The sequence below is a fragment of the Prenolepis imparis genome, unplaced genomic scaffold (genome assembly GCF_030444845.1).
Source record: "Prenolepis imparis isolate NDT839.2.m4 unplaced genomic scaffold, iyPreImpa1.0 SCAF_7, whole genome shotgun sequence".
In the NCBI taxonomy this organism is placed as follows: Eukaryota; Metazoa; Arthropoda; class Insecta; order Hymenoptera; family Formicidae; genus Prenolepis; species Prenolepis imparis.
Window position 1 is genome coordinate 8,570,102 of NW_028141165.1, and position 1,153,433 is coordinate 9,723,534.

At 36.0% G+C, this 1,153,433-nt stretch overlaps 59 protein-coding genes, 4 long non-coding RNA genes, 2 other non-coding genes and 1 pseudogene across 177 annotated transcripts in view; 25 read left to right on the forward strand and 41 right to left on the reverse strand.

The window, feature by feature from the left end:
• Window positions 1–19,045: 19,045 nt before the first annotated feature.
• Phr6-4 ((6-4)-photolyase) lies at window positions 19,046–33,671 on the forward strand. 4 transcript variants are annotated; one of them, XM_083042082.1, is made up of 12 exons: window positions 19,047–19,329; window positions 19,472–20,025; window positions 26,333–26,566; window positions 27,595–27,846; window positions 28,248–28,432; window positions 30,202–30,431; window positions 30,812–30,979; window positions 31,203–31,343; window positions 31,704–31,855; window positions 32,441–32,643; window positions 32,786–32,812; window positions 32,908–33,669. In XM_083042082.1, exons 3-12 carry the CDS (start codon window positions 26,349–26,351, stop codon window positions 33,048–33,050), a joined length of 1,719 nt encoding a protein of 572 aa, XP_082898208.1. In that variant the 5' UTR covers window positions 19,047–19,329; window positions 19,472–20,025; window positions 26,333–26,348; the 3' UTR covers window positions 33,051–33,669. The 4 variants fall into 4 exon arrangements, 3 of the variants coding, with proteins under 3 accessions (XP_082898209.1, XP_082898208.1, XP_082898207.1); XR_014425711.1 differs by having other exon boundaries at window positions 19,046–20,025; window positions 32,441–32,684; window positions 32,908–33,002; XM_083042083.1 differs by lacking the exon at window positions 19,472–20,025 and having other exon boundaries at window positions 19,046–19,329; window positions 32,908–33,671.
• A 4,857-nt stretch (window positions 33,672–38,528) lies between these two features.
• Window positions 38,529–121,322, reverse strand: Mid1 (calcium-permeable channel component Mid1). Its single transcript, XM_083042079.1, has 4 exons — window positions 119,361–121,322; window positions 62,567–62,789; window positions 60,458–60,664; window positions 38,529–60,184 (listed from the first exon to the last, which is right to left on the reverse strand). The coding sequence occupies exons 1-4, from the start codon at window positions 121,320–121,322 to the stop codon at window positions 59,286–59,288; spliced, it is 3,291 nt and encodes a 1,096-aa protein (XP_082898205.1). The 3' UTR covers window positions 38,529–59,285.
• A 25-nt stretch (window positions 121,323–121,347) lies between these two features.
• Window positions 121,348–125,978, reverse strand: LOC145938441 (uncharacterized). Its single transcript, XM_083042088.1, has 2 exons — window positions 124,554–125,978; window positions 121,348–123,915 (listed from the first exon to the last, which is right to left on the reverse strand). The coding sequence occupies exon 2, from the start codon at window positions 122,569–122,571 to the stop codon at window positions 121,348–121,350; it is 1,224 nt and encodes a 407-aa protein (XP_082898214.1). The 5' UTR covers window positions 122,572–123,915; window positions 124,554–125,978.
• A 3,556-nt stretch (window positions 125,979–129,534) lies between these two features.
• LOC145938440 (E3 ubiquitin-protein ligase RNF13) lies at window positions 129,535–135,042 on the reverse strand. 4 transcript variants are annotated; one of them, XM_083042087.1, is made up of 8 exons: window positions 134,560–135,042; window positions 133,479–133,681; window positions 133,212–133,404; window positions 132,916–133,127; window positions 132,664–132,838; window positions 132,360–132,518; window positions 132,074–132,286; window positions 129,535–131,992 (listed from the first exon to the last, which is right to left on the reverse strand). In XM_083042087.1, exons 2-8 carry the CDS (start codon window positions 133,656–133,658, stop codon window positions 131,775–131,777), a joined length of 1,350 nt encoding a protein of 449 aa, XP_082898213.1. In that variant the 5' UTR covers window positions 133,659–133,681; window positions 134,560–135,042; the 3' UTR covers window positions 129,535–131,774. The 4 variants fall into 4 exon arrangements, with proteins under 4 accessions (XP_082898213.1, XP_082898211.1, XP_082898210.1 ...); XM_083042085.1 differs by having other exon boundaries at window positions 133,479–133,826; XM_083042084.1 differs by lacking the exon at window positions 134,560–135,042 and adding an exon at window positions 134,236–134,538.
• Window positions 135,043–136,880: 1,838 nt separating this feature from the next.
• LOC145938234 (uncharacterized) lies at window positions 136,881–142,832 on the reverse strand. 4 transcript variants are annotated; one of them, XM_083041724.1, is made up of 7 exons: window positions 142,700–142,832; window positions 142,334–142,607; window positions 138,960–140,704; window positions 138,718–138,888; window positions 138,440–138,571; window positions 138,094–138,299; window positions 136,882–138,012 (listed from the first exon to the last, which is right to left on the reverse strand). In XM_083041724.1, the coding sequence occupies exons 3-6, from the start codon at window positions 140,688–140,690 to the stop codon at window positions 138,141–138,143; spliced, it is 2,193 nt and encodes a 730-aa protein (XP_082897850.1). In that variant the 5' UTR covers window positions 140,691–140,704; window positions 142,334–142,607; window positions 142,700–142,832; the 3' UTR covers window positions 136,882–138,012; window positions 138,094–138,140. The 4 variants fall into 4 exon arrangements, with proteins under 4 accessions (XP_082897848.1, XP_082897850.1, XP_082897849.1 ...); XM_083041722.1 differs by having other exon boundaries at window positions 136,881–138,299; XM_083041723.1 differs by having other exon boundaries at window positions 136,882–138,299; window positions 142,426–142,607.
• On the reverse strand, window positions 141,130–142,251 carry LOC145938193 (phosphatidate cytidylyltransferase, mitochondrial). The gene has a single exon (XM_083041649.1). The coding sequence runs from the start codon at window positions 142,249–142,251 to the stop codon at window positions 141,130–141,132; it is 1,122 nt and encodes a 373-aa protein (XP_082897775.1).
• On the forward strand, window positions 142,832–145,669 carry Csn6 (COP9 signalosome subunit 6). The gene is made up of 6 exons (XM_083041726.1): window positions 142,832–143,502; window positions 143,952–144,267; window positions 144,490–144,773; window positions 144,899–145,064; window positions 145,141–145,334; window positions 145,501–145,669. Exons 2-6 carry the CDS (start codon window positions 144,048–144,050, stop codon window positions 145,639–145,641), a joined length of 1,005 nt encoding a protein of 334 aa, XP_082897852.1. The 5' UTR covers window positions 142,832–143,502; window positions 143,952–144,047; the 3' UTR covers window positions 145,642–145,669.
• Window positions 145,670–147,273: 1,604 nt separating this feature from the next.
• Window positions 147,274–154,943, reverse strand: LOC145938931 (uncharacterized). Of its 9 annotated transcripts, none has more exons than XM_083042855.1 (16): window positions 154,325–154,943; window positions 153,414–153,502; window positions 153,217–153,354; window positions 152,876–153,072; window positions 152,572–152,713; window positions 152,364–152,460; window positions 152,026–152,220; window positions 151,644–151,796; window positions 151,267–151,546; window positions 150,887–151,162; window positions 150,600–150,810; window positions 149,384–149,571; window positions 148,991–149,283; window positions 148,295–148,525; window positions 147,507–147,689; window positions 147,274–147,432 (listed from the first exon to the last, which is right to left on the reverse strand). In XM_083042855.1, the coding sequence occupies exons 3-16, from the start codon at window positions 153,345–153,347 to the stop codon at window positions 147,274–147,276; spliced, it is 2,736 nt and encodes a 911-aa protein (XP_082898981.1). In that variant the 5' UTR covers window positions 153,348–153,354; window positions 153,414–153,502; window positions 154,325–154,943. The 9 variants fall into 9 exon arrangements, with proteins under 9 accessions (XP_082898981.1, XP_082898975.1, XP_082898976.1 ...); XM_083042849.1 differs by having other exon boundaries at window positions 154,073–154,943; XM_083042850.1 differs by having other exon boundaries at window positions 153,410–153,502; window positions 154,073–154,943.
• Jbug (filamin-type immunoglobulin domains fbug) lies at window positions 152,586–188,412 on the forward strand. 5 transcript variants are annotated; one of them, XM_083042844.1, is made up of 40 exons: window positions 157,284–157,602; window positions 160,450–160,829; window positions 163,739–163,863; window positions 164,251–164,381; window positions 164,466–164,679; window positions 164,765–164,882; window positions 165,192–165,379; window positions 165,597–165,752; window positions 166,013–166,154; window positions 166,229–166,434; window positions 166,893–168,399; window positions 168,479–168,614; window positions 168,795–168,874; window positions 168,942–169,109; window positions 178,424–178,570; window positions 178,656–178,883; window positions 178,954–179,268; window positions 179,533–179,751; window positions 179,870–180,190; window positions 181,379–181,600; window positions 181,676–181,863; window positions 182,019–182,223; window positions 182,297–182,434; window positions 182,513–182,686; window positions 182,764–183,071; window positions 183,152–183,380; window positions 183,478–183,606; window positions 183,743–183,958; window positions 184,095–184,271; window positions 184,553–184,792; window positions 184,872–185,015; window positions 185,664–185,822; window positions 185,918–186,066; window positions 186,155–186,341; window positions 186,433–186,695; window positions 186,775–186,946; window positions 187,020–187,238; window positions 187,306–187,502; window positions 187,681–187,983; window positions 188,270–188,412. In XM_083042844.1, the coding sequence occupies exons 2-40, from the start codon at window positions 160,460–160,462 to the stop codon at window positions 188,336–188,338; spliced, it is 8,859 nt and encodes a 2,952-aa protein (XP_082898970.1). In that variant the 5' UTR covers window positions 157,284–157,602; window positions 160,450–160,459; the 3' UTR covers window positions 188,339–188,412. The 5 variants fall into 5 exon arrangements, 4 of the variants coding, with proteins under 4 accessions (XP_082898973.1, XP_082898970.1, XP_082898972.1 ...); XM_083042846.1 differs by lacking the exons at window positions 157,284–157,602; window positions 160,450–160,829; window positions 163,739–163,863; ... (9 more) ...; window positions 168,795–168,874; window positions 168,942–169,109 and adding an exon at window positions 177,485–177,621; XM_083042845.1 differs by lacking the exons at window positions 157,284–157,602; window positions 160,450–160,829; window positions 163,739–163,863; ... (9 more) ...; window positions 168,795–168,874; window positions 168,942–169,109 and adding an exon at window positions 177,799–177,938.
• Window positions 162,431–163,801, reverse strand: LOC145938933 (uncharacterized). Its single transcript, XR_014425765.1, has 3 exons — window positions 163,708–163,801; window positions 162,904–163,116; window positions 162,431–162,698 (listed from the first exon to the last, which is right to left on the reverse strand). It is a non-coding gene; the product is annotated as an uncharacterized LOC145938933 (long non-coding RNA).
• On the reverse strand, window positions 170,121–178,182 carry LOC145938932 (uncharacterized). 6 transcript variants are annotated; one of them, XR_014425763.1, is made up of 8 exons: window positions 178,094–178,182; window positions 176,952–177,972; window positions 176,680–176,826; window positions 175,322–176,590; window positions 175,041–175,222; window positions 173,737–173,965; window positions 172,557–173,029; window positions 170,121–171,376 (listed from the first exon to the last, which is right to left on the reverse strand). It is a non-coding gene; the product is annotated as an uncharacterized LOC145938932 (long non-coding RNA). The 6 variants fall into 6 exon arrangements; XR_014425760.1 differs by having other exon boundaries at window positions 170,123–171,376; window positions 172,807–173,029; window positions 175,322–176,537; XR_014425759.1 differs by lacking the exon at window positions 178,094–178,182 and having other exon boundaries at window positions 170,127–171,376; window positions 172,807–173,029; window positions 175,322–175,548; window positions 176,389–176,590; window positions 176,952–177,086.
• A 9,536-nt stretch (window positions 188,413–197,948) lies between the features above and the next one.
• Hey (Hairy/E(spl)-related with YRPW motif) lies at window positions 197,949–204,535 on the forward strand. Its single transcript, XM_083041780.1, has 3 exons — window positions 197,949–199,269; window positions 199,938–200,152; window positions 203,277–204,535. Exons 1-3 carry the CDS (start codon window positions 198,665–198,667, stop codon window positions 203,675–203,677), a joined length of 1,221 nt encoding a protein of 406 aa, XP_082897906.1. The 5' UTR covers window positions 197,949–198,664; the 3' UTR covers window positions 203,678–204,535.
• A 2,462-nt stretch (window positions 204,536–206,997) lies between these two features.
• On the reverse strand, window positions 206,998–215,343 carry LOC145938292 (uncharacterized). Of its 2 annotated transcripts, XM_083041785.1 has the most exons (3): window positions 214,591–215,343; window positions 214,221–214,254; window positions 206,998–209,261 (listed from the first exon to the last, which is right to left on the reverse strand). In XM_083041785.1, exons 1-3 carry the CDS (start codon window positions 214,698–214,700, stop codon window positions 209,007–209,009), a joined length of 399 nt encoding a protein of 132 aa, XP_082897911.1. In that variant the 5' UTR covers window positions 214,701–215,343; the 3' UTR covers window positions 206,998–209,006. The 2 variants fall into 2 exon arrangements, with proteins under 2 accessions (XP_082897911.1, XP_082897912.1); XM_083041786.1 differs by lacking the exons at window positions 214,221–214,254; window positions 214,591–215,343 and adding an exon at window positions 209,664–210,025.
• Window positions 215,344–216,682: 1,339 nt separating this feature from the next.
• Window positions 216,683–222,406, reverse strand: LOC145938284 (uncharacterized). The gene is made up of 8 exons (XM_083041775.1): window positions 222,270–222,406; window positions 221,746–221,874; window positions 221,377–221,595; window positions 221,164–221,306; window positions 220,761–220,869; window positions 220,544–220,692; window positions 219,178–220,282; window positions 216,683–218,697 (listed from the first exon to the last, which is right to left on the reverse strand). The coding sequence occupies exons 2-8, from the start codon at window positions 221,834–221,836 to the stop codon at window positions 218,081–218,083; spliced, it is 2,433 nt and encodes an 810-aa protein (XP_082897901.1). The 5' UTR covers window positions 221,837–221,874; window positions 222,270–222,406; the 3' UTR covers window positions 216,683–218,080.
• A 360-nt stretch (window positions 222,407–222,766) lies between these two features.
• Window positions 222,767–225,579, reverse strand: LOC145938287 (gastrulation defective protein 1 homolog). The gene is made up of 3 exons (XM_083041778.1): window positions 225,454–225,579; window positions 225,060–225,121; window positions 222,767–224,952 (listed from the first exon to the last, which is right to left on the reverse strand). Exon 3 carries the CDS (start codon window positions 224,949–224,951, stop codon window positions 222,954–222,956), a length of 1,998 nt encoding a protein of 665 aa, XP_082897904.1. The 5' UTR covers window position 224,952; window positions 225,060–225,121; window positions 225,454–225,579; the 3' UTR covers window positions 222,767–222,953.
• Polr1f (RNA polymerase I subunit F) lies at window positions 225,290–227,823 on the forward strand. Its single transcript, XM_083041779.1, has 3 exons — window positions 225,290–225,594; window positions 226,022–226,164; window positions 226,242–227,823. Exons 1-3 carry the CDS (start codon window positions 225,404–225,406, stop codon window positions 227,666–227,668), a joined length of 1,761 nt encoding a protein of 586 aa, XP_082897905.1. The 5' UTR covers window positions 225,290–225,403; the 3' UTR covers window positions 227,669–227,823.
• Window positions 227,824–228,667: 844 nt separating this feature from the next.
• LOC145938295 (basic helix-loop-helix ARNT-like protein 1) lies at window positions 228,668–230,468 on the reverse strand. Its single transcript, XM_083041787.1, has 2 exons — window positions 230,290–230,468; window positions 228,668–230,067 (listed from the first exon to the last, which is right to left on the reverse strand). Exon 2 carries the CDS (start codon window positions 230,045–230,047, stop codon window positions 229,880–229,882), a length of 168 nt encoding a protein of 55 aa, XP_082897913.1. The 5' UTR covers window positions 230,048–230,067; window positions 230,290–230,468; the 3' UTR covers window positions 228,668–229,879.
• Window positions 230,469–230,929: 461 nt separating this feature from the next.
• On the reverse strand, window positions 230,930–260,316 carry Cyc (basic helix-loop-helix ARNT-like protein cyc). Its single transcript, XM_083041776.1, has 13 exons — window positions 259,835–260,316; window positions 253,738–253,797; window positions 252,768–252,827; window positions 245,517–245,946; window positions 241,686–242,129; window positions 240,015–240,086; window positions 237,804–238,041; window positions 235,318–235,410; window positions 233,689–233,806; window positions 232,873–233,055; window positions 231,476–231,722; window positions 231,237–231,372; window positions 230,930–231,052 (listed from the first exon to the last, which is right to left on the reverse strand). The coding sequence occupies exons 2-13, from the start codon at window positions 253,784–253,786 to the stop codon at window positions 230,930–230,932; spliced, it is 2,193 nt and encodes a 730-aa protein (XP_082897902.1). The 5' UTR covers window positions 253,787–253,797; window positions 259,835–260,316.
• Window positions 257,133–260,439, forward strand: LOC145938294 (uncharacterized). Its single transcript, XR_014425701.1, has 3 exons — window positions 257,133–257,452; window positions 258,963–259,034; window positions 260,310–260,439. It is a non-coding gene; the product is annotated as an uncharacterized LOC145938294 (long non-coding RNA).
• Window positions 260,440–260,891: 452 nt separating this feature from the next.
• On the reverse strand, window positions 260,892–262,292 carry LOC145938290 (nitric oxide synthase-interacting protein homolog). The gene is made up of 5 exons (XM_083041781.1): window positions 262,117–262,292; window positions 261,934–262,045; window positions 261,460–261,854; window positions 261,272–261,380; window positions 260,892–261,190 (listed from the first exon to the last, which is right to left on the reverse strand). The coding sequence occupies exons 1-5, from the start codon at window positions 262,290–262,292 to the stop codon at window positions 261,119–261,121; spliced, it is 864 nt and encodes a 287-aa protein (XP_082897907.1). The 3' UTR covers window positions 260,892–261,118.
• A 96-nt stretch (window positions 262,293–262,388) lies between these two features.
• LOC145938291 (uncharacterized) lies at window positions 262,389–264,412 on the reverse strand. 3 transcript variants are annotated; one of them, XM_083041782.1, is made up of 3 exons: window positions 263,605–263,896; window positions 263,076–263,541; window positions 262,389–262,527 (listed from the first exon to the last, which is right to left on the reverse strand). In XM_083041782.1, the coding sequence occupies exon 2, from the start codon at window positions 263,535–263,537 to the stop codon at window positions 263,085–263,087; it is 453 nt and encodes a 150-aa protein (XP_082897908.1). In that variant the 5' UTR covers window positions 263,538–263,541; window positions 263,605–263,896; the 3' UTR covers window positions 262,389–262,527; window positions 263,076–263,084. The 3 variants fall into 3 exon arrangements, with proteins under 3 accessions (XP_082897908.1, XP_082897910.1, XP_082897909.1); XM_083041784.1 differs by lacking the exon at window positions 262,389–262,527 and adding an exon at window positions 262,786–262,862 and having other exon boundaries at window positions 263,605–263,897; XM_083041783.1 differs by lacking the exons at window positions 262,389–262,527; window positions 263,605–263,896 and adding an exon at window positions 263,916–264,412 and having other exon boundaries at window positions 262,786–263,541.
• A 64-nt stretch (window positions 264,413–264,476) lies between these two features.
• Hsp90 (heat shock protein 90) lies at window positions 264,477–267,396 on the forward strand. Its single transcript, XM_083041777.1, has 3 exons — window positions 264,477–264,797; window positions 265,089–265,207; window positions 265,303–267,396. Exons 1-3 carry the CDS (start codon window positions 264,648–264,650, stop codon window positions 267,203–267,205), a joined length of 2,172 nt encoding a protein of 723 aa, XP_082897903.1. The 5' UTR covers window positions 264,477–264,647; the 3' UTR covers window positions 267,206–267,396.
• Window positions 267,397–268,835: 1,439 nt separating this feature from the next.
• On the forward strand, window positions 268,836–275,003 carry Tudor-sn (staphylococcal nuclease domain-containing protein 1). Of its 2 annotated transcripts, none has more exons than XM_083041810.1 (9): window positions 268,836–269,371; window positions 270,077–270,198; window positions 270,340–270,482; window positions 270,570–271,064; window positions 271,135–271,615; window positions 271,709–272,339; window positions 272,432–272,881; window positions 272,957–273,163; window positions 273,259–275,003. In XM_083041810.1, exons 1-9 carry the CDS (start codon window positions 269,321–269,323, stop codon window positions 273,364–273,366), a joined length of 2,688 nt encoding a protein of 895 aa, XP_082897936.1. In that variant the 5' UTR covers window positions 268,836–269,320; the 3' UTR covers window positions 273,367–275,003. The 2 variants fall into 2 exon arrangements, with proteins under 2 accessions (XP_082897936.1, XP_082897937.1); XM_083041811.1 differs by lacking the exon at window positions 268,836–269,371 and adding an exon at window positions 269,432–269,575.
• Window positions 275,004–275,256: 253 nt separating this feature from the next.
• Window positions 275,257–277,363, reverse strand: LOC145939116 (methylosome protein WDR77). Its single transcript, XM_083043275.1, has 5 exons — window positions 276,606–277,363; window positions 276,196–276,529; window positions 275,945–276,117; window positions 275,649–275,841; window positions 275,257–275,513 (listed from the first exon to the last, which is right to left on the reverse strand). Exons 1-5 carry the CDS (start codon window positions 276,721–276,723, stop codon window positions 275,309–275,311), a joined length of 1,023 nt encoding a protein of 340 aa, XP_082899401.1. The 5' UTR covers window positions 276,724–277,363; the 3' UTR covers window positions 275,257–275,308.
• A 283-nt stretch (window positions 277,364–277,646) lies between these two features.
• Vap33 (VAMP-associated protein 33kDa) lies at window positions 277,647–283,073 on the forward strand. Its single transcript, XM_083043280.1, has 6 exons — window positions 277,647–278,063; window positions 280,430–280,585; window positions 280,762–280,871; window positions 281,027–281,209; window positions 281,301–281,402; window positions 281,796–283,073. The coding sequence occupies exons 1-6, from the start codon at window positions 277,991–277,993 to the stop codon at window positions 281,961–281,963; spliced, it is 792 nt and encodes a 263-aa protein (XP_082899406.1). The 5' UTR covers window positions 277,647–277,990; the 3' UTR covers window positions 281,964–283,073.
• Window positions 283,074–286,975: 3,902 nt separating this feature from the next.
• Window positions 286,976–299,564, reverse strand: LOC145939119 (uncharacterized). 3 transcript variants are annotated; one of them, XR_014425787.1, is made up of 6 exons: window positions 299,377–299,564; window positions 298,661–298,789; window positions 293,711–293,784; window positions 288,639–288,761; window positions 288,258–288,554; window positions 286,976–287,843 (listed from the first exon to the last, which is right to left on the reverse strand). XR_014425787.1 is itself a non-coding variant. In XM_083043282.1 (5 exons), the coding sequence occupies exon 5, from the start codon at window positions 287,758–287,760 to the stop codon at window positions 287,443–287,445; it is 318 nt and encodes a 105-aa protein (XP_082899408.1). In that variant the 5' UTR covers window positions 287,761–287,843; window positions 288,373–288,554; window positions 288,639–288,761; window positions 293,711–293,784; window positions 298,661–299,057; the 3' UTR covers window positions 286,976–287,442. The 3 variants fall into 3 exon arrangements, 2 of the variants coding, with proteins under 2 accessions (XP_082899408.1, XP_082899407.1); XM_083043282.1 differs by lacking the exon at window positions 299,377–299,564 and having other exon boundaries at window positions 288,373–288,554; window positions 298,661–299,057; XM_083043281.1 differs by lacking the exon at window positions 299,377–299,564 and having other exon boundaries at window positions 298,661–299,057.
• Window positions 287,610–321,757, forward strand: Glut1 (Glucose transporter 1). Of its 29 annotated transcripts, none has more exons than XM_083043233.1 (15): window positions 287,610–287,746; window positions 295,851–296,218; window positions 297,351–298,246; window positions 303,110–303,386; window positions 303,943–304,053; window positions 304,433–304,528; window positions 304,660–304,820; window positions 305,236–305,595; window positions 305,795–306,026; window positions 306,134–306,346; window positions 308,066–308,290; window positions 308,516–308,655; window positions 310,218–310,250; window positions 314,640–314,737; window positions 317,537–321,757. In XM_083043233.1, the coding sequence occupies exons 3-15, from the start codon at window positions 297,456–297,458 to the stop codon at window positions 317,638–317,640; spliced, it is 2,841 nt and encodes a 946-aa protein (XP_082899359.1). In that variant the 5' UTR covers window positions 287,610–287,746; window positions 295,851–296,218; window positions 297,351–297,455; the 3' UTR covers window positions 317,641–321,757. The 29 variants fall into 29 exon arrangements, with proteins under 29 accessions (XP_082899359.1, XP_082899364.1, XP_082899365.1 ...); XM_083043238.1 differs by having other exon boundaries at window positions 310,221–310,250; XM_083043239.1 differs by having other exon boundaries at window positions 308,087–308,290.
• Med27 (mediator complex subunit 27) lies at window positions 320,742–467,042 on the reverse strand. Of its 5 annotated transcripts, XM_083043279.1 has the most exons (10): window positions 466,776–467,042; window positions 465,781–466,681; window positions 441,822–442,024; window positions 440,489–441,354; window positions 426,791–426,835; window positions 405,389–405,432; window positions 393,957–394,012; window positions 388,044–388,090; window positions 348,327–348,371; window positions 325,285–325,449 (listed from the first exon to the last, which is right to left on the reverse strand). In XM_083043279.1, exons 4-10 carry the CDS (start codon window positions 440,497–440,499, stop codon window positions 325,419–325,421), a joined length of 279 nt encoding a protein of 92 aa, XP_082899405.1. In that variant the 5' UTR covers window positions 440,500–441,354; window positions 441,822–442,024; window positions 465,781–466,681; window positions 466,776–467,042; the 3' UTR covers window positions 325,285–325,418. The 5 variants fall into 5 exon arrangements, 3 of the variants coding, with proteins under 3 accessions (XP_082899404.1, XP_082899402.1, XP_082899405.1); XR_014425786.1 differs by lacking the exons at window positions 393,957–394,012; window positions 405,389–405,432; window positions 426,791–426,835; ... (2 more) ...; window positions 465,781–466,681; window positions 466,776–467,042 and adding exons at window positions 320,848–320,952; window positions 324,059–324,274; window positions 324,441–324,741; window positions 324,852–325,124 and having other exon boundaries at window positions 325,271–325,449; XM_083043278.1 differs by lacking the exons at window positions 348,327–348,371; window positions 388,044–388,090; window positions 393,957–394,012; ... (4 more) ...; window positions 465,781–466,681; window positions 466,776–467,042 and adding exons at window positions 320,742–320,774; window positions 320,848–320,952; window positions 324,441–324,741; window positions 324,852–325,124; window positions 325,803–326,022 and having other exon boundaries at window positions 325,271–325,449.
• Window positions 326,180–335,278, forward strand: LOC145939110 (uncharacterized). Of its 2 annotated transcripts, none has more exons than XM_083043231.1 (12): window positions 326,180–326,580; window positions 326,661–326,736; window positions 326,900–327,044; window positions 327,137–330,423; window positions 330,562–330,712; window positions 330,788–330,997; window positions 331,080–331,290; window positions 331,387–331,544; window positions 331,623–331,885; window positions 331,992–332,175; window positions 332,896–333,174; window positions 333,625–334,145. In XM_083043231.1, exons 1-12 carry the CDS (start codon window positions 326,481–326,483, stop codon window positions 334,033–334,035), a joined length of 5,475 nt encoding a protein of 1,824 aa, XP_082899357.1. In that variant the 5' UTR covers window positions 326,180–326,480; the 3' UTR covers window positions 334,036–334,145. The 2 variants fall into 2 exon arrangements, with proteins under 2 accessions (XP_082899357.1, XP_082899358.1); XM_083043232.1 differs by lacking the exon at window positions 333,625–334,145 and adding an exon at window positions 335,145–335,278 and having other exon boundaries at window positions 326,244–326,580.
• LOC145939113 (uncharacterized) lies at window positions 335,181–362,421 on the forward strand. The gene is made up of 5 exons (XM_083043263.1): window positions 335,181–335,465; window positions 336,207–336,254; window positions 358,534–358,638; window positions 359,035–359,495; window positions 359,711–362,421. The coding sequence occupies exons 1-5, from the start codon at window positions 335,181–335,183 to the stop codon at window positions 360,501–360,503; spliced, it is 1,692 nt and encodes a 563-aa protein (XP_082899389.1). The 3' UTR covers window positions 360,504–362,421.
• LOC145939114 (thyrotroph embryonic factor) lies at window positions 363,325–431,686 on the forward strand. 11 transcript variants are annotated; one of them, XM_083043270.1, is made up of 7 exons: window positions 363,325–364,093; window positions 391,342–391,371; window positions 428,503–428,648; window positions 429,889–430,126; window positions 430,725–430,873; window positions 431,062–431,199; window positions 431,458–431,686. In XM_083043270.1, exons 1-7 carry the CDS (start codon window positions 364,006–364,008, stop codon window positions 431,542–431,544), a joined length of 876 nt encoding a protein of 291 aa, XP_082899396.1. In that variant the 5' UTR covers window positions 363,325–364,005; the 3' UTR covers window positions 431,545–431,686. The 11 variants fall into 11 exon arrangements, with proteins under 11 accessions (XP_082899396.1, XP_082899397.1, XP_082899398.1 ...); XM_083043271.1 differs by having other exon boundaries at window positions 428,503–428,636; XM_083043273.1 differs by having other exon boundaries at window positions 363,329–364,093; window positions 430,770–430,873.
• Window positions 372,681–374,459, reverse strand: LOC145938832 (uncharacterized). Its single transcript, XM_083042628.1, has 2 exons — window positions 374,257–374,459; window positions 372,681–373,473 (listed from the first exon to the last, which is right to left on the reverse strand). Exons 1-2 carry the CDS (start codon window positions 374,457–374,459, stop codon window positions 372,903–372,905), a joined length of 774 nt encoding a protein of 257 aa, XP_082898754.1. The 3' UTR covers window positions 372,681–372,902.
• On the forward strand, window positions 432,996–438,253 carry LOC145938127 (juvenile hormone epoxide hydrolase 1-like). The gene is made up of 5 exons (XM_083041528.1): window positions 432,996–433,089; window positions 436,758–437,103; window positions 437,187–437,335; window positions 437,506–437,743; window positions 437,809–438,253. Exons 1-4 carry the CDS (start codon window positions 432,996–432,998, stop codon window positions 437,739–437,741), a joined length of 825 nt encoding a protein of 274 aa, XP_082897654.1. The 3' UTR covers window positions 437,742–437,743; window positions 437,809–438,253.
• Window positions 444,346–448,482, forward strand: LOC145939127 (juvenile hormone epoxide hydrolase 1). The gene is made up of 8 exons (XM_083043298.1): window positions 444,346–444,471; window positions 444,675–444,783; window positions 445,767–445,959; window positions 446,656–446,897; window positions 447,077–447,192; window positions 447,274–447,473; window positions 447,692–447,926; window positions 448,054–448,482. Exons 1-8 carry the CDS (start codon window positions 444,413–444,415, stop codon window positions 448,319–448,321), a joined length of 1,422 nt encoding a protein of 473 aa, XP_082899424.1. The 5' UTR covers window positions 444,346–444,412; the 3' UTR covers window positions 448,322–448,482.
• LOC145939130 (uncharacterized) lies at window positions 449,388–458,985 on the forward strand. 8 transcript variants are annotated; one of them, XM_083043305.1, is made up of 4 exons: window positions 455,411–455,767; window positions 455,845–456,001; window positions 457,892–458,182; window positions 458,521–458,981. In XM_083043305.1, exons 3-4 carry the CDS (start codon window positions 458,103–458,105, stop codon window positions 458,846–458,848), a joined length of 408 nt encoding a protein of 135 aa, XP_082899431.1. In that variant the 5' UTR covers window positions 455,411–455,767; window positions 455,845–456,001; window positions 457,892–458,102; the 3' UTR covers window positions 458,849–458,981. The 8 variants fall into 8 exon arrangements, with proteins under 8 accessions (XP_082899427.1, XP_082899426.1, XP_082899434.1 ...); XM_083043303.1 differs by having other exon boundaries at window positions 457,915–458,182; XM_083043304.1 differs by having other exon boundaries at window positions 455,411–455,689; window positions 457,915–458,182.
• Window positions 460,560–464,236, reverse strand: Alpha-man-ib (alpha-Mannosidase class I b). The gene is made up of 11 exons (XM_083043297.1): window positions 463,943–464,236; window positions 463,685–463,852; window positions 463,436–463,604; window positions 463,006–463,191; window positions 462,774–462,922; window positions 462,492–462,680; window positions 462,223–462,410; window positions 462,017–462,143; window positions 461,776–461,940; window positions 461,487–461,636; window positions 460,560–461,415 (listed from the first exon to the last, which is right to left on the reverse strand). Exons 1-11 carry the CDS (start codon window positions 464,039–464,041, stop codon window positions 461,197–461,199), a joined length of 1,809 nt encoding a protein of 602 aa, XP_082899423.1. The 5' UTR covers window positions 464,042–464,236; the 3' UTR covers window positions 460,560–461,196.
• On the forward strand, window positions 464,264–465,421 carry Cypl (peptidyl-prolyl cis-trans isomerase-like 1 Cypl). Its single transcript, XM_083043299.1, has 5 exons — window positions 464,264–464,547; window positions 464,606–464,739; window positions 464,806–464,895; window positions 465,048–465,155; window positions 465,254–465,421. Exons 1-5 carry the CDS (start codon window positions 464,477–464,479, stop codon window positions 465,367–465,369), a joined length of 519 nt encoding a protein of 172 aa, XP_082899425.1. The 5' UTR covers window positions 464,264–464,476; the 3' UTR covers window positions 465,370–465,421.
• Window positions 467,043–467,280: 238 nt separating the features above from the next.
• Window positions 467,281–746,481, forward strand: LOC145938405 (phosphatase and actin regulator 2). 16 transcript variants are annotated; one of them, XM_083041997.1, is made up of 15 exons: window positions 475,568–475,922; window positions 477,922–478,540; window positions 555,413–555,577; window positions 556,010–556,108; window positions 558,344–558,688; window positions 725,062–725,295; window positions 727,661–727,885; window positions 729,063–729,300; window positions 730,525–730,557; window positions 732,828–732,973; window positions 735,651–735,822; window positions 738,861–738,916; window positions 739,173–739,276; window positions 739,551–739,723; window positions 740,091–746,481. In XM_083041997.1, the coding sequence occupies exons 2-15, from the start codon at window positions 478,492–478,494 to the stop codon at window positions 740,104–740,106; spliced, it is 2,055 nt and encodes a 684-aa protein (XP_082898123.1). In that variant the 5' UTR covers window positions 475,568–475,922; window positions 477,922–478,491; the 3' UTR covers window positions 740,107–746,481. The 16 variants fall into 16 exon arrangements, with proteins under 16 accessions (XP_082898120.1, XP_082898123.1, XP_082898124.1 ...); XM_083041984.1 differs by lacking the exons at window positions 475,568–475,922; window positions 477,922–478,540 and adding exons at window positions 508,000–510,227; window positions 511,387–512,437; XM_083041986.1 differs by lacking the exons at window positions 475,568–475,922; window positions 477,922–478,540 and adding exons at window positions 508,000–510,036; window positions 511,387–512,437.
• LOC145938128 (uncharacterized) lies at window positions 482,920–485,418 on the reverse strand. Its single transcript, XM_083041529.1, has 4 exons — window positions 485,405–485,418; window positions 485,073–485,215; window positions 483,612–483,810; window positions 482,920–483,181 (listed from the first exon to the last, which is right to left on the reverse strand). The coding sequence occupies exons 1-3, from the start codon at window positions 485,416–485,418 to the stop codon at window positions 483,665–483,667; spliced, it is 303 nt and encodes a 100-aa protein (XP_082897655.1). The 3' UTR covers window positions 482,920–483,181; window positions 483,612–483,664.
• On the reverse strand, window positions 485,527–486,970 carry LOC145938614 (uncharacterized). Its single transcript, XM_083042372.1, has 3 exons — window positions 486,793–486,970; window positions 486,192–486,354; window positions 485,527–485,820 (listed from the first exon to the last, which is right to left on the reverse strand). Exons 1-3 carry the CDS (start codon window positions 486,953–486,955, stop codon window positions 485,802–485,804), a joined length of 345 nt encoding a protein of 114 aa, XP_082898498.1. The 5' UTR covers window positions 486,956–486,970; the 3' UTR covers window positions 485,527–485,801.
• Window positions 532,320–538,521, reverse strand: LOC145938408 (uncharacterized). The gene is made up of 3 exons (XM_083042000.1): window positions 537,649–538,521; window positions 535,295–535,432; window positions 532,320–532,695 (listed from the first exon to the last, which is right to left on the reverse strand). Exons 1-3 carry the CDS (start codon window positions 537,735–537,737, stop codon window positions 532,518–532,520), a joined length of 405 nt encoding a protein of 134 aa, XP_082898126.1. The 5' UTR covers window positions 537,738–538,521; the 3' UTR covers window positions 532,320–532,517.
• Window positions 746,482–747,056: 575 nt separating the features above from the next.
• S6kl (ribosomal protein S6 kinase like) lies at window positions 747,057–796,117 on the reverse strand. Of its 2 annotated transcripts, none has more exons than XM_083041488.1 (10): window positions 796,039–796,117; window positions 795,480–795,616; window positions 795,269–795,363; window positions 794,876–795,143; window positions 794,696–794,780; window positions 794,494–794,601; window positions 794,257–794,415; window positions 794,018–794,106; window positions 747,770–747,994; window positions 747,057–747,460 (listed from the first exon to the last, which is right to left on the reverse strand). In XM_083041488.1, the coding sequence occupies exons 2-10, from the start codon at window positions 795,534–795,536 to the stop codon at window positions 747,329–747,331; spliced, it is 1,218 nt and encodes a 405-aa protein (XP_082897614.1). In that variant the 5' UTR covers window positions 795,537–795,616; window positions 796,039–796,117; the 3' UTR covers window positions 747,057–747,328. The 2 variants fall into 2 exon arrangements, with proteins under 2 accessions (XP_082897614.1, XP_082897613.1); XM_083041487.1 differs by having other exon boundaries at window positions 796,011–796,117.
• Window positions 781,035–788,416, forward strand: Bnb (bangles and beads). The gene is made up of 3 exons (XM_083041486.1): window positions 781,035–781,332; window positions 785,883–786,412; window positions 786,531–788,416. Exons 2-3 carry the CDS (start codon window positions 785,891–785,893, stop codon window positions 787,443–787,445), a joined length of 1,437 nt encoding a protein of 478 aa, XP_082897612.1. The 5' UTR covers window positions 781,035–781,332; window positions 785,883–785,890; the 3' UTR covers window positions 787,446–788,416.
• Window positions 793,491–793,564, forward strand: Trnan-guu (transfer RNA asparagine (anticodon GUU)). The gene has a single exon. It is a non-coding gene; the product is annotated as a tRNA-Asn (tRNA).
• Window positions 793,818–793,889, reverse strand: Trnaw-cca (transfer RNA tryptophan (anticodon CCA)). The gene has a single exon. It is a non-coding gene; the product is annotated as a tRNA-Trp (tRNA).
• Window positions 796,118–796,311: 194 nt separating the features above from the next.
• Ubce2m (NEDD8-conjugating enzyme UbcE2M) lies at window positions 796,312–798,215 on the forward strand. Of its 2 annotated transcripts, XM_083041613.1 has the most exons (5): window positions 796,312–796,638; window positions 796,707–796,801; window positions 797,015–797,221; window positions 797,454–797,642; window positions 797,750–798,215. In XM_083041613.1, the coding sequence occupies exons 1-4, from the start codon at window positions 796,536–796,538 to the stop codon at window positions 797,592–797,594; spliced, it is 546 nt and encodes a 181-aa protein (XP_082897739.1). In that variant the 5' UTR covers window positions 796,312–796,535; the 3' UTR covers window positions 797,595–797,642; window positions 797,750–798,215. The 2 variants fall into 2 exon arrangements, with proteins under 2 accessions (XP_082897739.1, XP_082897738.1); XM_083041612.1 differs by having other exon boundaries at window positions 797,454–798,215.
• A 3,323-nt stretch (window positions 798,216–801,538) lies between these two features.
• Window positions 801,539–808,182, reverse strand: Msk (importin-7 msk). Of its 2 annotated transcripts, none has more exons than XM_083041611.1 (19): window positions 807,970–808,182; window positions 807,088–807,169; window positions 806,847–806,997; window positions 806,597–806,755; window positions 806,360–806,516; window positions 806,086–806,276; window positions 805,804–805,977; window positions 805,588–805,733; window positions 805,354–805,517; window positions 805,130–805,249; window positions 804,719–805,045; window positions 804,443–804,629; window positions 803,919–804,142; window positions 803,745–803,837; window positions 803,423–803,649; window positions 803,071–803,276; window positions 802,716–802,988; window positions 802,439–802,582; window positions 801,539–802,264 (listed from the first exon to the last, which is right to left on the reverse strand). In XM_083041611.1, exons 1-19 carry the CDS (start codon window positions 808,051–808,053, stop codon window positions 802,197–802,199), a joined length of 3,177 nt encoding a protein of 1,058 aa, XP_082897737.1. In that variant the 5' UTR covers window positions 808,054–808,182; the 3' UTR covers window positions 801,539–802,196. The 2 variants fall into 2 exon arrangements, with proteins under 2 accessions (XP_082897737.1, XP_082897736.1); XM_083041610.1 differs by having other exon boundaries at window positions 802,716–802,991.
• A 517-nt stretch (window positions 808,183–808,699) lies between these two features.
• Abl (tyrosine-protein kinase Abl) lies at window positions 808,700–817,544 on the forward strand. 6 transcript variants are annotated; one of them, XM_083042771.1, is made up of 10 exons: window positions 808,700–809,283; window positions 809,864–810,017; window positions 810,324–810,433; window positions 810,544–811,550; window positions 811,629–811,884; window positions 811,965–812,099; window positions 812,369–812,501; window positions 812,594–812,721; window positions 813,741–813,952; window positions 814,232–817,544. In XM_083042771.1, exons 1-10 carry the CDS (start codon window positions 809,154–809,156, stop codon window positions 816,557–816,559), a joined length of 4,593 nt encoding a protein of 1,530 aa, XP_082898897.1. In that variant the 5' UTR covers window positions 808,700–809,153; the 3' UTR covers window positions 816,560–817,544. The 6 variants fall into 6 exon arrangements, with proteins under 6 accessions (XP_082898897.1, XP_082898898.1, XP_082898896.1 ...); XM_083042772.1 differs by having other exon boundaries at window positions 808,701–809,283; window positions 812,366–812,501; window positions 813,741–813,937; XM_083042770.1 differs by having other exon boundaries at window positions 808,702–809,283; window positions 812,366–812,501.
• A 1,472-nt stretch (window positions 817,545–819,016) lies between these two features.
• On the reverse strand, window positions 819,017–821,173 carry Nxt1 (NTF2-related export protein 1). Its single transcript, XM_083042781.1, has 4 exons — window positions 820,555–821,173; window positions 819,940–820,026; window positions 819,703–819,847; window positions 819,017–819,343 (listed from the first exon to the last, which is right to left on the reverse strand). Exons 1-4 carry the CDS (start codon window positions 820,561–820,563, stop codon window positions 819,165–819,167), a joined length of 420 nt encoding a protein of 139 aa, XP_082898907.1. The 5' UTR covers window positions 820,564–821,173; the 3' UTR covers window positions 819,017–819,164.
• On the forward strand, window positions 821,150–835,875 carry Rno (PHD finger protein rhinoceros). 3 transcript variants are annotated; one of them, XM_083042768.1, is made up of 11 exons: window positions 821,150–821,561; window positions 821,761–821,927; window positions 823,277–823,326; window positions 823,410–823,924; window positions 824,000–824,156; window positions 824,596–824,748; window positions 824,871–825,158; window positions 825,524–825,697; window positions 825,788–825,957; window positions 826,234–826,357; window positions 826,444–835,875. In XM_083042768.1, the coding sequence occupies exons 4-11, from the start codon at window positions 823,467–823,469 to the stop codon at window positions 833,815–833,817; spliced, it is 8,898 nt and encodes a 2,965-aa protein (XP_082898894.1). In that variant the 5' UTR covers window positions 821,150–821,561; window positions 821,761–821,927; window positions 823,277–823,326; window positions 823,410–823,466; the 3' UTR covers window positions 833,818–835,875. The 3 variants fall into 3 exon arrangements, with proteins under 3 accessions (XP_082898894.1, XP_082898893.1, XP_082898895.1); XM_083042767.1 differs by having other exon boundaries at window positions 821,764–821,927; XM_083042769.1 differs by lacking the exon at window positions 821,761–821,927.
• Window positions 835,876–839,100: 3,225 nt separating this feature from the next.
• On the reverse strand, window positions 839,101–845,233 carry LOC145938896 (uncharacterized). Of its 2 annotated transcripts, XM_083042779.1 has the most exons (4): window positions 845,092–845,233; window positions 842,382–842,550; window positions 841,146–841,291; window positions 839,116–839,588 (listed from the first exon to the last, which is right to left on the reverse strand). In XM_083042779.1, exons 2-4 carry the CDS (start codon window positions 842,472–842,474, stop codon window positions 839,399–839,401), a joined length of 429 nt encoding a protein of 142 aa, XP_082898905.1. In that variant the 5' UTR covers window positions 842,475–842,550; window positions 845,092–845,233; the 3' UTR covers window positions 839,116–839,398. The 2 variants fall into 2 exon arrangements, with proteins under 2 accessions (XP_082898906.1, XP_082898905.1); XM_083042780.1 differs by lacking the exon at window positions 842,382–842,550 and having other exon boundaries at window positions 839,101–839,588; window positions 845,092–845,231.
• Window positions 845,234–845,304: 71 nt separating this feature from the next.
• On the reverse strand, window positions 845,305–850,416 carry LOC145938895 (uncharacterized). Of its 3 annotated transcripts, none has more exons than XM_083042778.1 (7): window positions 850,127–850,416; window positions 849,114–849,421; window positions 848,748–849,038; window positions 848,272–848,622; window positions 847,362–848,177; window positions 846,993–847,187; window positions 845,305–845,432 (listed from the first exon to the last, which is right to left on the reverse strand). In XM_083042778.1, exons 2-7 carry the CDS (start codon window positions 849,384–849,386, stop codon window positions 845,379–845,381), a joined length of 1,980 nt encoding a protein of 659 aa, XP_082898904.1. In that variant the 5' UTR covers window positions 849,387–849,421; window positions 850,127–850,416; the 3' UTR covers window positions 845,305–845,378. The 3 variants fall into 3 exon arrangements, with proteins under 3 accessions (XP_082898904.1, XP_082898903.1, XP_082898902.1); XM_083042777.1 differs by lacking the exons at window positions 845,305–845,432; window positions 850,127–850,416 and adding exons at window positions 845,445–846,572; window positions 849,920–850,062; XM_083042776.1 differs by lacking the exon at window positions 845,305–845,432 and adding an exon at window positions 845,446–846,572.
• Window positions 850,417–853,259: 2,843 nt separating this feature from the next.
• On the forward strand, window positions 853,260–855,495 carry LOC145938257 (uncharacterized). Its single transcript, XR_014425697.1, has 5 exons — window positions 853,260–853,500; window positions 853,609–853,667; window positions 854,602–854,679; window positions 855,029–855,118; window positions 855,300–855,495. It is a non-coding gene; the product is annotated as an uncharacterized LOC145938257 (long non-coding RNA).
• A 625-nt stretch (window positions 855,496–856,120) lies between these two features.
• On the forward strand, window positions 856,121–931,269 carry Cad74a (cadherin 74A). 2 transcript variants are annotated; one of them, XM_083041747.1, is made up of 15 exons: window positions 856,121–856,435; window positions 856,806–856,855; window positions 918,002–918,305; window positions 918,654–918,925; window positions 919,098–919,262; window positions 919,778–920,216; window positions 920,452–920,693; window positions 920,829–921,353; window positions 921,533–921,885; window positions 922,043–922,257; window positions 922,525–923,084; window positions 923,210–923,518; window positions 927,480–927,774; window positions 928,107–929,751; window positions 930,193–931,269. In XM_083041747.1, exons 3-15 carry the CDS (start codon window positions 918,008–918,010, stop codon window positions 930,401–930,403), a joined length of 5,529 nt encoding a protein of 1,842 aa, XP_082897873.1. In that variant the 5' UTR covers window positions 856,121–856,435; window positions 856,806–856,855; window positions 918,002–918,007; the 3' UTR covers window positions 930,404–931,269. The 2 variants fall into 2 exon arrangements, with proteins under 2 accessions (XP_082897873.1, XP_082897872.1); XM_083041746.1 differs by lacking the exons at window positions 856,121–856,435; window positions 856,806–856,855 and adding an exon at window positions 912,799–913,123.
• Window positions 875,831–883,224, reverse strand: Gc (gamma-glutamyl carboxylase). The gene is made up of 11 exons (XM_083042332.1): window positions 882,793–883,224; window positions 881,256–881,509; window positions 880,152–880,473; window positions 879,885–880,067; window positions 879,611–879,774; window positions 879,288–879,515; window positions 878,949–879,223; window positions 878,524–878,724; window positions 877,746–877,981; window positions 877,223–877,537; window positions 875,831–876,956 (listed from the first exon to the last, which is right to left on the reverse strand). Exons 2-11 carry the CDS (start codon window positions 881,494–881,496, stop codon window positions 876,800–876,802), a joined length of 2,322 nt encoding a protein of 773 aa, XP_082898458.1. The 5' UTR covers window positions 881,497–881,509; window positions 882,793–883,224; the 3' UTR covers window positions 875,831–876,799.
• On the reverse strand, window positions 903,397–905,299 carry Tap (basic helix-loop-helix neural transcription factor TAP). Its single transcript, XM_083042139.1, has 3 exons — window positions 905,132–905,299; window positions 904,622–904,825; window positions 903,397–904,361 (listed from the first exon to the last, which is right to left on the reverse strand). The coding sequence occupies exons 2-3, from the start codon at window positions 904,805–904,807 to the stop codon at window positions 903,822–903,824; spliced, it is 726 nt and encodes a 241-aa protein (XP_082898265.1). The 5' UTR covers window positions 904,808–904,825; window positions 905,132–905,299; the 3' UTR covers window positions 903,397–903,821.
• Window positions 931,270–932,113: 844 nt separating the features above from the next.
• Window positions 932,114–936,604, reverse strand: LOC145938807 (uncharacterized). Its single transcript, XM_083042582.1, has 5 exons — window positions 936,449–936,604; window positions 934,479–934,894; window positions 933,588–933,986; window positions 932,888–933,316; window positions 932,114–932,673 (listed from the first exon to the last, which is right to left on the reverse strand). Exons 1-5 carry the CDS (start codon window positions 936,593–936,595, stop codon window positions 932,181–932,183), a joined length of 1,884 nt encoding a protein of 627 aa, XP_082898708.1. The 5' UTR covers window positions 936,596–936,604; the 3' UTR covers window positions 932,114–932,180.
• Window positions 936,605–937,696: 1,092 nt separating this feature from the next.
• On the reverse strand, window positions 937,697–953,229 carry LOC145938615 (uncharacterized). The gene is made up of 5 exons (XM_083042373.1): window positions 953,140–953,229; window positions 942,529–942,662; window positions 939,408–942,365; window positions 939,029–939,329; window positions 937,697–937,834 (listed from the first exon to the last, which is right to left on the reverse strand). The coding sequence occupies exons 1-4, from the start codon at window positions 953,140–953,142 to the stop codon at window positions 939,035–939,037; spliced, it is 3,390 nt and encodes a 1,129-aa protein (XP_082898499.1). The 5' UTR covers window positions 953,143–953,229; the 3' UTR covers window positions 937,697–937,834; window positions 939,029–939,034.
• Window positions 953,230–958,561: 5,332 nt separating this feature from the next.
• LOC145938493 (uncharacterized) lies at window positions 958,562–964,054 on the reverse strand. Its single transcript, XM_083042172.1, has 4 exons — window positions 963,958–964,054; window positions 960,562–960,701; window positions 960,235–960,378; window positions 958,562–959,799 (listed from the first exon to the last, which is right to left on the reverse strand). The coding sequence occupies exons 1-4, from the start codon at window positions 963,958–963,960 to the stop codon at window positions 959,376–959,378; spliced, it is 711 nt and encodes a 236-aa protein (XP_082898298.1). The 5' UTR covers window positions 963,961–964,054; the 3' UTR covers window positions 958,562–959,375.
• A 5,380-nt stretch (window positions 964,055–969,434) lies between these two features.
• LOC145938850 (uncharacterized) lies at window positions 969,435–971,508 on the reverse strand. Its single transcript, XM_083042659.1, has 3 exons — window positions 971,393–971,508; window positions 970,409–970,592; window positions 969,435–969,777 (listed from the first exon to the last, which is right to left on the reverse strand). Exons 1-3 carry the CDS (start codon window positions 971,408–971,410, stop codon window positions 969,728–969,730), a joined length of 252 nt encoding a protein of 83 aa, XP_082898785.1. The 5' UTR covers window positions 971,411–971,508; the 3' UTR covers window positions 969,435–969,727.
• A 2,190-nt stretch (window positions 971,509–973,698) lies between these two features.
• Window positions 973,699–978,259, reverse strand: LOC145938685 (uncharacterized). Its single transcript, XM_083042451.1, has 3 exons — window positions 978,233–978,259; window positions 975,541–975,607; window positions 973,699–975,267 (listed from the first exon to the last, which is right to left on the reverse strand). The coding sequence occupies exons 1-3, from the start codon at window positions 978,248–978,250 to the stop codon at window positions 973,853–973,855; spliced, it is 1,500 nt and encodes a 499-aa protein (XP_082898577.1). The 5' UTR covers window positions 978,251–978,259; the 3' UTR covers window positions 973,699–973,852.
• Window positions 978,260–978,672: 413 nt separating this feature from the next.
• LOC145938950 (uncharacterized) lies at window positions 978,673–981,985 on the reverse strand. Its single transcript, XM_083042900.1, has 3 exons — window positions 981,884–981,985; window positions 980,569–980,665; window positions 978,673–979,252 (listed from the first exon to the last, which is right to left on the reverse strand). Exons 1-3 carry the CDS (start codon window positions 981,896–981,898, stop codon window positions 979,002–979,004), a joined length of 363 nt encoding a protein of 120 aa, XP_082899026.1. The 5' UTR covers window positions 981,899–981,985; the 3' UTR covers window positions 978,673–979,001.
• A 3,354-nt stretch (window positions 981,986–985,339) lies between these two features.
• On the reverse strand, window positions 985,340–991,215 carry LOC145938445 (uncharacterized). Its single transcript, XM_083042095.1, has 3 exons — window positions 986,954–991,215; window positions 985,948–986,917; window positions 985,340–985,570 (listed from the first exon to the last, which is right to left on the reverse strand). Exons 1-3 carry the CDS (start codon window positions 991,213–991,215, stop codon window positions 985,340–985,342), a joined length of 5,463 nt encoding a protein of 1,820 aa, XP_082898221.1.
• A 440-nt stretch (window positions 991,216–991,655) lies between these two features.
• Window positions 991,656–992,937, reverse strand: LOC145938197 (uncharacterized; annotated as a pseudogene).
• A 3,040-nt stretch (window positions 992,938–995,977) lies between these two features.
• Window positions 995,978–1,006,197, reverse strand: Nt1 (Neurotrophin 1). The gene is made up of 10 exons (XM_083042096.1): window positions 1,006,045–1,006,197; window positions 1,003,478–1,003,636; window positions 1,002,881–1,003,183; window positions 1,001,354–1,001,462; window positions 1,001,155–1,001,275; window positions 1,000,446–1,000,607; window positions 1,000,098–1,000,253; window positions 997,200–997,522; window positions 996,835–997,114; window positions 995,978–996,366 (listed from the first exon to the last, which is right to left on the reverse strand). The coding sequence occupies exons 1-10, from the start codon at window positions 1,006,075–1,006,077 to the stop codon at window positions 996,138–996,140; spliced, it is 1,875 nt and encodes a 624-aa protein (XP_082898222.1). The 5' UTR covers window positions 1,006,078–1,006,197; the 3' UTR covers window positions 995,978–996,137.
• A 40,750-nt stretch (window positions 1,006,198–1,046,947) lies between these two features.
• LOC145938043 (uncharacterized) overlaps window positions 1,046,948–1,153,433 on the reverse strand; it is a 171,528-nt gene continuing 65,042 nt past the window's right edge. The window contains exons 1-8 of one of the 2 annotated variants that reach the window (XM_083041368.1): window positions 1,103,132–1,103,199; window positions 1,064,907–1,068,674; window positions 1,061,590–1,061,715; window positions 1,060,964–1,061,074; window positions 1,060,089–1,060,275; window positions 1,054,019–1,054,200; window positions 1,049,418–1,049,658; window positions 1,046,948–1,048,934 (exon numbers count right to left, since the gene is read on the reverse strand). In XM_083041368.1, the coding sequence (XP_082897494.1) occupies window positions 1,048,687–1,048,934; window positions 1,049,418–1,049,658; window positions 1,054,019–1,054,200; window positions 1,060,089–1,060,275; window positions 1,060,964–1,061,074; window positions 1,061,590–1,061,715; window positions 1,064,907–1,068,674; window positions 1,103,132–1,103,188 (4,920 nt within the window). In that variant the 5' untranslated portion in view covers window positions 1,103,189–1,103,199 and the 3' untranslated portion in view covers window positions 1,046,948–1,048,686. Of the gene's footprint in view, window positions 1,048,935–1,049,417; window positions 1,049,659–1,054,018; window positions 1,054,201–1,060,088; window positions 1,060,276–1,060,963; window positions 1,061,075–1,061,589; window positions 1,061,716–1,064,906; window positions 1,068,675–1,103,131; window positions 1,103,200–1,153,433 lie in introns of those variants that run through there. The other variant, XM_083041367.1, reaches the window with a different exon arrangement.

Here is a 1,153,433-nt window from a genome sequence, read left to right on the forward strand (position 1 = left end):
GAAAAAGTTTGTACGCTGTTGTCTGCTTGGTACCAAAAGATTCTGTAATCAATGTACTGTTAAAATGTATAATCGATGAATTTTTGGCTCGTCTTAAAATATTAGAAATTCATACTTTTTTGACGCGGACCCTGTGCGACGCATTCTAATTTTACGTTTATCGTATTAAAAATTTGTAGGCTGGTGTCTGCATGGTACCAAAAGATTCTATAATCAATGTACTCTTAAAATGTATAATCGATGAATTTTTGGCTCGTCTTAAAATATTAGTAATCGATTCTTTTTTGACGCGGATCCTGTGCGACGCATCCTTATTTTATCTATATCGTATTAACAAATTTGTACGCTGGTGTCTGTTTGGTACCAAAAGATTCTGTAATCAATGTACTGTTAAAATGTATAATCGATGAATTTTTGGCTCGTCTTAAAATATTAGTAATCGATTCTTTTTTGACGCGGACCATGTGCGACGCATCCTTATTTTATGTTTATCGTATTAAAAAATTTGTACGCTGGTGTCTGCATGGTACCAAAAGATTCTGTAATCAATGTACTATTAAAATGTACAATCGATGAATTTTTGGCTCGTCTTAAAATATCAGAAATCGATACTTTTTTACCGCTGACCCTATGCGACGCATCCTTAATTTATGTATAGCAAATGAAAAAGTTTGTACGCTGTTGTCTGCTTGGTACCAAAAGATTCTGTAATCAATGTACAATTAAAATGTATAATCGATGAATTTTTGGCTCGTCTTAAAATATTAGAAATCGATACTTTTTTACCGCTGACCCTATGCGACGCATCCTTAATTTATGTATAGCAAATGAAAAAGTTTGTACGCTGTTGTCTGCTTGGTACCAAAAGATTCTGTAATCAATGTACTATTAAAATGTATAATCGATGAATTTTTGGCTCGTCTTAAAATATTAGAAATTCATACTTTCTTGACGCGGACCCTGTGCGACGCATCCTAATTTTACGTTTATCGTATTAAAAATTTGTACGCTGGTGTCTGCATGGTACCAAAAGATTCTATAATCAATGTACTCTTAAAATGTATAATCGATGAATTTTTGGCTCGTCTTAAAATATTAGTAATCGATTCTTTTTTGACGCGGATCCTGTGCGACGCATCCTTATTTAATGTATATCGTATTAACAAATTTGTACGCTGGTGTCTGTGTGGTACCAAAAGATTCTGTAATCAATGTACTGTTAAAATGTATAATCGATGAATTTTTGGCTCGTTTTAAAATATATTAATCGATTCTTTTTTGACGCGGACCCTGTGCGACGCATCCTTATTTTATGTTTATCGTATTAAAAAATTTGTACGCTGGTGTCTGCATGGTACCAAAAGATTCTGTAATCAATGTACTATTAAAATGTACAATCGATGAATTTTTGGCTCGTCTTAAAATATTAGATATCGATACTTTTTTACCGCTGACCCTATGCGACGCATCCTTAAGTTATGTATAGCAAATGAAAAAGTTTGTACGCTGTTGTCTGCTTAGTACCAAAAGATTCTGTAATCAATGTACTATTAATATGTATAATCGATGAATTTTTGGCTCGTCTTATAATATTAGAAATTCATACTTTTTTGACACGGACCCTGTGCGACGAATCCTTAATTTATGTATAGCAAATGAAAAAGTTTGTACGCTGTTGTCTGCTTGGTACCAAAAGATTCTGTAATCAATGTACTATTAAAATGTATAATCGATGAATTTTTGGCTCGTCTTAAAATATTAGAAATTAATACTTTTTTAACGCGAACCCTGTGCGACGCATACTTATTTTATGTTTATCGTATTAAAAAATTTGTACGCTGGTGTCTGCATGGTACCAAAAGATTCTGTAATCAATGTAGTATTAAAATGTATAATCGATGAATTTTTGGCTCGTCTTAAAATATTAGAAATTAATACTTTTTTAACGCGAACCCTGTGCGACGCATACTTATTTTATGTTTATCATATTAAAAAGTTTGTACGCTGTTGTCTGCTTGGTACCAAAAGATTCTGTAATCAATGTACTATTAAAATGTATAATCGATGAATTTTTGGCTCGTCTTAAAATATTAGAAATCGATACTTTTTTACCGCTGACCCTATGCGACGCATCCTTAATTTATGTATAGCAAATGAAAAAGTTAGTACGCTGTTGTCTGCTTGGTACCAAAAGATTCTGTAATCAATGTACTATTAAAATGTATAATCGATGAATTTTTGGCTCGTCTTAAAATATTAGAAATTAATACTTTTTTAACGCGGACCCTGTGCGACGCATACTTATTTTATGTTTATCGTATTAAAAAATTTGTACGCTGGTGTCTGCATGGTACCAAAAGATTCTGTAATCAATGTAGTATTAAAATGTATAATCGATGAATTTTTGGCTCGTCTTAAAATATTAGAAATTAATACTTTTTTAACGCGGACCCTGTGCGACGCATACTTATTTTATGTTTATCATATTAAAAAGTTTGTACGCTGTTGTCTGCTTGGTACCAAAAGATTCTGTAATCAATGTACTATGAAAATGTATAATCGATGAATTTTTGGCTCGTCTTAAAATATTAGAAATCGATACTTTTTTACCGCTGACCCTATGCGACGCATCCTTAATTTATGTATAGCAAATGAAAAAGTTAGTACGCTGTTGTCTGCTTGGTACCAAAAGATTCTGTAATCAATGTACTATTAAAATGTATAATCGATGAATTTTTGGCTCGTCTTAAAATATTAGTAATCGATTCTTTTTTGACGCGGATACTGTGCGACGCATCCTTATTATATGTATATCGTATTAACAAATTTGTACGCTGGTGTCTGTTTGGTACCAAAAGATTCTGTAATCAATGTACTGTTAAAATGTATAATCGATGAATTTTTGGCTCGTCTTAAAATATTAGTAATCGATTCTTTTTTGACGCGGACCCTGTGCGACGCATCCTTATTTTATGTTTATCGTATTAAAAAATTTGTACGCTGGTGTCTGCATGGTACCAAAAGATTCTGTAATCAATGTACTGTTAAAATGTATAATCGATGAATTTTTGGCTCGTCTTAAAATATTAGAAATCGATACATTTTTGACGCGGACCCTGTGCGACGCATCCTTATTTTATGTTTATCGTATTAAAAAATTTGTACGCTGGTGTCTGCATAGTACCAAATGATTCTGTAATCAATGTACTGATAAAATGTATAATCGTTGAATTTTTGGCTCGTCTTAAAATATTAGAAATCGATACTTTTTTGACGCGGACCCTGTGCGACGCATCCTTATTTTATGTTTATCGTTTTAAAAAATTTGTACGCTGGTGTCTGCATGGTACCAAAAGATTCTGTAATCAATGTACTGTTAAAATGTATAATCGATGAATTTTTGGCTCGTCTTAAAATATTAGAAATTCATACTTTTTTGACGCGGACTCTGTGCGACGCATTCTAATTTTACGTTTATCGTATTAAAAATTTGTACGCTGGTGTCTGCATGGTACCAAAAGATTCTGTAATCAATGTACTATTAAAATGTACAATCGATGAATTTTTGGCTCGTCTTAAAATATTAGATATCGATACTTTTTTACCGCTGACCCTATGCGTCGCATCCTTAAGTTATGTATAGCAAATGAAAAAGTTTGTACGCTGTTGTCTGCTTGGTACCAAAAGATTCTGTAATCAATGTACTATTAATATGTATAATCGATGAATTTTTGGCTCGTCTTATAATATTAGAAATTCATACTTTTTTGACGCGGACCCTGTGCGACGAATCCTTAATTTATGTATAGCAAATGAAAAAGTTTGTACGCTGTTGTCTGCTTGGTACCAAAAGATTCTGTAATCAATGTACTATTAAAATGTATAATCGATGAATTTTTGGCTCGTCTTAAAATATTAGAAATTAATATTTTTTTAACGCGGACCCTGTGCGACGCATACTTATTTTATGTTTATCGTATTAAAAAATTTGTACGCTGGTGTCTGCATGGTACCAAAAGATTCTGTAATCAATGTAGTATTAAAATGTATAATCGATGAATTTTTGGCTCGTCTTAAAATATTAGAAATTAATACTTTTTTAACGCGGAACCTGTGCGACGCATACTTATTTTATGTTTATCGTATTAAAAAGTTTGTACGCTGTTGTCTGCTTGGTACCAAAAGATTCTGTAATCAATGTACTCTTAAAATGTATAATCGATGAATTTTTGGCTCGTCTTAAAATATTAGTAATCGATTCTTTTTTGACGCGGATCCTGTGCGACGCATCCTTATTTAATGTATATCGTATTAACAAATTTGTACGCTGGTGTCTGTGTGGTACCAAAAGATTCTGTAATCAATGTACTGTTAAAATGTATAATCGATGAATTTTTGGCTCGTTTTAAAATATTAGTAATCGATTCTTTTTTGACGCGGACCCTGTGCGACGCACCCTTATTTTATGTTTATCGTATTAAAAAATTTGTACGCTGGTGTCTGCATGGTACCAAAAGATTCTGTAATCAATGTACTATTAAAATGTACAATCGATGAATTTTTGGCTCGTCTTAAAATATTAGATATCGATACTTTTTTACCGCTGACCCTATGCGTCGCATCCTTAAGTTATGTATAGCAAATGAAAAAGTTTGTACGCTGTTGTCTGCTTGGTACCAAAAGATTCTGTAATCAATGTACTATTAATATGTATAATCGATGAATTTTTGGCTCGTCTTGTAATATTAGAAATTCATACTTTTTTGACGCGGACCCTGTGCGACGAATCCTTAATTTATGTATAGCAAATGAAAAAGTTTGTACGCTGTTGTCTGCTTGGTACCAAAAGATTCTGTAATCAATGTACTATTAAAATGTATAATCGATGAATTTTTGGCTCGTCTTAAAATATTAGAAATTAATACTTTTTTAACGCGGACCCTGTGCGACGCATACTTATTTTATGTTTATCGTATTAAAAAATTTGTACGCTGGTGTCTGCATGGTACCAAAAGATTCTGTAATCAATGTAGTATTAAAGTGTATAATCGATGAATTTTTGGCTCGTCTTAAAATATTAGAAATTAATACTTTTTTAACGCGGACCCTGTGCGACGCATACTTATTTTATGTTTATCGTATTAAAAAGTTTGTACGCTGTTGTCTGCTTGGTACCAAAAGATTCTGTAATCAATGTGCTGTTAAAATGTATAATCGATGAATTTTTGGCTCGTCTTAAAATATTAGAAATCGATACTTTTTTACCGCTGACCCAATGCAACGCATCCTTAATTTATGTATAGCAAATGAAAAAGTTTGTACGCTGTTGTCTGCTTGGTACCAAATGATTCTATAATCAATGTACTAATAAAATGTATAATCGATGAATTTTTGGCTCGTCTTAAAATATTAGAAATCGATACTTTTTTACCGCTGACCCTATGCGACGCATCCTTAATTTACGTATAGCAAATGAAAAAGTTTGTACGCTGTTGTCTGCTTGGTACCAAAAGATTCTGTAATCAATGTACTATTAAAATTTATAATCGATGAATTTTTGGCTCGTCTTAAAATATTAGAAATTCATACTTTTTTGACGCGGACCCTGTGCGACGCATCCTAATTTTACGTTTATCGTATTAAAAATTTGTACGCTGGTGTCTGCATGGTACCAAAAGATTCTGTAATCAATGTACTGTTAAAATGTATAATCGATGAATTTTTGGCTCGTCTTAAAATATTAGTAATCGATTCTTCTTTGACGCGGACCCTGTGCGACGCATCCTTATTTTATGTATATCGTATTAAAAAATTTGTACGCTGGTGTCTGTTTGGTACCAAAAGGTTCTGTAATCAATGTACTGTTAAAATGTATAATCGATGAATTTTTGGCTCGTCTTAAAATATTAGAAATCGATACATTTTTACCGCTGACCCTATGCGACGCATCCTTAATTTATGTATAGCAAATGAAAAAGTTTGTACGCTGTTGTCTGCTTGGTACCAAAAGATTCTGTAATCAATGTACTATTAAAATGTATAATCGATGAATTTTTGGCTCGTCTTAAAATATTAGAAATCGATACTTTTTTACCGCTGACCCTATGCGACGCATCCTTAATTTATGTATAGCAAATGAAAAAGTTTGTACGCTGTTGTCTGCTTGGTACCAAAAGATTCTGTAATCAATGTACTATTAAAATGTATAATCGATGAATTTTTGGCTCGTCTTAAAATATTAGAAATTAATACTTTTTTAACGCGGACCCTGTGCGACGCATACTTATTTTATGTTTATCGTATTAAAAAATTTGTACGCTGTTGTCTGCTTGGTACCAAAAGATTCTGTAATCAATGTACTATTAAAATGTATAATCGATGAATTTTTGGCTCGTCTTAAAATATTAGAAATCGATACTTTTTTACCGCTGACCCTATGCGACGCATCCTTAATTTATGTATAGCAAATGAAAAAGTTAGTACGCTGTTGTCTGCTTGGTACCAAAAGATTCTGTAATCAATGTACTATTAAAATGTATAATCGATGAATTTTTGGCTCGTCTTAAAATATTAGTAATCGATTCTTTTTTGACGCGGATACTGTGCGACGCATCCTTATTATATGTATATCGTATTAACAAATTTGTACGCTGGTGTCTGTTTGGTACCAAAAGATTCTGTAATCAATGTACTGTTAAAATGTATAATCGATGAATTTTTGGCTCGTCTTAAAATATTAGAAATCGATACATTTTTGACGCGGACCCTGTGCGACGCATCCTTATTTTATGTTTATCGTATTAAAAAATTTGTACGCTGGTGTCTGCATAGTACCAAATGATTCTGTAATCAATGTACTGATAAAATGTATAATCGTTGAATTTTTGGCTCGTCTTAAAATATTAGAAATCGATACTTTTTTGACGCGGACCCTGTGCGACGCATCCTTATTTTATGTTTATCGTATTAAAAAATTTGTACGCTGGTGTCTGCATGGTACCAAAAGATTCTGTAATCAATGTACTGTTAAAATGTATAATCGATGAATTTTTGGCTCGTCTTAAAATATTAGAAATTCATACTTTTTTGACGCGGACTCTGTGCGACGCATTCTAATTTTACGTTTATCGTATTAAAAATTTGTACGCTGGTGTCTGCATGGTACCAAAAGATTCTATAATCAATGTACTCTTAAAATGTATAATCGATGAATTTTTGGCTCGTCTTAAAATATTACTAATCGATTCGTTTTTGACGCGGATCCTGTGCGACGCATCCTTATTTTATGTATATCGTATTAACAAATTTGTACGCTGGTGTCTGTTTGGTACCAAATAATTCTGTAATCAATGTAGTATTAAAATGTATAATCGATGAATTTTTGGCTCGTCTTAAAATATTAGAAATCTATACTTTTTTACCGCTGACCCTATGCGACGCATCCTTAATTTATGTATAGCAAACGAAAAAGTTTGTACGCTGTTGTCTGCTTGGTACCAAAAGATTCTATAATCAATGTACTCTTAAAATGTATAATCGATGAATTTTTGGCTCGTCTTAAAATATTAGTAATCGATTCTTTTTTGACGCGGATCCTGTGCGACGCATCCTTATTTAATGTATATCGTATTAACAAATTTGTACGCTGGTGTCTGTGTGGTACCAAAAGATTCTGTAATCAATGTACTGTTAAAATGTATAATCGATGAATTTTTGGCTCGTTTTAAAATATTAGTAATCGATTCTTTTTTGACGCGGACCCTGTGCGACGCATCCTTATTTTATGTTTATCGTATTAAAAAATTTGTACGCTGGTGTCTGCATGGTACCAAAAGATTCTGTAATCAATGTACTATTAAAATGTACAATCGATGAATTTTTGGCTCGTCTTAAAATATTAGATATCGATACTTTTTTACCGCTGACCCTATGCGTCGCATCCTTAAGTTATGTATAGCAAATGAAAAAGTTTGTACGCTGTTGTCTGCTTGGTACCAAAAGATTCTGTAATCAATGTACTATTAATATGTATAATCGATGAATTTTTGGCTCGTCTTATAATATTAGAAATTCATACTTTTTTGACGCGGACCCTGTGCGACGAATCCTTAATTTATGTATAGCAAATGAAAAAGTTTGTACGCTGTTGTCTGCTTGGTACCAAAAGATTCTGTAATCAATGTACTATTAAAATGTATAATCGATGAATTTTTGGCTCGTCTTAAAATATTAGAAATTAATACTTTTTTAACGCGGACCCTGTGCGACGCATACTTATTTTATGTTTATCGTATTAAAAAATTTGTACGCTGGTGTCTGCATGGTACCAAAAGATTCTGTAATCAATGTAGTATTAAAATGTATAATCGATGAATTTTTGGCTCGTCTTAAAATATTAGAAATTAATACTTTTTTAACGCGGACCCTGTGCGACGCATACTTATTTTATGTTTATCGTATTAAAAAGTTTGTACGCTGTTGTCTGCTTGGTACCAAAAGATTCTGTAATCAATGTACTATTAAAATGTATAATCGATGAATTTTTGGCTCGTCTTAAAATATTAGAAATCGATACTTTTTTACCGCTGACCCTATGCGACGCATCCTTAATTTATGTATAGCAAATGAAAAAGTTAGTACGCTGTTGTCTGCTTGGTACCAAAAGATTCTGTAATCAATGTACTATTAAAATGTATAATCGATGAATTTTTGGCTCGTCTTAAAATATTAGTAATCGATTCTTTTTTGACGCGGATACTGTGCGACGCATCCTTATTATATGTATATCGTATTAACAAATTTGTACGCTGGTGTCTGTTTGGTACCAAAAGATTCTGTAATCAATGTACTGTTAAAATGTATAATCGATGAATTTTTGGCTCGTCTTAAAATATTAGTAATCGATTCTTTTTTGACGCGGACCCTGTGCGACGCATCCTTATTTTATGTTTATCGTATTAAAAAATTTGTACGCTGGTGTCTGCATGGTACCAAAAGATTCTGTAATCAATGTACTGTTAAAATGTATAATCGATGAATTTTTGGCTCGTCTTAAAATATTAGAAATCGATACATTTTTGACGCGGACCCTGTGCGACGCATCCTTATTTTATGTTTATCGTATTAAAAAATTTGTACGCTGGTGTCTGCATAGTACCAAATGATTCTGTAATCAATGTACTGATAAAATGTATAATCGATGAATTTTTGGCTCGTCTTAAAATATTAGAAATCGATACTTTTTTGACGCGGACCCTGTGCGACGCATCCTTATTTTATGTTTATCGTATTAAAAAATTTGTACGCTGGTGTCTGCATGGTACCAAAAGATTCTGTAATCAATGTACTGTTAAAATGTATAATCGATGAATTTTTGGCTAGTCTTAAAATATTAGAAATTCATACTTTTTTGACGCGGACTCTGTGCGACGCATTCTAATTTTACGTTTATCGTATTAAAAATTTGTACGCTGGTGTCTGCATGGTACCAAAAGATTCTATAATCAATGTACTCTTAAAATGTATAATCGATGAATTTTTGGCTCGTCTTAAAATATTACTAATCGATTCGTTTTTGACGCGGATCCTGTGCGACGCATCCTTATTTTATGTATAGCAAATGAAAAAGTTTGTACGCTGTTGTCTGCTTGGTACCAAAAGATTCTGTAATCAATGTGCTGTTAAAATGTATAATCGATGAATTTTTGGCTCGTCTTAAAATATTAGAAATCGATACTTTTTTACCGCTGACCCTATGCAACGCATCCTTAATTTATGTATAGCAAATGAAAAAGTTTGTACGCTGTTGTCTGCTTGGTACCAAAAGATTCTGTAATCAATGTACTATGAAAATGTACAATCGATGAATTTTTGGCTCGTCCAAAAATATTAGTAATCGATACTTTTTTACCGCTGACCCTATGCGACGCATCCTTAATTTATGTATAGCAAATGAAAAAGTTTGTACGCTGTTGTCTGCTTGGTACCAAAAGATTCTGTAATCAATGTACTGTTAAAATGTATAATCGATGAATTTTTGGCTCGTCTTAAAATATTAGAAATCGATACTTTTTTGACGCGGACCCTGTGCGACGCATCCTTATTTTATGTTTATCGTATTAAAAAATTTGTACGCTGGTGTCTGCATGGTACCAAAAGATTCTGTAATCAATGTACTGTTAAAATGTATAATCGATGAATTTTTGGCTCGTCTTAAAATATTAGAAATCGATACTTTTTTACCGCTGACCCTATGCGACGCATCCTTAATTTATGTATAGCAAATGAAAAAGTTTGTACGCTGTTGTCTGCTTGGTACCAAAAGATTCTGTAATCAATGTACTATTAAAATGTATAATCGATGAATTTTTGGCTCGTCTTAAAATATTAGAAATTCATACTTTTTTGACGCGGACCCTGTGCGACGCATCCTAATTTTATGTTTATCGTATTAAAAATTTGTACGCTGTGTCTGCATAGTACCAAATGATTCTATAATCAATGTAGTAATAAAATGTATAATCGATGAATTTTTGGCTCGTCTTAAAATATTAGAAATCGATACTTTTTTACCGCTGACCCTATGCGACGCATCCTTAATTTACGTATAGCAAATGAAAAAGTTTGTACGCTGTTGTCTGCTTGGTACCAAAAGATTCTGTAATCAATGTACTATTAAAATTTATAATCGATGAATTTTTGGCTCGTCTTAAAATATTAGAAATTCATACTTTTTTGACGCGGACCCTGTGCGACGCATCCTAATTTTACGTTTATCGTATTAAAAATTTGTACGCTGGTGTCTGCATGGTACCAAAAGATTCTGTAATCAATGTACTGTTAAAATGTATAATCGATGAATTTTTGGCTCGTCTTAAAATATTAGTAATCGATTCTTCTTTGACGCGGACCCTGTGCGACGCATCCTTATTTTATGTATATCGTATTAAAAAATTTGTACGCTGGTGTCTGTTTGGTACCAAAAGATTCTGTAATCAATGTACTGTTAAAATGTATAATCGATGAATTTTTGGCTCGTCTTAAAATATTAGAAATCGATACATTTTTACCGCTGACCCTATGCGACGCATCCTTAATTTATGTATAGCAAATGAAAAAGTTTGTACGCTGTTGTCTGCTTGGTACCAAAAGATTCTGTAATCAATGTACTATTAAAATGTATAATCGATGAATTTTTGGCTCGTCTTAAAATATTAGAAATCGATACTTTTTTACCGCTGACCCTATGCGACGCATCCTTAATTTATGTATAGCAAATGAAAAAGTTTGTACGCTGTTGTCTGCTTGGTACCAAAAGATTCTGTAATCAATGTACTATTAAAATGTATAATCGATGAATTTTTGGCTCGTCTTAAAATATTAGAAATTCATACTTTCTTGACGCGGACCCTGTGCGACGCATCCTAATTTTACGTTTATCGTATTAAAAATTTGTACGCTGGTGTCTGCATGGTACCAAAAGATTCTATAATCAATGTACTCTTAAAATGTATAATCGATGAATTTTTGGCTCGTCTTAAAATATTAGTAATCGATTCCTTTTTGACGCGGATCCTGTGCGACGCATCCTTATTTTATGTATATCGTCTTAAAAAATTTGTACGCTGGTGTCTGTTTGGTACCAAATAATTCTATAATCAATGTACTATTAAAATGTATAATCGATGAATTTTTGGCTCGACTTAAAATATCAGAAATCGATACTTATTTACCGCTGACCCTATGCGACGCATCCCTAATTTATGTATAGCAAATGAAAAAGTTTGTACGCTGTTGTCTGCTTGGTACCAAAAGATTCTGTAATCAATGTACAATTAAAATGTATAATCGATGAATTTTTGGCTCGTCTTAAAATATTAGAAATCGATACTTTTTTACCGCTGACCCTATGCGACGCATCCTTAATTTATGTATAGCAAATGAAAAAGTTTGTACGCTGTTGTCTGCTTGGTACCAAAAGATTCTGTAATCAATGTACTATTAAAATGTATAATCGATGAATTTTTGGCTCGTCTTAAAATATTAGAAATTCATACTTTCTTGACGCGGACCCTGTGCGACGCATCCTAATTTTACGTTTATCGTATTAAAAATTTGTACGCTGGTGTCTGCATGGTACCAAAAGATTCTATAATCAATGTACTCTTAAAATGTATAATCGATGAATTTTTGGCTCGTCTTAAAATATTAGTAATCGATTCTTTTTTGACGCGGATCCTGTGCGACGCATCCTTATTTAATGTATATCGTATTAACAAATTTGTACGCTGGTGTCTGTGTGGTACCAAAAGATTCTGTAATCAATGTACTGTTAAAATGTATAATCGATGAATTTTTGGCTCGTTTTAAAATATTAGTAATCGATTCTTTTTTGACGCGGACCCTGTGCGACGCATCCTTATTTTATGTTTATCGTATTAAAAAATTTGTACGCTGGTGTCTGCATGGTACCAAAAGATTCTGTAATCAATGTACTATTAAAATGTACAATCGATGAATTTTTGGCTCGTCTTAAAATATTAGATATCGATACTTTTTTACCGCTGACGCTATGCGACGCATCCTTAAGTTATGTATAGCAAATGAAAAAGTTTGTACGCTGTTGTCTGCTTAGTACCAAAAGATTCTGTAATCAATGTACTATTAATATGTATAATCGATGAATTTTTGGCTCGTCTTATAATATTAGAAATTCATACTTTTTTGACGCGGACCCTGTGCAACGAATCCTTAATTTATGTATAGCAAATGAAAAAGTTTGTACGCTGTTGTCTGCTTGGTACCAAAAGATTCTGTAATCAATGTACTATTAAAATGTATAATCGATGAATTTTTGGCTCGTCTTAAAATATTAGAAATTAATACTTTTTTAACGCGGACCCTGTGCGACGCATACTTATTTTATGTTTATCGTATTAAAAAATTTGTACGCTGGTGTCTGCATGGTACCAAAAGATTCTGTAATCAATGTAGTATTAAAATGTATAATCGATGAATTTTTGGCTCGTCTTAAAATATTAGAAATTAATACTTTTTTAACGCGGACCCTGTGCAACGCATACTTATTTTATGTTTATCATATTAAAAAGTTTGTACGCTGTTGTCTGCTTGGTTCCAAAAGATTCTGTAATCAATGTACTATTAAAATGTACAATCGATGAATTTTTGGCTCGTCTTAAAATATTAGAAATCGATACTTTTTTACCGCTGACCCTATGCGACGCATCCTTATTTTGTGTTTTTCTTTTAAAAAAATTTGTACGCCGGTGTCTGCATGGTACCAAACGATTCTGTAATCAATGTACTATTAAAATGTATAATCGATGAATTTTTGGCTCGTCTTAAAATAGTAGAAATTGATACTTTTTTGGCGCGGACCCTGTGCGACGCATCCTTATTTTATGTATATCAAATGAAAAGATTTGTATGCTGGTGTCTGCGTGATACCAAAAGATTCTGTAATCAATGTACTATTAAAATGTATAATTGATGAATTTTTGGCTCGTCTTAAAATATTGAAAATTAAAATTTTTAAACCGCGAACCCCATACTGCGCGGATTCATTTTACGTATATTAGATCAAAAAGTTTGTAGGCTGTTCTGCTGATGGTACCATCATAATGTGCAAACAATACACTGTTAAAATATATGAAAGAATAATTTTTGGCGCGTTTTAAAATATTGAAAATTAAAATTTATAAACCGCGAACCCCATACGGCCCGGACTCATTTTACGTATATTATATCAAAAAGTTTTTAGGCTGTTATGCTGATGGTACCATTATAATGTGCAGACAATGTGCTGTTAAAATATATGAAAGAATAATTTTTGGCGCGTCTTAAAATATTGACAATTAAAACTTTTATGCCGCGAATCTCATACGGCGCACAATTATATTACATATATTGTATCAAAAAGTTTATAGGCTGGTATTCTGATGGTACCATCATAATGTGTAGACAATGTACTGTTAAAATATATGAAAGAATAATTTTTGGCGCGTCTTAAATTATTGAAAATTAAAATTTTTAAACCGCGAACCCCATACGGCGCGGTTTCATTTTGCGTATATTAGATCAAAAAGTTTGTAGGCTGTTATACTGATGGTACCATCATAGTGTGCAAACAATACATTGTTAAAATATATGAAAGAATAATTTTTGGCTCGTTTTAAAATATTGAAAATTAAAATTTTGACCTGCGAACCCCATACGGCGCGGATTCATTTTACGTATATAAGACCAAAAAGTTTGTAGGCTGTTATGCTGATGGTACCATCATAATGTGCAGACAATGCACTGTTAAAATATATGAAAGAATAATTTTTGGCTCGTTTTAAAATATTGAAAATTAACATTTTTAAACCGCGGAGCCCATACGGTGCGTATTCATTTTACGCTTATTATATCAAAAAGTTTGTAGGCTGGTATGCTGATGGTACCATCATAATGTGCAGACAATATACTGTTAAAACATATGAAAGATTAATTTTTAGCGCGTTTTAAAATATTGAAAATTAAAACTTTTAAGCCGCGGATCCCATATGGCGCACAATTATATTACGTATATTAAACCAAAAAATTTATACGCAGGTATGCTGTAGGTACCATCATAATCTGCTACCAATACACTATTCAAATTTATATACGATAAATTTTTGGCTCGTTTCAAAATATTGAAAATTAAAATTTTTAAACCGCGGACCCCATACGGTGCGGATTCATTTTACATATATCAGACCAAAAAAGTATTACGCTGGTATGCTGATGGTACCATCATAATGTGCAGACAATGTACTGTTGAAATACATGAATGATTAATTTTTGGCTCGTTTTGAAATATTGAAAATTAACATTTTTAAACCGCGGGTCCCATACGGCGCACAATTATATTACATATATTATAACAAAAAGTTTGTTGGCTGGTATGCTGATGGTACCATCATAATGTACAGACAATGTACTGTTGAAATACATGAAAGATTAATTTTTGCTCATTTTAAAATATTAAAAATTAAAATTTTTATACCGCGGACCCCATACGGCGCGTATTTATTTTACGAATATAAAACCAAAAAAGTAGTATGCTGATATGCTTATGGTACCAAAATAATCTGCAAACAACACACTATTGAAATATATATACGATTAATTTTTGGCTCGTTTTAAAATATTGAAAATTAAAATTTCTAAGCCGCGGATCCCATACGGCGCACAATTATATTACGTATATCGAATAAAAGAATTTGTACGCTGATGTCTACTTGGTATCTACCAAAATGTTCTGCAGACAATGTACAATTGAAATAAGCATTAGATAAATTTTTGTCTCGCCTTTAAATATTAAATGTCGACACTATGTCGCCGCGGACCATCTGAGGCGCGTATTTATTTTATGTATATTATGTAAAAAAATTTGTACGCTGGTGTCTGCTTGGTACTAAAATATTCTACAGACAATGTACAATTGAAATAAGCATTAGATAAATTTTTGGCTCGCCTTTAAATATTAAATGTCGACACTATGTCGCCGCGGATCCTTTGAGGCGCGTATTTATTTTATGTATATTATGTAAACAAACTTGTACGCTGGTGTCTGCTTGGTACTAAAATATTCTACAGACAATGTACAATTGAAATAAGCATTAGATAAATTTTTGGCTCGCCTTTAAATATTAAATGTCGATACTATGTCGCCGCGGACCCTAATGCGGCGCATACTTATATTATGTATATCGAATAAAATAATTTGTACGCTGGTGTCTGCTTGGTACCGAAATATTCTGGAGACAATGTACAATTGAAATAAGCATCAGATTAATTTTTGGCTCGCCTTTAAATATTTAATGTCGACACTTTATCGCCGCGGACCCTATGCGGCGCATACTTATATTATGTATATCGAATAAAAGAATTTGTACGCTGGTGTCTGCTTGGTACCGAAATATTCTGGAGACAATGTACAATTGAAATAAGCATTAGATAAATTTTTGGCTCGCCTTTAAATATTAAATGTCGACACTATGTCGCCGCGGATCCTATGCAGCGCATATTTATTTTATGTATATTATGTAAAAAAATTTGTCTGCTTGGTACCGAAATATTCTGGAGACAATGTACAATTGAAATAAGCATCAGGTTAATTTTTGGCTCGTCTTTAAATATTTAATGTCGACACTTTATCGCCGCGGACCCTATGCCGTGCATACTTATATTATGTATATCGAATAAAAGAATTTGTACGCTGATGTCTGCTTGGTACCAAAATGTTCTGCAGACAATGTACAATTGAAATAAGCATTAGATAAATTTTTGGCTCGTCATAAAATATTTAATGTCGACACTTTATCACCGCGGACCCAATGCTGTGCATACTTATATTATGTGTATCAAATAAAATAATTTGTACTCTGGTGTCTGTATGGTACCAAAATATTTTTCAAACAATGTACTATTGAAATATATAAGCAATGAATTTTTGGCTCGCCTTATAATATTAAAAATCAATACTTTGTTGCCGCGGACCTTATAGTGCGCACACATAAATTATGTATATTAAATAAAAGAATTTGTAGGCTCGTATCTGTTTGATATAAAAATTATTTTTTTACATTATATTATCGATATATACAAACGACGAATTTTTTGCTTCTATAAATATAGTAATATACGTAATATAAAAATGCGCCTCGTATATAGGGTCCGCGGCGACATATAGTGTCAATTTTTAATATTTTAATACGAGCCAAAAATTTTTCTCTTGTATATTTCAATAGTACATTGTTTACAAAATATGTTGATACCATGCGGACACCAGCACAAATTCTTTTATTTAATATAAGAATGCGCTGCGTAGTATCCGCGGCGGCAGTGTCGACTTTTAATATTTTAAGACGAGAAATAAAATTAATTTGTAATAAATTAATTATACATATATATTTCATTACATATATAAAATAAAATTTTATGAAACAGGGCCGCCCGAAAGAAACAGAAAGATATGCAACTTGCTCGTATTCACCGGCAAGAGCAACAATTGCGACAGCTTGCGCTAACTCTCGTTGCGTCATCGTCGCGAAATAGCAAGCAAAATGTATGTTTGCGCGTTTATATTTTCCGTCCCACCCTATTTCTTCGTGAACTTCATTGCGTCTGGTATCTTGGCGAGAGATTAGACAGACTTCGCATTTGGCTAAAACTGCGTAAGTCTATAATAGTCTAATTATTGTTCTTGTAAAAACACTTGATTACCGTTCGTTTGAACCACGTCCGGTGATTCCCGAATGAACAATTACATCGCGAGGTCATCATCATCTTGCGATTATCTTGCGACTATCGCTTTAAACTTGTTCACTTTGAGATAATTTTTGTAAATGATAATTTCGTAATTATTTACAAAAATACAATATATCGACGACAAAGTATAGATAACAATAATTCGGGAATTTATATTGCCACTGAATTTTATTTCATATATGTATGTAATTAATTTATTATTAATCGCAAATATTCTGAAAGTTCGATATGAAGATAAAAGGTTCGTCTGGATCAATTTTTTTGTGGATGTACGATTTTTTTAAAAAAGCTATATAATTATATAGACAATTATATATTTATAAGTATTCCTTAAAATGAACGTGTACATTTTAATATATGTACAATGTATTATAATGGGTCTTTTATCTTTATTTTTATTATATTAGTATAAGTGGAGTCGCATAATTCTTTTGGAATAATTAAAAAGTTGTATTGTGATATTTGAAATTGCAAAACAATTTTTCACTTTTATACATTTTCGATTAAATATACACTTGATTATATACATTTTTTATTAAATGCATGAAATACAGAAGTATCACTTTAATTCGTTCAAAATACGATGCAGTATCTCAATACTTTTAAACAGTTTGTTCGTGAAAAAACCCCTTTGAAATAGTAGATTAATCTATTTTTATTTAGCTTTATTTAGCTTTAGCTGTAATTAAATTATAATTAGTTTGGAGAAGCATATATATAATTATTATTACGTCTGAAGAGAAGAGAGCGGCGTCTTCATCAAATTTTCATATGAATCGCGCATTAAATTGCCGGATCGATGAGTCGCGCGATGAATAGTTAAATTCAAGTTTCTCATTCAATACAACGAAGCCTATTTTAATCAGCCAAACACAAATTCGTTACGCAAGCGAGAGGTTTTGCAGATCAATAACAACTTCGTTTTACGGTCCGGTGCTTTAAATTGATATCAATCAAAAGAGATGATTATGCAAAATATATAAATAATTTATCGAGCGGATTAAGTGCTTGACAAAGAAGTGCGTAACATTCCTTGTTAAGAACATTTCTTGCAACTTTGCTACTCTATTTTATACTATATTCTATCTGCTATCCTATTATACAAATAATATAATCAATAAATCGATAATCCGTCTATCAATAGTTTTTTTTATAATATCAAATATTTTTTATAATATCAAATATCTATCGAATAGATATCTATTGAAAAATATTTTGAGAATAGATTCTTCGACTCAAATCTGGATTCTCTTTAGCGAAAATATTGAAATCGTGCGTCGCAACTTTTCGATGCAAGCAGCATGAGAGTAAGCAAGATACAATTTTTTTCTAAATTTTAATTTTTCTAATTTTAATTTTTTTTCAAATAAAAAAAATTTTTTTTTCTAAATATGAATTTTGAAAGAAATTTTTTTTTAAAGAAAGAAAGGAAGAAAATATTTCGATAAACCATCGATTATCAAAAAATTGTCAAAAAATTCGTCAGAGTCCAAAAATATCCTGTACAATCTCGGAATAAAAGGGGCGAGGGGGATGACATACTCTTTGTAGAGACCGCGAATATGAATATTACGTATTCCGGATAGGAGAACGCACGAAGCGAGCAATATAGAAAACGGACGATGGCCTCGGGCAGAGACTGATGACGACGACGAAGAGGGGACGAGGGAAAGCCCGTTTGCTTCCAAGAGCGACGAGAACGAGAGGTTGCACTCTCGACAGCCACGGCGGCTGCAACGTGACCGCGGTACCACGTGACCCGCGCGGATCTAGCGGTCACGTTGCACTCGGCGTGGCTCGGTCTCCTCGGTATACCTCTGCACGCTGCCCCCTCGTCCATCAGCATCCCACGACTAGTTCGCATATGCGATCGACTGTCAGTGCAGTGCAGTGCGGTTTCCTTTGTCGCTCTCATTTTTTATCGTAGTTTAGTGAAATAAATAATTATATAAAAAAAAAAAGAAGCAAGACGGATGTGGAATCGCGCGCGACACCAGAATAACGAGTGAGCGAGTGAGTGTTAATTAATGCGATGCTTCGGGAGATAGCGATCTGCGTCGCGCACTTCGTGTGTTATCACGTATTGCTAGCATGAAACTCTCTTATCAGTGCGAAATGTTAATGTTCAATCGTGGTTTGTCATTTTTTTAATTAGGAGAATTAGTGCATTGACTCGAGTGACAGGAGGAAAATGCATTTGGCGCAACGTCGAGATTGATAACGACGACGCGAAGAATCGGCGAATAAATCATCATTGATATAATTTAATGTAAATTCAATCGAGACTTTGGATATTGATTGTGTGAGAAGCGTCGTCGAATCGAAAAATTGTTTGTAAAATCTCGCAAAACTTAACGCGGTGAATTTTTAACTCGGATTTAATCTGGAATCGCAACGATGAGCTGATGTCGCGAGTGTGAATCTCTCATTGTCAATTTAATTTCTCGATCGATTTAATTTATTTCGAACGGATATCCTTAATTCGGACACTGATTGCGAGAGACTCTTTGCGCGATAATCACACTAGAAAGAAACCGCAATGATGCGCGCTTCGCAACGAATTCTGTTGGACTTTGCCGGCTGAGAAAGAAAGCGACTTCTTCGTCACGATTCCGCTCCGCGGATTATTGCAGCGGATTGCAGCACCAGCTGGTCTCTTTCTAATCTGGGCTTTCACCAACTGGTGCGCTTTCACCAACTTCAGTCAAAGTAAGAGAGAAAGTAGTGCACGCGATGCGATACAACTCGCATTAGGACGACCAAAAACTTTGTATAAAGATCTCCCTTTCCCGCGTAATATAATTTAAAGGTCTTCCTAAACATATACATATATACACATACATATATATAGGTATACATATATGTAATATATGTACATATATAATTTAAATCTAGTCCTGATTGAAAAGTGATGCAAATTTTATTTTATACAAACAATTTCTTGATTATTTTTATTATATATACACACACACACACACACATAGATATATATATATACATATATGTATGTATGTATACATAAGAAGATCATTAAATTATATTATGCATGAAAAGGAGGTGAAATGGTGCAAATTTTGATTTTCGAGTAAATTGTTAATTATTAAAATTCAAGAATTTTTAAGTCTGTGAAAAATTAATACCCAAAATCTAACAAAATTCTGTAAAGTTTTGTTCTCTGAAATTTCTGACAAGATTAATCTCATGCATCGCTATATATTTGCAAATATATTTTAAATTCCAATTCAAAGATATAATCAAATAAATCAGTAAATCCGCAAGGCGTTAACAGAATGCTTGGTGAATAATGTTTACAAAATGTGCATAATTCATTATTAATGTATATATAAGTCGTTCGCGAAATTAATATCCTCGTCGCTGAATATCACGCGGAAACGTCATTAAGAATTTACCGGAGAGAGAAATTCTCGATTACTAATTTCGGAATGATCAATTTAATCGATGTTACTGAGAACTTTGTTTTTATCGATTCTTCCCGCTCCTTTCCTTCCTACCCCTATATTTATCGCGTACGACGAATTGATTTGAAATCAGAAACAGATGTTCGGCCCCGTCTCTTCCTAAGGGTTGACTTACGATTTGCCGATATCCAACGAGTGGATACTTTTGAGACGAAATGAAAGTTTCCAACTTTGCCCAATTTCGACCCTTATCAATTAACGCTTACAGAGGATTTGCCGTGAAATTCGTCGTGATGTCGGCGTCTTGTCACAGGGAAACGAAATACGAAACGTTTATTTAGTCACTGTCATATCGTTGCGGCTAAACACGCTGATCCATCAAAGTACGATACGATAGTTTAGCTCCGGAAACGACATAGTGTCGCGTCGAATTTCCTCTCTCTTTCACATGATCGTTCCCGATAATTCGACGAACGTCGTTAACGATGTTCTTGCGAACGTGCGAACCCAACGTGGAATATATCTCCGAATAGATAAGCGAATTTACGAGAGGAAGCGAATACTCGTGGAATACGCAAAACGCACGCGTTTTATATATTCTAACGTGAAAATCAGATTTTCACGTTAGAATATATAAAATAAAATTGCGAATATAATCGCCATCGACACGGAAAATGAATGGGCAATCGGGATCGGTGAAAGAGAAAAAAAAAAGAAAAAAAAATAACAACAACGAGCGACGCATTCAAATAAATAGAGGGAGAAGGGAAGGGGGTTGAATAAATTGTAAAATTTCGCGTTGATTTGCAAAAAAATTATTTATTACGCGACAGAGCGCGAGCGACGCCACAGGTGGTTGATAAAATTTACGTAATAAATATAGTAGCAGAGAATCCTGACTGTGTACCCTTTTTTTTTTTTTTTTTTTTGTAACGCAGTGGAAATCTCCAAGGAGATACCCTAAGCCCTCGGGGAAGGGACATAGGGTTATGTGGGTTTTAGGGGCGTTAGTAGCCCCCGACCCACTAAAACCACTGCGGTGGCCATCTCGGGCGTTGGTTGGGAGCCCTCCAGGAACTTGCGATTGCATTACTTCTGGAGGTGCATTACTTCTGGAGGTGACTGTGTATCCTGACCGTTTTATTAAATCCTTAGCGCTTATTTCGGATAAATTACTTCTTTTGTTTTCGCCGAGAAGTATTCAGGAAGTGACTAATAATAAACCATGTGAATCGCATTCGATCCATAGTTTTACGCACAGATGCTTCGCATATACACGACGTTAATCACCGCTGTTATAATTAGACATCATCGACGATGACGATCTTATGCAATACTGACGCAAAAATAACTCGTTATCGTTACTCAAACAGTTACGAGTCCGTGTTACTAAATTTCCATTACTTTATTTAATGTTAAAAAAATCAAGTTTAAAAATCTCATTTATATTTTTTAACATTTTAAACATTTTATATTAAAATATAGCAAAAGAGCGCAGATATAATTTTAATAATGATATCGTTATTGATATAAACTGCAATAATTTTGCCAATATTAATTAATTTTGAATAAAAAATCTAAAGAAAGTAGCAAAAACTTTTTTCAGATTTTTAAATGTATGTATATAAAACGTTTCTTTTATTATTAATTTTCTGTAGTAAATTCATATAAATATAGTGAAAATCACCTTTTTTAATCTTATGCAATTCTAAAATCTTAAAAACACGAATACGCTATTTTTCATAATCTCGAATTCTTGACTAATCATCGAATTATCTGTCTAACTAAATGTCTTGTACAAAGTACAGAGAAACGAGGTACGGATGAAAAATTCTTTTACATTTTCTTGAGCGTTTCAAGAATTTTGTCAAAAAATATTACGACTAAATTCTCGATTATAAAATTTTCCTACAGAAGAAATCAATAAGTTCTCTGGCAATTTTTGATAATGATTGATATAAAGTATAATATTTTTATCAATATTAATTAATTTTGAATAAAAAAAGATCTTAACGTGCGTTTTTTTTTTCCTTATTTATATGGATTCTTCGCGCTCCTTCATATCTCTTGCTATATTCACGATCGTTGAATCGCGATGTTAGACGCATTAATTAACTTTTCCGGCTCTAAGAAGCTGCATTCTTATCGTCAAAGTGCGTTTTCGCGTTTTAGCCATCGAGAAATATCATAAAAGAACAGACTTTTATACGTCGATCTTTCTCGACTACGCGACTAATTAGCCCGAGTTTATTTTACTATAACGTAAATATAAATATTTAAAGCACGGTATGCTCCTTTTGCCAGAATCCTTGTCAATGTTTCTCTCGGGAGGTCGAAGCTAATTCCGCGACGCAATCGTGAAAACGAGTCTCCTACATTCTTCGTTCGTTTGTGCGTTCGGGATCAAAGTTTCCCTTCTGCGTGGCTTCTCGTCTCAAAAATGAATTTCCTCGGGAAATTCTACCGCGACCCCCCGCTGAATCCGGCGAATCGTGCCATCTGCAAATACGATCGATGATCGCGATGAACGATGATCGCGTTGGCGTATTGGTTTTATTGCTGGAAGTTTCTCCAGGGGAAGCTGTCGGAAGAGAACAAGAGGATAATTCCATCAAGGAACGATAAATTTCGATTATATTGCCCCCGTGGCGAAACGTGTAGCTACGATGCAATATCGAACTTTAAGGAGAGTTAAGAAAGACAAGTCGGAATGTCAAATGTATTATATATTGTATTTCATAATCGGCGTTAATATAAAAACGGGGTAAAAGTCGAACTGTTCGTGTTAAAATGTGTCGTGTTAATCCGTCCAATAATTCCTAATGCAATCCATAATTAAACTGTCAGTCATCATTGCATAACGATGCAGATCGATTTCTGAGCAAGTTTGTATTTCGGTCATCCAGTAGATACAGACGAAATAAGTCAGACGCGACATTTCGCTTTCAAACATGTATATATACAGTCGCTAAATTTTCTGGCAAGCTTACATTACGAGAAAATTCGAGTAAATTTAATTTAGTGTAATTCTGCCCTTTCGCAGAATTTATTAAAGACATCTCTCCCCCTCAAAAAATCTATTGATGCACATCGATACATGTACACCCCGAGTCCTTTTACGGTTTACATACATGTATATATGTGTGTAAAGGGGGAGAGGGGACAGTGTATCACAGGCGGAATGAATTCCGCAATAAATTACGGCAAAATGCGCGTTGATCTCCCCCGGCTCATGAATAACGCGCCAAAAGATAGCCCTCGTACGTCTGAGGGCTAATCTCTCGAGCGGTTTCGCTGCCGTTGCTGGAAAACGAGAGACACACACGGAACTCGCAACGGGATGCAGCGTAGTAGCGTAACCAACATTTAGGTCACCCTCTCCCACCAACCCCCTTGTCTGGAGGAACTTCAAAAGGATCGATCTTGATTATCCTGCTCCGCTGACGGCGTTTGCCTCGGAATAATAAATTGTTTTCTCTCTTTCTCTGTCTCTCTCTCTCTCTCTCTTTCTCTACACGTGCTAATATTAATAATAATTAATCATTAATAACGAAAGAAGAGAATATGTTGAAACATTCACTAAAGAGAATATGAATGACTTTTTTCAAAATTTAAGAGAGAGGGAGATGGACATTAAGTCAACGTTTCGTTCATCGAGAGAACATTTTTCCTTCTCGTCCTTCATCGACCTGTTGGTTACGTCACTGGCACAGTGGATATAAACGTGTCTGTGGGATAAAATTAATGCACCCGTGTCGCTCTATTTCTTCGGTTGCCAGGGAAATCAACCGTAACCACCGTGTGCCAGGAGGGGGCGGTCTGGAAATTTCGTTCGATCTCGCGAGCCAGAGATTTTTCTCGACCGGAAGCAACGACTGATTACATCTTGCGAAAGCATAATCTCCCATCTGTGTAATAATAAATCGATTTTTATCGAGAGAAAAAGAGGAGAGAGACTCTACGCAAATGTAATTGCAAGATGTAACATTTTATCCTCCCACACGAAAGCCAAACAGATCGGAAGAAATTTATTTTCGTGAAACTGCGCGTCTGATTTCCCAAATTTCTTCATCCCCCGTTGCTTTTTGCGCGCTCAACTCGGGAAAGAGCCAGATTTCTCGAAAGATCAAATTTTTGCATGTCTTAAGTAAACTTTCGTCTCGAGGTAACGCGCTCGCGTATACAATGGATATGTTAATTTCGCCAACAATAAAGTTCGCGACATTGCGTGAATCATCGCGCGATGACAAAACCACGTTTTGCTGCAATAGTTTCTCGCGAATAGAGTGCGAAAATAGAATAGATCAAGGATTTGTTGAGAAAATTGAGTTACATCAAAATTTCCTTCGATAATAAGTAATAAAGCTAAACTCCTAATCGATCGTGTCATTACTCGAAAGGACAACATCTCTTAATCCAAGAGGAGGAAAAAGCGAAATTACTGTTAATAAGAGAAAAATGTGGCAAAAAATTCTAGATAATAACATTGGAAATAATAATTCTTGAATTCCGATCGTTTTAGCTACACGTCGACTATAGTCAATAAAAATATATATCTCTGATACAGATCGAGGGGATGAAACTCTTTTCAAAGTGCTAATAATAATCGTTCTCGTCCCCGAGACGTCGAAGACGTCAGACCGATCATAAGACGACGTCCTGCTCTTCAAGGTTGTCCTGCAGGAGGTAGATCTGGCAATATCTGAGAAAATTAAATTTCTTCGATACAGATCGAGAGAATGAAAACGATCTTTTCAAAGTGCTAATAATAATCGATCTCGTCCCCGCGGAGAAGGCGAGACGTCGAGTCAGACCAATCAAGGGCGTCGTCCTCTTATCCGATATCTGAAGAGAAAATTAAATTTTCCGCACGACGCGTAGTTCGGGATCGAGCAGGAAGCTTTCGGCCGCAAGATCGAGCAAGCCGACTCTTATTTTTCCGGCTTAGCTGCGAAAGGGAAGACGGACCCTTTAGCGCGGACGGGAAACGACTGAGGGTGCAGCAGTTGTAAGGTCTCCCACGGGGATTGATTCCCGCTGTACTCTTTTCTTTCGGCTTCGAAGAAAACCGTCGTGCCAGCACTCTTTTCGAGATGTCGACTGCACGAGGGAATTCAAGATTGCGCGTTTTTTCAACTGATCTACCGTAATCGAAAGGGAATCTTGTAGCGAGAGAAGAGTCGAACAAATTCGCTTTTTAAATTTACAAATCCCTAGGAAGACGCATCTTCCAAAATTTTTCTCTTATATGTATGTTAGATGCTAAATTAAGGCAGGAAGATTACATTAAACATGCAATGACAGATCAAATCTTAGGAGCATAACTAATTCTAATAGAAATTCATAGAACAAAAGCAGAATTTTTTAAAGAAATTTTGGGTATAATCAAGTATTATTGGGATTAAAAAAACAACTGCGTTGTGAAAGGAATTCGGTAACACAAATACATGAAAAAAAATTTGCTTGCCACTCCTAAAACACTCCTGTATAAATATCATCCCATCATTTTACCGCAGTAACCCACCGCGAACGGAAACAGTAATGCAATTACTTCCATTGCGTTGAGTAAACTAATTAAGAATGTCCGCTTCTCGAAGGGTGCGCTGAGAAAAGATGACGGGAAGTAGGAACAACGAAATGGGCCAGGGGGTGACATCGGGTGTCCAGGGCGACGGCAGGAAACACACGGTTCATTGGTTCCGTAAGGGACTCCGGCTGCACGACAACCCTTCGTTGAAAGAGGGTCTCGCGGGGGCATCCACTTTCCGGTGCGTCTTCGTCCTGGACCCTTGGTTCGCCGGAAGCACCAATGTCGGCATCAATAAATGGAGGTAAACGACCACCGAAACACACACACAGTAGATACAAATCTTTCTACTTATTGTTAGATTCGTTTTACATTTGGTTTATTTTTCAGTTTTGTTGCAAACGAATGGCAAAAAGAATTTAGATATTTGAATATTAAATAAGATGTTAAATATTAGGAATATTAAATTATTAATATTAATATTATTATAAACTATTAATAAATAATTATTAATAATATTAATATTAATATTATTAAAATATGTTTGCAAATTAAATTTAAGATATTAAATATTATTGAGATATTTAATGTTAAGACATTTAATATTAATATTAAATTATTAATATTTATATTAATATAAGGGTAATAATGTTAATATTAATGTTAATATATTAATAACTTAAAATACCCTTATTATTAATATTAATAATATTAATATTAATAATATCCAACTTGTTTGAATTTAAATGGATATAATGTTGCAACGATCGAGAATGTGATGACGATTTAATTCGTCGATAATGGCGACAGCCGAGATTGTGTTCAACACAAACGGCGCAGTAGATCTTCATTGCATCGCACAATCTCGTTGCATTACTGCGACGAACGTTCGAGCGCTACTCTCATCGTCCATCATTTGTCATGTTGATTAAGCGTTATGTAACCGTTTCCTAAGCGATCGCAGCGGTTAAATGCTGTCGATAATCCCACTGAATCACGGTTGACGAAGAGGACATTAGCAATAGCATTGGCAGCCAAAAATAAATCAACAACGGCGAGACACGTCATATTTACGTTATGCTTACGTGACATCTCGATTACTATGAAGGTGTAAAATCTAATTGTCTTATTCTTATCATTCAATATCATTCTTCTTCTTCAGCGACAGTTCTTCGACGTTCTCTCTTTATGAAGTTAATAAAAAAAAAAATAATATATGTTGATGTCAAAAAAATTTATGTTACGGTAATAAATTATATAACGTTGCCTTCGTTTATATAAAATTGAGCACGTAATTTGATCATCAATTTTTTGCGTGATATTCCGATGCAGGTTTCTGCTGCAGTGCCTGGAGGATTTGGATTGTTCCCTGAAGAAGCTGAATTCCCGTCTATTCGTGATTCGAGGTCAACCGGCCGACGCCCTCCCTAAACTCTTCAAGGAATGGGGAACGACGAACCTGACCTTCGAAGAAGATTCGGAACCATTCGGTCGCGTGCGAGACTATAACATTTCGGCACTCTGCAAGGAGCTTGGTATCTCGGTGGTCCAGAAGGTCTCGCACACTCTTTACAAACTGGACGAGTGAGTCCGAGAAAACCATATCCGATCAATTTAGCGATGAATTAACAAAATTACTTATCGATGAATTATTTAATTAATATTGATATCAATTAGATAATTCAAATTATTTAATTAGATGTAGAACGTCTTCGGTGCAAAATTAGGCTGTAATTAAAATCTAATTTTAGAGAATTGCAAGGATTATATCCTGCAACTATTGGTATTGTTCAACAAGACCTTGTTTATATGAGCAAAGAGAAGAAACGTCAAAGGCATTTTCTGAAATCTAAATGTTAGTTAATTATATCTTTGTACTAACAATAAGATCTTTTTAGCACAGATATGTCCACTATAGAATTACAAATGTTTTGCCGTCATTCTCGAGTTATTTCGCGATTGCACCTTCCCTCTCCGCGTTTCAGGATTATAGAAAGAAACAATGGGAAACCGCCGCTGACCTATCATCAATTTCAAAACGTCGTCGCCGGCATGGAACCACCAGAACCGCCAGTACCAACGGTGACCGCCGCCTGCATCGGAAGTGCCTACACCCCTCTCAAGGACGACCACGATGACCATTACGGTGTGCCCACCCTCGAGGAACTCGGTGAGAAAAGATCTATATATGTCCGGACGCGCAAGAGTCTTAATTCTAGAGTCCATTAATTTTGTTCGATAAATTGTATCGTAAATCTCGTTGAAATAATAATTCATCATTAATTGCAGATCACAAAGAGAGTCTTAAAATGTCATAATTTTTCTTTTTTAACATCTTCAACCCTCGAAAGATCGCGCAGGGTATAGGCTATCCTAGATAGTTTAATTTATTGCGATTTTTTATTTTGAAAAAAAATTATTTTTTTAATTGAAAATTTTTTGCTTCATACTTATTTTTTTCAGATTTTAAAAATTAAAGATATGTCTAAAGATTCATAAAATCGAAGAAAAAGGTGAAAATTTATAAATATTCTAGAATGCCTATATTTAAAAAAAATGTCGGTTTTAAATTGATTCAGGTAAATATCATTATCTCGGGTAATCATTTAGCTCCAATTAAAATTAAATCCTCGCACGGAGGATGTTAAATCGCCCGAAGTCAAAATACTGTTGTTTCAACTGTAATTGGGCAATAATATGCGATATGCATTTTGAATAGAATATCCCGGACTAGACAGATTAACGCGAATTTATCGCACTTGTCATGGAAAATTCACTCGCGGCGGATTAGCTGCTGCAACATTAATGCACCCTGTTGTAAGGGTGGAATCGAAGCGTTATCTCGTGTAACGTGAATTCATTCCCTATTACAATATCCGTCGATTCCTGTATGTATTTTGCGACGCGAAGGGAGAATTCGATCGATTATTAATTATTTCAATTGATTGTTTTCATTATCAAATGTCACGAGCGTCTTCAAGTTTTCCCCCGTTGTGTGCATTATGCAACAGCTTATTACCGCGTTGACATTATAGATCCATATAGTCCCGATATTGTTCCTGTGTTGTTTTCCCTCACTTTCAAATGTCGCTCGTTATTCTGTCATTTCGCTTCCGTTCTTTCTCATTGTTATCAAATGTCAAAGCATATCCCGAAGACTTTCAGTTCTTTTCCTACGATTTTTCGTATGTTGAAGGGATGAAGAAGAAAAAAACAAGATGTCTTAGATATCCACGAGTTTAATCTTAGTGACAGACTATTTGCTCATTTTAAGACAACTTGCGATTAATAAAAATATCGTGGCACTATTTTCCCCTTGAGCGCTAAACGATCGATTTTTTTGCCTGGACAGCAATTAAATAACAGAATTTTATTTGTGTACTCTAAGTAATTAAGTTATTACACGCTCTTAAAGATATTTTGCGAAGATATTCCTTTGAATTTTAATTCTAGGAATTAATTTTTTAATTATTGAGGCAATTAATATTAAAATTAAAATTAATATATCCAAAAATAACTAATAATTAATAACGTTAATTAATATTAATAATTAAATTAATAGAAATTTTTTTAATATTAAAAAATAATTATATATTTAGACTATCAAAATTTTTAACTAAAATTTAATAGATGGGCAAAAAATCTGTTTATCATAAATATTTTTCATAAATATTGAAATTAATAGTTAATTATTATATTTAATTGTGCACATATGCATGTGTACAATCCTCACGCCCAAACACATGTATGTGAATAAGAGAAGTCACCACGCTCGGTCACGAGCTAAAGGACTAAAGGAGGATTATATTTAATTACAGATATTAAACGTTCAGCTTTTGCTTACACATTTTTATTATGCACAGTAAGATCGTACTCCTAATTGGATCTTCCATCTTTTTATCTTTGTAGCCCCTAATTGTTCCTTCCTTGTGGTTACAGGCTTTGATACGGAGAGTTTGCTAGCCCCTGTGTGGGTTGGCGGCGAGAGCGAAGCCCTGGCGCGGCTCGAGCGTCATCTCGAGAGGAAGGCGTGGGTGGCGAGCTTTGGCAGGCCGAAGATGACTCCGCAGTCCCTGCTGCCGAGTCAGACCGGGCTCTCGCCTTATTTGCGATTCGGGTGTCTCAGCACGCGACTCTTCTACTACCAGCTCACCGATCTGTACAAGAAGGTACGAGACGATCGCAATCCGACCGCTATAAGTCACCGCTCGCGATATGCGATATCGAGCGCAAAAATATGTATGTGTATCGCGGAAGTTTTCCCCTTCGCTTCCTTTCTTCTCGTCCGGCTTGATTATTCTCGGTAATAATTAAACGAAACTTTGGAGAGACCCGCGTTAATTATACATCGTGGGATTTTTATCTTTAAAGTTCCGAAAGTTTCCTAGTTAGTGTTACAAGTTAGCGAGAACATAGTTCTATCGATTGCCGCCTGTTTCCTCTCTCGAAGAAACGAAGATATTGTTCTTATCCGAACGACGTTTGCATATTTCAAGCTTATTCGAAGCGAATGATCTCTTTGGATCCCCTGCCAACAATACCATTTCAGATAAAGAAGGCGATGCCACCGCTTTCGTTGCACGGACAGCTGCTCTGGCGCGAATTCTTTCACTGCGCCGCGACCAAGAACCCCAACTTCGATCGCATGCAGGGTAATCCGATTTGCGTGCAGATACCCTGGGACAAGAACGTGGAGGCTCTCGCAAAATGGGCGAACGTGAGTGAGAATTTCTGAGCACAATCACAGACCGAAAACTGTATCATCTGCACGCGAATTCAAGACTCCACCCTGTCGCGACTTTTTTCGGACAAAAAAATGTCATTTTATATATTGACGTCTTTGTAGACTTTTGTATTCGAGAAGAGAAAAATTGTCGATTTTTTCAAAGACTTTAAGATTGGTCAAATGTAAAATTTTTCTTTTTTTTTTCGCCGACTAGGGTCAGACTGGATTTCCATGGATCGATGCGATCATGACTCAACTGCGCGAGGAGGGATGGATACATCATTTGGCCAGACATGCGGTTGCTTGCTTCTTGACCAGAGGCGACCTTTGGATCTCATGGGAGGAAGGAATGAAGGTAAAATGTCACGGCGTGCCTGGCATTTCTATTGCCTCTTATCCGCTTGCTCTTGTTATTAGCATGAGCTGTTTAGGTAACATTTTTCGTAACATCGTTGCAAGGTCCTTTTTTTCGAAAGTACGTGAAGTGCATTCGTTAATATAATATAATTCTGAATTTAATGCAAAAAAATCGCTTAAATGCGATTGATATAAATAATTCATGTGCTTTACTTTATTCACCGAATCTTAGCGAATTTGACGAAATAGCTATTTAATATTATGACAGATTATTAACATTAAATAATTGTGAAATATTTAGGGGTTTGGCTGTTTAAATTAACTTTTCATTATTTCATTATTATTGGATCAATTTAAGGTGTTCGATGAGCTGCTCTTGGACGCCGACTGGTCTGTCAATGCAGGCATGTGGATGTGGCTGTCTTGTAGCTCGTTCTTCCAACAATTTTTCCACTGCTACTGTCCCGTGCGATTCGGCAGAAAAGCGGATCCGAATGGCGATTATATCAGGTGATGAATCGCGCGATTAAAATATTTTTCAATTTTGTTTTTTTAATAAGAAGCGCGACTGTCAAACAATTTCGAAAAAAATCTCGACGAGCGTTTATGTATTTCTCTTATGTTTCTCGATGAAATAACGTTTACACGAACAATCGCGCGTACAATGATATCGGAGTACGATGATTAACGCTCACGCGATGGCTGGACTAATGGAAATTTTAATCTTGATTGATCTTAATTTCTAATTCATCGGGCGTGAATCCGTATGTGAGAAAAGTAGAATTTAATCGCGAAATAGATGGAACGTTAAACGGCTTAGTTCCATTAAAGCTTAATCGTGGCAAATCGTTGGCGACGACAACGTCCGATTATCAGATTATTAACGCTTTTAATAGTAATGACATTTATTATCCAATATTTTACGAAGAGCGCAAACAAAATAAATTATTCGCAGTTTCTTCCGCCACGTTAATTTTTCTTCTGTTCAATTTTTCCGTGAATAATAATTTTGCACGTGTGTTACGCGTGAGAGAGAGAAGGATTATCATCTCCTTCGATAACTAATCGATTCTACTTGTACTGTTGCGTGATCAGACGCTATTTGCCGGTGCTCAAGAACTTTCCCACCCGATACATCCACGAACCCTGGAATGCACCGCTCAGTATACAACACACCGCCAAGTGCATCATCGGCAAGGAATACTCGCTGCCGATGGTGAATCACAGCAAGAACTCGCGCATCAACATCGAGCGGATGAAGCAAGTGTACCAGCAGCTGAACAAGTATCGCGGCAATGGTGAGAATCGATGATTTTCCCGATAAAGTCATAAAGGAAAGGTATCTCGTCGATCGAATTTTTTTTCTTTGTGAAAAGAGAATAATGATTGATTTTTGATGACGGTGTTTTAATCAATATTGTTTTTTTTTTTTTTTGTTAGGCGCTTCGTTCAAAGGAGAGAACATCGGTAAGTAAATTCTGATTTCGATGATTAAGTAATGATTAATCAGACTTGTAACATACTTCGGGTAGAAGTTGCATTAATGATACTGATGATTCAAGGCTTGCTGAATGCATTGTTGGCGCCACTGACGGATGCTGATAAGGAGAAGAGGAAGCAAGACTCGTCAAATCGGGAGAACAAGCAGAAAAGGGAGACTATTAATAATTCCGCGCAGCAGCAGCAACAACAACAGCAGCAATAGCCGATATAGTTACTTAGTGAATCCGTTAGCGTGTTTGTGTCTTAACGCGTTGATACTGTCTCTCCTTCTCTTGTGAATTTTACTAAAAGCGTCGGCACGTGAATTTTTCAATCGAGAGTTCTACGTTTGTATATCTTCGATTAACCCTTAATTAGTCCCGAGAATACGGGGCTTTTAATTACGTTTGACTTTAATTAGCGACTTTCTATTTTAATTTGTTCTCGTCTCTATAATTTAATATAAATTAAATAAATTCAATAAAAATGATATCTAATATTATGAATGAAAGCTATCGATTTTTGTAATTATATTTTTATATAATAGTTATATTTTTTTATTATAATTGCAGACGATAATTTTTAAGGGTTAATCGTAGGATCGATACCTCGTTACAAGCATATAGATATAAAAGGACATTGCAACTATTTTTTAAATATCTGTAAAAAGAAAGAAATAACGAACAGATTTAGCGAGCACGTTACGTAACGATCGTTCGTATATGTCGGCAGTTTATTGTGTGAATACCTTGTATTTCGCTTGTATGTAACAACTGTACAACAATATCCCTCTCGCGCAATATATTATTGATCAACAACCGTGCCATTTCAACTTTTTATGACTGATGGTTGTAGATAGCGAGTGCACATACGTTGTATAAAAGATACTTTCCATGTAAATGTCTCATCGAAATGTCACTTACCTTCCTCTTCGTGGATCTCGAAGGCGCCGTTTCCCTAAGTGCCGCGTATTCCCGATGCAATTCGATAACTGAATAACTCTTTCTCTCTCTTTCTTTCTTGTAAACGACGAAGACAGAAAAGTAGATCGTCACGTTAGTCACGAGTGCTGAAATAAACGTTGATCAATTTGACAAGACGAACATTTAATGGTTTTCTATCATATTTGAGATTTAATGGTACTTCATCAGCATCAGAGATCTCTGGTGCATAACGGAGATCCCTCTCTTTTTCTCTTGTTTTTGCTACAAAATCTTTTCATAGTACGTTTGTCGCCTATATTATACATATATATCTATATATATTATATATATAATATATATAATATATTATATATATTTTTATATATTATATATTATACATATATTATATATAATGTATATATCACTATATGGCTTAATGCTAGACTGAAGCTCGTCGTTCGACATTTGCCTAATTAAGATGCGCGTCTCACGCGATGTGCACACTTTCATTTACACAACAGGCGCGGCAACACTATTTCATTATTTTAATTCGCGGTTTCGTTTATATGTATATATGTAAAATGTAAAAAGAGAAAGAGAGAAAGAGAGAGAGAAAGGACAGAAAAAAAAAACAGAATTTGGTACTTGCACGCAATATGTTGCGTTGCAATTGCAATTACGCGCGTGTTTATGTGTATATACGCATGTATAAAATGCAAATATACGCAATACGCCACGCGCGCTGACAGAATTCACAGAGTCGGTTTTTTTTATTTTTTCATGTCAACAAATGATATATTTTTAGTGCCTATAGTACTTATAGTTTTACAGTACATTTCTCATTAGATTTAAACAATTACAAATGAACATTCTCAACACTCAAAAACGGAACTAATGTCTCTTTCTCTCATACACGCATTCTTTTATTTCTCTCTTGTTTTTTCACGCATTTATAACGCTCGAGCTTTCTCTTTTTTTCTCATTCACTCTCTTGCTTTTTCTTTTTCTCTCGCTCTCTCACTCTCACTCTTTCTCGCTTCCATTCGTGCAGATCTTTCTCTCGTTAACTTATTTTTGTGTTTTTTTTCATGTGTGCCTTACAAACGCTTATATATTTGGTTGTGTGTCCTCCTTGCGATAAAAGATCAAAGTTTTTTTTTCTTCTTTGCGAGCTTCGTGGTCGCAGTAATAAATCTCCATACGTCTCTAATAATAATCGGGACAATATTTAATTGTAATCGTTATAATAATAATTAATTGTGTATTATTATTCGTCTCATACGGTAGTAACATCATCGTCACTCGGCAATCGCGTCGCGCTCCCAAAAATTATTTTATCTATACATTTTTATTTTATATATATATGTATATATATACGACGCCGCTGCTGTGTTTTTTTTTCTTGCTTACGTAAATATCTCTATATGTGTGTATACCGGCAAAAAAACCGGCTCTGCGGCGGGGCGCGGTCTCTTCATCTTTTTTTTCTTTTTTATTTATTCGTTCTCTCTAATTTTACACAATCTATCGCCGCGGAACACCGAAAAAATACCAGCGCGTAAAATACACCGCGAAATACACTTTTGAACAGCTTGTCCTCCCTCTCGCAAGAGGAAAAGAGTCACCTGTTCGCCTCCTTTCGCAAAATTCGATCTGTCATAATTGCAAAAACCATGCCTTGCGAGATCAAATTCGCGCGATCGAACAGCTGATACTCTCTATAAGGGGTAAAACTACGATTGCGAGATCCTAAGAATCCGAGGATAAGAAATATTCAAAAGTTAAGCGTTCAGAGTATAATATAGATCCTTGAATTCTAAAGATTCAAAAAGGATCATGGATAGGAGGTTTTTTCCAGATCTAAGCATCCAAGGATCTCTGTCTCTTCTTCGGGGATACCGAAGATCTTAGAGCCTGATCGATACTGATAATATAATAGTATAATTTCCAAGCGAGACTTTAGAAACCAAAGATCTAAAAGATCCAATCTTATCCATGAGAAATTTCGTCCAAGCATTCGGGAACGCGAGAATCTAAGGAGATTCAAGAAGATTCCGAAAGTTTGAGAGTTCAACGAGGGTTCCAGAATCCACGAATTTGATAGCTCAAGGATCGATTGTGGGCATCGAGATTCAATTGAGAAAAAGATGGATACAATACCTCTCTCTCTCTCTATCTCTATCTCTATCTATTTCTTTTTCAGTATCGTACTGGACAAACGCGCACAACTCTGCACACATTTGCTAATTAAATTTTTTTCTTCGTTATTACAACAAACTATATACGTCGACGATCGCGCGCCGGGAAAAACCGGACGTTGTTCGCGGCAAAAGGTGCAGGCCGACTGCAAAACGCGATCTTTCATTTAGAATGCATCGATTTAGGACCCTTGCCCGGATCGGCGCGACTTGTCATTCGTGCGACCGTACAATCTCTTTCTACGTTCCACTCAATTTCTCTTTCATTCAGGCACACATACTCTCTCTCTCTCTTTCTTTTATTCGAGATTAGTAATTAGTGATAACTACCGGCTCTAATCGGCTACTAATTTCCACAGTTTTATCGCCAACTACCGCGCTATTTTTTTTTTTTTTATTTTTATAGATTGTACGGACTGATTTTATCGTCGCGCAAGTGAATCCTCTTCGTCTTCAATTACGTGAACGGCTTTTGAGAAACGTCGCGCAAATCCGGATGGGGGCCGAAAAGAAAAAAATATATCTTTCTCACTCTCATTCTCTCTCGATCGTCGACGATTGCCGGTTCGGCTAACAATATCTTACGCAATCAGGACGCACGTTAAAAAGGACGACGACGACGACAACTCACTATAAATTCTTCATCCTCAATTCACGATTATAAGGTGCCCTCGCGCACTCTACGCTTTTCTACATTTGAAATTACCTGTAATATTTCGCGCTTTCTCGCTGTCGCTCTCTTTTTCTCTTTTTCCTATCATGTCGCACGTGTCACCGGCACGTGTCACCGACGCGGATTCGATAGGCAATTCGTAAGAGTACGATCACATTAAGATCGATTCAGTGATCCGCAGATCGGAGATCGGAGAAGGAGAAGAAGAGCATAGAATGCAAGAGATCCGACTTCGTTTCTCTTTCACTTTTCCTCAGAATTTTTCACGAAAATTACATCAAGATTCTAGAGAGCCACGAAGCGTTCTCTGGAAATCTATCATAAATCTACATATTTATTACGGAGGAGAAGTACCAAAAGTGATTGAAATTATCCTGTAACTTCTGTATTAAATGCGGCTAATGCGATAGAGAGAAAGAAAGAGAGAGAGAGAAAGAGACAAAAGAAGAATTTCCACACAGCTTTTTTTTTTTAAATAATGTGACGCGATAATAATCGCCATTCAATACAGAAACGAATCGATAATTAATTATTTCGTTGGCCATGCGTTTTGCTAATTTTAATTATATCAATCGCGATATTATTTCGGTGCGTTATAGAATTGCGCATTTAATATTCAATACTTCGATCGAGGGGGCATTTTGTGAAATCGGGATATTCCGCGACGTCGCGATGCAGGATAAAGCGTTTTCATCGATTTTCCACGTCAATGTATTTGCAGCTGTCAGATGCTTAAAACGACAATTAATTATTCAATCCGCGAGAAGATATCTGATCGCGAACAAATCAGTATCGAGCATTTATTCGATTTGAAAAGAATTTTCGCGATTCGCGAAGAATCAAATACAACTGGATGAATCAGTCGCATTCATTTGACAATTCATACAGAAAAATTCTTCGAAAAATGAATCGTTCGCATTTTTTTATTGCGATCATCAGGTCATCGACTGTCGCGTTTCGCGACTTGACCATTAATTATTTCCAAGCTGATCTCTGTAGCGATTAATAATGTGTTGATCATCATCTGTGACTTGGCTGATCTTTCAACAGATCGGATTATACAGAAGTTCAAGTTTGAGAATGGCCGATGATTCGAGATACTCGGTATATTACGATATTCTTCCGGAGAGAAATCCCGTCGTCGCGAAATCATGGCAATAATCTCGCTTAGTGCCCGAAAGGAGCCACGAGCAAATTGGCTCGAGAGAGAGACCGATCGTCCGTGCACGCTTCACGTACACGCCTCATTTACCCGTCGTCGACGTGACTTCCGGCGAGATTCAACAGCCGTGGCCAAGTGCCACGGCGGCCCGTTTCCGCAACATTCCCTTATCGCTCCTTCCGTGGAAAATCGCCCTGTTCCTCGCTCCTGAGCACGTGACTCTCGGTTATGTATATGTATGTGTCAAGATGCAAGTCAAAAAATATCGCACTTCACAATGGTAATTATTATTATTAATTATAAATGTTAATTCTGATCATTCGCTACGCACGAAAAAAAATATATCTTGTGGAAATTTTTTTAAATTTTTATTACTTTATCTTATTTTTTTTTTAATATACTCATGAATGTTGAAACTTTTGTTATAAAAAATACATTGTTGGAAAAAATCAAGCTCGCGTAAATTTTTCACTTTGGAAAATCGCTGAAGGCGAAGTATCGGTTATATATCGACTATGGTTAAACGTCGACGATGTCAAGAGAGCGTGTCACCGGTGTTTTAACTTTTCAAAGAGAGCCGTGGGCTCTCTTGATCTTGCGCCAAACGGAGTGCAAAGTGCCTTTTATCTCCGTCAATATTATCTCAATGCAGACCCGAGGGACGTCAAAAGTCTTTTTTTTTTTTTTTTTTTTCAAAGTCCGACTTTCCGAGAGCCTCGGTATACGTGCTCGATTCATTGCGCTCTTCATTTTGCTGTTTAACGTAATCTTCTTAAAATGCACTTTCGTAATCTGACAAATTAGTATGAATAAATAAAAAAAAAGAAAAAAACTTTACTTTATAAAAAATAACAGATAAAGAAATACCAGGAACTGACTGCAGAGCTTTCACTTTTCTGAGAATCGTACTTTAATCTGAGAGTCCCACCGAATCCCAGCTGCCCTTCTCTCAACCTTCCTTATCGAGATTGCGTTTAAAAGCAAAAAAAAAAAAAAAACGCGAGAAAAAGCAGTAAAGGATCATTGTGTAAAAAAATACGAGAAAAAGCAAATGCGTAATTCTCTCTCTCTCTCTCTCTCTCTCTTCCTCATTTTTGAAAAAATTCGAAAATAATCTCTGTGACATCTTCTGTCAACCTCCGGTCATGTTAATCCCACAGGAGCAAGTCGCGAACTGTGAAAGGGGATTATCGATTAATTTAAATATTAATGGATGAACGAGAGATAACCTCCCTCCGTTTTTTATCCTTAGGTCCTGATATATTCCTCGATGGATCAGAGTTTCGCGTACCCAAGTTTCTTCTCGATAAATAAACCAATCGAGAGGAATGACGTCTAGAGGGATGGCCGATCGACCCTCGGAATTTTCTCACTCTTCCCGCATCATTTCTCTACGACCGCAAATCTTGCCCCGTTTGATCGATTCAAAATTTCCCGAACTCTGCCCCGGAAACGAACGAGATTATTCTACTCCCCGTAATTTTGCCAAAGTTTTCTCTTTGTCAATCTCCGAAGAATCTTTTTTGATTTATTGGAAGAACGATTAATTTTATCGTTACAATTTTAAAATCGTTTACTTTTGGAAAATAAAATTAATCGTTCTCATCAGTGCTAAGCACTAATTATGAACACGCACATGTATATTTCATAAAGTTATTTTTACAAATAATTTCAAGAGGATCTTCTCTTTTATAATAAATATAAAAATAATTATTTGCATCAATATAGATATACGATTCAATAAAAGATATTTAAATTTGAGAAGATTTCTCTTTTTGTAAATATTTCAATTATGTGACAAATCAATTTACAACGCGGTCATTTCTTAACGCATCAATTTTCAATAGAATTATAAAGTTTAAGAGGTCAGATAAAAGAAGATAGCGATCTAAAAAATGCTGTCGAAATGAGGAAGCGACGAGGTGAAAGAAAAATTTTTTATGCACACTATATCTCTTACTTGAGTTTTCCGAAAAAAAGAAGCTTCGAAAAGACTCGAGTATCACGAATGTGGCAATTAAGGGGATACAAAAATAGTCGAGAAATAAAAATTGACAAGCGACGTACGATAAACTTAACAAAATACTGCTCTTTCCATGAAAAAAAGAACATATCGAATATTACATATTTGTTATATAAATTATATAAAACTGCTATTTTTTTCAATTATTTTTAACGTGGATAGGTATGCTCATTTTAAGCGCGTATCAATTACGCAAGCATGTACATAGGCTCGTCGAATCGCGAATATATCGTGGCCGATATTATCGATTTTGCAAACCGTAGCAAGTTGTGAAACCTCGAGGTTCCGATGGGATTAATTCGGGGTGAGACACCGCGGGAACGGTGAGTCGGGGTGAAGAGAGGAGAGGCGGAAAAGGGTACTTTAATAACAACTAAGAGCGTAACTTCGCCGACGTCGTCGTGCTATTCATTCAGACGAGTTCTGAACAGCCAACGGCTTCGCTTCCGAACGAGAAAGTCGCGGCTTTTACTGCGAGTCACACGACGGTCGCTTATTGTGTCACCACCCGGGCCTTAATACGGTTCAGCGGATAAATTAATACAGGTACGATCCACCGTTCTCTGTGAGAAACGAACAATGTCGACGATCGACTGCTAATTGTGCTCGTCGAGAAATCACGTCTTCCGACGTCGGAATAATGAGCTTCTGACTTTCCGATTTTAAAGTGAATCTCATTATTGATGATTTATATAGTGTGTGATTTTGAATTATATAAATTATATAAATTATATTTTAGCCACTCTCTCAATGGAATCAATGTACTATCACTGAAAAGTGGTGAATAGTCACTGGTGATTTCAGTTATAAGTATATAGTACTGCAAATTAATGAAATCTGACTGAAAGAATCAATTAGTACTAGTAGCTGTTTTTAAATTTTATTTTATATTATAAATTTATGTAGCAATATTTTGTCTAATTGTAAGAAAAATATCTGAGTTTTGTTCATTATTTTGTGAGTTTATCATCTTAAGAGTAAAAAAATGTATTATAATTTTGAATGTGTGTTTTATTCCAAATACATATGTATGGGAGTCTCTTTCAGAAAATAGCTATTTAAAACAAATAGAAACAAGTTTAAAAATCTACATCTTGCATATATGTATATGCAATTATTATTGATTATTCGAAATCTTACTTGCCATATGATGGAGGATAAAAAATGGCGGAGCAAACTGTCAGCTTTTTCACTGAAGATCAATAAAATACTCACTGATCTTCGATGAAATCTTGTGTCAAATCAGTGACATTCTCATTGATTCAGTTTAAGAGAGCATGCTAATTAATAAAACGTAATATTCTCTTCAGTCTCGAATATTAATTATTATATATTATTAATCTACAATAAAAACTTTATTTTTTATTTCACTGAAGATTAATAAAATACTCATTGACCTTTGATCGAAATCTTGTATCAAATCAGTGATATTCTTATTGATTGGATTTAAGAGAGCATGCTAATTAACGAAAAAATGAATATCCTCTTCAATATTAATATATCCTCGATATTAATATTTATTAACAAAGTTTGTGAAAATTATTCGAATAAATTGAAATTTTTTATTTATTTTTTTTCCATCGATGGCACGCAATCTCTTCTCGTTAGCGAATTGGAGCGAGGCCGGACGCGGTTCTGTCACGCGCGCACGTGAGCGTCACGCGTGCCAGATCGTCGCACGTGCATATATGCTTCCGCGGCACGCGAGCGACCCACGCGCGCGAGAATTGATGGGTAGCTCTCGATCGGACCCCATAATCGCGATTAATTAGCGATCACCTGCGCCAAGGTGGGTGCAGCGACATGAACAATCCCGGTCTTTCGCGATCGCGAAACCGATCGAGGGACTCGATTCCTCCAGACAATATTTTCATTCAAATCTTTGCACGAGTCATTGAAGAAACGTAGAGATCGATCTATAATTTTATACAGCTAGGGTTGACAGAGAGAGCTGCAAATATTTTTTTTTTTTTGCAATTTTGATCGCACGTTATCCTGCATTTGCGACAAGTTTCGTTCAAACGAAGTGTCTTGTTTAATTCACAGATGATATAATTAAAACATTCAAGGAATGGCGTAAACAAAATTTTTCTAATTGACTTTGAGATAAAACACGAGACATGTTGGAGAAAAAAAAATCGCAATCACGTTTTTGCACGCGCGCAAACTAGCATTTGCAATTAAAGTCAACCCCCTTACACAAGAAGAGTGGCGAAAGGCGTTGAATTCAATTCCTGCTTTTAAGAATGACCATCCCTCGCGAAAAGGTCAAAGAGCGATGAAGAGAATTTTCAGAGTGCTGGAGAGTTTAGCGCCAAGCTATTAAATGAGACCTCAACCGTGTTTTGTAATCGAATATACTTCATTCTCGTTATTATTACAGTGGTACAATCAACTATACGCTACGCCACCGACTATATGCTCACACCAATACAGTCGTTTGCAAATTCGCAGTATAAGCCCGTACAAAATCGCGGAAATTCAACATAAACGAGGGGCTTCCGCGTTTTATACATTACATTGTGGAGTGGAAATAGAAATCTGATTTTTTTTTTGGAAATTTAATTATTTTCCACGGGAGCCTAGTATTAGCTGTCTGACAGCCATCTAAATTGCACCAATTAATCGAGACTACGATTAGCGCAAAAATAAAATAAAATAATATGCTCTCGAGGAAGCTGAGAATTTGACACCCATTTGAAAGCCATTAAATGACAATAACAGTAAATAAAGGTCAAATGAAGAAAGTATAAATCTACTTGTGGAAGACCAGGCGCGTCGTCGTTTCTCCGAACGCTTCAATGCTCCTTTGATTTATATTCTCGACTTTTCTTTCAAAAATTTGTCGTTTTCACTTCTACACTTTGCACACTCTGTCCTTCATCTTCTTCTTCCGTCCTTTCTCCCTTATGCTTTCTTTCGCACATTCTTTCTCTCTCTCTCTTTCTCGCTCACTCGCATATTATTCATTGTCATACCCAGTTTTGCGACAAGCATGTAATACACTACGTTATACTACGTTTTAAGAGGCCTACTTAGTAATGGGCACACACGAGGGGTTAAGATATAATACATATTATATATACATATATATATATGTATATATATATATAATACACATTATATATATTATATATTTATATATTATATATATACGTGTTTTACGCGCTTAGATACAACGGCTAATTAGTTTTACAATACGTCAACATCATTTTTGTCCGCCTGTGGTTCTTTACTAAATACCGTCTCTTTTTTTCACCCTGCTCCTCTTCCTCGTCCTCTTCTCTTTCTATCTCTTTTTTTTCTTTTTGTTAACAACAACAGACTTACTTAATTCTAATTATGTTTCTGGTTTGTTACTTTCTAAGGCCTTGTTGCTAGTACGGATCCTGCTGTCGCTAAGGCAGTGGCTCTTTTTTTCCTTTCTCTCTCTCTATATTTCTCTCACTCGCTCCTTTTTTCACACCTTCCCATTCATTCTTTCACATTTACAGACATGTGCATACATTCGACAACGAGCTTGTAGTTCGAACGACAGATCAACGATCAGCTCTTCTCCCGATAGAAGTTCGAAAATTCAATTCGCGATTCCTTCTCGGGGGGCGATTTGTCGGTGTAAACGAATATACATATATATGTTGCTGCCATTCGGAGAATCGACGTATAAAGGGAAGTTTCAAAGTTCTTCCTTAATATTTATCCCAAAATTCCGGTTAATTAATTTTTTTTCAATTCCCGTGATATTCACGTTGAGGTCACATTGTTGACGATTGCGAGTCGATTTTACGAGTTTAAGGAGACAGACGATCGATGAATTAATGACCGAAACGAAAGATTTCGATACTCGATTCACGATCGTTATCCCGTAATCTCTCGTCCGATTGATAAAAGCAAGATGAATGAAGATCCGATGATTAATGAAGTATTTAGATTGCTGGCAAGAGAAGTTGAGCGTGAAAACTGCGCGTATATCGGATTAAAAAGTCTCGATAATGTAATATAAATTCGACAGGAGAGATTTATCGAAACTAAATAATTAATTCCCCTTGATCGATTAATTATTCGCAAATGTGACTTCCAAATAAGCTCCGGACAGTTCCCCTTTTTTTTCATCTAACATTAAGTACAGTTTTTTTTAATCATCGTGTGACAAATAACGCTGAATCAGCTGATTCTTTCTCGCAAGTATTAGCGAAAATTTCACGCACACCTTATCTCTCTTAATAATTATATTTTGATTCGCATGTAAAAAGATCGTACGGTCGTCTCGAGCGGGAATATACATGTTAGGATTATTATGATATCTAATAGCGAGATAATAAGGCCGTCTCTCGCAATAACGAGGAGTATTACGAAATCTGTAGACAGCGCTGTGTTATTACTCTGCAACGAGTATTTACTGAGAGTGCACCAGCCTCGTCGAAACGAGAGAGATACGCTCATCATCGAAGAGACCCTGCCGACCGAGCGAAAATTCAACTTCTGTATCTCGATGCCGCACTATTAAGCCAATTCGCGGCCGAAGAACGCGAATCTTCTCTCGTCGAGCTTCATAAAAGGCGTTTTGTATTTCAAGTGAAAAGTATTAATTTTCGCGAATATACAATTATAAAAAATAAGTATATAACAAATATACTAAAAAATATATAATAAGTAAAATAAGTAAAAATAATTCATACGACAAAATATGAGAGATGTCATAATAAAAAAATTTGACATTTTTTATTTTTTGGGGTAATTTCATACTCTTAGAGGAGGATGCGGAATTAGAGTTTCGACAAACTCGCGCAATCACAGTCCTTCCCGGCTTGGTCAGATTAGGAGCTATTATTAATCGGACTACTATGAACCGCTTGAAGATGACAGACAGTGAAGCTGGTGTTGAATTTGCATTACCGCCCGTCTTCGATAGACGGAAACTCGCGCCGCAAAACTTTGCCCCGACATGAAATTGCTCTCAGAATCGGGGAGTTGAAGCTTCTTAATATAAATATTTCATTCCAACCAAATATATATCATTATTTATTTTTTTTACGAAGCGCTCGTAAAATTTAAAATATTCTTTTCCGAATAGGATTTTTAAATAAAATGAAAATCACACAAAATTTATTAAACTCTCGCATTTTATAACTGCGTCCAATTAGGTCAAAAGAAAGGACAGCCGAAAAATTTAAATTTAAAAAATGTTCTCTTTTCTAGATGTGTGTGTAAAATTTAAAAGAATTAAAATAATTTCGACGATAATAATTATTCTTGTTTATCTTGAAACGAACTAAAAATAGTAATCTCTTTTTAGAGAAATTCCCATATTTATATCTCTCGAGACAAACTTTTTATAACATCTTATATAAAATTATAACATCTTTGACGCGATTTTCCGCTCGATCGTCAGTCGACGTCGACATCATCGTACCTTTCGCGCCGATTTCGGGGGGAGAAAGAAGACTTTTGTCGACTTGTGGACATCCGTGTACAGGAATGTTCATCCGAGAGAAGATTTTCGGGAAGAAGCCCCGCAGACGGCAGACACGAAAGCTCGCGGTGCGTGAAATTAAATTTCAGGTCGCTCGACTCAGCCCCTTTTACTCATATTCGTGGCTCCCTGGTGTTAACCTTCCCCCTTTACCTCTTCAACCCTCTCTCTTCCCATCCACGTCTCCGCACACATCCTCGTCGCGGACGAAAGGCGGGAATACGGGCGTTTAATTTGAAATTACCGGAGCCTTTGAAATTACGTTTCGTTTGTCTACTTTTTCTTCTTCGTCTTTTTCTCTTTCTTCTTGCGCGTCAAAGCAATTTCGCGGTTTTCTCGTCGAAATTCCGCGAGATGACCGCTCCTTCTGCGCCGCCCTTTCTGCTCTTTTAACTCCCTCGCGACCCTTTTTCTCCTCTGCCTTCCATTTTGCGATCTCTCGCAACTGGGTCGCTCGCGGTAATATCGCGAGTAACGAAGTTACGAAAGCAAAGACGGTGTAGTTGAAATAAAGAAAAGGAGCGATGATGAGTGAAATTAGATTTACAGAAAATCTACCCAAATTGATGCCGAGAAACGTCCGATTAGTAATAATTTTGGCAGCTTAAAGTGCAGACCAATCAAATAAACCTATTAGTCTGTCGATCAATTTTCAACAAATTATAAGGCACAAAAGATATATTGAAATGAATTGAAATTCTCTTCTCTAACGCGGATAATGATTATTAAATCGCGATTGCTCGATATATACTCTCTGATTATTTCAAACTTTAAATTTAACCCTTAACTGGCAACTGACGAGTTAAGCATTCATTACAATCTTATAATTATATAACGTCATTAAAAATGATACGAGAATCTTTACGAACTTCAGGAACGCTTATAGAAAAATACGAGCTCTCTCTCCCATTCGCGCAATGAAAAAAATTTATTAGAGGAAGAACGAGCGAAAGAAAGGCGAAGAGATGCTTGCAAGATCGCAGGATCGTCCGAGTTATAAACAATTAAGAGTTAAATCAAATTTATTAATTCAAGAGGTCGGATGCTGGACCAATTGGAAGGTGAAAATCTTGCCCCCCTTTTCTCAGTAACCCTCCCTCTAACTGCGTTCGCCATCTCAGCTTCGTTCGAGATCGGTCTCTCAGGAAACTGCCAAAAGTGCGGGACGCAAAGACGTGGACGTCGGCGTCGTCGAGGACGACGTCGGCGTCGGTGGCCTGTTTTATGCGAACGCTATGTATCGGATGACTTGTGTGTGTATGTGTGTATATATGTGTGTGTGTGAGATCAATACGTACTCTCTAACCCTCTCTCTCTCTCTCGTTCTCGCTCCTCCCGAGAGAGGGAGCCCGCCACGACCGAAACCCGACCGGTTCCCCGACCCTGGGTTCCTCCGACCCACCTTCCACCACTCTTTCAACCCTCGCCAAGCCCGCTCCTCTCTCCGCAGTCGCTCTTCTCCGCATCCTCTCGCCACCCTTAAGCCGCCACCACCTTCTCCTTCGCTTCGTCGTCTCTCGGCTACCTTTCCTCCCCCTCCCTCCCTCTCGCGATACGTCCTTTCCTTTCGTCTCAACCCTTCCTCCCTGAGACCAGGATTTATTGCCGTTATTATTTTAACGCCCGGCGAATGATTCGCGTCGAGAGGGTTCGCGCTCGCTTGTTTCGCACGTGACGCGTCGTAAAACGCACCCCCGCAAGGAAAGAGAGAGAGCAATCTGAGACTCTCGGTGAGACTCGACTGGTACCAGGGGGGTGTTTTCGAACGGAGGGAGAGGAGAGGATGATGGCGAAAAAATAGTGGCTTCGAGAGGGGTCGAGAGGAGCCTTCGGGTTTGGTCTCCGGGAGATGTCGAGGGCGTTTAACCCCCGGGCGCCGAAAGATGTATCTTCCTCTCTCCCCCTTCGTTCCCTCGCGCCACCGTCTCCGATTTCCTTCGGTCCTCTAAAGCGAGGATCGTCTCGCACTTTCTTCCATTACTCTCCATTATCGCGCTCGTACGTAGCGATTTCCATTCGTTGTACTTTGATCAGCGAATTAAGACCGAATATTGCCGAGATATTATTATCTGTCTCCTCCTCCTCCCTCTTTTGTGCGTCATTACTCGTCTTTTATATCTGTCTCTCTACTCTTGCGTCACAATTCCTTTATTAAAACCGTCTACCTTTATTTGCGCGCTTCCTCTTACGCGTCTTCGACTTCACACGACTATTTTCGTACTCTATCGATCCGACAATTCATTAAAGTTCCACGCCATCAATCGATAAAATCTGCGGTTTTAACGTCGCGCCGTTTGAATTCACTCGGAACAAATAGCGCGAACTCGTCCCGACGAGTTTTATGTCCGAGAACGAAGTTGGGATCGATCGTGTTTACGATACTTTCGATGGCGCTCGATGATAAAAAAGCGACGGCGTGATTTTTTTTTATAGAGTCAACGGCATTCAACGACATTAATAATCGCGTTGGAAAATCGAATGGGGTGCAATAACATCCTGGATATTTTTTGGCGATCAAAGCAAAATGAAACGCGAAGGAGACACCGAGTGTCTTTATTAGCGCGAGAAATGAGAAATAAAGATTTTAATTTATTAGATAAAAATTATTAATAATTAAAAGCAAAACTTATATTAAAGATGCTAAAACTTGAATAATATAATATAAAAAAATTTTATTTTTAATTTTATTTCTATGCATGTGTAACAAATAAATATTAAATTGTTAATTTCTATTAAAAATCAAATTAATTGTAAATCATGAGAAAAAAAGAAATAATAATTATAATATAACGAAACAGAGTGTGATATCAGAATAATTCATGGCCCGGGAAACACAGGAGTCTCGATTCTCTATATCTTGACATTTTAATCAAGAAAAAATCGAGAGTCGGAAATATCGCTCGAGACGCGCCTATTAGTAAATATGCACACACCTATGTATATAAAGAGATCCGAGTATTCCCTTTCACGTTTGTCTAATCCCATATTGCGGCGTTCTACTTTACATTCCGATAATCTTTTATTCGGGATTTCCCGTGATAATGACGCGCCTTAATGATAACAACGCTATTTAAAACCTTGAATAAGCGACACGCACGAAACTATGATACGTTTTATCATCGCGCGTTCATGCGAGATAAATTTTTCGCGATAAACACGAGACCGGGTATATTTATGAAAAATTAAAAGCACTGCGGAAAAAAACGAGCGATATAGTGATTCGTTTTTAATACAAGAAGACGAATATAAAAACAAGAATCTAAGCAATGAGCAACGACAAAAGAGAGGAAGGAAAGATTCTTTTTATATTCTGCTAAAAATCCGTCAAGGCAGATATAAGCGAGCGACAGGATAAAATTAGTGACAAATATTACAAAGAACGTGCGTTATATAAAATGAGAAAAATTATAACTATATATATCGAGTTAAGACGGCGACGGAGACAATTAAAAAAAAATTGGCGAAACAGACAGAGAAGTAGAGAGAGAGAAAAAGAACAAGAAACAAGAGATTAAAACGCGTATCACGAGATTTCTTAATTCTCTTTTATGAGCGCCATGCGCGAATTGCGTCCTCCACGACTGTGTCGTCATCACCGGTATGAAATAATTGAAGAAGATGAGAGAGAGAGAGAGAGAGAGAGAGAGAGAGAGAGAGAGAGAGAGAGAGAGAGAGCGAGATAAAGAAAGGCGTTAATTTTTTTTTTTGGCAAGAACTCCCGAACACGCGTGGGGAGAATCGTCGAGAAACTTTGACGTCGCGAAATTCTTCCCGAGCAGTTTGAAGAAGTTTGCGGATAATGGATACTTTTTTCCTTATTTCAACGCAACGTTGTAATTTTATTATGCAGGTCAATTGAAGAAGGGGAAAATATGTATATATGTGTGTAAATAATTTCAGCTGATTTTATATAATCGAGCGCTTTTCCGATAAAATCGAGAAAAATACGCTTCTAAAGCTCTACCTCTTTCTATCTTTCTCTGTCTAGGAAAAAAATGTGACAATATTTCACGTCAGTATTTACGATGCAACAAAACAATATTTATGTTCATATTAACTTCGCTGTCTACTTATTATGAATGTTACGGCGCATGTTACATTCATATTTCATTTCTCGAAACGTCTTCGGCTCGAAGACGATTCAAACTTGATCTCTCTTACATAAAAGCCCGTATATTTGTAAGTTAGTGCTATTTCGCGGACGGTACCAGAATAAGATAAAGACTCGCCGTAAAGACTCTCGCGTACTCGTATCGTCGTCGTAAAGAGTTCAGACTGACAAGACGATGTAAAGGAGAAGACGGTATATATTTCGCGATATTTCGACGTTTTTATCACGGATAATGCCGGGGATAATAGCGGGATGGACGTAATTAAAATTTCAAGAGCCGAGCTGTACGAATCGCGCGCGCATTAGGAGATGTATCCGAAGGGAGGAAAGCTCGCGCGAGAGAGAACAATAGAGGGTGGATATTTATTGTTAGCGCGGCGTGCGAAAATCTCAATGCAAATAGATTCGAGCTCAAAGTTTGTCGAGTGGCTGCCGCACATTGTGAGGTATTTTCCATTTTGCGTAAAGCATCTTGTAAATTAAAAAAAAATCTGTTAATTATTCAATAAAACCGAACTACAAATGACAAGATAGCGAAATATTATATATTTATAATATAATATATTTGTAATATATATATATATATATAATTAATTATATATATTTGTATAATATTATTATATAATATTATATAAGTATATAATTAATTATATATATTATATATATATAATATTACATATAATTAAAATATTATATATAATTGCAAAATAGAAGCAGCTTCTCTGAATTTTTTGATTTTTTTTTTTTCATATACTTATTTCGTATTATACTCATTTGTTTGTCATTACAGTTGCAACAGCGGACAATCAGAATTCCGCTGTACGATCAGATATTTCTCAAAGGGATATAGACGGGGTATTTAGCAAACAACTGTATCTCTCATATATAGTCGAAAACGTACGAGAACGTCTGGTTGCATGAGTCGCGAGAGAGAGAAAGAGAGAGACGAGACTTTAATCTGCATTCTGTAAATATAGTCGGCGCGTTCCTCGTCGCATAATCAACGACGCAGAAGACTGCGAAACGAGTTTCTCACACCTCTACCGTCTGCGTTTCGTTCTTCCTCCTCCCTCGACCTCTTTCTCCCAACCCCTTTTCGCTCTTCTTCTGCTTCTGCTCTATATCTCGATTTTCCTTCGACGCGAATTTTTCACCGCGCGCGGAAAACTCGCGCACATCAGCTTCTCGCATACATCTATTCGCTACTTCCGCTACTTCCGTTCTCTCACAGATATATTTTTATCTATTTTTTTTTCTTTTTTTTCTTTTCTTTTTCTTTTTTAGTTGACTGGTCCAAAAACATTGCTTATCATTTCTTAGAGGTGAACTCCGCGAGAGAAGCGAACAATCTTTTCGCGGATCGTTCCCTTCTGGACGCGTCGACGTGGAGAGGAAATCGACCGGAAGTCGATCGAGATGATCGACAACACAATGAGAGGAAGCGATAATGAAGAGAGCATATTGCCAGGTTTGGTCGCAAACGAGGATGAGAATCAAAAGCTCGTTAATCGCTCGCGATGGCACCAAAATCATTCCAAGACATATCGATATCTCAGATACACAGACGTGTATTAAAGCTCAATTATTTAAGTGTTAACAATGCGAGATAAATTCGCGTTTTAAACTACTTGCATTCTCCACGTGATATCTTGTACGGAATTGTGTTTTCCACATTTTACTTTGAAGCGGAATGAATTTCGCAAACTCGAGGAGGAACATCGGAGGTAAAGATTGCCACTTCGCTCTAATAAATTTGCAATTGTCATAGAAGCACGGATATCGAAGTGTCCTTCGCGCGTCTTTCGGACCCTTCAATCCTAACATCGCCGATCCAAGTCGATTGAACGAACGTCTAGTTAAATTCTCGGGAACAAATCGGGCGCGATCGATCGTGTTTAGCGTGTCAATAGTACGACGAAGTAAATAATTGCGTTGCACGTGCGGGTGGCTCGACAAGAGGGAATCCCGGCGAATTTCCGCGAACGGCAAGACTGATGATTAATCTGGCGCCATCGGCAAACTTCGCGCGCGCGCAAGTAAATAATTAATAAACTAATTAGCATCGATCCGCTTGTGCACAATCTTCTTCCGCCCACGTGTCGCCGCGTATCGATCGGGGAAGAAGGGAGGAAGGGGGCTCGTTCCCTTACTCGATCTTCGAGAGGACCCCGTGTCATCTTTTCCTCTCACATAGTACCCGCTTTTTCCCCTCTCCCTCTCGCTCTACTTAAATTCCGTGTACTTACGAGGGCTTTTAAGGCTCATGTATTCCTACACGACGTCAATCTATGTACGTATACATATATATATATGTAAAATAAATATATATATATGTATATGTGTGTGTATACAGTGCCGTGTCTCAAGTTCCGGAGTTGCACGCATCTTAAGACATAGAAAAGATGGTAATAAGGAGGGAGAATGTGATTTCGGCTCCGAAAGAACACCGTCGGCTATTTTTTTTTATATCTCTAGATGGAGACCCTTGGCGATACATTTTTTCTTTGCTCTCTAACATCAGACACGTGTAAGGCTTTAAATTATATTCACTCAGACGCCTCTGGCGTTCGAGGCCGCGTTAAGACTTTTCAAGATATATGTATACGCGACGTCGGAGCTCTCGAGATAAGGCACTCTGTATACACGAGAGCGAGATACATTTATACGCACATATACAATATTGTAGACGCATTGGTTGGACAGAGATCTTTCTCTCTCGCTTTCTCCTTAAACTCAACATGCATGTTACTCTACGCTTTTTCGCAAGTTCCGTCGCTTCTTCCGTTCCTCGATCGCTCCCTGGTGCCATTAGCAGTCAGTTAATTGCCATTAATTAAGGACCGTCGAGAATCACCGTCATTTACCGTCTTGTACCGTGAACGTCACCCCGAGAACGTAGTTAATAATATCGAAACAAAGACGGAGAACCGTTCAATTACTCGATTTAGAAGGTAACTCAATTTCGGAGTTTTAAAGCGTACACGCGGTCCGAATCATGAAGAGAGAGCTCGTTTAGAAAAGCAGCCCGGAGCCCCGACTTGAGAGAGACCTCAAACGGTCTTTAGACATTCAGGTCTGAATTATATTAAGTGGCTGATGAAAACGCGGACGGTATATAAAAGGAACTGCTGGAAATTGCGGATTGTTCCGTGCAAGAATGTCGAGAGATGAAGAAAGGAAGGAAGATAGAGAAGAGGGAACCTTAACGTAGCTCTTATAGACAGACCGAGTCTTCTCTCTCTCTCTTTGCGTCGAATTATCCGCAAATACTATTATCCATTTGTAACGCAGTTAACCCCCAACTGCGAACGACGCGGTTTCGCAGCGCAACGAGAATTGCGATCAGTGCGCGACCGGAATTTCCGGCTGCAGAAGCTGACCGCAGGTCGCGTCCTTCCCTCCTCCGCTTCTCGATGTCCTTAAACGGATCTGTCGATCGAGAGCGAGGGATAAGGACGCGAGGGAAACAGAAATGGGATAGATAAAGGAGAGGGACACCTCTCTCTCTGTGTAGGCATAAAGTGACGGCGCGATCGACGTTCTCTTTGCGGATGGAATTTAGAAAAACATAAGCGAGAGACGGAAGAGTAGAGGTAAAAAAAAAAAAAAAAGAGAAAAAAAAAGAGATAATACGAGAAAGGGAGGAGGAAGAGCGAATCCTACATATTGGTAAATTGACGTGCGAGCGACGTGTTTCTCGAACATCCGTCCGCGAAAAGGATCGGAGACAGAGATAGATAGAGAAGAGGAAGAGAGAGAAAGTGAGAGGGGCTGACCTGTCGAGGCTCGGGGTAGTGTAAATTTCTACGAGCTGCCAGGTGTTCGATCTTCTTGACCGCTCTCGGAACTTGTCCACTTAACCCTCAACTTTACCCGTGCCACCGCTACTTGCCAAGAATTCTGGAACAAATGGGCCATCGTAAAAATTACAAAACGCAATTTCTCAACTTCTCTCACAATATTACACGAGATTTTTTTTCTTTTTTTTTCTTTTTTTTTTTTGCGGAACAGAACGGAACGGAGTTAATCGCAGAGAGTAAATCGGGGGACTTCCCGGTCGATTGCCTCGTATTCGCGTCCGCCATCGTTTTTCTCGCACACATACACACTGTGTTCTCTAATTTTCTTTTTGTCTTTTTTTATGTGTGTGTTTAGCACACGCACGCGTACATCCCCTTTTGCCCTTCGGCAACACGCTTCTTTTGTAATTTACATAATACGCATACACACACACCCACACACCCACACACAACCGCGAATATCCATTACGCGTACACACGAGTACGTATATTTACATGCGCGCGAAAGAAAATCGAAGGTAGAGGAAAACTCTCGAAGATATAAGGAAAACTCTCGATTACTCGTGATCGATATACAACTTTTCCCTCTGTCTCTCCTTGTCTTTCTATCTTTCTATCTATTTCGTTCTTCGAAACTGCTCACATATATTCCTGTTTGCTATTTCGTTTATATATATATGTATATATACATATGTATATTATATATATATATAAACGATAGTATATACCTAATTTTTTCATGTATTTATATTACTTATATATTCTCTTTTTCTTTTTTTCCTGTGGATGGCGATGCTCTACAATTAAATCTCTCTCTGTAACGTCCATGTTTCTATCTTATAAGTGTAAATTGGTAACAATCACATATTAGACAATGTTTAACAATACAGTTAACACACGCGCGAAGCCAAACGTTTCTCTCTTTTTTTTCTCATTCTCATTCTTTCTCTCTCTTTTTGTTGCTCTGTGATGTTCAACGAACACACCCTATTCTCTTGCACGATTTCCTGCAATTACAATGATGACTACGTCCTCTCTCTTTCTCTCCATCTATTCTCCCATCCCTCTCTTACACTCTCACCCTCTTTTTTTCTGTACTTATGCAATAATGACTCTGCCCTTCCACTGTTTGCTATTTACTCTGCCGCGTATTGACGCTTTTTCTTCCCGCTTTCCTTCCCGGTTCTTATCGCGCAGATCTCAGACGTTGTAATCAATTAGATGAAATGCACTTCTTAATTCGAGGAATTTCTATCGCAATTAATCTCACGGAATGGAAAGAGTGTTTCTTTAACTTTTCAATTTTCCCACCACCACTAACGTACGTCTGCTTTGAAGCTCTATTATTATCGAAAAAAAATTCCTAACGCAAATACAACTGAATTACGTTCGTCAATTAATATCGCGAGAATTTTCCGCATTTTACTCGCGCGAGAGAGAGAAAAAGAGAGACACCCATTTATTCTTCGTGCCACGAATATTTTCTCGTGCACACACAACGCGCGTTCATCTATTCACAATTTCTCAGCGATAGATTCCAGCGAGAACATTTTAGCGTTCCCGCTAGACCGAGTAAATAGCGAACGGTCGATCCGGGATGGACGATCGTAACTCACCCCCGCAACAATTTCCTCCCTCCCCACGTGATGCACTTACGTCTATATGAATATAGACGCGTAAAACACATACTAACGTCGTGGTTCTCGTCCCTGAGAGCATCAATTTGCCCCGTTCAATTTTTTTGAGATAACAGAAATTAAGGGTGTATTTATGTCAATTATGAATTTTACGAAGGAGAGAGAATTTGAACAACCACTTGAATTTATCTTGAATTTTGTCAAAAAACGAACGAATAAATCTCGGATTTATATAATATAATTATATTAAAATTTATATAATATAATTATATTAAAATTACATTATATGTACAGTGTAATATATTATATTACATTGAGACGTATAAAGAAATTGTAATAATATTTCTTTCTCTCTACAGAGAGAGAGAGAGAGAGAGAGAGAGAGAGAGAGAGAAAATTCCGAGACTTTCAAGAAAATAATTTCAAAGAGTTGGGAACTACTCGAGTAGTAAACAACGGGAGAGATGCATCTCCGCAATTGCCAAGTTTAGGGCTTTAGGGATTCGATTTTTCCATCCTGTTAGTCGGATCCAACTGTCCAATGTCTCCCTATCAAATTATTCGCCGAATTAAGAATTCGAGCAAACGGGTTGTTTTGGACCGACAATGGACGTTTCTCCGCGACGCGGCGTAACAGATTATAAACGGATTCGGCGACGATTAATCAAAGCGCGACGCGCGCATTCTGACTCAGCAGCCGGAGGGTGCCCGTTTTTCTTCCCCTTCGCCCCATCACCATCGCGTGTTCCTTTCGCATCGATCGAACTTGATTGCAAAATTATGCTCTCCGGAGAGCTTCGCTCCCTTCGGCGTAATTAGGCCGCGTTTACATCCGCGTCAAACAATTTCCCCGGTATTAATTATTAACGCGAGATTGCGAAACGTCCGTCCGGTTCGTTCATCTCAAAGTTAAACTTTGCGCGTTCAACTTTTCAACCTGAGGAGAGAGAGGTGTTAAAAACAACAATCGCAATGAGAAGCTTTTCAATTTCTAACTTCGGAAATTAAATTCTTGAGAAAACAACAGAAGGTAACGAGCCTGATGAAATATGCTACACAGTTGACAGATAAATATATTAAATATTTAAACGCGTATTAATTGTAATAATAATAATTTTACGACGTTACGTATATACATGGACTATAATTCAATTATAATTATACAAATGCAGGAGCTAAATATCCGTAAACACATTTTGTAATATAATATTGGATTACGCACTTTTCGGGCGTGAAATTCGGAGAAACTCGATCAATTTTCACCGATCTCCGGAAATTACGATCCAAGGAGAGAGAAATAGAGAGAGAGAGGAAATACGATGAGAAATCTCCTCGACAGAGAAAAAAAAAGAGAGAAAGAAACGAGTCGAGGTGGTTACCTCCCTCTCGTCGTCGTACCAGAAAGAGGCGTTATTTCTCAAGTCGAATCACCTGGTCGAACCGACTGGAAACAGGTGTACGATTTCGCGCAAGATACGATTTCCTTCGCCGTCGTCTTCCGCGCAATGCAGTCGCACTAAACGGGAACGACTTGAACAGTCTATTCATGTGTGTGTATGTGTGTGTGTTTGTGTGTGAGATGTGTGTATGTTTGAAAGTGGCATGTGTCTTCCTAAGAGATCGGGGCTACGACGATCCGCTAAATCGAACCGCCGCACCCCAGTTTTCCTCCGAGATGGCAGATAGATATTTTATATATATATATGTATGTATATATACAGATACATTTCTTATGAGAGGCTGTCTTTTTTTCCTCCCTTCTCTGTCAGTGTTCCACCCTCGCGTGGCTTCACTCAGTTCAACAACGAGAAACAACACAAACAAGTAACAGCACGATTTCTTTAGGCGGTGGGCGAATTTGTGCGTATCGTGTGATCTTCCTCTCTTCCTTCTACTTCTTCCCCTACTGTCTTCATCCCTCTTCGTCGTCCTCTTCTACTTCTGCGTTTAACTCGATGTGATCGAAGACTTTATTCTGCGCTTCTTATGTATTCACATAATCGAAAACACCTTTTCTTCTTTTTTTTAATTTCTTTTTATTTTATCGTGATCGAGGACATTCTCTCCTTGCCCCACGTTTTATTTTACATCAAAGATAATAACGCGCGCGCGTTATTTTTTTGTCCTGTTTTCAAAAAATTCGGTTATACCAAGTCTTTTATAACACGAGCGGAACGAGAGATCCGCTCTCCCCTCGGGATTCAAATTTCCTTTGGTTAATATACCCTGCCCGTTAGTCGCGCGTTCTCTTGTCGATTCATCCCCCGGACGAAGCCTTTTCCTCCGTTTGCATAGCTTTAACTTCACGTACCTTTATTTCTCGCGCTTCTCTCTTCCGTTCGATGGAGATTCGTAGGATTTTATTCTTCGGTATATATTGCTCGGTAAAAAGTGGCTGAAAACCTAACTCTCGCACGCTCCTGATATCTCCTTTCGCGTTTATTTAGAATTTCCACATTAGTGCGATTAAAATTCTTATTGTCTCCACCCCCAAAAATCGACTCGCAATCGACTTCTGATCTTATCTACGCAAGATATTCCATTTCGAAAAGATCCCCGAAAGCTATGAGCGGCAAAAGCGCGCGCAATCTTCCACAAAAAGATTTTTCCAATAACAAAAAAGAGGAGAAATACAAAAATCAAAGAAGACCAATAATAGGAAAACGAAAAAAAAAAAAAAAAACGAAATGGAGAACGCAAACGTAACAGGTAAAGGGAGAAAGCGCGATCGATACTCGAAACGTAATGAACTTGTCGCGTGAAATTCGAAAGGAAGAACCGATGGACCAGGGAATATGACACTTGAAAATCACGGCACAAGCCTAGAGAAAGAATCAAAGAAACCCTGACACCTTCTTCGCGCGAAGCGAAATCGCCAACCATCCTACTATCTACTACCGCGCAAACCTTTCACGGGTCCAACTCGCCCTTCCGCATGGTCGATCTCGATAATCGAACGCACCGAACGGCAGATCGAAAGCTGCAACGTCGAGAGCCGAGGACTTCTCGGAATCTCGCGTTTTCACCGGACGCGACGAAAAAAAACTTAAAATTCCACCCCTCCCATCCTGGTGGATCTCCGTTTCCATCTCGGTAAAATCATCCACGATGACTCTCGCGTCGTCCAACGTTCTCATCCTCTCTCGCGTCTTTTCTCTCATTCATACACACACGCATACATGTACACATACACATACAGCACACCCTGTTCACTTCGACTCTCATCAGTTCTCTCTCATTACAATTCTCTATAGTTTTATATTTACGGTTATTATTTACGGTAATGTCTAAACGAACACATATTATATCTCGATAACGCCGTGCTTATTTATCATCCCCGTGCCACGCGTTTTTTTTATTCCCTTCCCTCCTCCAAACCCTCCAGCAGGCCCAACCAGACCGACTATACAAGAATACATCAGCCTCCTACTTAGTGCGTTCAAGAGACCTCCTTTCGACCGTTCTTTCGCCGCGAAGAAACTATCTATCTACGGTTTTTTTTCTTTTTTAATGCTACCTCGTTAAAGTTTAACAACTTATGCTCCTCTGTGTTATGTATGTGTGTTATTTTTTTTGTGTGCCTGTATGTCTACCTTTGTCGGCTCTTACGTCTGTCATCTCCTCTTTCTTCTCTTTTTGTCACCCTCTTTCACTCTTTCTCCCTCTCTTTCTCTCGTTCTCTCTCTCACACACTTGTTCTCTCGCTCTTTCATTCTGTGTGTAACGTAATTTAATGTGTAATAATAATAATCGTATCGTTATTATTCTATCGTTTACTTTAACGTTACTCTTTTCAATCGTTTTTTTCTCTCTTTATATATATAATATATTTATATATTTATATCGTTTACTCCTTTATTTAATCTTCATTATATTATTTCATCATTATCATTATTATTAACTATTATTATTTATTATTCATTATTTTATTTTGTTTTATTCATTATTATTGTATTATTATCATTATTATTAGCGCTAGACGTTACGTTTCCTTCGTTCTCAGTTGTTCTTGTTTTTGTGGTTGATGTTGTTGTTGTTCTTTGTTGTTCTCCCTTTTGCTCCAATCTGCGGAATCGAATTCGTCGACGAGATCGTCCTCGCGCTCCTCCGCTTCGTCCCTTCGCCTTCTTAATGCTATCCTTTCCTGCCTCCGGCTATTTTCGCGCGGTGTTGGTGTTCTTTCTACCCGTGCAACATCCTTAGAGAACATCTAGATCTCTAAATCCTCCGTGTCTTCTCGCGTTTGTGCTCTCGACACGGCGTGTGTTCCATTTTTTTAAATTTTTTTTACATCGGTTTGTCCTCGATCGAGTCTCGCTTCGATCGAACCCTGTGTACTTCTCTCGGAGTACCGGGGAAGGGCATACTCCGCGAAGGGCAGGCTCTCGCGGAGATACCGAAGATAGAAAAAAACCCGTACGATCCTGCGTAATCCAGGAAAGCGAATCTGGCCCGCCTCTATGGCGGATCCTTCCTGGACGTCGCCTTGGCCGAACTCGCGACGTCCGTCTCGAGAACTCCGCTGGGACCCCTTCCTCGCCGGCGTCCTCGACGACGCGTCCCGTGTTGTACCGCCATTGTAAAACGTTTCCCCCGGACGAAGAATAATCCCGGATCCTGTCCCGAGTGCCGGGTCGACCCGCACTTCCGCCACCGGCGCCACAACCAGCACCAGCACCACCACCACCAATCGTCGTCGCGACGACACCGACACTTCGCCGCGAACTTGAGGAACAGCACGAGGACCGCGGTCGACGCGTCGCGCAGGATGGATCGCCAGGACGCGACGCCGCCGCGACGGGGAAGTTTCCAGCGAAAGTGCCGGCTGCTGGATCTCCTCCAGGACCTCCACCACCACCATCCGCGACGACGACACTTGGTCACCGCCCGTCTGGGCATCCAGAGGATGAACAGGAGGCATCGCACGATGGAAGCGTGCCGGTAGAACATCCCGGCCGAGCGTGAACCGAAGGCGGAAACGCGAAGATCGTTGAGAGTCCTTCGCAGAACGAACACGCCCGGCAGACCGGAACCGATTAGCCGAAAAAGACCGAAGGGGCTCCAGAAAGTGGACGCGAGGAGGTTGTATTGCAGCGCGTTCGCGGGGAGGGAAATTAAGATCGAGTAGAGCCAGAGGAGCTGGAGGACGATCGGCGGGCTCGAGCGACCGGGCGAAGACGCGCTTGGTATCGAGCCGATGCGGCCGCTGCCGCAAAACAACGTCTCCTGTTTGCCGGCGGTGGTGGTCGACGATGACGTCGGGGTGCTGGACGAGGAAGATGCGGTACTCGTTTCCTGGCCGTCGTCGGCGGGCCCGCGCTCCGTGGACGCTTCTGGTTGCGAGCCCGAATACTGACCTGCGGCCAGAAAAACGAGGATCGATCCAAGAACCAACCCAGGGAATATTATAAAAGGAAAAACTCGCGTTCTCCAATCTTTTCAGGAGCTGTGTCAAGTTTAACAGCTACGTCGAATTATATTTAAATATTTAAACATATTTGCGAGTTTAAATATCTTTACGGTTCGCATAAATAAAATAAAAAATTTTGCTCTTTCTCGAAATTCCTTGTTCTGTCAAATTTTTAAAATCGATCATTAATATTGATCGCGAACCAAGACGAGAGACTTGCCTGTAGGACCAGACTGAAGGGCAGCAGTGTCGCACTGGGGAGCCGTCCAGGGGTCCTGTAACCTGACATGTTTCCACGGCTCTTCACAGTTGGTGCAGATACCCGATATTGACGCGTCCTTGGCGCACACGTGGAAGCAGCACTCGCTGCCATCGGTGTTGTGCAATGCCCTCGCGGCGTGCTCGCCGATCTCGGGGATGTTCGGGTCTGAAATTATTGCGTTTTCCAACGACCTCGTGCATGGACGGTCGATCGTCGCCTTTCGAAATAACGTTGGGAGAAAGGGGAGGGTTGCGAGGTAGCGAGCAGGAGGAAAACTCGTAAAGCTTCGTGAATTGTATTCATTTCTCGATGCTTTCCTTCGAGGGAAGAGAGGAAAAGGTTCTCTTGCGTTTGCGGAATGCGTCGTAAAATCAAAAAGCATCGTAAGGTCGTCCGCATAGAGAGTCGCGCTTCCGTAAAGTTCAACGCTTTTTCTCTGTATATGTCTGTGCGCTTTCGATTATTATTTCCAAGTCTTGTCACATAAGCAAATCCGAATTTAAATCTTGATTAAAGACGGTACGAGTTAATTGCTAATTTGATTCATCAGATTTTCCGTAAAGGCAAATTCAACATAAATTAGTTAGAGAGCAATCTTTTCAAGAACACACACACAGGCTCTCATTAACAACCAATTGGCAATCCTTACAAAAATATTAGTAATCACAATCACCAGAAATAATCGCCAAATTACTAATTTACTATATTTGTGAATTTACACATTTCCCTTTTTCTTTTAAACTCTGTACTACTTTTTTAATTGTTTTATTTTTATAATTTCTTCTCTCGCGGCTGAGCATTTATATCGTCTTAAATACCGCGTTTTAAAGTCTCATCTAATCGCAAAGAGAGACGACGGCATATAAATGACGAAAGAAAGAAAGATTTCTCCGAGATTTCATTACGGAAATGCGACAGCGAACGGGGTGAAGGGCAGTTGAATTGCATTTCGAGCACCGAGATTACATCCAACGATCTTGGAGCGCCCGCGCCCGTGTAAAGGGACAAAAGGAATGCTCGATAAAGCGTCCGATCTTTCAATAACCGGGCGACACGCGTCCCATTTAACGCGGTTTATACCCAAAAGTGGCGCGGCATTCCTCCGTCGCGCCGTTTCGAGCCCCGTGTGACGAGAGATTAAAAAAATGAGGAGAGAGAAAAAAAACGACGAGGGATATTCGACGGTTCGGACATTCGCCCATGAGCTCGGTAATATCAACCCTTTTACGCTCCGCACGACGATATAAACAGAGAGGAAACTCTCTCCCTGGCTCTCGTATAAAATTACACGGTCAATTTCTCTCGCAAAGAGAGAGGAAGATGTAGATTATTGCATTACACGCGTTTATCTCTTCTTCAACGATAATTAATAATTATCTAACTGATATCGTAATTTGGTAAAATTGTGATATTAATTTGATAAACACATTTTATAAATTTCTTTCTTTATTTATCGTATTTTTAATACGCATCCGATATCAGAGAATATCCGTAAAGAGTCGAGATTACTGAGTCTCAACCAGGTTGACAGTTGAAGAGCATTTATATTGCACTGGAGGAAAAAAACAGAAACGTCAGAGAGGAACGAATAAAAATGGAAAATTCACATATATTATTCATTGCGTTATTTATGGGAATTTACGTGAGCCTGAAATATTATTGGTCACATTATGGTGTGCGGCAATAACAATTTAAATGAGGACGCATTGTTTTGCAGGAGGGAGGAAGAGGGCGAATGAAGGACATTGCACTGCGGTTGTTGTTTTTATGCGCTTCTGTGTTCTCGTGCAAATTTATATGCAGCGGACTTAATTAAACGAAAATGAATATTTAACGAAAATAAATCGCGCGAACAGTCAAAAGAACAGAACTGATGACGATCACTTCGCAAATCTGCGAAGCGAATAACACACACAAAAGTAGGGTGCCAACCAATATTTTTACCCTTTCTTCAAACAAGATTCGTCAAGAAGACGCGACTCGTCGAAAGAGAGAGAAAACAACTGAGAAAATCGAATCGAGCACGATGACTTTTTTTTCTTTTTAATTAACTTTCTTTTCGTTTACCTCTGCAAAGAAAGGTGGGTTCGCCGGCGTATTGCGTGGGGTACGCGGGGGCACGATCGCCCGGAAGTAAGTAGGGGCAACGTTGCTCCACGGTCTGGCAGAAGGATCGGCAGGGCCTTAATCTGGTGCCGGTCCAGCTGCCCCCCGGGGTTTCCGCGTCCATCGGTCCCCCGTGAGCAAAGTAAGGCACCAGGGAGCTGCACACCCATTTCCTATACGCCTCCTGCAAATCAGAATCGTCGTGTCCTAGTTAGTCCAAATTTCCTATAGCTTTGTATATTTAAATCCGTCATTAAATGGAATCTCGAGGAACAAAGACAAAGAGAAGTCGAAAGTTGAGCCAAATTTGTTCTTGTTATTTGATGAATATTTAATAATTATTTCTGTAATCTCAAATATGTAAATATATTATAATCATAGAATATAATATAGTGATTGATAAATGCTGTATCAGTTTTAATTTGCAACCGTTCTTTTATTTAAATTTGCCAGAAAGATTACAGGCGGAATAACTATTCCATTATAATTGTGGAACTAAATTTTAAGAAAATATTTCAGCGGACAATTTTGTGTTACATATTGGATATCTCTAATATTCCTGCTTTTACGTTTAAGCATTCCTCTGCTGCTATTCTGGACGCTGTGTTAATACAAGCAAAAGCTATGAGACTATATTACAAAGCATAGAATAAGGAAGAGCGGGAAATGGTTAAATTAACGAGTTAAAGCACGTTAAGCTATTATTCCTCTCTCAGCCTTCCAATTAGTATATTTTCCTATTAATACGAAATACTCTCCTAAAAGCATATCTTGTTGAAACGTGTGTGAATAAATAAATCATTATTAATATACCAATTCCGAGTGATGTTTATTTTCAGATAATTCTATTTGATCCTTCTCGTGAATTATTCTTCATAAGGTTAAAAGATATATAATAGGACCCTTTTCCTCTCTCTTCATAAAACTACATATACACCAGAAATACACAAACATATAAATATATACATATATTTTATATTTCGTAAAATTATAAAAATGTTTAATATTCTAAAATTGCGCGATTACGCAAAAAAATATCACTGTATTATTAGCCATTGGTGACTTGTATACAAATACATAAAAATCGCGAGCTCTATCGAAAATGTAATCACGGCAAGATTTGACGTTTCCATCACGCTACTTGAAATTGTAATAAAAATCAGTGCAAAGATGACTCCGTTGTGTCATTCCCGATCACACGGGTATAGGTCAGATCCGTTTTTAAAATAAAAGCTGACGGCGAAAGACGAAGAGAGAAAGAGAGAGACAAGATGTCAATGCTGATCCATCCGTTCGTCCGTCAAAATTAGCCATTTCTCGGGGGACAGACTGACGGTTTACGAGCGTCTCAGGCTTTTCAAAGACTACTTGTCAAATATCAAGAAATCTCCAGGGGTCAAGCCAGTGAGGTCGAAATAGGCAATAAGGTGGGTCTGTGTCTGACCTATATGAAGCCATCTTTAAAACACGGTCGCTCTAGCGCATCCTTTCGAGAGCGTGCTATAATTATATATCCAACATTCTGGGCGATCTTTTTTTATCCATCTCGCACCAGACACCGTCCCCGGATGTCTATCGGATGTCCTACGAGCCGCAGCAATCGTTAAATGTAGAGCATTTCAACCGTCTCTCTTGAGGATTCACGGCAGATATAGGAACAAGCATTCGGAAGTGAATTCACACACGATCGAGAATTAGATCTATGCAAAATAACTGTTTAATCTGTTCGAGTAAAGAACATGCAATTAATAAGCTTCAAAAATAGCGAAAGAAATAGCCTCGAAGGAAAAAATGTCTTTTTGCATAATACGCTCGCCTTGCAAAGTTATCCAACTCTAAACTCTCTTTATATTTTCAAACTCGGGGGATATATATATATATCCTGTATCTAATGGATCACTCTGCATACCGGGGTGAGAAAACTTGATCCACGATGAAATATATCGTCGACGCGAATTTAATCCTCCGTTTATCGGGATCTTTTGATTTTCAACGAGCCGTAAGCGATTAATCATCGGATGAACCCTTTACCGGGCAAAAACGGACCTAATAGGGTACCTCAATTGGCGCAATTAATTTTTCACTATTAGGGAGAAGCGCGAGTGAATGAGAAGATTTATGCGCAGAGATAGAGACATTGTTTCCGAAACACCCGGTAGACTCGGCCCTTTCTCGAGGGGAGTTTATTAAATTCGTAGCGTACCACGCTCGCGAGTACTCTTGGAAAAAAGGGAGTAGACGTCAAAAGCATCGCGCGAAAGAGGCTGTTGGTGTACGTCGCTGCCCTCCGCAGGGAAAACGTTCCGCATTGTGATCTCCACCGAGACATAAGCGCGGTTATATTGTAGTAAGAGTGAGCAAAGTTCCGGGTCACACACATACACAGATTCGGATTTATAAATAGGCTAGCCTTAGTGTACGAAGCTTAAAACCTCGTGTCCCCTTTCCCCCCGGCCCAAGGGAACGTCTCTCATGCACCATTTTGAAAGCTAGTTATATAAATATGTCCAGAGATATATCCAACGTTTTATAAATATTTTATTTCGCTGTTGGATTAGATACGGAATTTTAATTCTCCTCCGTCGTCGCAAATATCCTTTAAAACACATTTAAAAATGACGGCACTTCACCAAAGCTTGAAAAGGGAGGGAAGCGAGGAAAGGGGAGGAATCTTGCACATCATCTTAAAAGCTAGTGAATAAATAATTCAAATATCTAACTTTTTAAATATTTCACTCTTTACTTCATTTCCGGGTTATACGGAATTCATCTCGTTGGAAATATCACTTAAAACGCGTTTAAGAGCGAGAATATTCGAGGCGATTTTTGCGCTTTTGAGAGCAGCGAGAAATGCTTAAAAATTTTAACGTTAAAATCGTGCGCTAATCAAGAGTTATGTATCGCTCGTCCGTAAATGGATATTCTCGTGAGAATATTCGCGAAGGAAAAACACGGATCCAATTATGCAACGGTGTCGTTCGTGTGGCTATTGTTGGAGAGATTCGATGGAGAGAAAAATCAATTTAAAAAAAAAACTCGAAAGCGTCGCCCGAACAGTCGACGTAATAAAAGACATTCGAAGGCTATTCTTGAGAGATATTCAATGAGATCATATGGATATTGGACTTATCAAGTATTATATATGTATATGTATACATAAATGCCTGCTTCATTGAAACTACCCTGTTCGGGATGCAGTTCTTCGGCTGTGGACGAAACTGATAAATGTGAATTTTCGACTATATCTTCTTATGAAAAATATAAATAAATTAACAAACATCCCAGCTAAATTGGATTGAATTAATCGAGTTGAAATTCTAACGATATTATAATTTTGAAATGCTTTAGTAAATTCAAATCTTTGATATTTATTGTAAAAAATGCGTCTTTTAATCTGCGAAGAATTGTTGGTTAGCGTCAAAGGTTTTTTTGATCAGAATTGTGTATCAGAAAGGTCCGATCTAATTTTTTTGTCACAAAAGAGATATCGAGAACATATCTCCAGATTGGTTGAAACGGTCGGCCCCTTCGGAATAGTTAAACAAAAGAAATGTTTTTCGCGATATATAACGGAGATTCATTTCCGACCCTTCTGTCTTGTCGCTCCTAGAATATTTGCCGTCGGTAATGACACGATGTGGTGGCGAGGATGGTCAGGAGGGTGGTCAAGAGGGTGGTTAGTAGGACAACGTGATGAATAATCAGAACGGTAAATGCGGAAATATATAAACGATGTAATAGAGGAATACACGGAAGGCTACGAGGGCGAGAAGACGAGAAGAGAGGGAGGAATGACGATATGTCGTTGAAATTATAATAAAATTTCAATATCCTGAAATTTATTAACACCTATATTCTTAATATTTTTAATATCTACGCATGTCAAAAAATTGCATAAAAATAATATCATATATTTTAGTGATTTTATCATTTTGACCATATCTCTCTTTTAGGGAAAAATATATATTTCCATATAATCACACACAATGATCTTTCGCGTATCGCGAGCGCGTAAGATAGCTTTTTCCTCTATCCCCCTCCATTTCTCTTTTCTGCAAATACGGCAAACACAAGAGATATCTTGAAATCTTCCACGTGGTTGGTCCTCGCGCGGATTGAGGCTGCGATTGCCGCATCGAACATACGTCTCCTCCATTCTGTTCTTCGCTTTAATGCGGCCGATAGTTTGTCATTGGTTTTACCTTCGACGCTGCAGCCTCTCGAGCAAAGAGGGGAAAGAGGAGAGAGAGAGAATATGGCAAGGTGGCCCCCGCTAAGCAGGAAGATAGGTACCTACACCTGAAGTGCTCTCCAAGTCGGCTGACCCAATTCTCTCTTCAACCCTCCGACGACTATCCCACGTTGGCACAAACCAGGCAGATGCGATCCCTTTCTCCCTCCTCTCTTCAACCCCCCACCCCCACCTCTTGCACCCTTTAATCCTGGTCTCTCTTTCTTTGTTCGTTCCAACGCTCGTTTCGCATTGCTTGATTCTCTTTTTGTCTCGCTCGCTCTTTCTCTCTCCAATATTCTCTTCTCGAGTATTGTTCGATAATAATTATAAAAATATTGGGCTATTATCGTTTAATTTTCTATATAAATCTATTATCGTTTGAATTTATTTTCTTTATCTAATATTGAATTTATTTCTTTCATCTAATTTTTCTCTCTAACTTCTGGATTTAGAGATTGAATCGAAACCTGTTCTAAGCTTTGAGACAACTGGCATTTGACAGGAGAAACGGGACGTTTATCGTATACTTTACACAGTGCGTTCGATTTGTTTGAGGATGGCACAGCGAAACTTTGTTTCGCGCATGCAAACAGCTTCTTCAAGCATATTAGAGACAAAAAGCAAGCGGTTGAAGCGGATCCGAAGGGAGGGAAAAGCAACAGGCGAACGAAATAATGATACATTGCATAACATGACAAATGTCAAACGTATCGTAAAAGCTGCATTAAAATGTATTCGTAAACTATTACATCGTGTTACATTATAAAACTAAATAACTTTCGAATTAAACAGCAAGAATATTTATAAGTTTTATCTTTTAATTTAACACATCAAAGATCTTTAATTTCATCAATTTGAAATTGTAACGTGTGACATTTCTTTTATGTCAAATAAATCTTTAAAATATTTTTAATTTCTGTATTATTTCTAAAAATTTGAAAAATGAATTGCCAAAGTATACATTACAACTAAACAACTTTCAAATTAAAGCCAGAATATTTACAAGTTTTATCTTTCAATTAATTTAACACGCTCATTAAAGATTTTTAATTTCGATTTGAAATTGCAAGCACACATTTCTGCATGTCAAATAAAAATTTCTGTATTATTTCTGAAAAATTTGAAAGATGAATTGCGAAAGTATTGGACGCTGAATCTCGAGATTTCGAGTGTCGGAGAGCAAAAGAGGATGAGCTTTCGCACAAAAATAAGAATTCCCACGTCCTGCAAAAGGCCCCCGACACAATGGGTAACGAAATGACAACGCAATCGACGCGGGAAAATCCCAGCGCCCCAGTAAAAGAAAGGTCGAGTGTTCTCTCTCCTACCCTCCCTCCGCCTTCGGCCACCCTCGCAGTCAGGACCAATCGTTATCGCGTAATCTGACGGCGGACGGCGTGTGGTCTTGTCTAATCGATAACGACCCGCTGCTCTCAGGCGAGATTAAAAATTAAAACAGCTGTTTAAACCGCCTGAATCGCGTGCGTTCAAAAGGGTGAAACAAAGGAGAGCGAGAGGGAATGAAAAGTGACTAAGGAAAAATTGTACGCGCAACGCGAGTCCCAATTATATATAATACCAAGAATATAACTTCGACGCTGCATTATTTCGCGAAATAATGCGTTTTTCGTTCGTGTTTTATCGTGTCGCTTTTTTTTATGCACACACAAATAAAGTCCGTTCTGAAGTTTTAATTCGGCGACGATGAAGGATGCGCCTCGCTGTATAAAATTGTCCCGCAATGCAGAACAAACCTTAAAAGGAAGCATGTCGCGCGAAGGAAAGGTGCAAGGCGAAAAAACGGCGAGAAGGTTCCTTATTAGTCCAGGCGCTTCCTCAACATCTTCTCTCGAGAGATCTCGAGAGAGCGGGCACGTTTCCCTCGCTCTGTCTTCCATTTCTCTTTCTCTCTCTCTCTCTCTCTCTCTCTCTCTCTCTCTCTCTCTCTCTCTCTCTCTCTCTCTCTCTCTCTCTCTCTCTCTCTCTCTCTCTCTCTCTCTCTCTCTCTCTCTCTCTCCTCGCTCTTACTCTTTTTACGTCGCTTCCTGAAGTTTCGAGGGAGAAGCGAGTCATAAGTCATACTCGAGACTAACTCGAGAAAAATCTCGCGGTTAAAAATACATTTTATTCTAGAATTATTATACGAGTTCTCGCCGGGAAACACGATGTACTACGTTCGGAGAAGGAAATTTTCCAATTGATTTTCGCAGCTTCCTTTTAGCTACGAGAACTGATGTAGATCGGATCGCTATTTTTGAAAACAGGTTATCATCCACTCTTTAAGAATAATCATCGCCGCCGATAGACACATCTTCCGGTACGCACGGAGAGCTTGTAAAGGGGTTGAATCCCTCGGGGAGAGATCGAGACAGGCGTGAAAAGGGAAAGGTCAGAGCGCAAGCATCGGGGAGAGGAGAAACCCTCAACTATGCGGAAGAGAGGAACCCATCCACGGGAGGCGAGGCAGAGTGATACGTACAACAACGTGACGTAATGTAAATAAAAGGAGCGGTGGTCGTCTGTCGAAGCTGTGACAGCAGAGGGACACATCGGCGTCGTCGTCGTCGTCGTCGTCGTCGTCGTCGTCGTCGACGTATCGGATCGGATCGGGATACCAAGAGGGGTTGTAATGCGGTACGAGAGGGTGACCGGATGGGAAAAGGGGGTGGTCACGTGGCAAAAGCAATGCCCTCAGTCAGGGTGACCCAGTTACCTGGCCTATATTTGTCCCCCTTGCTCCCCCTCCTTCTTTCTTTCCCGCCAACCCAAAATCCACGCGCTTGCTCGCCACCATCCTTCACCCTCTCCCCCTCTTCCCTTCCGTAGTTCATCGTCGTCATCGTCATCGTCGTCGTCGTCGTCGTCGTGTTCCTCGGAGGTCAGTTCTCTCTCCTTCCATTCTCTCTCTTTCTCTGTCTTCCTCTTTTCCTCTCTTTGTATTTCGCTGCAATCCTCCCTTGAAGTCTCCCAGTCTGGAGAAGACTATTATTATATGCGCTCGCGTGCCTTCGTCCGCAACCCTTGTTTTCCTTCGCTCCTCTTTTTTCTCCCCCTCTTCTCCTTCCACCCCGCTTTCCCATCTCTCTCGACTCGAGGAGGCAGCTTTGTCGCTCGCGGAAAGTTGGACTCATTACGTAGTAATTTACGAACGAGATAATGGAGCTTGGCAACCACCGACTCGGGGAGGGAAATCCGCTTGTATCGGATCGCCATCGCGCGGAATCTCTGGACGCGAGCTAGGGGCGGTCGATCACCGGAGCGGAAGCGGAAAGCTCGCTTGTTTTATTCCGCGCACGAATCTGTTGTCAAATTATTTTAATTTTTAGTTTACGAAAGTAAACCGTCTCTCCGTGTGAATTATGAGATGCTTGGTTTTTAGTTATAAAGAATGATAAGATCCCTCTTTTAAGGCTCCTTCCGTTAGGGAATTAACGTGATTGAATTTAACGTGAGATAAAATGTTTATAATTAACTGCTAGGCTAGGTTCACATTAGGGGCAAAAGTATACGTTTAAGTTGCAACTTTTATATCTTAATGAGAGTTTTATTAAGCATCTATATGTATAATTCTTAAAGAGAGATTTTTTATATTTGGTTTTTAATGTCTGTGTAAACGACTGATAATATCACGAACAGTAAATCCAGATTCATTTCAAGACAGAGGACAACAAATAACGCTCTCGTAGACCAAACTGACTAATAAACAATTGCGTCAACCGACTTCACGTGCGCTTGGTAAAAAAAGCGCGCATTCCACAATAACGACTTTAACAAAGTGCGCGAGAATGAGAAAGAGATAAAGAAGAGAGGAAACTCGAGAGAAAGAGAGAAGGGAGAATCGCACAATTAATCCGGGAACTCGATCCGCGCGACCGGGAAAGGAAAAAAAGACTATCCAAATACTGGCGGTATAATTGGATTAAATTCCACACCGCTTCCAGTCACTCATTTGCCGGCCACCGGCGTCGTTGTTTCCTGTTCGGGGTCCTTCCCTCTTTTTTTCCTTCTCTCTTTGCTTTTAATTCGCGTCGAAGGGAGGCCTCTCTCCGGGGATGTGAAATTTATGCGCGGCGCTCCCAGGAACGCTCGCGCAGCACGACGTATATAATTACTAACAAGCATATTGGCGCGGCTCGACCGGGCGTATCACGCTAATTGCGTGTGTGTACACGGCACGCTAATATCTACCCGATATACCTATACCTTATCGTGAGTCGAGAGTCGATATCTATAGTCGCGCGCGCGCGCGATACCGATTTGACAGCCCGTAAATTACGCTTGGCGGATCGATGCGATCGACGACTATATACTCTATCGAAAATATAACGAACATAGCTAATCGACGAATTAAACATTTCGCTGTTCATCCGATTACTTATCTCGTGCGCATGGATGAACAGACAAGGATGCGTCTGGCTGAATTTGTGCGACTGTAAATTTTTCGAAAATTGTTTCCAATTCGCGAGGAGTCAAAAGTTTGGATTATATTTAAAATTTTATATTTTATATGTTTCAAAGAATGTATTTTATATTTTTCAAAAGCTGTATTGTATATAATCTTATTAAAAAAATATAATTTGTATAAATAATATTTGTATATTTTAAAAAATATATTTTTCCCCAAGATTTCAAGATCTCGCAAGAAGCGATCGATCTAAATATACAAGTATCCCTCTGTTTTTTGTTTCGACTTCGGAATCCAAATCTACGGACTCTACCTAGAATTGATAAAAACTAGATAGAAGCTGTGCTAAAACTCGAATTCGTCAAGGAATTTATTATTAAAATTAAGGTCAAGAGTTTTTGCACCGTAGAATCGGATTGTATGTCCGAGTGCTTTCTCCCTCTCTTTCATCAACATCCGATTTTCCGACGATGTATAATAAATCCACAGCATCAAGCGAATTTGCAAGCATTAAAATTCTAATATTGCTGCGCTCGTCAATTAGTCGCGCATCAGATGATGAGCTCGAATTTTCGGCCGGCCAATATTTTCCGCGACGCGACCGCAAAGGGATATATTAATGAAAAAACATTTCATTTTCACAGGGATCCGATATTACTTCCGGTATTCGGTGCGTCGCTTGGAATGCGGATGCAATGTGATCACCCATGCAATAATTCGCTCGTAGTCCGAAAAAACTGGAGAAAAAGAAGGGGAAAAAAGGACCGAAAAATACGAAAAGCGAAAGGTTTAGGGATTCAATAGCGAGCGATTTTCAATCCGACCATCACTGAAAATCGAAGTTACTGCCCGGAAATTTTACGTTATGGATCTGGCCAGGCAAAATTGAAACCAGTAAATGATTTTAAAAAATTCAAATTGACCTGGATGATTTCGTTCCGCAAAATATTAATTCCACAAGTATTATAAGCATTGTCAAACTTTAAACTAAATGAAAGTGAGCAAATCGAGTCGAAATAATTCTGTCCAAAATTATTTTTTCATTATCTTATTAATTAAAATAATAAATCGAAAAAGCTCTAATATATAAATACTTTAGGTATATGAAGAGGACTAATAAGAGCTAGGGATAGATATTAGGTCCAACAAAATTATTTTTAAACTCCTCTATATTCCTTATTTTAAGTAAATAGAGGAATTTAAAAACCATTTTGTTGCACCTAAAATCAGAGTGCCTGGCTCTTATTAGCCCTTTTTTCATATCTAAATTTTTATTAATTAAAGTTGAAATATAATTGCAGTAAGACGTAAGAGTTAAAATAATCTCGATTAGCTTCGTCGCCTAATTCTAAGGAATTGTCTTCAGATATAAAGAAAGAGAAGGAACATAATTGAACATAATGAGTTTCTCCTTTCTTTTTATCTCTTTAAACACGATCTGTGCGAGCGAAAAATCGTGAGATCACGATCTTAAATTCTTCTCTTTAAAGAAGAGATTCTCTCGAGCTTTGTGGAAAGGCGCGAATCGCATGTTGACATGTGCGGTTCACTTGCAGCTCGATGAAGCCACGACTGGTTGTTGGCAAGACAATTGCCTGGAAGACGGCCGCTGGCAAGTGTCACTTTTGTATACACAAAGCGGAGTGGGCACGCGAGACAAAGAGGAGCCTTTTTACGTTTCGTCGCCTTTTATAGCACCTTGTGCATCAAGAATTCGTTTCCGCCAAACGAACAAATTCGCGCCTCGATTATTCGGAGACATATTCTCGTCCCCTCAATTGACTTCCGAATTGTTAATTCGTGCGTGTGATTTTTTTTTATAAAAATAAGCATGCAGATTGAAAAGATTATGAGTGAAATTACGCGGGAAAGATTTAAGAAATTAAGATTTCATCTTTATGATGTATATATTATAAATATTCCTTATATACATATAGCGTAAGTTGTTGCATTAATATTTACTCATTCAATTATGTAAATATGAAATTTCGAAAATTCGAGCTACCACTTATTATGCAATGAAAGTTCTCTATCTTCTTTGAATAATATAATATAAAATATACGTATTATTATATTCCACTGATAAATCAGTCTAAACTAAACTATTATATTTTCACAAAGACGTTTTCTCATACTCTAATTTAACTCAACAACTTGCGCTAATTTAAAGAGGATAACTTTCTAGCAATGACTTTTAATAACGCTTAATCATCATTAAACTAATTATAAACAACTAATTATAAATATCTGTGTGCCTGCACACAGGTTGTCAATTAGAAGGATTATCGATTTCTTTGGCGTAAATTTTTATAGAACAATTCTCCTCGAGACAACGCTAATGAGATCTCATGACGAGTCAAGTCCGTGTAATAATAACCGTAAAAACTTTTTTTTTACTTTCTGATCAGGCCGAAGCAGTTTTCTTTCCCCTCTCGCGACATTAAAAAAAAAACGAAAATGAATCCGCGATGAAAAATCATGCACCGGAAATGAAACGCGCAAGGGTCGATGGAACAATACGCGAACTTTCAGTTTATCAAGAGAGTAGGACAAAGTAATATTTGATGTAGAAATGGACGACACCACGTGAATAGAAACTAAATAAATGTTAGTCATTGCCTTTCATGAAATTAAATTGATATTAAGAAAAAAAACGTAAGATGAGAAATATTCTGTAACCGGTGAATAAAATTAATCTTAAAAGATTTATAGTCAATTAAGATTCGACGTAAAATATGTAATTAAAATATATAATATAAAATATATAATATAAAATATATAATATAAAATATATAATATAAAAAATATATTCTATAAAATATTAATATATAATATAAATAATATATAATATAAAATATATTATTTTTACACATAGAAAAATCTAGTTCATAAATTATTAACTAATACCGTATCAAGATATTTTAATGAAGATCGAAACGACGAAAGAGATACAAATTTTATCGTTAGTCGTTGTAGAATGCTAATTTTTGTTTTTATTTTCAATTAATCTATTATACATAAGCGAACTTTCTGTGTACGACGCGTCCTTTCTCGGCCTACGGTGTCGAAATCCCCGGCGTCGTTTCCGGCAAAGCCGTATAATTACATTATCTGTATTTTCGACCGTATAATAGGCTTCAAGCGGGGAATTCCGGTTTTCGCGTCTCGACAAGGTATTACATCGATTATTGGATATTGCGAGCCAATACTCTCCCTCCGTGGCCGAATATCGAGCTCATTTTGTTTGCGCCATACCGAACTTTGGGGACTTAAACTTTTACAGCTCGCCGCCTCTTACTACACCTGTGACTGCATCTAATAACACTCGCAAACGATCCTGCTAAAACCAGCCTGGATTTTTCTAATTCTACTTGATATACAATATTTTCGCGCCCGTACAAGATACGCGGGAATACAACTGATCTCAAATTATTAATATTAAGCTCATTTGAGCTATACATCCTTTTATTAAAAAAAAAAAAAAAAAAAAAAAAAGAGAAAAGAAGATTACATTTAGCGATTACATCCATGTGTGCGAAGAATAATTTTTATTTCGCCGAGAAGAAGAAAATGCGGACGAAAACTAGGAGATATATCTACGGGGATGGAGCGGAATATAAAGAAGCTGTTCCGCCAAAAGAGATGATAAACGGTCGTGCTGCAAACATCGCGGAGTGAATAATTCCGGCCAGGGCGGCAGGGTTCAAAGCGCGCGACGTCGACGGGACGAGGGACGAATTGAAAATGCAAATATGTCCGCGGCAGGCAAAGGGAAAGAGGATGTCATTATCAGTGGCTAACGTCGATGTAACCGCCGTCGACACCTTCTCCCCGAATATCTACCCTTCAGAAGGATCGAGATATGTCGATATATATGGATGGATAAATGATGGCGTGCGATGAATGATGAGCACGAGCTTTTCGTTTCAGGAAACGCTTGTCGAAGCTGTCGAATTTAAGACGAACTTGTGTGCGATTTAAATATGTCGCGCGTCGTTGTGTCAAATTTAAATGTTAAAGAAGCTTCTCCAGTGCGTTTTTTTTCGTAATATAAAATATCGTGTTGTAAAAATGTACCTGGTGTAAGCAATAAGCAACAAATTGATATTACCGTATTCCTCGCTAAAAAAATAAACATCTTTTCGAGATATTTCATTTTTTAATATGACATACTGTTGCTGTTTTTTTTATTCCTCGTGTACAAATTTTAATAGTTTTGTTATAATTAAATCTAATATTTTTATAATAAAACAATTGAAGAAATTTTACTTAAATTGACAGAGGACAGGGGACAGTCTGTGTAGTGTGCCATAAGATACAATTATCTTGATTTTTCAATCAAATATTAATCATCAACTTTAAGAAATCTTTTTAAAAAATGCTTTCTTAATAATTTCTTATAGAAAGATATCCACATATATGGAGCGTAAGAAATCGTTTCCGATGTAAGAGAGAGGGGAAATGTCTCCAAAGCAGAATCGCCGACGTATTCGCCGGCTACTGCAGAGGAGATTCCTCGCGTTTTCCTACGGAATCGCGCGCACGTGAGGAACGCAACAGTTTGCGTGAAACCTTCGGGGAAATGCGCGGGCGGATTGGGTTTCGCTCTAGCTAGATCGCGAAGCCACCCTTGTCCGCCTTCCTCACCCCTGCTTGTAAGATCGAAACCGTCTCGACATACACGACGTTTCCCGAGCGATTAATTAGCGTGAAAACGCGTTCATCCCTTCTTTTTCTCTCTCTTTCTACCTTTCTCTCTTTCGTTCGAGGCTGATGCAACTGTGCAAGCGGTGCACTGCTATTAAATGCAACGCCTGGTCATACCAAATGAATTGATACACCGCGACTGTAAAAGCTGCGACCACCCGTGTATCGAGCTCGTAATGAACGCGAACCACGAACGAATTTCCAGCGGATCGAAGCTTCGCATCGAATGCAGCGAATAATGCATCGGGGCGAAGCGTATACGAGTTCGAAACGCACTGCTGCGGTAAAAGTTACGATGGGTAGAAATTGAAGTTGATGGGTTGAATTTATACGACCTAGAAGTCAATAAGTTGGTAAAAGTGCGTCAACCAACGAGCTAACATTACGGTAAATTCAAACGTTAAAATTCTGAGCCAGAAATCAGCTGTTCGATGCATGCTTTTGTCTTCTCTCTCCCTCCCTTTTTCTTGAACATGCAATCTCAGCGTCTGCATTGTGATTGAAGATGTGTCAATATTGATGCAATGGCGCCATATACATTATACACAGCGATAAATTATATCTATAACTTGCTCTCTTTTCGCTAGCTTCTCGCTAGTAGATCACATGCCTTTTTTAAAGTGCAAACACACAGGTACGTGAAATTGTATATCTGATAACACGTAATTGTGCGTTGTAGGAAACGCATCGGTAATAAACCGCACTGAATGCAGATGTTCGGGACACGACAAAAAAAAGAGAGAGTTATCGAATTTACCTCATCGACACCGCGAGCGCGGTAAAGCGAAGCGCGAGTAATTAATTTAAATCGAATGATATATTTGCACATGTGTATATATGTATCTACATGGCGCGGGAGTATATTTACAATTACATTCTCGGCCGAGTTGAATTAAATTAAAATGATATTGTGCATTATCAAAAGATCCATAATTATCGAAATAACGCATTGAGGTGACGGTAATTATTGTTCTGCTGCGCGTTCGCATGTTGCCCCCCAAAATGCCAATTGGCGCGTTTAGCGTAACTGACGTACCACATGTGAATCTATCACAGTTATCATGCTATTAAACGCAACAAATATTGACACAAATATTATATATATGTATACTCTTCTCTTGCTTCGTGTATCCATGTATATGCAAAAAAAATGTGAAATAATACAAGATTATGACAAATAAATAATTACCCCTCCCATGTTATAATTGTTTACATGCTCGAAAATAATTGCTATAAAAAGAATATTTTTCTTATAATGTCTTAAATATATGACAAAAAAATTGAACATTAAACCATTTTTTTTAAATATCAATTTATATTAAATAACGAGAAACGAAAGAAAGAGAGTGTTACATTTAACTATATCGATTTAAATATAATATATCAGAAAAAAAAAGAAAAATATATTTCTATGCGCTTGCAAATGTTTTATAAAGCGATAAACTATCATTAGTCAATGCGGATAAACCGCGATGATTTTTTAACTACGCGAACCGTAAACTAAAAATTCTAGTCTCGCAAAAATCGACGACCAGCTGGTAAAACACTATTTATACGCAGTGATTCGAGACGAAATCGATGCTTTGTGACGTCCGCGGTGTCCGAACGACGAAAGTTCAAAAGCTGATACCTCAAAGGGTTACAAATATAAACGGTCCTCTCGTTATCGTGGAAAGTGTACATATTACACACGTCGTTCTAAAAAAAATGGCAACAGGAACGATCTTACGGCTTCTTAAAGACGAGTGAAAGAAAGAACGAAGAGAGAGTATAAATGATAATATATATATATATATACTGCGGCAAAACTTGAGGAGATTTCTGGTAACCTGGTTTGATCTCGTTTGCGCAGTAATCGCGCTGCATTACAAGCGAACGCGCGTACCTATCCGCTTGTAAACGTTCACGCTCGCTCGCTACGTCGAAATTGAACCGTAACGAATTTCATCATCGTCGGCGAACGGGATCGACGTTCAAACTTGATATACCCTTCTATCTATCTATCTATCTATTCGACGAAGCTATACGTCCTTTACAAAGTGCCGGAACAAGTTCCGGGGTAGATTTTTCGCGCTGCAACTCTCGCGCTCGCTCCTTTATATGTACGTAAATCAGAACCGCGCTCTCTCGTTTGTACCCCGAAGACGAGATTTTCCGCGGAAAAATAAGTCGTCTGTCGAGATGATAAATTCGCACTTCGCATCGACATACTTACGCATGTAATTACGCGGAAGACGAGGAAATTTATTTGGATAAACACACTGTGTTCATAGATAATTAAATATATTGCAAATAAACTCAACATTAAAACATTTTAAAAAAAGTTTTAAAGACATCGGACTTATAAAGTTTTTTAAATAACGAGAAGAGGAAGAAAGAGAGATATTTAGAAATAATAGGTATATAATATATAATATTAATTATATATTATATAAAAATTATATATTAAATAATAATAATATATAATATTGATAAAAATATAATATTGACAAAGAAATAGAAAAATATAAAATAAAGAATTAAAGCTTAAATTTGAATTGACACAAATACGTGACCTTCTTCAACCGTGCACGGAGGACACAAAACAATAAATTTTATATAAATGTATATCCTATTTTTTTTACCTTGTTTTGGAATTGTAATTACTTTATACTATAGTAATATGTACTGCTGTTTACCTTTATAGAAAATATAATATTTGAAATAGCCTGAATGCAAACCTGTAATAGAATTTCTCAAACTTTCAAAAATTCCTACTTGCGGAAATTCCTATTCCTATATGTTGAGGAAGTATTTCAATACTGGCAATGAGTGAATTTTTGAAAGATTGAGAAAGTCTGTAATACGATTGCAGGCTTGCATTCAGGTCAAAGGTGATCATTTCGTTTACTCCCAATAAAAGTAAACACAGCTGCATATTACTGGAATATAAAATTATAACTCGACTATAACTAGGAAACAAGGACACGTATTTATATAAATTTTTTCATTGTTTTTATGTCCCTTATATGCGAATAATCATAATTACCAATTTTTTCTTTCATGTTTTATGCACAAATTTAGTTTATGTACTATGTATTATATAACATAAAAGTATGCAAGTTTTTAAATGTACGAATTAAAAAATTGAACGAGAGAAACAGAGGATAAATATTACAAAAAATTTGACCATATACATATGTATGTACAGCATATACAGTATGTATGTATAACAGCTGTTTATATACGCTTGAAAGACGCGAAATTGACGGTAGGGTGACGTTAAACGATCCATGAATTGGCGGCAGTGTCAAATTATTCATGATAACCACTATAGTCATATATAGTTTATATAGCCACTACCACGTGGTACATAGCGTTTTACATATATATATATATATATATATATATAGTGTACTGATAATAAACTGTTATGGAACATACACATATATTTTATATGTGCGTTGCACTTTGGTTCATGTAAATCTTCATATTTTGGACACCTGACAAATCGCAATTAAAAAAGTCGTAAAATTGCACCGTCAGCGTGAATCTCACAATCAAATAAATTGGAGAATTTCGCGAAAGATGTGCAAAAAATGAGAAGCAATCGCGGCAGCGAGAAAAAAACGCGGCGGAATAAAACTGTCTGTCAAACGTTGATTGCCGAGGGCATATAATAAACGCGAAAGACGCCGAGACACTTTCCGTCTTCTTGCGAGACGTCATTTCGGCAAGTATTTTCCTGTATTAAATTCGTGTCTTTCTCACCGCATCGTCGTTCTTCGCAATTAAATGAAATTTCGCGGTCGACTGTTAACGCGTTAGTATCGATTAAGCCCAATTAGTGCGGCTCGATAATTCTGGCGGAAGAGCACAATCGAGACGCACTCGTGCCAATTACAATTTTCGGCGAACAAGAAACTCAGCGATATTATTTTCACAAATGAAGTCGGATTGAGTGGAGAAGACGTCTCTTCGATCTTTCGTCAAGAGATGCGTTTGATCGGAGAAGAGCGAAGGAACTAAATAATAATAACTTGAAGAGCTTCTGATATATCAATACAAAATCAGATACAAAAAGGGCTAATAAGAGCCAGACACAGATATTAGGTGCAAAAAAATTATTTTTAAATTTCTCTATACTTATTTACTTAAAATAAGTATAGAGGAATTTAAAAATAATTTTATTGCACCTAATAACAAAATGATTTTTCTTATAACTATACTAATAATAACAAAATTTATTTACTTAAAATAGAGAAATTAATAAATTAATTTTGTTATTAGAGGCAATAAATTTATTTTTAGATTCTTCCATACTTATTTCAAATAAATAAGTATAGAGAGGAATTTAAAAATCATTTTGTTGCATCTAATATCTGTGCCTGGCTCTTATTAGCCTTTTTATATATACCTAAATTTTGACTAAATAATAAAATATCGAAGTGAATTACCGATCGTAAAATAAAAATTGTACAGACGAAAAATATTCGAGTAGTTGAAGACGAAGGAAAGCGAGGAAACGCGACTGAAATTCGCGAGAGGGTTAACGGATTGACGATGAATACTTCACGTATTTCGAAACGAACGTCTCGTCGAGTCTTCCTGTTTGAAGCTCTTCCATCCACGAAGGACACCCATGGGTCTTATCCTCGCGGAAATGCAAGGAGAAACGCGCGATGTATCATTCGCCAGGACTTTACCGGGTCCTAAGAAAAGATAAGATCAGCATTGGACCGGAAACGAGAGAACGATCGCGGAAACATACAAATCAGAAAGAGACCTGTTCCGAGACTCGTCCCAGAGAATGATTTCTCGAGTACGAGTACTTTGATGCTTATTCGGCGATATAAAGGATCCAAAAATTGAAGAAGAACATACGTTCGCTGCTGCTCGTAAAGCAGATTACGTAATTCAAATATTTGACTCGATACTAAATATAAAATATATTTTCTCTTGTAGAATTTTTCGATAAATTTCTTATTCAATATTTTTGAAATTAATATCTAAACACAATTACACGCACACATTACTATTCCCCTCGTTCATAAAAATTTATGCCTCATAAAATAGAGAGGAATTCGTCTTATTTCGCGAGAAGAACGATAAAATTTCGACATCTCGTTGAGAAAAAGATTTGCCCAAAACGCTTTTATTTTTATAATACGATAGGAATAAAATATATATACTTTTTTTTGCAATCGCACACATGTAAAGATAAACGCGGAGAGGAGCAAAGGACTCTTCGAAATAACCGGCGATTGTTCTGCCGCCGCCGGCGCGACAAGGGGGTGGCTTATTCGTTCGCCGTCATACCGGCGGCGACGATAAGGAGAAGTGAGTATAATAGTCTCTCTCTTTCTCGCGTAGAATCGATAATAATCGAAAGAAGAAGCGTGTATATACATCTATACACGCGCGTTAACGCGATGCCGCCATATGATGAGTCACTAGACGAATTTAAGAGGACATTTCGTTCCCTCGTAAAAGCGCGCGCACAATCGACGCGACGATGCAACGCGATGCAACGCGATGCAACGCCTATAATATACCCGGCGATGGCGTCCACGTAACGAACGCCGGACCCTTTGTGCCGCGTTTCGTTCCGCACGTAATTAACCCCTTTACAACAGGAAAACTGGAGGAAGGGCGGACTTTGTGCAGGCAACGCGCAACGTGACCGACGCGGCGTTTAAAAAAGATTCTCACTGTCTCCTTGCTTCTATTAACGCCGAGGAGAAATTAACTGTTCGGCAAACGCGAATCGCACACTTGTTAACCGTAAAGCAATATCCACGATTTACCTGACGTGTCCTCGAGTAATCTAGGAAAAATGTCACGTTCAAATTAAATATTATAAATAAATATAAATAATTATAAATAAAATAAAATTATAAATAATGGCAATTAAATATTATAAATATTATTAATATAAAAACATTAAATATTATACGCATAAATTTTTATAAATTAAAAAGAAAATTACACGGTGCCTTCATTCGGCAAAATTAAAATGCACGAATTTCCTTAAAATGTAATAATTTTCCGAGGGTTGTTTCTCGATACGGGGAAGCCACAATAAATTTAGCAAAGCGACAATATTCGTTGAAATGAGACCATGTAGATGAACAAAAGAGATCGACGCGCATTATTAATTCGCAGTCGTATAATCACCGTTACAACTTATAGTCACTAGACAGGCGATAACTTTCAGTCACCGTAAATACCGACACGTATTTCCTTCGTTCCCAAAAGGCATATTCATTTTCCCTTCACTAAAAGCCGGTTTTATAGTCTCGCACTATCCCCGCTTGTCGTTAAAACAGTAAAATAGTTTAAATAATTACTCTTCCTATTTTCTCTTCCCATTCTCTTTTTCGCTCTCTTTTTAATCGCGGTTTGTCAGCACTTAATTCCTTCAAGAGAAAAATTAAACGCGCGAAAATCGAGTCAAACCGGCTCCGAGCCGCGGAACATTTTGACAGCTCGGCCATTCGAACGAAATTTGAGAGGGGCCTTTTTCTCCCATATCGGGCGTCCCATTTAAAACCCAACTCGCGACACCTAAATCGCTCGACGCACCGTGTAACAGAAGCGAAGAGAATGATGCGTGCGCTGGCCCATTGTAAGTCCGTGGATAAATACCAGGATGGAGAAGGGAGGATCGATCGGCGGGAATTTGTGGGCGGAAGTGTCGACAGAGAGAAAATGCCATGTGTGCGTGTGTGTATATACGTGCGCCGGAACGCTTAACTTGGTCGACATGTCGACGCGAATAAGGGTACAGTGCCGTTCAGGCACGATGATCAACGGGACACACCGTCTCGTTCCTTGGCTCGCCGCCAAAATCGGGATATTAAGTTAGTATCAGTGATTCACTCGCGAATTCTCTGCATTATCACCGTCTGGAATTTGATCACTCTTTCGCGAGCCGCAAATTCAACCTACATGCACTTTACATATCTAGTTAGAATTAGTGCCATGGGAGCCAGGCAATTTTAATGTATACCAAATATCAAATCCATGTCCGATTTTCTTGTCGTATCAAGCGATAAAATTATTATAAATAATTAAATTATAAAATAATTGCTCCTTATAAATATTTATGATGTAATATTAATAATATATATTTTTATGATCAAATATTTATAATAAATTTTACATAGATAAATATATATTTCTTTGAACATTAATGACGACCAAAGTATTTTCTACGTGTCAAAAAATATATAAATATTGTGGATATTTTTAATTGAAAATTAAAAACATAAAAATTTAAAATATAATTTAAAATATTACATCAAATTTAATTTGTCCAATTTAAAATATTATACCAAAAATATAATTTTTAGTATAATATAAAGATTATTAGATATAGATATATTATTCCCTTGTTATTCGCGTGTATTAAACGCGTAAAACGTGTAATCATCTAGGCGACAACGCGACAAATTTATGATAGATATTAACAGAAAAGTATCGTTGTAAAATTGCAGCGACATGTTGTAAGAAATTAAAATTTGCCGAAGCAAGGTACCGGACATGTAAGATCGCTATCAATAAGAGTATAGCCGGCCTTAGTATACATATATAGAAGAAGTGATGGACGAACAAGGGACCCTATTTGACCTCAGCGTGTCTCCTTCCGTCCTCTAGAAAACGTATCAGTGTCAGCTTCAAGAAAGACCATCCTTTCGCGTCGGACGGCGTATAGATAGACCGTCGTCCACGATATATCGCAATTTTACACCGTAATTTTGTCTCGCCCAACAGACACGATATATATCTGCACATACACTCTCTCATTTTCTCTTTTTTATATAAATTATTTTGTATTATATTCTACAAAATATAGTCCTCTTCCTTCTATCCATCCCTATATTCTTCAACAAATTTTTTAAATATATTTTATCCTAAATAGAAATTTTTTTCAAACGACACCTTATCTCGCAACCTTTTCTAACATTCGATTTTCGATTCCTTGTAAATAAGAATCAAGTGTAAAATACTATTAAAACCCGTAGGATTGAATAAAAGAATAAGAAGAAATTTAGCGTATTATATTTTCTGCTTCATACAATAATGACGACAATTAATCTGAATAGGCAATCATGACGATGTCTACTGGACGCGGACAGATTGCGACAACTAGTCGCCGCAATCTTCGAAGTCGGTTCGCGAATCGATTCCAGAGTTGTTCGTACTATTCCCGCGGGACAGCAGCTGCCACACCGAAGTTACCCTCGCGCGAGTGCCCAGGATGGAGAGGTAGATGTTATTTCTCAGCCGAGAGAAAGAGACTTCTTCGCGGGACGTCCCGCGCGATTCGGGGACCAAAGTTCCTAATTTTTATTGCAACACCCGGTATACGCGCCGCTGCGAACGAAAAGCCGTATAAGGTTCGTCCACTGTTCCCAAGACACTTTTCCCTTATACTCTTCTTCCCCCTGCCCCGGAACTGTCGTACGAACCGACAAACAGCAAGCAAGTCCGCCGTGTCACGCGAACGGCGCCTGTCTCGCAAGACGTCGAGCTATACTACTGACCCGACCGCGCGCAGTAGAGGAGCGGTAAAAAGCGTCAGACGGGTTCTTGCTTTGTTTCCCTCGAAATTCACACACCGTATACTACGAAAGCTTATGATTAATATTCCACAGAAGTGATATTGGTAATTGATAAGAAACGCTGTATTAACCCTTCCTCTGTCAATGATGAATGTGCAAAACAACTTAACTCTCCGTCAGCAATTTGGGTATTTTAAGACACAAGCAAATTTCCATTTTTTCTACATTGCTATTCAAATGTTGCTTTGTATAAACAATTTATATTCGAAAACCTCGTAAAATATAACGGAAAAAAATATTTAGCAGATGCTATAAAGAAATTGTCATAATATGAAATATGTGGAAAATACAAAAATTATGCATTGACAGAAGAGTTAAAATGTAGAGAATTTTAATTCACTCTGTAATCATAAAGTAATATCTAAATTTGATAAGTCTAACTTCTAGTATGATTTTTCGTTGTAAAAAAAAAAAAAAACAAATTTAGTGTTTAGCTAAAAATTATACGAATTAATTCGATTTTAATACTTCTCGATATTAATTTCGCGCATCTCGCGATTGACGATATTCTTTTTTATTCGTTTATTTCGACGCTGATGTTTCGAATTTCTCGCGGCCTTTTTCTGGCGCATAAACGATGCACATTTATACGAAGCATTGCAACCGCATTCACGTGCAAGTACGTCCTTAATTTCCGCAACGATTCACCGGAACGCTTCTCGCCGCAGTCATTCCCACGAACGGCCTCTTTTGTTCTCTCATTGCGAGGTGCCGCGATAACGCTTATCGAACAACGCAGATGTTCCTGAACGGGCAAAGAGCTCCTCTGATTCACATCAGACCTTTAGGCACGTTTCCCCGATTTAACATGTGTCAAACGCAATTTTACTATCGCAAATCTGTTCCGTCAAACTTCGAAGAATTAATTTTGTTATATATCAATCGCTCTTCGAGTTTATTTAAATATTAATTAGTTGAACAACAAAAATATTATAAATTAATTAATACGTAGATATTATTAATATAATTAATAGATATATAGTTATTTTGTAATATAGAGAAATTGCATGTTAATAAAGAAACTGATCTCAAGAGTCAGCTGCCACGAAAAAAAGTACGAAAATCACTATACCGCTATCCCGACGAGATTTCTATAGAGATGCAAATCTTTCGGCAAGTTTTCCGCGATGGCTCTGATGACTTTCCAATGGCTTCCAACCACCGTCGTCGTTTTCTCGCGACTGCCGCACTTAAGCGAACCGTGATTTCCCTTCATGACAAACTTGTTCAACTCGCGGAAACTTACGGAGCTTCTCTCAGACGACATTCAATTATTTCGGAACTTGCACATATCCGCGCGTGCTTCCTCTCTTCCTCGTGACATTTCGTACTATTTAACCAAAGACAATTTACATGCTAGTATGCGCGACATATACAGGGTGCCAAAACGTTTGACAATATAATTTTAATTCAATCAATTTCAGAATTAACAGATCAATATTTATTTATACGTTAATATTTATATATATTAATATTAATTAATATTTATTTATTTCTTTTTCTCTTCTACACATTTAGAGCCTACCAGAATAATTAATCTAGCGTGTAATAGCTATTACTTCGCTTGATCTCAAACATATTGAAAAAAAAAAAAAAAAATCATTGCCGTTTTATCGATGTATTTTCATTCAATCTCTTATTCATTGAGGATTTGTTCTAGATAAATCGTCCATCCCTATCTATCTCTCTAATACTATCTCGTATTATTATGCGTGTCGGAGAATCGAGTTTAACGGACGACGCTGGACAATGGACGTTTGATTGATATTGCGGCCGTGACTTCGCAGTACCAAGTTCGAGTATCGAGACGGCGATGTCAGATTACTCGTCGTTGTAAATTTCGAATTCCAACCACGTCCTGTCGCCGATCTCAGGACCTTGCGTCCATCTTTCCCTTTGCCATTCGCTTCCTCAACAGCGCTCTCCTTCCCTTCTCTCGCTCTCGACGATCATTTTTTCTTAACCCCCTGCAAAAGTATTCCTCCTTCCCTCCCAAAAAAAAGAATTCGACGAGTCGCTCTATCGTAATTGCATCTTGTCCCTCCATAAATAAAAAGAATTGTTATTTGCAAGCAAAATCAATGAATTATCCGAAAAGTAGAAACTTCTTTGATTTTCGCGTGTCTTATCTTCAATATTATTTTTATTAGACAAGACTTGTGTTAAATATATATAATATAATTAATGTATATATAATATATAATGTATAATATATAATATATAGTATATATATATATAATATATTATATATAATATATTATATATAATATATAAAAAATATCTAATATATAAGATATAATGTAATTAAAGATTAATATTTTCGTGAAAATGTGTAAAATTAAATACATCGTGATCTTTTGATACTCGGGGGAAAAAACGCGACGAAATCATTTTATCAGAGTGCGAGTCGATGATCGGGATTGCAAAGAAGAAGTTTCGACGGCACGAAAAGGGGCGCGCCATAGATATATATCGCATTAAAAGTTTCCCTCCATCTATACTTTATTTCGCTTTATACCGTATTGATCGACAAAATTCTCCGGGTGCTGCACACCCGCAACACGCGGAACCCATCGACATAGGTTTTTATACGCTTACGCGCGGAATAGCTAGCCGGAAATCTATGTTGGAATTGCAGCGAAGAAGAAGACGTTTTCTCTCTTCGTTGACAGATTTTTTCTCCCCGAATAGACGGGTGAATTAAGCTAATGTAAGTAGTGACGACACGTACAGCCTCCCGGTCGAGGCAAAAGCGTTGTCATTAGAATGATTGAATTAGCGCGACGACGTTTCGAATTGTCGGATTCTTGCCAAAGTAATTTGGAGACTTGTCGCTTGTTCATTGAGGAAAGAATCTTTCCCAGACGCGAATTTCCCAGACGGAGTTTTAAGCGTAACACGTTTTCATGCAGATTATTCCGATAAAATTTTTGAGCTCGAATTATAAGCTATACTTGTTATTATTTATAAAAATGTGATATTATATACCTATTTTATAATATCCTTGCAGCATATACACATACACATTTTCACGTTATTTATAATATATAATATAAAATATATTTATAATATATAATATATGTAATATATAATATTTATAATATATATTACTTATAATATAATGTTGGAAAAATCAAATATAAATATTTTTTGGGGAAATAATGGAGTTTGGCGCTTAAATAAATTGTAAAATATATCGTGTCCTTAACACTACTTATTTTCGTTTATATCAGATTATATTTGTAGTATATTATTTACATTCATGCTTGTGTGTTTAGTGGAGGGTGTTAACTGAAAGAAACAAGGATCGTCGAGGCGGTGCGTCTAAAGATTGGAAAATCCACCTTGAAAATTCTGACTCGCGACACAACGACACAACTGGCGCGATGACTCGTCTACTTTTACTGTAACAAATGTTCTCCCGTGTGATCGTAAAAATCTCTTGGCGCGGATTACTCGTCGGAGATGAAGAAAAAAATCGTGCCAGACAGGGGTGCGATTGTCACAAAGAGAAAGAGAAAGAGAGAGGGGAGAGAGGAAGAGCAAAAGGAGAATACCACAACGATCCTCCTCTGTACACGAGGCGCTTATAAAACCGCAGCTCTCACAGCGCGCGCGAGCGCTTTTTTTTACCTCCGAGTTAATAGCGGGGAAAGGTGACAAACGGCCAATATGCCGTCGACCGCGATTGCTTTCCGTAAAGCCGACAACAATCGCGCTCTCGATAAATGATGGAACTCTTCGGCAGCTACGAGTACTTTTACGAAGATCTTCTAGTGAAGCGATTGTTTTTACGTATCCACGATATATTCGCAATAAGACAAAACAAGACATAATAACTTCAATGTTATAAGATAATAACATAATAATAAGATAATAATAATAAGTAACAATAACATAATAGAATAATAAAGTAACATAATAACACTGTAAGACATAATAAATTCATTAAAGGAAAATATGTTAAAAAAATGTAGACGAAAAAGTTACAGATAAAAAAATAGCAGCTGATTAGAAAGATTATTTTTTTAAACGGACGTAAAAGCTGACGTTAAGCGGAAAAAAAAATCTCGCGTGGCAACTTTTTCTCGCTTGTCTTATACGCAAAATCTCTTTCTCTCTTTTCGATCTTTTCTTTCTCGTGCCCTCGAACCATCACCTTTGCCTCGTTTTTGTGCGAGTCCATAGCCACCAGGGGCTAACTTCCTACGCTCTCTTACTTTCTTTCGGGAGGACGCAAGAGGGTAACAGCAAGACGGGAGCATCATGTTAGGTCTCTCCTTTCCTAGGCTCGAGAAGAGATTGCTACTCCTTGAGAGAAGAAAGAGAGAGAGAGAGAGAGAAAAAAAAAGAATAAGAGAAGCCTGAGATAAAGGTCGGGATGAGCGAGGGAGAGCCTATGGGAAGAGAGAGCAAGAAGAGAGAGTAGGAGAAAAGCTGCTCCGAAGAGAGGACTAGTTCCTCGCGAATGGAATACGGATCAATATCAGAAGCCGAGGAGTTCGCTCTGCCTCTTTGGACCAACTCTTTCGGCCTCTCGCATCCTATCTTGCGTCTTTGAGCGTACGAGAAGAGATTCTTCCTATTCATTCCATCCCCTTCCCCTATCCTCTCGAACGACCGGTGATTTAACGGTGGCGACACAACGGGATAGAAGAGAAACGGAAGCACGCAGCTTTTGCCGGTTTTCCGTGATTAAAACGCGAAATCATTGGACAATCCGACAGTCGCTAATTAAATCCCCTAGAATATGTCATTGCAATTTGATTTGCAAATTCTAGTCCACTACATATATATATTCTTTTACTCTTATAATTTTTTTTATCTATCTTTTTTACGTTGACATCAAATATTATCAAGACTTTTATTTAAATATTGGTGTCATATCAAGATACTAAATGTTTAAAAATTATCTATTTTTATTTAATGTAAATATCGCTGAAGAAATAGTCTTAAATTTCGACAGAGAAGGCTTTACTATATAAATCTATCCAGGATTATATATTATACAATTAGTGACAATATTAATGATTAAACAATTTGCGGAGCTGATATCTGAAGACTTTACGTAAACACCCAAAGAGACACTCGTTAGAAAACCCCATACGTCGCGTTCCAGGGTAAAGACAAAGCATTGACGGGAAAAAAAAAAGATTATTGCTAGTTTTTCGTTCGACGCTTGTTTTCCTCATTTTCTCGCCGCGTGTGAGACGCAACTTTTTCCACTTGTCTCAAGTTTTCGAGTAGCCTGCCCGACACGTTCGAGGTTGCAACTGCATCTTACGGCGTTGCAGCTGCAATCAGTCTCTAGTTTTCTAGAGCTCCTGCTTTCTTTTTTTTTTTTTTTGTTTGCTCTGCGCAAGGTTTCTCTTAACTATCCTTATAAACGGGGTACCATCTCAGACTTCCTCAGACCTCCTGCTAAAACGTTGCATAATTGTACGAATTACGCTTATGAATAATTGAATGGGATGTTTCTGATTCTCGAAAGAGAAAGATAAGTCTTTCTTTTTATTATACATAATGAATATTCAATCGTTCATAAAATGAAACGCCATCAATTTCTGTCTGTCATCTCTAACGAGCTCTTTTTGTCCGCGCGCTTTAATTTGTTCTCAAGATTTTCAAACATATTGAATCAACATATTGTATATTTATGCGTTCAACTGTTCTCCGAGTTAATAACAGTTAGACTCGCTTTGAATACGATAAACGATGCAGAAGGATTCTTCCTTCTCGGTCAGTTTAAAGTTGCCGTCTTTTAACTTTCTTTTTACAGCAAATAAATAAATAATTGAATTAAAAAGTCAGCCATTAAGTCATGCATTGATATAAACTATTGATGATAATAATTTCTGGATTAAGAGAATTATTTCTTTTGGTTTCTATACGTATAACAAAATTAGACAGATTGTAATTCCACGTCAATTTATACGGATTAGACAAAAACACCAACAATTATTGAAAAATGTATAAAGTAAAGACAATCGTAATGGGAATGAGATTTGCTTGCATATGCGAAATCAAGTCAATCTAAATACGTATCTACTTTAAATAGAGCCACTTGCGAAACACGATTATAGCCGCGAGGTTTACAATTCATGTGAGATACGCAGTATGCTTACACGCGCATAATCGACCAAAGGGAGAATCTAAATGCGCTGACAGTTAATTATCGTTTCAATTATTACTCTTCTCTTTGTTTAAGCTGGTTTCGATCAATTTAGAAATCGCAATCTCGCGCGGGCTCTTAACGTTAGTAACGTTATTCGACACATTATCCAACCTGATTTCTCGACGTATAATTTGAAAAATTCCGTATAAACGGATGCAAAAATAATAAATCGCTCCGATTTGGCAGAAGCTTCGGTAATAAATTCTCAAGTTACCCCAATTCTCTCTCACAGCCTTGGATTCTTTGCCAAAATAAAAATTATCGAACCATGAATGATCGTTATTATTTTCGACATGCGAAGGAGGAAGCGAACAGCAATCTCGCGTTTTTTGTAACTATATGTGTAGCAGATATTTTTTTTTAATTAACTTGCGCGTTATCGAACAAATTTACAGCGATCGTAATAAAATTCATCGCGAGTCTAACATTTCTTAACAAACGCGATATTATACTTTAATTATCCGAAACTATGTTAAAGTATTTGTTCTACGATTTATAATTTTTTATTTATTCCTCTCGACGAGAGGAGAACTCTTCCTCTTTCCTCTCTCTCTCTCTCTTGAAAACCCCCGTAAATCCCGCGTAAGACAACGTATGTACTTTGACCGCCATGGGATAAACGATCCTGATAATATACTCGGCGACTCAAAGCGGAGGAAGCGATGGCGTATCGACACTAATACGAGGATGAAGTATTCATGGTATCTCGACACCTCGTGCGTTTCCCCAGGTAGCTAGCTATCCGCGTTAACCACACGCGTACACAAGCGCGCATAAACGCACGTGTAAACATACGTAAGCATACTCGATAGTGGTTAGTGTACTTCGGAACGGTGACATGGATAATAGAGCAGCCCTGCAAGAGAGAGAAGAGAGAAAGAGAACGAATCGAAAATTATAATCTCGTGAAATACTTAAAAATCAGAATTAAAATACGCGACAGACAAATGCGATTTATTATTCATGCAAATATTATTTTTGCCACTACAGATAGTGATTTCTAGTTTCAAGTCTTTTAACTCTTAATTCGTAATATAATTTTTTTTTGTATTCTACAAATTTGTAAACGGATTCTAGATAGATTTGTCACGAATAAAATTTGGTCATAATCAATGCCTTATTCACCGACGTAATGCAATATCCAATTTTCGTTAATTTTTCAGTTACAAAATTTATTTTCCCTTTTTATTATGAAAAATAAAATTGATAATCAAATAGCATCTCTATTTATAACGAAAGAGAATGAAAGAGAGAGAAAACTTCCAAAATTTGTTTAAATTTTAATTCGCCAGAAATTTTCTATTTTAATGTATTCCTCAAAGATATTATTTTAGTGACGTCGAAAAATACAGACGTTTCAGAATTAATAATTAAGATCGCTTGATATAGCAAGTAATACCTACTAAAACAACTGGAGCGAGCAAAATCAATTTACTTTTTAGTTTGTTAAAACGACGAATCTTGTGTTACAAGGTGTTCCATTGAGATAAGTTACAGATCAATATTACTCTATATTCTCTATAAGCATCTTTTCCTTTGGTGAAACTTCCTGCGATCGATTATTTTCGTGAGATCTCATATTTTAATATGCCAATATAGTACATTTGCCGTTTCTTGATTTTTTGTATAAAAATCCTGTTAATTTTATAGTAATTAAATTTAATATTTATATTTTTATAATTAAATACTTGAAGAGAGAAATTTTATTTAAGTTGACATATAAAATAAATTTCCTAATGGCAGTAAAGTGCACTTTCCGACTCTGATGTAAACAAAGTAGACGTCAATATATATCTGTATGTAATAAAATATTTAACTTATATAACAGAATCATCAAAACTTTTACACAAAGAATCGAGAAATAGCAAATATATTTTGTATTGACATATTAAAAAATAAAAAATCTGGAAATCGATGCATTTTTGGCAAACAAACGCTTATTTTTTGACAAGCAAAAAATACAGAATAATATCTATATGAGACAACAATATATACAGTCTATATTCGTCCAACAGACGAAATTCAAAGACTATATATTTCGCAGAATTATAGTTAATAACTCAGAGTCGAAAGATGAAGATACGCGGGGGGGATTTCAAGCGGCGCGATATTGAGATTGGAATAAGAAACAGCGCATAAAAATTTACCATCTTCTGAAAAAAAAGAAGCGAGGCGAGAAAGAGAAAGAACGCGAGCTGCGATCAAGAGGGACATCATTGCACAGATATCCCGCTCCAGTTATCCGGTCCATGTCGCGGAAGCTGGAAACTTTTCAGAACCGCCTTACGCACGCGATGGTGTAGTTTAAGCCGTGGTCGTTCCCGTCTCGTCGTCCTCCCTTCAGGCCTCTTCACCACCTCCGGAAAGAGGAAGAGACTGTGCTTTACTCGTGCGTGTAGCACTCGCGTACGATTTGCAATCGTAACGGCTCTACATGTGTATATATGTGTCTATAACGCTCCCCTATATTGGCGTCGAGTAGCGACCGAGCGAGGGCAATCTCGCTATTGATTGCACCTTGCATCCTACCCGACCGACCCCTACGTCGCCTCCCCACTCACCCATCCACCCACCGTCCCAACCTATTTCACCCTGCCGCCACTCTACCCCGGCCACCCCAATTCCATCGTCCTGGTCCCTTTCAATCCGCCACCAGTATCCAGCCGCCACCGCTCCCTCCCTTTCTCTCGTCCCCAACACCCCCTCCTTTCGCGCGACCCCTCTCGAAATAACGGTGCCTATTTTTGGTAGGATATCGCGACAGCCCGGTACCTGGGCTAGCTCCCGTTCTCATTGCGGTCTTCTCTCCCTCTCTCTCTCCCTCTCTCTCTCTTTTCGACATCAATCTCGTTAATTAATTCGTCTCCATTAGAGTATCTCGGAAGTGCCAATGGTGTTTCGGGGTTGCGGGTGCGTCGTGAACTTTCGCGCGAACGAAAACTTTGATATAGATGAGACAGACAGATATACAAAGCCTAGGATCTACTTCGATCACGGTGGATATGTTGTAAAATGTTGACGAAAAAATTTATAATTATAAGTTAAAAATTGTACAATATTTACGCACGATATCGTTCCAGCAATATATCGTTCTCGTGTCATTTTTTTATAACACAGCGATATATTTATAAAATAAGATACAAAATTACGTTTGCGCGTAATGTTGCTTAATCGAATGTATTACTTTTGCTAAAAAAAAATGTATTACCCAGTTGAAAAAAAAATTGGCAATTTATATGAAACCGTAGTCCAAACGCAGAATGAAAAGCAGCTATATATATATTTTGAAGTTTATATAGATTTGATCGGCGCTGGATTCGTTTTCCGCGAAAAATTTGTAGTTATGTATACGTACATCGTAAATTAAGCGAAATGTTTAAACTCCATTATTAGACTCTCAGCGAATTGTGTTCCAAATCCAGTATCGTTAAAGTCATTTTTGGAAGTCCTTGGGACTTGCCAGAGCAAAAGGATCGTTCTTGCGGAGGTATACTCTTTATCGCGATAAAAACTTCTCCCATTCACGTCTGATAAATATATTCGTCGCGCGAAAAGCGCTGTGCAGCGCTTTACAGGCGAATGAAATCCGTCCGTGATATCGAAATTATTATTTCCGGCATGAAATAGATATCGGCAAGGAAACGTGTCCCTTTAACAAAAAATTCACCGCGATGGATTTGTGTCGCGAAAAGATACACACGCCGATGATAACGACACGATGATATTCTTCGTGTAATAATCTGCTTTTCCTCCCTCCTCAATTTTGGAGACGGATTCTATTTAGGCGGGAAAAAACACGATAACACAAGGTTTCTGACTCATCAAATCGTTACGATGTGTTTTTACGTAATTAGAGCTCATCTTATGTGAAACTATGCGTGAATGATAACCGCGCGACTGATAGTCTCCATTTGCTTGACCGCCGAATTAAATCGAAATCATATAATTTCATTATACGAGGCACACGGAGTGGTAACAGGTTCGATCTCCAGGCTCTTCCACATCCCGTGGTTTCCTCTCCCCGGGCTCTAGAAACGACGTTGTCCTCTCCTTGTCTTCCACGAGGATCGATACTCTCTCTCGTCCTCCCCCTCGTCGGATATACAGGGACCGAAGGGAAACGCCTTAATGTCTTGCTTACCTTAGGACCGATAAGGACACCGCCTTCTCCTCTCTCTCTCTCTCTCTCTCTCTCTCTCTCTCTCTCTCTCTCTCTCTCTCTCTCTCTCTCTCTCTCTCTCTCTCTCTCTCTCTTTCTCTTTATCTGTAACATTGGCGCCAAGTAAATAGGTCCATCAAAGTCGTGCACCCGACATCGTATCCCGGAATTTCGTTCAATTCCATTAACCGATCCGTGATCGCAAGCCCGCTCTCTATCTCGTCGCCGAGCGCTTAATTCGATCTGCATTATGAGATCCCGACGGAAACTCGGTAATTTACAGAATCGATCCATTAATGAAATCCCGTACAAATCGTCCCCCCTGCCGGAAATCTTCCCTCCCTCCTCCGTTTCTTTTTCGAGATTCTAACGATATTTTGATCGTATACGCGTATATCTGTCTTCTCAATTATTTTTGATTATTCAATACCAAATAACTCTCAACAATATGAAATATTTCTAAATTAAGATTCCGCTTAAACATTGTTTAAGATTAACCGATGTTTCGTATTTATTTGGCCAAAAATTAACTATAGAGAGAGAATTTTCTCTTAGAATTTATCCTGAAAATCATGGTAGTCGTAGGATAACATGATATTTCGAAAAATTTTATAAGAGTTTCTCTGATTAATATCTACCACAATAAAAAATATTAATGTCTATCACAATAAAATATAAAATATATTTGATTAATTTACTAAAATAAATATATAATAAAATTTCAATAATTTTAAAATATATTAAAAACTCATGATACTTTAAGTGTTTTTAATTAAATAGATGCCAAAAAAAGTGATAAACATATAAAATGTTTTATATAAATTTTTCAATGCAACATAATATTTTCAATCTGGTTTAATCGCTCATAATAATTTTAACAGCAATTTTCGGCTTACCCCCCAAACATGATAAAATTTGTAATGAATTTTGCGGTAAAATATAACGAAAAATTCTCTCTCCATGTATATATTTTGTCGTATTAAAGATAGAATCTTGAAAATAAATCTGTTAAAGATAAAATTCGTAAAAAAATAGATCAAGGAATCTTATCACACGAAGCATATATGTATATAGGTATTTCTAACTTACTATAGATATATGCGTGTCGATTGATTTAAAGAGCGACGTAGTTTATTGGTCACAATCGTAATGATGATCGTTCTCCATTTCGTTTCAAATGACAAAAGTCAATATCCATCAATTTCAGAAGAGTATAGAGAGTAGAGAAGATGTCTCTCCTCTGTGCCGATCCGAAGAGAGAGATATTTTGGGGAGAGACAGACCGTATAGGGGAGACGAGGCACTCCGGAAGAAAGCTCGGAAATTACGAAAGCCGGTGTAATCGATGGCCGTTTTTCGATTGATCTTCCTCGAGGTTCGGTCCTCTACCCGAAGCGTATACGTGCCACTGATGTATCGGAGTGGGACAATTTGTTTTCCGTACTAGACAGTTTTTTTTATTTTTTTATACCGTATCGCTGGACCGTATTTTGCCGACGACACGTTTTATGACGCGCACTTTATCGCACTCGATATCGGAGTTTCACTTGCGCGCGGAAGAAACGCGCCACCATCTAAAATTCGATCGACTAATTTTGATCCGAAGTCCATTTTCGGTATGAGACGAAAAATTGGGGAAAAATTGAATGAAGTCTTGTTTTCTTTGTGTCGCGGGATCTTCTCCAGGAGGAGAAATTCGGGAAAAGATTCAAACATACGTATATATAGCAACTTGTGTCTGATGTAGCGAAACAATGATCGAGATAAAAGTCTCTTCTCTCTTTATTTGTATTATATCTCTTTTACTTTATATCTTTATTTATCAAATTTTTTTCTAATTACATTTTATGTTATTTTGTTTTATTTTATTTTCTATACACAAGATTTTTATTATTTGTCGGCGTATTTTTTTACTTTCTCAATACAGATAACGCATAAATTTTGCCTCGTGCCGTGACAAATTGATCAATTCGTCAAATTTTACGATTTTTACGATTTGCAAGTATATTCGCCGACAAAAGCGTATCAAGTGCGTTCGCGATACGATTTCGCGAGAGTCCTTGTTTTCGTTGCAACTTTCGCCCTGGTTACCGTCGAGTTGGATTTATGTCAAACTTCGTCCCTATTAACTTTACCCTCGACTCATCCTTGATTTATGAGCATCGAAGCGCGGATGTGCTAAGGGTGGCACAGCAGGGCACGACGGAACCGCGGAAAAGCGAGATTTATAAGAGAATATTCGTATTCGAGAGAAGAGAAACTCTAGCAGTATCTAATAAGACTTACGATTTTTCGCATACATTTTCGGTATAAATTGCTTGATTGTTGAAATATTTACAAAAAAACAGTATTATGTAATCAATAATATATCTAATTTATTTAAAACAAAAAATCAACATTGTATGTGTAATGCAAAAAAATGAAGAATTGATACAACTTGTCGATAATTGACAAGCTGTAAAATCTAAATATTGATTATTTCTTAAATATTTCTCTTTCTATATATATTCTTTTTCTCTTCGTATATTTTAATAATATATATAATATATATATATTTAAATATTATTAAAAGATGAAAATATGAATATATACTTAAATATTACTAAAAGTTATTAAAAAGATGAATATATATTTAAATATTATTAAAAGATGATAAAAATTTATTATGTTACTCATTGTTAATACATATAAAACAACGATAGTATCATAATAAATTTTTTCATCTTTTAATAATAAAAATCTATGTAAAAATGTTTATACAACAGAGCGGTTAAAACAGCTGTGTCAAATTTCGAAGTCAGATAAGATTATTTGCCCCCCAAGCATGCACGAAACTTGCGGTTACCGGCTTATTATCGATATTTCGGGATCGCAAAATAAAGATATATCGCGCGAAGAGAATGTCATTCCGTCAACTTTTAACATTGTACTTTCGTTCACGTCTCGCGCAAATTGACGCCGACAGGGAAACGCACGACAAAACGCCAGATCGGCGGACAATTTGCAGCCGGGTTGTCGCGCTTCCGCGACGACGAGACGCTTGACAAATGGTGCGCTAATTACGCATTAATATCGTTAACGAACGGCTGTCGTTCCATCCCGTCGAAAGAAAATTTTCTAAATGCGCGATATTAATTGCGGCTTTTCATAAAGTCCCGCGTGGGGCCCCCCTGGCTCTCCTCTTTGACTTCTACGGGACCTAGATATCAGATCCCGTAAATGAAATTACAAGACGCGACACATTCACGGCATTTATAATAATTAGATCTAAGCGGAGGCAAAAAGTGGAAAATAAACGTAAAAATCGACGGAGAAGAAATTCAAGAGATAAGATGAGTGTGAAATAAAATACAGCGATCATTTCAATGCGGAGATCTTTTTTTTTTTTTGTAAAGGAAGAGAAGATTTGATTTGCGAAATATTTAACTAAATTATACATCGGCCGTAAATTACCCCATTTTTTCTCTTGGGGAGGAGAGTGTCTCTATCCGCGATTGCATCTTTCAAGGGCGAGAGTTTTCATCGAGAAACGCATCTCCCTATCGCGATAAACGTTACTGTTACACGCCACTTCTCGGCCCATAAATTCAAAGACGGCGACGTAAAAAGGAGGATATTAAACCGCGTTACTTCTGTCGCATAGTTCGATAGTGCGCAATCCGTACATTTTTATCACCGTCCCGGATGTGTACGATCGAGTGATTCCACTTCAATGAAACGGGGAAAGAAATGCAAATGCAAAAAAAAGAAAAAAAAATAAGAGAGACGTTACTTTGTCCGAGGAGTGCGCTTTACGAAGGACTACTTTAGTCTAAGCGGAACCGCATTAAAGATGAATAATTGATTGCATGCATGATATCTCCCCCGATGGGAAACTTGGAGTAACGACAAGGGGGAAGAGGAAGGAGAGAGAGAGAGCACACACAGCGGGATACGAGACCGCAACGAGGGTAAACCGCGTCGAACGCGTTTTGTGAATGAACTTTATATGGAACAATCTCGGGGGACATTAATAAGCGATAACCGAGCCGGGGAGAGATTAAGCGTTTTAATAAATAATTCGGAGCTTTCGTCGAATCTCTTAATCCTTTCAACAAAAAGATAGAGAGAGAAAGGGAGATCGGTAATTAATATTAATTTAATTAACTACACTAGTTTACAAAAATATTTTTTTTCATTATTTTAAACTAGACAAGGTGTTTCTTATAAATGTTTAGATGCTGCAAACGATGCTGCAAGCCAATGCAAAAAATGTCTTTTTTGCGCTTTTTTTAAGTTTAATTTTATCTGGAACTTCTAATCAGATGTCATGAATGCATTGTTCATCCCCTATCCCTATAAAATGCATTTTTTTATTTCGATATCTTATTTTTTAGCCACGTTATGAAAAATATTAAAGCTGGGAACTACTTCTCATATAGAGACACCCGTCCCCATAATATAAGAAGTAGTTCCCAGCTTTAATATTTCATAACATGGCTAAAAAGTAAGATATCGAAATAAAAAAAAAATGTATAGAAGATGAACAATACATTCATGATATCTGATCAGAATTTTCAGATAACGTTAACCATTTTTTACAAAAAAATCTCAAATATCGCAAAAAGCCATTACACATCAATTATTTTTAAAATCTGATGTGCTGGTGAAATTTGGTTTGCGGCATCGTTTTCAGCACCCAAACATCTATTTAAAAAAACACTTTGTCTAGTTTAAAATAATTTTTGACTATAAACTATTTAGCAATATCCTGTGAATTTTTCAACAAAGTAAAATGATAAATATTCGAGAGATGCGAGAGATATTTCATCTCGTCGACTTTTACACTTAATTCCTCCTAAAAGTGCGCACGTCCACAATTCTCGATCTTCGGCGCGGATCTCTCTCCTTTTCCCCAGAGAAAGTAGTTTTCGCGCTTATATATGTTATCCTCTCTCGCTCCTCTCTCGGATACAGATCTGTATTTACGACGTGACGACACGTGCTACGATGCCGGGCACGAATCGGGCCCTGGGAGAACATCGGGTTTATCGAGGTAATAACGACGACACGCCGGGGTCACATCCGTGGCCGCGGCTCGTTGCCAAATATCTGAAGTGTCCTCTCTCCCTCCCTTATCCTCGAGGGGGACACCGGATGAGGAATGGGCGCCGTCGACACTCGCGCGCGCACATAAATACGACACCCCTGTACATACATGGGGGATGAGGAGTGGCTCTAGGTCTGCGGATGACAGGTCGCAACTGCATATACATATGCACATTGGCAATGCACACCACTGTACACACGTGTATCCGACTGGTGAAACTAACGGTGTCAGACGACAACAACGACAGGGATGATCGTATCTCCCGAGCGACTTTTTCCGTGCGGATTTTCTTTTACACGCGTCGCGACACGCGTAATCTCGTACGAGAGATGTGCGAAATTCTCCGAGATTTCCGGCGACAAGAATTTACGGTATGGTTCGTACATATGTGTTCGTGACTTTCCTTCGCCCCCCTTGCTTTCGCGATCTTTTGTATGATATTGTTGTCAGAAAATAAATATTTCCACGTGAGATTCCATTCGTCGTGAGATATACGGAAGTATTATATTATCAAAAACAATCTACTTTCTTTAACAAAGGGTGTATCTAATCTAATGACAGAAACTTGTTTCGAATAAAAAATATATTTCAATTAATTACGCTCGTGTATTGATTAATATTTGCTGAAATCTCTTTGCATTCTTGTTTGTTGCGAGCTGAATAACGACGATATTCGCGATTGAAACTAACTACACCTGACATTGAATTGTTATACAAGATTATACAAGGGAGAGAGAGGGGGGGGGGAGAAGTGTCAACATATTTGCGTATGCATGTACATGCATACACATATAAACGCGTGAAACTATCATTATCCATAACGCGCATACATACATATACGCGAAAGAGAAGTGGTCGGTATCTGCATACGACAGGCTGCAACTCTCCATATACGAATCGTTCTCGATGGTAATTCGACGGTATGCAAAATGATGACAATATCAATTCCAGTGACACATTCGAATGAATAATACGCTCCGGCTCTCGCTCCGAGATACGTAACGCGCATTTTCCGCATTTTTCAACGAGAGCACCCTCGTCATCGCCGCTGAAAGCGTGGCAGTTTCCGCCAGAAAGAGAGAGGGGCAAAGGATTGTTGAATGAGTGCAAAGTGTGATGAACGAGATCCGCGAAAATCCATGAACCATAGATCCAAGGATCCTCCTATATATTTGAAGATCTATACATTTACAAATTCTCAGATCCGCGGAACTGTGTATAATGAATAATATGTGAATACGATTCTTTTGATCCACAGATTTGTCGGTAGATCTTGAAGAATCGATATGGAGAATCTTATGGGATCTAAATAAGAAATGAAAATTAGATATTTATATAATTAGAAAATTTGTCCGTAATTTGAATTTAAAAATTAAAAATTTGTCGACATATATTCCAAGATTTGCGAATATAGGGATCTATAAGTTGGAAAAGTTCCATACATAATTTAAATTTTTTTTAAACATGAATGATAAAATATCACGAACGGTAGTAAATATCCAACGAGTGATCTTAGTTGCTAGACGATAAAGAAGCTTTCTAGAATCAATGAAACGTTTGGACAATCAGTTTTGCAAGTAACGAAGACGCATCCACTTGCGAGCGATCTGCGCTTATGAGCCACGGAGAAAGAAAGAACGCAGGATGAAGGAGAAACTCTATGGCTACTATGCCGAACAATAAACCATTAAACCCCCCCCCCTCCCACACACACACACACACACACACACACACACACACACATATGAGGTTGTGCAAGAGAGAGAGAAAGAAAAGTCGTGACTGCCTGCATGAGACAGGCCAAAGTTGCAACTGCGTTTCGGTCGTCATATCTGGTACACGTGCATTGGGTCGCCATCAACCACTGCAGCGCGAAGGGATTTACGCGGCGATAATAATCATCGCGATAATAATGATGATAATAATAATCGGCGCGATTCGCGATCGATCCCGACGTCGTCGTCGTTTCGAGACGAGGAACTGTCTCACCTTTTTCTCCCCATTTTTTCCCTTCCTATAACGCGCATTCGCGCAAATGCACTGTGAACGGCTAACAAACGGAAACGAGCGAAAAAGAAAAGTGCAACGTAAATTGAGCGTTATCCGCGATAATCGAAGCGATGTTCAGAAAAACATTGTGTGATTGTCAAAAACTTGTCGGAGAGTGCGGAGCAAAAATATATTGTCGCATCAATTGGAGATATAATAGCATGTGAAGCTAACGTTTTAATTTTAACACTTGAAAGATTATTTATTTGTGTATAAAAGAGAATTTCTCTTGCTATAAATATATATCGCTAAATTCACAAAATATATATATAGATCTGTCAAAAATTGTAACATTGCTCGGCAAAAACTGTGGATGTGGAAAAGTTTTTATACCACGCAAAATTGTTAAACGTCAATATCCGATAACACCTACGATCGTCAGCTGTTCGAGATAAATGGTATCATTCGCCACGTTACAATACGAATCGTGTACTTCGCACATTTTTTACGCTTCATATCGATGTCATTTTTTGATCCGAAAATATACTTCAGTTATATCACTTTAAACTCGCGACAGTTTTCCTCTCAATTGCATTAAGCCATTCGTATAAATTGATGGTATCTGTATCTCAACTGTGTCTTTCTCCCAATTATTCAGTTGTCAATGACAAGAGAGATTAATCGTATTCAGAGTCAAAAGTTTGTCGCGCGTTATGAATTAAGTTTAGTTTTTTTTTTTCCGAAACAACTGAATTGGGGAATGTCCATGAAATTAGAAATATATATTTTTCGCAGAATGCGAATCCGAAAAAACGCAAGGATAAGGACGTGCTCTATCACGATTTATCCTGCCATGAATCGATTTCTGTATGCAAATGGCGGGGCGGCAATTTCCGTATGAGAGAAGTTCCGCGGAAAACTTTCGCTCGCGGATTCATCCTGCCGGAATGACGATTCGCGACGCGGAAAGCGATCTCGCGATCAAAGAGCACCGCGAAATTGTCGCTGAAAATCACGATCGCGATTTTCGTTGTTCGAACGCGAAATATGTGTTTTCTGTTTTGTTGAAAATTAATTTTAGAGAGAGAGAAGAAGAGAAGAAGAGAAGGAGAGATTCGACATTCCTCCCCCAAAAATTCCATATAAAGTCATTAAAGGCCATATAAAGAATATAGAAATATTCTGGATAATTCTCTTAATTTCACATTTGCCTTAACAAATTTATCATATAAATTAGAAGAAAAAATTTATCTAGGAAAATTCACGAATTTATCTCCCTTTCTGCGGTAAGATTAATAATGAAAATATTCATTTCAAAATACGTCTTCGATATCAACGATCATGATTCCGTTATTGACTTCACCGAGACTTTAAAGAAAAGACATAGCATCGCGAATCCCATAAAAATCATATATTACCATCAGACGACCGTAACATCCTCTCGCTTGATGTCTCTTCGACGGAGAGATCCGATCGGGTGGCACTTGTTCAATTATATCGGAGAAAAATCGAAGCGGTAACAACGACGCCGCGCTATAAGTGAAAACGCGTTATCCCGTACGTTAACGCGTACACACGACGTTAAAGTAAAATCCCGGGGCCATAAAGTTTCTCATTTGACTGCATGTGGGATGCGCCATGGAAAAAGTCTCGCCGATAAAACGCCGGATAACAGCGAACCTGATAACGACGTCCAACACGTCGGAAATTGTATATGTCGTCGATACGCGTCGTTTGATTTCTCGTCGAAAGACTCTCGTTGCTACAATCGAGATCGAAAATAATTGCAAGATACAGTCGACAGATAGAAGCAGCGTTTGATAGATTCTCAATCACGTGCTCACGAATTTTCTTCAAATTAATTTTAAAATTTATTACTTCTCTCTTTCTTTCTTTCTTTCCGACACACATATACACGTATAATTTTAAAAAAATTCCCAAAAACGATGTGTTTCTTTAAATAAATATCTGCAGTCGAATCTGGTACCGCAAATAATTTTTCAGAATATACCGGCGGTGAGAAGATTTATAACTGCGGCTAACAATAAGTTAACGCGGTAATTTAGGATGACACGTTAACGTTTTGCGCGCCCGGCTTCTGGATTCAATTATTTTACGCTCGAGTCCATTACCGCCCGCTTTTCCCCCTTCACCCTCTCTCGTCGGCTCTCTCGATATTAGGGCGGACGGGATGCGGTTTTCGGGACGAACGAAATCGCTTGTAAATTCACGCTACCCGCTCGACCACGACACCGTCGTCGCTGTCATCGTCGTTCTCGTCGTCGTCCTCGTCGTCATGCCTACGGATCCGGATCTTGATCCGTTGCCGCGGTTAACCAGAATTTAGCTCGCCGTTGCTACAGTGACTTAGCATGACTTAGGGGCGGCTCGCGAGATTAACGTCGCCTTTATGATTCCCGAATGGCCTGTTTATACCATTAATTTCAGATTATCGCCGAATAGAACATTGATAGGACGTCGGGTTGTTAACCGAAACGTTCCCCAAACACGTTTCTGTGTCTCGAGAGTCAATTTATGTAAAACAGAATCGCGGTTCTTTATTTAAAATCTGTAATATATGTATACAAAAAAATGTATACAATTTCTATTATTTTCAAAAATATATCAAGATATAATATAAAGATTATAAAATGTTGTAATTAATAATACTCATTTTAATTAGAGCTGCCATCTATATACTATAATATTTTTGTTATATATTATACAAAACATGTTAAAAATTTTATATTGCAAATAAGATTTTCTTTTCAAACTAAGAGGCTTTTCATTTCATATACATATATATACATATAAATTTTATAAACTTTAATCTCCCGTATAGATTATCGCTCGCTCGCCTGCCTTATTAAATATCACAACGGGATTTATGTTGTAGTTTAAGAGAAAGGGCGAAAAAAAATATTTTTTTAAGCTCTCGGACTAACGAAACGAATTATCTCGCTCGCTTTGGATCGTCATGGAGGGAAAAGCAGAGCGAGAGAAGGATTCGAGGGAAGAGTGGATGCTCATAAACACCCGGGTTAAAGCGGCGTTAGTCATGACGAGAATCTCGCGTAATTCTCCCGAGATTGAAGAGATTCCGGGTCTTCTCCTAACGTGCGGTCGGCCGCTCGTAACAACGTTGCATCCTCCGTGAATGAAGGCGCATCCCACGATTTAACCGAGGCGCCCTTCGACCGTCCTGTGTTCGTCTCTAACCGGATGGGGCAATCAAGCGAGAGTCTCGTCTGACAAACAATCGCTCGCGCGCCTGTCGTTGATTAGATGAGAGGTTGACAACCTCTCTCTCTTTATATATGCTTTGATCTCTCGGCGACTTTGTCGCAATTAGCTATTAGGTACGGCCTATAAACGATATATTTATGTTCCCTTTTCGTGTGTTTAAACTGGTCAATCAATATGCGATCGCTTTCCCTTTACAATAAAATCGTGCATAAAAATCTAGAATTATTCCTTCTTTCTAAATTATTTTAACTGCAATAAAATAAAATTTTAAATCTTAGATATATAATTATATATATATATATAATTATAAAAGATATAATTATAATAAATATGTGAATCGAATCCTTTAAAACAAGTATAAAATGATAGAACGTACAATATTTGTTTTATGAAAAATAGAATAGATAAAAATAAGACGAATGTGATCTAAAAAAACTGTAGCGGTATATTCCAAGTAAATCAATGTGAAATCAAGCTTTTTATAGGCGAATTATTTCGGTAGAGCTCGAAGGGAGAAATCACGTCTCGTGACATACATGACTTGTCTCGTACTTACGCTCCGCCGATCGTGATAAAACTCGTTTCTGCTCGTACGACGTTTGAATTATACCCGACCCTCTCTCGTTATAGCTGGATTGACTTAATCGATACACTTCCATTAAATTACCCATGAAATTCCATAAAAATTACGACGCCCGACGCGCGAGCCTGATAAAATTAATTTAGCGGATGCGACCATTATGTGCGCCATGAAAAGAAAGGTCGATAATATAATTATCTCACTGTAGCCAAAGAAGGAGACAAACTACACGAATAAATTCGATTGAATTAATTGCACTTACTCCTCAATAATATCCATGATTATCGAAAGTATCGCAAGATCGAGAACTTTTGATCTGAATCCGCGAAGGAACAAAATTTGTACAAAGTTACAACTGACAAATACATTATCTTGTATTTTTATTGCATTATGTGTGTGTTCATTATATTATGATATCGTTTACATTTACATTTTCACAACAACTTTTTGTTAGTTATATCGTGTTCTTGACGCTCATTACTTTTTATTATTTATCTGCGTATGTGAGATTCTAAAAAACATTGTTAAAATAATGAAAAATAATGTTATTTATTATTAGTATCAAAGTGATCATATAATGTAAAATCATATATAATCATATGTTGCAAAATCAAATTCAATTAATGATAGTTAAAATTAAAATAGATCATCGATCATTAATAAGATGATAATAATTTCAGAATCTATTCGTATATCATTTTTATTTTTTTTTTTAGTCTAGTAATTTATACCTGTCATCAAGAATTATTTTATAACTCAATTGAAAATCAAACATTTATCTACTCGTATAGTTGTGCAAGGCCGTTTGAGAGAACATTTTGCGTGTTACTTGGTTAGATAAAGCTTATCAAACTGCAGACAGATGCAACAATCGATTACCGATGAGACGATTGCGACGCATCTGTTCCACTATTTGCATGACAGTTACAAGAGAGAAGCTACAACGTTAACAGTATCTACGTAAGATACATCTGTCCTTTCGACGGATATCAGACTGCATCATCATTGGTCTCTGGATCGATACCGAAGATGGATGCAATTATTCGCGATAAGATGATCTCAATTAAGGACACCGCGGGCCTAACTTGTCTGTCGATCCACTTACACAGTCTACGGGATGCATCATGATATCAATTATATTGTGCAGCATAATTATTAAACATCCTTATAACAAATATACTATAATTGTAACATGATATTCTTTTTAGAATAGTTTAAAACTTTTATGTATAATAACGTAAGAGAGAAAATAGAAACTATATTAAAAAATCAAAGCAAAAGATTTTCATTTAGATAAACTAATCGATTTTTTTAATTTTCAATATTATACAGTTTGATAATTATATGCACTACGTTAAATTTTTTAAGTGGAATTTTCTTTTAAAATTATCCCCTTTTAAAACGCTTAATTGTATTATTTATTTAAACTTAATAAACTTGTAGAATTTTTAAATTTCTATCACTCCTATCGCAAAAACTATAATTAATACGAAAGCAATTATGTTTTCTTTGATTTAACGTTATACAATTTGTGGTTGAAGGAATATTCAGAAAATCCTACACATTAACATAAATCCTGTTTCACGTTTTGGAGAAGCCATTGGCCATCGAGCATAGAGATTACGACGCATCGAGTTGTTGTAACACGATCGGGCAGCTCCGTAATCTCTCGCATAAATTTCAACGGCAAATAAATAGTTGCACGGAAATGTGATTTAAAGACAACGTAGAAAGCGCTTGAATAATGTAGTCAAAAAGACCAAAAAAATGTAGCAAACATTAGACAAATAATACGTAATGTTTTCATTTAAAAAAACTTCGTACGGAATAACAGCTTATGTTAAATAAAAAATGTTATTTATAAAAAAATTAAAAATATATATAATTTATATAGAGTATATTAATGTAACAATTATTATTTAAAATTGTTAAAGTTTTTACTGTATACAATAGCGACATATAAAAAATTAGAAAACTTTTTTATAACAATGAAAAATGATTAAAAAATTATCTAATGTGATAATATCATTTTCAAGTTTTCTTTTCAATATTTTTCTCCCTTAGTATTCTTTTTCAATTAAAGCATTGTATGTAAGTAAATTTTGCGTTTGCGGTGAGACACATTCTACCTTGATCTATATTACAAAAATAATCCGCGATGAGGGGTAAATTCTCTGCAAAATCAGAGCAAGCTCTTTCGGAAAAAATATGTAACTCTGCGAGAAAGAAAAAGAGAGAAATAGATGTGTATATTTCACGAGACTTCATTCCGAGACTTCATTTCGAGACTTTCCAGTCTTTTCTGACTGAAAGTCCCATCGTTAACATCGCGCTTTTTCCCACCGTTTTTTCGTTTTTCTTCCTGCTAAACAGCCAAAAGCTGTGTAAGAACGGCAATGAGCTTCATTAAATAAGCCGGCAACTTTTGTCTATCTTTGAATAGGGTAGTAAACTGCGCAAACTTGTAATCCGAACAATCAACAAGCGTGTTCGCTGTCGCAGAAATTTCAAGAGCGTTTTTCATCCACATCAAGAGAGAGAAAAAGAAAGAACAAAATAGCTTTCAAGGGAAAATGTCGAAATTCCGAATTTTCAAAATAATTATAACGATTCGCGATGAAATGAGAGCGATAAGTCGCGAGGAGAAACGTTTCAAGAATATTATATAAACGCAGCGAGCTATAATCTCGAGATTATAACGAAGTAGTTCGCAACTATAGTAAAACTCCAAGAGCGAGCCTTTGATATGGAACAAATTATCGTGCACCGCATTCTCTTATTTAAGAAGTTAAAAATGTATTCTACAGAAAATTGCAGTTTTCTCTTTTCGACCGTGCTGAATTATTGTTGAAGTGCAAAAGCAGTCGAAATAAAATAATTCAATAAAATAACAATATATATTTTAAAATTTATATATAATAATAAATTATTATCATATAAATATTATAATTAATTTTATAAACATTGCTGCTCAACAATATAATATAAGAAAGGCATGTAATCTTTAGTAATCAATATTTTTATTTCGATATACATATCTAAAATAAATTACTAATATGCGAGAAATAAGAAAACCGATAATGATTGTGTATCCTTTCTAACATAAAAAAAAATATTAATTTCAATGTTATTTTGAATTGCATAGTCTGTACGATACGTGCAACGTTATTCAACTGTGTACGTAACGTTTAATCTCTTCTAAAAAAGAAACACTATCGGTTTTCATTGTTTGCTTCTTTATATTGTTCTAATCAATTATACATGGAAATTTGTATCAGTTGTTGCCGTAACAAAGAAAGAGATAGACAAAGAGTTATTTCACTGCGATCGATAACTGAGAAAAAAAATGTTTCGATAATGAATTAACAATTTTGTTACATAATATACGCAAATTGCTGTGACGTTCTCGTCGAATTATATAGTCAATTAAACCGAATTAAAATCTGCGAAAACACAGCTGGTGATAATATCGCGAAAAAAAACTCGATGTCTTTGATAGGGATCATTGTCGCGGAAGCGTAAAGTGCGATTTCAATACGCCAAAATCGTCGCGCAAACAGCTATGTTAAAGTCAAATGCTGGTCAATTTATGCGTTTCAACATATCCGGTACGGACAACATCCGTATGTATACACGATCCATAAACGATACGTCAATATTCACGCGGAAAATTTGCAGATTAGTCGGCACGAAAATCTGTAAGCAAGAAAAAAAAAACTTGCTTGCTTTCGAATTGCTGTTGAATTGCGAACAAATACGATAGCGTGACGCGAATCATAGATTTATTAATCTGGCTTAAATTAATGATAAAATGCTATCGCGTGCGCGTGATAAATATTAATCTCTTCCGTTATGCTCCCTATTAATTCGATAATATATTTATCTACAACAAAATTAGCGACGATTTAATTTGGAGAATTTTGTTAAGTGTACGATTTATTTTGAGACCTCCTCTGTGGTCTTTCGAGGCCAGGATTTAAAGGCTAAAATGCGAGAAGACAAGAAGAGACGCTCAAAATAGACTCAGGAATAACTCGGCAACTCGGAAAATCGATTCACGACCATTATTTTCCCACTTGGGATTTGATTGCGGGATCATCTGATCCTCGCATATTTTTATATTCCACCGATGGGAGGGGAAAGGGCTGCGAACGGATATTTAGACGTTATTCTCCTACTTCTCAGGAGAGTCTAAGAATGCTTCGGTCCATATATCACTCGGATATACGACGGGTTACTTTAAAAATGCACCTACGTGCTTGCAACTACTGGGACTGGGCGGACTCGCTGCTTGACCTTTACTACTTGCAATCGTAAAATCGCAGTTTAACTTAGTCGATAAGCCTCTCGCGGAATTATTTGAATCGCAAAATTGACGTGAGTCTTGTATTTGTCAAAACGCGCATTCCAAAATTTTTCGGAAAGATATATATCCGTATTACTCAATTATAATAGAAGTGTGTATGTCATTATCTTCTTCCCGAGTAATATTTCTGCTGATTATTACGGTTGCCTTTTACGAGATAAAAATTATTTGTAAAATATAGCTCTTTTATGCCGAGTTTAAAGGCAAGGAAATGAAAAATATCGTTGAAGAGTCGAAGAACGATTCAAAAGATGTCTTCCTCGCGACTTGCCTCATCATAATTGGACTTCGTCAATAAAATCTTTCACCCCGACGATTATACGATCGGGACTCTGTCGCGCGCGAAACAATAAAAATACTTAAATCAGCTCGTCGAAACTTCACGGCGCGACGTAAAAATTGAATGTTTATATGCATTTAGAGTATACTCCCGAAAGAAACTTCGGTTACTTAATACGCGCATAAACTTATCTCGAATGGACTTCGTCTGTACGTCGGGAGAATGCGGCATTTATTTATCTGCACGGAAGCTTCCTTAATAAAAATCGCATTTCGCGTCTCAAAGAAAGTCTCATATTTTTGCAAAATAATTTTTTGCACGTTTGCGGGCATGATAAATTTATACATTTTAATATCTTTAATAAATCTAATTTAATATAAAAGTGTACTAAATAAATGGAAAATAATTTATTAAAAAATACGTATACGTGCTCCAGAAAAAAAGAGAAAGTGGCGATTAAAATATATATCTTTCTCTATCAAATGTGATATTGAAATAATTCTATTAAAAGACCGACTGTGAGATCTCGTTGGGGGTCGGCAACCTTTTACAGATCGACAATAGTCTACACATACTGGACGATAGGATTATAGGGGGTCGCCCCATCGATTCAATAAGTGATAAATATGACCGTCATATCCGACACGTAAGCCACACGTAATATTTCTCTCTGCGATGCCAATTTATATCTGCCGGTTTATATCATAATTTTTTCATCTTTTAAGATGGCAGCGGCGCGGGTAGAATCAGGTCATAATAGGATTTCTGCTCGAGGGAAGGATACTAGTACGGATCTTTATACTATATACCGTCAATGGTTCCTACAAAACGAGAATGAGGATGAAAGAGGGTAAAAGAGAAACGGGGGAGGGCAAAACGAGAGCGGATGAAAGATGAGCTTTATTAATGTCACCGTGCGAGCGCTTTACCGAGTGTAATATACAAAAGTACAGTCGTCTGTAAACAGTTTTATCATTTTTCCACGTGCGTAGGCTTGAACGCGATGCGATTAACGAGCGTATTAATGATATTAATTCTAACGCGAGATCATTACTATTCGTACTATACATATAGAAAAAGAGAAATTAAATATTTATAAATAGCAAAATCAAGATAAAAATATGATCGGCAAAATATGACACATAATTCATATACATGTTACATACATATTATATACGTATTATACATAGAGAAATTTTATCTTACCTTTTATGAAATAAATTCAATTATGATAGTATGTGCGTGAAAAAATTCTTTTCACCACCTTCTCAATTACCAAACTTTAATAACGAATAATCCTTTCCATATTGTTTTCTTTTTTTTAAAACGTGCTGATAAACTCACGGCAATTTAATTCCTGAATAAATTATCACCCAATCGCTTATAGTTAATTCCTCATAATACTAATTATTAATAAAATCTATACATAGTTTTTACATTATTGCAATATCAAGTATTTTAATTAAAATATATAATTATATATAAAATATATAATTAATTAACTTTGAAATAATTTATATTAAAAAAATCTTCTTTCTGTTCCGCGATAAAATATTTATTGAAGAGATTTTACGTCAGATTATTTTTCTTTAAATAATATAAAATTATCAATATAATAATATAAAATTATCAATATAGTATCAATAAATATAGATAAATAGACTATAAAAATTATAGATTATAAAAATAGAATAAAATTGGTGCTTATAAAAATAAATACAATTAATACAATATAATACAATTAATAGGTGATAATTAAATTATCAACACGTTATATAGGATACATATATGTATAGAATGTTTCATTAACTCCATTATATGCTATTTCCTAAATAACTATTGCAGATATGCATAATTTATTTTTTAATTTTATCGAATAAATTCTTTCATATTATGCAATAAACAAAATTTTAAATATATTGTTAGGACAATTACAAAATGTTAAATTATATAATGATTAAATTCTTATATATTCTTAAAAATCTTAATTAACAAATAGAAATAATTAATAAATAAAATTTAATTAATATATAGAAAATATATAGAAAAAATTGATATTAAGGATAATAGCTGTATTTTTTTCCTAGATATTTTTATAATAAAATTTGAGATCTGCGTTTAGTCATTTTGTTTATATATATTTTACCAGAGTTATTATATAAATTAAGTCAAGAAAGCTAATGCTCAGATTTTCTATATAAATTTTTAAGAATATGTTAAAGATATGAACTTTATTTTAAATATTGAATAAGGAGTCACAAATGTGTGTGTATGTGTACATAGAATTAAATATTTATTTTTATTTATCTTAACATTTTAAGGCAAATTTTAAGGCAATGAGTCTATGAAAAATTATACTTATCAATAATATTTTATAAAATATATATATATATATATATATTTATAATTTTAAAATTATTAATATTTGTATAACATAACCATAACATAAAAATAAATAAATTTAAATATCAAGTATAAATAATACGGAATTTTGTACTACTGTTATTATTGCTAATTCAAAGTTTTATATATTATAATAAGTATCAAAAAATGATTTTAATTCTCTGGTTATATTTTCAGTTATATTAACATTATCTAATATCCATTTTCGATATATGTGTATGTATATACGTATAAAATATAAATTTCACAAATTCATTACCTTCAAATTAAAATAAAAAATAATGTAACCACTCACAGACACACGATGCGCAGCAGCGTAATTGTAGCAATCGATGCATCGTTGATCTCTGAAATACAAATATCCAAATTAAAGCAAAATGTTTAAAATAACATTATAGAGAACAATTATTACGTTTATTAAATAAATTTTTAATTTAATAAAAAGAGAAACGAGAGCACGCATAGACAAGAAATAAAACAATTAATTCAAATAACAATTAATAAATTAAATAAATTGTGAATTTTGCTCACTTTATGGTTGCTCTGCCGTTGCCTGATGCCACCCCGGCCTCCTCCTCCTCTCTTGTCCGTCCTTCATGGCACTTTCGTGTGATTCTCACTCGCGAAAATACGATTAATTACGCGATTTCGCGCGCACTAATCACCAGAATACGGCACTCCCGAGTTTATTATATTACGGCCGGAAAACAACAAATACGAAGCTGCGAAAATTGTTCGACCAAATTCACGGCATTCAAAATTTAACCTTACACCGATATCGCGTGCTAATATATAATACATAACCTTTCGGGATTTTACTATTTCGTATCGCGAATAAATATTGTATACTTTGCCGATAGATTTCGATGAAGCAAATCGCGGGAAACACGCGTCTCAACGAAATATACGAATACCGAGGTGCAAACTTTTTCCCGGACTTGCACTACGCAATCAACGAAGTAAATTATCACTGTATTTACAACTAACAAATGCGTCGCGACGCCCGCACCACTCGAAGTCGAGTTCACTCCGCGTCCGCTATGTTTTATCGATATATCGAATAAATCGAGAATTATATCGACAGCTTCGCTCGAATATGCCGCTGTCGCGAATCGCGAATCGAATTAATGGCCAATTAAGACGCGATGGATCTCATTCGTAAAAACATATATAATCGAAATACAGTATTTCACGCACAATTAATTTTCAACGCACGGATTCCGCGAAATTTGCGCATTATCAACAAACGGCCGATACATCACGTTACTACATTCATTTTACTTGAATTACTTCGCGATCTTTCTCACGTAATGACGAGCTATACTTGATTTAAATCGGCGAAAAATCTCAAGGACGTTATTGCGCTTCAAATACATACATATATCTATCCGAATTTTAAAAGAGTCGCGAAGGAAACGATTAAAACGCCGTAGGACGGAATCGCAATAACCTCTATTATAACCTCTATACTATAACCTCACTTCGAGAAGTGACTACCGTCTACCGTCTCGGTACTTCGACTCGTATCAATCGCGAGAGTTAATGAATATTCACGCGCACACACGCACACACGTACTAATAATTATTACTCGTTCACACGAAAAACGCGATCGCGTTTCGAAGGACAAAGGACGCGAAGACGCGAGCAACCTGTACCTGCCGACTCGACTCTCGCCGCGTGAGTGACGTCAGAGCGAGAGCGAGAGCGCGTATCGATATCGAACTGGCGCGCACTCGACGCGGTCGAAACAAAAATGCGCCGCGCGCCTCAATGTTGATTCCTTGCCGCGAAATATATAAATATAATGTCAAGAAATACACAGTAGAGTCTCGCGTTATATTATATTAGCGTTACGAGATAAAATGTTCAATATATTCTGTTTCTCGCAGTTTTAAATTCATGTCACTAAATTGATTATCATCGCGCATTTGTAAATTATTATGACATAATTATAGACGTAATTATAAGTGATTGTTGAGCCGTAATTTATTCACAAATTATCGTGAATTTATTAACGCATTTCTGAAGAGAAAACATTAAGAAAATTATTATTTTCAATTAGCTTCGCTTGTGCACGCGATTTATTATCAAACAGAGATGATAAAAATAATTATAATATTAATTATAATTATATTTATATTAATATATAACACTTATATGTACATATTGAATTTATTTTAAAAATATAGAAAGAGCAAAGTAAAAAGAAAATTGATGTTATGTATATATATTATTAGAGTTATATTATTAATATTATTAGATATATATATTAATATTATTAAATAAATATAAAATATATAGAGTGTTTGTAATCATATAATATTTTAATAAATTCAGAGATTAATGAGTCGAAAAATCTTAAGATGAAAATTTCAAAGACACAATAACAATAAAGTTTTCTAAAAAATATAACATTATTTATTATAGATTTCCATTAAAGGGAAAGAATTAAATAATTTGCCCCTAAACATAAAAATTATTATTAACTTGTTGTTCACTTCTCAATATCAGCTGATTATTGTAGCTACGATAAGAAACTAAAAGACACAATCAGCTGAGAAGAGAAATCAATATCACTCATGCTGTGAAAATCAATAGCAGATAATAGATTAATATACATGTTATTGGGGTTTGAGTGCTTTTATTCGATATCAGCTCAATTTTAATCACGATTATAATTTGAAAATTATTATGATTTCAATATTGACATATAAAATTTTCGACTTTAATTTAATTTAATCTCTCCAGAATGTATATAAAATTAAAATATTATAACGATCGTGCGAAATATCATGTATAGAATAATACGGATAACAAGAGATAATAATATATTTAAGGCGTGTATTGAATAAAAAAAATATATTATATATAGCGTTGTCCGAAAGAATGGGCCGCGTATTTTGCGAGGAATAATCGTATCCATTTTCTGCCAATTTTACGGCACCCCGTATGACAAAATACAATATAATTCCCACGCGGTTGCAGCAGATGTGTTTCTCTCTATTCACGTTAAAAATAAAACAATAAACAATCAACGAGAAATTCTCCTCGTTAGCCGTGCTGTATATTTTGTAGAAACGTCAGCAGGTAAATTTGGACAAATTTACTCGGGACGCCGCTTTCTCGCAGCAAATAAGATCATCTCTCTCTCTGGGAAAAGAGGAAACGAAGGCAAGAAGGAGGAGCGCCGACGAGATAAATTAAATACGCTTTTAAGAGCATTCACTTTACCGCTGAAAACGCTCATTAATGCCGATTGTGAGGATTCATTCGGCGTTGGATGCATTCCACACACGTCGCGATGTAGTTTGCCAATGCGGTAACTTCTCTCGAAACCGACCAAGGAAATCAATCCAACCGTCTCGATCTCGCGTAACAAACGAACTGAATTAAACGAACGCGGACCGTATTTATACCGCAGCGCGCGCTTTTGATATATATCTTGGGCGGATATGAACAAAATGATATAGAAATGTAAAAGGATAAATTCTAGCGAATATAAATATTCTAGCGTACAAAATATCCAGCGAATAATCGGTCTCTGGAAAATGACACACGGCTAATTTATTATCCTCGCGCGATTATATTCATTACTTATTCTTTTTCACAATTTTTGCAATGGTGCGCGTGAAAAAAAAATACTAAATTCGACGGAACAAGGGTCGCTGATGATTGCTTCGTCTTCCGGAAGTGGAATCTTCGCACTACGGGGGCATAATGTGACTCATTGTGAATTGTCACGTGAACTTTATCGTACAAGCTTTTGTCATCATTGACGACAAGGACGATAGCGGTGGAACAAAGCAAAGGAAGACAGACTGTCGGTCATAGCATGAGTTTTAACACTGAATGAGAGCCGGACCTCGATCACTAAGCGACAATTTATGCCATCGGCTTTATCTATCGAACAAGAGAAAGAGAGAAACATCTGTGTTCGTTAACTCAATCGACGACGACGACGACGACAAAGTGCTCGCTTTCCAAGGCATACGCCCACGATTTACCATTCTGTCCGCCAATTAGTCCCATCGTAGATACGTCTATCGATAGTCGAATAATTCGTCTCGCTGCAATTTGACTGCCCCCAGAGATTATGCTCGTTATCTGTGTACACGGAAGAACCTTAAGGGGAGAGGATGTATTTTGAATCTTTCCTCCCTTGTGTTCCTCGAGGAAATTCGTGTGTCTGGTGTCTGAAGACACGAGAATTCGCCTTCTCTCCAAATATAGACCGCTGGTAGTTCATTACGGTTATAAGCATTCAAGAGAGTTAAAGTATAGCCGCACGTTTTGGCGTATTTCGAGATTTATGCGTCTATAAAGATGTAGGAAGGATGAGAGAGAGAGAGAGAAGAAGATCTATATATACGCGTTTATATAGAAATGTTCGCGCAGCGGAAGCTTCCAAGGAGTCTGCGGAATCTTTCCCGAGTATTCGAACCCCGAGACACGAAGAAGGCATTGTATATATAATATTATATAGATTATAATATGTAACACGCTTCGCATAATTTACGCGCTCGCTAAACGACGAACAGTTAGCTCTCCTCCCCCTTCCTCTCTTTCTCTCTCTTTCTCTTGAAGTCGACAAGAGATCCGTCAGGCTTGTGGAGAGAGATGTAGCGAGTAAATTTACTATGTCCCACATTATATAGCATGATGCAAACTCCCGGTAACGAGAATTCACGAGAATTTCCAACAACTTTGCCCGCGCCGAAGGCTGCGTTGCGATGCGCGAAACTCTTTCGCGTTCCAATCAACGAGCGATTTTACGCGCCTCTTAATCCCTTAATTGTTCGCAAATAATTGCGTTACGAGCCGTTTATTCGGCTAAGCGCAGGAGGTATAATTTTCCGAGAAATGTTAGAAATTTCGGCGAAACGCGATTATAAATTGGCGCGATGTATCCGAGCAAGATTTTCGAGACAACATATATTTAAAATATATCTACATAGTAGCAATAATTCAACAAAGATTCAGTGTATTAATGCAGATGGGATATTAAATGTTTTATGATTATAACGCAAAAACAATAGTGAACTTTCGCAGATTTATCAGACCACCAAGAACGGCGAAAGAGATTAATTATATCTTAATTATTATTTTTATTTAAAATATACTTTTAAATATTGTTTTTATTTAAAGTATACTTTCTCTGCCGACTTTCTTTCTTTAAATTAAAAAAAACAGATATGGATTTTTTACAAACAGCATGAAAAACATTGCAAGTTATTTACGATAAATGTATAATATACGGTATCTTTCTTTTTTTGAAGAAATTGTCACACGTGGCAAGATTTACTTTGCTTAAAAGTTTGTTACAAGTAATAAACTCAAATATATAAATTCTCAGATCATTTACACAAAGTTAATATGTTTATCAAATATCAAGATAGATGGAGAACACTTTACTCAAGTTTATTAGGGTCCACACATACATTTATTAGGATCCACGTTTAAAATAAATCTACAGTAGTAATTATAAATCATTTGCAGATGCAGATTGCAATGAGATATTTAATGTTTTATGATTATAACGAAAACAATGTGACTTTCGTAGATTTATCAAACCACCAAGAACGGTGAAAGAGATTAATTACATCTTAATTATCATTTCTATCTAAAATAAGTATATTGTGTATTTTTCTGTTGACTTTCTCTCTTTAAATTAAAAAAAACAGGCAATGAATTTTTATAAACAACATGGAAAACATTGCACGTCATTTAAGATAAATCTATAATATACGATCTTTTTTTAAAAAAATTATCACACGCGATAAGATTTACTTTACTTAAATGTGTTACAAGTAATAAACTCAAATATAAATTCTCAAATTATTTATACGAAATTAACAAGTTTATCAAATGTCAAGATGAAGAACACTTTACTCAAATTTATTGGAACCCACACATTTAAAATAAATTTACTATAATTTAGTAATAATTATAAATCTCTACAAAGATTCAATGTATTAATGCAGATTACAATGAAATATTAAATGTTTTATGATTATAACGAAAACAATGGTGACTTTCGTAGATTTATCATATCACTAAGAATGGCGAAAGAAATTAATTATTATTTGTATTTAAAACTGTGTATTTTTTCTGTCGATTTTTTCTCTTTAAATTTAAAAAATAGGCATTTTTATTAACAGTATAGAAAACATTGCAAGTCATTTAAGATAAATCTATAATATACGATATCTTTTTTTAAAGAAATTTTCACACGCGACAAGATTTACTTTGTGCTTAAATGTATTACAAGTAATAAATTTAAATATAAATTCTTAAATTATTTACGAAGTTAACACGTTTCTCAAGTGTCTAGACAGATGGAGAATACTTTACTCAAGTTTATTAGGATCCTAAAGCTCTATTCCATGCCATATATCGTTTTACATTCATTTAAGGAGCAATAATAAAAGCTTTCAAGTTGACAAAGCACAACGCGAGTGAATCACCCTCGAGAGGCTGTAAACAGAGAGAGAATGCGAGAAAATCGAGCCTCTTACCTTGCAATCGGTGCAGTTGTGGATGACGGAGTACGGCTGGGCGCAATCGTAGCGCGCCAGGACCTCCTCGAACTCGCAATGCAGCCTCGCGGCCAGGGCATCGACGATCAACAGCTTGTCCAGGGCATCGGCGCACTTCCCGCCGCCGTTTAGCACGTCCTCGAGCAGGCCGTCCTTGCCCGGCGCCAGGGCGTTGACCACCGCTTGCTCGCAGCAATGCCGCAGACGCAGCCTGCTCAAGTACCGATATCGATCCTTTCTCAGGGAAAAATTTGACGTACTCCGAACAGAATCGTTCCTACAGATCTTCCCCTTGTGCGACTCCTCGAGATATAAAAGGCACTGTTCCCGGGCAGTCCGTACGCCCTCCTCCTTCTTCTCCTCGCCGACCCCGTTCCCGACCCTTGTTCTCGTCATCGTCGTCGTTGTCGTCGTCGTCGTCCTCATCTCGTTCTCGTTCTTGCACGGCATCGGACAGTACTTGGGCACCTCCGGTGGACCGCAGCTACCCTGAAGATCGGCCGGCGCTGGTCCCGCCAGATCGCAGGCCGATAACCAAGGATTCAACTGGTTCACCTCCCAGGTGTATACTATATTGTCGGGAATCTGCGACCGAGGCTCCTCTTCTCGATTCGACTTCTGCTCTCGCTTTTCTTTCCTCTCTTTCCGTTGTAATTGTTGCACTTCCTGCTGCTGTTGTTGATGATGACGATGACGCTCGCTATCGGTATTGTAATCGCTACTCTGAACGTACTGTTGCGGTTGCTGGTGCTGATGTTGCACAATGACCGTCGACGACGAATACGATGTCTCCAGCGGCGAGGCGTTCCCTCGCTGCGCGGGATTCTTGATGTGCGCGAGGGTCGGATTCTGCGTGAAGGTCGAGGTAAAGTGACCCGAGGGACTGGTCGAGCACAGCAGGGGCCACGTCAGAAGATATAGCATAAATAGCAGCAGCTTATAATAACTCCTGCGTGTACGCGGCTTCTCCCCTATTCTTCCACCTTCTCCTCTCCTCCTAATAATTGGCTTTTGGAACCAGGCAGTGTTATCGCTACGTCTCCATCCTCTTCCCTTTCCTCGTTCGTGCCCGTCAAACTCCTCGTCCACTGTCGCGCAACTGTAATTATCGATGCGTTCGTAACGACGATCCTCCCTCTCGTCCAACGACGAGGATGGCGATGCCCACTGATGATCACCCTTAGGCACACCACGATTAATCGCATCCACCTTCGCGCGGATGTAGTCTTCTTTCGCGACTCTGGGTCCTTGCTCGTTATCCGGAACACTAACACGCGCGTCGTCGTCCTCGTCGTCATTTCCATTTTTTGCGTGCTTGTCATGGTCCTCTTCGGGTCCACCGTGAATCCTCTTTCGCCTGCAACGCGCTCGTCTCTCGTCGTCCCCGTCGTCGTCGTCGTCGTCGTCGTCGTCGTCTCTGTCATCGCTATAGGCAGTGTAAGCAAGCACGTCGACGAAAGAAACGGCCGAGGTAGCCACGTCGGGCCCTTCCTCGGGGATCGGTCCTCTCTCCCGTCTTCTCCGTGCCCTTCCTCTTGCTCTTCGAGCGGAACAACGCGGGGCCCGTCGTCGCGGCGACGGACGGTCGACAAGGACGACGCCGACGTCGGCGTCGCCGTCGTAATCATTCTCGTCCTCGTGATCCTCGTGGCGATCGCGCGTGCGCGCGCGCACCACGCCGCGCGAAGCGGAATTGCGAGGGACGCGAAAGGCAGTGGCAGTTCCGGCTTCCTCATTATCGGGCCCGTCGTAGCGCCGGGCTCCGTTGTCGACGACGCGATCGCGAACGAACCGTACGCACTCGGCGAACGAGGTCGACGATGACGACGACGACGATGAGCACAATTGCTGCTGCTCCTTCTCTTCCTCTCTCTTCTTCTTCGCTCCTCTCCGTTTTCTCGACGTGGGTGGTCCCGTGAGTCCGAACGGATCGAGCCGCATGGGCGCGAGGAGATGATCGAGGACGCTAACGTCCTCGACGTTCTGTCGTCGCGCACCTCCCCGTCGACGCTCCTCGGCGGGCACCCGTTTCGGAGCCGTACGGTGCAACGTGCTTCGCCTTCCTCCACCAACGACGACTCTTGTCGCTCTTGCCGCCTCCCTGGTCGACGACGACGATGATGACGATGGTGACGCGGGCGACTCGCGGTGGACTCGCGGCGTAGATGATCCGTATTGCGGCCGGGCTGCTGCAGGAGGCCCCGCATCGCTGCCACCAAGGCTGAGGCCCGCCTCTCGGCACGCTCTCCGTTCCCCGATTCTCGACTCCTCGTACTTTCGGGACGCCGCTCGCGACGCGGCCTGCGTTACTTCCGCTATACCCGCTGAAGCAGGATACTGTTGTGCAAGGCCGATTCCGAGGTGACTTGGCTTCCGAGTGTCTCCTCGGAGATATCTCGAGAGAGATGACCACGTCGTTTTTCTTCTCCACCGCGCTGCGACACGCGTCGACGCCTCCTTCCTGGACGGGTAATCGAGCCTCGACGTCTCTCCGCTCCGTTTCTTCTCTCGCCGTTCGCGATGACAGTGGACGACGTCGCGCCACGCTAATCCGCGTCGTCGTCCACCCTGTCCCCTTGTCGGCGAGCGTCCGTTCACCGGGGTATCCCCGCTGTTCGATGATGTCAGCCCCGCTCGTGCGTATCCCGGACCAGTCGCCCAGGTACCTGCCTGAGCGGTCCGGGTTGGCGGGGCCCTTAGAAGTTCCCCTGGACCAGCGTACCACGACCGACCGAGACAGCGATAGTCGCGGCTGCCGCGGTGGTTGCGGCGGCGACGACGACGACACCGGCCGCCGCCGCGAGGAGTTCCCTCGACGGCGACAGCAACAACGGCAACGCAACGCGCTCGTAGTAATAGTCCACCACCTCCGCTTTCGTCTCTTCTTCCTGCCGCGCCACCTGCACCTTCTCCTGCACCACCACCTCGTGTCGCTCGCCGGCCTCGCGGTCTCTCCTTCTTCTGCTGCTGCTGCTGATGCTGCTGTCCCCGCTGTGCCAGGTGTTGTGCGCCACTTCCGAGTGAGCGCGACGACGCCGGCGACGGCGGCAGTTCTCGACGCGCGCGACGACGTTGCGTGTATCGAGGACGACCTGATGCGAAAGCACCTGAACAACACCCGCTTCGTCGTCGTCGTCGTAGTCCCCCTGCCGAGGCTCGCGAGCTCCCAGTGCGGGGCACCGAGGTTCATGCTGCATCCTGAACGCCCGGCTACGTACCCTCCTCCTTCTCCTTCTCCTTGCACCCCCTGCTGCTGCTGCCTGTCGTCGCCGATGATCACGGCCGGTGGCGGCACGACAGCACGCACCACGACGACGACAACGACGACGACGACGACGACGACGACGACGACGACGACGACGACGAAGACGACGAAGACGAAGACGACGAAGACGTTGACGCGGACGACAACGGCGGTAGTAGTACTAGTCTGTCGAATCGCCGCACCCGAGACCTCATTGACACATCCCGGGGTACTGCGCGTCGGTAACAACCGATCAAACAACCCGACGCGAATGTCACCCACGGAGAAGCAAAGTGGAACCCGCGCTCACTCGAACCGACAAAAACGGTAAATGAACACACGGCGAGATGATGATGTCTCGGTGGTTCCTCGGTGGTGTGCTGGTCGAGGAAGGGAGAAAGAGCGAGGTTATGACGTTTCACCACACTCGTACCACCACCGCCACCGCCACCCTCTCTCTCGCGCTTGCCTTACACCCCCGAGAGAAACGGGACGACCGATCAACTAACTGCTACTGAAATGATCCCGCACGCGAAACCGCGAGGTCGCACGCAGACAGGAGACGACGTTTGTCACGGCGACGACGACACTAGCGGGACAAGATCGGCAGACACTAGCGGGTATCTCGCGGCGACGAGGATGAGGCATACGAGAGGGGCATTATTAGGAGGACGTCGTCATCGTCATCGTAGAGAGGGTCGTCGCGATGCTCGCAATGCCGAATGTACGCGCTGGAGGCCACTCCGTGATACTCGGGACCCTGCTGCTGGTACTGCTGATGCTGATGCTGATGCTGGCACCACCGTCGTCGCATCGGCGCATTGTCACCCCCCGTGTGTGCAGCCTTGTCGCGGCGCGCCCGACGATTCCACTCTCGTCTCTCGGCGATGAAACGGCGGCACGAGCCACCGGAAAATAATGCTCCGGACGGATGATCGTAGCAAATGATGCTCGCGAATCTGTAGAACCTGATGACAATGATGGTCGGAGAATAATTAACGGTGCATCGTCCATTTGTCGCGAGTCGCGTAAATCCAAACGTCCTTGGTGAACACAACGGAGATTTATCCTATCCGCGCTCGCGCTGATGTTCCTTCCACCTTGACAGTTTGCGAGGAGATAGATCCTTTCTATCCCTTTTCTCTTTCTATCTCTCTATTTCCTGCATTCACCTATGATACCATTACGCACACGTGCGGCAGCCTGGCACGCGCATGGGAAAGGACGAGGCAATGTTCCATCTATGCACGCGCAAGCATGTACCCTCTCATCCCCAACAGGATTGCCGATCTATATCAATAATTGGTATATTCGTTATCTCTCTCGTCTCGCGCGCGCACGCGAGAGTATCTCGCGGTACCCTTTAACGTCAATGATTTATTATCATGCACTCGGTATGGTAAGGGGTGCTCGATGATCGTCGGGCACGATCGCGCGAGTATCGAGTGCGTCGATCGCGGGCGGATGAGCGGGAAGGGAGAATGAGGGTGAAAGGAGAGGGGGATGTTGTTCGCGCGACACGAACGAGAGCTTCGAGAGGGTTACGGCGAATCCACTCTGTTCGCGCCCCCCCAAACGGGGGAGGATAGACCCGCGTAGGGTTGCGCGGCGACACGGATCCGACGTTATCCGGATGTTACCCCCCCGAGATGGTAGCAAGTGCCTTTTCTCTTTTTCTCCCCCTCGCTCTCTCTATCTCTAGCTCTATCTCTACCCCCTATATCCCTATTATCTCGGGCTCTAAAAGACGGCGACGGCGACGGCGACGACGGCGGCGGCGGCGGCGACAACGACGGCAGCTATGACGACGACGACAACAGCCGTACGTCGAGACGGACCCAGCGACGGAAGAAGGGACGACAGGGAGCACAACGGGTGAGCGCACCAGGCTACTAATAGAGCACACACACACAACATGTACAACACACCACTCTTGCTTGCTTTTGCGGGCGAAGCGGGCGCGCGCGCACGTATATCGATACGACGACGTTACGAAGAAGAAGAGGAAAGAAGAAACACCGCGAGATGCGCGACCCGCGCCGACATCAGGCACTGCGCGCCAGCTCGTTATCGGCTAGCTCCCGTACTATACGGACGTACCCGAGGATCCCTCTTGGAGAGACTCGTCGCAAAACTTCGGGGGAGAGCGCCCTCGCTCACCCACTCTCCCTCTGTCCATCTATTTCTCTCTCTTTCTCGTGTCGCGATGCTGAAGACGCGCGCGCGCACCACGCATCCTCCGTCTCTCTTCTTTCGTCACCCTCCCCTGATCATCCTCTTGGTACCCACTCTCTTCTCATCCCCTACTCTGCATCCCTCATCTCTATCCTTGTTTATCCGCTGGTATCTCTTTCTCTCTCTCATGCACGCGCTCATCATCCTCCCTCTTTCCATCCTAGATTGCAACCCTTTTTATCCATCTCTCTCTCCCTCATCCTATCGCTCTCGCCCCCGCGCGGGGAGAGATTTGCAGGGCGGATTCTTTCTCCTCGCGAAAATCGCGCCACCTGCGATCTCTCGTCCTTGCGTCTCGCAGATGACGCGATTCCGAAAGAGGGGTTCCAACAAGTACGCTTGCCAACGAACAGTCTACCGTCGTGATCGTCGTGATCGTTGTCGCAGCATCATCCGGCATTCGAGACTTATTGTTAGCATTTCAAGTTTCGGTATTTCGACGACGACGACGACAACGACGATGACGACGACGATGGACGTCATTGGGCACGGGTCGCCATCTTCGTTCTCGCGCCGCTCCCTATCCGGGGACGGCGGCTTCGAGCGCTTCCACCCTCTCGCCCCTCTCCATGCGGCTCTTCCCCTTCGCATCCTGCACCCTTTATCATCCCCTCCGTCCTCTCGGCACTACTCTCTCTCTCTCTCTCTCTCTCTCTCTCTCACCCCCTTTCACTCGCCTCTCTCTTTCCCCGTCTTTCTTCATCTCTCCCCTTTCTCCGGATCTCCATCTCCCTCATACCCCAAGAATCGCGCTAAACCCCTTTCGCTCCTTTCCCTGTGTTTTCCCCTTCCAGCCTCTACTCTCGGCGCACATACGGTGCTATACACACACCACGATCGGCTTCCAACTCTTCTACCTCCCCTCTTCCACCCTCGACATCCGAATCCCGCCCCCGCGGAGGGTTCTTTGCCAGCCTCCGTCTTCTTCTCGGTAAAGTTCTCCCCCTCGCCTTCCTTTTCCTCATCCCTTTTCCCGTTGCCCTCCCCTGCTCGCTTCCGACTCTCTCGCCGATCCGCCCTCCCGGCCCCAGAGAGTGCCGACGAACACGGCGCTCGCCGAAAAAAAAAAAAAGAGAGAGGAGAGAAACCGGCCCAAGTACGATCCTCGACTCTCTGGTGCGCGCGGCGCAGTATGGATTTGTTCTCGTTCCGAGATTCGAGCGACGTCCGAACGACCCGAATATATCGGCGGCGGCGGCCACGGCCGCGCGTTATATACGCTTCGACTTCGATCGGCGTCGACGAGGTCGAGAGGCCGAGCCGAACCCGAGAGGATGAGAGAGGGAGATGGAGAGAACAAGAGATCGGACCGCGCGCAACCTGGATGACTTCGCATTCGTTTCGGCTTCCGATTACGAGGACCGGTAGGTCCTGCACCAGCATCTTTTCCTTCGATAGAGACTACACACCTCTTTACCCTCTAGAGAATCCTCCCTTGGACTACGGAGTCCTCGTAAAGGCAGCGCGCGCGCGATAAGGCTTATCGGCGAAGAAGCATCGTCGAGAAATGGCGATGCTCTTAGCATAATTCCATCAAGTAGCGCGACTCGCGAAAGAATTTGCGATACTTGATTGCTAGAGAATTATTATGCAAAACGATAGAAGACATTTATGTAAAGATCGATCGAGGATGCTTGATTTTTTTTTACATATCTACGTATATATCTCTATTTGGAATCATACATTTTTATCGTAATATAAAGTGGCCAATTTAAAATAAAGGTATTATCATAATAATACAGTAAAAGACAATTAGTATTTCATTAAACGTAAAAAAAGTATTATCATAATAATAAATATGTCAAGCCAGAAAATATATTCTCAAAGCAACGAAAATATCTTTCCCTGTTATTAATATCCCGTTGAAGTTTCATTTCGAGCTCTTTGCAACTTTCGACAATTTAATGACTTTGTTAACTTTCCTGTTACTTTAAGCGTAAAATGATAATAAGTATCCTACTCATATTGAGGCAAACTTTCTGTAAACATTGATTATGTTAGTTAACTCGGTTTTTCTTTTCCACGATGAAGGGAACACACGCATTTCCTCCATTAATTTATTTGTATATAAATTATTCTCTTATTATTAAATATTTCTCAATTAATGCAGGTGCAATTAAAAAAAAAAAAGATGTTGATTGTTGAAACTCTGCCTCAACTTGCATTTACAATGTTTCTTGTATCATTATAAAAGAAAGCGAAACCGAATTCGTGCATACGAAGAATTGTCTTTACGTGCATATTCTTTTGCGAAAACAGCTGCTCCGTCCGGCTATTTAAATTCCGCAGACCAGCTGAGAGAAAGAGAGAGACAGAGGGAGAAGTGGTATGCTGAAATGTAGCTCGAGTCGGGATTTAAACGAAATCCCGAACGCGCTCGCAGTGCCGTCTCTTATTGTCTCTGATCCTTATTAATTCCGCCAAATAATTAATCAATAATAAATCGCATTTCTGAGGTATCTCTGATTTCTGAGCTGATTAAATTTGATTTATCGATTTGATTGATTGATCAGCAAAGAAACTTTCACACCACGTCAATTGAGAGTTGAAATCTTACGCGAATATCTATAATGTTCTTTATCTTTTATGACATTTTTCTAAATTAATTGATAAATGTGATTTTAACGAAATTATGCAACAATTTGTGACTCGGAAAGAGTGATGTTGAACAATTGTTTAACTGTTAATTATTAGATTAAAAAGTTATAGTTATAAGAGAATGCACAAACATATTATAAAATCATCATTTAACAGTAAATAAAGTAAGACTTACTTTAAAGCAACTTTTTCATTCTTGGAATTCTTCAGAAAGAGAGAGAGAGAGAGAGACGGCGGCTTTAGCAGATAAAAATAAATAATAAATCAATATCAAACATGCATTTAAGAAAAATCCTTTCTATACGCAGTATATACCCGTACAAACTTGCGAAGCAGCATTAAAATTCGCCCTTTCGTTCTGCATTAAATTTATAGACGAAAGATATCGCGCGTCATGTATTTAAATAACATTGTCTCCATTATACCATGTTCTATCTCTTGGAAATTATCTCATCTCATTATTATCATATTTATTATTTATTATACAGACAAGTTTTCCCTCGAGCACATCTAGAAAGTACAGAGAAAAGACAACAATATATCAACAAAATCATAAATTATTCATAACAAGATCACATACACGCGCGAAGAAACCCTTAAATCCCAGTTGGAATCATCGGCGAACATGTTGCTCGTCTCCGCGAGTATATTCTGGTGTTAATATGCTTAAAACTTTGACTCTCTCTCGAACCATTTGGCGGAAGGTGCCGCCACCCCCGGGGACTACACCCCTGAGAGAGAGAGAAGCAGCGCGTTCTCCACCTCGGGACACCCTGCGCACGCACCGATGTCGGGCTTCCCTTTTCCCGTGCAATATACCATACAAAAAGTACGTGTATATACATACACATGCACATAGACGTGTACACGTGTGCACGCCGGCGCGCCGCCGCATCTCATCGATGGCCACGTTGCGTGCGCGACCCGTATTCTCAAGGTGGAAATGGAAGTTGCGCATGACCATGAGTGAAGAGAAATTTTCGCGAATCGATAATACACGACCAGCTGTAGCGACGAGTTAGTCACGCGGACAGCTTGCCCGTCTCGTCTCGCCGCTTGGTCCATCCGCGGACAACCCCCGAAACCATCCCCTTCCTACCACCCTTCCCTTTGGAGCGTTTCTCCTCACGCAGACTCCTCGCGATTCACCGAGAGCAATCGCGATACAGATATACGACGCTTCCAGCACGCATCCCCGTCGTTAGATATAAGCGATACATAATCCAGAATCCAGAGTACATATACATATATATTAAATATATGAAAATCGCATATCCGCGAAATTGTATTTCAGATGGAAAAGCAGAGTCTTTCACTCATGTTTCTTTCCTCGTTCAATCATTACAATGAGTATACGAGCTCGTCGTTTCATGAATTAATTAATCCACACGTAATCGTGTGACGCGCCCATTGCGCTGTCCGCTTAGGACAGGTGATCCGGATCAGCGGGGAGACGAAGAACGACGGTGTCGAGGACGACGTGATGGAGGAAGGGAGCCGCTGGAGGGTTGCTGTGATAGCGAAGGTGGAGGACCAGCTTCTCTTTCTCGCAAGAGAGAGGAGGGAGGAAGAAGGGGGCGATGGGGTGAACAAGTAGCTTGGAATGACGTGTAAAACAGCACAGCCGTCTCTTACCGCTCGTGTACACGTCTTGAGGCGAGGTACAAGAGGTAAGGACACGAGCGGCATTGTACCGTCACGTGCAACCACTCGCCGTTTCTCGACTGCAAAGTGTTGGCTCCGCTCTTAGTGCTCCTCCCTCGACCGCGAGCACCTTATGCCATCCTCCATTCTGCTCCCTTCTTCCTTCTCTGGCTATATCCGACTCATCTTGAAAACCTCGATTGACTTGCCTTTACTTACTCCCGCGATGCTCGCAAGAAGAATCATGATTCTTAAAATCCTATTCTTTTTAGGCATTTCTCTACTTAGGGATCTTCGAACTTGTAAGGCTCTATATTCGACGATCCTAGTTTCCGCTACTTGATCTTTGATTTCTAAAACGCTAGATATCTTCTATACGCAGAGTCCTTTACATTTGTTTGATCTATAATTTTTTAGAAATTTTTGTATTAATTCGTCGTTTTTTACAGATTGAACTTCAACAATTTCAATTTTCTCGGAAGAGATCACTTATTCGATAAATTTTATGATTTGACAGATACTCTTTTTACAAATTCTTGCTATAATATTTATAGATCGTTTAATTTTATTTCATATAATCTACAGCTTCTCAATTTATAGATTACTTGAATTTTAACTTTGTTTTGCCATTACCGAGACATATCGCTTATCGCAAGAGCGATAAAGTATGCCATGTCTTATGACACTGAGACCACAGATATAGGAAGCATATACTGTTCTTATTAAATCTTTATCGTAAGTAGAAAATATTTGCGAGTAAAAAGGATATGAAATTCTATTTTCAATAAAAGAGAAAGAAAAAGATATATAATCTATTAAATATCACTATCTCTTTTGAAATGTCTACTCGCTTACGAGCAATCTGTGCTTCCTATGTCTCTTGGCTACGACAAATTTTATGTTATACAATAAAAAAATATAAATACATTTCATTTTTATTAATAGATTAATATATTACATCTATACATATATCGTTAAACAATAAGATCATAGCAAATACTCTTGTGTCCCGATTTGGCAATTATAAAAACAAATAAAAATATTTTTCACGTACTACTTATATATAATGAAATCTCTCCGATGCTATTTACAAATCTTTTTACAATCTTGTCGCGTGACATTCTATTTGCAATTAATTTTGTTTTTATTTTCCTCGACTAAATCACGCGCGCGCGTACTCGTGTATATGTATGTGTGTCTCTGCAATATAAATAAGCAACAGAATATTGTTCGATAAACGAGTCCTCGTGATTTTTTCATCATAAATAAACTCTAATTTACCTTTCGAACGGATCTTTCTTAAAATGTTATAATAAAATAAAGGAGCTATAAACAGCCATAAAATAATATAGAATTATTGACAGCGTTGATGTCTCTCTCTCTCTCTCTCTCTCTTTCACTACGTTTGCTTTAAATCGCATATAATTGTTTCACATTAAAATCGTAGCAATTTTTGTTTCTATTGTTTATGTCGATGAGAAATCGGATAGAAACGTGTTATTTGACAGTAGCGAAATTTACATGTAATTCTGGATACATCGTATTGTATACTCATTTTATATAATAAGTATTATTCCATCTTTTTTATATAAAACAGTATAGTTAGCTCACATACAGTTAATTAGCATATATGTTAAATAACAATAAATTTTTCATAAAACTTATTTAAGATTTAACTTGATCAAGTTAATGTCTAAACTTGAAATTTATTTTGTCATTCACAGTATTCTATGTCCTGCATTGAAAGGAATTTATATATTTTTGGTCTTTTGAGACTGTGTTATATGTATATATTAACAGATAATATTTACAGATCCGATGTCAGAAACGTTCATCACTTTACAATGTCACGCGTGTTCGTCTCATTTACCATTAACGTAATAATTTATTTATAAACATATAACAAATCATGCTCATGTTTTGAATAACCAAATGAAATATGCAATTTCGAATAAATTTAATCTTGTACAGTAAATAAAAAATCAAGTAGGCCATATATATGTATAATTGCTAATAAAATAATATGTTATGAAATGGTAAATTAGAGTCTACACGCACGCGCGCACATACACACATACGGACGTTACACACGTACGCATACAACCCAGCACAGTCTTACTATATTTATTGAAAACGACTATGATTAAGGATAAAAAAAATAAAGCAAAATAAAGCAACATATAATAATATCTTTTGAACGTAAATAACAGATCGTTCATTATACACAGATTTTACATGTCTCGCATAAATATTCACAATCTAAAATATAAAATAATTCCCTCGAAAAAGATTCGCAATTATATATAAAATATGGAGTTATTGATCTATGATACGTCACTGCGTGATATTCGTCGCAGAAGAAAAAAAATGTAATGTATTACGTAATTTACCAGATAAATACCGGATATATTAGTGCAAAAAAATATTTGGCATAAAGCAAAGTCGTAATATCATAATTTGAGAAAAATATAACAGAGTTCGGCTATATTAAAAAATACTATCTACTTACCTACTTTCGGATTATCCGTTTTCATTATCCTACGTCGCTTCTATTATAACGCCGTGCACCAATATTGTACCAATGTTCCTCCCACAAAGGAAAAAAAGACTCCCTTTCCACGAGACATGAACGATTCGTAACGTATAATGAAAGTCACACAGTTGTCAGGCCATTATGTAATGACGTTGTTTCTGTTCTGCGAACTACTGGCCAACGTCATGGCATCATCCGGAATTTCAACACAACGATCGGAATTTGACGTCGCGAGATCTGACACGACTCGCGATGGTGCGATGTGAATAGGTACGGGGAATTCTTGAGCGTCCGCGTACAAGTTTACCGTATGTGGTTTAATGCTGCTGACTGAACGTTCTAACTCTTGTGGTTCACCTACAAATCGAAAAAATTAATAAATTATTTCATATAGCTGCATACGCGGGATATCTGTACACAATCAGCGAGTAACCTCACCATTTATGCTATGGTTTTCGGATACCAGGAAAACACAAGTTACATTACTTGGTTCACTAGCCCTAGTACTACCATCATCAACACTAGTAAACGACTGGTCGGAATCGGAGTTATTATCGCTAGAGTTATCGTTAGAATCCTGCCGAGATTGTAATCTTCTGGCTCTATTAAAAGGATTCTCTCTCTGTCGCGCAAATGTTCCTCCTTGTGTACCTAGAATATTTCTCTTCGAGTTATTCGTAATGTAGATGAATTATTTGATTCCGAAAGAAAAATATCCGTATACCTCGATGACCGTCACGAATGAGAGGCGTTGTGTCATCGGCATCCGAATCACTCTCGTCGGTCACAACCTGCTCGTCAGCCGCAAAAACCTTCCTCTTGCAGACAGGACAAACCCTTCGGTTTTTTGTCAACCATGGGTCAATACATTTTGAATGATAAGCTGAAAAATTGCAAACATGTGAATAATAATAATTTATTATTTTAAGATATTTCAGATAATATAAGAAAGATTCTGATTGAAGAAACGAAATATTTTTGTTTCAACGTAATATAATGCAAGTAGTTTGTTAATGAGAAATATTTACCATGTGCACATGGTAAAACTCGTAACTTCTCTCCTTCCACATAATCGTCTAAACAAATAGCACATGTCTCGTATGGATCACCCTTTGTATACTTGTGTGTAGGAATCTTTTTTAAACTAGAACTGGGTAATCTATGTCTCCGTTGTCGCCTTCTATCTTTTATGCATCTAACAATCTGTGCAATATATAAATAATTAATAATGAAGCCAAGTAATATATTATGTGCGAGATTTTAATACATCTGCAATTTACCATAAAAATAACTATGATTAGGAAACATATCCCAACAACAATAGCAAAGGGCAAGAGTAAATGCGTATTAATATTGAACGGCAGATCATCGTTAATCAATAGAAAATATAACTGGTCGTATAAATAATTTTCTTTTATAATTAATCCTGTAACATCACCAACAAACACAGCTGGTATCAAAATTCCTACAGGATCCTTTGCTGACATTGGTTCTGGAATCAATTTTTTACAATTTATATTCATAAAAAATAGATAACATTTTAGTTTCATAATTGGTTAGTACCCATTTAATTTACCTAATTCATTGCTGTCTACATTATGTACAATAACAGCATCGTATCCAGCTTCTTGTGCCATTCGAACTTTTATTTCAAAACTACAGTTATAACGTCGTATTAAAACTATCCAATTTCCATTGTAATCGGTAATATTTGGTGGAGGCTGTATCTTCTGACATGCAGCTGGAGGATTAGCGTAAACCGCCATACCCTAATCATAAAAATATATATATATACTATATATAATAGAAATCATATCACATAAAATAAATTAAAGAAATGTACCTTAATTCCTTCCGATGGTATTATGCCTCCAAACTTGGCAGGCATATCGCGAAACTCCTCTTCGATTTGATGCCTTGCCACTGCTGAAAACACTAAGATGTCTGCGCTGCTGTATGTAGCACACAGAATCAAAAAGATAAGCCACAATAGGACTCGGTGATTTAAACAACACTGTCGCATCTTGAAGCAGTTTAAGCATCCACCTTTTCATCAATTTTATATCATTTCAGTATTTTATTGAGACTCTTCTTGAACGATTCATTATACAATTGTCAGATCTACTATGGTGAATGCATCCAAAGTAGATAAAAAGTACATTGTAAAAAGTAGTCGACTTTTATATATATTCTAAAAAGACAAATATATTCCACCTTAACTCCTGAACAATATTCTGTTGCGTAAATTCGAATTGAACTTTTCATTTGTAATTATTAGATATACGAAAATAAATCCTCATGTACTAAATTCAAGATATCATGCTCCGGATTATAATCACACAATAGATAGCGATACACATTACGCGCATGATTCATAATATGTACCCAGTATCTAATTAAAGTAAACAAACAAGTTTCGAGCGATCTTTATACGATTTCGAATGCACACCAATTTTACGACGCATTTTCCAAGATCTCGAGACAAAGCGTCAACAGCGCGATTCGCCAACAATCATAAAAAATTGATCTTCGCGCAGCTTCCAAGGAAAAAAAAAAAAAAAAAAGAAACCATCAATCGTTAACGAAACACGCAGTAACACCTGTTGTCGGCATTTCCTTCTGCGAAATCACCCCCATGAGGATGATGTTGACACGGGGCCTCCTCGGATAAGAGAGAAGGCGATGATAACACGCACTATCCGCGTACATATATATTACATCAATTAATGCAACGAGCATTACGTGACGCGTGTATACATATATATTCGCGCGCGCGAGCAGCGGGTCAACACGACCGATTATCACGAAGCGATGCTGTTATCGAACGACGCGGATTTCGCGACCCGGATTATCGCGTGTCAATTTTTTGGGGGAGCGAACGAAAATAGTTTGTCGTTAATAAGAAAACAAGGCGCGATACGTACTTGAAAAGCTGTCACTCAGACGCGACCATTAGTCACTGCCTTATGCGCTTCTCTCGACCGGCCATTAACCAAGACAACACCTTCGACAATTTTCCTTTTCTCTCTCTTTTCTCTCCCTCGCTCTCTTTCTCGCTCGAGATCCTCGAGTCGCAAATATCCGTCCCTCCGGAATGTTTTCGCGCTCTTTGTTGATTAATCGCTCACGACGATGGGGAAGATGAGACGCCGCGCATTCACGACGAAAACGTCATGCTCGGACGTTTTTCGAGGTTATATTTTACTTGCCGACTGACGTTGTCGAATGACGAGCGCGAACGGCGACGATGATATAACGACGGGACATGGACAGAAATGATTTGTTTGCAAGATCCAAATCAGCTGGAAGTCGTAATCACCTGGTGGATCGAGCGAGCTGTCACTCGCCACTCGCGACTAATACATATGGGAAATGCGTAGAAAGCGGCCAATCGCGTGCGTCCGTAGACTAGGCGTGTTTGATGTTTCATGGCGCTTTAAATTACGACTAAGGTTCCGGATATCGTCGACACGATCATTTATTAAAGACTCAGGATAGAGTTACGTGACTATTAAATGAATAGTCACGATGGCTTTGAAAATAATTGCGGAACGTCATCGCAAAACATGTCATTTATATAAATATTATAAACATATGTATATATATATGTGTGTGTATATATATATATATATACGTAAGCTCGAGTTTTTAGTCATTAAAAATATATAATTATTATAATGAGAATGTGAAATATTATTTGTCAGAGACAATAGAAAGTATTGCGATTGGAGACAATGTTATTTCCAGATATCATCAAGATGACATACATGACTATATATATATATGCTGCTTTTATTAAGTCAGACAATGCGAGAATGCGAAAAGTTATATCGGCGCGAGTAATTGATGACATGCACATACCTGATTGTGCAGCGCACTTTCGTTGCATTTTCTATACGGCAAAACGATGGCACGATGAAGTATATCCGAAGAGAGGATTCCAGGCACACGCGGGAACGAATAAGTCGACGCTGAAAAATTGATAATAATAATCACACACACGATGCGTATTTAACACTATACTTTACACGAGAATTCACAGTCACGAGAATTTTTCGCGAGAGAAACGTTTTGCTACTCGGACGCGGTTGACCGCCATTTGAAGCTCCGTCGGTCATCTCGATATTTCGAGAATCGCAATCGAAATCGATTCTCGAAGTATCGAAGTAGCCGGAGCAACGCACTTCTCGCCCAATTTCACCAACGTCGATTAACTTTAACCTCCGGTTAAACTATATCTTTGTCTCTTTTTTATGAACGTATCTGAAAAGAGACAAAGATATAGTTTAACCGAAGGTTAAACCGACGTTGGTGAAATTGGTTCTTAAATCATTTTTCTCGTGTATGTATAAATTATTTCATTATTTCTCCTATCCTTTGTTTGAAAAATATTATTTTAATCGGACGGAAAGAAATAAGAAAATAATTTTTCTCAACAATTTAATTCGGTAATACTGAAGAAGAGCTTCTGTCCTCTCCGATTTATTTTATTACCGAAATTTTACAATAGTATTTGTGTGCGTAAAAGACAAATACACAATATTAATAATATGTAAATTAAAATCCGTTTACGCACAAAAATATACAATATATATTGTAAGTTTCGAGAAAATTGGAGAGGATCGAGCTCTCCTTCAATATTACCTAACCCTAACCTTGATTAATTAAAAAAAAAAAGCAATACATATGTACATATATGAGATTTAATGAAATATGATGAATATGGAATGTGAATGATATATATGAATTCAAGTACCGAAATATCTCTTATATTTAATACCTTACAGCAATACTTTACAAGAGACAATATAAATTTTCGCGACAAAATTCACTTTTAAACGACAACAATCGCGAGAAACACGGACACGATTTGCCACGACGCATCATTGTTCACGACTGTTGGTCATTTCGATACATCGAAAATCGCAATATTGAAGTGAGTACATAATTATATACATAATTTTATGATTTTTATATAAAAACACTAATAATAAAAAAATGATATAAATATTATTGTTAGATACTTTAATTTATAAGAAAATTTGCCGTTCTATATTATATTATTAATATAAATATATACATACATGATTTTTATATAAATGCTAATAATAAAAAATAATATATACAAACACTATTGTTAGATACTTAAATAATTTATAACTGAATCTGTTGTTCTATTTAGTTATATTATTAATATAAATATTGACTAATATTACATATAAAAGATTAAAGAAATGGCTAGAAACAATTTTAATCAACATATTTATTTTCGTGTATAGAAATTCATAAATTCACATAATTTTAGCAAGAAATAATTATCGAAGTCTAGCTAAAATGTTCAGCTGATAAACTGATAATATATCCCACGATATCGTTTCTCTTATGACAGAAAAGTGCAATGACAAATCCACAGATTAGTACGCTAACAAAGTTTCAAAGTTTCATTTCTGGAGTTTGTTTTTTTTTCAAATTTAAAACGTACGTTAATTATTATTTTCATGTTGTCAATTAATAATATTAACCGAATATTAACGGAATAAAGTTATATTACAAATGCAAACACATTAGGTTCAAGTTTCCGAAAATGTAAAATGTACCATCGAGAGAGTGTACGTGAATCACTAATGTATGTTTCATTTGCACAGGCTCGCACACTCTCATATACACTCAAAAGTATTGCATACAAACTAAACATTCGCACATAACATAGTTGTTCATATTCACTATCATATGTATTACGAGATTACATATCAGCAGTGCTAAGTATCACACTATTTTGTACTGTCCGACTCATAGAAAATACATGTGACAAACAGATACAGCGAGAACGACGTATCTACTTAACACATGCACCAAAATTTGCCATTATTACACTCGTTGTTATTGCTACATAAATGTTATTATTATTTTTTGTATTATTCTTATGGTACGTCATTAGAACAATACTATATACAAAATTACGGACATGTAATGAACGCTATTTATAAAAGATATCGTCATTCAGTTACAATTTATACATTTCGTCGCATTGGATCACGAAATATAATTCGCAAAAAAAGATCACGAGGCTCCAAAACTTGAATTAAAATAATTAGTTCTATTAATAATCTAATACGTAATTAAATATACAATAATATTTCTTTGACATACTCGTTTCTGAAAGATTGTTAAACGAAATAAGCGTATTTTATGAAAGTAAAATTAAAAGTGAAATAGAAAATTTAGGCACAATTTAATCTACTTGGATATCTATTCTAAATTATAAAAGATCACGATACGAAAATACGAATAACTAGGCTAAAGTGCATATTTTTAAAATACTTCCGTAAAATCGGTCAATAAAGATGATAAGAACTCTACTAATTCAAGGCACCAATCTGTAACAACACTCAATATCTGTCAATTTCCTGAAAATGTACTTAATACAGAATCTAATTTCATTAGTAACGATTATTTACAATTATCATAATTTTATCTTCATTGATGACATAATAATCCAAATCCATTAAATTTGTCCACGTGAAAATCTATCGTCAAGTAATTGTGCCTTCATCACAATAGTTTTCTTTTGCGCTTGATCAAATCGATTAACTTGCAAATCAATATCTCTATCAAATGGCCTTCTCGTTGATATTCCAATACGTTTTGCCTCTTTTTCTTCTTTCTGGAAAATAAATAATATATCTCTAATAGCATTATTATAACAAATTTAAGGAAACAAATGTGCAGAAAATATTAATTTAATGATTAAATATTGATTGTATAATTTGAAAAATACAAGTAAAAAACAAATTAAATAAATACCTTCTTTTTCTTAGCGATTTTGCTTTGATGCATCTCTAATAGCGATTTCTCAGACTTTCTTTTTTCATTTGCTTCTTTCTTATGAAGTTCTTTCACATGTTCCGCATCTGATTCTTTGAATTTCTTTGCCTCCTGAAAAAATGCAATCAGCTAAGCATTAGTACACATGTGAAATATATGTAAAGAGAGTAAAATTCCTAATAATAACACAAAACGAATGCACTCTCTCTTCTCAGTTTAAAAAATAAATACATAACAGCACATTATTTTATATTTACCGAGTCTTTCTGTTTCTGAACTTTTTGTGCAGGAGTATCAGTCCAACATGATCTATCTGACATATCCGGCCCATCTCGAAGTCTGAATTTGCGTGGACCCAATCCAAGATTAGCAGCTTGCGCCGATGGCAATTCGGTCATCCATTCCTCGCGTTTATTTCCAAGGTCAGTCTAAAATACAAATACATGCTTCTTTTCTCGTCGATAAAATTATTAATTGATGTTTAAATAATTTGTTTTACCTCTTCTAAATATCCTTCGTATCTAATTCTTTGCGCTCTCAAATCTAACTGTTCGTGCACGAGACTATTTTTCAGAGCAGGATGATCGGCAGGCAAAGGACCTATCGTACAGTCATCGTCGGATGACTCGTTCGAAGCTTCTTTATGCGATTTCATAATGTCAGGTAGTACAGGTCCGATAATTTTATCTCGCGAATCACTTTCGTTCTGTTGTCGTTGTAATAAATGTGGTGGCAGTGCTGGTCCAAAAACACCGTCTTCGGCGTCTTCTGGCTTTCCATTTTGACGATCGTTGTTTAATCGAGGTGGTAAACTGGGTCCGACAAAACTCGCGCTCTTGTCGTCGTCGTCGTTGATCTTATTTTCATCGAGATTACTCGATGATGTCTTTTCAAGTTTGTCACCGCCGACGATACCAGTGTTAGATGCGAATTTTGGTGGCAAAACTGGACCATACGCGGACTCGGTTTCTTTCGTATCTTTTTCCAACAGTCGCGTTTCATCCAAAGAATCGAGACATTGCGAATATTTCTCTTCCAAATTCGAGCATTCGCCACTGTCAGAATTAATCATCATTCTCTCCTCTTCATAATGTGCCTTTCTTCTCACAGAATCCATAAGAGTTTCATTCGTTACCAAGAACGTCGCGGACGATGCGGAACTGAATAAGGAATCTGAAACGGCACTAGGATTATTATTAGTGGAACCAGACCCCGGGTCATAGTTCCTTCTTTTTACCTTCAATTGTTCCTGCCGTTTTTCTCCACTCGCTTCATCGCCGTCGTTCTCTCGTTTCGTTCTCGCGCGATTTTCGGACCAATCTTCGGAATCGTTCAGTTTAGTCTTACGTGGACACGGAGATGACGTTCGACTCCCTGAATCCCGGCAATCGGATACATTCTCGCCGGTCTCCGACAAGACATCGAACTGCGACAGATCCAAGTCCTTGCAGTCTTGAATCTCTATTGACGAATCCTCTTTAATATTCTCGTTCGAACGAGCCTCGCTGTAGCTACGATGTCGTTCGACATTCTTAGGATACTCTCTCGAATTTTGCGACTTGTTTTCTTTTACCGATGACTTCTTAGCGGCATCGTGTTTTCCCTGATCCTCTCGGGACCGATAGTCGCCGTTCGAGGACTTGATCAGTCTACTTGATTGATGGGATCTATCTCGACTTCTATCGCGAGAATGATGCTTGTGCCTTTCGTGATGCCGACTTCTGTGCTTGTCGCTGGACGCTCGCTCGTTGTGATGATTCCTCTCGTACGAATGTTCTCGAGATCGTCGCATTTGATGGACATTTCGATCTCTGTCCGATTGGCGTTTAAAGTCCCGCGAAACTTTCTCCCTCTCATTGGAATTCCTGTAGCCTTTGTCGTTCGCAGCCAATCCAGCGGATGTGTCCCTGCTCTCTCTATAGTCCTTGTACGAATTTCTGCCATCCTCCTGTCTTGAACTCCTGGACTCATACTTTGAATGCTTTGCAGAATATCTGAGATCCTTGTCATCCGTATTCCTACCGCTCTCGTGCTTCGATCGTTCTTTTCTGTCTGTTTGATAATGTCTGCTACTCTCGCAATAGGACGATTTGTGCTTCTTTTTAGACGACTTTATTCTGTCTTCTGTCGAATTTACAGGCGCGACTGAATCCTTGCGTGTAGCCTCGAAACGAAACCGCCGTCCGTCATCGCTGTCCTGGCTCTCGGAATCAGAATCCATTGTTGTCATAATCTAGTTATATGCTGAAATCATGACAAACTATGTAACTAACTTGTAAGTTGGACTTTTACACATGATATATACATATTTTACATATATATATATATTTTTTTTTTAAATATATACATACATACATATACATGTATGTATTTTTATATTAATATTTTTATATATGATATTAGATAATATAGAGTTAAAAAAAACATTTCAATTTATATTAATAAAACAAAATTTCTTAAGAAACAAAACATTTGCTTTATTATTCTACGAGCGTACCACAAATCAAAGGCATCTAATAACTCTAATTATGAAGAAAGAAACTGTTACACTGTTGATTGTAACTATCCTCTTTATTTGTGATACAAGCTTCGTTAGAGTTTACAAATATATATATGTATATATGTATATATATCATAAATAATCTTTTTCTGAGAAAATAATACAGTAATTATTCAACGCGCTTTTCAGCATCTTTTTGTATTTCTGTTTTCTTTACAACAGTTTCAACGATTTTATTAATTTTACTCGAGTCAGACAGAGAAGCTTTAGGTAGAATATCATTGGGGGAATTCGATTGTAACATCTTAATTATTTTGGCGCCGCTATATTTAACAGACTTAACAAGCCCTGCTGTTAGGATTCCTTTTAAGCTTTGCGTCACACTAGATCTCCAAACAATTCCTTTCAAACATTGTTCCAATATCTCGCAGCATTCTGGATCATGTGCTATAGCGCGCAAACAATCCTCCGTATCTTTTGATCTTGGACCCAGAGACCATGCTCTGACTAGTTTAACCTGTGGTGTCCTAGGTAAATGATTTAAATGAAGAATTTTAGTCGCTGGATTTACATCTTGGTGACACGTACCAGTCATGTGATCTGACTTTGGAATATCTATATAATTATCAAAATGTTTCAAAATTGGTTCATACAAGTGTTTAAATTGATGCAATTGTGGTAGCACAATATTACTAATCTTATCTTTGTTCTCGCCAAAGATCATTCGAAAATCGCCATGGTAGGACAGACTGGTGATCCTTTTGAAGAAGTCAATTTCTGTGAAATGCTCAGGAAGCAACAGCAAGGCTGCATGTACAGCCGAATGCAAATTCTGCACCAGAGCAGTGCGCAGTTGAGAATTTTCATCTGGTTCCACAATTACTTTAACCGGTTTATGTAATCTTCCCGCTAAGTACAAATCATTCCAATCTAATAAGTCTTCCACCAATGACACCTCAGAAATTACTCCATATTTAATGAGTTGACCTTGATTTGTTCTAATCAATGTGTTATAAAATATTTTAGCACCCGATCTTTCCTGCACGTTTGTAATTGCTTTAGAGCCAAGAAGTCTCAACGGTTGAGCGTAATGCTTGGGATTACTTGTCAAGTTCTCTGCATGCCATTTGTTTGCGTTACGTACAACGAATATAAGATCCAGCATGTTATTGCCATCATTATTAGCCTGTTTAAACGCACCTGATCCATAAGCAAAACAAAATTTCATATTTCTAGGAAACTCTCGAATTACATGTTTCAATTGCGACATCTCCGCGATTTTCTCCAGCATTTTGGGGGGGGGGGGGAATTAGTCGAAGCTTTGATAAAATATTTTGCAGCTTATACAGACTTCAATTTCACGCAACTCTTACATAGCCAGATTTAATTTCAGCTCGAACGTGTCGAAGAATTCGCTTTGTCGAAAGAGATATGCTTAGAGGATGACGTGATATGTGATTCGCACCATGGAGCTCGACGGATTCACGCCGTAGCAGTCGATGGAATCCGAGGAATGCCAAACGAACGACGTCGATCGACAACTTTCAACATGCGTCTCTCGTAAAGCGGAGCATCCAAGTGCTATCACGGATCTCTATCGTGGATTAACCGTGAGTCGTTTCCCCGAGGCCCGATCGCCCGTCTAACCTAAAAACGCAGGTTCATGAGGTTCGTTTTCCAGTTTACTTACTCGGAGGAAAAGATGAGATATATAGTTTCTTTTATCGAGTGTAAAATACCGAGGAGCCAATTCTTTCGTCGTAGCCTTTAAATTGGGAATTTTGAACGAGCGAACGAACACATTTTATGCATCTGTACACGAAACACAAATACACTGCGCGATCGACTCTGTCGCACTCGCGTATGCGAGAGTATATATACTATATTATAAAAAATGTGTATAATCGCGACTGCACCGCCACGCGATAATCCTTGAGCTGACTCGCGGGAGTTTTATTTATTGTAACCTCACAACGTGGATCGATATATTGAAAAAGACGAGTCGAAATATTCGCTTATCTTTCATAATCGCGAGCAACAATTTTTCTCGCAAATATACAACGTATTAACTCCAGACGACTCCGCGAGAAACAAAAACTTGGGCCAAAACGCAACGGGGAGTGCCTTTGCTTCGTCTCGGTTCGTCTTAAAGGTGAGGAACTTTCGAGAACAACGTGCTCGATTTCTCTCTGCAAAAGTTTAAATTCTAGGCATCGGGGATGTACTGTGCTTTGGAAAAAAAAAAATCGTCAATTTATTTCGTCGGAAAAATAATAACGCGATATATTAATAAAAATCCTATTCAAATTTCGCGCTCTCCAGAAAAATAGATCAACAGAGAGAAATCCAATCGGAGTGAAGTAAGTTTCGGATGCGAAGGGTGAATTCTCGATATTAGGAGGACATGACTTGGCAAGAGCCAAAAGCTTTCATCCGCGTGAGATTATTGTGTTGAGTTTTAAGTATACGGATTGACCTGTATTTTTGTCGATGTTGACTTCTATCGGTGACAGATCTACATTCTCGAGATTCTTTTCAGAAGGTAATATATTTCAGCTCTTTATATAAAGTAGAAATAGTATTTGGGAAAATAGAGAAATATACATCTATATAGCGTCTCCCGGACCATAACCTGCGTTACACTTTTTGCACTGAAAATGAAATAGATCATATAGATCAATTAGATGTATACATGAGATTGTGAGATAAATAAACGTAAGCGTTGGAGAAAAAAAGGAAGGAAAAGAAAAAGATACGACAAAAGGTGAAAAGAATAAATTGGTTATTTTTATCGTGCGCGAGAGACGATTGTTGAGTTTCGATATATCGATATATCGATCTTGCTCGATACGATTAATCTCCCCTCCCCTACGCAAACTGAAAATAGAAAGAATCGACGCGATGGCTGCTTATATTGGATTGCCCTGATCATTACAATCTCGACGGATATTTCAGCGACTTTAGAAAGAGAGAGAGAGATTCGTGTTTCAGCGACGCACTCGTCTTCTTTTTGTCTCAATCTATTTCGCGGGAGTGGAAGTCTGCGAAAAAGAATTCCATAAGCAGAAACGGTGACAGAAGAGTGACATGGAGGTCGATGTGCCTGCGGAAAATACAAACGAGCAAACGCCGATGGAGATCGACGAGGACACCTCCGAGAGGAATCCGAAGGTGTCCGGCAGCGTTAAGGTTATGGCGTCTTCGGGCACCGTTGGTTCCGTGTCCATCAGTTTACATCCGCTGGTGATCATGAACGTCAGCGAGCACTGGACCAGACTCAGGGCTCAAGAAGGCAGCGATCAATTGGGTAAGAGAGATTCTCCTTTAATAAGTAAAAGTCTTAATATAGAGATAACAAAATTTGCATTTTTAATTAACTCATACACTGAAAATTCTGACATAAATTGGATTTGACGTATATTAATAAATATACGATCAAAATAATTTCTAAAACATATGTTTGATAAATTTTATTAATAATATTCTATAGGCTAGCGATGTATCATTTCCAGTAATGAAATATTTTCAGTGTACGGTGCTCTGATTGGTAAGCAGAAGGGTCGTAACATAGAGATTATGAATTCTTTTGAATTGCTATTTACTTGCATTGGGAACGATGTCATAATCGATAGAGAATATTATAATACGAAGGAAGAGCAGTTTAAGCTAGTCTTTAGTGAAATGGACTTCTTGGGCTGGTACACCACTGGTGATATGCCTAACGAGAGAGATATTAGAGTGCACAAACAACTTTGCGAGATAAACGAAAGCCCTGTATTGTTAAAACTAGATCCGAGACCGAAAAATACAGAGGCAAGTTTACTAGAATATATATTTTTATAAAACATTTCTATAAAAGAGCCTTTCCTTCTCATTGAATATATAAAAGAATGATATATCTATATAATGATAGAAAAAAAATATAATGATTGTTACAGCACTTATCTGTCTCCATGTACGAATCAGTAATTGATTTAGTTAACGGCGAAGCTACCATGTTATTTGTTCCATTAACTTACACATTAGCCACAGAAGAAGCCGAGAGGATTGGAGTTGATCATGTACAAAGGATGTGTAATAATGAACAAGGAGAATGCTCAGTAGGTGAGTAATATGCAGACAATTTGTATATTTCCATAAATATTGTTAAAATCGACAATTCATAAATATATTTTCTTAGTGGCGGAACACTTGACGGCTCAACACAGTGCCATTAAAATGTTGCATGCGAGGGTAAAACTTGTTCTAAGATATGTGCAAGCAGTAGAGAGTGGGGAATTGAAAGGAAATCATGAAGTTCTTCGTGCAGCATGTTCTCTGAGTCATCGATTGCCTGTCCTAAATAATCCGAAATTTAAAGCTGATTTTTATAATGTGAGTATATATATTAATATAAATATAATATATAGGTTATTAAACATTCTATAATTATATATATATATATATATTATTTCTTTAATAATATATATATTACAGAATGTTTAACCTGTATATAATATATATATTATTTTTTAAACAATGTCATTTTGTATTTTTCTAGCAATGTAATGATTTTGGCTTGATGACATATCTTGGTATTATAACTAAAGGCTGTAATAATATAAATCAATTTGTAAACAAATTCAACATTCTGTACGACAGACAAGGCGTGGGACGACGTCTACGAAGTCTCTTTTTCTGATATGTAAATAGAATCTGTTGTTTTTATATATGGTCTTTTTTACTTCTTAGATAAATAAGTACCAAACTCAGGATTAAAATTTAAACAGCCAATTTAATTTCGAAAGATAGTTTAAATACTACTCTAGACATATATTGTGTATCGAGCATAAATAAAAGTAGAGACATTATGCAGTTTTTTTTTATTTTTTTTTTTTAAGCAAAGTATAATGATGAATGATAGAAAAAATAATAATTATCCGAAATATGCATCATTTCGATAATATTATTCAGAAATAATATTTATGTTAAATATTATTGTATATATAAATGGTATGTTTAATACATTTTGATTAACAATAACGTGTGATATTAATAAAAACTGTGATGCGTTCCAAGAAATATTTTATTTTAGATTAACATCAATTTAATTAAAATAAAATAACAAAAAATAAAATTTATATTGCAAATATATACTTTAAAATATAATCAGATAGGAAATTTCGAATAGATGCAGAATTCTATATATATATTGTAATATAAATTTATTAATATATACTTTATATATGTATATATATTCTGCACATTTTATATATATATTTTTTTTTTTTTTAAACACCTATCATTGCTCAGAATGAAAAGTATGTAGAGAGTATATGTATATTAGTTTAGGACAGATATTTTCACATGTTTTGCTTTAATAATGGAAGACCTCATTTTAATATTGATTTACATACTACAAAGCATACTTTTTTCTTCGTAGGCCATATACCCACTTTTTATCGAATTTATGATTTCATAGCAGCGACATATATATATATGTAAGTTCATCTTTATAAAAAAATGTGTAATCTATATTAATATTTTATAAAATACTAAAAGTTTTCCTCTAAAAATCTATTCACATATTACATATATATATATACTTAAATTATAGAACGCGACTTAAAAATATTATTGTACAAAATATATAGTTTAGTATATTGTGCCTCATTAATTATTGCATGTAACTGTATACTCCACCAAGCAGTTACTCGTTCTGTACAAAGTAAAACCAGAATTGACCTCCAGATGTGACATGACTAGACCGTGAAATTGTAAAGAATTTCTCACGCTGTCTTATAACAATGTGTCATTAACGACACAACTAAACTTCTGATATCACGCTATTTTTTTCTCCCATTGCTTCTTGGAAATGTAGCAAGTGATTCTTATAATGTAATCTGATTAGACAGCATGTGATATTCTACTCTACAGACTAGAAAATATCGCAGCGACTATATATTTCTCCCTCTCTATTTGATATATTGCCTTGTACAACGAATTGTGCGAGTTTCACTGATATCATTTTGATATGCTAGACAAGAGTAATTTTGAACGAAAAGTGAAAACGAGGATCCATCTCTCGATTCGCTAAAATAAAACTCGTATAATACGTTTCACCTACCAAAACTACGCTTGTACGAATTACAATTAGTTCTCGATCTTGCGCGTTTAACTCTATAGTTAAGTATACCCGTTTATTCTTTTCTTTTTCTCTTTTGTATACGTATATATTCCTTTTGCGGGAAAGCATGTTTATATATTAGGCTCTCAAGCTGTCCTCGATCATGGTAGCCAGCACGTCCACCAGAACGGACAGCATTGAATCGGGCTAAGGACTCGGTTTGTCCATGCCGATGATTTCCTCGAAGAGGCTGTTCCTTCCTTCCGCCTGTTCCTCGATCGTTTGCCCAGCGTACTTCAACGTCGCAGCAGCAAGATCGCCCACCGACCAACGTCTGTCCATCAGAACTCTGCTTACGGTGTCTAACTGAAATTTTTTAATGACAAAATTTACGCGATGAAAAAACTGATATTGTTTTAACAACGTTATTTTTTGTTTACCTTAGATAGACTGGGATTGCCAGAAGTATAGTAGATTAGTCTCGGTGCTCCTGCCAGGGAAGAAGCGAGCCACTGAATTACGAGTTTCAGTTGAGGATCACCCTTCAGTCTAGTCCCGCATCCCCAGTTTCCTGTAGCTATGGGCAATAAATCTCCTCCTTGTGGACTGTTCTCTCGCGGTAACTATGCACACATTAAGATAATCTGTTACAAATTATTTCTCATCTCGCTACGTCTCGCATAATTTCTCTCTTCTAATTAGTAAACATTTTAAATTCTTGCCGCTTGGTTATCGAACAACTAAAAAAATACGCGTAACATACGGAGCTAAATAAAATACAAAGTATTGTTATTGTTTTAGTTTAATAAGGAATTATATTGTTTTTTTATTATATAATGATGGAGAAAGGAGCGAATGTATGGATAGTACTTTCGCCCAATGATTAATGTATTGAACAAAGAACGAAGCAGGAAATGTGAGTAAAGATATTGTGAAAAATCGGAGATAGACTGAGAGACAGATAAATGAATTAGTTATAAGGGTTTCAAACGTGTCAGATGAGAAGCTGATCTTATTCGTCTGTCATGCACCAAGTCGAGAAGACGGAAACACGAAATCTCTCGGGCAGTCTTATCTCGACGAGTTATATTTTATCGAAGAGAGTCCTGAAGCCGCAGAAGATGCTCTTTCCACAAGCGATTTTAAATATAAAGGTAACGCATTTGCACTGCTTCATGCATTGCGATTATACACGTGTGATGCGATCAAGTCATCATTTCTGAATCACCTCCGAGGCATCGAGCAAGTTCGCTTTGCGCGTCTCACACTCGTTTGCCATTTGGCTCGACTCGGACATGGGCGGTGGAGACAGGCGTACGGTCGACTGATCATCGATCAACGTTTGGAACACTTCCGTGAACGTGACGGCCCAAAGTTTCCTACGTTGGGCGTCCTTCGTCTCTCTTACCATCTCGCTCGAGGCGTCTTCATAGCAATCTACATCTTCGGACTCAAACACCTGTACAGCATTTCAGGCTGCCTGTAGTCTAAACTCGAAACTTTCATTTACCGATATTATTATGTATATTGTTTTATAGATTAGTTTCTTTCGGTCAAAAAAATTCGACTGTCTCTCATTCCATCTTACTATATTTGCTATTCGCTACGAGATTTCAAAGATATTTATATATTTTATAAGTGTATTTTTTTAAATTCATGATTAAAAGACAATCAAATATGTATAAAATTTATTAGTTCTCTGATTTTAAAAGAAAGCATTCGATTTGTTGTCTATTATGACGAAACACGTAGCAGTAAACAATTTTTTTTTTTTTTTTATTAATAAGTGCTTTTGTTTCAAAAATGAAAAAAAAAAGTTGTAAACGCATTTGTAATTATTTCCGCAAAATAATCTTGTCACTCATGCCTTTCTAATTCAGCAATTTTTTTTTCAGGGAAACCTAGAACGTTATGTGTTCCTTACTGATTGTTGTCGTCGGTTTTTTTGTCGGGCGAGCTCCAAGCTGAGACTCCTCACGGCCAAGGCCAGCTTGTGTTGTTGGCTCACGTCGTTCGCATCGATGAAGGGCTGCGGCTCGCCTTCCTGAAGCGGCACACCGGCAAACGACTCGCTCAGAGCACGTTTCAGAAGCGAACCAGCGAATCGCACGACCGCCCGATCCCTCGCATCCAGTTCCCTGCTCTCGTCCGTTACTATCGGATCCTCCAGCCACTTTGACAATTGCTCGTAGACCTCCTCCAGTTCGGAACAGAAATCTGCACAAGTAAATTTAAACTTTTTTTCCTTAATTTATTTATTGTTGCCGAAAACAAACATCGTTCTAAAGATGAGCGATGTATTTTTTTAAATACTTGCCCGAATTGTGTTCGGTGCTGAAACTATATTTGCTACTTGCGCTCGTGTCCTTCCTTTGAAACATAGGTCCCTGACTTTGCCGGAATCGGCCTAGCCACTTTTGCTCGGCCTCTAGAGATTCCTTCAGAAACTCTTCGTCTACCGTCTCGTCCCGCAGAACGAAACCCCTTGAGCCTCCTCTTCTCACCCTGCAACATTGCATTCTTTATTGAAATAATATAGCTACTAGCTACATTTTGTAACTAAAATAGATTAAACATAATGAGAATATTTATAATCATCTTTTTTACGCGTGATTAAAGGGCAGTTAAATGTGTTTCGTTCTCTGATTTTTAAAACGAGCAAAAATAATTACGACGTGATTAATTATCATTCACACATATATATCTTATATGCATGCTTATATTGCACAAAGTAATTAAAAAGTAATTAAACGACGCCCGAGAGTCATTAGGTATCCCGATGCAATATTTTTTTATTACAAAAATTTTATAATAAGTTATATACATTTTTCATTGTCTATTAGAGATAAAAAAAATATCAGGACCTCTTATTCTCCGGGCGATTGCTCTTCCCATTAAGCTATCCAGGCATCATGCAATTAATTATTCTTTCGCTCAATACGTGCAAAGCTAGTTCATTTAATTGTTGCGTTTCTCAACTCATTATCAGACATCAAGCGTCGCGCACTAAGCTACACCTATACGTATATATATAAACTAAATGTATTTACATATGTACATTAAGGATGTATGTATGAATATTACAAATAATTGTAAAGATAATAAGCAGGGATCATTAATTGGTTAATGGTTAGCTTTTTATACTATTGAGGGTGTTAAAATTCCTAAACTAAACTTAAAATCAAGTCTATACTAATGAATCATACACCAATAAATTGAAATAATTATATTGTTCACGCATATATACAGCTTGAGCATAATTATTTCAACAAATTCAATTCTACTAAGACGGACACGAAAAGGTTTATATATGAAACTCAAACTTAGCACACTTAACTAAGCATATAATAAAGGAATTAAGAATATTAAAAGCATGGGTGACTGGACCTGGGAATTGAACTCAGGACCTTTCAATTACCGGCGAGTATTTTTATCATTAAACTACTCGAGTCCTATGTATTGTTTATTATTTTTGCGCTCTTTTATGTGTAGATAGGTACGCCGTGTATTTGTTTACGTGAATTTCAACTCACTTGATGTCTTGATCGCCGACATGACTACCGCTAACGCTTATACCAACGGCGTAACTGCTCTCGCCGGAGGAGGTGTTCGAGGAAGTCATGCCGCCGGTTGCCGTACTTTCCCTCTTCAGAGCGTCTTTCAGTCGTTGCGCGAAAGTTCCTCTTCTCTCGGGCGTGTCTAATTGCGCGCTATAGCATTTGTTCAGCTTTTGCTCCTCTTCCTCTAAAAGTTGTTTCTTCGATATAGAATCTGCTTTTCTATTTCAAATTTATTTAAAATGTGATATTCGCGCACGTACCAGGTTCCTCGTCGATGGTCTCCTTGGCGCTGTGAAAACTGTCCGTGCTCTGACTGTTGCAGCTGCTGTAGACCGACATCTGACTGAGCTGTCGCGTCACCGGCAAAACCTCCCCGCTGGATCCTAGCACGATAAATCTGTTTCTTCGATTCGTGCAGCTCGCGTCCTTGCACACCTTGTGTGGACTCGGCGGTCTCATCGATTTACCGTTAGGCTTGCTACGCACTTCCGTCGTGCTCTCTAATTTGTGGTACTCGTCGCACGGAGGCTGTTTATCTGCTCGGAAGGGGGAAACATTATTAGACGTTAAAAGAATATATATATAATTCGAATAAATTGTATGAATTAAATGGATCGCCCTTCTTCACCGCGTCTCCTACCTATCTTGGAATTATTGCTGGCCGTGAAGACCTTGTCCTCGCCTTCCGTTTCCGGCGGAGTGCTGCTGAAGCTCTCGCCGATCGGCGACAATCTGCGCGAGCCTAGGCCGATCTCCGCGTCCGGATGATCCGTCTTGATCGGATCCGTGGGACTGCTGGGCACGCGTCTTTGACGAAATCCCAGCAGCGACTTATTCATCTCCCTCAGCATATTGTCCTCCTCGAATTGCGTCAACGGCAATCGCGAATAGTCCTCGGGGTCTATGCAGCAGACTGTTACCTGCTCTCGGAAAACTGTACGATTGTTCATCTTCCCATCTCTATGGATAACGTAAATAAAAACTGCGCGAATCGTACAGATCTCGCACTTCACTCACCACGTTCGGTTGTGAAATACCCTCGAATATCGCCTTGTGCCGCGGATCATTTATCCTCGACATGTGCCTGACATCCTCGATTATCAATACTTCGTTGTCTTCTAAGGCCTCGACAGATAGTATCGCTGCGAGCATTTCCGGATGCGTCGCCACCTAAAAAAAGGATCAATGTAAATGACAATCTCACTATTCGCATAGTTGCACATTTCTTAATTTCTTTAAAATAAAATTACAATATTTTTTTAATCAAAAATTATTCAAGTTTCTAAAAAAGAAATAAATTTTTCTTAGAAAATTTTGCGAATCGCGTAATTTACTGCTACTAATCTATATATGCCAACACAAATATGTGATGTACGAATTTTAATAATAATTTATTTACATGTACAGTCTCCTGCGTGATATCGCCATCGAGGACACCGCCGCCGATTTTAGCGTTCACGAAGCAAACTTGCAGCACTTTGGATTCCGTCTCGGCTCTCTCCAATCGACCCTCGTGACGTATTGTCAGCGGACACAAAGGTATATTACTTTCCAGCCAATCTTCGATGGTCAGCCACTGCTTAGATGTCATCACCTGGAAATTGTATTAAAAGCGCATCTCTTATGTAAGTTGCAAATTATTTTAAACAAAAATGAAAATTAACAAAGAATCCAAAAAAATCTGAAAAAGTGACCGCTAGATAAAAATTTGAGGAAATTCCAGTTTAATTGTTGTACCTGTCTTGAAATTATCAGACAACCATCGAGTGCATGTTCCGTCTCGAGATAGTTGTAATAATGAAAGATACTTTTGAGTTTGGCTTTCTGTGCGTTTCTGAAAAATGATAAAGTATTTGAAAAATTATAATATTCTTCTTTCTTTTTTTAGATTGAAAGCAAAACGGTAAATTTCTTCGAGAATCTAATGCACTCGGAAATTACTCACTTGTAAAGGTGTCTGAAGAAGTTTGTAAAATTGAAGTCGCGCAATGTGGGATGCGTCTTCGCGGTTCTCTTCGGATACGTCGAGAAAAACGCGTTTGCGATTAAGGAGGAGACGAAGGCGTAACTGTATTCGACGCTATCACCTGTATAAGATAAGTAAGTCTTTATTTGAAACTCAGCTCTTCTCTCGCGCGAACGCGCTATCTTTATTTTAAATAATTTGAAGAATATGTATATTGAAAATATATATATTTTACATGATTGCGGTTTTCGGAATATTTGGGAGAATCTTGCGATAGCGATACCTTGTTGCTGCAGACTAAAGTGTAAACCTTGCGGAGGTTTAGCGTTTTTTAAATCCTTTGCCCTTTCCACCATTCGCGGTATTGTCTTCGTAAACACCTGCTCCCTTTCCACAGGATCGAGATCTTTATTTAGATAAGTCTCCAACATAGAGAATAAATCGACATCTTGCATATCCTCTTCGAGATCGAGGCTTATACTGAAAATAATACAAATATATAACAATTGCAAAAATACTTAATTTCATTTAATCTAGATGAAAAGCAAATATATATATTGAATCTAAAGACAAGCGCATATATATGTCATAGAAAGCAACGATTGAAAATAACGCGAGTCATACTTGCACATGTCATGCAATCGTTGCATCGCGTCTATTAGGTCCTCGGAATTTTTCGCCAGGGCGGCTTTGTCCAGTTGTTTTACCACAGCCGACCAGCAAGGTAGATCACACGGTAACATTACTAGAGCCATTGTAGATCTGCAAAACGCCAAAAAAAAATTACTCAAATGTGCAACTTAAATAATAACCGGACTTACTTGGTAGCAATTTTTCTCGTCAATATTTCTCTCGAACAAGCTTCCCAGAAGCTAATATCGCAATTTTTGATGCATCAACTCGAGCAAATCTGTACTTTAAAAGCGTGCTAATCGATTTGAATTTATAGTTGGCGTGATATGTCAAAGTTATGCGTGATGGATTTACAGAAGTAGCGCGATCGTAAAATAAAATCGGGCTGGAAGAAGCTAATTATTCTCTCCCTATCTATAAATCTATCATCTCAATCTTATTTCGATGCATTTACATACACAATAGGCAATCAAAATTTAGTTATTCGAATTATTGTACAAATCTTCTATGATTATATGGTTTGCATTACAATTTTTATGATTGGAAAAATTGAAATCATTATAAGTCCGAATTAATATACTATTAATCTTCCAAAACTTTCGATTTAAAATATTTTGATTTTTAAAGTCTGAAAGTTTTAATGCTTAATATGTTTTTGTGGTATTTAAATTTTTAATTTTAAAGAAATTTCTGCTAATTTTAATACTTAGATTGCATAATCTATTATATTACTCTGAAGATTTAGATTATAGATTACAAATTCTGAAAATCTTCAATATGATTAGATTTTTTTTTATATTATATCGATTCTCGTCGATTTTTCAATCACGTTTGACAGATACAAAACATTCTGAATTTTCTCATTTTGCGATGATCTTTGTAATTATATCTCCCAAGTCATTCGTATTCCCATTCGAAGAAACTTGCGTACGCAAGCGCAGGCCGGAGGGTTGGCTGGTTAGTAACCTCGTCGCACACGAGGCACACGAATATAATTAGTCTCTCTCTTTCAGGGGAAGGGAATTTACTGTCCGTCAATGGGAAAACCGCGGGACAAGACGTCTCGCGTATTTCCAGCGCGATCCGTTTACATAATCACCTCCTTTGTCCACCGCGATTGAATCGACTGATAGACCAGCTGTATAAACGGAGTCACGTCTTGCGCTCAGCCGTCTGGACGATGCCGCGCTTGATCACTGACGACGGCGACGACGATCCCGGTGTTCTGGTCCCCGCGAGACACCGGCACATAGTCGGGAATACGAATGAATTCTCGCCCTGACTGTCTAGGCCGATACTCGGATTCAAGGATATCTCTCAAGTCAGGAACCCACGTTACAAATCTCCAAAAACAATCGTATCCTCCCGTGACATCTCGACCTTTCCAAATGCAATTGATAGAGAATTCTTCTTCGAAGCTGAATTCTCCGTGAACGTTTCCCGCGGCTCGCTCGTCGTAGGCCTATACTCCTTCCACCACTTCACTCGTCGCGCTCCAGCTCGTCGGAGCTTTTCTTTTTCGGAAAAACTCGGAGAATCCTCGGAGTCTGTCCCTCGCGCGTCACCCCCTTGCCGGCTCGATTGATCGTCGTCGCGGCCGGATCGGAGCCGACACGAGTAGCCTACCCGTTACTACAATAATCCGCCGCCGCGACTACTATACCCGTTACTACTAACGCCGCGCCGCTCGCTGTCCGTAACCACTGCCGCGCGCCTCTCACCCCCTCGCAATCACCCCTCGTACTTGCACCGTCTTTGTCGCTATTTTGTCCCTCGCGAGCGGCGGTCGGCGTCGCACCCGCTATTTATAGAGACCGGCGCCGGCGCCCTGCCAAACTCTATATAGCTACTCTACATGGTGTAGTAAGTCAAAAATTGACCAAGTCACCCTGGCCAACTCGTTGGACAAAACGCCACGTTATACACATTTGCGATTAAAGTTCCGATAAAGCGTGAGAGAAGAGTGTATTGTGAAATTTTAATTATATCTTGTCTCCAATAGTCTCTTATTGAACGTATAAAATTCCTAAATGCTTGCAGAAGCTTAACCGTAGCTTTTTTCAGATATATACAATTTGAAAAATAAATTTTTATATTAAATATAAAATTGTTACGTGATTGATCGGAATATATTCCAGTTTAGTAGTTAATCTAATATTCTAGCAATCGTAATTCTAAATCACGTAGCACGTCTTTAATGATCTTTGGAAGGGACTGTGTGAGCCATTAACACACACTTTTCTAAATAAGAAGTTAATAAGTTTGTGCATTTGAAAGCTACACACGCGCACATGAAATTAATTTCTTATCCAAATACAAACTGATATCGATAACAGAGTGTGTACAATTTTATCTATGTCAAGATTAAAATCAAATAATAGGATATCCCGCCTCGTCTCTTCAAGAGCCTCTTCTGGACCTATAAAATATCGATGTAGAGGTGCACGGCTCTGCCGATAATAGGTCATAGAACTCGATAGACACAAAGTGCCAAAAATAAAGAGACATACTAGAGACAGATTGTTATTTTTAAATTTAGATATATATTACGCTTGTAATTAGGATATGATACAATCGCTTTCTCTCAGCGCTAATCAATCTTCAACAAAGACGCATTTCTGGCTTGGCGAGAAAAGCTGGTAATTTGATACTAAGCTAGTAGTGGCAAATTATTGGCAGCTCGCCATTAGCAACCTTGTACCAGATTTATTCAACGTTTACTTCATAACTATTTATACATATGCACATTACACATTTGTATATGCGATTTAACTTCAATACGCTCTGCCGATTCTTTAATGACATATGTAGCTATTATATAAACATGGTATCTTTATAATAATTGCAATGTTAAATATATTATAATGCAGTATATTAGCATTGTAAAGTTAACGCATTATAATATATGACATATCGCGTCGTGATATCGTCTCTTTATACCGCAAATCGTTAGTCTTGTAATAGTTAAAAGTCAAGTATTGTGTTTCGTTGTTCTTGTTGCCACAATAGCGAATAAATTAGAGCGTTTCGAGATATGTCAAGAGTGGGCTAAGCTTTTGGATCGGCGCGCTTGCTCGCGCGGAGATATAAACGCCCGATCGAGAGAGAGATCTCGCTTAATTCGTATAATTGGAATTGAAATCTCCGTTGCTATGTCGTCGCGCGAATATGCAAAAACGCTCAACAATCAATTACATCATTCTATTATGCAATTCGTAATTTGCTCTAATATCTAATGATAATTTTTAACATATTGACAGTATTTTAAAAATCATTATATATTTCTTCCCTGCAGTTTTTATGTATCTTTTAAACTAAAAAAAAGTGTGAGTAAAGGCGCATTTAGTCAATTAGAAATTATTGCGATTAATGTTATTCGTTTGATTGCAGCATTATTGTCTGCTCTCGATTAAGAATAAACGGATAGCTTATAGCTTGATAGGTTATATGCTACAGCTCTATTATGGTCGTGCTAAAAAAACTCTTCTCCGATTAGAGTCACGCTGACGTCACAAACAACGCGCCGGGTAGGGCATGAAATGCGCAAGGTAAACGTTCATTAATCGCGAACCGTCGTTCGCCAGGTGTGGGGAAGCTCGGTTGTTCGTATATGCAGCACGGCGATTATGTTTCCGACAGGTGCCACCACCTCGCGGAATGATTTGTGCGCTTCCGCCGCCTAGAATTCAGGAAAGTATTATGCGAAACTTGCTGAGATTATAGATGCAAGAAAAAAAAAAATATATATATATATATATATATGTACATATTTTTGCAACAAATGTATTGATAAATTTAATTTAATTTAATTTAATTGCATAGATTGGTGTGTGTAAATGTCACATACATTTATTCTCTTTTCACAATGACTGATACACCAAATGCAATGTTATTCTTGGAGATATCATTTCTATATCGTTCGTGTAAAATATTAAAATCATCAAGTTTCTTTTTTGCCATCAGATTGTGTAACTGTCAGTCAATAAATGACCTGATAAATTACGGTAAAGTTCTTTTTAATTAAAATTTGTTTTATTTTTCAGCATTTGATGGCAAGGTCATGCTGTTGATCGCTACGGCCCTGCTGCCATCACAACCGTGCGTACCCCACGGTCCCGCAACGGGCGATTGTATCGGAGAACTGCTGGAGAACGCGAGAAGAAAGAGGAAGGGGTCTCCATGTCGATTCAGTGAGCTCACGCACGTCGAACACTCATCAACGAACGGCGCCGCGACGTTACGTCCAAAAATGGTGTTTTTCGCGTAACAACAGCCCCGCCGTCGTCGGCGTTCGCCAACGTCGTCACCGATCCGCTCGCTGGAACTCGCTGACCGACCTGGTGGAGCCGCAAGGCGTCAGTCCGAGGAAGAACCAACGTAAATATACCAGTTCGCATACCGTGCGTTCCTGCGTCCTGCATGTGCTTGGTTACGTGGGTGGGTGGATGAATGTGTGTATGTGTATGTGTGTATATTTCCCAAGTATTCGACCACGAGTATAAGTGGGCCCTCGTGGAATTCTATGTCGCTTCTGATCTGATGGAACAGCTAGTGAACAGTAGAACTCCGTTTATCAGAATGCTCTTGAAAAAGTGTCTGAATGGTAATAAGGGATTTGTGCGGATTGTCTTTCTCGGAGTAATCGTTGAATGGAAGATTTAAAAGGCAATACCAATTTAATCGCATGCTCGAGAATCTTTAAAGAGCTGTCACAGATTAAAGACGATATAATTAAGTTTCATAAAAAAACTCTCAATCTCAAGAATTTGTAAATTTAACTCTGATTTTCGAGAATTTGATCAAATTTAAGGCATTTAAAATACAAGAGTCATAAATCCACGGAGCAAGATTTATGTCGAAAATTTTCTTTCATAAATAAAATTAATTAATAAGCAATTTATTAATTTGTTGGCACCTCATTTTCCAATAAAACGAGATAGTTCTGATAAATGGAGTTCTACTCTCATTCCTAAGTGCGCTGCTCCTTTGATCTCGATTCATCGATCGTGCAATTAACATTCCTTATCAAGCTAATGTATGGAACAGTCGATCATTGCGTAAATTGCGTAATAAATCAAAGCGATCGTGAAATTTTCAGCAACGTTTTCTCGAGCGACATGAATGACACGACTAAGATTTGTGAGTGCGTGCGTGGAGAGCAAAATTTGAGGGCAAAGTGAAAGTCGTACGGCAATAAATCTCTTAAGAAAATTTGATTTACGTTAATGTCGTTCACGTGCGTGTACGCGAGAGCGATCCCTATTTGAATTCGTCTGACACGTTCTAATAAACGTCGAGATTTTTCTTGCACTCTTGCATCGCGATGCATCTTTCTATCCTATGCGTGATATATCTGATAAATATATTTATGAAAGATATAGTTCTCTTATATCGAACTAAACTCTCTCTCACGCGTTTTTCGTTATATTTTAATCAGCCTTTTCTTCGTTACAATTTATTTTACAGATTATTACGTAATAATATATACGCGTAAAAACGTCGAAAGATTAAATAATCTTTGATTTTTTAGTGGGTTTATTCGCGTCCTTATTATTATTATTCAGCGAAATCTGAAAGAGAGTCCATCGTCTGCGCGACTCACCGTAAATTTTTACGCACTTACGCAATAACGTCACCGGTCGGACGAGCCTCTGAGACAACAATGATGTCATGCTGCGGTGTATCACGCTGAAATAGCTCATCGCTTTCGTGCATGTATAAATATATAATAGAAAATCATAGTGTACATCTCCGATGGACATGTTCGCGGAGTTATTGTTACAGATTTAAACAGCTTTTCGCAGCCTGTTTCAACAATAACGAAACCGCGGATTAGCCTTAAAAATGAAATCCAGCTTCGCGATAATATCTTTGCACGATGCAATTTTTTTCACCGGCCGCAAGTAGACCGCTGCGATCTAAATTTAATATTAATATAAAAACTTTTTATTTGTTATTTGATACGCGATGCTTCGCGAACCGTATCGTCGTATAATTAACGGATTTCGATAATATCTTCGTCGCGCTTTGCGAAGTTTTAGTGCCAGAAATGGACCGCCACGCTCACAATTTTAATTGTAAATTATAAATATTACACAGAAAAAAATATATTAGCTTTCATAGCTAAAATTTAGGCGGCTCCATATTACATCTGAAATTTAATTATCATGTCTAATCTTTAACTGTAATAACTAATATTTTATTAAGTTTTAGTTTAGTAAAGGAATTTCCGGTTAAATTGTAGTTAAAATATTAGTTATCATAGCTAAAATTTAAACATGATAACTCATAAGGAAATTTCAAATGTAATATATAGGATACACCTAGAATTTAGCTCTATAATAGCTAATACTTTTTTTTCAAATGAAAGAATTTCCCATCATTTTAGATGTAACATATGTAGCGCTTCGCGTGTCATTTTGGTCATAATTAGCGAATTCCGTTTTAACGCTTTCTTACGCCGTTTCTGCTCCCGTTTAATTCGAAGTTTAAACCCGAAGTCTCTCCGCCGAATTTAGCGCGAGATGGCAATGAACAAAAACGTGCGACGCGAGGATAGACGAGGAAATGGATTATTCACACCATTGGACAGAGATTCATTTGCCGCAGGTGTATGCATCACTTTCACCGCGCGCGAAATTCTCTCCTCCTTCGTGAATGCACAATGCACGATCGTTGAATTTTTTATCGCAGTAAATTGAGTTTCTTGTGATGGGACGACCTTAAAGGTCGGACCGTTTTATGCGCTTGAACATTTCACGCGAGCAATCAAGTTTCATAATTTATTCCTTATTTGGTGTGTATTCCACGTTTGTTTAATTGAAATTATTTGACTGTAATAAAATCATGGCATATTCGTGAATCAACTTTAATTCGCTATCAATTTCAATTCAAGATTTAATATCACTATGATTTTCTTTCTCTTTTTCTCAACATTAAATATATATTAAAGGAAATTCATATCTCTTCATCGAAGGATTTATTGATAAAGTTGAGATTAACAAGAAAAAGAGAAAGAGAAATGCAGAATTTAATATATATGTACAAATAACTGTGTAAATAACTCTAACTTTTTTTCGATCTGATTTAATGTTTGATATATAAGGGAAAGCAAGATACAAAATTATGTAAACGAATTCTTATCGAGTTGTAGCGTATCGCTCGATGGCGATATATATTTGACAAGTATATACAAGGTTTTTAATCACGTGACTTCATCGGCAGGAACGCGAGAATGCAGTCGACCGAGCAGCTGCGACCGGAACAGCTGGTGGGTCTGGTGGCCCGCTCGGCCGAGGGCACGGCCGCGAAAGGGATGCCGATCAAGGGCCACGAGGACCTCTGGGTGGAGATTCAGGCCAACACCTTTCGTAACTGGGTGAACGAGCATCTGAAGCACGCCGGCGACGTGGGCGGCGGCCCCGTGCTGGACCTCGCCGAGGACTTTCGAGACGGCACGCGTCTCTGCGTCCTGGTCGAGGTGCTCACGAAACGCCGTCTGCCGCGATGGAACCCGCGACCGGCGAATCAACATCATCACCTGGAAAACGTATCCACGGCGTTGCAAGCTATCGAGGCCGATGGTGTCAAGCTCGTCAATATCGGTAAGCAAACTGTATTCAATCCTTCGCTCTTTGCCAAAAATATAATTATTATGCGCAGCAAATTTGATATCAGTCGATTATACATTAATTTTAGTAGAGTCTTTATAATAAATCGTGATTAAAATAAAATCATGAATAATGAATGATTAAAAATAATGTAATAAATTATTGAAATATTAATAATACTTTAATTAATAATTATATTTAAATGTTTATAATATATATGTATATTATAAATAATAATAATATATATACATTTTATTTGCGACGTTTATGGTAATAGATACGATAGAAAGAAATGGACTTTTTTGCATACGATCTACAACGTAGATAAATACCGTGTTTTTACAAGAAATTGATGAAAATTGCAAGGGTACGAATTACGAGAAACGAAGGCCGACCGTCCGTCCACGGTCGCGCAAGATCGTCAAGGTGTTGCACGCGCTCAACGTTCAATTACGAAGCGTAATTGGAACGACGAGCGATCGCCGCGACTTGCGTTTACAATGAATATCCAGTTTGTAATTCAAAGTATCCAGTAATAGATGAATGTTAATTTAGAAAAAAAAATCAAAAAGCTATATTTTAAATCTTTCTATCGTAAATTTCTCGTAGTAGCATATTAAAAGAAGAAGCGAGAGCTCGTTTACTTCAAGATTATTTTATTCAAAGAAAAAAATTAATAAAACTCTAATTAAGTTTTATTAATACAGATTGTGTAAAGAGCGAATTTTATTTTTATACTCTGAGTCGAATTTGAATATTAATACTAATATTATACTACAATAGAATAATATTTCTGTGTTAGTGATGTTTTATATTCTGTGATCACGATCTATCTAACAATAAGTACGAGTAATGTTTATATCGCTTGAATGTGTTTTTCCTTCCGTTTTTCATTATGTATTTTCATTTATTTCTTTCCTTATATAACATTGTTTTTGTCGATTTCGTATCTCGCAACATGTTCGTTCTTTCAGTTTGTCGTCGATCGCCAAGCGGGTAAATAAGCCACGTGGGAGGAGCTCTTCGTGATCATTAACTCTCTTCTGCGGTGGCATGCGGGAAAAATACGCACGCGTGAGAGACGCATCATTAATAATGATACGCAATCAAAGTATGAGAGAGCCGCCACGATGCATTCCTCAAGTAATGAGCAATCGCTAGAAAAGCGCCCGTCTTCCTTCGCCGCCGATTAAAGGATCGTGTATACGAATACTACGTTTATGCCTCGCCAATCTATACGCGTTGATCGCTTTTAATTTTTCCCTTATACTTTCGTTGCATAAATTATCGAATACTGTCCATATGTTCTTTTACGATTCAATTTGAATTCCTCAAATTCTCTTCTCTCTGTGTTTTTTTCTTTTACGATTAAAATTCTGTTTTCAATTTTTATTATTATTAATTATTTTTATTTATTATTATTTTTATTATTTTTTTATTTTTATTTTTGACTTTTATTTAATTATTCGATTTTTCGAGACATCGTAGACTGCGAGAGCGCGCGCTGAAAGGATAATTTTCCTGCTCGGAAGTATCGGCGGCGATCCGGCCCATTACCTGGCACACGTTGGTGCAGGTAATACGTTTTCCTCGGACTCTGGCTAGTGTAATACAATAACACCGCTTATCCCAGCGTTATCCCACCTGTGAGTCAGCACGCGATCACATGTGGACGTAATCGTTTCTCGAGCATGCGGGTCATCGTCGAGCAAATATCTGTCTTTTGGCTATGCCCGAAGGTTTTACTCTTTGTGTCTCTATCTCGCGATTGTATTATAACGTGACGTCGCGAAACGTGACGCATCGTCGCGCCGCTCCACAGGTTTCCCTTGACCGTGTCCATGGACGGGTTGCCTTTAGGATCTGCAAAAAATTCCAGCGAACGATTTAAAAGAGATGAGAATTTTTGATTAAATATATACGAAATTATACAAAAAGATCCAGGGAAAAAAATTATAAGCTCCGAACGTTGCGCGTTCACGCGTCGCGATTTATTGCGCACCGTCTAGATTTTAATGATCCCCGCGCTGGTCTCTTTCCTTTTCGCGTCTCATACACACATACACACCTCGCGAATCGGAACTTCGAGGTCGTTGCCTTTCCTGTGTCGCACCGTTGGCGCCTACGAGGCCGCTGAAAACCGCCACCGCGTCGTTGTTGTTGTCGTGGTCATCGTCTTTGTCGTGAATGCGCACGCTTGTTATTGCATCGCAATGGTGCACGAATGATACCAGTTGAGATGATCGTAAGACCAAGATGAGAGCGAGAAGCTTATCTCGCGCTTAAAAGTGAAGAATACATGCGAGCTAGAAAGACGCGCAATTTTTAATTTTATTAAAATAATAAATCGAAAAGGTTCTGACAATCTGTAATTAAAATATCTTCAACTATAGAGCAAGAAAAAATTTAGAATTAACGAGAGTCTTTGCAGAAGGAAGTATTCTGTCTCTCGTAGAAAATCTGATGATAAAGATACTCTTTTAAGAGTCTATGGAATTTTTATTACACGATCTGTTGAAACGCGTGCAAGTTCTCACGACTAGCGCATCCACTTTCTTTTATGTGATGATACCCAACATCAGTCGCGAGAGAATCAGTAACAATAAAGAATTAAATCCTCAAACTTGTTCTTCAAAATCATCGTAAATCTTTCCCGTGTAATTACGACTACGGAACGATGCGTGAACACGTGCCTTCTCTTTCTGTCTCTCTTCTCTCTTTCTCTCTAGGAATTAAATTGCTTCTTCGTGCGTACTAGTCCGTTATTTCCAGACGAAAAGAACGAAAAAAAATTCAGACCGACGTATATAAATCAAATCCATTTCCTTCCTCTTATGACATTTTACCGTTCATTATTGTTTATTATACTCACCATTTAAACTCAACTTATTTTTTTCTTCCAGGTAACGTGGATATCGTGAACGGCAACCTGAAGCTGATCCTGGGCCTCATATGGTCGCTCATCGTGCGATATCAAATCGGCAAGTCCAAGTTCCCGCCGAGGAAACTCATGCTCGCATGGCTCAAGGTCAGTAATATACGTACACGCGATATAATTGCTGCCGTCGAGGTCGCGGCATCGCGGCCATAAAATCATATAGAGAGATATCATTGTCTCGCATATACGAGTCCACGTACATATAAGTATATATTAATATTACGCGAGCGTTTTCGTTACGAAAGAGTTCAGAGACGCCGACCGCATAAGTTAGCGCTTGCATAGTCGCGATAATAATATATGCACGCGCTAATTTATGCCTGCCTCCGACCTTTGAACGAATCCGATCTCTGGCGTATCTCGCAGTTCGTTTGATTTTAAGAATAATAATAATAATAATAATCGCTCGCTAATAATTTATTATTAAGGCGGCGCCTTATTCAGTTCGCTCTTCAAAGCTATTCTGTATTTTTTCAGGCTGTCTTGTCGGAATGTAGAGTCAACAATTTTACCACCGACTGGAACTCGGGCGTGTATCTGAGCGCGCTTTTGGATTATTGTAAGCCTGGTCTGTTCCCTCATTGGCGGCAACTAGATCCGGACGATAGGTAAAACAAATAATAATAACGTCATGTATATCATATTACTATATTGATCTAACATTATATATTTTAATTTGCGTAAATTTGTAGCGTTTACAACTGTCGCAAGGCCATGGAGATATCGAAACGGGAGTTCGACATTCCCATGGTGCTGGAGCCGGAGTATCTGGCATCGCCTTACTTGGACGAGCTCTCGGGAATGACCTACTTGTCGTACTTTATGAAGGAAAGCTCGCCGGGCTTCCACGCAACGCTACGATGGGTCAATTCGCAATTATCACATACCTCGATACGGAACTTCACGGTGGGTGGAGTTGAGGCGTCTCGGCTTAACAGTACTTCGGTATAATAGAGTCTACGGTGATATTCAATTATTCCGCTTTCCACAGACGGACTGGAACGATGGTAGAGTTCTCTGCGGAATCGTGAGAAATCTGGGTGGTCCGGCGCCACCCTATGAGAAACTCGACACCGACCCGTCCGCTTGGGAACATAATTTGCAAATGGGTAAGATGTTCATAAATATGTTCTCACATTTTGATACGTGATATTAAATAAAAATAACATGTCATTTCTAAGAAATCATGTGCAACATAATATAAAAAATAATTAATAAATTTATATATATGTATATATAATATTTAATAAATTATATATATATATATATATATATATATATATAAAATTGAATACATTTTATTACAAATAAATTCCTAAAAAAGAGAGCAACAGTTGATTTATTTTTATTAGTATTATTTTTATTAGTAAAATTTGCCTGTCTGTGAATCAATCGAACGATGTATATTTTTCTGTAAGGTATCGACGGCGGCAAGAAACTAGGCGTGGAGCCGATCTTGAAGGCGAAAGACATGGCGGACCAGAACGTGGAGCATTTAGGCGTGATGGCGTACGCGGCGTACTTTCAATGGGTGAAGCCTCGCCCTCAAGCGAGCCAACAGATCGCCGTGCACATCGATAGTACATCCGCCCGAGTGCAACAGCCGGTTGGTCAAGTCATTGTTTGTTAATTACATATCTCCGCCGCTAATTGTAAACAGCATTCACGAATTTTCACCTCCGCCTCACAGTTTCTTCACAGTTTCTTCATCTCGGTTCCGCCTTATCTGTCAAATCGTGGCTCGTTCAATCGATGAAACCATCGCAAAATATCCATCTTTTCGATCATGTTATTTTGACAATAAAGACATTGTATGATTGCAGGCACATTTTAAGCTAGAGATGCTCACCAAAGATGTAAATGCGAGGGAGGTGCGCGGCGAAATCATTAGTCCCAGCGGACGCGTGGAATGCAGACTTACGTGGAACGGAGTTCACGGCAAAGGTACCTTCGTACCTACAGAAGTTGGCATGCACAAGGTTTGTTCAAAGGATAACATAATTAGAAAATATATTCGAATCTTTACCTTGATAATTAAATCTAAATTAAGAAATTAAATTTAAATTTAATTGGCTCTTTAAATCTACGAATTCTTAAGACTTCTTAAGACTTATTTAATCCGATCTTAATCTTTCCATTTCGAATTTCGGAGCTCTTAGAAAATTATAAATAAAAATATATAGCACGAGATATTAAATATTATCTTCTGTATTACTGAAATTTATTTTTCGCTTTTCAGCTAATGGTGTACAACGATGGCGAGCTGGTGAACGGGTGCCCCTATTATTTTAGAGTTCTGCCGCCTTTGACGAAAATCAAATCCCCGGGTATGGATCCTTGCGCCATAGGATCTATCGTCGAAGTTCTAGTCAACAGTTACGGTATGTACCTACAGAGATACGAAAAAGGATTTCTTCTCGACAAGGTCAGAATGTTGGAATTTCGTTTTGTTTAGGAACTAGTCATGATGGTATTGACGTGACCGCGTGGTCTCCGACCGGTAGATCTCTGCCGTGTCCCGTCAAGGAGAAGGATGGAGTTCATACGGCGACCTTCCAGCCCGACGAGACGGGAGAATGGAGCATTGCAATAACACATAAAGGAAATCACATACAGGGCGGTCCCTTCACTTGCTTCGTGTTTGATCCTAATGGAATCAAGGTAATATGATTTGATCGACAATATGATTCATTGTCGTTAGTAATAGGTAGATGCGCGTTTTTACCATCTAAATTTGTAATCTGTTAATTGCAGAATTTTCAATCGATATAATCGATTCGTGATTAATAATTTATGAGCAGAAAACCAAATTACATATGTTACAATCACTGTTTATGATAATTATATATTTAGTATTAAAAAAGAATAATTAGAACGCCAAACTAGAATTAATTATGTGTAACGTGCTCTAGTCTGTAAAAATTTTCCTCGATACATCTTTAGATATGGTAAATTTATAGTAAATATAATAAATATATTTATATAATCTATGCTTTTTTATAGCATTTATATATAATTTCTATTTTATATAACTGATACACATTATTAATTAGTTTCTCTATTAAATCAAAATAATATATCATTAGTTGTGAAAATAATATAATATTAAAAATGTTTAGCTCTTGGACACTGACGGTGCCATGCCCGGGCAACCATTCTCCTTCATCGTCGACGCGCGGGGAACCGGCGGACTCGGCGACGTGATCATCGACATCGTCCACGACAAGCAGTCGGTACCTTACCGGATAGAGGACTTTGGACACATGCAGTACCGTGTGTCCTTTGTGCCCGGCGACGCAGGCAAGTACAGGGTGTACATGTACTTTAACGGCTCGGATGTGCGTGGTTCGCCGTTCTCTATACGAGTAGGCACGCAAAAAGGTTCTCGAAGATCGAAGGAGTCCACGTCCAGCCTAGAGCGATCCAAGGTATCCTCCCTGGAACGACGAATGAACGGATTAAATATTTCCGCGACGGAACGAACCAGCCCGACCCAAAAGTTATATACGTCTACTGTATATAAATCCATCAGTCCAACGCAGCGTGGTTATTCGCCGATCCATCAGACTAGCCCAACCTACAAAACGTCCAACAACTATATCACCGAGAATTCCACCACCTCGAGCTACCACGGCACCAGCTCGGTGAATCGTACCCTCTCGCCGAATCATCTCAATCACAGTCCTGTACAGAGGAACATGCACAGCCCGTCGGTGCTAAAGGAGACGAAGGGCATTTACGGTAGCGCGTATAATCATACGAATCTGCAGAGTCCTACCCTCATCAAGGAGTCCAAGGATATTTATTCGTCTAGTACACTGAATAGATCGCGATCGCCAGATGCGAGTCCGATCGGATCCGTTATCAAAGAATCCAGAGATGTCTATAACTCGGGATCTCTGAAGAGATCGCACTCGCCGCCGCGCTCGAGTCCTTATCGCAACACCACGAGTCCCGTCCAGAGTCCTGTAAATCGCAGCTTCAGTCCGAGAATCAGCGATAAGGACGCGTCATTCAACAAGCGTGGATCTATTGACAACGGCGTTGTCGATACCAGCAGCAACGTACGGGTGTCTTCGATGGTGGGCAGCGCTTCCAGGCGTGATTCCTGGGACGCGATCGCCAAGACGAAGTCCCTACTATCGTACGGCAGTTTAGAATCCCTAGCGAATCTGACCAACAACTCGCCGGCCGCGGAGAATCGGAATAACAGCCCGAACAACAACTTTCTGAACAACAATTACAAGAACGGGCAGAGTCACGTCACGAAGAATGTGTCGACGCACTCCGCGACGACGAGTTACTCGTCCGTGCAGAAATCTTCAAGTCCCGATTACGGCGCCGGACAAAAATACGACGGTGGTCAGACGACCACTCGTCATCACGGTATCCTGAAGAACAAGAACAACTACTATGGCAAGAGCGTAGACACGACAGACGGTACTGCGACGCACGACAGATACCTGAATAACGGCGGTTCCGTTTACGTATCCGCACCGTCCGGCAGAACGACGAGCTCGGCCATCGCCACCGGAAGCGCGCTGGAAACGCTGCCGGTACATCGGCCGACCACTTTCAGCGTCAACTCCGGCGTGGATCCCAATAAGGTGTCCGTCACCGTTACCGGTAAATATCGATGCGACTTTCGACGTCAATGATGCGTGTCGCGAATGCACGATGACATCCGGTTTCGTACTTTTCGCAGGTCCCAGCGGTAAGACTGTTCCGGTACAGAAATCGAAGCTGCGTGGCTTGACATACACCATCACCGCCGAGGAGGTCGGCGAACACGTCATCCAAGTCCTGGAGAACGGCCAGCACATCAAGGGATCGCCCTTCAGGTTCGTAGAATGGCAAATTTTATTATAGAGGAATGTTTTTCAGAAACTAACATAATCGATATATATTTTCAGTAAAAAAAAATCTAAAATTAAATTCAGAGGATTGTTATATATTAAATATTTACTGAAAGATTGGAATGAGAAAATTTCGATGATACAAGATGTTTACGTAAATTTTAGATCGCAAGCGTACAACGCTCGAGCTATACAAGTTGGGAACATCCCGAACGGAGTGGTGAACCAGCCGGTGGAATTTGAAAGTACGTATCTGACTGTGCGCGACTGTGAAACTCTAAGTGCACTCGATAATGAAGGACGTTTTATCAGTTGACGGATCGAGAGCCGGCTCGGGAAACTTGGAGATCCTCGTGAACGGGGGACACGTTACGAGTTTTGTGAGAGCGCTAGGTAGTCAGCGTTTCCTGGCGTCGTTCGTGCCACACGAAGCGGTCACGCACTTGGTCGAAATGACGTTCAACGGGGAAGTCATCCCTGGTAAGTCACTTTATGATACTTGTATAATATCTCAACTCTCTACACAAATAAAACTCTTGAACGCTGTTAAAAAATCTCTAAAAAAATGCAACTTTATTCGGGAATCATCAAATATCAAAATTTAATATAAAGGACCTTGGAAAAAATCATTACTGTTTTAGCTATTTATATTCCGTATTTCGAAGAGTTAGGTTTAAACGAAGTTTGCGAGTTTCTCCTTCCACAATTGGAGCACCGTTAGAACTCAGACATTTATCCCGTTTCATTCGCGTAATACTCTACGCTGTCTTCGTATCCGGCATTTGCGATCGCTACCACTGCTACCTCACCGCGAATATCTTAATTTTCACGGTACGATTTTTAGCGTGTGCCTTTCTTTCGTCAAATTCCGACGTGGTGGCGACCTTCGACGCTTCTCCTCGCTAGAATATATTCCTACCACGTATACGCGCACGTACACGTGCATGCACGTGCACGGATACACATATCCCCTGGAATGCACGATAGTCTTTACCGTCACTATTAAAGAAGCTGGAATGCGCATTCAACGTTGAAATGTTGTTTAAAAGTACGTCGCGCGAACGATGATCTGAGCTTCGAAGCCGCTCTCATCGATATACACATGAATCAGAATTAATGCGTCGATATAATTGCCACTTATTGCGAATCGAAGCAAGTTGCTTTAAAATGATTCATTTATAAATATTTTTATATATGTGAAGCGAAGAATATATATATGCTTACAGTTTATTAAATAAATTTTAGATTATAAAGAAGTTTGAAAATGTCATAATTATACATATCACATTACAGCATATTTTCGTTAATATTTTTAATAAACTTATGAGCAAGCTTTTATTGTAAAACACAGTTCTTGTTTCCAAAAATATTTTTTATTATTATAATTTAATAATCTATTTTTTTATTTAATATGCTCGTTTGTAAATATTTTATAGTTAATTTTTTTTTTACAATTGCGATATCTTTTGAATCTTTTGATACTTAATTTCTTTGTATATACAAAAGTAGCGTTGTTAATCAATCATGATTATATCAAATTATTTCGATTTATTTTCATTTAATTGTAATATGCATTCAATTTTTCTTAATTCAAATTTGCGAAAGAGAGACACATGTGGCTCATTAAAATTTCAAATATTAGCTTATACAATATTCAGGAAAGTATTACGCATAAGTATTCGCTAAATAGTACGCCATTGGCACGGATCCACCTTGAGTTCCGTCATGCTTCGCTACATCAACCATAAGTAGAATGTATACTTCTCCTCTCTCACGCGCGCGCGAGCACACAATTCACAATGTAGGTACATATATACTCGCCGCGATCTTATCATGGAAATCATTCACTACGTTACGCTACGAAGCGTTATTTTTCTTATGACCTTTAGTACTGTTAGGCTACTCCGCGCGGCTTGATTTCCTGTTGACTATCGCGCGGTCGGGGAAAGATGTCGTAAGCGACTTCCGGTATCCTCTTTCGCGTCTGCTTCACGGTCCGCGGTAACTTTTAAAAACAGCCTCTGCAATATCTGCAAACGACAGCGCGACTTGCAAAACCTCCGCCTCTTATCTTGCTCAATACGCTGAAGAAACCCTACCATAGGTATACACAATGTGGTCCTTCGACGAGCGAGAGAAACTCATTTACGACTATCCTTTCACGCGGAGGTATATCTTAATATATAATTAATTTAGTATTCTGATCTTAATATTGAAGATTGAAAATTTCGAAAAATCATTTCCGTTCTAACTGATTTTAGAGTTTTGCCATGAAGAAGCGTGTTTTCTTTCCTCTCGCCGTATGAGAATGCATGCAATTATCGTACTCCTCCGTATAATAAGCGCCTCTAAGCGTTTCACGCTACTTTTCGTGCTTCGCATACTCTTCCTTCGAACGAGAAGCCATTCGCAGGAATGTACACAGGGTGATCGAGTTCATCCGTGTCCCAGGCGCGCGAAGCAAGCGTGTCTCTAAGTCAGCGGGTCATCGAGCAGGTCGTTGACTTGCGATTTCACGCATTCACGTGACGTCCCACTGACCCATATGCGACGTCATCGTTTTCTTCGTCCCGGCTTCTTCCTCGACGCAAATTTTTCCGCCGCTATCCCATCGTCGCGAGGCCGCGAGCCACAATGACCGAATGACGAGACGTCCGTCTCTCCTCTCATGCCGTTTAAAGTCACGTTACCACTATTGCGTCTCGATCGTAAGACAGTGTAGAGATCCAGCTTCCAGTAAGAACGCACTAGAAAAAAACGTACAATCAGCAATAAATATTTCACATGTAATTGATTTATATTTAATTTTTCGCGATCAAAATTTTACTTGAAATTAAAGTTAAATCCGAATAATTTTTTTAGATCTATTTATGTTTGATATCTATATTTATTAATTTATCCAATTATTGAAGGACAAAAGTTAGAAGCTTCTCTTCGAGAAGAGAAGAAATGTGTTGAGAAAGTGAAATTATTGTATGTGTGTTGTCCGTAGAGGATACATAACTCCGCTACGCCACTGCACGTGCACGAATAATATTATTTGGATGCCATGTATAGCGCACTCTCCGCAGTCGTGACTGCGTGTTGTTCACGCAGGGAAGTAGCGATACACTCTCTCGGGGTAACCGCATTATTATCTCTACCCTTTCCTCTCGCATATTACTGACGAGAAATGAAGAATCCACCGACCAGTTCTTCTCTCTGCTGCGTCTTTCGATACTTCTCGACTTACTTAGGTTTCGTAAAGGCAAATTGTTTTCTCTATAATGTCGCTATCTGATAATTTCTTATAAGATATATGAGTACAACATATATACGAGTCGAAAAAATAATTAAAATTAATTTTTAGAGAGAGATTGAAATATAAAAATTAATTAAAAATAAATTAAAGAGTGTAAATATCACAATACGGACTCACACATACATGAATGGAGAACTTTCTCATCACATTGTTTGAAAAAATTACACATAAAGATCTTCGCAATTTACGAGAGTATGTCGAGTATTGCGTAATTGGACCCAAGAGAGCTTCGGTGCATTCCTTCGGTCGATATTTCATTTGCATCCGCTATGGAAATTGCGCATAGAAAATGAGCATAGTAATGAATACCGTGTACGATCGTAGGTGTGGCTACGAAACCTATGGTGTACAGACGTATTTGGTTACGAATGAGGATACGCACAGCCGCTCTCTATCTACCTACCTAGGTGACTATAAACACAATTCAGCACGCGGTCGTATACCTTGTGCAACACCTAGTGTCTCGGTATAATTTCTATATTAGTTGTGCCCTTTGTGAGTCACACGATTCGTTTCTTTAAAGTTACATTATTAAAACAAAAAAAGGAAGAAACAACGTAATGACTAGAAACGCGAATGTATAAATTAAATTAGTAATTAATTAAATAAATAAATACGATAATTACAAAAAAGATAGCAACGGAATATTCATCCGCCTTTTGCGCCCACCAGTCGTTATATTCTGCCGGTTACATTCTGCGGAATTTTATATTAGGTTCTGCTTCCTTTCGCATAATCATACAGCGGAGCGGACCGTTATCATCGATCCGAAGAAAGAAACGAACGAACGCGGTTGTTTTCCTGCGCGACACCCCATAAAGGTGCAGCCACGCCGATCGCGAATCACGTGGAATGCGCTTTTATGCTTTCTTGTACCGAGTCAGGAAAGTTATCGCTGATCTCCTCCTGGTCTGTCTTGTACAACTTTATCTCCGTGTTACTTTTTCCGAAAGTCCTCCCCGCGTCTCGCCTGCCAGTCGATTATCTTTGTTGCAAAGTCATGCAACGCGCTTACTTGAAGAACGCAAGTAGAACACGCCAGGTCTCCATCAATTAAAAATTTCGGATCTCTCGCGTAATCTCTAGAGCCGCATGACAACTGCAAAATAAAAATACAAAAGTTAAAAATTTATGCAAATATTAAAAAAAAAGATTTCTTATGCAATCTTAATATTAATCGGATGTTTGCAATGTATGCGAATTCTTTCGAGATGCGACACGCACTTAAATTTCCAAACCCGACCGCTTTCTTACATAATCACTGTAATCAAGAGCAAGATCGTTAATTTTTCGCTTTATGTAATCAGCGAGACAGGTACAGCTACAGGTACAGGTACGGAATCGATAGCATAACGACACGACACGAGTTTAATAAAAGTATTCGAGCGAGACTTCTATTTGACCGTGAAGCTCCGGAAACCGTGACAACCGATGAGAGAAAATCGCACACGCGGGTTGCAATTATAGAAAGAGATCGCGTGTCGACTGCCATTTCTTATATATACGCGATGCGCACTTAACACCGTTAATTTTACGTCTCTTCATCAAGAAGTCAATTAGTTCGAGAGAGATAATTAAGCGGCACATTAGCTTTTGCCCGCTTTAATATAGCTGAAAAAATAACTGACTCTCTTTCTCTAACATAAAAAAAATAGTAATAAATTTTGTCGATATCTAATTAAAAAGAAAAGCGTCATTAAATAAAATCGAAAACATAACAAATCGGTGAAAACGTGAATTTTATTTCGAAAGCTATTTCGAAATATAAATTAAAAAGATCAATTTAAAGTTGGACAATTTTCTCACCCGGCGACACGCTCCATAGATTTTCATCTTAGCTCAAGCACTTTGATAATGAGCCGCAACTTTAGAGCATAATCTCTTGTAATTAACCGACCGATGCCCGCAAACGAGTGCAGTTGACTCGCTCGAATGATCGCGATGTGGGTTTATTCCGAGACGAAATTTTCCCCGTCATTCTCGCTCAAGGATCTCGACACATTCAAGGATCCAAAAAATATTGAAGCATTCGATACTGAAAAAAAAAAAAAAAAATATTGATACAAGGTTGATCTAAATAAATCCATAAATCATGGGATCGATTTTTTTCGAAGTCCCTTTCACTTTATTCGCGTGGGATATATAATTCTCATTCCACAGTGAAACTTGTCGCACGAAATGCCATTAATTTACGTTCGTAGAAAATTAAGACGAAAATCGAGGAAAAGGTAGAAGCGATATTTCCGCTGTCGGTGATTTCAATGCTCGAATCAGCTGGCTTAAGTGCGTAATCGCTTATTACAACATGTAAATGTCATCACTTCCCTGCGATTTTAATAACAATAGTCGATCGCGATGTGGAATGAAACATGAAACTCGAGACCGATTGGATTTGTTTTGATTGTTCGCAAAATATACAGGATGTCTCGAAAAAATAATTTAAAATATACAATTCGCGCCTTCATTCTTTTCTCTAACGTAAGTTTAATTTAGATTTTTACACACGTTCAAAATTTTTTGCATTCACACGAATCAATATATTTGTAAAATTTCTCTTCTTCCCGTTTAGAAATTATTATATATTTAATCAGTAAAATCTTTATATACCGAGACAATTTTTTAGATCTCTAGAGTTATGGATCTCCCCTTTCTTGAAATTAAATTTGCATTATCGCGGTTTGGACACCCTGTATGTCGATGTATAAAGACGAAGCTATAATATGATTAAAATCAATGAAGATCGCAGCTGCAATCGTCCATCTGTGACTCGATTACGCATCAGAGAAATATCAGCGTTACTTGCTCGCATACGTGAAGAATTTAATCTTTCGCGAATTATACCTCGACATTTTATATACCCCTTCTCCATATGATTAACATATTAAACTACCTCGTAAAACGTCTCTCTCGCATTTTTATCTCTCATTTAACGCGCAACTATTTCGAGATATGCTATCTCCGAGAACTGTTCTTCGATAAATCCGTATTTCTTTAATTAGTTCACTCTCGGGTTACAGTTAACTGACTCCGTTTCGGCGGCGGAACTATGAATTAATTAATTAATTAATTAATATACGCGCGTGATTTGTGTAAATACGCATTTTATCCACCTATGCGACCTTGGAACTTTCGGTGTAGCACGTGAGGCAGGGATGTTTTCGACAATTTTGGATCTACTGGTTGCGTGCCGGACGACCCGTTATGTCTGGGAATGCAGCAGCGATTCAACCGTGCACGGTCGCTTCGACGTAACTTCTCCGTCGCCAAAGAATGTAGCGTATACGCCTCGGCACTTCAGCATGAAAGAAAAAAAATACCGTCTTATCAGTATATGTCAATCGAAATCTCAATTTAAACGACTTTAAACTTTAGAAGACGGAAAGCGGGTTACCTTGAATTAAAAATCGAAATGAAATTCGCAAACTTTTCCACGTGTCCATTTTTCCAAAATTAGGCAAGCCTTTATCTCGCTAAGACGTTATGACTAGATTATTGTTGTTGTAACTCTTGTCCTTTGCGTGACCGTCAGCTGATGTCCGCGAAGACCAACATGTGCTATCCGGGAATCTGGGAAACTGCAGGTGAATAGAAATATTCACGAGATTCTCGTTCGACGACCTGGAATGAATTATTATTATATCAATCGAGAAGCACCGACTAATTTATTATCAGCTGATCTTCTCTATCGCGACGTCTTTAACGATCGCCAGCTGTGATTTGCATCTGAAAGGACAACGTTGCAGTTTCTCGTACAAGTGCAATCGCATGACGCGCGCTCTAAAAGAGCATAAATTACGATCCTTATGACAAACACGCAGACCTCACGTTAATATTAACATGTCGCGTTACGTAAGAGCTGCGTGTGAGCGGACGTCAAAGCGTTCATATATGTAATCACATCTCGCGGAAAGGTCACGCATGTCCTAGACTCTTCTTCCTGCAAATTGTGTGTTATGCTAGTGTCAGATGCACTTGTACAAGTAGCGCAAATACAACCGGCCGTCGTTATTTGCCGTTACCCACCGGTTCTCTGCGAAAGAGCCAGCGTGTGATAGATAAGATCGGGTCATTAATCAAAAGGCGAGAGGATCGAAAATACATTGTCGCATGATTGAGCGATCGTCGCGGAGGATTGGAATTTAATGACATGTTTTTGAAAGAGAGAAAGAGACGCTCGTCTCTCTTTTCACTCGTGAGAGAGACTCGCGCGTGAGAAATGCCCGATTTTCTATTTACGGTCCCAGCCCGAAGGTATCGAAATACGCGGATCGGATATCCCGCGAGAGAGATCGCGACTGCAGCCGGTCGGGTGAGTGAGAAACGGATGTATCGTGTTCTGCCGAGGCCCCGCGGTTAAGGCCCCTTTCCCCTTCTCTTTCTCTCTCATTCTTTCTCTTTCTCCACATTGCGGGTCGCAAATAGACTGTAATGATGAATATGGAGACATCGCGCATGTACCTGTAGGTAGACTTTCGAATGCACGGGAATTTCATGTTTTATATAAAAAGTACGCTAATAATGTGGAAAAACATGATCGATGGATCGCAGGCGGAGAAAGTGAAGATATTTGAGATCGGTCGATCGTTGATCCCTTCGAGGTGAAAAATCTGAAACATAATCGCTCTAGGAATCTCGTTCAATGTCAACACGGGAGTAGAATCTAGAATCGGACAGTCGTATTAGAATAATTAGAAGATAAATAGGATTTGTTTATGTTATATATAAAAAGATCAGTTTTAATTTTGTTACCTTTCAACAGGTTGCTCCAAAATGATCTCTTGGAAATAGTTAACATTTATATCCCAGATACAATCGCGAAGAATTAGACTTTAGAAGATCTCCCCAAAACGGTGTCACTCTCTTTTCTCACATCGCAGATCATTTGAAATCATATCTCTAAAATTACAAAACTCTTTTAAAAAGTAGCTTTGGATATATTCTTAACAAATCTCCAGAAATCTTCATCTCGAGACGTTTGACAGAAATAAAATTGAATGAATAATCTTGCGTCATGAACATACCTTCGTCGCTGAATATGTGCTAGGAATACAGGTCAAGCGTAATTGTGAGAATGACCGTCGCTATGTACAGTATCGGTGACGGGTGACGGGGCGCCGGCGAGTTCGGTCGAGCCAGGAGGATGATACGGCCCTGGGTTCTGGGCCCGAGTCGAGTCGAGCTAAGGTGGGCCGCGCACAACCGCACAACACACACGCTCGTCGTCCCGTCCGCCGTGTTGCGTTTCGTCGCGGATCGCGCGAGATCCAGCGTTCGCTGCGGGTCGTCGAGGTCGTTTCTTCTCGGTTGTGCTGTGTGCTGTGGTTTCTCGAGTGCGCGGTGTTCCTTCGGGGTCTTTCTTCCGTAAGAAGATTCTCTTCTTCTATACGTTCTATACAACGTGATGCAGCTGCGGGAAGCTGGCGACGTCGCGATCGTCGTCCTTAGCAAGAGAATCGATCCTCGAGAGTGAGGTGGGACGTCAGACCTCTCTTCTCGGTGTAGATCCTCGACGAAGGATCGATGCGCGTTGTGTCCAGGTGCATCTGTCATTCGTGCGTCCTCGCTCCATCACGAGATCAATCTGGATCCATCCGCGCAGCTCTCCCTTACCTCTCTCTCTCCCCCTTTTCTTCGTAATCTAGGTTCTTCCAGCGTCTTTCCAGGTTTCCTCCCTCGTCGCGACTCGCCGAGGTAATCGACGACATACTTAATAAGTGTCTCTTCCTCTGTGACTTGTCGGGATTCAAACCGAATTCCAACAAGTTTCCTTCTCGTGATGTCATGCGCGACAGTGAAGTAAGAGAGGCTCGGTTTTTTTTCTTTTCTTTCCACGACGAAGATAATTTCGAAGATTGAACTCTTCGGGGATTATTATACCGGTTTCGATGCAGGTTCAAACTTGTTTCGTGCGACGCTACTCTTTGGAGCGAATTAATTGGACGTACCAGTGGATTTTTTTCCAGGAGAAAAGAGCTGGTTTGACAGCGCGTCGTGCGCGTGGCAGGAAGGTTAGAGGACGAGTCACGTTGCACTTCCGGGGATCTAGAATTCGATTCGAAACCGGCGACCTTATATCGTATATCGACCACAAAAATATATTGTTATCATGATCGAAGAACCGCGGGGATGATAAAATGTTAGCTAGAAAATGTTATTTACTTACGAAGATATGTGAGAAGCGCGAAACCATCCATTTGCAAAGTGTCACTCCTGTCAAATCACGTGACAGGTGACAAGTTGCGGAAATTGTTGAAAATCCCTATATAGATATTTCCTAATTATTCGGCGGGAAATATAAAATTTGGCGGGATTATGTAAAAGTGGAAATAATAAAATTTATATGTTAAATACACACACACACACAGTTAGTTATCTATAACAAAGTTATAATAAGCATATAATTTCGATCTTTTATAATTATTTATAGTTACATATGAGCACGAAGTGTTCCTTGCATCAGAATTTATTACTTTAATTGCAAAATAATTATCAGGATCACCTTGGCGAGTTGGCATCATGCCTGCACCGAAGATGTCAGTGATCGGTGATTCAATCAGGCTGGTTCCTGCTGGTAGTCCCGCTGTCTTTGAGCTGTCTGCACTAGGCTTCAGCAGCAGCGAGATTGACGTCAAAATTATAAGTGAGTGTTGATTGATTTATTAATTGATTTTCCAGACAATCTACAAATATGCTTGATACGCTTGACTTATTCGATGAATTTGCAGCACCCTCAAAGAGACACATTTCTGCGAGAATTGACGAAGAGCCAGGACGATCCGGCGAGTTTCGCGTCGAGTTTACGCCAACTGAAGTAGGCAGCCACCTCGTGGAAGTCAGCATCGCGGGACAAAAGCTACCGGCAGGACCGCTCGTCGCCAAGGTGTACAATAGCAGTCTGATCCAAGTTACTGACGTACCTAGCGCCGTAGTTGGCCACGCCTGTCAATTCAGAGGTAGCTCATTGAATCATATTGAACATCTCTTGTGTCTATGAATGTGTTTTGAATCTCTGAATTTTTACAGTGGATGCCAGCGCTGCGGGAGAAGGCCAACTAGAAATCTCCATAAATGAGGGAGAAGTGCCTAATCACGTTCAAGTAGTGGGTGGTGGTCGTTGCCTTGTATCCTTCACCCCTGAAATTGCTAAGCCTCACTACATCGACATAAAGTTTAACGGAGAAGCAGTACGTGGATGTCCCTTTGTCTGCAACGTGTCTGACACGAGCAGAGTCACACTGAGTATGAATCATTTAGAACTAATTCCTGTCAATCATCCTGCCAGCTTCCACATGGGAGTCGATGGAAGTGGCAGCGCAGAGCTAGCAGTTTCCGTAAGGGGTTAGTGATGCATTAAGCGTTTACTATTACGAATAAGACTGATAGAAATTGAAATCTATATATAATTCTTAAATGTGCAATATATTATGAATTTCATAGAATTATTAAAAGATCATATGTTATATATCTATCAAGTTATTATAATGAAATTGTATAATTAATTGATAATTGTCTAACAATTATTTAATAATTTTTTAATAATTATTATTAAATTTTTTTAATTTATATAGATTGTATAGATCTTTTAAACAGCTATTCTTTCAGGACCGAACAGCGAATTGCCAGTCAAAGTTACTGGCGACATAAGTAACGGCTTCACCGCCGAATTTATACCAAGGGACGTGGGCGTACATTCAATCAGCGTAGAATACAACGGTTATCCCGTGAATGGCACGCCGTTTTTAGCCAAGGCGTTCAACGCTGATAATGTGCTAATTGGACCTGTAGCTAAAGGCAGTGTTGGTCAACCGACCCACTTTACCGGTACATAATAGCGTTGACAGTTAAATAAATATTGGAATATATTCTCTTAACGCACACATTGCTGATGTTGCATATTGATGTTGAAATTCTAATTGATACGCAATCTTGTTGTCCACAGTGGATGCAAGTCAAGCTGGTGAAGGAAATCTAGAGATCACGATATCGGCTCGCGGCCAAAATATACCGACGCAAGTAACGCCACAAGGAAACGCGCGGTTCTCCGTTAGCTTTGTACCATTCGAGGCATCCGAGCACGTTATTAATATAGCCTTCAACAAGAAAACCGTGCCTGGTTGCCCTATAGTGACACGTGTGGGTGGCGACAGCCACGTAACCGTGAGTGGGCAGGCACTGAGCAGCGCTGGATTAGGACGGCAAAGCTATCTGACTGTCAGTAACGTTGCTGGTAGCTTGGAAGATTTAGAAGTTAATGTTGAAGGTAAATATATCGTATGTATGTTGTGCACGGTTCGCACGAGTTCATCACTCGCAAAAGTGATGATTTTAATTGTTGGCACGACAAAAAATGCACAGAAGCATCCATGTGTTGATTCACCTCGTCTCTTTAATACCGGAGGTATCTCTCTCGGTTGTGTTCTTAATCAGTCACGGGAATGTCGACGTAATTGTACAGGATCGTGTTCTCATCTGTGTCTCATTAATCTATTAGCTTTGAGAGCAATTTTCTCTCTCTGTTGCAGGTCGGCCAACTTTCAGACTACGACATTACTAGACTTCTCAAAAACTAATCTCGCTCTTATCTTAATTTATGGACTTACAATGTGAAACACACACGCACACACACGGTGGTGGGTTCCTAACTCAATCTTTTAAAAATCTTGTATAAGGGTAGTCTAATTATCACACTTTCTTCTACTCACATAATTTGTCTAAACACCTGTTGTTACCACTTGAAAGTATTATACAAACGCTTAATTTGTGGGTTCCATTAGTGGGAAAGCTACGGAAGTCATATCTAATATTTCGTAATTTGCATTCCTACTTATCTTGTGTGCTCGCGAAATCTATTTGACTTATGTCAAAGCCATTTTCACGGTGCTATATGTTTATTTTAAGTTACACGTAACTGTTAAATCTTTCAACCGAGATTTTTAAACGCACAGTGCCTTTTAACAAGTGTGCCAATATATTTTTAACTCTAGTATACACGTTTATATTATTATCATTACGTTTTATATGACAAATGAAGGAAGCTATTATAAGATTTTTTATTTTTACCTGACAACATTGAATATAAATTATAATTATTTTTTAATACGTCTTTGCTCTGCCGGTTGCTTTGTTCGGCCAAGCATGTTATAAACGAATTAGAGGATAATCTTACATTAGTTCTGCGTGCGTTGAAGTTGAAGCGAGGTAGAAATAATGTACGGACGAGATAGTACGGCTTTCTCCCATTAGTCGCAGTAACAATTATTTATCGCAGCTATAAATCCCCGACGCGCAGACCGCTTTCTTTAACGTTGCTTAATACGAGTTTAATAACAATTGCCGAGTGGACGTCTATACGCGAACTACTTCGCGAGCTGGCCGTTCCGGTGTTCCACCCCCAAGTAGATGGCTAACTCTAAATGATATTAAACGACTAACACGCCGGACTTGATAGGGCCCAATGGACAGGCCGTACCTGCTCAGGTCACCGACAACAAAGACACGACATGCAGCGTGGCCTTTACACCGAGAGTCGTCGGCGAGCACCGAATATCGGTCAACTACCGGAACATCCCGGTGGTCGGCAGCCCGTTCAGCTGCAAGGTGTACGATGTCGCTGCAATAAAGGTGAAGGATGCCAAACGCGGTGTCATCGGATTGCCCGTAACTTTCTTGGGTACGTTTTATTATATCTTTTTAATTTATATCTTTATCCTTTTAAAACACATTTAGACTAAATCTCGTTTTACAGTCGAGACCAGTCAGGCGGGACCAGGTAATCTGGAGGTCACCGTCAACGGGGGACGAGTACCGACGTCGGCTCAGGCTCAAGGTCCTCATACATACGCGATCTCGTTCACGCCTCGAGAACCGATCGTGCACACGGTGGACTTGCGATTCAACGGGGAGGATGTACCTGGTAGCCCGTTCAGTTGTCAGGTATCTTTTAATTTTTCGTCGTACGACGTCGCGTAATAATCTAGGCAATGTAAAAGAGTTTTATTATTTTAAATTTAAATTCTCTGGTAATTATTACGCGTTATATAACGCGCAAGGCAAAATCCAGGTGTAAAAATTCTATTTAAATTATTTAGGTCAGCGACACGGCAAAAGTGTTAATAACCGAGGGACTTGAGAAAGTATCTGTGAATCGTGTCGCGACCTTTACAATAGAAGCCGACGCGTCTCTCGGTTCGCCCGTCGTCGAAGTGCTCTCACCTACCAGAGAAAGTTTACCTGTACACATCAAGGAGAACAGTCACGGCGTCTACACCGCAGGATTTACTCCAAAGGATGTTGGTATGTATACTTAATTTAAATGAAAATTGTATAATCATAAAATCATCATAATTTTTTAAATGGTGCAATATAGGTGATCACAGCGTCGAGGTGAAACTCAGCGGATCGCACGTGGAAGGCAGTCCATTCCTTGTCAAGGCTTATAACGCTGATAAAGTCAAAGTAACAGATATAAATAGCGGAGTCGTCGGCAAACCGGTGTTCTTCAGCAGTAAGTTTTTCACAATTTAATGTAGAATAAATTATTGTTAAGCACAAAATGTTTAACGTATTTTATTTGTTGTTCTAGTTAACGCCAGTCAAGCTGGAGCTGGAAATTTGGAAATTATAGTAGCAGTAAACGGCAAGAATGTTCCGAATTACGTGCAAAGCGAGGGTAATGCAAAATTCAGGGTCAATTTCAAGCCACAAGAAGCCGCTGTACATAGCCTCAGTGTCCGTTTCAATGGAGAGCCGGTTCCAGGTATGAAAAACAATTCATCTAATCGCATGATTTCAATCTATCAATTCTTTATATTAATGTTTCGTTTAAATTTTTAGGTTCACCGTTCAGCTGTAAAGTAGTAGGTGCCGGTCAAGCAGTAATCACTGGTCACAATCTGAAGATGGGTGCGGTGAAGCGATTGGTGTCCTTCACTGTGGATCCGCAGACTCCGTCCACGAATTGTGACGTTATTGCGACGCCACCGTCGGGCATCGCCCTACCTATCACTATCGAGCCCGTCGATGGCAAGTACAACGTAAGCTTCGTACCCACGGAAGTTGGTAGGCACAACATCAGCGTCCTGATAGACGGCGAATCGATTAAAGGCTCTCCGTTCGCTTGCAATATTTACGATGTGACTAAGGTAAGTTGCTAATGATGTGAGATTAAAAACGTTAGATGTTCTCGATGTTGGTTGTAACTTTTGAATGTAATGGCTGCCAGGTGCATGTGTCCGGCCTCACGGAAGCATTACTAGGTCAGGCGACTACGTTTACCGTCGACGCCGCGGAAGCCGGCGAGGGAACGCTAGAGCTGGTCGTGAGCACGGAAAACAACACCGTTAAAGCCGAAGTGGTGGCCTGCGCACGTGGACTATATGACGTTACATTCGTGCCACAGACAACAAGTGCGCACTACGTTAATATCAGTTTCAATGACGACAACGTGCCAGGTTTGTATGCGAATAATTTTTGTTTTAATCAATTTTCGAAAATTCGATTTAAAAAATAATAAATATTTACAATATCGATTTTTCGTATTTACACTAGGGAGTCCATTTAAATGTCCTGTGGTTAGCAGCATGTTACATGGTCCGTCGATGATTCGAATCGGTAATACGGCTTACATAGATCTGGACATGTCCGACTTGAATGGTCCTGTAGCAGCGGAAGTAACCGGTAAATTATTTATCTAAATATCGATTATCAGATATAATCTAAATTGGATACCACTTTTTCTCTACAATGCTCTTATGATTCTTTATATTCTTATATCTTCTTATATTATATATCTTTTTATATTCTTATGATCCAGGTCCAGACGGAATAATCATTCCTTGCACGTTGACGAAGTTATCGTCCAGTTTATATCGCGTGGAAGTTCGAACACGACAAGTGGGAACGTACAGTATAATATTCAATGACGGGCACAAGATGGTCAGTTCGCAAACTCTTCAAGCTTTCGATCCTGGCAAAGTTTCCATCAAAGAAATAACAGACGCGGTTTGTCATCGACCCGGAACTATTTTAGGTAATTATTCGGATTATAAAATTATATACAAGTTTGAATTAAAACAGTGTACTAAATATATTGATTTATTTGTCAAAAAATGTATGTAAATATGAGATATATAAATATGTTTAATATATTTTGTTTCCTTGTACAGTTATCGCATCAAAGGAAGCTGGTCCCGGAAAATTATCGGTCAACGTACGTGCGGGTGGTGCGGATGTTGACAGTTTAGTGAGAGAAGGAGAGAACGGCGTTTACGAGATCATATTCCATCCGACACGCGCCGCACCTCACAAAGTTCACATAAAATACAACGAAGTCCATATACCTGGTACCGTACTTTATTTTATCGAAAAAATTATTCGTATTATACTAAAGTGTCATTAACAGTTAACATCTTCGAAAATAATATATAATTATATATTATATTTAATTATATATTATATAATTATGTATTATGTTATATATATTAGTATATTTTATAATATTTTTATATATAATATATATATCATATATATTATTCGAGATGTTTATATGATTAAATATATAATGAACACATATATTAGAAAATATCTTGATATATATCTGGCTTTATTTTTATAATATCCACAGGCAGTCCTTTGGATGTAACAGTACGTGGTCCTACTGGAGGACGAGAAGTGACGGCGACAGGATTGGGTCTGTATCAATCGTGCGTTGGGAAAGTAACATCCTTTACTATCGAAACTCTCGGACGTCCTGGCAAGGAATTCGACGTCGTTATCAGCGGTCCTCAGGGTAACGCCGTACCCGTACGTTGTTATCAGCATCGCGATGGCAATCTACTCGCTGAATTTACAACGAACAGCGTTGGTAAGATTAGAAAAGACTTTGTTACGTAATAAAATACTTTTGCGAAATAAAACTACTATTGAATTTTCTCTTTGTCCAGGCACATATAAAATTGACGTGCTTCACGGTGCAAAACCAGTGTTGGGCTCACCATTCTTTTGCCAGGCTTTCGACGCTTCCAAGGTGAAACTTCAGGAGTTGGGTCCCATGACAATTTCAGTTCATGATCACATCGCATTTAAACGTAAGTAATAATTATAGTGTGTAATGTGAATAAGTTTCTCATGTGCGATTTTTTTGCGCGAGATAAATCAACAACACAATGCTGAAGAAAAATGTATTAAACATATATAGAACTGACATGAAAAAATTTTAAGTAACTATAAAAATTTTTGAGTTAAAAATATTTTTTATATAAATGTTATTCAGTTTTCCACGCAATTTATCGTAACAATTTTTTCTTATTTATTGTCACTTGCGAACGAGATCGTTTTCACGCGCGAAGAAAGTACGAATGACCTAGATACAAGTGATGCGATCGAAATCAAGTTATCCGAGCTGACCAAAGAACTGTGTTAATTACCAAGTAATCGCTTGGCGCATATAATGCCGCGTTTATTCGAGGAGCATAAATGTAAATATGTCGACATACTCACATAGGTGGGAGAAAGTAAGGAGTCTTTTCTAGTGCACCATAACTGTGCGACGTGTTTCAAGGCCGCGCTTAGAATGTAATTGCAGCGGATAGCTCAAATAAACTTAGACTACTTTCAAACAGTCTCGCTTCGCTCGCGTGGCTCGAGCGAATACAGTCGCGATACACGTTTGAAGACCGCGTTGTCGAGGAAGAAAAGTCACGGCGATTATATATACCTTTATGTATTGTTATTAGTGATGAAAGGCGACGCCGGCATGGCTGATTTGGACGTGACGGCGACGAGTCCATCGGGCCAGGAGATGCCGCTGCAAGTCACTCCGCTCAACGACGGCGCCGAGATGATCGAATTCTCGCCCAGTGTATCTGGCACCTATATGATCAACGTCACATATGGTAACTGTCTTTAGGCACGAGGAGAAGACAAGTTTTTTGTTCTTCATATCAGAAAGGAATCTCATATCTTTCATATTTTGTGATTGTGGCGATAGGCGGATGCTCCGTACTTGGAAGTCCAGTCATATGCACCGTCGATTCGGCAGGACAAGCTCGCGCTAAAGGTGAAGGATTGCTGAGCGGTCACGTGGGTAAACCGGCGCACTTTATCGTCACCGGTACGAGAAGTCCGCCAGCGGTCCAGGTATTTTTATACGACATGATAAAGAAGTTGCTTCATCAATGAAAGTGTAGAAATTTTTTTTTACTTGATACAACTATATGTATCACAGGTTGATGGACCGGACAGTGTTGCTAAGGCTACTATCGAAGCGGGCGCTAATCCGGGTACGTGGAATGTGTCTTACGTGCCGGCTGAGGTCGGAGTGTTCGACGTGAGAGTCGTCTCGGCCGGACAGCAGCTGCCGGGATCCCCGTGGCATCCGAAGATCATAGACACGCGGAATCTTCGTATTATCGGTAAATAAATAATAGAGCGTTTTGATTAGACGCCGCGAAATATTTCTATATCGAATTTTACAATATGGATTCACGATGATCTTGCGTACAGGTGGCTGGTCCGCTGTATGCGACGATATCGGACGATTGAAATTGCATCCTTCGAACAAAATCAGCTTCGATACTGCGGAGGCTGGACCCGGAGAGATGAACGGAACTATCGGCGATCATCCTCTCTCTTTCGAAATGACGTCTAGCAACAGGTTGAAGCTCGTCCCGCCGCAGATAAGCAGCGGCGAACATCGTCTGGAGTTACTCTTCAACGGTACACCGTTTCCCGGTGCACCAAAGCTCGCGGTCGTACAGGATTTGGAGGTTTTTCATCAATCATATTATATTCCAAAATCGCGACAACTCTATCGTTATATAATTATTTCCTGTTCATTCGGTCTAGCCACCGGTCCAGGATTCGAGTCGAGTGTTGCTCAAAGGACGAGGGTTGACGTCGGCCAAATGCGGTGAGGAAGTCAGTTTCACCATAGACGGTTCTCAAGCCGGAAACGGAACTCCGAAAGTACAACTGTTCTCGCCTACCAGCGAACTTAACGTTATGTTACAACATCTGGGTAAAAAAAATATATAATAAATCTAAACATGTTAATTAAAACGCGACTCTAAACATCTTTAAAACGTATACAGGTGATAGCGTTTATCGCGCAAGTTATATACCATTAACGCCGGATCCGCTATTGATGACTGTATCGTGGAACGGAAGACAATTAAAGGGCTGTCCATTGCAAATTAACGTCACAAGCGCGGCTGACGCGTCTAGAGTTATCTGTTCCGGAGATGGACTGAAGCACGGTATCGTCGGGCAAGAGATACGAAGTTTCATCGATACTCGAAGAGCTGGGCCAGGTAGAAATCTATTTCATGCTCGGATAAGTGTTTATTGCTTCCGGTTATTTTTTATCTTGTTTTGCAGGCGAGTTAACGGCGCATTGCGTCGGGCCACATAAAGTAGCGTACTGCGAGCTGTATGATCACGGCGATGCCACTTTCACGTTGAATGTGAAACCACAAGAGGCGGGTCGGCACGCGCTAACGATTAAATACGCTGGAGAACACGTTCCCGGTTCTCCGTTTACACTGCGAGTCTCCGGAGCTCCGGATGCTTCAAAGGTACTTCTAACATCTAAGCGTGAAAATTTTCTAAAATGAAATATCCAGAAAAAATGATACGTAAATTCTGAATTTGTGAAATAAATAAAATAATTAATTAATTAATAATAAATAAATCAATAAAATAAATAATTAATTAATTAATTAAATAAAAATTAATTTAATGGAATCATATTAGGTTCGCGTTTACGGACCAGGAATCGAACACGGTGTGCTGGCGACTTTCCAGTCGCGATTTATTTGCGACACGCGAGGCGCCGGAGCTGGCCAGCTCACGGTGAGAGTACGAGGACCTAAAGGAGCGTTCAGGGTGGAGATGCAACGGGAGACTCAAAAAGACCGGATCATTCTCTGTCGATATGATCCTACGGAACCCGGGGATTACAGAGTGGAAGTTCGTTGGGCTGGTGTCCTGGTGCCAGGGTCTCCGTTCCCCGTTAAAATTGTCGACACGCAGGACGAATTGCTGATGCTTACTCAGGTAAGAATATACATGATATACAATTATTTTTAAAATTAAATTTAAAATTTGAACTTTTTTATATAAAAAATAATAATGCAATTTATTGTCTACTTAATATCGTAAAAAGTGTACTTTTAAATGTAATTAAAAATTTTTATTATTAACATTATTATACATATATATTATTATTATATATTATAATGCGTGTAATGACGTATATGACTTTAATGATAATATTAGATAGATATCATACAACAAATGGTTAAATATATATAATTTTTACGTATCGATTCATACATTTCAGGGCGGAGATAATTATTCAACGGGCCATCATACTATCACATCGTGGCGTGGATCGCAAGCTATATTGTAGAAACGTCGCGGCTAACAAACATTGTTATTATTTTGTATGAACTAATATATTTGATAATATATGTGGTATTCATATTTGTTCTTTGCAGCTAAATTCTTTACATTAAATTGTTATTGTATGTTTCTATGCAAAAATGATGTATATTTATGCGGACAAATCTTTTATCTATATATGTAATTATACATGAATATATATATATATATATATATATATATATATATATATATATATGTATATGAATATGTTGTATATATATGGATACGTATATATATGAATATGTATATATATGAATATGTACATATATGAACATACGAATATATATGAATATGTATATATAAGAATATGTATATATAAGAATATGTATATATATGAATATGTACATATATGAATATGTATATATATGAATATATATATATATATATATATATATATATATTATATACATATATATATAGTATGTGCATTTATATTTATATATATATATATATATATATATATGAATATGTATGTACATTTATGTTTATGTTCTGTTTTATGTATCTGAGTTAGAAGAATATGTTTTACAAAGAGATCAGTGGAACCTTATAGTAATGCAAAATTTTATGTGATAAATTCGTAAATTAAAAATAGAATGTGCATATTTATATTTATCAGTATATAATTTTACTTTTATGCATTGACAAAAGCATTTCTTTCTTCTAAGTTTGGGATTTTTAATTGCAATTTATTTAAATAATACCATAAAGAAACAAATGTAACGCGTGCTTTGTAATATTCTAGTAATATTCTAATAATAAAAGTGCGAGATAGTCTGTACAGACTGAAAGCATTTACTTTAAAAGGTCAAAAGAAAAAAACAATAACACTCATGATCAGCAGAAACAGTAAACCGCTGAAAGCATAACGTAAAGCACTCACTGAGCCATTTCCTCTGCTGAAAGCAGCCTATACAGTTGTGTGTGGTTTTTTCGTATCAAGAAAATAAAGTGATTTATATTTGAATTGTTAGAACGTTAAAATGCCAAGCGAGGTGATAACTTTGCAGCTTGGCCAATGTGGCAATCAAAGTATTACATGTTATTTTGTCTCATAATATAAATCCTTTTCATACGTTTTATAATTTTTTGATACAAATGCTACGATATTTCCAAACACTTGTGCAAATATGAAAATAACGAATATCTTTATCATCTTTTTTTTTACATTATGCCTCAAGTTTACAAACTTAAAATTTCTCTTTTATTATAATTTGTAATAAAACCTATATATTTTCTTTCTTAGAATAAAATTTATATATTTTTATACATTTTACTTATAGTTGGATTTGAGTTTTGGAAGAGATTATGCACAGAGCATGGAATCAGCCCAGAAGGAATCTTGGAAGATTATGCAATAGAGGAAACGGATAGAAAGGATGTCTTTTTTTATCAAGCAGATGATGAGCATTACGTACCACGAGCTGTGTTATTAGATTTAGAGCCCAGGATTATTCATACTATTTAAATCATGAATTTTCCATATTCAAAGGTAGTACGCATTTGGAATATGTATATACATTTATGTTTATGTATATATATGAATATATGTATGTACATTTATGATATTATGTATACATATATATGAATATATGTATGTACATTTATGTTTATGTATATATATGAATATGTATGTACATTTATGTTTATGTACATATATATGAATATATGTATGTACATTTATGATTATGTATATATATGAATATGTATGTACATTTATGATTATGTATATATATGAATATGTAATATAAATTCCACGCGCATGCGCGAGAAATCCAATACACGATTTATTAAAATTATTATTGATTAATAATACGTAAAAAATAATATAATAATGTATTTTATATTTTATTTATAATATAAATATATATATCTATTATTTATTTTTATTATTTACATTTTTTAATTGTAATGTATGATTTAATTTATTTTTATTTATGCAAGACCGTGATCACAATAAATTGTACAGAAAAATATACATTTAATAATAATAAAACATCACTAATTCTACTAATTTCTTACTAATTCTATTTTTTATTTAACGGCTTGTCGATTAGCGATTTTTATTTATTTATTTGATTTATAATCTCAGGACTTTTGCGCTTATTCAATGGCAGAATCCGCGAGAAAAATCAGTTTTCATATATTTTTTAAAATTAATTTACAGAAATATTACAGATAATTATTAATGCAATTAACGTGCAATAATACGAGTCTTTTAATATCTTCGATAATTCATCTAAATTAATAGATTATATTTTGCGAAGAGATAAATAGTTAACGAGCAATAATATATGTTTCTTATTGCTCTCGAAAAATCGTCTGAGTTAATAGGGGAACATATTTTGCGAAGAGGTATAGTGTAGCAATTGTCTTTTCAGGTCCGAAAAATCGTCTGAGTTAATAGGAATACATATTATGTAAAGAGGTTGATCGAAGTAATGTCGGTAATAAAGGTTGCTAATTTATTGATAATACCTCGACGTCGATAATTTACCAACCTTCATTACCGACGTTACTTCGATAAACCTCTTTGCATAACATGTATTCCTATTAACTCAGATGATTTTTCGGGAATATTAAGACATTTATTGCTGCACTACCTCTTTGCAAAATATGTTCTCCTATTAACTCGGACGATTTTTCGAGCGTCTTAAGAGACATGTGGCACATATGGGATACATAACCTGTTTTAAATTAAATTAAATTTATTAAATAATGCTAAATAATTTTTACAAATTGATGATACTCGTAAATTAAAAATTCATAATAATAAAAAATACAATATGTATCATTATGAACGTGTCATTATCATATGAATCTGTATGAATATGTATGTACATTTATGTTTATGTATATATGTATATATGAATATATGTACATTTTTTTATGTTTATGTATATATATGAATATGTATGTCATATATAAAATTATTTTGTTTTGAGTTTAGTCTTCTTCTTTTATTATTTTTTGAGATGTAGATTTTCTTTTTTATAATTCTCATCTTCATTTTGACATTTTATTATAGATTTTGTAAAACACATATATAATAACAAAATAATGCAACCTATATTTATTACGGGAATTCTAGGAAAATTAATTTCAAAATATAAGAATATGGTTTCACAAAATTTCCTTTTTATTTAATTTTATATTTTACAATATATTATAAACACTGAAAAAAAGAGCACGCTTCGCATACTTAAACTTCCGCAGAAAACTGTAATTGCAGACTTCTACGTATAATGTAATGCGAGTGCAACATGTCGTTTTAATCGGTCAGGAAATTACATCGACGAATGTAACGAGACCACCGAATGGAGCCCTTTAGAGCCGAACAATGCATAGCGGCGATTGGAAAGTCATCGATCATATATCTTAATTCGTGCAGTGCGGCGTGATATTGTAAAATTTGAGACGATGATCGATCGTTTTTATTTTTCGAACTCCCAGGAGATGACACGATCGCCGGTTGATCATCGGCAGCGATGATGTCCACTTCGTCTCGACGTTTGCGCATCGTCGAAAATCAATACAATACTCTTTTAAATAGAATCAATGTATTATCACTGAAATTTCACTGAAAGAATCAATTAATAATAGTGGCTGGTTCAATCAGTGATATTTTAAAATGCATCTTACATTATAACATTATATTATATTGTCATTATGCTGTAATCAGTGACATTTTCATTGATTAAGTTTAAAAAAGACATGCATTACTGTAATAAAAAAGAAAAGAATAGAGATTCTGCAAGCGATCATATTAAAATATATATATATATATATATAGTAATTCTTATATCTTATATTAAAATATATAGTTTTTCTATAATATACATGCTTGCGCACACATAGAACAAAAAACATTCTCTAACTATTAACATTCTAATATTATATAAAAATTAATGGTTTGCACTCTTAGACTAACATAAGTAAATATCAAATTAATCAAATAGATTATGTTTAAATAATATTATAATAAATAATAAAATAAATATTTCGAATCATAGACAGAGAATGAGGCGAATCTTCTTTTTTAGGCTTATTTATATTTATTTTAACTTTGATCGAGATTAGAATACTCTTGGGAATCTTTCATATGTTATACATGTCACAATTGTCGAGGTCTTATTGTGCGTAATACGCTGAAAAAAAAATCCGGGGAAGTGCATCGCTTAATGAACCTCTGCTCGTGTCCGGTTCGCGCGCGATGCGGTTTCGGTCTGTCAAGTTTTTCTGACAGCTGTCACCTTTCAAAATCGCGGTCGAAAAAATTGTTTAATATACGAGCGTACACATCGGCACGATGCGCACTTGTCCGCAATTGAACCGCCTTGGAGCGCGGCGAATCATCATGACGATTGAGGGCGACTTTTAAATGGGGATGTAATTTTAGGGTGTGCGAATTCCCGACGCGCGTATTTAAATTCAATCCGTATCGATAGAGAGAGAGAGAGAGTGTCGCGTTATTTTCCCCAAATGTACTTTTTTCTTCTCTTTTTTCGACGAAAATCGCACGCGTTTTTATTATGGTGGGAACTCGAATAGTGTAGCAAATGGACCGTAAATCGCTCGATACACTTTGCTCTACCTCGCTTTAAAACAAAAATTTATAACACGCGACAAGTATTCTTGTATAATATATATTTCCGAGTAGCAGTATGAGAAACATGTGATTTATAAAATATATAATTTGTTAAAAGTTTTTTAATTTATATCTTTAACTTTAATTATGCTAGAACATTAAATACACACGAATGCTTTAAGGAGAATATCTTGATTTGATCGAAATTTCATCTCGGAATCAAGTGTGGTAATCGAATCCAATTAATTCAATGTAATGTTGTTAAGCGGATGTGACTTATTGGTGGCGGATCAATCTTTCTAAGGGCGCAAGGAACACAGATGGTACTAGAAAGCATGATTCTGTGAAATCGGGAAAATCCACCCTTAATCGAGAAACAAAGGTATCTCTCACTTTCACTATTGTATACAATCTTATTTTATACGTGCCGATTTAACAGAATAAAAAATTAATCGAGGTAGTGACTTCAACTATTTCAAGAAATTGATTGAAAAATAAATAATTAAATAATACATATGAGAAAATACAATTGTAAAATAAAACAAGAAAAAGGCATTCGCAAAAGCGTAAAAAATAATATATATAAAATTTATAAAACAATATAAACGCGAAATGCATTCCTATTTCTACGATAATTCGGATTCTACCGACTTTACTATATTGTGATACGATGATGCACATGATGCGGCGCAGCATCCATCCAGTCATCTCTATCAGATTTACGAGGGCAAACACGGGAGCTGGAGGACACGACGCGGTTAATGCACAACACGTCATAATCGATACGCTATTCGGGCAGTCATCGTCGTAACGTGATCGGCGATAAATTCATATTTCCGATCGGCCGTGTCACGATCGCGACGGCGGTCAACAAATCGTAAAGCAGAACGGCCGGTCGTCCAAGGCTTCGGGTGCGGACGCGTGTGCGTGTCAAATAATGCGTGCGTCCAACAATGTGTACCAATTATCGGACGATTGTCGCCGCCAACTGTCGATGGTGCTGGTCAAGTTGCTGGTTGATCGGGGGGAGTGACCACCGCCTTGCGTCGTTAACTTTTGTCGGCCAGGAAACCGGTCGTCCATCCAACGAAGATGCGAGCCACATTAAAGCGGATACCGTATCGATGCACCTAGAATGAGAAGCAACGTTTGTGTATTTAATCATTTTTTACGTATTTCTTTTTTGAGACTTTGAGAGAGAAGATACATTTGACATTTGACAACTCTCTCTCTTTTTCTATACAAGGAATTTCTCCCCAGGAGAAATGTCAGCGCTTTTATATCAAAAATATAAAAATATGATAAAGTATGTAAACGCAACAATAAACGCTTAATTAAAAAATGTTTGTATAGATAACAATAATAAAAATTAGAAATTACATATTCATTTGCATTAAGAAATGTCATCCCTAAAAAATCAAATATTCGTTTAATCTTGAATAATAATCATTGAAAAGTAAGTCTCTTCTATGTCACTCATTATTGCACATATGTGTGAAAAAAAGTCCAAATTTAATTACAAACAAAATTTTAAGGAAATCAACAGAGTAAAAAATAAAGGTGATATAATTTTTTCTATTCTAGAGAATAAAAGAAAGAGAATAAAGAGAAGAGAAAAGACTTCGGGCGATTTGCTATATACGAGGATTCTGATATTGTTGCAATCATGATCGACCACGGTCCGGCAAATTGTATCGCGAGATAGATCACCCCATTTCCTGTCAATCGTGTTTCGTGTTTTTCTAAGAATACATTCGGTCGCGGACTGATACGCAAACCACGAATACGTAATTTTATGCGTGTTTGCTTTACGCATGGGGATACGCTCGTGTGTGTCTATATGTGACGCCCGATATCCTTACTCCTCCCGCTCGCGTTGTTTGTCCAGAAGATAGACTGACCAGCGGCTAAATCCACTCGACATCAGCGCGTATATATATATGCATGATTGAAACGAAATTATGAATAAATATTTGCCGATAGAAGGTACCCGGGCTTTCCGCGTCGGAAACGACAGATATGAGCGATTCCCTGGAATTGCGAAATGCAAAAATTAAGGGGGAGAAAGAGAAAGAGTTTTATTATATATTTTTCTATTTACTCAATATATAAAGATGAATTTCTGAATTTATTTAATTCAGCGAATAGCATTCTCTTTCTATCTGCAAACAGATTAAACAAAAGGTATTATATTTTCACAAAATTCTAAATTTGCGAGACGATGTCAGAGATATGTATATAGCTTTTAACTTTACTTTATTAACAGAATGCAACTAATGACTTTATAGAAAAATAGAAAAGAGCGGATATTGAAGAACATCGAAGTGATGCAGATATGCACTTCTTGACGCACATGTGCGTGTATATACGTATATGCAAACGCCTCGATTTGCGCCACGTGTCTTCACGTGCAGAAGTCGCGTGCGGACCGGAAGCCGGATACTTTGGCCCTACTCACGGCCCGTAATACGGAACGATGTAAGTCATTGATATCGTAACCTGCACAATACTTAATGGCCCGGTGACTCAGACACATCATCGTCCCTTTTTTCCGAGTCAGACGTTTTTTTAAAATACTCTGACGAATGTCGGTGGTGCTTTGGCGTATCGATTTTGACTGTGCATTGTTATTACCGCAATGCAGAAAACTCGGAATAATTAAAAAAATATATAAAATAATTAAACAACTAAGACTTTAAATAATTTCAACGAGCTAGAAAGAGCTAAACGCATAATTAAATATAAATTTTTAATGTGAAAACGCGCATACAAATTATTTAATTAATTGATTAATTAAATATGAAAATATTTTGATCGAAAGATATTCCAAGTATCTTAATTTATAAAGAGTGATTTGAGGGAGCACGATTTTCTCTCTTCTTCTCAGACACAGAATCCCGATTGTTTGGATTTACATCATCCCTTTACACAGAATTCCGATCCGAAGAGCGTACATTCACGCGATATATACCTATGGGAACCGGGCACCCTCCTGTGCCTCTATCCAGGAGGCATCAAAAGGCACGCAAGGTCCGCGGGAAGATATTACATAATGCGAAATAAGGACTATCCGTGGGGTGGGGCTCTCGTGAATTCGGAGCAACGAAGAATAGCCGATCTCGGTTGCGAGAGGTGCAAAAAAAACGGGCACGCGATCCACTCTGTCCCTGTTCTGTCCTTCTCGCTTTCTCTTTTTCACCCTGTCTCGCGCCCTTGATCGCGTGATGACGTGTGCTGGACGTGTGTTGCACGCGACCGCGGTACACGGTTCGCGATACCCGCTGCGATGATCGTCGTCGTGCCGTTTTCATCGCCTGTCCCGCATGCAATCGCCTCTTAATAGTCAGGAAAATAAGCCAATCTCTTCATCGAGCCTAATACAAGACATACCGTTTCATCCTGTATTCATCTACTTCATTCCTATTCACGAGATTCGAGTTTCTCTTAGGAAACTTATTCTCTTGGCTCGCGTGTATGATTCAAGATCGCTTAGCAAGATCTCCGGAATTTTTCTAAATTTGTGTAGTATGTGATGTGCTATAAAAATGAGAATATTGTTATTTATTGCATATTTTTCATGCTGGTAATTTTCAGATATTCTGTTCTATCAAAGCTGCAAAGGCTTTGTGCGTGTTTGCAAGAATGGAAACAGCTTCTTCAGCTATTTCTTGATCAAATTTTCTCTCACATATAGAGCAGAAGCTAAGCTAATTTTTAATAAAGATAAAAAATTAAGAAATAAATGACACATTAATTTTCTCGGAATAGTTTTTTCAATTGATTTGCCGTCGATTTCACGTAATCGGTCTATCTCCGCTGAAAAGTTAACGATACGATTAGTCAGCTCCGTTCCCAGGCACCGATAATCATGCGAGCGCGTGCCGCGTACGATTCCTGTGTGAACTTTTATCGTGATCGCACCCCCTTTCCCTGTGCGAACGTTCCCCAAACGGCCCTTCCGCACTCCTGACACACGCGTAAACGTCTCCGCGACGTACGCACGAGCGTGCGAAAACGGAGGAGGGTAGTAACTCTCGCGAGGGTGGCACTAGAGTGATTTCATGGTGGTGTATCACTTTGAGCTTTGAGAGATTGGGAGAGGGGAAAGAACTAATTGTCTTAACGAATCTTTCAATTTTATTACTCATTCTCGAGTAAACGAATATAAAGACGAATTCTTTCCCCAGTTGTGCAAATTTTTAAATAATTACTTTTATTTTTAAATAATTTGTAGAAGTAAGATTGTATATGTATATCAATATTGAAATAAAATCTTAATTTTATATATTTTATAAACTTGTATCAATAAATATTATATAATAACAGAGAAATGTTATAAATATAAATTTATAAGAAAATATCAAAGCACCAAAGAGACATTACGTTTTATGCAACATATAATTTTTTAAAAATATATAAATAAAAATTATATATATATATATATATATATATATATATATATTTTCTATTATAATATATATAGAAACGATAACATTGACAAGCAGCAGGAATTCACACGGAACGGGAAAAGGACAGTTTCCGGCTTCTTTCTTCTCGCATATCCGTTCGACCTGAGCGACGAGAAGATCCGCTCTTCCTCCACCTCTTGGTCTCCTTGACCGAGTGCAACGCAGAATCCAGGGGCCGGCGGTCGCACAATCAAGGGCCCACGCTCGCACGCACGCACGCTCTCGCACACGAGTCGCCGCGGACGTTCCCACGAAAGTCGCCCCTCCCGACTTTCGTTCCCCCTTTCGACGACGACGTAGTTGTACCCTCTCGCTCCCTCTCCTCGTGTGTGCGCCGGGGTTTCGCTTTTCACCTCGACACACGGGGCCCCTCCGGTGCCCCTTCCCCATCCATCCCGAGGGCGCGCACCTCCGATCATCATCCCCACCATCAGGGTCGCGGACGATACACCACGCGGTCGTGTGTCTCTCGTCCCTGCGTCCTCCCGCACACGACATACGTCCGCCGCCACGCGACCAGTGCACACGCACATCCTGCAGCAGCCGGAGAGTGCGTCCAGCGCACGACTCTTCTTCCACGTACGCACGCGACCGCGAGCGACGTCGCGGGTAGCCGCGGCACGTGAGCGACGATAAACTCTGCCACCGTCGTGGAGAACAAGTGCCAGGACCGATTGCTCCTTTCGCGGTCACCGGCTCTTTGGTCCTGACCCTCCTCAAGATCTCGAGAATTCGGCGACGACGAAATACGGCAGTCTTACCCCCAGGATTCGCGAGTTTATAGTGAAACTTTGATCTTTCAAGATCAGCAGCGAGGACTCTTCGAGCCTCTTCAGTTTTTCTGCAGATATCCTGATATCCGTCTTTGAAACATTGACATTGATAGCGAGTTTTTAATGAGTGAAGAGATTGTGTTTGACCTCGATTAATACTGTGGATTTTTTTATACAGAAACAGTGACTGTGTCTGAGAACTTCGACAAATAGTTGAATAGATCAAATGCCACGATCAAAAGCCACGCTTCTCTCTTTCGAGCAAATATAAACATTATGTGACAGCTGTATTTGATTGCTTCCGACGACCCGCAATGACATTTCACATTGTTAAGGAATTGACATCTCGCGGTATCAGGCGGTAGCGCGATCGGTGATTAAACATCATCCCTTCGACTCGCGAGAAGTTTATACGCCATCCGATCGATTTCCCACCCCCTGCGACCCTCTCACGGCGCAACATGTGGCGAGTGGTGGTCGCGCGTTCCGATGACAACAGCACTCTGCTGTCCTCCGAGATCACTTCCGGCGCGGTCGCGCCAGGTCACCTATCAACCTTGCCGGCGCCGCCGTCGGGTCACCATTGGGGTTACCCGCCGCCGCCGCATCATCCGCCGTATCAGCCACCGCAGCATCCGGACATGCGTCATCATCACCACGATATGCGACCACCCGGTCCTCACGAGCTGCGACACCCCGCGACGCCCGGCGACCTTAGGAACCAGGAATTGCGGCACGAGATGCAGCGGCCGGATCTCCGACATCCGGAGATACAAAGGCATCAGGAGTTATCCAGACACGACATGGCCAGGCATCAGGATGTCCGGCATCAGGATATGCCAGGCATGCGAGCGGATATGTCGGAGATGCGATCCAATCACGAATTTTTGGAATTGAAGATCGATACGGAGTTGAGGAGTCAGGACAGTAGTCAGCAGCAGCAGCCGCAACAGCAGCAGCAACAACAGCCACAACAAAACCAAAGTCACCAGCAAAGAAATCTGAAGAGGACCATGAGCGACTCCGATTGCGACGACGTGTTCTCGGAGGAGAGCGGCAAGGAACCGTACGTATTATTTTATTCTCTCTTTAGTCTAATATAAAAAAAATAATTCAAATCGTCTAATAATTCGTAAAACTTTAATTAAACTTAATTAAAAAGTTTCTGATGTATAAAATACTGAATAAGAATTCTCGTATCGTTCTATAAAAATCAGGGAACTGAGATAATTAAGATTTACTTCGTTTATACTCTAAGGATGAATCTTACAATTCGCAAAAATTTAATTTAAAAAAATTTCTAATGTATATAAGTTATTAAACAAAAATTCTCTCGTTCTAAAGGGGGAACTGAGATAATCAAGATTATTTCGATCATAGATGAAGTAAAAGTTCTTATTGAAATAATCTTTCGCTCTTTAGAAGTTTCATCGGTCGGTCTTCTCGACGCGGCACATATGTTTCTTTGTCCCGACGACAAGAATCGTAATTAAAACAGTATTGTTTCAGTCTGGTCGAAATTAAGCGAGTTGTCGGCGAGACGAATTAACACAATGTGTAATTAAAATAGCTCTCTCTCTTTCTCTCTCGCTTCCGTTTACCGTAAAAATTTCGGACAAAGAATAACCACGAAGTGTGTGTATATGTATATGTGTATCTTGGACTTTCGTCCTTGAATCCCCAATTGTTGTTGCTTTTATGCGTCTCAACCCTTGCTCGAAATTCTCGTCGCAGATGCAACTCACCTGGAGGCGACTCCTGCCAGCACGCGTCGCGGAAACGCAGGAGGGGGATGATCGAGAAGAAACGTCGCGACAGGATCAACGCGTCCCTCGGCGAGTTGAGGAGATTGGTACCAGCGGCAGCCAGGGATCCTCACAGCGGAAAGCTCGAGAAAGCGGAGATCCTGCAGCTCACTGTCGAGCATCTGCGCACGCTTCGCAATAAGGGTGAGTGTGCCTCTCTCTTCTCCATCTTTTCTCGTCCCTTCGTCCGAGTTGTTTCTTTAAATTAAATCGTCCTGCAAATATAATTCCGCATTAATTAAAAAATGCTTCAAATTTTTTAAAATTATAATTTATTAAATTAAATTAAATCTCATTCTTAACAAATAATTCTTTTGGCATCCTCAAAATAATATATTATTTAAATATTATTTTTATTTCTCAATTTTAGAATGTCGAAAAAATTATTTGTTAAGAACGAGATTTAATTAATTTAATTTAATATAATTTATTTATTAGGAAAACTTTTAATCATGTATGTGGAAAGAATTTAGTTTTAATTTTAACACTGACGTGTTTTAACACTGTTATCATAAAACGATGTCGAGCGATCGCTCAATAATTATTTACCGTTTTGCACGCGGGAACGGAAGTGACGTAACGGAAGTGCAGATCGAAAGATGTAACGGTGTCGGATAATAAGACCCTCGAATCCGGAAGAAACGCCTTTTCGCTGTTGTGAATGAGTAGCGGAACTCGAAGACGATCCTCCAGGATCAAGAAGGAACGAGGAAACCCTTCCTTGCCTCGCTTAAGATTTCTCGGGCCCGCTAATAACAATAATCTCCCGACGGTTTGCTAATTTGATTCTTATGCCATTATGTCTCTCTGTTAACCAGCCCTTTTTTTCCTACCGGAAGACACCTGTTGACCGTAAGGGCGAACAGAGAGAGAACACTAACTGTGATCGCGTAACCGAATGCCCATCTGTCGTCTCTACATTTCCTTATTACGGAGATCCGAGGAAGATTAACGTAGATTCGTAAACGAGATCAGCATAATAATATCTAAAGTGCGTGCAGATATAATCTCTTTGATCTTAAAAAAATTATCATTCTCATATATTGCAGTATTGTTTTTATGAATTTTTTGTCATCGGTATAGCTATTTTATTTACGTTATAAAAATAACGCAAAAGCAATTAACTAGATTGATTCGCGAATATCAATTCAGGGAGAATTCTCGGAAAGAAGTATCAAAAATTCCAAATGTCAGATGCAATTTTTCCAACGGGATATTGGCGAACACAATATTATTGCGAACGGTTCACGGGAAATATATTTCCGAGAATGAGAAAGAGCGTCTCGCGGAGAAAATCACGGGACCAAGGTGCGGCATATGGTTTCCCGTGAGGGCCGCCAATACAAACGGGATCTCTTCGTGCAGCGTACACACACACGCGAGCAGGTGCTGGACCGGGCGCGGAGAGATCCTGTGGGAAGCACAGGAAGTCAACGACTCTCTCTGGAAGTGGTGTTCCCACGATTGGTGGCGGCGGGCCCGGGGGTGAGGTGTCCCGCGTGCATGTCGTCGCACCCCTCGCGAGGGAGGCGCTCGGCAGATCGGCCTGGGGCAGATGTCGAACCCTGTGGGAAACCAGCTAGAGAGAGCCCCGTGTATATATAAGCTTGCACGGACACGCACCACTACTATATACACGCGTTCATGCGATTGTGTGCGAGGTCTCCCTCCTATTTGTAAATGCGTGCACGTCGCGAAGGGCGCGACGAGCCAGCTCTCTAGCTGTGCCTCTCTTCCTCTTGCCCTCCTCTCCTCTCTTCTGAAGAGAGCGATATTAAATTTAATATCGTCCAATAAAACCATCACGATTTATTTCAAGACCGATCAGAGTTTACTCTGATATTTAAGAATTCGATAATGACATTTGTTGTTTCGATAACGACGATGCTTGTCGATCAAAGATTAATAGTTCGTTATGTCATTTTATTGGAAAATTTTCACACGCGTTCAGTTTGATATTTTTTATATCCTACACTTGTGTTAGTCTTTTAAATGTAAGTAAACACAGGAGAAGTTCTTCTCGAAGCTACTTATCGGAGTACTTCAACAATGATCGATCGCACAAATCGATAATTCGACAAGTACGTAGTACTCTACATACGAGGTAGACTTTTCTCGTAAGTGATGTTTGTATCGGGCGAGGGGTCTCTGAGAACTTGCATAATAACGTGGGACACTCTACTCGTTCATTCGATGATGTGTGTATGTGTATGTGTATATATATCTCGCGTACGAAACGCCTGGTCGGTCTACGGGGGTCTAAATGGTTCCCACGCTACCTGTCCCATTTCACGTGCACACAATGAACCGCCTGCTACTAAAAGCCAAGGCGCCCATCTCGTTTCGGTGCACGTACGTCGAGGTATTATTGTTGCCCCGCGAAAACCAAAAGTGCACAAAAGAGATCTCGGTCCGCAGATGCATTTCTCAATCTGTGATCGCAGATCGAAGACACTCGCGGGAAAAATCCCGAGAAAAACCGCGATATCATCTCTCTTTTGACACCTGCTCCCTTTCGAAGGAGCCACAACAACTTTGTTGGAAAATAATTAAATTGTTTTGAATGATTACATCATAGAAAAAAATGTTTAACAATTATATCGAGAGAATTTTGATCCAATCATTATTGTTATAGAAATTCAAGTTTAATGAAGTTCCTCAACGATTTTCAATCAATCTTGAAAACATTGTATTTTCCTCTGTTATATTGAGACATTTAACAATCTTGAAGAGAAACTTCAATTTATATAATTTGGAGTTAGACAAAGAGAAAAATATCTTTTATCTCAATTAACATTTCTTCCAATTAGTAATACAAAGTTACCAGAATTATTTGAAATTTCAAAGTTTTACTTAAATATCCATCCATCTCTATCAAATATCTATACAAACTTTCTGTATCTTAACTCTTCTGTCAATGCATAATTATTTACTCTTTTATCAATGAATAGATACCTGGGTACCAACTGCGTTTTTTCAACATATTGCAATGTGTGATAATTTCTTTAGCAGCTGCTGGGCATCGAACATTTCTTTCCCGTTATATTTTAGGAAGATTCCGAATACAAAGGTCCTTTGTGTGTGTATTTTCTTTCGGAAAAAAGTTCCGACACATTTTTAACATTTAAATGTTGCTTCGAGTACCCGGATACCAGTTCATTGACAGAAGAATTGACAGAACGACAAAAGACTTGACACTCTATTATTTGTTATTATTAACTCTTTTTTAAAATTAATTTTTAATTATTATCGTAAATTATGATTGCAGGACCAGAAGGCTACGACAGCACGAAGCTAGCTATGGATTATCACGCGGTAGGCTGGGGCGAATGCGCCGCCGAAGTGGGCCGATACCTGGTGACCATGGAGGGTCTGGACGAGAGAGATCCGCTTCGGTTACGGTTGCTGTCGCATCTGCAGAGCTTCCATCGAGAACATCCTCCATCAGCCGTGCCTTCGGCGGTGCCCTCGGGGGCGTCCACGACGTTGACATCCACCTCCACTGCCAGCAGCTACGAGCCACCGCCTAGTACAGTTTCCGCGGGGATGCCACCAGGTCCGGGGACCATGCCGCCTCTTCTAGGTGGCTGGGGCCAGTATCCGGGTCAGTATCCCCAGCAACAGCACGGGAAACCTTATCGACCCTGGGGCGCGGAACTGGCGTACTGACCTTGAACCCTCGACGCGGAAAAAATCGACGGCCGCGATCTCGATCTCGACTTGTGCAAGAGCCAACAACGAGAACATCCTAATTGGGAGATTGTAGAATTTATACTTTTTGCAGAATTTGATATTACAAGGAGAATGAAAACGTAACGCGTGACTTTACGAGTACTTTTGTAAATATTTTTCTGTCGAACGACGGAGAATATAAAGTACGCTCTTTTACCAAGTCGAATCGGCCGATCGATTTATTCGTGAAATTTAAGTAACGGCATATATTTTCGCGAAATTCTTTTTAGAACATTTTTGTTGATAATAAAAGAAATTTTGTAAGATTTACGATTAGCGCGTATATCGCGTTTAATAGAAATAGAATTTATGAAATATCGATGTGAGAGAGCGGCGAATTTTATATGTATATATATTTTTTGTACAATATTTTAATACCTTGTAACGCATCTCAGGAATGTTCAACGACCAAAACTGTATATCGATGCACTTTCAATGAGTGAGACAATGATAGTCATGTGTGAATATCTATCTGAAAAATAAAAGATATTTATTAATATTAGGAAAAAAATGTATATAAGATTGTACATAAACACGCTTACATGTAAATAATAAGACGTATTTATAATTGTATCTCGTAATCGACTACCGGTTTGCGACTTTGTATGTATAATTGCCTCATTCTAGTGATAAACGATTGCGTGAGCGTATAAAGTCCAACGTGGATAAAAAACAGAAAAGAAGAGAGAGAGAGGGGCGATTGTCGTACGTATGTGCCATTTACGCATTTCAATGTTTACGTGTGAGAGAGGTCCAAGTATTTTTGCAATACGATTTTGTAATAAAGCGATAACACATGAGGATACAAATAGAACGTCTCTCGTCGCATGTGATTCCTCCCCTTTGCACTTTCCTCCAAGAGAGTCCAATCGATAATGCATTTCCGAGATATATGGCCTTTATAAGCGCCAATCGCGCGAAACGTATACACGAAATCGAATCAGATAAGAATGTCCTATATTCTTGTCGGATAACTGACACACCGAGGTATAGTTTTTGGGAACTATGAATCTAGACCACCCTTAAGTACAATCTAATCGATCATTTGGATACCTGACACGTCTGAACACATTATCGATGTTTGCACGACCCTGTAACGCACAATTGGATACCTGTTATGAAATTATTTACGATCGGAAATACTCTTTTTCCGAGGAGATTGGCATACCGTTGTTTATTATGACATTAAACAAACACGATGACGAATCTTCGATCCGGAAAGAAATTTAAGTCAGCGGAGCATTGATTTTTGGATTCAAATATATACCGTTGAAAAACTTTAATTTAACAAGAGGAACTCCAATTTTATTTCTAACTAGATAAAAAAATAATTTGTTTCTTTATCAAAGTTTTTTTCAACTATAATAGTTACCAAGAAATAATTCTATCGTTAAAATACTATCGTTGAAAATTATATCCCTGTGCTTCATTTAACAATTTTCAAGAGAAACTCCAATTTCATTCCTAATTAGTAAAAAAAAATTTGTCTCGATCGAAGTTTCTTTTCAACTAAATAGCTACTAGGAAATAAATCTACGTTGCAAATATTTTTGTCAATAGTGAAACGTTGACGGCCAAATCACCTCGTTGTATCCTTTTGTAAAGACTTTACGCAACCGAAGGCTTTCAAGAACCGACACAAATTCGCGGACGAGAGAATTTACAACATTCGGGGAGAAAAGAACGCATTTTTCTTTCTTTCTCATGCAAAACTCCCTTCGCAGACGCAGAATATTCCCGACCACGAAGAACAATGACACTCTTACGACCCTCCTCCCATTTGCGTTATGTCCATAAACCAGTTTTGCGTGTCATTAGTTTCGCAGCACAATTCGCGCACGCGTTTACATCTTCTTTCCTTTTTTTTTTTTTTTTTTAACGAACTGCGGTCAATGATTAGTCGCGACTATTTGTGCCCCCGCGCAGCGTCGACAAAACCTAATTTTCGGGAATTACTGATATTGCGTGGGCACGTGCGTCCTATTGTTCGCGCTTGCTCGTTACGCACGATTTTTTTTTCTACGGGTTGCACGCGCGCATAATTGCGAGACGCATTCACGTAACGCGTTCGACCGCGAGCTCCTGTCAAAACTTGACACTTTCTCGTCAAATTAACGATAGAAGAGTTTTTTTTAGTTAGTCAATAAAATAAACTCGTTTAATCACTGTACAAACTAATATTTTAAAAAGAAGTTCAATTAAAATATAAATATAGAAGAATATATCGATTAAAGAATATAATTCTTGAAATTAAATTTTACATTGTATAGAGTCTATTTAAAAACCATATTGATTATATTCTTAAAGATTGATACATAATACTTAAAAATTTTAAATACATATATGATAATATTCTTGAAAATTAAAATATTTTTATAGCTGTTAATTGAATCTCTTCTCAAAAAAATGTATTAGCCAAGATAGTCAGTGATTTAAGATATGGAGCTTCATATATTGATTCAATAATCAATTCAATAATCTCATTTTGATTAGACTATTCTTGAAAGTGGAATGATTACTCGCGTGTAAAATCTGGCTTGAGATTCAATCAATTAAAGTTTGTTTGCAATTTACTTCTTTCGAAATCAATATTGAAATGTCAGCAATGTATATTAAGAAAATTTTTATTATTCCTCATTTATTCCACACTGGAAATTTATTCTAAATCGCGAATAATAAAAAAAAGTTCCAAATTGCAATTGCAAACATTAAAGTTTGTAATCACAAATGGGTATTAAATGAATATTAAAAAATATACAAGCAACAAGAGGATATATAGTTGAAGAAATCCTCTTGAAAATCGCTATTAAGTTCTCCGCGCTGTAAATCATTATTATACAATAGATATATATACTCGCGAAAGTAGGGCGACGAGAGAGTGGTTGAAATGTCACCAGAAATGACCCGAAATTACAGACTACGGGCTATATGTATATAGTCTTCACTTGTAGCAAAAAAGGAAGCGCTATAGCCAATCCTCATTACACGTATATCTCCACAGAATGATCGTTACACGCCGTAACGAGAAAATCGCCCGCGGATCGATATCATTACCAATTCAAACGAAGGTCCCGCGTGTGCTTGGTGTTGCTTTTGGTGTGTGAGACACCAAGTACGTATTATACTGCATATTATACTGCTATACGATGCTATGGTGCATATACATATATGTATACACGTATATGCGGTCCCTGTACAAACGTCGCGCGATCAATGAAACGGCGATGACAGGGGGTCACGGGGACACAATGTCGGGGTTCGTCAATAAAACCATTTTATTCATAACACTCACATATCCATTACAAAGTCACAGCCTTATCGGAAATGTCTCTTACGGTAAAGTATATCAACACGCATCGCGTACACCTATACGTACACATCCATATACATATATACGTATATACATATATATATATCCTGTTTCTTTTATTTTATATGTACATAGAAATTCTGCATCTATACATATAGACATAAGTCGTTAAAGCTCTTCTCTCCTCTTTTGTATCCTCCCCTCTTACAAATCGACCCGTAAGAAGAATAAAAATTGCGACTACGCTTCAGGTGAGGATTGACTTTGCGTTTTGAACGAAAGTGCCGGAAACGATTGGAAATATATTATATAGAGAACCTCGGTTCTTTTGGATAACCAGGCCGGTGCGATTTATTACGTAAACATCCTCGATACCAGGTAACTCGAATGTGCTTGTTGTAAAAGAATCGAAACAAAAGATATCGTAGAAAAAAGAAAATTCGTTCGTTTACGTATATTATTTTTTTATGCCGTTTGTCTCGAAATACATATATATACGATTCGTTTCTCGGATTAAAAATATAACGAGTTTACCTATCGTATCGAGGCTCGGTTGTATCGGCTAAACTAATTTAATTAAACGCGCGAAATATTGAACACCTAGGACGTGACGACGACATCGAATTACAAAGTCGGATTCCCACTCGCTGATAAATAGCGAGGGAAATCAAAGTGTTGTCCTACGTGAGATTGATCGATCAAATTTTTTTTATGCTTTGATTCCGGCTGCTTCTTCCCGGAAAGATACATGCGAGTGCACACGTATAATTAAAGTGAAAAAGTAAATGATTTAATCTCTTCTTCATTATATTTTAATTTATAATTATTATTCTAATTATTAAAATTTAATTTTTTTTAGAAATCTCTTTTTTATATGATTATAAATAAATTATTTGAACACGAGAGGCCCTGTCACGTGGACGTGTAGCTTTCGAGCGTCTCGCGCGAAAATAAATTATTGATTACCTGAAATGGTGCACTATATCGAATAAAAAAGAAAAAACAGTATCTTATAAAAGAGTGAGTTAGACGAGTTAGACTCGACGTGATAAAATCGCATGATAAGTGGAAAAGTTCTATTATACTTCGAACGTCATTCTTCCGTGAACGATAACACGCTAGGCGATATATATATTATATATATATATTTTTTTTTTGTACTACGTCACATATTGCTATTCTCTATATCTCGAAAGAGACGATGACGCGCGAAGAGAAGAAACGTCGCGCCTTCTTTGTTTGTACGAAAAAAATATGAAAAAAAAAAGATTATCGCTGAACTGAATAAATTTAATCAACAACCAATTTAATTGTTGACTACATAACCGCGTTCGCGTAATCGTAACTAAGCTGTTGTAAGTCGTCGAAAGACGAATATATGCGACAATAAATAAATGTGTAAATCTATCACCAAAATTAAATGAGACTGTATTATATAAGATGAGATCAAAATGAGCGTAAACGCAAACTAAAATAAATTGATAAGTCTAGATTGGAAGACTAATTAGAAATAAAGCATTTTACCTCTTCTTCGCACTCTTATCTCATGATAATGCGCTGAAAAAATCGTCTGATACGATGATTATATTAATCCAACATAACTTTTTTCTCTTTCTCTCTCTCTTTCTTTCATCTCGATGATACATTTCGAAAAATAAAAGAGAGCATAAAGTGTGCTCTCTGTGCATGGAACGGATTACGGAGGGATCATGATTAACCCTTAACCGATTATATACGTTCTCGAAGAGTCTTTGGTGTCGCTATTGCATTGCGGCTGCAATTAATGGGAATCCTGTCGAGAAAAAAAATGACATACTCACCGGTTAAGGATTAAATATATCGTTAGGAATCAGTACGCCATCGCGATTCTCTTTGCCACCCTTTCGGAGGGGCGGCATGAATTCGCCGGCGAGAAAACGAGCGATGAGCGAACCGTGTCGCTTAACGACACGGACGTTAGATTATCATCTCGTTCTCTCTGTTCTCGTTCTTCTGGTTCTCCTCGTACTCGTCGCAGCAGCAACAACTCGACGTGCAGTCCTCCTGATTCTCGGCGACGTACGTCATGTACGTGTCGATGCTCTTGGCGTCTAAGGACGGCAGGGACCACGAGAGCGAGGTCGTCTCGAGGTCCGGGATGACCGTGTGCCAGGAACTAGGATTGCGCGACTTTTTGGCCTTGCGACTCTTGGTTGACAGTTTTTTGATCGCCTGTAAAAAAGGAAAAAATACCACTCTGTTATAATTCGGAAAGTTCGACGCGAATTCTCTATAATTACGCGACAGAGCCGTTGCAACAAGGCATATCAAATAAGGACATCGATTCACGATATTTCAACGTCGCACGGAAGTTTCACGCCTAGATGAAACCGTGCGAATTAATCATACGTGCGATACGTATCGAAGTCTGTCCACGACGCGAAGCAAGACGCATACGAAAGACTCCTGTCAATAAACGAGCCCTTTAATCGAGCGAGCGATACGCGAAACCTGTGTCAGTGTCCGGATGAGGAATTAGGTCGCAAATAACATATATACAAGGGCGTGCATGCAACACAGTCGAACGTAGGAGGCGAGCCGATTAAAGAGGTCCGCTGACGGATGACGGCTTACCCGCAGGATCCTGCGGCCGGACTTGCCGAGCAGTTTCTTCAGCATCGCGGCCGGCTCCGACGTCAACGTCACCGTTTTCCTCGCCGATTATTTTCCTCGTCGTCGCGTGCGCGAGAGTGCGAGACACGCGTTCCGGGGGGGGATTGATTTTCGGCCCGCGATATATTGCGTGACGATATATCCACCCTGCGTCTCCTCAGCGCCTTTAGGATGCGAATCGACGCGTACGCCACGATGTCACGCGACGAAATACCGCTCCCGTTCGCCGCGCCGCTCTATTTATTACCACCTCGGGACCACCCAGCCCCGGACTCTCTGCGCTCCCGAGCCCGCACGATCATCCCCGAGCGCGGCGAGAGCTCGCGAAAATCAACCGCATCGCATCCTGTCCTGCTCTCGCGCGAGTACTCTCGTGGTCCTCGTGGAGGGGCTTTCCTCTCTTACGGTCCGCTCGAGGCAATTAACCCTCACGAAGATAGAAAGGTTAATCAGCGAGCGGTAATTATGATCGACTTGACGCAATAGTAATTTCCACGGCGCCGCCATCTCCGCGGCCGGAATCGTTTTAATTGATAAAATTAAACGGATATCTATATTTGTCATATTTCACAGATCGCATGTTGCTGTAACTATTTATAATTGAGGATTTTGTAGAAGGACGCTGAAAACATTTTTGGAATTATTACTCGAAGCTTAATTAAATCGAAAAATCCATTTCTCAAATAAATAAACAAAAAATTATAGGTCTTTCAAATACCAAAAATAAGTTTTTGATTATTTTAATGAGAAAGAGTTGCTAAATTTTTTTATTTTCAAAATTTTCTTCTGACTTTTAAGCTTTTTGATATCAGAAAGTCAATAGAGTTTGATTTTTGGAATTTTAATAGTTTTAAATTTGTAAGTTATTAGATTTAGAGTTTTTTAATTTTAATTGTTTGAAATTTAAATTGTTTTGAATTGAATAGCAGAAGATGAATATATACATCAAATAATTTACACAGTTGAAAAATTTGTGTTAAATTTAACAAATATCACATGTCCCAAACGGTCCACAGAAATTTTTGTGTTAATTTAACATAATACGGATATGTTAAATGATGACACGAATATTGTGTTAATATTTTAACATAAAATAAATGCAAACTTCAAGTAAACTTGAAATAAATTTTGTGTTAAATTAACATAGTTTTAATGTGAAAATTAACTTAAAAAATTGTTAATTTTACATTTTATCATCCCCACTTATATTATAAAGTAAAATTAACATTTTTTTTCTGTAAATTTTAACAGATAAATCTTGTCACTAATAATATCGAACATATTTATTGTGTAAAATTAAAAGTAAATATACATTGTGTTATTTTTACACTTTTTTCAGTTATTTTAATAATTTAACATTTGAGTTCAATTAACACAACAGCAATATGTTAATTTAACACAAAAATTTTAACGGGGACCGTTTCTAACAAGAAAACACAAATTTTCCAACTGTGTACATACATTCTCATAACAAGTATTCTTGAGCAACTTTTAAAGATTTTAGCTATTATTTCTTGTCTATTAAAAAATATTAATAAAATTTGTCTGTTCGTTATCGAAAGTTCTTTGAGTACTCTCTCTAATTAAGTAAAAGTAAATATTTATCAAAATGTGTTATCATATACGTTCGATAATTTATCTACTGGTAAAACTTATGAAATATTGACGAAGAGAAAGAAACTAAAGTGATTTATCTATCTCTAACAAGAGACTGCAATATACACCGATTAATCAATGCACGATTCAATAAGGAAGATACACGTGCGTGGCAAATCCATACTGCAATATACTATATATATGACAGAATATAGAATGAGTGCTCAATGGCCCGTGGGGAATAGAGACGAAAATAAGAACGAATTGGATTATAATCGAATGATTGACGAGAGAATTCGTCGAAAGGCACAATCATCGATTGACAAGACGCCGATATGTGATAACTTTATCTTTGATTCCGATCAATTTAATTACATTTAATTGCACCCATTATATCTATGCGCATATATATATATCTCGATATACATACATGTATGTTATTTCTTTTTTCTCTGTACATCTCCAAAAAATATCTATAAATTTCATGGGATTAAACGGCAGTTATTAATTTTCGGATTATATTTGCCGAATGCAGTACATCGAAATATATTAATAATCCGAAAAGTGATCAATACACTGTCAATTATATGGACACAGTTATATTGTAATTAAATTGAACGTGCCTTTTATAAGTGTAATTATATAATATCTATTACATAACATTACTTAATAAATAATAATATAACGTAAGAAATATAACGATAATTTATATGAAACATGAAAGAAAAATGTTTTCAATAGACACGCATTTATCTAAACAATAGATCTCATTTCGGAACGAGAGATATATCTTGCGAGCGCACGCGAAATTTAATCGACGCTTCAGGATGCATTAAATTGAAGCAACGAGCGAGAAGTCGAGAGCGAGCGCAAGAGTAAATCCCGGTTCTGCGATACATACATTTCTTTTCTTTCTTTTCCCTTTTTCTCTCTCTCTCTCTCTCTCTTTATCTCGCGGCTGCTTGCACACGTGCGTGACGTGTGCATGTGACGCGTGTGAGCGCGACTGTTCTCACGCGACGGCACGCGTCGCCCCTCCCCCCTCGACATACGCACACGTTGGGGACCACGTGCCGCCCCACGAAACTCATAATTGTCATAACATACGAGCGTCGTCGTAAAAAGATCGCTCCCCAAAATTGAAATCATAAGTACACTTCGATTCCTTAATCAGACTCACTCCGTTAATCTCCCTCTCCCACCCCAGGCTCTGGCGTTATCTCTAAAACAATCGCGATTGCATTATCGCGAAAATCAATAATAAAATACATCGACAAGAAAAATAATATATGTATTTTCGCGAAAATATGACGTACGAATTCTGCTCCCCCTCCCGACTCGGTCCATCATCAAATGGACCATATCATGGTTCAAGTGGACCATGATATCAAATGGACTTGCGATCGCGACTGTCAAAGTTCGCGGAGCGAGATATCTGTCATCGAGACGGATATCTGTCGCGTTTTTCGCATGATTCATTCAACCCGCATTACGATTATTGCAACGCGAACCCGGCAATCATTTTTTCGCGGACGACGAGGGGCTAACAATCGCCTATCGGGGGTATAACGAGCGACGCGTGGCGCGGTCGCGTGGCTACACAAATGCGCGCTCAAACATCGCGGCCCGGCGAAAATAAGTCCGGTCTAATTGAGGCGGCCGTTCCATTATAGAGATTAGAAACTTCAAACCAGGACAAAGAAAGAGAGAGCCCCGCGCGATTAATTAATGCAAGATCGTGTTACTCTTATTTTTCGTTTCTCCCGGCCGTCTGCGAACAAACGTACCTTTCGAAAGTTTGGAGATCCTTCGGGAAATGAGAGAGAGAAAGAGTATAATTCTTTTGTAGAAAATTAAAAAAAAAAAAAAAAGTTGTATATTAAATAGAGTTAATAGAGAATTGGATTAATTTTTTTGCGCAGATATGTATTTCTTTTATAGCACGATTCCCTTTCTAAAAAGGCATGTTAAGTCGATTTTCGAAGTATTATTGCTTCTTTTTCGCAATGCTGATTGGCTCTTTGTCGATTCGCGTTGTTTTATATTTGTAGCATCGAAAGGCTGTCATCGCGAGGGTGAGCAGTTAGCAGTTTGACAGTTAATCCAAAATAAAATTAAATAAAATAATAATATGTTTTAAATAATATGTTATAATACTTTAAACTTGATTAATATTTTTGACAATTATCAGCTGATAACTGTCAAAAATACTCTCTAACCGAGTTTTAAATAACATATTATTTTTTTTTAAACATTATTTTATTTAATTTTATTTTGGACTAACTGTCAAACTGCTAACCATCGCGATGACAGCCTCTCTATGCTACGAATATAATGCACAACGCGTATCAAGACAATTAATCAGCATCGCGGAAAAGAGGTAACAATATTTGCGAGAATCGACTTAACATGTCTTTTTCAAAAAAAGACTAGAACAAAGTTTAAACGTTTCTTTGTGAAAATTAAGGCCTGTCTAAGTCGTAAAACATTTTCTGAGGGCTCATTTTGTAGGTCTTGAAGACCCCTTTAAAACGCGCCCATAGAAAATGTTGTACGACTTACACAGGCCTTAATTTCCGCGAAAAACGTTTAATTTTTGAATTCAAAAATTAAGGCCTGTGTAAGTCTCGTAGAACATTTTCTTAGGGCTCATTTTGCAAGTCTTAAAAGGACATTTAAATCGCGTTCTCAGAAAATGTTCTACGACTTACACAGGCCTTAATTTTCACAAAAAATGTTTAAACTTTGAATTAAAAAATAAACAACTTTTCTGAACCCCTTTTTATATTTATAGGAATAAACCTTTTTTAAAAAAGGTTTATTCCTAATATTTTTATCATATATATATGTATTAAAATATTTCTAATATAATTTTCACAACTACATTACCTTAACATTTTTTTTAAATAATTCAACACTCACCAATTTGATGTGCGAAATTGTAGACAATGTAAATCTGTAAAATATAAACGTATAAATATTATTATATATACATATATTATTATATATAAAACAATTATTAGAATATTTAAATCATTTATAATATCTCTTAAATATAATACAATGTAGAAATTGTATTTTATACATATACAAATATTTATTATTATTAAATTATTAAAAATTATTATATTTATTATTAAATATTCTAAGTATTTCAAAATATATAAAATCCAGGATATTTTATATTCATTATACAACAATATAAAATTAGAATTATTATCGCGAAGATAAATAGATAATCTCAGAAATAACAAATAAAAAAGTTAATAAATAAATTATAAATTATATTTACCCTATCGTTGCTCCGCCGTTGCCTCCCCGGGCCTCCTCCTCGTAGAAGCTTCGAAACACTTGCACTCGCGTTAACATTTTTTCGTTCGCGACGCGCGGCGACGCCCGCATTTTAGATATCACATTTCGACGCGTTTCGGTAAAACGCGAGAATCGCGAGAGCTTATTCGCGCGCGAATAAAACCGACGCTCTGTTTTCGCGTCGCCGCTTTTTTCAAGGCCCACTTATCGGAAGGCCTCATCGAACGACGATGATGCGTCGACTCCCCCGCGACGCACTCAGGAATCGACGAGATTCCACGAAATGGGCACTACGTTTCACTATGTTTTATATATCACACTTCAACGACGTAGAAATCGCGGATGAACAGCGAAAAACTCTGGAAATTCACGTCGAAAGCGCAACGGTAATTCGATCCGCCCGTGCGATCGCCATTACGATGTCGGTACACGATTTCGCGACGCGATCGGCTTTGTACGATAATTAAGCACGCAAAAACAGTAAACTCACACTTGTACTGTCGCGGATCGGCGATGAGCGTGCAAACGTTGATCGCGAACAACCGAAGATACACCTAGCAAGAGACAGGTTTGTGCCAGTTACGATACGCGCAGCACGCCAAGGAAGCAAAGTCTGGCAAAGTCGTAATGGCGGTGGTCGCGGCTCGCGGCGTACTTCGCTGCGAACTCGGAGCCCGGCTCGGGTCGGCTCGGGTCGGCTCGACTCGGCTCGACTCGGCTCGGCGGGCAACTTTGACTTTACAACCTTGGCGTGTTGCGCGTCCCGTAACTGGCAATGCCAGTCAGCTGATTACTGACAAAAAATATTAATAAGGTGTTAATTTGTTAATTAAATTTTAAAATAATAATGTGTTATAAAATGTAAAATAGTAATATGTTGTAAATAATATGTTATAATGACCTATCTGCATATGTTATATGACCTATCTCTTGTGTTGTCATTATAACATTATTTACAACATATTACTATTTTACATTTTGTAACATATTATTTTAAAATTTAATTAACAAATTAACACCTTATTAATATTTTTTGTCAGAAATCAGCTGCCTAAGCAGTTAATTTGCTAATTAATTTTTTAAACAATAATATATGTTATAAAAATTAAAATAAAATGTTTTAAATAGAGATAATGTTATAGTACTTTAAACTCGATTAATATTTTTTGACAGTAAGCTGATTTCTGTCAAAAAATATTATTAGTTTAAAGTATTATAACATTTATTTATAACCATATTATTAATTTTTTATAACATATTTTTATTTTAAAATTTAATTAGCAAATTAATGCATTAACCAGTTGATTTTTGTCAAAAAATATTAATAAAGCATTAATTAACTAATTAAATTTTCAAATAATAAAATGTTATAAAATGTAAATTTGTAAATTAGCTACGCGCACGCTTGTATTATTCTAGTTTATAGAAAAATATAATTTTAAACAAACAATTGAAATGCGCACTACTTCCTCGGAAAGAGACATTTGACATTGATTTGCGATCAATGAAAATGTAACATTTAATTTTAAATTTATTGTTGGGGACGAGATTTATTATTTTATCGATACTCTGTCGAAATCGTCCACGTTCATTCGCGTAATAGGAAATTTTGCCCACTCCTGAGGTCAGGAGGTCACGGTAATCCCGGCCGTCAGCTGACAGTACGTAGCATATTGCACAAATTTGGAGCTTTAGTGGCGCGGTTCGTGCGCGTCACGAATTACGTCAACGCAAAGTTACGATTTGTCGCAAATATTTGCAAAGTCGGCGAGGCGTCACGATATCAGTCGTTATGGACGTGATACTATCGCCCGCATAATTGGAGTATTTAAACAACACACAAGCGTTGTTATATTCGCGTAGATTGCATATTCAATAAAATCGTGCTATAAATTTAACTTCGTATAATAAACTTGCCTATTCACGTAAATTCAAAATATAATTTCCATACAGATAGAAAGCTCTTATAATTAAATTTACTTAAAACAGAGATTATTTATACTTTCGAGATCAAATGTAAGGAAATGTAATCATTGGAATCATATAAATAACGGTAATATGTGTTAAACGTGTTAAATGCCAAAATTGTTTATTTGTATAACACGTTGATTCGTATTTATTACTTCAGGAAGGCTGTATTACTTATAGTAATAATTACTTGAATTAATTCGAGAAACGCCTAAATAAATAAATTACACCAATTTTAAGAAAACAAAAAAAAAAGATTTTAACTCTTATGTATCACAATCAACAATTCATCTAATATTATCCCATCCATCGTAACATATGAATAATTTTTGTTGTGAACGCCGAGGGAAAACAAAAAGGATGAATAATTTTTGTTTGCTCGCGCGAAAAGAGATTATCGTATAATAGAGCCACCGATTAGGATGATATTTATAACCCCGTAGAGATCACAATAGATCTATATATAATACAGCCACGATATACGCGCGCACGTTCACTGGAAAAAGTAAATAAACACGTGATATACACATATCGCTTAAAGTGGCTAAAATGGAAATACGAGTATCTCTCGAACGCGTGGGAATAGTGCGTACCGAACGTCACACGCGCCTAAGGGACGCATGCAAAATGGGGTGCCGACAGAGACAGAGTGAGAGCGCAAATATTGGCTGTTCGCGCGACGTACAAATAATTTCCGGCCGTTCATTTGCACATATGATACTTATTAATACTTAACACGTATAACACATACACACAATCGAAAATGAGGTACAAAATTCAAGATATATCTTGAATTCAAGATATATCTTGAATTTTGTATCTCAATTATAACATATTTAATATAGTTTCAATATAGAATAATATATTTTTGATATATATATATGTAAATCTAAGAAAAAGTCTAGAATATGTACAAAAAATATTCGCTTTCAGATATTACTCAAAAGTACAGATAATCGATTTCGCTCTTGATAATATGATATCGCTCTTTCTTTTTGCTACATTCAACACAACTTTTCTCTTTCTCAAATTGAGTTTCTTTTCTAAAGTAGATGTTGTTTTCGAAAGATTAATTTTATTTATTATTGAAAAATATATATGCCGTTAGAATTATAATTATATAATTATAACATCCATATTGTAAAATTACTTTTGCAAATATCTGCACTTAAGTTTTGTCTTGATCTTGTTGAATTAATTAATGCCTTCATTATATCAGAGAATCTGTACTTTCGAGTAAAAAATCTAAATATCAAAAAATATATAAAATAAAAATATATTATTATCAAAAATATACTATTATTAATCTATTCTATATAATATTAACTTATGAAATAAATATGTACAACAATTAATGCAATTGTACAACATATAAACATTTAAAATTTTAAAAAATACTTCATATTCTATCTCATTGTGCTCATATCAGGATTGTGCTTTTGCGTTACAATTCGAATCGAGATAGAATATGAAGTAATTTTTTAAACTTTAAATTAGGTTTACTAAAGCAAGGGAATATTCAACTTTTCTGGCTCGAAGGGTATATTTCGCTTATTGCCAGGTAATAACATAGGGATGACTTTAATGCGAAACTCGTGCGGCATAAAATCCTGACAGAAATGGTGAAATTCACTACGGGTATTGATAATGTTTAAATGAGCCATCTCTTTCATCAAGGCTTCTAATTCGCGTTTGTAACTCTCATACTTTTTACAACGCTGGATATAGGAAACTATCTTGGCCAGCTGCACAATGAATTTTTCCGATCGCACTCTAGTCGACAATTGATACTTCGGCTCCATTCGTTTCCACAAGAACTTATAAAGATGATTCGTAGCCCAGTGTTTTGGACGAGGGAGTGGTGGTGGTTTCCATACCTTTCCATTTACCAGAAATGCCTTATTCACTACCTTCGCAGGCTTGGCTTCCTTCCTAGGTTGTTTCTTAGGCAACGCATTAAGGAGTTTCTTATTTTCTGTTTTTAATGCAGCTTTTTTCTCCTCTTCCATTTTCATCGCAGCCATATCACGAGCTACCTCTGCTTTAATCTCCTCATACTTCTTAGCATAGATAGATTGAAACGTTGTCAAGTTCCGCACATTCGATGTAGATGTTTCATCTATCGTTGTAGAAAATTTCAAAATTAAAAAAAAATCAGAATTTACACTTACATAAAAAGAGCCTAACAATTCATTCAAGATGTTTATGGAGGATGGCAATATAACGCAAGAAAGAACAATATTACTATGTCAGTTAAAAATAATCGCACTTCTGTTGATGAGCAAGGTAACATTACAAAAATTGTCTATCCTTCTAGATGCCTTAGATACATTTATTTTACTGATATTCAAAGAAATGTCTTTGCTCAATGCTTTAATTAGTTTACTGGATTTTTAAGATCTAATCAAGTTCTGTTGTCTACATGAAATTCCGTGAATGAATTATTAGGCCCTTTTTATGTGTTTTTATGTAATATTCTTGAATTTAACTTCAAATAACAAGTCTTTTAACATAGAATTCATTACTGTCCGAATATAGATCGTACTTTGCTCAATATTATCTTGGACTAGTACTGAGATGTCTAACAAATGTTTCTTACCTGTTTTTAAAAACCTTGGACTTCCACGAATCGATGACTTTAGAAATGCACTTTCGTATGTAACATCAATTTTTTGCTTAGATCTATTAACAGATCTTTTTGAAGGACTGCTTAATGAATTTGTTGTTAATGAAGATTTTGGATTAGGAATATCAGTCTCCTTATTCTGATTATGTTGAGATAAATTTAAAGATCCTGGACTTCCATGAATCGATGACTTTAGAAATGCACTTTTGTATGTAACATCAATCTTCTGCTTAGATCTATTAACAGATTTTTTTGAAGGACTGCTTAATGAATTTGTTGTTAATGAAGATTTTGGATCAGAAATATCAGTCTCCTTATTCTTATTATGTTCAGATAAATTTAAAGATCTTGGACTTCTAAGAATCGGTGACTTTAGGAACACACTTTCATATGTAGAACCAATCTGTCGCTTAGATCTATTAACAGATTTTCTTGAACTGCTTAAATTTGTTCTTAATGAAGATTTTGGATCAGGAATATCAGTCTCCTTATTCTGATTATGTTCAGATAAATTTAAAGATCTTGGGCTTCTACGAATTGGTGACTTTAGGAATGCACTTTCGTATGTAGAATCAATCTTTTGCTTAGATCTATTAACAGATTTTCTTAAAGAACTGCTTGTATTTGTTGTTAATGAAGATTTTGGATCAGGAATATCAATCTCCTTATCCTGATTATATTCAGATAAATTGATATCATTACTTTCTGCTAGAACATCTTCAAAATTATTATTTTCCATGCTTTTCTGTGCACGTTGCATAAGATAGGATTTAAATTTGAACCGTTTATGATTATTAATTTCAATATCACTTTCATCACTTTCAACAGTCTTATTAGCAGTCTTATTAGATGCAACTGTATTTTCGAACACTTCTTTTGAAGATAATAAATTTGAAGGACCAGCTTCATTATTTTCCAGTAGTAATGTTTGCGATAATTGTATTTCTTTCCTTTGATCATCATTATGATCTTTATTTGCATCAATATTTTGCATTGAAGGTGTCGAGGATTTTTTTTCTAACATCAGTGTTTTTCTCCTGGATATTTTTTTCAAACTATCATTTTTTGTTAGGGTGTTCTGAAAAACATTTTGATCTCTTACTCCTCTACTCCTTCATAGCAATTCGGATAGAGAAAACTTAGGAAAAGTTATATGAAAATAAGGAATATAATTCAAATTTGAGTTTAAGTCCAAATATTTTAAAATTAAAGTCAAATATTTTTAAGAAATTAATTTTTTTATTTTCCATATTAATTTCTTTTAAGTTCCTCATTTACATGTACTTTTTTATGCAAATTGGAATATTTAATTTGTTTCATCTGTCAATTTAATACTTACTTCGGTATCATTTAAGGCATTCAAGAAAACATTGTTACTACTCCTTCTGCTTCTACCTCTCAATAAAACTTTTTTCTTTAATAAATTAGGCTTTTTTTCTTTTTCTGATCCCGAATCAGTTGTTTCCAAGAGATGAGTTTTCTTTAATACTGAAAAATATATATGTCATTAGTATTATACATGCACACTGTAAAATTATACTTTAGCAAATTCATACCTGCACTTAAATTTTGTCCTGATTTTGTTAAATGAGAGCTTTGATCATCTGATACCAATGTTTTTCTCCTGGATATTTTCTCCAAACTATCACCTTTTGTTAGGATATTCTGAAAGATATTTCAATTTTTTACTCCTTTACTCTCATAACACTTTGAATAGACTCGAGAAAAAAAGTCACATGAAAATAAGGAACATAATTCAAATCTGAGTTAATTTATTCAAGTTTAAATATTTTCAAATTAAAGCCAAATATTTTTAACAAATTAATTTTTTACTTTCCATATTTATTTCCTTTAAGTTTCTTATTTTCATGTGACTTTTTTCTCTCCGAGTCTTTTTTATCCGAATTACTATGCAAATTTGAACGTTTAATTTGTTTCATCCATCATTTTAATACTTACTTCGGTATCATTTAAGGCATTCAAGAAAGCATTGTTACTACTCCTTCTGCTTCTACCTCTCAATAAAACTTTTTTCTTTAATAAATTAGATTCTTTTTCTGATTCGGAATCAGTTGTCATAAAAACATGAGTTTTCTTTAATACTGAAAAATATATATACGTCATTAGTATTATACATGCACACTGTAAAATTATATTTTTGCAAATTTATACCTGCACTTAAATTTCGTCTCGATTTTGTTAAATTAGAGCTTTGATCATCTGAAGATTCTAAATGTTTCCACCACTCTGATATATTTGTGTCAGAATCCAATTGCGAATTGAGACTCAGTTGTTTAAGCGTATCATTTTGTGTAGCATTTTTAGTATTAAGTATGGAAAAACGCTGGGAAGACATATTCTCATCCAAGTTATCCCACCAACGTGTTTCCTCTGAAAAGAAGATTAAGTTAGGTTAGGCTAGATTATATTGTACAATTAAAAATTCAATTAAAAAACCTTGTTCGAATTTAATTGTAAAAAGCAAAACACTCAATAATTTACTTCAATAAAATAGAAAAATAAAAAAGGAAATACTCTAACCTTCATCGATAATGTCTGTGTCTGAATTGAGAAATTTAGAGCCGATGAATGTATTCTTGGATAATCGTCTTGAAATTCTTCTCTTAGCCATTATGTTGTACGTTTATCTCGCCTTCTATATAGAACTTTCTGCGTTGAAGAAATTAAAGACAAAGCAAAATATACACATAGAAAAAACGCAAGAACGTTGCACTTGAAAAAGTAAACAAAATTGTAATCGTTAAGTTAATCGATCAATCAACCATTTTCACGTTCAAAATACTTAACTGCGATTGGTTGATTAGCATATTAAAATTAAATCAAACGTTAACTGGTTAACTTCACTTCGCTCACCGGTATATACAAAGTGCAACTAACGCATTTGATATACAACTGACAATGAGATTAAATTAAATTAACGCTTAAACTGACGCTACAAATATTTGATCGATCAATCGGGATGTCCTTATCGAGAAATCCTTATCTCTTTCGCTCTGATCAACCAAATGATTTAAATGATAGAAATGATTGAAAAATTCACGTGCCATAACAGTAGGAAGGAGGAATAAAAACACGGCCCACAGACGTAATAAAATACGTAGATGGAACATCAGCCACCGATATGCGCGCGCGTTCGACTTTAACCTTCAAGTGGCGCTGCGTCACGTGGTCGCGCGGCGGTCGGAATTCGGCGGCGCGGAGTGGGGGTGAGTGGTGGGGGAATGCGCGCGCGGCGCACGGCGCACCCCCCACCACTCACCCCCACTCCGCGCCGCCGAATTCCGACCGCCGCGCGACCACGTGACGCAGCGCCACTTGAAGGTTAAAGTCGAACGCGCGCGCATATCGACACGCGCTCTCTCCCTCTCGTCGTAAGAATACGTAATTTGATACACTCTATACAAGGCTTGAAATAATATATCAGATATATCATATATAATAATGTCAGAAATATACATATATATGGAAAATATTCTAATAAATAAAAATAAATGAAATATAAATGAAGATCATGTGCAATCTATAAAAAATTTATCAAATATTGAAAAATATTCAATATAATGTGTATTAAATACATTCTAGCGAAACATATATATATAACTTTTATAATACAATAAAGTTATAGATGTTTGTTTAATTAATTTATACATATACTAGATGCTGTACATAAATAAAATTGCTAAATAAAATTGCAAGTTAAACAGTATATATACATGATAAATACAAGTTTATGTCTTTTGTTTTTTATTGCTTGGTCCACTGTCTTGATCGTCACTCTGAAAAATTGTATTTGGTTGCGTTTTCTTGTACGCTGGTGCGATCCAATACGGTTCCTCCTCGGCTATTTTCGCGTATTTCAGAATAGCCTCTCTAGGGTCTTGATCGTCCTCTATTCGTTTACTCAGTCCAAGATTACGTATGACATAAGAACTGAGTGTTCCTCCGGAAGATGCTACTCTGCCACCCTGTCCAGAAGTGATCGGTAGATCAGGACGCCTCGATTTGACTGGATCCAGCCTATCCTTCTCCATCTGCTTGCGAACTGATTTTGGTCTATCCTGGCGGAACAAAGGAAGCGCGTGAGGTGTTATAATCTGCTGGGTGGACATTATCTCGATGTGTTTCTGCTTCATGTGCGTCTTTACGACGCATAATTTAGCGCCCCTCATGCTCTTCTTAGGATCGTAATACACCTTGACAATGCCATTGCCGCAACCAACAAACACCTGATTCAATTTTGGATGCCACAACGTTTTGATCACGTGCGAGTTCGTCACAGGGATTTCTCTGACTAGGTCAAACGTCTTACTGTCATAGAACAGCAGTCTACCGACCTCTTTTCCCTTGTTCAACGATTCTCCAGTAACAATCATCGAGTCATCTGGACTGAACATGCAATCTGTTGTGTCGTAACGTGAAAACAGTCCCTTCGCTTCGAAGACTGGCGACTTGAACGCTCGTAAGTCCCACAGTTTCAAACTGTCGTCGCAGGCTCTACTCGCCAGCATCTGTCCGAGATACGAGAAGCTCAAGCTCGAGATCTCGTTACCTTGTGCGTGAGCGTCTCTCAGCAGGAGGGATGGATTCACAAAATTCTTTCTGTGATCCCACATCTGAATCGAGCCATCTATACATCCACACGCGACAGCTGCACCTTCTCGACTGTAAGCACAGGTGGTGGGTATGGTCTTTACTCCATTCTGTGCTCTGCATTTTATCAGACTCTTATGTCCACGTGGCCTATACAGAATCCATATTCTGCACGTACTGTCCTGCGAACAGGTCATATATTCCTCTTTAGTAAACGGATGCCAACAGCCGCTGTTCAGACTGGCGGTATGACCCTTCGTACGTGCCATGTCTGTGATATACTGATCGCCCTTCACGGTCTCGCATTTCTCGAAGCCGTCCCGGTCCAAAACTTTCGCCTGCGCCGACCCTGATATTACCAGTATCACATCCCCAGTCGTAGAATACTGCAAACATTTGATAGGGTGATTCTCACAGGGTTGCAAGGTCCTGAAACTCTTCATGGACGTATCCATACCGGCGAAATCCCAGAAACAGACGTCGTAATCGACGGAACCGGATGCTAATCGAGCTCCGGATGGATCTGCAGCGATGGCGATGACTGCTTTGGTGCCATGAGTCATCGAGACCTCGTGAGTGCAGGGAATCTTCTCCGCCAGTGTTACTTCTTCCTCGGAATCGGACGATTCATCATCGTCATCATCGTTCTCGTCGTCATCGCTCTCGTTCTTCTTCTTCTCTACGCTCTTCTTCTTTTCTTCGTCCTTTTTTTCCGCGTCCGAACTAACGGACAACGAAGGCGGCAGCGGGCCGATGAAATCATCGTCGTCGTCGTCGTCGCTCTCTTGGTTTTCATTCTTCTTCGACTCGGTGCTTTCTTCGTCGGGAGACTTGTCCGTCACGAGGGCAGCTGCTTTATTGCTGCTGACGGTCTTGCTGATGTTCTCCAACATTTCCTGCACGTCAAACCACTTGGCCTTTTTACCGAAGCCCGTGATACCCATCACTGTCTGCATATTCTGGGTCTCCTCCTCGTCCTCCGGCCTGATCTCCTCCATCTTCTTCACATTGTTCTCCTCGCGTTTCTTGCCGAATGTGCCGAATCCGGAGCTGGAGACTTCGACGGACGCCTCGGTCGCCGGTTTCTCCAAATTGGTGCTTATCTTGCCGAAGGTTATGATCTTCTTCGAATTCATTCTGCCGATTTAATTACTTATTTATTTATATGACATTACACATTTGTATGACATTAACATGTAATAATCGACATAAAATCAAAAAGTCGAATAACCTTTTATATTTACCTGATATTTACATAATATGCGATTTATTATTGTTCGTTCCTGTTAGTTTGTTGTTGTGAAAACTGAAAAAGTACTTTTCACTTTTCAGAGTGACCAACGATTGAACGTGAAAAATATCAAGTTGTCAACTAGGAAAATGGAACTAGTGATTTCCATTGGACTGCGTTACTGCGTACTTTGAATGAGTCACGTGCTTTCTATACATGTATATATATACGTATGTATGTATGTGGGAGTACTTGTACTTGTGTGTGAATACGCTATCAATCCTAACCATGCAATTATAACCTAATCGCAATCGTATTTCTACGTTATTTCGCGCAATTTTGTGATTTCGAGGAAAAATGAATTCTCAGTCAAATCAAAAAATAAGATGGAGCCTCCTTGAGCTTACCGGACTCTTGGAAGAAGAGGATGCTCACGTACATTTCGAGAGAACCACCAAGCATCTCGCGTTACATCCGTATCACTTGAGTAACATTCAGCGGGGTTTGAATCAAATATTAAAATCGTCATTGAACAGCTACGACAAAGAGTATGTAATGTTATACACATATTTATATTTTACATACATTCTATATATTTCATAAAAGAGAGCAGCATATTTGCTATCTTTCATATGTGAAGAGTGCTTTATCATTCATTCAATGCTTTTCCGTTATTGCAGTTAATTAAATGCAAATTCAATGTTTAAAAAAATGGAAAATAGAAAAAAATCGAAATTGAAGTATTATTAATATGATTATTCTTGTTGCGACTTTGTTATTATCATTCTATCAATTTATTACTTGTATGTTTAAGTAGCGTCACAAATAATTGCATATTTAGATTTATTGTAAAATTGTGCATGAATAAAATGTTGTATTTCTAAGAGTATATTCTATAACATTTGTCTGATATATAACAAATATTGAAAAATTAAATTTTCATTAAATTTAATTAAACAATTTTGTATTTTTCAGGTTGAACGGATTTGTGTTAACTTTTAAGAATCCTAAATTGCTTAGTAATTTTGGGGAGCTACTTTATGACTCTCCCTTTATTCATGTTGATATAGAAGCAGAGTTTTATTTGTTTCGTCCAGTGGTTGGATCTTATCTGAAAGGTAAATTATATTTCTGTTAATTGTGACATATTGAAAAGTCAATTATAAAAAGATTTAAAATTATGTTTGATTTACAGGTACAGTGAACAAGAAAGGCTTGGACCATATTGTAGTACTAGTACATAAAATATATACTATATCTATTCCAAAACCAGATGATGTGGAGGAATGGTTAGGAGATTCGGTGGAGATTGGTCAAGAAATAAGATGCTGCATAAATCAAATAGATAACAAGAGTAAGCCTCCTTTTATCCGTGCCACCTTAAATTCCGATTATTTGCAAGGCTGCAGATTGTCAGAGAGTATAAATAATATTCATATGGAAAATGTTACTGAAAACCATAACTTGAATATTACTATTAAGATTGAGAAAACAAACGGTGAAATATCAGAAGACAATGCCATTTCTGATCAAGAAAGAAAGAAACATCGGAAGAAACATAAAAAGTCTCATGAGTTTGATGTTTTTAAAAATATTAAATACGAAGATAGTGCGGATAATACTATTGAAAGACATAATGTGAATAGCATTGTTAAGATTGACAATTCAATTAATGAAGAAGATGATACTGTCTCTGATAAAGAGAAGAAGAAACATCGAAAGAAACATAAGAAATCCTGTGAGATTGCTTCGGAATCTTTCTTTAAGGATCAGATAAAAGCTGAATCAACCAATAATACAGAAAACGATATTTATAGGAATATCAAATGTGAAAATAATGATAATACAGATAGTATTATCGAAAGTAAAAATCTAAATAATACTATCAAGATTGATAACTCAATTTATCAAGAATTAGAAAACGATGCTATTTCCGAAAAAGAGAAAAGAAAACATAGAAAGAAGCACAAGAAGTCTCGCGAAAGTGATTTAGAATCTAGCATTGAGGATAAAAATAAAATCAAATTGCACAATAATACGGAGAACGATAGTTACATAAATATTAAATGTGAAGGTAATGTTAACGATACAAATAGTGCTACTGAAAGCTGCAATTTGAATAGTAGCACTATTAAGATTGACAGTTCAATCAATGAAATATTAGATGATGCTGTTTCTGATCAAGAAAAAAAGAAATATCGAAAGAAACATAAAAAATCTCATAATCTAGAATCTATCACTGAGGATAAAAATGATATCAAATTAAACAATAATACAGATAGCAATATTTACAGAAATATTAAATGTGAAGATAATATTTATAACACAAACAGTGCTATCGAAAGTCACAATCTGGATAAAGTTATTAAGATTGAAAGTAAAATATCAGAAGATGCTACTTCCGACAGAGAGAGGAATAAATGTAAAAAGAAACGCAAAAAGTCTCTTGAGACTGATACAGAGAATGAAGCCGCATCTGATTATTTAGGAGATTGCAAGAGAAGAAAAACATCTATATTTTCGGATTCAGAATCAAAAACTCATATTACAATAAAAACTGAGAAATTTGATTCGGATCTAGAATTTAAATCTCCCATTAAAATAAAAGTTGAAAAAGTCTGAGTTGAATATATTCTAACTTCTAATTGATACTAAAAATTGATACTAAAAATACCAATACTCGTATACATATACAGTCTCTAGCTCTATACATAACAGAATTGATGTCTCGTCGATTATATTCATTGCGAGGAAAGTAAAAATGTATGGCAATATAATTGTTTTTTTAATTTGTGTGACAACTTTAATTTTTTTACAGATCAATGATAAATTTAACGATAAGACAAAATAATTATGTATAAAGTGATACATATATGTATAATATGAAACATGAAAACATTTTTATTGGTAGATATAAATTATTTTAACATATGTTAATGTAATTGTCATGTACTCTGCGAATTGAAAATTTGGACATTTAAAGCTCCTGAAACTATGCACCATTAATCAATCAACCGGAGACCAAATTGTGTGCCTCAGTAATTTATTTCATTCTTACTTTTCTCTAATCAGTTGCAGTTATGGAATGTACTTTCTATTAAACATTTAATAACAATTTTATAATTGGTGTACAAATATTACGTTAATATTTGATGAGAATTATACATTTTGATAAATCTGTGTATCAAAGTATACAAGTAGATTTACTCAATACTTTTTCTTATTAATGTATATTACTGTAATTAATCACAAATAATTTTTTCTTTTTGCACTGTACATAAGAAAGTTATTTTCGTAATCATTCACCCACTGAGAAATCAAATTTATTTACTGATAAAAGTTTATATAGAATAGTATAGAAGTTAAATAAATAGGATTTAGATATGTATATATAACTGCAATTGTGTGTTCCCACAAATAATTGAAACTGTTGTATAGAAGAAAGAAATTTTCGCAATTAGATTAGTCCGAGAAAGAATTTATACATAAGATTTACCGAATAGTCAACGTATCAAGATGTAAATATGTATCTCTTTTTTTAATGTTGAACAATAAATACAACAGAATGTCATGTTATTTACATTAGAATTCTTATATTATCTTAGCACATTCCATTTGCTTTTTTTGTAAAGATATTATTACAATATCTTTGTTGATTCGAAAATCGTACGTCACAAAATAAAATAAAATTGCGACATAGATGTATAATTTGGTTGCTCTTCCGAAGAAAAATGTTATAAATTAAACTACGATATTATATTGCGTTTGTATCTCGATAATCCGGAAAGCCCCATTTATATAACGAGTAAAAAAAATCTCTTATTCTGTAAGCTCACTGAGTTTAAAAGATTTATTTTCGAGATCGTTTGTACTTTATGATTGTTTGTCATCCTTTCGCGCTTCACTGATAGCTAACAACATTACTCGAAAACCATTATGGTTTAAGAAAAAACAAATTTCCAAAAGTTAATTTGCTGTTCTTGCTGTTCTCCTATCTTCTTTTTCAGTTGCAAAATAATGGGAAGATATTAAATAGACATAATTTTGCAATCTATTTATATATGCAAATGCATCAAAGTATAAATATTTACTTTTTATTTTTACAATAACGTGTGTTGCCTGAACTAAGCATGACGTGCATAGCACGAGCAACAATAAAATGCACGCGCTTTCCCTTTTTCTAGATTTATTTTGGTAAATCTCGTATTCATTGGCGATTGATATTTTTTCGAAATTTTTACGAAAGAACCTCTTCAAAAACAGCGCGCAAATGTTTTATTCGATTAGTTAAAAGCCTCCTCAATCCCTAAGAGTCCGTCTCTGTCTCTTTCAAACAGATATTCTTACAATTTAATTAGGTACACTTAAACGTCATATCACACGCGTGTACATACACATGTGCCTACGTATTTACACGTATGAGTATAACGTCAACTTGTCACTAAAACGTAATTATTATTTGCATGATATTGTCCGCACCATTGTCACCACTGTACTTTTCGATATGAAACTTCGTTTCATTGTCAGTATTCGCTCTCACTACAAATTATTAGCGAAGACTCACCGTATGATCCTTTCTCAAAAAGACTGACGATCACGAATAGCTATATGTACACATAGTTGTATGAATCAATAATTATATTTTCCTCGTTGAAAGAACGATCATTAGTTGAGTCAATCGCGGTAATTCATTTCGAAGCTCTATACAGTTTGCTTAATTTAACACAGTTCTTATTACTTACAAGCACCATATTTCAGCACCAAGTCTCGTTTCGAGTATTTCGTACGAGACACGTTATCTCGTTGTCCACATTCTAAAACGCGTATACAACACTATGGCAACGGCCAGGGCAATCCGGAAAAGTCCACGGGACCACCTAGGCCCGCGTCCGCCTCCAGCAGGCTCATGATGACAGCCATCGCTGCCTCGTCGTTGCCATCGGACAGGATCGGATTTGGCGATTCGTTAATCGTAATGGTACCACCAATCATGTCCATCATGTCCTCGTCTGGTGACGCTCCTAAAAGGAAGTGGATGTTACGTTGTGCATGATATCGTTAATATCGACACACACACGGTTGTGCTGCACCGACAAGAGAATTGATGCTATATTGCCGTGCGGTAAGCAAAACAGCTAAAAACGTTTCTCATTTTTATATATAAATATGTATATAGTCGCGAACTTTGTTCTCTCTATAATCCCTTGTCTTCTCCGAATAATTTTGACAATCGCGCTACACACCAAGAACCGACTCCTTAGAGACAGTAATAGCTATGACCTTGGTCGTTCGCGATGCTGTTGAGCTGCACGTTGTTCGTCACATGGTTGAACGTTGACGTGGGATTGTTGCTATTATTGTCGCTGTTGATGCCACCTGATCGGGACACGTCCGGTATTCTCTCCGGCGATGCCGTCGTGATTTGCGACTTTAATCGAAAGCAGATAATAAAAAACTTCAATCGAAATTGACGACCCAAGACATATTTACCTCGGTGTTTAATAAAGCGGGCTCTGTCGCAGCTGGACCAGGACCACTACCCGAGGAACAGTCTTCCCCGCGTCTTTGTAAGTCCAGTACCTCTTCCGCTATCTGCCGACCGATCTTACTTACCTCCACGTGGCTCGAGATCAATCTCTCTAATCCACCATTACCTGCAAGTTAAAAAATACGAGATCTCAGGCAATATGTTTACCACCTTGCGAAAGTACATAGTTTCAAATCGCACTTACTCTGCGTGAAGTAATCGTAGTTGCCCTGCACGCTCGAATCCTCGGATCCGTTATTTCCACTCGGGCGCGCGTCGCAACTGAAAAAAGTAATAAAGAGCTCTTTAACACGATATCGTCGCGCGGGATGTGCGAGGGATGCCATAATCGTTACTCACAAGATAGCAGAATTCTTGGCGATTAGATACTCGATGTCTTTGGTCCATGGATTTCTGAAGGACTTCCACTCGGATTGCAACCTTATGAAGTTCGCATCCTTACTCCTGAACCTGTAGATCTGCAAGAAGAATATAACACAATTTTATCATGTAGCATAAGATATCTATATGAAAATGCGTAGTTCTCGAATCAAGTCGCGAAACCGCGAATATTTACGGATATAATTATAATTTTAACACGACCGAGTATTATTGCAAAAAAGTAATTGCAATAAATGAGTGATATTAATTGATATTAATTACCTGCGTGGTAACGCGCTCAGACTGCAGCGCCGCTTTGTGAGACTCCGCTAGATGAGGAATGTCGTCGTGGTGATAGTATTCGTACATACTGGTGCCCAGCAGTTCCTGAGGTAGAAAGCCCAATACTGGAGTAGCTCTAAAGAGAAAGATTATTCTCTTAAATCGATATACATACTCGAAATGTGCAATAACGTTTCGAAGATTGTCCGAGATAATGTGTCTTTAAACAATTTATCTACCTTTGGTCCACGAACAGAAATTTGCCATCTATCGCGTGTCGCGAAACGAATTGTATGGGTCTCAAATGGGGTTTCCTCGACGACAACGCGGTCGTAGATATAGCCGTTTGGATCCGACCGACCGCAACTAGGCAGGACAAATTGCAAGCTTCACCGTCGGCTTCGCCCTCCTGCTCCTCGAGGCCGATCTTCGCGGGCGCCCAGGATTTCAGATAACCCGTACATTGAATCACGCAGTACTTCCAATCTAAAACGTGTATTTGTGCCGATTCAGAATTTACAAATTATATATATGTATATAATAAATTATATATATAATTATTATATTTATTATATGTATTATATAAAATAAATATTATTATATATATTTATATATATATATATATATATATATAAATATATATTTATTATGTATATATGTATACATATAATAAAAATAATTATTAATTATATATATAATTATATATATCCATTGTTTTATATAACTAATTATGAACATATAAATGTATCATTACTTTATATACACTTTATACATATTTAGCTACATCTTTCGTATTTATGTATATAAGATAAGGAATCTCGTAGGAGGCGAGTAAGGAGGAGACTTTATGATTACCGGCGAGCTATTTGAGGATGTATCAACGACCCTTTCACTGGTGACTATATACTATAAGGTCTCTACTTTTCACCTTTGACGAGCCACGCGGCAAGTATCATTCATACCATGTCTCCGATCGTGCATACGAATTTCAGTGTCCGAAAGACACATTTGCATCCCCGTTTCAAACTCTCTGAATCGTCGCACACGTATTTTTCCGCACCGCGAGATATCTCGTTTTTCGAGAAAGAAAATTGAACATGTCTTTGGAGGAGGAACATGGGAGTTCGAATTCTTTCTTTCTTCTAAAAAAACCATTGCATCACCTTGCAAGAATATATAATGATAAATAACAGACATACACATTGTGTAATCATATGTATAAAATGTATAAAATATGTATAAATTAAAAGATTCTTAATTCGCGATAATCGATTCAACTTCCTAATTTTGCTCTTTTCTCTGGACCAATCGGATACAAACGTTGATTGTCGCTAAAATTATTGATCGTTAATATAAGTATAGAAACTTCAACATAAATTTTTGATTATTTATTGAATATGAAATATATAAATTAATATTTTAATTAAAAATTTTATGAATGTAAGCGTAATAAACTTATATCAAATATTAAATTTAAATAACCACATTAATAAATATTATAATTATTCTAATCTGTTCGTTCGTTAAAGGCTTTCTATTGCAGCTAAAATTTAAATAAATTTTAAAAAATTGAATAAAATTGAATAAAGTCGATTATAGAAGATAACGAGAATACGAAACAATTAATCGAACTCACCTAAGCTTTGTTGCTTCTTCCGCCTGTGGCAGCCAGTGGTGGTGTCGGCTTCCTCTTTCACCTGCATCTCGTCGCAACGGACTCCGTTAACTTTACGCTTCATCCGACAGAAGAAGGATCTTCGCGCACCGGGGCAGAGTCGTGATACACCCTGGGGCACATCGGTTTTCACCGGTAACATCGCTGAAAACAATCAGGGATGACAGAACAGCAGTTCGTTCTGCGATCGATTTATCTTTATTATCCATATTTCTCCCTCCTGCGCAAATCTCTTTTTCCCCCTCTCTTTTATATTTTTATCATATCTCTCTTGAAAGGTTTTCATGTTTGTAATTGCTTTAGATACTCGGAAGACTTAGAACTCTCTTCTCGTATGCAGATCGCGAGTGTAAATCGTCCAAGGAATCCTGATATATTAGACCCGGTTCGGCGACTCTTCGTCTCCTTTGGCCTCGTTTGGCGTAGCAACTTTCGCAATGCTCTTATCTAGGTAGGCACGCTAATTCAAAGATATTTATTGACAGGGCTTATACGCGAGCAAATGCTGCCGGACGACTGACATTTATCAGGCGAAGGTGGAAGAGATGCGCGCGCGCGAAAATAATAATTTGCGCTCGCAAATGATTGACGGGCCAAGCGTGAAGCAACGAAGTCTCGAAAGAGATGCTATAATTAATGGCTTCGGAGGTGAAAAGTTTCCACAACCGGAGAAGTTAGCGTTTGCATGCAGCTAGTTGATTTGCCGAATCGAGATTCAAAGAGAGAAAGAGAGAAAGAGAGTTGCAGCAGCAGCTTATTGTTATAATGGTTGCTTACTTTTCGCATCGATCAATCGCTCCCTCGGACTGAGATCGGAGGATGAGAGCTGCTCCTTTACTTTGGCGACATCCTTCGGATGCAGAATGTCGAACCAGCTTTGACCCAACAGATCACCCTGCAATGACATTTGATATTTTTGATATGCAGTTTTTATGAAAATTTCAGATAATTAACGTAATATAATTGCCTCGACAGATGACGCAACTAGTGTGTTAATTATGCTAATTTCTAAAGAAAGAGTTTATTATTCAAGTTAATTTGGCCCCTTATTTAATCTACATAACAATTTTTAAATAGCGTTATTCTGGATTATCTAGAATTTAATTAATCTACGGCGGACATTTAAAAGCGCAAAAATGACGAGTAGCTGATAAAATCACAAATTAGAATGTATTGTAACATGATAACAATCCAAATAGCTGTCAGTTAATCCTGCAAGTAAATATACATTTCATATATAACACAATACAACACATTTATTTAAATTAATTCCAACCAATGAAATTCTAATGGAATTACATAACTTTATCCCAACATTTGTTATAATTATTTATTTAGGATTAAATTTTGAACGTTTAAGGATTCATATTATTTATTAAAGTATACATTATTTATTGTATTCAATTTTTAAGTTATTTAAATTTAATATTCGATATAAGTTTATTACTTACATTCATAAAGAATTATTGTAAATAAAAAAGAGATTTTCAGATTTGATAATTATAAATCAAAAAGACAAAAAGGCTCGTATAATGCAACGCAATAAATAATAATAATGGAATATAGTGAAAGGCCAACTAACGAGCAAATAAATAGATATAATATAATATAATAAATTCATTTAATCATGCTCTTAAAATTAATAACATGTAAATTCTTAACATGTAGACGTTTCGACTTACTCTTAGAAAATACACCGATGTTAAAATATTGATGATATTTCAATATACTTTAATTATTATATTATTTAAGCGTTTGTTTAAGTTAGAATTTGTACTGAGGAAGACTAAGTAAGTCGAAACGTCTACATGTTAAGAATTTACATGTTATTAATTTTAAGAGCATGATTAAATGAATTTATTATATTATATTATATCTATTTATTTGCTCGTTAGTTGGCCTTTCACTATATTCCATTATTATTATTTATTGATAATTATATTTATAGAAAATTTTGAATTAAAATATCAATTCATATATTTCATATTCGATAATCAAAATGTTGAAATTCTTACATTTATATTAGAGGTCAATAATTTTAGCAACAATTTCATTTAAAATTGATAGAGATATTAGAATTATATAAATTACTTATATAAATATTTATATACATAATTTTTAGTGTAGGAATTTTTGAGAGCATAATAATTGGGATAGTTTATATATGTATTAAGTAAAGACAAGATATATAATGTATAATTAATAAAATGAATACTTAGCAGATATATGATTAGGCATGTGTGATACAATTAAAATTAGCTATTACAGATTCGTATACGCGCACTTATACAAACTCGATTTATATAAGCAACTCGATTCTTTACGGACGTTGCATTGGTGACAAAATCGCGATTCGAAGAGTAGAAAAAATTTAAAAGAGTTAAATACAGCGATGAAGTTTCTTACCTGAGAATAATTGAGAGCCTGCGAGACGGATTCGGAAACGTAGAGAATTCTTCCACGATCGCAGCCTACTACGAAGACGAAGCCCTCCGCGGCCTGAAATAAGACAAGTTGCTTTCCAATCTGCCATTGAGATTAAACTATTTGTAATTGAAAAACTTATATACTTTGTTTTGAATTTATTAGTAAAATTATAAATAATTTATTCTAAAAAATATACAGATTGTACGAGTTTTTTGCAAGTTTGTGACGCATAATTTCCTTTTTTGAAGATGCGGATTTTCAAGACAGCTTTGATTCATTAATGATAATTATAAAAAAAAAAGTTAATGAAGAAGCGGTTAACACATTTTGCAAAAGTTGAACACCAAATATAGCGTCACTTGCGATTACTTTTTGCAATGTATATAGTATTTTAATAAATTAATAGAGAGAGAGAGAGAGAGAGAGAGAGAGTACTGCTTTTGCGTAAAACGCGGGATTTCGATGGATATAAAATAATGAGTCGGCATCATAAGCCGGATCGACTTTTTTCACGTTTTTGTGTTTCAACCATCTGAAAAATTCTTCCCTGATATTTCGCGTCCTCGGGTGCTCGCGATTCCGGGCGCAAAATACAATCGCCTCAATCTCAATACCGTATTCGTTCATCGTTGGACCAGCTAGACTCTTAAGAGTGCATTGCGTAATCGCGCGCGGTATTTTCGATATTATCGTCGATCGCATGTAACATTCATTAATGTCAATGCACTTCCACAAATGGAATTCGCGTTCGCGCCCTGTTGTGATGCAAAATACATTCGAAGTCTTGTTTCTCTTTACCGTTTCTTTATTCGCATACATATACCTAATACCACCTAGAGTTCCTCTCTGTCTCATCAGGATCAAATACTGATCATCAGAAATATCCCGATCTGTATCGTCTTCGCGTTGCAACGCGAGAATATCGATAAACCCTGATTAGAGTTAATGATCACAATAATTAGCTGATTTTTGCTTCGGACGGATAACGTGACGTAATTTATTCCCAGCCTAAGCCGGATACGATAAATGTATCGATTCACAATGGGGGGATTTATCCCGCGGTTATGCGCGTTTAAAGCACCATGCCGATCCGACTCGGTATGTCTCGGGCGTGGTCATTCACTTCTCTCGGATATTTTCCTACGGCGAACGAGAGAGAAAAATCCTGATAAAAGATAAACGTGTGCAACGTGTACGTTATATGCATGCCAATGAGAAATGTCTGGATCTGACAGCGCGAATTCTATATGTATATGCTGAATCTAGGGTGAATAGAAGTTATCTCTCGATTGTCGTAGCATATTCTTTTTATGTTGCGCTATCTTCCAAGGAAAAGAGAGAAAAAGACAGAAAGAAAGAGCAAGAGAAAAGAGATTAATATCGGCGTAATTTTTATGAGAAGGTGACAACTTCGATTATCTGCAGACGTAACAGAGTGTACGTTTCACATCGTTCTCTATAATGACATGTCTATTTTCTACGCTTTCAAAATCGAAATCGACCTCGTAGAAACTGCAGAGATATGCAATAAATTTTAATCCCCACGTGTTTCTCTACATAATAATAATATATATAATTATATTTTAATTATATAATAATGTATATTTATATATTGTTAGATTATTGTTAGATTAGCAAAAAGAGACTCGAATGAGTAAGATAGTGAGATTCGATGAACATATTGATTAATTAAATTATTGATAAATTAAAAATTCAAAGAAGGCACAAATGCAGGCCCATTTACAATTTTCTGCTTGTTGATGCGCGTTCTTTGCGTTCTCTTTCACGCTAATTGGTTCGGAATTAAAGGCATAGGTGATTCGAGAGCGCCTCGGAGAGAGACTACAGGATACTATTATCGTGATACTATAAATCTCACTGCTTCGAGCCTTTCCTTTCGCCGGCACGAGACCAAGTCCAATAAAAATCTGTAGCACGCGGGAGAAAGGGAGTTATCCGCCGCCGATTTTATCTCCGTTCGATCTCTCGTGCAAAAGGATTACAAAAGACACCGGTCTCTTATAAACCGTGCAAAAATGCACGTCATAAATGAATTTCTCGTTAATGATACTAGGAACTACACTGTAGTTCATTGAATTATGCCGACTTTACGATCGTTTGGTTTGCTTAACGTATTGTACGTAACTCGTCGATTAATTTAGAAGTATTGCTCTTAAAATTAAACGAAAGATTTATTTCACAAACCAAGCGCACATGTATTTCATTGATTTACCATGACCATGATTTATAAACAAAAATTGGTAATCGATAAAATAAGGAAAAAAAAAAAACAAATATTTTTTAACTTTTCAAAGTTATTCATTATACGATCATTAGACTTATTTAATACTTTCTCGTTCGTAATACTTCCTTTATGCTTCTATTGACAATCGCAAAAATTAAATTTGCAACGCCGTTCTTATATAAATAAATATTTTTAAAAACTGTTTAAAAACTCGACTCACTTGAAGTATGAGCGTCTTGAGTTCCTGTTCGCTGAGAAACGCAGGTTTATAGTGACCTTCCGTGTATGAGGTAACCGCACCGAGGATGGTCTTGAGATGCTGCACCGCCATTCGCAGCACGGTCAACTTATCCAATTTTCGCGACATCGCATGACACATTGGCACCATCGCCGAGAGCTCGGTGATGTACGTGTTCATCTTGTCTCTTCTACGCTTTTCAATTTCACTGTGGTTCTGTCTGAAGGCATAAATCGAGCTTTAGTTCCATATTTTAATAGAGATGAGAAGATTGGAAAGTAAAATTTATTATCTTTGCCTCAAGCCTTCAAAATAAATAAATAAAAATGTGAAACTCATCATATATATAATAAGTATTTCATTCTCTTATCTTTTATATATATAATATTTATGTTTTTATTTTGAGGCCTTATATATATCATTAAAAATAAATATTATAAAAATATTATATAAGAGAGATTTGTTTTCATAGAAGTTTATAGTGTTATAAAATTACAGAATTTATAGTATAAAACCGTATCTAGAAAATATATAAGCTGATACATTACAAATCCATTTCTCACCTACTGTTATTTATAAGTTTATTAATGGCAAAACTAGAATGTTTTTCAATCAAAGTTTAATACAGTTCATCGCTTAGTCATCATCGTTACAGTAACATAACAACTTTCATAGTTGCATAAAAACAGACTCATATAAGAAATTTTATATGTACATTCGTTATATATATATCGTAAGATATAAATATAAATTATATAACTCATTATATAATATATGTATATATGTGAGTTCGATGCTTTTGTATTCTTTCTAAGAAGGGTCACGATCACAAGCGTTTCTAATATTTCCATCCAGGCTCCCCTCTGTTATTCTCTCTCTCATATTTCTACCTCCTTCTTTCTCAAGTAAGGTCCACGGATTAAATGTTAAATGTATGTATGTACACGTACACGTTCGTTGCCGTTAATCGCGCGGAATCCTATTGCCATCGTTCCATGCAAACAAGAAACGGAAACAAGATCGGAATGTGCCGAGCTACCGAACGACATATAGTATAGTAAAATGTATCTTGTCGACTTCAGCGGATTTTTTGCGAAGGTCTGATCCACGTGGACCTGGGTGAATCACGTGCGTTTTAAATTCAAAGTTACGCCGGCGCTGACTCTCTCGTAAAAGTCAGCTCAATAAAAACGGACTCGTGCAATCGAATGAATGACAATGACGATTCGGCAACGGGATCAGTCAATTGTATACAGAAGGGAACGGATTCAACGGTAAAACAAGGTTCTTTTTATAAAGCGCGCTTTGCTAATTTGTCTCCCGAGAATTCGCATTCATAGGACACACGCGAGGACAAATTGGCGGAAATCATTGCAACGACGAAAACTGGTTTCGCTCAACTATGTCCGACTTTCTGTCATAGCATAATTATATCCTGATCCAGACATGTCGTAATACATATCGTAATATCCGTCAGATTTTTACATCCGGCTTCAATGGGTCCATGTGGGTATCAATCGTTATCGGTCACCAATTCATTTATCGAATTCATTTTATATATTTTAATTCATATTATTATGTATATAACATGCTGAAGAAGGACGAAAGAGAGAGAAAACATAATATATATTATAAATATATATAATAATTATATATGCGATATATATTATATATGATAAACTAGAAACCCTGAAGAAATCCTAAGGATATTATAAAAATGTCCAAAGGATCAGGACATCTTTTAGATCAACCTTTTTTTACGAGAGATCTTTTAAACATTTTCCGTCAGATATTTGTGTGACATCCCAGATAAATTCGCATTAGCTTCTAACAGATCCTTCAGCTGTTAATGCGCAATAGACGAGCATATCGCGTTAAAGCGACATGACGCAAACAAATCGTTCGAACACTTCAAAATCGAATCGACTGCTCGAAGCGACAGTGCATTGCGCATACAACAAAACAGATATAATATAGTGGATTAGTGACGTCACCGCGATGAAGCCAAAGCAAAAAATCAAGGTAGGTCAAGGTGGCACTCACCTTTGCAATATCTGACATAATACTATGTAATCGCGCTGACCGACGTTTGAAAGCGATCGATTGAATCGCGAAACGCGTTTCGCGCTCGGAAATTCCGCGATCGTCTAATAAATATTATTTTATTATATTTTTCTCTTTCGGGGTACTTACTTTTTACTGTCGTCGTTTGTGCGAACAGATTTTGCGTCGTCTCCCTGATCGTCCAAGAGATCGCTTGCAACGCTGAAACAAATGTAAGATAATGCTTTATCAACGAGAATAAATTTTAAAAAAGTGAAAAAAATTGAATAATCGAGGTAGCGAAATAAATCGTGAATGAATTAACATTGGATATGACACTCACGATGATCCTGTAACTTTATTCTCTTCCGCGAAATGTGTAAGTTCACACACGCGTAAGTAATCTAAAGTACGTAATTGGCGAAGTCCCACCGGGACGACCAAAATTCGGTCGAAATCACATCACAGAGAAACAATTTCTTCGGCAATTTATACGACCTTCGCCAAGGGTGTGTTACCCCTTTGACGGGGAATTTTGCCAAGTTTCGCGCCCCATGTAGAGCTTCCTCTCCCCCTTCCTTTGTATCTCGAAGCTCGAAAAGTCGCACGCAGGTTTCCCGTTCCTCACGAGACGAAACGATTCGTCGACACAATTTTTCCTTCGTCGCGAAAATAAAAAGACGCGCATAATAAAAAAAAACGCACACATGTATATATGCATCTCAATCTCGTCTAATGTCATTAACAATGAGATTCCAGATGGGGAAGAGAGAGAGGGAGCGGACAAAAGATTCAACAAAATACAAACTTATTGCGCGGATAAGGGATGCAAGAAGGTTTCGCTCAATGTCAAGTAAAGAATTGCAATTTTTCAACGACTAGCTATTTGTGATAAGTGTGCGGTCACGTCATTCCGAACAAGGTAATGGCGTAATTGTCGTAGACAATTTCGACCGGCCGGGGTCTCGGGAGAGAGAGAAGGCAAATCTTCCGTTCTATCAACGAAGTTAACCCTTTGACTCCGTACGCGATATCTTGATGGAGTAATTACTCGAAACTATCGGCGTTTCGCGCGAAACATTTCGAAATTGGTATCGATGGGTATCGAGAGAGATGGAATGCAGGAAGAGAAGAGAAGTGGAAGAGAGGAAGAGAGAGAAAGAGAGGGTAGTTGTGTTGCGTACTGTTTGCCGTGAGATTTCAGACTTGGCTCGGAGACATTTGGCGGGCTTCGTTTTGCGAGACGCACGCCATGCTAATGTGTAATATTTCGATATGACTTCCACCTACGTTTCTCTACGCGAAGCGAATCGCTTTATATGCCGAGAAAACGGAGCGATTGTTACCGCCGACGCCGAATTCTTAGATGCGTTTGCCTTCCTCTACGGACAAAGAACGTTGTTCCACGTTGGCGTAAGATTCCGCGTTAAGATCCTTCGAGCACTCTAGCTATTTCTTATTCGAAAACATACAACGATAAAAAGATCTGAAAAGTTCATGATCGCGCGATTTTATCTAACAAATTAAATTTCTGACTTTTTATCTAACAAATTTAATAAATGTTAAACTGTAGATCTCTTCAGATATTATGGAATAAATAACTTACATTTTCCGCGATTATAAAGAAAAATTTATAAATAATTTCCTCGATTTAAATTTATTATTAATTTATTAATAATGTAACGCCGATAGTAGCGTTTAACGATCCATTCCAAAGTTAGCTAGCATCGCTTGGTTTGATAGAGATCGGTGAAATCAACCGTTAATCCCTTAGAGACAAGGGCCTTCAAGGTCCTTGATATAAGTTACGATTAAACTTACTGGCAAGAAAGCTTTCGCTTCTTAGAGATCGGCGCGAACTCGTCCGAGGTGTCGGTCGCTGGTTCATGGTTAGACATGCTACGTTGTTGCCGATGATGATGATGATGATGATGATGATGGTGATGGTGCTGGTGAAAGTGATGGCCGGAGGCGGGTGCCTGCTGGTCGGGGACCATCGTCGGGGGTGTCTCCATGTGCCGGGGCGGTTCAGCCCCCGTTGCAACCTGCGGGATGGTGGCGATGCTGGTGGTGAAGGTGGTGGTGGTAGTTGTAACAGTGCTCAGGCTGTTGGGGGTGGTGATGGTACTGACGCTGCTGCCGCTGTTGGCGGGGGTTGGAGTCGGGGCGAGACCTTTGCCACCAGCCCCCGCCGAGGGGGTGGTTAGTTCTCCCACCCCGGAACCCGTGTCTATCTCACCGAAATAAACCGTGGAGCACGAATTTCTGAAAGTAAGTTCCAAGTCATTTCGAACGTTATCGTTATTATATGCAGAGTGTAACTGAACAAACATATATGGAGAACACCATCAAATTCTCTGGCCAATTTAGAGACGATTTTTTCTCAGTGAAAATATCGAAGTACCATCAATAATTTTCAAGTTATAAATGATTGAAAAAGAAGGATTTCTCACAAACTAAATTTTATAGAGTTAAAATATTAATAAAACTACATTCTTTAATTAATTTCAGATAGAGTTTACTTTAATACAATTTTAATTTAAGGCTTAGTTATAGACATAGGATGGCAAAAATTGGAAACATGCAAAAAATGATGACCTTCCTCGACATTTTCGCTAAGGAAAAATCATTTTCAAATTGGCCACAGAATCTGATGATGTGCTCCATATATGTTCTTTCAGTTACATCTTGTATAACATCGTGATTTTCCTGATAAATAGATGCAGAATAAAACACGTGGAAAAATTTATCCGATGTTTTGACAGGTGAAAAAAAGAAGTTGCCATAAATATATATCTGAAAATATTCAAATTGTACAAAATATATGATTATCGTAACGAAGGAATTATAATTATATAGGCAGAAACTTCATTCCGCCTCTGCTATATTCTGTGTAGTAAATTGTCATTAAAATTTCTAATAATTAGCTCCTATAATATAACGAGCAACTCATTCAGTTGTCAGCGGCGTGATCTGCAATATATATTTTCAACACGAAGGAACGCGGGAAAAGTTGTAATCGTGTAGGAGTGTACAACATTTTGTGCACAGGTACGTTAATCATATACGCGATATAGCGTGTAATATGCAGTTGCATTAACGCCGTGTCCGGGAGTAATGAACCATTGTCATCAACCTTACGATCTACTCTTCTACGAGCGATATCGAGCCAATCTCCCGATTTGTCTTATTCGTTTGTTCGCATATAAAACTTTTCACTGATCGATTAAATCTTGATCGCATTATCGCTTTGTCAATCGCGCTCAAACGCATAGGAGTATGCATATATGTACGACAAGTCCGATATATAATTGTGTAGCTAGCCATATGTTACTTCGAGTATTTTAAACTCGCGAACATAGCAATGAAAACTTGCGTCTAAAAAATTAAAAATTGTTCTTTCAATTAAGTCATAAATTATTCTTTTATTTTTATAAAATAAAAGGATCGAAAATACTCGTAAAAAAACAAGGAGATACCTTGGTTTCAGAATACCAGATATTATAAGTTTTATTCTTTTGCTTGTCTCTTTTTCACTATTTAACTTTTTAACATTTTATCATTTTATTAAAATACACGTATATTTGTTATTTTTATTTCATTAAAAAAATTTTTTCTACAAATTAATATAGATTTTATTTTTGAAGATTGTTTTTCTATTAAAACGTATTTTATCATTTCATTAAAATGCACATAAAATATTTGTTTTTATTTTATTTTAAAAAATTTCTCCAAAAACTATGAATTTTGTTTTATGTTTATGTTTTTTTAAAGTAATGTTTGACATATTACTATGACTTTCTGTATCTTTCCACAAAAAGGGGGGAGGGGGAATCAAGGTCTGCCAGATATCTCGTCATCGACAACGGCAGATCCGTGTACTATGATGTAATGCAACATAATTCTATTATTCGTAGATGAGACGTCATGTCGCATGCAGCGCGACAAGTGGGAGTCTTTCAGGTAACAACGATGATGCAGTCTCTGATGCTCGAGGAACTTGTAATTCGTACTACTTAATCCTTCGTATTTCAGTACATTTTCGAAAATACCGTATCGTAAAACGCCACATTGTAGATGAAGCAACTGTCGAACAGATAATCGCGACTATGCAATTTATCTGTTCAACTATGATGATTCAATTATCTCATTAGTAGTCTCATTTTATTCTATACACGCCTGCGAAAATTTTCCGTCCCAAAATAATAATTATACAAGAACGACGGACACGCGGCTTGTTCAACCGGGAGTGTTCAGTAAATAAAGAGCTCTAACGAGATGCCGATGACGATCGCGATAAAATTATGCGATTAATCGTTATTACTTTCCGCTTGGATGATTGATTTGATCGGCGAGTTCCGCATTAACTTCTTATAATCGCTCTAATAAGTTTTCACTGAAAGAATGTTTAAGCGAAATCTAAACACAATCTAACGACATACAATTGCATTAGTTAGATAATTATCGGGATAAATAATTAATAGGAACAACTAGTTATATATATATATATATATATACAGGGTGTTTGTTTATAAGTGTCCGAGCAAATATCTCGCAACTGATCAAAGTTACAAGAAAGTTTAATAAGAGAAATTTGCACGGCTTTGAGTCAGCTACAAAGTGCATGTAAAAAAATTTTTATTTACTCGTGACCTTTTCGAGTTATAAAGGTCAACATAGTTTTTTTAAATGGATACCTATAATTTTTTTGCATATTTACATAGTAGAGGTTATTTGCAATCAAAATCATATCTAGTAAAAAATTGCTACTATGCATCGTTTGTGACATGCATGTAGCTGACTCAAAGCCGTGCAAATTTCTCTTATTAAACTTTCTTGTAACTTTGATCAGTTGCGAGATATTTGCTCGGACACTTATAAACAAACATCCTGTATATGCATATATTATTACTTCCCGCTTGAACCGATAGAATAAATCTGCTTCAAAAGTGTCAAGTGAAAGAGCACAAACAGCGCAATAAAGCGCATAAAAATTGCATTAGTCTCGGTAATATAAAGCAATGATAAAGAGACATGTTGCATTATGCAACTCCTACAAAGTATCGGGAAAAAAAAGGACAGTGGAAACGTGAAGATGCTGATGCTGATGATTGAAATTAGAGCAAAAATCAAGAACAACGTTGCAATTAATGTATTCATCGTACGCTATTTAGAGTTGAATGACTGATATTGTCTCTCAGCGCCTCTTAAATATTGGATCGCAGATTTGTGTATGTGAAAAAAATATCATTACGAATTTCATTTCTGCATAGTTTAATCTATTAAAATAATTGCGTGAATTAAATTTGCTCGAGCAACGAAATGATCCAAGTGATTTCAAGTTTTATTAACTGGGCGTGTGTTGACAATACTAGTCATAATATCGAAACTAATTTCAACAGAGTCGGGCGAGATAAGTTTATCGATTGTCATCGGTATGCGCGCAGTAAATATGTCGTAACATTGCATAACAATGTTGTAGTTGTTTCATTCTTACGATTAAACGCGACGTATATAAACGATATTCGATTCAACATCGCGCGATATACATATGTATTATATTTACATTCATTAATCCGCAACGATTCTCTGCTTCCAATATTTTTTTTTTATGGGAACCAACGAACACGACACTAAGACAACCAAACTTACTTCTGCACGGACGAGAGATTATAATAATCCTGTTGCTGTTGGCCGTTGGCCGCCTGTTGCTGCTGCTGCTGCTGATGATAGAACTGAGAGACGGACGAGACGATTTGCGTGCAAGTGTCCTGATGGTGGATGCGCGGCTGCAGCTCCTGCAAGGAGATGAACTCCTGCGGTTCCTGGACCGCCGCCGAATGCAGGAGCTGCGTGTAACCGTGTGCCATTTCCTGCGCTACCATCTCCTCCCTTTCCGGCCCGGACGTCCCGGTCCCGGTCTCGCGGAATTGCAAGAGATCGTGCAACTCCGTCGGCGAATGCTGCTGCTGATGATGATGAGGATGCTGAGGATGATAATGGAGGATGCGATCGTTCACGCAGGCGCCATCCGTATCGTTATTCTCGACGACGCCGCTGTCCGGTAGTAGACCACCCTCGTCTGGAGAACGATAGAGCGATTTGCCTCTTTGGAGGAAGATCTTCGAGGAAAAGGCATGGCAAGCTTCTCTTTATCTTCGACGACGAAGATTCAATTCCTCGTCGGTCTCGCTCGAATTAAAACGAACTATTGATACGCGATCGAATTGAATCCTGAGATCTTCGGCGATTTTATTAAAGACTCCACGCGACAATCTCCGACGCGCAATATATATATATATTTTTTTTTTATACAGTACAAATCTTGGATGTGCTCCGTAAAATGACAGATAACGTAGCGTCAATTATCATTTATAATAATAAAATTGAAAGTGCGCCGTTTCCTATTTTCAGGCGTGTTACTAGATCTCTTTTATGTAAAGTCGTAACGCGCGCGCGTTAAATTTGCATAATGTAAAACACAGCAAAGCCGTGGTTATTGGCGGACAATCATCTGGACGTTAGAAGGTATAATTATCTCATTTGATGCAAAACACGGAGTCTCCCTAAACCTTGGCAATTCCTTATTTAAACGCCAATTTTCTTAACGTGTCGCGAGATTCAACAAGCCTCGGCAATCTTTCTGCAAAGCTACAGAGAAAATTCTCTCGCGATTAAAAGATTACTCCGAAATAATTCGGAGACAAAATTTCCATCTCTCTTTCATAATGCTCATCACGCATAATATAATACAAGTTGATAAAAAATGGTTTAATTCCGAAGAAAATCGTGAAAGATAATCTTTTGCACACGATAGGGAAAAAGTAGATGATAAATCCGTCGCATATGTATACATATATGTATATATGATCTCCAACCTTGAGTGACAGCACGCCAATGTCACGATTGCGAATGCAATCGGTTGGACACGTATTGTCAGATATTCACGCGACTTTGGAATGCGCCAACGGCACGTACAGAGTATTAATAATGATGCAACAATCGTATACGCGAGAGGAAGAGAGAGAGAAAGAGAAAGGTATTCGTATATACATTCTCCTGGAAAAGGGAGATCCTCGCAGAGGGATCATCTCGTCGAGATGAGAAGCTAAACGCGCGTAAATCACATCACTGAATGAAATGCGAAAGGTTACCGGTCTCCGTCTCGGCATTAATATATTTCCGCGGTTTCGAAAAATTTTAGTAATACTCATCGTGCACACAGACATACATTGTGCGCATTTACTCGGAGAAAAGGAGATCTCGCGCACAAAGGGCGTTGCGCAAGATCGGCCCTAGATCGGCGAGGAACGAAATCGACGACGAAATCGGCAATTAATCAACGGTTCGCGCGCGAAACCCATAACGAATCGTCCGCCTTCGCATTAATTGCTACCTCGACTCGACTGCCAGGCAATTTCGCACTTTTATGACATTTCGCTTGGCAGCGTTAGCTCCATACACGCGCTAATATTAACAGACGCCATACGACGACACCTCTTGCGAGAGAGAGAGAGAAAGAGCGAGTAATTTCTTCGTCTCTCAGACGAAGATACAAGTCCGTGTGTGTCAGTTCAGAAAACCAGTTTCGGGGTTGAAGCCGCGATATAGACGGCTTAGAAGAAAGAGATATTTCCCCCTGGCGTAATATCTCAGACGCGTCTTCCAGACCGCGGCGCGGTGTGTTGCTAAATACGAAATCCTTTCACATGTAACTTTTAATAGCTTATGATTTTTAGAAAAATCGATGAAACGACGATAATAAAATCGTAGAGAGATGTCGAGGGAGTTTGCGCGAGTATTATATTTTAAATACGACCTGTCATAAACGACTTCATTAAGATCCTCAACGTATGCACAATGTATATCGCATTGCGCGATTTCTATTGCGTTAAAAGATACGATTAATGCAAGTTTTTCAGGCGCGAGAGTTTACAGACATCTTTTAATTGAAATTTTTTATTTTTTTTTATTTTACAAAGGTATCGTTACAGGATATAGTTTCCCATAGTTTACTCGCGATGATATAAGATGAGATGTCAATGACTTGCATACGTTGATTGATAAAATTTCATGATAAGGTACATTACATAAAATTATGATAAAGATCTTATTGCGCAAAATGTAAACAACACCTTGACTTGACACGTCTGACGACGCATTATGAATTTTTTAGAATGTAATACGACGGGTGAATACGACTGAGATAATAGCAACAATGATTTTAACCAGGAGCTGCGATCTTTGATAACGCGGTACGAGTCTTTATCAATGAAGAACGATAGTACCTGTTGTAAATTGCGAAATGACGGAACAAAGCTTAGCGTGGTAGATCGGTATCTCGAAGAATTGTCATTCGAATGGAAAATGAATTCATTATGTCGATTGATGTGATCGAGTGATGATCGAGAACAGAGAAGACAAAGGTTTAGATGGGAGTTATTCTTCGTGATCTAGATCAAAAGAAATCGACTCGATAAAGCAACCGTTGCTGTGACAAAAAAAAAGGGGGAAACAATACCTGAGATGACAAGAATATCCCAGCAATTATTATTGGAATGATGCATTCGATGATACGTCGACGAAAATTGCATCTGATGACAACGGCGCACAATACGTCACTGACACAAGTCTTCCCCAATTGTCAAGGAAATCAGTCGAATAAGAAAGCACTCTTTAAGACTTTATTCAATTCTGCTTAATTAAGGATTATTATCGAATTCGTTTATAAATTATTACTTTTATAGAAATAATTGATTGATACATGATGACGATTTAATTTGACAGGTCTACGATGAGTAAAAATATGGATAATTGTCAATCATCAGCATCCAGCTGTCTAGAAATATAAACATGCGAAACATAATTATACTAATAAAAATTGAATGAATCTTCTTAGCACCCCCGTTTAACTATGATAGATGAAAAACGTATACGAATAATTAAAAAAAATGCGCGACGGACATCGAATCAATTTTTTCGGTGAACTGCAAAGGGTGAATCTCTCTCACGAGATAATCGTCCTGAGATACACGCAGAGATCAAGATGATTTTTTTCAAGTCATTCTTATTGTCTTCGGTATTTCGACAGAAAGAACGCTCGCGATGCGTTGTCTATCGCGCGAGGAGTTTGACAGGAGAGAACTTCTCCTTCTGCGATCAGCGAATTTTTATCGATCGATATCGCGTCCATCAGGATACCGATATCCTAAAATCTCTTGAGGGAAGAAGTCTGAGCGCACCGGTATCATTTTTCGGTTTCTCCTTTTGCACTCTCGTTGCACCTTCTGTGAAAAAAATCATATTCCGTGCATCGCGAGCGTTCGATTGCCAAACCTCTCTTACCAAGAAGAGCATCCATCCACGTCGTCGTCGATGAAGGAAGGTCTATCGCCTTCCCTCTTGGCGAACGAAGCCCTCGTATTTCGAGGGTCGAGCCTCCTCGACGACGACGACGACGACGACGACGACGACGAAGACGACGACGGGGTCGTGTCGCGAATTTCCACTGCCGGCGAAATGACAACCAGTGAAAGGCGAAGAATGATATCGGTGCGCCTAGACTTCTTCTCTCGAGGGATTACAGGGTATCGGTATCTTGATGAGCGCGATATCGATCGATAAAAATTCGCTGATCGCGGAAGGAGAAGGTCTCTCCAGGCGGACTCCTTGCGTGACAGGCAACGCACTCGTCATCAACAGACGTTCGTTTGACACTGAGAACGCGGGTGGGTGATGATGACGATAGTGGTGATGATGGTAACGGTGGTGGTGGTGATGGCGACGGTAACGGTGATGGTGGTGGTGGTGGTGGTGTGGAGGTGCCTCCGCCGACGACGGTGGTGACGAAGATAGAGAGGTGCCGTCGTCAACAGACTGAGGTATAACACCGGGGCGCGGATACCACGTGGTCGCGAGATATCGACACAGGTGGGAGTGACTGAAACCGCCCTGCGCGCGAAATCGCCCCCGCGATGACGAGTCGTGCCCCCCATCACCACCCTCGTATGCCGGAAGGAAGGAGGCCTCGACGAGGGAGGATGCGTCGCGGTAATTTTTTCGAGCGCGAGAATTTTTCTTTCTCGCGTTCTTCGCTGAATGGGATCGACCGGTTATTTAAGATGGAATAGCCAATCCGTTGATGTTTGTAATATTTAAAAAAACATTAGATAAAAGTAGAAATATATGTAATAATATAATTTCTCTCTCTTACTTTTGATTTCTGAAGACAAGCAGACTAGATTTATTAAGTTTGGCATGTCACGAGAAAAAAAATATGTATAATCAGAGAAGATAAAATCGTGCAGCAATATGTGTGTCGTAAATTGTCCGTGTAAAATATAATTAGATTGTCTATTAAAAATTATATCATATCAAAGTAATTAAGGGATAATAATTCCTCAATTTCGAAGAAAAGTGTTATTAACGGTGCAAGCCGAGGAAAATGTGTATCTCGTAGTTTGTTTACTACCTTTATAAATTGGGAAATCGGATATAACGGTAGCAATCAACCACTACGTGATGTAACTTACAACATATAATTTACAAACATAGTGTCTTTCAAATCACTTATTAACATTTTTCGAGCATGATAGAATTTAACATGCATACTGTTTTTAATAAATATTTAGTACAAATAAAACCAACGTCTATGTAAGTTGTTTGCGTGAAGGGAAAATTAAAAAAAATATATAAATTCCTGCGATAAACTCTTTCCTGCGCCTTCAAATGGATTTGGAAATTACAAGCCTTCGTAGTTAAGTAACACGTGTTTCATCGTATATGCAACAATATGCATGTGCATTTAAAGCCGATTAATTAACGCTGATTATCTTTAATCTCTTGCATAATTTGATTGATATATAACTAAATTAGATTTAACGTTTTAGCGTTATTTCATATCACATATTGTGGAAAAGGCACGAAGTGAATGACTGTAATCTTTTCCCGTGCGCGCGATTATTCTTTATAAAATGCACATTTGCAAGTTTATCTTTTACTTTATACAGAAACATTCGACCAATCTTCGACCAACCGGTTTATTATTGCGTGCAATTCGCTTAATATCGACAATAATAATAGCCATTGAGTATGCTACAAATTTTTAATATCGCTTCAATTTTCGCATTTTTCTTCTCCTATATGTGAGATGTAAGATTTTCTATTAATTAATTATCAGCGTTTCTTAAGTATCATGTTAATTTAATTATACGTATTCTATATTAACCTATCAATTGAATGTCGATGTAAATGTCAACAATTTCCAAGTTGGTTCATAAACAATTAGCTATTATGCGCGAAATTTTAAAAAAGGCAGACCCATATTATCGGTATGTAGACAATATATGTCTTCCGTTTCTCTATTAAAAAAAACAAAGCAAAAAGAACCGCCATCTGATGACTATCATCAAAAAATGCGTAGGATGTAAAACGCGTAAGCTACATGGTTACAAAAAAAATAAAAGATTCGACACATATAAAAGGAGATTTTTTTCTCGATCGCACCCTCGACCCTTTGCACGGGCGTCGCCGAGATTTCGAGCCGAGCCGCGATCGCACTGTATTAATTAGCGTTAATTACAACGGGCTAAGCCGCGCGCATCTGCCCTGACCGGAACCCGTTTGTAACGGAGCGGTAATTGTTATCATCGATACGCTTGTACCCGGTTTATGATCGGCATTGACGTTTGAAGTGACCGCAACCTGCTGCTACCGAGCCTCTCCTCCCCCTTCTTCTGTCTCGTCCATTCATTAGCGTGATTTTTTGGTAACCCCCGGAGATCAATCCCTCTTTTTAGCCCTCCTACCCCTCCTCCTTTCCTCCCGTCGATTAATTTTCAGTGATTTGTCCGCGTGCGCGCTTATCCAATTATTCGTTGAAAAGCATCGGGTTTTCAATAACGATCTTTGATCTTTGTTAGCCCTTGCACCGCCGACGAAATTTGAAAATAAAACGCGCGACATTTCTTTTGTTATCTAAAATGTGATAACGCATTTTCGGAAAAAAAGCGCCGCCCGATGAGCTATCGATATAAGTTGTCAATAAAAACGATTAAAAGTAATTTTATTGTTTTTAGTATCTAGAATTATAGTATATTTCTTATATGTATATATATATCAGTTAGTTATATGAAAAAAATAGAATATATATTTTTTTTTTATTAAATAGACCATAGTTTTTTTTTAAATAGAATCATTTATGCTAATTTCTATATGTTTTTATATATGTATAACACATGCTCATACACGTGTAATTATACTTTTTTTTTACATATTCATTATACTTCTCTCTAGTAAAGACTTTAATTATATACTTCTCTTTACGTATTCATTAAACTTTCAAGAATGTAAATCGATGTCTTTTCAATAAAACTAATACGTTTATAATAACACCTACGTCGAAACTGAACCGTTTTATTATACTATCAATCAAACTACGATTAAGAAATCGCGAAACAGCACAATTGACGTAACGTCATTAACATTGTTGGGTATAATTGAGAGAGCAGAGATTGCGCTTGTATTCTTATCGTACTCCTCTCGTATTCGAGTGTCAGCTTACTTCGATTATCGCCGAGAATGTCGGTTATATCCTCGAATTCCGAACTGACCGGTGATTCCGGAATTCGTTTCTCAACATTGATTGGTAAGCTGACACTGACCGCGTCTTCTCTCGTAACACAATACTTTCTCAGAAACAACTACAATCATTGTGTCATTCTATCGCCATGTAACATCTAGCGCGACACACAACGCTCATATCACTCTTTGTTATCTCTTCTTCAATAATCTCAATTCTCTGATGTGTCATCGCGCAAACAAGGAAAAGATGGTTAATTTATTTGACAATTAAAACGTCAAAATAATTAACGAGAGGAGAAGTAACAATAATAATAATCTTACCTTTAGATTCGTATCGAGCCCTTCCATACGTCCATTCATTTGGCTGGACCATAGCAGTGCCTGCAAGCAAAACCATCGCGAAAAGAATTATTAAATCTTAATTGATTCACCGGTCGCGCGAATTTTTATAATTGGACGCCCATCGTCTCTGACGATTTGTCATTTGTGCATCGAGACGCGAAAGGAACAAGATGAGTAAACTTTACGCTCAAATGAACAAGACGGCGAATTACGAAGTAAATTGAGATTCAACAATAAAGCAGCGCGCGAGATGAAACTAATATTTCATAAGTAAAGATAAAAATAGGATAAAAAAAAAAATAAATACCGATGAGACATCTGTTTGCTTGAGATACATGTAATTTGCAATAAGGATTGAACATTGAGGCACGTATAAATTAGTATGATTAAATTGATTTATCGCGACATCGAATGGATGAGATAATTTATTCGCAATACAATTTACCTCTCGTAAAATTATACTGTAAAAAAAAATATCGCGCTTCCTGGAATTATATTAATATTATATTTATATGATATTTTTATTATTTCGTCCTAAGCCGGAAGGCAAGGACTATGAGAAATAATAATAATAATAATAAATAAATATTATATTTGTATTATGATCCGATGTACAATATAATATACGAGTACAATAACGAGGTATAAGCGTTATGTCAGGTGCAACGAGCGCTTGTTAGGATTTTATCATTGTCACATCGCAACGAGCATCTGCGCTTTTGAAGAGAAGAATTGATTCTCCATTTATGGGCCGCGTAAAGGGATTTTTATTTTATACCAGCAGACATAATACTTTGAACAACTAATTTCTAATTTCTAATCCGCGCAGTGTATTTATCGTTCATAAATAAAAAAAGATATCTATTTTTTAAAAATAATTTTTTTATAAATATATTAATTTTTGGGGGGTGCAAAGATTAAAAGCATCAAGTATAAATGATAATCGTACCTTCGAATCTGTTTCGAAAAGTATTACGCATCCATTTGTGAGGCCTCATAGTATCGGTATCTGTAAAAGAAAAAATGCACAATTAAAATAATTATTAAAATAATTTTCTGCGAGTTAATTGAAAATTCCCATCACGCTTAAAAAAAGAGTAAAATGTGCTACATCTAATCTGACGAAGTTTTCCGAAAGAAAGTATTCTCAAGCGAATAAGTAGCCGTTAACATACTTGCTTACGTTTCTCGCGAGAAGCGCGATTGAATTCCAGTTATGTAAGGGGGTGGACAACACAATGTGCAATAATTTAACCACGTGATTATATAAACATTATAAGCGTCTCTGTGCCTGACAGATTATCCCTTGCCGGCGACATCCCCTATCGTCGTCATATCAACGTATCACAAAAACAGCCCCTTTTTGTCTACCTGTGCTCGTCCCGGTTTAGAATATTATTAACGCAAGAGAGGATTCAATATCGGTTTGTAACACCGAAAACGATCATCGGAGAAATTGGGCGAGAGATATACGTTTTTGAAATAATATGACAAAATTATTCGTATTATATTTCACAAGCATAAACTGCAATAGTGATAATTATTGATATACATAATCTACGATTATGAAATATATTGCGATATAAAATTACTTAATAAATAAAATATCGCATACGTAATATCAGTAATCTTCGTTGACGATTGTTACGTCATATCGTCGTGTACGATGCCACGAGAAACAGTCCAAAGAAAAAGTTTATAATAAATATAGACATAATAAACATATCTAAAGTGTCACAGATGGTGACGGCGATTTGTTAGCATCTTCCTTATAGAAACGTGAAAATCGTACACCTGCGCTCACGCAGAAGTCGATCGAATCAAATCTTTATCGCGAATTAAATAAAACAGGAGAGAAAGAGAAGTTGCGATTATATATCACAAGGCAAAAAAAAAAAAAAAATACTTGGCGCAAAAAATATTAACCCTAAGCAACTTTAAAAACAAAGATAACGATATTGTGTAATATTCTCGCGAGACAAGCAACAACACATCGGAGAGAAAAATGTCGCAGTATTTACATGATATAAAGATTGTTTATATCAGCCTGTTCAAAAGTGTCACGTGAACGTATTTAATTTTCGCGTAAGCGGAAGAGAGAGAACACCGCGGTGACAAGCGCTGCGAATGACGATCGTCTTTGACAAAAACCGAGCCGGATCGCGACTGAATGCAAGTCCGCCAATGTCAAGGCGAACCGACTCGTTTATTTCCTTATCAATGCACGCAGTTACGTAATCCCCGACCACCGAAGTGCGGTGCACCGATATCCGCGCGCGACTCGCGGCCTTCCATGCTCGCTTCATATATGCTTGACCTGTGACGTAAAAACACACGCACGCATGCACGCACGCAATCAAGGCCGTAACGTAACATTCGCAATGATTCCGTTATGTAAATTTTGTGATCGCGCATTTTTCCTGAATTAATACCAATGCTATATTTGATCCAAATACGGTTTTCGTTGCACGAAAAATAGCAATCTTATCACAGAGAGAATTTTCTTTTAAAATTTATCCTGTGAAAAACAGTCGTGGGACAACATATTTCGAAAAATTTTATGAGTTTCTCTGATTAATCTGTCACATTAAAATATAAAATATGTTTGATTAATTTTACTAAAATATATAATAAAATTTCAACAATTTTAAAATATATTAAAAACTTATGATTCTTTAAGTATTTTAAATAGATGCCAAATTAGTGATAAACATACTTTTATATAAATTTTACAATGTAGCATAAAAATTATTTTCAATCTGGTTTAATCGCTCATAATAATTTTAACATGCAGCATGCATGTAATTTTCGGCTTATTGCCAAACATAAAACATGATAAAATAGTGAATTTTGCGGTAAAATATAAAATAAACAAACAATTCTCTCCATGATATTGTTTGAAAAAAAAAGAAAAAAAAATTGCCGAACCCCTGTACAATCATCGCGCAGCCTCGCAAAAACACCTGACAATCGGAATCGAATGCGATGTCATAAATGAGATGCATCATTGAAGAAGTAATTTCGGATCGATGAAATGGACCAACGGAGTGGCGATGCGGATCGCCTCGATCCGAAATTGACAAATTTCACGTGCATTTCTTCCCTTCGCAAAAATAATTAATTACCGCGCACGCGGAGACGTTGACGGAAAGCCGGCCGGCCGGCCGGCTGGATCCGCGTCCCGCATTTACTGGCCGGTATTATGTATCCTTACAGGCGTAATGCGATTTGCATTTGAAATACTTTGACCTTTTCAGACCTGTGTGTATGTGTGTGTATGCAGTTCGCGGCTAGCCGGAATTTATATCTCCCCCTACGGGCATCTAGCTCGCTGCATACGAACGATAGAGAAAACTGACCAAGCTCTGTTGACTCGAAAATCAGTCAACTTAAATCGTAAAATAAATTATTAATAAAGAGAATGCAAAAGCAAGTTATTTTTTTATGCATAATTAATTACGTATGTTAATTATATATATATATAATTAATTTATATAGTTTTTATATATATTAATCATATATGTAGAATTAATAAATATTATTATATTATATATATAAAATAACTTGCTTTTATATTCTCTCTATATTAATAATTTATTTTACGATTTATGTTGTGTGGCTACGCTAATTTTATTCTATTAATTATATAAAATTAATTATATACAAATATGTAATTTATATATAAGAAATATATGCATAGATTATTTGTGCAAAAACGAAAACTAGTTTTTCCGGAATACAGCTTCTTGAAATGTGCGTTCTTGAGACTTTTAAAGCTCTTTCAGAGACGGAATTTAAATCGCGACGTTTACGGTTAATTGCCCGTATAAATTATTCGCGATCGCGATCGGAATTCGTCATCGCGCTTGTTTTCGAAATCTAGCCGGTCTCTTTACGGCGGAAACTGCGGCCACGCGAAAAATCTCTCGCGCTCTTTAATAAATATACTACAGCAACACACCGGTCGTGTTGCTGTCGCACATACACACACTTTAAACATTACGTAATGCTTCTTGCGTGTTTTGCGGTGCGCATTACCTCATATCAAAGCAATTCTCGAGCACGGCGGTCATTTTCCCACCGGGAAACGGCCCCTTCCGCGACTCGCGAACAACCTAAAACCCTCTAATACGATATACGGATTTAAGTGCGATCGCATTCCAGTCTGTACGATTCGATTCGTCAATCGATTCCCACCGAGATCTTCCGTATTATTCGTTCGATACGTGAAAGTCGACGGTGCATTTCGCGATGCAGCATCTCTTCTCGCGTATTCGAAGGAACGTACGAAGAGCGATCGCGATCCTTAGCGAGAGCAAGAGTTGTGTCACGCGTATCAGACAACTCGGTGCATAATCACGCTTGTAGTAATCGCTCTCTTGATCATTTCTTTTCTTTGTCAATCGGTCACGATCGAAATAATCCGTATATACGTTCGGGTCGCGAAACGTTACGTAACGATATCGAGCTGAGAGACCGCGCGGAATCGCGCGAGAGCCGGCCGGGAAAACTGAATCATCGATTACACTTGCGAGGCTGCCTGCGTGGACGATGGCTTCCTCAACCAGCCTTGAATAAGTAATCTGCTTCTTAGGGTAATGTGCGAGTCGGAAAAATCGTTTCAAAGGTTCGCGGATGCAAGCGATATCGCGCGGTCGGTGAAAGTACATATCACGATTGCATAGATATAGATATACTATCATGTGCGCAGAGCGGATGTTTATTTCATAGCTTAAGCTTAAAACCTATAGACAATATATATAAATCTTTAATACAGTATCGTTGACAAACTTGAAATTGATTTTATCTTCGCGAAAATATGAAAAAATTGAAATAGTGCGTTTTCGAAATAATTAAATTATTGAAAATAATATTACTAAAAAAATTATTTTTAATAATTTAATATTAAATTTTTAATAATTTTGTATTAAAAATAAATGTTTTTAATCAAACCAGATATATGCATTAAAAAATACAGAAATTTACCGGTCAAACACCCATATCGTCACTCAGAAAGAATCATTCTTCAATCGTTCTTTAAATTTCTCTTATGCAATAGATTGATGGTAATAAATAAATATGTAAATTACGTGTATAATGATAATAATCTTTAAAAAAACCAAGTCGAGTTAGTAAACAAATAAAAAACAAAGATAATGTATGATACTGTGCTGAAGGAAAAATATTGCTGACAATGAGTGTAAAAGAAATAAAAGACATAAAAAAGCGTCCTCGGAAAATTAAAAATATATATGTATGGAATAAATATAAATATACAAAAAAAATATATATATATATCGTGTAATAAGTATTGGATTAAAAAATAAAATTTTGTTAAAATAAAATCAATGTTCGCCCACGCGAGAGCTACGTGTAAATTTCTCGCACGTGTAAAATATTTTCTCGAGCTTTTGACAACTGGTTTGCTGCTTATATAATCGCATCGCCGCTTAGTTCTGTGTATCGCATCGTTTTTAACCATTATGCAACGAGCCAAGTGATACGCATGGCATAATTTTTCACTTATATATTCCGCGATGCCGAATGCATCCGGAGCGACATGATGCGTCGATTTGCGCTTCTCTTGTACTTGCGAGAATATTTCTAAATGAACATAGGTCAAGTGTTAATCATAAATTCTTTACCGAATCAAAGAGAATCTTAATTATTTAAACCCTTTTAATTATCTCGAAAGTGGTACGGATTACTATTTTATCTCCAAGTTTTGTTACATTATTTACTCTCTAAGTTACAAATTAATATTCTGTAATATTTAAGTAATTTCCTCCTTAAATCACTCTCTCTCTTTTTTATTCAGTAACTCTCGCTCGAAATTAATAAAGATCGTTTCGTTCTTATATTTGTCTCTCAGAGACAATATTGGAGAAACAATTTTCATTCGAAAGCAAGGACTTGAAAACTCATGTGCGTGGTCAGACAATCTATCTCTTAAAACCCATCCCTATATAGGATAGCATAGATATCAGAGAATAAATTCTCCGACCGCGCCGGGTCTTCAAGTTCTTGTTATCGATTGAAAATAGCTTTTCTTATAATCTCTGAGAGACAAATTATAAGAACGAAACGCTCTTAATTAAATTCGAACAAAAATTATCGAATGAAAGAGAGAGGGCGATTTAAATTCGAGACTTTCTGTACAGATTCGTTTTTTAGGAAGCACGTGAAACAGGGGGCTGGATGCTGCACATAGAGCAACACGCGCGCATGCAGCGTGTGCGTGAATGCGTAAGTATATATCCTACACGCGTGTGTGAGTACACGTGTAGCGATAAGAACCGCGTTGCGTTATATCATCTTCTGCGAGCCACTCTTGTGTGCGACGTGATATTATTGTGATACGTTGTCGCCTTCGGTTCCTTGAGCCATTGAACCTCGCTCGCTTCAATTGCGCGGGTTACAAAATCAGGCGGACGATAAGCACCGCGAGCGTCATATATAAAAATAAAAAAATAAAAAAAATAAAATTAAAAAAAAAATCCGGCAGTCTCGTATCTCTCCCGATAGAAGGAATGCATCGCGGAAGTTGATTCTGTATTGTCTGGCTCGATTTCGTCCATTACGTGTTCTGTCAGATTGATGTACTCGTCTTGTCAGCCGCGGAGGGGACTTTTCCCGCGCTTTTTTTACTCGAATTATAAAAAAAAAAAATAAATAAATCGATGAATATAATGTTTCGCTAGGAATTCAAGTATCATAAAATTGCAAATAAATTATGAAAAATTGTAAATTTGCACATAGACGTTTTAAACATCGCGAAAGTTGAAAAAATGTTTAGAGAGAGACGCGCCAAAAAAAAACGCCATCTGAAGGATCGGAACGTTCCCTTTAAATGGTACTTCCATAATTATCTTTCAGAAGTTTCTGTCACACAACATATATATATATATCAACGTGCATAAGACAGCCGGACGAGATACCCGGATAATCAAATTATGCAGAGTTAAATCTCGCTCGCGAGATTCTTCCACCCTGGATACTTTATACACCCGACAAACACAATCGATGCATTTACATATCCTACTTACGTATTTATATCGTCGGCTACGAGAAAGTGTCATAATCGTCTCTGGTCGCTGTAAAGGAAAACCGTCGCGCTCTTCGAAATTGAGATTCGCTGAATAAAAAACTGCTGCCCCGCGAAACTTCCTTATTATTGTCGCGAACAAAGGACACACGCGCGCGTCGGGCAAAAACACTTTTGCGTCGCCAATTCCCGTTCCGGGAATCGCGAAAGTTGAATCGCGCACTCTCGCACTCACCTCTCCCCCGTCGTCGACGTCGCCGTTTAACGTTTTCAAGTCGACGCTCGTCGGGTTTTCCGCGCCCCGTAAATCCACATGACCCGGCGACGAATCTCGCTTAGCTCGTAAGCGCGTTTGAGCGCGCGAAATCGTGTGAAAATATCGCGCACGCACGCACGAAACGCACGTCCGTCTTCGAAAGAACGCGCGCGGAGCAAAACGAACCAAGGAATCGTCTAACCGTCGTTTCTAAACGCAGATTGCCGCTTACCCGGCGGAGCGCGCATTTCTCAGTGAGCTCCCTCCCAAGAACTGATCGGCCAAGATGGCGCCACTCTCAGGCCTCGTCCTCCGCCGACTTCAAGGCGCTCCGACATCTCGGCGAAGGGTGGGAGAGGGGATTGTGAGAGAAAGATGTCGAGAGCCGGCTTTTTTATGCATTTTATAATCGCCCCTGTCGCGCGCATTTTATTCATTGCCATTTTGCCAAATATGAAAATATTGAAACAGCATTACGAGAAAATTATTTTTTTGTAATTCAAGAAATATGTTCTGTTTTTAATAACGTACTTTACTTCTTTTTTTTTTATATATATGCAAGAAAATTAATTCGGAATCTTCTCTTTACCTAAATATATATTTTTTTTCGTTTTAGTAAAGCACAAGATTCGAGATTTGTATTCTTTGTTAATGCGAATTTCAATTTTAATAATATATTAAACTAAAATAATTATCTCGTAGAATCGCGCATAATGATATAGCATAATAATTATATCTTTATATATATATATATATATATATATATATATATATATATATACATATTTATGTATTTTAGTTATATTCTCTAATTTTTATTAACTGAACTAAATGATAGCAATATATATTTGTCATACTTCTCAATGCATTCTTAATGCGTAAGAACGCAACACTTTTGATATTTGAATATTTTATTTAAAAAAATATATTAAATAAATACTAGCAATGCTTAATTGCAGATTTTAATCTACAATAAATTCTGTAGTCTTATTAAAAACCTATGTACCATAAAGCTATGTAAATTGCCCCTTACGCCTGCAGCACTGGTCTTTCATGCTTACCCTCTAACGAATCATTAACAGATGCATAACCAGTGCCACCCTGAGAAAACGTGGATATATTTTTTAGTTATGTATATAGTAATCTCTCCTCAATATCTCTATATCTCAATAAACTACTTACTCTTTGCAAAGTGATAATATCAGATGGTGTCAGTTTGGAATTGTCCAAAGGATTGATCCAGTCCTTTTTTATTAATTTTTCCACACATTCTATAGTGATCACGTCACCGCTACAAAATATTAAAAAATAACTATATAATATACTGAAATTAATATTTGTGAAAGAAGTTAAAAACTCATATCACTTACGTTGTCCTTATCGCAGCGCAAGGCACATTGTTGCCCAGGATATCGTGTGTAATGGGACACATATATCGTGCTTGTTTGACAATAAGTGATCTTTTGTCATCTGGATCCTGAACTTGTGTGAATTTTATGGGAATCAGATCTTTCATTTTTAATGGCTTTCCACTGATAGGGCAATAGATAGTCTTATCAGGCTTCTGCAAAATAGTTTTGTTTGCTTCCGGAGTCTTAGAAGGTATCCAGAAACTCGGTAGCACTTTGTCTTTGCCATTTTTCATATTGGATACAGAAGCTCCATCCGTTGTGTTAGAACCATTTGATACAATAGTTTTTTCGCCCTTTAGAAAATTCTGCAGTTTCTTCAGCTCTTCATTAGCAGTTTGCTCTTGCGACTGCTCCTGTAACAAATAAATCAGCAGCAATATAAACACTGTATTGGCTAATTCAATTTTTTAATGAATGTGTAATTCTATTCACCTCCTTTCTTTGCTTCTGCTTTTCATATTCCTTTAATTTTCTTGCATATTCTCTCTTCTTCGTCAAAATATATTCCAGTATTGACTCTTTGTCAAACAGGTAGCCATCCTTCCTGTAACAATATGAATTATGAAAAAATATTCATGTGAACGAAATGTACATATATTCCACAAGAATACATACGTTAACACTGGATTCCTACAAGGTTGTAGAGTCAAGCAACAACAGTCGAAATCCTTGACGGAATCCTTGCCCACACGTTGAGTGTTAGTGCCATAACCTGACGCTGCGGCATCCTTCTTTTTCTCGTGATACGTGTATACTGCACCAGCAGTGCAATTCCTCGCATGTCGCGTCATTGTTATTAATAATTTGCAAAATAATTCCTTCTTTTTTTAGAGAAAATCGCGTCTATTCTCCTCGTATATCTTCTCAAGCAGTATGCGACGGTTATTTCGTATGAGATATCACGAAAAGTTTCAAAATGGAGTAGCGTCATCTGATTGCACCGGATTGGTTGACACGGGCAGTAATTTCTAGTGAGCAATAGTTTCGACCAATCCGATGCTTGGATTTTTTTTCTTCGGCTGCCATCTGTTTAGTGATAAAATCGTACTAATGTAATGTTGGCTTTATGTTCTAGAGAGCAAGATGAATACGTTTTATGTTTCTCTCTTTCTTCAACACACAAAGATATATCCATCTCGTTTCTAATTCAGAAAATTTAGAAAGTGCAAGCGAGACAAACATATATCTATTGTTATGTCGCCTTTATTGTAAACTGCGAAATACGATGAAAAATAGGTCAAGCAATTTAAATCAATTAACAATCACGAGACTGAAATACATATAATTGATGAAAGATAAAAGAGCATATATTTTCGCGAAATAATTTTGTAGGATATGGATATATCAACGTGATGCAATCTCTGAAAAAAATTTACACAGAAATATTACAATCACATTCCTTTCGTCCTTTATATATAGAGAGAAATATACGCATTATTACACTTTTATTCGAGTCAGCATACATAATATAGGGAAATGCATATACAATGACCAAAAAAAATGTCAGTCATTCGTGGCTTAAAATATTCAATGAACAGAATAAACAGGAAGAAAAAAATGGTGTGGTCACTCACGATTATAATTTATTTTTCATCGCCTTTATCACTGTCGGATGAGCTATTCTTCTTGCGCTTTTTGCGTTTCTTGTGTTTGGAGCTCTTTTTTCTCTTCTTATGCTTCTGCCTCTTTTCCTCCGCCTCGCTGGATGCTTCGGACTCGGACTCGCTGTCGCTGCTGTCCGATTTTTCATGTTTTTTACGTTTCTTCTTTGATTTCTTCTCCTTGCGCTTCTTTCTCGCGTCCTTCAGCTTCTTCTTCAACTCGCGCTCGCGCAATTCCGTCAACGGGGTTACATAATTCTCGTCGCTATCAGAGCTCGTGCTACTGACGTCCAGCACGATCTCCTTGTTGGGATCGATCTTGATAAAATTCCGACATTGATAGGTTAAGTGTCCGGCGTATCCGCACTTTTTACAGGCTGGTCGTACGTGCTCCTTGTTCTGGGGGATCAGTCTCGAGAGTATTCCAGGATCCATGAATCTGCGAAAAATGAGCAGGCAGTAATAGAAATACGCTTATTAAAAAACACGAATATGTACATACAATTATTCTGACGCTTTCGTCATCGAAGGAAACGATTAAATGCGAGATATAATAATCGACGTTTTTCACTCATTGTCAGATTCATACATGTCAAGAATAAACGTAATTTCATGACGAATTTTTCAGTCCCACGTGCTCGAGAAGAGACAAAGGAATGTTAATGTTCTTATCGATAAAAGAGATAAATATATTAAAAATATCTGATAATCATGAGAATATAATGCTTGTCAATAACCATAAATATCTGTTTTAGGAATCTGCATGAATCGTAACTTAATTATTATGCAAAAAAATCAATTAATTCCACCTACATTTAATTATATAGAAAATTATACTGAAAATTCTCGGCCAATTCTTTGACGGGGAAAAATCAATAAAAAAGAACGCTCAGCTGAAATTGCGTTTTACAAGCTATAAACGGAACGTCTGGAAAATTCGCGTCGAGATTCATCCTTGATACATATAAACAAGAAGCAGCCCCCGAAGCCGCGGTCGATTTACACGTGCGCACACAATAGATAAGGAAACGCGCACGCGTCCCGCTCCGGGAAACGTTTGTTCGAAGAGCACGTTTTCGAGCTGTCGCGATGGTTCTAGATTCCGGGAAAGATGCCGTCACTTCCGGTTACCGCGCTAGTCGCGAGAAGCGAAGCCACCGATCGACGCGATCGGACGCGCGTCGCTCCAAGAATCACCCTCGACGCGTCGCGTTAATTGACAGGTGATGTTTTGCGACCGCGCGATCCGCGATATCGGAGGTAATTTTTCACTCCGAGACGTCTTCGAGGAGCGATCTTGATAGAAGTTTCTAGAAGCCGGGCGGGCTTCCGGTCTACCTTCTAGAATCTTCAGCGAGTCGATAAAAGCGACCGCTGCGCGCCACTATTCAACACTCTTCAACGTGGTCGCGTGCTGGACGTGTCGTCGACCGGACACTAATTTCGCCCATTCGTCTCCGATCGTCGAATAACGGACTGCATTCGTTCGCGTTGAATAGCTGTAATCGAGGTTTACAATTTTCAATTAAATAAAGTATCGAAATAATGCCGGAGGACGTGAGCATGGCAGAGGCCGGCGAGGTGGAGACCTTCGCCTTCCAGGCCGAGATCGCTCAGTTGATGAGTCTGATCATCAACACGTTCTACTCGAACAAGGAAATCTTCATCCGAGAATTGATCTCCAATTCGTCCGATGTAAGTGGCTTCTATTATTCGTGAAAAATCAATGATCGCGATCGTGCCCTATTTTCGCGTCGCTTCACTCGAAATTATTTCAAAGCACATGCGAGATAGCTTTATATTTTATTAAATTTAACACGTGTATTTTAACTTGAAAAAAAATAGTGAAAGAATTTTTTTTTTATTATATATATTCGGAAATTTATGAAAGGCATTATTAGAAATACTTGTGTAAATCTCCATGTGCAATTAAAAAAAGAATGTGTTGATAATACAATATTAATTTTTCCATAAATTTGTGTCTAGGCATTGGACAAGATACGATATGAATCTCTCACGGATCCATCCAAGCTTGATACATGCAAGGAATTGTTTATCAAGATTGTACCAAATAAGAATGATCGTACCCTGACAATTGTTGATTCGTAAGTATCAATTTTCTGTAGAAATGTATAAGTATATGTTTAAAATATATATTAATATAACAGTTATTAACATATTCTCTTCTTTCTTTTTATAGCGGCATTGGTATGACCAAAGCTGATCTCGTAAACAATCTGGGTACCATTGCCAAGTCTGGCACTAAGGCATTCATGGAAGCTTTGCAGGCAGGCGCTGATATTTCCATGATTGGACAGTTTGGTGTAGGCTTTTACTCAGCGTATCTTGTGGCTGACAAAGTCACTGTAATCTCAAAACACAATGACGATGAGCAGTACTTGTGGGAGTCTGCTGCTGGAGGTTCGTTCACAGTTCGTCCTGATAATGGCGAACCGATCGGACGAGGCACAAAGATCATCTTGCACATCAAAGAAGATCAGACGGAATATTTGGAGGAGTCGAAAATCAAGGAGATTGTTAAGAAACACTCTCAATTCATCGGCTATCCCATCAAGCTCGTTGTAGAGAAGGAGCGTGATAAGGAATTGAGCGAAGATGAAGAAGAAGAACCTGCAAAGGAGGAGGGTGAGACTGAAGATGATAAGCCAAAGATCGAGGATGTCGGCGAGGATGAGGAAGAGGATAAACCCAAAGAGGAAAAGAAAAAGAAGAAGAAGACCATCAAAGAAAAGTATACCGAAGATGAGGAATTAAACAAGACGAAACCGATTTGGACAAGAAATCCGGACGACATTACTCAGGAAGAATATGGCGAATTCTACAAGAGCTTAACCAACGATTGGGAAGATCACTTAGCTGTGAAACATTTCTCTGTAGAAGGACAGTTGGAATTCAGAGCGCTGTTGTTTATCCCACGTCGTGCGCCATTCGATCTGTTTGAGAACAAGAAGAGGAAGAATAACATCAAGTTGTATGTGCGACGTGTCTTCATCATGGACAACTGCGAGGACCTGATTCCTGAATATCTGAACTTCATCAAGGGTGTTGTAGACAGCGAAGATCTGCCTCTGAATATCTCTCGTGAGATGTTGCAACAGAATAAGATCTTGAAAGTCATCAGGAAAAATCTCGTTAAGAAATGCCTGGAGCTCTTCGAAGAATTGGCGGAGGATAGGGAGAACTACAAGAAGTGCTATGAGCAATTTAGCAAGAATCTGAAACTGGGTATCCACGAGGACAGCCAGAACAGGAAGAAGCTCTCAGAGTTGCTGCGCTATCACACTTCCGCATCTGGTGATGAAATGTGCTCACTCAAAGAATATGTCGGCAGGATGAAAGAAAGCCAGAAGCACATTTACTACATCACCGGTGAGAGCAGGGAGCAGGTCGCCAACAGCTCGTTCGTGGAGCGCGTAAAGAAGCGTGGTTTCGAGGTCGTTTACATGACTGAACCCATTGACGAGTACGTCGTTCAGCAACTGAAGGAATTCGACGGAAAGCAGTTGGTATCCGTCACGAAGGAGGGCTTGGAATTGCCGGAGGATGAGGAAGAGAAGAAGAAACGCGAGGAAGACAAGACCAAGTTCGAGAATCTTTGCAAGGTTATGAAGGATATCTTGGACAAGAAGGTGGAGAAGGTAGTTGTGTCCAATAGACTGGTCGATTCGCCTTGCTGTATCGTCACCTCACAGTATGGCTGGACGGCGAATATGGAAAGAATCATGAAGGCACAAGCCCTTCGAGACACATCCACCATGGGATACATGGCTGCGAAGAAGCATTTAGAAATCAATCCCGATCATCCCATCATGGACAACTTGAGGCAAAAGGCTGAAGCTGATAAACACGATAAGTCTGTTAAAGATCTAGTCATGTTGTTGTTCGAGACTGCTCTCCTGTCGTCTGGTTTTGCGCTCGAAGATCCTCAAGTGCACGCATCCAGAATATACAGGATGATCAAACTCGGCTTGGGCTTTGATGACGAAGATACGCCGAATCCCGAGGAAGACAAGATGGAAACGGAAGTGCCATTGTTGGAGGGTGACGCAGAGGAGGCGTCGAGGATGGAGGAAGTAGATTAAGACTTTAAGTAAGCTTTTATTAAGGTTCATTAATAAGACATTACAAAAAGTATTTAGCGTTTTTTTTTTTAAACTGCTAAGTAGTTAGATAAGATATTTGCTACTTTTTATTATCCTTCACATAGAATTCTAAAAATATATGTGAATTCTAAAACCAGATGTAATCTTAACAATAAATTTAATTTAATTTAGGAATGTGATATTTAATCATGTTAGAGAGAAAAAACGCTCAATACTTAAAGTAAAATTAAGTCTAACAATTTTAAAATAAATACGTTTTTTTTAACTTTATTTTAAGTTAATTAAAATTTTACTTTTAAAATTACTAAGTAAAATATTTTTTTTTCTTCAGAGAAAAAAAGTTTTTATCGCAAAGACTTTAAAAACTGTAGAAAAATGAGATTGTACTTAATTATACTTTAAGTATAGAGTGTGCTTTATTTATTCTCTTCCGCAATGAATGAATAAACTATTTTGTAAGAATATTTTTAACTTTAGAAGTAGAATTAATATTCATTAAATGAAATAATGTCATGTTTTTTAACTAAAATCTTAACCGTTATTTTTAAGATTACTTTTGTTTTTAGAATTTACAACTATTTTTAGAATTCACATATGTATGTGGAGAATAATAAAAGGTTATAAATATCTTATTCAACAAATTTATCATTGTATCGTCTTGTTGACTGAATCTTTCATATCTGCGATGTTCATTTTCATCTTTCTTCATTTCACGCTCAAAGAACATGTACTAAATATTAGATTAAATTTATTTTTAAGAGATTACATTTGTTTTTAGAAAGTAAGGAATAATAAAAGAGATAATGAAAATATATCTATGTAAAGGATAATATGAAAAGAAATATCTTGTCAAACTTATGTTTAAAAAAACATGTTAAATACTTTTTTTATGTCTTATTAACACATAAATCTACAATAGAACAAGACTGTCTTTAGTAATAATAAGTTACCGTATTTTATTTTAAACATATCAGTCTTACTTCAACATCACAAAATTTTCATATACAGATGTTTTTATTCATTACGTTTATCCAAAATACCAAATGTTCTTTACTACATTTATGTTTATACATCTGTTTCCTATGTTATTATGTATGATTGTGCATAATATACGATACTGTCTAAAACATTTGTGTTCTTAAAACAAAATTGATACATCTTCGATAATAGAAAAATAGCTGGACAAGCTAAAATATACTCACGATAAAAATAAAACTCGTGCAATTATTTTCGATGCAGCTGAAATAATTAATAACGTCAATGTTCTTTAATTACCTCAGTGCGCTCATTACATATAAAAATCCAATTTCACGCGATTAGCCGCTAAATGTAAAAATTTTCAGGCTTTCCATAAATTCTCTATTCGATAGCGTGACATGAAGGTCTGTTCGATCTCTCGCGCCGTCCCTCCCTTCTTCGCGTCAAGTTCCAGACTGCCAATTTCATGCACAACTCTTGCCGCTGGTGGGTGGGGGGTGGGGGGATGCGCGCGCCGGTGCGCCGCCGCGCGCGCATCCCCCACTCTCCACCCCCACTCCGCGGACGGAATTCCGACGCCGCCGCGTGTCGCGCGACGCAGCGCCACCTTGAAGGTCAGAATCGATTCAAAGTCGAAGTCGAACGCGTCGCGCTCTCTCGGCTCTCTCCCCCGTTCCGTGTTGCGCGATCTGAAATTGAGTATAGAGTGCGCACACAGTGCCGCGTGTCGCGTGTTGCCACATCACCATCGAATCAAACGAATTCGGGAGAGCGTGTTTTCGATTGTAGATCGCGCTCGCGTGCCGAGCAACTGCTACTACTTCTATACACGATATACGACATACGACGTGGAATCGTGGAAAGCGTGAGCGACCGCCTGCCTCTGTCTGCCTCTACTTGACCGCACTACGAACATGTCAACTTATTTCTGAGTCGTGGAATTTTGTACACACGAGGAGCGCGATAGATTCTCTCTCACGGAACCCTAGTGCACGAGAGCCTATTATACGTAATTGGATTCGAGAGCGCACGAGCGGAGCGCTAATAGGACCCCGACGAATTAATCGCGAATTTGGCTGTTCTTCGGAGGAACCGATCCGTGCGACGACATACATCATGAGCGCGCCCCAGGCACCAGTGAAATTGAGGAACGGAGTGGTGAAACAGGTGAGGATCCTGAGGTGCCGGCCTATCTATTGCGTCGAATGCACATGCTTGTGTTTCGTCAGCGATTCTCTCGCGTGACTCCCGTTATTATTGCGCGATGTTGACTTCTTGTTTGCTCGCCCAGCTGGCAGGAAAGAGGCTGCGGAACATATGGTTACAAAATCTGAAGTATCATCTTAGCGGCACTTTCGTGTCGGTCGCCAGGTCGGTATAGAGGTTCGCTCGGAAATTATCTGAAAAGAAAAAAATAATAAAAAAAAAATAAAGGAAGATTGCATAATCGAATACGCGTGCGCGAATTTACCAGATAAATAGCGTGATCGGGAACATGAAATTGTAAAAATGTATATGTGCAACAAAGAAAGAAAAAAATTATCTTATGTGGAGTGAGAAATTTTCTTTATTTCGTCCAAAAATTCTAGACAATAACCGAAGATCTGGCAACCCTGGCGACATTCCATGTGTTTCGAAACATATATGAGAATATAATGAGAATATTTAATATAATGTTCTTATTTCATTTATCTTTTCTTTCACTTTATCTTACTTGCGTCAAATGTTAAGAGTTTGTTAAAACTTGGAAAAATTTTATGAAAAATATTAACACAATTGCGTAATAAATATTCTTATTCAAGATATCATAATGTTAGATATTTTTGGAGATGCAACAAAATTTTCTCATGATGTAAAACTTTACTTTCAAAGGTGACGTCTGGTGATACTGTCATTATCCGTGGACAGCCTATGGGAGGCCCTCCACCTGAAGTAACAATTACTTTATGCAACATTACTGCTCCGAAATTAGAACGTTGGAAAGGAAATGACAGGTATGAATATAATCATAATATTTAAATACAGATGTAGAATTTTCACTCAAAGATTTTTTAAAATTATTTCTAAATTTAATAACAATAATTTAATTGTAAAAATAATAAAATAGTAACCTATATATATATATTTCTCTGTAGTACGGATGAGACCAAGGATGAGCCATATGCTTGGGAAGCGAGGGAATTCTTACGTCGGAAATTGATTGGTCAAAATGTCACCTTTGCCACTGAAAAGTCGGTCAATACAGCCAGAACATATGGAACAGTCTGGTTAGGAAAAGGTATTGCTCGTTTAGTCGATAATAATTACATAGATTAGAACTTGAAAAATTAAATTCTTATATTTAATTGTAATTATTACTTCGTAGACAGAAACGGCGAAAATGTGATCGAAACTTTGGTATCCGAGGGTTTGGTGACTGTTAAAAAGGATAATCGCAATCCTACGGCTGAGCAACAGCGATTGGTCGAACTGGAGAACATTGCGAAAGCTGCAAAGAAAGGAAAGTGGTCGGATTCGCCGACCTCCGAGCACATACGCGATATAAAATGGACCGTCGACGATCCTCGAAAATTGGTTGAGAAATTCGGCAAGAAACCTGTCAAAGCGGTGATCGAATTCATCTTTGATGGCTCTACTGTCAAAGCATACCTCTTGCCCGATTTCTACAATATAACGCTGATGATCTCGGGAGTTCGCTGCCCTGGTTGGCCCAACGGGCGACGTGAAAATTCTGTTGGCGATCCTTATGCAGACGAAGCCAGATACTTTGTGGAATCGCGACTCTTACACAGAGATGTCGAGATAGTCCTGGAATCAGTCAATAATAATAACTTCATCGGCAGCATTATTCATCCTAAAGGTAAGTAATTCATAGCATGTTTAGAACAATTGACGATATATTGATATATTTGTTGTACTTTTTATATTAGGAAACATTGCCGAAATCCTGTTGAGCGAGGGTTTCGCCAAATGCCAGGATTGGTCGATCAGCAACAGTAGATCTGGTGCGGAGAAATTGTACCTCGCCGAAAAGGCCGCGAAGGAGGCGCGTTTGCGCCTTTGGAAAGACTACAAACCGTCTGGTCCACAGATTGAATTTACCGGTACCATCGTGGAAATTGTCAACGCGGACGCACTCATTATTCGAACGCAGAATGGAGAAAACAAGAAAGTATTCCTGAGCAGTATTCGACCGCCCACTCGCGAGAAGAAAAATACCGAAGACAGTAATAATACAGCTCGGCCAAAAGATTTCAGACCTCTCTACGACATACCGTGGATGCTGGAAGCGCGAGAATTTTTGCGTGAGAAATTTATCAGGAAGAACGTAAAAGTGGTTGTCGATTATACGCAGCCGGCTAGGGACAACTTCCCGGAAAAATTTTGCTGCACCGTAACCTGCGGCAAAACGTAAGTAAATTGAAGATTCGCCGCCAGTGATTTACATCAAGAATTGCTAAAAAAATTGTTAATTATTTCTGTTTTTTCTTACCATGTCAACAGGAATATCGCAGAAGCACTGGTCGCACGAGGTCTTGCACGAGTCATCAAGTATAGGCAGAACGACGATCAGCGTTCTTCTCACTACAATCTTCTGCAAGTCGCTGAGAGCAAAGCGGAAAAATCACAGCACGGACTGCATGCGAAAAAAGACATTCCAGTTCACAGAATAGTGGATCTTTCGAACGATCCTTCGAAAGCGAAAGCATTCTTGACTTCGCTCAAGCGAGCGCAAGGAATTAGAGGAGTTGTTGAATTCGTGACGAGCGGCTCGCGTCTGAAACTTTATCTCCCCAAGGAGGATTACGTTATTACGTTTGTGTTGGCTGGAATAAGGACTCCGCGTTGTCAAAGAACATTGCCTGGTGGCGGAGTAGTAAAAGCTGACGAATGCGGCGAGAAAGCACTGGCCTTTACCAAAGAGCATTGTTTCCAACGAGACGTAGAGATCAAGATTGAGAACACGGAAACAAAGTTGAGCGGTTTTATCGGCTGGTTGACAGTGAACGACGTCAATATGTCCGTCGCTCTGGTTGAGGAAGGCTTGGCTGAAGTTGTGAATTTCCCAGACTCCGGAGAACTCACGAGAACTCTTAAAGCCGCGGAGGAACGTGCGAAAGCAAAGAAACTCAACGTAAGTACGCGTGTTTGATTAATTGGATTGATAAAAAAAAAATTGAAATATACAATATAATATATTTTTATTAAATATATCTTACCTTATAGATTTGGAAGAATCGCGTGGAAGCGCCAGTGGAAAGCGATAAGATCGTGGATGAAAAGGAAGGGCAGGAGCGCAAGATCGATTATCAGAAGGTCGTAATCTCCGAGGTTGCCGATGATCTTCACTTCTACGCTCAATATGTCGATCAGGGTACTTTACTGGAGAACATGCTTCTGCAATTGCGTCAAGAGCTGGCTGCTAATCCACCGCTTCCTGGTGCTTACAAACCGACCAGGGGAGATTTAGCGGTCGCGAAATTCAGCGGCGACGATCAATGGTATCGCGTGAAAACGGAAAAGGTCTCTGGCACTAATGTTAGTGTATTCTACATCGATTATGGTAACAGAGAGACCCTTAATGTTGCGCGAGTCGCTGATCTGCCCGCGCGCTTTGCGACCGACAAACCGTACGCTCACGAATACGCCGTCGCGTGCGTAACACTTCCGAGCGATGTAAGTAACATTTCTGTACAATCCTTTTCCTTTTCGAAACGTGCATCGTTATCCTTAAATAACGTATGTTTGCAGACTGATGATAAAAGAGCAGCGGTGGATGCATTTAAGGAAGATGTTTTGGACAAAATTTTGCTGTTAAATGTCGAATATAAGTTAAGCAACAACATAATTGCTGTGACACTGATGCACCCAAGCACAAATGAGGATATCGGGAAAGGACTTATCTCCGACGGCTTTTTACACGTTCAAAAGCACCGAGATAGGAGGCTCATTAAATTGGTGAGTCGATTTTATTTTCGTCGCATTTTAATCTATATCAATAAGAATTATGAAAATTTATATGGGTGTATTTATATATATATACTAATTTGCAGATTGAGGAATACAAGAAGGCTGAGGAAGATGCGAAGCACAATCATCGCAATATCTGGATGTACGGAGATGTAAGACCAGAGGATGACGACAAAGAGTTTGGGTTGTAATTGATATAAATGCTCAAATATGAGGGAAACATTATTGACGAGGAATAAAAGGACAAATCATGTTATTGAAAAACAAAAAAAAAACAAAAAACACAATAGGTATATGATACTATGTATGCTACATAGATAAAATAAGGATAATGAATGTTGATACGGGAGCTACAATGTCGCGTTAGTCGCAAATTGCAATTATATATCTCAGTATATAAAAAGAAAGGATTGTACATAACGAATTTTACTAATTTCTGTAATACAAAATGAACAAAGTGCGCACGCAGGTAGTCTTTGGACGAGGCAACGCGATCGTTGACGTCACATCGTATTCTCATCGACATAAATATTCAATATTAACTTGGTGTCGCAAATACAAATTGTTTGAGGTTCCAATATTTTCCATCCATATGAAATTTTCAATGTGCAATTCAACACGTTAAATACGTTCAATCATGTTATATACATTAATCACTTGCTTTTCCTATAAATATTCATGTTTACTAATGTGCGCGTGCTACTCTTTTGAAGTTTTTATATGCAAGGATGATTATATAGCTGTAGAATGTTTGTAATCGCAAATATAATCGGACAGTGATAGCTAAACAGAAATAGGAAAAATTCATATCAGCAGAATATTTTCAATTAAAGCGACATTTGACATAGTGTCATCCGAGAAAATAATTTTCAACTTTGAAGTGACATGATGGTGTATGCATGTGTGTGTATGGGTGGGTGTTTTGTGTGTGTGTGTGTGTGTGCACGCGTGCGCGCGAATTTCATAACACGTATACACAAATGGGAATATAATAATAATGCGAAAGAAAGATTGTACAATTATACTATCTTTATCTTTCCTTATCGTCTCTTTCGAATAAATTTCACATTATACATGTATCGCGTTATATGCATAAACGAGTTTGATATTAATGTACTTACAAGAAATTATGCAGTTGTCCTACAAATCAGTCCTACACAAATCGCAGTACAAGAACAAGTACGAAAATTAAGTGTTCGAGATATTTACAATAAACAAATGTTATCTATTGTATGCTGTCGGATAAAATAATTCGCAATTTTCTGTGGCACAAAGAATATATATTAGAGTATATATATTACAAGAATATATATTATATTCTCTGTGCATCACAGAACAAACGTTTATTTTATCAGAATTATTATATATATATTTATTATATCTTTGATCCACCACCTTCAATTATTGATCGATATACTTTTTTTAAACACTTTGTGATTATAAACTTTTATCTGCGATATTTTGTTTACTTTATCATTACTCTCGTTGACTTTATTTTGTAAATAAAATCCTATTGGATATGCTATATACATTGTACACATTGTAGGACCAGAAAGCAAAAGAAAGACTTGTTTGAATTACTTTAGGAACATTGCGATATTTAAGATTCATGATATACAGAAATTTTTGTTGCCTCTCAACTATCTGACTTTTACATTACCGTTATATGTAGCGATAATATCATACATTTCAAATACACGACTTTTGTGTGTTTCTGCAATAACAGTATACTGATTAATCACAGAGAGCATAATAACTATGTTGTAGAAATGTCCAAAATGATGATCAAGAGATTTGAATAAATATGAAAAGAGAATGTTTTCCAATATCTTAAATGCAGTAAAATTCGTCACATCCCAAATCATTGCTTGAGCAATAAAGATATAATTGAATTAAAATTGAACACTTTCTTCAAATTCTTTGCAAATTTATATTTTAAATCAATATTATGTGTATATTCCCCAAATTGAAATCAGTACGTCATTATTTATTTGCATATATAGTATTATTTATTGAAAGATTATTATATAATATATAAGAAATTAAAATGCTTTTATTATAAAGTAAAATAACATTTATTTTACTTTATAATAGAATAAATAATTAATGTTATAAAACTTTGATACATTATTATTAACTTAAATTATCTTCATTAGAAAATACTACATGTTTAATCACATTTCCATCCCAAGAACATGAGAATATGTCATCTTTGTACCATGCCAGGCCTCGTACAAAATCATTGTGACTATTATCTTGAAATATAGGTAGCATCTCTCTATAGGTATCAAATACTTTCACAGATGTGTCATCAGAACAACAAGCTAATTGTTCTTTCCTACAAAGATGAAGGAATATCATAAATTATCAAATTCATTGCCATTGAGAGATGCTAAATTCTTTTAACTCAACAAAAATTGTTTTCTGTAAACTGTTATAGTTATGTAAATTGATATTTATATTAAATTCTTACTTCTCTGGATTTGGATTAAATAACAATTTATGTATGCCTCTGTCAGATTCAACTGATTCATATAATGGATTCTCTGCTTGTCTCACATCAATTAATGCAATGCTGCCATCAGCTGCACCCACTGCTATAAGATGATCCAAAACAGTATTCCAAGCTACTGCTGATAAGTGGCAATCGTGTCTTTTGAAGATACCTTAAAAAAAAAAAGAATAATGGAAGCAAATATGAAGTAGACTGTGAAATAAAATAAATGTAACAATGTTGTTACGCATTCAACTAAAAAATGTAATAAATACAATGTGCTGGTTTTGCTCGTCTAATGTCCCACAGTAATGTTTCACCATCTAAAGAGGCTGATACAAATTCGGAACTACACATGGGCTTTACGTCTGTACTAGTGATAATATCCGTATGTGCAAAACTATAAGAATATGTTGCTACTAAATCTTCAACGTCCCAGACTTTTAAACTGCAATAAGTGTCAGATTAATATTCCTCCTTTGCCTGGTCTCGATAGGATATCATATATACTTTAGAAACATCTTACCAATAATCCATTCCTCCTGTGACAATGTTTCTTTTATTAGAAAACCCAGATATTGTCAAGACACTATTGTCATGCTGACAAGCACGTTCGAGAAATTGTAATTCAGACTGTTCGTTTTCTAGTTGAACTATTTCAATGATTTGTACTGCACCGCTATCTTCCACAACGACAAATTTGTTATATCCTAGATAAACAGCATCGCAAATGCCGTTGCTCATTTGCTGTGTTATAGCAGCTTTTTCCCTAGTAAAATCTGAGATGTCTTTATAATGCCAGAGAGTACCAGACCAATAAAGATCAACCATGTTAGTGCCTCCAAGAAGAGCATTGTGTTCTGCAATAAAAAAATTGAAATAAATATATAAATATAGATTGAGAGATGTCAATCTCCTGTACATGTAGTTCTTTACCATCATAAATCAAGAGAAATTGTAGATTCTTGTTGACGACAGGTGGTCGATCTGCGAATAGCATGTTTCTAAAAATATCCCCGTTTGTGTTTAGATCAGGAGTATTCCAATTTTCCATCCTATGTTGTCCGCAATAATATCGTTCTTTCCAAATTACAAGAACAATAGAAGGATTTTATTTTACAGTGATTTTCAGTGCAGTACGATTTCTATTAACAATTCTCTCTTTTCTCTCTTTTTTATATTCTAATATTAAATTATTAATACTTGGAGTAGTTAAAGGACTAGTTTATGTTAGGTTATGGCCACACATGGACATGATACGCGCGCCACACGTTTTCGTTTCTGCGCATGCGCCGCCAGAAGGTGAATAAAGTAAAAAAATGGAGAATATTAAAGGACATTTGTACTTGGTCGCGACGATTTTAAAATTAAAGGGGATCGAAACGTACGAGAGAAATTATATTGTGTTTTAAAAATTCGCGCCTTATCGCACCTCTTGTCAAATCATATTCCATTAATATCGAATCGATCTATCAGAGAGCTCGAGATAAATAATTTATTTTATTCAATTTACATCTACTTTCACGTACGTCTCTCTATCAGAGCCTAAAACCTTCGAGTTTTGAGATCGTTTTGAGAACGAGAAAGCTTATTTGTTTTATATCTTATTATTGAAGTGTGCATTCCTAAATATATATAAAGCTTTCTCGGGATTTCGCATCGAAAATCTATATATATTATATATATATAGAAATATATATTCTCATCCTGACTACCTAACCTGCATAATAAATAAATTTCTCGAAGATATATCGAAACGGAGCATATATGAAATAATATAAGATAGAGATAGAAACACGGAGAGAGCGGAGATAATAGTATTTTTCAAAAAATAGAAGGGTAAGTAATAAAAAAAAAAGAATTATGCAAATGTGCGCAATTTGAGACATTTTCGGAGAGGGTGCATCAGGAGAAAAAAAGTGCAGGTAAAGTGCGAATCGGGCGCGTTTTACCGACCGCGATGTGACGTAACGCGGCCTCTCTGCGCCTCGGACAATATCCGTCGTGACGCATGCGTATTGAGCGCCAGCCGCGAATCGGGAGTCAGTCCAACGGAATCTCGGAAAAGATACGGCACGAAACGACACGACGCACGAAACGGTCGACGTAGCCGAGCGGAGAAATCGCGATCGCGACGAGCAGGAACACCCGAGGTAATACTTGTCATAACGCGGGGGCCGAAACGCGCCGAAATCACCGTTGGCGCTTACAACAGACAGACGAAGAAGGAGGAGGAGGAGGAGGAGGTGGTGGAAGAGAAGACACCAACAACGCCGTGACTCGTCGTTCGTCGGAAGGTTCGTCTCGCTCCGCCAGTCAGGATGTCAGCGAAGCCCGTGGAAAAGCCCGAGCAGGTTTTAATCATCGAGCCGCAGAGCGAGCTACGATTCAGAGGTACGTTTAGAGAAAAACAAGGAAAAAGGTATCGAAGCGGGGAATCGTCATCCTCCTTCGCTGCGTCGTATATACATTTTTTTTTCGCTTCCTTTCCTCCCTTTCTCTCTCTCTCTCTCTCTCTCTCTCTCTCTCTCTCTCTCTCTCTCTCTCTCTCTCTCTCTCTCTCTCTCTCTCTCTCTCTCATCCTCTCTCTCTCTCTCTCTCTCTCTTTCTCTCTTTCTCTCTCTTTCTTTCTTTCTTTCTTTCTTCCTTTTCTCCAGCCTCCTGTCCAGGAAACGCGTCTCGCGCGAAGGAAGAAAGGAACGAGGAGCTCGCGCATTTACGGAGGAGAGCTTGCACACGGAGCGGGTGCTCGGCTTGACGTCGTCAAGATGACGTAAGGCCGCTTTAAGGCTCGCACGCGCGGCCGCTCGGTCTCTAGCTGGCGGCTCGCTCGCCTTCCTCGGGCAGAGTATAATAGGATGCGCATATTCTAGTGCGTATTCGTGCGTGCACCCGAGGTCGCGCGACGTGCTCTCCTCGACATGAAACGTGCAATGTCGCTAACTCATACCTAACCCTATCTGTGTGTGTCCATGTCCGTACGTCAATTCGCTGTCAGTCGCGCGAGAGGAAGAGAGAGAGAGAAAACGCGAGACTCTCCGTCGCTCATCCGCATCATTCTCGGCGCCGATATTTCGATTCCCTACGTCTCCCTCATCTGCGAGGAAGGATGTCGACGAATCTCGCTGTACATATTAGACGAAATGGAATAAATGGCTCTCGCGCCCTCTCTCTGTCTCTCATCTGGACGGTTTTCCTTCTTTCACGACGAGGACTAGGGATCGCACACAAAAGATTGGATTGTGAAAAACCCCGTAGGAACCCGCAGGTGTCCATCGATCGCTGCCAACGGCTCTACATTGTCCCGATTACCCCTCGCCGACGATTATTAATCGTCGATACGAGGAAAAACCTATTTATTGAATTTATACCACTGCTCCACTTTACTAGCTCCGCGCTGTACGCGCCACTAATCCATAAGGGCTTCGTTTATTTATGCTTTGTAACGGGGAAGCGCCGGTAATAGAACTCGCGAACTCTCTTATAAAACGCCCCGAGTCTCTCTCTCGTTAATTTTCCGCGAAATTTCCGCACAATATTCGCGTTTCACCTACGCAAAATTCATCCGCGCGTCACGTGTGTTCTTTTCTGGGAAACAATGATTGTACGCGAAGCGAAACAGGTATTTGCATATGCGAATTTCCTCAAGGTTCGCGATGCGAGTAACGAGTTTTGTTTAATCGTCTCTAGCGAAAGAGAAGCTAGCGGGGGACTGTTTTTTTCGTGCTTGTCGCTGCAATTTGTCGCTAAAAGGATAAGAGTACTCATTAATTATGCCTGATATGAACGATGTTACGTCCTTCGACTATGATCGGTCGCACTTTATGTACATAAGAGAAAAACATTTTGTAGTGAGATCGCACACGGCATATCGCACTCTTATACAAGGAATGATCAGTGAACATCATCATCAAATCAGTAATCGTTTCTTATCAAGATTATAAAATACACTCGATTCGAAAACAACTTTAAATCGTATGTAAAGTCGATTAATATGTAACACGTGTTTTAGTTTTCTTTCCTCATTTTCCTCTGTTCGATCCTATTTTTATTCCTTCCTCTACATACTTATGTGTATATATAATTTGTGGGAAAAAATAATTCAGTAACAAAGTATGTAAATTAATAACGTCATTGATTTCTCTATAGTTAATCGATCTATTCTGTTTAGATGATTTTTTGTGTTGATATCGTTAGATAACATTTATACGATACTGTTAAGATAATATTTATTAAGTTTTTTGTTATTTTTTTATGAATTATACAATCTTTCATGTATCTCTTATTAAAAAATTAATGCAATAGTGAACAGTCCATTTTGGAAAATATTTATCAAATCTAAAAATAATGTATACTAAACGTTTATGTAATGTTTTGTAAAAGAGAAAAAAAATCTTTTTTTTTTTAAAAGAGAAGATTTTATTAATTTTATTGAAAAGAACAATTATAGCAGAATGATGAATGTTATGTAGCTTATAAAAAAATATAATATGCATCAAATAATAATATATTGATTATGCATTTATGTTCTTTTATACTTGATATTATTTGCTGTTGATGTTCCAGAATAGTTTGCCCTTTTTAGCATTTGTTATTGATTTATCATGGTATTTCTGTGTACTCTATTAATATATAACTTTATTAATATATAAATATAAAAAGAAATGAATATTTCTCTTTTTGCCTCTGCGTTTAATTAATGTAATATGATTCTATCCACTTTAATTAATAAATGTGTTGTATCATTTATTTTGTTATAGGCCCATTTACAGCAGGTCCAGTCACATCGTATATAAAACTAATTAATCCAACGAATAAAAAAGTATATTTTAAAATAAAGACAACTGCCCCAAAGAGATACTGTGTACGTCCAAATTCTGGAGTCCTCAAGCCAAAGGATGTCATTGAAATAGCAGGTGAGTTTATATCACATAACTTGAGTTTATTTTTATATCTATTAAAAACTCTCCTAATTTCCTAGCTAATTATATAAATTTTATTATTTATACTTGTAAAACTTAAGAGATCTATTTCTTTCTTTTAATTGAATACCATAAACTTTTTTTGATTATCGTAAACTATTTTATTACAGTATGCTTACAACCATATGATTTTGATCCGTCGGAGAAAAACAAACACAAATTTATGGTGCAAACTGTAATAGCACCAGATGATGATGATGATGAATATCCAGTTGATGTAGTAAGTGTCGTTGATATTATAATACATTTAGTAGTAAACAAAGCAAATGTACTATTCTAATAATAGTTCTCTGCAACTTTAGAATTTAATAAATTTTTATTTATTTATCATAATATATATTCATTGTAATAAATCGCGCACGTTGATTTTTAAAGTGGAAGGATATGAATCCAGATCAGTTAATGGACTCTAAACTGAAATGCGTCTTTGAAAATCCGGTGACTAATACTACTTCTACGGCTAAAACGACTGCAACTTCCACGACAACTAAACCAGATTCTAATGCGACTAACGGAAAGAATAAAGCAGTTGGCGATTCGGTCAAATCGTCACCTAAGGTGGGATGTCATTAAATATATTATGTTATAATCTTACGCAATAATGACTTGTTATATCCTGAATTAATCTGTGAGTAATAATTTTTTTCAGGTACTTGGTGAGACAGAAGAGAAATTGTTAAAGGCTGCACAAGAGGTTAATCAGCTTAGGGTAGAAGAAAGCACGCTTAGGCAGGAAAATCTTCAACTTAGGGTAAATATCAATAATATTAAACAGTTACGTGTTTAAATATTGTAGACTTCTCTTATACTGCAGTTTTGTTAGTCTATATAAAACATATTTATCGCATTTTAAATTTAATAGCTAAATTCGTCAAGTTTATTTAAATTTTGGCAATATTAATTAAATGTTAAAGATTTGACGATCTTCTGATTTTTTTTTCAAAAATGGAATTGTTTTAATAAATCATTTTTCTTCCTCGATGAAAAATTTAATTAAAAAATGTTATATATTTATTGGATGTTTTCTGGTTTATGAAGAAATCATTGAAATATCTCATAAATTTTTATATTATGTAATTAATAATGGTTACTTTGGAAAATCGGAATCTGTCAACAATGACATATTATATATGTTTGTCCGCAGGAAGATTTAATGAAATGGCGAAACGCGGCACTGGGTAACGACGGTAACCTTGCAGCAGCTAGAGGTCTAACCTCACAGAGCAATAGCCAGTTATCTCCGACATCAACTAGTATCCTCATCGCCATTGCCATGGTTATAGTCGGCTACTTGCTGGGAAAATTAATCTGAACAACCTTTATCTTATTGTATACCTCAGTGTATCCCCACCGCCCCCAAGTTTTTTTAGCCTGTCCTCTGCCGTTCACATGCCATCGTTCGATCGCAGACACAGACTTCAAACGTTGCGTTATTCGAATGTTCATAATAAATGCTATAAACATGAACGGTAGTGGTCTACATTAATAGAGCTGCACGTACGGGTGTGTGCTTCCGTTGCAACCTGGTAATACGCTTGGTTTAAAATTTTTCTCATTTATCTTTGTCTTCTTTTTCAAGAAATAGATTTTGATTAAAGAAAAAGTAAATAACGCTCGATTTTTTTTGTATTTATCACATTACGTTTTCGTTTGTATGCTTATTATAAAGGGATTTTCGCTTTGTAACTTATGCCTTGTCCTTGAAACAGTGTTGGGCAAAAATGTATTCTCGCAAGTAACGAGTAACAATTTTGTATATTTACAAATATGTGTTCAAAATCGTTATTCGTTATCTGTATCGCTTTAAACTCGCTGGGATTATAAGTTCTAATTCGCTGATTGTATCGCATTCTTTCTCGAACTTGTAAACCACTTATTCGGAATAAGCCTGGCTATACTGGTGCAAAAGATCACACACGAACGAGTGAGGGTGCTATTACTGTTGCATAGAATAGCATCTTTCTTTATATAATATGACTCTTTCACTACACATAAATAACATTGTACAACCTGGGAACCAGAAAGTGTGCGGGTGTATCGAAGCGGTCGAACTGCTGCAGTTCGGTATCAAGCGCTATTCTCGTTTCCCCGTTGCACGCGTACTGTGTCCATTTAAAAATGTGTAATATACATAGTCGGGGTCGGAGGGGAAGAAGGGGTTATCAGAGGCGGGCCTGGCTGATGAAGAGTAGTGGTTCATGATTCAACAATTGGTTGTGCTGGTCGCTGTGTAACCGCCAGCGTTGGTATATTAAATGAAAATTTAAAAAAAAAAAAATAAAAAAAAAAAAAAAAAAATAAGAAAACGTTAAAATGCATTGAATTTACTTCTCTGACGCTTCAGAGAAAGTGTATATCTTTTTATTTCTTTATGTTTGTCTTACGAAAATAACGAATAAAGATATATCACGGATATCACAAATGGCAAAGGGTTTTGAATTACGCACCTCTCTGATTTAACTATCGTTCGAGCTAAGTTACGACATATGATAATCTTATATAAACGTTTTATTATTTGTCGAATAGTTTACGAAGAAAGACGCGAGTCAGTCGGGTCAATCAAATTTCAGAGTGAGGGGCTGATCGCAGGTTGTCACGTTTAAAAGTACTATTGTTGAGCACGTAATACTTAACACACACAGGTATAGAAATATTTATATAACTGTGCCTTAGAGAACTAGAGGCAATATAGCGTATAACACGATTTCAATTTTACCAGCTTCCTCCATCGCTCCGAGAGTTTTCTTTTTTACATCTCACTTGTTAGTCTTTGGTAAATCTTTTTAGCAAACCACGGATTCCGTGTCTCGCGCGGCTGTAATATACAATATATATATACATATATATAATATAAAAAAACGTTCTATCGTTAAATTAGATGCTGTAAGCGCATCTAATTAATAGCCCAAGAATGTTTCGATCAATATGTATACTTTATATCGGTGTGAACTTCCATCGCTGTACGAGTTTCTGATTCGGAGAGACGAGTATATATATTTCTCTTTCTTTCTCTTTCTCTTAATAGTGTTATTTTGACAATTCCGACATTCCTGTTACGTTCAGTCTCGGCACGCGACAAAGACTCAGCGACTCTTACAGCGAAAGAACGATCTTAGATCTTGAATCGTATAAAACTCGAACTGTCTCTCCTTACATATATATATATATATTTTACATGTATATCCCGTGCATTAATTATGAAGTTAATTGACTCGAGCCTGATCTATGTCGCGTTTTTGTAAAACAGAATATTGTAACATATATGAATTTGAAATATATAATATATATATGTATATTCACGCCTAAGAGGGGCGAACGCACGTTTCTCATCTCGTGCACCAAAGATACTCTCCATATTCCGTAGAAAAAAAGCGATGCAATTAGTATGCAATGCATATATATATATATATATATATATATATATATATATATATATAATACACACCTATATAAATATATCTCTTAGATAAATATATACATATACTACGTTAGAGAGATTTTATTACAGATGTCAAAAGAGAATTTGTTGTATATGATCTACACATACGATTGTTATACGTATAATTATATATGATTACACCGAGAGTTTTGCTTTATGCGTGACTAAATCGTTACGTGCGACTAATCTATTAACAGCGATTTCGTTAAGACTCGTGTTTGAATAAAAGTATTCTATTAAAGAATGTACTGCATAGACCTGATGTGTTTCGAAACCAACATATATAGATATATTTATACAATTTTATTCTTTTAATTACATTTGCGAACGATTATGTGTTGAAGCTATTGATCCAAAGCCTAATCTAAATATCTGAATCTAAATTCTTAAGTAATCATCATTAAGAAATATTTTATCCAAGTTTTTGACTTATCAAAGACTTGAACATAAAATATGGCAGAATTCCAATGTTCGTGCGATGTTTTGCGATAAATTCTTTTAAGAGTAAAAATACGAGCGCATATATAATGTATATTTATGGAAGGCGGCTGTTTGGATGAACTTTTTGCAGAGAAAGATACATTATATTTCCTAACTTTCTCATCTTTATTGTATTATTGATGTATCTTTCCAACTTATATCGACCACTTTAACGTATCGCATATATGAGGTGAGGATTCTAAATATTAGATTATAATATTTGATTAAATATTGAGTCTTAAATATTAATATAGTTTCAATTATATATGTATATAACATAATATACTATATACATATTATTAATATCTTCTATTTATAATATATTCTAAAATTTTGAATGTATATATATATTTTTTTTTCCAAAGTTTTAGAGTATATTAAAAGATTTGATTCTTGATATATTTTAATTTTATATTAAACGATTTGAAATTGATTGCAGACGAAACTGAACGAGGAGAATGAAAAGATATTCACGTGATAAGATAAAATACCGAGAAACGATTCGAACAAGCACCCCTTCATGACGCGAGTTTCCGAAAGGGGTAGCATCTCCGGAAAGAGAGAGAGAGAAACAACGAACGCGTAGGTAGATCCGAAGTAGAGTAGGTCAACTCATAACCAGACCGCAATATACGGATGTCTCCCTACGCGTCTGTATTTTCGGTCATATCAAGGAGAGTCGCAACCACTCTGCGGTTGCGGTAAGAACTTCAAAATATAAAGCTTCCAAATGTAGGACGCTATCGCCAATCGGCCAGCAGAGGTGAGTCCTTTTCTTATGCTTCCCGTTCGGTTTGACTTACGTCATCGATTTAAGTATATAGTTGAATCTTTTCCGTTTACGTCAAATATTTTCTACTCGCCAGTTATCGTTACGTTATGTTTGCGCTCGATTAAAGATAATTATTTAGCATTAGCAAAGTGTTTCGGTAAAAGTCGCGTTATTAACTATCGCAGACGTTGCGAGATAACGTGAGTTTTTAGGTAAAAATTATCATGACAACTCGTGATTTCATATCATAAAACAATTCTAATTGCAAGCTAAGTGATTCAAACGCTTTGCTTTATCATATTTCAAAATTAAGGATTTGTAGATTTTTTCTAATAGCATTTTTCGGATATAATATAAATCACGAGTCTCATAAAATAATATAAATCCCTACAAAGAGATCACTCGAGAGCTAAACGTTTTGTTCTCATCATGATTGTCTACGACGTCGTCAGAAACTTATTACAGATTATTTTTGCGAAAGTGTTTACAATTATGTATAAAAAATTCTCGTGACCACTCGTAGTCGTAGTTTAGCGCCGAATGTGTCAATCGCCAAAAAGCTAGCTTTCCCTCTCCCTTGTAATATAAATCAAAGAAGTAGAAGAAAGTAGAGACGACTCTGAGCGCATCACTGATCTTCATACAATAAAGTTTCGCGACACACATGTTCTCCCTCTCCCCTTCGCTCCTCGGATTCGATGACCGATGGTGCTGGAGACCGAGAGACGTTCGGCTGCGAACTAAACTCGGAGACGCGACACACGACTTCTTCGGCCACACCGTGCGGATAAATCGGGATGCGAGGAGGAGGGAGGATGGAGGCGGCGGCGGTGACGGTGGTGATGGTGATGGTGGTGGTGATGGTGGTGGCGGATGCAGCGCAGAGCAGCCTGATCAGGGTGGCGGCGGCAGTAGCGGCTGGCTATTGATTTCAAGGGCTTCCTTAGCCCCCCGCCTTGCCGCTGAGTGCCCGACGGCTCCAGGTCGCCCGGAAAAGCTCGCGGTGCCCGCGACTAAAATCGTTCGCCCCTTTTCCCGCGCGACTATCGTTTCGGGAGAATCTCCGGATCTGAGAAATCATCCCTTCAGCTATCGGCGATTCGCGAAGAGACCCGATTTAATCGACTATGATATGCGTGAAATCGATAATTTTCAATCGTAAATCGTTCGCTACCCGGGGTTTAGAAATTAGGGGATAAAAAGGGAAAGAGAAGGAGAGATGGATCCTATCGATCACGAGATTTACAATGTCGCGAAACTTATTTACGAATAAACGGGTACATCTCGCGATAATGTAACAGCTCGGGGACGAGTCGAGGTAAGGTCGCGTGCGAGAGGGGGTGCGTCCACCCGTCCCCTTCCCCTCCCTGGACAGGCGCCTCCGCGGGTTCTACGGCACTGCGCGAGTCGGGCCGAGCACAGACGCGGATCGCGGGGTGAGCCGTCGCTCGCCATACGTCGAACTGGGTGCCCCGCGTTGGGGCGTCTCCTGGCATCAGCGGGCATCGGTGTCGTGCAGTCGATCGGGGGACGAGCACCGTCTTCTGCGAGTGCCCGTGCGTGTAATCGTCGCGAGATAGAGCGAGAAAGAGCGTGAGAGAAGCGACCAAGAGGAGAGAAAGAGAGAGAGAGAGAGAGAGAGAGAGAGAGAGAGAGAGAGAGAGAGAGAGAGAGAGAGAGAGAGAGAGAGAACGAGAGAGAGAGAGAGAGAGAGAACGAGAGAGAGAGAAAAAGAGAGAGTGTGTGCGTTTTGTGCGTTCGTTTGTTCGTTTTTTTCCTTTTTTTTCCTTTCGTGTTTCGCGCAAAACACACGGTGCGATCGGGCATCAGCAGCCAGTACGAAAAAAGAAAAAAAAAAAAATCGGAGCGCACGCCGAGGGGCGCGACGACGATGACACTGCGACGATGTCACTCGGTGTGGTAGCGCGACCACGGTGGTGCCATAGCGTGGTCGTCGTTTCGCGGACCAGCTACAGCAGTAGCAGCAGCAGTGCGGGCGTCGGCGTCGTCGTCGTCGGGTGTGCACGCGATCGGACGGGCAAAGGGGAGATGGTGTCCTCTCCGGATCGTACGGAGGTGGAAAGTGACTACTGCTCGTTATTATTGTCGTCGCCGTCGTCGGTTTATCCTACTAACGCTAACGTCGCTCATCGTGGTGCCGTCGCCGCCGCCGTCGTCGCCGCCACCGCCGCCGCCACCACCGTTGTCGTCGCGTCCTCCGCGTTCCACAGCGTCGTCGACGTCGTCATAACTGCCACCGTCGCTGCCGTTGCCGTTGCCATCGTCGCCGTGAGTGCTGCTGCCAGTCCTGCCACTGCCACTACTGCCGTTTTCGACGCGAGCACGATGATGGTCGTCCGCGCTGCCAACGAGGCTTCCATCGCGACGGTCTAACCCTGTGAGGGTGAGTGTCATCATCCCCGATGATCTGTCTCCTTCCTCGTTTCTCAGCGATTACGAGCCTCTCGATGATGATCAGGGATAGGGGTGCGATAGCGAAGCTGGAAAAAAAACGTTCAAGTAGAGAATGGCGTGTAGAACCAAGAGGAAGGGAGGGAAGAGCGAGGGGGAGGGAGATGGAAAGAGAGAGAAGGAGCGAGGGTGGAATTTCCTCGCGTTTGCTCGCTCGCTTCTCCAATCTTTCCTCTTTCCTTTCTTTTTATTCTTCCTCCCTCTCGCCCCCCCCAGGTCGTTCTCTTGCTCGCGTCATGATTGCCGTGCCCCGGCGGCTAGTCGCCTCCACATAACTTTCGTCAATCGATAATACAAGACGTCCGCAACGTCGTGCGGCGCTCGACAAGATCGGGTTAGGAACAGCGAGATTGTTTTCCACCCTCGTGTTATTTCCTCGTGCGAGGCAAAACGGGAATGCGACTATATGCCGAAGAGGCTGTGTCCCTATGACTATATATTACCATCGCGCTCCTCGAGCGCGTTCGAGTCGACTCGAGCCATCGAGGGGCTGCGTTCGACTCGCGGACAGACGGACAGACGGACGGACAAACGGACGGACGGCGAGCACGAACGCACCTTCGCTACCCCTTCGCTGCTACTCGACATCGTGCTGCGTCTTGCGTTCTCCTCCTTTCCTTCGCTTCCCTCTGGACTTGACCAGAAATATCCTCCCTTTGAGCTGCGACGACCTTTCATTTTAATTTTCAGTGATTTAACTTGCAAAACTTAAAGTCTCTTGTCTGAAGTCTCTTGATCGCCTAAAAAAATTAATTATGAATTTATATTTCCTCGCAATGAAAATAGTCTAGAAAAATATCAATGATGTTCAGAGTAAATTTTACCTGCTGATGCTTTAATTCGAGGGGGTGGGGTTGCGTGGATAAATTTCCTGAGGAAAAATCGACTCTGAATTCATGAGGAGAGTCTGTTTACGAGATGTTATTACGGTTTCGGAGCACATATCCCTGAAAAGAGAAAACGATTGAAAGTTTCTGCGTGTGTGGATCGCATTTTCACGGAATGAATGTTGGCGATCGGGTTACCCGGATACGATGCGTTCCAGTAAAACGGTGCAGCGCACCAGAGTGCGAGAGAGAGAGAGAAAGAGAGGAGGAACTCCACCCGGCGCGACGCGTCGCGATGCCGAGGTTCTACATCGCTACATTCGCGAATCACGTTTATCGTCGCTCGCGTGACTCGCTTCGATGTTGCTTAATGAGATTCGGGGGGTACGAAGAAATCTCGAAATTCCGCGAACGCGAACACCGTGGTGCGGTTGCCCCAGGTGCGAGGATCCATTTTTAACCTGCGGCTTTCATTGGGACCGGGGTAACTCGTTAGATTTCAGGCTAATGATCGTATCATGGCGTTCTTATTATAGGACGAATCTATAGAATGTCCTAGAATCGGCGGACAATCGATATATCTCGTTAAGTCAATCTTTCTTCAACTTTGAACGAAGATGTTGAAAGACGTGATGGTCTTCCGCAATCTTTTCAATTCCAGCTCGATATCACGTAGCAATTAAGTCGAGAAATTTAATCAAAGTTCTATGGAGATAGAAGACAAGCCCGTCTAAAATTGAATATATAAATAAATAAATTTCAAAAGGAATAATGCTGGCTTGGCACATCTATGCGAAAACTAATGTTTAAAACTTAATCTTTGTAGCTGCATCGTCTGCCGGAAGAAAAAAAAATCTCGCAGAATAATTTATCTCGCCGAGAAACGTCATCAATTTTTAAAAATATTCTCCGACATATTCGCGACTCTTTGAAAAAAAGGCAGGCGCATTCGTGAGCGCACATCTGCAAAAAATATATTCACTTATACGCCTTAAAAAATGTATAACGATTCCTCGTAGCTCGGTGCTATCCACCCGCGCATAGGTCGAGAGGGTTCCGCAAAAATTATTAATTTAACACGCCCGAGCGAAGACTTCCCTCGTCCTTTATTTTATTTGCGGTACGTGTCACCGCGTTTTGTGTCGCATGTTTCACCTTTGAAAAACTTTCCGGCCGATGCACCAGCAAAGGAATATATGTTCTTCGCGCATCAACGACGCGTTTTTCAGAATAATGTACATGTCCTCGTACATAAATGCATATTTTCGCCATGATGCGGGACGAAATTATAACATCAACAAGAGTGAGAGAGGGGGAGGGAGAAGGGTGGTGATGATGGATAAACTAATGACGCGCGGAGACGTTAATCCCGTTAGTCATGTCGGTGGCTTGAGATGGGCTACTGAAATACCGATGCACTCGGGCTTTCGTTCATCAATATAGGATTACGCGACACATATGTGTAGGTACGTGCGGATGCACCATACGTGTATATATGCATGCAGCCGAGAGCGTAAGTAGGTATACATAGTGTCCTTATGTGACAAGTTGAACGGAATGGAGCAAACTTTGAGCGCGCGAGAGAGGATTGCGATTATTTTCCCTCGATCTTAGATGATGCATTCATTGTCTCTTGTGTAAATCATCCATAACGCGGCCCATGTTTCGCGGCAAAATTATTGCCCGGTGCAGCGAGACTAATTAATATTAGTTATCACGCGTAGCCTCGTTTCGGTAGTTTGCGCATTATGAAGGACTCGTGATTGGAAGTTGCTCAAAAGAGATTCTTTCGCTCAATTTTCTTGCTTAATCGAGGATTACTTGCATTATTTATGCGTGTAATAAATTGTATACTTGTAACAAAAACAAACTATTTCCTTCTTTAAAAAATTAGTATTAATTTTTTATAGCAAAACTGTTCGTATTCTGTTTTTGTCGGAACATATCCACTTCCTACGCGCGGATTTATCGGGGATCCTGATTACAATCGATAAAATAAAATACGTAATAAATACAGATGACGTTTTCTCGTCTAACAATAAGTATCTTTAGAGCGAGATGCGCGTTAAAAATCGAGTAGCGGAAAGAAAGCGCATAAATAAGACTAAGACACGGAATCTGCAACGCGGGAAAAAGTTTTTGACTTAAGGGAATGTATACGGATGATCGAGGGAGTAAACAGAGAAGCAAAGTAGGACGTACGTCCTCTCCTTCTCGTCAAGAGACATCTTCCTCCTCGTCTCGCGAATTTTGCGACTTCGCGGCTAAACTCGTCCGCCGGATGTCACGCAGCCGAAGATGTATCGCGGAAGATGTTTCGCGGGAGCGCATCCTTTCCCATTACGTTCGCGGTCGTGTGTAAATATTTCTATGTCATTTATAACGTTGCGTTCTCTCTCTCTTTAAGACGGCTACGTAGACAGCTCTCCTGCCTTCGCCTTATCACGGCCGATGCTTATTAAACTTCCTTGAAGCTTACACAAACAACGTGTACATACATAGCGTAACTATTTTTTTTTTTACGAGACGCGTTGCATCCAATGCGGATAAATTAATACTCGTGACATTTACGAGGTACGCTCGGAATGAGGTTTCTTAAGGTCATTACTGTATATAGGTGTCGATCTGGGTCTCGCATTAGTCGGACCGTGAGCACAAGGAACTTTATTTTAAACCATTATATTAGAAAGCTTTTGTCCAGAAACCGGGAGGCGATATTAAGAAAAAAAACGTAGTGTTCTTGAGTTTAGAATGACAGATTATTTCTTGAGAACAAATTAAAAATTGAGACGTAGTATAAATCTGGTTTTCAAAATTAAATTCCGAATACTTAAATAAAATATTTCAACAATTGCGATTAATGATAATATCCTTATGAAAATTTAATTACGAATTTGTCAAAACTTCCTAAAATGCTGATGCTTTTAAATTGCTTGTATATTATAGTGATTCGACGTTCTCAGACATTAAAAAAAGTATCTTGATTAATTTTATGTGTTGATCTTTATTTACTTTTCTGTTATAACAACGAGAAAAGAAAATATTTTTTTGTAATGCCTGCCGCGAAAGTACGATTTTCGATTGCTGTTTAGCGTGCGGAAAGTGGCTTATTTCTCAACGATGCCTTACTTTACCGCACTAGTGCGAGAATAGTATCTTTTGCCTTACTTTACCGCACTAGTGCGAAAACATCGTCACTTATGGGTTACTTTATCGCACTAGTGTGTAAAAAATCTTCTTTTTTAATGGTTGATAGTTTTTTCTTTTACCATTTCTCGACTGACATAACAAACTTGAACGTAACGAAATTCACGCTAGACAAAACGTCAATTCGTTATAACCTTCATCATTCAAGAAGGATAAAATGGATAAAAACGAGTGTTCAAGACCGTCCACGCCGCTGGAACTCGTACAAGCAGCTGAATCTGTCACGGAGAATCTATTACCGAAAAAATCGAGAGATAAATATATGAGTATTTATGAAAAATTTATGAATTGGAGAGTATCGAAAAATACAACTTCATTTTCGGAAAATGTCTTAATGGTATATTTTGATGAATTGTCAAAAAGTGCGAAACCATCAACCCTTTGGTCCCACTATTCGATGCTGTAAAGTACTTTGAATATGCATCAGAACGTCAATATAAAAAATTAATTGTTAAAATCTCACATTTCATTTTGGCGATAAATAAATATAACACTATATAATACTCTTTCTTATTTGAATTTAATTTCAATTAATTATTTAATCTCAAATCGAACTTTCGCGACAGGCATTACAAAAAATATTGTATGTGGAATGTGCGGAAGACAACGAATACGTCGCGCGTGAAGTTCGCCTCAGCTTATGATGCATTCACACTCGTACTCGTGCGAATGCACCATAAGCCTTCGGCTCATGCGGCAACTTCACGCGTGACGTAATTCGTTGTTTTCCGCACTTGCCACATAAGATACTATTGTCTAATATTTTAAGCCAAGATATAATCGTAGTCACATTGGCGTCAATATATTACCACACGAAATTCGTGGAAATAAAGTTAATTTATGCAATCATAAAACTGATAATTAAAGATAAGGCACATGAAAAATCAACGTTACGATGCTTGCATGACACATATTTTTGGCTCGTTCGTAACATATGCAGATAAATGTCTACAGTGTATTCAGATAATTCAAAGAAAACGAAACAAGTTCGTATCTTAATTAATTAAATGAGCATCAGAACACATTTAGAAGATTCGCAATTATTTACGCCAGAAATGTTTTAAACGCGAATCGATTTGATGCACAAACAGAAGCCCGATATTCTCTTTTCTTTAATCGTTAATAAAGCAAGTTTCTAAATAAGGTATCAGACATGTATTCAAGGACTTATGTCACGATCAACAGTTTCCCTTTAACACTCTGCGGTCCGACATATGAGTCACTATTATTTCGCTTTAATTATCAGTTTTAAATTTCATATTATCTGACATAACAGTTAATTTGTCTCGTTGGAAGAATTTGACAAAGACGTAAGACAGTTTAAGGATCAATCATTAAGAATGTACATCGTACATTAGGGATTTGACAATAGTTCTCATAGACACCCAGTATTGACGTGATTATAATCGCGTTGCATTTCTGCATGCTCTCTTAATCTTCGAGCGTAACTGCGAAATATCGCGAAAGAGAGAGAGACTTGGCAGACTTAGTGCGCGCAAACCTTGACGGCAAAACAACGAATGACAGCGGCAAGGAGCGAGAAGGAGAGACGAACGAGTCTAGTCGAACGAGGACGCGACGTAGGGGCGTACATGGTAGGAGAGAAATCGAGACAGAAAGAGAAACTCGGATCTCTCGGTTCAGTCACAGAGTCGCGCCGAGCCGAATGACAGCTCGACAACTTTGCGTTTGATCCCGGATCGTCCGCGCTCGCGAACGCGTTTGACGACCCTCGGATGCAGCTGGTTGTCCCGTAGACGTCTTATAGTCCCGATTAGGTAGTCGGGATCTTCAAACGGAAAACGGCGAGTTCGATAACCAGGTGAGAGTTCTTGTAGATCATCATCGAGATGGAAACTCACCCGCGTGCTTCGGTGTTTGTAAACCGGTATTTCCAGTGTGTTGACTTTCGCTATTGGAAGTTTCCATTTTCCTCCTGAAACGGAATTTTAATTGTAGTTAAAATACTGCTTGAGATATCATGTATAATATAATTATTTACGATATTGATACAAAAAAATATCTATTATCGATACGTTATATATATTTTATCACACAAACGGGTATTATAAAACACTGCTTTATGTATTAATTAATAATGTAAATGTATGAGTAGAGTAACACTTGTCATCTTTTTTTCATGTTTTCTAAATGCCGATAATAATTGACTAAAATATCAAATATATAATACAAATCAATGCTCTATTTTAATCTACAAATTAATAATGCTATATGTGTGTGTTGACATACATATTATATGATATTATATGATATTATATGATAAAGATATATCACCAAACACATTGTCCTCTATGAGAAGTGATTATTTTTGCAATTTTGCTCCTCGTTATCAGGGCGATTATATTGTGCAGCGGCTTATTGTTAATAGCGAAAACTAATAATTCATTACCTAAGCGATAAACACACGAGACGCTTCGCATTATTTTATGCTACTAATATAGAATCGCGTTTTATTCCTTTTTGTTCTTTTCATAAAATCGTACAGTTGTAGTTTGAGAGCTTTATATGGCTAAACAAACTTTAATTTTAAGAACGTATCTGAAAAGAGACAAAGATATAGTTTAATCGTCGATTAAAGTTAATCAGAGTTGGTCGAAGTGGCCCAATGTGAGTAACGATGAAAAAGCGTGTTAAAATGCTACAAAAACAGAGTTGTGTGATGATTTTATCACACAGGACGGTTGAGTCACCGATTAAAGTTTAATCGTCGATTAAAGTTAATCAGAGTTGATCGAAGTGGCCCATTGTCGGATGTCGCCAAGCGGAATTCAAAAACACAGTTATCTTTAAGAGAGAAAATGTCAATTCCGTAACATTTTCTCTTACTGACGATTTGCGCACGTGGCGAAATTTAAATCGAAACGACGAAGCCCCAAAGACGGGGGCCAGATGACAGTTCTCGGGGATCTACTTACGAGGTAATTTCGAAATATGGACAAACATTTGCAAGCGAAATTATTCTGCGGAAACTCTTGGAAACTTGGAAGTTTGCGGCCAAACTATTGTCAGAGACTTTATCTACCTGCTGCGATGCGGTTAAGCCATTATCAGAAACGAAGGAGAGTCACGGGCAAAATACGCGGAAGGGATTAACTATAGCTGTTTAATGACACGTGTAATTTACAATATAATTGTTACCCCTGCTCTACCTCTCCCAGGCACGCGGTGAAAAAAAGTTTCAGTCACGTTTCACGAGAGATGCGGATATACAGATAGAATATATATATAGAAAATTTCGCAACAATCGGGAGCGCGGTGCGGATGTAATCTTCCTGTCACAATATATTCTATCAGTATTTAGATTTACAAAAGTTTCCCCGTTTTTTTTCCTTCCTGACATGTTCGTCTCCTCTCTTCTCGTCCGCACGAAATTGCGACCTGATTATATATTGAATATTTCTCGACTTTTTTTCGTGTGTCCTTAACGAACGATAATTTTCTAGAATCCGAAAGCAATAATTTTTCACAATTTCAGAGAAAAAAGAAAAAGTGAAAACGTATTCTTTTTTTCTGAGTAATTTCTAGGAGAACGATTGTAAATGTGAAGATGACATTTCCACAAATGTTGTATTTAATTAATTAAGATTTAATTAATTTTGGTGTAGTTTTTAGAGTCAAATTTCAGTACAATTCTATCGACATTTACGGAAATTGTTTCTAGCATAATTTCAGATAACGATTCGTATCTTATTGTTAGTACGATGTCGCAATTTCATAAATATGTTGACATCATTATCGACGTTACCAAGGACAGATAGGCGCATTTTTTTATCAGTTTTCAAAGTTAAAGAAAAATTAGATCACAAAGCGCATGACTTGCTCTTTTTGCGAATAAAAAAAAAAATAGATCATATAAAGAGATAAGCATCAGAATCTGATATGTCATTTTGCCCTATTGTCGATTATCGCGTTTTAATTAGCAATCAGATATTTCGTCTCAAATATCCCGGTGACATTAACCGATATCTCTGTCTGTTCCAGGTACTTATCACTCGACGTCTCGTACTGAGTCCGATATAAGTCCGATCGATCGGAGGGAAGAAGAGGCCCCTCTGAAAACGCGATTACGTTAGTGCAACATCGTACAACACAAACGCGGTGGAAATTCTCTCCATTTTCACATCCGTGTATATCGTCGTGTTTACACCCTCCCGTCTCCTTTTTCCCTCTTTCGCGTTGTTTCGCTGCCCTCTTTCGCGTCGCGAGGTGATCTCTTTCGATAGCTGATAGATCGAAGGGTCCAACAACGGAGTTCCTTCTTCGAGGACGAGCGGGGCGAGCAGGTGCGAGACGAAACGTCGTGGCGTGATATATCATCGCCGGGCACAATGGCTTGCGAATTCTTTAAGGTGAGTCTGTATTACTTCATTTATGATAGATGACCCGTGTTTTCGATGATAATAAAGTTCATCCGCATTACATCCGAGGGTACATAAGTATATCGGTCATTGTGAGTGAAACAAACTTCCGTACTCAAATTCAAGGTATAGAAGATGGGGGGAAAATTCTCAGAAAATTTTTATAAATACATAAGAATAGCGCTATTTTTGCATCGCCATTAAAAATGTTGACAGTGAATTTATTAGGGAAGAGATTCGAAGTGCACGAATGGAGACTAAGTTCGTAATTTATCCTCTTTAAATATGAAGGCTCCCGTCTGCCTGAGAAAGGCAGAAGCTCATGTATCTTTAAGACTCTAGAAAAAACCATCTGGTATCGGAAGCTTTTTTACTCACAATGACTGAACAAAAGTATTTCGTTCACTATCGCAATCGTGCAATCAAACATGATCAGGAAAAGAAGCGGAATATATTTGGAATTGATTGTCATTCTTGGAACGGTTCACCACTATTCGCAATTCGCCCGACGTCGTTCACAGAGTTCCGTTTCTCGCTGCAAAAGCCGAGGTTAGCAACCGTCCGAATGTGATGAGTCTATATAGTTTATTCGCAAACCGTCTACAGCTTCCACAAACGCGGAGCAACTTCCGCTCCGCCGGGATCGCGACACTTCGGAGGGCAAACGCTATTATTTCAGTTATCCTTTACTCTAACCCGACGTCTCGTATTATTAGCTGCGACGCGAGCGAAAGCTGGAGCCGACAAAGTTGGAGCATTTTGTATGCATGCGCATCACGGGCAAACTCTCCGTGAATTATTTCTTCGTGCTATCTGCCAGACGGCTCTTTACGGGTAGGACACGCATAATTTTCTAAAATTTGTTTCACATTAATTAACGCGCGTGGCATCATCGCGTGATGGATTTTTAGATAGATAGGCATATCGTCAATTAGCAAAATATCGTTATATCGCCCTACAAATATACAATTTCACCGTGATACACGATATTATTTTTCGTTGTATCGTGCATTTCATCGGTTTCATCTCTCTCTCTCTTTCGTTAAATCGTTCCACAAAATAATCGCGGAGACAAGCGTCACGAAAAAGGATCGTCACTGGCACTTTATCGAAATGTCGTTAGTTATCGCAATGGATACGCAAACGGTAAAAAGAGGAGAGCATGATCGGAGAGGATCACCACTGATGTATGTACGGCTTCCGTCTGTCTTTGGGCGCAGCTTGAACGATGGCCGATTCACGCGGCTTCAAGCCAATAAACCAGTTGTGGCAGAGCGCGACGACAGTGCCGACGGATCAGGATTCGGAGTGTCTCTACGAGGAGATCCCGGGCTTCTCGGGGCCTCAGGATACGGAGCAGCCGGCTGGTGCCGCCGTTGGGCACGCGGGAGTGCAAGGGGAGGAGGACGAGAACGTCGGCGGCAGCAGGGCAAGTCTCGACTTCGGGGTCCAGGTTGGAGGAGGTAGCGGCGACTGGTGGGGTGATCAGTCCGGGGGAGGCCGGGAGGACATTGTCGCCGGCGGCGGTGGTACCATCCCCCGTAGCAGGACCCTCGGCAGGAACGGCCGGTCGGAACGATCATCCGGTGCGAGCGGCGGCGCGAGATCGCGCAGCGGATCGACCGATCGGCGTCGGCCATCGGATCGGGCACGTCAGCAGGACGTCTTCGTCGGCAGGGTGGAGGAGGAGCGGTATGCCGCGCGCAGGATCCACGTGGAGCCCGGTACAGGCGCCGTATTGCCGCCTCCTGCGGCTCAAGGCCACAAGCTGACCAGGGGGCGACCAACGAGCCAGAGCACCGTCGCCCGTTACTTGCACTCGGCCAGCACCAACGCCTCGGCGACGCATCACCATCATCATCATCACGGCTTGCACGGCCAGTACCCACCGTCAGCCGGCGCCAGGACGACCGGCAGGCAGCACCGCCATCATCACTCTAGCCGCGGCGCGTTCAGTAATGAGACGCAGGAAGAGGTACAGGAGGACGATGAAGCCACTCTACGGGAGTTGCTCGTAAGGTACGTTCGTACGATCCGCCAGCGAACGACGAGTCTCTCTCGCACTCTCTTGGTTACCTTGGTTATCCTCCACCCCTCGAGTCTCGGTGTACATCACTCTAGCCGTGAAAATTATCGCGATTATTATCGGCCGACAACTTAATTTCGTACCACACTGCTCTTACTGTCAAGAGGAAGAGTTGTTGTCCAAGTTTTGTTGATGTCTCGGTAGGATTATCGTTTGCGATACGAGCCGTTGGATACGGAACGATTCTTCTCGTTTTCTCCGAGAAACGAGAGAATGTACGAAAGGACAATGCACTTGTTTTGTTTACACCGCTTGTTTTTAGGATTGCAAAGAGAAAGATTTCTCAGGTTTTTGTTATGAAAAAAAAAAAAAAAGATAATCATGCAAAAAATTGTCTGGCTTATTACCGCTCATTTACATTCGCAATTCCGGGCTCATATGGCGATTAGTCCTCGGCTGCTGGGCTTCTTAGATCTTTAGCATCCTTGGACTCGACGTAATCGTTATCGAAAAACCAACAAGGCTTTTATAACAACCTGAAAAACACAAATTATGTTATTCAAGGATGATTGGCGTCGCCACCGAATAAGTCTCTAAGAATTATCTGGATTTTTGAACGTTGGATAGCGCCGATATGAGTTTGCGAAGGATTCGCGCTATCGTGAACTCCGCAAGCTCTCGTCGGCGCTTATAACGTTGCAAACTATATATTCGCGATTTTTGAAAAAAAAAGTCCCGCTTATTCAAATCAAATTCGAGCGAAAGCTTACAATTTGCTTATTATTCGCACTGTTCGTGTCAGACAACACGTTAAGCTTCTACGACCGGATGTAACTCTGAAATTAAATGGTACTTGCTGTGTTATAATTTCTTCTTTCTCGAAAGGCCGTAGAAGATTGACTCGGCGAACGTTGCGAAAACGAATGATCATGAGTTTCAATTTGAATTATTATTCTAATATAGTCTAGCCTTAGAATTCTGTATTGACTTTTACATTAGTAGTGATTTCTTTTTAGAGAAATCATACTTTACTCTTTTCATGACGAGTGAAGCGTAGTTTTCTTTCAGTTTCTATATATATATATATATATATATATATATATATATATATATATATACTTACTATTTAAATAATCTCATGTGGCATGATAGAGTCGCAGTTATTCCGCCGTCATTCGATTCCCGAATAATTTACTCTCGGCTCGCTCTATTTCTGAAACAAATTACAATTCTGATTTAAATTCTCGCTCGAAGAAATACATTGTCAATTAAATTATTGTCAAGTAATTATCGCTCTTTTTCAAAATCTCTTTCGTTTCGATATCCTCGCTTTCATTATCGCGGAATTCGGTTTCATTCATTCACACTGCTGATGGAAGCTCCATCGTGCTTATGTTAACAATAATGTTACGAGAGACTTGGCACTTTAAATCTCTCTCGCGAGTAACTTAGCTTAGTACTTCCGGTAGAACAGCGTGTATTATGAGCTCTCGAGACTTGCATAGCAATCAAGGGGACACTTCTCGCTCTTTTATCCGCCGTGTTAAAGTGCTCTCTTCTCCTCGAAATCGATAACGCTTACTTATCGATCAAATAAAGCTTCGCCACCGACGAAAACGACTTTATACGATACCATTTTATGGATACGGTACCATTTTCCATAAACATCGTTCACTCGAGAACCTAAAACTGTGTTGCAAATGCATCCAGGTAATTCCGACCTAAGTGTGTGGCGGTGCCTTTTTTACTTTACGATAATCACGTGACGGCAAAAAAAAAAAAAAAAAAAAAGAGAAAAGAAAGAAAGAAAAAAAAGAAGGAAAAAGGGAAAAACGGACGCGTCTTCCCCGCTTATTATTTTTATATAGACTCTCTATGTATCCGAGAATGCAATGCAAGGCTTTGTGCCATGCCATTCATCATTTATACATAAATCACACTCGCTCTTAAGCTCTATTCTTGTACATATATATACTACACACTCTCGGTCTCATAACAGTCGATAATCAGACACTACCGATGCCGTTGTTATGGTTACTTGAATTTTTTGGCTGCGGCGCTCGCAGGCTTACCACTGATTGCTCATTCCATTTGAAATCATATCTCCCTTTCGAAGTCAGGTGCACAAATAAGCTCGCAATAGCACCGCTAGAGCTCGAAATGAGGGCTAAAGACCAAAGACTAATGATATCCGGTTTGTATACACAGGTAGATACAGGCAATTGGTTTCCAACAAAGCGATTTGCGATGAAATTCTATTGTTGCACCGCCATTGGTAAAAAGAATCGCGAGGAAATTGCGTACACGGTCGAATAATATCCTAAATGAGAAAAAAAAACATAGTATTCCTTTGGGATATTTTCGTCGATAATACATAATAGATGGATTGTGTGACTTCACTGTATAAGAATCTCAAAATGTTACTCACTTTTGTGCGACACAAATAGTTAATAATCACGAGCACGATTCCGCTCGAGGATCTGCGCGATTAGATCCTCGCAAGATGACAATAAGCACTATTACATATATACTTGTTGCTCGATGTGCCATCGCTGACTTATTTGTGTGCGTGTCTGGATACTCTTTATTCACTCTCATCATGAGATCATGCTGATTTTTTGTAAATTATTTTGCCGACTGTTCGTTCCGCATAAAGTGATGGGTCATTCAAATTGTGCAAGCTCGCTTGTGGACGCGGGCGGCTAGGCATGGGTGAGTAAGCTGGCGGTGCGTCGCATGGTGATGTGTGAAAAAAAAAAACGTCTCTTTCACACGTGACGGCTCCGTCTCTTTCTTTTTTTTTTCTCTCTCTCTCTCGATAGAAGTGAATTGGACGTCACGATTACTAAATGCGAGCGAATATATCATTATGACATGATTTGTTGACTGAACCACGACTGTGTTTCCAAACTAGGTAAAGTTTTACAGAGTGAGTGAGATAAGAGAGGAGGCAGGGGCGGGGCGTCGTCGGGCCTTATACCCCCTCTCGCCGTGTACACGTGTTACCTCTCCACCTTTGGTTGTGGACAACCACTTGACAACAAGCAGTTCTGAGTCAATTGATTGGATTTGGTGGATAATCCAACGTACGTACATATGTCTCGTGTGAACAAAGCAAAGAACAAATAGATCTCTGTGAGAAAAAGACGAAATACTGAATCAAGAGGAGTGAGTGGGGAGGCATAGAGGCTACTGTAGTTTCGGAACACAGCCATGGTCTCCCTACCTCCCAGGTACATAACAACATCATCACTGCTCTCTCTCTTTTTTTAAAATTTTTTTCTTCCATCTTTCTCTCCCACGCCTCTATCTGCATATATACGCTTATCAAAACTAGTTTTATGTACCACTTTTCATTATAATTTTTCTTAAATCTGATAAAATATAATCAAGTGAAACGTATCACGTGTATAAAAAAACGAACGACCTATAATCTTTCTTTGAATGTATAGATTTTTAGATGTACATATTCCTGAATGCGTCTCTCGATAAAGTCTTGAATGCTTAAATTGTCGATTCCCTACTCTACGTCTCCCGATTTCTTAGTCTCACGTCGTCTTTTATCATTCAAATAGTGGTGCAAATCCCTTGTTTGATAAGTGTACATACTTTCGTCTCTCTATGTTATCTGTTCGTTACCCTTCTCTATCTTTTCCTCCTACATATTCTATTTCATCTCTCCCTCACGTCTCTTCGAATCATGTGCTCATTCATTTCTGCTATTCACCTGCTGCATTCATTAAACATTTTAGAAAAAAAAATTTCTCTCTCTCTTTCTCTCTCTCGCTCTATTCTATCATATTCTCATTTTAAGTCACCCTTTCTGCTTGGCTGTGCACATCGATCGATGAGTTTGCCAATTCACCGAGTTCGAAAGTCTCATGATCCTTCATGATTACATGTGTGTACATTGAGCGCGTGCGAGATGTCAGTCATTTTCATTCACTTGCACACTTCTGCATCATATGGCCATAGAAATAATTGTATATATGCCAAAGGAAGAGATCCGAAGGCGGTATGGTTATAGGTTTGCGAGATTCTAGAATTCACAAAGAGTATCATTTCGACATTCTCTCTCTTTCTTTCTCTTCGACAAATATTGAAGCACTTATATATATATATATATCTATACACACACGAATTCACAAACTTCCATCTAATATGTGCACAGCTGCGAAGATATATTTACATATATATATTCATATATATATAAATTCATATGTATATAAATAAAATAAATATTTATATATATATAAATATTCATATATACATATATATATATATATTTCCACTGTAGTGTCTGTCACCCCTCACACTCACCACACACACTTTAGACATGCTTTTAGTGGCGTTTATATTTTTGTCTGCTATTATTTTCTTGCAACTTGACATTATTTACTATATAAATATATATTATATATAGAGAGAGAGCCGATTGTGTACATACATATATTATATATACAAGATATATACATATATATATATATATATATATATATATATATATATTTTCACGTGCTATTCGTATTACATCTATCCAACATTCCCATGAGCTGCCGAGCTAACGCTGTGTTTTCGAGTTCTCGGGTGGGCAAACGCGTTCCGTACTTTTGCACCTATGAATCGTCTTTTCTTTTTATTCTTCATAACGCGTTTACTTAATCTACATGCGTAAATCACGCATCTTCATATACGCGATATATAAATATATAAATACCGTGACGTGCGCGAGAAAGCTAGATAAAGAGCGACACGCTAAACCATCTCGCAGGCGAAGATGCTCGGCAGTTGAGCGCGGAGATAGTTGGATTTTATCTTAAGGATCTAGACAAATAGCTTTAGCCTTGAACGTCTAGTGTCAGTGTGCTCGACAATGTTGTCGATCCGCTCGCCCGTACGAATCAGCGAGATTCACGCGGGGATTATGTGTGTGGGAACAGTCTGCAGAAACAGGTCAGCGTTATGAGTATGAACTTGAGTGCCAAGCTGGACGAGCTGCAGCGGGGTGACCGCCAGCTGGAGACCACCGTCGCTCTCTGCGAGATCCGCACGCAGCTGCAGGAGCTCACGAAGAGCGTAGAGTCTTGTCAGAGCGAGGTCAGCGAGGTGAAGCGGGACATGGTCGCGATTAAGGTACTCTATTCTTGCGATGCGTCTATTCTTTTAGATCTGAACACGTTGTCAATCTAACTATTTCTGATTTAGACTGCTCCTTAATTAGCAAATAATGATATCAAGATACATAGGCAGGAATATTTATTCCGGAAAAATAATTTAATAATAATAAACTTTTTTTAATAATATATGATTGCGCTGTCACTTTTTAAAATTAATATCTAAAGATTAAAATATAGTGAAGAAACTACTGTAGGGCGATTTCATAATTTTTCTTGATAATAAAATAATTAAGGATATTATTTCTTTTATATAAAAGTATAAGACTGTAGAATATCAATGTACTCCTAATTCGAGATATGTAAATGGCGTGCAGATAACCGTGGGAAAAAGTCATACTCGAAATAATAGAGAAAAAAAATTAAAGTTATATCTACATATAGATTGAGAAAATTTCACATCTAAGAATATAAAATTTCTGCGTCAGTTGACGTACCCTATTTTTAATCATGTAAAAATCGTATTTGGTATGTATGGAAGTGTGTCTCAGGTATTTTTTTTTCCTGACACGCAGCACGAACTAGATACGGTACAGCAAGTTAAGGAAGAGATAGAGGAATTACGGGAGTACGTGGATCGACTGGAAGAGCACTCCCATCGGCGGAAACTTAGGCTCCTGGAGCAGGTGATTTCCGGCTTTAAAAAATAAAGTTATATTTTTATTTTACACAACTTTCGTTACGTTTCAGAGAAATGTTTTAATGCGAAGTTTGAGTTATTACGTTGCGAATGGGTTGTTGTTCTCACGTTATATTATGCTTTAATTTGTTTAGCGACGTGTGTGATTTTTTTACCGATAATGTGTGTACTGCAAAACTGTTAATAAAACTTGCAGAATTAAATCCTATGATTTTGTATTTTTATTTAATTTTACTCCATTATTCCATTTATATCTGACGCACCTCATTAACTTCCTTTCTTTTCATCACATTTTTACGTTTGTTAAAAAGTATTACATTTTACGTATACGTAAACGCGTAAATAATAATTCCGATTATTTTCAGGGACTGACACTTTTCCTATCGTATGCGATATTGGCAGCCGTATTGGGAATGTTGCAGTTTGGATACAACACTGGAGTGATTAACGCGCCTGAAGTGGTATGATTTTCTTTTTAACATAAATTCACACACGACTGTATATATATGTATGTACACTAAACGTCACAGATAATTTTCGCTAAGCGAACATTTGTGTTTCTGTAAATTAATCGCATTCAACCTCTTTACAGAATATAGAAAATTTTATGAAAGATGTGTACAAGGATAGATACGGAGAAGATATTTCGGATGATTCTGTCAAGACGTTATACTCCGTGGCCGTGAGCATATTCGCGATCGGTGGTATGGTGGGTGGTTTCAGTGGAGGAACAATCGCCAACAGATTTGGCAGGTTGGCATCAATATTATATCTCTCTCGATTTTATATATATAATCAATGCTTTGCAAATTATAATATATATTTCTGTATGCTTTCTTTTTTTTATAATCTATCTTTTTGCTCCGAATTTCTAACAAGTAAATATATGTATATGTATATATTTATTGGAAATTTCGGACGAAAAGATTATAAAAAAAAAAGAAAGATAGAGATTATAATTTGAAATATTATAATTTAAAAAACATATACATATATATATTTTAATATTATGTAAAATCAGAAGATTTTACATAATATTAAATAAAGTTCCGCTATTTCATAATTTTTCACGTCCCGACATTGAAAAATCTGAACGATAATTTTGGCATAATAATTATAAATGGAAAATACAGAAATTAACTTTGACTTCTGTTTTTTTGAATCGTAGAAAGGGAGGCTTACTGCTAAACAACGTGCTGGGCATCGTGGGGGCGTGTCTGATGGGTTTCACGAAGCTCGCTGAGTCGTACGAGATGTTGTTCTTCGGACGGTTCATCATCGGTGTCAATTGTGGCTTGAACACCTCGTTGGTTCCCATGTACATATCGGAAATAGCGCCATTGAACCTGAGAGGCGGCCTAGGCACGGTGAACCAGCTCGCTGTTACGGTGGGCCTCCTGGTCTCCCAGGTGCTGGGCATCGAACAAATCCTTGGAACAAACGAGGGTTGGCCCGTTCTCTTAGGACTAGCTATCTGTCCTGCCATTCTACAGCTATTGCTGCTTCCAGTTTGCCCGGAATCTCCAAGGTAAAACCTGAAATTCACAATTGTAATGTCAAAACAAATGTTCAATTTCTAAATAGGCTTTTCGAAGAGTTTAATTAAGGATTTAGTTCGAGAATAAAAATACATCGTTAATTTTAACTCGTTAATATTTTTGAAAATTCTTCACTCATAATTAAAACAAGTAATATTATAATTAATAAGAAAAAAAAATTGGTTTTAGATATTTGCTCATTACTAAACAGTGGGAGGAAGAGGCTCGAAAAGCTTTGAGAAGGTTGAGAGCCAGTAATCAAGTAGAAGAAGATATTGAAGAGATGAGAGCGGAGGAACGAGCTCAACAAGCTGAGTCTACAATCTCGATGACCGAGCTTATATGCAGCCCAACTTTAAGAAAACCTCTCGTTATTGGTGTGGTTATGCAACTTTCGCAGCAGCTTTCGGGTATCAATGCCGTAAGTAACGATTTTCGTGGAATAACTCATCTATATATTTTCTTTTTCATTATCTCAACGTTATAATTCCATTGAATCTGACACGAAATTATTCCGCGCGTTTTCAGGTATTTTATTATTCCACGAATCTGTTCACTAGTTCTGGTTTAACGGACGAGAGTGCCAAGTTTGCAACCATTGGCATTGGTGCCATTATGGTTTGTATGACGCTAGTGTCCATCCCGCTCATGGATAGGACAGGAAGGCGTACATTGCACTTGTATGGTCTCGGTGGCATGTTTATCTTTTCAATATTCATCACAATTTCGTTTCTCATAAAGGTGAGTTAAAATTGTAATGCGTTATTATGAAACGTGTTCGTTATTATTTTAATGATAAGCTATAGCTGATAATTTAAATTTGAAATTTTTCTGTTGCCTGCTTTTGACAGTCATAATATTATTATAAGAACAAGTTACGAAAAAATAGTTTAGTATTGTAAACAGTATTCCGGAAATTCTCTGTTGATGTTTATCGCGCGTTAATTTAATTTAAACTGATAATTGTAAGAAAGTAATTAAAGTACGCTATTCTCTCTACGTAATTCTATACATTGATACAATTTATTCAATGCTATTTAGAAGATCGTATAACGAAGAAGATTCTATTAATTACAACAAACTTATTTGTTAATGTGTTTCTATACTGTTAAGAACTTTGCGCTTTACTAAAGGGAAATCGCATCACAAACAACAAATAAATTGTACATAGCTACGTATTTGTGCTTTGACACTTTATGCACCTTGGCGAAAGGTGTACTTAACACTTTGTTCACAGCTGGAGTGCAGCACTGCACCGACAGTGAGAATCACTATTATATCTATACGAATTTTTGCATCACTATGTCAATTCATGTTAATTTCTCCCCGCCATTCATATAATTGATAAGTCACATCCTTTACCCGCATGCCATTTTTTTCTTTTGCATTGTAGATATTTTATATTATGATACATATGGATATTGCTCGATTTTATGCAGTAAAAATTTTCAAACAAATTAAATAAATTATAAATACTAATATATAAATATAAATTTCAATATAAATATTTAAAAATCGTTATTAAATACCTCTGCGTTCATAACTCTTAGCTAAAAATGACAGTAATCGATATTATAAATGTGAAAGAAAAAAAGCAATGTGTCATACATATGTATCATACACTTGCACATTTTGTTATTTTGGCCTACTAGCGGTTTTGCTTCTTGATAACCCACTTCCCTCCCCTCCCCTTCACCACTGACGACCTCTTTCGTGACTGTCTGGAGGAGACATTTACTTCCCGTTTATTAATCAGCCTATGTTCTACTTGGCTCAAACCTGTCACTCTGTGTGTCGCATCAACAATTACATCAACAATTAACATACTTTTTACGAATAAACTTTGATTATTCTTCAGCTACTGAATGTTTGGCACCGACGCTTTCACATTTTATTCAGAATTCGATAAGGAATATAATTTGTTCTTCGCGATAGCTATAAACTTACAAGCGTTGTCGTATTCGCACCTCATATTTTTATCGATATTACATTGACGATGATTGATTCCTCTCATACAAATTGTTCGAGAAAAGATGTACACATCAGACCTGTATCTCCGAGATTGCTTGCACACGTGGATGTTTCGTGCGTACAACAACGATAACATTACATATACTATAATCGAGGTCAAAGCAAATCCTGGCACTCATCATGAAGAGCAACTTCACCGCTTAACGAGAGATTTGTATTGTACATAACAAGGCACTGTCATATTATATATACGAGGGGATACTTTTGCCGCCAAAAATCACATTTGTCGCCAAACGCCTTCATTTACACAGGGTTGAGCTACGCACCGCATGCAACAACAACACTACAAATTATATTACGCATACGTTCGACATGTGTTTCCGAATTCTCGATTTGAGTTCTTGGGCCTGCCGTGCGATTTATTTTGTTTTCTTCCTGAGGCTCCTCCAGCTGCTCAGGAAAGAAGAACATGATTCTACTGCCTGATAGGAGTTCTTTGGCTATGTGCAGGAAATGATCGACTGGATGTCCTACATCTCGGTGGTGTCCACTCTGTGCTTCGTCGTGTTCTTCGCCGTGGGACCCGGATCCATCCCTTGGATGATCACGGCGGAACTGTTCTCGCAAGGCCCCAGACCCGCAGCCATGTCCATCGCGGTCCTCGTCAATTGGATGGCTAATTTTTTGGTCGGCATCTGTTTTCCAAGCATGAAGGTAAGACGACGACGACGACGACGATGGATTTCGCGAGAAGCGAACAATTTGCAAATCGTTGAATGTATAATAGCCGAAAAACGTTGATATCATATCATATATAATTATTGTACGCTATAGCGTGTTATTTAATAACACGATAATGTAATAAATTAAATATGATATGAGTATGTATTGTTTCACAATTTTGTACAAACTTGCTACTCGCGTATTTGTGTGTTACAGACTAGCCTTGAAAACTACACGTTCCTACCATTCAGTGCATTTCTAGCCATCTTCTGGATCTTCACGTACAAGAGGGTTCCTGAGACCAAGAATAAAACATTCGAAGAGATTCTAGCTTTATTCAGGCATGGTAACGACAGGTATGCAGCACATAAGCAACTTACTACCATCCCCAGTACGTACCACAATAGCAAAATGTTATATACATAATTGAATACTCTGCATCCGCCTCTCTCTTTAGTTTCTTTTCAAAGGGAATTCTCGGGTACTACGTACAATATATACATGTACATACTATACGTATATATAGCTTAAATCCTCAAATCAATAGTCCCTTCAATGTGTATCCCGTTTCATTTTTTTCTTTTTGACTCGATACGTTTTGAAGTTAACTAAGAGAATCGAAAAATTCACTTTTTCGATAACTAATAACCGCACAAGTTCTTAACTGTTAATTGCACAAGGAGAAGGAGGAGAGTTAGAGGGCTTAGATAAACTAATCTTAAAATAATATATACGTACTCTTTTTGATGTATAATGTACTGTTATCATATATCCGTCCGAGCATTCATCCGTCCGTTTTACGTCCGATAACGAAGATGTTCGTTATTTATAAATAGAAATTTTCTGGAAAATCTGCAAAAATGAAAAGAGAGTTTTATAATTTATCGAGACAATCGTGTGTGTATTTTTTCTCTACACATATATAAATACATATACTACTGTATTATATATCGTTGGGATATAGTACATTATTACGTTACGCATTTTTGCATGCATTGCTGTTCTCGTTCGAAGCAATAACAGAAGTTGAACTGTGATAAAGTTTCATTTTCTTTCTTTTTTTAGGAGAAAAAAATTGATTACTCTATTTATTACGGATTTGTACATACTTATATAAGTACGAGCTAAAGTAGAATTGTAAATTTCACCCTTAAAATTTCGTCACGCGCTTCATTTCCCTTCGTTTGCATATATATATATCTCGAACTTGTTTCGTTCAAGCTGTTGCAAGGGGAATACATTTTTACATTTTACAATTTGCAAATAAAACGCAACGCGCTAATCGATAGCAAGTAGAAGAGGCAACGTGCACGATACATTGCAAAATCATGTAACGAGATTATTATTACATGAAAAAAGCGTTAAAAAAAAAAAGAAAACAGTATCCCGTAGGTTATTAGCTTCTGGAAGTGTAAAATATGAAAAACGTAATTTTAGCGTCTCGTTTATGAAATATTGCGAGAACGAAGTACAAATCGCTCTTGATCCTCTTAAGATCGGTCTGAGAATCTAGATGATACTCTGTTAGATTTCCGAGAGAGGATCATGTAAGAATTTATCTGCTTTATGTTACGCAAGAGAGCAATCGATCATGTAAACACTATTATTTGACTTATGAACGAAGTTGCGATTTTTTTCGTGTACAATTAATGTAATTTGTATAAGAGAAACGTTATTTATTCGAGTCGCGAGTTCGAGTTGATGATTTTATAGTTTTATCGTTGTATTTTCAAGGCCAAATGTGGACATATATTTTGTTTGTTTAACGTACTGTACATGTATCGTTTCAATAAAAAATCGATTATTTCATATATAGTTCTCTGGGTAACCGATTTTTCGTTAATTTCCGTGTTTCGTTACTACGATGACGACGATTGTGTTAGATATATCGTAATTGTGCTTTCTGTGTTATTCGAAGCAGGAGCAGCTTGCGGGACAGCAGACTTTATGGGTGAGTCCTGCTACACACGTTTCCCGTTACTGTGGTGGCTTTGTTACATTATCCCAATATTGTTATATTATCCCAACATACTGATTATATTTAACTGCATGAAGATAAATGATCAAAGACACCACTAATTACATATTTAAAAAGAAAAAGGGATTATTTTTTATGCACCGAAAAAAAAAGAGAACATCTCCATAACTATCCATAACGAGCAATCAAAATACTTTTCTTCCCGCAAAAGGTTGATTTTAAACTCTCTCATAATTCTTAGAAAATATTTTCGTAAGTGAGATAATAAAATAGAGAAGTTGAAGTAAATATTTTTCCATCTACCCCTCCGTCTTACATAAACTCTATTGTTCTTATTCATCCTATTAACATTTCTTATAAGATACGATTGAGAGAGAGATTGATAAAGTGCTTGAAAAATAATCTCGATTCGTTTTCCCAAAACGTTTTGTCATAACTTTGGTCTAAAGGCCTGGCATGTCGAAACATCTTTACTTATACTTATCCAGCTCATGCGAGTCTCCATCTCATTGCGTAATCAGTCAGACTGATTAAGAGAAAGACAGACAGAGAGAGAGACAGTTATATACATACATAGCTGCATGGATATAAGTTGTTATCAATATAAATTGTTCGTTTTTTTTCTCTCTTTTGTGGAGATACATTTCACAGTTTCTAAAAGTTCGTCAGGGCTATTATGTAATCGGTATAATATATGTATATCCGACAAAAGTTTGACGTATTATAATTCCGCGGTCTATGACTACCATTTGTCTCGTGCTCTTCTTATATATAACTCGAATAAATCGTCGTGTTTACAATCACGTGACGATCGTCTCTGTATAAACTTTGCTCGAATTCGAAAAACACCGAGAAAACCTTTTTCGCGAACATATACACACATACACACATACGTACAGACGTACCGCGGCTAAAATCACGTACATAACAGCCCCGATCACTTGACTTCCTCTCCTGGAGCCTCGTATTTTACAGCATGCTCCTTTTTAGTATATACATACAATGCCCAGTAAGTGTTTCGGCGACAGGCAGAGTCTTGAAACAAGTTTTTATGTCGATAGTTGGCACGAGTTTATGGCGCTGTATTGTGCGACTTGCATGTTTAGTGCTTTACGTTACTGTTTGACGTTTACCAAAAATACGTTTTCCCGAATTGCGTTAAGGGGATACTCGACGATTCTACCACGATGAATGTCTGCGAACGAATCGGATGCGGCGGACATCCTTTGGTCGCTTTGCATCGTCGCTCGTCTCGTCGTGTAAAAGTCGATATGATTATTCTGTGTTTCATTAATTTTTCTCTCCGAGAGTTTTCTTCGTTTCAATCGAAATGCGATCCTTTTTTCTTCCGTTCTCTCTTCTTTCACGATTACTTTCCAAGGTTTTGCCGAAACATTCGAAGAACTCTCTTCTACCTGTCACAGAGGATAAATCCGGTAGCTGATTACATTGTTTACGATTTAGCGAGAAGTTTCTTAAAGTCATTTGTTTCTCGAGACAAGCTAATTAAGAAGCGCCAGTCGTAATATCAACGCGTTCATAATTGGATGGTAATTAATAAGGGCCAAAGGTACTGCATCTAAGCTTTCTCGCGTTTTAACTCGGTTGTATTTATCGTAGGAAACTATGCTTTCTCGAAAGCACCCTCTCTCTCTCTCGCAAAGATATATAATACGGTGATGGGATGAAATCCAAGACGTAAATACCAAGTGTTTTATGAAAATTTACTAATTTGCCTGCAAATTCGTTGGCTTGATGAGTAACAAACTAACAATAATCTATTCTACAGCTTGTAACAATTTAAAGCTAATATTGATGTCGAGTTATATCGACAATCTGGTTTAACTGCGGTCTTATATTTTAATAACTTGAATGTTTCCTTTTACTTTACAATTCTATATCTACAATATATAGGCGAAGAAAAGTAATGTAGTTAGCCAGTTATCGCGATTCAATATCGATACAACCGGTTTTGTGTTTTTCACCCAGAAACAAAGAAAAAGTTCAAAGCAGTAATACAGCAGTGCTTGAAAAATTATTTGTGGTCAGCAAAATATAATTATAAAATTTCGTTGTTATGGTTTCTTCTTCGCTTTTTAATTGGAATATTTAAAATCAATCTAAATTTAGAACGAGTAGCTTATTTATAATGCTATGCTATCGATTAAAGGCTGTCTTATGTTAGATATAGATCACACATCGTTTATCTTATATGTCGTTTCATCGTTGCAACACTAAAAGTTTACGATCACCGATTATCGTTTTACAAGAAAGTACAGTACACTGTAGAGACATCGATTAGTATATAGTTATGATATTCGGCTGACGTAGTTTCGAGATACGAGTCGCGTCAAATACGCTATAGAGAGAGAAAATGTTTTCCTTTTTATCCGTTTAGGATGCATTATACATATGTTCTAGAAGAGACTTACGAGATACGTGTGCAAGTGTCCATTCAAAGATAAAAAATTAGGACCTCTTCGAAAAAGCAAAGCCGAAAAAAAAAGAAAAAACAATTCAAGGCATCGTTTGGACATGTAACGTTGTTGTCTTGCAGGGAAGAGGAGCTCGCCACTAACTCTAGCAGGGAGACCGTCCTATCTGACGCCACCACTGCCAACCATACCCAAGCTACTGATAAACTATAGATCTAAACAATGAGACCGTATCTATCTATAATCTGCAATTGATTCATTCGGAGAAAGATATCTTGGACAATCTGGTGCGGTTAGCCAGAAACTATTATTGATCTACATATTGTTATATACATAAATGTACATATATATATATATATATATATATATATATATATATATATATATATATATTGGATGACGAGAAAGCTGTAGGGGCGTTCATTATATAGCGTGAGAAACTGTGTTAATCGATACGCACTGTGTAATTTCACATTATAAGCTACGAGATCTGATTTACAAGACCATGCTAGCTCTCGCTAGCATTATACATATACGTACTTATACGAATATTTCGGCATCACCGAATCATATCATAGACCATCACATTCTCTATGTTGTGAAATAAATCTGTCTGTTTATTTAATTATCCGGATTAAGTTTCTTTCTCTTCCATTCGCGTTAATGCGCCGCAATATATATATGTATTCACCAGTCAGGATCGACTCTGATTTCTCGTTCGAGGTCGACGAGGTCACATCAAGGTCTACGCGACGACTCCAACGAGAAATCGTATCATCCTCTGCTCTGTGAGATATTTATATACGATATATGTGTGTGTGTGTATCATAAGTTGTTGTTTGCCAAAATTACTGTGAACTTATTTTTATTTGTAAATATTTTTTCTCATCTTTTTGGTAGGAGGTTTATCTCTCAGATGAATTCTGTCTAGATGTTTAATTTGCCACAGGTTGCCGAATAACGTTTGATTCTTTCTCTCTCTTTTTTTTTAACTCTCTCTTAGTATAAGTATACATATATACATATAAATTTTACTACACAGGCCAGTGAAACGCTGTACTAGTACATGATTAGAAACTGTGAAATGAATCATTATATACATATACGTATTTATATTTTGTCAAGTGTATAAAAAAGAAACACGAGTGCAGCTGTGCATCCGTGAAATTCGCGCACGGATTCTTAGCGTTACTCGTGATCTCAAGATCCGTGAATCCGTCCAGTTATGGGGATCCACGGATCTCTGAATCCGAGAATGATCGATACAAACGATCACAGACAAAGCTAGATAAAGGTAAAGAAAAAAGTCAAACGTAACTTATTCTATGTACAACATTTGTTGTAACTCTCTCTAAAACGTCGAACAGTATTTAAGTTCGGATAACAAGCTGAATAACATCTAAGATATCATTCATCATCTCGTCGAAACCGTAAGATCGCGTAATCAGCATAAAAATTAACCTACATTTTCCCTATAAATTTCGCATCTTGAGTTTTCTTTGCATCTGTAGCTGTGTCTTTCCTACATTCATTCATCATTCATTGTTCAAAATATCATATATCATCAAGTTATAATAAGTTCAGCTGATCATATCGTAGTATATGGTAACATCCGTCATAGTAAAATCGTAATAACGGTATAGCTGGCTCCAACAGATTCCCGATTCGTTATATTAATTCGAGTAAAAGCGATTAAATTAGAAACACATTAATGGCGAATAATAAGATTAAATTAAACTCTCGTAATGTATTTTTATATGTAATTTTATACGACATGCAACACGAGTGCATGCTCGAGTCGATGCTCCGGAAGAAAATTCGTGTGATGAGAAAAGCGAAAAAGAAAAAGGGAAAAGAAAAAAAAAGAATCAATAAAAATGTGATTTAAAGAAATGGAAACTTGGACAAGTCGCGTGATGTTTTGCAGGAGCATGCTAAACTGTGTGAATGCATTAGAGGGACACATACCGCCAGCAGAGAGCGCAGCCCTGATGGTGGCAGAGGAGAAGCCACATCCTGATTCATGTAAGGCTTTAAAAAAAAAAAACCCTGACCAACATCGTTAATACGATAATCTGTAAAACCCTGTCATCTTCGTCCGCAAGACAAACAATTCTTTCAATACGGCTGCGAATTTATCGAGACGGGATTTTATTCCCTCTCGGTTTATATTTTGTGCGATAATTACGGATAATCAGGTGTCCTCGATTTCTTTCGTACTTTGCATCCCTATTTACAAATAGACCATTCGGAATATTTTGGCAATTTGTACGAATAAATTGAATAAAAATTGACATACGCACTGACTCTATTAAATAAATATAAATAAAAATTAGAATTTTCGAAATAGAGCCCTTTTCACTGTATCAGATTTTTGCATCTTTATCATTTATTTATTTTATTTTATATCATATCTTGCATATTATGTTTAAAATATTTGTTAATCATTTTTTCACATACCTGATCATCTCATCTATCATGCATTAAATTTCAGCTATATTTTTCTGCGCGTAAAATATTAATTATACAACATATTTTTCATCAAATCATTAGTTAATTAATTATTGAGCGTGCAAGAATTGTTTGCCATGCGTTGCTTTACGCGCATATCCATCATTCTGCATGCCATATGTATGTTCGTAAGTTTTCCTGATTTGTAGTTTTCATTGTGGAACATCTGTTTTGAATTTATTTGCGAACGTTACTTTTCTGCTTTCAGTATAATTCGAAAGTGCAGAGGCATCAAAGTGCTGGTTATACGACAGTCAAAGTATACATTGTGCCGCTTCGACAAGACACACACGAGTGATTATAGCGAGAAAACATTATTTATCTCTTTTCGCGATAACAAGTAAATTAAGAAAATAATAATAAAAAAAAAAGATGAACGACAGATCACAATATGTCGCAACGTATACTCTATATATTGAGAGATCAAAGAGACTTTAATCTATTTATAACAACATCCATTAGAATAATTGCACAAACAATTAATCATTTTTTTTTAAACTTCCGTCTGTCTCTGCGAGGAAAATGGAATTTCAGACTAAATCTGTTCGACAAACGTTTTCTTTGCTTATATTCACATTCTGTTCTTATTCTACATAATAATTTACGTTGAACATCGATCTAGTGGTTTTCTACTTTGGCTTTTTTTGATTTCACACATCGCTTGAGTAAATCATTCTCGCGAAAACTCGCTGGACTTTTCGAGTTCCAGTAGAGCTTATTTTTCTGTCAATCATCATCTATAGAAAATATACAGAGGCAAGCTACATATATAATTACTAGTTATCATGTCAATCAAACAATCGAAAATATATTGCCTTCGTAGAGCAACGATTCTCGGCAATATTTTTGCAGTAATCTGTAATAAACTGTAAACGATGTCTATATCACACACACGTACACATATACACATACACAGAATAATAAGCTCTATATGTATTACATACGTACTATTATAATTTATCATCATCTCTGTGCAAACATGACAGTTTCCCATCCTGTATTGTATATTTATATACATTTTGGAATTAATTAATGCTACGTAATCTCACGCAAAACGAAAAATTGGGTATAGATAAATATACTCATATATACTGCTTCATTTATACGAATATTATATCGTATATATATTTATATATCTTATGCGCTATCGACACTGGCCTTTGTAGTAGTTTAAACGGAAGGCAGGCCAATCTTTCTCTCATTGACACATATAATACATATACTATATACTGACATAGCATCTCTGTGAAATTGATGTGGCAATCAGGGGCGAGGATTTATTTCGTTATGTAATAAATTCTTATAGGCCAATGTACATATACGTACGTATATTATACTTGGCGTTGTTGCTGTTAATTTTAGTACGATGCTGTACAATAATACATATGCTCTCGCAGCATGAATGGTGTAACGGGCATGAATGTAATTTCCAGTGCGCGCATGAATGTAATCTCTAGTGCGTAGGATCGAAGAGCAATTTCATCTCTCGTGAGACATATTTTCAGCTTCGGACGTTTGGCTTTGAAAAACCTTAAGTCACTTAATTACTTAATCCCGTTAATTTAATTGATAATTAGTCTTTGTAATTAAGATACCTCGCGTGTGGCAAGAGGGAGACACGAATATATATATTCTTGCTAATTGTATATATATAGGTATACAAACACGAGTATACCATGTTTGTTCAAATTGAAGAAATATTTTTCCAAAACATCACACGTCAGCGATAATATTATTCTTGTTTGTTGCTTGAAAATTTCGTTGAAAAATATTCGTACGTGAACGAATATTTATTTCGCAATAACAGGGATTATCTTTCTCGTCTTAAACACCGATGAATACATATACATATATCCAGGGAAACTTTGAACATCGGACAGAATAATTCCCAACGCGATTACCTTCTTTTTGGCCAGTTTATATCAATGCGCTTAAATTGCATGGGATTAGCTCTGAGACTGTTGAAAGTAGCAGTGGCTATAAAGAAGGAGCTTATCGCACGATACCGTCTTGAATTTTAAGGATAATTGCTAAACACATACACACACACACAGATACAGACACGAAGACAGAAGCATCATATATAGATATATATTTGCCCTGCCGATGATCCTACGAGGAAAGACCGAGGCTCAACGAGATCGAGAGAGCGGTAGAAGCTTGCTTGTTGTTCTTACACGAGAGACACACATATATACATACATATATATATACTTAGCAATGTGTCCGAAAAGTAGTTGACGAGTAATTGACACACGTGGAGTCGAGGGGGAGTCGCGTGAGAGACACGTGAGATTAACGTGCACCCCACAGTTGTGTTTGCAGCTGGATCCGAGCGCTCTTCCGTCGCTCCCGCTCAGCCGGAGAGACCACCGCCCCCGCTTCCCCCGCCACGCTTTCCGAACAGCGGTGTCTGACAATGGGAAACAGCTCCTCTTAATATCGGTAACCTAGTGATCATGAACGCGCCGATACCGCTGCCGCTGCTGCTCACCACCAGCAGCCTTAGCCTGGAGACCCAGCTGTACGAGATCATCACCGAGAGCAGCAAGGCCTGCGCGGCCTTCCTCCGGAACAGTCTGCGTCGCGCGACCAGCCTCGGCTGGACGGCGACCGAGGGCTTCGAGACGACGGGGATGACGACGAGCGGCGCGATAATATGCAGCGAGCAGTGAGAGGAGAAAAACCGGAAACCGGAGAAAGAAAACGAGAAAAAAAAAAAAGAAAACGCGAAGCGGAGTATTGCGAGAAATCCCATAATCGGGTGATACATTGAGTGACGAGTGTTCCTCGTTTTTTCGATCGATCGCGATCTCTCTCTCTCTCTCTCTCTCTCTCTCTCTCTCTTTGTGTATGTCTGTCTGTCTCTAATCTCTCCGCGAGTTGCGAATTCGTTCAATGAAGAGCGTGGGGGATCGATCGGGGCAATTTTTTTTTGAAGAAGAAGAGTATTCTCATTGAACGAATGTATTCTGTCTGATGTTTGTGAGGATAAATGAGGCACCGCGATTATTTTTTTCAATGACGTTCAACCGGACGTCGCGTCGCTTCTTAATCGTTTCGTGATATTTATGAAATAAGTATATATAAATTGCGACTCGCGACTTCGTGACTTCGTAAGGATTATTGGGTTCGTCGTTGGGAAAAATTCCGGTGTCCGAAATTACCTCGATCGAGCCTACATCTCGATGGTGCTTAGCGACGATAAATTAATTCGGGGGATGTCCTGAGAAAAGTTTTGAATATACACGAATAGGAGGGATGGCTTTGAAATCGCCTAACAGGCTAATGTCGAAAGATGATGCCTCCTTCTCGCGGGAGGAGCGGAAGTCTTTCCTTACGATCTTCCCTCAGGCAATCGGAAGTCAGAAAAAAAATCGCGCACACTCGAGACGAACGATCGAGACGAGCATAATAGATAATCGAAATGTTGCGAAAGTGATTTGTGCCTAGACGAGTACGGAAAAATAGAAAAAAAATGGTGCAAGAATGGGGCCGCATCAAGCAATCACGCACTTAATATATGAGTACTCGGAACTTTGTGCGAACATCGAAGGATATCGAAATGTGAATCGGCAGACACACACACACACGCATACGAGGAGGCAGGGGGAGGGAGAGGCAGCTTTTAAAGAACAAAGGGTCGTATCCCCTTCTCCCGTTTTGCGTAACACAACCCCCTTCGTCCTCGAGAGAGAGAACGAAGCACGACGAACGTGTATATCTATAATATATATGAGATACCTCTTCACTTTTATATCATTAATTTTCTAGGACTCATGTGTCGGGACTACGTGTCGTTTTTTGTATCACACTCTGTCCTCTCTGTACGATTCATCGCAATGTGTTGTGTATTTATTAAGCCGCGCGCTGTTACTCTTCCGCGACGACGACGACGACGGAATGGGATTGGGATAGATGATAGATCGTGCGAGCGCGACTGCCATATAAAAAAAAAAACCCGCAACAAATTCAAAAGATTACGCGAGCTGCCCTCGAGACACTGTGATATTTTCTTTTCGTCGTTTCCGGTGTTCGATCCCGGAATTATCGAGAGCGAATGTACATGGCTATAATATATATATGCCGGAGAGAAACGGTATCGAATTCGTTCGCTTCGCAGAAAGGACTGATTAATTTTCCGAATGAACGAAGAGACGATGAACGATTTGAAAGGCGTTTAAAAACGATAGAAAATTCGCCGGTTGTAAAGGGGTGCATCAAACCTCTGATGAAAAAATTGAGGAGTTAAAAGGAATTAAGATATATAAAAAAAATCCTGCCGATTCCTTTTAAATCCGCCTGTTTTTTCCGTTCCGAGGGAAGGCTAGCGATTTTTTCGAAATTCACGAAATCAAAGGAGAAAAGGGGAAAAAAAGGATTTACTTGCCTTTATATATAAGTCGCGGTGCGTAACAGTGCGTTTAACGAACAAGTATAGCGATTTCTGGTATATCGAAGATCTCAAATTGGGTATCGACCAAACTGCATTAAATTAATGTCAAAAGAAACCACGTGGAATTATTAGCTTATCTTTCGATTTAGCCGCGACCTCGACGACGTTCGCGATCACGTCGAACTCATACGGTGCCTCTCGACGACCGCAGTATATATTCACGAACTATTAATCAACCATACTTTATCTTACAAGAGACGCAGGGTACACTTACAATACACTTTCAGCCGTTTCGGCCGAGTGGGTGTGTCGATTCCTCGATTATTCGCATCCCAAATATATCTGCAATATATCTTGAAATCATCTTAAATCGATGATACATCAGAATACAAAAAAAAAAAAAAAAAAATATTTTGCGGAATAAAATACGAGTAAAAATTTATCTAAAAATTGATAAATCATGAATTTTTCTAATCCTCGTAAAAGATAATTTCGTAACTCGCATATCTGAATTGATGAATCCTCGATATTTCATCGATGCAATTTTATTTTTTTAACGCGACAGGAATCGACACCTTCCCGCCCGAATCACGAAATCAATAACAGCAGCCTGTCTGCGCAGAGGCATGCCTTTTCTTACTCCGTCATTAATCTTTCGTCCCTCCTCCCTCTCCTCCCTCCCCCGCTGCTATCGATCTTTTTAACGGAAGTGCACGCGATTCGATATTTCGGGGGACTCCGAGGGAGACGTCGATCTCTCCTTCCTCTTCAAACCCCCCACGTGCTGTACATATACGTGTATATACTTGTATACTTCTACTCTGTACTTGAGAGACGTTGCTGAGCCGCACAGCAAGTGTATAATAATCCAATATAACTGGAGAGAGAACTAGCATACTCCGTTTCCCGCTAAAAAAAGTAGCCTTACCGACAAGTGACACAAACGAGGACAAGTACATCTCTCCATTGACACTGACTCAGAGCCGTTTTAGATCCCAAGTAAGTCGATCGAGCAATATCCCTCGTGGCTCTTTCGAAAGAAGTCCTTCCTTTCTTTCGCGATAGTAGGTACGAACCGACGAAATCGGCTTCTATCGTTCGTCGTTTTTACGTTGCATTCACGTTTACCTCCATGCTAGAGCTGTACGCAAAGATCTGAAATACGTAATCGTATCGTGAATCGTTCGATCTATAGATCCGTGAGTATTATGCAAAAAAAATGACTTACCGATTTGATGACTGTCGCGGTTCGCATCTTCCAGTATCATCCGAACATCGATGAATAAGTCTCGATATCAGTGAAGACCCATCGCGTGTTTCTGATCGAATTAATCTGTAAAAAAAGAAAGAAATCGATGAATACCTTGCATAGTTACAAGTTTCTATCATTTTTCGAATCAGAAATTAATTTAAAAAAGTCTTTTCATTCCTTTATCTAGCTCTCTCTACTAATATTCATCTCTTCCTCTCTCAATGGAATTATAAATTAATATTTTTCTTAATGAGAATTGAAATACGTTCAGAGAGAATTTCTTAGTATTTCGTATTGTTCATTTTATTTCAGAATGGGGGAGAATAAAAAGATTAACTAATGATGTGTCATGCAATGTAAGCCTAATAATAATATCTTTTATTCGTTACGCGAACTTTTTGATAATTAAAAAATATGTGCGTGGGATTCCAAGCATTTCTTGGATCGTTCTTTTGTTGTTTCATATATAAAGTGTCTCTGAAATTCACATCATTACTTAAACTTTTCTAAGAAAGTAAGCCGAGATTGATCTCTCATCTTAATTAACAAAAAGATTATTTATCCAAACGCGCTTGTATAAGGAATAAAGATTGATGTTGATACGTTAAAAATAAAAAAAAGGATAAAAAGTCAAAAGCTTAAAATTTTTTAAACTTAGAATTTCAATTTTACAGAATTTATTCAGATTGTTCAGAGTAAATTCCTGGAGATTCTTTCTCTAGAGCAACTCTCTACTTGCGGGGCAACAAAGTGACTTTGAATAGATACGCTGTTTCGAAGATCGCGACGTAAACGCAATATAGTATTTAGAATAGAGAAGATAAACGAATGTGAAGAAAAAAAAAAGATCCAAATGGAATCACGCGCAAAAAAAGACGCGTCGTACGATATCATTCGAATGTGAGAGCGATTAAAGGAAGTTTTTAATTATAAGCTGTCCAAAACATACAGAATCAGTGAGAAAGGCAATAAAGCTATATTGAACTGAAGAAGAAAAAAAAATATACTAAAGTAGAGCTCTTTGCATTATATGAGTATTATCAGAGAATTCAGAATACTATATTAATTATCGATAACTCTAGGCTAGGCGTATATACATATAGAAACTATATATAGCTACTAGATGATAGTAGCACTGCGTAACAAGCTAATTAATATAATTGGAAACTTCACCGAGACGGGCGAATACTCTCTCTTTCTCTCTCCTCTCTCTCTTTCTCACACACCTGTGCAATGACTGTATAATAATTATATCGCGGATCAAGTATATCGCCATTATATCACCATTTCGGAATCATCATTACAAGCTTTATAACAAACGCGGTAATTACCCAGAGAAATATGATGTACGTGCGATTATATATTTTGGTTCAAATTAGGCGCGTCGATTCCGGCAACTCTCGCAGGATCCTCGAAGCCGACGTATGTGCGAATTACTACGTCGCCATAGTAAAAAGAGATTGCAAACGCGCGTGCGCGTGTCGGTTATTATTGTAACTGTAAAACTATATCCGGCTCTCACACATCGCGCTGCGGCAACACACACATACACATACATACACCTGTTGAAGAAACCTTCTTTCGATTACCACCTCACCGAGAAAAGGCATGCTGCGATATGTGTTCACAAAAAATAGATCATTGGCACCAAAAAAGAAAAAAAAACCGTTATCACCGTCACACACGCGGCAATTTCTATATATCCTCGAGAATAAAATGCAGTATGCCGTAACGTTAATTAAAGAAGAAAAAAAGAAAATTAACGCTAGATCCGTAAGCGAGTTAAACGAAAGGCGTTTTTCCGTTCTGCGTGCGAATTACGCGTCTCGAGAGAGAGAAAAACGTCACACGGGGAAGGCCTTTCTTAGTCCTTACGCGCGAAAAGGATTACACTTATCTGTAATTGAGAGACCCACGTATATATAATATTATAACAAGAATTCGTTTCTAAAAAAAAAAAATTGTAATAACGCGCGCGCGTATACATATATATATACATATATACATATATATTATAAAAAAATGGCTACTTAAACCGCGAAGACCTAATAATGTATTTCGCACTCACCACGACTTTGATAAAAAAGATAAGCAATGATCGCATCAATGGTTTCGAGTCAATGACACAATATTAAACTCATTGAGTATTACAACGTTTATAGAGCCTTAAAAGGGAGAAAAAAAAAGAGAAAAAGAAAAAAAGCAAGCAGAGAAATTTTCGAACAGTCCAGCAAAATATAAGTGATTACAATAACGATTTGTAAAATAAGTTCACTGCCACTCAAACGACTTGCGCCCCTTAGGAGAGCGCCAATATTCCAAGATGTGAATGTGTACAGTTATGTGAAAAGTATATTATATATATAATAACGTAATTATATTTACATATGATACTAATTAGCATTATGTAAAACTAAATAGCATGTAACGATACTAAGAGTGGTATACATACGTAGAACATAGGTAACGAGAAAGAAAAAAAATACACACATACACACACGCACGCATACACACATACATACATATATACTGATCGCAGAATTATTTCAAGCAAAACGTTTACGCGACCGTTCATTTGTACATTACGATATTAAAGATTAGCATTAACAGAAACAGGTTTCGTTGCTAAAACGATATATAATAAAGAGTTCGATTGATATACTTTTTCCTTTCGTCGCTTCTACACACGAAAAAAGGGCATCTATTTTTATCTATAATTATAAGTTCGAAATCGAGATTCTCTCTCCAAGTATCGTCGTTATCAACAGATCTGGTGACAGATTTAACCGTATATTTAATCAGCTTTCTCCATTGTGAGCGCGATCGACACACACAGTGCCCGCGTAATACAACGTATATTTCGGATTAATGTGTTGTCTAAATGCTTTGCAATTTTTCTCTCACGGAACGCGATATGTTCTGTGCGATTTGCATTTGTTAAGTGTTATGTAATTGAATTCTTTTTATAAAAGCCCTTACATTCTCTGTGAAAATGTTTTACTTCACCTCGTCGCTATCCCAACGCGAGATCAATTAGCGAAATACGCATGTATTGAAATATTAGATAAGTGTTTTATTATTATCATTCATTGTAAATTTATATCACATTGGCAAATATAATCCGGTCGATGAATGTTTTCGCGGGCAAAAAAAAATATAGGCATTAAATTATTATTATTCATTATACCTCATTATTGTATATTATTAATAAAGTCCTTGCAAAGATTCACATTTATTCGACTGAATTGCCAGACACCGAGCTTGTGTCTTACGGCTTGCATTCCTGATGATAAGGCTCTAAAGTTCGAAAGTCTCTCCAAGTTGGAGGCAGCGCGCTGTGCAAATACAGGCCGCAGCGTTTGCAAGGTTCGCTAAATAAAGTGTTTAGACCATGTAACCATGTCTGGAAATGAGAGAAAGTTTGATAACGACTGCATGACCCGGACATCTACGATCTGCACGATTAACGATTAGCGTAATATCATAACAGACGATTAAAATCGTAATCAATTAATTCAGTAATGTAATATTCATGACACAAAAACATAATTAAAAGCATAAATCATTACCATAAATGATCGCACTGCTAATTCGGGTAGTGCGAGAGAATGGAAATGCAACATCGCCGCGTGCGCGTTCTCCGTCACTTTGCGGAAGACTTTATGCCTGGATTCCGTCCACAGATCCATCGTTTCGAAATGACCCTTGATTACGACCCGCTCTATCATCAATCCTTTGAACGCTATCAACGCCTTCAGGACATGTCCCAGGGTGACGTGTAATACTGCATTCGACGCGAACGGACGGGACACAGACACTGTCATGTCATTGAACTGCCGTTCGATTGTTGATAGCATGGAATCGACTTGCCTGTTTAAAAGCACACACATACATTAAAATTAATTCAAACTCACGTTCCAAAATAAAAGCATCACGTTCACCGATTAATACATAGATCATTAGAATTAAGAGTAGCTTACGCTTGAGATACATTATGACTACTGGTGTAGAACGGTCTTGTCTTCTTCGTTCTACTTGCAACCATGTAAGATCTCTTTAACGAATTCTGATTGAGCAATGTATAAGCAACGTTACTATATTCGTGAATCTTATCTGTCCACTTATAACAATTGACGAGTGTACTATAAAGCGCTTGTCTTTCCTGCGTCGTTTCTTGACTAAGATATGTTGTGCTGGCTAAATTAAATGGACCCGGTGGCGGATTTAAACTACTTATTATCTGTTCTACATCTCTGTTTCAAACAACAAACAATAATCCTATAAGTAAATTGTTTCATAATAGTCCAATAATAGAACTATTATATTATCTCATTTAAAATTGTCTCATTATATTCTGTTTTCTAAGGATAAATTATTTTACATTATTTTATTTTATTACCTCAAGTTAAGATTCACAGTAGTCAATAGCTCTTGTAACTCTAGTAAGTATTTGGATTCTTTATTTTCATCTCCATGCTCCGCCCGCAAACCATTTCCAAGAGAATCAAACACTTGTCCAACATTAGAGCGGAGTACTTTGATAGCTGTCAGCGCTGCCTGTAGTTGCTCCATTTACACCTGTTAACATATTGTACATATATATTAATATATCTGTTCACAATGTATAATGTGATGTTTTTCAACATATCACAAAAATCTGCACAAAGTGCAATATTTATAAAAGGCCTCTACTTAATGGAATTAATGATTCATTTATGTTTTGTGAAATATAATATGGATAATAAAAAAAGTTTCTAAAAAAAAAACACTAATGTTTTAGCAGACAACAGTCTCCAATTTTTTATTTTAGTATTTTATATCAAACACATCTATTCAGGTTATGTTATTAACAAATGTTATGTTTAATATATCCTATTTTGTGTAAAAGTATAAAAAGTCACTGAAATCTTCTGTTTTTGTTAATTTCTAACCTTCTCTCTCACGATCGTCGACTAGAGACGACAGCCGCTTGATTTTTGACAAACGCTTTTGAATTAAAAGCAAACTCGGATTAACAATGAATACCTGACGTACAATACAGTTAATTAATACAGTCAATTAAGATTTCTCTCCAATGTAAAACTGACGCCCAACATTTTCACTTCGCATATCACTTCTTTCCGTTATTTATTTATATAGAGTGTCTTCTACCATATGATTTTCATTCACCTTCGAGTATATATATGAAAGAACGTAAACAATGCAGTTTCATTGTTCCAGCTGACGATGAAATACGTCGTCAGGTGGCATTCATGATGCTTATTATTTCCACTTGTCGTCGTATGTAACGCTGTAGTCGTTTGTGATTGCGTATTGCGCCTTTTCTTTATTTATGCAATATATTTCTTGTATGAGGGAAATTCAAAACAAAGAGAAACGTTACACGTGACGCGATGAGACACGAGTAGTTGCATTTTATGCGTCTGTGTTTTTGTCAATTCAGAAAGTTTTAACGATAAAAGATATATTTATCCTTGTTTTATCGCGTCGTTTTCACATGTGTGCGAAATGATGTCATTGGGATAGTGCCGCGCAAAAATTACAACGTCTGTTCATGTGTCACATGAGTAACGGATGTTGAGATGAATAAATAAATAAAGTGCAAGTAAATGAGTAATAGGAAATTTGGAGAAACCGACGATAATAATACAATAATGGATTCGTCGATAATTGACGACACCGAAGACGAATCTGACGAGTTATTCTCAGGTAATGATTGTAAATCTTGTGAATTTGTGTTTATGTACAGCATAGTTATTTGCGGTATTTTTTCATACGCAAATTTTTAGACGACGAACAAAATAAAGAGATCAAATGCGATGCCCCGATTTTAAATCGATTTGAAACATCTAGTGACAGCATCATGTAAGACATTTTTATTTTGTTAGTTTATATAGAATTTTGTTATTAACACATACACACACACACACACATATACAGAGATCTTTTAGCTATAAAAATTAAATTATGTCATCGATAGCAATTTTACTGTAGTTTTAATAAGCAATATGTAATTGTCACTTTATAGTATCGACAACAGAACGCCAGATGTAATTCCATGTACACCATTGAGTTTGTTACCTCTTTTAAACAAGATAAATGAACAATGGAGTAGTGATTTTGAGACACCACAAACTCAGCCATATATAAAGCCAACAAGTACAACAGAAAAAGTAATACATCTCTTTAAGTGAAATATATTACATTTCTACATTGTACTTTAATCATTTAAATTACAATATCCTGTTTATCATTAATATTTCAGACAGAAGAAACATCTAAATTTGAACAGCATACACCTGACATTTCAACTGTTAAAAGCGTAGACAAAGTTATGTCTGATTCCCCTATTATTGCAGTAGAATCTAGAGCATCACGAAGACGCTCCAAACGTCGTATATTTAGATCTTCTATATCTGTAGACCCATTGGTTGTTACTAACAACGAAGATAGTACTATAAATATACTATTAGAAACATCTACTTCTAAAAATATTAATTCCGCAGTACAGAATAGTGCGGAACCTACAAATGTTGCGGAATCTATTTCATCTGTGGATAATATTCTTGAAGATTGTGAGTCAAAAGTTTTCAATAAAATTGAAAACATATGTAATAATGAGGAATTACAAAATCTTACAAATATTACACCTGACTGTCTGGATACATCAACACAAGAATTTTTTAGAAATGCTTCATTCAGTAATATAGATCAGGTATGTTTGAACACTTTTGATAATCAAACAACAGTCCAGTCTACTGCGCATTGTAACCAGAGGATCAAGGATACTGATGAAGACAGAAATATTGAGGAGAATCAAAATATAGGTTTTTTTACTGCTCGTGGTGCTTCAATTAATGTCTCAAACCAAGCAATATTTAAAGCGAAGAGACTGTTCGCAGATGCCTTTGATATAGATGAAACCCAGGCACAAAATTATGAATCATTCGCCAAAAGAAATTCTAATGAACAGAAAAATAAGCATTTATCATCATCCTATTCATTTGATAATACTGTTTCTATAAATACTACAAAAGAAATATCCAAATTAGAAGAACAAATTACAGAATTGAAAAATTATGACAAAACGCGTATTACAAATTGTGAAAAGCCATTTGTAAATAAAAGTTCTGTTGAAGAAGTCAATACAGTTCCTACTTTATTCTCCACTGCTAGCACTGGTGCACTCATCAACATCTCAAAGGAAGCATTGTCTAAAGCAAAAACATTATTAGCAGATGAAAAGGATGACGATAAATTAATAAAATATTCTGAGAGTTCATCTGTAAATAGAAATTCTATGAAATCAAACAATATGACTTCAACATTATTTTCTACGGCTGGTGGTAAGCCTATTAATATCTCGGAAAAATCATTGGCCAGAGCAAATAAATTATTAGCGGATGAAGCAGAAAAGGAAAATGATATATTAATAAAATATCCTGAAAAATCATTCACAAATGTAAATACTATGAAATCAAACGATACTATGACTTCAACATTATTTTCTACGGCTGGTGGTAAGCCTATTAATATCTCGGAAAAATCATTGGCCAAAGCAAATAAATTATTAGCGGATGAAGCAGAAAAGGAAAATGATATATTAATAAAATATCCTGAAAAATCATTCACAAATGTAAATACTATGAAATCAAACGATACTATGACTTCAACATTATTTTCTACGGCTGGTGGTAAACCTATCAATATCTCAGAAAAATCATTAGCCAAAGCAAATAAATTATTAGCGGATGAAGCAGAAAAGGAAAATGATATATTAATAAAATATCCTGAAAAATCATTCACAAATGTAAATACTATGAAATCAAACGATACTATGACTTCAACATTATTTTCTACGGCTGGTGGTAAATCTATCAATATCTCAGAAAAATCATTGGCCAAAGCAAAAAAGTTATTAGTGGACGAATCAGAGAAGGAAAATGACATGTTAATAAAATATCCTGAAAAATCATTCACAGATTTAAATTCTACGGAACCAAATGATATGACTTCAACATTATTTTCTACAGCTGGTGGTAAACCTATCAATATCTCAGAAAAATCATTGGCTAAAGCAAAAAAGTTATTAGTGGATGAATCAGAGAAGGAAAATGACATGTTAATAAAATATCCTGAAAAATCATTCACAGATTTAAATTCTACGAAACCAAACGACATGACTTCAACATTATTTTCCACTGCTGGTGGTAAGCCTATCAATATTTCAGAAAAATCACTGACCAAAGCAAAAATATTGCTTGCAGAACAACTGAATACTACTGTTGAAGAACAGATCATTTCTAATAAAGTTGATACTTTTGATAACAAACAATATGATATAAATACTTCAAATATTAAATCCTGCGCTGGCCATGATGAAAAGATTGAAAGATGCGATTTAAAAATTTCATATGATGGACTTTATCTAGGAAGCGATCAGGAGATAACAGTTTCGAGTAACGCTCTATTAAAATCACAAACATTCTCTAATCATCTGGATGATAATAGTCCTGATTTAAGATATACAGCATTGCATAAGAGCAATAGCGATAATTCAGATGAGACACCTTTGGGCAGAAACTACGTGTCTGTATCGAAAAAAGCGCGTTTCAGTAACGAACTTCAAGCTAAAAAATTATTTTTTGACAATATGGATATGGATATGGATAACGACGAGAACCGAAATCCGGGCAAAAGAAATTCTGTCTTAGGATCGCCCGAAAGAGATGTAGAACCAATCGAACTGGATGTGATGAGTAGTCCTGTTCTAGGAACACATTCGAGAAAGCGGAAAGATTTAGGACATCGAAGGGACAAGTATGCACCACGAGCGGATAAAATAACGCCTAATAAAGAAGAGAATGTAGTAGTATCACAAGAGAACATCGCGCACGAAGATGCATCTTCGTGCAAGAACACCGACGTGAACGAATCGGATACGGAGATGCAGGCGGAGAGACAAAAGGCGGAAATAAACGATACGGAATTAAACGAATACGGCGATACTCAGTTAATGATGCATTTCGTCGACGAGTCGGCGAGGATACTGCAGGATCGTTTGACGGCCGCGTTGGATCAAGAGAAGGTCATCACTACGAAGAGGAGACACGGATCGAAGCAATCGCTTGGCCATCTGTATCGTTACAAGCAAGTTCATTCTAACGCTCGTTTATCGTTGAGAGAAATCAGCAACGGTGCACCGCCCGTGCTGCTCTCGTATCAGGAACTCGTCGATCGACGAATATCGCCGAATATCCTGGAGGTCATCGCCGCAACAGCCTCGTCGTACGCATTCCGATGCTCCGATTTTTACGAGAACGAAACGGTGCGGACTAACGTTCGCGGAATAGAGATGGAGGACGAGGTGCGCCTGATTCTGGATGAGAATGGTTACGTGGGAATCTGGGAGTTTCTTCGCGCTTTCCTCGCGAGTCCGGGTGTAGATCCGAATCTGGTTCCCGCACGCTGGGTCGAGAATCATTACCGCTGGATCGTATGGAAATTGGCGTCGATGGACAGAATGAAATTCGGCTCGGCCGAGTTACCTAGGTATAATCTTTTATGAAATTAGTATACAAAGACTGTTTCTAAAAACCGTGTCTTAAAAGAAAGAAATTAAACAGATTTAGCTGCACGCGAGATCTATCTAGCAAAAAGAAATTATCGAATAATTTTCTTAAACTTCAGGGCATTAACACCTTCACACGTGATGGCGCAATTAAAGTATCGGTACGATCGAGAGATTGATCAGTTTCAGCGATCGGCCATAAGACGTATCTTGGAGAAGGACGACGTCGCGTCTAAGAGAATGATTTTATGCGTGTCATCTATAGTAGAAGTAATATATATTTATTATATCATGAAAAAGATTCAATGTATTCTCTTGACATGTTACACGTATCTTAATTTGCAGAATAATGTAAGCACGGAGATAGGGAAGAGTCCGCGCGTAGGAGTGCCAAAGTGGAGAATAGAATTAACTGATGGCTGGTACAGTGTACCTATTTGTATCGATATAGGGTTGGTGAAGAGCATATCGACCGGCAGAGTAAGAGAGGGCACAAAATTGGTGATATCTGGCGCGGAATTACTAAATTGCGATCACGGTTTCTATCCACTAGAGGTAGGCGTCGATTTTTTTTGTCGGAATCGGACGCGATTAACTTTTCTCTTCCTTTTTCCTTTTTATTAATTTCTTACCGCAGGCACCGGCTTCTGTCTGCTTAAAATTGCACACAAATTCAACCAGGCGTGCACGATGGGACGCAAAATTAGGATACACGCCGTGCTCGGGACCGATACCCATCAAATTACGTAACGTATGTCCGAACGGCGGTTTAATCGGCAAAATGACAATTATTGTCGCTAGGGTGTATCCGACGTTATATCACGAGAAAACCGCATCCGGAGATTCGAGTAAGATACGTTTGAATTAAAAGTTGCGGAGAGTTAGCAAACGAGTTAGCGAGACAATTTTTATTTTATATTAAATCTGCTTTTTTTTCGCGACAGTTGTTCGAAACGCTAAAAGTGAGGAGAAAGCGCAAAGCACGTACGAACAGCAATGTTTGTCCAAGATCGAGACATTTTACGCTAACGCGGAGAGAGATTTTCAAGAAGAACTTTCCCGCGATAAGTTCGGCGAAGATTACGAAAGCTCGTCTTCGGAGGTACTACGATTAACTTATTTAAATTATTATCATTAGCTTAATAAATTTTTTTCGGTATGATAAACGTTATAAATATAGGAATCCGTCTCGAAGAAACGACGCAGCGATGAATTATTGCAAGAATTACAGCAGAAAAAAGAGACATTCATGCAAGACGTACAATCAAAATTGCGGAAAAATTTGCCGGGACCGCGACAAGTTTCTCAGCTGCTCAAGGTTCGCGTATGCGACGAGAATGTAAACGCAATCCTGTCGATCTGGTCGCCCGGCGAGGAAGTTGTCAATGCCCTCAAAGAAGGCGCGTGTGTCTCGCTTTATAACGTCGTCGCTTCTGGAAAGAGGTATGTATATCATTTTCTCACAGGAGAGAAATAACTGTATCTCGCGCGGTACATACGTAAATGCTGCATTTTTTTATGTGAGTAAATATATATAATTGTTCGACAGAGGAACCGAATTACAACTCACCGCGCGCCGGTCCTCAATTTTTAAACCGGTAAAGATGCACGACACGTCATATCCTACTAGAGTATGCACATCCTTTTGCGAAATGACCAATTCCGAGTTTGCTCCACCTTACGGAGAATTTGACACGGTGGGTTTTGTCTGTTCCGTCGGCCCTGCCCCTTATGTAAGCATTTTTATCATATTTTTCTAAATTTTCTTAGATAACTTGTAAATACTATTTAAAATACTATTTAAAAGATCGTAAATACTATTAAAGATTGTAAAAAATATTCCTTTCTAAGTAACAAATTAATACCTTATTAATATTTTTTGACAGAAATCAGCTGATTAAAGAGTTAATTTGCTAATTAATTTTTAAAATAAAGATATATTATAAAAATTAAAATAATATAATATGTTAATAATATATATATAAATGTTTGTAATAATATGTCATAATTCTTTAAACTCGATTAATATTTTTGACAGTTATCAGCTGATTTCTGTCAAAAAATATTATTCGAGTTAAAAATATTATAACATATTATTATTGTTTTAATTTTTATAACATATTTTTATTTTAAAATTTAATTAGCAAATTAACGCTTTAATCAGCTGATTTCTGTCAAAAAATATTAATCAAGTTAAAACAAACTTTAATAAAAATATCATTCTTTTTTATATAAAACTGAGGAATGACGCGCGCGTAGCGCGCTTGTATTGTTCTAATAAAAAAAAGAAAGACAATGCACGGTTTAAAAAATTAAATTGTTAAACAATAAAATAATTTTGTTGGAATTTCATGTTTGAGATAACTATTGAATTGTTTTGTATATCAATTCTCAGTTTATATATATATATATATATATATAATATTTTATATGGACGTATGTGTCTTTTATAGGGTATGAAAGATTTCGAGGTTGTACATTTGGCGTATCCGAAAGCGGATTCAAACGACTCCTTTTATCTTTCGATATTGTTTTGGCAAGGAATAGCCGGTTATGGCTACACAGATATTCTTACTGTCAGATCTATTGTAGCGTGCAGTAATTTAGAATGGCGAAGAGCAACTTCATGGAATATTCCAGCGGCATATTGCACCGACAGAACTATTTTTACGTGCAATCCTCGCCGAAATCATCTCTACGAGACTTTCGAAAATTTGCAAAATCTAATCACGGTACGTTATATTTTTTTCCCTTTCTTTATTTTATGTGTCTTTTATAATTTATAATTTATAATTTATTTCTACAATTTCCCATACACAATCTCTTAATTTTTAATTGCATTTTTATAATTATTAAATCAGTTAATGCTTTTTGTAAAAAAAAATATTTTTCTAATAATTATATATATTTAATATTCACAGATAAAATAGAGCGGATTAATTAAGAGCGATGTGCGCATTTTCTTTCTTGTTAAAAAATTATTTATTTGAATGCATTCAAAATAAATAATGTTTTAACAAGAAAGAAAAAAATGCGCATATCGCTCTTAATTAACTTGCTCTCATTTTATTTGTGAATATTTTATATTAAAGTCTCCTACTTAAAAATTATATATATTTAATTATTATAATTATTTCTCTCAAGCCAAGATGCGCTTATCTATGTTAAACTTGATTTTTAAGGATCCAGTTAAGTATGCCGAAAGGTGTACTTTCGCGCTTAATGTGGAATTGCAAAAGAAGTCAACGCCGACGCGTTATGTGACGAATAAAAATACTCCGATTAAAATATACAATTCGATCACAAGCGAGGACAAAAGATTGTGCGATTACACGACGCCGCTGGCGGCTCCGAGATTAGGAGCCGGCAGCAGCCCGTGTTATATCGCATCTAATCCCTCGATTCAGAGACGACTCGAGAAACTCCAATGTTATGGGGAACCGCCCGAACTGTCTCCTCTTGTACTTAGAAAATCCAAGAGGGTTTCTTTGAATTTTCAATCGCCCATGCGTATTTCGTCGGACTCGACGAAAGACGCGTCGAATACTAATCAGTCCGGGGATTTAAGTTCCGGCACATCGAAAAATCAATGATATAATCACAGTTCATTTGTTTTCATTTTAATTATAAGCGAAACAACTGTAAAAATTTGTTAATTTTTATTATTACTTATTACATAAATATAAACTATTTCGTTTTTAAATATATCCCACTATTTTCCATTGGAACTTACTCCAGTTTTTTTAAATCTTCCCTAAATTTACAATCTCAAAAATTCCTACATTTATTTAAATTGTCGAATTTAATTTAAACAGGATTAAAAATAATTTCATAATAACATAATGTCTATCGGAAATATCAAATGGATGTAAAACGTGTCTCAAGAGATATTTCGTTTATTACGAAAGATATAAAGTTTTCGCGCAATAATCTTTCTCCCACTATTTCCCTCTTTTTACAAAAGACAGTAAAATTTACAATAACGATTTATAAATTCTAAAGAAATATTCTTTTTCAGAGAAAATTCGCCGACACAGCCCCTAATATATATAGGTCCAGATGTTAGCCAGCTGTTCCCCGGCAGCTGATCATCTCCATTTTTCCTAAACTTATTGCTGGTTGAGAAATGAAAAACATTCGTTTGCAGCGATTTTTGAAAAATAAATTTGCTTGGCATAATAACGTCAAATTAATCGAAAAAATTTTAATTCTGAAGTACATAATAGAAAGTTTTTTTTATAGAAAGTACTAAAAGAGAGAGAAGTTTCCAAATTTCATCATTTTTTTTTTCAATCCAAATAAATTTTCTCATGCCGACAAGAGTGAAAACGGGAGAGCTTTTCTGTTTTCTCAGGAATAATATATCTGACAGTTGTGCGGATCTCCCTCGCGGACCAACACGCGATTGGGCCGCATGCGCGCAGAGGAGAGGCAGGAGAAACTAGAAAAGGACTGCGCGCGGACTTTGGCGCTCAGTTTGACACGCACCGGTGTATCGCGTGTTTCGTTTGCGATTCGGCGATTTAAAGAGCCGCCCGATTGGCTTTCGAGCCAGGGAGAAATTTACATCGTGTTGTGTTTTGTTTTATCCTCCTTCTCTCGAGACGCGAATCTGTGCGCGGCGATGATTCGCGCGTAGAAACGACGCTTCGACGACGAAAACACGGATTTATTGGTGGGTTCTTTGTGCGTTCGATCGTAGATCGACCCTAGATCTTCGCCGTAATCCTCATCGGCAATGACGACCGAGACTCCGAAGGTGGAATTCGCCCTCGGCAGCGAAGTGTCACCCGGTCGGTTCTTCAAGAGCGCGTTCGCGCGTAACTTCATCAGCAGCGGTCGCGATTGCAAGTCCCTGGATTACGAGCTACTCGACAATGCTGTCGTGGTCGATCAGCGGGAGGAACGGAACAACAACGCCCGGAACAACAATTTCTTCTCGCTCGTGAATTTCGCGGATGACAAGCTGGGAAACAGCGGTGACGACGACGCTCCCTGGGAGCAGCCGAAGCCGAAAAATGAGGTGAATGTCTGTTGCAGTGTTTTCTTTCGCACAACGTGCTCTCCTCTCTTAACGGTAGCTTCGTACGTCAAGTATCGCGCACCTTAGAGATGTTGCAGTATTCTGTATACCAGAGATTGACATGAATATGAAAGATTCGAGAGTGTAAAAATATAATTTCGCGAAGGAATGCACAGATTATATCTGGATTATCTTTCAATCCGTTTTTCTTGTCAAATTTTCTGCAATTCTGAATTACACATTTATTCGAGAATCTATATAAGGAAGCTGCAATCTCTCTATACATCTAGAGTTAAATTTCTTATGCATAAGACGATGAAATTATTATTCTTATTTGATCCGGAATTGCTTAGGCAAAGTTTAATATCGCGCTTGAATTACGACGATATATAAGATCATAAGAATAATGATAGCAGTAGTGTACTTGGTTACAGTGCGTGCGTTTCTGTTTTACGACTAATTACGAAATTGGAAGCAAAGCGCAATGAAATCCTTGGAGCGTTAGAACGCGCGCGAGTGTTTTGTAACTCGATTTAAATACAATAAACGTAGTTTTCTGCTGGATATATACGGCCGGCGCGTATCCGCCATTGTGTCGGATCTATTATAATAAATGTCGAAAGATGCAACGCGGATAATCAGGATGGGCGAGGAAGGTTCGCGATCTCGTTGAAAATGCTCGTTTATAACGCGATATATACGACGACTGTCGAATAATTCGATGCTTTCTATTCTTGACAGGCGGCACAGTCAGCTGCAGATGCGAACGAATTGGAGAAACTTCGAAAGGTGAGTTTATTTTATGCCTCGTCGGCTTTATTATCGCATATTCATCCTCGAGATGCATGTTTCCGCCAAACGGAAACGCATCGGAAGTATATACACATCTGCTCTAATGCGTGTCTTTATATATCATTCGACGCGTTTGTCATGTCAGCGTCGTTTCGTCATTTGACAATCTCAAATCTGCTTGCAGAATATTCTAAAGAAAAGCGTAGGGCAACAAAATATGAACTTTCTGTTTTATAATTGTAAATCAGTCACTTGGAGAACTATACTTTCCATAATCTTTGGAAATCGATACTGAAGAGACTGAATTCTATTATTATTGAAATTTAAAAAATTCGAATAGAGAGAGAGATAAGAAAACGTGCGCGCGACTCGTTCAATAATAATCTCGGATTTGTAGAGAAAAGAATTGATGTATTCTGAAGAATAAATTCCCATTTTAAATTCTGATCTCGCGCGGAATCTTCGTTCTCTTTTCGATTCTTCTTTCAACAATAAGATAGAAGACAGACTAGGGGTATTTTGTAACCGTGACGCGCATTTTACAGATCGAAATGAGAGAGAATTCTTTCATGTGTATACGACTGCTTATGCGGAAAGTAACCAGACCATATTTCCGCTTGCCTTTTATTTCGTTGTTAAGCGTTCCCCGATCGAGCAGACGGCAAAACTAATCGTTCGAAACCACGTGAAATTATCTGGAATCCCTGTAGTATAGTATACCTTTTCATGCTTATTTCCTACTATTACCATATTATTATCCGCGCATTAATGTATCGAAGCGAGCGAATCTCGTCAGGTATGTTGGAATAATTTCCACGACCCGAGTATCATTCGGTCAGCGAATATTTACACAGCGAATGGATCATTTATTCCGCGAGCCTCGTAAACTCTATATTTACCCAGTAATTATGTATCTAGCGTCACTCGAAATCCGGTGCAATAAAATACAAATAATTATAACAGTATTAATACTGTTTTTTTGATCGCGTCAATAACAACTTTTTACAATTTTAATTTGATTTTTAATAATAATTTTTTAGTCCTTTGGTACGCTTCAGAGTATTAAAGGAAATCAAATTGATTTACAAAGCATCTACAAATATTAGTGCAAATAATAGCATAGAAAATACCTCACGAATTAATTAAGTAGCCATGGGAGTCGAAAAATATTAGAAAAATTAAAAAAAAAATATTTTGAACCAATCGGTGTTTCTCTGTGAAATTGTAAGGCACTTTTTCGGTATAAAAGTCTGACTCGAGCCTGAAATATCCGTAGGTGATTTTGTTCGCACTCGTGACACAAGGGCCACTTCGCCGCAGATCGAGTATATATGTACGTTTGAGCGGAAGTCCGCTTCAGCCCCTCCCGTAATTATTATCAGTCCGAGGGACCGTGCAGGCCTTTGTGGGACCTATCCGAATGCACGAGCATATGTGTTTGTGCACCGTGGCACGTTTGTCCGATCGCGCACCAGTGACCGGAGAGCGAGTTTACGTGACGTCACCATCCTGCTTTTTCGATCCCACATGCACGCACACACGTGTGACAACCGGTACAAGAAAATTATCACCCCTTTCCCCCTTCCCTCTCTAATCAACGCGATGACCTGTTGCGTGCGAAACGCAAAAGGGTTGCGTTAAAAGCCGATGTGTCTTTGTTCGCAACACCGTTCTTGTTCTCTATCGTACGGTATTTAACACGTCGGAGAGAAAGATGAAATGCATTCTCGTCGGAGATTATCTCTCGTCGATTCAATTAAAGTAAAGTTAAAGTTACGAGCTGCCTTTTTAAAGTGATGTGCATTAAAGAGGCGATTAAAGGTCCACCCTGCTCTTTGCACGCGCGCGCGCGCTATAGAAAACTTTTATTGCGGCAGAGGTAACGCAATTAAGTAGTCGTACAAGTCTAAAGAACGACGCTATTATTTGCCTACCCTCGGAGAAGTGCTTGTCTAAGGATACTTTATTGCCGCTTCCATTTGCACACCTGTGTAATGCATACATCACGGTGCGACACGCACGCGTGATTCCTTTCCTGATCCCCAGTCAACGGTTTCGCACGTTTTACGAGTCACGAGCGGATAAGATACGATCGGCCAAGAAAGCTTCGTAAGGGCCGGAAGGGGCCCTTCCTGCCGATTGCGAAATCGCGTCGCGGCGACCGGTTTATAACAAAGGATGATACATACAATGCAAACCCTTATACGAAAATTTCTCGCGATACGATTCCTTTTCTCGAATTTCACTTTTCTCATTCTGACTTCGATCCTCTATCAATGCTCGCGAATTATTTTATCCTTTCTGCTTGTTTTATTTTTTATTCTTTGCTTTGAATCGATTCGCGAAATAAGAGTCTTGGTGCTTTGTGTACCGTTTGAATAAAAGGGGACTCGAAATTTTTTGTGATAATTATATTTTCGTCGGTAATTAGCGGACGCGAGACCGAGTCTAATTAGCTGGGTAAATCGCGGCAGGATTAACGAAAGGAATCCCGTTGCTCGCGCGAGAATTAATCGCGCGACTTCTCATCGTATCGTTTATCCTCCGAATCTTTGTTGTCTGTCACAACACGCTTGCTGCTAATGAAAGGCAAATTGCCATGCGTCCTCTCGCTTCGTTGACGATATCGCGCGATTCCTTTGATCAACTTTTTTTTCCGGTATCCGTCTCGATCGTTCGATTATGTCGCCTCGCGATATTATGAAAAAAATAACGCTTTTAATTTTTTCTGGCCTTCCGCGTGTTATGTCATTCGCTTTTACGACGTTGTGCAATATTGTTAAATTGGACGTAGCGTGTGTTTGACCTGTTTTATTTTATATTATCTTCAAAGATATATAAAATGTTGATATATTGCTCCAAAATATTCTCGTGCGAGTTACAGTTATGATATTAATAATATTGATTTTCGCGTTTTTGTAATTATTTTTCTGACATTATGCAATAATAAAAGAAACAGATATTATATAATAATAAAAATGTATATATTATTATATAATTATTATATAATAATAAAAAAAAAACAAAGGTAAATTCCGTTTATTTACTAGAATTCTTGGAAGCTATATTGGCTCGTCGAAGAACGAAGAATATAAACATTTCACACCATCATCTTTTACAAGGAACTAGTAAAATCCATTAGATAAACTAAATACGGCATGACAATCTGATGACAGTAAAGTAGCACAATTAGTTTCCTTTTGCTCGAGTTCTAACGGCGTTCTACTATTTTTATACGTTGCCCCGTTCCGAGAAGAAACGAAGCTACGAAGCAGCTTCGAAGGAGCTTCTCAATATTCGTTTAAGCTTTTCCCGACGATATACGATGTTTACGACGCGAAGTGGATTCGTGCGAACGAGGGGCACGAATAAGTTTGTAAGAAAGGAAGAGATTAATCTGTCGGACAGACCGAGGTGTTATTTCATTTATAGCGTCCCGACGAAGTCCGTTTCTCGCGACTCTCTAGCGTTCCAAGAACGACGATCAGGAATCTGATGGAAAGCGACGATCACATGCTGAAATATTGATTTTGCTTAATAGACGATCAAACATGTGGGTATATAAGAATACGAGACGAATACATATAGCGAGGTAAATTTAGCGCAAATTTGCACGGTATGTGAAAAGCCTGCTTTAAATATATACAGCTGATTTGTACGTTTCATTTTAATATTCTAAAAAAAATGTATCCCTGATTAAAAAATTTAAAAAGCTATCACTAAAGATGGGATTTAACTCGTGAAACGGGTTAAATCCCATCTTTATATTTATTCGATCACAGATTCTTATTCTATGCAACGCGCGAGTTTCGCCGCATCAACATCCCTCGAATGCATATATTATATTCTGTAGGCGAGATGCTCCGGCAAATTTAATCATCGTTACCTCGCGGCACTAGAGAATTTTATCGACATCGACGACGATAAAATTACACGTTCCATTCAGTTGCATCGTGGAATTTACCACTATTGTTAGACCTTTATACGCAGAAGAGGAGGAGAGGAGGAGTTACACTTTCCGCGATGCATACCGTTATTCGATATTGCGGAGACGAAGAGGGCACGTTTAACCCAGCGCGTTTGTTCGCCGGATCGCCGGCTATTTACATAACCGAGTCCATGCATTAGTGCACTCTCGGGAATGCAGCATCCAGCGGCGGAGTCGGGCTAGGCTTCTCTCTTCTCCTCCTCTCTATCTCTCTGTGAGCTCCGCTCTTCCGCTCGCCGTAGCCGCGGATAATATCGTTTGCATGCCGCAATAATAATAAAGCCAGGCCACGTAAAAATTCGATTCGACGTTGCCCGCGGCCTTCGCCACGTGCATCAGCAATAACAGGTGATAAGCGGTCTCGCAATTATCGGTCTCGATGCAATTTTCGGTCGGATCGAAGCGACGAAAATGGTTCAGCGCGTCCGGAAGGTGCACGTAAAAATCTCGCCGTTCTCTTTCGACAAAAGGTTAATTTTAATTTTCCTGTCACGTGTTTCACAATCAATTAAGAGACTGGCCACGCTGTTCCATCAACGTCGTTTTCTCTTTAACGACTCGCTAAACGTCTGATGCTTTTCACGTGGTTAAAATACGTCGAGGAAATGAAAGAGAAATAGGTCAGATGCAGATTATACTTCAACTTTTGTAGAGAGACCCGTGAGAGATCGTTGAACGATAACCGAGAAAAAACGCAGGGATGAATTAGGGCAGCGATATTATTAGTCGGATAATCGATACCGTATATTCTTTCCGGTAGACTTTTTTTTCGAGCGCGATAAACAGTTACGTGAGAGAATTGGTTTTTTTTTTCATTAAAAGTAAAATGTGAGAATTTATAACTTCCTATATACATAAGAAATTTCTTACTCGCTCAATATGCCAATCTCAACGTGAGAGAGAGAGAGAGAGAGAGAGAGAAAAACTCACTCGGCGTAAATTAGAGCTGTTATCCTTCCCCCGATATTAGTCTGTTTAATGTGTACACAACACGTGTTACGATGCGTACGATAAGCAGCGAGCTGGTGAGAAAATCAAACGGAATTTATCAGCGTGTAAAAAGTGTATTTACAAGCGAGTATACATTTTCACGTGATCGTTCTTTTGATTGTTAGCGCATTTGTTGATCGAGATAATAGCTGCGAGAGATCGAGATTCGTCGTAACCAAGGCATTCAATGAATGTTTATTTCATATGTGTCTGAGCAAATCGTGTATTTTTTTTCTATTAATGTTAAGCAAAAATGAATGAGGAAGAATTTACTCCTCTTTCGGAATATGATATTTCCTGAAGATAGAAGCGAGAAATCGCTTGCGCTCGCATCTTTTCTCCAAGAATCGCGCTATGGGAACATTTATCTGATCTAAATATGTAAATTAAATTCCTAGAATAGTCAGGTCACACATACCGGATAAATATATACCAATCCTTCCTGTGTTCTCGCGCTACTAGACACATTTTTGGCTTCGTTACGTAAGACGAGAAATATAACGCGAATGTAAAATGGAAAATTCATACCGCGAACTCGTTCTCAATATTCGTGTGAGATTAGTTACGGCGGACAAAGCGATTTAACATTACGTCACTTCGTATATATGTATACATTACCGCGGTCATAAAACGCAGTTCAATGATCCGGGCGATCTAGTCCGCCGAGATTATAACCGAGCATTTCGCTAGATCTCTCTCTCTCCTCCTCGTCTACTTGATGAAAAACGATGTGCCATCAACGTCAAAGTTCTCCAGCTAATCCGTCACGTCCAGTCGGTTAAACGCAAAACACTGTTTTTTTCTTCTTCTTAATTGGAGGGCGCCGGACAGGGGAGCGAGCGAGGAGTCCGTAATTTTATTTCAAATTTGACATCTCGGAATTAAAAAAAAATTATCTTGTAAAATTATATACGCCTTATTAACTGCGTTCCTGCTTAGGAGGGCCCTTATTTGACGATCACTTACACACCGCGGTGTCATTACTCCTCTCTGCACCGTCGGGCCCCGTTCCACTCGGGTGCCCTCAGCCTCTTCCGGTTGCCTCTATCCACGAAATACGCACCTTCACGAGCACGTATACAACATGCATTAACCGCGCACATTCCTGCGTGCACACATTCCCGGCAGCCCCGATCTCTTTGTTCCTTTTGCTGCCAGCGTGCAGATTGTACGAATTTGTCGCGTGAGTAATATCAATTTACATGTTATTGTTAAAAAAGAAAACGTAGGAATAAGAAATCTTTTTTGAAACCTTAGAATGTTACTTTGGCTTCTTGGCTTGAGAAAAGTATTTAAAATTGAAATTTTTGAATATTATATTAAATGTGTGTAATATTTTTATATATTATTCTATATATTATTTTATTATATTTATATTTTATATTACATTTTATTATATTTAATATTTTTATATATATTAATGGAAAATTTTTATTACTGTTAAACATAATGATATTACACATTTCTACCTTCCCTGATATTAATTCGTAATACAATGCTTGGGATGAATTAATTATTTATACTTAATATTAATAAATATTTTCAAACAGCTGTTTCGAAATATCGAAATATCAATAATTCTGGTTACATTTTATATTCATTTTATATAATAGCTGTTTCTCGATTACGAAGTGAAATATCGCATTAGCCTAAGGGCTGGCGGCGTTTATTTCACTTTTGTATCGAAGAGGAGAATCGATGTTCAGTTCTCCTTCATCGTATTCCTTTGTTTTCACGTTGACGGGCGGCCGACGCGCGATAATGAGGGAGAGAATCTTTAAATGCCAACCACTACACATGACTGTCAAGGAAGTCGTGATATATAGCGTCACGTTGACATCCAATTTGCATCTCCATAATTATGATCCGTGACGCGTCTGTAATATCTTTGCCGCTCTAACGATTTTCATTGCGCCCTTTGACCCTCGGGAGAATAATTAGAAAATCGGGGCTTTCAGAAAGCAATTAATTATAATCATATCACGCGAATGACGCTAATTTAATCAACAACTTGTATTCTCGCGAATTTTTACCTTTCTCTCTCACACATTGAATTTCTATTGAAATGATAGAATATAAAATGCAAGCCTGTTCCTTCTCTCCGTAAAGAGAATTCATATATAACTCCTCGCTTGAGAGTTGCTGGGTTATCGAACGTTCTATCGTAATATAGAACAAAGAGAAAGAGAGAGAGAGATTAAAGTTGCTTTACGGCCAATAAAGAAACGCCAGAGAGTGGTCACGAATCGGTCGATCAAGATCGAATCGAATCGCGCTGTTCGCCAAATAAGTCGGTTACTTTCGCGGCGAGAAACGGCGATTGAAGGCACCCCGAAGATAAGAAGAGAACGAAGGTAAAAACGGCATGAGTCATCGGGGGCTTCTCCTTAATTTTTTACGAGCGCGCGCAAATTCTCCATGGCCATCAAGATCAATTGCCATAACCGATCGCCGGTGTGCCTAATTGCCGCGTGACCTCGCGGACTGCGTACTTAAGTAGTGAGACTCTTCTCGATGCAACAGAGACATATCCCGCGCGCCCGTTAAGTTTGCGAAAGCTGGCAACCGTGAACTCGCCGTAAGTAATATTCTGAGACTAATGAGTGCCACTGATGAGAGAGGCGAGAGGAAGTTTTTCGCGCGGTCGAGAATACGGGGGAAGATCCTCATCGTGTGCTGTTGACCCCTACAAACAGTCGTCGAAATAGACGCGAGGCGTAAAATTACCTGCGGGCAGTTAATCCAGACATCCTGAGGGGCATAAATCATCACGGGAACTGAAAATTCTTCCTGAAAACCTTCGCGAATAAATCAAAATCGCATCTTATTCCACTCTATCTCTATCGCCTTTTCGTGTCTTTAATAATATCGATGATAAAATTTTAAATAAAAAAGAAATCATTTCTTTCATTCGACAATGAACGCTAAAGATGAAGACGATAAAGACGATCAAGAGGGATGAACGGCGTGAGAGAATATCGCGAAGGATTTTTTCCGCGTCCGAGTGAAAGCCGACAAATGCAACGCAGTCCCGAACTCACCTATAATTCTGCATATACAATGTACGTAACTGCGCGTTTTGTAATAAGCCTAGGCTCGGATATAGCAGTGTGTTCTCATCGTCGTCGTGCATATAATAATTCGTCTGCCAACGCGTGTCCTCCCGCGAAACGATCATTATTCCAGAGCGCTGGTCAAGTAGGTAACCTCCTGCTTGTCGCTTATCTCATACTCGATAATGAATAAACTGTTAATCAAACGTTTCCGGCATCGTTGTGAAGTCTCCGCTAGAAACACAAATCGTCTCTTGCGCGACGCGAATTTCGCGGATGAAACCTCGAGATACCTTCGAGTACTCTACTCTGAATAATCGCGAGGAATTATGTTTATCCTGTCAATTATATTATATTTAATTAAATGTATTGAATTAATTAATTTTATTGTATTTCATTTACACATTTATTATTTGATTGTATGTATATCATGAAAGAAACATCACGAAATTTTGAGGCACTCTGAAATAATAATAAATAATCGCGAGAAATGATGTTTATCCAGTCAATTACTATTTAATTAAGTATTGAATTAACTAATTATTTAATTAATTTTATGTATTTTACTAACTATTTAATTTATACATTTACTACTTGATTATATATGTATAGTGAAAGAAGATTTCTAAAGATTTAATGAAAAATTAATGAAACTTGATATTTATGTACGTCACATGTTCATGCGTGATTTCACGCCGTATAAATGCTTATAGCTATTGTATCGAATGAATATATAGATATTGTACAGCACTGTGTATAACGCGATTCAAGCGGACGCCAGTATAATCAAAAATTGCATATTGAAATATTTATCAAAAGCGGGAATAGAGGAGGCACTTTCCCCATTCAGTTACCGCGCTATTAATGTTGACGGGCCCAACAAAGACGTCTCGAAACCGGCAATTCATTGCGAGATCTCCCAACGTAGCAATAACAATAATAATCTTTCGCATTCATACGCGAGCAGCAATTAAAGTCGAGGTGAGCGATCGCCGTAAAAATGGCGTCGAGTCTTAATCTATGAATCGTGACGATCACATTATATATATATGTCAGATCTATACGTCGGTTTTCCCAATAAGCGTTCGCGATCTCATTTATCTCGGATCTCGGCGAGCGATATATACGCACAAAGAGGATATACAATGCGACAAAGAGGATGTAAAAGAAGGATCTATTTCCGTCTCTAGTACGGCCTTGAGCCGTATCTCCTTCCAGCACGTTTCTCCTCCGTTCTCCTACATCTCCTCATCGTCGAAAGTCTCGAGATTCGAACCCCCTTTTTGCTCCTATTTATCCCCCTAGCCGACTCTAGCGCGTCCGACATACCAGCGAGATAACTCGCCGTGCCTCTCTTCATCGCGCTCCGTCTGATCCATCGATCTCGCGAATTCCCGGGCGTCTTATATGAGTCTGGTAAAACCGCGCGGATATCGTTTCACGCCGGGGTTTATCTGTTGGAGAAATTCGTCACGCTCGCTTGCGTCTGAAAACAGCTTAGTAATGGCAGGGTGCATTCACGTTTCCGTCATTTCCTCTCGTACACGAATTCCGCGCGAGCACGGAGTAAATTTGTCCTCGACGATATCGGGATACCGATCGACTTTTATACGTAGATCGATTGCGAAAGTTGTGAAAGAAATCGTGCAATTTTTTAAATCCACCTTCAGATATTACTACAACAGTAATTTAATTTATGCAAATTTTGTTTCGTATTTGACCATTTTTTTAATTAAAAATAAAAAAAAACTAGTCCATTGAAATTTAAATTTATATTTTACATTGAGAGCCTCGTTAAAATTCTTTATTTTTTTTTTAATTTCGAATCGCGCGTAATTCTCTTTAACACTTGTTTGCCTCGTTATCCTTTTGCATGCTTCGCGAAATTATCAATTTTAATTTACGAGAAGCCATCACGTGCACTTCTGTTGAGCGCAGGCTTAAGTTAGCGTGCGATGTGTCGGCAGCTCACGGCGCGAGAATAAAGGGTCTCGGGTTCGGTTGATCATCCTAATTACACGTAGCCAAGGCCGGACAGGACGTCGTTAATCTAATAATTGTCTTCATTAATTTATCGGCCGCACGCCAACCCCTGAACCATACGAGACGGCGGGCCGGTATTGACATAGTTCGTCGCAATTAACATCGCGCGCCGCGTACCCCTTAATTAAGCGCACGCCGTGCATCAATTAAGGTCCGTTTAACGCGCGCCCTCGGCGTTCTCGGCTCGGTTCAAACGCGATTCAATATGCGAGCTTGCACACGCGTTATCTCTCCTGCTTTCTGCGTGCTGTCTGATTTTCTGCCGGGGCTGACAATGAGTCATCGCGGGGACTATCGTAAAATATAATCTGACTCTTCAGAGACAAAACCGTATTGTGCAATCGATAATTAAGTGTTACAGAGGTAACCAAATAAACTGCGTGGCGTTTTTAAAGAGCCGCGTACAGCAACGCGTTTTAACGTATAAAAAATTGTTAAAATTATGTGCAAAGAGGAAAAAAAATATTAGCCATCATAAATGAATTTTAGGTGTTTTTATATTTTAGATCTAAAATTTAGTTATCATATCTAAATTTTACCTAATGATTATATAATATTTTTAATTATAATTTAACAGAGAATTCCTCGTTAGCTTAAAATATTAGTTAGCTAAAAATGTAGACATGATAACTAAATTTTAAGTCTAATATAAGAATACCTAAAATTTCGCTATGGTAGCTAAATTTAATATTAATCATGATTTTTTTTCCGTGAAGAAAAAAATTAATCTGCATAAAATGACACTTTATATAACGTTAAATATTCTTTTGATTGTATAATAAAATATCGATTTGTATCCGGGAAAGTTTAACATTAAAAAAAAATGGTCATCCGCCGTCGTGCAGATTGCTTTTCTCCTCAATCAAAAGATTTTATTTTCTTTAAATGTTTGCGAATTAATGGCCATGCGTCTTTACGAGCGAAGCCAGGTCGCGACGTGAAAGCAAGAGCGCATGCAAATATAAATGCAGAAGGTCTTTTATGGGATGTTGCTGAGAATCGGATCAAGGAGAGTGCCTCTACGATTATTTGGTCACCGGCACGAGCGATTTCTCGGTGCAGTTTTGTCCTCTTGTAAGCGGCTTGACGCTTTCGTGGACACCGAATTTCGCGATTATGGATACACAAACACACATCCATACGAGCAATTGCCTTCTTTCGACCTTTACGCGCTTTCTGCTCTCGCGAACTAAAGAAGACGTGCAGAGAAACGTCGTAGTCATTTGCGTATATCACTTTTCCAACTTGCCGATAAATCTTTATGTATTTATATATCGCATATTTATATATTTATATATCGTATAATCAAAAGTTTGTCTTTTTTTCTATCCCTTTCTAAAAAAAGGCATGTTAAGTCGATTCTCGCAAGTATTGTAAATAATATGTTATAAAATAGGTATACTTTACACTCAATTAATATTTTTGATAATTATCAGCTGATTTCTATCAAAAAATATTAATCGCGGATAAGGTATTATAATATTTTTTACAACATATTACTATTTTAATATTTTTTACATTTTATTATTTTAAATTTTAATTAGCAAATTAACGCTATAATCAACTGATTTCTGTAAAAATATTAATAAAGCGTTAATTTATTAATTAAATTTTAAAATAATATGTTAAAAATAATTAAAATAGTAATAAGTTGTAAATAATATGTTATAATACTTTAAATTCGATTAATATTTACAAAAATCAGCTGATAACTGTCAAAAATATTAATCGAGTTTAAAATATTATAACATATTATTTAAAACATTATTTTATTTAATTTTAGAATTGAACAAACTGTCAAATTACTAACTCTCGCGATGACAGCCTCTCGATGCTACGAATATAACGCACAATGCGAATTGAGACAGTCAATAAGCATCGCGGAAAAGATGCAACAATAATACTTGCGAGAATGGACTTAATGCCTTTTTTAGAAAGGGATGTTCTAATACTTTCAACTTAATCGAAATAAACAATAAACCATTTCTTACTCACCGATACGTGCAATAGCGGAGTTGTAGTACACACAGCACACATGATCTGAAAACAAAATATTCAAATTATGTAATTTTAGACATGGTAACTAATATTTTTAATTATAATTTAACGGTGAATTCTTTACTAAATTATAGCTTAAAAATATTAAACTAAAATTTAAGCATTACCATGTCTAAATTTTAGACATGATAATTAAATTTCAGGTGTAATATGGGGACATGTAAAATTTTGCTATGATAGCTCATATTTTTTTCCGTACAGATGATGCGGAAAATGTAAAAAATTTCAATAAAATCGAAAGGATTCCGCCATGTAGATCTCACGATGCGAATGGATCCTTGTCCTATGCATCGAAAGACCGGATATTGCGAATGCAATACGCGCTCGGTATGTAATATCACACGCAGGTGTGCAGGTTCACGGTCCAACAGTCGTAATATGTAATATCCGACCTGAGAGAGAATCCGATCTCTCGCGTGACGGGGCGGGAATCTCTCGACGGAATTCGCAGAGACGATATTATGCGATAATCGCGAGTCTTCTGACGAGGCGTTTTTTTCAATGTTCGCACTCTGTAGATGCGAACAGAAATATTTGCATGTGTTCATCTGTATGCTCGGAATCTGTATGTATTGTGTAATATACGAGATTAAGCACGCGGTTCTCTCTTTCTCCCTTTTCTGAGGTCGATTTCGTAAACCTCTTTCGTTCTTAATGCGAAATAAATTTTCCATTTCCCAAGAGTATACCTCATTAACGCTAGTTTACGTGTTTGACGCGGTCATAAAGTACAAGTCGATTGGAGTTTTAACTGATCCTCTCGTTTCTCTTCGGAAAGACAGAATTAGAAGGCTTTGAACCTATGTTGCATTAACAAAGATTCACGATAACGCTCAACAAAATGGTTTTTTTCTTTTCTTTGTCGATGTTATAGATAGAACTACACTTTAGAAAGAATACGCAGCGTGTATATTGTTGACTCAGGATTAATTAAACTGAATAAAATTAGCCGTGGACTAATGTTTACAGGAACGACACGTTCTTTTGTTTATTGTCGAAAATGTTCACGGTAGATCTTTTGATTTTATATATGTACGTTCAAAGTAGATTATGTCACGGCAAGTTAGACAAGAGATTTTATCCTATCCCTAGCTCTAATGACAGTTCCGGTAGCGACAAAGGAAGCCGTTGAACGCATCTAGATGGATGACACAAGCGTGAGGAGTTCTTCGACTTGCTGACCCAGATGGATCCGGACTAAGTTCTAAATGTAGTCTGAGAAAAATTCTTTTTAGTAGCTATAGTGGCCCGGAGAATTATAATGCGGGTGCCACCAATAGCCACCGGAAGTTTTCTCATTCAACTTCATCTCGTCGAATAGATAAAATCAACGAGACATAATTTTATTTAATGCATTCGAAATTTATGTTATTATTTATAGCACCACCAATGTTTTCTCGTAATACAAAAATGAACATCAAATTGTCAAATAATAAAAAGCTTGTGGGCTTGTATAAGTATTTCAAGTTTTGTTTTATGCGGAAGCATTATTTATACTGGTTTGAGGAATATAAATTTTTTCGACAAACACATGGAAAAAAATATTAGCTATTAAATAACTAAATTTTTGGTGTCTCTGTATTGCACCTAAAATTTAATTATCATGTCTAAATTTTAGTTATGGTAACCAATATTTTTAATTATAATTTAACGGGGAATTCCTTATTAAATTATAGCTTAAAAATATTAATTACCATAACTAAAATTTAAGCATAACAACTAATATTTTTTTTTCGTGCATTTTTCGCGTAAACTCTTAAAAAAAAGTTGCAGCTTTGTAAGAGTAATTCTACTGATGTGCGTCTAGACGAGTTCCGGCAGCGAAACGCTCACTTTGAGATCCGGCCGAAAGAAGAGCGTGCCGTAGAGCGCAGTACAACGCAGCAATTGTGTGGAGCAGCGCGGTCTCTAATCGCACGCTCTGATTAGCGTATGTGTATGTCCGCGCAATGATCTCTCGCGGCAATGATCGAGATGAGTCATCCGGATGCTATTCAAGTGGCAGATCGATCGTTTCGCTAATGAAGGCGTCAAGGATCACTCGCCGCCGCCTCTCTCGTTTTTAACCGGATTATTACGAATTTTCCGAAATTATTAATTAAAAAGGGACAATAGTTTATACATCGTTCTTCCGTTGCTTAACGGTGCCGGTTGTTTTGCTCGTTATGCAAATATTTCGAAAATCATGCGGAGATTGCGATCCAAACTACTTGGAAAAAAAATTATTAGCCTCCAAGCATAGATAACGACGGCGATTTGTCCATCTCGTTTCGCGCTCCAGATATCACCACCGCATTATTTGCATTTGCTTTTTAATTCGCCGAAGAACTTGAGGAACCTTGAGGCTCTCCGCTACCTTTTATTTCATTCTATACGTCGCGAATCCCGAGAGAGGAGAGTCTCTTCTTCGCCGTCGCGTTTTTATTTCGCAGTCTCTTTCCTGCCTTTGCGGCAGATGCCATCCACGAGGCGTGACCGACGACCAGCCGTCGCCTCCCTCGTTTCCTCTTCTCACTCCCCTGTTGAAACTCGCTTAATGCCATCGGTACTTTTCGGCGCGACGTACGCGTATACAAACTCCGCCGACGAACTCATGAATGGCGATGGTGTATATCAACTATTCGCGTGAAAGCCGACGACTTATTTTCGGATCCGCGTTATGACACGCGTGTGTGCGCGCCTCGAATGCATATACTACACGCTATTGTCCGCGAGTCGGAAATTGTCTTGTCGCATTTTTTACCTCCGATATAAAAAAAATACACTCTAGTTGTTTTTTAAATGTCAAACATCAAACGAGACGTCAAAGTTGGAAATTTTACAATGAATTAATTATTTTGCAACTTTTATGCATATGGATTTCTCTCGCTACAAAAGAATTGGGATCTTACAATGGAAGGGTAATTTATTTCATATTAGAAAATATAAGCAGGATTCTCTTTCTCTCTCTTTGCGCGGGATAAATTCCCAATTGATTCTAATTCACCTATTTTTTTACGAAGTCGCTACACCGTGCAGAAGTGAAAATTGCATTTAGAAAATGCGCGGCACTAATCGCGTCGTCGCGCTTCATATGCAGCTGCTACTCTGTCGGGAAAGAGGGAGGGATAATAATCCCGACGAATATATATACGCGGACGCGTCGTAAGCCGTTTCGGAGGAGATTCACGGGGAAGACTCACAAGGTGAGTCACTATAAAAGCGACGATTTGTATGCAACGCGTAGCGCCGGCGCTACAACTTATTGTGCGAGGAGATCGCATTGTTATACCGCGGATGTGATTCTCGGGTCGCGTAGGTGCGGGTGGATTTTGAGGATTCGAGGCGTCGTTTCGCGCATCTATACATCCTCGGATCGTTGAATTGAGCCCTTGCGTACTCGAAACAATCCCGTATACACAATCAACGCGACAAAGTACACGCGCGATGTAACTGTACAAGTAGCGGTGTTTAATATGCGCGTCGCTCTCTCGCGAGCGCGGTCTCACAAGTTGATAAACTTGTGAGAGGATTCTCATAGCTCTCGCATAGAAGAGAAGAGAGAGAGGGGGAGGAAGAGGGCAAAAATGCCGGCAAACTCTGACGGCTGCAAAATGGCGCCGAGACTCTATTTTCGGCGCATTCCAGCTGAACGGATGGAGAAGTCTAACTCGCAGACGATGTTTCGCTGCGAAGAATCGCTTCTCATCTTATTGGAATGCCAAGAGCCTCCCCCAGCCTCCCCTCGCCCTTCTTTTTCTTGCCCCCCTTCTGCCATTTCCTCTCTCTCGTTCCGTTTTCGCGTTGCTCTGTCATCGTTTCCTCGCAATAATCGTAAAAACGCTTGTCGGTCAATATCACCGCGATTAGGTACAGATTGAAAATATATAATTTTTTATTATTTAAAATATAAATGAACGAAAAAGCTTTCGACGTCGTACCGATATTGTGATTTTCTCTTGTTAAAAAAAATCTTACGCTTTTGTGTATGTTCTTTGTCATACTTTGTAAATTTCAGTAGTAAACACCTACGAAGAGGCAGACATACATACTCGAGATTGCACGCAATTACCTATCGGGGATCAAATGCTTCTTCCAATTTCTTTCGTTAATTTCATGGAAGAAAGGAGCGATGAAAGTATCGGTCAGTGATTTTCGCACAATTTATATATCGAAACAAAAGAACAAAGATAATAATCGTTGAACTTGTTCGCGCGGTTATACTTGGACGGAAACAATTATAAAGTAAAATAGATGGATTAATTAAATCTAGTTTCGCCACTTGACAATAACCCTTTCTAGGGAATAATGAGGGATCTCGACAGATCGCAATTACGCGGCGGATGTCGATCTCCAAGTGAAAATAATCATTAATGTAGAGTATGTAGACAATAGAAAAGTGATTTGTGTCGCAGCTATAGGAGCTCTCTCATACGGCGAAAGCCGAACGCCGCGAGAAGAAAAAAGCGGAGAATGTATATAAAGATGAGCATTTGCAACATATAGAGTTTATGTTAACACGGAGGCAATTTGAGAGACCTAACTTTATATAATTTACTTTCTCATCGTATTTATAAAATCTACTTTCAATTTTTCTTGGGACCTGAAAAGACGACACATCTATACATACATGTTTGTGTTCCTCAATGCTTTAAAGATGTCATCGTAATTTTTTATAAAATTATAAAAATTTACCCAAACATTTATAATAATGAAATTTAAATTGACACGTCAAATATTTGTTTGATCAAGCGTTTTAATTTTTACACGCGTTACTTCTCGGATTTAAAGTCGATGTTTAGCTCTTCGTTCATTCTAGTTCTACATGTATATTATATATTACGTATTATATTACATTATATTAACATTATTTTAACATTACACACCTCACGAGTATTTCTAGCATTGTTCATATCGTACGGGACGTTCCTAGTCACGCTCGACCGCGCGCATTCCGGCTTTTAATCGCGCGATTGTCTCTATGTACAATCTTTATCTCGCACGCAATCTGTTATTATTTGTAAATTCCCATTCATACCCTCCTACGTTGAGGTCGTCGCGGGTTAACGACTGTCAGTCGTCCCTGCGAACTCGTTCTCTCAATGTTGTTTAGAAACCGTTTCGTACGGTACCGAAATTTTTTCTCATTAGTCTCGTCTCTCATTCTCTCTCGCTCTTTTTTTTTCATTCGAGAAAAATGCACGCCAATATCCGCGCAAATACTCTTGCAATTCTAGCGTTCGTTATCGAAATTATTGGCCATATATAAGACACTTGTTTCTACGAAGATTATTAACCAAACAGTATCTCTCTCTATATTGTAATATTTTGTCGGTCGTAATTGAACAAGACTTCTTACGACCCTATCGCGATCGCGATCGTATAATTGATACAACGTAATTGTTACGTTTAATTAAGTTGCCAATAAATTCTCCCGGTTAATCTATAAATAATGCGCGTTTAATATTAATCCCGCCTTCAATGAGATTCAACGACGTTATTAAATGTAAGAGTAATTTCGCGATCTTCTTTCTCTATCTATTTCTTCGGCGGTGAAGTGTATGAAGCCGATCACCGAAGCTCCGCAAAATGAATGGATTAAGTGGATCGTTTATAGCAAGATAGATCGTTTAAGGCAAATCGTCGAGTGCCAAGTGCACTTGCACAGTCTTACACGTATCGCAGATATCCCAGAACAGGTCGTAGCTGGAATATTTACGATGGCACGAACGAGTTCACGAGTTAATCTCGAAGGATGAGATCCTGTCTCTCTTTCTTTTCCTTTCCTGCTTCTCCCAAGACTCGTCCTTCGAGAGCCGGGGCAAAGCTTTCTCACAAGCTGACGCTCAAAGAATTAAAGCTCCTTTCGTTCGATGCTGAATGCGAATCGAACGATGCATTCAATACCTTCAACGGAGGATGGAAGGGGAATGTGCATTTACGAGATGCATTACTTCGTGCAATTTCACTTCGATTCCAATATACGGCCGCACGAAATTAAGTATTAATCCGCGAAGCCCCTCGATGATTTAATATGTTAACGAGGATGCGAAACTTGATCAATTTCTTTCCTATGCATCCCGGCAAAAATGCCAAGCATCCGAGAACTTAGCGGAAGTTAAGAAAAGCGAAAAATCACTCGGTGGAGAAGCATTGCATTATGTGGGCAGATAGGATAGTTCCTCAATTGCAGCATATTTTTCCCTAAATAATGAACTTCCGAGAAATGTGCAGCGTATAAATTACAAATTAATCTTCGCGCAATCAGAAACGAATATCTATACGCCAACGCGGGTGATAAATATTCCGCACTACTTTCTGTAGATGTGTGTGTGTGTGTATATCTTTCCGCGTGTGAAAATCTTCCACGTAAGGTGAAACTCGACGTTAAACTCTTAATGACGAGCGCCCCATGGATTAGTAAACGCGATTCTCACGCGTCGGGCAGTTTAGATAAATTTTTTGAACGAGCGGAGGAAAATACTCGATAATATGTATTTCGATTTGCATGAAGCGAGTCCGTTCTTGTTTGGCGCGTGGGTCGCGAAGGCATCCGCTGCTCGCGGATAATATAAGTGAAAGGAGCGATGCAATTCGCGAACGATCGTTTCATCCGAACGCGAAGAAAGGACCGAGGATTCGAGGAACGCGAGTTGCAACTACGCGTTCATCTTAATTAAGAGTCAATTAAATCTAATGAACTTGAAGAGAACGTATAAGAAGAGGGAGATGTATAAGGAGATATTAATTAATTAAACGCTTTTTTAGACAAAAAAATTCAATAGAAACTCTTTTCAAGACAATACTAGATTTTAGAGACTTGGAAATGTATGTATATGTTTCAAAATTGTGTCCCTTATAATAAAGCATTTTTTTCTCTATAATAATTTTTAATTGTAAATATATCTTTCCTGTATATATACAAAAAATAAGACAGATTTATTGGAGTATTTTTTTCGTTAAATTATTTCCTATATAAATCTTCATCGAACGATTAAAGATGATGATAAAAGAGAGGCGCAGAGAAGATAAAATCTTGAATGTCAAAGCTTTTAATCAAGTCTGATAAACTGTTGACATTGACTGTTGAACTATTTAGGGAACGGTGCGAATATCGGAACAATGGGCGGACTTAGCAATGTCGTCGCTAATGACTGTCGTATATTTTGATTTCTATTCGGTCGTCCTTTGTAATTGCAAACAGGTAGACTCCGCGCGCGAGGAGAGAACACACATGACGAGAGAGACCTCTCTTCCTTAGCATTTCCATACAATAGCGGGGAAAAGACGGTGTTTATTGCGAGATATCCGGTGATGGCCTCCAACCGATAACGAGGCCAGGATGAAAGATGTTGAAAGACCCGTATACGAGGAGAGTATCGCGTCTAGATCAGATTTTCGCGACGAGGATACGTCACTGTGCATTACGTCTCCTTTGTAAATACAAAATATTTTAAATGTCGAAACTAAACGCTATTATGTGGCACAAGTGTAACATGAACAAAGCGAAAATCGCCGAGGAACGCGGTAAAGTTGTGGATAAAGTTTCGTAATAAGCGCGAAAGCGCGCGACGGCTTGCCCGAATTCTTTTTTCCACAGCCAATCGATATTTCCTCCGCCGTTTCTTGCCGACACGCGTGTGCGTGAGGGTGTATTTACGGAAAGCTGAAATTTTTCATCGACGGCGGCCGAGCGGATGGGGTCACGCATGGTCGCTCAGCCTGAACAGTCCACCGGCTGAATACTTTATCGTGACGTCACACTCGCTACGGTCACTGCCTGAATTATTCACTATTCCTTCGTTTCTAGTCGTTTCAGCGACGCCGCGTGCAATCTCGCACGAAAGTTTGTTTTTACGCACGCGGTGCGGGTTTTATCGGGCTCTCGCAGAGACGAGATCTAGCAATAAAAGTCCAACTGAAACTGCGCCACGATTTTTTTTTTTCCATTCATCGCCCGTCTCTTCATTGTGAAATCTTAAAAATGGGGAAATGTTAGACTTTAGATCGATTAGAAATACTACAAGACAGAGAACACTGTGTCAAGGCGCCGCTGCATTTGCGAGCTTCGAAAGCGAACATTCCGGGATGTAATCAAAGGCGATCCTTGTAACGAGTTATCCGCGAAGGACGGCTCTACGGCCGTCCGTTAATAACTACAACGATGTTCGGTGCCGTGCGATAGCTATCGAAAATTAGATAGAAAATTGCCTTCGTCCTATTCGACTTTAGCCGCGGCGGTTTCATTAAATTCTTTGAGAGATGCGGAATCGATAGATTCCGCTGGATGCTATCGCGCGGTATCTCATTGCGTGCGGCAAACAACTGCTGCACGGTATATCGATTAAGCGTGGAAAAAGAAGGCAAGAACGCGCAAGAAGGATAAAATGATAGGATCCGAGGATTAATAGCGCAATTTTTTCATCAGCGTCGAGGCCAGGGACGAGATATAATTTTCGTTCATTGCTTAGAGGTGGAAAATGTGGAAAATGAAGCGTGCTTTGTTTCAAATCCGCGCTCCGAGATCCCTCCTTCGTGACCTTTTCTCAATGCCTCGATGCTTCTGATTTATGAGTCGCTCACCATCGTTCTCTCGGAAACTCGACAACATTATTCGCCGGCCAATATCCCACGCCAAGATGGAGAATATCCTCCAGTCTCTCTCGGTTAAGGTTGCATAATAATCTATGCGGCGAAGATATAATAAATCGCCGCTTCGTTGGATATTAATAGTCGTCGCTGTGGATTTTTTTCGTTTCGCCTATCGTTATTTTTGTCGCTAGTTTGGTGATCCTTGACCAAGAGTCATGAATGCTACGGAAGGATAATTGATCGCTCGCAAAAGATAATTAATCGCCGCAATGTTATTTTAAAACGACAAAAATCGGTTTATTAATTATCGCGCCCGACATGAAATATCGTTTAGATCGAAGTTCTCTATTCTGCTGAATTAATTTATAAATCAGGACGCAAAATTATGGCGAATTTTATCACGAAGAGGCAATATTATTTCTGTTAATTAGATCACGATATAATAATCGTAAAATAATAAATAATAAATAACAAGAATTATATGAAAATAAAATTACTTGGTTGATCGCGAAAATTTACTCGATATATAGATTTAAAAAATTTGCTGAAATTATATATAAAAAAAAAGACATACTTTTTTTAAGACTGACTATATTGTTTATAAAAATTCGCACAGTGCCAAACAAAAGGAGACGGTAGAAAATCGTGCGAATATATCAGAGAAAGAAAAAACAGGAAAGTCGGTAGAAGGAGGTTTGTAGGACTATGCCGATTACGATTGAATTGAATTAATTAACCGAGGCGCGATGGATTACATCAAAGATCCCATTATATAGTTCGTTTAACGTGGAATATCTTTTAAAAACGCCGCCATTATAACGTCGGACGTATTATTAATCGGCATAAGTACTCTCTTCGCAATGAGCGGAATAGCGTAAAATTCGTAATAACACGCTCGCATGCCAGCAGCAACGTCCCGTGATTAATCGCGGGAAGCTATCGACGCTCGCGTTTTCTGATGCGTTTTGTACCTCGTTCGCGTCCATCCATCCGGTGTCTCGTTTCCCGGGCGACGCACGTGGACCGATCTATCTATATCTATCGTACACGCGAGATCTTCGATCTGCATCTCATCTCGAAGCATTCTCTGTAGAATCGCGATTTCGGAAAAGTGCTCCGCAACTTGTCTCCCTCGTCTGTATCTTTTTTTTTCTCTCTTTCGAAAACCCGTTTCAGTCATTTTTCTTCACAATTACTCTCTTCTAGCAGCAGTTATTAGTGCGTTAGAAACGAGCGAATTCTTATTAAGTAAAGTAAAATGAAATACTCTCTCTCTCTCTCTCTCTCTCTCTCTCTCTCTCTTGGCAACGTTAATAAATCTATAAAATCTGCTCCGCGAATTTGGTTTTAAGTTATACAACATTGGGGAAAATTCTTCGGGATTTCCGTAAAAAAAAATTTGGAAAATTTTCTGTAATATTTTTTTCTTCTTTGATATTATAAAAGTCCCTGATATTCTCAAAACTATTCATAGTTGATGCGGTATTGCAATCAATCGTAATATAATGTTTAAAGTATTTGAGAGTTTGAGGAGATGTGTAAATAACACAAGTCTTTTTCTTTCTTGTTGCAGCAATGCCAATTGCTGAAAAAGGAAAACCGGAGGTTGCAAAGCGCCTTCCTGCAAAACGTCTTTCTTCAAGCGCGAGTCGACACGCTCCAATGGCAGGTCAAACAGGTTCGTAATCGTGCGAAAAGTTGAAAATCTTCAGAAGAAGAAGAAGAAGAGGAGGAGGAAGCGATCGATAAGATAATCGCAACCGGTTTACCTCGCTCCGATTATTCGATATCGCGTCACGTAACAACCGGTCGACTAGTTTTCCCCCTCGATAATTCGCGCACGATTTTTGTCTAGCCGACTTTTCCTGTTTCATTATCATTCTCATTTCATGAATGAACTTACGCGCACGCATTTCGCGATTTAGCGAAAAAACTATAAACTTTAAAACCACGTAATTATTTTTATCAGCACTTATCTCTAATTTCACAAATTAAATTATTCCTCGCTTGATATCAATAGATCGCCGCAACAAAGTGACGGGAGTGAAAATTGTTTCGTCTCGTTTGTTCGCAGATCGAATCGAACAGGCAAATGTATCGCTCTACGATGGAACAGGTCGCCCATTTCTTGGGCCGGGTTCACAGGAGCCTGGAAATTCTACACAGCAAGGAAAACACCAAGGATAAGAGACGCGTGCCGCGTAGTCGCAGCGTACACACGGTAGTGAATGCGGATCCCTCGCCGAATCGCGGTACCGCGACACCGTCGTCCTCCTCATCGACGTCCTCGCCGTTCACGCGCGCCAAATCGGTCACGCAGATTAGCACGCCGAACGCTATCTGCTTCCGCGAGTTCACCTGGTCAGTTCTGCGAAGGAATGACCCGGTGCACTGCACATCGCCACGCGCCAAGCCACCCCAGGATCTCAACAAGACGAATAACGTTCCCGATAGTATCGCTTATCGCGAACCCAAGCAGACGGAGATGAATCCGGACGAGATACCGCCGGAGAAATTGTCTCAGGACGCATTTAGGTGCGTGCGAAAGAGTCCCATTATTCACAGATTAAACTATTAATTAATATATGTAATAAATTAATTTAATTATTAAGTATTTTAATTAAATCGTTTAATGATTTAATTAATTAAACGATTTTTAAAATATTTTAATTATTAGTATATTGATATATCGTTATCTTTTTTTATTAAAACAATATTAATGTATTAAATCTGAATGTGTTTTGGCACAGGTTACTGAGGACCGTCGAATCTTTGCTGGCGATGCGAGAGCCCGATCTCGCGAGAGTGACGCCGATCGAGGACAACGGATCCTTCCCGTCCCCGACAGTGGACCATCGTAATCACGATACATCTCTGTCCCTAGCGAGCGGTAACTTTGCCAATTCGACGATGCTGCAGGAGGCTACCTATGCTCCCGGCAACGATCACGGAAACGAATCCATCAGCAGCGGTCAGCAGGACGACAGTAGATCGACGAGCCTTATCAAACCATCTGTCAACGAGTTCGCTCGAAATCTGCACGCCTTCGCGCCAAGCGTGAGGAGATCGCCCGACACCGCCTCCTGGAACTCGAGTAGCAGTAAAACGACCGAGGAAGAAGACACCGTCGCTCTTGCCACACCGTCAAATGGAACTACGTCAAACGATACGCCTTCCTCGACGCTCAGTCGAAGCGCGAAGCGGCTGGAGAAGAAGGAATCTAGTCCAGGCAACTTGACCGGCAAGACTTTCAAGGTGAAGCCGGCCAGCAGCCCGGTGAGCAGCGCCGAGGGCGAGAGCGGGTTCTTTTCGATCAGCTCCTTCCAGGAGGTCGGCCTGCCGCCTTCGGCGGCCGTGCCGATCACCCCCGTCAAGGGCTGCCACACCGAGGTAGGCTTGCCAGAAGTGCCTCTCGACAAGGCCAGACACCGAAGATGGTCCTCCACCCCGGCCGAGATCCAGGCACTCTTCAAGCATCACCGGGCGAGTTTCGGCGGGTCGCCGCAAACCGCAACCGAGTCCGTCAGCGTCTGTTGGGTTTGAGTTTCCCCCCGCGGAAGATATGATCGCGCCGAATACGATCCCACCGCACTCTACGATCGTCGTGATCTCTCCGGCGGAATTTCGCAGACTGGATTCTCTCGAAACCACGAGCCCCCGATTTACATAATCGATTTTCAGGAATAATATTTAGATAGAACGATAGAGAATATTCAAGTAAGTAGTACTCGAGTAAGATTGTAAATAACTTCCTTACACGCGGTCTCTATTCTTACGTTGATAAGATATGTAGAGTCGTAGTGTTGATATATAGTAGCTGCGATTCGTTTAGTCGAATGCATTAAGAATGCGGATAGAAAATAAGGAATTTATATACGCCTGCGTAATCGAATTTCGTAGATAATGCGGGAGCCATTTTATAAATGTAGAAAAGAAGAATACTGTAGATTCTGAGATTATCAGCCATATCTCTCGTAATTTCGCGAATTCCGTATCAGTATCGATGAAACTTTGCCCGTCTGCAAACTCTGCGCAATTATCGATGACATTGCACCTTGTACACTGCAGTTTTGTTCGTTCTCTAGAAAATTATTTATTGGCGAGCTTTCAAAAGCCTGACATGTTAAGTGCGAATGACAATCGTTCTCATTTGATCGTAATCGATTGTTTAATTAGTCATTATTTAATAACTTAATTAAATTGTTATTTGACTCGCATGTGTTGATTTCATCTAATTTTCGAAATTAACGAAAAAATTAACAAAAAAGTAATTTTAATTAATTTATATTACTGTGTCGCAGTATAATTTAAGTTAATGTAATTTGATATATTAAATGAGCGTAACATTTACATTCGGAAGAGAAAGAATGCAAGAAAGATACACGCGCAAAAAGAGAAATTTTTCTATTTTAATCAATAAATTGAAATCTGCTGCATATGCTTTTTTTTTTGCAAAAACTTATATTTTGCATTATTGTCTCCGTTATCCCATGTTTCTTGTGCATGTTAATATCAGATATAAGATGTTTTTAGTTTATCCACAGCTATGTTATTTAACTATCGAAATCGATTTGCTCGCATGCGACTATTGTAACAATGATTATTTAATTTATTTCACGATATGACATTCAAATTTTTGATATTCTTCGAAACTGATAGATGAAAATCTCACAACTTTATTTTGATTATATAACTATATAAGGCTGCGTATTGTACTGTAATCCAACAAGGCCAACAAGGGTAATCTCTTTAAGTAACGAAATAACGCGTGATCTATTATATGAGACTATCATAGATTTAGAATTTATAATGCTGTTCTCTGTGTATATTTCTCATTGTGCGTAATTTGTCACATTTTCATTCGTAATTATATAATACAGCTGAATATCATGCCACTGTGTTTTGGTCCTTTGCATCTTACTTTTGCTTTTCTCTACATAAGTCCTTTATATTTATTATTATATTTTAATATAATTATGTTGAATATCCTAAGGATTCTTGAGACCTTTGCATGTTTAATAATTTTCACTGCAGTTGCATCATTAAAGAGACAAATGACGTAAAAAGTGCGTAAAACGAACGTAAATTTCAGTCTTATTTTTTTGAAATGATTATCTCGCGATTACTTATGTGTTATATACTCTTTTTAACATTCATATATCTTTATAAACGAGAAACTGAGTGCTACAGACATCTAGCAGAGAGATATAAAGCTGCTGACGGCAACCAGATATGCATGCATCTGAATGCACTTATCATTCGATAGGAGCTTGAGTTATCTTATCTATGAAGATTTAACGAGTTAACACGCATCAAGTGTCTTTTTCAGTTACGTGAAGTGATAGCTCTTACCGAGATAGATTATTATTACATACAAAAAGTTTTTTTTCTTCAAATAACCAATGTGTCACAAATCGATATCTAAGCATATATAGCTAAATATATTAATGTATGCAATAACAAAAAATAGATTTGATTCATTCAAGCAATTCGAGTTCTCATCAAGTAGATCGCTATAGTATTTTAGAAATTTTTTATCATTATTGAATTAGATAATAATTCATCTGATAAGAATCTGGATATAATCCAAATTAAAAAATTGTATCGCTGTTAAATGAATGATAGTATTGTGACATTAAAACGAAAGAACTTTCAATAAAGTTGAGCGTTCAATCTTTTGTGCAGCATGTTAATGTTTAAAGTGCGATATAAGTAAAATCGCGGACTAATTTGATCGAAGAAGTACAACGATATTCATTCATAATTTATTCATTAACAAAGCGCGACGATACCATGTCGATTCTACCGGACAAATCGAATCATCTTTCTAATCTTGTTGGGGCAGAAATCTGAACGAGATAACCATAGATGACCCCAATATCTGCTGAGCGCGTACTCGTAAAGATCCACCTTATCGGAGACGGTCACAAAAATCATATATTCAACACGTATCTTCGGATACGCCTACACAACACAGATCTAAGCCTCCTGATTCCCGATGTTCAGCGCGCTATCATTTGACTTTCTCTCTTCGATACATAGGAAAATACCTAATCGCGACCCCCGGACAGTTGATGATTTTACGATTATTAGAATTATTACGCAAAGGACCAGGACGAGGACGAGGGGGACCAGAGCTCTCGTCGAGATCAAAGGCGCGATCGAACCGAAGAATTCGGCAGCGATCGACGTCGGGTTTCTGGGGTTTCGCGATGCGGCGTCGCGTTGCGGCCCCGTTAATGCGGGATCGCGGACAAGAGAGCGGGGTCGCGCGGCTGCGCGCGCAGGCAAGCTTGATAACGCTGACTGAGACAGGATAGGCAAGGCAAGGCAAGGGAAGGCGAGCACTCTCGGGTCGGGTGCTCGTTATCAGTGCGGCAGGCGTCGGCAGGCTTAAAACGGCACTCGGTCCGCCAGTCGGCCAGGAGATCGCGCCACGAGGCGAGCCACTTTTAGATTGATTTTCAAGAGCACCGCCAAGAGCCACGGGGCCAGCGCTCCGCGTTTATTTTAACGCGCCCAGAGGAGCGGGTACAGGGAAAGATATAGGGACATAGAGTGCGGGAGAGCAACGTGACGGCGTGAGGCGAGAGAGAGGTTCGGACGATAGGCCTCTCCTATCCGCGGGCGCAAGACCGGTCCGGTCCGAGACACACGCTGCTGGTACAGTCGTATATATATTTTTTCGATCGTGCCTGTCTCTGCTAGTTCAGGAGACAACACTCGGCACTCGTCGCGTGTGTGTCACCGCGAAGAAATACGCGTACATACATATCTCTGCCTGTATCTGTCTGTCTGTCCGTCTCTTCTCTCTCTCTCTCTCGTTTTCTCTTTGATCATCACTAGTCGCTGGTCGGTCGATTCGCTCTTTCGGACTCGCGTTCTCCGCTCCGCTTCGTGCCTTCTTCTCCACTATCTATATTCTATATATTCCTGCGCGCGATTGTGTGTGCCATCGAGAGTGCGTCCTCGCGCGTGTGTGCCGCGGCAATATAGGTGCCCCCGAGGTGTGCGGCTAAGTAGGCTTCGTGGCGCAGTGCGTGAAATGAGTGACAAGGACCGCTCCTCTCCCACTCTCGTCGAAAACAGTCTCAAGTCGCTGCTCGACCAGCCCAGCATATTTCCGCTGATCGGTAAGTGCTCCGACAATTTTGCCAATGGATAGGATAATCGCCTGTCTTACACGCGCGCGCGTGTTATGCATTATAATATTGACCTTTCGGCGCCGAGAGATATAGTCCCGTAGCCGCGATCTCCGAGCGTTCTCCGTTCTCCACTCGCTCTTTCCCATCCCTTCTCCCTGCTCCCTACTGTGCTCCGGATTCAAATGAGAATTCACAGAGACGCACGCGCGCGTGTATAAACACGCCAATTATTAATTTTTGCATCTGTATACCTAGTTAGCGCGCGCTACGTCTTCTACGTCTACTCGTCGTCGTTCGCCGGTCGCGCAAAAGCACGTGATTTTCACGCTAGCCGCGCGCGCGCCGGTTACGCTCTTTCGCAAAAATATATATATGTATATGCCGCTTCTATCCTTCGAAATACGCGCAAACACGCACAGCTACCACAGCGCGGACTGGCGGACGATCACGCGAGCGCATTAATGCGTATAGCACGCACACGCGTCACGGAAGTTTGAATATTCCACGCGACTTTGTATGCATATTTGAATTTCTCAAATTCGCTACCAGGAGCTCGCATTTTTCCCTATTGTCGAATCACGCGACTCGGCCAAGGAGGGCCAAAGTGCAAAGGGTGAGATCGCGAAAGAGGAGCGGATAGAGACAAGGAGAGAGAAAAAAAGGGAGAGAGAGAGAGAGAGAAAGATGGACGGAAGACGACGAGCTCGTGTGTGCTCATCGTCATTGCGCCGACGCTGCTGGTCTGCCGATTAACCTCGTTTAGACCCCGTGGCTTACCACGTGACTAGCTATGCCAGCCTTACCTCGCAACCCGAACATATCCAACCTACACGCTCGATTCCGCTTCGCTTCGGCGGAGCGCGAGCGTGGAGGCGACTAATCTTACACGACATGGCTGAGGAGAGACCATGAGGGAAGCCATACGATAGTGTTCCAACGTCTTCCGCGAAGGGGGACGAAAGTTGGTTGACTTGGAAGTAATCGATGAGGGAATTCAAAAATTCTACAAGTTATTAACATTTAATTTAATCTTCGAAATTCAAAGGGATTGACTCGAAATATTTCGCATCTTCCGCCTCTCGTTCCTTCCTTTCCATTTCGATTTTTTCATCAAACGAAACAATTATTTTCCTTCATCCGAGTAGAGGTATTTTAGAGCAAATCCTTTTATATTTCGCATCAAAAATATTCGACTGCATCGTGATATTTATCTTTATATTGTAAAAATAATTATGAGAAGATTGTTCGTTCAGTCGTTTATGAATATAAAATTGTTAATTCAAGAAGTTTATAGTTTCAGAAAGAAGCAGAAAGATGTCCAGAAATTTTTGATTTATGATTCGAAGACATCGAATGTATTTTTATAAAACTTAATTCCCTTTATTCTTGGATTTAAAAAGAAGATGAAAATTAAAGTTAATGAACTGAATTCGTTCGTTATTTAAATTTCACAATTACCGAGCTTTTTATTTTATTTTTCTTATTCGTTAATTCGCTGCAATAATCTCTCTGCCTTTTATGTAGAAAAGAAGGAAAGAAACGTTCACGTAAATCAACGCAGAAATACACACATTTTGCGAAGTTGCACTAGAAAAAGTATACATCGTACAGTTAATTCCACTTAATTCATCTATTTTTTTCCGGTTAATTACGGATGCGCGTTTTCCAGGAAGCAGTGTGTACCGTTTGATGTAAGTTGCAATCGGATGATGTAATTTTTGCGATGCAACTCGTTTCGTTCCAAGCGATACACGAAACTAGTTACACAGCCGAATAGGAAGTAACTCGTTACTCGTCGACTCAGGAAACCGTCCCTAATTCGCTACCTCGTCGAATCGTATTATTAATGCAATGCAGATTAAATAATTAGTATCAAACGTATCATGCGTGCGCGCGCGAGGGAGATCGCTCGATTTTTTTTACTCCGAGTTTGCGGTCAGCGATGTAATATATATTACACTTTTTCATCGCAGGTAGATTACAAAGTCCGCTTGAATTGCTTTCCCGATTGTGCGAAACGCGATTATCTAAAGTGGGCTCCGATCTCGTTTCAGACCAAAACGAACGAAAATGTGTGACGCTATATTTTTGATTTTTTAATTTTTTACAATCGCGTTTTATACAGAATCCGATCGATGTGTAGTACGACTCGTTGGTTTATTTTTTATCTCGATTATTATTATTTTTTATATCGCCGTAGAAAAATATACGCTAAATTTTCGGAGCAAAAATAAACTTTCGTCGCTAGAATAAATCGGCCTCGAATTCAATTGGCACTCTGTTCGCTGCTCACGCGAGCTCAAGTTTGGGGGGAAAAATGCGTTCTCGTCGTCGTCGCGATATCTTCTTGATAAAAGATACTATGTAGCTGCAAACATGTATATGATATATCACGACAGAAGGCAAACGCTTCGCATTACTCTCTCTCTGATACTGCAGTGTCGTAAGAACTAAATCCCCTTACGTGTATCCACACGCAGATGGCTTGTAGTGAGTGAGAGTCTATTTATTTTTGATATTACGGCATAACGCGACGTTAAAAGCGATTCGTATTGTGATAGTGAGCATAATGTAGTGATTTTTTTTAAACCAGTATCTTACACTGATATTTTGATCCACGCAGCATTTATTCCGCTCTCATTATAAACATAGTCTATGGAATATAATAATAAAAAATCGATCGTATATATGTAATCCAAAATATCATGCTAAATAAAATCAACAATTTCTCTTTACACGCACACACATACACAAAGAGAGAGATTGCCGATTTTATTTAGTATAACATTTTTAAATTACATATATAAATCGTGTATATCATATATACGATATTTCAGATCGCTCTCTCGACTTTAAGACGCTCGCACGCAGGCAATAGAGCTTCTAATCGTGTGGCCTACATTTAGAGAATTCCTTCGATTTGATACAGAAATATGTGTGAGTTCAGCTGGGGTTTAACGGACCCGCGATGCTCATGCTTTAGGATTTAAATTATTGCTGGTCGATGTAACGTTATGCGGAAACGTGAAACAAGACGCACCGGGGGTTCCCGAAGGGACGAGGCAGACTGCACCTCGTATTTATGCCGATCAATAGGAGGGATATAAACGAGAGTAATGGTAGAATGGCAGAGAGCCAGGGAGGTCCCAGACTTTCCAATTCGGCCAATAATGCCGTATAATGGCATACCTCTGTTTATTTGTCTTTTGATTGTTTCCAATTTTATATATATCCTTCTTTCGCTCTTGATATTTGATTTCTCTGCTTTCAATTTGCCTGTCTTTTTCTCCTACTGCACATAAAACACGCTTCTCAAATACAATTATCAATTAAGAACCGTGGACATTAATTAAAATTAATTGGAATCTTGATTTTTTCTTTATATTTATTTCAAGATCCTATTTTCTGTTAATAATGTTTATTTATTATTTATTTGTTTTATTGAGATCTATTAAAATGTCAAATATTTTTATTTTAAATTTAAAAAATATATATGCAATTATTTTTCTATACGTACACAGGGTGTGATTGTAAGAATAATTCTCTTTTATTTGTTCCTTAGCTCGAATAAAAGATTGGCGTACTATTTGCTTTAACTCAATGCGTCAGTAAGTGATCGATGTCACTTATGGTCACTGTCGCGGACGTCATCGTTAGTGACCCTACGATTGTCGACGACGAGAAATGCAAGTCGGCGAGTAGACGCCGATAAGTCGCGCGTGCTAAGCGCCGTTTCATTTTTCATTCACATTCACGATCGATATAACTTATGTCGCTATTGCTTTCTTATATTGTCTGGGATCGCGAAATAAACCGCAGATTTACGCACGTATTGTTAATAAGGTATATAGACAAATAAATAACTTGTTATTATTGTATATCGTGATCAAAGCCTAATCTTAAGCTATTGTTATTTTGATAAGTTTATAATAATTGTCGTTTTTTATTTCTCAAAAGATAAATCGGCAAAACTTTATAATAAAATGTTTTCAATGAAAATATATGTCTATAAAAATTATATAGCCTTTATAGTACTACTATTTCATTTGTCTTAGCTACTTATTTTCGAAACTAACTATATACTTAATATACACATCGTAAAACGACAAAAAAATGTATATTTAGCAATATATGTCACTATATATACACATATTTACTATATAATTCTGCCTTCCTAAACCATTAAGAAAATCTCTCATTTTAGAAACCATCAATCACTTATGTGTTAAAAACAATTTTTCTTATTTTTTCTGATTTTAGACACCCTTGTCACGTGCAAAATAAAAAAAATACACGCGGTAAATGTTTAGTCGCTTTTATTCTCAAGGTCTTAAGGTCTTAATGGTCGGATAAATAGTTTTAAATTCCATCAGCAGGGCTTTAATGATTTGACAAGTATAATATGTCGCGGTTATAAATCGTCACCTCAAGGATAATTTATTTAAAGTGAATGTCTCACGAATTGCGGGCTCGTTTTAATCCTCAACCACGGAAAAAGCTACGGTTCGATAATTCGCTCGTGAATTTGAAAGGGCTTTATATGTATGTATATTCTGCAAGTACTAATTCTCGCTTTTGGGTAATTATCGGCAGATGAATCGCATCGAAAGCTTAGCAACGGCATTACATCCTGATCTCTACCGCGGCTCGTGTTCTTTCACAATATGTTGGACGATTATTTTTGGCGTGCCAGGTCCGTACACACGTCAATCTGTTTGATGGATAGACTGGAAGATCAGAAAAGAGTACCGACAACTCTCTCGAATATATGGCTCGGCATAGTGGAGCCGGCTTCGCGTGCGACGCAGCTGAGGAAATAATCGCATCGATTTAATTTGTACTTTGTACCAACTGTATTTCCATCAATTTCCGCGATATTCCTGATACTTTATTTTCTTATATATTAAAATATATATATATATATACTATATATCAAATATATTATAATTTATAAAATTAAATTATTTATTTCATTTAATGTTTTATTTAATACTTTCAATATAATATATTTGAATTAAATAAAATAAATAATTTAATTAAGAAATTAAATTATTTATTTTATTTAATTCAAATATATTATATTATAAACAGATATATATGTATATAAAATTATTTTAATATATTTTCAATTAAATAGAAGTTTTTAATAATTTGCAAAAAAAGACTCTTATCTGATAACGATCTTGTCGTACAGAAGATTATCTCTTGTTTGATTATAAATTTCACATTTTGTCTGATGAAACTGATTAGTCGACTTGCAGAGCGGGATTATTTCGACTTTACCAAAGTCGAAAAATATGATAGAACGAGAAACAATCGATTATCTCGGCATCATTCTTCGAATGAAATAATAGTCACATAATAGTCACAATAGTGCGAACTTTATGGTGCATTAGATAGCCGTTTGATCGTTTTAAGTTGGCTCCAACATCTACCATTCGCCAACAACTGTCGGTTTTCGATGTCGTTCTAAGTCGTTCGTAAATCGTACGCGCGAAGACCAAGGTAAAGGTTAATTACCTTGTTTCTCCCGTCTTCGATGACGATTTCTACGATCGCGATAACGTCTTGTAAACACTTGCTTATTGAATTAAAAGAAATCAATGAAAACATCTTATTAAATTATAAAGCCATAATCTTTTCGAAATTAAGAATTAGCTGTAAAATTTTTTGTATACCTTTTTCCTATTTTATTTATTTTATTTTCTAATAAAAAATTAAGAAAAAAAATAAGAAATTTAATAAAAAATTTTTTTAATAAAAATTAAAGCATGTAACGAGAATTTTATTTTTATTGACCTTTATATATCAAGATATTCTCTGATATTCGTGAGAATTCATTTTCGCAAATTAACTTCCTGTCTATTCTTTTTAACCCATCATTTTTTTTTTTGCAAAGACACGTTGAAAGCGCTAACGACGCTTTAATGATCGAAGATAATGATTCTCAAAATTATATCTTATATTTCACTATTATTAGCCGTAGGCCAATCGGAGAGATTATTCGTTGCGTCTCGTATACCTCTAACTATTTCAAGGTCTCTCGCGATATCCGCGAGTCTCTCTTAAGAAACGTTTAGCACCGCGCGATTTTGCTCGTTAGCACGTGTTGCTCGACTCTCGTCGAAGTACTCATCCACCAACTTTTTTCGTATGTTGACAGAGTAGAGAAGATTTGCGAAGAGATTATATTTCGACGCATACATCGGCTATACATGTTTCACGGAAATTTCGGTAAATAATAAGCAACGATAAATTCTTATGTTTTGTTAACCAGTTCTTTCGCGGACTTGTGAGTTAGCTGAGTAAAATTTATCTAACTAGGAAATTGTTCGCGGAACAATAAACTTATCAGTTGGAACATTAGTGTTTCAGTTTCAGCGAGTATTAATTTAGACATGGCTATCGCTTTATTTTATATGTATATAGTCAACAGGTAAATTTGTATGTTGAAGATACGACTTTGGAGTATCCGATAAGAGAAATTATTGCGAGCGTATATTCGTCGAATTGCTCGTTTTAATTGTCAAAAACACAACGATACAATTGATAAAAATATCGATCAGTATCCATGCAGTTAATATTATTCGATCGATGTGCAATTTTTAAAGAAGCGCGAGTCTTTTTTACCTTTGACTAAAGATTTGCACTGTCGAGGCTGATCGTTCGTGGCCTGGCGTGGCCTCCAAGCGAGTACCGCTCCCCTGGCAACCCGCCAAAACTTATGCCAGGTTTCAACATACCGGCCGACATGAGTATTTTCGGTTTCGCGGCGAAACGACGACGAGTCTCTCTCTCTTTTTCCGCGTCTCCCTTTCTTTCTCTCTCTCTCGATTCGTTTTCCTCTCGATAGGAAAACGAAGGGACGATCTGCACCCATTAGATCGGCAAACAAGCGGACGCTGTTGTCGTCAGATGACTTTTCCGACGACGTAAATCGATTAGTTTAATTTTTATGAATTACAATATATTTTGTTACAATATATATGAATAAGTCTTGTTTATTATTCTTATCATTTTACGTGACGTCGAAAATTGAAGCAACCGAAATTAACTGGTTTTGCGGATCCCTCTTCTCTTGCCTGTTCAGCCACTTGTCGAAGCACACGTGTAAATACGCTTAATTAACGTTCGGCACGAAGAGTGTGACGACGGTACACGATTAATCTCGTAATAAAACGTGTTACACTAATATAGGCCATTTTGTCATCATTATACCGGAAGAAAATAATACATGTTCGTTCTTTTTCACGCTTTGTTTTCCAAGAAATCTTTCCGGTCAATCTATTTTGCAATATTCGCGTATATATAATATATAAAAGAGCGGTCGGATCAAATAGCAATGATTTAATATCATTCGTTATTTAATGATATAATAACAGTTCTTGTGTATCCAACATTAGCGGCAACATCATTAGCTATGTTAATTCAAACATAATTCTTTAATGCAACTATTATCCATCATCGCAAGAACTATTCTATCTCTCTGCATTAGTCATTGTCTGTTAGTCAGTCGGTCGATCAGTTGATAAATAATATACGAGGAAAAGATTAATGTAATTGTATAAATCGCACAATAATGCATCGGAATGCGAAGTCTTAGTAATGAGATATAGCTTCCTCATCGAAAGTATACGATGTAAGTATACGACAAATTGGAAATAAACTTCAGATTGTCTTATCGAATTAATTAATAATACATAATTATTTTGCATTATCCTAGCGTCTGACGACATTGCATATAAACGTAATGTTTGTAAATGATCATCTTTCGGTCGCTTCGTCATTTGAATACAGGTTCACTGAACCTAAGTTCCCTTGAACGAAGTACGCATAATGAATCGATATGATAATATCGAACAGTCTCGTCCCTCGTCCGTGTGTTCAATAGGATAGACGAAATAATTCGAATTCATATATATTTAATTCAAGATTTTTGAACTCAGTTAAATATGTAGATTAAATATGCAATTATGTTTGTATCAGATATAAAAAGTGATTATATTTTTGAAATTATTGACCGCATGGAAAGATTGGAACCTTCGTGTAGAATCGAATTTAAATAGCCGATATTAGAAAACTACCATCCCTGCAAAAAAAAAAAGGAAGATCGATTTTACGTTAAAAGTCATCGAAAGAATGTGTCTCTAAAATATCGTTCGAGATAAGCATACGTGTTGGATACGTAACACGCACTTATCATTCACAGCTGGCGAAACACCGTCGCCGATGCATCTTGCGTCTAGTCCTAGAGTTGCTAGGCGAAATAGTCACGCGGTGCGCGCGTACATGCGTGTGCAGACTCGTCATTAGCGCGACTATCATTAGCCGACAAGGCCGACATTCAGGTCCGTCGACAGGCGTCGCGGATCCCTGCGTTATTTCTTAGGGGGCTAGAGTTTCAATGTCATGTGACAGGCAGCGTAATGTCGACTCTTTCTCTCTTTCTCTTTCTCCCAAAATCGCGTTTCTTTTACTCGTTTATGCGGTGCGTTTATAAAGTGCAAAGAATTAAGAATGAATTTTACATACACGTTGTATAAAATTAATTATAATAATATTAATATGGCATATACAAGATAATGAAGTAAAAGTATAAATACATGAGATCTCAAAACTTGTGTAGAGTGTTAACAATATAAAACACTTTTAGACATCGTAATTTAAATTTATATACCTATGTATGAGATTCAATTGAATGTGTGAAAATTGTGCATAAAAAAATACGAATAAACGAACTAATAATTCGTTCACAGATTTGCATATATATATTCCCATTTATCTCCTAAAAGAAACTTTACCCTTCCCTGATCTCTGAGACATCATCGGACATATTCGAAGACTGAGAATCTTGTAAAGGAGGATCTTGAAAATGCGTTTCGCCCGAATGTTCAGATATGGAAGTTTCGCTTTTGTGCGGAGTTTCGTTTTTGGAAGCGTCATTTCCTCCCTTTGGTTCCGAAACCATCGCCTCGATTTCCATCTCGTTGCGATCAGCGCGCGTTCTAGTTCTTGTTCTGCTTCTTCTTCTTCTTCCTCCTCTTCTTGTTCTGCTCCTTCTTCTTCCTCCTCTTCTTGTTCTGCTTCTTCTTCTTCTTCCTCCTCTTCTTCTAGTTCTTCTTCTTCTAGTTCTTCTTCCTCTTCTCCTTCGACCTCTTCGAGATCTGGCTCTCCTTCTTCTTCTCTTTTCTAATTCTTTTTCTCTTTTCCTTTCCTCCCTCCTTCTCTTTGCTCTCAATTTTTTTCTCTTTCTTTCACGTACGCCGAATCGCCAAGGTTGACTCGGACAAGGTTCCATCACCCCATCACCCGTTCCATCCCCTAACGATAGCTGTCCGAGGTAATCGCGATTGCACGAATAGTGTCCACTAAAAATGCCAGTGATATATTTTGACATATAATAATTGTCATTATCTTGGCATAAATATGAATCATTACAGTCGCCTTCGTATTCAGCGTCTTACAACTCTTGTCGTTAAAAAAAAAAAGAAAAAAGAAAAAAACGATAGAGTGTACGTATATCGAGAAATAATTTATATACCGACAGAATTCTCATCTTTTGTTTAATTACTCAACATTTAAAATTTAAATTTAGTCCTCTCAGTGACTACATTAAGAGTCATTATCGATGTATACTACATTACGTTACACCATCGTATATGACGCAGCAGTTATTTGATCAAGTGAGAGAGAGAGAGAGAGAGAGAGAGAGAGAGAGTACCGTGTGTGCAATGCGATCAAAATATTTTTTCACGAAGTGGGTCACGTATCTCCCGCACAATCGTGACTTAATCTATTGCGCTTTATTTTCGACTCGACGACTTTATCATTTCAACATTAATAAGCGAGCTTTTTTGTGGTGCAGAAAAAAAAATAACATCCTAAATACATCCAATATATTACGCGAGATTTAACGTCTCTCTCTCTCTTTCGTCTAATCGATTGCAGTTTTAAAAAAATAAAAATATACAACGTTTCAAAATAAATTTCGTTCAAAGAGACGAGACTGATTTTGTTCAACTAAATGCTCACGATGTCAAAAGAAACTTCCAAAAAGCTGTGATTTATTTAACAAAAATTATTCGAGAAATATAAAAGCTTTCGTTAGTGGAATCGGCGATTAATGGAAATATATCTATTCGGATTTGTACCTCGCGGACCGCTGCAGAATTCCGTAGGATAAACCGCGTTGTAAAGCGACTTGAACTTGTCGTGTGATTTCCTTCTTAGGAACATCGTACTCCTGGGAAATATAGTTGCTAATTTCTCGCGACGTCGAGCCTTGCAGATCTTGCAGTCTACGTATAGCGTTTACAATCAGTGCCTCGACCTTTGGAGTCCGCCCGGCAGGCATCTCTACTAACGATTTTAGCAAATATATTCTGTATACTCTGCGTGCGTACAGTCGTCGTTTGATAATTTTTATTATCAATGTCGTTACAATCGATCGTTAAAAACATATATAAGTTTTGTGAATAAAGCTCTATCATTTAACGCTAATATCAATTTTTTTTACCAAACGATTTGAAAGTCTAAAACTCCAAGAATCTACAGAGATCTAAGTAAAGACTTAATGATGATCTTAAGGGCCTACTTAAATAGAAAAATGTAGGGATTTCTACCTGCGTTGAGAGTAAAATATGGCAGGAATGTTGATTATGCTTCCTTTCTAAGAACATGTGCCGCAATCCGTCTGATATAAACGCCGCAATAAAATACTAATAAAATATTAGAATGTTAACGGTACTAAATCATTTTGTATCCCTTGTATTTTTTTGATCGAAACTTTTAATTCAGTACGGGAAATTTTCATTGATTTCAATAAAAACAGTATCCAAGGGAAATGATCGTCATTCTCGTGACATAAGATTGACATAACGTAACATTGTTTTCTCGATTTTTTTTTATCGAAAATATCGAAATCGCTATAGCCACGGAAATTTAAGGTGCAATAAATGAATGAGTCATAACCATGTTATACATATTGTAATGGATACTAACTCGGCTCTAAAAATATTCTGTTATTACGAATTTTATGGCAGAAATATTTTTGCTTTCAGGAAAAATCGCGCGAGTTTTGGGCATTCGCGAATTCGCTAATTGTCATATATAGCTTTTACTGGTTTCCCTTGAACTTCGTTCTGAGCTATCTAGCACGACTCATGTAATCAGACAATCAAAGTACAGCGGTGAAACTCCTCGCCTAGGCGAATAAATTGCGATTAAATCAAACATGTTTAATATCTAAAAATCTCTCGCGAGTTGATAAATAAATAATCGGCATATATACTTAAAACAATATTTACATCCAATCTAAAAATAGCAACAAGAAATGTGTAATTATATATAATTATTCATCTTTATAAATTAAACTATTTTATATGATTTTATACTATTTTTGTCTATTTTGTTTTAATTATTTTGAAAATTAATGAATTCGTAAATTTACAGATAAAACGGATTTTTATAGTATAGAAGAAAAAAAGAGAGGAGAAAGATTTCATCTCAAATTAGTCTATTTATGTTGCAAATTCGAAGTAATCATATTTAGCAACGTATAAAGCTACTATTATTTCAGGAAAGACAATGCTTTATAAATTAAAATGTCTATTTGTGGAGGGAAGAGGAGAGCGAGTCTGCTCGCTCTCCTCTTCCCTCGCTCTTTTTCTGCCTCTATCTCGAACAGAAATAAAACGGCACAAAATGGCATCAGGGAAGCATGTCAGACCTTTGCTACCGTGACAGTTCGGAATTCTTTTCTTATACCTTCGTAAATATAGTTCTCTTCCGGCTGTTTGAATTATCAACGAAATGCCGGAACACTAGTTACATTATTTCGATGTGAAAAGTATTATTCAACTTAAGATTATATTGACACGCTACGCTATTGTGTTTTGCTTAAAGTATAATCGACGCACGACGTGTATTTTTATTTTAGGAATACATTATTCGGTAAATTAAGCCGCATCGAGTTATTTATGCGTACAAAGATCTCGTAGGTGTCCCACACAATCGGAAAAAGACAGAGAAAGAGAGAACGCATGTGTTTAAATTACCAATCAATTTTCTTATAAATACGTATATAACGTGATAACGAGATGAGGTACGCTCATCTTATCATAAAACGGCGTGACTTATCGTTTTATCGATGGTGTTGCAGCTATGAACATTGGCGAATGATATACGCGTTATTAGATTTATATTATTTATGTTGCAAATGCGATCGAAATCTGTTAAAAATGATTGACTGATTTTTGTAGTACTTTCAATAAGATTATCAAAAGCTCTGACTAATTTATCGTTATATGTTACTGGCGACTGAAAAGGAATAAATATATATCGCTTTAAGCGTTTATTGATGTTTGCACTATTTATATAGAATGTCTCATACCGATATCGTACTTCCTTTCATTTATTGATTTTTTTGACGAAGACGACTTTTTTTACTTAGCGGATATTCTTGCTAAACAATACATTTTTTGATTATTTGTTTTCAATGTTAAGCTTGAAGTAGCTTGATAATTAAGTCTCAAGTTATTTTCTCTTATATTCTACTTGAAAAAATATTATAATTAAAATTGCTATTTAAATTATTATTATTTAAAATTACTATACTGATGTTTTGGTATGTTTTGATGTTTATGTTAAAAAGATAAAAAGTTTAATATTATTCCAAGAATTTATATATTTCAAAGTGTGGCAAACTGAGTAAATATATGTATTCTATATATTATACATACATACACACATCCGTGTATATTTTTTTCGAATAATTTTATGATTTTATGAGCTAATGTATAAAAAATCAAACTCGAACATCGAGATGGAAAGATTTTATATTGAATATTGTTAGTGCAAGTTCCTGCAGAGTGCAGCACGAATCATACGAAGACTCTACTGGCATCTGGTACAGCTTTGAGGAAATTGGTTTTGCCGAAAGTTTATCATTGATACCACGATGCTTGCAACGATAACACAGAAACCGTCAATATCTGGATCTGATAGCATCATCGAACAATTTTTTTCGGTGCTACATTCTATCAATATAGTAATAATTAAATTATTCATCTATACCTATGTATATCCAGCAACTATAAGAAATAGCTGACGAAATATTGCGACAATTTTTTTTTCCCAACGCACACGTCTCGTTATGTACAAAAGAAGAGAAAAAAATGTCTTAAAATTATTAATAAATTTCCACGAGACAATATATGTGCGTCTTCAAAGCATTCACCTGTGCAAGGGCACCGGATACGCGGATCGCACACACAAACGTGTTGCAGACCACTAATGTCACACGCGACACACATATATATATATATACGTTCCCGGACAAATGATGATTACTGCTGGTACATCAATGTTATGTGCTCAATAGCAATAGAAACTAGCTATAGTAGAATTGTCGTGCATTTTGCATTATTTATATTTGCGCTCCTATAATAATAATAAATGTAAATTTACTTATAGCTTTTAGTAAAATAAGATTGCAATGTGTAGGTATATTTCACTAATGACGATAATTGAAAAATAAATTCTATGATTTAAATTCTATTTCTCACTCGAGAAATACTAATCATGCAGCAAACGCTGTTTGTAAAAGCAAATTCCTCAAAAAGGCAAGAGTGACAGATAGTCTTGAAGATAGTTTGAAAGTGAAGAATATTTTTTACCATGCATGGCACACACACACATACATACATACCTACATTTATATAGGCGCACTATTAATGTGCGTCCATTGTTAGTATTTTCGACCTTGCAGCACGCGAGAGAATATGCATGGGGAACAATCGAGACGGTCAAGGAGAACTTATTGAATAATCAGCTTTGTGGGGAAAAAAAACCTGATTGCGCCGCCTATGAATGAAAAGAAGGAAGCCATGAATTTCTGATTACCGTATATACTTTGTAAACACCGTTTCGGAGCGGAGATCACGAATGACGATGTATCGTCTGTGGACAGGCAAAAACCTTTACCATAATCGTACCGTCACTTCCTTCGTCTGTAAAGATTTTTGCGACAGGACAATAATAACCAGAGGAACGGAGTCTTCAGAAAGTGAAAAAAAAAAAAATTACATTCTCAGAGCAATCATATCCTAAGCGAGATACTTTTTTTTTATCGCTAAATATCTGATGTCTCAAAAAAATATTACGTCAACTTAATGCGAGTACTAATGGATATAGAAAGAGTCTCGGGAACGATGTTAATAAACGCGAATAAAATCGATAGAAGCGTATTATCTGCGGCAAACGATCGTACCGGATATAGTATAACATACTTTCTCTCTTTTTAGAAATTCCATAAATTCTCGTTTGTCCCCTCCGTAGGATTATTAATATACCAGCAGTGAGCCGAATGCGAGGATTTAGAGCGTAATCACACATCGCGCGCCTCTCTTACGAGATACTTACATATCATCGTTATAAGGATGAATCTGTAATATCGAGACGAGCCAAGCGAAAGTGCCTCGGCCGCATAAATGTCGGGCCGACTCGGCCGGGAACACCGAGAACGAATGGCTTAACGAATGTGGAGAGATCGGTGAACCGGAAGCGAAAGGCGCGCGCACAGCTTCACGATTCGTTTGGTACGACGTATAAGATCGTCAGTCTCCCCGGTCTTTAACGCTTCGCGGAACTAGAAATCTTCTTTTCACGCTCAAATCGCGCCAACTTTGTTCACGCATTTCTATGTATATAGCTCTATACTAATTCGGGCGGGAATTTTTCTCTTCCATCGTGTAGATTGACCATAAAGGTGAATCCAAGTAGACACACAAGTAGACGAGCTAAAGATTCGCCCGACAGATGTAAAGAACGCGATTGACGATAGACGAAAAATTAATTGTAATTGAGCCGAAATTTTTTATTGTAATTATTTGTCACACATAATCTTTTTCGACTATGGATATATACATCGATTATATTATACATATATGTAATGCTTCTTCTTCGCGTACGGGAAAATGTCTGACGGATTAAATCGGATTGATCCTGTCGGCGTATCGCTTTTATTACGTTTACATTCATCGCGAGAAATAATTGTTTCCACGTGTCGATTAAAAGCTAATTATCACGTTACGCTTGCGATGCAACGCGACCTTCGGCGCCTGTCGAGCCGGATACGGATATTTTCTATAGGCGCGCCCGCTTGTTAGATTACCGTGCGCGAGCGCTTTCGCGCAATCAGCGCGCCTCGGTAATTTCGCGGACGGTGGTATCCTCTTTCCGAGTTTTTCTGCAGCGCGTCAAGACGGTAATTTTATTTTTTTTTCACGAGAGAACAAAGTCTATCTCCGGACTTTTGAAAACTGGAAATGCGATATAAATGGAACGTGACCGTATACCTCGAAAGAAACCCGGGATGCAGGCGCGGAAAGACTCGGTGTGTATCGGAAACGGGCGCCCACGTGCGCCGTTTGATGCAGCGCGATTCACGTGGCGCAACACGTGAGTGTCGGCGGCAGCTATCACGATGGGGTTTCTGCCGAGAGGGTGGATTCGCGGGTGGCGCGACAAGGTGGAGGGATCGTTAAATGCGAAGCGGAAAAAGCCCTATGCGGGAGAAAAGGAAGAAGGGCGGCGGGAGGGGAAAAAGAGGTGACAGCGAAAGAGAAGATTGCTCTTCTTAGCTTACTGCTGGTCGCACTATTTCAGAAAACCGTTGCGCAATTATTAGCGGAGCGAAACAAAGAACGGAAATCTTCGATATTATGCCGCATTCGTTCTCGATTCTTCGCATGAATTTTACATGACATTATTTCCGTCGCGATATCCAAGTCTTATCAGTAGCCAAATGCGCGAGAAGCAATTTCTATACGAATCATATTATCTTCTGAGAAACGGTTTAAAGTTAGTTAATTTTATAATTTTAACCGATCGCACGCGGGCGGCCACATTTTATTAAAACTCTAATTTCTCTTTAAATATCGGGGAATTAAACAGTTTATAATTTTTTGTATTCGGTATCGTTGATTATTTCATGTGTAGCGATGATTCAGACGGGCTATAGGGAATCGTCGGAACAATTCATATTTTAATCATCCCATCTCGCGACAGTGAAAAAAAAAAAAAAAAAAGAGGAAGCTTTTATCTGTCGCGTAGCAGACGACGGCCTATACGATTCATTCGCTCAATCATCGAACGGAGGAGAAACAAACGCGGTATCACGCACGACAGAGTCAGAATCGCACGCCGATCTCAACGTCTGGAGTATCGACGTCATCGAAATACGATCGTCATTCGACCGGAAAATACAAAGGGATATGCGGCTGACGTCCATAGATCGTTCGGCAATGCTGCAGTTGACAGATCGTGTCGGGAGAAAAGAAGAACGCTCATAAAACCTAACGGATTAGACAGTTAATAATACAACAATTATCGGATATTCGTGAACCATATTAAGCGCTAAATTTCATCCTGGAGTCCATAACATTGTACACGATTTTCGTGTGAAATTAATAAAAAATTCAGAAAAGAGAACAGCTATATTTAATATAAGATAAATGTCAACACGTGAAATACAAAGTCTGATTTAATTGATGTTTTAAACGAATAAAAGAAAAAATATGACATCTCTCTGATGATGCAGCTTTCTTTCAATATTAAACATCTCGATGATTAATCTTTAAAATAATATTATATTTACGTGTAAAAAGCACGTGTATCTTTCTATCTGAAGGATAAAGGTATGTTTAATTCTAAAAAACATAACATTAATTATTTCTAACTCAAGAGTTATCTATTATTAATAAAGGATTGCCTGTGAATTGATTAAGAGATCTCGTCACACTCTTTTAAACATTCGTACGAGTTTTTGACTATCTAATATTCACTGATACTGATTGTGATGAGTATTGTTATCAGTTTTGATCATTATATGTGCATCGCGCGGACGATGCAAATGCAATTACGAAAAGAATAAGAAGAGAGTACTGGGCGAGAGGAAATTCCAGAGACCGGGAATATATATACATACGTACGAGTACGTTGACCTGAAATGACCTGACCTGCGACAACCTAACATGTCCGGCGATAAACTGCCGTATATCAAAGTAATTTCATGCGCGGATCATCGGTTCCGATATACATATATGTAGGTGCGTTATACAGCGGTGCACCGCTTTTACGTCAATGGAAATATGCGCGCAGTTTTCTGTATATCTGCGCGTATGTAATTCGATTTGTTATATCGACTTCGAACCTGAATGGCTATCAATGACCGCGCTATTCTTATGACTTTTTTTCTCAAGATCACTCATCGAAAGTATTTTTTATAAATTTTCTTTACGAAATTTTAAATGTTTCAAACTTATTGATACTATACAGTATATATAAGAAAAAACTTCAGCCTTCGAAAAAATTATTTTTTTAGTAATCTCAAACATATAATGTATGTATGTATCCTATATCTCAAAGATATATGTATATAATTGATTTGTAATCGCGATGATCAGTGACAGTTGTCAACATCTACATTTATACACAAATCATTAAAATATACATGTAAAATATTATATATAATATATTATTAATTTGTGTGCATTTATTATTAATAAATGCAGATGTTGACAACTGTCACTGGTCACCACGATTACGATTTCAAGCGAGTATTGCTATTTATTAATATATATAGTTGTGCCCTAAATGAGGGAAACAACCCGTTATATTTTGGCACGCTCGATGTTCACCTGTATATTCAATCCAATACGGAATTAACACCGAAGCGCGCTTCAAAGAGAAATATACCCGAGTGGGATTGCGGGCGAACACGTGATCGAGGAACGTGCCTCTCCCGATGCACGTGGACCCGGGCGCATCCCCCGATATCGGCCGCCTCGTGCTTTCAACCCTCTTTCGTTCCAAGGCAAGAGGAGAAGCTTCCGCTCGTCTCAGTCATCGTCGAGTCTCCTCAGGCTCTGTGTGCATGCAAAATTGCATCGGCGATTTTCGCGAGTCGACGCCGCTAACAAAGAATCTCATCGTTCCGAGAGTAGATCCGAAACCACGAACGATCAACCGCGTAATTATTCGGCCTAAATTATACGAGAGAGATCGCGACACCATGGCGCATCCGTCTAAAATTCTTCGTGATCGCGATTGCGTTCTCGATTCGGGCCACGATGCGAGAGTGACAATCGGTAGATTTAAACGACGTCACATCGAAGAATCTAGCTTCCGGGTTCGAGTGCAGTAAAGCGACGACTTTAATCCGCGGATCATCGAATCCGAGATCGATCGCGACGCAGTGCGAAGGCTTTCTTTCACGGGGATAATCGACAATTACGGCGGAATGTGGCACTTCTTCCTTGTGTGATCGTGATTTTCTATTTTCTATTATGAATATTTATAATATCTAAAGCTAGTAAAAATTTATAATTTTTTTATATTGAGTTTTTTTGTGGTTTGTCGGCTTTCGAGCTTTTCATTTCTATTTTTTCACCAAACAAAAAGATATTGTGTCAAATAGATTCTATATCTATGCTACAATTGAGATAAAATTATAAAAAATATATATATGTATACATATATAAAACTTCGTTTTTTATTTTTTTCATGTATTTCATCAAACAAACAAAAGTTAGAGAAATAACTAAATTTAAACAATATTCTGCTATTTTCGCGTGATCGGATGGACTATTACGGAGGATTTGAAAGAATATATAACTATTTATATGAATGAGAAAGCTTCTTTAATCCGCTTTTACGCACTTGTTAACTCGTATGGTTAGTTCGACAATTTGCCGAATGAGAAAGAACTGGAAAAAGCAAATATAATATATCTATTAATTTGACTGAAAAATATAAGAGAATATAAATCGTGAACACAAAAACTGCAACTACGATAAAAACCAATTGTGTCACATTATAATCAATAAATTATTTCGCGACACGAAAGTGTGTATCGAAAATTAACATTAATTTTTTACAACAATTAATACACGATAAATAAATAACACTGGTCAACACTAATTTTGTCACAAAAGGAATGACAGGTGATTTTGATAGGATTTTTCCCGTAGATTACGAATCTGAAATGCAAAATGTTCCATCACGTCACGTTTTTGAGAAAAATGGGGTCAAAGTGTCAATAAACCCGTTTTTGGCACTTTTTGAACCTCTGTCACAAAGAAACGGGATGTGATAGAATACTTTCTGTGGGCTGAAATTAAAGCTTGAACCTTAAACTTTAATGTTACGAAACAAAAAAACATGTGACAATACTGTGAAGTTGTGTAGCACAGGTTTTTTGACCGGGCGCGCGCCAATTTTAATCTTGTAAGTAAGTAGAGTCCTAGTGTGCTGACTGACTACTGTTGGACACTTAAAAGACTTTCCTGAAGCAAAATACTCCAGAAAATCATAAAATTATAGCCTTAAATTAGTTTGTTTATTCGATAAATTTTTTTTATTTACTTAATAAAGCACCCCGAGTAGTGAGAGGCGAGAGAAATCATTTTATGATGAGACCCATAATTTAATTACGGGGCTATAATTTTATGATTTTCTGGAGTATTTTGCTTCAGCAAAATCTCTTTCAAGTGTCCAACAATAGTCAACAAGCATATTAGGACTACTTACTTACGAGATCAAAATTGGCCCGCGGCCAGTCAAAAAACCTGTGCTACACAACTTCACAGTATTGTCACATGTTTTTTTGTTTTATAACATTAAGGTTCAAACTTTAATTTCAGCCCACAGAAAGTATTCTATCACGTCCCGTTTCTTTGTGACAGAGGTTCAAAAAGTGCCAAAAACGGATTTTTTTGACACTTTGACCCCGTTTTTCTCAAAAACGTGATGTGATGGAACATTTTGTATTCCATATTCGTAATCTACGGGAAAAATTCTATCGAAAACCCCTGTCATTCCTTTTGTGACATAAAAAAAGTCGAAAAATGTTGACCAGTGTAATCACAGTAAAGATAGATGATGTGATTTGTTTATCGATAAAAAAGTATTCCATTATCTAATAACGTCATTGCATTAAAATTAATGAATATTGACGTGGGACTTGAGATGATAACATGAAATAAAATAACGGACAATTTTTGACTAAAAATCAAAGGCCGATATGGTATTTGGTATTTAGCTTTGAATAATTGTAAGGTGTTGAACTTTGATAATTGTTCGCGTCCAATATACGCCCTACACTCGTCAAGAAGAGAAGAAAAAGTACTGTCGAATCCAGAATGGATTCCTGCGACTGGACGCGAATGGAATACGAAGAGAACGAGAAGATGGCCGGTGCGGACGCAGCCTCCTCCTGGCAACAGTGTTACACCTGGTGCCCGCCGTACTCGCATCCACACCCCCATCATCATCATCCACATCATCCCCGTCAGTACCAGGGTGGCAGCCAGTATCAGGAGCTACCGGGAAGCGCATCCGCCGCCGTAAACGCTTCTACTACCCACTACCCGTCTTCGCAGCAGCATCATTTGCAGCTGCAAACCCCCCAGCCGTCGCCCCTCGACCAACAGCAGCATCTTCACCCTATTAGAGGCCAAACCGGACAGAGGAGAGTAGTGTCTTATGATGGACCAGGTATTTAAATCGCACCCGCGCGTCAGTGTCTTGATACGAGCGATATCGATTCGCTTTGTAATCGAAAATTAGATAAAATTCAGCAATTTATCGTTTCGTGATATTATATGATATTACGCTATATGCGTCCTATAAAAATGCTAACGATTAATTAAAATATCTTTCACGAGGTATCGATCTGATCCTACGTCGTGGAAGCTGATTACATTCCCGACAATCCTGACCTTGGCTCCTGGATATTCCAAATTATCCTTCTCGCCGTGCTCCGGGAAGAATTCTCCCCGGAGACGGACGCGAAATTATATAAGTAGTCGATAGTCACGCAACGTCAATCATCAAATGGATCGATCCTATCGAAAGGGTTAATATACCCCCATCAGCCTGTCCCCCCTTCGCACACATATCTTAAAAATATTATGTTGATTATAATTCCATTCCCTTATATATACTCTGGTTATGCCCAGGAGGCTTGCGTTTCTTCGTCGCTAGTTTTTTTTTATGATATCTTTTATCGAAGATTATCAAGTATTGTAAAAAAGATGCAGGATCTGCTCAAATCTATACTCTCAGACGGCTGAAAGATTTAATTTGACTCAAATGAAAATAATATTTACGCATATTGTCACTGACAATCCTGTATCCGGCGTTGATTGCTCTCTACTTCAATTTTTTGAAGACGAGATACAGAGCGAGCGATTAAAATAATAAAAAACTCTATAGCTGCAAGTGGGAAAAACGTTAATCAAACGATACGAAAATACGTTTCACGTTGTACATTCTATCAATTAACTTTTACTTTTGTATAATAAACGCGGAAGAGAAGAACGGAACATTTATGTCAGCGACACCAATTATACCTTTGCGATGGCAATAAAATTACAGATTTTACTGCCTCTAGGCAGCAAAATATAACAATGGAAAAAAGGCGAATTTTCGTGTCAGGCACTTTCACATATTCTTTCTTCGTTAACATAAGTCGTAAATGACAAACAGATTCGCGGATTAAGAATTTTCATCTTCGCGCGACGCCGGGGCGTCGGAATGGCGAAGATGTCGAAGGCAATTTTTCCGGAAACGCGTTATTGCGTAATGCGTTTCGCGACGAAAGGGATTGCCCTGTCGCGGAAACTCTCGCGAAGGAAGGCAAGGGGAGAAGATAGTCGCCCACGCAACCATCGGTAAATAGTCCGCTGAATTATTCATGGGAATCTGTTGCTTCCATCTAAACGGCTGTATCGCGGGTCTGTCTCGCATTGCGGATTTGTTTAACCAAAAAATACGTTAGAGAAATAAATTGACATGCTAACTTAAAAAATGCAGAGAAGTAAATATTTTTAAAGCCATTTATAATTACTTCTTCGCGCAATAGAGCCGATATTACGATTTACTTATAGTTTATATTAAAATTTAATAACTTGTTATTTTTACGACAAATTATTTAAATGAATCACTTGTAAATCTGTGAAACTGATTATATATACAATAAATACTCTTAACTGCCTCAATTAAAACTTTACTTTCAATATCTTAAGCGCTTGTCACGCAAAAAAAAAAAAATGGTCGGAGATAAGAAATTAATGGTGTAAAGTTTGATATATGGATAGCAAAACGGAATCTTAGAATAGCAGCGTTATAATGTGATTCTGCGTAGAGATGACGCATTCCAATGACATCATTAAAATTGCGCGCACTATAATTATACTTATTTGTTAGTATTAGCCACGCGTCTATTGCACTTTTCGTACCTAGGTGAGCGCGTTATTTATTCATGACAGTCTCGCATAAATATTTATTAATTCGTTGGCCGTCTATCTAACGAAACAAATTTTTTTTCACATCTCATGATTTATTTCATCTCTTCGATTCAGGAGCGGATAACTACTTATCGTGGCCTGGGGAGTTATTATGTAATATTTCCTATTCCGATCGGAAATTGAGTTTCGTTCGCGAGGTGTCGGAATTCCAATTGTTCCGCATGTTATTCGCGTGTTTATTACAATGGCATTAAATTTAAATTCCGAGAATTGATACATAATAGTTGTCCTGAAGCTAATAATTTCTCACCTCTTCTCTTGTTCTATAAATATATAATTTTTAAAAAAATTTAAAAATTTATTAGATAAAATTATTTTCTATGGTATATCTTGAGTAATTATGATAATCGAGCTTCATCAATTATTATATACTTGTAGATCCTCCTCAGCTACAATTTTTTCAATCTTTCAAATTTACTTGTTTTGAAATTCAATTATATAATGATTGTATGTATTCGTTTTCAGTTTGTTGTTGAAAAGAATTGTCCAGAAAGTGCAGGGGGATGTATCGGGACGATGATCATGTTTATTCGAGAAAAGCGATTGCAAATGTAACTCGCTGTTACGTTCACGGCGTTATTTTCTGTCCCATGGAAATTTGAGAGGTAATCTCGATATCGAAATAAACAACAACGTCCATCATACGGAGCGACATAACATGGAAATTGTATATAATCGTGTGCAATTTCCATGAACGGCATTCTTTTTACCATATCGTTCTTTTCGCGCGCAATGCTCACTTTTATATTACTCTGTTATTCAAATCGCCCCTCGTCCGATCAGTTTTAAGACGAATGAGAGAATAACTTTCACAAACGCGGATTGCATAGTCTGCATTACTTTCTGTAAAATTACTTCTGTAAAATTACTCAAATTTCGAAATAAGGTAAATAAATTAATTGACTATCTCGATTATAATACATGATCTCTATAAATTCATAAAATTTTATAGAGCATTAAAAAAACATATTTCGTCTTTATAAATTTTACAAACAATGTAAGTATAGAATAATGAATGAGAGGTTTGCAATTGAATCAATATAAGTATAATAAATTCCAAAATTATAAAATCATATTTTTGTTTTTTCGATAATTTTAGTCTTCACTTCATACCTTGAAAGGTGCTAAAATCGTACGCGCGTTAATGTCCGAGAGTAAATGATTAATTAGACAGTACGCTAACGACGTTTAACGACAGGAATAGTAAGCCGAGTGAAAATGCTACCGCGCAAGGAATCAGCGATGAATTACGTAGTGATCGCTTGATTAGCGAAGCGACATCGCGAGAAGAGAGAGATTCGCGCGTATCCTCGAGCGGGAACATAAATCCATCCGCCGTGAGGACGCAATTACGGCAGCGCTTCTAGCCAGCCGCGCATGACTTATTATTGTTTCTCCATACTGTCGTATGTGCATTTTATACGTAGGTAACGAATGCGTGTTACAGGGATTGGGCGGACACGCGCGAGAAGCTGCGCGAAGGGATGACTCGTTCGTAAAAAAACGTAAAAATTAACATGCCTTTCTTAGAAAGAAAAATGTTATAAAATAAATAATTTCTCACTCACCGATATGTAGTACAATAGCGGAGTTGTAGTACACAGCACCCATTGACCTGAAAACAAAATAATCTTATTATTTCGCATTATAACATAATATAAATATAAATATGTAAGCTAGAATATTTAATTAGCAAATTTTCGCTTTATTAATATTTTTTGACAGAAATCAGCTGATTAAAGAGTTAATTTGCTAATTATTTTTTAAAATAATAATATGTTTTAAATAATATGTTATAATACTTTAAACTCGATTAATGTTTTTGACAGTTATCAGCTGATTTCTGTGAAAAAATATTAATCGAGAATAAGATATTATAACATATTATTTACAACATATTACTATTTTAATTTTTTAACATATTATTATTTTAAAATTTAATTAGCAATTAACGCTTTAATCAACTAATTTCTGTGAAAAAATATTAATCGAGTTTAAACAAACTTTATATTATTTTTTAAAAGATATCATTTTTGTGTTGTTCTAGTGTAATAAAAAGAATAAAAAAATTTGAAAAAAGATTATAACAGAATTAGGATATAAAGACATAATTAGAAAAATATCAATGAAGGAGATATAGATTTTAATATGTCATATTATCACATGTAAAAAAGTGAATTTACCTAGAAATTAATCTTTAAGAGTTCTGTAGAATAATTTCATCAAAAATAATTTTTTGTTAATTATTTAATATTATATATTATTTAAAATAAAAAATATACTCTTTAATTTCTTTTTATTTAATTTGTTTTAGTTGTGTTTTTCAAGAGCTTTATTGTGGAAAATTATCCACTATACTTCTGATTACATATGATATGGCATATATCTTGATATTTCATACAAAATTAAATACAAATCATATTTTTAAAAAGTTTAACAAGAAAAACAGAAAAAATAATTTTTTTTAATTTAAATAATTTTAAAAAACAGGGAGAGAAAATTTAATATAATTTATCACAAATGATTAAGGATCGTTCTTGTGAATATATCGTCGAATAGATTACGTGTTTTCTCGTAATTTCGTATCTTGAAATAGATTAGTAAAAAATCAGTCTTATATTATCCAACGTTCGTAGAATATACATATGTTCGCGAAGATATATCCGTCTGAATTATTTGCGATGACAAATAATAAACAAGACCATTATCGCCGTAATTAATTTCTTTCTCGCGAGTAGTAATCGGAGTGGAATTATCGTACGGATTGCTCGTTAGATTCTCTCGTGCGATTTTTAATCATTTTTTTTTCACATTCGTATAAATCGCTGAATCACGAGATTTTCTGCCGTTTTCCATCTCGTCATTTTATATAGAAAAATATCGGATCTAAGATTCGTGGAAAAAAGAGATATACTGAGGGAGGCAAATTCGCGAGACGGATGAGGGGCGTAACGAGAGAGAGAGAGCGAGGGGGACCAGAGAGGAGTCAGGGGGCTAAAACGGAGGGGGAGAAGACAAGCGATTATTCCGCGACGGAGTTTGCATTCTGCGCCGAGCGTCTCGGTTAGAAATAAACAGCGCGACCGCCGAGTTATCCTGAAACGTTGCATTATCCTCGGCAGCGAGATGGAACGCCTTGGACAAACGTCCTTGAGCGCGGAAACGCACTTGCGATGCCGCGACACGGTACCATAGGCGAGCGGAAAAATCGCGTTGTTCCACGTGTCCATAGTCCGCGGTGCGGTTTCCCTTCGATAAACTCTTTTGCAGGAATCCAACAACAAGAATGACATTTCTCGAAATTTCATTTTGCAATTATTTAATTTAGTTTCGCGATGGAACGCGGAACAATTGTTCGCGTTTATACTCTATCTATAATTATATGTACAATTATATAATTAATGCGTATGAAAAACAAATATGATTAAATAATTATACTCAACGAGACATGTCTATATTATCGCGAAGGTCTCTCAGCGTGATTGTTCGATCATTAAAGCCTGTTAATGTATATTTGGTTAATACAATTGTTATAGTGATTCTCCCCGATCGAAGTGTTTAGACATTTTAAACGGAAAGCTTTGATTATTCCAATTTATTCCAGGTTAACGGTCACATACAACTGTTTTCTCTCTCTCCTATTCTCTTATGCAAGTCCAACAGTATATCCCTGCTACGCGATATTCCCGGATAACATCAGTTTAATTATTTACATCCGACACATTGTTACAGCAAAATAAATACTCGAGTATTAATTCAAAGAGGCTCGAACTAATGATCAGAGTTTATTTGAATAAAGTTAAACGAGTGAAAATAAAACGAAAATATATATATATATATATATATATATATAACGAGTATACATCTCGATTATCACAGTTCAAACTATTATTGATCACCAGAATTTTATAACACGAATCTTTTACCGATTAAGAGCGCGGTCTGAAGTCATGGATGCGATATGAGACGACTTAATGAACGATCTGTCATTTCTTTTAGAATAACATCTAACAGCTGTGACAAAAACATAATAAGAAAACTCTAGATAAATATAAATAACTATATATCGCGAGGTTGTACAAAGCATTTTCACCCTTCGCGTCGTAACGCGTCTTTGACGCTCATATGTTAAGGCTGTCGGTATGAAAAAAAAGAACAGTGTATTAATGAATAATTAATAATCCTGAATGGATAATATCGCGACACGTGCGACATACGACGCGACATGACGTTCAGTCGCTGTCTGCACATTCTCCATATTAAATAATGAATCCAAAGAAGAATAGCGTTAGCGCGCGCGGGTATATTCCATCGACCTTAAGGTCGACGGAATCCGCTGCGCGAAGAAATCCGAGAGCAGGACCGTGCCCGCGGGCGCGTGGGCCCGGGTGGGCAGGGCCCCAGGGGTCACAGGGATCACCGTGCGCGGCAGAAAAGTACCGGGAAAATGTTTCTGCCGCGAGGAGATACTCTATCTCTCGGCTCATAATGCGCAAGTGGGAGGCTGCACGCATAGAGAAAGAGAAAGAGAGAGAGAGTGCGGAACGTGTGCACCGCGAGATGCGGACACGCAATCTCTACCGTGAAAGAAAAGGGACCCCCTTTTGTCCGCTCTTCTTCCCTCCTCGCGTTATTGGGCTTTGTTTTACTTCGCCTCCACCTCCGGGGAATGCGATTCGTTGCGCCATGGATGCCATGTGATCTTCGACACAAGCGCGTACATAATATAATATGTCGTATAATGAAACGAGAGAGAGAGGGGAAGAAAGATAGAAAGGGAGAAATTCTCGCTTAGCAATTTTTCTCTTTTTATCTCGAATTTTTCAATGACGTTCAATAGCAATACTATAATTGTATCGTTTTCAGGTGACCCCATGATAACATCCTCTCTGAAGGGTAAGTGACCAGCGACGATTATTTTTTTTTTCTTATTTGCGTACCATCCCTATATATAAGGATCCTACGAAAGGATACTCGCTACGAAGTGTATGTCCCTAGCCAAAAATCGAGAACGACGATATATGACGAGTCGCTCCTTGTTGCATGCGTTTTATCAGTTGCATTATATGTCCACGCTTCTTTCACTCTACTTATGTATAGATCGTAGAGAAATTTTTACTGGATAAGAGAAACGATAGATATGTAGTCGATTATTTTTAAATCATTATACAAAACAATAAAAATTTAATTATTTTTCCGATAACACAACAAACATATGAGATATTCATTTCTGCACTTTCGCAAATGATATACGTAAAGTTTCGAAAGATCGTCTTTATCCGTGGATGATGAAAAGCTTAGTAAAAAAAAAAAAAAAAAAATAGAAGACACAATTGACCGGAACAAATAAAAAATTCGCAGCGGAGATCGAGAAGATATCTCTGACTGCAGAGCGGCGGATACATCGATAAATTATCAGCATGCAGGTAGGCAATGGAGTTGCATTGAATTAACGAGTACGCGATATTTCGCGGGAAACACGAATGGGATGGGAGGGAAGAGGCAGATAGATACGAAGCGTGGCCCGTCCTTGTGATGCGTCACATCCTGTCATGTCTTCGTGTTCACACTCGTGTTACGATAGTCATAGAGAGAGAAGAATTTCGCGCGTATATCCGAATATCTTTAAAATCTTATATTATTCATCCTTCGTGTAATTTACGAATTGCGTTTCAAGAAACAAAATGCTAGCGCGATAACCGTAATGTGTGTTATTAAAAAAAAAATTGGAATCGTTATTCACGTTTGACGTTTCACGTGAGAAACTAGGATGAACGAATAAAGCAAGCGGGTTTCTCTTTTATCTTTTTTTTTTACTTTTTACTTTTTACATCATAAATATGACTGATTGATAATATGTGCAGGGGTTTATGTAAAATTAATACTATCTACTTAATTATAGGAATTTCATGTAATGTTTTTGACATAATGAATGTTAACTAGTATGTATACACAGACGTAATTAGTAGCTCTCCTAAAAGTGCGTTTTTAACCAAGCATCGATAATTATAACTTATTCTATAATAATTATAGTGCTCGTTGCCATTTACGATTTAAACAACTTTTAATCGCGTTCTGCCAACACGTGTTCGTGTCATGGCAACGCGAGTCGAGATGTAATCAATCGTAATTATAATACGTACACGTCTTCGTTTCCCGTTTATTCTATCATAATAGAAGTACCTCGTCAATTTCAATGATAATCTCTCTATTGTTTCTCTCCGGTTGATTGATTGGTTATCGAGCGTGTTATGTGTTTGTGTTTTAAGGTATCAACTAAAGGAATGTAAAATGTTTCATGTGACTAAAATCCCTCTTTTTTAAAAATATTCCGATCCATTTGTTATTTTCTTAAATCTGTTCTTAGTTTATTAATTATGATCGAAGCTTCGGGATCTCTCTACATTAATCGTCATCGACGTCGCGGTCTCGTATTTTGTCGCCGGATATGTTGCTGAGATGTGGCTATGCGTGCCACACGAAGAATAATCCCATGCGGTCGACGCATGGATTCAAGTTTCGCGTGTCAAGGATCGACCGAAGACAAGCAATGATCTGGCTTTTTTATTTCTTTACGATTCATGTGGAAAAGAAATGCAAAAATTGCGACAGAAGTCTTATACCGATCCAAGCGTGACATTGATATTAATATTAAATGTATGAAAGCGTTTAACGTTGAATTTCAAAAGATCTTCAGAGAATAAAATTTAATTTTAAAATTTCTCATATATTTTCGATATTAAGTAGTCAAATAAATTTACAATAGATACAATTACATAATCTTAAAAAGGATTCATTCTGCGAAAGATTAACATCGCATGTCGACACATCACATGGCGGTCGTGTTTTTCCTTCCTATTTTTCCATCGCAATAATTGCCGTCAAATTCTGAATTCTCGGATTTGCATTTAATAACGGATCCTTTTTTAAAAAAGGCATTAAATTTTAAAATAATAATATGGTAAAAAATTAAAATAGTAATATGTTGTAAATATATTGTTATATAATGTCTTATCCGCGATTAAAATTTTTTGACAGAAATCAGCTGATAACTGTCAAAAATATCAACTGAGTTTAAAGTTTTATAAAATATTATTTAAGACATATTATATTCTATTATTTTATTTTATTTTGAACAAATTGTTAAACTACTAACCCTCGCGATGACAGCCTCTCGATGCTACGAATATAACGCACAATGCGAATCGAAACAGTTAATCAGCATCGGAAAAGAGGCACCTATACCTTCAAGAATCGACTTAACGTGCCTTTTTTAGAAAGGGATGTTATAATATTTTAAATTCGATTAATATTTTTGACAATTATCAGAGCTGATTTTTGTCAAAAAATATTAATCGCGGATAAGATATTATAACATATTATTTAAAACATATGTTACTATTTTAATATTTTCAACATATTATATATACCCCCATTACCGCTATATAGAAATATTATAAAATGAACAATTTTTCACTCACCGATACTTTACACGACACTCCCGACACGAATCGCACTGTGTATCGCAATGTGCTACCTGTAACAAATAAAATACATACATATATTAGAATAATCTTATTATTTCGCATTACAACATACACAATATAAATATGTAAGCTAGAATTAACGATAGATATATCCACGGATCGTAACACATTCGCGCGCGCGAAAACAGATTAAGTTGGGTTATGTTGGCAAGAGATTTTGTATCGAATTTTTCGCGAAATATGCGTTTCGAACAATTACGACTACATATTAACGTTGAAATTATGATATGCGATTAATAAATATTACAATACAAAGGTTAGAAATCGTTTCTAACGATTATGCTTACTAATTAATCACAACGGGACGCAGCTCCAACTGCCTGATACTCGCGGCGTTTCGGTAATGGCCGCTATTCTACAAACATCGGCAACTTCACTCTAGTAGCGCGCGCGATAATATATACATGACTTATATATATAATATTAATAATAAATTAAAACTCGAAGGAGATTCGTTCGAAAAGATATAGCTTTAGAAAAAAAATATTAATCGAGAATAATGTATTATAACATATTATTTACAACATATTACTATTTTATAACTTTTACTATATTATTATTTTAAAATTTAATTAGCAAATTATAACATACACAATATAAATATAAATATATAAGCTAGAATATTTAATTAGCAAACTTTCGCTTTATTAATATTTTTTGATAAAAATCAGCTGATTAAAGCGTTAATTTGCTAATTAATTTTTAAAATAATAATGTTATAAAAATTAAAATAATGTTTTAAATAATATGTTATAATACTTTAAACACGATTAATATTTTTGACAGTTATCAGCTGATTTCTGTCAAAGAATATTAATTGAGAATAAGGTATTATAACATATTATTTACAACATATAACTATTGTAATTTTTTACCATATTATTATTTTAAAATTTAATTAGCAAATTAACGCTTTAATCAGATAGTTCGTGATTGTTAAGTATCGATCACTCCCGAATAATAACTCTGTCGGATAATTGCATCCTGCAGAACAAGATGAAAATCTTTCAATGAAAATCAATAAAATGTAAAAATATAATTTCTTGACAAAAAATTAAGTATATCCTTATGTAATTGGAAAGCACATATTCTTAATAATTTTTTTCTATTTCCAAATAAAAATCAATCTCCCCTATATTGCAAAATACGATTAATTTCGAAATATTATATGATTATTTAAATACATAATTAATCGAGATACAACTTTCATTCAAGTGATCTGAATGCTTTCGTATTTTGCTCAATATTTTTACTCTGATTACCTAAAAAATTGTGAGCTTCTTACATCATTGTATCTTAATCGAAGTACTTTTTTATGCAAATTTATACGGAAGAAACAATCAGTATAATATTTATATTCTTAACGCTAATTAATTATGTACGCATTAATAATAATTATCAAAAGTCCGCGTGTCAATGAATATCTTCACGTGCCCCGTGTACGTTGCTAATTACAATTGTTTCTAGCAAATTATTATGTATATCGAATATGAGTATACACATCGTGCGGCTGCGAAAATCGATCTATTTCGACGTCGTATGTCGTTAGGATCTTATACGCGCATCTTTTTGATCTAACAAGTTCGGCGTAATTAACAGCTGACAAGCAGATGTTAGCGCGGCATCGCGAAACGTTTATGTCAAAAAGATTATAAAAGCTATGTGTGTATTTCAACGCGGCCGCTGCGCTTTCGGCGCAAAAGCACGTGTCGAGAGATTAGCAAATAAAATGATAAATGATAAGCCGTCTAAATAATAAAGTGTTGCTCAAACGCGCCATATGCGTCTCGAAATAATTGATAGGGTTAATTGAGTCAATTTTTATTTGGAATAGATAATTAATCACGCGAATTAATCAGTTACTTGAAGATATTTGAAACGACGAATCTTCTCTTTTTTCGTACACGTGTGTGAATCAATTGCGATATATACTCGGTATATCTTTTTTTTCACACATTCACATATAGATACAGAAGAATCCGAGATATATATATTTAAATGTTTAAAGAGACTTTAAAACTACAACGCGTGAAATTAATTATGGGTAAAAAATTCTACATATATCTCAAGTATATGAATACGCAAAACGATCTCCAAATTTTGATATTTTCTCAAAAAACAAAAAAAATATGTACCTACTTGTTTGGAATTTCAAACCTTTTTATCTCCCGGCAAGAAATGATTCAAGCGAATGCAAATGGAAAACGATCGCGGAAGTTTTCGTGGGATGTGCACGAATACATATGTGTGTACACATATCGGGAGCCATCCCGGGCTCGTATCGACCTATCGACTATACGCTCGCGTACCGGCAATCAATCCGAACGATAATGAATACGTATGTATACGTGCGGTGGAGAGTGTGCGTGGTAAGTGTCGAACGGATGCGAAATTATTGCCAGGATCCCAATCGAGTCCCTGTCACGTATACGTGTTGCATCCGCGTGTGCGCGAAAGGTCGCGAACGAAAGTACCGCAAACGGTATTTACCGAAAGGTAATAATTAATAAACGCGCTGCCGCTTCCAGGTTCACGATTCGTATACCGCGCGAGCTTCTCTCGAGTCTTGTTCCTCGCCGGAATCAACCGGCGAAGATCTCGATCCCGTTGGCCGCTCCTTAGACTTTAGCTTGATGATGATCTTACCTAATCGATATTCTGTTTTACATATGCACATACTCTTTGCGATCGCAAATTAAACGATACATACCGAGGCGAAAGAGAACTATGAAGAAAAAGAAAATTCTTTCGCGATTATCGATGCAAATATTCCGACGCGGCATAGATACTGGTGTCTATCGAGTATGTGTTTTATATAATGCGTTAATCGCTAGAAAAAAAATATCTTCGAGATACGCGTTCCTTTCTTTTTGCTTTATTTTTTAAGTGGATAAATGTATTTATTCTACAACGCATTTGCAAGTAGGCGAAAAAAAGATTGTCGTCTGATTAGCAAACTATGTATATATGACTTTAGATTATTGATTAATGCGGCATTGCTCTGTAATTATGCCGTTGAGAGAAAGGAAATTAATTGATAGTTATTGCTGAACGCACAGATATTCCTATTGTTGCTAGTTAAATGCTATGGAATTTTTTCATCTTCTGCATAAAGAGTATTTATATTTTAATTCGGAATAGTGATCGGTTAAAGAGATTCGAAGGGAAATCACGCGTTTTCATCGATTCCGTTCTTCACGATTGAAGTATTTTGGCCGAAAAATGAAAAAGGCATCCTCGATAAAAATGCAGCAAGCCCACGTTCGATTCTGTATATAACGACGAGAAGGAGGAGGAAGTGCCTAGGAGAAAGTAAGCCGCCGAAAGTTTCGTTTTCACGTCTGGCCCGGTCCTAAAGCGACCGGTTCTCTGATCCGATCGCCGTTTCAACCAGATTGCGAAACTCGCGATTATCTCGGAGGTTGGGAAATCGAGATCGAAAATCGTTGATTAACATTCACGAACTCAACATTTTGAATGTCGGATAATAATTTATTTTGATATAATCAGAAAATCTCGAAAATATTTACTTTTTAACCAAGACAAAGTACGTGAATTGTGAAATATCGGATATCGATAAATCAAAGCCACCGTCTGCCCTCTCGTTCTCCTCCTAACACGAATGAGGATGGCGAGTGAAAGGGTCCAGGATCAACAGGTTGCTCGTTTCAGTTTCTGAACGACTTTTAGCCGGAAAGCTGCGGCATCTTTGCTCGCATTAAGATCTCTCAAACCGATAGAATGTACAGATGTCGAGTCTATTTCACGCGCAAGAAGCAATGAAAGAGAAGTTTTCACATTGAAACAAGTGGAGAGAAAATAATTACACGCAATCAATTATTTAATGGAAAATAATTGCAAGTCGGTGATAAAAATTAGGCTAAACTCGCAATTGATCGATTCTTAAATCACAATTGAATTAAATTGCCATTAAAAATTTTTAATAATATTTACGGCACAATTATTTTGAAATCGTAATCCATATAGTATTAAAAAAATATTAATTTAATAATAATAAAACTTACAAAATTTAATAATAAAGGAAGATTATGTGCTAAAAACAAAAAATGCCAGACAAATATCTGATGGATCATTCCAAAGAAAAGAAAGATAGAAAGAGAAGCGAAACGCGGAAGAGAGGGAACGAGAGAGAGAACTAAAAACGAGGCGAGAGACACAAAAAGAAGTTACGGCGAGCGAAGAGGAGAAAGGAATCCTTCCGTGACTCGCGAGAGTCCGCAGGTCTCTCGTGGTTTCCGCGTTCGCACAACAGGCATCGCGTCTACCAGACCGGTTTTGGTGATTCAGAGCCTCGTGGTGCCTTTGCTACGTAACTTATGTAGAGCCCTCCCGCACTCTCTTTTTTTCTCTCTTCTTGTACGTCGAGAGAGGAATAACTGCGATCAGCATGATCGGTCGAATATAAACATAACTTTAAGCAAGTATAAACTAATGTCGAGAAATCATTATTTGGACGTTTAAAAGTTTCACGTTTCTCTAGTGAGAGAGAAAGAAAACCTTATTAAGCAATATTAAAAAAATATTTTATTTCACAAAATTGGCAAATATTTTTGAATAAAATTATTTTAGCATAGCTACTAACGAAATTTCGTATAAAGGCACAATTCCTTAGATTCTTGTATGTGTGTGTGTGTGTGTGTGATGTAGAGAGAGAGAGAAAGAGATAAATATATCGCAATTAAAGATGTTTATAAAAAACCCGTGAGGACACACCTTTCATTTCATCGTTTTCTTTTTTCGGTTCGTTTCACCTATCTTTTTTTATGCTTCATATTTATCTTTCTTTATCATCTTTCACCGAAGCAACTCAACTACGACTAACTTCCGCGTTCGTCTGAGGTAGAAGAGAGATAGCGGGATCCTTTTTGGATCCTGCCCACGGATGCCGGGCCTTGATGGCCCTGACCTAAAGCGAGACACGCTTTCGCGGGTTATAATGGCCGCCATGGAACATCTTTGTCTTCTCTCGCGTCATTAAAACTGAACATCAACGGCTGTTTTTATTAGAATTAAAAGAATTAACATCGAAATTCATTCGCGATTTGATGACTAAATAAATCTTGTAGATAAATGTTGAATGCAAATATAAAATTCACTTTGTTGCATCAAACCAGACATTCAAGTATCTTGTAAATTAGCTCTAGTATCTATTTTATAATGTTCATAATCTAGTCAAGCTAGTCTTGTCATTGAAATAAAGTGGAGAATGTCGTAACAATATAAAATGATAGATTTAGATTGTATAATTCGGAAATAAGTAAATTTCTCTATTTGTACCAGTAATGAAATGCCTGAAAACAAGCAGTTGGCGGAAAGTAAATCGACTGTCCTCATTTCGTATGGAGCGACATACTTTCTGTGTAACAACATTTCAATTTGTGAAATTAATATGATAACCGAGCGCTCGTGCATCGCTAGTAAAATCGAAAGTGGCGAAATGCCATAGTCGAGACAAGGAGATAGCGTTTCAATTTGATAGAGAGAAGTGTATTTACATTTGGAGGGGAAAATACATACACATACAGCTTCTTATTCCCTGCCCCTTACCCCCTAAGTAGTTGTACACGATACGGATGAGGATGACGTCAAAGCTTTAAAGACAAGATCGGTACATAAATGTTTGCTTACCGTTGAATAATCGCGTGTTTCGAGACACGAACGTTCTCCAAGCAATGTCTCATAGCTTGGAAACTCCGGAACGAGGATCGAAGAAATAACATCGAAAAAAGCGGTACGCCGACCTACATATTTAAAAACGATCGGAGCGTGATAATTAAATTCGTCAAAGACTCGAGACGAGTTGGATCGTAGCAACAGAATCGAGAGTAAAAGCTCCAGTGTTGTTCTTCGGCATCCGCGATTCCGGAGCCAGAGGTAGAGCGAGAAAGAGAGAGAGAGAGAGAGAGAGAGAGAAAGAGAGAGAAACGGATAAAACGAGTAGAGACGGAAGGAAAGCCATAGACGCGAAGTGAAAAAAGTGCGGCGCGATCAGCCGGAGCAGGCATCAGATAGATAGAAACAAGAGAGAACGGTGGCGTTCTCCAAGCTGAGGAGATGAGGAAGAGGATCTAGGCCTGGATCTTAGAGGCTGAACGGAGCAGGGACGTCGATAGAGCATGGACTCTCGCCCAGGGAAAGAGAGACTCGTCGTCGGCAAAGCATATATAGAAGAAGAGGAAGAGACCGCAGAGCACGGCGGTGTGCGCGTTCGCGCTTTTGCGCCGCGAGTGGGGTCAGGTTGTCAGATGCGTGGTGGGAGGTGGGGGCGGGAAAAAGCGGATGTTGGGGCGGTGGAGAGCGAGACGGAGCATCGGCGGGTACGACAAAGAGGAAAGGAGCCTCTCCAGCGGCGAAACGGCGTGGCGCTTGCGACTCCAGTGTCTTTCCGGACGCCACACGTTCGAGACACGCACGCGAGTTTCCCTCTCCCTTTCTCTCTCTTTCTCTTTTTCTCTTAGCCTCTTCCTCTCTCTCTCTTTTCCTCTCCCTCCGCGCGATGCGATTCTCTCGCTCTCTCTTTCCCTCTCTCTCTCTCTCACTCGAGTTCTAGTCCGGACACCCGGTTCTCTATCCTCCTCGCCACGTCTTTCCTCGTGCTGTCTCTCTGCGTTCACCTCCAGGACGACGTCGAAGCACGTCGTGCCCTGCCTCCTCTCGCCGGGCACGGAGCAGGACCAATAGGAGCTCCGCTTCCGGCAACGACGACGCTCCAATCGGCACACGGCGCCGACGGATAGACGCTGACGAGCGGCGATTTTGACAGTCGACACTGTGCTACTCTCGGCGCTCGCGGTTAATCGGCGCACTGGGACTTACTAGTATATACTCGATGTGACTCGATTCGATTTCGAGTCGAGTTCTGGGATTCGGGAATCGGAGCAGTGCCTTCCGAAGCGCGGATCCTCTCGGTTGTTGTCATCTCGCGAGCTCGCGAAAGTGTTTTCCTCTATCCATTGGAAATATTGCATTTTTTTCGGTGGATTATAATTTCGTTCTTTTTTATCCTCTCCTTTTTCGGATCTACTGTGAGTGTAACAAGGAAGGTTTCTTCGCACATCAATTTCTCTTGGCGGGAACGCGAGGAAATCGATAACAATCACGTGATCGAAGCGATTTATCTCGAGAACTCGCGCGGATAATTTGATTTGAATAGACATAGAACAATATATATCGCGTGCGGAACTGAAATTCATAAAATAATAGACTTTACGAATTACTGTCGCTTTCGATATTCGAAAATAAATCGTAGATTTGCAATCGCGATATCCAAACGCGCTCGTTTCTAAAGTCGAATCTATTCGGGGAACGGGCGGACTGCCTCGGTGAACAATCAAACTCGCCCGAGGGATCAATCAATTAAATTCCTTCATCGAGGGGAGACTTCTCGCATTGTGAATACTTCCTAAGCAGCGGAGCGTCGTTCGCGAGTGAAAGGAAGGACCTCGCGGAGGACTCGTCCGTTTATCCGCGCTGGACATTGCGCGGAGCGCGAAGAAGGGGGCTGGGGGGGAAAGGGGGTACCGCGAGAGATAATTAGATGCGCGCGTGAGGTAATCGGATGAGCTGCGCGATGGAGTATCAGCAATTGGCGCCGCCGCCGATACCAGCCGGGGTGCTGCACACCCAGGCGCACCATCCTCCCCAACCTCAGCAGCATCAGCAGCAGCAACCGGTGCAGCAGCAGCCGGTGCAGCCGCCGCAGCATCCGCACATCGTGGTCGCGCCGGCTCATCAGCAGCCACAGTCCCAGCAACCACCGCCACCACCCTTGCCGCCGAACTCGCACGGTCATCAGGTGCATCCGCCGCTGCCGCCCATCCACGACGACAGCACCAGTTCCAGGTGGTCCCAGTACCAGCACTTGTGGCGGCAGCATCATGTTTACATGAACGGTAGGCATGCTACTAACACGACTAGATAGATACGACGTTGTCTCTCGAAAGCCAAGAGCTTTAAAAGAGGCTAGATCGATGGATGGAAAAATCTGTCGATATATATATATAACTTTCATATATTCATCGTATATCAAGATAGACTTTATCCTATTAATCGTACGGATGGAAGCTAAACGTGGCTTTTATAGTTAACGACTATAAATCATACTATACTACAGTATACCCCGTACGTAAAGCGCTTGGAAAATTGGCTATACAACTAGTGACCATGGAGAGGGAGAAGTCGTCGTTCAGTAGAGAAACGCCCACCTGTTGCTTACATTAGCCAGCCTACATTCGATCTGCAACTACTGCAGCACGTTAACCAACCGACTATATGTTTATTAAACATTACGAGCAACACAACGCGCGTTCGTTTATTCGCGATGAAAAATTTACGTTATAAAAGAATATAAATAGTATTGCGATAAAAAAGTAGATTTTAAAAATTTTCATTTTTACATAAAAAAATCATGTTATAATGTGTCCGTGTTTTTTTTTTTTTTTTTTTACTTTTAAAAGAAGAAGATATGTGTTTGTGCATGCGTATGTGTGTATGAATGGTTGGTTGAGAGAGAGTAAGAGAGTGATGGAATAAAATTATATATAAAATATAATTAATATAGATAATCAATTTCACATCTTTTTTTAAATAGTGGTCTAAAGTATGAACAAAGTTTACGAAGTTGTCGACGCACGATTGTCGTTGAAAAATATCTTTTACCTACGTAATTTATCGCGAAACATATCTGTTAACTAGGCGGGTCGAGTTAATCGAACATGGAACGTGAATGAATCATCCGTCTCCATGTATGTAGACGTGTGAATTCATCTATGCACCTATCCTAGTTACGGCGGATTCGACTCAAGGCTCTTCGCATTTGCATCCTCCCACGTCCTCAGCTCGTTTCGCTTCTGCTCGCGTTCGCGTTCTTTATCTCTCCCTCGTTCATTCATCATCTCCTTTTGTTGCGCGAGTAGAGAATTTCCGTGGAAAAAACTATTATTGTATCATTTATTTGCGTATGTTCTTAAGCCATGACTGAATTAAAATGAAACGTGCCCTATTCTCTATTCTTAGTCTCTTTCTTATATATGTATATACACACACACACACACACACTTTGTTCTTTATTTATTTCTATACCTATTATATTTTACAACAATGATGTAACAAATTTACTTGCACAAACAGATTAAATATTGCTTCACGATGCGAAAAGATAAAAATAGCGAACTACTTATCGTTCGTATGCTTTTTAAGTATCGTAAACATTTTCAGAAAACACTCGTTACAAATTTACGAAAACGATTCTATCAATATCAAATATTTTCTCGACAATTGACTAGCTTTTTTGATGGCTAATAAAATTTTATTAGAAACAATAGGCAATGCTAAAAGAAGTATCGTGAGATGAAAGCAAGACTAAATGAACGAAAGCAACACATTTCACCTCGTTAAATTGCGAGTCCGCGCTTGATCAAGAATTTCCTGGATAAATTCTCATCGTAATTTCGCATTATCGAACACAGGCGCATATCGAGCATGATGTTTCGCAAGACACACATTGAATTTTAATGACACGAGGAAGTTTTACGATAGCGACAGATGCGACAGACCTTTTCATACTTTCTTCTTTATCGATTTCATTCACGTTCTCTTTTCCTGCCAGTCTAATTTACTATTGTCACACGAAATAATTGCTGCATAGTGTATACTATCAGTCATTAATATATGACATTTATAGAAAATAAAATTTTTGTGACTAGATAAAAAAAAACGATAAATTCACATGATAAGATGTTTCATCTGATAAATAAATTTTTCTGACACGAATTTATAATTCCAAATATAAAATTAAAATTAAATTCAACATGTAAATAAAGATAGAGATAGAGAGAAAGAACCGGTTTATGTAGATTATTTTTTCTAAATCTCTTTTGTCAATTTATATATTCACGAATTAATGAACGAGGCAGCTCTTGATTGAATGACTCGGAATGGCAATACTCGGCGTCCGCGAGTTGTATTGTTATCAAGCACAATAGATTAGAATCGCGTTTTAGAATGCACAATACGAGGGATGGGTAGCCTAGCCTCTCTTAGTCCTAAAGCATCTAGCACGTTAGTATTATCGTAATAGTGACAAATCCGCTGTACACTAATTTAAAGTAACTTTTTGCGTGAGGCCCCCCCGTTTATATCGAATGACTATTTAAATGCTATAATATATAAAGTGTGCCGGGGGGGGGGGAAGATATATATATGAAAGAAAGATATTTTAAGGATTCATTCAAAAGCTCGGAACAAAAAAGTAGATATAATCGCCAGAGTAATTTCGCATTTTGTACGAATTAATAAAAGGTAGAAAGGTAGATTGCAAATCCGCAAAGAAAAAAATTCGCAAGAATTTGCAAAAACAATTATTAAATAATTTAGATATCTATTTGGATATTATTTAAAATCGTTGTTAAAAAAAATGAATTTTTATCTGGATTAAGTGGTTTAATTTTTGCGTTAATATCCGTCGATTAATATCTGTATGTTAATGTTCCTGATTGAGATTCTCAATTATGAGAATTCGTTATCATTATCGATCAATCGAGTTTACAAAGAGCGTTCAGCACAAAGCGTAAACTCTATCATTGTTTCGATTGTCAAATTGATATTAAAAATTATCGAGTGTTAAAGAGTTAAATCGTGACGTAAAATCGACAATCTTGTCGATATTGAAGCGTATCTCCGGCTAACGAGATGGAGTTTCCGAGTTAACTCGCTTGCCGACCTACGACCTCGGGATATCGTTGTCGACTTTGATGATGTTACATTCCTGATCGAAATTAAGAATCGCGATAGACGCAATTTTTTTAATACTAGAAAGATATATTTGTCATGTCGATGAACGAGAAAAGTATATAGAGATATTCGCCGCAGAGAGAGATATCTTGTGACTATATAATATATATATATATTACTCGTAAATATATATACTACACTATTTATACGAATTAACTATAAATGATCTAAGATGAGTACATGAAAGTGCAAACTTGCGTTTTCTTTAAGCATAAAGTTGCGACCTTATGCACAAAGTCCGCTATTACTGATGCTTGTACAAGCATGCATATCATTAAACGCGTGTTCTTCAATAAGACGAGCGAAACTATAAAGTATGTCGCGTGTGCATGTAACGTAAATATACGTGCATATGTGACATGCTTTCTTTTAATATATATATATTTATATATGCACCATTAAACAATAGCACGTGCATATTGTAAAGTGCATCTGGAGCACGAGTACATTCACGTGCTCTGTCTTTTAAAAAAGCCGATCCGCGAAATCCGGTTTCGCTGGACGACATCGCGATCTCTAGAGATAATTATTTGAATAACTTATTCATCACTCACCCTGATTTGAAGCTTCGATGAATTTGAAGGCGGTCGAGGAAATCCTGCAACAAATAATATTTATTAATTAGAACCTCCAATATAATTAAAAGATGATTATATCGTGAAATGATCATCGAGATACAATTATATATGTAAAAAAATGTTCACGTGACATTTATTAAGTAACTTATATTATCTACACATATACATGCACACGAAAGCTTTCTTCCTCGGTTCTTTTATTACGTAATCGCGAATCGGCAACATAGCGAAAGTCAAGCGCATGCTTTTTTTTAACACAATAATTAATGACTAATAGTTAACAACTGACGAATCGCTCTTATCTTCTTCCAGGTAAGTTTCATTTGCAAAGCGGTAAGTTAAGTCCGGCTGCATGCTAAATCGGTGGAATTACGTCAGAGTATATTCTATATATTTATAAAAAAAAACTGAACGCGAATGTTTATTCTTTCCATCGATAAGTATAATTATTATTAATCCGTAATTGTTAATCCTATCGCGAGTAGACGAAGAACGACCTTCGATAGACTCGCGATCAGCCGAGCATTAATTATAGCTAGGCCAATAATTACTGGCGCCTTATGCCAGTGTCGAGATAGCGAATAAATTTTTACGGGGCAGAGAGAAAGTGCGTTGCGCAAACTTCCAATCGCTCGTTGCAACAATGTTGCGGTCGCTTGCGAGAAAGAAATTCAAGTCGAAAAACTCCAAAGTTGGTTAACGTATTGCGATATTTACGAATCGAAAGAAACGATTTAGAATCGAAATCACAGGAACACCACAGGTTACTCAGATTTCCGGTAATCGAATCGCATCGTTATCTTATAGTTTGCCTCTATCGCGCTATCAGCTAATAACTGCCTGACAATTCGTTATGGTGTAATTTTTACAAACATTAACATGAATCTAAACGAGAAGCTTCAATATAAAATACTTGTAATATTCTTTACGCGATTATTGAAATATCCTCGATTTATTGCGAGAGGAAAATTTTAATAATTTTATGTGTGAGGCAAATTTTATTCTTTTTTTTTTTTTAATGCAAAAGCCATTGTTCGAATGGAAATTTGAAGCAGAGAACGCACCTGAAATCTCACAAAACCTTTCGTATCACGGCTGCACGTGTGCACATCGACTGTAATTTAGCATCGATGATAAAGGCAGTATGTAAATCGGTTCTTTTGCTATCAGACGACCCGACAACACGATACCGCGAGTCTCCTCCGAGACCCTGACGATAAACTTTTCTCTTTGTACAGTCGGATTCAGCAGATGTAATGCCGACACGTCGTTTACATCCATTAGCATTCTGTTGCGGCATACGAACTCGAAGAAGACGGTAGAATCGTAATTGCAATCATAACTCAAATGCTCGTGCTCGTCCATCGATGCAAAATACGCTAAATCCCGTTATTATTCAACCATTCAAGGTTATTTCGCCGACTAGGTCAGCAAGGCCACGGTTAAAGACTGTTTTTCGATAATTATCGCTCGTATCAGCTTGAAAACGTAACGTATAGAATCTGTTGAAATTATTAAATCAAATTACTCGAAACGTATATCAATCTTTTATACGTGTGAAAAACTTTAGACTCGATAATAGATTACAATAACAATTTTGTGTTACGTTAGAAAATATTGACTCTGTCCGAATGTAAGTTCTCTCTCTTTTTCAACATATATTATATTTAATCGACGATTTACAGAATAACTTTGCTTGAGGTTTCGTTCATCGTTTGAAAATCTCTGACGGCAAGTTATAATCTCGCGATTGCAATTTTCGCCGTATGTCGTTTCGCGTGTAGAAGATAGGAAAAGCCTTTCGATCTCACTCGCGCGCGTCAACATCGCGCGAACCTGCGCGCCGTGGAAATCCGGCTGTTCATAGCCACAAACCCGGAAGACAGCTGGCGTTGCACGCACATACGGTTCTCGAGCTACGTCGTCATCGTTGCGTCGTCGTCACCGTCGTCGGCGTTGTCGACGAACGTCGAGTCGTGCTGGCTGTCGGAGAAAGTAATCACGTGCCATTCTTATAGACACCTTCGTGCTTTCAGCTAGCGGTTCTCATTATTGCTCGCGGAGCTTTGTCGCGGATATATGTAATTATTCGTTTACATTTCTCGTTATCGTATATAACAGTTTTAAGATAACGAGAGATCCAATGCAAAATCCAATTTAAATTTAAAAAACTATAAATGACAACTTGACACTTTAAATAATCATATGTATATAGTAAGAATAAAATACTTTTTTTCGTAATTTTTAAATCATCCTTAATTTATAGATGAGAATATGTTACTATATATATCTGACAAATGAGAATAAAAAAAATGTTTAATGTTATTAAAATTAAAAAAAAAGTGTGCATTATATCATTAAAATTGTTTTTTTTTGTACATAGTAAAATAAGTCGCGAAAGCGAAATCGTCAAAAAAACTTTTAAAAACTTCCTAGATACGTAAGAGCACGCAAGACAACCGGTTTTTCTGCGGTCGACGTAAAGATATATTAGCTCCTATAGCATAAAGCGAGACGAAAAAAATGGCGACTCGATGGCGATCGGCTCTTGGAATTGGAGAACATCTTACGATAGCGGTTAAAAAATCTTTCCCAGCAACGAAAAAAATGTCACGATTAGAGAAATGTCACGATTGATATTCGATATAAATATCGCGATAAATTTATGCGCCATAAATTGCTCTGTAGATGTAGAATCAGCGGATTTAACATAAAATTGCCACAAAATTGCTTAGTATCTTCAATCACAGAGTATATCATTAAAATTTTTGTTCACTATCACATCTATGTAGAAAATAAGATCTAGTCTGATATCTTCGCAAATAATTTCCAAGTATATAAAACGTGATTGCAATTGCGATGTTGTTAACATTCTATAATTAGCTAAAAAATGTTGCGCGTCCGCGAAAAATATAAACGAGAATGTCTTTAGAATTTAGAAGATTAATTATAATTTCTTAATATCGCGATGAATACTATATCAAAATAATCGTATGCTTATACGTTATCGTATATCGTGCTTGCGTATACAAATTGTTGGTGAAATTACGCAAACTAATACAAAACTGCACTATTAATATTAACTGGAAATTTGCTTTTTTGCTTTTATATAACGTAAAAATGTGGAATTTGATTTTATTAACTGACCAGCATCATCGCGATCATTCGCGTTGGACGCAAAGTAGTGTCGGTCGGCGTAAAAACAGCATTCAAGCAACCTGCTCGAGTTAGAAGTCGAGTTGCCGGTGCACTTCATAAATCAATGATAAATTCTCGGCCTCCCAAGGTTTCATGGCATACAGCATATTCCGCGTGTCAGTCCCGACGAATGTTAATGCCGCTAATAATGTTACATGTTGTAAGAGCACACGTATAGTGTCATAATATATAGAAATTTAACGGAAATAATTAATCTCGGAGATTAACATCGCCGAAGAGAAAATTAATCAAACTGAAACACCTCGCAAATTATAAAAAATTAATATGAAAATTTTGGGCCGTGCGGAATCTCCTTTAAATTTGAAATGATTTGAATTTCAAACTCTCCGTGATTATTTATTTGTGAAAGTTTTGTGAGAGCTTCGTTCGACTGTGCAGCGTATAATTCTGACGATTTTTTGACAAACGAATATAAAAACGAATATAAATGAAAATGTAGCGGTAAATATATACAGTATATACGCGCGAAAGATTGCGTATATACCTTCATCATCATTAATCCGATGTTTTTCTTTCGCACGACGTTAATCAACAGGAGAGGAAATCTATCACTAATCCTGGCTATTATCCGGCGAGAACCGGAAGCTACTATGATCCGATACGTCAGAACTGGACAAACGAGATAGCGAAAAATGAATTCAATAAATTCACTGCACGCGTATAAGTGTGCGTATAATATATATACTTATGCATGCGTCATTAGTTGCTATTATCTAAATGATCTTTAAATAGAACTTTAACATAGCGAAATAAAAAAAATGTTAAGATGCATCCGAAATGATCGGAAATGATGGTCATGTTTCATGCTTAACGGGGTATATATTGTAGTAATTGTTAAATTTTTTTATTATAATTCGTAAAAATATTTCAGAAAAATAATTAATTGATATCTAAAAAATTCTCAACACACTCGAGATACACTTGAGAAATATAAATTTCTCGCGGGATGAAAGTTAAATTTACAGTCGGGAGAGAAGGGTTTGCTCTCTCGCGCGCACGAACCCTTTCTTCTTTCGATAACGCATGTTCGAAAAGTAATTTAAAGACGAGTTTCTCTTTTCGCACCGGAAAAAGGAACAAATAAAGAAAAGGAGAAAGAAAGAGTCGCGCTGTTTACGAGAGAAAGGCGAACCGCGTCAGAGGAGCATACGTATGTATACGTGCGTGTTCGTATGAGATATATGCCCGCGGATATACGCAATCGTTCCTGCGTCTCCGTTATTTCGGTGAAAGTGAAAGTCACGCGGCACGCGACTTCCTACTCCGATCAAGCTTGCTAGACAGATAATTCTCGCAATGCGACAGGATCTTTCGATGGCTATAAAACATTTCGGCAGAAAAATTGTCGCTGGCAATTAAGACTTTTAAATTATTTAAGACTCGAGCTTCTGATGTCTCGATAAATGAGAAAAATCTTACTTTTTAATTTATTTCAAACGGATTTCCCATCTCTCTCAAAAAAAGCTTTTATATTTAAGATTTTGTATTTGCACTTGTTTTAATTAACATAGTCAAACAATATGTTTATTCAGTAATCTACTTATCATCGTTTTTTATTGTTAGCGGAAATAAGGTATATAATAAAAAAGAAAACCGATTAATTCTTGAATTTAAAAAAGTGTAAATAATTGTATATGAAGCATCAAACGATTAATGACAACTATGTTTTTGATGAGAGCTATTTAAGTTAATGAAAAACAAAACTCTCTCTCTCTCTCTCTCTCTTTCTATATCTCGAAGAATCTAGAAATGTAAATGATGGTTAAGAACACCACACATATAAGAATAATCGAAATCGAGGATACTATATGTGTTCGCTGAAAGCGTGGCCACGCCAAGACTTTCCACTTTCCGAATGTCACATCATTGCTTAAATAAAAAGAAGTGCAATATGCGAAGCACGTCGAAGAAGTATTAATTAATGTCATTATTTTCCAACAATATTATCGCTATAAAAATTATATACTAAAAAAAAATATATATATATATATAGATCTTCTAATCTAATAATCTTAATAATGATCTCTAATAATTTTTTCGTTTATCGTTCATTTTTGGTACGGAAAGAATTGCTCTATTATCGGATCCTGCTGATATCTATTTACAAAATGAAATACGGAAGTCTACGAAGATAATTTTCCGCGTTCCAGATCTTACACTATCCTGCTTCTCCTTCTAATCGTTTTTTTCTGCATTTACTTGACTCTGGTAATTAATGAAGGAAATGCGCACGATCAAGCACGGTTGTTCGCGCAGTTTTCCAACAAGAGTATAGGAGAAGGAAAGAGCTGGAAAAGCTAATCTTTCATTGCCGGGTAGGAAGTCTCGCGAAACACGTTTAGTGGTTTTTCTTTCTTTTATTTTATAAACCGACAATTGTAGACTCACTCAGTAAACAAGCTGCATTATACGGATATCTCTGTTTCACTCGCGCATTTGCGTGTTTACTTTATGCACGTATTATTTGCCTATATTTTATGAATTTTATGAATCGATTTTCGCTTGATGTCGCGAATCAAAACTCCTCTATCGGTGCAAAATTTGTCAAGTTTGACGAAGTTACGACTCTTAGCGAATCGTCGTCAAAACTTTTACCCTGTACGCGTGTATATTCGAGACGCCGTTATGCAGGGCTGACATTTGGATGGCCTCCTTTCTCCAAGTAGCACGTGGGCTCATACTTTTCGGCACAGCAATGAGAAAGTTGTTGCCCGTTAGAAATGTTGACCCGTTACCAACGATATATATATGGGTCCAGTCTTGTGAAATCCCTTTTTCACTGATTTAATCCCGGAACTACACATCTCGAGTATCCAGTGAAAAAACTTCTCCAAAAGACTTTACCGAGAGACAGCATTTCTAACGTGCATTTTAATGATTTTATATTTCGGTTCATTCGCAATAGAAAGATTCGATTTTCTATATATTTTGTAGGGATTTGTGAAAGAAAAATTTGGATGCATATATAAATGTCATCGATAAAACTATTAAATAAACAGATATAATTTAAATCGTTATCAAATAATTTCTTCGCGGTTCCTATATATCGGAAGCTTGTCCAATTATTCTAAAGTGTCCACTAATTTCCTTATTTTATGAATAAATACGAACCTCAATCGCGGGGTGGTTTGGTCGAAGCGAAGAAGGAAAAACTCCCGAGGGCTATCGAGGGAAAACATAATTGGCATATCTTAATTATCCGCCTTGTACGACATCTCCCCTATTAAAGGTGTCTCGTGAGCGAGCGAGTCGAATCAATTAAAATCGACCTTATATAGCGCCGATATCTCGCCTCGATCTCTCCGCGTATACTCTATCCAGATAAAAGAAGCGGTAATTGTCAATTATTGTCGCAATAAATTGCATATCCTGGTGAAGGCGCCAGGTGAGATAAGAGGTCGATTATTGAGCGAAAGATAATTATTGCGAGTGACACAATGCGTCCTGAAAACGATCGGCACAACAATAAGAAAATAGTTCGCCCTCAATAAAGATCGAGATGACGAGTTCGTTTATATAAAATAAAGATTAAAAAATCTCAATTTTGTGTGTCGAGACGAGTCGATAAATGTTTTACATAATAAAAAACGATATTTTATCGGTTCATGCAGCGCAATTTTTCGATTCAATCCCTCGAAATATGAATGTGAAAAAAATGGCATAATTACTTTGAAAAGTAGAAGCGGAAATTCTACGCGGACATAAAGTAGAAATGAATACTCTACGTCGGGCAGCAGGTGAGAATATATTACGTTTTTCTCGTAAACGAAATCAATTACTACTTATTATCGCGTTCGTAATTAACACGCGCGCAGTATTCAACACTTCCTCCTTTCCCTTTTTCCGGTTGACGCAGTTTTTTTTCTCGCATGTCGCTTCGCCGCGGCAGAAGCTGAGAGAAGAGAGAAGCGGAATGCGGCCTTGACACGGCATGAAAATAATAAAAGTTGGCAGAATAAGCGTGGATGTGCGATACACGCACATTAGTCGGTAGCAGCTGTTAGGAATTAATTTTAGATTAGACGGGTGCCTGACTGGGTCAACTTTGTTCGAGTCAACGAGCGTTGTAAATGCATCGAGTCTTTCTAACTCACAATCAGCGGGTTAAAGTAAAACCGCTCGTAGATTTCTTCCGCTTCAAAAATGATAGCCAAATTACATTTGATCGTATAATTTTACATATGAGTTTGCGATATTATTCGTCCGATTAATGTCTAAATTTTCAATTTATCAAACTTAAATCCAAATTAGCATAACAATATTTATATTATTAATTAAATTCATTGAGCAATTGATTTAAAGAGTCTTTAAAGAATTCAGAATAAAATTCGTATTGTGTCGCTCTCCGACATGTGCTTTATTAGACGTCAACTTTGTTGACTTCCTAGATTCATATATACAGATAGCACGCCATATTTACGGGTTATACACGGCATATGCGTGCGCCATGAACACGCATCGAGTGGCAAACTCGACTCGTTTCCGTGAGTTTTACACGCGTGAGAAAGGGAAAAAAAGAAACGCTCTACCGCGAGTAGGGGCACAGAAGCACAGATGAAGGAAAGACTTGGTGGATAAAACTCTTCCTGGCTTGTGCCCCCTCCCGCTCGTTCCTTTCGACTTCTCTTTCTCTTTTCCTCGTTCTTTAATAAACCTGTGCCCTCCTCCTGTTCCGCTATGAGCGCGGATTTCTCTTTCATCCTGGTACAATCTGATTTCTCTGGGCACACGTAGGCACACGTTTGTATTGCGTACAAACAGATGGATAAATTTGCCACACATAAAGCATCTCGTTTTGAGAACCGAATATCTAAATATTTTCAAACGCGCCACTCACTCGAATCTATCTCGACTTTAATCGCGCCAGATTATATTTTACTCGTCACGCGAAAAGTTTCTCCATTTAAAATACATTCGCAAAAATTAGCCTGTTCTTAGTTTGATGAATTGTACGAGGCATAAACTGTTTTACAATGGAAGAAACTTTTTACGGCATCGCAATAACTCGCTCGACATAAATGCAATGTGTAATAATGTTCCGCACGAATTGATCTTTAGCGTTTGTCCACGTTCATTACGATCTCTTTGGTCTCTTATTAGTAAATTAAAGCGAACATGTTACTTTTCTCACTTTAGTTGGATTGTCGACGAGACAATCGAACTGAACTTGAAAATAGCAAGTATAAAATATGATAGATCTGTTTAAATGAACGCTCTCAAACGAGCCTATGAATTTATATTATAGCTCTTCAAAACTTGCTAATAAAATTGTGTATATATAAAAATAATGGACATTTATATATATATGATAAAAATAAAAATGTTTACAATTAAAATATATTGTTCCGCTTAAGGCAATAAGACGTGTAAATTCCTTACTACGTATTTAATCGTGCAAAAATATTGCGTTGCGACACGTAGTCGCGGGCCTCTTTCTGTCCGCGTACACGTATACTGTATACAATGCTCGGGGCCCTTGTCATAGTGCTATTCGCGAAGCGGTGGTCTGGCTTGCCAGCAAGTGAAAGTTGCTCGAGCCACTTTCCCCTCTGGGGAACCGAGCGATCGCTCAGCTGGCTTCCGGGCTGCGAAGTCGCTATAAATGCCAGAGATCCACCGCCCTGAATCGGCGCGACACAACATTATGCTAAAATTCTTGCAAAATAAATTCTATATAGTAATCAAATTTGATTAATCAATTAATCTATTCAATGGAATGATGATCCTCAATCAAAAAAATAAAAATATAAATAATAATTTTTTTATATTGTGTAAGAGAAACTTCAACTTCGTTTGTGATATCAGTTTTAGGTTTTGATCATTATTGTACCGAGTCATTTAATTATTTAATAATTTAAATATTATAATAAAAACATGTGTAACGATAACTATTAGATATTATGGTTATTAAGATTTTTCTTTTATTTTGCTGTTAAAGATATCATCTTTCAAGAAATAGTTCTCTTCAAACTAGGGTCTGCATTACGCGTTTAAATTCCGCAAGAGCGAACATAGCGTACGATCGATTGCCGAATAAACAATACGATCCGCGATTAAATGCTTCATTGGGTGCGCAGTAATTTCCTTGATTTTCCTTCAAGGGGGAAAAGCGCTATTGTCGAATGCGACACTTATGTCGCGACTTCCACGTGTCTCAGCGTGTCTCGATTAATAACAGTAATCATGCGAAGCAACCCCTCACCAACGCGGCTTCCGCGTGCATCTCTTTCGCAGCAGTCGTGTGTACCGGAAGCCACCGCGTGGGGACGCACGCGTGTGCGCGCACGTGCGCGAGAAAAGGGGCCGGTGTGTATTATATACGTATATGCGGTCGTGCTGTCCTCTCCGTCGTCGTAGCCTTGTAATTTTCAGGAGAATTGCGTGTACTTGCGGGGAAATGATCTGTAAAATTACAGCCATGCGGCTTCCTGAACGCGCGCAAGCGCACACGCGCATGTTATTGTATGTACATACATATCTATATATGAAGTCGGGCCACTTCTCGTAGACTTTGTACTCTGTGTATCGCGAATTCCTTCCGTTAAAAAAAATCAACCACATCCTCTCTCGCGAGTACTTTCTCCCGGGATCGATCTGTATAATTTAATTGGCTCGGCGAGCGTACAATGCGCGGCTAATCTGCATCGTTAAACGCGGAACCGATGTGCGATCCCTTCAATTTTATCGTAGGCGAAGACGAAATTCTTCGCGAGAGACGTTTTTTCGAAAGACGTCGAAAAACAGAATGTTTTTTAACCCTCCGTAAACAATCATTTTTCTTTTTTAACTAACGTTTTTTTAACGCCGTCAGTTTACTATATTACTTTTATGTTCTAGACTTTCAAAAAATCCAAAATAATTCTGGATTATTTGTTAACGTCCCTATTACAATATCCGATAGATTTTAAAGTCAAGTATTAAACCCAATTGTTTATACAAAGAGAAATTTGGAAATTTGCTTGTGCCTTGAAAGACCCAGATTGCTGACGGAGAGTTAACATCGCACTTGTATACAACTCGGCACGCTTTTAATTAATCGTTTTTAATTAATTTTAATAATCAAGTCATGTTCCGCTTAATATCTTTTATTTCATTTCCTAAGAGAAGATAAAATTCGCAGAATAAAATCTTGGAGTTTGCATTGCATTATAATGCACCGATTGCATCAGTATCGCCGCGCTTATACAATATATCAATCTTTCTTTTCACGCACTCTCGAAAGATACCGGGTGGTATAGAATATTGGAAGATGATCGGAAGATCCTATATTTAGCGAAATGCGGTCAAGCGCATTGCCCCGGGTCAGTTTCCGCATAACTTTCGCCCGCGCGCGAGCTTCTCGTTACCCAACAATTACCTAATCGTGGTATAGTGTACCGTACACAGAACGGCCGATCGAGCGACACGTCGAGGCGTAACACATCGATATAATCGAGATGCACAGTCTGGCTTATTGCTACATACGCGGAGAAAAAGAGAAGCGAATCACGCGCCGCGCTCTGCACTGTCAAGGTTACACATGTATACGTGTCTGCCTCCTCCAACCAGTCACCAGGAAACGAAATAATGATGTTGCGCGTGCTTGCATCAAGGAGAGAGAATATAGTATATTTAATCGAACACATCGATTTCCTACGATTGCAATAAAAGATGGATATCGCACAATGCGCGTGAATCCCACACATTTATTCGCGAAGCTTAAAAGGTTTATATTCATAGTCAACTTGTCGATCATACTGCTATATCATTATTAACGTTAATTATACTTGCGCGTTTCCTCACGCGCTCTGTAATTATCGTCTGAAGAAGATGCAAATTTATATCGGCGGCGATCGTGAATATTATTCGTGCGCAGAAGTCAATTCCACATTTGTGCTTCTGTATAACAAATGCGCGGATAGCGAGTAATAAAAATGGTAAGAGCTGCAATGGGGAGAGAGAGAGAGAGAGAGAAAGGCGAAAGAAATCTGTGTGTCGCATATCGATACGTCGGGTTAAAGGCTAAAGTAAGAAACATCGGGTGTTATTTAAAAAAAAAAACAATGTTCGCGGAGCTCACGTTCGAAAGCTATAAAATGACGCAAAAAAATTTAGTCTTTTACTTTCGTTTAAGCGCTGACGAGATATCCATGTCAGCGATGTCAGCATCGATTGCTGTACCATCGACCGTGTTCTCGATACACTCGATCGACCGATCGAGAGGCACCTTTTCCTAGAAAGCGAAATTCCTCGGATTCCGATTAACACACGATTGACGCGGGAGAATAAGTAACTGTCAAGTAGAAATTATAGAAATATTTCTGAATTAACATTAATTTTTTTCTAGCAGTGTTCAGCGATTTGTGAAATTCTAAACAACTCTCGACTTTTCGACGTAAAGTAAAGGAACAATTGCAAATTTGCGAATTGTACGAACAGCTGAGAGACTCGCGATCGAACGGATTACATCGATTACGTGGAATGTAACGGTTAAGAATTACCTAAAAGGATCAGCACACATATACACACGCACATATACGTATACAAAGTTATGAGCAGACTTACGACGGCCATGTTCCATGGCCAAGGACGAGGCGCGATTCCGCGTCCCCGAAGGACACTCGCGCCTTTCGAAACCAGTTACTGAACACGGGAGATATCGTAAAAGAGATACAGTCGAATATATATACGGATTCATCTATTCTCGCGGTGTATATCGGTTTCCTATAAATATCAACATTTTTTTTAGATTTACAGATTCTTGCGTATTCTCGCGTCTCACGAGAGGAGGAAAGATTCTCCTTTAATTTTTCGCTTTAATTATTTATTACTTTCTCGGCCGCCGAGTCGTGCGACGTGTATTTTGCTCATTCCTCAGATGAAACGTCTGAGAAATATATGTTCCCTATGCGCTAAGATATATAAATATATCGGGCCGTACACTTCATGCGGAAGAAATTCCGGCGAACGTTTATTGCACGCATAAATGTATATCTACTACTAGCTGGCGTATAGTTATAAATCTCGTCCAGATCCTTTTTAAATGCTAACATTCAGCACGTTTGGCGTGGCGAGCGAACAGGCAAGAAACTTTCTATGGCGAGATTATCGAACCGGCATCATAAATACGCCCACGTACTTTCTAATCAAGCTACTATTTAAAACACCTGTACGGGAAATGAAAAGTCGAGCAAAAATGGAGAAAAGAGTTATCCGATTAAATAAAAGAAAAAGAAATGAAAAATTAGGCCGTAAAAAATTGATCCATTTTGCGGAAAAAAAGATTTCTTTCTAAAACAATCGTTTCGTAAGAAAAAAGCACTCTAAAATATCGAACAGATATTTACACAAACAATGCTTTAATTTAAAAATGCTTTAATTTAAGATATTAAACTGTTTGCAATATATTATTATTTTTGACATTCAGTTGCATGCGGTATTCCACTAATATCTTTTGCCTTCCGCAAAATCGTTTCGATGCTAATTCAATGTGTTTATTCTTCGACCACACGATGATCGCCTTTCCAGAAATTGGGAAGCTACAGGTTGCCGTTATCGCGATAGCAACAGTATAACACAGACAGAAAGTATCGTCGTGAGCGTGAAGGAAAGGGTGAAAGCTAGACTGGGAGGGGAGAAAACGCAAACAGAGTTTGCGCGGCTGTACTTCCGCGATCTTAACGATTCTAGGCGTTTCCTCCCGCCTGACCGATCTTTCTATCCATCTGACTGAACGATCGTCTCTATCCGTTAAAAGATTTATTTAGAGCATCGATACAAGCGGAAATTCGATCATTTTCCTCTGGAAAGTTTCCCTCCCGTAAGGATATGTACCTCAATTTTTTTACGTATCTTTCTACATATTCTCGCGATAATGATAGAATTAAGTGTGCAAAGCGTCATGTGTATTAAGCAACGGTTAATCAAGAACTCGCGCAGCTATATAAAAGAGCGAATCGCATTCGTAATCCGGACGGTTCGCCGTTTCCGGTATACAGGTCGTTACGAACGTCTGCTCTCATGATGCGTGGATGACGTATTGTGATCTAGATTAAGTATGCGATATCATTCACCGTTTCACACTGTTTCACCCGGCAGGGTCGCACAGGTAAAACTAGAAAACACGATTGTAGCTGAGAGCCGTTTACGACGCGAGATCGCGATCTTTATTCTTCCGACGAATAGGCTTCTGTTGCATATTTGCGCAAGTTCCAATTCGCAAGTAGCCTTTCACTTTCAATCGCGTAAAAGTTATTAGCGCGTTTTTATTAACGAAAAATTGTCTTCAATTTTGTTTCAACGAAATTGTATGTCGTTAACATATTTCGACTTAATTTCGAGCTTTACGGCATATAATTAATAAATTAATTAATATTTCATCTGGCAAACGTATGCGTGCGGGTCGAGTCGCGTTATCTATGTTGTCATCTATCGTAGAGTGGGTCACCGGGTAAAGAGGAAACGTACGGAAGAGACTATCGCCGCGGTTCTATCGTCGTCGGTATCTACGTCGTGCTCGAGGAAGCGGGAAGAGGAGGCCGCTCCAACGAAAGCGAAAACCTCTTTCACTCTCTTTCGTGTTACGCGGATAACTAGCGAGCCTAGTTTCACTCTTTATGAAGCGATGAGCTTGTCTCTCGAGGCACGACTAACCAGGTTAAGAGGCGGCCGATTCTCACTTGAGCCTCCATCAGCGAACGATGGTTCACGAATGTTACCAAATATTACGACGCTCGTGTCTTCGTGCTCGATAATAATTCCCTACTCTCGTTTCTCTTGATTTCTTTCTTCTTGAAAAATTTTAGTGAGTGGCGAATGTTTACATATATTCAAACCAAATAGAAATACTTGCGTTATGTTTCTATATATTGATATTGAAAAAGTGTGACGATTTAACAAAGATGAGTATGCTGTGTTTTATAGATACGTTTTATTTTTAGCAGAAGATTTTCTAAAGTCGCGGAATAGAGAATTTTTTTGCATAATTATGAATCACCGCGATTGTAGCAATATCGATACAATAAACCGCGACGCAAAGAGTGTTTTACGATCGTTTCAACGCCGTTTAATTCCACGACGCGAATCCTTTAAATTATACTCGCACGTGCGTATGCATGTTCGAGAGAAGAATTTACACGGATGCGGCTTTAAATCCGCATACGCAGTTGTATATACCGGTAAACGCGCACACGCAAGCGCGGCTATTTTCACGTCCGTAAAAAAAGACTCTTCCACTCTTACTTGATGTTTATTTACAACGTTAGTTGGCGCAAAACGTTGCCCTCTGACATTCCACGAAGAAATCGAGATTTCTTCAACTTGTTAATTACGCACATTATATACGTACGTTAAGTCATTGCGGAAAGTTTCTCGCATCTCGAAACGGTCGGGATTATTATTACAGTTGACACGTAAAATTCTACAAACTCTGTGCAATTATTAATTATGATAATAATAATCACGTACGAATTTTTAAAATACATTGTAATTTTCTCGCGAGTTTTCGCGAAAAGATAGCTCGCGGGAGCGGTGTCGAGAATATTTCAATTAAAATTGGAATTGATGTAAAAGCGCGACTGAGACTCCAAAAACTTCGAGACTCTCGCGTGCGTTTATTTGCACGACGAACGATAGGAAACGAGCGTTTCTAAGAGGTCTAGTCGCACTCGGAGGAGCGGCCAAGGACGACTTCGTGGCTCACTGCGTGCTAGTTCGTTACATGCAATCGTAATATACTCGTTGTTACATCCACGGTCCGCGATTCTTGTTTCCTCTCTCGCGAGTTCGATCATGTATAACAAGCTAAATCGCCGTATAGAAGGTTTTAGACACGTCAAGGTTTTCGATAAATGCCGACGATCGAGCGATCGATCGATCGGGAGAAGGAGAAAGTAGGAAGATAATAGGAGAAATATTTCTTATAATTTTCACATTAATCGAAAACGACGTTAATAAATTAACACCTACACATAAAGAAATTTACGCGGCTTTCCAGTAATGTATATGTAAGTGCAAATTATATACAGACTCTCTATTATATATAATATACATATATTCAGTTTTACATTTCCTTGAAAAATATTCAAAGAAATATATTATAATCATATTTCATGTTCCTACTATCTTGCCTATGAATTGCAAAAAAGAATCGTGAGAAAGAAATGGCAAAGTTCACATTTGCTTAGCAATTATTCGACAATTGCGGCTCGATAATTTCGCACGCATATCGTTTTCGTCGGGAAAACGCAATGATTGTTTCATTGCTTTGCGTTCTATTAATGAAATACATCGTTTTTCAACGTTGGAGAAGATGACGGTGATCTGACACATATTATATTGATCGCTATAATCGGTTTAGCCATTTGACCGCTGCACGCATGTCACGTATAGAACGTTATATTCACACGTGCGACCTTTCGGTGGATTTTTGCACGTGAATTAAAAAGGATTCTTTAATACCCTTAATGGTTTCGCAGATAATCTCCTGCTGCAGTTTCCGCGACATATTCGAATACGCATGCTGAATCGTATTATCGCTAAATAATATTTAATATCCTAGCGATAACACGTCTGTACGCAAAATATTTGATCGTATTCATTTTTTCATTTGCCCATTTTTTTCATCTATATATACGCGAGTCAGATCGAAAAATTAATTTCTTGTAATACGAATCGCGGAGAGAATCTATAATTCACCGGATAAAATAACTCAAGAATTTTCTTCGGCATTCAGTGAAAATTTTAAGAGAGAAAATTATGAGTCACTAGACTGGTCGCGCCTAAAAATTAGCGATAGGAATAATGAGGTCGCGTGTTGGAACTAGAAACTAGAGATAACGCCGCGTACATACACAGGTATATATGGTGGAAATCTAAGAAAATATATGAGACTCCCAGACTATAATTCTCGCTTGCATTTTCACAAGGCGCTTCTCGATGCAACGGCTTTAGAGATAAGGCCGATAAACGTATGCGCCATTGTGCAAAGCCAGGCGCAGCAAGGCGGTAGGTTAACTTTCTAGGAAACGTCTTTCGGTCGCCTGGAAGAGCGTAGATGCGATTTTATATATACGAGAGGAGAATTCGCGTAGAACGAGGAAATTCTGCCCTTTGTTGATGTCGCTATACGGGAAAGCCACGTGGTGGGAAACGTATATATATATGTGTATAAATACAGCATAATAACAATACACAATATGATTATAGGCGCTATATATAGCGCGCGCGTATAAACGCACATCAATTTCGGAATGAAAATAATAATTATATTACGATACCATTATTCATCGTGTTGCAAAGACGTAGTGTGACGTCTATATCGCCGTAATTTCTTTCTCTTTCTGTGTGTAATCATCATATGCGTTAGCGCGCGCGTCTATAATTAGAGAAGACCGAAGCTAATTAGAGCGTGCTCGAAAGGAGAAAGTGTTTTTAGGAGGAAGGGAGGAAAAGAAACGATCGCCTCGCTTCCGGCACTCCGATGGAATTCATACTTTAATGGTCTTTATTAGGAATTAATTGCCTTGAGAGAGAAGTTATCTAAATTCAATAAAACTCGTATATATTCTTTCTTCGATGATCGCACAAAAGCGCGGGGAAGACGTTGTAAGCGGAAGCGTGAGTTATGCAATAACAAAGTACATATATCGTTCGACATGAATTTTCATCCGTGCAATTTCACCGTACGATCGCTATATACCGGGTGTATCTAACTTCGCAATTGCGAGCAAAGGGTACCTCGAGAGTTCGCCTCTAATAGAATCTAAGCTAATGCCGGTTGTACAGGCCGTACGTCAAAAGGGATATGATGGCGGCTTACCGCACGCACAAATCATCGGAGTACCGACAACGCGGCATATGAGATTTACAGATCGTAAGTCAAGTTCCTCTCGTCTATCGCGCGTTCCGCGCCGCGTTACCTTTTGATTTTCCTTACCGAGTATAGCCGACCGCAAGAAAGCGCTGTCAGAACTTGACATTCCGCTCGCGTCAACCAAGCTTATTTATCTCCTTGATATTTTCCTTCATGGAGGATCGGTAAAGAGTTTAATTCAATTATGTCGAGTGAAATATACCTTCAGACATTTTGAACTCCCCTTGAGTTCTTCTTGCATAAATAGCGCTTTCTTTCAAAATTTACAATTAATTATTTTTCTATATTTTCTTCCTTATATAGAAGCTAAATCATATTATATAAAAAAGTGATATATATTTTTTTCGAAAAAAAAAATATATTTTACGGGTTCGGTTGTGCGACAGAGGTCGAACTTGAAATCTGAATCTGATTAACCTCGCCGGTGAAATGTTTATAATGTTACAAACGAATAATCTCGCGATCTCAATCCCGGAAATAGATCGCAATGATGGAGTCGCGGCGGCAACGGCGGAATCGACGACGGCTAAACAATTGCATTTGTTTGGAGAAGGTTTCCTGCGGCCTTGGTCAATGGTTATTTCGGACGGGACGGCCTATCCCACGAGCTATTGTGTCGTAGACTCGATTGATCGAGAAAGGTTTATCGACGGCGCGCCGCGTGTTCATTGTAGCGAGGAACCATTGCTCTTTGCGATATACAATCGACACGTTTCCAGCTTCATCTCAAACTAACGAGCTCGAGCTGAGTGTTTATAACGCCGCGTTTAAAGCGATAGATCAAAAAGTGGACCGATCTCTATTTTGATTTTCTACAACGTTCGAGCACAGCTCATCTTTTAGACGCTGGTAAAATGAATTGGCACTCTGGGAGAAGTATACTTAGGAGTTGGGTGAGTTACAGTCATTATATCGAGAGTTTTTCGAGAAAAAAAGACGGGAGGTGGGTCAGAAAGCACGTTCACGAGACACCCTCGCGTGTTTACCAGCCTAGATGTTCGCGTGTCGTCGGTTACATAAACGAGTAACGATATTGGACGGCGGCTTTGGTAAAGGAAGGAGAGCAAGAACGATTTCCGAGCTCTGACTAAAGCTCGGTAAGCGTGTCCGTAAATATTTAATGAATTTTTCTGTTGCGCGACGAAAGGCAAATTGTTCAAAAAGATAGCGCTCGCGAGAGAAAGTTTCGGGGAGGAGGGATGAAACTGAAATTTTGAGTCGCGATGAACAATGATGTAACCGTGTTCGCGAAAATCGATAAACTCAGCGACGACAGATACAGATGTGCGGTAAACCGTAGCGATGCAATGCGGTTTTGTCACCTTCACCGTAAGCGTAATCTTAAGAGCGAATTGCCCAGGCGACTATCTAAATAACGAAGCGGTTTTCCGCTCATATTGCAACGGGTTTATTGTTTTCAACATTTAAGCAGCGTTTAAGTCCCAACGATTTATTAGCCGATCTATCATTCGCGCGAATTGCCGAGAGATCGCCGCGAGGAGAGACGTGGTAAATTTCTTTTTCAATGCCATGTTCGCGTAATAGCTACATTCATTGGCGAATCCGACGTTCTTACGCATCTCATCAAGATCCTTCGATTTTTAATTCGTACAAAATATCGACAAGCGATCGGTTATACGTTCGTTAATCGGAGTAAAAAATTACTTTTCACGTAAAATTACTGTCACGTAAAATATAGTTCAGTATATAAATAATATTTCCGCTGTCGGAAAGAAGTGGAACGCTATACGCGTGCGTTTATGTCCGCTGTAATTAACTTCGTTATCTTCGTAACTTTTATCTATTGGCGCAATTAACAAAATGCAACTGTCTTGACCGCGTTAGAAGCTAGTCCATACTGCAAATAAACGTTAGTAATGTCAACGAAACTTTCACAAGTCTCTTATGTTTCTTGACATTTAATGGCCATATAATTATTATTTATAATTTTTTTCTTACTTGATTTTTTAAACATATACATATATAGTTAAATTTATTAAATATACAAATGTGGGGATTTACATGAAAATTACCTTTCATGTAATCCATAAAATAATAATTAATTTTTCATACGATTAAAATCACCAAGATAATAAATAATGCATTTAATTAACATTCTTTTTTTTTATATGTAACAATTATGACAAGATAATAACGCACAAATAACTAGTATGTAAATTGTTTTACTGTAATAGTAATTTAAAAAATTAATAAATCTAATAGAATTAAAATAGAACGGAGAAATAAATCAGATTTTTTTTGACGATGTAGAACGATTTAATAAGTTTCGCTAAATATGTATTAATTTAAATATAATCTGCGATGAGCTCGTGTTACAAAAATTAATCGCTTGCATAAATACATATAAAGCATATCAAATTTGTAAAAAAACAGTGATTCTAGGATATGCATAGTCGTATCGAGTTCGTATAGAAATCGCATGTTTCCGCTACCTGCATAACGATAATATTAGTTGCCTATTGCCAAGGGCTGACCATTGTAAACAAACGAGGGACAAATGGAGACGCGAGCACGAGAGAGAAAGAGATAGAAAAAGAGAGAGAAACAGAGAAAACGCGAGGGTGCGGAAATGCAGCTCTCGGTGAATGAATGGATAAAATCAGGAAGATACCCTCCCCCCCGATCCTTCGCACCGATTATATCGTACTCGACCCGCCATCGAGACACGCTGTCCCCCCGTTCCCTGCCCTCTCCTTCTGTTCGTTCTCTCGACAGTTGCTGTCCCGCAACACGAGATTAATTCCGCGGAGCTAGTCGGTCGGCCGACGGTCGAGCCTTGAACCAAATTACGGACTGCCGTTGTTTAGTTGTTTAGCCAGCGTATACGCTGCACAGAAATCTCGGCCGGGGGTCACCTAAGACGACTTTACGAGAACAGCAACAGGCGCGATTGCGCTCTTCCCTTCCTCCTCCACCCGTTCCTCTAATCGGCGCGCTACTTGGGCATCGATTATTCTCAGCTGATCGATAATCGACCGAATATTTCGATTTATCGCACGTCTCGAGCCCTGGTTAAAAGATCTCTCGATAAGCTAGGCGGCTTGCCTTCAATATAGGCAAGAGTCTTGTTAGCTTTTAAAAGAGAAGTTTCATCTCGCGTATCCTAATCCATCGCGATGTTGCGCAAATGTATATTCGCACACTTGTCGCGACAGGACGCGGTATTGTGAGTGTAGCCTTGAATTTACAGGCACGACTGCAACAATAGTTGAATAGAGCGCATTGGCACGCCAGAAACCGCAAACCTCGGCGAGGCGAGAGCGGACGGCAGAGCCGATATTCCGTGAACCAAAGCGAAAAAGTAGCGAGGTGACGAAAATTAGCATACCGTCGAATGGAGTTACTTTGCACTATGGTACGAGATAGTTATTTTTACGCGACGTTCGTAGCTAGAAAAAAAAAGATGTATAGTTCGAAAATTTTTGAATCGAATCTATTCGACGGGTTCGTTTGACAGTTCGGGTTTAAAATCTATAAATTTTACCGCTTCTCATAACACATTTATTTCTGCCTATAGCCTATATGTATATCTGCTATCGGGGATATATTATAGTTATACCGATCATTATTATTGTTATAGATCGTTCTTTTGATGTCGTTATAATTATCAGCATCGTCGTCATCATCGCTGTGATTATTATCGTCATCATAACATCATCTTTGTTACTTCCATTCGATGTCTTAGCAATTAACATACATGATAACGTGACAAGGCATGTTCTCATAGCCTTGACAAGCGACCCGAACACGTCTCAGACTCGGAGTATAAACACTAATCTAAATGATCAAACGATTTTGTCGAATCTTATTCATGCGAAATTAATCAAGAAATATATAAAAAGTACATTTACGCGGTATACTTCATGATTGCTTTTTTGATGCAATTATTAATAGTAATTAAATACGGCTATCAATAAATTATAATATATCGTTAAATGAACGAAAGCACGTATAGAGAGTAAGATGCGAGAAAATATAGAATGGAATATGATGATTCTGGTTAGCTAACTATTTTTGGATGAGCATCTTCAAGGCTACCGACTATCTTTATATTCTTCTTCCTCGTTTTTTTCGCGACAAAATTTTAGATGTAAGAAATGTGATAGAAAAATTGATACGACAATGTCGTCGATTCCCTTTCTAAAAAAAGGCATGTTAAGTCGATTCTCGCAAGTAAGATGCAACAATACTTGCGAGAATGGACTTAACATGCCTTTTTTTAGAAAGGGATGTTCTAATATACTTTCAACTCAATCGAAATAAAAAATAAACAATTTCTCACTCACCGATATGTGCAATAGCGGAGTGTAGTACACAGCACACACGTTGATCTGAAAACAAAATAATTCAAATTATGTATATACATGTATATGTGTGTTCTTTTTAACATAAAATCAAAGAATGGCGCGTGCGTGGCGCGCGCTTGTGTTTTGTTCTAGTAATATAAAACGTCATATGTGAAAATCAAATATAACATTTTGTAAAAAAATTTTTATTAGATTTTAAATTCTTTTAAATATAAACAAAAAATATATATATTTTTTTTAAATTTTATAAATTCATGCTACATATTACCAATATATACTTATATGTTACATAAGTATATATTGATAATATTTAGCATGAATTTATAAGATAAAAGAACTTTCTCTCGTCTCTATACAAAAGAATATTAGACATAGAAATCTGCAAGATATGTAAAATTACAAATCATCATTGTATAACATTGTAGAACAAGTCCTCAATTTCGTGAAAAGTGTATTATATCGTATGCAAAAAAAGTTTTGGGACAGAATGCATTATACAAAAGCAAGAGAATACAGTATAGCGTATAGACTGCTTGTCAATAGCGTTCTTAGTATGTCTGCGTGTCGGTTAAAAAAGATTATCTGTAACGGTATATCGTAAATTCTCCGATTTAAATACCTCTATGTGAATGAATGTAATTTCCTGCATAAGTAGAACAGATTTTACTCATAATGCCGACCTTATTTGTAAAAATAGTCAGCGGCTTAAAATTTGTACAGCGAGAAAAATAACATTTCACTAATTCTGCATATAATCAATCTATTTGATAATCTTTCAAATTTTGAGATTTTTTTATATTGCATATGCTTCATTAAAATGGTCTAAATTTTTTTGTTTTTTACGTTTTATGAGATATATATTATAAAAAGCCTATCTAAATACATTCACACATACATACATACATACATACATACATACTAGTGATGTAACGAATGTGCGATTTTGGATATTCGCGAATGCGAATGCGAATGCGAATATTTGTTGCCGACATTCGCGAATGCGAATGCGAATATTGACTTGCACGATATAAATCAATATTTATAAATATTGAAACGTCAGTTTATTCTTTCTTCTGACTTAAATATTAGTAGAAAAATATAAGTATCTCATTTATTTCATTATTTTAATCAGAGAATAGGAGAAATAAGATAATTTTGTTTTTGTTTATTTTATTACGGAGTTTCATGAAAATTGTTTAAAGACTTTGTTTATTTATTATTCAGAGATAAATATGAAATACTGTGAGTATAAAAAACAATATTGAATAATTTAAACTCAAGAAAACTGCTGAATTGTTTAGTTCCTATCCTAGCCAAATAAGATCTAGTCAATTTGTGTAGTTGTAAGTAAAATAATGTTTTTCGTTTTTGGTCAACAAAATTATTAATACATTGTAAAATTTACAATGTAAATCCTTAAGGCTGGCCAACTTAATAAAGAAAAATTATTTAATTGTCTAGTTTTTTTACAACATTTTATATATTTTTTCCTCTAAAGAGACCAACTTTTACTAAAGTAATATTCGCAAAACATTCGCATATTTTCTGCGAATACGAATACGAATGCGAATACTTTGAAATCAGCGAATATTCGTTACATCACTAATACATACATACACACTATACATATATATAAAATTAGAATTATAAATATCGTTGAAATTAATAGAATAAAATTGAATTCATTTCAGGGAAACAGGGTAAAGATGGACCAGAGGAAAAGAAGGATGCCGATGGCGAACTTTGGGGCAACGTGGAAGCGCAGGCCGCCTTCCTCGGGCCCACTCTCTGGGACAAAAGTCTGCCCTACGATGCCGACCTGAAGGTATTAAATCATGTATGTATAAAGAGGTGCGACACGGTAAGCCTTTAATTTGGCTGAATCTAATCCCAAAATTCCATGAGCGAAAATCGAAAACGAAGCTAATCGTTGTCTCTTGGTTCGACCCATTAACTATATTTGTTAATGATGTCCATGTTTTCTTCAAACTTATGTTCATCGCCTAATTCACGGCACGGATTTTTTAAAATTGAGATTAATCGCGCGGAGAGAATTTATAAAATTTCCTTTAAATATCGTTGGTTTCGGAAATGTACGTCATGAAGCTCATGCGTATCCCGGAAATTGCTGTATGTGTATACGCTACGTAATAGAATGTAGAAAACCAATGTAGCGGACCACTGCATCGCCCCGTTGTAACACTTACTTCGTTATAATTCGCCTTCCTGGATCAAGAAACCGGGAAGCCGAATATTAAGCCGCTATGCAATCGTGACGATAGCGCGGCCGCTTTCTCCGTTATGCTTCGGCGGAATCGAGAAGAGAAGTTTTGGCCATTCTTTACTATTTTCCCTTTGTTACTATTTTTAGCAAAATTATCTAAATAACTTGTCAAAAAATTATAATTTTCTTATTAACTCTCGAATTAATAAAAAAAATTTATCTATTTTATAAATCATATTTTTTGCGAACTCAATTAGATATAAGATTGCATAAACAATTCATTGTCTTAATTTATGTAAAATTATGTGTATATTTCGTAAGCAATGATTAAAACATTTGTTTGTAAAATATGAATAACGCAATTTTTGGAAAAGCATGCAATTCTTTATGAACCTTTCGCCAACTTTCACTACTTGCATTCCATCCGTCGCGACATATTTCGATAAAGAAGCACAGTAAAATTGTGCAAAGAAACGTGAGATAGTATATAAAGATATTTTTTGCAAAAAGATATTGCAAGTTTTTTCATTTTTTACGCTTACAAGTTTCTCATGATATTGTGTACTTTTTAAAAAAAGTAACAACACAGAGGATAGACATTTTTTAATTCATATTAGTTTTACGATGATTTGGCAGACCTCTTTTTTTTCAATTTACCTAATATCCTCAGCAAAGTATTATCCAATTGCGTCTTAATAGACAAAATTCTCAAAGTTCTTAAAGTTCATGTAAAATTCGTTGTTGATAGGACTGATTCAAAGTCTATCTAGATTTGTGTAAGAGTATAAGATACGTTCTGCTTAAAATATTGAGATGTCATTTCGGAAATAACGTCTCGGATCTTTGTTGACAGTACGTCGATCTCGATGAGTTTCTTTCCGAAAACGGCATCCCCGTCGATGGTGTGCCTGGTGGAGGACAGGGTGCCATGCAGGGCAGCCAGCTTCATAAAATCAACAATACCGAGGCCGCCGGACATCAGGGACCAGCGGGTCTCCACTTGGAACCAGTTACTAAGCGCGAGAGGTCACCATCGCCGAGCGAATGTTGCTCGCCGGACACGCTGAACCCACCCTCTCCCGCGGACTCTAGTAAATATTTTCTCGCCCTCTTACTTTTATCTCTCATCGTAGCCGTCGTTCGTGATATCGAGATCCTGAGAAGTATTTCTCTCACACGATTTTATGTATACTTAAATAAATTTAGAAATGTGGGAATATATATATAACGGAATAAAAATTTTAAATTTTTCTAACGATACCTATAAGCATATATGCATTAGTCTAATATTTTTTGTAATGTATAGTTATGTATTATTAATTTATTTACTGTGTACATCTTTAGAAAACTTGAAAAGAGTGTGAATATATTACTTGACGATATATGCAAAATTAAGAAGAGTAAAATAAATTGCAAGAGCATAAAGTATGTAAGAGAGGGATGCGATGGAAAGTCGTAAAGTTTTATCGAAAGTAACGAAGCTATAAAATAGGGCAATGAAAGAAAAGTCGTAACGAAGTGTCACTGATGTAACCGTGTTTCTTTAAAAAGGAGAGAAAGACGAAAGAGGAAAAAAGAAATACATCCTATCTCAGAATCTTTATCGCGATAACGTCGTGCTTGTCGAGTACATCAAAGCAAACGTAGACTAACGTCGACATTGTCGATTGTTCCTCTTCCGCGCGGCAGATTCCGAGGACTCGTCACGAATACAATATGGCTTGTCTCTTGTAGCGCTCTCGATGGCCTCATCGGGGCGAGACTTCGATCCACGTACCCGGGCCTTCTCCGACGAGGAGCTCAAACCCCAACCCATGATCAAGAAATCGCGGAAACAGGTAAGCTTCTATATTAACGCGATTATTTCGTTCGCATCATCGTCAAACTTCTTGGATATTTCGCGATAAATTGATCGATAAATTCTCGCGTCTCGAACGATACGTTTTCTCGCGACATTATTGAACACGAATAAACGTTCTAACGTTCTTATGTTCTCTTTCTCGTGCGCTTCCGTTTGGGACCGCAGTTCGTTCCGGATGACTTGAAGGATGACAAATACTGGGCGCGTCGTAGGAAGAATAACATGGCGGCGAAACGATCGCGAGACGCGCGTCGCATGAAGGAGAACCAGATAGCACTCAGGGCCGGCTTCCTCGAGAAAGAGGTGAGTTTTCTCTCACGGAAATTCGAAACCGCTACAGTATTTCTCTACGCTATTCATTCTTTCATTGAGAAGTGGAAAAAAATAGAATAACTTATCCAACTGTGTCTGAAGAATGTATGTAAGCTGCTCTTATCAATTTATCTACATTTTTTTCTTCCGCGACGACCCGTGAAGAATTAAAATGCATCGCTCTTATGCGCCTTATAAAAGAAAATTAAAAAGATTTAATCGAATCTTCATTTCTCGCTTCATTTGCAGAACATGGGTCTGCGACAGGAGCTGGACCGGTTAAAAAACGAAAACATGTTGCTGCGCGACAAACTGAGCAAGTACACGGACGTCTAACATCCCGTCCTCGGTCATGCATCAGCTCGAGCGATATACAAAGAAGAGAGAGAGAGAAAGAGAGACAGAGAAAAAGAAAGGAAGAGAGAGTCAGAGAGAAGGAGAGGGAGAGAGAAAGAAAGAGAGAAACAAATTACGAGGGTGCATAGCACCAGCTACAGCCCCCTTACATATAATCGCAGCATATAACAGTCTTCGCGTCTTCACGGAGAAGCCAAGAGGATGCAGAGCACGTTGACGAATATTACCAACTCCCGATCTGACTGCCGCCGTCCTAAGAGAATCTACAACACTTCCTAAGAAATCTCCGAAGATCTCTATTCTCTATCTTTTTCTTTCTCTTTTTTTCCTCCTCTTTCTTTTACTTTCGCGAATAGAATTCATATTGAGTCCTCGCTCCTTGTTCCGCTCTAGAGGAAAACTCCTTCTCTTGTAAATAGTTATATGTATAGTTAGATTATACACACACATACATACGTACACAAACACACATACGTACATTTGCGTGCGCGCGTTATATGTGGAGAGATATATATATATATATATATATATATAAAAAAGAAGAAAAGAGAATTATATATGCATACACACACAAACATACATACACGAGTATCTGCATCTGAGGAAGGGGATCATAATGTCACACACGTATATATTATAAATTCGCGCATGCAGCGCTCGACGAAACTCGTCGATTTTGCGACTAGCCGAATCTTTTAGTTCGAAGAAATTAAAATGTTGCGAGAGTCAGCTATTAGGCACAAGATTCGAGATCCTCCTATTCGGCGAAGAAAGGGTCGACGAATCTCGTCGACGTTGAGCACTGCCACATAAACACACATAAAGGAGCTATATCGTTCGATTATAGTCGATATGGAGCGGAGGCGAGCGAAGGTTGGCAGAATAACGACGCTTTTCCGCGCACGGGTTAATTATCCTGGTTCTCCGAGAATGCGTTAATTACTGTAGCGTATCCCACGTGGTGATGGTACACAAGTGATTCTAGTTGTTTTAATCATAAGATAGATGATATATACGTGTTTCGTTTTTTTCAAAGCTTTCTCTCTCTCTCTCTCTCTCTCTCTCTTTCTCTCACTCACTCGCTTACTCTCGATCTACCTATCTATCTCTACTATAGCATGTAGCGAATCAATCCGGCCACGCGAGGAGTGCGCGAAAGGCGTCGCGTCGCGACGCGACTCTATTCTTTTCTTCTTTCGTAAAATCGCCCAACGTCGGCGGCTCGGGATACGAACAATGAGAACGGGCCCCATTCCGAAGATATCTCGAGATATCCTTCTGCCGCGTAGCGAACAAATTTTGTACAGGATGTCCTCTTGTAAAATATATTTTAAGATGCATCGAGTCATCCTGACGAACGACGATTATAGCTGTGTCTTTGACGGGGGATTTATAATAATAATCAACGCGGGGGGCTAAAGACGAATGGAATGAAACGTACCGTGTCCGACGATCGAATCGCGGACCAGCCTCTAATGATACAGATGAGCGCGTGCATCGTCGATGTTAAACGTAGGCGTTGTCGTAAGTGAAAAGAAAAAAAAAATATTACACGAAGAAAACGAGTACCATCGTGCTCAAACGTAAGCTAGTTGCACAGGCTCGCCATCCCTTCCCGCCACTCTTCACTTTTTAAGTTTTTAGATGTTTATTTTTCCATCACCGTGAGAGCGTCGGTGACGGTGATCGAGAGAGCAAATGTTGAAAAGGAACCGATTAGGAGACATGCGTTTTTATTTTCTTGAAATAATTAATATAAAAAGAATCTGCATTGTACAAATCAACGTGTGATCGAGAAAAATATTTAAATGGAAATTATTTCTCCTCATTTTGCAAAATTTAACGATAATAATCGAACCGCATCTGTCATGCGTTTCGAAAGATAAATTGTAATCCAATCGTAATATAATTAATTTTGAGAGTGATTACAAACGACGGGATATACGTTGCAGTTTCGTTTGACGTTTGGACATATACCGGCGATACGTAATAGCCTTGTTTTCCTCTCGATCGTACGATGCACAAACGCGAAACGCGGACGTTTTGTATATATGTATATCGTTTTATCGGGCAGGAGGGTAAAACAGAGATCGTGTAATGAGATTTCAATTCGACTTGGCGTTTGATCGACGGCAAACCCGCTTTAGATATCGCAGGACGATTTCGCGCGCAAAAACATACCGTTCTATTCTCGTTGTCCTCGTTCTATCGAGCGTATTATAGATATTCACTTACTATGCTATTTATCATATGCATATTTTTATTATATACGTTTGTTATAATACGTATAAAATTGTATACGTAATTTTATCAGAGTGTAAAATTTATTTTGTAGTATATAAATATATATATGTAATATATAGATCATTGTATACGTTCGTGCGCGAACGCATTGATCTCATTGTTGATTTATGATTTATCGTTATTAAAATAATTTGCCGAAAGTCGCGCGCGAAATCGTTTCATCACAATTCTCCACGATTGCCTTGCACATTTTAACAGAGAAATGCTGCGCATATATGACGATGAATTCAACAAGCGATGCATTATTGAATCGATATCTTGCGTCGGCAGATTTAGCGAATGTCTTCACCGCGATCTAGGATCGTAATATAATTTCGGTAGCGGCACAAAATTTTATTTTTCAGAAATGTTACGTCGTTAATTAGCGTTATATCTGATAAGGTAATCATTGCATGGCTTTTCATTCCGACGCAATGAGTTAAAGAGAAAAAAATAGTATAATAATGTTGCAGCGTGAAAGCGTAATAGAGCGAGAATGAAATTTCACGTTTGATTGTATACGAAATTTCTCATGTCATTCTTATAAAGGATATAACGTAGATTGCAGGGAAGTTTTTCATTTATTTGCAATATCTACTTGAAGATTAACGCGAGCCAATATCAAGTTCGTGCGATATGTGTTCTGCTTTTCACGCACGCTCGTCATCATTAAGGGCAATAAAAAATTTTGCAAAAAAGAGAAAAATAATCTTTTCGTGCGTATATCATTTCTATACGTATAACATGATTTTAAAGTAATCTAAAATAATTTTTCTTGTCACGGACAAAAATTAAGATTTATATATATATATATATATATATATATATATATATGTATATATACTATCGAAAATCGATCGTATTGCTTGTACAAATCGAACTTATATTATTAATAAATTTTTCGATCACACCGTCCCGACGCCATTAATGATGCTGAATGTGCGGTATGATGTGGATCTCGGCACTGGCCTATAAAAAGCGTATTAGCATGATTGACATACACTGCAATCCGATGATAGTAATAAATAAAATAGTAGAGAGTTATATATAGCAAGCGCGACAGACGCGGCCGCCGGCTTTGCTCTAAATAGAATGATAAGAAAATGAGATAGAGGGCACCGCCGCGTCTTTGATATAAATAATCGTCCGATCCACTTAAACAAAATATGGAAAATATGAGAAGAATTAGATATGACCACCAACACAAGAAACCTATTGTATCACATTTCGAGAAATATATGTATTTGTTATTGTTTTAATTGAATCTTACGGTTGTCCTACCATATCCTATTTTTCCACACACAGCTCCTAATTTTTTTCTCAACAACAAAAGATTCAATGTATTCGATTGGTATTAGGCAACCTTTATTATTTATTATTATTTAACGGTTCGTCCGTGTGCGCGCTTCGAATTCTATTTATCCTGAAATCATTGCGGTAACAAGTTGTAGTGTGTGCGAAACAAGTGTCAGACAAATATTTCACTAAAGGCTTATCAAACGTTATTGCTAAAATTACATCAATTGCATTAAAAATTCATTAAAGTCAAAAAAATAAAAAGTTGCCAGCAATATGGGCTATTTTCTAGCTACTGCGATTACTTTAAATCGCTCTTCAATGTTCAACTCTTTGAGATATTTTTCATTTCAAATAAGAAATTTCGAATATCCGAAAATATGGTGGAGACCCGGTACTGAAGATTTTGCCGACGATATTAGGCCATATAAAATTACTTTTTCCGAACAGGTAATTCATTAAAAATTATATACATTTTATTCAATTATATATAAAATCTATATCAAATAAAAAGCACATATTAATTAACCAATTATTAATAATAAAAATATATCATTTTCAGCTAGTAAAAAATCTAAAGTATAAATTAAGAGTTAGTGGTATTGTACAAAGAGTAGAATCGCGCAAAACATATTATGATAGCATTAACATGTCTATGTTGTCCAAACTTTTACATTATTGGGCATATTATTATAATTTTAAGGAACGCGAGAAATACATAAATAGCTTTCCACATTTTATGACTCATATCCAAGGTAAAATATATAATTATTTTAAAAAGCACAGTGAATAATTTAAAAAATCGTGTAAATAATTTTAATATGTATCTCTTTATAACTCATTGATTTAAAATTCAATTCATTAAGATAAAAGTTAATAATTATGATATTAAACTACATTAAAATACATTAAATTTGTAGTTAATAAAATTTAAAAATTTTTTATTTTATTCATAGTGTTTAAAATAGAATAAATGTTAAATACAATAAAATGTGATTTTAATATCAGTTGAATTATATAGTAATACTTTAGATAAAAAATAATATATACAAAATCTTTGTCAACAACTTGTTCCATTTATTTTAGTTCGCATCAAAGTCTTTTGTTGTATTGTACAACTTTTTTTATTGTTGACTTTTTGTTATACTGTTAAAAGCATACTTGAATTATAAAAATTTATTACAATAGCGGGTAATATTGCAATATTGTTTTATATTATTAGCTGTGAAAAAAACATATAGCAAAAAATAACATTGTTTAATATTCTTCAAAGTCACAAACACTTTGTTTTTCAAAGTCAACGAACACTTTGCTCAGTAACGGTCTTTAGTAATAATCATGAGAATTCTAATAGCTCAAACATAATATTGTAATGTCAAGTATCAATAATAATATTTCTGTCTCTTTTTAAAAAAAATTTCTCTTTTTAAAAATTAAAATAAAATATTAAAAATCTGATGAAAAAAAATGTAATACTGGTTTCTAAAGAAGATTTTCACAGGAAGGAAAGAAAAAATTAGAAAAATTTATCAATCTCAACATAAATTTATTAATTATGTTAATTATATATCATTAATTTAAATAAATGATTATATATTCTGCATTTAACTCAGGATTAGACATTCACTTTGTTCATGTAAATCCACGTGTGGAGGAACGTAATGTGGAGAAAAGATTAAAGCCATTGCTACTTTTACACGGATGGCCAAGTTCGATAATAGAATTTTATAACTTGGTACAAGCTATGAATATACTAGAAGAGCGTGAAATAATAATACCATCCTTGCCTGGATTTGGTTTTTCCAGCGCACCAACAATATCTGGTTTTTCATGTATTGAGATGAATGTGGTTTTAAAAAATCTTATGTTAAGGCTTGGTCATGATAAATTTAATGTTATGGATGGCTCCTACGATCGTGCTATTAACAGCCGCATTATGTCGATATTATTTCCGCAACAGTAAGTTTATTCTTTTAGTAAGTTTTTGAAGGAACTCTGAGAAGATAAAAAATTATATAAAAATTACATTGTTTAAATTGTAGCGTTTGTAATGATTTCAACATGACGAATTACATAAATTGGGAAAAAGGTTACATTTTTTCGAAACTTGGTAAAAAAATACCACCAATTGAAAAAGTCTTAGAAAAATTCGAATACTTTGAATATCAACCTTTAGAAATAAACACAGTTGGTACATAATGCATTCTTATTTTATAATTCTACAAAAATATTTATAGATGTTGTTAGATTTATTGTTGTTAGATTTATAGATAGATTGTTATAAATTAAGTATAGGAAATTAATGCAGGATATGCAAGAGATTGAAAATCTAGCATTTTCAAAATGTATTGTTTGTTTTAGCGATTGATTTAAACGATTCACCAGTTGCTTTGGCAGCGTACTTTATCGATGCAATTTTGAATCACACATTTCCAGTCAATTACATTAACGATACAGAAGAAGAAAACTTCACGAATATGATTGATAATCTAATGATGTATTGTGCACCGCACTGCGTAAATACTGCCATGCAAATATATGCTGAACAATCTAAATATCTGCCAGATGAATTTAGTGAGCTGTTCAAAAACTTATAATCGTAAGTTGCTATTATTATAATAAAATTTACGATAAATTATATAAATAGTAACATTTCTCTTATAGAAGGCCACTTAAAGTCTCCAGCGATTTTTAGTAGTATTTCTGCAATGGACTTCTGCCTTTAATGACACTGAGAAAAACGGTTTCTGAATCCTTTTAACGTTACTTATATACATTGAAATAATTATTTCCCAATATTTGAAAAAAAAAAAAAAAAAAAAAACCCAATTATTTTACAAATAATATTATATAAATTAATTATAATGAAAATGTGGAATATGAACAATGAGAATAAAAAGAATCAATTATAGCATCGAAAAGACGATTCGTGTGAATCTCTTACACGCGATATATAGGTACTTGACAACAATCATTTTTCAACATTTGAAGAGCTTAAATATTTCATGGATAATATAAGTGGACCAATGTTTCTAGAATAAAAATGTGAAAACAACATAATGACGCTAAATAATATAATAATAAGAATTTTCGGTAAATATATCGATTAAAAGAGCCAATCTCAATAATTTTGTCATAGGTATGTTATAATATATGTTTTAATATACATATAACATATGTTTAATATGTTATCAAGATTATATCTTTAAATAACAATTTGAAAGGTTTTTTGCCATCGATCCTTGTTTATCAAAAACTTATTAACAAGTAGAAGTCCGTGTGAAATAAAATTCAAATATATGTCAATGAAAAAAAATTAATATTGGACACAATTTATGCTAATATATTAGTATCTATACTACACATACATACTTGGACAAATAAACAAACCTTTATTTATAGTATTCATGTGAATTTGCAACATTTCAAGTTTAGCGAGGTTTACTCGCGAGGCGATGTCGCCGGGTACTTTTCGAGGTTTATATGTCAACAAAAAGAATCACACTAACATTGCAGAAAGTTGCAAATCAATGGAAACACATGAATATAGATCACACCGTCACACATTGAAACTGAACAGTGTATATAAGATATAAATTTCGCTTTAAAAGGCATGTTGCAAATCCATGTAAAATTTTTCTTGATACATTTTATTTTTTATTTTAAAAAATTTTTGAACGTCCTAAATAAAGATGTGTGTGCTTATCTTAATATAGTATACGCGTGTAGTATGCATATTAATACTCATGTAAACTGGAGCCACTATTAATTTTTTCATGGACAATTTACATTTGAATCTTTATGTGAAAATTATATAAAAATAATTATATTATATTATATAATTAAATTAAATATTATTTTTACATAAAAATTATATTTTATATAAAATTTTTAATATACAATGTGCAATGATTAAAATTTGTCAGATGTTACTCAGGATAATAATCTGGAATACACATCTGGAATATTTTGTATATATCAAGATCAAGGTTATTGGGAGAGCTTGGCTCCTCTAATCAATATAATTATAGAAAAGATATTATTTGTATATAATATATTGTACATTAATGTATATTAATATACAATATTGTATATTAATTTTATTATACTGTATTTTATTTTATTATATTTATTGTATTATTTTTTATTAGTATATATAAGATAATTTTAAATATTTTATAATTATTATAGATTTTCGTTATTATTGTAACAAAAAATCTGTTTATTATGAATTTTGAATTGTTACAAAGATATATAAAAATGCAACATTATTTATTCAAGAAACGTCAAGAATTAATTTGGACAATATATGCTGATATACATAAATCTTTTATATATTAAATAACCAATGTATATGTCTTTGTTTATTATATTATAAATATCTGATAATAATAATGTTAATAAACTTTTCTCCTGTTTTTTTTCTCTATTAGTGTGATACTTTTTATTTTATTTAAATTTTATTTTATTTATTTAAATGTAAAAACATAAAAGATTGATTTAAGTATCGCTTTTAATGTAAAAGCTAAAAGATTGTATATAAAATAAGTAGAATAATGTTTTTTCACTTTTCATATTGTAATATCGTATTGTAATATCGTTTCTTTCTATTGTCATTTATTTCTGTAAATGAGATTGTAAAGGAGAATATGTTATATTTTATTATGCATATAATTTTTGATTCACTTCTATATGATACGTTAGGTATATGATACTGTTTGAAATGTACATTGTAAATTGATAACAGAGTTCTAGGCAATTATACATTTACATATATATTATTCCATATATTATGTCAGATGATACGGATGCATTATGTGGAATCCAGGATGATAATATTTGTTCTTATACAATTAACATAGCTCTCTTGTCATGATAAGTGCCCAAGCATTGAATAAATTCATTCGAAATTTTATCAGAGAGAGAGAGAGAGGCTTCGCGGACATTTTAAATATACATATATTGTGTATATATCTATTTATAATTTTGTAAATTGCATTTTTTGTTTTAATATTTTTCGCAGAAGTTATAAATACATAATATAACTCATTGTCAACAAAAAGATTTAAGATATGCCTTGACGGCGTATATTTTTGAGAAATTTTTAAGTACTACAGGTTTCATTAATATATGTTATAATAAAAATGCGAGTTTTCTGAGGAACTAATTTTCTTATGCAACTATAATAATTTAATTGATAATTTAATAATTTATTGGGTATCGTAGAGCATTAAGTTCTAGAGTCTGATCTTGTTTATCATTCATTGGTAATAATAAACAAAGCGATTAATTAGATATTATATATAAACATTAAATGAATAAAATAAATAATTAATAGACTCACCGGTGATGCATCGCCGTCTTGTTGGAAGATCCCGCGATGTTGGAAGATATCCGCAACACTTATCACAAACTGCGCGAAATACGTATTTGGAGAAACGTCTCACGACAAACACTCGAACTCGCGAAGCGACGAATGCCGATTTTAAATAATCGCGGATGCCCGACCGCGTAATCCAATGGGTAGATCGAGACGTTCGTTCGTCGCTAGATTCGACACTCTCGGTTCGTCACACGCGACGGTACCTGCGATATTTATCATAAATTGCGCGAAATACGTGTTTGGAGAAACGTCTCACGACAAACACTCGAACTCGCGAAACGACGAACGCCGATTTTAAATAATCGCGGATGCCCGACCGCGTAATCCAATGGGTAGATCGAGACGTTCGTTCGTCGCTAGATTCGACACTCTCGGTTCGTCACACGCGACGGTACCTGCGATATTTATCACAAATTGCGCGAAATACGTGTTTGGAGAAACGTCTCACGACAAACACTCGAACTCGCGAAACGACGAACGCCGATTTTAAATTAATCGCGGATGCCCGACCGCGTAATCCAATGGGTAGATCGAGACGTTCGTTCGTCGCTAGATTCGACACTCTCGGTTCGTCACACGCGACGGTACCTACGATATTTATCATAAATTGCGCGAAATACGTGTTTGGAGAAACGTCTCACGACAAACACTCGAACTCGCGAAACGACGAACGCCGATTTTAAATAATCGCGGATGCCCGACCGCGTAATCCAATGGGTAGATCGAAACGTTCGTTCGTCGCTATAGATTCGACACTCCCGACTCATCACACGCGATATCGAAGATACCTGCGACACTTATCTCAATTGCACTTCCGACTCGAACATCTGCAATGTTAAAAGATATTCGAGACATCAGACTATGCGAAACATACAACACGTGTTTTGCATGTACACAGAGAGAATTTTCTTTAGAATTTACTCTGAAAATTATAGTAATCGTGGGACAATATGATATGGCATGGTAAGTTTATTTAAACTCGATTAATATTTTTTGATAGAAATCAGCTGATTAAAGCGTCAATTTGTTCATTATATTTTAAAATAAAAATATGTTATAAAAATTAAAATAATCATGTTGCAAATAATATTATATTATAATACTTTAAACTCGAATAATATTTTTTGACAGAAATCAGCTGATAACTGTCAAAAATATTAATCAAGTTAAAAGAAATATAACATATTATTTAAAATTATAATGCAAAATAAATTTCATAGAAATAAATTAAGTAATTTTACCAGTAACAAATTAGTAAATTGAGTATGTTATAAATTATGTTTATTTTGCATACCTCGTAGTTGCCCCGTTGTCGCCCGATGCCTCCCTGGGCCTCCTCCTCCTCTCTTGGTCCTTCGTAGCACTCACGACAATCGCGAAAACGAATAATTACGATCGTCCGACACTTTACACGGCACTTTCGACGCGACGCGTGAACCGCACGAGTATTTCAGAATCTCGCAGTCAAACTCGCGTGCAGCTTATCAGTAATGCTATCTGTAATAACAAATAAAATACATACATAATTAGAGCAATCTTATTATTTTTTGCATTATAACATAATATAAATATTAATATTAATAACTAATTCATTATGTAAGATATAGCTTTAGAAGTAAAATTCTCGAAAATCAACTGGCGTCTCATCTCAATATCTAAAGATATAGGTATCCAGTTGTCTTCATTTTAGCTTAATTAATATTTTTTTTGCTTTTAGAAGGCACAACTCTTTTTAGAACTCATGTAAAACTATACATTTTTTTAAATCCTGATAATTACTGATAAGAAAAATGCCGTAAGACAAAGTGAGACACTGCGTAAAGTTAGTGTCTCAGTTTGTCCCAAGGCTTTAATAGCCACAACTACTTGTTTAAATTATCAAGAACTTAGAACGAACGGCTCCTTTTCTCAAAACCAATGGGTTGACGTCGAAGAAAAATATCGCCTTCATGGGCACTTTGGTACGCTGTGGGAATGGCAAGGTAAATCTATTTTTATATATAAATTAATTATAATGAAAATGTGGAATATAAACAATGAGAATAAAAAGAATCAATTATATAGCATGGAAAAGACGGTTCGTGTGAATCTCTTACACGATATGTGCATGAAAATAATCATTTTTTAACGTTTGAAGAGCTTAAATATTTCGTGGATAAGTGGACCAATATTTGTAGAATAAAAATGTGAAAACAATATATTATTAAAAGAGTAGTCCCTCGAAATAATCAAACACGTATTTCGCGATTTTTCATAATGTTGAACCATTTCCAAAATAAAAGGGGTGGACGGGTGGTCTGATATATCCTATATATATATGTATGTATGTATGTATGTATATATTTATATATTTCGTGTTATTTATTTTATATAAAATTTTTCAATAAACAATGTGCGATGGTTAAAAGTTTTCAGATATTACTCAGGATAATGATTTGAGGAACATATATCAAGGTCAAGGTTATTGGGAGGTTGACTCCTCTAATCAATATATTTAAAAAAATATATTATACGTATATAATATATTATATATTATTAATTTTATTATATTGTATTTTGTTGTATTGTATAAATCACAAGACTCCAATGATTAAAATCAATCGTGTAAAAAAAGGGCAGTGAGCCATAGCAAGAAGTTAGCGCTCTTTATTAATTCATTCAATTAAGATCAATATATAACATATAATAAATACTGTTATATATTGATTCTAATTAAATAAATTAATAAAGAGCACTAACTTCTTGCTACGGCTCACTGCCTTCTTTTTACACGATTTTTTGTATTGTACTACGAGTTATTGTATCATTTTTTATTAGTATGATAATTTTAAATGTTTTATAAATTACTATAGATTTTCTCTCCATTATTATTGTAACAAAAATAAAATCCTTTCTTTTTTATAAATTTTGAGTTCTTATAAACATATATAAAAATGTAATGTAATTTTGCGTTAATTCAAGAAAGGAGAAGAATTGATTTGGACAATTATATGCTGATATATATCTTTTATACATTAAATAACCAATATGTTCTTGCTTAAAATATATTATAAATAACCGATAATAATAATGTTAATAAACTTTCTTTTCTGTTTCTCTTTATTAGTGTGATATTTTTTATTTTATTTAAATACAAACCAAAACTATGTAAAAATATGAAAGATTTAATAAGTATTCTTTGTTAGTGTAAAAACTAAAAGATTACATATAAAATAAATAGAATAACATTATTTCTTCACTCTTCATAGTATTGTCATATCATCTTGTACTATCATTTTCTATAAATGAGAGTGTAAATAAGAATATATTATATTTTATTAATTGCATGTAATTTGATTTATATACTTCTATATGATATGTTAGTTATGTAAAATGATTAGATATTAACAATAACTTGAAAACAATATCAACACATTTAAATGTAAAATATTCAAGATTACAAATGTAAGTAAATTATAATCGAATGAGCAATAAAAAGAGGAGGAAGAAAGTATGAACTAAAACAAAAATGCAAAAATATATTTGTTAAGTTGTATGTTTTCTTTGTGAAATTTATCGAAGAACATCGACAGAATTATAAGTGATTATTGAAAAAAGTTATATATCATTGCTTTGATATAAAAAAGATTTCTAGATAATAAAGAAAGTATGTGTGAGAACTGTTTGAAACATACATTGTAAAATTGATAACAGAGACATAATATCTCGAGAGATTACAGACGCAACACATATATACACACACACAAACACACACACATACAACATACAAGCATGGACTGCCATTCCCCTACCATTAAAATCAACAATGACTGGGCTGTTGCCTAGTCAATCGTACGCAGTTCAAGGCAGTTATACGTTCTATGTCAGACGAGACGGATACACATCATGTGGAAGACCACGACGGTAATCTTGGTTCTTACCATTGGCATAGCTCTCTTGTTACGGTAAGTGCCTAAGCATTGAATAAATTCATTCGAAACATTGTATCAAAGGCTTTGCAGAGTATAAAGACATTTTATATATATTTATGATTTGTTTTTAACTTTGTAATTGCATTTCTTTGTTGCAATATTTTTTGCGTTAGTTATAAATAAGTAATATAACTCATTATCAATCGAGAAGATTTAAAGTATTAATTTCGTTGCAGAAACAATCCTATAAATGTAATAGATTTGCCTGAAACGTTCTGGGGACCGGAAAAAAATAAGGAGGCCTCGAAAGAAGTACGACCTTTCGTTATAAATACACCAAAGTCGGTAAGTCACGAAAGAAAAGTATTGTATCTCATTAAGATAAATAATACGTTTTCAAGATTCTATATACTTTCACTGGTCTATTATATAAGATATTATATAAGCATAAAAAAACGTATGATACTTTTAATAAATATTAATTTTCCGGTCAAAACTATTCGTATTTTCCATGCATATTTGCGTTAAATGTGTTACTTTACAATTGTTATCGTGTATGCAGTTATTTTTCTAATTCGATACCGGAAAATCATCATCATATATCATTAGGTCGTTCTATCTTTTTTGCTCGACATTGGAAGGAAAAAAATAAACTCTGAACTACTGTAGCGAATTCAATCAAAACGAACACACCTATTGATAATATCGGCGACTTTTTCTGAGTTTTTATGAGTAAAGATAGATGGCCTTCAACTATGCATCAACAAGTTTTTTTATTGCATAATATAACTCTTAACTTATCGCGAATATTTTTAATTGATAACAAGACACGAATATAGTCTATTTTGATAAGAATATAAGCTAAATTTGATAAATTTCGTATAAAATAAAACATCATAAATATTTTAAGGACTTGTAAACTTTTTGTATTATTGAATAATGATTATTATTCAAAGAGAGATAATATAAAAATATATACAAAAGCTACCTACACAAGTTTTAAATTTGGAAATCTTTAGTCTTTTATTTATATTTTTCAAGTATAAGTAAAAGAATTACCAATTTTTAAGAAATTGTTAAACATCTTAAGATGAAATTTTTATCTACTATGTAAATATAAAAATTTTTCACAAAGAATAAAGAGCAAAATAGAAATTTTTCGATTTTTAATTGGAAGAAATCGATTACTATAATAAGAAATCGATAATTGTGAAATAAGGAAAAAACAAACGTCGCAAAAGAACGCAAATAAATCTTTTTAAAGAACTAAAAGAAAACACGTGCAGCAATTGTTGTGTAAAATTTTTGTATAAAATTTCTACAATAAGGTAATCGACGATCTAAACGAACGACTCGCAAAGAAAAGAGAGCTGGTTGAACCGTTGGAGGATGTTGCGTGGACTTACGGCATCAGCACGACATATCTAAATAATATTCTTGAACATTGGCATACAAAATACAATTGGACTGAAAGGCAAGCGCTTCTCAACAAATATCCTCAATATATAACCAATATACAAGGTAATAAATTCTTTTGTGATCGTGCAGTATTATTTTTTGAAAAGAGTGTTCGGAAATATTTTGCAATGAATGAACGATTTGTTCCAGATATAAAAATGAATCGCTCTTGTTAAATATTTTTTTCTGTTTTTTTGGCAATTATTGTTTTTTTTTCGTTTACTATTAACGGAAGATAATGTTAACCCAAATAACTCATCCATGATTTAATCATACAAATCCCGTTAGAATGCTTTTCGTTACTCGAGTGAGACGAACCGGTACTGTACTGTAGCAAACTAAAAACGCTTTGATAAAAACGAATGACGCATATTTTTTGTTATTGTTCTGCTAAAATTAACCCTCTTTTTTTATTGCTGCAATAAGAAAATGCAAACGGGTCAGGTGATTAATTAATCATTATAAAAGAACAATTACATCCGTTAAATGTACCTCTATTTACATCAACGGAAGTTCGTTTTGTAATTAGAGCCTGTTTATTAATTATTAATTATCTGTTAATTAGCTGTATGATATTATTTCTGTCTTATTTTTGTTAAATAATCTATTTAATTATCTTATTTATATATTGTTATATTTTTCATATTATATGTGTGTGTGTGTGTAATGATTATATTATTATTGTTATATAGAGCTAATTAAAAATTTAGCTCAAAACGTGAAATGAAAGTAGAGTGAGAATTTTTTTTACATTTACAGGTCTGGACATACACTTTTATCACGTGAAACCATATATTCCTCCGGATCGGAAAAACATAAAGGTTCTTCCATTATTAATTATGCACGGTTGGCCAGGATCTGTGGTGGAGTTTCAAAAAATTATTCCTATATTAACGACACCGCGTACCGACAGAGATTTTGTATTTGAGGTGATTGCACCTTCGCTTCCGGGATATGGATTCTCGCAAGGGGCTGTTCGATCAGGATTGGGTTCAGCACAGGTAAAGTTTATTTAAAAAATGCGCAATAGTCTTTTGCTAAATAGCATATAGTACTTATTATGCTATTCAAGACATTGTCACGAAAAGAATGCACTGGAATAACGAATATTTAATATTTATTCTTATGCGGCACAAACATATGTATACATATGTGCACAGTAATAATTTATTACTTTCAGATAGCCGTTATATTAAAAAATCTCATGTTGCGTCTTGGCTTTAACAAGTTTTACGCGCAAGGAGGAGACTGGGGCTCTATTATTGCTAAGTATTTAGGCAGTTTGTTCCCGGACAAGTACGTATCATATACGATATTAAATTGACAGGATTTAACGTAAGAATATAAAATATGAAAATAATAATCGTTTTCTTTCAGCATTTTTGGCGCTCATATGAACATGTGTTCAATTTTCGTCAAGTCTAGCATGACCTGGTTATTACTCGGTGCTTTTATTCCACAACTCGTGGTAGAGAACGAATATTATTCTAGAATGTATCCCTTGACAGATCACATGAGACGATTAGTTGAGGAATCGGGATATATGCACATACAGGCTAGCAAACCGGATACTATAGGTACTTGTTTATATGGAAAATTTTTATAACGAAAACTTAATATGTGCGTTTATACGAAGTCTTAATTCTTGAATATTAAATTAAACTCACAATTGAACTTTCGTTAAAATTAAACAATCAATGTGATATACCAATATCATATCACAAGTATTTAAAAGAATGTACATACACAAATGCAACTTGTTGAAGAGTTAAAGTAATCGAAAATTATTTTAAAGGCACTGCTGTGGCAGCCTCTCCAGTAGGACTGGCAGGATATATCTTGGAAAAGTTTAGTACATGGACGAATAACGAATACAAACTTCGTCCTGACGGCGGTCTACTCGAAAAATATACTTTAGACGAGCTTTTAGATAATGTCATGCTTTATTGGATTACCAATTCTTTGACGACGAGTGTTCGAATTTATTCTGAGCAATTTGCTACGAAACATATGACAAGCGGAATAGACGAGTGAGCGTGTTTTTCTTTCATTTTGTTTTTTTACAAATTTGCTTCTTTATAAAATTTGTTTGTTTATTTAAAAAAAACAATTAGTTTTATCTATATTTTCAATAATATACGTCGATCTAATTTTTAGTTTACCCATTGATGTACCAACAGCATGTGCGATATTTCCTCACGAGCTAGTGTACCAATCGGAGAGCCTCCTTCGTGACAAATATACTAATATAATGCAATTTAATCATCTACCGCGCGGAGGTCATTTCGCTGCATTCGAAGAACCGGGTCTCTTAGCGGATGATATCTTTGAATTCGTGTCTAAAGTAGAAGACGTAAGGAAAAAAGCTGATAACAAGGATGTCCCAAATACAGGGAAGAAAATAAAGAAACCTACGAAAATTTGAAAGAAAATTACTACGCTATGCTATGTTAACTAAGAGAACAACAAACTCTACCATATTGAAGGCTAGATTTTTCGCTAGCACAGAACCAGTATGTAGTGATATTTTTTATCTATTTTTGCACATGTAAAGACTTTTGAAATAAAATAATTGTTTACATATAATGCTATATTCTTCATCTAGTAAGTAATATTTTTTCTAATATCGTGATTATTTTTCCATAAACATTTATTTATTGAAATTATTAATTATTTTTACAAAATTTTTTCTATTTCTTTGTTTCATTTTTTTTCTTTATCCTTACATAATATAGAAAAATAGTTTTTCGAGATTATTTTGAACTTAATGTACGTTAAATAAAAAGCATATTTTAATATATAGATAAATCTCGAAATCGATATTATAATGTAACACAATTATGTTGTATTGATGTATTATGTTTTTCCGTTTACTTAACAAACAATTACGTTAACGAACTCGATGAATTATATTGATAATATAAAGACAACATATCTGATAGAGGTTCTCTAAATATTCACATTTCTTACAATAATGCTCTTCCCTGCATAAAATAACGATAATAGAATAATCGTATATAAGATATATATGATTCTCTTATTTTGGATATAATTATAAAAATTGTAAAAAAAAAAAAAATTTTTTTTAGTCACTTCTTGTGAGGGGGATGAGTCTTTTATATAAATACGCATTTTTTCTTTTTACCGTGACTCTTGGAAATTGAGGCTTTCCGATCCATTCACAGGATGCGGCCAACTCTCGCCAGGCGGCAAGTAACAAAGGACCCTAAGAACGTAGAAGGGATAGACCCTACCGAGCCCCAAACGTGACGCTTGATTCGTGCAAGTGCGACGAAAACGAGCCGTATGCGTTAAATAGTTGTGCGGCATTAACAGATATTCAAATCGCTCGATCTCAGTTTAATTCTCGATATCACAGATAAATATATCCTTTACATAAGAATTAAAAAATATTTCAGAATCGTAAATTTTATGTTGAATTGCGAGAAAATTGTCATAAATAAACGTGGAAAATATTTTCGTGTAATATTTAAGTGAAAGTTTGACTACGGTTTTTAATTTTTTTTTTTTAGAAATGTCTAGAAAAGGACAATTAACTCATGTAGAAACGATTCTTCGGCCGAGATTTCAACGAAATTCCGACCCTAAAATCCGTCCTTAAAATATTTCACATTTTTTGTTGATGACATTGAGGAAAGCGTCCATTGTCAATTGGTTAAAAGAGACTAAACGCATAGAAGAAAGAGAGAGGGATGAAAGGAGGGGATGTTATTTGTAGAAAATTTTAGGAGGGTTCTCGGACGGTCAGGCACACACGGACCTGACACAACAGAGGCCGAAAGTCGTCAGTTGTTCACGGATTGTCGATGTGTAGACTGTAGCGAGAATTCGTCGCGTGTATTATATTATAAAGCTCATTTTTCTGATCGTGTTGTGCGACCGCCGCTGATATTATTACGCAACGCATCGTATTTGAAGTATATAACGCAGCAAGAAACCTAAAGACATCGATATTACCGACATTATACGAGGTAAATAGAGATGTTCAATCAGAATCATACTCGCCATAATTAATGCATAATGCAGTGAGATAAAGCATCACTGCTATTGCGTGAAAGATAAACAAAAATTTTGTTTTTTCCAGAAAAACATTCTCGCAGCAGTTGCATTAATAACATATATAACATTGTGCGTGCGTATTATTATTATACATGTATATTATGTGTTTCTTTCTTTATTTAGGGAAAAGAATACCTAGTCATCTCGCGTGTGGCCTGCGAAAAATTCCAGTCGGCGCGAAGACGTACGACTAGAAACAAGAGTGAAAATTGCATCAACCACGTGACGAGACTAAAGTTCAAGACGCCGTCGCGCTCTAATCATTTTGTTCCGGCGATATGACAGGCGAGAGGATGCGAACAGAAGGGGAGCCGACGACGATAACTGTCCACGCGGATGTTTACACGCAAGAAGTTGCGAGCACGTCCAAGCACGAGTTCAGGTGAGTACATGTGTAGCGTCTACGGATGAGTAGATGTACGTATGCATGTATACAGGACGGGTATATATGTAAGCGTGCGCGATGTTACATGTTACGTTACGTCGAGATTACGAAGCTCCCCGAGAACGCACACATACATAATAGTCGAATCATCATTACACCCACGTTGTCGTTTGTCAAGGAAAAGGGGTAAATGAACTGTTCGGCCTGACAAGACTGCCAATAATAATATATGTAATCGCGTCGAATAAAAAAGGATCTTTAATATTTCTTTTTTTCATTCACGACACAATCTCGTTTTGAAGCGGTCGCAAAATAAGAGATAATAATTTCAAATGTAAAGATAATTCGCGTCAAAATATAATCTTTCGTCGACCAAGCTGTTGTATAGATACGGAGTCTTGTAGTTTTTTTAGCGAGCGTCTGCGAAACATTACGTTATTATAGTTCTAACAATATAAGGTTTGCTCTGGCAAACGCGGAGACAATGCACGTTGCAAAAGTTTTCTGTCACGGTCTGTTTGACGTTTGTGGTCGACGATTCGAGCCATGATGCGACACGCTGCATAATATATAGATATTACACACATTTTAACATTGTATATATATATTATATATGTATATATTCCGTTCCTTTTCTCTCGAGAGAACGCGATATCTCGTCCTCGGTGGTCAGCTTCAAATGCCCAGGTATGGTGTTATGTGTTTTCGAGACGAGCGCTTTGCGTAATACGACACGTGCTAACTCGACAGCGCGACGTGCGCGAATTTCCCAAGAAACTAATGCTTACGCGGCGCGAACGAATCTCACGTATTAAAATGAGATGCGCGAAAGGTTGATTTGGTACGCGATTTATTAAGAATGAATTAACGAACGAACGATGAATTAACCAACACCGTTTTTCTCTCATACGCATCTCCGATCTGATTGTGAATCCAGCGGTGAATAAGTGACGAATTCCGCGCGGAAAGCGCGGGAATTTCTGCACGCGCGAGTACGAGCGCGTCTAACAAATAGCTATTATAATTTGTATGGAATATACTCTCGTCGGGAGACGCGTTGGCATAGAAGTTCCAATTTTTTTATCCTCGCACGCTTCTCTCGCTTGCTTGAGAACCGGTTTCATATCGACCACGTTTACATGCGCGTCTCAAAAAGAAGGCGCGACGTGAACCGAGAAAGGAGCGCGTAAGGTAAGGTACGTTTCGGCGAAGCACAAATATACTTTATTTGATATTCGAAGAATATCCCAGAAACGAGAGAAGAAAGAAAGGAAGAGAGAGGTAGAGAGAGAGAGAGAGATTTCGGTGTAAAAATGTAATTGCAAAATCAAAGGAATGGATCGAAATTCTGATTTCTATATCGTAAAATTGCAACAATGTCGTTAAATTATAAATCAAATAAAAGGCTCTCAAAATAAAAATTAAATAAATTAAATATCGTATCATATACGTTCATTATATATTTAATCTTCGTCATTCATCTTCGGTTTTGTCATTTGCTTAATTTCCAAACGATTTTCTAATACGATTCAATTAATAATCGTATAAGATTAAAATTGCGAAATAATAACATTATCACGAAATTAAATGTTCGGCGAGATAAAAATGTTCTTTAAATGTTAATAAAGTAAGAATTTGAGGAAACAAATCTTTGTTGTAATGCTATGTACAAATAGTTGTGTGTGCTTTAACCATTAAACAAGTTTGTATATTCTTGGACTAATATAGCGGGTCGTGCGATTATCTTAAGGAAAAGAGATACCGAAATAGGAAACGAGAAACATCACATTTAGAGAGAAAGTCGAGGAAAAAGAAAAGAATTTTAAGTAAGTTTATCTGCTCTTAGCTCTTAGCATGTATTATATTTTACTCTCAAGATACGATTTCCTAGGCTTTTATCTTTAGTTTAACACAATGAATGCCGAATGTGATATTATAGTGACCCATGTATATCAAGGGAGATATTTACGCGAAGAAAAGAAACTAATTCTAGCGAGAACAAAGTATTGCAAAATCAATTTTATCCAACTGTCTTAGACTCTGGCAAGAATTGTGTTAAAATATAATTTTGCTAAACTATGAAAGCGTGAATGTATAGAAAAGCTACGATTAATACGTACATATTTTTATAGATATAATTCTCGTTTGAAAAGGCATTAATTCCGAATAATGAAGCTTGTGGCGAGATTTATTCGACACTCAATAATATATATATGTATATATCAGAGTGTTGTATTATTGAGTGACAGAAATTCTCATTGGTTAATGAAAGTGTGTTTGCTTAATTTATATGTTAAAATATGCTCTGTCGAAACCGCTAATCTACATCGGCATGTTGTATCGGAAAATATTACATCGCTCTCAATGTTCCTTCGTTCGCGTTTCACAGAGTATCACTCGCGATCCACGTTCAGAGACATCGATAGAATTCCTTCGATCTCGAAACGATCGGTTTTTCTCGACCCGAGCGAAACCGTAACGAGACTAGAGAAAATCTTTGTTCACACAATTAAGATCAAGGATGTCTCTCGATTGGTAAGTGTAAACGCGAATAATTAAGTGTGTACGCTACTCATCATGATTTAAATGCTATCATCGTACCATCATGATATTATGTTATGTAATAATTACGTATAATATAATTGTACTTTCCGAAGCCGCATGCATTGTTATAATAAACAACGAATCGAGAAAAGAAACGCGCGTATATGACTACATTTTTATTCAAAAATTTCATTTATTTACCATAGCGGACTCTAGAATTTAAACACAATTGTTCTCGCTAGATTTTTATAGAGTGAAATGCGTGTAATAAATATAATCGGCCCTCAATTCTCTCGCTCGTATCCTTCACCGTCCACGTCATACGGCGTTACAATATGTACATTCACATACACATTGCACGCGTGTACAGTTATACTCGATCGCGACTGGATCTTTGTCTGTATTCAGTCAGTGACGCGGTTGCTCGTTGTCGATATCGCGTGCAATTTGCACGTAATTTTCAAGCTCACCGTGATAAAATCGCGGAGGATTATACATCATCGCGCGATGACGGAATTAAATACTCGACGTGTATTAATAAAGCGTGAAGAGACGAATGTTCGTTAGGTACGTTAATATTAACACAGTGCGCGTATGACGCATCTTTGATATAAAAAAAAGAAAGAGACATGTTTTCGAAGAAGCACGGTAAATCGCACGGCCATGGCAGATCGAAAAAAGAGTCCAACAGCAAGAAACATCACATTCGCAATTGGATTCATACGACGAAAAAGAAAAAGAACGAAGCTAACCTCTTTACGTGAGTCTTCCGATATATACTCTCGATCTGTCTAATACCATTCATTAAAATGATACACCCCCCTCTTCTCGCGGCTCTCGCGCTTTTCATTCGCAATTTCATCGAATTCGAGAGATCGAACCCTCCGCTAATTTAAAGTCCTCCGCACGACGCGAAAGAAATTAATTAATCTGACGTCATTCGTCGCGCATTTCCATTGTCGTGAATCACAGCAACGCGATGAAGATTGTCATTATACGTTTTCTGTGCGGAAAAAAAAATATCGCGCTCGGTTTCCACGTGAAGTTTCAATTCACGCGGCAGTTTCTCTCGAGTCCCTTGTCCTACAGTCCTACGTCTTTCTCGCATGCGTGCTATGCGTGCTATGCGTGCGCGTATCACGCACTACGTATTCATCGTCGCGTGAGCATCGTTCGAGATGCCTCGACATCCTACTACGTCGTCGTACAGTTTTGATCGTATCCGTCATCGATCGCGTTGATCGCGACCGTACCAACGGCAACCGGCTCTCTGGTGCAGCAGCGCTCGCGTTGACAGTGTCATCGGGCGCAACGATGCGCTTTAAAAATCCGTTGCCGCAGCACGGGAGTTATGAGTAAGTCCAGAAGGAAAGGAGAAAAAAACGAACGACCGGTGCGAAGAACGCGTTGTAGGTTAAGTCCCTTCGCCCATCCTGTAATCCTATCACGTGTCCGCTTGGTCGAGCACGGTTGCTTCGAGGAATTTTTCTTTTCGGTTCGGATTCGCCGAGGTTCACGAGTTTCGCGCCGGCGAAAAAAAAAAGACCCGGTGTAACCCGTATATTTTTTATCACTTATTCGATATCGCTTATTCCATTTGTTCCGCGTTTATTACTCGTTTTAGTACGTTGGTAAAAAAAAAGGCTTTTGCCTTTCAGTTGCGAATGTCCTTGATGGCGAGAGGAGACCCGCTCTTAAAAGTTTTTTTTAATTTATGCTAATCTAAGAGTTTATATATGCGTTTCGTGCTTTTTATTCTACTGATTAATGCGAATATTGAATGAATTGTTGCAAGAGTGTAGAGATTAAAAGTATTATTTATATTGTATGTAAAAACATTAATATAACTTTGCAAATGGATATACAAAAGTTAAATGGCTTTCAGCGAGGATCAAATAGACTGATAGAATATTATAACAATCTTCTTTGAATTCTATGCTTCGATCAATACAATACACAGGTTAGTATTTATAAATACTTCGCGAGAGAAGAATCGTAAATACGATCTGGATTTCAAGACTATGTTTGTGGGAACCGGTCGCCTACTTTCTCTCGAACGACAGTTTTTTCACCGAATATCTACTTCACAAAATAAAATTTAATCATCTATAAAACTAAATGAAAAGATAAATTGAAATATATATTTTATAAAATTATTAATTAAAATTGTAACAATTTCTGCAAATTTAGTAATTAGAATAACAGGATTTTCTAATCCTCGAACTTTGTAATTAATTTAAAAATTCGTATTTTTTACTATTTAAAAAAAATATATATATTTTAATTCTGTTTTTCTATTTAATCGTCTAATTATTGCCTTTTCTACGAGAAAAAAAATTTTTTTTAATTGTCCGATATAAGTTTGCACAAAAAATACAAAATAAAATTGAATCGAGAAATATTCTTATATCGTTGATTTCGAAAATTAATAATTCAATTATATAGAACGGAATTTCTGTTAATTTTTTCTCTTTCACGCATATATCCAATGTATGAATCGTATATTATATCGTATCGTATCGAGTCCTTATGCCTTAGTTAGTATACGGCACTGTCGTATAACACGTGTAAAGCTCATCCAGGGTGGGATAGCGTTCTTGGAGTTCAGATCAGACAGTTTCACGGCGACCGTTGACGGCGCGCGATTATAATACCGGTATACCTTTTCGCAAAGTCAGCGTTTTTGATTCAAATTCGTAGTTATACGTGGTCTCGGTCTCGGTCATTTTGATATAAATAGAATGGCACACGTGGGTGCATAATAATTATTAAAAAACATTTTATGTACGTAAATAAATGGCAATGATAATGACTTGTGACATCATACACATTCATTTGGAACTGTATGAAATCGTGTCATTAGTAATTATTTTTCATTCACTAATTTAATTATCTTACAAGCTAATTAATTTTGTTTTATTGAGCATTGATATTTTTAGTTGATAGATGATAATCTAATCGAGGTAGAAAAAAAGTACAAGTCTCTCCGGTGCAGACATATGTATAAGCGAAACTAATCTTATCCTGGCAAAACTTGGAGTTACTATAAAAAATAATAGAATATTACTGTCTTGCATAACATTGTGTTGCGGAAGTGTGAGTACCGTGACAGCTATTTACATTTGTCGTCTGTGAGCTGCACGCATAGTTTAATGTATCGATTCGGTGCACATAATGCGTGATACTAGGAAAGCCTTCTAGTTATTTCACGAAATTTGTTTATAAGAAATTCGAATTTTATTGATTAGAAATTCTAATAATTTTTATGTCGTCACTTAATCACCAGCTTCTTAATTTAATTTACATCTTTTATGTCAGCGAAGCTATAATTGTACGCACGTTGCACATTACTGATTATCACCGTTGAATTTTGTCCGCAGGTTTCTCTCCAAAGAGCACATTTATTAACAATTTATATATTAACAAAAGAATATAAATTTGTATATTAATATTCCTTGTAAAAAAAAAACAGTAAAACCGCATCAGAAGTTTATTATAAAATCACGTTATCATATTCAATGTTATCACGTTTGCTTGATTATCGTACAAGATTGCTAACTCAAATGGTTAATGAAAAATAATGAGATAATTGAAACACTACTTTATCATTCCATAAGCGTTTTATAAGTTTTATTAGATTTTTAATATATTTTTCAAAATATATTGAAGTATTAAAAACAATCGCGGTTTTTTATTTAAATATTAAAAAAAAATATTGTGGCAATATATCACAAATATCAAAAAATCATTAATAACTTCACAAACTTGTTATGTAATTTAATTGTTTTAGATAAATAATATAATCTAAGTATATATATATTTTAATTTTCTGATGCAATCACAGCGCAGAAAATAATCTTACAAAAAAAACGCGTTTTTATTGTTCTGATAATCGCAATTCAAATAACCGCATTAAAAAATCAACGCGTAATCGTAATTTTATCATCGTTTCTGTACGCGTAGAAAAACGAACGTTACGCATTGACCTTGCAAAATAGCTTTTGTACGGAATGAAATATTTCTCAGCTGCTTTGTAGAACACAGCTGCAGTTTTCACTCCCGATTTGACCTGGAGCGAATACAATTGACACGAAGGGACCCTAATATTCTAGTCTAGCTAAAGTTTGTAGTTTTACGATGTCACATGGTTTTCCTCATATATATCTCTTTTCTCCTCTTTTCTAAAATTTTAGAAAAATCAAATAGCGATTGTGTGTGTATGAAAGATATCCCTCGTTTGAATTTTTTGATAATGATAATCAGAACTCTTTTAATTAACTTCTAAATTATGCCAATCGAGTTTATCATTTATTTTTCATCATAATATATTTTTTCAGTAAATTCATAAATTTTTTCGTTAAATTTATTTTTAGAAATGACTAATAATTATATTTTACCATTTATTTTATTAGAAATTTTAATTTGAACGAGTTGAAAACATGCGTATCTTACATCTTTTAAATAAAATCAACGACAAAAAAAATCACAATTGCATATTATCTGCATGTATTATTTTTAACAAAATTGTTAGTATTCATTATATAAGAATCAAATATTCTTAAAGTGACTCTAACAATAAGATATTCTAATAATACTCTATTTTTAACGAAGAAAGAGGAGAAAGGATGGACGGAGAAATGCTCTTCCTCGAAAGAAATCAATTGCGCGTCGTTATTAATCAAATTTCAATGGAGAATACGATATGCAATGTAGGTCCAGTTAACGTTCGTTAGTCTCTATTAGTCGACAAAATGACAGTGGTATTCCACTAATGTTCTCCACATGCTCGAGACTCGATCAATTGAGATGTAATCGGTGCGAGTGATGCACCAGATGCGACGCAAGTTACGTATGCGATCGTAAACGTAATAAGCCTTTTATCATGGAAGGTTTTCCGAAGGATGTTTACACAAACGCGTGCATATCAAACCGTATTTTTAGCTTACAATTTAGAATCGTAAGCACACATTTGATAATTTCTTACAGAGTGAAATGAATTATTTTCACAGTTGCTCTACATATTTAAAAGATGAAAGGAATGCAAAAGGTGATTAGATTAGATGGACTAGATGAAAATTATATGACACGAGACGTGTAGGAGTGTGATAGGAGTATAGTGTTTCGTGAGACGAGAATATAAGTGCAAACGATAAAATTACAAACATTTCTCACGCGACGAAGGTTGGACTTACGAAACATGTTGCAACAAGTGTCATTTTATTCTACCCTAACCGCGGAGGAGAGGGCTCGAACACACCCTTTCAAGAAGACTAGATGGTAGGTTCGCGAAGGATTTCGCGAAAGACGTATACCTCGAGATATTCATTTTCTCATCGTCTAATTTTATTCCGTCCAGCGATTCTACATATTCAAATTGCGACAGAAATGTATTTTGTAAAAATCTAACATCCCTATATTAAATGTTCCTAATAATCCGTCTAATCGGAAAGCTTCCGCTGATTTAACTCGCTTTTCTCAAGAACTTCAGGAAAAATGAATTATATTAATCTGAATTTAATTTTTTTCTCCCCACTCCCAATTATAAGATTATTACCCATATTTTCTTGCAGTTCTTAGTCAAAGTGAACTAAATCGTAATGTTTCGCTTGTTTCAGCGTGATAATGTCCTCCGGAGAACCATCACCTCCGGCGCAGGCATCGATATCCACGACGAGTTTCGATGTGCTGGACGATGCGAGATTGATTAATACCGCTCCTATAACGTCGCAACCAGCGAAACCCAGCGGGGACATCACCGACACCGAGGCGATAGAGGAAGCCGTGCCGATCGTACAAACTTTACCCGTGCCGCAATCGAAACCAGAGATCGAGAGGAACGGTTTCGACGTCGACACGAAGAAGAGCCCCGACGAGCCGGACGTTTCCTGCATGATCAATTGCCTTTACTACACACAACAGTGCTGCGACTGCACGATAGTCTGAGACCGTTCGAGGTCCTTTAGTTAAATAATGGAGTTAAGGCTCCTGGGTGCTCACCGCGGCCATATTGGAATCGTGACGTCAGAGGCGAGAAAACACACGCTATTTTTTTTAGATGCCATTTCTAAATAAAAACATATTTGCATAAAATAACACTTAAGATCTCTTTAATACACTTCTAAAAAACGCCGAAAACTATTCTTTTCCCTTGACAGTCAATCAACAACCCTAAAATGATCGAGATATCAGACTTTGACATGCGGAATGACTGCGCATGTGCAAAGACCAAAAGGACTGGGCCTCATAATATTACATTTTACAGCTGTTGATTGATTATAAAGGGAAAAGGATAGTTTTCGGCGTTTTTTAGAAGTGTATTAAAGAGATCTTAAGTGTTATTTTATGCAAATATGTTTTTATTTAGAAATGGCATCTAAAAAAAAATAGCGTGTATTTTCTCGCCTCTGACGTCACGATTCCGACATTGTCGGCAAGGTACCAGGAGCCTTAAATAATGGAGCCAAGAAAGGTGCGTCTCTCGATTCTGCTCGATTTGACTTTTCGAGATCTCGAGGCGCTCCTCTCTCTGGCGAAAGAAATTTAAAATCTGATTATGCAATAAGTATCGCGCGCTGTGAGGATACAATTTTGTGATAGACGAGAGAAGTGGGAGGAAATCCTCGCGGTGTGTGACATGTAGAGAATTTTATAAATAAATATATGAAATATATTGCGCGTAACGCTCGCAGTTGCAACCCAAGTTTTGGATGCTATCGTATAATATTTCGAGCACCCATAATTTTCGATTAAAAGCGATCTAAGAAACGCGCGTGAATAATTAACTTATATTTTTTGAGCGCTCAATGTGAGGTGTTTATCATAGAGTACATTTACACGGCACCCTTAATCGGGTTTGATAACATCCGTAGTTGTAAGACTGGCCAATCACAGCCGTTCCATTCTTCAGGGAAATGGCTGTGATTGGCCAGCTTTACAACTACAGATGTTATTAAATTCGATTAAGAGTGCCGTGTAAATGTACTCATAGTTGCAAATATGCACTGCTATAATTGATCTGAACTGTTTCAGATTTATCTCAGTCATTAAAATAATATCAAACAGCTATCCATTATATTGATATATAAAGATGCATTTATTATAAACAAAGAATAATTCGAGATTTTTTTCTTTAATGCGCCAGTAATTAGAAGTAGTAGTATCTCTATAGCGCAGTTGATGATTAAATCGAATTTTATTTTATACAATTTTAGTACATTCATTTAATTTATTTGCTTCTACCACTCGACAGTGTCCTAGCATTTCACGATTTTAATGTTGCTATTTGTAGATAATATTAAAAATATAGATACAATGATTTAAATATTTGCTTTCTATATTTTCTAACAACATAAATTTCTATCAAGATTGTAATTTAATCATCGCCGCGCTATATTAATGACTCAGTAGTTGCAAACAGATATATTTCCTAATATTTTATATAAATATTTATATAAATATAATTATATAAATATTTATAATCGGAGATTGCAAGTATACAATGTAATTTATTCATAGATGAGGACTAGATTATTTTTGTAATATTATAACATACGAATTTAATGTGAAGACTGCACTAAATAATATTTTTTTATATCGCGAGTACATTTAAAAAAATGATGTGCACAACTAAAGTTAGAAGTTTTGTGAAAAGAATATATGGGTAAGTACAATATATGTGCTAAAAAAAGTTTTGTCTACTTTTATTATCCACACAATAAGTAGAAATCAATAATCTATATATTTTCGAAACTTGCAATTGAAATCTAAAACACTAATAGTATCTATTATTAATTTGCCATATTTAGATGTAGTATAGACGTAATTAAAAATGTGCAATTAATGGTGCATATTCATTTGAAATCATATTTTAATGATAATGAATCAAGAAGATATTCATAGTATCTTATATCTTCAATTTTTTATATAATTGAAAAAAACTTTGCAATTCAATCTCTGTTTGTTTGTTCATAATTAATTAATTATTGAAGAAATTGCTCTAAAAAATAATCATTTACTGCATGACTTCAAATCATCTGTAATTTGTTTGCCATAATACTTAAGTAAATCTGTAGTTATTTATATATAATCTTGTGTTTTCTCTCTAACAATAAGAGAGAATTATTACGTCGCGAGAGCTCGAGAAGTTTAAGGGACTTTGATTGCAGAAATAATGATTAATGTGTTAGCACACAGAAACAATCGATAATTGGCCATTTAAAAAATTATTAAACTAATATTAGGAATTAAGGGATTTTAGGATAAAAAATTCAAATCTCACACTATTATGCGCATTACGATTCGTATATAGGTAATGGATGACCCTCTGAATTGAATACCCACCTATCCAAATCAATCAATTGTCTAGTGTCATCGAATAACAAGTACAAGTATTTTAAAGTTTCGGCGTACCAAAAACTTTCCGTCATATCTTGTTGACGGGTTTGTTGAACATTTCGGACGTTACCAATACTTGTATAGCCATTTTCGACTTTGGTATAATTCTCGAAAGCCTATGGAGATGCGTTTCATGTCAGAGATGTGTAAAATGTAAAAGTATTCCGAGGAGAGTTATGTAACTCACCTGAAATATCTGCCAACCCCAATCTTGATAAGTTTTATTTCCCGTGAAATACCACATATAAAATAGACTCTCAATGAATTCGGGCCTCAGTAAATTATGAGCATCATTCGTTTTTACGTACATATCCATTTGATTATCACCCTCCACTTTCTACAGAAACAAGTGTTGCTTATGAATATTTTTTTTTATAGCACGTGATAAAAATGATCGATTCCATTCTATATTTTTTTATATCGGTTCTATTCTATGTTTTTTATCCGAGTTGATACGAATTTTTTTTTAAACTTACTTGTATATTAAAATAAGTGATCTCGGGCGCGAGGAAGGTTGGTTGGATTGCGTATGTTTGATAACAAGTCTTAACTATTTCTTCCGCAAGAGTATTATGTGCTGGCAACAGTCCGTGATGCGCGCCTAACGCTAAAGTACCTCCCAAGTAGCATGTAAGATGATCCTACAATACAAATTTGCGCGATATAACGTTATGAACGCGATATAAATTTTTTTGACTATTCATCCAAGTTATATACCATTTTTGGTCTTATTTCTTTGTTTACGCCAACCAATTCAGCGATGAATAAATATTTATTGACTGCTGTATGTTTAACGAGATGTTTTTGCGTTCCAGCAATGCCTAATAAGTAATCGTCCCGTAAACTAAAAAAAATATCAATTGAGAAATAGTCGATAGATTATTCCGGATGATAATAATTTCTTACGTGAGAAATATACTAACTAGTCTATAGTTTTTCCAGTTTGTAACCATTGTTTTAATAAGTATTCGTAATAGCTATCGCCGCGAGCTCCTAATGTAATTGTTGCGTATTCTCGAAACTGGCCGGTATTAGCATTAATAAAGATTGGAACTAAGCCATCGTGCTTTTCTAATTTATGTACATGTTCGGAAACTTTTGTGGCTGCAGCCTGAAAAGATAATAAATTAGATATGCTGTGTATTCTAATGTATAAACTGCTTAAAAGGTCACTGCAATCCTAAAATATTACCTCAAACTTAGGTTGCCCTGTACTACGACTAAGATCACGAAATTCTAATTGAATCGAAGTAACTTCGCTCGTGCTACTATCAGGCCCCCATTTGGGACTATGCGCGCTTCTAGTGCCGAGATTGACATCGGAATATGGAACACCTGATCTAGTAGAAAATGCTGGCATCATGCGATCACCTAAATCCATCTTGAAAACCGCCAATTAAATTGAGAGATTAATAGTTAAATGTTAGGAGATTCTAACAGAATTAATTAAAATTATCTTAGATCCATTACTTACAGCCTTATTTAAAAAGAGTATATCACCAGAAAGATGATACGCCGCTAATAAACCGCCTAATACTCTAATTGTAACTTCAAATAAATTAACATCCCTATTTAACGTAAATACTAAACTATTTTCCACCCATTTCCTTGCCCTGGAAAATTCTGAAACACGATGCAAGAAAATTGTTTCTTTTTTCACTATAAAGAGATATTTTAAAATTTAATTCATCACTACTCATACGCACCATCATTCAATCCCATTATATATATAGTATCCAACGAATCTACTATAGTAAGACCTAAACCAAACCACTCATGATATCTCCTTGATATTGGCTTGATATTATCATGACCCCAAGCATATTTCTTATACCCCTCCCAGGAGTGCTTAAAAGCAGCTACAACAGCTTCTTGTCTGCTATTTTGTGGACCTAAAAACCCCAAGTTTTTAACTTATACCTAAATTATTCTAATCTAATCTAATTTTATATATATATATAATTATTCTTCATGAATTATAATCATATATATGATATATATATGATTATAATTCATGAAGAATAATTTTATATATATATATATATATATATATATATATATATAAAATTAGATTAGATTAGAATAATTAGGTATAAGTTTCTTGTACACAATTATTCTTCATGAATTATAATCTACCATTAAATTTGAGTGCGTTTGGCTTTGGCTGTGGTGGCTCGCCAATTTGATCATCATCGACTTGATTAATTTCTGGTTGAAACTCAGGCTCCTCAATCACTTCACCTTCAATCAATTCACCAGGTCTAGCACCCTGTTCATCATTATCTACAACAACTTCATCAACTGCCTGCAGAATAAAAAGGGATTCGATATTCCTTTTCGACATCTAAACCTTTTCTCATAACTATGAATCTCTTAACTATATACCTTTTCATATTTGGCAGTTTCTTGTACAACTTCTACATTATTATAATCTACCTCGTCAGAGGTACCAGCTTTGGTTTCGCTAGGTAAGAGATAAAATATTACAAGTAAAACTGTGATAACTGCAAAGTATAGAATATTTCTCTGAAACCTGGATAATTGGTTCCATTGCTAAAAAAGAAACGAGCAGTCAAGCGAGGAATAATTATATAGAGATAATATCTCATGATATACCTATATTTTTCGTTCAGATATACGTACCCTCCATAAACTACGCGAAGTGCCGCGTGCAAAGGACGAGCTATCGTGAATATTTAAACTAACATACTCCGATTTACCCGAATCTCTCGGCGAGAACATATTCTCATGCAGGTTAACTTGTTCCGGCACGTGCGGAAACTCGTCGTGTTGCCAGAATATTCGATGTACAACACTGCGACGAATCAGTCCAACATGCGTAGTTCCTCATTTATACGAATTTTTTACGAGTATAACATATAACTCCGTTTTTACATTTTCATTAGATTTATTTTATTATTGCTTTGTAACGTATACCCTGCTTACATGAAGCAGATGGCGTTCGTGTTCTCCATCTGTGTGCTCGTAAACTTGTGTAAGGTGTGAGTGAGTGTGTGTGTGTGTAGATTTCCATAAACTCGTGTGTCACCCGCTCAAATAATACTATTGTTTTTTTGCGAAAAATTTTATTCAAGAGAAAGAACGAATGCGACATAATTTGTCGCGTCATTTTACTGTTTAATTGGTTTTAAAAAAGGACTTAAAATACAGACCTCAATGTGCCTCTCAAATATATCCGGCGTGCCGGATAAACATTGGCAACCACCCTTTGTTGCCTTCGAAACTACGTAAGTAAATCGTGTTTTCTAACTTAAGATTACCTAATTAATCGATTTGAATGCTTAGGATGGGTGAAATAACTTTCGAGTTATATTGGAAACATGCCCCCATCACGTGCAGAAACTTTGCTGAGCTCACACGACGTGGATATTACAACGGTACCAAGTTTCACAGGATCATCCGTGACTTTATGATTCAAGGTAATACATTGGAAACGTATAACGAGATAATTATGCAATATTTTAATTAATGTATCTCATATTTAGGTGGAGATCCTACTGGGACAGGAAAAGGTGGTATGTCCATATATGGCGAATGTTTTGACGATGAGATACATGATGATTTGAAGCATACAGGTGATTTAACTTTTATTTTCTATCACTGAATGATTAATAGTTTCAGTGAATATAATGTAAAGAAAATATATATATTTTAAATTTCCAAAAATATAAATTAATAAATATAAATATATTATTAAATTTCAATATATGCAATATTAAAATTCCAGGTGCTGGAATATTATCAATGGCAAATTCTGGACCAGATACAAATGGATCACAATTTTTCATAACGCTTGCACCTACACAGTGGCTTGATGGGAAACATACTATATTTGGTAAGTCGCAGCAAATTAGCTGCATCTTTTTATAATATAACTCAATTTATCACACATCTATAATGCAATTCTAAAATAATTTTATATTTATTTAACAGGTAGAATTTATTCTGGCATGACTATAGTTAAAAGAATTGGACTAGTTGAGACAGATAAAAATGATCGACCTGTAGATGACGTTAAAATTGTGAAAGGTTCTGTGAAAAATGCTTGAATTTTTATAAAAAAAAATCTATAAATCTACAAGTCCTTTCTAAATGTAAACATATGTTTTTTTATGGAATAAACATTTTCTCCATTCTACATTCTGTATATATATCATTTAATCATGTATATAAAATATAAAAAATATGAAAAAGAATTTATTGTTTATATATATATTATATATATATATTTATATTATATATTATTTATATATAACTTGCAATCTCCGATTAATATAACTGCAGAAAGTATAAAGGTTTTATATAAATCGTTTATATTGTACCTAACAGTGTATGTTATATTTCACCTAAACGAACAAGTAGCGCCCTAGCGCGTTTGTTTGTCAAACGAAGAAGTTTACCAAACGGTAAAGTAAAAGCACAATTTTATCGACAGCGCAGGATATATGAAAAGCACTCACCGTTCGCTGCAGCATCGACGTTGTCGGTTCTCGGAGTTACCTCCCCCGCTTTCGTGTCCAAGTGTCCATGCATCCTTCCAGGAATTGGCCGTGAGCTCGTTCTCTTTCTCACTCCTTCTTTGTCTCCACTATGCACTTTTAGCGCGTTATGCGCTATATATATATATGTCCTGCGTATATGCACTTGTATATTTCACTCGACATTCGCGACGGTGATGCGAATTTGGGCGAAATTCGCTTTCGGAGTACGAGAAATGCGGGAATAATTGCGATTTCGAGTCGTGTCTCTCCCTCTCTCTCTTCACTATGCAGTTTCGTTAGCGTGCTGTGCGCTATATATGCGCCCTGCACTGCATATTTCACTTGATATTCGCGACGATGAGGCGAATTGTGGGCGAAATTCGCTTCCGGAGGACGAGAAATACGGGGAATAATAGCGATTTCGAGTCCAGGAGTTGGGTACGTCCGGCGCCGGGACCACATACACCGGTCGTGACCGATTATACGATGCTGACGTGCGATTCACCGCGATATTTCATACCACACGAACGCACGACGTTACTCGGCACTCCCGACGATGGTACGCGCGCGAAAACTCACTTTCGACGACCGAAATCCGCGAAGAATACGCGGAGCAACTTTTCGAATCCGACATGTCGCCGCCGCGAGCCGCTCCGTTACTTGCCCGTCTCGAACCGCTTGCGATTCTCGAAGCGACGATGCCCACGAAGCGGGGAGCCAATCACAGCGCTCGGCTCGACGTAGCGCGTCTACGATTGGCGGAGAGTTCGAGAGCCGCTTGCGATTCTCGAAAGTATCGGTGCCAGCCAATCACGGTGTTTGGCTCTATTTTCGAACTGCATATACTGGCCTATGTGGTGGATGGTACATGTAACGACACCTGAACAGGAGAGAGAGAGAGAGAGAGAGAGAGAGAGAGAGTCAGAATATATTCGACATAATCATATGAAAAAATAACTGAAAGACTATCGTACCTTGACTGAGACGTGCCCAAAAAATCTTGAAAGAATTAAATGTTCTCGGATATGTCCATACCCCTCCCTTCGGCCCCTTTATCGTAACAAAAAAATATTCACGATATACGTGACTGCGATGTGAACACTGGCGCGACAGAAAATTCCGCGATACAGCTTAATGATGATCGTAATATTTACTGTGTACTAGAAGAAACTCGTACTTTGTTCCGACACTCCCGAATTCGTGCGTGAAACCCACCAAAACGAGATCAAAATTGCAAAAAATACTGCATGATCCAAGTTATCGGCGTCGCGACTGTTATCTGATCCGTGCTCCGTGCTGGAAGTGAATTCTCGGAAAACGGTGGCTGGGGATGGCTCGACGCAACCAGCCAATCACAGCGCTCGAGCAGCGTCAGATCACGTGATCAGTTCGCGGCAACTTCGCGGAGCTTCACAGTCGTTCCTCGCCGGCTCATCGTGCGTGTTTCTCGATCCGTTCCGCGTTTATTGTGCCGTTTTATCGTGTCGAAAGTGAGCCTCGCGAGTGAACAATGTCGAGTCGAGTTACGAGTGATCGGTTTAACGTATCAGTCGACCGACGTGAGTATGATTATGCGTATCTTCCGCGATCGGCGTCGCGTCGTGTCGTGTCCGAAAACGCCGAGCGGTATCATTGTAACAATGGCGCAAGTGAAGTAATCGCGGCTATCTTTGCTCTAGTCAGAAGTGAAACTCGCGGATGAACAAGTGCCGAGTCGAGTTACGAGTGATCGGATTAGCGTATCGTGCGATTATACCTATCTTCCGCGATCGGCGTCGGAAAACGCCGAACGGTATAATTGTGACAATAGCGTAAACGAAGTAAACTGCGTCTATTTACTCTAGTCAGAAGTGAATCTCGCGTGCGGACAAGTGTCGGGAGTGAATCGAGACTCCGAGTTACGGGCGACCGTTCTAGCCTAATTTCAGTCGTCCGTGTCACGTCGGAGACGCGTTGAACAGTACAAATATAAAACTGGCATAAGTACATTTGCTTCTATTTGTCTCTAAGGAGCCAAGGTGCGCTTGGAAATTTCGTGAAATTCGGCATTTTCCATCATGGCGGTGTTTTAAATATTTCGTTGCACGAATTGTGGCCGATAAGGTAGGCATGTCGGCTTCGTTATCATGCGGTAATTTTGTTACCATCGTTGGAATCTGTTGGCTAGATGGCGGGTGAATGCGCGTTGCGACCATGTCGCGATCTGGCCTGACGTCCGCGCGCCGCCAACGTCCTGGGCCAGGCGTGCGTGAAGTTTCGAAAGAGGGGCCTGGTTCGAAACTGGCCCGGTGAGCCGATGTGCCGACGCGAGGCGAGTCGTCCCGGATTAACGCGACGCGAAAAGTGAGAGAGTTAACCTAAAAATGACAGAGTCGTGCGACCAATCGGCGATAGTGTCAAGTGCAGTGATGATCGGACTTGATGCTGCCTCCGTGGACGGACAACAGCTGACGACCGTTTTGGAGGTACCTAGGACCCAGGAGAGCCAGGACTCATCCAGCCGTACCGGTACGTAAAAATTTCCTTTCCTTGAACGGGTATGTGACCCGAAGTCAGTACCCCGACATTAAAGTTCCGTAGTTATGATTACAGAGTAGAGATTAATTGTATCTTAATATGTATTAAATGAGTATTATAAAACCATAAAAATATTTAAGTATTAAATATAAGTATCAAATAAAAATCATAAAACTGAAATTTAAAAAAATATTAATACATGCTAAATGTATGTTTATTAATACAAAGTTGAAGGTTTCAATATCAACAGTAGCTTATTAATTCTCTTTCTTGAGAAATTTAATCTTATGGAGGATTATAATTAAAGTTAGAATAATATTCTTAAGTGAGAAAGGGCATTAATATCTTTGTTCACAAAGGCATATGTAATATACAACTTATTGATTCTTATCATTTTTGAGCATGAGTCAAATGAATCATGCAAGATATAAATATTACACAGTAAGTTAATAATTAACGATATAAATGAGATCCCGTCTTTTGATCTCATTTAACGAATAATAGTAAATTTAATGTGTTGAGAATGAAAACAAATCGTATCCCATTATTTATATTACTATTTTTACATGACTTTTATAATAACTTTACATTTGGTACTAAACTATCTAATTGTAAGCCAAATTTATCAAAACATAATACATCATATATGAAAGTAATTTGCTAATTTTTCGTTTTTTTTTTTGGTGTCAAAAAAAATTTTTTGTTCAAACTACTAAAAAGTTACGAACGGCTAGATAGCTTAAGATTAAGCATTGTAAAAAATAGCATATACATAAGTCAGAGAAAAAAATTAATAACACTAAAATTTTTTGCTATTTTTTTGCTACATTTTCCCTTCAAAAATATTTTTTTTGCTCCAGTTTTTAAAAAGATATCAATAATAAACTGCGGCGATCAAGAGTAAAACGCATTAAAAAAATAAGTTCAGAATGTTCTCTGAATTATTTGCTCTCAAGATATCCAAATCCCGAATTTTTTGCTCGCGAAATAAATTTAAAAAATTTATTTTTTACCAACACTTTGTGTAAAATATAGCATATACATACGTCAGAACAAAACATTAATAGTACTAAAATTATTTGCTATTTTTTGCTACTGTTTACTTTCAAAATATTTTTTTGTTCCAACTTTCAAGATAATTTCAATAATAAATAGCGGCGCTTAAGAGTAAAGCGCATTAAAGAAATTAATTGTTTGCATTATTATAGCATCAGAAAAATAATAATTCAAGAAACATTCTGATACTATAATAATGTGAGCAACTCTAATAATTTCTTTAATGCGCTTTAATCTTGAGCTCCGCATTTTGTTATTTGGTATCTTTTTAAAAGATGAAGCAAAAATATATTTTTTTTTAAGTAAAAAATAGCAAAAAAATAGCAAATAATTTTAATACTATTAATTTTTTGCTCTGACTTATGTATATGCTTTATTTCACAATAACTTGGTAAAAAATAAATTTTTTAAACTTATTTCGCGAGCAAAAAATTCGGGATTTGGATATCTTAAGAGCAAATAATTCAGGGAACATTCTGATGCTATAATAATGCGAACAATTAATTTCTTTAATACGTTTTAGCGCCGCAGCTTATTATTGATATCTTTTTAAAAACTGGAGCAAAAAAAATATTTTTGAAGGGAAAATGTAAAAAAAAATAGCAAAAAATTGTAGTACTATTAATTTTTTTCTCTGACTTATGTATGTGCTATTTTTTACAAGAGCATTATAGTTCTTAAGTTATCTAACTATTCGTAACTTTTTAGTAGGTTGAGCAAACAAATTATTTTGACAGCAAAAAAAGCAAAAAATTAGATAATTAATTTCATATATAATTTATTATGTTCTGATAATTTAGTTTAATATATTTCAATACTTACAATTAGTGTCAAATATATTTCGTTCAATGTTTGATCGTTTAACTTTTTTTTCGACGATGTAATTATAATTCGGATTGAGAGCGCAATAAAACAATTGGATCGAGTAAATAAAATAAAGATAAGTTTCGTGATACATTAATCATCTGATAAGAAATTTTTATTAATTAATTTTATTTATATTATTTATTCAAATTATTAATTTTATTTTTACTATTTAATTTTTATAATTTTTATTAATTTATCCATATTTTAAAATACTCTATATGTGACATGCTTGATCATTCTGTACATCCAATATGTAAAAATATATTAGGATCTATAAATGCAGGTACGTACACATTCTATCTGTGCAAGAGAATAACTTTTTAAGACGATATAGATTTTTGTTCGCGTGTTACGTGAGCAGCTGATCGTCGTTATAACTATTTATATTGATGCTCATCCCCTCAGTGCCATCCGTATTAAAAGAAGACGTTTCATTTTAAATCACGCGAAATTAATTTTCAACGGGAGATACGCGATCTCCGACTCTTCTCCCTACGTTTAATTTCAATTCATAGCTTCGTTCTGTCTTTCCTCGCGGAATATCGAACATGGTTCTCGACTATTCCAATTTATGGCCACAATATCAATTGCTTTCCATCTGCGTTTTTGGGATCTCGTCGATAGTACAAAAGGAAATTTTTTCGTAATTCATAAACTCATAGACCATTAAATTTGGTGAATCTGTCATTACAATCTGTTTTTAATTGACAAATTTTGAGAGATTGTTAAATTAAAGAAGCGAAAATGAGTTGTGACAGATCAAGGTCGAAGTCGTTCCTTCGACACGGAAAGTAATCGGTGGGCGCCGACATAATTTACGAGCGTCCTGACGCCCCCGACATTACTTATTGACTACCGCGAAGTTCCTAAAATCAGAATCATGCCGCTCACCCTATTTCCGAAGTGTCTTCTAAATGATCCAATTCTAAGGTACGGCAGTATGGAACTTTTTCTCTCTCGAGAGAGAGGAAAGTCTTCAATTTATGACGAGAGATTCGTGAATACTGAGAGGAAAAAAAAGAAATGCCAAAATGTAACAGCTGGATATAATGTGGGTAATAATATGACGATTGTGTGAACGAGCTCAATCGCGTATAATGGATCTTCCCGAAAGATTCTCCCTCTTGATCTTTGCTCGTATTGGCAAAAGCTACAAATAAGTTACAAATATTCTTTAAGCGTCATTTTCTTTTCACCCGAATTCAACGAAATAGATATTTATATTTATTAGTTTTCTTGTATTCCGAATTCCAAAATTTCTAGACAGATTTGATATCCGAAAAAATCTTGAATAAAATCCTTGATGCTATGCTTCTTAATGCACAATCTATTGCGAAAAAAATATTCGAATGTTCATTTCTCTCGAATATTCTTTCCACGATTGAATCATTATAAAAGAAACGCGAGATAAAAGACCAGATTTTATTAGAGACTACTTAAAAGATTTCTCTATTAAATATAGAGTCGAAAAATTTAATTAAAAATGTTTAAAAATACATACTTTTGGGTATTTTTCTTACAATTTATCAAATTAATATTATTATTTAAATTATTATTATTATTTGCTCTTTGGCCACAATTTCACTTGTCGCAACTAGTCTTTGCATCTTCCTGCGTTGAAAAAAAATTAGGAGATAAATATTACACGTACATTCAAAAGTTAAAGAAAAAAATCGCTTGAAGAATTAATATCAAAATCAACTGTTTGAATAAATTTATAATAAAAAGTATGCTTTATACATATATTTAATAATATATTAACATTTCTCTATATTAAATTTATTTATATTAAAGATTTATTATTAAATAAGCATATAAAAGAAATTTGTATGTTTATGCAAATAAATTTCTTTATTTAGCGACAATATTTTCACTTGATCTGGCCCAAATATTTAAAGTAATCTTAAGTTAAAAGTATATAAATTTATATGTAAATTTAATTTATTCTCCCTCTCTCTTCTTCTCTCTATCTCTCTCCTCTTACGAGCTTAATTAAAATTATGTAAATTTTAGCATATAACATATTTCCAACATATAATGTAGAAATTATGCAGGTTTGTGTTGTTATACAGGTTTATAGAATGGTACTTATCAGCACAATTTCCCTGAGGGATTGATTTCACATAGTGTCCTCTATGGAGAGCTACATGTATTATATATTACAAAAGTAAAAGACAACATTAACAATCTGAATAGTCTAACATTTCCAAACATTTATATTTGCAATTATTTCGCGCGCGCGCGCGTTTTTGTAACAATTGAAACTTTTAAAGAGAAGAAAATACTTCATAGCAAATATTTTGTATACTGCGTTTTACCATTATGACGGCTGGCAATTACAATCGCGATAATACTAATTGCCACGTATTCTTACGATATGTAAATATATGTTTCACAAAACAAAATAATAAAATATTATTGTAGACAAGTGTTTAGATACATTGATTTAGAAATAATTTGGAATAAATATGCAAATTTATTTCAAATTATTATCAATGCATCCAAATACTTGTCTATAATAATATTTTATTTTTTTGTTTCGTGAAACATATGTTTACATATCGTAAGAATATGTGGCAGTTGGTAATACTGCGATTGCAATTGCCAGTTGTTATGATGGTAATACGCAATATACGAAATATTTCTTATGAAGTATTTTCTTTACAAAATTTCGATTATGTTACAAAAATGGAATAATTGCAAATATAAATGTTTGGAAATGTTAAACTATTCAGATTGTTAATGTTGTCTTTTACTCTTGTAATATAATACATGTAGCTCTCCATAGAGGACACTATGTGAAGTCAATCTCTCAGGGAAATTGTGCTGATAAGTACCGTTCTATAAACCTGTATAATAACACAAACCTGCATAATTTCTACATTATATGTTGGAAATATGTTATGCTAAAATTTACATAATTTTAATTAAGCTCGTAAGAGGAGAGAGATAGAGAGAAGGAGAGAGAGGGAGAATAAGTTAAATTTACATATAAATTTCTATATTTTTAACTAAATTAATTTAAATATGTGGACCAGATCAAGAAAATATTGTCGCTAAAGAAAGAAATTTATTTGCATAAAAATACAAATTTATCTTATATGCTTGATTATATAATAATAATTCTTTAATACACTGTTAATATAGATAAATGTTAATTGATTTAATATATGTATTATATAAAGCATATTTTTTATTATAACTTTATTCAAACAGTTGAATTTGATATTAACGTTTCAAGCGATTTTTTCTTGCTTTTGGATACATGTGTAATATTTATTCCCAATTTTTTTTTAAGCTGAGGAAGCTGCAAAAGACTGTTGCGACGAATGAAATTATAAATAAGGAGCGAATCAAGACGCAAAGTAACGACGATATCAGTGAATTTCACATTGAAATAATGTCATTCTTTAATGATTGTTAAACAGATTCGCTTATTAAACGGATTGTTAAAAGTATACTCTTCCAGAAAATCTTAGCGTATATTACGCTTGAACAACTCCGCGACTTATTAATTTGATAAATTATGAGAAAAATATACAAAAATACGTCTTTTTATATAAACATTTTCAATTAAATTTTTCGACTCTATATTTAATAGAAAAACTTTTTACAAACTCTCTAATAAAATCTTTTATCTCGCGTTTCTTTTACATAACGATTCAATCGCGGAAAGAATATTCGAGAGAGATGAACATTCGAATATTTTCTTCGCAATGGATTGTGCATCAAAAAGCGTAGCATCAAGAATTTTATTCAAGATTTTTTTACATATCAAATCTGCCCAGAAATTTTGGAATTCGGAATGAAAGAGAGCTAATGAATACAAATATATACCTAATATTTAGTTGAATTTGAAAGGGAAGAAAATAGCGCTTAAAGGAATGTTCGTAATTTATTTGTAGCTTTTGCCAACACGAGCAAAGATCAAGAGGGAGAATCTTTCGGGAAGGAAGGGAGAGAATCTTTCCATTATACGCGATTGAGTTTGTTTACACAATCATCATACAATTATTATCCACATTACATCCCGCTGTTACATTTTAGCATTTCCTCTTTTTTCCTCTCAGTATCCGCAAATCTCTCGTCATAAATTTAAGACTTTCTCTTTCGAGTTTCGTATCTTAGATTAGATCATTTGGAAGACGCTTCAGAAATAAGGTGAGCGACACGATTTTGATTTTAGGAACTTAAGGACCGTAGCAGTCAATAAGTAATGTCGATGGCGAAACGCACGAGGGTGTCGGGATGCTCGTAAATTACGTCGGCGCCCACCGATTACTTTTCGCCGTTTCGAAGGGACGACCTTGACCTTGATCTGTCTCGCAGACAGTCGGAAAGTTCGCGCATAGCATAGCGTGTAGGAAACGACGCGTTTTATTTAACACGTAATCGACGCTTTGCAGCAAGGTAAATTCGCATGTCACACGCGATCTTCTGCTCGAGTGAATAGGAATAAGTATTGAGTTTATACATTGTACTGATAAAATGATTACGCGATATTGCATATATGAGAGGACACATCATGTGTAACTGAGACATGAATCTGTGTGTGTGTGTGTGTGTGTGTGTGTGTGTGTGTGGTGTGTGCATACTTGATTGAATCCCTCGACACCTGAAGTTTGATATTACGGCTTCCAATATAATATGCATGTCTCAATCTTGGAGTAACGCGTAGCAGTTCGTTAAAATAATCGTTTGCGTTATTCTCAACATTTCAAAGCAAACTAAAAAATTCAGACAGTGTCAAAATGGTTTATTTTATCTTATTTTATTTATTTTGTCGTAACATTGATGTACGAAGCTATGTTTTAATTGTCGTAAAAATTATATCAAAGTCATGCGCTTTTAATGGTGATATCGAGAATATCCCTTTATTTTTGTTATTTGAGAATTCTTGATAAAAGTCGATCAAAATACTGAAAAATTCACGCTCGAACCTTACTGGAACGCATCGGAAATAGTGCGAATTTCGCGGCGAACGCTATCGCGCATGCACGCGATGGAATGAGTTTTTATTTCACGATGAAATTGTAATTTTAATACCTCATTTGGGGAGACACGCTCGCGATTAACAGTTACGTATATAGCGGGTGGGCGGGCGGGAGGACGACGATATGCATATTTCGAAGCCCGGTAGCCGAGCTTAAGCTTGCGCCGTTTGGCCGCCCTTGCTCTCCCTTTCTCCACTTGGCGGGTCGTCGCGCTATCTCATTCCGCGCTTCTCTCTCTCTCTGCTCGACGTTGAAGTCCCCCTCTTCCCTTTCTCTCCCTTCCGCCAGGGTTGCTCCCTGGGTTCTCTCTCATCCCCAGTGCGCGCATCGAACCCGTCCTGGACGAAAGTCCTTCCCGCTTCGTAGGACGCACATTTCCTCATCCCGATGCTCGATGTCCCCGACGTTGTTTCACATCGGATTCGCGAGATCGGTCGTCCCGTTTCCGGTTCCTGCGCGCGTCGCGCGTTGCAATAGCGTCCGTCGATCACGAGCGTGGGTGGATTTAAGGGAGATAGTGCGTGTTTAATGTGATGGTGTTCGTGAAGGAAGGAAACATTTTCGAGTGATCGATTAGGTCGATCGAAGGAAACGAGAGATCAGGATTTTCGCGGATGCTGCGGCGGATAGCAACGACGGTAGATCTATAACAATCTCGACCATCGTTTGAGGATATGAAAGTGATTGGTAAATATGTGGCCGCACTTTAACTGCATCGCGTTCAGGGATCGTTAACAGATGATCGATGTGCAAAATCGCGAGTTTCGAAAGTCGAAGTGTCGATAATATCCGCGAAAAATGACGAGAAGAGAGCTCCTCTTTTTACTTATGCGACCGCACGCGACAAGATTAAGCATCATGAATTTCTACAAGCAAAAAATTTCGAGCGCGAGTCTCACTTAAAAACAGTATTGCTGAATCTTAGAAAGCGTAGATGAATATGTTTGATTTTAGAGTGATTGCGGATGTGAAAAAAAGTTAATTAAAATCATACTTTTCTATCGAAGTTTATACCAAGAATTTTTATTTGATACACATTAAAACAAGAACGCATCTACCTATGTGTTTTTAGTGTGTTATTCTTTTATAATCCATTCCATTATGCTAATTTTGTTTAATAACTCATTTTCGCACGCTTATGTTCTTCAATTTATTTAACAATCTCTCAAAATTTGTTAATTAAAAATAGGTTAAAAATAATAGATTCATGAAATTTAATGGTCTACGAGTTTATGAATTACGAAAAATTTGCCTTTTGTACCATCGACAAGATCGCGAAAACGCAGATGGAAAGCAATTGGTATTGCGGCCGATAAATTGGAATAGTCGACGACCGTGTTCGATATTCCGCGAGGAAAGACGGAACGAAGCTGCGAATTGAAATTAAACGTAGGGAGAAGAGTCGGAGATCGCGTTATTAGCATCGGATTTTCGATTTGTCTGAAGGAGAGTTGATCCCCCTTCTTTCTCCGCCAACAAAGGCGCGGTTCAATTTCTCGTTGGACCCTTCCAATCCGCGAACTATCGATCAACCTGGCGCGCTTCGACATATAAAATAGCGCCGTATTAATTTACACGTATATAGAAACGGACGACCGACGACCGCGTGTTGTAGATAGAGGCGGTTTTTATTTGATGAGTCGGAAAACACACGCATACATACACATAACTTGCACAGTTCGCGTATTTCAACGACGGTGCGTTTTCTTTTCCAGTCTCCGTCACGGTATTGGAAACGTTCGCGTCGATTTGTTAAAAATTTCGTCGAGAAGCAAACATGTTTACTGAAGATTAAACTTCAGACACGATTTGTAAAGATAATTTTGTCTTGAAGGTATCACAAAACTGTTATATTTAAAATGCGAGTAAAATATACTTCTTTCGAAAATATTGGAAAGCATAAAGATTCTTATTTTCATAATAACGATAATTTTGATTATTTTGCGTAATTATTGTACAATAGTAACGATACCATTTTTATTAAATGATGATAAATAATAATGCGAATTGCATATACGATATCGAAAAATAATTTAGATTTTATTTTGATTTATGTAAATAAATTTTTCATTGATATGTTTTTCGCGTGGACTTGCGGAAAAATTTCAGCGATGTCGCGATAAATAAATTATTAATATTTCTTGTCTCGTTTTATTTTACTGTCATTTGCACAATCGTATTTAAAGCATCGTACCCTTTGCTTCATGAATATTTATTGGCGATGTCATTTTAAATAATAATTTAAAATCGAAATTGCGCGTTATATCGATTGAGATTGATTTTCTTTCTCGCAATAACAGCCAATGACGGGCATCAAAGCCGCCGCGCTTTCAATTGTCACATATGTATATCCGTTCAGTTAAGTAATTGTATCGAGGTCAAACGTCACTATATCAAGTACTACTTGTTATGAAAAATATATTCAATTTGAATTGCCCATAACTTTCACAGCAGAATATGTAACTTGCAATTTTTTAACTAAACTAAATGTCCACCGCCGTATATAAAAGAAAAAATGAAAAAATGAAAACTAGAGAGGAGCTTTTGTCGATATTGTTAAGATAAATGATAGTCTCATTTTTTTTACACGGCGAAGAAACTTATCTATACTTCGACTTTCTCTCGATACCTATATACACGTGAAAATTTCAGAGAGTTATCTTTTTTTTTCGATTTTAATTTTAAGATACCGATCCATTGTCGTCCCTTCGTTGCGTCATCACCGCAGACTGTTTCACGGTGAAACGATAACATTGAGACGAACAGTATGCGCGTCGGAGTACAGTGTCGTGTAATCGAACCAAGCTCGCAAGCCATGAATGAATCGAGAAACGAGGAACTTGCGAACGAACAATTCTGACGGGAAAACTCGAGGGACGAGGTGTTGGCGCGCGTTGCAAACCGGATAAGAATTTTGTCAGTGTCGTCGCGAATAAATCCTGTCACGTAGCGCGACGATTTCGTATACCAACTTGCTGTTTTTCCGACTGTTTACGTGCGGATGCACATGTGCGGGTCACAAAAACGCTACCTTCAGAGACGGGTGGGTTGCGCTTGTCTAGACGCAGCGCGATCGCCTACACATTAAAATCGTCTTCTGTGCTCGGTGTCTCACCTGTTGGTGAGCGATCGCTGCGTCACCCTGTCGCTCTCCGAGGTAGTGAGCCTGCTGGGCCTCGCCGATGACGACGAGGTCCTCGCAGGCACGTCAGAGGAGAACAGGAAACGTGCCCTATGGCAGTTTTACTCCACGGGGATGCTCACTCACAGTCACAGCGACGGAGAATTCCCAATCTATTCGCAGGGTGAGTGTAAGGATAATTCTTATAATAGGGTATTGAAAATGAAGGAAATGCAATAACGCAACCGAGATATATACATATATATAAATATGCATCTAACAGTGGATATTCGATAATGGGCGGAATTGATTAGCAAATATCTCCCGTTGAAAATAAATTTTGCGTGATTAAAAATGAAACGTCTTCTTTTAATACGGATGGCACTGGGGGGATGAGCATCGGTATAAATAGCACCGGAATCGATAGTTATAATCGTGCTGCGATCGTTCCGCTTCGACGATCAGCTGCGTCACACAACGCGCGAGCAAAAATCTATATCGTCTGAAAAAACTATTCCCTTGCGCAGATAGAATGTGTACGTCATTTATAGAGCCTATATATTTTTACGTAGTGGATGTACAGAGTGAGCGAGAAGGCCACATATAACACACACATAAAGTATTTTAAAATATATATGTGAAAAGTAGAAAGAAGGAGATTCTGAGTAGAATCGAGATGTTTCCTCGTAAGATTCCTTATTACGATACCCTTGTTGCTTTATTCGGAAGCCTGATGTTTCCGTAATCGTGCTCTTAAACGGAACGATTCTCGTTTCTCTTCGCGGAGTGAAGGTAGAGTCGCCTACAATAGGTGAACATAATAAATGCGCGCTCCCGTTACCCTTCGATCCCTCGCAACCAAAGATAGTTCCGTGGCGCGATCGCCAGTTGGAATAGGGGAAGATTTATAGGAAAAAGAAAAATGGGTACCACGGTGGTCTATTTGTACGGCTCTTTACGTCTCTACGTTTCGTCATGAATGCCCGCAAATCTCTCAGCCTTCCCGCGGTTCTTTGGGCGGAACGGTCAGTTCAACCGAAATGGCGTTCTTTATCAGGACCTCGTGATTTGTCAGTCGAACTTTGTTGACGAGAGTACAGTGAGTAATGGCCCTTGGTGGTGATGCCCTAACCGTGTTTGCGACTTCTTACTCCGTCAAGCCTTTCGCTCCTGTCTGCGTCTAAAGTACTATTCACCGATCGTCGAGAGAATAATAAAAAGTAATAGTTTTACAGTAAAAAGTGATTGGATATCTCTGCATCTCAAAAACATGCTGTCGCTAATTCAAGATTATTCCGTTTCTTCTTTTAGAAAAAAGAGACAAGAATGCATATTTTCCACAAAGATTTCATATGCGACAAAACTCGATGTGCAAATTTTAATTAAAATTTTCTATTTACAAAATTATTAAACAAATATGTATATGTATATAATATACATATTAAATTTTTTTTATAATTCTCACGTAAAACTTTTGCAAGTGTATTTCGTCATTGACTGTTCTTCTGCAACGCGACTTGTCCGTAAAGAAATCGACGTTCTTTGACGGCGATCCTATTCACTAGACGCAAAAAGTCGCGCAGTAATAATAATCGAATCGCATGATTGAGTAAATAAAGATAAGGCTATAAGCTGCATGAAACATTAAACATCTAATAAATAATTATTTTCTACTTTAAAATACTTATACATATTACATTGTGACAAAGAGGGAACCGATGCGCGTAAAAGAATGTTGCATTTTTTTATTGCCTTTTATTGGATGTAAAATGCCGATCGCTGTTTTCATCGCAGTTTTATCGAAAACAATACTACCTGCGATGATCTTCAACAGATATAATTGATATTGACATTAAAATCATAAATTAATGAGAAGCGACAGTTTGATATTATCTAAAAATACAATGGCGCCCATAAATAATAATACATACGATCAGAGATAATTACGCGTGGTTGTAAACATCCATGATTATTACATAGAAGAGATATATGTAATAGGCACACACGCGTCATCGATCGAGTTATGTAACACTTCATATTATTGATGCCGCTTTTAATGTCGAATGAGCGAATCTCGTTATTTTGTGAAGGAGGATTAATCGTCGGAATGGCCTGTCATTAATTATGCTGAATTTTAGTAAATATGTCGATTAGGAGCTGTAAAATAATTAGTGCCTCGATCAGCACATCATACGATAGATGTGAGCAGATTCTCAATAAGATTCAAATATATTTGATTGAAAGCCGATTATTGATGTCGAAACTTCGAAAAAACACGAAACCCTCAATCGGTCGAACAACAGAGTACAGAATTATTTTTTGTCGCGTGATATATGTTACGTAAAATATCAAAAATACAAATTACTGAAAAGTTTGGAGGAGGGAGGGGGAGTTTAAACAAGTTTTTGCTCTGCGATGCGTAAAGTAATAAGTTTTTCAGCGGCTCCTTCGTGATGTTCCATCCGTCCGAATCGTCAGTCAGCCGACAGACAAGACTGATTTCTCGAGAGACGGCGATATATCGCCATGTCGGTCGTGATGCGCGAAAAGTATGTATAAGAAAAGTTACGGATACAGTCGTAGATCGTATAGCTGCACACGGTATTCTCGATAAATCGCACTTCACATTGCACACGTCGAAAAGAAAAGCAATTTACATTTCGTTTTTCGTGTCATTTTGTCTGTAGCTACGAGGCGCGACTTTTGGCGTCTATAGTGAACAGGATATATCGCCGACAAAGAATGTCGATTTCTTTACAAGTCGCGTTGCAGAAGAACAGTCGATGACGAAATACACTTGCAAAAGTTTTACATGAGAATTATAAACAAAATTTAATATATATATTATACATACATATTTATGTTTAATAATTTTGTAAATAGAAAATTTTAATTAAAATTTGCACATCGAGTATTGTCAAGTGTCGCGTATAAAATCTCTGTGGAAAAGATACATTACTTATCTGAAGCGGAATAATGTTGAGTACACGAGCCCTGCTGTCTCTTTTTTAGAGTTCTTCTTGTCTTTTTTTAAGGTTCCGAATTATGTACGTATGTTAAATATTTCGACAATACTTACAATTAGAATCAAATATATTTCGTCCGATGATCGTGACTTTTATCGGTCAGCCTCGGTGACGCTTCCACGCAATATAAATGGATGTTTTCGAAGGAATTATGAGGGATGTAATTCGCCATCCGCGTTGAACTTAATTGAAATCCATTTCGTCGCGCGTTCTCGCTCCCGCGACGTATCAGTGAGGATTACAAGCTTGCTCGCACGTCGAGAGAAACGGCATTAAATCTTATGGTAGAAATTAAATTTCGCGCAGTCAGTCACGGTGGAGATACCGGCCGAAATTCGTCTTTGTTATTTCCGTGTCGACGCAAAATTAAGTCAAAACTGTCGAGCGAGAAATGCGCGAGGTGTCACATTAGCGGGTGGATAAGATGTGTTTGTCGCATGCAGGCACGCGTTAAAGAGACTATCGCGAATAACGCTAAATATATTTCGAGTGTATTTCGGTACTCGCGTGGTCACTTGGTTCACAGTCTATCATTTTAATACAGAGCTGGCGTTTCGTTCTCGGGAGATTAATGATTTGAAATTCGTTCAGAATAAATAAATTTTATTTTACGGCAGAGAGATGAGATTGTGTGTGAAAATTTATTTATCTCGCTATTCTCGGATTAATCATTTGCGAGCGAAACAGATGTAGAGCATTGAACTTAAATCTTCGCGATTCTAAGATAATCTAAAAATTACCGCGACATCGATTGGATGAACATTTCTATTTTTCTTTTGCCTCGTTATAATTATTTTTGAATAAATATAACGGAGATGATAGAGACGTCGCTGGCAAAATAAATGGTGATAAGTTTATGAATCTCCAGAGGAGAGGAGCGTGCTAAATGTACGGAGGCACTCGAACCGCGCCCAAATTAGCGGATGCCCCCCAAACCATCTGGTCAGCCGGAAAGGAGATTAATTTAATTTGCATTTAATCAGCGCGCAATCTCTAGTATGAATATTCAAGGCATATCCCTCTCCGCGTTATTTCGCCTAACTCAAGGTCGGCAAAAACATATATAGGAGCTCACGAGCTAACATTCATCAACGTGTATTTCGCTGTACCGTTCATTCATTTGCCTTTCCATTCGCATTAGTTTTTCATTCGCTTACGTGTGATCGCGACCGTGAGCACCGGATTATAAATTAATATTGTGTGATATTTTCGTACGAGATTTTTTTTTATCACAAATGCATGCAAAATGTCCAGTCTTTGTAACGACGCGAGTTGATAAAAAAAGTCATTGTCGCTCGGAATATTGCAACGATATTGCAGATTGTAAACGATAAGATAATAAATATGTATTTAAAATAGTAAATATGTAAAAATACAAAATAATAGATAATGGAATTGAATTTTAATATCGATCGTCGAATATTTTGCGCGATGTGAGAGAAACCTCGTTTAATTTTCGCGAGCGTAATAAGATGCAATAATAAATTTATTATAGGCCTTCAATTCATCGCATTTGATGCAAAAGAAAGAAAAAAAATACGGTAGCGTCCATATATTGTAATCTCTACAACTTTTACTTCATGGAGATCTGAGATTTTAAAAAATCGAAAAAAACGCGTGCAACTTTGTCGTTTGCTTCCGTGCTGGCCGGCTGCGCCTTCGGGAAAGCTCATCCTCTTAATGCCTCGTTAAATATTCACGAGGATCTCTATTTAACCGTTACCGAGAGTCTTCGTGAGAGTCCCTGGCGACTCAGCAGCACCGCCCTCGACTTCATGTGGCGTCCTTCGAGACACGACCTTGAAAAACAAAGGGCTCGTTAAGATTTCCGCGTTTAAAGTGCGTCAAAATCAGATAGTTTAAACAGTCGTTTCGTTATTCCACCGTCGCGAATGTCGTCCGATTTTATGATTAAAGTTTGAAAATAAAGTGTTTATATTTTCGATATTGCTTTTTTGCGCGGCTAGTGCATAAAACAGAGTATACAATTTCAGGCTTTTTGATATTTTTAGATAAAACGTTGAATAGGTATGTTAGAGCAAGAATTAATTGCAAAATAAATTAATATTGAAAATTTATATAAAGTTCGCAATCGATTTCAATCTCCTCGTGAACTTTGTATCGCAAACATTGACAAGTAAAATCAATCTGATGTAATTATTAGCAAGTCTTGAAGTTCCTGAATAAATAGTATTTACTAAACGTTTTATTTTATACAATTCCTCTTACTATAACTTTAGAATGACAGAACCGTCGGACTCCTCAGTATTTTTATCGATTTTCTAAGAAGCAATATCCTTGGAATGACGTTCCTTGGAGCTATCAGTATTTCGGTCGATCCAATCACCGGTACGAACTCCAGTGCGGAAATCAGCAAGGCCCACAGAGCTGAGTAACGTGCTAAACTCCGACAGACCGCTATCGTAAACTGAGGGCAGCGCGTCAATATATCCGTTAGATACCGATACGTCGTCGTATGACATTGAATTAGGCCAGAACTGTTCGATGCGGACATCGTAATCATTATATCTCTATAAAAATTGCAAAACTCTTTCAAAAAATAATCAGGAACTATGTAACTATTAAACAATTTAAATTTACTCACCTCACGGTTGCTCCTTTGTTGCCCGATGCCTCCCCGGGCTTCCTTCTCGTAGAAGAGTTCGTGATCAACGCGCGCTTCTTGCCGGTCCGCGAAAGGACGAGTGTATTAATTAGCGTCTTTGGTGGTTATAATTATCGAATAAATCCGATCGCGTCGCACGCGCGAGATTGATCTCGTCGGCCGTGAATCTCGCTCAATATTCGTCTCGCTTGCGTCCTTTGGCGACTTCAGTGCGTCGCGGCGAAGTCGCTCTTTTGATCATCTTCGTTCGATAAGCCCCTGCAAAAAGTGGGTCTTGGAAAAAGCGGTGACCCGAAAATGGAGCTTCGGTTTTGTTCGCGCGCGAATAAGCTCTCGCGAGTCTCGCGTTTTACCGAAACGCGTCGAAGATTGTGATAGCTAAAACCCGGGCGTCGCCGCGCGTCGCGAACGAAAAAAAATAACGCGAATGCAAGTGTTTCGAAACTTGTACGAGAAGGAGGCCCGGGGAGGCATCGGGCAACAAAGGAGCAACCGTGAGGTGAATAAATTTAAATTGTTTAATAGTTACATAATTCCTGATTATTTTTTGAAAGAGTTTTGCAATTTTTATAGAGATAAAAAAACATACTTTCAATATCGAAGATACGTTTTTGTTCTAAAAATTGCAGAACTCTTTCAAAGGATAATCAGGAACTATATATAACTATTTAAAAGAACCTTAAAACTCTGCTCAAAACTATTGGAACTCGATGTGTAAAAAAATGTGAAGTTGGCACCTCTATTTTTTGAAACTGATTTTCGTTATTGTAATGACCGGAACTATTTCTAAAAATTATCAAGAACTCTTTCTATGGTTCTAAATAACTCAGAACTCTTAACAGAACTATGATAGCATAACATAGGGGTGCTAACTTCACACACCCCATATAATAGCTTTGCGAATATGTGAAAATATCTTGATTCTCTTGATTACTGTCCGCCTGAGTATTAAAATATTTTTTAAAATATTTTAATACAATCGATAGAGTTTTAAAAAGTTCTCTGATTCTCATTAAGACATCTCTTCCAACGCGATTCGATGGATGCGAGAAAATTTGACTCACCTAATTCGAAATCCCTTATATAGGTGCCGATGTCACTTCGATCGTCGCTATTAAAGTGAGAACGAATCGAAAGAGGCTTTGACGTATCATTGATAATTGGCGCTCTATTACTTCTCAGTTTACAACTGATACTGGCGCTTATACTATCTCGCAAAATCACTTATATATACTGTTGCAATGATCTCATAGCAAGCAAATATTTAGCCGTGAGTTTAGCAGGTGGTGATGTCCTTGCGGCAATTGTAGCTTTCCGCAGAAACTAATTATTGTTTATCCGCTTATTGAGATAATCCTCGTCAACTAACTAAGATAGCGTGAATTTCCAAGGTCACTGTGATTTTGACATTCGCCAGTTGCATAATTATAGGAAGTTATTAAAAGTAACTGTTGCTTTATTTTGTTGCATATATTTGATAACAAAAATTGCTTACAAAACGAAATAATGTCATTTAAATCTATGTAATTTTAATTTATTCATCTAAAGAAATAAGCAATACATAACTGTCCTAACTTATATAAAATAATAAGAAAATCGTAGGAAATATAGTAAATAATAGAAAAAATTTAAATAAGATTAATAAAACTTAAAGCAGGTATTATAAATTATGCTATATGCAGTACTATAAATTATAATATATGTAGCTTATGCTAAAACTTGAACAAACACACTGAAATTTCTTTTTAAAATTCAGGATGTTTTAACCGCTTTTTTCCCAACTGCAACTTCTTTCAACGACCCCAGCCGGCACTATTAAAACAAACAATTTTCCTTTATGTTTATTAGTTCATTACAGTTTCATTTAATTTAAATGCTCATTTTGCCTCCGAATTTACTAATTGTCGCAATTAAGCGCTACGCATGGTTGAGGTACGTGCTTGTTTAAAAAATTAAAATGAGAGAACGTTTTGTAGAAAAATATTTTTATATCGTATAATATTTTTATCATTTCATATTTTTCGTGCATTTACACACGCGTAACATATATTTAATATATATTTCTTTTTAAATAGTAAATTTTTTACGGTGGTAATGACGCCTTTTCAATAATCTTTGTATGAATTTAAGCACTTATTGTTATCACAAAGCTCTACCTAATCAATTTAAATTTTATTTTTTACCCCACATTAAAGTAGGACACGGTAGATGATTTTCGATTTCCATTTACAACTCCACCTCCATTAACAATGTCATTGTCACTGTCGTCGTAGAAAGATCTCCTGTACCAGAACAATGGAAATCCATAGTATATTGTGTCTCTAGCAGCTAATCCCTCTCGACCGTCTGTAAAATGAGAAGATTACGACATTATTAATTATATAGTATCTTTAGTCATGTTGAAGATGTGTATCGAAACACATCTTTTTTTATTTAATTTTATTTTACATTGTAAATCATCTAATGCAATTATATTTAAATCGCATAAGAAGTTTAAATCTTTATTCAAAAATTACTTTGGAAAAAGAATTTAATTTTTAATTTTTAATTTTTATTATATATTTTTATTATATATAGAAGCCATGCTTTCATAATTACAAGTTTTTTTTTCGAAAAATATTTTTAGAGCGCAGGATTATGTTATACTATTCTCGTATAGTCTTCGTGTAAAATTACTAACTTTTGTAAATCAGATTTGAAAATTGAAAATATAATTGAAATTGTCGTTTAGATAGAAAATTGATATAAACGTACAACGAGATAACTTGAGACCAACTAACTCACCATCGTCAAATTGAGGAAATGGTAAAGAATTAACGAAGTTGAGCGCCGTGAAAACAATTGCGAGATACATTGCGAATCTCATTTTGCGGTGCAGGCGTCTAACCGGACATAAATCGTACTTAATGGAAGTCTTGAAGTTCGTCTGAATTACGCCGCGATACATCTCGCGTTCTTATATACACACTTGTCTTACTCGCCCCCTTGTCGCCTCGGTTCTTTCTATCGAATAACAAGCGAGGCGTTAATTCGAAGACGTGACTCAAATGACTAATTTCGCTAACGAAGTCGGCAAACGAGAGCGTTCTATCGCAACAGGCCGACTTCGTCGTTGTTTGTTACGCATAAATCTAAATATTCTACATGGAATTTCGCACATCTTTGTTGGCAAACGACAATGTGCTATGATGACTTAAGTCAGACGATTCAAATATTTTTCTCGAACGCGTTCATCGATAACATATCGCAGCGCGATAGGAAATCACAGCAGAATTTTTCCCATCATCACGGCTTTTATTTATCCGTAACGGAATATACACGAAAACGACTTTTCCCGCTAGCAGATCGGAATTGAAACGCGCAATTGGAGAGAGAGAGAGAGAGAGAGAGAGAGAACCCATGCAAATTATTAATAACTTTTTTATCGTCGCTTACGTAATTTCCCGCGGGACTCGATCCCGTACGAGAGTTGCACGAATAGAATATTGCTCGGTCCGTATGTGTGTCGGTGTTTCTCTCGTTGTGTATTCGCGCGATCGGATGTCGGAGAAGCTTCCTATCGATCGTCTCGCCCTTCTGGAGCAACGTCACCCGTCGTACAGTTTAAAGTACTCCGCCGGATGCGGAGACGGAGACCTTGCGAGAGACTTTCTGCAACAATCGCTCCATCGGATTTGCCGGAATTAACGAGAACGCTGGCCGCGCGGCGTAGCAAACGTTTCGTCGAGTTTCCCTTCGCAAAGCGCAGAGAAGTCGCTCTTTGTGCGTTTAGTTTGACATGAAACTTTACTGCTCGCGTACCTAACCGTTGTGTTCGCGGGCGAGCCATTACGAGAGAGAGATCGTCCAACTTATACTCGTTACCAAGCCGTAAAACAGTCTCGTTCCCGCTCGTTTCTGAAGCATGACGCTTATTCCTCTCGCAGGCTTAAACGGAGAAGAATAAATGCACAATCCAAGCGGATTGTCTCGAGGGATGCGATAAAAGATGGTCCATTGCTCTCTATTGAAAAGTGGGAATCGCCATCGTTAGTCTTCGGCTTAATCCTGCTTCCGGCTATGAGCTGACAATGCCGATTACTAATTATATGGTCTCTCCGTTAACTATAAGCGAAGAGAGAAAGAATCTCTTTGCACGATATAGCTGATATTTCTTATTCTTATCTCAATTTTTTTTTCTACGACGTACGACGTATTTTTCCAATAAAAAAATGATTACTTGCTGGGGAATTAGAAAATTAAGGCGTAAAGAGTAATTAAATATTTAGTTTTGTGAAAGTATATGTACAGCCTGAAACAGATTAATGTCGGTGTAATTTAATTGCTATATATAAGTCAAGAATGAAAAAGTAATTATTCTAATGCAGCGCTTTGTCACTGTCCGAAAAGGATTTCTGTTTTCAGTCGCTTCTCTGATACACGGTCGTAAATTTTGTAAACTACACAATTCCCTCATATGTGCTAGCTCATTGTGCGTTGTGATGATTATCTATAAATTTTTATCGTTTCCTATATTTTTTTGTAGAATGTCATTCATGTCACGTAAAGTTTTTCCGACAATGTGTTCTTGAAAAATTGCAATCTGCATATATTAGCAATGCATAAATAATATATAATACCTCGGTACGCGATTTCGACAAACTGCGACTTGTTATCTTAACTGAAGCACAAGTTTTAATCTTCTAGCGAATCCAATAACACACGAAAGCATCGATAATCTTCGGAATTATCGGATTAAGAACAAATTTCGGTGAAAAAGATTTAAATAATTTTATCGAAATTAGAAGGGAGGCGCTCCCTCTTTTTACATCTTTGACAAACTTCCTGTCAATAATAATTATTATATTGAGAAACTTTATGCAAAATAATTATTCCGTACTATCTATTCCAAAAAATTTTTAATTAAATTTTTTGTGGTAGATATTATGGAATAATTATTTTCATTCAGTTTTTCATTTACGTTTTTAAAAGGAAAGCTATTTTAAACGTATAAATTTGTTGTGTTTATTAAAATGTAATTAATGCAATATCGAAGTTCGATATAAATTAACTTTTCTCTCTCTCTCTCCGTCTGCCCTTGAATGATATATTTTAACATATCCATATATTTTCTAAAACTGTGAATCTATTTTAGCGATGGATTGAAAATTCTTTCAAGGTTATTTTCTCCGCCACTGAACTTGGGGAATGGCATCTCGGTACTTCGAAAATCTTTTCCAGCTCGTGAGCATAAAGAGAGAGAGAGAAAAAAAGAGAGAGAGGGATCTCTTCCTTCAATGTCCATAAAAAAAATACTCGCGTCATGAGAATCTCGATGGCGACCAAGGCGCTTGACGCTTCGTCGATCGATTATTGTTATTAAGTTTACTGCTAACTAGTGCTTTGAAGTAAACTGCGCGGCCGTGCGTCTTTGCTTCCCACAAAGAATGTCAAGGAATACTCCTATGAGCCCTTTTCCAATCATCGCGTCGCAGACAATGTACTATGCGAAACGGCGATATCAAGGGCTCCCCGTTGCATTGATAAGCGTTTATTTAAGCAAAGTGCGCGGAAACGGATAATGCATCGTCACGCACCGTGAATGAACAAACCTTCATTGAATAGTTAAGATCTCCTGACGTATTTCCGGTTGCAGAATACGCAGATTGTGTTTTCGCAGCTTTTGTTATTTTATCGAGCTACGGTGGTTGCTCACTTTTTTTTCTCTCCCGCATGTTGTTTATTGCCAGCGTGTATGTATAACAATGCTTTTGTGCTAAATACTAAAACCGGAATACAGCGTTTGTTGATTAATCTTAAATTAGGTTTTTTCGCTTTATATAAACAGCAAATTCGTTGAAGAAAGAATAATATAGCCTTTCGTAACAGCATTTATTTTATTTATTATTGCGAGCAAATTTTAATATCTCCATTATAGATATTGACAAGATTATAATAAATCTTTTTTAGTTTTACTATAAATTTGTTATAAAAATTATATAATATATACAATATAATAATATATAATATAATAATTTATAGCAAATATAAAATTTAAAATTATTTATAATTTTGTCAATATGTATAATGAAGATATTAAAATTTGCTCTCAAATAACAATTAAGTGCTTTTTCGAAATAATACATTATTTTTAATATATGTATAACAGCTTTTAGAAAAAAAAAAAAACAGTCGAAATGAATCTTTGTCCATCTATAAGTTTTATTGCGAAAAGGCACGGATCATTGATCTCGCAAAAAGAAGTGATCTTTTACACTTTACGGATACTCGATGAGAGATATAACTGTTGTTCGATAATTCCTCTGTCGGTGAGTGGGAATCACACTTCCTCTCTCAATCTTGCGCTTCGCGTAGGGTCCACGATCTTCTGTTTTCGAGACTTGGTATAAGTCCGATCACGTAGCGCGCTTTCCCGGGTTCCCTTTTGCACTGCAGGGAATTCGATCGAGTTCCCGAGTGGTTGAGCCATTCGGTAATACTCTACCCCGTGACTCCCGCGTATTGACGAAGGGGATTTGCCGAAGAAGCGAATCGCTTGATTGACGGTAGTCTTTCATAATAGAGAATATCGTGAATATTGAATAGTGAATCGTTAAAAGGATCGATATCTCGACAGAGTGAGGACATTGATTTCAATCAACGATTTCACTGCGATACCATTCGATTCGAAAGAATGAAATATAATATTAATAATCGATATTGAACCTTGTATAAATTATTAACGTGATATATAGGTACGATAACGTGAGAGATGATTATTACTAATATCGGTTAAGCTTGTCAGTCGGTTAGTCGAAAGGCCATATATTCCGATATATTCCTTGACATCGATCTTGATAATAAATATATCTACCCCTATCTGGCGAGAAATGGCCATCGACTAGATGTCCCATGACCTTCTCACTTGCCTCCACTCGGATGATGGTGGATACTGTCGCGCGGACTCTGCTATTTGCGTCATGTAACCCGACTGTAGGTGATTGCGACTGTAAATTATTCTTAGGGCAATCGCGCGGCGATGATCGGACGACATTCGTTCGAAGGAGCATCGAGGCACGACACTGTTGGTCGTCGGCGCACAATCCGATCATCCATCGGTCGGCTGATCACAGAAAGAGAGAAAGCGGCTTTCCCGTGAAGGGGATAGTTCATCGGCGAACGAGCGTCGCGCATGCCGGTGTTAGTGTGTTACCTGAAACGACGGAAGCTCAGCAAGGCGTGGTACCGTCGGCACATTTCAGTACAATGTAAACACGAAGGCCGGGACTCCAGTGCACTCGGCACCGTTGACGAGAACGGCCACGCGCGAATTACAGAGTCACCTCTCCGTCTCGCGATTATCAAAATAATCGAAAATTCCCGCGATGAAACTCTGATCCCGATCAATCGTGACTTTCGAAGTAACGTGAATCTCTCGAGCGAAATGGTTTTTACAAATCAAAACTTTTACCGCCGTTCGCCGATGTTCGAGGACTTTAAGAATTTCGCGAGTTGAAAACGTGCCCTTGAAGTTAAGACTTTGAAAGTTAGCTGAGTGTTAACGAACATGAAAAACACACAGGATTGATAACATTTTTTAATTTTGCAAATATTGCAACTCGTACACTTGAATATGTTCTTAATTAATAGATGTTCGAATATTATAAATAAGATTTAAAATTTTATTTAAAATTTAGATCGATTTTTTAAAGAATTGCTGATATAGTATTTATGAAGTGTTTGTTTAGAATTATTTATTTAATTCATACTCTTGTGGATCCACAAGTAAAATTTTCATTTTTTAATACACATTAAATTCGCTCAATTGAATCGTTTGTCAACCTGTAAATGTGACACACGTGCTGATTAGATAAGATTATCGTTTCTGTCGAGAATAATCTCGCGCGGAATATACGCGAGTCATCTAAATGATGGATTTTAGTATCGAGAAAACAGTCAATGGATCAATGTGTTTTAATTTCTTATAAACGGTACTATATTAAAGTGGTTTGTGACTGTACATTAAAATATTTGATCGTTGACAAGACGAATTATCTCAATATTTAGTAAAAATATGTGAAAGTAATTTGAATAATTAAAATTATGTGTTGAGCTTGTATGACTTTGATTTTCACGAATGAATCTACAATACGAAATTTTTATATTTGTTTAGTAGCTTGCATCAATCAGATATCGTTTAGTAAGAAATGTTATTTAGCTTGAATATAGAGAGAAAGGGAGAGAGATCTACAGTTGTAGCGTATTTATTCGTCTGGTTTAACACGCATAACGTCAATCGCGATTGCTAAAATTGAATTTGCGCGTATTCTACGCTGAGTCTTTAAATGTTATTACGCCAATACGTAATTTCGTAGCGGCCGAACTCGCGAATTGATAAAACGCGGTCGCAGACTGTTCGTAATTAAAGAAACATTCTACTGACGAGTTGCTAGCGTAAATACCCCTGCGGTCGCGCCCAGTATGTCCGTCCGGTCTGCAAAGGGTGTGTCTTTCATATGCAGGCTAGTTGTTAACCACGGACTGAGGGGACGTATTCCGTGTTGTCCCTTCGGGGGGATAAAGTTAACTTCGTGGTGCGTTTTGCCGGCAAAGCATAATGGCAGCCATGCACGATACACACGAGTGCGCCTGTCTTGTCTTCGGATGATATAAAAGGATTTAAAGCTTTCTCGCTCTGTCTCTGAAATAAATCGTGAGCTTCCATAAATATGAGAAACAAGATGGAAACGAAATTGAATATTGAAATAGTATTAAAATTAATCGAATCAGTGACGTGCCGGCGAAAAGAATTTTTTTTAGTTATTTTATAGTTTCACAGAATTGAAGAAGGAAGTTTATCTTATATATAATGTGTGTCAATGATGTAGAAACAACTTGCCAAATATCACAGTTTTTTTTATTTTTTGAGTAATTTGGAATTATCTGTGTCTTAGATAAAATATCGAAATAATAAAGATAAACAATTACAAGTGATCGAAAACGAGCATACAAGTAGATTAAATTAAATCAAAGTACTATAAATTCTGTGCCAGAAGTGCAAACTCGCTGTCTACACGTTAAAACATTGTAGAAAGACTTACGAGCTTTTACATGAACTTGTTTCTGCATATATCGCAAACTGCAAGTCATATACATAGGGAGCTTGATAACTTTGTCTCAAAAATTCTAGTGACGTTGGGGTTTTGTGAGAAAAATGGTGTGTCTGTGAAATTCTCTGTGAGATAATATATGCATATTGCGTGAGTTATTGCTTATCTGTTGTTGTTGCGCGTCTTCTACATGCATATTGCGCAATGAGCTTGTGGCGGTTCGGACCTTTCAAAGATGGTATGTTCATTTTCTATCAGATATAATATACATATAATATATATTAATAACTATTCGTCCGATTAATTATATGAAGAAAATAAATTAATATTTGCATAAAATATTTAATGCGTAATTTTATGTTATTTTAAGCATTTTTTTTTACCGATCTTCTCTTTATTTATCTGTATTTGTTTCCTTGTTTTTATTTCCGTTATAGTGCTTTGCCATTCGCGAGATAATTTACAATGATACTTTGTTGTAATAATATTTACGAACGCAAAATTGACAATTGCTATTAATAAAAGATAAGCGCATCAAGTGTATTTGATGTTAATTGAGAATAGAGAGCGCGAAATTCATTGCGCTTAATTAAACACGCATTCGAGCGTTATATACTCGGACATGCAAAAAAAAAAACGATCGTTTATATTCTACGTGACTATACCGGGATAAAAACTCTCCTATACATATATGTACCACGGCGATAAACTTTACAATTGCGATAAAATTTATTGTTGCTTGCATAGATGTGCAACAAATATTATATGTGTATATTTTCACCCAATCCTTTGCGAAAATGTTCACTCACGATGCGTGACTGCGGTTAGAAGCTTACGGACTTTCTTGAGAATGATGATGAGATATTTGCATTTATATAGTAAAGCTAAAGAACTTAAATGGTTGTGCCAGCACGTCTCTCAGTTACTAACTAAATAACAGTCATGTCTTGAAATTTTATCTTCCTTTAACAATGGATAATAAAATTATTTTCCATTTATAAAAAACTTTGATTTTCCTGTTTCAATCAAAAATATTTTTTTTATTGTGATTTATTGTCGATTTATTGTCAACTTGTACGATAGAGTACAATTTTTTTTTTAAGAGGTTAATATCTGGCAATATTTCACATATTATTTTGGACATAATAAATGATTTTTAACGTTTAAACATTTTTTATATAATAAAATTTCCACGCACACGCATTCTTTAAATACTACTTTTTATTTTATTCATCGGATGTTTATTAAAATTGCATATAATGTAATATACGCAAATCTACATAGATTTGTCTGGAAGTATTCAATTTACCGCGTTAATGGATAAATTGCATATATAGCATACATAGTTCATCTCAGCATCGCGTTTCCAAAACATTTCCGACCGGAGCACTTCATCTAAATAAAGAGCATATCTCGTACGTCGACTTGGCAACGAACGACAATGAACATTTAGGTCATCGATTGTTCTCCGAAATGCAGTATCCTTTTTCAAGAGCCTTTATGATCTTGTGAATAAATCTCGAGTAATTTTCAATGTCAATGTTTAATGTAACACGGCAGAGTCATGTTGATTATACTAATTTATTATACTTGAAAAACATATAATTAAATTCATAAAAAGAGAAAGAAATGTATCATAAGATTCCGTTTTAACATTATATTAATAGTACGAAATTTTCAGCGTCATAAAATTTCCTTTTGATAATGGCTATTGTACACGGGTAATACGACCCAATAAAATAACTCGAATTAAATCTCGAATAATCAAGTTTGTTGTAATAAGATTTTATCGTGGCAATAAAAAAAGCACTGTGATTTTATTACATTTGTTTGTTTCCGTTCAAAATAGAAAATCTTTGTCGCAATTGATTACAAGAGTGTATTATGTGAAAATATTTTTAAAAATATAATTTTAAATATAAAATATGCAAGATAGCAGCCTAAAAAAAATATATCTTATTAAAATATTTGATATTTAAAAAAATTAATATATTCAGTTTCTCTTTCGCTTATTTGCAAAATAATAATTATTAATTGACAGAACTCTATCTTATCTGACAAAACTCAAAAACAATGGGAATTTACACTGTGATGCATTGCAATAAATAATATTAACGCCGCAGTTCTCGATCGCGATGTATGAGATTGTGTTACTTTTAGATGAGGCGTTTTATTTCTTCAGATGATTCCCCGCGTTACGTCTACGACGCGTAGATGTTACAAAAAGGCTTGAGGGAAGGGTTATTCATGTTCGAGAGCGTCCCCGGGGAGTCGCTGACATCGCGATATCTCATCGTTATGTAACCGTTGTACTTAACGGAAAATCATTCCTCTCATTCTTCGCACCTTTGCAGGTTTCGAGTCTTCCACCCTCGTCACTCTGAACGATCCTACGATTTCATTGTAGAATACCTTTCGTCCTTTTAGCATCTAACTCAGCTTCGCTATCGCGAACGTGAAACGTGTGCAACAGAAAAATGCGCGCGTATAGAGTCAGATACGACCAGCGGAGTCGAGCACTCGACGAAAACCGAGACGATGTTTGTCGTTTAAAGTGCTACTCTTGAGAGTTTCTTGCGCGAGTTTAGATACGAATGCTGTGACGCACTCAACAGAGCTCAGGATGGATCTTTGCCTTCCCGGCTCTTCACTAAGCAATGATCCATGTGAGATTTCGCCCTGATGGGAATTTAAAGAATATACAGTTTCCCTCGAAAATATATCGTACTTTTTCTGCGTAACATTAACTATACATGAGATATATATAACTATATTCTCTTTATTAAAAGAATGATATAAATATAAATGATATTTAAATATTATTTATATTACGAAATTATGGATATCGCTTGTACTTTAATTTTATATTTTCAGCGAATTTTACATAATTTAATAAAATCTAAATATGAAATTCATCGAGCATACTTTCAGTAGAATAATATGAATGTAAGGCTTTCAGAAATGGAATTTACAAAAAGTTGGTTCAGGTTTTTCGACCTTTTTTTGACTGATTTAACCTCGCACAAAAATTTTTCCATAACCCTGATTTCACATAGATACTTACGTTTATCGGATGGTCGTCACCATTTATCAGAATTTTCAGTGATACTGTTTCGTCTAGAATGTCCCAGCATATATTATGAAAGCATTCCAAAGTAGACATCGCGCTATCGCTCGCATGTTACTCCATTTTCACTTTGACTACGTAACGAGCAGTCGCAAAGATACCGTACTCCCGTATCTTTTCATAGTCTTCAGCAAATCGAGGTTTGTTGCGAAAAGTAGGTAGAGATGCTAAGGAAGATAAACTATTTATTTATTTTTCCTCGCCGTCTCTCTCTTTCCTTGCCCCGCCTTTTGTATATTTCTCTATTCCTCGGTGATCGTGAAAGTTTCGTTGACACGATCGGATAAGAAGCGTTTACGGATGAAAGTTGCCGGAAGGAAGGCATGATAGGAACGGGAGCATATCGCGCCCGGAGAGCGCACGGTTATTGAATAAGGCAAGAAATACTGCAGGAACGCGACGTCGAAAAACTCGACGTGCCACCGCCAACGTTACCGCCATCATCGTCCATGGCGGGGTTGATCGGCTTTGTCTCGTTTTTTCTCGCAAGACAACTCACGCGACCCTATACTCGTCGCGCCGTTCATCGATTTTCTCGATGGCTCCGAGCACTCTCGATATAGTGGCGATAATACGTCATAAACTTGCGCGCGGAAATTGGTAAACAGACTTTGCGGAAACTGGCCAGTTGTTGTTTGCGAAAGCGACAGTTGTGAAAAAGTAATTTCGCGCGCGAAAAAAAAGGAGAGTTTCTCTCGATACCGGAGAGAGAGAGAGAGAGAGCGTGACGAAGGTGCAATAAAAATTGTCGCGAAATACGACGGTCGTGAAAAAATAATGGCGACGATGGGCATCTTTCTGCGTTTATTCAAGCTCGTATTGCGCGACTGATAAAATAGATACGTCGAAAGGGAACTCTATTTTCGCTCGTAAAATATCAATGACACGAGTTTCCGTGAAAATATCTGTGCAAATACCTGCATAATTTCGATCTTACGTTGATGCGCGATAGCGCACCCTCTTATTAAGGCAGCTCTCTTGATAAACAAGATAATTCTGCGTACAAAGTTTCACGATGTAATGCTTATGATACATTCCGAAAATTTTCTTTGCTTAGACTTAGAGTCTAATACATCCTGAAAAGGATATTCGCTATTGACAGAGAAGGGAGAGGATCATTTCGCTATAAGCTGTAATATATTGTTCGCGAAACTATTTTAATAACAGCTTCATGCGCTTTTAGCCGGAGACAGCTTTGCTACCGCATTGTCTCGTATACTTGTAAAGTTCTCCATCAGCGTTATAAAAAATTCTTGTACGTTATAAAAAATTTTATAACGTACAAGAAATGACAATATGATTAAATTTCTAACAAACGAGGATTTACTATTCAAAGAAAAAAATAGACACTATTTTTCGCTTCTCATATAAATTAGTTGAAATTCGAACCAATGAGTTTATAAAGGAGCTCGTGTGTAATTACAATTCTGCTTATTATAATAATTGTTGTAGTCATATATAATACATTGCTACATGAGTGAGAAACAAAGCAATAGCAACCTGAATATTATGTTGCGTAATTAGTGCGTGAAGATATGCTTTCGTAAGTATAATGGATGTGAGATAAATTCGGGGAGCAATGTCTCTTATGTAGAAATTGCTGAAAGTATCCGGCATATCAAAATGAGAGATTCTAGATTACCTTACATGCGCGGCTGTGACGTTTCATATCTGTTTCACTCCATTACATGCTTACAATGAAATTCGCTTTGTTCGACGAATGCAAATGCATTTCTCCTTTGGTGACACCTATGCTCTTACCGCACTTTTTCAAGCGACACAGTAAATGGGAAATAACGTTACTTCCGCTTAGTCTGACTCTTTGAGCGAATTTCTCTCGCTACTCTCGATCGATATATCCATCGAATACAATTATGATCTAATTGGATTCTCATCGCCAAATGAGATAATTCGTTTCTTTGATAATCGGGGACAAGTACTTAGTAAAAGTACAATTATATTAAGAGATTCCTCATAGCTCATCTCTCAGTGATTTAAAGTGCATCTTTGATTATAGCGCTCATTATAATGACTTATAGGCACGAAAGCATAATTGATTGTATAAGTATTATCGGGTATCGATCGTTCGCTCGTCTCTTGTCCCTATGAATGTTTATATATTGATTTCGAGGAAAAATAAATTTACCTCTCTCCTCAATTGCAATTGTGCAATCGAGATGCTACAAGAATTACAATGTATATTAATATATTATGTACAATGTTTTCATATTTTATTCTAGATTTTTATTTAAAGTATATATTCTGTGTACCTAGCTATATTCGCATTTTATTCGTATTTTTTAAAACAATTTTCACATTCTGTTGTTCAATATCTGATGGAACAAGTATTTGACGTAGCAAGCAAAATAAATTTTCTTTTGTATTACTTTATTTTTAATGTGCGACGTTCTACAAAACAGAGTACTCGAAACGAATCAACGCGCTTTGACATTTTTTGTGCCGTATTCTATTCTCATTATTGTATATGACTGGAATACTTATATACAAATACATTTTGTGAAGCACGTTTAAACGATAGAGGAACTTGTACAAAGTTAAATGATTATTCGCGGAAAAAATAACAATAGAAAATATGACAAATATTTTACATTTGAAAAAAAAATTCTTTTTATTGCGTGGAAGTAAATGATTACTTTTTGAACATTTATGATTAATTATAATTATATTTGTCATGCTTGCATTTAAAAAAGTGCTCCACTCAATTGGATTACGGAATTTTTTGAATTATCTGGCAAAGTGTAAATCCGCAAAAAAATGATAAAAGATCTTACAATTAGAAGTGAATAATTGTATCTAATTATTCTGTAGATTCATGTTTCGTGTGCAGTTGCTTTGTCTGCGGATAACTCGTTCATGCAACGGTTCTGGCAAAGACACGGCGCAATATAGAACATAGAACTAGCGTTTGATAATCACAGTAATAAACCGCGAAACGATAATGCTCTCGTGACACTCTAGCTGCGATACAACGATCAATTTTAATGAAGAATAATTTCGCGTGCGGCAAATTAGATGTCTCGCGATTCTAATCGCCTTTAATGAGCTAGTGTCGCAGAAATTTATTATGGTTATGCTAGACTTGAGAGAAAAATAGGCATAAAAAACAGGATGTTGCTCCCAAACAAATTTAGAAGGAAAAAATCAATATTCAGGAAATTATTGATAATTTAATTTAAAATCTCTTTTTGTGTATTAATAGTTTTTATTTTTGTAATTTTAATAGCCCAATTTAATATATTTTTTTCATTAAAATAAAAGTTATTTAAATTTATTCGAAACTTTATTAGTTTATAAACTTTTGATTTTTTATTTTCTCTTAAAACTTTTTAATTATCAAGAGAGAATAAGAGAGAGAAAGAACGATATCTATTAATATTCTTTTGAATATTATAAAACAACTGCGCTTTTCCTTAGCCTTTTCGATAACATCTTCGATTTAAAGAAAATGCACGACTTTTGAAATATTCTCCACAATATAAACGTTGAACCCGTTGGTTATGTCGACAGGGAAGAATGTATCTGACGGTGAGGATAATTTCTGTCACTCTACAACACGTTTTCCCTGCTCTCCGGTTTCGCATTTATTGCATAAATTTATCCCGGAAAAATGCAGAAAGCGACGAGCTGTTCGTAACGTACGTGGAATACAGTACATTTTATTCTTCCGAAAGCACATTTTCCCCATCTCGTTTGCGAAAACTGCGGTTAACCGGATGTAACTGTTGTGGAGAGCGAGGCATGCGCCATTGATTCGGTCGCGAGATGGTATTCGTGAAACGGTTTCTCCTGATCACCCATCCCCGGCGTTGGCGTGACCCTCGTAAATAATCGACGAAGAGAGGATATTATCCGCGATCGTCCATCCCAGTAAAAGTCGCTGCAGTTTTCCGCTACCGGAAACGTCTGACTATGACACTACGTTCATAATAATATTCAAAACGGAAATACGATCGCTCCCGACTAAGAAATTCGATTGCTCTATTATACTCTTCGTCGTGGCAAATATTATATTATACGTTCGTGGAATCTGTTAGGTTTTATTTGGTCTTATCTATCTAGGTTTTTGCATTCGAATCGCGATGTTATGTGAGCATGCAAATACATAGATATATATTTATGAGAATCTCGTTATATTACTACGTTTTTTGCTCGCCTTAGTTGGATTTTTTTTTCTTACTGAAAACAAGCAAACAGGCGAATGATTGTCTGTAGAGCCGAGATGTGAATATATAAAGTCCTCGAGTTGATTGAGTCTCTCAAAAATTCGAGTATCACAAATCTTTTTTTTTTTTTTTTATTAATTTTAAATTGGATGGATTTACGTTTGATTGTGACATGATTTCCACGATAGCAGCGAAGCAAATATCATGCAAAATAAATCTGAAAATGTATCACGTAACTTGTGCTCATCTCACTGACTTTGATAAGCGAATCGTTGCCTATTTCGCAATCATATGCTGATTGCGAAACTCCGCTTTTTTGGATTCGCGATCCAAAAGTTTGTGCTCTGACGCGTCACTTCTCGATTCTCTGCAAGATCTTCTTCGCAGCCGCGACTCGTTGGAAAATTTCTTCGATACAGAAAAGCAAACACGCACGCGACGCGACTCGCTCTTAAAACCCCGGGAACAACCTAAGCAAAAAAGAGAGATAGAGAGAGGAGGGAAAGAAGGAGGAGATGAATCTCATCGACCCGCGAAAAATCAATATCGCGCACGTGCCACCTTCACGTAGATCCGTCCGTCCTTTACGACGCATTCTGCAGGAAAATCTCGTTGCATTCGCCGCGGTTATTTGTAGAATTCAATGTGCATTGATGCGAAGTGCTCTCAGGAGTCCACAGCGTTTCTCCCTCGAAATTCTATCGTATATTTACGTTGCAGAAACCATCGGGACGCTGACTCTTTCCTCTTATAATTCTATCTCACATTCTTATATCTATAGCCGCTGGTAGTGTCTTTCTCAAGAGACATCTTTTTACTCGTTGCACAAAATGCAACTTAAGACCCGCAGCAAAACAATATTTTAAATGTCATTAGGTAATATGAAACGTATTCTTTTTATTGTGGTTTGTTATCTCCCTTTCATACATTAAAAACAGTTTACATATCGCGGAAAATATAAAAATCTGTAACACAAAACTCTAATTCATTATGAAAAGTGCGAAAATTTAATTTTTTATTGCCATTGTTTTAAATGAAGTCAGTTGTTAATTAGTTAATCGTGATATAAGAAAAAAAACAGAATAAGAAATTGCGCTTTAGAAAAATTTTAAATCTAATAAAAATTTTAAATCGCTCTTCGAGCGAAGCGACAATTTAGTTGAATCTCTTCTCGGGGGTCGCGGCTATTATAGTGTTAATATATGATGCGCATCATATAACGCAGCGCGTTTTGCAATTATTTCTCCTCTTGATTCGACATATTGAAGTCGATACGTAACAGCGTTCCAGTAATAACTGAGCAATTTGTCGAATAATGCGTGGCAGAACGAAGAAAACGTTCGGGAAAGATAAATCGGCAAAAAAAGGATGCGATTTTCTATTTGTACATCGAACAACTCATACAAATTAGCATCGTATTTTCCTCTCGCTTTACTGCACGGAGAAATAGCGATAAAGAAAGAAAGAAAGAGAGAAAACAAATTAATCCATTTAATCTTCATTGATCTCCGTTACGCAAATCGGATTAATAAATCCGAAATTGCATTCCACCGGTCCAGAGAATTAATGATTTTTTTACATGTGCTACATATTTTAAACATGCTTTTTATATACATACATATATATAATATTTAAGACAGTTTATTGAAGAAAAATACTTTTAATCACTCTTCTATCTGAATTCTTTATACTTTATATACATAATACGGAGTCATGATTTAGATAAGATAATGATAAAAATATTTTTGTTTACTATTATTTGAGAGAGCTTCGCGATCTTATCTTATTCAGTATATTCAGTGCGGAATCTGGTGTAGATCACCGCGAACCGCCCTGTCCTGGTTTTGTAGCAGTGTGAAGCTGCTTCGTAAACCACCTTCGTGAAACTCGTGGAATTTCCAGGTGACAAGAACGTCACCCGAAGAATTTCCTCGCGGTTGTCCTCGGGCAAGGTTCTACGTTGAGAACGGAAGAGCTGCATCGTATCGGTAAAGTCGATATCCTGGTCTTCCGCGGGATCTTTAAGGAAATTTAATCTCCTGAATCGCACAACAATTGTTACGAAAACAAACAACAAAAGCCGGGCCATTCGTCATATCGGATTATCGTTTAATTCGCCTTTTCAATTGAAAATATAGATGCGAAATCACACACAATTCGATTTTTCAAAGTATCCAAGCAAATAAATAATTTCCTTGGCAAATTTGAGACATCTGGAAATTCCATTTTTTTTTTTATTTCCAGTTCCTTTCAAATAATTATGTATTTTCTTTCCTCTTGTTTTACAATCTTTCGCGAAATAATATCTTCTGTCGCGTATAAATCAGGAAGGGATACTGAAGGGATGATTTTTGCGCGAAGTAAATGCTTGTTCGATTAAAAAATATATGCGTTGTTCCTCTCTCACATGCAGTTCACTCATTTTCTAGCATGGTTGATTCGAAGCTCAATATTTGTGGCGGATATGTTGAAAAAACGGATCCGTTCTCGTAACACGCCTCGTAAAACGAGCACGGGATAAATCAAGCGTATTATTATGGAGGGTGCTATTAATTTTACTGCATTGACGTTGTTCCACGTGCGAGTCATAAAGGGACGCCTTGCTGATACATGACCACAACTCGAGCGACGTGCGATACCCGATAACATTGGACGATAAAATGAAATATTTCTTTCCGTGAACGAAAATTGTCGATTAATATTAACGAACACAAATACGAATATATTATATTTTTTTCTATCAATTATAGATTTGACGTAAACTCAGATTTTACTCTTAACGTTCTGTGAAACGCGAAGAAAATGTTTAAAATAGATATTGCACACACACATCGTAATAAAAGTATAATTTTCTTTTTTTAAATATAACGCTTTATATGAGCATGTATGTATAAGACGGTAAATTGATAATATCTTGAAAAATTCTATGGAAAAAAATAATATTGTTCAATGCAATATGAAAGGAACGAGAAACGTATTATATATAAAACTATCGCGAAGTCAGTAGTTGTATCGAGATTCGGTGAAGCATTGATTAAGATTAATATAATTGAAAAATTGAAATCGTTCGTTGAACACACACTAGGGGAAGAAAGAATGAAACGTCGAGCTCGCTGAAGAAATAAAGAAATAAAGAAATTAATGAATCAGCACGTTTTTCGTCATTCGTGGTTGCAATTTGTAATCAAGAATGTCGGCATGATTACTCGCGATAATCTCTCGTGTACCGAGAGCGGCAGACTTGCCGTTACGAATAAAATGCAGCTGGACTGTGATAAATGCGACGCATTGCAGTCTATCAATTATTGTCACGTGCAAACATCTCGGCTGCAAAAATATACAACGATTCGTCGCTCAACCAATTGTATAGCGTAGCGACGAATGTTCTATAGACTCTATGTTCGATTATTGTTTATTGAATGCAAATTTTTATCAAATCTGCAAAGAGAGAAAGAGAAAGACTTCACATGTGACAGGGGATATAATATGTATCAATAACGGATGGAAACTTTCGCGGTCTGGAAGATTCGATAATTTCACTTTACCGCAATAATTTCCTTTTCGAAATCGTAACTATATTATAATAGAGGAAGGTAGACTAAATCTACACGGTAATAAGGAAAGCAATCTCATCTACTTCGTCTGTCGTTTCCACCTCTCCTACCATTAATTTCCCAACATTATCGCTCCGAACAACATCTTATCCAGACGGTTAGCTAACAACCTGATAGGCCTGCGACAAACTTGGTTATCCTAAATGTCTCGCGATACTTTTCGTGTTACTTTAAATTTGCATCGGTCTAAGCAATCTCTGCATGCTTTTGCTTTATTTTATCATATTTTTAATATACTATATAATATGTTAATAATCGTTTTCCATCTTATTCAATTAAATGTTTAAATTGAAAAAAAAATAAAAGAAGAAAGAATATATTATAATTATTATCATAAATATATGTATTTTCTAATGAATTGTAACAAATTATTGTTTTTAACGAGAACGTAGATATTTTTTGAACAAAATAAATAATTTTTTTTTGCCATTAACTTATTGGGTAATTATTGGGATTGTTAAGTAGTTGGCAAGCAGCCACGTGTTTTATACGCTACGTAGCACGTTTAGTTGGTGTATTCTCGGCCTTCGTTGGTAAAGCACGCTTGGTTCAGTACCTAACAGAGAGATGGGTGGCTGTCGTTTGTGCACACGCATGCTCTTTCTATCAAGTGTATATATCCTCCTTTGAGGGATTTACGCTGCGTCTTTTTCCTATGAAGACACAGTTCACTCTTCAAAGGTAGAGAAAAGAAGTGACATCCTCCACCTCGATGCAAGTAATTCATCTTGCAAAGAAACTTAAGTATGTCAACATTTTTTTAGATATTTTGATTAATAGTTGCAATGGCTCTTACGTAATTCCATGACGCAGGAACATTTTTAAAAAGGAATAGTTTTAATACTGATATGAAATTTATATTGTAATCTAAATATATCTTTGCTTATATTGCTTAATCAACATATTGTGCTCAACTTAAATTTTACATATTAATTTTTAAGAAAAAGATTTACTATTTGCACCTTTTGTGGAATTGAAATCGACATAGTGATTTCTAACAATCTCATACATAATTTCGCAAATTTTATAAAGCGTAAATGTTTAACTTAAGCGATTTTAATATTTAATCGCTAAAATTTATTTATTTGTTTTAATATCGCCGAAAAATAATTACACTGCGGCAAAATCTGCAGTAATTAATTACAACCCACGAGTTTTGCGTGTTGTGCAAGCGGTAAATTGCATCGTCCAAAGTGGCTATTCTCCGCGCGCGATTTCGGGAAAGGACTCCTCTCGCTTACGAATGATATTTTCGTCTGGCGTATAATTCGCGCAACTGCTCGTGTCTCTCGTAAGTAGCTGCATTTAGTATGGGAGCGCGCAAAAGTACACGCGTTCGACCGTCAGCTGCCTGTGGTTGTCGCTGATGCACTGTCACTTTGCTTTAATTATACGTCTCAGCCATTTAATAGTAAATTGTCTTATAATTCGGGTCAGCTGAGAGACATTCCTTATTGCAATTAAAATACGTTCAAATTGACGGCTTTTGTGCTCGCGAGGAATCCTCGGAACTTTTGCTATTGAATCGCGTGCAAGACAATTATGAGAATTAAATTCTCATGGATCTCTTAATTTCTTGTTTGAGGAATAAATAATTAAATAGAATATATATATCGTAATTAAAATATGGACTTATTCATTGATTAGTTTTTAATTTTATAGTTTTTTTTTGTAAAAAATTAATTTAATTATAATTTGAAAAAACGTCTTAATTATTTAAGTGAAGTATGGTAAAAATAATCGGTTATTGCATACATTTTTTCATTGCTTTATATTTTCTTAAGATTAGCCGTATCAATGACAAATAAGGAATTAGTTTGCATTATAATAAATATAATGTGTGAATTTAATAAATTTATTTCTCAGTATTTGCGTCAAGATTTTTATATTTCTCTCGAAATAAGGGAATTGTTATGTATTGAAGATTTTTACAAAGATCTCTCTCCGTGCATCCGGCGAATTTTTAAGTGCCGAATGTAATAAAGTCATTCGCCGAGAGATTGCTATTTTTCAGAAATATGTAGATTGACCTTAATTTATTGCGATCGATGAGACGGGTCAGAGAACAGTTTATAGCTCGCTTAACTTTGCGAGCGGACCTTTGCCATCGCGCCGGCGAGAGACCGAGAGTTCTTTGACCGCTGAACTGCGATACAATGCAATATTTTGCGTCGCAATATTGACCTATTGATACGTAATGAATAAATCGATAAATATCATGCAAGTGTTCGATTAAAGAGATTATATATAGTATATACAGGGTGATTTTCATAACGATCGCCACGGTTTTTAAGGTACTCACGATAATCTGACAAGAAAGCCATATGCATAGAAATTAATTTTTGTCAATTTCTAACAGAAATTATTAAAGTTTCTAAAATGATCGATACAGTCAATAAATAATGAAAATGATCAAAATGATCAAATAACCAAAGTGATCAAATTTGATCGTTTTGATTATTTTGATCGTATGTCAGATTATCGTAAGTGAATTAAAAATCGTGACAACCGTTACGTGGATATATATTTTCAGCCTGTATATATAAATATATATTTCCGAAATAAAATATATATTGAGAAAAAAAGGATTTGATAGTATAACCAGTCATTGTATTCATAATATATTATTTTTTTTAGTTGTATCATTTATTTGGAAATAATGGTGAAATTTGTAAGAGAGATATGCGTGGCATGTAAAGTTGCATAAGAGAGAGAGAAAAGAAATTAATGTCCGCATTAATGTCTCAGAAGAACATCCGCTGTGCATACATTATGTTCTTTGCACAATCTTTGTAATGTGTATAATAACTACTAATTTCTAAATAAGCTAGTCTTATATACCGTTAGCAATATGCATAGATTAAACATGTACAAGGCTTACGCTCACGATATCTCGCAATTACGTAAGACGCATCATGGATGCGAGATGAAGCGAGAAGAACCAGCCCGATTTACATATAAATCTGCTAATTTTTGTTTTGTAATTATTTATACGAACGCGCAATTCATTACGTCGTGCATTAATTAAAAAGAGCTATGTTCAGGAAGTAATTGGATTTAATAGCAAAGACACTCGTACGATGATTTCTTAGAAGGAAATCTTGGTTTACAAAAGTGTTGTACATACGTACATGAATGCAATGCATTGTTTCGCGTATTTAACAAGATTCAATAATCTGATAAGATTTACAATCCTTAACAATTGAGAGATATATAGATTCACGGATCGATTGCAAATTACTCAAAGGCTATATCTCCTACTATTGATTACTGACGTGCATCCGCATGCAGCGCGGATACTTTCTAACGGAGCGACCTTCAAGATTGATACTCTCACTCCGTTCTCCGCGTGCGAAATGTTTCTCACATCTCAGGCCTTAGTTGTGACAGCAAACAGACTGGGCCGAAAGGAGTGGTGGAGATCCGCGAGTCGGTTTAAATTAGCGAGTCTAGACGTCTCGGAAATACCACGTGGTCGCACCACATCCGCCGTCTTCCAATTCGAATATTCGCGCGTCCGCCCATCGCTTTTAAAGATTCGTCTGGATCCTCGCAACGATAGCCTACAAAAATAAAGCTTAGCCTGCATCGTGTGCGATGTAGAACCATAAAGTGAAATAAATGCGCTTAACCTGTCGACAGTCGCGCGGTCGTAAAAAGTAACAACGCGTACACAGTATATTCTTGATTTATCTCTCATCAACAATAGCTTTTACAACAGCCAGTTTTGTCTATTCTATAAGTTTAATACTTAAAAAAGTTTAAACATAATTTATCGGCCAAATTTTCTCGCCGAGAAATTTATTGCTATTATTATTCGTGATTAATGAACAATGCCTTAATTAAAAGTTTCCAGAAATGTATTGCGATTTGATTTATGTAATAGTTATCTTTATATTTATATCGTGAATAATAATATTTCAAGACACGTGGATTGAGGGGAAACATTCAATAATAAAATTTTATTTCTGTTTCAGGTATGTATCTCAAAATAAATTTGAGAGAGAGAGACATCTTTTATGTGATCCATCTGATTTAGTCTCGGTCATCCAATCGTAAGTTATGTAATATATACCTTCAAAATTATCACTTCGTAAAAAATAACTATAGCCTCATTGTCGGCGTATTTGTCCATTTAAATTACGGCGAACGCACTATATATTCCGCGTCATCCTTTCCCGTTTCGCCAATCCACTGCTTCGTATTTGCCACACCCACGATTGTCATCTCGATTCCTAGATTTACGCATGACTTACGCATGACTTACGCACATACATGTGCTCATTTAAGAAAGCACGTGGAATTGATAATCATCTGGTATGGAATAGCAACTTTCGCTTGCTATTCGTTAACTGCAAACAGCTCGGTAACTGCAATGATTTAACGATTGCGAGATTACAAGCAGACGAAAGAGAGAATTCGATATATTTTTAAATTATAGAATTATAGAAAAGCTGCACTTGTATATTGATTTATAATGCTAGGGGGGGTAATGCTTTCTGCGCTTGTAATCTCTAAATTAATTTCAAATTCAAATGTGTCTGAAAAGCAGAAAATATGGAATTTTGAAGACGTATATATACATTTATTTGTCAATACACCAGCATTCCCTAAAGCTGCATTCTACTTACGATAGATAATCATATTGTTATCTTATTGTTAAGAAACTATCGGCATGATTAGATAAAATATTTTTGACGTGGAATAAATGGAATACTACTTTCGGAGCATAACAAAGGATCAGTGAGGTCTGAGATAATTCAAACTTCTCAAAGTATATTTATATCAAAGTAATTAAAAAAAAAAAGAGAAAAAATAATTTACAATCTCCCTCCCACGTGCACAGTTGTAATACTTGGGTCTCTTAACGTGTCTGTACAATGTAACTTGAATTGTAACGGATCGCTTTGATCCGAGAAAGTTTTTCACACGGTTATAATCGTCACAGTGTCCCCGTGTGTAACGCGAGGAAGCCGAGCCGGCAATGCGAGCGTGAATACGTTAATTGGGCGAAAAAGAGAGAGTTACGACGAACAGGAGATACGTATAATACTGCGAGCAGCTAGCAGCCGGCCACGAGATGACGTTGCGATCGCATGGCCGCTCTCAGTACTCGCGAGCCTCGCTCGGTGTGTGTTTCGTGGCGCGGTCGTCGTCGCCGTTACCCGTTGTTCACCATCGCCTAGGCCGCTTCTTTTCGCACACGTCGCTCGTCCACGCACCTACGCAATTCATTCCGTTCGCGAATCCGTCCCGCCCCGTGACCGCGACGGTCCGTCTGTCTCATCATCCGTCTGTCTCATCATCGTCGCGTCGTTCCTCTACCCCGCCGAACGATATCCGTCTCTCTCGCTCTCGCGCCAACAGGAGGGAAGAAGCAGCAACGGCGGCGGCATTTCAGTGAGTCTGTGTCTGCCGTATATATCCGTGTGTGTCGTGTGTATGCCGACGTCGTCGGCGTCGTCATCATCGACGACGAAGAGGATCGTTGGAATTTCTCTCTTTCCCTCCTCCGTGTCAACTCTGGCCCAAACTCCTCTCTTCCCGCGAATACCTTACCTAACCCTTAATCGTGTGTGTGTACTCGGAAATCGGAGTACTACGCGCCGCTCCCGTGTGTTTACGATCGTTGCGTCCTCTTATCGCCGTCTCGCTCTCCTCTCACCTGCACTTCTGGCGCGGACAGGTGTCCCGTGGAAGCAGCGGAGGTGAGTCGACGACTGTGTTGCTCTCTGTGATATAACGTCGGGCCCAACGTTACGCCTCGACGCTTCTTCCCGAATCCTGCCGAGAAAACCGAGAGCCCTCCACTGCCCGAGTCGTCCTCTACCTCGTCGTGGGGTACCAGAGTATGTACGTACATACGGTATTTATACAAAATTCTGCGCATTTCGTGTTTGTTTCTCGTTTGTAGATGTGTGTGTGTGAGAGAGAGAGAGAGAGAGAAAACAATTTCTACGCGTACAAAAGTGGGGACCACAACACGCCCTAGTATCGCCGATTTGTCCTTGAAGGTTAGTCAGTCGGTCGTTCGACTCGTGAATGGATCTTACGTATTAGCATTCTCCGGTTCTCTCCGACACTATCTCGGTGTATCGATGTGTTTGCCGTTTATCTTTAGACGAATTTGAAAACGAGAATCCGCGTCTGAAAATTGTTTCTTAGGAAAACGTGACTCAAACGATCGTGTCTCTCGTGTACGAAAGTGAGTGTTTGTAACGACGAAAATATCCGATCGCTCATTAGAGTGAGTGACGAAGCGTAGTTAATTATCTGTTGAATATCGCAGGAAATGTCGCGAGGCGCGCAAAAAGTCTATATACATACAAAGAAAACAAATCTTTCCTCTTGTTTATCCAAGTGATTTATTTTTGCTCGAGCATTTTTCTAAATTAGTATTCGGGGCGTGGTTAATTAATTAAACGTTGTACGGTATGACGTGGAATCGTTGACGTAAACAGAATCCACGAAGTACACAACAGTATTTACGAAACGCCACGCAACGCGACGTTATTGTGTAATATTAAGCTCCATTTCCATTCATTTCGATTCGAAGATAATACAATAGAAATGGAACATTCCGCGAACACAATTGTGCAGGAGAATCGCGTACATTAACATTAACGTAAATGCAACGGTATATCGTTAAAAAAACGAATCGATTTTTATTCTTACACATGCGCCGAATAAAGTTATTATTTCTATTTTATCGCGTTTTCATTAACGCGCCTGATCGTTTTATCCTGCGAAATAATTTTATCGTTCATAAATCTGGCCGTAAATCGCGCCGAAGTAATTAAATATCGATGACCGGCGTTTCATATCGTGCGGAAAGCAGCAGCTTTCGATATCCTTTAGAATGATGGTAGAGAATGCGCGATATCCTATCAATCGACCGAATGCCTCGGAAAATTCATTCACATTCATCGTCGAATTACGCGAAAAATTTTCTTCGTAATCGCCTTAATCTGCATCTCATGAAAATTCCGGAGCGAGATACAGATTCGATTTTGATTTCAATTAATTATAAGCTTGCATTTACAGTCGACTCTATTAATCTCTCACACATGCCGATTATACTATATATTCGTCATATTAATAATTACACATTGAGGGTTTGAATATTAGCAGGAATTAATATTATAATTTTTTCTAAAAATTTATCCACTTAACGAGATCGCGAAAAATCGGATTTATCGTTTTCCATTTATAAATCAGATCTATTTATATTTTTTGCGATACATTTTTGAGAGAAAATCGCTTAGTCCGTTACATAATCGTCGGGTGAACACAATGCACGCCATTCATGACGGTCGGGCAGTGGTCTCTAAGTAGTTAACTTTTCCTCATTCGCTGATGCACAGGGACGCGACTCTCCAGTCATCAACGTCCGCCAGTCGCTCTCGCGAGATTCTCCTCCGAGTGCGAGTAATTTTCCATAGTGTGTGCCAATCGCGTGGAATTCCGTTGTAAATAGCCAGTGACTCTCCGTGAAAACCGGTCCCGGTAGAGACGATGATTTTTCGTCTACCTTGATTCCCGACTAAAGTGCTCAGAGTGCCATCGTCTCGATAGAATAACACCAAGTCACCGAAAAGGAATTTTCGTCTGCAAGATAAGTAATTGGCCCGACGTCATCAGCGATAACAAGAAGCTCATTACTCGCTCGATGTATAATAAACCGTCGCTCACGAGATTACGTACGAATTTACAAATGCGATTTACAAGACTCTGAACATCTGCCGAAACAAGAGGCGGCGCGTCTCTTCGATCAGATGCTCGTCTACGGGGTGATCGAGAACTCGCGATAGAGCTCGCCGAAAACGATCACCGCACGTGATCTCGAGGTCTCACGATCGTCTCGTCATCGTCGAGCCGTGGAGCCGCGAACGAGAAGTGTCGAACGACGACGACGCGAGCCGCTGCCGCCGCCGAATCCCCGAGCAGTCGCACACCGGGATGCGCGCCGCGTCGACAGGGCCCAGCACCCGGTAGCTCCGTTGCCGGCTCTCGTAGCGGTCCTCAGCCCTTGGCGCCGGAAGAGACGGGGTCGCTGCAAGGATCGACCTTCGAGCGCCGCGATGTCGATACGCGTGAGCGGCGTCTACCTGGTGCCCACCAGTCCGGGCGCCACCGACAACGGCGGCAACGACAAGAGCGCGGACCATCATCATCATCAGCAGCAGCAGCAGCAGCAACAGCAGTACCATCATCACCACCATCATCATCATCACTCGACGACGAAAACGGTGACGATCGTGACGGCGCCGCAGCGCAGCAATAGTCTGGATTATCTCAACTTCGAGGAGAAGCGGCAGATCATCGCGTCCTCCCTGTCGCTGAGCGATTTCCTGGCGCATGGACCTGCGGCAGCCGCAGCCGCCGCCAAGGAAGTGGCAGCGAACACGGTGATAGGTGAGTCATTCAGTAAACATGTGATTTTTTTTCGCGTCAGGAAAAATTCGCGCCCTGAAAACTGTGCACGTGGGTATATTGACGATATATGTATATGCTGGGAGAAGAAAAGAATTTGAAAAGTTGTACGACGATTGATATATATTTTCTTAATATATAATCAAATTTATATCAAAAGATTATTTTAAAAGATTAATAATCTTGGAAAATTTTATTAGGATAAAATCTCTCTAAATAATGTAACGGGCAATGTAATAATTTCCGCGTTTGATGCAAATCGCGGTAAAATCACGGAACAAAATTTAACCATCATAGCTAAATTTTAGCTGTTCCTATATTATACTTGAAATTTAGTTATTATGCCTAAATTTTAACTATGATAGCTAATATTTTTAGCAATAGTTTAACGGAGAATTCTTCGTTTAGGTATAGTTGAAAAATATTAATTACCATAGCCAAAATTTAGGCATGATAACTAAATTTCAGGTGTAATATAGGAACAGCTAAAATTTAGCTATGGTGGCTAATATTTTTTTTCCGTGAAGATGTTGCGACAAAAAGTGATAATAGTAGCTGCAATGATGCGAGAGCATTTCTCTATTGGATTGGTTACTTCGTATATGTATATCTGTCTGGATATAGATTGAACACGGACAATCGGACGAGGCATTCTTCTCGGTCGATCCGGTTCTATGATACTTTACTATACAGAGCGTGAATGTTCTCATTTATCTATACGGCAGCGTCAAGTCTGCCATGTTTTATTCTGCCTGCTTGCGATTATATTGGAAATAATTATCGCGTCAGCGCGGTAAGCATTTTACCGCATCGTATTTATCTTTTAACGAATATACATGATTTCGATATATATTTAAATACTATTGAATTATAAATAAGCAAGAGTTTTGTCATAACGATAGACTCTTGCAAAATTATATTTACAGTCAAATATTTGATCACAGTTTAAAATTTTTTTTAAATTTTTGATCAAACAATTTAATATTTTCTTAACATATTTATTGTACGCTCACTCAGCGTATATGTTCGTTATAAACCATGGTCATTCTTGAATTGAATTGAATTTTGAAATGAAATTTTATCAATGAAAATATGAGAAGTCGCGAAACGCAAGGCGTTAATGAACTGCAAAGCGAACTTAATCGCTTCACGTTATTTAATTGATTCTTACGCGATTGTGCACGTTTATCGTTCTCGGCGTCAATTGCATTTAAATAAACTAACAAGTTGAACAGCGTAAATATTGCCTCATACACGCAAATCCCGATAGAGCACGAGAAAGAGAGAACGAGAGAGAGAGAAAGACAGACACTCGCCAGATTTGTGGCGCCGAAAGAGTTAGCTGACAGGTGACGACGAACCGTGTCGTTGGCTTCCACCGTGTTTCGATTATTCGAACGATAATTGCCGGCGATTCGTTTCCATCGTCGATGGTTCCGTGATTTACGAGCGGTTGAGACTCGACGGACACCGCCTCCCGGTCGACGCGATTAGCAAGGCAGCAGCGGTGAATCGAGATAATCGACACGGCGAAGGGTAACATCGACAAGTAAGCTAGAAAGGTAGGGGGACAGCAAGGGCGCCAAGGACAGGCGAAGGGAAAGACGAAGTTGGAAACGCGTTCGTGTGCGTATGTATGCGTTCGCGCAAGGTGAAGAGTCCACATCGCTGTCTCTCGACTTGGACTCCGAGTCAAGGAACTCCGGTAGCGAGAGAGGCACGTCTTGTAAACAAACCCCGCGTGCGTGCGTCGACCACCAGTCGTCTGTACACAGTGTCCCAAACGGAGAGGTCAATATCGCTAGAGACGAGCTACATCAGCGTCAGTCTTGTGCGACTGAAAATTAGTTTTTCCCTTGAACATCCTGTATACTCGAGAGAATTTTCCGCGTCTTGTCCGCTCGTCGAGCCTACCTGGGTCTCTCTCGTCTATATCGTAGTCGGATATCGCTCGAGAGGTCGTCGGTCGTTGTGCGAAGAAAGGGACAAAGGGAGGCGGTGCGCCATGGCGCCGGTAGTCCTGGAGTTTTCCCGTCTCTTTCTCTCTCCTCTTCCTCGTGTATGTACGAGATTATTACACGACCCTTTATTATCTTGCGGAAGCAGCGTTTTAAACGTGGCTCTTTGGGAAACGCGCGGGAATTGCAAGGGCATCGCAAAGAAGGGTAGGTTAAATATGGAAATGACATACATAGTTTTTTTTATGGAAATTCAGTACACGCGTTTTTCTTATCGCAGTATAAAATATTATCGCATAAACGCGTATAAAAAGAGTATCATCTATATAAAATACTAATAATCTCTAATGCTCCCATCGTTATTATTTGTATAACGTAATTGCTCGAGGATTCGTGTTGCGTTTTTTACGTTTACGTTACGCAGGAAGCTAACGACAATAAATCTCTGCCTCGACTCTTTCAATATCTCAATTTGTAATACGATATTCTTATGCGCGGATATTGCTTTTAACCGATAAGAAACGCGTGTGACCTCTTCCGACCGGAACTGTTAGATCAAATATTATCGCGCGGTTTCGAGATTAATATTTGCCCCGTCTATTAGATGAGATAATTAATCGATAATACGAAAGTAAAGTTTCGCAATCGTCATATCGATACGTGATTAATCGCTTGGTAATGTTACGATTATCAATCCAGTTGCCTGCGTAATCGTATTTCGCGAACAGAAGCTGATCTAAACGATGTAATAATATATCTTAATTGCATTTTTTTCATTTATGACTTGATATGAAAAGGATATTAGTAAGAGAAATAATAAAATATCTGTGATCAAACTATATGTATAATATATCAATCCAAAAATTCATTATAACTAGAATCTGTCTCTTCCAAACAAGAGCTCTTCAAGATTTTCTTCTAGATTTTACTTCGTTTTTTTCTCGATCGGATTTTAATAGCGCGCAGATCTTTCTGGCACGATAAGATTTTTTACTACCTTCTTTTTTTGCCTTCTCACTAAGAATTTTCTCGACGAAGTGCTTTATTGCGTTGCAGCTGAATCACGTGTTCGCGTTTGTGATGATCAATCATTCTCAATACACGATTACAACTACACGGAGAATCGACTTCGAAATATTAGTTTCGTTTACAGTTCTACTATCCGACCATATTACAGAATAAATTCCACGTAAATATCGCACGCAGAGAGCACGGACGTCACGGACCTATCTTAATTGATATAATTGCTCTTCAACAGCAGAGATTAAATCTTGTTTTTTGTAAAATTAATCGACGTTAGAACCCAAAAAGAAACGAATCGTGTAGCAAATGCAGTTATAATGTAGGGAGTTTCAACATTGGCGAAACCAGCATTTAGTTCACCGCCATCACGAAACCGCTTCATTAACACAGGCTACGAAACAATAAATACGCCAGATACGTTACGCAACGCGTGTGATCGTCCATGCTCGAACGAACGGGAGAAAAAGTATGGTTGATGCAGTAATGGGTGCAGAATGCAGACGTAGTGTGGCAACGTCGCGCGGAAATCATTCATTGAGTAAAGAGCCGCTCTTGGCCGGTCGACGACTGGTCGACTGGCTCGAATAAAAACAGCGGAACTTTAGCGAAGGGTTCTCTGACGTTGACACGAGGCCCGAGTTCGTCAATCTGACGTCTGCGATGCGTCTTAAAGATCGAGAAGGCAACCCTAAATCCCTTAATCCTTATCCAAGCACGCGAGTCTTGCACTTCTCATGCGATTTAAACCCCCCTCTCTCTTTCTCTTCTCCTCCTCTCTCTAAAGTTAATTTCTCGGAAATATATTTCTAGTTCTATTAGGTTTCATTTTTAGTTGTCAATTATCAAGACAAATACATTTGGGTGAATTTTATACGTATTTAAATTTATATAATAAATTAAATACACGTCGGTGTATATTGTGAGAGCAACTAAAATAATAATTGCCTCGTTTTTTAAATACTCTCATTTTCTTTTTTCTCGTTAGACTAATCGACTTATTAAATTATTTGTTATGTAATCAAATTTATTTTATGTTATACTTTTTCGTTGTGCGAAGTTTGTCTTCCACACAATTCCTCAAATTGATGTTTACTCATTTAAATATATAACGCTCTTTATTTAACTCTCATATATATATATATATATATATATATATATATATATATATATCCCACGAGATTACTTGATATTATAGTAAAACGCGTGTAAACAACGTAAATTCGGTACAACATATAAAAGTAGGAAGTTTTTTTCTTATATATCTTCGATATAATTTCCCTCGAGTAAAGGTGAAGGGAAAGAAAAGAATTTTCTTATTTAATATATAACTATGTATACCCCATGTAAAATATTAATTATTCCACAGAAATAAGAGCTCTCTCATTTTTTATTTATTGTTAGTCCCACCTCTGTTCGTGTATAAAACATCTATTTATTTTATTAAAACTTAATTCTCTTTCAAAAATAAAAAACTTTTATTTAGTTGATCAGTTTTTATCATGTTTAATTATGTTTAATACATTTTAATTAATTTAGTAAGCATCTTCGTTAATGATATTAAATTAAAGACAAATTTGATATAAAAGAATTGTGTGAATGTCGGAAATGAAAATGATATATCTCTTAAAATAATATTACCTATATATTTTCTAGTATCACATCATTAAAAAGATTATTGGAGAAGTTGTAAAATTAAAGTGTCAATAAAAATAGCTGGATCGTTATCGTAAGAAAATATATATTGCCATCAATTCAAGGTCGCTGATCTCAAACAGACATGTTTCTTCTTCATTAATTCTTCATTCTTCGTTAATTATTCAGTCGCACATATTTCTTTCTCCTCCGAGTTGTACGTAAGGTATTTCTTTGCGTAATGCTGGCGCTGGCTTATCTACAGTGTTACGTTAGAAGCAAGAACAAAACATGACTCATAGAAGATTCATCGTTTAATTTCGCGCGTGTACACTGAATATATGAGCTTTTTTATGGCGAAAAACTCGTCATTTATACAAGATTCTGCGATCCTGTCTTTTTCAATCTGTCTCTTCAAGTCAATCAAGTCTCTTTTAATCTGTCAATGACCGTTAATTAAAGGTATTCCAATTAATATCAGCCTAATGCGCTGTCCTTTTTATCGAACTGTTATTTATAAACAATTTTAATAATCAATATAAAGATTATTTCTCACTTAAGATAAATTAATAAAGACCTCTCTCAGACTATTAAAAAGTGAAATAACATAAAAATATGGCTACAATTTTCGGGGCCGTCCTGTATATTATATATTATGCTTCGATCGCACGTCTGTATTTTAACACAGGTTTTAGATACGTCAAGAAAGTTGCCGCGGGCGTATAGCTGTACGGCACAAATAACATCTTATCTAGAAAAGAATACAAAGTACGGAGAAAAGTTTACAGTCGAGATTGAAAGTCGTCTAGCGTTGGGCATGTTGGAGAAAAGTAGCTGCAAAGTTTCCGTTGTATGATTTATATTTCATGATATACGTGCTGAGATAATAAATACCCAATCCGATACACGTATCGAAACACAAGAGGATATCTTTTCTCAGATAGAAATTAAAAATAAAATAGTTGACAGAGTTGTTCTCGTTTGTTAACAAGAACAATTCGACGAAAAGATAAATTGCCACAATATATATTATAAATTAGAATAAAAAATACATGAGAAATAAGGAACGTAATGAAGTTCGATATTAATTAGGTATATAAGATAAACATCTGCGAGAGAGAAAGATATAGTAATTCCTATTCGTTTTCTAGACGCGTGCGCTAAATTAGCAGACATGAATGACAGCTCCAAATTTCTTTTAAAATAGGTAACAACTGCATAGCAATAACAGTTGCTTGGAAACAACATTTGCGCACAGAAGACGAATAGGAACTTATACCTTTCTCTCTCGCACATATATTGTGAACACTTTCAGACCAGTATTCTCCCTCCATATCTATATGCTCTAAGGCTCTAAGGTCACATCACGGTTCACCTCTCGACCTACCCTTAATTTCGCTCGAGGTCAAACTCGTTACATCTCGCGACTTAACAAGCCGCCGCCGTCGTATGATCTGTTCATTGAAAGAGAAGCCATCGTGCTTGACAGCAGCCACGTCTCTACCGCGGAATGTCAAGGCTGCCGCTGGTCGGAGCGAATGTAAATTTCTTCGTAGAACAGCGAACAACACGCGCATCACGTCTATGAAACACCGCGGTATCAATGGGAGAGGCTCTCTGTCAACCTCTACGTCGATGAGCTCGTCGATTTCGCGTCGCGCGCGAACAAGAGCGACACCGGTCGCTTGCCTCTCGATTTATCATCTTTCACCTTTCTTCATAAGCTTCCTCTCGTCCGTCTCAGTTACTTCCCTCTCCTTTCCTCACTTAACTCGTCGTATATAATTAGCTCCTCTTTGCGTTCGCGTTTGAAAGACCCCCGGTTCCCACGTGTCGTCGTCGGTTGGCGATTACGAAAGTCTGTCGTCTCACCTTTTTCGCGATGCGCTAACGCAGTACGCGATAAATGAGCTATTGCGCTCGTCTTACGAAATTTACGATGGCGGGGGCGATTCGCGATATAAAACCCGGAGGTTTTTAACGATATAAATATAACGCGAGCGACGATACCGATAGTCCGCGATCAGATTTTTATTTTTATGTGCAATAAAGGAACGAAGCTTTTTCTAATTGTTTTTCGCGATACATCATGTACGATTTAAAGACACATTTATTTATTTTATGAATATTTTAATATTCTGCTGATTCGTTGTTAATTTAATTTTTTAAAATTTACGTATTATAGTATATAAATATATGTAAAAGTAGCATGATGAATATAGTATTGCGGCAGGAGTTTTCTTATCGTAAATTGAACGATTATACTACTTATGTTAGACGTATGCGAGAGCGTTTGTATAAAGTGGCGTTCGCCGAGGGGTGAACAACTTTGCGGCTATTTTCGACAACGTTCGGTGTCGATCATCTACTTGCGGCACAAACATTACGGCCGTATTTTTCCATCCAACTCTCGTCATATCGAATTACTTGAATCGAAGAGATCGATATGAGTCATAGCTATTCCCCTGTATCGAGCAGATGTTTTTTTTTTCTTTCTCTAACTGTTAGTTCTTCCTTTTTTTTTCTTTTTTTTGATATTTGTCTCTTATTATATGAAATAAATAGAGTTTACAGGTGTTTAGTAACATTCTTTATTTCTTTTTATTTCTATGCAAATTTTCAAGTTAGGAAATATATATTTAAAAAACTAAAAACGTAATTTAAAAAATCTTTTATTTATTTTAAAAAAGAATTAAAGACATTTCTATATTTTTTTATGCTTTAGAAACATTTCCGTAAATGTTGTCAATCTCATATTTTTACCGTGTTGTTGATATAGAGCGCGCGCTTAGCAGAAAATAATTTTCTGGAAATATAATATTTACATTTCGCGTTGCGTCAAATCTCACAGATGGTTCGCAAGCAACATATTAGTAACGACTAAGGTTTATCCAGTCATTTACAAGACGCGTACATTGGAAGCGTTCTCCAGTAATAACAATAGGCTGCGATTCGGGATGTGTGAATGTGTGATATCAAAGCGAAATGCAGAGTGAAATTGAAGTGCAGGATCGGTCAATGTAGCAAACTTTGCTGGACGCCATCATGCCATTTCTAATTTATGATTCTCCGTAGCCGAGTTAAGGCTCGTCCCTTTGTAAGGTTTTAACTGCGCCGCTCGCGCGTGCATGAGGGACGCTTTGTGTCGGCTTGACGCAGATAAGATGAATGTTAAGTCATTCACACGATTGAAAGGGTTAATTTTAATCTTAGTGCGCCCGCACGCGATTATAAAAAGCGTTCTTCAGGGACGGCAAGAAGTTCGGATATATTAAATCCCGTTCACTTGATTGTGACAGAGTGGATATCTTGCGTCTGGAAACTAGATTGTAGTAATTAGCGTATAAATTATTTGACCGGAACTTCACATTGCGTAGCATTTCCGCTGAATCGAGTTTTCTTGGAGTTTAGATTGAATGTTCTATTTGCTCTTTTCATGCTTGTTTACAACACTGTGCGATATTATCGGCGATAAAGAAACTTGTCTTATATTTTTATATTGTTTTACTCGAAAGCGACGTAAGTCGGTCTTTTTGAAAGGAATCTGTGAAAAAGTACGAAATTATCGAAGTTATCCTTATACAAGAGGAAAATATAATTTAATATTGTGAAATATTCGCGAACAATTAAAATAATAATCTTACTCTGTTTACAATTATGCTAAGAAAAGTGACAGTGACTTAATCTTATATCGATTTATGCAAGTGCAAAAATCTTTTAAAAGCATTATCATTTTTGGGAATTAAAAATGTACGAAAATTGATAACGTCAATTAGTGAATCATTTTATCTATGATGAGGAGATATACGCGTAATTAAATCAACAATATTATGTTTTCCTGGTATCTCTCCATTAGCTATAGTTGATTCATCGATTACGTCAGACACACTCGTCAGAAATATTTCTCGATATAGTAAGTAATATGATGTGTAATCTAGCGAGTAAGAAACATCGAATTCTAGTTTATTTCTAAAGCATTTCGTTTACAGATTTTAAAGTTAAACAACTACAGAATTCATTTCGTAAAAAAATATTTGTTGAAAAGATTATATTACATTATTTTTCTCATATTCTACATATTTCCTCATATATATTCTAAGAATAACGCGCTGACATTCATATTTATTTATGTAATAATTTAATCTAATTGGATAGACACGCACGTGCGAATCTCATATGTGTGTATGTGATTACTAAAGAAATAAATTCTGATGTAGTAAGATAAAATGCAATATATGCTTAAAATGCAACATAAATTACGCTTAATGTTTTCGAGAAACCGCGTTTACGTAAGTCGAGAGGGGGATATCCGCCAAAGAATTTCAATTTAGAATTAAATCGTGTCGTCCGCAGTTTCCACTTGGTAAAATGGTTCTGGATTGCTTGTCTTTGAAATTACTTTGACGCAACAACGGCGGATTTGTATTCGTCTGTCAACCGTGTTGATGTCGACAGATTGTATTTTTTCTCACGGAAACAAATTAGCGTTCGCGTCATTCGTCGTTTGTATAAAATCGTAGTTTTTAATAGAGTGTGTCATGTGACAATTATTATCAAGGAATGTGAAACGATACGAAGAATATAAAGTGTGTTGATATAGACAGATTCTCTTCCGTAAGCAACGAAATTGCTTCGCGTGTCAACGAAGTTGTTTGTCTTATTTACGATTCAAGTAAACACAAATAATCACGCGACAAAACTGTGTGTAGTCCTAGTTTTTTTTTGGTTGCGATCGAGTCTTATCGACAATTTGATATTGATTTTAGTGCTATAGAGAATTTTGAGTATCGTTGCGCGCGATTGCGAAACATATTATACATATATAATATATATTGAAAATAAATTTATGTAGATTATGTAGAAAGTAGAAAGCTAAAAATTTAGAAATACAATCGTCATCTAATAAATAATCTAATAAATAATATAAATATTATTGTTGTCTCATACATAGACAGTTTTAATAATATTAAAATCGCATATAATACTATTGTACAGTAATATGAAAAAAGTTTTTTAATTCAAAAATATTTTAAATTAAAAATTTAAATTTACCAACACAATTTTTATTTTTATTTTTTATTTATTTTTTTTCGTGGTCAACTGGAAGATAATCAAACATAAAATAAACGCGATTCGTGTGTGTGTGTGTGTGTGTGTGTGTGTGTGTGTGTGTGTGTGTGTGTGTGTGTGTGCGTGCGTGCGTGCGTGCGTGCAATGTGAAAATAAATAGTCGATGTATACTCGTCTGTTTCTTTTCTTCTCTTTCGCTCTTTTTATTTCTCTCTCTCATATTATTCGTCGTTTTTCCTTCTCTTTATCTCGCGCTTTAATTGGAGTCGTTTAACAGGGGTAGAATTTCTCGCACAGCTTTGACGAAACAAATTATCGTTCTACTTTTGCTATAAATTTCAGCCGCGTTTTCTTTGTCTTTGTTTTTACGATTATTTTAATAATTCATGATAAAAATTTTTGCATTTTGATTTTTAAATTATAATTTACTTTAAAAAGCAAATATGGAGGGGAAGAAATATCAAATAACTTGAGGACATATGTCTAGACTTTCATCTTGTGCGTGCGGCGCCTTCGTAAGTTTCTGACGAACGTGACTTTCCTAACAAAGCAATTCTCTAGATTGAATTATATCGTCATACTTCTGAAACGCATAGCGTGCGTCCAACACGAAGAAAAAAGACTACGTATTCGCTGATTGCGGTGCTTCATATAAAATTCGATAATATTTTTCAATTTACGTCAAATGAATTCTTCGCGTACGTATCGAAGCGAAGAAAGCACGTGCGAAACGCGTTTCTGGGATATCCGATATCCTATCGAGTCGCCATTCGATATCCCGTCGAATCAGATTATGTCAGCCGCAGGTTTCGACACTGTATAACATACTTTTGCATATAGGTACACATATCGAAAATGTGTTATATCCCTTTTTTTTTCTCTCAAAGAGAACCATTTTATACAAACGTACTAAAATTGCTGATACTTTGGAAAAAAATTGAAAAGATCTTAAGAGGAAGACACTGCTTCGAGGATTGCATCATTCTAAAGAGAATGCAACGGGCTGCCCACGCAATAATTATACTAATAAGACTCGGTTAATTAGGAGTCGCGAGGAACTCTGCGAGTTCAATGCGCCTCGAAGCTGATGTCTTATCTGTATTTAAACGTTTCTTAGAGTTGAATCTCTGAGAACTTTAAGTGAAACTGTTAAATATATTCAAGAATAGAAGAGACTATAAACACCCATTATGTGAAAAACAAGAAATTTTATTCGCGACAAAACAATAGATTACACTTTTATGACGATATTAAAAACGAAATTCATAGATTTGTCGATGCTTCAATTGTCCATAAATGATCGAATGAGTTTCTGCTCCATTTTCTAGGGACCCAGTTTGTCTGATTGTGAGAAATATATTCGCGACGCTTTCGCGAGATCGGTGACTCGAACAGAATAAGAGAAAGCATTTAATAATACGCTATATGAATTAATTATTATTATTATTATTGCAATTCTCGGTTGTCATTGTAACAGTTTTCTTCCGTCGTTAGCGCTTTCATTTCATGCTAAGTGAGTACGAGACATGGTGATTTAGACAATAAAATATGAATGTGCGAAATTATATAATTTAATTAAAATTATAAAATTATAAAAATAAATTATACTTTTAAAACATGTTTAATATTAAAAATATGTTCAATATTAAAACATATGCTTTATTAAATTTATTACAAAATAAATATCTTATGTATATTAATTATTTTTTAATCTTTTATTACATGGATATATTACATAAAACTTTATGTATAAAAAATTTAATTATGTTATAATTTGTGATTATTAAGTGAAATATTATGAAAACTGATATACTATTATAGGTATAATAATATTAAAATCAAATAAATTAAAAAGAGAGCTTTGCGAAGTTACACAGCATTTCTAATTTACAGCTTTTGCAAGCGTGATGATGATTCGCAATGTCGAAAGTCTTTGATACAAAATAATCCAGGGAACGACGCTGTAAACAGCCAATAGTAGCCGATAAAAGTTTCATGAATGAAAACAGGCGGCGGCCGGATAGACGACCGGTATGTCGGGCGCCGATCTTTCTCTTTCGGAATTTCAAGGCGCTCATAAATAATCTGCGAGAGAGCTCTCTCGGCGAATCTCGGGGGAGCCAAAAGTGAGAAAGTGCAACTCGTGCGGATAAATATTTACGCGCACAGCGTTGTATCGTTAGAACGCGTTGCCGCATGTATGCAACGAGTGTATCCGTTTCTCTCTCTTCCTCTTCCTTCCTTCCCCTTTCTCTCTCTCTCTCTCTCGACTTGGAATCTCGTTTGCGGGTGAAACAGGACATGCCGTACTAATTACTCATTACGGCACAGGGACGAGCCTAGAATATTTCCGGGCAGCGACCATCAGAATTAACCGATCGTGTTCCGATCTATAATAGGGCGAATTGAGGGTTAATTATCATCCAGACATTATCCAGAGTATCCGCGCGCGAATTTATTAGATTCAATTTAATTCTCTCAAATTTAATTTATTATACATATTCTCTCTCTCTCTCTCATTTCATTTATAAATTCGCCAGATTGATACGCCTATTAGGCAACATTTCCTTGTCGCTTACGCACTCGACATTAATATAATGCCGAGATATAATGCTTTTAAAACGCTGTTTCTTAAATTCTTACGAAGAGGAGACAAATCGATTTTACGTCTGAGCTATTGCTGAGCGTTTCCCTTCCTTTCGATGTGTCGCGACGCCGCCCCCGTCGACGTCTTCCTACTTTTTTTCTCTGACACGTGGAAAGCGTTTTTTGTAATCTTCGGCTAAGCTGTGGTGGAAGGGAAAGGGGGAAAACGCTGATGTCATCCATTGACGCAATGTGAAAAGCGACGACGTGTCACAATAGGTCGTCTAATTTGTATGTCGCGTCGATAAAAATTATTGCCACTCTCGTTGCAAGATATAAATACTTTATTAATTTTGTTGTAAGAATTTTTCCTTTCATTGTTACACACGATATTATAAAATATATATACGATATATATGATGAAATTGTAAATATCTTTATTTACTGTTGAGCTTCTCGATATCACAGAACCGCGTTTGCGACTCAATTCGTTTAACTGTCATAAATCAGACGCAGAATGCACATTTCACATCCTATCGCGAGACTCTCTCGCCGAGATATATTTCGCGGAGCTTAAGTCGATCGACTTTTTAACGGCGGATGTATTTTCCCAGCATCGAACGGCGTTGTTCGTGAATATCGAATGCAATATACGGTATATTGCAGGATTGTCTCGTATTTGAACAAGCGCGAATAACAATCGATAGCGTTTATAGTGTATCAATTGTCGAACGAGTGGAATGGGAAAAATAATAACTATATATGAATGTTTTTACAGTGACATTCCTTGCAGCCCCCCTCTTGAAGTTCTTGTTAGAATATTTTTGATAAAAAATGTGTACGAATGTGAAACCATTTTTCTTAAAGATAATAGAAAATTATGACAAAAAATACTTTTGACGTAAACAATGTTTCTTTATATCATGAACAGATGAACATATTCATTAATTCTCGCTCAAATAATTTCCACTAATTTTTAGATCGATAATTTACTTGTTACGTTTTTTTTTTCTTTTTTGTACCTAAAGTGTGAAATTATATTTAGTAAGAGAAGAAATATAACTTTCGATTTCTCGTTAAATGATTTGTTGGATACAATCTGAATTGTTGCGAATTATTGGTCATTTTCAAGTTTGCGTCGTTATCCATTTTGTCACGATATCGCGGCATCATTGACATTGTTCGTTTAATGTGTTTGAAGACTTGGAGTATTCGACGAAGCGCAACGTCCGCAAAAGTAACGGATCTACGCGTTATTCATTCGACCGTGACGCCGTTATCTGTCGGCATTACCGTTCCCATTTTTCGCCTCGATTACGATCGCGAAGAAAAAGAAATCTATTTACTAGACGCGATATTACGCACGTCCTCGTCGTGTCGAGCATATATATATATATATATATTTTGTCTGACGTCAGAAAGGCCGGTTCAAATCGTTCTTGATTCGCAATATTGGACCGTGAAATGTGAAAAAATCGCTATGAAATCGATTGTTTTATAATAAATGGATTTACTAATACTCTAACCCATATTTTACGTCACAAAGTGACGCAGTATGATAAGTGACAGGTTTGATAGATGAATTTTTAATCTCGCAAATTCATTTTTAATTTTTTAATTTAAAGATTGATTTTTTAGCTTAGACATTATTAAACGGTATATGAATAATTATCGTGTTAAAAGAAGGTAATTCTTTTTTTAACCGGGTTTCTCATATTGCAAAGAAAATCTCTTTAAAACAAACCTCGAAATTGTGCATGGCATCATAAAGTAACAAAGTACGTGACATTTTTGCGAAAAATGTGATCTGTATTCAGAACGCTTTAGCAATAATAATTTTGTATTTCGTGCACTATTCGTTTAACTTCGTCAAAAACTGAAAAAACTCGACACAAAACTACAGGAAATAGCGCTGGTCGTTCAATTTTCTGGTAGCAAAAAGAATAGAAATTTAATTTTTCAATTATTGTCTTTTATTATTTTCATATAATAGAATAATTTCTAATTTATTAACTTCGTAATAGACTCTCGATGCGAGTAAATAATTTCACGATGAAATGTTTTAATGTATGTTATATGTTTGAATGCACATTGCTTCTAAACGTTCAAATGCGATCCGCTTCTCTGCATCTAAATGTAGATAATATTAATCAAGTTCTCATTCATCGTCATTATACTAATCAGTTATAATGTGTGTATAAATGTCTAATCGTGAAGTCATAAATTATTTATACGAGGATAGATATCTAAAAAAAAATATATATATATATATATAAACATATATAGACACGTTGCACCACGCCATTCCTTCGGCGACTTAGAAACATGAAAGGTACAAAATTGCATTTTTCAGTCTCTAACCGCGGTAAACAATATCGGTGTTTATAGGATAATCGATCGGTAGTTAATAATTTTATAGCAGCCCCAAGAAGCGAGCTATGACAACGGACGGAAAATCGCGGAAGCGTAAAAATAAGTTATTGCAAGATTATCGGAAGAACGAATTTAAATGTCTCTTGTTTCAAACTTTATCGTACGAAATCGTGTTGTTATACATGAGGCGACTTTAGAACTAGGAAATTACAACGAACAAAGATTTGTTTAGCAGTAATCAAAAATGCAAATAAAAATAAACTGTTTAAATTATCGCCAACTGTATTTATTATTAAATATTTTGAATATGTCATGCAGAGAATAATTAAACATTTTTTTTCTTTTTATCACGTGTTACACGGTCGTATATTTTCGCACGTTGTAGTGATTTAATTGAAAGGCACCTGATGCCGCATTTCATATTGCTTAACGCGGATAATTTACAGCTGACTGTTATCGGTTTCCACCTCGGTTTGTCACCGCTGTTCGAGGACCTTTCTCGATAAAATCTACCCGCGATGCTACTTTTCTCTCTGGTCGCTTAATGTCAAGAACTTAATGATTACACGCGATCGATCCTTCTGTTGACTACTTCCGAGATTCCTCAAGATAATTGGAACGAGCAGCGTCGCATTTATTCTTTCGCTCTGACGTGGTCGGAATTGAAAGGTCATTCCTTTCGATCTCTTGAAATGACCTGGCGTCGCGATTGAAATCGAATAGCTTTTTGTGTAATGTCATTGTCTTTTTTCGTCTTCGACTTGACGTTAAAGAATTGCAGCTTTTAAGATTTTGTTGCTTAAGACGCGGTTTACGCACGCAAGCAAGAATTTTAGAATTTTTTTAAAGGAAAAGAGAGTTTTATACATATATAGTTTTCGTGTCAAATCAGAAGCTATCCTTTAATGACTTTTTTTTAAAGATTAAATAATTAGCAACTTTGCATTTTTTGTTAAACAAAAATTTTTTAAAATTAGCTATAAGTCTTACTCGCACTTTGTCTTATGATCATAAGCATTTTGATTGACCTGTCGACAGTGCATCTTGTCATTGCATACTAGTGCCAGTATATATTTATTATCGTTTCTACTCGGCAACAAGACCTCTTTAGACAAGTCGAGACTGGCCTGGTTCTATTCTAGTGCCGTGGCTGACAGGATAAACACTCGCGATACCAACGACCCTGTCGCAATATGGCGCGGTCAAGGTTTGCCCAGACATCCTCAAGGTTCTTTAATGCATTTTGAACGCGATTACCGTCCTGGCGCACACGACACGAAGCAACGGCTCGTAAAATAGCCGCTATTCCGATTTGTAAATCGTTACGATTGCCAAGTCAGTGCGAATTCCGCGTTTTGTCTAGGCTCGAGATCTGATAAATAAGACGATATGTTAGTTCTAAGTAAAATTTTAATACTTTAATTTCTTTGACGAATTTTTAACGTCGAGGTTTGTTCAAGGAAGATTTGTTTTTTCATTAAATATTTTCATAATATATATTTTTTTTCATTTTATGCAAAATATTTTATATTTTTATTAATTGATTTTTCTTCCTGAAGAGATTAATGGATTAACGCTAAATCTTGCCGTTATCGATGGTCATATTTCAGTAATTCCGGATAGAACAAATCGGTATATCGGTATTTTGTCGATCCTTCTGAGAGAGAAACTTGTTTTTCCACGCTGTGAAAAACTAGTCGACGCATCGTACATGTAATGCGAATCAACTTGCGGTAACACGCTGACGGAATGCGGAATGTACATTCCACTCTTGCTTACGTAAGAACGACCTTATTGCATTCGTGAGTCGATCGTAACGGATGACGAGATGATATCGATAATTGGTTAAGAAAGTATTATGCCTGTCTCAAGGAGCATTATTTTTGTATATTTTTCTACATTTTTATCATTCGTTTGCGCGCGAGAAATCAATTTTCAGTCAAGCGCCGATTCTTTCGATTAGATTTACTGTCGGCGTTTCTGAAAAGTGGCACTAAAATCTTTGCGCTATGCCGGATTCAGCCGTTGCAAAAGGTTATATGGGCGCGCCGAGACCGTTTTATAGGCCGTTGCATCGGTGTGTGGTCAGGGTCGGCGATGTATCTACACGAGATATATACATTGAAAGCTGATCGTGCATTCCGACCTTTCGTACTTTTATTTTCATAGCTTGTAAAACTCTTTCTAGATAATTTTCATGAAACATAAAGCATAAATTTTTTATACATTGTGTGTGTGCGCGCGCGAAAATAAAATTATACATAATAATTAATTTTTGGCACAATCTTTCACGGAATAAAAATAATAAATGAGTTGAGGAGAGGAAGATAAGATGAAAAAATTTTTTAAAGATAGAGAAAAAATCTCTTTATTTGTATTCATAATGGAAATTATGATATGATAATAGTACACGCGCGATAATTAGCGAGAGCACGCAACATAACATTGGAAAACATATATTGAAAGCGTGTTAAGTATGATACATTATTCAAGAATAAATGTAATTGACGTGTATTTATAATTGTGCAATTGCAATAGCGATGGATGATGAATGGACACGTAATTTTCTAATTATCATTAAAATTATAAATATTGGGATATCGGAGTCTTGCATGCAAAATAATCGACAATATCTATTCAATTATAGCAATCGTTTTTTTTTTTTCTAATAAAAATGTTTACAAATTTGGAGATATATTGAGACAATGATATGAAAAATTAATTATTGATACGCTAATTAATATTTCGAGACTTGTATAGAAGAATTTGTATAGAATATTTACGCGGTTTTTTTTAAAGGAGTCGATATATATATTTGCTCTTTAATCGTCGATGGCTGATACTTTTTATCGATTCAATGTGCACAAAGTGTGATACAGAGTAGAATGCAGTAAGCATCAAAAACTACATTTACAAAAATAAATATTTTGCTACTCGTTGCCTTTCGTTTACAAAACAAATTCGTAAAGTTGATTGAGCACGTTTAACGTTTTTTGAGGCTAGTTCTATTTTATCTTTGTGAGCTTTCTGTTATTTTAACACGTAAAATAAAAATTAATTAATTTTATTTTATTATTTAAAACAATTTTATTACTACAAATTTTTTTGTGGAAGATACTTATTAGGTTTTTATAAAAAATTTAAAATATTTAATTTTTGTAAAAATATAATTTATATTATATATTTTTCTGATTTATATTAATTATAGTTACAAAATAAATATGTTATTTAAATAGGCATAGTTATAAAATAAACAATATTCGATACTATTATACATACAACTTTCATCATTTTCAAGAAAATTAATCTTAAAAGACATTGTTCAGACGCATTGAATGTATATCGCGAAAAAATGTGTGCAGAATTATGCAGCTAATAGAATTAGCCACGATGTTTTCACAGACGATGACCCGTTGATTTGATATCGGTTGCCACTCGAGCGTATCTATCGATCAGACGCGGTTATCGATTCCGCGCGAATTCCCGACCTTTCCCCGATTCTCCGTCTCCTTTCAAAGAGGCTGCGACCGAGCTGACTAGGTTAACGCTATTGAACCACGTATAACGTGGCCATGTAATACGCTATCTTCGGGGATATTGAATTATTCCTCTCCATATGACCAATCAATATACACACGCTCATTTATTATATCATTTACCAAGAACGTAAAGTGCAATAAACTCTATCTATTAAAAAAATTATGCACTTGTTTGTACGTATGTATGGAATGCACGACATGCCAATATGTAAATATGCAGTATTTTTTTATTTACGGATACGTAAATGTTTAATCACGCAAATATTCAATATTTTTTGATAGTAAATCGTTAAGTTAATATTCATTATTTCTTGCTGTCTCTTTGCTATCTAATATGTTTTAGACTTTGTGAAAAATATTAAATATTTCTGTCAAACAAATATATATTTGATCTTTGCTAATATATACGTAAATAATTTCTGAAATGCTGCAACACGGATTTTGCATTGTAGATTTTGCATGCGAGATTTTTGCCACGATCTCGAGATGACCGATAGAATTTCAAACAACGTGATTGATGGTTGTTTATATGTATAATTTTACCTATACAATTGTTCCGCGGCATTCATCATTCCCGTTGTCACGGTACACGAGAATGACAGTCGTAAGTTGACTATCCGCTCATTCATCATCGCAATTTCGCCTTCGTTGTTTCGAATGCCACAGCAGCTCCTTAGTTGCCACGATTTCCTGTTTGTCGAGACAACCTTGCGTTAATTTCAACTAAGCGAGAGTCTTCAATTAATTTGATACATCTAGTTGGTCGATCAAAATAACATCGCGCGCGTAACATCTAAAAAACAAAATATCATGTAAATTTTATATTAAAATTAACATTTTTATTATATTAATAATCTTTTATTAATTAATAAATAATTAATAATTCTGCACGATTTTTATCAGAATTAATATAGTTATCTATAATTTTGAAGATATATGATATGAAGTATACGAACTGTTTATTATTATATACCAGATTTTGGGCAACTGTCACTTCAAAAGAAATGGATTGGCGTGCCATCGCGATGATTAATGTGAAGTATAAAGATTTTTCGTGATTTCCAGTATGAACAAAATTCCTAGATCAGAGCGCCATATTAGGAATAAAAGCAAAATGCAAACAATATTCTGAATTATATTTATTTCGTTATAATTTAGAAATATCATATCATTTTACAATTGAATGCTATTAGACTAGGAACATTTTATATATATTAAATAATATTTAGAAACTATAAACAAAAACGCGAAACGATATAAAAAATTTATACGAAATTGGATGCAATTGAAATAGATACGCAACTCTTCCGTTGAATATTCAGGAGATTCATTGGCCACAACCTTTGAAAAGCGCATCTCACGCATCTTCAATAGTGCAGATCAAAGCTTTCCCTTCGATCATTGAATCTATCCTTTGGCCTCAGCCCTTTTCCATTCAATGTGTCGCAGATCGACTGGAACGGAATACCGAATGATTTCATCCATTTTTAGATTAAACGGTTCTTTGTAAAGTATACATAGGTATATGAAACGTCAAATTTATTATATCTCTTTCTATCATCGGCTGACTCATTTTTTATTTTATTTTATTTTTTACTCAATTTATATAAACTTGGAAATTTATATTTTCAACATATTTAACATATTAACGTATTAGCAATATTATATATCACGTTGAATCACGAATAATGTGCGCTGCTTAAAATTTACGTCAAATAACCGACAGCTCGTTTAGGTACTTGATGAAAAATCATAGACAGAATTAAAGATCAAACTTTTTAGAGAAATTTAATTTAGTTGCGCTAATATCGCTACATATCAGCGATGGACGTGAACGATGATCTCAACATTCGCTGCTCTCTTCGCCGAATTCCTCGTCGGTCAGTTCGCGAAGTGTGTCGAGTCAACTTTTGGCGAGTTTCCACGGGGAAAATAGTTCGCAGGCGCCTTCGTAACGCTGCCAGCAACCTTCCACGGCAATTGGGTTGTAATTTTGCGAGACAAACGGAGGAACGAACGATGACCGTGATTAAAAATGCGTCCCTCGCGTAGCGCTTCCCTGGAAAAAATTCATGCATTTCTGAATTAGGGAATATAAAATTCTTGGAGCGGCACCAGAGCATGCAGTTCGACGAATTTTTCGCGAATTTGACATTCACGTTGATTTTACACAAAGTCTATCTAGGGACGAGCTAAGTCTAGAACTTATAACAAGATCAAATATATAATTCAATGTATCTCTACATTTATATGAAATTGCTATTACGTTGCGAACGATTAAAAATTGCTTATCGAATTATCAAGAATTGATTTGATGCGAAAGAAATATTTTCTGAGATATAAAAGCTTAAAGTTTGTGGCGTCCCGAAAACGCCATGCGAACACTTATGTTGGCACGACTATTCCAGGATTAAGATGTCAGTAGGATATCGCTGCCAGATATAGTTTTTTTCTCTTTGTGAAACATACATTGCTGGTAAATTCGTAGTCTCGCTCGTTCGCATAAAGTCGTGTAAAAAAGATCGTAATGCGTGCCAGACGATGTTAGAGCTGCAGAACATCGGGCAGCGCGCCGATAAAATGTTCCTGCGCATACCTTCTCGGTAAAGAGTTCGCCTACTTCTCGAACTATTTGTCGGATGCGGCGAAAATTTCATTGCTCCGAATTGGCGAAGAGGATTTCTTGGAATTGGGCCATCTTTTATAACGAATTCCGTATACGGCGGTTAAGTATATTGGGCCGCGCGTTTTCCGGCAGCGGAATAACTCTTCCTTGTTATGCGACGATAAATATTCTTCCGTTTCTTTTACTCCGATGATGTCGAGATGTATCAATATACGACACTATTCAAATATTTTCTCACGTTTGTGCTTCTTACTCTTATCGCGCGCTCTCTTCTCATTTTTCTTAATATAAAAATATATCACGTCTCTTTTAAAAATATATTTATTGCTTTCCATATGCTGCGATTTAATCGTCATATAGTATACTTTCGCAAAACGATTAATGCGTCAACATCATGTGGAGGCGAGTCGCGAAAATATGAAAGGCGACTACAAAAGGAGAGAGAGCGTGAGTAGAAAGAAAGGAGTAACATCCGCCCATCCGTCATGCGATTTTTTTATCCTGCGTATGATATCTTCGTCTTCCGAGCTACGGATGTATGCTCTCGCGCATCTTGAAAACGCCGCGTCTTTATTCTCCCGTGTACGTGACTGCATCGTGATACCGTCCCACCTTTCTGTTATGTATTACCTGCGGATGAGGTACCTGTCCGCCCGCCACGTCGATCGCTTTGAGGAACGTAACGGTTTCCTTGGCGGAAAGTAAGAGAGAAAGAAAAAAAATGAGAGAAGGAGGAGGATGTGATAGGAAACGGAAGAACATCCTTTGAGCTTTAATCCGCCTGACAGATCCTCGAGCAGTGAATATAAAATGTCTCGTGTTTGATGTTGGCTAATGACACGCAGTAAAAAATTGTCTGTATAAAATGCAGAAATGCTCTACTTAAATTCAGCAATAGTTAATGTCGGTTTAATAATTTTTATACGATTTGTGTGAAGATCTTTTTTCGCGTGTAAGATATCACGCAAGTAAATTTCGTACTGTTTTACATAGCTGTTCTGGAAAAGAATGTCAAGTATCCGGGGGAGTAAGTCAACTAAAGCCGAGAACACGTGCAGAAACAATTCAGCCGTGGCGAGAAATTTTTCGGAACCGATCGCGAGGCGATCTCTCTCTGTTCAAATAACGCTAATATTTTTAGCGCGCCATTTATTATCGTCGATCGTTTCCTTCTGCCGTGCAAATAAAATGCAACCGCCCACGTTTAAATTCGTCGCGGACAAGGCCGCCGTCCGAGTCCGTCTTATTTATAACGCTTAGCAATTTCGTATCTGCGAACTCGTAGAGAATGTCTGGGTCCCCGATCGTCTGGAATCTACCCGTGCTTTTTGTTATTTACCCGTGATTTTTTTTATATAACATGTTGGTAAACATATACCAACGCAAAACTTTTTGCCAACTTCCGTTTATCTTCGGGGAACAAAAGTTAAATTTTCTCACTACATAGCTCATTCGCAAGCGAAACATATATAATATTTTGGGACTTGTCTGTGCAAAGAATGATGTTACGCAAGTATTTTTCTGCACGCAGATTAATTAAGAAGAGAAAAGAGAAAGAGGGTTTAATTTATACAATATTTTTTGTTACTTATACAGAATTGCGTACGCATATTTTTCAGTTTTGTCTTCGTGTGAATTGGAGTTGGTTAAAATAAAATTAATAATGCTAAATTAATGTTTATATTAAAAATGAAGCTCTTATAAGTCTTAGAATAAATCTATGAGAAAAGGAGAATTATTAAATTCTCCTTTTCTCATAGATTTATTACACGATATTCGCGGACATGCTCAATTAATTTCAAATACGCTCTTAAAGGCGCAATCCGACGTTCGATAATTACTTCATCTAAACTTGGTAAATAGTCCGCACATCAGTTTCTTAATCACGCGGCTTAACGATTTACAGTTTGATTGTTTCTCTCCTTTCTCTTCACGTGTACTACGCACATCTCACCGATGAAATGTTCTTAATGAAGTCTGTAGAAGAGAATCGGTGTGAATCAATCGGAGAATTTAGCCGAATAAAACAAACCAGTGGATTCCGGAACGAAGGAAGCCCGTTGTTGATCCAGCAGGAATTTCGATTTTCTGCGCGTATTTCATTGCTGTCTCTTGAGAGTCTTCTATCGCGAAGATTAAATCTGATTTATTGATGTGTGGTTTCTTATACCTATATAATCAAGAAATATATTTTTATTATTATAATACATCGATTTTTTAAAACTAGCTTGAAAACAGAGGCGAGCTTAAGTTCATATTTGCAAATAATATGCGGGATATAGAATTTGTAAAACGAAATACGGCGACAAAAAGCAAACGAGCTTGAAATGCTAATGAACCTGATTTGACGAGCACAAAGAAGGAAAATCAGGACTGGTTACAAACGAAACATTACAATTTGCGAAAACCGTGCAAGAAGCGCTAAAGGTTGCTCCTTTATTCGACTATGCAAATACAAGGTGGCTGTTGTAACAATAAGCCGCGAGAACACCAGAAGTACTTCAATTAAGGCCGCGCGCGTATAACAATATACAAGGACGTTTGGAATAAAATCACAAGCGAGCAACTATGCATAATGGAGTATCGGAAAATCGATCCCGGACTATCCGCCGAACTTTCTATTCGCAACTTTATCTATTGTCACGTGGAGATAATTAACGACTATATCCCAAATATATATATTAACGACAAACATTCGGTAAGCTTTCCATCGCGTACTATATCATGTGTGATAAAAGCATTAGCTCCCAAAATTGAATTCATCAGAAATTACTATCGTTTCTTTTGATTATTCTGACATTCCATATTAAATAGAAAAAGGTCTTATGAATAATTTCTACATACATGATAATAGAGCAACGCATTGAATTTTTTCCAAGCATGTGTAAACGCGTTTGCCCAAGCTAAGCGATACCATAATTTTTACTGTCACATATAATTTGTATATCAATAAATTACCGGAAAAACCATATTAAATTCCTGCGCGAGTTTTATACCGTTTTATGAGCTTTTCGGTGTATGGCGTATACGCGACCTTACTTTTGCACACAGCCATAATAAATTTCCCGTTTAGCCTTCCGAAACGTTCTCTTCAAGACTTCCTTCGCGCATACAAGATATGCAAATACGAAAGAATTGTTATGCGTGTAAAAGCGAATAACTGCTATACAAACTGTTCAAATATGCAAAAGTATTTTCCGCGTAATCACCGATTTATTTTGAGACAAAAAAGGTTATTATCTCTTCTCGCGCAATTTTCTCTTTCTTTCATAATATCGTCGTATCGTTACGTAATGAATTGGAATTAGTTGTTTGTCGAAATTTCGATAAATTGACGGAAGTGTCACTTTGACACCTCGCCTCAAGCGAAGAAAAATTCTCTCGATGATCGCATGGCTTTTCTAAAGCTGATGACATTAGCGATTCCTCGCGGAATCCATTATAATTCGCCCAAATTCATATCCTTTGCATAATTCGCGCTGTTTTATTGAGCTCGAGCGAATATTATCTGCATTACACATATTTTTCTCTTTTTATTTCTTTTTCATTAATTTAATTTTTTTTTTTTTTGACGACTCAGCGACGTTTTCGCACTTATTTAATGTTATGACGGCACGCATGATTGCGCGCCATCAAGATTAATATTTCCGCAAAAGGCCTCTGCCTCGGAAGATTACTCTAGTCGAATTTTAATTCTTGCTACTCTTTGCGTTTCCGTTCGTACGATCGTGTAGCAAGCCGGATAACATTGATTTACGACAGTACGTGACGACGATACCTTCCAAAGTGCAAGTGTTATCTTTTATGACTCTTCTTTCATATTCAATTCATTCCATGCTTCGTGTGTTTCTTATTTTTCGATCAGAAATTTAATAATTTTATTTTAATTACGATCATATTTTTCGTAAATTTTCCAAGCTTATTTATTGAATTGATAATAATTATATTATTCATTATATGTATATGTATATAGAAATAACAATGCGTAGGGAATTTGGGAGAGAGTTGTGAGAGAAATCTTGAAATCATTCGAAACGGTACCTACAGAAATCTGACGTGCATTAAATGTTTTACTCCATTGAAACGAACGCGAATGTGCATCGGATCAATGCAATGACTGGAGAATGCGTCTAGAAATATCTTCCGGAAAGGCTCTTCTTTGCTCCGCATTGCTCCAACACGCAATTGAATTTACACGGTGTGCGGTTTATAACATTGCAACGTCGAGAAAGCCACGTATCGATCGCGAGAGAGACTGGCGCATCGCGCGTCATATCTTGTCTACTTTATGCGTATCTCGCACAAGATGGATAAGCTTCTTCCATACGATCGTCGTTGGGCTCGTATATATCTCGACAAAGACATTTCGAGTGAAAGCTGATTTACCTGTACGGAATATTCTTTCCTTCTCCTCTTCGAAGTCGACTGATCGACGGCGACGTCATTATGCAATGCGAGCGGCACCAATTGCGCATTCTATTTCCGTCAAATTCTGCATGCACGCACTCGTGGCGCAACTTGTTGGGGGCATTGTTGCTATCGCGTTACGTAAAACCGGAGCGGAATGCTAGCATTCCGACAATTTTAGCGATTTTGTCACGGTTCTAGTCAATTCCCCGAGAGAGATAGAGAGATTTATGTTTCAACAAAGCCGGTACTCCACGAGATGTTTCTGCGTAACAAAATTAATGATAATGACGTCATTGAAAACACACAGATGCTATATTTATTATTATAGATTTAATTAATTTTCTATTGGAAGTAACTTTTATATAGTTTATTTAATTATTTTGATCACATATATCTTTATTGTATATATTTGTTGTTATCATAACATGAATGCACAAGAAATCACGCGAAGTATCGAGGAATACGCGGACGATCTGTCGTGAGATGGCATATATAAGACATCATCCCACTTGACAGCGTCACGTATTTGCTCACGCCAGGCGCCAGGATGACGCGCCCTACCACTCCGATATTTTTTCTCGCGACTTTACTTTAAACTTTAAACGCATTCGCCATTCATCGTCACTCGTACACTACCTACCAAGGTCTTTGAGCTCATATCTTCTTTCTTCTCTAGCACCTTCTCTACATGTCCCTCCCTCGCCCTCGCCCTTTCTTTCTCGTTCTGCCTTGGCACGTTTTCAGGGCTAAAAAAAGCAGCGCGCCTAACGAAGGACGGAAAAGAAAAGAGGGAGAAATCAATTTATTATTCTCGCCTGGCCGAGCTCCGTCAGCATAAGTAACGAAGACACTGCGACATTAAATATTCTTATGATAACGTAATGATAACAATATAGTTTGATGAATAAAAACCGATGACATATCGTATATGTAAAGAAATAAATTTGTGCGTAATAGCGCATTGCATATAATTGCGTGTAATATAATATAATCTATTATATTACGTGTCAATTATGAAAACATAATATCAATTGTTCAACGACTCAATTCATCTATATGAATAATTCAAACTTATTCCATGGAACAACTTCAACGCACAAGTCTATTTTTTAAGATACAAAAGAGGCATAAAGGAGAAATTGCGAAGAGATATAAGGATAAATTATTTTATAGAAAAGGAAAATACAAAAGGAGAGTATACGTGTATGAGAGATGAGAAGGGGGCGATAACGGAGGACAACGAGAGGGAATCTTCTTCCCAGCGGAAGTCGAAAGTCAGTCTCCTTCCTCCTTTCTCTCTCCTCGCGATCGGGCGCTTTTGGCGATCCGCCAACTTCTCGGCGATCCCACGATCATGCGCGCGCGTAGAATCACCGAATATCCGGTCGTCGTCGTTGTTGGTCGGGGTGGAAGGCGATCGAAACTTGTGCGGGAGGTTGCGATCGCCCCGGGACATAATGGGAGAAAGCGGAATCGGGGTCGCCGCAATTATCTTTTATCGCGGCACGTTAACTGCAGAGTGCGTCGAAGTCAGCCGACAGGATTACTCTGTTCGTCAAGAAAGAGATTAGCTCTTTCGAACCGCGAATTATAAGGGTATTCTATTGTTCCGACTTTTTAATTCTTCCTTAATTCGTTCTTCTTGGATGAAAGTTATGTCACGAATGTAAAAGGTAGGAAAAATCGATCGGAGAACGACTTTAATTGTCGTAATTTGATCGAATCGAATGTAAACACAATTTTAAGTTAAATAATGCTCTAGATAAAACTCTAAAAGATTAATTTGAAACAGATTATATTTTTATACATTTTTACATATTTGTTTTTTAACGAATTTCAGACAATTGAATTTTATGAAAATCTCACCGGTATATTCTAATATAAAACTAACTCTTTTATTAAAATATGGAACGCTTATTGTTAGCTTATGAAGATTGTAGAAAATTTTACGCATTATATAGCGCCGTATGTCTGGGAAACGCATTTCCCACATTCCCACCACCTCCGGGTTTAGAACGGCATTGCAGCTGCAACTGCAGTGTCGGACTCACGCATTCGCGAGCGCTCGTATAAGGATGGGTTGCTTTTCTGGCTTTGTATCTCGGTCGATTTTGTCGCATGTGTGTCGCACGGAGGCGTGAATCGTGATGCTATGCGAACGAGGCGTGGATATTCTGCAAGACCGATTTAGCTAGAATTAAAATTTCTCCCGCAATTTATGCAGCGAATCCATCGCTATGCATAAATTACACGATTGTCTCCTGTGATTCATATATATTCTTACCTTTAACCCTTTACCTTTAAAGCAACACTCACGACGCACAAACGAATATAAATTTGTCTCGATACGAATATATTTTACACGACGTGCCCACACAAAACTATTAATAAAACTGTTAAAAAATTTATTTACTGTAAAAAAGCTTGCTATGAAAAATATATAATTTTAATATTATTTTAATAATAATTTTAATTCAATATTATATGTTTTTAATTATATGTTACTCTTTGTGTTGCAGGTATGTATTATCGAGTATCATCTTTTGACTTTTCTGCGCGATGACGGTGAATTGTGAGTAAAAATCACATTGTACTACTTTGTATTATACAATTTAATTGAATTTTAGTAAACGAATATTTATGTGATTTGTAGTATTGGTTGAACAAAAGTTTGATTTTGGATTAATTTATCAGAATATCTAATACAGCATAAAGTTCTTTTATTTCTCTTTTCAAGAGATAGTGTCTCATCAAATTTTTGTTGGATACATGTCTCAATTAACGAGTTACAACGTTGGTAAACTGTTACAGTATATAGATGTTAGATATGTAAGACGAGAGCATGACTGTATACTTTATACTATTTCAAATTGATAGTCTCTACTTGATGGATAGCTTCGAAGTCGATTTGTCGCGCCGATAAACATACAATTTATCTTCTCTCGGCAGGTATAGGGAGAATAGCTTTTTCAATTTTCATCATTGCCGCTAGATTAAGAGAAGCACTACGCTAGTTTGATCGCGGCGAACACTCGCAAATTTAATTTATGCCTGTAATCTAGGGTTGTAAACACAGCAAGACGCGAAAAATGTTGCCCCTCTCGCATAGTTTGTTGAATTATATGAAGGAACAAGAAACACCTTCCGGCGTTTCCGCCGGTGAAACGAGAGTGTAACTGAGAAACAGTGAACTAAACAGCGCACTTGGCGATAAAAGCAGAAAGAGATTGCCCTCGCGAGATCAAAAATTTTTCACACAGTCTGTTTTCAATTTTATCGGCTTTATAGATACTGATAACGAATTTTTAAAGTTTCGCGCTATTGTCGATCCGATTATGTTTATGTCTGTTCTTAGAAACTAGCGGATCAGAAATTTGTCTAGATATATATATTAAATATATACTAAACTGTAACAATAAGTATATTATTAATTGCTATGCAATTCTTTAATGGTTTTATCATTTTTTTTGCTGTTTAGAAATAAAATGATGAATCAATGTGCAAGTTTTTAATTTGCACAATTTTTTTGTATTAATATTCTTTTTACAATTTATTTTTGAAAAGTGAAAAATAATACAATTTTAATTTGAGTATTTTTCAAAAAATATAAGAAAAAACCTTTCACTATTAAAAATATATATAGTACTATATAAAAATTATTAAAAATATTTCTATACTATAATATAAATCTCAAAGATTGAATTTATTTTAAAATTAATATTTTTATTAAATTAATATTAAAATTGCATAAAAAAATGTACAGTTGTTTATTTGCTTTGTGAGAAATCTCGTGAGCTATAAAACGTAAAATTTTTAATTCTTATTTTGATTGCGATATTCATTGATCTCGTTTGACAACAAAGTTGCTTCTCTTCTTTGGATACGAAGTTCCGAAATGTTCTTTTGCCTCGAGCACTTCTTGAGAAACAAGTATGTTCTCGAGAAACAAGTTCTGAAGTATGTCACGCGTGCGCGCATTTTCGAAACCGCAGTTGACGTTGTTGATTAGGGTCAAATAATTAGTTTAAAAGCATCTCGGATCTCCTGTATCCTGTGTAAATGCATGATAATTTCATATGTTGATTGAAAGAATTTGCAAAAATATCTATATCATCTACATATCCGAATATTTTTTGTATTTTTTTTAAAGAAAGATTAGTTAAATTAAAGTTTTTAATCTTTTTAATTTAATTGTTAAAATTTGATACAAAAACTGCAGAGTCTATAATAGCTTTTCATCAAATTTTTGCTTCGATTTTGATTCGATTAAACATTTATACGCTTAATTGGATTAGGAAAATTTGTATATTGTGCGTTAAACAGAAATTCAGATAACGGCAAATAATGGAATATTATTTATATGCACATTTTAATAATATTAACGGGATGTTTAAAGCATATATTCAATCTGCAATAAAATATGAGCCGATATCGATCCCATCAAGCCGCTTTACGAGCCGAATCAGATTTATAGTATACTTACGCGCGTGTTTTAAATGTGAATTGCTCAATAAGAAGGATTAATTGTTAGTGACGACAAATGAGCCATAGCGAGGGAATCGTAATGTCTCTACCTGAAAGCAATTTAGATAATTGCTTGCGTTTATATCGCATGCTAAAAAAGCGTTATCGCATGATCATACCAAAATTTTATTCCACTGCTATTGAAGTAATTAAATTCGCGGACTGTTACGTTAAACGGTAAATTTAATTAATTAATCTACCACACACATATACACTCGGAGGTGTGTGTACGCGGTCGAAGCTCAGCTCGCTATCCGAAATACGAAGCTTAATTGTAGTGGTTCTCCGCGAGTCTCCCGACAGTCATTAATCAGAACGTTCGATCGTCAACTTCGCGAAATTCATGGCGTCGTCGCGTAGCTCTGAATGCAATTTTTTAAAAATGTTACATGTTATAAAGCACGTCATGCTTCTTTTCAATTGATATGCAAGATTGAATTAAACCCAATATTTTACGTCAGCGCGTAAAGCTAGTTTTATTCATAGTAATCAATAGCTCTTTTATGTCATTAACTGAAATCCATTTACAAATTAATACGATTTACTCTAAAAATTTACATCATGTACATATAACAGAGATTCGTACGAATAAAATTGTCATCCAGAGTTTTCATTCATTTCCATTATAGTTTATAGAAAATATATTTCACGACCTAAATTGTATGATGCTTGTAATCTGTAATGTCAATTTCGACATATCGCGCGGCCGAGTAGAAAGTTCATTATAAAATGTTTTTCTCGGGTTATTACCTTGGGTATATCAGAAAATCGAATATTATTTCTTGAAGCGCGACGTTGGCAATTTTGGTAAACAAGTTTTTAAATTACATGCGAAATGCATCTGGAAAGAGAGGGAAAGTAGATTGCTCGAGTGCGCAATAACTGCAAACAAGTCGTAATTTTCGAAACGTTCAGTAGTAGCTGCGATGCCTTTGTTTCCATTTGATTTGCCACAAATACACGACTCTATACAATCTTAAATTCAATTTTAGACTTTTAGAATCGGCATACGTATGTATGTATTATGATGTAAATAGGAAAAGAGACAGAGAAATATAAAAGGAATAAGGGTGAGAAATCGCGTTATACAAACAACAAAGTTCACAAAAATATTTCAAGAATCATATTAATACGACTTCAAAGACAAAAACTCTCGTGTGCTGTATTATTTATAATCATGGCGAAAGGTCACAAGTCATCAATAATATAATTATAGCGAGATTGATCGATTCACACTTAAACGAATACGTTATTTAATCTGTGAATTACACGTAATTACACGTAATTCACAGATTCTATATTTGATTGTTCAAAAAGTATATAAAAATTACGGTTTACATTTTTTTTATTTATTTTTTAAATATATATATATATATATATATATATATATAAATGATTAAACACACACCAAAATATATCGATCTGTAATCAGTATAATACGCTCGATAAGAGCGTTTTGTTTTGGTTGAAAATAAGCGGTGTAGTTGTGTTAAAGAAAGATTAATATTAAACCTGTGTCTTTTTTTATATTTATAACGCATCACATCCCGGAGATGGTAAAAAGAGCTTTTCACGAACGCTTCGTTTAACTTTTCATGAGCACGTTAAACCGGAAGCTTGCGCTTATTTATGGTGTGCGCAATTCTATTAATACGTGAATACATGCAACAGTCGGCGAAGTGTGCTGCAAAAATGGCAGTAGTTCACCCTTTTCTTATATTAAAATTGTAGCCTGCGCTTAATCTAATAAATTTTATTCAAATGCAATTATTAATTAATATTTATATAGATAAATTCTCATATGTTAATTAGTACGCTTACGTCTCTACAACATACATATATTAAAGTCAAAATCATTGAATACGTGTCCTTTTAAAATAAATAATTACCTTAAATTTTAATGTTTCTTTAGTGTATAAAAAAATCTCTAAACTTATTAAAATTTTTTAAAACACTTTAAACCGAAATATCATTGTTGACAATGCTTACGTTTTTTTTTTATTTCATTGTAATTCGCTTTAATCGTCCAAAAACCGCTTTTCGGAGTACGCTCAAGGAATAATAGATTCAGTTCTAGTTTTTTGCCCTCTTTCCAAAAATTACAAACGCCATTGTTTCTTCCGTTGTCCCAGTTGCATATAGGAAAGATAATACAATCGCTACCACGCCGTTTGTTCCGTCGTAGATCGGGGATGATTATCGTACACCATCCCTGCGTATACGAATGCGTGTGCCATTCCTACGACCACGTGTTGGGAGAGCACAAGATATACATACATTATTGCACGCATATTGTATATACGCCAACGTAAACGCATTACCAACGCAGTAATATGCTATATGTATGGCGGCGCGTGTACACGCGCGAGCGTAATCCCACGAGGCGGCGAATAACGGTGCTACTTGTACGAGAGCGTTTATAATACACAACACACATAAGAGAGAGAGAGAGAGAGAGAGAGAGAGAGAGGGGTGGGAGGTAGGGAAGAGGCTTTATTAAGCGGTCGGACGAGTAGAGGACTAGTGGCCGCAGAACGGAATCCAGTTGTCTCTGCGGTGTCGTCGGACTCGAACATGGAAGACTGCTACATTATACGACGAGCAATGTTTTGCGCGCGCGATTCTAGGTACTGTTTGCTTACATCAGCGTAACTGTCACGGATGGCTCTCAGACAGACTCGCGACAGTTCCTTTTACGTATGAAAAATGATAATCAACATCATTCATGGTGTTTCTTAAAAATATATTTTTGGATAACCGCGATGGGATCTTGGGTGCATCGGAATTATTCGTTAACTCGTGATAAAATCGAAAAGCTATTGATCTTTCGACATTTACGAAGAATAAATTAGTTTACGATATATTTTGCTTTTTTTTCTTCTGATTCTGAAACCATTTTCGAGATAAGATTCTGTATTAATTTTCTGAAAGAATATGTTTTATTTATTTATTTTTTTTAAATAATAAAAACATACTTTCTATCACGCGCGAGATTTCCTCCGGATGGGTAAAATAGATAAAAATGTATGTGTGCCATTTAAATAACGATTATCCGCATGTAACAATTATCTTACCTTAATGATCGTCGGTGACTCACGTTCATTATACATTCGTAAGGCTGACTTATTCGATACAAGTGGGCCGAAAATAACATGTGTCGTCCTCATTCTTTTGCGCGTAAAATTGGAAATCTCATCGTCGAAGTAATTATTTGCATATATTTATTGAAATCGCGCGCGAAGGAGGACATTGGGAAAAACGGTATTATCTTTGATATATTACTCTGCATCATCGCACAAATATTGTTTGCCGTATTCAAAATCATCGTAAATAACGTGTATCCAATTAATTATGCAATTAACGTATGTCCATTAATAAGTTTATATGTTTCGATGATTCAACACGAGGAGAAACGTTTCGAAAAAAATCACTATAATATTTATTATACAAGAAACTTTGCGAAAGACACACAACACCGTAAAATGTATTGAATGAGAAATACGCATTTCTGGTACTCGCGTTACATTTGGCAAGTGCCGCTGGAATGTGATAGAAATATGATAGATGATTTTATATCCCTCTGCCAAATTTCATGAAATTCAATATCGCGGTCATTAGCACATTATTATCATTATTATCATTCTCTATATCATGTAGCTTTATTTCTGTAATTCGTCATGAGGCTAAAATATCGGCTGGAATTGTGAGATCAAATGTTATTGCTTGGAGAAAAAGAGAGGAAGAGAGAAACTATAGAGCTTCGAATAAATTTTTGATTCTTGGCCAGGAACTTTTAAGCTGACATGTTTATATAGAATTGTTTTAATAAATATACGATGGTATATTACCTATTCGCCTAGCATTCTTAACAATTTTGTCGTTGAAATAATTTGTGACGGCAATATGCTGACATTACAAAGTAGAAATGTAATGGAGCTATATTTTTATGCAAATACTTTATTAGATATTACATTTCTCAGATATCTTGATTGCTACACAAAAATGTAAAATGTAACAAAAATCTTTCCGCAACTGTCGTTATTTATTCGCTTATTATTAACGACAAGAATTTATATAGACACGCTTATGGCAACGAGTTATGAAAACGTTGAAAGAATAAAATCTATATTATTGGCTGTCATCCCGACACGTTACGATCAAATCGTTTTTCGGTGAGATATAAGCTTTTGCTGCAAGCGCAGAATGCAATGCTTGTATAGAGCTTTACGCGCGCAATCAACTCTGCGTTTATACATAGAACGAGCGAGACGGAGAGTATGGATGGGTGTCGGCGCTTTTGAGGCTTTTTATTCGTCCATCCATGGTGCATTCACCGCCCTGCGAAAACTACTTTTTCGTCTGCGTTTTAGCGAAATGTAGAATGCATCGTGAATGCGTATCGAACAGTATCGAGAGTATTTTCGGTCATTCCGATAACGCTATTTTGATATGTGTCATTGTGTTTAATGTCATTTTATAATTATTACAATGATGATGTTTCATAATTATGATAGTGATATATTCTAATTAAATACTTATGTGAATTTGTTATAAATACTATGTTAAGCATCTCGAAGCATGATAATAATATCGAAAAATAATTGAAAAATATATTGAAAAATTTCTCATGCCTTAAATTATAGCTATGAATAATACATATATTGTATTTTTTATTAGTCTCATAAATTTTTCTTAGAGGTTATTTTTTTTAAATAAACCTCTGAATTTGCACACGTAATAATATTCCTTTTATAATTCACAATATTTTTTAAATTTATCTTTCGGAGAGGCAATTCGTTTGCAGGAAAAAAAAAACTGACAGATTCAAATAAAGTGGACACGTGGAAGCGCAATCGGTTAACATTTCGACGATTTATTTATTAAGTAGACACGTGTTTCTTCGATTTTGCCTTGGAAAAATGCATTTATCAGAAACAGAAAGATAGCTTGTTAATTTTTACCGAAGATAATTTTAGATTCGATTGATATTAATTAGATTTCAGTAATAACAGAATATATCTTATCCGCGAACGTCAAAACCGAGATTGTTTTTAGATTGTTTCAGATTAATGTTTGCATTTTTAATTAAATTATTCACATTGCATTGTACGTGACTCTTTGCGTTTACAAATTACATGTATTATTACACATAATTATTATTTTACAAAAATGTTTAAGAGTGTAAAATGTTTAAGAATTTCTCGAAATGCTGAAATCGCTTAAGCGTTTCCGTAAATTGCAAATTTATTACGAATCTTGCGCAATTAGTACGTGATATAATTTAACTACTTTACGGTTAACGCGTATCTCTAATCCGATCACGTTTTTTTTCCGATCAGCTATAATTGATTGAACGCAATGGTGGGCGCTAAGCGAATCGCGACGATCAGACACGCATCGCCAATTACTAGCGCCCGAAATTGCTGTAATTTCAGAAATTTCGGCTGCGTTTAACGGGCGTACGTGTTTCGTACGTATATGTTCTATTCTTAGTCTCGTTTCTCTCCGAGAAAAGTTTCACTGTAATTGCGTTTGAGTCTACTGACGACGAGCATGTCTTCGGGTTCGTACCAAATCTGGAGATGATAATCGAAGAAAGCCGTCTTTCCGGGGAAAAGAAAGGAGATCCGCCTTTACCTTCCGTCTTCTCGTCCGCGGTTGAATGACTTTTGTCTTACCGCTCCTAATTGACTTTGATGTCAAATTATATTGTCGCGGCTAATTATATTGTCACAGACCTCGATAAAACAAATAGTTGACGGCTAAATGGTTTAGGAAAATTGAAATCGCGAAAATGTTTGACATCGATTCATCTCGTTTAAAAAGTAAAACATGAAATTAACTAAAATTTTTAAGAGTTTATTATCTGTTATATACATTTATTAATGTTTAAAGCTTACAATTAGTTTAAATTCACTTAATTTTTAATAATTTAAAGCTTACGTGAGTGTTACAATTATTTTGTATAATATATGACAATTTTTATTTTTTATAAAAGAAAGAGAGATTGTATATCTAACTAATAGTAAAAACAAACAAATATTGCTTACGAAATATACATATAATTGTTAATTTACATGATCAGAATTGCGCAAGATTTTTGGCGAAAGTGATCGTGAAAGGACGATGCTATTAGGGAGTAACGAGCATTTAACCCTTGTGAAGAGGCGAATAATAGAGAACCGAAGCTCCCCGCGCTCTCTCGGTCGTTTCATAATTCTCTCTCTCTCTCTCTCTCTCTCTCTCTCTCTCTCTCTCTCTCTCTCTCTCTCTCTCTCTCTCTCTCTCTCTCGGTCGGAAAGGATTTTCTGACAACGGCGGGCATTGCCTTTATGATTTCCGATGCTTTGTAGCACGAAATTCTGTCTGTCGCCGAGCATGATTTTGAATTTAGCGATTCCGTCGTCTGCTTTCGAATTGTGAACCCGCGCGAGATCAGCGCCGATTTAACACTTATTGTTAAATGCGACACATTCTATGCGGTAACTCGCAATTCTCTCTTAATATTGCATCTTTGTCGTGGGGAGAAAAAAAAACCATTAATATTATTTAATTATTTGAATCTTTTATCATAAAAGAAATAAAAAGTGAAGTATAATTATAACACTCCAGTCAAGTAAAACAAAATTTATGATTTAAAAATAAGTTGTAAGTTTTCTGAGTGATTTATTAAAATTTTTTATATAGCATTAACCCTATATAATTTCCGCAAAATATTCTGTTTATTCAAATAACTTGTGTATATACATTATACATATATATAAAATCAACGAGAGCCAATTACCTTTTACCTTGCTACTTCTTACATTTTATGCTTTTTGCTAATATATATACATATATAAAGAACGTAAAATGCAAGAAGTAGCGAGGTAGAAGGTAATTAACCCTCGCGTACGCTGGTTAACGAAGTATGCTGTAAGTTGCTGCGCACAAATGATCATGTCTGGACACCTGGGCAAGCGTCTGGTCAGTGCGGCAGAAACACATCCGGGGTTTCAAGTTGACAACCAGTGGCCAGGTAATTGGAGAACGGAAAACAAAGTAGCGTCACCATGGCAACACCCCAGCATCCCTTGACGGCAAGGGATGCCGCCACTGCCGCCGCCGCCGTCGTCGTCGTCGCTATCATCATCGTTCCCGTACCCAGGGCAACGTGCCCTAACTGCATGCTGCAACCCTTATTTCATTTGTGCACTTTCCTGCCTACCGTCTGTTGTACGCCGCGGATCGAGAAGGAAACAGCGCGCGCGTGCATTAAAGTTTTTATTATTCCGTTAGCTATGATTTATGGCGCAGAAGGATGCAGAAGCGGCTATGTAACGTCGTAACAGCGCGATATCGTAACACGCGGCACTATGTTCTTCTTACGCTGAATAACAGATCGCCTGGCAACTTTCACATTGTCATTACGACGATGCAACACGTATCTTCCGTATTATACGCAAGTATTTTGATTATGATGCAAGGAGACTAATATGACCGTGACCAATTTCTCGTGCACGTCACTTATGCATAATACATCGATAATAAGTCAGTCGGAACAGTTTCGCGTCGCATGCGATGAATTTCTTAGCTTTTATTCTTAGTTGTTACGGTTAATATACATGACAAGTCTATGAATAATGCTGACAATATTTTGTGCAACTTGTATATTATGCCTATAAAAATGCAGGACGACAATGATTGGAATTTCTTCGCATAAGTTAGAAAGATAGGGAGTAATTCGAGAAACTCTCGGTTCTCTCCCTTTCATTTCCCTGTTTAACCAGTCGAACTTATGCCTCGGGTCAACCGATTGCGGAATCGCTCGGTTCAAGACCTGGTTCGACAATGACGCGTGTTTCTATTGTTGCGTCGGATGCGCCTGTTGCATCGAAGCAATAGCAGCAATATCGAGTTATATAGCGCCCGATCGAGCGACATTCGAGCCCATTTGTCCGGTCGCCCCAAATTGATTAGGCGACATATTATGCTTACACTCCCCTTCGGATTGTTTTAATAATCCTATACGATGATAGTTAATTCTCTCTTTCTCTCTCTCTGAATGATTCGTCAGCGTTTAAATTCTATATCGAGTTTTACTCTTGTCCAGAAAAATCGATATTAATGTTTACCGAATAAAAGGTAAGCTCGCAGCTTTGTTATGGTGAGAGGCAATCGATTAAGGCTGAATCCACATTTTGTGGGCGTAGTCGCGGCTTTGTGCTATTAACTTTATGCTCGATCCGTAAATTACGATACGCTCGATAAATATGATATACCGCGTAAACTTGATAAATAAGTATAAAGTACAATTTAAAGTAATGATATCCGTAATGTAATCTTTCTACATTGTAAATTTACAATTCTTTTCTTTAAATTTTCAATTCTCATGCAGTTATTAGATAAGAGTATCAGCAGAATGTAAATACTTTAATTTAGTATTTTTCATGGAATTATTTGTAATCTCTTTACAAATAATATTAATTATATTAATATTAATTGATTTTTATAATATATAAATTACAATTTCGACTGTGAATTTGATGGATTAATTCGCTTATTGAAATTGTTATTATGAGTTCATCCAATATTTAATACATATTTCGTGCATATGATTGGTGTGGCTCACGTGATATGGCAATGACTAATCATTGATTGTAGAAACTTTAGACTAATAGATGTCAACTCACATAATTTTCGCTAAATCAATTTTTGTCATTGATTTCTAATTAAATAATCTCAAGCATTCATTCACTTCATTTGCATTGAGAGCTTTATTGCGCTTTATTATGTTCTAACTGGAAATTATAAAATCTGTTATGACGTGTCATTCACCCTCGCGCACAATAATTCTGCGAATTATTTATTATTGATCAATGCATTAATGAAATCGACTTAATGCAGCTCATCATAAAAATTAATTTGATTAACTTGCAATTATTTTGTAATGAGAATCAGTAACTTAAGTGAGAGTTATGAAATTATCCGCTCATTGTTATTAATACAAGTTATTAAAAACTTTATTTAAACAGAGATGTTAATTTTTCAATTATAATGCAAACGTTTTGTTATTAATGAAACATTATGGAATAAGTTACGTTATTTAAATTTTGTTCAAATTTTTATTAACACGATAAACTTAATAATTTTTTGTCGTAACGATTTGTTTTTTTTTCTTTTTTTTTATTATATAATTTGCGGTATTTTCATACATTGCTGATGACATAATTGCGTCAATTAGAAGATTGCGTCAAGATTGACTTTCTTTCATATTTTTTTATCTTTCTTCTTAGTGAGAGTATATGATTCTCGTCTAAGATATTGTACATTTTCGAACAATGGTGAATACGGTCTATTGCGTTAATATTGCCATTGTTTGCGGATGTAGTACAACAGCTCTCGACGGTTTTCGACACGCGTGAATAGATCCCCAGGAACAGCGGAAGTGCTTTGTGGCGTCAATTATTCCACTTTGGCATTGGGGCCGATACACTCTTTTTCTTCCTTTCGTATAAGATAAAAAGCCTGCGAGAGATAAAGCAGAACTTATCTTACATGTTTCACTCTTAGAGAGTAAAACTTTCGTCTATATTTAGGAAGTGCAATCATTATTATATAAATGCATTATTGTCAGATAAAAATGTATTATTGAAATGACATTAAAATTTTGTTATAATTGAACTTTGAAATAAAAAGCTAGGCGATGTACATTTGAAACTATAAAATATTATTTTAATTTTACGAAAAAATCTCACGTGTCTATTATAAACATAATAATAATAATATTAATTATATTATCTAACACTCATTTTTTTCGAACTAACTTCTTTATAATAATTGAGCAACGTTTTTCCTAAATTTTTTACGCATTGTTAATTCGATCGTCGAAGACTCACTCTTCTTTATTTGCGATGTTTATTTTAATAACTTGTATCGCGGGAGGATTAACGCTTCGACGGCTAATTAAGCGGTTATTTAAGCGAGCTTCGTTCTACGTCACGCTTCGAAAGTTGCTCTGTTGAAAAGAGCGATTCGCCCTCCAAGACGTTACGAGAATCCCGAAGGAGTGCTTTAAAAGGCTGTCGTAATCGCTCGCTTCTACCTTACGCCGGCAAAACTGCCCTACCGCACGTTATCGGCCATTATTCCCCACGGGGGGGTTTCTCAGAATCGCAGTTCGACATCGTTCAACCGTACACGACGCACTTTCCTTCCGTCACCTTTCACCCTCGTCGCACTTTTTTCCGAGATATATATACGGGAGCTTTTGCATTATGCACCATAGGGTGGGTGACGACGCGAGCGAGCGAGGGCGACATGAGTTGTTTATGACTGTGCTTATGGGAAAATTTCTCTTTTCCTTAGCGATAGTCTAGATAGTTTCTTTCCGAAGTGAATTTTAAAGTAGATTCTACCGACATTTTTTATATCGGCAATACAAGTATTCAACGATATAAAGTATTAATTAAAATTTGTATAGCGGAAATAATTTTTTCTTCATTAAATCCATTTCTTTTCTAGCATGAATAAGGAATTGTCGCAAACATTTTTTTTTAAAGATGTCACAATATTTTATTAGCATTTATTCAAATAACGTAATAGATATATTTAGTTTCTACAACTTTGATAAGAATTGACTTGTCGCTTCGAAGCGCACAAGATTTTTTTTACAATATACGATTGTCTTGATTTTTTTATTTGATCAATTGCAAAGATTACTATATATTTTAGTTCTTCCTGTTTGCTGCGACGATTGTGCTTAGGTACAGTGTCTCGAGAGACGCGAGAAGGCATTGCAGTAACCACTGTACTATGTACTAAGGCTGCTGCAAACAGAAAGATTGTAGATGGCCGATAAGTGCAGGTTGAAAGGGCGTATTCAGGGAACGGTCTTTTAAAACGAACTCTCTCTTTTCTTGCAAGACCATAGCGTGATAAAGACAGGGTCGAAAGCAAGACGGATGCCTTGCTTCTAATTGTAGAGTCGAGTTTTTCTCGGTTAATTTTGTTTTATCTCTAATTAGATGTATTTGTTTGCCTTTATCTCTGCGCGAGTTTTATTTTCAGTAGCAAAATAGATCAATAAAAACGTGTATTTAATTTATCTTGATTCGCGTCTATTTAAAGATAATTGAAATTTAATAATTGCTTCTAAAAATTTTGCTCATATAATTTAGCTTACATAAAGTTTTGACACGAATACAGTTAAATTTAGTTCATATTTGACTTTATTATGTCTTGTAGATTTTTACTAATGCGTGTTCAATATATTTCTTGTTATGCGTATGAAATATCGAAAATTTATTTGGTTTATCGCATTTTTTTTCGTTAGCATCTGATTATATTTATTGTAATATTGATATTGCAAACATGTGTTTGGCACGAGTGATCAGTTCGCGATGGTTTTGATGTCAATAAATCTCTTTTTTTATTTTTTGTCGGCTAAAATTGCTATGGCACATTTCTCTTTTGGCTTTGGCATATGATTGGATAAACGTTTCGGAAAAACACGATGGAAAATTCGCTAAATTATCTATGGGGTGCCGTTGTCGAGTATTGATTTTATGTTGACTTTCATGTTATGATGAGTTGTGTTGCTGTCTGGCAGTAAAACCAACTAGAACATAGAAAGAAAGATGAATAAAAAAGTGAAATAAAAGATAAAAATGAAATAAAAAATGTTTTCTCGTATAAGGATTAATACATTTTTATATACGGATCGAGATAGCTTTATTCAAGATTGCTATATTCAAAACTACGTTAATAATGCTTGGCATTATTATTTCTGTTGCTCGTCGAAATATATATTAATGCATAAAGTCAAATAAATTCAGCTTTTATCTTCAACTAAGATCTTCATACAAATGCTCCTATTTACTTATCAATATGCGTAATATTTGAGAAGAACACAAAAGCGCATTATTTAAAATATAAAATCATTGTTTATTCAATAATTAGATCGTTTAATAAGTAATTAAAAAATGTATTTTGCTTGCAATATTTTTCTCGTATAATATTATATTATTATTTTGCTAACTTTTATTTTGACACTTTTTGCGTAATAATTTGTGTGTTGTTACGAAAATTTAGTACAGTTGATTTAGTACAATATATATAGGACGAGAGAGAAAGATAAAAATGGAAGATAGCACTTTTCATGTCCGCTGAAAAAATTTGCATAAAAATTGAGCGGAAATGTTAGACACACACATACACACACACACACGAAAAAATGTGTTTCTATCAAACTTTTCACCTTTATGTCGCTTCACGCATTGCAGGAATAGTTGTGCAGTAGAATAGTATGTATTTAATATAACGTTATACATAAAGAACTTATATATTATATATACTTATTATATTTTACAAATGTATTTTGCCTACTTCAAATTAATCTGTCTTATTTGCAATACGAATTATAATTAAATGTTTGAATTTTGCAAAAGCTCATAGTATTAGCGATTCTTCTTTTAATTTAGTTAATTTCATATGCTATTTACGGCGAAATTTTATCAGAAATATATCTCTACTTACTTATAAGCAAGCAACGTTATCATGCAAGTAGTTTTATTGATTAATAAAATATTTTATTTCGAGGAAATATAATATATTTTAGGCAAATTCTCGTGAAATTCTCATGTTTTAATTTCTAAACTGTTATACATGAAATATATAGCATAAATTTTTGAATAAGAGAAATCGTGGTTATCCGTAGTTGAGTAAACCAATGGATCGATGGTCGTTTATTCGTTTCAACCCTTACGAGCGCTGATAAAAGGGTTGATGGGAAATTTCGCATCCCTCGTCGGTAAACGCGGATAACATAGGTAGCTACGTTTTATCGGAAAAACGGAAAATCTGGATATATATCCCAGGTTGATACTCCTATATTGTGCAAACGTGGATAAAGTTAGTTTAGCTAGTACCGTGTGCAAGTAACCAACTTACAAAGTTTATATATACCATACTTATTTAAATAATCATTGTCGACGATTAACATTTATATGTACTCTATTGCACCGAATGGTAGTTTCAATATAATGATTTTATGAGAACAATAATGTTAAAGAATGATATGTATGAAGACTTAAATATTCTGACTGAATGGCTGAATGGTACAACATAAATGTGAAATTCAATTCATTCTATCGCGAATCGAGTATTTTTTCGTATACGAAAAAATGTTACAATCTATATTAATCTATATTAATGTATAATTTCTTTTTTGTTCCAGCGAAAAAGCAAAATGGTGCTGCTTTGCGAACAAATAGTTTGGGTTCGGGTGCGAGAACGCCGCCCTTGGAAAGAAAAAGTAAATTTTCGGCACTCGGTAGACTCTTCAAACCCTGGAAATGGAAGCGGAAAAAGAAATCGGATAAATTCGAAGCTGCTTCGTTATGTAAGTATAAATGTATTTATAGTACAAATACTTTAACGTAATTAAATTTAATTTAACATTTACAATTTAAATGGCACTTAAACCGGGAACATTTTCATGTAATAGATAGAACTTAACGATGAATTTTGTATTGTGTTTTTTTTTATACCCAACGTTATTATGTTAGAAAAAGTTTCTGCCTTTTAAAATATATAAATATTGTTTAATTTTAATTTATACGTTTAACTAAAATGTTTGCACATGAGGGAATGCACATTAACGTATTTTAATCATCTCTACGTTCTAGAATTACACGGTGACACGTTTTAAAGGTTTATCACGCGCGATATCGTGCTGCGAAAATAATCATGCCATTTAAACTGCGTGTTACAGATAACAGAGCAAATACAATATAATGACGTTCGCATTCGTTCTCTTTACCTTTGTTAATAGCGCTCGAGAGAAAAATCTCAGTACGTGCCAGCAGAGATGAGTTGGTGCAGAAAGGGATATTGCTGCCTGTGATACGATCGACATCGTTTCCGGAAAATGGTGAGTTTCTTTTCTTCATATATATATATTTGCTACTGTAATTTATTTTATTTTTCGATTTTACTCGAGATATCAGCTTTTCATAGATTCAACTGCGGATTTTCTCCATATAATAAATTATTTTAGATTGCCCTATTTTGCATTTTCTGTAAGAATTTCGCTTTTCAAATGCATCTTAAATTGCATTACATACCCTTTTTTTATTATTGTCTTTTTTGGCCGATAAGTTTTCTTACTGCATGAAACTTGGAAATTTGCGAATATTCTTGGAATATTGAAATTTACACGCGGCAGACAGACATTTCCGTTTACCTGGCGCGTCGAAAACAGTATCCGCCCTTTCGGCAGACTGGACAGGAAACGAGAAACAGACTGCTAGGCTGTCGACAACTTGCCACCCGGTATAAGGGTCGTAATTGCGTTTTACAGTCGTATAGTGGTAGACGTGAACTCAATTTCCGCAATCGCGACTAGTCGCGTCGCGCCAAAATGACGCGATTAATTGCCAAGCTGATTTCCGAGTTCCGAGTTACGTTTCCTAAGATTTTCCTTATCATTTCTTATTATTATTCGTTATTAATAGTAACATATATTCGTTGGCATTATCGCGATACGATACCAGTGCGTTCCTTCTTATCGACGTTGTGCAAAGCCTTTAGAATGGTTTCGCGTTTCGTTCGGATGTGGAGCTAGTCTGTTCGTTCGATTATTCGCTAATATTGATAAAAGATTTCATTTTTTAATACGTACACTCGCGACGTCAATCGTTAATTTACATAAAGTTTTGAGAAATATTTTTAACCCAGCACTGATAGAAAACTAAAGTAAGTACTTTAGCTTTTTGAGAAAGTATAATTATTATTAACATTACGTATATATTTTCGCAAAGAAAAGTTAGAGTTTATTTCATTTATTTAAAAAATCTATAATCGTAGGGTTTCGGATTTTTTACAATTACACATCCTGTATAACAATGCTTGAAGATGCACGGCTAATTAGCGCCGAGTATATTTCAAAACGCTTTTTTAATTCTTCTCGCCGCTGAAGGACTATGAAACTTCTCGAGTGATTAATACGTGTTTCCTTTCTTGGGGCACTTAACACATAACAATAGTTATCAAGTATATCCCCCGTTAAGGAAACCTTGAGAATTCTATTGATTCCGAAACTACTCCGTCATTAGTCATATCTTCATCCGAACAATCCGAACTTTTCAAGCAAATTTTAAGAGAGAAAGAGAGAGGAAAGGAGCACGCAGCTATATATTCCACCCTTTGTAATTAAAGTATCTCGCTCGCAGTTTCGTTAGATTATCGTGAAAAGTTGCAGAACTTGTCCGTGGCAATGACGTAAAGCTATTTATCAACGTACATCATCTCGTCGGGTATACTAATACGAGAGAGATACGTTTATTTAAATTAACCGCAAAATCAATGAAGACTTGGAAATGCGGAGTTCTGAGCGGAAGAAGAATGTAGCGAGAGATATCGCGTAGGAGTAAGCAAGAAAAATATCAATATACCGATATCCGATGTCAGTGTGATATATGGAAGGCTCAACGTCATTATCACTCGACATATATATACCGAAATCGAATATCAATGTGTCAAAATATTATCACTAAAAATTTCTTTACGCATAAATGTATGTTTCATATATTTGTTTATTTATTTTACGGTCGTTTTTGCGGTGAATTGAATTAACGTGACACCACTGTCATCGATAATTGTTCCATTACAATTTTCGTTATATTTTGTGCACTAATTTTCTGATTTTCTAACATGATCGAACGAAATTCTATACACCGCGAACCCCTTGACCTTTGAAATTCTATCCAGGTCGATGTCCAGAGAATCTCCTACGTTGAATTAAATTCAATCCTTCCATATAAATCCGATCCATCTATCCTTTGTATTGCTTTGCGTATACGTATTTCGTTTCTTTTATATCTTATCTCGCAATCTAACATTACACCGTTCAACACCCTCGTCGAAGGATAAAATTTCAAACGTGTTGCATTGATTAATAAAGCCTAGCATCTTCGTTTTCTCGCCTGAAATATGTAACGAAATTTGCCACGCAAAATTACTCTGGAAATTGATTCGTTCCTGGACGTTTGCGAATTAATTTCGCTCGAATACCGGGCAGCATTCCTTAAGACACAAGGTTTTGCTCAAGAACACCGTTTATCCGGACGAATTAATAATTCAGGATCGAACCTTCTGTGTGCTGCAGAAACGATAAACGAGTCGGTGGACGCGCAAAAACCGCCGACGCCGCAGCAAGCGTCGCAGCAGCAGCAACAGCTGTCACCGCTGCAGCAGCAGCAGCAGCAACAACCGTGCGGCGGTATCGTGACGGGTGGCATCGGGGGTGGCGATGGCACCCCCGCGGCAACACCTACGTCCGCCGTTAACGTGCAGCAATCCCAGCAAGCGATACCCTCGGCTACACCGACCCCGACGACTGCCAACCCGCATTCTGCAGGACTGCCCAGTAACAATCAACCCTCGCCCCATCCCTCGCCCCTGTATCCCGGGATGCCGCAGCAGCCTGGCCAGCCCAACGGCAGCACGCAAGGTAAGACACGAACATCGATATGATTCCATCTTCTCGCGAAGCACGTCTTCGCGAGATTCACGAGCTACCCGTTTGCGCGCGAATGTGTCTGATTTCGGGTTTCCGCTTGCATCACTCGCGTTAGCAGTCTCGCTCCCCTTCTCGCTCCCCTTACGACAAGTGCGAATATATTCCTCGCATAATTTCGTGATCCGAAATATTCGAACGATAATTTTATTATAGCAATTAAAATCGCAATTATTTTTGATCGAGAGGACGACCTAATGACAAGAATATCTTTTCTATATAAATTGTCATGTTTTTTTTGGTTTTTGTCTTCCGTAAATAGGAATACATGCTTCGTTTGATAAACACTGAAAAATGTTAAGAATAAAATGTTACAGCCGACTATAACGCGATGACGTAAACAATATTCAGTTGTGCTATTCTGGAAAATAGATTCTATCGCACAGACAAACCAAATTAGATAGATACTCTCGGGGATTCGTTGTGTATTAATATTATGCTCGCGCGCAGAAGATGCAGAGGATCATAAATTATTTATTTATGTCTTATCTCATTTATGATATTGAAAAGATATTTCGATGTTATATATGTAAAATCGATATCATCGTAGATTACTGTCGGGTTCGCTTACGTGAAAAAAATTACAATAATAAGTATCTATTTTAAAACCAAATTTAATTACGTGTCGTACTGGTATCGTATCGTATCGTCAAGTGTTCATCCCAATCTACGTAATCTATCAATAATGATGTACGAAAATATTTATATGATGAATTCTATTCCATGACTATTTTCTTGTAGTTTTTTTTATGGCAATTTTTCCCTGTCACTTTGAATTTATTAATTTTTGACACAATGTCTCGCGTATAACATATGAGTATTTTGTAATACAAGTTTTCATTTCGCGAAAGTATTTTTATTGCGTATTTTTGGTTAATTATAAATAATTATGCGCGAAAGAAATATTACTCTTCTTTAAGAAATAAGCTTTCGGATCGTTGCATAATAAGCTGCACTCTTATCATATCGAGCGCTTAAAACGCGCATACATAACAAGATGCAAGCATAAGCGATGACCTAATTAGAGGACGTCATATACCGGAGGTAACATTAATGGACTACCGAGTACAATCGTGGTGCACATTATGCTTTGTATGGCTCACTAAATTTCTCGTGAAATCCTCGCGCCTTGTCTTTTTAACGATGTGTCTTGTGCAGAATCTAATTAGAATTATAAATATAAAGTTTTAATATGATTGGGCTATAATAATTTTTATACTTTATATAATTTGCTGCACATTTTTGCATATTTTTCATAAGATTTACATTTTTGAGAAAAATGGTACCGCAATAAAATTATACATGGCAAGGTGCAGTTTATATATTTAAAAAAACAAATAAATAAAAGATTTGTGCTCCAATAAAAGGTTCAGAAAGAATCAACATCTTTCTGTGGGAACGCGATTATCTTTCAAGATTTCGTTTGTCAATATTACTCATTTTGACTAATATTTTTAATTGATATATCTGGTAAAATATATAAATCGTGACCTGAATTTTCATAAAATGGCACATCCAATGTATTTTTAAAGTTAATTGAATGACAATCTGTGGAATAAATAATGATATACGGACGCGTGAAAATAGAAGAAGCCAATTTCAGTCCGTAATCTCTTTAATCCGATATTGATTTTCTGTTCGTAACATAAAATTCATTTCTTGCTCTAAATTTTCTGAAAATTTTATTATTTTGGGATCGAATAAAGTCATACTGCTCTTCACATATTGAATTTTTTACAAATGTGTAGTATTTATCTGAAACTTCAAATATACATCGAAGTTAATTTTAAACATATTATATATTAATAAAAATACGGAATATTATCGTTAAATAATCCGTTAATATTGTATTATTGCAAGTAGCATAAAAACTTTAAATGAATATTTTTCCGTTAATCGAATTTTTAACTAATTATTTAAAATTTTACACAACTCTCTTGCGCGAATAAAAATCTTGATTGTTTGTAAATAATTTTTTAAAATAATTTTTAACTGCATAATAAAAGATATTATTTATGAGATAAATATTGTATACACTTTTATCGGTTATTTCATATTTTATTTAGACTTGCAGACTAAATACATACAAGAAATAGCGTAGTTCTCACAGTTCTTATTGTTCTCTAGTAAATTAGCTTTTACAAACAATCCAATTCCTTGTATCACTATACGTAACTAGCTGATATACATATAGTTTGGGCAAGGTTTCTTCGTTAGTCTAAACTGAAGCCGTAAAAAGCACGTATTATTATCGAATTTGTAATGCGATATTGTAAGTTTATTTCTCCACAAACTTTGCAGAAGCTTGTGTATTCAACTCTCATATCAACGCAAGTTTGATATTTGAGACTGACACATTGACTTTCGTAACGTAAAGCTCCTTGATAATTTTATGAAAAAGAAATGTATCTCTCTCGTGCGGTAGACATTTGTGTCGTCGCGGGTTCTCTACTTTGATAAATTCAACTTGTTCAACTAATCTAATGGGATAATTTAATTTTGCGCGGCTTAGCAGTTTTCCTGTTGTAAAATAATTTGAATGCTAATATATATAATAAGAAGTGAAAATATGATAAAGTAGAAGCAATACAAAAATTGAACATTAAATTTATTTAAATTTATAAAATTATTACATACAAAGAAATATACATATATTTATTTAATCATACACGCAGATCGTGTATATAGAAATACGATGCTTTGTCGCGAGTTTAATGAATTTGTGACGCGATGCTCACACAAGAGAAATGTGAGATAATAAATTTATATTTCTTTTCTTCGTGTATATATGACGCGAATGTGTTTATTCGACGCGGGAGTATCGTAGAGAAATGCATTTTTGTATCTCTCTAGGTATGTATCCGAGCCTTTTACTTTTTTCTCTCCGCGGCGCGCTATCCGACTTACTTCAAAGAGAAGTGCAAAACCGTGCTCTCAAAGATATTTTGCTGCAGCGGGCGTAATATTTCAATGGCGTCGGTGAGGGCCCATCGGGCGCATTTTTCTCGCGCGCGAAAAATCCAGAGGATGTCCCGAGCGCATTAGGACCAATGCAATAAACCTCTAGCACCTGTTATCAGTGACAGGTTATTTCATGGCACGCGGAGTTAAGGGCCAGCTGTCAGGAGACGGCAGGATTTCGTTAATTCGAGGAGAAAATGCGGTGACGACGACGAATCAATGCTACCTGTTCTACGGTGCATGCCGATCTTAATTTATATATCTCGTTTCTTTCCCCAATTTCCTTCTCTTTTTCAAGAAAAGAATTTTTCTTTTGTCGGAAAAATTTATCATATTTCAGTATCGTATTTATATGCAGCACCAAATAAGATTGTGAATAGGACTTTTTCTCGAGGACTTCTAATAATAGATTTCTGTTAAATCCTTTACTGGGTGACTTATAGCCTCTCGAAACTTGTATTCTCAAAGGACCGAGATTAGTCCACCATACGCGCTCGATGAAAGTGACAAAATGTAAAATTGAATATTTTTCTTTCTTCTCAAATGCTTTTTTAAATTAGAACAGGAACAAAATATTAACGAAATAAAAAATTACATGAATTAAAAGTACAATACTTTCTTCATAAAATATTATTGGAAGGCAATTCTATTTTTTTCATTGATGCTATTATGATTCTTGAACTATAAAATATGATTTTTATATTACTAGAACAACACAAGCGCGCGCTACGCGCGCGCCATTCTTTGATTTCATATTTTAAAAAATAATTATTAAAATAATAATATTTTTTTGACAGAATCAACTGATAACTGTCAAAAAATATTAATCGAATTTAAAATACCATAACATATTATTTTAAACAAATTATTATTTTAATTTTAAAAATATATTATTTAAAAACTTAATTAACAAATTGGCGCTTAAATCAGCTGATTTCTGTCAAAAAATATTACTAAAGCATTCATTTGCTAATTAAATTTCAGAGTAATAATACGTTATAAAAATTAAAGTAGTAATATTGATAATACTTTATCCTCGATTAATACTTTTTGACAGAAATCAGCTGATAACTGTCAGAAATAATAACCGAGTTTAAAGTAGCTAATTTCTATAAAAAAATATTAATAAATCTTCTCGTCCATAAAATCGTAATTAGTCTCGACGTTGTGATTATCTCGATTATCAAAACAGTCTTACAGAAAATTCTATTTTTTTTGTTCGCACTTGTTTTAGATTTAAATACTGAATTTTTATGCATTGCATAATTAATTAATATATACTTCTTTATGTATTGATTGCAATGCATGCATAAAAATATGTGAATTAATTATGTAATGCATAAATATTCATTACTTAAATCTTTAACAGAAAACCAAAAAAATAGAATTATATACAAGAATCTTTCGACAAATATCTATGCTTCTATCAGATTCATGCGTCTGTACACACACATCCAACACACTGCAGTCTCGCGCGAGACTGACCGCAAGACTCTGAGCAGCGGTATCGCCAAGCGCACCCGACACCCTACACATCCTCCACGCTGCGCATCTCGCGCGAGACTGATTCTCGAGACATTGTGATTGCGAGACTGATCGTCAGTCTCGCGCGAGGCGCGCAGCGTGGTAGACGTATAGGCTGTGTTTGGCGATACCGCTGCACAGAGTCTTGCGGTCAGTTTCGCGCGAAACGTGCAGCGCGATGGATGTGTGTGTATGTACAGACGCACGAATCTAATAGAAATGCAGATATTTTGATCGAAAGATTCTTGTAGAAAATTCTATTTTTTTTAATTCTCTGTTAAAGATATAAATAATAAATATTTATGCATTGCATAATTAATTGACATATTCTCAGGCATGTATTGCAATCAAGGCATAGAAAAATATATATTAATTAATTATGCAATACATAAAAATTCAGTATTTAAATCTAAAACAGAAGTGCGAACAAAATAGAATTATCTATAAGAATCTTTTGTGAATAGAGATAATCATAACGTCGAGATATGATTTTATAGACGAAAGTATTTATTAATATTTTTTCATAGAAATTAGCTACTTTCGCATGGGGTCAGCGGTAAAAAAGTATCGTTTTCTAATATTTAAAGACGAGCCAAAAATTCATCGATTATACATTTTAATAGTACATTGATTACAGAATCATTTGGTACCAAACAGACACCAGCGTACAAATTTTTTAATACGATAAACATAAAATAAGTATGCGTCGCACAGGGTCCGCGGTAAAAAGTATCGATTTCCAATATTTTAAGACGAGCCAAAAATTCATCGATTATACATTTTAATAGTACATTGATTACAGAATCTTTTGGTACCAACCAGACAGAAGCGTACAAATTTTTTAACTTGATATGCATAAAATAAGATTGCGTCGCATGGGATCAGCGGTAAAAAAGTATCGATTTCTAATATTTAAAGACGAGCCAAAAATTCATCGATTATACATTTTAATAGTACATTGATTACAGAATCATTTGGTACCAAACAGACATCAGCGTACAAATTTTTTAATACGATAAACATAAAATAAGTATGCGTCGCACAGGGTCCGCGTCAAAAAAGTATCGATATCTAATATTTTAAGACGAGCCAAAAATTCATCGATTATACATTTTAATAGTACATTGATTACAGAATTATTTGGTACTAAACAGACACCAGCGTACAAATTTTTTAATTTGATAAACATAAAATAAGGATGCGTCGCACAGGGTCCGCGTCAAAAAAAATCAAGTTCTAATATTTCAAGACGAGCCAAAAATTCATCGATTATACATTTTAATAGTACATTGATTACAGAATCTTTTGGTACAAAGCAGACAACAGCGTACAAATTTTTTTTCTTGATATACATAAAATAAGTTTGCGTCGCATAGGGTCAGCGGTAAAAAGTATCGATTTCCAATATTTTAAGACGAGCCAAAAATTCATCGATTATACATTTTAATAGTACATTGCTTACAGAATCTTTTCGTACCATGCAGACACCAGCGTACAAATTTTTTAATATGATAAACATAAAATAAGGATGCGTCGCACAGGGTCCGCGTCAAAAAAGTATCGATTTCCAATATTTTAAGACGAGCCAAAAATTCATCGATTATACATTTTATTAGTACATTGATTACAGAATCATTTGGTACCAAACAGACACCAGCGTACAAATTTTTTAATATGATAAACATAAAATAAGGATGCGTCGCACAGGGTCCGCGTCAAAAAAGTATCGATTTCCAATATTTTAAGACGAGCCAAAAATTAATCGATTATACATTTTATTAGTACATTGATTACAGAATCATTCGGTACCAAACAGACACCAGCGTACAAATTTTTTAACTTGATATACATAAAATAAGGTTGCGTCGCATGGGGTCAGCGGTAAAAAAGTTTCGATTTCTAATATTTAAAGACGAGCCAAAAATTCATCGATTATACATTTTAATAGTACATTGATTACAGAATCTTTTCGTACCATGCAGACACCAGCGTACAAATTTTTTAATATGATAAACATAAAATAAGGATGCGTCGCACAGGGTCCGCGTCAAAAAAGTATCGATTTCCAATATTTTGAGACGAGCCAAAAATTCATCGATTATACATTTTATTAGTACATTGATTACAGAATCATTTGGTACCAAACAGACACCAGCGTACAAATTTTTTAATTTGATATACATAAAATAGTGTTGCGTCGCATAGAGTCAGCGGTAAAAAGTATCGATTTCCAATATTTTAAGACGAGCCAAAAATTCATCGATTATACATTTTAATAGTACATTGATTACAGAATCATTTGGTACCAAACAGACAGCAGCGTAGAAATTTTTTACCTTGATATACATAAAATAAGGATGCGTCGCACAGGGTCCGCGTCAAAAAAGTATCGATTTCCAATATTTTAAGACGAGCCAAAAATTCATCGATTATACATTTTATTAGTACATTGATTACAGAATCATTTGGTACCAAACAGACACCAGCGTACAAATTTTTTAATTTGATATACTTAAAATAAGGTTGCGTCGCATAGGATCAGCGGTAAAAAGTATCGATTTCCAATATTTTAAGTCGAGCCAAAAATTCAACGATTATACATTTTAATAGTACATTGATTACAGAATCTTTTCGTACCATGCAGACACCAGCGTACAAATTTTTTAATATGATAAACAAAATAAGGATGCGTCGCACAGGGTCCGCGTCAAAAAAGTATCGATTTCCAATATTTTAAGACGAGCCAAAAATTCATAGATTATACATTTTATTAGTACATTGATTACAGAATCATTTGGTGCCAAACAGACACCAGCGTACAAATTTTTTAATATGATAAACATAAAATAAGGATGCGTCGCACAGGTTCCGCGTCAAAAAAGTATCGATTTCCAATATTTTAAGACGAGCCAAAAATTCATCGATTATACATTTTATTAGTACATTGATTACAGAATCATTTGGTGCCAAACAGACACCGGCGTACAAATTTTTTAATATGATAAACATAAAATAAGGATGCGTCGCACAGGGTCCGCGTCAAAAAAGTATCGATTTCCAATATTTTAAGACGAGCCAAAAATTCATCGATTATACATTTTATTAGTACATTGATTACAGAATCATTTGGTGCCAAACAGACACCAGCGTACAAATTTTTTAATATGATAAACATAAAATAAGGATGCGTCGCACAGGTTCCGCGTCAAAAAAGTATCGATTTCCAATATTTTAAGACGAGCCAAAAATTCATCGATTATACATTTTAATAGTACATTGATTACAGAATCTTTTGGTACAAAGCAGACAACAGCGTACAAATTTTTTAATTTGATATACATAAAATAAGGTTGCATCGCATAAGATCAGCGGTAAAAAGTATCGATTTCCAATATATTAAGTCGAGCCAAAAATTCAACGATTATACATTTTAATAGTACATTGATTACAGAATCTTTTCGTACCATGCAGACACCAGCGTACAAATTTTTTAATATGATAAACATAAAATAAGGATGCGTCGCACAGGGTCCGCGTCAAAAAAGTATCGATTTCCAATATTTTAAGACGAGCCAAAAATTCATCGATTATACATTTTATTAGTACATTGATTACAGAATCATTTGGTACCAAACAGACACCAGCGTACAAATTTTTTAATTTGATATACATAAAATAAGGTTGCGTCGCATAGGATCAGCGGTAAAAAGTATCGATTTCCAATATTTTAAGTCGAGCCAAAAATTCAACGATTATACATTTTAATAGTACATTGATTACAGAATCTTTTCGTACCATGCAGACACCAGCGTACAAATTTTTTAATATGATAAACATAAAATAAGGATGCGTCGCACAGGGTCCGCGTCAAAAAAGTATCGATTTCCAATATTTTAAGACGAGCCAAAAATTCATAGATTATACATTTTATTAGTACATTGATTACAGAATCATTTGGTGCCAAACAGACACCAGCGTACAAATTTTTTAATATGATAAACATAAAATAAGGATGCGTCGCACAGGTTCCGCGTCAAAAAAGTATCGATTTCCAATATTTTAAGACGAGCCAAAAATTCATCGATTATACATTTTAATAGTACATTGATTACAGAATCTTTTGGTACAAAGCAGACAACAGCGTACAAATTTTTTAATTTGATATACATAAAATAATGTTGCGTCGCATAGGGTCAGCGGTAAAAAGTATCGATTTCCAATATTTTAAGACGAGCCAAAAATTCATCGATTATACATTTTATTAGTACATTGATTACAGAATCATTTGGTACCAAACAGACACCAGCGTACAAATTTTTTAATATGATAAACATAAAATAAGGATGCGTCGCACAGGGTCCGCGTCAAAATAGTATCGATTTCCAATATTTTAAGTCGAGCCAAAAATTCAACGATTATACATTTTAATAGTACATTGATTACAGAATCTTTTCGTACCATGCAGACACCAGCGTACAAATTTTTTAATATGATAAACAAAATAAGGATGCGTCGCACAGGGTCCGCGTCAAAAAAGTATCGATTTCCAATATTTTAAGACGAGCCAAAAATTCATCGATTATACATTTTATTAGTACATTGATTACAGAATCATTTGGTACCAAACAGACACCAGCGTACAAATTTTTTAATATGATAAACATAAAATAAGGATGCGTCGCACAGGGTCCGCGTCAAAAAAGTATCGATTTCCAATATTTTAAGACGAGCCAAAAATTCATCGATTATACATTTTATTAGTACATTGATTACAGAATCATTTGGTGCCAAACAGACACCAGCCTACAAATTTTTTAATATGATAAACATAAAATAAGGATGCGTCGCACAGGGTCCGCGTCAAAAAAGTATCGATTTCCAATATTTTAAGACGAGCCAAAAATTCATCGATTATACATTTTATTAGTACATTGATTACAGAATCATTTGGTACCAAACAGACAACAGCGTACAAATTTTTTAACTTGATATACATAAAATAATGTTGCGTCGCATAGGGTCAGCGGTAAAAAGTATCGATTTCCAATATTTTAAGACGAGCCAAAAATTCATCGATTATACATTTTATTAGTACATTGATTACAGAATCATTTGGTACCAAACAGACACCAGCGTACAAATTTTTTAATATGATAAACATAAAATAAGGATGCGTCGCACAGGGTCCGCGTCAAAAAAGTATCGATTTCCAATATTTTAAGACGAGCCAAAAATTCAACGATTATACATTCTATTAGTACATTGATTACAGAATCATTTGGTATCAAAAAGACACCAGCGTACAAATTTTTTAATTTGATATACATAAAATAAGGTTGCGTCGCATAGGGTCAGCGGTAAAAAGTATCGATTTCCAATATTTTAAGACGAGCCAAAAATTCATCGATTATTTATTTTTATAATACATTGATTACAGAATCATTTGGTACCAAACAGACAGCAGCGTACAAATTTTTTAATATGATAAACATAAAATAAGGATGCGTCGCACAGGGTCCGCGTCAAAAAAGTATCGATTTCCAATATTTTAAGACAAGCCAAAAATTCATCGATTATACATTTTAATATTACATTGATTACAGAATCTTTTCGTACCATGCAGACACCAGCGTACAAATTTTTTAATATGATAAACATAAAATAAGGATGCGTCGCACAGGGTCCGCGTCAAAAAAGTATCGATTTCCAATATTTTAAGTCGAGCCAAAAATTCAACGATTATACATTTTAATAGTACATTGATTACAGAATCTTTTCGTACCATGCAGACACCAGCGTACAAATTTTTTAATATGATAAAGAAAATAAGTATGCGTCGCACAGGGTCCGCGTCAAAAAAGTATCGATTTCCAATATTTTAAGACGAGCCAAAAATTCATCGATTATACATTTTATTAGTACATTGATTACAGAATCATTTGGTACCAAACAGACACCAGCGTACAAATTTTTTAATTTGATATACCTAAAATAAGGTTGCGTCGCATAGGATCAGCGGTAAAAAGTATCGATTTCCAATATTTTAAGACGAGCCAAAAATTCAACGATTATACATTTTAATAGTACATTGATTACAGAATCATTTGGTACCAAACAGACAGCAGCGTAGAAATTTTTTACTTTGATATACATAAAATAAGGATGCGTCGCACAGGGTCCGCGTCAAAAAAGTATCGATTTCCAATATTTTAAGACGAGCCAAAAATTCATCGATTATACATTTTATTAGTACATTGATTACAGAATCATTTGGTACCAAACAGACACCAGCGTACAAATTTTTTAATTTGATATATCTAAAATAAGGTTGCGTCGCATAGGATCAGCGGTAAAAAGTATCGATTTCCAATATTTTAAGTCGAGCCAAAAATTCAACTATTATACATTTTAATAGTACATTGATTACAGAATCTTTTCGTACCATGCAGACACCAGCGTACAAATTTTTTAATATGATAAACATAAAATAAGGATGCGTCGCACAGGGTCCGCGTCAAAAAAGTATCGATTTCCAATATTTTAAGACGAGCCAAAAATTCATCGATTATACATTTTATTAGTACATTGATTACAGAATCATTTGGTGCCAAACAGACACCAGCGTACAAATTTTTTAATATGATAAACATAAAATAAGGATGCGTCGCACAGGGTCCGCGTCAAAAAAGTATCGATTTCCAATATTTTAAGACGAGCCAAAAATTCATCGATTATACATTTTATTAGTACATTGATTACAGAATCATTTGGTACCAAACAGACACCAGCGTACAAATTTTTTAATATGATAAACATAAAATAAGGATGCGTCGCACAGGGTCCGCGTCAAAATAGTATCGATTTCCAATATTTTAAGTCGAGCCAAAAATTCAACGATTATACATTTTAATAATACATTGATTACAGAATCATTTGGTACCAAACAGACAGCAGCGTACAAATTTTTTACCTGGATATACATAAAATAAGGATGCGTCGCACAGGGTCCGCGTCAAAAAAGTATCGATTTCCAATATTTTGAGACGAGCCAAAAATTCATCGATTATACATTTTATTAGTACATTGATTACAGAATCTTTTCGTACCATGCAGACACCAGCGTACAAATTTTTTAATATGATAAACATAAAATAAGGATGCGTCGCACAGGGTCCGCGTCAAAAAAGTATCGATTTCCAATATTTTAAGACGAGCCAAAAATTCATCGATTATACATTTTATTAGTACATTGATTACAGAATCATTTGGTACCAAACAGACACCAGCGTACAAATTTTTTAATATGATAAACATAAAATAAGGATGCGTCGCACAGGGTCCGCGTCAAAAAAGTATCGATTTCCAATATTTTAAGACGAGCCAAAAATTCATCGATTATACATTTTATTAGTACATTGATTACAGAATCATTTGGTGCCAAACAGACACCAGCGTACAAATTTTTTAATATGATAAACATAAAATAAGGATGCGTCGCACAGGGTCCGCGTCAAAAAAGTATCGATTTCCAATATTTTAAGACGAGCCAAAAATTCATCGATTATACATTTTATTAGTACATTGATTACAGAATCATTTGGTGCCAGACAGACACCAGCGTACAAATTTTTTAATATGATAAACATAAAATAAGGATGCGTCGCACAGGGTCCGCGTCAAAAAAGTATCGATTTCCAATATTTTAAGACGAGCCAAAAATTCATCGATTATACATTTTAATAGTACATTGATTACAGAATCTTTTGGTACAAAGCAGACAACAGCGTACAAATTTTTTAACTTGATATACATAAAATAATGTTGCGTCGCATAGGGTCAGCGGTAAAAAGTATCGATTTCCAATATTTTAAGACGAGCCAAAAATTCATCGATTATACATTTTATTAGTACATTGATTACAGAATCATTTGGTACCAAACAGACACCAGCGTACAAATTTTTTAATATGATAAACATAAAATAAGGATGCGTCGCACAGGGTCCGCGTCAAAAAAGTATCGATTTCCAATATTTTAAGTCGAGCCAAAAATTCAACGATTATACATTTTAATAGTACATTGATTACAGAATCTTTTCGTACCATGCAGACACCAGCGTACAAATTTTTTAATATGATAAACAAAATAATGATGCGTCGCACAGGGTCCGCGTCAAAAAAGTATCGATTTCCAATATTTTAAGACGAGCCAAAAATTCATCGATTATACATTTTATTAGTACATTGATTACAGAATCATTTGGTACCAAACAGACACCAGCGTACAAATTTTTTAATATGATAAACATAAAATAAGGATGCGTCGCACAGGGTCCGCGTCAAAAAAGTATCGATTTCCAATATTTTAAGACGAGCCAAAAATTCATCGATTATACATTTTATTAGTACATTGATTACAGAATCATTTGGTACCAAACAGACACCAGCGTACAAATTTTTTAATATGATAAACATAAAATAAGGATGCGTCGCACAGGGTCCGCGTCAAAAAAGTATCGATTTCCAATATTTTAAGACGAGCCAAAAATTCATCGATTATACATTTTAATAGTACATTGATTACAGAATCTTTTGGTACAAAGCAGACAACAGCGTACAAATTTTTTAACATGATATACATAAAATAATGTTGCGTCGCATAGGGTCAGCGGTAAAAAGTATCGATTTCCAATATTTTAAGACGAGCCAAAAATTCATCGATTATACATTTTAATAGTACATTGATTACAGAATCATTTGGTACCAAACAGACAGCAGCGTACAAATTTTTTACCTGGATATACATAAAATAAGGATGCGTCGCACAGGGTCCGCGTCAAAAAAGTATCGATTTCCAATATTTTAAGACGAGCCAAAAATTCATCGATTATACATTTTATTAGTACATTGATTACAGAATCTTTTGGTACCAAACAGACACCAGCGTACAAATTTTTTAATATGATAAACATAAAATAAGGATGCGTCGCACAGGGTCCGCGTCAAAAAAGTATCGATTTCCAATATTTTAAGACGAGCCAAAAATTCATCGATTATACATTTTATTAGTACATTGATTACAGAATCATTTGGTTCCAAACAGACACCAGCGTACAAATTTTTTAATATGATAAACATAAAATAAGGATGCGTCGCACAGGGTCCGCGTCAAAAAAGTATCGATTTCCAATATTTTAAGACGAGCCAAAAATTCATCGATTATACATTTTAATAGTACATTGATTACAGAATCTTTTGGTACAAAGCAGACAACAGCGTACAAATTTTTTAACTTGATATACATAAAATAATGTTGCGTCGCATAGGGTCAGCGGTAAAAAGTATCGATTTCCAATATTTTAAGACGAGCCAAAAATTCATCGATTATACATTTTATTAGTACATTGATTACAGAATCATTTGGTACCAAACAGACACCAGCGTACAAATTTTTTAATATGATAAACATAAAATAAGGATGCGTCGCACAGGGTCCGCGTCAAAAAAGTATCGATTTCCAATATTTTAAGTCGAGCCAAAAATTCATCGATTATACATTTTAATAGTACATTTATTACAGAATCATTTGGTACCAAGCAGACAACAGCGTACAAATTTTTTAATACGATAAACATAAAATAATGTTGCGTCGCATAGGGTCAGCGGTATAAAAGTATCGATTTCTAATATTTTAAGACGAGCCAAAAATTCATCGATTATACATTTTAATAGTACATTGATTACAGAATCATTTAGTACCAAACAGACAGCAGCGTACAAATTTTTTACCTGGATATACATAAAATAAGGATGCGTCGCACAGGGTCCGCGTCAAAAAAGTATCGATTTCCAATATTTTGAGACGAGCCAAAAATTCATCGATTATACATTTTATTAGTACATTGATTACAGAATCTTTTCGTACCATGCAGACACCAGCGTACAAATTTTTTAATATGATAAACATAAAATAAGGATGCGTCGCACAGGGTCCGCGTCAAAAAAGTATCGATTTCCAATATTTTAAGACGAGCCAAAAATTCATCGATTATACATTTTATTAGTACATTGATTACAGAATCATTTGGTACCAAGCAGACACCAGCGTACAAATTTTTTAATATGATAAACATAAAATAAGGATGCGTCGCACAGGGTCCGCGTCAAAAAAGTATCGATTTCCAATATTTTAAGACGAGCCAAAAATTCATCGATTATACATTTTATTAGTACATTGATTACAGAATCATTTGGTGCCAAACAGACACCAGCGTACAAATTTTTTAATATGATAAACATAAAATAAGGATGCGTCGCACAGGGTCCGCGTCAAAAAAGTATCGATTTCCAATATTTTAAGACGAGCCAAAAATTCATCGATTATACATTTTATTAGTACATTGATTACAGAATCATTTGGTGCCAAACAGACACCAGCGTACAAATTTTTTAATATGATAAACATAAAATAAGGATGCGTCGCACAGGGTCCGCGTCAAAAAAGTATCGATTTCCAATATTTTAAGACGAGCCAAAAATTCATCGATTATACATTTTAATAGTACATTGATTACAGAATCTTTTGGTACAAAGCAGACAACAGCGTACAAATTTTTTAACTTGATATACATAAAATAAGGTTGCGTCGCATGGGATCAGCGGTAAAAAGTATCGATTTCCAATATTTTAAGTCGAGCCAAAAATTCAACGATTATACATTTTAATAGTACATTGATTACAGAATCTTTTCGTACCATGCAGACACCAGCGTACAAATTTTTTAATATGATAAACATAAAATAAGGATGCGTCGCACAGGGTCCGCGTCAAAAAAGTATCGATTTCCAATATTTTAAGTCGAGCCAAAAATTCAACGATTATACATTTTAATAGTACATTGATTACAGAATCTTTTCGTACCATGCAGACACCAGCGTACAAATTTTTTAATATGATAAACAAAATAAGGATGCGTCGCACAGGGTCCGCGTCAAAAAAGTATCGATTTCCAATATTTTAAGACGAGCCAAAAATTCATCGATTATACATTTTAATATTACATTGATTACAGAATCTTTTGGTACAAAGCAGACAACAGCGTACAAATTTTTTAACTTGATATACATAAAATAAGGTAGCGTCGCACAGGGTCCGCGTCAAAAAAGTATCGATTTCCAATATTTTAAGACGAGCCAAAAATTCATCGATTATACATTTTATTAGTACATTGATTACAGAATCATTTGGTGCCAAACAGACACCAGCGTACAAATTTTTTAATATGATAAACAAAATAAGGATGCGTCGCACAGGGTCCGCGTCAAAAAAGTATCGATTTCCAATATTTTAAGACGAGCCAAAAATTCATCGATTATACATTTTATTAGTACATTGATTACAGAATCATTTGGTGCCTAACAGACACCGGCGTACAAATTTTTTAATATGATAAACATAAAATAAGGATGCGTCGCACAGGGTCCGCGTCAAAAAAGTATCGATTTCCAATATTTTAAGACGAGCCAAAAATTCATCGATTATACATTTTAATATTACATTGATTACAGAATCTTTTGGTACAAAGCAGACAACAGCGTACAAATTTTTTAACTTGATATACATAAAATAAGGTTGCGTCGCATGGGATCAGCGGTAAAAAGTATTGATTTCCAATATTTTAAGTCGAGCCAAAAATTCAACGATTATACATTTTAATAGTACATTGATTACAGAATCTTTTCGTACCATGCAGACACCAGCGTACAAATTTTTTAATATGATAAACATAAAATAAGGATGCGTCGCACAGGGTCCGCGTCAAAAAAGTATCGATTTCCAATATTTTAAGTCGAGCCAAAAATTCAACGATTATACATTTTAATAGTACATTGATTACAGAATCTTTTCGTACCATGCAGACACCAGCGTACAAATTTTTTAATATGATAAACAAAATAAGGATGCGTCGCACAGGGTCCGCGTCAAAAAAGTATCGATTTCCAATATTTTAAGACGAGCCAAAAATTCATCGATTATACATTTTATGAGTACATTGATTACAGAATCATTTGGTACCAAACAGACACCAGCGTACAATTTTTTTAATTTGATATACCTAAAATAAGGTTGCGTCGCATAGGATCAGCGGTAAAAAGTATCGATTTCCAATATTTTAAGTCGAGCCAAAAATTCAACGATTATACATTTTAATAGTACATTGATTACAGAATCATTTGGTACCAAACAGACAGCAGCGTAGAAATTTTTTACTTTGATATACATAAAATAAGGATGCGTCGCACAGGGTCCGCGTCAAAAAAGTATCGATTTCCAATATTTTAAGACGATCCAAAAATTCATCGATTATACATTTTATTAGTACATTGATTACAGAATCATTTGGTACCAAACAGACACCAGCGTACAAATTTTTTAATTTGATATACATAAAATAAGGTTGCGTTGCATAGGATCAGCGGTAAAAAGTATCGATTTCCAATATTTTAAGTCGAGCCAAAAATTCAACGATTATACATTTTAATAGTACATTGATTACAGAATCTTTTCGTACCATGCAGACACCAGCGTACAAATTTTTTAATACGATAAACATAAAATAAGTATGCGTCGCACAGGGTCCGCGTCAAAAAAGTATCGTTTTCTAATATTTTAAGACGAGCCAAAAATTCATCGATTATACATTTTAATAGTACATTTATTACAGAATCATTTGGTACCAAGCAGACAACAGCGTACAAATTTTTTAATACGATAAACATAAAATAATGTTGCGTCGCATAGGGTCAGCGGTATAAAAGTATCGATTTCTAATATTTTAAGACGAGCCAAAAATTCATCGATTATACATTTTAATAGTACATTGATTACAGAATCATTTGGTACCAAACAGACAGCAGCGTACAAATTTTTTACCTGGATATACATAAAATAAGGATGCGTCGCACAGGGTCCGCGTCAAAAAAGTATCGATTTCCAATATTTTGAGACGAGCCAAAAATTCATCGATTATACATTTTATTAGTACATTGATTACAGAATCTTTTCGTACCATGCAGACACCAGCGTACAAATTTTTTAATATGATAAACATAAAATAAGAATGCGTCGCACAGGGTCCGCGTCAAAAAAGTATCGATTTCCAATATTTTAAGACGAGCCAAAAATTCATCGATTATACATTTTATTAGTACATTGATTACAGAATCATTTGGTACCAAGCAGACACCAGCGTACAAATTTTTTAATATGATAAACATAAAATAAGGATGCGTCGCACAGGTTCCGCGTCAAAAAAGTATCGATTTCCAATATTTTAAGACGAGCCAAAAATTCATCGATTATACATTTTATTAGTACATTGATTACAGAATCATTTGGTGCCAAACAGACACCAGCGTACAAATTTTTTAATATGATAAACATAAAATAAGGATGCGTCGCACAGGGTCCGCGTCAAAAAAGTATCGATTTCCAATATTTTAAGACGAGCCAAAAATTCATCGATTATACATTTTATTAGTACATTGATTACAGAATCATTTGGTGCCAAACAGACACCAGCGTACAAATTTTTTAATATGATAAACATAAAATAAGGATGCGTCGCACAGGGTCCGCGTCAAAAAAGTATCGATTTCCAATATTTTAAGACGAGCCAAAAATTCATCGATTATACATTTTAATAGTACATTGATTACAGAATCTTTTGGTACAAAGCAGACAACAGCGTACAAATTTTTTAACTTGATATACATAAAATAATGTTGCGTCGCATAGGGTCAGCGGTAAAAAGTATCGATTTCCAATATTTTAAAACGAGCCAAAAATTCATCGATTATACATTTTATTAGTACATTGATTACAGAATCATTTGGTGCCAAACAGACACCAGCGTACAAATTTTTTAATATGATAAACAAAATAAGGATGCGTCGCACAGGGTCCGCGTCAAAAAAGTATCGATTTCCAATATTTTAAGACGAGCCAAAAATTCATCGATTATACATTTTATTAGTACATTGATTACAGAATCATTTGGTACCAAACAGACACCAGCGTACAAATTTTTTAATTTGATATACATAAAATAAGGTTGCGTTGCATAGGATCAGCGGTAAAAAGTATCGATTTCCAATATTTTAAGTCGAGCCAAAAATTCAACGATTATACATTTTAATAGTACATTGATTACAGAATCTTTTCGTACCATGCAGACACCAGCGTACAAATTTTTTAATACGATAAACATAAAATAAGTATGCGTCGCACAGGGTCCGCGTCAAAAAAGTATCGATTTCTAATATTTTAAGACGAGCCAAAAATTCATCGATTATACATTTTAATAGTACATTTATTACAGAATCATTTGGTACCAAACAGACAACAGCGTACAAATTTTTTAATACGATAAACATAAAATAATGTTGCGTCGCATAGGGTCAGCGGTATAAAAGTATCGATTTCTAATATTTTAAGGCGAGCCAAAAATTCATCGATTATACATTTTAATAGTACATTGATTACAGAATCATTTGGTACCAAACAGACAGCAGCGTACAAATTTTTTACCTGGATATACATAAAATAAGGATGCGTCGCACAGGGTCCGCGTCAAAAAAGTATCGATTTCCAATATTTTAAGACGAGCCAAAAATTCATCGATTATACATTTTATTAGTACATTGATTACAGAATCATTTGGTACCAAACAGACACCAGCGTACAAATTTTTTAATATGATAAACATAAAATAAGGATGCGTCGCACAGGGTCCGCGTCAAAAAAGTATCGATTTCCAATATTTTAAGACGAGCCAAAAATTCATCGATTATACATTTTATTAGTACAGTGATTACAGAATCATTTGGTGCCAAACAGACACCAGCGTACAAATTTTTTAATATGATAAACATAAAATAAGGATGCGTCGCACAGGGTCCGCGTCAAAAAAGTATCGATTTCCAATATTTTAAGACGAGCCAAAAATTCATCGATTATACATTTTATTAGTACATTGATTACAGAATCATTTGGTGCCAAACAGACACCAGCGTACAAATTTTTTAATATGATAAACATAAAATAAGGATGCGTCGCACAGGGTCCGCGTCAAAAAAGTATCGATTTCCAATATTTTAAGACGAGCCAAAAATTCATCGATTATACATTTTATTAGTACATTGATTACAGAATCATTTGGTGCCAAACAGACACCAGCGTACAAATTTTTTAATATGATAAACATAAAATAAGGATGCGTCGCACAGGGTCCGCGTCAAAAAAGTATCGATTTCCAATATTTTAAGACGAGCCAAAAATTCATCGATTATACATTTTATTAGTACAGTGATTACAGAATCATTTGGTGCCAAACAGACACCAGCGTACAAATTTTTTAATATGATAAACATAAAATAAGGATGCGTCGCACAGGGTCCGCGTCAAAAAAGTATCGATTTCCAATATTTTAAGACGAGCCAAAAATTCATCGATTATACATTTTATTAGTACATTGATTACAGAATCATTTGGTGCCAAACAGACACCAGCGTACAAATTTTTTAATATGATAAACATAAAATAAGGATGCGTCGCACAGGGTCCGCGTCAAAAAAGTATCGATTTCCAATATTTTAAGACGAGCCAAAAATTCATCGATTATACATTTTAATAGTACATTGATTACAGAATCTTTTGGTACAAAGCAGACAACAGCGTACAAATTTTTTAACTTGATATACATAAAATAATGTTGCGTCGCATAGGGTCAGCGGTAAAAAGTATCGATTTCCAATATTTTAAGACGAGCCAAAAATTCATCGATTATACATTTTATTAGTACATTGATTACAGAATCATTTGGTACCAAACAGACACCAGCGTACAAATTTTTTAACTTGATATACATAAAATAAGGTTGCGTCGCATGGGATCAGCGGTAAAAAGTATCGATTTCCAATATTTTAAGTCGAGCCAAAAATTCAACGATTATACATTTTAATAGTACATTGATTACAGAATCTTTTCGTACCATGCAGACACCAGCGTACAAATTTTTTAATATGATAAACATAAAATAAGGATGCGTCGCACAGGGTCCGCGTCAAAAAAGTATCGATTTCCAATATTTTAAGTCGAGCCAAAAATTCAACGATTATACATTTTAATAGTACATTGATTACAGAATCTTTTCGTACCATGCAGACACCAGCGTACAAATTTTTTAATATGATAAACAAAATAAGGATGCGTCGCACAGGGTCCGCGTCAAAAAAGTATCGATTTCCAATATTTTAAGACGAGCCAAAAATTCATCGATTATACATTTTATGAGTTCATTGATTACAGAATCATTTGGTACCAAACAGACACCAGCGTACAATTTTTTTAATTTGATATACCTAAAATAAGGTTGCGTCGCATAGGATCAGCGGTAAAAAGTATCGATTTCCAATATTTTAAGTCGAGCCAAAAATTCAACGATTATACATTTTAATAATACATTGATTACAGAATCATTTGGTACCAAACAGACAGCAGCGTACAAATTTTTTACCTGGATATACATAAAATAAGGATGCGTCGCACAGGGTCCGCGTCAAAAAAGTATCGATTTCCAATATTTTGAGACGAGCCAAAAATTCATCGATTATACATTTTATTAGTACATTGATTACAGAATCTTTTCGTACCATGCAGACACCAGCGTACAAATTTTTTAATATGATAAACATAAAATAAGGATGCGTCGCACAGGGTCCGCGTCAAAAAAGTATCGATTTCCAATATTTTAAGACGAGCCAAAAATTCATCGATTATACATTTTATTAGTACATTGATTACAGAATCATTTGGTACCAAACAGACACCAGCGTACAAATTTTTTAATATGATAAACATAAAATAAGGATGCGTCGCACAGGGTCCGCGTCAAAAAAGTATCGATTTCCAATATTTTAAGACGAGCCAAAAATTCATCGATTATACATTTTATTAGTACATTGATTACAGAATCATTTGGTGCCAAACAGACACCAGCGTACAAATTTTTTAATATGATAAACATAAAATAAGGATGCGTCGCACAGGGTCCGCGTCAAAAAAGTATCGATTTCCAATATTTTAAGACGAGCCAAAAATTCATCGATTATACATTTTATTAGTACATTGATTACAGAATCATTTGGTGCCAGACAGACACCAGCGTACAAATTTTTTAATATGATAAACATAAAATAAGGATGCGTCGCACAGGGTCCGCGTCAAAAAAGTATCGATTTCCAATATTTTAAGACGAGCCAAAAATTCATCGATTATACATTTTATTAGTACATTGATTACAGAATCATTTGGTACCAAACAGACACCAGCGTACAAATTTTTTAATATGATAAACATAAAATAAGGATGCGTCGCACAGGGTCCGCGTCAAAAAAGTATCGATTTCCAATATTTTAAGACGAGCCAAAAATTCATCGATTATACATTTTAATAGTACATTGATTACAGAATCTTTTGGTACAAAGCAGACAACAGCGTACAAATTTTTTAACATGATATACATAAAATAATGTTGCGTCGCATAGGGTCAGCGGTAAAAAGTATCGATTTCCAATATTTTAAGACGAGCCAAAAATTCATCGATTATACATTTTAATAGTACATTGATTACAGAATCATTTGGTACCAAACAGACAGCAGCGTACAAATTTTTTACCTGGATATACATAAAATAAGGATGCGTCGCACAGGGTCCGCGTCAAAAAAGTATCGATTTCCAATATTTTAAGACGAGCCAAAAATTCATCGATTATACATTTTATTAGTACATTGATTACAGAATCTTTTGGTACCAAACAGACACCAGCGTACAAATTTTTTAATATGATAAACATAAAATAAGGATGCGTCGCACAGGGTCCGCGTCAAAAAAGTATCGATTTCCAATATTTTAAGACGAGCCAAAAATTCATCGATTATACATTTTATTAGTACATTGATTACAGAATCATTTGGTTCCAAACAGACACCAGCGTACAAATTTTTTAATATGATAAACATAAAATAAGGATGCGTCGCACAGGGTCCGCGTCAAAAAAGTATCGATTTCCAATATTTTAAGACGAGCCAAAAATTCATCGATTATACAATTTAATAGTACATTGATTACAGAATCTTTTGGTACAAAGCAGACAACAGCGTACAAATTTTTTAACTTGATATACATAAAATAATGTTGCGTCGCATAGGGTCAGCGGTAAAAAGTATCGATTTCCAATATTTTAAGACGAGCCAAAAATTCATCGATTATACATTTTATTAGTACATTGATTACAGAATCATTTGGTACCAAACAGACACCAGCGTACAAATTTTTTAATATGATAAACATAAAATAAGGATGCGTCGCACAGGGTCCGCGTCAAAAAAGTATCGATTTCCAATATTTTAAGTCGAGCCAAAAATTCATCGATTATACATTTTAATAGTACATTTATTACAGAATCATTTGGTACCAAGCAGACAACAGCGTACAAATTTTTTAATACGATAAACATAAAATAATGTTGCGTCGCATAGGGTCAGCGGTATAAAAGTATCGATTTCTAATATTTTAAGACGAGCCAAAAATTCATCGATTATACATTTTAATAGTACATTGATTACAGAATCATTTAGTACCAAACAGACAGCAGCGTACAAATTTTTTACCTGGATATACATAAAATAAGGATGCGTCGCACAGGGTCCGCGTCAAAAAAGTATCGATTTCCAATATTTTGAGACGAGCCAAAAATTCATCGATTATACATTTTATTAGTACATTGATTACAGAATCTTTTCGTACCATGCAGACACCAGCGTACAAATTTTTTAATATGATAAACATAAAATAAGGATGCGTCGCACAGGGTCCGCGTCAAAAAAGTATCGATTTCCAATATTTTAAGACGAGCCAAAAATTCATCGATTATACATTTTATTAGTACATTGATTACAGAATCATTTGGTACCAAGCAGACACCAGCGTACAAATTTTTTAATATGATAAACATAAAATAAGGATGCGTCGCACAGGGTCCGCGTCAAAAAAGTATCGATTTCCAATATTTTAAGACGAGCCAAAAATTCATCGATTATACATTTTATTAGTACATTGATTACAGAATCATTTGGTGCCAAACAGACACCAGCGTACAAATTTTTTAATATGATAAACATAAAATAAGGATGCGTCGCACAGGGTCCGCGTCAAAAAAGTATCGATTTCCAATATTTTAAGACGAGCCAAAAATTCATCGATTATACATTTTATTAGTACATTGATTACAGAATCATTTGGTGCCAAACAGACACCAGCGTACAAATTTTTTAATATGATAAACATAAAATAAGGATGCGTCGCACAGGGTCCGCGTCAAAAAAGTATCGATTTCCAATATTTTAAGACGAGCCAAAAATTCATCGATTATACATTTTAATAGTACATTGATTACAGAATCTTTTGGTACAAAGCAGACAACAGCGTACAAATTTTTTAACTTGATATACATAAAATAAGGTTGCGTCGCATGGGATCAGCGGTAAAAAGTATCGATTTCCAATATTTTAAGTCGAGCCAAAAATTCAACGATTATACATTTTAATAGTACATTGATTACAGAATCTTTTCGTACCATGCAGACACCAGCGTACAAATTTTTTAATATGATAAACATAAAATAAGGATGCGTCGCACAGGGTCCGCGTCAAAAAAGTATCGATTTCCAATATTTTAAGTCGAGCCAAAAATTCAACGATTATACATTTTAATAGTACATTTATTACAGAATCATTTGGTACCAAGCAGACAACAGCGTACAAATTTTTTAATACGATAAACATAAAATAATGTTGCGTCGCATAGGGTCAGCGGTATAAAAGTATCGATTTCTAATATTTTAAGACGAGCCAAAAATTCATCGATTATACATTTTAATAGTACATTGATTACAGAATCATTTGGTACCAAACAGACAGCAGCGTACAAATTTTTTACCTGGATATACATAAAATAAGGATGCGTCGCACAGGGTCCGCGTCAAAAAAGTATCGATTTCCAATATTTTGAGACGAGCCAAAAATTCATCGATTATACATTTTATTAGTACATTGATTACAGAATCTTTTCGTACCATGCAGACACCAGCGTACAAATTTTTTAATATGATAAACATAAAATAAGAATGCGTCGCACAGGGTCCGCGTCAAAAAAGTATCGATTTCCAATATTTTAAGACGAGCCAAAAATTCATCGATTATACATTTTATTAGTACATTGATTACAGAATCATTTGGTACCAAGCAGACACCAGCGTACAAATTTTTTAATATGATAAACATAAAATAAGGATGCGTCGCACAGGGTCCGCGTCAAAAAAGTATCGATTTCCAATATTTTAAGACGAGCCAAAAATTCATCGATTATACATTTTATTAGTACATTGATTACAGAATCATTTGGTGCCAAACAGACACCAGCGTACAAATTTTTTAATATGATAAACATAAAATAAGGATGCGTCGCACAGGGTCCGCGTCAAAAAAGTATCGATTTCCAATATTTTAAGTCGAGCCAAAAATTCAACGATTATACATTTTAATAGTACATTGATTACAGAATCTTTTCGTACCATGCAGACACCAGCGTACAAATTTTTTAATATGATAAACATAAAATAAGGATGCGTCGCACAGGGTCCGCGTCAAAAAAGTATCGATTTCCAATATTTTAAGTCGAGCCAAAAATTCAACGATTATACATTTTAATAGTACATTGATTACAGAATCTTTTCGTACCATGCAGACACCAGCGTACAAATTTTTTAATATGATAAACAAAATAAGGATGCGTCGCACAGGGTCCGCGTCAAAAAAGTATCGATTTCCAATATTTTAAGACGAGCCAAAAATTCATCGATTATACATTTTAATATTACATTGATTACAGAATCTTTTGGTACAAAGCAGACAACAGCGTACAAATTTTTTAACTTGATATACATAAAATAAGGTTGCGTCGCACAGGGTCCGCGTCAAAAAAGTATCGATTTCCAATATTTTAAGACGAGCCAAAAATTCATCGATTATACATTTTATTAGTACATTGATTACAGAATCATTTGGTGCCAAACAGACACCAGCGTACAAATTTTTTAATATGATAAACAAAATAAGGATGCGTCGCACAGGGTCCGCGTCAAAAAAGTATCGATTTCCAATATTTTAAGACGAGCCAAAAATTCATCGATTATACATTTTATTAGTACATTGATTACAGAATCATTTGGTGCCTAACAGACACCGGCGTACAAATTTTTTAATATGATAAACATAAAATAAGGATGCGTCGCACAGGGTCCGCGTCAAAAAAGTATCGATTTCCAATATTTTAAGACGAGCCAAAAATTCATCGATTATACATTTTAATATTACATTGATTACAGAATCTTTTGGTACAAAGCAGACAACAGCGTACAAATTTTTTAACTTGATATACATAAAATAAGGTTGCGTCGCATGGGATCAGCGGTAAAAAGTATCGATTTCCAATATTTTAAGTCGAGCCAAAAATTCAACGATTATACATTTTAATAGTACATTGATTACAGAATCTTTTCGTACCATGCAGACACCAGCGTACAAATTTTTTAATATGATAAACATAAAATAAGGATGCGTCGCACAGGGTCCGCGTCAAAAAAGTATCGATTTCCAATATTTTAAGTCGAGCCAAAAATTCAACGATTATACATTTTAATAGTACATTGATTACAGAATCTTTTCGTACCATGCAGACACCAGCGTACAAATTTTTTAATATGATAAACAAAATAAGGATGCGTCGCACAGGGTCCGCGTCAAAAAAGTATCGATTTCCAATATTTTAAGACGAGCCAAAAATTCATCGATTATACATTTTATTAGTACATTGATTACAGAATCATTTGGTACCAAACAGACACCAGCGTACAAATTTTTTAATATGATAAACATAAAATAAGGATGCGTCGCACAGGGTCCGCGTCAAAAAAGTATCGATTTCCAATATTTTAAGACGAGCCAAAAATTCATCGATTATACATTTTATTAGTACATTGATTACAGAATCATTTGGTGCCAAACAGACACCAGCGTACAAATTTTTTAATATGATAAACATAAAATAAGGATGCGTCGCACAGGGTCCGCGTCAAAAAAGTATCGATTTCCAATATTTTAAGACGAGCCAAAAATTCATCGATTATACATTTTATTAGTACATTGATTACAGAATCATTTGGTGCCAAACAGACACCAGCGTACAAATTTTTTAATATGATAAACATAAAATAAGGATGCGTCGCACAGGGTCCGCGTCAAAAAAGTATCGATTTCCAATATTTTAAGACGAGCCAAAAATTCATCGATTATACATTTTAATAGTACATTGATTACAGAATCTTTTGGTACAAAGCAGACAACAGCGTACAAATTTTTTAACTTGATATACATAAAATAATGTTGCGTCGCATTGGGTCAGCGGTAAAAAGTATCGATTTCCAATATTTTAAGACGAGCCAAAAATTCATCGATTATACATTTTATTAGTACATTGATTACAGAATCATTTGGTACCAAACAGACACCAGCGTACAAATTTTTTAACTTGATATACATAAAATAAGGTTGCGTCGCATGGGATCAGCGGTAAAAAGTATCGATTTCCAATATTTTAAGTCGAGCCAAAAATTCAACGATTATACATTTTAATAGTACATTGATTACAGAATCTTTTCGTACCATGCAGACACCAGCGTACAAATTTTTTAATATGATAAACATAAAATAAGGATGCGTCGCACAGGGTCCGCGTCAAAAAAGTATCGATTTCCAATATTTTAAGTCGAGCCAAAAATTCAACGATTATACATTTTAATAGTACATTGATTACAGAATCTTTTCGTACCATGCAGACACCAGCGTACAAATTTTTTAATATGATAAACAAAATAAGGATGCGTCGCACAGGGTCCGCGTCAAAAAAGTATCGATTTCCAATATTTTAAGACGAGCCAAAAATTCATCGATTATACATTTTATGAGTACATTGATTACAGAATCATTTGGTACCAAACAGACACCAGCGTACAATTTTTTTAATTTGATATACCTAAAATAAGGTTGCGTCGCATAGGATCAGCGGTAAAAAGTATCGATTTCCAATATTTTAAGTCGAGCCAAAAATTCAACCATTATACATTTTAATAATACATTGATTACAGAATCATTTGGTACCAAACAGACAGCAGCGTAGAAATTTTTTACTTTGATATACATAAAATAAGGATGCGTCGCACAGGGTCCGCGTCAAAAAAGTATCGATTTCCAATATTTTAAGACGAGCCAAAAATTCATCGATTATACATTTTAATAGTACATTGATTACAGAATCATTTGGTACCAAACAGACAGCAGCGTACAAATTTTTTACCTGGATATACATAAAATAAGGATGCGTCGCACAGGGTCCGCGTCAAAAAAGTATCGATTTCCAATATTTTGAGACGAGCCAAAAATTCATCGATTATACATTTTATTAGTACATTGATTACAGAATCTTTTCGTACCATGCAGACACCAGCGTACAAATTTTTTAATATGATAAACATAAAATAAGGATGCGTCGCACAGGGTCCGCGTCAAAAAAGTATCGATTTCCAATATTTTAAGACGAGCCAAAAATTCATCGATTATACATTTTATTAGTACATTGATTACAGAATCATTTGGTACCAAACAGACACCAGCGTACAAATTTTTTAATATGATAAACATAAAATAAGGATGCGTCGCACAGGGTCCGCGTCAAAAAAGTATCGATTTCCAATATTTTAAGACGAGCCAAAAATTCATCGATTATACATTTTATTAGTACATTGATTACAGAATCATTTGGTGCCAAACAGACACCAGCGTACAAATTTTTTAATATGATAAACATAAAATAAGGATGCGTCGCACAGGGTCCGCGTCAAAAAAGTATCGATTTCCAATATTTTAAGACGAGCCAAAAATTCATCGATTATACATTTTATTAGTACATTGATTACAGAATCATTTGGTGCCAGACAGACACCAGCGTACAAATTTTTTAATATGATAAACATAAAATAATGATGCGTCGCACAGGGTCCGCGTCAAAAAAGTATCGATTTCCAATATTTTAAGACGAGCCAAAAATTCATCGATTATACATTTTAATAGTACATTGATTACAGAATCTTTTGGTACAAAGCAGACAACAGCGTACAAATTTTTTAACTTGATATACATAAAATAATGTTGCGTCGCATAGGGTCAGCGGTAAAAAGTATCGATTTCCAATATTTTAAGACGAGCCAAAAATTCATCGATTATACATTTTATTAGTACATTGATTACAGAATCATTTGGTACCAAACAGACACCAGCGTACAAATTTTTTAATATGATAAACATAAAATAAGGATGCGTCGCACAGGGTCCGCGTCAAAAAAGTATCGATTTCCAATATTTTAAGTCGAGCCAAAAATTCAACGATTATACATTTTAATAGTACATTGATTACAGAATCTTTTCGTACCATGCAGACACCAGCGTACAAATTTTTTAATATGATAAACAAAATAATGATGCGTCGCACAGGGTCCGCGTCAAAAAAGTATCGATTTCCAATATTTTAAGACGAGCCAAAAATTCATCGATTATACATTTTATTAGTACATTGATTACAGAATCATTTGGTACCAAACAGACACCAGCGTACAAATTTTTTAATATGATAAACATAAAATAAGGATGCGTCGCACAGGGTCCGCGTCAAAAAAGTATCGATTTCCAATATTTTAAGACGAGCCAAAAATTCATCGATTATACATTTTATTAGTACATTGATTACAGAATCATTTGGTACCAAACAGACACCAGCGTACAAATTTTTTAATATGATAAACATAAAATAAGGATGCGTCGCACAGGGTCCGCGTCAAAAAAGTATCGATTTCCAATATTTTAAGACGAGCCAAAAATTCATCGATTATACATTTTAATAGTACATTGATTACAGAATCTTTTGGTACAAAGCAGACAACAGCGTACAAATTTTTTAACTTGATATACATAAAATAATGTTGCGTCGCATAGGGTCAGCGGTAAAAAGTATCGATTTCCAATATTTTAAGACGAGCCAAAAATTCATCGATTATACATTTTATTAGTACATTGATTACAGAATCTTTTCGTACCATGCAGACACCAGCGTACAAATTTTTTAATACGATAAACATAAAATAAGTATGCGTCGCACAGGGTCCGCGTCAAAAAAGTATCGATTTCTAATATTTTAAGACGAGCCAAAAATTCATCGATTATACATTTTAATAGTACATTTATTACAGAATCATTTGGTACCAAGCAGACAACAGCGTACAAATTTTTTAATACGATAAACATAAAATAATGTTGCGTCGCATAGGGTCAGCGGTATAAAAGTATCGATTTCTAATATTTTAAGACGAGCCAAAAATTCATCGATTATACATTTTAATAGTACATTGATTATAGAATCATTTGGTACCAAACAGACAGCAGCGTACAAATTTTTTACCTGGATATACATAAAATAAGGATGCGTCGCACAGGGTCCGCGTCAAAAAAGTATCGATTTCCAATATTTTAAGACGAGCCAAAAATTCATCGATTATACATTTTATTAGTACATTGATTACAGAATCATTTGGTACCAAACAGACACCAGCGTACAAATTTTTTAATATGATAAACATAAAATAAGGATGCGTCGCACAGGGTCCGCGTCAAAAAAGTATCGATTTCCAATATTTTAAGACGAGCCAAAAATTCATCGATTATACATTTTATTAGTACATTGATTACAGAATCATTTGGTTCCAAACAGACACCAGCGTACAAATTTTTTAATATGATAAACATAAAATAAGGATGCGTCGCACAGGGTCCGCGTCAAAAAAGTATCGATTTCCAATATTTTAAGACGAGCCAAAAATTCATCGATTATACATTTTAATAGTACATTGATTACAGAATCTTTTGGTACAAAGCAGACAACAGCGTACAAATTTTTTAACTTGATATACATAAAATAATGTTGCGTCGCATAGGGTCAGCGGTATAAAAGTATCGATTTCTAATATTTTAAGACGAGCCAAAAATTCATCGATTATACATTTTAATAGTACATTGATTACAGAATCATTTGGTACCAAACAGACAGCAGCGTACAAATTTTTTACCTGGATATACATAAAATAAGGATGCGTCGCACAGGGTCCGCGTCAAAAAAGTATCGATTTCCAATATTTTGAGACGAGCCAAAAATTCATCGATTATACATTTTATTAGTACATTGATTACAGAATCTTTTCGTACCATGCAGACACCAGCGTACAAATTTTTTAATATGATAAACATAAAATAAGGATGCGTCGCACAGGGTCCGCGTCAAAAAAGTATCGATTTCCAATATTTTAAGACGAGCCAAAAATTCATCGATTATACATTTTATTAGTACATTGATTACAGAATCATTTGGTACCAAGCAGACACCAGCGTACAAATTTTTTAATATGATAAACATAAAATAAGGATGCGTCGCACAGGGTCCGCGTCAAAAAAGTATCGATTTCCAATATTTTAAGACGAGCCAAAAATTCATCGATTATACATTTTATTAGTACATTGATTACAGAATCATTTGGTGCCAAACAGACACCAGCGTACAAATTTTTTAATATGATAAACATAAAATAAGGATGCGTCGCACAGGGTCCGCGTCAAAAAAGTATCGATTTCCAATATTTTAAGACGAGCCAAAAATTCATCGATTATACATTTTATTAGTACATTGATTACAGAATCATTTGGTGCCAAACAGACACCAGCGTACAAATTTTTTAATATGATAAACATAAAATAAGGATGCGTCGCACAGGGTCCGCGTCAAAAAAGTATCGTTTTCCAATATTTTAAGACGAGCCAAAAATTCATCGATTATACATTTTAATAGTACATTGATTACAGAATCTTTTGGTACAAAGCAGACAACAGCGTACAAATTTTTTAACTTGATATACATAAAATAATGTTGCGTCGCACAGGGTCCGCGTCAAAAAAGTATCGATTTCCAATATTTTAAGACGAGCCAAAAATTCATCGATTATACATTTTATTAGTACATTGATTACAGAATCATTTGGTACCAAACAGACACCAGCGTACAAATTTTTTAATATGATAAACATAAAATAAGGATGCGTCGCACAGGGTCCGCGTCAAAAAAGTATCGATTTCCAATATTTTAAGACGAGCCAAAAATTCATCGATTATACATTTTATTAGTACATTGATTACAGAATCATTTGGTGCCAAACAGACACCAGCGTACAAATTTTTTAATATGATAAACATAAAATAAGGATGCGTCGCACAGGGTCCGCGTCAAAAAAGTATCGATTTCCAATATTTTAAGACGAGCCAAAAATTCATCGATTATACATTTTATTAGTACATTGATTACAGAATCATTTGGTGCCAAACAGACACCAGCGTACAAATTTTTTAATATGATAAACATAAAATAAGGATGCGTCGCACAGGGTCCGCGTCAAAAAAGTATCGATTTCCAATATTTTAAGACGAGCCAAAAATTCATCGATTATACATTTTAATAGTACATTGATTACAGAATCTTTTGGTACAAAGCAGACAACAGCGTACAAATTTTTTAACTTGATATACATAAAATAATGTTGCGTCGCATAGGGTCAGCGGTAAAAAGTATCGATTTCCAATATTTTAAGACGAGCCAAAAATTCATCGATTATACATTTTATTAGTACATTGATTACAGAATCATTTGGTACCAAACAGACACCAGCGTACAAATTTTTTAATTTGATATACATAAAATAAGGTTGCGTTGCATAGGATCAGCGGTAAAAAGTATCGATTTCCAATATTTTAAGTCGAGCCAAAAATTCAACGATTATACATTTTAATAGTACATTGATTACAGAATCTTTTCGTACCATGCAGACACCAGCGTACAAATTTTTTAATACGATAAACATAAAATAAGTATGCGTCGCACAGGGTCCGCGTCAAAAAAGTATCGATTTCTAATATTTTAAGACGAGCCAAAAATTCATCGATTATACATTTTAATAGTACATTTATTACAGAATCATTTGGTACCAAGCAGACAACAGCGTACAAATTTTTTAATACGATAAACATAAAATAATGTTGCGTCGCATAGGGTCAGCGGTATAAAAGTATCGATTTCTAATATTTTAAGACGAGCCAAAAATTCATCGATTATACATTTTAATAGTACATTGATTACAGAATCATTTGGTACCAAACAGACAGCAGCGTACAAATTTTTTACCTGGATATACATAAAATAAGGATGCGTCGCACAGGGTCCGCGTCAAAAAAGTATCGATTTCGAATATTTTAAGACGAGCCAAAAATTCATCGATTATACATTTTATTAGTACATTGATTACAGAATCATTTGGTACCAAACAGACACCAGCGTACAAATTTTTTAATATGATAAACATAAAATAAGGATGCGTCGCACAGGGTCCGCGTCAAAAAAGTATCGATTTCCAATATTTTAAGACGAGCCAAAAATTCATCGATTATACATTTTATTAGTACATTGATTACAGAATCATTTGGTACCAAGCAGACACCAGCGTACAAATTTTTTAATATGATAAACATAAAATAAGGATGCGTCGCACAGGTTCCGCGTCAAAAAAGTATCGATTTCCAATATTTTAAGACGAGCCAAAAATTCATCGATTATACATTTTATTAGTACATTGATTACAGAATCATTTGGTGCCAAACAGACACCAGCGTACAAATTTTTTAATATGATAAACATAAAATAAGGATGCGTCGCACAGGGTCCGCGTCAAAAAAGTATCGATTTCCAATATTTTAAGACGAGCCAAAAATTCATCGATTATACATTTTATTAGTACATTGATTACAGAATCATTTGGTGCCAAACAGACACCAGCGTACAAATTTTTTAATATGATAAACATAAAATAAGGATGCGTCGCACAGGGTCCGCGTCAAAAAAGTATCGATTTCCAATATTTTAAGACGAGCCAAAAATTCATCGATTATACATTTTAATAGTACATTGATTACAGAATCTTTTGGTACAAAGCAGACAACAGCGTACAAATTTTTTAACTTGATATACATAAAATAATGTTGCGTCGCATAGGGTCAGCGGTAAAAAGTATCGATTTCCAATATTTTAAAACGAGCCAAAAATTCATCGATTATACATTTTATTAGTACATTGATTACAGAATCATTTGGTGCCAAACAGACACCAGCGTACAAATTTTTTAATATGATAAACATAAAATAAGGATGCGTCGCACAGGGTCCGCGTCAAAAAAGTATCGATTTCCAATATTTTAAGTCGAGCCAAAAATTCAACGATTATACATTTTAATAGTACATTGATTACAGAATCTTTTCGTACCATGCAGACACCAGCGTACAAATTTTTTAATATGATAAACAAAATAAGGATGCGTCGCACAGGGTCCGCGTCAAAAAAGTATCGATTTCCAATATTTTAAGACGAGCCAAAAATTCATCGATTATACATTTTATTAGTACATTGATTACAGAATCATTTGGTACCAAACAGACACCAGCGTACAAATTTTTTAATATGATAAACATAAAATAAGGATGCGTCGCACAGGGTCCGCGTCAAAAAAGTATCGATTTCCAATATTTTAAGACGAGCCAAAAATTCATCGATTATACATTTTATTAGTACATTGATTACAGAATCATTTGGTGCCAAACAGACACCAGCGTACAAATTTTTTAATATGATAAACATAAAATAAGGATGCGTCGCACAGGGTCCGCGTCAAAAAAGTATCGATTTCCAATATTTTAAGACGAGCCAAAAATTCATCGATTATACATTTTATTAGTACATTGATTACAGAATCATTTGGTGCCAAACAGACACCAGCGTACAAATTTTTTAATATGATAAACATAAAATAAGGATGCGTCGCACAGGGTCCGCGTCAAAAAAGTATCGATTTCCAATATTTTAAGACGAGCCAAAAATTCATCGATTATACATTTTAATAGTACATTGATTACAGAATCTTTTGGTACAAAGCAGACAACAGCGTACAAATTTTTTAACTTGATATACATAAAATAATGTTGCGTCGCATAGGGTCAGCGGTAAAAAGTATCGATTTCCAATATTTTAAGACGAGCCAAAAATTCATCGATTATACATTTTATTAGTACATTGATTACAGAATCATTTGGTACCAAACAGACACCAGCGTACAAATTTTTTAATTTGATATACATAAAATAAGGTTGCGTTGCATAGGATCAGCGGTAAAAAGTATCGATTTCCAATATTTTAAGTCGAGCCAAAAATTCAACGATTATACATTTTAATAGTACATTGATTACAGAATCTTTTCGTACCATGCAGACACCAGCGTACAAATTTTTTAATACGATAAACATAAAATAAGTATGCGTCGCACAGGGTCCGCGTCAAAAAAGTATCGATTTCTAATATTTTAAGACGAGCCAAAAATTCATCGATTATACATTTTAATAGTACATTTATTACAGAATCATTTGGTACCAAACAGACAACAGCGTACAAATTTTTTAATACGATAAACATAAAATAATGTTGCGTCGCATAGGGTCAGCGGTATAAAAGTATCGATTTCTAATATTTTAAGGCGAGCCAAAAATTCATCGATTATACATTTTAATAGTACATTGATTACAGAATCATTTGGTACCAAACAGACAGCAGCGTACAAATTTTTTACCTGGATATACATAAAATAAGGATGCGTCGCACAGGGTCCGCGTCAAAAAAGTATCGATTTCCAATATTTTAAGACGAGCCAAAAATTCATCGATTATACATTTTATTAGTACATTGATTACAGAATCATTTGGTACCAAACAGACACCAGCGTACAAATTTTTTAATATGATAAACATAAAATAAGGATGCGTCGCACAGGGTCCGCGTCAAAAAAGTATCGATTTCCAATATTTTAAGACGAGCCAAAAATTCATCGATTATACATTTTATTAGTACAGTGATTACAGAATCATTTGGTGCCAAACAGACACCAGCGTACAAATTTTTTAATATGATAAACATAAAATAAGGATGCGTCGCACAGGGTCCGCGTCAAAAAACTATCGATTTCCAATATTTTAAGACGAGCCAAAAATTCATCGATTATACATTTTATTAGTACATTGATTACAGAATCATTTGGTGCCAAACAGACACCAGCGTACAAATTTTTTAATATGATAAACATAAAATAAGGATGCGTCGCACAGGGTCCGCGTCAAAAAAGTATCGATTTCCAATATTTTAAGACGAGCCAAAAATTCATCGATTATACATTTTATTAGTACATTGATTACAGAATCATTTGGTGCCAAACAGACACCAGCGTACAAATTTTTTAATATGATAAACATAAAATAAGGATGCGTCGCACAGGGTCCGCGTCAAAAAAGTATCGATTTCCAATATTTTAAGACGAGCCAAAAATTCATCGATTATACATTTTATTAGTACAGTGATTACAGAATCATTTGGTGCCAAACAGACACCAGCGTACAAATTTTTTAATATGATAAACATAAAATAAGGATGCGTCGCACAGGGTCCGCGTCAAAAAAGTATCGATTTCCAATATTTTAAGACGAGCCAAAAATTCATCGATTATACATTTTATTAGTACATTGATTACAGAATCATTTGGTGCCAAACAGACACCAGCGTACAAATTTTTTAATATGATAAACATAAAATAAGGATGCGTCGCACAGGGTCCGCGTCAAAAAAGTATCGATTTCCAATATTTTAAGACGAGCCAAAAATTCATCGATTATACATTTTAATAGTACATTGATTACAGAATCTTTTGGTACAAAGCAGACAACAGCGTACAAATTTTTTAACTTGATATACATAAAATAATGTTGCGTCGCATAGGGTCAGCGGTAAAAAGTATCGATTTCCAATATTTTAAGACGAGCCAAAAATTCATCGATTATACATTTTATTAGTACATTGATTACAGAATCATTTGGTACCAAACAGACACCAGCGTACAAATTTTTTAACTTGATATACATAAAATAAGGTTGCGTCGCATGGGATCAGCGGTAAAAAGTATCGATTTCCAATATTTTAAGTCGAGCCAAAAATTCAACGATTATACATTTTAATAGTACATTGATTACAGAATCTTTTCGTACCATGCAGACACCAGCGTACAAATTTTTTAATATGATAAACATAAAATAAGGATGCGTCGCACAGGGTCCGCGTCAAAAAAGTATCGATTTCCAATATTTTAAGTCGAGCCAAAAATTCAACGATTATACATTTTAATAGTACATTGATTACAGAATCTTTTCGTACCATGCAGACACCAGCGTACAAATTTTTTAATATGATAAACAAAATAAGGATGCGTCGCACAGGGTCCGCGTCAAAAAAGTATCGATTTCCAATATTTTAAGACGAGCCAAAAATTCATCGATTATACATTTTATGAGTTCATTGATTACAGAATCATTTGGTACCAAACAGACACCAGCGTACAATTTTTTTAATTTGATATACCTAAAATAAGGTTGCGTCGCATAGGATCAGCGGTAAAAAGTATCGATTTCCAATATTTTAAGTCGAGCCAAAAATTCAACGATTATACATTTTAATAATACATTGATTACAGAATCATTTGGTACCAAACAGACAGCAGCGTACAAATTTTTTACCTGGATATACATAAAATAAGGATGCGTCGCACAGGGTCCGCGTCAAAAAAGTATCGATTTCCAATATTTTGAGACGAGCCAAAAATTCATCGATTATACATTTTATTAGTACATTGATTACAGAATCTTTTCGTACCATGCAGACACCAGCGTACAAATTTTTTAATATGATAAACATAAAATAAGGATGCGTCGCACAGGGTCCGCGTCAAAAAAGTATCGATTTCCAATATTTTAAGACGAGCCAAAAATTCATCGATTATACATTTTATTAGTACATTGATTACAGAATCATTTGGTACCAAACAGACACCAGCGTACAAATTTTTTAATATGATAAACATAAAATAAGGATGCGTCGCACAGGGTCCGCGTCAAAAAAGTATCGATTTCCAATATTTTAAGACGAGCCAAAAATTCATCGATTATACATTTTATTAGTACATTGATTACAGAATCATTTGGTGCCAAACAGACACCAGCGTACAAATTTTTTAATATGATAAACATAAAATAAGGATGCGTCGCACAGGGTCCGCGTCAAAAAAGTATCGATTTCCAATATTTTAAGACGAGCCAAAAATTCATCGATTATACATTTTATTAGTACATTGATTACAGAATCATTTGGTGCCAGACAGACACCAGCGTACAAATTTTTTAATATGATAAACATAAAATAAGGATGCGTCGCACAGGGTCCGCGTCAAAAAAGTATCGATTTCCAATATTTTAAGACGAGCCAAAAATTCATCGATTATACATTTTAATAGTACATTGATTACAGAATCTTTTGGTACAAAGCAGACAACAGCGTACAAATTTTTTAACTTGATATACATAAAATAATGTTGCGTCGCATAGGGTCAGCGGTAAAAAGTATCGATTTCCAATATTTTAAGACGAGCCAAAAATTCATCGATTATACATTTTATTAGTACATTGATTACAGAATCATTTGGTACCAAACAGACACCAGCGTACAAATTTTTTAATATGATAAACATAAAATAAGGATGCGTCGCACAGGGTCCGCGTCAAAAAAGTATCGATTTCCAATATTTTAAGTCGAGCCAAAAATTCAACGATTATACATTTTAATAGTACATTGATTACAGAATCTTTTCGTACCATGCAGACACCAGCGTACAAATTTTTTAATATGATAAACAAAATAATGATGCGTCGCACAGGGTCCGCGTCAAAAAAGTATCGATTTCCAATATTTTAAGACGAGCCAAAAATTCATCGATTATACATTTTATTAGTACATTGATTACAGAATCATTTGGTACCAAACAGACACCAGCGTACAAATTTTTTAATATGATAAACATAAAATAAGGATGCGTCGCACAGTGTCCGCGTCAAAAAAGTATCGATTTCCAATATTTTAAGACGAGCCAAAAATTCATCGATTATACATTTTATTAGTACATTGATTACAGAATCATTTGGTACCAAACAGACACCAGCGTACAAATTTTTTAATATGATAAACATAAAATAAGGATGCGTCGCACAGGGTCCGCGTCAAAAAAGTATCGATTTCCAATATTTTAAGACGAGCCAAAAATTCATCGATTATACATTTTAATAGTACATTGATTACAGAATCTTTTGGTACAAAGCAGACAACAGCGTACAAATTTTTTAACATGATATACATAAAATAATGTTGCGTCGCATAGGGTCAGCGGTAAAAAGTATCGATTTCCAATATTTTAAGACGAGCCAAAAATTCATCGATTATACATTTTAATAGTACATTGATTACAGAATCATTTGGTACCAAACAGACAGCAGCGTACAAATTTTTTACCTGGATATACATAAAATAAGGATGCGTCGCACAGGGTCCGCGTCAAAAAAGTATCGATTTCCAATATTTTAAGACGAGCCAAAAATTCATCGATTATACATTTTATTAGTACATTGATTACAGAATCTTTTGGTACCAAACAGACACCAGCGTACAAATTTTTTAATATGATAAACATAAAATAAGGATGCGTCGCACAGGGTCCGCGTCAAAAAAGTATCGATTTCCAATATTTTAAGACGAGCCAAAAATTCATCGATTATACATTTTATTAGTACATTGATTACAGAATCATTTGGTTCCAAACAGACACCAGCGTACAAATTTTTTAATATGATAAACATAAAATAAGGATGCGTCGCACAGGGTCCGCGTCAAAAAAGTATCGATTTCCAATATTTTAAGACGAGCCAAAAATTCATCGATTATACATTTTAATAGTACATTGATTACAGAATCTTTTGGTACAAAGCAGACAACAGCGTACAAATTTTTTAACTTGATATACATAAAATAATGTTGCGTCGCATAGGGTCAGCGGTAAAAAGTATCGATTTCCAATATTTTAAGACGAGCCAAAAATTCATCGATTATACATTTTATTAGTACATTGATTACAGAATCATTTGGTACCAAACAGACACCAGCGTACAAATTTTTTAATATGATAAACATAAAATAAGGATGCGTCGCACAGGGTCCGCGTCAAAAAAGTATCGATTTCCAATATTTTAAGTCGAGCCAAAAATTCATCGATTATACATTTTAATAGTACATTTATTACAGAATCATTTGGTACCAAGCAGACAACAGCGTACAAATTTTTTAATACGATAAACATAAAATAATGTTGCGTCGCATAGGGTCAGCGGTATAAAAGTATCGATTTCTAATATTTTAAGACGAGCCAAAAATTCATCGATTATACATTTTAATAGTACATTGATTACAGAATCATTTAGTACCAAACAGACAGCAGCGTACAAATTTTTTACCTGGATATACATAAAATAAGGATGCGTCGCACAGGGTCCGCGTCAAAAAAGTATCGATTTCCAATATTTTGAGACGAGCCAAAAATTCATCGATTATACATTTTATTAGTACATTGATTACAGAATCTTTTCGTACCATGCAGACACCAGCGTACAAATTTTTTAATATGATAAACATAAAATAAGGATGCGTCGCACAGGGTCCGCGTCAAAAAAGTATCGATTTCCAATATTTTAAGACGAGCCAAAAATTCATCGATTATACATTTTATTAGTACATTGATTGCAGAATCATTTGGTACCAAGCAGACACCAGCGTACAAATTTTTTAATATGATAAACATAAAATAAGGATGCGTCGCACAGGGTCCGCGTCAAAAAAGTATCGATTTCCAATATTTTAAGACGAGCCAAAAATTCATCGATTATACATTTTATTAGTACATTGATTACAGAATCATTTGGTGCCAAACAGACACCAGCGTACAAATTTTTTAATATGATAAACATAAAATAAGGATGCGTCGCACAGGGTCCGCGTCAAAAAAGTATCGATTTCCAATATTTTAAGACGAGCCAAAAATTCATCGATTATACATTTTATTAGTACATTGATTACAGAATCATTTGGTGCCAAACAGACACCAGCGTACAAATTTTTTAATATGATAAACATAAAATAAGGATGCGTCGCACAGGGTCCGCGTCAAAAAAGTATCGATTTCCAATATTTTAAGACGAGCCAAAAATTCATCGATTATACATTTTAATAGTACATTGATTACAGAATCTTTTGGTACAAAGCAGACAACAGCGTACAAATTTTTTAACTTGATATACATAAAATAAGGTTGCGTCGCATGGGATCAGCGGTAAAAAGTATCGATTTCCAATATTTTAAGTCGAGCCAAAAATTCAACGATTATACATTTTAATAGTACATTGATTACAGAATCTTTTCGTACCATGCAGACACCAGCGTACAAATTTTTTAATATGATAAACATAAAATAAGGATGCGTCGCACAGGGTCCGCGTCAAAAAAGTATCGATTTCCAATATTTTAAGTCGAGCCAAAAATTCAACGATTATACATTTTAATAGTACATTGATTACAGAATCTTTTCGTACCATGCAGACACCAGCGTACAAATTTTTTAATATGATAAACAAAATAAGGATGCGTCGCACAGGGTCCGCGTCAAAAAAGTATCGATTTCCAATATTTTAAGACGAGCCAAAAATTCATCGATTATACATTTTATGAGTACATTGATTACAGAATCATTTGGTACCAAACAGACACCAGCGTACAATTTTTTTAATTTGATATACCTAAAATAAGGTTGCGTCGCATAGGATCAGCGGTAAAAAGTATCGATTTCCAATATTTTAAGTCGAGCCAAAAATTCAACGATTATACATTTTAATAGTACATTGATTACAGAATCATTTGGTACCAAACAGACAGCAGCGTAGAAATTTTTTACTTTGATATACATAAAATAAGGATGCGTCGCACAGGGTCCGCGTCAAAAAAGTATCGATTTCCAATATTTTAAGACGATCCAAAAATTCATCGATTATACATTTTATTAGTACATTGATTACAGAATCATTTGGTACCAAACAGACACCAGCGTACAAATTTTTTAATTTGATATACATAAAATAAGGTTGCGTTGCATAGGATCAGCGGTAAAAAGTATCGATTTCCAATATTTTAAGTCGAGCCAAAAATTCAACGATTATACATTTTAATAGTACATTGATTACAGAATCTTTTCGTACCATGCAGACACCAGCGTACAAATTTTTTAATACGATAAACATAAAATAAGTATGCGTCGCACAGGGTCCGCGTCAAAAAAGTATCGATTTCTAATATTTTAAGACGAGCCAAAAATTCATCGATTATACATTTTAATAGTACATTTATTACAGAATCATTTGGTACCAAGCAGACAACAGCGTACAAATTTTTTAATACGATAAACATAAAATAATGTTGCGTCGCATAGGGTCAGCGGTATAAAAGTATCGATTTCTAATATTTTAAGACGAGCCAAAAATTCATCGATTATACATTTTAATAGTACATTGATTACAGAATCATTTGGTACCAAACAGACAGCAGCGTACAAATTTTTTACCTGGATATACATAAAATAAGGATGCGTCGCACAGGGTCCGCGTCAAAAAAGTATCGATTTCCAATATTTTGAGACGAGCCAAAAATTCATCGATTATACATTTTATTAGTACATTGATTACAGAATCTTTTCGTACCATGCAGACACCAGCGTACAAATTTTTTAATATGATAAACATAAAATAAGAATGCGTCGCACAGGGTCCGCGTCAAAAAAGTATCGATTTCCAATATTTTAAGACGAGCCAAAAATTCATCGATTATACATTTTATTAGTACATTGATTACAGAATCATTTGGTACCAAGCAGACACCAGCGTACAAATTTTTTAATATGATAAACATAAAATAAGGATGCGTCGCACAGGGTCCGCGTCAAAAAAGTATCGATTTCCAATATTTTAAGACGAGCCAAAAATTCATCGATTATACATTTTATTAGTACATTGATTACAGAATCATTTGGTGCCAAACAGACACCAGCGTACAAATTTTTTAATATGATAAACATAAAATAAGGATGCGTCGCACAGGGTCCGCGTCAAAAAAGTATCGATTTCCAATATTTTAAGACGAGCCAAAAATTCATCGATTATACATTTTATTAGTACATTGATTACAGAATCATTTGGTGCCAAACAGACACCAGCGTACAAATTTTTTAATATGATAAACATAAAATAAGGATGCGTCGCACAGGGTCCGCGTCAAAAAAGTATCGATTTCCAATATTTTAAGACGAGCCAAAAATTCATCGATTATACATTTTAATAGTACATTGATTACAGAATCTTTTGGTACAAAGCAGACAACAGCGTACAAATTTTTTAACTTGATATACATAAAATAATGTTGCGTCGCATAGGGTCAGCGGTAAAAAGTATCGATTTCCAATATTTTAAAACGAGCCAAAAATTCATCGATTATACATTTTATTAGTACATTGATTACAGAATCATTTGGTGCCAAACAGACACCAGCGTACAAATTTTTTAATATGATAAACAAAATAAGGATGCGTCGCACAGGGTCCGCGTCAAAAAAGTATCGATTTCCAATATTTTAAGACGAGCCAAAAATTCATCGATTATACATTTTATTAGTACATTGATTACAGAATCATTTGGTGCCTAACAGACACCGGCGTACAAATTTTTTAATATGATAAACATAAAATAAGGATGCGTCGCACAGGGTCCGCGTCAAAAAAGTATCGATTTCCAATATTTTAAGACGAGCCAAAAATTCATCGATTATACATTTTAATATTACATTGATTACAGAATCTTTTGGTACAAAGCAGACAACAGCGTACAAATTTTTTAACTTGATATACATAAAATAAGGTTGCGTCGCATGGGATCAGCGGTAAAAAGTATCGATTTCCAATATTTTAAGTCAAGCCAAAAATTCAACGATTATACATTTTAATAGTACATTGATTACAGAATCTTTTCGTACCATGCAGACACCAGCGTACAAATTTTTTAATATGATAAACATAAAATAAGGATGCGTCGCACAGGGTCCGCGTCAAAAAAGTATCGATTTCCAATATTTTAAGTCGAGCCAAAAATTCAACGATTATACATTTTAATAGTACATTGATTACAGAATCTTTTCGTACCATGCAGACACCAGCGTACAAATTTTTTAATATGATAAACAAAATAAGGATGCGTCGCACAGGGTCCGCGTCAAAAAAGTATCGATTTCCAATATTTTAAGACGAGCCAAAAATTCATCGATTATACATTTTAATATTACATTGATTACAGAATCTTTTGGTACAAAGCAGACAACAGCGTACAAATTTTTTAACTTGATATACATAAAATAAGGTTGCGTCGCACAGGGTCCGCGTCAAAAAAGTATCGATTTCCAATATTTTAAGACGAGCCAAAAATTCATCGATTATACATTTTATTAGTACATTGATTACAGAATCATTTGGTGCCAAACAGACACCAGCGTACAAATTTTTTAATATGATAAACAAAATAAGGATGCGTCGCACAGGGTCCGCGTCAAAAAAGTATCGATTTCCAATATTTTAAGACGAGCCAAAAATTCATCGATTATACATTTTATTAGTACATTGATTACAGAATCATTTGGTGCCAAACAGACACCAGCGTACAAATTTTTTAATATGATAAACATAAAATAAGGATGCGTCGCACAGGGTCCGCGTCAAAAAAGTATCGATTTCCAATATTTTAAGACGAGCCAAAAATTCATCGATTATACATTTTAATATTACATTGATTACAGAATCTTTTGGTACAAAGCAGACAACAGCGTACAAATTTTTTAACTTGATATACATAAAATAAGGTTGCGTCGCATGGGATCAGCGGTAAAAAGTATCGATTTCCAATATTTTAAGTCGAGCCAAAAATTCAACGATTATACATTTTAATAGTACATTGATTACAGAATCTTTTCGTACCATGCAGACACCAGCGTACAAATTTTTTAATATGATAAACATAAAATAAGGATGCGTCGCACAGGGTCCGCGTCAAAAAAGTATCGATTTCCAATATTTTAAGTCGAGCCAAAAATTCAACGATTATACATTTTAATAGTACATTGATTACAGAATCTTTTCGTACCATGCAGACACCAGCGTACAAATTTTTTAATATGATAAACAAAATAAGGATGCGTCGCACAGGGTCCGCGTCAAAAAAGTATCGATTTCCAATATTTTAAGACGAGCCAAAAATTCATCGATTATACATTTTATTAGTACATTGATTACAGAATCATTTGGTACCAAACAGACACCAGCGTACAAATTTTTTAATATGATAAACATAAAATAAGGATGCGTCGCACAGGGTCCGCGTCAAAAAAGTATCGATTTCCAATATTTTAAGACGAGCCAAAAATTCATCGATTATACATTTTATTAGTACATTGATTACAGAATCATTTGGTGCCAAACAGACACCAGCGTACAAATTTTTTAATATGATAAACATAAAATAAGGATGCGTCGCACAGGGTCCGCGTCAAAAAAGTATCGATTTCCAATATTTTAAGACGAGCCAAAAATTCATCGATTATACATTTTAATAGTACATTGATTACAGAATCTTTTGGTACAAAGCAGACAACAGCGTACAAATTTTTTAACTTGATATACATAAAATAATGTTGCGTCGCATTGGGTCAGCGGTAAAAAGTATCGATTTCCAATATTTTAAGACGAGCCAAAAATTCATCGATTATACATTTTATTAGTACATTGATTACAGAATCATTTGGTACCAAACAGACACCAGCGTACAAATTTTTTAACTTGATATACATAAAATAAGGTTGCGTCGCATGGGATCAGCGGTAAAAAGTATCGATTTCCAATATTTTAAGTCGAGCCAAAAATTCAACGATTATACATTTTAATAGTACATTGATTACAGAATCTTTTCGTACCATGCAGACACCAGCGTACAAATTTTTTAATATGATAAACATAAAATAAGGATGCGTCGCACAGGGTCCGCGTCAAAAAAGTATCGATTTCCAATATTTTAAGTCGAGCCAAAAATTCAACGATTATACATTTTAATAGTACATTGATTACAGAATCTTTTCGTACCATGCAGACACCAGCGTACAAATTTTTTAATATGATAAACAAAATAAGGATGCGTCGCACAGGGTCCGCGTCAAAAAAGTATCGATTTCCAATATTTTAAGACGAGCCAAAAATTCATCGATTATACATTTTATGAGTACATTGATTACAGAATCATTTGGTACCAAACAGACACCAGCGTACAATTTTTTTAATTTGATATACCTAAAATAAGGTTGCGTCGCATAGGATCAGCGGTAAAAAGTATCGATTTCCAATATTTTAAGTCGAGCCAAAAATTCAACGATTATACATTTTAATAATACATTGATTACAGAATCATTTGGTACCAAACAGACAGCAGCGTAGAAATTTTTTACTTTGATATACATAAAATAAGGATGCGTCGCACAGGGTCCGCGTCAAAAAAGTATCGATTTCCAATATTTTAAGACGAGCCAAAAATTCATCGATTATACATTTTAATAGTACATTGATTACAGAATCATTTGGTACCAAACAGACAGCAGCGTACAAATTTTTTACCTGGATATACATAAAATAAGGATGCGTCGCACAGGGTCCGCGTCAAAAAAGTATCGATTTCCAATATTTTGAGACGAGCCAAAAATTCATCGATTATACATTTTATTAGTACATTGATTACAGAATCTTTTCGTACCATGCAGACACCAGCGTACAAATTTTTTAATATGATAAACATAAAATAAGGATGCGTCGCACAGGGTCCGCGTCAAAAAAGTATCGATTTCCAATATTTTAAGACGAGCCAAAAATTCATCGATTATACATTTTATTAGTACATTGATTACAGAATCATTTGATACCAAACAGACACCAGCGTACAAATTTTTTAATATGATAAACATAAAATAAGGATGCGTCGCACAGGGTCCGCGTCAAAAAAGTATCGATTTCCAATATTTTAAGACGAGCCAAAAATTCATCGATTATACATTTTATTAGTACATTGATTACAGAATCATTTGGTGCCAAACAGACACCAGCGTACAAATTTTTTAATATGATAAACATAAAATAAGGATGCGTCGCACAGGGTCCGCGTCAAAAAAGTATCGATTTCCAATATTTTAAGACGAGCCAAAAATTCATCGATTATACATTTTATTAGTACATTGATTACAGAATCATTTGGTGCCAGACAGACACCAGCGTACAAATTTTTTAATATGATAAACATAAAATAATGATGCGTCGCACAGGGTCCGCGTCAAAAAAGTATCGATTTCCAATATTTTAAGACGAGCCAAAAATTCATCGATTATACATTTTAATAGTACATTGATTACAGAATCTTTTGGTACAAAGCAGACAACAGCGTACAAATTTTTTAACTTGATATACATAAAATAATGTTGCGTCGCATAGGGTCAGCGGTAAAAAGTATCGATTTCCAATATTTTAAGACGAGCCAAAAATTCATCGATTATACATTTTATTAGTACATTGATTACAGAATCATTTGGTACCAAACAGACACCAGCGTACAAATTTTTTAATATGATAAACATAAAATAAGGATGCGTCGCACAGGGTCCGCGTCAAAAAAGTATCGATTTCCAATATTTTAAGTCGAGCCAAAAATTCAACGATTATACATTTTAATAGTACATTGATTACAGAATCTTTTCGTACCATGCAGACACCAGCGTACAAATTTTTTAATATGATAAACAAAATAATGATGCGTCGCACAGGGTCCGCGTCAAAAAAGTATCGATTTCCAATATTTTAAGACGAGCCAAAAATTCATCGATTATACATTTTATTAGTACATTGATTACAGAATCATTTGGTACCAAACAGACACCAGCGTACAAATTTTTTAATATGATAAACATAAAATAAGGATGCGTCGCACAGGGTCCGCGTCAAAAAAGTATCGATTTCCAATATTTTAAGACGAGCCAAAAATTCATCGATTATACATTTTATTAGTACATTGATTACAGAATCATTTGGTACCAAACAGACACCAGCGTACAAATTTTTTAATATGATAAACATAAAATAAGGATGCGTCGCACAGGGTCCGCGTCAAAAAAGTATCGATTTCCAATATTTTAAGACGAGCCAAAAATTCATCGATTATACATTTTAATAGTACATTGATTACAGAATCTTTTGGTACAAAGCAGACAACAGCGTACAAATTTTTTAACTTGATATACATAAAATAATGTTGCGTCGCATAGGGTCAGCGGTAAAAAGTATCGATTTCCAATATTTTAAGACGAGCCAAAAATTCATCGATTATACATTTTATTAGTACATTGATTACAGAATCTTTTCGTACCATGCAGACACCAGCGTACAAATTTTTTAATACGATAAACATAAAATAAGTATGCGTCGCACAGGGTCCGCGTCAAAAAAGTATCGATTTCTAATATTTTAAGACGAGCCAAAAATTCATCGATTATACATTTTAATAGTACATTTATTACAGAATCATTTGGTACCAAGCAGACAACACCGTACAAATTTTTTAATACGATAAACATAAAATAATGTTGCGTCGCATAGGGTCAGCGGTATAAAAGTATCGATTTCTAATATTTTAAGACGAGCCAAAAATTCATCGATTATACATTTTAATAGTACATTGATTACAGAATCATTTGGTACCAAACAGACAGCAGCGTACAAATTTTTTACCTGGATATACATAAAATAAGGATGCGTCGCACAGGGTCCGCGTCAAAAAAGTATCGATTTCCAATATTTTAAGACGAGCCAAAAATTCATCGATTATACATTTTATTAGTACATTGATTACAGAATCATTTGGTACCAAACAGACACCAGCGTACAAATTTTTTAATATGATAAACATAAAATAAGGATGCGTCGCACAGGGTCCGCGTCAAAAAAGTATCGATTTCCAATATTTTAAGACGAGCCAAAAATTCATCGATTATACATTTTATTAGTACATTGATTACAGAATCATTTGGTTCCAAACAGACACCAGCGTACAAATTTTTTAATATGATAAACATAAAATAAGGATGCGTCGCACAGGGTCCGCGTCAAAAAAGTATCGATTTCCAATATTTTAAGACGAGCCAAAAATTCATCGATTATACATTTTAATAGTACATTGATTACAGAATCTTTTGGTACAAAGCAGACAACAGCGTACAAATTTTTTAACTTGATATACATAAAATAATGTTGCGTCGCATAGGGTCAGCGGTATAAAAGTATCGATTTCTAATATTTTAAGACGAGCCAAAAATTCATCGATTATACATTTTAATAGTACATTGATTACAGAATCATTTGGTACCAAACAGACAGCAGCGTACAAATTTTTTACCTGGATATACATAAAATAAGGATGCGTCGCACAGGGTCCGCGTCAAAAAAGTATCGATTTCCAATATTTTGAGACGAGCCAAAAATTCATCGATTATACATTTTATTAGTACATTGATTACAGAATCTTTTCGTACCATGCAGACACCAGCGTACAAATTTTTTAATATGATAAACATAAAATAAGGATGCGTCGCACAGGGTCCGCGTCAAAAAAGTATCGATTTCCAATATTTTAAGACGAGCCAAAAATTCATCGATTATACATTTTATTAGTACATTGATTACAGAATCATTTGGTACCAAGCAGACACCAGCGTACAAATTTTTTAATATGATAAACATAAAATAAGGATGCGTCGCACAGGGTCCGCGTCAAAAAAGTATCGATTTCCAATATTTTAAGACGAGCCAAAAATTCATCGATTATACATTTTATTAGTACATTGATTACAGAATCATTTGGTGCCAAACAGACACCAGCGTACAAATTTTTTAATATGATAAACATAAAATAAGGATGCGTCGCACAGGGTCCGCGTCAAAAAAGTATCGATTTCCAATATTTTAAGACGAGCCAAAAATTCATCGATTATACATTTTATTAGTACATTGATTACAGAATCATTTGGTGCCAAACAGACACCAGCGTACAAATTTTTTAATATGATAAACATAAAATAAGGATGCGTCGCACAGGGTCCGCGTCAAAAAAGTATCGATTTCCAATATTTTAAGACGAGCCAAAAATTCATCGATTATACATTTTAATAGTACATTGATTACAGAATCTTTTGGTACAAAGCAGACAACAGCGTACAAATTTTTTAACTTGATATACATAAAATAATGTTGCGTCGCACAGGGTCCGCGTCAAAAAAGTATCGATTTCCAATATTTTAAGACGAGCCAAAAATTCATCGATTATACATTTTATTAGTACATTGATTACAGAATCATTTGGTACCAAACAGACACCAGCGTACAAATTTTTTAATATGATAAACATAAAATAAGGATGCGTCGCACAGGGTCCGCGTCAAAAAAGTATCGATTTCCAATATTTTAAGACGAGCCAAAAATTCATCGATTATACATTTTATTAGTACATTGATTACAGAATCATTTGGTGCCAAACAGACACCAGCGTACAAATTTTTTAATATGATAAACATAAAATAAGGATGCGTCGCACAGGGTCCGCGTCAAAAAAGTATCGATTTCCAATATTTTAAGACGAGCCAAAAATTCATCGATTATACATTTTATTAGTACATTGATTACAGAATCATTTGGTGCCAAACAGACACCAGCGTACAAATTTTTTAATATGATAAACATAAAATAAGGATGCGTCGCACAGGGTCCGCGTCAAAAAAGTATCGATTTCCAATATTTTAAGACGAGCCAAAAATTCATCGATTATACATTTTAATAGTACATTGATTACAGAATCTTTTGGTACAAAGCAGACAACAGCGTACAAATTTTTTAACTTGATATACATAAAATAATGTTGCGTCGCATAGGGTCAGCGGTAAAAAGTATCGATTTCCAATATTTTAAGACGAGCCAAAAATTCATCGATTATATATTTTATTAGTACATTGATTACAGAATCATTTGGTACCAAACAGACACCAGCGTACAAATTTTTTAATTTGATATACATAAAATAAGGTTGCGTTGCATAGGATCAGCGGTAAAAAGTATCGATTTCCAATATTTTAAGTCGAGCCAAAAATTCAACGATTATACATTTTAATAGTACATTGATTACAGAATCTTTTCGTACCATGCAGACACCAGCGTACAAATTTTTTAATACGATAAACATAAAATAAGTATGCGTCGCACAGGGTCCGCGTCAAAAAAGTATCGATTTCTAATATTTTAAGACGAGCCAAAAATTCATCGATTATACATTTTAATAGTACATTTATTACAGAATCATTTGGTACCAAGCAGACAACAGCGTACAAATTTTTTAATACGATAAACATAAAATAATGTTGCGTCGCATAGGGTCAGCGGTATAAAAGTATCGATTTCTAATATTTTAAGACGAGCCAAAAATTCATCGATTATACATTTTAATAGTACATTGATTACAGAATCATTTGGTACCAAACAGACAGCAGCGTACAAATTTTTTACCTGGATATACATAAAATAAGGATGCGTCGCACAGGGTCCGCGTCAAAAAAGTATCGATTTCGAATATTTTAAGACGAGCCAAAAATTCATCGATTATACATTTTATTAGTACATTGATTACAGAATCATTTGGTACCAAACAGACACCAGCGTACAAATTTTTTAATATGATAAACATAAAATAAGGATGCGTCGCACAGGGTCCGCGTCAAAAAAGTATCGATTTCCAATATTTTAAGACGAGCCAAAAATTCATCGATTATACATTTTATTAGTACATTGATTACAGAATCATTTGGTACCAAACAGACACCAGCGTACAAATTTTTTAATATGATAAACATAAAATAAGGATGCGTCGCACAGGGTCCGCGTCAAAAAAGTATCGATTTCCAATATTTTAAGACGAGCCAAAAATTCATCGATTATACATTTTAATAGTACATTGATTACAGAATCATTTGGTACCAAACAGACAGCAGCGTACAAATTTTTTACCTGGATATACATAAAATAAGGATGCGTCGCACAGGGTCCGCGTCAAAAAAGTATCGATTTCCAATATTTTGAGACGAGCCAAAAATTCATCGATTATACATTTTATTAGTACATTGATTACAGAATCTTTTCGTACCATGCAGACACCAGCGTACAAATTTTTTAATATGATAAACATAAAATAAGGATGCGTCGCACAGGGTCCGCGTCAAAAAAGTATCGATTTCCAATATTTTAAGACGAGCCAAAAATTCATCGATTATACATTTTATTAGTACATTGATTACAGAATCATTTGGTACCAAGCAGACACCAGCGTACAAATTTTTTAATATGATAAACATAAAATAAGGATGCGTCGCACAGGGTCCGCGTCAAAAAAGTATCGATTTCCAATATTTTAAGACGAGCCAAAAATTCATCGATTATACATTTTATTAGTACATTGATTACAGAATCATTTGGTGCCAAACAGACACCAGCGTACAAATTTTTTAATATGATAAACATAAAATAAGGATGCGTCGCACAGGGTCCGCGTCAAAAAAGTATCGATTTCCAATATTTTAAGACGAGCCAAAAATTCATCGATTATACATTTTATTAGTACATTGATTACAGAATCATTTGGTGCCAAACAGACACCAGCGTACAAATTTTTTAATATGATAAACATAAAATAAGGATGCGTCGCACAGGGTCCGCGTCAAAAAAGTATCGATTTCCAATATTTTAAGACGAGCCAAAAATTCATCGATTATACATTTTAATAGTACATTGATTACAGAATCTTTTGGTACAAAGCAGACAACAGCGTACAAATTTTTTAACTTGATATACATAAAATAATGTTGCGTCGCATAGGGTCAGCGGTAAAAAGTATCGATTTCCAATATTTTAAGACGAGCCAAAAATTCATCGATTATACATTTTAATAGTACATTGATTACAGAATCTTTTGGTACAAAGCAGACACCAGCGTACAAATTTTTTAACTTGATATACATAAAATAATGTTGCGTCGCATAGGGTCAGCGGTAAAAAGTATCGATTTCCAATATTTTAAGACGAGCCAAAAATTCATCGATTATACATTTTATTAGTACATTGATTACAGAATCATTTGGTGCCAAACAGACACCAGCGTACAAATTTTTTAATATGATAAACATAAAATAAAGATGCGTCGCACAGGGTCCGCGTCAAAAAAGTATCGATTTCCAATATTTTAAGACGAGCCAAAAATTCATCGATTATACATTTTATTAGTACATTGATTACAGAATCATTTGGTGCCAAACAGACACCAGCGTACAAATTTTTTAATATGATAAACAAAATAAGGATGCGTCGCACAGGGTCCGCGTCAAAAAAGTATCGATTTCCAATATTTTAAGACGAGCCAAAAATTCATCGATTATACATTTTAATATTACATTGATTACAGAATCTTTTGGTACAAAGCAGACAACAGCGTACAAATTTTTTAACTTGATATACATAAAATAAGGTTGCGTCGCATGGGATCAGCGGTAAAAAGTATCGATTTCCAATATTTTAAGTCGAGCCAAAAATTCAACGATTATACATTTTAATAGTACATTGATTACAGAATCTTTTCGTACCATGCAGACACCAGCGTACAAATTTTTTAATATGATAAACATAAAATAAGGATGCGTCGCACAGGGTCCGCGTCAAAAAAGTATCGATTTCCAATATTTTAAGTCGAGCCAAAAATTCAACGATTATACATTTTAATAGTACATTGATTACAGAATCTTTTCGTACCATGCAGACACCAGCGTACAAATTTTTTAATATGATAAACAAAATAAGGATGCGTCGCACAGGGTCCGCGTCAAAAAAGTATCGATTTCCAATATTTTAAGACGAGCCAAAAATTCATCGATTATACATTTTATTAGTACATTGATTACAGAATCATTTGGTACCAAACAGACACCAGCGTACAAATTTTTTAATATGATAAACATAAAATAAGGATGCGTCGCACAGGGTCCGCGTCAAAAAAGTATCGATTTCCAATATTTTAAGACGAGCCAAAAATTCATCGATTATACATTTTATTAGTACATTGATTACAGAATCATTTGGTGCCAAACAGACACCAGCGTACAAATTTTTTAATATGATAAACATAAAATAAGGATGCGTCGCACAGGGTCCGCGTCAAAAAAGTATCGATTTCCAATATTTTAAGACGAGCCAAAAATTCATCGATTATACATTTTATTAGTACATTGATTACAGAATCATTTGGTGCCAAACAGACACCAGCGTACAAATTTTTTAATATGATAAACATAAAATAAGGATGCGTCGCACAGGGTCCGCGTCAAAAAAGTATCGATTTCCAATATTTTAAGACGAGCCAAAAATTCATCGATTATACATTTTAATAGTACATTGATTACAGAATCTTTTGGTACAAAGCAGACAACAGCGTACAAATTTTTTAACTTGATATACATAAAATAATGTTGCGTCGCATAGGGTCAGCGGTAAAAAGTATCGATTTCCAATATTTTAAGACGAGCCAAAAATTCATCGATTATACATTTTATTAGTACATTGATTACAGAATCATTTGGTGCCAAACAGACACCAGCGTACAAATTTTTTAATATGATAAACATAAAATAAGGATGCGTCGCACAGGGTCCGCGTCAAAAAAGTATCGATTTCCAATATTTTAAGACGAGCCAAAAATTCATCGATTATACATTTTATTAGTACATTGATTACAGAATCATTTGGTGCCAAACAGACACCAGCGTACAAATTTTTTAATATGATAAACAAAATAAGGATGCGTCGCACAGGGTCCGCGTCAAAAAAGTATCGATTTCCAATATTTTAAGACGAGCCAAAAATTCATCGATTATACATTTTATTAGTACATTGATTACAGAATCATTTGGTGCCTAACAGACACCGGCGTACAAATTTTTTAATATGATAAACATAAAATAAGGATGCGTCGCACAGGGTCCGCGTCAAAAAAGTATCGATTTCCAATATTTTAAGACGAGCCAAAAATTCATCGATTATACATTTTAATATTACATTGATTACAGAATCTTTTGGTACAAAGCAGACAACAGCGTACAAATTTTTTAACTTGATATACATAAAATAAGGTTGCGTCGCATGGGATCAGCGGTAAAAAGTATCGATTTCCAATATTTTAAGTCGAGCCAAAAATTCAACGATTATACATTTTAATAGTACATTGATTACAGAATCTTTTCGTACCATGCAGACACCAGCGTACAAATTTTTTAATATGATAAACATAAAATAAGGATGCGTCGCACAGGGTCCGCGTCAAAAAAGTATCGATTTCCAATATTTTGAGACGAGCCAAAAATTCATCGATTATACATTTTATTAGTACATTGATTACAGAATCTTTTCGTACCATGCAGACACCAGCGTACAAATTTTTTAATATGATAAACATAAAATAAGGATGCGTCGCACAGGGTCCGCGTCAAAAAAGTATCGATTTCCAATATTTTAAGACGAGCCAAAAATTCATCGATTATACATTTTAATATTACATTGATTACAGAATCTTTTGGTACAAAGCAGACAACAGCGTACAAATTTTTTAACTTGATATACATAAAATAAGGTTGCGTCGCATGGGATCAGCGGTAAAAAGTATCGATTTCCAATATTTTAAGTCGAGCCAAAAATTCAACGATTATACATTTTAATAGTACATTGATTACAGAATCTTTTCGTACCATGCAGACACCAGCGTACAAATTTTTTAACTTGATATACATAAAATAATGTTGCGTCGCATAGGGTCAGCGGTAAAAAGTATCGATTTCCAATATTTTAAGACGAGCCAAAAATTCATCGATTATACATTTTATTAGTACATTGATTACAGAATCATTTGGTGCCAAACAGACACCAGCGTACAAATTTTTTAATATGATAAACATAAAATAAGGATGCGTCGCACAGGGTCCGCGTCAAAAAAGTATCGATTTCCAATATTTTAAGACGAGCCAAAAATTCATCGATTATACATTTTATTAGTACATTGATTACAGAATCATTTGGTGCCAAACAGACACCAGCGTACAAATTTTTTAATATGATAAACAAAATAAGGATGCGTCGCACAGGGTCCGCGTCAAAAAAGTATCGAGTTCCAATATTTTAAGACGAGCCAAAAATTCATCGATTATACATTTTATTAGTACATTGATTACAGAATCATTTGGTGCCTAACAGACACCGGCGTACAAATTTTTTAATATGATAAACATAAAATAAGGATGCGTCGCACAGGGTCCGCGTCAAAAAAGTATCGATTTCCAATATTTTAAGACGAGCCAAAAATTCATCGATTATACATTTTAATAGTACATTGATTACAGAATCTTTTGGTACAAAGCAGACAACAGCGTACAAATTTTTTAACTTGATATACATAAAATAATGTTGCGTCGCATAGGGTCAGCGGTAAAAAGTATCGATTTCCAATATTTTAAGACGAGCCAAAAATTCATCGATTATACATTTTATTAGTACATTGATTACAGAATCATTTGGTACCAAACAGACACCAGCGTACAAATTTTTTAATTTGATATACATAAAATAAGGTTGCGTTGCATAGGATCAGCGGTAAAAAGTATCGATTTCCAATATTTTAAGTCGAGCCAAAAATTCAACGATTATACATTTTAATAGTACATTGATTACAGAATCTTTTCGTACCATGCAGACACCAGCGTACAAATTTTTTAATACGATAAACATAAAATAAGTATGCGTCGCACAGGGTCCGCGTCAAAAAAGTATCGATTTCTAATATTTTAAGACGAGCCAAAAATTCATCGATTATACATTTTAATAGTACATTTATTACAGAATCATTTGGTACCAAGCAGACAACAGCGTACAAATTTTTTAATACGATAAACATAAAATAATGTTGCGTCGCATAGGGTCAGCGGTATAAAAGTATCGATTTCTAATATTTTAAGACGAGCCAAAAATTCATCGATTATACATTTTAATAGTACATTGATTACAGAATCATTTGGTACCAAACAGACAGCAGCGTACAAATTTTTTACCTGGATATACATAAAATAAGGATGCGTCGCACAGGGTCCGCGTCAAAAAAGTATCGATTTCCAATATTTTAAGACGAGCCAAAAATTCATCGATTATACATTTTATTAGTACATTGATTACAGAATCATTTAGTGCCAAACAGACACCAGCGTACAAATTTTTTAATATGATAAACATAAAATAAGGATGCGTCGCACAGGGTCCGCGTCAAAAAAGTATCGATTTCCAATATTTTAAGACGAGCCAAAAATTCATCGATTATACATTTTATTAGTACATTGATTACAGAATCATTTGGTGCCAAACAGACACCAGCGTACAAATTTTTTAATATGATAAACATTAAATAAGGATGCGTCGCACAGGGTCCGCGTCAAAAAAGTATCGATTTCCAATATTTTAAGTCGAGCCAAAAATTCAACGATTATACATTTTAATAGTACATTGATTACAGAATCTTTTGGTACAAAGCAGACAACAGCGTACAAATTTTTTAACTTGATATACATAAAATAATGTTGCGTCGCATAGGGTCAGCGGTAAAAAGTATCGATTTCCAATATTTTAAGACGAGCCAAAAATTCATCGATTATACATTTTATTAGTACATTGATTACAGAATCATTTGGTACCAAACAGACACCAGCGTACAAATTTTTTAATATGATAAACATAAAATAAGGATGCGTCGCACAGGGTCCGCGTCAAAAAAGTATCGATTTCCAATATTTTAAGTCGAGCCAAAAATTCAACGATTATACATTTTAATAGTACATTGATTACAGAATCTTTTCGTACCATGCAGACACCAGCGTACAAATTTTTTAACTTGATATACATAAAATAAAGTTGCGTCGCATAAGGTCAGCGGTAAAAAGTATCGATTTCCAATATTTTAAGACGAGCCAAAAATTCATCGATTATACATTTTATTAGTACATTGATTACAGAATCATTTGGTACCAAACAGACACCAGCGTACAAATTTTTTAATATGATAAACATAAAATAAGGATGCGTCGCACAGGGTCCGCGTAAAAAAAGTATCGAGTTCAAATATTTTAAGACGAGCCAAAAATTCATCGAATATACATTTTATTAGTACATTGATTACAGAATCATTTGGTGCCAAACAGACACCAGCGTACAAATTTTTTAACTTGATATACATAAAACAAGGTTGCGTCGCATAGGGTCAGCGGTAAAAAAGTATCGATTTCTAATATTTTAAGCCGAGCCAAAAATTCTTCGATTATACATTTTAATAGTACATTGATTGCAGAATCTTTTGGTACCATGCAGACACCAGCGTACAAATTTTTTAATACGATAAACATAAAATAAGGATGCGTCGCACAGGGTCCGCGTCAAGAAAGTATCAATTTCTAATATTTTAAGACGAGCCAAAAATTCATCGATTATACATTATAATAGTACATTCATTACAGAATCATTTGGTACCAAACAGACACCATACAATGTAAACCACAATAATTGCATTCACAAATTGAATACACTATTAACCTCTCAATATATACATTTGAACTGTCAAAATGCGTATATACATTTGAACTGTCAAAATGCGTATATACATTTGAACTGTCAAAATGCGTCGCTCAACCTTGACAGGCTTTTATCAATATGAAGTAATGTATAACGCAGCACACATCGAGATAACCAATCAGCATCGCGGAAAAGAGGCAACAATACTTGCGAGAATCGACTTAACATGCACTTTTTAGAAAAGGGAAACAAGTAAAATCATACATCGTGTAAATTCGAAGAAGGAATAGGACTTTTTCTCGAGGACTTTTAATAATAGATTTCTGTTAAATCCTTTACTGGGTGATTTATAGCCTCTCGAAACTTGTATTCTCAAAGGACCGAGATTAGGCCACCATACACGCTCGATAATGTATTTGAGATTTACAGGAGCTTTTGAATAATGACGGACTCGCGTAATTAATACCCGGTGATGGATCCCATGTCATACTTGCGTGCCTTCTGCGCAGTTTTCGGACATTAATCCCACACTTCTGCCCGTGTAAATATTGTATTATCGGTCTTGATCGGTCTGTTTTTGTTGCCCGGATTCATCGAGCGACGAAAATGAGAAAAACCGTGGAAAAGATAAATCCTCGATAATTCTCGTGAAAATTGACCTCGTTTCGCATGATGTTTTATTCATCACAACTTTTGTGTTACGACAACAGTGCGCGAGTACAAAAAATTCTTTTATACATTTTTTTACGTTTGTTTTGTGCGATTTTCTATATTTATAATATTTATTGTTACGTGCATAACATCCTTTCTTTTTTAACAGATTATTTTTTAAGTAACAATTTTTCTGTCATATCTCAAAATTTTTTCATGCAAGACAAATTTCTTTATCTTTTTTATTCTATTAATTAAATTTAGCGTTTCTCTCTAAATATTATAAGTATTATGACGTGCAAAAAGGGAGCCTTAAAAAACAAAATTTGCGGTACAATGGTCACTAAACAGCTTCCGTAAACGCGATGTCTTTTACCTAACGACGAGAGACGACGTTGTGCGGAGGATTGTTTTTTTCTCTTTTGGATGTTTCTTCGTCGCTAAACATTGGAAGACGGCGGAGGGTACGAATTACACGTTCGTGACGACGAGGGCGACGGCAAACAGGGAACGAAGCTTCGTGTATACGCGCGGCCGAGCACGGCATTATTCGCCGTTCCTCGTTTGTCTCGCGAGCAAGAAAGGCGCAAACGGCGATCGATACATCCCTGCGAGTATCACGATTCGAGCCTACGAAACCCCTCTTTCTATCCCCCTTGCGTTTTATCACCTCCTATTTAAATCCGTCTGCGTCCCCCGTGGAAAGGATTCAAATTGGCGACAAAGTTAGATCATTAACGATCGCGTTCTCGCACTGTGTCCAAATAAGATTAACCCTTTATTATGCGATTTTTCCTGTATTGCGTCAAATCCTAATTTTTTGAAAGAAAGAAAATGATTTTTTTTATTTATCGTCTTTACGATTGATTCTTTAAATCTCTACGCGTATCAGAATTATTAAAAATTATTTCTCGGAAAGTATTTGATGTTCATATCTTATATAGAGAGTTGAAGAATAGGGTGAGATATGTGCGAGCCGGTTTTTGTCGGCGTAAATTGTTTTTTTATTTTGGCGAGATATGAAATAAAAAAAAAATAGACCGCCATTCGGCTGGAAGTTTCTGCTCCGCGGCGGGCAATATATTTTTTCATTTCCAAGCCGAGAGCCGACAACTCAACCGTGGCTAATGTCGTCGTACGGTCGATAGTCGCGTCAAGAATCGCGTCTAGATTCAATCTGTTCCATCCGTCTATCTGCCAATGTTCCTTATTTTCAGTACTTTGTCACGTTTCTTTCCAGTTCTGTTTCAAGCGTGATAAACATAAAAATTAAAGACGCGAAGAGAGAATTCTTCTCTCTCAACATAAATTAATTTTTCGTCATCTTCTTATCAATATGCGGAGCAATTTTTTCAATTTGTAATCGAATTGATGATTCTTCGATTCTCCCTGTTTATTCGCTCGCAAGTGCGAAAAAAGATTTAACATATCAATTTTTTGCATTACATGTAAATGATTTAAAATGGATGTCTTTCTGATACCATAAAATGGATAGAGACGCGAGCGAGACGTTCAATAATTCAGGCATCGAAAAACAAGTGGCATACTATTTCACTGGGAAAAAGACTCGTGTTTTTCCAGCAGTGTAGCCGTCGCGGTATAGTTTCTGTAACATATATAGGCTCGCACTGCAAAGAGACGACGAGACACAGAGAGAGAGAGAGAGAGAAAGAGAGAGAAACGACAGGAACACAGAGAGAGAAAGAGAGAACGACTACGACTTGCGGATCGATATTGACGCAGGGCCTTTATGAAACCTTACGCCGACGTTGACGACGAAATTCACCCTCTTTGAGAGCACATTAGCTCTTCCCTAAGAATTTTCTCTTTCGCTAAATCTGAGGTATGTCGGATCGTATATATATCCATCGCGATTTCGCGCTAATCACCTCGCACATCCTCGAAACAATATGATCCGTAAACTTTCGAAAGCTTATTCGAGTAAGACAGTTTCGCGATTAATCGCAATAAACTTCCATGTGATTTTCAAGATTTTTGATGCGACGCGCCTTATATAACAAAACTTTTATACGGATATAAATTTCGAATTTTCACGCCCGCGAGACGTGTTATCACGAATTTATCGACAGCCATTCGTCAAAGCGATTTTGCGGTAGAGTTATGGAAAATCGATATCGGCCAGATATATATCCGTCGAAATACAGACACACTGCGATTTGTGCCTCGTGACCATATTATTTTCTGGTTTACAAAATCGGTTGCGATTTGCTCTCGCCGCGGAGAAAAATGTCAATGTTGCGGCGATATTGCGGCATTCCGGCAATTTTTATCGCAACGCGACACGTCGTTGTGAATGAAAAAGATTACATTATTATGCCTTGTCAGATTAGATATAACATACTTGCAGTTACGGTAATCGCAATATTTGATATAGTTTTCCGTTCCGTTTATTTTACACGCAATCTTCATTTCTTTCTCCGCTCGGATACGAAGGGGAAAAAAAAATATCGGAGAAGGGAAAATAAAGCACACGCGAATTTCGTATGATGAAAGTTGCGGTCAGAAAATGGAGGCCGAAATTTCTCTGTCGGGCTCCATTAACGTAACTCAGGGGTGGTTTTAAGGATAAAGTGGAAAATTGAATCGCAACGATAACGGCAGGAAGATTCACTTAACGTCGACAGCGATTTAACCCTTTCAAAGTACTTGCAGCGCTCTTCCCAACGCGACGGACCTCTATAGAGGAGAGAGATCCGTCTAGCAAGAGAGAGCATTTGAATTTTCAATCGGGCGCGACGTCTATTTTCCCCTCTCTCCATTATACTCCTCGATATCTTCATGCCCGTTCTTGCGACTTTCGAACGATGAAAAATCGCGTGACAAAGTTGCTACAGTTTGAAAAATGTTTGAATGGGATGATATTTGAAAAATGGCTTGGAAAAAAGATCGATAAACTTTAAAATTAAGAGCGAATGATTTTTTTAAAGACCAAAACGGATGTACTATATATTTCATAAAGAATTCCACTTTTTGGAAAAATCCTGCGTGTTGCGAAAAATGGTTAAAAACAACGCAGTATGATTCATAATGCAGCTATGTGTCAGTTTTGCGAACTTCTATATATTTCGTTCGTATACTTTGAGGAGAGCCCGGCAATACTATGTCATATCCTAATGCGAAGTTTCGACGTGGCCTATCGGGTGGACGGAAAAACTTTCCGCTTTCCCAGGAGTTCTACGGTGGGCAGGCGTATTCAAAGTTGTACTCGATTTCTATATTTCACCGACGCATGTTCGGGGTGCATGCTGTTTATGACGCCTTTACCATCCTAACATCCTTACGGAAGTAAGGAACATGTTTTTCACGTTTCCCGACATGGCCCTGAATGCTTCTCTCGCTTCTGGCTTTGTTTCTCTTGTCGTCGTTTATTCGCAAATTAAACGGCATACGAGTCACTGCATTATGGATTATGCATTTAATGATAATGATTTGCCAGTTTTGTTCATACTCCGATATTCCATTCCAACTTTGAAACTCGAAAAAGCTCACGCTTGATACGAAAGCAACTCGACTTTTCTGTACGAAAAAATTGAATAAAAAGTATACACACTATGCAATAGAAAGATAGTTGATTGAAAAAAAAAAAATAAAAATAGAAAAGATAGAAATTTGATAGATTCCACGAAAACATCACTGGCATGATTCGTGAAAAGAAAAAAGAATAAAAAACATGTGCACAACTAGTTTCAACGAAGGGTCACGTAATACACGCGACATAGGAAATACGTCAACTCGATGAAAATATCGATCGTGGTTCTCTGGGAAAATACTACATATTTCGCGCGTACGGTCGAATGGAAGAATTTCGCGACGATGCACCTGACAGGTGAGTATTATGTCATCTCTCCGACTGATCGATGTCGATCGCGGAATGCGGCTCTTCGAAAAAGACTATCTCTTTCACAGAGGGTCTCAGCGCGGTTGAATGGGAAATTCGGCACATCCGGTGAAGTGTTTCTCGCACGTAGGTACATACGATAGTTTGTAAAATGCGAGTGAGAAAATAACATCTTGGGTGAATCGCGAAGGGAATTCCCGGAATTCCTCGTGAATTTTCTATCGCCCTATCGTTGTAAAGTTGCGCCGAGACGAGAGGTCAACGAACCTCGAGAGGAGAGGAACGCGCTTTTACTTTGAAGTAATTCTAGAAGGCTGCCACATAGTTTGCGCGTTTGACACGGATGATAGTACGAGTGGCCGCAAGGTACACGCCTCGTCGAAAATGTATACATACGAGTTTTTGAAAGCGCTGCTCTGCGCGCGCAACATGTTCTCGAAGAGCTCTCTGCTGTTTCTACTACGCGTCACTTCCGATATACAGGTTGATTCGCGCGCGCGTTAATCATATGGAACTTCAAAGTTCTCTTTTGACAAGACGTCGACAGCGACGTGGACAGATCTCTGAGAGGTGAGAGGTTGAGAAATTTTTAGAATTGCTCTTTGTACCGCTCGAGATACTCGAGATGTGAAATTGCGGTCTGGAAAATTTTTGCGCGTTCATGACGAGGGTCGACCGAAGCGACGATGTTTTCCGAGAACTTTTTTCCGCGGAAGCCGTCGACGCGCTTTTCGCGTAAATATTTTTACGTAAAGTAGTCGGGGTGAATGATGGCGGGCGTCGGTGTAAAATGGGTTGCGCGGAATGAAAGACGATGGGAAATGTATCATTCATTCCGTCCGTCTCTCGAAGAGAGGAATGTCGAGCCGCGGTTGAAATTTTTCAAGTTTACCGATGAGACGTTGTTTCTCTAGGCCCGTTGTAATCTCTCACTCGTATATTAAAGAAAGATTTTATCCCACGCAAGATTGACAAATTTCTTTTAAAAATCTATAATAACAATAATTGATTACAGTTCCTTCTTTATTAGATACGTCTAAAAATGTCTCGTACTGCGTGGAATGACGAACTTTGGCATTGTAAAATCTTTCGAGTGAGACGAAAGTTTCTGATTGAAGGCGGTAGACTAACCCGCTTGACTTTTGCGAACTTTGCGAGAAGTTTAGCTTCAACTCGAGAAGACTGATGTCGTGACTTCTAGTTCCGCGTTTTCCTTCCGTGCTCTCGATGATGCGCATATGACTGAATTTATCTGGCAGCATCTCACCCAGAGTTTTATAAATTTTTGATAAAGTTTTAAAACGCATTCAGAAATGCATTTAAATCCGTTGAACTGCATAATTAAAGAATTTAACAAGGATTTTAAAATTTTATAATAATTTATAACGTTCGTTTCAAGTGCGGCTTTATACGTAAAGCAAACGTCATAAATTATGAACTTGTCGCGTTCTTGGATTGAATTATAATTAAGTGCGTCATGGTCTAAATAAAACGGAATACAAATAAGTACAGCAAATCTTAACTTGTATGTACATACATTTCCACTAAATTTTAACCGAGTTATAACTCTGTTGAACGTGCAGTTTCTGTGTAAAAGTCTTACTATAATTTATACGGAATTTTAGTACAATTATTATTTCCAAAATTAATATAAAATACGCGTTAATTGCAATTAGCACCGAGCAAAGACATCAAAGCAATCTCAAACTAACGTTCAAGCAATTGAGAAAGCTTACGGTGAGAAACGCTGTGTTTCGCTTTAATCCAATAGTTGCATATCTCGGCTATTGTACTTCCAGCAAGCTTAATCCGAATGAATCACACACACAGCACATACACATATGCCGACTTGGACGTTGTCGAATAATTTACATTGCTCGGGCCATTGCGGTAAATTTACAGCCTGCTGGCGCGCGGGTTAAGAACCCCTGGATTACATCGTTTCTTCGACGTGCGCCATCAGCGCGATAAACTTAGCGGTTTTGCGCGCCCGTTGCTATATAGTCGGCAAATTGGAAATCGATATGTCGACTCGAGAGAAGGTATGTACGTGCGATATAAGGTCCGCGTCCCGTGCCGTGTATGGATCAACTATAAGCATGTTTGCACACGCGTCGTCCAGGCGAGGCGCGATCACTTTGAAAACTCCCATCCCTGTAGTGGTACAAGTCGTTTAACTATAAAGAGTCACGTACATGTATACAGCTGATCGCGAGACGATAACGTCACGTTTGTTTCTCTACGTCGCATTCGCGCGCAATACGTCACTGAAGTAATGACGAAATTGCTCAGACGATGATCTCGCTTGACGATATATTTTTCTCCCCCGAAATACGCTGCGATACGATCTTCTTATCTCGATGATATCGCGAATTTGGTATCTTTGTTATGATCTGAGTTTAGAAAATTCTATAATTTTAAATATTAATTTTACATAATTATATATGTATTGTAATGCGCGCTTTTTAAAACTGATTTTTCTTTTTTTTTTTGTTCCAGGTATGTATTACAGCTAATTACAAGTGTTCTTCGACTTACTGATCTCAGGGATATCGTGAGTACGTATAATTTAAAAAAAAATATAATCTTTTAGCGATGATTTTTTTCCTCTAAATTATGCCAAATATTGGATGTGTCTTCAAATTTATCATCTTTTTTCCTTTCAATTTATATTATAAAAGCTTAAAAGAGCTTTCTTTCGACTGTTTGTCTGCGCGTATTCTCTGTCGCCTTTAATTGTGGCCTTTAATTGCGAATTTAATGCTGCCAGAAAAATATACGTTTCTTTAATGATTATTTTTTATCTCAATTTTTAAATACTCATTGAATTTGTTCTCATCTCTGCTTTTATTAAACTTTGCGACGACTATTTCTATTTTTATATTTGCCGCAAGTAAAGACGCATCTACTCTTTGTGAAAATGATTCGTTTCTTGCAATTTTTAGAAAGCTTTTCTCGCGATTTTTTTTCTCTCGCCGAAATACTTTTTCTGATTTGATGTATTCTTAGAGTTTCATTTTTTGGTGGTTATTTTCGATATGGAGTGTACAATGTGAACTCTATTACACCATTACATTAAATTTATATGAATGTTACAATCAATATTTGATGACGATGATAAACATATATTTTTATATTTTATTAATGAATTGGAAAGATATTTTAAGTGCATCTATCTTAAAATCTAAAAGTTTGAACTAAACGTAAATAACGAAATAAATCTTGTATTAATTTATATGATAGGATAAATAGAGGAAAATATAATTGTAAATCAAAGCAAATTCTCTTATAAACGTGCATTTATAATACATGCGATTATCAAATTACGGTTCACTCAAACGTGTTAATCTATGCAAATTAAATAGCAAAAATTAGTGGTTGTCTATGCTGTCATCATCACGTCTTCTGATATTTTGATGAGCATAGCTCGTATAGGAACGAGGTTAACGGGTTTACTCGCGATTAATTTCTTAGTTCTCTCTCGGAGATCAGTATATCACAAATATCTCCGTGAAGCTCTTTAAATATTCGCCTGCATAAGTGGGTCATTTAAAACGGATCTCTGCGATAGAGAGGAAAATAGAGTAATATTTAAAATAGCAGATTAAACGAGTCATCTTTACTGAGACGATTTTTCTACAAGCAAATAAAAATCTCATACTTTCGCGAATGTTTAGTCGAATATAAAATTCTCTTCTTGAAACGTAGTTGTTGCTTTCCCTCACCGATTAAAAAAGGAACCGGTAATCTCAAACGCTATAAATATAAAACACTACTTATTATAAAAAAGGCTGCTTGAATAAGACTAATGTTTAGATGAACAAAGCTTATTCGTGTGCCTTAGGTTCTCCGCGAAAACATGCATTAATGATCCCAATCTTCGGACAGGCGTTTTTTTCGAGAAAAAAAGTAGTACGTCTTATTTCTTTCTGAAAGAAATTCGGGAATGATGAATCGATCGCGAGTCACAACCGACCGACGTCGGTCAGCCACCTTCGCCAGGTGCACGGTCGCGGATACGGCGGATCGCAGGACGGTGGTAGGTCGGTTATAATCCACGGCGGCGGTTGTGCAGCTGCACGAGGAAGAGAGGGTCAGTCTCCACGGGGTGGTGAGGCCGCCGTCGAGGGGGGTCGAGCTCGCCCGTCGACGGGGGGAGGCCAGCGCGCAAAGGTGGCGTCGGCGTCGCGACGCCCGGAGAGAGTCAGTCACGAGCCGACCTCAACGCGCCGCGTAACCTCAACTCCGAAACCTGAAAAGCGAAGCGCAGTCCTTCTCGCGGTTTTTCGTCACGAATGCGGTGTACCTTCTTCGGGACCGGGGACACGTCGTGGCGAGTTAAAGGGTCGCGAGACCGCGAACGTTGTTGATGTCGTCGTCGTCGTCGTCATCGCCGAAATGTTGAATCGCTCGATGATAGGATGACGTGCGTCCCGAGAGATTGAATCGCGCCATGCTGGATCGTGGTGCACTCGTGATGCACTCGGAGAAGTGATACGTGTCGCGTTATTTTCTCGCTGCTCTCTCTCTCTCTCTCTCTCTCTCTCTCTCTCTCTCTCTCTCTCTCTCTCTCTCTCTCTCTCTCTCTCTCTCTCTCTCTCTCTCTCTCTCTCTCGAAATCGCCGAGTTTTCGCGACGAGTAAGTCCGGAGATGAGATTTCAAGTCTCTCGAATCTCTTCCGCAAAATTATATATATATATATATATATATATATATATATATATCGGGTCACGTACGTGCAACGTGAATCTACCACAGGATCCTTTGACCTTTCCCTTCCTGACTGCGTGACCGAATGCGGATCTCGAAAAAACTCACGCGAGGATTTCGTTCGTCGACAAAAAGAGACACAAAAGGGCGCACGACGTCGTTTAGCCGGCAGCTCGAAATAGGTCACGCGACTTTTCTTTTTACATTCGCGCTTGGCAACCAACCGCGTCGTGTTACCAACGATTGCCGGTCCCAGTTGCTGGTACCGGTCCTCGTTTTTCCTGGACTTTGGATTAAATCGCGAAAGGGTGCCTTGACCGAACGCCATGCGTCGACCCGGGTATCCGCGTGACCTGGCGACCTAACGTAGCAGCGTAGCTGAGGTCACTGGGTACCCCGCCCGGATGCTACCGTCAGAGAATTTCTCGCAGAGTCTTGCTCTCTCGCTTCTTCTCTCGTCAATAGCGATTTCGTAGAAGACGATTTGAATAAGAGAAAGTTTCGTCCAAGTTGTACAAAAGTGACATAAGAAAAGACCGCTTACATTTAACTTGTGAATCTCATTTCTCTTCTTTTACAATTAGTATCTGTATCTGCGCGATAACAAAATCATTGTATCTACAAATAACATAAAATCTACATTTTTTTTAATTAAAAATAATTTGTATATAAACACTTGAATTATAAAACGTCGAGATTATTTTTCCTTCGACGTTCGATTGATGGATTAACATTTTCGCAGTATCAAATTTCATAAGACTGCATTATGACCGTCGTTTATTATCACGCCCGTAATAGTTCACTCTTTATAAGAAATATCCCGCATTTCTTATCGCGGTTGGTCACCGTCGCTGCATCCCGTTGATAAACCATTGTTTACGTTGCACAAGCGTTGCCCGAGCACGTGCTTGAAAATCGAGTAGGTACATACAACATAGTAGCAAGGGAATCTTTCTCATAACAAAATTCAATATTAATATATCAATCTTAATTATCAATCAATTATTACACAATGTCATTTGGCATGACATACATTTATAAAAAAGAGCATATCGGATAAAATAACTTCTACCGTAATAGCTGTTTTGAATAACAATGTAATTGATGACATATTAATTTAAACTATAAATTAAACATTAATTTTTGAAAAATACATCTGTCAACTATTCAACACATGAGATCTTTGAATAATTACTATAAATATATTTTTTATTATATTATAATATTTATTCGGTATTCTTTTTCTACTCGTAATACAGCCGAAGGTCGATAGATTGATATTCTCTTCGCGCGCGAAATAATCCCATTTGCGATCGTTGGCGCGATTACATCGTCATACGTGACCGAGAAATTTAATCTCCGGACTATCTTCGCGAGTGCGATTGGGCATCGTGATTCTGATCGGGGAAGGATGCGCCGGCGTGCGGCGTGGACGAGGACGCATGCTGCCGAGGAGCACGCGACGATGGTGACGGGCCAGTAATCCGCGCCTCGGAGTCGGTGACCTCTTGACCATTCGCAGTCCAGACGAGTGTGATGTTTGATGTTGCAGTGGTGTTTTATGCGGCGACGACGAAAAGGTGTGCACACTCTCTTTCTCATCATCTGTCTCGTACAGTATATCGTATTATGACCGCTAATACGCTCCGGTAACCCAATTTCGTCAACGCTGCTTGGCTGCAGATGCAACTGCAGCGCGTCGTCGACCACCTTCTCTCCACTCCTCTCTTCATCTCCCTCTCTCTTTTGTCTCGTTCATCGTGTTCACAGTGTGGATACTTCCGTGGTTTTCTCGTATTCATGAGTGCCATGATTTTCTCATATTCATGCCTGAAAACAAATGCTAGAAAAGGGCAAATTCGTAAGAGAGAATTACGTTGCGTTGGTAAATTAATTCATCCTTAATCTCGATTTTGTCTCTGTTTATTGCTCATTTATATATTAATCCATTTAATATATGTGGAAACGCTGTGTACTTTTTCGTCCAAGAGACCCCGAGACAATTCACCGTAATGAATTGACGATTCAGACAACGGAGCGTATTAATTAACACGGCCGCGCGAATCGGACAAAAGGGGAGGAAAGCATTTAATCGTCGGTTTAGGCTCGGTAGAGAGTACCGCCGTGGAAAGCTCGATCGATTTCCAAGTGAAGAGAGAGAGCTTTCCGAACGGCCGAAAGGAGGAGCCCCGGAGTGCTTCATCTCTCGTGGGTGAAGTGTCGACCGGATGATCCGGCCAATAATCCTGAAGCGGAACCGCTTAGTCTAACCGGGCGGACCGTAAAAATGGCGGAAGTCGCCGTCGCGAGTCGATTGACCTTGTCGAGCCGCGATGCATCGTGTCATCATTATAAAATCACGAACGCGATATCAAGCGTGGTCTTTAATCATTCCCATCGACATCCCATCGCCACCGAGAGAGTCCTTGATCTCATAACGCGACAATATTACGTGTATCGCGACACGAACATGCGATACGCGTCAACGTTTATTTACGTTGCGTCGCATTTACACGCACGGATTATTAGCGTGCGATGCAATATGGTTCTCCTTTTTTAGTAGTTATCGATCTGAATATTCTAACTTGAATTACGCTCTTATATGACGCTCTTGTACTTGCTCGTGCATAATATCGAGCTTGCGTTGTAATAATGGCAAGCTTGCAGCATAATATCTCGTAAGATACGAAAAATTATTCTCAAGTATCTTTAGATTCTTGAAAGGAATAAATTAAATCAGAGATGTATGAATATATGTAAGCATTATTTACGTGCACACGAAAATGTTCCAACACATGAATTTCTGCATATATTTCCTACATATGTTCTAATATGCGCGTAGATTTATGTGTTAAGGCATTTCCGTTTGCATAATACATATATAAAATAGAGATCGTATATCATAAATAGATATATACAGTAAATATCAGGCAATCTCTCTCTCAATTAGCTACAGTAAATAAACGTCATGAGTACATGAGTACTCCTAGGATGCATAAATTATTCCTTAAAAAGGGACGACAAATTAAAGAATGTTTTCACCTACTTTCACTCTTGCGTTAATTATCAGCTAAACGCGCTGCTTGAAAGTAATGCGTGACCAACGTCGTAAACAAGAAGTCCCCGGCACTTGCGCGCGACGGTTTTATCTTAACTGGCATATAGCGCCATAAAATTTTATTGTTCTGGCCACATATAAGCGCGACAGTTTTCATTTTGCCGACCAAGTAGACACAGCACCACCTCGCATCTTGGCGTAAAATTCCGCGCATGTGCCGCAGATACAACCGCCGATATCATCGGGAACAGTGTCGTTTTCTTTATTCCGTACGAAATTGTATCAAAGCGTTGTGATCCAGAGTCGGTTTAATACAGAAATATTAATCGGATTATCGAATTATCGGACGTTGATTATCTGTGTTGTTTCATTAATTTCGTTTCTACTAATAATAATATATCTCCTCGCGCTTTGTCAATTTTTCTTCCTTCATCATCGCTACATTTTCACGTACCTCGGGTGGGTTATACACGATTCAGTGGCGTGACCTAATTTTACAATCAATGCTTTCAAGATCTAAGGGTCTGCAAATGGAGTTTTGCGCTCTCTTTCCACCGCTGCCGCTGAAATAGCCGCGCACCGGTTCTTTTTAGTAAAATTTTACGGGTACGCGCGCATATCTAAATGTACGCATAATATAATGACGCATTGTGCCGTCCAATGTTTTCCATAATTCATCGCGTCAAGTTTTCAATGCATTTTGAATTGAATATTCGATTCATTACTGTGGGAAAATTAAGCGTGGAATATTGGTGTTTGTTTGAGAATTGAGTAAAAAAAAAAGATATTGATATCTCATTAATAACTCGTGTCACGAATTGTTTGAACAGTCGCAAACAGTTTGATCGATTTCGACGATAAAGTTAAGGAAATTACATGACATCTCTTGTTTTTAATTTTGATTCTAGTTTTTTTTATTAAGTTACATATATATTTATTAAGTTAAATACACAATTAAGTTACATATATATTAGGCTTTGCTATATAAATTAATGATGATATTTATTTAGCGAATTTTTATTAGGATGCAATATAATTTATATTTATATACGTTTATACTGGAGGATATATCTCGCTTATATCCAGTTTGTCCCGAGTCTCTCGAGTCTAGTAATGATATAGATGATCATTTTGAAGATAGGCGACTATGATTTGTGCGCTCGCATAGCAAAAGAGACTATTGTTTTGTGCGTCTCTCCGGAAACGACGCTTTACGCGATACTTGGCGAACAAGACTTTTGAGATAGTCTGGATTATCAGGAAGATGCTTTTCAGTTACGCATTGTTCTCGAGTGCCGGAAAATACTTTTCTAAGGAGACGATTGCACACAAGTAGATACAATTCATGTCGGAAAAGAGAGACGCGCTGTAGAAATATAACGACTGTTGAGGCACCTTCGGATAATAAATCGCGACGAGAAAAAAGTATATAAAGTGTTATACGATTCTGTGTTTACGCCACGAGCATTAGAAAGGCTAGAAATAATGGCTGTGCTTTTTATTAGTTTCAATCCTCAGTTTCAGAGCATCATTAATTTTTATAATAAATAGTCGTTGTGATTAATTTTCGATAAACCCTAATTTAGTCTCTATGATATTTGTTGCGATTTTTTCAAACTAATTTTAAACTAGTTTTAAAGTTATATGTTTTTTTTGTACATACAAAACATTTTAAAAAAACGAAAAAAACAAGAAATAAAAATAATATTTTATTTCGATCAAAGTTCTACCTTATTTTACATGTAAAATACAATGTTACATATTGATAAAAACTTAAATGAAAATGATTATTTACTGGTGCAGCAAAGCGTAAAATTGCAATTTAAAAGAAACTAAAATTGCGAAATCAAAAAACACAAAAATTACATTAATCTTTCTAAATTTATCATCGATATCGATTACGGTGAAAGAACAGAAAGATTCCGACTCGCGTTTATATTCGCTCTTTACAAACAATTTATACACGATATATGCGGTCTTCATCTATGCGAGTAATATTTGCACCCGCCTATACGCGCGAAATGGGGAACATTGACGTAGTTTAATAGTGATATAGCCAAGCATCGAGCGGATTAGTGTGTAAGCCCTTGCATCCCGTAATAGACAGTCGCAGGGATGCCATTGCGGAACGTATGATATCTCGGGAATTTTAGTTGGCGAAATATCATCCTTCTCTCTCTCCCTCTCTCTTGCTCTCAACCCTCGTACGAATATTCCCTCGAGTTCTCTCGCGCGCACGTGTTTCGCTGCTGGCCACACAATGACTGCTATATATCGTGTCGCACGTATGTCGGTTATCCGATAATCAATCTGGGATTAGCGTTAACTAACCTCTAGCGATTTGCTATCTGTTTCTATTCTGCTCATAATATAGGCGTCGAAAGGAAATTGTGTTAATCAGAATTAACTAGTTTGAAAGCTCCGATATAATCCGATATAATTATTATGATTGATGTGTGAAGATTAGAGGGTGTGCTTCTCTCAGCCGGAAAGAATTTCTGATTCTATGATTTTTTTTTTGTATAATCGGAATTACAGTTTTAAACGAACTCGTTGGGAAAACCTGGCAGGAAATCGTTAAAATTGCGAAACATGCTGTTCGAGGGTGACACAGCGGGAGTTTCTCTACCGCAGTTGTCTACGTTCTTTCGTTTGTTCGTCTCCATCGATGCACATACATACCCTCGTCGACCTGTTGTCGAAGGCCAAGCACAAAACGGCCGCGCCGTCGACGTTTCCGGGTCAAAGTTCAACGAACGTACTCCACGTCCCGTACCGTGATGTTCGTGGCGCGCGGGGGTAGTTGACACGTATGTGTAACACGCACATACATATATGTGCGTGCGCGCGCGTTTTGCATCAGCGTAAATCTCAGAATAGATCAAAAGAAACGGAATCTCTAATGCGCGCATTGCGCGTCGCTTTTCCGTTTTACAAAGCGACGCATTTTTCGATCATGTCATGTCTATCAATGCCATCTCCGCTTACTCGAGAATCTGTATTTTAATTGGTCATTTTGTTCCGTGTCGAATCGATCGTTCATCGCTTTTGAATTATATAAAAATCTTCTCTTGCCTATTCGAGTGTAAATCATCTTGCATCTTTATACGCAAAAAAAGATTTTTACATAATTTAAAAGCGTAGAGTATATAGATGAATGATTTGATTTAATGCGGAACAATATGTGTGACGCTTAGAAAACATATACATATATGTGACAATAGCTGTGAAAGTTTGAGCTAATCCGCGGAAATATTTTTGCTAAATTATCTCGACAGGTTAAGGGGTTGATGGCAATTTTGATTCTTCGAGAATCCTTTCGCGTACGTCACGAATCTTACGTCATCGGTCAGGATATAGGTAGGTCGGCGAACTGCGACCTGGATTCGACGGATGGATAGATTCCACGCATTAACTGACGCGAGACCGCGGGGCAATTCGGAATTCATCGATTCGAAAGCGATTCATATAGCGTGAGCGTATCGACTTGAAAAATTTTTTTTTGCTCGATTTTATAACGCGCGATGTAACTCGCCGTAAAATTTAAGCAGTTTGTGGCGTTTCGCCCAGTGAACTTTCTCATAAAATCTAGGGAAAACCCCCCCGAAGGGACCCACGGGGAATAACACACCGATCGTATTTCTACATCTGTGCTAGTTCAGTTCAGTTTATATTTTTATTCTTCGGCTTTCTTTCAAACCATTCTCTGTTATAACTTTTATTCTTGTCAAGTAACTTGTAGTAAAATAACTCGTTACGGGAAAAGTTCCGAGATGTTGAAACATCTAGTAGAATCGTGATTCTATAATCTGAGAGGAAGAGAACTGAATCCATAATTTGAGAAAATGATGCAGCTTGCAGAAGAAATAAAGTTAGTTCGCAGCGCTTGCAGCATCGAGAGAAAGTTACTAATGCAATAAAAAGCGACACGGGATACGTTTTAACTCTTTGATGTTCAACTTCAGTCTTAAAATCATATGAAAATTAAACAGACTATGTGCGCCAGATAATTATAGCTACGTTTTTTTTTACGAGAAATCGCTTATTCAATCTTTCGAGGTAGAAAGGAACGAGATAAAAATATCGAATGGCGCCTCACTTTGACCGAGGCTTTGCTGTGAGGCGAATGAAAGGGATAAGCATACATTTCCGCGCACTTTTCTTCGCAGTTCAATGTCAGTGGTTCAGTGGCGGTTATTTCCGTGACAAAGCAACACTACATAGCGGTCGACGGATCGTTTGACTACCGATCAAGCGTAATTTGAAGGTATAATGGATATTTATGCAGGTTTAATCGCAGTTTATGCAGAACAAATTAATCGACTGAAACGCGCAATCTCGCAATCAGCTGTTTGCTTCCATTCGCTGATTCCTCTTGAGAATTATCTTTGATCAGGACGCTGTTATTCGGATAAAGCGGATCGGAATTTAAATTATCGATCGATAATGTCCGAAATACCGCGATAACGTTAAGATTCCATGAAGCATCGTCATTTTTATGGATTTTTAAAATGTAATTTATTATTATTAAATATAGATTCTTTTTGTAAAGCAGTCGACCTACCGAGACCTACCGAGTCGCAAGTATATATTTATTTATATTCAGGAAGCTATTGAAAGATTAATCTAACAATATTATTTAGTGGTAAAATATATAAATAAATAATTTTATTTTTATACATAATACTATTAGCTTAATCTTTCAACATTTCCCTGAATATAAATAAATTACATACACACATAATATGTTTAATATTAGATGCAATTTAAATGACGATTTATGAAATTAACATTAGCATAAAAATGATATCCATAATTTAAAGATACGCTCTATATATTTACATACAGAATGTCTTTAAATTCGCGCCCTCAAATCTTGTCGATATTGACATCTTCGACTTTTGCAATATTGATGTATATACATATTTGTAATAAGTATTTCAAACGAGATACGGCGACACTCGTGTCGATCGAACGATCCGTTCGCATTCATGGCTCGCCTACGATTTCGCGAATGTATCTTCCTTGGCCATCGAGCCTAACGAGAATCGATGGAATGATCGGTTTTAACTCGTAGAAGTGTCGGGAAGGATATCCAGCCTCGTGGACGTTTCCATAGTACGTGGTTAAATCCAATAAGTCGCAGTGAGTCGTGTTCTCACGATGTAAATCACCGTTTTCACCCTTGACTCACCCTCCGACTGCATCGCCCCTTGAAGGATAAACCGCGTTGCACACCGAATAGGATTCGGCCGCGAATGGGATTTCGTGATTCGATTCCGCGCTGTAATTTATGTTTTTCTCCTTACGTTTCCCTCTTGGCGCCGCACACGTAACTCTCTTTATCTCCATCTCCCGTAGAGAACTCGAAGACGTTTTTTTACCATGGGGCTTTTCCCGTCTCTTTATCACTTGTCTGATGCGTTCGATGCGTTTTTCTTATTGTCTTTTATCTGCTTATACGAGCAGTTGATTAAATAACGAATTATTTTATTAAATATAAGCGATTGTATTCGCTTGTGTTTATCGCTCAATTTTTTTTTATACGGTGTGAAGTTTTATTGCAATTTTTTGCAGTTGACATCATACATATACAGCTCAGCGTATATTATTATCATTAACCGTTTTATATTCGTTTTATCGTTTCGAACATCAATCTTCTTTCTCGACAGAGAAGGATAGGTAATTCAAAACTGATCGCTCAGCTCCCCCGTTTTGCTTTATCTGATTCTTTTCCACGTCAATGGAGTTTAATAGTTTTTCCGCATTTTACTCGCAATGTCCACGATTCGTGAATCAATGTTCTTCTCTAAAGTAGAAGAATTTCTCCAGTGAATATCCCGATTGTTTAACCACGCGATCCACACATTTGTACGAGTCTATATTTATATATATTTCGTCACACGCGATCTCTATTGATTGAATAAAATAACTTTAAAATTATATTTCATATACGTTTCTGTTCCGCGCACATTATCCTATTTTTATCGAATTTTACTAAATTATTTCTAGACATTTAAAATTAGTATAGCGAGCTATCGTTTATATACCGATTTTTCTATACGTTTTTGCCAAAGAAAAATTGATTTTAAAATTATAAAAAGATACATAAAGATAGGAAGCGATTTGGAACAAGTTAAATTTAGAACATAATTTTATTAATTTAATTATATCGGATATAGCTTAATTTTTTCATATATGTATGTGCTTTGTAAAAATTCAAATTACTTTAGCGCAATGTATCGAACGTAATTCCAACCGTAAATTTTTAGTCGCTTTTTTATCACAATTCCTCGTTATATGCACTTTCTGACTTGCAGTTGTATGAAAAATGCAAATGCGGACAATCTTGCGTTTAAAGTATTTTAGAGTAAAGTTACCGTGAATAAGTTTCGCGATATTACTGCCAAGAGAGTGCAGTCAATGTTTCGTATGTGTACACATGTATGACATTTTGGTGCGGCATGAATAAAATAAAAATCGCTGATGCCATCGGAAGTGTCATTGAGATAGAGAATGGGTAACATTTCGCGTCCAAGAAAGTGTCACGATTGTAGCTTTCATACCGATATTAAAGCAAAAGCATAATATATAAAGTTTATTTGAAATATTTCATGCTGAAACTGCAAAGTTTATGAGTTATGGAATTTTTTTAGTCGTGAAATCGTTTCGTATATCTTTACACACATACACATTTGAAGACTTCTTATGTCTATTTTTTCATTATTTCTCGGTCTTGTCCGTCTTATTCTTAAGTCTGCTCTCCATTGCAATCTTTACAATTGCAAATACAGACGCAACTAAGAGCTCGATACATTAACAAAGCGAGGAACATCTCTTTAATTGCAAATTGCATAAATTGTTGTTTTAGCGACGAGCGTAATTGGAAGAATAAAATTGCATCCGGCTGGCAGTCATAATATACTTATGTAAATTTTATTGACTCGAGTTACAAACTCGAGGAAAAAATAGAAGATTATGCTATAATTGATGCGCGACTCGCGCTTCGTTAATGAGCGGACAGGGTGTATTTCAAGATATATATCAAAAAGATGTAGGTTAAATTCGAAATAAATTCCGACTAATTTCTCGAACCAAAGTCTCTCAGTTTCATACCGCTTTCCGAGTGTGCGAACACATGTGTGGTTGAATCGAAAACTTTAGAGCGTACAAACTTCGGAAGCGATATCGCGATGCAGGTTAATTTCGAAAACCTATTACGCGACACTGTATAACTTGGTTAATCGTATACAGAAACATTTCGAGTAGTCGAGATAGGAATAGTTTGCGAATGCAATCGCGCTGCTTATATTATCAAAATGTGATGTTACAATCCAATAATTATATAGTCTGTTTGGCGACATTAAAAAAGCACCGGAAATTATGCGCATGTGGTCAGTTTTATCTCTGACCAAGATGGAAACATGTATTAACAAACACGTTTATTCTTATCTAGCCTCATATATACCCATCAGATACAAAAATTGATTTTATGATTAAATGACAATAAAAATACCAAGAGAGTAAGACAAGGATAACAAAGTTAATGCACGCGCATATGTTGTTATAATTTAAATTAATAGAAATATACATATAATGCGAGATAAAATATTTATGCAATTGCTATTAAAAATCGATAACTTGTCAAAAGTCTGTTAAATTTTTATTATTTTGTTTTTTTGAACGTCTTAACATTTCATATATAATCTCATTTACTAGTCGATAAAAGTTTATTTTACGCTACTTTTCTTTTCTATGCGCGTATATAACTCGACAAAATTTGCGCTGGAAGGAAAGCCACTTATCATTCTAATGGAAAATTAGATAAATTGTGGAATGTGCCCGACAATTTAAGGAAGACGAAGGTCATAATAAAAAGAATTAAAGAAAATTAATATCCGTACTTGTTCCAGAGATAAATCGACAAAATTTTTTTATTTTGTGTGTTCTTCTATTCGAGATACTTTGATTTTATTTCGGAGCAAAAGATAAATGATTTATATGTATATATAAGAAATTATCGTACACGATTCTATTGTTATCAAAATAATATATCATCAAAAAGTGCCGATTAATCTTTTTGCTTAATGAAAATTAAATTATATATACAGGCTGAAAGCCAATTATATGCTGATATTGAGTTTGTAGCATCGTTTACGTTGGCGTTTGCATTATTAAACAAATTACATCGATTGGATTCTACATCAAAACATTATCAAAATTTAAAGCCTAATTAATATCATCTCTATTCATTACATATACTATTGTAAAGCTGCACATACACAGAATTACACATATTATTAGCAGCATTATATTATACATACTATTAATATATTATGCGATGCTTTATTGTGATTATCCATCATTCTCTTCTCATTAATATAAGAAATGTTTGAAATATTGAAATGTTTTTAATTTAATTAAAAACAAAATTAAATATTGTTTTTTCTTTAATCATGTATCATTGATAATCATGTATTGGTAATCATATTTGAATATAATTTTCTAAAAAATTTTTACAACGTCTCTCATGCTATTTATAAAAGGAGAAAAAAGGGAGAGGAAGTATATTACAGTTCGCTGGGTTCGAGTAAATCTGTATCATGAAATAAAAATCTACGAGCAACGGATATCATTTTTCCTTTGCTTGTGATTGTCCTCCGATTATCGATTTTTCCCACATAAAGTTTTTACTGGAGTACTTCTTGAATTTTGCTTTCTTAGATTTGAAATCCAATAATCCCTAATTGGGTCACAATAACGACATATTATTGTCTATCGCTTACTGTTCTTGAGACGACTTCAACCTCCGGCACCGCAAATAGAAACTATTTTCCACGTTGTGATTACGATGATTCGAGAACACATTTATCAAATAAAATATCGCAGAAGTGAATATACGATTGTATGTACATTCGTCTATATACATATATATTGTCGAATAAATTTCTGTAATGTTCCCATTTAACTCTAGATCTTCTGAGAGAAAAATATTTTTATCTCTTCAAGATATATAAAAATATACTATTAAAATTATGCAACTTGTTTTTGTTGAAATACGCAAGAAATCAATGAAGGTAAAATAAAAGTTTTATTATAAAATTTAGTTGAGAATAACATTGCGCAAATTTTGCAAAGAGAAAATACAGGTAGCTATGTAAACCTAGCACCCGACTTTTTAAAAATTAATTTTTTAAAACGGAAAATGATAGCATTTTGTTTGTAGTTGTTTCTAATAACAATAATTTCGTTTGTAGTTATATCAATTAATAAATAAAAAAAATTTTTTTAATTACTCGCACCCGACATTGAGATATCACAAATCCGCTTGCGCACTCTTCTTTAGAATCATTTGTAGTTGTTTGTAGTGATTTTCCTTTCGTTTGTAGTTGAGCGGTTCAATAGTTATAAACAATTGTTTATTCGTCCAAGAGGTAAATTTGTTAATTTTAAAGATATCGTAAATCCGTTTGCGCAGTCTTCTTTAGAATCGTTTATAGTTGTTTGAAGTGATTTTCCTTTCGTTTGTAGTTGAGCGGTTCAAAAGTTATAAACAATTGTTTATTCGTCCAAGAGGTAAATTTGTTAATTTTTAAGATTTTTTAAATCCGCTTGCGCAGTCTTCTTTAGAATCGTTTGTAGTTGTTTGTAGTGATTTTCCTTTTGTTTGTAGTTGAGCGGTTCAAAGTTATAAACAATTGTTTATTTGTCCAAGAGGTAAATTTGTTAATTTTAAAGATATCGCAAATCCACTTGCGCAGTTTTCTTTAAAATCGTTTGTAGTTGTTTGTAGTGATTTTTCTTTTGTTTGTAGTTGAGCGGTTCAAAATAATTTGTTTATAACTTTTGAACCGCTCAACTACAAACGAAAGAAAAATCACTACAAACAACTACAAACAATTCTAAAGAAGACTGCGCAAGCGGATTTGCGATATCTCAATGTCGGGTGCGAGTCATTTAAAACATTTTTTTTATTTATTAATTGATAAAACTATAAACGAAATTATTGTTACTACAAACAACTACAAACGAAATCCTATCATTTTCCGTTTTAAAAAGTTAGTTTTTAAACAGTCGGGGTGCTAGGTTCATATAGCTATCATTTTATATATTTTGTTTTTTTAAATAATATTTTTAGGCGCGTCTCTACCTCGCTTTCAATGTATTCGCGACTTTCGATTACGTAGGTGTGATTAGACTGACCAGTCTCTGGGCTTACTACTTAGGCTCGCGATGCAGGGCTGTAAAGATTAATAAAGAATAATTTTATATATTTTGCTTTTTTAAATAATATTTTTACATGCGTCTCCATCTCGCTTTCAACGTATTCGCGACTTTCGACCACGTAGATGCGATTAGGCTGACCAGTCTCTGGACTTACTACTTAAGCTCGCGATACATGACCGTAAAGATTAATAAAGAATTATTTTATATATTTCGCTTTTTTAAATAATATTTTTAGGCGCGTCTCCACCTCGCTTTCAATGTATTCGCGACTTTCGACCACGTAGATGCGATTAGGCTGACAAATCTCTGGGCTTACTACTTAGGCTCGCGATGCAGGGCTGTGAAGATTAATAAAGAATCATTTTATATATTTTGCTGTTTTAAATAATATTTTTACATGCGTCTCCACCTCGCTTTCAATGTATTCGCGACTTTCGACCACGTAGATGCGATTAGGCTGACCAATCTCTGGGCTTACTACTTAGGCTCGCGATGCAGGGCTGTAAAGATTAATAAAGAATCATTTTATATATTTTGCTGTTTTAAATAATATTTTTAGGCGCGTCTCCGCTTCGCTTCCAATGTATTCGCGACTTTCGACCACGTAGGTACGATTAGGCTGATCAATCTCTGGGCTTACTACTTAGGCTTGCGATGCAGGGCTGTCAAGATTAATAAAGAATCATTTTAAGCTATGTGAACCTAGACCCCAACTTTTTAAAAAATAATTTTTTTAAACGGAAATTGATAGCATTTTGTTTATAGTTGTTTGTAGTAACAATAATTTCGTTTGTAGTTTTATCAATTAATAAATAAAAGACATTTTTTAAATGACTCGCACCCGACATTGAGATATCGCAAATCCGCTTGCGCAGTCTTCTTTAGAATCATTTGTAGTTGTTTGTAGTGATTTTCCTTTCGTTTATAGTTGAGCGGTTCAAAAGTTATAAACAATTGTTTATTCGTCCAAGAGCTAACTTTGTCAATTTTTAAGATTTTTCAAATCCGCTTGCGCAGTCTTCTTTAGAATCGTTTGTAGTTGTTTGTAGTGATTTTCCTTTCGTTTGTAGTTAAGCGTTTCCAAAGTTATAAACAATTGTTTATTCGTCCAAGAGCTAACTTTGTCAATTTTTAAGATTTTTCAAATCCGCTTGCGCAGTCTTCTTTAGAATCGTTTGTAGTTGTTTGTAGTGATTTTCCTTTTGTTTGTAGTTGAGCGGTTCAAAAGTTATAAACAAATTGTTTTGAACCGCTCAACTACAAACGAAAGGAAAATCACTACAAACAACTACAAGCGATTCTAAAGAAGACTACGCAAGTGGATTTGCGGTATCTTTAAAATTAACAAATTTACCTCTTGAACGAATAAACAATTGTTTATAACTTTTGAACCGCTCAACTACAAACGAAAGGAAAATCACTACAAACAACTACAAGCGATTCTAAAGAAGACTACGCAAGTGGATTTGCGATATCTTTAAAATTAACAAATTTACCTCTTGGACGAATAAACAATTGTTTATAACTTTTGAACCGCTCAACTACAAACGAAAGGAAAATCACTACAAACAACTACAAACGATTCTAAAGAAGACTGCGCAAGCGGATTTGCGATATCTCAATGTCGGGTGCGAGTCATTAAAAAAATTTTTTTTATTTATTAATTCATAAAACTACAAACGAAATTATTGTTACTACAAACAACTACAAACGAAATGCTATCTTTTGCCGTTTTAAAAAATTAATTTTTAAAAAGTCGGGTGCTAGGTTCACATAGCTAATACAGGTTATTTATGCTGTTTGACATATGTATTTTATCTGTCTTTATTTCTTATAGCTTTAGCTAATTCCTAATTCGAATTGAACATAGAAATAATTTCAGAATATGCATTATGCATGCAACTTTCCATTCCAATTTCTCCTCAAAATCGAGTTACTTCAACTTTCTAGTAGTCTAGTAATACAATTGTGGGGTGCGCGAAGTAGTAAAGCTCCGCGTCTAGTCAGACTCGACGGTCGTCTATATCAGTGCAGACTTCGCGTGCAAAATTTCACATCGCGCAATCATCCGTCTGCTAGAAAAACGGTTTGCTGTCTTTCGTATGTATGTGTTCACAAATTACACGTCGTGTCTATACTCAATATATGTAAATCGGTCTTAGTAAGAATCGCAAATCGATGGATATAATTTCACTGAAATCTTTCCGCGTACGCGACAGTATCGAATATTATATATTTTATATTCTTCTTTTTAGATAAATATACACAAATAATTTATTTCAAATAAATTCGATATTGTTCAACCAGCTGTACATTCTTTTGCTATATCGAGCCGAAGATAATTAACAATTAGCAGAAAACGAATAATTGGATGAAACTCGATTCAATTAGTCAGTCGCCGTACTTAGGAAACAATATCCACTAATTTTAGCGAGTGTATTGATACGCTGAATCTCCGCGCATGGTTCATGGATTGTCGGTCGTGTTTCGCGAGAATCACGCAACCGAGATGCGCGTATAAATTACATGGGATTAATTAACGCCACGTGTAAACGAGGAGCATCGGCCAACGGTCACGTATTTACCGAGCTCGGGAGCACAAACTTGATCCTCGTTCGGCACGTACCGCGATCGATTCCCCTTGTGTAGTCCGCATTTCTCCTCTCCCCTTTCCGTAGGCCTCCGCAGCTTCCGCTAATGCATCGTGACGAACGGAATCGCGAGCAGAAATAGCCGGTGGTAACCAAGATAATTAGCGGCGGTCGACTGTTTCGCGGTAGACTACGCGAATATCTGTCTTTCCGTAATTGAAAATGCAAACGTTTGAGCATCGACGGCTTCTTTCGCATTAAAAATATGCGTTTTTCATTCCATTTCTACGGTTAATCTCCTTGCGCGTATAAAGCGATCCTGCTTTTTAGCGGAACACTAAAAATTGAAATTTCCAAGACGAATCATTTCAAGTGACAGTTCTCCCGCCGAACTGTCAAATGTCGCGCTCGCGGTAAACTCGGTTGCTTCTTAGGAAATAACTTCGTTACGTGCCTTCTCAGCAGGATAAAATTTATAATACGCAGAGAATTATGTAAAACCGATGACGGGGGATCAATGAAAGTCCGCGTGTAATAGAGAACGTCGCGGAAATGCAAGCGTCGCCGCCGTATTCATTTTCAAAGTTGCGACGTTTATGTATGCGAAATAAGCGCGCAACGTCCAACTTCATATAACGTATGATTTAATCGACCGTATTTTTCAACGTGAAAGCCGTCGGAAACGCGTTCGGAGTATATTTTACGCGCGGGAGAATATTTATTAATTAATAAAAGCATATATATATCCCACGCGCAACACCTCATTCGATTCTGTCCTCCCTCGCTTCGATTCCGTTAGATTAACGACATTAATAAACGATTCCGTATTTTATCCGTAGCGATATTAATGCGCACATTAATCAACGCGCGTCGCGTGCTGGAGAAATAGCTCGTTGCTGAAATCCCAAAAGTCGGTATATGTATACGGAATGTTGACACGTGCGACAGGTTGCATGCACGCGTGTGCAAGCTTAAACTGCGAGGAGTAAATGCAATCAGAAATAGCATGTTTCTCCCGCTTTATCGAACGCCCGACTTCGTGCTTTAACGAATCACGTGAGTTATGGTTAATTAATATAAACTCTTGCAATAATTTTTGAAATATACGCGTACATATTTTTATTAATTATTGTTTTAGAATTATATTTTTTTTTAACTTGAAAGTACTGTAGCGTTTGAAAGAATTATATATCTTTTTTACATTGAAAATGTTGTTTGTACAAAAATTGTTTATATTTAAGAGCTACAAAGGCTCGAAAATCTAAGTATTTAAAAAGTCAGTCAATTCAAATTTTGTTGCCAAACGAAATAAAATTAAACCAGACACAGATGTGCTGTTTGAGCATACATGCCATATCTGACAAGAATTTATATTTCGACACAAACCTGCATTGCGCACATAATATATATATATAGCAATCATAAATGGCACATTATATTTTGTTTCTATTAAGGAGAACACCCGCGGGTTAATACGCGAAACAATCGCGAGCTGGACGACCTGATTTTTAAAGCCGTGTTATCGTTATGCACTGTTATCTGTTTTTTTTTTCTTTTCAATTTACACTAGAAACATGGACGACGATAAGCTGGCAACGGCCGCATATCGCGAAATTGCATTGGGAAATGGCAAGAAATAATTCATTCGCACGTACGCAAAGATAGGCAATCTTATTGTAATTTCTCATGCAACTGCAAAACCACGACCAATGTCCCGTTCGAATCATCGCGAGCGAGCCTTGACTGATTTCCGGTCACGATTGCCTAGTTCCGATCGTCGAGGTGACGGAGGTACAATTGCCGGAAGAAGGCCGCAAGTGCAGATAAAACGTTTAACCTCTATACTGATACGATATGATACGAAAGATTATGTTGTAGTTTATCTTGTAGAGAGAGTTTATCTTTTTTTTTTAATTATTAATTTAATGATTAAATTTATTTTATAACGACACAGTCAATATATTTTATATTGTATAAAATATTACAGAATTATTACGTTTTTAGAATTTCTGGCGCATTAATTTATATTTAATAAAATCACAATGAGAAATCTTATTACTTAAATCATAGCAAAATATTTTCTTTGCCTAAGTTATACAATAACGATAAAGTTTTAAATAATATTAATAAAGTTTTAATCAAATTATTTAATTAATACTCGCAGTTTTCTCTAATTGAAGAATTATGTCTATAATACACCAAGATATTTTTTTTTTTATCTCTAATACGTAGGATGATGTCACATGTTGTAATAGCATATTGAAGCACCATCTATCACAAACAACTCATTCTATCAATCAGTAGAAGATAAAATTATAGAAGAGCTAGAGTTGACTATTATGGGCAAATCGCTGATAGTGTCTGGAACTTGCGCAAGGATTAATCAGTAGCGATTAGAATAGGAGCTCTTCTCAGAGAAGAGAATTTCCACTAATTCATTGCCTATCCTTACGAAAACGCCACGGCTCGTCAGAACAATTTCCCGACTTAGCCACTGTCTCTCTTTCTCTCTCTCCTACCATTACATCACAAAGGGCTGAACAACCCTCTCATCATCAAACTCCCGCTTCTTCCAGCGTAGAGTAACAATCGCTAAACCGATCGTCGTTAGCAACAAGCGATTCGACAAACTTTGACAATCTCGCCCGTCATGTCACTTCGACCAATCGCGTTTCGGCCGATCTACAATCTCGAGCCATCGATTATGTGGCGATCGACGAACCGTTAATCTCCATCTGCTTTTCGTCGCATGATAGTGCGCGTCGCGGCATCCACATCGGGGCGACGCCTGAAAAAGCGAGCGGGAGCGCGTCGTCGTCGTTAGTGCGCGATGTGCCGCCGGCTGGACACTTCCGGTCTCGCGATCTCGATCGTCCGCCGCACCGGTGAGACCTGTCGATCGTGGAGAACGTTGTCGGTGAACTCCTCATCGCCACCGTCGGCATCGTCGTCGTCGTGGACGTCGTGGACCAGGGCCCCGATTCTCAGGCCCCTCGGATCGGTCGCGCTGCGCTCCTCTCGGCGCCGCTTCGCGAGCTGAGGGCTGGAGGATCCTGGGCGACGGCCGCACCGATGATGGGATTTATTATGGGCTGCACGTGTTTCAAAGGTACCACCCTATCGCATCTCTTCCAAGGTTCGTACTGCTTGAGATCGAGCTCTCGCGGAACGCAAATCACTGAGCTCGAAAACCTCCTCTCCTCCCTCATTAGTGATTGCACGATGTGTGTATATTATATGTGCACACGATTTGCACATTTGGAATGTTTGAAGAACGTTTGCTTTCTATCTTCCAATTACATGTAAAAGTAAAAGGGTGCAATCTTTTTATCGAATTATTGAGAAGTCTCGGATGCTGAGCATTAATTTTAAAAAAAATTAGGAAAATTATAGAAAAGATTAATATATATTTTGCATTTATGTTAGATTTTGTTTCTTGTTTCTGTATTGATAATTGTTTAATATTGATAACGCGGATTTTATTTTTGTTAACCGAAATTACTTGAAATAATTCAACAATTATAGTTGGCTTGATATAATACTACAAAATAGTTTAATATTATAGCTCTCTATTTCTATATATCTTATCAGTTTTTATTTTCGACATATCTATATTCTAGGATTCGATAACATTTAATACACATGCACATTACTGTTTGCACATTGACTTGAGATTTATCAGGATATAGAATAAAGTTAAGGTTTATAACTGGTTTATTAAAAAGATAAAAGTACAAGTCTATTTATTATTTTGAATAATATATCGGTCATAAAAAAAAATATAACTTTATCACATTAAATACATGAAAAATACTATATAGATACACAAAATATATTGCTAAAAAATCCAACAAAATTGTAAATGAAATTTTTGTTTAAATTCAACAAAATTATTCTACTGTTTCTAAAGATTCTAAAAATGTGTTGTTGCTAATGACGCGGCTCTGAAATTACGATCGTAATTATGAACGTAGAATTTTCTTTTATAAAATTTAGTTGGTTAAAAATTATTTACGCTTATTGGGGTGGATAATCGATACTTCGTTCCGATAAAACATTATATTATATTTTGTACAAATTCATCGACTACGTGCTCTGTCACTCGAACGAACGAGGGATGGAGAGGGAGGATCAAAAATCAAATAGCGTTATTTTCTGCACCCTCTGTACACGCATTTATACATGTACAATATCCATTTACACGCGGGCGCATCTATATCCGGAATTGCGAGCCGAAACTATTTGAAGCTCGTAAATGGTCACGTGTTTCGTGACGCGTAACTGTCACTTCCACAAGCCAGCGTGGTCCGCATTCTCGCTTGTTTGTGTATATGTGCATATATACATATATGCACGTGCACGCCTACACGCGTGAGCGCATCCTACTGTCTCGTTTTACTGTTATGTACCGTCTCGCATTTACCGACATGCGGATATCGTCGACGTTTCTCGCAGAGACAACGAAGCAACGTCAGAGACATGCATTGCAACGAGAGACTAATAAGATTGTGTATGGAAATTGTTTTCGCATAATAATACTGTATATGCATCACGTGTTACTTTTCCCTGCACTTAATCCTTTAGCGCCGGAAATGTGCGGGCGGAAATTTACATATGCTAAGCACTTTCACATTTAACGCGTAGATATCGTCCTCGCGATAGACCCGGAATTTGCTTCAAAGACAGAGAATATCTCTGAAAATGTTTGCATCTCTTTCGATAAATCGATTACTAAATTATTGCGATGTAATAAAAGTAAGAGAAACGAATATTTTCATCGATTAACAGATTTGAAGATGTAGGTCGGAGAGTTGATTGACGTAGATCTGTGTAAGTAGGTTAAATTATATTAATATCGACGGTTTAATTTCGATTAAATTACGGTTTTTCAATCCCTTCAGATACGTCGAATTTTTTTTCTCCATTTTTGGACGTACAATGCACGCGGCGCACGAGATGACACTTGGCGGGACCAGGCATTGACATTTTTATATTCTTCCGTCTGGCACAACGATGCCATTGATCACCCTGCTGTCATGCAGGTGAATGCATTTCGATGGCATTATGAAAGCGCTTCGCGTGGAAAACAATACCGCCGTACACGGTGTGAAGGCACCTTGTGTCCCTCGCACACACGTGTATGACGTGTCGCGCGTAGGTATGTCATTGCGCTCTTCCTCGCGCGACGTACATAATAAACAGGGAATCGTGCTATCCGCGACGGCGTTTCCTTTGTAAGCAAATTAGACGCGTCGGCATCGCCGAGGAGGAGGAGACAGCAATGCGCACCGTTACGCTAAGCATAATATAATAAAACAAAGTTCTACCTCGAGGAAGATTCACTCGGAAACTTGCTACGACAGATTTCACGAAAACCCGAATATTAGAATATTTCCTCGATAGAAATGTGTCAATCATTTAATAGGGGAAGCGTGTGAAAGATGAAAGCTCGTCGAGATTGCTTTCGGGAAACTATAAGCTCGATTTTTTATTTTTTTCTAATTTTCCAACGAAATATAAAGATACATATATCTTAAACTCTTGTGGAATTTCTTCTCAAAGGATATATCTAATAATTCTTCGACGCTTTTGTATGACGCGATCAGGCCAGATTTACACACGAGTTAATACTCGGCGTCTGTGATGTTTTTGGAAAGCTCAATCAGCTGCATTTTATTGCTTTATTGCTTTGAAGCTCGATCTTCTAGGATGCTTTAACGTGGTATCGTATCGAAACGTCCGGGAAATCCTTTTCATATATTGCTTGTGAGTCGTTCCACGTGCATATCTGGTATCCCAATTGTGAAGCACGTAATTAGAGTCTCACGTTAATTTACGTTCGTCAAGTTAAACGCACTGTGAGATTGTCGTTGAAAAATTTCAAGTTTTCATGCTCCCGTTCTTTTTCGAGTACCATCCACTTTGAGCGTGTCTCTGTTGAGAGTAAAATTACATAGTACAAGAGCTAACACAGAAACGCACGCACAAAAGCTTATTATCACGCTGCTGTATAATTCACAGAAGAGAAAAAGAACGAGGAATACTTGAAGAAACATAAGAAATAAATTCGGAGTTCCGTGCTAGCAATTATAGTCGGATTGAAAACATATAGTGATAAACGAATCGCAGATTTAAGCAACGTAAAGCCGTATGCATCTAACTGCTGTTTAATAATAGTTTAAAATTCAAGAAACAGATTATTCTGCAATTCTGCATTCATTCTGCAGTGTGTTAAATATTTCGTGGCGTGATTCAAGAAAGAAAAAAAAAAAAAAATTAACAAAATTACAATTGATGAATATCTAAAATATATTTTAACTTGTAGATATAAAAGATATGTAATTATATTAGAAGAATCGTGTATTATTAGAACAGACAGAATATATCTGCCTGATAACTATTACTTTTTCGCATTTTAAGATCTTATATTTGATTTCGAAGTATCTAATCTACGTTCTACATCTTAATTGCTTTCCAACAACGTGTTCCTAACGAGAGTATTCTCACTTTCGTCGTTGTTCGCTTTAAATTCATCATATCCTTTTAAACATTTATTTTCATTCTGCTTGCGCGGCAAGAAAAATTTTACTAATGTCATTTTAGATGTAATTTTTTCGCGATGTTTCTCAATAAAACGATTTCAATCAGAACGTAATGTTGCGATGATAAAATGCTATCAAAACAAGAATAGAAAAAAATTTAAACAAATGTTCTGTCAAAATTATCCTATGATTTTATCGGCGCGATTTGCATGTAAAAGTCATTAAAATCTAAACGTGTTTTGGAATTTCATTTCGAATTAGTACAGCGAATCAAATACATTCGAGCAATGTGTATGTTGTGTAGAAAAATCGTGACTCCGCGTTGGATGGTTGCCAGATTTGTATTGACGCAGAGTGTGCTTTGATAAAATCAAATTAATTAATTCTAACCACGTGTTGCAATACACGACAAGTTTAATGAATTTAAGTAGAGTTGCGTATTATGCGATACTCTGATAAACTTGTATAAAATCGGATTTGAGAAATCGTTTTATATCACTCTTTTTTTCGTAATTCATTAATTAAGCTGCGCAATTTTTATATTTGATTTGTTATAATTGTATTTCTTTTCTCTTGTTTCAGGTATGTAATTGCAATCATATACAATATCCGTTCATGTACTTGGCTGTACTATCTTGGCTGTCGACTAAAATTTTAGTAAGTATACAAAGAAAATTATTAGAAAGTACGGTTTCGCCGAGAAATCTAAAGCAATATCTCGCGATATCAAAATCACTCCTGATTAAACGGGAGACTTTCAAAGTCATAAAAGTGCATTTTATCATAGACGCAGATTGTTAACCCGTGAATTGAAATAACAATGAAACGTGCAACGGGCAATTTTCTAGACGATCATCGCTCAAAACGCGCATCTGTTCGAAATCTTTTCTGCGCGAGTTGTGTCATTCACGCGCGCTGGCTTTAATTAAAGTTCGTTTAACGAAAAAAGTCCTAGAATTTAAAAATTTAAAAGTTTAAAAAAAATAATACTGGAAGCTCAAATAATTATACGAAGATTAAAGTGATAGTATTATGAGATATTTCGCGCGCGAAATATTTAAATTAAATATTTATTATTTTATTATAATCTAATCTTGTTAATTAATACTTAAAATTTTATTGTATAAACCATGTGATCATAAAGAAAAAATCTAAATAGATAAAAATAATAAATTGCTGATTAATTTCTTGATGATGTTATATATTAAGAGGTAGTTTAGGCATTGTTGTTTATTCAAATATTTAATGATTCACAAGAAAGATTTCGTATGTGTTGTGTGACAGTACATTGTGACATTTAACTGTTTGAAAGGTTTAACATTTAACCTTTCTTGATATCGATCAAGTAAATTTTTCACATATGTAACATGTTTACAAAAGTTTAAAATGTTATATGTCGCAATAGTCTGCATATACTACAGCTGGGAAAACATAACAACTATTATTAGTTTTACCAGAGGATTTTATTCTTTAGAACTTGTTCGTATATTAAGCTTTCGAGAAGTTTAAATTAATTTTTTTCAAAAAATTAATTTGAAAAGAATTGCTTCGAAGTTTCGAGGAAAAAGTTTTGCTTGTTCTAAGTTATACAGGGAGAAAGTTATATTTTTTTATTTAATGTATCTTTGTGCTTAAGAGAAAAAATATTCGATAAATGTTTCTTCGATTTAATCCAATTATTTTTCTTGTGAAGACGACAGATGTTTCTTGTAAATCTTACTTTTTATTTAATTCCGCGAGGTTTAATATATTTGAATCTATTTTGGTGCCTGGATATTTTCAACCTTCTTAAGGCCGTGCATAATATCGATTTAATATTACAGAGTTAGTATTCCCTCTTTGGTCTTTCTCTCCTTTAGCTATATCGTTTTATGTGAGCAATTCTTTCAACCAATTTTCTCGTTCTTCTATTTGTTTCTTTTTTTTTTTAGCACGTAATTGGGGAAATTTGTCAAATATAAACAAGGTCGTAAAAAAGACTCGTACTCATTTTATTATGTCTAGTAGATCCCTTGCGTTCTTTTAGATGATGCATGTCGCCATCTCTCACAAGATTCGGAGATGCTTACTTGCGATCAATAGAATCTCGTGTAGGTTTATCATGGCGAAAAATTGATAAAAAATTATTATATGCTGAAAACTTTAGGGAAATAAATAGGCAATATTATTGCATATTCCAAAAATAAAGGAGCAAATTTGAAATTCGTGCGTAAAATCATTTTTTTCGATAAGACCGTGATAAAAAATTGTACGATGGATATTTTCTTCTTCACATCGTCTGCCGGTAAGGCTTTCTCTACAATCGATTGCAAACCAGTACCGCCAGCTGATTCTGTCCATGTGATGTGGCGCCTCCGTGTTTGCTCGTGGAAATATCTCGTGTTGCCGAATTGTTGGAGTAATTAAGGTATTTCGCGTTATTACCTACGTATCAATTCTAAATTACGTTCCACATCTCAATTAGAACGCTAGATTGTCTATAAGTAGTTATTCTTATAATGATATTCACGATTTTAATGTTGATAATACAATATTTATCGCTGTTTAATTAGTAACCCTTATGCCAATTAAATTTGGAATTAAAATTCTTTAAAAACCTGAACAAATATATGTATAGAAAGGGGAACACAGAAAGATTGCTATCCGTTAAATTATAATCGTCCATCGTACTTTTCAGTTCGTTTCCCTGTTGGCTTCTTATATCGAGGACACAAAAACGATAAATATGGTAGTGCTTTTCTATAATTAACTATCTTAATCGTTAAGAGAAGTGATCTCACAAAATTGACACATGAAATAATTAAAACTTACTAATGAAATCATCGCCGACGCGGTGCGCGTGTTTTAATAATGTAAATCTCGTTACGTTTTAAGTACACGAGACATCTTCCGCCCGGAAAAAAAAAGAAATGGCGAGAGAGACCGACCGCTCTTTACATTATCTTTCATTAATAAATTATTCCACGTGTCGACTTTAATCGCTTCTCACGATCGATTTCGCCGACACGATAAAATTTTCAACCGGAATCCGGTTACCGCGGTAGCTCGTATTACTTTTTTTTTCTTCTTATACTCTCTTCCTTATTCAACGAGGACGTCGTCTATGTTCTTTTCGTCGGTTCATTCTCATCTTTATTATCGTGGCATTTAATGATACCGCAAAGAGATTGCGAGCAGGCGACTTTATAAATAGACCGACAAATTAGCAGATCGTCGCGATGAGTGATTGTCGACCTCGACATCCGGAAAAACCGTGGCGAACTAAGACAGGAAGAAAAGTATGCCGATTTTCTTTTCTACAACCCGCGTGATTGTTTGCGCGGTGCAATTAAAGTCAATCCGGAATTCTTCCGCGAGGAACCGACAGTTTGAATGCTCCAGTTTCAGGACTTTTTTCGTTAAACGAACTTTAATTAAAGCCAGCGTGAAAATGACACGACTCGCGCGGAAGAGATATTGAACCGACGCGTTTTGAGCGATGATTGTCTGTTTAGGAAATTGCACGTTGTTTTCATTGTTATTTCAATGTGTGGATTAACAATTTGCGTGTACGATAAAATGCACTTTTATGGTCTTTGGTGCGATATCAAAATCACTCCTGATTAAATAACGGGAGACTTTGAGATTTGCTTTAGGTTTCTCGGCGAAACCATATTTTCCGGCGCGAATTAATCCCTTGGGAATAATGTGAGGAATAATTAATTTTTAATCCCCTCAAGCGCCGTAGAGTTATGTAAACGTTGCTAAATTTTTCACGGAAGAGATGAATGAACAATCTATTCTTCTGACGCAATATTAATGTAAGCTATATTTATATAAAGCTGTATATATATGAAATTTTTATGAAAGTATATAGTTACCTGAAACGCTATATTAACCCACGCATCTTGCCAATATTTCTTATCTTTTTATACGAATTATATTACGGGAACAGTTTTTATTGTTATTGTTAACGATGAAATTTTTCTTCACTTATTATTGATATGAGATCTTTTCTTTCATTACATGTGTTTTAAGAGAACAGAGATTGAGTTAACAATCAATGTTCATCAATTCTTTCGTTTCGCGTCGAAATCGTTCATTTATTGCCCGAAACAACATTTAGAAAAACGCGGTTCTTCCGCATTAAATAACATTGCGAAGCAATGCGCGAAGAATGCGAAAGCGCGAAATGAAGCTGTTACAGTTTCATGGGCAGCTTTCGAACAACTGACTTTCATTACTTCTCACTCGCTGACCTAATTCGCCGCCACGGTTCTCAGCACGTTTCGCGGATCGAATTATTTATCAGCAGAGCCGGTACAATCGGTTTAATATATCGACTTTCTTGCTAACATCCTTCAGTCAGCCCTTAGATTCGCCATCGTGGCCGCGATGGGGAATAAATTATTCCGTCGGGAATTACGAACGATTCACCATCCATCGATCGTGAGCTCGCGCAGTTGCTGTCCTAGCAGACTGTCAAAACTGCTATTCCTTTTTTTTCCCTTTTCTTCTGTTTTCGAGGATTCATTTTGTCAGACGATTACGTAAATTTTTATCTCTCCGATGAAGTATTTCGAGATCGTGTCGCCATCTTCTAAAATGCTTTATGGTTGCCGAGGTTCGTATGCACTTATCGTCCTTAACCCACATCACGCGACGCTCTTAGCCCGCGCGTGGCGCCCTTCGAGCATCACGTTTCCCTCGGAAACGCAATCGATGGGTACATTCTCTCCCTTCTGTAAAGCCTCTTGCACAATGCCAGGCAACAGGCAATAGGAACAGGAAATAAAAAATATCCACCAATAAGAGCAGAGAATAGATATTATTCCCTGCTTTTATTGGTGGATATTTTCTATTTCCTGTTCCTATTGCCTGCTGCCTGGCATTGTGCAAGGGGCTTTACACGAGCTTTCATTTCCAAATCAGCTGCTCTATCTTTGGCTGATTTTTCGCGATACGGAAATTAATCGATTGTTTCGTATATTTTTAGCAGTCTCTCTCTTCTTGAGAGGAGGCAAAGAGAGAAATCCGTATATAGCGCGATATTCCCACTTGAACAGTTATTTTTAGCTACATATATATATATATATATATATATATATATATATATACATATAGACGATGTACACGGGACATTTACATTTAAAATGGTGGCCGAATCGAATTTACGCATGTTATGCATTCTAATTGCTCCTAGCTATGTTGAAAAACGGTGAAATGGTATCGCGTATCGGACGAATCCGCGGATCGGTTTTCCCAGTTGTTGTGTCGACGAGCACCGTTTTCATTTACCGATTAAATCGGCTGTCGCGACGAGTCGAGGAAAAGTGCTCTCTTTTGTCAGAGTAAAAAAGCTATCGAAAGACCGATATCGAACATCCATCGAAACTCATCTCTAAAACTCTTGCAGCAAAAAACTGAACACGCTCCTTCGTCGCAGAGCCATTCTTTAGCGGTTTCCACCGCGCTTTACCCGACTTTTTCCGGCGGCCCGAGGCAAGTCTGTCGCGGCCTGAATAAGGGAGTTACTCGGTATGTGTGTTCCTTCCTAAGATCGAGGAAGGATGGACGGCCCGGATTCGTGACCCCGTTGCATTCATTCTTCCCGATCTCATTCGAGGCTAGTTAATGCCTGCACCCGCGACGAAACGATTTTCAGGAACGCTTTAAAGCGTCGAACGTGCTGTCTATTATCCGGTCAAAAGCTTCCTTTCTCGGGACTTCTTATCTCGCGAACACCCGCAGGCTTGTTTACCTTTTCCTGGTTTTTCAAGCCGTACTAGCCTTGGAAAGATCCGAAAGTTTTCCGAAGCTCGCATCCGACAGGCGTTGCCCGTTTAATTTTAGTTTTTCCTTTATCTTTGCTTCATATTAAAAATAAATGAAAGAGCTCCGAAAAATACTTTAATTATTATTCACAATTAATAGTTTGCGATTGTGATTAAAATTAAATTTTTGACTTGAAATGATATATTATTTTATACATAAATGTATTATATATTTAATATGTATTATTTTATATATATATTATTTTATATATATAATATATTATATATATAATATATTATATATATATATATTTATATATATAATATATGTAAATTATATTCTTTTTGAGATATGAAAGTAGAATTAATCGTCGATGCGCGATGCCTTAATAACGAATCAGTAGTAAGTATCGATCGCGGCGGAGACCTCTTCTCACCGTTCATTACCTCCTGCCGGACGCAGAAACGAATTGCATAGATGCATTATTCTCTCGCGAGTGCTTCGAGATTCATTTGCTTTTTCCGTTTTTCGCTTCGGTCCAGAGTGACCGATAGAAAAAGCGAAGAAAGGGGGAGGAGATGTACGGCGCGGTACCATGATGTTCGAAATCCTCCAAGGAGGACCTTCGTTGATCGGAAACCACTTCACGGAGCGTAGGTAGTACCTTCGGAAAGGTAAATGAGAGAATCGCGTCGTAACACGACGTGGAGAGAATCTCGTGGTTTCTAGTTATACGAACGTGTGTAATTGATGCCTCGCGATCGATAGGAATGCTGCCCATTATTCGATGGCGGTATAAATCCGAGCGAGCGATTCGGATTTCCCGACCCGTCCATTTTCGGGAGCATCTCTCGTGTGTGATTGATACCGTACTTTCCGTAAATCTTTACATACGAGCACCAAGAGGCGCGATTTATTATGATAATATTACCGCTACGATTTTATAAAGTTTTTTGTAGTCTCTTTTTTTCTAACAACACGCGTTTATATCAAATTTTATAAGGACGATAAACGTAGATTTCTTTCTCAGTGCAATTACGAGAATATGGAGTATATTTTAAAAATGTAAATATAATATATAATCTTCTCTTAGATAATTTTTCGTATTTATTTTTCATACTAGAGTTTTAATATATCTATGTAAAAATATCTATTTAAAAAAATTTTAAAAATTTAATGAAAGAATGTCGCTTTATAAAATATATATAGAAGATTACAGAGTAATTTGCATGATAAAATCGTGCGGATTAAAAGTTAAAACATAGCTCATCAATTTGACGTATCTACAGTACATCGAAATTTATGAAATTCCTAAACCGATTTAATAGCGCAAAATATTATTCATGCGAAACATATTTGAAATTGAATAACAGATTTTCTGTAATAAAATGTTACAGTAAGTTTTCGTTAATTATTTGGCTACAATATCTCGTAATTGAGTATTTAAGGCCGAATAATAATAATAAATGTTTCGTATTACTGTCGAAATTGATATTTTACCAAAACGTTTATCGAATTCCATTTTAATGTGAATATGCTTAAACATTAATATCTGTAATAACCGTTATAGTTGCTATTTGAAGCTAAAATTTCCATATTCATTGTCTATGGCATCTAGTACTAATGTTTGCATAAAATGTTATCAAGCGTAAATATACAGGCAAGCGTTTCTCGCGCGCGGTTAAATTTATGACATACCAGAATAGATTATCAATTTTCGTCTAAAAGCGAAAACTGACCACGGGATTTACACGGAATAATTTCCACGCTTTGTATGTATAACAAGAGTGAGCTTTCTATTAAAAATCTTTAAATTAGAGAGAGAGCTATTGCGTCACAAAACGTAATTCTGATGCAGTTCGGAACTAATCCTCCTCTGCTTTTACATGCATACAAGTCCAATGCGTTTATGTCAGTCTTAAATGTAATGCATAAAGAGAGTATAACAATGCTCATTTTGTAATCAATATTTTATTACTCTAATGCATTATCTGAATTACTTTTCCCTTTATCGTATATTGTACAAGCATAAAATTTATGTGTAGAATTTATATTCTTAATTATATAATTTCTGAATTATCGTAATTACTTGGCTAATGGAAAAAGCAAGTTATAAAGTCTTAATTTATTATTCGACTTACAAATTTAAAACTAACAGGAATACACACACAAGTTTAGAAAAAAATATTAATTGAAAAAACGGAAACTTAATTTAATCACAATGTATACACGCGTTTTGAAATCTATAAAATTAACTTTAACGCGAGTTGCCCTTTTACAGCTCGTTTTTAATGCTTATGAAATAATTATTTCGAATTACGTCGTTACCGCAGTGGTCTTTGTGCATTGGTCTGCAAATGGCAAAATATCAATAGCAGAAAATCGCAAATTATTACTGCGATGTGCATGTACACGTTTCGTGACTACAATTGTACAATTGGCTCGCGGGGGCGTTTGTGTTCTTAGGGTTTAAGGCTGATTCATACTTTTCCGCGCGCAATGCAATGCCGTGTGTGTATAATAAATCTTATATATTTAAATACAATTAGCTGAAGTTTTCTCGTTGTAGCAAAGAAGTATTTTTATCAGAGAAATATTCTTTTCATATAAGATTATCTCGAGCGATGTCATCTGTGCCAATTTATGCTGAGTATACAACTCGTTCTCTGCCGTAGTCAATTTTTCATGGTTTACATCCATGTGTACATATACACGATGCGAGAACAACAGTTTACGTTATAAACATTGTTTTTTTACACTCTATGTGTGTAGAAGAACGTGAATCAGCTTTTAGTCGCGTGGGTGTTGGTTCGCGCCGCGATACACGAAATGCCGATATTCCATGCATGCCGACACCGGCTGGGAATTACCTGACACCGGGTAGGAAATAATTATCCCACGGGCTACACTAGTTATACCGGAAGCTTATTGGTACGTGAATCGTATATCCCACATGGTATTTTCGACGCGCTATGAGCGTCGCGTTTAACGGGCGTTTAATAAGTTTGTATTTCTCTTTCTCTCTCTTTTTCTCAATACGCTTTAATCCCGGATATCATTAACTCGAGAATCGATTTTAGTTAGATCTTTCTTCTTAATTAGATCCGGATCACATTAAAATTTGAGCTGTTAAATTATTTTGAATAGCTTTTACATTTTGCGAAATATTCTATGAAATATTTGATAATTATTGACTTACAATTAGAGTACATAAATCATATCTGAAATTATAAGATAATGCAAAAAATATTGTGTTATGAAAGTATATAATTTATTTATATATATATATATATATATATTATATATATGTACATAAATGCATCTTATATTAATAACCAATTTATCAAATAATGCGGCAGGTGTTAGTGAAGTTTATTCGGGTAAATGTTTTGTGCTTAGATTAAATCACCTACGTTTACGTTTATTAATCATTCATAAAAGTCATCAATTAAATTTAAGCGTCGACAATCTTTAAGCAGACAGATAGACATTTAAATAATTGCATTGTTTATAGGAAATATGTAAATAAAGTGAACGTATAGACGTGTAGACGTATACGCATTTTTTAAAATTGCGTCGTTGGAGCCATCTGGTTCAAAATTTATATGCTATTTAATAGTTTTTATTTAAAATAAATCAGATACACAAGTTGATAGTTCTAAATGACGTATTTAAATGACTACTGAATTTTTTATATTTTTCTTTATTATTAATAGAAAGATATTTTTTTGTTAGAATATTAACATCGAATATATAATTATAATAATAATAATTAATCAATACTTTCCAAGTATAGTAAATAATTCTTAACAAAGGTTTTGTCTCAATAATTTATTCTTTACCTCATGACGCAAACTTGTGGCTGAACAGATATTTAATATTTACGGAATATAAAACACGTAGAGGGAAAAATTAAACGGAGGTATTTATATGTAGGTAGGCGTTAATTACAGAGGAAATTATGACGTTAATATAATGTCAATACGATGCCAGATATAGATTGATTTTAATTTATTTATATTATTGGTTTTATTTATATGTTTTATTTATATATAATTATATATTAATTATTGTGTAAAAAGAAAATAAAAATAATTTTTTTTTAGAGAGAATTCTTTCACAGTAAAATGTAAAGAATTGAAAGGAAAGACCTATTTAGGATTTAAGCGGTTCGTTTGCTTGCAAGTATCAGTATTGGAGTGACGCGATAAAGGTTTCGTAACGAAGATAGAATCTACGCAGGTATTACGATGAAGAAGATTCAATTAAGATTGTCGCGAGGTAGTACGATTTTAATGAAGGCGCAACCTCGAATCGATAGACTCGAGAAATCTGTCATGAAAGTATATCGTTTATAAAAGGAAATAAGCGTCATATTTTATGCGTTGATATCTTTAAGCTTTTTGATGCCAACAATAAATTATATCCTCTCATCTTACAGTATTTGCATCTTGAAAGAGATATTTCTTACAATCTTTTAAGATTATTGCAACAATGAATTGTACAATAGAATACTTGGGCATGTCTTGAGTTTCCTAAAGTTTTTATTTTAAGTTCTTTATAATGCTTTTTATTTTGATATGAAATTTAAGAGCTTTTAAAAATATTATTAATTATATATATTTGAGTGTCAAAAAACTATATTATTTTTTATCAGACGAAAAAAATAGATTAATATTATTTTATAACTACTAGATATTTGATCCGCTGTTAGGTATTTGTTTAAATGTACAAAGAAATATTAAAATGCTGTCTTGTTTACACATTTTAATAAATTGACAAACACAATCAATATTATGAAAAAAATTCGTAATTTTATAAGATACAATTTTATTCTTTTGCATTTATATTCTCTTCTTTTGTGTTTATCGAACATCTCAACACGCTAATTTGTTCTTTTATTTTTATTACAAGTACGTAAAGAGAAGGAATCTTTATATCTATTATACAAGAATATGTAAATGTTTCATAAAATAAGAGTACCATTTATGTGTCAGCATATTACAGGACTTCATTACGGGATATATCGTATCTTCCTCCTTTTTCAACAACCTATATCGTGAATAGATTACGGTAAACAATTTTTTGACATCCGTTACAATGGACGCGTTACCGGGAGCGAAAAAAAATGATCCCGCGGTCGACGATGATGTATTACGCGGAAACGGCGACACGTGTTGGAATCGTCGGGGCTTGCCACGCCGGGTACGTTTCGCCCACGTCGCGTCGGTGGCGGCGGCAGCCAGGGCCACGAAATTCCCGGGACGCGACTCGCCCGCACCGCGCCTTGCAACTGCAGCTGCAGCTGCAGAGCGTGCGCCCATCCCCGCCGCGTAACCGCAAAGTCACGCCGCGCGCCCTCCTTTAAATCCCCCCGGTGACTTACTCTCCCGCTAGAATTTAAAGGGCGAAGGGTTTAAAAGGCGCTGTCAAGGATCAGCGGAAACGACGAGCTAAGAGACACGTGGCGAGAGAGAGAGAGTAGTTAGCGCAAATGTATTCCCGACGCTCGCGCAATTCGCGAAATTACGCGAATCTACAATTAAAATCGAGGATCTTTATTATTCAAGAGATAATTTTTTATAAAATATGTAACGCGATATAAATAGATTTCACCTTTTTTAACACGTGCTTGTATAATACGTAAATTTAAATCTAAAAAAAGAATTGTTTTCACGGTTCATTTATTTCATTTGTTTTTTTCGTTTTTCCTTTCGCTGGTAACGATAACGTGAAAATGACATGTGCCATTTGATTACGTATTCAAACAACTGAAATTTCTGGGAATTTGTTTTTCTTTGTGTTTTAATTTTAATATGCACTTTGCGGAAATTCTATATGGAATTCTCTTTCTCTCTCTCTCTCTCTCTCTCTCTGTGAAAGCATATGCGAATACGAGCAAAAAATAAGAGCTCACAGTAGTATAATATAATAATAATACAGTCGGTGCTTAAAACTGAGAGACAAGGCGAATATCAAGGTCATACCTGGTAAGCTTTCCCAGATTTTCCAGAGAGAGCTTGGGTAACCTTAACCATATCTTTACCGCATATCCTTGGGTATTAGAGATGTAGATCGTAATTCAGACGGCTTCGTGGATCTGCGAATTGCTCTTTGGATATTCCGCAGTGCAATAATATTACGGAGATACTTAAAAACTTTAATCTCTTTACGAAACGCGGTAGATTAAACTGTCGTAATGTAATTATTATAATGTAATTAATATAGATAATTTCAGAAATTACAATCATTTATTATATTATATCGATTGATACTGCTATATAAAAAGCAACAGCGGTAATAAAATAATGTTCTAGACGAAAAATGTAACATGTATGAGAATTTATTTCGCTAATTATTTACACTAATAGTAGTGTTTGAACGAAAAAACTTATATTGCAAAGCACATTGAATTGCAGAAGAAATATATATAATTTTGCTGCAATTTCCCGAAATGTTTTAATTGTACTGTTATTTGTACTAGAAAGTTTTTCTCCTGGCAAAAATACTTCTACCATCGAGCTCTCAAAAACATTGACGAACTAGTTATAGAAGACACTTATCGAAAAGTTGCATGAATCTCCTCTTTTTCGCGCGCGAAATTTTTGCTTGACCTTCTTTCTCCTTATCGAGCGCTTTTGCGAGCGATCTTAAATCATCATGTATCTCGTAAGGATCTTCTCGCGCGAGTGTTATCCTACCTCAAGCAGACGCGTCTCCCGTCGCGAAGAAATCTTGTAACTTTCAGGCTTCCGAGGGGATTGTCATGCGAACGAAGTTTTCCCTACTTTGTCTGCGCCGAGTAACGATGTTCCCGATCGCGAACAGAGAAACGTAAAAGGAAACCCCTCGTTCCCTTTTTCTTTCCTTTACGAATGTACCAGTTCTCTTTCTATCCTTTCCAATCCTCCATGTCACGTCGATATCGCCCGTCTTTTTGGACGGGCCAAAGAAGGGAGGATCTTGTTTCCTGCCTCGGCTTTTCGCGAGATACGCGTAAAAAGCACGACGCTTTTTCTCGCCGTTCTGCTCTACGTTCTCGTCAGCGAGAGAGCGGCTTTTCGCGAGATGCGCTCTTACGTACCGCGACTAATGATCTTTGTGATTGATATTGCGTCTGTACGTTTCGCGTTTTCGGTATCTCCGCTATCTCCGCTATCTCCGACGAGCGAAGAACTCACGTTGGAGTTCGGAACCCCAGGTTTTTCCATCTTTGAAAGCGAGAGAGAGAGGAAAGAATTTAATCTATCTCGAAACGAGATATTTCTGCCTGGCATCTGAAATTAGGATATATATAGATAGCTTTTTCTCTGGAGAGAAGAAAAAGAGACGGGATTTCTTTTGTTAAATTCTGGAAAAGGTACGAGAGAGAAAGAGCACATAAATATCAATTAATTAAATTGTTATACGAAAATGGTCATTGGGATCTTTGAGGATTCGACGAAAAATAATCCGATTGTCCAATCTCTTCGCGGCGATAGATCACGCGGCATTTATACACGCGCGAGCAACCGATCGCGTCCACAATGAGTCGAATTATCGTCGAGATTTATCGACAGTATTGAATTCTGCGCCCTGGAATGTTGGTGCGCAAGCTTGGCACACCGGAATCGTAATTCTTGCGGAAGGACGTGCAGCCGTTTCGAAAGCGCGCTCGAGAGCTGCATCGGAAATTTGCGTCGGTTCTAAGTGTCAATCGATTTCTGTTCGGACATGGAGGATAGCGACGGGAATGTAAATATGCGCTCCTGTCGTATCTAAGAGTGAGCGTCCTATCTAACAATAAGGGTGGGCGGGCGGCAGTCAGCACTCGTATTATAAGTCCCGGGTTGTCGCTACCCATGTATATAGATGTAAAGAAAATGAAAAGTTTGAGTTTAGCGTATCCATACATGTGACGAGAATAAATTTATCATAATATATATTTAAATTGAATTTTTATTTTGAAGTTTTCTCAATTCTATTTTAACAAATAACGAGATAAGAGAGCGATATATGGTTTACTCAAGCATTTTGTGCTCGACAATGATAGAACGCGTTACAAAGCGGCGAAAAATTTTAGTTCGATAATGCAGGTAAAAGTGCACTGTATATATCGATACGAGGCGATACTACTGATTCGATTTTAGATTGCTGTTTTCGCGCGCATGCATGTTTATCACCATCAATTACGCGAAATTTGATATTTATGTTTTGTACGCATCTCATATTTCATGTTTTGCTACGCACACACATAGTATCGAGAGCCACTTCAACGCCCGCGCATATTAACTCGCGGATAATTAGTGATATTGCATGCGCTAATATTTGCTCGACATTCTGGAGGAACAATGGTCCCCATAGTAATTTACATACGCGCTGCACAATACATTATACTCGGATTCGATTAATAACTTGGCAGTGCAATGCAGGCTGATCTGACGTCGAAACTTCTCGCGCGGGGTCACGGCGAGACACATTTGGCAAATACAATATAATCCGGGTAATATCGCGTTTAAAAGGACTCGGTGCGGCACGTGTGCCCTATTGCGTTCTATCTACCTACGTCTACAAGTTTCAGTAAGGTAGATCTCATTAAAATAAGTATGTACGTCGCGCAATAAGTAGCTAAAATGTACTCCAATGAAAAACTCGAAGTATATATCGAAGTAAAAGAAAATAGACACTTTTATCGGAGCGGAATATATTTTTCTCTCTCAGTTTTGAAATACACGAGAAATAAATTTTCTAAAAATTATACATCTATTTTTTGTAATAATATTAATGCAGAAACTTTTATTTTATTTTTTTTTGTTTGCAAAGAATTTATTAAATTTTTTATATCGCGCGCGACAAAATATGTGCGACTTCTAATACGCCTCACGTATCTGAAAATCGAAAATCGTTTTGCATAATGTGTCACTTTTGTAGGGAGCTATTCAGCGAGCGATGATCGATCATTCGGAGGCTATATTAAAAGCGTCGGCGGGTGTTGTAGCACGTTATTACACGGAGGGCACGTGGCAACACACTGAAACGCGGGGTATTTCTTTATTTTTTGCGCGTCTACCATCATTGATATGTCGCAACCAAATAGCCAGAGAATTCGACTAAACCTCGTGACAGTGAACGATGAGCTTTTTTGTTTAGCCTATAAACTCTTTCGCATTTTGTGGACACGTGGCGTCCGACTTGACAAGTTCGTTACCGCGATTAAGATCTGCGCCATTTGCCAGTAAAATAAAAAAAAGAGCACTCGCGTGCTCACTCTCCATTGATAAATAATTCCTTTCCGCTACGGAATTGCAGAAACGAGAGGAGATTTATTCTCTTTCCACGGACTATTCTTCTCGCGGCTAATTATTTTGTTGAACGCGATGACGTAAAACGGTAATCGTATTACGCAAGAAGCGGTAATTAAAGTTAACTTTTAATACAAGCAATTAAAGTGCAATTAATTTTTGTATTGTTTACGCGCGTTATAGGACAATAGTGCGAAATTTTTAACTAAGCTAAAAGAAAGGCGCGTTTTTTTAATCTTTTCGATGCGCACATATATTCTTTACAGGGAGATAAAGAAAGTGATTTATGTGACTTATATATATATATATTTTTTTTGTTTGTTTTTGTTATATTCATGTATTTTACATGAACTGAAAAATTCTCGGAAATAATTCTTTATGAAGTAAAATAATCTCTGGACGAAAGAAAAAATAGAGATTGAAGAGACAAAATATTAGCTCTATGGATCTTGTTGAGGTATCTTTTCAGGGTAATTTGTATAGCAATAGCAACGTGTTGTTTTGGTAAAACTGTTGTAAGGGTGGCTATTAGTCGAAACAACGAAGCGGTATGCTGCTCGTTTCTTAGGTCGTTTATTCTTTTTCCCGAGCATCGATGCAACACGCATTTCCCCTCTGGGGCGGTGCATAAACCGCCGAGAGAGAATTCTGTAGCATTCGGTAAACGTGCCCGTAAAATTTATGAGCTCTTTCAGACTCATTCACTCACTCGGTAACTCTGTCTGGTACGTAGTTTCCGTATTCTGTGATGAAAAATTTCATAGACTGCGCAGACGATCCTGCGTAACATCCCGAAATAAATTTAGATGGATTCATCGATCAAATTTGATATTTAACAAGATATTTTCTATTTAAATAAAATAATAAATAAGTTTATTAATTTTTAATAAAATTCATATGTTACGCGGTATTGTAATATTAATAATACAATTTATCATTGCGCGAATAATTATTGGTAATATAAGTTTTTCACTTAAAAGAGAGAGAAAGAAAGAGAAAAAAATTAATATCGATCGATTGATTAAATGAATACATGTACATTTGTTCTACTTGTGCGAACATTTTCGCATACGAATGTCTCCGCGAGCGCGAGACGAGAATTTCCTTCAATGCGTAGATGGAAAGAAAAGAAACCGAGGAAGAGAGATGGTGAACTCCCAACACGAGTAGAAGCTCGCAGCGAGCTATGCGGAAACGGAAGCTGCGAACCCGTTGAATACGAGACCGCCGAGTGCTTCGTAATCTCATTTTCATCATCTCGAGAGGACAGCGATAGCATTAAAGATTAAACTCCCGGGATATTCAAACGAAGTGCCAATCGTCTTACTAGCACTTGCCGGCGCGGCGGTACGAAATTTCCTAACATCTCCCGTCTGGTGCCAACTGCACACTGAATTATTCTTTTCCATCTCGCTGACGTATCTTGATCTCTCGAGATGTTGATAGTAGTCATTCGTTCTACTTGAAATATTAGATTTGGATAAAGAAAGAGTTCTAGAGAAGGAGAGAAAGGGAGAGAACCTTTTATTATTATAAAGTAACTATTTCGATAAAAACGCTCGTTAAAAATATCATATTAAAATTATATAAATACATTTTACATTTTAAAATCATGCTTTTCAATTACGCATATAAAATAATAATTAATTTTTCAAGCTATAAAATAAATTCAGTGATAAATAATAACGAAAACAGGATGTATATCAACGTATATATAAAACGAGATGTTATTTTAATCGAACTTTTCTCGGAAATTACATGAAAAACATTTATACAAAATTGATATTTGTCGTCTCAGATCAACTATCAAGAATACAATGAATATTTTATAACGTAAAAACGTTATAAAATATAGTGTATTATGCATTATAAAGATGTGGAAAATAAAACATGCAAAAGCATGCTTGTGCAATTTTTATTGATGTGAGGTGAGAAAGCTTTGCCATTAACGTATATAAGTAATGCATAATGGATCAACGTGAATAGAGCAGACCGACATAAATAGCTTATGTGAAAATGTGAACACGAAAGTAATGTATATTGCGCAAAAAGTTATCCCCAGCCATCAGTAATCTTTTCACGCGTCGCTGTATTTTTACGTCGATATGCGTCGCGTCCAAATGACGTCTCGGACAAACTCGGATCCAACATTAATGGTCACTGCGACCTTAACCCGGGCGCCGGCAAGGTCGGAGAGGTTTCTCTGCCGCGATGACCTCGTACACGCGGCATATTTCTTTCGCAGCCAGATGCAATGGAAAAGCGAGCGGAAATGTATATAGTATATGTATAGTGATTCACGTTGCACGATATTCGACCTCTTTTTCCGAGCTTTCGCGAAAGATTTTCGTCGACGTCGTGCTTCCGGACACGGGTTCTAATCCGTTCTCGCCGACACGGTCCTCGTCGACGCGAAGATCCTCGTTGGAGGATTCTGAATTCCACTTCGACGAGCATTCTTTCGAAATCTAATTCTTTCCGAAGGAATATAGTATATAGTATTGAAACTGTCGAGAAAAATAATGGAGAGATGTCATAGCGGAAATTGCATCTACTCTTGTTTCCTTAAACGCTACTCAATTTCTCGACACGACAAGAATAAAATTTGTATTTGGGATATTTCGTTAATTATATCGAAAAGAAATATCGCGCGCATAATTTTCTTCTATCATTACATCCGCGCGATATTAATGTAATATATTATGCGTCTCGCGATAAAACGAACTTCTATATATATTACCTTATCTTATTTCTGATAAGACAAATACAACCTCGATAGAATACGTGTTTTCGTGAAACACGTGTGGTCCCGAGGGTCCCTCGTTCTGGCAGAACGAACGCAAATAAGGATACCGTGGATACGATCGGAGCCGAAATATCGACGAAAGAGGAACCCGGCAGCGGAAAGAGGGTGGGGGGGGGGAGACAGGGGAGAGAGGTTGCTGTAACGAGATGATGCGAAGGGGGTGGCATAAATCCATAATGCCGTAACGCAGGCCGGTAGATTAGCCAGGTTGACAAGAACAAACGACCCGTAGCGGAGCTCACTGTTGATACAAGTGCATAACGACCACCGCACCCCGCTTCTTCCCTTCCCCTCCCCCTTTTCCCCGGTTCGCCCTGGCGCGAGACATCCGCCATTGATTTATCGCGCGATGTTTTAACCGCGACGTCCACAGAACGCGAATGAGGAACATCCTAGAACTAAATTGGAATACGAATATTATATCTGTTTAATATTGAAACACTCTGTGGTGGTCTTGAGCACTCGCCGCTGTTCGTTGTTGGTCGAATTATATAACAAATTCCGCGAGACACTCGGTGGAACTTGAGATTAATCGGAGAGCTAGTTTGCGCGAGTTTATTAAATCAATTTTCCGACAAAATGTCTTTTTTTTGCGACGTACCGTATCATTATGTATGATACGCGATACATGTAAAAAGATCTGGCTTAAGTGAACAGCATTAAGTTACGCTGCTGACACAACGATACATTTCGTTCACGCTATTGCAACGATAATAATTGTAATTATCAAATCAACGAAATTGTTTTATATTAATTATTTTATTTATTCGATATGCCAATTTTATTTAATCGAGCGATTTCTTCATTTCAGCGCACGCATATGTACATCTGTAATTTATTAATTATATGTATACATTGCGAGAATGTGTTGAGATGTTTCTGCTTCTACTTTCTAATTTATGAAAATCATGATTCCATTAAGATGGAACTTGGAGCTATTTATATACGGGAGCAAAATACGGTTATCGGTTTATTGAATATGTATATAATCGCTAAATTTCGAGTTTCTATCAATTAGAGCATATCCTTAGTCTTTAGCCGATTTTGCGATCGTTAAATTCGACATCAATGACGATAACAAAGTCCGTAGGTGGCCCTGATGTATAGCGACGGTCCAATTTGATTATCGATATCGGTCAAACTTTGATTAAGTCTCGACTAGGAAGATATCTCCCGGTAACGGTCGGTAAAGTGCATTGGATCTCTTGGTATTCAAAACAGACGCACGGGAAACTAATACCATTAGGTACTGGTAGCAGCACTCGATACAGGAAAGGAGACCGGTCATAGAATTTCATTATAGCGTGAAATTATACTTTGAGCACAGCGAGTATAACTCGTTGAAAAGAACTTTTCGAACGGTAATAATCGCTTCGCGGGAATCTCGTACAACGAATTATTGTTCGCGTCGCCTCCAGTTCGATAAAAGGATATACGATAAAGGAGGACTTACTGACTTAAACGCGAAATAGCGTAAAGGTGAAATTTTCGGTATAGTAATAGCGAGCTGGTTTTAACGGCCTTCCAGGCTCCAACATTTACGGGGCCGGCTTTATATTTCAACCGCGCCATTGTATTATCCCCATGCAGTCCAGATATTATCGAAGCGATTATAGGGGCGTGCGTTTCCAAAGTGGTGGTTCCGCGTACCGAGATGGACGAGCAATGGTGGAAGTTATAACAAGGTTACAGTTCCGGGAGTTTGTCAATGTTAACTCTCTGAGCACCGATTTAATCCTAATTTCGAGAACGCAGTCCATCCATCGACCGCGATTTTATAACGATCGTTATAATTGTCATTTTGCCAACCAAGTTCCTACCACAAATATACGGATGTTTATGCGACAAATAGTAGGTTACACAACACGCTCTCTCTTACTCGAAGTAAATAAAAATATTTTAAACCATTTTAATACATGCTGGAACAAAATAATTACAAGATCGCGCAATATCGTGCGGTATATAATAAATTTACTGCGATAACTACGAGATGAAGATAAGATAAAAGATGGTTGGCGAGGATCGCGAGTACGTGATGTGACACGGCTCCGGCAATTCCGCATATGATATAGCACTTAACTCAAGGTAAATTACACCCATTCATCTGTAGCTCCATGCTGAAGCACAATCATTAATGCAACGCTTTTCTCGCGCACGTGCGCATATGTGTGGCAGATATACTACCTGATGGCGCACGCGAGACTCTATCCTCGGAGGAGGAATCGAGAATGTTTAATGATGGCACCGCGCTTCGTAAACGCCTTGTCTCGACGGAATTATGCTGAAACGATAATTATAATTGCACCGACCGTCGTACAAGTGATGCGAATTTTCCACGAGAAGGCCATATATGTATCTCGGTACGTTTACAGAACGTGTAAGCGTGTAAGGGGTGTATATATATGGCGGAAACTAGACGGGACACATTTCTCGTTTTATTCGTTTTTCCACTTTTCTTTCCGCGCTGTAAAATATCCGCTCTTCGGCTTCGCCGTCGTAAACTCGTCGTAATTTTCTCCGGGGCATCGTGCTCAGTCGCAACGATGAGTTTGCGTCGCTATTATCGCGAAAATCAAAGACCCGTGAAAATTAAATTAAAAAGATTTCATGAGAAATTTTGTTTCTCTCTCTTTCTCTCCTTTCTTTTTTTTCTGTGATATACTTTATTCTTTTCAATTTTTTAGATTCTATTCTATAAATATACGTTTTTTCAAGTTTATTTACAATATTTATGGTCTTAAAAAGACGTATTATTTGCTGACACGTAGTAACCATTTTAATTTAATCCAAGAAAAGTTTGTTTTTTTTTTCGATTTGCGCGCGCGACCGTGTATCGAATTTCTCTTTCTTCTCGTCAACGCAGAGAGATCCAATTTAGTTGGGGGATTTCGGGACTCGTGATGGACTCGTAAAGAAACTGCATGCGCGCCCAATAACAGAAACGGCGAGTAACTCCGTCGAGAATGCTTCCATCGAAGCAGTTTCCGACCTGGCGACCGAAAGAGATCTGGACGGTCGCACAGAGAGAAAGAGAGTGTGCATGTGTGTATAAACCAAGAAGAGAGACGCCATTACCCTCGACACCTCGGGGTTATCTTGCCGACACCCGAGTTCTTCCTCCCCGGAGATTCCCCCGATCGTACCCGCGAACTGGGTTAGCCCCCCGAGTAACTTCGGATGCTTCCGTCTGCGGGATAAACGCGGCATTGTCGAAGATAGAAGACGATGTTTCCGCGATAATATTTGCCCTCGAGGTAAATCTCGCAAAGAAGATGGGAAAAAGATGGCGCACGCGCAAATATTTAATCGAACGAGAGTGCTTTCTTCTCGTTAGTCGCGATTTTAATCTTCATTTACATTTACCTGCTTAGCCTAGGATATTAATCGCTTCGATACTAATCGCCGATTATTCTTTTAAAATAATCCTTTGCACAATAATTTTTGATTTAATGATGCGATGCAGAGATGCGAAGAAGTAAGAATTAATGTAAAATCGTAAATAAAGTTGCACTTGAGAGTTTCGCGATAAAGCGCGCGTCTAAGGTAGTGAATGCTATATCGAGATCCTTGGGGAGACGGAAGCAAAGGGAAGATAAAGTCACTCGCATAATTAAATTTTAATTGGCGCTATCGATGTGTAGATATCCCACCTGGATTCGTACATACTTATTCAGTTCGCATCTCTCTCTCTATTCAGTTATCAGGATAATTTTGGACCTCATTTACATTTTAATAATCTACTATATCGGACAGAATTATAAGCAATAAAGTTTTAGTATTTAGATGTGACTCTGTAAGTAATGTTAAGTTTTAGCATTTAAATTGCATATCTTGTATCGTCGTGAATAATTGAGCCTAGAAAGGAACAGAGGATCATATAAAGGAAGAGAAGGTAATAATCTGCTGTAGAATTCTGGCGGATGTTTGAACGCCCATATTAATAATAATCCTCTCCGTTGTTCGACAAAGAGCTTAAGCATTTTTTAGCGTCGCAATCGTCGCGAGAAATGAAAATCACGATTAAGTGCCCTCGTATAGTCATCCTGAAATTTTTCTTATTCCCATATACCGAGCTGTGAGAGTTGCTCGCGCGTGCTTCATCTCCCTCGTAAAAACTAATTTCCCTAATTTCCACGTTAATTTATGCAAAGAACGCTCCGCGCGTTACGACGCTTATCCTGAAGCCACATTTTAACGTTCTTCCAACACTCTGAATAATCCAATACATCCGTCGGTTGACGTCATCCATGCCAAACACCGACAGCCCGGGGTTCTTATGCAAACGAGGACAATACATTTTTAATTTTATGCAAAACCACGCCACCTGCTGCTGCTGCTGCTGCTGCTGCTGCTGCAACAGCGCGTTCGCGACGGGGACGAGTCGACATTTCGCCCGACGCTTTACTGACCAATCGTTTTCTCGCAATCGGTTTGCATTTTCCGGTCGAATTAATCGCGCAGTGAGCGAGCGTCACCTCTTCGCTGGCACAGAGAGAGAGAGAAATTGCCGAGAGAGATTGCATATCCCACGCCGGATTTACTAATGACCAACCGGGAAGGCTGTGTGACTAGAGCATACATTGGACCATATTGATTTTGTACAGAAACTCTCGGTGAATTTTGACACGTGATTATTCGCATTACGAATGATGCGCATTACGATGAAGCAAATGCGATTTTTTTTTTTTACTTACGATTATAAAAAGCGTCGCTCTATAATTTCATTTATTTTTAATAGGATTTTGTGTGCGAAAAATGCAGTAATAATTTTTCGTTACCTTAATTCTTATAATAAATAATGAAGAAACATAATATAATCCATGTTAGGCTATTTAAAATATGATATAACGAAAAGGGAGCGGCAGAAATGAAGGGGTTAATTATGATGATATATACAGCGTTATACTTCAATCTTACTTTTTTTTAATTGTTAAAACTTGCCGAGCTTATGATTCATCGATAGAACCACATGACATGCACGACTACTCGGAATTAGGTCAGAACTGCTCAGCTAATTACGGCCACGTAATAGATAATTGATGGATAACACGGCGAACCCGACAGTTATTCTCGTAGGGACAATGCTCACAGATGTCTGAGCAGGATAATAGTATTATACGGGTTTCATATAACAAGGATACTTTATATATCTATTTCTAAAATGCCCTTCGTTTTAATTAGCAAATCCGATTAATGATTTTTTTCATCCTTATTAATATTATAAAGTATATGGGCGCGTATGACGAGTATTTGCGTATCTTTTTTTTAGACGATTGACAACGAATTAACAAGTTTGCGATTGTAATCAACGTACAATTAGAACAATTTGTGGATGCATATTGACGAATTCTGCCTGGACAAATAACGGTCACGCATGGCGAAACGAGAAATTTTTCAAAACGAAATAGCGTATATACACCTGACGTTTCGACCGAAGAATCGAAAGCTTTCAGGATTTATCAGTTCACGCTCTAATAATCCGATGCATCAATAGTCCGTCCCGCGCTTTCGTTTGTTCCGCCATTTATCGTCGAAATGAGAAAGCACTGGCTTTTGTCAAATCAATTCGATTCGCGGATGCATCATCTTCGTCGCGATTCTAATTACAGGTCCATGCGCCGATGGCAATTTTTTTTTTTTTTTTTTACGCGAGTATGTAATAAAAAGCTCGCTCTCTCTTTCTCTCTCGATATTTGTGCATTTCTCACCCCCGTCATTCCATACGTATGTCTGACCGCGATGATTGCGGAGTAATTAAAAGCACCGTGTGGACGAGAGCGTTCACTCGTGTAATGAAAAAGCGCGGCAGAAAGAGTCGTAAGCCTGTTTGACAAAAGCGGATCCCCGTCGCGTCTCGCGCGAATGATTGAAATTTAATCTTATTGATTTGCGCGAAAAGAGAATCTGCGAGAGAGAATGAGCTCGCACGCACGTGGAAGCGGAAATGGATATGGATCGAAATAAGCTGAAAATAATCTGTATAAATTCGAGTATTTGCGCGAGAGTATTGAAGCTTCTCTTTGTGTACCGATCGAATAAAGCAAGTGGAAACGACGATTGTGTAAAAGATTTGAAATATCAAACGTTTGCTAGAAAAATGAAAGAAGAGAGAAAAAAGCATTTTCCCGGATTACGTCTGTTACGTCTAATAGTGGCTTATAGGAAAGCACTTTTTTTTACGAGTGCGCTTTTTAAAATGGAATCGCGACTGTATGATACGAGAAATGTCGGACGTAGCCGTTTGATAATAAATTGTGTCAAGATGCAAAAGGCAATAACAAGTTGGCCTCGCGCATTGTTCGTAAAATCACGAGCTTTTCCGTTTGCCGATGCCGCGTCGCGACGCGGAAAAGCAGTTTGAATTGAATTGAACTTAGCCGTGTAAAACTGAAATGTCGTTTAGAGAGAGAGTGATTATGTGCTGACTCGAAAGAGAGAGAGTCGTATCGACTCGAGAGACTAAGTGACAGAGCTAGCGAGAAAAAGAGGATAAGCGAAAGGAAAGAAAGAATGGGAGAAAGGAGTATACAGAACTAAGCACAGAGTCGTATTTTGTTAAGGAATTCTTCGACGATACTTCTTTCTTGCGTTCGAGCTCTTGTTCAACCACCTGCGCTTCCCAATCGCGTGTAACAAAGTCTGAGGAAAATATCTATTGACTTGGTAAACTCAGATTTTTAAAAATAAGTTTCATCTTAAATTGCTTTTATATTGTAACATGTCGCATATACGAAAGATTTTATATTTCTTTGTGTGTTTAAATGAAACAAATATCGTCGGTGCTTTTTCCAAAAGTTGACGATAATGTTTGCTTTATTTATTTGTTGATTTGGATAAACATTCTTTTAATAGAATATTATTTAAAACTTATTAAAAATTTATTTCACTTATTTAAAATCTTAATACGATTTAAGAGACGAGGCATTTTTCATTTTCTCATGTGTATGTTCGAAAGAAGATATACAGCCAGTTCTCTCAGCCATGGATCGAAGATATGAGGTCGTCTAATATACTTAATGTAATCTGCTTTTTAATATACCTAACACAATTTACTGCACCACTCGTGATAATAATGCTTTCACGCGTACTTATTGCTATCCAGATAGTAAAGAAATTCTTTTTCGCATTATTATTTAAATATTCTATTTTTACGTCTTCTATTTATATATCGCTGCTAATTACGAAAATATGCGAATTTTGTTTTACTTATTCTAAAATAAGTCGAGAAAATATTAGGAAAATATGAAATATTTTTAATGATAAATATTCTTAAAATATTAATGAGAAAACGTTTTAAATAATATACGAGAATTATAATATAAAAGAATGTTTATTCACGGAACAAAACTGAATTTCGTAGACACAGACATACCCAAACATTATTTGTTATAACACCTCGATAGTACAGGATCATTGAATACTGAAGTGAAGATTATAACACACGCTAGGATTATAACAATACGGAAAGACTCGAAGTTGTTCAGTTGATTGCGAACCTTTGGCTTGAGTTGACGGTCGAAATTAGTAACTATGAAAAGAGAAAGAGAGAGAGAGAGAGAGAGAGAACAATCTGCTGTGGAAAGCAGCATAAATTGTACACTACGAGAGATATACTGGAAGTACTTTATAGCACGAATGCATGTGCCTAACGACTCGTATATCGCTCTCTTCATCTCTCTTTCTCTCTTGACATTATTACTTGAATTTTTGAAACAATTAAATTCAGAGCCTTTCAAAATTGGTTTTATTTAATCTTTAATATTTAAATTGCGACCGCGCATTTTTATCTTAGACGATTACCGGTTTGTTAAAAATCTCTGTGGCTGTCTCTCGAGAGAAACAGAGAGGAGAGGACTTTTTTGTCTCTAAGCTTGCACACCAAAGACAATTTCTGGAATAGTTGCTTGTGAGCGCGACGAGGTACCAATCCCCCAACCCTCGTTCCTTTCATCGACTGAATATAAATGCGAAATTTTCACGCCTCGGATGGGACAAAAAGGATTGAAATCGAAAGGAAGAGACAAGATTCTCTTTTCGAGCAAAAGAGAAAGCGGAGTTATACCTCGATTTGAATTCCTTTGTATAAACGTTCGCACGCAGCCATCCCGCATCGTCTCCGCTTTTCTTTCTTCTTGCTCTTGTAATGATATTCGATATGAAAAAATCACGACGTATTATAGACATTGAGAGCGAAGCTAATTTCGGGTTCGGCATACATTTGAGACCATCTAATTTTCAGAATTTAATTTTCAAATCGATTCGCAGAATTTATAATTAACGAGCATTATGTATACTGATATGTTAATGATTATACGCGATTATTATGTATTAATCGGGACATTGAGATTATATAAGTTGCGAGCGCAAAGCTTTCTGAATCTTTATTAACATATGTTTATTATTGCGACTCTAAAAATAAAAAATTAATTTGCGATATTAATTTAAAAAAATGCTGTATCTAATTACGATTATTAAATTTGATGTAAATTGATTTTGGAGTAAAATCAAAGCTTTGCTCCGTGAATAGAAAAGTTTCATTATGCGAACAAAATTTTTTGACGAAAAAGTTGCGTGAGAATAATTATAAATGCACATAGTGTTAGTGTTTCATGAATGATATGTCATTCGATTAGAGGTAATTATTCAAAGAGCTACTCCGCGCGCATTGATACGCCAGATATTGCGTAGGAGAAGCCACAATTATTCTCGCGATCATTGATTGACGTCAAATATCACACAATACGCCGCGAATACGCCTGTCATCGAATATCGCTAGCGAAACTCTCGTTTAAATATATATGTATATATGTAAAAGAAATAATGCGTGTCAAATGCTCGAATACAATAATGAATCATATTCGCGATTAATTGATCATTGCTCGAGGATGAAAACGATACCCGGGAGACAGTGCGTTCTTTTTTTCGTTAGAAACAAATAGTTTTTCCGTCCACTTAACTACGGGAGAGTTCCACGTAAACACACTAATTAGATAAGAAGAACGAAGTAGTTGGCTGGAAAAAGACGAAACAGCAACGAGCGAGCAGTCTTCTTTTAGAAAGATTTCGTTTAAATAGCGACAACATAAAAAAAATTGTCCTTCCGGCAGAGAAGTAGCTCATATTATCGCAAAATTGTTATTAATTAAAAAAAATTTTTTTTCGTAAACTTTTTATGACATCCTTCTTGTGTCATATCTGCAAAAATTAAATTTAAAAAATTATATTTAAAAGAATTATATTTGAAAAAATTATCTTTAAAAAAAAGAGACTATCGCCGATGCATAATGTGCATTTCTCTGAGAGAATGCAAGAAACAGAGGACAATCGCATTGTACCTGATTAAAATATCAAATCATACATATATTGAACCGATATTGATAATATAAAATTTTTTTTAGTCGCCGCGTATAAGAATATCAGTGACGCGAATAGATTGAAATGTAATGTCGCGCGAGAGCATCCGCATGAGAGATTTATTGCGAAATTGCAGCGTTCGAATTATTTCACTCTTTTTCTCTCTTGACATTGCATTTTTTAAATAAAATATTTTATCGCTGAAATTGGGAAAAATTACGGACGTTATACGATCAGGATCAAGGGTATATGTGTGTTAATAGATTCTCGAGCGCGCCATATGCGTTGTCGAGTAAATGGGTTACGAGAGCCTGCCAGACCACAATCCGCAGAGCTTAATATCAATTACTAATTGTCATTAATCTCTCTATTGCTTCTGGAAATGTAGTCTCTCTTGCGTCTCTGCGTCTGAACAATCTGCCGACGTTATTGTAACATATATGATTCACACATGCTTAATTTTTTAAATTCTATTATTTAATTCTATTATTATTCTCACCTTTCTCCGTGTAATCTTTCGAGCATTTATGCTGAATTAAAAAACAAATGAAAATGTTCCATGTCTATTTTTTTTAAATACAGCAATACTGTTTGAAAAATACTTTTGAACCTTCCCTAGCGATTCGCTGTCGAGCGTCGGACAACAGTTTCTTCTCTCCCTTGTTTTTGCCCGACAATTAATAAGTCGTTTTAATTACTTCCTCCTGTATATAACAGCGAAATGAACCGGATCGACTGAACGTGCCGCATTGCGCTCCCATAATTCGAGAAATCTCGCGGGCAGAGTCGTATTTTCTCTCTCGGAACGATACTCGCAAACTCGCCGAGCGCATAATACATCATTCCGGAGTTTATCTCGCCCCGACGTAGCGCGTACACACCTCTCGGTTGACTTTCCGCGCGATTCCGTGTATCGATGGAACGGGAGGGAAATAGGCGATAGAGGCGGCAGGCAGGCAGGGAGGTAATGGAGGAAGGGTGCCTTTTCACAGATGGCGAAATGCTTTCCGATTATCGCGTCCGTACAATGCGCAGCGTGCGTGCAATTGCAACGAACCGTGCATTATCCGTACGTGTATGTGTATATTTTATATGTGTTATATATACTCACACATACCTCTCTTCTTCTGCCTCTGCAACGTCACGGGTCACACACAGTTGCACATTGCTGCACTCCGCGAAATGGGGACGATAGTTATATATGTATATATATATATATATATATATATATATATATATATAGAGAGAGAGAGAGAGAGAGAGAGAGTAGCGCTCTGTGCAGACTCGGTTCAACTTAATACCGATCCTCGTCCACCCCCCTCATTGTCCGCGACAGGGTTAACTAAAGGCGATGCCGACCCCCGACATTAATCTCCCGAGTGGCGTTTGTATTGTATGTTTACATTTAGGAAAAGTTACGAAGGTTATTGAGTTGCCGGGCTATATTTCGCTCGTTTCTCAGCCGCGAGTGCAATGTTTGAAGCTGTGGTAGGATTGTGGCGAAATATTCAGAGTTGCTCTCTTGACAACTCTCTCTCTCTCTCTCTCGCGGTAGTAGTACCTTTATTATTTCTCCTAGTTATTTTTCTTTTTTTTTCACTTTTTTTTATCTTCGAATATCAACGGTACGAAACTACGGTGTTAATTAATTACACGGCTAGTCGCTTCGTACAAACTTTGCCGCGTTAATCGGCGCGACATTTAGCATTTGGAATCTCTCCCTAGACGTCGGGTGTGAACTTCTGCAAATCCGCCTGAAGCGGCAGCGGAACGCATATATACATAATATTGGTTCGGATAGTGCTTAAACACGAACTAGGTCTCGTGCCAATCCTGAGATACGGAGCACGTGTAATCCGTCTATGTGGGTTTCGTAGACGAAGGCTCTGAACAATTTAGCAATGGATTTATGACAGAGAGAGAGAGAGAGAGAGATAGAGAAACGTGCGCATAACAGTGTTCGAGAAGAATGACGATTACTGCGATTAATAGTATGAACTTTTTTATTAACTCGCGCGAAATTGGAAATCTACCTTTCTGTAATTGGAAATCTACTGTTCTGATAACTAATTTCACAGTCGCTGCACCGACTAATTTTGGATAGAAGCGATGTTCGCGTGTCACGAGCCAACCAAAATCCATTTATTTATCTGTTTTATCATCATTTCGAATTTCCGTTACTTTAACCACGAGGTTCCTCACCGTTCGCGCTGGAAATCTTCGTAAAATTGGTTTAAAATGAATTTCGCGTGATCTCGTATGCCAGTCTTATCCGAAGGGCACGGAGCGAGCTTCCAAGGTTAAACGATTTCATGGTAGACATATAGCAGATGGTTGTAACGTGAGACTAGAAGAAAGAGTAAGAATGAAATATGTTGAAAATTAGCCGCAAGAAAATCGAAAATGAAAGAATAGAGTTTGCTGTGTTTTTCCAATTATTTACGTAATATTGTATCAATGTAGTATATCTAATATATCTAAAAAAATTCTTGAGAGAATTAAAAAGAAGAGAATATTGCTGTTCTCTAAGTTTGTACGATAAAAGGAGAATAATTCGACGCACGAAACCATCTTGTCTTATATGTTTATCTAACAAAACGCGCGTTTTGCGTCCGCAACAATCTCGGATGCACGCCGCGTAGTTTCCGGAAGACACTATTTTCGCAAACGTTGATTTAACAGTTCCTTCTCGCGTAGCAGCGCAATTTTTGCCCTGAACGCGATGAATACCCGCAATATGTCTCGCGGCGTATGTACGGGCGGAGAATAAGTAAGGACATATCTCACTGGCGGTGAAACTGCGACCGAGATGGTAACTGCGCGAGTAGGTCGTGAGTGCTTTCGACATTCTTGAACGCCGTCGTCGAGCGAAGGAAAGGAGAGAGGAGAGAGACAAGATCTCATCGCTTTTGTATTAGATTAACCTTGGAAGAAGCGTGGGTGGCGATGGTCCAACCTCACCGGAGGTGCTGGAAGAGGGAAGGGAGGGAGGAAAGAGCTTTCCGGAACGTGATAGCCGTAACCTCGCCGAAGAAGGGAAGTATTTCTCGTCCGCTGTGGGACGAAACGATGCTTCCGCTTCTCTCCTTCTCGCCCGACGGCGACTCCGGAGGTATAAAATGCTGCAGAGAGAGAACTTTCACGAGTGGGTGCTTTCAGAGCACGGGAGGCGTGACATCCTGGTACGACGGAGAAACGATCGGATTCGCGCCTCGGGGAAAGGGAGGTTTCGGGAAAATCGGTATCCCCGCGGCGATGAAAGGAAATCCCGTGACAGCGGCGTTGTTCTCGCTCGCTCTGTTTGGTCTAAGTTTTTTAAGACATTAATAATGGCTGCCAAATTTTTTCTTGGTCCTTTGTGTCGGTTTTCTCACCCTCCCGTCGTGTACGTTTTTTTAAAAATTTTCCATGATTAGCTAGGAATGATTGTTTTTAAGGATGTCATAAATTTGTCTGAAAGATAAAAATTATTTATCTAAAGAAGAATTTAGTCGATTTTTTATATGTATAACAAAATATGTTTTTTTTTATTACTTAAATATTATTAAGTAACACATTTTGATATGATTTTGAACAAATTCTACTTTAAAATACAACTTTAATAAAGTCTCTATACATAGTAAGATATAAATAATCGATATAAGACAAGAAATACACTTGTATATTGTATTAAATTAAACAATAGATGGATCGTTTTATCAGAATAAATTGTTATTTTCTTGTATCTACAGCTGCAGTAATTTGTGTTACTTAAACTCGTTTGCTATCTACTTGAATTGTAATTAATTGGGCTCGTCGAACTCTCGAGCGCCACTTTCTAGTAGTAGCGGTCAGATACAGTTCAGGCAGAAGGATACACGGCGGAAGCAAACAATCGCTAACGATTTAATGGCTAAGTGTTAGACGATCCAGTAGCTCTAGACAATAATTATTCCTTCGAACAGTTTCACAAATGAAAATAATTAGCACGTCTTTCGCATGAGAGTTATTGAGTTGTAATATTTCTATGTCGTTCTTTTTAATGTATAATATTTTACTATTATATAATTTTTAATATTTATTTTTTGATATTTAATTATAATTTTAATTTTTAAATTATAATTATAATTTTTAATATGTCGCATAAAATGTTTTATGTAAATTTAGGAACTTAAGGGGAAAAAATAAAAAATCATTTTTTTTAAAGTTATTTAAAACGGTCTCTTCGCGCAGAAAAATGGTTTGATCGATCAACCTCGTTTTTTTTTTCTGCTTATGTCAAAGAGGAAATTTCATGTTTAAGGATATTGATATGTTAACTAAAGCGCTTTAAAGATTCTTTTCTCACGGCGGAGACGCGGAATTTCTTTCGAGTTGGAAGAAATATTTAATCATTGGAATTCGATGAATGCGTGACTTGAAGCAGATGTGCATTCGACTCTCTTCTCGCGAATAACAAAAGACGAGAATATCGACCGGTAGTTATTTTCTTCAGGCTTGAAAATTTTTAGTATGTATTGCAGCATAACTGGCACTGACATTACGAAATTTCGCGGAAAGAGGAATTTTCTTTACGAATCATCTTCACCCTTTTTTATCTTTTAACATATGTTACCATTTTTACGCAGCCGAATAAAAATATTTTTTTCATATTTTTAATCCGCTCTTTGATTTCATTTTATATAAAAAAAATTGCATTTCAGTCGTGTTAATGAAAAAGCTATTATTATACGCCTTTTTATAGTTACGTGTTATGAATTCATGTTCCGAGAAATTAAAAAAATAACGTAAAGATTACAAGAAAAACTTGTGATTTTAGGATAAAATTATCATGAGATCGTATAGCACGGAATGATTACGCAACATTTTTGCTTCTCATATTACCATTGAAAAATAGAGGAAATAAACATTGAAAAATAGATGAAAATGCGATATGAAATTGAAAACTGAATGTCTGTTGTATCCTCTCGCATCATGAAACCTCGTTGCATTATGTAATAGTCATACACATTCGATGCGAGCGCATTTTCCACGCAGAATCAACGGAGGCGAAAAATTGAGAGTACACTCGAAAATCAATTTCATATTCCACGTGTCTCCCCCCTCCCCTTTTGTTAAATCGTACAACCTCATTATTATATAACAACATATATACACAATACTGCGATTAATTATACTGTCATTTGTATAATATGGACGTCGTATAAATAATAACCTCTCTCTTTTATTTTTCTGTTTCAGGTAAGTGCATTACGTGTTTGTACTCTTGAAATATTTACACACATTTGCGAGGAAAATCGCAGCAGTACGCCAGAAAACGTAAGTGACATAAATATATATTATATCCCCTTTTAAGCAAAATAATTCATCGTTTCCACGACGTACGATGAATGTCAGCAATACCATTTTTCGTGATCAATTTTTTTATGACACATTGTTTTTTATGAAACACACGTGTTTCTTTTACATCTGCGAATACAAATAAAATATGGCAAAGTCGTCGTTCGTCGCACTTTTCTCGATGAAGCCGCGCTTCACGGTAAGATTTTAGGTTGCGATTTTTTTTTCAAGATGTCCCTATGTTTTGATTGCCATGTCCATTAATGTTTATCGAGCGATGCATAGAGCAGACAATTTGGGAACTATGTTGAATGCGGGCGTGGCTTAACGCCAACTAAGGCACTGCATTATTGCGGAAAGTATAGTACATCAACGAGATATATACGTATATCGATGATGACAACACACACACATACATACACAAACGACTTTATCTTCATACTATGGTGCATGCGCGAGAATAGAGAAAATTATTCGGAGAGTTGCACATTATGCTTAACGCGACTGAATGAGCATTATTTCCTGCGCTCGAGTGTTATTTACATAATATCTACGGTCATTTAGTAACTGAGCTCCGTTCATGTTGGCTGAACCAGCATCCGTTACAATATTTGACGGTCTGAATAATCAAGGACGTATTCGCGAAAAATTAAAATTTACGCTCTTCCGTTCGGTATAATTTACGATCATGAACATTGAACCCAGCCTAGATTGCAACAGGCTTTGGAGAGAGAAACTAGGATGAAAAGGTATATTATATAAAAATAAGAGAGAGGCAATCTTTTATCGATCCGGAGGGAGGGAGTTTCAGCTTATAACAATTCACACGTATCTATTCGAGGAGAAGCTCGCTCGTGAATCAAACCAGGTCCGCGCGGAAAAATACCCTATATATACCGACGCTCGTAAACATTCGCCCGTCGACACTGTATCGTCGTCTATATATCTGAAATTTATTCCTCGATCCCACGGGACGCGGACGACAAAATATTCGCGTAAAAAGGGGATTGCTATAGTTACGTGGGTGATAAAAAACATTTTTAACTTTTCAACACACGCAAAGACTTGGGTCACGCGCGATTTGCTATTTTTTTTCCTTGTAAACCCCTTGTAAATCGTCCTAAAAATCGCTTTATCTCGACTCGAGCGTGTCCTTGGCAGCTGCGGATAATCGTTCATTTTAGCCGTCGTGTTCGGGGACATTGTGGAACATTTCAGACATACATGAGCACTTTGTTTCTGAAAGGGCGAACCAGCGAAGTGCAGGCTATTCTTACGCTCGGAGAAAACGGGAAGAAAGATAGGATGCGGAAATTGGGACCGGGAGACGCGGAGTGCTTGAAATAATATCACAAGGACGCCGACAAATATTTTCGCGCGAATTCTCGTTATACCGTAGAAACATGGAATAATTGAAAAAATTGGTAATCTTTAATTACGCGAGCATTTTTTACAATTGCATTATAACAAATGCCGCGATGAAAGAATAACCGATTGAGTATTAATCGGGTCACTTTAGAGACAAACTCTATTACAAATTCTAGAGCGTAGAAAGAGAGACGTTAAAATGTTTAAAACATTTGCCTTTCTACTTCCACGAGTGTTGCAAGAAAAAAAGAAATGAATTTACCGCTCTGGTTCAAAGGAACCGATACATTCTGCGAATACAGAATACAGAATATCAAAAAGTTTTTCCTTTAGCGCGAAAATCAATTAAGACCGTGCTGAGATAATTGCATTACGTCGCCGCGCTCAAGAAGAATTGTATCGTACTGCTCGACGTCCGTTGCCACGAAGGATTATAGTTGAATTAATAATTCGAACGCGCGCGTGAAACCGTAGCAGAGAGAGAACCGCGAACCTCGGGTATGTTTACGCGCAGCGGAAGTAAATCTAATATTATTTTTTTATTTCTCGACTGGCGCGAAGGAGAAAACGTTTCCGCGCGAAACAGTTTATTTTGCTTAATGTCCGCGCGGAATTAATGGCTCGTGACATTCGCATTTCTTGCGCGTGCAAAATCGCGACCGTCTTTCCACAACGCGAATCTCCTAATTTATAAGCGAATAATCCGCGATCTATCCGCGCCTAATCGAGATTTATTTCGGACGAATTATTTATACTCGAATTAACGCGTGCGTATTATCAACGACGGAGAGATATTTTCTAATTTCCTACGTAAGGAACGTAGGAAATTAGACGTGATTCGCGAATATCGAACGGAGATCGAATGCCGATTTTTATTCCAAATCGGCTACGACGATAATTTTCCCTAATATCTCCGCGAAAAATCGCCGACGATATTTTTCCGCGTAATAGCTGCTCGCGTGGATGATAACAAAATGCGCGAAAAACTATCGATTCCCGCATATTTCCTCTCATTACTTTTCCATCCCGATTGGTGGTGAATTGTCGAAAAATTCTCGCTTCGCGGCAAGAGAACAATGGCGCGCTATTATCGTCGATACTTTTATACGGTTCACCACGTTCTGATAATTCACTCGGCGATTTTTGAGACAATTTTCCTGTGGAAATTCTTGTATCGGCGGAATCACATCGACTCACTTTGCGTACTTACAGTGAAGATAGCGTGCAAACTTATAACTCTGATAATAACTTTGTGAGACTAGATAGATTCGGAAGACGATAACTGGGCCGACAACAAAACATTTTAACCGTGCATCTCGTTTAATCATATTTAAGAAGCATTTAACAGTTTCGGGGGAAACCACAGTGGAAACCGATATTTTAGAACTATGTACGCATTGCGGGAAATTTCCACACGGTGAGTACAAATGTCAGAATTTGTTAAACTATTTCTTCCCGCGATGCGAGTGAATTTATCATTCCGTTATACTGGGCGAATTTCCAATTTTACGATTTCGATGAAACACGTGTTAAATAAAAATGACGTTTTATTAAGAAATTGATTACGCTTCTTATGGGTTCTCGACATTTACTCGAAGAAATTTATAGGACATCATAAAAAGACTTGCGCGCGGTAAATCAAACTGTCCAATACGTTTAAGGTTTGCTTGATTGAATGCCATTTTTAATATTTCTATGCTGCCAGTTGAGAGCATATATATATACACATATATATATATATATATATATATATATATATATATAATAATGTACAAATAAAATTCGCCAAAAAAGCCACGAGACTTTTTAGTAAATTGCGAATTGATATTTTAATTGATATATACCTAATCTAAAAGAAAATTTTGCGATATATTAAAAAAATATATTTATAACTAAATTATCTCTTTTGTAGAAATATGAAATTACTATCTTTAGCAGGGATAATATTCTTTGACAGAGGAATATTTGAATTGACAATCAGTTGAACCAAAACCATGTTTTGATTACACGTTCAAAAAGCAATTCGATCAATTCTGGATTTCGATGGCTATCACGTTCCCATATATATAGGATGTCTCGGAAGAATTTATCGGAAGTAGACACACAGCGTTGCTTTTATCTTTTCCTGAAATTCTTTCGCAGTCAGCTTTTATTATCGAAAATCGCAAGGCGTTGAGAGCGAGTTCTCAGACTACGAACTGATTAAAAATGCGAGTCTTTTTGCGGATTCGCGCGTCCTTTGCGAATTTTACGACACCCGATGAACATCTCCATGACTTCTCTATTTGCGCACACACGCCCACCACGATCGTACGTGTTAGACGAGCGAGAGTAGAGGAGTAAGGAAAATGAGGTGTAACCGGAAGGAGGCTAACTCCGAGGATTGGAGTAAGGCTCGGAATAAATCGATAGCTGCATGCAAATTACATGCGATTCCTACCCGAGGGCTGCTTACAAACGTAAATAAGAGCATGTACGTCAGATCGCTTACTGCGACTAACTCTCGTAACTTGGTAATCGACTTGGCGAAGACTCTGAATCTTTAATAGTCGACAATAAAACTTAACCAATTAACCTGACGCGATAGTTAAGTATTATGGAATCGTAATCAAAAAGAAAAACTATATGAATAATGAATAAGTACACACTCTCTTTTCCGACCCCTATTCGCTCATACTTGTTTGTGTTTTGCTTCTTAAAGAAAATTACATAAAAATTAATAATTAAAATATGAAAAATTTTTAAGTGCGAATTTGAAGGATTTGTTTCGCCTTCATAAAGTATCGCGTATATTAATATATTTACATGTTCGCTAATTGCTCCGAATATTTGTGCCGGCGAGACGAAGAGCGACAGAACGATGATTCTCCATCATTCATAGCCCTCGACAGTGAATAACGTACCGATGTATTTTATTTATTAACCGAATTTCGACCACAAAATTGCCGGACGCGGCCGCGCCATAGTCGATCTATAGGTACGAACCGATTTCAATCTAGGATTCAATAGGCCAATACGCGAGACGAAGCGCGGGGCAGTTATGAATTGGAGCATGAATTCTGAACGAAACTCCCCGTCTCCTCCGATGACGCTATTGATACTTCCGTCGCAGTATCCCTGGCACTGGAATCGAGTCTTGCAGTGTCGGGATTGATGCATTCGCTCGCATTTAAAATGCAGGCATTGATGTAAAAATCATTTTAAGATCAAATCAAATTTTGAAGTATTTAAAAAAATAGTTTACTTTAAACACATACACACCAATGCTAAAATAATGATATAAGAAGTACAATAAATTTTTATCATATTATAATGTCTTGAAACTAAAATAGGATATATATCTCTAATTTTATTTCCACACACATACAGAGATATCTTTTCATTTCCGAATAAAATTGATTGTTCTCATTTTAGAGTATTAATATCGTAGATACAAAAGTTGACGCGAGATTTTGTCTGTTTTATTATCAGATATTCGTAGATCGGATTATCGTGAATTGTCAGATTTATTATCGTATTCACATTGTTGCAATACACGTGGATGCAGTTTGATAAAAGAATCCCGCTTGATTGAACGTTACAAGTATATAGACGTTTGGATCATGGTTATCGTTAGTTTGTCCTTCTTTTGTGACTTTGTTTCTAGTGGGCGTTTGAAAGATTGGGTGGAGTTTCATCTGCCGAAATCGATGTAGAGAAAGGAAGGTCAAGGTCTTGACCTTCGGGAAAATTCGTGGCACTGCCATCCCGGTGTTTACATCTTCCTTTTTCGCGGTTTTTTTTTTATCAGAGGTACCGAGGGTTTGTGGCGTTCGTTTACAGTTGCTCGGTCACGTTGCACGTCGTTGCAATCGTCGTTTTTGAGAAAGCAAAGGGGGAGGATCGTAATAAACAGCTGTCTCTCTGTTTCAGAATTCCGATATATAAAGAGCTCCTGCAGGATTTTTAGAAATTATTTCTACGATTTCCTGTTATTAAATACTGTATCGTTTTGTATAAGTATATAGGAGCTAAAATAATAATTAAATAAATCGTAATTATTTAATATTAATTATTTCATATATAGTCACTTGTTGTAACGAAGTTATGGAAAGCAGATTTGATTTAGTAGATATTTGCGCGAGATTCGTAAAATGTCATAGCGACATATTCGGGTCAAAGCAGGCATAACGCATTCGCGAAACATATTGTTGACAGAATAATATTGTTGGCAAATACGGGGACACAACAATATATAAGAACTTAAAACACCGCAGATTAATTTCTTTCTCTCTCTGCTTCTCTTTCTCTTTCCAAACGTATGATAGAGCCGAAGATAATTATTCATTTTTGATAAATTTTTAGAACAGCCTTGTCTTTTTTCACTTCATCCGATACCTAAAGTCTTAGTTTCAGTTTTAATATACTACTAGTGTCATATCTGACAGGTAATTAATTTCTATAACCCAGAGGTAGAGATAAATGAATCAAGAAACTCGTCATTTTTTTTCTTCTTCAAACACAAAATTTTTAAATTAATGAATATTTAATTTAAAAAAAATATCTTAATAATTTATCTTTCGATTGAAACGATAAGAAGTATTATTTTATATAACATTTTCAAAAAGATTATTGCAAATAAACATTCAAATTATTTATTCTTTGTTATTATATATGTATCTTTTTTACATTTGATTCTTCTTGAACATCGGCTTTACTTATTTTAGCAGCATTTTTATTTTTTATCCTTTTATACATATTTCGTCCTTTGATAAAACGCTTCTTTTAAAACAAGGCAAAGTAGTCTGTAAGGGAATAAGATAATATCGTTAAGCCGACTGATGATTATCGTTGACCGAATTCGCGCTTTGCCACCTCCGTCCATACTTTTTCACAAAGCATGATGTGGTAGCTTCTTATCTTTCTTTTCAAGCTGCTGATAGCCCGACATAACTTTGCTACCCGCCATCAATTTATTTCCATAAGTTGGGAGTGCCGGCAATGAAGGGAAACGGGAAAGGACTGCGGGTCCCTCGAAATCTCCTTGTGGCCTTTATAGTCCTTGAAACTTTTCTCTCTTTCCCTTGGGCGTTACATCGGGATTACTCAGCAAGATGGCGCAGCTCGAAGCATTAAAGCACATGCAAATTGTTGCGAAACCATTTTGCTTTCTCATTTGAAATTTTACGATGCAAATTATTTTCAATGACCCATTTCATTAATGATATAAAATGTCAGAATCGAACAAATATTCATGATTGTTTTTATCTTTGAATATATATTTAAATATTTACATATTTCTCTGAATTCTTTTCGACTTTCGGATCTTGGGAAATAATCTGTGTCGGATTACTGAAAATATACTCTTGTGTTTTATCCGTTTTAAAATTAACTATCATTGACATACCGTGTGTTTCTGAATTTTGACAGCTGGTAGTTCATTTCTGTCTTTTATATTTCCTATAGAAAAGGTCACGTTAGTTTTAGTTTAAACACAGATTAATCGATCACACAAGTTCGGTTATGGTAGAAAAAAGTCGAGATATATATGTTTCTTATACTAACTTTCCGCATTAAATTTCTTATGCAATTTCTTTTACAAGATGTTTACATTAACGAGATATTCAAACTTGTTCCCAATGATTACAACTGTAAAAGTCATGAATATTTGCCAAGGAAAATTTGCCCTTTCGTTTTTCTTCGAATTTTTCGAATTTATCCGTAAGCAAGATATATATTTTTTTCTCTATTACACTTGTGAATTCTTTCCAATAGCGTGTCCTATTAAAGCTTTTCTTTTAATTTAAAAAAATATTTTTATTTTAACTATTTTTATAAGATTGCTCCATTATTATTTCAAGATATTCAATATAATTTTTTATTTATTTTATATATTTTTTGTTTACATTTTTTAATATTATTTTAATATTTCTGACGAAAATACAATTGGAGGAGAAATTTTACTATTATTATAATAGTCAAATACTGCAAACATCATCATATGTCTATTCTTCAAAAATTTTAAATATATATATATATATAAAATGTAATTTAATTTTGAAATTAATTATTGCGTTTGTGTGTGCAGCGTAAACAACATTATTAACACGTGTATCTCGCGAAACATGGAAAACTCCTTTCGTTCATACGAGACGTGTGGGCGAACTCGATGAAACAATTAGCCAAGCGATGCATTTTCTCACGAGTTGAGCTCTCCCGAACTACTTTCTTTCTCCTAGATTGCAAAATAATTGTCTCATTTCATCCGATGTCGATTTGATATCTCACGTGTCCGCCCACACTTTGGTACGTTTAGCAAAACTTTCAAGACGTTGTATACTTCTGGCGTTCACTCACGTATCGAGGGAAAAAGACTGCGCGACACGATTGGAACTTCTCCACTGAATTTTTATACGTCCCGCGCAGCTGAGACCGGCGAGATGCACTCTCGCGAAAAAATGCAGTAAAGCAGAGGCAATGCGGAAGATCGATGAGAAATTAAAAGAATGTCAAGGTTTCGTAAACACAATTTCTTTGCAATATTTCCTGCTTCCGTCGAAGAGAATAAACGGCTGTAAGCAATTCGTAATAACGAAAGATAAATATTTCCACATCATTTCGCATTCGATGCAACGATTGCGGATTGCGGAGAGAGATCTATAATTTCTATTGAAACTTTTTTAACGTTTAAATGATAACGTATAATTGCACGTTAATATATTCCGTTGGCGGATAGAATTAAGAGAATAAAATAAAAAATTAAAATAAAATTTTAAAATAATGTCAATTAACTTTAAAATGTTTTTTTTTGCCGCACCATTGAGAGAAAGGAAGAAAAATAAACTTTGCTATTATTTTAAATTAAATGCACTCGTGATAATTAAATAGACTGTACCCCGAGCTACAATTACATCATGATAATTGTTGTCTCAATATTATTGCAGCATGTGCAACATATAATATAATCTCTCGTGATATATTTTTCATCTCTTGAAAGAGAGAGGAGAAGGCAATTTAATTTATGCAATCGCAAGAGTAACTTTAGCATCAACACGCGAAATTGGCATTACTTTTCCATCAAGCGATTGGCATGAGAGGAAGAAATTTAATATTTAAAAAAAAAGCGAGCCACAGTCGTTTCACTTTTGGATCGATTCCAAAGAGGAACTAACGAAACGATCGTGATCGATCAAGCAGGTCGCAAAGATATATATGTTCGTACATAACTAGGGTTCTCTCTCTGGCGATAAAATATATATTGGAATACACCGAAGGAATTTGACACAAGTTACTCGTGATGTTGATGCCGATTGATCGAATCACCGAGGACACGAACGGACAACGAGCTCACGTCGCAAAAGAACGACGAATAGACTGGGGATGGGGGATGGAAAGATTAGAGAAATATGACGCGATGTAGAGACGTTTTGATACCGCACTCGCTATTGATTGGCGCGGGCAATCGCGACCCCGATATATATATATATATTTTTTTTTTTTTCCCTGTTATCGGAGACGTAAAATCGGATAAAATCGTATTCGGTTTTCGGAAGCTTATATTTGAATATAATACATACATTCGCGATTCTCCTCCTCTTGCTATCCTGACTCGAAATCTGTTTTATTTGATTAGATTTGAATTTAAAAACGTGAGTTACTATATTACATCTCGGAGAAGCACGATTCTTTATATAATCTCTAATACAGTTACATCAATATTTCATTCTACGTTAAAATAAAAAAAAAGCAATATTCTTGATATAAAAATACGATTTACTTGTTAAAAATTATAAAAAATAAAAACGAATTCGGTTACGTAATAAACATTATCGGTTACAATAAACTTTGAGAAGAGAGAATTATCGAAGCAGTATATTTATCATTTAGAGTTGCACGGTGGCTCATCATTATGGTCGGAGCTTAAATCATGCGTTGTAATCCAAACTCCCGAAACTGATTGCATATGTACAGGACAGCTGGACAGAGATATTACCGAATTGATAATATTGCGTCTAGGTGCGTTTGCATATAGCGTATACGTTTGTATTGGCGCGAAAGAAGTTGTATTGGCGTGAAGAAAAGCTTGTTTGGAAATTAAATAAATGCTTACACACAATCGGAGAGATGCGAATTTAGAACGACGTATTTGAATAACCTCGATCGTGTTATCCCGCCGCCAGTCGGATAAAATGGCACACTCTGTATCGCTCGTGTCGTCCCGTGTGTTAATAAATCACGCGCGTTTAATTACGCCATCTCCATTTAGCTGGCGCGCGTCTACCTTTCTAGGAGAAACGTAATCAACGACCATTCTACGCAATTATACGATTCGGTTAAACAATTCACGACGAAATGGCGCTCTCGCCTCGGCGCGTCCCTAACTTTTGCCGTTGATATTGCTAAATGCATTTACAACACACGGTATTTGTATATATATATACGAGTATATATATATATATATATATATATATGTGCGAGATGCTCGAATTATTTTTAATTATTTTCGCTTAAACCGTTCGACGCTTATCGCACTTCTACTATTATACGTAATTGCAATTTGCTGCGAAACGCAATTGTAACAGATTTACATGCAGATTTAATGAAGTTTTTAGCTTCGTTGTAATGATAATGTAAAGTCGACGACAATATCTTTTCGCGGAAAATGCGGTACGGTTTTAGAAAAGCAAGACACGTTTTCAAAGCAACTTAAGTACTTGAAGATTGTAAAGGGATCGTTCTTTTTAAGTTTTGTGAGACAGCATTTTCACCAGCGTGTTGCCAGATATTGTCCATTAAAAAGGCGGTCGTTTCCACTTTTCGGGAAAAAGGAAGATGAAAAAAAAAAGATTGAATGCGGACAAAATATCGTTGACATCGCGTTTCACAAAGGCTTTTGCGAATGCAAAGTTCGGCCGATGTCGGCCCTGACCGAGTTTCGAGAGGAAAAGGTAGCCGCCGATGAGAGACAGGCCGTGGAATAGACAGCGTTTGTTGGACATCAAAGCTTAGAAGGGCGGAACAGCTAAGCGAGATGTATGTATGTAGTTGCTATTGACCTTGACCGAATTTCGACCGCGAGAAAAGGGATGGCCCATCTTTTCAAATTTTTTTCGTTCGAATGACTTTCGAATCGCCGTCACACAAAGCCTTTTCATCAATTTTTCAAAACTTTATATTGCATCTAACAAGTGAGAAAACGATCAGAATTTATTGGCAAAGAGATTGTTTGATTTAAATTGATTTATCAATTTCTAAAAAAACAAGCTAATTTTTAAATTAAATTTTTAAATTATTAACATTTATTTATTGCATAGAGACAAGTAAAAATGACAGATGCATTGAAAAAATATATAAGCCGTCGTCTTGCATCTGTCAACACTTTCTCCCATTTGAAGAGGAGTTATCGTATACAAACAATTTCAATTTTTTCAGCGATCCATTTTATTACGGCTTTTCATTTGACGTATAATAGTTCCGACTATAGATTCAAGAACCGCTCGATGTGTACAGTTTACGTTTCTCTCGCGTATATGTCCAATTTCGAAAATATTTTTCCCGACCGATCGTTCGATCAAATAAAAATATAACAAACGAGACAGGAGCGATTCCAGTTCATAGATAGACAAGTCCCCGATGATATTCCAAGTCTTCTTCGCGGGTGCAAAGATCGCGATGGCGCACATCGGGACACCTGATGATCGAGCGACTCATTCATCCGCGACGCGAATAACCATTCACAGGCGACTGCCGGGCGGCGTGGGTGCAATAAACATGAAACGCGTCGCCTATACACGCTATCTCATCCGCGTCATGTGGCGTCGCGACGCTATTTCGGTGCATTCTCTCTCTGCCTGCGCGCGACACGACGGGCAAAATCAGCCGCGTGTGTTGAAGCGTCATTGACTCGCGCAAAAATATACATTCACCGCGATATCGTATACAGCGCAACCGTGGGCGGACTAAAACCCCTTATATAGAGCGTCCCGGCGGATGTCCTTTCATAGCCATAGATTCCTTGACGGTTTTAAAATCGAGCTCCCATAGCGACAATTCTTCAATGAAAAGCGATGAGTTATTCAATGCTGAGAATCGAGAGCTCTTACATCTCTCTTAACTTGGAAGATCCAAGTTGAACGCGAAATCGCCCACTTACCCTGTTAATCTTTAACTTAACGAGAACTTGATAACTTTAACGTTAGTTGCAGTTATATAAATATCAAGATTTCAGAAATTGTGTATTTATCATTACGAAATGCATTTATGCATTTTATGTATCGATCTTTTTTTTTGTATGACTTTTCACTAAAGGTTCTAAATTAAATTAAAAGTTTTATATTAAATTAAATTATTTTCAACACGCGATTTACGTCAGTGCGTAAACTTCTGCTGATTCAAAGCACGTGCGTGCTTTTGACGTCACGTAGGAGAAAGGAGGAAAAAGCGATTTTCTCTGAAATCTTAATAGACCTAGTTATATCCCTGGCTTTACAGCGCATGTATTTATTTAGTATTTTCATCCTACCCGACCACACGCACATTAAGGAAGTGAACCCTTACCTTTTAACTCGAGATGAAAACTTTAATCGCACGTGCGCAACGTGTTCAAAATTCTTGAAACCACGCTTCGAAATGTTTTGCTAAAAGTCTGTTGCACGTGCGCACCGTACATCTCGTTTAACAGGATTGGTTGTATTAATGTTCCTGGCGGGAGGAGCGACGGCCAATTTTTACGTGTTTCGTGATGTTGCTTAACTGAAAGCAGCGTGTGTCTCGATATAGTGAAAAATTACGTTTCTTGCATTTTTCAACTTTTATTTCATATTCCCGCAGTTCCCTCTGGAAAAATGTAATATCGGATATCGCGCAGCTGACAAAGTTTAATAAAATGTTTGGTAATCGCGATGCGAAGCTGTGTACGATGCGGCGAAAACGAAATTCCGGTATTAAAGCGGAAAAACTTTCGTCCAAGAGCGGATTCTGATCGATTGCGCGCTTCCAGGACTATCGACATTTTTTTTCCTTTTTTCGAATTTTACGTGAATTTTCAACGTGGGAATTTTGTATCGTGGGAAGATCAAAGGGACCGATAAGTACATTACGTAAGCACACGTCTTGTGCAACCACAGCTGATTCTTCGCCTCGTATGTGGAAAATTCTACAGCCATTTCGCTCGCAGAAAAATTCAATCTAAAGATGACTGGCACGAGTTCGCATTCTTGACGCGAATTTATGTAAGAAATCACGCGACGCCGCATTTGATCGAAACTGCCATCGCATAAACATTTACGTAATTACGTAAACCTCGCTGAGCGCGTTTTATCGATTCTTTGATGAATTTGAATTAATTCTATACCGATTTAAAAAAAAAAGTTTCACAATAATTAAATCAACGATTTGCATAAAGTTTATTGCAACGCAATTCTGAATATATATGTATACATTATCGATAAAATTTGTTTATAAATTGGTAAAAAAAATTATTTCCTGAGTGAGAAATATCGAACGTACGCGGTTTTCTCCACAATCACTATTTTCGTCTCCATCTAGAAATTATTCTCCGACAAAACTTATTTTCGTAGAAACCTCTCTTTCGCGAGATTTATTTTTACAGAATGGCAATAAAACGCGAATTCTTGTTGAAGATTTATTTACTCCGAAATAACTTTTTGGTTCAAAGTTACCTGCGAAAAATCCGGATTGTTGCTATTTTATGGGTAATACATGTGTAGTCGACGATATGCGTATTCAACCGTGACAGGGACATCATAACAAATATCAACGTATACTCGTACATTCGTGGGAAGAAATTTACAAAGAAAATTGCAAGAGGTGGTATCCATAAAAGATGAGAGAAATGCCGAGCAAATAAATTTGTCGCACGAAATAAAAAAACAAAGCATCCGTCACTCTTACGATTGCCGTGTGGAGGTCGCGGGTATTATTTATTGCTCGTGCACTTTCATGTATAACAGAAGAGAGCGCCGGAATTTTCTCGCAAAGCGAGAAATGTCCGACAACGGCGTAAAAAGTGTTGCGACACCGTCGCGGGACAAAGTAATTAATTACTTCGCGAAGAAGAACGGCGGATATCGATAGCAGTCGGATAATTGTTTTTTCCACGGGTGACCGTAGGGGAGATATCGGAATTTTTTTTCCACCGACACGATGGCGAATTTATTTCGTTTGGGGACATCTCACCGGCTTGTCATGAAAGTTGTTTCGGCGAGAAACACGCACTTCTCTCTCTCTGTCTTCTACTGAAAAATGCAATATTCTGTCAGACATCAAAACGCGATACTTTGGCGATTTGTCTTGTACAAAAAAAATACGGTCGTCTAACAAACGCGTAACTTTTTCAAATTTAAGCAAGTTTGAAACGGACCGTTTTGTGAAGGTAATCAATCAATCAATTTAGCTGCGATTTAATTAAACTTTATTTTTAGAAACTTGTATATTGAACTAAATCAAACACACGTGTCGATAAAAAATATATTAAAAAAAAAAACAATTATGTGCGTTGAGCGAATTTTGCAAGTTGCTCGATTATTATCGTCATCTCTACAAAGATCGTCGCAGTTGATATCGCGCGCGCACATGTAGATGATAACGGGACGACACTTTCATTAACGAGCCATCTCGCGCATAAATGGCCTCGTTATAAAATCTAGGAATTCGTTTTAGCGAAAGCGTTTGCTCGAATAAGGCGGTCCTTCAAGCAGGACTCGAGTCAAGTCGAGGGAGTAGATGTTTCGTGGCCGCGTTCATTTATTTTCCTACCACTCCCCTTCTATTTCTTGCTTTTTTTTTACGGCCGGCGTAAACTCGGCTTCTTTACGATACATCCCTTTTACGAGGTTTTTTCCCTCGGAAATTGCTTATACACGACAGCGTCGAATATATATATTTTCGTCTTGATCGAAGGTAGAACGGCGCTGCTCTAATTGGCTGCACAAAATCGGAAACGGTTGCAGCTCTCTCGAACGTATATAAGTAAGTCGATCCAATAAACTTCCGCTTTGCTTTAATACGCTAGGTGCTGTTACAAGCCACTTTGAGAAATTAAATATGTGTGTGACTCTTTAAAAATATATAAAATTCATTAAAAATTTAATACACACGTTCGACATTTTTTTTTCATGTAATGCGTTTTGGTGCATCTTTCGCGATATATCGCGATATAATCGGCGGTAAAAAGTATACAATATGAAAAAGAGATGTACTATGAGATAAACAAGATAGTTATATAGAAAGATTTTCTTTTACGTTTGCTCTTGTAAATCTATTTGCGCATCATCTGAGTGACTTGAATTCCTGACGAGTTTGTTCGCGTCTGATACTTGTAAACCAGAAGGTTCCATAAACCGATCTCTCTATTCACTTTCCCTTATCCCCAGGAGACGCTGCAAAGCAGTCTTCTTTTGCGATAGCGGTTATCAAAAGCAAGACCTTCAAGCTGCCGCGTATAAAGGAGTCGTCGTTAATCGAGAAACTCGATAAAGGAGTAAAGGATGTGAAAAAGTTACCTCCCGCTAATATCTTGTTGTTAAAAGACAGTGCATTATTCTTATCATATTATAACGTAAATAATCGTACCATAGTGTATTATTAGAACCATTTATATTTGAAATGAAAAATCTCATTAGAACGGTATACGACCGGTTTTGTTTTATTCAACCGAGAGACATTATTATCTCTTGAAAATATTACGTCACGACATTTCAAGGTTGAACGAAGCTTCGACCTTACACGCAAAGCGCAAGTATCACGTTATCATTACCGTGCGCAGAGACAGAGCAGCAGCGGCAGTAGTGATAATACGATCAAGCGGAAGGAAGTCCGTCGCAACGCGCGTTCACCCTCTCTCGTTATTCGCGTCTCAGCGCCGTCTCGTCTCTCTTTCTCTCCCTCTCTCGGCTTACAGTCCGGTTACCGGAGTCCAAGGTTGGCGGGGCTTGATGGAGTCGACGTAGTAGCCTATACACGTTGACGATGGACCGAGGGAGACAAGCGCGCGTGGCTGCCGACTAGGGGCGTTGAGAGATGGGGGTGAAGGGACCGACAGGGTATATAATGATCGATACTGCTGATACTATAGCACGGATCCCGATCGCACCATGTCCGTTCTCTCTCTCCCTCTCTCTCCTCGCGTCCCTCAATCCGGAACGCAGAACAGTGAAATTTTCCCTCCATCTTCCCTCTGGCCTTCCATTCGTTCCCGCGACTCTCTTCCTCCCTTCCGGTAGCACCGACGGCGGCGGCGGCGCCCCCTCGGAAAATGAAAAGACCCCTCCACCGCCACCCGAGTTTTCCCCAGTAACGATCGGTTCCCTTGCCCGGGGTACGGAGTAGCGGATTGCGCGCCGGTCCCGTCCCATTCCCGCCGCCCTACGACGGTCCCTCTGTCTTCCTCTCGATCCCTCGTGCGATCTCTTTCCCCTCTCCACCTTTTCTCCTACTCCTTTCTCCAGCTGCAGGCACGAATCGTGGTTGTCTGGTGCCCTGTCCGTGTCTCTAGGATCTCACCCCTTCGAAAGGCACCGATTCGAGAAATTTGCGCGCAAATTTTATCCCGCAGATTTTATCGGATGACGGAATTTCGAAATATTCTATTTTCGCGTTATCCCATAACGTCGTTTTATACACACGTAAAGGGAAAAAAATGTTTACGTACAGGAAGGTCGTATATTATTGTTTTGTACGAGTTATTGCGACTTTAAACATTCTCTCGAATTAGGGATGAGATACGCGCGTGATGAATAATGAAGCGGATACGATATGTACATATATATATACACATGACCAGTAAGCCGAGGTATATAGAATGTACGTGTGTAATGTACGATCGAACGTGTGAGCTTCAGGAGTAGGAATACGTGGATTATGCAATGTAAATATTGCGATTGTGCAGATGCCGCGGAAATGCGAGCGGAGAATTAATCGCGGTTGCTCGCGCTGCGTCCATCGAACGATTATGTTTTTGTTACGTCAAGTATCGAATAATGCGAATAATTGTAGCTAGATTGCTATTACACGATGATACATGATAATATAGATTTCCGAGGAAATATTAGTTGTAATTGTTGTTGTTACAGTTGTCGAGAGTATTGTGCGAAGTTACAATAAACTGCAGCGATTATTTTTCGCAATTTGATTTACATTACTTTTTCTCTTCTCATTTTTTTTTCATTAAATAAAAAAAATGCAGTAGTATAACTCTATCTAATATTCTCCCTTTCACATAATTGACTGCCGTTTGATTCACAAAAATGTAAATATATGATGTACGATACTAACAATAAGAGATTATCAGAATTTACACATATTTTAATTTAAGGATCTATTTAATAATAATAAATAATAATATTGATGAAAGATATCCCATCTTCCTTTACTGTGCTCGCTTATTTGTTTTTTCCCATTTGTAATTAGTCCTCGTTTAATTTTTGTCCGCGTTCATATTTATTACATTGACTTTTGCAGCTAAATGCACGATTTATCAATAAATGTAAAATTAATAAACACGATGTGTATTAATCATGCGTATGTATATTATCGATAAAATATTTATTATAATCTACGCATGGCATATGTATAAGTGCCAATGATCAGAAATATATGTATAAAATATAGAAATAAAATATAACGATACTGCTGAGCATAATTAAGTGAAAAATTTATCACGATTTTAAAATCTTTCTCAGAATTACAATTTGTGCTAAATATTATTTTATATATATCAAGAGTGGATAAAGAAAGCTATGGAATAAGTAAACAACAATCGCATCAGCAAATGTATATTGCTTGCACGATTCATATATTGCACCTAAAAGAATTAAAACATTTTTTTCGTTTCTACAAATATTTGCGACAAATATAATTTATATTAAATAGTACTAATTTAATTTTTAACAATTTTGTTATGATTATATATAACTGAAAATGTCCCATCTAGGAATCGGCATTATATTTGCCATAGAATCATCGCGAAAAATCACTTTCTACGCATTAACGTTGGCAATTTATGTTAAAAAACATTACTATTTACGACTTTCGCATTATTTGTCGAAAGAGACACTAACAAGATAATGTAAGATATAACGAAGAGAATTTCTCATATTTACTTCGCTATCCAACGTAAAAACAAGCTCTCGTTCATAATAAAAAAAACCAGATAAGTTAAAAAATCGATGAATAAAAAATAAGAGAGTTTATCTAAAGTTTTTCAAAATCATCTAAAAGCTTCTCTTTAAAATACACGAAAAGAAGAGGAACGTAATATATTCCGTTAATATGCAATTTTTATGCTCATAAATTACAGTATAAATTCTCGCATCATTTTAAATATATATTTATCATTTTTATCCTCACAAGAGAGTATACGTATAAAATTCAACGTTAGATAAAGTCCGCTTCGCAATACGCGCGAGAACAAATCTTAATTTCTCTCGAGCTCTGCGCAACTGCGTATCCGGTTGAAACGCCGTCTAGAAAGTTATCGGTGCAATTTGTTCGGTATATCTCTCAAACAGGGTCCAGCCCTGTCTCCACCCTTTGGCATCCCCACCGCGTTTCCCTCTTGCAACCACCAGCCTGAACGCCCACGCGTCTTTTTGGCCGCGAGCGAACGCGACGGAGCGGTTCGCCGGAGTAATCCTATGCTTCTATCACTTGCACGCGCAGCCGCGCGATCAGGCCGGCTGCGCGCGCTTAGCCGGCTTCGACTACTTCGGCGCGCGTCTCGCGGAAGACGGAGAGAGATGAGCACGAGTAAGTAGTAAGGACCGTCAGTACGGGACACGCTCTCGCGAGGAGCGCATCTCATTCAAGGAAGGATATACTCGCTCGTTCGTTTTCGGTTTCTCTCTTTCTCTCTCTCTCTCTCTCTCTCTCGCTTTCCATCAGTCTACGCGCGCAACTGGTGATCGATTCGCACTTCCGGCGTGGGTCGACTTGGTTCGATATATATACGGTGATTCGTCAAGGTCACTCGATCGAGAGCCTGAAATAGATCGCGTAACCAGCAGGCACCAAGCGTGTCTGCTTCGCTCATTTCTTCGGACTTTCATTCCGCTTTGTTGCGAATATCAACGATATATGTATAATATGTCGAGCCTTCGCAAATCGTCCATCTCGATCTTAACGTTTTGTTGCGCCAATTTTGGTTCTCGCATAAACGCGTCTCAAAGATCAACGGGGAGAAATCACGAGAGTTGAGTTTCATGTAAAGTCTGCTTTTTAATGTGAGTTCTTCATTTGATTTATTAATTCACTGTGCTTTTTATGAAACATACAAAGCTATCGTTTTGAAATTTGATTTATCAACACCTGTCTTGTTCCGTTTATAATTAAAGAGTTGAAAGTCGTTGCTTTTTTTAATTAGCGAAATAGATTTATGTCAAAACTCCGCGTTATTGCGCCCGATATATTCATATTCAATAGCATTTAATCAATCTGACACAATGGACAGATAAATTGTAACTCTCTCGGAAAGAATCTCCAATGAGCTTTCATAAATAATATATGAAAAGAACAAAAAGAAATATATATATATATATATATATTTCATAGACGGAACTCGAATGCGCGACGAGGATGTAGGCGGAGACATTAAAGTTTCATAAATGAAAAGTGGCTGACATGGTAGCAGTTTAATATAAATGTACTGACTCATAAACAATTTAAGCGACCAACATGCATATTTTACTAAATAATATCGAAATCTATCCGTTCGATGCAACGCGTATCTAGTAGATCGAAAGGATACTTCTGCTTTTAATCTTGTCGTGAATATCGAGCGACATTGGTATATTTCTTTCTTATTTAATATGTATATAAAGCTCAAAGGAAATATTCGCGACATTCAGAGGAGACTTTCGTGAAGAATAAAAATATCAATAGCAATTATATATATGTGTGTGTCTGTGTGTAAGTTTTTAGTATTATTCTTAGCGACATTATATGTTTTTTTTATACAGATTTTGAGCAAATTCTCGTGATCGCAAGCATCCGAAACACGTGAAAAATTTCGTTGGCCGAATTCTTTACGCGTTAACGTTTGTTTCTACTTGTGAACAGCTTTTACAGAGAATGCGATGCAAATTCCGGAAGCTCGTCTATGTAGCATTCCATGGAAAAGTTTGAAATTGCGCGCAGCCCTACAAACAGTTTCGATCGATCGAGAACACGTTTGATTTTTGATATTTAAAACACAAGACATTGGATTTAAAAAAAACCTGAGAAAAAAATTTTTGAAAATAAACGAGAGAAATTTCGTAAATATAAAAACCGATTAATTTTTCACTCGCTTTTATCATAGAGATGCTACGAAAGTGAAAATTATCGGATAAAATAATATTTATATTCTTTTATTGTCGACATTTAAGTGAATATTTTTAACAGTTTTGCAATATCCGTGTGTTACTTTTATAAATAATAATTCCATATATGAATACGGAAAATCATTTTCGCTCTTCAATCACTGTTTTAATCACGATGCGAGCGTTTCACAATAAAAATAAATCATGTATCTAGAGACGTGTTTAGACGAGGCAAAAAATTAAATCGTTTTCTGATCTCAGACTTTTAATTTGCCACACACACATGCACACACAATGAAGACTTTTAATCTTGAGATAAATTCTTATTTCTCGCCAGAGAGAAATATTTGTGCTCGATAAAATCTAAATTTACCCTCGCGCATGATTCGTTTGATTATTGTGTACCGATTCGCGAATCAAAATTATCATGAGAAATATGAGTGTTTCATTTGTTTCGAGTCGAAAGAACTCATTCGCCGATATAGTAGGATTAATTACTGGACGCGATTAAAAGTTTTCTATTGAATATATAGTTCGCAGTACAGACACTTCTTATCTTCGATATGCAACGGTACCGATTTAATGCGACACCCGTTATTAGGGTGCGCAACTAGTGATCGTTTTAAACTTGTATTGCAAAGCTGCTCCGATTACGCAACTATTGTTGTCGCCAAAATAACATCTCTTTCTTTTTCTCTTTCTCTCTCTTTCTCTGTCTTTTTCTTTCTATCTCTCTCTCTCGCGACAAATCAATTGGCCGCGGTATTGCAGCAAGATATGAATCAATATAAAACTGCTATCGGCGGTAAATATAGCGATACGAACTATTTAAATGAATTGTGATGAATATTGATAAAAGTATTTTATTAAAAAAAATATGTTTCTCTCTCTCATTCGCTTATGATGTTCGATCTGACCGCGAAGCTTTTATGTAACATCAATCCGCTATTTTATGTCGCGCCTACATTCTCGAGTTTAACTCCATTACGCTGTCACCGCAATTTCGCATATCGTTCACATTTCATTCGCGTTTCTCGAATTCCACCGTATATCCGTACCACAACGTCACATTGATACTTTGGAATTTAATCATGGGAAAAAAATATATTCTTTCCGAAGCTCCCGCCATGGCTTCTACGTGGATTAGCGAATCGACCGTTTGATCGAGTGCGATAATTCGCTTCCGCCCATCGATTTTCGCCGAAAATATCGGGGTGCGAAATTCTCATCCGATTCTCCCATCATCCGGTCGCGGAGAGAGTTGGTTGGACGATCGTCTAGCGAGAGAATACCGAAGCGAAAACGAAATCTCGTCGGGAAGACATGAGCGGGGTCGGCTTCCTGGCGGCCGTGAAAACGTTCACGCCGGGCGGCCGTCGGCGGCGACGCTGCGAGAAGCAGCAGAAGGTCCTGGAGCTTCCGCCAGGCTACGGGATGCAACCGGACGTTGTGCCCTGCTGGGACGCGGCGCCACCCATCACCCCGCCCGCCGCATTTTTGCCGCCGGGCTACAAAAAGGGCTTTCCAGGTGAGCTCGCCCACACACAATATATCGTGTCGCGAACAGAGATTTCTCGCGCATTTCACGGAGTGAAATAAGGAGATTTTTCCTCCAATCTACCTCGATGTAAAAACAATCATCCCATACAAAGAAGAACTACAGATATTAATATATTGATTATTTTATATTAAAATTATATAATTTTATTGTTTAATTTAAAAAAAATTTTTTTTGAAGAATAAACTGTCACGTTTTTTATATTACTGAAGAAAAAAAATTCTCGTCTATGTAGATTAAAGATACAATTATATGACTTTTGTTTAATATTGCCCCGGGTGAGTTTTTCTATGCAAGCCTTTTAATGCAGAATGCAACGAGAATAGTGTTAGAACACGTGTAGAATGTTGCACAGTGACCTTTTCTCAATTAATCCTTGATTTAAGCGGATAATACCGCGAGAGGCAAACTGCTGACCAAAAATTTGTAAACTTCCGGATAATATTCGAGTATTAACTTCGATGGCATTACACGCATTATACACGCTGTTCAATTAATTACACTGCATTAATTACATTATACTGTGAAACTAAACTTTGATTATCGATTACGTGCATAAGCAGCAAGCTGCTGTAAGCAAAATTTTATAATTAATTAAATTAATAACATAATTATGTAGTTTTTCTCCGTCAATAAAATTTAGATCTTAATAAAATTATATTAACGTATTGTGAGAGGAAAGTACAAAATTCCTTAGTTTATTTTCTGTGACATGCAATCCACATTGCATTCCCCATTGTTTGGAATAATTAACTAGACCAATTGTATTTGCTTTACAATATCTCTGCTACTGCGATAATATAAACGCACGTAAGAAAATTTAGTTAACCAAACTTAATGCCGGACTCGCGCGATTTGGATTTCCACAATTGAATCTCCTTATTTCAACCTCTGCGAAAAGGAGCGTCTTGTTCGGTCGCCCGTTATCACGTTCGTTATATCGATTAAATCCGATGCAGGAAAATACGAGAACGAATCTGTGAGTCGGTGCGATAAATAAGCGCGATAAAGCCCCCGTTATTTAAGAGAAAGGCAAAAGCAGGGCGGATTCGCAAAAGGGGGCGAAAGTAACACGGAGGGATTGAGGAAAATCGTTTAAGCGAGACGCGCTCCCAACGATATCCTATGTGTGTACATATCGCCCTTATTTTCCGCGATGTTTCTGGGATCACGTTATCGTAAATTCTCTCGAGGCAATATCTTGCCGCTTCCTTGCTTAATCCTTATTGCGTATCACTATACCGACGTAAATGTCGTTGTAGCTTGGCTTCGCGTTTTCTCTCCGCATTGTTCTTAAATAACCGCATCTTTCTCGCCTCGTAGCGTGTGATTGTTGCAGCGAGAATGCAACACGCGAGCGATTTTTTAGAGATATATATATTTTTTTTTTATTTCAACGGATCTACTTTTGTCGTCAGATGTAACGATAAATATCGTTTAATGATAACTCAATGTCGTGCTATTTTCTTTATTGCAATTTATTCTTTCGATCTCTCTTGCCTCTCTTCGCGTTTATTTAATATATTTAATATATTTAATATATATTTAATATACTATATAAAAGCGATACCCGTTTATTTTTCGTCTCTTATATTTACCTTTTTAATTACCTCGATAGTTGTCGCACGGTCTTAAATTAAATGAGCCAATTAACCACGATTTTTCGCGACGATATTTTGCGATCTTATTCTGATTTAATTCCGTGACTTACGGCGCCGCGGAAATAGACTGTGAACCTTCGTCGTCGAGAAAGGATCGTCGCAATTTGATTTTTCAGTCTTGCGTAACTCGGTTTCCACGGAGCAAAAATTTTATCGGAAATTTTCCGATTGGTCAAGCAATTGCCTCGTGGCATTGCGAATATGTCGAGAGCAACGATAGAAATGCTGTTGATCTCGGAGCAAAGTAGCGGGGAGACAAGATCTAATACAGGAGGAAATACACAAGTTCAAGTTCATGGCGAAAGGAAATTTTCTCGTCAGCCTCTCTCAGTTGCAGTCGATGTAAACCGCAAATTTTTTTTCGAATCGCGAGATAAATTGCACGAATAAAGCTGACGTAAATAATTTGCATAGATTTTACTTCAACAGAATTTACTTCAAAGCTTTGTCGTCGAGATATTTAATTGCATATTAAAAAATTGTGTCACATATATATATTTGTACAAAGGTTGTGCTCGACGTTTAAAGGAAATTTATAAAAAAAAAATTGCGCAGGAATATAAAATTTATTCAATATATCATTATTATAATATAATGATAATTAGTTTTAGTAAAAAAATTTCAAGCTTTAACTGTCATTTAATTGCCCTTTTTTTAAGGAAATATTCCATCGGTTAGAACAATTTTCTCTTTTTCTCCTTCAACTTTTTCGGCGTTGATATCTCTTCGTGGTTTTTCGCGACGTGACGCGATAAAGCGCGCGCGTATGAGAGTTCCCGAATAATTCGCAGCACGTGCGAGCCGACAAGATATCTCGGCCGAGTAGGCGATTAGGTCGAGGTCTCTGTAATTCTCTCTGCGGTCGACGCCGACCTTCTCCTCTTTTTCTCCCCTCTCGAGGTTGCTTCGAATTTAGCGAGATTATTAACGTCGGACGCGATGACAACTGGGTCGAATTTTTCATTGATGAATCATGAGACACCGTTTGCACGTTCCTAGAATTTTGGGACTCGTGTGTCCCAGTTTTGTCACGTTTTCCCTCTCTTTTTAGAGAGAAAGAGTTCTCTCTCTCCCTCTCTCTCTCTTGTAGTCATGTCTCTCCGATTCTTTTGGGTTTCCACATCCTTCTGCTTCTCTGTCTGTTATCTCGTTTGTGGCATCATTGGCTAAAATACGACATCTGCATTGCTGATGATAAATCCGCTTCTTCCACGCGTCTTCGTTTATTTACAACGTTTTGGGCGAGGCCACGTTGCGTCCCTCTCCCTCGAATAAAACTAGGATTCGCTCGAATACTCTCTCGGTCGGATGATTAAACTACGCGGAACTATATCGCGGGATCAAGTCGTTAGAGTATACGAATGAGATTGCGTTTACAATCATTTTTTTACGAGACTCTTTCAAATAAATTGCATTAATATTATTTAGAAGAAAAATGAATCAGCAATATTGGTTTATTTTTTAAAATTTTTATTTATTTACCTCTCTAGCAGATTTTAAAAAATTACGGAAGATATCGTTATTAATTTTAATGAGCGAAACAAATAAATTGAGAGGCACGAGGAAATATATCTAGATTTTTATAGATGAAAATGTTTCAAAAAATTCTCTCGGACGTTTAACGATAAAGAAAGATACACATGTATAAGAAAAATACACGTGTTTTATTTAATATCTCCAGAAGCGCAAGAGTAACGTGGAATCCGCGAGATGTGGGCGGCAAACGGAAAAAAAGTGGTTTCGTCGTAACTCTTTGTGCGAGAACAGCGTGCTCGCAGCCACCGACACGGATTATACATATTTCGCGTTCTTGCTTCGCGCTAAAACCGAAATCAATATCGCACGCAGATTTCAAGCACACACTTGAATTTTTTTTATCAGTCCGATCCATATTATTACGATTGTAATACGCGAAAGACTCGACCGCGAGATATCGACGTAGCAAATTTCACCGATTATAATTCGCTCGCGTAATTCGCAGACGTGATAAATGAGCTTTTTGTGTGCTCGCACGTGGAGCCCGATTACACGAGCCGCTTATTTTTTTAAGACTTTAATCCCACGTCTGAAATGCATAATGAAAGATATTGGCGATATAATTATCGGCTAAAGGAAGAAGCATGAAATTAAAGTTCGGAGTTTTTATATACTCTTATATACACTCTGCACACTAATCTAGAACTATTTTTCAACAGAATATTCCTTAAGAATCTAGTATAAATGTATTCAAGATGAATTTTAATTCTGAATCTTGAACAATTTGTGTTGAAGCTATATTTTTAAAGAGAAACAAGGAGTTAAACATCAATGTATATTTAAAATTCAATTTAATTTTCTTTTACGTTTTTCGAATTACATTTGCTACGGATAGACATATAATTCAAATGTGACCTAATCAAACTTTTATTGAACTTGTGCCCTTTTCCCTAACCACTCGAGACCGTACTCGCTGATCGGTAGTTTTTTCAACATGTCACACAAGCATGCTCTTATTTAAATAGATCGACGGTCAACTCGTTCTTGTGTTTGATAGATCAGACAAAAACTATTGATGATCCTCGATGCTATCCGCATTTTTTTTTGTCGTCCACGTTAAGATTCCGACACGCTCGAAGGACGGCTGACTATTGTTGTCTATATTACGTATTAAATTGTTCGCGCTATCAATAAAAAATCAAAAGTTGTTCATGCTATCGTTAAAAATCCAAAAATAACTACAGAACATCTCAATTACTGTCCAAAAATATTATTTAATGTATATTATTTAACATTTGACATAATTTTTGTTAAATATATCTTATTTTTTTTGTTAGACACATGATCGATACTTTAAAATAGAATTTGCTCAACGATGATTTTTTTTCCGTGAGATGAAATCTCACGTTTTGCACTTTCGGTGAAACGACCGAGTAATTAGCGCCGTAATTAGTCGGATAGTTGGGTAAGGCGCATAATTATCGCTCCGGTAATTATTGATAAATCCTGCCATTCGCAGGGTTAAACTAATCCGGTGAGGATACGAGCGCATAAGTACTTAGTTCTGTGTAAGGTTTGCGGAAATTGTTTCTGGTTTGAATTAATTCAATAGCGACGGAATTTCACAGCTCGTTATAGTTTGTTGTTGTTGCCGCGGCTATTTGAAAAAGCAACGAATGTTCGGGAAATCAACATTACCCACATTCTACTTTGAATGTTTATCTTACTTACTTGCTGTATAATTAACTAATACAATTTAACTTCGAATCAATTTAAATTGCGATTTTCTAAGTGTAATATATATTTAATTATAAAATAATTTTCAAAGATATATATTATAACTTTCTCGCGTCAGATTTTAATTTTCCTTCTCGGGCGAATTATAATATTATCAAAATTCGAAACTACCAACTAATTATAAAGGAAAAACGACAAAGTTGCCTGTTTCTTCGGAGCTTAAAAAGACTTTATTGCAAACGCAATTTTCACATGTAATTATACGCGCGCGAACATTTGACAGTTCACGAATATCCAAATATACTTATGTAAACATCCGACTACATATATATATATAATATATATATTCGACGGTACTGCGTATGTAGATTAACAACTCGTGCAGCGACGGGCTAAGGACCAAGGCAAACAGACCGGTTCATTTCTACGACGATGTAACTCGTGTATAGAAATTTCTCGTTATAAAAGTAATGGATAGCGAACCCGTTATTTTAGCCGAAAGATTATACGTGCCAAAATTCTTACGTTAATTTCATACAAAAAAATTATATTGACCTCATGATCGCATCTTCAATAGGCATAAGGCCTGTTCTTTTTAACTGAACTGGTTGCACTAGTTTAGAGTTTATTTGTTTCCTTCCAATGTGTAATAAAAAAAGATAAACTCTGAATTAGTGCAGTTCAATTAAAAAAAACAGACCTATTCATTATCTGCTTTGTAGAACTTTAAAGAACAAATGACGCTCAAACACTAAACACACGATCCTAAGAGATATCATACGTAATCGACCAACAATATTCGCATAACGAACGTTTATGAGCATATCGCCATCGTCCGTCAGACACTACAATTCCGTGAGAGAGCTAATATCCTCAGCCCCTTTCATCCGCTCTAGTGATTTACGTACGCGTGTAACGCGCCGGTTAATCCGACGAATCAGACCTGTGCGTGTCTGTGTGTATACCGACCAATCAATATATTAGCGTGGTAATATGTATGTGCGTGCGTCTATGTGTGCCCGAGTAATTATACGCAGCACGTAATCGAGCGTTCCGCGATCGATATATCGGCAGCGAATAATTTGCGGAACCGGGGCGTCGCGGGAAGACGCATCACCTACGCCCCGTTATTATATCGCCGGTGAATTTCTGCAGCCGGTCGAGGATCGGTTAACGCACTAGGTGCGTATCGAGGTATCATATCGATTAATCTCGCGGCGTCTCTTGCGACGACGATCGCGTTTATTATTAATCAGGGAATTATTCTCGCGCGCGCAAGAAGGAGAACGCAATTTAATCTGATACACGTACAAGGCTACGCCCGCACTGCTCGCAATTAATTTGATGAATTCGGTTTGGTTATTCCGCGTCCCAAATTCGCATTTCACAGATGGCCACCCCTATCCTCCCCCTTCGTCCTCTTCTCGCCCCCTCGGAGTGTCGGTTGACCTTATTTAGCGCGAAATGAATTTAAATTAATTCGTTTGATTCGCATTCGCACAAATACATTCGCGCAAATAAATGGTAATTTATTTTAATTGAACGTGTCGTGCGATAATTATGACCCCGGTTCTTCTCTCTCGCGTGTGTCCCTTCTGCCGATAAGTAATTTTTCGTTAAATATACGTGAGAAAAAATCTCTGCGAGAATTGGCGAAGAGGTAGGCGCAAAAAAAAAGGCATGTCGCCCTGTCAGCCGGTTAATTAAACGCGCAACGAACGTTTTATTAATCTGAGCTTAACAGGCAGCCGTCAGCTGTGCGTATTATACGTCGTAGCTTTGCGTGGGCAAATAAACTCTGACGTTTTTCGCGCTCGTCAGTCTTCGACACTTCAACTTTAATTGAGTGTCACGTTACTGAGTGTTAATACATCGAATCGATATTAAAAAAAAAAAAATTATTTTATCAATGTAAAACCGAAGACAGCTGGAAGGAAATGTATATCCAAGAGACGTCAGGAACGGAAAAGTATAAGGAAAATATTTGTCTCTGACACACGCAATATTAAATGGCTCTTTGAATTTTTTTCAAGCTTTTACACAGTTGTTCTTATAATGCACACAGTCTTAATCGCATCCATTAATTTCAAATATTGCAAGAAAGACAATGAATCGTCGAATAATGAACATCTGATGAGAAATATACGCGGGACCGCGTGTCAGAGATGAAAATTCGATTGGATTAAATCTTTTTCTTGATATTTTTTTTAAAACTCTGTCTCACACTTTTGAGATATCTCTTTATACATACGAATATTTCTTTACTATTATTCTTTACTATTATTTTGCAGCCGCAAAATTTTTCGTCCTCGGTATCTAGATTACTCTCTTGTGGCACCGTACATATTTTATTGAGATAGAATAACATTGTTAGCCAGTGGCCAGCATAGTTACCGTATCATGCCTGCGGCGGCTAAATAGCCGTTTGTGCTTGAATTGAAATAACAATTGTTAAGCCTCCGGGTGTCGCTCCGGTGATTCTATCCAATGCACACATTGGATTATAGGGCAATCATAAAGGCGGGGCTAAATTATCGGCATCGCCATTCTTGTTATTGAAAATCAATTTGTTTGTAAAAAAAAAATTATCCGTTGAAATTAATAAGAAATTCTCATACACGAAGAGGTGCGTTTCAAAGTTACCTCACTCAATACATATTTATACAATTAAAAAAAAATTGATCAGCGTCATTCTTGTTGTATTAAGAGCCATTTGTATGTAGAAAACAATTATTATTAATAATTATTATCTGTTGAAATTAAGAAGAAGATTTTAAAGTCTCATCTCGACTTAATATAATTATATTTATACAATAGAAAAAAAAATGATCAATGCATATAACGCTGCGTATTTTGCTGGTTGCAACCACGTGTCGATTTTAATTCACGCGACGAACGACAATGAAAGATGAGCGACATTTCAATTAATTCGAGTCGTGAATCGCCCCGGTGTTATACTTCGTTAAATCGTGCGTTATTCGCAAACACGTTTGAAAAAGCAAAGTACAACGTGTTTTTTCTTTTTTTCCTTTTTTGCGTTTTTGTATAATACCCCCCGGCGAACGCGCGAGGTGCAACATCTCTCGTCATTCATGCGCGCAATTTCGCGTAATTTTTCTCTCGTACAATTTTATCGTCCGCAATCTGATTGTTGATGTTGACGTTTTATGTGGGATAAATGTATGTGTGTGTGTGTGTGCGTATTATAAGTGCATATTTACATGCATCTGCACTCCGTACAATGCCAAATGGCACTCTGTGGTTTATGAGCAGCCCCGATAAAACGCGCGTAAAACGTACAAAATGCGCATTGTCAATGAGATTCTAATGTCCGAGGCGGCTGTTCCTGCCAGAATTAATATAATCAAATTAATAATCGCAAAGCCTTTCTCTCTTTCTTGATGCGCTTTAATGCTTTAAATCTGTCGTTTGCAATATAACTATATTGATAAATTAATTTTTAATGTGTTATATATAAACGATTGAATTTTACTTCGAACCGATATCAATTGTAGTTGTTACATGTTAGATGAAAAAGTTATTAGAAATTTTAATAGAAAAGGAAATAAATTATAAATGATATTAATAAAGGAGGAAATGCAGTATATTTTTAAATGCGTATATCTACGCATTTTATTGAAATCTGCAATAAAGTGACAATTATGGGCATTACATAAATAAAGTCGCTATTTACGAAAATACGTGTAATATTATGAAATGATTCTTCGACTCGTCAACAGGTGACTCATAGATTTACTAGCTAATCTTTCGACGAAATTGAAATTGTGGGCGATTATTGGTCTCGTTGGCGGACAGGCAGCGATGACGATGGCCAGACTATTAAATTAATGCCGCAGCTGTCAGTAGTCAATCATTGCAAGTTTGCGCGGATGGACGTGAAATTTCGAAATCACTTTCGCATACATAAAATATATACTCTCGGGACGTGTATGTACATATATACACATGTACGCAAAAACGAGCATTCGGGAGGGAGATTGTTGGCGACCTAGCTAGCTAATTGCAGCCACGATAGTTGCAACCGACATCGTCCTTATCGCGCTCTCCTAACAGCGGAGGCCGGAGCCAGAGTTTTAATTGGAAAAAAGTAATTGGCGAGAGTGTGCCACCTGCAACGTAATACCGCTTTCCTTTTTCGCTTCTTTTCGACGACGATGCTGCTGCAAGAATTCTCGAGGAGAATCCAGGAGCTGTACCAGAAATTCGCGAAAAAGCGAACAAGGCGCGAAAGTACTCGCGAGATCAATTAGATTTTTTTTTTTTTCGAGCGCTGTAATATGCGCGAGTATAGATGCATCCCTCAAGTGCATCCCCCCATTCAATTTCCCTATATTAATTAAAATCAAATAACGAATCGATAGAATTTTATTAATAATATTATTATTAATAAAGTTATTATTAATTTTTCGATAATACAATTCACGTGAAAATTATAGTAAAATAAATTATATCATGCAAAATGCGAAATTATCGAAATTAATAATCTCTCTCCCCCCTGCCCTCTTTCTCTCTCTGTCTCTTTTTCTCTCTTTCTATCTCTCTTCCTCTCTTTTTTACGCCGCAAATCGCATTAAACGTTTTTCTCGTCGCAGCTGCGGCGACTTTGCGCTCGCTCCTCGCAGCTGTTTCCAGCCGGAACGCGATAAAAAGGAACCCGCCACTCACACGCCGCACCCGCCGGCATTAACCCGCACTTTGTTAAATATCGGGAGTTGCACGGGGGGTTTGCCGTGTCGCATTGTAGTCCGGAGGGTCTTCTAGATGCGAGACGCGCAAAAAGTCGGCGCGCGTAAACGGAGAGAAAGAAAAATCTCTCGTAGCTATTATGAAAATCTCGATATGAAAATGTAGTCGGCGCGGAGAGAGAGAGAGTATTGGCCGGGAATTTAACATTCCCCCGTTGCGTGATGATTTCTTTTCTTTTTTTTTTTTTTTTTTTTTTTTTCCACGCCAACTTCTTTTTTTCCACTAGCGAGCTGCTTTTTCTTCTCTTATCTCCGCTGGGAGCTCGCGTGCCGTTGCACCAGCGTACACATTACTCGTTACTGTTGCGAGAACAAATATACTCAAACCCGGATTGACGTTGATGAAAATTTCCCGACGATGTATCGTAGTAGTTTGCTTTTTTTTATGCGATTATGCGTTTTCCAAAGCGCTTTTAAAGTCGAAGCGCTGATATGAAAAAATCGAACTGAATGAAACCGCGTCTACCGACTTACATATCGTTGGTTACATAACTTGACAAATTGAAGATGACAGATTGTATTTTTGATTTTAACAAAAGGGGAGAATATATTATTATATATTGTAAATCTAAATTACAACGAGAGATGTGCTCGTCACATTTTATGTTTCCGAAAATATTTGTAAGTAAATGTTTTCTAGTGTAGAATAATTTCTGTTAATAAAGTTATTCGTACATAAATAAATTGACGCATTCTCGTGGCATAATCTATTCGCGAGAGAAGCTATCGAGCTTGCCATTTTGGGTGAATTTTTTGCCCCTTGCATGTAAAACGCACAGTTTAAATCTTATCTCGAGTTCTGCCAGCTGCAGAATGAACGGCGTCTTATTTCGTACGAGGCTTATTTAGTTGGCTAATTGCTGCTATCCCGAGACAAGCGCTACCAATTAAGTTTGAGCGATGATAACAGCCATCCCTGAATCGCAGATCGGACGTTTCACTCGTGAAACGATGGTGGAAAATGCGAGTAAGATGAAGTGGCCAATGAGAGCGGGTAACGTTTTCCTGTACTTAATAAATCATCTTATCTCTCAATTCGTCTCGCTTGAATTACGACCACCGCTGTCTTCGAGTTATTTAACACGGATTAATTACAGTTAATACAATTCCATATAATTGCGAAATTATTACGGATGATTGATTGCACTTTATTTCAGCTGACCGTGACATATTTCGTAGCTGCCTAATGGAATCGCGCAATGTAGTAATTGTTGAATGATTTATATGTTATTTAATTAACATGTCTGACACCACAGACAGAGAAAATCCGATAATCCTCCTATATTTTCTATTTTACATTTTACTCTGATTACACTTGCAGTAGCTTTTCCTAATTTTTTTTCTTTTTTTTTTTTTACAGCATTTTAGAAACTGATCTTGCTTCGACAACGAGCGCGACAATAGCTTCACGATTTGCGCTTCCATTTACGCTATTAATCCGTATACAATAAGGCGAGCGGCTTGAAATTTATAATTGCTCAGTCACAAAACGCGAAACGCAATTAACTTTTTGAATTGACCTAATTTCTCAGCAAAATTTCTTCCTCTTTCTTTCTCTCGCACACTTTCTTCTCGCTTTTCAGCCCGTTTTCGTGTACATGTCAGTTGGTAGTCTCTCCGCAAAAATAGTTTTCCCCGCGGCCTGTCACTATTGTCGGCAAATAACGGTCTTTCTCGCGTAATTCGGTTTTATCACGATCTCGTGGTCGATAGAGATAGTTGTAGAGAGATAGAGAAAGAGAGCGATGACACACGTAAACACGCCTCGAAACACGCGATACATACAGGGGATCGCGAATGACGCTCCAATTGCGGTAATTGCGGATATATAACGCTATGTCGACGAGCTGTCTGTCGGTCGGTCGGGCTATCCATAATAAATAGCATTTTCTTTTGTAATCGATGCACGACCGTGCTCCGGCAATCCGCAACCAGGTCAATCCGGAAAAGGGAAACGAGATTGCGAGCGCACAATTAAAATCAATCATTTTTTTACTATCGAAAAAATATACCCGTCTCTATTATATTCGAATATCAACTATATCGAACAAAGGAAAAATGTTATTTTTATTTTGTATTCAATCTCTCTCTCTTTCGGTGATTTGCTAACAGCGACGTCAATGTAGCGTTTCACTAGCATTTATTAAAGAGTGTGATCTCTCGAATCTTTATCAAATATTTATTATACTGTAATATTCGCGTACAGAGTTATTAATATCTCCGTTAAATCAGTATTTAACGCAGCATCAATAGAATAAAATATTAGAGCAACGCGCTCGTAAATATCGGGTCTTTTTTTTAAATCAACAGCGGATATTTGCGCGTACTAGATTAGAGATGAAAGGGGGAGAAGAGCCCGTTGTAATTCCCCGGATATCACTGCATTAATTATTTTCAAACTGTATCCACGCGAGTTATTACCGTCAACTATTTTGATCGTTACGTAAGATAGACTCTTTGACATACGAGGAACGCGTTGATGACGTCGCATACTTTTCTCGTGATATAAGACGGGAAAGCGCTCCCAGGTAGAGGCGAAAATGTGGTCGACGACCTAGTCGGGTGACGCACGTCAGGGTAATCTGGACCAAAATATGTGTCTTTGGCTCGTTCCGAGGAAAGTCCGTTCATCTTGCGCGCGGGCGTATACGGGCTACGAGGAAAGGCGATGTTTAACTTTGGTGTAGATCCTTCGGGGTAGAGTCTACTGACGTGCTAACGTGCCGGAATGACGAGAGCCCGAAGTGGAGAGAAGACTTACGCGAGAGACCGGGAAAAGAGACTTGCGAAAACAAGCCCTCTCCCTCGTGTGTGTCGGGGAGAAAAGAATTCTATTTACTCTTATCGACTCTGGAATTAATTCCCAACTCCCGTATATTCTCGTGCAATGATTGGACGAAGCGAGAGTTGCGTAATAATTTTTTATACGCGAGAAGAGAGAAGAGATATATAATTATAAAAAATAGATATTTCTTAAAAAGCGCGCGATTAAGATTTTGCGTGATCCGTGAAAGATATATGCGAAGTTTAACTCGCGATAAATTGAAAAAATTAATTAAGAAAATATGCTGTATGAAATATTACTCTTGAACGCTTAAGCTCTTTAGGTTGTAAGCTCTTTAGCTGCGTTTCTGAAAATTTACTGAGGATCTCCGGAACTATGAAACAAGCGTTTACAACATGCCTGACTGAAAGCGTTTCCACTTGGCGACGCCGCGAGATAATTCTGGCTTTAACCGAGAAGAGCGCTCTAACGAACTTGATGTTTCGAGCGCGCTGGTAACGACCGAAACTAACAATAATAACCGTGCAAAGTGGCGCTTCAAGTATTTTCTGAATTTGCTGAAGATGTGTAGGAGGCAAGACAATTCATTCCGGTATTTAAGAAATTACGGTTTATATTGTTGTATCGACTTGTATAAGAGACGATATGCGACGCGAGTCATCTTCTTCCGATCTTCTCAATCAAGCTTTACCGCGACGGAAAAGTTGAGCCCGAATAGATTAAAGGATGATGTATACGTCGGCAAAGTTTTAGCGGCTCGAGTCCGGCGTGGATTCTCATTTCATAAAATATTCTTCCCACGTGTGTTTCGCCTTGATGGAATCTCGGGAATGATAACTAACTCGGGACGTGTCGGTCGAGTAATACGGACGACGAGGGTTTCGCGTCCGCGTAATTCCGTTGAGATTACTCGCCCTTGCAATTTCATCCAGCGGCCGGCAGCCGCTTATCAGGGAAAGCAGAGCCGGATAAAAATGATAGTCGGCAAATCTTTCCCTGGGACGCCACGCGTTTTTCGCCCTTGTTCCGTTCATGAGGAGGTAGCGTTATCGCGCTGATTATTCGGGTCTGAAAGTACCGGTGGTATTCTTTGTGTTGTTCGCCGGGGGGGGAGGAAAAGAAGGATGACCAACCCTCTCGGCTGGAATTCCTTTTACGTATGCGTTTCTCTTTGCGCGGCAACTTGACCTTGCGGACTAGAAAATTCGCATCCGTTCGTTAGAGACAGCTCTCTTCGTCGTCCAGCGGTTTCGCATAATCGCTGTAATTACGATGAGACTCATCCGTGCATTAAAGAACTGTCTTTCTACCACGTTGCTGCGTGATGTATCAAGAAATATTCTTCCCCTTCGTGCAAAATTAATAAACGCGAATTTGCGATATAAGAAGCAAATTATATTATTTGAGAGAATCGAAATCGGAAAATTGAAAGAAATATCGTCGGAAGGAGTAAAACTGTCAAACGCCAAAAATATCTGTTTATATATGGTGCAAGAATTGAAACTCGTATTACTGTTAGTTTTTTTTTCTTCTTTTTTTTCTCACGTACACAAAAGTGACTGATGGCGCGACTGGTATTGAATGGCAGCTCGCGACGAGACGCGCGTTTGATTACGCTATCTCGCCGAGTCGGTGTATTCATTTCCACTGACGCGCACACGACAGTAGTACGGTTGCAAAAACAAAAAGATCTGTGCATCTCGCACGTACATTGTTCACGCTTGAACCCGACCTTCGCGTCGCGACGCGGCCAAAAATAGTCTCTCGGTTCTCTGTGCAAAAAAAAATGCGAGCGTAGCGTTAATTACTTTAATACTGCGATTAAATATACTTTACGCTTACATAAAGTATTCAAAAAGAAAACAAGCTAATAAGCCAGGCGCAACAAATTTGTTTTAAAATCTTCTTTTTTTGAACATTCGGTTCTTCCTTTGGATCATCTTTAGCAGATCGATTAATAAAAAAATTCATGAAAAATTCTTTATCAGTACTCGTTTAGTTTTTGAAGAGTACTGAGAATTTTTTTGTTAATAATTTGCTGAAGATGATTCAAAGAGATAGAACCAAACATTGAAATTAAATAAAAAAGATTTTAAAATAAATTTATTGCGTCTAATTTCTGCATCTGGCTCTTATTAATCCGTTTCCTTCTTGAATTTGTATTTATATATAATTTATTTAATCATTTATTTGATGTGATTTGTGTATAACTCAAACTTTACACACTTATATAAAGAATAGTTGTAGAAACTGGAAGTCATCCAAAGCCGTAAGACATATGGATTAAGAAATAAATAAAAGAATAAATAAAATAAAAAGTTGTTTCGCGAATACGATTTAAATTGTAGCCGCGTATCAAGCTCGATCGTGTGCAATCTGGATAAATGAAATTGCAACCGCGGATTAATCGACATTGACTACGATTAGGTCATCCACGAGCTTTCGCACACGTGAACGATGATGTTCGAGTTTGCGTTGAACGGATTCGCTCGGGATCTTTTGAAAAATCGTCATGTCCCCGCATATCGTTATGTCCTAATGAGCGTTCCTCCGGATATTCAAATGTATCCCGTGCAGAATCTCTTGCCGGTTCTCGTAAAATTCCGCCGCAGTTTATCCGCGGATTAATTGCGCCGTCGTGAGGAATTTTTAATTCCATCGTAAAAGTGAAAAATAGCTTCTAGCACGCTCGTATTCCGCGATAATTGTCGCGTTTCATCGGCTGAGGAGGAAAGAGGAAATGAGGGGAAGGAAGGGAAGCGCGAAAATAATTTGCGTCGCTGTTTCGTTTCGGATTATCTCGAAGAGATTTCAAAATTTCTCACGCGAGAAATATATTCAACTATTTGTACGACGAACGACGAATTTATTTTACGTTATGGTAATTCAAATGAAATCTTTTAGTGCGAAAGCTTGCGACTAATGGAAAACCGCCGGTAGTCTAGAAATAGTTGGGAGCAGCTGGTCGCGGAGGCGATTAGAGAAACTTCCGGTCTTCTTTTCTCGGCAAAGCCGCGCTGTAAATGTAGCTAAAATTTCAGACTGCTCTGTCTCTCAAGATCGTATGTAGGAGTTAGAGCTGCGACGCGTAGGACGGAGAAGAGAGGAGAAAGGTCGGATGAAGGTTGAAGTGCCCTCCAAACTCGAGCCTCCGTAAACAATGCTTCCTTCCTCCCTACAGATAACGCCAACCGTTATTGCACGCGTTGTTGATTCGACGATGCGAATCTGCAGTTTACGGTTTGGGTAAAACTCGCGGGGAAAAATAGTTCCTCTCTCGTCTGCTCAACATCGTCGTCGTCCTTCGATAGAGGAGAACGTAGAGACCTCGCTGAAGAATTCGCTCGCTCTTCTGCTCGAATATGCGCTACAAAGGATGTGAAAGGAGAGAAGGAAAATCAGCGAGCGAAAGTTATTCTTGTATACCTTATATATCTTATTTCCTCGTTTTATGCTTTCCTTAAAGTCAGGTATCTCGCATCGACATCGCGATTTTCTATTTCTGCCGGTTAGATCGTTTCGACGTGTAGGAGGGAAGCAAAACATCAGCGGTGTTTGAAATGGAATTTGCCGGTATTTGCTCGAAAGTTCCGTCTTACACCGGAGCGAAAGCTCATTAAACTAACGTGCGAAACGCGGGCACGTGCGCTTCGTGACTAATTGCTCGTTCGCAGATCGAAGACGACCGAGGTTTAAGGCGTGTGTGAATGTTATAGAAGAATTTCACGTCGTGAGAAAAAAAAGGTGGTCTTGTTCCTCGCCCCCGACGTCTCGCGCTTTATATAAATAGCTTTCGCCTGCCTATCGCCAAGCTCTCGTGGTTCTTATAAGCGCTCTATACATATCGTATGCGCGAACCGAACGAGATGATGCCACGGATCTCCGCGGATCTCGAGAATGCGTGGTTACGCAAATATTTCCAGCTAACGCCGCTTATTGTCATCCCGACGAAAATCCCGCAAGAAAAACATCAGTCAGCCTCCGTCCGTTGACGTCACGGAAAAAACGTCACGTTGATATTCCGTCGTTGTAACAACATCGCATTTCTCGCATTCTCGAAACGTCACTTCGACTCGGCGTGAACAATCTTATTATCGAATGATAGTATTTTTTATATATTCTATTTTCGTTTTTATTTTACATTCTTTTTATCAAGTAACAAATTTAAAAAAATATTTTATCATAAAGGGACCGCTACTTCAGGAGCGAATTCTACTTATCGAAATGAACAGAAAAGTTAATGTAAACATATGTCAAAAATGATTTTTTAATTGGTTCTTTCGTTCTGCCAGAACACTTGACAGATGCTACTTACAAATAATTTTTAGAAAACGATTTGTTCATTTTGCTTGAGAATTAATTAATTATTTTGAGATACGAGAATTATTTTCGACTGTTTTTTATTATTGTAAATAAAATAATGCTTTGTAATTATCTTAAGTTTCAACTCAAATGACTGTGAAAACGATTCATTTTTGGATATATGTTTATATAAACTTTTCTGCTTTATTTTCTCTTCATTTTAAAACATATATTTAAATAAATAAAAAATGCAGGGTGCACTAACGAGAGAGGAGTTACTGATCTTTTTTCTCTCTTCTTTTTATCTTTCAGGCGGGTTGAACGCATATCTTAATGTCACAAAAATTAAGCAATTAACATTGAGCTCTTCTCTCATTGTACTTTGCTTCGAGTATGCGCCGCGTGATTCTGACACGAAACGAGGGAAATGAAAACGTACCTCCTTGTAATTCCTCGCTCGTGGTTTCGCGCGCGTGCGCGCGAAACGGATCTCTCTTCATTATGCAGCATAATTTATTTCTCTCGTTTGTTAAACCGAACACAGCCCGGGCTGTGCGAAGCTGCCGCGGCAAAGAAGACGCCCAGAATCAGCAACGACAGAGAAGAGAGAGAGGCTCTCGCAACCATCGCGACAAAGTTTATGCGCTTCTCACCTAGCGAGGTGTGCTTTAAGTGCAACGCCCAGGGCTGCGATATAGGCCGTTTCGAGGGACGTATAATCCCGTGAAATATCGCTATATTGTGTGTTCAGAAATAGACTGCCGTGCAGCAAGAGTGCACTAAATGCGCGATAATATGTGCGACGTTATCTCGAAAATATATAATTTCACGGGGTATTTTGGAGTACATTTTGATCGTACACCGAAGTAAAATCGAAAGAGATACGTTCCCGAAGAGAAATTCTGGCAGAATTTTCCGAATATAAAAAATCCTTGGTTACGACAAAAGCGTCTGCCATTTATTTTAATCGCACTATAAACTTATATATATGTCACGGTCGAAGCTCGCTGGCAAACGCTATGGTTCACGCTCTATAAACAATATCATCGCTTTCGGCGATTAGCCTAAACGTTGCAAATTTATGTAAATATATTATAGTTCGCTCTCTCTTCTATTATGCTCTCTCTATCTGAAATAATAATCTGCGCACTTCTCAGAAATTAGATTATACTAATTGAATATCGTATCTTCCCTTTTTTACAGATATTACACATTGAGAGAATTTTTTCTTAGAATTTACCCTGAAAATCATGGTAATCGTGGGACAATATGGAAAGAATTTTATGAGAATTTCTGATTAATATTTATCACAACAAAAATAATAAAAAAATATAAAACATGTTTGATTAATTTTACTAAACTGCATAGTAAAATTAATCAAACATATTTTATATTTTTTTATTATTTTTATTGTGATAAATATTAATCAGAAATTCTCATAAAATTCTTTCCATATTGTCCCACGATTACCATGATTTTCAAGATAAATTTTAAGAGAAAATTCTCTCTGTGCATGTATTAACATAATTAATCTCTTTGAAAATCTACCGCTTTATTTAAAATTGATAGAAAAAAATTTTGATTTTTATTCAGGAGAATATGAGAGAAAAACGCCGACAACAAATTCCACTAACAAATTAACAGACGAAGTTTCCAGCTAACTTCGATGATGGAAACATGTTTTCGTAGTCAATTTGCATTCCGGAAGTCAAATCGCGTCAGTTACACGCGTGTGCAACGTGTGCTCCAGTTTTTTCACGCTCGCGCGGTCGTAACGCGAACAGGGGGGAAAGGGATTTCGTCATAACCGAAATTCCTCCATACGTAATGCCACGTAACGGAAATGTTGCCAAGGGCGAGCGGCAGTGGTTCTATTCATAGATGCCATTCGGTGTGTCGAAGTTCCAGATGCCAGCCGAGACTTACTTGCGTTCCGCGAGTGAGAGCGACTGTGCGTGCACTTGGCACACGTTCACGATGCTGATGTGTTTGTGTGTGTATATACACGCCCGAACTTGGACACATTTGTACGTGCACTTGACACACACACTAGTACAAGTTCTGCCTGAACGGAACTTCGCTTCGAAGTACGATAACCGATCGGAGGATTGCATCGTCTCGCCAGGAAATTGCAGCGACTGCATTTTTCCACCTAATTGTTTACTCGACGTTTGCCATGTGGTTTCCCGCGATTGTAAGGAATATAGCTCGGAAATTTGTGCTCGATCTCGCGAGCTATTTCGACTGAAGAGAGATGATGATAATAATAATAACAACGCGCAAAACATCGATCGTTCGAAAATACGAGGCTATATATCAGGCGCGGTAGCCTACGGTAATAATAGTAGAAGATGGAAGGTCGTCGCATTGTATGCCATCGTGTGCGAGGGAGGCCTTTCGACGGAGTCATCGATCTATTTTCGTCCGCGTTCACGAAACCGCGAATTTCTAATTCCCGACCAGTCTCGCGTAAGCTTCGAGGCGCGTCGGAGGAAGAGAGTGAACGAGCGAGCTTTCGACTTCGTGGTGAACGAAGATACATTGGTCACGCTGATGGATCGTGTGTCTCGTTCGTTTTAACTTATATGTAGACTGCGACGACTGGACCGTTAGTCGTCGGGGACTAATTGCGAAATTTGCGGCGACTGTTAGAGTCCGGACCTCGAAATTGCGCGAGTCTAAAGTCGCGAGAGTAATATCGCGCACTAATCACTCATGGGTCGTATCGTTCATCTTAACTGGCGAAGTAAGTATGAGCAGAGGACATGCGCGAACTAATTGCGCGAACGTGAGCCGCTAAACAGAAATTTAATGTCCCATATATAGTTAAAATTAAAATAATTAAAAAATTACAAGTGATTATGACGATAATCCCAGGTGTGACAGCTGTCAAAAAGTTGACGGAAAATTTTTCACAAAGTCTTTTATCGTTATTCGAGAAATTAATGCGGTGCATTAAAATATTGAATTTTTTTCAACAAATGTGAGATGCTGTTTTGCAATAATTACACTCTGCAGCTTCTGGGAATGTTAAAGAATTGAAATTAAACGTGCTCTGACAACTCTAGACTAAAACTACTGAACTGTACATTCGCTCTTGCAGCGTTCTATATGTTGTTGACATTATTAGCAGCTTGTCGAAAGAACTGACGCTTACTTGTCGTCGTGCCTTCGGAATTCCATTGGCGTCTTTCCAAAACGACGTCAGCGAAGCTTCCGGGACGTATAAAATTCCGTCAAATGGCAGAATCGATTTTTACTCGCGCGCGCAAGCAGAACATATATTCTTTCGTAAAAGCAAGATCGGGCGATTCCTCTTTTATTTTTCCGCGATTTCGTATGTATCCTCTTCGCTTCTTTTATGTACGATTTTCCACGGAACACACGCGCGCGTCTTAATATTTATCGGCAACCTATAGTAATTCATCGTCGCGCGCGCTTTCCGACATCCAGTTATTTACGTCGAGCCCCTTTGTGATGTAAAAGAGCCGCTAAACATAGAGAAGGCGCGTGTATTTTTGCAGGAATATCGATTGCGCTACTTTAACTTTGTACGAAGCAAGGGCGATTGACTTTCCTCCGATTGTAGACGCATCAATACGTTTGATCCCGAATTCCATTATCGTTGAAGACAGAAGATTTCTGAACCGCAATTTCTGCGTATCTTTCCGCTTCTCATTGTCCGCGCCATATCGAGGTATATTTGAAATAGTCCTTTTTATCGTCAAATAGAATTTTATTCAATCGCACTTCTTTGATTACGAATGCCTCAATCTATAGATTTATTATTTATTTTTATATCAATGGTGTATAATGTCGCAATATTGCACTTTGTCTTTGACAATCGATAACAATTATCTGTCGTCAAATTTTATTTGACGATTTTATCTTTAAGTAATACATACATCTTGTGAAAACCCAATATGTTAGTTATATTATAGAAACAGAGATTGAAAATATATAATGATATTCTATTAGCTATTCTAATAGCATATTAAATAGCATATTAAATATGCATATACAAATTATTATAGTTCTTAATAAACTCTGCGTAATACAAAATTTAAGAAGAAAAGTCACACAGCTACTTCTCATCTTCTCATTTAACATCTGTACTTGCAATTTTTTAATGAAAAATTAATTGCCACAATAATTAAACGAAATTTTATACGTGGCTCCAAAATTAATGAATATTTTCCAAGTTTTCTGACAATCAATTAATTACATGCAACAAACACATGGATGGAACACACATCTTTTTCATTATTTAACAAATTAATAAAGGATGCTACATATGCTATAAAACACGGATGAAAAATGTTCAGTATAACCGTTCGTTTTAACATCGAAATATCCGATCGTTTGATCCATTGATGGAATCGGACTGAAATGGATTTCTGGTGTCTCGAAAAGTCGGCACCGATTGATTTATCGATGCGTATTGCCGGGTACAAAGTGAATTTTTGAGAAACTTGCACTTGCCTTTAATCGTAGCCGGATCGGAAATGTGTCAAGTTCTTGAAATCCGCAAAACGAACGGAATAACGTAAAATCCCGGTCGGCAGCGGTCGATATAACCGGTGTATCGCGCGAGAAGCTTTTTGTTCTGCTCGCACGTCGCGTTCGAGCTTGGAAATCGACGTGTCCTTTTTTTTTGTATGTGACGTATGTCATGGGGTGGGCATCGTGACGCATATGTCGAACTTTCGCAATGGTAGATAGATTTTCGACGGCAACCAATCAGTAGAACGACCGTTTTCGGAGGACGAGGACGCAAACGTAATTTGAATGAAGAGTTGCCCGACTCGCTTAACAGATTTTACCGTGATTCGATTCTTTTCTCGTAATTATGTACAAACATTATCTAATGCAGAAATGATTCTTTATGTAACAAATTCAGCTCATTATTTGATACCAATAATAGAAACGTAAAATATATCTAATATAGAGACGTATAAAAAATGATTTAATTTTATACTTTGCCACTGCCAATTAATTTTTTTACGTGTTATGTTACGTGTTAATTTTTTACAAGTTATGTGTCGAGCTATAAATATTAAAGTTTATTAAAAAATTATTTAAATATTATTTAAAATTACACGAGCAATTGCACACTCTCTTTTTAGCTACATCGACAGCATCGATCGAAAAAGTAACTCGAAAAAAATATTCCATCTCGCCTGGTGCGACCACGATTCGATCGAGAAAGCTAAAGAAAGCCGATAAATCACCACGATAAATAAATCGATCGAAAAGCAAAAGCTTGCAGAAGCGAGCGAGCAAGCCGCAGCAGCATTTTTCGCGGGAAAATAAGCGTGATCATCCGTATTTATTTGCACGCGAATCTGCGAGAAGTCGAACTTTTTCTCTGAGCGAGCTTATCGTCCTTTCGCGTGACTTTCGAAAAATTCACGAGGGCGAGAAATCGAGGGGGGCCCAGCCATAAAGCCAGCTGTAAAGCCGTCTGTCGCTGCGACTTCTTCTCTCTCGCCCACGGTTCTCTGACCGGTGTCGAATTTTCTTTTCTGTTACAGAGCCGAAGAAGGAAAAGACTGAACAGAGTGCGAATGGCGCGATATCGCCGAACAGGGGCGGCGGCGGAAAGGGCGGGGGCTGCGGCGAGCCGCCGGTCGCGAATCTGGGCCCCACCGGCCCGGGGGCGCCGGTCTCGGGCCCGGTCCCGGATTCCGGGGAAGGCCAGCAAAAGCCGAACAGGCCGAACACCCTCGACGCCAGGGTGGTAGCGAGGAGGCTGATCTTGTTCGACAGTGAGTAACACACCCGCGTGTGCGTTCGCGTATTATTCCCCGGGTATCGATCGATCGGTCGTCGTCTCGTCGTCTTCGTGGTCGTCGCTCAGAGAAAAGTTCGACGAAATGGATGGTATCAACGGAGGCGATATACGTCACGCGAGCGTATCGATTTTACAACGAAGGGTGAAATAATGGGATTGGCTCAAGTATCGTCGGACTAGACTATAAGAGGGAGGGAAGAAGGGTAGCGAGAATAACTTTGCCGGCTTAAACGGCCTAATATATAATTTTCCCCATAAGCTAATAACATGTGAAAAGGTATCTTTCCCCACGAAGCTTTTTAAATGGAAATTAAAGCAATTATTATTAATCATCGTACATACATTTTAAGTACCAGGTATATACTGTTATTACACTCTCGTGAAAACAGTGAACAGCTTTATTTACACGTTATTTAATTTGGCATTCACATATTTACCGAAATTAAATCTCTCGTATTCTTGCTTTTGCGTATTCGTATATATACAAATTTACTTGTTAGCCCATAATTACTCGAAAAACTTTCCTTGTGGCTGCGTATAAAGTATATAAGTTTGCGAGTATATATCAGCCGGCATAAACTTGGGTTTATATTTGTTATCGCTATGCAGCTTATAGAAACTTTCGAGTAAGAATTTTCTCTCCAGCCTTGAGAGAGAGAGAGAGAGAGAGAGAGAGAGAGAGAGAGAGAGGAGCATCATATTATAAGCAATAATAACATCCTTTTATATGCGATAACTTCTGGCCCGACTAAGAGCGATGAGTCCTCGCGAATTCGTGCCGCATGAATGCAATTATCATCGAGTGTATCACAGAAAGTTTCGTTATTGGATTTAGTTGTCCCTTTGACGAAGCTCGGTATATTATTTATCTCTAGCAACGTCTACTTTAATAACATTTATTAGAGGACCGAGAGAGATCAATAAAATGCAGATGTGTTGAGATATATATATACGAGTCATATCTGTCTCTTTAGTCGTCCAAAAACCTTTAGCTACAGTAACACGCGTTAAAATACAAACACAAAATTATTCAACAATGTTACATTTCATTGTTTATGTTACCATATGGTACCTGCGGATATTAAAATTTCAATTAGTGTAAACGTCGAATATTTAATTTAATTAATAAATTAATAAATGCGCCACAACACAATTTCAAGAGAAAAATCGATATTTTGATTTGCCATTTAAGCGATATCTTTTTATATTTGTCTGAAAAAAGAGAGAAAATAGAATTTTTCCTTGAAGAAATAAACTTTGGAAGGAAAGTTCTGCGAACAAATCGGGAACATTTATTATTATCAGCATCACCTGCTGTACCAAGCTAATAATACACCGTTCAGGAAATATATTTATTCAAATAAGTTTGACATGCTCACATCGCCCCGCGATACCTCGCCCACGACGTAAACTTATATGATATAGCATTTTGATATGTCGCTTGAAATTTTCTCTATAAATTTCGACCATGCTGAAATCAAATATATGTTGAAATATGCGCTCGTGATTAAGCGCGACCGGACCAGTCTTCCCGAGGGAATGTGTGGTAGTCAAAGTATCTCGTTGGTAACCGCCTGGAACTTCGTCCTTTTGTATGTCAGAATTTAGGTGCGCGACGTTATCAAATGGTCAGCAGCGAGCTTGCATCCAGCGAGTTATTTAACATTCCAGCCGATACCGGTCGCGAATATATGACGACGAGCCCGGTTATGAAAAATAATATGCCGGTCTCTTTATTTTGGGATGTAAAAATTAAATTCCGAAGAGAAAAATAATTTTAAAAAATAAAGGCCGAGCGTGCAAATTACAAAAGCGAGGACCAAATTAAAAATTCCACCCGGCATACCTGGCGCGGCCTGATTTAATAATAAACAAATTCGGGGAAGAGTCGCGAACGCGATGTTTCGCAAGCCTGCTGCCCTCGCGACTGCATTCGTCCGGCTTTGCCAAGATATTGTTGCTCCTGCATTGCGATGAATCATGTTTCTCTCGAAACAACTGGCGCGAGAAACTCGGGCGAGAGCGAGGAGAGCGAGTTTCTCTTTCGATTCGTATTCGGCGGAGAAGAAGCGCTTTTTTCGAAGCGATCATCATGTACCTTTTCTATTTTATTGCCATAATAAGAACGTCTTAATCTTACGGTCCTTTGAAATATCGAAGGAAGCGATAATTGAAAGAATAATTGTGGCTCGACGCAACGGAATGAGATTAACTAATAAAACAGCTGTGATAAGGGCACGTTTTTTCTATTCTATAATTTTAGGGATTGTATGATGAATTTCAGAGATTATATGATTATCTCGACATATCTTAAATCGCGTCTTTCCTTCTGTTTTCAGTGGACAAGAGGGTGCTGGATCCACCGAGCACCGACAATCAGCAGGTTATCGAGAGGTGTTATCCGTTACCACCTCAAAATACCCTGATGTTGTCGGAACTCCCGGAACCGCCGATTCCGCTGAGCGAAATCGGCCCTATACCACCCCCGCCCATGTTCAGTTCCCCGAGTCCTACTTTGCTGGCGAGACAACGGCAAATCCCGCTTTCGGATTGCGAGGATGAGGGTAAGTGTTATTCATAATATAAAGCTTAATTAATAATGCTTAAGATGAGAAGAGTAATTGGAGCAATTATAATCATATGAGAGAGAATCTCTCTCGCTTATTAGAATCCGCTCTACTAACACGATTCTAAGAATAAATCAATGTTTTCAATACGTTCGACGATACGTTGCCCCCCTTCCGCCTTTTAATCTCATTTCGAATTTCTTACAGGGAAAAAAAAATCTACCATAGCTAAATTTTAGCTGTCTCTATATTGCAACCTGAAATTTAGTTATCATGCCTTTTAGCTATGGTAACTAACATTTTTTAGCTATAGTTTAACAGAGAATTCTAGCTAAAAAATATTATCTATTATAGCTAAAATTTTAGGCATGATAACTACATTTCATGTGTAATATAAGGACAGCTAAAATTTAGCTTTGGTATCTAATTTTTTTCCGTGTACGTACAATACCGTGATATGTAAAATAATAGCCGGTAATGAGGCACATATTATTATGGAATTATTTAACATTGTTTATCTCATTACCGGCAATTTAATTTCATCGTTAATTATCGGTCTGCGCTAATTGATGACTACAATTCCGTATTGCATTGATGTACTTGTTTCTGTAATGATGCATGCCCAATTATTGACTATCGATCGTTATGATTGCGCCACCGAAACATAAATCAACCCCTTCTCCCTCCCCTCGTTGTAACTTGCCGCGGGTATATAATTGTATAAATCTGAAGAAGCAATCAACGCGCGCGCACGTGTGTTTGTATATTTCAATTAATAAATAATCAAATAATAAATTCATTTATTAACCCATAAATCATTAAACTTGTTTACTTGAATTTTCTGAGCTTCGATCAAACGACCATTTCATCTTTTTTGCGACGCAAAATTCTAAGTTCGTATTCTCACGTATAAATCTCAAACGTCAAACTACAAAATCAGATATAATAAAAGGGCTAATAAGAGCCAGGCGCAACAAACTTGTTTTTAAATTCTTCTCTAATTATTTTGAACGTTTCTTTAGACTAGCTTCAGCAGATCGACTGATTTACTATTAGCCTTTTTCACCTAATTTATATCAGAGTTTTTTATAAAATTTATTTATTATAACGCCAAACAATAGTTTACGCGTCTCTTGACGCGTCTCTTGACGATTACGCCTGTTACGTTCGATAGATGAGGAAGACGTCGATGTGGAAGAGGAGGACGACAATATGTACGTCTTCAGGGTGTCACAGCCGGATCCGGCGATCGACACGTCCCGTGTCGAGGAGATACCGGCGAAGGAGCCCAAGTTCCACGCCGTGCCGCTCAAAAGTGTCCTGAAGAAGCGGGGTTCCGGAAGCGGACCGGGCACGCCGACGCAAGAGAATAGGCCGCTGACGCTTCGCCAGGAGCTCCACGCCTCATTCAAGTTAGTGCCCTCTCCCCTCGCAATATAATATCCGCTTTACAGTTGCTCGAGTATATCCATCGATGCGAAAGTGTTCGAGAAAAGAGGAACCGATTAATTTAACTTATCGAGATTATTTTTATACGGCACGTTGATTCAGAGTGTTCATTTTTTCTTCGAAGGAAAAGAGTCAGGATGTTTGACGATTCGATGAAAAGTCGCGTGATTTATAATTCTAAATTATTAATAATTATGCGAGATTCAAAGATTAGAAAGCGTTGCAATCTTTTTTAGCATTTATGAAAAATTCTGCGCAAAAATGAGGAAAATCCGTAATTTGCAGAATCCATTTTAGAACTTGATGCTTTTCTAAAGTGGACTTTAAAAGATTATGGACTTATTTCATTCTCCGATTGTGAAGAGCTATCAATTTTAAAATCCTCCCTTTGCATTTATTGTGTGATTTATCGAGATTGTTAAAGAAACTTGGAGAGCGAATTTCACTTTGAACCGACGTTATATAGCATTGCCAATGATTGCGACGGTAATTAGGAGGCAAAAGCGCGGAATAAATGTAGAGAGCACGAGTATTTGCGGATTTTTCCGAACACTTCTCGCATCGAAACTCGAAACTCGCCGTAAGAATCGGGCGCTCTTCGAGAGCCATTCGGCGCAAATTCGCCGGGATAATCCGCTTTCTCTACATCGGCTTTTCTTTAATTAAAAATCGGGGCTTTCGTTCTTGAATGCCTCGTTTTCTCACGAGTCCCGTGAGTTGTTTGATACCGAAAACATCGCGTCTGCAAGCTTCGAGTACACCCCTTTCATTATTACTCTCATCTCTAACGGAAAGAGTAAAAAAATGGACGTCGAAGAGCCCTAATTTGTTTCGAACGTAGCCCTTTAATTTCCCGTCTCGCTGCTTGTAGTTTTTGCATCTGGCATCGCCTGCTTGAACGAATACGTAATAAATCTCTCGGATGTTAATCTTTATATTTATGCTAGACTGAGACAAAATATCTTGTTTAACAAGAAATATTATTTTTGTTCCATTAATATAATTTTGTAAGAAATATTAGATATGCTCGCCGCATATTTTTTTTTTTACGACGAAATTTGAAATGCGAGACGGACTTATTGAAGGGAAACGTACGCGAGTAATCATGGAATGTACTTCGTGCACCCATTTCGCCATTAACATGTCAGTCACTAGTAAAGCATCGTATTTTTCTTATGCTTAACCAGAAGGCCACCGTTGAGGCCTAGGATGAGAATATGGTAATTGGGCATTGGTTTAACTAAGCATGTGTGCGAACCGATATTGTATATATTATATATACATTATATGTACATATATATACGTATATTAAAGATATCTTGTCCTTTTTTTGACGTCTTTCATGGCGCGCGGTTGATCGCGAGAGAACCAAAATGTTCTAGTCTCCTTTTTTTTTTTCTTTTTTCTCTCCCTACGCGAGCGCCGCGCGCATGGCAATGTTCGAACGTTTTAAGCATGAGAAAACCTTAGGGAAATCCATGAAAAATCTTTCAGCCTTACGCTTGTCACGCCGCATATACATTCGATCACGCACGACATAGAAAGCCGCGTGAGTCGAATATCGCGCGAGCTGTCATTTTTCCCTCTCGCGTGATCGATCGATCTCGCGGGTCATGCGATCCATCATTAGTCGACAATATATTCGCTCGTGCCAACGCGAGACTCGTAAATCGGATAATTACGAAAAGAGAGCGACGAGGAACTCGTCATAATGATTTCGCTCTCGTGTGAGTATATATGCGTTCTTTCCATATCTCTTTCGTATTTATATCTTGGACATTGATTATATATCCCGTATTTTGATATTTCGATATTTATGTCCCGTTCATTCTGATATATATTTATATAAAGCATGCAACCTTTTTCTTCCTAAATATTAATAACTATAATTATTGCTGTGATGCATTTGACTTTTTTAAATATCGTGTTTTACCAGATTACAAAAACTTTTTATATTAATTAAGTTGTGAATTTATCTTATTCTCGTTTTTGTAATTATTTCCTGTTATCCTGCAGCCTCTCTTTCTTTCTACAGAAAGTCAGAATTTACAAACAAAATTGTTATATATATATCCTGCATTTTTTAATTATGACACAAGTTGTATGTAATTATTTCTCGAAATCATACTTATTCGCGGAAGCTTTATCGAAACTTGGAAAAAAGCTCTAGTAAATTTAGTATATATAATATTGAATTATAAAAAGTAATTTTATAGAGATTCGCGCACGAGAATCTTAAGCATTTAGTTATTACAAGAAACGCCGATTTTTGTTCGCATCACATTATTGCAGCTTTGGCGCTTTCAAGCTCGCCGGCTTCTTAACGTTGTTGAAAACGCTTTGAAAATATTTGGCCCGAGGTGATTCGCTTCTGACGTCACGCGCTACGCTCTCGAAAGAAGTAAAAAATTTAGTGTAAAAATGTTACAGTATAAAAACGAGAACATAATTGGCCCAGAAACCGTGGCATGCTTTTCGCGCTTATTGTTAGATCTTAACGATTTCTTTCACGAAGTTTTCGCACAGTATTACTAGTCTTTAGAAACGTCTTTAAAAGCGCAGCACAACGGGAATATTGACAATTTACCGCCGCAAATATAATATTATGAGAGAGATTCTTATGATAAATTTTATGTTACGAGAGAAGAGAAAATCTTAACTTTTTGCCGAGAACATAGTGCACACAGTCAAAGAGTGGCACTCGTGCTAAATATTCGTGAAATGTTTTCAGTCTCTAAGTACTCGGAGACATCTTATTCTTAAAAGAAAATTCACCGCAATAACTTTGGAAGTTTAAATTCAAAAATTCTCGACGCGCGTTGAAAGGCAGCTCCTCCGACCGATTCGAGAAATTGCAAATTCAATTTAAACACGTTGAATGCCTCGATTTAATTATCTCCATAATTATTTTAATCGTCGGTTCTCGCTGTATATATTTGAAAATGTTTATATATATATTTTTTTCATATTCATCGACAAAAGTCGTAGTTCAAGAAAGCAAGCGACACAAATCGCAAATGAGATTTGTATTCGCAATGAGGAACACATTAATTTCCATAATTATTACAATCGTTGTGTGTTATCCGGTTTCCCCATTTGCTAAATTTTTGTAAATAAATTTTCCATCTCATCCCGAACAAATCATCGTACAACACCGACGTGGATCGCGCGGAGCAAGTAGTACAATCGCGAATAAAGTTGACATATTCAACGTGTTGTCGAACCTCTAGCAGCCGGACTTGAACGCGAACGTCTGTCGTTTCACATGAGGTGTCCCGTTGTTCTCGACACATGTCACACACCACTATGCATCTTTTCTCTCTTTCTCTACTCTTCTCTGTCCATGAGCATATCCTATCTTTCGCATCTCTCGTTCTCTTGTAGCACCGTAGAGTAGAACATTGGTTCACGTAGCGTCAACCAAGCGAAAACGCTACCCCGAAATGTAAATTAACAGATCTTTTGCATCTCCCGTTCCTCGTTCTTTCAGCAGCCGACCGGTCAGATTTGGCCTCGCTTTGCCCTGCACGTTGGAGAACAAGGAGAACGCGCGGCCATATGTCATCAGGGAAGATGCGGATGGCGATTCCGGTGACGGACAAGTCCTCTACAGGGATGATTACGATGACGAGAAAAGTAAGTCTCATCCTCGATTTTATTCAATTTCTAAATTTGCAAATTCGACCTCGCGACGTAAAGATGTCTATTGACACTGTCATATGTTCGCGTTTTGTTATGCAATCGCGTATCAATAAGAACGCAGTCTAATATGTAGTGTATATAAATGGGATATTGATAAACGCAAATAAATTATTAACGAATAGAAATAAAAGAATCAGTTATGTTATATATACCTTGCTTAATTAGTTAATTAATTGTTATATTAAATAAATCAAATAGTCTGTGCAAACTATGTATAAAATATATCTCAAACAAAGAACGTAAGGGGTGAGTTATACTCATTACGACATAGTTTCTCACTTATCGCGAAATAATGGAACGAATAACTTTGCAAAACTCAATTTTTTTCGACGTTTTTGCCGCATGCATTTGCCTCTCTCGGCCATCAATTAGGCAGATTAGAAACTTTATTTCGTTCCATTGTCGAATTTTAACGGATTCGCTGTGTGTGCATTACGAAAACATGGAGTTGCAGTCGTGTACCGGTGGAAAATCAATCATCTCCCCGCGGAAATAAATATGCCACGACTTTTTTCAAGAAAATTCGCATTAAAATTCCGCCGCAGTCGGACGCTTAAATCACGTGCGCTTGCATACGCGCGTATGCATCGCGATAAAAATGCAGCTATATATGCGAAAGGCCGCACACACGGGGGGGGAGAGGGCTAGGGCTATGTTTATTTCGCGCTTTTGCTATCATAAATTTCCGTCGAAATATACGAGGTTTCAAATTCTCGACGCAAATTCGGTGAATGGACTTCCGAACGGATTCATAAATAGTTTCGCGATAAAGTTTACTCCGTTGCCTCTCTTTTTTTCGCGCAAAAGAAGAGAGGAGGACCGTTCTAAATCTCGAAGAATATAGTTTGGAAAAAAGCCGAGTCAGTCGCAGCTGCCAGAGGAACTTTGCGGAACGCAGAAACGAGAGAAAAAAGAAACTCGCGAGAAAACTTGACGGACTTCAAACATTTGCGAAAGTTGAGAAAATTCATAAGAAGTTTTGACGTGCCAGCGGCAGACAATCACTATGAACGCTCTTTGAACAACTTGACATACGTATTTTCGCGTCCGAAATTGAATTTGATGTTCATTTCATAAGTATACTGCTCGCAATAATTTTTTTTGTTAAAGATAAAGATAATTTAATCGCTGAATGTTTCAAAGCGAAATACCAAAAAGTTTGTAAATGCCTTATTATAAATAAATTCTATATATATGCAGAGAGAATTTTCTCTTAGAATTTACTCTGAAAATCATGGTAATCGTGATAATATGGTATGGAAAGAATTTTATGAAAATTTCTTTGATTAATATTTATCACAATAAACATAATAATATCTACACGTTAAAATATAAAACATGTTTGAATAATTTTACCATGCAGTTTAATAAAATTAATCAAACCTGTTTTATATTTTATTGTGATAGATATTATTTTTATTGTGATAAATATTAATCCGATAAATTCTCATCAAATTCTTTCCATACCATATTATATATATTCGAAGAGAAAATTCTCTCCGTGTAGAAATATATCAATTTATAGATTATATTCTTTTTAGAAATATAATCACTCTTGTATATTTTAAAATAGAGTTGTAACTAACAACGCACTTATAGATAACGCGCATTTTCTTCATATTGCTATAAATGATCTAATAAGAAAATAATCTGCATGATCGCTTTATCGCGGATTAAATGTTTCTCAGGAAATCCGAGCGGATTTCCCAACATTTTAAATCAGCCTTCAGCGCCCGGACTAATTATATTCGCGCCGGGTCGTACGTATGTATATGTGTGTAAGCGAATATTGAGAGGTTTATATTAATCCCTCAAAGACAGCTGGCAAGAGAGTGTGTCGCTCAGTGCTTTCCTAGTCGTTCTTTAGTCTGGATTTATCTCGCGTGAGGCTTCTCGCTCGCTAAATTATTATCGAACGTGGGCGGGGTGGACGATCATAAAGTTACTCTCTTAAATCCACGAGCTTAGAGATCCTCCCCCGAAAAAAATTCATATATCCACTTTAAAATTCATTCCCTCCCGACAAAGTACGCGATCGAGGAGAGGAGTTCTCCGGCAATTTCCGAAACGCGTAGTAGTGATTTCGGCGAACCGGGTCAGTGCTGCGAAAGCCAATGCGGTAATTAATATCCTCCCGGGAATCCCTCGATTTCGATTACGCTTGGAACACGTTTCGGGCGAAGCAAGCTTTTCGTACGCCTTCACCAATTCGGGAAGGTGAAAGAGGAGAGAAAGACAGAGATAGAGTGATGACACGATGCTGTCGATATGGACCGCGTCGACGGTGTCGATCGTCTGCGCCTCGATCGAGCCCGTCGAACACGCCCCGCTGTTGTACCGCAGCTTCAGCTGCTCGTCGATCCTGGAGGGTAATTAGCGATCGTGACGTATGACTCTCGGACGCGAGATTAATTAATTTAACGCCGATGCGCAATTTAACGTCTGCGCGAAATTCATTCCGGCTCTTTTGTTTTAAGAAATTTGCATCTGATTATATTCTATTAATGATAATCTTAAAAGTAATTTATTCTTATTACTTAAATTAATTCCTCTTTGACGTTTCTCTTTTATATCGGTGTAATAATTCAGATTAATGAATTAAGGGCAAAAGTTTCTGTTTTGACAGGCCGTTTGGCAGCCAAGATTGCGCGCAAGGAATCGCTTTCGCTGAAGCTCGCTCTCAGGCCAGATAGACAAGAACTCATCAATAGAAACATCCTTCAATTGCAGTCGGACAATGAGAGACAGGAAACGAAAGAAGCAATTGGTGCCAAGCTCATCAGGTGAGAAAATTATTTTGTCATCTATCTCGTAATATGAGATAGTAATATGAGATAATGCAGTAAAAATCAATATTAATATTAATATTTAAAAAAAATAAAACTTCTTGTAATTTAATAGTCGTATTCCAGATCCGTAAAAGAAATTTAGCGTATTCAAAATTATTTTTTGATAATGACAAAACTGCGCGTATATTATTTCTGAAAAAATCGATTTCTCTTTTGTTTTTTCCGTTTTGTTTTGTCTGTCACGACTGATCAGGGGCTGCGCATAATAAAAGAAATAAGAAACAGAGAATAAAGAACAGAAAACAGGAACAGAGAATAAGGAACAATTCAATATAAAACATATGAAATATAATTTAATAACGCAGAATAAAGAAACAGAAGAATAGTGCTAAGGAACAGTGATGAACGTTCTCTATTCTGCGTTACTAAATTACATTTCATATGTTTTATATTGAATTGTTCCCTATTTCCTGTTCCTGTTTTCTGTTCTTTATTCCTTATTTCTTATTCCTTTTATTGTGTGTAGCCCTTACATTTGTATATTTTAATATATAACACAGAAATAATTGTCAGAAAGTTTTAATCATGTTCATGAATATGTAAATGTATATGAACTATAAATACGACAATTTTTAATACTTTTATTTGCTTGGCATAAATTTTTTAGTTTTTTAAAGAAAATTATGTAATTCATTGTTTTAAAAGTTAACAATTTCTTAATTCTTTTTATATAAAGTTAACATATAATTTCTTAACTCTTTTTTCTGAATTGCGCTCTAGTTAATTTTTGGTAATTAATCTACATATACAAATAATATTATACATATATGTATACATACAATACACTCACCGATACGATGCGCAACAGCAGAGCTCTATAGTACACAGCGTTGATCTATAACATATAAAAAATACAAATTTATATAATATATATACCAAATAGTTTTCAAAATAATTAATATTTGAAAAAGTCAATAATGTGCAATTAAACTTTTATTCGTACCGTAAAATATATTTAATAAAATTATGTAATAAAAATTATTAAACTTTTTAATTATTTTTTTATATTTAAATTTATATAAAATATAATAAAATTTAATTTTTAAAACGCAAGTTAAATAATTATAAATTGTATAAACAATATTGAAATTATATACATATATATGTAATACAATTTTTTATTATTAATTATCTAAAATTATAATAAAGTTTAATATAATAATTTTCTTTTCTGTAAATTAATTTAAATATTCATATTTATTTTTTTTCTCAAATTATTTTTTTTTTTTATTTTATTCCAAATTTATTCTTAAAATATTAACTTATTTTAAACTTTAAATATATAAATTATATAGAGATAATTATATAAATTATATATAGACTATATATTTATTTATTATATTTATATAATTTATATAATATTTATATAATATTAATTTATATAAATTTGTTTTAATTATAACCTACTTACCGCATGGTTGCTGCGCCGTTGCCCGATGCCTCCCCGGGCTTCCTCTTCCTCTTTTGTTCTCGTAGCGTCTTTTTGGCACTTACACAGCACACGCTTGCGAAAATACGATCACGCGCGCGCATTAATCAGCAAAATAAAATAATGGCACAATTTGAACGACACTCCCGACGTTAATCGTACGCGACGTTAATCTATACGGTACTTGCGATTTTAATCGCGCGATACTTTGTGCGGAACTCCCGACACTCGTACGTGACTTTTCATACTGCACTCCCGATTTTAATCGTACGCATATTTTACGCGCTTTTATTAATTATACGCGACGCATATTTTAAGAGAACAGCACGCGACAATTATAATTATACGAAGCTACGATCCGCGCGGCGCGAAATTTACGCGGGATGTCGCCGCAATGATGCCAACTGACAAAATACGCGGCAAGTCGCCGCAGTCATGCCACCTGTAAAAATAATTATAGAGATTATAGTCTTTCGCGATTAATCGAATAAATTATGTAAATTATATTTCGTCGAATAAATTCGATCGAAATATATATAAAATATGATAAAATTTAATTTTCATACAAAAAGTTGTGTGCATTATTATGAGAATTTTATTATAATTTATTTATTAAAAATTATTAAAAGTTATTAAAAGTAAAATATCCAAAATCCATCCTATGCATTGCATTATACATTTATGTAAAATGAATCGTTATCGCGGAGATAAAGGAGTAATTAAAATTTCACAAGTAACAAATAATAATGAACGAAATAAGTTAATCTATCTACGACAAGGTTAAATCCGCCGTTGCCCGATGCCTCCACGGGCCTCCTCTTTTATTCGTACTCATATGTGGAGTCTTTATGTACTTACACAATAACACACGCTCGCGAAAACAAGATTAATTACAACAACATCCGCATTTATCAACAAAATAAAATAATCGCACTTTGAACGGTACTCCCGATGTTAATCGTACGCGACTCTACACGGCATTTCCGACTTTTATCGCCCGATACTTTGTGCGTAACTCCCGGCATTCGTACGTGACTTTTCATACGGCACACTCCCGATTTTAATCGTACCCATGTTTTACGGGCTTTTGTTAATTATGCGCGACGCATATTTGAGAGAACAGCACGCGACAATTATAATTATATACGAAGCTACGATCCGCGCGGCGCGAAATTTACGCGGGACGTCGCCGCAATGATGCCAACTGAGAAAATACGCGGCAAGTCGCCGCAGTGATGCCAACTGTCTAATTAGAAATTACCAGTCGTTCGATTAATCGATCGTCGAAAAGATCGATTAACATAGCGTAAATTTCGCGCGTCTTTTTCAAGCTCGTCTGAAAACGAGCTTGAAATAACAGCTGTCTCTTGAAAAGATTACGCGCGGATAATGGGACGAGTGGTCTCGGCCGCGGTGAATCACATTGTTTGCACAAAGTGGATGCCCCTCTTCCTCCCGCGAATCTCTCCTCTCTTTCCCTCTCGAAAGGAGATTAAAGTGGCCGATGAACTTACAATGATTTACGTTACCATTCTCATTTCAGGCGGCTGAGCATGCGGCCGACTCAGGAGGAACTCGAGGAGAGGAATATTTTGAAAAGTGAGTTTACTTCATCAGTTTTCTCGTCGATTGCGAGCAACGTCCGCGCGAGGATTTTGAGATCAATATTATACGTCATTTACGAAAGCTAAATTTGAAAAAAAATTAAATAATCTCTTAGAATTCAAGAATTATATATACATATTTGCTTTAGCTTGATAAAACAGTTTACTTTCCACAAAGACTGAAATTAAATATGTGTTTACTTTGTGAAATCGAATGGGATTAAATTTCAAGTTGCAATGTTCTTTTCCAGAGCAAAGTCCTGCCGAGGAAAAGAAGCAGAAAGAGGAAAAGAAACGCTATCTCCTGCGCAAGTTGAGTTTCCGACCAACCGTCGAAGAACTCAAGGAGAAAAAGGTGATTATAAGGGGGAAAAAAAAAGTTTCTTCGTAAAGCTTTATGAATTTTCGTTGCCCTACGTATGTTCTTTAACATTTTACGATTACGTAGACTGATTACATGTATATATGTATATCGATTGCAAAAGATAAATAGCTAAATTTAAATTCAATCGATATATTTTATCGTACCTTATTTTACGATGCTATTTTCTGATAAGAATTTAAAGGACTACGATAAAGCGCTATAAAAACGAAACGCGATATATCTATCTTTTTCGTTCTTCCTGCAGATTATTAGGTTCAACGACTATATCGAGGTAACGCAGGCTCACGATTACGATAGAAGAGCCGACAAGCCCTGGACGCGGTTAACTCCGAAGGACAAGGCTGCCATTAGGAAGGAATTGAACGAGTTCAAGAGTTCGGAGATGGCCGTTCACGAAGACAGCCGACACCTCACCAGGTACATTTTACGAATTTATAGCAAAGCCATTTTGAAAGCACAGTTTGCACTCAGCATTTTATTAAAGTGAAGTCCCGCTGAATGTACAGTATTTAAAAAATTGGGTTGAAAAAACTACGTTGTACTACTGAACATTATAGACTCGATAAAACTTGATAATTTAATATACTCTCTGAACTTGAAGATTAAACCATGAAAGCTTAGCTTACCAAAACTCAAGTAATTATCGATTGCATGTAATTGAAAAGTTATTGATACTGCATATAATTCGACTAATATGAATAATATGATATGAATAATATAATTCGAATAATTATATATTTAATTCGATTATAATTTTTAATGAGTACCTTTCTATTTTTTGCAGGTTCCATAGGCCATGACAATAGCAATGTGTTGAGGTGCTACAGTGTGGTGCGGGTATACGTGAAGGTGCAGTGTGGTGGCCTCGTGTTTTAGCTGGATAAAAAGAAAAGTATCGTGGCTCTTCTTTCCGAATTTAACGACGGAGTGCGCGATACTCGTCCGATCGGCGACGGTGATTTCTTTGACGTTGCTGCGTCGTGTCGCCATTCGTCGTTGTCGCCGTACATCATTCACCGGCACTTCCTCCGTCATCGTCATTTACACACGTCAGCGGCGAGCGCCACCATGACGTCGACGAAGATTGTGATAGGGTGACCCGTCGTCCCCGTCGAAGAGGATGGGTAGCGGGTCGCTCGCCGATTTCTTTTCTTAAGGGTCGTTCACACTCGTGCTTAGCCGCGCATAGCTCCTCGCTCGTTTTCCGATATCTATCTAATCCTTTTATGTCTTTCTTCGGCGCCGACTCGAACGACAATGTCGTTGCAGTGCATACATCGAGAGACGAATCTCTTATATATTCTCAATATTCTCGAAATATTCTTGAAACTCTGCGCGGTGAATTCTGAAATAGGTATATACCGTGCGTATCTTCTTCCGCATATTCATTGAAGCTTAAAAAACTAACATTTATCTTCAAATTTACTCTCGAAAGCTTGCCGCTGTGAAAAATCAAAATGCTGTACAGAATAAGTAAAACTTTTTTATAGAAACGTTCGATGTGTGTTCGCGTCTCGCTGAATAAAATCAGAAGTAAATTTCTGATGGTATATCGTGTCTCATTCATACTTGACGTTTCATGTTATGAATTTTATAAATTGTTTTTCCTCTTTGTTATGTGTAAATTAAAAAAAATAATGTGAGAAAGACGTGAAAAAACGCGAGATTACGTCTGTCACGAATAAGTTTTAGCGATAAAAAGATGATACGCAACCGAAACGCGTGTCACACGCATATATCGACGCGTGAAAATGTGTAGATTAGTCGCGCATATAAGATTAAGATTAAGCGCGAGACACTTTGGCATAATTCCATGGACACTGCGAGCGCGCGCGTGTGAACATACCCTTAAAACGTGTAAAACACCATTTTGCAATCAAGCTAGCTCATCAGTGTCACCTGGCATCGTTGTAAATGTAAATCGTTTCAAGTTTCGAGCCATCGTAACGCGTAGATTATGTGATACGTCTTGTTGATATCACTCGAAAAAAATACTCGAACCCTATAAAAAAAAAAACATTCAAGAAGAAGAGATACATCACATTACAAGCGATAATCTCGTAACTAACGTCGTCGTGAGTTGAGTTTAGTTGACAAAAAAAATGTTTTAGTATTAATATTTTTATACGTTGACGAATATATAAAAGGCAAAGAAAAAAAAGTGTTTCCGCAAAATAATTTTTCGATATAACTCTCGTTTTTAACGATTAAGAGTCTATTCGGCTGACGTCCGAAAATGTGATTTACGATAATTCCATGTTCTTACGATTTTGGCGCGATGATCCGCGGGCAGAGTATTCATTGCTTATGACACACTAACACAATTGCGTGCATAGTTTGTTGAGCTCTTCGTACGCGTCGCGCGAGGAATGAAAACAGCCATTCGGTGTCTACGACAATCGGTCGACTGCTCGATCGACATAATAACTGTTTTCCTTTACTGCCAGGTATCACTCTCTCGTGGAGCTGCCTTGAGTCGCAAGCGCTTACGATTATCTAAAGAAAAAAAGATTAGATATACTCCGTTTGCGGAAAATCAGAGATGCATTGTGCAATGTAACTTTGTACAGAAGTATGCATAGCGTGTATATTAGTGATTATTATTATTATTATTATTATTATTATTATTATTATTATTATTATCATCATTGTTACGTCTCTCGATAATCTCGCTATAGGGACACGCTCTGTTGTCCTCGTTAATTTCGATCGCGCGTGCGCGCGCTTTAATCGCAGCAATGTTAATAAATTTCTTAAGAGCAAAACGCGTGCTAGTTGTTGTTCCGTATTCGTCGAGTACGAATGTAGTAATTTTACAATGGTTTGGCAAGAGGAAAGAATCGTTAAACATATCTTCGATAAATACGATATATGTTTGCTAAGCATCTCGAAAAAAATGCATTATTGGCCTGTAGTAATAAAGGAAAATATATCAAAATCGAATGTCTCTCGTAGAAGTTTATTATTAATTTATACTCGCAGAAGCCGGAACATCAACAATAATTATTCCGCTCTTTGTAAAAGCAATTTGCTGGATCAACAGTGAATCGTAGTCCTATATAGTTCTGTCTATAATGCAGACGAAGAAAAATTGAATTAGGCAGAAAATTAGCGTTAATTGATGTCGGTGAGATAACCGGCTCGTAGTGTCTAAAATCGTTCGACCCGTTGTTCTGATCGGAAGGTAGAACGAAGAAACATTCGCGTTATACAAATCGCTAAAATGTTACGCGTAAATTCGTATTTAGATTCGCAGCTGATCGAAAGAACGAAGTCAAACGACAGAGGAAAAAAAAAAAGAAGAAAAAGAATGACGAGAGAGAAGACACGTGCCTCTCGATGTGCGATGTCTTGCACGCTTATCTCTGGAAGCTTCTTGCATCTCCTCTCCCGCTTGTCCTTCCCCAGGTTTGTGTAAAACTGACTCTCTTGCCCACGTCACTATTGACGCGAGCAGAGAGATTCGTGAATCGATCCCTCCTTATTTTGGAGAATGGCGAACGAAACAAGAGAGAAAAGATTGCGAGCTACGATCTTGCGCGACGCGCAAATCCACAGCAGCAGTGAGTAAAAAGAAAAAAAACAAGTGATCGATTCTACTTTCCTCTCCTCGTTTAGAGATCCTAGTTTTTAACGATCGTCCAATGGGGTGAGAGGATCGGTGTGTAATGTGTCGATCTTTCTCTTAACCCGTCGGTGAACTCAGCTGTTCGATATTAATTCGTCAACTTCGAGGTCGTCGAAGGTAAAAAGGACAAGACACCTCTACCTTCGGGAAATACCACGAAGAAGTACGTCATAAGGAACGTCATAAAATAATGAGCAGGGAGATTAAAGTGTCTCTCTCGTTCCATTGGTCGAGCGCTGTGGCTACCATGTAGTCGAACAAATATATCCATTTCCGGATTGTCTGAGCCGGTGTGAGTGTATACCCGTGCGTGATATGTGTGTATATGTATGTGTATGAAGTAATGCGCGAAGAAAGATTGATATGAACAAATATTTTAGAAAGAGAGTGGTCGAAATTTGAATGAAACGTCTCTGCCAACAGTCCTTTTTTCTCCCTATGCTACGTTCGAGAACGTATTTTTGTGCATGCTCGCGTGTGTCATATATACTATCTGCATATACATTTTAAATATAGCCAACGCCACTTGAGTCATATATATCTATATATAGTAGAGATTAAATTAGAAAAATGCCAGTTTCAATGTCGAAGTACATTATTAAAAAATATCGATAAATGTATTTATCACACGGCAGAGAGATTAAGCGCTCTTATTAAATTAAACTTTTGTGAGCGTGAATAGCTAACACAATTTTTATTTTTTATATTTAATTCCAATTAGATTTTATTTAATAGAAAATTTAATTTTAAACTCTGAAAATATTTAACATTGCGGCGTTTTGACGGCATCCTCGTTAAATTATGAGTCAAGAACAATAGTTTGCAAATGGGCTATAGCGATAACATGTTACGCCCTGCATAATAAAATTCTTCACCACTTAGCGAATATCAGAAATTTTGTATTGCTCGTTGATCTTTGAATGCAGTTTTGATGTAAAGAAAAAAAACTTAAAAATTTAGACAATATTCAACGTATTATTATCAATAGATCATGTGCGCGAATAAGTGACTGACTGTTTTCACAAATATAGAGGGTCTACACATTTTTGATCCGTAGAGAGACGTTCTCGAGCGTAAATCTGATACATATATATCTTCACATCTGTTCGAAACGTCCACTCTCTGAAGCGTAAAAACCACAAAGCAAGAAAAAGTAAAAAAGCACGCGAAACATACGTCTAATAATGTGAATGATGATGATTTTGTTGTACATATTAATAATATATAAATATATAGAAAAAAAGAGCCCACACACTCTGCTACACGCTACGCGATATTACGCAATGTGTATGTATATATTATATATATATAAACGGTGAATACTTATATAAAAAAATATTAATTTTTAGATAACTACGCGCTCTAAAAAATGCAAAACAATACACCATATACATATATAAATATTATACATATGAATATATATGACGCGTACAAGCAGTATGTGCATTTTCCAGCACAGATAGATAGTTGGTATTTTGTGTACAAAAACTGAAAAACAATTGTTGGACATTCTCTGGATGACCGCGCGCATCACGACGAGGGTAGAAAGGGAATGATGAAATTGCGAAATTCGAATTCTCCGTTGCAAGTTCGGCGTTTTGCTGAAAACAATTATATATACAATCGACGATGCGGAATCGCACTGACGCGCGTCGTCACGAATCATCGACCCCCGTAGTTACTTCATGTATCGTCGTCTATCATCTGTAAATGTAATGATATTATTGTCCGAGCTTAGCGTACTCTCTCTCGTTCGCATCCTTACTCGACGACGCGCGTCCGAGCCGTTCCCCTATTGCATCGCGCAAATTATAATCGTGACGTTTATTCTGCAAGCGAATTTTTTTACACAGAAGTAAAGAGAAGAGATGATCAATCGGCTGAATAATTCCCTTTAAATGATTCCGACAAATTTCAACGAACGTTATTTCTCTCTCTTATGTAAATTTAAAAAAAGTAATGTTTTATCTGTATTTATCTGTATAAGAAAAATGTATTTAAAAAATATTATATAAGTCTTTCTCGCGTAAAAAAAGTGTTGAGAAACGAGGCTGTACGAAGTTGTTTCGCGATTTGCAGAATAGCGGAAGTCCTGCGCGATATCCGTAATAGTTGTCAGGTTGTAAAAAAAAAGACAAGTAACGGAAGTGAATTTGTCGTAATCACTGAACACACATAAACACATACACATATGTACACAGACGGACAATTCTACTTGTATTATATTATCTTAACAATAGTGAAGCATTGTAATAATAAATAACAACAATAAGGAATAATAGCAATTTAAGGGTGAATGTAAGAAGAGAAAAAAAAGCGCGTGAGAGAGAAAGAAAGAGAGAAAGAAAATGCGTGTATGTGTATGTTGTATCGAGAGCGAACAGTTCTCCAGCGGGATTTTCTGCGATGCTGAGGAACCCCGAGAGGTTCGCGATCACCAGAATAGGCTTTAGGGCGCTTTCACGCTGGATACTCCGCCAGATTCTCCGATTTGCTTAAATAAAGGGTAAACGCGAACGTCGTAAAGGGGAGAAATGGTCCGGATGACAGATGAATCCGGCTCCGAGTATCCGGCGCAAGGGCAAGCAGCCTAGAGATTTTTACCAAAATGACTCCACGCCAGATGACGGGGGGTGGAAGCAGTTATAATTAGATGTAATTCGTATTTTCGTTCTGTTTCACGAGCGAAAATACCCTCTCTCTCTTTCCCATAGTTTTTTGATAAGAAGCAGCGATATGTGTGTGAAGGGATCGCTTCGGCGATCATTCGTACGACTTTTGACGATCATTTTGCCGTTCCGTGTAAATCCTGTAAATCTTATCCTCTGCTCCGTCGATCGTACACGATCATCGAGAATCGCGTTTCCTGGGAGAAAAAGCGACGGACAAAGTGTCGGACCCTTTCCCGCCTTTGCTCAGGGGATGAAATAATCTCCCCCTATCTCTTGGAGATCATTCGCGCGTTTCGTGTCGGGCGCGAAAGATTATCATTAAGGATAGATCATCGAGGCGTTAGTTAGAACAGGCATTCTCTCTTTCAGGATAATACGTAGAAGCGCCTGAATAATTATCTCGTGCTTATGTAGCGACGTAATTATTCGCGCCTCGTATATTATTTGCCGCCGCACGATTTATGCATGCAATGTTTTTAAGAAAACGTTAATTTTTTCGCGCGTGCACAAAGCGCGTTTTTCTCTTTCTATATATATACTTGTCAATTTGTTCGTCGATATTTCCTCCCTTCGTCGTTTCTCGATTCGGTACACTCGGCCAGTGATCGATCGCTGACACGCGTTGCACGGGACGTAATTTTGGGAAAATTGTATTATATATCGAGACCGAAAAATCCTCTATATGTAAGAATAATAATGTATATATGATTATATATATATATATAAACTTGAATTAATTGCACTCTCGAGAGAGCAGCTGCCCCTTGATCCAATGAAGAAATCGAGGCGCACCGAAAATCGGACAGAAAAATGGAGAAAGAAACGAAGAAATTTATATGCGCGGATACGTATTAAAAAAAAAAAAAAGAACGAGAGAAAGAAAAAAAAGAGAGAAAAAGCACGTTGTTCTCGCATTCATTTCGGAAAACGCTGCGTTCTAATCCATTTTTGTTTCGTTGTTAGTTTGTACGCACTACGATTATCGCAATTTATTGTATTATCGACGAGATACTGTAACAAACAAAAAATACTGTTAACTATTCTTAAAAAAATTAAAACTTTTGTAAACTGAAATCACACCTGTGAAGTCGGCGAAGAGTTTATTTACTTGATACTTCCTTTTCAAATACTTGACATCTGATCGATCCTTCCGAAACGAGCTACATTAAATTTACGCACGGAGAAAAATAGTAAATCATATAATATAAATCAAAGTAACCTTTTAATCAAGATTTAATTGCGAATGATATTCCTATTTGAATTAAGCAGCTAATTATTAAATTATAGGGAAGTTATAGTTGGTTAATAATGAGGGATCTCTTTTTTATTCGGGAATATAGATGGATTAAAAAAGAGTGAAGAGCTGAAATAGAAAAAAATCAAGATGTGTTTCTATTCAATATATTATTCAATTTTATCACATTGTTATACCTGAGTAATGTATTAAGAGAAATTGCATTTTTTAAGTCGCTCTTTCTTCGAAAATCTATTTGAGATTCATTGAATAGATTATATAATTACTACGAATACATCGCTCCAAATATTCAATCAATATTTATATAAAAAAAATTATTCTGCAAATTTTATCAAAAATAATTTGCTATGCATTACACATTTGAAAACGTGTTCGCGACGCTTTGAAATGTAATATGCAATAAAAGTATTTTTATAAAAGACATACATATACATATATAATTAGAGAGTATGATATACATGAGATCATTAATGACTCGTTTGCGTAGCGCTATCGTCTGGAAAGGACTCAAAATTCGCAAATTCGTGATCAAAAGAATCCACTTTTTGCTGCTGTGTTTCTCGTCGATTACTCGCCCTTAGAATCCGGAATGGCGATTCCTACACGTGAGACAAGAGATGGCAAATAATTTTAATTATCGGTTCCTAAACAAATTTATAATTGCGTTTTTTTTTTAAATCGATCGAAGAACTCGTTCTTGATTTAATCCTTTATCAAAGTAAAATATACATTTTTTACGTTTTAAGCAGTGATTCAAACATATGAATAATTCAAGCAGCCTATATTATATGACGCAAAGTCTAATTATTTTTTTATATTTTCAAAGAAAGTAAATAAATTCAAATATCATCTGCCTTAATATGATCAAGAAAAGCAAGATTATTATCCGTATCATTTTAGTTACTTACCTTTTTTAGCGTGTAACTTTGAATATCGTGGCCCATGTAAAAAGCGATCCGCTGAAGACTGAGGAGATTTCGGAGTCTGAGACGAGGGTCCGGTTGTAAGAGTCGTTTCAAAAGATCCCTCGCTGCTGGTGAAATATCTGCATTCGGTGGTAAGGTGCCCGGTACATTCGCGCAATTCAGATCGTCTTGATCAGGTAAAAAATCGGACGACAAAGTGGACGGATACTGCAACAAAATTATGCAACATTTGCAATTAGTTTTCGACCAGTTAATGATATTGATTTTCTCAAAAACACGACAATGCTATCATTATTATTTATTATTTTACATTTTAGCATTTTATGATATTTCACTTATTTATGTTTATTATTTTATAACATTGTATTAACTGTTTTAATTGCTGAAAGGATAAATTAAAATTCAACGAAACGACTGCTTAATTTCCATTCAAGATATATTAAAATAATTAAATAGTTATGATTAATATATTTAATTACATTTCTCTTAGAATTTACCCTGAAAATCATGGTAATCGTGAAACAATATGGTATGGAAAGAATTTTATGAGAATTTCTCTGATTAATATTTATCACAATAAAAATATATCTATCACAATAAAATATAAAACATGTTTACTAATCTGCATAATAAAATTAATCAAACATGTTTTATATTTTACTGTGATAGATATTATTATTTTTATTGCAATAAATATTAATCAGAGAAATTCTCATAAAATTCTTTCCATATCATATTGTCCCACGATTACCATAATTTTCAGGGTAAATTCTAAGAGAAAATTCTCTCAGTGTATGAAAAATTATTAATTACGAAATGTTTATATTAAATTTTCAGGAGAATTTAATCTAGGATACAAATATTTATCGCTTCTTTTTTTCAGTCAAATAAAGAAAATAGTTTGTATCGATCAAGCATATCGCAAATGAAGGCGTATGCAAAATCAAAGATGACCAGAAAAAATATTTATACATATTATATTTTACGATATTTTCAAAGATAATCGAAAAAATAATTATGAGCATGTGTTTATCTCCAACGCAAAGTTGAGGAATTATATACAGAGAGAATTTTCTCTTAGAATTTACCCTGAAAATCAAGGTAATCGTGAAACAATATGGTATGGAAAGAATTTTATGAGAATTTCTCTGATTAATATTTATCACAATAAAAAGAATAATATCTATCAGATTAAAATATAAAACGTGTTTGATTAATTTTACTAAACTGCATGGTAAAATTAATCAAATATTTAATCAAATTATCATATTATTATTTAATATTTTATTGTGATGATATTATTATTTTTATTGTGATAAATATTAATCAGAGAAATTCTGATAAAATTCTTTCCATACCATATTGTTCCACAATTACCATGATTTTCAGGGTAAATTCTAAGAGAAAATTCTCTGTATATATATTTCTCTTCGAAGAAAAAAATTGACATCTCGACAAAACGGTGCTATTTCGCCTATGGAGCCGAGATTTAGTCATTTAATTAGGGGGGGTGTGCACCTTGGCCACACATATTACACACACCCACACTCGGAGGAAACCACGAGGTTTGCGGAAGGACTTCTTTTTTTTCGCCGCGGCCGCAGGAGGAGGCGAGGGAACCATAAATATCTCCTTTTACGAGAAAAAGAGGCAAGCCGAGAGGTAAGAGACTAGGAGAAGCTATTACCGATGTGTGGATTCCGGCCTGTCTAGTCGCGCTGCTTCGTGTACGACCGGCATACCACACAGGTACACGTACAGGCAGGGTCAACGGCCACTCGCGACCCTCAACCTATCCTATCCGCTCGTTCACATGTCCCTCCACCATGTGGTACGACCTCGCACGACCTCGCGCACGACGTTGCGCGAGAGCGCGGATTTCTTCGCGTGGCTTTGTACCTCACGTGCGCGTCAAGACTTTGACAAGAGACGTCAAAACGTGCAAAACGGGATTCACATTGGAGAACATTTTCTTTGTCGTCGTTGCCGAGAGTTGTTATACCGCACCTTGTGTGTATTCTCTCCTCACGGTTGATTGGAAGTGCGTATCTCGGTTTATGCATATGCAATCCTCGCACAGGTGAGGAAGAGGATGCTTCTTTGGAATCTGGTCCCCAGGTTAATAAAATAGTGGCTTGGATTATTCCACGTGAATATGAATTCATTTGTATATGCAAAAAATGAATTTTTTGGAATTTTTTTTTGCCAGCGACTCGGACATTCCGAAAGGAGATGCTGAAGAAAACGGGTCTCTCCTAATCAACGCGTAGCGCCAAAAATTATTAATAAATGTCTATTAATATTCTTCTGCGAGAGAGACTCTACTGACTTCACGCGAACTTTATTAATTTCCATATACAATAGATTCGTCTCCGGTCTGGTCCCTCAACGAAATATGCGCACACTAATCGCTAATTAGCCTTGATATTACATCGCGTGATTTTCATATCGTTGTTTACAAGCGGAGCCGAGAGAGAGGAGAGAAGGATCTATACACACCTGAGGTGGCTCCGTCAGGTCGTTGGACCACGCGCGGCGAACGGGATATTTCAATTCGATCTCGGCGAGGAAACCTTGACCGAGAGAATAACGGTACGGAATGATCATTACGAGATCGTACACGGTAACGTGCGGCTTTTAACGCCGCCGTCTCTTCTGCATAGATCGATCGAATCGTCCGCCTCGTCGGCGCCGGCAACCTTTGACGTCCGCGATATGGATGGATGCTGGGAAGGTGAAAAAGCACGACGGGAGCAACGAACCAAAGCGCGAAATTAAGACGATTCTCTGTCTTAATTATTCTATTTTTTTTTTCTTAACATTCGCCAGTTTATATCCGAAGCTTTTAGACCTTTGTATGATGATCATCCGTGACGTTTCGAGATATTCGTGGCTTCTCAATATGCAGACACATGCGAATGAGCGTTAATGAGCGGTTCGTGGTATACGTCCTTCAGGATTAAGATGTACGGATTGAGTTACAGCGTTTGCGCGCCGGTTTACGTTTACACCGAGACGTAATTTCGTAAAATTGTACTTCCTGCCACGTGTACTGCTGACGATAGACATCTACGTGCAAAGTACGAAATAAATCGCGGGCAAACGCAAAACAGAGTGATAATTTATTTTCTTATGTACGACGAACGTAGTGGAAATAAAAATCAGGCTATATTAATTTTTAGAACAAAGATATAAGGGATTTATATTTTTTCCTACAATTATCGAAAATATGCAAGGGTAGGTTGACACGTGAAAAATTCGTCAAACTCATTTATGTTCAACCTCTCCACTCGTAAAAACAAAAAACGATATACATGTATATGCGATATGTAAATATATTTTTATATATACACTGAGAGAATTTTCTCTTAGAATTTACCCTGAAAATCATAGTAATCGTAGGACAATATGGTATGGAAAGAATTTTATGAGAATTTCTCTAATTAATATTTATCACAATAAAAATAATAATATTCTCACAATAAAACATAAAACATGTTTGATTAATTTTACTAAACTGCATAGTAAAATTAATCAAACATATTTTATATTTTATTGTAATAGATATTATTTTTATTGTGATAAATATTAATCAAAGAAATTTTTGAAAAATTCTTTCTATACCATATTGTCCTACGATTACCATGATTTTCAGGGTAAATTCTAAGAGAAAATTCTCTCTGTGTATATTTATGCTAAATGTAGCCGCTCGAGTGGCTAATTGTTGAGCAAATTCAAGCTCCTGCCCGACTCGATCGCACCGCGAATACATTCATTAGCACCATATATTTTTCGCTACTTGCTTTTACCTTCTAAACGATCGCACTTTCCGTACATATACTTTTGTCTAAAAATAATAAATATTAACGAAAAATCTAGAAAACGTATGAATTCTGCTTTTATATGAATATATTCATATCGCTGATTATATCCATTAAGTATATTCATATCGCTGATTCGAGATACAATTCTTTCTCCCCCACTTTTCGACATATTTTGCAAGATGTAAAAATACCTAGAAACGCTCTACAATTTTATCGCGAAAACATGTCGAGCAAAAAAGCATACACAGGGTTCTCGTGAGAACTTTTGCGATAATTAAAATACTATGGGGAAGGTCGAGAAAATAAGATGCAAATTTACAGAGATCAAAAAGATTCTCTCCGTTTTACAGCAAGTGTTTTTTTTTTCTTGTCGTGGGAAAAATTTTATCACGCATGTTACCCATAAGAAAAAAATATATCTTTTCGGGTCATCTTGTGCAAAGAAACATTAGTTTGCGCAAAATTGAAGAGTATTTTTTTTATCTCGCATATATTCTTTTTTTCTTACTATTTTTCTAATTTATTATTTTTCCGAATACTATTTCCCCTGCTTATTATTTATAAGTTTTATTTGACTCGCTAATCACAATCGATTAATGATTTAATGTATCCAGTCAAAATTTCGCGAAATTAATTCCAAGCGCTCGTGTCACAAAATGCGGTCAAAACGCTAATTAAATTTTAATCAAAACGGGCAATAACCGATAAATTAAGTGCTTTCTTCCATCTGTTGCGAACGCAACGTTAGCGTTCACACATTATGCGTCGAAGATGTGCGTTGAGCGGATGTCACGAAACGAAGAGGAAGCCTCAAGATACGTTTATACCATACATCGTATTTGTAATTATTCGCTAATCCCTCGTACACACGAGCGAGAATAATTTAAGGACTTTAAGACTTGTCTGTCAGAATCGGAGAAGACAAGTCATTTCTTTTCTACGTGATTTATTATCAATATTAAATATTAATATTTTTTATATGTATATATATAGAGAGAGATGATTTTCAAAATCATCGCGATAATCAGAAATTTTCAAAAAAAAAAATTATTAACGATAGAATTAATATCTGTATCATCTTTTATGCCATGATTATTTTGGATTCACCTTTTTATAAATTATATTCTTCAAAAAATTAAAAAATGAATCATATCAATTTCTGAAATTAATGAGTAAAAATTATTTTAAAAAATGGAATAATACGAAAATGAATGCTGCGAAAGTCACTCAACACTATCTATAATAAGATCGTAACTAGGAGATTTACGAGATGATCGCGATGAAGCAAAGGATGTACGAGATCGATGCTTGATAACGCGATAGAATAAAGAGCATCGGTGTCACAAAGATAGATGGAACAAAGAGTCTTCAATGTCACATCCAGGAATATCTGCAGAGAAGACGACACAATTGCCCCGGAGTTCGTCCCCAAGCGAACAAAGGAGGAACATCTAATCGGATCGAGAGATTGCGTCGATCAAGTCCCGAGGACTCGAGAGACACAATGTTGAGCGTATCCTAGAAGAGAGACGTATTACGGTGGTGCACAGACTTGTTCCTTGTCAAGGTGCATCGACCAGAAGGCCGGTTCTATTCCCGGTACGATGATGACGATGTTCTGTCACGACCGCGAACCTGTGCGAAAAGGTAAAATCTGCAAATAGAAGCCAGCGATTCTATTATGAATCCTCTTCACCGGTATCGACTTAGGGAGAGACGCGAGAACATCGGCGAGGCTTTGTATAGACTCTCCAAATATTTTACAACCTTAACTCTCGCGCTGTAATATACACATATGCGATGTTACATCGGAGAGAGATTACGTAAAGCCTCTTAGCTCGAAATTGAGCAAAACAAGGAATAAATCTTCTAAAATACACGCAGAGAGAATTTCGTAGATAACGAGAGAAAATAATAATTTTACGATAAAAACTGGAAGTATAAGCATATGATCGATTAAATATTTAGGCAACAGTTCTCAAGAGTGATGCATACATTAGAAAATATTTGTCCAAACACTTTGCACGTGGCTATAAATAAATTTTATACTCGTCTCATCAAGTCTTTAGGAGCAACTCATTTTCTTCTAACAGTACACGCAATTAGAGCTTGGCTCAATTACACGTTATACTCATCGACGCCGATGTACACGGAGAAAAGAATTGCACGGTGCACGAGAAATCGGAAGAGAAGCTAAAGAAAGAAGACAAAATGAAGAAGAAGAAGCGTAGGGGAAAGAAAAAGCGGAATATATGCGGGATGGAATAAGGAAAAGAGGAGATTCTTGTGTGTGGGGAAAGAGGAAGAAAGACCGGTCTCTCGTAGTTAACACACGGCAGACATTAACTTCCCATTAACCGTCTGCCATTAGACGGAAAGGCCGCCGAGGGGAAGAGGAGGACTCTCCGGAGGAGGCCCACTATGCGCTGGCGCCAGGAGTAATCGCCGGGGCGTATTAGGCGCCTCATGCAAAACCCGCGTGCAAGCTCCCGATGGCTATTTATAAAATCGCCTCACAGCAACCGCGATAAAACCCCCTTCGTAACGATGCTCGCGATAAGGAGGGATAACACGTCCTTCGACATAATCGGACAGTGGCATTGACTCGTGACCATCTTCTCTCTTTCGGGGAATTTAAATATGGCCGCAATTTTTCGTTTTTTAAAATAATTTTTTGAAAATTTATATATATTGGTCTCTCGTAAAGTGTGTTCCCTTAGTAAGTGTAAATTTTTGCAGATTTTATTTAAAAAACAAATTTTAAATTAGTTTATGAAATGACTTGGCTTATAATCTGGCTATAGATGAATTGCTCACGTATTTATATAAACGTTACATATAGATTAAATTTAGCGCTCCAGGCAATTTTCCTGGTGATAAATCATGTGTCCAACATTATCCGAGTAACGGCTGATACTCAGATGATCCGTCATACTTCTATCTATAAATTTTCTCTTTATCTCTCTTTCTATATATATTTCTATCCCATCATCTCACAGCTGGGAAAGAGGCCGATTGACGTTTACGTAGCCGGCGAAGATGTTAAAAAAGGAAAGAGCGAAATGGTGATTCGAGCGCAATAATAATCAGTCAGTCTAGGCGTATAATAATTATCGCCGACCACATCGGCGGAATTCTCTCGCTTATACGTGATATCAGAAGCCTCGTATTTACCACGCGGATAGTAATCTATGATCTATAAATAGTCTCGTGGCGGTAACAGAGAAAGAGAGAGAGGCATTGCGCTGCTTCTTCGTACCAAAAGAAGAGCTAAAGGAGCAAGAGCCGCGTAATTGCACACCAGGTGGAAGGAAGATAGCGGGCTATAGCCGCCTAGATTGCCATTCCTAAGAAATGGAACGGCCGCATCCGTTCGTTCGTTCGCCAATACCCATTTACTCTGGCTGATATTTAGGATCTATAAATATCGACAGGGTAGAGAGAGGAGAGGAAACCGTTCGCGATCTGCATAATCCAGAAAAAACCATCCGTCTATCATCATGCGATCACACTATATCTTTTACAGAGATGGTCTCGTTGCGAACATGTCTTTCCTATCAACAAGTACTATTATCATCTCGATGCGAGAGCACATAGATCCTTTCTCTTCCTAGCCTCGCGCGACAGTGATGTCGAGCTTTTTATCCTCGATCCTCGCAGTGGTCGGAAATCGATTAAGAATTCGAGAAATCAAGGACCGTATGATAATCACCTGGATTCCACGTGACAAAGTAGCAATCGTCGAAAGGACCTGCGATATATCACCAGACGGATAGACAGGCGGACGTGTATTCCTCTGGGAAGCTCGAGGAAGCCGGGGGAAGAGGAGAATCGGCGAACGCAAGCACGCACGCCACGCACACGCGATCGCAAACATCGCTGGCTCGCAGGTAATACCGCGAGATCTATAAATAGATCTCGGCAGAGGAGGCATGGTCGCACCGGTTGCACGCCAAGTGTCTATCGCCCCTGCGAGATACAGGCAAAAGAGGACCGGCCGGTTCAACTCGGATGCCTTCGCGAGCATAGGCGCCAACCGGGCAGACGCGGAATCGTAGTAGAATCGCGATACGAAGCGGCGGGATTAGATCCCTGATGAAACGAGATGTGTGTGTGTTGGGAGGAACGTCTGACTGGCTAGTTGATTGTATAACGCCGTTTCGTCGAAACGACGATTCCGATGAAAATGTTCGTAGCCATCATCCCGCGATCTCTCGCTCTTTCTGACTCGGATTCGCCTGAAAGTTCCCTTTTTCTTTTTTTTTTTTAAGCAACCGGTGATAATAACCGTGAAATACCTGTTTCGCATGGTTGGATAACGTAAACGCTAATTCGAATTAGTTCAGGATTTTTTATCGCGACATTCAATCTTTTAACATCACAGAAATGTGCGACGTATCAATCTTCTCTAAAAGATCTACGAGTTTATCAGGATTTATATTAACGTGAAAATAAATGATCTTTTATCCAATTTGCTTAAAAGAGAGATATCGAAATTTTCGCGCGTCTAATTATCAATTAGAAGCCTGTACATCTGACCAACGCGCACGTCATCGTCATTAACATCCGTGTCCTTCGCGCTTCTCGAATCCGATCGTTGTCGTCGATCCCGCCTATGTCAAGCGCGATTCTACCAGCGGGACGCATCCGGCTCGGCGGCTTTTTACCCCCCGTCGCAGCTTCTTCTGCGTCGTCTCCTTCTTTCCCTCTTCTCCCCAACCCCTCAGAAAGGAAGTAACCGCGAGATCATCGTATCCTGGCCGCGGTGACGATATCGTTGCACGCATCGCGAGAAGAGACGACTATCATCGACTCGTGGCGTCAATTTTTCAACCGTGAAACTCGCCCGCGAGAAAGAGAAACAGGGGGATCCATATACGATTAAGGTTGCGCGAGGTGGCTGGTTTGCCTTGCGAAGGTTTTCTTGCGTCCTATGCGCCGTGATCCTGCGGCGCGGTGCATAGAGGTGCATCGCACCTTTGGGAGTTCTCCTCCTCCTCCTATCGATGCTTCTCTTCTATTCCGAAGCGGCTTTTTGCGCATTACTTTGCGGTCGAATCAAGGGCGCGCTAGAACGCATCGTGAAGATGCCTTCTAGAGGATTTAGCAGCGAGTATGACCGAGATAGCAGTAGATTGCATCGCAAGATGCAGGATATAACTCATAAAAAATTTTATTATAAATATGAAAATTAAATAAAAATCTTATTAATAAAATAATATAAAAATTGTTAAAGTGTGTGTATTATTCATGATATAAAGGATATTGCAAGTTAAAAACCAATTATAACGCTATATAGATAATAATAATATCACGGACGTGAAGACGTGAATGTGGAAGCGAAGCCTGTGAAGAAGACGCGTTCACCGTTCATAGAGAGGCTTACATTATACCGCGCCGAAGATAACATATGGCAAAATCCGACTCCTTTTCCTCCCATCAGATTGACGGAACGATTAAGACGAGAGGCGGAAAGCTGGTTCACCTTGCTTTCTTCCTCGCATCTTGGAAACTCTGCGTGCGCTAACCCTTCATCGAAGCAGCTTCTCGTCGTAAACTATATTAACAGCGCTGTTAAATCTTTCGCGAATATCCACCATCCTGGTGTGGGATGTTGGATATTCGCGAAAGATTTAACAGCGCTGTTAATATAGTTTACGACGATCAGGCGCGGTATAAATCGAGGGGCGACAAAGGAGAACGACCGAGATATTTTGAGAAATCTCGAAACGAGTGTCCCTCTTCCTCTCCCCCTGTCCGAGCGAACGATGGAGTAATCAAATTCTGATTATCTTTTTATATCCTTGCAGCTTCTTTCGTAATCGAACGACGAAGACGATCTCTAACGAGGACATCGGCGACGTAAGACGCGCATATATGTAGCGGCAATAAAAGGCTCGTCTCTCCGTACGTTCTAAAGACACCCTTACTCACATTTAATGGCACGCACAAAAAGGGGTAACGACTGTTGTCGCGATCCGAGCTAGACGCGAGAAGCAAGATTGCACTCGTTGCGGCGAGCAACCGTGGTTTTTAACGGCGACATTAAGATATCGCGATAAATGATTGCCTGGTGCGGACTGACTGGAAGGGTACGTACAAACGCCATCGCCGACAGCGATACATTCCTCGAGGAAATTACCTTTTTTATGACAACTCTCGCTGTTACGGTCCAAGTACGCATATGTACGATTGGGTAAAATGTGTTTCCTCAAACAAAATGGAATATTTAATCTATTTTCAATTAAACTTTAATTTCAACGCTACTGTCATCCTTAATTTTGCAACTGAAAAAAAATAATAAGAGAAGAAGATAGATAACGTCATATTTATATCTAGAGACTTATATCTCAAACTTAAGAAAAAAAGAAAGAAAATTTCTAAGAAACAATTGTCAAGTTTCCCTCAGATTGAATCAAACTCTAACAATCTCAGAACCTATCGTCAAGAATCGCGTTCTCCTCGCTGGACACGACACGCAAGTCACAAGACGTTAACGAGACACACGGAGGTGTCCCGAGGAGATGGTCGTCCATAAAGACGTTCCTTTTCCTTCCGCTTAATAATGGCACGGACAAAGGAGGATGGCTGCTCCGATAGTCACGCTCTGAGCAAAGTGGAGTGGTCCCCTGCAATCTGCACCGCGCGCGCATTACGCATGTTTCTGCGGATGCACGCATTCAAGGTGCATTCTCTCTTTCTTTCTCTATCTTTCTTTCTTCCCCCTGTCTTTCTCTCTCTTTTCGTTTTCATCGTGCACTCCATCGAGGGGCATCATTACGCGAGATGGTCCTCTCCTTGTTCTTCCACAGCATCGCCACCGCCACCATCTCCTCCTTCTTTTCTCATCCTCTTCGTCTCTCTCGACCACCATCATCCACCGTGATCGGATCTATTTATATCGCAAAGCGCTGGACCGTGTATCGGCGCGGCGGAGACTTCGCCGTGGAAACTTGAAAAGAAGCGGGTAATAGGATGCGGCAAAAGAAACGTAACCTTGTACTTGTTACTGCTGCTCTTCGTCGTCGTCGTCGTCGTCGGCATCTGTACGCCACTTCAAGGAAATATTATTACGAAGCGATACGCGCGCGCTACGTCGCGCTTCGTGGAAATGTGGACTAATGGAAGCAGACGGGGAATTGTCACGTAGATTATGTCGTGAATACGATTCCGACGCGACGGCGGCCGCAGGAGACGAGTAGAGAGACTCTAACATTCCGGGAGCGACTATCCAATCGAGCCAATGTATCTTCCGCGAAAACGATCATCGTTAATACCGCGTAATGTCACTGGGAAACACTATGAAAACCTATCGTATGATATTTAACCCCCGCAACGCATACAAACGATAAACGATTCTTTCCTTATGGAAATTTTATCCCCTTTCTATTTTTGATTCGTCACGGACAGGGAGGGGTGCGAGGATTTAATCCCCTTTCTATTTTTCATTCGCCACGGACAGGGAGGGGTGCGAGGATTTAATCCACGTAGAAGAATCCCGCGGCATCTTCTCCTACGCTAGCAGCATCGTATTTTTTTCGAGAGAAGACAAGAACGCGAGACCTCGGCCACTATATCACGGGCCATCGGACGGCAAAAGTTATTACCGGAGCCTAAGAGTTCGTTGGCTGGCTTTCGTCGGTGGGACCAGCCTGCGGGCCTCGAAAAGTCGTTAACAATGGTTACCACCGACGAGGGTCGTGGACTCCGGTGTCGAGGAGAGAAAAAAAATAAAGGAGGACGAGAAGGCGAAATCGAGTACGAAGGGGATCTCTCTCGAGCGCGAGAAATATGGCGTAAGGCTCACGAAAGGATAGGCTAGAGAGGATAACATCGGGGCAACCGAGCAAGGTGAAGGTCAAGGCTTTACGAAGCGTGGCGAACGCGCAAACAAAGCGGAACGACAAACCGCGCAAGAGATTCCCGATCAACAAAACATGTAAATCTTCATCGAAATCGAAAAGGAGATTATAAATCTTCTTACAGATTTACATCGAATCTTCCTTGATCTTGAAAATCGAGGGAAAGGGATATATAGATCGAGTTTTCGCTGACGTTGCGTGATTACGCGGCCGTTCGGTTCTCGCGGGATCGATTATAACGTACGTGCAGGGATATTGAATCGTTTAACGACGACGGGTCGACGCAGGAACAGGTCGGCGAACTTGGCGAACGCCAAGCAAAACCTCGAAGGTCGCGCGGAATCTTCGCCGTCCCTTGGCGACCGGTCGTCGCATCGCCTTCGGGAGGGTGACTCTTTTTCTTCTCGTTCATCCACCTTCTCCTCTATCGCGCGGTCCTTCTTCTTCCCCCTTCTATCTCCTCCCTTCCTCCGCCTGCTCTCATCGATGCACCGCTTACATGACTGCACCATCTTCTTCTTCTCCTGCGCCTCATCCTCTTCTTCTTCGATCTCCCTTCTTGTCCTTGCTTCCTCTGAGCACACCGCGACCGTATACGGGGATTTGCGTCGATACGGTTGCAGATCGTCGTATGGCGAAGAGAAGCTAAACCTGCTCATCCCGTGACTCTCTCTCTTTCTCTCTCTTCTTCTCTTTTCCACCCTTCTTGTTCCGTCCTCTAGTATCTCTCCGGTCTCCAGCTATTCCTCTCTCCGTCTCTTTTACTATCCTCCTAAGCCACCGGTTTCGAATCGACACCGAGTTCTCCTCTCCGGTCGTACTTTTAGAACGTACTCGCTCGTCGAGCTAATTGTGTTTTATGACTACACGACTGAACTATGTGTGTAACATTAGGATTTTCTTCTTTTTCAGGGAGAGGCGAGCGTATATCTGAGACATCACATCTGAATAATATTAAAGTTCCAATCCCGTGTATTTCTCTTTTATACATATTCTTCGCTACGGATGAAATAAAAAAATGACAAATGAATATGAGGGTCTTCGAAATAAATATGAGCCTTTGAAATTTCTCGAGTCGCTAAATAATAGGAAATTACCGTCACGCCATCAGACGTCAGGATCTTTGCTGATCATCGGCGAAACCTGAATCATTGATACTCGGAGCCTTCTATTATTTCTTTCGCACCGAGCGAATAGCAAGATAGGAGGAAAGTCGTCGAACGAAAGGAAGGAGTGGAAAATGAAGAGAACCACAGAGAGAGGAGGAATAAGGAAGGGAAACACGATGTGACACGTCGTCGCGATCTAATTTAATGGCTGGCGCCAGGTTTCTACCTAGGCACCATCCGTTAATCCTGATGCGCGTCTCGTTATTTCTACTCTCGTCTCTCCCTTTTTTCCATTGGGTCTTGTGTTTATTTAGCTCGACGACCGCCATCGATTCCCCATCACGATAGACACGCTAAACTCGTTTCGCGTCCTCCATCTCTCTCTTTTTTTCTATTACGATCGACATTCTTCGCGACTTTTGCGCATTCGATGTAAACTGCTTTCGAATCGCTGATAACGCGTCCTTCTTCGTGTAATCCGCTGAAATCAGCTCACCTCGTTCGACTGATATCCTTTTCCGGGCAATCAATGATGAAAATGTCATCCGCGAATTAGGTAAATGTGTCCCATCTCTTTCGCGAGATTCGAGAGAGAAATAATGCGTATCTTAATAGCATTTTGAGTTTTGATCAATGAGTATCGCGAATAAGTTGCGCCTGGCTACGTTGATAGATAGAGAACCTTTCTCTTTCATCTCATACGTATCCACTGTATAACGCTAACATCTCTCGACGATTCTTGATTTACTCGTTAAACGGCTTACGTATCACGCGTAACCGTTTTGCCGCACGTTCGTGTATTTTATCACGCAAATGTTAATTCGCTTGAAAAAGTCTCCCACATATACCAAAGGTAACGCCTTTAATTAGTGCCCACACGTGAGAAACGTCAGCGTGACGTGTCTTTCCCTTTCTGTTTAAATGCGCAATTAAATCTAGCAATCGCTATCCTAGAATCGTGCCTACAGACAATCTGACCGATGGAAAACGAGCCCGAGGTCGATATCGGCGTACAATTTAATTGCGAATCTCGAATTTACAAATGTAATAAGTCTTAATCCGCGAATGTCGCGCTTCGTCACAGAGAAACGAATGATAATTTTTCGAAAGGACACGAATCTATACCGTTAAAGATCGCGCCACGCTCCATTAAATCCCCTCGGCTTGGCCGATCGCCGCCGATTCCTCCTCCGTGAACTCTGTTGGCGGGATTATTTCTCTCTCGCATGGATCACGCGTTCCCGCACGCGCTCGGCCCGCATATGTTATACGCGGCTGTGCGTGTTCCCCATCATTTTCCGGAGTGATCGGTTTCTTGGCCGTTGTTTTGATCGCGATCTAAGTATAGACGTTGTGCGAGGGCAACGTGACATCGATGGCCTGGATTCGATCGGAAGAGATCGCGATCGACGGCGAGTCACGCGATATGCTAAAGTCCTTACAAACTTTGTAACGCTCATCGTCTCATTCTCAAAGGGATATTAGCCGTACATAAATTAAGCGTCCTATGTTCTCATAATTGTGCGTTGGAAGAAAAATGCTTTGTAAGGAAATAATAAAGTACCTATGATAAGACAGGAATTTTAAGTGCGTTTTTCTCGAAACAAAGTTTCAATGTCCTCGTTCTAATCTCACGCTTGCGTGTATTAATATTATTTTCTACGTTAATTTTTCGAGAGTCTCATGCGAAAAATAATGCCTTAAAGGTTGAAATAATTAGTCAAAATTCAGATAGGAGCGAATATTTCGCAAAAATTCGCATCAAGGATAACGCGATAAATAAATTGTACAATGGAAGAAACATTGTGCATTCGTTGTGTCCCGTCAGACGAGAAATGACAGGACGGCGCCGGTGTGACTTATCTTCGGCGTGATACGAGTAAAATAGCTCTTGCCGTTAATATTATTTCTTCAAACACGAATTCTCGTGAGATGTTGATGAAGGTCGTAAATTTTACTGGCCCACTTTACAACGACAGCGATGGGGGGATCGCCGATTCACGAATGGGATAATGATGCGATTTAGGCGAACACCGATGGCCATTTTTCGTCCACCGGGCGAGCCGAGGCACGATCGTTCACCTAACAGAAGAGGCACGATAACGAAAAAAAAAAGAGATAGAAAAAAAGACGGAAAAAGAGCAGATCGCCTAGCATCCGGGGAACGATAGTCTCGAAACTTCTTTCTCCCCCATGTCACTCCCTCTCGACACTCTCGGTATTCGTCGACGACGCGTTGAGTAACGCGGTGATAAAGGCGAGAGAACGCCGCGCGAATATCACGATAATCAGCCGAATAATGGATAATGATCGGGGCGGCTGCCTTTCGCGCCTCGTCTCCCTTCCCACCGATCCGGCCGACCATTATTCAATTGAATTCAATGCTACGCCGACTATTACGGAATTGACTTCGAGAACTTTCTTTCGGGCATCCGTCTCGCCGCACAGACGCTACTTCCGTCGGGAGACCCTACGAGAAACGACCTGTAAGCGAGCCCGGTTGTTGCGTAAAAGCGCAGGGTAGTTTCGAGGAGGACTGAGGAATTTTATAGGGACTTTGAAATTTAGAGTATCCATATATTTTCAGAAGATAGATTTTCGCCGCTACTTATTAAAGATGCACGTTTATTTGAAACATCTCGTCCTTATCATTTCCAAAAGTCGTTTATTCAGCTTGTTATATCTGTACTTTACAAACAATCTCGTTATCAATGAATCTCCCCCGATAATGGGCTCCTCGCGTGTCTCCTCTCCCTAGTAGGAACTTTATTATTGCTCGGGTAGACTCCGAATCGACGCTTCGATTCGCCACATACCTGGCCCCCGACGACGATAAAGGAGCACCAGACGGAAACTCGCGCCGGTGAATTTATCGTTGCAGCACCAGGCAAAGGCATCGTTAATTCTCAGTAGCGTAGTCGCGTCACGTAGCGTCGGGTACACGAAGAGCAGAAGGCGGCACGGCATGGCCGAACCCCTGCCGGTATTTCCTTTTTTTTCTCTCTCTCCTCTCTTCCCTCTTCCGATTGTGCGCAGTGCTAAGCTCAAGCTGACTACTGACATTGAGATCGTCGAGAGAGAAAGACGTCTACTGTACTTCGCACTTCGCACTCGGACTGCTAATACGGGCTCCCGAGACTTCCTATGTCGCAGAGGCAGCGACCAAGAAGTCGTTCAACAAACTTGGAAACTTCGCGACGTTCGAGGGAAAAGTGTGCGAATTCGAAGATGATAGAACGAGCGAGTGATCGAGAGAAATACCAGACGAATCTAGATCGTGACACGGATAAAATTTGTCGAAGTTATAATATAAATAGAAATCAATTTTTTATAGACAGAGTATGATGCATTAAAAATATTTTTTTTGCATATTATATATTACAGCCTACAATTTTCGTAATGTAAAAAAGAGTAAAAATACATTCTCTATGTTTATATAGTGCTTTGATCTGTCAAATTTAATTTATACTTTGTTAAAATCATAGTGCAATTTTTAACCCAGGCCTAAGATATTCAATGCACTGCTATTTAATTAAAATGAATTTTCTCGGAGCAAACAGGTCTTGTTGTACTGAACGACCAGATTAAAATGTACACGCCACGTATGATAATGACACGGAGATTTTAAGTTAGATATCTTCAACCGGTTAATCCAACTCATTCATCAGTTTATCGGGTAGTCTAATAGCAATGTATTTCACGATATTAATTATGTGTCTTAATTGATCTAATAACAAAACGCAGTTTCAACGAGGAGACTTGTTATCTAAGCCTTGAACTTTTCAAATAAACATCGCAAAAGAAAAATATAAAAAAAAAATGTTGCGTAATAAATACTTATGATGCACGATTATATTTTCTATCGTCAATCTTTCGTGTCCTTGTCTTGATCGAGCAATGGTCTTTCAACTTGCATCACTCGTAATTAAACATGAAGTCACGTGTCTCGTGTCTCTTACTGGTATGCGAAAATATCACGAAATGTCGCGAAAATGTCAAAATCAAATCATCAGAGAAGTAGGATTAATAATATTAATTAATACTAATTAATTTTAATCATAGGTTAAATTTTATTTTTAATTAAAAACGTAAATTAAAAACGTTTACGCGAATGCACATTTGGGCCATTAAAATAAATCAGATAAAATATTTTGTTGATCCTATCAGATAGACATCTAAATAATTGTAAAAAAAATGATAAAAAATCAATTGTTTTCTTTTTTATAACAGAAAAATATAAAGCAGACATTTATTAAAGATGTCTCGTCTAGATTCATATCAGCATGCTAATTTTGGTGATATCTATGAATTCTATATTGTACATGCAACTTTAAATTCACAAAAAAAAAAAAAAAAAAATAACGTAGAATTATTAAACGTAAATTGCTCGTGTAAAGAAAGTATTAAGTGCTTTTGGATTTCAATTAAACGATAAGGCAAAGATAAAATTAACAAATCATTTCGAAGCCGTGATTAAGATCAAATTACATGACGTATCGCGTTTGACATGTACGTAATAGTCCAACGTTATGATATTCCAATTAAAATATCCACGAAAATTATTATAAGCAACTCGGTAAAGCTCGAAAAATTCGGGTGATAAAAAACAATAAAAATAAAATTATTTATGACCGAGACGGACCTAGGATCGTATTTACAGTTACCTGGGGAATAACGGGAAAGGAAAGAAAGATGGAGAGAAATTTTACTATTTCTTCTACGCAGTTGTTCTCCGATAGAGTTCGATCTAACAAGCCCGATATTTATGCATCCCCGATCGACACTTTCCTAGACTCGAATTAACGCCAATTTTGTTTGCACCAGGTATCTTAATCAATCGCGCTCTAAGCACTCCTTACGCAGTGCGAACGTAATTAGTGCGCTTCTCCTAATTGACAACGTTCAAGGTTGAACTAAACCGGCAGTGGCTTCTTCCTCATACTCATACTTAGACAGTGAATAATCTTAAAGCGTGAGCAGCATGAAAAGAGTGAAATTAAAAAAAGAAACGTATATGTATGCGCAAACATAAATGCATAATACACTTTCGCCGGAATCGATCCAATTAACGCTCATAAAGTACGAAATGAGTCTTAGGAAAGATAGAACGATTGCTTCACATACATACATAAGTGCGTAATATGTAAAGTTGATTAGCGCGTCTATACTCTGTTAATGCAATTGATTTTTTTTTATTATTCTTCTCACAGCGTTAACTAATATCGGCGCCAAACGCCATGCTTATTTCGTAATTATCATATTACTGCGTATTTAAACCCGTTCTCTTACACATACACTAATGCATATACCGCGGTCTAATGACTAAGCTGTTCGTGATACACACGCCAGTATGTATTTATGTATGACATTGATTTCAGAATGCATTAGGTGTAAAAACAACAAGATGGACTTTTTATCGTCGAGATCTCTCTCATCGTTGATGCTTCATCTTACCAACCGTTCCAACTAAGTAAATGCAAATTAATCCTCATTAGCTGTCATAAAACATTATTTTTGACAGATTAATTATTTTTTTACCTCGTTTTTCTATTCGAATACATTTAATGCGTTATTAGCATATTATTATTTATTTCGTTCAGGAATTATGATAAATAGTTATATAGATATGAGTGAATGTGTAAATATATGAGGAATCGCGCTTCTTTTTTGCTTATCAGGAAGATACGCAGCTTTAAGCAACTGATATGTAAATTTTATATTCGCGCGTTTTATATTGAAACTATCTCTAAAACTTATAAATTCAAAAAAGTGCAATGGATTCCATTCACGATCAGGATTCCGCTTATCGTCAGCAGTGCGCGTCCATTGACAAAGTCACGAAGCGACATCGCGCTCGGAATATCGCATCGGGTCCGATGAATATCGCGGAAACTCAGACTAACCAGGAAGAATACTGACGTCTCTCTAACATGCTCTTACGACATCGAAGCGGCTAATCCAAAATAAATTTCTATTAAACTCTCCATTGATTAAAATACAAAAAGGTTAAAAATTGCATTATGATTTTGATAAAGTATAAATTAAATTTGACAGATCAAAGCACTATTTTTTTATTATTGTCTTTGTTTAAAAACCTTTTTTATTTTTCTTTATAAATTTAATATTGTTTTAAATTCTATATTGTCATCGTAATCAAATATTCTGCTGTCGACATTTAAAACTCATATAAAAATATTTGACGTCAAATTGACATGACGGTGACATTAGGTATATGACGATTAAAGGAAAAAGTTAATATTAATCAATTCTTTTCGAACAAAAAAATTTTTTTAATTTTAAAAATTATTTAATTATATATGCTTTGTTATATACAAATATGAGCCGGAATACGAGATGCGAAGAAAGCATAGTCACACATTGTGATGACCCCATGGAGAGTAATAATCCTTGAGCAAGGGATGAATCACTTCCCTCTTCGTTCTCGAGAGAGATAAAGATGAATTAAACATCTCTATTCAAATATACATATTCGCGTTAATCGACGATACTTATGCGCTGAAGAGCGTGGACCTTCATCCGAAATAACCAAAAGAAATATATCTGCACTCGAAGCAATATAAACGGCCATGTTGGCTATTGTCGAGGTCGCAAATTAATATGGAATTTGCCTTTATTTACCTAATATGGCATTGGTATTCGGTAAGCCATTTTTATATGCGGAAACGCGGAAGAAAGGCAAACAATCTACGAAGCAAAATCAAAATAATGTCTTTTCTTATCCACATTTAATTATAAATAAAAATATTATTTTATGAACGTGTTTAGATTTTTATTTTATTAATTTATAAACGTATAGATATAGTATTGATGAGATGAGCTCTTCGATTACATTGAATTTCACGATTTACGACGTATCTTTGATTCTAGAAAGCTTTTTAATCCGCAGTTATGCGAGGAATCGTTACATGAATCGCGTGTTGCAAATTATTCTAACAAACAGAGTTCTATAGTGTGATTTAACGGACACGGACAATCTCTGTACCCTATCATGCGCGCTGTTGCCTTCGATCCAAGTGGACTCCAAGGCCTGTTATTTGATCTGACCCTAATAGATACTCTTGTTTGTCTCTCGAAAGATAAAAGGAACCTTTTGTGAGTACTCCTTGTTGAGAGACCCTTTCAAAGAACTCTGACTTAAGGGCGATTGTAAAGTAACACGCACGTTTCCTAAAGGGCTTACGGCCGTTAGCCAGTGGAATATTACTGGGGACCATCGAGACGCAGCGGGAATTTTCCACTAGTTAAAAAGAATTTCTTAGAAGAGCGACATGATAGATAAGAGAGTCTTAAATTTGGAACTTCAGAAAGAGTAATAATCGATTTATCTGGACAATATAATCAATATATCTCTGATATATTTGGTTGTCAAAGAATTAAACAATGTGTTAAAAATATAAGATTATGCTGAATATTTCGAAATACGAAAACCATTGAAATCATACTCCTTCAACAATTTCGAATTAATTTTATTTTTCAAATTTCTCTCAAGATTTTTAATTGTGAAAATTATGTATCCAAGCCTAAGGCATCTCTTGCCAAGGATATTAATTAAAATAAATTAAATTATGTTTCGACATAAAACACAATCTAGCAGATACATTAATTAATTCAACATTATTATTATAACATATGTAAACATTATTTAGTTACACGCCTGATTAATACCAAGTCATTGAACATTAGATCGTACTACACGCTACATGAATATAAGTTTGAAGTTTTCTCATTGTCAATTAATTATCAACCTTTAACTAAGAAAGGCTTAAGTAAAGGTCGAAATTCCGTGGTATCTACGGAGAGAGACATAAATACTATGATTAATATACTGCAAGTGTTTTCTAACATATATACTTAACAGCTGCTATTAGCCTTCTATCAAATTAAATTTCTTTCTTTTTTGTTCCCTTTTTCTCTTTATTTTCCCTTTTTTTTACTTTCTTTTTAAGACGACCAATGTACTGCATCGGTCACTCGTTAGCTACGTCATTGAATCGACGTGACCCTGAATGCAAACACGCTAGTCAAGTTCGCGGTCACTTCACATTTCGTGATCGCGCAAAAGAATGACGTGGATTACATCACCGATCGTCAAATGCAAATCGAATGTCCTCAACGAGAGGCGACGACGCAAACGATCGGATTCGTTGAGGTGGATCGGATGAATCGGGTGAAGTACCCGATTAATTGAAAGAGAGAGATATGTAAGGAACCGATTTGTGCACATGCATACGCCTTCAATCAGCATACACGTATTGTAATTTATTGACGCGAAGTATGAATGAGCATATCGAGAACTCATCGTCGCGCGCTCGTACTTTATCTCATATGTGACACGCATAAAGATCAGTTCTATCGATCATTTTTATTTTTGCCCGAAAACTCTCGTACTTTTATATCTTCAGAGTAATAATTTAAGATATTCCTTCCGACAAATTACAAATTTATAAAATAATTCGTATCCACAAAATAAGTAGGAAAGGAAAAAAGAATTACTAACAATAAGTTAGGTTTATTTAAAACGCACTAGCAATGCAACTGGGTCTACTCTAACTCCAATCTCGCTTTATGATGACATAGAAAGCTAATGTGTTGTGCCAGAACAGCTTGTTATCGCACATGAATTTTTTCCCCGATTCTTTCTAAGTATGTAGCGTAATTCATCGCGCCGCAACTAGCAACGCGTACAAATCGATTCATTTGTCAACCAGTTTCGCTAAGGTCGTGCACTATATAACGAGATCATTCTCTAGCCTCTAGCCGATAAGAGACCGCCGTACCGGGTACGGGTTTGCATCGAGATGCATAACAGAAACGCCTTCCCTCGCGATCGACGAAACCTGTCTTCCTCTCCCATCGTCGTGGATTAAAGGCGAATCTACACGGTTCGCTCTCGATCGTCCCGAACAAATCGTCGCAAGTAGTACAAGCAACAAACGAAATCACGATTTATAATACAATCTGATTGATGCAAATAACGATAGCTGATTAAAATTCTTTATAAAATATAATAATTCAATTAATTATTTAACATATAAAGCCTGCGAATTTTTTCCTTCCAGAAGCTTATTGCGATTCTAAATTGGATACGCAAATAACTGTCGCTCGCAGCAAAGCCTGTTATTAGCGTGTACATCTAATGTGTACGAGACCTTATAGCGCGAATCCCGCCCATCGTGTGCAACATAGGTATACACCTGTGTCAGCATGCAAATGCAACTATATTCGCGGGGGACCGGTTCGTAAAGGTCGAGCATTATACCGAGGTCGTTTTCTCCATGAGTGAAGATCGATGATACCTGACTTGTTCAATTCGCATGGCCTATTTGCGCGATGACGCTCAATGAATAATTACATTGTAAGCATATTTTATGAAAATTATATATTTAACGTAGAAAAGTTCTGTTTAAAATTTATGCTTATTTAACTTCAATTGCATCAACTATTAACGACGAATTCTTTTAGTAAAAAAAAAATCAGATTTTCAATATTAAAATACCTATAATTAAGTTTTCATTAAATAAGTATATTATTCATATTATAATTGATTTATCTTTGAGGATTAAAAATAATTCAAAATAATTCGAAATAAGAAAATATGTTACGTATTGAAAGCGAGCTTTACTGCAACGAGAATTAATACCAATTAATTTTGATGTAAAATGCTAGCATAAAAAAAAATAAATTATTAAGATATTATTTATAGGAGAATTTACGTAACGACTATATAAAATTTGATTCATGTAATGTTTTTTTCTCTATTATTAGCCTTTATTGAGGAAATAGAAGAAAACCACACGCGCTCGAGGAGATTGGTATACGATGTAATAGTCGATACATATCATTATTTATATTGCAGGAATCAAAATTTGCGTTGTAGTTTCAAGAATTTGATGTTATCGGAGGAATTATGAGAATCTTATATTCTGAGAAATATAAAGTATAATTAATTGCTACAATCGTCAGAATATGCAGAGAATTAAAAATCTATCACGCTTAATCCAAGTACGGAATCTTTAATAAACTTTGTCTTTTTTTTATGATTTAAGTTTTAAGTTGTCATAGTTTGCATCTTACAAATATCTTTCAAAGATCAAAGCATCTTTCATTAAAATGAAATTATAACTAGAATCGAATAAAAAGAAATACTAATAAAAAAAAATTATATCTATCCTTGAGTCAACAATTTGTTTGAGATAAAGAAACATAATAAGGGATGAGAAATTTCCTGAATCTCGACGCAGTTGCATAGAGATGCATCGCGCGCGAAGCGCTGAGGAGTGCAACTCTGAAGAGACGAGAGATGATCGGAGCCAAGGAGAGAAGAAGAAGACGGGGCAGAGAGAAAGGGGAAGGAAGGCGAGAAAAAGTCGCGGACGTTAAACCGCCCGCTCGTTCTCCACCAGCTCTTAGGGTAAAAAGATAACAGAAGAGAGGTAGAAGAGAGAATAGGTGAGGGAGAGTAGAGGATGAGTCGCGCGATGAAGGAAGACGATTGGAGAGAAGGACGTAGTGAGGCTGTGCATGCAGGAAAGGATGACGATGTAGTCGAGAGAAGATGCAGCCGCAGAAAGAGAGAGAAGACGAGCGAGGGGGAAATCGGAGAAAGAAGGAGCCGTCGTGCCAGGCCTGTTCTTTCGAGGTCGCACGTACGTCCGTATAATACGTGTATAATACTCGTAATACGTGTAATACGGATAATACCTGTAATACCTGTGTAACGCATTATACATCAGCGTGCACGACCGGCCGGCGGCGGCAGGTGACGACGACCGATCGTACCTTCGCGTCCTTGCGGCTCCCCGCGACTTCCCGAAGAGAGGAGAATCTCTGGGGTCGGCGGGTCAGTAAGATTAAACGAGCGAAATGAGGTGCCATTGACGAAAATCGCACCTCATATGTATGTTTTATCGTAAGAAGACAGACTGCAATGTCCGCAGATAGTCAAGCCAAAATGATAGTCCATAGTAGTAGTCAGAAATGTCATCTTTTTTAATTTGAAGAAATACAAATATTCCAAAATTTTAATTATAGTTTTAATTATAATATCATAAATTAATAATTCTAATGTCATAATTAAATTATTAATTTTAGTGTCATAAATTTATAAATTAGACAAGGTTTAGGAGAAGATTAAACAAACAATCTTCTCAAAGACGGATAAAAATCATAATTTCTGCGATGTGCAGTTATTCAAATTGCCGAAACTATCCTTGGTGCAGATTTTTTTAATGATGATAATCAATGCCGTGTATAGAGAGATAAAATTATAGAGATAGTCACGAAGAGATAAGAGAAAAAAAGATCGAAGGATGACGACGCTATTCAGAATCATCATTTTGTATGCATCATACGCGCTCATTAGTGCGTGCAGGCACCTGTCTAACAATGAAAGACAATCATCAGCGATCGATGAACGGGGTTACTTTGATTATCGACGATAGTCTTTGAGAGTTCACAATCGCGTCCTTCCGAGACATAGAAAATCTTGCCGCCTTGTACACGCGGCCGCAATAATTATCGCAATTACTTTCGCAAAGCCGCTCTGTTAATTGCTGAATAAATTCCGCGAAACAAATTCTGCAAAATGCGAGTCTACATCTAATTTCATCGCCCCTAAATCACAGATCGCCGATCGTGAATCCCGCGTATAACTTACGCACACACGTAGTGTGCCTGCATCGATGAAGCATATAATGACGTGAATGAGGAGAATGCATCGGAATAGATAAAGAAAAAGAGAAGGAGAAGAGAGACCATAGAAGGGAGGCGAAAGAAGGTGGAGGTTTGAAGAGAGGAAAGGGCGGAGGAGGACGGGAGGCCCGCGAGCGAGACATGGATATATCATACGGTTAAGGCTAAGTTAGGATGAGGATAGCGGCGATTATCTTAACGATCCCCTGCAGCAAAACCTGAACGGCAACCCGTCCCGGCCCCGTCCGCCGTCTTTCGTCGTAGTATATATACCGGGGTTAATGCCGTTGCTGTTGCTGCCGCTTGACTGCAGCAACGACGTCGTTGCTGCTGCAAAAGGAACACGACGAAATCGTTCAGCGAAGAGGAGGGAGAGGATAGAAGAGCCAGCTGAAAATAGCTGTAGCCGCTGGGGCAGAAGCATCGCGAGAGCTCATCAGTTCAGAGATCCTTCTTCTCTTGCCGCCTTCCTCTTCCCTTCTTTCCTTACATAGTAGGACGCGACTCTCTCAAGAGAGATTATCATCCGCGAATACGCGATATCTATTCGTTCGACGAGCGAGAGAATAAAATCTCAGATTTAAAAATGACATTTATTGTCCACATAATAGATGATCAATTTTTTCCATATCTTTCGCATGTTTGAATTATTAGTCAATTTTCAGATTTTTATAGTCTTGATCTCAACTCCCATCTATTAATCTCCAAATATATTCAGATGATAACAATCCGACAGTTCGAATTTTTAATGAAGTGATGATAAAACGTATATATATTCTTTAAGTTGTAGAGATAGAACGGAACAAAGGCAATCCCCGAGATATTAGCGGTAGCTTTTTTTTCATCGGTCCACATCCTCTCGCAACGAAGTGTCATGCGAGGATGGAAAAGGTCCGGAGATGAAAAAAAAAAGTGAAAGAAAGAGACAGTGAGGAATCGCGCGACGCGATGTACGCGTCAAATGAAAGAACAATTACACCTGCAAGCGGGGAGGATGAGAAGAGACGGACCTTGGGCTCCTTGCGAGATAATGATAATGTTACACGACGATCCGCGCCGTAATGCCGTGTAATGTCTGCAGCACGATGTACATTACGAGACCATTTACCGTGAGGTCTGGTCTCTAAGAGCGAGACCGCCACGATTTGCGGGGATTGACTACTCTCGTGTCGCTTCCTCTCGCCACGGTCGATTCGCAAAATTAGAAAACCCGTAGCTATTCCTGGATAATGGGATCGCGCGCGCGTGAAAAGGAGAAAAAAAAGGAAGCTTGGACTCCGTCGCTCGCGCACGATTTGTGGGTCAGGGAGGCACAAGAGGAGGCGAAGGAGGAAGAGAAGGCGACAAAAGGAGCAGGCAGACTCGTCGCCATCGGCAGGACGCGGCAGGACCGCTGTAATCTGGGTTGCCACGCATCGTCATTATTTTGTAATCATCGGAAAATCTGTACTTCACCGATAGATTTTGCCGCAAAGGTGTTCTAACACCTATCATCGTTATATTATTTAATTGAAGATAATTTAAAAAATTTATTTAGTAAAATTTTGAATCTTATATTATAAATAATTTTCTACCTCTTCATTATTGACGTTTACATTTTCGCAAACCTATATAAACCTCAGCTAATTATTATTAATTAAAAAAAAAAATTGGTCTCTCTCTTGAAGAAAAAATTTATATTTCTCATTACTTGGACTTATTATTTAATCGATTACGAAACCTTTTATGGGAAACACGATGCATCGAACAGAAATATAAATTTTATGATCCGGGAGGAATTCGAGAAGCTACTTAATTGTATCGTTAATTAACGAAAAAGCGAACGATGACGACAGGCAAGTGGACCAGCTGCAATCCTGATCGCCTCCCATGAAAACCGGATTCGGTTTTGGGATAAAATTAGAAGTCAAGTAGTCAAGGTCGGCCGGGTCTGCCTAAACTGCCTTCTTCTCGCTCGCTTCTTCATCTTCTACCTCCACTTCTTCATCCTTCCTCCCCGAATTCTTTTCTACATCGTGCGACCTGAATCTTCGGTTGCTATAGCAACCGATATCACTCGTATACCCTGCCCTTTGATAAAAACGACACAGCAATATCGGAAGTAGCTAAATTTAAATATTCGCTTTTAATGACATCCCTTACTCAATAACTCTGTATCGCTCGCGAAGGAAAAGCGCGATATCATGCGAAGATGCGCTCGCAGGTTTACTTCGCGTAAATAATGCAGCGCGAAGAAGGATCGTTCGCGAAACCACTCTCACGCAGTTGCACAAGAGAATCCTCGGGGAACCAGCCGTCGAAAACACCTTTTTAGATTTTTTTTCATCTCCACGCGACGGAAAAAAAAAAATATATATATATACGCTTGCGGAGAAGTGCGAGCTAATATACTGCTCGGGCATATGACGCGCGATGCAATAGACAGGTTTTCTCGCAACTCGACGTCTCTCAATCTTTGACGACTTTGTAGTTTCATATTTTAGACTCTTAGACTTCTCGCGCGAAGAACAGGAAAATCGACTCCTCGCGACGTTTTTCTTCATAAATAAACAAAATGTGCAACGGGATGCGAATTCCCCTATTGCGAAGAAATCGCCGGTCATCGAGATGCGTATTTGACAAAACCAGATATAAATCGGCAACCGTATTGTGTGCGTTGAACGAAACGAAGGATTCAACGATAGCCTCGCTTTTAATGATCTAGCGGCGATCGGTCAATCGGTGATTCACTGCGATTAAATAAGAATCACCGGTCGTTAATCGGACATGCGTGATTGTTAAAGGTAAATGAAGAAAAACGTACGTCTGTATCGTCTCGCGAAGATATAACAATGATTGTCTACTGACGTATACAAGATATCGCACATAGTGCATGATCTTAAAATAAGTCATTCAAGTGTATGTACGTGTGATATCAATCGATTGGCGATTATGGAAAAGAATTCTCCAATCGGTCGTTCGTCGAAAATTATTTTCGCACAAAAGTCTTATGAGAAGAATTCGCAATATAAGCAACAATATATTAATTAAAGACAGGAAAATGCTTTGATAATAATTAATATAATAGAACAGAATAGCTAATTGATGTCTCAAGGATTTGAAAACCTCACAATTTGTCGCATACTTTAAAAATTTGATTTACGAATACGTGCACGTTCGTATATGGATATGGATAGGTTTGCGACATTCTTAGATTAAGCGTGATCGGAATGTCGTTACGGAATACTGTTAATATGTGTATCATGTTCTATGCGCATCGGTATTATGACGAAATATGTGTAATTGTTATAGATCATTCACGGTCAATAACAGTGACAGGTGCGACCATTTTATATGATACCAAATATACGTCACCTGATGACAATTTAACAGTGTCCTCGGCGCACCTCGTGCCAAGATACTGCTAAAAGTCTCATTGACAATTCGTGAGTCATCATCATCGACGAGCTGATTTTATTCAACCGAGTCAATTACCGCTCTTGTAACTGGATCGGGAAAAACATCTGCGGTCGATAAAAAAAAAGCGCTGTTCGCGAATTTTTCATTCGAGAAAAGAAACGTTACGCAACGTGATGTAAAACAATATAATAGGGGATAATGAAATCGTTGCGGTTATCGAAAGTTAAATACGCGGCATCATTATCCCGCGAAATAATTATTTCTGCAGGATATCGCGGACGTATGTATACATCGCGCTTATTTTTATTATACGTGGCAATAAAATCCCGACTCTCTATGTACGTACATACACGCACATCAACGAAGCGTCCTTGATGCACGTGCGAACTGTGAAAAATCGCGTCTGTGCTAATCAGCATCAACGACTAGGGATAAGCGGGCAACAACAGGACGCAAGAGCAAAGTGGCGTGGCAAATCGATCTAAAACGGGAATTTCGCGTGTCTCCGAGTTTCAGGTTTTTTTCGTTTCAGTATGTGACAAATTCTTGCGAAATATATCGCGAATGTTCTTTTGTTTTATTGAAAAAACAACAAGTTCTTGTTTTTAAAATTTAAGAAAAAGAAATTATTTATACGCATGCATGGAAATATTATGACACTCGAAGGTTTTTCAGACCTTTAAAGAAAGCTTCAATAATTTTGTATAATTCTAACTGCCATTCTCTTCCTTATATCCTTGTCCCGATTCGATAATTTAAATAGAATATTTGTTTTCAGCCTTGCGGTTCGCGGGAATCATCGACGTTGTCCTTCAGATATATACGCTTGTGTGAAGATATTTTCCGGAATTAACACATAAAACTTGCGCGAGAATCTCTATACGTGACATGTACGGCCGGACGTTATTCGTAATTAGTGCTGTTAAAGAGACAACGTGAAGAAGCGGTGCTCATAAAAACTAAAATAAAAACGTCGTACACTTTTTCTCGGAGAAGCACAATTATGTGTAGCAATTAGCGGTAATTATGTCACAAAATCGAATCATACTGGGACTCCCGTAGGCCTATCTATTCGTACGATCTTTTTCATGCAATCTGTAACGAATAAAATTAGTATATTTCACAGACGCGTATTTTTTTTTTTTTTTTTCAACGTTATGTTGCAAAATAACATACCTAAGTAAAATATATATAAAATCCCCTATAAAGTGTTCTTCTAAATTTAGAATTGATTTCTTTTTAGCAAGAATTTAGATGTTAATTTTTAATTTTTCTAATGCTCAAGTTTTAAGAAACCTAGGAGAAATTCTCGCTTTTTATAAACGTTAGATACAATTGCATACAAACGTATGGAGAATCTGCCTTTTTGCAAACGGCAACTTTAATAAACGCGCATTATTCTAACGGTCTGTAACGGTTAGGAATCGTTGGTTATAAAATAACCGCCGCCGCCTAAGCAATAATTAAGAATCCAGGAAGAGAGCATGATATTACAAAACGATTCGTCAAAAAGAGCATCGAGAATGTCACGCGTCTATTCGTGGATTTAAATTTTTCTATGGCTAACAATAGCAAAGTCAGATATTCTAAATTCTTCAAGAGTAATAAATTGATAAAACTATGTTTTAATGAACAAAAAAAAATTTTTCTCTCTCTTTCTCTCTGGAGGAATATAAATCGCATAATTTAGTTTAAAAAAGTAGTTTTAATTTTTTTACAAAAACAATATGACAAATTCAATTTATTTTATGGCCTGTCCCAATGATTTAAAGTTTACCAAAGTTTTACGATGTGAAGTCGAGATAGCGAACAAGCGAGGTCATCGATCTCGACTCGGATAAGCTACATATAACACCATCAAGATAAAAATCATGAATTATTCACGATTTTAATCTTGCGTTAATTATTCACACATCGACCGCGAAAACGCTAGCATAATAATAACGGCTCTTCCAGTTTAGGCGCAAAAGTGTTTTAGTAATAGAGGAAAATTATCGAGAGTATATTACTTTAATCAAAGGGGAATAAATATTAAAAGCTGTACAAACTATAAATGGAAAAAAATATAGCGTGTATTTATATCGTAAAAAGATTTTAGACCGAATGACAAGATAAAATAAATTTCTGTTTCCGAAATATATGATTTAAATTTAAACAACCGTCATATAAATCATGATTGCATGCGTCGTGTGACCTTAATAAATTTAGATTTAAGAATAAATTAAAAATATTAATTACTACATCGAGATTATTAGGATCATGTCATCGATCTTGATAAGTCATCTTTAATTTCAAATTCGAAGAAAGCTCGAGTGGAGAAAGAATTAAATGTTTAAAAATATGTATTATATTGTATATAACAAATATAGTTATCTTTTTTAAATATATTATTTCCGGAAAATATATGAATAAAGAATCTTTGTCCAATAGAGTCAATTAATTCAAGTGTTCATAATGATACTTAATTACTTCATACTAGTCAATTAGCTATTTATATCTTAAAATTTTTCTTGATGATAATCTATAAAATTTATTTTTTTAACATAAACACGCACATGACACGATACTATATGATCTACCGCGATTTAAAATATCCAAGTACTTACTATTGCAAATATTACTTGACTTTATTAAATAAAATGTAACACATGTACAATTATTTAATATTAATCGAATGGGTGTAAATCTTGTGATAATATCCTATATTTTTTAATATCCGATAATTTTTAATAGAAATTGCATCTATTTACATCTTGGTTCTAATAATTATTGTTCAATTATAAATTGAGACATTTCAACGAAACGATGAGTAATTTTTAATGGAAAATTGCTGTGTTAAGACAGAACAATATGTAAACTTGGTTTACATAATAGTGTCTATATGTATATGTGCGCATATATACTGGCGCGTGTATCACATGCGTGCACGATTCATCGAGCGTTCCTCGATGAGTCATAGCAATAAAATAAAACAATTTACCTGGCGGCTCACGATTTATCGAATTCGCAATATATTCATGATGCGTAAAATAATGCAGTGTCTAATGGAAATTCTAATGGATAAAAAAGAGTAAGAAAAATTCTCTTTATTTTATAAGTAACTATCGCAGAGAAAGCCATGTTTATTTCTCTCCTTTATCCAAATATTTAGTCAAAGATTTAAGTTTCTCATATTGCATTTCTGATAAATGCAATTCAATGCTTTTAAAAAATTCTAATTTTTGTATCTTTATATTTCTTCCTTTATTTATATAGAAAGATATAATGTATGTAAGTGTCAATTAATGTCAAAAAATATTTTTTTTTTTTTGAGGAAAACTTTTTATTATTATGCGATACTTTTTCGGTGGCGAAAGTTAAAAAGATCTCTTTCTCCTTAGGAATTGAAAACAAAATAGCTATTGCTCACGCAACTTTCGGTCATTTAGGCATGTCGGGCACGTGCAAGGTTCATTTACGTTCATTAAAAGAAGCGCTTTTGCCGCGAATGAGAGAAAGACACGTATATAAGTACTCATGATACGAATTTTGTCATACGAAAAAGATCTGTCCTCAAGCCAAGAGGAAAAGGTCACATTGCTGATAATTCATATTTAAAAGTTGGAAGGACGACAATTTGATCACTTAGACCTCTCTTAAATTTACCGAAGAATAATGGACAAAAAATGGCAGAACTTTTAAGAATGTGATGCAGAGGACATATATTTATAAAATATACTTTGCATTTAATTATTATCTTAAATTCATTAAATATCTCAATCCCTTTTTTTATTATTTTTTTTGAAAATCAGTTATTCACTGAAAATTCATAAAAGATAATGTCGATTGGTCCCTTTAAACGTATTGAAGGTCTATCACAGTCTGTATAGTCCTACCATTGCGCTTCCGCTCGATATGTTGAATGGTCCCAAATGAATGCTTTTAAAACACAAACGCGACACGTCACGCCGGCATGCAAAGTTTGCGGGTGCGTCCTCAACTACGATTAATTGGGCAAATAAGAACGACCGCACATATCGTTTGATAGAAAATACATTAATTTGTTTTAAAACTAATAAATTGTTGCACATAACAAATTGACAAGAAAATTTTACCGCTAATTTCAGTTGTAATAAAATTATATCTGCAAATTTCTCTGAGAACATATTTTAATGTTGAGAACACATTATGATTTCTCCATAAAAAGAATTTTTAGCATTTCCATAAAATAATAATAAAAAAATTAATTTATATATTAGTCAGACTGATCATGAATTTTTGCAATGACATCGTGTATGTTATAATGTGACTAATAATGAAGTGTTAAATATAAAAATACAAATGTATGAGGGAGATAAGTTGAACAATGAGATGTATTTTAGAAATCTTACATTAAGTTCTACTAATATTTAATGATATTCACACACAATTGAACTCGCAAAATATATAGAATGTAGGAGTTTTAAAATTTCTTAATTTTTCTTCGTTATCTCTTATTTTTCTTCTGAACTTTTTGAGTTGTTTTGAATATCTAATTTTAATCGTGAAACTTATCTACGGTTCACAAGAGTTATCTCATATTATATAAAAGCAATTTTACGATTTTAGTAAAGAGATCCTAGTAATTGGTTTAGTAGACCGAAATCGACTTCGCTAGAGTATAATATAGAATGTCTTATATACGACACAGAATTTATTTCTTTAGTTACGAGTCACAGATTATTTATCAGGCCTATCAGATTATTTATCATATATCATCTAGATTAATTATTATTAATTATTATTTTTATATTTGAATCAACATGACATACAATGATTAAAGAATAAAATAAAGGAAGCTTTAGTCGATCCTTTATTGCAAAGTTTCCTAAACTAAAGTTAGCTAAACGTACCATACACGGTGTTCGCAATTAAAGAGTTAAGTTCATTCAAGGCGTTATCCCACTAGGTCAGCAACACAAGCCACGTTACTAATTCATTCTCGAACTCGGAAAGCTTTTCAGGACCGGGTCCTGATCAACGAGACGATCGAGTGTACATGTCGTGGAACGGAAAAGAGCGAAAGAATCGACGAGCGAGTCGAGTGTAAGTAGAAGCGAGCGAGATCGAGGCAGAAACGCGAAAAGAACGGTGTAGGAGGAAGAGAAAGAGAAAGGAAGAGGTGGAGAACAAGGAGGGAGATAAGATAGAGGTAGGTAGGTAGGTAGGTAGGTAGGTAGATAGAGTCCAAGAAGGGCGGCGAAGAGAAGACTAAAAGAGGGGCCCCACCCGATGGCTCGATCGGCGAGGAGGGTCGGGGCCCCCTTGCGCGATCCTGGCCGCCTAGCACGAGTGGGTAAATGGGTATATAAGCGGGGCCCCGGCGATTCCATCTCGACACACGACCCAACCTTCATCCCGATCACCAACGGTCCTTCGCAAACGAGCATAATCTGCACGCGCGTGAAAAAAAGAGAGAGGGAAGACAGACAAAAGGGACAGAATCCCCCCGCGTTATTTCGTTCTCCGATCGATCGCGCTGATCGATAGTTCGCGCGAACCGGTGAGAGCCGACCCGAGGGACAGAAGCAAGAGAAGCCGAAGAAGGGCAAAGGAAGCCGTGCCCCGACGCCGACTCGTCTGTCAAGAGTTACTCGTTTTTACGGAGAAGAGAAAAAGACGTGAGTACACACACAATCTTCATTCTCTCTTTCGCAGAGTTTTGCAACTCTCGCGCGAAGAAATTCCGTAACTCGCGAGACGGAGAGAAATGGTCTTTCGATATTAAGAAAGACAAGTCGTCGTCTGTCGGTCACCACGGATTACTTGAGCCGACAATCTCGAAACTTGTCGATCGATCGAATTCAATCTTCGTTAAATCATAAGCGACATAATTCTGGATCTATGACATCGCGCGAAACGTGAATTCGAAAACTTTCCCCAGTAATTATTAAGTGAAACTTTTTTTTCTCGTTTTCTTAACATTTCATCAATTTACTATTAAATATTATATGAACCTAAACTTCGATCTGGAATCAAATCTTTCAGAGTTTAACTCCGAAACATAAATTACGCGTGATAGACTTCACAATAGCTGTTCCAATGAAATCTCGAGTCCAAGTGACATGTGCGATCAGTCGTCAGACGCGGTTGGTTGACTCTGGCTGATTATTAATTTTATGCGCGGGAGAGATTAATTTTTCTCGAGGCTAGAGCTGCACTTCTTTCGCAATACGCGTAGGACTCGATAACGAGTTGAGTTGTTCCGGCTTTATCGCGACAGTAATGGAGACAGTTTTGAAAGTGGAGCGCGACAATGTTATTGTTCGCCGTTCGCGCTGGTATTCGTTCGTTCATTAGTCAAGGTGTAGCAAACGCGGATTTTCTAAATAGCGAGCGATGCCTCGATAAAATGTCTCTCTCTTTGCTAGCAAAAATAATTATAATCCTCCTGCTTGTCTTGTATTAAAAACAATTAAGCAGAAATCGTAGAACATGTATATATTATTATTTGTATTGTTGCTAATTTTAATTCAGAAGTAAAGAAAAAAAGTAAAAGTTCATAATAATTATATTCAAATATATATAATGTAGATATAAGTGTCTTACTATTTTTTATATTAAAATATCTCTCTCTTTGGCTGGATTTTTTTGAAATTATCGAGAAAAAGGATAAAAATGCACTCCCCCACATCTGAATTAATTTTTTTTATGTTAATCAAGATAAAATAAGAATGTAAATTAATTGTGAGAAGTTTGATCGATTATTTATTCGCGTATTTTATTCGCTTTTATGTCTCTCTGTGAGACAAATGTCTCGCGCAATTATTGTTGGATATGACATTCGTAGCTAGTAAAAAGTTTATTATAAGAAAAGATTAATTCACGAACAGCTAAGTCTTTTACGCGTCGAAGGAGTCTGATGTTAAGAGGTCAAAACATGCGTCATTCGCGTGCAAAGCGTGTACTACGTCGTCGCTTATACATAATTTGTAGATTTCTCAAGCGGCAACCGCGTTTGCGTAATTTCGCGTTCCCTCTCCTCTCGCGACGCGCTTTCCGACCCTTAATTAGCCAGCCTAATCTGTCAATCTGCAAATTACCTGCGCCGCAACACACGTCAACTCGAGGTCGCCAACCGGCCAAGCGACCATCTTCTCGAATAACTTCCTTTTTTTGCAATCGATTAATCGCGAATCATTTCTGTTCTGCTCTTAATTTATAGGATCTTCCTCGCGCAACGACGAAGTAGATTACACAGAGTTAAGTCAGACGCGAAACGCAAAACTCGCGATTTTACGCTGCATTTTGCGAGTTTAGATTGAACAAAGGAATTTCACAGCTTCAGATTAGACAAGCGGATGCCATTCTTTCAATACACCGCAATCAAAAACCGCGATGAGGATGAAAGGCGAAAAGAAAGAGAGAAAGAGAGAGAGAAGAGCAGAAGGCTATAATCATTGACGTTGAAGCGCTTGATGGCGCGCGCGACTTCTTTGTAAGCGTGGTATCATCATTATATCTCTGATGATCTTGATGAGGTAATCGGCGTCCATCATCTTTCACAGGCATTTCCTGCGTCTATCGACCTGGCCGACGAGCACTTATTTGTATTCGTGGCGCGATCAACGACGCGTCGCCTTCCTCTACGAAAAATTTCGTCGATTCTTTCTACTTCTTCTACTTTTTCTTTCTCTCTTCGAAGATTGCATGGAACGGAAGAGCAGATTACATCGAATGCGAAATCGCCACACGAGCACGCGTCCGTCTCACGGTCTCTCGTGACGTCGTATACATAAGGAAATAATTAACGTACGTGATGCAGATAATAAGTCGACGGGTATAGTACTTGAATCGGCTCGCAATTAAATTTATTGCGACGACGCGCCAACATCCGGTGTAATTATATTCGCGGATACTTCCACGGAAATAGATTTTGGGGGATTGCATCTTTGTCTCCTTTGTCGAAACCTTCGATAATTATCCACGCAAAATCAACATCAATTTTCACAATTATAATTAAAGAGAAATTCATAAGAAACGAGCTGATAAAGAGCCAGGCGCAGAAATTAGGTGCAACAAAACTTGTTTTTAAACTCTTCTTTATTTAATTTATCTCATTTGTAATTTTTTAATTTTTAATTTGATATAAATTTATAATATATATCAAATTAAATAAAGAAGAAGAATTTAAGAACAACTTTGTTGCGCCTAATTTCTGCACCTGACTTTTATTAACACTGTTTCCTGAATTTTTTTAACATAATTAAAAAGATATTTCTGCATATGTGATATGCAAATAGATTATCTTCAGTAACTGTTCGAACGCACAGTGCAATTTTTAAGAAAAATTAAACGAGGGGGAGAAATCGATCCGCTTTCTATCGCGATGCAAGGTGTTTTCGGCTATATTAATAATATCGCGACGCGATTGCGAAAAGGCGGGCGGCTTCGCAAGAACGTGTGCAGTTGCAGCCGGCTGCAATTGCCAAATGCAAACTTGTGCCGACCTCACCGTAAAAAAAAAAAAATTTGGATTTTTTTGCCGTTCTCCCTCTGTCCGTTCACTGTCGTCTGTTACTACTACGCCTCGTTATTCCTTCTTTGTATCACCGTTTTTCCTCTCGCATTCCGGTTTGCCGCAACCCGACAGTTTCCACGAGTCGTATGACAAATGCAACGTATAAATTTATAATTCGCGAATTTTGTAACTCTATTTAAAAATAAAATATTATATTCTAATTAAATTTTTTTTTATGATTTGTGCGAATTTTTTACATATTCAAAATTGAGATTTTAAGATTACATAATTTTTAATCAATACATTTAAAGAGATTCATAATTAAACATAAAAGTAAAATTATAAATATTATAAATATCATCTTCGATCTATATCAAAATGGTTTTTCATTGAATTTACTGCTAAAATAATCGATGATATTCGTGCAAAATAATAGTCAGCTAGACTGAAAAAGCGACTGCTTTTGTTACAACGATTACGGTTAACTCGAGCGTTAATGTTCGCCAATCTAGCCGCACCAACCCGATGACGCGTAATAAATACCGCATCGTTTGTCTCCGATTTCACGTATATACGCCTACTCACAAACGCAGAATAGTCTAGTGTTTCATTCGCGTGGCATATCGATGTATTTCGCGATCGTTTGCGATGCAAAGATCGAACTCGCATCGCGCACTGCAAATTTATTATTTATATTTTTGCATGTAAAGTACGAACGTTACAAATCGAGGATAAATCTACACAACATATACATATACACAAATTAAATGCAAATCTAATATTTTTTTTTTAAATATAGACTCTACTCGAAATATTAATAATGAGCTCTTCATTTTCAATTGTCTGTAACTATAGAAATGGCCATCAATGCCCTCCCAATTTCTCCGCGTAAATTTTCATTTAAGAAATGAGAAATTTATGCTTAATGTTTTAATCACCCTATGGAACAAAAGTCCGTATATAACATAAGTTCTTCATATATTACGTGGAGTGAAGAACCAAATACGTACGCGCGTACGTAACAAGCGTGAGGGGCACGCATCCTGTCATTAGTTCCATAACGTTCGCCTTATTCGGTGCATTCGGTTCAATGTCACCCGTCCCTCTCCTTCCTGCCGATTCTCTCGCGACAGCCCCGATGTAAAATATCCATCGGTACCGAGCGTGACGTTCCCATACCCTCCCCGCATTCCGGCTCTTCTTCCCATTAACGCGATCATAGCTGTCGGCTTTCGTCTCGCGATCCACGATCGAGTTCATTTATGCGTTTGTCCTATTCATGACGAGCTGTCACGACGACAGCTCGTCCTCACGTTCGTCTAACTGAAAGATTGCGCGTCTCAATGTTTTCTCGGTATAGATCTGAGTGGGCATTATTAGAAGAGTATAGAAGAGTCAATCGTTAGAAAGAAAAAAAGATTCGTGATTATTTTTCTAATTGTTAATAAAACGCCATAATCAGAAGAGGGAAAAATTATTTTTATAATTTTTATTATAAATAAAAATTATGAAACGCATTAATTTTGTAATTTAAAATAATGTACACACTAATGAATATAGTAAGTGTCATATTAAAAGTTATAAGTAACCATTTAGCTTTTTTGTTTGCGCATATAACATCGGAAGATATTCCAAATCATATAGTGTTAAGAAAGCATAGTCTTATAATATATAATTCATCAATCTAAAATTCAGTATATTTTTTTGCAGATATCACGATGATAAAATTCGCCGTGACAACGCTGGTGTGCTTTTTGGGGCTGAAGATGATCGCCGCCATGCCAGTGGCCGATCACTACGAGGACCACGCGCCGCTGCCGGTCGTGCCTCTCGATAAAAAGGATGTAAGTTCCTCGCTAAAGACAGAGATCCCGCAAGCGGATGTCGCACAGGGTAGCGCACTTGTGGAATCTGCGGCGGCTAAACAACCAGCCCAGGCTGAGCCAGCAGCCGCGGTCGACGCGATTGCCACAAGGAGTAGCGAGGAAGTCCAGCCGGTCGAGAAGAAGGACGACAAGCCACTGCAGCCAGAACTGCCGAAAGCCGAGGAACCTGTAGCACAGCCTAAGTCATCCGAAGAGCAAATCGATTCCAGCGAGAAAGAAGAGCCAAAGGTGTTGGCCACCGCCGAGGCCGAGAAGAAGCAAGAGCAAGAGACCCTGAAGGAGGCCGCTTCCGAGGCAAAAGAGTCTGTGCAGCCCGTGCCGCAACCAACCGAAGTTCCAGCGGAAAACAAAGCAGTGAGTTTTTTTAACTTTTTTTTTAACTTTCGACAATCAAATAGTTCAGCTCGATCCGATGAGAATTGTCTCGTTTTTTTTTTCATCGTATTTCAAGGCTTAATTTTGCGTCTTCCAGGAGGAACAAGTAGCCGTTGAAGGCAAGAGCGCGGAGCCTGCGGTGGAACCCGCGGCCGAGAAGCCTGCTATCGAGAAACGCGCCGACGACGCCGTCGTCGAGGTCGCTAAGGAGGAACCGAAGGAGGAACCGAAGAAATTGGAAGAGCCGGTAGAGCAGCTGAAGAAAGAGGAGCCAGAAATTCCCACGCCCGCTGCCACCGAGGAGAAGAAGATCGAAACGACTGAACAGCCGAAGGAATCCACGGTCCACTCGCTCGCTCACGCCAAGGTTGAGGAGAAGCCCGACCGTGTAACCCGCGAGACCATCGGTGTAGCTAACCCGCCCGCTCCCGCCGCCCCCGCCCCTCAAGAATCAGCCCAACCTCAGGAGAAATCCGGACCAGTCGAGACCGAACAGGTTGCAGCGGTTGTTGCAGCCGAGGAGCCGAAACCCGCCGAGAAGAGCGAGAAGATCGAGAAGAGCGAACAGCTAGAGACGGCACCTGTCGAGCAGCCGGCTGTCAAATCTCAGGAACCGAGCGAGGAAAAGGTAGCCAACGAGAAAGAACCTGAGAAAGAAGCGAAGAGCGCCGAGGCTCCCATCCAACAAGTGGAAACAGCCAACGAACAGCAGCCAGCGCAGGCCCAGGAATCCAGTCAGATCAAGCGAGACACAGTAGAAGCGGTCGAGCAGCCTCAGGCCAAATCGGAGCTCCCGGTTGCCGAAGAATCGCAGCCGGTCCAACAGCCCGCTCAACAGCCAGTTAAGCCACAGGAAGACGCCAAAGAGGTGAAAGAGCTTTCCCACGAATCCTCCGAGGAGAAGCTGAGCGATGCCGAGGATAGCAAGGAGACTAAGAGCAGCGAAGAGTCCTCCGAGGAACAGAAGGAGAAACCCAAATTGGCGGAATTGCTCCCGAAACCCGAGCAATAAATTTTGGCACGAGAAGGGTTCCGTTGACGAGTAACCTCAGCAGCGCGGCAGCAACAGCAGCAGCAGCAGCAGTACCATCTCGAAGAGGACTGCTCCTCTTAAGGATCGGGTCGAGCTCATGCATCGGCGTCTCTCTCTGAGACGCATACACGAGTTCGTCGCGAAACGACAGGAGCGAAAGCAAACGATAGAGAGAGTGTGTGTGTATGTGTATGTGTATGTATGAAAGCGAGCGAGAGAGTGCAAGAATGCAAACGTCGAAATGTCAGAATAAGGAGCATGTAACGATGAGCCCAGAAAATGTGAAAGTATCGCACAATATGAATGAGAGAAAAAGAGAGAGAGCGCGAAAGAACGACCCCATCGACCCGATCAATCTTTCTAGGGTAGGGTTGTCCGATCTTCACGGCGCACTACGATCTCGGTAGCGCATTTCCGGGGACGCGGAGACGATCTGGTGTTGTCAGATGCTGTCGGCATCGTCCACGAGCGAATGACATCGACCCGTATCGATTTATGTCTTTCATCGATACGCACTGATCGACGCTCGATCTCGGTAATCCCGACGACAGATGGAGAATACCTGATGATCCCTCATCCCACCCCGGAAATGCGGCTCGACCTGGCTCTGAGTGGCGTTTCCGTTCGTCCTGGCGGACACTGCGATCTGTCCGCGAGGACGAACTCAGGGTCCCTCCCCAATCGATATCTCTCATCCCCCTATAGAATCCCCTGTACCATCTGAAAAATGACACGCACCCTCCTCTTCCCCACTACACATCCCCATTCCGATAAACTATATAGTAAGTAGCTCGACTCTGTCTTCTTTTTAGAGATTACATGTGTCATTATTATTATTATTATTATTATTATTATTACGATTTAGTACCAGTACCACTATTATTATTAATATTATTATTTGTATTATTGCTATCATCATCGTTATAATAATAATTATTATTACTATGAAATCCTGATGGCCTCGTTTATATTTCGTTATTATTTACTAATTATTCATGACTGTCCGAGTTGCATCGCACTGTGCATTCCATCGTGCATAAAATTTAAAGAAAGATATCTCTATAACGATATAAGTCACAATCAATTCTTATACACACACGCTGTCTTTCGATTCATTTAAAATTTAAATATATATCTGTCTTATTAAAAATTTTATGGAGAGGACAAACAATTTTTGAAAATTTCTCCACGATCTTTATCGGATAAAATCTACTAAAAATGTACAAGACATTGTAAAAATTATTTTACTAAGCATACAGATTTTTAAGCAAGAATAATGAGTTTTAGAAAATCGTATGCATTATCATGTATACAATTTTTGTTTCAATAATTTTATTATATTAACGTATCATATATATGTGTAAAATTTGATGTAAATCTGTCTCTTCAAAATCTTTAGATTTTAATCACGCAGTTTACACCTTCAATAAGAACTTGTTTTTATCGAAAGAAAAATACGGATGTATTCGGTGAATGATACACAGAGAGAATTTTCTCTTAGACTTTACCCTGAAAATCATGGTAATCGTGGGACAGTATGGTACGAAAAGAATTTTATGAGAATTTCTTTAATATTTATCACAATAAAAATAATAATATCTATCACAATAAAATATAAAATATGTTTGATTAATATTTTACCATGCAGTTTAGTAAAATTAATCAAACATGTTTTATATTTTATTTTTTATATTATAATAGATATATTATTTATATTTATAATATGATAAATATTAATCAGAGAAATTCTCATAAAATTCTTTCCATACCATATTGTCTCACGATTACCATGATTTTCAGGATAAATTCTAAGAGAAAATTCTCTCCGTGTATATTTGCGAAAAGATCAATGCCCCGACACGGAGACAAGATGTGAGGGGTATACGATAAATTCCGCGATTTGCGCAGCTCGCACAAATCTGCGTCACAATCGCGTTAGGTCATCGCGATAAGGCGTAGTAGCGGTCTGTCAATCAGCATCGCAGAAGCGACGAGGACCCGACACGCGGATAATAAGTTAACAACAAGTCACAAAGTAGCACTTACGATCTCAATAGAATATATACTTGCATGCAGGGTACCTATCCACCTATCGCGTCAGATAAAATAATCGGCAGCTTCCGCCAGTCGATAAACATCTTCGCACTTCTCTCACAACATGAAATGACAGGGTACAATGAGCTGGGTACCCCGCCAACGAATTAAGTAAAATGATAATGCTCTTTCCCCTTTACTCTTACGACCTTTACCGTGCCCACAAATCGCTTGTGCACGAAATAAGATCTAAATGAAACGTTTCTCCCGACGACATTTCAGGATCTCACGATTGTAGCCTATCTCTTCAAAAGTTTAGTTTCACAGGTTTCACATAAAATATAATAGAGTTCGCGATTTTTTTATCAAACACATAAACTTGCAAAATACAGAGATAATAAAATGGGGATTCTTGTGGGAGTAAAATTACAAACGTACACAGAGAGAATTTTCTCTTAGAATTTACCCTAAAAGTCATGGTATACGTGAAACAATATGGTATGGAAAGATTTTTATGAGAATTTCTCTGATTAATATTTATTACAATAAAAATAATATCTATCACAATAAAATATAAAACATGATTGATTAATTTTACTATGCAGTTTAGTAAAATTAATCACACATGTTTTATATTTTATTGTGATAGATATTATTATTTTTATTGTGATAAATATTAATCAGAGAAATTCTCATAAAATTGTTTCTATATCATATTGTCCCACGATTACCATGATTTTCAGGGTAAATTCTAAAAGAAAATTCTCTCAGTGTATGAAATTATTAATTACGGAATGTTTATATTAAATTTTCAGGAGAATTTAATCTAGGATAGAAATATTTATCGCTTCTTTCTTTCAGTCTCAAATATAAAGAATAAGTTTGTATCGATCAAGGATATTGCAAATGAAAGCGTATGCAAAATCAAAGGGGACCAGAAAAAATATTTATACATATTATATTTTACGATATTTTCAAAGATAATCGAAAAAACAATTATGAGCATCTGTTTATCTCCAACGCAAAGTTGAGGAATTATATACAAAGAGAATTTTCTCTTAGAATTTACCCTGAAAATCATGGTAATCGTGAAACAATATGGTATAAGAATTTTATGAGAATTTGTCTGATTAATATTTATCACAATAAAAATAATATCTATTACAATAAAATATAAAACATGTTTGATTAATTTTACTATGCAGTTAGTAAAATTAATCAAACATGTTTTATATTTTATTGTAATAGATATATTATTTTTAGTATGATAAATATTAATCAGACAAATTATCATAAAATTCTTTCCATACCATATTGTCGCACGATTACCATAATTTTCAGGGTAAATTCTAAAAGCAAATTCTCTCAGTGTATAAAATTATTAATTACGGAATGTTAATATCAAATTTTCAGGAAAATTTAATCTACGATAGAATTACTTATCGGCTCTTTTTTTCAGTCAAATAAAGAAAATAATTTGTATCGATCAAGCATATCGCAAATGAAAGCGTATGCAAAATCAAAGGGGATCAGAAAAAATATTTATACATATTATATTTTACGCGATATTTTCAAAGATAATCGAAAAGATAATTATGACCATCTGTTCATCCCCAACGCAAAGTTGAGGAATTATACACAGAGAGAATTTTCTCTTAGAATTTACCCTAACAATCATGATAATCGTGAAACAATATGGTATGGAAAGATTTTTATGAGAATTTCTCTGATTAATATTTATTACAATAAAAATAATATCTATCACAATAAAATATAAAACACGATTGATTAATTTTACTATGCAGTTTAGTAAAATTAATCACACATGTTTTATATTTTATTGCGATAGATATTATTATTTTTATTGTGATAAATATTAATCGAAGAAATTCTCATAAAATTCTTTCCATACCATATTGTCCCACAATTACCATGATTTTCAGGGTAAATTCTAAAAGAAAATTCTCTCAGTATAAAATTATTAATTATGGAATGTTAATATCAAATTTTCAGGAGAATTTAATCTACGATAGAAATATTAATTGCTTCTTTCTTTCAGTCAAATATAAAGAATAAGTTTGTATCGATCAAGCATATCGCAAATGAAGGCATATGCAAAATCAAAGGGGACCAGAAAAAATATTTATACATATTATATTTTACGATATTTTCAAAGATAATCCAAAAAATAATTATGAGCATCTGGTTATATCCAACGCAAAGTTGAGGAATTATATACAGAGATAATTTTCTCTTAGAATTTACCCTGAAAATCATAGTAATCGTGAAACAATATGGTATGGAAAAAATTTTATGAGAATTTCTCTGATTAATATTTATCACAATAAAAATAATAATATCTATTACAATAAAATATAAAACATGTTTGATTAATTTTACTATGCAGTTTAGTAAAATTAATCAAACATGTTTTATATTTTATTGTAATAGATATTATTATTTTTATTGTGATAAATATTAATCAGAGAAATTCTCATAAAATTTCCATACCATATTGTCCCACGATTACCATAATTTTCAGGGTAAATTCTAAAAGAAAATTCTCTCAGTGTATAACATTATTAATTACGGAATGTTTATATCAAATTTTCAGGAGAATTTAATCTACGATAGAAATATTTATCGTTTCTTTCTTTCAGTCTCAAATAAAGAAAATAGTTTGTATCGATCAAGCATATCGCAAATGAAGGCGTATGCAAAATCAAAGGGGATCAGAAAAAATATTTATAGATATTATATTTTACGATATTTTCAAAGATAATCGAAAAGATAATTATGAGTATATCTGTTCATCTCCAACTTAAAGTTGAGAAATTATATACACAGAGAGAATTTTCTCTTGTTAGAATTTACCCTGAAAATCATGGTAATCGTTGGACAATATGATATGGAAAGAATTTTATGAGAATTTCTCTGATTAATATTTATCACAATAAAAAATAATAATATCTATCACAATAAAATTTAAAATATATGTTTGATTAATTTTACTAAACTATATAGTAAAATTAATCAAACATATATTTTATATTTTATTGTGATAAATATTATTTTTTATTGTGATAAATAGTCAGAGAAATTCTCATAAAATTCTTTCCATACCATATTGTCCCACTATTGCCATGATTTTCAGGGTAAATTCTAAGAGAAAATTATCTGTGTATAAATTTTCATAATACATATATAATGCAGTAAACTTCGATAAAGATCAATCTATCAAGGGACCAGTCAATAGACAAGTCAATCCACAGATTTATGCTGTCAGCCAACGCTTACCTTTCTATTCGCGCTAATGCAGTTCCATAGCGAATCGATTATAAGTGCATGAAGAATGCACTTGCATAAGATTTCCAGCAAAGTTTCACGATTGTTCGCGAATATCGCATCCGCATGCGGGCACGCCGACATTTCTCGTCGATGCATCAAATTAATTAAAGGGCGAGCGAGCAGAGCTCGATGATGCACCAGGTGTAAACAACGTCACCGGTGCATAAGGTGAGCGAAATGTCAAGGCGTGCGAGAGAAAGAGTTTTGTAACACGCGACGCAACACGAAATTATTTCGTTTCATTGTATAATTTAACATTAAACGCGACTATTCGATTCTCATGTTGAACCACAAATTAAACAAAGACTTGGCTCGTCCTATTTAAAGACATATATGTTTCTTTACTATTAAATACATTGTAAGAACTTTTCTATTTTAAATATTATTATAGCAATTAATCATTGTAGCTATAAATACAATATATTATTAAATATAATAGGCTTTACTTTATAAGATGAAATTAAATTCGTGAAATTAAATTCAGAATCGAATAGTGTGATAATTAATTTTCGCAGTTTCTCTTTTAAGAAACATAGTCTTTTTAAATTTAATTAATATTTATAAAAAGATAGTCCTACACAGAAAGTGGATGATAATCCTGGATACCAGCAACTGTGCTTGTAAGAAAAACGCAGTCAAGTGGCCTCCGTGGCGCAAACGGCTAGCGCGTTCGGCTGTTAACCGAAAGGTTGGTGGTTCGAGCCCACCCGGAGGCGTATTTCTTTTGCAATTATTATAAACTGACGTAATTATATTTATATCTTTATGTTAGCGCTAATAAAATAATTCCAAATTCCAGATGTATGAATATCAAATCAATTTCATGATTTAAGTCGAATATACAAATAAAGTAAAAGGTAAACAAATAGTCGATTATACATTCTAAGATAAATGCGACAAAAAATAATGATTGTTAAATTAATTAATTAATAATATAATTTTTAGTAAAACGAGAAAAAAAATTGCTCTTGACCCCGACGTGATTTGAACACGCAACCTTCTGATCTGGAGTCAGACGCGCTACCGTTGCGCCACGGAGTCTTCTGATGTTGTGCGCTTCTAATACAATGATACTCTAGTCGTATACTCATAATAGAGTATCATAATGAAAATGTCGAGTTGCAATCATATAGCAAAATATATGACTTATACTTAAAACCTTCACATACCTCGTTTGTAAGTAAAAAGCAGGTTAAAACACCCAGTGACCACCAATCAACCTCCTGTCCGTAATATTCTTTTCTTAAGATTTCAGGTGCTGAAAAGTAACAGTTTGCATAAATGCAACAAAACAATATAGAAAAATGTACTTAATATTTAAAATTATTCGTCATTATTTTTTTAATAAATTGTATATATATATATATATATAAAATAGTATATTATAGTTTTATTATATATTTCTTACCCATATAGAGGGGTGTCCCACATAATGTATTTGTACGTTCTGTGCGTTGCAACCATTTGGCAAAACCAAAATCAATTATCACAGCATGGCCATCTTCATCAAGAAGAATGTTTGTTGTTTTCAGATCTCTGTGCACTATGCCAGCATTGTGTAGAAAATCTATAATGTGTAATCCTTTATAAATATACAAATGTCAATAATGCATTAACAATAATGTATCGTTGAAATTATTCTTACCTATAGCTAAGGCAATTTCAGCTACATATATCCTAACTACTTCTTCAGGTAAACAACCATATTCATTGACTAGTGAAAGTAACTCTCCTCCAGAAATGTAGTCCATTACTGTAAAATATTATTTATTTCTGTTAATTTATCTTAATCTGTATTTAAATAATTATGTTAAAACTTAAATGTTGTAATAGAGATATATACGTACATATATACAAAGTTTTTCTGCTTTGCCATCTGTGAATAGAATTTACGATGAAAGGATGATGCCCAACCATTCTCTGTATTGCCACCTATAAGTATAAAATATCAAATTTAATTCAACGGCACATTTATCAAAGTAATATTCTTATTTTAAACATATATATATATATATATATATATATACCTCCTCTTTAGCTTGTTTGACAGAATTTTCTGCTACAATCCTGGCTTTACTAATAACTTTCAGTGCAAAGATTTGACCAGTCTCTTGTTTCTGCACTTTATATACCTTTCCATAAGTGCCTTTAGCTATTATATCTAAGAAATTATATCCCGTCTTCATAGGTATTTCTTTAATGGAAAACTCTGGTAGGAAGATTGACTGAAAGCGCGGAACTGGCCATACTGTTTTGGAAGATGCGTAAATATTCTGCACAGTGCCATTGGTCCAACTAAAAACGACACGTGCAAATTTAGTTTCGCTACTCAGCCACAATATTAAGATAATGAAAGATTAATTATTATCTGCTAAATATATTGTATATCTATTATATGCTAAATATATTGTTTATATTACCTTCTATGAGAAGCACGGAATAATGATCTTTGTTCTTCGTTAGAAGTCTGTGTTGTTGTGACGCAGCTTCCAGCAAGTAAATTGCTAAGGCTATACTGTAAATTAATAACATTATCGTTAATAAACATAACATGTATATTTAGTGTGGAATAATAATAAAGTAATAATTTTTTTTACAGGTTAGGAATATACACCCACATATGAGACACACCTGACTATCATACTGCTGATAATTACGATAGTTTTCCTTGACGTTAGAATTACCCATCCAAGTGACGATGCTCCAATTGCTCTCAAATGACGAACGGATGATAATTCGAAAACAGCGCTTTTAGTAACGTCATTTCGCTGTAAAGTTATTTCAAGTTCAAATACCGGGCACATCGCAAATTCGTTTGTATATATATATGTTATATCCGACATTTTTGCAAAAATACATATATCGCTTTTATTTTATACAAGTTTGCGATTAAAGTACGAATTTCGAGAAATTAAATTATTGTATTTAGAATTATCGACTATAAATAGATAGCATATATATGTATATCGATGTAAATTACGCTAATATTAGCAAATTAAAGAAATCACGATTATACGATGAACCGTTAGACATCGTGAAAGACTTCGTGCGCAACAAAATATATGCGGACATACACTCGCGCAACATATACGCACATTTCGTAAATAATTTTGAAAATCGGCAAAGACGTAGATAACAAAAATGTTTTCGGACATACGTTACCTTAAATAAGCACCCACGAGACACTTACAAATCTCATTGAGATATCTTATTGCGAAGAAAAATGCAGCGTGCGTATTTTACGAAGCGAATAAGTGCGCCATTTGAATTTACAACGTTAAAGTTAGGTAGGTAGACGAGGTCACGTGACAGTGTTGACGGCGCCACTTTTGGCGGGAAAGGGAGTTAACTTGTCATCGACTTGTCGATAATAGAGAGCGTCGACGTGATCGATATCTTTGTTTTCAGATACTCGCATATATATATATTTGCAATTCCGTGACATCAGCGTGTTCGCGGCCACCATCCGTCCACGTGACACTAGCTGCTGTTGCCGCGATCCGTACGTGGATGTGGTGTGGTGCGGGACCAACACGAACGAGCGATTGGTGATTGATCCCGCGCGGGGTGTCAAAAAATTGTACAGGTCTCTCGTAGGCGCGAATTTGTTTGCATGCCATCCGCGATCGCAAGCTCGACCCAAGGGAATACGTGCACGTTAGTCCGCGTACAACGCGCGATCTAACTATGATTAAATTATTCTCGTTGAAACAAGCGAAAAAAGATGGCGAGTCACCCAAGGCTGGCACCCAGAAGAAGGCGTCCGCGGCGCAGCTGAGAATCACAAAAGGTTCGGGATTGTATGAGCGACGCCTTCGTGCCGCATACGTCTCTCATCTCTGGCGTTCCATTTTTCAGACATAAACGAACTCAATCTCCCGAAAACATGCGGTACGGAATTCCCGGACCCCGATGACCTGCTAAGCTTTAAGTTAATCATCTGTCCGGATGAAGTGAGTGCACACTATTGTACCAATGTATTGTATTCCGGAGCGTTCCGGAGATTCGTTACGATAATCGGGTCGATATGATGACATTCGTCGTCCTAAAATTATTAATATGAGGAATTTCCGATGTCAACAACTCGATGTTGCAATTCCTGTTAAAATTGACAATGTTGTTTCTCCTTCAATCAATAATACGCCTCGATTGGTTAATTGTTTCAGGGATTTTATAGAGGTGGTAGATTCGTGTTTAGTTTCAAAGTCGGACCCAATTATCCGCACGAGCCACCAAAAGTGAAATGCGAGACTCAGGTTTATCACCCTAATATTGACTTGGATGGTAACGTGTGCCTGAATATTTTGAGAGAGGACTGGAAGCCTGTACTCACGATCAATTCCATTGTCTATGGTCTCCAGTATCTGTTCCTAGTATGTTTAATTCTATTAATATATCTTGCAGTTTGCAGTATTTTATATATGAGAGAATTAAATATATATATATATATATACCTATTATTTGTAAAATTAAAAAATTCTATAAAAGCTCCTTAAATGTACATTTTATATACATGTGTGTATGCATGTATGAATTTTATTACGCAAGCTTTTTAGTCTCTAATTGTTGTCAATTATCCAAAGTGATAAATAAGTGTAACAATAGGAACCAAATCCTGAGGATCCATTAAATAAAGATGCTGCTGAAGTTCTACAAAACAACAGAAGGGCATTTGAACAAAATGTAGCAAAAGCAATGCGGGGTGGTTATGTAGGATCATATTATTTTGAACGATGTCTCAAGTGATACAGTGCCTCGCCATCAATGCTGTACACGCTTCACCAAGGACTCGCTGTAGGTGAAAAGATCCTAAAGTATGGAATGGATGCAGAACTACACGATGTCCTCATTGTCATTTGTGTGACAACATTAACATATTTACTTTCTTTATGTCTTGCCAGGCCTATATACATTTAATTGGACAAATATTTTCCGTTAATAAACCTGACGTGAAACGGATGCATCGTTCATTTTACTTTCAACATTTAAAATGTTTATCGGCCATGGCATTATTTTAGTGAATTTGAAGTGCAGTGTTGAAGGGAATGTAGAAATATAGTTTCGACATTTGGCAGATGATAGATGTTATAATGCAAGATATTTCATTGTTTAGATACATACAGTATAATTCTGGACCTCCAAAATTAGGAATTTTCCAGATCCTGAATTTCTAACTCAGTTTTTTTTATAGATATCTTAATTTATGAAATATTTATTTTCCGAAATATGTAACTTCCATTTTTATTACAATTTTTTTTTCACTGCACCATCTATCGAAATCTGTTTCTCATTTAAATATATATGTACAAGTAATTTAACTTATGTATTGACTGAGAATGGAATATAAGGCTGTTACGGAATTGGAAATGTTTTGTTTGAATTTTCACAAGCATTATATTTTAATACCCAACAAGAAAAATAGGACTTTTTCTTATATGTACATAAAAACAAGAATCGATGTTTTTATGAAACAAATTTGAATTTATTTCACACTAAGAGAGGAGGATTGGTTTTCTTTGCCCTATGTACAAGTACAAACCTTACAGCAGTCGCTAATAATTATGAGATATAATATGATTGTGAAGTTTTTATGCTTCAAAATTTACTTTATTACACTTTATAATTACTAGAAACGTTGAAAAGTGTATTTTGAACGTCACGCTTGTACAGTCTAAATGTAAAATAATTGAGCATATCTCAATGTAATTAAAATTGTGATACATGCAAAAAAAAGAATCACAAAAATGTAACAAAATGTGTATTAAAAGTGTGCCACCAATTCTCTTCCTTCTATCTGTTCTTGTATTGATGTATAAATCAAAATATTTAACTAATATTATATATATATATATATATATATATATATATATATATATATCCCTCTCTAATGAATCTATATACATTTTGGAGTTCACAATAGTAACTCGCTGGTGAAAGAAGAGACAATTAGGGATAGACGAGCTATATCTATACAAGAATATTCTTTTTATGTATATCGAAATTAATAGTAGAATTTATATATATAATATTACTATTTTTTGAACAATTTTTCTAGTTTAAAGAAATCAACGACTTTACAATTGTGAATTCCAAATTTTATGTATTACGCGCGAGTGCATATATTTTACTGTTTACTAAATATATCTGAATAGGCAGGTGTAAGAGAAAGTTAAATGCTTAAATTCACAAACATATTGTAAACTCCAGAAATAAAGGTCTTGGATAAATAAATAAATGACAGATATACAATATATATATGTATGTATATATAGAGACTACATTTTCAGTTTAATAGTGAAGTTTCTATAAACTTCATCCGTGTATTAAAGCATCAAGTATGTAGTTATATCTTACCTCTTATCGATTTATACAATATCAAGACTTAAGCGTATATGTGATTTTGTCATAAGACTCACTGCTGCACTACACTGTTTATTTATAATTATCATTATATAAAAATTACCGAGAGAATGTGCGGTAAATATCCAAAGTTACACTTCTTACAAAGAAGTTACGGTTCGTATCCTATAAAGAGCAAAGGAACAGTTTTCGTCTTCTCTATCAGAATTATTATTTAGTTATTATTATTATTATTTATTATACTTTAATACACAGTATACTTGTAGAACTTATGAACTAGAGAAGTGTCCTGGCCTCACTCCGACCTACAGCTTACTTTGCTGTATTCTTTAATTTAGGTCCCATCTGCGTTAAACGTCTCAAGGCACTTTTTAAATATATTCTTTGAGAAAATTGACTTAATCAATTAACTTTTTTTTCTCATTACGTGCACAAAGATTTTAACTGTACTAAATAATAGGTCGCGAGTTCGGATCACAATGTGAAGAGTGATGGCATCTTTATTTGAGCGCGTTGTATTATTTCATTAAATAGATACGATATTAGAAATAGCTTACGTTTTACATATATTTCTGATATAAACGCTGCAAGAAAGATAATAATTGTAATTCCAAGTAAAACCAATCTAAAAGCAGGGTACTGCAAAATAAAATTGGCGAAAATACAAAGAGTACACAATGATGTTAGAAAAATTATTCCTTTTAATATGTCTTGTGTATATTTACAGAACTTTGTTTTACAATTTAAGTATATCTCTCACCAATTTCAAGAAGTTCAATTTTACTGCCTATCAATTAATCACATGTTACTTTTTGATATTTACAATTTATAATTATCTTCTGTTATATATAAAATATTCTTTTGAAGTTTCAGACAGAGAGACATATGCAACTTTATATATGGTACAAATATTTTAAATATTGAGCAATACTATAAACATACACTTTTCTATATCATCTTGTCATATTATTTGTTTATATTATTAGATTTTCATGCTAATAATATTTGTTATGAACAAATAATACCTAATCATGTATAATCGAGCAATTCTAAATCTGCTAGGAGCATATTAAAAAATCGTAAAACTTAATTTGTTTTGATTTTCAATAAGAACATTTTATTATTGAATTCTGTGTATTAAATTCCTTATAAAATTGCAGCTAAAATTTTGTTGAACATATTGATCATTAACATAATCTATTATTTATTGTTTCTCATTTAAACTATATTTGTTGTATCTTTGCATGCACCCTGTATATAGAATTATTACCAGGAAAATCAGGAAAAATTTATATTACATGTGATATTAAAATTATTGCACATTTCTTGCAGTTTTATGAAAGCTAAAATCTAATATTTGACAAACAAAACAAAAGTTTGGTTAAGTATAAATCTATCATAAATATATATCATAACATACATATATATATATATGTATATGAAATCATCATTTTGTTCATGAAAATATATATATATATATATATATATACACACATATATATATGTATATATTTTCTTTATCAACAAAATGTTGATTAAAAAACATGTAGTTTTACTAATTCAATATTTTAGTAAAAAATTTAAAAAATACAAATCATGACTTGTATTTTGAAGCGCTACATAATTGATGCATGCATTCTTTTACATCCTGATACAAAAAGCACTTGTGCAGTAATCATTTCACTAACCACAGCACAGAACACCTCTTGTTTGTACGCCTTTATCATTTTGGGCTCTGATATTTATAGTTTATTTCTGCTCCGAGAGTTCTCGTTTTATATAATTACAATACACATCTCGTGAAAGAAAGAGCTATACTTAAATTTACCTGTATTCTCGTTGATACCTTTTAACTATACTGTAATTAAATATATTCCACAAGATCTATGATTGCAAAGACTTTATTACACAGTTATAGAAGTTATTTAAATTGTTTTTGACTAAGCTGGACAGCTAAGTCAATTTGACGTAGCTCAATCTTTCAGAGTATATTGGGTAAAATATATCTCTTCAAAAATAAAATAAGCTGTGCTGGGATATACGTAAAGTGATTGGTAGCTATGCAGAATGTTTGGCCATATGTATAATACAATGTACATTTAAACAGACTTGAAAAAAGTGTTTATTTAAAAATCTAAATTGCTTTTATCTAAATATTTATATATACTGGTAGGCAACACAATTTTACAAGTTACTTCTAATAATCTTGACACTTCCTCTTTTGTGGTAAAATAGCAATTCGCAAATAGATCTGGAGAATATGTATTGCTTAACATTTTGCTGAACCAGTTAATCATTAATAATATCAAATAATATAGTTTATACACATATTCAAAGGTTTCTCGATATATTTATACCAACAATTTTAACATAACGTTTTTATAATTATATAAACTAGGTCATTTTGTTTTGTTAAAATAATTTTAGACTAAGGCATGCACAATTCGAGACTATTAAATATACATTTGTACGAAGAGTATGTATCTAGCAAGCCATGCTAGAAATTTCTATGATTCAAAAATTTCCTTCAAAAATAAAATATATAATCAATAGTTATTTAAAGCAATAATTACGTCAAGAATTTTCAAGAAAACTATAGCTTGCTAGATATAATACTTCAATTGAATCAAATCGTAATTTATATGAACTTTATAGTATAATTTGTATAAAAAAGGGAGAATGTACATTTTTTTTGTATGACCAAAACATTTTTCTGTCTTATGATCGTTAAAAGGCAAATTTGCTGTCTCGACTAATGAAACAATAGTATGCACAAGACTAATCTCATGGAGATAAAGTATTAATGTCATTGTATTAAAGTAAGACTTTGTTGGATTGCCTTAGTAATGTACAATTAGTTTACACAAAAATAGGAAATGCGTAATAATTTCGAAATAATCATGTAATAATGATTGCTACAAATATCTGTTCCAAATTCCACATAATTTGTTTACTTACTTAATCTAAAATTGAAATGATTACAAGTCCTTATCGACTTAAAGGTGTTCCACCAAAATTAAATGAGGTGGGCACAGTCTGTGAGTGAAAGGCATAACCTGAAAAATTAAAAAGATATTTTTCATAAGTAAGCAAATTACAAAATATATAAAAAAGTGATATAATTAATTCATTATCATTTGTATTTATATAGAAAATAATTATCAATTATAATTATTAAATAAATTATTATAGATATATATAAAAATTATTGAAAGCAGAAATAAATTTACCTCCGCTCTGTTCGATTCTTTTACTCTCTAAAGCTGCTTTACGCTGATCTGCCAACAAAATAATTTCTTGTAGAGCTTTCTCTTGTTCAGGACTAAGGAGACTCGTTAACGCCCTGTACCAGGTCATGTCGGTTCTTTCAATATCTAGTTAAGAATTTTAAAAAATATATAAAATATAGATTATAATAAATATTTTGTGCATGAAATTAGTTTATATAAAATACTATTTTTTACAGATATTTATATATGTTTATATATATTATATATATTTATTTACTTTGTATGACTTCCTTGAAAACAACGTATTCATCTTGGTTGGAATCATCCGAATCTAGGGGCGTAATGTAGTTTTCAAGAGCGGTCTCTTCGTTACCGTCATATTCTGAATCGTCATCATCGTCAACATCGGATCTGTGATCACCATGACCGTCTTGTATAGTTGCGTTAACATTAAAACCATGTTGAGCGGATGTCCGCGTTATCTTGTCCTGTAATTTCTCGAGATATTCCTGATTGGCATCGTCTATTTCGTCCTCGTCAGAGGACAAAACTTCTAAAAATCATTAAATTTAGTTAGCTCTTTTTGTATCATAAATTAATATATGTTTAATATACAAGAAACATATTCTTACCTTCATCAATGTCGCTTTCTTCCTCGTCATTCTCGTCATCGTCTTCATTTGCGACTTTAGCGGCGTACGCTCTCTTCAAACCCTCGAATAACAAGATTAAGGATGGTATAATTTGCGTCGCGCATTCATTCACTGCGGCTGGTCGCGCAGGACCCATGCTGATTAATGTACACAATCCAAGAACGCACAATTTACGATCGTGTAAACTGCAAGGAAAAATAACACATCTCATTCTTATAAATTGTAGAAATAAAATTTAAATTAAAAATGTTATATCTTTTTTTACAATCCTTTTTTAATAATATTTTATTAAACTGCTCTTTTGTGTATTTTACAACAAAGATATACATACCCTAGGAAGCAATCTGTATCATTGATCCATTGCTTGATAAAACGCGAAGCGAGTGGCTCTGTCGACTGATCAAAATTTCCTTGCAATCTGTCCATTGTTTGCAGACACAGTGCAGGATTGTAATATAAAGCTGCGATAACTACTTGAAGACACATTGTTCGCAACTCCGAGGTTTTAACTTCGCGCATTAAGCGTTCTAGCACTAATTGCACGAGCGATGGTATACACTAAAATTGAATCGATTTATTATTCGTATCATTTCGTAAAATTATAATTACGTTTATTTATATGTAATTTCTAATTTTTGGCATTGTAACATTACCTGATCTATGTGTCCTTTACATTGCAGAATTATAACTTCTAGCAGCTTGGCAGCATGACATTCGGGATCTTCTCCACCTTCACCAGTCAAAACCTATGACATAGACAATAGTGCCATGTTTAGAAAATAATTATACTGACTTGGATTTAAAGAAAATCTTCCGTAAGTACTTACAGCTTTACACATATTGAACATAGCCAAAATATGATTTTCATTCGACAAAAACGCTGGAGTATCGACAGTGATGTAATTATGTAGCGCAGGCATCATGTCAGTGAAATAATCGAAACCATCCTTTTGGAAAAGCTGATACATGAGCTCTAAAACTTTCCACATATCTTCAGATATACTTTTGCCCGTCAAGTCGTAAACTAGCGATAACGCTTCTTCGTAAAATTCTAATAAAAAAAAAGAGAAGAATTATTAAAATATAAAAATGCAACATTTTTTATCTCTATTAAAAAATAAAGTTTATATAGTATAATAATGAGCATTATATTAAAAGTCTAAAATAGAATTGAACAGTCCCATTACAAAAACTAACTTAAGTTTAACACTAATTGAAGCTAGATAAAATCGAAATATTTCGAAGTATCATCAATAAATATTGATGTTATTTTTATCACAATGTCAATTTTAAATATTAATAAAATAGATTATTAATAAAAATTTGAATAAACGAGAGAAAGAAAACATACCCATTACACTTTGTCCAAAGATATGAGCTACTACTTGGAGAACAATTGGTTCGAGTTGTAACATGATTTGGGGCTGCTCTTCCATTACTGTTAAAACTGTTTCTATTGTATTTAAGAGGCCCATTGCTGTTATCGCCTTTTCATCGCTACCTTCATCTGTTTCGAGCACTTGGCTAAACGTAGCAGCCTGAAAAAAAAGATGTAATATGAAATACTCTATATAAACTCTTTCACGAGATTACATATTATCAACTTTACATATTATCAACTTCTTACCAAGTGTTGACAAATTTCTACAGCGATTGGCATTAGTCGTTCAGTATATGTACAGACAATCTTTTGCATCACACTCGTCAAATCATCATTTTCCGTTTGCCTTATAATTGTTAGTAATTCGAGCGTAATTTGTTTTATTAATGGCTCGATATATTTCTGAGCCTTGGGCTGCGCCGCAAGCATCATTTGAAGCGCTATAGCCGCTTCTACTTTAACAGGCAAATCTTGATCAGTGAGGAGAGCATTTGTAATCAATCTAATCGCCTCGACTAAAATTTGTTCCGATTTAAATTTAATTTCCCAAAAGTAATGCATCGCCCAACAGGCCTGAAAACATAATTAACACAGTTATTATTATCATGTCGCGTTTGTATTACATAATGATAATTTCATATTTATCATTTCACTTACTCTCGCTCGCATATGTCCGTGAGGACTATTGAATTCGGGGAATACGTATTGCAATAATATCTTATCCATTTGTTCTTTGTAAATCTTCTTCTTTAATAAAACATCAGCTAAACTTCCAATCTATATATGAATAAAATTTTATATTATAATAATATATATATATATATATATATATATATATATATATAAATCTAAGCAGCACAAATACTTTTCTATGAACATACCATATGTAATGCACCATCTTTTTGTCTTGGGTCTGCATTTGGACTAGTTAACACCTCTAGACAAAACTGCATCGTCTTTTGGAGCATATCTTTTCGTTTTCTACACGCTGAGTGCAACAAAGTTTGTGCCGCCGTTACCGGCGAAACAAAATCCTCGAAAATATCTGAAAGCAAACTGATAAGTATGCAAAGTTCTCTGAAACGTTTAAATCGAACATTGTTAAGAAATTTTACCGAATTTCACTCTGATGTATTCGTAAGGATCAGTATTCCACAATTCCTCATCGGCGGCGGAATATGAAAGGATAGGGAATAAAACGTCACGTATAATTTCGAACATGTGAGGCTTCAAAAATTTCCAAGAGAATGCGTGACTCACGCTGAAATTTCAAAACATTATTATTATCGGTAATCTTTTAATCATATAGTTCTTTCAAACATAGTTCTTACCCCTGATTGATATAATTGATTGATTGCTGTACTACTCTCGGAGAGACATAGATTTTCCTACGATACTGATCCAAGATTTTTAAAAGAACCTCAAGAATACCAGCGCTAAATGTTTGCAAATACCATTCGGCAAATTCTTGATATTCTTTGGTCACATTTCCTGGACTACCGTATCTATAATTAACAATGCAATATCAGAATATAAACGTTCCTTTATTTTCATCATTTTCAACATTAGTTTTCATTATATAGCTTCATTATATAATAAATTTATATAATTACCTTTCAAACATCCTATGTAAAATATGTAACGCCCATTTCTTACATTTCCACCAAGGCAATTCCGCACGTTCGTCATCATCAAGATCCGGATTATTAATCTCTGGCGGTACTGGTCTGTCCGCTATTTGTCTCACTACATCCATCCATTGTGAAAATACTTCTCTCGAGATAAGATCAAGGGGAAGTGTGTACTGCAGGGAGAATAAGATAAATCATTAAACTTTAAAATATTCCCACAAATATTATTTCTTAATACTCGATATTCCCTGCATACCTGAGTAAGCGCGAAGAAAATTTTTAGTATCTGTTTCTGAAGTAGGACAGATTGCTCGGACGAATCTGGCAATAAGCGTAATATCAATTGATAGATCATAGGGAATAACAAGTTCATTGCTTCATTTAATGGTCCCCTCTCTTCTGCTTTCTTGTACCTAGTTATCAGGGCAGAAGTGTGGGATAAAACATACACTGTACAGCAGAACATTGAAAGTATAAGATTAAATACACATACTCGAAATTTTTAACAAGTTGATGCAGCGCGAGGAGAACACCAGGCCAACACGAAGCGTCTGGATTTTGAAGGTATATCGTAATTTTGTCTACTATTTGTGTCCATCTTCCAGGAAAATCGTGTTTAACTATATTACTGATGCATACCGCTAATTGTACTCTAAACATATAATGAGGGAATATATGTTATGACAATTATAATAAGTATATATATTTTTAATTAATGACATAAATCAAATATTACAACTTGCCTAATTATTTCTGGAGCGTGTACCACTGCGTCTACTATAGCATCGCGTATCATTGCACGATCTTGCTCGTGAATGCTAAATTCTATGGGTCCACTATCGGCCTCTTTATCAGCCCAATTTGAAGTAATTAAATTTTTTAAGTAAATTACACCTATACAAAGACAACAGAATATTGTTTCATGATTTAAGTTTCATCTTCAATCTTTTACATAGCACAAAAAAATTACAAGTAATTATTTACCAGCTTGCCTGACGGGCACATCAACTTCATTTGACATTACAACTTGTAAAAGTGTTGGGGCAAAACCAATGATTTTGTGAATCTGAAAAATTCAAGGATACAAAGGATATTATTATATCCACTCGTATACTGCGTCATTTCATTATCATTATTATTGCTACAATGTTGCTATCTTCTACAAGCTTGCGACAAATTACAGAGTATATAAAGTATATGTATAATGTACAGCATACATATATGTATATGCTAAGTATGCATAAAAATACACACATACAGTGACATATGAATGAGGAAATTACAAACTATATCGAAAAGTTTCGTTCGATAATATAGCGCATCAGCACGCGACCTAATACGCGATTGATTATACAATCGCGAGAACTTTATTCTATGCTCCAAAGGGTAAAAAACGCCCCCGAGATTATCTTTTTTGCACACGAGCACGTCGCATAAAAGAGGTTAACAAGCGAAAATGCGGATTATTCGGCATAACCGAATGAGTCATTCCGAACGCAAATATTTCGAGAACGAAACAAGCATGAATCGCCTTCCTCGCCATCTCTCCGGTTTCCTTATTCATTCGCGGTCGAATCCGGAGCCGACTCCGGAGAATCCGAGTGTCGGAGAAGTCAGTTAAGGGAAAAAAAAAAAAAAAAAAAAAATCCAATCAAGGGATGATTTAGCGGCAAGAGACATCCTCGCCGAGGACGATCCTCCCTCATCGCGTTACGTGCACGAGATATCCCGGCACGAGGTGTTCACGAGCCACATGTTCCTGTGAGGGACCTCGAGACCTTTCCCTCCCTCCTTCCTCTCGGCCGCGAGCACGTTTTCGCTCGTGATTGTACTCGGGTTCTCTCCCCGAATGATTTTCTCGCGTACCTGATTGAGCTGTCCCTCGGCCTCCTTCTGCTGCGTGGGCTCGATCGTCGCCCGCAGCAGCTCCGTGAGCTTTCGCGCGTCCATCGCTCCGGGCCACCTCAGCTCACTCGTATTAATTAGACGCCTAAATTTTTGTGACCGATACCCCGTATTTGACCCGGCGCATTCACCTCAATGCTGCTCTTCTTGCCTGTCCGTGCGATGTGCGATCACGTGACAACATGGCGGGCATAGACCATAGACGAGCTTTGAACGGTCGCATCCGGTCGCGCGGAGCGTCATCTACGATCATGTGACAGGTAGTCGGTTGAGAATGAGCTCGATTCACTCTCAGCCAATCGGAATAAACAAATTTCAGCTCCTCTTATTTGATTGGTCGATTGAGGATTACGGAATAAAAGGAACTAGAATTTCTTCGTTACGATTGGTCAAATTTCAATCTTCGATCTTCAATGATACGCCTAAACTTTTTCACGTGTCCAACATACACACATGGCCTCTCTTTATTGTTATATTCTTTATTAAAGTAAAATAAGCGTAGAAAAAAAGTAGTAAAAATTAAAAGGAAATAGAGAAGATAGTAGCTAAAAATAACAAATCCTTAATAACAACACTGCGAGAATAATTTTTGCCATCTTGTATATATATTTTACACATTTGTGTAAATGTAAAAAGAAAAAAAATATATGTATAAAGAAAAGAAAAGAAAAGAAAAGAAAAGAAAATGCGGCATGAGAACCCGCCCAGGTGCTGCCGCACAGCAATGCATCGACAAACTAAATAATCGACGTCAAAAGCTGTCAAATATGGCGAGGAGCAGCGAGAGACAGAGAGAGCGGATAATTGACATGTAAAAATGTGAATAGGCCTGGCCGCACTGCGATCTAGCGCTTCGAGGGGCTGGGTGGAACGACACGTTCGCGGTGTCTCGCGCGAACGACGAGATACGCGGACGAGGATCGCGATGTCAGGCTCGCCGGCGGCGCCTCCCGAGTGCCGGAAGTGAAGTGCGCGCGGCGAGGCGAGGGCGAGGGCGAGGGCGAGGGCGAGGGTGGCGGCGAGAGAGCAGAGCAGGAGAGCAGCGGATCTTCTGGTCGCCCCTGCTTCGGAGCAGCCGGGGTTCGGAGCGAGGGGGTACAGGAAGGACGAAGGGCATGTTACAGTAATTCGGCGGGCGAGAGACTATGGGGGCCCAGCAGACCAAGGACAGGGTGATCCCCGTTGGGTCCACCGTGCGACAAACGCGCAAACAGCAAACCAGGAACCTGAAGGATGCGCGCATCATAGGCTCTAACATATTCACCGAGCACAGCGGTGAGAACACGCATGTTAACGGTTGCCTGATCCGCTCCACGTTGTGGGGAGACACGTCCTATTTCTGTCACGCAGAAATATCCTGCGGAGCAGAACCTGTGCACTGAATGATTTTTGACATACGTAGTTTGTGTTAAATGATAGTTTGACAGTTCACGGAACTGGCATGCATTTCTATATATCAGATGTGTTTCTCTGATTTGATATGATATTCCAGTATTTATATAGACTATAATTGATGATAAGAGAATTGGAGGAGAGTACTCGTAAATTCAATTTTATGATGAAAGCCTCTTATGACACATATGATGAGTGTGCATTAATGACTACATTGATGAGTGTAGAGTGATTGAATGTATAAATATTTATCTATACAAACAAATTAAAACCTCTAAAAATATCTGAAAATTCCATTAGGTTATCACTCTTGTGTCATAAATTAAATATTTAAATAATACAGTTCTGAGCTTTTCATATATTTTATTACAAAGAACTGTTTTGATTGTCAATCTTAGAAATTTTTATTCTCTAGCCATATATTGTTGAAAGTTATAAAAGTTTTGTTTGTTATTTCTTGCAGAGGCACTTTTACAAAGTAGACCGCTGCCTCACATTCCAGCATTGCCAGAAGGTGATCCTCCAAGTGGCTCTAGTGTTCAATCAATTTCACAGCAAGCAAATGTTCAACAACACACCAGTGTGTCTGCTAGTGGGCTTCTTGAAGCAGCAAATAGGTCAGTTCACTGTTCAAAGTTTGAAGCAGCTTATGTCTATTTATATGCCTACTTATATAATTACTATATACTTTTTTTGTGCAATTTTAGTATAGAAAGAAATCATTTATATAATATCAAGAATAATGCATTAAAACTCTTGTTGTATATGAATTAATTTTTTGTATTTTTTTTTACATAAAATCTAGAATTTTAGATATATAATTGATTTAATACATATCAATTGCAATTTTAAAAGAATTATCTTTAATCCAAAAAATTTAATCCTAGAAATTATTTATTAATTTTTAATCGTTCTATGTGCAGATGGACTAGCAAAGAAAATCTGTTGGCACAGGAGGAAGATGATCCTCAGTTGTTTGTCGCTTTGTATGATTTTCAAGCTGGTGGGGAGAATCAACTTAGTCTGAAAAAAGGTAATATGTACTTCTTATTAACTATCACAAATACTATATTTCATAAGATGTGTAGATGCCAATCTTTAAATATATATTTTAAATGTTTATTCTTTAATATTTCTCAACAGGTGAACAAGTACGTATCCTAAGTTACAACAAGAGTGGAGAATGGTGCGAAGCTCATTCGAGCACTGGACAAGTAGGATGGGTACCGTCGAATTATGTGACACCCGTAAACTCTCTGGAAAAACACTCTTGGTATCACGGAAGGATATCTAGGAATGCTGCGGAATATCTATTGAGTTCGGGAATAAACGGTAGTTTCCTCGTACGGGAATCAGAGAGCAGTCCCGGACAACGTAGTATCTCTTTGAGATACGAGGGTCGAGTGTATCACTACAGAATTAACGAGGACAGCGAAGGGAAGATGTTCGTCACGACGGAGAGCAAATTTAATACGCTGGCTGAACTGGTGCATCATCATTCAATGCTTGCCGACGGCCTCATCACGCAACTGCTGTACCCCGCGCCAAAGCACAACAAGCCTACCGTCTTCCCGTTAAGTCCGGAGCCGGACGAATGGGAGATCAATCGAACGGACATAGTAATGAGGCATAAATTAGGAGGCGGACAATACGGTGACGTATACGAAGCGGTCTGGAAGAGATACAACATGACCGTAGCGGTTAAGACGCTCAAGGAGGATACGATGGCACTGAAGGATTTCCTGGAGGAGGCGGCCATTATGAAGGAGATGAAACATAGGAATTTGGTGCAATTGCTGGGAGTGTGTACGCGCGAACCGCCGTTCTACATCATCACGGAATTCATGAGCAAAGGAAATCTCCTCGATTATTTGCGAAACGAGAGTAAACATCAGATCAACGCCGTGGTTTTGATGCACATGGCTACGCAGATCGCGAGTGGCATGAGTTACTTAGAGAGTAGAAATTTCATTCATCGCGACCTGGCAGCCAGGAATTGCCTGGTCGGCGAGAACCATCTGGTTAAAGTTGCGGATTTTGGTTTAGCTCGTCTTATGAGGGACGACACATATACTGCTCATGCCGGTGCAAAATTCCCCATAAAATGGACTGCGCCGGAAGGTTTAGCGTACAATAAGTTTTCCACAAAGGTATGCAAAAATTATTTTAAAAATGTAAATTATCGTATTATGTGCAATTCGTGTTATACTAATTAGTGATTTTTATAGTCTGACGTGTGGGCATTCGGTATCCTTTTGTGGGAAATTGCTACATACGGCATGTCCCCTTATCCTGGTGTCGATTTGACGGACGTTTATCATATGCTGGAGAAAGGGTATCGAATGGAGTGTCCCCCGGGTTGCCCGCCGAAAGTTTACGAACTAATGCGTCAATGTTGGCAGTGGTCAGCGGCAGATCGGCCAACTTTCAAGGAAATACACCATTCGTTAGAAAATATGTTTCAAGAATCAAGTATCACCGAAGGTTAGTGAAGTATCAGATAATTAATTTTATTTTATATAAAGAATTGTAATCTTATTAATCTGTACATGTATCTATTGCAGAGGTAGAGAAGCAGCTTCAAGGTGGAGGGGAGATCCCATTATTGTCATACAAAAAGTCGCAGACTGGAAGTACAGGAAATATACATGGGCTTGTTCTTGTATCCGAGCAATTATCTTCTTCCGGCATAACACAAGGTAATATTTAATGTTAGATTATTATTGATGATTCAATTGTGACACATCTTAGCATTGAAATGTAAGAAAATGCAAATTAGTTTTTATAGTATCGTGATAAAAAGATTATTTAAGTTTGTTTTTTTTTTCCCCCCCAAGTTATGTTGCTCTTTAGAGAAATTCCCTACTTTAAAATAAACTCCATTAAAGTATACTATTTCAAAATATCTTATTTACAAAATTCTTCCAATGAATAATATATATTTTAATATATATATTTTGCGTAGAAGGAGTTGGTTCGGTTGCCAAGCTGAGTACTTTTATGGGTGGCTTATCAAGTAGGAGTAATAGTAATATGGTTCAAATGCGAAGATCGACCAATAAGAAAGGAAAACAAGCGCCGGCACCTCCGAAGCGAACAAGGTATAACAAAGTATTTCTTTTCACTTATAAACATACAATCGAACAATCATAACTTTGTGATATAACGAAAAGCTATGTGTCTTTTATTGCAGTCTGCTGTCATCGTGCAGTTCTTTTCGAGATTCCGCCTACCAAGAGCAAGACCAGCAAAATGTCGAAGTGAGCACTATGACGCTTGACGATGGCACAGATCTAAATGGTATTGATAAGATTTTTGAAGGTATTCCACTACATCAAACTTAAGTGTAATGATGGATGCACGAAAATGCCGCTTTTGTTTAATTTTTCTTTCAGTAACTCTTCTTTCAGTTGACTTTGAATTTAATTTTTATATGCATCTTCACCTACAGTGATTTTACGGCTTCATGAATGTGGGTCATTCTCCTCGAGTTAGTATGTATAATTGAATGTTGAATACACACCGAATACTAATTTTCGACAATAGTACTTGGATATATTTTATTAATGCATATACTCGAGCGTCTGCATCTCGTACATACTGTAAATTGTAGCTGCAGTTTTTCGTTTTCAAAGTTACATGAATAGGAAACCATACTTTATATCATACTTTCTCTATCGTATTGCGTTACAAACCTAATAAGTACCACATATACTCATGCATGGTATTCGTCTCTGTAAAGGTACGAGTAGAATTTCTGTTTTCTTTCGTTTTAGATTTCTGGATATGTATTTTATTGTTTTAATTTTTTCGTTTAATTATATTCTAAAGATTGGAATTTAACCTATGTAACGGCATTGGTATAATTATTTCATCGATTTTATCATCGTATAAAATTCAACTGTGTTCAAGCAGTGTTATGTGAGTTTACTAAGTCTCTATTCATATCATATCATAGCCTCTATTCAGATCATATATCGCATTGAATCATTTCAAATACTCTAATACACATCATATACCATTTGTCATTTTTACTAATCGTTCATTATCGACACATGTTATAACACTTGACTTTGCAATAGTATTACACAATGAATATCAATTTAACGATCTGCTCCTAACTTACAATTAATGTTGAAAGGAGAATGACCCTAGGGATGAATGGAATGAAGTGTGACAAAAGGAAAGCAGAGATTAAGATTGATAGGCGCCGCAAGTATCTTTCTCTCTCTTAGCTCTTCTCCAAAAACTCCAATATTTATAACGCGTTGCGCTTACATGCTGGAGAGATGTGTTAGCTATAGATTGTATACAGTACACTTTATTAAATGGCGACTCAGGTATCACACGTGATCTCGTGACAATGGCTACACAGTCAATTACTACAGGAGGTTGCGATATGGACGACGACGGAGATGGGTCTCAAGGGACAGCAGAACATAACTTTGTTCCTCAACCGTCAACCTCGCCGGAACCAGTATCCAACTTACCGTGCAATCAGAAACAAATTAAATCTCGACCTTACACATCTAAGGAGGTATTATCTCAGAAGGTACAATGATCTTACGTTGAGCGGCCACGATAATATTTCAAAAAGCTATATATAAAAATACTAGACACATAAAAACATACCTTTACTCGTATACGATGTTAAATATCCCGAGTATTATGTAACTTTCTTATTTATGTCTGCTTGAGAATTTATAGAATCAGAGTAAAGTCCGTTTCCGATGGTAAATGCATTTAGCACTGCTTGAATAACTTGCTTGATGATGCTCGATGACGAGAAAGCGGTTCTCTTTCACTTAGAAAAGAAAAATTGTCATTTTAGCTGGTACACGTGGGTGCGCTGGAGGTGCAAAATGTTAAGAGGGCGATCAATCGTTACGGCACCCTGCCGAAAGGCGCCAGAATCGGGGCGTACTTGGAGTCTCTGCGACAGAGCGGTATGCCGTCGAATCAGGAGAGCGTTTCGGCCGCTACGTCTTCCTTGTCCACCGCGATCGTAGAACAGCAGCAGCAGCAGGACATCGTCGTAACAAGCGCCATGATCGACGCCGTTCCGCAACACCGTTCGCTGTCGCCTCGTCAGAACAATCTCCGCGGTCAGCCGCAAATGACGCGCAGCAACTCCTCGAGCGGAGTGGTGAACACCTATCAACCCCCCAATTCACCGCGCAGTCGTGCCGTGGGTGTCCGGAAGACCAACGCGGAGGGAATCGGTCTGCGAACCTTCCGCGCGCCTAACAGCTCCAGCTTCCGTACCGCCAGTCCGTCGAGATCGGTTCAACCAACCCTGGCCGATCTGGAGTTCCCGCCGCCGCCGTTGGATTTGCCACCACCTCCGGACGAGGTCTTCAGCGATCAGTGCGACCTACCGCCACCCGCAACAACGGTGTCGCCGTGTACCGAGAGCTCGTCTTCTCACGCGAAAATCGCAAGTTCGCCAGTCGGTCTTAGAAAATTGAAGGCGGAATGGCGGAGTAAAGACGAACTGATAAACGATCACGATCAGGACGAGAGAAATAACGACGTGAGGAACGCGGAACCGTCGGTGAAGGAGGCTAGCTCGCGATTCGGTGTGAATCTACGACGTCGGGAGATCACTTCGTCCACTACTGGCGACGCGCATTGCGGCGGTAGATCGGCAGATGAAAAGAAATTGATTTACAAACCGAAGGAGACGACGACGAGCGCAATGAAAGCGGAATCGGCGGACGTAATCACGGCTCCCGAGGAAGCGCCACCACCACCTCCGCCACCCCCACCGCCAATCAGTACATCTCTAGACACCTTCGAGTCCAAACCAGGAATGAAGGAAATGCTGGAGCTTAAACTGATCAACGAGATTAAGCAGAGCGCGGATATGAAACACGGTACTAGTGGTTCTGCGAAGAAGATTGGCAGTAGCGTTAGTGGCAGCGCGCTTTTGTCAGCGGCGCCGCTCGATCCGGCGTCGCAGCTTCTGTCCGAGTTGTGCGCTAGCTTCAGCATGGATTCCGCCAACAAGCAACACATTGCTCCGAGCGAATACGCGATTGCGATGCTGAAGAGCAATGACGTATCCGGAATCGTTCAGGAGCATATTCATACGAATACGCAGAGTAGTATATTCCCTGAAAAGAACAACGCTCACAAAGAGATCCCGATGATGACCTCGCCGATCGCCGAGGGCCATGTAAGCGCGACTAGTGTAGGCTTCAAATTGAAGAGGGTGGACAAGAGAAGTAACCCGCAGAAGGAGGAGAATCCGGATAACCAGATAATCGACTTTAAGGCCCGGCTGCGAAAGGTTGACAACGTTGACAAGGAGAGAGCCGCGACGGAGGAGAGGAGCAAATCGTCGCGTTTCGATGACAACGCACAGGGAAGCAACGTCGTGGACTCGGCGGACTCGTCGTCCGGCGTAGACGACGCGAACGACGACAAGCGTCGCAGCACCGGCAGTATTAGTAGCCTAAAGAAATTGTGGGAGAACAAGGAGGCTTCTTGTGATAACCAACCGCTTAGTCCTAAATTAAACGTGAGAGGGGCGAGTAGCAAGCAGGACGACATCGCGAGCGAGGATTCGCCGGAGGATCACAGCAACGCCTCGACCAGGAGCTCGACCAGCAAGGGCGACTCGCGAATCTGGCCTCCGATGTCGTCGTCCACGTCGGAGATCGAGAAGCCGATCGTGCCGGCGAAACCGCTGAAGCCCCTCGGACCATCCAGCAAACACTTTGGTTCCTCGATATACGCTACACCAAACTGCAATAAGTCATCGTCGATGCCTTGCATCGACGACGACGGTGGCGGGAAGCAGACTGGCGGCGGTGGTGGTGGTGGTGAATCGAAAGGGGCGAAGCACAGCGTGATGGAGATCTCGAACGTCATAGAGAACAGTATTCTGAACTTGAAGGGCAGCCCCACCATCGTCATGGCCAGTTGGCTCCAGCTGTCCGATAAGGTCGGCCTGTTGCACGGCATGTGCGTGAATCTGACGGACACGGCGATCGTGCCGCACGTGAGGTTCCAGTTCCGCGACCTGCTCACCCGGCTCGAGCTGCAGGCGAGGCAACTGCGGGCCGCTGGCACCCGTAACATCACCGAGAACACGAGACTCTTGTGCGATGTGCAGAACACGATAAAGGACGTGATAAACACGGTGCAGAGGTAAAGCTGCACGCGGAAACGCCGGCGGATTGAAGAATCAAAAACGAGAGCATCTCCCTCCTCCCCTTCCTCGTCGTGGTGTTTCCTGTTGATCGCAGAACTCCTCTTCTATCTCCCCCATCTTCTCTCTCTCTCTCTCTCCTATCTCTATCTCATCTCGGATCCGTGGGCGTATATAGTATACATAAATTTATATAAATATATATATATCTCTAAGTCACACACACACGCATATATTAGTAAGGTTTTATCAAAGATTGAGATCCTTTTTTGGAAGCATAGCGATATTAATTTTCGAGCGAGCTAGTGCGAATAAGTTAATTGATAATACGATTTCGCGATCGTCAAAGGGAGGAGGGAGGATTAATCCAAAGTTTTGCACGAGTCAAACGATCGTCCGGTATATAATATCCCGGAATCTTGCGCGCAGCAAACTCTAAGTTCGTATACATATTTACAATTTCGCCTGTGTATATCGATTCGCATTTTTTGAAGATCTTTGAGAGATCGCTCTACGATCAGTGTGTAACTCACATCGGGCCTGGCAGAAAAGTACGGCCTTAAGACGAAAAAAAAAGAAAAGAAAAAACAAAAAGAAAAAAGAGAAATATACATCTTTGCATGATTGAATTTTTATGTCGAGACGTACGACGATTTTCATATAAACGGATAAGTAAATGTGATGATTATATAGTTATTGTATGGAATAATTGATCATGCAAAAATTCTCATTGTCAGTAGTATATAATTGGAATATTGGCATCGGAGCGAAAGCGTAACGCGAAATGCAAGAGTCGTCGCACGCTAACTCTATATCCTCGAGTCGCTTACGTATCGCGTAAATCGTTTCGTTTTACATGTAATTTTATACACACGTCGTGCTTAGTAATATACATATATATTATTATTACGCGAGATTTTAGACTAGACAATATTATATATATATATATATATATATATATATATATATATATATATATCTATATATAAATACGAACACACACCTAAGTCGTAAGTCATTTCATGTGTATTCTGGGACAATATATAAACGATTTTGTATTTGTATAGAGTAAGTTGGATATATATAAAACAGCTATACACATGCGATAATCGTACGCCTACGTAAATTATACTCAAATACAACAACAAATCGAATGTAATTAATCAAACAGCTCTTGAGTGTGCTTCGTTTTTATCCATTGATATGGTATGGTTCTTCCAAATAAGCACAATAGTAAAAGGAAATATTCGCCTGAAGACATCCATGTGAGCAATTCATTCGTAATGTAACTTATGGAAAGTGCATCTTAATCGATAAGCTTGTATATCAGAATGAAGTGAGAACGCTAGTAACAAAGTAACGAACAAATAATAATATATACATTATCTGTGTCTGTACAGTATTCCCTATATACAATGGAGATTTTTAACTATCATACATTTGTTTACGTTACTCGCATTTATTATTTTGTATTATCATTCACACACACACACATATATATATATATATATATATCATCATTTACATTTTTAGATATTTTTAGAAAAATTTTTAGATATGTATTTAAAGAACAAAGAAATGAGTAAAAATATATTCAAATTTGTTTATATATGACATGTTTTACAAAGTTCTACACAGCTGATTAGAATTTGCTAGCGTTGGCATTTCCGCAGAGATTAAGCCAAGTTTTATAGTTTTTGTAACATTGATTGTGTGTGTAAAGCTATTACTCTGATAATGTTCTAAGAACTAATTTTATGGAGGTTTTCAGGCTTATAATTCATTCTGCTCGTGCTTGACACTAAAGGAGAATGCAATAGTAACAGAAAATAAGTCACCGACAACTTATTTCTTATGGGACACTGCCTATATCATACGCGGCGAGCGCGATATTACGCTGCTAGTAGTATATATATTGAATTCAAACTAGCAATCTTTTAATCATGTAAATGTATTCTTTCTTTCGGTTTCAACTTTTCAAGTTTCTTTATGTATCTTTTGTACCTGTGATAAACTAATCAAGTCCTTTCTTTATCTTTCTCTTCTCTTTATCAAAAGACTCATGCTCAACAGAAACGATAATAGTTATATAAATTTTAGTCAGCAGACGTTTATTCGAATAAAACTGTATTATTGAAAGAGATACTAAAATTAATATTCTATATAATATGTATTATAGTAATTTTATGTCTATTTATACATACCTTCTTGTATTTATTTTTAAATTTTTTATGTAAAATTACTCTCTTAAAAAATCGACCAACGTACTGATTCACTAATACAAAATTTTAATATTGCTTTATATATTGATTGAAAATGAAAATAAAAATAATTATCAAATTATGTTGTTTTTTCTTAGTTTGAATGGTTCATAGTTTGGTCCCGCAATATTTATCAAAATTGTATCTTTTATGTTATACTATTGTGCAACATACATGTATATATTGTTAATTTTTATACATATTTATTATATATTACATGTATCTCATTGTCAGTCGAATAACTAAATTTACTTATAAAAGATTTTAATTAAAAATTATCAGATGATCACAGTATAAAATAGCACAGTATAAAACTTATTTATAATTAACTTATTTATTTGGTGCTATCAATTTGTATTACTACCCAATAATTCTTGCGTTCGGAAACAATCGCTTACAATCTTCCATTTATCACCCATAGCCGTAATTAGAAAGGTTTGATTAAATGCCTTGGAACTTTTTTCTTCATACTTTACTTGTCCACCGACTTTGACGAGAAATGTTAACTGAGTGGCTACCTCTGGACCTATTTGTTAACATAACAATTTAATATTTTAATACAAATTATTTACAGTGCTTCACATAAAATACTACAAATAGCGAGAAAAATTTAAACTTTTGGTATTGTATTATTTGCAAATCAAATGTGACATAGTAAAATAAAAACACAGATATCACAGATAACATCTTGATACGAGTAAAATAAGGAAACATTAAAAATATTTATTTAGATGTGACAAAACTTTATCACGAAGAAAAACTTAAGTCATAAAAATTAATATAAAATGAAATGTAACATAGATCTAATATTTTCGAATATTTTTACTTGTCTGATATTTTTATAGTCAAGAATACTAGAGAGAGTGTGGTGCGATTAATATTTACCTGTAATTGGCTGAGCATCGAGAGTAGTAACGGTATGTTCTGAAGATGGCAAATCTGTCCAGAACTTTTGTATATTGTCTTTGCCTACTACTCCATTTCCGTTCCACATCAGAGTAGCAGTGTCCATGTACATTCTTGCGATCAGCTGAAATAACACACACAGTTAATATGTACAAGTACAATTAATATGTACAATCATGGAAAAAATATGTTTGACATTATGTTATCGTTACTTACATATCTTCGCTTGTCTAGATATTCATAATACAGTTTTGTAAATTCCTCTGCAGTTCGACAAGCTTGATCGATTTTAGCCTTTAAATTCTGTGAAAGTCAACACAGATGTAAGAATTATGTGATGTAATCAAATATAGTTAAACACTCAAAATATATGGCGCATTAGTACATTTGTCGCTTTCAAAAGTTTTAATTTTATAAAAATACAATTGCTAGACGAATATAAGACGTAATTTATATTCATAATGCAGAATATTCGCGCTTTTCTGATTTCAATGAAATCTTGTGTATATGTATTTAATATGATAAATAATTGTATAGAAAAATAACCGACAATAGAGTATAAAACTAATAATAGTATAGAAATCATCGCTTTGAAAAGAATTATAGGCAGACGCTCTTTAAGGTTAGGAAATTATTTTATAATGTTCCTTTATATTATAGTCTTATTTCATATATTGAAATATACATATGTACATGAAATTTCCATTAAAATCGATATATATATATTATTTGAGAAGAAATGAATACTTTTCGCGTATTTTCTCGTTATATATCATATCATACAAGCGTCTCATAAAAATATAAATTAATTTATTATTCATTGACGTATACCTGCTCCATATTTTCCTATTATTTATCCAAAGTAATGCATAAGAAAAAAAAGCTTTTCGCTGCGCTTTTCATTCAGTAATTCTCGCACATAAAAAGCAAGAAATTCATAGCACGTTGCGGCAAAACAACACGCGTAAATAAAAAGTCAACAACAGATTTCAATGAAACATCTGTAACGCCAAATAGACTGACAGGATATTTAATAACCAATAGAAAACTTTCGTTTCTAGATACAAATTGCTAGTTACAATCATTAACCAATAGGAGAACAAGTTCTCTTATCAATCTCTAATTTTTTTCCTCTCTCTCTCTCTCTTCAATTTCAAAATATACATTTATCTCATTTTATTTATACATCTGTCTCATTAAAATAAAAAATTAATTGCAAAATAATGTGGAAAATCGCGACGCGGACGTCATCGTTAGTGGCAGCTGCGCGTCGACAGATGGCGCGTCGGTCGGCGACTCCGTTTTCACTTCGCGTCCGGAGATCTCGCATTCGCCGCTTGATCCATGCGCGGGCGAGATCGCGAGATCTCGCTGGCTCGGTCACGTGACACCGTACTTCCACAGTTATTTTTTCAGGCATGATGGCGCCAAACGCCAGTATTCACTTTTATGTAAATATAATATTGATTTGGTGCGTACCGCGATCGAGCACGAGCGTTCGCCGTACCGGGGCCGGCCGTCGAAAGTAGCCCCCGACAGCCGGGGTAACGCGCGGACCCGCCGACGGTGGTGAGCGAGACGGACTGGCCTGTGTGCCGCCCGCCTGGAATCGCTAATGAGGACATGTTGGTTAGGCTGCCGTGACAGGGAGAGAGAGAGAGAGAGAGAGGACCGAGGCCGTTACGCACTTGCAGGCAGCAGCCCGTTCGGCGTGAACGCGGCGGCTCGGGAGCGCGCACGGCTCTCGCCGGCGGCCCCGCGGCCGGTTTCACGCCCGCTCGCGATCACGTGCGTGCTTCGCGCGCGGAAATATATCCGGCTAATAGATCAATAATAAGGTATTTAATGGTCTTCCCCCTCTAGTACGCGTGTGTGTGTGTGAGAGAGAGAGAGAGAGAAAGAGAGAGTGCGCGCGCGCGCGCGTATGAAGTATGTATGTGTGTGTGCGCGCGGGGGAGATATTTGGGTGTATGCGTGTATATAGTGTAGAGTGCGCGCGATGATGGCGCCATCTGTATTGTCAATGTTGTCGGGCAGCAGCAGCAGGAGCACCAGCAGCACCAGCAGCAGCAGCAACGTAATGGAGCCGTGAGCATTCTCGTAGATGTACGCAATTGCATCAGTTGCCCTTGCCGACCGTGATCCGCCGTGTGTACAATGAGATTTAACGCCGCCCGCGGCCCGCTCGACCGTCGACACGTGCAGTGAGTGTGATTGAGTTGTGCCCTTATTGTGTGTCTGTGCTCGCGCGACAAGCAGCGCGATCCTGTCTCCGCGGTAGCGCGAGATCTCGCAGGCGCCCCATTCCACTCCGCATCAATGTTTACAAATGTATGTTCCGCGAGGTAGACAGGCGGACGGCGCGTTTCGTACCGCGGGGCATCCGGAACGTCGCCTCGGGCGACGAGGACGACGAGGACGACGACGACGACGCTCGCGGTTGCGTCGCGGTGTGCGTCGCGTTGTTGCGTCCCCGCTCTCGCAGGTGAACGCTACGCGTGAACGAACGAAGAAACGTCGTCGCCCTCGCGCCTGGAACGTCGTTGGGGAGTCGCGCGACGTCCGACACGCGCCTTCGCACCTCGCGGAGCTGCGTTTTTTTTTTATATAACCTCTTCTCTCTTTCCCCTTCGCGGATTGGAACGGGTGCGCGAGGAGATTGGAGATCGCGCGCGCCAGCAGCCAGCCACCGCCAGGGACCCGCGAAAAAAAAAGACAGTGTTTATCGAATGACCGGAAACACAACAAACGATCGAAACAGTCGTTCCGGCGCATGTATTTTTTTTTTTTTTTTTTACTTCATAATTGCGGTATTATATGTATAGCGTCGAAAATTGGAAAAATTGGAAAAAATATATGCCTTCGCGCTCTGACTCCTGGTGTTGATCACTTTCTAGGTGTTTTCTTTGCTGTCCGGTGTTGCTGGCTGTGCGCGCAATTCGAATATTCCATCTCTTACATCTTTGACATTACTTATGGTGTTATTGACCTTAACTCTCTGTGCGCAGAAATCACATGTAATGCGAATATTTCATTCCTTGCTGCTATCGCTGTGTAGTAAACTGTTGACATTTATGCGTAAACTATGACGTATACGATTTCACCTGTACGCCTACTTTTGAAACTGCGATTCAGATGCTACTTTTTTTCTTTGCACTACTTATTCTTTCTGTTTTATTTATCTTTTGTGGTAAATTATTTATAAAATGTCCTAGTTTTTAATCTTTTCATGATTGTATACTTAATTTTTTTATATTTTATTATTTGTACATGGCTTCTGTGTCACATGTTTTTCTTTATATATGCTGCTTGTCATACTTTTTTTCTTTCTATTTAAAATTTGTATCATTCTCTAAACATATCTTATCGGAAGCGTTAAAAATAATTAAATATTTCTATAAACTTGTCAATCACAAGATTTTTGATTAAAGAAATAGAATGAAGCTAATCTACAAAAAATTATCTGTTTGTATTAACACACACTTTCTCTATTTATAATTTATAAACTAATTTAAAATCATAGAAAAAATACAATTCTTTCTTTATGTTTCAGTTCTGAGGAAAATCTGCTTTCCAGATAATAAATATATGGATAACTATGTAGTAAGTGTATTCTCCTATTTATATATTTTTAAAATATACTTTGCAGAGAGAAGAAACTCTCACATACTTGATTATTATTTCAGGGTGCATACAATTCACCTGCATGTGCCACGTACCACTAGCTTATTTGGCATAGTAGAATGGCACAACGAGGCAAGAGGCATAGAAACGACAATGATCTGGCGTCTTGTCCGGGCGCTATTAAGAGGCGCAAGTGTAGATTGGGCCCAGCTGCCACTGGTTCATCGGCATTGGCAGCGACCATGGGGCCCTCAGAAGAGGAAGAAACGATGGCGTCATCCAGCCAAGGGGGGGCATCCTGGACCGCCCGACCTGTCAGTGATATCAAGATTCCCAGCATATACAATCGATCGTCCGCTGAGGCGCCGGCGGAATTATTTCGCAAAGATCTGATCAGCGCTATGAAATTGCCAGACAGTGAACCGTTAAGTCCAAACGAATATTGGGTTATAACTGATCAGTGGAAACAGGAATGGGAAAGAGGTGTTCAAGTACCCGTTAATCCGGATTCTCTTCCCGAACCGACGGTCACTGTTACGCAAACGTCTTCTTTGAAGTTACAAACTGAATTCAAATTGTGAGTGTATTGTTTCGTACTGTGTATGTTCACTGATCACTAAAGTGCAATATAACGAAATCGTGTACGTTTCAGGCCTAAAAAGTTCGTCAGAATATCCCGTGATGATTATTTTAACTCGGAAAATCATCATTTAAGTACTACTCCTGCAAGAGCAGAGAAGGCTTGTGCTTATGACCTTGACGATACTGACATTGCCTGGTTGGATGTATTTAATGGTGAACGAGCACAGGTATAGTCTTATATTTATAATTATAGTAAATTAATGGCATTTTAAAAAAATTGATCTTTTAATTATGTATAAATTATATTCTGTTTAAAATATTTAAAAAATATAGTTAAAGATATATATATATATGTATTCATTAAAGAAAAAATATATTTAATTAAATCAATATATTCTTATCATAATTCTCAGTTAGACATAACTGTATATGTAATTAATATTTAATTTGTCACTAAGAATGCTAAAACAGATTAAAATGTTTTTGCAATCGTAATTTTTAGTAACAAAGTAATTTAGTAATCTTTTTCTCACAATTGTTATCGAAACAATTATTAGTAATGTAAATGTCTATATATTACAACTGTATACCACGACTTATTCTTTTTCTCTAAATCTATATTATTCGTGAAGTGATTAATATTATTTTGTATTAAAATTATCCTAGGCTGGACAACCGCCGGTTACAGAATCGCAGTTGGAACGTGTAATAGAAGAGTTGGAAGTGCGGTGTTGGGAGAGAATTCAAACAATCGTGAAGAACGAGGAGGGGCTCGGGATTGAATATGATGAAAATGTCATTTGTGATGTATGCAGATCGGTGAGTGATTTTTTTCGTTCTTATTTGATTAAAGTTTGAAATGATTTCTCTATTGTACATTCTTTACATGTGACATATTTAAATTTGAATTGGATTCTAAAACGTATAAAATTTTACTGCAGCCGGATTCGGAGGAGGGTAATGAGATGGTGTTTTGTGATTGTTGTAATATATGTGTACATCAAGCTTGTTACGGCATTACTTCGATACCCGATGGCTCGTGGTTATGTAGAACTTGTTCGTTAAGTCAAAGGCCCGACTGTGTATTATGCCCTAATAAGGGTGGTGCAATGAAATGTACACGAAGCGGTCAAAAATGGGCTCACGTTTCGTGTGCACTCTGGATTCCCGAAGTTAGCATTGGTTGTGTAGAGAGAATGGAACCAATTACAAAAATATCCAGTATTCCGGTAAATAATAGTCTTATAATTATTTTCTTATAGATTTTCTACTGTTCCTATAAATTTTCCTTTGTATTATTGTCAACATCTAAATTTAAATCTAAATTTAAATCAATATCTCCATTATAAAAAATTATTTTAATTGTATACATTGATATTAGTTGCTTTCCATTTACATCAAAACTCAGATAAATCTCACTTCTGTCTTTCTTCAACATCCATGTTAAAGAAAGACAAAAGTGAGATTTATCTGAGCTTTGATGTAAATGGAAAGCACCTATTATATGTATTTTTAATAATTTAAATTAATTTGAGGTTATCTTGTTATCATGTTCTGAATACAAATTGATTCAGAGTATAATAATTAATTACAGCAAAGTCGGTGGGCCCTAATTTGCGTTTTATGCCGCGAACGTGTGGGTGCTTGCATCCAATGCAGTATAAAAACATGTAAGACAGCGTACCATGTTACGTGTGCTTTTAAATATGGGCTTGAAATGAAGGCGATTATCGAGGATGAAATGGCAGACGATGGTGTGAAATTAAGGGTAAATTATCTTATGTGCATTGAAATTAATGACTTTCCACGCTTCGATTAGAATTATATAAGTTAATTCGATAACTTTGTACTTGTTTAGTCATATTGTCAAAAGCACAGTAGAACAAATACAAAAGATAAGGTCGGCGTTGGCGGTAGCGTGGGAAGTGGTGGTGGAAAGGGAGGATCAGATTCCGAGGATGGTGAATCCAGACGGCGTAAACGAAAAGACATGACTTCTGAAGAAAAAAATCAAGCACGCGCAGCCAAGTATGTGACACAGTTAATGTGGTTTTAGAAATTACATTGAAATTCAGAATTTATTTCAAAGAAATATATGTATTAAATATTTGAGTATTTTTGAAATATCATTAAAACAAGTTTTATATTTAAATTACACGAGCAAAAAATATTTTCCGTTGAATAAGTGTTTATATTAATCTTATATTAATAAAACTATACATTTTGTAATTTATGTATCTCGTAAAGAATCTTTTTTAAAACTATGTTATGAAAAATAAATATAATATGTATATCTTTACACAGATTGCAAGAAATTGAAGCTGAATTCGATAAACATGTTAGTATAAAGGACATTACCTCTCAACAATTAGACATAGATCCTGACAGCATTGTGTACATTTATAACTATTGGAAACTTAAAAGAAGAGTAAGTCTCCCTTTCGTTAATTATTTGTGTAAATCTGCAAATGTAGGAATACATCGCATTGAACGCGGTAATGTGTTATATTTTAGGCCGGTCATAATAAACCATTGTTGGCACCTCGTTGCGGCGAGTTATCGAGTGCGGGCGCACGCGCTCAAGGTCAGGCAGCGGATGTGGAGAAGATGCGTACTTTCGTTCAACTGCGCCAAGATCTGGAACGCGTACGTAATCTGTGCTACATGGTCGGTCGCCGCGAGAAACTTTGTCGCACTTTCCTGAGGTTGCGCGAACAGACCTTCCATAAGCAGGCAATGGTGATGGCTGGACCACCGCTGTCTCCGGCGGCAGCCGTCGCCGTCGTCGAGGCTAATCACGGGCCTTCGATATACGATCGTCTCTACTCTCATCCCGATGCTGAGGATCACACGCACGATTTTGAAACGATACTTGCACGGATCGCGGGTGTTGAATCACCCGCGCCGGCGTCGAGCGACGAAAAGAAGGTACAACCGGATTTTAATGGCGCATCCAACAAGAAACTTTACTTCAACGGTTCCGTCAGACGGAAGAGCCTATACGGCAGCGATCTTTCGTCGATGAGCAGCAGCGAGACAGACGTGAAACCGGAAAGAAAAGCTGGAACTGGCAAATGCCCGAACAAGTCCAAGAGTTTGAAAGTCGAGAGCGAATCGAGTACGGAAGATGAAGGAAACGCAACTTCAAAGAGCAAAACTCCCGTCACTAGGCGAAAATCGAAGAAGAACGCGTCGGAGAGGGGATTGCGAGTCAAATTGCGCGATAGTAGCGAAAGTGACAAGCAGGATACGGTCAACAGATCGCGTGCTCTGCAACATATGGAGCTTGGCAGTTCTGGCAGTGAGAGCGACGAATTGTTGCCGTTGAGTACCAACGCCAGCTCTCGTCTTGGACCATCCGTTGCTTCCGCTATATATTCGGATACCGATTCGGATTCGCAGGAACATCATTCCCATTCGGCTGTACTTATCACGAAAGCCGCGGTGAAGGAATTTTCGGCGGCAGATATATCCAAGAATAACCAGAAGAACTTTGCGTCTAAGGACGCTACAAAGTCGGAATATCAGGATGAATGTACGAAGAACAAGGAGAATATGAAAAATCCTAAGAAAAAGGAATACATACCATCCGCTCTAATAGTTCCACAGCGGCAAGCGGCGAAGAAGGCATCGGAAATTATGCAGCGAACGCAGAGTAAGAAGGAGAATACCGCGACCGAGCCCGTAGAGTTTGTAAAATCGCCCGGGGAACCTCTAAAACCAACCAAGGAGAAGCCATCTAGCAAGAAACAGCGTGACAATAAGACACCGAAGGACGCTAAGAACAATGATGTTTACGATTTTGACAAAGAATTTGGCGATGGCACGGAAATCCTCGCTTATGTGCCGCAGCGGCAGGCCGCGAAGAAGGCTGCGGAACACATCAAGAGTGGCATGGGCACGAAAACTGCTCAACCGGATCTCGAGACTGCGGATATCAAACCAAAGAAGGAATTGCCGGACGGCGGTAAAAAGAAGGAAATCATCAAGAAGGAGGAGTCGCCGAAGAAAGAGGAATTGCCAACGAGAAAGGAAGAGCCGTCGAAAGAGAAACGTGGAAAGAAACAGATGCCCGAGAGCAGCAATAGCGAGAGTAGTAGCAGCGAAAGCAGCAGTGGCAGCAGCTCCTCGGAAAGTAGTAGCGATTCCGATGTGGCCAAGAGTCCGGTACAGAAAATGTCGAGCATTGTTAAAGAGCCAGCTTCTTCATCGACCACCACCAATACCACGTCCTCTGAGAGCGATACCGGTAATCAAGTGAAGAACAAGACCGTGAATAAGCGACAGACGGTGAATAAAGTCGTAGACGAGGTGATCGAATCCGAGAAGAAGACTCTCGCGGGGCGGAAACTCAAGAAGCTGCCTGATAAGAAGCTTAAAACTTCCGACGGGCGGCATGGACCAGAGTTTCAGCCGCCGCTTATTGAGAGAGAAGAATCAAGTAGAGCCACAGTACCTAAAGAGCAACAACAACAACAGCAGCAGCAGCAGTCACTTGGTAAGAAAGTCGATCAAAGAGACTACAAAAAGTCAACATCCCTGCAGTCACAACAGTCACTTGAACAAAGTGTGCTCGGTGGCTTTCGAGATAATGATGGGCTACGAAGTGTTTCTGGGGCCAAGTCTACCAAGAAATCTGGTCAGTCAACTAAACAGATGCAACAACAACAGTTCACTCTCAGAAGCAAAGAGGACGGCAGCGGCGGCGGAGCAACGCCCAGAACGAAGTCGGAAGCTCGCAAACGAAAATCAAGTGAGATTACCGCCAAAGACGACAAGGGTAACAAGGAAACGACACCGCTCAAGAAAGTGGAAAAGAAACTGACGGAAAAAATAAACAAGGAAACTGAGAAGGACAACAAACACGATACTATTAGTAATAAGAATATTTCCGCAGAACCTCCAAAAGTAATTGAGAATACTGCTAAGACGGACGATAAAAAGATCAAGAAAACTAGCAATAGAAATGCGATTAATACGTTGGAAGAGGAAATGAAACAGCGACGAGCGGAACGGGATAGTCCGAAGAAATCGTCGAGGGGATTGGATAAGCTCCTCGAAAAGCGCGAGCATCTAGATAAATTGTCGAGGAGTAAAATCGCTCAAAAGGAGAGATCTGCATGCAATGAGAACAAAGACAAGGTCACAACATCGGAGAAATCAAATACGAAGGAGCCTATTAAAAACGAGAACATTAAGAACCATATGAATGAAGAAATCGCAATGCTAGATGTTATGAAATTGGAGAAGGAAGATGCAAAGAGGGACGCTGTCGAGATTACGTCGGAGAAGTCTGCAGATAAGAAAAAGAAGGCAGAACAAAAGCTCGAGAGCGAGACGCAGGCTGCCGTTGAAATGATCACGACCGAAGAGAGCAGCGCTAAAGAGTCCAACATTGATAACATCTGCTCGAGATCGATGCTCGATAAACTTGAAACCGCGATGCCCGAGAAAGAGTGCCCGCAAAAGAGAAGAAAGTCCGTCAATCGTTCCATCTTTTCGCCGCAGCACGGCAGCAAGGATCCTAGTGTGTCGGAGCTGTTCGACTTCGATCAGGACATACTGACCGACGATATGGTGAACGACGACGGCTTTAGCATACCACGCGACGAGGAGCGAGGAACGGCGCCTCTCTCGTTCTCCTTCAACAATGAGCTTTGGTTCAAGGAAGACAAAGAGGATAGTGCGCGTGAAACTCTGCATCTAGTGGAGAAACTGCGTTTGGAACTATCGAAGAAATCGAATTCTAGTCAGTTCGAGTTGGAATCCGTTCCGGCGGAAGAGGAACTTCCGAAGAAAGAAGAGCCACCTTTTCATTTGGTTGATAAACCAGCGACCGAAGAGCAGCAGCCGCTGCTCCAAGGAAAGGTGGATGTATTGGAGCAACAATCGGTGGAACAACAGCCGCAACTGATTGTGCAGCCGGTTGAGATGAAGAGTAATAGCGGGCCGGAATCCGTGCAAGTGTCCGAGGATCTTACGTGCAAGAATCACACTATTGAAGACAAAAGAAAACCCTGCTACTCGAGCAATAGTAACAACGAGCAACATTACATGTACGGAAACGAGGAGCGTGAGACGGCTAAAGTGACGGTGGTAGAGCGTGCGAAGCTCGACAGGGCCGAGGCGGACGAGAGATGGGTGCCGCCGAGCATGGACAATTTTAATCCGAATGATGTGCAACATTTGAACACGCTAATCGACAACCAGAATCACCGTTACGCCGCCGCGGCCGCCGTCGCGCATCAGTTCCCGAACGATATCAATGCCGTAATGCCGGATCCCACAGCGAATCCTGACGCGGCTCTGGTCGCGCATCTGCAGCTCAATATGCCTATACCGTCGGATCAGTATCTGCAGTTGCAGCCGACGCACCCGATGGAGCGGGTACAGCAGCATCTCGAGGCGCAGCATGTGGCACAGGAGCAGTCGCGTATGCAATCTCTCGCGATGATTGATCAGCAACAAGTAGCGGCGACTGGTGCGGGAATACCGGCGCAGATCGTCGACGAGATCACACCGATGGAGATGGTGAACCGTCACTTGATCAGTCTACCCAACTCGGAGGATTGCGATCAGAGCAACGAAATGGATCGCGTATTAGACAAGGAGGACGTCTCGTCGGACATCAGGCAGGACTACACGCAGAGTGGTTCGCCCTACAACGAGTTGAATGGTCGCCCGGATACGCGATGGGCCGAGAGTCAGGTGCTACCTTCGCGTAGATCTACGTCGTCGTCCATCACGTCCGCGTCCTCTGCGGAGGAACACGCGGCTATACCACCGTACAAAGGCGTACCTCCGATACCACCGTATCCACCGTGCACGATAGACGCGACGCCTTATCATTCGTACTCGGAGACCAGCTCTTACGGTGCCGGAGCAGTGTCGCTGTTCCCACCGCAGTCGTGCGCCGCCCAGTTGCCGTATCCGTCGCCTTTCCCACCACCCTTCGGCGCACCTTTCCCGACTCCACCATCTCTGCTGTCGCACGTGCCGAAGCCGCTCGAGGAGTCGCTCAACTTGCAGGCGTCGCCGTGCACGGCCGCGTTCACCTCGTCGTCGCACAACATGGCGCTCACCGCGGCCATGGTATCGCCAACGAAGGTGACCACGCCGCCGCCGGCGCCGCCACTACCGCCACCACCACCACCTCCTTCATCAGCGCCAGCACCACCATCAACAGCGGTGTCGCAGCAGCAATCACCTTCGACGCAGCCGCCGTCGGAACCACTGTCCTCGGAAACACTGGGGCACACGCCATCTTTGCAACAGGTCAATTCGCCCACCGTACCGACTTTCCTCAATACCATCGCGGAGACGCAAGTCAGCAACGAGACCGTCGTGGAGAATATAACGGAGGTACTTGGCGCGGACAACAAAAGCGCGTCGTCCGGAAAGAAATCGCCGTCGAAGCCAACGAGAACGTCCGCCAGGGTGACATCGTTGCAGGGCAAATCACCTGGTAAATCGCCGCGTCAGGAAATCACCAAATCCGCGCCGACTGCTCGCGGTCGCGGCAGAGGAGCTAAGGGATCTCAGCACTCGAGTTATCGCGGTCGCGGTCGCGGTCGGGGACGAGGACGCGGTAGAAACAATCAGAACGCGTCGATCGCGATGATGCCACCTATGAACGCGCTGCACAACGACGACTCGATACAAAACAAGCTCGTAGGTACCGTGTATGACTTTGATTCTGACGAGGACTCCGCGAACGAGACCAACATCGCGGATCTGCGAACGATGCGCGAACGAAAGAGATCCACCGACGTGAACGAGAAGACGCGGATAAGCGAGCCGCTCGGCGGAATTGCGAACGACGGCAGTATCCAGTCTCATCTGTCTAGTCCTACGCTGCACACCGCAAAAAAATACGCCGACGACAAGAAGCTCTCGTCACCGGCGGCGCATCACGATCATCAGGCTGTCATGGCCAAGTCCGAGTCGAGCGTCAGTCATCAGGCATTCGTCGACAATACGGTTATGCCGTTGCTACCGGGTCCAGTGGATATGCGTACGTATAACTCGACCGTGGACCAACCGAGCTCGTCGGTCCACGGCCAGTCCTACGGTAATCATTTGCTGGGCACCTTTGCCGCGAGCGTATCCGCAGAATCGAACTTGCCGGACATCGACGATCTGGAGAACGAGCTACTGCACGGTAACTCTTACGTATTAAAGAAGCTCGCTGGCAAACAGCAGCAATTCGCGAGCGGTGGCTTTGAGGATTCGTGCTCCAAACCAGTGTATGCTGATCCTTCAGTGATAGATCCGTCGTCTGCGGCCAGCTTCGACGCCAATAAGGTTTCCCTGACCGACTCAAGGAATCAGTTGAAGGTGAAGATCAAAGGCCCATTCCTCGACGCGAATTACGTGCCGGCGTCATCGGTACCACCACTGGCCCAGCAAGCGCCGGTGATAATCACTCCGACCGCTACCAGCGCGTCGGTCGCTTCGGGCACGTCGAATCTACGTCGCATGCGTAAGAAGGAACTGCTGCGCCAGTACTGTTCGCAGGACATGAACATGGATGATCCAGCGTGCGGTAGCGTAGCTTCCGCACCCATCATCATTCCGCCCATCAATCGAACGGTCATCACCATCCCCAAAGCCGTGGCGTCCATGACGAGTATACCAACCCGCGAGGACTACAAGGCGGTCGTCGACGCAAACATGGAGAAGAAACGACGGAAAGAACGCGGAGGCGGTGGCGGCAGTGGTTTCCTTGACGTGGTAGCTGGCGAGGATGAGAGCAGTAGCGACAGGAGACGCGGTCTCGTAGTCGGCAACGTCAGCGATCGCCGAAGAGGGAGACAGACCAGACCCGCGGCGACCAGCGTCGGGCCGCCGAAGCTGAAGATCAAGATCGGCAATAGTAGTATAATCGGTGGCCAGGAAGTAGTAGGTAACCTGCAGGACGATCGTAGCAGGATAAGACCACCGAAGAAACGACTGAGCAGTATCCCGAGCACGCCCAGCATGGAGGAGCTCCGTCGCGAGAGCATGAAGTTCCGCAAGATGATCATGGCGGGCTTCGACAACGACGAGAAGACCAAGAGCAAGCGCGACAAGAACGGCAAGCGGAAGAAGCGGCAATCCAAGAAGGAGGCGCGAGTGCAGATTCTGAATGACGGTCCAGCGCCGCCCAAGATTATCATACGGTGGAGCAAGGTGGCGGGTGCAAACTCCTCGAACAATGACCCACCGAACGACGCGCCGGCCACCGGCGACGAGGACGAGAATCATCAGCAGGCATCGTCGGACAAGGACAGCCGAGTAGGACAGCCACCGCCGCCCGAGCCCACCCACAAGGACGAAGTGGGAATCTACCCGACTATCGGGGAGAGCAACGTCGACGACAAGCAGCCTACGGACCCTAACGTCGGCGTGGCTGCCCTCAGGAACGTCCGTTCGGCGAAGGTGACGCCGATCCGGTTAAAACTCACGCGCTGCCAGGAGGGCTACGAACTGAAGGATCCGATGCGAGTAGCGAGCAGCGCGAGTGCGGACGACGACGGTGGTGTTGGTGGTAGTAGTAGCAATAGTAGTTCCAGCAGTAATAGTAGTACCAGTAGTTGTAGTAGTGCGACGACAACGACGGTGACGTTGGTGAACTCGGTGGCGCCGTTGCCGATTGGCGGTGTCGAACGAGAGGAGGAGGACGAGGAGAGGGTGACGGTGACGGTGGGGCCGACGACGACGGAACGATTGATCCCCATTGCCGCCATCGCCGAGACGAGGTCGTCCGAGCAACAGGAGCAGCAGACTCCGCTGGAGAAGCAATCTTCCAAAGAGGACGATATTCCTTTGCTGCCCCAGTCCGCGAATCACAGCTCATCGCCGGGGCGTCCGCCCGCACCGCTCCCGCAAGGATGCCAAGTTAGGTGATAATTAATGATAATTGTATAATACAGTAATTTAGTGGTTCTTTCTTAGACGATTCTATATATCGTAAGCGTGTGTGTATTACGTATATATATATGTATACGGCACATCTCTCACACACTGGATTAGCGACTCTTTATGTATATACGTAAGATACACTCGCTACGCATATACGCAACCCATACAACACACAACAGATGTATATTGTTCAATGTTGAGACAGAGACTCATTAGAGAAAAAAAAAAAACGTTGTAAGAGTGTAATATAAATTATTGATTATTGTAAATGATCTGAGGGTGAAGTGAAATTTCACAAAGTGCCCAAAATTTACGGTAAATACTACAAAAATGACAAAAAAAAAAAAACATGCATTTCTTCGGATGTATCAGAGAACCGCGTTAAGGTGTACATACTTGTTGCACAATCAAGTCCATAGAGCTCATAGTTTATCTTTGTATCTAATTCTTTCCCCCTTAAAAAAATGAATTTTATAAAAATTTTTTATGCAATTAAATATATATATAAATATTATTGTACATTAAATAAATAGTTTTTGGATCGAGTCAATCTCGTCTAGAGTAAAGAACAATACGCTGTGACACTTGTTTCCTTTCGTTCTCACGGATATAAAAAGTTCTCTTCTAAAGAGATCCTGAAAAGAGGTCCTTGCAATTCTTGCCGATCGATCGATATAACTTGTCATGTATAATTTCTATCTATCTGTTATTTAATTAATTTATACTATTTATGACCAGAAAATCTTCTCCCCCGTCTCGTGTTATTTTGGAGAACCGCGAGATATAATTCCTTCCAAGCGTTGATCGACGTGCAACGCTCAAAGATTTTTCTCACGCTCGTCGATGCGACCTCACATCAGTATGATGATAATCAGAAAAGTTTCAGATTGATAAAACGCATTTTGATTTTGATGAGGAGAACGAGACTCGGATTCGAGCGCAACAATATCGACACCTTAATGAGGGTATCGTACCAGCGACATAAAAATTATCCTGTACAAAAGGCATATTTCTTAAATCACCGCCTAGGTCGTGATTTTTCAATGCTAGCTATAATGAATTTTAATAAATCCACACACTATAGAGTATACAATATTTCGATCGATGATCTAATATCGATTAATGTGTGGCAAGGGGAAGAGCGTATATATAATATATCAGCCAGACGTGAAACGTCAAAAAAGAGAAAAGGGAGAGATACGCATTTTTTTCTTTTTAATTTTCTGAACGATTTTTTTTTTTTGACACGTTCGCGTAATTCACTCGGAAAAAAAGGAGGAAAAAAAAGAGAAAGAAATAATATGTATCATTGCTCTCGAAGATCGCGTTCATATGTGTCCTTTGTTTTCTTTCTTCCTTTATATTTTCGCCTGTGCAATTTGCGCATACGATTGCAAAGTTAGACGTAAAGAATATTTTTTTATTATATTTTTTTACGCATTATATTATGTACGCGCCTCCGGCGTGATTTGTTACATAGTTTTTTTTTATAGGACACGATGCGTCATTATTAATCGTCACCGATTACCTATTTTATCCCTTTTCACATTGTAGCTCTTGTTGCATGTATATTTATTTATGACGATCAAATGTTAAGACGCTATTTATTCACCATGCATTCTTCGAAAGTTCCCTAAGAACGATTTTTAGACGATTTTTCAGTTCATCTTCTCTCTCTGTTTATTACTATTCTAATATTTATGTATATATACACCACACACTATTGTATTGTATAACTATTATTAAATATTTCTTTTTTTTTTTTTATAGTAATAAGTTATCGTTTTAATCTTACACCACGTAGACAAAATGAGAGTTATGCGTATAAAATACTCATGGTTGATGAAGCGGCGTGCCATGTTTTGTATCGATATAAAAAAAAGAAAAAAATGGAAAGAGAAATTTACGAATCGAATTTTGCGGACGTAAGAGGAGAAAAAGAGGAAGTTTCCTTTCTGATACGCGTCGCATGCACATTCGACGAATTACGAGATAAAGAGATGTAATAGGATGAGGGTATTTCGTTCTTTTTGTTTCGTGCGAGGCCGAGGAACGACGCATCTCATTATCATCATTCTCACCCTTTTGAGAGAAAGAAGACTCCTGAGACAAGGATTACTCGCGCGTGTGTGTGTGTGTACTTTTTTCCTGTCTACTTTTTAGTACCAACAACTTTAAATAATCTATTAATTTTATGTTACGTTAATTGCAAATATTTAAGAGTGAAATATATTTAAAGATGGAGATTTTTCGAGAGATAAAAAATCTTTGAAATATCATTCCTGTTGTATTGCAAGCATGTTTTCTTTTCAGATAAATTATTGCTCAATTATAAAATTATAATAACACATGTCTAGCTATACTTTACAAAGATACATCCTTAGTACGCACATACACACATATAAACACACACACAAACACGACGCATACGAATAAAAATAAATAAAATCTTTTGTATTTTATAAAGTTTTTAGAGAGATGCTGGTGTCTCTTTGTTATCATATTTATTTATTTTTCGTGTGTTTTTTGTTATTGTATTTTAAGTTGGTGGTACATAAAAGTGTCAAGGGAAAAAACATTGAAATTGGCAAATGATCAAAGGCGTGTGTGACGATCGATTGAGGAAGATTTAGAATGGCGGCTGAATTTTAGATCGATTGTGTGCAATCGAGGTACATATTTTGTGAGAATTGGGAAATTGAAATTGTTTATGTTTATATCAAAATCCATTTGTGTCCGCGTCGATTAGAGATTTTATCGATTGCTAATTAATGTGCGAAATGTGCAATTATTATTATGATGTCTGCAGGAAAGAAGATCCTTCGTCCCGGTCCTCGCACATTAACGATTGTGGAGTAAAAAAAACTCTGGCAAACTGCATGTCGGCGGTACAATTTTGATTGACGGGGAAAAAAATAATTTTGTTTTGATCAAGATGTGAAATAAAAATGAGAAAACGTGGATATTGAAATGAAGAATTGAAAGTATACAGATATAGAAGTATGGATAACGAAATTCACACAATCTCGAAATTTTCGAATATTTTTCTCGGGCGAGGGGAGAATGATTCTTTGCTTGTTTTTTTCACTCCACAATTGTAACGCGACGCGTAGGATAAGAAGCTGTATATACTCGTATATTGAATAAGATACAGGAATCTGTAATTGGTATGAAGCTTATATAACGGCTGTGTTACCGTACGGATTTTATCTTCCAAATGGTTTTAAGTTACTTTCTTTTTTTGGACGAACACTGCATTAAAAAAATAATAATAAAAAAGAAAAAAAAGATATAAATAAGTAGTTCAAGATTGCGCCGAAAGACTTTCGATGCCTCTTCCAACGAAAATCGTTCATTGTCCCTAGAAAAAAAGCGTCGCAGCGTGGTTTATTTACAATCGATGAACTTTTGGAGGTGTCCTAAAAAATAAAAATAATATAGAAAAACACACAATGGACAAAAAATTGCATTTTACCAGAACGAAAAAATTCATTTCGCAATGTCTCGTGACGTTTGTTTACTATTCTCTCGATTTTCTCACATTATCATACGCAAAAATTATTCATAAGCAAAAATCTCGCATATATACCAAAGAAAGTTTGTCGATTTGAGAGATCAACGGGCTGGCGAACCTCCTTGTAATCAGACATAAGTATCTTCCATGTATTTTGCACACATTACACATGCAAAACGACACATATACAAATAGACGCATACACATATACATGTTTACATACAAATGCACACGTTGGAATAGAAAGGTAAAATAGTATTTTGCCGCAATCTCTCTCTTGCGTCTCGTAAAATGAATAAAAGAGAGTGAGAAAACGAGAGAGTGTATCGTATATGTGTGAGAGCGAAAGAAAGAGAGGAAGAGATAGCTTGGCGATACCGTTTCGTCCCAATTCTTTATTGTCATAACTCGTTATTTTCTTGTTATTCTGCGCAAGAAAAATCAAATCAAATGAAGTATTGTTTAGCGCGTCGGCGATTTTGCGCGCTCGCCGCCGCTCTTAAAATTCTCATCGATCGCGCAAACGAAACTTTTCCCTGCGGTTTTCCCTCGGAGCATGCTGCAACTCGACCATTGATCAATCACGAATAAAAGATTGATTAACGAATCGACATCCGAGCCGAACCGATTAAACGTTTCGCGCGAGCGAAAGAATTTTATATACCTTCATACCTTGCATACATCGCATTGTATATTTTTTCAGTGATAAGCAGAGTTTTAAGAGCCTATATTGTACAGAAATGAAGAATAAATATTTGGTTAATTTTTAATCGTTTCTTACATGCATGCTCATATATATATATATATATATATATATATATATATATATAAATATATATGTACATATATATGCATATATATATGTATATATATACATATGAAATAATAACTCTAATAACAAATAACGATGAATTTAATATTATATATATAAAATATATATATATATATAAATATATATAAATATATAAATATGAACATATATATATATATATATAGATAGTTTTATTATAATGCAACACACAAATGAGTAATATGATATTTAGTTATTGTATATAGTGTAAGAAAGCTGATCTTGTAAGATACAGATAAGGTGTTTTAATGTGCACATAGTCGCGTCACTGTCAATAATCATATTATTACGATTAATAATAATTACAGTTTTTTACATTCTGCGTTCTCTTCTTCAACCAACTCCTGCATATCCGCATTCTTATTTGCAATAGATATAGTATAAGAATTTAATATCTATATAATATAAATATAGAAAATTCTTTTGCTTGAAAATTTGTAAATTTTTAAAAATTATTTTATTCCTAAAATCTCATGTTTTCTAATATTTTTATGTAAACTATATTCAACAGCGATAATTTTTTCAGGGGAAATTTATAATTGGTCATTGTTGAATGGAAATATATACGTGTTAAATAAATTTGTCTCTTGTCAATCATGTAAATTCGTTAATATTTTTTTCAGAGTTACTATTCTAAACATGTTTTCAGAACATCTAAACTTTTGAAGAATCTAAAAAGTCTAGAATCTTTTCAAAAATGTTTTAAATTTATTCTGTTATGTGTGATTACAGGAAATAAATACATACATAAATATAAATGTGACAAATCGATAGTTTAGATAGTTAAAAAAAGTAGCACGAATAGAAAGAAGATAAATAAATTTTTATCTATTTCTATATTCTGATAAAAATAAAAATTTAAACGACAAAAATCGAAAAGTTTTACACGAAATTTACACAACAAAGAGACCTGGAATCTAATTTAATCTTTACAGAGAGAATATAGAATAAAATTAATCGCGTATATATTAAATATGCAGAACAGAATCTTTTATGCAAAAACATATGATTTAAATGGGATAATATATTTTTTATAATTTTTTTCACATATTGTTTATTCTTATACAATGAAGACATCGATGAAACACTTTATAGAACTAATGAAGCTATTGTATTTTAAAGAAATCGAATATTAACGCAAAGGACCAAAGAATACATTGGTGGTGATAAAATATTACACGGATAGAATGCGGGGGACAAAATCAACCCCAGTATCCTCCCCAACCTCTTCCACCCCATCCTCTTCTCCAGCCGCCTCCCCAACCACCATAGCCTCCCCAACCACCATATCCTCCCCAACCACCATAACCACCATATCCTCCATATCCACCATATCCACCATATCCTCTGCCAGATCCTCCCCAACCACCGTATCTCCATGGTCGGCCATATCTGAAATTGTTCATAGATCGTACAATTAAGATGAGCGGTTGGATCGTGTGTATGAAAATTCTTTATTATGCCCGCTATGCTATGCAATTTTTAAGGCGCGATAAATGTTTTATAAAGTGTTATATTTAAATAATTTTTTATTTGTCCTAACTATGAATTAGATATTAAAAACTTTACTTTTACTAAGTATCGTATTAAGAACATATTATTTATAGACAAATGATTAAATGTATGAAAAATATACTGCGCACGTTGGTAAGATTAATATTAAAACTATAATTATACATGCAATCTTTGCAAAAAAGCAGCAAACATTACGTTCCATTTCTTTTGATTCTATAGTTATTACTTACATTCACAGTGTTGATTATGCAAATAAGAAACATTGAGATTTTTTCAAATAGAAGCAAATTTAAAAATCATTTTTAAACATATGTAACATGCAAAGTCGTCTTAAAAATATCGATTGCATGATTTTTCTCAATAAGTTAAATGCAAATATTTACTTAAAATACATATGTTTTTAGTTTAAAAATTTGTAAGCTTTTATTTTGATAATAACAATATAATTTCTTTTTCAAATAGCTATATAACTATACACATGCTTCTCTTTTCGACGATAAGTTTTGACAGTTTATTTCGAAATGTCACTTGCAAAAATGAATGAGATGTTTTATAGACCGTTAAATGGTTGCAAATTGATCGTTGCAACTCGCTTTAACGCTACTTGTGCATCAGAATGCGTCGTTTATGCACACGACTAGTTAGAGTATGCATGTTGACGAAATTACGATGGATGAGAAGCCTGCGTAGAGGTAGGGTCATGAATGCGAATGAAGATAACACAAAAGTATAATATTTTTTTAGACGTCTCATGTCTTTTTACGCGATACAATTGTCTTTATAAACGAGTCGTGCCGCTTAAACAAACTTCGCATACAAAGTACACTTAAAAAAGGTAACTTCGCACAAAAATATAGTCGTAGTTAAGTAAGCTTCGATTGCGATGGAATACGTGATTATTATTTAATATGTATTATATTGCAATTAGAATTTCTCGTATATTGTGCGTGCATGATTCTATTATAAAGAATACAAACAATGCAACATTCTTACTCTGTCAAGAATTGTCATGCAAGATTCAACTCACATTCACGGTAGTTTGTAGAATAATTCTGTTTACATCGTATGATAGTTTAATTTTGCTTCATGATGATATTAATCACGTGAATCTAATCTAAAATTAGTTCGCGAACACTATTGTGCATTTTTTAGCGATTGAATGAATCAGAATATATTAACAATGAGAGAGAAAGAGAAATAAATATCTTTTTTTTTTTAATAATGCACAACAAGTTTAACATTTTGAAAGCAGTCTAAAAATATATGAAATTAATTAACATAAGAAATAGATGTATGATTATGCGTTTGTCTTCCCAAAGATCAATCTCTTAATTTCATATATTTCCACACGTTGTAATCAAATTCACGAATTTCTCACGCAAAGATAAATCAAAATTAATGAGATAGAACTTAATGATTTATAATCGAACTCACCCCCAATACGTGGCATCCGCTTCTAAATCATTGGCATTATTCGTATCCGGCTGTGGTTCGATCTCGCTCTGAATGTTTGGCGCAGCTTCCTCGTTTTCCGCAGCAGCGGCAAACGCAAGAAAAGCGATTGCCGCAAAAAGGAATGCCTAGAATCAGATGATTCTTTATTGATATTACTCCTTATTCGATCTTTCACGATTTGCGATAAACTTCTTTAGATTTATTCGGAAGATCTTTTTAATGCGACTTTAAAAGCTTTGCGGAGTTGCTATATTTTATGTAACATTGTGCAATAAAATTTTACGAGTCTCATCTCTTGAAAATACCTTTGAAAATAACACATTTTGCGAAAAATGCTGCGATTGCTATCAAAATACGATAATGATGAGGAAATTCTTAATGCATATATTATAAATATATATTACATTATTATAATTCAAAGAAGTTTAGATTTTATATCTAAAAATAAAGTATAAGGTTTATTCAAATAAAATATAAATAAAATATAAAAATATAAGGTATAAAGTTTATTCAAATATTACGTGACAAATTACTTATTTATTATTGTTAAGACTTATATGTTTTCAAAGCAAACGATCGATAAAACCTTCAATTGATTGACGTATGTCTCAAAGGATTTACATTTCTAAGACAAATGATCGATCAGATCTTCAATTGATTGACGTTATTGAAGATTTGATCGATCCTTTGTTCTAGAAATACAAATCTCTTAACAATAATGAATAAGTAATGTATTCGAATGAACTTTACAGAGATATAAAATCTATATATAAAATCTAAACTCTTTGAATTATAATAACGTAATATAATATAATTTATAATATATGTATAAGAATTTCCATCATCGATGCATTTTGATAGCAATTGCAACATTTTTCGTAGAGAGTTAATATATTTAATTTATGATCTCACTTTAATTTAAATTTAACATCATTTAATTCAGCGATAGTCTCCATTATCACGATATTTACGACCTTGACTGTTCAATTATATCAGTAATAATTTATTCCGACCGATAATTGGAGTAAAATCAATCTCGCGCGAATTACGCTAATCAAACAAATTGATGGGACTCTTCACGTCGCGATTGACATTTCGTACTGTCAAAAATACGCGTCGAAACACACGTGGACATCGTACAAGAAAGATCTTACGAAGGGGTTTAAATCTCGCGTTATTGCCAAGGATACGAGAGAATTATACAAGATCACTTACGAAATGCATAAGTCGCCACATATCGAGGACTGATTCCATTTCGAGTGGAGCAGGCCTTATATACGCGATCCCGGCCCGTTGTCGTAGATGCATCTACACGCATCTACACGTGCGTTTTTGCACGTGTGTCATCGGCTGTTTGTGGTTTCACAGGTCGAGCGCCCGCGCGCTGAAGCGAACGAGAAAAAAAAAGGCGAACTGAACGAAGAGGTGCCTATGGGGTACGTAAGTTGCGGCAGAAGAAGAACCGCAAATGGGAATACCAGTGTGACTTCGGATCCCGGGATTTCACGGCATCGTGAGATGTCGAGGACGTGATCCTCGTAAAATGTATATAAATATATTAGTTTCATCACATCTTTAATTAAAGCGAATCCGTGCGATCCCATTGAATAGAATTGATAAGACGAAGCTATCATTGCTTTTAATTTGTGCCATTATAAAGAAATAATTTGTAATTCAGGGGGCAAAGAAGAGCAATCTATTTTTATAACTTAACGAGTGAATATATACAAATTATAAATAATTTTAAAAGATATTTTTTTTAAAGCACAGTTTTCCTAGATTGACTCACAGTATGGACGAATTAATAATTATTTATATCGCGTACTCGATTTGCACAAAAGGAAAACCAGCAATTTACATAGATTATATGCATTTAGCATCTATCTAATCGTGTCTAATGATACTTCTCGGTATTGTCTCATTGACAAAAGATGTTCTGAAAAGACGCGCTTTTGTATTCACGAGATTGGGATTGTATTTTGCCAGATTGCGTTTTTGGACGGTCATTTAAGTTAGGGGGATGATATATAATGACCGATGTGACGAAGATCATTCTTGGAATTTTATGCGCCGTTCTTATGAGCAAAAAAATATATCCGAGGATCCCAAAAAATGACCTATCTCTTCTGCCATGGATTAGAAACGCCGAGTTGTTGATGCGCGATTAATCATCGTCATTTGTCATCCAAAATGGTGTCACACATTATATTTAATCATACATTTATAATCATGCTTTGCGTCCTCCTCTCTATTGCCCTTTTAAAATTAACAATTAAAGATATCTAATGCAAAATTCAAGAATTAGTTAAAAATTAAAGCAATTATACTTAATATTATATAAATAAATTGACATTATGATTTTAAATGTATAGATCATTTTTGTTACAATAGAGCAGTAATCTCTGATAATGTGTTCTGACCTAAAATTTGCGATGCTTTATATACGTTCTATTTAAGTGAAAGTTGATTTTTATCCCTCTCAGATTGTCATTTTATATCTTTTTTAAGGGAACGATTGATAAATATAAATCGTTAAATTAAGAACTGCATTGCTGCGAAATTAATTATGCAATTTTTATAAAGTTTTATAAAGACATTTTTATAAAGCTATAAGCACATTATGTTTTTATTACAGGCGATGACGTATCTGATCGGATATGTTTGCACGTTTAAATTGAAAATTCAATTGACACAGATGAATCACACACACGATTGTATTTTAAAATCGGTATGCAGAATATGTCAAAATGCACAGAATTATATAAAAAAACTTTCTTCGACACCTGTCGTATAGACACAGGAATTTGTACACAATATGCATAGTAAACATTTCGGAAATATCTTGACTAATTACTCGTATTGCATTAATTGTTTCACTGTACGTTTTACACTTGAAAACGATTAAAGATTCATGTTAAGATTTTAAAATAAATTATTCGCATATTAAGTATTCAAATATTTTCTTCTCTACGCGACTAATCGAATAATGATATAATAGCGATTTATCGTTAATGCTACATAGTTTTTCATAGTGCAACAGAGAAAAAGAAAAAAATCGCTACAATAGATTTTTATTCTAAAAATCACAAATTTTTCATATTTTTAATTATTTTTATAACAAAACTATAATAGATTTCTCACATTGCAACAGAAAATATATAGAATGCAAAATTTCCTCTTCTATTCTGCTCTTCTGATTCTTCGAAAAATTCAAAGATATTTTATATCTCATAAAAATTCTGATCGAGATATTTTTTATTTTGTTTTTTCGTAAATGAGAGAGAGAAAGGAGAGGTATAATAAGAGCTCTTGAGAATTTTTCAATTAAATCTTGATCAACCGGTCTTAATCAACCCATAAGGAAAATAAGACGCGCATCTTACAGCTTCGAGATATTATTGGTTCTTTCGAAGGTTGCACTATATAAAAAATGTTGCTATCATTTGCATTTCCTCTCGTCACTTTAATTAATGAATACTCGTTGTACCTTTCCATCATCGAGGGAATGCAAAGTAGAAGATGTTTTGAGACAAGAGTATATATACTTCTGATCATTAACATGTATCCATTAAGTCGTATTAACGTCGTATTAAATCGAGGTGATTCCCCGGACTAACTTTGTAATTAACATCTGATTCAAGACTGTATTTCTTTTTTACCTAACAAAAATCTCAATTTATCAAAATAAAATGGATCGAAACAAGTTTGCGCGTACTAAAATTTTGAAATCAGAAAGTATAAATATAATACACTAATTCTGGAGATTTTTCGTTATCTCTTTTCCTCTTTTTCTAATTAAATAATGCAAAAGTAATCGATAAAATTTTATTTCTCACGATTGATTTTTCTCTCTAATTCATTCATCTTTCGCAGAGTCATCCCTACGATTGTCAATTAGATCCGGATTCTCATATGTTCCACATACCTGCGCAATCACGCGAGGGCTTCCCCGAGATGAGGGCATCAAACGGGCGTTCGCTCGTTGATCGTACAGCTGTAATTTTTAAGGACGGACCGGCCCACCTTGAGCAGGTCATCGTCGATGTCGTGCGTGCTCCTCCGTCTCGGCTGATTTGCGAAAAGGCGGAGGAATGGCGCGCTGGTGATGTAGTGCAAAAAGACATAAGTCTTTCTTCGTGCGGGGAAGAATCGTTGACCGCAGCTTCTCCAGTCAAGGTCAAGCATTATTTTTTTTCCTCGCTTCAAGCGGAGCTACAATAATCTTCGAGAAAGACGCATCATTTTGTCTTTGTTATCACGTGTTCCCTGTGTGTAGAAACAAATATAAGATGAGATTTTATATGTATATGCTTGTATGCTCATATATATATATATATGTATACGAGCTTTTATAACAAATATAATATATATTTGAATGTACATGTTCCCACCATTAATTTTTGTCTGACATACTTATTTTAAGCATAAAATTACGCGACATAAATAGATTTATTTTAGATATATTTTGTTTGCTTGTAAGAATAATTTATTTCTATTGGGCAACTCTTGTTTCTTCCTAAACTATATTTATTATTTAGTATACTTATAATACTATTACATGAGGTAATGAGCGGTTGTATACGATACTGTGATGTATACAATTATCAATAATGATGTAGCATTCACACATACACACACGATTATATAAATATGAATATATTCTAAATAATGAAAAATATATTCTATATGTTTTTCATATAAAATTTGAATATTATTTTTTCAATATAACTGTCCTTTATAAAAAAAACTTGTAAATCTTATTTCAATACAGTCTTCAAATATTGCATTATGCATTAAGACAAACTAAAATGATTAACATAAATGAAGAATAAGAATATAGCAATACTTAGGTAATTTTCAAATCTTATTCTTACTATAAACTACAAGTCAATACATATTTTTGAAATATGTTAAAACACGTATTAATATATTTTTTAAATGATTTTCTATCTTGTGTACGTTGTATAACTATTGTATAACCATTAAAAACGCGCAATTTAAAATATATTGTTTCAACATTTAACGTTTTACAACAATTACGTTTTGCTCTAATGTCAAATCTGTCAAATATTATACTTTGCATCTACAATGTTATATTAATTAAAATTAAAAGGCTTTTTGTAGCATATATAAAAATAATATATACATGAAACAATATAAACATATATTCAGACAAATAACTGTCAAAAGAAAAATTAATTCGTCAAGTTTTCCTAATAATAAGTTGTATGAGAAAATTATCTTTCATATCCTTGTATAATGCTGGCGCTGTTCAATAGAATTGGATTAGTAAAAATTTATATTTTTTGGTTATTATTAATCTAGGCATTTTTCAATATGCTCCATCAAAGCTGGTAAGCCCTGATATGGTTTCGCGCATTTTGGACAGTTTGTCCTAGCACCATCCTGTAATTAATTTAAAATATATCAGTTTAGATATCCTAACATAATTGTTTTTCCTTAATGTTTAGTTATGTTATAGTCATAACATAATTAGTGTTATGTCTGATATCGTAATGTGCAATATTACATAAAGAGCAAATTGAATACATTTTTTAAAAAAAAGAAAAAAGAAAAATAAAACTGGAGTTGTAACAAATTTAAAATCTGAATAAAAATATTAATTATTCATTACTTCACTGCAAATAAGCGAAAAATAAATAATTCTGATAATTTGCCGCTTCGCTCGTGTGTTGTCGCCTCTCGTGCGTTCACTATATTTGTCATTGTTAATGATAACAAAAAGTAGAAAACAGTCGAGTCAATTTCTATCTTTAGATATATAAAGATATTACAGCGCCTATACAAAATTCACAAATCACTTACTGGATGTTCAAGTTTAACAAAGTTGGTAGACTGCTTGTCCGTAGATTGTAATTGTTGGTTGAATTTTATTTGTTTTTGTAATTCCATGTCCAATTTATTTTTCTCGTCTAACAAAGATTCCTTAAGTCTTTTCTCAATTGTAAAGTCTTCTTCGTACATTGTTAATTGTGATCTTAATAGACCAACCTCTTCTACCTAAAAAATAAATAATATTATAGAGATAGATTATATTAAGATAATAATAAAATTTTATATATATATATATATATATATATATATATATATATTCTATCATATATAGATTTTACATTTTATTTTAAGTTGCAATATTTTTTAACAAATTATTTCAACATAAAAAAATTTACTCACACTTTGTGCATATTGTTGCATTACTTCTTTAAATTCCATATCCTTTTTCTGAATTTCCTGTTGCAGGCTCTTTGTCTTGTCTAGCAACTCCTCACAGCGAGCTCGCAAGAGTTCTTTCTCATCTTTCAGTGCTTTCTCACAATTTTCATATAACTGACTCTGATGATCGAGTGACATTTTCTCTTCGTTCAGACTGATCTTCTCTTGCATCACACGTTTCATATCTTCTTGCAACGTTATGCGTTCCATATCGAAACTCTTTTTCTGATTTTCAAATGCATCTTTTTCTTCTTCCAGATTAAGCTTCTCTTGATTCAAAGATTGTTTCTCCTCTTCCAATAATTGCTTATCAAGCTTAATCTGTTCTAATTCTTCCAATTTTTGAAACTTTTCACGATCGCTATTATCCTTTAGCACATTTAATTTCGCATTTTCGTCGATCGTTATTTCTAGTTCGTATAAAATAGAATTGTAATCTGAGAATATTTTCTGAAATTGATTTTGCGCTTTAATCAAAGTCTGTCTGTCTGAGATAATTTTCACTTGCTCATTAGCTAATTGTTTACAGCAATGACATAATTTTTCTCTACATTGATAAAACTGCATTTTCGAGTTATCATCATCAAGCATCATAAGTATATCTGTAATCTCTTTTAAACTTTTTTCTATGGTGGCAAAGCGTTCTATTTGTTTTATATAACATTCAGTTAACTCTTGTAATGTATTGTTATATTGCTTTATATTTTGTACAAATTTTTGACGACTCAGACTGGACGACGATTCCAATAAATCGTGTAACTGAATAGGAGTAAGAACCTACAAAATGTTAAAACAAAATCATTTAGTTTTATTGTGCGAATTTAGTTACCTAAAATATTTTTAGCAAACATAACTCTTTATAGATACATACACATTGCAGCTTCTCTTCAAGCAAAGTAATGGATTCTTTCAAATAATTGATTTCTTTATCTTTTGCTTCTAAACGGTTCTGATTTTCTACAATTTTTGCAGAAGTTTCCTTGTCAATACAACTTAAAGATTTCATTGCTGATTCTAATTCTTTTTCCAATTTTAATTCTTCTAGTTTATTTTGTAATGCTTTCTCAGCAAATTTTTCAGATACTATACACGTTATATATTGTTTGCATTCTTCAAGATCCATTTTTGACATTGCAATCTTAAGTTTTGGTGTAATTTGTTGAAGTTCTGTGTAAGCAGCACAATCATCAGTGATATCAGACTCAGAAATTGTGCCAATTGTCTGGAAAAATTTCATAAAGTTAAAAAATATATAGACATATACATACAAAAGGAGACTTTTATATATACATATATATATATATATATATATATATATATATAAACATATTTCTTTTCTATTTATACCTCAAATCCTGTGTTTTCAGTATGTTGCAAATGCATCAACTTAGTTTTTAGCTCATTATTTTCCTTTTTTAGATGATTGACGAGTTCTCTAGTTTCCGCAAACTTTTTTTTATGTGTGTCATGAGCTTTCATTACCTCCTTTTGCCACATTACCAAGTTATTAAATTGTTCTTTCATAGATGAAGTGTTTAGCCTCAAAGTTTCTTTTAATATCACATTTTCTTGCAAAATATCACTCAATTTCTTCTGCATCTCTTCTGGACTCAATGACAGAACCATCGATTTATAGTCCTAGAACATACATTCTTACTTTCTATAAACTTAAATAAAATAAAATTAAGTAAAGCAGGATTGTAATATACATACAACTGCCATGCTTTTCTGCTGAATATCAACATACGACGCTAATACAGAGGCCTGAGTTTCTACTGAATCTTTACCTAGCACTACAAAAGATAAACTATTATCGTCATTAACATTAAAATTATTTGTCGTCGTTGAATTTATATTTAGTGCTGTAGTAACAGGCTCGTCTAATTTAAATGAAGGTTTATTGCTCTCCGTAATAGATGTTTGACACTGACACTCTTCTTTGGGTATTAAACACTCTTCATTGAATTCATGCTCCGTGGAACCCATATTTTGATTGTATTCAATCAAGATTCGTAATTAACCTGAATAAAAATTAATAAGAATATATAAACTGGAAAATTGATTCAGTATTAATATTTTTCATCATCTTATTAGTATTATTGAAAACAAATTAGCAGAGCAAATAATAAGTAATAACAAACCTATATTAGTCGCATAAAGTTATATTAATTCAATAAATGTCATATTTCTGATACTTTTATATCGTGTAACAGATAGAATTTATACGCTGATTTGACAATTGTCCAAAGTGATTAAAATATTTTCGTTTGCAACAGTATTATATAATTAAAACTTATATCACTAATCAAATTGTCAATTTCTTTAAAATCCCGATTTATATAAAATATAGAGATCAGGCAATAAATTAATATCAGGTTTTATCAAAATTCACATTAAAAAATGCGCTAATTATATTCAATATCTACATCTGCATTTATTTTAAATAAATTGCAACTGCACTTGCAATCACATCAGAGATACACAATCCTTGTATCAGAGCATTTTATTTATTGACTCACCCCAGATTGTAAATTTTGAGAAATATTTACTTGCTATAAGATCGCTTGTAACTATATCAAGTGGTCAGAATAAAAAGAAAAAAGAAAAAAAAAAGCAAATGAATTATTTCATGTTTCAACGTGATATGAACATTGCGACTAACCCAGATTAATTATGATTAAGGCTGAAGGATTTAATAATATGATGCAAATGAAAGTTTAGCTTACTGTGCGACAAAAATGTTTCCAGTTGTGCAGTTCTCAGAGAGAAAGAGAAAATGCGTCCTTTCTTGCGTGTTTTGTTCGTTCTAACCAATGTTACGGGGGACATATTTTTTCGGACTGGATTTTCCGTGCATCTTATCTTTTTCTTTCGCGTTCCGATCTAAGATATTACATGCATCATGCATCTATTTCACATGCATAAAGTGTAAAAAGTACAGATAGACTGAACAGAATTTTCACGGAAATCATATGATTGCATCGATCGATTTTCCTTCCCATACGTTACGTACTCTCTCATCAACGAAATGCAATTATATTGCATTGCAACATGTAATTATACCCTTTCTTTAAATAAAGATTTCTTTATTATCGGAATAAGGTATAAATTTTTATTTTTACAGGATGATATATACTATTATATACAACCAGTTATTTTTATTTAATAAAATTTAGTGAATAAAAACGGTTTTAAAAGATTAACGAATAATAATTTATCCATGTGTAAAATAATTAAAGAATTTATGAAAAAGTAAATTTAATTATTATTGTTCCTTCCCGCTTAAATAATGTGATATATTATTCGATTTTTTCAATCTCTTTCTTTTCTTGTGGTATTGTTTATGTACATATGAAAATTGCATATATGAAAATCATATACATATATGAATATATGAAAGTATGAAATAACACATAAATGGTATTATTAGATCGAATTTATAGAGATAAAATTTTTTCGGGCAAGATAATTACTTATTAGAGCCTTTTATTTTATCTTATCTTTCGTGCTAATACATTTAAAGTTGATTTTTTAAATAAATTTATAGTCCATTTATTTATTATAATTAAATGCCGTTTTCATTTAAAGTTATGAAAATGTCACATAAGAATCGATTCCACTTAACGCTACAAATACTTCATTTGTTTAACCAATCAGAATGCAGGAAGTTTTGGCGTCTTTATTCTGATTGGTCATGCTATGCGCGCTTTCGCAGCAACTTCATATTTCTCTTTTACGCGGGACCGTCGTAGCATAAAGAAGCATAGGCAAGGGGCTCCGATAATATCCGTAAAGGTAAGCCGACAAAGATGAGATAATCGAATCAAATTGATGCGATTATTCGCAATAGCATTGTCTTCTGAATCAATCGTGAGATTATTTCGTAATTTTATTGCGTATTAGAGCGAAATTTCAAAAGTGGCAAAAATTGAGCGAATTTTTCGGTGGAGATAATCGAGCCATTATATATTATATCCTTTCCTTCTATCGGTTTTTCAAGTGTTGTCTATTTAGAATCGAGTTTATATTAGATTTATAATCAAATTTACTATGTCTAATATCTATCTGATATCTGTTAAAAAATATTAATAAGGTGTTAATTTGTTAATTAAAGTTTAAAATAAAAATATGTTATAAAAATTAAAATAATATGTTTTAAATAATATTTTATAATTCTTTAAACTCGATTAATATTTTTAACAGTTATCAGCTGATTTCTGTCATAAAATATTCGAGTTTAAAATATTATAACATATTATTTATTTATTTATTTTTTTATTCGTCGGAACGAAACCCGTTCGATCATATTTCAATTTGTACAGAGATAAAAAACTTTATGCTATTCCGGGAGCAAACGGAATATAATAATTTGCTACAAGGATCACAGTATCAATTAATTTTTAATATGAAACGCGAATATAAAATGATACATAGACATTTATTAAATGCTGCTATGTTAATTTATGAAAATAACTCTTGTGTAGTAAGTATTTATGCAATCATATGATCACACTGACATAATTCGGTACTGCAGATCGTTCTTAGACGACGATTACAATTTGATAATTTATAATTTAATTGTGATAATACTTTTAATAATAAAATCAAATTATTATGCAAAATTAACTCAAGGTCGACAGAAGACACGATGAAAACCTTTATCAGACGGCCAAATTACGGATTCGCTTATCTAAAAAAAAAAAAAAAAAAAAAAACAAAGAATTATATTAAAATTATATTTTTAATTAGTAGAATTAAGAAAATTAAAAATTAAAAATGAATAGAAAAATTATATATTATTATATTTTATTATTATATATTATTTATTATAATATATATTATATATTTTACATTTTAACATAATACGAAAATCATTGTCAAATATCATAAATATTGCAACAAAATATTAATCAAATTTAATTAATTGAATGATAAATATGATATTAAGTATAAGTACAATCTGTTTAATTGCTAACGAGCATGATATATTATGTTATTTTATTACGCGATGTTAAACTTGAATAAGCGATTATATTCATAATTGCAAGAAATATTGATGGACGATCATGGGAATATTACTTAATACATGCAATCGCGATTAATCTTTAATCGCAGTCTTTCGAAATTTGAAATTAATATGTATGTATGTCAGGTTCCGTACACACCACGTATAAATGACACACTTGAAATTACAATCGCAGTGATTACGAAATCGAAATATTGAATCGTATATAATATAAATTTAAATACACAGTAATAATTTAGACGATGGTTCAAGTACAAAAGTTACAGCCTATAATGGTTTTTGAATTTGGCGCGCGGCGCGCTGAGTGTTGACTTACGTAGTTACTACGTCACGTCCTTCGTCCCTCGCGTCCTCGCGCTAGTCATCACGGTATCGCGCTCAATCGGCTCCGTATTTTTCACGCGTTTTTCCCGTTAAGAATGAATTCCGCGTACAAACGAATGTCGGGTGAATTGAATCGTACCACGGGCAATTAGCAGGAAGTATTAATTAACTCGTGCGATCGCGGTTAATCAACCTACGACAGTCTGCAACCGCCGGGCTACGCCGCTTTGCCGCTTTTTCTCCGAATCGATCGATCTCATTGAACATTCTGTTTATTAAGAGGTACGTATCATTTCGCGTCATTTATTTGTACGAATCGCATCGCGTTCAAGCTTTTGTGCTTTGGGAAAACTATATTTTGGATGTGAGATATTTAATCAATACATAATTTATCGTTTTCAGATGATTGTGTCGCGTGCGAACCGCGCGAAGTTCGCGCCGCACAAAGTGTTGCATTACGTCACGATGTACTACGTCACAGCGTACTACTTCACTACATATCGCGAATATCGAAAGTGACAGATGGTTATATATCGTCGTTATTTATCCGTTGTTATTTATGCAATCCGGTGCATAGTGCGTGCAATCGGTGTCAAGAATGCCGTACAAAATAACGGGTGATCGTTCTATCGTATTATTTAATGGGGGAAATCGAAATCTGTAATGCCTGGTCGATGAAAATGCATCTCGGCGAACGATTTCCTAAACGACGCAACAATCAACGAGAATATGGCAGCGTTTCAACGACTGGTGAGCAAATTGACTTTATTTACCTGATTATATCATTGTCATTTACCTGAAATATATAGCTAGCATATGAAAATCGCTCATATAATAATAATATAATATTATTTATAGGAACGACTTTCCGAAGCGACGCAACAATCAACGAAAATATAACCGCGTTTCAACGACCGGTGAGTAAATTGATTTTATTTAACTAATTATACCTATCATCGAATTTATATCATCGCCATTTATTTGAAATATATATTAGCCAGCACATAAAAACCGCTAATATAATAATAACATAATATTGTTTAGGATATAAATTGATTTTTGAGATTAGCTCAGAAATAAATTTACATTATACATATATACATATATTTAAATTTATAATATTTTCGATAAACACTCGCATTAAAAATTTCATAAATATCTTAAAGTTATTCTTTTTTTTTTTTTTTTTTTTTTCAAAAAACGCAATAATATAACATTGGTTAAAAAAATCTATTTTTTAAATTAGCTCAGGAAGAAATTTAAATTATACATTATATATATTTTCAATAAGCATTCGTATTAACAATCTCATGAATATTTTAATGACTTCTAAAAAGTCTCTAATGAAAACGATTCTATGGAATTTAATTAAATGAGATGTATGAAAAGTTTAATCATTTTAATTACTTATTTGAAAGACATTGAATGCATTTTCATTAAGAATTTGACTCTTGCTTTATTATGCAATAATTTCATATTTACTATATTGGTTCCATCTGAATATTTATATAATTAAATTAAATTAGATGTGTGATAAGTTTAATTATCTTAATTACTTATTTGAAAGACATTGAATGCATTTTCATTAAGAATTTGACTCTTGCTTCATTATGTATAATTTCATTTTTACGATATTGGTCCCATCTGAATATTTATATAATTTAATTAAATTAGATGTGTGATAAGGTTAATCATTTTAATTACTTATTTGAATAACATTGAATACATTTTCATTCAGAATTTGACTCTTGCTTCATTATGTAATAAAATCATATTTACGATATTGGTCCCATCTGAATATTTATATATTTTGTGTGCTGCTACAATTTGAATTTTATTTATATGTTACAGATCAACATAACTGACTGTCTTGATAATCTGAGAGGAGGAGGTCTGGGAGACATTGGGCACCAGTCGAACAATCATGGAGTGAGTCTTTATTGACTTTATTTAGTTCAATTACTAAATAAAAATTTATAAAATAAAATAAAATAAAATAATAAAATTATTATAAATCAAATAATAAATAATTATAAATTAAATAAAAATTTAATAATTGTAAATTAAATAAAAATTATAAATTAAATAAAAATTTAATAATTGTAAATTAAATAAAAATTATAAATTAAATAAAAATTTATAAAATTATTCAACTATATTTCTACTTGCTCTCTATTGTAGGCATGGAAAATAAAATCCAATGCGTACAGTCATAATTTTCTAAAATATTAATTATTTTTGGCGCTACTACAATTTGAATTTTAATTGTATGTTACAGATCAACGTAACTGACGACTGATGATCTTGACAATCTGAGAGGAGGAGGAGGTCTGGGAGAGACGTCGGGCACCAGCGGAGCAACTATTGTGTAAGTATTTATTATTAATTCAATTATTATTAAATAAAAATTTATAAAATTTTTTAATTATATTGCTGTTTATTATTTGTATGCGTCGAATATAAAATTTAATGCATACAAAATAATAATTTTTTTAAGTATTAATTATTTTGAGCAGTTCTATAATTTGAATTTTATTTATATGTTACAGATCAACGTAGCTTCAATGCAGTTAACTCCGCTATTGTGCATCGACCGGTGAGTGAAAAATTATTTTATTACAAAAGGTAACGGTTTTGTAGAGATTAGATTGTGTGGAAATGTGTAGATCTAGATTGTAGCTTGTGTATAGACTGTAGATTTTGTAGATAGTTCCGTTACCTTAAAATGAATGGATTATTAAAGATTAAAAGTATAATAAAGATTATGAATACAGTTTAAGAATTACAGTTTAAGAAAAGGAAAAGAAACATTTTATATAGTAATACATAATATATTCAATCTAATTTATTTTAAAAGAACATACTAACAATTATATTAATTGTATGTGTGATTATAAATTTTAAATGATTAAATAATTATAATTACTTATTATTATAATGTACAGATTTTATATTATATATTTTGTAATCCATTCATTTATGTTGATTGATCATTTGAGTTTACATTAGTTAAAATAAAGTTATATTTTAAAATATATAACATATCAGATATTTTGCGGATATTTTGAGAATATATAATAATTTTGGACTAAAAGAAAAAGTAATAGTGATATAAAATTTGCAGAAAAATTCATGATAATATCTTAAAATTTTTAGTACGAATTATGTTATTTTATTTTATTTTTTTTTACTTTTGTGATTCATCGATTGCGCTATCGTGTAATTCGGAAATTAACTGCAAACCGCGAATATATTAAAATTGATTATCGAATTTTCGCGGATTCATAACAAAGAACGTACAAAATTCCTTTTATATATAATATTAATTTATTATAATTTTCATTAAAGGGGGGTGTTATCGATATTATAGAATAGTAATTAAGAAATGACAGTTATTACTAATGAAGCACATATGGTGTGCTTGACATCGCCATAAAATTGAGCGATATGATCGGCAACACGACGGTCTAACAATAAGACACAATCGGACGGTAGTGTCGCGCGTTCAAGTGCGGGAGTGTCGTTCAAAGTATCGCGCGTTTAAGTGCGGGAGTGTCGTTCAAAGTATCGCGCGTTATCATCAATCAGCAGACTTTGACTTGAATTATTGGACAATCCTGATCAATCTGACCTGAGAGGAGGAGCAGGACTAGGAGGCATCAGGCACCGGCGGAGCAACTTTGTGGTGAGTGTTTATTATTTATATAATATTTATATAATATGATGTATATGTATAATATTTGACTTGTTATAAATCACGTATTTTTTTACGCATAAATATTCTATAATTCTATTTATATATTGAATAATTTAAATAAAGGAAAATTAGAGAGAAATAACTCTATATGTATAAATATTATAAAAATTTTTATATTTAAAAAAATAATCTTTACAAAATTTATAAAATTATTCAATTATATATACCTATCTACTGATTATTGTACGCGTCGAATATAAAATTTAATGTGTAAAATACTAATTAGATATTAAAATACTAATTAGATAATAATTATTTAAAACGCTGTTATAATTTATATTCTATTTGTATGTTACAGATCAACGTAGCTTCGATGCAGTTATCTCCTCTGCTGTTGAACATCGATTGGTAAGTGATAAACTATTATTTTATTACGAGGTAACGGTTTCATAAATATTTGATTGTAGAGATGTAGATTTAGAATGTAGATTGTAGACTGTAGATTGTAGATAGTTACTATCCGTTACCTCAAAATGAATAAACACACAATTAATTAGGATGAATATTTCAATTTAAAAAAAAAAAGATAATTTATATAGTCTTTTTTAAATATTTTCTATTATCGAAGTGAGAATTATTTTATTCATGTTTTCTCATATATTTAAATGCGCTCTTTCTTTCTTCATCTTTTTTAACAAGATTTAATTATTAGGTGCAATGATTAATTTTTTTGATTGTTTAATGTCGCGATTTAATTATCATAACTTCAAGTTATGACACGTCTTTTTTTAAACACCGGAAAAAAACAAGTGCGCGCTACGCGCATTCTTCGATTTTATATACTAGTTACTAGAACAACACAATCGCGCGCTACGCGCGCGTCATTCCTCGATTTTTTGTTAAAAAGAATATTTAAAAAAAAATAAAATAAAGTTTGTATAAACTTGATTAATATTTTTTCACAGAAATCAGCTGATTAAAGCATTAATTTGATAATTAAATTTTAAAATAATAATATGGTAAAAATAGTAATATATTTAATAGTAATATAATTAAAATAGTATTATGTTGTAAATAATATGTTATAATACCTTCTTCTTGATTAATATTTTTTGATAGAAATCAGCTGATAATTGTCAACAATATTATAACATATTATTTAAAACATATTATTTAAAAAATTAATAAGCAAATTAACACTTTAAACAGCTGATTTCTGTCAAAAAATATTAATTAAGCGAAAATTTGTTAATTAAATTTTAAAATAATAATATGTTATAAAAATTAAAATAATAATATGTGTTAAATAATATAATATAATATTTAAAATTCGATTGTTATTTTTGAAAACTATCAGCTGATTTCTGTCAAAAAATATTAATCGCAGCTAAGGCATTATAACATATTATTTACAACATATATTACTATTTTAATTTTTATAACCTATTATTATTTTAAATTTTAATTAGCAAATTAACGATTTATTTAAATTTTAAACTAATAATATATTATAAAAATTAAAATAATAATATATATTTTAAATAATGTCATAATTCTTTTTGATAGTTAACAGCTGATTTCTGTCATAAAATATTCGAGTTTAAAATATTATAACATATCATTTACATCATATTATCACATTTTTATGAAATTAATTTTATCTGATATAAATATTTAAAAAAAAAACTTTGTACATTTTTTTTTATAACGATAATTTTTTCACATTAAATTCAACAATAATATTCAAAGAAATTATAATAAATTTTTTTTTGATGTAACACATAGTAAAATAGATTAATGTATACCTAAATGATAACAATATATATAATTATTATATTATATTTGTAAAACTATATAAAACTAAAAATTATGAATTAAAATTATTTAAATATATATATAATCGCATTTATAAGAGCAGATGTTCAGGTCATTTTAATTACTTATTTGAAAAACATTGAATGCTTTTCATTAAGAACTTGACTCTTCCTTTATTATGTAATAATTTTTACGATATTGGTCCCATCCAATATTTATATAATTTAATTAAATTAGAAGTGTGATAAATTTAATCATTTTAATTACTTATTTTAAAGACATTGAATGCATTCTCATTAAGAATTTGACTCTTCTTTCATTATTTAATAATTTCGTTTTTACGATAGTGGTCCCAGTTAAATATTTATATAATTTAACTAAATCAGATGTGTCATAAGTTTAAACATTCTAATTACTTATTTGAAATACATTAAATGCATTTTTATTAAGAATTTGACTCTTGCTTCATTATGTAATAAATTCAGTTTTACGAAATTAGTTCCATTTATATATTTATACAATTTAAATAACTGAGATCTAAGATTATTTCAATAATTTTAATTATTTATTGGAAAGACATTGAATGCATTTTCATCAAGAATTTGACTCGTGCTTCATTATGTAATAAATTCATTTTTACGATAGTGGTCCCATTTAAATATTTATATAATTAAATTAAATTAGATTAGTGATAAGTTTAATCATTTTTATTACTTATTTGAAAGACATTAAATACATTTTCATTAAGAATTTGACTCTTGCTTCATTATGTAATAATTTCATTTTTACGATATTGGTCCCATTTAAATTTTTATACAATTTAAATAACTGAGATCTAAGATTATTTCAATCATTTTAATTACTTATTGGAAAGACATTGAATGCATTTTCATTAAGAATTTGTCTCTTCTTTCATTATTTAATAATTTTATTTTTTCGATATTGATCCCATTTCAATATTTATAAAATTTAATTAAATTCGATGTGTGATAAGTTTAATCATTCTAATTACTTATTTGAAAGACATTGAATGCATTTTCATTAAGAATTTGACTTTTCTTTCAATGTTTAATAATTTCATTTTTACGATATTGGTCCCATTTAAATATTTATATAATTTAATTAAATTAGATGAGTGATAAGTTTAATCATTTTAATTACTCATCTGAAAGACATTGAATGCATTTTCATCAAGAATTTGACTCTTCTTTTATTATATAATAATTTCATTTGAACGATAGAGGTCCCATTTAGATATTTATATAATTTAATTAAATTAGATATGTGATAAGTTTAATCATTCTAATTATTTATTTGAAAGACATTGATGCATTTTCATTAAGATTTTGACTCTTCTTTCATTATTTAAGAATTTCGTTTTTACGATAGTGGTCCCAGTTAAATATTTATATAATTTAATTAAATCAGATGTGTCATAAGTTTAAACATTCTAATTACTTATTTGAAATACGTTGAAAGCATTTTCATTAGGAATTTGATTCTTCTTTCATTGTGTAATAATTTCATTTTTACGATATTGGTCCCATTTAAATATTTATATAATTTAATTAAATTAGATGTGTGATAAGTTTAATCATTCTAATTACTTATTTGAAAGTCATTGATGCATTTTCATTAAGAATTTGACTCTTCTTTCATTATATAATAATTTCGTTTTTACGATAGTGGTCCCAGTTAAATATTTATATAATTTATATAAATAAGATGTGTCATAAGTTTAAACATTCTAATTACTTATTTGAAATACATTGAATGCATTTTCATTAGGAATTTGACTCTTCTTTCATTGTGTAATAATTTCATTTTTACGACATTGGTCCCATTTAAATATTTATATAATTTAATTAAATTAGATATGATAAGTTTAATCATTTTAATTACTTATTTGAAAGACATTGAATGCATTTTCATTAAGAATTTGACTCTTGCTTCATTATGTAATAAATTCATTTTTACGATATTGGTTCCATTTATATAATTATACAATTTAAATAACTGAGATCTAAGATTATTTCAATAATTTTAATTACTTATTGGAAAGACATTGAATGCATTTTCATTAAGAATTTGACTCTTGCTTCATTATGTAATAAATTCATTTTTACGATATTGGTTCCATTTATATATTTATACAATTTAAATAACTGAGATCTAAGATTATTTCAATAATTTTAATTACTTTTTTGAAAGACTTTGAATGCTTTTTCATTAAGAATTTGACTTTTCTTTCATTATTTAATAATTTCATTTTTACGATATTGGTCCCATTTAAATATTTATATAATTTAATTAAATTAGATGAGTGATAAGTTTAATCATTTTAATTACTTATTTGAAAGACATTGAATGCATTTACATCAATAATTTGACTCTTCTTTCGTTATATAATAATTTCGTTTTTACGATAGTGGTCCCAGTTAAATATTTATATAATTTAAATAATTAGATGAGTGATAAGTTTAATCATTCTAATTACTTATTTGAAAGACATTGATGCATTTTCATTAAGAATTTGACTCTTCTTTCATTATTTAATAATTTCGTTTTTACGATAGTGGTCCCATTTAAATATTTATATAATTTAATTAAATTAGATGTGTCATAAGTTTAATCATTCTAATTACTTATTTGAAAGACATTGATGCATTTTCATTAAGAATTTGACTCTTCTTTCATTATTTAATAATTTCGTTTTTACGATAGTGGTTCCAGTTAAATATTTATATAATTCAATTAAATTAGATGAGTGATAAGTTTAATCATTTTAGTTACTTATTTGAAAGACATTGAATGCATTTTCATCAAGAATTTGACTCTTCTTTTATTATATAATAATTTCATTTGAACAATAGAGGTCCCATTTAGATATTTATATAATTTAATTAAATTAGATGTGTGATAATTTTAATCATTCTAATTACTTATTTGAAAGACATTGATGCATTTTCATTTAGAATTTGACTCTTCTTTCATTATTTAATAATTTCGTTTTTACGATAGTGGTCCCAGTTAAATATTTATATAATTTAATTAAATCAGATGTCTCATAAGTTTAAACATTCTAATTACTTATTTGAAATACATTAAATGCATTTTTATTAAGAATTTGACTCTTGCTTCATTATGTAATAAATTCAGTTTTACGAAATTAGTTCCATTTATATATTTATATAATTTAAATAACTGAGATCTAAGATTATTTCAATAATTTTAATTATTTATTCGAAAGACATTGAATGCATTTTCATCAAGAATTTGACTCGTGCTTCATTATGTAATAAATTCATTTTTACGATAGTGGTCCCATTTCAATATTTATTTAATTTAATTAAATTATATTAGTGATAAGTTTAATCATTCTTATTACTTATTTGAAAGACATTAAATGCTTTTTCATTAGGAATTAGACTCTTGCTTCATTATGTTATAATTGCATTTTTACGATATTGGTTCCATTTATATATTTATACAATTTAAATAACTGAGATCTAAGATTATTTCAATAATTTTAATTACTTATTGGAAAGACATTGAATGCATTTTCATTAAGAATTTGACTCTTGCGTCATTATGTAATAAATTCATTTTTACGATATTGGTTCCATTTATATATTTATACAATTTAAATAACTGAGATCTAAGATTATTTCAATCATTTTAATTACTTTTTTGAAAGACTTTGAATGCTTTTTCATTAAGAATTTGACTTTTCTTTCATTATTTAATAATTTCATTTTTACGATATTGGTCCCATTTAAATATTTATATAATTTAATTAAATTAGATGAGTGATAAGTTTACTCATTTTAATTACTTATTTGAAAGACATTGAATGCATTTACATCAATAATTTGACTCTTCTTTCGTTATATAATAATTTCGTTTTTACGATAGTGGTCCCAGTTAAATATTTATATAATTTAAATAATTAGATGAGTGATAAGTTTAATCATTCTAATTACTTATTTGAAAGACATTGATGCATTTTCATTAAGAATTTGACTCTTCTTTCATTATTTAATAATTTCGTTTTTACGATAGTGGTCCCATTTAAATATTTATATAATTTAATTAAATTAGATGTGTCATAAGTTTAAACATTCTAATTACTTATTTGAAATACATTGAATGCATTTTCATTAGGAATATGACTCTTCTTTCATTATGTAATAATTTCATTTTTACGATTTTGGTCCCATTTAAATATTTATATAATTTAATTGAATTAGATGAGTGATAAGTTTAATCATTCTAATTACTTATTTGAAAGACATTGATGCATTTCCATTAAGAATTTGACTCTTCTTTCATTATTTAATAATTTCGTTTTTACGATAGTGGTTCCAGTTAAATATTTATTTAATTCAATTAAATTAGATGAGTGATAAGTTTAATCATTTTAATTACTTATTTGAAAGACTTTGAATGCATTTTCATCAAGAATTTGACTCTTCTTTTATTATATAATAATTTCATTTGAACGATAGAGGTCCCATTTAGATATTTATATAATTAAATTAAATTAGATGTGTGATAATTTTAATCATTCTAATTACTTATTTGAAAGACATTGATGCATTTTCATTTAGAATTTGACTCTTCTTTCATTATTTAATAATTTCGTTTTTACGATAGTGGTCCCAGTTAAATATTTATATAATTTAATTAAATCAGATGTCTCATAAGTTTAAACATTCTAATTACTCATTTGAAATACATTAAATGCATTTTCATTAAGAATTTGACTCTTGTTTCATTATGTAATAAATTCAGTTTTACGAAATTTGTTCCATTTATATATTTATACAATTAAAATAACTGAGATCTAAGATTGTTTTAATAATTTTAATTATTTATTGGAAAGACATTGAATGCATTTCCATCAAGAATTTGACTCGTGCTTCATTATGTAATAAATTCCATTTTTACGATAGTGGTCCCATTTCAATATTTATTTAATTTAATTAATTTATATTAGTGATAAGTTTAATCATTCTTATTACTTATTTGAAAGACATTAAATACATTTTCATTAGGAATTAGACTCTTGCTTCATTATGTTATAATTGCATTTTTACGATATTGGTTCCATTTATATTTTTATACAATTTAAATAACTGAGATCTAAGATTATTTCTATCATTTTAATTATTTATTGGAAAGACATTGAATGCATTTTCATCAAGAATTTGACTCTTCTTTCATTATTTAATAATTTCGTTTTTACGATAGTGGTCCCAGTTAAATATTTATATAATTTAATTAAATCAGATGTCTCATAAGTTTAAACATTCTAATTACTTATTTGAAATACATTAAATGCATTTTCATTAAGAATTTGACTCTTGCTTCATTATGAAATAAATTCAGTTTTACGAAATTAGTTCCATTTATATATTTATACAATTTAAATAACTGAGATCTAAGATTATTTCAATAATTTTAATTATTTATTGGAAAGACATTGAATGCATTTTCATCAAGAATTTGACTCGTGCTTCATTATGTAATAAATTCATTTTTACGATAGTGGTCCCATTTCAATATTTATTTAATTTAATTAAATTATATTAGTGATAAGTTTAATCATTCTTATTACTTATTTGAAAGACATTAAATACATTTTCATTAGGAATTAGACTCTAGCTTCATTATGTTATAATTGCATTTTTACGATATTTGTTCCATTTATATTTTTATACAATTTAAATAACTGAGATCTAAGATTATTTCTATCATTTTAATTACTTATTGGAAAGACATTGAATGCATTTTCATCAAGAATTTGACTCTTCTTTCATTATTTAATAATTTTATTTTTACGATATTGGTCCCATTTCAATATTTATAAAATTTAATCAAATTCGATGTGTGATAAGTTTAATCATTCTAATTACTTATTTGAAAGTCATTGAATGCATTTTCATCAAGACTTTGACTCGTGCTTCATTATGTAATAATTTCATTTTTACGATAGTGGTCCCAGTTAAATATTTATATAATTTAATTAAATTAGCTGAGTGATAAGTTTAATCATTTTAGTTACTTATTTGAAAGACATTGAATGCATTTTCATCAAGAATTTGACTCTTCTTTTATTATATAATAATTTCATTTGAACGATAGAGGTCCCATTTAGATATTTATATAATTTAATTAAATTAGATGTGTGATAATTTTAATCATTCTAATTACTTATTTGAAAGACATTGATGCATTTTCATTTAGAATTTGACTCTTCTTTCATTATTTAATAATTTGGTTTTTACGATAGTGGTCCCAGTTAAATATTTATATAATTTAATTAAATCAGATGTCTCATAAGTTTGAACATTCTAATTACTTATTTGAAATACATTAAATGCATTTTCATTAAGAATTTGACTCTTGCTTCATTATGTAATAAATTCATTTTTACGAAATTAGTTCCATTTATATATTTATACAATTTAAATAACTGAGATCTAAGATTATTTCAATAATTTTAATTATTTATTCGAAAGACATTGAATGCATTTTCATCAAGAATTTGACTCGTGCTTCATTATGTAATAAATTCATTTTTACGATAGTGGTCCCATTTCAATATTTATTTAATTTAATTAAATTATATTAGTGATAAGTTTAATCATTCTTATTACTTATTTGAAAGACATTAAATGCTTTTTCATTAGGAATTAGACTCTTGCTTCATTATGTTATAATTGCATTTTTACGATATTGGTTCCATTTATATATTTATACAATTTAAATAACTGAGATCTAAGATTATTTCAATAATTTTAATTACTTATTGGAAAGACATTGAATGCATTTTCATTAAGAATTTGACTCTTGCGTCATTATGTAATAAATTCATTTTTACGATATTGGTTCCATTTATATATTTATACAATTTAAATAACTGAGATCTAAGATTATTTCAATCATTTTAATTACTTTTTTGAAAGACTTTGAATGCTTTTTCATTAAGAATTTGACTTTTCTTTCATTATTTAATAATTTCATTTTTACGATATTGGTCCCATTTAAATATTTATATAATTTAATTAAATTAGATGAGTGATAAGTTTAATCATTTTAATTACTTATTTGAAAGACATTGAATGCATTTACATCAATAATTTGACTCTTCTTTCGTTATATAATAATTTCGTTTTTACGATAGTGGTCCCAGTTAAATATTTATATAATTTAAATAATTAGATGAGTGATAAGTTTAATCATTCTAATTACTTATTTGAAAGACATTGATGCATTTTCATTAAGAATTTGACTCTTCTTTCATTATTTAATAATTTCGTTTTTACGATAGTGGTCCCATTTAAATATTTATATAATTTAATTAAATTAGATGAGTGATAAGTTTAATCATTTTAGTTACTTATTTGAAAGACATTGCATGCATTTTCATCAAGAATTTGACTCTTCTTTCATTATGTAATAATTTCATTTTTACGATATTGGTCCCATTTAAATATTTATAATTATTCAATTAAATTAGATGAGTGATATGTTTAATCATTTTAATTACTTATTTGAAAGACATTGAATGCATTTTCATCAAGAATTTGACACTTCTTTTATTATATAATAATTTCATTTGAACGATAGAGGTCCCATTTAGATATTGATATAATTAAATTAAATTAGATGTGTGATAAGTTTAATCATTCTAATTACTTATTTGAAAGACTATGAATGCATTTTCATCAAGAATTTGACTCTTCTTTTATTATGTAATAATTTCATTTTTACGATAGTGGTCCCAGTTAAATATTTATATAATTTAATTAAGTTAGATGAGTGATAAGTTTAATCATTCTAATTACTTATTTGAAAGACATTGATGCATTTTCATTAAGAATTTGACTCTTCTTTCATTATTTAATAATTTCATTTGAACGATAGAGGTCCCATTTAGATATTTATATAATTTAATTAAATTAGATGTGTGATAAGTTTAATCATTCTAATTACTTATTTGAAAGACATTGATGCATTTTCATTTAGAATTTGACTCTTCTTTCATTATTTAATAATTTCGTTTTTACGATAGTGGTCCCAGTTAAATATTTAGATAATTTAATTAAATCAGATGTCTCATAAGTTTAATCATACTAATTACTTATTTGAAATACATTAAATGCATTTTCATTAAGAATTTGACTCGTGCTTCATTATGTAATAAATTCCATTTTTACGATAGTGGTCCCATTTCAATATTTATTTAATTTAATTAATTTATATTAGTGATAAGTTTAATCATTCTTATTACTTATTTGAAAGACATTAAATACATTTTCATTAGGAATTAGAATCTTGCTTCATTATGTAATAATTTCATTTTTACGATAGTGGTCCCAGTTATATATTTATATAATTTAATTAAATCAGATGTCTCATAAGTTTAGACATTCTAATTACTTATTTGAAATACATTAAATGCATTTTCATTAAGAATTTGACTCTTGCTTCATTATGTAATAAATTCAATTTTACGAAATTAGTTCCATTTATATATTTATACAATTTAAATAACTGAGATCTAAGATTATTTCAATTATTGTAATTATTTATTGTAAAGACATTGAATGCATTTTCATCAAGAATTTGTCTCGTGCTTCATTATGTAATAAATTCATTTTTACGATAGTGGTCCCATTTCAATATTTATATAATTAAATTAAATTAGATTAGTGATAAGTTTAATCATTTTTATTACTTATTTGAAAGACATTAAATACATTTTCATTAAGAATTTGACTCTTGCTTCATTATGTAATAATTTCATTTTTACGATATTGGTCCCATTTAAATTTTTATACAATTTAAATAACTGAGATCTACGATTATTTCAATCATTTTAATTACTTATTGGAAAGACATTGAATGCATTTTCATTAAGAATTTGTCTCTTCTTTCATTATTTAATAATTTTATTTTTTCGATATTGATCCCATTTCAATATTTATAAAATTTAATTAAATTCGATGTGTGATAAGTTTAATCATTCTAATTACTTATTTGAAAGACATTGAATGCATTTACATCAATAATTTGACTCTTCTTTCGTTATATAATAATTTCGTTTTTACGATAGTGGTCCCAGTTAAATATTTATATAATTTAATTAAATTAGATGAGTGATAAGTTTAATCATTTTAATTACTCATCTGAAAGACATTGAATGCATTTTCATCAAGAATTTGACTCTTCTTTTATTATATAATAATTTCATTTGAACGATAGAGGTCCCATTTAGATATTTATATAATTTAATTAAATTAGATATGTGATAAGTTTAATCATTCTAATTATTTATTTGAAAGACATTGATGCATTTTCATTAAGATTTTGACTCTTCTTTCATTATTTAAGAATTTCGTTTTTACCATAGTGGTCCCAGTTAAATATTTATATAATTTAATTAAATCAGATGTGTCATAAGTTTAAACATTCTAATTACTTATTTGAAATACGTTGAAAGCATTTTCATTAGGAATTTGATTCTTCTTTCATTGTGTAATAATTTCATTTTTACGATATTGGTCCCATTTAAATATTTATATAATTTAATTAAATTAGATGTGTGATAAGTTTAATCATTCTAATTACTTATTTGAAAGTCATTGATGCATTTTCATTAAGAATTTGACTCTTCTTTCATTATATAATAATTTCGTTTTTACGATAGTGGTCCCAGTTAAATATTTATATAATTTATATAAATAAGATGTGTCATAAGTTTAAACATTCTAATTACTTATTTGAAATACATTGAATGCATTTTCATTAGGAATTTGACTCTTCTTTCATTGTGTAATAATTTCATTTTTACGACATTGGTCCCATTTAAATATTTATATAATTTAATTAAATTAGATGTGATAAGTTTAATCATTTTAATTACTTATTTGAAAGACATTGAATGCATTTTCATTAAGAATTTGACTCTTGCTTCATTATGTAATAAATTCATTTTTACGATATTGGTTCCATTTATATAATTATACAATTTAAATAACTGAGATCTAAGATTATTTCAATAATTTTAATTACTTATTGGAAAGACATTGAATGCATTTTCATTAAGAATTTGACTCTTGCGTCATTATGTAATAAATTCATTTTTACGATATTGGTTCCATTTATATATTTATACAATTTAAATAACTGAGATCTAAGATTATTTCAATCATTTTAATTACTTTTTTGAAAGACTTTGAATGCTTTTTCATTAAGAATTTGACTTTTCTTTCATTATTTAATAATTTCATTTTTACGATATTGGTCCCATTTAAATATTTATATAATTTAATTAAATTAGATGAGTGATAAGTTTAATCATTTTAATTACTTATTTGAAAGACATTGAATGCATTTACATCAATAATTTGACTCTTCTTTCGTTATATAATAATTTCGTTTTTACGATAGTGGTCCCAGTTAAATATTTATATAATTTAAATAATTAGATGAGTGATAAGTTTAATCATTCTAATTACTTATTTGAAAGACATTGATGCATTTTCATTAAGAATTTGACTCTTCTTTCATTATTTAATAATTTCGTTTTTACGATAGTGGTCCCATTTAAATATTTATATAATTTAATTAAATTAGATGTGTCATAAGTTTAAACATTCTAATTACTTATTTGAAATACATTGAATGCATTTTCATTAGGAATATGACTCTTCTTTCATTATGTAATAATTTCATTTTTACGATTTTGGTCCCATTTAAATATTTATATAATTTAATTGAATTAGATGAGTGATAAGTTTAATCATTCTAATTACTTATTTGAAAGACATTGATGCATTTCCATTAAGAATTTGACTCTTCTTTCATTATTTAATAATTTCGTTTTTACGATAGTGGTTCCAGTTAAATATTTATTTAATTCAATTAAATTAGATGAGTGATAAGTTTAATCATTTTAATTACTTATTTGAAAGACTTTGAATGCATTTTCATCAAGAATTTGACTCTTCTTTTATTATATAATAATTTCATTTGAACGATAGAGGTCCCATTTAGATATTTATATAATTAAATTAAATTAGATGTGTAATAATTTTAATCATTCTAATTACTTATTTGAAAGACATTGATGCATTTTCATTTAGAATTTGACTCTTCTTTCATTATTTAATAATTTCGTTTTTACGATAGTGGTCCCAGTTAAATATTTATATAATTTAATTAAATCAGATGTCTCATAAGTTTAAACATTCTAATTACTCATTTGAAATACATTAAATGCATTTTCATTAAGAATTTGACTCTTGTTTCATTATGTAATAAATTCAGTTTTACGAAATTTGTTCCATTTATATATTTATACAATTAAAATAACTGAGATCTAAGATTATTTTAATAATTTTAATTATTTATTGGAAAGACATTGAATGCATTTCCATCAAGAATTTGACTCGTGCTTCATTATGTAATAAATTCAGTTTTACGAAATTAGTTCCACTTATATATTTATACAATTTAAATAACTGAGATCTAAGATTATTTCAATAATTTTAATTATTTATTGGAAAGACATTGAATGCATTTTCATCAAGAATTTGACTCGTGCTTCATTATGTAATAAATTCATTTTTACGATAGTGGTCCCATTTCAATATTTATTTAATTTAATTAAATTATATTAGTGATAAGTTTAATCATTCTTATTACTTATTTGAAAGACATTAAATACATTTTCATTAGGAATTAGACTCTTGCTTCATTATGTTATAATTGCATTTTTACGATATTTGTTCCATTTATATTTTTATACAATTTAAATAACTGAGATCTAAGATTATTTCTATCATTTTAATTACTTATTGGAAAGACATTGAATGCATTTTCATCAAGAATTTGACTCTTCTTTCATTATTTAATAATTTTATTTTTACGATATTGGTCCCATTTCAATATTTATAAAATTTAATCAAATTCGATGTGTGATAAGTTTAATCATCTTAATTACTTATTTGAAAGTCATTGAATGCATTTTCATTAAGAATTTGACTCTTCTTTCATTATGTAATAATTTCATTTTTACGATAGTGGTCCCAGTTAAATATTTATATAATTTAATTAAATTAGATGAGTGATAAGTTTAATCATTTTAGTTACTTATTTGAAAGACATTGAATGCATTTTCATCAAGAATTTGACTCTTCTTTTATTATATAATAATTTTATTTGAACGATAGAGGACCCATTTAGATATTTATATAATTTAATTAAATTAGATGTGTGATAATTTTAATCATTCTAATTACTTATTTGAAAGACATTGATGCATTTTCATTTAGAATTTGACTCTTCTTTCATTATTTAATAATTTGGTTTTTACGATAGTGGTCCCAGTTAAATATTTATATAATTTAATTAAATCAGATGTCTCATAAGTTTGAACATTCTAATTACTTATTTGAAATACATTAAATGCATTTTCATTAAGAATTTGACTCTTGCTTCATTATGTAATAAATTCATTTTTACGAAATTAGTTCCATTTATATATTTATACAATTTAAATAACTGAGATCTAAGATTATTTCAATAATTTTAATTATTTATTGGAAAGACATTGAATGCATTTTCATCAAGAATTTGACTCGTGCTTCATTATGTAATAAATTCATTTTTACGATAGTGGTCCCATTTCAATATTTATTTAATTTAATTAAATTATATTAGTGATAAGTTTAATCATTCTTATTACTTATTTGAAAGACATTGATGCATTTTCATTTCGATTTTGACTCTTCTTTCATTATTTAATAATTTCGTTTTTACGATAGTGGTCCCAGTTAAATATTTATATAATTTAATTAAATCAGATGTCTCATAAGTTTAAACATTCTAATTACTTATTTGAAATACATTAAATGCATTTTCATTAAGAATTTGACTCTTGCTTCATTATGTAATAAATTCAGTTTTACGAAATTAGTTCCATTTATATATTTATACAATTTAAATAACTGAGATCTAAGATTATTTCAATAATTTTAATTATTTATTGGAAAGACATTGAATGCATTTTCATCAAGAATTTGTCTCTTCTTTCATTATTTAATAATTTTATTTTTACGATATTGGTCCTATTTCAATATTTATAAAATTTAATCAAATTCGATGTGTGATAAGTTTAATCATCTTAATTACTTATTTGAAAGTCATTGAATGCATTTTCATCAAGAATTTGACTCGTGCTTCATTATGTAATAATTTCACTTTTACGATATTGGTCCCATTTAAATATTTATATAATTTAATTAAAATAGATGTGTGATAAGTTTAATCATTTTAATTACTTATTTGAAAGACATTGAATGCATTTTCATCAAGAATTTGACTCTTTTTTTATTATATAATAATTTCATTTTAATGATAGTTGTCCCATTTAGATATTTATATAATTTAATTAATTTAGATGTGTGATAAGTTTAATCATTCTAATTACTTATTTGAAAGACATTGATGCATTTTCATTAAAAATTTGACTTTTCTTTCATTATTTAATAATTACGTTTTTACGATAGTGGTCCCAGTTAAATATTTATATAATTTAATTAAATCAGATGAGTCAAGTTTAAACATTCTAATTACTTATTTGAAATACATTGAAGGCATTTTCATTACGAATTTGACTCTTGCTTCATTATGCAATAAATTCATTTTTTCGATATTGGTTGCATTTATCTATTTATATGTACAATTAAAATAACTGAGATCTAAGATTATTTCAATAATTTTAATTACTTTTTTGAAAGACATTGAATGCATTTTCATTAATAATTTTACTCTTGCTTCATTATGTAATAAATTCATTTTTACGATAGTGGTCCCATTTCAATATTTATATAATTTAATTAAATTAGATTAGTGATAAGTTTAATCATTCTTATTACTTATTTGAAAGACATTAAATACATTTTCATTAAGATTTAGACTATTGCTTCATTATGTAATAATTTCATTTTTACGATATTGGTCCCATTTATATATTTATACAATTTAAATAACTGAGATCTAAGAATATTTCAATCTTTTTAATTACTTATTGGAAAGACATAGAATGCTTTTTCATTAAGAATTTAACTCTTCTTTCATTATTTAATAATTTTATTTTTACGATATTGGTCCCATTTCAATATTTATATAATTTAATTAAATTAGATGTGTGATAAGTTTAGTCATTCTAATTACTTATTTGAATGTCATTGAATGCATTTTCATTAAGAATTTGACTCTTATTTCATTATTTAATAATTTCGTTTTTACGATAGTTGTCCCAGTTAAATATTTATATAATTTAATTAAATCAGATGAGTCAAGTTTAAACATTCTAATTACTTATTTGAAATACATTGAATGCATTTTCATTACGAATTTGACTCTTGCTTCATTATGCAATAAATTCATTTTTTCGATATTGGTTGCATTTATCTATTTATACAATTAAAATAACTGAGATCTAAGATTATTTCAATAATTTTAATTACTTATTTGAAAGACATTGAATGCATTTTCATTAATAATTTTACTCTTGCTTCATTATGTAATAAATTCATTTTTACGATAGTGGTCCCATTTCAATATTTATATAATTTAATTAAATTAGATTAGTGATAAGTTTAATCATTCTTATTACTTATTTGAAAGACATTAAATACATTTTCATTAAGATTTAAACTATTGCTTCATTATGTAATAATTTCATTTTTACGATATTGGTCCCATTTATATATTTATACAATTTAAATAACTGAGATCTAAGATTATTTCAATCTTTTTAATTACTTATTGGAAAGACATTGAATGCTTTTTCATTAAGAATTTAACTCTTCTTTCATTATTTAATAATTTTATTTTTACGATATTGGTCCCATTTCAATATTTATATAATTTAATTAAATTAGATGTGTGATAAGTTTAGTCATTCTAATTACTTATTTGAAAGTCATTGAATGCATTTTCATTAAGAATTTGACTCTTATTTCATTATTTAATAATTTCATTTTTACGATAATTGTCCCAGTTAAATATTTATATAATTTAATTACATCAGATGTGTCATAAGTTTAAACATTCTAATTACTTATTTGAAAGACATTGAATGCATTTTCATTTACAATGATACTCGTGCTTTATTATGTAATAAATTCATTTTTACGATATTGGTTCCATTTATATATTTATACAATTATAATAACTGAGATTTAAGATTATTTCAATCATTTTAATTATATATTTGAAAGACATTGAATGCATTTTCATCAAGAATTTGACTCTTGCTTCATTATGTAATAAATTTATTTTTCGATAGTGGTCCCATTTCAATATTTACATAATTTAAGTAAATTAGTTGTGTGATAAGTTTAATCGTTCTAATTCTTAATGAAAATGCATTCAATGTCTTTCAAATAAGTAATTAAGATTATTGAAATAATCTTAGATCTCAGTTATTTAAATTATATAAATATTATATAGAACCAATATCGTAAAAATAAATTTATTACATAATAAAGCACGAGTATCATTCTAAATGAAAATGCATTCAATGTCTTTTAAATAAGTAATTAAGATGATTGAAATAATTTTAGATCTCAGTTAATTAAATTATATAAATATTCAGATGGGACCAATATCGTAAGAATAAATTTATTACATAATAAAGCAAGAGTCAAATTCTTAATGAAAATGCATTCAATGTCTTTCAAATATATAATTAAAATGATTAAATTTATCAAACATCTAATTTAATTAAATTATATAAATATTCAGATGGGACCAATATCGTAAAAATGAAATTATTACATAATGAAGCACGAGTCAAATTCTTAATGAAAATGCATTCAATGTCTTTCAATTAAGTAATTAAGATGATTGAAATAATCTTAGATCTCTGTTATTTAAATTGTATAAATATATAAATGGAACCAATATCGTAAAAATGAATTTATTACATAATGAAGCAAGATTAAAATTCTTAATGAAAATGCATTCAATGTCTTTCAAATAAGTAATAAAAATGATTAAACTTATCTCTCATCTAATTTAATTAAATTATAAAAATATTTAAATTGGACCACTATCGTAAAAATGAAATTATTACATAATGAAAGATAAGTCAAATTCTTATTGAGAATGCATTCAATGTCTTTAAAATAAGTAATTAAAATGATTAAACTTATCACACTTCTAATTTAATTAAATTATATAAATATTGGATGGGACCAATATCGTAAAAATGAAATTATTACATAATAAAGGAAGAGTCAAGTTCTTAATGAAAAGCATTCAATGTTTTTCAAATAAGTAATTAAAATGACCTGAACATCTGCTCTTAAAAATGCGATTATTTATATATTTAAATAATTTTAATTCATAATTTTTAGTTTTATATAGTTTTACAAATATAATATAATAATTATATATATTGTTATCATTTAGGTATACATTAATCTATTTTACTATATGTTACATCAAAAAAAAATTTATTATAATTTCTTTGAATATTATTGTTGAATTTAATGTGAAAAAATTATCGCTATAAAAAAAAATGTATAAAGTTTTCTTTTTAAATATTTATATCAGATAAAATTAATTTCATAAAAATGTGATAATATGATGTAAATAGTATGTTATAATATTTTGAACTCGAATATTTTATGACAGAAATCATCTGATAACTGTCAAAAAATATTATGACATTATTTAAAACATATATTATTATTTTTATTTTTATTACATATTATTAGTTTAATATTTAAATAAATCGTTAATTTGCTAATTAAAATTTAAAATTCTAATATGTTATAAAAATTAAAATAGTAATATATGTTGTAAATAATATTTTATAATGCCTTAGCTGCGATTAATATTTTTTGACAGAAATCAGTTGATCGTTTTCAAAAATAACAATCGAATTTTAAGTATTATATTATATTATTTAAAACATATTATTATTTTAATTTTTATAACATATTATTATTGTAAAATTTAATAAGCAAATTTTCGCTTTATTAATATTTTTTGACAGAAATCAACTGATTAAAGTATTAATTTGCTAATTAATTTTTTAAATAATATGTTTTGAATAATATGTTATAATATTTTTGGCAGTTATCAGTTGATTTCTATCAAAAAATATTAATCAAGAAGAAGGTATTATAACATATTATTTACAACATAATACTATTTTAATTATATTGCTATTAAATATATTACTATTTTTACCATATTGTTATTTTAAAATTTAATTATTAAATTAATGCTTTAATCAGCACATTTCTGTGAAAAAATATTAATCAAGTTTATACAAACTTTATTTTATTTTTTTAAAAATATTCATTTTAACAAAAAATCTAAGAATGTCGCGCGCGTAGCGCGCGATTGTGTTTTTCTAGTAATATAAAAACGAAGAATATAGTGCGCGCCTAGCGCGGTTTTGTTTTTTATTCTAGTAATATAATATATTTCATATTTCGTACATTTTTACAGAAAAACTAAATATATAAATATTTTAAAAAAGCAAACAACTCACATTAGCGTGTATCATACTACACTTGATTAAACAAGATTAAAGTCTAACAATTTTTCCGCATTGGGAACAATTTGTTTTAAGATTATTAGATTTATTTGCAACAAGATATTATATGTTATTTTACAACGTTTGTAACATGGATAAATAATAAAAATAACTTCTGTGCTATACTCATGTTTTTATATAACAATATATACGTATTTTTTTTATACAGGATGGTGTCGTGTCTGTTTACAATCTATTTAAAGAATTTTCTTAATAGCGAAGAATTAAGCTTTAGGAAATTTAAATTGAGTTACATTATAAACTTAAAATGACATTGTGTGTACTCATTGAATTTGTCCTTTACATTACTATTAAAAAAATATGATAATTTTATTTTAAAAATCAAGATAATCTTGCTTTCTTATCAAACAAAAAGTGTTTGGCTAATTTTTTTATTGCAATTTGTTACCCATTAGAAACTGTTATAAGGAACTGTTGTAAAGAAATACATTTCTGTTCATCATTTTTTTTGTTAGATTATCGTAACTGTTTTAAATATCAAGATCGTTTACGAGGACCATTCTGTATATATGTATATATATATATATATATATATATATATATATATATTTCTATGAATGTGTGTATATAAATAGAGAAAGAGAGTTTTCTCTCCCTTTTTTTCTACTATTATTGAAGATAATTAAGAGTTATCACAATTAGTTTAGAAATATTTTATGATATACTACAAATATTTTTAAGATAAATACTTATAAACTGCATGTACTTCAGCATAAATTTAATTTCTTAAGCTAAATTTTTTATTCGAGATCTGTCAAATTTCTATATTACTGAATTTGTTGGTAATTAAATTTTATATAAGTCAACTCAACATAAAAGAAATTTTTTTAAATAGTGCTAAATACAACAGAAATTTTTCTCATACTAATTATTAATACTCATTATTTGTTAACGCGCACTCGTCGCACCATAGGAACGTCGTATACCAAGTTGAAGAAAGCATTTGCTATATGAGCGAACACTCTTGTCCATGCAGTGATCTTATGATTAATTTCTTTTAACAACGACAGCGTGTTTTCTACTGGAGAAGGTTTTTTCCTGAAAAATAATTATGTGTTGAAAGTTGAAAACACGTGCGACTTTAAACAATTTTAAATTAATTGGATTTCTTAAATTTATATAACTTGATAGAATAGAATTGTAATCTATTTTAATTGATTTAATATAATAAAAATTATTTTGTATCAATATAAATAATCGCACTATATTAGAAAAATATTTATCAAAACGCATTCCTTCTCACATAAATCATAATATATATTTATTGTAAATAGATTTATGTATAATACACAAGAGGTATTTACCTGTTGCTATCCAATTGCTCCTTCGTTTGATTCGTGTAAGTGTACATGTAGCACGCCGGATAGGAACTCGTAGTCTTTATTCGATGAAACATTCCTGTTTTCACGGGAATCGATTTTTCCTTCGATACGGTAATCATACTCGTCGATTCTTCCTCGTTATAAGTTACTTCGCCCTCTAACACAGTCAGGGAGACGTTCGCAAAATCGGTGGATATATAATTTTCCAAATACATGCCTGGAAAATCGGCTACGAATAACACATCCGTGTAATTCGACCAGGTGTACACGTGCTGTTGAATTTCCTCCAATTTATATCTGACAACAATAAAGAAAATAATTATAATTTTATTGACCTTTCTAGTTAAACAATCATTATATTAATCTTATAATTAATTAGTTATTATAATAATCTTATAATTATTATTATTCTTTACAATTAATTATCTTTCGCGATATGTTTGTGAATGTGCGAAAATGCATTATGATTAATAAAGTTTTAACAACTATAGAAATAGATACGTACCGATATGAATTATATCGCGTAAGTAATGGTATCAAAAATGAAACAGGTTTAAGAGGATGCCAATCGACCGTCAACATATCGACGTTTGGATCAAATATTCTCTGTTGAAATCTGCCGTTTAGCGAACACCACACATCCATGTAAATGCTCAAATTCGTGGACAGTCTTATCCACTTTTCCTTATCCTCAAATCGGTGGCTACTCAACGTTTCCTCTCTTCGACGCATCAGATTATCCTAAAGTTATGTATGAAACAGAAGTAGTTAGATTTATTTCACATCAATTATCAATTATCGTAATTATACTAATTAAATGGGAATACTAATTAAGCGAGATGAGATTGATTTAAAATTATTTCTAGTCGCGGTTGGGTCATATAAAATCGCATTAGGTTTTAAAATTAATCCATCGTCAAAAATAAAATGTTTTTGTTTCCATATAAATCGATAGATCGATAGGCATAACATATAATTTAAATAAAGTAATAATCCAGCTGGAGTTATATATATAAATGTTTGATAAAGATGCACTCAGATATGTCAAAAGATGAAGTTAATTTGATTAGATTTAGCCCAAATCAAATATCGTAATTAATATACTAATTAAGTGGGAATACTAATTAAGATGGGATTGATTTGAAATAATTTTTGGCGTGTAAAATCGCATACGGTTAATTTTTTTTAGTTATATAAAAAACGAGACTCGAGTAAAAGCCAAAGATATATTAATTAAAAATATTATGCAACTTTATACATTTTTCACTGCGACGCTTCAATACCTTTAAGCATTGTGAATATTGAATCGCCATATCCCCGTGTCTCACCCATCGGTCTCCTTGGACCCATGCTTCAGGATTTAAATATCGAACTTCGTTGTTCTCGTTATCATGCACTTTGATCACTACCAATATAGTATCCCAGGCATGTATCATCATATCCCAAGAATAACCGTATAAACCAGGTACCCAATTGTTGTAACCCTAAAATATAAAATATTTCACGTAGTCATAGAATTAAAAATAAATATTGTATAAAAATTTATTTAAATTTTAAAAAATTTGCAATAGAAATTATTTTGTTTTGTAACTTTGCGAAACAGATCGCATTGTATGTTTAAATGTAATAAAATATAAGCGTGAAATAATAATTATTTTTAAATAATATCAATGTAATAATATTAATGTTAATAATCTTATCTAAATACCTTTGATATAAAATGCGAATACGGCAAGAAAAATTGTAGCACAACATGACACAACAACAGAGACATCACAAACTTTTGTTTTCTTGTAGCTTTTGGTGGTTGCTGATCTCTTCGAAGTTTTTTAGAAATATTTGCTGTTTCCTTTTCATCGGACTCAATTGGATTTTTCGATGATTGTATATCGTTATCTTTTTGGTCAATATCTTTTGGGACTTTTACGTTAGATTCTGATTTAACAGAATCATTTTTATCTACTTTTTCCTTCGTTCTTTTCTCTGAAAGCGTAAACATCTTAGAATTTATATTGAATTATGATTGTAAAGAGATATGATTATTTACCTTTATGTGTCGTTTCATTATTATGTAAAATTTCATTCGAAGGCAACGTGGAACAATCGGAACTTGGAGATTCTTTTTGACTATCAGTCTCTTTCATGCTATTTGCGATTAAATTTACATCAGTCAGCAAAATCTCTCGCTTCCAGTTAAAGTAAAGTCTTAATCTACGTGGCCAGTCCGCGCTGCAAAATAATGACATTGTCGCTAGGCACACATACGGGAACATCCCTGGAAAGATTTGGAACAAACCCCCAAAAAAGCTTCAATTTTTCAACATCACGCTTCATTAATATTTTATCAAACATAAGAATAGTGATAGTTACCTATACTAAATAATCTCGAGTTCATGATGTGAAAAGCAGCGCAGAATATCATGGCCGGTATTCGTGTTCTTTCGAACAGCATCCAGAATCCGACGGACAGATCGAGGATAAAGGCAAACCAGTGGACGATTAGAAAGTCAATCTGTTCGGCTGTTAAAGCTATTCTGAAAAAAATTGTTCCTTTTCATCTAGATTTTAGATTATCTGTTAGCAAGAAAATAATGTTACAATATTTGATGTATTTTTTTATCTCGTTTCGAATAATATCACTCACTTGAACGGATGAAACACCCAGTGTCTGGATAAATTTATCATAGCGTAGCCTTCGAGCCATTCCCTGCCGGACTTCTTCAGGCCGGCCAAGAAGTAAAGAGTGAAAAATTGAAATTTCAGAATGAAGTAATTCCAGTACGGTACAGAATTGCCGTTTCGTTTCGCTTTATTTGCATCCAATGCGCTACGAGAATATTAATACATTAATTTTCAATTAGCTCGTAATTAATACGAGGAGTTATCAGGAATAAAAAAGGATTAGACTTACAAATACTTGTTCGCTTCCGTTCCCCAGAACAAGGTCGCCACGATACCGTAGAGATAAGTATGATTGTTCCAATAGCCCTTGTCCAGGAGAAAGATGTACCAGTAGGGCAACACGAAGCAGGCGCATGCGATCTTGAAGTGCAGACCGAGAGTGATTCCGAAGGCACCTGTCCACATTATCGTGTATATTACTATCATCCACGGAAGTGACGGTGCTTTCATCCCGTGGATCAATGGGAAATGACAATCCCACGGATCGCCCCATTTTATATCGATGTCTGCGAATCCTCTCTCCTCGACGATGTCTATCACCATACACAATCCTGGCAAAAGACGTGACTTGTCATTGAGAATTTTCAGAATACGAAATTCCACGAATAGAAAAATGAGAGATCGTTTAATAAGATAATTTAATAAATTATTGTTCTTTCACACATAATTACAGATTATTTCATTTTTAGCGTTTAATTTAAACGATGTTAAATCTTGATTGCAAATTATTAAGATAAAAATGCTAATACAAGATGTGTGATTTTTTACAGACAATATACAATCACATGTTTCTATTGGCTCGAACCATTAATCCTCATGTACTGACTGCTTTAATAGGTCTTAAATCGTATTAATTTCTACGATTCAAATTCTTTCCTTTATTTATAAAGTGCTGCAGTGATAATCATGATATATTATTAATGTAATAAAATATAAATTATAATCATGATTATAATTAAAATCGATTAATCTATTAATCATTCTTTTTCGATCTTCCAATTATCATAACTGTGAAATAATTTTATTGTTAGACAAAGATATAAAAAATATTTTACAATTGCATTCAATTTTGCAATAAATATATATGTATTTAAAAAATTAAAATGTAGTAAAATTTGTAGTAAATTATGTAATAAATATTATATTTCAAGATGTATATATATACCTATATATTAAATTGTTTATATATAGATACAAATTCTTTTAGATGTTGATTGTGAGTAAAATAATTTACAGAATTTTGATGTGTCAATTTATGATTATTTGTTTAATATATAGTATTAGAGAGAAATTAATTACAAATAATTTTATAATTTTTGATATGTAGACTTACCAAACAAGGCTCTTGCCACTCCCAGACTGGCTGGATCAGTTGGACGATAGAGGAATTGAGTGAACTTTTCAAAACTTGACACATTGTTCGCTTTGAAATTGAATAATCTTTCGAAGTTATTATTAAACGATCGTTTCAATGACGACCAACATCCCGACAAGTATTTCATAGACGTTTCTACGTGTAATTCATCATTTGGCGTAGATGCATTTCTCATCGACTTGTCCTTCTTCTTCAACATACCACTTCCAGTTCTGCAAGCAAATAACAGATTAGCGCAATGATAATTGACGTACAATTTGCCAATATTCAAAAGCGAAAGCTTCGAGAGATCGAGATCGATAATTTGTAAGCGGCTTATGATTGCTGTTTCTCGCAGCGTAATTTTATTGTCTCTGGAAAGTTCCCGGCAAATCGTTGTTTTTTCTTTTCATTATTGGATGGGAAATCTTCTAAAAACTCATCGGAGTCAAATTCTGTGAATTAATAATCTCCAATTTTCAAATTAGCATGTGTAGATGACTCTCATTAGACGCTTTGATTTGAAGCATCGAGATATTTTCGCGTGTTTGCGAGTGGGTCGCGACTTTGAGTAAATTTTCCAGACGCGTCAATTACGATTAATAATAAATCTTTTAATATAGCGCACACAATTTTAAACATCCTCAGTTTCCATTTTATTTTCTTAATTTTTTAATGAGTTTCTATATATTTTTTCGGCATAGCTATTTTAGCAAAGCTGCTTCTTTTTGCATTTTATATCATTATATGATTTAAAACTAATTATAGTGTTTTATAGTGTACCGTAAAAATTTATTTGTGTAAAATGTTTATTTTTATTTCTTATCATTTAAATAATCGAACGTTCGTTTAAACGGTGTTAGCATATAATAGAGGTTCTCTCTTGTACTTACTTCTGTTAATCTACAGCGGGAAATCAGCCATAATGTATGGTAATTGAACGAGTTGTTAACGTTGCCAATGAGTAAATCGCACTTTTCAAAGTGAAAATTTTTACGAAATATTAAGTTTAAATTATCGTGTAAAACACAAAAAAATGGATTTATCTTTTTGCAGATAAAAATTCTGCACACGCGATTATATAATTTATAAATATTTTAACGCGAAGAATTTTAATGTAAATAAAATTTGTAAAATTATTGTATATTAATTGAGAACTCAGAAATGCAACTGATAACGCAATTTACAATTACAATATATTTAAAAATATTATACTCTAGTTGTCATATTGTAATATATATATATAATGAATTAATATCAAACAATTTAAATTTACATAAAATTTAATTTACAAAAAATGCAATGCAGATATGCTTTTAGATAATTTTGCGAAGTGTGGAGGCGATTAAAATAAGTCGCGGTCTAACGATGTGTCACACGATAAAAGTATCTTTTACGCATGCAGAATATATATTCCAGATCTCAGTCACGTGTTCCTCCCACGAGAAAATCAGCGCAGTTTCAAATGCATAGAGATCTTTTAGCGGATAGAAAAGACCAAATGTAAATCGCGTACCTGGCTAATTCTCTTCGCGAACGGCGACGAGGCACTACAGGAGGACTCACAGTCAACAAAGTTGGAACACAAGATCTTCGTTTTCGCTTCTGATAGTGTCGTGCAGAAGACCGAATGGCTTCTGTCTGGAGTCTGGAGCAGCTGGAGAAGGAAGAGGAGCACTTCGCGCCGACTGTTCCAAAGGTTCAGAGTAGGAATACCGTCGCCAAGCAACGTGGCACGGATTATTGACCCGCGCCCGCGCAATAATTATACTTCACAGCACTTCTTCATCTTGCGTGCACTAGACTTTCGCCGATAGACACTATCGATCTCTCTTATTAAAAGTAAAATCTTTGATCGGAAAATAACGTGAACATGTTACATAATTAATATGTTTAATAATAAAATTAAGCGCGACACAAAAACGAAACACCTTATCCATATATTAAATGGATCATATAACAGATTGTTTCCAATTATAATTAAAATTTTTATCTTTACACTTATCATAGGTACTATTTTATTAACATGCAATAATATTGTATAATAATTAATTCTAATAATTAATTATTTTATTAATAGAATTAATAAAATTAATGGAAAAAGAGAATTAAATAAAAAATATAAATATAAAAGCTAGTAAAGAAAGAAAATGCAATAGAGTTTTAAAAATACAAAATATTTATGTCGCGTTTGAAAAAAAATGCGATTTTTCAAAAATATCTTTTGAACTATTGTGGAATTTAATTAAGAGATTCGACTGAATTACAATATATATACGTTTAATGTTGTCTTCTATATATAACGTATATGATTCATGAGAACTCGTTTGCGGCGTCTAGATTACACTTGCATGAACTATATTTGTTTATATTACTTTATGTGTTATCTACTCTTAGCTTTTAAACGAGTATTATCGTTTCGCTAAATAAGGTTATGCTTCTAAATCACTTTTTCTAATTAAAAAAAAAAAAAAACAATTTTTGTTAGAACAAAACAAATATTTTGGAAAAATAAATATTTTTAGGAAGCTCATAAAAATTAAATTATTTTAAATGAAACCGAAATAAAAAATTAATGAGATAAATGAAGAGATCAATGTATTTTTTTCGCGATAAAAAAATATTCGAATCACGATTCGAGATAATTACCAAGAGCCTTATCGTACAGATTTTCTCGCGAGATTTCTTCGCATAGTAATAAAAACATAATTGTCTACTGTCATTATCATCAATCACTGTTAAACTATCTTTCACATCGTGCACAAGCAGAATTGGTAACTTGACAACTGAAACTTGGAATGTTCATGACACTTATTATGCGATAGTGGTTTTGCAGCTGGGGAAAGGCAGTGAAAACAACCATCTCCTCTCGAAGATGTCATATCTACAAGATGCTGTGTCAGAGTGCACAGACTCTCCGTTAAGAAGACATCTCCTGCTCGCGTTCAGATATAACGAGTGTTATCTTTGCCCGTCAATTTGCTTCATATATCAGAACCTCGATTTTTAATGAGGCGATAAATGGCGCATAAAACTCGGATTTAATATCTGTTTGCAGTATAATTTTTTTCTATTTTATTTTAATATTGAATAGATTATATTTGATAAATAAAGAAAAATTTCGAGATGTCTGTTATAATTTTTTATACATACAAATATCATTTTTTGTTTTAAAATATTTAACTGCACTGACATCTCCTTCTGTTTGCGAAAGTCTGAGCGCAGCATTAAGCGCGATGTGCTGTAATAAAATTTGCATATTGCATGCGATAACAATAAATAGATGTACGTCATAAATAATGGCGCTGTCACACAATGCCCGAGATTATTTAATCGCGCTTGGTCGTTGAATCGACACCGGGAGTCTTTTCGATCTCGCAGCTGGGGCGTTTTAATGAATGGACGTCATTTCGCGTGCAGCATATACATATATGTATATATCCCTAACGGCCGTTTTAGGGCTGTAAAACAAAAGACTGATTTATTTCAACACGCCCCTCAATCTGTCTCCGTGGACCACTTTTGATTAGTGCTGCCTCTTCAAGTTTCGACCTTTCGAAACCGTCACACCGTCGCGTCGTCTCGTGACGGATTTCATTCTTCCTGAGTCATCTGAATGCACTTCAGGATCACATATTTTGTTCTATCATTTTTATTAATTTAAATATATATTTTTATTAATATAAATAAACAATATAACATTTTATATCTATTGTATATATAAATATATATAATATGACAAATTTGTTTTTCATGTAAAAGTTACTACAAGAGAAAAATTAACAAAAAGAAAATAAGAGATTTTAGAGAATTTTATTATAATTATATTATATATTTATTCTATTAAAATTATACTCTGTAGTTAGATAAAACAATAAGTAAGAGAATTATAGTATGACAAAAGTGAATCATAGTCGGCTATTCAAAGCCAATATGTATCTCAATGATGCCTATCAAGTTTAATTAACTTTACGATGCTGTTAACTCCGGTAACTGTGAGCTCAAAGGCAATAGATTATCGTGAGTGTCAAAATGAAGGCGAAGATATTTTTTTCTTTTTTTTTTCTTTTCTATGCACATCCCAAAATAATTTTGAATTTATAAAATAAATTTTAATTAAAAGGCAGCTTTTGATTTTGTGATGTATAATCTTGATTGATTTCATTTATATGTATATATTTATCCATAAATTTCTGCTTACTCACAAAGTTTGAATTAGAAAAGTGATCTTCGCGAATACATTTCGCGCTCGCTTTCATTTCAGGCGACAAATCGAGTCTGGTGTTTTCGGCGTAAGCGAAGAAATTAATAATACAGTATTTGTTTATTCCGGCACGGGCCACCCCGAATATTTACCGAGTATATTTAGTTTGGAATTCGAGCGGTCGCACCTGGAATCGAACGAGAGGGAAAGATCGAGAGACAGAAAGAGCGCCGTGATCGAAGGCGCGTATTTGCTCAGCTATTTATCACGGTTTATTATTTCCCATTGTCGGCGAGAGTCGGCGCATTGTTGACGCACGAGAGGAAGGGCCAAGGCGAATCTCTAAAACCGTGTCCGATCGAATTTGCATAGAGAATGCGAAGCGCACGCGCGCGGTGCATCCGATTACAGGCCCTATTAATTGCGGTCTCTCATTGTTCTCGCCGGACCCGATTTGCCCGTTTCTCGGATTACTGTATTCTTTTCAGGAAGGTTCAATCGAGCCCCAAAGTAATGTAAGATACTTGTTTTATGTAGTAATAAATTTTTAAAAATCTCTGCTCTCGCTGATTGCATTTTTCATTTTATATTATATATTCTTATTCTGTATTTTTTTCAATTTATAAAGTTTTTGTAAGTTTTAATACTTGTAAAATTAAGATAAAAAATGTTTTTAAAATTTGTATAATGTACACGGTATTTATTTATGTATCAAATAATATATAAAGATCAAAATTATTTTGCATATTTCCCAACTTTTATTCCCAAAAAGGATTATTTAACGATTATTTATTATTATCGGTACTTTGAATCGCGGACTCGTTGTGTAACAACATCGAGGGATAGTTGCAAAGGATACGGGGTGAAGAAGGCAGAGAGGGGGTAGATGGAGTGGACAAAAAATCGGGCATAAAATTAACAGTATACAGCCTGCAGAATGCAGTTTGTTGCTTGGCAGTAATATTTCACGAAGGTTTCCCCTGCGGGGCAGAGTGGGTTCGTTCTCCAGGGGAGGGCGCAACAATGGAACCCTTTACCAAGCCCCCGGTGCCTAGAGCCAGCATCCATACATCATCATTCATACTGGAAAAAAAGCTGGGGGCACCTTTGCAAAGCGCAAAGATTGGGGGACCGCGAAACTTTCGGGGTACCGAAAATTTCGCATCAAGTATTTCTCAAAACGTATCGAGAAATTACGTCGCATCTTGCTGGAAAGTGGTTGTTAGTTTAGGAACAGCAGAGATTAAGATCATTCTCTGTCATGGAAATGTCTGTCAAAAACAATTGCAATACTAATTTTACATATATAAGAATAACATAAATTTTTAATTATATTTTAATAACGTAATGTATGATTATATATTAAAATTAAAACCTTTTAATTATGATAGATATTTAGATATATAAATAATATTCAGATCAAAATTTTAGTTGGATCTTAAATTAATCATTTTTATTGTAAGTAATTTTTCGCATTTATTTCTGATTTCGTTATGACACTTTTTTATATTAAATTATGTGACGAATATAAGCGTTTCGACACACCACAGAGGGGAAGCGTCGTTTGTCTCAAAAACGTCTCGCGGTGTATCACTTTTGTGGTCACTGCGTTTTCGGAAGCCAAATTTTACCCCTTCGAAAGACACGCCTTCTGGAAAAAAGGGTCGCTCTCGTAAACAATGACGGGCAAAAATCTATGGCTATTTGAAAAATGTGCGAATCCACGATCGAGGGAAGAGGGAATTTTCGATCGTTGAAGGAAGATGCGCGATCGGTTTGATCCGAGCTAATCGATCACGCGAGAAATGGGCGAATCGTCGAGTTCATCGATATCGAGAATCGCCTTGGCATGAAGTGAGAACTAAAAGGAGGAACAAGATATGAGCGTAATCCGCTTTTCGAAACGAGGCAACCCCTTCGTAGACGACGACCCATCGGTCGTGTCACAGCACGGGTGACTGATTGTAAAACCATAGAGTAACCCACAAAGGGTTGCAAGAGAGAGAAAGAGAAAGAGGGCAGACTACAGAAGGGAGAAAGTTTTAAAATTGCGTCTCGTAATCGATGTGTAATCCTCTACAACCGTGACAGTCCGAACATAATGCGCACAACGAGATATGACCAGTTTGTTTTCTCTGGTAGATGTAACGAGCTGCATGGTCGCATTCTATTCTTCTAATTTTTCCACTATAAAAAATATGATAACCGATATAAAAAAAATATTATGAAAGAAAATTTTTAGATTTCTTAGAAAAGCTAATATAAACGCCGTCGTTAAGCATAATGACATTTCTTCTTTTCAATTGAACTAACTTTTGTAATTTTTGTGTATTGCGAAAAATTTTGCAAAATAATTAATTAAATATTAATAAAATTTTATTTCACGTCGTTTTGTCCTCAGTTTATTAAAAGCGTTCTTTTTTTAAATACATTGCCTTGAATATATTATCTTGTTTATATCTAAAAGAGCCATTTGTGCGTAGGCAGGTAAACACTTAATCAATATTCCGTTCGATTAGCATGACTTAGACCAGTCTTCCAGAAATGTGATTTCGATCACGCTTCCTTCACGCTTCGCTCGTCGCAGTTGCAGCGTATTCGCACAGAGTTTACTTTTTTTTACTAAAAATTGTAATAGCGAACGAGATCGGTGTTTTGTCGTCGAAGGGTGTTTTCGCACCCAAGTTATCGCTTTTTTTCAAAATACAGCACGTCTGTCGTGCTTTCGTAATCCATCAAATGCGTCTGATACTTGTAAAAGAACGGACATATGATGTGCAAATATATAATTCCTCATAAAAATTATGAAAATAAAAAAACATAGGTTGAATTCGGGAATTCAAAAAATTTCTATTAATAGTATACACAATTTTATTAATTACATATATTTTTTTAAATTAAATAAAGCACGTTAATGTGTAAAAGAAAACGAAAAATTTTATGAGGGAATAACATTTATTTCGATTCGACGCAGATCGGATCTCTACGCATCGTTTACTCGCGCTCATTAATTCGAGCTCGGACGACATGCGAACGAATTAGAATCTGATTAGCATTCGTCTTCGAACAGGCAGTTCATAATCGTCGGAACGGGAGGATTGACGTGCTCGCATTATCGCGTACGAGGGATTTCCATTCTAGGCGCGCGTTCGTCCGGAAGGACGTTTTTAGGGCGCCGAAACTGCGGGGGGGGTTACAGGTACCCCAGTTAGGAGACATCGCTCGCTCCACGGACCGATTGTCACATAGGGATTGACACGGAAGAGAGAAGGGGGAGGGAAAATTCAGCAGGGGCCGAACCTTGTTTTTAGGAAAAATGTAGCGATTTTTATCGATACTCTGTTTCTCCGCGGGGATCGGATCCTTTGGGAATCTGTGTTTTCCTTTGACCTCGTCGATTTATTACGAAGGGGATATTGAAGGAAAATAAAAAGAATGAGCTCATACAGCCTATGGCTCATCGTAAATAGATTTTAATTAAAATTTAATATACATATTTTGCGCATATTGCGAAATATTTATTAATATTGAGAATAAAAATATTAAATTATAAGTTATAGATATTGTAACTATTTATTGAAATTAGAAATTAATATGAATAAAAATGTAACGTGAGATAGATATAGAGGAAAAAGAGAGAAAAGGGAGATTATTTATAATAAAAGTTATCTCACGATTCATTTGTCCGGTTTGTTTCGATCTATATCGACATATTTAGACCCCTATTTAGGCTGCCACAGTTTATCTTATAGCATGGCATGGCGATAGAGAAGCAATGGCGCGTGCGGTCTTTTTTTCTCGACGATATTATTTCATGGTAACTGTTTTTACTTGTTCGCGGACCGGGCCACTTCGTTTTCAAGTGGTCGGCAGACATCTGCGCGATGTTCACTATGCAATATATGTACCGTTTTTTTAATACCAGACTTCGTCAAAAGGTTTGAATATTACAATGTGAAATATGATATTCCATCTTTTTTTTTAATTAATAGTTTTTCTCATAATTAATCCAGATATAATATAATTTTGAGACTAATATTGTATCTTGTAAAAATAGAACAAAATTTTAGTAGAAAAATTAAATATAAAATTTTTAATTTGGAGAAAGAAATATACGTGTCAAAGGAAAAATTATTTAAAAAAGATGCAAGATATGATAGAAGAGATAAATATAATGTGTTTTTATAAATTACTCGGTAATACTTTGTGTGTGCGGTAATATTGTAGCTATTATTAATAAAGCGAATAATTCCTACATTATTTGGCCCATATTTCTGGCTTCGAGTTCCTAAAGAGATAATGATCGTTCCTAGGAGGGCGACCGGTAATATAATACACGAAGAATCCCTCGGGACACAGAAGAGGAGATGGATTCTCGCGGAACTACGCGGACAAAGGCTCTCCCTTCGTCGAGTATTCCCCAGGAACGAGCTCCTGTCTCCCGAATCCGGGTTCGACCATCTCGGATTTTGCGATGCGATGAGTCGGTAAATCCCATTTTTATTGTAATCAATGACTCACACACGTCGAGAACTCAACGCTAGTCTCCTCGTAACTCATTAAAGCAAAGAAAATGTCGAGCAAATTATTTATATTGTTATGAATATTGCTATAATCTCATAGATATATAATATTTTACAGATGTTGCACATATTTAAAATTACATAAAATAATAATAAAATATGCAAATAATTTTTTGGGGTATTTATCATTCATTCAGTTATCGATGCAAAAATCGGAGAAATTCGACAACGCGAGTCCTTTAATACGAGAGACGGCCGTGTATCTTTTTTAATGACGCTCCGACAAATAAATGAGACAATGGGGTGATAGTACACGAGTATACACATAATAGTAATAGTCGCTGGAACCGGGAACCAAGACGGGAGATTACGATCTGCTGGCCATTGTGCGTTTACGATGCGTGGCAAACACGAGAGGTGGCTGGCGTTAACGTCAAAAGGCGTTACTCGCTTGAATTGGCTCACCTGGCAGCCGCGGAAGGTATCTGATCGAAGGTATATCTCGACCTCGACGAGATCCGCAGTGGATTCTAATGTGATCACTTTGTTTCATCCCCCCTGGACCACGCATCGCCGGTGGGCGCCCTTCACATCCGCTAACGGAAATCGAATTTGCCGACCTCTAACTCTTAACCCGCATTTTTTTGGACGCAACCGGATCCCTTTATATATCCCTTAATAGAGGCTGATGTTGAATTAATTTTGCAACAATATTGTAATTATTTTCTATGTTTAGAGACGCGCGCGATTTATTGCAATTGTTAGAGTTTTTTTAGGATGTAATTTTTCTTTTATTTTATATATCTCACACATAATCGAACACAATGCATATTCGATCGGATTTTCTCTTTGAAGAGTCACCGGGCGTTTAATGTGTTCCGTTATCGATTGAATACCATGAGTTCATTTGTACTTGCAAAAAGGAAGAGAAAGAAAGAAGGAGGAGAGCCGTTATCTGAATCAGATTTAAGTGCGGGTGCCTATGATCATCCGCATGGGGGCCAAGGGGAGCTTTTGTGAGAAGTCTAAGCACGAAACGATTGAAGCCCCGACATGAATAGTAACGACAATGACGCGTATCGTTTTTTTTTGTATTCTTTATACGTTGTAATACTTTTTGTTCCTCGTTTCATTTAGCTTCTGCTTACGCGAAATCGTTGACATCTACGTAAGTCGATCCATTAAAAATTATAACGATTCTATATACACTGAAAATAATACAATTTTTAATTTAATCTCTCTGTTACTCTTTTCAATTTGACATAACACTAGAATGGCCCACATTTTTTAAATTGTATTTATTTAAATTAGTCGAAATGGATGTAGATAATTTTTGTTGTTGTACGTACATTTATCTTTTATCGCGAACATGCATATTTTTGTTTAATTTAATTTTTATATTTTTTATTAATTGCAAATTTTTTTATTCTAACTGCATTTAATTGTATTACTCTATCTGAATTTTTTACTATCGAGACTTGCAGCAAAAATTTTTGCATAAATTTCTTTTCATACATGCGTATTTGTTGTTGTACTCGCCTAAATGATTGTGTAAACTTGCTTCAATAGATTGTGCGCTTTAATTGAACTCTTCTGCAAATTGCTACGGGCGCATCACGTGCTGCAAACATTTACAACGTGACAGGCTGCTCCAATATCCTGCGGCGATTGCTGCGATACCGTTCTATACAAATCGTCTAATCCACTTCTATCGTACCATCTTGTTTTTTCTGATCATTATTGATAAACTTACTTGCAAGTAGGTTGTTTCTGCATTTTGAGAATAAGAGAATAAGAGTATCACATAATAATTATAAAAGAAATTGAATTTACATTTATATTCTAGACAAGCATTCAAATTTTAATTATCACGACAATTTCACAACATTTTTTAGACAAAAATCTCTGTTGTAATTAAAGATGTTTAACGATAAAATTATTTAGAAAACTCATATAATAAGTTATGACAATGTAACACATAAGAAACTATGTTGTATTAATTTTGCAAATTCTAATTAATATTTCCCCTTGCTCTTTTCTTTATTATTTTAAGTCTCTAAAAATTTTTTCTAGGAGAAGATATATTTTTTAACAGATGCATTAAAATAGAATAATTAAATCTCCGAGTGGAAGTACAGTTATCCTTGATTAAAGAAGCTCCGTTTAAATGCGCGTTGCATCTTATTTCGACCATTCTAATCAGGAAAAAAAATTAGCCATCATAGCTAAATTTTAACTATCCCTATATTGCATCTGAAATTAGTTAGTATGCCTAAATTTTAGGTGTAATATAGAGACAGCTAAAATTTAGCTACGGTGGCTAAATATTTTTTTTCGTGATGCTAATTCCCCTAATCGATGCGCAAAGTGTCACAAATAACGAATTTGACAGGCGAGCTGGCAAACACGTGGCGGCCGCACGTGCGCGCGACCGCGGTGCGAAACCGCCGAGATTAGCCGGGAATCTCTCATTTGATTATGATATCTCAATTACGGTCACTTTTACACGCTGCTCGTTTGGCACGTGCCGTCTGATCGCTGTTGAATTTGGGATCGGTGATACGGACACGTGGCGAAGGCGTTCGTTTACTCCTCCTCGTAGTCTTCATTCACGCGCAGAGTGAGTCGCACGTGTGATCGGCCGTCGTTCGTCGGGTTAAATTCGAGATATCCGTTTAAAGAGAGAAGATCGATGGCGAATGCGATGACCCAACACGCGGGGTTGATAACGCTGGGAAAAAACGAGGAAGGCGTGAAGAAGCGACAATTAATTGTGTCCATCGTCTATTCGAACTTTCTCAGCACCTCGTAGATTTGTGTATCTAATAAAATGAATCACTTAAAATATGTTTGCTCTTTTAGCTTAACATTGCATTTTAATAAATAATTAATATATTATTATCTATATACTCTTTTGATTTGAAAAAGTTATTTTTTTAAAATAATTATTTATTCTTATAAATTAATATACATTTATATCTCTTTTAAATAAAAAATAGCTTCAGCTTTCCTTTCATCGACATATGGATTATTGCTTGACAATCTAAGTGCCGAAATAACACTCTTGTATGTTCTCTCTTATAATAATACAATATTCTTTAAATACTATTGAGTTCATTATTTCTTTCTTGGTCGTTCTTTTTTTAAGCCACTCATGTTGCCACGTGACACTTTAGAGCAGATGAGCGGATTATTATTTTATCACTATCCGGTTTTTTTTTATCAAGACACTCGTTATCTGCGAGCAATTTTTGGTGCGATTGACACCGCGTACACGCACACTTTGTAGACAAATATACGCACAAGGAGATGTGCCATATAACGACTCCAATTCCGCGGCACGTGGCTGACACGTGTCGCGTGCGATAGTTCGCAGCGTGAAGGCAAAGTGTGGTGATGATTCCAGCCAATTGGCCGGAAAGGATTGCCATATGACAGTGTGTATGTGTGTGGTTTGTCAAATTATTGTGTCGCAGTTTTGTCGTAGGAGAACATTCTCTATAATGCAAAAATATATACATGTATATTGATAGCTGATATAAATTTGGGCAATTTTTAATATTACAAGCCATACATTAAATTTAATTTAAATATAATATAGCAGCCACGACGCGTATTTCTCTATCTTTTATTATACATTTTATAGAAATAAAAATATAAAATATATTGTGCATATATATTCTTTTTAAGATAACAGTATCTTCTAATTAGATTCAAAAAGAATAAAAATGATTAAGATATGTGTGTATTAAGAAATATAAATTAATTAAATATAATAAAAAATAATATAAAATATATATTAATATTATATTCTTTTATTCTTATTATCACTTTTTAAATCTAAAGTAACTTTGACATTTCTCTGAAGTAACTGTGGAATCGTAAAGATGTCTAGTAAAAATGATCTCGTTCTTCCAGAGCAGCATAGGCAAGTGGGATGAAAATCTCGTTAAATGGCTTAACTACCTTGAAATTACACGTTCGGTGTTTCACAAAGGTGGCGAGCACCCCCGTACACCGCATTCTAATCGATTCGCTATGGTCGTCGCGACTTCGATTTTCCTGTGCTGCGCTTCCCCCTCGTTTCGAACCGCCGTGGAAAATACATAACTTAGTCCTTGGTGTAGCAAATCCACCGACTGCGAGCGCAGTTGTCCCATGTAAGCTTTTTTTACATTTTCCGGAAGCGACGAGAGATAAAAAATTGAAATGTCAACCGTAATACCGATTTGTTTCTCGTCAATCGTTTCCGGAATGGATACATATGTCGGAAGACGATAAAATATCGAGAAACATACATTTCCTTTCCATAGAAACTATAAAATAAATTATTTTTCAATAAATAATATATTTTACAGATGTCTTACAAAATTATGTATAAAGTTTGATAATTTTAATTCAATAAAATTACATTATTGCAGGTGTAATTTCTATAGTTTAAGATATGTATTTTTATTTTTATTATATTTAATATTATATTTTGTTATTTATTTTCCTTGAAATGTGTCAATTTCTTTCTCTTTGTTTAACAAATCTAGCGAATTTAGTAATGGGTGATGTCGATATTTCATAATAAATGTCGAAGGTCTTTTCAAATTGACTTAGAAATCCTCCTAAGTCAAAATAGATTCGCTAAGCAAAGTGGCAAGTATTCAATTCAATTTTTCTTCCTTTATAATCCTTTTAAATCCCTTGATGACATAACGGGAACTTCTTGTATTCACATCTTGCTTTCTTCATATCTTTCTTTGATGATTTACGATTATCCGGATGGGCGATATCGTTATGTAATACATTCCCACGAGGGGCGCATGACCGGAAGGAAAAATTACGAAAAATCCACCCTCGAGGTCCTCCTCTTCTCATGCTCGATCTGGCGGATCGGCTACGTTTCAAAGATCAAAAGAACCCGGTCGAATTGATATTTCTGAAAGTTGGGTAAATCGAGAGAGTATATCGCACCCGTCCAAGGATCTCTCCTGTCGAAAAGGGGAGAAATTGAGGACTCAAGAGCGCGAAAATCCTTTCTCGGCGGCTCGCCTCAGATCTTCGCCGCGAAGTGGTGCATTTCAAAGGACCGCGTCTCGGTCGGCTTCTTAGGAAATAACCGTGAAATGGAGCGCACGCTTCTCCAGGGTTTCGGGGTGGCCCAGAAAGAGATGGTGGTCAGGAGCGCCTGCTTCGTGAGGACGCGTGAGAAAACCCGGGGGTTCGCGTGAAAGAAGAGATATATTCATGAAATACGTAACTTTTTTATCTAGGAAGAGCTACGTTAAAGCGAACGAGAACGAAGAACAATCTCTCGAAATCTATTCTCTGTAAAAAAAAATTTTTATAATCGATACATGCATTTATTCTTACAAATAACTTTCGTTTTTTAGGCATTCACATAAATTTTATACTGCTTTTTTTTATATAAATTATAAATGTATATTAAATCACATCTTTAAAAAGTATGTTTATATCCTAAAAAAGAGCAGTTGTTATAATTATTTAATCATTTATTGATTATTTAATTTTTAATTATGTAATTAATTATTTTAAACGTATACTAATTACTAATTATATAAAATCTTGCATTAGAGAATCTATATAGAGATAGAAATGATGAAAGTGACCGGAATCATCCAAGCAAGTAAAAGCTTTTTTGTGGATCCTTTGGTCGAAGTGGACGATGTAATTAACTTCTTGCTTGCCGACGTTGAACGGACGCGGATGAAATTTAAACTCTTTGGCAGATGATTCAATAGACGGATGGACAACCGGACAAACCGATGGACAATTGTCCATCTTCTCCTGTTACACATACTTCGGTGGAAGTAATTAAAAAAATTAAAATGCTCTTAAGACCCTCTTAAGGCTCTCTCGGAATACTGCGCGCATTTTTTATAACTCAACTTTATTATTAATAAATTTCGAAGAGAAAGCAATCAGATGAGCAATTTTTTTTTCATTGTCACCTATAAGTTTTACAATTCTGAAAATAGCTAAGGATATAATATAGCGATAATAAAGATATGATAAAATGTTAATAGCGAAATGACGATCCGTCATCACGCAAAAATTGATAGCGCACAACTAGATTTTCGTTATCGGTCATATGATCGCTTTTAACTCGCCGCTCGCTCTCGTAACAAACAGTTCCGGTGCACGGTGTGATTGTTATGAAATAATAATGTACCGGGTGGTGCGCGTTGACGAGAGAGCGAGACGGTACGAAGGGGTGAGGTACGTTGCTGGGGTTGAATGATCGCAATCAAAGCTCGAGCCGGTGTATACCGGGAGAAGGACACGTCACTTTTGTATTTCCGGTGGTGCTCAATATCCGTGATAGGATGAATCTGAGGATAATGAGCAACGGATTAAAAACCTGGCGCCGGAAATCTAAAATGTGTATTATATATATATGTTACAATAAGAACACACAGTTTTGAAGTAACTTCTTCGAAACTAAATAAAAAAATTATATACACGTTTTCAAGTTTATTACAAAATTAATTAAATTTTTTTCTAATGTAATTATCAAGTGTAAGAGTGATAATTTTCAAATAAAGTCGCGCAATTAAATCGAAAGTATTCGCACCAACAAATTTAGCTGATCGCTGTCGACCTCTCATTAGGAGCTCCCTCGAGAATCATCCCCGCGAAGAACGTGCGCGCGAAATTTCGCTTTCTCACCCCGTCTGCATAACTCATCGCATGAAGTGCGCGAAGTGCATCAAAGTAAGAACCACTGCCATTCGTACGTACGATACCAAAATAAGGACAGATGGCTCGTTCGATCCCTTTGCTGGTGATGGTGAACGCGCGCTGCTTGTGACGGTGTTGCTGATCGCTCACACATTAGCGTTGCTGTATACAGGGTGCTCGAAAATTTACGGGTATAACCCGGAAGCGTGATCGAAAGAAAAAAACTCGAAAAAATTTTATTTAGTCTCAAACCAGATCTTTTCTTCAACTCACAGATCCTTGAATCTATAAAGATCTTAAATTCACGGACTTTCTCCTCCAGATGTGCGTATCCTCATTTTCAACAAATGATCTTACGCTCTCATAGATTTTCTATTAATAACGGTCGTACTTGATATTTTCCCCACATCTAAGTTTTCTTAAATCTCTCCTCACTCTTTCCACCCGCGAAACGCGTGCCGTAAAGATCCCTCTGCCGACGAAAAATGTTCTCTTTTCGTGCTATTAATTTCTCGAGCACCCCGTACACATCGTTTCGTGTGGGCGACTACGATACACACACACATACACGCTAAACAATAGTTAAATCAGAACCTAGGGCGACCAGGGGCACTGTGGGTGTTTAATGAGCTGCCAGAGAGTGACTGAAGGGGGATGACGAGAGGGGGTTCGCAGGGGTAGTCTCTGAATTCGGGATTTCCGAGTGGGTACTCGGAGGGGCGAGGGGAGATCGGCGCGGGGCACCACTTGACTGCTTATGGGACCGGCAGCCGTGTAAAGTGTAGGAATAACATTGAATATATTTATAAAAAGATCCATGCACACGCAACACGCTTCCGCCGATTTCAACTTCGGACTTTAGCTTCGAAAAAAAGCTGTCAATGGCAGTCATGTATTAGCTGATCAAGTTTAACAAGAGTTAACACATACTTCGATAAATGTGAAGTAGTCTATATTATTAATTTTCTGTCTAAAAATGAAAAATAAAATGTATCGATTTTTTAATTAAAAATTTGTATCCTAATAATTTTTTTAAAAGTATTTTTATATAGCTTTATATGTATTGTATTATAAGATTATTTTTCTTTTTTTAGAGTAATACGCTTCTTCACTATGTGTCGGTCAGATTTTATGCTCAACTGACCATCGATATTTAACGGTTGCTCCATTCAAAGAAGCAACGTTTCCGTGAAATAAGACTAGTAACTTCTTCCTATTGAATCTCTTTCGTGAAAGAGCGTATGATATTAAATTACTAATTTTACAACGGTAGTTAGCGATTTCAAAACGAAGGGCTACGCTTGGTTAGTATATTATATTACTTTTTGCAGAGAGACGATTTAAACAGTTAGGGAAAACCGCTTGTTCAGTGATTCAATAATTGCGACTGTGAAAAGGAAACTCTATATCCATTATTTGTACAGGTAAATCTTTTGAAGGTGAATTCCAGATCGGACATAACGCGTAGATAATCGCTATAGAAATGGTGAGAACAACTTATATAAAATATTTGTATAGAATATATACTTATTTAAATACATACAATTAATATAATAATATATAAATGCTATTAAAAATGTTGTAATTACAAAAATATTAATTTATATAACATTTCTTTATTATACACATATATTGATTTCACAAATTTTAATTAAAATAAAAATATAGACATCAAACAAGTTAAGTATTAATTATTTATTGCTATTTTTAATTACGCGTAATTATTTGATTAATATTGACATTTCAAATTAATAATGGTACATATAATGATTAAGTCAAGCGCAAACAGAGAGAAAATATACGTTTGCTTCAATGAGTCTGCTAAGCCCTATTTTAGTAGGGTTTAAATGGACTGTCTTTTTTCGAACCCCTTCGATTCGAATAAAACTGAGGCAGATACGAGACGAGAGATCAAACATACTTTCAGCGCGTGTGTAATCCTGCATAATCTCGGCTCTACCAGCCTAATAAAATACGCACTCAGTTAGTGCTTCGAGCGAGCCTCACAACAGAGGTAAATCAATGATTTGTACGACGGGGCTTTGGCACGCGGACTTAATCCCGGTTTTACATGTGATTAAAGCGCGGGACGAAAGTGTCAAGGCGGTTGATGCCATTACGTAAATGCACCGTTCTGCCAAAATTAAATCCGAGCCATACAGTAAATAGCCGAATAATTTTATTGCAGTATTTTCTGCATATTTATTATTGCAGAAATTGAATTATCAATCGTCTATTTCTTCTCGCTCATTTTAATTTAGAAAGAATAAATTTATGGTAATGAGAAAAATTGTGTATTTAAGAATTAAGTAGATATTGCTGATTTAGATCAATTTGAGCTATAGTTCTTTATATTATATATTACGGTTTACCGGTTAAAATTTTTTTCAAAACTCACGTTAATTCGTTGACCCAGAAATATCAATGTCATCGTTGTGACAGATACGATTCGTCGCAGATATACAACGTCGAGGTTTATGGGTGGCAATCGGACTTGCGATCGATTTCTCGCGATCGAGATCCTCGCCGTTAAATCTAAAGCAGCAAACCCACGTCACTCCGGGATGAATGCCTGGCTGGGTCGGGCATTCTTCAAGTAAATTATAGTCTTGAATGGGTGGCGCGCCGGGGGGTTGGTTGGCACGCGCACCACTGGGGTACACCTGCCCCCCGTAGACATCTGTCCCCCTAACGCGTCTAGCGCTGGAGTCAAACTATAGGGTACGTATGCGTATATACGTACATGAATATGTTTGTCTACGTGTTATGTACGCGACAATTCTCGTCAAGTCTCTGTCATCGACTAGACATTTTACGAAACCGTTAATTTTCGCGACACCGATAATTATATTAGAATCGCAAAATAACGGCTACCGGATAAGGTTTTTATACCGAGTTATTCTCTACTTTTATTATGCAAATTACAAAATAAGTAATTGTATTTTGAGTTACAAATTACTCGAGTTTCAAAAAAAATTCGAAGCTTTGTTGGATTTTATTATTAAAACTAATTCCGGAAAAGCAATTTTGTGTTACATATAGACTCTAAATATTGTCTATACACATGTCTAAATAAATTACTTCTTTCCATCAAGTTTTACTTTTCATAAAATAATAACTAATATATCTGATTTTGATTTTAAAATTAAATTACAATATAAATATCAATTTTTGTCTTAATTGTATCCAAGCAAATATTCTTTTTAGAAGCATAATAAGATTTTCTATAAATTCATATGTAATTAATAAATAATTCATAAGTGTTTCAATCTTTCTGTTAATTTTTCTGCTCACAGTAATACCGCTAATCTTAATAACACCAATGCATAAATACATAGTACAATTTGTGCACATCTCGTTCTTCTGTAGATTTATCCGGCGATGCATCATGCGAGGGGGTGCACGCATTAATCCGTGGTCCATTCTAATTAATTTCATGAATCCCGATACTGAGAACAGCCGGAGAGAGACGCTGATCAACCGCAACTCAAATAAGGCTTTCCATATTTTAGCGCGGGCGAGTCATCGCGAATAGAGAAATCGTGGTGAGTTTCATGATGTATCGGGGTTGGTTGGACGCGGTAGCGTAACCGGCATTGTTCGTGGTTTACCACAAAGGCCTGCAAATGCCGACTTGCAATGAAAAGCCGGCTACCCTGCATACGCCGCATCTAAACAGATGCGGAGAGAGAAACACGAATCCTTATCGAATTTCTAGACGTACGCCTAGACATGTTTGCGAATAAACGTTCAATTAATTAATGTAATTAGAATTTTAGTAATCAGATAATTTTTATCAATTATAAAAGAAGAAGTTAAAAAGCTAAGAAGAATTTAGCACTTTATTCTTTGCAGAACGTTAAAACTGTCTCATTTTTGAATAATTGCAATATTGCAAGTGTCTAGGAAGACGAAACGGAATTTGTTAATCAAGAATGGCGCGTGATTACTGATTCGTGAAGCGAATTAGACTTCCAGCGAGAAGACAAGTCGCGCTCGAAAAGCTCTGGCCTCCAAAGGCCACGACCATTAATCTTCGATTAAGTGCTCAACGATCGGTCAAGGTAATTTCACGAGTTTTCCTGAATTAGGAAAGACCGTCTCACCCTCCTGATGACCGTGCCCCCATGCCCGATCCCGCCGTTCCCCTCGTGACCATGCTGTTCCCTCTCTCTACGAGGGGAACCACCGTCTTTCTGTCAGCCACCAGTATGTCACCGTACAGACCAGCGCGCCTGTACAATGAGGGCAGACTGTCGCGATCGATATATACGCACTCGACGGAAACGACTCGACGAGAGGTCGATCGAAGCGAAATCACTGCGTCTGCGATGTGCAAAAAAAAATCATACGTCCAAAATATAATTAGAAGTCATTAAACGCTTTATCTGTGAACTCCTGTGTCAGTAGATGCTCTCCTGCATCTATGAACTGTCATATATTAAAAAAAAATTTTTTTGCGAAATAAATAATCATAGATTATATTGCTTTGCAAATTAGCTGTCAAACATTTTTTTTTAATAATAGGAAAATTAATTAACGCTTGATACACAAACATGCTGTAATCATTACTAATAGAATGACTAATAAAATAGTAGAAGGGAAAAAGAAATATGGAAAGAGAGAAATATGTCAGTTTGCATCAGGAAAAAAATCGAATTTCGAAAAAAATATATAGATAAAATTTCTGAACGCTATTGAAAACATTCTATGTGATAAAAACGGTCGATAGAACTGTTTGTTGCGCCCGTTTATGCGTTATTATCTTTTTTTTTTACTATGTGGACGTAGTTACGGGGTGTAAGCCCTTAGCAAAAACTGATTGAATCCCCCAAAATCCAACACCTTTATAGATGCTGGCCGTCTGTCGTGTGCTATGCACACATTGATATATCGTCCGCATAATGGTGCCATTGAAGCATTACTATTATTGGCGAGATTTGGGGAAACGATCGAGCGTACTAACGGATTCGTCGCAGCTTGCACGCTGTTTGCAAATAGATCTTGTATAGGAAATTATTGTTCACATAGTAGTCTTGATGGATCGATACGCCTGAATTAATCCTCGATTTGTTAAATCCTCCAAATTTACACATTTATTCCTAAAAATATTAATTTCTAAGATAAAATTAATACAAGCAATATTCAATTTTTGTAAAAAAAAAAGTGATTACAATTATCTCATTATAATGACCGGATTTATATTGCTAATTGAATTTAAATTATAAAAAGATTATTACATTAAAATAAGAGCAAAAAAAACCTCGACTTATAGGTACAATTTATAATTGAATAATATTTCCACAATAGTTATGTAACCGTAGATAAATATTATCGCGGTGAACGGATGAAGAGGATGGATCTCGGAAGTGGAATGAAATTTCCTCGAGAACCAGACAGGAAAATATTATCCTTCCATTTTGGACGCTCTGGAACGGCTATTTTGACAGATTCTCTCTCACTCGTTCTGCGTTTGATCGAGCGATCGAACACTTCTATTTATTTTGCTAACACTTAGCCCTCACGTTACAACGAGGGGATATCCACTTGCTTTCGTTATGCAAATCGTTTTTTTCATCGAAAAGCTTTTGCATAATAATTAGCGATTCTTTCTTGATGATGGTGAAATTTTACGGATTTTCAGTGAAAAATTGTTACGAATAAATTTTCTCATCATATAAATATTTTCGAAAAAGTTTACTTCAATTCTAAAAATCGTTTATTTTTATATACTTATAAAATATAATGCTGAAAAAAATGTTATATTAATTATTATTAATTTATGTGTCAAACTATTTATTTATTAATTATGCCGCTAATCTTTATTTTTCACGCAACATTCACAAATTGCAAACATTCACAATCAAAAATTTGCGCAAGAAATTTTTCAAACGAGAATAGAGAACTGATTTGAAGATGACTGGCTAATTGTGAAAATTGATTATTCAACACTTACGTCGATTGATCGTTTCGCAGTCATGTTTTACATGTAATCCCTCGGATTATATGGGTAGATGTAACTTCAGGCACGATTTGTGATACATCTGCTCTGCGGTGGCTTCAGTGCAGGACGCGTGTCCTGGCACGTGCTCGTCCATTCTCGAGCCATCATTTCATTCCTGTAAAGTGGATCAAAGCATTTCGTTGGAAGAATGCAGCCAATAAATTGTGGCTTGTAATCTTACTCATCGATGTGTTTTTAATAAAATCTATAATATTAAAATACGAATCATTGAAAATGTGTTATAATAAATAACAAATATTGTTCAATTATAATAATAGTTGACAAAGAAGGCTAGATAGGTAAAATATGCTTTTATTGATAAAGTATAAATTATGTACAATATATTCACCCTACATCAGCAATTCCGTATTAAGATAAGAGCACTGGCGGACGTTATATTTTGCTAGTAAATTTAAGTTTAGAGCTTAAGATGCGTTGAACAAAAATGAGATCGAGCATATGAGATCAACTAAAATATTGATGACTAGAATAAAAGGAACGCAGATAGTACGGTAACTAAAACATAAGAAATCCATAAATTATTAATTACTTATAATTAATGGTAAATCAGACATTTTTTTCCGCACTGAATATTAGATTAAACTACTTCTAATATTGGCAAAATTAGAAAAAAAAATTTATTTTTTACAATCGTCATTCTTGCAAAGATAGCATTGTACATCTCAATTATTTCTATATTGTTCTTTTTTATTGATGTACAAAAAAATGCACTCATTAAAGATTAAAAGCAAGAATTAGAAAACCACCTCAATCACTGTAAACATCGTAAACGTGATGCGATTTTTCTCAAATAAAATACTCTCTTATAAAATAGATAACGACATATAATCATAGCACTGTCTTTTTTTACACTCACGTCAGTTCTTTGGACAAATACACTCTTCAGCCATTCTTCAGATACAATTATATTCAATTTCTTCCTGTATTTAATTCTTCGATATAATTATCCAGGAAATATCTATCTTTATATCTGTCTCTTTCAATATTGCAACACTGATTATAACGCAGAAAAAGAAAATAAACTGATTTGTGGATAGAGATAATCAACGCTGAAGAAATTGGCTGTTCGAGCCATCGAATTAAACATACGCCGTCGACGTAGTCTAAAGACACTGATACATATTGTTGTGATGAGACATATGATGATGAGGCGGTGGCGGCGGCAGCTGATGCTGAGGACGATGAACCTGGTACATCCTCTGATCGTAACAGGATTGATATTGTATCGGCGGACTCACACTTTGATCGCTGTAACAGTCATATTCCTGCCACTCCGGTGTGACGAATCGTTCCTGAGGAGGATAAGGGAAGCCTGCGGTATGTTGTGGCCCGAGCCTCTTCTGGGTTGCCACCGCGCAGCTTCCGGTCGACGAGGTGATCATGTTGCCGTTGTCGCTGATGCTGACGGTGACGTTGCCGACGTTCACCGTAATCTCGCCACCCTCGGAGTTGCCCAGGGTTTGCGAAAGAGCCCAGATGTAATTGTGCGCGAAACGGAGCGTTTCTATCTTTGTCAATTTAGTGTCTTCGGGAAACGTCGGCAGGGTCATCCTCAGACGTTCTAAAGCATCATTTAGGGTGTGCATTCTGTGACGTTCACGGTCGTTCGCCTTCATCCGCCGGTTCCTTTTTAATCTCAGCACCTGTTCGCGGAAACGAGAAAATTAAGAGGCTTGATTATTTTCAGAGCAGAGATCTATTCTAAGAAAGTAGACAAATAAAAAAATTAAGGCTTTGCATAAGTAAGGAAGTAGATAGAGATTGTAATTGTGTATAGAAATAAAATTAGAAGATGTCTTAAATTTTTAAGAATTTTTCAGACGTTTTAATTTTTATATCGCTCAAGAAGATTTTTGGAAAATTGCGTTCAGATGAAAATAAATTATATTGATTTACACTATACCTGCGTAGGACTTTTGCAACGAGTGTTTCGCGTTTTCTTGCGCTTCTCTTCTTTAGCCGGAGGAAAGAGAGTGTCGGTTGATACTTCGTGTTTTGGTGATTCAAAGCTCACGTCGAAACCGGAATCGGAAGAGCTCGACAGTTCGTCGAAACCTCCCTCGCTACAGAAGGAGTACTCCGACGACATCGCTCCGACTATATCTTACTGCAACGCGAAACGATCAAGCATTTTTATACGAATCAAACTTCTATTATCATATTACTGCACACATTGAAAGACTAAAAAAATGTTCTTCAAAATATATATTCTTATTACAATATTATATTTTATAATTAGTATCTTCTCCTGTTTTAAAATTTTAAAAAAATTATTTTATCTTTTTAATCGATAACAATTTTTAATATTCTCCTATCAAATTTTAAAAATTTTGCAGAATGGATTTCTATGTTATATCGTAAAATTCACATTGACTCTAAACTTAAAACTTTGCCAAATATCTCTTCAACGTACCTTTAAACAAGTCGGAGACAAAATAAATTTCCCGAAATAGCACACAACACAAAGTAGAAACTGCACCTTTTTAAAAGACAAAAAACTTTATGCGATTAAATTCGTATCACAGGAGCGACAGATCGAAACGGGAAACGAGAAAATAAGAATTCACCGACAAACGGACTAGGCGGGGTACAATTTGGTACTGTGCATGTGGCAAGGGGCTCTTAGAACATATATACCGTCCCGGGGGTATTTCGCCCCCTCCACGCGAACCCAGGGCCACCGTAAGGCTCTATGGGGCACCGAGTAGGTTCACCCCATAATCATAGAGGGGTACCGCTTTCTCCCCGCTCCTTTTCGTGTATGCATTAGACGCGTGCCATGGCGATGTAGCCGCCTTGTTAGAAGATTAGAGGTTTTTAGGACGATTACACCGCTTTGAGATTATCGTGTACAAGCAGCTCCCAAATTTACAATCAATTCTGGAGCACGTTTTTTACTCCAATTGCATTGAAAAATTATTATATGTGTAATACTTAAAAATTAAAGTTATTAAATTTTATGATAAACATTTGGAAAATTTTTTTAATAAAAAGTCTTGAGTTTGAAATTTCTTTTTATTATTAAATCCTTAAGATATAAATGGTTTTCTTTTTATTTTTAAGAATTAACCATGCGCAAAAATTTTTTCTATAAAAATTAAAACAGTTTAACATGTGTCTTTTTATTACTAATGCAAAGAATATATTGTATTAATATTCTAATAATATATTATACTTTCTATAAAACTTCCTCGTGTACTGTCTGTCTGTAAAGTACAACGGGTAAATGACAAGCAGGCGTTTATTATCTCAATAAATATAATTAATAAAGCATATAATTGTGTTTGTAAAAAATATAATTTTTGTTATAAATAAAATACAATATTTTTGCAGATTAATAAATCGCATATATATTAACATTTAAATATTTAATAGTTTCAATATTATATTATTTGTACAAAAAATATAATAGGGAAAAGATTATAAAGTAATATGCAATTATTACTTACAATTTTTATAATATTCCTTCGTGAACGTTTGTAGTCTCGTAGTCACCTAACAATTGTGCTCGCATAATATATCTCTACGGCTGAAAATAAGTTGCAGATAATCTAATAAAATCAACGACGACCATATGTCGCACTTACTAATCAGCTGATAATGCACATCGCTATAGAAACCAACCACGTTAAAACAAGATAAATTAAAAAAGAATTTTAACTAGTAAAAATACTGTAAGAATTGATTTTTTATTACAATGATTAATTCATTCTTTCATGAATTATTTATAATTTTTTCTTCATGTTAATTCAAATTTGTACAAATATTTGTATCTTTTTCTAAGACTCATAATTAACAAGAAATATAATATAATATTCTCATTATTTTTTATCAAAATTATAAAATAGAAATCAACGAAAATATAATATAACGAAAATTTTTACTGCGCATATTACAAGTTTGCTTATTGCAAGTTTGTTAAACAAGTATAAATATTATTGTGCTGTAATATTAAAGAAAATGTAAGATGTCTAACAAATAATGCTATCAAAAATGTACCTGTTAAGTATACAAGTATGTAGATATACTTAACAGCGCGCCATGAAATATCAGTTTGTAAAGGGATCAACGATATGAAGATAGGGGCACTAATCAACGATTTGTATTAATGTCTATAAATCACGTAGTCACCAATTTTTGACACGTGGGATTTGGGAATGATATCAGAATGACCCGTGTTTTTATATTAATATCTGTGAACGCTGCAGATCTTGATTTTTTATCATGAATAAGATCGGCGCCTATACCGGGAACGAAAAATATGAAGAACACGTGTCGGATGTTTGCGTGGGGATTTGTTATCGAAGGATATTCATGTATTCTGAGTGTACTGTCAATAATTTCTTCCACCGAAACAAACAGATCTGCCCTGTTCGCCTTCCGATGATGATTACTTGAATCTTCGACTTCTGACATTTGGCAGAAATCGCGTGCGAATAGTAGCAATCATTGCACATGTCACTGGGGAACGATTGTAAATATATTTCTTGTCTATTTGCACAATTCGCGAAAAATAAAAAATCGGACAAAAAAAATTTAAGATAGCAAAAACGCAAGAGAAAGAGAGATAAACACCATCTAAATTCTTCTTTCAATAGAATTTCAACAGAGTTTTGAGATGTCTAATTAAAATGCAAAACTGACGTCTCTCAATTACTTTATACAACTTATTTTGTGTCCCAAAATTGTTATTAAAATTTACTTCTCTGTTAAAACAAATATATAATAATGAAATAATTAGATATACATTAAAAGTCTAGAAAATTGGCTATTATCGTTATCATTAGCTACTAATCTTATCTATTCTTAAAATGAAGTATTGAATAATTAAACTGCTAGATTAATCCAAAATATTATAATTGGATTGTCGAATAAACTTTTTTGCGTTAAAAAAAGATTATTTTATTATCTGTGTTACACTATTCGGTTATAATTACAAGATATTTTTCGAGATCGATCATCTTGAAATTGTTTTCTCAGATACTTCGTTGCAGTCTGATAGCGAGCGGTATGTAAATCGCGACTTTCGTCGTGCGCCGCCGGTTTTTGCGCTAAATTTCTCTCTATACCGTAAACGCTTAAGGTAGAACGTTTATTATAAGGGGATTACAGCACCGTTTGAACAATTTGCATAATTGTAACGTTCCTAAGCAGCAATTTTCTAGACGCGTCGTGCGTGTGTTTATGAGCGTTGCACCTTGTATAGGTATACATATGACTGACCTGGCACAGATCCACCCTAGATGTATCTCACGATATTATGCTGGAACGCTATTCTTTCGAAGGCATTGTAACGGTTGAATGTTCCATTATATAAAAGAAAGAAATGCTATTTCTTATTCTACTAGTTTTCTTTCTGTAAACTTGAAAATAAAAAAGTTGCAAATTGCTAATATATATGCAGAAAACAATTATATAACAATAAAATGAAGCTATTCGATATTTTAAGGTGAATATATGTGTTATTTAAGTGATTATTAAAAGATTTAGTGATTGTTAGAATTTAGCAAAAAATCTGTATAAGAAAGAGAGAGATGAAGATTATGAAAACTTATTTTTCAGATATATTTATTTATGTCTGTATTTATTTCTGGTACAAAGAGCGTGCAAAATGTAAAAGTCTAAGATTGTTATGACGAAATTAATAGCACCGCAGAAAAACGCTTTACGTAATTTTCCCATGCATTGAAAACCGAAGGCAAATAATTGAGTTTAACTGCGACAAAGTTACCCTGAGAGATTTTAAATAAAACCACTTTCTCTTCGCGAAATTACACTACTATATTCGGTATTACATGCCTTTGAATACTCCCATGGAGCCCATAATGAGGCGAGAAAAGAAATTAAATGACTGATTGTTGGATATTCACAAAACAATGTTTGCTGATAGCTCGAATTAGTCGTTATGAATTATTTCCTTTATTAATGATTATTCATCGTATTTATTTCCTCGAGAGAAATAATTCTTTTACAATTCCACACTGGTCAAATTTTTAAACGGAGACACATCGCGATTCTCTGTCACGCTTTCTTGCAGTGGTCATTAATATTTCGTGTATCTTTCACGTCGCTTATCAAACCGTTACTATCTTCTGAAAATATAACAAACGTAACAAAATAATTATCGAAAGCTCTAAAGAATCACGCTCGAATAATACTGTTTTATTCTTTTACTGATTCTTTAACAAACAAATTTTAATTCAGAGAAAAGTTCAATAATATTTAGGGATTTTACATTGTAAAATATTAATTGTATAATACTTAATATTTTAATATTTAATATTTTATAATAAAAAATATTTGGTGTATATTAAACGATTTTTGTGTGTAATTAAATATACAAAAATGTATTACTATATATCATACAGAAAAATACAATCTGCCTGATTTTTATGATATTTTCTAATACAAACTTTTTTGCAATGTTACTCGCGCATCTTTAAAAAAAAGAAAGAGAGAAAGAACCCTAACCCTTTTCACACTTTGAAAATTCGTAGCGCGATAAAAGGTTGCCGTGAAATCGATATCGTCGCAGACACATGCGATCGGCTGGCGGAAATATTGGAAATTACACGAAAGATTTGTCCCAGAGGCGTGCAGAATCGAAAATCAAATAAAAAAGGGGCGTGTAGGTACACCGATCGTGTTCGTTTGTAAAACGAAATCGTCAAACCCGTAAAAGGGTTCGACTGCGATAAAAGCGATTCGCTCTGATTGGATAATTTATTGGCGAAGGACAATCAATGAAATTGCGCCAACTGGTTTACAAGGTATCCGTGAAATATTTCTGCAAACTAGGGAAGAAACTTTTCCGAAATTTTTTTATTCTTTTTCTATGTTTAGAAACGACATATTTTATTAAAATGCAAAAGAAAAATTTTTATCTTTAAATTTTTTAAATGAGAATTTAGAATAAGTAGTTTTTCCCCATTAAATGAAAAAATTTATTGAATTAATATTCCTAATTTATTTTATATAAATATTAATATGTATTTTATAATGTGTAATATTAGTGATAATATTTATAATATCGGATCAATTACTCCAACATAAAACAATTATGTAGCTTATATATTAAACTATGATGCGAGGAAAGTTAACGAGCGAATTTATTATAGCCTGTCATGATACTTCATAAATAAACAGAAAGCTGTTACGTGCAAAACACATGGATGTTTTATTCGAAAGTAGTTCCGGAAAGTCGATTTATATACTTTGCAACATTGATCAATTATTATCGAATTGTATCAACTCCATTTCATTCGAGTATCGAAATTGATTGAATAATAATTCAGATAATTTGTTTCAAACATATATTCATACAATCAGCTATGTCACGAACTGTGTCATTTTTTTCAAAATTAGATATGTGTGTGTCCTATTAAAAAAAATTATTGAAAATGTCAGTGTCAGAATATAAAATAATGTAAAAAATCTACATTCTATGTAGATGAAAAATTGTATCTAAAATATATCTACGTATTACGGAATTATATTTTATTCTTGTGCCAAGTTATTCAATTATTCACGCCTGGTCGAAGTGAAAACAAATGCTCACTAGGCCACTTTCCGTTTTTCCTCGAAAGCGTTGCGGCAATATGCAATCCAGCGGGAGCGGTTGGTTGGACCGCACGAAATAGCGATCCTCCGGCTCGCGATCGTAATAATTGCGCGAGAAGAATCGCCGCGCACAGTTGTGCCGCTTCAAAAGGTCCTGGTGAGTGCGCGTGAGAAGTGGGTTATCTAACTAACAACACCCCGCGTGCCTCATGTAGATCACGGGAGTTTTCCCATAGTCGTAACAGGATGCTCTCGTAACGAGACGTCTACGAGTCGCTGAGAGAGAAAGAGAGAGAGAAAGAGAGAAAGAGAAAAAGGCAATTGAATCGAGAGATGATGCTTGCAGACGCGATCTTTCCCATGGAGCTCATGGTTTTACTATCGCGTGTAGTTTATTATTGTACAATCGCAAATGCGAGTTACGTGTCTTCTGGATTCCTGCAGCCTCGCTGCAGACACGAGATTCGCTACCAGGGTCGAGAATTTAAAAGATGGAAATTATACATGTATTATTTTCTTTTGTAATATCTTGGTATATAAACTATTCTAATTACATTTAATTATAAAGTATAAGTAATTAGAATCGTGCAATGTATAAATGTAACTCAATATTAATAAGCTAATATAGGTCGAAATGTAATATTAGAAATTAATTTGTATAACATCAATACTGTCATTTTTTTAATTAATCATGTTTCTTATTAATCATCAATTCCGTAAATCAATTCTAGAAAGTCTACATCTGGGCCAAACATTGAAATAACTGTGTTCACCAATTCTGTCCGCGTTCACCAATATCGCTACCAATAAACGCGCACGATTGGAGACTCAGAATCCGGTCCAGGCCCGATCTCCGACAGCTCTTAAGGATAGATCTTGATCAGCGAGTTGCTCCGGTTGTATATATCGAGGGAAAAACAATCTCTGTCCGACTTTATAGACGCTGATACTCTATCGTCGAAGGTGGAGCCGCGAGTTTGCCGCGGCCTTTGCTAACTGTACAAATCCCCTTCTCGCACACTTAGCGAGGTCCTCCTCTTACCTGGTTGATTTTCTACCTTTCTCTCGGTTCCTCTCTCGTCATTCTTATTCCTCGCGATCATGCCACGATTTACGGATACCCCTTTTCCGCGTCCTTTTTATCCCCACCGGCTATGAAAGAGCGAAGGAAAAAGGAGAAACCGGCTAGAGAACGGAGAGAGATGAAGGCTTGCCGAGCCTTCGGCATTTTAACGTTGCTCTTTTATAGCCTGTACAGCTTAAACACTCGCTTGTAGAGACCTTCTCGACTATCTCTCTCACGAGATGGACGGGAACGAGGAACTCGCGAGAGAGATCTGCTCAGTCGCGGTTTAAGATTGCGAGACCGCGTCGAGACGTGATTTTCGGAACACGATTTAATTGCCATGTATATTAATATTAGATAAATCAATGTACAACTTATAATCATTGATAATAATTAATATGTTCATGTATTTAAATATCATATTAATAATAATATTTCGATACTGAAATATTAATAATAATATCTCATTATTCTCTTAATAACTTTAATTTTAAGCGACAATGTTTCGTTGATTGACTATTATAATTAAAATAATTTTCAAAGTTTATAAGAGAGATTCCTCTCTTAGGAGGAAGAAGATTATATCATTTTTATGAAATGCTTCATTAAATGAAAAATGTTACTTTCTCTCTTATAAAGTATTCTCTTTAAAGAACAATTATTGACTTAATTATTTTTACGTAGTTTGTAGGCAGAATTAATTTTTCGAATAGATAAATTTGATTTGGGAAAATGACTTTTCTCTAATGGTACCTATATTTAGAGATTAATTAGAGAGTTACGTCGAAAGGTCACAGCGCTTTCGAGATTGCTTCGATCGAAATGTCAAGAAAACTGATGATGCAATTTCGTTCTCATCAACGATTCGATCCTCATTATAGCCTCATTACAACTTACGTTATACCTCATTATTGTTAAATCACATGTCAACCAGATGACTTACTATAATTTATTACAAACAGCACAAAAATATCCAATAAGTAATCCATTCTGTTTATTCATGAAAGATTAAAAGAGAATTCATTTTGCATTATTACAAATTTTTACAAGGAAAATTTAATCGAAATATTTCTATTAATATTTATATTATAGAAAATTTATTCTTTATGATTATATATATATATATATATATATATTTAGAAATATATTTAAAAAATAAAGTGACATGGAAGAAAGCTGAAATTTCTCTGATTCTAATTGTAATCATAGAAGAATCGCTTCGCAAGCCACGTAATCCCTTTAAGATCTTTTGCGCTACCCTTTCACTGATGGTTGAAGGTTAAATCGAACGAATCCCGAGGGTCATTCGACACCCCGGAGAACGGAAAAGAGAAAAAAGACTCGTCCCTCGGGTCGTCGTCGTCGTCCTCGGTCAGATTTTACCGAGTACGGACTATAGACTCTCCTTACTTCGTGGCGCGCGGCTCTCCTCTCTCTCCATACCTTCTACTCCCGTGGTGGAGGCCACATACCTTCTTAGGATGCAGTGTAGACCTGTCCATTGGCTGGCAGACACCGGTCGGTTCTCTTTTCGGTCCAAGACAACGCCGACGTCCGATGAGACCGAGAGGGTAGAGAGATACGCTCGCGCCCGCTCGTCCTTTTAGTTACCTGTCCGCAGGTGCGTCATGTGGATTCGACACGGTTTCGCCGATACGTTTAAGTGAACATACACGAAGAGCAGTGCGCAGGAACATAGGCACGTGCGGTGTCGTGACACGATGAGGTGATAAACTGTGTGTTGTGCCAGTGCGCGGGATCTCGGAGCGATTTTGGAAGGTGAGTTTCGTCAATTAATGGAGAGGCTAATGGAGATGGAATCCTTTGAATTTGTTGTCTTCAGCAAGCAGATGCTAATTGCCGAAAACGTTGACCCGGATGTTTACTTTTGGCTTGGAGAAACTGTTCAAATAATGAAGAGTCTGTGTTGATGGATCAGCTCTTGTTTTTGCTGCGTAGGTGTCGGAGAATGTTAAATGTCAATCTTGAGGATTCGTTCACCCCGAAACAATATAAAAATTGTTGAATTGGACTGATGTTACTTTAATCTTCGCTTTAATTGCTGAAGAAATTCTTATTGCCGTCACTGTTAGAAAAGAAAGAAATCATTTATAGCTTTTTAGCAGAACTTTATTATCTTATTCTATATGATTTTCTATTTCATTAAATTTATTAGTCATGCTCTGCGTAATAACTATTATTTTTATTTAAATATCGGAGATTTTATTTTACAAATTTATTGCAAAAGAGGAATCAAAATTGGACACAGTCTGAAGACGACGCAAATCGATGCTCATGCAAATCGAGGAATCGAGGTCGTCGATTGAGGATATCGTCTCGTTCCGACGACGTTTTCTTGGCGCAACGGTATCATCGTTTTTGTTCGATACCCGTAGAACGGTGATATTGCGACCAGATTAGAACCTGTCTCAGGAATTATCAAGTTTTCACAGCATATACGTTTAATCAAACGATAACTCCAATCAATAGATCAAACAGACTATTTTTTTCTCTAACATCTTATCAATCATGCATTAAAATAACGCATAATGCATTAATTATGTTTTTGCACTATCAAATTAGTTTGCGCTATGTTTAAATTTTCAGAATTTGAACGCATTGCTAAATTTTTTAATATATCGGTAAAGACAATTGAAAAAAGTCTGGTGAAGCCACGTAAGTCTGGTCGAAATTCCGTCGTCTTTTTCGCCATTCTGCGAGGAAACCAGTTCTGACCAGCGAGTTTGCAGCCTGACTAAATCCTGATTTCAAGAGACCAATATATTTATGTAAAGCTGCGTGACTTTCGGGACTTACAAAATAAATTTTAATAATCCACAAAAAAAACGAGGAAATTTTTATTTCCGTAAGTAATCGTATGCTATATTAGCGAGAGACTTCTTTTTTTTCTGACGTTTTTCCGTAATTTTTGCAGTATTTTATAAAGAATTAAAAGCTGTAATTTATACTAGCTATGTCTTGAAGGATTCAGAAAATTTCTGACATGTTTTACTACGAAACTTACTTGATGAAAGTGAAGACCTATAAAAAGATACGTGCGCGCGCGCGCGCAGCAGGATATTCCTTTTCTTCGTCATTCATCCTGGCATCACCTGGTCACGCGGTGTCAAGATTCCAAGTGCGTAACGTAACGGAGACCAGAGGAAGAGGGCTGTAACGGTTTTTTTCTTCCTCTCTCACTCCTTGCCTCTGTTTCTCTCTCTGTCTTTCCTGTGATCTGTCCTACTTCTTTTCCCTTTGTTTCGCTCTTCCCTGTTTCTCTGGGTCTATTTGAATCTTATTATTTACGTAATTTTAATTATAATTTCTGCATTGTTCATTTCTATGCGAATGAGAAACGTGGGAGAAACATCCATTTTTCTGAGACCTCCAAAAATCATGTAATTTAAAACTGTAATCTAAAGTAATTTATAATTGCAGTGTACATACAATTGTGTGTTATTCGTATAATTTGTTGATATATATTCTCTTGAAAAACATCTTATTAAAAAATTATTTACATTATCGGAGAAAATAAAAATTTTTGCGGATGGGAAGATGTTTATTCTACAAGAAAGAATGTGCATTGTAATGAGTCAGATAAATTCACAAAAATCGTTCCAGAGAAATGAATAATACGTTATACTTGCCATATCTTTATTCATAAAAACCTGCCTCTTGCAGAACGCTTATTAAAATACCAAAGAAGTTTCTCTCTGTGCTGAATAATCAACTTACAAGAAAATATGAAATAATTACTAATATCTTCAATAAATAAATTCTTCTGAGAAAAGAAGTATGAATGAATAATTATATTAAAATTAATTTATATTGCTTTTTCTTGTAATAAAAAGTACCATTAATATATTATTGAAAAAAGCACTATTAATAAAAATAAACAACAATTATATTATTTGTAACGCATTCTTCATAGATCTATCAATATGTATGAATTTAAATTCCGCAGACTCGAACATAAGCAAGCAGGATCGCTATGTATAGTTAATTATAACATTTGTTTGTCATTAAATTATATATAAAGTTGTAAGAAGGTGTAATTAAATATAGAATAATCACAATATACCACGGTAATCTTTCGCAAGTGTTCATTTTTAAATACTTCATATAGTATGCGAGCCGCACACATTGGTTTCTACTTCGCTGCACCTCTCTGCGGTCGCAGAGCCATCATTCAATCTCTCGGTATCATTTTATACTTGACTGGCACTAACAGTCATTTCTGTTTAAGGTTCTCTACGTGTCGTAATCCACGATGTGCACGTGGTTATTGCCGTCACGGACTTTTCACACCTCTCAGCTTTACAAATTGCTCCAAATATAGTGTCGGAGAAATCGAGTTTGCTCTGAAATAATGCGTTCCCATTAATTATCGCACATTATTCAAAGTCGAAGCTAAATAAAAGTCGCGATTACGAAATCTCGTTATTCTCAATTATGGATCAATCAGAATAAGGAGTCTTGCTTGCTCTTTAGAATTTTAAATATTATTTATCTTTTTATTAAATTTATTATTTGTATTATAAGCACATATATTTATTTTATTTTAAATACATATAAAATATAAATTTAAGTATTAATTTTTAAAATTTACAATAGACATTTTGTTCGGAGGCTAATTTCATTGTCTGTAAATGTACGTGCATTATTTCTTGCATTCAGCAATTGACTAATTATACACAGGAATCTCGCTTTTAAAGTATGATAATTTCTGGTTTCTACTTTCGTTGCGCATTCAAAGCTAATTGTAAGTACTATTACCTGATTTTCAATTTTATTCTCTTAACCCGAAGATTGTAATCTATCTAAGCACGATATGATGAGGCAACAATCATGAAAGCTAGATATAATGTGTCTTCATCAACATTATGACATTATCGAATAAAGCTTAAGAATATATAATATATAATAGAAAAAATTTCTCAACTAAAAAAGTATCTAGTCATTTAAAATAATTGTCAGATTCACAGGTTTCTAGGAGCCATATGCGTGCACTTGCAATCATCGACGCTCTCATATATTCGTTTGAAACATTGTTTCGTTCTATTATGAACTCGCTTCTGCACGTTGTTTCGCAATCGTATCCTCGCTGCGGAAGGCTGCATTTTGCAGCACGCGTTTCTTCTCAACCGGCGCATAAATAGGGATTTGCAGTTCGAGAACTGCTTTTAGGATATACGAGGAGAGGAAAAGAGCCGAGTGCCGGCAACCGTAAATTTCCTTCCTCCGGCTCGATTGATAATTACTTCTTCTGGAGACGATCCCTGACGGCGGCCGCGGCCGGTTGAACGCGGAAGTCGAGGTTACTCTGCACGCACGAAGGCGTCGAGGAAATGCAGAGCCATTACCCCACGCTGTATGTCATTGTTGCTCTTGCCAACGTCATTTCTTCCTGGTGCCTAATGACATCGTGACGCGTCTTATCTGCCTACGCGAATTAATGATAAAACGCGACACTCTGTTGTCTCTTCGCTGCGTGGGAGTATTAATTGAAGGGACGAGCAATTATCATAATCAAAAAGAACACTGGCTCTATTAATATTAATCTTGAATTGATTTGCAAATTTAATTAGTTGTTTGTACGCATATATTATTTCAAAAGCTATTTAAAACATTTTTTTTTTTTAGATATTTATGTAGAAAAAATATTATAAGTACGTAATAACTTTTATGTGATATTATATTTTTATATTTCTAGAAAGTTGAAACTTTTCTTCCCTAAGATAAAATTTCTAGGTAAAGAAATAATTTTTCTTGTAATAATTAATTTTCTCGGAAGGTGGATCATGAAACAGTCAATTTTTTCCTCCATAAAATAGCACAAAAATAATTTCTTTCTCTCGTGTTTCTCGGTTCGTCGGTCAGATTTCTTTGAGAATTGTGAGGTGAAAATCTTTTCCACACCTTTTCCGGCATAAATCTATGCAATTCGATTTAGTCACGTCATCGTCGAGCCGTTTTCACATATAGAACAGGACGGCTTCAGTGAACACCTGAAATGGAATCTGATTTCTAACGGCTTCTTTCGCTCGAACGTGAAAAACGCATTCTGACGTCGCCGTTGCATCGGCTATAGTTGCAATCGCAAAGGTTGTCGGAAGTGCATACCGGTTGCGGTTCGCCTGCATGCTGGACTTTTCTCTCTCACAGAGCGGCTAAAAAGAACGCATTTAAGCGGAGGCTAGAACACCTTCAGACCTTGTTGTATCCTACTCACGCGATTGCCATTTCCGATATATACTCGTTTGTATGCGAATATTGTAGCTTCTCGAGTATAATAGTTCGACGAACTTCGATGCAACAATTTCACAGTATTTAATAATTTCTGCTCGAGAAATAAGCATTTTTCTGCTTTAATTAAGATAGACATAATGCCTCTAATTTTATTTTTTACTATATTTATTAAATAAAATAAAAATAGAATAAAGATGTGATTCTTGATGTTTCGAATTATATTCGAATAGTAAATTTAAATTCCATTCCTGTTTTATGATTTTTCCATGATTGTATTCGCTTTAAAGAAATTTTAAACATTTTTTATTCATTTGTGAATTGATTTATACTCTATTTAAGGATTATTTTTTCCATTATCACATATCAGAACTGTTAACTCTTCGATAAAGCACGAGTCGATTGCAGGTGACGATGTGGACGATTTTGCTGTTACTAATCTCCACGTGGTCTTCGTCATGGAGTCAGGTGATAAACAGGGCGCCCCATTTCGTTCAAGGTGGGGACATGGCCAGGTTGGCCGTGTCAGAGGGCACACCGCCTGGTGCTCCCGTTTACACCCTTCAGGGAGAGGATCCTGAAGAATCTAAATTGCATTACTCGATCAGCGGCGAGTATTTTACCGTGAACAGAGAGACCGGTGTTGTGATCCTGAGGAAAGCCTTGGATAGAGAGGCGCAAGATCTCATCGAAGTCATCATCAGTATAACAGGTAGAACAATATACATGTATAACAATCTGTTATTTAATCTGTTATTTAATAATTGTCATTCTATGTACTTCTTATTTCTCTTTCTTTACGCGACTTTTGTATAAATATAAATAATCTTATAAAGTAAAAAAATTAGAATTGATAATTGGAGTTAAAAATTAAAATAAGATTTGCATAAACATAAATAATAAGATTTGTCATATGTCTCTTTAAATATATGTACTATTAAATGTCTTTAATACTAATTAGATACCTAAATTATTGGAACGGAATTATCTATTTCATCGATCTGTAACAAAAGAAAAAATTCAATTTAGATTTAAATTATGATAAACTTGCTCGTTTCAGACGAAGGTATCGCCGGATCGGAACCCAACACGGTGTCTCTTCGTCGCGAAATAGCGGTGCTGGACGAAAATGACAATCCACCAGTGTACCATGACCGTCCGTACGCGGCCAGAGTACCGGAAAGTGCGCACGTGGGTGACCTGTTGCTTCCTGAGAATACGATCATCATCACAGATCGAGATGGTGGTGTCAATGCCGATGTCCACGTGCAGTGCGTCGCAGCATCGCGCGACGACGACGTTTGCGAGATCTTTGACGTTTCCACGGAGAAGGTATATAATCAATTTTTATGAGAAATAAAATTAAACATAATTATATAAATATATAATTTGAATTTATATCTATATATTATTTATTTAAAAATTTTTTAAATAATTATTTATCTCAAAGAGAAGAAATTAAGCGAATGTATCGGTGTATTACTATTGCAATGGCTTCTTTCAGCTCGCCGAGGGGAAATACGACGTGCAGATCACGCTAGCAAAACCGTTAGATTATGAGAGGAGGAACTCATATTTGATTAATCTGCTGGCTGTCGACGGAGCTAGTGATCCGTCCAAAAGACTGCAGGCTAGAGCGACCGTTGCCGTTGACGTCCTCGACGTTCAGGTAAGTAGGTCTCGATCATCACTGAAATAACCGGTACATAATTGGCGACGGTCTTACATTGGATAATAACGTCGTTTGCGATAAAATTAGCAGGGAATCATCAACTTGTTATTCAATCTCTGCCTGTCAGTATGAATGCTGTCAAGTGGAAATTTAGGTCGCAACTTGTGAATAACGTTTAGAACTTGTTTAAACTAAAGTAATGAGTCTCTCAGTTTAATTTCTGTGTCACATTTTTTGCACTATTTGATATATTTAATGTTTCAATTTTATATTTTATTGACTCGTTTTTTATTAATTTCTAAATTAAGAAAAATTAAACATGTTAAAAGTAATATAAATGTATGAGAGAAATAAATAAAGTTCAATCCATTGATAATGGCACAAATTCCAATGATACTAACAATAAGTTGACAGATGCTATCAAATTTATAGAAACAAAAAACCAATTTTTTTTTGAATTTTTTATTTATTAAATTAAATTTTTTATTTATTCAGAAAAATTTATCGTGCAGGATCAGCCACCAATTTTCCTGAATGCGCCTTATAGTGCGGCGCTTCCGGAGAACACTGCAGCTAGTCACACGGTTCTGGTAGTGCGAGCTCGCGACGGTGACACAGGCCAATCTAGGAATCTGCTGTTGACATTGGAAGACGAGGACGCGGGCCACTTTGATCTTGAGATGTCCCGCGAGGGTGATGTAACAGTCGGCAAGCTGGTGACGACCAACGTATCTCTCGATCGCGAGGATTCTAGGATCTTGCAGAACGGTGGCATTTACACTTTCCAAATCAAGGCCACCGAGCTGATCAATAACGAGATACCAGCTGACACTGCGACGTCGATCGTCACGATTGTCGTCACGGACGTGGACGATCTCATGCCCATTTTTAATGAAGATTACTTCAGCATCAAGCTCTCTGAAGATATCGGAAAGGACACTCCTCTACCAGGTTATTAAGTTATCTAAAAATTGTATCAATCTAATTAATTATGATGCGTTAAATGCTTGATAAAATGTGTCAATATTCTTACAATATTTTTTCATTATCAACTTGTTAGCTCTTTTTTTCATTAAAGGCAAAAAAATTAAACGAAAATAAAATTTGAGATCCTTACCGTCTTTCTATCTTTCTTTCTTTTACGATTCAAGAAGATCTTTTGTTTGACAACATCATGATTAAGCAGGTCTGAATATGATTGTGAGCGACGGTGACGTGGGCGACAATGCAAAGTATTTCCTGGCGTTGCGAGATGTGCCGAGATATTCTGGAATCAGCAAAGCATTCACCGTCAGTCCCGAAGAGGCTCAGGGTCGAGTACCGGTAGTGATCAAGGCTAAGGACGTCAATGTTCTCGACTATGACGTTGATGACTCCACGAAAAGGGAACTCGAATTTGATGTCGTCGCGACTGTAGCGAGCGAAGTGGTCAGTACAACTTTAATTAATAATTTTTATAATTAAAAATTTTTTATAAAATATAAATATATGAATAATTTAATAAATTAATAAAAAAATATCTCGCTGGTTATTTGGTTTCTTATAATACTTTTTATACTGCAGGTAGCAACTTCCAGGGTGCACATCCAGCTCTTAGACGCCAACGATCACAGCCCCGAGTTCTCTCAATCGGTTTACAAACTATTAGTCTCGGAAGACGCGGAACCTGGCACTCGTTTCGGAGACATCTACGCGAACGATTATGACAGCGGTTCCTTCGGTGAATTAACGTACACGCTGCGGGGTTTCGGTGCGGACAAGTTCAGGACGGATCCGCAGGCAGGTGGGATATTTGTGGCGAAGAAACTGGATTACGAGACACAAAAGTCCTATTCTTTGACGATGGAGGCGAAAGACGGCGGCGGTCGAGTATCCGCCGTCAATATCCTCATCGAGCTCGACGACGTTAACGACAACAAACCGATGTTCGAACAGGCGGAGTACTCGAGAACAGTTCGCGAAGGTGCTACCAGCTTCGACCCGCAAATGTTTGTCCGGGCGACTGACATCGACGGGCCGATGCAGGGCAACGGAAGAGTCTTGTACTCGATCAGCCGGCACAATAGTATGACAGACGAAGTCTTCAAGGTTTGTTATCAAAACATTTTTTATCGGGAATTGATAATTTATAAATTATATTTTATTCCATTTAAGTTGATAAAATATACAGATTAAAGAAGTTATGATTGTTAAACTTTATAATATAATTAAATATTATTTCGAATTTCTTTCCTTGAACGTTTATATTTTTAACATAAAATTTATAGATTAATCCAGACTCGGGTGAAGTAACCATGTCGAAACCGGTTCGTTCTGACGAAACCGAAAGAGCCATTTACGAATTAATAATCCACGCGACGGATGTCGGAGCACCACCGTTGCACTCCGAGGCGAAGCTATTTGTTCGCGTTGGTGTTCCCGGGAATCAGAAACCGATCTTCCGAGGGAACTACAAGTCGAACCTACCTGGTCCCAATACTTATCGAGCGAGGCTCTTGGAGAACGCGTCTCCCGGAACGGAGGTTATTCGGGTGGTCGCGAATGATCCCGATGGAAGAGACAACTTGCTGCAATATTACATCGCGTCCGGTTCTAAAGATAACTTTGTCATCGATTCCAGGTGTGATATAAACTTTAGTTGGCTAATCCAAGTGCTTAGCTTTCTTTATAGCATTGTTCTCGCTATCTTTTAATTCACAAGATTCAATAAAATACAATGAGATAAAGATTTTTTTATCATTAGTTTTAGTAATTAATAGAATTTTTATTAATTACAGTTCTGGCATTATAACTGTGTCACCTGACGCACGTTTGGACTTGGAGACCGGCGGTGAAAAATACGAAGTCATCGTATACGCCGTTGATTCTGGTACACCTGTCAAGGAAACTGCCACTACCACTGTGACAGTAAACATCATAGATGTGAATAATAAGCCACCGACGTTCAACGAATCGACATATCTGGTTTATGTTTCGGAACGTGCAAGCATTGGTATGTTATTAATAATTAAACATTTATTTAAACTCAATTTTATATATCTATTTGTATTAAAAACTAATCGAATTATTTATATCCTCATTAAAATTAAGACATCTCGAAACATTCTGTATTTAATTATCATAATAAATAAATGTTTTTAAAAATTATTGTTTGTAAATAAAAATAGATTGCATATTAATTTAAAATTTGGAATTCTGACATTTTTAATATCTGCTGCTTATGTGACTTTGTCGTTTCATAAAAATTTTTTACATGCAGGTGAGTCCGTGTTAAAGGTAGTAGCAACTGATCCAGACACAGACGCAAATTTGGAGTATTCTATAGTGGAACCGATAAAAGCTGTCGATAAGACTGGCGTAGCCTTGAAGAGCACAATCTCTTACGATTACAAAACAGCATTTCGTATAAATTCCACTACCGGTTTGATAACCGTTAACCGGATGTTGGATTATCAAGTGGCCGCCGTTGTGATTTTAACGGTGCAAGTGTGGGATTTAAATGCCGTCGTCGATAAAGACAAGCAAGAGGCAAAGGTGGAGGTGACCATCTACATTCAAGCTTACAGCGACGACAACCCGACGTTTACTAATCCTGGATGGTCCCCGAACAATCCGACGATAAAGATCACGGTTCCGGAGGAACAACCCCTGGGCACGACGCTGTTGATGTTATCGGCGAAAGAGCCGACGACCGGATATCCGGTTCAGAGATTCGAATTAGTAAGAGAGAACGATGACGAAAGTTACGTCAATGTGGGCGTTCAGAGTGGCAACGTTGTGCTGAGCAAGAGGCTGGATTACGAAGGGCTGAATCAGAAGGTGAATATTACGATCTTGACAATATTATTTTATTAAATAGAGAAACTGGTAACAACGAGAAATTTTTAATAATTATTGGAATAAATTATCAATAATTAAAATAACAATTTTAATTTCATTTTCAGTTTATTCGCTTCAAAGTGCGAGCACTCGCTAGAGACTATGATATAACACGAAAAATGTCAGAGGCCAACGTGATCGTCGAGATACAAGATACTAACGATAACAGTCCAGTTTTCAGTCAAAAGGATTATAAGATTTCCGTTTTAGAATCGGTAAAACCTTCGAAGGTTGTGCTGAATGTCAAAGCGACGGATATGGACAGTTCTAACACCGAGCAGGAAATTCAAAGGGGATATGGTGAAGTCAGATACTCCTCGACTGGTGAAAATGCTAATCTTTTCGAGGTGGATCCTATAACTGGTAATATTCAGGTAAAAATTTTTCAATATCTTCAATAATTTTATCTTACACATTATCTACATAATATAATCTTCAATAATTATGTGATCAATTATTCTAATAAAATTAATTACATTATAATTGTATTATAATAATGTAAAATGAAATAATTGTATTATAATCAATTTCATAATCTTTTAGTTATCTTCAATAATTTTCTAATTTAAATTCTCTATAACATAAGACATTAAAAGCGATAATATTCAAAAATATATCATTTTTCTTTAACTACTAGAACAACACAAGCGCGCTATTCATCAAATTTGTATTTAAAAAAATAATATTTACATATAAAGTTTGTTCAAAATTGATAACTGTCAAAAAATATTAATAGAGTTTAAAGAACTATAACATCTTATAAACGCTTTAATCAGCTGATTTCTGTCAAAAAATATTAATAAAGCGTTACTTTGATAAATAAATTTTATAATAATAATATGTGAAAAATATTAAAATAATAATATGTTGTACATGATATGTTATAATACTTTATCCACCACACGCTGCACATCTCGCGCGAGACTGACCGTAAGACTCTGAGCAGCGGTATTGCCAAGCACACCCCACACGTCCGCCAGGCTGCGCGTTTCGCGCGAGACTGATCGTCAGTCTCGCAATCGCAGAATCGAGAATCGAGAATCAGTCTGGCGCGAGACGCGCAGCGTGATGGACGTGTGGGGTGTGCTTGGCGACATCGCTGCTCAGAATCTTGCGGTCAGTCTCGCGCGAGACGTGCAGTGTGGTGGATGTGTACAAGACACGTGAATCTAATGAAAGCGCAGATATTTTTTGATCGAAAGATTCTTGTAGAAAATTCTATATTTTTTGTTCTCTGTTAAAGATTTAAATAATGAATTTTTATGCATTGCATAATTATGCATTGCATAATTCACATATTTTTATGTATGCATCGCAATCAACGCATAAAAAGAATATATATTAATTATGTAATGCATAAAAATTTAGTATTCAAATCTTTAACAGAAAGTGCGAGCAGAAAATAGAATTTTCTGAAGAATCTTTTAATAATCGAGATAATCACAACATCGAGACTAATTACGATTTTATTGACGAAAAGATTTATTGATATTTTTTGATAGAAATTAAATACTTTAAACTCGGTTAATATTTTTGACAATTATCAGCTGATTTCTGTCAAGAACAATTAATGAAAGATAAAGTATATTATTTGCAATTACATATATTATTTACATATTACTATCCTATAATTTTTATAACATATTACTTTGAAATTTAATTAGTAAATTAACGCTTTAGTAATATTTTTGTAAAAAAAATATCAATCAAGTGTAAACAAACTTTATATAAAAATATCATTCTTTTTTATATCAAATCGAGGAATAGCGCGCGCTTGTGTTGTTCTAATATATAATAAAAATAAATAATTTATGTAGAAATTGTATATATGTATATTCACAATATCCGGTAATAATCGCTCATTCATCGTAAAGATAGAATGGATTAAAAACGGAGTAGGAAAGTTCCCTCTTGTTTCGCGATCTTCGCAAATAATGAAAAATTAATTAAAATTATCAGCGCGCGGATTAATATTAATAATATATGTCAATTATAACGCTATTTTATTGTCTAAAATTTAAAAAGGACATAAATGATGAATACATATTTATTTTTTAAATTTACACACTCGTAGAAAATGTTTCGAATTGCATATGACATTATAATCGCGTGCGTAACTAAAAGAATGAAATAAATGTGTGTGTATGTAAAGCCGAACAATGCTCATTCAAGCGTGCCTTTTAAAAAATAGTAGAGATAAAGTGAGAAGGACGCGAAGAGAATAAGAAAAAGATATAAGAAGAAAGCTTTTTCCATATATATTCTTTTCTCTATTTCTCCTCTTCGCATCTTTCTCGCTTTATTTTTAAAAGGCACGCTCGAACGAACACCGCTCGACCGATTGAGGTATCATATTACATGTCCGAGTCGCCGACTTTCTTATCGCGATTTATGTCTCCATTTGCTTACTCACACAAATGTATTCATTCAATTTTATTCACATACGCGATTATAACGTGTAATTTCAAGCATTGACCTTATTTCTTCTCGTATCTTTTTTAAAATTTTTTTCGCGCATATTATTTTACTCGAGATGACAGCCTCTCGATTACGCACAACGCGTATCGGGACAGTTAATACAGCATCGCGGAAAAGAAGCAACAATACTTGCGAGAATCGACTTAACATACCTTCTTTAGAAAAAGACTAGAACAACCTAAGCGCGCACTACGCTCGTGCCATTCTTCGGTTTTGTATTAAAAAGAATGATATTTAAATAAAAAATATGAAGTTTATTTAAACTCGATTAATATGTTTTGACAGAAATAAGCTAATTAAAACATTAATTTACTTATTAATTTTAAAATAAAAATGTTATAAAAATTTAAATAATAATGTTCTAAATAATATGTTATAATACTTTAAACTCGATTAATATTTTTTAACAGAAATCAGCTGTTAACTGTCAAAAATATTAATCGAGTTAAAAGAACTATAACATACTATTTAAAACATACTACTTTATTAATATTTTTTGATAGAAATCATCTGATTAAAGCGTTAATTTGCTAATTATATTTGAAAATAACAATAAGTTATAAAAATTAAAATAATATGTTTTAAATAATATTAACGCGTTAATTTGCAAATTAAATTTCAAAGTAATAATATGTTATAAAAATTAGGATAAAAATATGTTGTAAATAATATACTTTATCCTCGATTAATAGTTTTTGACATAAATCAGCTGATAATTGTCAAAAAATATTAACCGAGTTTAAAGTATCTAATTTCTATCGAAAAATATTAATAAATCTTTTCGTCAATAAAATCGTAATTAATCTCGATGTTGTGATTATCTCGAGTATTAAAAGATTCTTGTAGAAAATTCTATTTCCTGTTCGTACTTTTTGTTAAAGATTTGAATACTAAATTTTTATGCATTGCCTAATTAATTAATATATATTTTTTTTATGCGTTGATTGCGATGCATGAATAAAAATATGTGAATTATGCAATGCATAATTATACAATGCATAAAAATTTATTATTTAAATCTTTAACAGAGAACAAAAAATATAGAATTTTCTACAAGAATCTTTCGATCAAAAAATATCTGCGCTTTCATTAGATTCACGTGTCTTGTACATACACATCCATCACACTGCACGTCTCGCGCGAGACTGACCGCAAGATTCTGAACAGCGGTGTTGCCAAGCACACCCCACACGTCCACCACGCTGCGCGTCTAGCGCCAGACTGATCCTCGATTCTCGATTCTCGAGACGTTGCGATTGCGAGACTGACGATCAGTCTCGCGCGAAACGCGCAGCCTGGTGGACGTGTGGGGTATGCTCGGCGATACGCTGCTCAGAATCTTGCGGTCAATCTCGCGCGAGATGTGCAGCGTGATGGATAAAGTATTATAACATATTATTTAAAACGTATTATCATAAACATGAAAATGTCATTAAAACATTTATATATATATATATATAAACTCGATTAATATTTTTTGGCAGAAATTAACTAATAACTGTCAAAAATATTAATCGAATTTAAAGTATTATAACATATTTTTTGGAACATATGTATTATTATGTTGTTTAATTTTATTTTGGACTATATGTCAAACTGCTAACTCTCTCGATGCTACGAATATAACGCACAACGTGAATCGAGACAGTAAATCGCAGAAATAAAGTTTCAAAACTTTGATACAAATTGAATTCACTCAATTAGTATGCCTTTTTCAGAAAGGGATATGAATCTAAAAATTAACATTTTTAAGATTTAAAAAATTTGAAACATTTAAAAGGCGTCTTAATTTGTTAAATATTTTTTAGATATCTCTTAGTCTTTATATTTTCATAAAAACTTAACCGAAATTTACAGATTGCTGCGAACACGACTCTCGATAGAGAGAGACAATCAGTACTGCGTTTCTACATCGTGGCTTCGGATATGCCACAAGGTGGAGCCGAACAACGAAGTAGTCGAGCCTTGGTGACAATCGACGTCCTCGATGTGAATGACAACGCTCCTAGCTTCGAACAGGAATCGTACACCGCGGTGATACCAGAAAACGCACCAGTGAGAATCAGCGTGGTGAACATCACGGCTACCGACCCGGATGAAGGCAAAGGCGGGATGATTTACTTCGAGATCATCGACGAAGGTGAAGCCAATGGTAAGATTAAAATTTTAATTGTAATGATAATTTAATATTTTCTAAAATATATGAAGAATAACACGTATAATTAGAAAATAAAACTATTTAAATAATTTTTTACAAGATGTACTTTTGTCATATAAATTGTAAAGAAGAAAGTTAATTATAAAATAATTTCTTTTTTCTCTCTTTGTCGTAGAAATATTAAATCAATCTTTTATAGAAATGTTAAATACAATATATTGATACATCTTATATAATATAAAAAAATTACAAAGTAAGATTTTTAACTTAAAAAAAATAATGCAACAAAATATTTATTGCGAATTGCGCTTTTTGATCGATTTTAGGTCTATTTAAAATTAATCACACGACTGGCGAAATTTATTCGGCACGAGCATTGACGGGCAAAGGAAGGACCGAACCGTACAATATGCGAGTGCGAGCTCAGGATGGCGGTGATCCAGCTCTGTACTCGGACGTGAGTCTCAGCCTGTACATCGGCGACGTGGTGAGCAACGACGGCGTGCCGCTGTTTATTCGACCGACGTTAGAAGAAGTAGCCTACATCGCGGAAAACTCCACGATCGGCAGTCCGGTTTTCCAAGTGGTGGCGTCCGATCCCGACGATCCGAATCTGCCGAACGGCAGGATCACCTTCCGCTTCTTAGAAGACGGCAATTTCGGCAAAGACGCGAGCGCCTTTAGAATCAACAGCGACACCGGACTGATCAGCACGCGGAAGTTGCTCGATCGAGAGACCAAGGACAGCTATACGTTGATCCTGGTGGCTCAAGATCTCGGCGAGCCGCCGCAGCAGGCGACCAGAGTGCTCCAGGTGATCGTAAACGATATCGATGATCACAAGCCGCACTTCAAGCGCAACCTCGACAGTCCACCGATCGAGCTGAGCGTTCCGGAAGAGATGCCGGTAGGTACCAAGGTCGGCGTGATCGAAGCGATCGACGAGGACATTGATGAGAACGGGATGATCGATTACAAGATCGTGTATGGAAACGAGGCGAGGTTCTTCGTGGTGGAGCGACTGGAGAACAATTCCGCCGTTATCAAATCGAACGGTCGTCTCGATCGAGAAACTACTGAGTTTCATTTACTGACCGTCAAGTGTTTCAAGTACTCTTCCAAGAAATCGGACGTGGTGCCGAAACCATACAACCGACAGGATCCTTCGGAGAGGCAGGTTCTTGTCAGAGTACTGGACGTCGATGATAATAAGCCGCGTTTCAAGAAAGACAATGTGACCTTGGGAGTTCGCCTGAATGTGCCCATCGACACCAGTCTGATCACCCTGGAAGCCTACGATGCTGATTCCAGTGCGTTACCCATCAACTATAACATGAGCAAGGTCTCCTTCACATCCCTAGTCGATTCTGCCATGTCACAGAAAGAGATACCGTCGCAGTTATCCTTGAACGCGCGCACCGGCGAACTCAGGACGACGGGATCTATGGCGGGATACGCAGACGGCTTCATGGAGATGATCGTGTCAGCCAACAACTCGGTCACACCGGGACGCGAGACCAACATCACCGTGCGCATATTTCTGCTGCGCGATCGCGACATGTTGAAATTCGTGTTCTCGAAGCCGCCGGTCGAGGTCAGGAAGACCCTCGAGGACTTGGAGAAAGCGGTTCAGCAGGCTCTCTCGCTACCTATCAGCGTCAACGTCTACGATACGCAGTTTTACTCGAAAGACGACAACTCTCTGGACTTTTCTTCGACCAGCTCGTGCTTTCAGATGGTCGGCAAGGAGTCTTATGACCTGGATGAGATGCGGGCGCTACTGACCGACCCAAAGAACCAAGAATTAAAGAAGGTATACAAGGCATATCACGTGGAGAAGGTACAGCATTGCGCTGCTATAGTGACACGAGCTGATGCCTCCATGACGCAGATATGGGTCCTGGCAATCGCGGTCCTCGTCGGAATTGCGACAATAATCTCCAGCTGCACATTATGCTGCATGCACTCAAAGTAAGTGTCGACAATAAAAAAATTTCATAATTTAACAACGACAAGTTTCTAAATTAACTTACGTAAAATTATTTTATTTTTCAAGAATAAAATGCATTCTCTGCTTTTATTGCTATTTTATCGATTTTTTATCAATCTAATTTTCTACAATATTGCAATAACATTTTAACGCTCTACATATACATATATATATTGACAGAATAATATTTATAACATAGATAAGCTATATAACATTCTTTAATTTTATATCAGTAATAACTTATCTCTATTTCTTATTGCTTTGTATTTTCTGACCTCTCGGAATAATTTCTCGTCACTTAAAATATACTTGACAGTAAACACGTTAAGGTCGCGTACATATTGTCTTTTGTTACACGCTTTAACGCCATTTAGAAAGGAGGTCGTGGAACGAAAATGTCGCAATTCGTGTTTCTCTTTCAGGTACAAGAGGCAAGTGAAACATGCGCGTTTGCGCGATCAGCCACGACCGCCTCTCAGTTACGTATCTTCCGGACCGGCCATAGTCAGTGCTGGGTCTCATACGACTTTGGGCCCAGGTACCATGGTCACCCTGGGCCCACACGAGGGTCCGTACGAATGGGGCGCCGACACGACACTTTATCATCCAAGCACGCTGGGTTCGAGAACGTGAGAGATTCGGAGAGATTTAAATTACATCAACTTTTTCTTAGGCAACACTTTCTTAATTGTCTGTTAGTAAATTATTTAATAATTAAACAATTAAATTTTATATGCAAGAAACAAAATATGAACAATAGAAGATTATTTCGCAATTAATTTAAAAATAAAAATGTTATTTTGTCGAAAAAAATATTAATTAAAAGATACGCTTATTAAAATATTTAATATTAAAACTAAAAAAAGGAATATATGTAAAATTATCGCTAAGAAAAAAATCGATTAAAAATTATCTTAAAAGTGGTGGTTCCTAAGCTATTTCGCGTATATGATGCATCGTGTATATGTATATGATTCTGGTGACTTTTTGAAGATGACGGTGATGTTTGATGAAAGATGCATTAAAAGATACAAAATTGTTAAAGCAATATAATTTGTAAACTAACAGTTAAAAACAACTAGTTGAACAAACAGTTGGACAAGCAAATGAATCGATGGTGCTATATTTGTAATATAAAAATGTAAGTGCGATTTAAGATGAATGTAACAAAGTATATGATATGTAAAATGTGTGACAATATTATTTCTAAGTAATTTTTTTTAAGACTACTAACTGCGAGATTGTATATTTCATATTCAAGCATTATACTTGTGGTATTAAGAAACCGCAAGCGGTCTCTCTGTTGTAATATAATATCATATTTAAGATAAAATAAAATTGTACATTTTATCATATTTATACAATAGTTAATAATACATATATATACATTTTTAAGTTTGTATAATTTAATTTTAATTTTTTCTAAGTTTCTGTATTCAAATGTTTGATAAAGGAATACGACTATAATTATGATAAATAAAATATATAAGTATGTCACACTTTCTTTTAATCACATACTTAATATACAGATTTTTTAAAATAAATATATGTCAGATAAATAATCTCAAACCGATTAAAATTTTTTGAAAATTTACCATAAAACAGCTTAATTCATGTGCAAAATATTTTTTCTGATTATTTCGTATGATAATTAAAGTTGTTCTAATTGTTTTAATAATTTCGTACCCATAAATATAATTGATATGTCCAGCATTGTAGTGATCTATGAAGAAATCTTCTGAAAGCAATAAATATCTCCAAATCGTTCTCGCTAAAAATTATCAGGGGTTTGATCCGAATGCTTTAAACGCAAATGTCAAGGTGAGGAAGCAGTTTCGGATTCGAACGGGTTATAAATACAATATCGAAATTTTTAGCCGATTACGTGGCAAGTACGTCATTTTTTTCTCCAGAAATGTCCAAAATAATAAAGACAAATTCTTGTTTCTGTGATTAATAAAAGTCTGTCGCACGATTATTGAATTACTTGCATTTTATCTTGTAAATACACGCATATAGATATAAATAGCTTCATTACGTTAATCATTTTTTATTTTTTCTGGCAAAATCTGAAACATTGGAATAAAATAATAATATAACACATATAACAAAATTTTAAAATAAATTTTAATAAAGAAATTACAATTCAAAATTATATATAAAAAAATATTACAAAAATATATTTCTCAAACAAGATACGAGAACAATTGTGTGTGCATTGTATATAAAATTACTTTTAATGATTCAAATGAAACAGAGTGACATAAAGTATCTTTCATTTTTTTTTATGTGACATTAGAATAAATCATCAAAGTATCAAAGAATATTCGACAAAGCACTCAACTCTCAGCTCTCTCAATTTTGACATCTATACTTCTAATTTAATCTCAGCGTAGAAGACCGTGAAATATTAAAATCTTTCGGTGGCATCGATATCTTTCGAAAGATCGACGCTTTTGTCCTCGTTGGCCTTCGAACTGTCGAGCATCGTTGCATTATCGCAATTTGCGAAATTCTTCTCCGTACTCATTATCATTTTTTGCGCGTTTATTTCATATTTCTCCGTGCTAGCATAATCCTCATCTAGGCTTAATTTATGATTGGAAAACATAGTGGTATCCCCAATGATACTATCATCGTTATCTGAATAGATGTCTGATTCGGAATTATTTAATACAAAATCTCCGTTTTTCTCGCGCTTATCTTCCAGATTCATCTCGTGATATCGCGTTATCGACATAGTAGTCGTTTCCGAGTTTTGATTCTCCTCGAACTTCGATTCCTCGATCGCGGAATGATCGGTCAAATGTTTGGCAATCGATTCTAATGGAGACATTATCTTCTTCGCGAATTGCTGTCGCTCTTGACTCCCCATTGATTCTGATCTTTGGATAATTTCATGTCTAAAAATTAAATTTGCATTAATTAAGCATTTTTTCTTTCTGCCTAATTTTTTTGTCTTAAATATAAAGAAATATAAAAAACAAACAAAGCGACTATCAATTTATGATTACTAGTGATGAGACAAATTTAAAGTATCGACTTTTTTCAGAGCGAACTTAATTACAAGCGAGATAAAAATCGAAAAAAATTAACAAACTTGTTAAGAATTCGTACCTGTTGAGCTTATTCTTTTTTCGAGGATACAGATTCAGATGAAATATCATTTGCTGCTTTTCTTCTTCTTCTGATATAGTTGTGGGGCTGGGTATAGCTATAAGAGGAATCGGTTGCGGGGACGATGCGTGAAATTTCGGCACACGAGTATATTGAAGAGGCCTTCTAGACTCGTAATCGTCCATAGATCCTTGCGGTCTCGGCCACGACGCCTTCTTATTCTGCTCCATGACATCGGTAATGGGATAAATATCGAGCATCACGCTAAACGGCTTTGGTTTACGGTTCTTCGTGAAACTATTCGTTGAATAGGAACCGAGGCTTTCGTACTGCGGTTCCATCATGATCGGCTTGTTGTAGCTAAACGAGGGTCGAGAGTAGAAAGAATCATAGTAAGGGCTGTAACGATGTACTCCGATCGGTGAGAATCTAAAAGAGAATCATTTGATTTAATATTTAAGTTAAATAAATAAACTTTTTATATTAATTAATAAATCTAATCTTTCTATTTTTTGAAAATATATATTTACGATGACTTTTATATTATAATATATAATAATATTATATATATTTATATAATATTATAATTATATCATCATTATATTATAGGACAAAAGATAGATTTGAGGACTAATTTCTGATATTTTAATCATCTCTCTTCGCGCATTATAATATATAAATTTCGCGAACAATTACAAACCTTACGTTAGATGTGGCTAAGAGATTAACGTCCGCCGGGTGTTTCGGTTTGTATTGATAAAACGGGTCATTATTGTGTGAATAAGGGGTCATATCTTCATTCTCGGATTTATCGCTATTGGACATCATCTCCCCTATGGCAGGGATCAGATCGTATTTCTTCGGATTCATGTAGACACCAGTGAACTTGATGCCGCGTTTCGGCATCTCGGCGTTGTTCGCCAGGTACTTGATGATGTCCTGTATGTTTCTGGACGAATGCGGGTATCGATATTGCGACAGCTGTGGATATCTCGGACGTTTGAATGATGTCGGTTGCGGCGTCTTGAACTCCCAGTGAAATGGTATCGGTCGACTTTCCTCTGTGTTCATGTCTTCGTCCAAATTCGGATGTTTATATCTAGCGAAATGACAATATCATATATACATATATCTCGAAAAAAATTATCTGAGATGAAAATTCTCGCGATACTATTAAGTTCTTTTGCAACATCTACACATTGCGATGAAATACAAATATATTTCATCATAAACGACATTATTTATTTCTATGCAGTTTAAAGAAGTGATTTATCACGCTCAATTACGTAATGTTATCTAACGTTGAAAGTACTCGCAATCAGAAATGTCGATAGCGCATCGAAGATAATTATTTTCGATAATATTGATGAAAGGAGCGATACGTCAATGAACGTCCGCGTGAAATGTGTTAATTCTTGCATCTTGCACAAAGGTCACAACATCGTTGGCATCCACAATTCGTCGATCATCGTTTAAGTCGGAAATATCTTTGACTTTTGATATTTGTTTCGTTTGATAAATGATGATTGGAGAAATCGAACGCGCTATTTAAGATAATCACAGACGTCGATCACGACGAAGTGTCGCTCACCTTTGTCTCACTCGATAAACGATCGCATGATTATCGAACAATTGTTTGGCCTCGGCTTCCTCGTTTTCCCTGGTATCTTCAACAGACTTCAGCACTCTCTTCCGCTGTTTGAAGTTATGCAGATTCTGCGCTCTCATCTCCGGTTCACTAGTGCTAGGTTCGTCCATCATTATATCGCTCGTTGCATTTTTTTGCATAAAATCATCAAACTTCTCGTCATCCGAACGATCTTCCATGTAAAAGGCGTCCGTTTGATGGACCATAGCTTCGGATAGAATCGTGGAATTCGCAGATTTTCTCGCAAAATTGGGTGACTTTTTGAGAGCATTCTGTAGTATATATATATGCTTCGTTTCCTGATTGATTTTACTGTTTGCCGATGTGGCGGACGTAAAATCGTACGTAAATATCGCCACCTACGGTGGTGTTAAAAATAATTTAAATTGGATTACTTGTAAATAACATTTATAACACTTTATAATATATATATAGCAAATTATAAAATTCTAAAATACAATTGGATAATAATTTTATGTGAATTGAATTATAATATTTTTTTATGATATTAGAAAAATATTATAGAGAATCGAGTACACATTTAATAAGTTCTCTATGATACTTTAGTAAACTAAGAATTAACATTGCGCTACTTTCTAACGAAAGTGCCACACAATGTCACACTCTTACTGATAATGAAATCACGATGTCCAGCTCGATTTAATCGAGGAAGTGCAACAGCGATGTATCACGAGATTGCGCGAATAACAATTAATTAATAAATTCGCGAGCGGTGTTTGTCGAGCTTCTGAAGCAACAAAATTGTAATTAACCCTCTTCCAAAGTAGCGGACGCTACTATTAATCCATATGCGAAACATAGTTAACGCTCTATATCCGGAGCACGCAGAAATTTTTGCTCGCTTGGCTCGCCATGCATGTAAGGGATATACTCGAAGATTCGCGGTGAAATTACAATTCCACACACGCCTCCGACATTAATCACCGGAGAAAACGTGCGAAGTGTAATTATGCCTATTGTTTCTGACGCGTGGAAGAAATCAGCGAAAAACTCCACTCCGTTTAATTATCATGTCTTTCTGGCGCGTGTAACAAAATCGTGCGAAACAGGATACGTCATTTTGAGGACATTTTGTTGTACAAGGTCATTGTTCGTGTACGATAGAATGTGTAGCAAAATGATTGATCATGAGACGTGTATAATAATGAATAATATTAAGTATTGCATCATTTATTCAAGTAAAATGTATTGTTTTATGTTCTTAACCTTGGAAATCTAATGAGGCTTTAATAAGCTATTTACATATTACAGTATCAATGATTCTTTATCGCGTAGAATTTGATTTTCCATGACAAGCATAATTGCGAGATACACGTTAGAAGAATAAAGATATACATTATAAGAAAATATCTAGCTAAGTGTCACTTATAAACTATTGTGAGATTATAACGTTTATAATTGTTGTGACAGAATTAACTACTAAAAATTTATATATATATAAACTTGGATAACATATAATTATACTTAATAAAATCAGAACAATTATACAAATAAGAAATTTAAAATAGCGCTAATTTTATTTTTATTATATTTGTTTTTATAATATTATAAATAGAAAAAAAATAATCACAATATAAAATTATAGAAATGTTAAAAGAGAATAAGCTAAATTATGCGCTCTTTATTCTTCTTGATACTTTCTCGAATATTTGTAATCAGATTTATAAATTCAATTAAGTAATTTAATTCTCTTAATAATGTTTTCAATGTTTTTAATTTAATGACACAGTTTAAAATATGAATAAATAATATATTAATAATTTTATTTTTAATTGATATATGCTTTTTTAGGCTTCTTGTACTCTAAAATATTTCCAACGACACACATACTCACAAAATAAATAATAACGTAATTAATTAATAATATTTATGATTCGGTTTTTTCAACTCACCAGTATCACTGTTACTACCACCATAACTCCGATCGCAAATTTCCTCGCGATCAGGCCGTAACGACTCCTATTGTATCGATCACTGCGATCAGAATAGAGACCTAGCTCAGACGTACTTATAGCGGATCTCCTGCTGGTTTCAAGCATCGCCTTCTGAGAGATCTGGCGACTAGTGTCCTTTACGATTACACATTAACGATACTGGGCATTCTTAACTAAGCCAGCTTACCGTTGACATCCTCGACGAGACTCGCTGAGATTCGTCGATTCGTTTCACCTTGTTATTGACATTGAATAATATTGCGAAAGATTAATGAGCGTTCTTTGGCAATGATTATTTTGATAAATAAAAAGAGGATCACTCTGTAGCTTGATGATATATAGAGCACGTAAATAGAGTTGCTCTCTCGGTGTTTCTCACGCAACTAAGGATCGTACATTTCTCGGCTCGCAGTTTTCATTAGATTCCATCAGGAGCGTGGAGATTTCCTTTGTTCGTGGGGGAGGCTCGTTACGGTAAGTAAAAGGCAGGTGGTTATGGGCTACTTACTTCAATGCCAGACTCGAATGCTGAGACATCGCACGACACGAGGGGAAAATCTCTCACCGTTCCGGTGCTTGACCCGCTAAATACACTTCTAAAACTTTAGTTTCGTCCGCTCATACGTCAAAGCAACAACACTGCGATTTCTTGTTCGTGATGTGCACTTTGTCACAAGTGTCTACACACGTATCAAGATTAATAGAAAGCGATTTGAAGAAAGGGATGTGAGATAACATGTGGAATTATAGAGCCAGTTATAGAGAAATCTATTGTCAAATATTGTAAGCTATATAAATAAAGATTATTATTATATTATATATAAATATTGTTTTTTTTTAAACACTAATTTATTAAAATATCTTAAAAAAGTATATGAGAATACTTGTGTTCGATATATATATACAATATATATGATAAGTATATAAAAATATATATCATAATAGAAATTAGTGCATTTTTTTAATTGATAAACGTGTGTTTTTGTGCGAGAAATGCCAAATGATTATATCTCATATTCATATTTTCATATTTTAATATTATACCATGACATATATTTTTTATTCGTATATTATTTGAATTCTTAAGTAATTCTTAAAAAGATTTCTCAGCGTTAAACATAAATTTGTATGCATTTTATATTTTCGTGAAAGAGAGAGAGAATCTAACATAAACTTAGATTGGAAAATATTTTATTAGCAAGTATCTGTAGTCTCAAAATTTATTTTTTATTATGCATTTTTTACAGATCTACATTAAAATTAACTCGATCAACCTCGATCTTTGGATTAGAATTCTTGTCTCGTCTATGAACTATAGATTTCGTCAGGTTATTTCGCGGTTTGCTAAATACAGAAAAGAAATACAGATTTGATTATTATAACATTCAAGATAAATGCGATATACATATATGATATATGTAGTATGTATACAATTTCTTGGATTTATATCTATATATAAACTTTAGATGCATAAGATTTTTATACTATTAATATAAAATTATACTAAAAAAGATAAAAACTAAAACACTGTAATTAAGATGTATTGATAATGTATATACATTTAAGAATTCTAATGCATATTTGCATTTAAATTGTTTTACATATTGTATTTCATCTTCGGAAATTTCAAAAGAGACCAGAACCAATCTTATCAATGCATTTTTTTGGCGCGACGAAAAAATATAAGGCCTTTAATTATTTATAAATATGTATGATAAATTAAGTTTTTCGACAAAATAACGACAAGTTTATTTTTTATCTGTATTGTCTACCTAAAAAACATCTCTAAAATTTTATTTTTTTAGTTTCTATTATTATGTATTTTATGTATTATGTAAAACATCTTAATTATATAATAATTTGAATATTAAACAATGCCTTGATATTTTGACAAAAGGAACTGAAACTTGAATCCTAAAACAATGGCGTTATCCCCATTATTATATATTCGCGTTACATATTATAAAATATTAAGTATTATATATATATGAAGTAATGTAAGTTTATTTTCCTTAAAGTACTACACTATTCGATGCTTCGATAGCTAATGTATTAATTGCGTTGCATATCGATGTATGATATGTATATTGTAATATATCACCGCGATGCATTTTCTGCATGTGTTTTCTAATTTATTTTAAATACACACACAAGAATAGCATTTTGTTTTTATTGAATTTTAGATATATCAACTTCTCATTAAAAAATTGTGTTTAGAAATTATAATGCATTAAAAATGTATGTTTACCCATTAGTCATATCTATATTTATTATTTTTTAATAATTTTTTTTTTGCTTTAAAAGAATTCTTTTGATTTAAACTATTCATATATTAAATCTTATATATTCTGATTTTTTTTGTTTATATTAATATCAAAAAATACATTTTATATTAAGACAGAAAACGTGCATGCAAATATTTTTACAAAAATTTTATTTAAAGCGCTACCATCGACCATCAAATAATTCTTGTTTATTAATATTAATATTATTTAAGTTTCACACATTTCACTGATTATGTCAAATCACACACGTTACCAGTTCTTATCGTTTGCGGGTTTCAAAGGCCGGTCCCTCGGGTGGTAAATATTCGTAACCTATGAAAGGTCTAGGCGGGGTGGGTGGCGGCAAAGTCGGCGGTGGAGCAATCGTTCCATTAGGTGGCTTCGGGGGTGGCGTTCTGATTGTAGTTTCGTAATTGACCGAAGGATACGGTGGCGGTGTAACTGTCACCGGGATGATTGTCGGCTGCGGTGGTGGAAGATACGTTCGTTCCTGAGGAGGCAGAGTCGTTGGCTTGTACGTAGAGGTGGTTGTAGTAGTGGTGGTAGATGTAAACCTGGTAGTGAATGTAGACAACAGATAAATAATGCTCGGTGTGGAGATTATTGATTAAATATTTATTAATAAACTATACCTGGTAGTCGAAGTAGTTGGAGTTATAATTCGTGTGACAGGAGTTGGAGTAGTAACGCTTGGTGGAAGGTAGATAGGCGGCTGTGTAACCGACGTATATCTAGTTGTGATGACGGGTCGTTGGGTAGTCGATTGTGTTGTGACTATGGGTGGTCGAATGGTTGGTCGTGTTGTAATTATAGGAGCTCGAGTAGTCGGCCGGGTTGTAATTATAAGTGGTCGAGAGGTCAATCGAGTTGTAATTATAGATGGCTGGGTAGTCGATCGCGTTGTGACTATAGGTACTCGAGTGGTCGGCTGAGTTATTATATGTGGTCGGAAAGTTGGTAATGTTATAATTGAAGATGATTGATTACTTTGTTCTGGTGGCAAATAATAAGGTGATCTAGTTGAAGATAGTGGTGGTGGCGGAGGTCGTGTATAGGTTGGTCTAGTTACAGATGGTGCTGATGGTGGTACATAAGGTGATCTAGTTGAAGATGCTGGTGGTGGCGGAGGTCGTGTATAGGTTGGTCTAGTTACAGATGGTGCTGCTGGTGGTAGAAAAGGTGGTCTCGTTGGAAATGATGGTGGTACATAAGAAGGTCTGAGTGGAGGCGAGGGTGGTGGTGATGGTGGTACATAGGGTGGTCTAGTTGGAGGTAGTGGTGGTGGTGGCGGTGGTCGAGTATAAGGTTGTTGAGTTACAGATGGTGGTGGCGGTGGTCGAGTATAAGGTTGTTGAGTTACAGATGGTGGTGACGGTGGTACATAGGGTGGTCTAGTCGGAGATGGTGATGATGGTACATAGGGTGGTCTAGTTGGAGGTGGTGGTGGTGGTGGCGGTGGTCGAGTATAAGGTTGTTGAGTTACAGATGGTGGTGACGGTGGTACATAGGGTGGTCTAGTCGGAGATGGTGATGATGGTACATAGGGTGGTCTAGTTGGAGGTGATGGTGGTGGTGGCGGTGGTCGAGTATAAGGTTGTTGAGTTACAGATGGTGGTGACGGTGGTACATAGGGTGGTCTAGTCGGAGATGGTGATGGTGGTACATAGGGTGGTCTAGTTGGAAGTAATGGTGGTGGTGGTGGTGGTGGTAGATAAGATGGTCTAGTAGGAAGTGGTGGTAGTGGTGGTCGAGTATAGGCTGGTTGAATTACAGATGGTGGTGGTGGTACATAAGGTGGTCTAGTTGGAGTTGAAGGTGGTGGTGCTGGTGGTATATAGGGTGGTCTAGTTGAAGGTGGTGGCGGTGGTCGAGTATAGACTGGTTGAATTACAGATGGTGGTGATGGTGGTACATAAGGTGGTCTAGTTGGAGATGGTGGTGGTGGTGGTACATAAGGTGGTCTAGTTGGAGATGGTGATGGTGGTACATAAGGAGGTCTGGTTGGAGGTGGTGATGGTGGTATATAGGATGGTCTAGTTGCAGGTGAAGGTGGTTGTGATGGTGGTACGTAGGGTGGTCTAGTTGGAGGTAAGGGTGGTGGTGATGGTGGTACATAGGGTGGTCTAGTTGGAGGTAGTGGTGGTCGAGTATAGGATGGTTGAATTACAGATGGTGCTGGTGGTACATAAGGTGGTCTAGTTGGAGATGGTGATGGTGGTACATAAGGAGGTCTGGTTGGAGGTGGTGATGGTGGTATATAGGATGGTCTAGTTGCAGGTGAAGGTGGTCGTGATGGTGGTACGTAGGGTGGTCTAGTTGGAGGTAAGGGTGGTGGTGATGGTGGTACATAGGATGGTCTAGTTGGAGGTAGTGGTGGTCGAGTATAGGATGGTTGAATTACAGATGGTGCTGGTGGTACATAAGGTGGCCTGGTTGATGGTGGCGGTGGTCGAGTATAAGGTTGTTGGGTTACAGATGGTAATGACGGTGGTACATAAGGTGGTCTAGTTGGAGGTGCTGGTGTTGATAATGTAACTTTCGGAATTTTGTAAATATATCCATCTGGCTTTCTTGTTGATGTCGTAGTTGATTTTCTAATATCCGGAGTTATATAAGTATATCCGTCCGGTTTTGCTGTTGACGCGATAGTCGATATTTTAATACTTGGAGTTGTATATTTGTCTGGTTTTTTTGTTAACGTTGCAGTCGATATTTTATTACTTGGGATTGGATAAATATATCCATCCGGCTTTCTTGTTGACGTCGTAGTTGATATTTTAACATTCGGAATTTTATAAGTATATTCTTCCGGCTTTGATGTTGTAGTCGATATTTTAATACTTGGAGTTGTATATCTGTCTGGTTTTTTTGTTAACGTTGCAGTCGATATTTTATTACTTGGGATTGGATAAATATATCCATCCGGCTTTCTTGTTGACGTCGTAGTTGATATTTTAACATCCGGAATTTTATAAGTATATTCTTCCGGCTTTGATGTTGTAGTCGATATTTTAATACTTGGAGTTGTATATCTGTCTGGTTTTTTTGTTAACGTTGCAGTCGATATTTTATTACTTGGGATTGGATAAATATATCCATCCGGCTTTCTTGTTGACGTCGTAGTTGATATTTTAACATCCGGAATTTTATAAGTATATTCTTCCGGCTTTGATGTTGTAGTCGATATTTTAATACTTGGAGTATATCTGTCTGGTTTATTTGTTAACGTTGTAGTCGATATTTTATTACTTGGGATTGGATAAATATATCCATCCGGCTTTCTTGTTGACGTCGTAGTTGATATTTTAACATCCGGAATTTTATAAGTATATTCTTCCGGCTTTGATGTTGTAGTCGATATTTTAATACCTGAGGTTGTATATCTGTCTGGCTTTTTTGTTGACGTTGTAGTCGATATTTTAATACTCGGGATTGGATAAATATATCCATCTGGTTTTTTTGTTGAAGTTGTAGTCGATAGTGTAATATCCGGCGTTCTATAAATATATCCCTCCGATTCTGTCTTCGGGGTTGTATAAGTATATCCCGTGAATGTGGATAGCTGATTCCCTATGCCCCTTTGTGTTTCTCTGTCAATGTAATTATTAGTTTACAAATATATATGCAATAAAAAATTATTATTTATTATTATTCAATTCAATTAATTGGGAATCAAAATATTTATGTATAAATAGAATTATACTAATAGCATTATTAAGGTATTCAAGTTTCAAAATATTTAATCGCACTTACATGGATGGCAGAAAATTTTGGTATATATTCTGGTTATTCTCTATCGCACGTTTGCTTCTCTCATGATTTGCATCTGCATTTGCATGACACGTAGAGAGCACGCATATAAGAAGAGCCACCCAAAGCTGCTTCCACTGTAACATAATTTTCATTATAATCCATCAATTCCGAATAATATTAGAGTATCAGATATTCTGTGCTTCTAAATTTTTTTCTTTTATTATATCTTTTCTATTAGGCATTATGTTTAATCAATATTTAATATTATAACAATAGACACTATCAAAAAAATTTCTTGCATTGAAATTTTCTGGATAAATATTATTTTAAGAAGAGAGATATGCCAATAGCATCGATTAAAATAATAAAATAATTTTTTTCGTAATAATCAGTTGAGTCATACGTATACAATTGTAATACATTACATTAAAGATCATCTACGTGGGATAATCTCACGCCTCACTCACGATAGTCTTACATAACGTATGTCAGCCGCGAGATATACAATCTATATATAATCTATACTATCTATATAATTTATATATATATCGTGTACTATTCAGTGATGATCATGAAAGCTTTGAGTAAAATACATAGAATCATTTTTTCGTTTTTAATTAACGTTCGAAAATTTGCAAACAATGCCATTTACTATAACACAATGATATTATACTTTAGGTTAATGAGCAAATAAACTAATAAAAATTTATATTTGTTTCTAATAAATTCGTAATTTGATTACTCGTTTTAAAATAATTAAATATAATAATGATAATTATTTATTAACGTCAACGTAAATTTATTCACATTTTTAAAAATATTATGCGGATTATAATTATGTAAATGTAAAGGGATTTATATGAATAACTTCTTTGCAAGGTTTCTTGCAACTGCGAAACAACATACTATTTCGTGAGAAAAATGGTACCATGATTTTCACAGCATAATCCTCCCTTGTCGAATGCCAGAAGTTGTCTTTGATGGAATTTATGACGGGATTTATTTGCAAATCATTTACTGGTGACAACACATAAGTAATCATCATATTCTTGCAACTGTAGAATGTTCAAAAGACTCAAAGAAAGAGAAAATTGTTCTTTCTCAAGATGCTTGTTGAAGGATCATTTAAATTTAAAATGCAGTAGAATGTAAAAAAGTTAATTTCGAAATCTTGTAAATACGAGTATGTTAGTGTATCGCAAATGGTTATTTCGCTGCATTAATAAATAGGGTAATTATCAGAGCATATAATAATTACTAACACCTGATAGTGTGTGGTATCCTGTTTACTCATTGTCAGTATTGCGCGAAGACACTAAAGATTCATGCAAATTAAATAAACAATCGATTATTCTCATGAAGTATCCTTAGATGCTTCATTTATATTTGGAGAAAACGAGAGATCGCAAAAGATGCTGGTCGATAAGTGAGATGGACCTCGATAGCCTTTTTCTCATTGGATCAACGGATGGATCGTGTAAGGTGCAAAATGCTTCTTGCGTAACATAATCGAGCGTTGAAATTTCTAATCACACGATTGTCCTTAACGGACACGCGGAAGAGAGCCAACAAAGTCTTCAGCAAAAATCGCGAGATAATCGCCGAAGGTGTAAAATTTCTTTGTACAGATCTTCTCGAGAAAATTGCACGTGCGTATAAATAAAGGGGTCCCCTGGAAAACGTTGCAAACACTGTTTTAGTGAAAGCAAATTTTATTATTATAATTGAAGATGTCAAGATCTAGGAAACTTTCTATATGATTTTATATAGAGTTTGTATTAAAATATCATTAATATAATACTACATAAAGTAGATAATAAAATATGTTGTTAAATATAAAGGCTTACTATATAAATAATATATACTATAAATTATATATAAATTATCATATAAAATAATTATTATATAAATTAATTTCTACAAAATTGAAATGTAAAACTTATAAAATTTGTATGAGTCATTGAAACCTCGTCAAAAAATATAACTTAATTACATTTATAATTTTCAGGGATAATTCTATTCTTGATCCTTGGATTCTAATTTTTAAGAATACGTGTATCAGATTTGCTCAACCTCATAATCTTTCCTATTAAAAATAAATGTCAAGGATCAGAAAAAGTTGTTAATAGTTAAAAAGAAACGACATTAAGATATTATCAAGAATTTAATATCACGAATAATATTCACATACGAAAAATGTACGGCAATAAAAAGTGTTGGTTTTAACATCTAGTCAGTTATATTTCATGTTTTGTAATAGCGGATTATCAAACTTATATTTCTTATTAATAACTATGTTACTCATTGATTGAATATTAATGGTTAAAAGTGCGCTGCTAAGAAGGATTAAACAAAGTTAACGACCATCTCGTTACATGGCCGTTTTATAGCAAATGGTTTACAAAATTGTATTATTAGTGTTCATTTATCATGATATTAATTATGAAAATAACGTAAGAAATGTGTGTGTATAGTGCGTAATAAAATAGTTTGAGAAAATTAACAGATTATATTTTTTATAATATATTGTTGCACAATATCTTACAGAAAACAAGCAAAAATATGTTATGTAAATATGCATATAAATGTGATTTTGAGATTTTAATTTGTTCTTTCATTTTAAATAAGAATTTATTATATTTATTGTTAAGTGATATTTTTATAATATTTTATATTTTAGCAGAAGTAGATTGTACAAGTACATATTTTAATGCGATATATCATATATATTTTTATTTTGCAACGAGACGTACATACGGAGCAATGTGCGGTTCGGGAAGCATTTCGTAATACGCGATCCTCCACGCAATGCATCCTTGTCAGAAAAAAAAGCAGATGCCATAATTTGCGACACTCACATCAGACGTGTCCGAACCACGCCGTACTCGGTGAACGTCAACCGTGGAGAAAGCAATTTGTCTGGTTCGGCTTAACACAGCGGATGTTCTTAGCGAAACAGTCTTAATTGGTGTGGGGCTCGCGCGGGTTTTAATGGGTAAGCGTGCGACCGGGTCAACCGTATAAGGTGTAAATATAGTTTCTTGCATAACGCTCGCACGCGCGAGAGCATCACCACAGATTACATCTTCGTTCACTAATAAAGTATGCGGCTAAGATCTTTGCACTTTCCAATTATCTCAATGATAAATGCTTTTGTTGATTAGCGTAATCTCTATTGATTATGTCACATTCTCCGAGAGTAAAAGTCACCCTAAATGATGTATTGTACCAAAGTAAAATATTCTTTAAAGTAAAAAATAAATAAACTTTATTGTGTAATATTATAAAATATATATATAGTTTAAAGAATATGTGTAAATTTCTATACTTCTTAAAATTATTATTCTATTATGTTACTAATTATTATATTACTTTTTGAGTTTAGAAAAATTGTGAGGTCTCTCTCTATATTAAATGTAATCGACATTTATCCAACTTAATCTAGCTCCACAAATGTGCAAAGAATTTTATTAATATTTTATTAAACTGCGGTGCTTGCTTTTTAATTATCAACACACCTCGCAGTTTCAGATTCTATCATTTAATTGTAATGCAGCAACAAATGATATCTTGGACCAGCTGTCATCAGTGCGTTATTATGTATTATGATACAATCATCTTCAAACAAACAAAAAAAAAATAAAGAAATTTCTATAGCGAAAATTGCTAGCGCCTTTTTTATCTGTGACTCATAGTACTTTCTACCTACAGAGTCACGTCTCTGAAGAATAACACCATTGACATGAGAAAGACTAAAGAGCAATTGTCAACAGCTGACAAAAGTCTCAGTCATGTTATACATGGCGTTTTCGCTGTTTAACATGACAGAGGTTCTTTCCTCTTAGCTGAGTTGTATATGCGAGCAAAAAACTCATGTCTTAGCTTTTCTACCCCACGACATTTCACGATACGTTCAGTTGATCGTGTATTACATAATAAGAACTTGGTAGTGACATGTTCGTTCGCTGCAGACATGTCATAAAAAGTGTCACTTTCTCCTTTGCATTAGGCGATATATAAACAATTATTATTGCTGCATCCTTCGATAGCATTGCAGTAAAAACTCCGAATTTGATATCAGATAAAAGAGATTTAAATTAAGAGCTACTATATATAAAATATCCCACCGTCTCTATAAAAAAAATTTAAATTAAAATTCAATTGAAATTAAATACAAGCTTGAAATATCATCTATCATATCGATATGATAAAATCTGCATTATTTTAAAAAAAGTTTTGTCATTTTTCAAGCATGTCTGAATTTATTGATTACTTTTCCATGCTGAAACAATGCTGATGCTACTCCTGTATCTCAAATTGTTCGAAGTATTATCTCTTAATTAATGATCTACATGACAGTAAGTAAGGACGCGGTGGCGAGATTTATTTTATGAACTAGGATGTAGAATAGGATGCAGACTGGCGTGCATAATTAAAAAGAATTCATCACGACGAATACCGTTGCCGAAAGGTAGAAGTTCATGTCCCCGCCACGTTATAATTGTATTACGCAAACGAGAGCCAATGTGGTTGACCTCGGCAAGATCGGTCCTGTCTCGTCGCGGGGAGAAAAACACGGGTGCAGGTGGGAGAAGAAAAAGGACAACCAGGTATTTATCATTATTACGAAAGGACGGGAGGCTCATCTTGAAATTTACTGACCAATTTGGCCCCGCAGCGGTACACCATTGCATAATACGAAATACCACGACGGGCGGCATCGTTGGCTGGTTAGCTGGCTGAGATGCGATTCGATTGATCGACACGAATGCGGGATGGAGATGGAGATGATGCCTGACAAATGTAAATGACCGAGGCTTTGTGTCGGTGTTATATTGATACATGCGACTGTGAGTCATATGTTAGTCGCACCGTGAGAATCTTTCAATCTTGTATTTGAATCCTGTCGGCAAACGAGTTTTGATAGATAGCAATCGAATTGCGCTTCTTATTGATGGGATCTAAGATATCTTGTATCGCTTTCTATATCGCGCAACATTATTTTGCATTTCTTTCGTAAGAGAAAGGGCCGTGTATTTTAATTACGAATATTATATTTTTACAAGCGAATTTTGATAGCGAGTTTAAATATCTTCTTTAATTAAAAATCAAAATATATAGTTAAACATTATATCATCTGAATTGTACTTTTAATATTGCATTATATTCGTAAGGGCTTTTTAAATTTAATTTGTTATAATAAGAAAAAATCAGTAAAATATTTCAAAGAACATAAGCTGTTCGTGTTCCGCAAGATACTGGTATTACTTTTTGATGTATATAATTATATAGATATATAGCTAAAGGCATTAAACTGAACATTAAGTTAAGTGAACAACCAACAGTAGCAGAAAGCGAGAAATTGAAAGTTGCTTGCTGCAGTGTGCATGTCTACATGGCACGTCTGCGAATAGTCGCTATTGACCTTTGCCTGGCTTTTCCGACCGTCTTCCTGCCAAATGCTTGCACAATAGTTTATAGTCTTTTTATTTGGACGAGTATTTTATTAGTGATAAAAGAATTATGTATTTAAAAAATTAGCGCTAAAAGAGTCACAATAAAACATGCGATTACAATTGACGATAAAATTTCGCAATCTTGGGAAGCACTTTTTTTTCTTGGAGAACACACACACGTTATTTCTTAAACATTGAAAATATTAAAAAGCATCGATTATGCTTCTCTTATTCTTTTACAAAAAAAGAGAAAGAAAGAGAGAGAGAGAGAGAAGGGGGAGATGCAGCATTTTTATATCATAAAGCAAATAAAAACGTCAGTCTGTGAATATTAAAAATTTTTAGGAATTTTTAAAATCTCATTTAAATAAACTTATAGATTCTTTTAAGGTCGCAGCAATTTCGAAAAAGATTCAGCTTTTTCAATAGTAATAACAGTTAATTTAACAGCAGATTATTTTAATGACTCCCGTTAATGACAATGTTATGAATTTTATTAGCTAATTTTTTTTGACAACCGTAAAGTGACGAAGCTTCTTTTTCGATTGATACACTGGAGAATTATCAAGGACACTTGCAAAATGCGTGTTTAAATGATATGCGCATTCATTTTAGGCTATTTTATGCGGCGAAGCATTATATAATCGCGTTTGTTTTGATCGCCGAAGCGAGAAATGTTCCACTGACATCGAAAGTTCTCTCATCCGTATTTGGCAATCTATAATTTTGGCATTTCTATGTTAAAATGCTACTTGACACTATCGAGAGAGACAATTAATTAACGATATAATAAAACTGTAAATTTAGCTGTGCATTAGAATAATTAATTTTGAAATTGTTATGTGATCACATATTAGGTACAATAATTTAATTAATTCATATATATATAATTAAATCGTCAATTTGTGTTTACGGATAAACAGTTTAAATAAATTGACTCCCTCAACAATTACGTAAGATTATCGATTATTATTATTTTCTAATATCAGTAATGTTATGATAAATATTGCATAAATAAAATAATATTATATTAATATTATAATAAAAATTGTTGAATTTTATATGCAAAATAAATATTAATTGTAAATCTTATTATAACATTTAGATGCCTTTACTGACAATGAGTAAGAGAGAATTGACATCATTATAATATACATAAAAAAAGATTAAAAATAATTTTAATTTTACTTTTATAAAAGAAAATAATTTTAATTTTATAAAAGAGAAGAGAAAGATAGATGTGCAAAATGAGACCAATTTCTGTTATATAAGATATATTAGTCCTAAAAGATTGAATACAAATTGTTTTGTGGCGGCAAACATGACGTTTGAACAGACAAGAATGAATAGACACCGAGTTTAATCCTTTTAATACAAAGAACTTCTAGGATAAGACGAATCATTAACTGAACGATTCATCATCTGTCGAGGAGCACTAATCTAGAGATTTAGAAAAAACTCACTGAGAATCCGTGGCCCGTGTGATTTGTTTGCGTAACACGCCTTGCACATCTATACTTCATTACGACATTTTTACGGATCGTTAATGACGCACATCATTGACATTCAGCCTGAATGAATGTTCAGCAGTAGATAGATCAGCGAAAGTTCTACGTTTATATTGCAAATCGAACAATTAAGTACTAATCAAATAGCATTAAATAATTAATTAATCCTATATTTTATTTTATATATATCTTATATTTTTATATTTTATATTTGATAGATATCATAACAAAAAAGTGTCATAATTTATACACTATAATTTTTAATTATTTGCGCGATAAATTACTTTGTTTTGATATACATATATCATATTTCATAATTTTTAATTTTAATCATTTATAAGTTTTTAGTATTATTATTTTTTAATATATTATTATCTTAAAATTTATTTAATATTTTGTTAAAGCAAAATACATTTTCAGTCTTAATTACATTTATGATAAGAAATTGATGATATACATTTATATAACTACTATGGCGTGAACAAAAAGTATCATACGTTGTATTTTTCGTAAAGTGAAAGTTTTCCACGTAAGGTTCTCGCAAGTTATGCAGTTAACGATTGAGAGAATATGCATTATCCCGTGCATTAAATGCTGATGAGTGTCGCGAGCATAAGCGTACATATTTTTGCATAGCATATAGAATTGTGCCGATGACATAAAAAATTATTATTGCATATTTATGCCTCATTTGTATTGTTTGTAGTTTCTATATATGTAAATATTATATGATCGTAATATTACTTTGTCGTCAAATTTGTTACAGATTATTTTTATGCCATTATTTCGGAAAACCATATTTTATAAAAATAATGTAACATTAGCAATTGTAATAATTTTTACATTACGAAATATGTTTTATATTGTAATACCATAAAAAAAAATTATACACTAAGTGACGACATTAATTAATTATACAAATATTACGCAAATTCTAATTACGTGCTTATCTTTAATCTTCACACAATTGATTTAGGTGAGAATCTTGATTATCTATCGATGCAAAACTTCTATTGAATGAAAATTTTGCTACTACTCAATAATTACTAGTTAAATATCCAAGTTGTAATTAATTGAAGGATTATATCGTAAAGATGTTAATTAGCTAATAATTTCATTTCTCTTTCGTAAGAAATTATGCTACGCATGTTAACATAAAAATAATTGAAATTTATTTATAATATGTGGAAAAATATCACAGAATCTTTATTTCTAATCAGATTTTAATTTCAATAACGGATATTTTTTATATGAATTTTTTAATTATATATTTTTGTAAATGCATAAAATAATAAATGAGTATTAGCATTATGATATGGTATTAATATCATACTTTAATAGGGTATAGAGAAAATAAATAAGAGAAGTGATAATTGAAATTAAATATAAAAATCTCAATATCGTCAAAAGATTATTGTTTGTAATTTCAAATCTGTCTAATTTGCATACGACACGTTAAAACCGCGAATCATTGAGAGACTTATATCGTAGCTTGTTTCATCTGAAGCCGAGCAGAGAAGGCGCGGCGTTATATTACGCCATGAGATGCTAGAAACTTCTAATGGCACATGAGCTAAATAGTTTGATGTGTAATTTTTTAATGAGAAAAATTATGCGATTGACCTTTACTAGTCGAAAACGTAACTTTATTATGTGTTGTAGGGAGCATTCCCATTTTAATTCAAACATTAATAGAATTCAAGTATTGAGCAAGAATAGACATTTCATTAATTCGATAGGAGAATTCGTAGAAATATGACGATTACATAAATTGCTAATAAGTAATCTTTTCCAATTGTGATATTGTGCCTTGATGCAAAATTGCTTTGAAATTAATTTATGAACAGTTAGCATTATGAAATATATTTTACAAAAAAAGAGATTGATTTCAAACGCGTTTTCATAGAATGCTTTTAACATTTGTGCGACAAAGAAAAAAAGATAGACAAAAATCTTATTTCTATAGAATCAAATGCGAACAAGTTGATAAAGTTGATGATTAGTTTGCAAAGTGTTCTTTAAAATTTATTCTATAAAATGTACGTATACTCATACATTTAGTAAATTTGATATGCGATTTACTACATAATTGAGTATGTTATTACATTTTAAAACATACAATCTAAATTGTAAAATATATTTACAGAACAAATAATTATAAAATAGTTACAAAACACTAAAAAAAATCTTTCTAAAATATCTATTAATTAAATTTTTATAAACAATTTGTTAATTTATTAATTTAACATGAGAAAGATTTAAGAAGGATTGTTAAATATTTAAATTTTCAAAATTTCTGAAAAATTTTTGGCAAATTTAACAAAATTATAATTCACGGAAAAATATAAATAATATTTTGTGATTTAATTTAACATTTGCCTCAATTTCTAAAATCTAATTGTTAGTCTGATTACTGCTTTCCTCTTTCACTTATACATGACAACAATTTCGTTAGCCATAATATATAAATATATAAATATATAAATATATCAATATATAAATATATTTTTTAATAAGGGTGATTTTTTGGCATAATAAGACAATTTTGAGAAAATATGTTATATGAGAAAGATTTTAAATTTATAGATGGATGATATAACTCTTGACATTTACAAGTACTGGAAAAGTTAAGTTGTTCTCGTTCTCGCCATTAAATCCCACGAGAAGAATGTGCACGTAGATTTACGTGTAAATATCAAAAGTTTACTGAGAAAAACTGTATTTTGCAAAAAAAGAAAGTGCAAACTTTAAGAGATAAAAATAAAAAGCGTGATAATACTCGCTCGACATTGTTGCGAGAGTGTATACAAAATAAATTATCGCCGATGCACTGCCACCGTTGCATCCGCTGCGCTCGATACTTTCTACTGCGAATTCTTTGCGTTGTCGCGACAACGAAATCGCTAAAACGCCCCTAAAATGCATGTCTCATAAAAATTTACGCAATAAGCGGCAGTTTTTATAAAATTTTTTCTTATAAATATTAAACGAATTTTTAAAAGTGGTATTTCTGAGACAAAATTTTTTAAATTAAATTTCAACAAGCAAGGATATGTAATATAATTTTACTTTATGTTGAAAAAATTTTTTAATTTGTAATTTAGTTATTATATATTGAAGAAAATTTATATTTAATTTTTACTATATATTTAAACAAAAATCTACAAATTTTATAAAAAAAATTAATGATGCAAATAATATATATCTGATAAACACACGTGGAGAAATTATTATTGTTATATAATTTATCTTTAAACTTATATAATTGCAATATTTTTTTGTAAAAATCGATAGTTTTCATTATTTTTTGCAACAAAGTTGTCATCTCTTTTACTGTCTTTTAATTTTAATTTTAATTTTCAGATTTTCATTTATCACTAATTGCTGCGTTATAATTTTTTACATAAAAACATAAAACCCTCATAACATCGACATCGACGTAAAAAGATCAATGAAGATTTGTACAGAGTTTAATTTCTCAACCTCAGATCACGAGTGAATAATTCTCCACAAGTTCACTTATCTCACTTTTCGACGGAAAAAGGACTCACAAGCCTTTTAAGTTCACCGCTTATCTTCGTCATCATTGTCCGCGTTTATTTTCTCTCATGTCACTTTTGTATATACACGATTCGTGATGCACTTACCATGATTTTTCGCTGTGCTAATTACCGAGGAAGAAAATTAAAAAAAAAACATTTCAAAACGAACACATGCTTCACTCAAGAGAGCGTCGCGAGAGGTGACTTCTTCGTCTGCGCGCAACCAAGAGCATTTATAGGATTTATCTGATCAGCTGGTGGGGAGGACGAAACGTGCGGTCCAGGATTATTACCAGCGCGAGATGTACGCGGGAGGATGCTGTAATTCTGTTTCTTCCACACATATGCACAGGTGGGGTTTGAAAAGAGGCGTTGGAAAGGAAAAGTGGAGGGAGATAAAAAGCCAGAGGGGAAGACAGAAAAGGACATAAAAAGAAAAAAAAAGAGAGAGAAAGCGAGAGATTAAAGCGTGAGAAGAATAAAGTTATCCGCGATATTTCAATGATCCGACCGGATGATAGCCGAAGGATTCTGTCTCCCGCTACCAAAGTGACCCAAAGTGATTCAAAGATAATTAATTAGTTCATAAGACTCAAGAATGACGTGCGCGATTAAAATAGGGAAATATCGATATTGCATCCGAATTGCCGATTGCATACAAGTTTCTCGCGAGCGTTAAAGAAATGGGGATTCGGTAATAGTGTGATAAATAGCGTCTCGTTGAAACGAACTTTACGGCAATGTCGTTATTCTAGTAGAATATGTAAAGTGTGGTCGCGAGTGCCTTAAGAATTTATGTATCTTTTATGTAAGATTTATACTGTATATTATGAGTCAAAGATCAAAGAGATCTAAGATCTAAGATTTGATTAGTGGTCACAACAGTGTAATATAAGTGATTCATTCTTTTCGGTATAACTTTATTGAAAAAAATATATATTATGCTACTAGATTTTTATTTATTGTTTAATTTAAAATTTTAAATTTGATATAAGATCCATCAATTCTCGGTATATACAATAAAAAGCTAAATGAATCAATTTGCATTTGATTATATGATAACGTGTAATCTCTGATATAACATTTTCGCAACCAAATTTTTTATTATGCTTTCTGTATAAAAAAAAAAAATTAATGCTGAAACTTGTTCCGCGATTCAATAAAATTAATTTGACACATGCATATGTATTCAAATATCAATGGCATCAAGCGTCATTTTATATTCAGATTTTTTGCTATATATAATTAAAAAAAACATATTACATACATATAAGTATCAATAATTACTATTCGATAATTAACGCAACGATAATTAACTTCGCAATTGTGTTGTGCAATAATTATTTCGCACGTTTTAAGCTCTAAGACTAATTCAAAATAATTCAAAGTAATGATAAAAATAACTAATATTGAGCTTATACACTCGTAATCTTCTAAATAAATGATCATCTAAAAGAGCTTTTGAGATATTTTGCTATCGCAAACGTCATTCTATTATATGTTGACTGTTATGCACCTTTATCGAGCTTATCAGTGTAAATGAAACACTGAGGCAAATCCGATCAAATTTAATGATCGTCGATTTAAAAAGCGAAGGTAACCGGTCTGCATATATGTGTACTTGTGACTTCTGATATTATTGACATTTGAATATTATGTAAAAGTATTATAGACTCCGCATGATGTAAGACTAATCGATTTACGACCGCTGGATCAATGAAAGCTGTTAACGAAATTTTGATCTTTTAATCATTTCTAGCAACATCATGAAAATGTAAGGACTATAATTGTTTCGATAGTGTGGACTAAATATTTAATATAATAAAAATTATTTAATATTTAATATTTATTTAATAATTAATTTAACTCGAACACAATATCGCATATATTTTTTCTTGGTTTTTCCCTATATTTCTTTATAAGATAAAATTATGTAAATGAGATAAAAGTAGCAATGAGATTACTTGATGTTTTTGAATTTACTTACGATTCGATATTTCGTAATACGTGCAATGTGATAAAATTTTGTGTTAATACAATAAATTCTATTATTTTATTTATGTTTGTTAACAGAATTTTTTTGATATATTTTTTACTTGATTTTATTTTTCTGATATATTTTTTACTTGATCTCATGTACCTGAATGTAGACGAATGCATTTTACGTGATGACGATTTTTCACTTACGTGGGAAAGAAAAACCGGCGGACTTTTATTGCGCAAGAAAGAGAAACATTAATATCTCCTCTTCGGTCTTATAAACTCGACGTCGTCGGGTACCAGATGCTTAGGCACAATGATACTCAACGAATCATCGTAAACATTACGTGAACTTCGCTATTGCATTGCACATAGCTCTGCACCGGCTACTATAGGGTCCAATAAAAGTTTAGTGTCAGTGGCGCAAGTACTTAGCGTAAATAATTGCTGTTTGCTAACTGTTGAGCGAATAATAATCATGTAAAGAAGTCTTGTTCGCGCATCTCACGTATCTTTAGAGTTAGCAGTCATTTGCGGTGTTTCTGAAAATTCGAATATATATTGATTGTGAAATATTTAAATATTGAGATTGTTAAATATGGTCTATAATGTATATGTATATTAGTATTTGTGAAAGAGAATCAACTCTCAAAACGTATTAAATTTAGATAAACTTCTTAGAAAGTATACTTGATGTGCTTCATAAGTGTTTATGATACTTCAAAGTATATGAATGAACACAACAAGAGAGAGAAAAAAAAGAGGAAAAGAGAAGAGAGAGCGGTATTATTTTAAGCATTATATGTAATTATACATATATCGCATTAAAAGTATCGTACATTAATCATTTCTTTTTGCTATTGCCATTTTTTATTTATAAATAATTAATAACAAATATGTGATATAAAGTTAAATTAAATAATTTAATAATATTCATCAAATATTTAATTACTCATCAACAAGCATTTAGTGACAAATATTAAATATTTTTAATAATTGTTACTAAATTATTACAAATTAATTCAACTATAAACAAAATTCGTTTACAGTTATAGTTGAACCAATTAAGTATTTAGTAACTATTATTATTAAATATGATAACAATTATCAAATATCCCATTGAAATCTACAACTTAATGCATTTAGTAATTATTACTAATCAGTTTTTTTTTCAATATATAGATACATGGCAACAGTTAAAAGTCAACGATATAAATTCTTCGATGTTTCGAAGACACTATACATCTCATTAAAAGTATCATTTGCACATTAATTATTTTCCAATTTATATAAACATATACGGCAATAATTATAAATCAACGACACATACAAACTTTTCGGTGTTTCGAAAACATAGTTCGTGTGAAATGTTATTATGTTATATGTATTCTCAATTATAGGAATGTAATTATTTTTGGCGACGAAGTTTATATGTCTCCTAACTCTGTTGCATCTTCTTTTCTTTCAATATAGTTTGCAACTCGCGACAAAACTACTCGCGTAAAAAACAGAGATAAATTTTCTGTGCTGCCTAATTTATTACCAGGATATTTCTTTCAAAAAACAAGTTTGGTGCCTAATACTGTAAAACATTTTCGTCTTTTGCCAAACTTTCCAAGATCTTTGTTAAGCAAAAAACGCAATTATATTAAGAATAAAGTAAAATGTAAAAATGTTAACTATTTAAAGTATTAATCATATCAGACGAATATACGAGAAATTACAAAGTCTAATGAATTTTTAATGTAAACGATATATAAATTTGATATCGATTAAAAAGATTCTTTATTCGACGTTTCTCCGATTGCGAATTAATTCGCTAATTTCAGAATTGCAGATATTAATTGCGCGAGAAAAAAATTCTATCTGCGGATTTTCCCAAATTAAAAAAATGCAAGGCTTGTTAATAATAATTAAATATTCGTATCAAAAGATGTCTTGATAGTTGTATTTTGGTAGAAATTCAACGCGCAGAAATGCAATTCTCTCTTTTGTTTGAAATTGTTGTTTGAATATCGTATTTATTCATTTTAGTGTATAATCACACAAAGGTCAAAATCATGTTTCACATGGCCTTAAATCGCCGCTGCCGGCTATTGTCACGTTTAAATAAAAAAATCTTTTTGATTAATACTTGTATATATTGATGTTTTTATGTTCTTATCGATCTGACCGCCAACGATAGATAACTGGCATTGTAATTACCCATGAATGAAGTTCGCTTCTAGGTGAGATTAACCTTTCACTTAGTATTTTTGTGTGTGTGTGTGTGTGATTTTATGTTGAATAAAAGAGCTCGATATAATCATAGAAAAGGTCATGATTATACTGCTCGCGCGAGCTTCGTCGTTTTTGCCGCGTAAATTGTCAAAGGGATACTATCGACAAGAAATTCAATTAAGTATATACAATAAAGTGTATTGCTGTTTGTACTATTTATTTATTTAAAAAGAAAACATTTTTGGGGGTGTTTGTGTGCCGTAAATAAAGATCTATTTTTAGGAAATTTATTATATTTTTCAATTAATCTTGAGCTTTAGACGACATGGGGGTCTCTGATGCGATCGGAATAAGCCTTTTTGCGATCACAGGATACAGTGGATGCAAGGAGGATTTATTCTGATTGTGTCTCGTGTAACGATAAAGTCCGATCCTTCGCAAAAGTTTTATTATTATTAGTTAATACAATTTGCATTTATATTTTTGTAAAGGGAGATCTCACAAACTTTGATTGAAAAATACTTTATTAGTAATAAGCGTCCATTTTTAATTTTAAGTATTTTATTATTTATTATGTGTTTATTTTTACAAATCTAGGTAAAATCTATCTAGATTTTATAGATTTTCGAATGAAAATTAACTGCAACGATCTCGATTTTTGGATTAGAGAACTATTAACTCTTTTAGTTCTCGTCTCGTCCATGAATTATAGATTTTGTGAGGTGATTTTAGTTCAGGAATACAGATTTTGAGTTTCTAAAAATTTTAATGTAAATTTAATTCTTATTAAGACATTCACGATAAATGTTACCGTCTCGAATTTTAATCGAAAGTGATTTTCTTGTAACTGAAGACGTTCAAAATTTGAAACAGCCAAATATATGTATATACTTATATATGTATGCATATATGTATATATGTATATAAACTTAGATTTTATATTATATATATATATATATAAATAATTTTAATATATGTATATATATATATATATAATTTTTAAATGTACACATAAATTTTAATACTATTAAAATAAAATTATATTAAAAAAGATGAAAACTAAAACGCTGTAATTAAGATGTATAATAATATACGTTTAAGAAATACATTTGCATTTAAATTGTTTTAAATATTGTTTTTCACATTCCCGAATTCATCAAAATTCGGAAATTCCAAAGAAGAGACACAGACAGTTTATTACTAATGTATTTTTTGGCGTATAAAAAAATATGAGACCTATAACTATATTTATAGACATATAATTAATTAATTAAGTTTTTCAACAAGATGACATCAAATTCTTATTTTTTATCTCTATTATTTATTTGAAATATTTCTGAAATTTTATTTTTTAGTTCCAATTATTATGTATCGTATATATTATGTAGAACATCTTAATTATATAATAATTATATGTTAAATAATTAATGTTTAATATATTGACAAAAGGGACTGATACTTGCATTCTAAAATAAATATTAATAGCGTTATATTCGTCATTATTATATTCGCTGTTACGTACTCGTTATAAAATAATAAGTAATATTATGAAGTAACTTAAATTTATTTTCGTAATTTTATCGAATTACTATACTATTCGGTGCTTCGATAAACATATTAATTGCATTATATTGCAGTATATTGCAGGATGTACATATATCGCACCGCTATCTCACCGTGATACATTCTCTACCTAACAAATTCATTTGAAATGCTTATAAGAGAATAATATTTTATTGTTATTGGAAGTATCTAATAAGATATACTCAACCTCAATATCATTCAAAAATTGTGTTTAGAATTTATATTGCATTAGAAATATATATACATATCTATTTATTAGAAATAATATATCTATTTATTATTTTTTATTATCATTTTTTATTAAAACTTAAATATAATCTTATTTTTCTTGTCCATATCACTATCAAAAGATACATTTTAAGTTAAGACAGAAGAAGGTGTGCATGCAAATAGTATTTTTATAAAAGTTTTTATTCTTTTTCATGTTTGGACTCAGCGCTACCATCGGTCATCAAATAATATTCCTATTATTAATATTAATATTAATAATATTTAAGATTCACAGAGATTTCGCTGATCGACAATGCTCGTGAAATTGTTCGCGTTATCAGTTCTCATCATTTGCGGGTTTCGAAGGCAGGTAGATATTCCTTATCGGGAGGCAGATATTCGTAACCTATATAAGGTCTGGGCGACGTGGACGGTGGTAAGGTCGGTCTTGAATATGGAGTACCAGTATAATTATAATATCGCTCCGTTGTTCTTATTGTTGGAATGTGGGTGTAATTGACTGGTGGATACGGAATCAGTTTCGGAGGTATGTACACTCTCGGAGGCACCTTCTCCGGTGGTGGAAGATATGTATTCTTATACGGAGGCAGATAGGTCGGCTTGAACGTGGTTGTAGTCGTGGATGGTGTAGTTGTGGTGGTGGTTGTAGTTGTGGATGGTGTAGTTGTAGTGGTAGTTGTAGTCGTTGATGGTGTAGTTGTAGTCGTCGGCGGTAAATAAGTAGTTCCTGGTGTAGATGGCTTAGTAGACCTGACAGTAAAAGGCGTTGTTGTACTTATAATTCAAGTGGTAATCTTCTCGAATAATGATACTTAAGAAGCTTGATAACTAGTAATAGCGTTTGATGAAAATATAGATAGACTGCATAAACAAAATGTATTTTGAAGCGGTGAATCATCTTGTGATAATAAATAGTCCATTGTATTGTGATTATAAATGATTGAATGTTTGATTGCGTCGTCATTATAGATGATAGAATGATGGATCGAATTGTGACGATAGTTGATCTGAATGCGATAATAGATAATTTTTATTAGACTACAAAGCGTATTTTATTAAAATTTTACAGTTGCAGTTAAAAGATGTGCGTAAAATGTTAGCAGAAAAAAGAGATAAGATATAATGCTGGTGTGCATGTTATAACTAATAATGTAATATTTGGAATTATAAAATATATCCACATACCGCGTTATTCTAGTCGTAATCGTCGGCGTTTCGTAAACATATCCACCTTTAGTATAAATATAACCTTCTGTTTTTGGAGTTGTATAATAATATCCCTCCGGGGAATCAATCACTATGGCGTTTAAATCGTCTCTGTTAGTTTTTCTGTAATAATAATAGCTTACAAATATTCAATGCTTGATAAAAAGTTATTTATTATTATATAAATCGATCATCTATTGTAAATAAGCATGCTTTTAAAAATAAATTTTATTAAATTAATAGTATTATACAAAATGATATTATACATAAATATTCAGAAGTTTTAAGATGCTCAAATACACTTACAAAGACTCAAAAAACGGTGCCTGTAAGAATTGAACCTGTCTTTTCTTATTCTTTATCTCACTTATGTCTCTCTTACGATTTGCATCTGTATGATACGTGGAGAGCACAGCCACCAGAATGGCCACCCACAGCAACTTCCACTGTAACATAACTTTTATTATAATCGATCAAATAATTAGCTTATTGTGCTTACACATTTCTTTTTTCATTACATTATTATATTATTTATTATATTAATTTTATTACATGCATTATGTTTATATAATCTGTATTCAATATTATATATATATATATTATTAGTAAACATATTTTTTCTACAATAAAACTTTCTGAATAATTATTATCCCAAGAACACACACATATCAATTGTTAAAACCGCATTTTTATTTTACTATTAATCGAGCCGTTCACATATATGAATAGAATCATAATAGATCATCTCTCTGTGATAATCTAACGTCTCATTTATGATGATTTTACATAACTCATCTCGGCTACGAGATATTATACAATACAATGATGATAATCGTAAAAGCTTCACGAACGTGAAATCTAATACATCGTTTTTTCATTGATTAACTTTCAACAATGAAAACTTTTAACAAGATAAACATGTAATTTGTTTTAAATAATTAGCTATTAAAAAGCTTTTAAATATGTATTAGTTTTTACAATTATAGAATATATGTTATAATAATTAATTTTAGATATATACATATTTAATTAATATATAAGTAATATAAGTAATATTTAATTTTGATATTGCATACTATTTCTATTATTTAATATTATTTAATTTAATTTTTGTGTTTTTATTAAGAGTGTTTAATTACATAGAGAAAAAAGATTATAGTAAAAATTATTTACAATAAATGTAAAAAGAAATGTACTTTTCATATAATATGTATTGTAAAATTTTTTCCGTGTATAGTATTTTAATTTTAATATTACAACGCGAAGATATCCTTATTTATATTGTAATAATTTGTATTTTTCGAAATATGCGTTTTTTGCATTAACAAACATGAATAGGATAATAGAAAATTTTGTATACATACTAAACAATATTAATTAATTGTGAAAATAAAACATTATCTGAATTTTAATCACACATTTATTTTTAGCCTTGGGGCAATATGAATTTTAATTGTACATACATACATTTTATCGTAAAACAATTGCCTAATAATTTAACTAATTCTATTTCTCGGTACTAATAACCGGTCTAGAGTCGTTGAATATTCAAATTATATTTAATTGAGAAATTATACCGCAAAGGCATTGTGAAAGTAGTTAAATTCATAATTTATTGTTAAAATATTGTCATCACTTTCAATTTTTTTTTTTATATAGGTTTATATATTTTTTATATAGTTTGTATAATCTAATTTGCATAAGTCATTTATTATACCGCAAACCGGTGAGACACGTATTGTAATTTACTTTATCTGAGATTATAAAGAGAAGATGCAGTTTATTACGAGATTTTTGACCTTTATTTAGTAGAAATGTAACTTCATTACTTGATCAGGAAAACATTCTATTTTATTTATGTATTAAGCAAAAATAGATATCACTAATTTAATCAATGGAAATTGTAATATGACGATTATATAAATACCTAATGAGCGATTTTTCTCGACTGCAATAGTATTTGCATCCTTGATGCAAGATTGTTTTGAAATTAATTTACAAACCAGCCAACATGTAAAATAAATTTTATACGAAAGAAAATTAAGATAATATTTTTATTTGCGTAAAATGTTTTAGCATTTGCGAAAGAGAAAAGGTAAAAGCTAAATTATTTTTATAAACATAAATGTAAACAAGTTGGCAAATCATTACTGAGATAGCGTTCTTTAAAAATATTATTGTCCAAAAAGAATATACAATTATATATTTATATATCAAAATATAGTCTTTACAATCAAAATTATACTTATAAAATATACATATAAAACGAAAGATTTAAATTTATTAAAACAAAAAAAAATCTTTTTTTAAATATTAATTAAAGCAAATTTGTTATTTAATTTACTATTTAACATAAAGTTTAAGTACTTTTAATCAGTAATTACATAATTACAGAAAAATTCGCAAGTTATTTTAGTGAAGAAAAATAAGTATCTTAAGTAGTTTAATTTTCATAATACGATTCACATATATATGTTTCAAATTCGTAATTTTCAGTTTTTGTTTATTCTTTTTTTTCCTGTGCATTTTTTTACTCATACACGTGAACAACTTACAGTTAATTAGCTAAATATTTTATGTAGTAAGAAAGCTTTTTTATTATAAGACAATTTTGAAAGAAATGTGTGGACAAGAAGGATTTTAAATTAAGGTATTATGATAATCCTTATCATTTATAACTGCTGCAAAAGTTACAAAAACTGTCTTTTTATCTATTAATTGCTAAGAAAACTGTGTGCATGCGGGTTTACTTGTACTAGTTTACGGTGAAATTCTTTTTACAAAAAAAAATGTTTATCCGTGGATGCAATACTCGCAAGAGTCGAAAATCGATGGCTTCGAAAGAATTTAGCACCTGTATTTGTTGAATGTATACGAAATAAATCGCCAATGCATTGATTCATCTGTACGTTCGATATTTTTATTGCGAATTTTATGCGTTATCACGACACAACAAAATTCAGATCTTAGAACGTTTAAATAATATAAGTGAATTAATTAAATTAATTAAGTTTTTTATAAAAATTGTATCTCTATATTATTATTTTCTTTCGTTTTTTTATTATAAGTTGAAAGAGTTTACTATGAAAAATTAATAGAATATTTTAATTAAAATGAAATACCAAATTAAATTTCAAGAAGCAAAGAAACAATAAAATCTTGCTTTATCTTAAGAAAAAAATCGTAATTTATAGTTCAATTAATATAAAAAAATTTTCTTTTTAAATTTATTAATAAAAAATTATGCTAAATAAGTTTTCTGCCAAATAAAAATCGAGAATATGACTTTATCATTATTTTACATATATTTTTTTTAACAATCTTGATTTATGATTGATATTTTCCTTTTTCACAATCGTCGATGATTTTTATTACTTTTCCAAATATGTTATCACTTTTCTTTTTAGTTTTTGCCAATTGTAAAGATTATGTTTCGCACAAGGACATAAATATCTCTAAGAATCTTAATACATCGACATAAAAGATCGACAAATGTTGAAGAGTAAGTTTGTACGAGTTTCATCTCTTGATTCTCGAGTAGGTGATTCTTTACAAGATCACTTATTTCACTTTTCAAGCACTTTCTCCGGCAATAAAAGGACTCATAATTTTCTCAAGTTCATCAACCATTCCTGCGATTGTCCGTGTCTATTTTCTCTCATGTCACTTTAAGTTCACGATTCATGATGCACTGCTACTTACCATGATTTTATTGTCGCGACAATCACACAAAAAAAAGATCAAAATGTGGACACTTTAGAATACATCCCACATTCAGGAACGTATCCCAAGAGATGACTTCTTCATCTTCTTCACAGACGATCAAGAATATATATATATATAGGATTCATTTGATTGGTTAGTGGGGAGGATATTCGAAGCATTCGATCGTTGACGATTATTATCAAGGATAACCACAAGAGGATACTATAATTTTTCACCTTCCACATATACATAAATTAAGATTGCGAGAAAAAGAAATATAGAGAAAGAGAGAGTGAGCAGTGAGCATTCCATGAGAAAGACACCCGCGATATTCAAATAGTCTGATCGAAGCAACCGAAGATGGATGTTGAATGGCGACAGTCGAAGGACACCGTATTTGGTCCCTGATCGTGGAGCGCCGTTAACAAATATTCTCAAAAATGACGATTTTGTGAAACTCAAGGATTTTGCGCGCGATTGAAAAGGAGGAATGTTAATGTTGCGTCGCCGGATAGTGCATGAATTTCTCATATTAAGAAAAACGAGAGTGTTTAGTGATGGCTTGATGAATAGCGTCTTGTTGAAATGAACTTTATGGTAATGTTATTCTGATAGAATATTTTATAATTAAACGTTTAAAAGAATAGTAAAAATTTACACTATCGCAATATAATAATATTATATATAATTATATAGTAATATTATATATAATTCATTTTCTTTCTTAACTAACTTTGTGATAATCACGTTAAATTTTCTTTATATTGCTCAAAATATTACTTAAAATTGTAATAACCGACATTTTCTCTTTCTCTTTCTTGTTTCTTCTTTTTCTCGCTATTTGATGAATGCAAATAATTCATAATCAATAAATAATAAATCAAGTTGGGCTTGATCAAGTGTCATATGATAACGCGCGCGCGCGTAATCTATTACAACATTTTATTGCATCTTATTTATATTTTACATGAAACGACAAAAATACTGAAACTTGCATTGCATTGCAATCCAAAATAGGATTGACATATGCATACTAAAATGTCAACGACATTAGGCTTCGTTTTATATTCCCGCTCTATCATAAAATTAAGCAATAAATAGATTTAGACGAGTCGTCCGAGTCGATAATTACACTGAGAAAAAAATACTGTTGAATCAACAACATTTTTGTAGTTAAATTTTATTTTATTAATTCAATGATATTATTAACGTATACTATTTTTTTCTCAGTGTATCATACGATAGCTGATACGACGATAAACTTCTCGATTGTATTTCTATCGAGTTTTATAAGATTTTGGTTAAACCAAAAATATGTACAATCGTATTAAGCAAAATTAATTATAAAGCAAACTATTAAAATATTATTTTTACCGTACTTAGAAAAGACATAAATATATAGTACACATTTTAGCATTGAGAATAATAAAAATTTGTTTTCTACACATATTTACAAATGAGAGATTATAATTTAACATATATCTAATACTTCTATCTTTTAAAAAATATTTTATATGCAAGCATATGTTATATAATATCTCGCCTTTATTACAGCCTATTTACATCTTTATATGAAAATTAGTTATGGTAACCTCGATTTTTGGATTAGAATAATTTATTTTTAACTCATCTATTATAGATTTATTCGTTGATTTTATAGCGAGTCCATAAACACAGATTTCATTAGTTTCTAAGAATCTGAATATATATATATATATATATACATACATAATATATTCCATTCTCGTTAAGTTATCCATTCTCGTTAACCTATCAGCATAAATGTCTCTCATCTTTATCGAAAATGATTCTCGTGAATCTAAAAAACGTACTCAATATTCAAGAAAACCGAATAGAAAAATATATATAAGTAAACTATATATAACTATATATATATACATATACATAACATATACCTATATACATATACATATACCTATATGCATACAAATATATATACCTATATCTTAAAATATCTTAATTATTTAAGACGAATGGACAATGTATCAGATATGCATTTAAGAATAGCCGTGAATTTACATATTGTTTAGAATTCTACCCTCCACACATTCTTGTAATCATTGGAATTCGGAAATTCCGAAGGACACAGTCAGTTCATTATCAATGCATTTTTGTTGACACGATCAAAGATATGAAAGAAGACTTTCAACTATTTATAGCCGTGTTATGAATTAATTAACCAAGATGACGTCACACAAATGTTGGTGTTTTCTATTTTAAATATTTCCAAAATTTTATTTTCTTGATTCTTATTAATATGTATTATACAGGACTTTGCAATTATACATAATGGCATAACAATGATTATTTTTAACTTAATTTTTTAATGCAATTAAAAAAGAATATATACATATATATTAACTTTTAAATAAAATCACTTACAATTAGTTGAATAAGCATAAATCAATTCTTCTAAAATCTTTATAAAGCATTAAAATATTCGAAAAATAAAGACAAAATATATATCACATAAATGTTTCTTTATATAAGATATGCTTTCAAATGCTTCTAAGATAATAAACAATGTAAAATATGTAAAAATTTATTGTAATTTTTTTATTATAATTCACAAATAAAGATTTCGACTTAACTTACTTTGATTTATTAAAAATGTTTTATATTCTTTTGGCAAAGACCATAATTGCACTTTCTTAGTAAAGTATCAGAATCAGTTAGTATGTTCTTTGTCAAACGCAAAATATCTACATAATTTTTTTTCCTGTTAATTGTGTTTGACATTCATCTATTTATCTAGATTTATCAGGCAGGCAATTCACAGTTTAAATGAAAACAATTAACTTCCTGCCAAATTTATTGCACACAATTTCTCTATATTATTAGATATCTCTTCTAATTGAAATTTGCAACTGCAAATATTTCAAAATAAATTTGTAGTTAATGTTGCGCAAGAGAGAAAAAAGAGATAACCATTATGCACTTAAGGAGCAACTTTATAGAGATGTTCACTATGCAAATGTCATGAGAAAGTCGGAGTTGGTACCTGTCTTAACCTGGAGTTATAATACCTATGTTGACCCGTTAACAATCATGATAATTATCGGCCGTGTAACAAAAATTATATTTATCTGCAAATTTTTATAAATTATCTGTCAAAATTTATCTAGTATTCAATAAATTAAATAATCTATAATTTAAAAAAATTTTTTAATCTTCTTTAATTTATACTTTATAATTTACTTTTGCAATAAATGCAATGCATATCAAAAAACTTATTAAAAGTTACTTAACTTAATCTGTTTTAACTCATCCATTAAGAGATAACGAATCTATCTACAATCTATAATTTCTAAAAATCCGTTATCTAAAAAATTAATAAAAGTTTATTACTCACCGGCACTGATGCATAACAGCGGAGTTATTAAAATCGGAGCTACGTTGTATGTATAACATATATAAAATAAATATAAACTCCAAATTATAGTAATGCCAAAAATAATTAATATTTCAAGAAATTATTATTATTGTAAGCGCCGAATTTTGCATCCGACGAATAAAATAACAAGCAGATATATAAATATAGAATAATTTCATAAAAAAAAATTTTTAATGTTTTAATTTTTAATTATCAGAACTCTTTAGAGAAGCAATGCACATGTCTAGAACTATACGAGAACTGCTTTAGAATAAGCAGAAATTTCGAAAATCGACTGGCGCGGCGTCTCACTTCAATGTCTATTATATATAAGTATCCGCTTATCTTTAATTCAACTTAATCTATATTTTTTTGCATTTAAAGGGCAGGACTCTTCTTAGAACTCATGTAGAATTATAAATCATTTTAATTCTGTTAATTATAGTATTTGACAGAAATCAGCTGCTAACTGTCATAAATATTAACCGAGTTTAAAGTATCTAATTTCTATAAAAAAATATTAATAAATCATTTCATCAATAAAATCGTAATTAGTCTCGATGTTGTAATTATCTCGAGTATCAAAAGATACTTGTAGGAAATTCTATTTTTCTATTCGCACTTTCTGTTAAAGATTTAAAAACTAAATTTTATGCATTGCATAATTAATTAATATATATTTTTTATGCGTTGATTGCGATGCATGCATAAAAATATGTAAATTATGCAATGCATAATTATGTAATGCATAAAAATTTATTATTTAAATCTTTAACAGAGAACAAAAAATATAGAATTTTCTACAAGAATCTTTCGATCGAAAAATATCTGCGCTTTCATTAGATTCGTGCGTCTTGTACACATCCACCACGCTGCACGTCTCATGCAAGACTGACCGCAAGACTTTGATTGTGAGCAGCTGTGTCGCCAAGCGCACCCCACACGTCCATCAAGCTGCGCGTTTCGCGCGAGACTGATCGTCAGTCTCGCAATCGCAACGTCTCGAGAATCGAGAATCAGTCATGCGCGAGACGCGCAGCTTGGCAGACGTGTGGGGTGTGCTTGGCGACACCGCTGCTCGGAGACTTGCGGTCAGTCTCAATTCTTAATATGCATGAAAAATGATTGTTCTTTGATAATTATAATTCGTAAGTTCGTTATTTTAATTAATTTATTTAATTCGAATTATTTAATTTTAAGTTCAAGTTTTTTTTCTTACTTGTTACTTGTTACTTGTTACTTACATATTTATAATCTCATAATTTTATTATTGAATTAATTATTATATTATTTTTTAATTTAATTTGATTAATTATATCATAAAATATTAAATATTCAGAGTTGAGAATTACAATGTAAATTTCTCTTAATTCGCACCCATAAATAATTAATTTTTAACATTGAAACTTTTAATTTTAAACAATAAGAGTCACAAAATTGATCGAACACAACACGTGTCTTTTATTATTACACGGATTACAATAATCTACACGGATTTGTATTTTCTACGAAATATTAGATATTAAAACATGTAGCAAGCATCATGAAACATTCGATGTCACACAATCAGTCTTTGATACAATTATCATAACTGTGATACATTTTACAAGAAGAAGAAGAGGAAGGCAGGAAAGAAAAGAAAAGAAGATAAGTCTTGTAGAAAATGACAGTAGACCTGTAATAAAAGAGACAAAGAGCCCTTATATTGTGCGTATCCTAAAATGAAGAATCACGATTTCAATAAAAATTACGTAGATGAATATACGTTTTTCCTCTTCGAGTATACTTTCGGAACAATCCATAATCAATCGCACCTATCATGCATAATCATTCGCATAATAGACGTATATATCCGTTCTTCTTGGTTGACAAAGATGTTATTATCTTCTGCATTTTTAATTGCGAAACACAACAGGTCAGATCATTGAATTGGCTTTTTATTAATTATCAAATTGCATAATTGTAAGTAATTTATTTTATCAAAACGGCACACTGAAAATATTATGATAATAATAATTAATTAAATTAATTATTACTAATTATCATTATTGATAATAAAATTACATTCAATTTTCAGTAATATGCACAATTTATTTTTATTAAGATATATTCACATTTTATAATAGGATTATATTTATGACATATGAGTATATAACATGTACGATTTTATAATTTTTTTAAAAGAAGCTTTGTACTTTTTTTAGAATTTTTTTCACAGACATATTAATCTTGTATTAATTTTGGCGTTCAATCAGACTTAGCGACAAAAACATATAATAGAAAAAGAGCGACACAAATTCTTTCTGAATTAAGCTCACTCTTCGGATGATATTCCAGAAAATTCAAAAGAAGGCCATCCACCTTATGTCCACCTTAATAGTAACCACCATAATGACCATAATGTCCATAGCCGTACGGATATCCTATAAATAGCAATGAGAAAATACTTTAACATTTTTGTGTGAACAATTTCTTTGTTGCAAATACGCGCGTGTGTGTGTGTGTATACATACACACACGCGTGTTCTAAACATAAATGATTTCTTTGTCACGAATGCAACTTCGTATACACATGTAAGCTACTGTCTGTACAATTTGCGTGATATGATCTTGTGTAATAGAAAATTGTTACAGACATTCATACAAAACCTGAATAATATTGCATCGCAATAATAAAAACCACTTATTTGTTCTACTATCAGCAGTTGATGTGTAAACTGCATACTGTTGCAAATAAATTATTATCTTTTACAATAAATTATTCAAAATTAAATCAGAAAAAATTCACTGCGTTGTATAATATATAAATAATAAATTATTATATTAAAATGTTACTTTAAATTATTATAAATTACGAAACGTCAAGAATTAGAAACATTATAAATTAATAAATAATAAAATAAAAAAGATATATCTCTAATATCTTTTCTTATTTTATTATTCATTAATTTATATATATATGAGCCGATGAAGAATGGCGATTCTATTACATTGATATTATATTGATAAATTGTTGTATTGTAAATATAGTATAGATTTTATCATAAATCATACCATATCCATAGCCATGACCATATCCATGACCATATCCATGGTACCCATGACCATACCCATGACCATATCCATGACCATACCCATGACCATAGCCATAGTACGGATAGGAGCCGTATCCGTAGCCTAAATATCCTGGTTTTGCAACTGCCACGCCGATTGCAACGGCCAAAAGCAGAACAATGTACTGCAAGAACAAAAGAAGTAACAAATTTGGTTTAGTAAACAAATTTTAAAAAATAAATATATAGCGCTAAATTTAAAGAATATTTTAACACCACAAAATGAAAAATAAGATTTATGTGACATGCTTATTTTTTATTTTTGCAATTTGATACAAGATAGATACAAATCTATTATCAATCATTTTAAACAATTTTTAATGATTTGTATATATGTAAATATAAAAGATTAAAAAATAAGAAGCAAAATTTTAAAACATTTTTAAATACATGTACTATCGCATTTTTCATTAACTAAATATTTTTTATAATAAAGAAAAGAGATTATAAATATTACATATAATAATTAATTACCAAAGTATTTATCCAAATTAACGACACAAAAATTACACAGTAAAATTATTTCAAAATGCATTTTTTTAATGTTTGAGTTATGTTCTATATATTGTGATTTAAAGTGAATGTCGCTTTCTTCAATGACCAACATAGATACTATCTTGCGATGTTAAAATTTCACTCCAATATATATATATATATATATATATATATATATTATTAAAATATTTTTTAAATATAAATTTAATTATAAGAATTATAGATTATACATATATTATAAATATAAATATATATAATATATTTATAAATTATGTGAATAATTTATAAATTATTCACATTGTATTATGAAAACCTTAATGTAAAAGACTTCTTGATCAGCAAAAGAGAGATTTGTACTACAATGAGTTAAATGAAACCGTAATATTTAACTTCTAGATCAATATCTCAAATCAAATTCTCTTGCACTTACAATCTTCAGACACGCCATTCTTTCTGGTGATTGCAAGCAGAGTCCAGTTGACGTCTTGTTAACAATTGCACCTATTTTTTTCTCATCTGTCGTTGTCAAACACCACTGTCCATCGTTTCTGCGACACAGGTTCTTTTATAATAAAGGCGGAGTCCCTTTGCGAAGCGGTGGACCCCCCACGAGTGGTACATTTTTTCCGGGCCTCGCATTGGCCTCCGCCTGTTGTGCTAATAGGAAACATTCATTGTTACCCTGAGATTATACGAGTTGCGACTTTGCATTATGAAACAACAATGTGTGCTGTAACGCACGTGTGACGAAGTCACGTGAGTCCTCGCCCGATACGACGCCTTGACATCCAAATTTCTTCCCCGAGCGGTTGCTCACGTGTGTCCGCAGCGCCCATAAACCCCCTCATTAACGACAGGAGAGAATCATACATTGCAATCGTCGATTACGATACTTACCACTGCTGTAATCGCTAATTGCTTATCGCCAACAATAATGTCTGGGTCCACCCAGGATGAACAGTAAACTGAAGAAAAACAAAACGCTTTTCTCGAGTATCGTAACCGAAACAGAAAGAGGTGACAGACACCAAGGGGACTGTAATTGTGTAAACCGGGATTCTGGATTACAAAATATATAGTTGATGAAACCATGTGTCAATTTCGTAATGACATTCTTAGCTCCTGTAATCTGCAAAAAAAAAAAAAAATAATAATAAGTTAGATAATGAGGAAAGTTGAGATATGGAATCTTTGTGTTGGTTAAATTATTAAATGTGGATGTTGAAATAAAAATTGTGTCATTTATAATAATTCTTTAAAGATAAGATATATGTAAAGTATAGAGTGACACCGAATTATAATGATGTATTAATGTACGCATATCTGTAAGCATATAGACGAGATATACGAGCCAGATTTGCCAATCAAACATAGAATTAATTAATTCAAAAGAAAATAAATATGACAAGTATTCTCAATGTAATTAATAAAAAAAAGTTTGGTAAATATTACTGAATGTTTTAAATAATTTTTGAAACTGTTATTTTTCCCATCGATTTAATTGGTAATGTATGATATTTATGTTTTCTTTAAATTTTATCTCTGCTATGTAGAAGAATACAATTAATAAGTACGATTTTCATCTCAATTGAATGAAACATCATTGATATAAATATTCCACGATTGCCTTCATTTTTATGTGTATATTTTTTTGTTATCATTACCTTCACAGTCGATTATCCACATTTTCCACGAATCAACTTATTTCCGCTTTCAGTAAACGAGATCGAATCTGCGATCGATATTCTAATCAACGAAGAATTTTTTGCATGTTACGTAAATTGTTATGCATTTACCTTGAATTATCTGTCATAATAATTTATTTTATAATCTTTCGATCTTCTCATAAAGATCTTGAGAAACATTTTCAAAAATTTGTAAATCTAATAATTAAAAACTTTTAAATACCAATATAATTATTGTGTAATCATACAAATAATATGTTAAAATAAAAGTACAAAATTTGCTAAAATAAATTTAATTATCACAAGTTTTTATTGCGACTCAAAATTGTAGGATTTCGATAGGATTTTCTGTAATTTATTTCTACATGAATTAAATATTTTACAATGTTTAAAATTTGTTAACAGCTTTTTTCATACGAGAAGACAAATGCAAATAATTGTCTGCAAATTAAATGTTTAACTTTGCGTGTCTTTTATATAATCGCGTTTCGTATCGTCATTGACAATACGCAGTAAACTCGACGCATATGCACAATCGTTATGGAGGCCACGAAAATTACTGGACCATGCACACCCCATACATTATTGTCGAGACAAAGAAGTAATTGCATAGATAAAGGCCAGCAATAATCATGAGAATATTTTCTATATTATAATCGTGGGAGAACATCGTAATAGAAACCAATGATAAATATAAATGTGCGTGTCGCGCAGCGTCCGTAATTAGTGCGCCCGTTAATTATCAACTTCTCTCTCTTACAGCCAAATCATCTCTGCAACGTCGCATCGACAGCGAATAAAAGTCAATTTTATAATTTATATTTTTTTATTATCACAGCATAATAAGGATAGTATGTATTTAAATCGTGTCACTTACCTGACAGAAGAAGAATAGCATATACAACATAAATATATGAACTGTATATTTATTTATAACACTTCTCTTTTACATTATTAGTTAAAGAAAGAAATTTTTGCTAAAAATTAAAATTATATACTTTGATATTTCTTCTTTAATTTATTATTTCATTTTTTTACAAACAGTGTGTATTTCGCGAAAAAGTTACTTTAAGAAAAGAGAATAACAATTTTAAATTTCTCATGTTATATTATTTAATATATTATTTATATTATAATTTCTTTATATTCCGTTACAATGTAATTTTACTTTGCTTCTTTTCATCATGTTCAAGGTTTCCCAGAGGTCAGACCTTCCGGCTCACGAAATTAACCAGACTGATCTGTTTCAGCCCGTTCTGCCCCAATATCTTGTATCTTCGATTCGAGCTGGGAGCCGGCGCTATCTCTTCCTGATTGACTGCGGTGATCCGTTCGGGATTCTCATTTTCCGCAAGCTCTCCGGCTGGCGCTTCCGTTGACTCGCCAGATTCGCCCGAGTCGGAGGGCTTGCCCTTCGGCAGATACTTCTTACCGTAAAAGAAAGGCCCATAAGGATGATGAAATGGAAAGCCAAACGGATAAGGACCAGCATATATAGGATAACCAATATGGCCAACCCCGACCACAGGGCCGCCCTTTAAGACTCCGTGGAAGTGGTCGTAGGGCAGCAAGTTGAAAGGGGATGGTAGGCCGTGAAGATGAAAAGCTCCCAGGTGCGGCTTGAACAAAGGAGGCCCATAATGATGCGGGTGGCCATTTCTTGTCGAATTATTCTGATCGCCATTCTCGGCTGGTTCTTCGGTTTGTCTGTTATTATTATTATTATTATTATTATTATTATTATTATTACCATTGTTATGGCCATGGTGACCGTAACCAGGGGGTCCGTAGAAATCGGGACCATCGTAGTAAGGGCCGTAATGTCTGTTCCGCCCGTTTTCGGAAGAATTATTTCCGTTTCTACCATAGGGCCCGTAAAAAGGACCGTGATTACCATATCCTCCGTAAGAATAGGGATGATGGCCGTGAGGGCCGAAGCCGTAGGGTGGACCGTAACCTCGATGATCAGTTCCGTTGTTCTCCCCCGAAGTCGCCTCGTCGTCTGCTGGTTCACCTCCATATGGATGATGATGATGATGATGATGATGTCCGTGAAAGTCTCCGTAGGGTCCGAATCCGTGGAAGCCTGCGTAGGATTTAGGTCCGAAGGGTCCGTGGCCGAAAGCTGCTTTGTCAAAACCGGCGTCGTGATAAGACGAGTGTAGATTGGTGGACGATTCCTCGATGTTGCCGAGTGACGGCTCGATATTCTTGATATCGGCAGATTTTTGAATCACTTCGAGATTGTCGTCGTTTGCTGAGAAATCGTAAGGTCTGTAAAAGTTCGGTCGCTCTTGGCGCAGATATGGTTCATCTCGTAAAGATCCTTCGAGTGGTTCATTCGCTCCGGAGTTTCCTTCGAATTCTTCGGGAGAGTTTTCGTAAAGATTGTTGTAAGACTGCGATTCGTAATACGTAGGTGCATTTGACGTATTATCAACTATATTATCCAGAATTGAAGGCGAGTTCGGATCTTCGTCGTTCAAGTTGGCACGTTCCGTGGGTACCTTTAAATTGGGTTTTAAGGCTGATCTATTGGTGCGGAATTGTATATCGCCCAATATCACCGGTGACAACACTGAGGCTACATTCTTAGCGAAATTTGCAAGTATATCTGGACCTGCGTTGAAAAGAGAGCGATTAGTGAATAAAAATTATGCAGCAGAACTTGAAGAAAATATGTTGGAGTATAATATTTGATTTTTCCGTCTTTCTCTCTCTCTTAAATTTTACAAACTCTTTGCAAAAGATTTAATAAAAAATACATTGTTTATTTAATGATCAATGATCCTCGCATTCATATTTTTTTCAAATCTTGAAATATGTATATAATAATGTTTATAAAAACACATAATTTTTAAATAAATCTCAAAAAAGAAAGCATTGTGCTTACTGACTGCGTTCCTTGCTGTTCTACCGCCGTTTATCACGCACCAAAATGCGATGCAATGCATCAGTATCTGTAACGGAAGAAGATATAGCATTCAATGCAATTGTATAATTGTTAGATTAACAAATTAATAAGTAATTTAATAAAAGCTTTTAGTCCTACTTATGCATTCTCGAATAATTATTTCCTTTTCAATATCAATAATCTTTTTTATAATAATTCCTAATCGCGTTATTAATTAAATTGATATAACACATTTCTTCTCGCGAAATATTTAATATAATAAATAAATATTTGAGATAACGCTTCATTACTGTACACAGTAATGTCTAATATCAAAGACTTCGTGAAAAAACTACGAGCTGCATAACGGTGATACGAGTAGCGTGACCAGTGCGATTTTCTTCAGCATTATATTATATTCGTTATTGCGTAAGACGCATATAAATCCGACGATCAACGCATTGTTCCAACGGCGGGTGCGGTTGTGTAAAATCTTGTGTCTCGGAAAAAAGAAACGACATCGACGCGCGACGTACACAATCGCGCAAAATATCAGTCCTGGACACGCTTATTACCGCGACACATCGTGCGGAACTCGATTCTTATAATAATAGAATCGAAACGGTATATGTGCCGGTTACATCGATCGTATTTTTGTAAAGTATATATACGTATTGCGGAAACGCTATTCGCGAACATACGGAACTTCCGGTGAAGTTAATTTATCACTGCGGAGAGAAATCTTTGCGACATAATGAAAAGAAGCTTCTTTCGCAGTTGAAATTCCGAGAAAGTAATTCATGAATATCTTAATTCCAATGTTATTTTTTTAATTTCTCAGTATGTCTAAACTTCCTCAAAAGAAGAGAAATTCAACAACTTGTAATTGGTGATTTTCTTCTCGTTTATGTAAGACTCTGCAAGAGAAGTTATGCATTTATATTATGTATGAATGTTCACCGCTTATATATTATCCTGTACTTTATAAAATACATGCTTATCAAGGGATAATTTGATGATGCTTTTTAATGTGGGTATCTGCATAAAAGTGAATGACGCGACTTCCGACACATACTATAACATTAATATAAAATTTACATCATGGAAGTACTCATTTATACTTTCTAACGTACAAGTTATATATTATTTTTTTTACATCACTCTTTCTTTATATATCCTGTTAGAATTTGATCTGAAAAAAGAAACTTTCAACAGATTCATAAAAAAAGTTCTAAATATAATTTATTAAAAAGAGAGAGAGAGAGAGAGAGAGAGAGAGAGAGAGAGAGAGAGAGAGAGAGAGAGAGAGAGGGAGAGAGAGACTTATTAATGATCGTTTCTGCGATAAAATAATTGCATGCATATAACATAAATGCATGTAAAATAAAATGTTGGAAATTTTACAAAATATAATTAATGAGTTGACAATGCAAAAATAATTTGTCTCTCCAACGCATTATAAAAGGGAATTAAATCCCCATTTATTGCGTCGTTATTCACGAAATCGATTTCTATAAATTTGTACACGCTTATTTTCATTTCTTTGCGCAGCGTTAGTGATATAAATTACCGTTCTCGTAATCTGGAATTAAATTGACGTCTGTACTCTTTATATTTTTTGTATAAAATTATATAATGGTGATGCATTTGACACATTGTTAAGTTCTTCTGTGTAATTTATTTCTAAATTCGGTGATTTAAAAGTTTATTTATAAATTTACTTATAAGTTAAACTTAATCAAGACGAGATTAATCAAATTGTGAAACATGCCCGACCTACTGGGCTTAATGTGAATGATGAAACAGCAGTTCTTTTCGCAGTTTAAACAAGTAATTTGCATATTAGCGCTCTTTTACATGACCTAAATAAATCTCCATACTTACATGCAAATCAATTATTTTCAGCATTATATGCAAATCAATTATTTTTTATTTACATGCAAATAAATTATTTTTGACAGTATAATATGTGAATGATAAATAAAGTTCACACACACACACAAAAGTTAAATTTTGAAATTAAATTTGATATTACTTTCTTATGTTTACAATCGATAAATATATTAGATAATAAATGATTAAATGGATAAATCAGATTTTAAAAATCTATAACACATTTAATATTTTAATTAAAATTTTTTAACGCATGTATATACATATATATACAATTAAACATTGCATAAAGTGTAATAGTTCCTTGCAATCTTGCAGTTGCGATTTGCAATTTCATTATTTTACAACGATTACAAAATGTATAAACTATACGCTACAATATATCAGAGACGAGTAATATCGAGAGAATAAGATAATAATATATTCGTAATAAGATAATAATATACTTGTCATACCATGAATTTAAAGAACGATGCAAACCGTTCATTTATTAAATCACGCTGAAATTAACTTCCACAATTTACGATCGAAAGATCAACATATGCATCTGCATCTATATAAATTCTCCCAACATGTAGCGTACAATAACTGCGCGTCCAATGACTTGCGAATTCGGATAATGTAATAAAAGGATAATATAAATTATAAGATAAATATTCCATAATTTGACACTTCACACATATATCTATTCAGAAAATCTCCGCTATTTATGATTTATCGCGCTACCACGAATCGTTATAAGATTGCGATTTCGTTGTTCCCTGTACGACGAACGATTTTTACATACGAAAATACTCACGTGCGACGCGTGATGCATCGTGCGTGCGGCTCGTGACTACTAAGGGACAGACGTCGTGCCCGATGTCATTTATACTTTCTCTCCTTAAATGTCTTTATCCTCAATGTGAGCATCAGGGTGTCTTTACCCTCAATGCAAATATCAGGGTGAATAGTATAAAATTTTATTTCTCTCTCATCTCTCGATTATCATTGAAATCTCTAAATTGTATTGATTTTATAAATAAATCATGTATTCGCAGTTTTGATATTTACAGAATAATAATTTATTAATTGCTTGTATTTATATATAATAATTATAATACAACATTTTGAAGATAAGCGTATTTTCGTACATATAAATGTTATTGTTAATATTATAAGTAATATGGCAATGAAAATGGGGGGCGCATAGATATAAAATGATATGTATATAATAATATGCATAAAATATGTGTCGCAATAAATTTCAATCTTCAATTGAAAAACTTAAGAAAATATATTTTTAAATAATGACTATTATTATTCACACTTACAGATAATTTACGGGTAAACTGTTTAATTAACATATTAATAGTGGTTCATCGTTGTAAATATCATTGGATCAATAGAAAGAGATTTTTTTTATAATATATAATTGCTATTACATATTATAGATTATAGATAGTATGCATTCTTCATTGAAAAAAAAAATTGCAGCGAGAAGACGGAAATTCGATCGACTGATGATTTATGTCTGATGTCTGACTATATTGTATGTCTGATTACTGTGGCAAGGTTGTTCCGGCGGATTAATAGCCAATTTGACTAATTGTGCCGACGACTCCGGGAGCGATGACTGCTGGAAGATTGTAGATTTGTACAGGGCGTGGTGAAATTCCCACCAACCGTGTGGCTCGGAAATTCGGTGTGATAATTATCGGCCTCTGGGTGCTACTCAAAATGTTCAATTGTCTGGCTTGAAACTGATTGTGAGTGTTAATCTGCTTGTATCCCGGATATTTCGCGAGCATGCCGCTTACACTTCCATACGGAATCCCACCTGTTAAATGATGCAATTGATACTCATTATATTAAATGACTCGTTACTCTTGCAGTTGTAATAATAGTAAATAAAAAAAAAATTGCACAATGTGATTCTTTCATTTGCACAGATAATTTTCTTTCGTATCTTGTTCTTTCCTTTTTTTGTATTCGCTTTTGTACTAATTATTTTTAATAATTATTTTTTAGATATATTATTTTATTATATAATTACATACTTTGCTTAAACATAATATCATAAAAAATTAATCTTGTTTGTAATTAAAATTTTAAAAACACGATTTAATAAAGGATTCCGCACACTTCTTATATGAAAAGCGGCTTCCGTCAAATTGCCTGATTTTTGAATATATTGTTGCTTTCATGATTCTAATCAAGTCTCAATAAATGTAAATTTTATTTTCATAAATTGTAATTTTGCGGAGATTAATGTGTGATGGTATTATAATATAAATTAATTTGACATTTATAAAATTTATTGTAAATGTAAAATAAATATTAATATAAAATAAAGTAATATGTTATTATAAATTGTAAATTATAAATTTAAAAAATATAAATTATAAATTTTTTAAACAGGTGATTATTTTGCAAGAAAAAGATTTTATGCAAAGCTATTATAATGCTTATCTCAAAAACATGTAAAGTATAATTCCTTTAATCTCTGCCTGGGAAATGATTTAGCTAGCTGAACTAATTTTGATGCACTAGATAAATAATTGCATATAAATTTCTTATTTTTCTTCAATTTGAAAAACAAAATGCACAAAATAGTGTAAATTATTATGTTATTCTACAAAACAGCTCTTGTTAGTCTAAAATACTTTTAATTAACAAATAAATAAATAAATGTATTGAAATTATTTTAATTGCTTTTGACATGTGCATCAAAATCATTGCATATATCCAATATACAGTTGTTTTTGTTGAATGAAAGGTAAGACGGTTTAGTCAAGAATGCTGTCATGGTGCTGCTTTCTATTGGAGTCTGATTTAAATTAAATTCAATATTGTAGAAATATAAGATATTTTATTTTATACAAAATTTAGGAAATATATTTAATCTAAATATCTAATTATTAAAATATAGATTGTAAATATCTCTAATAGTGTGTTTCCGTATTTTAAAAATGATATCAATTTTAAAATATTTGTATAATAAATGAAATATATGCATATAAAATTATCTGCGTTTAAAATAATTATTGGTACAAATATTAAATTATACTTAAATACATTTAAAATTGATTAAACACTTATTTGTGTATTTTTCTTGTATTTATTATAAAATCCGGAATTAGAAGACTGACTTACCGTACGCCAATCCGTTCACCATTTCTACCATTCCTGCGCTATCCGGTGCTGCTGTCGATGATTTTAACAACGTTGCGAGTCCAAATAGTAGGGTAATCTGCATATGAAATACATACAATTCGTTGACTTTAATGTGTGTTTAATATATTTATATCAGGAAAATAATATAACAACCTTTGGAGGGGTTAATATTAATTTTTACGCAACAATTTATAAGCTAAATCTATAGAAGATGAAATTAAATATGTATAATTAAATTAATTACATATACATTTCATTATCCTATAATTAAAAGTATTATTGCTAGCCTAAAGTAAACATAAGTGAAACTAATAATCTGCTCACTTTCTTACACAGTAAATTATTTAATGAGAATTCACTGTATGTACCCGCTCTTGTAATCACGCAATAATGCAACTCTTGCAATGAAAACACTGTTTATCTGATTTCTCGTAAATTAAACATATAAGTGTATCACGATTGTGTCATCGTTATCGAGTTATGTTTTAATATCGATCAATAAGCGAGATTTGTGTCGCGTAGGCTTTTGACCTCGAATCCAGTTACATTAGCAATTTAGGCAATCGAAGAAAAACATTGTAATATACAAAAAGCATGTCGTGTTTTACATGCCAATTTTTTGCAAGTTTTAGGCTTCATTGACAGTCTATATTCATCGCACAATTTTGCAATCATTATATCTGTTCTTGATTTTTATATCAAATAAAATAATTCACAATTATGAACTATCTGTTCACATTATTTCTATAATATAATTATCGAGATAATTATATTAAAATATAATTATTGAGATAATATATCTCAGAAAGGTCTCATTTTCTCACTCAATTATTCTTCTAACAAAAAATTTTAATTGCGAAACAAATACAGTCTCTTATTAAATATAATTTGTCTTCATTCATTTCCTTGTCAGTCAGATATTTCCACAGTAAATTATTTCAGAAATAAACGAACATTTTTCTTACACATTTTGTATTTTATATTTTAGATAAAAATGTACGGTGCTAGTCATACACATATTACTTTATATTAATTTCAACATAATCGGCATTCTATTAAATAATTGTTCAACACTACATTTTATATAACAAACAATATTTCAATATATAGTGGGAAATAATAATAACACTAAACGCGTTCAATTTTATCATTATCCAAAACATTTCTTTTTCTCTCTCACTAAATCTGAGGTATTATCATCAAATACAATTATAAAATATCCTTTCGATCCTCTGAGACTACTCTTTCGAAATTATTAAATTTTATTTTCTATTGCAAAACGTTTTTCACGTACCTTGGCAGGAAGCATATCGCCGTTTCCAGCAGGGCACGACACTCGATATTAGACACAAAGGATACAAAGGCAAAGATCGAATTATGTTGCGTGATCTGACGTAGTATACGTATTAAACGTTGGTCGAGAACAGACTCGGTGCGTTCCCTTTCGATTGTACGCGCGTTTTATTCGTCCATCTATAGGATTTTATCAGAAAGCGCGTGTGAGAATATTATATCATCTTGAGACACTTTAACCTTGAGAGTCAACCTCTCACATCGGTGTGGTGATTCTTATCCTGCGCACCAAGGACCGATTTCCTCGACAAGGTACCATTTTCTTTTTGTGCTCCGTTTGATTTTAACGAGGCTGATGTGACGCGCATCCAAATGACAATGTTTTTAAATTAAGATGCAGCTAAGCTAATGAATAAGAACGCAAATTACAATAACGCTCGCACATTTTATTCGTGACAATTGTCAATTTAATTAGCGAAAGATTTTTTTTTGATGATGACAAAAAAAGAGGTCATTTCAAAAATTATAGAGACAAAATTAAATCTGAAAAATATGCTTAATAATATGCGTTTATAGCAAGAAAACTTTCATATGTAACAAATATATGCGTATCATCTATTGTTTAAATAACACTAACGTGAAATTAATCTCACGTCTAATTAGTTACGTGTGTAATTATTCACAAACTTTTATTTTTTTTCACGCGAGGATGCTTGTTGTTATCTCGAAGTTACCTAATGTAATACAATTATTATCAACATAATATATACTATACTTTTATAAAATAAACACATCTACGTGTTTAACAAGAGAAATATATCTTGGAAAGTACTTTTGACAGACAGGGAAAATACATCGCTCATGACAGTGTAATTTGCGTTAATTTGACAATTATCATTATGATCTCTAAGAGGAACATCTTGAGAAACGCGCCTTACATAAAATAATTGAGTGTCATTTAAATGCGTTTCTTTATGCAGATTGCGTGGAGAGTCATTTAAATGTCAAGGAACGTTTTTTTACTCCTTCTTAAATTTGCATTTATAGAAGTCAAAATAATTAGGAGATTCCTCTTTACTTAGTATCTTATTAATCACATATCGAATATCATTGTCGTAACTCAGCCATGAAAGAAAGAAGCGAAAAGAAGAAGCTCGAGCTAGAAATCTTGAACTGCATCCGCATGTATGTAATTTATTTGACAACGACAGATTACTCATGATATATATTCGTCATGCCTTCTCGAGCGGCTGATATCTCTTTTCTGTGATCACCAATGATCGCGCACCTTTCCTTTCCGGTACGGTATTCCATTATTGTAATGCGAGACAAAGTTCTCTTTCTCTTTGTGCGCTTGACTATATTAATCATTTGTACATGTGATCAAGGTAAAATGGATCAATTACGCATCTCAGGTAATTTTACATGGTCGATGTGGCTTTCAGAGTCTATTTACAGAATATCTTAAGAGAAAGAATATATGTTGCACATAAAATATAATATAATATTAATAACAGAGCAATCTATACGAAATATATAGTTTTTTCTTGGGGGATAAAATTTTTCATTTCATATTTTTTTGAAAATAATTTTCTTATATATTTAATTTACTAAGAGCACTCTATTCTTTTATCAATTTACCAAAATAAAACATTCATATTAATTTAATATATGATGATATATGACGATAATTTACTCGTAATATATGACGATAATTTAATACGAACAAAAAACTTCATTTTAAATTTTTTGTAAAGAACGATATATACAGTATTGCAAAAATGCGAAACAAAAAATAATATCCGTTATTTTGTTGGGCACATGTTGCATATGCATAATCACATAATAAGGTAAATCGCAGAGTGCAATAGCTATTCACATGCACTGAAATTGTTGCATTATGCATAATTGCTCTGCGTTTCTCTCGTTAATCGATTGATGCAAGCGGATAGAACAATTATTAGCAAGTCTTTTATTAAGCGTAAAGAGATTATCGCATTCGTTCAACGAAAATTAGATCAAGGCTATCCACTTCTCGAAAACGGGCCTCCATTATGTAACAAGGTCAATAATCTCACAAATTACAATGATTGTTATGATAATATCTGCTGACAAAAATATTGCGGTTACAAAAGAGAGAGCGTTAAAAAAGATTAATTTAATAAAAACCGTGCTTAGATATAATTATTAAATCATTCTAATTAAAAATAACCGACACAATTCGATTAAAAGAGTGTTTGTAATGAGAGAAAGCACTTTGATTAAATTAGTTTTTAATAAAAGATATTTGTAAGATAAAACTATTATAAAAGATTTATTGAGATAAATTATAATATTTGAATATAAAATATATATAAATTATTGCGTATTTTAAAATTATACGTTTTATATATAGAGATAAAACAATTATTACAAACTATTAAAAGAAAAGACTCCGCGAAATAATTTTCTTTCTCTTCTGTCTTTTTGTTTATACGTAGAATATAAGTTACGTATTATAATTAATTATAATTTAACAAATAAAGTATTGTAATAATATTGCGATATCCATGCTTGTATCATCAAACAATTAATTCCGTAGGAAAGATTTCAACGTGGAGATAAGTCCAAGGTTTAATTTCGAAAGTAGACGAATTGTATCGTCGATCAAATAAAAAAAAAAGACAATTGTTGGCGCATTAACTATGAATTTATGAGCAAGCAGAAAACTTTTCAATTCTAACGAGATTTCTTTGTTGTCCCAAAATGACAAAAAATATAATTTCTTCGATGTTTCGCATGATTTCTTCGCGTGAGCAACAAAAGAACGAATAAGGCGTTTTATTATTATGCAACCTTTCTGTAAGGTTTGTTTATAATTAAAGTATCCTGTACTAGATACAACATAATTACCGATCAAAAGAAACTATTACAACACTTTCGGCTGGACCGGATTTAACCATCCATGTCTAAAATGCGCTTTCTCTAGACTCTAGAGAGTAGAGATTAATTAGCTTAAAAATACAGAATTTTTATCAATATCATCATTTTTAAAATATTCTGTGATAAATATAACATATCCTGTATATGCAACTATTGCAAAAATTAAAAATATTGTACGTATTGTAATAAAGTGAAAGTATGCGACATTTTCTCTGATTTTTGTTTTTGTAAAAATTTTAAAAATTTATAACAATGTTTCTATTTTTTTATAAATAATAAAATCTTTGAAATAAATACATTTTACACAATTTTCAATTATTTGAAGAATATAATCGAGTTTGCTTGTATATTATTAAACGATAAAGTAAAAAAAAAAAGCTAAAATTGATTATGAAAATTTGAGAGCTGAATAAATTTTATATAATTATCTAAGACCATCTTAAAATTCTTCTCACATTTTTCTATTTATTGTTTTATAATAAAAAAATTAAAAATGTTTTTTTGTAATTGAATGATAAATTCCTTAACTGTGTAATCATTTACGTTCTACGTAATAATATAGTCTACGCTCTGGATCTTTTACAAACTTGGTCTGTAATAACAATCTCCGTCTTTCTTCCGTATCTTTTTCTTTTTTCTCCGTTCCCTGACTGCTATGTTGCTTTTTTCGTCCTCTATTTATTCTACTCAATTTACTCTCGTCGGCACGAACATTTTTTATTCGATTGGGTGGAATATTTTGCAGTAGATTGCTTATTGCGTAGGCCTAAAACCATACAATTTAGTCACACAAATTATATATACATATTAATTTATATTATTATACATAATTTATGAGAGCATTATTGTTTCGTGGTATAATTTTTTAAATTTTATTCAATGAATAAATCTTACATCACCGATGCTCATTGCATTTTTGCAGAATCCGGAATAAATGACTTGAGAATTTTTCAAATTTTAATATTGTAATGTTACATCGTCTTGACATTAGAAAACATTGGAATTATTATTAAGAAAATATCTTGTATAAAAGAAGAAAAAATTTCTGGTGCCTTAATAATTGTAATTCTTTGAAATCCAATACATAAAATATATTAATTGAAATTTGGAATTATTTTAATTGTTTTGTGATGACAAACTTACTTCTGATATTAGAGAGCTATCGGTGTCGCTGTCGTTCTTGTTATTATTAATCTCATCGTAATGATTAAAATCATTTATATTTTTAACTTCATTCTTTCTTACTCCAAAATTTTTGGAAGAATCTTTATTTTTAACCCGAGATTTTTCTGATACCGTCGATCTTTTGATCTCATCTGCATTAACGAACTTAATATCGTGATCTCTTTTCTCAGCCCTTCGTTCTATCAACTTTTCATTATCACTTAAATTCTTATTATTATCATCTTTTTCTTTATTAATATTTTTTCTGCGTCTCGATTTAGGCTTCAATTTTTCTCCCGGTTCTTTGTGATCGAACGTCACGTTCGCGGGATAAAAATTCTCTACTTTCGGATAAGTGGTCTTCGTGATGATCTTTTCCTTCGAGACTCTCGATCGTTGCTCGATCGTTCGCGTTTTCGGTGTCGAAGTTTCAGCTTCAAAATAGTCAGTTTTAATCGTAGTACTATTTTCGGAAGAATCCGACATATTTGTCTTCGTAGTCTCGTCTGCCTTGGAATATCTCTTTCGAACAGGTGTGAATACCGATTTACTTGTGTCAAGGTCGATTCTCGAGGAAGGCGAAACCGACGTTTGATGTTTTAATGCTTGAGATTTTCTACGTCTTTTTTTGGCGGATTCAATAATAGGCTCGGCAGGTGCATTATTGAAGGAAATTGTAGAGTTGTTCTTCGAGATTCTTTGGCGATGTTTCCTTCGTTGTTCAATCGCGGAAGAGGCCTCCTTCGAACTGTTGGACAACCGATTCGCAGTCTTTATCCGCGACTCTGGACCGCCTACGTTACTTTTCTTCAGCTTTCGATATTCCACCACTGGCTCTTCCTCCTCTTCTTCATCAATGATCCCTTCGCTTTTCAATTTTTTTGAATCAAAGCGCGAGTCATTCGATACATTCTTGTCAACTTGAGAGATTTTCCTTCGTCTATTTTTTCTTTCTGGCAGCTGCGTTATGTCTTCCGGTACGAGCCTTTCTCTGGAAATTTCTCTATCTAGGGAAGATGATGATTTCTCCTCGAATGCAGGAGAGCGATCTTCGATTTTTTTCGAAGTTATTTCTTTGAATTCATCGTCTACATCTTGCTCCAAAAATTTTGTGATGGATCGACTGATCTCTCCTGCGTTAAGAGATTTTGACGGTTTTACTCTGTCACTGGAATTATATCTGCTGCTAAATTTCGTGAGTGGAATTTTTTTGGTGGTAGATTCTTCACTATCGTCGATATATCTGCGTGAGATATCGCGTCTACGAGTTTTTATGCGAGTCTTGGAGGGAACATCGTATTTCTCCCAGGAATAAACAGGTCTTTCGTCTCTCGTAGACTCTTCTTCGTCCTCGTCATCCTCGGAAATCACCTTTCTGTGCCTATCGCCTCGTTTCTGTTTTCTTCGTCGTTCACTTGTCAATCTCTTTCTCTTCTCCCAAGGATATTCATATCTGTCGAAGTTCTGTAACCACTCGCGCCTGTCTTCCTTATTTCTTTTATCGACGTGCCAAGGAAACACATAATCTTCCTTCTTTTCCTCGCTCTCCTCTTCGGAATCATCCTCTTCACTCTCCTTTTTAATCATTGATTTGTATCTCGAAAATGGAAATGGACGATAAAACGTTTCTTTCTCGAAATGTTCGTCATTCTTTTCTTGTTCAGCTGACGATGGTCGCTTCGTATAAATGAAAAACGTTTGATTCTTGTCAGAAGCTTCCTCTTCCTTCGAAGAAATTTCCTCGGAATCGTCGTCTTGAGCAGACAATTTCGTCTTTATCGGCGTTTCGACTTGTTCTTCAGTTTTCTCGGAGAAATCATCATCCCATGGATTTGCCACATTTTTCGGATAATCTGTCTCTTCGCCCTGCTTCTCTTCGTCCTCTTCTACCTCATGATTTATGCGATATTTGCTCGATAATGTTGTCGCTTCCTCGGGGAATGTTTCTGCGTATCCCGGTGGATCGGATTCCAAGTACTCTCGTAGATCTTGAATTTTCTTTGACTTTGAAGAACTCGTCGATCTCGTTGTTGTCGTGAAATCGTAATCCTCGTCGATGTCCTCGCGAACTTGATGCATGTTTGTCGTATTTTCTGTTTCATCCTCAGCATTTTCCGCAGATTCATCCTCGACGCTCTCTTCTCGCTCTGGATATTTTTTTCTGCCGTAGATTGTTCGACGCACAACAGATTCTTCTGCACGATAAACTTCGGTTATGTTGCTTTCTCCATCCTCTGTCGATGACGTTGTATTTTCGAGCCCAGCTGTGCTTTCGGTTGAATTCAGCGTAGAATTGTTTCGCCAATCATCGTCCAGCTCCTTCTTTCTTTCGAAGGAATTATATCGGGGCTCTTTTCGTCTGCTATCTTCGTCGACCGTCTTCGAACTCGTGTTAAACTTACCGAATCCTCTCGTGTCCCATTTAGGTTTTGAGTATCTGACTCGATCTTTGATTGTGTAGATAACTTTATGAGAAGGTTCGCTCGTCTCGTTGTTATTGGTGAAGTTTCTTCGTCTCTTCTTATCGTCGATTTTCAGAGTCGTCGATAAACTTTGACCTTGTCTGCTCTCTTCGACATTCAAGTCCAGCATTTCAGGCGTCGAGTTTGTTTTTTGCATCTCTTCTTCTATCGATTTTATGGTTGTATTATTTTCAACATCGATTTTTATAGATTCTTCAGTTGTAGTCTTTTCATCCTTATTAATTATACTTTCAGAGGAATTTTTTGCAGCATCGTCCATCGCGCTGCGCTTATTTATCTTAATGGTATGATGATGAGCGATGATACGATGAGGAAGATTCGAAGATCTCAACAAGGACAATCTTCTCTTACCCGGTGATCTATACTTTCTATAACTTGTTTTTCGCGGAGCCGAATACTTCGGAGGTGGCACCAGTCCTTTGATCTCCGACGATTTTGTGTTGTTTGCAACATCCGAATCGTCATCGTTAACATCAATAACATCCGACGACGATGTACTGTTCTCCTTCGAGGAAGAATTCGACGTGACATTTGTAATCTTTAGCATTTTCTCGCTACTGGCGGTCTCCAGGATCTGCATGGTCGGTGGCAAGGTAGTTATCTCGTAAACCTGATAAGCGTTTGCCAAATTTCTGATGTTACCCATCACATCCTCGTATACCTGGTTCTGATAAGACGCAGTCTGGTAAAATTTCGGCGACTGCGTAGTGGTACTGGACGCTTTTGGCCTCGATTTTCGATTCTTTACACTACGCACCCCATTTAAAGGTCTCGAACCTCGCACAGTATGCAGATACGCGTTCCTGTCTCTTCCGGTCTGTCGATCCTGCTTGTAGTTGACATGTATCGACTCGTGCGTCTCGTACGGTCGATTTCGATTTCGCCACTGACGACCGCTGCGTTCAGGCTTCTTCGAGGCCTGATGGACGATGTACTCTTTGCTCTCTTTAGGTAACACCATGATCCTCGAGGCGAACTTTGCCGGGTTCAATTCCGACGGCGGAGTCGGCTCCTGGATCAGCTTCTCGGCGAACAGCGGATTGTCGAGAGGATTCTCGTCGAAGTACTTGGCCTTGAAGCAGTCCAGCTTCTCTCCCAGACTACGAAGACGCGGTGGATCCTCATGCGGACCTCGTTCGGGATCCGGCTCCTCTTTCTCAGGTAATGCTTCATCCACATTAGGCTCCACCTCATCGCACTTCTTATAAGCGTTTCGAGAGTCGTAGAACTCCATTCCACGCGAGCTCTTCCGAGGTATCGTACTAGGATCTACGACGTATTTCAAGGCGGACGTGCTTGGTATATCTCTGTTCGTATAAAATGGATACTTCTTCGAATCTATAACGGCTTCCGTTGTTGTGGAAGGCTCCGCGAGGCTGTCTTCAGCGAGCTCTTCGATGTAATCGAAGCTGGGAACTTCAGTTTCGATTCTTCCTTGCTCCTCGATCTTCGCCGAAGTTTCGTTGTTATTATTAAAACGCGCGGCGATTTCTTTATCGATAACGTCGCTATTAATTTTGGGAGATTCATTCAACAGTTCTTCATGGTTTCTTGTGCTCTTCAAGTTTCTTCTTAATTGCATTTCGTCCCGCAGAACATTTCTCTTCTTTGTCAATTTGTCGTTTGTGTCACTTTCATGTCCATCTTCTTTTGCCAATTGAATCGATTCTGAATTCTTTTCATCTGACTTGGAATTGTAGATTATTTTCGCATCTTTACTGTTCTCGTTTTCACCATTAACAGTAGCGGTCTTTTTTTCCATCGTGAATGTTTCGTTCTTGCCGTATTTCGATTTCGCGGGGGATGCTAGTCTCGTCGTATCTGGAACATCAATTATCGGCGTATCGATCACTCTTGAATTCGACGATTTTCCTTTAGACTTGTCAATTATCCCATCGAATGTATCTTTATCTCGCTGCTCTAATTCATCGTCATTGGTCACACTATTGTTTACCGCCGCTTTCACATCGACGTTGCGAAACTCGGATCTCTTTCTCCTGGATCTCATTCTCCAGCTCTCTTCGGAAACCAACGGGAAATACTTGAATGCATTATCGCGCTTTTGCTGCGGTTTACCGCCGCTATAAGAAGAATAATTGTCGCTTTGTCGATCGTTATGATAATTGGCATAAGTGCTCGCCAACGACAACGGCGGTGGCAGCAACTTCGTGGCTGGAAGCTGATTCTTGCGATAAATCAAACGCACCGGTTGAATGTAGGCAAAAGGCTGAATGTCAGAATGCAATGGTAATTCGATCGGTTGAGAATAAACTTGATCCTGCAATAAGTTTTTCCAGTTAGCCTCTCGAGGCGGTTCATTTTCGATAGACACGCTCGAATGATGATCCTGAATCACTGGAGGACGATCGATCGGGAAGATCGAATAAGTGGCTTGCTGAAGAGTTGGCGGTCTTATCAGAGTAAGATCTTCTGGAAAAACAATCTTCTTTTCCGGAAGAGATTGAGTCTTTTGCTTGCTTTTAATGTAATTCAGCATCTTGTTGTACTTCGCGTTCAGTTCGTCACGTAATTTCTTGTTCTCATCTTTCGTAGAGATGAACGACGATAGAACTTGTTTATAAGGCGATCGATGAGTATCAGATTTGACGGGTTTCTTCTTCGATTTTGGTCTCATCGCGATTTTATATTTGACCTTGCTTTTGGTAACGGCGATCTTGCTATTGTCGAGCACAGATCCAAGTAAAGGATTCTCACGGTAATCAGCTGTTTGCGAGTAAGTTTCTTGAGTAATGTTGAAAGTCATGACAGCCGGAGTGCTGCTGGATGTTATACTGTCGAGAAGATTCGTCGGAGATGAATATTCCGCGTCTTCAGGATTCAACGACGGTAAGGATTGAAACAGAAGGGGCTGCACGCTGGTGAACGTCGCGACTGTGGACACTACGTTGTTGACATAGTCGACGTCGTCGCTCTTCGTCATTAAAAGATACGGACCGTGACTGTCGATGGTCGCAATAGGCGTCTGCTCTTCCGGTCGCGAATTCATGGTCGTCGAGTCCGGAACGAGCACGGACGACTCGGTGGTCGATGGACCTTGCCTTGTTTTAAAGTAGTTCCAGAAGAGCTGACTGTAATTGATCGTTGCCGACTGGTCATCAACTTGATGGAACGAAGCCGCAGTCGGAGCGATATATCGCAAGGTTGTCTGGTCGATGGAATATGCTCGCGAATTCGAGGGGTTTGTTAAAAAATCGTAGGAATTTGCGAGTATCTTAGTATGAATCGAGCTTGTTTCGTCAGATGGAATCGTGGTTGTCTCGTGATTCTCATGGTAGAGCTTTTTTTTCTTTTTTTGTTTCAATTTGGACGATTGCTTCGTCTCTTTAATTGTAGCGTCGTCTTTTCCGTTCCAGAACTTGGAGTTTTTCTTCTTTATCTCGTCACGTTCGGTCTCTTCATCTTTTAAATCGTTTTCATCATGAGAATCTTCTGATTCCGCGTTAACAGCTTTGACATCATCGCGATGCTTTGATTCTTGCGCGTTTTGATAATTCTTCGAGTTCCTCTCGGTCTCTTCAGCATGCTCTTCGATGTCTTCCTCCAGCTCCCGAATGCCATTCTCAGCAACGAGTTTAGAATCTATTTCGGATCCCTCCCAAATATTTCTGCCATATCCTGTCAAATTATTTTCGTCATCCGAGGCTTTTTCGTCCTTAAAATGATCCTGATAATCCTTCTCGTACTCCTCGACTTCATCGGGTACCAAGTTCTCATGCTTCTCTTTCTTTTTTTCATTACTCGAGGAATTAAGTTTATTATTCCTTTGATCGTGAAGTTTACGCGCGAATCCTTCGTGAAAATCGGCGTCCCGGATGTGTCCCGCGTGATCGTACGCCGAATCCTCGTATCCTTCCTCGGTGTAGACCGTGTTGACCTTCGAATTGGTAACGACCTCTCTCAATCGGAGCGCGTTGCGCTTCTCTTCGTCGGTTTTCGCGGTTTTGATCGCTTCTTGCTGCGGCAATCTCTTCACGGTACGAACTCCTCGAACCTGAGCGTGCAACTTTGTCGGCACAAAGTCCAAGGAGATGTTTTTCTCCGGTGGCGGCTTCGCCCAGACTCCCGGAGCAACATATTTCGGTCGAGTGGACACGTCTCTCGCCTCTTCGTGCTTCGAATACGGTATCGGGTGATCCGGAGGCTCTTCAGGCTCATCGTCTTTTTTGTTGTATTCTTCATAGCGACGAGATGGTTTCGCGTATCGATTTAGAGTATTCGTTTCTGCGGATTCGAGTATTTCTTCTGTTTGAACTTCCGTACTTGTCGAAACCGGTAAATGGGTTGTGGAATCTTCATAGACTGATGTGGTGTTCGAAGGCTGCAACAAGATGTAATCGGTGGATTGATCGCTGCCGGAATCAATATCAATCATGTAGAGATTCTGACTTGATGACACGGAATGGTTGCTGATGATTGTTAGAAGAATAGCGATGATTAAATTACGAACTTTTCGTTTTTGCTCCATTTTTCTGGATTATTTTTCGCTTTATAGCATTACAAAGAAATATCACTCGATGTGTGGCTGCTAATGATTATTAAATCGTGAAAGTTTCACTCGTATACACTGGTCGATAAATGATTATCTTATCACAATTATTGAACGGAATATTAATATTAGATTATTGAATATATTGACATTTAAATACATATCACAAATTTACTACAAACTTAGTATATTTTATATATTAATCATAATTAATTATTAATTTATGATCGATCAAAGTAACACTGATTAAATTATTGAATTTATTGGATGCTTCTAATAATGTAGTAAAATTTTTCACACTTCGGAAAGAGAAGACACTATTACATTACTTTATTTCCGGAATAACATTTATAAATTAACGTTGATCGCGTGGCAAAAAAAAGAAATTTGCGATACAAGTGCGAGCCGTCTACGTGATTTCTAATCATCTTCGATCGAGGTCTTTCGTCAAACTAACCGGTGGTATCGCGTGGTCTAATTTATATTTTTCAGCCATCCGCGTAAGATGGAAAAACGACTAGAGACCCCTGCTCTGCGAAGCGTGCAAGATCCGATCGTTCAACGATTCTGTCACTCTCGATTGGATTCTTTCGCCATTTCACCCAAGACGCTTCTCTTCACTGACTCGTATTAGAGAAACTTCAATATACGGCCTCGGTATATCCTAATTACGTCGCACTCGTACCCTTAATTGCGACGCGAGAGCGTTTGCCTCTTAAGAGACGCGCGGAAGGAGAAAAGTCCATCATTAATCAGACAAGATGCACCGTTATCGGCGCAAAGCAAAGAGGACGGCTAACGAGAAAGACGCAGGGATATGATGACTCCAACATGAAAATATCTGGTAAGGCGAGTGCAAACCGTAGCGCAATTTATTTCGTTCAGTCAGCTGGATCGCTCGTTTCGCTCTGCTCGGCTCGGCTCGACAATCATCTCCTGCGTCTTTCCGCGTTGAGCCGCGAAGCGTATCCGCTCGAACTCCGAAACTTTCTTCGCTCCGGCAAATCCGTCGAGAGGACTATCACAGAATAGAATTTCCATTTCCAAAGCAGCTTAAATAGATGTAAATTTTCTTGAATATATAAAAATACTGGTACTGTGCTTTATAAAATTGACATTTACCAAATTATTTGACATTAGAATGTAAATTCTTTCTTATTATATTTTTGGCAATTACTTTCCTATTATATATTTTATTACACTAAATATAATTCTTCAATAAAAAATATATATTATTTCTTCTTGATTAAATTTTTAATTGTATATAATATATATATATATATATAAATTAAATAATAATAGGCTCATATAAATTAACAAATTATTTGAGGAGTGAAATATTTAAGGCCAACTAAACGAGCATTTAAATTTTAGGTTGTTATTGTTTATTATGAATTTGTATTATTAAAAAATATATATATATATACATAAAATATATAATATTTTTTTATATAATATACATAATATATAAGTATGCGCTGCATAGGGTCCGCGGCAACATTGAGTCGACTTTTAATATTTAAAGACGAGTCAAAAATTCATTGATTGCACATTTTAATAGTATATTGTATGTAGATTATTTTTATATCAAATACATACAAGCCTACAAATTTTTAAAATATAATATACATATAATAAATGTATGCGCCGCATAGGGTCCGCGGCAACATTAAATCGACTTTTAATAAAAATAAAAAATAAATAGCAAACATGTGATATGTTCCTCCTCCTCTAATATGAAGATAATGAAATTAAGCGATTTTGATGTTAATTAATTAATGACAATTAATAATATTTATAACTAAATAAGTAATAAGAATCATACACATCTTTTTCAATTGTTACATGATATTTTATTTTCAAAAAGTCGCAGTTGTTGTAAATAAACATTGCTCAAAATATAATTTTAAATATAAGAAAAATAACACAATTTATATAATATAAAAAATTATGTAATATGATAAAATATAAAGGAGAAACAATTTAGCTTATACATATTTTAAATGGACTAGTTAAACTACGATAGCAATAAAACAGACTCGACTTTTTCGTGTTTCTACTTACTTTGTGTTAACTTAATGCATACCTTCGCGAGCAACGTGTTTACAAAACATATAATTGTGAGAAAAGATTTAGCTTTCTCCTCCTTGCAAAGATGGTCAGACTACATTCTCTCAATTTTGTATAAAATAATAATCTCGATATTTGCGATTCGCTACAAATCGCGGATATCGCTGGTCACTTACCATGGCACGAAAGTGAGCTGTACAGGAAGGAAGTAAGAAGTTTTTGACTTCCAAAATGTGAAACTGCATTCACAGATCGCTGATCGTAATAAGTTGTGGCAAGTAAATTATAAATCGTGCATATTTTATGGTAACAGCGATTGGCATTGCTCGTATTATGAATAAAATTTCGAACGCTTTCTCTTGCCAATTGTAATAAAGTATAAATATAATATACTGTATAATTTAACCACCCTAGCTCAAACAATGAAATAGAGAGACACAAGAAAACAATCTAAGAATACTTTATTGGTGATACAAAAAAAAACAAACATCATAAATCTTAAATATAATTTATAAATAATACATAGAGATAACGCGCGCGACTAATAAATATTCAAAGATCAAGATGAATGCGTCAAAGGAAAAAAAATGTTATCATTGCATCTGCCCATTGTGGCCATAATACTCTACCGAAAAATCATATTTATACAAACGTAACACATCTATTCTAAAATTCCTTTTTTTCTTATATAAGGAATCGTTCGAAAAGATACGTCGTATAGAAATTTAATATTGCTTATTAACCGATTTAACGATAAAAGGAAGCAAATTAGAGATACTAATTAAATTTTTATACGAGATGCCCTGCAAAATAAAGTCTATTTATAGCCAAAATATTTTACATCTTATTAGATTTTAAATATAAATTTTAAACTTTTTCTTCTTTTGTTAATTTAAATTTTCTAAATTTAGAATAATATCAAAAGTGCATAAGTTGAGCTATGAATATCTTATATTGTAGAGCACCGTGTATTATATTCCTCGAACAAATAATACTCTCTCACGATCGTAGAGATTAGCGTAAGAAACACGGACGTCGCGAAATTGTACGTGATTTGGAATCTTCATTAAAGTAGGATGTCAGGTACTCCGAAGGAAGAACATTACGTTCTAAGATATCATCGGCTTCCACGCGCTATTGTCACTTTGAACTGTCGCCGACTGGGCAGTGAGTTGCGGCTCCGGGGATTGCAGCATGGAAGCTTCCGGCTTGAAAAAATCTATGATAGGGTGATAGTTATAGTTGATTCTCCTCTGTGGCTCGTGATACTCGTCGTCGAAGCCTCCGTTCTGCAGTCTCGACGTGGCATCCACGTCCTGGTCATACGGCTGACTGTATCTATAAGATTTATCGCGATACTTGAAGAATTTTGACAGATTTCGAGCAAAAAGCTATTTATTTGTATATTATTTTAATATAACAGAAAATCATCATATTGTTTAATTTAAAAAGACATTAATATAACATTAAATAGTATAAATTGCATATTTTGAAAGCTTGACCAATTTCAAGTATTTAATTAAGCTACTTAAATGTAGCTACTTCTTAATTAAGTAGATCCTGCTGGTTATATTTACACAGGCATACTTTCAAACATTTAATAAATTAACTTATTCACATATAAGAGAAAGGGACATATTAATTTAAATTTTTATAATTAATTTTTAATTAAAAAAATTGATTCTCTTTTTCAATCTAGATATTGTAATATCTGACATTCCTCTACAAATTAATAAAAAAACAAAGAGACACGTGTATATAATTTTTTATTATAATAATAAATTATTGAAACGTTGTACTACTTACCGATTAGTGGCTGAGCTGTTACGGGAACTCTCCGTGTAATCCTCGTGAGAGATGGACTCTCGTCTAAAGGGAGGCCTATTAGGTCGATTAGGTCTGCCGACCTTAGTCAGTGGGCCCTTATACCCTGGTGCTCGAGTATTTGGCGCATGCTGCTGCGGTAATTTATCGTACGGCCTCGGAATCGGAGAGGGCTTCTTCGGTCTGTTTCTGTTCGGAAGAGTGAAGATGGGTCTACTCGTCGCGCTGACAGTGTCGAGCACCGGCTTTTTGTTGCTGGATACTGAAAAAAAAAAAAAAAACGAAACGCGTTCACCAACTAGATCGTTGCTTCGTGGACAATAATAAATATTTCCGAAATTAAATACCGTGATTGGAGTCGTAGCTCGAGGCGGGAGTGTATTTGCTGATGTGATTAAAATTGCCTTGATAATCGTCCTTAGAATCGTTGATCGCTACAAAGTCCACGCCCGGGAACGTCTCCTTGGGCTTCGTCGGCGGATCCTTCTGATGCGGCGGAAAGATCTCGGAGTAGCCGTGCACGTGGCAGCTACAGCAAGTCGGAACTTTGAATATATCCATGTGCAATCCCAATTTCTGATCCCAAGTCAACAGTCTGTGATAGTTGTAAATTTGTACGCAGGAAGACCGATAGTTTTCAGAGATGAACGAGCAGGTCGAATGTGGATTACTGTGACAAAACATTGAATGTTATTAAAATTTAATTATTTAATCCCTTTTATAAATCTAAAAAAAGGCATATTAAGTCGATCCTCAAAAGTCTCAAAGTATTGTTACATCGCGAGGAATAGCAGTTTGACAGTTTGTCCAAAATAAAATTAAATAAAATAATAATATGTTTTAAATGTTATAATACTTATATGTAGAGATATATGTAAAGATCAGTGAATGACAGCCTCTCGATGTTATGAATATAACGCACAAAGCGTATCGGGACAGTTAATCAGCATCGCGGAAAAAAGCCAACAATTTTTGCAAGAATCGATTTAACATGTCTTTTTTAGAAAAAGACTAGAATAACACAAGTACGCGCTAAGCGCGTGCCATTCTTCAGTTTTATATTAAAAAAGAATGATATTATTAAAAAAATAATATGTTTTGACAGAATTAGCTGATAACTGTCAAAAAATATTAACCGAGTTTAAAGTATCTAATTTCTATCGAAAAATATTAATAAATCTTTTCGTCAATAAAATCGTAATTAGTCTCGATGTTGTGATTATCTCAAGTATCAAAAGATTCTTGTAGAAAATTCTATTTCCCTGTTCGCACTTTCTGTTAAAAATATGTGAATTATGCAATGCATAAAAATTCATTATTTAAATCTTTAACAGAGAACAAAAAATATAGAATTTTCTACAGAATTTATCGATCAAAAAATATCTGCGCTTTCATTAGATTTACGTGTCTTGTACACATCCACCACACTGCACGTCTCGCGCGAGACTGACCGCAAGACTGAGCAGCGGTGTCGCCAAGCACACCCCACACGTCCGTCACGCTGCGCGTCTCGCGCCAGACTGATTCTCGATTCTCGAGACGTTGCGATTGCGAGACTGACGATCAGTCTCGCGCGAAACGCGCAGCCTGACGGACGTGTGGGGTGTGCTTGGCGATACCGCTCAGAGTCTTGCGGTCAGTCTCGCGCGAGATGTGTAGCGTGGTGGATAAAGTATTATAACATATTATTTACGACATATGACTGTTTTAATTTTTATAACATATTATTACTATGAAATTTAATTAGCAAATTAACACTTTATTAATATTACTTGAAAAAAAATTAGCTGATTAAAGCGTTAATTTGTAGTTTTTAAGATAATAATATGTTATAAGAATTAAAGTAATAATGTTATAAATAATATATTATAATACTTTAAAGTCAAATAATATTTTTAGCAGAAATCAATTAATAACTGTTAACTGTTAAATAAGTTATAATATGTTAAATATGTTAAATATATATAAACTCGTTTAATATTTTTGACAGTTATCAGGTGATTTCTGTCAAAATTAATTCTGTTAAAAATATATATATTAATTAATTATGTAATGCATAAAAATTTAGTATTCAAATCTTTAACAGAAAGTAGCGAACAGAAAAATAGAATTTTCTACAAGAATCTTTTGATACTCAAAATAATCACAACATCGAGACTATTATGATTTTATTGACGAAAAGATTTATTAATATTTTTTGATAGAAATTAGATACTTTAAACTCGGTTAATATTTTTTGACAATTATTAGCTGATTTCTGTCAAAAACTATTAATCAAGGATAAAGTGTATTATTTGCAATTACATATATTATTTACATATTACTATCTTGTAATTTTTATAACATTATTATACTTTGAAATTTAATTAGCAAATTAATGCTTTAATAATATTTTTTGACAGAAATCAGCTGATTAAAGTGTTAAGTTGCTAATTAATTTTTAAAATAATAATATGTTATAAAAATTAAAATAATAATATGTTTTAAATATGTCATAATTCTTTAAACTCGATTAATATTTTTGACAGTTATCAACTGATTTCTGTTAAAAAATATTAATCGAAGATAAGGTATTATAACATATTATATACATATAATATTAGAACAACACAAGCGCGTGCTACATGCGCACCATTCTTCTATTTTATATTTATGAAAATGTTATTTGTAAAAAATAATATAAAGTTTGTTTAAACTAGATTAATATTTTTTGACAGAAATCAGCTGATTAAAGCGTCAATTTGCTAATTAAATTTTTAATTAATAATATGTTATATAAATTAAAATAATAATATGTTTTAAATAATATGTTATAGTACTTTAAATTCAATTTAATATTTTTTGACAGTTTTCAGTTGATTCTGTCAAGAAAAAAATTTCTTTTTAAATATCTTTTTTTAACATAAAACCGAAGAATGGCGCGCGCATAGCGCGTGCTCATGTTGTTCTAGTAGTATTTAAAAAATAGAAAAACTTATAATTTAAAAAATAAAACTTTATTAAAAGGCATTATATTTTTTTCTTTAATAATATATATTCATCGTAAGAAAAAATGTTAACTTTAACGTTTTATTATTTTTGAGCTCTCTTTATTGCAAGTCAACGCCTTAAAACTGGCAGATATTTCGCGATTCTGATCAGATATATTCATTTAATTGCTTAAAATGAAATCATTACGTAAATTGATAATTAATGCTCAAATAAATTACTTTTCTTTCCTTAATACGTAACGTTGCCATACTTACGAGCACTTTTCCAGTCGTATCGTCTGGGTGTGTTCGCCTGTATTTATTATATACTTCCAGACTCCGGAAGCAGCTCTCGCCAATTGCGGGCGAGCATACTTGACAGTCGACGGACAGGTGAAACCCTCCTCCACGTTGTCGAAAGGATTGTCGGATCTTTTGGGCCCGAAAATGAATGTTAATAATAAACGCGATCGCGCAAATTATTAAAAAAAGATTGATGTAATATGGTTAAATATTTTTTAGATATTTCATTTACAAATACAAATTTATTAAAATATAAAATGCGCATAACTGTCAAATATTTTAGAAGAGAGAAGAGAATAGAGGAATATTTTTATCATCTACCTTTTAATCTCATTGCTCTCGTATCTATTCTCGTATTTAGTCTCCAATGGCAAGGGATTCGGTAATTTTTCCTCTGCGCTTCCGTAATCTTGCGCCTTATAGTCGGTCAACAATGCCGCAACCATTTCCTTATTGGTCCTCAAGCTCCTTATAATCGCCTCGCTAAAAAGGCCGGTATTAATACTTTTTTTGCGGAAATAAACAGTAGTGACAATTTTCTCCATTGTAACAAATTTTTATATGCATTTGCTTTTTATTCGAACAGCTGAAAATCCACCCTATTATAAAGCTTAGGGAAATTTGGCAGAGACGAAATATTATCATTGAATATGTTATTTACAAAAAGAATCAATTATTGCAAATTATTTATATTTGCATACAATAAAGAGAAAGATGTATAAGTCCAAAAGATTTAAAAATTAAAAATGTACATAATTATTAAGAAAAGTTTTATAACAATCTTTGCTGTCTATATAAATTCCACCGATTTAATTTTGCTTGATCGTTTATTTATTTATGTATCTCTAAAATTCGATCGCCTTTATTTTAATCATCTCGAGAAAGAGATACGCGGAAAGTGAAAACTCCGCGGGCTCCTCGCCAATTAAGATGGCCCGAGAGATTTAATCTCGCCTGCCGCATGTAAATTGCCGCGTAACAATGTTCGTCATTAATTCAATGCCGAAACGAAAGTTCGGGGCAGACTCACTGCGGATAATCGTTGGCCTCGAGACACACTGTCTTCGTGAAGAAAGTGCATTCGTTTTCCGTGGGCCTCCTCTTCGGATCATTCGGACGTTTAGATGGCCGTATGACGGGCCTTGATTGACCTGGAAATCGAATGAATCTGTCTCGGCTGATCTACTTTTATCCGGCAGGATTAAATGCTATTATCGCGGAAAACTGACCTGTGTAAACGTTTCTTCTGTTCGGAGGAGATAGTCTCGCTGGTCGCAAAGGTTTAATGTACACGGGTCGTCGTCGCTCTTGCGGCATTACTAATCGCAGTTCTTGAGCCTGTAAGTCGGAAGAATTCATAAGAATATTGCTTTTACAAAGATTTTAGTATTCCGATTTTACCTCCGATTCAAGAAACTTTGTCTCGAATTTCTTATCAAAATTAAAATCTCCCTTTTTTAAAATTAAAGCGGAACAAATATCGTCTAGTTAATTATACATAATTTTAACCACGTGTGATTTTACGCGAAATTTATTTATAATTACACTTTAATGTGTGCGAATTTTTATTATATTCTCCGCGTAATTATCAGCGTCCACAAGTATTGTCTGTGTTCACTGACCTTAATGATCGTTTACATATGCTTAAGAGGAACATATGTCTGAATTTTCTGAATACATCGAGTGTATTTTATATACGCTGCATTAACGGTATACGTTTTATTATCGATTCGAAATTTATACATCTGTAAAATCTTTTTAAAAGATTAAAAACAGATTATATTGTTATGTCAACATCTTGACATATAAAGTTATGGACTATTGAAATAAAGAAATTGCTAGAGAAAGAATCACAGTCCGATTTCAACGCGAGTTTTATGCATTTTATTCTCTCATTACTTTATACAGCTTTATATTGTCATCGGGTCCACTTGCGATTAGACTTGTCGTAATGTTGCTGCTTATCTATGCGCGACCACGTAAGATAAATCTATATCCGCCTATATTCGTCCGAGCACCAAGTCGCTCGCTAATTAATGTCCGGAATGGAAAGTCGTCCTCTCGCGCGATATATCTGATAGTATATAGTAGTCGCGATGCCACTTACGAGATTCACGAGATGGTCCTTGCGAAGAAGCATCGCAATAAAATATGTCGAACGCGTGTGAAAGTATTCGCATAAAAGGTGCCGTTTAAAAGACCGGCGCTACAAGTGAAACCGTACGATATGCCACCCGTTCTATATATAAATCCAGAAAGGCTACAATCTTAACTGTAAACCCTCTACGATCTCTGGGGATACACGCGAAGCAATTTTTAAAACAACATTTAACTGCAAATAAGAATGACAGATGCGTGCAATCGAATCTGTGTAATAAACATATAATCAACGATCCTTCCATTAAATTTATACGACCGTTGCGAATGTGGATATCAACTTTTAAGTTTAGAAATCGCCAGGTAGAACTGGAATATTTATTACAGGTTTCGTATATATAAAATTCAATATTTACAAGCGTCGCACCGTCTGAGAAACTCGCGTCTCTCTGCCAAGAAAAACATATATTATAATTAACCAATGAGATAAATCTCATTGAAATTTACGATGAGTGGACCACGTCAAACTCGACTTTCTACCGTTCGCTCGCCGGTGGTAGAAGAAAAAATACAGTCGGGGCGATAGATCATTTATGCGCGAACGCGGGCCGCATAAATTTGCGTTATTCTTTTTTTACTTGCACATTTCATCAACTCACCTCCGGTAACGCTTCGGGCATCTCGTCCTCTTCCTCCTCGTCGCTCTCATCGGAATCGGAGTCGGATATGATCTTCGCTATATCCATGCTGATCGGTAGCATCAGTTCTCTGCTCGCGTTTTCTCGTTGATTCCCATCGCCTAAAAGGGCTTGCGCTTCCTCGAGTGGCGGAAAAGTCGTGTTGTTGTTGGATATTCTCGAGGAAATTAGCGTTGCCATTGCTAATTTTTGCGGCGGAGACATGCTACGCATTATCGGTATTACTTCGCCAATTTGTTCGCGCTTTTCAGGTATTTTCATCGCCTATAGAAAAAGAGCCGAGTATTATTTTCGTAAGACATGAGAACATATGTTCCGGAAGTAATATTTTTCTTCACTAATTGTGTGTGACCTGGATGATTAAAAAATTGTACATATACTGTTATATTTAATCTAGTAGATTAGCAATATAACTATTCATTTGTATTTACACATCTTTGTTTTAAATAAATCACACGAAAAGAAAATAAAATTAAGAAGCAGCAAGTAACATTGAGTAAATGTCAATGCCTACAAATAGACAGTTAGTTCGAAACGAGTGCAAACGCGTTTACTCACGGATGCTACTACTTCTCGTACTTTGCTTGTTCTGTTTTTGCCATTTTCGTCGACCACCTTCAGCAACGTCGATATCTTCTCCTGAGCTTTCTCGCCATCGTCGACGTTGATATTGTCAGCATCCTTCTCGGCATGGATCGGGGACAGTAGCACGACCGTCTAAAGAATGAGACAAACAATGTCGCGTATTGTGTGATACATAATTTTGATAATTGTTGTAGATATCATCATATAAATAAGCGAATGTCATTGAGCATTAGTACAGCGCGATGGAATTAAATGATGCATTACATCATCAGCTGCCTAATCATTATTGGATTAAAAATTGAAAATTTAATACTTGGTTTAGCTCAATCAATTAAACAGAGATAATTAACTAATGTTAATTAATAAATATGTCTTTAAATATTGCCAGCGAGCTGTAATTAACTGGCGAATATCTTGCCTGATCGCGAGTTATAAAAATGAACAAATTTTCACAAGTGAATTAATAATATGTTAATCAACTTCCGATACCGCTAATTAGTGAACGTCGAGCGCAAGATTTAATGCAATGCCAGTGAAAACGGCGCGTGCGGTTGAGCGAAGGGACAATAAAATGCAACTTCCGCGAAGTAACAATCGTAACGAGCATGCAACGCCATGCATGTACGTACATACATCGTCGAGAATAAATCGCAAGAAAGCGTAAATTACGTTAGACGTATCTCCCCTTGTTTGTCAAGAAACGTGGACCGAATTATCGCGTAGATCTTTCTTTGCGAGGAGGAAGCTCGTCCGGAGTAACGTCATTTACACGTATGTGGCACCGGAAGCGCAATTACTGTAATGCGTCTTTGCAGGAGTCCCCGTTGCAAGTTTATGCAATCGTCGAAACAAGAGATCGATCCTTAAAATCTCGTCGCGAAATCGTTTTATACGGATTTAATCTCTCTCAGTGATACTCCACTTAATAACTTAAATATATAATTTGTATGTATATGATTATCGCGAAGAGAGAAACAGAGAGAAAGAGACTTGGATTTAGTGAAAGTAAATGGCCGCAAGTTTCCATTATATCTTGATAGTCGACAACCTGTAATTAACGACTTGATAAGCGTTCTCTGATTTAATTATTTTAACTAAGCGAGTTAATTATTATAAATGATGTATAATTGTATCGAAAGCCAGCTTTAAAGCATGAAGCATTTTAAATTGATGTTCATATTAATGAATCGGGCCAACATTATACTTATCGGTGCTTACATTTAATTAATATTAGTGGATCGATATATCCTTATAATTAATGCTTATATACATTTTTTTATGTGTTTTAATTTTTTTAATGGAACAAATCGTTTTAGCAGAAATACCAGAAGAATATCTCTTGTAAATACTCTCGTAAAAGCAATTAGTTTCGCTAAAATATAATCGAGTTTAAAACAGCAAATGCAACCACGCATGTGAGAGTGCATTGACCACGATGCATCACATGCGGCTTTAATTTTAAAAATGTGAAGAGCGACTCGATTATTATACAATAAAATTAAAAATGTATTTTTTAATTTCACGCAAAAAGACTCCTTGATCATTACTCACATTTTTATAAACAAACTTATACAAATTATAATTAAATATTACAGTGAGAAACAGGAAGAGAATATAATCGATAATGATTTTAAAGCAATCGAGAATAAGATCGATAATTTTTAATTTTTTTACAAAAAGAAGATTAAAATAGTTTCTGCATTTATTCATTAAAATCAAAATTTTAACTGATTATGAGAATATAAATATAAAAATGCATTTTTAAAGTGTTATTTGATTCTCTTTAAAGTCTCCTAAAGTGTTCGCAGTTTTTTAATCGACGTAACGACCTAGTAATCATTGAACTGAGCAGACGATTTTAATGGTATTCAACGGGTTCTTCAGCAGAGTGAACAAAATTGCGTGACTACATTCAAGAATTTCGTGATACGTATTCCGGATCGGGTACTTTGTTGATAAAAAAAGCCTTTCGCGAATTCCCGCGCGAGAGCGAACTCGGTATTCCCTCACGTGCACGGGACATCTATTACTTTTCCTCATTCCAGTGGATCAAGGTCGCGACAAAGGTTGTTCCACTTTGGACCGCGTAAACTGACCCAGGAAGCATCACACGAGAAAATTTAAGGAGTGGAAAAACACCATATCTAGCTCCAAAATTAGAAGATGGAATTTTCTACATGAAAACACTCTTTGAAATCAATAAATTGAATAAAATTATCTTATTATCTAGCATGCAGAAATAAATAATAGTAATACATTAAAATACTTCTTTTGATGATTGATGCGAAAATCATACACGCTATTTAAAAAGAAAGATTTATAATATATGTATATTATATAAAAATATTTTTCTTTTTTATGAGATGTATTTTCTTCCACCATTCTTTTTTAAATATTTTTCGACAAAAGTTAAAATCTTTACAATTAAGCTGCAGTTGAAAAGTTAATAACTTAAAGTGGCAATTAGAGATTTCTACTATTTTTAATTGAATGCAAAATACAAATTAGACTACGTATCCCGAGACAAAGATTATTCTTACCAATAGCACCCAACATGACCGTCCTATCCTCATCCTAACAAACCACTAAGACTCATCAACAGTTTCAATATCAATCGATCTATCAAGGATCGCACTGTCACTACCACTGCAACTGTTTATCAATTTCTCGGCACTATTATAAAACGGTACCACTGAAATGATGATCTTCACTTAAAGCAAAACAGTTATCTTCCAATTCACGAATGCCATGTGTTTGCGCAGAGTTGTTGGAAGCTTCCTCAAAGGATGTATTTATTCCAGAGGAACCTCTCGGTACCAATGCTTATTCGCCAAATCCACCTACAGCCGATCTGCTCTTCGAACTGGCGCGAAACGTCAGTTCTTCCATGGTGGTAGGAGACGAGAAGAGCCTCCCCACGTGGTCCACGTGGGGATAATGTAGAAATGCAGAGTCTCCCCCTCGTGCAGCCGTGACCGAGAAAACCGGACCGCTGTCGGGTTGGTGGATAAGCGTGTCGTACCGAAGAGAAGGAAGAAGTCGGCCACAAGTCGGGCTCCTTCTCTCCATTCGCGCGAGAGAGCAGCGTCTTTACTCTCGGTCAACAGACTACACGCAGCATCGCACGCTTGTACTGCAATATACAAGGTGTTCCAGGTTCATCGTACTTTCTTTCGTCTTCTCTCAGTTATATGTTCTTTTATCAATTTCAATAAATTTCCTAAAAAATCGAGATTTCGACTCTTTGATCTTTCAATTTTTTTATTTACATATTAATTATGGAAAAATTGTAGCAAACATTGCGTTCCATTTAAATTTTGATTACAAAAAAATTAACTCCACATTGAGAAACTTAGAAGCGAAAAAGAGATGAAACACACGATACACCTTGTATGCTGAAGTTGTATCAACGTCGGGTTAACAGATGATCAACACGCTGTTCTTCCTATGATTCCGGATCTAGTACTTTCGATGTGACACTCTATTGTGCCGAGAAAGTTTTTCCTCGCCATCGATCATCTTTTTTTCTCGCGTGCGTAAAACAGGTGACTCTACAGATCTATAGAGTGTATTCAGCAATCTTTGTAATGATAGAAAGCCGAGATTTTTCCTCTTAAATATCGTACACTCTCTTTTCTTTTTCAACGAAAATTGTAAACCAAAATTTATAAAAAATAAAGAGTTAAATTTTTTATATAATATATTTTTAATTTTGATTAATTTTAAAGTTAGAATTCTAGTAAAATAATAAGTAAAAATCTACTTGAAATAATTTTTAATACGTATTGGAATATTTAGTCGATGAAAAATAATTATATTAAAAATATAAAGACTTATATATTTATTAGGCAGAGGCTATTGTCACGCATGATTCAATATGAAATTCACTTAAAAACACATATTTGTTATCATAATAAAATATTACACTTGATCGACCGCAGTTTAATTTGCATCGTTTTTATGATACTGTAGAAAAAAAATTAATCAATATGAGCAGTACAGTGGGTTAACCGAGTTGTTTTCTCTATGATTGCCACTTTACATCTCTTACTTTCAATAATGCGATTAACAGTATACGATTGTTTAGAGAAAGTCACCCAATTTCATACATATTCTCCATATAATAGCATATTGATTATTGTGCTCAATTGCTCTCGACATTATTCACAGATTATAAAAATGAATTTCAGAAAGTGTATGTATGATATGCGTAAGTGCGTGCGTACGTATGTATGTATATGTATGAGTTGATGTACTAATTTAAGATTCTCTTACATTAATTGTACCGTTTGCAAAATTGGACAGCTCGGCAATTAAGATTTGAATTAACTTCTTGTTATCTAAAAATATAGTTCAAGTGATTTAAGAGTCGAATCTATAAGATTAAAATAATCATATTCAGTGTATATAATTGATAAGAAAAGTGTCAAGTAGTTTAATTCAAAATTTCCAATGCCAAATTTAATGAGAAAAATCGATTACTAAATATACAAAAAATTAACTCTTCCGAAGAGTATCTTATAGAAGGATGTATTGCATAATATCACACCTCTACCACTAGAAACACCATGCAATTTCAGACTGCAATCGCAAACTTTCTCACCTTAGATTAACTCATCTGAGATTGCTTGGAAAGTGCACTAAGCACTGTAATATCCAGTTATCTATGTAATATCTGTGCAAAAATAACAGCGAAAGTATTTTCCTGCATATATAGTGCTTATTTTGAAATATTAAAAAAATGTAATAAAAACGCGCAAAGATACAGGCACGAGTCGCATAATACTTTCTCACATAAATTACATTTCACATATTCGTTTTAATATTGTCACGCTTATAATAGTATAAATTTCTTAATTTCCTTATTTTTGCGAAATCTGCTTATGCGCTTGACACAACGAGAGAACTTAAAAATATATTACACGCATCTCTCTCTCTCTCTCTTTAATTAATACGTATCATTCAAGAGATTCTCATTTTTTTACGGGGCTTTCTCTTTCACAAATTAGCATTAACCAAAATTAATTTCTTGGTACCATAGATGTAATTCTTTTGTCTGCTACTTATATATACATTTTTTTTGTAGCTTTGCAATTCGCGTATTATTTACATATTTCGTAAATAGATATTGTTTCGTCACTTGAGAACGGAGGTTCCTAAAAATCACTCGACGCACTTCTGCTTTTGTTCACGGTGAAATAACGGTAATTAACGTATATACCTAGGACTCCTTGCGTCAGTGACTTTCTTTTTTTCTTTTCACAAAAGCGAAAACGTTATAATCCGAAATATACCGTAACTTTGCTCCATTTGAGAAATTTATTTCTTATCTTCTCTTCCGTCAAACTCATCTGTTTCTAACAACAGCTGCTTGATGATGACGATATAGAGGCAAAAGCGGTATTTTTCACGCTATGCGAGAATGGCGCGTTTTTACTGTCTAGCTTAACATGCTAACGCTATTCGCGCGAACATACGATGTGCCATCATGAAGAAAATGTTGGTTTGGTTGAATTGTTTCGCGGAGAGGTCGCGAGTAAATCGCGCTGTTAATTCCTGCTGATATTAAGAATTGCCATCAACCTACTTTCGTAAGAGGATGTGTATCACGAAGTAAAGGACATTCGCGCTTTGAAGAATGAGGCCTTAGAGAGTGTCTTGTAGTCAATCGTGTAATGGAGATTGGGGAGATCGCTGTTGTCCTGTAACAATTAAAACGATACACTCTCTCGAGAAGATTGAATCAATGAGGGATGAAGGAATAATGGTAATTAAATTTTTGAAAGATAAAATGCGAGAGAGAGAGAAAGTCACGCAGATAACAAAACTCTTTAAGGCCTCACGCAAGATAAAAATCTCGTATAATAATATAAATATCAAATTAAAGTTTTTGTTGCGTTCATTATGATGCTATTTAAAGTTAAGTAAAAAGTTTACATCCATCTAAGCCTAACAATTTATATATTATTTGTAAATGCCTTTGGCGGCTTTCTTCGTCACTTTAAGGCGATCGTTAAACAGCTGATTGATGTACGCAAGTTTACCGCGAGTCTTCTATCGATCTATAAATTGACATTAAATCGTCGATTATATGTGAACCGGCGATGTTACCATTTACGAATGAGCAAGATAAATGTTTCAAATCGTGAGAATATAAATTCGGATGTCAAGTCAAATGTGGAAACAGCAAATAGTAAAACAAGACAGAATGTTTGTAAAAAAATTTTTATATCCTATGATAATACCTTAAAAAAGATATCATTAAAAAAAAATTATTTACACAGTCTTGCTGTAAATAAAAAATAACTTATTTGCATTTGTTTCTTCTTGCTCGAAATATGAATGTGCCGCTTATGCAGCAGAGATCAATGATTCTCTAAACTTAAACTGTGCTCTTGCGCATAGCGGCACCAGTCCCATTCTGAAAACAGGTTTAGTCTTATTTTTCGTCACTTCGAAGCCGATCATCTCGTTTTTCCCTTTCCGGATTCGCATCCAAATCGCGGACAGATGAAACCGGCCGCCAGCTAGAAGAGACAAGTTAGAGAATGTAGGTCGCGTATCCTCGCGTAAATTCGTGGATTAGAATGGAGTTGGGTAGATATTTAATGTTTCCAGGAATAATTGTCCTATAAAACATTAAGTGGAAATTGTTAGTATACATAAATTAAAAATACATAATTTCATTATATATTTAAATTATATATTAAAAATAAATACTATATATATATATATATATAATTTTAATTATTAAAAATATATAATTTTATTAATATAAATATTTTTTTTCGCACTCCGAATCTCTTAATATTCTAATGACTTTTAGTGAAAAAGGAAGAAACTATGAATCAGCACGTATAGAGGAACTATGTATGGCTTTCTTGACGCTCGATTTCTAAAAGACTACGATGAAATAGACATCTTTAAGTAAAAAAGGAATAAAAAGAAGTAAGATGAAAAGGTGGGGAGGATGTTGGGCGGCGTTATGAATGAAAGTGGAACGCGAGTTCTCTCGGATCTTCCTTTGATTTGCGCTTCGATTCTTAACTTATACAGATTAGAAAGGAGCACATTTATGAGGATTATTACTACTGAAGCTCTGAGAAGATTCTGCGGCGAAAGTCTTTCGCTAAAGATAGTCGAACGTTGGCATTTCTGCTGCCATCGCGTGCATATGTCATGACCTCTGTGAAATTGAGCGTGATCTCTGAGAAATGATTTATTATTGTTCAAGACAATTGTAAAGAATTAGGGATCAGAGAAATAGAGAAAGTTAATATCAGCAAAATGCAAATGTGTAAAGATAAATAATAGTATATAAGAAGTAGTAAAATAAATAGACATGTAAGTAAATATAACAAATAAAAATATAAAAATGTGACGAATAAAATACTTTACATTGCTATAATTGTTTCCTTTTAATAGAGCTCTCACTTTTCTTTTAATAAACGTCTAAGAACTTTACAAAGACTCTCACTTTTCTTTTAATAAACTACCTTAAATTAATTTATATTAAGTGATTAAAATGAAGAATCGATCTTTACTTAAAATTATGCAATATAAAACGACAAGAAAGTTCTATATAATTGTAATTTATAGTTATTGCTATGTTTCTAAAAGATCGATTGTTTTAATCATGTCGATCGATGTTGATGTAAGTTTCATCTAATTGTACTTTCGAAAATGTACAATGATTAGATTTGCCATTTAGAGGACATCATCAGTCGATGTTAAATGTATGAAGTCATCAAGAAAGGTCAGTGAGCTTTTGATCTCACTTCCTTGATATAAGGAAGTGCATTGTGTGAAATTATTTTTAAATTTGATATTTTTCTTTATTTTATCCTAATATTGTCCTTATTCTTTTGCCATTGAAAAATTAAAAAGACTTGTACAAATTAATTTTTTTGCTTAATTTATTTGTGTGTGTATATAATAAGATGACAGACTTTCTATAAATAAATTTGGAATTATTTTAATCATTTTGATTTCTTTTCTGGGCAAGATTGAGTGCACTTTTATTAAAAATTTAACTTCAGCTTGATTATTTTATTATTTCATTAATGTGATTCGCGTCACATCTAAATAATTTTATTATTAAAATAAATAATCTGTTTTCATTATAATCATTAAAATTTTTTTTATTTCGGTGACATTAAATGCATTTTCATTAAAAATTTAATTCCAGCCTGAATATAAGCGTATCATATAATTTAAATACAGAGATATTCATGCTGGAACTAAATTTTTGATGAAGTTGCACACAGTCATGTCCAAAAAAGAATTTAATTTGATTGGAGGTGTCCCAATTTAATTATAATATTAATCAGATAATTAAGTGTAAATATTAATTAAGCGAGGTGGGATAAATTTAAAATTATTTTTGGGCATAATTGTGTGCTTTTAAATAGCATTAGGTTTTAAAATTAATCCATCGTAAAAAAATGTTTTAATCATTATATAAAATTATAAGACGGTAGGTGTATTATATAATATAAATAAAAAAATAATAAAGCTAGTATCAAAATAAAATAAGCTCAATTTTTTATGAAGATGCAATCAATCATGTCCAAAGATGAAGTTAATTTCATTAGATTTATTCCCGATTTAATTATTAGGCAATGATTTAAGAATGATTTAATTATTAAGCAAATTAATGCCTTAATAATATATTTTGACAGAAATTAGCTAATTAAAATAATGATTAATTTTGATAATTAATTTTAAAACCGCTGACTCCATACGGCGCACAATTACATTACGTGAATTATACCAAAAAGTTTGTAGGCTGGTATGCTGATGGTACCATCATAACGTGCATATAATGTACTGTTGTAATATATAAAAGATTAATTTTTGGCTCGTTTTAAAATAATAAAATATAAATTTTTTAGCCGCTGACCCCATACGGCGCACAATTATATTACGTGTCTTATACCAAAAAGTTTGTAGGCTGGTATGCTGATGGTACCATCATAATGTGTATATAATGTACTGTTGAAATATATACTGGATTGATATCGGCGCGTTTTAAACTATAGAAAATTAAAATTTTTAAGCCGCTGACCCAATACGGCGAACAATTTTATTACGTGTATTATACCAAAAAGTGTGTAGGCTGGTATGCTGATGGTATCATCATAATGTGCATATAAAGTACTGTTGAAATATATAATAGATAAATTTTTGGTGCGTTTTAAAATATTGAAAATTAAAATTTTTAAGCCGCTGACCCCATACGGCGAACAATTTTATTACGTGTATTATAACAAAAAGTTTGTAGGCTGGTATGCTGATGGTACCATCATAATGTGCATATAATGTACTGTTGAAATATATACTGGATTAATTTTTGGCGCGTTTTAAACTATTGAAACTATGGAATCTTTTGGTACCAAGCAGACAACAGCGTACAAACTTTTTCATTTGCTATACATAAATTAAGGATGAGTCGCACAGGGTCCGCGTCAAAAAAGTATCAATTTCTAATATTTTAGGAAGAGCCAAAAATTCATCGATTATACATTTTAATAGTACATTGATTACTAAATCATTTGGTACCAAACAGACACCAGCGTACAAATTCTTTAATTTGATATACATAAAATAAGGTTACGTCGCATAGGGTCAGCGGTAAAATGTATCGATTTCCAATATTTTAAGACGAGCCAAAAATTCATCGATTATACATTTTAATAGTACATTGATTACAGAATCTTTTCGTACCATGCAGACACCAGCGTACAAATTTTTTAATATGATAAACATAAAATAAGGATGCGTCGCACAGGGTCCGCGTCTAAAAAGTATCGATTTCCAATATTTTAAGACGAGCCAAAAATTCATCGAATATACATTTTATTAGTACATTGATTACAGAATCATTTGGTACCAAACAGACACCAGCGTACAAATTTTTTAATATGATAAACATAAAATAAGGATGCGTCGCACAGGGTCCGCGTCAAAAAAGTATCGATTTCCAATATTATAAGACGAGCCAAAAATTCATCGATTATACATTTTAATAGTACATTGATTACAGAATCTTTTCGTACCATGCAAACACCAGCGTACAAATTTTTTAATATGATAAACATAAAATAAGGATGCGTCGCACAGGGTCCGCGTCAAAAAAGTATCGATTTCCAATATAAAAAGACGAGCCAAAAATTCATCGATTATACATTTTAATAGTACATTGATTACAGAATCTTTTCGTACCATGCAGACACCAGCGTACAAATTTTTTAATATGATAAACATAAAATAAGGATGCGTCGCATAGGGTCCGCGTCAAAAATGTATCGATTTCCAATATTTTAAGACGAGCCAAAAATTCATCGATTATACATTTTAATAGTACATTGATTACAGAATCTTTTCGTACCATGCAGACACCAGCGTACAAATTTTTTAATATGATAAACATAAAATAAGGATGCGTCGCACAGGGTCCGCGTCTAAAAAGTATCGATTTCCAATATTTTAAGACGAGCCAAAAATTCATCGAATATACATTTTATTAGTACATTGATTACAGAATCATTTGGTACCAAACAGACACCAGCGTACAAATTTTTTAATATGATAAACATAAAATAAGGATGCGTCGCACAGGGTCCGCGTCAAAAAAGTATCGATTTCCAATATTTTTAGACGAGCCAAAAATTCATCGATTATACATTTTAATAGTACATTGATTACAGAATCTTTTCGTACCAAGCAGACACCAGCGTACAAATTTTTTAATATGATAAACATAAAATAAGGATGCGTCGCACAGGGTCCGCGTCAAAAAAGTATCGATTTCCAATATAATAAGACGAGCCAAAAATTCATCGATTATACATTTTAATAGTACATTGATTACAGAATCTTTTCGTACCATGCAGACACCAGCGTACAAATTTTTTAATATGATAAACATAAAATAAGGATGCGTCGCATAGGGTCCGCGTCAAAAAAGTATCGATTTCCAATATTTTAAGACGAGCCAAAAATTCATCGAATATACATTTTATTAGTACATTGATTACAGAATCATTTGGTACCAAACAGACACCAGCGTACAAATTTCTTAATTTGATATACATAAAATAAGGTTGCGTCGCATAGGGTCAGCGGTAAAAAGTATTGATTTCCAATATTTTAAGACGAGCCAAAAATTCATCGATTATACATTTTATTAGTACATTGATTACAGAATCATTTGCTAACAAACAGACACCAGCGTACAAATTTCTTAATTTGATATACATAAAATAAGGTTGCGTCGCATAGGGTCAGCGGTAAAAAGTATCGATTTCCAATATTTTAAGACGAGCCAAAAATTCATCGATTATACATTTTATTAGTACATTGATTACAGAATCATTTGGTACCAAACAGACACCAGCGTACAAATATCTTAATTTGATATACATAAAATAAGGTTGCGTCGCATAGGGTCAGCGGTAAAAAGTATCGATTTCCAATATTTTAAGACGAGCCAAAAATTCATCGATTATACATTTTATTAGTACATTGATTACAGAATCATTTGGTACCAAACAGACACCAGCGTACAAATATCTTAATTTGATATACATAAAATAAGGATGCGTCGCAAAGTGTCCGCGTCAAAAAATTATCGATTTCCAATATTATAAGACGAGCCAAAAATTCATCGATTATACATTTTATTAGTACATTGATTACAGAATCATTTGGTACCAAACAGACACCAGCGTACAAATTTTTTAACTTGATATACATAAAATGATGTTGCGTCGCATGGGGTCAGCGGTAAAATGTTTCGATTTCTAATATTTAAAGACGAGCCAAAAATTCATCGATTATAAATTTTAATAGTACATTGATTACAGAATCTTTTCGTACCATGCAGACACCAGCGTATAAATTTTTTAATATGATAAACATAAAATAAGGTTGCGTCGCATGGGGTCAGCGGTAAAAAAGTCTCGATTTCTAATATTTAAAGACGAGCCAAAAATTCATCGATTATACATTTTAATAGTACATTGATTACAGAATCTTTTCGTACCATGCAGACACCAGCGTACAAATTTTTTAATAAGATAAACATAAAATAAGGATGCGTCGCACAGGGTCCGCGTCAAAAAAGTATCGATTTCCAATATTTTAAGACGAGCCAAAAATTCATCGATTATACATTTTATTAGTACATTGATTACAGAATCATTTGGTACCAAACAGAAACCAGCGTACAAATTTTTTAACTTGATATACTTAAAATAAGGTTGCGTCGCATAGGGACAGCGGTAAAAAGTATCGATTTCCAATATTTTAAGACGAGCCAAAAATTCATCGATTATACATTTTCATAGTACATTGATTACAGAATCTTTTCGTACCATGCAGACACCAGCGTACAAATTTTTTAATATGATAAACATAAAATAAGCATGCGTCGCACAGGGTCCGCGTCAAATAAGTATCGATTTCCAATATTTTGAGACGAGCCAAAAATTCATCGATTATACATTTTATTAATACATTGATTACAGAATAATTTGGTACCAAACAGACACCAGCGTACAAATTTTTTAATTTGATAAACATATAATAAGTATGCGTCGCACTGGGTCCGCGTCAAAAAAGTATCGATTTCCAATATTTTAAGATGAGCCAAAAATTCATCGATTATACATTTTATTAGTACATTGATTACAGAATCATTTGGTACCAAACAGACACCAGCGTACAAATTTTTTAATATGATATACATAAAATAAGGTTGCGTCGCATAGGGTCAGCGGTAAAAGGTATCGATTTCCAATATTTTTAGATGAGCCAAAAATTCATCGAATATACATTTTATTAGTACATTGATTACAGAATCATTTGGTACCAAACAGACACCAGCGTACAAATTTTTTAATTTGATAAACATAAAATAAGCTTGCGTCGCATTGGGTCAGCGGTAAAAAGAATCGATTTCCAATATTTTTAGACGAGCCAAAAATTCATCGATTATACATTTTAATAGTACATTGATTACAGAATCTTTTCGTACCATGCAGACACCAGCGTACAAATTTTTTAATATGATAAACATAAAATAAGCTTGCGTCGCATTGGGTCAGCGGTAAAAAGAATCGATTTCCAATATTTTTAGACGAGCCAAAAATTCATCGATTATACATTTTAATAGTACATTGATTACAGAATCATTTGGTACCAAACAGACATCAGCGTACAAATTTTTTAATATGATAAACATAATATAAGGATGCGTCGAACAGGGTCCGCGTCTAAAAAGTATCGATTTCCAATATTTTAAGACGAGCCAAAAATTCATCGAATATACATTTTATTAGTACATTGATTACAGAATCATTTGGTACCAAACAGACACCAGCGTACAAATTTTTTAATATGATAACCATAAAATAAGGATGCGTCACACAGGGACCGCGTCAAAAAAGTATCGATTTCCAATATTTTAAGACGAGCCAAAAATTCATCGATTATACATTTTATTAGTACATTGATTACAGAATCATTTGGTACCAAACAGACACCAGCGTACAAATTTTTTAACTTGATATACTTAAAATAAGGTTGCGTCGCATAGGGACAGCGGTAAAAAGTATCGATTTCCAATATTTTAAGACGAGCCAAAAATTCATCGATTATACATTTTCATAGTACATTGATTACAGAATCTTTTCGTACCATGCAGACACCAGCGTACAAATTTTTTAATATGATAAACATAAAATAAGCATGCGTCGCACAGGGTCCGCGTCAAAAAAGTATCGATTTCCAATATTTTGAGACGAGCCAAAAATTCATCGATTATACATTTTATTAGTACATTGATTACAGAATAATTTGGTACCAAACAGACACCAGCGTACATATTTTCTAATTTGATAAACATATAATAAGTATGCGTCGCACTGGGTCCGCGTCAAAAAAGTATCGATTTCCAATATTTTAAGATGAGCCAAAAATTCATCGATTATACATTTTATTAGTACATTGATTACAGAATCTTTTCGTACCATGCAGACACCAGCGTACAAATTTTTTAATATGATAAACATAAAATAAGGATGCGTCGCACAGGGTCCGCGTCTAAAAAGTATCGATTTCCAATATTTTAAGACGAGCCAAAAATTCATCGAATATACATTTTATTAGTACATTGATTACAGAATCATTTGGTACCAAACAGACACCAGCGTACAAATTTTTTAATATGATAAACATAAAATAAGGATGCGTCGCACAGGGTCCACGTCAAAAAAGTATCGATTTCCAATATTATAAGACGAGCCAAAAATTCATCGATTATACATTTTAATAGTACATTGATTACAGAATCTTTTCGTACCATGCAGACACCAGCGTACAAATTTTTTAATATGATAAACATAAAATAAGGATGCGTCGCACAGGGTCCGCGTCTAAAAAGTATCGATTTCCAATATTTTAAGATGAGCCAAAAATTCATCGAATATACATTTTATTAGTACATTGATTACAGAATCATTTGGTACCAAACAGACACCAGCGTACAAATTTTTTAATATGATAAACATAAATTAAGGATGCGTCGCACAGGGTCCGCGTCAAAAAAGTATCGATTTCCAATATTTTTAGACGAGCCAAAAATTCATCGATTATACATTTTAATAGTACATTGATTACAGAATCTTTTCGTACCAGGCAGACACCAGCGTACAAATTTTTTAATATGATAAACATAAAATAAGGATGCGTCGCACAGGGTCCGCGTCAAAAAAGTATCGATTTCCAATATAATAAGACGAGCCAAAAATTCATCGATTATACATTTTAATAGTACATTGATTACAGAATCTTTTCGTATCATGCAGACACCAGCGTACAAATTTTTTAATATGATAAACATAAAATAAGGATGCGTCGCATAGGGTCCGCGTCAAAAAAGTATCGATTTCCAATATTTTAAGACGAGCCAAAAATTCATCGAATATACATTTTATTAGTACATTGATTACAGAATCATTTGGTACCAAACAGACACCAGCGTACAAATTTCTTAATTTGATATACATAAAATAAGGTTGCGTCGCATAGGGTCAGCGGTAAAAAGTATTGATTTCCAATATTTTAAGACGAGCCAAAAATTCATCGATTATACATTTTATTAGTACATTGATTACAGAATCATTTGGTACCAAACAGACACCAGCGTACAAATTTCTTAATTTGATATACATAAAATAAGGTTGCGTCGCATAGGGTCAGCGGTAAAAAGTATCGATTTCCAATATTTTAAGACGAGCCAAAAATTCATCGATTATACATTTTATTAGTACATTGATTACAGAATCATTTGGTACCAAACAGACACCAGCGTACAAATATCTTAATTTGATATACATAAAATAAGGTTGCGTCGCATAGGGTCAGCGGTAAAAAGTATCGATTTCCAATATTTTAAGACGAGCCAAATATTCATCGATTATACATTTAAATACTACATTGATTACAGAATCTTTTCGTACCATGCAGACACCAGCGTACAAATTCTTTAATATGATAAAAATAAAATAAGGATGCGTCGCAAAGTGTCCGCGTCAAAAAATTATCGATTTCCAATATTATAAGACGAGCCAAAAATTCATCGATTATACATTTTATTAGTACATTGATTACAGAATCATTTGGTACCAAACAGACACCAGCGTACAAATTTTTTAACTTGATATACATAAAATGATGTTGCGTCGCATGGGGTCAGCGGTAAAATGTTTCGATTTCTAATATTTAAAGACGAGCCAAAAATTCATCGATTTTAAATTTTAATAGTACATTGATTACAGAATCTTTTCGTACCATGCAGACACCAGCGTATAAATTTTTTAATATGATAAACATAAAATAAGGTTGCGTCGCATGGGGTCAGCGGTAAAAAAGTCTCGATTTCTAATATTTAAAGACGAGCCAAAAATTCATCGATTATACATTTTAATAGTACATTGATTACAGAATCTTTTCGTACCATGCAGACACCAGCGTACAAATTTTTTAATAAGATAAACATAAAATAAGGATGCGTCGCACAGGGTCCGCGTCAAAAAAGTATCGATTTCCAATATTTTAAGACGAGCCAAAAATTCATCGATTATACATTTTATTAGTACATTGATTACAGAATCATTTGGTACCAAACAGAAACCAGCGTACAAATTTTTTAACTTGATATACTTAAAATAAGGTTGCGTCGCATAGGGACAGCGGTAAAAAGTATCGATTTCCAATATTTTAAGACGAGCCAAAAATTCATCGATTATACATTTTCATAGTACATTGATTACAGAATCTTTTCGTACCATGCAGACACCAGCGTACAAATTTTTTAATATGATAAACATAAAATAAGCATGCGTCGCACAGGGTCCGCGTCAAATAAGTATCGATTTCCAATATTTTGAGACGAGCCAAAAATTCATCGATTATACATTTTATTAATACATTGATTACAGAATAATTTGGTACCAAACAGACACCAGCGTACAAATTTTTTAATTTGATAAACATATAATAAGTATGCGTCGCACTGGGTCCGCGTCAAAAAAGTATCGATTTCCAATATTTTAAGATGAGCCAAAAATTCATCGATTATACATTTTATTAGTACATTGATTACAGAATCATTTGGTACCAAACAGACACCAGCGTACAAATTTTTTAATATGATATACATAAAATAAGGTTGCGTCGCATAGGGTCAGCGGTAAAAGGTATCGATTTCCAATATTTTTAGATGAGCCAAAAATTCATCGAATATACATTTTATTAGTACATTGATTACAGAATCATTTGGTACCAAACAGACACCAGCGTACAAATTTTTTAATTTGATAAACATAAAATAAGCTTGCGTCGCATTGGGTCAGCGGTAAAAAGAATCGATTTCCAATATTTTTAGACGAGCCAAAAATTCATCGATTATACATTTTAATAGTACATTGATTACAGAATCTTTTCGTACCATGCAGACAAAAGCGTACAAATTTTTTAATATGATAAACATAAAATAAGCTTGCGTCGCATTGGGTCAGCGGTAAAAAGAATCGATTTCCAATATTTTTAGACGAGCCAAAAATTCATCGATTATACATTTTAATAGTACATTGATTACAGAATCTTTTCGTACCATGCAGACACCAGCGTACAAATTTTTTAATAAGATAAACATAAAATAAGGATGCGTCGCACAGGGTCCGCGTCAAAAAAGTATCGATTTCCAATATTTTAAGACGAGCCAAAAATTCGTCGATTATACATTTTATTAGTACATTGATTACAGAATCATTTGGTACCAAACAGAAACCAGCGTACAAATTTTTTAACTTGATATACTTAAAATAAGGTTGCGTCGCATAGGGACAGCGGTAAAAAGTATCGATTTCCATTATTTTAAGACGAGCCAAAAATTCATCGATTATACATTTTCATAGTACATTGATTACAGAATCTTTTCGTACCATGCAGACACCAGCGTACAAATTTTTTAATATGATAAACATAAAATAAGCATGCGTCGCACAGGGTCCGCGTCAAATAAGTATCGATTTCCAATATTTTGAGACGAGCCAAAAATTCATCGATTATACATTTTATTAATACATTGATTACAGAATAATTTGGTACCAAACAGACACCAGCGTACAAATTTTTTAATTTGATAAACATATAATAAGTATGCGTCGCACTGGGTCCGCGTCAAAAAAGTATCGATTTCCAATATTTTAAGATGAGCCAAAAATTCATCGATTATACATTTTATTAGTACATTGATTACAGAATCATTTGGTACCAAACAGACACCAGCGTACAAATTTTTTAATATGATATACATAAAATAAGGTTGCGTCGCATAGGGTCAGCGGTAAAAAGAATCGATTTCCAATATTTTTAGACGAGCCAAAAATTCATCGATTATACATTTTAATAGTACATTGATTACAGAATCATTTGGTACCAAACAGACATCAGCGTACAAATTTTTTAATATGATAAACATAATATAAGGATGCGTCGAACAGGGTCCGCGTCTAAAAAGTATCGATTTCCAATATTTTAAGACGAGCCAAAAATTCATCGATTATACATTTTATTAGTACATTGATTACAGAATAATTTGGTACCAAACAGACACCAGCGTACAAATTTTTTAATTTGATAAACATATAATAAGTATGCGTCGCACTGGGTCCGCGTCAAAAAAGTATCGATTTCCAATATTTTAAGATGAGCCAAAAATTCATCGATTATACATTTTATTAGTACATTGATTACAGAATCATTTGGTACCAAACAGACACCAGCGTACAAATTTTTTAATATGATATACATAAAATAAGGTTGCGTCGCATAGGGTCAGCGGTAAAAGGTATCGATTTCCAATATTTTTAGACGAGCCAAAAATTCATCGATTATACATTTTAATAGTACATTGATTACAGAATCTTTTCGTACCATGCAGACACCAGCGTACAAATTTTTTAATATGATAAACATAAAATAAGCGTGCGTCGCACAGGGTCCGCGTCAAAAAAGTATCGATTTCCAATATTTTAAGACGAGCCAAAAATTCATCGATTATACATTTTATTAGTACATTGATTACAGAATCATTTGGTACCAAACAGAAACCAGCGTACAAATTTTTTAACTTGATATACTTAAAATAATGTTGCGTCGCATAGGGACAACGGTAAAAAGTATCGATTTCCAATATTTTAAGACGAGCCAAAAATTCATCGATTATACATTTTCATAGTACATTGATTACAGAATCTTTTCGTACCATGCAGACACCAGCGTACAAATTTTTTAATATGATAAACATAAAATAAGCATGCGTCGCACAGGGTCCGCGTCAAATAAGTATCGATTTCCAATATTTTGAGACGAGCCAAAAATTCATCGATTATACATTTTATTAATACATTGATTACAGAATAATTTGGTACCAAACAGACACCAGCGTACAAATTTTTTAATTTGATAAACATATAATAAGTATGCGTCGCACTGGGTCCGCGTCAAAAAAGTATCGATTTCCAATATTTTAAGACGAGCCAAAAATTCATCGATTATACATTTTATTAGTACATTGATTACAGAATCATTTGGTACCAAACAGACACCAGCGTACAAATTTTTTAATATGATATACATAAAATAAGGTTGCGTCGCATAGGGTCAGCGGTAAAAGGTATCGATTTCCAATATTTTTAGATGAGCCAAAAATTCATCGATTATACATTTTATTAGTACATTGATTACAGAATCATTTGGTACCAAACAGACACCAGCGTACAAATTTTTTAATTTGATAAACATAAAATAAGCTTGCGTCGCATTGGGTCAGCGGTAAAAAGAATCGATTTCCAATATTTTTAGACGAGCCAAAAATTCATCGATTATACATTTTAATAGTACATTGATTACAGAATCTTTTCGTACCATGCAGACACCAGCGTACAAATTTTTTAATATGATAAACATAAAATAAGCTTGCGTCGCATTGGGTCAGCGGTAAAAAGAATCGATTTCCAATATTTTTAGACGAGCCAAAAATTCATCGATTATACATTTTAATAGTACATTGATTACAGAATCATTTGGTACCAAACAGACATCAGCGTACAAATTTTTTAATATGATAAACATAATATAAGGATGCGTCGAACAGGGTCCGCGTCTAAAAAGTATCGATTTCCAATATTTTAAGACGAGCCAAAAATTCATCGAATATACATTTTATTAGTACATTGATTACAGAATCATTTGGTACCAAACAGACACCAGCGTACAAATTTTTTAATATGATAAACATAAAATAAGGATGCGTCGCACAGGGTCCGCGTCAAAAAAGTATCGATTTCCAATATTTTAAGACGAGCCAAAAATTCATCGAATATACATTTTATTAGTACATTGATTACAGAATCATTTGGTACCAAACAGACACCAGCGTACAAATTGTTTAATATGATAAACATAATATAAGGATGCGCAGCACAGGGTCCGCGTCAAAAAAGTATCGATTTCCAATATTTTAAGACGAGCCAAAAATTCATCGAATATACATTTTATTAGTACATTGATTACAGAATCATTTGGTACCAAACAGACACCAGCGTACAAATTTTTTAATATGATAAACATAATATAAGGATGCGCAGCACAGGGTCCGCGTCAAAAAAGTATCGATTTCCAATATTTTAAGACGAGCCAAAAATTCATCGATTATACATTTTATTAGTACATTGATTACAGAATCATTTGGTATCAAACAGACACCAGCGTACAAATTCTTTAATATGATAAAAATAAAATAAGGATGCGTCGCACAGGGTCCGCGTCAAAAAAGTATCGATTTCCAATATTTTGAGACGAGCCAAAAATTCATCGATTATACATTTTATTAGTACATTGATTACAGAATAATTTGGTACCAAACAGACACCAGCGTACAAATTTTTTAATTTGATAAACATATAATAAGTATGCGTCGCACTGGGTCCGCGTCAAAAAAGTATCGATTTCCAATATTTTAAGATGAGCCAAAAATTCATCGATTATACATTTTATTAGTACATTGATTACAGAATCATTTGGTACCAAACAGACACCAGCGTACAAATTTTTTAATATGATATACATAAAATAAGGTTGCGTCGCATAGGGTCAGCGGTAAAAGGTATCGATTTCCAATATTTTTGATGAGCCAAAAATTCATCGATTATACATTTTATTAGTACATTGATTACAGAATCATTTGGTACCAAACAGACACCAGCGTACAAATTTTTTAATATGATAAACATAAAATAAGTATGCGTCGCACAGGGTCCGCGTCAAAAAAGTATCGATTTCCAATATTTTAAGACGAGCCAAAAATTCATCGATTATACATTTAATTAGTACATTGATTACAGAATCATTTGGTACCAAACAGACACCAGCGTACAAATTCTTTAATATGATAAACATAAAATAAGGATGCGTCGCACAGTGTCCGCGTCAAAAAAGTATCGATTTCCAATATTTTAAGACGAGCCAAAAATTCATCGATTATACATTTTATTAGTACATTGATTACAGAATCATTTGGTACCAAACAGACACCAGCGTACAAATTTTTTAATTTGATAAACATATAATAAGTATGCGTCGCACTGGGTCCGCGTCAAAAAAGTATCGATTTCCAATATTTTAAGACGAGCCAAAAATTCATCGATTATACATTTTATTAGTACATTGATTACAGAATCATTTGGTACCAAACAGACACCAGCGTACAAATTTTTTAATATGATATACATAAAATAAGGTTGCGTCGCATAGGGTCAGCGGTAAAAGGTATCGATTTCCAATATTTTTAGATGAGCCAAAAATTCATCGATTATACATTTTATTAGTACATTGATTACAGAATCATTTGGTACCAAACAGACATCAGCGTACAAATTTTTTAATATGATAAACATAAAATAAGGATGCGTCGAACAGGGTCCGCGTCTAAAAAGTATCGATTTCCAATATTTCAAGACGAGCCAAAAATTCATCGAATATACATTTTATTAGTACATTGATTACAGAATCATTTGGTACCAAACAGACACCAGCGTACAAATTTTTTAATATGATAAACATAAAATAAGGATGCGTCGCACAGGGTCCGCGTCAAAAAAGTATCGATTTCCAATATTTTAAGACGAGCCAAAAATTCATCGATTATACATTTTAATAGTACATTGATTACAGAATCATTTGGTACCAAACAGACACCAGCGTACAAATTGTTTAATATGATAAACATAATATAAGGATGCGCAGCACAGGGTCCGCGTCAAAAAAGTATCGATTTCCAATATTTTAAGACGAGCCAAAAATTCATCGATTATACATTTTATTAGTACATTGATTACAGAATCATTTGGTACCAAACAGACACCAGCGTACAAATTTTTTAACTTGATATACATAAAATGAGGTTGCGTCGCATGGGGTCAGCGGTAAAATGTTTCGATTTCTAATATTTAAAGACGAGCCAAAAATTCATCGATTATACATTTTAATAGTACATAGATTACAGAATCTTTTCGTACCATGCAGACACCAGCGTATAAATTTTTTAATATGATAAACATAAAATAAGGATGCGTCGCATAGGGTCCGCGTCAAAAATGTATCGATTTCCAATATTTTAAGACGAGCCAAAAATTCATCGATTATACATTTTAATAGTACATTGATTACAGAATCTTTTCGTACCATGCAGACACCAGCGTACAAATTTTTTAAAATGCTAAACATAAAATAAGGATGCGTCGCACAGGGTCCGCGTCAAAAAAGTATCGATTTCCAATATTTTAAGACGAGCCAAAAATTCATCGAATATACATTTTATTAGTACATTGATTACAGAATCATTTGGTACCAAACAGACACCAGCGTACAAATTGTTTAATATGATAAACATAATATAAGGATGCGCAGCACAGGGTCCGCGTCAAAAAAGTATCGATTTCCAATATTTTAAGACGAGCCAAAAATTCATCGATTATACATTTTATTAGTACATTGATTACAGAATCATTTGGTATCAAACAGACACCAGCGTACAAATTTTTTAATTTGATAAACATAAAATAAGCTTGCGTCGCATTGGGTCAGCGGTAAAAAGAATCGATTTCCAATATTTTTAAACGAGCCAAAAATTCATCGATTATACATTTTAATAGTACATTGATTACAGAATCTTTTCGTACCATGCAGACACCAGCGTACAAATTTTTTAATATGATAAACATAAAATAAGCTTGCGTCGCATTGGGTCAGCGGTAAAAAGAATCGATTTCCAATATTTTTAGACGAGTCAAAAATTCATCGATTATACATTTTAATAGTACATTGATTACAGAATCATTTGGTACCAAACAGACATCAGCGTACAAATTTTTTAATATGATAAACATAATATAAGGATGCGTCGAACAGGGTCCGCGTCTAAAAAGTATCGATTTCCAATATTTTAAGACGAGCCAAAAATTCATCGAATATACATTTTATTAGTACATTGATTACAGAATCATTTGGTACCAAACAGACACCAGCGTACAAATTGTTTAATATGATAAACATAATATAAGGATGCGCAGCACAGGGTCCGCGTCAAAAAAGTATCGATTTCCAATATTTTAAGACGAGCCAAAAATTCATCGATTATACATTTTATTAGTACATTGATTACAGAATCATTTGGTATCAAACAGACACCAGCGTACAAATTCTTTAATATGATAAAAATAAAATAAGGATGCGTCGCACAGGGTCCGCGTCAAAAAAGTATCGATTTCCAATATTTTGAGACGAGCCAAAAATTCATCGATTATACATTTTATTAGTACATTGATTACAGAATAATTTGGTACCAAACAGACACCAGCGTACAAATTTTTTAATTTGATAAACATATAATAAGTATGCGTCGCACTGGGTCCGCGTCAAAAAAGTATCGATTTCCAATATTTTAAGATGAGCCAAAAATTCATCGATTATACATTTTATTAGTACATTGATTACAGAATCATTTGGTACCAAACAGACACCAGCGTACAAATTTTTTAATATGATATACATAAAATAAGGTTGCGTCGCATAGGGTCAGCGGTAAAAGGTATCGATTTCCAATATTTTTAGACGAGCCAAAAATTCATCGATTATACATTTTAATAGTACATTGATTACAGAATCTTTTCGTACCATGCAGACACCAGCGTACAAATTTTTTAATATGATAAACATAAAATAAGCGTGCGTCGCACAGGGTCCGCGTCAAAAAAGTATCGATTTCCAATATTTTAAGACGAGCCAAAAATTCATCGATTATACATTTTATTAGTACATTGATTACAGAATCATTTGGTACCAAACAGAAACCAGCGTACAAATTTTTTAACTTGATATACTTAAAATAATGTTGCGTCGCATAGGGACAACGGTAAAAAGTATCGATTTCCAATATTTTAAGACGAGCCAAAAATTCATCGATTATACATTTTCATAGTACATTGATTACAGAATCTTTTCGTACCATGCAGACACCAGCGTACAAATTTTTTAATATGATAAACATAAAATAAGCATGCGTCGCACAGGGTCCGCGTCAAATAAGTATCGATTTCCAATATTTTGAGACGAGCCAAAAATTCATCGATTATACATTTTATTAATACATTGATTACAGAATAATTTGGTACCAAACAGACACCAGCGTACAAATTTTTTAATTTGATAAACATATAATAAGTATGCGTCGCACTGGGTCCGCGTCAAAAAAGTATCGATTTCCAATATTTTAAGACGAGCCAAAAATTCATCGATTATACATTTTATTAGTACATTGATTACAGAATCATTTGGTACCAAACAGACACCAGCGTACAAATTTTTTAATTTGATATACATAAAATAAGTTTGCGTCGCATAGGGTCAGCGGTAAAATGTATCGATTTCCAATATTTTAAGACGAGCCAAAAATTCATCGATTATACATTTAAATACTACATTGATTACAGAATCTTTTCGTACCATGCAGACACCAGCGTACAAATTCTTTAATATGATAAAAATAAAATAAGGATGCGTCGCACAGTGTCCGCGTCAAAAAATTATCGATTTCCAATATTATAAGACGAGCCAAAAATTCATCGATTATACATTTTAATAGTACATTGATTACAGAATCTTTTCGTACCATGCAGACACCAGCGTACAAATTTTTTAATATGATAAACATAAAATAAGCTTGCGTCGCATTGGGTCAGCGGTAAAAAGAATCGATTTCCAATATTTTTAGACGAGCCAAAAATTCATCGATTATACATTTTAATAGTACATTGATTACAGAATCATTTGGTACCAAACAGACATCAGCGTACAAATTTTTTAATATGATAAACATAAAATAAGGATGCGTCGAACAGGGTCCGCGTCTAAAAAGTATCGATTTCCAATATTTTAAGACGAGCCAAAAATTCATCGAATATACATTTTATTAGTACATTGATTACAGAATCATTTGGTACCAAACAGACACCAGCGTACAAATTTTTTAATATGATAAACATATAATAAGGATGCGTCGCACAGGGTCCGCGTCAAAAAAGTATCGATTTCCAATATTTTAAGACGAGCCAAAAATTCATCGAATATACATTTTAATAGTACATTGATTACAGAATCATTTGGTACCAAACAGACATCAGCGTACAAATTTCTTAATTTGATATACATAAAATAAGGTTGCGTCGCATAGGGTCAGCGGTAAAAAGTATCGATTTCCAATATTTTAAGACGAGCCAAAAATTCATCGATTATACATTTTATTAGTACATTGATTACAGAATCTTTTCGTACCATGCAGACACCAGCGTACAAATTTTTTAATATGATAAACATAAAATAAGGTTGCGTCGCATTGGGTCAGCGGTAAAAAGAATCGATTTCCAATATTTTAAGACGAGCCAAAAATTCATCGATTATACATTTTATTAGTACATTGATTACAGAATCATTTGGTACCAAACAGACACCAGCGTACAAATTTTTTAATATGATAAACATAAAATAAGTATGCGTCGCACAGGGTCCGCGTCAAAAAAGTATCGATTTCAAATATTTTAAGACGAGCCAAAAATTCATCGATTATACATTTTATTAGTACATTGATTACAGAATCATTTGGTACCAAACAGACACCAGCGTACAAATTTTTTAACTTGATATACATAAAATGAGGTTGCGTCGCATGGGGTCAGCGGTAAAATGTTTCGATTTCTAATATTTAAAGACGAGCCAAAAATTCATCGATTATACATTTTAATAGTACATAGATTACAGAATCTTTTCGTACCATGCAGACACCAGCGTATAAATTTTTTAATATGATAAACATAAAATAAGGATGCGTCGCATAGGGTCCGCGTCAAAAATGTATCGATTTCCAATATTTTAAGACGAGCCAAAAATTCATCGATTATACATTTTAATAGTACATTGATTACAGAATCTTTTCGTACCATGCAGACACCAGCGTACAAATTTTTTAATATGCTAAACATAAAATAAGGATGCGTCGCACAGGGTCCGCGTCTAAAAAGTATCGATTTCCAATATTTTTAGACGAGCCAAAAATTCATCGATTATACATTTTAATAGTACATTGATTACAGAATCTTTTCGTACCAGGCAGACACCAGCGTACAAATTTTTTAATATGATAAACATAAAATATGGATGCGTCGCACAGGGTCCGCGTCAAAAAAGTATCGATTTCCAATATAATAAGACGAGCCAAAAATTCATCGATTATACATTTTATTAGTACATTGATTACAGAATCATTTGGTACCAAACAGACACCAGCGTACAAATTTCTTAATTTGATATACATAAAATAAGGTTGCGTCGCATAGGGTCAGCGGGAAAAAGTATCGATTTCCAATATTTTAAGACGAGCCAAAAATTCATCGATTATACATTTTATTAGTACATTGATTACAGAATCATTTGGTACCAAACAGACACCAGCGTACAAATTTCTTAATTTGATATACATAAAATAAGGTTGCGTCGCATAGGGTCAGCGGTAAAAAGTATCGATTTCCAATATTTTAAGACGAGCCAAAAATTCATCGATTATACATTTTATTAGTACATTGATTACAGAATCATTTGGTACCAAACAGACACCAGCGTACAAATTTTTTAATTTGATAAACATAAAATAAGCTTGCGTCGCATTGGGTCAGCGGTAAAAAGAATCGATTTCCAATATTTTTAGACGAGCCAAAAATTCATCGATTATACATTTTAATAGTACATTGATTACAGAATCTTTTCGTACCATGCAGACACCAGCGTACAAATTTTTTAATATGATAAACATAAAATAAGCTTGCGTCGCATTGGGTCAGCGGTAAAAAGAATCGATTTCCAATATTTTTAGACGAGCCAAAAATTCATCGATTATACATTTTAATAGTACATTGATTACAGAATCATTTGGTACCAAACAGACATCAGCGTACAAATTTTTTAATATGATAAACATAATATAAGGATGCGTCGAACAGGGTCCGCGTCTAAAAAGTATCGATTTCCAATATTTTAAGACGAGCCAAAAATTCATCGATTATACATTTTATTAGTACATTGATTACAGAATAATTTGGTACCAAACAGACACCAGCGTACAAATTTTTTAATTTGATAAACATATAATAAGTATGCGTCGCACTGGGTCCGCGTCAAAAAAGTATCGATTTCCAATATTTTAAGATGAGCTAAAAATTCATCGATTATACATTTTATTAGTACATTGATTACAGAATCATTTGGTACCAAACAGACACCAGCGTACAAATTTTTTAATATGATATACATAAAATAAGGTTGCGTCGCATAGGGTCAGCGGTAAAAGGTATCGATTTCCAATATTTTTAGACGAGCCAAAAATTCATCGATTATACATTTTAATAGTACATTGATTACAGAATCTTTTCGTACCATGCAGACACCAGCGTACAAATTTTTTAATATGATAAACATAAAATAAGCGTGCGTCGCACAGGGTCCGCGTCAAAAAAGTATCGATTTCCAATATTTTAAGACGAGCCAAAAATTCATCGATTATACATTTTATTAGTACATTGATTACAGAATCATTTGGTACCAAACAGAAACCAGCGTACAAATTTTTTAACTTGATATACTTAAAATAATGTTGCGTCGCATAGGGACAACGGTAAAAAGTATCGATTTCCAATATTTTAAGACGAGCCAAAAATTCATCGATTATACATTTTCATAGTACATTGATTACAGAATCTTTTCGTACCATGCAGACACCAGCGTACAAATTTTTTAATATGATAAACATAAAATAAGCATGCGTCGCACAGGGTCCGCGTCAAATAAGTATCGATTTCCAATATTTTGAGACGAGCCAAAAATTCATCGATTATACATTTTATTAATACATTGATTACAGAATAATTTGGTACCAAACAGACACCAGCGTACAAATTTTTTAATTTGATAAACATATAATAAGTATGCGTCGCACTGGGTCCGCGTCAAAAAAGTATCGATTTCCAATATTTTAAGACGAGCCAAAAATTCATCGATTATACATTTTAATAGTACATTGATTACAGAATCTTTTCGTACCATGCAGACACCAGCGTACAAATTTTTTAATATGATAAACATAAAATAAGCGTGCGTCGCACAGGGTCCGCGTCAAAAAAGTATCGATTTCCAATATTTTAAGACGAGCCAAAAATTCATCGATTATACATTTTATTAGTACATTGATTACAGAATCATTTGGTACCAAACAGAAACCAGCGTACAAATTTTTTAACTTGATATACTTAAAATAATGTTGCGTCGCATAGGGACAACGGTAAAAAGTATCGATTTCCAATATTTTAAGACGAGCCAAAAATTCATCGATTATACATTTTCATAGTACATTGATTACAGAATCTTTTCGTACCATGCAGACACCAGCGTACAAATTTTTTAATATGATAAACATAAAATAAGCATGCGTCGCACAGGGTCCGCGTCAAATAAGTATCGATTTCCAATATTTTGAGACGAGCCAAAAATTCATCGATTATACATTTTATTAATACATTGATTACAGAATAATTTGGTACCAAACAGACACCAGCGTACAAATTTTTTAATTTGATAAACATATAATAAGTATGCGTCGCACTGGGTCCGCGTCAAAAAAGTATCGATTTCCAATATTTTAAGACGAGCCAAAAATTCATCGATTATACATTTTATTAGTACATTGATTACAGAATCATTTGGTACCAAACAGACACCAGCGTACAAATTTTTTAATTTGATATACATAAAATAAGTTTGCGTCGCATAGGGTCAGCGGTAAAATGTATCGATTTCCAATATTTTAAGACGAGCCAAAAATTCATCGATTATACATTTAAATACTACATTGATTACAGAATCTTTTCGTACCATGCAGACACCAGCGTACAAATTCTTTAATATGATAAAAATAAAATAAGGATGCGTCGCACAGTGTCCGCGTCAAAAAATTATCGATTTCCAATATTATAAGACGAGCCAAAAATTCATCGATTATACATTTTAATAGTACATTGATTACAGAATCTTTTCGTACCATGCAGACACCAGCGTACAAATTTTTTAATATGATAAACATAAAATAAGCTTGCGTCGCATTGGGTCAGCGGTAAAAAGAATCGATTTCCAATATTTTTAGACGAGCCAAAAATTCATCGATTATACATTTTAATAGTACATTGATTACAGAATCATTTGGTACCAAACAGACATCAGCGTACAAATTTTTTAATATGATAAACATAAAATAAGGATGCGTCGAACAGGGTCCGCGTCTAAAAAGTATCGATTTCCAATATTTTAAGACGAGCCAAAAATTCATCGAATATACATTTTATTAGTACATTGATTACAGAATCATTTGGTACCAAACAGACACCAGCGTACAAATTTTTTAATATGATAAACATATAATAAGGATGCGTCGCACAGGGTCCGCGTCAAAAAAGTATCGATTTCCAATATTTTAAGACGAGCCAAAAATTCATCGAATATACATTTTAATAGTACATTGATTACAGAATCATTTGGTACCAAACAGACATCAGCGTACAAATTTCTTAATTTGATATACATAAAATAAGGTTGCGTCGCATAGGGTCAGCGGTAAAAAGTATCGATTTCCAATATTTTAAGACGAGCCAAAAATTCATCGATTATACATTTTATTAGTACATTGATTACAGAATCTTTTCGTACCATGCAGACACCAGCGTACAAATTTTTTAATATGATAAACATAAAATAAGGTTGCGTCGCATTGGGTCAGCGGTAAAAAGAATCGATTTCCAATATTTTAAGACGAGCCAAAAATTCATCGATTATACATTTTATTAGTACATTGATTACAGAATCATTTGGTACCAAACAGACACCAGCGTACAAATTTTTTAATATGATAAACATAAAATAAGTATGCGTCGCACAGGGTCCGCGTCAAAAAAGTATCGATTTCAAATATTTTAAGACGAGCCAAAAATTCATCGATTATACATTTTATTAGTACATTGATTACAGAATCATTTGGTACCAAACAGACACCAGCGTACAAATTTTTTAACTTGATATACATAAAATGAGGTTGCGTCGCATGGGGTCAGCGGTAAAATGTTTCGATTTCTAATATTTAAAGACGAGCCAAAAATTCATCGATTATACATTTTAATAGTACATAGATTACAGAATCTTTTCGTACCATGCAGACACCAGCGTATAAATTTTTTAATATGATAAACATAAAATAAGGATGCGTCGCATAGGGTCCGCGTCAAAAATGTATCGATTTCCAATATTTTAAGACGAGCCAAAAATTCATCGATTATACATTTTAATAGTACATTGATTACAGAATCTTTTCGTACCATGCAGACACCAGCGTACAAATTTTTTAATATGCTAAACATAAAATAAGGATGCGTCGCACAGGGTCCGCGTCTAAAAAGTATCGATTTCCAATATTTTTAGACGAGCCAAAAATTCATCGATTATACATTTTAATAGTACATTGATTACAGAATCTTTTCGTACCAGGCAGACACCAGCGTACAAATTTTTTAATATGATAAACATAAAATATGGATGCGTCGCACAGGGTCCGCGTCAAAAAAGTATCGATTTCCAATATAATAAGACGAGCCAAAAATTCATCGATTATACATTTTATTAGTACATTGATTACAGAATCATTTGGTACCAAACAGACACCAGCGTACAAATTTCTTAATTTGATATACATAAAATAAGGTTGCGTCGCATAGGGTCAGCGGGAAAAAGTATCGATTTCCAATATTTTAAGACGAGCCAAAAATTCATCGATTATACATTTTATTAGTACATTGATTACAGAATCATTTGGTACCAAACAGACACCAGCGTACAAATTTCTTAATTTGATATACATAAAATAAGGTTGCGTCGCATAGGGTCAGCGGTAAAAAGTATCGATTTCCAATATTTTAAGACGAGCCAAAAATTCATCGATTATACATTTTATTAGTACATTGATTACAGAATCATTTGGTACCAAACAGACACCAGCGTACAAATTTTTTAATTTGATAAACATAAAATAAGCTTGCGTCGCATTGGGTCAGCGGTAAAAAGAATCGATTTCCAATATTTTTAGACGAGCCAAAAATTCATCGATTATACATTTTAATAGTACATTGATTACAGAATCTTTTCGTACCATGCAGACACCAGCGTACAAATTTTTTAATATGATAAACATAAAATAAGCTTGCGTCGCATTGGGTCAGCGGTAAAAAGAATCGATTTCCAATATTTTTAGACGAGCCAAAAATTCATCGATTATACATTTTAATAGTACATTGATTACAGAATCATTTGGTACCAAACAGACATCAGCGTACAAATTTTTTAATATGATAAACATAATATAAGGATGCGTCGAACAGGGTCCGCGTCTAAAAAGTATCGATTTCCAATATTTTAAGACGAGCCAAAAATTCATCGATTATACATTTTATTAGTACATTGATTACAGAATAATTTGGTACCAAACAGACACCAGCGTACAAATTTTTTAATTTGATAAACATATAATAAGTATGCGTCGCACTGGGTCCGCGTCAAAAAAGTATCGATTTCCAATATTTTAAGATGAGCTAAAAATTCATCGATTATACATTTTATTAGTACATTGATTACAGAATCATTTGGTACCAAACAGACACCAGCGTACAAATTTTTTAATATGATATACATAAAATAAGGTTGCGTCGCATAGGGTCAGCGGTAAAAGGTATCGATTTCCAATATTTTTAGACGAGCCAAAAATTCATCGATTATACATTTTAATAGTACATTGATTACAGAATCTTTTCGTACCATGCAGACACCAGCGTACAAATTTTTTAATATGATAAACATAAAATAAGCGTGCGTCGCACAGGGTCCGCGTCAAAAAAGTATCGATTTCCAATATTTTAAGACGAGCCAAAAATTCATCGATTATACATTTTATTAGTACATTGATTACAGAATCATTTGGTACCAAACAGAAACCAGCGTACAAATTTTTTAACTTGATATACTTAAAATAATGTTGCGTCGCATAGGGACAACGGTAAAAAGTATCGATTTCCAATATTTTAAGACGAGCCAAAAATTCATCGATTATACATTTTCATAGTACATTGATTACAGAATCTTTTCGTACCATGCAGACACCAGCGTACAAATTTTTTAATATGATAAACATAAAATAAGCATGCGTCGCACAGGGTCCGCGTCAAATAAGTATCGATTTCCAATATTTTGAGACGAGCCAAAAATTCATCGATTATACATTTTATTAATACATTGATTACAGAATAATTTGGTACCAAACAGACACCAGCGTACAAATTTTTTAATTTGATAAACATATAATAAGTATGCGTCGCACTGGGTCCGCGTCAAAAAAGTATCGATTTCCAATATTTTAAGACGAGCCAAAAATTCATCGATTATACATTTTATTAGTACATTGATTACAGAATCATTTGGTACCAAACAGACACCAGCGTACAAATTTTTTAATATGATATACATAAAATAAGGTTGCGTCGCATAGGGTCAGCGGTAAAAGGTATCGATTTCCAATATTTTTAGATGAGCCAAAAATTCATCGATTATACATTTTATTAGTACATTGATTACAGAATCATTTGGTACCAAACAGACACCAGCGTACAAATTTTTTAATTTGATAAACATAAAATAAGCTTGCGTCGCATTGGGTCAGCGGTAAAAAGAATCGATTTCCAATATTTTTAGACGAGCCAAAAATTCATCGATTATACATTTTAATAGTACATTGATTACAGAATCTTTTCGTACCATGCAGACACCAGCGTACAAATTTTTTAATATGATAAACATAAAATAAGCTTGCGTCGCATTGGGTCAGCGGTAAAAAGAATCGATTTCCAATATTTTTAGACGAGCCAAAAATTCATCGATTATACATTTTAATAGTACATTGATTACAGAATCATTTGGTACCAAACAGACATCAGCGTACAAATTTTTTAATATGATAAACATAATATAAGGATGCGTCGAACAGGGTCCGCGTCTAAAAAGTATCGATTTCCAATATTTTAAGACGAGCCAAAAATTCATCGAATATACATTTTATTAGTACATTGATTACAGAATCATTTGGTACCAAACAGACACCAGCGTACAAATTTTTTAATATGATAAACATAAAATAAGGATGCGTCGCACAGGGTCCGCGTCAAAAAAGTATCGATTTCCAATATTTTAAGACGAGCCAAAAATTCATCGAATATACATTTTATTAGTACATTGATTACAGAATCATTTGGTACCAAACAGACACCAGCGTACAAATTGTTTAATATGATAAACATAATATAAGGATGCGCAGCACAGGGTCCGCGTCAAAAAAGTATCGATTTCCAATATTTTAAGACGAGCCAAAAATTCATCGAATATACATTTTATTAGTACATTGATTACAGAATCATTTGGTACCAAACAGACACCAGCGTACAAATTTTTTAATATGATAAACATAATATAAGGATGCGCAGCACAGGGTCCGCGTCAAAAAAGTATCGATTTCCAATATTTTAAGACGAGCCAAAAATTCATCGATTATACATTTTATTAGTACATTGATTACAGAATCATTTGGTATCAAACAGACACCAGCGTACAAATTCTTTAATATGATAAAAATAAAATAAGGATGCGTCGCACAGGGTCCGCGTCAAAAAAGTATCGATTTCCAATATTTTGAGACGAGCCAAAAATTCATCGATTATACATTTTATTAGTACATTGATTACAGAATAATTTGGTACCAAACAGACACCAGCGTACAAATTTTTTAATTTGATAAACATATAATAAGTATGCGTCGCACTGGGTCCGCGTCAAAAAAGTATCGATTTCCAATATTTTAAGATGAGCCAAAAATTCATCGATTATACATTTTATTAGTACATTGATTACAGAATCATTTGGTACCAAACAGACACCAGCGTACAAATTTTTTAATATGATATACATAAAATAAGGTTGCGTCGCATAGGGTCAGCGGTAAAAGGTATCGATTTCCAATATTTTTAGATGAGCCAAAAATTCATCGATTATACATTTTATTAGTACATTGATTACAGAATCATTTGGTACCAAACAGACACCAGCGTACAAATTTTTTAATATGATAAACATAAAATAAGTATGCGTCGCACAGGGTCCGCGTCAAAAAAGTATCGATTTCCAATATTTTAAGACGAGCCAAAAATTCATCGATTATACATTTAATTAGTACATTGATTACAGAATCATTTGGTACCAAACAGACACCAGCGTACAAATTCTTTAATATGATAAACATAATATAAGGATGCGCAGCACAGGGTCCGCGTCAAAAAAGTATCGATTTCCAATATTTTAAGACGAGCCAAAAATTCATCGATTATACATTTTATTAGTACATTGATTACAGAATCATTTGGTATCAAACAGACACCAGCGTACAAATTCTTTAATATGATAAAAATAAAATAAGGATGCGTCGCACAGGGTCCGCGTCAAAAAAGTATCGATTTCCAATATTTTGAGACGAGCCAAAAATTCATCGATTATACATTTTATTAGTACATTGATTACAGAATAATTTGGTACCAAACAGACACCAGCGTACAAATTTTTTAATTTGATAAACATATAATAAGTATGCGTCGCACTGGGTCCGCGTCAAAAAAGTATCGATTTCCAATATTTTAAGATGAGCCAAAAATTCATCGATTATTGATTTTATTAGTACATTGATTACAGAATCATTTGGTACCAAACAGACACCAGCGTACAAATTTTTTAATATGATATACATAAAATAAGGTTGCGTCGCATAGGGTCAGCGGTAAAAGGTATCGATTTCCAATATTTTTAGATGAGCCAAAAATTCATCGATTATACATTTTATTAGTACATTGATTACAGAATCATTTGGTACCAAACAGACACCAGCGTACAAATTTTTTAATATGATAAACATAAAATAAGTATGCGTCGCACAGGGTCCGCGTCAAAAAAGTATCGATTTCCAATATTTTAAGACGAGCCAAAAATTCATCGATTATACATTTAATTAGTACATTGATTACAGAATCATTTGGTACCAAACAGACACCAGCGTACAAATTCTTTAATATGATAAACATAAAATAAGGATGCGTCGCACAGTGTCCGCGTCAAAAAAGTATCGATTTCCAATATTTTAAGACGAGCCAAAAATTCATCGATTATACATTTTATTAGTACATTGATTACAGAATCATTTGGTACCAAACAGACACCAGCGTACAAATTTTTTAATTTGATAAACATATAATAAGTATGCGTCGCACTGGGTCCGCGTCAAAAAAGTATCGATTTCCAATATTTTAAGACGAGCCAAAAATTCATCGATTATACATTTTAATAGTACATTGATTACAGAATCATTTGGTACCAAACAGACACCAGCGTACAAATTTTTTAATTTGATAAACATATAATAAGGATGCGTCGCACTGGGTCCGCGTCAAAAAAGTATCGATTTCCAATATTTTAAGACGAGCCAAAAATTCATCGATTATACATTTTATTAGTACATTGATTACAGAATCATTTGGTACCAAACAGACACCAGCGTACAAATTTTTTAATTTGATATACATAAAATAAGGTTGCGTCGCATAGGGTCAGCGGTAAAAGGTATCGATTTCCAATATTTTTAGATGAGCCAAAAATTCATCGATTATACATTTTATTAGTACATTGATTACAGAATCATTTGGTACCAAACAGACACCAGCGTACAAATTTTTTAATATGATAAACATAAAATAAGGATGCGTCGAACAGGGTCCGCGTCTAAAAAGTAACGATTTCCAATATTTTAAGACGAGCCAAAAATTCATCGAATATACATTTTATTAGTACATTGATTACAGAATCATTTGGTACCAAACAGACACCAGCGTACAAATTTTTTAATATGATAAACATAAAATAAGTATGCGTCGCACTGGGTCCGCGTCAAAAAAGTATCGATTTCCAATATTTTAAGACGAGCCAAAAATTCATCGATTATACATTTTATTAGTACATTGATTACAGAATCATTTGATACCAAACAGACACCAGCGTACAAATTCTTTAATATGATAAACATAAAATAAGTATGCGTCGCACAGTGTCCGTGTCAAAAAAGTATCGATTTCCAATATTATAAGACGAGCCAAAAATTCATCGATTATACATTTTAATAGTACATTGATTACAGAATCTTTTCGTACCATGCAGACACCAGCGTACAAATTTTTTAATATGATAAACATAAAATAAGGTTGCGTCGCATAGGGTCAGCGGTAAAAAGAATCGATTTCCAATATTTTAAGACGAGCCAAAAATTCATCGATTATACATTTTATTAGTACATTGATTACAGAATCATTTGGTACCAAACAGACATCAGCGTACAAATTTTTTAATATGATAAACATAAAATAAGTATGCGTCGAACAGGGTCCGCGTCTAAAAAGTATCGATTTCCAATATTTTAAGACGAGCCAAAAATTCATCGAATATACATTTTATTAGTACATTGATTACAGAATCATTTGGTACCAAACAGACACCAGCGTACTAATTTCTTAATTTGATATACATAAAATAAGGTTGCGTCGCATAGGGTCAGCGGTAAAAAGTATCGATTTCCAATATTTTAAGACGAGCCAAAAATTCATCGATTATACATTTTATCAGTACATTGATTACAGAATCATTTGGTACCAAACAGACACCAGCGTACAAATTTTTTAATTTGATATACATAAAATAAGTTTGCGTTGCATAGGGTCAGCGGTAAAAAGTATCGATTTCCAATTTTTTAAGACGAGCTAAAAATTCATCGATTATACATTTAAATAGTACATTGATTACAGAATTTTTTCGTACCATGCAGACACCAGCGTACAAATTCTTTAATATGATAAACATTAAACAAGGATGCGTCGCACAGTGTCCGCGTCAAAAAATTATCGATTTCCAATATTATAAGACGAGCCAAAAATTCATCGATTATACATTTTAATAGTACATTGATTACAGAATCTTTTCGTACCATGCAGACACCAGCGTACAAATTTTTTAATATGATAAACATAAAATGAGGTTGCGTCGCATAGGGTCAGCGGTAAAAAGAATCGATTTCCAATATTTTAAGACGAGCCAAAAATTCATCGATTATACATTTTAATAGTACATTGATTACAGAATCATTTGGTACCAAACAGACATCAGCGTACAAATTTTTTAATATGATAAACATAAAATAAGGATGCGTCGAACAGGGTCCGCGTCTAAAAAGTATCGATTTCCAATATTTTAAGACGAGCCAAAAATTCATCGAATATACATTTTATTAGTACATTGATTACAGAATCATTTGGTACCAAACAGACACCAGCGTACAAATTTTTTAATATGATAAACATAAAATAAGTATGCGTCGCACTGGGTCCGCGTCAAAAAAGTATCGATTTCCAATATTTTAAGACGAGCCAAAAATTCATCGATTATACATTTTATTAGTACATTGATTACAGAATCATTTGATACCAAACAGACACCAGCGTACAAATTCTTTAATATGATAAACATAAAATAAGTATGCGTCGCACAGTGTCCGTGTCAAAAAAGTATCGATTTCCAATATTATAAGACGAGCCAAAAATTCATCGATTATACATTTTAATAGTACATTGATTACAGAATCTTTTCGTACCATGCAGACACCAGCGTACAAATTTTTTAATATGATAAACATAAAATAAGGTTGCGTCGCATAGGGTCAGCGGTAAAAAGAATCGATTTCCAATATTTTAAGACGAGCCAAAAATTCATCGATTATACATTTTATTAGTACATTGATTACAGAATCATTTGGTACCAAACAGACATCAGCGTACAAATTTTTTAATATGATAAACATAAAATAAGTATGCGTCGAACAGGGTCCGCGTCTAAAAAGTATCGATTTCCAATATTTTAAGACGAGCCAAAAATTCATCGAATATACTTTTTATTAGTACATTGATTACAGAATCATTTGGTACCAAACAGACACCAGCGTACAAATTTCTTAATTTGATATACATAAAATAAGGTTGCGTCGCATAGGGTCAGCGGTAAAAAGTATCGATTTACAATATTTTAAGACGAGCCAAAAATTCATCGATTATACATTTTATCAGTACATTGATTACAGAATCATTTGGTACCAAACAGACACCAGCGTACAAATTTTTTAATTTGATATACATAAAATAAGTTTGCGTTGCATAGGTTCAGCGGTAAAAAGTATCGATTTCCAATTTTTTAAGACGAGCCAAAAATTCATCGATTATACATTTAAATAGTACATTGATTACAGAATCTTTTCGTACCATGCAGACACCAGCGTACAAATTCTTTAATATGATAAACATAAAACAAGGATGCGTCGCACAGTGTCCGCGTCAAAAAATTATCGATTTCCAATATTATAAGACGAGCCAAAAATTCATCGATTATACATTTTAATAGTACATTGATTACAGAATCTTTTCGTACCATGCAGACACCAGCGTACAAATTTTTTAATATGATAAACATAAAATGAGGTTGCGTCGCATAGGGTCAGCGGTAAAAAGAATCGATTTCCAATATTTTAAGACGAGCCAAAAATTCATCGATTATACATTTTAATAGTACATTGATTACAGAATCATTTGGTACCAAACAGACATCAGCGTACAAATTTTTTAATATGATAAACATAAAATAAGGATGCGTCGAACAGGGTCCGCGTCTAAAAAGTATCGATTTCCAATATTTTAAGACGAGCCAAAAATTCATCGAATATACATTTTATTAGTACATTGATTACAGAATCATTTGGTACCAAACAGACACCAGCGTACAAATTTTTTAACTTGATATACATAAAATGAGGTTGCGTCGCATGGGGTCAGCGGTAAAATGTTTCGATTTCTAATATTTAAAGACGAGCCAAAAATTCATCGATTATACATTTTAATAGTACATTGATTACAGAATCTTTTCGTACCATGCAGACACCAGCGTACAAATTTTTTAATATGATAAACATAAAATAAGGATGCGTCGCACAGGGTCCGCGTCAAGAAAGTATCGATTTCCAATATTTTAAGACGAACCAAAAATTCATCGATTATACATTTTATTAGTACATTGATTACAGAATCAATTGGTACCAAACAGACACCAGCGTACAAATTTTTTAACTTGATATACATAAAATAAGGTTGCGTCGCATATATATTTGAAAGACATTAATGCATTTTCATTTAGAATTTGACTCGTGCTTTATTAAGTAATAAATTTATTTTTACGATATTGGTTCTATTTAAATATTTATATAGTTTAAATAACTGAGATCTAAGATATTTCAATCATCTTAATTACTTATTTGAAAGACATTGAATGCATTTTCATTAAGAATTTGTCTCTCGCTTCATTATGTAATAATTTCATTTTTACGATATTGGTCCCATGTGAATATTTATATAATTTAATTAAATTATATGTTTGATAAATTTAATCATTTAATTATATATTTGAAAGACATTAATGCATTTTCATTTAGAATTTGACTCGTGCTTTATTAAGTAATAAATTTATTTTTACGATATTGGTTCTATTTAAATATTTATATAATTTAAGTAACTGAGATCTGAAATTATTTCAATCATCTTAATTACTTATTTGAAAGACATTGAATGCATTTTCATTTATAATTTGACTCGTGCTTCAATATGTAATAAATTTATTTTTACGATATTGGTTCTATCTGAATATTTATATAATTTAATTAAATTATATGTTTGATAAATTTAATTATTTTAATTATATATTTGAAAGACATTGAATGCATTTACATTTAGAATTTGACTCGTGCTTTATTATGTAATAAATTTATTTTTCCGATAATGGTTCTATTTAAATATTTATATAATTTAAATAATTGAGATCTAAGATATTTCAATCATCTTAATTACTTATTTGAATTAAAATTTTTAAGCCGCTCACCCCATACGGCGCACAATTATATTACGTGTATTATAACCAAAAGTTTGTAGGCTGGTATGCTGATGGTACCATCATAATGTGCATATAAAGTACTGTTGAAATATATAATAGATTAATTTTTGGCGCGTTTCAAAATATTGAAAATTAAAATTTTTAAGCCGCTGACCCCATACGGCGAACAATTTTATTACGTGTATTATACCAAAAAGTTTGTAGGCTGGTATGCTGATGGTACCATCATAATGTGCATATAAAGTACTGTTGAAATATATAATAGATCAATTTTTGGCGCGTTTTAAAATATTGAAAATTAAGATGTTAATACCCCGGACCCCATTCGGTGCGGATTTATTTTACGTATAATAGATCAAAAAGTTTGTACGCTGGTATGCCGATGGTACCATCATAATGTGCATATAATGTAGTGTTGAAATATATAAAAGATTAATTTTTGGCTCGTTTTAAAATATTGAAAATTAAAATTTTTAAGCCGCTGATCCCATACTTCGCACAATTATATTACGTGTATTATACCAAAAAGTTTGTAGGCTGGTATGCTGATGGTACCATCATAATGTGCATATAATGTACTGTTGAAATATATATAAGATTAATATTTGGCGCGTTTTAATATATTGAAAATTAAGATGTTTAATCCGTGGATCCCATTCGGCGCGGATTTATTTTACGTTTAATAGATCAAAAAGTTTGTACGCTGGTATGCCGATGGTACCATCATAATGTGCATATAATGTACTGTTGAAATATATAAAAGATGAATTTTTGGCTCGTTTTAAAATATTAAAAATTAAAATTTTTAAGCCGCTCACTCCATACGGCGCACAATTATATTACGTGTATTATAACAAAAAGTTTATAGGCTGGTATGCTGATGGTACCATCACAATGTGCATATAATGTACTGTTGAAATATATAACAGATTAATTTTTGGCGCGTTTTAAAATATTGAAAATTAAAATTTTTAAGCCGCTGACCCCATACGGCGCACAATTTTATTACGTGTATTATACCAAAAAGTTTGTAGGCTGGTATGCTGATGGTACCATCATAATGTGCATATAAAGTACTGTTGAAATATATAATAGATTAATTTTTGGCGCGTTTTAAACTATTGAAAATTAAAATTTTTAAGCCGCTGACCCCATACGGCGAACAATTTTATTACGTGTATTATACCAAAATGTTTGTAGGCTGGTATGCTGATGGTACCATCATAATGTGCATATAATGTACTGTTGAAATATATAACAGATTAATTTTTGGCTTTGTTTAAAATATTAAAAATCGATACTTTATAGCCGCGAACCCATTAAAACTCAGATTTATGTGTATTAAATGAAAAAATTGTAGGCTCGAATCTATTTGGTACAGAAATAATCTGCATATAATGTAGTATTAAAAAAAACAATCTATTAATTTTTGGCTTTTTTAAAAATATTAAATATCGATACTTTATTAACGCGAACCCTATATAACGAAGAATTATACTTTATGTATTAAACGAAAAAATTTGTACGCTCGAATCTGTTTGGTATAAAAGTAATTGGTATAAAATGTACTACTAAAAAAAACAATCGATTAATTTTTGGCTCTTATTAAAATATTAAAAATCGATACGTTATAACCGCGGTCCCTATATAAAGCAGAATTATATTATGTTTATTAAACGAAAAATTTTTACGATTGAATCTGTTTGGTATAAGAGAAATCTGCATAAAATGTACTATTAAAAAAAACATTCGAATAATTATTGGCTTTTTTAAGAATATTCTAAATCAATACTTTATAACCGCGAACCCTATATAAAGCAGAATTATTAAATTTTTTTATAAAAATTAATTATAAAAATGTGCAGAAGTATAAAATTTTTTAAAATTTGTTTTCTAAAAACCATTATTATGTAATTATCTCTGTTTAAAAGCTTCCATCATGTTTGTATAATTAAGTCATTATGATGACGAGATCTCAATTAATTTTATTAAACCTTTTTGTCTGGATCATACTGATCAATATTCCGATCGGGAATTTGATTCCTTTTTACCTTGACTCCTCTCGGATGTTGTATAGTGTATTTGTAAATCTCCATCGCCTTTTAGTTCGCGGACTTTGACAAAACGCGACGGACATATTTGCATACCGCGTCTTTATCTCGTCCGGCGCGCGTATAAATCCAATTCCCATTGCAATAAATCTGCGGCGACCGTCATAAATACGCGATTTCATAAATCACGAGGACCGAAAGTAACTGCGCAAAGCCTGTCTTCTAATTGAAAAAGAAAACGCTTTTCTCTGGCGTCCAACTCTGCAATCCAAGATAACTCCGAAAGAAAATCCTGAGAGAGATCCTTTTCTTTACCTTAACGTTTTCCGAATTTGACATCTAAGTATAAAACTATCATGACACTTTTCTTGAGAGCTGTTGTATTATATTCATGTTATAAAATTTACTTACTTCGTATACAAAACATACACACAGATCCGAGATATCCTTTTCTTTGTGTATATTTGAGAAGATTAAATATTGAATAGGTTATTGAATTATTGCTAAACTATTATATATAAGTAGTTTTAAAAAATACTGAATATCTATTAAATTATAATAAATATAATATTATATACATATATACATACATACATATGTATATATAGTAGCATCTTTTTCCCTTTGTGACAATCAAAAAAATTATTTGCGTTACCTGTAAAAATAGATATAAATGTGGCTTGCGGCGATTTTGTTTCGAGTTGTGGGATTAACAAACAAGATTACGTTCTACATTGCAGAGAACGCTCGCGAATCTCTTACACTGAGATAATTAACGTGCATGTGCGCAAGGCACGATAGCGGTTTCATCATAATTTATGCTGTCATTTTTCGCAAATTTCCAAGACTATTATGTATTTTAAACATTTTACAAAAGGAACAGTCATCAGAAGATATTATATGCATGCAGGATGATTTATATTATATCTTTATAATGGTTTAAAAGATCATGCATCGGCGTGCATTATATGTTTATACTCACACAAATTTGATTTAGTCAATGAGATATACGATTGATATTTTTTTCACAACGTTTACTGACAAAAGTTCTTAATACAATCGAGTCTACATACAGAGTTGTCGGTCGCAATTATTTTTTCGCGAGAATAACGCCTGAAATACAATATACTCAATGGTCTCGAGTTATAACGACATACGAGTCGTTTCAAAGAGCAGAAACGCCATCGCAGAAAAGAGATAGTAAGATAAAAATACCTAATAAAATAATCAACTGACAGTGGTGGGGCTTTAATCGGTTCTCTAAAATGTGGCTACGATATCATTTTTAATATATCGCTGGTATCGCAATTTTTTGAGCGAATTCGCACCGTTCATCGAAGCGGAGAATAAAAATAATGGCGTGCGATATAATCAATGACCAATCGTCGCCCCAGAACGCGTCGCGAAAGACTAGAATGATTAAGAATAAACGCGCCGGACGCGATTGGAAACATAAGATATATATATATATATATACCTTTAACAACGATTAATAGTGATAATTATTGTTACAGTGTTACAACGATATGATGCGGTTCGACATCCTTTTTGATTTCCGACGAATATATAATGCTTGTATTATATATATAGCGCGAGGAATACAATATATACAAATGTTACGACGCAGAATTAAATCTCGTTGTATTTTCAAAATATAAAATAATTAAGTCTTTCTGTAAAGACTGCATTCTTCTTCTACATTCGGCATTTTAAATGAATAATTGTGATTCGAAATAATAAATAAGTATCAAGACAAACTTATATAAAAATTAATATCCGCTATTATTTTACGAAAAACATTAAAATTCTTTTCTCTATGATAAAATTGAAAAAATAATTTATATTGAATATTACGCAATAACATAATCCTCCAAAGTGCGTGCGAATATATGTATGCACTAATTATTTCCGTTCAATAAAACATTTTTCATTCATAAATAAAATTAAGAAGCAAATATGTCGAAGAACTGACAAATGGCGCGTCATGTAACTAATTAAGGATACTACTTACGCAATACTATACTAAATGAAATACTTACACACCTTATCGGTCTTTATAAACTCCTGTTGCGCTTTATAGTATCTCTTATGTATTTTTTTTTTATTTTCATCATTTATCACAGCATCACGCGTGTTACAATGTTTTGCGTTCTGCGTCCTGCATGCGCTTCAGCGGAGGAAAATCGCATAATTATTAATATATGTGCTTCAACATATCGTAGAAGCAACTAACGAGAAAGATTCATGTCTAAATATACAATGTACCTGCATGTCGCGTAACGACACTTTACATCGAGACTCGTGCAAAACACATTGGACGAAATTTGTGGACGGAATGTCATTCTTACGCATATATCGAATCATTCAATTTAACTGATATTTAATTGATATTTTATCCTCGTTCCTCAAATGGCAATTAGAAAATTTCTTCCAAACGTATTTCGATTTCATGCGCCAAATATACGAATACATCTCATACAAAATATTTTCGATAAATTTTAAAAATCAAAAACAATTGGATGTAAGGCATTTTATATTTCTCAAAATTCGATTTTTTATCTAAGAATAATCTCAGTTTTATTTCGTTCCCGCGAGGGAAAGTGGCTTTCGAAAATTGACTTTTATCAAAAAAAGTCTTCTGATCTATCTATCTCGCGAGAATCGATCTCCTAATGCGGTTTAAAATAATCCGATGTGTCCGGTTTTTTCCGCTCTCTTTCTCTTCCTCTTCCTCTCTCTCTCTCTCTCTCAGTCAGTGCACTCGGAAGCAAAGCTCTCGAGGTCCACGTAGTGTCCATTCATGTTGTCCTCTAGTAGCTGAGCGAGATCCCTGCGTATGGTCTGGAATTCCGGCCTGCGGTCAGGATCGGCGTGCCAACATCGGGATATCACCCTGAAGAGCTCGCTTCGACAGTGCGAAGGCCTCTCCAGACGATAACCGTTGTGCACGTTCCGCATGACTTCCCGCGCCGTCATATCCGGGTACGGTGTTGAACCTGAAGAGAGAGAATGCACGATGGTAAGATCATTACGCCGGGATATTGGCAAGATAATATCTACGATAGGAAGTTACCGTATCGGTTCATCGATTAGGCGTACAGTGCTCTAACAAGATATACAAAGTGGTCTATAGATAATACGTGATATTATTGTGCACGTCAAATTTTTGATTGCCATATCAATAGAAAATCGCGCTATTAAAATGTTAAAATGTACAATAATATTTTGTAATAATATTTTATATCTCAGTCGCACACGCGCTTTTTAATGTGTTAAATTAAAAAAGTTAATTGAATGAGTATATACGTGTTTAATAAATAGAACTTTGCATACACACCATTAGCATAAACATGTCTGCGAAGGTGTATCCTTATTTTTATATCAAACAATAGCAAGAGACAACAAACAGTCTCTGGGACATCAATAATATTTATTCCGGCAACAAGCTACCATATTTGAAAATCAAACAGACTAGTTACCTAGAGTGACGATTTCCCACATCAGAATCCCGAAGCTCCAGACGTCGGTCTTCGTCGTGAAGAGGGAGTAGATCAACGATTCGGGGGCCATCCATCGAATCGGCAAGGCGTTCCTCCCGTGTCTGGTCTCGATCACCTCGCCGTCCTCGTTGGCGAACCTCGACATGCCGAAGTCGGCGATCTTGCACAGCTTGTTGTGATCCACGAGGACATTTCGGGCGGCGAGGTCACGGTGGATGATCTGCGCAACAGAAAGAACAAAGTCGCCGATAAACGACTGGGACTCGAGAGATGCGTGTTCCATTACGGAATTGCGATTACTTAAAGCCCGACGAGAAATTACAACGCGATATTACGAGTATTCGTATACGAGTACTTCGACACGACAAGTGGTTTGAAGAAAAAGCTTAGCCTTGAATCCGAGCTCGTGCGCGACGAAACAAGGATTCGTGAAAGAAACTAGCAGTATCTGCAAATATTATTTCAGCGACACAAACCCAGATAGTCTCGTTGATGAACCTAATAAATCTAGCGATGTCAATCCGTCGATGTACATGTACGCAAATACTACTAGAAAAATAAGTAAGGATTTCTGAGAAGAATAAACAAACGAGAATATAAATTTTGTCGACAGGTGGTCTCGTGCATGTAATGACAGCTGCGAGGAACATCTGCGTTTGCTTAGTCGTTAAATATAAGAAACATATCAAAATGCTAAATCGTTCAGGACCTTTGTAATTTAACCGTAAATTATAATATTTGTACACTTTGTGCCATGATTGTGCGCACAACCATCATCATAATTAATTATATTTTAATTAACCATTATCTCTCTCCAGTGTATGAACGAAATTCTCGTTAAATAGCAAGTCAACGAAAGCTACACGAAGAAAGAAGATCTAAATAATAATTATTAAACGCAACGACTGAATGATGCAAACATGATGTTACGAAACATCAGACCGCATCAGCTGTGCCTGCCGCATTCAATTTGAATGCAGAAACGCATCCAGAATACATCCACGCACATCCGCAACTGATGCGCGCACTATCATTTAGCCCGCGCGTCTGTGTATAATTGTCTATTAAAAACCCAAGAGACTAATTTTTGTTTTCTAGAAGCTATTATACAACGGAAACTGATAATTTGACATTTGATCGAACGCTTATGAGAGAAGCTTATGAGAGAGTTTTGGCTCTTTATTCCTCTAATTGTTGTTACTCGTCAGATATATTCTTTTTAGAATGACATCTTTAGAGTACGTATATATTTCGCAGATTCCATGCAAATTTCCCTCTTCCTCTTTGTCATACGAAAACCGACTAGTTATTTTAAACGAGAATTTTGAAACCAAAAAATATTTACTTTATTGTTCGCGCATCCAGATTTCCCGTTTTAATCGATGATGTGCAATCGAGCGAAATAAATTGATCCGTCGAGAGAAAAAATGTAAATTTATTAGTATAACGTTAATACTTCCATGTGTATAAAAATGATTAATAATATATGAGAGAAAAATTATCCCTTAATATTTTTGACAGTTATCAGCTGATTTCTATCAAAAAATATTATTCGAGTTTAAAGAATTATTTAAATTTTTATACATATTATTATTTTAAAAATTAATTAGCAAATTAACGCTTTATTTTTTGACAACTGATTAAAAATATCTGTCAAAAAATATTAAGCGCAGATAAGGCATTATAACATATTATTTACAACATATTACTATTTTAAATTTTATAACCCATTATTATTATAATTTTTTAAATTATAAAAATGCAAATATTCTATACTTTCAACTATTCTATACTATTAAAATACTATGTATGTTTTTTTCGATGTACGTTTCCGATGTACCTTCATACCAATAATATAAAATTGTTATCCATATAATATATATATATATATATATATATTCTACTTTAATATTTTAATTCTAATTTATTATGCCATCCTAAATTCTCAACGAAATTAAGCAGCTCATGTAAAAAAATAGATTGCTGTTAAAAAAAAAACATCCTCGAGGGCCGTTTATTGCTCTCGAGTCAAATGAAGAAACTAAACAAATATTTCCAAACTCGTTCTTTATGAGAGATAAAACTCAATCTTTGCCTAGTGACACAAATCTCCAAGCGGAGACGATCCTTCAACAAACGCCTTGGTGGAAGTTTTACGATTGTGCGAAAATGTTTGAGATTAAACATCATTAGCGGGTTATTTGTCGAACAGTCGTTGCTCTCCGTGGCCTTCTACAGAAAATTAGATATCCTTGAAAGACTACTCTTTTTCTACTAGGTATTGTAAATAAAAAAAATATGCTATGTTTTTATAAATTTTTATATAAAGAGAAATTCAATTTCTCTTTTAAATCAAAATAACCTATTGTTCTTCGCGGTGAAAAAATTGCGTTAAAGATATTCTATCGAATTCTTCGAAATCGCAAATGTTATCGTTCATCGTAAATGCATCATGCGAAATTATTTCTTCCGCGATATATAATAAGGAAGAAATAATAAGATTGTGCACCGAGACGACCCAATTGTTGAGACGCTATAATACTATGCACTCTTACATGCCTCAATTCTTACGTTCACGTTTACAACTGCAACTGCAACTTTGTTAATCTATGCTTTTAATTACGCAAGACAAAAATTATTCACCATATATCACAAATGCGGATGAGATTATTAATAATTGATCATAAAGTTGCCAAGTACACGATACGTGTAGCGATCTCGTGCGAGCAATAAACGTTCGTGGTTTAAGAAATTACGATGCATTCTTACAAGAAATCTCGAGTTATATGAAAATATAAATATGAATGATAAAGTTAATGACGCGCAAATAAGTTCTAAACAAGATATATGTATAATTACGACATTATTAAATGTATTAAAAATTTATTAAAGATATTTCTTTTGTTTCAATTGTAAGACATCAAAATTATCATTGCTTCTAATCTCTCATAGAATTGTTTCGATATCTTCTCGTAAAGTGTTGTAAATCTATATATCCTTAAATATATACCCGAACTTATTTCTCGACGAGAGTTCAAAGTGATGTCTAAAGGATTAATTGATCACACGATATCGCTTTTACGGCGGACTCGTTAATCGCGTGAAGATTAACGAAGTAAGAGTCTCCATCGAAACACTTTAAACAACCGCTGCGCATCGATCCTCAAAGTGTCGCGGCGAAATTTATCGCGATTCCTTTTTTCTCGTGTATTCAACACAGTCTCAATTCCAATCCTATTCCGTTCTTTCGGCGGTAATGTAACAAAGCGCACATATGTCAACGAAAAGAAAGAAAGCAAAGAAATCACGAGGATCAAACCGCCAAGTGATCGTCAAGTGGTCGAATCTTGAAGCGACTTTTTCTCCTCGCGGCAGGATGACAATTAGTTACTGAGCCGAGAAACTTAGAGCTTCTCCGATTCATAAATAAGCCGTGTGTAATAAAGAAAAATTAATTAACACGTTGACATTATATGTTGATGATCCCGCATAGTTGAGGGTCGACGTAAAGTTATCAAGGAATATTAGAATATATCGATGTAATAATGCGAGATTTTATATTTATTATTGTTGTATGGTGGAAGAGAAATTTTTTCTTCTTTATAGACAATTAATTATATCGAGACCTTGCAGATTTTTAGCTTATACGTAAACGTGTCGATCGTGCACAATGAAGAAGAATTAATTAATGATATAACAAATCAATGTCCTAATGATCTTGCATTATCGAGAAGAACAACATAACGTCAAGGCCTGTTACCGGTTCATCGGTGTGATAATCATTAAAATAGGAAATTTTACGTGTTATTCTTATGACGTGTTATTATTCTTAAGACATCATTTTTACCAACCAAAAATTTCTTAAAAATTGTACGAATTTTCTGAGAAAAACATAACTATTCGATAAAATTAGATACAACTTATAAATTGTAAAACAAAAAGATTTATCTTAAATCAGAGAAATTCAATGCTAAGATAGAATCGCGTGGACAAGTTTCTATTATGCATTAAAATTTTATTAACTTAATTATAATAAATAAAAATATGTATTCCATAAGAAATAAATGTAAGAATTATAATCAAGATAGCAATTTTTTTATAATTAATAATATATTTTAAATTTAAGTAAAATATACTTAAAATTTACGTAAAATCACGAAATAGTAAAAAAAAAAAACGCAAAAAAGAGTGATATCGAGCTTATATTAAAAACATCAACATCAAACCGAGACTCCATTTATTTTCTCGAAACTAAATTGATCGAATTTTTTTTCTCAACAGCGTGTTGTACGCCGGGAAGAAACAAAAAAAAAGCAGAAAGATATTATCTATTCCATGTGAACACATGAAAAAATGTGGGAAATAAGTGTTTACCTCTGTTCTTGTAAATATGACATATAAACGTTCCGTAAAACTTATCAGCAGTTCCCATAGCGTTAAGATCGACTGAAATTTAATTGGTTCCTTGTCTCTTTGTAATTTTATCTTTAGAGAACCATGCAAAGTCAGTTAAATCTCGTTGAACTTTAATGTTTATGAGAACCACGCCGAATATGTATATAGTATAAAAATATTCCTACCTTCTTCGACGCGAGATACTCCATGCCTCTGGCCACGCAATATCCGAAAACCGTGAGATCTCTGGATGTCAAGGCTGCTGAGTCCTCACTGAAGTTATAGAAGTACTGCCTTGTACGGTGATCGCGCAAATACGCGAGCAACTTGCCGTACATGACGTACTCCAGTATGAGATAATGAGGCTCTGTAATCAGAAAAAAATCACGCGCTGTATCCTTTATATTTATTCATGGAATGGCATTCATTGGAGCGTATCGCGTTTCGAATAAAGTAAACTCTCAATCAACGAAGGCTAAATCTTATATACGTCACGCAACCCGTTTCTCAAGAATAAATCTCATTCATTTGGAATTGAAATGAGTAATGCGAGTAAACGAGTAATGCTTTAAAAGCAGCAAGCATGTATAGTAATATGATATTTTCTGTAGTAAGTGTTTGGACATGAATTGCCGTTTTGTGAATGACGATTTACCATTTAAAGCACGTTCTGTTGCATTTCAGCAAATGGAAAATATTGTTGTGCGTCGACAAAACATGACATTTTTCTCTAGATTACATTTTTCAAGAATATTAATAAATACATAATGTTTATAAATTATCACCTGTTTGAATTACGAACGTGACAACTCCTACGACAACGTATATAATTCTTTATCATTAATGACATTACATTATTGATCATTTAAGTAAAATTCCGAAATTTGTACAAAAAGCATTATTGTGTAATTAAATAATATTTATATGTAATTTATTTAATTATAGAAATTAAATTGTTTACATGGCATCGAATGTAAATCAAGATCCATATAAGTGATTAAAAATTTGTATGGTGAGGTTGCAGGAAGAAATATTCAAGGCGTTCGAAGTAATTTAAATGATTTGCTTGAAAGAGTCCTCGCTCGCGTAATGTCAACTTGATTGTAACTTATGGAGCCACTTTTATCGGTGCATCGCGCCATCACACAACTCTCATATCGTATTAGGTCAACATCGCCATCCTTTAATAATTCTTGTTCGCCAAGTAGTATACGCTCGTGTCCGGATTTATCCCAGACGTAATACATTTTTCAGAGTGAATTAAACACGACATAACATTTATAGCGTCTGTTTCACACGTATTAAGCCGTGTATTATTAACCGTTTATTAGCAATTTAATTTCGTAATATTGTAATGAAATAGCTGTATCATATTACCATGTCATACTATGTTCACTAATATGAAAATATTGATGCAATAACTATTAATTATATCCGAAGAAGAAGATCGCTACGACTCGCGTTTGGTACCTTCCAATGCACAAGGTAATAATTTCTTCCATAAAAAAACATTAAAAATATTTGTGATGTACAAGATTACTGTTAAAAAAACAAATTCTACAGAGTTACTTATTGCAATTTTACTTGTAATCAAAATATAATTATCGTTATTTAATAAAATATTATTCTCTACGATAAATGTTACTTTATGAAATTGCAATTAAAAATAAAATCAAGAAATAATCTCATATAAAACAAAATAATTTTTTTCTGCGAGAAGTGCTCGAATACTCATCTTCTTCGTCGACGTGTAACTTATCGAGACTCTATTGTATGCGTACATACACGCATTAAATTGCACCAGTTTTACACTGCAACTTTTTCGTGCAAAAATCACAAATCCACGCCTATGTCGATCGATATGGCACGCGTGTGATACAATAGGCATGACGAATGCAAAGCAATACGAGTACGCGATGGCGATATACGCGAGTTGGTATCGTTCTCGCTTTTATGTAAATCATATTTCGCACATACAATAATGGTAGAAATGCGCAGAATGACGATAAAGTGCGAAGTAGCGATAAAGGCAAGAAGAGAGTAAGGATATAGGTATTTGACCGATGCCTTGGAAGGACGCAAAGAACGAGAATTAAGATGTCCTTTCGGATTAGAATCTTTTTCTCATCTTATGTGTGTACGTCGTATGCAAATCTTGCATGAAAAATTTATGCCAAAAAAAAGAAAATATCGCGTTCCCGGACTCGCAGAAGATTTTAAAAGAATGCCGCTCCTTAATGTCGCTCCTATTTCATACTCATATACGTTGCCGCGTCTGTGAAGACAGACAAATGAGTCGAAACTCGATTAAAACTGCAAAGAGAAAAAAAGGAAGATGGCGAAATAAGAAAAAGCCGTCACTTTTATTAGACGTGAATAATTTTTATTAAACCGAGAGAGAATTTTTTTACGAAAAAAGTAATTCACCAACGCAATCTCGCAATTGACTTTATCAAGCAAATATTTGATACATGTATTATTTAACGTTTATTTATTAATTAAATATTTATATCTTTGTACAAAACAAAAGATTGCTTTTCAATAGGTCAGAGATGTAAAAATTCGTCGAATTTGTAACTTTGATTGTTCGATTTTCCAACCGCTAATAATTCTCTTAGTGACCGAAATGACTGTTGAACGTGAGTTTTATTATCGTCCAAACGGCGGTCGTAAAACGGTCAAGAGATTGGCTCTCTTTTGACGAACGTCACAACAGGAAAGAAATTCGGACGTGGCCGCAAACGATAACGGAGCCGAAATTTAAATGTCGTAAATTTTGTGCGGTGTGGACCCGTCTCGCGCGTGTGGGCCGCGAGGAACTTTTCGCGTTCTATTGTGCGAAAGCAGAGTCGTGGAGAGGAGGCCCTTTAAGAGACCCACTCCCTGAAATGCGTCGGCGATGTCTGAAAGTTACAGACACACCTCCGAAAATCCCGATTCTCGTCGCCGCAATCATCTCTCGACCTTTATTGCTCTACCACAAAACGAACATTTTATCGTTATGAAGAATTATTACCAGTCCACGAATTTCTTTTCGAGTTTATTTCTTGCCAGTTTCCCTCGAACGATCGTTTTCGGCGAATAACGATTAACTTCGTTGTGTTTGCCCCTCGGTATTTCACGCTTTATTGACGAATTTTAATTCTTATTAAAATGTAGGAATTCTCATTCGTATAAATTATATGTATATAAAGAAATAATAAAAAATAAAGAAAAATATATAAAGGAAATCGTTAACAAAAAGTTTTTTATATATAGTCCTCTGCTAAAATATCTATAATGCACAACGCAAATCAAGGCAGCTGTACTGCACAACGCAAAAAGGCAACAATACTTGCGAGAATCGATTTAATGCCATTTTTTAGAAATGGACTAGACTAGAATAAAAATAATAATAGGTTATAAAATGTAAAATAGTAATGTTTTAAATAATATGTTATAATTCCTTAAACTCGATTAATATTTTTGACAGTTATCAGCTGATTTCTATCAAAAAATATTAATCGCAAATAAGGCATTATAACATATTATATACAACATGTTACTATTTTAATTTTTATAATCTATTAGTACCTATTTTAAAATTAACGCTTTATTAATATTTTTTGACAGAAATCAGCTGATTAAAACGTTAATTTATTAATTAAATTTTAAAATAATAGTATGTAATAAAAATGATAAAATAATATGTTTTAAATAAAATGTTATAGTACTTTAAAACTCGATTAATATTTTTTGACAGTTATCAGCTGATTTCTGTCAAAAAATATTATTCAAGTTTAAAGTATTATAACATATTATTTATAGCATTATTATTTTAATTTTTATAATATATTTTTATTTTAAAATTTAATTAGGAAATTAATGCTTTAATCAGCTGATTTCTATCAAAAAATACTAATTAAGTTTAAACAAACTTTATATAAAAATATCATTCTTTTTTATATAAAATCAAGGAATGACGCGCGCTTGTGTTATTCTAGTCAGTAATAAATCTGTAATAAAATATAATCAGTAAAATATAATAGAGTGATGTTATTTTGTTAATCGAAAGATAGCCAGACGAGCTTAAATGACAGTCGATCATTGCATCTAGATCGCAATCGTCGCACGCTTTTTTATTTAATCTCCTTTGATTTGCGAATGGAACGATTGTCTCGCGGGGATGCCGACTTAATAAACGTATTATACCGTGAAGAAACGCGTCGCTGGGATGCGTATGGAAATTTATACGAAAGATGCGAACGCCGATATCGAGCAGCGCGAAAGGAAAGATGTATAATGGCTCTACCCCGTTTGTGATCTATCTCGACGCATGCGAGATTGCCAGAGCAAATTTTTGATGTCTTTACCGTAAAATTCGTCACGAAAAAATCGCGCGAAATGTGTCAAATCAATTTCATCGATCTACGTATTTTTTATATTCATCGATTCTCAAATTTAAAAAACGACAAAAGAATATATATACAAGATAGAAAAAAAATTTATAAAATTTAAAAAAATGATTATATCATTCGTATTTAAATTTCTGAATATTGTAATATAATAAAATATAATTATATTCTTTATAAATATAAAAATATGAAATTAAATATAACATCCGATAAAATTTTTAACATTTTAAAAATAATATAAATTATTTTCTGTAAAATTCTGTACATCTTTTTTATAATATTGTTGAATGTTCTATAAAAAGTAATAAATTTTCTCTCGCAATTTTTTCCCGATCACTGAAAGAGTAATTTTACTGGTGCAATTACCCGTACGAAAATTACTTGCCAATTCGTTGCGCACTCGCTTTCAATAATGAAGACGCGCTGGCATTCAAGAACCTTCGATTACTCGTATTGTGAAGCAGGATATGTGCAGCACTTTTTAATCAATCACGGTACGATGAAACAACAGGACCCGTCCGTCAATCATACTTTTATGCGAATTGATACAATTACCGATATTTTTACATAAGCTTATGCGCAGTAAAAGATAATGTCATATCATCAACGGGAAAAATTTTGAGTAAAAAATGTTAATTTATTTATTCACTTGTTGCGCCTGTACGAATAAAGCCAGATTTTGAGACAGACAATTCTGAATTAATGTCGAAGATTCAGGATTGCAAGAAAGATACATAAATTGTTTACGCGATTGTTTAATTTGTAGCTGTCATGCTTATGGAAGTTAACTGCAATTATCTATTACGGCACAGATAACAAGGCTAAAATGAAACGAATAAATCTTCCTGTACGAAACAAAACAATTCCCACGTAATTCTCGTAAGAATTGTCTAATTCATCGTCTAAGCGAAAAACAATCACGGTAAAGATAAACATTTTCATGCCGATCGTTTAATCGTTATCACAAAACTGCGTTCTTACGCAAGCATTTAAATTATAAGAAATAAATTATTCAACAATAAGATGCACGAGAGGCATTTTGCCGACGTAAATTATTGATTTTCGACGTAAACACATGCGATTCGAAGAAGCGATAAAATTTTTCAAGTGAATGTTTACGCGATTTAGACACGTAATAAAATATTACATTGCATCGAATCACGCGTATATCGGGCGAAAACGTGATCGAGAGCCATCGCTTCATTTCGGCTGACGTTAATTTATTAATGTCCGGAATGTGTCGAAAATCTGAGTCGTCGTGCTAATCCACATCTACTCGTCCACGTAAAATTCGATTAAAGCGCAAGGACGATTGACAATAAGCGCGCATCGCGACTCGCGCTTCGATTGAAAGATTTTACATTCGAACACGGCTTTATCTCTCTCGTCTCGGGGGCTTGATTACTTAATTACCATACACCGACGATCCGTGTATTCTGCGTCGAAGAGAAGTGCCGGCAGTTAAATTGCCATCAGTTTTTATAAAGTTTACGCTGCCAAGGCTTCGAGCGTGCGACACGCAAGGTCGAAGATAAGTGACGGTAATGAGGAAGATTCACCGTGCAGCTGCAGGTGCAGCGCCGATGCAAATAAAGACGGATCTGTTTCCGCGGGAAATTGCACGACACTAGTGTCGCGACGTCAATTGTACGTATCCGATAATGCCATATGGTGTAGGTATATATCTCTCTCTCCTCTCGGTTAATTATGCCATATGCGTAACGTGCAAGATTCGAGGTGGAAGTAATTTAATCGAAGAGAGAGGGAGAGACGAGATGTACGATATGTATGTACACGTGTACGATGGCTCGGATATATTTTAAACTAATAATGCATTTGGTATATTCATTGTTAAACTCACCTTCCTCGGTGCAGCAGCCCAAAAGTGTCACGACGTTCGGATGACTGCCTAATTGTTTCATAATTTCAAGTTCCCGATCCAAGTCTTCCTTTTCGCGATCGGAAGCGCCTTCCTTGATGGTTTTCACCGCCACTAGTCGAGTCGTGCCCTGATGACCTGTCAAGTCATCGGCTTCGGCTTTCCACACCTAATATATATCAACACACACACATCCATGCATACATATATATAATTACGTACACCATGTCTCTAAATAAAAAGTTTTGATTCTCTTTAAAAAATTTAAATCTAATTTAAAATTAATTTGATCAAAATGATTTTACTTTAAATACATTTAATCTAAATAATATTAGAGATCGAAATAATGTAGGCCAGTAATTTATCATTAAGCCTAATATTATTAGCGATATATTACGTTGGAAAATATATAACAATGGGAAACAACTGTATCAATCACCGGTCTGCCTTTTTATTGATTCATTAGGAAAAAATCCACCACAATAAATTATATGTTCTCGAGTTTTCCCACACAATCGGTTTTGCATAATCAATTCGATTACACCATTACATTATGCTAACTGTCTATTATCATGTCTCACAAATACAGTGCAAAATCGCGTACGCCAAATGCTGTTATTATAAATAAACGCGGATTTCTACGAGTAGACGAACAAATAAAATCGCTTCATTGAATATAAATGCCGAAGGAAGAAACTGCTGAACTTGTACCCCGAAGATTATGTTACCGCGTGAATTTACCTCAGATATTTCATAAAATCCATCCGACAGTTGCAAATTATAGGCTTATTTTTCATTTCATTGTTTATTTTCACGCCGGAATGTGCCGCAGAAAATAATATAATATCTCTCCTCACCTGGCCGAAGTTTCCTTGTCCGAGAACTGTCTGTAACCTAAGCTTATCTCTAGGAAACTCCCATCTGGATTCCTGAGTCGGCGGAGGCGGCGATTTCTCAGCTTCGTGACACTGTGCGGAGAGAATCGCGCGCGAAACGAGCATTAAATTGCAGTTCAAAATTGTCCAAGAATAGCTGCTAATTGATATGCACGAGAGCGAACATTCGACACGTCGTCGGAAATTATCGTTGTCGTAAAATTTCTTCTATATTAGAAAAATTAACTTTCCGGATTTTCCATTGACGTATTTCTGATACTTTCCTTCACGCGAAACACGTGTATTATGTAATATGCTACTTATGCAAATGTGATACTTATGCAAATGAAGTTAATAAAACAAATAATGCAATTAAATTAAAAGCTTAACAAAATTAATACAAATTAAATAGAATTTTTAGATTAAAAACAAAGACACAACTAAATTAATAATTAAAAATTATGTAAGTAAAATTAATATGGAAAAAATTATTTACGCCGATTTCTCAAGTGAATTAAATAATTTCGCCGATAATTAAATACGTCAGACAAGTTGCTTATACAGTCGCGATCGCTATCATATTAAATATGCGTTTGTTGGCTTCTTACCAAGTGCTGTATCCTCGGTAGCTTCGTGATCGCCTTCTCGATAGAAGTCTTAAAGTCGCCGTTTTCGAGATTAAGAGCGTCCTTCCTGCAGCTTATCTCCGATGACGTGTCCGACTCTTCGAGCACCTGCATAAGCAAATCAACGTCAGTGCAATGCAGCAACATATGCGAGGCGCGTGCGTGCATTACGCACGAGGTAGGTAAAGGGGAGCCGCCTCGATTCGGTCGTCACTCCCGTTTAATTAGGAAACGCAATGCCGCATAGCAATGAAGATCGGCCAGAAAGATCAAGGTGTCCCCGAGCGTATTTTCGCAAGTAATATTACTGCAATAAAATTGTACCTATTACGACTCTACGAAAATACGATGCTGACTTTTCTTACGACGAGGGTGATAAGAAACACGCGCAAAAATAACCGTGCCTATCTAATATTTGTTGTAGCTCTCAGAAAAACTATAATAAAACTTTCGAATTAACCATAACGATTTTAAAATATTTGTTAACTAAAAATAGCAACGAAAAGTATTCTATATGATAAGATGTCCACGTGCAAAAATAGCCGCGCTTATCTAATATTTGTTAAAGCTTTCAGAAAAATCATAAACTTTTCGAATAATGATTTTAAAGTATTTGCTAACTAAAAATAGCAACTAAAAGTACTCTATATGTATTATATGACATCATTTATTATTGGTACATATTTGTCTAGATTAAATTTTCCTATTAATTTACAGAAAGACATGAGAATGATTCACGTTCGTAAAGAATAAAGTTATTGACATTAGTCATAGTTTCATAATAAAGTTATTAATAAAATTATAGTCTTGCATTTTTCTTTATAATTTTTATAAGATTTATAATTTTTTAATTTAATAAAAATAATATCTCATATAAAATATTCAAAAAATCTTGAATTGATGTATATTTTCAATCTGATATTAAATTGAAAGATCTATTCTGATTGTTGGATAAATATCGATTTGTTCAAGATTAGAAGTTAAGGTTCCAATTAATTGAAGCCTAGCATGTTGCCAAATTATTATTATCGATTTCGTGATGCTATTCGTCGGCATCGCTCGAGAATTATTGGAAGCGTAGCGTGTATGTGATTGTATAAGCTTGATTTATTACCGAGAAACAAAGTTACCTCGCGCACGAAAAGGCATTCAATGCGAAACGAAATAAAATTTCGCGTTATTATTACGCGTTACATTTGAACGACGTATTATCTCGTATAGGTTATTGCTTCGAAGAAGAGCACCTACAACAACAAAAAATAATACAAAAATAATCAGGAAAGCGGATCGATTTGTCCGTCTACGGCGAATTCTCAATTTCGAAAAACGCAGTACGTTCAAATTTAGCATCGGACAAGTCCCAAGAAAGCGGTCCTATTTATTTGGTCCTCGTTCACGCTCCTTTTTTTCGTCCACGAACCTTTGTACCGCCATTCAGATTTATTTCCATGACTGTCGGATTAAATTCAAATTTATGTTCGCTTATTACTTCGAACGTAAAAGCATTTCGCTTATGTCATTTCCGGATATTTTGCGCGGAACCTTTTCTCTGTCGATTTTGACACTAACAAGTTTGTAATTACACACTATTCATTGAATATAAAAAAAAATTTCTACAATTAAAGAATATAATAATAAGTTATATGTAAAAAAAATATATGACTTTTGTAAAAATGTACGATGAAGAAAAGATAGGATTAGCTTTAAGGTATATGAATTCACAAGGCATCTTCGTGGAAATGTATTATCAGCGTAATCAATAATAATTACATTACGCGGCACAGATATTTTCTCGTTTTCCGAGACGCGACGTGAGATATACACAAGAAGATTTTCGACCTTCGATGCAATCTTCTTGTCGGCTACCCGTGGAAAATTCCGCGCGAAAAGAATCATCGAAGACAATGGAGCCGAACAATTTTTGCATTATCCAACGCGCGGCGTGCATTCATTTTCTCATTACTATAACGCTCCGTCCGTTCCTCGCTCGAAGACATCACAGGGATTCTGCCAAGATTTCTGCATACAATGAACTCGTAGTAATTGCTGATGGGGAGGAAAGGAGAGGTCGCTAACCATTTTGTGAATCATCGCGGAGCTAGCCTTCGCGAAGGAATTACTCGATGACCGCGTTTGATATTCATTCAGGGCGCGAAGTCACGGTCGTGGAATTTACGAGAGACCTACATTAATTGTACATGAACACTTAAAAATATATATCTCTATTTCTTTATTATGCAGAAAAATTTATTAATCAATTAATCGCGATTCTCCACTACGATTTCGCTAATCCGTTTTTTTTTTTTTTTTTTAATTAAAATAGCGCGGCCCTTTGAGACTTTAATAATTATAGAGTTAATCGGAGCGCATTCCAGATCAGCTGACGACGACTAATGAACGTAATCGGCGGCGATTCAGCTATGACGATGTTGATCGTTAAACTTTAGCGTAATTACGCGAGATAACGAACGTCGCTGGTAATGACTGTGATAGACGCTAATATGCAATGATAATCCAGACTATATCGCGTAATAAGTACGTAAGTGTCACCACTGTTTATAAATGACAATTTGTGCCTTCGCATGAAACAATTAAAAACGAATTGCGCCGCATTATATTTTCCATCTCTCTCTTCCGACTCAATTATTATAGAGAATAAAAATTTGATCTTTTGAAAATAGAATAGAATATTGCGTATTGTTTTTTCAAAGAGATTTTTTTCTTTCCGACTTGTATATTTGCAATCTCATAAAGGAAAAATTTTAATTTATTTCTAATAAGATTGTCTCAATGTATTTTTTTCAATTTTTTTTAATTTCGAGAAAAATTATTATTTTTACGAATTAGATATATTATTACATGAAATATCATAAAGAAATACGAAACTGAAGTATTTTAGAGAGATTAAAATTTAAATAAACATTAATATATTAATATCTATATTTCAAAAATTACAGTTTTCGCGTTATATTTATAATGAAGAGCTTTTCGCGTTAATAAATTTGTCATTAAAATTAAGAACAAAATTTCTACAACAATTCGTGAACATCTGCCAATTATGTGTCATTATTCTCTCAATATTTTTCTATCAAATTACTAATATACAATCACTTTTCGAAATATCTCGAGTAACAGCGGAATCAGATCGCGTCCACGATTTCTCGATTATCGTGGCGACTTTATTGGCGAAATGAAAAGAGGGAGATATCGAAGCAGAGGCATGAATCGGCAATCTGCGCCGACTTTCCAATCTATATCTCGCGCTCAGACGACCTCAAAAATCATGAAAAATCACTCACCTTACGATTCCTAAGTATCAGTCTTCTGAGAATGAGTCCGACACCGACAGCAATAGGAAAGACGACGAGGGTGGCCAGGATATAGCTGACCACGGCGACCGTCTCCTGAGTGGCGATCGCGTGGCCGTCGTGCTTCTTCGATATCACCTCACTGATGTTCATCGGCTCCAGCGGGCTCACCGAGATCGGTCCGCCGACTTTGAAGAACGTCCTGTTGAACTCGGAGACGGGATGATACATCGTGCCGTTATACTCCGGCAGAGTCGAGTGATGATAGGCGGGTTTGTACCTCGTCCTGTTGATCGGAGGCGCGAAGGAGGATCCTCTAGTTACTGAAGGGACCGTAGTGTCCTGGGAGCCGCGATTCTCCTCGTGCTTATCTTTCCGGGAACCCGTACTCGCGGTAGGTTCTCTAGGTTTCAGAACTGGAACGGTGATCGTTGTACTTCCACTGATTTCCGTTGCATTTGTGATAGTTGTCGTCGACTGACTCGTCTTCTCTGTCATCGTCTCCGTCGTCGTCGTCGTCGTCGTCGTCGTCGTCGTCGTCCTCGTAGGACTCTTTTCGTCCTGCGGATCCATTCGCGTCCGTTCCGTACTGCGAACGAAGCCGTCCACCGGTCTGCTGCCGTTGAAGATGTCCGACGTGTTGTATAGATGCATGATCGGCAACACGTCGTCCTTATCCTTCGATTTGTCCGACAGATTACGCGCCCGGACCTCCGGCGATCTTTCTCCTGACATGCGTTTTCCGTTCTCTGCGGACGTCGACGATGTAGGTAGAACCTCTGACTTTCTGCTGGAAGTATCCACAGGATGAGTATCGTTCTGAATCGGCGGAACTATTGTCGTCGTCGTCGTCGTCGTGGTCGACGTCGTCGCGTCTTTAGCCCGATATCTCTTCTGGATCTCCGAGGGATCCAGGTTGCTCGCTTCCGGCGCCTTCGTTCCAATGTCTACAAAAGCTTTCGGATCCACCGTGGTCCTCTCTTCTTCCGTCAATATCCTAGGCGTGACCGGGAAAACCGGTGCCGCCGGTGTCGTCGTTGTAGTCGAAGTTGTCGTTTTCGAGATCTTTTCATCGATTCGCTCGGTCACTATCACCGTCGTCGCGACGACACTGTCTGTCGTTACATTCGCGTCACTGTCGTTGCTCTTATTCGACTTCACGACACTCTGATAATCTTCACTCCCGATACTGTCTTCGTCGTTCACACTGGGCGCGCTAACGACGTCCTCCGCAAGAACATCGGACTTCTCCGTCGTCGCGTCGACGAGAACGGACGGATCGGTCGCGTTCATCGTCTCATCGGTTGCGCTGGAATTTCGATCCAAGTTCCTCATGACGGTGGTCTCCGGCGAGCTTCCGTCAGCCGGCACTTCGTTCACCCCGCTGCTGACACGCGCGATTTCCCGAGGAGAACCCAGCACCGCATCGTCCGAAACGTCGTCGCGACTCGTAATCGTTTCGTTCAGCGAGCGATCGTCCACCGTAGCACTCTCGATCTTCTCGCGATCGCTGGAAGAATTCGCCCACCTGCTACCATTACTTGTGGAAGACTGGCCGCTCTGAGAAGCCGATATCCTGCGACGCTTGCTCGTCACTAGGGACGAAGGCTCTTCGTTGACGGTCGATCTCTGATTCAGCACCGCGCTCGCGCTCTTCCTCAAGAATCTCCGGTCATTAGCACCCTCTTGCTCGCTGATGCGCGACTTGACCTGGTTCCACCTGACCGATCCCCTGTTCGCGATCTCGGGCAACTTCACGCGTATCGTGGTCAAGATAACGCTATCGTTCACGGCTGGATGCGACGAGGACCAGGTCGCTCGTTGGCTGGACGCGCGTTGCTGTTGCGGGACGACTTTTCTCGCTCGTTCCCCTACCAAGCCACCGACAACAACAGTGGACGACGATCCCGCAGCTGCGGCTGGCTCGACGGTCGCGCCGGTACTGAGTTCCGCCGGCGTTCGCGCCGATTCTATACTGGCAGCGCCGACACGAGGAAGCAGAAGAGGAGAAGACGGCGGCGGCGGCGGCGACTGCTGCTGCTGCGAGGGTCCATCGCTCGTTATCTCAGCACCGCTACCAGCAGGACGACCACCACCTTCTTCTTCCCCCCCACCTCGCCTCTCCTCACCGTTTAACCCGGGCCCGGTGTAGTTGCGCAACAATCGCGTCACGTTCGTTATCGTGTAAGCGTACACGTGTTGCTGCTGCACCGGCTGCTGCTGCTGCTGACTCAAGTCCACGACGACGACAGGTGCGGACGATTCCGTCGTCGTCGAGGATGTCGACGTTGCCGATGGCGTCGATCTCGGAGCGGTATCGTCGCCGACCGACACACGAACCGGTCGATCCGCAGAGACCGGTTGCTGTTTAACGGTATTTCGTTGAGCCCGCTCGTTCTCCATCGCGAAACTCGAGAGCCCGACGCCGTCGTCTGGTACCACGATTCGCAGCGACGACGATTCCGTTCTCGGCGACGTGGAGATTACTTTCTCGACGACATTCGTCAGTTTGTCCTCCGATTTCTCGGCGTTTTTAGTCTTTTCCACCTCGACGACTCTTTTCACGTCGTCGTCTTTCGCGAAATCGTTCGTCATTTTCGCGACCGCGACGGTATCGTTCAAGAGTTTCACGTCGATTTCACTCTCCGCGACTTCAGTTTCGACGTCGTCATCGCGCTGACGCGGTATCTGGGTCGTCGTGCTTACCTTGACCACGTGGGTAGTGCCATTTCCTCTCTCTCTGGGGTTCCGGGCAGACGAATCAGCATGACGAAGTTTGTCGTCCACCGTATTCATCTCGCTCCTCGTATCCGATCCAACTATCGAGCTAGACTCGTTGCCCGAGATGACATTGGACACGACGTCCGCCGTGGGCCTCGGCTTCCGGTAGTACAGTCCACTACCAGAACTCCTGAACATGTTCTTGATCCGTGAAACCTGATTCTTCTCGACCGTCCGACGTTCCAGCGCGATGTTCATCTCGTCGTTCATGATCTCCTCGATCGGCGCGGCTAAGATCGCACTGAATCTCTTCGAAGCGTATCTTCGACGCGACGAAGTCGGTACTGTCGATGTCATCTCTACAGAGTTGTTGTTACTGTTGCTGGTGACGTTCTGCGCGTCCGGTTGGAGTTTCTGCCCAAAGTACAAGAATTGCGACATATCCTCCATCGGGATGTTACTCTCCACCGGTCGGAAATGTTTGTACAGAGACTCCGGCATTGCCACGATGCTCTTCTTGCGCGTATCCGCGTCTCCCGATTTTTGATTAGTGGATACCGTCGACGTCGGAGCGATCGAAAACGATGTTGAAGAGGCGCTCTCGTACTTCTCGGTCGTCGACGTCGACGTAGTTTCGTCCTTCGATATCTTCGGTGTCTGCTGTTCGACTTCTAGTTCCGTAGAATCGAGATCGATCGCCGAAGAAGAAGGTTTCTTTTCGATGCTTTTCCTTGACGATTGCGGAGTCTCCTCGTTCATCGACGCTTCTGTCTGTGTGCTAGTAACGTAAACGCTGTGTTTGGTTTCCTGCGTTTCAAAAATATCCGGAGGATCTTTCGACGTGGTATCTGGTCGCGGAGTACGATTCAGAAAAATCCGAGCCTCGTGCGAGCGTTGACTCAGGATCTGTCGCCTCCTGGTCAGGATGCTACGTAATGCCTGTTCGCGTTTAGCTTTCGACGATAACTCCGCATGTAAGGATGGGCGTCCTTGACGATGATCTGCGACCGACGCGTCTGTGAACAAAGAGTCAAAAGTCTGTCTAGATGTCTAATATTATATTAGTTGCCAGATTGAATAGAACATAAATATATACAATAAAATAAAAAGATGAAAATAGTTGATAAATTGTTATGATAGCTGTAAATTAGTGTAATTAGCAACAGGTATAAAAGTAATTTTTATTGCTTAGAATTAAGAATTCTGTTTGAAGCTAAAAATAAAGCTGATCTTTATGTACGTTGTTTGCGATGATTATGCTCCTTTATTACGCCACGGTATACGTATTATCACATTGAAGAAATATACATCTTAACGAAGTGTAAATAACGCGCACGGTTTCTAAATGCTAATTGATCGCATGTGGAACAATAACACGGTGCGTAACAGAGGCGATCATAGTTCCTGTTCGTTCCGCTTCGGTTCCAGCGCGACGGAGAGGAGATTTTTCCGCGAACGGATTAATATGAGAATCACCGGGATTCATCGGTGCGCCTCGGTGAAAACCGGAAGAGCATCGACCGTCTACGCCTACGCGCTAGACACAACGACGAATGTAATTAAGTTCTCAATTATATTCGCAGCGTGCGCGATGCGCGAAACGAAAGAAACTCCTTCTCGCGGAGAAGAGTTCTCTGAGTAACGGTATCTTTCTCAGGGTCGCCGAGAACGGCCGACTGGGTTTCGGGGTACGAGAGATTTGGTACCGTTACGGCTCCTTGTGTCCGGCGAGTCTGCTCACCGATAATCGACCGTCGCGATTGTAAAAAAAAATGATTCGAATTCGCGCGACATGTCATTCAAGTTCACTCAAAAAGATCTAAGTATCTCGTTAATGTTATACCAATCTTAACTATATAGTTACTAGATTCCAGTATTAGAAGATTAACGTTATATTTTCAATATTAAAAAATTTTTAATAATTTTAAGAAATTTAATTTAAAACAGAATGTTTTTTCCGACAACTTAATTTTCGTAAAAAATCTGAAACAAATAGATAAAAAGTCGGATTCGACATTTCATTCAACTCTTCTCTAATATTATATATTTAAATTTTAATTGTAAATTTTAATATTAAAATATTTTAAGTAATTTAAAAAAATTTTAATTAAAAAAATTTTTTTCCGACAACCTAATTTTCGTAGAAAATCTAAAACAAATAAAAAATCGCAGATTCGACATTTCATTCAAACTCTTCTCTAATGTTATATATTTTCAATATTTTTAAAAATTTTTTAAAAATTAATTTAGAAAATAAATTTTTGCGAACAACCTAATTTTCATAAGAAATCTGAAACAAGGACTGGATAAATAAATAAAAAGGACTGGATAAATAAAAAGTTTCAGTGTATACAGTTGTTGTACATATGTCCGTAATATTCTGACTTTCTCAACTTTGAACGGGAACGAATGCTTCTCTCGTTCCTTTATACTTGTACTCGAGCATTCCTCCTCGCGGTTTTCTCATGGTACAATAACGCCCGCCGACAAGTCTATCGTGCAGATAATGGGCAGTGCTCGTTTCGCTTCGCTTCGGAAATTCGTCCGTATTGCAAATTGCCGAAGAACGCGCGCTATATAATCTCTACGTACAAGCATGTTCCACTGAAGGATCATTAAGAGCTCTCGTCCGCGAGGATCGAGAAGAGGATGCTGCAGCGTCACGAATTTATTCTCTCGTCGTCCGGACCCACCCCGACATCAGAAACCGGGCCTCATAAAACGGCAAAAAAAAATGAAAAACGATACAGCTGTAATAGGCTGAATTTACAACAACTTAAAAGTTCTCCGATCTGTCGATGCAGCTCGTTAAAGGGATCGATCCGCTTTATTTCGTGGCGGCGCGAATTTCCGAAAGATTCTAATATCTCGTGAGAAGGTCTCGTGAATTCAAGGATTACCGTGATATACGATGACCAGCGGGAGAATCGTGGATAAAAACCGCACGATTCTCACCTAACGCGCGAGAATTTATTCCACGTTAAAAAGTCTTGTGTGGCTTCACAAAATTATGAACTTCAAGCTGATGGGGGATGAGAGCTTTGCGAATATAAAGTTTTCTACAGGGATTTACGAATATTTGCGATTATGGGTTCCTTAATATAGAATCGGATATTGTGTTCTGGATAATATAAATAGAAAAATGTTAAAGAAGATATTTTATGTTGAAAACTAATGGAACTTTTTTAATAAACAAGTATCGCTCGAAAGACGTCCTTATCGCTCGCAGATTCGTTCGCGTATCTTGCCATTCGTATATACGGCAATCCAAGCTATTGCTCAGACTCCAAAACCAATTCAACATCTTAGAGATGCGTTTCAACGAGGCAAATATTCCGGATGTGTAAATCGCGTCGTAGAACCCGCTCCGCAAGTGGAAACCCGTTTATAAATATATTCTCGAGTGTCCCGACAACCCGAGTTCTGAATAATGCAGTCTACCTCAATCTAATCTTAGCCGAAATCGCGGGAATTGTTGTCTAACTTTGCGCGGAATTTTTGAAGAAGAGAAAGAGAAGGGAAAAAGAGTATTAAAAAAAAAAAAAAGAAAAATCTCACATCTTATTACTGCTGAGTAAATCTGAAAATCTTGTATAATGATTCGAAAAATCAATTTAATCTCAGTCTTAATTTTCAATCGGCAAACAAATAGAAAACATAATTACATGTTATATCTATCGACTTAAATTATTGAACGACACGCCGGAGATCGCCTCGTATTGTCTCGGAATTAAATTGGACGACCGCAAAAATCGCGACGTGCGTTGTAAAAGCGAGAGGAAGACGGACAAGAGAGTCGCGGTCGCGACACACAAGGGACGCGAGTCCGCGATTATCGTCGCGAACGTGACCACGTCGTAATATTTTATGTGGACGCGTGTACGAGAAAGGAAGGTCAGTGTTGTTTCTGTTCTTGTTCTCCGCGGGTTCTCCTCGGCCCCTCGGTGTCTTGACGTGAGGCCGGCTGGCTGCCCAAGTGAACTACAATACGAACGCGTGAGATGACTCCGAGATGTGTCACACGCACATCTACCGGCTCCAGATTCGATCGCGAGATGCGTGGATCCGGGTCTCTTGCGCGCGCGTGCCGTTTCACTGTCCCACTTTCGGGGTACAGTTCGATTCTTTTTTTTTTTTATTTCCTCCTTTTATCGCCCGTTTTACGATCGTCACGATGCGAATTTAATAGCCTCTACGTAATGTCTCTCACGCCGACGCGATGGCCTTTTTATTCGGAGAAGGGAAGTGTTGCGATTCTGTATATATATAAAGTTATCGAGCGTTCGCGCTAATATTCGTGTCAAAGCTCTTCGATTGCGAGAGCGATAAAATAATAGTAGCTATAGACGTATTTTCCACAAAAATGATGGCTTTTTTATCTCGCATGTATATTCATATTATTTCTTAGAATGGCATATTTTATAGCTAGGTCGTAATGTGTTGTATCTACAGATTATTTTGCATTATATATATATATATATCTGTTCAAAAAATACTGCTTTCAAAATTTATTAAAAAATCACGTTTCGCAGAGCGCGAATAGCACAGCCGATATACGTCTCTTGATTGACAAAAATTACCATTACGCGTAATAAAACTGACAATTCAGATCTTAATAAGCGCGTCGCACAAAAGTTAAAGATGAGAATATTCCGCGACGAAAACTAAATTTCCGGATTCAGTCTTGTTAGTAGATGTTAGGGAATAAAGTGGTAGTTTGCGGCTTAATGTAGTGCTTATAATGACAATCTGTATAGCAAATATGTGTCTCTCTATTACCGGCGTTGTATTATGTAATATTAAATGTGTTCTAAGCGCAGTTCTAAGATACTTCACAATATTGCATCGCACAATATTGTATCCAAAACATAATACCGTTTAGCTAAGCATAATTGCATGTAGATAAATATTTCATGCCTGTAGTCACTATTACACATACTTTCACATAATGCATAATGCGATATAACTGCGCTTATTCAAATACGTATGAGAATCGCGCATCTTCGAGAATTTTCCCAAACACTTATTTTTTTATTCAATTTCAAAACACAATTTTTTTTCTAAATTGTTTGTATCCAAAAAAAATTTATCTGCAATTAATTGATAAGACTATTGTATGCGTGCAATCTATTTACGCTCTTAAAAAAACTCCTAATTTCGTCAAATTCGCCTCTAAGAGTTATTATATATTTTTGTCCTAGATTTTTATTAAATCAATTATATTTCCTCAAAAATTTTTTAAAATATTTTTTAGAAAGTATTTAAAGTTTTTCTCTTTCTTACGTCTACCTCTCGGCAAGAATCTGTCTTAATGTTGTATTATTCTTCTTCGAGAAGCGCGCGATTCTCCAATGCTCTCTGAGCCCTCGCAATTTATATGTCCCGTTTCGAGGGGGTCGCTTTGTTGATCGGATTTTTAGGGTCGCGCTGGTCTCTCGTGTCGAAGATAACCCTCCGGCTTACTTCATATCTGCGAATATTATCTGCGGCTTTATTCACGGAGCCTTGGCCCCGGCAATGATCTCGATGTCACGAGGACTCGCGCAATGGCTCAATATTACGTTGCACCTAAGGCAGTATTTAGCCTCATCTCCGGATTATATAAAAAGAGGAAGGACAGAGTCACGATCGGTTGTAGTACTTTAATGTATACCAATCAATTGCCCTGATAAATAATAATGTAGTTAAAACTTTCAACTCTATATCGTGATTAAATTATTAAATAAAAATATAAATAATATAAATTAAATAGAAATTAATATTTCTAATTTTTTCTATCGTCTCAATAAATAACTCAATAAAATTTATGTTAATAAATCGAACAGACGCAGAGATTATTTTTATATGCTTTATATTACACAGTCTGATTAATATGTCTAATTGAAAAATCAAATTGTAGCGAGATTTGAAAGACCGCAGCATGTTTGTGGGGCATCGACATGTTTGCAAAAGCGTTACGCGAAACAGCAGTTACAAAAGCGTATCTCACATAATAGTAGCTTAATCGTGCTAAAGTAATCTGCAACGAGCGTAACAGTATGCACGCTACCCGATCTGTAAATCAGGAAAATCTCTGCAGCGGAATGAAAGCGGAAATGAAAGTCGAAGAGTTCATAAGATCCATCTTAAACAACCGCAGAATCTCTAAACAATATATGTCTATGTATGCGTGAAATAAGATTTCTCTAAACTCATATATTGCAAAGAAACACTTATTTCGGTATTTTATTTGATTTTTTTTTAAATTATAAAATACATAATATAATTACAGTATATATACATATATCTTTTTTAATTATTATATAAAATAGGTACTCCAATATTATTATAGAAAAATATATAATTATTTTAAGATATAATAAAAGTTCTATATACAATTTAAATATATTTTTTTTATTTTAATCTCAGAAAAATTTATTTTTGAACTAGTTAATCATTATTTTATTCGATTGTAATATATGAGTGAAAAGAAAATACTGTTACCAAATTGTCAATATATGTCAGATTTCGATAGCTATCTGACGAAGGGAGATATATCTTCACGATAGGAAATTTCAGTCAGGAAAATCTGAATAAATTTTTTTTCAAATCGCATGAAGTAGCTCGTAACGGACACCCTGTTACTGTTCGTACTACTATATTGTTCACGCCATTCATCGCAAATGGTCGAAACAGTTCGTGCGTCTTACGTAACTGGTTTATGGCATCGCCTGTCGTTCCGGCAATTTGACGCAATCAAGACTTGCGGGTTTAATGAATTCGCGGTAATAATCCGGAAAAAGCGTCTCGAACTGCAAGCGGCCGGTCGAATCGCGTCTGGAAGAGAAGCGGGAAGTTCACCGATCGCGATTGTGTGCATGTGTATTCTCTTATCCAGTCGGCACGACTCGACAAAAAGGATCGTTTTCCGCCTACGCTTCCGCTACCACGCAACGACAAATCCCTTTAATCCGGCGTGATCAATGATCTACACGGGGGCCGAGAACGAGTCTTCCTGCATGCTTCGCATGCGGCTGCAAATTGCGACTCGTTGCACCCTCGCAACGGGTTATGAGGACGATAGCGAACGAGGCGACAATTAGTCACCGGCTCGGCAGGATGTGCCTCTCTCGTTCGCACAATGAATCGCCGATGCCTTGATGCACTCTCGCGAATTGAAATTTATCTTCGAACGGACGAGGGCGGCGCAAATTGGCAGCGTTAACGAGTTTTACCTCCCCGCGATAACGTAAAATATTATACCCGTTATGTATGCTTTATTTTTAGCGGACAATAAAATTAAAAAATTCAATATTGAAATATTTTACAAGTGTGTCGTACAATATATGTATTATATATATCGCGCAGATAAGGAATGCATGTGCAAGATAAATTAAAAATAATTAGCGCTTAATAAATTTGTTTGTCAGATTAAGTGACAAAAAGTTCTCGATTTAAAAGATAAACACAAAAATGCTTGATTAGATAAAATACCGGGAAATAAATATACGTCGAATGTGTGCACCGAGAAATTTTCCGCATCTTCCCTCTCATCTCCCTCTAGCTACAAAGTTTGTGCATACATTATTTTATATAAGGAGAAGTCGTTCATCTCTCTTCGGGATATACATACATACGTATTACTCGCACGAACCGAGAATGTAGTATAACTGATTACGAGCTCACGACGTGGAACGTCGAACTCACTCGAACGCAGCAAGGTCCCATTATTTAAAGCTAGTCAGATATCATCTGAAGGGAGGAGAGTCGTCTTTCCGATCCGTGAAGGCGTATATACAGAGTCACGGCGAGCTCACAATACCGCTCCTTCGATGCGAGACCGAAATAATTTTATCGACCGTCCCCCGTCTCGATCATCTGTCTCGGGACATTTGTCTTGCTGCTAGCGACAATGCTTGTAACGATAATAATTACAAATTGTCGGCTTTGATCGACATAATGGACCGTTCATTAAATCTCCGACAACGCGCGTAATAGATGTCGCGGCTTGTTTACGATCCGAAATTCGCTCGCTCATTCATCCCGCGAATTAAATGAGAGGGAAATCGGCAACGAGAAAAACGATCGCGGTATAATATATGACGTTTTTCCGACGTAGAGTCGTTTGGTCATTATAACGATAATTATCTCCTGTAGATTTATTGTCGATATTATCGCAAATGACACTTCCCCTCCATTACAGTAATTATTGCGGCCATCGAAGACAGATAATTAAATAACAGTTCTTTTTAGAATCGAATAATTGCACGATTCTAAAGGATTATTACGCAATAAATAAAAAGAGATGAAATTAAATGGACAGTCGTATCCGGATCGAAATGTTACTTCTTAACCATCGTCCCCTGTCGGCTGGAACAAAGTATCGATCTCGAAACGATCGATATTGCTTTTTAACGCATCAATTAACGAACGAGAGAGAAACGGCAAATTTCTACGCGTTCCTATATTTTTTTTCCAGAGTTTAATAACCTCCGCATCGGTCGTGAACCATCCAAAATGACGATTTAGAACGGCTGATTCATCGATTAATTTGATCGACGAGCCAATACTGCGATATCGCGCAGAATTACCATCTGCGTATAGCAAAAACACGTACTAGGCAGCTGTCTGTCAGTTCTCTTACCTTCGTGGTCTCGTCTGATGACCATAAGAAGACAGACCGTGTTACTTGTTCTACGAAGAAGCCTAACAAGAGAGATGTGTTTGCGATAATAATTTTTTTCTTCGTCGATCAGTATCTCTCAACCTTTTCGATATATTTTGATTATATCAATTGAAATAATTACGTTTTATGATATTTAAGTTTCTCACAATTAGTAAAAAATTAACGTAATAAAAATAGCTTGTGTTTTTATCTTTAAATATTTTTAAGTCAAGTAATTTACTTTAATTATCTTGTTATGTTTTAACAGTAGCTTCTAAATATAATAGCTTCGATATATATAGGGAAAAACGTAAAATAATTAATAAGCGGAAATAGTGAGAAGAAAACTGTTGCGTCCATTTATGCAACAATGTGAATTCAAGACGCGATGATTCAATGCATTTTCCGCAGCGAATTTCTGCAGAATACAGAGATACGTGCACTGCATCGCTACTGTATATACGAGTCGTTTGCCTCGTCGTGTTCGTCTTTTGTGAAGCGTACATCCGTTTCCGTCGACGATCCACGACGGCACGGAGGACACTCCGGTCACTGAACATACGTATAGTTCCGCGGTAATTATGTAACGAATCACTGTCTCGACGATGATCATCGACCGCTCTCTCTTGGAATGTTTGACAGTATTTATAATTTAAGTATATTCAGTCATCGGGGAAAAAAATTACATATCTAAATGCCATAATTCTCGCAAAGTTTTTCTCTCTTCAGATAATGCGAGTATAAATACGCAGAGTAATATAATTAATTTTAATTAACAACTAAGCCGTCAAGCAAACAAAACATCTTCAATTTGAGTTGAAGGATGGAAGCAGAATGTAAATACAATTTATGACATTATAGATTACACATTTGATCGATCGTATATACTTCTGAGTGTTACGTCAGATATGGATCTTGACTTATAACTAAAAGTCCATAGAGTTTAATTATGCCAACTGTGTAAAGAGAAAGAGAGAGGGAGAAACTTACAATCTTTTTTCGAAACTAAATATTCTAATAATCGCATAGCACACATATCTTAAATAATGAAATTAATAGAAGCGTTTTATCGCATTCTATATATTTTTTTTAATTGAAGTAGAAGTACACATACAATTTTGGAGTAAATAAAAATTTTTCAAACTGTACATTTTCAGATAATGTAAACATCTGTATTGCTTTTTTTTGTTTCTATCTAAACAAATATATCGATACTATTCGTTACTTCTCTTTTAATTCAAAAATAATTTTCAATTATTTTATAACTGTACTAAAAATTGCTATACATATACACATGATATTAAAATTATCCATAATCGTCAAGTCATGTGATTAATTGCTTCATTTGATGGTGCGATGATACGTGAAGCAATTGGCAAAATTAAAAAAAAAAAAAAAAAAAAAATGCCAAAGACCCGTTTCCTGGACCACGATCTCTCCGTCCCGATCGAGGGTCAGGGTCACATCTCCGATGTTTCGTACCGTTTCGTGAATCATTCGCGGCACGAATATACACGCTATTGATTCAGGTAGCCACTCACACACACGTAACGCGATTACGCGTACATCGAAGATCGTATCTGAGAGAGCGGCCGGTCGGTTGCATAATAGTCGCCGCTGATGTTCCATTAAATCGTACGCGGATCCAGACACAAGTGCACTTTCGGAGTTGCGATTACGAGAGTGCATCAAAGATTGCGAGACAAAACAATAAAACAAGCTTCCAAAACGAATTTGTTTCGCCATTTAAATTATTCGCATGAAATAGCGAATGGATTCTGTGATGCTCAAATGGATTCTATAGATTCTGTGATGCTCGAAAATTTTTTTGCATATTGAATGCTTTTATATTGAATGACGTGAACTCTGTAAGATCGATCGACAAAGGTATACTTTTTGCGCGATATTTCCGCAGAGACGATCGCGATGATGAAATAAAAATTACGACGATTATGTACGATACTGCTTGAGGAATCTTCCGGTATCAAACTCGCGCGTACGATTACGTGATGCTATCGTGCATCGTGTCGTTACATAAGACTTCCAGGGACGCACAATGGAGCTTCTCCATGTTCCATTAAATCGTATGCAGATCTCGGGGCAACAATGGAACGCGGACGGTCGGATCGACACACTGAAAAAGTAGCCAGCCGCATCCCGAAACGCTTCCTGGATCGAAGCTTCGTGATCGCACGATGTAATGGGAAAGAGAAATTAGCATGATTTTATACATGCGAAGATACTGATCGTGCTGCAAATGCACGTAAAAACAAACGCTGAATGTTGAAAATATGTTTTTATCTTATAAGATTTATATCACTTATCTGATAATCAAGTTGAACCGGAAAATGAGAATTATTAAATGAAACGATTTACCTGCAAAATATTTATAAGCTGGATATCATTTTAAAAATTAATATAAAAATGCGAATCAGTTTCCATTGGAATATTACCGCCTTTTAATTGTTTTTACATCCTAATCGTCGCATGAAAACAAGCGACGAGATAAAGAACTTTCGTAAATAATTAATTTTTTACTTTTCAGTTGTCACTTCTTCTCAGTGTTTCCAATTTTCACGCGCTTCTCGTCCGATTCAATAGAATACGACGCTTGTTACAGCTGCAAAATGAGAGGGCTGTAAAATACAGTCCATTGCACAGCTTTGAGCGCCTTACATGTGTTGCTTCACAGCTCGATATTGCCTCACAAAGCTTAACGAATCGCTCGCGCGTGTAAGTAGCCGCGAATAATCCGCGCCGGCCTCGCGTGAAAAATTCGCGCGGTAACGTACGAGCGCCCGAGGGCGAGGATGATTGAATATAAATCATATAAATTGCGACTATCCGGAATTAATGTACACGGTCGTGATTTAAGTTCGTGTTACACCTCTCTATCTAATCTTTCTCTCTCTCTCTCTTTCCCTCTCGCGGTCTCCCCCGGTAATTGACGCGTTATTTCCGCATCCGTGAAAATTCATCTTCACCGCTCGCAATTTATTCCGGAGGGAACATCTCCGCGGAATCTATCGATCCCACCGTTTCCTTCCACCTTCTCCCGCGCGATTGCACGATCAAGATCGTTGACTTTGTTTCCCGCGAATGTAAAACGACCCTTAAACGTCGACGCCCCGCTAAGATATCTTCCGTCCGGATATCACGCGGACACGGAGAAAGGCGCACGTTATTATCATAGTCGTGCATCAGCGGGACATCACGATTCGCTGCATTGGCCTTCCTCGTCGGGGGGACAGGCATTCTTTTCTGCTGCTTACGTGAAGACGTTTATAATAATAAACGATTTTGCGATAAAAATATGTCAATGCGCAATTTAGATTTTATTTATACTTTGGATAATTAAGTTGAGATAGCAATATGGCTATATTATTTTGATGCAACAACTATATGGTAATATAAAAAAAGATTGCAAGAGTTGAAAGATGTAAATAAGTGTATACTCAATAAAATAGCGGAGGTATATAAAGAATAATCAATATATAAGTTAGTAATGCTTAGTAAATATAGTTAATATGTAAAATAATTGCTAAGTCAACATCGTGTGTCAGATTAGTGAATTAAAAACCAAAAAAGAGACTTGACTGCAATTAGTCTTCGCGCCTGAATAGATAGAGAGATAATTTCCTTGAAATGCAAATGACATGAAGTAACATTTATACGCAAATTAACGTTGCAATGTTGCAACGCGTCTCGAAATCGCATAAATAGCACGCTTTTGAAATACAGCGAGCTCTAAATCATCTTTATCACACCACAGAGCCAGCTGTCGAACTGTCGAAAAATTGTACTTATTTAATTTCCCACTTAATTAATTATATAATCAAATTAAATTAATTTAAACAACTCCCCTGATTCTTTTTTTACAAAAAAATGTTACGCCGATAAACAGTAGTGTTTTACTTACATATCGCTGATTTGCATACACGAACGATCCTTAACAATTACACGATGAGCACGCGGCCGACGATATCGAAATATAGTGCGGCATCGGTCTCGAGGGAAAGGAAGAATTATTTTGTACCTGGTACATACACATACACACATAGGGATCGGTTATGCTGAAACGCGCGCGTTCAAGGCTATCCACCAAGATCACGGTCGCGTCGTCCCGTACCGGACAATCGCCATCAGTCATCGAACGATTCCCCGGCACACGTATATGTACGTACGAAGAGTAATGGGGAAAAAGAACGGCGACACTGTACGCTTGGCGATCCTTGCCGAACATACATCACTCGAGTAGCAGATTCGAAAGTAACGAAGGCTATATCTTATTCCGCCGTGTCTCATTTACGGGTGTCTCACGCTTGACCCTTTATGTCAACGCTATATCATGCTCTTAGAACGTTTATCAGATATTACCGAATCAAATCATAAAGCACCTGTGTGTACCATAATTTTTAATGCAATATAATCACGTGTCCAATATATAAATTTTTGAAGATTATATCTCGTTGTAAATTCAATAAATATGTTAATGCAATTAATAGGATCGAGAATCAGATTGAAACCGCACAATAGCGAATGGATTTCGGTGTTCGAATATACAGATATTTGCTTTGATCGAGCAAGATACGCCGCGAAGAGAGAAGATCGGTTTTAGATTAGATGGGAAAAATATTCCGCACTGCCGGTGAAGTTCATTGCCGTTATAAGCGCCATTTATGTCCCGCTTCCAGTATCCCATATACCGGTTAGGGCAAGAATCGCAGAGGAAAGAGCGTGAAAAATGCCTAAGCCGCGCACCTTTCGAGAGATGCTATATATGAGAATGCACCGATACTCGAGATTCTTAATAGATATTCTAGAAACGCGACACTTTTTGCCGATCGACGTGTTGCTGACATTTTACTGACGCAGATCAGCTGTTCGCATCCGCCGCGAATTGATTAATAAACCACGTCTCGTAGTCGTCATGCATTACGTAATAAAATCTTCAAATATGAATGTAAAAGCTATTAAAATTATTTGTGTTTATATATATATATAATTAATATCGAATTAAATAAAATCAAATTTAATTTATCTGAAATTAAATCTTGAACATTTCAATGGCAACATAAAGTGACTTGTAAAAAGCTGCTGCGCGTAACGAATTAATTCGGGACGATAGATTAGATCGATCGCAGGAAAGATAAATAATGCCGGCTTATATCCGAGACAACTCTCGAAATAGAGATCGGGACGACGCGATACTTTCGCGAGATCCTTCGCAGGGTATTATCGGCTACCTAAGCCCTAACAGAGGCTCTTTTGTATGCGTAATTCGGCCATGCAAATTGTAACCCGACTCCTCGGGGCGCTTATCGGAGAAAATTCATCGCGATCCTTTCGCAGGACGTCATCTCGGAGCAACGTCGAGGGACTATGGCCGATAATCAGCGCCGAAGGCGATCTACGTCGTCGTTCCCCGGTGCAACTCCATCAAGCTCCTGAACGTTGAACCCCGATTGAAAGGTCGGCACATTGCGTGCGATGTCGCACGTTAACGAACTCCCAATCGTATTTCGACGTTCCCGCTTGTTAGTCAAACGAGCGTCCAGAAATCGCGGCGAGCGAATCTTTCGGGATCGATCTCTCGATCGATCATCTCGACGTAATCGATCAGACAAAGATCCAACAGAGATTATTCTATATATCTTTTATAAAATAAAATGATTTAATTGTGTAGAGACCGTCGATTAGTTAATATATTAATAATAAACGCTGACGCAGAATATAAATTATATACGATAAATTCTATAGGATGTAAAATATTGTGAAATGTTGATTAAAAGTATGTCGAATAATGATGTACGTGTATTTATTTCGTCGCCGTTCGCTTATTAAATCGTCAAACCGTTGGTAAAGGGACGGGATCGGTACCGCTACCTCGGTTGACCCCCGTGGAGTGATGCCGCGACCTATCCCTTTGGTCGACCGATCGCGAACAGATCGTGCACACGCCGATAATTTACACAGCGATCGTCTTCCGGCAGGCAATGCCGCGGCTAATGAGCCCATGTGTCCTGACGCGGTTACATAAAGGCGTGCGTGGAGGAGCGATACACAAATGTATACGGGATGCACCGGTCTGGATCTACGAAGTCACGACTCAGGAGACGAAGAGCAACGTGTCGGTCGCGCGCACTCAAATATGTCGCTGCTAAATTGCGAGCTTGTGTAACCATACTACCCTACAGATCGACGAATCTATAAAAAATTGCCTCGTTTCATAATGTCGATAGATGCAGTAATAAACTATGCATTTGCAATGCATAAGCTACAAAATCAACGATAGAAATAATTTTAAAAAACTAACATCTAATTTATTGGCAGTGGCACTGTGTACTATTTTTTTAAATATATGTTAAATACAATAAAAAATAATTAAAAAATTTGAGAAAAAAATTAAACCGTATTAAATATAAATAGTTTCTGTATTTTAAATGTATTATCTGACTTAATTTCAATCTCTTGACCTCCACCTCTTTTATTTCATCTTATTTTACTTTGACTAATAAATGGACATGTTTTCGGTAAAGTTAATTTAATAAAGATAATCAATTTAATAAAGATGAAGATTATTAGGCAAAGTAGTACAAAAGATGCGTTTACGCAAGAGTTATCGAAACTCATTAGTCGTAGAAAGAGCGAGCTTAGAGAAAAAGCCTTGAGAGGTTTGAAAGGACCCATTGATGAATTCAAAGGCTCAAGGATCACCGTATCGGACTATTTCGTGCGAGTCTTAATACACGCAAATTTTTACTCCCGCTCTTCAGCTCTCCTCGCGTGAGACAAAGCCCTGCGAGAGGATAAGTATCGTTACATGTGCCAAGCCACGGGGATGGTCATAATGTAAGCATTGAACCGACGGCCGCGCTACGCCTGAACCGTCCATTGTATTCCGCGGAGTCGCAGGTTCAGGCAGCCTTGAAGCACCGAACCTCCCAGCGCGACAAGATGATGCATTGTTACAATGCGGGGCCTGTGCCTGAGCTGGCCCCTCGGGGTCATGCAAAAAATCGCGAAGGTTAAAAGGTATCAGCAGAGATATCTATACGCACGGTGGATTTCCGTAAAACATCGTGCTTGCTTTCAAATGAAACAAATTGAATACAAATTGCATTTAAATCTAAACAAACTCGAAATTAATATATTACAGCAAAAATTGCAGAACCATATGATACAATAAAAACGCTGTAAACAAATTTTAAACTTTTATTTAATAGCATATTATATAAAAAGAAAATAGAGAGACCAAGAGAAAGAAAATTTTTTTATGCAAAATCCGATTTTTATATATATAAAAAATATTTTTCTGATTCGTTTTTACAAACGATATAAATTTCTATGACATGTGCAAAGAAATTTGCGAATGCAATGTCAAGGCTATACTCTTTTATATAATACTTAATTATTGCCTATTCGCAGCCTGTCTGGATTCGGTCGAAATAGCCCCGAGAGGAATTATGACGTGCGAAAAATATATTAAGTGCCGAGCAGAGAAGAGTCAAGATTGGCCTCGATTATACACCAAGGGCATTTTAAACTGATCCGACTGGTCCAGACGCGCAGCCTCCAAATAAAAGAAACGCCAATCGTCTAGGTATGTAACTTTTTTAAAGTTACCTGCGATGATATAATTCCAAAGGCTCTCATCTTCTTCCCTTTTCTTTCTTTCTTTTCTCTTCAGATCATCCCGAAAAACATTTTTCCGGGATGATCCGAGTGTTACATAACGACTTCGCGAAATTTAGTAGTTCTTTAGATTTCGGCACAATTTAAGTATAATGCCTTTAGAGTGACTAGCGTTTCTTTCATCCTCGATTTAATTGATCCTCAAGTTAATTATCGTTTCAATATTGTGACAGCTCATATTATGCACATTAACATCTATGTAACTGACAATGAGAAGTAAAATTAAATATATACTATATTATGTTTACGTATATTATGTCAGAGCTAACGTCATTTCGTTCGATCGTGGATTCTTAGATCCACTTCAAATCGATTTAACAAAACTTTAATTAACGAAACCAGATTCAGCCGCGAAAGCTCGCGGATATTGATCTGCCGCCGCCGGATTCGAGTGCAATAATGGATATCGATGATGTCGGAGGAGATCGCTATGTCCGCACGCATTCCGGCAGCCAGTTATAAATCACTGATCCGTATCTCGGTGGAGAGGGGTCCCCTTAACCAAATGAATGTTACTGTCGATTTGAATTACTACCCTCGGCCGGCGAGAGCCATCGCCAACGAGAAACTCCAAACTGTTCAAACTCCTATGTAAACTTCTACCGCCCACGTTTTACATTCTCCTCTCTCGCCGGCCACCGATGCTCTCCTCGGGTCGTGGTGACCAAACATATCCTACACGTCTTCCTCGAGTAGTCTTAGAAGACGTCTGAGACGGCAGCCGAAGGGAGATACCAGCATATTAGAAGAAGAAAGAAAAAGAGAGAAGAGAAAAATCTCTCCATTTTTAGAGACATAAAGCCAACAGCACTTTCACAAGGGACGAACGTATTATTCAATGATTCTAAAATCGAACTGTGGGAAAATAACAGATGGTTTCTGAAAGTTCGTTGACCGTGTTATGGATATATGATAATGTGTTGTTAATAATTATGTATGTATGATATGCGTGTGTTTTAACAGATGCACGATACCGGTAAATAAGCAAGAAACCAGTTTCTGTACTTTTCGGCTCTCCGTATGAGGTAGAAAACATTTAATATATTAAAACGAGACACGTAATATCTCTTTGAGAGAATCACTTAAATTTTATAGTGATAAATTTGAAATTTCTTTCTTCCTGAGAGAAAATCTTTTAGGCGCTCTCACTCGTCGCAACATTTTTTATTTAATATTTTTCATTATAATTTGCATATCTTTCTCGTGTAAATATTATTATCAGAAATCTCCAATCAAATATTTCCAATTCCATTATATCTCATATTATTATCAAATAACTTACTTTATATCAAATGATATTATTATCAAGTAAATTGATGTTCATATCAAATAGATTGTGTTTTAAATTATATCTACAGCAAGTAATGACAATTGTTTGGATTTTCAACGCACGAATTGCAGCGGAACAAATAAAACGTACGAATTGCACGCCGTCTCGCACCTGACACCTAGAGATACACATACGAGAAAGCGTACAGATGCGTACGTACATACGTACATACGCAATCGCAAAGTCCCCCGAATAAAACGTTCGACACACTTACAAATGAGCCGAAGCCGAGAGGCGAAGGATTATTTTGAAGGCAATAAATAACGGAGATAAATAATCGTTGCCTCGCGCCGGACTGCAAAAATACGCGCCAGGGGTGAGGGTGAATATTAGTCACCATGACAGAGACGTGCCAAGTTAAATGCCTGCGATTATCGTCATTACCCGTCGAGATAATTATACGCGCATATACGAATGTACATACAGATTCGAATTACACGTTCGGCCATGAAGATTACATATATTTCCCTGTAACTACTCGTGTATAACGCGCGTATTACGTCCCCCGATATTCATCGCAATTTCTCTTATTTGGCCCACACATGATCTGGTTTCAAGTAAAAAAAGGAGAAGAAGTACAACCTGTCTGTATAAATAAAAAATCCGAAATAAATTAAAGGCTTTGTACTATCGGTCTGAATCTTCGGAATTTTTACTCCGATATCCCCATCTCGGGATACTCGCGAGTATTAGTTATCATTATCAGTCCGAACGGGAGCCGCATCTGTTGCATTAGCAATAATACGAGGAGCGAGTCCTGAATAAACAATCGGCGGCGCGATATCTCGCGTCTGGGATCGAACGCGAATATATCCCCCGTGTATCGTTCACGACCGACGTCTTCCTCCTGTATACACGGCCCCGGCAAGTGCAAACTCTCTCCTCTTCGGGGTGAATGCACGGCGGCGCCCGTTGCGCAACTGCCGATATATTAAATCGATCGGCGTATATCGATAGACCCCGGCCGCGAGTGCATGGACCGAGAGAGTGCATTGTTGGTATTCCAGACGCGAGGCAGAACACGTTCGCACCTCCGGCGCAGAGATCGCGCCTACAGAAATTCCATTCGAGAAGGGAATAAGTTTCGATCACTTCGGCGAGAGCCACGACCTTGCATCGACCTATCTGTAGCAAGAGATGTGTGTCGCGATCGAGAATCCCCTATTTTCTCGCGCGACGAGAAGATCGATTTCGGCGAATTCGAAAAATATAAAATGTTCATAAAATATTCATTACATAAATTTCTCAGGATTTTTTCGACGAGCCCGAATAAATGAAAATATACGGGGGAATGTATGAAAATGTTGTCGGGGAAAATAAATCGAATAGCTCGCGCGATATTTTAACGAGAGGAGAGAAGAAATCTCTTCCGATCCGTGTTCTGCCTACGCTTCGGCGATGCAGTATTGTGCAGCGATCGCGCGATATTAACGTGCGATATATACGGGAGGCGACAAAGGAACCACGAGAGAGTGTTGCAGCGGGCGGTGCATTTGCACGGGACGAATGAATGATTCAGAGTCGGGCGATTCGAGGCAGTCCGCGATGCCATTGCTTAATGCAGAAACGCATTGCGTTTACGGTTGCATAAATAAATAACGCGGCCCCGTCTTCTCCACGCGCGGCACATAACTTAAAACGACGACACGATATGATACTTTGTTCCGTTTTTTTCGTCGCGTTGCTCGCGTAACGCGTACTCTGTGATAAATGCAATACACGTGGAATTAAATCAAATTCTGGATATTCCGGTGATCTAGGATAATCGTACAAATCATTTCAATAATATAAAAAAAATCGGAAAATTAGAGATAAGTAAGAATCTATACTAATGTTCGCGTTTCTGTTCTATAAAGTGCTATCTTATTAAAGATGTATTCCTTTTTTTTTGTTTTATTAAGAGAATTTTATCAAATTAAAAAATTTGTAAATATACATACAAATTTAAATTTCGAGGACTCTCTTTTCTACGAAACTTTATATGATAAAATGCATCGTTAAATTTAACGCAAACATTGAGGATCGAGAAACGAACGCAGCGTGCATTCTTCCTTGCGTCGCAGCTACACCGGTTTCCGGTGTTGCTGGAAAACAGCAATAAACTTTCGACAGCAGGAAATCAACGGTTTCAGAATGTATTGTAGCCCCGTGAAGAGGAAGGGGCTGAACGAGGAAAGAGTCAGCTTGCTCTCGCTTGATATACCAGCAGTTCCGCCTGCTGGAATCGCAACACGGTACAAACTGGAAGGGAACCTAAGAGAAGAGAAACATGAGAAAAAGAGAGAGAAAGAGAAAGAGAGAAAGATAATACTGAGAGAAGAAATACTGGTGCCGAGTACACATGCCGTTCTTCTCTTCAGGAGCGGATCATCATCTTTCACAACATCTAGTCACTCTTAAAGCCTACAAAAAATTAGCAAGGAAATATCAATCCTCCTAGAAAACAGAGAATAATATCTTGAACTATTTCATTAGTTTAACAGATTTTTTTCTCAATTAAATATATCTTAAAATTAGAATAATCCTTGTTTTCGCATCCTCGTTTTGATCTCGATTAAATTTTAAATTTCTTTTTTATCCGTTTCTTCTTCGCTTATTTTATATTGCATTGGAATATATCTGCTGGAAATATCGTTAAACTTCTAGATTTGATTTAACTTTGTATAGATCCGCTCCTGCGTTTTTCTCACTCTCTCTAGCCTCTCCGGTACGTACAGTGTATACTCATATAATACAGAGAGACTGCCTCTCCCGCTACGATTATAGCGCTCGAGGAATCATAGACGAACGTGCAGTGACTGCACTCGCTTCGTGAGATGACGGCAAAGCACGTCGGAGATTACACAAGTCGTCCCGGCTCCGTTTGCCTCTTAACCTGCCGCTTCTAAGGCGGCTTCTAAGACTGAACGGAATTTTAACATAATCGGTATCTGTGGTTAACGCAGATATACCGTCTCAATTCATCTTCGTACGTGTACTCTTATATTCCAATTGATTGCATATCTCCCTCAACATTTGTAACGATACCCGCTTTACACATGCGGGCGATAAAGGAATTTTAAATAAGAGAAGAGATATATATTTATCCCATTGTATCTGAATTAAAAAGGTATCATTTTATCTTAATTTAAAACGCAAATTTTTTTATATTTAAGGATTTATTCTTGAATAATTGGGACTTTTTTATAAATGTTTAGAAAATTATATCTTTCCTAAACATGATCATTCAATCATCGAGATCCGTACCTGGATTCAGAAAGCATTCGCACGTACACAAGAACGGTCCAGTGTCACAAATTGTTCGTCGATTTTATCGAAGCGGAACAAGAGAACTGTCGTACGTTCATTTTATCGATCGTTCCGAACTAGTGTGATCTTGGAACGAAAGCACGGTGCGCAACGAGACTCCTTTCATCAAAGCTACACGCCTTGAGTTTCGTCTTGTACAAGGTAGAGAGAGAGACCTTGTTTACGCGTGCGATTATCCTCGCACGGATAATCGATTGTACCGTTTTATCGCGAGCACACTGTGTTCCAGACAATGAAACGAGTCCAAGCCATTCAAGAGTAAAGTGTCCTCGCGATGTACCGAATCACCTCGGAACATCTCCCTTTGAAATTGCTTCTTGCGAGATAAATTGCGAGAAACAGGATCGAGAGTGTCCTTCTGTCGCGCGATTCTTCAATGGTTGTAGACGTAACAAAGAAAATGTGACAAATTTTAGTAATAATAAATTATTATAAGACCAACTTCTTCTAATTATTCTTTATCATTTAATCTTTTTTGTAATTTCAATAATCAATAGTTAATAATTTTTTAAATTTATAATCAGAGTTATATATATTTATAATTACAAATATACCTCAGCTAAAATAATAATTCTTTGATTAGAATGCAAATATGCGTATATTATAAAAATTAAATTTCCTTTTTAAAAATATTTATCTAAGAGTCGCTAGTTATCAAGACCTTATGAAGAAGCTACTGTCACAACACCGTTGACTTCTTCCAAGTATTTGCGGCGCAAAAATACTTAACCATACAAAACAGATAGATGACACGTGATTGGCTTTATTCATCACTTTCATCTCTCTCTCTCTCTCTCTTTCTTTCGTGATATTAAAATGATAATTCCAATCATTTCTATTGCAATCATATGATCTGTCTCTAACCGATTCCCTCGGCTCGGTTAAAGACCTGACTGATTTAACCCTAGCCTAACGTAGGGAGAGCCCTTCCTTCCTTATATACGTGCCGACACGTTTTATATGCGTAGCGACAGACGTTAGAGGAAGAGCACGAATGGTCATTTCATTATATAACTCGCGAGAAAAGAGCCTCCTCTGCTAGAGGCAAGAAAAAGACTGAGACAATGCCGCATTGCGACTTCGATCGTATAAGGACTGTCTCTAGGATACAACGACCCTTCGCTCGTAGGCTCTTTGTCCTCGTCCTGAGTTACGAATAATGACGAAAGTTATGCTCCTGCTTTCCACGATAGATTGCCACTCCTTCGTTTACTTGTTAGTATAATTGTGTAATAATAATAATATATTAAAAAGAAAAATATATATAATAATACACAATAACTTACAATAAAACTTTAATTTTACAGAATTAAATTTATAAAATTAATCAATTTATTAATTTTATAAAATTTTGATTTAATAAAATTGTCCTTGAATTTTATGAATATTCAAGTTTTTATTTCGTCTAAAATAGTTTGCCAAGTAAAGGAAACAGGATATTGATGACCGTAACTGGTTTGTTTGAAAATTTCACTGAAAAATCGAATCTTTTTCGAGTGCCAAACGCGAAATTCTGCTCAAGGGATTTACGCGCATTCTCGCCGAAACAAAAAGGGAAACCGTTCGCGATACATCCCCGCGAGACAAGGTAGAAATTGCGGAAAGAATTTGCAAACACGATCCTAGGAGTCCTGCGTCTCTCTTTTCAAGAGGAAGTGGAGATCTCTTGCAAAGGAGTGAAGGATACAAAGATTCGTGGCAATCGAATGATGGCCCTCTGGATCATTTATATCGTCCTAGTATCCGAGCTGACCATTCTCAGCCTTTTTCTCCTTTTAGACTGTTTCACATGGAATCCTAAAAAAGCTTGCGACCACCTCGCATTCCATGCGAAAGAATACAACGAAATAAAAAATTTATAATTCTATAATTGTTGAATAATTTCCAAGCTGCTGTCATATTTTGTAAAAAAAACGGAAGTTTAAGAAATAATATAAATAATATAAATTCCATAAAATTTGTTATATATAACTTGTATGAATATCTCTTCAAAAATTTCCTGTAAGCATTTTCTTTCTTCTGTCTTAATTATTTTTTAATTCTTTAATTTCTCGGATTTATATATTTTAGTATTTTATACAAGAATTATCTCTCTCATCCCGTTAACCGTGACGAATTCGAAAAGATAATGTTTTTAGGAAGTATCGATATCTATGTCATCGCCGCGATTCGTTATTCACGCCGGCATGAGTAGCCTTGGATAGCCGTGCAGGTCCTTGCACTGCGTGATGCATAATACTGGTCGGCTGGAACTGAATCACGCGTAGAAAATGTAAAAAAAAAAAATTCGTCAAGGATTACCCGTTCTGAATCATCCCCGCGAATGCATTGTATGTCAATCTTCCTATTTCTCTCTCTTTTTCTCTCTTTCTTCGCGGTAACCACCCCTTGGCCGACCGAGATGATAAATGGGCGTGAGTCTCAAATGCACTTACGCGAAGCGAAAGAGTAACCGTCAACGCCCGATACTTTATTCCCATCGATAGCTGCTTTTTATTTAAGACGAGTTTCTGCACTTTGCGGCGCATAATATTTTCGATAACAATCCTAAAAGCTCGCTGCATGATAAATGTTTGTAACGAATCAAGAAATTAACTTCTTATACATATATGTATATCGCACATTATTTTTGTAAATATTACACACGTGTACCTATGTATCAACAAAATTGAAGTACATCAAGTGAAACATAAATCAAATTGCAAATGTCATATAAACGTTAAAAAAAAAAAGACAAAATACATTTTTATAATTACAGAGAAGATAGATCGCAGTCTCCTAGAATTGCATCTTTATGCTATTATGCAACGCCCACATTTACGTTTAACTAGAGGACTGGATTTGCGTCGGGTACAAGAAGCAAGTATCAAAAGCACGTACGCGTACCTACGTCGTCGTCGTCGTCGTCGTCGTCGTGGCGTACGAAGGAGCCGTATGCGGCTCGTTTTTACCAAACCTTCTCCCTCTTGCTTCCCTCTCGATTGCCCTTCGGCCTTCGGCGCACCGCGAATCTGCATGCGGTAATGACTTCCTGCCGTAAAACGGCAAATAATAAAAGTGAACGGCCGAGTTACGAGACGAGAGACGCGCGTGTAGAGTAGATTGGTATAGGTATACACACGCTGATGTGCTGTAACGAGAAGCGTTCGCGTCTCTGACCAAAGTGTATGCACACCATCCTTTAGCAACGCAGTTGCAATAATGCGTGTCTCGTGTGATTTACTTCGAAAAATCGAAAATAAAATTGTCCGATGTATATAAAACGAAATGGTATCATCACTTAAAAAAAGTAACGATAAATAAAATTTAATTTAAATTTAAAATCTTTAATTTTTAATAATAATATATTTAAAATTCCTTATTAATCTCTCTTCTTTTATAGAAGAAATTAAATAAAAGTAATAATTATTAAATAATATTTAATAATAAGGAAGATATTATATAATATTGTTCTCTCTCATTATTGACTCTAAAATAAAAATTATTATTATATGATTATTATTTTTTCGAGAACATAGAGTTTGAAATGATGCATTTGATGTTGCACTTTTCTGACAAAATACATTTAAAAGGATTTAATCATCGCATCCAAACAATTAAATCCGATTTTTCTCCACGTAACTCACTGTTTGTCAACGTTGCTACCTGCGGAGAGAGTGCACTCATCTAGACACCCGGTACGACTTGATGACTCCTCGCGCCGCATGAGGTATCGGCATTAATGCAGTCGAGAGCTCTCGCGCAACTGCATCTCGCTGCGAGATACCCCCGATCGAGAGAGTGCGGCAAATAATAAGAATCATTTCCCGATATAATATAAGTTTCTGATAACTCGGGATTACCGTAATATCGACTCTTAATCGTGCGTGCACGCGTGCGTGTATTTCTATAGGTCATAACAATCACACGCGCCGCTGCAAAATACGCTTCGAGCTACACACCTTGCGCAATCCTTTCCACGAGTCGATTTCGTAGGCCTCTCGCGATTCTAATAGAGATTTCCGCGTGACATCTTGTTCCTCTAATTGTAAGCCGAGATAGAGTTTTTGCCACTTGTCTCTTTGTTTCTTTCTTAATAATAAAACGATTATACTCTCGACAAAAATTGTTACGTCATTTACATATCTCTACCCACGTGCGCGCGATTATGCAAATTATGTATCAAGACTATCGCGATGTAGGAAATACGGAAGGTAAATATCGACGCCAATTCTTGATAAATAACATCTGATAAAAATTCAAGAGCTAAATAATTACATTTTTTTATCAACTTCCTTGATTGATGTAATGATATGAAATACTTGTTTTTTTTTGTTTTTTTTACTACCTTCCTTGATTTTTACTAACTTGATTGTGTCAACCTTCACAAAAGTCACAATAATAATTATAATAAAAATAACAAAAAAATACATCCGCGCATATTAGTTTCAGCTCTAATTATCACTGAATCACCTCGCGATAATTAACGCTTTTCTTTTACGTGAGAGAAGTGAGAAAAAAAACTTTATCGAGATTTTTCTAATCGACTTTGTATTCAGTCCATTCCGCGATCTTTCTCTAGGTTTTTCCCGGCGACTTTGAACTGTCGTACTTCCGCGATCAACAAGCTTATAATTTTCTCTCCACGTGAAACTTTTCCAATCTCGTCTCACGCCAATCATTCCTTTCACGTGAAAGTGTTCCAATTTTTCCTCCTCTCCATATTTGTCGTTCGTTTCGACAAAATGTTGTAAAATAATTCAGATAGAAATTTTTCAAAGCGTCCGCGTCGTTCGCTCGCGAAACTCTCTTCCCGAGAAAATGCTTTTGCTACGACGGGAGATAATAACGACCGTCCTATCTCTCGTTCTCGAAAGAAGACGCATAGATCTCCGGGATAAATTGCAGGTTCTAAGTTGAACGGCGAAGTCTAGCACGCACTGTGTAATTTGTTTGGAAAATCGCGCAGAAAATGACGTGAACTTCCCTACACGCGCGGTTCACCATCTCGTGTGTTCATAATCTCTCTCTCTTTCTCTCTTTCTCTCCCGAGAGTCTCAGCGGGTAGCCTACGTTGACGGATGATGAGTTATGTCTCTCTGGAAAAATCGACGAGCTACTAATTATCGCGGCTGATGAACCGAGCCTACCGCTCGGGCATTTTTTAGCGCCCCGACGCTATGTATACCTTGGCCTTCGTTGACCGTTCAAGGTTGCGCCGCAAGACGATGCACTCGAGTGCATAGTTAGACGTAGCGTCACGTGTAATATGATTGACGCGGGAAATGGTTTCTCTCGGTTAAAATTAGTTCCTCGCAAAATACGTGTGTCAATATTCTTCAGCGATAAAGACTTGAATCATCATTCATAAAAATTCATAAAAAATCAACTGACGATGAAATATTACTGTAAAATTTCTAGATTTATATCGCAATGTAAATGTAACAACGACAATTATATTAATTGGAATAATATAAAGTAGATTAAAATATTGCGCTAAGCATTCTCGATTTTCGCATCTGATTATTTATCTCTTCGTAACTTTACATCTTCGACGTACGGAAGAAAAACTGCGTTACGCGCTGCATCATAAACAAGTTTCGAGGTGAGGAGTGAGAGGTTTCAGAAGTGCGTAAATTAATTCTCGGCTAAATCACGTTTCGCATATCATGGATCGCATATCACGCGTTGGGAACCCGGCAGCTGTTAATATCCATGATACGAGCCGGCTTCCGTAAAAAATTAAACGTTTACGACGCATACATCCGCGTATATTCCGTGACACGTTACAGGTGACGCTAAGGAACGAATACGAGACTTGCCTTCGAAGGGTATGTTTTTCTTCGAATTCGAAGTTCGTCTGAAAGACGAGCGAACTTTGTTATGGAGTAATAATGACAAAGATCGCCTTGCGCGTATATAAATTGCAACACAAGAAGCACTTCTCGACCAAGCTTTCCCCAGCTATATAATATTTATTTTTATCTCTCTATTTCTACTTTCTTTTTAATATTAAAAAATATAAACAATTCGCAATGTCAGGCGATAAAGAATAACTAAACAAGAATTTCTCTCACCGTGAATTTCGCAATAAATTCTTTTTGTTTCGCCTGTAATTTCTATTTCCAATTCCGGATAATTTTCGCGTTACCTTCGGGAGCACGGTTGCATTTAAAGACACCTGCTCTCACATTATTCTCGAAGGATCAACAGTTACGACGAGGAATTTCTTTTTGAGCTGCGAAATCGCTACTTTATGTTGCGAAGAAAGGCTGGGACGCGGAAAATTGGCAGATTTGTAATCGGCGCGGCGTATTCGGGGCGCTCGTATCTCCTCGTCGAAAGAGCCCCATCTCTCAGCTTCATGTATATTTAAATGACACCTGTGTGATTCGATGGTCATCAGACGCGACGTGCTAGCCATTCGTTATCCCCCCCCGGCGCCGATCATCGTCGTCGTCATACAAGTATGCTGCACCCGGTCGAGATAATGACATGATATTTATGTTCGAGGAGTCGAGAGAGGGATCCAGAATCCGCGGGCCCTTCGTCAGTATTCCGCGCGTGCAGCTCCTTCCCGTGTAAGGGATTCTAACGGCGCTCACACGCGCGTGAAATCCCGAAGCCGAATCGGTTCCGCGAAAGGAGGGCATAATTTCATCATTGGAAGCCTGATGTCTTCGTTTCAAAGGAAGGACACGATCGATTTTCGATTCGTTTTCAATTAAAGTTTCCCTTGACATTGTTTCAGGTTCTCTTCCCCTTGCACACGTGATGCTTCTGAAGGCAAAGACCGCCCTATCCGATCATATAATAATAATCGCAGATATACGTCTTACAGGAGATGCGGTCAAGCATTTTTCAGCCAGTTAAGCGTTACGGCAGCGGTCGGCGGACGCGTCTTCAAATGTCGCGGCGTCTCCTTCTCTATGCCCCCTCGTCAGGATATACGTTGCCATATGTTGCCGCAAAGAAGGTTAACGACACTCCTGGCATTGACTTCTGACGCTGCTGCGCGGCCGCCTCGGACGCACGACACGCGGCCAGATCTTTCAAGCTTTTTGCTCGACGGTGGCTGCCTCTCGGAAATTGCGTCCATTCGCGGACACAAACAGCCGCGCGGCTCGGCTGATCCTCCGTGACTGATCTAAGAAATGCGACGGCGAATGTTTCTTTTTTCTTTCGTGCGAGCGAAAAAAAAGTGCGACTAGGAACGGACTAATCTCTTTGAACGCTCCGGATTTGCCTCGATAGCACAAAACGATATTCATCTCAAAGCAAAAACTTGATTGCTCTATCGAAAATATTTCTCATTCTTCACAATACTTTATAATGATGTTAAAATATAAATTTTAATTCTTAATGTTTAAATTATATATAAATTCTTTTTAAATAAAATATAAATTCTTAATGTTTAAAATATAAATTTTAAATAATTTCAAAAAATAAAATATATTGATTCAATTATTACCATGATGAGAGTCTCTCTTGTACATCATTACTTTTTATACTATGCATTTGTCCAATTCACATCCTGAATGTGGTATATGAACAATATTAGAAGAACAGAAGAATTCTTCAGCGAATGAAGAGAAAGAAAAAGAAAGAGTATGTTCTATGATGAAGAAGAGAAGGCAGAGGACGGCGACGAAGAAGAAGAGTCCGACTCAAGGAGAACGAGGAGAAGAATGATCCAAGGAGAACAGCGCCGAAGAGAATGACTCGCGAGGAACGACGACGACGACGACGAGCGCCCTACGGACGCAGAAGAGAGGATGACTGGCGCGGAATAACGAACCAAGAAGAGAACGACCCCCCGAGGGGAAGCGACGACACGGCTCGGAAACGTCTTTTGCCGTTCGGAGAAGCGTCAGGTGACGAGGTAGCGTCGACCTGGCCGCTGCTCCGAACGGCGACAAGAAAAGCGGCGAACGCGTTTATTTTAATTGGAGTCTCGCGATCAGCTTCCATAGTTGAAGGGGAAGAGGCAGAATTCGCAAGGACGCTCTTCTTCTTCCTCCACCTTCTTCTTCTTCTTCATCCCGGTTGGATAATTTAAGAATTCACTGCAAGTGCGATGGCTCAGACGAATGACTTCCCCTCGTCATCGTCATTGGCGAATGTCAAGTTGATACGTCGTGTTAAAATTATTACGGGAAGATTCAACGAGTCCTTTTTTTTTTAATTCATAGCTATGACTGCTTTGATCATCAGCTTATTCGAGATCAACAAATATTTGCAACGTTAAAAAAACAGTGTCTATCTTCTCTGACTTAATCTTGTATATATGAGTTATTATTAAAAAATCAATTTAAAAATTATTCAAGATATATCAATCATCTAGTAAAAGATGAAGAATTAACCGTGTCTTATTAAAATTTTATAAATAAATTGGCATATAATATATAAATGACACCTACAATAAATATATTCAAACTTAATTTAAACGAGATTTATAAATATCACGGCAAAGAGAGAAAAGAATGTTGCTCTTAATCGCTATTAAGTTGCAAGATTATTTTGAGATAAAACAACTGCGTAATCGATAAATCATGATTCTCTTTTCAGTGGCAGAGTTTGCATGTACGTATCGAAAGCGTGAAATTGCAAAACAGAAGTGCGATCTTTTTCGAGCGAATTTTCATGCAATCTTCACGCGTGTCTACAGGAAGGTGTAACGAATGCACGTTCCCTCGTAAGACATTTGAGTAAATTATTGCTGAAAATGACCGAAGAGTGTTACGAGTGAAACTTTGGTAATAAGAGTGCCACGAGTCGTTAACAAGAAATGCAAGCGTTTAATTTTAATTGGTGCCAGCTTCAAGTGCAGCGCGCGCAAGGACACGCAGTCTTTCTTCGCTGACAAAAGAATAACTTAAGGATTCAGCGTGTGTGACGAATAATCCTCGACATCCCCGAAGGCGCCGAGTAACCCGAACAGCAACATCGCGCAAGTACCCGTAGATTTTTTCATCCGCTTTTTACTGACGTTGCGAGTATATATTTCCATATCTTTATGATCTCTCTAATAACACTAATATATCCTTTCCCTAGTTAAATAATTATTTTCTTTGTAAGTTAGTATAGAAATGACGCATATAATAATTATGTTTATCTCATGAATATCACGGATGCATTTTCTCATTTCTATAATTTTTATAATTGAATAAAAAATCGCGATGTATTATGTTTTATTGTAGTATGTTCTAAGATATTTTTTTTCACTCTCTGGGGATAACGAGTATTTCTGAATAATTTATTAGCAATATCTAAACGCGATTGTAAATGATTGTGTCAAGCGATGAATCTGCACCCTAGCTTTTTGACGGCAGCGCATTCTCTCGCGCTCTCGTAAAACGCATCCATTAATGCAACCTGCGCTCATCGCGCCGCGACTAGAATGGCATCCCGCAATGGCAGAAGCGGCTATTAAAGTGATTACCGTGGTGGCAATTATTACAGGATTGAATTTACATTTATTCGTCGCATTCCTGGTACAACGGGATGTTCGTGTCTTGAACATGTCTGATAGTGGCTAGAATCCACGACGTTTTTGCGTATATAAGATTTCCTCGATATTTCTTCAAAAGGATTAGACATTTCTTTACTTGTTCTAAAGCAATAAAAAAATTTTATTGTGTTTTAGCGTTTGAGATCGAAAACGAAACTCGCATAAAAAAAGTCCCTGCCAACAGACGATTGATCTGCGAGTAAGTCCAGATATCGCGAGATTGATCGAATCTCGTTGTGATTGATGGATCCTCAGCGATACAATAGACGATGCTGTCAAATCACCGCGATAGTAACCGCGATGCGAAATTAAATGACTGTTATTATCTGCGAATGTGAATAACGTTCGTGAGAAGCGATGAGTATTCAAGTATTCGAAGATACCCATCGTAACTGATGAGTAACCAACAGCCGCAGCTATCCATCGATTGATTGGTATTTAATTGTTTCGTTACTAGCGATACTTATCATCAAGCTTATATCATTTTTATATTACTTTTGTTATTACATTTTTAATTATGTATTTTTACCCAAAGTGAAACCAATTAGTTTTTCTCTTTAGTCTCAAGAGTCGTCATAAAGAAATTAATTTATATTTTTAAAAAATATATAAATTTAGTTAAATTAATAAATAATTAATAAAAATGAACATAATGAGTAAGTTATACTATACGCGATAAATATCTTTGTGTTAATTACGTAAACTAATAGAAATTATTATTCTCATAAGCTTGCCGGGAATATTGTGTACGTGCGGATTTAACTTAAATTCAGATAAATATGTGACATCTCTTTCCCCAAGAGGGTTATATAAAACTTCATTTTGATCACGACAATTGGACAATTTACTTCTCGCTGCGTGTCTTCGTCTTTGTACCGCGATTACATGCAAGTGCATCGGTAGTTGCATCTACGGCGGCATCGCGGATCGTCTCTCTCTCGTCGTATTTTAGACGGGGGTATATTGCGTTTGCGTGTTGCCTTTCTCGTTGGCCGAGTATTCGCGTATTCGCATTTATCGCCGACTTTTCAGAGAGAAATCCTCCGTCCGTCCACGAGGATCGTAACCATGGCGCGCTATGGGGGTACCGGTAAGTCACGAAGAGAATCCTCGCCCTCCCTCTTTGCCGGAGACCCGCGCCACGTGTATGCGGGTCGTGCGAAAGTCGGGCTCGATTTGTCGATGCACGACTCACGATCGCGTAAATCGCGAGAGCGCAGCTTCCACATCCGTGCGGATGCGCATCGAGATGCATCGGGCGATATTCTTGATATCGCCAATTCGAGTTTCAATTTTTTTCAGCTTAACGATTCCAATTCAGGAATAAAATAAATATTGTATATATTAATCAATAGTAAGAAGCTATTATATAAACGTTCAAAATGTATTCCTCAGTAAATAATCATAATAAATGTAAAAACCAACCTTAACTCAAATATTAAATAGAACAATATTAAATTTATTAATGAGAAAAGCATAATTAAATTTATCAATATTATTAAAAATATTAATATTTTTTTTAGAATTTTCTTTCTCCTGTTTCCTATTCAATTAAATAATCATAAATATTAAAATTAACATTCATAGCCTTGATATAAAAAAATTTATTTCATAAATATTTCCGCGTTTGCGTGACACATTTATGCAGATAAAAATCCAATAAATAAACTACTTGTCTTCACTTTAAAAGTGTAAGATATTAAGAATTAAACACAAAGACTTGAGAAACTATACATTAAAAATACATTACGATAGCAATATTGCACACTTTCCTTTCATCACCTTTTTTCTCACTAACTATTTCAGATATTGGCAGAATATAATTTATATTCTGCTGTTTTTATTAATGTATATGATTCAATGCTTTATCTTGGTAAATTATATATTCTACACCCCTTATTATTCATCAGTGTATAAACTTTTAGAAAGCGATTCAATGGAGAAAAAAAATATTTTATGTTACACACGAATCGTAGTTTGCTCATCCCGAGTTCTCCATCGCTCTCTCATCATTCGCTGATTTCGCCGGTACTTGATTAGAAGTACTTTGTATTACTGGTCATGCGTACATGAGTAAATTATGAGAGACACAAGAAAGCGGTTGCGAGATTCCGATCGCGCGAAAATCGATGCACGGCCTTCAGTCGGTTCGTTAAACCGAAGCAAGGCACTGCAAGGGACGGACGCGTTGCACCGGTCTGCTGTCACCGGTCGTTGCATCTAAAAGTGCATCGCGCTCGTCCATCATCGGCGACGTAATGCGGGTTACCATAAACAGTGAAAGTCTAAATAGGCCGTTCTTACATCTCGAGAAAAACACACGTATTACTTACGTCACTTTTCACTTAACTTAAGTAGCATAAACATGTTTCAATAGAAGTCATTTTAATTTTACAAAGAACAAGTATGATAACTCTTCATACGTAATATAGAATACGAACATTTAAGAGAAACTGTTGCGTATGTCAAATAAATAATACTTGATTTCTAATCGTTGCTGTAATAACTTTGACACTTTTGTATATATTAGATAACCATAGATTTATATTATATTTTCCAATATATTCTAAGCTTAAAACTTTCTAAAAAAAGTCTCATATATATAAATTTATATTCTTCCTAAAAAATAAATCTATTGCTTTAATCTCTTTTATCGATTACAATTAATTTTGTATATTCATTAAAATTCTATCTCTTGTCAAAAAATCACAAATTATTGTGATATTTCGGAGTAGAATAAAATAATTATCAAATATCGCGCTTCAGAGGTGTACACGTCATGCATATTGTTTATGCAAATTTAGTTTGGCAAATTCCGCCGTGCAATATTTTTCCCGGAAGAAGAAAGTTTTCGATGTGCTTTCGATAACCATAGATTTATATTATATTTTCCAATATATTCTAAGCTTAAAACTTTCTAAAAAAAGTCTCATATATATAAATTTATATTCTTCCTAAAAAATAAATCTTAAAATTCTATTGCTTTAATCTCTTTTATCGATTACAATTAATTTTGTATATTCATTAAAATTCTATCTCTTGTCAAAAAATCACAAATTATTGTGATATTTCGGAGCAGAATAAAATAATTATCAAATATCGCGCTTCAGAGGTGTACACGTCATGCATATTGTTTATGCAAAGTTAGTTTGGCAAATTCCGCCGTGCAATATTTTTCCCGGAAGAAGAAAGTTTTCGATGTGCTTTCGATGTGCAAAGCAGTTGCATGTAGCTCGCTATCAAATGCAGATGCGACAGCGTAAAATGTGCGATAGCTGCAATCCGTGGTGAAAGCCGCGGAGGAGTCAGAAGTTTAATGGTCAGAGAAATCGCGTGTTACTGGCGTAATCTCACGAGTGTCGCGACAGAATAACACCCGGAGAAATTGGTAGAACATAATGTAATAACCGTTAACACTTCTATGCAATTTTTCTCCGTTGCGTAAATTTACGTGATTATAACTCGACCGCAATTGATACTTGAACTTTAACAACTTCGACAAAGTCTCGAATCATTCCGCGGCATTTTGATTCAACCTCGTCGACGAGTAAAATTTCTTCAGTAACGTTTATAAATTGGTCCTGCGTCTCACGTTCTGCTTGTCTAATAGAAGATCTAAGAGTCTAATACTCGTTTAACGAGATTGTAAGAGAGGATCGTTGTTGTAATAACCCATCGTCATCGAAGATGATAGCGCGATTTCCCAAGCAATCGTTACTCTTCGCGAGACCGAAGGGGGCGTCGTCGACGAAAATCCTTCGTCATTAGGGATCGACTCGCGGGCGATTAAAGGAAGAGGATAATGCCTACCCTAACAGGAAGCGAACCTCCTTTTGCGACACTCAAGTCACGAGACGCTTAATTATGAACACTCGGCGCTTAGGCAGCCCGTTGCCTAATGAAATAATGAGATAATTCAGTTGCGAATGGCGTCGACACAACCGCGAGATTCTGTCGCAATCAGATGCAAGGCCAACGTGTCGCGTTTTCACCTGCGACTCGTCGCGGATAAAATCGGTCGTCGGGATGTGACCGGTGTTTATAACAATGCTCGCCACCGTGCTTAATTAGGGGGCGATTAATCGCAATTGAGATTTCACCATCAAGGACCTTTAAAAATTCGTATAATGCAGGTAAGAGTGTGATTTGCATAATGAACCGTCACACGATTAATCGTCAGAAATCTCTGAAGAATTTCCTGATTCATTTTCATACAATATTATATAACTTTTTATTTCAATATAATTATCACAATTTTAGAATTCCACGAATAGGATTTCGTTTTTATTTTGAACTAAATAAAATTTAAATTTTCTATATATATCTAAACAAAAACAAATAAATATATTTACCTTGAAACACAATCGAAAACATTAATGTGCATTTTGCACATGTAAAACATTAAAATAATATATAATAAAATTTGTAATATAACATTTGTAATGATGACATTAATAAATGGAAGTAGTCCTCTTTCTTTTGATATTCAAAGAATTAATTCCGATGATTCAGTTAACCGCAAGAACGATCAAAGAACTAAGAGAGGGTAATAAGACCAAGAAGAGACGAGAGCAATTACGCATAATGGATGCAAAAAGGATCAATTAAACCGCCCGATTTATACAGAATTTTTAAAGGAAACTTGCTTTTGCAGTAGAAAAAGCTATATAATAACGCTACATCACATCTTTTGAAAGGCTTTACTGTAGCCAATCAAAACCTAAAAAAAAGATCAAAGTTCAAGACACTCGAATCTGATCAAGAAAATTTAATTTAATAAAAATATTATAATTTCTTTTATTTTTTAACACGATCTGATTATTACGCATGTTATTTAATTTTTAATAATCCGAAACAATATTTTGCGTTGCCGTAATAAAACTCATAATTCCTTATCTGAACCAAGCATGCTTTAATAAAATTAATATCTATCTGTCGCAACAAAAAACAGGACGATTAAAATTGTTAATGGACTTTAAAGGATAGATTCGAATGTACTCGTACTCGAGACACTAAATGCATCCTACCGTACTTTCGGCGATCCACGATCTTTTCATGCTTATGATGATGTTGCTCAATAACATTTGGTCACTTACCTGTAAAAAAAAAAAAAGACTTTAATTAGAGCGAGGCGAGTCACAGGCATAATCGTATATATGTATCATCATCATCGTCGCGCATACATCTCCGCGAAAAGAAATCGTGAAATCGTGCTAGTGTGTTAAGGACAATGATTTCGCGGCTAGCCGAACACGGGCGGCGTGTCCTTACGTAGGGTCGACCGAGCAAGTACTGACCACCGGATGAAGTCGCTACTTAACGTTCCGCGGGAAATGCGCGTCGTGAATTTATGATGCCGTGGCACGCTCACTCACGAGCCATTACGCCAGTCTGACGTTCCTCTTATTATTGGGAGGGAAAGAGGGAGGAGGGGCAATCTCTCTGACCGGGGTGATAACGCGCTCCTCGATCTGGATTTCACATTTTTTTCTCCTCGTCGTCCCTGCCTGACGTGAAACACATCGTGCGCCTTTTTCGAGCGGGCTTTAATAGCCACTATGCGGTTCTCGCGGTCGCTTTTGCCCGCCGCCTGCATAATGCAAGCATTATCTAATGCGTTGCCTCGTTGCTCACGGTATATTCTTTGTCCGGCCAGGAAATTGTGTCGTGTAATTGGAGCGATTATATTAAAAGGAGCGTCGTGATGGCTCCGGCGATCGACGTAGAGAATTTTTTATTTTCCATCGATCGATCGAGATTAAAATTTTGAAATCTTTGCGTATAACAATCAAGAAACATATAATATAAATATTAGTGTATTATGAAATAATTTTAAAATCTCTCTCTTTTAATTATTTAACTTATTTTAATATTTTCCATAACAAGCCGGTTTAATTTTTCGATGCGATATGTTCAAGTTTCGAGGAGAGAATTATTTTTAATTCCATGAGAGAAAACTTTAATGCGCGCAAAAGGTATATTTATTATTCTCGACAGCATCGCTTTTCTTATTGGGAAAGCGCCCACGGCTGTTGCGAGAAACCCTTCGTTGATGATACATTCGCGTGAGCAATACACGGAATACCAGGTGCATCCTTCGTCAGCAGCCTGGCGCATCACTTACTAATCATGCAAATTCCAGTGATGCCGATGCCGTCAATGTCGGATCGTACCTTAGAGAAGGTACTTTAGCTGCATCGGCCGTACGGAATAGGCGTACATTCCCAGAGAAAATTAAGGATTCTTATCTGAGACTAATGGGGTTCTTAACCCTTTTGCAATTTTCATAATAATACAGTGAAAGAAGTTTAGAAAAGTTTATCGAAAAATGAAAATTTTTGTTAATAAGTTAATTATCGAACAAAACAGTGATCACATTTAATCGAATAAATTTTAATAATTTCTCTTTATAAGCATTACATACTTGATCCGAAGAAAAGGGAAATCTAAAATCAGACATTTCTTTGTTCATTCCACTGTGAAATTTACTCTACGACTTCCGTTTTTAAACTCGTTTGTATAGGATTCGATCACGTTTACCTAATTCCTACGTAATTGTATTAATTCCACGATATAGGATAGCCGTACATTTAGGAACATATGTGCATCGAACGATGGCACGTAAGTCGAAGTGCATTCTGCAACGTAGCTATACACACACGCTCAGAATGCAACAGGTTCACCGTTCTTACATGCGTATATGCGGTCGACAAGTGCATTCACGTGCATGCCACTGCGCTCATAGAATTCTCTCTCTCTCTTTCTCTTTTACACACACTCTTTCTCTCTTTCATTTTCTCTTATCTTTTCTCGCGATCCCGAGAACTAGTTGTCATATCGGTGTTTGGCGCGCCGCCATATTTTTTGCGAAACTGACAGAACGCACCCCTCAGCTGGAGCAAGTTCGAGATTCTCGGACGAGAGAAAAATCGCAGAATATTCTCCTCGTTTATTATACGAATCGGTCGACTGATAGGACGAATGTTGAGAGAACCTGATTTCCAACATATGCGCAACGAAAGATGCAAAGAAATAGATCCACGTGCGAAAACATATTTTACAGAGAATCACGCCTATTATAGAAAAAAAAGATGTTTGTTTTTATTATATTTCTTGTTCATGAAAATCTTTTCATACAGTTTTATATTTGTAACGCACAAAAGATTAGACAAATCTAATTAAAATTCCATATTTTATAAATATTACAAGCTGGAAATTAATTATAATTGATTGACAAAGTCACGTTATCGGGCATTTGAATTATATACCTATTTATTTTACGATCAGCTTAAAGCCGGATCTAGTGCATAATACACAAAAAAATCATAATACGTTTACTTTAATACATACATGATTTAATTAAGTCTGACCACGTAACTTGGCAGTATCACGCTGAGATTTTTCGCATTCTTTCGGCAACTAAGCGTGAAACTAAATTCACGACTGTGAGGAATAATTATATGAAACAGCGCGGTTTGTTATTGTCTCTAAAAAAAATTATTTTGACCTTAGAACAGTTTTTTAACGAAACGAACAATTTCTTTCACTTAAAGCTATTTTCCGCTTTTCAAACATAAGACAACAATCATCTCTGGTTTTAAAATGTGCAAAAGTTTCGTGCAAAAAAAAGGATAAAAATATTTTCGAGCTTCCCCTTCGGCTTTAACTCATCAATTCCGCACATTTATCTGGGCAAAACTAAAAGTGTTTTATGAGTTTCGCGAATGATTGATTCCTTGGAAGTTCCTGCGATAAAGGCGTCCTCGAACTTTCTAAACGCGTGTCCGACGTTTTACTCGCTCTGTCCACTTGACAAATGCAATCTGATATCTCAATACGGAATGCTTTCCTTGAAAGCATCGAGTGGCAGATTAAATGCGAGAACCGACTTTCACACTAATGACAATGACGCTTGTCGCCGCCGGGTCGATGTCAGCGTCGTTTTTCACTTCGTCGAGAGACGTGTGTGCTCGCACGAGAGTGAATTCGCGTGTATATAACTGAAACTAATAGACCGATAAACGCCTGTCTGAAAAAAAAATCGCAAGCGGCTTGTCTGCAATTTTCTCTTTTCCGCGAACGGAATAACAATCGCGAGCGCTTCTCATTCCTCCTCATTTTCCTCGCGACGCGACGCGAGAAATAATGCCAGGAAAGGCGCGGCACTTTGTCGCTGGATAATGACCGTCGTGCATCCTTTGCGCAACATTTGCGTAACACCTTCGTAATAGTCGTCCGGTAACACTCGGTTGTTACGATAATCGTGGAAATTAAAGAGCGGCGTAAGGGAATATAATAGGCATAGGGTTTGCATGTATTCAGTGTAAAAATTAATATTAGAAATGAATAGAATACGCGCAAATTGTACATATTTATAATAATAATCCTTTTCTTAACTCGAAGCAAAGCGGGGTTTATTATATTTGACTTCACTTCATAGAAATTTAAAATAAAACTCATTCTTTCACATTTAATTTGTTCTCTAAACAATCTCGCGTTATAAATGTATTAGAAGAATTTCAGAAGGATATCTACTGACACGCGTATCCATTCAAGCGCGACTCAAAAGTCCGAGCAAGAAATGTCGCTCCAATCAAGCAAACTCATTTCACGGTTCTCGCCTAACGTTACCAGTTCCATGCGTCCTTTGAGGTCCTCGACCACCCAGGGACGACCGGGTTTAAATGCGAAAAATTCGACGCACGAGATATAACAATTACGCGCTGCTGTTACGTAAATCTCTCGAGAATTTATTCCTGTTGTCCCTGTTTCGCACGTAAGGATAACAGCATTCCTCTCGAAGCTTAAGATATCGCAAAAATTATATCTAATATTTTTTTGTATGTAAATATTTCAAAAAATAAAATTTCAAACCTAAATCGATGTAAAATGATCTATCGAATTGATATAAATCCGCTGGATATTATGTGTAAATTTTAAAAAAATTATAATTAATTTTTTTTTTAAATTATTTACACACGAGTAATTAAAACAAAATTCTATATTACATGTTTTGATTGCTACAAATGAAAGACTTTCGGAAAAAGCGAAACAGTACATGTTAAATTAACTTAATTACGGGATGCTGAATCATTGTATCTAGCACGAATAATGGCATATTTCAGACTATTAATTACAATGACGGAATTGAACAAACTTGTAATGTATCTTAGCAGACAGATTTCCCTTCGACAGATTGTCCCGTAATAATAGTTCTGAAGACAATTATGCCTTACAACATCGAGTAATGAGTCTACATCGCATTATATCGCATAATTTAGTAATTAATGAATAAATGTTTCATAGTTCTTCGTTTTGCATTCTAATGGCGAATTTCAAATAATTTCAGGACTCAAAAATTATGTCTTTTCATCAAATGTACTTTTTGTCTAAAAGTTTCAATTTTTATTCAGGTATTTAATAATTGTTGTTCAATTAAAATTAAAATTATAATAAATTTAATGTAATAATTACAATACAATAAATGTAATGTAATTGTAAGTGAGAATATTCCAAAGATGTACTACATTATTTCGACAATATTAATTAATAAATCACATGTACGTGACTCGAAAAACAACAAGTAACAAGCAGAGAAATAGCACTCGTAAGAAACATCACATTAAAACATCATGACTAACAAGGTTATTAACTCCCAGTTTGTAATTTTCAACGTTATTTGTGTGTGCGTGTGTTGTGTAATGAGAATATATAATATAGCTATCAAAAAAACTTGATATTAAACAAAATGATATTCTGTATTGATATTTTTAAAATAACAAAGAATTATTTTTTCCTTAATAAAAATTTCACCAATTATATCGTCTCTTTTGCATATTATTTTTCTATTTTTTATGATAAATGTCATGTCATAATAAAGTTTCCAATAAAAAAATTCAAATATGTATAATTGCGGTCCACTTTTTAAAATACACAAGATAAAATTTCATTGTCTATATTCTTCGTTTTAAAAGTCCTTAATTTATAATGTAAAATAGTTTTGTAAGATTGCGGTTCCCACTTTGACAAAGGAAAAATTCTATCGAAACTAGAAATAAAGAAATTTGCAAGCTTTTACACATCCATACAAAGCTAAAGAGGGACGAACATGGTGCAAGTTCGATACGCCTTGACGTAAAATTGCTGCATCTCGCGCGCCGTCAAATGGAGACCCGGTTTCCTCGTCTCTCCGTTCCCCCGTTCTCCAGCACAAACGATCCCGCATCCGACAAACCCCCAATTACATTTTGATGCGCCGAGATTTAAAGGTTAAAGGTTGGCACGGCCCGCAATAAAGCGGAATCTGAAACAATTTTCAAGTGCGCGGGCTCCCACTTCGTGGCAGCATCTCAGACAGCGTTGAGAACGAGCGGACATGACCTGCGGCCGTGCAACGATTTACGTGCAAGATTATTGATACATCGATCTCCGTCGAACGAGAATCGATGATACTTCATCTGGGAGAGGGGAAGATACATCGTTCGAAATTCAAATTGATATTCGAATATTTGTTGAGCAATCAAGTGCATAATCATGGAAGTAATCAATATCTTATATCTGAGCGCTTGTAAATGTAGTAATTTTAAATTTATAGATTAATAGGTTGTCATATTCAATTTTGCATAAGTTGATTGACACATTTTGATTTAGTAGTGTGTATGAGATAATTAGAAAATATTATTGTGAAAAACTAATTTAGCATATATATTGACGCTATCTTTATTTCCACCATCGATGCTAGAGAATTCTTCAGAAAATTGTTTTTATTCGTACATTTCTCGAAAATCAATTACGTGGCTTATCATGATGCGTAATTAATATGGACAGTACGGGGAGGCGGGTTGTCATGTATATTTTATCTTGGAAATATATATTGTGCGCTACGCGATTGAGCGCGATATATCCGCAAATAATTAATTCTCCGCGTTTCAATTACCGGCGAATATATTTTTCCTTTTCCCGACTAGTCAAAGGTAAGGAGATAAGAGGCGGGGAGAGAGCGGACTGGTCGACACTGATTTTTTCGCGAGCCAATTATCATGGTAATCGACAGCCGTCAAGAAAGTGGCACGAGGTTGCTGACTTGGTCTCGCGCGACGAGAGACGAGAGATAGCGCGAGAAAGAGTGTTAAATGCATACATTTGCACCTGCGACAAATTGAGTCGCGACGTTTTTCGTCGAAATTGAAGAATTACCTTGGAAAGAACTCGTGTAGCACATTTTAAGAAACACATTTCTTTAATAAAATCTTAATTTGAAATGTAATAATTTATTTTTCTCTCTCTTTATTTTTGCAAAGGGAAAAACTGTCATTATTTTGCATTACACATTTGACAAACGTTTAAGTTTCATTTTAAAAAATTACTATCTTTAATTACAATTCTGTTAATTTTAATTTCGCACTCATAAAGAACATCTTCATATTTTTTATTTTATTATGCAATTCTGTTATTCCTCGAGATGCAGCTCCGCTGAACCGATTCTATTTTATTACAAAAATAATGCGCTTGATGTAACGAGATGCGAAACGTTCGATATATCGTTAGAAATAACAGCGGAGATAATTGAGTGTTGAATCATGAAGCTTTCCTCCGCCGAGTGTAAAGCAACAAGGTTTTACTTAAAATTTTTCCGGGAATAAGTAACGACTCGATCTAATCGATACGATTTTACGATTGCTTCTGTATAGGTATAGACGGTAAGGGAGCTTTGAACCATTGAAGCAAGCCTCATTCTTTCTCTTTCTATTTCTATCTCTCTCGTCGCTGCATCATGAGTTTCCCCTCTGCTTCCTTTCTCCTTGCAATCTTAATTAATTTCACACTTTGCCCTCAGCAACGCTTTACATACTATATGTTATAATATCGCTACCGCGGATCTAAATAATTTACAGCGTTCCATCATTCATTGATATCATTTCAATTTCATTAAAAGATTACTTTTCACAATTTTATGCTATGATACTAAAAAATATAATTCGTCAAATTTTAATAATATAAAATAAAAAATTTGTGTTTAGAATTATATTTCATTCTTAATTGAAAATAAATTCGTAAAAGATCAATTTGAAAAAATAAATAAAATATAGAATTCGAAATATGATTTTTCTCTCGTGTTTCCTGCATAATAATTTTACGGATTAATTTTCCTGGCGTGATATTTCCTGCAATTTAATTCCCGCGAGCTTATTGCGTAACGGCGCGGCGTCTTAATTAAATTCTGCTGCATTTATCGATTCCGAGTAACCGGTGTTTATTTCCTCGAAAACGATTCTTTTTGCGGGCTAAAATGTTTCGCGGGACCACCGATGAGCGCGAGAACGCGGGTCCCTTTTTGCGTCGTATACGAACCGGCTCGAATAATCGGCTTAAAATGGCCCTCTCGAGAGATCTTGCCGAACAGGATTCGAAAAAACGAGGAGAAACTACCACCGGGAAGAGCCGCAGCCAGGAACCGTTATGCGGCTCAGGTCAACCGGGTATCTGACACACACATATACACACACATACACGCGATCGCGCGAGTTGCAGTCGCAGCCGGTAGCTGCATCGTAAAACTGCATTTTTCCCGCGGCGCAAACGCCGCTTCATTACACGTTGTTAACGCGATGGAAAATCCTAGAAATATGTCCGCATTTAAGAAAATTGCCTCCCTGCTTCACCGTAACTATTATACGTATAGAAATTTCTGTTGAATATAATGTCACACAATATTTTTTACTGAATTTCTATAATTTATATAATAATACGTTATGTACCTTTAAGCAGTCAAAGAAATTTATAGTAAAAAAATATATGTTTAACGATATATTTGATGAAAGATTAATAAAGAGAGTCGCGCCATGCTATTAGATCTTAATTACCTCGTCTGATTATCGCGAATATTGTGATCAGCTTTAAAGCCAATCGTAGTACTTGACGATTATAGCAATTTCATACGTATATGTAAATTTATTAGGTGCTATACCTCGCTTGTGCGTGCACACACACACACACATATGCACATACACACAAAAGCGATAGGTACTCGATCACGCGGAGCGATCTTCAAACGCGAGTTCTGCCTCGCGCGTACGCACGAGATGCACAATGTTATTACGAAGATAGATAAGTCCTGTCGGATGCGTGCATGTTGCGTGTGTAAGTTTTGTGGCAGGATTAACTACGCGAGCCAATAGGCTTGTCTAAATTAAACGAATGCAATTATTTTGAACGTCGAACATTTAACAGCCGTGCAATGACTCATCTTTACATAATTATAAATGTTATATAGATAATTATGGCATAATCACTAAAAACATTTCTTGAACATTTTCAGAAAAATGTGACAAACAACACGTATGCATTTTCGACGATATATATATTTCATACAGGATGCATCAAAACCTTATATCCTGTATAATAATTATACAAGCATTTATCAACTCTCTATTTGATTATTAAAGAAAATATTAATTGTATTGATAATTAGTTATTATTTCAAATGTCTTGTTGCTCACAATATATTCTCAGAGTGTCCTTAATTAAATATGAATTGTTAAGTACTTTATACATATACGTAATAAGAATTCTTTACTGAAAGCTTATTTAATCATATGCATTTTTCTCGCAGGAACCAATTGAATTTCCTTTATTCCTGTCAATGCGGTCAATGACTATAAACCTAGCTCATAATGTTGTGGATGCATATATTGTGAATTGACAATCATCGCGCAGGAATTTCTGCCGCGGAAGAGCGTTTTAACGTATGGGAATATTGCACGAGGCAAATAATGTGTGCGGGATGTTTATGAGCGCAATTAAAACCTAGAGTTATAATTTGATGCCAAGGTAATTAATGGCGATCCTTTCTATCCCAGCCGGTTCTACGACTATTGCGGCAGGTATTGCTCCTACAACGGAACGACATGTTTTCCGCATAAATCGAATTTATTGAGCGGATTGTCAGGCCGGATCTAAACTCATTTGACAAAATTTAACGCGTTCTTCCGTATGTTAACAGCAGGATTTCTTATTCAAGAAGGTATCAATCTGAAAGTGTTATAACCGCGGCTTTTAATATTTTATTTAACATTACCACAATGTGGTAATAATAAATAATAACACTAATAATATAAATCTCATAAATATACAAAGTATTCTATGATATATAGAATATTAAAAAGTAGAACCGCGCAAAGTTTTCAAATCCCTTTTTGCAAGCAAGGCAAAGGACGTCGTTACATAACAAAAGATATTTGTCATACAAGATGAGTGGAGCTGAATAGACACAAGGTATGAACCGCGATAGATAAGCAACAATGTGTATTACGCCTACAAAGTTGCAACTATTACGATGCATAAGAGATGTCGGATGAAAACTGATATGCACCACTTGTGCGGCAATATTGGTTGACATTTTTCACTGCGCATGCTGCAATAGCATACAGGCCGTACCATGACAGTAACATATTTTTTAGCAAATATAAATCTTTTATAATCAGTTTATTTTATGTACGTTTGCACACACATATATTTTATATTATATATAATATATTATATATAATTTAGATTAATATTTTGTAATTATTTAATATTTTTAAATAATTTGATATCTAATTTCAATGTATATAATTTATATTATATAAAATACTTGATATACATAAAATTATTAAATAAAAATATTAGAAATAAGTTTTCGCGCAAATTTCGAATGCACATTGACTTGCTTGCTAAAGGAAAATTTCAACATCGAGTTTTCGCGACATAATTTTCCACATCGCTTTCTATGGACTGCGTTTCGAAGGAAACACGTGCAAAAACCGCAGCTAAGGCGTGGTTTTTTTTCGTCACGCATTTTCTAGATATCGACTTACACTCTTGCCACGGGGCGCGATCATGCGTAACGATTTCTGGACCGTTGATCGCACTATGCCGTAGGCGCATGGACGATGCAAAATTGCAGCTACACAGCGGGCGGCGTCCGCTACAACCGATTAGCATAATGCGGCAGAATGTTGCCACGGCCGAATGTTATTGCGCGCGGAGAGAAAAGTCGCTATCATTTTATCTCGCTTAGAGCGTCTTTCGGTTTCCTTCCACTTTTTTTTCTGTCTCGCGACCTCGAAATGCCGCGCAATTTTTACCGCCGACTATCTGAACTTATTGCACGAAATATCGTTCTTGTCTCTTATGCGCTAGTATTTAAATTGTCGACCTTTTAACGCCGCGGTCGCGATATCCAACATCTCGCGCGGATATAAATGTATATGTCATATGCGAGCATTTATATATGTTGTGTGTATATACGTGCATTGGTGCACAGTGTCAAGAGCATCTTTCGTGCGGTGAAGCGATGCTCAGCAATGCTGCACGCGATACTGTTGCGCAGCTGCGCGCACTTCACCTTTCCACATTTCCTTCACCCACGCGTAATACAGGTACGCTGATTAATAACCGGATTGTTACGCCATTTACTTTCGTAACTTTTATAAGTGGTATATATAATATCCTACAAATTTTATTATTACTTAATCGCGCGATAATCAAATTTTATTTATGAATATGAATGATCGAATTATATCACGTGCGAAGCTTGTGAGAGAAATGCTTCAATTCCACCATCTGCTGTTAATGATAAATGATTAAATATATAATTCTGAAGAGTTCTTTCTGTATATAAAATAAAAAATTATCGATATATTTATAAGACATAATTATTTGTAAAATTATTTACAATAACTCTTTATATAAAAGATGTCAAAGTTCCTATATCTGAAGTTTTCGTATCCTCTTATTCTATTTCAAAAATGAATATGAAATAATTTTCCATTACATTTTCAATTTAAGTCATAAATGAGATTACATATGACTACTGTCGTACGTATATTTAGGAAGGTAAGAAACAATCGAGCATGTCAGAAACATTTCCCATCTCTTTGATCGTGCTTCGTAAATTGAAAGCATCAATTACGGCAACATTACACATGATTGCGCGCAGATTTCACGTCCATCAAAGACTGCTCCGAGTGCATCCGCGTTTGTGCAATATCGTAACGCACCGGCACGTCGCATGTGACATTAACGTCAGTAATAATGGAAAGATTACCGTGATTTTACAGGACCACATAAAGAGTACATTTTATCTTATTTTCCAATTTAAATTCTTTTTTTTTTCTTTTTTTAGATAGCCTCATTGTAGTTAAATGCATGTAACGTTTATATAAACGTTAACTCTATAAATTTTCATTAAAAAATGTTTTAACTGAAAAGATAATTGAAAATAGAAATGTATCTTGTAGTATACATTTTTAAAATTATAATTGAGTTAATGTATGAACAACAGGAATTGTCGCATTTATAGACACGTGACGCTAAAGTAATACACTATGCTAATACAAAGTAAGGCTACGCTAATAACTTATGCAAAATCTCCTTATCTCGCTCCAAGTACCGAGATAATTCATTTTCCGCAAACTATGAATAGAAATCGCGATTATTATCGACCTTTATTTATATCGCCAGTTACGATTTCCTGCATCAATTTTTTTATACTTGTTTTGAAATGCAAAATGCATATTTTTCCATGCAGTCACCTTGTATGCGTCTCCGAAGGCGAGATCTTATCATAAAAGCAACGTTAGATTATTGATACTGCACAATATACCTATGTATACTTTGCATAATATTTAAAGCATGTAACGCTGTGATATGGAACGTCTTAACATTGTCAACAAGTTTTTTAGTTAGCAAGGAAACTAATTTTTCTAAAAGCATTAATCAATTTAATAATCAATTAAATGCATCAATATATAAAGCAGCCATTATATATATAATATTTAAATATGTCAGATTGTTCGGATATTTCTATACGATATTTAGCAATTATTCAATATTCAGGCATTTAATAAAAATATATCAAGTGTAACAATAAATGTCAGAAGTATTATTTCACCCGTTATTTCTTGGAACATCTAACACTACTTTCAGAATTTTTGTCACTGCTATAATATTGGAAATAACATTTCAAACCACCACCGCAATACCCATGATATCAAGATAGCTTAGTAATAAAATTGTGCGGTCAAATCATATTCGTACGACGTACGATAAAAGTGTACAGTTTCTCCGGCGACCGCGAAAAGCCGAGATGCGATTTCATTTGCCCCTGAACGCGCATTGTTACGCGCAATCATGCGCGACGATCAAGAACGTAAATCGATCGTTCCCTGAGAAAATGCGGAGTCAAGCGATCCGTTACGATTTACAAGCGTTCAATGATTTTCTCCTGAAAATATTCAATGAAACATTTTAATACCCTAATTTTTCCGCTATCAAAAATTAACTTATATCCGCACGCCTCTCAATATAAAAAATATACAATCTAATACACCTTTCTTCATTTTGTCAATTCTTTTTAAGAGATTGCTTGAATACTTATATTGAATTGTAAAATATTTCTATCTCTTTCTTATCTGAGATTCATCCTTGCTAAGGAATCGTCTTCTTCGATAGTGTTAAGTATATATATTATACGCACCTAATATAATTCACAAAAATACTGTCTCGTAATGCTCTTCGAAACCGCATATGCACTGACTTAAACGCACTTCTACAGACCCTATACGTCCGCCATTTATTGGCGGTCAATAATCGTAAAGCGCGGCGAAAATGGGCGACATGCGAGACGGACATGAAGAGAGCAACAGGACTACCTCACCGTCTAACAACCGACCGACCTTACGATGTTCCTCAGGTTACGCGGAGCTTATGGTCAGCATCGTCTTCGAGCTTGGTTTGGACGGTACAATTCACTATCCAGAATTGTTCCCCGAACTTTCTATCTTCGTTCAACCTGATGTACTTTTATGCCCAAGTCATAAATTAAAAGTGTTTTTAATTTAAAACTAATTTTTAAAGTTGAACAAGGAATAGAAACTCGTTATCCAATTATCGAAAGCTTAATTCTTGTAAACATATTTAGATTTTCAATCTACATTAGTACTTTAACATACTTATTAAGAAAAAAAAATCTATATCGGATTGTTCGAAAGGCGAAAAATATCCCGAATAACATGTATTTCAGATCAATTTACCGCGCAAAATTTTTTATTTCAAGTTGTTAATATAAATATGTATACTTTAATTTGACGGTGCCAAACGCGAGCGATTATCGTAAGGCATTCCGGCGCAAGCAGTAAATACGGATATAAGTACGACGACTATAAAAGTTCATGGCACCTCGTTCGAATGGCGAGCGCGTATACAGTAATTCAGTGATATATCCGCACTTGTGTCCGACGCAACTGGAAACGCATTCGTGAGACGGTATCGTATCCGATGCACGTGCTTACAGGACGGCTATAAGGTTCACGGTTATTTTCGAACAGCGTTTTAGATCTTTAAACTTAAGTAAAACAATAAAAAAGACACGATTAATTTCGTCAATTTTAGAATATCTTTAAGCTTATCAAGAGAAATCGAAAAGAAAAAATGTATGAATATTCTGATCATTTGTTATTTTGTCATTTGTTATTTTTGATTTGCAAAACATAGAATTTGTATCATGCAAAGAAATGTATCTAATAATAAATAAAATTAATTTTGATTCTTTTGTGATTTCTGTGTAAAATTTATAAATAAATAAATTAATAATACGATACGAAACCAAACTGGTTATAACGCAATTAATTTTGAGGATGCTTCTAAACAATATCTTGCAAATGTTAATAAAAATATTTTAATTTTTATAAAATGTTTTTATTATTTATCTTTAATTTTCTCGAATAGTACAACATTTATAATGCATATTTGTAATCTGTTTTAACAAATTTTGAAAGACTAAAATAAAATATTTTAGATGTTACGTTTAAATAATTTCTCAAATAAACAAGCCCAATTTTAAAGATAAGAAACACATTAGATTTGATTTCTTCGGTTATAAGTGATTTAAACTGATGAAAAAATGGGATAGTTGCATAATGACATATCTTACATGGCGTGCTCGTGGAAAGCTCTTAACTACTATTAATATATCATACCCGGACCGTCATTTGTCTGCCTAAATTACATTTTCGGCACTTACATCCTTTTAACGTTAAACCATCCGACTAAAATAAAATACGTTACATTGGAACATAAATCGCGTTGTGTTAGGTTCTTAATGGCAACGATTGGTAAGATTACTCCTCTGCCCGCGTAATACGTGGGTGTGGAAAGATTAAAAAAAAGAAGGAACCCCCGGAGGAGGGATCGATAACGAAGCGCATGTACCTTCCCGAATCTCTCAACCTTTCCTTACTTTCACAACCTTCAAAGATTCTTGTTCTGTTCGTGTTTAACCGAACCTTTCGTTAAATATAATTGTACACTTTAGCTTATAATCATTTTAAAAAGTTATCGGTTTGAAATACTATTGAAAAGACTAAATAAACGCGAGATTTCAATTTTCAAAAATTTAAAACACGTCAGATACACATATAAAAATTTCTTTCTCTCTAAATGTGTATGTTTTTTTAAAAAAAAAGCCTCTTTTATATTTCCAGGATTTTCATATTTCAATATTTTAAAATTGCTTTCTTCTTGAAAGCAAAAAAAAAGTTTATTTTTCTTTATCATTTTAAAATAAAAGCGCGGTCAATCATGAATAAGTTAATCAAACTATCATGAATCTGTATTAATTTTTGAACTCAATCATTATTTATATTACTCCGACATTACTCCAACTTCACCGTGCTCACCGATGATTAATGAGAGGCACACTGCGTAAGTCTAAAGAAGCACAGTCCATTAATCAATAATAATGGATGTCACCAGCCTGTGAATCTTTTCATTCAATCGCTGATTCTGAGCGATACTTTGAGAGGATACATAGTTTGATACGTCTCTCTTTGAACCTCTCATCACAATGAAAAAAAAATAACCGTAAGCAATACAAATGTATTTTATAAAGCTAACGAAATCTCTCTCCGCTTAAGGCGAGAAATATTACAAGGATCGCTATTGTTGATCGTGCGAGCTACGTTGCGAAGTTGGGGACTAACAAATGTCTACCGCAGACCAGCTCGATAATACCCTCGACGCGTATAAATGCGTATAAATGGCTTCGATCTATTCACGTGGTAGAGGTGGCGCTGACGTAAATTTGGCATGTATTGTTATCGAAGATATTCGAAAGCGTGCGAGATTGCCGCGAGCTATTTTGAGAATACAGAAAGTTCTTTAAACTCATCGAGAAAGGAATCGTATCCTATTATTTTCATTTCAACAAAAATTCTCGTAGTGGACAGAAACATTGCTGTGATATTTATCGCAAATAATATTGCATGATTTGTTTAGAAATAATTTTCATTGTTATTTGCGCATGTCTCTTATCAAATCTATATATTTGTAATTTTAGAAATATATATTCAAATATAAAAAAAAGAAAAATATGCACAGACATGTAAAAAAAATACGTATTTCTTCCTTTAAATAACATGTTAATATATTAATTGATAATAAATTTAATTTAAATATATCAATATTAATTACGAAACATTCTCTTTGAAAAATCAAAGTAACGTCCATGTGATAATAATTTAGTTGAGAGAACAACGCTTCGCACAAATAACAAAGAGAAGTAATCTACATTCCGTAATCATTCATTTCATTCATAATTTAAACGAGATTGACAACGAAACAGGCTACCGTCGAGCTCCCGCCGAGGACGTCACCATAAATTCCGCACGCGGGTGAAACCACGCGGATCCGAAGGCTTTCCAGAGCCGGCGGCGGGTCCCTTCAGAGAAAAAGGTCCGACCAAGTCTCTGCGATATGCCGATGCATCACCCTGTGTTTGCGGGGCCGGGGACGCGCGCTTAATCACCGGGGGTCTTGCGCGGGCTGGGCCCGTTGTTGAAATTAATAAGCGCCAAATAAACGAACTTGCCCGAGACAAATGGCGGCGCATTGTGCATGGACGAGTGCATTCGCGGCCGGTTTATTTATTTCGCCACACGAGGAGGGGAGAAAAGGACGAGAGAGAGAGAGAGAAAACGCGGGCCCCTTGAGGCCGAACACGGCCTCGGCGTGATTAAGGAGATGAACGGATACCGCGGGGATTTTTTTCATTCTATTTTTTTCGGGATGCACCGTCCGATCCGCAACATCCGTTCGCTCCGTTTCGCTCATCTGCGCGGCGTATACAGGGTGTTCCTCCGACCATAACTTGGAAATATCATCCCTGCAATATTGTTACAAAAAACATCCCCGGTCGACTATCTGATTCGCGGCTATAATAATATCATTTTTATAATAATCATTTATCTACAATAATTATTCGAGCAATAATCTCGCGTTAAATAATATTCTTAGTGATATTAATATATTATTAATATCATTAATTATTAGAATATTTTTAATTAATAAGAAATATCGGAAATAAGAATTAAACAAAGTATAAGATAATTATATTCAGATAGAGACATTATTATTCGCACGCAACACTCTCTCTGTTATTCGGATTAAATCTTACTTCGATAAAAGACTTATTCGCCCGGAGCGATATAATGACACCCTGTATAAACGCGAAGAAGACCAGTGGCCTCTCTTCCGACGTTCGCGAGATGGGTAATGGACGATACGAACAAAAAGTCGCGCACGCTATAAATCAAGTATTGAGAGAGCTAGAGAGATTGCAGTCAGTCAGATGAGAGCGAGTACTTCGCGTCTGGTTGATTTTGCAGCTGATCGCCGTTCAACATTGTTAGCGGCTCGCCGTGCGAAGAACTGGTTAACCGAGAGAGCTTTTTTCGTTGCTCTTACTTTTACAAGAGAATAGTTATGAATACATACATTTTCAATAAAAGATTTCAAGACGAAAAAAAAATGTAAACATATATCTAACAGAAGTAGATCAAGACTATTATTTTCTAGTTATTTTCTAATCATCGCAGAAAGTCGCAGGAAAAAACAAATTATAAATATTTTAAATCATTTGACTAAAAAAATATTGATAAAGAGATAAAATATTTTAACTGTACAATTCACTGATTAATTGCTAAAAATCCGAGAACTATATTTTGAAGAAATTTTCTTCATTTTTCTGGCTCTCCACTCGTGATGTTTTTATGAAAGAGGCTCACTGATATCATTTAAAGTAACAAAATAACAGTCCGGCTTATTGAACAGAATTTATTGGCTTACTTAATTTATCGAATCGCTCATTTCACGATGTCAAATAATTATCGCTCACGCTCACTGAAGGAAATATTACCGGATCGCGATCTGATCACGAGCGCGCACGTCCAGTCGGTTACGAATTTTTCTACGGATATAAATTTTAATCGCGTCATTAATGATCTTAATGCGAGCTACGCTGAAGTCGACATGAACGGCAGAAGAAAACCGGTGGCTCCGGATGGCGGACGGAGCTTCTTTCTCGAGAGATGGAGAGAAGACGCGATCTTCTTCCTCGCAGTGTCTTATTTTTTGCTCTCACCTGGCCAACATGTAGCGTCCGGTATGCGCGCCGTGTTATACATCGGAATCCCTCAACGACGGCAATTCAGTTCGCTCGTTGCAACGGCAGTGAAACAACCGGTTATAAATCACGCCGAGAGTTAGGATCGTCAGAGCGCGCATTAATCCGATATCGTCGCTCGGCGAATCTGAGAAGTCTAGTAACCACGTTACTCTGAAGTTAAAAAGATCGAAAAAAATATATATCCTATTATCGCGCGACTCGATCATCTTATCAATGCATGTTGATTGAGCTCCTGGTCATGAAAAATAAAATTATGCAATTCTCGTACGTATATAATCTTTCGAATCTGGTTTCCAATCTACTATCGCGAAAAATGTTATGTTTGTAATAAATATCTAATATTATATTTAACAAATTATATATATGAAAGAACGATGCGTTGATATCAGATTTTTATTATATTAATTTTTTTATCTTTTATCGACTTTATATCGAGAATATTATATTTAAAATAAGTAATAAAATTTTTAGGAAAAATATTACATATGCACATTAAAGTATGTAGAATATATGTACTCTGCTACCTATTACACGTTTCCATTTCTCACACAGTTTACCTCATACCCTCATTTAGAAACTGCTCCACATTATGTACCGCTAACTGAGGAAAATGAGTCAGGGCATGTCGCGAGAAGAAGTTGTGGGGCGTTCCTAATCACTGCGCACGAATTAGCCGCTAATTAATTCGCTCGGCCTTCGCGACTGGTTGGCAGCGAGATCGTCCGCGTTACGAAAGCACGAGAACTAGATCGCCGGCTCTCTCGAAGGAAACTTTACCTAAGTGCTATTCATTGTCATCGATGACAAGTTACGTGATGCATAGTAGGAGGTCCCTATCAATTATCTTGGCTAGTCTTGTCATACTTAGAAAATCCAAGGAACGTTTGAAGCGTGTTTATATAGACTGCGCATTAAACAAAGTGACTAATAAAGACTGCAATAGACTTGATGAGCTGAATGAATAAAGCATAAAACTTATCTGCATTTTATACTTTATTCACTTAATTATATGTTGTCATTCCCTATTTAATTAATTTTTGTAATTATCATTTTTTTGCGTATTCCAAAAATTATCCTTCCGCGTTAAAATTGAATGACCCTTGCAGCTTTTACATCAAATCTTGGCGATCTAAGAAACTTCGAAATAAACTTAAATGCAACGTTATCGCGCAATACTAGCATTCATCATACCGATGCACGTATTGCACGCTCATTGAATTACTCGTGTTTGAATTACAATAAGCGAGCTCACCTACTTCTTGCAACTCTCTCTTTCTCCGTGTTTCTCTCTCATCACCGATCGTCTGTCCATTTATACGCGTTCCTAATGGGATCGTTTCTCGGCGCGTCGAGCTCTATCAGCAGGCTGGATCGCGCTCTATCTCGCCGGTATAACGAAGTCGAGTCGATTTCCGTCCGGCGATGCAGGTAATTAGAAGCCTCGATAATGGTGGACGATAATGAGTCTCTTCGCGGTAATTCCGGGACGGATCGGAATTACTGATTTTAGGTGAATAGATAGAAGACGAAAAAAGGACGAGAAGGAAAAGTAAAATTCCGCTTCACTAATACGAGATTATCGACCGCTTCGTCGATTAGAATGTTCAGTTAAAAAATAGGAAATATATTTTGCGAATCTCTTATTGGTTCCACAATTAACGCTCTGCATATAAATAGAAATTTCATATATTTTTGTATCCGGACAAACGATTAAATATCTGAGAGAAAAGATGATAATTATTATTAATAATTTCCAGAAAAGTTGCTAAATTCAAATCCCTTGGCCAATATTGTTGATTTTTACTCGATTTAAACTATCTATTTTATATATTTTATAGATAAATAGAAATATAAACTCTCGTTTCTTCCGAAAAACTTGCAATGAGTGAAAGGGATCCACAGTTTAAGGTATTCGAAACTCGGTTTTTTAAAATTGTCAGCCGGCTGGAGGAGTCGTAGATCTTTCGATAGTACACGACTTAGGCTCCATTAGAGGCGCATAAAACCGTCGAAAGGGAGAAAGAATCGGCCCTTTCGGGCGGCATGGAAGGCAAGCGGAACGACTGTAAAATCGAGACACGGAACGATTTCACGTGCGGTACCTAACCGCGATTTTTTGTTTTCCTTGCAAGGGAAGAAGCAGGGCCCTCGTTCCAACAGGAACAAACGCGCGAGTCTTCGTGATTCACTGCCGCACGTCGTTACGCCGTCGAGCGGCCTGCAATTTTCGCATGCAAGTTTGCAATATAAAAGCAGTTCGGCAGCGAAGTTGGTTTCAATAGTCTCTCGAGGTTCTCGAAGCGTATAGGGGGAATAATAACCTTTCCTTCCTTTAATAAACAATAAAAGTGAAGGAAAGAAATAAAGCAAAAAGAAACAGTTGCAAGCTGTTGATTCGTTAATATCTTAAACCAAAAAAATTCAATTTTATCCTGCAGATCTTCTACACAGTTCCTGCAGTTCTCTCTATCTTTTCATCTACGGAATGTTTGATAAATAAAGCTGATTTTTCTTTACTAAAATTTTTTAACGCGGTTCTTTTTATATATAATAATTTCTAGATATTCCCAAATTACAATCCTCAAATTATAAATCTTACAAAGGCAAATTATACTTTCACGATTTGAAGTTTCACTACAACCGGGTTAAGAATGTCACGTAGTGAATACGGTTGCGCATTCAGGAACAGCATTTCGTAAACCGGGTCAATCGCAATAGAATTGACTCGCGCATTAAGCTCCACGCAACATGTAGCTCGCTAAACTCTGTTTCGTGTTAGATTTCGCGCTTCGCTGAGAGATGCCAGACAAGAATTTGACATGCATTAGATAACCAGGAAGCTGAGAGCAAATGGAATGTCAGTATTCTAAAAATGAATCGAGAGAACGCTTCATGACATGAATTTATTGCGCAGGTGATTTTTTAAAGAACAAATCTTCTTTAAATGTATATTCTATTTCAACATCACTGATATTATTATTGTTAATATAATTACTTACTTATATATTTTATCATATTATTACATTATTTATATTAATAATTATATTAATCATATTATCGTATTATTAATATAGTATTGTTATATTAATTATAATTAATATAATTATGATAATGTAAATATTATAATTATTGTTAATATTAATAGTAACACTGCGTAATTCAAAATTTATTACATAACTCAAAAAATATAATTTACACAAATTGTAATTATATTCAGTGATTTAGATTATTTAGAAAATTATATATTATATTGCGCGTGCAATCTCACGTAAATTTCGATCAATGAACGATATAAAAACATAGGATTAATCGATGATTGTCCTCCGTTTTATTATTTTTCATTAATGCAAATTATGATAAAATATAAGCATTGTTATATCAAGACTAATTTTAATATCAGTAATAGTCAGTCTCCAACTTTCGAATTTTCCACGTCTGCGAACTAATATCCTGACAGTCATTAATGCAAGATATTATCTTTAATTAAGCACAACTTTTCTAGACGCTAGAAAAATGGAAGCGGCGATTTAAAGTCGAAGATAAGAAAAGATTGTGAACAGGATATAATATTTTAAGAAAAGAATACCCTTCCCCTTTCTCTCTCTTTCTCTTCGAGAACCGAGGTACTCGCTCGTGTTCTCTCCCGGTGTGTTTCTTCTTGCATGAGATTTTACGGCGGATGCACACCTTTACGGAATTTTTGCGAGTCTACCGGCAACATAAAAAGCGGCAGACAAAAAGTCATATTTTATAGAGCAAATCCCCCTTTACGTTGGTGCTTGAGAAAAAAAAATACTTTTTTCTGTCTCCCGCAGCAAGTTCCCGCGCCTTTTAAGGCGGCATTCCACGTTCTCATGAGAATATTCACCGAGTAAACAAAGTTGATATATCCAACAATCTAAAAATCTTTATATTCAAAATCATATAGATAATATTTAATCCCCTTTATAATTTTCCGTCGTACAATTATAAAATAAATTCTAAAAAATAATTAGCGTTTTCTTTTGTTCCACGAAATTATATATTTTATATCAACTATTACTTTAAAATAATCTGCATTAAAAACGGTATTATCTACTTTAAAAACGGTAAACCTACCTAATAATACATTTTCAGTTTTAATTTGTGCATATATTTTCTCTCTACAAAAGTTATGCTTATTCAGAGATAATGAATAAGATACAGCTCATTAAGAAACATATGATTGGTTGGCTATGAAAACTAAGCATTCCACAAACATATTATTATCCTTAACGAAACATCCCCTCGTACGTGAACTCTTATTACCATCGCCCAAGCGACATAAACCGGCGTTTAATTTTGCAATCGCACGCGTTTTACAAGCGACAATTACGTCGCATCGCGCGTGGAATTCTTTTCCGCGCGCGGATAATCGCGCGAATTTATCTCGCGGAATGAGATTCGCTCGTTCATTTACGAATTTCTCCGGGGAAACCGACGCCGCGTTGACGCGAAGCCGCGAAGGCTGATTATTTCCAAGGATGCGTCGGAGGTGGATGCGCCGCGTTCTTTCGTACATATCTCTTTTTTGTATCTCTCTTTGCTTGGCTTGCTCTACGTCTCCATGGTCCCGGAGGGGCCTTCGATATCCGACCTCTCGACACCAGGAGAGGCGGTGCGAGAGACTGCACAAAAAAAAACACGATTCTCCGAGGAGAAGACGCACGCGGCGCCCGTCGTTCCCTTTGATTCGATAATAATTATTGCCCTTGCGACAAAAAAGAGACCCGCAGGAATACTAATCAGTCGTAAGACAATGCAACCGAGAACGGCAGTCGTGTACTCTTTGTCTCTCTTTCAACGTTCGTTTGTCAATAGTGTATTATCGAGAATTCCACCTGGCGAGAAGATATGCGCGTGGCTGATTGCAGAAGATTCTTAAAAAAACTCGCGTCGTTCTCTCGTGGCGAAATGACGAAGGAGAAAATAATTGTGCGTGCGGAAAATATACGTGTTTCTTTTTCTAGAGAGATGTAAGACTGACGCCGCGTTTGGTAAACGAGTATATAATACTTGTTACAAGAAAAACGTAATTTCGCCATCGCAGATTTTTCCTTCAATGACGCGTTCGAGGTCGACAAAATTAGAATCAACGCGATGTCTGTGTAATAATTTGATGTTAATTATAATGTAAAAACAAAGAGTTCTCGCGCGTTTGTAATATCGTGTTCTTACGCATTACTATTAGCATCAATGACATTTACACTCGCGTATACAAACGTGAATCATGATAGCTATAAAAATAGAGATCTTATTGAGGTGCTACACTGAGTGTCATATCATGATAATCAACTTTGTGTCGCGTAAAAATGCGAATCGTATTCTTTAGAAAAAAAAAATTGAGAAAATGCATTACCGCCACCGCAGTAGCATCACGCTGACATGACACTTAATGTCACGTGCGCCATAACTTCGTTGTGATATAAAGAGCTGTAAAAAAAATCCACAAACGATCTGGCCTTTCACGAAAAGACCTGGCATTCCTTATCAGTAAGATAGACATTAATTTTAAGATAATCGCGAATGTCAGGATGAATCTCGATCCTCCTCGTTAACCCGGTTACGGTAAATCGCAATTAGCGTGTTCCTTCTTCGATTACATTGCCTTGCCATCTTCGTAAACGTCATTAACGCGAGTGCCATTAAGTCACTAATCTTAGAATAAAGGAATATATATCTACGTTCGCAATGCTAAACGAATTAGGGCAGCTAGATTAGGTGCGCCATTTATTTCTCAGACGAATTATCGCGCCAAGACAATTCACTTCATGGCCAATATTTTTTTCTTTTTCATCGAGGTGAATTCGCAGACGATTGGGTGTCGCATAAATTCTAATTAACGTCCGCTATTTTCGATACTTTTGACGTGCGCGTAATCACGCCGCGCTGACACGATATTACGTGTTATAAAAATGTTCTGAAATAAGCGCGAGATATTTTTCTCTCGCGCGTCTTTAAAGTCATCATTACCGCGCGAGATACGAGTAGCGGGAAGGTGAATAAAGATCGACTTAATTGCAACGCTGCAATTGCGTGATTATATAGCGCTGCATTTTTCGCACCGAAGAAATCGCGAAAAAATTCGAATGACCTGCGTGCTGCAATTTCTAAGAGGCAACATACTGTAGTACTGATAGTATTAAAGACGTGAAAATAATGACCGAGAAACGTAACAAAAATCCAACGCAAGCATTTAAAATTGGAAAAGAACAGTAACTTCATGTTTCAGCACAAGGCTGAAGGATAGACAAGTAATAAAGTTTTTGATACCAGCGAGCGACATCGCTGAAGGTGTTATTAAAAGCCGAACTGAGGGAGCGCAAACGTGTGTACAAGGTGTTGCAAAAGGCGCAATGCGACCGCCGACGATTTTATCGAAGGAGCAAGGGAACCTGTTAGAAGAAGTGTTATTGCGATGAACCGCTGTATCTTATATGCATGATCGCAAATAAATTTCAACAACCCTGCACTATACGGGCTCCTAGCCTTCTCTCTCTTTCTCTTTTTATCGTCTGGCAATCTAGAATTTTGATTTGTGCTGATTTAGATCCCCGATTTTCGATGTAATTAAAATGTTCGATGTAATTAAAATCATAATCATAGATATTAACATATAGTAATGAAAATTCGAATATTTAAGAAAACAATTTTCGAATTATTAATTTTGAAAATTATAAGTAAAAACTTCAGGATTTTATATAATTCTGCGTAAATAAATCCTTCACACCCGCGGATGTCGAACTCATATATTTTATAAAACTCGTGCAATGATAGAAATAAATATTTAGTGTATGTATTGTACAAAAATATTAATAATTTTTATTTGAAAAAATATTTCTCTTCTTTTTAATTATCATATAAATGGTATTTCTTAAAAGAGAAAAATATTTTAAAATACAATATATTTCATATAAAATTAAAATTCATTATAAAATTTTATTCTGCGATACATATAATAGAAATTTTGTTACGCGTATTATTTAAAATTAACCCCCGTGTCTGTCGTACGTGCTGCTATTACGCCGTCCACTGTCCTAGGATTAAAGCACGGTGATCAAGGATTAAACGAGCATTATCTCGGAATGTTTATGCCGATCCCCCATTATGCAGCGCAGCCACGTAACGTCAATTTCAATCGCCCGTTCAAGGCATCCCGCTGGCGCTTTTATCACATTTCAGAGTAATAACGTACGCACCGTCGCCGCATTACGGTCTGTATTTATGCCGGTAACATAATTCGGCAGGAAAAATCCAGCGGGTGTTTCGCTTAAGACTGCTCCTTCGAGAGCGTCGAGTTCGCGAGCAAACTTCGAGATGAAGTCTGTCGACACACGCATAAATCGCCCGTTTCGCTTCTACGAAAACAATTACGAGAGCGACGAGAGCATGTCGGATCCTTCGAAGGATGCGCGAGACAATGAACGCTTAGCATAATATCGACGTTGAGGAAGGACGGTCTCTAGCCCGCCCACGCGTTTATCGACAATCATTATTCATAGTCGGCGACTAGACATGAATTCCTATTTCGCATTGCTATAAGTCTGCATCTACAACGCTCGGTGACAGTTACTTCATCGCTAAACGTTATTCTAATTTAAATCTACGATACATTAGGATAATCTGTCATAAGGAATAATTTATGCGGCACGATTTAAACGATATATTTGATGCAAATAGATCTCTTCGCGCTCTCAAGAGATATAGTGTCGTAAAATTTATAAAAATTACAGAATGCAGAGTGAAAAAAAGGACAACAAAATTTTTAAATGATTAAATTATTAATTTCACGATAAAGTTAAAGGAAGATTCTCCTTTTTATTTTTTATTCTGACTCCGACTTGTAATAATGACACCATTACCTAATTATCATCACCATCTCAGCGAGAGAAAATCTCGATTATCCTCGGCCCGGCTATCCTTCGTCCTATACGGTGAGGACGAGGTTGCTGAAATTTATTCGCATATGAGCCCACCAACGTTGATTTATCCGGCTTTGGAAGTCGCAAGGATTTCTCTCGCGCTTGCGCTAATTAATCGTTGCGCCGCGGGGACGCGAATTAATGCACGGGGACATATTTATGAAGACGTCGGGGAACTATTCGATCACGAGATGCATCGATAAGGAGACGAACAGACGGACCCTGAACGAGGGCGTGGGAGGCGGCGATGAAGAAACGGTCGAGAGATCGCGAGTCCGTGTCGATATGATTTGTTGCCAGCCGGTGCGAGCACTGAACAAAGCACCAAACCTACACTTTCTAGCCCCGAGTATAATACGTACGGTGTATATACGGTGGATCGCATGGTGGTCAAGAAGGGCTCGCCTAAGCATGCGTATTTACCGCTTAGTAATCCCCGCCTAGCTCCTCGCCTAGCCGGCGGTTATCTACGAGCGAAATGAATTGTCCTTCCGAGAGATAGCAAGGAGAAAAGTGTGCACGGATGAAAATGAAAGGGGCAGAGTCTCTGATAGAAATATGTTACTTGGAAACATACACAATCACCCATCATCCCTTTAGATATCAAAGATTATTCGTTATTTATTGCTCGCGTAGAATGTGCGAGTAATCAGTATTAATATAATGATAACATCTACAAGGGAAGATGATCACATAATTATCTCCAGCAAAAAAATCTTAAAAAGTGATATTTTTATACGAGTTTTTTCATTTCGCACAATTTAAAATTCTTTATCGTGCAACTTGCAATTTTTCTTCAAATTAATTTTTTAAAAATAGTTGCAATATTTTAGTACACTTAATTTTTTTTACGATATCTTTTCTTTCTCTTCCGAACGAGAAAGATATGGGTGACTTTTTGTCGAGCAAGTTCGCCCTTTTTATTCCGTCGAAAAGAGCGGTACCACCAGAAACAGGATTCCGCGTCCCATTAGAAACGACGGGCAGACTCATCAACCCACTTTGGCCCACGTCTAACATAAGCAGAAGTCGCTCGGAGTACCGTAAACCTCGGCAAAACTGATAAAAGCAGGTTTTAATGTGGTGAATCTGCCGCTCTTCTCTCTGGACGTCGTTTTATAACTCGCGAACAGCGATGTACAGTTACTTGGCCTGACTGTTTCTCTCGCTACGAGTGTGTGAGCGCGTATCAACCTACAGACACACACGAATGTCCACCGATTTATACACGCATCTGAACGCCCGCCAACCGCTTTGTATCGCTGATTATACTGATTTCTACAAAGCACTTGTGTCTTAACACTTTAACAGATAAGCGCGAGTAGAGTGAAGTAAATTTATGCGATCCAAATAGAAATTTCCTGTCATTCAATAATTAAACATACAATTCGAAGGAAGAATCTGTATGTTTTTTTATAATTGTAACATTTTGATAATATATTAATTTCAAAATATAAAATAAAATTAAAACTGATTTTTTCTGTCCTTTAAAATAACTTGAGAGAAATAAATATTTTATAATAAATTATATAAAATTAATTTTTTTGAAAGGAGAGAGAGATGAACATATATGTACTTCGAATTATATAGTTTCAAAAATTCATCTACGATACTATCGTAATTATTCCTTTCCAGCGCGAGATGCAATAGTCAGCTGTTATCTTCGATGACTATCTCCCACTGCTCGCACTTTGTACGCAACTTCAATTTGTATCTTCAATAGTCATTTCCATTATAATCTACCATCAATGTACAATTATACCGACATCCTTGTGATCAATTCAACTTCGTGACATACTTATATAATATATCCGACAATTTTTTAAATTATTTTTCTTGACAAATAAAATCCTATATAAAACATCTTTATTCCCTGTGCAATTCGGAATTTATTTTTCACAAAGAATTGTCTCTTCTCGCCGCGATTTATATCGCATCTCTGCGATCAACTCACATCAAGAAACCACCAACACGATCAATCGCGTTCACTTTGTTGCGCACTTTTTCGTGGGCGAGACGCGCACAAGGATGCACAAAAGGGACCCTTCCCTTGATACACAATTACCACGACAAGATGCGAGACGATGTGGGCGTCAGCGCAGTTTTCATCCGCGCGTGATTGTCGATAATGCCTTCATTCACTCGAAATTTGTTAATATCGCTCGTCAATATCCGCGATATCGCATTTAAGTCTCTCGCCACGGGCGACTAGAGCTACAATCAGAATACACCTGCTCGACAATGGCGAAAGATATCGTCAGCGATTCTTTTTCTTTTCTCTCTCCTTTACGATACGTAAGCATTAATCTTTTAAAGTTGCACATTAATTGATTTTGACAACTGTCGGAGCAAGGCTTTTATCTAAATTTGTAATAAATATATATGTGTAAATGCAGTGTGCAATTACATCTATAATCATAATGCAAATATGTCAAAACATTCGATACTAAAAGACGCGTAAAATGCAACAAAAAATACGATAAAATTACAATCAATCATCAATCATCTTTCACATTTTGCAGGTTTCGACACCTCTTTCGCGTAATTGCTTGTTATTCGCGCTTGAAATTACCGTGACATTACGCCGCTATTGCGATACATATCGTATATACTAACGATGTAGCAGCGTTAACGACATCGCGGCGTTGATAATCGACCGAGAGTCAGTTAATTAATTTCATGGGCGGGCGAATGGTTCGTGGGACGACACGTGCGAAAGAGCAAGCCAAGAAGAAGGTACACGCAACGCTTTCTGACGAACCGTCTGGCCCGCGGGGGCAGATCGAAAATATATATTTCTCACCAAACGGGGCACCGATAAAATATAGGAGTTCGCGCAGCGGGAAAAAGGGAGACGAACGGACTCTTCTTCCTCCATGTATGCCTCCTCGATAAAACTTATAGTGCTTGTAAACTACCCGGTGAACAGCAACGCGGCGCGCACGCGAGGGTAGGAAACATGCACTTTATAATAATAGTAAAAATAAGGACGGCGGCGACGCAGCATGCGAACTTCTCGCATGCAAATGGATTGCGGGAAAGGGGACCGCAGTGGTGATGCCACGAGTGTTGTATGTATCTCTCGCTCTTCTGGGAGTCCACCTTCTTGTGTACTGTTTGCAACGGGAATATATACGACTTACGGTGGCCGCGGGCGTATTTCACGGGAGGCTACCTAGTATAGTGATGTCCTCCCGCGAATTTCTCTCTCTCACGCAAAAAGGGATATCATGATATTCCGTGTATATTACTGTATATTCCGTGGGAATTCAGATTTAACAATAAGAAAAAATGGGGGGAAGGAAATGATGGGTATAATGAGACATAGCAATATTTTTCGGTGATGAATGAAGAAGATATTTATAAAGACAATAACGATAAGATAAAGCAAAATTCTATTTTTTCCTACGATGGCTAAAAAAATTTGTTATCTGGAATATTAAAAAATAAATAAGCTTCTTTTTTTATTTATTCGTATTTAACTTTCTCTAATAAGCGCGTTCGATATTTCGCGCGAGAGGATGTTAATGCCATCGCCGACGATTTCGCGTTTCGCACCAGGGAGAACAATTGCGACGGTTATGGCTGTTTACGCGCCGATAAAAGAAATAATCGTAGCGTAATGACATAATCATCGTTGCGTAAGTAGAAAATCGCGGACGCGGACTCTGTCCGATAACCTGTCACCGCATCGGGAGAGAAGAACGGGGGCGAAACTTTATGCGAGGCGATATGCCGGATAATCATCGTCTGTGCTAGATAGTTATCGCGAATATTATTGCGTCCCCAGTGCATTAAACGCCCTTGCGAAAGAATAAAAACGTCGTCCGGGAACGGCGGACACGTTATTAGCGGCGAATTAATCGCGGCGGACGATTAGAGTTCACGCTGAGCGCGAGACGCGCAACCATAAGAATCGATTTAAGAATCGTCGGTCGGATGTTGCGGAGCAAGCGATATATCGAGTTGTTTACGAAGAGCGTCGGGGATCGACCTAAAGGAGGAGTATATCCCTTCGGCTTCCTCGAGAGCAGCTCGAGCGAATATCCGCTCGATATTTTATAGATAGCATCCTAAAGTACACGCGTTGCGTAAATAACGCGCGTGAGTTCGCCGCACGAGATGGGTTTCTACCGTTTCTACCGTCGAATATTTTACGACCCGATACGGTTCGACAGTTTCGACACGAGCTAAACTTGCGTTCTATTCAGAAAACGCGCACATACGATGTCGTGCGAATCGAAGGATCAAGAAATTAAAAAATTATTCATATAATAGCGAACGATAAAGTGTCCTTAAAATATTTCAAAGTGTTGTGGAACTTCAGATATTAAAAACGTGGAGATATTCTTTTCTCGATATTATTTTGTTTATCCTTTTTCAGAAGACGCGACTGAATCATTTCGAGCAATATTTTATGCATAATTACTCATAAGAGTAGCAATTATATTGTTGCTTCGCAAATCTTGCAAGATTTCTGCGTGCAAAACAACGCCCTTTTTAGATGTTCAAGTTCGGTATAAAATTAATATCGCGCAACCCCCCCCCCCCTTGCGTGCGTCGGCGAAAATCCTTTTACGCAGTAAAGCGCAGTTTACGTGCAAAAGTAAAAAAAGAATTCAATGAAGTAATATGGCGCACGTGATTCGCGAGAAGCAAGCTTGCGAGCGCAAGAAAAAGAAGATAAACGATGAAAGGTAATCGAAAAAAATCTCATTATAAAACACTGATGATCCCGCGCATGTAATTGCCACTTTTACGCCGACGCCGATATAAAATCCGAGATTCGTTCGATATATTTTACGATCAATACATTCGTAAACCAAAACACGCGGAGGAAAGCGGTGGAAAAATCTTTGGAATTCGCAAACGAGCGTAATCGAGCCACTGTTTCGCGCCGGTTTCACCGTCGTAAAGGATCGCGAAGCATTCCTTTAACGGCTCGCGACACCTGTCTGAGTGCTTTAATGGGAAAAGTTGTCACGACGATCGGCGACGTACGGGAAGTCAGAGTTTTGTCGATGAGATGTTTCGAAGTAGCGAAGATCGCCAATTAACAAGTCGCGATCGTCGACGATTATCGCGACTACGATGCTTCGTTATCTGAACAGCGGTTTTAAAAATTATGTAAAATCGCTAATATCTTCGCTGAAGAACCCGCCGTCGAAATGGAAGAGTCATCAGGCTCTTCGTCATTAACGCGTTACGAAAAATGCGAACGCGATATTTGCGAATCAAGAGTCAAGGATGAGCAAATTATCGCGAAATTATCGTCTCCGAGGGACGTCGATTAATTTTAACTCTTTAGAGGTTTTTTTCATGGGAATGCGTTGTATTAATATCGCGATTTACCATGAGACTTCTGCTTTTGCAGAATTTTCGCCGGAAAAACAACGGGATTTACATTCGCATTTCTCGGAAAATAAAAACTAGCGAGGAATTTTCAAGATTCACGAGACATCTCTGCCGCATGCAATCGTTGACCGCCGTCACCTGTGCACCTGCAATATGTGTTTACTACTTCTGATAAAATTTACTCCCTTATACGCTCTCTTCCTTGATTGTAACTAACGCAACAAATTTATATTTCCGTAATAAAATATATCTTATTATATTAAATAATTTCTTTGTATATGTTCTATTATCATATTAATTATCTCTCTTTTAAACAATATATTAAGCAAAAATCTATATTAAAATCTATATTACAATTTATATTACAAATCTATATATATTACAGAAACTTAAAAAAAAATATTGTATTTATAATATAATAATTATGTTTAAAAAATTATTTTAATAAAAATAATAAAAGTTATTTCTTTCCAATATAATTCTGTTTTGTTTTACGCAGAGAAAAGAAGAATGAATAGGATCGTAAACTCTACTTATGCGGCTCTATGCTACGCCTAATCTTGCTATACGGTAGCTACGGACCTGGATTGCCGGCAAATTGTCGGGATAACGATTTTACAACCTTGCACCTGGTCCGGAACTTCCGCGAGTCGCATCCCGGTCCGGACTTTCACCGCGCCGCGAAAGATCCCGCATAGGCCATAACCTGCTCCAACGACACGGATATAAAGTCTCGTGACAGCGAACTTTATTCGCCGCCGCAATGACCTCGGAAGGAACAGTCTCTCCAGACGCTTTTCCCGAAGAAATGTGAGAAACGCGGCGATTTCTGTGGACGACGCGCGCAGATTTTAATTCAGAAATTCTAACAAACATGACAGGCGAGAGTAGCTATAAATACTTAATGTCAAATAAAATCACTTTCAATATTTTTTATTCGTTATGACCTCTTTAATTACGACACACGCTAATTTAAGTACTAAAAATATATTTACTTATTTATATATAATAAAAATGAGTACTTCAGAATAGAAAGCAAGTAAATCCGAGCTCTGTAATAAAAAGTATACAATTATCATAATTAGTACGACAAAACTTATTTAAGTGGATACTTATGACTCGTCAAGCAGATGAAATATGATATGAATTGATTGCCTGTCAAATAACAGCGCTTCGTCGACGCTTTGTCGCGCGCAATTAACGAGCGTTCATCTATTACTCGACGGAAAAAAAACAAGGGGAAAGAAAATAATGGATGTATAGATTTCGTTTTCTCCGGCGAGAGAGACCTTTCTTCCCTCCCCGTGAATATCAGCATGAGAACCGTTAGGTGAAAGGGAATCGTAAGCACGCGCTCATGTCGGAGCGAAGCGAAGAAACGCTGCTTTTGCGAGCGGTCATGCCTGCCGCAGAGGATTGTCTCTCGCAATTCACCTAGGCAAGTAGATAGGTAGATAGGTAGGTAGGTAGGTAGGTAGGTAGGTAGGTAGGTAGGTAGATAGGTAGGTAGGTAGGTAGGTAGGTAGGTAGGTAGGTGGGTATATAACACACCTTCGTTAGAAACCAACGGCCGTAATTTATGACGATCGTTCTTGCCGTTCCGACGAAGTCGCTAAGATCGGCGTAAAGAAAATCAGCGTCCTTTTCGATCTCCTTTCCCCTTTTACGCGACTCTCGCGAATCTCGATTCCACGCTCCGGCTATATAAGCTAGAGGTGCCGCAATAATCGCGACTTCGGAAGCGCGAAAGCAAAACGCGACCGCGTAAAACGCAACAAAAAAGAAAGAAAAAGAGAGTTGGATAATTTATTACGGACGACGTAGCGACGACTCGTCGCAATAGACCATTCGATTACACGGGATACGCATTAATCATTTGTGCATCATGTATAACCCCGTATGTGTGTTGTACCTGCCTGCAGGACACACACGCTCATTGATAAAGACAGGTTACAATGCGTTGTTACAACATCACCGCGGCGTTCATAACATCGACATGTTGCCGCGTATCTAGCGACTGGATAATAGTAGTTACATCGATCAAAACGCTATTCATAAACGTGTAGTATGAATATTTATACGACATTTTGGTGTCTCGCTTATAGGGTGTTATTACTTATTACTATTTCTCTTTCGCAATATTTCTCGGTATTAATATTTTAATTATCAATTCTCTATAAGTTTAATTATTATATCAAACTTTCTATAGTTTCTCGTAAACGTGTTGAGATTGTTGAACTTACATATATCTGTCCAAGTTTTCAATTAAGGATTCACGTGAAAAATATTATTCGGATAAGAGATACAATCAGACAAAATTTCTCTGACGTGTTATATGAGTTTTGCAGTGAGAAATAATTTGAATATATGTACGTGAGGTACGTCGACCGAGCCCGACCCAATAACGAGGGGCCCGGTAACACGCTCGGGAGAGAAAAAATAATGATACGACAGAGAAGAGAAACGAGATGAAGAGAGAGAGAGAGAGAAAGAGAGAGGAGAGAAAAAGCTGCCGATACAGGATCGTTGCTCATCCGGCACATCCGAGAAAGGCGAGAAGAATTTATGTGTAAGCCGCCTCCTCCTCCCACCGATGAGAGAGAAAAACGATCATTCGCCACGCCGACAACAATAATTAATCCGAATGGCGATATTTAATAACTTTAATTGACATGGCCCACCGCGTGCGCAGCTTCACATGCACACGACATACGAGCGTATTTTACAAAAATGTTTCGGAGACGAGGCAGAACCGGCAGTTTCCGTCTCGCCGAAATATATACGAGCTTACTCTCCGGTAGTAATTAGAGCTCGATCGTTTTATACGCAAAAGATTCGTGGAGGGATAAGGATCGAGATAGGGCGAGTCGCATCTTCATATTCTTGTTTAATGAGTTATTTCAAACCCTAACGCATTCGTTCGATTATCAATTTTGCTGACAACAATAAATAAAATACGCAAAATAAAATACACAATAAAATAAAATGTACAAAATAAAGAAATTGAATGAAAAATTAATATTTTATCTGATTCTTCGATTAGATCTAAAATTGAAATGTTCTTATTATAATTAAGTATATTATAATTATTATAATTAAGAATTTCTATTATAAAATGAAAATGGTCTGTGTATGCAACAATAAGTAGAACATAAAAAACACAATCTCTCTCTTTGTTTGTTTCTCTCATATGACTTTCCTTTTGCATTATAAAATAGTGTAAAATAATATTATATAAAAATATGCATTTTATGAATAGAAATCTACGATTTATTTCTATATCAACTTTCTTCACGATAGAATTTAATTGGTGCACGATTTTCTTATTCTGACTGACAACTGCACGACGTAAGATATTTTAACTACATTCCCCCCATCAACGTCATATCGAGATCCGACCAATTAGAAAGCAATTACAAGACATATTCCACGTTATCGAAGCATTGGATAGCAGAAACGTGATTCATCATTACATCGCAAACGAGCAACGCCTTGTGCATTAAGTTGCGCGAAAACTTTTGCCGCGATAAAACAGGAGGGTTTGCGTATCAAAAAAAAAGACCGTCAATTTTCAAACGATGCAAGAATGCGAACAGCCGAGACGAGATGAACCATAATAATTACAAGCAAAAAATCTCAACGCCAAAGTGAAACCTTATTTATCGTCACTAAATTTCGCGTCACGACAGCGCGCAATATATCACGTCTCGCATATGCATTAACACATGCACAATGTAATTGTTGTTTAACGCATATGCACGGTAACAGGGACAACTTTATTATACAGGCTAAATAGAATTCTGCCATATGTTTCACACAAATACAATTTGAATAAAATTATATTTTCGTCTCATTTTTCACAAGCAGTATTGTTTAAATAAATTTAATATATATACGTATAAATATTTATTCATTATTGTTCAGTGTTTTCAATTTAAAAATTTAAAAAAAAATAGAAAACTATTTCTTAAAAATCTCTCTATTTTATCAAGCTATTTTATCAAGTTTTAAAATTGATTTTATATATATACATATATATATATATATATATATATATATAAAGATCGTATATGTATATTTAATGCTGTCTCATTAGGCTGCTAAATTTTATCAATGTATGGCACGCAAATATCTTTAGACAGTTGTGCGCAAAATTTGCATACTTAGAGTCCATAAAAGAGCGATCGCGGTTGCAATCGAGAAAACAAGTCGTCATGTCCGACTAAAAGGGATGGAAATCGAGGCGCGGTTAGCATACTATGAAAATCCGGCGTTGGAATTCGCACTGGCGAAATGAATTGCGTGCACACACACGCCTCCCGCAATTATTCACACGGCGCCTTATTAAGCAAGACCGACTTGCTATCATAAATGATACATTTTCTAGAACGGCGGTTCTCTCCAATCGCGATCAAAATTTTATCATTTTTTCAAGAACAGCATCATTAAACTGCAAGTGAAAGCATTTGTACGCTCTTTTGTAATTAAAATAAACATGCAGTGATTAAATAAAGAAAAGATTAGTTTTTATGTACATATATCCAAATGGAAAAGAAACTCGCGAGAAAAAATTTCGCAATGAGAAATTGCACGATTACGAGTTCACTACGAAATTACATTAAGCGCAGTATTATCTAATAATGCGAGCTAATTGTGCGTTCTTTTATCTTCCGTGGAATGCAAACGACAATTCGACGTTTGCGTTAGTGTTCCGTCAAGTCTCAGTATTGTGCCAAATACTACTACGTAACGTGACGTAAGAACTTTCTCACGTGCATTTCCACGCTGCGACACTAACAAAAAGCGACAGATCTTCTTTCGGAGAGTAACTTGCGGAATTTCAAACCATCATCGCGTGAGAAACGATTTTCTTTTTAAGCGCAATATAAAATTAGCGTGACTCTAGGATAATAAAGTTTTTATTCGAATAAATCATTCGCGTTGTCTATCGAACTATAATTATAATATTTGTACTATAATTTCATCTTGACTTGGGGCTACACTTTCGCGTAAATTATAGTAGTATATGTGAAATATAAATTATGTAGTTTCTCCCAAATTGTCATTTTTCTGTGTCAAAAGATCGATTTTCTCTAATTTTTATCTGAATTTTTGATCGATTAGAAAGAGATATAAATTGATATTCAAAAAATGCTTATGTTCTCTATTATTCATATTATGAATCATAATTCACATTATGAATACTTTCTTTTAAATATACGTATACTATAATTTGTATAAAAATGCCATTTTGAAAAATGAGGAAAAGACATTATGTCGGATGAAGAAATCGCGCAACATTCTCTCTAAAGGTGTTGAATGCAATACGATTATCACAGAACTAATCGTGCAACTTATGTAACTGCATTCGCGCGTAAACACCTGTTGTAAGAAATCTCGCGCGATCTCGATTATCGTCAACGATCTTCTCAAGCCTTCTACGCGAAAGTTTAGGATGCCGAATATATCGTGCAATCACATCTAAGACATATCCTTCTGAAATTCTCCGCAAGACTTTTAGTAAATAAAATAATTCGCAGAAAAAAATATTTCAATTTTGAAATAATTAGAAATAATTAGAAATACATAAAACTATATATATTTAAAAAAATCATCTCCTAAAAAATATTATTTGTTTGCTAAATTTCCTTATATGATATTTTTAAAAATACGTGATAAATATAATAACCATGTCATCTCCTGAAAATAAAAAATTCCACTCAATCTTCCATTTTTTGGAACGAATTAATGAATCAAGCCAACTTTTACCGCGCAACGTGACAGCTACATATATAAAGACTTCCGTCAGTTTATTTAACGTCGGGCGCTTGACACATCGCCGGTTCTGTAATTCGCCTCTTACACTCGGACCATACATCTTTCTCACCTCTCGGGCGGAAGTTATAATTTTCTAGAAACGTGTATATAGGAGAGAACTCGGTTTAAACGGTTCGTTCACACATCGAGTATTCCTCGCGTCGGAATTTCCTCGCTCCGGCACCACCGAACGTAAATTGCTTCGGACGGACCAACCACGCTGCCCGATTACGGCGGATCTTACGTAAGAAATCGTGGTAGCCGACGGTAGAGAGGTCCGAAAGAAACATTGCAGGAAAGCAAAGAAAGGGAAAAAGAAAGAGAGAGAGAAAGGGAGGCAACTCTCGATGCTCGACGAGAATTACACAAAGTTCTCGCGAAACAATGGCGATCCCGGAGATCTACGGACCTGGTCAACACGACTGAATTATCGGCATGTTTGAGAGCTCTCAGAAATAGCAGTTTGCAACAAAACACACATATATATACGGCAATTGCGAGAACGCACACACACATACGTCGCGAAAATTCGTCAAAAAAAAAGGGCGGCCGATTACTTCATCGAAGGAATTTCTATCGCAATAACGGTGAGATGAGTAAACTGCCACATCTGACAATTCCAATTCGTGTTTCGCGGATCGGATAATCATCTCGAACGCCCACTGACACGCATGGATATGCAATATGCGAATCCGAATATGATAATGTACTTAGATAGCTCGAGGGATTTGCGAGATTAGTTTCGTAGAGACTAACGTGTCTAGTGTTACACGGCTATTGTGACGATAGATGTCATCGGGGTCATCGCGCATGTAGTGATGAAAATCTTGAAGAAGACTCATTACTACGAGTTATTTCTGCGATTCGAGAGATATGTGATTTATGAATAGATCGCTCGCTTGTTATATCTAATCGGCATTTTTTTCTCTCTCTCTCTATCTCTTTCTGCACGAAATTACGCGGCGATTCAGAGAAAGCGAACGATCATCGCGTCATCGATTGCAGTGGCGAGCCGTGGCGTGATTCGAATCGCGGATGATTGAAAATTGCAAGCGATTAGGCGATGATTACTGCATCTATCGGTCAATCGATATTCGCGCAGATAGCATTCGTCCGTTATTCTCACGCTCGGGAAAGGCGGAAATAACAGGAAGATCTTCGCGATGGTCGTTGCGATAATTTTGACATATGGTCCGATCCATCGGAATTAATAACATCCGTCTTGTTTATGCGATTCATCGGTATTATTATAGAATACATTATATTCCGGGTTGTCGAACTCGAGAATCGTAAAAGTTTTAATGATTATCGTAAAAAAATTGTTTCTCTGCATACGAAATAGATTTATACTATGCTTCATAGTTCGTTAAAAACAGTCTATCCAGTAGATAAAATGTTATGCGATCGAAAGAAAATGTGAATTCTTTCCTTTAAAAAAAAGCGGTGCAAAGTAAATATATTGCAAATATATTGCAAATCTAAATTATAAATGTCATGTAAATAATATGTGAAAGTTTTTAAATTATCGGTCATTAAATGAAATAATTTATGTATCCGAAATGTTGAGAAACAAAGGAAATAATTAAAATCCTCAAGCTATAAAATAAAATAACTATAAAACAAGTAATAAATAAGCAATTACAAAGTTACTTCGATTTATTCAAACAGTCAATCATAGAATAAACCATCTGAATTTTCAATCTAATAACGATGAATTAATTCCCTCCCTAAATCATTCAATATTCATCCCTATCTTCGATCTTCGCGATCTTCGAGTATCGACTGCGCGAAAGGTTCGATTACAGAAGTCCGATCGAACGGACGGATTACTCCTATATTCCTTCGCGCGACTGGAATCCTTTCCGCGTGGCTGCAACAAAATACCACACGTGCTCGCGATCGAATGGGAAATTCGTACCGGTAAAATCGCGATAGCCGCAAGGGCGTTCTAATCTCGGCGCATCTATCAGCCACCCCGCGACCTCTCGGCGATATTCATCTGCGCCATGTCGAACGTGCCTACACCTTCTAATACGCCTCAGCCTAAGCGACTCTCTCGCGCGATCTTCCGTGCCATTCTCCTCCTGCCGGGCATCGTCGTTCCCGTCGCCGAGCTTTCATTATTTCGCGAAATCCCCCGTCGAGAAGACGTGTGTGTGTGGGTGGACGAAGAGGGAAATCGGCGATCGAAACCACCGTGAGAAGAAGGGACTCTTCGACGCTTTCGACGCATCTCGGGCTACCACGATTCCCCGGAGCGCCTTCGGGGTCCTCACGCTCGGCGGACGAGAACGAGAACGAGCGCACGCGAAAGTCTGAGGAATATCCTTTCTTGAACGTAAAACGCCCCGGGCGCGGCACGCTTAATAGCGCGGAATGCGCGCGATTCACGCTCGGCGAGCGAAAACGGCGCCATGGGTCGCCGGGAATTTGCCCGTCTCTTCAAAGATAAAAGTTATCGGGTGAAATGGAGATCGTCTCGAGAAAGTGTGATCTTAAACGGTATCTCGGTGACCTGATTTTATTGCTGTACATTCCTCGATTTCTTCGTAAGTTTCTTAAGCGAAGAATAGGGATGAATTATGCAGAGAGATGCAGTAATATGTAATCATTTCGAATAAATATTTATCTCTTTAGAAATCCGCGACAGAGAGTTTTATGTATATATAGGTATCTTAGAATTTTCCACGAGTCGTGAAAGAAATGAGCAAAGTGCTTTAAAAAGTATCGTAAAGCCATGTATGACCGATAATTTAAAGAAAGGAGATATCGATTTAATGATCTGTAATTTCTATCGAAATTTAATAAGGAGGCTTTCAACCACGCTCATTCCGAGCTTTCCATAAATTCGAATTCGAAACCGACGGATTTCCATCCCGAAACGATCCTACATACGCATTGTCGTGCATTCCGTTTCCCTTTTATGAACGCAACGCGATGTAGCGGAAAGCATGAATCTTTACGACGCGCAGCTGCACTTTTCCGCGCATGGATGCTTTTGCGACGTTTCAACAACGCGCATCCGGCACATCCTCGTGACAGAAATAAGAAAACCGGAGGGTAGAAGGATCGAACGCGATGCGTAATTCACGTGGCGATGCAGTTCGTTCCACGACGATTTCATGGCGATTTGTAACGATGCCCATAAAGGTTGACACGGTTGGAAGAGAATACCCTTCTTCCCCTTTCTCTGTCTCTCTCTCTCTTTTTTTCTTTTGCGAGACGTTCGCCAAAAAATGCGAAAGATCTCGTGATTTATGGTATCTCGATGCGAGAGATCGGAATCATGCATATCCTATCAATGGACAGTATAGCCAAGCCAAATTTATACTGCCGGAATTATTATCCTGATCTATCGAGTGGACCTGATTCAATGCATGACGCGCTCAAAATACAATTAATTCTCCGAACGTATACGAATATTCGAAAACGATTTTTCACGATTCTTAAGTCGCGCGATTTATTCGATTAACTTATTCGGAAACTGGTTATGTTGCTGGCTACTACAATATGCTGCCTGCATAAATAATTCCAAAATCTATGACTGCGTTTTTCTTTTTTATGCGTAACAAGTCATAATATACAGTACAATGGACCATTACAATCTTATGGATGGCGCTTATATGTTATAAATAATTGGAAAGTCCGACAGTTTCACGGTAATAAAGAGATTATCGGATAAGAAAAAGCGAGCGTAAGCGCAGTAACTTGTGGTATGCGTTATTCACCATGACTAAAATGGACTATATGTTGCAAAATTATCTGCGATCGAGTCGCGTTAAATTCTCGCAATGGAAGATCGTAACTTGTTACTTGGAAACAACGGAAGTTGTATTTCGTTGTGACAAGCAACACTGATATTACTGCAATAACAATAAAAGTGGATAACTTTCAATTAACATTTCGTAAAAATTTGATAAAATATAAATATTTTCAGAATTAATAAAAAAACAAATCTAAGTCATCAACAAATTCTAATCAGCCGACACTGTCGGCGTCTTATCAGTCTTATGTTCATTATTTATATACGAAACAAACGTCATAAGTGGTAAACTCACGTGACTATTTAATAGCGATATGTTAACCGGATGCGTGAGACGCTCGCTTTTTCGCAACCTGGCGTGAGAGAAGGCCGTAACTCACGCTAGGCGAATATCAGCTGGAGTTCGGGAAAAGGATGGAGAGAACTCGGGAGGGGTGAGAAAGGGGATCCTCGTGTGTGCGCGAGTCGATGGATCCACGGAGATAACTCTTAATAATCTGTGTTAATTATCCGAGCTGAGGCCTAAGCAATTCCAACTCTCGACCTGACGTATATACTTTATAAAAACGTATCGCGCGAACCATAATGATCGAGCTTTAAACCGGACTCGGATACTCTTGGTGGGAAAGATGAAAGGTGAGTCAAAGGGAGCAGCAGCGAATTTCGATAGTCACCGGTCGTAAATCATGCTTTCTTATGCCGGATAGATACGATCGCGAACTGCACATTCCTTCGTGCTCGTAGCTCTAAACAAACCGAGTTGTGCAATAGATGCGCCAAAGATGTGTTGTCAGAGATGGCAAAGAAAAAAATTAAGATTTTTATACAACACGAAATTTTCATAACATAAATTTATGACAAAATTGATATCATTGATTTCTATAATTGATTTTTAATTTCTTAATTCTAATTATTTCAATGCATAGGAAATTCACACTAAGTCTTCTCGAAATTAAAAAATTATTAAATTATTTCCATTAAAACGAGATTTTCGAGGCAAAGGTAAAGTTTGAAGAAAAAAATATACGCGATAGTAAAAACGATTGTAACGAGTCTCATTTTCTATTTAGGCATTCGTAATTACTCAGGTTCGTAATTCTTCCGGGCTATTCGCGAAGAATGAATTTCGTTCAACGTACCATCCGGTATCGACTCTCGTTGGGCACGGATCTTATTAAAGTATCAACTTACTCTCCGGCGAACACGAAGTGAATACACGCGTAATAAGAAAACGAGCGAAAATGGCCTGTTGCGATTGATATTCCGATGATGCAAATCGAACGAACAGCTTAACAGTTATATCGGAATTTGCGGTGAGAGTAATCGCGAGGATCGTATGCAGAAACGTTTCTTGCGTTCGACTATGTAGAATTTTTTGCGGTCGACGAAATCCTTATTACGAGCTTGAAAATCATAAAAACGAACTATATATGCAAAACATATTTCGCTTTTTATGACACAATCACGTATTTTTCATTGATATGTAAGAGTAATGTTAAAAATAAGACACGTGTTTTTCAATTGATATACTCTAAATAAGTCAATCAGAGAATTAATTAAAATGCTAATGAAAAAAAAAATGTGTTCAAGTTCGAGATTATAATACATAATTATTATTAATAAAAAAATATTTATATTTGATAATACAATTTCCTTTTCCTTAAACTTTTTCCTTTTCAAATAAAATAATTTTTATATATCTACTAAATTTTCTCTATTAAATATTGTTTAATGCCTATAAGAATTTAAAAAGAAATAATACTTTCAAATTAATAACTTTCAAATTGATTTAGATCCATTCGAGATACATCAACGCACTCAACATTTGATAAAATTTAAGCAGTTTATTGAATTGCAATTATATATCTGCTAAGAAACACCTGATTTGCAAAAAGATGACGGATTATTTCTAGCTTTCCCCTTTAACACAATTGCAGCGATTACAGCGCGAAATCAGCGGGATTGTTCTGTACGATTGCGCGACGATCACCGTTAAATTCGCTCGACGATACCAATAAAACCTGCAATTCGTCGCAATTAAAGCCTACTGCCAATTGGCATATTCGTCCCGTTATTACGTTATTACGGTCAGATAATTCGAGCGTAACGCTGCATCCGAGCAGGTGGGCGGTTCAAGACCGCAACATAGCCTCTGATGCACCAGGCGATGCACTCTCGATACATTTTCACTTTCATTCAAGTTCAAAATCGCAAAGAATAATCAATCTCAGAAAGTCTTCTGTCGATTTCACTTCGAGAACGAGAAGCGCTCGATTACTTGTGTTCGAATCGCAGCCACAAAAAAAATAGATAAATATGCTATCGTTTTAGAGACTATCAGTTCCTTTCACACGTCAATCAATGCATGCGTTATCTGGAAAGTAGTTGCAACCACAATACTTGTTACAACGCCACGCTTCGCTTCGTAATTACACGCTCCGTCGAAGTTTGAAAAAAATAAGTATCGAAGTAATTGATAAACGAGAAAGTAAATTGTGGAAATTGTTGGCCTATCAATCATAATTTTCTATTGTTTCATAAATATATTTAAATTAGTATGATTTTATAGTATAATTTATTATTCATATTTAAAAATAAAAAAATTAAATTAATTTTAACTTATTATTTTAACATTAATTTTTAATATTATAATAATATAATTTAAAAATATTCAGAATATTATATTAATATTCAAAGAAATTAAAGAATTAAAATAAAGACTTTAATATTTTTTTTAAATTTCATATTTCAGAAAAAAAATTCTACTGAGTAAAAAATTTTTAAATAGCAAATAATAAATTTTTCTTCTTTAACCCAAATTTTTCTTTTCTTAATAATATAAAATTTTAATTATATAAGATTTGCATGGATAAAGATTCATAAAAATAATATTGTAACAATGTGTAGCGAAATCTTTTAACAAAATGTTTATATCGAAGTGGATTAGCCAGATAACCGAAACGGATGCGTTCGTCATGGTCGATTAAGAAATGAGAGATGCGGTTTGCCTTTTGGTCATAAAGATTCTCAGCGTCATTTGTTTCCCGTGCGATGCACTTGCCGAGGAATCTCTATCAGTATATATGGCGAACAGTATGCACAATCGCTACGTCTTTTCTCCGGAGAGCTCGAAGTATCCCATAATTATAAGCCCGATGCGCAAAAATTCCCGCAGATTTACGGGTCTTGTCCCGCGCACGCGTCTATAAATAATCGAGATACGAGAATATTCGGCGATAAACATTTTTCGGTATCACTTGCCGCGCCGCAGGCTACGATTGTCCTTCGAGGATACAATCTCTATATTTCTCTATAGGATGTCCTATGTTTTCCAGACCTCATTTTGTTTACGAAATCTTCAATAAATTTTGAATTAGCTTCGCTCATAATAATCTGATAATTATTAATGTTTAAATCGTAAGCTATTATAAAGCTAGATCTCATATAAAGTTTTAGTTTTAGAGAAACAGAATAAGAGATAAAAAAATAGAAAAAAAATTATTTTTTGTTTAATTTTAAATTGCCTCTATTTAAATTAACTCAATTTTAATAAAAAATGCAGAAAAAGATATTGACATAATTGACTCTTTCGCTGAGAAAAAAATCTACTCTGAATTATTCGAAGAATCCGTAGGCAAAGAGATATGCAACGAGTCTGGAACACCCCGTATATCGGTTTAAAATCGAATAGTTTAAAAATCGTGCAATGCATTATGCGCTGCAAGGAATTCAAGCGTCGTTTATCAAGCGTCGCCGTGCGCTTATCAACGCGAAGTACCTTTTCTCGCCCCTTTTCGCTTGCACATAGCCTACAATTATGTTCTCGTACCCGGAAAAAAATTCGCATCGATCCGCGTATTCTTGTTCGCGCGCTATATAAATAATACGTCGATATATACGCTTCGGAATATCGACTTTTTCGAGATCATCCGCAGGGCGATATCGAAGGAAGTTTCAATACATGTGGTTATAAACAGAGTGTCATGTAGTTCATTCACTAGCAACGTTAAATGAATTTTATTTTATCTATACTTCTGACAAACACATATTAAAAAAATCTTTGCCTATTATCTTTACTTGCATATATATATATATATATATTGACTTTAAAATATATATAACTCCCTTTTCAAAGTTTATTAAAAATTGGAAAAATATTTGGAAGAAGAAAAAATAAAATACATAATTAAAAATTAACAATTTTTCCTTATCCCATCTTCTATATAGATATATATTTATTATTATTTTACACATATATAAACATTCTATGTCAATTAACGTATCTGTGAGATATGCGTGTCAACCATGAAGAAATTTAAATAAAAGTTTTATATTCTAAGATATCACTACTTTCGAAATCTTTCTTAATTTATTTATTTTTCACTATTTCTTAACAGAAAACTAAAAAATTTAATAAATTATAATAATGTAGTCAATAATAAAATTTGCCAAAATGGAATTATTAATATGATATATTAATATTATTATATTATTATATTCTCATAATGTTCTTAATGTAAATTTGTAGATAATGACGTTCAGAACCTTATATATATACATCTTTATGTACATAATAAAAATCGACGGACACAGCTGTGTATATATATATTCCAGAGGTTTTTTTAGATTAGATTAGAGCGTTAGATTAGCGTTACGCGGGCATTTGCGATAATTTATCTTATTAACTCACCCTACGGTTGCTCGACCACCGCCCGATGCCTTTCAGTTAGGTTAGGTCAGAGCGTTAGATTAGCGTTACGCGCGTATCTGCGATAATTTATCTTATTAACTCACCCTACGATTGCTCAACCATTGGCCGATGCCTTTTCGGGCCTCCTGCTCCTCTTTTCTTGTCCAGCAATCCTGTTTTTCCTCATGACACTCACGAAATTTTACTCACAAAATTTTACTCGCGAAAACACAATTATGATCGCGCGTGAACTTAGCAGCAAACCATGATCGAGCGACACTTTGCACGACACTTGCGACGTATCGTACGCAATTTTACTATGCTGCGACGAAAGAATAATGCGAAAACTATGCCAGAATCACTTTACGAGTAATAATACGAAGGATATAGAGCAACTATGTCGTACTACGTGCTCACTCGAGTGTCGCCGAACGAATAATACAAGGCCGCGGCATTTAAACAACAGACAGCGCGCTAGGCGCTAGGTACATGACGTCACAAGGCCGTCAAGGCCGTATGGCGGTTATTTTGTTATCAAAATAGTGTGAGCTACCAAATACAAAATAAAGATGGGATACACGCTGAATAATCTATTCGATTTAAATTTCCAATAAATCATTAATAAGTAATTAATGTATCAGGGATTTCTCTCTTTCTTTTCATTACTTTAATTATCCCATTACTTTTCATTACTTTAATTATCCCGCGCCACGTGTATTAAATGCGTGTGATAATTAATTTGTTGTCCCAAATTATTAAATATATTATAAAATTACACATACCAAAAATAGATATATTCTGCATAATATTTTTTACATATTAATTTTGATAAATAAGTTATTCATATATTCTGATTACTTTTTTTTACTGTATTAATTAATTTCTGGTGATTTTTAATCTTCAGAAAAATAATTACTTTATACGTAAATACAATTTCTATATTTGAAGTAAAATTGCATAGATATACTTGATCTCAAAATAAAAATAATATAAAATATAAAATTACATATGCAATTTTAATTATAATAAATTAATTACATAAATTAATAATTATACAATTTATATAATTATATAAAATTTATATAATTATATTTTTCATATATTATACATATATATAGACATATTCCTAAACGTATATATATACATTCATATATCTATGCATATATAATTATATAATTATAAAATTTATATATATAATTATTAATTTATAAAATGAATTCATTATAATTAAAATTGCATATGTAATTTTACATTATTCTTATTTCGAGATAACATCGAGTATATATCTCTATGCAATTTTATTACAAATAAAAAAATATATTTACGTAAAGTGTGGTTGATGATCGATCATTTTTTTTGTCACACGTCATTTATATTATATACACTTCACATTCTTTCGAATATTCCCTTCGACTATTCTTTCGAAGCTGCCAACGTCCAAATTTAATTACGATTCGAGATTCGGCGTCCCGTTGTTTCGCGTGCACAACGTTCACTTCAGATCGGCTTGATTGATAATTAAAATACCAGACGATTTCTTGCGGAATAGCCGACAATGGTCGCTCTCTGCTCTACGGATCATAATTACATCAGATTGACCGCCGCGGTATGATAATGGTCCTCCCGCGATTTCGTACACCGCGATCGCCGAATCAATTGATCGGAACAAGCCGAGATTGATCGGCCGTGCATCGGACGCTTATGTAAATGCCGGATGGGCTCGCTTTTGCAAGCGATTTCGCAAATGATTATTTCTGATTAGGGGACTTGCGACGAGAGACGCGTCTCGAATACCAGAGCAGCGATGTGCATGACGTAAAAATAATAATATGTGCAACGCGAATTGAAGCGCGCACGCATACATCCCATGACATGGTAAACTAATTAAACGTTTGGCCTCGATCCCGAAAGGTTTTTACGTCGTTCTGATATCTCGACAAAAACTCGTCTAAGAAACCCATGAAAAGATTTGCGCTTCAGATTTTATGGAATCGACAGAGCTGATTAGAGCAGCGACGCGACGTTGAATATTAATTGAGAAAAACAGCAATGAGATCGACCAATATTACCGCTCGCGCATTAACGTGGAAATAAACGATATGATAAGAACGCTTAATGCTACTCGATTAAAGCTGGTTAAAGATAAGACGGAGATATGCGCTACACTCATCTGTATTTTTTTTCTTAAATAATGAGAGAAAAATTTCCTACACAATTAATACTAAAGTTTCGAATTTCCGTTTCCATCTTAACATTTCGCTCGATACAATATTATTATTATTTAACAAGACGAATGAAAATAAGATTGCAACAAATTTGCGAAATTCGGTAATGTCTTTCAAAAAATATATATTATTGTTAGTCTTTTTTTAAAATTCTAAAATATTTAAAAATATTATACACACATACATATATTTTTTAAAAGAATATTTAAGAAATGTTCTATATGTATTTAACTCTGTAAAATTCTAATTATATTCGCGCGATAACATCAATCAATGTTTTGTCTATAATCCGTTCAGAAGCTTAAAAAAATACGAAATTAATGAGAGAGAACTCTATTAACAATGCGATAAAAAAATTCAAACCAGTCTCATTACGAAGCACGCTCGAGTTATTCGCGTTCGTCTCAATCTGGGAATACGCATCCTGCGATTTATAATATATCGCAAGTGCATTCCCGAGCGCTCTCATTAACGCTGTGCTTAGGCGACTCATCGGGGCGATCGAAACGAGCGATCTAATCGTAGATCGATAGCGTCGCGACCGCGATCGGGAAAGGGGAGCTCTAAAAGGTTTTATGGCGACTTGTAAAGTTCAATAGCAACCGGAGCAAAAGCAAGGTTCGCCGCCATTTATTTTATAGACGTGCTCCACTTGTTAAGCGATCGAGAGGGAGAGAGACTTGGCCGATCCGTTCACCAACCGAAGACCGAAGGGGAAAGAACGAAAGATTGGCGGATACAGAAAGGACAAGGATATAGTAAAGGTACATAAAGAGTATGAGAGAGATATCAAGGTTTACGACACTGTACTTTAACAGTTTTTGCGTGCCACCGCGTGCAAGAAAGACTACTTCTATCGAATGCAACGCGTAACTATTCACGCATAGTGGCAACTTTACGCAGTTTACCTCACGTCGAAAGTATGAATTGCCGTGGGTTTGGATTCTGGGTCGCCGAAAACGAGAATATCGTTCCTCGAGAACGACTTTCGCACAACTCGGATACTTCTCGTAATGATGAATGAATTGCAAGACGACGGAAAAATGTTTCGCACGTGACGATCGCTCGAAAGAAAATCGAGATATCTCGTGTACCTCACATAAATTGCTTAATGTGAAAAATGATATATAATATTGGAAAGATAAATTAATAATAGATTATAATAAAAAGAAGTAAAAGTCTATCAAACACAATTGATTATCTATCATCTATCCCTCGATTGCATTCAACCGGAAAACATCGTACTCTTTGTATCTCGATTTAAAAAAAAATTCTAATACAATGATGAATGCGTTTAATATACAAAAGTGAAGAGTTAAAAAAGAGAAATGTGCGGCAGAAAGTTCCCAAGACGCATTTCAATTCGTCGTTGCATAATCCAATAATGATCGGAGAGAAGCACAATCACTGAAGTAGAAGTCGTAAACAGCGCGCGGCAACGCGTGGGAGAGAGAGTAAACAGCGGAGAAAAGAATGAAATAATAAAGTACAAATACACACGAACAGAAGGGAATTTCGCGCAATCGAACGTTCGCATTGATCCGTATCGCATTCATCGCGATTCGCCTAACATAAGTCGTAACACACGCCCCCGCTAAGTAAGCGATTTACTCGAAAGCGTGGCACCTGAACTATACCTTTAATTTATACATAATACGTAATACGCGCATTGCACGAACGTGTTGCACACATGCGTATATATACATATATGTATATTGTATATGATAAGCGTGAGAAAATCGTTCGCAATTACGTGACACTCTGACATAATTCAATTATACTAATGACAATTCGTATAATATAATTAAAATTAAATATAGAGAATTTATATAATTCGCGTGTCTCGAATTTCCTTGCCGATATTCAACACTCATTATTGGCATGCAATTCCCTCCCCTTTTTCTTTCGCTCTTGCGATCGATGCTTTGTCATTCGTGACAAAAGGATGTTTTTGAACCCGCCGCGTCATCCTGCGGTCGTGGGACTGTTTAGCGCCGATTTCGAATAAACGCTCTCGTCTTGGGAAACGGCTTCTAATTTCAATTATCGTAATGATTCTACGGTCATTATGCACCATCTCGCGCGGTTACGGTTGACTATCTTGCGACACAACGTAATAAATCGAAACCGATTATCTGCGAGAACGGAGGCGACCTTTTTTCAAGTGCTATTCAGATATCAATATTCTATTACAATTAATGCTTAATAAAGCATCTAATTAATTCAAGAGCGGATCTATAATATAATTAAAAGATACAAAAAATTGACACAGTAAAAATTTAGATCGTATAGTATATGAAATATTCTAAAAAAAATTCAGTATGTCAGTGACTTTAAGTTTTGATTATACTTCGCAAGAGTAGGGAAAATTTAATTTTCAAGTATCTGGAAGATCAAAGGAATGACTCTAATTATATTTAACGATTATGCATGCGAAATATACGACGGGGATAATTGCCTAGTCGTTGGCATTTCGGATAAGACATATTAATTTCAAATATCGCCTTCATTACGAACAACCGAGTACCTACTCTCGTATCGGCTAACAAGGTGTCCCAAGGTTAAGTACGCCGTTTATCATTCGCGACAGGATTAATTATCTCGTTCGGATATTCAAAAGCGATATCCTAGCGATGAGGTAACGATCGGCCGGTTAGCGTGTCTCTCTTTCTCTCTCTCAAGACAAATAAATAAAGACAAATAAAGCAACGCACGCATTTTTTCTGTCGTATGCACGCACAACGCATGCATAATGCATTACGTTACGATCGTTAAGAAGTTGACTGCATAAGCTAAATATGAGAGCTCGTTTAGTAAAATTAATTTAATCGATTTAATTGATTCTTTGCATCTGCCGATTTAATTTTTCGCGAATATAGTATACTATAAGATGCGCGCGTGAGATTCATGTGGGAGCAAAAGTTAAGTGCATCACGTGTTCGATAAATTAATGTCTCGAATAAACATTTTTTCCTTACTATAACAGTAAGAAAATTTAAAAATAAGATATTTTTTAAAGAGAGAGAGCGTTAAAT

Bases quoted from the DNA above. Each gene is read 5' to 3' on its own strand.
- Abl (XM_083042770.1), top strand. From the start codon at position 809,154: ATGGGGGCCCAGCAGACCAAGGACAGGGTGATCCCCGTTGGGTCCACC. The intron at 810,434-810,543 runs GTAATATGTACT...ATTTCTCAACAG, and splicing joins TCAACTTAGTCTGAAAAAAG to GTGAACAAGTACGTATCCTA. The intron at 812,100-812,365 runs GTAATATTTAAT...TATTTTGCGTAG, and splicing joins TTCTTCCGGCATAACACAAG to AAGGAGTTGGTTCGGTTGCC.
- Hey (XM_083041780.1), top strand. From the start codon at position 198,665: ATGTGGCGAGTGGTGGTCGCGCGTTCCGATGACAACAGCACTCTGCTG. The intron at 199,270-199,937 runs GTACGTATTATT...TTCTCGTCGCAG, and splicing joins GAGGAGAGCGGCAAGGAACC to ATGCAACTCACCTGGAGGCG. The intron at 200,153-203,276 runs GTGAGTGTGCCT...TTATGATTGCAG, and splicing joins GCGCACGCTTCGCAATAAGG to GACCAGAAGGCTACGACAGC.
- LOC145938287 (XM_083041778.1), bottom strand. From the start codon at position 224,951: ATGAATTCGAAGAAGATCATAACCTTCGGCAAGATAAGCACCAATTTG.
- Gc (XM_083042332.1), bottom strand. From the start codon at position 881,496: ATGTTGAAGAAGAAGGACAAGTCGATGAGAAATGCATCTACGCCAAAT. The intron at 879,775-879,884 runs GTGAGTGATATT...AATTTTTTTCAG, and splicing joins TGGGTGTTTCATCCGTTCAA to AATAGCTTTAACAGCCGAAC. The intron at 876,957-877,222 runs GTAAATACCTCT...ATTATTTTTCAG, and splicing joins GAGCAATTGGATAGCAACAG to GAAAAAACCTTCTCCAGTAG.
- Cyc (XM_083041776.1), bottom strand. From the start codon at position 253,786: ATGAGGCCTCACAAATGGATGCGTAATACTTTTCGAAACAGATTCGAA. The intron at 252,828-253,737 runs GTACGATTATCA...TTTTGCTTGCAG, and splicing joins TTTTCGAAACAGATTCGAAG to GCACTGCTATGGTCCAGCCA. The intron at 231,053-231,236 runs GTAATTAATATC...TTCTTCTTGCAG, and splicing joins CTGAGCGCGTTACCACGCAG to ATCTACAGGTTCAGGAGTAA.
- Vap33 (XM_083043280.1), top strand. From the start codon at position 277,991: ATGTCAGCGAAGCCCGTGGAAAAGCCCGAGCAGGTTTTAATCATCGAG. The intron at 280,586-280,761 runs GTGAGTTTATAT...ATTTTATTACAG, and splicing joins GGATGTCATTGAAATAGCAG to TATGCTTACAACCATATGAT. The intron at 281,403-281,795 runs GTAAATATCAAT...GTTTGTCCGCAG, and splicing joins AGGAAAATCTTCAACTTAGG to GAAGATTTAATGAAATGGCG.
- Rno (XM_083042768.1), top strand. From the start codon at position 823,467: ATGGCACAACGAGGCAAGAGGCATAGAAACGACAATGATCTGGCGTCT. The intron at 824,157-824,595 runs GTATAGTCTTAT...AAATTATCCTAG, and splicing joins TTAATGGTGAACGAGCACAG to GCTGGACAACCGCCGGTTAC. The intron at 825,958-826,233 runs GTATGTGACACA...ATCTTTACACAG, and splicing joins AATCAAGCACGCGCAGCCAA to ATTGCAAGAAATTGAAGCTG.
- Med27 (XM_083043276.1), bottom strand. From the start codon at position 325,443: ATGGAGCAACTACAGGCAGCGCTGACAGCTATCAAAGTACTCCGCTCT. The intron at 325,125-325,270 runs GTAATAAAATAA...TGTTTGAAACAG, and splicing joins ACTGTGAATCTTAACTTGAG to AGATGTAGAACAGATAATAA. The intron at 324,742-324,851 runs GTAAGCTACTCT...GCTTTTAAACAG, and splicing joins AGTCATAATGTATCTCAAGC to GCAAGTCGATTCCATGCTAT.
- LOC145939130 (XM_083043300.1), top strand. From the start codon at position 453,535: ATGTTTTCGAAGAAGCACGGTAAATCGCACGGCCATGGCAGATCGAAA. The intron at 453,666-458,520 runs GTGAGTCTTCCG...CGCTTGTTTCAG, and splicing joins AACGAAGCTAACCTCTTTAC to CGTGATAATGTCCTCCGGAG.
- LOC145938895 (XM_083042777.1), bottom strand. From the start codon at position 849,386: ATGGGTTCCACGGAGCATGAATTCAATGAAGAGTGTTTAATACCCAAA. The intron at 849,039-849,113 runs GTATGTATATTA...TGTATGTTCTAG, and splicing joins AGCAGAAAAGCATGGCAGTT to GACTATAAATCGATGGTTCT. The intron at 848,623-848,747 runs GTATAAATAGAA...AAATTTTTCCAG, and splicing joins CTGAAAACACAGGATTTGAG to ACAATTGGCACAATTTCTGA.
- LOC145938291 (XM_083041782.1), bottom strand. From the start codon at position 263,537: ATGGATCCTGGAATACTCTCGAGACTGATCCCCCAGAACAAGGAGCAC.
- Mid1 (XM_083042079.1), bottom strand. From the start codon at position 121,322: ATGCGGCTCGATCCGTTCGGACTCACGGGACCACCCACGTCGAGAAAA. The intron at 62,790-119,360 runs GTAAGAGGCTCG...TCTGATTTGCAG, and splicing joins ACAACTGCACCGATTGCAAG to GAGGCGTATAGGAAATGGGT. The intron at 60,185-60,457 runs GCAAGTCTCTCG...TTCTGGCCGCAG, and splicing joins CCTTCAGTCTGGTCCTACAG to GTCAGTATTCGGGCTCGCAA.
- Polr1f (XM_083041779.1), top strand. From the start codon at position 225,404: ATGAATTCTCAGTCAAATCAAAAAATAAGATGGAGCCTCCTTGAGCTT. The intron at 225,595-226,021 runs GTATGTAATGTT...TGTATTTTTCAG, and splicing joins TTGAACAGCTACGACAAAGA to GTTGAACGGATTTGTGTTAA. The intron at 226,165-226,241 runs GTAAATTATATT...TTTGATTTACAG, and splicing joins GGTTGGATCTTATCTGAAAG to GTACAGTGAACAAGAAAGGC.
- LOC145938127 (XM_083041528.1), top strand. From the start codon at position 432,996: ATGAAACGTACCGTGTCCGACGATCGAATCGCGGACCAGCCTCTAATG. The intron at 437,104-437,186 runs GTAAGTTTATTC...TTTAAATTGTAG, and splicing joins TCGATATTATTTCCGCAACA to CGTTTGTAATGATTTCAACA. The intron at 437,336-437,505 runs GTACATAATGCA...TGTTTGTTTTAG, and splicing joins TTTAGAAATAAACACAGTTG to CGATTGATTTAAACGATTCA.
- LOC145938832 (XM_083042628.1), bottom strand. From the start codon at position 374,459: ATGCCTGCCGGGCGGACTCCAAAGGTCGAGGCACTGATTGTAAACGCT. The intron at 373,474-374,256 runs GTACAAATCCGA...TGGCATTTTTAG, and splicing joins ATTCTGCAGCGGTCCGCGAG to TGGACACTATTCGTGCAATC.
- Cad74a (XM_083041747.1), top strand. From the start codon at position 918,008: ATGTGGACGATTTTGCTGTTACTAATCTCCACGTGGTCTTCGTCATGG. The intron at 919,263-919,777 runs GTAAGTAGGTCT...TTTATCGTGCAG, and splicing joins TTGACGTCCTCGACGTTCAG to GATCAGCCACCAATTTTCCT. The intron at 920,694-920,828 runs GTCAGTACAACT...TTTATACTGCAG, and splicing joins CGACTGTAGCGAGCGAAGTG to GTAGCAACTTCCAGGGTGCA.
- LOC145938440 (XM_083042084.1), bottom strand. From the start codon at position 134,374: ATGCTCGTTGCATTAATTGATGTAATATATATGTACGCGGATAGTGCG. The intron at 133,682-134,235 runs GTGTTACTGCGT...ATTGATGAAAAG, and splicing joins GAAGGAAATGCCGACAACAG to GTGGATGCTTAAACTGCTTC. The intron at 132,839-132,915 runs GTAAATTGCAGA...TATATTGCACAG, and splicing joins TAATCATAGTTATTTTTATG to ATTGTTAGATGCATAAAAGA.
- LOC145938234 (XM_083041722.1), bottom strand. From the start codon at position 140,690: ATGACAACAATGGATTCTGATTCCGAGAGCCAGGACAGCGATGACGGA. The intron at 138,889-138,959 runs GTAAAACAAATT...TTTGTATTTTAG, and splicing joins ACGAAGGATATTTAGAAGAG to ACTGACCTTGGAAATAAACG. The intron at 138,572-138,717 runs GTAAATATAAAA...GCATTTTTTCAG, and splicing joins TTCAGAAACAGAAAGACTCG to GAGGCAAAGAAATTCAAAGA.
- LOC145938807 (XM_083042582.1), bottom strand. From the start codon at position 936,595: ATGCTTGAAACCAGCAGGAGATCCGCTATAAGTACGTCTGAGCTAGGT. The intron at 934,895-936,448 runs GTGAGTTGAAAA...ACACCACCGTAG, and splicing joins TGGTAGTAACAGTGATACTG to GTGGCGATATTTACGTACGA. The intron at 933,317-933,587 runs GTTTGTAATTGT...ATTCTCTTTTAG, and splicing joins TTAGCCACATCTAACGTAAG to ATTCTCACCGATCGGAGTAC.
- LOC145938405 (XM_083041984.1), top strand. From the start codon at position 512,104: ATGTCGATACGCGTGAGCGGCGTCTACCTGGTGCCCACCAGTCCGGGC. The intron at 555,578-556,009 runs GTAAGTATAAAT...CTTTGTTAATAG, and splicing joins ATTCGAAGCTGCTTCGTTAT to CGCTCGAGAGAAAAATCTCA. The intron at 738,917-739,172 runs GTGAGTTTACTT...GTTCTTTTCCAG, and splicing joins GGAGAGGAATATTTTGAAAA to AGCAAAGTCCTGCCGAGGAA.
- Ubce2m (XM_083041612.1), top strand. From the start codon at position 796,536: ATGATTAAATTATTCTCGTTGAAACAAGCGAAAAAAGATGGCGAGTCA. The intron at 796,639-796,706 runs GTTCGGGATTGT...TCCATTTTTCAG, and splicing joins GCAGCTGAGAATCACAAAAG to ACATAAACGAACTCAATCTC. The intron at 797,222-797,453 runs GTATGTTTAATT...GTGTAACAATAG, and splicing joins GTCTCCAGTATCTGTTCCTA to GAACCAAATCCTGAGGATCC.
- Csn6 (XM_083041726.1), top strand. From the start codon at position 144,048: ATGGAGGTCGATGTGCCTGCGGAAAATACAAACGAGCAAACGCCGATG. The intron at 144,774-144,898 runs GCAAGTTTACTA...TGATTGTTACAG, and splicing joins CGAGACCGAAAAATACAGAG to CACTTATCTGTCTCCATGTA. The intron at 145,335-145,500 runs GTGAGTATATAT...GTATTTTTCTAG, and splicing joins TTAAAGCTGATTTTTATAAT to CAATGTAATGATTTTGGCTT.
- LOC145938615 (XM_083042373.1), bottom strand. The intron at 942,366-942,528 runs GTAAGTGCGATT...TTACATTGACAG, and splicing joins CAAAATTTTCTGCCATCCAT to AGAAACACAAAGGGGCATAG. The intron at 939,330-939,407 runs GTATAGTTTATT...ATTCACTACCAG, and splicing joins CCAACTACTTCGACTACCAG to GTTTACATCTACCACCACTA.
- LOC145938931 (XM_083042848.1), bottom strand. The intron at 151,163-151,266 runs GTAGGAGACGCG...CCTTCCGAGCAG, and splicing joins CAGCAATAATTCCAAGATAG to ATAAACAGCCTCCGTGCGAC. The intron at 147,690-148,294 runs GTGATTCAGAAA...ATGTGTGCATAG, and splicing joins ACTTGCTCGATGCCTCGGAG to TTACCGCGAGAGAACAGTCC.
- Alpha-man-ib (XM_083043297.1), bottom strand. From the start codon at position 464,041: ATGTTCTCGCCGAGAGATTCGGGTAAATCGGAGTATGTTAGTTTAAAT. The intron at 463,192-463,435 runs GTAGATTATAAT...TGGGGTTTTTAG, and splicing joins AAACGCACTCAAATTTAATG to GTCCACAAAATAGCAGACAA. The intron at 462,923-463,005 runs GTGCGTATGAGT...ATCGTGTTTCAG, and splicing joins TATAATGGGATTGAATGATG to AATTTTCCAGGGCAAGGAAA.
- Glut1 (XM_083043233.1), top strand. From the start codon at position 297,456: ATGGCCGATTCACGCGGCTTCAAGCCAATAAACCAGTTGTGGCAGAGC. The intron at 304,821-305,235 runs GTTGGCATCAAT...TTTGAATCGTAG, and splicing joins ATCGCCAACAGATTTGGCAG to AAAGGGAGGCTTACTGCTAA. The intron at 310,251-314,639 runs GTGAGTCCTGCT...GATGTTTTGCAG, and splicing joins CGGGACAGCAGACTTTATGG to GAGCATGCTAAACTGTGTGA.
- Bnb (XM_083041486.1), top strand. From the start codon at position 785,891: ATGATAAAATTCGCCGTGACAACGCTGGTGTGCTTTTTGGGGCTGAAG. The intron at 786,413-786,530 runs GTGAGTTTTTTT...TGCGTCTTCCAG, and splicing joins TTCCAGCGGAAAACAAAGCA to GAGGAACAAGTAGCCGTTGA.
- LOC145938193 (XM_083041649.1), bottom strand. From the start codon at position 142,251: ATGCTGGAGAAAATCGCGGAGATGTCGCAATTGAAACATGTAATTCGA.
- LOC145939110 (XM_083043231.1), top strand. From the start codon at position 326,481: ATGAGTAATAGGAAATTTGGAGAAACCGACGATAATAATACAATAATG. The intron at 331,291-331,386 runs GTAAGATACGTT...TTTTCGCGACAG, and splicing joins AACCGCATCCGGAGATTCGA to TTGTTCGAAACGCTAAAAGT. The intron at 333,175-333,624 runs GTACGTTATATT...TTGATTTTTAAG, and splicing joins ATTTGCAAAATCTAATCACG to GATCCAGTTAAGTATGCCGA.
- LOC145939113 (XM_083043263.1), top strand. From the start codon at position 335,181: ATGACGACCGAGACTCCGAAGGTGGAATTCGCCCTCGGCAGCGAAGTG. The intron at 335,466-336,206 runs GTGAATGTCTGT...TATTCTTGACAG, and splicing joins AGCCGAAGCCGAAAAATGAG to GCGGCACAGTCAGCTGCAGA. The intron at 358,639-359,034 runs GTTCGTAATCGT...GTTTGTTCGCAG, and splicing joins TCCAATGGCAGGTCAAACAG to ATCGAATCGAACAGGCAAAT.
- LOC145938896 (XM_083042779.1), bottom strand. From the start codon at position 842,474: ATGCATCTACGACAACGGGCCGGGATCGCGTATATAAGGCCTGCTCCA. The intron at 841,292-842,381 runs GTAAGTGATCTT...ATCTGATTCTAG, and splicing joins TGTGGCGACTTATGCATTTC to GCATTCCTTTTTGCGGCAAT. The intron at 839,589-841,145 runs GTGAGTTCGATT...GAACAATTTCAG, and splicing joins GCGGATGCCACGTATTGGGG to ATATGGCCGACCATGGAGAT.
- Phr6-4 (XM_083042083.1), top strand. From the start codon at position 26,349: ATGACGGGAAGTAGGAACAACGAAATGGGCCAGGGGGTGACATCGGGT. The intron at 30,980-31,202 runs GTGAGTGAGAAT...TTCGCCGACTAG, and splicing joins CTCTCGCAAAATGGGCGAAC to GGTCAGACTGGATTTCCATG. The intron at 31,856-32,440 runs GTGATGAATCGC...TTGCGTGATCAG, and splicing joins CCGAATGGCGATTATATCAG to ACGCTATTTGCCGGTGCTCA.
- LOC145938445 (XM_083042095.1), bottom strand. From the start codon at position 991,215: ATGACTTTCAACATTACTCAAGAAACTTACTCGCAAACAGCTGATTAC. The intron at 986,918-986,953 runs GCTCGTACCGGA...GCTGCCAGAAAG, and splicing joins AGAGAAATTTCCAGAGAAAG to AAAAAATAGACGAAGGAAAA. The intron at 985,571-985,947 runs GTAAGTTTGTCA...GTATGGTTTTAG, and splicing joins ATAGCTCTCTAATATCAGAA to GCCTACGCAATAAGCAATCT.
- Jbug (XM_083042844.1), top strand. From the start codon at position 160,460: ATGCAGTCGACCGAGCAGCTGCGACCGGAACAGCTGGTGGGTCTGGTG. The intron at 178,884-178,953 runs GTAGCTCATTGA...GAATTTTTACAG, and splicing joins CCACGCCTGTCAATTCAGAG to TGGATGCCAGCGCTGCGGGA. The intron at 182,435-182,512 runs GTAAGTTTTTCA...TTGTTGTTCTAG, and splicing joins CAAACCGGTGTTCTTCAGCA to TTAACGCCAGTCAAGCTGGA.
- LOC145938950 (XM_083042900.1), bottom strand. The intron at 979,253-980,568 runs GTAAGTCAGTCT...ATCATTTAACAG, and splicing joins GGTGAACGGATTGGCGTACG to GTGGGATTCCGTATGGAAGT.
- Msk (XM_083041610.1), bottom strand. From the start codon at position 808,053: ATGGACGCGCGAAAGCTCACGGAGCTGCTGCGGGCGACGATCGAGCCC. The intron at 804,630-804,718 runs GTAAGAAGTTGA...CTTTTTTTTCAG, and splicing joins TAGAAATTTGTCAACACTTG to GCTGCTACGTTTAGCCAAGT. The intron at 803,277-803,422 runs GTATGTATATCT...TTTTCCTTGCAG, and splicing joins GATACAGATTGCTTCCTAGG to TTTACACGATCGTAAATTGT.
- LOC145938292 (XM_083041785.1), bottom strand. From the start codon at position 214,700: ATGCGGGCGTCGCCGCGCGTCGCGAACGAAAAAATGTTAACGCGAGTG. The intron at 214,255-214,590 runs GTAAATATAATT...TATATTTTACAG, and splicing joins AACGGCGGAGCAACGATAGG to ATTTACATTGTCTACAATTT. The intron at 209,262-214,220 runs GTGAGTGTTGAA...CCTTTTTTACAG, and splicing joins CAATTTCGCACATCAAATTG to GCGATCAAAAAACTGTCAAC.
- LOC145938290 (XM_083041781.1), bottom strand. From the start codon at position 262,292: ATGACGCGACATGCGAGGAATTGCACTGCTGGTGCAGTATACACGTAT. The intron at 261,855-261,933 runs GTGAATAGAATT...TATTTGTTACAG, and splicing joins AGCAGAAGCAAAGAAAGGAG to GAGCAGTCGCAAGAGCAAAC. The intron at 261,381-261,459 runs GTAAGTGATATG...AATATTTTGTAG, and splicing joins TGCGCTGCGATAAGGACAAC to CGGTGACGTGATCACTATAG.
- Cypl (XM_083043299.1), top strand. From the start codon at position 464,477: ATGTGCCTCTCAAATATATCCGGCGTGCCGGATAAACATTGGCAACCA. The intron at 464,548-464,605 runs GTAAGTAAATCG...TTGAATGCTTAG, and splicing joins TTTGTTGCCTTCGAAACTAC to GATGGGTGAAATAACTTTCG. The intron at 464,740-464,805 runs GTAATACATTGG...TCTCATATTTAG, and splicing joins CCGTGACTTTATGATTCAAG to GTGGAGATCCTACTGGGACA.
- LOC145938295 (XM_083041787.1), bottom strand. From the start codon at position 230,047: ATGATGGACATGATTGGTGGTACCATTACGATTAACGAATCGCCAAAT.
- LOC145938850 (XM_083042659.1), bottom strand. The intron at 969,778-970,408 runs GTATGATTTATG...TGCTATTTATAG, and splicing joins TGGTCATGGCTATGGATATG to GATATCCGTACGGCTATGGA.
- LOC145938493 (XM_083042172.1), bottom strand. The intron at 960,379-960,561 runs GTAAGTGTATTT...TTATTATTACAG, and splicing joins GCACCGTTTTTTGAGTCTTT to AAAAACTAACAGAGACGATT. The intron at 959,800-960,234 runs GTATGTGGATAT...TTTTACTGTCAG, and splicing joins ATTACGACTAGAATAACGCG to GTCTACTAAGCCATCTACAC.
- LOC145938408 (XM_083042000.1), bottom strand. From the start codon at position 537,737: ATGCGCAATTGGTGCCGCTCGCATTGCATAATGACGTCGCCGTCGATC. The intron at 535,433-537,648 runs GTAAATCAGCTT...TTGATTATATAG, and splicing joins GGAAAGAATATTCCGTACAG to GTATAAGAAACCACACATCA. The intron at 532,696-535,294 runs GTTTGTTTTATT...AATTTTTTCCAG, and splicing joins CTTCGTTCCGGAATCCACTG to GGAAGCGCTACGCGAGGGAC.
- LOC145938614 (XM_083042372.1), bottom strand. From the start codon at position 486,955: ATGTATCGCGGCGTAATTCAGACGAACTTCAAGACTTCCATTAAGTAC. The intron at 486,355-486,792 runs GTGAGTTAGTTG...CTCATTTTACAG, and splicing joins ATTTCCTCAATTTGACGATG to ACGGTCGAGAGGGATTAGCT.
- LOC145938128 (XM_083041529.1), bottom strand. The intron at 483,811-485,072 runs GTGAGTCAAATT...CGCTGCCCTCAG, and splicing joins TATAAGGGATTTCGAATTAG to TTTACGATAGCGGTCTGTCG.
- LOC145938284 (XM_083041775.1), bottom strand. From the start codon at position 221,836: ATGGCTAAGAGAAGAATTTCAAGACGATTATCCAAGAATACATTCATC. The intron at 220,283-220,543 runs GTAAGTATTAAA...AATGTTTTTCAG, and splicing joins ATGCCTTAAATGATACCGAA to AACACCCTAACAAAAAATGA. The intron at 218,698-219,177 runs GTAAGAAACATT...CTACAACGATAG, and splicing joins TCCAAGGTTTTTAAAAACAG to ATGAAACATCTACATCGAAT.
- Nxt1 (XM_083042781.1), bottom strand. The intron at 819,848-819,939 runs GTAAGTAACGAT...GTGTTATTTCAG, and splicing joins ATCTAGACAAGCGAAGATAT to CTGATCGCAAGAATGTACAT. The intron at 819,344-819,702 runs GTAAATATTAAT...GTTAACAAATAG, and splicing joins CGATGCTCAGCCAATTACAG to GTCCAGAGGTAGCCACTCAG.
- S6kl (XM_083041488.1), bottom strand. From the start codon at position 795,536: ATGGGTAATTCTAACGTCAAGGAAAACTATCGTAATTATCAGCAGTAT. The intron at 794,781-794,875 runs GTATATATATAT...TTATACTTATAG, and splicing joins TCAAACAAGCTAAAGAGGAG to GTGGCAATACAGAGAATGGT. The intron at 794,416-794,493 runs GTAAGAATAATT...TACACATTATAG, and splicing joins TGAAATTGCCTTAGCTATAG to ATTTTCTACACAATGCTGGC.
- LOC145939114 (XM_083043274.1), top strand. From the start codon at position 384,307: ATGGATTCCTGCGACTGGACGCGAATGGAATACGAAGAGAACGAGAAG. The intron at 384,662-391,341 runs GTATTTAAATCG...TATCGTTTTCAG, and splicing joins AGTGTCTTATGATGGACCAG to GTGACCCCATGATAACATCC. The intron at 391,372-428,502 runs GTAAGTGACCAG...AATTCATTTCAG, and splicing joins GATAACATCCTCTCTGAAGG to GGAAACAGGGTAAAGATGGA.
- Tap (XM_083042139.1), bottom strand. From the start codon at position 904,807: ATGTCGTCGGAGTACTCCTTCTGTAGCGAGGGAGGTTTCGACGAACTG. The intron at 904,362-904,621 runs GTATAGTGTAAA...TTCCGCGAACAG, and splicing joins GTTGCAAAAGTCCTACGCAG to GTGCTGAGATTAAAAAGGAA.
- LOC145939116 (XM_083043275.1), bottom strand. From the start codon at position 276,723: ATGGAAAATTGGAATACTCCTGATCTAAACACAAACGGGGATATTTTT. The intron at 276,118-276,195 runs GTAAGATGTTTC...CACTTATTGCAG, and splicing joins ACAGGAGGAATGGATTATTG to TTTAAAAGTCTGGGACGTTG. The intron at 275,842-275,944 runs GTATTTATTACA...TTTTTTTTTAAG, and splicing joins ACGAGCAAAACCAGCACATT to GTATCTTCAAAAGACACGAT.
- Nt1 (XM_083042096.1), bottom strand. From the start codon at position 1,006,077: ATGAGGATAGGACGGTCATGTTGGGTGCTATTG. The intron at 997,523-1,000,097 runs GTAAGTATGGCA...GTTTTGTCACAG, and splicing joins ATACGACTGGAAAAGTGCTC to TAATCCACATTCGACCTGCT. The intron at 996,367-996,834 runs GTAAGTAGTACA...TAAATCTTATAG, and splicing joins AACAGCTCAGCCACTAATCG to ATACAGTCAGCCGTATGACC.
- LOC145939119 (XM_083043282.1), bottom strand. From the start codon at position 287,760: ATGATGACACTCACCCTCACAGGGTTAGACCGTCGCGATGGAAGCCTC.
- LOC145938685 (XM_083042451.1), bottom strand. The intron at 975,268-975,540 runs GTAAGCACAATG...TTTTCAACGCAG, and splicing joins AACAGCAAGGAACGCAGTCA to GTCCAGATATACTTGCAAAT.
- LOC145938441 (XM_083042088.1), bottom strand. From the start codon at position 122,571: ATGAACCTCGGTGCCCCGCACTGGGAGCTCGCGAGCCTCGGCAGGGGG.
- Hsp90 (XM_083041777.1), top strand. From the start codon at position 264,648: ATGCCGGAGGACGTGAGCATGGCAGAGGCCGGCGAGGTGGAGACCTTC. The intron at 264,798-265,088 runs GTAAGTGGCTTC...ATTTGTGTCTAG, and splicing joins TGATCTCCAATTCGTCCGAT to GCATTGGACAAGATACGATA. The intron at 265,208-265,302 runs GTAAGTATCAAT...TTCTTTTTATAG, and splicing joins ACCCTGACAATTGTTGATTC to CGGCATTGGTATGACCAAAG.
- Tudor-sn (XM_083041810.1), top strand. From the start codon at position 269,321: ATGAGCGCGCCCCAGGCACCAGTGAAATTGAGGAACGGAGTGGTGAAA. The intron at 269,372-270,076 runs GTGAGGATCCTG...TTACTTTCAAAG, and splicing joins GGAACGGAGTGGTGAAACAG to GTGACGTCTGGTGATACTGT. The intron at 271,616-271,708 runs GTAAGTAAATTG...CCATGTCAACAG, and splicing joins ACCGTAACCTGCGGCAAAAC to GAATATCGCAGAAGCACTGG.
- LOC145939127 (XM_083043298.1), top strand. From the start codon at position 444,413: ATGTGGAAGACCACGACGGTAATCTTGGTTCTTACCATTGGCATAGCT. The intron at 445,960-446,655 runs GTAATAAATTCT...TTACATTTACAG, and splicing joins ATATATAACCAATATACAAG to GTCTGGACATACACTTTTAT. The intron at 447,927-448,053 runs GTGAGCGTGTTT...TCTAATTTTTAG, and splicing joins ATGACAAGCGGAATAGACGA to TTTACCCATTGATGTACCAA.